The sequence below is a fragment of the Cydia fagiglandana genome, chromosome 15 (assembly GCF_963556715.1).
Source record: "Cydia fagiglandana chromosome 15, ilCydFagi1.1, whole genome shotgun sequence".
Taxonomy (NCBI): Eukaryota; Metazoa; Arthropoda; class Insecta; order Lepidoptera; family Tortricidae; genus Cydia; species Cydia fagiglandana.
In genome coordinates this window covers 6,867,983-8,021,415 of record NC_085946.1, presented here as the reverse complement: position 1 = coordinate 8,021,415, position 1,153,433 = coordinate 6,867,983, and the positions used below count along the sequence as shown (strand labels likewise).

General features: G+C 36.9%; 26 protein-coding genes, 2 long non-coding RNA genes and 3 other non-coding genes across 36 annotated transcripts; 15 read left to right on the top strand and 16 right to left on the bottom strand.

Moving 5' to 3' along the window:
- Window positions 1–36,017: 36,017 nt before the first annotated feature.
- Window positions 36,018–36,089, bottom strand: Trnam-cau (transfer RNA methionine (anticodon CAU)). The gene has a single exon. It is a non-coding gene; the product is annotated as a tRNA-Met (tRNA).
- A 48,050-nt stretch (window positions 36,090–84,139) lies between these two features.
- LOC134671309 (uncharacterized) lies at window positions 84,140–129,366 on the top strand. Its single transcript, XM_063529134.1, has 4 exons — window positions 84,140–84,660; window positions 116,836–116,895; window positions 119,008–119,082; window positions 127,085–129,366. The coding sequence occupies exons 1-4, from the start codon at window positions 84,535–84,537 to the stop codon at window positions 128,081–128,083; spliced, it is 1,260 nt and encodes a 419-aa protein (XP_063385204.1). The 5' UTR covers window positions 84,140–84,534; the 3' UTR covers window positions 128,084–129,366.
- A 271,882-nt stretch (window positions 129,367–401,248) lies between these two features.
- Trnas-cga (transfer RNA serine (anticodon CGA)) lies at window positions 401,249–401,320 on the bottom strand. Its single transcript has one exon. It is a non-coding gene; the product is annotated as a tRNA-Ser (tRNA).
- Window positions 401,321–456,630: 55,310 nt separating this feature from the next.
- LOC134671580 (uncharacterized) lies at window positions 456,631–458,148 on the top strand. The gene is made up of 3 exons (XM_063529440.1): window positions 456,631–456,894; window positions 457,358–457,550; window positions 457,835–458,148. The coding sequence occupies exons 1-3, from the start codon at window positions 456,631–456,633 to the stop codon at window positions 458,146–458,148; spliced, it is 771 nt and encodes a 256-aa protein (XP_063385510.1).
- On the top strand, window positions 457,870–556,641 carry LOC134671329 (N-alpha-acetyltransferase 38, NatC auxiliary subunit). 2 transcript variants are annotated; one of them, XM_063529157.1, is made up of 4 exons: window positions 457,870–457,873; window positions 555,680–555,728; window positions 555,865–555,994; window positions 556,418–556,641. In XM_063529157.1, the coding sequence occupies exons 2-4, from the start codon at window positions 555,684–555,686 to the stop codon at window positions 556,579–556,581; spliced, it is 339 nt and encodes a 112-aa protein (XP_063385227.1). In that variant the 5' UTR covers window positions 457,870–457,873; window positions 555,680–555,683; the 3' UTR covers window positions 556,582–556,641. The 2 variants fall into 2 exon arrangements, with proteins under 2 accessions (XP_063385227.1, XP_063385226.1); XM_063529156.1 differs by lacking the exon at window positions 457,870–457,873 and having other exon boundaries at window positions 555,537–555,728.
- On the top strand, window positions 458,678–460,522 carry LOC134671085 (uncharacterized). The gene is made up of 3 exons (XM_063528864.1): window positions 458,678–458,938; window positions 459,596–459,788; window positions 460,187–460,522. Exons 1-3 carry the CDS (start codon window positions 458,681–458,683, stop codon window positions 460,498–460,500), a joined length of 765 nt encoding a protein of 254 aa, XP_063384934.1. The 5' UTR covers window positions 458,678–458,680; the 3' UTR covers window positions 460,501–460,522.
- On the top strand, window positions 462,020–463,623 carry LOC134671579 (uncharacterized). Its single transcript, XM_063529439.1, has 3 exons — window positions 462,020–462,217; window positions 462,604–462,819; window positions 463,308–463,623. The coding sequence occupies exons 1-3, from the start codon at window positions 462,146–462,148 to the stop codon at window positions 463,620–463,622; spliced, it is 603 nt and encodes a 200-aa protein (XP_063385509.1). The 5' UTR covers window positions 462,020–462,145; the 3' UTR covers window position 463,623.
- LOC134671084 (uncharacterized) lies at window positions 465,277–471,905 on the bottom strand. Its single transcript, XM_063528863.1, has 3 exons — window positions 471,572–471,905; window positions 468,774–468,963; window positions 465,277–465,597 (listed from the first exon to the last, which is right to left on the bottom strand). The coding sequence occupies exons 1-3, from the start codon at window positions 471,887–471,889 to the stop codon at window positions 465,281–465,283; spliced, it is 825 nt and encodes a 274-aa protein (XP_063384933.1). The 5' UTR covers window positions 471,890–471,905; the 3' UTR covers window positions 465,277–465,280.
- Window positions 552,429–555,121, bottom strand: LOC134671279 (nucleic acid dioxygenase ALKBH1). Its single transcript, XM_063529087.1, has 4 exons — window positions 554,944–555,121; window positions 554,406–554,735; window positions 553,838–554,031; window positions 552,429–552,829 (listed from the first exon to the last, which is right to left on the bottom strand). Exons 1-4 carry the CDS (start codon window positions 555,055–555,057, stop codon window positions 552,448–552,450), a joined length of 1,020 nt encoding a protein of 339 aa, XP_063385157.1. The 5' UTR covers window positions 555,058–555,121; the 3' UTR covers window positions 552,429–552,447.
- LOC134671298 (cytochrome c oxidase assembly factor 6 homolog) lies at window positions 556,625–563,215 on the bottom strand. 2 transcript variants are annotated; one of them, XM_063529110.1, is made up of 7 exons: window positions 563,097–563,211; window positions 562,420–562,505; window positions 559,917–562,105; window positions 559,567–559,705; window positions 558,834–559,024; window positions 558,493–558,734; window positions 556,625–558,190 (listed from the first exon to the last, which is right to left on the bottom strand). In XM_063529110.1, the coding sequence occupies exons 2-7, from the start codon at window positions 562,481–562,483 to the stop codon at window positions 556,681–556,683; spliced, it is 4,335 nt and encodes a 1,444-aa protein (XP_063385180.1). In that variant the 5' UTR covers window positions 562,484–562,505; window positions 563,097–563,211; the 3' UTR covers window positions 556,625–556,680. The 2 variants fall into 2 exon arrangements, with proteins under 2 accessions (XP_063385180.1, XP_063385181.1); XM_063529111.1 differs by lacking the exons at window positions 556,625–558,190; window positions 558,493–558,734; window positions 558,834–559,024; ... (1 more) ...; window positions 559,917–562,105; window positions 562,420–562,505 and adding an exon at window positions 562,643–562,982 and having other exon boundaries at window positions 563,097–563,215.
- Window positions 563,216–564,990: 1,775 nt separating this feature from the next.
- Window positions 564,991–639,250, top strand: LOC134671302 (serine/threonine-protein kinase SIK2). The gene is made up of 10 exons (XM_063529126.1): window positions 564,991–565,626; window positions 588,129–588,245; window positions 599,043–599,106; window positions 603,629–603,744; window positions 606,514–606,684; window positions 608,555–608,678; window positions 624,291–624,511; window positions 625,929–626,113; window positions 627,147–629,622; window positions 635,457–639,250. Exons 1-10 carry the CDS (start codon window positions 565,501–565,503, stop codon window positions 635,553–635,555), a joined length of 3,699 nt encoding a protein of 1,232 aa, XP_063385196.1. The 5' UTR covers window positions 564,991–565,500; the 3' UTR covers window positions 635,556–639,250.
- A 323-nt stretch (window positions 639,251–639,573) lies between these two features.
- LOC134671083 (methylenetetrahydrofolate reductase (NADPH)) lies at window positions 639,574–644,266 on the top strand. The gene is made up of 2 exons (XM_063528862.1): window positions 639,574–640,107; window positions 643,431–644,266. The coding sequence occupies exons 1-2, from the start codon at window positions 639,786–639,788 to the stop codon at window positions 643,922–643,924; spliced, it is 816 nt and encodes a 271-aa protein (XP_063384932.1). The 5' UTR covers window positions 639,574–639,785; the 3' UTR covers window positions 643,925–644,266.
- A 597-nt stretch (window positions 644,267–644,863) lies between these two features.
- On the top strand, window positions 644,864–647,087 carry LOC134671315 (N-alpha-acetyltransferase 30). The gene is made up of 2 exons (XM_063529142.1): window positions 644,864–645,863; window positions 646,603–647,087. The coding sequence occupies exons 1-2, from the start codon at window positions 645,174–645,176 to the stop codon at window positions 646,765–646,767; spliced, it is 855 nt and encodes a 284-aa protein (XP_063385212.1). The 5' UTR covers window positions 644,864–645,173; the 3' UTR covers window positions 646,768–647,087.
- Window positions 647,088–647,149: 62 nt separating this feature from the next.
- On the bottom strand, window positions 647,150–759,163 carry LOC134671307 (NEDD8-activating enzyme E1 regulatory subunit). The gene is made up of 2 exons (XM_063529132.1): window positions 759,152–759,163; window positions 647,150–648,901 (listed from the first exon to the last, which is right to left on the bottom strand). The coding sequence occupies exon 2, from the start codon at window positions 648,833–648,835 to the stop codon at window positions 647,225–647,227; it is 1,611 nt and encodes a 536-aa protein (XP_063385202.1). The 5' UTR covers window positions 648,836–648,901; window positions 759,152–759,163; the 3' UTR covers window positions 647,150–647,224.
- On the top strand, window positions 649,302–657,961 carry LOC134671311 (transmembrane protein 185B). Of its 2 annotated transcripts, XM_063529137.1 has the most exons (8): window positions 649,303–649,467; window positions 649,541–649,717; window positions 650,492–650,699; window positions 651,679–651,808; window positions 652,362–652,492; window positions 653,586–653,709; window positions 654,604–655,892; window positions 655,985–657,961. In XM_063529137.1, the coding sequence occupies exons 1-7, from the start codon at window positions 649,418–649,420 to the stop codon at window positions 654,861–654,863; spliced, it is 1,080 nt and encodes a 359-aa protein (XP_063385207.1). In that variant the 5' UTR covers window positions 649,303–649,417; the 3' UTR covers window positions 654,864–655,892; window positions 655,985–657,961. The 2 variants fall into 2 exon arrangements, with proteins under 2 accessions (XP_063385206.1, XP_063385207.1); XM_063529136.1 differs by having other exon boundaries at window positions 649,302–649,467; window positions 651,679–651,814; window positions 654,604–657,961.
- Window positions 654,851–669,388, top strand: LOC134671303 (uncharacterized). Its single transcript, XM_063529127.1, has 18 exons — window positions 654,851–654,951; window positions 659,655–659,896; window positions 660,526–660,658; window positions 661,277–661,407; window positions 662,044–662,291; window positions 662,623–662,739; window positions 663,754–663,883; window positions 663,972–664,030; window positions 664,180–664,270; window positions 664,354–664,426; window positions 664,793–664,940; window positions 665,245–665,412; window positions 665,967–666,052; window positions 666,396–666,549; window positions 667,026–667,143; window positions 667,485–667,601; window positions 668,155–668,252; window positions 669,195–669,388. The coding sequence occupies exons 1-18, from the start codon at window positions 654,934–654,936 to the stop codon at window positions 669,323–669,325; spliced, it is 2,262 nt and encodes a 753-aa protein (XP_063385197.1). The 5' UTR covers window positions 654,851–654,933; the 3' UTR covers window positions 669,326–669,388.
- Window positions 671,043–707,483, bottom strand: LOC134671333 (ribonuclease 3). The gene is made up of 19 exons (XM_063529160.1): window positions 706,143–707,483; window positions 704,283–704,361; window positions 695,111–695,312; window positions 693,511–693,652; window positions 692,736–692,891; window positions 691,976–692,196; window positions 691,206–691,333; window positions 690,755–690,884; window positions 689,951–690,116; window positions 687,278–687,485; window positions 685,594–685,834; window positions 684,731–684,951; window positions 682,999–683,130; window positions 682,670–682,841; window positions 677,123–677,304; window positions 676,154–676,318; window positions 675,209–675,369; window positions 674,561–674,706; window positions 671,043–672,588 (listed from the first exon to the last, which is right to left on the bottom strand). The coding sequence occupies exons 1-19, from the start codon at window positions 707,429–707,431 to the stop codon at window positions 672,191–672,193; spliced, it is 4,539 nt and encodes a 1,512-aa protein (XP_063385230.1). The 5' UTR covers window positions 707,432–707,483; the 3' UTR covers window positions 671,043–672,190.
- LOC134671310 (mitochondrial tRNA-specific 2-thiouridylase 1) lies at window positions 714,448–716,257 on the bottom strand. The gene is made up of 5 exons (XM_063529135.1): window positions 716,100–716,257; window positions 715,653–716,003; window positions 715,323–715,549; window positions 714,908–715,075; window positions 714,448–714,751 (listed from the first exon to the last, which is right to left on the bottom strand). Exons 1-5 carry the CDS (start codon window positions 716,173–716,175, stop codon window positions 714,452–714,454), a joined length of 1,122 nt encoding a protein of 373 aa, XP_063385205.1. The 5' UTR covers window positions 716,176–716,257; the 3' UTR covers window positions 714,448–714,451.
- On the top strand, window positions 716,518–719,521 carry LOC134671318 (proteasome subunit beta type-2). The gene is made up of 4 exons (XM_063529145.1): window positions 716,518–716,718; window positions 716,802–716,995; window positions 717,421–717,583; window positions 719,332–719,521. The coding sequence occupies exons 1-4, from the start codon at window positions 716,613–716,615 to the stop codon at window positions 719,484–719,486; spliced, it is 618 nt and encodes a 205-aa protein (XP_063385215.1). The 5' UTR covers window positions 716,518–716,612; the 3' UTR covers window positions 719,487–719,521.
- LOC134671316 (transcription initiation factor TFIID subunit 8) lies at window positions 720,658–723,006 on the bottom strand. The gene is made up of 6 exons (XM_063529143.1): window positions 722,723–723,006; window positions 722,536–722,634; window positions 722,241–722,428; window positions 721,611–721,761; window positions 721,107–721,241; window positions 720,658–720,836 (listed from the first exon to the last, which is right to left on the bottom strand). The coding sequence occupies exons 1-6, from the start codon at window positions 722,868–722,870 to the stop codon at window positions 720,730–720,732; spliced, it is 828 nt and encodes a 275-aa protein (XP_063385213.1). The 5' UTR covers window positions 722,871–723,006; the 3' UTR covers window positions 720,658–720,729.
- On the top strand, window positions 723,941–728,350 carry LOC134671278 (synaptobrevin homolog YKT6). The gene is made up of 2 exons (XM_063529085.1): window positions 723,941–724,083; window positions 724,196–728,350. The coding sequence occupies exon 2, from the start codon at window positions 724,245–724,247 to the stop codon at window positions 724,839–724,841; it is 597 nt and encodes a 198-aa protein (XP_063385155.1). The 5' UTR covers window positions 723,941–724,083; window positions 724,196–724,244; the 3' UTR covers window positions 724,842–728,350.
- On the bottom strand, window positions 728,870–1,024,981 carry LOC134671578 (uncharacterized). The gene is made up of 13 exons (XM_063529438.1): window positions 1,024,960–1,024,981; window positions 962,702–965,467; window positions 961,283–961,382; window positions 951,660–951,743; window positions 745,228–745,334; window positions 739,194–739,298; window positions 738,532–738,625; window positions 736,983–737,176; window positions 735,337–736,857; window positions 734,469–734,723; window positions 733,511–733,673; window positions 732,907–733,075; window positions 728,870–732,055 (listed from the first exon to the last, which is right to left on the bottom strand). Exons 2-13 carry the CDS (start codon window positions 965,405–965,407, stop codon window positions 731,854–731,856), a joined length of 5,700 nt encoding a protein of 1,899 aa, XP_063385508.1. The 5' UTR covers window positions 965,408–965,467; window positions 1,024,960–1,024,981; the 3' UTR covers window positions 728,870–731,853.
- Window positions 803,679–805,508, top strand: LOC134671082 (uncharacterized). Of its 2 annotated transcripts, none has more exons than XR_010099172.1 (3): window positions 803,679–804,252; window positions 804,709–804,801; window positions 805,252–805,508. It is a non-coding gene; the product is annotated as an uncharacterized LOC134671082 (long non-coding RNA). The 2 variants fall into 2 exon arrangements; XR_010099171.1 differs by having other exon boundaries at window positions 804,651–804,801.
- LOC134671081 (uncharacterized) lies at window positions 805,210–806,557 on the bottom strand. Its single transcript, XR_010099170.1, has 2 exons — window positions 805,962–806,557; window positions 805,210–805,365 (listed from the first exon to the last, which is right to left on the bottom strand). It is a non-coding gene; the product is annotated as an uncharacterized LOC134671081 (long non-coding RNA).
- Window positions 1,013,161–1,014,915, top strand: LOC134671080 (putative nuclease HARBI1). The gene is made up of 2 exons (XM_063528860.1): window positions 1,013,161–1,014,064; window positions 1,014,308–1,014,915. Exons 1-2 carry the CDS (start codon window positions 1,013,797–1,013,799, stop codon window positions 1,014,898–1,014,900), a joined length of 861 nt encoding a protein of 286 aa, XP_063384930.1. The 5' UTR covers window positions 1,013,161–1,013,796; the 3' UTR covers window positions 1,014,901–1,014,915.
- Window positions 1,014,982–1,016,751, bottom strand: LOC134671577 (uncharacterized). The gene is made up of 4 exons (XM_063529437.1): window positions 1,016,686–1,016,751; window positions 1,016,304–1,016,462; window positions 1,015,853–1,015,975; window positions 1,014,982–1,015,298 (listed from the first exon to the last, which is right to left on the bottom strand). Exons 2-4 carry the CDS (start codon window positions 1,016,350–1,016,352, stop codon window positions 1,014,982–1,014,984), a joined length of 489 nt encoding a protein of 162 aa, XP_063385507.1. The 5' UTR covers window positions 1,016,353–1,016,462; window positions 1,016,686–1,016,751.
- A 28,017-nt stretch (window positions 1,024,982–1,052,998) lies between the features above and the next one.
- LOC134671220 (uncharacterized) lies at window positions 1,052,999–1,115,775 on the top strand. The gene is made up of 6 exons (XM_063529016.1): window positions 1,052,999–1,053,241; window positions 1,107,882–1,108,079; window positions 1,111,332–1,111,557; window positions 1,113,010–1,113,183; window positions 1,113,751–1,113,970; window positions 1,114,298–1,115,775. Exons 2-6 carry the CDS (start codon window positions 1,107,909–1,107,911, stop codon window positions 1,114,515–1,114,517), a joined length of 1,011 nt encoding a protein of 336 aa, XP_063385086.1. The 5' UTR covers window positions 1,052,999–1,053,241; window positions 1,107,882–1,107,908; the 3' UTR covers window positions 1,114,518–1,115,775.
- Trnag-ccc (transfer RNA glycine (anticodon CCC)) lies at window positions 1,112,405–1,112,475 on the bottom strand. Its single transcript has one exon. It is a non-coding gene; the product is annotated as a tRNA-Gly (tRNA).
- Window positions 1,115,776–1,116,052: 277 nt separating the features above from the next.
- On the bottom strand, window positions 1,116,053–1,119,940 carry LOC134671216 (deoxyribonuclease-2-alpha-like). 2 transcript variants are annotated; one of them, XM_063529010.1, is made up of 5 exons: window positions 1,119,756–1,119,940; window positions 1,118,895–1,119,048; window positions 1,117,895–1,118,048; window positions 1,116,694–1,117,126; window positions 1,116,053–1,116,366 (listed from the first exon to the last, which is right to left on the bottom strand). In XM_063529010.1, the coding sequence occupies exons 1-5, from the start codon at window positions 1,119,869–1,119,871 to the stop codon at window positions 1,116,081–1,116,083; spliced, it is 1,143 nt and encodes a 380-aa protein (XP_063385080.1). In that variant the 5' UTR covers window positions 1,119,872–1,119,940; the 3' UTR covers window positions 1,116,053–1,116,080. The 2 variants fall into 2 exon arrangements, with proteins under 2 accessions (XP_063385080.1, XP_063385081.1); XM_063529011.1 differs by having other exon boundaries at window positions 1,117,895–1,118,045.
- Window positions 1,119,941–1,120,288: 348 nt separating this feature from the next.
- LOC134671219 (deoxyribonuclease-2-alpha) lies at window positions 1,120,289–1,137,382 on the bottom strand. The gene is made up of 8 exons (XM_063529015.1): window positions 1,137,047–1,137,382; window positions 1,136,441–1,136,615; window positions 1,132,824–1,132,929; window positions 1,132,158–1,132,379; window positions 1,131,393–1,131,618; window positions 1,126,253–1,126,435; window positions 1,125,363–1,125,525; window positions 1,120,289–1,121,542 (listed from the first exon to the last, which is right to left on the bottom strand). Exons 1-8 carry the CDS (start codon window positions 1,137,142–1,137,144, stop codon window positions 1,121,444–1,121,446), a joined length of 1,272 nt encoding a protein of 423 aa, XP_063385085.1. The 5' UTR covers window positions 1,137,145–1,137,382; the 3' UTR covers window positions 1,120,289–1,121,443.
- Window positions 1,137,383–1,138,255: 873 nt separating this feature from the next.
- LOC134671218 (probable methylmalonate-semialdehyde/malonate-semialdehyde dehydrogenase [acylating], mitochondrial) lies at window positions 1,138,256–1,151,979 on the bottom strand. Its single transcript, XM_063529014.1, has 10 exons — window positions 1,151,841–1,151,979; window positions 1,150,092–1,150,228; window positions 1,149,037–1,149,147; window positions 1,148,339–1,148,445; window positions 1,144,725–1,144,838; window positions 1,144,218–1,144,384; window positions 1,142,651–1,142,771; window positions 1,141,112–1,141,261; window positions 1,140,065–1,140,205; window positions 1,138,256–1,139,137 (listed from the first exon to the last, which is right to left on the bottom strand). The coding sequence occupies exons 1-10, from the start codon at window positions 1,151,874–1,151,876 to the stop codon at window positions 1,138,653–1,138,655; spliced, it is 1,569 nt and encodes a 522-aa protein (XP_063385084.1). The 5' UTR covers window positions 1,151,877–1,151,979; the 3' UTR covers window positions 1,138,256–1,138,652.
- Between the last annotated feature and the right edge of the window lie 1,454 nt (window positions 1,151,980–1,153,433).

Genomic DNA, 1,153,433 nt, shown 5'->3' with positions numbered 1-1,153,433 from the left:
AACAAAACGCGTCTGTTACGATCAGCACAGATATGGCCGTTAGGTGGCGACAGCGCCACGCGCGGCTTATGGCTTATGGCTTATGGCAAACCCCAAAATTGGGGCCGAACGGATGTACTTAGCTACCTTTTAGAAAGCGACAAATCGCGGAGTGAGACACGCCTGCTAGTGTTTTCTATGTTTTCTTAATATACAACGTACATATAGAGTTTTGCGTATTTAAATAGATCATGGCAATAAAGTTAAGTGTCTGACAATGACATAATAATATACAGTGTAATCTCCATATAACGTCACTCAATATAACGTTTCACTCTCTATAACGTCGACATTTTATGGCTATAGTTTGCTTTACTTCAATACCTATTAATTTCTCTCTATATAACGAAAGCTCTACATAACGGAAAAAAATGTGCGGTCCCTTGAGTGTTGCTATTAGGACAGTCATTATAGATTTTGACCCGTGAATAATTAGTTCTTGGATTTTTTTTTCGTAGGGCCCTCGGGGGGGTCACTGGGAGTGTAAATTCAAAAAGTAGGCTTAATCAGGCTCCTGCGTATATTCAAAAAATGGTTTTTTTCCAAAAAAACGGGTTTTCTTCAATAACTCGGCCATTTTTGATTTTACAGTAAAACCGTAAGGACAAAAATTGTAGGAAATTTGATTCTCTACAAGTTAGTCCAGTCATTATATCCAAAAAACCGACCCTTCTCGTGAATAATCAGTTCTTGGATTTTTTTTTCGTACGTCCCTCGGGGGAATCACTGGGAGTGTAAATTAAAAAAGTAGACTGAATCAGGGTCCTGTGTATATTCCAAAAACGGTTTTTCTTGAATAACTCGGTCATTTTTGATTTTACAGTAAAACCGTGAGGACAAAAATTTTAGAATATTTGATTCTCTACAAGTTTGGTCCTCACAATTTTTCTTCTAGGATCGATAGTTTGGAAATAAAATTTGAAAAAAGCGACAAATTCAAAATATTTTCAATATCTCGTTTATTTTCAACTTTACGACATAAATGAAGAGGACTAAACTTGTAGAGAATCAAATTTTGAACAATTTTGGTTCTTACCTTCTTTCCCCCAAAATCGATATTTTAGAAATTAAACCTGAAAAACGCGACAAATTCAAAATATTATCATTATCTCCTATGTTCCACGCTTTACGGCATAAATGAATGGAAACGAAGTTGTAGAGAATCAAATTCTGAACAATTTTTGTCCTCACGGTTTTACTGTAAAATCAAAAATGACCGAGTTATTCAAGAAAAACCGTTTTTCGAATATACAAAGGACCCTGATTCAGTCTACTTTTTGAATTTACACTCCCAGTGATTCCCCCGAGGGCCGTACGAAAAAAAAATCCAAGAACTGATTATTCACGGGAAGGGTCGGTTTTTTGGATATAATGACTGGACTAACTTGTAGAGAATCAAATTTCCTACAATCTTTGTCCTTACGGTTTTACTGTAAAATCAAAAATGGCCGAGTTATTGAAGATAAATCGTTTTTTTGGAAAAAAACCATTTTTCGAATATACGCAGGAGCCTGATTAAGCCTACTTTTTGAATTTACACTCCCAGTGACGCCCCCGAGGGACCTACGAAAAAAAAATCCAAGAACTAATTATTCACGGGTAGGGTCGATTTTTTGGATATAATGACTGTACTATATATAAAGTTTACACCTTAGGTACTGTTTTTTTTTTTTTAAATATCTTGTCAGGATACAAAATTCGCGCCAGCATTTGTGATCATCCTTGCAGTTGTGTATCACCAATATAATTTGTAAACGATTTTTTTTACTTATTGGAATATGTTTGCATTCTTTGCAATATTTATCATTGTTAAATATTCGTGTTTAAACTAAATATTAAGTTTAACCGTAACATTTCAGAATCAAGCGAAGATGGCGGCAAATTGCATGACATGTGCGTTGGATGCCCACCGCGACGATTCTGGGAATAAGTGTTAATTTAAGAAATATTCACAACCTTGTTTAGGTAGCAGACCCCATTTCGTGGAGATAGGAATTTCCATGACATATTGTAATAATATGCATCACTGCGAAAAAAATATTATAATACAATCAATTGGGCAGTCATAGAATATTAACATATTTACCATACTTTGAATAATTTTACGATTTAGACTTGTTTTAAGTCACTCGCGCGACACATGTCCGAGTTTCGAGAGCCTCTTTAAAGTTTTAAAAATTCTACATAATAATAAGTTTTTGGCAAAATTTCATTTTTGGCAAGCTTTTACCGCTGACTGTACTTTTCTTTCCACAGGCAACTAATGCTCATCGAGACAATTCTAAAAACCCCAAACACAATTAGGTTTCGTTGTTTTAACACATAGTTCCTATGGTCACCTCCGGTCTCCATCATCAGATCAGCTCGATGACACCATAATATTGCATTGTCACCCGACTTACGTATGTATGCAAAATTTCAGCTCAATCGGAAACCGGGAAGTGGATCAAATTTAACTTGCAAGATTTGATTTTCACACAGACAACGGTCAGGTGAAACTAAATAAAAGCGTATAAAAAAGTACAAAAGATGATGCTATAGGGTAGTAATTTTCGCCGTATAATATCTAAGTGTGCCTTATAAAGGGTAGATAAACGATTATTAATATCGGACTAAAGTACCTCGACAACCAGCCGCAGCCTTCTTTCTTGTCTTATATTTTTTTGTATATCGGATTGCTTTAATTGAGTACCTTCTTACAATAAACTACATTACACATTCATGATTTGAAAAGTTTTGGTGTAATTAACAGCTCATAAATAAGTTTTAACACTAGCCCGAACATGCCCTTCAATAATTCTTTAACCCCGAGCATTAATAAACTTAGAATTATTCCCCTCCCAAAAGTAATTACATCCAAATCACCAATGCGTTATTATTATGCAAATCGAAATGAATAAACTCCTTAGAGAATCACTGATGTTCGAGGTGTGAATAAAGTTATTTTAATGCCCATGAATACTTGTAATCTATTCATATGAATAAGCAAACTGTTACGTGACATAATTGTCCCACGTCTTTAATTAACGGATGAGATTATCAGTGTTCGTTTTTGAAATAAACCTACTTCTATTTGATCACGAGGGTCATCGATCAAACAAGGTATTATCTTTTCCTGTCTAAGTCCGATTTGTCACCAGCAATGGATGACAGAGGGCAATTAGTGGGACCACCCAGGCACACACTCGTCAAAACGGCTGTGGCATTGTCGGACTAGCCCGGCTAAAACAATTTGTTAACTCTTCGAGATAAAAAAAGTGAACGATGACGGATGACTACGCACCTGTATTCAAACGCGTCGCTCGGTGTTATAAGTTGACAATTCCGTGAACGTTGACAGATTTGAGAATTCTTTCGTTGTTTTTTTTATCTTTTTTTATCTGTGGTTACGCCTGTTTCCCCCGCAAGGTACCCGGAGTGTGTCATTTTATTTGCCCTAATACCTTGCAGGCAATAAATGGCAAAAAAGTAGCCTAATTTTTTCTTAAGTTCCTTTTTACATGACAAATCATTATCAAAACCGATTCATATCAGTAAAGTTAACAAGATAATTAACTAAGGTAAAAGTTTGTTCATAATTGAATCTCTCTATTATATTCTCGGGACAAATATTCAAACAATATAGCATAAATCCATATCACAATAGTGCGAGCAATGGCAACTTTTTATAACCCCGACGTGTTTATCTCGCGTCAGGAACACAATTACAAACGCCGCAGAAAAACAAGAACAATAAACAGCGACCTCGTAGCCGTATCTTCGGGAAAGTTCGCAACCTTATAGCCAATTGACATCCAGACACGAATACCGCGTTGGGTCGTGATCGAAAGAAAGAAAGATCCTCGTTATTCGCAGACCGGCGTTGGGCCATAAACGTTATCACTAACTAGCGATCTGGGCGGATCGATCCCTTGATTCGCCTCACGAAATTAAGGAAATCGCTCATGGGGATATTATTCTTCGCGTCACAGATAACATCTGCTCTGGATATATAGGAGATTTGCGCCGTACTTTAGTGAACTTTTTCGGCAACATTGGAACCTACTAGTGATTCTTCTTGATGCTCGATCTCCTTAATTTGGGTAATAGCCAATATCGTTTTTTACTATCGAAAGCGGTGACGTCTCGTTCAAGGGCTTTATAAAGTAAGTACAAATTCACGTATTTATTTAGTACAATTATAACAATTAGGCGTAAACTTTTTACAAGTTTAAAACTCAAAGCTGTAATCATTTTTATAAACCTTTAATCTGCTGCTGTGACTATCCAGCTTATTATGTAAACACTTAAGAAAAGCATGAGACTTTATCTCAGGCATAAAGAGGGATTGTTCTGTGGTCTCTTCTACTCTATATTTCAGCGGGTTGGGATACTTCCTTCACCGAAAAGGTGGTGGTAAACTGATACAGTCTGAAAATAAGTTTAGAAAAACTAATTGGTTTGAAAGCAGGGCAATTGAATCTCTCAGCCACCCCTGCTTTTTAGTAAATGTGTGCCTAAAAATAATAATTATATTGATATTGATACGCAGTTTGACATTACATACATTTATGAGACGCATTTTTTTTTATTATACACGCAATTTATATAACAGGACATACATACGCCCCGTTTTTTAATCAGAAGCATAACTTTCGACACTGACAGACCATATCAATAACAAATCCAAATTTAATCAAATTCATAACCTGTTATTACCAACCAGAATACGTCTCCAGGATTTGTTTGACCACCTCGTTTCTCTTTAAAAATCTATATTAAGTGTTGTTCCACGAAACAAAACTCAACATTCACCACATTGAATATTTTACAGAAACTTGTTTCATCTCTTTGATTACCCAGGCGGCGTTTATTAGCTTGATGTTTGACATCACCACAAAGGCTTTCTCGGCTTCTTGAGATGACAGCTGATTACCAACTTGTTATTCTCGGTCCTTAAATCACCTTTATTACAGTAACCACTTTAAGTCTGACCTCCGGTTAAACACAGTAGTCACGGTAACTAGATGTCACACATAAACTGGATTGCGTGGTTCCAAGTGCTTAGTGAGTGCTAGGAATAGCAGTCGTGGACGAACGTTCAATGGCTATTCGTTGAGGACAGGGAGCACAATAAAGGTACTGAGACATTTTTAACAATTACATTTGGTGAACAATCGCTGTTTTAAAAATTGTAAGGATGTTTTCACAATTTCGGATTCATGCATTCATTGTGAGAAATATCAAATCATTTAAACACGACCACTTAGGTTAGGTTAGATTTAGGTACGTGCGATCAAAGTGTCTACTAGGTACGTACTTCGTTATAATTGTATCACAAGTATTGGGACAATCAAGTGGTTTTATATGATTTTAGCATCATATTAAATTCTAAACTAGCTACTTGTCTTGTCACGTGGGGTTGAGTCAATTTGTGTAAAAATGTCCTGTAATATTTATTTATTTATTTTTACTTGTCTGATTAGATACATTCAAACTGTCAACCGTAGAATTTAATAGTTACAATGACAAAGAACTGCGCTGACATTCTTGATGGAACGTAACTACTTACATGGCAAAACCCGATTATATCACGCACGTATTAATCCATAAAATAGGTTTATACCTCAATCCAATTAGACATTTCAATTTTCAAATCGGCTTTAAAATATTATAGAATTAGTGATTCAGCGAAACCTTATATAGAAAAGAAACGCCCCACCAATCGGCTGCGAGCTGTAAGGCTTATGTCAGATGGGCGAGGCTTTGTGCAACGTGTCGGGTCTGGTTACACGGACGTTCGTGTGGCCGCGGCTTAGGTTTTGTGACCTAGTGTGTAGATTGCTTTATATATGAAAGGGTACATGAGCTTGAACGTGTTGACAAAGGACAGAGATCCCCTAGTTTATACTCGTACCTATAAGGTATTTTTTTAAACAAAAGCTTGTGGTAGCCCTGCGTCCCCGGTGATTACTGGAGGTTAATTGAAAATTGTTTTCAACTTATCGCATTATATATGATTTAAAATAATACATGAATTATGACATATTACAAAAAATATTTTACAAACTAAATTATCCCGCATAAAAACATGCATTAACAATAAAAAAAAATTCAATTCCATCAATCCCATTTACATATTAAATGACTACTTTTTTGTCAATAAGAGTTATTTGAAAACAAGATAAAATAATTTTGTTTATTCAAAAAAGCTGTACAAAATTCAATTGAAAGCGAAATTATGTATATAAGTAGGTAATTTGAACACTGATTGGAACGTATTTACGAAAAAAGTATGAGTTATTTTATTGCTTTAATTTTAAATAAAGCATTAAAAATATTAAATAATTGTAATGGTAGTTTATGAAATAAAACAAATCCCGAGGGAACGTTGTTTGGATTCAAGAAATAGCAAATTTTAATAGGTACCTATAGATATGAAACAATACTCAAATTTGACATGTTTGTAAACTCCACCATGGCAAATAAATATATGGGTTTTCAACTATTACTGTCCAGCTTTTAGGTATTCTGACAGTTTATTTGGCAATATAACTCGGCGCACCCTTGTCAGTCACACCCTAGAAAACGTCAGGCAAACGCAGATTCAATAATTCCGTCATCGTTTCGCTCACGCCGGCGCCCGCCCACATTCTCAAGACAATTTAGATTTAGCAACTGTCATTTACATTTTTTCTTGTATCTTTTTATGACTACCCAAATGTCGCACTATGTTTTAAATAATCTATTTTCTCCTACATAAATAATTATTTCTTGCTCGGTTATGGAATCGCAGTTTACATTTAAGGTGGTAAGTGGCGGTCAATTGCATTAAATGTAGCTGCATTTCTGTTACGATATTACTGCTGCGGCGGTAACACGGACGCTGTAACTGTCAATTCTTGTTAAAATGAATGACGTTCGTAGCCGCGCTGCTGTCGCGATTAGAGTCATCAGTGACAGCGCCCGCACCAAGGCTGCTGCCGTTAGCTGCTGCAGTTATGACACACAGTACCTAATGCAGTTGCGGTTGCTATCCGAAAACGACCTTCATAAATTTCATTATCTATTTAAACTTCATTGTTCTAAAAAACAATGTAAATTAGCTACTTAATAAGAAAAGGTACCGTTCAGATTCAGACTACACTAGAATTGCTGCAGCAGTATTTCAATGACGACATTGAGTCGGAAGTTATGTCGCGCTGCAATACCTACTGCAGCAAGATATTTTAACAATTTTTACCGGTCAACTACATAGCGAAAGAAAAATGAACAAAGTATATGCGTTGAACTTTTCCCCCCAGACTCTATAAATTTATCGCCAGTAGTAAAAAGTAAGGATAATGAGTAATTGTATAGATTTACAACATCAATAATTAGCCGTAGGTATCTGCATTTATGATATACTTTGAATCTTTATGTCTGTCCACTTCCTTTACGAGAATCCCTTTTAGCATCCATGACCATGCATTGCAAGTTTTGCATTTTAATAGATTAGCTATTTTACACTACCTCTCATCACAAATCGACAAATCACGGAATTAATATCTTAGCTTCATTGGCATAAAGTCGAATTTAGAACTGCACGACACATTGAATACCTACTTTTGAAACTGATGCTTCGATATACGTAACTGCCTGAACATATATTATGCAACATAGTAGCACATAATAAAATCCGCAGTATAATTTTAATAACGTCCGATAAATATATTTTATTATTCAACAGCCTATAAATATGAAGTTGGCTTCGGTAGCGCGTTAAATACAACACTTGAGAGTAATGATCGTCGTTCTCGTTGTAATACTAAGTAAACATACCATGTAAGATACGGAGGTACTCGGGGCAATTTGGGAGGTTTCTCACATTATCTGCGGAGGCATAAACGGTGTATTGTGAAAATCATATTATTATAAACTTAAAAGGAGGCTTTAACCTCTTGTTTGTGTACGATAAGAATCCTGACCGAGTTTTTAAGTCATATTTTGAATTTTTTGAGGACATTTTTTTCTGTTCTATGAAGGGTCACTTAACCTTTTGTATGTTTAGGCTCTGAAGTACACTGGCACCTCTATATTCATGTATTTCGCTATATGTAAATGACTATCAACGACTGAAAGGAAACGGCTAAGATGTATCCAGTTTACACATCATATGTTAATAATGAGTTAGGGAAATTAGGCAAAAAGGCTTCACTTTCAAGCATTTACTTAAGTAAAATAGACACTAAAAACATTCAGTCAGGTCGATAAAAACAAGCTTAACTCAAAATATCCCGATTGCACTTGCGAATCTCGCGATAATGTCGTCTTAGTATTTGATGGAAAACCATGCTGACTCCACTTTCCCCCGTTTACTTTAAATTCTACCGCACGATTGGGCGGCGGTTGTCACGTCCAATTGTACGCAACCACGGTTTTGTATTATCGTGAAACAAGACCTTATGTCTCTATGAAACTCATATATTTATGACCTTTTCGGTTTTCGGTGGTGCAGAACCCTAACGCATAAATTCTGATGATATCGCAACAGTTGACTTATTTAAATGTATCGCAAAATATATAGTCTGCAGTTTTGGGGGTACGGATGGAATTAGACTTGGTACGAAATTGAATTGTATTTTGAACTTACGCATCCCAAGACGTACGTAAGTAAGAAATTCAAATCATAATTTGTAGTTTTTATAGGAACCATACCATAATTCATAATTTCCTAAATTGAAGTATACTTTAAGGACCCACATTTTGTTGTAGGTTTACACTTTCAGAATTTATAGTGAAAATCCATCATCGTCCTAATTGACATTGCAGTGTATTTGGCGAAAAAACAATCTACATCAATTTTAATCGGGATAATGGCTTTAGGATCTGATTCACGTGGAATCCAGTCATTATTAATGAAGAAGTCAACGAATAGGTATCGCCGATTGAAAAACCGGACTGTAAGTAAAGTAGCTAATGTATGTCGATCGAGTGACATCCTTGTCTGCAAGACTTTCGTCGATAATAAGATTCAGATAACTAATATTCATCGAGACAATTCTAAAAACCCCTAACACAATTAGGTTGCATTGTTTCATCATAGAGTTCCTATGGCCACCTCCTGTCTCCATTATCAGATCAGCTCGATGGTACCATAATATTGCATTGTCATCCGATTTATACATGCATGCAAAATTTCAGCTCAATCGGAAACCGGGAAGTGGATCAAATTTAACTTGCAAGATTTGATTACACACAGACAGACAGACAGACAAAGGTCAGGTGAAACTAAATAAAAGCTTGTAAAAATAAAAACTTGTAAAAAAGACAAATTTTGGGATTTTGGAAAAACTCGCGCGTCTAGAATATATTGATGGCTACTAATTGCCAGTCATTCTCCGGATCCACGAGTGAACTATCGCTCTCAAAACAGCAGAGGCAGGTAATTTTTAAGTTTCTTTCAATAATCTTCTGTGAAACTTAAAACCCTACTCAGTCAAGATGAGCTTGTCAAGCCCGTAAATAGCTTGAAAAAAAAAACATTCAATATGACGCTGGTCTCAATAACAAATACATTGCAAAATTACATTAGGTACTCTGTTTCCTGCAGCAGACGGGATAATTTGGAGAAATCAACATATTTCCATTTTTATTCCAAAAAAATGCAAATGCCGATGCATTTCAAAGGAATCTATGATTGAGCGGAATGATATAGTGCACATCAATTTCGAAAATTGTACCCCGACACGTGCTCGCAGTTGAGACCTCGGTCCGCGTAATAAGAAGCAGAATATAACTTGGCACAGCCCTACCTCGTGTTGTCAGCCTGAATAAACTTCCAAATCGATTCGGCAGCTGAGAGTGACACCCCTGGATAAGGTTCCCGCTTCCACATTTGCATAAAGAATAGCAAGACGTATTCGAATAAATGGAAATACTACGGGACTATGAAATTTTCCTAACTACTAGCCGTATTTGAGTTAAACATTAATTTTACACAAACCTGCTTCTTGTTTGACTGCAGTCCAAGATCCTTAGCCATTTATAACTTTAACAACGGAACATAATTACCTATATGTATGTGAATTCACATTTTCATATTTTATCCATTCCAATAATTATTTATTCTTTAGTGTGTAATAACACAAGTAACAATTAATATTAAAAAATCGGCCAAGTGCGAGTCGGACTCGCCCATGAAGGGTTCCGTAACAGCAAGTAACACAATAAAATTGCGGTTTACGGTTTATGACGTATTAAAAAAAAACTACTTACTAAATCTTGTTCAAACCAATTTTCGGTGGAAGTTTGCATGGTAATGTACATCATATATTTTTTTTAGTTTTATCATACTCTTATTTTAGAAGTTACAGGGGGGGGGACACACATTTTACAACTTTGGAAGTGTCTCTCGCGCAAACTATTCAGTTTCGAAGAAAATGATATTAGAAACCTCAATATCATTTTTGAAGACCTATCCATACATACCCCACACGTATGGATTTGATGAAAAAAAAATTTTTGAGTTTTAGTTCTATGTATGGGGAAACCTAAAAATGTATTGTTTTTTTTCTATTTTTGTATGAAAATCTTAATGCGGTTCACAGAATAAATCTACTTACCAAGTTTCAACAGTATAGTGCTTATAGTTTCGGAACAAAGTGGCTGTGACATACGGACGGACAGACAGACAGACAGACAGACAGACAGACAGACAGACAGACAGACATGACGAATCTATAAGGGTTCCGTTTTTTGCCATTTGGCTACGGAACCCTAAAAATGAATTAAGTTGTATCCGAATGGAAATCAATAATTGAAATGTTATTTTTAGGGTTTCGTGCTCAATTAAAATTTTACCTATTACTTATGCCTCTGCTATTCGTCTGTTTTTTCGTTCATTAGAGCGCTGCTATATCTCAAGAACCGTAATGGAATATTTCAAATTTTTAGCTATTTTTTCATCACGCTAAAATAATAATGAAAATATTAAACATATTCTTCTTGTATTTGGCGTATCTCTAATAACCTCTTACTTGTGTAGAAATATATGTAAATGGAAACCCCGGAGCGCGATTCCAAATCGCTTTATGCCTATTTTATTCTTGAAAATTTACTTTCCCATGCACTCTCTTTCAAGCGGTAATGTCTTAATTCCATTTAAGGCGTGATAACTTCTGCCCATCCGTTCTGAACAGAGTAATTATTCGAGTCAATATCGGCGCTTTTAGCAAAGACGTAGACAATCGATCAAGCAGCTGGTCGCAAGGCCGCGTAATTTGATACACATAGGAATGTGGACACAAATAAAATCACTTAGCCGCAGAGTGGCACCCTGGTGCGCGCATCTACCGCTTACTGTGATGCGGAGACGTAGAATCTAGCTGGAAAGGTCTTCTAAATGTGACCGGTCTTGTGCGTATACCTACCCAGTTAAACGTAAAATTAATTGAAATCTACAATTTGAGTTAAAATGAGAGGTACTTTGACTGGCAATTTGATATGGAATTTGATATACGTATTCTTGCTTTTCCAAAAGCATATTTTTCAATATTTGTATGTTTGTACACCTAAGATTTATTTAGTTGTTTGTACAAAATATTTACCTGGATGGGATTAAAAGCTTCTTCGAGATCAATCTAGATTAGATATTTTTTTCAAAATTTGTAAATGTCAATAAATTTTAATCAAAGAGTTAGGTATGGTCTCCTGAAACCATTATTTTTGGCTTAGCAGTAGGGATCTGGTAGCTGCCCTCAGTGCCCCATTTAAAAATTCCACTATTTGTAACTTAGGTACCAAAGTTTCATAAGCCGATATCCTAATTCTCACTAAGAAATAAATGATGTTGTTATTTGCATTTAATATGTACTGATTTCTATTCAAAGCACCATTTTCTATTTAAATCGACTGCTCTGATCAATCCCATACAATCGAGTTATTTTAGTGTCGTTTCAACCATTTAAGCAAACATTTTACAAATTCCGCCTACGCTCGCCCGTTAAATTTGTTTTTCGTATTTCCGTGTTAGCCAACTATGGCCCTAAATTGAATTAAGAATGAACGTCATTTATCCACAGAAAAAAATAGTGTGTAACAAAAAGTTCACACAAAAGCTGGTGGTTTGCAGTAGATTTTCAATTGTGGGCTAGAAAATTCGCACGGGAAAATAGGGCGTGAAATAGTCTCGTGAATGGTACGAATTTGTTTGGGAAATTTGGCTGTAATGGGGAAAAACAGAGTGGTTTTCTTGGTCCAAGGTTTGGAGCAGTTGTTATGACTTATGGCACATTCTTGTTTAGATAAAGTTGGAGGTTGATAAATAGATCACTGAGGTGCTGTTTTACGAAGTACTTTCCACTTATTATACAAAATATTATGTTTATTTAAACTGCATTTTGTACCACCGTTGGGACGAAGACGGTACAATGCACTCAAAAAGTTATATTTGAGATTTCGGCTTGACAGTTCGCGGGTGACGTTACCATCAGTCACCAAAGAGGGCATATGGGTGCCACGTGACGAGTTGTCGTAACGATCAATCAAAATCGTCTTCTCTATGGTTAATGAAAGAAACAGGCCATTGTCGTTCCACTCACATGATTCATGCAACTGTAGTTGCAAGCTGTCACCCTTATTTTCACATAAAAATAGAGGTCACTAAAAAATATCAATCATGTGAGTGGTTAACCGTGGACTAGCTATCAGGAAAAGTTATGAAATTACTTCCATGCGCTTTTCTGGAACCTGGTAATGTTGTTCATTATTTGGTAGTGTTTTAATTAGGAGATTGTTGACGTGTGGCGTGCGGCTTATCCAGTGAGAAAGTGTTTCAAAGAAAATATAATAATGTGCTGCTGTAACTTTAGAAGCGTATGAAAAGTTATACTCGTTAACGGCTGCATACAAATAATTACAGTGATTTCACTCCCGACGGTGCACGGGCATTTGTAAAACAATTACCTTTGCTTTTCACAGAACGTGACGCCATCACTATTCGATATAAGCAATTTCGTATTTATCTTAAATTAACTTTTTTCGCTTTATATCGTTTATATTTTTGATAAAAAGCGAATACGATGTAGGTATCTGATCTGATAAAAATCGAAGTTCGCAATTTGCGGGCATTTTTCTCTGTCACTCTAATTACGCCTTCATTGGAGCAAAAGAGAAGGATCCCCGCAATTTGCGAATTTCGTTTTCGCGGTAGCCGCTCTGGACCTCAACTAGGCGTGTAAGTACGTACAAGAAGGATTGGCAAGCATTTACACAAGCCAAATATGGATTCCGAAATTAACGTAAAGATTTGAAGAATATTGCGCAGACTTTCAAGTCTTTCAACCAAAATCTAGTAATTGAAATTAAACTTTCGTGAGACATATTTTAAAATGTTCAGACGACAACAGTTTCACTCACATGATTTTTTAAGTTGCTATTGGCGACATGTTTCAACTAAAAATTCAAGTGAGCTAAACTGTTGTCGTCTAAACAGTACAAAATCTAGTAACATATTTATTACATTTTGTACTACTTACTTCAACTCCAGAAACTCGTGATCTTTAAGTACCTACCCCAAAGTGTAATTTGTAGGTACCGTTAACTTAAAACACTGATTTAAACTTTCACGATTATTAAACATTATCAAACTGCACAACGGGACTTAATCGTGTATTTAAGTTTTAAGATTTACCTCCGACGTTTCGAGGACGGCGTTGTCCCCGTGGTCTCGCGCGGCTAGAAGATGTTGATGTCAACTTGAGCCAGTCTTCTCCGAGACCACGGGGACAACGCCGTCCTCGAAACGTCGGAGGTAAATCTTAAAACTTAAATACGCGATTAAGTCCCGTTGTGCAGTTTGATACCGTTAACTTAAATCAAAGAATATGAAATATTAATAATTTCCCATGGCGTCCCGTACAAAACATATATTATGTAGTTGTTTATTCAGCCCGCGTTAACAGTGTGGGCACACTCAGCTAAGAAACTCCGGCTATATGTCAGCGGGCGCTCCGCGCATGCAAACAGCGCTAACTATATGGGACGCATTTGTCATCTAGGAATTGGCTTTTCCGCTGACCAAGTTGGATTGTGAAGGCTCTCTCTCTCTCTCTTAGTAAATTAATCAAATGAATAAGCAAGTATTTGGAATCGGAAGTTTTAAAGGTAGGAATTGACTTTACAATCTTGACAATCATCTTAATAATGGTTTTCTTATGGAAATGGTCATGTTCAATCAAGTTGATAAACTTGGTACCTACTTGTCATAAAAAAGTGCATGCATATTTCAATAAAGTTTGTAAGTGCCTTCCCTGATATGAGGAGAGATATTATTTGAACTACTAAGGTGTATATTTTATTTTATTTTAACAGTTTGAACTACTCTAACTATTATAAGGTTGGTCCATCGTGGCAAGGATGCTTGATCTAGCATATGCGCAGTTGCGCACTACTAAAATACTAAACTATTTGTCAAAACAAGCGAACACATAGTTCGCAAGCTAACACTAACTATACGGGATGCATTTTGTGAATATTAGCTTCTCCACTAAGCAGCATGTATTATGTAGAATATTATAAACACCCAGAACACAAGGAGCTTAGACAACTAAGTATAGTTCAACTTGTTTTAACTACATGCATATGACTTTTTTACAATGAATACTCCTTTAAATGAATCTCTGACCTTACTGATCTCTCTTGTCTAAGGGAAAATAAGTAGGTACCATCTCTGTCGCCTGACAGACAACTAGTGAAAACGCGTCCTAATTTAAGTTTAAGTTTGAAGATGTCAGAGATCTGCACCAAGAAAAATAAAAATTCGTAGAACGATGCTCGTTGGAGGTCGCGTATGAAATTTTAGATAACTTGTTAGAGTTGTTAGTGTAACTATTTCGCTTCAACCTCGATGAACTTTTTAAAACTTACAATATCATAACCACGTCTTGCTGGCATCATCGCAAGCAGAGATACCCTCCAGGTATACCGAAAGAATATTTTTGCATAAAAAATTATTGTTGTTCTAATAAAAAAGGAACTTAAACCAAGTTTACGCGTTCAATCTTATTAGATGGTTATTAGCTGTCTAGACTGGATATTATTACGATGTTTTGCATAAACACTGAAACTACAAAGGCAAACTAAGACTTTTGTTGTTACAAAAAAAACTGACCAGACATTTAATTAAGAAAGTATTAAAGTGAGGACCTCAAAGGAATATCTTAAAACAAGATTGAAAAACGTTTTTAAACGTTAGATTGGATAGGATGTTTATTTATTTGTTTAAACATTATTGCACAATATATATACAACAATGTGCAAATTGCATTCTCGACCAGTCAACCATAGGGCCAAACAGAGATACCTACAATGTTTCTCGATATTCATTTTTTATCCCACTCTGTATTATTAGATTAACAACAAAATTAATTTAAATTCATTCAGTGCGTTAAGTAGTGTACTTATTATGAAGCCTTAACCTCCTATATCCCATAGACCATTACAAATTACAAAGGTCTTGTTCCAAAGTGAAATTTTAACTTTTATTAAATAAGTTATTATTCCAAATTCAAAAATAAAACTACAGCTTCTGGAACTGAGGAGTGAGGAGGTTAAAATAATCTGCCTGAATATACCTACCTACAGTAAAAACTTAAACATATACTATTATGGTACCTACCTTTGCTGCAAATAAGAGTTGTTATCTCTAAAATTGGTAACATCTACCTCTGAACATGACTGCAATAAGAATACCGAGACTGCTTTCTAAGTATGACCGTTATGACCAAGCTTTAACAATTTCAAGTTGCGACAGTTTCTTATCAGCATGATAACCGAATATGTATTCAAGTGCAGTCCCTAGTTTTAGTCCATAACGCCTCACAACCTAGCCACTCAATTTTAGTTCTTAAGCAGTAGTCATAAGATAGAATAGAAGTGTAATTGTAAGATGGGTATCGTGATGGTCTCACGCACCAGTGGCGCTGCACCGCAGTTTGTAGAAACAACATGAACGGAGTTCTTTGCCCTTATCAGCTCATAAATGATGCATGTTATAAACCTGATTATTTTCTTTATGACATCGTAGCAAGAATTTATGCGGAAAATAATAAAAATGCTGTGTGCTATCCATCAGTATGAAATGAAGCTAAGCTTTATTAAAATGTCATATGCATTATGCATACATGATCATAAAAATCATAATTGCATTCGTTGTGAATTGTTTATTGTGTCCTTTCTAGAAGGATGTAAGCAATACGCAGATGAATCTTAATCACTTGGTCATTATTACTCGTAAAATTTTATTCAAACCACATACTAATATCCACAGGTTATAAGTTTACCAATGTATAATAATTTACTCTGAAAAATCTTGTGAACTCGATTTTTTTCGATTACAAAATTAACACTATGGCATTACCTACTTATTTTCCTCACTAGTGTTCCGAATATAGGTAGGTAACAATCAATTTTTAGTATGGACCAAGACAATTTCTTTCACATGTCATCATCTATGGCCATACATGTTACTATATTTATGTTGGTGTGGCGCAAAGCCTGTACGATTAAGGTGGTTCGCCTAGGTTACTCAAAACTTAACTCTCGCTAGATGGCACCACTTTTGCAAAATTTCAGATTTTATTTTTTTGTGAAATGGTCTTGGTATTTGTATACTTAAAAGTATGTTTCGCGCACTCTTTAAGTAAATATTGAACTATTAAAATAAACATTGAATACTCATTGTGCAAAAACCACCTTTTTAATTCGACGGAGTGTTGCTGTCACGCTTTTTCCTACTATTACTCACACATGCAAACAGTGTTTCCGTGATCCTTGTAGTAGACAATTTCACACAACGTAAGTATGTTGCAATAGCGTAACGGTATGTTCGTGGAAATACGTGCAAGAGGATTGGGGTTCAAGACTGGTGCGAGTAGGTAATTTCTTTTTGTTTCTCCTTTGTGTTATCTTACCTTTAAACGAGCAATTATTAGATATATAATTATTTATTTATATATTTGGATGGTATCAGAAACGGCTCTAACGATTTCGATGAAATTTGCTATAAGGGGTTTGATCTCTTAGCTAGGTCTAGGAGAAAACGCGCATTTTTGAGTTTTTATGTTTTGTAAGCTTTGGTCGGTCTCCCAGATATTCAATCTCCGCTTGGCAACTAATCCCAGAATTGGCATGCGCACTAGTTTTTACGAAAGCGACTGCCCTGACCTTCCAACCCAGAGAGTAAACTTATTTGGATTAGTCCGGTTTCCTCACATTGTTTTCTTTCACCGAAAAATAGGTATCGGTGTATAAATAGGTATCAAATGCTATTTCGTACAAAAGTTCAAAAATCATTGGTACGAGCCGGGGTTAGAACCCGCGACCTCCGAATTGCTTTCCGCTAGGCCAGCAGCGCTTCCCCCACATACTCAGTGTTATCAGGTTTTTTAAAAATCAAAAACGATTACTTATGAAAGCAGAAGAATATAAATGATCGTATTAGATTTATAATTGTTACATATTTGCCGTAACTTATTTTTAAAATGTGTTTTTCAATTAAAAGACACGTCAAGATTGTTTACCTTATTTCGAATGCTAAAAAAACAAACTATAGTAATAATTGTGTTTTTCATTCATAGACAAAATCCATTATTTTTAACCACAGGAAATTTTATACACTTCTTTTTAGGGTTCCGTACCCAAAGGGTAAAACGGGACCCTATTACTAAGACTTCGCTGTCCGTCCGTCCGTCCGTCCGTCCGTCCGTCCGTCCGTCCGTCCGTCTGTCACCAGGCTGTATCTCACGAACCGTAATAGCTAGACAGTTGAAATTTTCACAGATGATGTATTTCTGTTGCCGCTATAACAACAAATACTAAAAACAGAATAAAATAAAGATTTGAATGGGGCTCCCATACAACAAACGTGATTTTTGACCAAAGTTAAGCAACGTCGGGAGTGGTCAGTACTTGGATGGGTGACCGTTTTTTTTTTGCTTTTTTTTGTTTTTTTTTTGCATTGTAAAAATCAGAGAGATTAGGTATAATAATTTCTAATTATCTTTGTAAAAATAAAAGAATACGTGTAGCCCATACTTAATAATCGATTTATGATAATAAGAAAAATAAAATAAAAATAATAAAACAATACGAAATTTAGGTGTAACAAAAATACAAAAAGTTATGTTCCAGCATACAATGACTGGGGATCGAACCGGGAATCTTCCGTTTGCAAGCAAAAAAGCGACTGTTTGCATAACACGCCATGATAGTTCTTAGCTAAGCTGACGAACTTCTCGCTTAGGTCAATTAACTACCTGTCAAATATCAGTGTCAACAAAATTGCACTAAACATGACGGCACTCCAAATTCGAGCCGTGGTTAGCCCGGCAACGTCGGAAATGGTATGGCAACGTCGCAAATGTATCTGTACACGACATTTGTGACACACACATACGTAAAATTGATGAAAAGTTAACTATGATTTTTGCATGATTTCTGTATGAAACATTGTTTTCCTGTTAATTTCGCGCAAACGAATATTCGAAAGAAGATAAATGCGGAAATATTTGTGTGCTAATAGTGTGTAGTTACTTAATGAGCTTTGATTGAATTTTGTATGAAAAGCGAACCACCTTAACTATACCTATTTAATTTAATTTTAATGAAATTGAAGCTCCTATGGAATGAATATGCTGACCCAAATAAATTACCTGCGTTTTGCAGAGTAAGTTAAGAAAACAAGCAACAAGCGGGGGTTGCTTGTTTTCTTAACACAACAAAATTAAAACTTATTTTTTGAAGACTTATCAAGAAAATTAGGATTTGCTTAATAAAATTAAATACATTTCTTCGAGTGAAAGCCATGACACTGTCAGCTTTCAGCTATTATAATCGTCATATTTTCATAGGTATCTGACATTTCCACAATTTGTCATTGCAAATGCTACGCAAATTTAACTTGGTCCGACTCTAGCTTAATGGTTAAATACTAATACAGTGTGTTTTAATTAAGTGGCCATTATAGGGACATTAGAAGATTAGAGAAACCTGGTTTAGGAACCATTACCCCTTTTTTATGGAAACAATTTTGACACCGCCAAATTTTTGGTCGTGTCGTGTGTGCATATCATAGGTTATTTTCACAAAAAAATTACCAATGGTTCTTATGACAGTTTTCTTCTACCTTCATCATCATCATATATTTAAGAGTATGACTCTTGTCGGTGGAGCAATTTCCATGTTTGGCGGTCCTCCGCCTTCTCTTTGACAGCCCGATACGATACGACTTCTACCTTCACTTGATTCGAATTTTCCCATACTGTATAGTTCAAACAGATCTTGCCCTCAGTAGCAAGAACTTCTTAATGGTCTCCGTGTAGGTGTACCTACAAACCTCGAACTCTATAACGTCCTTCAAACATGCTACTCGATTAAGGTCGCACAGAGGGCCTACCGCGAACGTTCGACGTATTGCCCCTCTGTCGCACTTATAAATTCGTACGTAAGTGTGACAGAGAGGCAACACGTCAAACGTGGTTCGTGGTAAGCCCTCAGCTTTAAAAGTTACCCTGTCCAATCCGATCTTACACGACTCCGCTATAAAACTTTAATACAGCAAAGTGCTTAAGTGTTACCTGTTTTAAAAATGAAAAAGAACATTGAATTATGACCAGCCCAATATGCTGCACTCAAAGCGACAAGCATTAAATAAGTCGTCTCTTCGACTTTGTTTGTTCCGATTATCATTTGGCATTATCTCTGAGTCAGCAGCAGATTACGTATCCATCAGATGGAGTATTAATCTCTAGCTGCTCACAAATCAAAACTCGCGAAGACAAATGGAGTTTCAATTTTTCAAAAATATAATGCATAAGAGGGTCAAGCTAAGGCTAAGTAGGGTCATTTGCCAGTAACTGGCCACCCGTTAGTAACAGGCCACCCTAAACTAAAAATGAATAATATTCACCTATAAATAAAATTCACTTTAGTGTAAGGTGGCTGGTTATTGAAGGCTGGTATTGAAACCTTATACGTACTAAAATAAATTCTCTTTATAATGAATATAATTCATTTTTAGGTGGCCAGTTACTGGCGAATTACCATTTATAAAATATAGGCCTTTTTTAGGCCTCTGGTCGGCTAGAGGAAAAGACAACTCTTGCTTACTGTATTACCTAAGTATAAGTAGTCCCCTGGTGGAAGAAGCTAATATCAAATTTTAGGTAAAGGTTTGAGGTGTATATACATGCAATTTGCCAGAAAAGGACCCTAAAGGCAAACTCTGTAGGACCGTCTGACCGTAAATGCGGTATCCATGAGAGGTAGTCAATGATCAGCAGAGACAACCCGTTAAATGCGCACGCAGCGATCTAACATCTTAATAATCCGCTGAAGGCCCGTGTCTGCGCAGCATGACGTATTTCCATATACACTATAATTATTTTTCAACGTAGTGACAACTTACGTGGAAGTCGTGGAACTCGAATGCGGTCTTGCAAAAATTACGGCTGCATTAATTCAGATGTGCAGCAGAAATGATTAAAAGCGCAAGAGGAAATTTAATTAGTGGCTTTTTTACAAGACTACAGTCAAGCGAAGAGGAAGGGTTATGTTTGGAGTGAAGCGAATGAGGTATCAATCAATTAGTTTTTGTAGACTTTCGACTTTCTAGGAATCGTGTGAAATCGTGTTTAATCAACTTAAGAATGTACAGTTAGATAAATTAATGCGAAAAATTTGTTTCTTAGGCAGGTAGTTTTCCTCTCATTTTAAAACGACATAGATATTATGTTAACGCGTAACTCCAATTGTATGAGAGGGTTTCTTGACGGCAGGTTTGTGAGGACTTTTACAAACTTTCTGTCTATGATGAATTTAAATCGTAATTCTCTTAACTGGCATTGTAATATAAACCTGCCGGGCTTAAAGCTCACTATTTTTTTAAACGCATGTCCCCTTGACGTTTGACAAGTGTCTCCTATAAAGTTTAACGTAACTCAACCGGCGGTAACGTCACGTCGATGCGTAGAAAGTCAACCTTTACCGCGGTTGACTGAACGAAACAAAACGAATCGGACATGTCAATGCCCACGCCTTGGTATGGTAACCTGATATGAGTCGACGGATACATTTAACACCACAGCATCGGAGGTTCGCGAGCGGATCGCGTGAGACTCGGGCATTAAGCGGAGCGATGAGCGATGCCTGAAGGACATCGCCGATTTGTTCACTTATTATAAAGACAACTAGAACGTAAGAAACTAAACAATTTAAAATCCTAATCAGGTGAGTTATGGTTTATTTTAGCTTGAGTTCTGTTGGTCTTGGGTAACTTTCGTTTGAGGTAGAAAAGCGATAGTTTTGCGACGTTAAGGCTCCTGTCTCGACAGTAAGACTACTAGATGTCACGCACTTAGCTACCTTTATTCTTACTCACCCATGAACCCATGATATGTAAACTTATTGATACGAGTCCTTGCACGCGATGGATGTGAACAATGTTTTAGGCTTACGTGTATTCAAACCTTTTTGAAAGGTAATACTAACATACAAAATTACGTATGCTGCAAGGTATTGAGAATTGGCTAAACTCTTTAGACAAAAACACATATTAGAATATCATTATTTAATCGTTGCTTTTCATAGTGAACGTTATAAATACTTTGCCGTCACTATAACCGCAGTCTAAAAGCCCATCCGCTCGCCCGTGTCAAGAAAGAAGATACTTTAATATCCGATTCATTGTTCTGTTACAAATTTGTCAGTGATCTTTACATTAAACTTTTTCCCTTTAAAATTTGAGATGGGTCCATAATCCCCGTACGACCGGCACTTGTAAGTAAATCTTCGTCACCTGATAAAAAGACCACACAAATAAAAATATTTGATATCTACTTGGGAACTATCGATGTCTTTTTTTAAATAATGAGCTGTCGTTATGATTAACTGACGGGACTACGGGAGACGTTTGTTTCACACAAGTGTTCGATTTCCGCTTCGCTTTTAGTTTCTACTTACTCTTAATTTTACTATGAAATTGATTACCTATTAAAATACCCAATTCATCCTATGGTAGCTGCTTAAACATGTACAAGATAAGGGTATAGTAACAAATTAGTCACAAGCGCGTCACAGCGATAATAATTGATAGAAATTATCTATAAAACCATACTATGGTTGGTGACTAAAAAAATATATAAAAGCATCAAATTCCACTATTTCCATGTATTTTATTTCGATGAATTTTCATACCATTCCACAGAAGCTTTTATTGCTTAAATACGTGGAAATAATCATAAACTAGGGCAACGTATATTTTTAATCGTGTAAGTAAGTCTTTTTTTTTCGGGGATAGATTTTTAATAGGTTTGGAGTAAACAGGGACAGTTTACTTCGATTTTTAGGATTCCGTAACTCAAAAGGAAAAAACGGAACCCTTCATCGGATCACTCGTGCGTCTGTCTGTCCGTCTGTCACAGCCTATTTGCTCCAAAACGAATGGACCAATTAAGTTGAAATTTGGTACACATATGGAAATAAATGAATGAATATAAATATATAAAATAATATAAATATATAAATGAATTTTAAGCATAGGGGGAATATGAGAAAATTAAAAAACAAAGTTTTGCAAGCCATATCGTGTTACATATTAAATGAAAGGGCTTATTTTGAGGATCTCAAATATTTTTTTTTATAATCTTATATGAAATAGTTTAGAAGTTGTTCAAGAAGATAGGCAAAAAATGACCATCCCCCCCCCCCCCTTAACTCCGATACTACTGGGTCTAAAATTTTGAAAAAAATACACATGATAGTTCTTTACCTCTAGATGACAGGAAAACCTATTAGAAATGTAGAGTCAAGCGTGAGTCTGACTTAAGAAAAAAACGCGGTTGGGCTGTTTTAGGGACACAGCCGTAATGGTTTACGTGAAACTCGGTGTGGACAGCTTTTGCGAAGGCCGAAGGCCGAGCTACGCGTAGGGCCGAAGGCCCGAAGCATCCCCCAGTAGCTTTTTGAAACGCACGGCCGAAGGCCGAGTTGCGAGAGGTTAGTGTTCAAACACAGAACAATTATAGTATAAGTGAATGCGAAGGTCGAAGGTCCGGAGCCTCCGACATGTACATGCCTCCTGCAAAGGAGATCGTCGATTTTGTTCTATCTTTTGTTAAGCGATTGGGCCCGATACCTATAGATTACTGGAAAAACGTATATGAAGTCTGCAATTAAGCGTGAGACTTAAGAATAAGAATTGCGGATAAGCTCTATCAGGGCCACAACCGCAATTGATTTACGTGAAACGTGGTGTGGAGAGCTAGTGCGAAGGTCGAAGGCCGAGCTCTGCGTTGGGCCGAAGGCCTGAAGCATCCAACAGAGGTGCGCCTCCACGCAAGGTCGAGGGATGAGCTTTAAGTAGGAGGTTAGTGCTCAAACATAACAAATAATTGGTTTAAGTATGTACGAGTAGCTAAATGAGAAGGCTGAACTGCCGTATATTAGAGGGTGTACCGCTAACACCGAAGTTCGCATATTGCGGGGATTTCTCTGTTACTCCAATGAAACCGTAATTAGAGTGACAGTGAGATGCCAGCAATTTGCGAACTTCGAACAAAATTAAAATTAAAGTGTGGAAAAATGGAATGAACAGTTGAATGTACTTTTATGAACTTCGCTTTGCTCGCTCGTTCGAAAATGTGTGCAGTAAGGAACCCTTGGGACGCGAGTTTGACTCGCACTTGACCGGTTTTGTTAAATATGAACCTATTAAATGTTTATGGCATTTATAAAAAAAGCGTGGAATAGTAGTCTATATGAAACGTTTTGATCAAAAGCAATTACTCCGTAATTATTAATATTTCGCTGTCATGCAACAGTTGTGCCCGCGGCGAACCTTAATGCCTCCGCCGATGCGCAGGCTACGGTAACCGGACGATAATTTGAACTAATTTTCGTAATTCTGAATAATTTCCATCCGAAGTCATGTTATGCTCACAACTTATACTTTCCAGAAATTCGCTCCCGATCTAATTCCAAGTGCCGGCAGCGGTTCTTTATAATAAGTTTTTAGAAATATTTTTGTTTGGTCAAGCCTTGCGGAGGCATTCTCAGAAAGTGATTTGCTTTCGTGCGGTTAACTGAATTAGTTACCTAATTAAATCTTGTGGGAAATCTACTTTTTCTGTTTTTAGTAAAAATACTAATTTAATTTAGTAAAATTCTAACTGTTAGTAAATTACTGCGCCGCAATGCTGTGGTAATTAATTGTCTATGTCAATTATTTTTACACGTATTTTCACAATACAGGTCTATTACTGTGTAAATACCTAATTATGTGAAACCGTTTTTATAAATTTACGAAAAACCTGACAATAATTAGTCTTATCGCTATAACAAGCTATTATAACCGATAGTTTTAAAATTGTATAAAATCATATCGTAAATTATTTGTTCAATAAAACTCATATTTCAAACACAGATGAATTCAATAACCTCCTCTTGGTTAACACTAATAATTAAAATATAGTTTTATTATCAATAAAATATTTATCTAAGTGGTCTAAAACATGTTCCTCTAGTTTTTTATCACATCGTAATTTAGAATCGTAACTTCTCTCGTCTCAGATAACATCTTGATATATCAATATTAATTAATAAGTTAATTTGCACGAATTTCCCATGAAATATAATAGTACCATTAATAATAAATTGGACTGTTTACTGAGTAGAAATATTTCGCGGATCATATTTTGGCATGATATAATTTGCTTCGATTAAAAGACAATATTCCTTTATTTCAAATTCTCTTGAAACTATCTATGTATAACATATTGAATATAAAATAACTTATTAAAATAAACTAAAACTACAAAGAAATTAAAATTAATACTAAAATAAAAGAAACTTACCTATAAAATAAAAACCTAATTATAAAAAGAATACCCCCTCTAGCAGGTCCGCCTGTGGCATGGTACCCATTACGCTGGCGGCGTTTCCTCGCTGAACCGCCAGGGCGATTCGTTGCGAGAAATACGCGCCAGCTCTGGGATCCCCTGTGGCGTCAATCAGCCGTCCCGACAGCGCCCTCACAAAGGCCTGCATGTCGGCTGACCAAGGGCCCAGTGTCTCTACCGCGAGCGCCGCAAACTCGTAGTCCTTAAGTAAGGACGAATATTTGCGGCGCTTGAGAACCTGGGCCTGGTCAGCCGCGCCGCCGGCCTGGGTGCGGGTCGCCTGGATATGGGACTGTGCGAAGGTATCTACGCACGTTGCGTCCCACACCAGGGCCCTACCTAGTTTCCACGGCACCAATGTGGCCCCGTCGGGGCGCTTGCCATCGTCCCTCGCCATGCCCGCGGGTTCGAGAATCGCAGGCACAGAGGCGGTGGCAAGCGACCGACGGACCAAATCATTGATGGTACGTGGCGAAATAGGCGGCCGGCGCTTTTGGGGCATGAAAGGCCATGTCGGCCCAGCTGATCGACGTTTTTGCCACAGGCGCAAGTGTGAGGGACACATATTTTGGACCCAAGCCTTAAGCATATAGCTATTCTCAAGCTACTTGGGTCCAAAACGGTGCCTATTTGACGGGAAGGGAGTGCTCGTAGCCAATGGCCCGACTCGGGGGCTGATACGGCTAGAATTCGGGCACGTTCGAAGTCGTCCGGACTATCCTGAAGGAGTGTGGTATGAGCTGCTTTTAAGGGAGGGGAGTCCCAAGCCCGCTGAATGTGACGGGCGACTGGGATATCCTCACCCGGACACGACTCACACCAGGCCTCCCTGGCCTCACTTAGATTCGCTATCTCATCGTCAGGTATCTGAGGAAGGTTTAAAATAATACCGACGAGAGACAGCGAGCCGTATACTGAGGACAGGAACGCGGGTAGAGCCAAACTGGCCGAGGTGCGAACGCCCAGTCCACCCAGCCTTATCGGTAGAACCGCTTGGGTCCATGAACTATTGTCGAGATGAATGTTCAGTGTTTTGGAAAGGGTTGCCTGAAGGGAGGAGTCTATGGAAGATAGGATGGACGGAAATTTCCAAATTGGGCAACTGCGGAGTAAATACATGGGTGTAAATAAGCAAAAACGGATGATGAAAAGAGCCATATGGGGATTTATTTTAAATAGGAGGTCTGATGTATTATTGAATAAATTTAATTTACAGTTAATGACGGGTGCGATTGATTCGTCAAAAATTGGTGAGCCTAAAAGGGTGAGGGATGTTTTTGAATGAACGGAAATATTAGGTAAAACTGCGTTAAAATTTGTTAGTATATCTATTTTTGTATTCAATGGAACGTGATCTGGAATAAAAATTTCGCATTTAGTGAAATTTAATGCAAGCCCGATTTTCGAAAATTTATCTATGACAGATTGTATATCTTGTAGTACGGTTAGTGCGTCTCCGCCAAGGGAGCCGTCATCTAAGTACCAACAATTGAATTTTGAATTTAGACTAGAGATGATGGGGTGAATGACCAAACTAAAAATGGCAGGCCCAAGCGGATCTCCCTGTTGGCAGCCCATACTTGACAAGATAATATCATTTCCAAAAAGTAATTTTGAAGGTGCTCCGTAGCATTGCCAAATGTATTTGTAAAGTTCTGGTAGCTCTTTTTTTACTTCTGCTAACAGAGCACCGCGGTCGACCGAATTAAATGCATTTTTGACATCTATTTTTACAAACACTTCGTAGTCCGGACGATTGAGGAATGTACGCGCAGCGTGCACTGCTGTCTCACAACCACCCTTTACGCCGAATCCTAGTTGTCGAGGTTTAAAGATCCCTGTTAGCCTTTGGTTGAATTGTCTGCAGCATAGTTTGGAGGCTAAGCGTCTGAGGGTGCACCCAACCGCAATCGGGCGGATACCGCCGTCCTTCTTGGCCAACGCCACCAGGTTCGCGCCGTATAACAGAGGCACAATATCTGTGTTAACTCGGCCTGAAAGCATCAGGTTGATTAAAGCTGTTATTTCTCTGAGTAGGGCCGACCTCGCATCGCCTAGTGTCATCGCAGTCAGATCTTTTAAATGCTGAGGAGACAAGCCATCCATCCCGCCGGCGGATCCGTTGGTGAACGAAGCTATGGCCTGACTCACTGCATCTTCAGTGACAATCACAGAGGGATCATCGACGGAGGGAGGATCTGGCAGTCTTGAAGAAATGGGAGGCTCTGGGTGTTTTTCTTTTAAGGCGGCGTAGGTAGCGGCCGAGTGCGCAGCCAAGTCGTCGCTAGAAAATAAAAGTCGGGCAGCACCACTCACGTTCCCTTCCGAAAGTTTATTTTCTATAGATTTTATTTTCGTATGAAGCGAATTATGAGTTGAGCGTGTATTATGAGAATTTTGAGGGATGTCTGGTAGATCAGATAAAGAAGACGTGTTGGTTTTAATTTGGGAGGTGAGTGATATCTTTTTTGATTTTTCAACGTGTAAAACTGTGAATGGAAACGTGAGCAGACGCTCCCATGCTTTAACAGAATTTTCTGCGACGACCTTGGCCACACACTCGGTGAGGCAGCGTGCGACGGTGAAACGCGCACCACGGGGTATTCTTTTCACAATTGGAATGTTGGCCTTCAACAGCCCTAGCCTGTCCGCAAGCGATATTTCAGCTGGCGGCGGTGTCGCTGTAGGACCCCCGGCGGAGGAAGACCCTGCAGGCTGAGAAGCGCTAGGAATCGGGGGGTCGATAGCCACACGGGTGCCATGCCGGTAAGCCGTATGGATAGCGAGACCTCGCCGACCTTTGTATTGCTTTCCGTCCGAGCACACAGGGCAATGCAGCAACTCCGGCGGATTCAGGCACGGTTGCGAAGGCATAAACACTATAAATATAAAATACAAACTTAACAGCTATTATTATAAAATATTAACAGCATTGAGTACCTACAAATAAAATCGTAAAAAAGGAATAAATACCTACTATTAAATATAAAGTAATTATGTACAACACACAATAAAATAAAAAATAGTCTTGGTTCTGTGAATCGATTACTAAATGCACACAAAATGGAAAAAGATGTTATACACTCAGGAGCGAGGAGCTGTACGGCGCGATGTCGGGACACTAAGTATAGGTAAGTAGGTATTTAGTTTTTCATAGGCAGTGGGCAATCGTAAGCAGCAAGCCAAAAATCATGAGTAAACATTATAAAATTTGTACTTTCACTGTTTGTTGATTTTGATGACAGCTTGTCATGTCACCCGGCCGGGCCATCAGCGGCGTTATTTAAAGTTTCCACCGGCAGCCCGCGGTCTCCGCGGAGAGATAACACAATTTGGGGATCGTCTATTGATTCTCACTTCAAATTGGTCGAAAAATTTGCAGATATGATTGAAAATAATTTTATTTAGGGAAGAGAGCTTTACTTTTACGTGTTTTCCGGTTGCTAGGTTGACATGTCAAAATTTGCTTCGTAACATATTGATTAGGTCTATAACTGTATTAATTTATTTACACGGAATGGCGTTTTGTAATAACAACAAAATTTCAACATGAAACTAAAACATCTTAGGTAGTAATAAAATTTCGTCTATCACTCATCCGGTAGGTACGGAATCGGAATCCTAAAAAACGGACTGAACTTATGAGTCTCATGGTTTTGAACCGCCCTAGGGTTTCAAAAAAGACACGCGATGGTTTTAAACAAAATGCTAATCGGCTTAAGGTTTATTCTAAAACATAATTTTCGTAGCTGTCATCTCCATTATTGTAAATTAGCCTTTTATTTATATCCTCAGAACACTTGCAAAGTTCATCTGATAATGAGTACATTTGTTGCGTGTGAAACTAGAATTCCATTTTGCAGCCAGCAATGTTCGCGTAAGCATCAAAGGTGAGTCCGCACTGAGCCTTGTAATTCTCCAACATTATTAGACAATACAGCCTACCCTATCAACTAATTCATTACTCCTTTTCCTTTGCTCCTTAGTTTACGAACAAAACTACAGCGTTATTGTATAATGAATGATTACGCTTTCAATACGGTCGTTGCATTTTCTCGGTCTCAAATTCGAAGTCTATTCGATAAATCAAGGCACGGTTAAAGCATTCTAACGCTTTATTTTGCAGATTCAGCCTCGCGATGCCGTCTTCGTAACCAGGTACTTTCTTAAATGCTCCTTTGTAATAAATCCCTTGGAAAGTTGCGTTGCAATAACACAAATCAGATTAACAAACCCTTTTGTTTAACGCTGTTCCTATTTCGCTAGTAATTAATGCCTCTAAAAAGATACAACTGGTGAATGTCTCATTTAGTTGTGAGTTTATTTATTGTTGTTAGCACTGGATGTATTCTTTGCTCATATTTATTCAAGCAAAGTTTGCTTGCGTGTGTAGCTATTGACTATATTAGCCGGTAACATGATAGAATATGAGACGTAGCTTTCGAATAAGACTTTCGACAGGGAAAAGAAATGGTAATAAGTAAAAGTTTTAGATATAAGTAAAATCAGAGTAACATCCATATGAAACCCATTTGAAATTGGAAGTTAGGTACAGCGCAAGAATGCGGTGGGTGAATGAATTTTCTAATAACGATGGATGTTACAGTTGTTGCCATACGTAGTGGAACTGGTGTAGCATTATTTAAGGTTTCCAAAACCCACCTTTTAAGCTTTTTAATACTGTTTTAAAACGTTTTCTTTTCATAAGAAAAACGACATAAACACAATTCTATTTCCATTCGTACCAAATTCTTTAGATGACAACCAAGCCCGTCTTAAATAAATACCATGAACTTTCGCCGATCATTAAAAACGCTGCATCAATAAATAAAGCATATAACCCACTCTCACCGAGAAATATGTAAACAAACTCCCTTAGGACATGGGAAATTTATCGTCATCTAGTAACCGAATTCCTCAGAAACAAATTACTAAGACACGTTGAGTTACTGAATGGGCGATGGCAACAAATAGGTAGTGTAGTAATTCCAAAGAGTTTTGAGTTGAGTCCAATACTATTTTAGTCGTCGAACACTGATCTTTGGGTTTTGTTTCTTTTTAGTTTCGGAAGAGAATGGCGGGTTACCAAGACTTTAATAAACTACTTATAGATATAAACTTTCATCTCGTTCTCGACATGTTGGTTTCGCGGTTTTATCTCTATATGTTGGTGTCGCGCACACCTCCCAAATATCCGAAAGACCATTGCGCCGTACATGTGGAGGATAAATAGATATTTCAAACATTAACAATAGATTTTCAGGATTCCTTACCTCAAAAAAATAATAATCGGCCAATATCATGTCGGGCCATGCTCAGTGTAGGGTTTCGCAGTTACTATTCTGTCAAAATAGGCCAAACAGGGGCTATTAGTAAGTATCATAAGGGAGTACCTCCGCAGCGCTTAAGTACCGACACAAAATGAAAACTGTAGCACGCTTCAGTAACACCGTGCATGTATAGGTACTCCATATACAGAGAAAATTTAAATGTGTAGTAACTGCATTCTGTCAATACTCCCGTCTAGTATTCGCAGTCACAATCGCAATGCGAGCGACGGACGGCTTGCATCTCAATAATGAACGCATTGTCCGTCAGTACCGATACCGGTGGAGACTATTTTTGCTCAAACCTGCCCGCGTCTGTCAAGAACATAGAAGGACGTGGAAACGTATACATTTTTCGGTACAAACACACATACATACTCATATTTAAAGACGAAGTTAGTAATTTGCGATGACAAAGTTGATTAGCCTCGTTACACCTGTCAGCAGGGGTAATCGCGTTTATCAATTGCATCATCAAAAACTAACCCTATCTTTTAGTGGACTTTGGCTAAAGTAAGACCTTTTTGTTAGGATCTTAGTTAAAATGCTAGTTCAACACTTGAATTAGAAAGGCATATCATTAAGGTCTAAATGGTAGATTTTCCTCAGAGATTAAAAACAGTTAGCCTAAGACCTCTTTAAGTGGCGCCGTCTACAACTTTGATAAAGCACGCTTTCGTATGGAAATTATACACCGTGAAATTTTAGTGGTTGTTTTCCCGCGGCAGGACGATTTGCTATCGGTAGTACTTTCGAATTATGATAGACAAACTTATAAATTAACTGTTTTCCAAAAAAAAACAATACAAAAAAATTACCTAAACTCGAACAAGCGAAAAACAATAGTAACACACTAAAACTGCAAGTCGACGACAGTTCCCGATATTGTAAACAGATAAACAAACACATGTTACTTTTTTAAACTGTGTAACAGGCTAGAGTGCTTTACTGTTTGACAACTGAAATTAAAATTTACTTAGAATGTTCCTTCACGATTAAAAGTTGAAATAAAACCTTTTTATTAGTTTGATGATTGCCATTACGTCGTGTCAACTTTGGTAAATCGAATAATTACATCCTCTTCGCTTATTAAACTAATGTGATAACAGATCCTGTCAATGTCATCACTGCTATTTCTAGTAAAATGGATCGACATTACGAATATTCTAATTTAGAGTACGTCGCGATGGTGCAGCTGTACGCTAACTACGACTCCCACGCCGCCCGGCGACTTTACGCGGAGCCGGACCATTTACAGTCGCTGCGTCTTCGGGGGATTTTAAACCCCCAAGTTCCACACGCACGAACAATTGTCGCCGCAACACAGTGGCTGCTTAACCACGGGCAGTTTCAAACGCCAGCACATGCACAGGGCAGAGGTGATTGTGTATTGAACGTGGCGGATTGCGGTTCGAACAATTATTGCGGTATCGGGAAGTTTAAGTGTTTGTTTAAGTTTTTGATCATTAAAAGCTTGATCTTAATTTGTTATGTTTACTATTAAGGATCTGCAAACTAACTGCACGTAAAATGTGTGAAGGAAAAATAAATGGAACTACTTTTTAGGTTATTTTGTTTCATTCACTCAAAAGAATTAGGTAGGTACTACTGCAGTGCTACTACTGGTGTTAGGTCACTTTCGAGTTTCGTTCGACACATTTATAAATCTGGCATTTCTTAACATTATTAAAAAAAAAGATTACACATCGACTGTATATCGATAGCAGAATCATTTCGTTGCGGGAAAACAACCACTAAAATTTCACGGTGTAGTTATTATCAATATGCCCTTCCTTATTTTCTTGTGATAAATGGATCTTTTTAGCCTACGTCAAATCATGGGATTAGTTGTCAAGCGGACCCCAGGCTCTCATGAGCCGTGGCGAAATGCCGGGATAACGCGAGGAAGAAGAAGAAAGTGATTTTTTTATCAAGAAAAAGTAGTAAGCAAAAAGTTACAAATGCATTAGCTGAATTAAGCTAAGTGAATTCCCATTTATGATTAATTACAAATAAAATGATCCATACAGACATCTCCACAGCTCCTGAATGCCTCACCGTACCGTCATGAATGAAGACACATTTGCCAACGACAGCGAATCCAGCGGAGTTATTTGATTTATTCTGAGCCGACTCCATTGAAAACTCAGCGTTATTTATTTAGACGATTTGATGTATTCATGTACTGGACGCAAAGAGGCAAATGAAAGTGTATTCATAATTAGATTTTACTTTGGCTGACTATAGTCTGTTGGTTAACGTAAAACCGTTAAATGTATGTATTGTTTTTGTCAAACAATGTAAATATGCGAGTACCTGTGTACTTACCTTGCTTGATTTGGGTACCATTGTATGTATAATCAATCTTAATGGCGTTAATTACTTAATCGTCGTTATTTTGTTTCACATTTCACATCCATACTTTGTTCCTATTAGAGTATCTGGAGTTATTTTTCCAATTAAATTCTGAGTAGAATTTATAATAGACTGGTACAGGGGCAACGTGCTTTTTTGAGGATGGCATTTAAAAGTAGTAGAGGAGAGTATAAAAGTTCGTTTTATTCGCGAGAATTCTTGTTATACCAGATTCTGGAAGAGAAATTAGATTCGTTTTTAGCTACTACACGAAACGGCAGTTGCCAGATCTATTGTCGCCATCGAAGCTTTGTCGCTCGGCCGATGTCGCGCCGGCAATCTTGCAATTTGCGAAATATTTGGAATATCCCAGTCGGCCACCAACGGCGGAGACATGGCTGAGTTACCATCGCTTCTTAGACATACTAGTATAATATGACCTATAATATGGTGTAGTTTATATCTATCCTACGTCCAAATTTAAAGTGGTTTATTTGAGAGGAATGTATGTAAGCACGGAAAATATCAGTACTGTTTCACGAACTCTATATCGCTTTGAACCAAAAGGTCGAAAGGAAATATGACGTTTATATGAAGTTACTGCTTTCCAAAATGGTTTTCGCCGTCGTTCTAATTTCCTCGGACACACGAAGAATGTTTTTCTGTTTTAGAACTTTTTGAATTTCTTTTTAGAATTCTGCGTTTGTGTGGTCATTTGGGAATTAAAAGGTTTCAGATGAACTGCATTTGAGTTATCTGCAAATTTAGACATTGGAATGATAATATGCATAGCTTAAATTACGGAGTTTTAATTAACGATGGTATCTAAAGAAACAAAGATTAACAAACATATTTATTTATGGTAAAATAATTTATAATTAAGTACTTGTTGTTAAGTTATTGTTGGAGAATATTTTGTCGGTTATTTTACGATTTTGATTTATATAAATAAGTTATTTCATCCCGAATATTCGTATTATATGAGTTTTCACATAGACTTTATTTCTTAATTAAATTACGAACATCAATATACGATAGCCAATATAACCATGTAATGCCAGACATTCTAACTAGACAAATGAAATGTATAACAAGAAATATTGAGAGCGTACTATTCGCCAACAAACTGTCTCAGTTTAGCAAAAATATTGTAGACCTAGTGTTAAGTGTCTTTTTGAAATATATAATATAAAAAAAAACAATTATTAGACCAGTATCTAAAATAAAGATAGTATTCATGTCTTTCCTAAATAATTATATTTTTAAACTTTCACGATTAGTAAACATTATCAAACTGCACAACGGGACTTAATCGCGTATTTAAGTTTTAAGATTTACCTCCACCAGGTAAATCTTAAAACTTAAATACGCAATTAAGTCCCGTTGTGCAGTTTGATAATTATATTTTTTACACACTAGCAAATACCTAACGATAACGATACACCAACAATTCATTAAGCTAACTAGTTCTGAGACTACTTATCGTTGAATAAATAATTCTTGTAATTCCTAACTAAACACACTGTGTAACCAGTTTTGCATCGACATAATAAGACAGGACAAGCAAAATGTAATAATTTTGTTATTCTGCATTTACTTTGTAGGGTAGCTCCAATGATTATAGGTGCTGGATGTAATCTATTTTTCATGACGTTAAACGCGCTCATACAAATACGAATAAAAGATTCGTATTATTCGCAATAGGTAAAGTTATTACGGAATATGGATCATAACTAAGAATATCACTTAATGGTAAAACGTAAGAAAGTACAATTAGATACAACATTCATTATTACACCATTAAAAGTCTGTAGCGATTTTGATAGCACACGCGGTGCAACTGTTATTTATACTTCATAATTTTATAGAAGTTTGACGTTTAAAATGACACTTGCACTGCGTGGGTTATCAAAATCGCTGCAGACTTTTCTCGGTTTGACTCTATATCTAAGTAGTAACTACATACATAATTATTACAACCTCTATCTATAATCAATGAAAACTGCAACTTCATTTTCTATGACAGGTGACTAGTGATCACGTAATGCTTTTTATAGAAAACGCTGAGTCGGATGCCTAGTCCCGGACCCGGGCCGTTCTAACGTAAGTCATCCTTTATGCTTTTTGCCGGATGGGACCATATTTATAAACAACCCGCTTACTTTAAAGTTACATTATTTTAATGTATCTTTTTTGCACTAAGAACATATTAACCAGGCAAAATGACAGTACTTTTAAAACGATTAATAAGTAACATGTAAGCAAACGATTAAGTTAAACATACACCTGTTCTAGTTCTCTGCGACAGTGTGTCCTGGGTGGTCGCGACACACATTTCAATAATGACTGGCCACTGACGTAATGTGGTGGCTAGTGATGTGTTCTGGGGAATATTCTCGTTGAGAATAATTTATGTAGGTGAGAAATTTTCGGTAACGGAAGACCAAAACATAGTACTAGTGTAGAATACTCGTAGTTATACTAGCAAGTAAAAAGTCGGATTAATTACTCATAATAGGTACAGCGAGCGTTTTAAGTACATAAATATTATATGTATGTACACTGTATGAATGAATATGAAAGGTGTAGGTACGTCAAATGCAGGGATCGAATACCGGTATATTTTTCATACATATTAACCGGTATTGAAATTCGGTATCTTGGTTGTTTATGTATATTTTTGCACTTAAATTAGCTAATCTGATCGATCACTATCCTTACCTACCTAAATACTATTCTATAATATCCAAGAAAAGCTATGAGATATTTAGATTTTTAGTTATACCGGTAACGGTCCCTGGTCAAATGTTAATTAAAATATGAGTACACGTTGAAGACATGATCAAAATCAATATTTCTTTATCTGGGAATTACCGAGAACAAGACTAGCCCCGCGGCACATCACTAGTGGCGGTGGCGGCTCTACACAGAGCGAGCAAAAACAGACTCGTTGGAATTGTACAACAAAAATTCCAACAAATACAATGTCTTTATAGTGCAATTTATACTTCTCTGAATTGGGTTACGATTGTTTACATAGGGAGCTCATAATCGTAAAATTATTTTAGGGATCCCACAACGCAGGTAAAAGTACCCAGATTACGTCATTTCGTTACCTTTTTTTTCTTCACTGCTCTGTAAACTTATCTTATAGTAAAATGTGAAAGAAAACGTTAGGTATGCCGTTAAATCTTGATAATAATTACAAAAAATCTACCTACATGTAAGTTCATAGGTAATATCTAATTTAAGTGACCAAAATTGTTACTATTTTAAATTTTCATATTTTAAAGTTAGCTCATTCACAAACTAATTACTGCACCTGACCGGCGGAAAAATGGGCATATAAAATTAAAAACAAAAAAATTACAAAAAACATTTATAGCAGAGCGTGGTTTCGATCCACGGACCTCTGGGTTATGGGCCCAGCACGCTTCCACTGCGCCACTCTGCTCATATTGTGACGGGACGAAAATACCTATTACATTACGTGCACCCTATTTTCAGTAAAAAAATTGACTCGTCACTTTTAGCACTTTTAAGAATATTTTTTCCACTATTTTGTTATTATTTTGCTTGGCTTTATGTGATTACTAATGTAATAAATAACGTACGTGTATATTAAGTGTAACTTGTAGATAGATAGGTATAATATTATTATTTGAATAAAAGTATTGCCGAACTCGAAACACAAGAGGAAACATTTACTACTGTATTTTACTGGGTAGACTTCTATTTTCACGTTTATAAAAATTAAGTATAAGCAACTCAATAAGGTAAATTATTTGTTTCTCAAAAGAGGTTGGTAAGCCTCAAGGTAAAACAGGAAAATCGGTGAATTTGAGAAAGGGGAAATAATTAAGAGTCTTCAATCTCTTCACGGGTTTACGTAAATAATATTATGCGAACTAGGTAGGTACATTCGGCTTCGTTTTGATTGAATTTTAATTTGTCAGGAAATTGACTTAACGCCAGGTTAGGGACTACCAAACTTAATTACTTTGATTTAAACCAGCGTACTGGATTAATGAAGACTGTTAAAACACTAAAAACGTATAAAATGCTTTGAATTGTCTTTAAATGTCAGCTCCTGTTCTCACAATATAACCCGAGCAAGTTAACCTGTGTGTAAGTTAGTTTAACCTGTGTGTGTTTTTACTGATGTACGTTCTTCATTTAATTGCATATTTTTGTCAGCTTTATTAGTGGCTATCACAGAAAAAAGTACTTCATTCAAGTTCATACTTCCAGATTAGGCCCATTAAAAAAAACTGATATTGACGTAACTATCATCACGGAACTGATATGTAGTCTACATATCAGTTCCTAACAGAGAATGCTTACTTACACTTTACACACGATACGCGTGTTTGATATTCTTTCTTATCGGTGTGACCATTGACCAATAACCAATCTACTACTTATTACTACTAAGGTAAGGTAGGTAAGGTGAGGTAGGGGGGTAGGTAAGGTAGGTAGGTAAGGTAGGTACTTTGCATTGTTTATAAAGTCTGATAATATTCCTCTAAAATATCAAAATAATGTTTACGGTATACTGTTTTCAGCAACTACCTATGTTTTATTTTAACTACCGTACAAAAATAACATTTATCCATAATTTAATCATAAATGTCATTATATAAGGAATTGTACAAAATTTTTAACTACTGCATATTAAAATGATGGACAGAGTCGCAACATAAGGGTTCCTTTTGTTCCTTTTTGGTGCGGAACCCTAAAAAGGACATGTAAATCCACAAATTGATTAAAATAAAACATTACGGTTTAACAATTTTTATCTTGCTTTAAATATCAAAAGTCGATCACCATTTTACGACTTAAGTAAATTTCGTCGATTCCAATTTTATGGGTTGATTACTGCAGTAAGATAAGCGTTTTCGTGTGAAACAACCTTTCTGTAAGTATTGCAGCGCTGTGTAATCACTTAGTAACTTTCTGTTATTATTATACATCTGTCGATTTCACGGCACAACGCTTCAGGTCAAAGGAAAGACAGATCAGTTATTCTTAAACCTTTTTCACGACACCTCAGACCAAACCAGTTTATATCTGATCTGTCATCAAGCGCAATCGTTACGAATCTCTAGTTCAAGTTATATGAGTAACAGCTCACAGTCGAAAAAAATATTCGTGAATGATCCTGTCTTTGTTTGACGCTAGTTGAGCGTAAGAAATTAATTATACGGACAAATCGTCGATGGAAACAATTGCGATGAAGTATAAAATAATTATCGACGTAACGATTGCGTTGCCTCTCAACTGTGACTTCGGAGGAGATACGCTTTGATTAGTTTAATTAATTTAGGGTAGTTGTGTTGAAAAAAACCGGGCAAGTGCGAGTCTGACTCGCGCACGAAGGGTTCCGTACCATAATGCAAAAAAAAAACAAAAAAAAGCAAAAAAGAAAACGGTCACCCATCCAAGTACTGACCCCTCCCGACGTTGCTTAACTTTGGTCAAAAATCACGTTTGTTGTATGGGAGCCCCATTTAAATCTTTATTTTATTCTGTTTTTAGTATTTGTTGTTATAGCGGCAACAGAAATACATCATCTGTGAAAATTTCAACTGTCTAGCTATCACGGTTCGTGAGATACAGCCTGGTGACAGATGGACGGACGGACGGACGGACGGACGGTCCTGTTTTACCCTTTGGGTACGGAACCCTAACAAAAGGTTCTTAGTTACTTTCTTCTACAAAAGATTGTGGTTACTTCGTACATTTAATTCATTCCATTGTAGATAATTAAAATAACCGCCTAAATATTATAATGGAAATAAATTGTCAATATTGTCATACAGGTAAGTATTGAGTTTTATAAACTACCTACTTACCAGGAAGAAGTTTGCTAATTAGTAATTACCTACTACATACAATATTATTTAGTAACAAAATTTTAGCTCAGACTAGTATTCAAGTATAAAGTTAGAATACTATTAGGCTTTTACTCATCAAAATAAAAAATAAATAAAATAGTATTATTTCTATGAAGATATCACATTTTAATTTACGCCTTAACATGTACTTATAAATATAAACGTGAATATTTGATTAATTGAATAAGTTTAAACTAGATCTAAAATAAAATATTTTTTATCACAAACTATACAGAATAAATAAGAAAGCAAAGTTGTATGGGGGTTTATTTACCAAATTCTTCGCAGGCGAATCCACGGGCATATAATATATGTAACATCAGTAGGTACCTGGTACATGAATAGTATATTTTTTCTTCGACTTTAGTATATGTTTCATCCACTGTATACCTACTCTCTTATTATATTCCCAAGGTTATAACAACTTTAAAAATACCCATTGTATTAATCCATTAAAACCTAAATAAAAAAAGTAATAAATCCAGAATCACTTAGCTTTTAACCATCCTATCCGCTACTCCAAATTTTGGAGAACATCTTAACTTTCCGTTCATAAATTTTAAATCTCAGTTATTTTGCCGGCGAGTAAACCGAAATTGCGTTAAATAAAAAATGCAATTTTTTGTTTGTTTAGTACCGTGTGTTGTAAACTGACTGGCAGTTGTCTTAAATACGTATCTCATCTTCGCGTCATCTTAGTAGTCTGTCTTACGTTTTGGGAACAAGGTTTATATTGCCATTACTCGGTTATGGAAGATAGGACAGTGCGAAAGTAAGAGGCTGTAAATGTTTTACAGGTGTAATTTACTCGTTTCGTCCGACATGACCTCTTATTAAGATATCAAAGCTCTTTGGCCGCTGGAAGATGTATGTGTTCATGGTACAAGTAGGCCTGAGATGTATTGGTTAACATTTTTTGTAAAAAAATATCATCGACCTTTTTGATATTCATATGAACGCAACATTCGATACATTAACAAAGCAATATTATTGTTTAAATTTTTTTATACTAGGTATATACTATTTCGATAACCCTTATACCCTTTACGTGCCCTTTCGAACTGTAATAAAAGTTCACCCTGGATATCAAAAAATCGTTTTCAAGTTAGTGGCTGTTACAAAGTGTACAATGTTTTAACTTACCACAATATTACAAATGATTGATTGTAGTTTTTGTCATTTACTTGCCGGTAGCCATGCAGATGTCTGCATAGTGTCTGCATAGTGTCAGGAGCAGTAGGTACAACTCTTTATTTGATATGGCAAAGTATTGCATCTCATACTTATCGACACAACACTTCAACAAACGCTTAAATAATGCAGTAGCAATATATGCATATTAGGAATTATACAATTTGACGGCTGGCCAGTGATAGGTATAGCCACAACGGCAGAATTGCCATAAAAAGCTTCGTTACTAAGAATTACCTAAAGTTAATTTTTATTATTGACGAACGTAGATTTTTTTTTCACTATCATTCAAATTCCTAATTTCAGACACATTTCATTATTCAACTTATCAAAAGCCCTTCCACACGTTACTATTTTGCTGAAATAATAACGCCAACAGAACAAGTTGGCTACTCAAATGAAAACTGCCATTCCCGCTTCAGTACAATATTACCCCTTTTCTACATAGGTAACTTACATATGAATATAAAGGACGCTTCATACTGTGGCGACATTTTTATGATACTTGTTCTGTGAAAATCCCTCAATCTGTACGCTATTCACTTTATGTTTCATACATTTCTGTGGCGCAGAGTAATGCTTGTATTTTAGCTCTTTTAACTTTTAATCTCAAAAAGATAAAATGTGGTTTTATGTGTGTGTATCATTTGAACAGTCTTGTAGAATACGAAATATATTACTTATGTTGGTAATCGATTTTTTAACATAGAGGTATTTAAATTTATGTAGATAATAATCGAGATACCTACTTATGAAATACTAGTACTACTACAGAGAAGAGTTTTTTCCTTCAAGGTACAGTACATACTAGTTAGTACTACAACAGTCTGCAAGGAAAACTTTTTTTACAAAAACGATGTAAAATTATCCTTTATTATGGGTAAATAAAGGCTTGGACATTAAGGAAGCCAAAAATCAAATAGATACATACAGTACATATACCTACCTAAATAACCGATATTTTTACGAATTTCTTTTTATGCCGTCTCAATCATTCGTATTATCATGGTATTTCTTGGAAACTTACTTGTCAATAATATAAATATAAATGTAGCACACGAAACGAGGAAAATCAAAGTTATTAACTTTTTCTCATACATTCATTCACTTAACTTTATCACCACTGATTTCGTAATTTCCTTCAAGGCAAAAAAACATTCAAGTATAAACTGATAATTACTATGTGCCTATTTATAGTATGTTCTAATAACAAGTACAAGCCTGCAGCTAAAGTTAATCCCGCCGGATGAGCGCAATACTTGCTAATCATAATAACTATCGAGCGTACCGTTTCCTTATGTTTGCGATAAAGTTAATCATTGTGAGAAAATTGAGAAAACTGTTACTTGGTTACAGTTAGTACTTATTCTGAACTGTAGACGTAAATTTAACTGCAATTGTTTTATTGTTTCCAATAAAATTGCAGTTGGTATTTATGCCACAGTTGATTACAATTAGTTAGTTCCCCTAAACATTCCGGTAAAACTGGAAAATGCTGCAACATCTACCGCCAATGAGGCAATATTTTTATAATGACTTATTATTTTAACATTTCAAACTGAAAGTTACTTGTCAATTTAAATTAGGCAAGTGTACCTAAGTTCTATTTTATTTTTTTCGCAATATGACAGTAGATATGGAGGTTTTTAGACATTGATATACTCGTATACCAGTACATCGTTAGTCCGTAAACTTTTGAAACATAAATGCATACCTATTAAAAAACTAAAATAAACAATTTATTAAGGTAAACTTTTATCCTCTATTTACATTGACAATAATGGATACTTCTTGGGTGGCAAACGGAATATTATTCCATATTTTGGTTATCACACTTGTACAAATATCCAATAAACTGTGTTTGCTTAAGTCACTTAGCTTTCAAAATTTCGAGCAAAAGGTGCAACCTTGTTCGATACATTTACGAGTATATTACCTACCTGCACCGCACGCAACCTTTGGACTGAAGGAAGGAAAGCTGCTTACCTGATGTACCCATATTGGCCGGTAAATAATTTTTGTAAATAAATTAATGGCTTTGGCCCGTTTTGGTAAAACGCCAATATTTTTATTGCATGTAATAAAATTCTTTAGAAACTTTGCAACTGTAACCCATTCTTCTTCGGAATTGGCAATTTGTATTGTTTAGAAAGTAAGTATTTGCACATTTTGCAAATTTTTTATATTTGTGCAATTTGACGATTTCTAAAACGCAACGGTTTACAGTTACCGGTAATTGTTTTATTACTTGTAAAATTTGCAAACAAGGCCGTTTGTATAATAAACCTAACCGTGCAATTTCAATAGCCACTGCAACGTTTTGTACTTTTTTTATCCACATAATACATTTCCATAAACACATGAAGCTCAATACCGTTATTGAAACAGTAATAAAGTTAAACCAAAGGTAGCTTGGAAATCTAGTACACCAATAACACATTTCTGGCTTGTTTACACCCCTAAATTTACCTAACGAAATATTTCCCAAGTTGGCAAGGCAAACACGTTGGTTTTTCTCAGCGAGCGGATTAAAGCGTGGTAGCTGAGGCCATAAATCTATGGATTAAACTAACCTATCGGGAGATTGCAATCTTGCCGTCCGCGAGTGCTTCTATCGATAATTGTACCGATATCGATACCTACAAAAAGGAGCGCTAAAAAGTTGAAGCCTTTTTGCGATTAAAGTTTACTTGGAATGATTTAATGGTAGTTTACAAACGGGAGACGTATCGCCGATGTGGGATGTAAAAACTTGCTGGTTTTTTCAGACGAACTCGGGTGGATTATTTAGTGTGTGATGTATTGAATGGGTAGTAAAAGAACTTTTATGTTGGATAAAAAAGTAAAACTATTGTATTTATCAGACTACGGTGAAACAAAAGGAGGGTTATTAAATGCGAATAGTTGAAGAATTCCAACATAATATTTATTATAATTATTTATAAAAGCTGTTAATTTAGAATACGTTCTGAGGCGTATTTTATGACGCATACCTTTCTTTTGTTTTAAGTTTATTAAATATAAACGTCACATATAAAAATATTTTATTAAAGCTTCGGAGCCCTTTTTGAGTCAGATGCGAGTTGTAAATTATATCCAGCTATAAACGTATTTCAATTACTGAATGGGTTAGCAATAGCATTTCGAAGATCACAAAATCACGATGTGAGCTCGGTTCTTATTCGATTGCCATATTGAAATAACTTTGTGTAATCTTATACCCAAACAGCCAGAAAACAACTGAATGAGCAATATCAGGTTACTCAAGACAAATAATGGACTCTGTCTTGGTTCTTTTTTGTATGAACTTTGTCATACGATTTACGGACGACGGATGTTATAAGGAATGCTCGGGCATTGTATTTATTTGAAAATTATTGGAGACCTAAAGGCCAGCGCCCACTGATAGAAAATATATTTCGAGGAAAAATTGTAATGAAAACCTAGCTTAGCTTAGCTTAGCTTAGGGTAGATTTAGTAAATACAATGTAAATAAAAAATACTATTTTAATTGAAGCATTAGCAGTTTAGTAAAAAAGACATTATGTAGGCACCTAAAAGATTAAAATCGTGGAAAAAAATAATGAACAAATATCGTAAAAGTAACAGTATCGGTAAACATATTTATTTCATGTAATTCTACATTTCTGTAAGTAATTCTTTCTGGCAGTTGTTTCACTGTGATAATGTTCGCGACGACGTCTCTTTTTTTGAGAAATTTCGAGATTTCGATCAGAGGCCGTAGAGGACTGTTGCCCAGCTGCTATTAGTAGCATCTATTGCAGTATGAAAGCATTGCAAGGAAAACCTAAAAAGGCTCCAAAACGAAGAAATTTTCAGAATGAAATACTGTAATTGTACCTGCATCCTGCAATATTATAAAAAATACTCACTGCAGTAAATTATACTCGTAAGATCAAAAACTACGAAACTGTTACAATATTTTTGTGTAAAGGCCATTAAGAGATTCCATTAGTCTCACTAATAAAGATATTTTACAACCATAGTGTAGTTTTATGACTATTAGGAGGCCTTCTATTGGGGCTGAACCCAGCATCTGAGCGCAATAAAACTGTTACGATAAATCATAATTTTAGTAATAAACTAATCGCTACTTTCTGAAGAAATCATTTGTACTTATTTTTTGATTTTGTCTTATAATGAAAACGGAATAAATAATGCACGTGCAATGCTTGTCGTTCAATGCAGAATTTTAACTTTCTGTCTATACGAAATAAAAAATGTTTTTTTTAAGGTTGGATTTTCGTCTTTTCGCTAAACTACCCAATTACTTATACAGCATGACAGTAAATTTATTCATACTCGTTCATGGGCCGTTCTCAAGACAACACTCGTTAGTCGTTACCGGGATGACGATGTCAAAATGCGAACGAAAATTCATTTTCTCACATATTTATTATTTTCTGTAGTACGGACGGACTGAGGTGAAAATCATCATCATCGTCATCATCTCAGCCATAAGACGTCCACTGCTGAACATAGGCCTCCCCCTTAGACCTCCATACGTGCTTGGCAGGCGGGTTGGCGATCGCAGATCGAGTACACCGAATTTGAGGGACGCTGCTGCCCGTCCCCCGGTGGTTTTGGACGTAGTTTAAGGACATACCCCCGGGTCCTCCGAGGTGAAAATAAATAAATGAATTAAATAATACATTATACTTAAATTACATAGCAAATTTGGGGTGCCAAGAATATTATAGTCAATTTTGCAAAGAACTAAACTAAAAATAAAACTGTTGATAGGGACGTTATAATTAGAAGAGAGTTTTTCTGAAGTTTACAGTACCTATCTATAAACATGATAATTATATTTGCTTGAATAAACATAACAAACACTATAAACCCCAGTAGTTTATATTCGTATTTACAGAAAAATACGGGCAAACTTTGAATAAACCGTAGGCGTGCCACAATGAGCACGTCACAAGCCAGCCTTTGAGCTGTCAGCCTCTTGAAGGAACCGGGGCAATTACATTGAAAACCTCCGCTGGTATCTTTAAGAATAAAGTCTGTTAAGTACATCTTTGATATTAAATTCTGGTTCCGCTTTTTAAATGCATATTTATTTAAAGTGAGACCCGATAGATGTAAACAGTAGACATAGAACATTTTAGAGAAATAGAATTTCGTATTGGAATTTCAAGATATTCACAAGAGACGACACGTACTAGATCCATTCTAGATACGTTATAGTTTAGATATCAACTAGTTCTCTTTTGCAGCGCAATTCGGGCAACCAATGTCACTTTTACGTTAGATAGAGTAAGATATCTATTAGATGCGTATTGGATCTCTAAGTCATAATCCTGAGGAAATCGTTCAAGAGTATCTCTAGAATCGCGCAAATGTCAAATTTGACAGGTTAGATCTTAAACATATCGTTATCGTATCTTGGTGATGTCTAAAAGATATCTATTTCAAAATCAGAATCGGGCCCACAGAGGTCTTCAAGTAACAGGCGTCTTCCCCCATATTACTACGTTTATCGAAATCCGGGGACCTTAACCAAGACACGCCAATCGAAAAGTTAAAATTTATCGAGAAGTCACGTGGCCATTTCAATATATTATTTAAGTTTCTGCCTCTAATAACCCGCTTGTTACCGTCATTGTCCTAATGTCATAAAATATTGTCAGTAAATTGGTACTTAGGTATGTCATAATGTAGTAAAATACCTATGCCCCATAATGTTCCATAAATAGTTAACTCACTGTGCTGGTTGAACTGCTCGGATGCTTTCAACAGCTGAAGAAACTCCATACTCAATGTGACATTATCCTGTCGTTATACATATGTGAAGAGCAAATCTTTGGATAGAAACTAATACACACATATAAGATATCGAAAGAGGTTTTCAATGAACTTGAACGGTATCCTAAATATCGTTTCTATGTTAGCTTTGAATACTTATCCTGACATAACGTGCTTATTAGCACGCATGTGAATCCTGCACTTTTAATAGGTACCCTACATACTTATCTAGGTTTATCATAACGATATTTCTCACTTAGAACAAGTAACTTGCCGTGTAGCTTTTTATGTGTGTATGGGTTTACACTATGTTTTTAAGGATGACTCTGTAGCATAAGGATGTATTAGGATTGTAAATTAAAATATATTAACTGTACAATTTTTTATGAAATAATAAAAAAAACATTGAAACTGATTATATAGAGTATATTGAATTTATACTACATCCCGACGTTTCAAACCCTTTACAGCGTTGCGTTTTAATAGTTTTATTTCACGAGTAACATTTTTTAGCAAACTTTTTCTATTTATAATTATACTTGATCAGTAATTAAAGCCGCGGCAAACTCCAGATGTTTATTACATGTAATAACGCAGAAAATATGACGAAACTAATTCCACAGTAAATTTTATTACTATGGATGCGTTAATAGACACATCATTGGATTTATTAGAGAAACTCATCAAGTGTTGTGATAAATCAGAGAAGCCATCGAAGTCCGAAAACTGGCCGCGCCTGATTGGTCAGTTTGTAGTAGGTGGTAAACCCAAAGCCGGCGTAAACCCATCAAGCTCTCAAATTACTCAATACGCCCAAACTATGGATCGTGTGACTAATTGGTATTAAAGGTGCTGTTATGTCTTAATTAAATTATACTCGTAATTCCGTGGTAATTCTGTTGCGGTCGAAGAATTTTACTACGTTACAAATTTTGTACAATGGAGCAATTTCTGAGCCGAATGGGAGAACGACTGTGTTAATTAAGGGAGTTAGTTACACGTGGAATCGCGTTTCGTGTGAATATATTTATACATATATATATTATATAACAGTTGAGGAATTTTGAAACATACAAAAATTAAGGGGACCACTGATTAACAGTCCGCCGGAAGGTATCGGCCTGTCAGTTGTTCGGAACTGTCAAAATTTTGTTCTAACTGACAGGCCGATACCGTCCGGCGGACTGTTAATCAGTGGGCCCCTTTACAGTTGAGGAATTTTGAAACATACAAAAATTAGGCACAAAAAGCGATCAGTGTTAAACATTATAAAGGTGAGCATGGCGTAAATTACGTCGGTTTCCTCTTATATATTTAAGATTTCTATAATTATCTTATCTCTAAGTGGCATTTTCTAATGTATTCGTTCTCCTAAATTAAAATATTTTGTGCGACTCTATCAGAAAACTATAGAATATCCAATTACCTTGTTCTGTTGTATTTTGAATAATTAGGTGTTATGAAGATATGAAGATATTATTATTAGTCTGTGGCCATGAGTAAGCCCATTCATAAAAAAAAAATATAACTTTTAATCAGGTATTCAAGGTCATTGGGATAGCCTGTGAAACAGAATAAAATTGTTTAACAGCGTTAAGACAAGACAATCTAATCTACTCAGGTATTCTCAGAGAAAATAGTTTCACCAAGTTAACCGCGAAAATAGGCTTGGAAAATAGAGTAGAAAGTATTCGCCGTTTCTGGCCCCGCCTCTCAGTGGTCCCCGATCCTGACCCCAGGGCCGAGCCACCGCCCATGCTGCATCACCTAAAAAAAAAAAAAAAAAAAAAAAAAAAAAAAAAAAAAAAAAAAAAAAAAAAAAAAGCCCCCCATTTGAATTGATTGCGCTAGGTCCCAGCAGTGCCCGGCGCCTCCTTCAGGGACTTACGAAATACGCTAATTAAACAATACACCTTGTTCACCACGGTAACAATAGGCTCGTCGACCCTTTTCTATTGTTCGATCTCGACTCGGGCGCGCTATTGTGTTACCGAGCATACTACCTGCCTGGACCCTTTCCTTAACCCACCGACGTCTCCATTCATGCCTTCTTTATGTGTGTATACAGTAGGTGTTTGTGATAGGTATTAGAGATAGGTATTTTGCAATATGTATTAGCAATAGCTATTTGCAATAGGTATTAGCGATAGGTACTTATTTGTGATGCATAGGTACTCTAACTATCAACTCTAATAACCCGCATTGTCTTATTACCTCTTGGAGCTATTTCGAGTTATAAGGAATACAGTTCTAACCTTCTTCTGACTAGAATTTACACTATTTAGACTTTGGCAGCCTAAACTAACCTTAACCTTTTACCAAACCTAACTTATTCTTCAAAAACCTTCTCATTTCAAACTAACCTGCTTTCACCTAGTCTTCCGATATAAAGTAAACTCGTAGTTACTTGTTTCTTTCTATTATTTAAAAAAATAACGAGGCGTGTGAGGCATTTCTTGTGCACTTGTTTTCATTGTTATAACAGCTTAATTGCTTTATTGATAGATGTCTATTATATTTTATGCTGACAATGGGTTTATTGTTTCCTATACCTATTTTTTTATAATTTTGGTTTGAGTAAAGAGAACGTCTGTTTAGATGAACTTGTTGAGACATGTTACTTTGAGTGATTTAAAAAAAGAACGAGACGAGTCAACTGGTTTCAACATGATTTAGTCTAATACATCAACATTTCTTGTGCGTTGCTATTCATTGTTATAACAGCATAACTGCTTTATTGGTAGACATCTATTATATTTTATACTGACAATGGATTTATTGTTTCATATTATGCTTTTGAATTTGGATTTGAGTAACGAGAACGTCTGTTTAGATGAACTTGTTGAGACATGTTACTTTGTGTGATTTAAAAAAAAGAACGAGACGTGTCAACTGGTTTCAACATGATTTAGTCTAATACGTCAACATTTTTGTACGTTGCTATTCATTGTTATAACAGCATAATTGCTTTATTGGTAGACATCTATTATATTTTATACTGACAATGGATTTATTGTTTCCTATTATGCTTTTGAATTTGGGTTTTAGTAAAGAGAGCGTGTATTAGATGAACTTGTTGAGACATGATTTTAACGGTACTGTACCTTGGTCATAGTGACACAGTATAAAAGCCGAAGAGAAATGAGTTTGAGTAAGTATTACCGTCGTGGTAGTCCTCTGTATCAGAGCTCCTTGTATCTATTGCAGTATATAGAAATATAGTGTTAATTCAACAGTGAAGTGTTTAAGTGTTTATAGAAAGACCCAACAATGGATGTAAGTATGTCTTTTATTACCGTAACTTACTTTGTTTTGTTTTCACTTGTGTTCTTTGTGTTTTAATTATCAAGATTGTAGACAGTGTGTAAATTATTGTTTTATATTGTTTCAGTTCACTGAAAATACTTTCAAGAACTATTACTACCCGGATAATAATAAAGACGAATCAAGCGATGAAGAGGGTACGCTTGGTTTCAAAGTTAAACAAGCCATCGCAAAGAAACGTTCAGGAAACAATATCGATAGTTTCTTTGAACGACCTAAAAAGCAACCCAAAATTGTGAAACGGTCTTCGAATGTGAGCAAAAGTTCACCAGACGGTGTTGCAAACTTATCATCCGGACAAGACGACGGGGCGTATGCATCACATTTGATTAAAATCGAGATATATGATATGCAAACAATTAAAAACGTCCCACCCATGGAACACTGGAAGCATGCGGACTTCAGATTGAAATATTTTGCGTTGGAAGACGATTTGGAGCTACAAAATACGCGAAATATTATTTATAACATAACAAAACAATTAGCTTCTAAGGACAGTAGTGTGAAATATTTTATAGATAATAAGAAACAGTGATAGTTATAATTATTAATGATAGTAGTAGCTTAATGATTGTGTTAACGTATTTCTCATTTTTTACCTCTTAAGTACATTTTCCATGTAACAGATTTTTTTGTGTCGTCTCGTTTTTAAATAACAAGAATGTTAAGAAATATTTTGTAAATAATAAAATTAAAAAAAAAAAATGTATAGTTTAGAAAGGTATTTGTATTATATGAAAAAATAAAAAATCTTATTTAAGTACACGTATTATTTTATTTCACAAAAAATGTTTTAAACATATTCCTTAATATAAGGTCATTACATACAGAATTATCAGAAAACAAACTTAGCATATCTTTCATAGTTTTTCCATGATATTTAAAATACAAATAAACTAAACAATATTCACCACAAACTGAAGTAAAATGGTTTTGAAGAGGTTTATTGTTATAAAACCACTGTCTGGTGTTTCTTTTTAAAAATAAGTTATGGTAACCTGAAGGCTTCCTTCCGAAGGAATCAAAATATTCTCCTATACCAGTAACATCAATGTGTATGGCAACCCAGTGGGAGCCTGGTTTCGTGTCAGGGTCCAAATTACTAACAATAAAGACAGGTAGATCGACCCAAATAGGTATTTTGTTGGCAGCAAAAACATTTGTTTCAAACAGTGGGTTTAATTTCTTCATACAAAATTGTATCTCATTAGTATCCATAATTACTTAATTAATAACAATTTATGTCTTGATGATGCTGCAAACAATGACTACAACAAAATAAAGTAAACGAAAGAAAACATTGTATTTATATAATTATGTTTATCAACTATTGTAATCTACAGATACATCACGGTTTTTGTTTATTTCAATAATGTTATCAAATTCTGCATAAACGATACAATTAATGGTGCTAGTTAGAGCCGAATCAAAGCGTACTTCTATCCGAACACTTCCATGTCTAACAAGATTCCAATGTGAAGTTGAACTAGCAGATAAATCTGGGGTTAAATCAAAACATAACAAACAATAACCTCCACCATAATCTGTTCTACTTATTCCATTACCTTCGTTGTGAAAATGAATACCAGTTCCGGAAAATAAGGTGTGATATGCCGCCGCTATTAAACCAGAACTAAATGACGGTTGTAATGTTTTAGAAGGAATTTCATGACCATCTACAAACAAACTAAATGAATTCATATTATAGTTTTGAAAATTAAATGGATTCAAAGCTAAATTTCCATTAAAACCTGAATTTGATACAAATCCAATAATACACCGTTTAGGAATTTGTCCGAGAAATATATTATCCAATGTTTTACCCTGGACCCCTGATGGTATTGTGAGAACCTTAACTTCTGCTCTCGTAATGGGGTACTTCGCAGTCGTTGTTGCCAATACTTTTTGATGGGCTAACAAAACGCTAGGATTTATTTTTGTTCTTCTAACAATGAGACTAGCATCTGTTATTTGTACTTTATATTTTTTATCTTGATGACAAATTAAATTAAACGATTCTTTTGATCGGACTAACTTAATACGCAATTCAACGCCATTTATCAAGAATTTCTCTTGGTTAAATATATCGCCATGCAAATGTCCAATCATTTCCACTTGCTTACTCTCTTTGATAAATTCTAGTCTTTTCTGAAATCCTTTGTTGTTGGCGTCAACGGTATCCATAAAATCTGGGGTATCCTCATACCATAAACCACAAGTAAGATGGGTTTTTTTGGCTGCCGGTCCATAGTTGAGAAGATTTTCCATATAAGCACGATAAGCATATGTATTGTTTGGGGGTGATATGAGTTTTTGATTTAAATATACATCAAGTTGGTTGAAAAGGGAATGTAGCCAGTTATTGGTGGGTCCAACTCCGGCATCTGCTTTTAATTTTGTCCCATCTTGATTCAACACTTTAGCAGTAATATGTAACATTGTGTGTGATAGATCAATGTAGTCATCTCCTGATCCAGGTACTTGAAATTCAATGGGACCATCATCACTTAAAGATGAAATTGGTTTGTAATGAATCCAATGTCCGCTTTCAATACTTGTTTGAGTTGATGGAAGGGCAAATATATCTAATTCTGATTTTGCACATTCACATGAATGACTGTGTAGAAATGACATTATTTAACTTGAAAATATATCGTTATTTTTATTACTATTTTTACTTCCTCTTCGTCGCGATGCTTTTCGAGTAATGAGCGGTTCTCTTCTTTTATTCGACATTTTATACCCAGATCCTGACATGAGAGAATCAATTTTTTCATCAGCCTTTCTTTTTAGGTTAGCGCTCGCTTCCTTAAATCGTGATCGAATGGAACTATCCATAGGACGAGAATTTACCATATCAGATAACAGACCAACCCCTGCCCCTAAGGTTTCTTTTCCAATGGTTTTTAAACCGCTAGATAACAAAGGGAGCACTGATCTAAATAGTCCACCCAAAAAACTGCCTATACCATGTCCTCGTTGGTATGGAACTCCCTTATAGACAATACCTATCCCAGAGCCGGCTTGGTGTGAATAATAATGTTCGTAAGGACAAGAGACTGACGATCTGTTGTAAATCATTTTACTCGTTGAAAGTGTAGCTTCACGCAAGAAGATCCAAATTGAAATGGTACTCTGACACCAGTCGTTGTTCTTATATCTATTTCAATTGTATCGAACTCTCTTCGTAAAACTGGTACATAATGAGCGGGTGAGAAGATGTGAGTTTTATAAGCTCCATAAATGAACTTAGTTGGATCTAAAGGTATTATTCTGAGTAATGAAGTAATAACATCTCCGACTACTTGTGGATGTATTATATCAGTATAAACAAATATTTGAGATGGTAAACCTAAATATAAATTTGCGGGGTTTTTTCCTAATGCATTTTGTTTTAAATTTGTTCTCGGTTTGAAACCCAATTGCAGACTTAGTATCGGAGTTGTTATGATAGATGTTATTTCTTTATTTGTTGTTGCTATTCCAACCAGTTTTGTTAATCCATCATATCGAAATTTTACGTTATTTTTTAACTGTGGGTTTTCATTAAACGCTTGAAGAAAATGATCTATATTATCATATGTAGTGGCTGGTATATGAGTTTTTATATCCACTATTTTTGTAGTTTTGTCGGTGGGTGATACCACCGTTTTCTTTAAATAAATGATGTTTTCGTGCTCTTGAACATTATACATGGAACAAGGGTATTGAAATTCCACCAACCCAACTACCCATTCTCCATCCAATTTAATGGTCTTTGGTAATTTAGTTAAGAAATGTGCAGTCGTGTTATCCGTGTAGTAATCTGATGAACTATTACTTAACAAAGTTAGATAAAAACTATTTTCACTCATATTTTCTTTAAGTTTGATTCAGGTATCCAAGAATTAAATTTATTAGGATAACCTTGCCACTTAACTAGTATTTCCTTTCTGCCAGCAACTCGACGCGAGCGTATTATTTTATCAATTTTATACTCGTTGGAGGGGAGGTAAGTTACCTTTTGTAATTCTTTAGAATAAAATGTACCAATGATGGGTTCACCTTCTAAATCCTTTATTGTATAAACAACTCGTGGCGATCTGTTAATAATCGAATCAATAATAAATATTTCATCACTCCAATTACTTTCATAACCTTTTTGAAACACATGCTTATATTTAGTGATTCTAACATGATCACCTACATTTAGTTTTTTAGTTTCTGATGAAATTTGCCTATCTTTTTTGCGATCATATAAATTACACCAAACAGTCATAATATTATTAGAGCTAACATCAACTGGGCGCATTTTAATGCTAGAATGATAGCTATGGTTGTAAGAATGTAAAAGATCTTGTAATATATTTGTGTAGTTATATGTATTCTTATGAGTGAAGTAACGCCACATTTTCATTTTAAGTGTTCTTTGAAACCTTTCTACTATACTTGCTTTAATGTCGGGGTTATTAGTGGTATAATAATTAATATTTTTGCTCTTAAAGTAATCTCTAACCGCCTTTGAAACAAATTCTGTACCTTTATCAGATTGGATGTGACGGGGAACAGAGTTGGCTTCAGTAAATATGCTTTCAAAACATTGTTTAACAGTTGCTGAATCCTTCTTCTTCATGGCTCTTGCAAAAGCATATTTACTGAATACATCAATAACACAAAGAATATATTTGTACCCATCATTATATTGACTATAAGTACTCATATCACTTAAATCGGCTTGCCAAAGTTCATTAAAGTTCGAGAGAATGTATTTATTTCTAGTAAATCGTCTATGAGTAGGTTTATGCAGCGTGTACGTATCTTGAGATTGTAACCATTTTTTCACTTCCTCTTTGTTCATTTGACCTTTCATTTCCTTTGATAAATTATTTAAACTGCTATAGCCAGCTGGATTAGAGACATCATAGTAGATTCTGTTAATGTCTAATAAGGAGTCCATCTTTCCCACTCTATTTTCTTTCCGGATCGCTTTTGCTCCCGTGTAGCAAGAGGTGTAGAAGTATTATTATCTTTATCTGTTGAGGCTCTCGTCTTCACAGATGTGGAGGGGGTAAAGGGTTCAATCAAAGGAGTACCATTAATAAATGCTAAATTTGTAGGATTACCTATGCATGACCTAGGCACTTCGATATCTTTTAAAAGTAAAGCAAACACTTCCCATCCAATTGGCTTAGGACGTTTAAGACATCTAACGGTGTCGCTTACCAAATCAGTAATATTACTATTTTGAATGGTTTGGTTATTTATAACAACTTCACCAGTCTGTTTCCACCAAATTTTCGGTTTACTTGAAACAATGTAATCTAACAACGTTCGAGCTTTTTTTTCATAAGATTTAGGTAATATGTTTATAATTTTTGATGGACTAATTGGCATTAGTTCTTGATTTATTTCACCAGGTGGTGTATTAAACGATGACGGTGTAGCTGCTTCAGTAACATTATCTGTAACTGACTCATTATTTTCGTTCTCCTCCTTTTTGTTCACTTTTGTTTTTATAATATCATTACTTTCGTTGATGACTTGATCTAGTCCCTCCATCACGATGGGTATTCTAAACGGTTTTCGATCTGTTTCAATAAAATGTAGAAATCTTTGTAATGCTTGAGAATATAACGTCCACTTTTCGCGATCATTCATTTTACTTTTAAGGATCTTTTGCATCTCTCCATCTAGCCGAGATGAGGAATTTTCGGGTGGACTCTCATTCCGTTTCAGTCTTTCAATAAAATCTGATTCTACTAATAACATTTTTTTTGTGTTTTCCATTTTGTTTATGATAAAGAGTTCACTAAAGCACTTAAAACTGCACCTAAAATAATAGGTAGAAATGCACCTCCTTTTTGAACTATAACAGTTTTTCTTATTTTATGTTTCCCTTTCGAAACTAATTTTCTTAAAATATCTTTATATTTTTTTAGTTTCGTCTTTTCTTTTTTTTCCAATGGAATTTTCCCATTTAGGACGTTATAAATACACTCACAAATAATGTTGATCTCTTCATCGTCACAAGATTTAAGTAACGCAGTACGATATTTGGGTTTAAGCAACTGCAATGCTTCAAGTAAATGTTTATATGTGTTTACTCTTGCATGCATCATGTAGAACTGACTAAAATATGCTGATTTTTATCATATTTAAACCCCTTTTTAGGTACATACACTGTGCAATGCCCATCGAACGGAAATATTTTTGTTTTGAAACGGCATATGTCATTTGTATTTTGTTTCAGGTCAATCATGAGGTAACCATGAGCCTCCTTTGTAGCATCTTTGTAGGCTTCGTCCACAAACTTTGAGTTTTCTGGGTAAACTTGTCGTGACAGGTAGCGTATTTGAGTTTTATCCCTGGGATTTTTAAAAAATACAATGTAGCTTGTATTCAATGAAATATCACGTTGACCTCGACCTTGATGAAATATGTTTTGTGTAATATAAAAAACACTTAAGTTTCTATGATGACTACCTTTCGTAAAAATGTCAACGATTCGTCCATCTGATTCTCTCATCAAATCATCTATAATAAGAAGTTTAGGTTTCTTCCCATCAAAAATTGAAAAATCTGGTATTCCTTGACTATAATTTACATTTTCCAGATTGTAGAGAGGTTGCATTTCATCATAACACCAAATGATTTCATCAAATTCAACATTACATATCTCTTTGGAGTTATTCAAAAAGTTTGTGACAAATTGAGTTTTACCACAGCCACTAGGACCTGCGACAATGGTGGTGAAAGGATGATAAAAGTGAATCATTATTAAATATCGTAATCTATGTGTATGTGTGTGTGTGTGTGTGTGTTGGAGAGTGTTGATATGTTAACGGATGGACTTTAAATGGTAATATTCAGAAAGATGATTACTATTTAAACAACTCAGATATAGTAGAAAAAAACAAAAGGATTACGTAAAAAAAAATTTATTATATATGATCACACTTTTAACATCAATTTTTTTTGTTTCTTATTTACAAAACTACCTTAAAAGATACAATAAAATAAAATTCATACATTTTTTTTTACATGTTATATATCTTAAAAATTACATTAATTTCATTACAAAAATTAATTACAAGTAATATCTTAAAAATATACAATGTACAAACAATAATTTGGAATTCGAATGTTCTGTGTGATTAAATTACAACTTTGAAACTTTTTAATTATTGCGGTATTTTATAATGACCCCACGCAAGAGTGTCAGAAGAGTTTTCTAATAAGAATCGTTTTGTATCTTCATGCGATAATGATATTTTATTTATTTTTTGAGTGAATATTATATGTTTTATAGACTTAAATCTTAACATTTGAGCGCGTTGCAAATTTTTATTAAATAAACACGTTTTGTAATTGTCAAGAGTAAATTTTTTTGTAACACATTTATTGACTCCTTTGGCTTTTGATAAAACACCGTATTTTTCAGTTTTCTCATCATTCTCGTCATATTTTTCAACATCTAAGGTATACATTTTAGACCTCAGACCTACGAATTCTTTTAAAATTCTACCATTATTTTCATCTTTGAAAAACCCTAATCGCTTTTTATTTATTAACGGAAAATCATATTTATTGTTAGGAGGATAGTCAGATGTATCAAAATATAAATTAAGGTCTGATTTTATATCTGCGTAATAATTTTCCGTGAAAATTTGATATACTAAGCTATCAGTATCTGTATAAAGAAGCTTAAGATTGTCTGGATATTTGGTTTTCATGTAGCTGTAGTGAAAGTCATACATCAAAGTTTTTGATATATCTAATATGCAAAATCCCAAATAAATCGGTTTATTATAAAATATTTTAGTTTTATTCAACTGAACGGCCACTAAATTCTCAGAGAATATGGATAAACTATGGAACTCGGGTTTCGCTATCAAAGATTGAACCCCCTGCGTTTTTCCTCGATTTTCCCAGTTATTTAATAATTTGACATTTACACGTTTTGCAACATTTTCCATGGTCTTACCGAACACTGAATTATTCATTAGTTTAAAGAAATCTTTTTCAAAATCAGATGATGCCTGTGATCGCATGTGGGTGTTCAAATCTATGTAACTTTTTAACCACATAGACTGTTGAAATTTAAGAATGCGATGGATTTTACTCAATTTCAAACCATTTTTTAAACACTGTTTTAGATTTCTATAGTGAATGACATAATTCGTTTTTTTATTTAAATTAGGAATTAATTTTTAGTGTTCCGTACAAAACTTTGTTTACGGAACACTTATGGGATCACTTCGGTCTTGCAAATCAGTTAAATACGTTTTTCTCAGAGACCGTTTGACATAGATACCTAAAATTTGGAACAGTTATAGCAATTACCACCACTCATATTGTGAATAAGTCAAAACTGCTTATTTCTTATTAAAGGGGGAAATTTAGGGGGTTGAGAGGGGTAGGCTGAAACTTTTTTCATTTGTAAGAATCGTGTGGGGTACCATTAGAAAGCTTGCAAAAAATTGAGTCGATGGACTGATTTTGACTTCATTTTAGACTGCAATAGTTTCGTCAAAAAATGCATTTAAAGTTGCAAGTTTTCATACAAAAATTTTCACCTCTGTCCTGGCGATTTTCGCGAAAACTATAGCTAACAGGCAGCTGACCAGTCAATACCCAACTTAAAGAAGCATGGAGACGGCGGGAAAATTATCAGCTTAACTTTATCTTTATTAGTTTTTCAACTGCAGCTTGACCTTTGGTTGCTTAGGGCTAGCTAACTGATGCTTACACTGGTCAATTCATATTAGGCGAGAAACATCCTTAGTTAAAACTTTGGCATTGAAATTTATGACTTATGTCTTTGACACAAAGTTTAATTCTGCTTGCTTATTTTTGTGGGATATTTAATTTTATCTCAATAGCCTACTATAAGTATGAGAGAGATCTACAAAATACGACCTTATTATATTGCAAATAAGTCTCAATTTCGAACGGGCTTTCCAAGCAATGGACTAGGCATCTCAAAAATCTGAAAAATTCAAATTAAGAATTCCGTTCTTGACTGTCGTTGTGTTTTTTTTTTCCACAATAGGACACATAGAGTTAGTAAGGCGTATAGAGATAATAAAGTCATTTAATATTTATGAAAAGCTTTGGCCTCACGTATAGATTTTATTGAGAGTATCTGATTCGTCGAAACAATATACACAATATTACTTTTCATTAAGTACCATTTCTGTATTAATTGTATAATTATAATATCTATTAATTATATTCAGTACTTATGTATATTTTTGAACGGATCGGTGAGCAACAAGATTCAGGGCTATAACCGCGAAAATAGAAGTTCGCAAATTGCGAGCATTTTTCTCTGTCACTCTAATTACGCCTTCATTGGAGTAAAAGAGAAAGATCCCCGCAAATTGCGAATTTCGGTTTACGCGGTAGCCCCTCAGTCCTATTACGAGAAAATAGTTTTAGAAGACATTAATAGTATGACAGTTAAATATCACAGTTTTTAGAAACAAAGGTAAAATTGACGAAATATTTAAAGTAAGCCGATCTTGTTTTTTAGCAGTTCTAAATAATATTAAAGTCTATATATATGGCATAGAACTAGAAACAAAATTAAATAAAAAATAATAATGAGTTCTAAATTCAAATTGAAGGAGTATGTTACATTTTAAGGTATTATAGGCCAAGCGCGCACCACGATATTAATTTTAGCGACACGATTTTAGAATCGCGCTGTAATATATCGCAGAAAATTCACTACGCGCACTGCGATGAAAATGAAAAGTCGACCAGTCGCTTGTCATGAAACGTGTCTTTAATATGCGATTGCTGTATGACTTTGAGCATTTATAACACAAAGGTGATCCCCGTCTATTTCCATAATTAAATGGTCAACATCTAGCGTCTCATTTTGAGACTCCATTGGAGATGCAGGTGCCGAGATGTTGGGGTTTGGAGAGCGAAATGCCGACTGGGGTCCGGCCGGGGTGCGATTTTATTATCATAGTGCGCGCGGGGCCATACAACTCCGCATGCTGCAATTCACTTTGCGACAATCGCGTCGCGAACAATCGCGGAAAAATGTGACAAATCACAATTTAAAAATCGCTGCGATTTTTTTGTCGCATATGCGCGCACTAATATATAAACACATACGTTGCATTTCTGCGACAAAATTATCGCAGGACAAAAAATCGTGGTGCGCGCTTGGCCTTACTCTAAATTATTATAATACATCAAGCATTCGCGAGATGCTTGACTTCGGTATTCAAACATAAAGCAATAGTACAAGAATCTAACTAAATGCAAAGGCCGAAGGAGCGATTCGAAGATCCGAAGCGTCCGACAGACGCGCGCCTCCCGTAACTTTTCCAAGTATTTTTAAGTACAAGTGTCTAAGTCGCAAGATCCAAAGGCTGAAGTCGCATTGAGCCGAAAGCCCGAAGCATCCAGGAGGTCAGTTCTAAACACAGGTAATTAATACAAGTGTCTAAATGCGAAGGCCGGAGGCCGAGCTCCGCGTAGGGCCGAAGGCCCGACGCCTGCAAGATGTCAGTGGTTAAACACAGAACTGACAGCCTGGACGCTTCGGGCCTTCGGCCCTACGCGGAGCTCGGCCTTCGGCCTTCGCATTTAGATACTTATACTATTGTTCTGTGTTTAAGTACTAACATCCTGGACGCTTCGGGCCTTCGGCCCTACGCGGAGCTCGGCCTTCGGCTTTCGCATTTAGACACTTGTACTATTGTTCTGTGTTAAAGCACTGACATCCTGGACGCTTCGGGCCTTCGGGTTACGCGGAGGTCGGCCTTTGGCCTTCACATTTAGACACTTGTACTATTGCTCTGTGCTAAAGCGATGACATTTTGCTAAAGCTCGGCCTTCGCACTTAGACACTTTGTACTATTGTTCTGTGTGTGTAGTTGAATACGGTACCCTAAAAATAGGCAAACAACCTCTGTAAAATGTAACGATGCGAGCGGTACGGCTACCATCAGTTTGGCAATGACATAAACGCTACCGTGGGCGTGAACGTAATTTACTTTCTATGCATCTCGCTCGTACTGACATATTAGTGCGAAAGGGATATACTTATAGGAAGTAAATTACGTTCACGATATCGTTTATGTCAATGCCAAACTGATGGTAGCCGTACGGAACACTAAATGCCTCGAGCTATCTCGGACTTGGCCAAATTATTTTTCTTTGGAATTACCCAAACAAACGTTTTCAGGACAGAATGGCAAATCTGAATGAGAGTCATGCAACTCGTTAGGGTATTCGAGATCAACTTCTAAAATTAAACCATGATCAGCGTCATCAGATATATTAAAGTCAGTATCTGTATTTACCCATTCAAATTTACCGGTAGGAAGACATTGAGACATAGCCCACCCGTAAAGGTTATTTGCATCAAAGTACATAAGAAATGACGATGGGATATTATGATTATAATCTGACAAAAAAATATTATTAGCCTTCGCATATCTATTACTACATTGTGATATGCCACCTCGAATATTTTTCGCTATAAAAGCTATTTTATCGATATCAGTTAGGAGTTCTAGTTTTATTTTTGTAGTTCTTAACATTGCATCCCAACTTAATCCCGGAGCAGTATAATAATGAGCGGGGTCTAATCCATACGTCTTAAGACAAAGGTTTCTAAAATTTTCAAATATATCAGTTAGTAATAAAACATCAGTTTTTAAATATAAATCAGAATAATCACCCATATTTTTGCATTGAAAATGAGACCAAACATCTTTTGCGTGATCATAATCCTCCTCTGAGATTTGACTATCAGACAAGGAACTAAAGAAATCATCTTTAGAGGGAAGAGCTGTTAAGTTTAAAGAATCGTATGATGACATGTGTTCATAGGGATATACACCCTTTCGTAATAAGCGTTTAAAATCCTCCTCGCATGAAAAATTCAATTTTAATTCATGAAATTGTTCAGGCAACAAGTTTTTTGCCAATTTGTCAAGACTACTGGACATAAATTTAAGTGAATCAACAAATCTCAATTTAACTGTGCGATTATTTATTTGCAAGCTCTTAGAAAATGAAATGTATTTCTCTTTGTTCTCTGGAATCAGTTCAATGTCGCCTTCCACCAAACCAAGCCCATGCACTATAAAATGACTATCATAGTTACACAAATTATGGAAAAATACAGGTACAAAATTAGGTGCCCTGTATTTTTCGGAACAAAATTTATGTGCCACTCCTTCATAAAGACCGGTATGGTAATTATAGGAAATGAATGAATCCTCGTTTAAATTTTTATCACAAATATAACATGTACTACTCTGAGAAATATGCACATTATTTGCGTTAGATAAAGGCAATGGAGTTTTTACAAAAGTATTTCTCCTACAAATGGCCTTTAAGTCTTGTTCCATATACTTCATAAATTCCTGGGTGCAATTTTTGCCTTTATATGTTCTGTACACTGATAATTTATCATTATAAGAACATTTAATGTAGTATCCAAAACTATATACCTCATGTTTTTGTACATTTGTTGTTGAGGATGTAGTAGGATTAATTTTACCTGTTTGAATCGGGTTTAGAAAGGCCTCGAAATCAGCATAAATAACAAAAGGTACCCTTAATTTACGTTCATAATTATCGAAAGTAAGTATATTGCAGGAAACGTTTTCATTGAACCAGTTTTTCTTTTTATCCTGTTCTGAAGGTAAATGTGTACAAACATGGAAACAATCGTTTCTTTGATGATTCATTAAATTGTCGCGAGTTGTAAAGTTCGACAAACAACCATCACAAATATGTGCGGCATGCTGTGTATTTGATAATTGTTTAGATACTAACCTAGATAAATTTTTGATATAGCAATAATGCCCCTTACTGTCTTTGGATATGTACAATAAGTTCAAGTGGGTAGCTTTTTTGCACTTTGTTAAGTGTAATGGGCCTACTACGTCATGTATTTTACTTTTCGAATTGTATTCAAGACCAAAAACATTTATACTTATATCATTCATTTTTTCAAATTTCTGAATATCTCCAACTTTAAGTGGGAAAGTTAAATTTCCAAAATTTAATTTATTTTTATGCGCTATATACGATTTCGTAGTGTTTGAACGATGACTTGTAGGTGGATACAAGCCTGACAATACAGCCCATTTAAAACATTCATGATCACTATTTTTTACATTAATAACTGCTTTTCTGTTCTGAATATCACGTGGTAATTCGATATAGGAAGAACCACGCATTGGATTAAATTTGTTTACATTAACATCTAGATAGTTAAATTTTACTAAACTCCATCCACTATCTTTTCTCTCAAAGTTAAATAATTTTGTTAATATATCTTTAACAACTGACTCGAAAATCTCATCTTTGTCGCTACTAACATCAACTACATTGTTACATAATTGGAAATAGTAGAAGAGCCGGCCGCAAATTTTCTAACCGACTTGATACCACGATGAAATGCACAATGGTTTCCCATAAAAGTGATGCTAAGTCCGAATTCGATAGTCTGCCACGGCGGAACTTGCCGAAAGTACGAAAAAGAAGGCCACTTCCGGTGCGAAAAAAGGGGGCTGATTTAACCCATCTGATACCGAAATAATAGTTATGGCAGCAGTTAGAAATTTACATGTAGACACATAAAAGCGAAGTCTGCCAGTGTTTTTTTTGCCGGAAGTGCTTGGCAGACGCTCTCAAAGGTGGCCAACGGGACCCCTAATTTAACCCATCTGATACCACCATGAAACCAATTCCAGTCGGTAGGTATGAACCCTCATGTCAGGAATATATAAGTCTGCCAAGGCTTTTCCTGCCGAAACACCTTGGCAGACGAGATTATGTAAGCAAGGTCGGCATCGGTTACCCTACACTAACCCATCTGATACCACCATGAAACCAATTCCAGTCGGTAGGTACGAACCCCCATTTTAGGAATATATAAGTCTGCCAAGGTTTTTCCTGCCGAAACACCTTGGCAGACGAGATTATAAACAAGATGACCATCGGTTACCGTACACTAACCCATCTGATACCGCCATGAAACCAATTCCAGTCGGTAGGTATGAACCCTCATTTCACGAATATACAAGTCTGCCAAGGCTTTTCCTGCCGTAACACCACGGCAGACGAGATTATGTAAGCAAGGTCGGCATCGGTTACCCTACACTAACCCATCTGATACCACCATGAAACCAATTCCAGTCGGTAGGTATGAACCCCCATTTTAGAAATATATAAGTCTGCCAAGGTTTTTCCTGCCGAAACACCTTGGCAGACGAGATTATAAGCAAGATGACCATCGGTTACCGTACACTAACCCATCTGATACCACCATGAAACCAATTCTAGTCGGTAGGTATGAACCCTCATTTCAGGAATTTATAAGTCTGCCAAGGCCTTTCCTGCCGAAACACCTTGACAGACGAGATTATGTAAGCAGCATCCACATACGAGGGATCCGTATTTTGGGATTATACAGATTACGGACATTATTAATAGCTGTAGGCTTATTTATTACTTTATGCTTATACATATTTGTATATTATTATGTTATTAATAAAATATATTTATAATTTATTAAACCTAAACTTAATACATTGGGAATTAATTACCTGCTTACGGCAGTAGTAGGGATAAGTGGGTCAGTTCTGGCTCACTGAGCCAGGCCAACAGTCCCTCCCCCTTTTTTTCCCTTGTTGAGGCCCTGCAACCTTGCCTTGAACCCAAACTAATGTCATTGTAGCTCGAATCTAACCTAATCTATTTTTATTGCTTTTAGAATATTTCAATTATCTACTTTTGCAAAGTTAAAGGTTGAAATCTCTATTTCGCAAAATGGAATTTTAATGTGACTTTAATGTATGTGCAGTCTACTTAGTAATTGGGTTTAAAGATATAAAAACACACATTTATTTCCTATCCTAAGTATCCTATCCTAAGTTTATTTAAATAATATTCTGAACATATATAGTAATTAGACTGGTCATATTTTTCATAAAATCGATTTCGACTGGCAAAGCATATAATTTTTTGGCAACCGGGTTTTTTAACCTAATTAGACCCCGCTGAATCCGAATTTGCCGGTTGCTCGATCGAAATCTTGACCGGAAGTGAGATATTTGACATTAAAGGTCCCTTTTTTTCGTTTTTCGTAAATAACTCTTAAACGGTGGCACATAGCAAAAAATGTTCTATTACATAAGTATTCTGCATAAAATTGCCTACAAGAAAGATTCAGTACAATTTTTCGCTAGGGTCAATATTCAAAGAGATTTTAACGCGGGAAATTTAATTATAATCACTTCTAAGGTCCCGTTTTTTAGGTTTTCGTAAATAACTCATAAACGGTGGCCAATATCAAAAAATGTTGTTAGACGTTAATAATCTACACAACATTTTGAACAAAAAAGATTCAGTACACTTTTTGCAGGGATCAATATTTAAAAAGATAATAAAGAGGGAAAGTTAATTATACTAAATTCTAAGGTTCCTTGTTTTTATTTTTTCGTAAATAATTTGAAAAGTATGACTCATAGCAAAAAAAATCTTATACATAAATAATAAACGTAAAATTTCCTACAAGAAACATGCAGAACACTTTTCGCTAGGATCAATATTTAAAAAGACAAAGCAGCGGGTAAGTTAATTATAATCAATTTTAAAGTCCCTTTTTAGTTTTTTGTAAATAACTCGTAAACGGTGTCCCATAGCGAAATAGGTTTTTAAGAATAAATTATCTACATAAAATTTCCTCCAAAAAACATCTCGAACACTTTTCTCTAGGATCAATATTTCAAGCGATATTAAAGGAAGAAAGTTAATTACAATCAGTTCACAGGTCACTTTTTTTAGTTTTTCGTAAATAACTCGTAAACGGTGGCCCGTTGCAAAACAATATTCTACATAAAATTGTCCACAAAAAAGGTTCTGTACACTTTTTCGCTACGATCAATATTTAAAGAGATATTAAAGGGGGTAAGTTAATTATAATCAATTTCCAGGTCCCTATTTTTAGGATTTCGCAAATGACTCGTAAAATAAGGCTCATAGCAAAATAAGTTCTTAAGAGCCAACAGGAGTGGTCATTTCTCCATACAAACGTAGTCCTCGTTTTCCTCCGTGGTTTTTGAAGCTAGAGCAATGATTTTTTCAACACAGATTAATATTGTCAATATCTGTGTCGGACCGTTTTGCTTTTTTTTATATTTTTGTTTTTTAAGGCGCTAGAGCCCTTCAAAAATGGCCAAAATGGCCTAATTGACTATGCCGCAATGAGAGGCGTGGTATTCAAAACTGATATCAATTAGCCAAAAAAGAAAAACGGTCTGACACAGATAATTTCATAATCTTTTAGATTTCCAAATTTGGTTACGATTGGTTAAGTTTTGGAGGAGGAAAAAGAGGACTACGAAACCTCGATTTTTGCCATTTTTACGCAGGATTTTTCGCCTCAGCTGCAGTTGTCCCTATCGCACTAATTTTAGGGGCGGAGTCAAGTTTCTAAATACGTACACAGCCAGAAAAGTGATGGGCAATAGTCGACATTTAATGTCGATAATCTAGTGATGTAAGAAGTTATCGATAAACCGTCTTGTGTGAAAATATCTAGATCCTCCTAAGACACAAGGGGTTTTGCGTTGAGAGGGAACACATTTTTGTAGTTACATAGGTACAATCTATTTTGAACTTTTTGATTCTAATATTTCAAATTAGAAATCAAAATCAAAAATATTTTATTGCATGGTTATGGGTTTACAAAATTTTTAGGTACAGTCACGCTCCGTAATTGTCGAGCAATTTAAGGTCCTAGCTAGGGAATGCAATCTCGCACCAAGATTGGCGATTCGAGATCTCGCACGAAAAATCCGAATCGAGATTGGGTGTTTCGAGATCTCGACAGTCAGATTTCGGGATCGAGATTAATATCTCGACGAGATCGAATTTGACAAAGTAACTAAAAATGTGTTATTTTAATCAATAATCTCTAAGAATTCCATAGATATAGACATCGTAAAATCGGGCGTATCGAGATATTCCTAGGAATATAATGAAACACCGACATTTCATGATCTGCCTAGCGAACACCAGCCATTTTGCGCAAACCTCAAGGTGTGATATTCTGATATTCCTATAGTCTATAGGCAAATTAAACAAAAGTCGTCTCCTTCACGATTTTCGTCGACATCTCTTCTAAATACCTAAAACTGGTATGGACGTGTTCCTCGTGGTCTCCAGAATATGAATAAACCGGTTTTTATTTTATGGAGGGGGGGGGGGACGTGTCGAAAAAAAGGAAGGAAAAAGTGGGCGGCCGACCAGCATTGATATTTGTTCACGTCTTTAGTCCTATGGGACCGATCGGTTCGTGTGAGATGTCGTTTGAAAGAGTATTAAACGTGCAATTATTGTTTTATAATAACCGTAGTCATGACTGTAGTCATTTACAAAATATTTAAAATATATGATTTTTTACCGTGCATGGATGGCATAAGTACTGACAAAACATGCGTCTAACTCAATAAATTATAACTTTATCGCAATTAATGTTATTATAAAATATACGAAAAATTTCATTAGCTTTCAAAAAACATAAGTTTTATTGATGTATGATATTATACATATAACAAAGTAGGTAATGATGAATTTTGTTCCGTCACGTAAATGGCGGGCGACTGACCTCAACTGATCATTATTTCTCGGGTTCTATTTTACTGATCAATTGGTGATGCATACCATTAGAAAGAATATTAAACATACTATAATTGGACGTAGTTTAGGGTAAAAGATCCAATCCACAAAAATCTGTTAGTAAAATTTGAACTTTCTGTCAAAGGGAAAAGTCATTCATTTAAATGACAAATTTTAGAGGATGGATCTTTTACGCTAAACTACGTCCAATTGGTTTCTAATAACCGTAGTCATAACTGTAGTCATTTACAAAATCATTGAAAATATGTATGTGATTTCTCGATCAATTATTTTACAATGCGCCCGCTATGAAGCTAGGAATATCAAAGAATGCATTGCTCTGATGGATCTGCCGTCTCTTTCATAAGGAAGATCGTGATATGCCTGGGTTAATATTAGATCAGGAAATGGTGGCGTTTCATGATACGCCAAGGATTATGATTTTTCGATATGCCGCCGACATACTACTTATTTAAGGTACCTCATGTTATATTTTGAAAATAACAACAACAAATTAAATATTTAACATAAAATCAATTTTAATTTTTACTTTACTTCTTTGAAATGCTATCGATGTTAAACCACTATTTACCTTTACTTAGAAACTGTGTAATAATAATAGAGCTAAAGCCGTACACATAATAGCACTGCCTGAAAAACATGAATCTAAGGTCATATATTACTTAAAACAAAGTATTTCACTTTCAGTCTTGTTCGAGATCTCGAATATATTAATCGAGATCTCGACCGAGATTGCATATATCGAGATTTCCTGTCAACTAGGTTAAATTTCGAAAATACGTGCGAGATCTAGCGAGATCTCGAAATTGCGAGATCTAGATAGCATTCCCTAGTCCTAGCTGAATTGGTTGTTACATACACTTACTCTTACTCTATAGAATGTCCAATCCTGCCTTACAAAGACGTTAATATTTATATTTGTCATGTCTATACTCCGTTTCTGAGCATTATTGAAAAAAAAAAATACTTAATACTAGTATTAACCACTAAGTACATAAAGGTGTATAGAGGTGAATAGAATTCATTTTTAGTTTAGGGCGGCCAGTTACTGGCGAATTACCCTATTCGATATCGAGTTCCGTAAACGTAAGCCGGGTAAGTAAAAAAGTTCAATCGCAATAGGGTAATTCGTCAGTGGCCACCCCAAACCAAAAATTAATTATATTCACCTATAAATAGAATTAATTTTAGTATAAAGTGGCCAGTTATTGAAGTTATTGAAACCTTATACTAAAATGAATTCTGTTTATAGGTGAATAGGATTCATTTTTAGTTTAGGGCGGCCAGTTATTAAAAGTGGTCAGTTACTGGCGAATTACCCTACTTAGTAGTAGCAGTAACAAAAAGTGGCAATGCAAATTGCAATCAGTGAGGTGCGCGCCAGCGCGAGTACGGGCGCACCGCACGCGTCTGTGTGCGTGCATTACACATACAAATACAGTCTCTCACGCCGCGGTTACGCCCCGTCAGAGCGACGGGTATATTCAGCTTGAAATCTCAAAATTGACTTTTAGCTCAGCTCCCGTTTCGTCTTAATGTTCTTGTAAATAAATAATCGATATAAAATTTTCTACGAAAGACATATGTAACACTTTTCTCTTTTTAGGGTTCCGTACCTCAAAATGAATAAAAACCGGCCAAGCGCGAGTCGGACTCGCCTTGCAAGGGTTCCGTACATTACCCAATTTTTAACAGTGTATTTTATATATGAAGGGATCGGTTCAAAAACTAAGTAATGTCCGACTCGCGCTTGACTGCATAATTCTAATAGGTTTTTCTGTCATCTATAGATTCTATTCTGTAAATCTTTTCAAAATTTTAGACCCAGTAGTATCGGAGATAAAGCCCCCTTCCCCAAAATAAAACATTAAAATACAAAAAATACCACCCCCCCCCCCCCCTTTATCTCCGAAACTACTGGGTCTAAATTTTGAAAATAAAATAAAATAAAATAGTTCTTTACCTATATAGACGTAAACCTAAAAATAGGGACCTGGAAATTGATTATAATTAACTTACCCCCTTTAATACCTCTTTAAATATTGATCGTAGCGAAAAAGTGTACAGAACCTTTTTTGTGGACAATTTTATGTTTAATATTTATGTAGAATATTGTTTTGCAATGGGCCACCGTTTACGAGTTATTTACGAAAAACTAAAAAAAAGTGACCTGTGAACTGATTGTAATTAACTTTCTTCCTTTAATATCGCTTGAAATATTGATCCTAGAGAAAAGTGTTCTAGATGTTTTTTGGAGGAAATTTTATGTAGATAATTTATTCTTAAAAACCTATTTCGCTATGGGACACCGTTTACGAGTTATTTACAAAAAACTAAAAAGGGACTTTATAATTGATTATAATTAACTTACCCGCTGCTTTGTCTTTTTGAATATTGATCCTAGCGAAAAGTGTACTGCATGTTTCTTGTAGGAAATTTTACGTTTATTATTTATGTATAAGATTTTTTTTGCTATGAGTCATACTTTTCAAATTATTTACGAAAAAATAAAAACAAGGAACCTTAGAATTTAGTATAATTAACTTTCCCTCTTTATTATCTTTTTAAATATTGATCCCTGCAAAAAGTGTACTGAATCTTTTTTGTTCAAAATTTTGTGTAGATTATTAACGTCTAACAACATTTTTTGATATTGGCCACCGTTTATGAGTTATTACGAAAACCTAAAAAACTGGACCTTAGAAGTGATTATAATTAAATTTCCCGCGTTAAAATCTCTTTTAATATTGATCCTAGCGAAAAATTGTACTGAATCTTTCTTGTAGGCAATTGTATGCATATTACTTATGTAATAGAACATTTTTTGCTATACACCACCGTTTAAGAGTTATTTACGAAAAACGAAAAAACGGACCTTTAATGTCAAATATCTCACTTCCGGTCAAGATTTCGATCGAGCAACCGGATCGGATTCAGCAGGGTCTAATTAGGTTAAAAAACCCGGTTTCCAAAAAGTAATATGATTTGCCAGTCGCATCAAGAAGGAGAGCGATTTTGAATTTTTTTGTCTAGTCTAAATATCATTACTTATTCTGTGTACAGTGGAGAAAACGAATGAAATCATGCAATTTGATTTTGCTATTTTTAAATAAAGAGTAACTAAACAGTATTTTCCACAGTTGTTGGTAATGATACCATCTCTTACAATTTCTCTTCATGAACATTTTATGATACCTAACCTTCCAGTTTTCGCCCGAATTAATCAAAAAATTCACCAACTCCATTTACACCAACCAAATAGAAAACGGGTCCGTGTCCGAATTCGTGATCTCGAGTCCGGGTCCGCGTCCGGGTCCAGGTTCAGGTAGAAGTCGAATTCAAAATCTTGCTTGTTTTGCCAGTGGGGTAACTTGCTTAACAATCAATTAGAAAAAGACAAGTCGTCGAGGAGTTCCGTTCTGATCACCATCAGCAATACCACTTCATCAAATGCCACTGTTCTTAATGTAAATCCTTGTTTGCCTGATGAAAATACAAGAGTCACTATACAATGCCATTAAGATTTGTAGAGTTCCCTCGATTCCTTATGGATCCCATCATCAGAACTTGAGCTTCACGAAAATATGACTTAAAAATCTAACGTGCTTAACAAACATAACGAAGAGGACAAATCCCCAAACATGAGCTATGCGTCGTTGAAGAGTTCCATTCTGATCATCATCAGCAGTTTCACTTCATCAAATGTCACAATTCTGAATGTAAATGCTTGGTTTGTTTAAAATACACCAGTATCACTATATGTTAGGGTGGTTCAAAAAACATTTTTTTTTCCTAAGGGGCACCCCCTTATTTTGTTACACTTATTATGTTGATAAATTGAGATTATAGTTGAGATAAATTAAGAAACTTGGTGTAAAAGTTTCTTAATTTATCTCAACTTTACTTCGTTTTTTTTAGCATTAGAAATTAGGTAAACAATCTTGATGTGTCGTCTGCTTTCATAAGTAATAGTTTTTGAATTTTGAAAAGCGTTTTTCAATTAAAAGACATGCTAAGATCGCTTACCTTCTTGCAAGTTCTTTCTAATGCTAAAAAAACGAACTATACATATACAAGGTGGTGCTTAACCACGTTGAAATTTTGTATGTTGTTTGAAACCCAACAAAAAGAGTAATTATGATTCAGAATTTTATTGACGACCGGTCTGGCCTAGTGGGTAGTGACACTGCCTGCGAAGCCGATGGTCCTGGGTTCGAATCCCAGTAAGGGCATTTATTTGTATGATGATACAGATATTTGTTCCTGAGTCATGGGTGTTTTCTATGTAAGTATTTAAGTATTTGTATATTATATATATCGTTGTCTGAGTACCCACAACACAAGCCTTCTTGAGCTTACTGTGGGACTTAGTCAATCTGTGTAAGAATGTCCTATAATATTTATTTATTTATTTATTTATTTATTTATTTATTTATTTAAAATATCTGGTTTCACACTATTTGCACATGTGATGTATAAGTTTTGAAGTAGAAAAACATTTTCTTTCAAAATAATATCTTTTAAATCACACTTTCAAATAATGTGAAAACTACTACTTACATTAAAATCAAAAAAATAGTAACTTATTTATTTTTTTGATTTCATACAATTTGAAAAAAGTGTTTGAGCACCCCCTTGTAGTTAAGATTGCAAGATGCTTGGCGTATTTTGTCAACATAATAAGTGTAACAAAATAAGGGGGGTGCCGCTTCTTCTAGCTAGAGTTTGAATTTTTCCCATACAAACGTGAACCACCCTTACAAGATTTGAAGAGTGCCCTCGATTCCTCATAAATCTCACCATCAGAACTGGGTTTTGACAAAGACGGAACCAATCTGTATGTATATACTTACAAGTTACAACTCAACTAAAAAAATATTTTTCAAAATCGATCCCAAAATGACGGAGATATCAAACATTAAAAAACCGAATTAATACCTCCTTTTTAGGGTTCCGTAGCCAAATGGCAAAAAACGGAACCCTTATAGATTTGTCATGTCTGTCTGTCTGTCCGTCCGTATGTCACAGCCACTTTTTTCCGAAACTATAAGAACCGTTGAAACTTGGTAAGTAGATGTATTCTGTGAACCGCATTAAGATTTCAACACAAAAATAGAAAAAAAAAACAATAAATTTTGGGGGTCCCCCATACTTAGAACTGAAACTTAAAATGTCTTTTCATTAAACCCATACGTGTGGGGTATCTATGGATAGGTCTTCAAAAATGATACAATACAATACTTTTTATTGCACGCCTCACATACACTTAGTTTACAATAAATGGACAATAACATAAAAAAAGACAATAGAGGTAACAACAGGCGGTCTTATCGCTTATGATATTGAGGTTTCTAATATAATTTATTTCTAAACTGAATAGTTTGCGCGAGAGACACTTCCAAAGTGGTAAAATGTGTGCACCCTCTCCCCCTTTAACTTCTCAAATAAATTTAACTTCGCACTGAATGATGACATCGTACGGGGCTTAAAGCCCCCGTAACGCAGTGAACGTGTTAAAGTCACATTAAAATTCCATTTTTCGAAATAGAGATTTCAACATTTAACTTTGCAAAAGTAGATAATTGTAATATTCTAAAAGCAATAAAAATAAATTAGGTTAGATTCGAGCTACAATGACATTAGTTTGGGTTCAAGGCAAGGTTGCAGGGCCTCAACAAGGGAAAAAAGGGGGAGGGACTGTTGGCCTGGCTCAGTGAGCCAGAACTGACCCACTTATCCCTACTACTGCCGTAAGCAGGTAATTAATTCCCAATGTATTAAGTTTAGGTTTAATAAATTATAAATATATTTTATTAATAACATAATAATATACAAATATGTATAAGCATAAAGTAATAAATAAGCCTACAGCTATTAATAATGTCCGTAATCTGTATAATCCCAAAATACGGATCCCTCGTATGTGGATGCTGCTTACATAATCTCGTCTGTCAAGGTGTTTCGGCAGGAAAGGCCTTGGCAGACTTATCAATTCCTGAAATGAGGGTTCATACCTACCGACTAGAATTGGTTTCATGGTGGTATCAGATGGGTTACTGTACGGTAACCGATGGTCATCTTGCTTATAATCTCGTCTGCCAAGGTGTTTCGGCAGGAAAAACCTTGGCAGACTTATATATTTCTAAAATGGTGGTTCATACCTACCGACTGGAATTGGTTTCATGGTGGTATCAGATGGGTTAGTGTAGGGTAACCGATGCCGACCTTGCTTACATAATCTCGTCTGCCGTGGTGTTACGGCAGGAAAAGCCTTGGCAGACTTGTATATTCGTGAAATGAGGGTTCATACCTACCGACTGGAATTGGTTTCATGGCGGTATCAGATGGGTTAGTGTACGGTAACCGATGGTCATCTTGTTTATAATCTCGTCTGCCAAGGTGTTTCGGCAGGAAAAACCTTGGCAGACTTATATATTCCTAAAATGGGGGTTCGTACCTACCGACTGGAATTGGTTTCATGGTGGTATCAGATGGGTTAGTGTAGGGTAACCGATGCCGACCTTGCTTACATAATCTCGTCTGCCAAGGTGTTTCGGCAGGAAAAGCCTTGGCAGACTTATATATTCCTGACATGAGGGTTCATACCTACCGACTGGAATTGGTTTCATGGTGGTATCAGATGGGTTAAATTAGGGGTCCCGTTGGCCACCTTTGAGAGCGTCTGCCAAGCACTTCCGGCAAAAAAAACACTGGCAGACTTCGCTTTTATGTGTCTACATGTAAATTTCTAACTGCTGCCATAACTATTATTTCGGTATCAGATGGGTTAAATCAGCCCCCTTTTTTCGCACCGGAAGTGGCCTTCTTTTTCGTACTTTCGGCAAGTTCCGCCGTGGCAGACTATCGAATTCGGACTTAGCATCACTTTTATGGGAAACCATTGTGCATTTCATCGTGGTATCAAGTCGGTTAGAAAATTTGCGGCCGGCTCTTCTACTAAAATCAAATGTATTATTTACTTGTTTGGTCTCTTGAGTAAAATCCGCATTTAAAATAAAGTTTACTTTTAAAGCATGGTGATCAGTGAGGGAACGATCCAATAATGCAAAGATTTTATCTTTATTTTCTAGTAATATAGATTCGGGAGTAAATGGTTGGTGAACATTTTCATTTAATAGTATTCTGTAAGTGGCCACCCTATTCTTAAAAGCATTTTCAATTAACTGAACATTAACCCATTCAATGTCAGCCCTTAAAACATTATTTTTGTGAAGATTACTATTTAAATGATTTTTAAAATATCTTTTAGAGACAAGCTTATTACACACAGAACATTCAATTTCATGATTATTATTTGTACTCACAATGACATCGGGAACTGGTTCGGATGATGTTGATGCGACAGGTTCATCAGCTACTAGACGGTTTTTCTTCGACAAGAATTCTTCAGTCTCCAAAACTGCACCTGTTCTTTTTACTCCCCGTCCTATTTGAGAAGATCTATAACAATACAAAAAAAAAACATAAATATCTTAATGTCAGATAAAATAAAAATAATTACTAAAATGGTTGGTTGTATATACTAACGTAAGTCTTTTCGACACTGCTGACAATAGGCCTGCATCATCAAAACTCCATCAATCACATCTGATGTCTCAGTATTCCCCTTGGAATTTTTGATGTGGCCATCACATGGTGTATAATAAGGTATAATATCAGAATCTTCCAGTAACGTGTGAGGTAATTTGTTTGAAATGTGCCACATCCTTATATTTCTATGAAAAACTTCTAAAATAAATTCTTTACTTAATTCCTCAATCTTATCACGAGGTAAAGTGAGACCAATATGATAGTAAGTAAACACCATTATGGAAAAGGATATCACAGTACAAGCACGGCACCAAAACACTGAATGATATGAACTCGAGATACCCCGCTTATATAACCAGTCCTCTCCCACCCCACGTTTATCCTAACAATAAGTGCAAGTCACAACAAGTTAGGAACCCATCCTTTGTTAAACAGGTACTGGTTAAGAGTTATAGACATGTATGAACAGGAATATTTTTACTTACGCCTCTCGATGAAGTTGGCTCACAAGACGGGCAGCCTCGCATAGATCTTCATTTTCTTCTATTTCTTCACAGAGTCTGATAAGTTCAAGATCGTAGACATCACAGCTCAAAGAGTCCATTATGAAATGAGAAATCATACAGTGCTTTCTTTCATTTAAATAGTTGACTACAGGTATAAGATTTCTAAGAGTGGGGACTGCTACCTTTACAAATGAGAAGTTTAAATTAAAACTTGTTGTAATGTGATACAATAAAAATAATCTGTTACATGGAAAATGTACTTAAGAGGTAAAAAATGAGAAATACGTTAACACAATCATTAAGCTACTACTATCATTAATAATTATAACTATCACTGTTTCTTATTATCTATAAAATATTTCACACTACTGTCCTTAGAAGCTAATTGTTTTGTTATGTTATAAATAATATTTCGCGTATTTTGTAGCTCCAAATCGTCTTCCAACGCAAAATATTTCAATCTGAAGTCCGCATGCTTCCAGTGTTCCATGGGTGGGACGTTTTTAATTGTTTGCATATCATATATCTCGATTTTAATCAAATGTGATGCATACGCCCCGTCGTCTTGTCCGGATGATAAGTTTGCAACACCGTCTGGTGAACTTTTGCTCACATTCGAAGACCGTTTCACAATTTTGGGTTGCTTTTTAGGTCGTTCAAAGAAACTATCGATATTGTTTCCTGAACGTTTCTTTGCGATGGCTTGTTTAACTTTGAAACCAAGCGTACCCTCTTCATCGCTTGATTCGTCTTTATTATTATCCGGGTAGTAATAGTTCTTGAAAGTATTTTCAGTGAACTGAAACAATATAAAACAATAATTTACACACTGTCTACAATCTTGATAATTAAAACACAAAGAACACAAGTGAAAACAAAACAAAGTAAGTTACGGTAATAAAAGACATACTTACATCCATTGTTGGGTCTTTCTATAAACACTTAAACACTTCACTGTTGAATTAACACTATATTTCTATATACTGCAATAGATACAAGGAGCTCTGATACAGAGGACTGCCACGACGGTAATACTTACTCAAACTCATTTCTCTTCGGCTTTTATACTGTGTCACTATGACCAAGGTACAGTACCGTTAAAATCATGTCTCAACAAGTTCATCTAATACACGCTCTCTTTACTAAAACCCAAATTCAAAAGCATAATAGGAAACAATAAATCCATTGTCAGTATAAAATATAATAGATGTCTACCAATAAAGCAATTATGCTGTTATAACAATGAATAGCAACGTACAAAAATGTTGACGTATTAGACTAAATCATGTTGAAACCAGTTGACACGTCTCGTTCTTTTTTTTAAATCACACAAAGTAACATGTCTCAACAAGTTCATCTAAACAGACGTTCTCGTTACTCAAATCCAAATTCAAAAGCATAATATGAAACAATAAATCCATTGTCAGTATAAAATATAATAGATGTCTACCAATAAAGCAGTTATGCTGTTATAACAATGAATAGCAACGCACAAGAAATGTTGATGTATTAGACTAAATCATGTTGAAACCAGTTGACTCGTCTCGTTCTTTTTTTAAATCACTCAAAGTAACATGTCTCAACAAGTTCATCTAAACAGACGTTCTCTTTACTCAAACCAAAATTATAAAAAAATAGGTATAGGAAACAATAAACCCATTGTCAGCATAAAATATAATAGACATCTATCAATAAAGCAATTAAGCTGTTATAACAATGAAAACAAGTGCACAAGAAATGCCTCACACGCCTCGTTATTTTTTTAAATAATAGAAAGAAACAAGTAACTACGAGTTTACTTTATATCGGAAGACTAGGTGAAAGCAGGTTAGTTTGAAATGAGAAGGTTTTTGAAGAATAAGTTAGGTTTGGTAAAAGGTTAAGGTTAGTTTAGGCTGCCAAAGTCTAAATAGTGTAAATTCTAGTCAGAAGAAGGTTAGAACTGTATTCCTTATAACTCGAAATAGCTCCAAGAGGTAATAAGACAATGCGGGTTATTAGAGTTGATAGTTAGAGTACCTATGCATCACAAATAAGTACCTATCGCTAATACCTATTGCAAATAGCTATTGCTAATACATATTGCAAAATACCTATCTCTAATACCTATCACAAACACCTACTGTATACACACATAAAGAAGGCATGAATGGAGACGTCGGTGGGTTAAGGAAAGGGTCCAGGCAGGTAGTATGCTCGGTAACACAATAGCGCGCCCGAGTCGAGATCGAACAATAGAAAAGGGTCGACGAGCCTATTGTTACCGTGGTGAACAAGGTGTATTGTTTAATTAGCGTATTTCGTAAGTCCCTGAAGGAGGCGCCGGGCACTGCTGGGACCTAGCGCAATCAATTCAAATGGGGGGCTATTTTTTTTTTTTTTTTTTTTTTTTTTTTTTTTTTTTTTTTTTTTTTTTTTTTTTTTTTTTTTTTTTTTTTTTTTTTTAGGTGCAGCATGGGCGGTGGCTCGGCCCTGGGGTCAGGATCGGGGACCACTGAGAGGCGGGGCCAGAAACGGCGAATACTTTCTACTAAATAGGAATTTCTCCGTCCATTAAATTTACGACTTGTCTCAGAAAAGCCCTGTCTTGCCTCCCGGATTTCTTTTTATAATTTATTTGCTTTGTTACAACCGCACGTCCCTTGTAGCTAACAAGAAAACGTACATAATCTTTTGAGACGTGAACCTGTAAAACATAACGCATGACATGTAAGTATTGTTAGTAAATTTTAATTCCATCTAATGTCATAATTATTCAAAAAATAATCAATTATTGACATAAGAATAGAATAAAAATATGAATATGTTTATTTTCAAAAGAACACATAACGGAAAATGTCAGGGGTCTCAGCACTAGGCTACGCCTGTATTGCGGGGAACCAGTTCTGTTAGTTTAAATTTAAGTTAAAATTAGTTTTAAAAGTTAGTGGATAAACTTAAAAATTAAGCCCGATATAATTCATAATCGAATATTATTCTCTTGTATCCTTTATTTTCGAGAAGAGGAGTAAAAACTTTCAATAATTTGTCTGACTGCCTTTTAAACTCCATTCAGATGTTCAGAACTTCAGATGCTCGTGGGATTATTAAGATACAAAATTTTATGATCTCCCAATAGCCCAAATAAGTACGAATGTGTAGATAAATTGTTCCTTTTCCAACAACGATAACGAAAACTATAACCAATTTGTATAATCCCGTGCAGATAATATTAGCTCTCGTTATCAAACCCCTATCAAGTGGACAAGGGGTTAATACGGCGTGGTCACATCCAATCTTTTCGGCCCGGCTCTGCCCACGGTGTGTAAAATTTATGGAAATTGCATTTCCGCATTATGTCCGATATGAGGGTGAAATGTAAGTCGGGAAAGTTTCTTAAAGCAAACGCTGAAGTTGCAATCCTTCGCTTTGCCGTCAGACGCGAGGGAGTGCTGTTTCAATAGTCGTAATTTAGATAGAACCTAGTACAGTGTGCATAGGTTTAGTTTAACATACAACTTTAAATCCCTCGGCAGAGGCGACAGTTCAAAAATATTTGTAAGCAAACGTAGTTATTAAACTTGATTACTCTTCATGAAGATAAAGTTCTCAAATGACTCAAATACTAGCGAGCCAAAAGGTTTAATAGAATTTTATGATTGAGTCGCTACTCAACCTCTGGAAATAATAAAGCGTCTCCTTTAAATAAACCTCTGCCAAACGTGTAAAGTATGTATGTATGTATTTACTTTATTGTACATAGAAATAAAAACACGAGAAACACAGTTACCGAGTCAATAAAAGAAACACAGAGACAGAGAGAGAGAGCGACAGAGTCAGTAAAGTATGTCTGAAAATAATAAAAATCAATCTTGTAACATTAATAATCTTAAAAAACAAAGACGCAGTTAAAAATATTATACTATTTTAATTGCAAAAATAATTTCGTCGCTGTCCATTTTCTTGATAAAATGAGAGACGCAATAATGCACGTCAAATCGTGGCATTATTGCGGCGGTGAACGTCGCTCAAGGAAATTATCAGATACAGCGGCAACAACGACGCCGCAACAATAAATGGTAAAATTCCATTTTTGACCGCAGCTGCACTACTGCTCCGACACGTCGATGTTTGACAATTACCATAGTAAAATGAATGACAGGAACGTCGCAACAGTAGTGCAGCAGCTTCAGTTTACGTCCGAACGTCACATTAAATACCCATACTGTATTAAAATTTTAAAAACATATATGACATGAAATGTAAATAGATACAGAAATTTACAAACTTATAACTAGGTAAATATAAAAATTATACCTTATTAATACCCATACTAATACTAAATGGATTGTCACAATATGCATTTCTCTAGTAGCTTCCCGCGACTTTCACAAGGTCGTTGGTCCACCTCGTAGGGTTCGAATGTTATCCATTCTTTACGATGGACAGATGTACTTGCACAAGATGGTATATAAAACGAAATATGGACCCTACATTTTATAACTTCCGATTCCTTCTTGCAAGTTTAAATAAATAAATAAATGTTATAGGACAATTTTACACAGATCGACCTAGTCCCACGGTGAGCTCAATAAGGCTTGTGTAGTGGGTACTGGACGACGATATATGCATATAAATACTTAAATACTTAGAAAACATCCAAGAACAAATATTTCTGATAAACACTCAAATAAATGCCCTTACCAGGATTCGAACCCGGGACCTCCTGCTTCGTATGCAGGGTCACTACCGACTAGGCTAGGAGGCCGTCGAAATTTCTAGCTTTATAATGAAATTTTAATGAAATTAGATAATGTCAATAGGTGCTCAAAACATAAAAGAAAAGTTAAGTTCAAAGTTCAACTAGGGTGATATACAACGTAATTATCTCTATGTAAATTAAAGGGTACCCGCATCTATTCGGTCAAACTTTAACACAATAAACCAAAGTTCTAATCAAAGTAACGACGTGAGCTCATCGCCTCCTTTGAGACCAGAAACTCTTTTATATCTTCAAAAGAGTAACTTGCGAACTTTTGAAATACGAGTTTTTCTGGAGTTCGTTCCGAGCAGGTATTTGACCGGTGAATATAATGTAACGAAGGTTAGACGTGACGGTGTAAAGACATGAGGTGAAATAGGTTTCATTTGAGATAAGCGTAGTTTCTCTCTATGGATTTCGTAGGGTCATATAGGGTGAATAATTTTATTTAACTTATCTTAGGTAGTTACCATTCTATTAGATTCGTAACGACAATTAAAAACAACACATAAGTCATCCTTGACATCCTTGTTTACATTCATTAAGATAAACTTACTAGTGCTCGTCAAGGTTCCAGTACATGACATCTTTAAACTTAAGCCATTGTCAATAGAGGTGACAGCAGGGTGTCATCTATTGTGCATTAGCATGTTAAGCACTGTTACGTTTACATTATGTTTGTTTTAAACATCATCCGCATCATGTGCCAATTATAAAATACTATCTGCTTATACATATAGTTAGAAATGGCATACTCAATATTTAGATAATTATACATGCCTTATCATTAGATCAAATTACGTAGGTATATTCGTATGAATAATGAATCATGTTATGGAAATAATTTAGGCGACATTTCAAAAATACAGTTGCTTTTTAATATGCATAATAGCCAATTCATTAACAAGTGCCCATTCAATGCCGGCTCCAGCAGGATTTTATTTAAATTGGTATATTTTAATTTTTTTTATAGACGTGAAGTATATCTCAAAACATCACTGCTCTAATTAATTAAAATTTTAATCTCATCTAAAATACTTTTCCTGTATACTACGTCTTTAGTTGCTGCACAAAGTCGAAATGATAACTAACGCAATATACAGGGTCATTTGTGGACCGTTAGCCATATTGTGCGAGGTGATTAGGTAGGTCATACTGAACAACTTTTTTTATGGGATCAACCCCGAAATCCCAAAAAAAATTGGCCTTCCCATTGAAAACGTCGACATCTACTCGACCAAAATGTATAAAATGGTCAAAAACTTTTTTGTGATTTCGGGGTTGGTCCCATAGGAAAAGTTGTTCACTATGGCCTACCTAATAACCTCGCACAATATGGCTAACGGTCCAAAAATGTCCCTGTATACAATTTTAACGCAAATAATACAATAGATATCCTTATTAAAGCAATATTGAAGCAATCCTTAAGAGAACTAAGTAACATTATTACGAAGGAAACATGCCGCAAGCCAACGAGAGCTCTTGCAATCACAAAAAATCTGCAAAACTCATTTCGTTGTAAAAATAATGCCATAAAAATTGTTAAATAAGGAAAGATGGCTCTATTCTTGCTCTGGTGTAACAGTTCCATCTTTCCAACTGTACATTTCTCGTTGCAGAGTAATGAAAGTACGCAGACATTGCCAATTCGTTATTTACAATATTAAGAAACGTGAAGAGGAATGTTCTGTCTGTGAAAGTTTTATTGTTCTAATCGTTTAGAAATTACTTTTGTTTCATTTAAATTCTTGGACAAAATAATGCTAAAGATTTTCAAATAAGTCTGGATTACTTTCCAAGAAAACCTTACCGTTAACTTTGACCAATAGGTCAAACCTATCTATACCTACCACTTATAGGTGTACTTATAGGTACATTCCCACGGTAGAGACAAAGATATTGACGTCTCAAGTATATGAAGAAAGTCGTTTGATAAAAGAATTTTATTAAATAACATCTTGTAATCTAATTACCAACAATACGTATTAGTATTCAAGGACTACACAAAACTAAATATGCCGCGGCCTCTGCTAAGCCACAAGTCTGTAGTGCATAGCGAACAGAACGAGTGAAATAAAAAAACGGAGACTAGGAAAATAAACGAAAGTATGCATTATTATGATGACGACTCTGAACTGGAATCCATGGAGATTTCAATTATGTGACAAAAATATTAATCTGATGAACGTATAAGCATTTTTAAAACATCGTACATATTCAGAATTTTAAAATATCGAACTACCTACTCAAATAATTTTAACAATAATATTGAATTTTTCGGAATATTGCGGTAAACTAAGGCAGTAAAATATTGTTTTCACGTCACCTATTCCCAATAAGGCTTTTTTTTCCGTCCACTTTTCTTTACTCCTAGGAAGGATTAACGTGGCTCTTTTTTATTCTTGGCAATTTTATTGCAAGTATAAATATTAACACAATGAAATATGGAGACTGCTCTTATTAAAGAAATATGAAAATAGAATGCACATAATCGATTACAATTTGTTTCTAATCGATTACGTGCATACTATTTTTAGCGTAAATAACATATTGAAATATGATATTTCGCTTTTTTATTTTCTATATCATGGAAAAAATACTCAAATTATAAATAATATAGGTAAATAAAATACAATGACCTAATCATAGTTACTCCTCTTTGTTTATTTCTTTTTAATTTTTTCAACTACCGGTATTTAGAAGCGAAAATCTAATTCGTGAGTATTCAAATCACATTTTAAACTTAGGGTATCAATATAAGACATAATTGAAGTGCTGAGAATTTATTTGCCGTTAAAAATAGGTAGTACATATTACAATTTCAGTCATCTTATTCGCAAATAAATACGCACAGTAGAAACCCGAAACATCAATATGCGCATGTCCAAAAAACCTCCCTTGGCGGTTTTATGCATACCAGATGATTCTGCAAAACACATGTTTTTTACTTATTTCGGTTACGGTGAAAATTTTCCGCCAAATTTCTGAAAGTCGGATTGCTTTCTGCTCCAGAGATTAACGTAGGGCGTAATGGAATTTTAACGGGAATTCCCTTCGAATGTTCTCGAATTTAAAATCTGTTGTTATGCGCACAACTACCTGTTGTAACATTTCAATGTGCCGTATGTCGAAAAAAATCGTTTTTCTTCTGAAATGGTTTGTTATTCGTTTTAAGCTGGTGCAATTTAACCTTTTTAATTACTTAGGTACGTTTAATTACGTAATTTTTAAACTAAGTACTACATTAAACTAATGAAACTTATGCATTGTCTCTTTTTAACCCCCGACGCAAAGAAAGGGGTGTTATATGGTAAGGTATGTTCAAACCTAGGGTTTGCACGACGGATCTGAAATGTATGGGAAGATCCGCGGATCCGGATAATTTCATACATTTCGGATCCGGATTGCAAACCCTATTCGAACCGTATCGTAATTGTGCTTTTCGTAGACCGAGTTTCGTCTAGACAAAGTCTAGGAAGACTGGAAGATTAAAGACAGCGGCATGAATAGGGCCAGCCCAAAGAAAGAAAACGAAAAATGCCTTTACGTTGGAAGGCTTGTGCGCTGTCACGTACACAGTGTTCTTATTTAATCTTTTTGCACAGGTTTTGTCAACGGCCATTTGCTTTTTTCAGAATAGCTGAATATTGCTCTGGATGTTTGTTTTGCAGGATTTATCCAGTCTGCTATGGGTAGGCAACGGATATACCCTTTACACTTACATTGCGAGAAGGTATTCCCGTGAATCAAATAAATAAACTACAGCAAGGTACACTAGCGGCAATCGTATTACACAGATTTCCTTAATCTCTTGGAAAAGCCTTTTAATTTAGTTTAGATTTTCTCCCCAGTCAGACGAAAAGGCTACCTATATGGTAACCTTGTTATTGCAACAAAACATTATTTATTATTTCAGAAATAATTAATAATAGGTTTACCAACCTAAAGCCCATGACAATAGACATTATGACAACAACTTGTAATTGTGGGCAGAGATATTTGTTACGAATTTTCTATTGATTTGAAAATGTAAAAAAAAATCACTATTTTACAAAATTTTATTTTATAGATGAATGTAAAACGCGTCTCCCTGGATAAAAGGCTTTTTGTTTTGTTTTCTCATCGTTTGTTATCGCGGCATAAATTAATTCGTCATTAGAGCCAGACCAACATAAGCGCAATTACCTGCCGTCATTACTGGAAAATAATGACGCCTATTCCTTACTGAATTCTATGACGACGAATCAGAAATGACGTCCAATTAAGTAGTTTGTGAACGTGGCACGGTGACCCTTAATGAGGATATAATTATGGTAAGGAAACGTTGCACCCTAAATCACATCTTGATATAAAAAATACAGATTAGGAATAAAGCGCTGTTTAATAACATATTCATAAAACCATATAAAAATAGTGTGGATGATGCGGCAGCCATTAATATTATTAATATGGCTTCATGACGCGAGAACCATAAAGTTGAACAAACGAGAGAGGCGGGATATTTTTTACCGCCTGAGCTCCCATAAAAACGCAGGCCCTGAATTAGCTCGACTCTTTGTCACCCCTTTTGAACAACCCTTAAATTTCTACGACCTACCACTGTCTTTGTCTAACAATAACCACTACATTCCTATCCGTTAAACTGCATCAACGAAAAACAACGTAAAACCGCCTGAGATGAAACGAGATAGAATAAAATATATGCACTAGTAGAGACGACAGAGAGAGCTACATACGTAGTAGTAGCCACGGACGTATACTTTGTCCTCAGCGAGAGAGAGACGACCGAGAACCCTTATGAGCGACCGAGAGAGAAACAGAAATTAACCAACAGAGGGGAGAGGAACCGGGCTTCTTCAGGCGGGGTGGTTAGTCCGCATTCGACCGCGCGCGCGGTAGCGTTGGCTCATCGAAACAGCTCTACGGCGAACGATTCGAGTTGTGAAAACATTTTTCTTGTGCGCTTTTACGTTTAATACTGTGATTTATCAAGAATTGATATGGAACTACGTGATTTAAACTTGGACCGTGAATTGTGACGCCATCAGGAAGTTTGTTTACCGAAAACTTAAAAGGAACATGTTTTTGTGTCAAGAAAAACTGTTGAAAATTTTTGCAGTTGGCAACTGAAGAATTTTGTAAGACTGTATTATTATGACCAGCAATTTTTCACTTGGATTTATGTGCGCGTTATGATAAGGGAGGAGCTTTGACCATAACTCTTATTGTGAGTCAAGGATACCAAAGATAATGTGTGCCAAAATGTTTTTGTATAGTTTTACTTTGTTTTCGGCCATATGGATTGGAGTGTTAGCTGAAGAGGAGGTGTCGTCGCCGTTGCGGGTAGCGCAGTGCAGAGCGACATGCTTGCAGAAGGTAAGACATAAATTTTCTCACTTTTCCTACACCTAAATCCTGAAAGGAATTGAATCCTTTTCCTTTTATGAATCGGAAGAATGTTCCGGAACCGCAGAGGACCTTATTAGAGGGATGGTTTATGTAAAAGAACCCACATGGCCCAATTAGAATAGTCCCGGATCCCCGCTTTGTCCATTTGCCCCTCAATCAATCGCAGCCGCAGTGAAGGCCATCCGTTACCCGTTAGACCCACGATAATCCGGTGTTCGAGCTGATTAGCCACTTGCCTACTAGGATCGTTACAGATCATAGATCAAAGAACAACCGATCCGGTTAAATGAGGCGTCGGATATCGTCAAAAGGTTTTTTCCTCTAGTACCATTTAGGTTGTGTTTGGTACCCTTTTTTTGTATTATGCTTTAAATATTACAATTTGATGAATCTATTTTGACCTCGTATAGTCAGCCAAGAAATCTATCAATCAGATGATAGAGTCGAAAAGTGGTAAACCACTTTCTTGGCTGACTGTACGTTTAAAAATTGTTAGTTTCAAGACATAGGCACCTATTCCTTTTTGGGTATATATTTGTAGCTTATTTTAACAAAAAGCTTATTATTATTGGGTTGTAAGTTAGTACATTATTAATTACTATTTATTTTAGCACTTACCTTAGAACCTATTTACACATATAACATAATGTTACGTGTGCACTTATATAATGATGTAAAAGCACCGAGACTAACACAAAATCAATATTCCTATGCAACGAAAAATATTTTTTTATAAATTTTAATGTGCCTCCATCTAAGCCAACAATTGAAACAATGTTGAAACGGAGCCTAAAACATAATCAAATACCAACCAAGTCATAAATCACGGCAGAGTTATTATAATTTATCTCACCTTTCGTACCAAAATATAGAAACTGTCGTGGTAGGGGAACCTAATTTATTATGCTGTCGAAAAGTCGACGGCAGTTTGTACTTGTAGAAAAATTGTGGATTTGATTTTTTTAACTCATAACATCAATTCTGCCTTACCGCGTGACAAAAATCGATGAAAAGCATGAAGGGATTTTCGTGCTTTTGCAGAAAAAAGTCTCATTAGTCCAATGCGAATTTTTTCGAACTGTCAGAACGGTTATCCACCATGGAATTTGTATGAAACAGAGCAAATTAAATCACGGCTAAGTGCCTAGTTCTATCAGATTTATTAAACAGATACTTATTGTGTTAAAAAAAAACTTTTTTTTAACCGAATTGAGATTTAGAAGTGGGTTAATAACTGCTGTTCTACGTTTTCCTAATCGTTATTTGGTGCTTCATTTCGTGCAAAGTATGAAATAATTTATTTTAAATACAGTCAACATCCCTATTACACTAGCTTCAATGTTTATCTTCTCTCTAAAACGATAAGTACGATTTATATCGACCAATATTTACAGATACAATTTATCTCAACTGGTTGCGTTATTTATTTGAAGCATTCCGAACAGGTTGCTTGGTTATCGGTATTGGGTCCGGGCCACAATGAATGTACTTTGTATCTATCTTTCGAATTGTAATAAACTTATTTGTTTCAGCCTTAGCCCCGAGATTGCTCAATAAATTATGCCTCAAATTATTAAGTTCCTTATTGAATTTTTAATTAACATATTTGGATTGGGCTGGTATAGCATCTCTGTCTTGTACATTAATTAAAGTAACTTATATCCATTTTTTTATTTGATGTTTTACCTTTAATGAATCAATATGAATATCGTTATTGATTTTTTATGTGCTTATAATTCTAGTATACCGATCTAAATATAATAATATACAGCATCAAATAAAAATCAATTTTAATTCAATGCCAGGTAGGCAGTTGATAAAAAACATCATGATATGGGTCCTGCCAATCTCGTGTGGATCAAAATCGACGTGTGTTGATAAATCCGAGCATTTGGGCATGATCACGCTTCGTCCAAATTTTTTGCCTTCCGTCTTTTTTGTTATTATTCTACCTGCAAAAGGACTAAGGTTGTGCACAAAGAGGAGCCATTTTAACTTTTTTTCCATTTTGTTTGCAAAGGGATGTGCGTGACGTTTCCAAGGGCGGAAGGATAGGCAAAGGTTTTTATTGTTCACAAAATTAGAGTAGCCGTATAATCAGGAAGTGGGTTAGCCTTAAAAAATATAATTGCCCCTAATGGAGCAAACTTTATACCTGATATAACCTTTTGTAAGTTAAATTGTGTCTTTATAGGTGGAAAAGGTTGCAAAATTTTATGTTAACTAGTATTGTATATCTAATAAATTGATATCAAAAAATGGCTTTGCTCCTTCATGAATATAAAAAAGCTGGCAGTAAGTAATACTTATTATTTATAAACTAAAAGTTTATTTTAAATATGTGTTTAATTTCTTAAAAACTTACTACGTATACTCATGTGTATTCGAGTGAGGTATCCGTACCATTAGGTATGTTTGGAGATCTATTGTAACTATTGAGTCTGTGTAAATTTATTTGTCTATGGGTTTTCTATTCTCTTTATATTTTTTGGGTTGTTAACTTTTGTAGAAAGGTTGCCCCTAACTGCCAACGCGGGCTTCAAAAACCCGATATGAATTTTAAAGAGCATATTCTTAAACGTTTGTGGCCATGTCTAGGAGGTTTTGTTATGTACATGACTTGTATAAAATATTTAAACACCATTCAAAAACATGTCAACACATTCTTGCTTGCCCCTTTCACCTGCTTCTTTCGGAATACCTAATTATATTATTTACATACATTAATAATTTCGGTTGTTGAACTAAAATTAATAGCATTTTTAAACCTTGCCCCAATAGCAGTACTTACGTCAACGTAATAAAAAAGCCAAAATACCCGTTTCACCTTGAGACCCTAAATAATGCAAAAAAGAAACCATAAAGAACCAGCCGGGCGATTGCGAAATAAAATCTCGATTAGAAATTTAGGAACTCTCAGACCTTCCCTTATGGTCCCTTTTGAAGCGGCCACTCCCGGAGTGAGCATTATTATTTTATCGGTGTTCAGCCATGCACAAGAGGTAGAATAAAAATGTTGTTCGACGGAAAATCGAAAAAAAAGTGAAGGTTTCGGATGCACGTCCTCGGGCCACGCTGCGGTTAGAAAAAATAAACGAGAAAGTCAACGCCGAAATGACCTGCGTTTTTGTTCAAGATTTGTTTTTGTTACGTTTGAGTTCATTTGGAAGTAGCCATGTCTGTTGCTTACTGAATTAACTTAAATTGCCTTCGCTTTTTGTGTTTAAAAGCATTGGTTTATTTCTTTCGAAGCCATAATTTTTAAGCTGACCAATGGAATTGAAAGTGCTGGAGTCAAAATCTCATTATGATTCGGATATTGGTTTAAAGATGACGTTGTGTTTTTGTTCCGCTGATCTTGGCTTTGCCATTGGATGAATTCGGCTCGCGGATTCCCTGAAGGCGATAATTTATGAAAAAGGTCAGGCGAATCGGACTAAGTGTCGCGAGGTGACATTACATCTACACAACTCACGAGAAGGGTGTCTTGCCTTATCCGGCAAGGCAGTCGTAATAGAGCCGTAGACGAGAGCAGACGATTAATGATTCATGACCCCTCGTAGCGCAGTGTCATCAATATTATTCTGTTTGTATCCCGCACGTTTGGCCCACCCTCGCCCGCGCCCTGTTCATACATAAATAAGCACGACACGTCGTCTTCTCTGATTACATCGCACCGATGTAGTGAGAAATAGTGTAGTCAGATGCTGAGCCCGTCTTTTGTTCAATATATTCCCTAGACGCTGAATGAATAGTTAACACTGTATGCTCAACGTGCAAGTTTACGGTTTCGGGTTTCACTTAAAAGATTGGAGATAAGTCGATGAATTTATTTGTTTGGTGTCAATAAGCTGATGTTGGTGTTGGGAATTTATTTGTTAACGCCGATATGTATCGGAATTTCTGTGAAGAAATATGTACATCAGATTATAAATGTGCCAAGCAAAGTTGTTAAAGTCACAGATAAAAAAGATCTTCAATATTTAAAACTAAATAACTTTTAAAACGTTTGAAAGTTAATAAGACTTCCCTAACAATTTTATGACTAAACATAACTTGAACAATATTGCGTAGATAAAGTGACAACTAATTTTATATGTTAATGAACATAAATGTTTATTAGTTGATGATGAGACATCGTATATTTAGTACAGTGTCAAATGACAGTAAAAGAAACACATCATTACTGGAAATTACATGAAGTTCCGTTACTCCCAAAAATGACGTAGAGCTGCTTGTCACGCAATACGGCGATAAAGCCGGTTTCCAAGGTAAATTAAGTAGAAGGCAGAATGGATCACTGACAAATACAGTAAGTATAGGTATTGTACGAATACAGAGAAAGATGAAAAAAAAATCAAATTAACTTAAATGAAAGAAAATAAGATTACCAACAATATTTTCGGTGGTAATGGTAACTAATTTAAATCCGAAGTCAATATCCAAATTTTCTGAATGAAACAGATAAAATATTAATGACATGCTTTAAAATTTATTTAAAATGCACAAAACACGCTTTTAAAATCCCGCCTTATTAATGCGAGTCGTTCCGAGTGTGTGTTTTTCCTCACAGATCCCATCTAGCGACATTAAAGCTCGCGGAAGACTTGTTCTACTGATAAATGATGTGCCTGCTACTACACCGCTTCGCTTTTAATCCTCCACCACCATTGTGTCGACGTCCGATTTTTGACATCAACGGTTTCCTTCCACCGCCCACACGGTTTGGTAAATAAGAAATTAATGGCCTATCTGTATCTCAGTTTGAAATCAATTGCCTACCTATTTAATGATTTGTCGTGTCGATAATATCTGTTCGTCTACATATTGAGCACAATTTACTTTACAATCACCAGTCGAGAACTTGAATGAAGAGGAGCGAGATTAACTGCCGAAATTGCAATCAAGATGAGAATGCTTCCACTCGTAAACAAGTAATATCCTAAAACTCATAAACAAGTTTCAGTTAGATAAACACGATCGAGCAGGTTATACTGATCATTAAAAATTATGAAACAGTTTATCAGTTTTAATAGTATTGTGAGCGCAAGCGGCCGGTTTGATTACATATTTAATGTTTCAGTAAACTATTTAACATCGTTCCAAAGTTGATTGGGATTCGATTAAAAGCAGCTGCTCTCTGAAGGCATACACTAAGCCCTGCAGCCACCGATGAAATGGAGATAGTTTTAATGCTCGTAAATTTCGTTTAGAGACTCCGCCGTCCGATCGACTAATCGCTTTCGTCGGGATATTTGCCTAAGTTTGGAACTAAATTTTGTGCTCAATTTGGTAATATCGCAATTCATACGTACATTAATGGCGTTATAGCATTATGGGTGTCGTTATTACAAGGGGCCAAGAAGACCCTTTCCTGACTTGTAGTATTAACTCCTATCTAAGTTAACTAAGGACTGATAAATGTCAATATGTGTGACACTTTATGTGAACCATAGCATTCATAGGAGAGCTTTATAACCTAAAGATAAGTATTTAAGTGTACCTAGAGATAAGTATCCATTTATAATACTGTTTTACAGATTGTACTGAAACTATAATATAATTCCTATATTAAACATACAGTACGTAACATAATTAAGGTAAAGGGGATCAATAAAACAATTTATAAATAAAATATCTGGCGGATATTATATTCAAATCAAGATCAAATTGTTGATTTAAGCTCAAGCCTATGATTACATTTACTTCATGCCTCAGTGAATTTGTTATTTTAAACAAAGCACAGTAGGATGTCCACGATGGGTGGAGCTTAGCCTTTGCAATGCGTACACGCAATCCAAAGCTACACCGAAGGGGGAGTGGTGTGACATAAAGAGGGGGGACTCACTCTAAAACTAATTAAAATGTTACTGGAACGATCGTCTACATATTACCCGCCGTAAAATTGCTCACAAATCTTAACTAGCCTGGAATTCATTTTATAGGGATAGGTGTCAAAATTTATTGTCTCCAAATTCGTTTCGTCTGCAGCCCCAAATCTCTTTATCTGCGCATTAATCTTTTAAACCCCATAAAAACGAATCTTTGAATCTTAACAAATATTTTGTACGAAATTGATGGAGGAGCCGTCCCTTATCTAAGGCTTGAATCTAAGACGATCAAAATTCCTAGAGGTGTCGATACAAGGTATGAGTATGCCATCGTTGTTAAAGCTTTATTTAATATTTTGTTTTTATGTGACTTATGATTTTTTACGGTAACGTCATTTGACCACACGTTTTTTTTTAAAAATATGCATGTAAATTAAATATGTTGTAGGTAATCGTTGAATATGTATAATCTTATTATATTATATTCTAACTTAACAAGGCTCGGGTTTACCTACTTTTTACCATCTGTCCGTTGTCTAGGGGGTTCCTGTAGAAACTTTTAGTTTCAAAATAGCTGGAGCACTTCTAAATCACTACTGTAATGCCACTTAAAGTGTGAAGCGATCATGGGACTCGCGTGGGCTGTGGCACAGTTGGCATTCATTTAACAAAAAAACAACTGGCACCCCGTTGTTTAAGAGGAAAAAAATAATGAAATATGTTTCTTAACCTTTTTTTCGACATACGGGATAAACGTTGAGAATTTTAAAGTGTCGTATTTAAATGAACAACCCACAGCGAAGTGACATTAAGATTCGATTGTGGCCCTTTGTAACAAGTTTTATAGGTGAGTTAGTCGCATTTTATGGAATGTGTTTTATTACATATCAGCTTATTCATCCATCGATTAAACACTCTTGGTGTTTTTATGGTCCCCTATTGTTTAATTACTGCTAGTATACGGCGCCTCAGGATTCAAACAAGCTTCTCTGTAATATCAAGTTTCAAATTGGTTCCTTAAAATCGTAGAGTACCAATTTTAGAAGCCAATTCATCTGAACAAACACGCACGTGATCACTGCTTGGACGAAAAATGTATTAACTACATACGATAACCAAATAACACTTACGGCGTAACTTTAGTAGACAGAAAGCAGACAAAAATACCGATTGGGGTAGATTTGTCTCGCGGAGTCGCCTGTCATGGCCAATAACACAGATCAATGTTGCGTGCAGTTGGCCACGCCACTCGAAACACACTTATTTCGGAATCTAGCAACACAGTCCTATAAATAAATTGAGAATTGGATTGTTTAAAGTAAGATTAATTGATTCATATTGTTACGGCTCTTGTTTGGTTTCATGGCTTTTGTTGTGGTTCAGACATTTTGTTTTAAATGTAGGTAAAGTGAATCATGCTACGATCAACAAAAATACTACCTCATCTACATTCATTGCATCAATTGGATATTTAAATGTTTGTAGCGTACTTAGTTTGTAAATGTATTTAATTTAATTTAATTTGATTTAATTTAATTTAATTATTTTTTGTAAATGTACTCGTAATATGGGTCCTGGTAACCTGAAATAAATGTTTTTTTTATTTTTTATTATTAAAATAAACTTATTCATAAAATATTAGTCGTTGGTAAAAATGAAACAACATAAAATTAACTGAACTCTATCTTTGGAGCTTCTTAACATCGGAGCTGTGTTTTTAACATTTTATTGTAAACCATTCATTTCATAGACACAAACACGCAGGCAGCTTTAATATAGAACAAAATATTTTAACGAACCAATGTGCCTATGTGTAAAGTCTAAAATAAAAGGCGCCCGACACAAATATTTTTGTATCTTGGACACGCCATTTAAGTCACAATCGTAAATTTTATTGAAATGTCCCAGCAACGATCGCCGCACGAGATGCCTTGTCTTCGGGACGAATTTATGCGTAATTCTTAAACAAATTGACGTCTTCGAGATTTTCTTTGAAAGGGACGCCGACTTTATAATTTGACATGTCTCTTGATACTTTTGAAAATCTAAATTGCATTAGTTATTAATTTACACGTTACAAACAATTGATTTTCATGCAGTGTGAAAATTTTCAGCGGATATCACTTGCACTTTTTAAAACGGCACCTCAATGCATCGTCGGCGCGCGGACGCGACGTAGGTATGGCTTCGTAAGTCGTAAATTCATATCGCGTTACACAATAGCTACTATTGTCTTTTTATTTCATTTCATTGCTTCCTTTGCTTCATTACTTTGCATTAGCACTTCGATGTCTGCTTTAGATTCCCGGGATTAGAATGCCACAATAACGCATTCATACCTATTCGTAAATGGTTTTGTTCGACAACATTTTAATTAAGCTTGACTAACCACGAACTCAAACAAAAGGTTCCAAACAATCTCAGAAATTGTAAGTGTATCGGTTTGAGCGGAAAGCGTTTCAAAGCCATCGAAATTGTAAAGTTTATCAAGAGCGCCAAGAAACCCCGAGTCGATTTTACGGAATGGAGCAATAAACTTTTAAATTTGTGGCTAAGGGTCGGTTGCACCAAACTGTTCGTATCGTTAAAGAGTTCGCTAAATTTTTATGTATGGAAAGTTTCATAGTAAAGTCCCGGGGCGCGCCGGCTGACGTTGATCAGTCTGTCAAATGTGGTTGGTGCAACTGGCCCTAAGTCAATCAATAAGAACAGGAGGAGTGTCGTGAACACGGCCGAAGCTCGCGGCGCCCGCGGCGCTTGGCATCCGCGCGGGCTCTGACAAGGCTTCCTGCTGTTCAGACTTGACATATCTAAACTGTTGCCTATATTAGTACTTTTACGCGTCGCCAGGCCTACATGTTTATTCTCAATGAACTCCTAAACATCCTCCTTTTTACTCGTGAATCGTGTTAATCCGACATATTTATTTGACGACATGAAAGCGCACTTAAATGAGCCGAACCCGGTTTGCTAATAGCATACCGGCCGATACAGATACGTTTCCGCTGCGTGTTAATTAAAGGGCCGTGGACAAACTTTATGGTAGGTAGCAGTCACAACAATAATACGTACCTATGAGTGTTTAACGGTCGCGTTTCCTAAGTTGCTTGAGGGCGCTTAAGGTTTATCTGATGTCGTGAGTATCGCGAAGCTATCAGGCCGCGTCAGACATCCGTTGTCCCGTTGCTACTTATCTTCTCACTAAATAAAAAGCCTTTCCGCTGATCGTCGCGGCCTTTGCCTCGTCCCTGCTCATTCTTCCCCTGACCGAAGACTCCTTTATCGCACGTGACGTGACAATTCTTTTATACCCGACACTTTGTTTCCACATAAATTACTTCGCTCTTCGGCTACCGAGGATCGCTTCGGCCGGCGTCACCGTGCTTGTGAGGTTCCCTTTATTCAGCTTCGTTTTGCATTCCGCCAGCTGTGTTTGCTCATTGTCTCTCCGCTTAAATTAAAAAAGGATTTTATTTTTATTTGCGAATCCTCTTCACCCACGACTTATGTGACGTTAAGTTTGGAATGAAGTATTCTTATTGTTACCCCATGCGGTCTTTACGCAACGTTGCATAAATTATTTAAAGGCTTTTTTAATTAAAAGGATGGGTCGTTTTGCGTAGGCGGTCGGTTAGTGTTTCATTGTATGTTTATAACACGATTTATTAAATAATTGCCAGCGGCGATTAAAAGATTGGTAGCGTCATTACATTGTTACCAAGTTAAGAATCTTTATACCTAGTCCCGCCAGTGAGTATAAAATTCCACGTATCACGATCACGCAGCAGTGAAGTACCTCACGATTTATGAACCCACTTGGACTACTAATGAGCAATACAATCGTAGTTATTAAAAATCAATAACCATGTTTATTGAAAAATAACGGTTATTACACAGTTAGGTACTTACCGATTAAAATTTGAACAAATAATAATACATATTAGATTTTAAGAGTCGTTTGAGATAAGAAAGCCGTTAACACACATAACGAGAGAACCGTCGCTAAAGTAGCAAGTAACAAGTGCCTAATCTCTGGCGGTCACATTATTGTGTGATGTCGCATGAAAATTAGGTCCTTTAGTGGCGCCTTCGTAATAAAGCCAGTGGAGGTTCTATAGAACCCAGTAATAATAAATGGGAAGGCGATAACATTGAAATAATGCTCTGTTGTTAAGCAGTCGTACTGTTGTCTTCAATTGTTTCAGTCAATTCCTTGGGGTATTTAAATATAGCAATTTAGTTGAACAATTAAAACAAAAGGTCTTGATTTAGGTGGTTATTAGTTAGTTGGCTGCGTTCAAATTTAATAATTGTTACCGATATAGAGAGTTAAATACATTATGTATCTGAACGAAAAGCAATAAGGTACTCAAACCCGTTAATGTTTAGGTCATACTGAGCAACTTTTACTATCGAACCAACCCCGAAAACGCGGAAAAAAAATTGAATGTTTCATACATTTTGCTGGTCTGATGTTAAAATTTCGTTTGGGAGAGACAATTCTTTTTTTACGTGATTGAAAAGGTCCCATAGTAAAAGTTGCTTAGTATGACTTACACGCGTATTCGGGAAACGAGATAATCACAAGATCTAGAGACGATATAGAGATCAACTAGATTTACATTACATATCGACTAGATGTGACTTGGATATCTAAGTCATAACTTGTCGAAATCGTTCAAGAGGACCTCCAGAATCGCGGAAACGTCAAATTTGACATATTTATCTTACAAATATCTTTAAATTATCCATATCGTAACTTGTTGAGGTCTAGTAGAGATCTAATTCATTTTCCGAATCGAGCCGCTAAACATATACTGGTGTGAGTAATTGTTTTTCGTTCAGATACAGGGTGTATATATGTATAGTTATGTTTACTTTTAATAAACCACTTGACTCTTGAGTTAGTTGGATTACCTACCTACTTAAAATGTCAATCAGTACCACCACACTCAACACAAGGAAACTCCTACGTTATAAAATTAAAAACCCGGCCAAGTGCGAGTCGGACTCGCGTTTTTAGGGTTCCGTACATAAGTCCGACTCACGCTTGACTGCACATTTCTAATAGGTTTTCCTGTCATCTATAGGTAAAGAACTATTTTAAGTATTTATTTCAAAATTTTAGACCCAGTAGTTTCGGAGATAAAGGGGGGAGGGGGGGAAAGGTCACTTTTCGGCTGTTTTCTTAAATACCTTCGAACCTACGTATTTTAAAATTATAAAAAAAATATCCATCTTTCGGTCACTAATTTACATATGTGTACCAAATTTCAACTTAATCAGTCCAGTAGTTTTCGAGAAAATAGGCTGTGACAGGCGGACAGACAGACAGACGCACGAGTGATCCTATAAGGGTTCCGTTTTTTCCTTTTGAGGTACGGAACCCTAAAAATACGCTGAAGTTCTGAATAATAATTCAGAACTTCAGTAAGTATGTAAGTAAGTAGTAAGTGTAAGTATTGAAATTATCAACACACGATTTCCAAACTTAATCATTTAACGCCTAACTTAGTTGTACGTGTTGTGAATAGCTCTGAATGTCTCCCGCCCCGAGATAACGGTAACCGGTGCATTGACCCTCCATCATCGCTGTAAATGAACAGTAATAGCTATTTAACATGTATAATAATTATAATAAGGAATGTCTTCGTACCCAAAGCATGTCCGCATCGACTTCCTAAGTAGCGAACGTTGCAAACATAGGTGCTTATTATGCACGCATGTGAAGAATATAATAGTAATAAGCTAATGTAGAATGATACCTGATAATTTATGAGATGCTACATTCTGTAAGTGGATTATTGCGGCGAATGAATAAAATCAAACCAGTTTCCAACAAGTCATTACTGTACCAGGTGTCAGTTTCTAAAGAATTCGAAGCTGAACTTATTACTGTTTAGTAGCAAACCATCTGCCGATCTCATTATTCTGACAAAAAAGTACCACATCCGCAATTTGGAGATATAACCGGAAAATTATTACCATTACTACAAAATTCTCCTGCAGAAGGAAGGAAGACTTCTATGATAATCGTACTTTATTGCAACCGCACGCTGCGAATGAATGGCTGTCAATTCTTTTATACGTAACTGACATAAATTTGTCGTGAATAACCATCTTTATAATGGACCGTCTTTGTAGTTCCGTCTAGAGAAGCATTTCGCAAACATTCCGTGAACGTTCAACGCATTCTTTTTATACCGAACGGAAATCGCCGAAATTGAAATTGGCCGAGCTCATAACAATGTCGCCCGAACCCACAAATAAAATCTACCGCCTTCCTATTCAGCGCTCGCGTTCTAGGATCATTTCAATAAAAGTTATTGTATTGAAAACTGACAATGGACGCAGGAAGTGATGTGAGTCCGTGTATTGAAGCAAGTGGACTGTTTATAATTTGTGCATTGTTGGTGCGGGTGGCGCGTTCGGGGACCATTGTCAGGCGCGCGCCCGATATCCTCCTAATTGGCTTTTTACACGACGAACAAAATTGAAACGCGGCTAAACGATTATGGTGACGGCTGAAATGTTTGCTCGCAGTTTATAACTAGTGACACTGATACCCCGGATTAATTAAACGTGTTCCACGGGTTTTTGCTATTTGGATCGGGTCGCTGCCGGTTTGCTTTTATGTACATCGTGTATAAAAATTGTAGTACGTTGTTTACGTCGAGTGCTGCGATCTTATGTGCTCTTTATTAAGCCTAATGGCTTTTCTAGACAATTAATTATATACGATATATGATATCTGATTTTTAATATTATTTGTGTTTCTTTTAGTCAGAAAGAGACTTCAGATCGATAATTATCGCTGATGATGAATAGAAGATTATTTACCTCTCATTGAATTTATAGGTTATATAAGTATTAAAAAAGGTTGAATGACCATCATATTTCTTTCTGACTTTAATAAACATTTGAATGTTCATTTCAATTATTTCCATCAATTAAAGTTAATAAACAAAACAATTCACATATAATATTTCATCTTTAACAGATAGTTACAGATGAAACTTAGTTTATATAACTGTCTATTTGAGTCCATTCGACCCATGAAATGTGACATAAAATATATAAATAACCTTTAGCTCAAAAGTAGGTTAACAATAACTCATTACTGCTACTTAACTCAAAGCTTTCACCTCAATTTATCTTAAGCTTCCTCCCTCAAAATACCTCACTAATCTTAAGTGCTAAGTCAAAACATCCTTCTGCTACTTAAAGCGCTTCTTTCATCTCCGTCCTCGGATTACAATGGATACCGCAAGAATGCGTGATAAGTAATCGTATTATGTCTGTTAGTAATTAATTCTCGGAAATATACTAACCGTGATAGACGTTATCTTTAAACCAATCTGTATCAGATAACGAAATCGATACGACACAGCGTATGTTGCTCAGAGGGATCACTCGTTGTAAGTAGCGATTAGCTGGATCTTGAGTCACGACTTTCTTGATAAGAGACTGATGTTAGTGCGCTGCTTCCGATGATGCCATTTTCTGTTCATTTTTTTTTTCAGTAGCCTAGTTTGTGTCCCACTGCTGGGCAAAGGCCTCCCCCTTCTTCCGCCACTCGTCACGGTTTTGTGCATGTTCCCGCCAGTCGCTGCAAAAAGCGTTAAGGTCATTTAGTGTAGGTACCTAAATATATTATGTACCTAATCCTCTACTAAAGGTTGATGGACTTCAGATAACATATTAACATTTTTTTGTTGGTCAATATTGGCTCGTAATATATATTGACTATCTGTTAACTTTTATTTAAGGTTTTTATTTAAGGTACAAATTCGGTTACTTCATACCGTACAAAAAGCATAATATGTACATATATAACATATGTTACTTTGATACCGCCTTATATTTTTTATTATAGTCCAGCAAGCCATTTTCGTCAGTAAAAGCGGGAAGTTAAAAAAAATCGTAAAAAGGAACATCTTTAGAAAAAAATATTTCACGCTTTTTTATACTTACTAAATTGGTCTGCACGATTTTAAGACGCAAAACACAAAATTAAATATTATACCTCCAAACAGATCTATAACGAAATCTTCTAAACATGAATCGTCACATTCGAGTTCCAAATTTTAAAGCACACACAAGAAAGTAAACTTAAATAACATCTTTCATAAACTACCAAGTAATGACGTCATACTGACTCGTCCATTTGTCAAGCTGAGCTGCCTTATCTATAAGAAAGCTGGCTTAGACCCCGTATCGCGTCTCACAATAACTTGCTCGATACGGCTGCCGGGGCTACAGAAGCGCTGTACGGATTTATTCCGAGTATCGGGTATTTAGGTAGGTGCTGTAATATGGAGGTTGGATTTACGGAGTTATTAGTTCGGAAAGTAAGGGTATGTATTATGTTAATACATCGATAACAAGTGTTCTCAGGAGTAATCTGTCCAAACTAAAGTTGCAAAAAGATATCTTATACAAACACTATAAGACAAAGCTCGTAAATTGACTCACCGACATAAAAATAACCCCCTTTACATTGTCTTATACCTAAAGTTTATCCTGATTGTATTATCTAAAATGCTGCTATCTTCTCTAAACTGCTCTCTTCATTGTTTATTTTATATACAGCCTGACAATAAGAGCTGTCAATCATTTTATTTATGTATAAGTGTGCTTTTTCTAAAATACAACACAAAGTACCTACTGTGTAAATCCCTTCTAAGTCGATTCTTAGTAACGACATCCGTATAAGAGATTTAGCACTTCTATTTAGTAACTGTTAGCACCAAACTTAACACTTCACGTTCACACATTTTCGACCCACTTTCCAACAGTTTCGGAAGCCACAGCGCGGATTAGAACAAGTACTTAGCGGGAGTGCTATCTTGCCTCGGTTTTGTTTTGGCCGAAATAAACTTGCCTCAAAAGACGGACGAGGTTTCTTAGTTACTTTTTAGTTGCAAAATTGTATAGTTTTTCCATAAGTATACTCACATGAGTATAAATTGTGTATGTCGATAATTCTTACATACCTATAGGTAGTAGAATGTAGAACTTAGTCGTGCACATTGATTATATAATCACTTGTCTGTCATGAAATTCTTACGTAAGATTAAGATATTCAATTATTCATGTTAATCCGAATGCCGATGAAAGCTCATATTAACTAAGTATAAACTATCTAAGTATAGTTCTCAAATTGTATATATGGCCATTAATGTGTTTTGTAAGCTAACCCGTCCATTAAATTGAATGTACCGCAGAACATAGTTTACTAGATAGCTAACTAGGGCTCGACGATCTTCACTTGGTCCTTACGATGCACGATGTCATTTACAAGCCGTTCGCCATTCTTTGTAGATTTTATTATTCTTTGCTCTTTAAAATCACATTTTAACCCTATCAAACTAAGGATAAAGGCTAGACATTACATATACTAATCTTCCTAATCCTATATTTTGTTACATTTACTTTTAATAGGTATCTGAGACATAATAAATTTACGTGCGAATCTCCAAAAAACTTAATTTCTGTTGTTCCTCTACACTGGCACCACAAAAATTCGTTCATAGGTATTCATATTCGAGTGTATAGTATAGCTACCCAAAATTTTTGTTCCCCATTATTTTTTGTTCCATTCGCGTTTTTCCCCACTTTTTTATTTTCCTATGCAGTTGTGTCACTATTAGGCTACTTTCTCGGACGCATGAATTTCTATACATTTTTGTTGCTACGCTTATTTTATTCCATGCATTTTGGCTCCTAGTCCGTATTATCTCCATACCTATCATGTACCTGTAGAATTTATTACCATTATTTAATCAAACACTAATATTTTAGATGGTTAATATTTTGCCCAATCTTACCTACCGAACCGTTAAAATCTTATCATGCCGCGATCAGAAAGGGATTAGAAATAACAGATTTCCATAATTTTTTTATTTTATTAATTATTTTAAATAATCGGTGTTTGTTTAGTTGTTAAGATTTACTTTTAAGTAAAGCGGGTATTGATAAGATTTTTAGTTTTGTTATTTACATATTAATGTAAAATTTTAAAGTTTATAATAACCCATGACCGATTACAAACATTTATCATATTTACTTATGGTGTTTTTTTTATGTAGGACTACTCATACGTATAGCGATTTGATTTTTGTAAATTTTAATTGCAATATCTCAAAAATATCCCTGGTTTTAAAGTTATACATACAACCTCACATACAGTCAGCATCATAATATATTCGATAACAATCCAAGTGGCCAACATCCTTGCCTACCGTCATACAACTAAAAACAAAGATCTGTTCCGATATATTTAGCTACTTTGGTTGCCACTAATTCTTTGACGCTGACTGTACTTTCTACCTAGGTACCTGAAGAGTGAAGACCTATGTAAGTGCATAACTGATACTATGAATTGGTAATTTTTTGACATTAAGTTTTTGGTTCATACGCCATTTCACTTTCAGTCATTTGGTGTGACAGAATAACAGTATATGATAACATAAAAAAAAAAAACATAGCCACAACCGAATACAGAACCTCCTCCTTCTATGAAATTGAAGTCGGTTAAAAATAATAGTGAGATTTGGTTCTACAGGTACATGATAGGTATGGAGATAATACGGACTAGGAGCCAAAATGCATGGAATAAAATAAGCGTAGCAACAAAAACGTATAGAAATTCATGCGTCCGAGAAAGTAGCCTAATAGTGACACAACTGCATAGGAAAATAAAAAAGTGGGGAAAAACGCGAATGGAACAAAAAATAATGGGGAATAAAAATTTTGGGTAGCTATACTATACACTCTCATATTCATTACTCAAGCAATTTATATCAAAAATGCCCTCTGTAACCTTTTTGTCGTACTGTATCGTTCGGATCTTTTAATTAGATAGCATACAAATAAGAGGCTATTTCGTTTACAAACGGGCGGGCACGTTAGCGACAAAGCGTCAGGTAGCGGCATCCGTCGGCCTCCGCCAAGTAAATTGGATATCAATCTAAGCGTGACGATTTTATCTCACAAAAAATACGTAACCCTTTCTCTGATCGCTTTACGTAACTAATTCTGGGCACACAATAAACCCGACTTTTTGCCTTCGAGATATTTTTATGTAACAGATTTTGTTGATTCATTATGCATCAAGTTAATCTGCGTGCTTTAACTTTAGCCGGGTACTGTGAATGAAAGCATTGTTTTAGAGACATTATGAAATTTAAGACACTTAAAATATGACTTTATTATGCATCAGATTTTTCATTCGAATTATTTATACAAAAATTGTTTAATTGGTTACCGCTTGAACCGCTTGTGTGGCCAGGTATTTTATACGTTACGTTTACACAAATCAAAGTAGGTGCCATGGTAGGTACTCTTCAAAATACATAATAATATGCATAGTTTACATACACGTACTTATTTGTTAAAAATTATAACGTATTATTAAGTTGCATTAGATTCATATTTTTCATACTTATTCACAAGTCATTAAATTTTGTTTTTCGTCTATATTCAAAAGCAATGAAAACCGGTCACTAGTGTCATACAAATTGACCAGAAAGAATCAAGTTCTTAGTCATCAGAATATCATCATCATAGGCCTTTTCGTCTATTGCAGACGATTTATGGTGTAATACCGGAGAATTCATCAGAATATATACCTGCAATATAAATCCCATTGATTAGCACAAGTCATCATCATCATCTCAGCCATACGACGTCCACTGCTGAACACAGGCATCCCCCTTAGACCTGCATGATGGGGGGTGAATGCCATAATCACCACGCTTGGCAGGCGGGTTGGCGATCGCAGTCGAGTACACCGAGTTTGAGGGACGCTGCTGCCCGTCCACCGGTGGTCTTGGACGTAGTTTAAGGACATACCCGGGTCCCGGGAATTAGCACAAGTATTAATACCAAATGCTGATACAACATGAAAGCCAGTGAATAACTTCAAAATTACACCGTACAGTTTCTGCACTTCATTGCTACTCGCAACTATAGACTGCGGTACGTTTCATTTATCAGTTAGCCGGTGGGTTACCTTTCCCAGTGATTAGCACCTCCATAAAGACAGCTACAAAGCGAGGTGGACCGGAGATTTATCGCGACACGGACAACGCCGGGTGAACCATCACCGTAAATATCCGCCTTACGCTTCCACTTCCTCTGAACTTCGCTCTATTGATTTATAGCTCTGGGTTTTAAAAGCTAACTTTTTATAAGGCAACTCGGCCCAGTTGTTTCCAACTGTCTGCAACATCTGGCTCCTTTAGCAGTTTTTAGTTGCTGTTTCGGGAACTTTGCCGTTTTAAACTTCGCCTCTGAAATGAGTTCAAGTGACACTCGCAAATGTCCATAACTTGGATTGACAACAGCATTATATCTTAGTTTGCTTTTGCCTCGGAGATCGGCGTAATAAATTTCATTTAAATAGATTGAAGAACAAACACTGCGACAGGAGACAGATGAATGGTAGGATAATGCGCGGTATTATAGTTAAGCGTAGCCAGTGCTATTGATATAGTAGAAAGTCGCTATTCTGTTTGAGCACCCATAAATCCTTATTAATCCTCATTTGGAAGTCGATTCAATGAGCAATATTAAAAGACAAGACTACCCGGAGCTATAATTCTTCAGGGCACTTTCCAGCTTGCTAGTTAATAGTATAAATCAAATACTCTTGTACTTGTCATCGGTGCCGCAATAATCAAAGCTGGTTGCTAGATAAACCGGGTTATTTGAACGGTGCGATCGTCGGGAGGGTTTAACGTTATGTACGCTCCTACTCGAACCTGCCGGTTGTGAGATCGGCTGAAGGCAGGCAGCATTACGGTTACTTGTGCTATCTTCAACGTCAGTTTATTTAGCTTAACACTAACTTAATTGGCTATAAATTAGACGCATGCAAGTTAGCTAGTTACTGGTTTGCGATATCCAATTGCGCTTTCTCGTCTTGTTAGATCTGGTTATCGTGCTTGGCGTGAATTTTGCACTCAGTATTTCTTACATGTTAATATTTCTTATATATTTTTTGTATTGTGGGACGTCAGTATTTCTTGTATGAATATATCGTGATCTAATCTATATCTTCTTACTAGGTATAGCCTCGAAATAGAGGGCATATAAGGTCAATACGGGTAAGAGTAGCTCTACGGGATAAGGTAGGATATATTGTGGGGTCTATTATATACAAATTGGTTAGTGTTTAGTGCGAGTTTATACATTTGCCACTAAAGATAAGTATCAAGTAACTAGACGTGAATTCTAGTAACACTTGCTCCTCAGCCATACTTATTACTCATATTGATAATACCTACCTATTTCAAAGCTTATAATAAGCTGTTACAAATTCTCAGCTCTTTTAAAGTTTTTTTAAGCTGTAAGTTTTCTGCATCTGCAACTGTAGAAATCACTCCCACATCATAGGTATTGTAGGGGAAGACAAGTGATTGCACAGATATGTCTCCCCTCCGGTCCCGCGGAGCAAAACAGGTGGAGTCACAATTAGCGGCAAGCTTAAAGTACGCACTATGTACGCCCACTTTTACAACGATGGGGCTGCTAGTTTGTTAAGGCGAGCTTACTACTTTTTTTTCTGGCGTCGGCTGAACGTGTAGCATACAAGTATTTTCTAACCATAAAACTTATCAACAGCGAATAAATCTATGTTTTGAGATTTATGTGCGATAAAATAATAAATATTCACATCGTAACATGGTAATTTGACAAACATGATAATATTCAACTCCCTATTAAATTTCTGACTTTACATGAACAAATTTATACGTTTAAATACAGTTTTTAATTATTAAATAATATAATAGCTTTAAACAAATCGTTGTTATAATGGCATTTTAATTTTTCTATTGAAATCAACTTTATAATTAGCATAAGCCATTTATGTATAAATAGATGAACACAATCAATTTAACACTAACGTCCAAGTCGTTAATATTAAATCATACCATCCATTACAAACCTCATTTTAAAAAACTAAAATGGAATATTGATACAGTTTAATATTTGTTATCGTCATTAAACTGTTTTATTTCCAACTTAGTTTTATTGCCATCTATCAAACTAAAAGTAATTTATTCCAGCGACTGTTATCCCAGATGCTTCTATATAGCTACAAATCTATTAACAGAATTTGGAAATCCCTTGACGTGTTTTCTTTGCGTTAACCCTTCAACCGTTTTGATAAAAAAAAACAACATTTAACGCGTGTAGTATGCAGATTGCGTCTTAATCCACTAGGGAATTCCTAAGTGAGCCATTTACATTTTGTATCAACCCGCCTTAACGGGCATAGTGCGACTACACGCTAGGAGGGATTACCTCACTTTATGCTGCGTTGCTCTCCTGTTTACCCTCGGGGAAGGAGAGTCCTTTATGGTATTTGTGTCCCGCTCGTGTAATTCTTTCAGCCTGTTTGTCTTGGATTAAACGCATGTCTTTGCTTTCAACGCTACTGTTTGCCCGCCGGCCTATATAAATATTCTTAAGAGAATGAGGCTATTTACTTTCACGGTTATGAACCCTTTAATTGCTCTTCTTATTTTATGCTTTTTTGAAATACGGCTTTGATAAATTCTTTTAGCCGTGCCGCGGTCGTAAAGTCAATCGTAAAATATCCAGCTTTGGATTAATATTACAAAAATAAAACTGCGGGTTCTATTGTTTCATAAAGTTATAATACGCACGCGTAGTTTAATGAAGATATTGTGTAACTGAATGCTTGAGTAGTATTTTTAACTGAGTTATTCAGCTTGGAAGAGCAACGTTTAACAGACTTGTTTATGATATAACAACTAATCACTTACACGTAGGGACATTAACATGTCTCTTCATTTGCTGTTGAACATGTAACTTAATTAAATTTACTTTCTGTTACCAGTTCACTTTTTGATTAAAAATTAAACTTAGGTATATATGTAATTACTAATTGCATACCTATCGACATACTAGCTTTGTTTGTATACTTGCTTTTCAAATAACAGTGACTAGTAGGAATAAGGTACTAGGTAGTAGCATTGAAGACACCTAATTTACGTTTTGTAAGTACTTTAATGTTAGATGACTACAGAACGAATTGAACAAGTGTTCCGTCCTGAGTTTTCCTAAACGCTATTAGTATCTCCATACGTAAGCATTTTACAGCTAATATTTCTATAGTTATGTGTACGCATCGGCATTAACAGTAAGACTCCCGTTGATCGGATGACCCTTGATATCCGAGGGCCTACCGCGAACCACGTTCGACGTGTTGCCTCCCTGTTACACTTACGTACGAATTTACAAGTGCAACAGAGAGCCAACACGTCGAACGTGGTTCGCAGTAGGATGACCCTTGATATCTGGTTGCGTACCGTTTCTCATTATCGGCACGGATCGTGGTCGCGTGGTTCTGCTGAACCAATGTTCACGTTTTATATCGATTGGTAATATCGAATGCTAAATATAACTTCAGGGATGGCTGTGTTACAAATCCTTAAGGTTGGAAAAGTGTGTCTAAGTAAGGAGGCCTGTGAAAAAATTGTAATAAACCACCAATTGTTATTGAGTTTGGGCTCCTTGTCATTTTTATAAGTAGTGACTGACTAAAAAAAAACACTGCACTAAAAATTATATCGACAAAACGACTAGAACTGGAAGTACATATAGTAGTACAGTGGCTCGTATGGATAGGTTCATTCAATCATACTTATTCCTATTTACTTATTACAGAAACAAAACATTTTTTAATATTACTCAATTTGCATATAGGTAACCAGTTCTAACTTTCCTACTTAAATAAACATGCCATTATACTTAAAAGATAAATGATTCATCGGAAAAACGATTTCATAAGTTTAAATTGTGTAACTTTAATTTCACAGTCTTATAAAACCCACACTAAGCATAAGCTATAAAGGAAATTACGTGTATGCAAAAAGTTGATCTACCTAGACTTGTATTTCAAATGATTCCATTGTCCGATTCCGAGAAGTGACACCCGACCACCCTGCTCCGGCGCCGAACGCCGTGTTCGCGACTAGGATCGCGTTACCGGAGCTTCTTGTGTGGCTCTAGTTCTCCGACTGACCAAACTGAAGGCCTACCGCGAACCAATTCGACGTGTTGCCTCCCTGTCACAAGTCACACTTACGTGCGAATTTACAAGTGCGACAGAGAGGCAACACGTCGAACGTGATTCGCGGTAAGCCCTCTGAGGGAAGCACGAGAACTGTTTCGACACGGCACTGTCGTAGGATCATTTGTCAGTGTTTGCAAAAATACGTGAGTCATGTCTTGCTGGTCTAGCTTATACCTTCTCCCGAAGCGAAAACATATAGGTATATCTCCAAATATTTCAATACGACAATAAACGCCAATGACAGGTATATATAGTAAATAGTTATGGCTGACACTGTTAATTTATGTATACAGGGAACAACCTGTAACAACTGACCATGGGGCTTTATATCCAGGGCTCGATTCTACTCGCTAAACTGAGCTACTTTTATTATGGCAACAACCCCGAAATCCCAAAAAAAAATTACTTTTTCATACATTTTGGCTGATCAGATGTCGACGTTTTCTATGGAAAAGCCATAAATTTTTCCCCGATTTTATAGTTGGTCCCATACTAAATGTAGCTCAGTTTAGCGAGTAAAATCAAGTCCTGGAATTAAAGCCCGTTGGTCAGACACATACTGTATTATTTTATGTAGATCTTTTTACAATTTGTGGGTCCAGTCGCGCCGCTGCGTCAGTTTTCGTGCCACAATAGCTATACACATACTAAGTACATTAACCTTGTCCTTAAGGGTAAATATCCCGCAATCATCAAATACATACATAGTGGTCAATTAGAGACTGGAACGTTTTAAACCATTATGAAATGGTTCTTATAATCAGTGTCAACTGGTGGCAATAACGAACTCTTGCTATCCTCGCCTACTTTTGTGTGTAGAAAACGGTCCATTGATATTCAATGCAGTAAGCATAACATCAATATTTCTGGACAGTTGCAAGCATAAACTCATAAAATCCGGTGTCACATATGTGGCATATTCCCTACGCTTCCAACAATTTCCAGAACCCAACATTGTCACAGCCATAAATCGCGCAATCATTTTCATAATGCTACCGGCAGCCATACGAACGACGCGTCAACTTAAATCAGATACATAGCAACATAACCGCCAAACACTTTACGCCCTCACTATACTTGCATACAATAGTTGAGGATAATTTTCGCATTTCAACTATCGGATTCAACCGATATTGTTGTAACGGTCCACGGGACTGGATTCTCCGTTCCCTTGGTATTGGATCGCGATGTCGAATGTATCTGAATAGCGTACGCGGTAATCTACTGCGTCAATTAAGGGGTTAATTGACTGTCAGTCGCAACCTATTATTGATATATTGACATACATTTAATATATCGATATTAATTAGGAGCTATTGTGTGTTTGTTGATACGTACATGCATATTACTTATGCAAGATTTTGGGAATTTCAAAGAATGTAGGTGACGGTGCATAGAGGTTTTAATATAATGAATACGACATGAAACTAAGTATTAGATTTACATATTCACACAGGACCGCGCATTATAAATTTAATTTTAGAAGTTTAGTACGGGATAGTGTGTACAATTGTACATTCACCTATGTTATGCAGTATTATACTGTGTTTCTCGTGTTTATATTTCTAAGTACAATAAAGTAAATACATACATACATACATACATACATATTATACCTTGTCGACCAAGACTAATCTTTAAAATGTGGATACCGTTCGAAGTCCTAAATAAATACAATTTTCAAATTAATGTTCAGTCACTCATGGGCATACAATCAAATTGATTGATTATCTCAATTTGAAACATGCGTCGTTAGCAACCGCATCCATGCGCGCATCTGTCGCATGCTCGAAAGAACCGGTGATCCTCACAAAAACTGACGGAGCCTTACCAAAAAGAGACAACATCATATCAAACTACTACGCAACTGAACGAGACAACAGTAACAAACCCTCCAATATAAGTTGGAAGGATTTTGTGCGCGTCGAAAGAAAAAGCTGATATTTGGAATTTAAAAGCTGTCAGTGATGATATCGCTAATACTCGATTTGACAACGTCTTATTCTCTTTGGATAGCTGAAAAACTGCTGGAACTTTTGCTCCGTTCCCTTACGTGCCAGATTTGTTTTTATGTCCCTCCAAAAATATACAAAGGTGTGTTGAATAGGGGTTCTCCGTAAGGAATAGTGTTATTGAGCTTCTTGTAATCCTTTACGTCTGTCGTAAATAGGACTTTGCGTGTGGTGCCCTTTCAGGAAATAACAAAGTTTAGGATAGATTTGGACTGTTATAAGAAGGTATTATTTCATTGATGTATGAAATAATACCTTCGGTATGATATTACTTACTTACGATATAAAGAGCAAGCTAATAAGCTATAAAGAAGAAGAATTGCAGTTGTTGACTATGTTTTCGGTGGTCTAGACACTCTTAACAATTTTCCTAATAAGTAATAAAGACTTTTAATATAAATAAAATCCCGATATAGTGACAAACAAATAAACTAAACAGTTTATGGCTGATACAAAATATTGTTTTTGTACGCTACACATTCTAAAAGGTTTTACTATACCACAAAAGTGACCGTTTTATTTTACATAAAGTATACAAATTTATAGCCGTTGTTTCATCTGTGACAGAGCATATAAAAATCAGTGTCCAAATCTCGGATCCCAGACAAAGTTTTTGGTGGCATCATTAATATTCATGTTATTAAAAATGCTATTTAATAAGGCTACATAAATTCAGTCGTAAAACTTTAATGTTGTCGGTTAGAAAATCTATTGCTGGTTTAATAACATAATCGGTACGATAGCAATACCGTCGAGGCGAATATTGTAATGCTGCACATAACTACTTAACATACAGAGCCAGTTTTCTTGTTGGAAACGTATGCTATTGTCTCCGGTTAGATATAAAATACCGATATGACCCTACGTCTTCGTTGCAAGAAATATTCAAGGGATACAACCCACACTTTTAATAGCGGTTACATCATTTCCACACAATGAGAGCGCCGTCCACACCCATTCTCTGTCCGTATGATTTGAAATTATAGCACCGTTTTATTTGCTCTCAGAGCATTTATATGCGGTCTCCGAGCGGCACAATGTGCCACAATATTATGTGTTAAGGCTCGGCTCTGCGCCCCAAAATCTGGTCTCTGGCACCGTACTATTTTTATGGCATTTAGTAACGTTGTGCCCAAAGGCAACAGGCGTTTATTTTAGAACATTATATAAGTATATAAAATGTACCTTTTACCTATAAGGCAATTTAAACTGTATATAATCTTGTTATGAAATGGTTATGTATATAGATCTGCCAACAGTCAACATTTCTGGTTGAAGAAATGTCCCTTTTAGTATGCTTCAATGCTTATATATTTTACTACCGCCCGGCTTAGCACGGGTTCACAAATTATAAACTTAAATCTCCATCAAGAATCACTCTATTTATAGAAGAAAATAGCATGAAAATCAGTTCAGTAGTTTTTGAGTTTATTGCGAATAAACACACAGATAGACGCGGCGGGGGATTTGTGTTTTAAAAGGTGTATTTTATTTTATACCGCCATATGACCAGTTAAAAATAACTCTATTAAGTGATGAACTGGTAAATAACCTCAAGAAAAAATATATTTAAAGAGTGCATCCAACGCTGGGCATAGAATAAATAATAGTACTAGGTACAGAAGACTCACTCTCTAACAAAACGCGTCTGTTACGATCAGGACAGATATGGCCGCTAGGTGGCGACAGCGCCGCGCGCGGCTTATGGCGAACCCCAAAATTGGGGTGGAACGGATGTACTTTTAGCTACTTGTAGCAAAGCGACGAAATCGCAGAGTGAGACACGCCTGCGCTGGGTTATTTATAGATCGCGTGGTAAATAGCCTTAAGGCGACATACATAACGCTTGCGAAGTGCCCTGCACGTGTCGCCTGCAACACCGTGCGTGGGAGGCATAATGAACCGGTAATTTAATCCCTGATTGTGTTACTATTAAATTTATTCGCGCCATGATCAAATTTGGTACGTGTTTGTACCATTTACCTCATTGTTGGTAAGTGGCAGAATGATTTACTTCGCCTTTACATGGCATTCGTTCGGGAATGGGTGATGTTGGTGGATTTATGATTGCTGCTTTTTACGATCGAATTTCGAAACTACTGCTTTTTAGCCGCATTATTAGTATCATTAATTGATCGATGCAGAGCTACATGATTTTCTTCATATTAATCGCTCCTTCCCATTTTGGTCTCACATAATTATGACGGTTATATAAATTATTTGAGGGATCCATAGTATGAGATCATCTTTTGACTAATTAATGAAATACTGGTAGCGTGATTGATGCTTCAATGTATTTATATAAATATATAATTTGAATGATTACTTAAGCTGGAGAATTGATTAGCATTCTTAAACTAGTATGAAAAGTCATTTTTTACTACATCATACAAATTTTAAATTTTAGTTTTTACTAAATATATTCAAGTACCTATTTGAACTCTCTTATTTATAACAGCGCAGGCACCAATTAAGCAATTTCGCCGGTAATACTTATCCTTATTGGACCAGATTTAAGGCCCTTGTGGTATAATTTAAAAATAGTTTAAGGACTATAGTCTCGATCGTCATTATAATTATAGGCGGTCCGTCAGAAAGGCAACGGGTATAAAAACTTAATGGTCCTATAATATAACATCAATAAAGTAAATTGGCAGGATATGTTCATAATAAGTAAACGGATCGACACGTTGCTTCTTTGTATTTTAAACGGCCATTGTTATTCTCCATAATATCTGTTATTCAATCCTTATTCGTTTATTCCTAACTAAACTAACGTTTACATCTACAAAGCATTGGAATTCAAAAGGTTTATGTAACAACGTTGCGAAACTTTAAAAGCACGATAAAACCATTCGCATCTGTCAAACGTCCGCAAAAACTCTTTCAAAGTAAACAATCGATGAAAATAATAATACAGATGCCTCGAACGTCCTACTTGTCGCAATAAACGCGCGCTATACGAGTTCATATTTCATGAAAAATTCATATCATGGCGGCCACCTAATGATGTCGATACCATCTTTTATCGCCAACGGGGTTGTATTTTTCATTAATCGTTGTGCCAGTTGACACGCTCATTATAAGACGTTCAGTGAAACCAAAAAATATAAATAACACTTTATAACCCATCGTTTAAAATAATATTACATTTCATCGTGAGCTTAAAAGTCTCATAACATCGCTATACTCGGTCAGTTCATTTACTTCGTTCCATCTACTATTGGATAACATTTTTCACTAAGAAAAGGGGACTGAAATTGAATTTCTACTTGTAAAAACGGATCGGTAATAGAGTTTACCTAGTGCAGATCAAATAAAATAACAGCTGACGTAGGAGGTTGGTGGAACACATTTCCCGCGCACCGTACCTCTATGTGCTCTTAGATATTTATGTTGTCGGGACAACTGGTCGGATCGAGGGATTAAGTATTGGAGATTTTTTGTTTTATCAACGCTAACATTTCTTAAATGAAAGTCTAAACTAGTAATTTTAATTAGTGTGTCTTTAAAGGATACCCCCTTAGTTATTGCAATTCTCTCAACAACACTTTACAACGTTGGTTTTAAGTCTAACAAGAATGTTTAGTTCATTACCCGCATTCATGTACCCTTATTCCTTGTCTCGCTCCTGAGACCGCGGTCTGTCTTCCAAGAAATTACGTTTTTTCTCTAACATTTGGCGCTAGCTAGATTGTATTTTATCTTTACGCGAAATCATAATTCATGCTGTTTTTGTTCTTTTTTTCTCATGGAAGTTGTTAGGTATTTAATGTTTTTCGTTTTCTATCTATGCTGCTGGCATGTAAATGTCTCTTACAATTGTTTATTGCGAATGATAACTACGACGAAAGATAATGACAAAATTCTGGAGTTATCTAGAGCTGGTTATTCCTGTTAGAGGTTTTCGTTTCTGATTATTTTATCTAAATTAGTTCTCAAACGCTCAGACCATAAATACAGGTAGGAATGATTGTAATTATAAAAACTTGTTTACATATCGAATCGTGAGGTTCGACCGTTTATTTTGTATGAATATTTTGTGACCCCCAAGTGCGTCCGGTCACTACCCACAAAACAAAATGATAAATGAAGATCATCTGTAGTTACGCGTTACATAAACGCTGATGGATTGATTGTAAACGACCGTGTGTGCGCATCGATCGATTAGTTCCTGCCCGGGCGCAGCCGCAGGCCCAACTTATCCTCTATAGCCGCCCATACGTCAAACCTTGCCAAGCAAAATGAAACTTTGATTTATTCAAAACAAAATTCAAGTTAGAATGGAACAGGAGACCTTTTATAGGTCTCTGGGCGGCTAGAGGTTATGGACGATTATCTTTAATGGATTTCGTAAACTTTTAAGTGTCGGGATCCTGGCTTGCTTTGAAAAAATGTAATCCATCTTGAACCCTAATTTTCGATTCGGGCTATTAACGGATGACTTAGAATAATAACATCGAGGCTCGTGAGGGTAATATTTAACAGCTAGTTGGGTCAGATGCCTGGTGCGTTCTATATATGTGTGTATCTTATTAATATGCCTTTGATTGCCTCCAGGGATCCGCTTTACAGTACATTCGAGTTCTTAATATTGAAACATGTTAATTAGTTAATTTATACGAATAAGACCTTAAAGTTCCCTCGTAGTTACATACTTAACCTGTGTTAATAATCATAATATTAGTTATGAACTAAAATCTATAAATCAATAACAAAAAACCACCTTTCGATCTCGCTTCGAAATCATTTTTCATTCTTACTTTCTATTCAACCCGAAGTCAAACACGAAAGATTAATTAAATAATATTCAATAAACGTTGTTTGATTAAGAAAAGGGTAATCTGCGGCGGCATCTAACACAAATACGAGGGCTCTCGGCCGTTTTCAATCGTCATTCATTATTCACTCACTTCCCTTTGCAGTTGCCGAAGTATATTTCGTTTTGTTTTGTTTAACTTTCATATTTGAACTCTGGAAGGCCTTGCACAATACTGGCAATAATTGAATTGAATTTATAGGCGTTATAACCCGAAAGGTGAAAGTTGAGGTAGGCTTACGAATTGTTTGGATTTTATACCGTTTTTTCGACCATACACAAACTGCCGTATTCGAACTTCAAGATATTCACAAGAGACGACACGTACTAGATCCATTCTAGATAGTTATAGTTTAGATATCAACTAGTTCTCTTTTGCAGCGCAATTCGGGCAACCAATGTTACTTTTACGTTAGATAGAGTAAGATATCTATTAGATGTGTATTGGATCTCTAAGTCATATCCTGTGGAAATCGTTCAAGAGTATCTCCAGAATCGCGCATATGTCAAATTTGACAGATTAGATCTTAAACATATCGTTATCGTATCTCTTGGTGATGTCTAAATAGTACATTGTGTATTAAGGGCGGGAAATAAGAAATTACGAACGAGTGTCAATTTTAAGCCCGACGCGAAGCGAGGGCTTAAAATGTTCACGAGTTCGGAATTTCTTTACCGCCCGTGGCACACACAATGTTTTTCATCACACTTGTAAGGAAAAAAAGGAGAATTAATAAAAACAAACTTCTGTATAAAACACTTTTCCGCCCTAGGGCGAAAATTTCAATTTCCCGCCCGCAAGCCCTACGTGTAAATAAGTGTTTTTCATCACACTTGCTCGGAAAAGATTTTTTCCGCCCTAGGGCGAAAATTTCAATTTTCCGCCCGCAAGCCCTACGTGTAAATACATCTTTTCCGAGCAAGTGTGATGAAAAGTCTATTTCAAAATCCTAATCGGGCCCAAAAGCTGGTCACGTCAATCTTTTAGGATTAGATTACAACTTCAAAAGTATGAAACCGTTGTAAGTTAGTAGTTCTGTGTGCAATACTTCACTTCGTTTTTTGTTGTCATTAGTAGACGTGAGATAGTAGTGGTCAAAAAAAGAAATTGTGTGAAAAATTACGATGATTACTCTAATAACTCCGTCCGACGAAGTCGCTTGATGGCCTCTGTCCGAGATTGGCATCATTAGCCACAATGATAGTAACCTAAATATGAATTATTTCTTTTCTTTGCTACTGATTCTTAGTCTTACAAAGCTTTCTTTTAATAAAAATAATTTATTTATTCTACTATGTGTATCTTGAAGTTATGAATTACAATTAGTTGTTATTCATATGTATTACCTAAGATTTTGTAAGACTTCAAAGGCTTTTGCGGCTTCAGAAATGCGCAAATTGCACACGTTTTGTTTACTGTGCCTTTAGAATATTTCTCCTCTCGGATACATGCCAAAACGAAGTATCCATTGCTCCATGCGATGAATTTAAAAGTCCAGTGAGAAAATAACAGTGGGACAATAAATCGTCTCGTCAATTGAACTGCTGATCAGCGGTAGCAGATTTATACTGACGAGTTCAAATGTTAGAGGCACAGAACGTGAGTGAATGGGGCGACTTTCCCGCTACCACTTTTTCACTGGCTGAGAAAGCTTTACCTGATCGAATACATTTACTTAGACATGGTTTATTAAGGCCCACTTGCACCATTTTACTAAATCGGGGTTAACCGGTTAAACCTAGAGTTACCATGGTTAACAGTACAATTTGACACTAGGTTAACGGTTTAACCGCTTAACCCCGGGTTAGTGAGATGGTGCAAGTGGGCCTAAGTTAACATCACCGTTAATCAGAGCTATTGAGGTTTAGCCTTTATTGTAAAAAATCAGAACACTATTATGGTATGCTTTATTACTATTTTGCCCTCCAAACTTTGAAACATATGTTTACCAGCATTATAATAGATTATAATATGCACCTACCTTAAATTATCTTGAATTTTTATCGCGTATGATGTCTCGAAAGTTTATGAGCTAGAATAATGTAAATTTTTTATGCATATACCTATAGATAAAAACAAATAGTAATCGTTTATATTAATAATGAATCGTTAACGAGATCTTTTATTTGCTATGCATCAGCTTTTGTCTAGTAACAAAATGAAAGGACATATTAACCATTTATTATTGTCAAATAGAAATTTATCAACAAGAGATTGCCAAGCATGTGCCTCGAGGCCAAAAGGAAGAGGCAAGTTCGTGAGATTATTATCAATGATGGATCACATTATTTTAATTGATATCAAGTAGCGTTTTACAGATGAATAAATAGTGAATAATGATGCATTACCGATGAATTTACAACTCTGATATGTATTCACAGCGTGTATCTGATATCTTAGTAGGGATGAACGTGTTCATAAAATATGACAGTTTTTATTTAATGTCACTCAATATGAAGTATCTAAAAGGCCAATCATGATTATAGAGTACTGTATAATATATGAAGCGCTGGTGGCCTAGCGGTAAGAGCGTGCGACTTGCAATCTGGAGGTCGCGGGTTCAAACCCCGGCTCGTACCAATGAGTTTTTCGGAACTAATGTACGAAATATCATTTGATATTTACCAGTCGCTTTTCGGTGAAGGAAAACATCGTGAGGAAACCGGACTAATCCCAATAAGGCCTAGTTTACCCTCTGGGTTGGAAGGTCAGATGGCAGTCGCTTTCGTAAAACTAGTGCCTACGTCAAATCATGGGATTAGTTGTCAAGCGGACCCCAGGCTCCCATGAGCCGTGGCAGAATGCCGGGATAACGCGAGGAAGAAGAAGAAGACAAAAACTGCATTAGCCTTCAAAGTTGCCTCTGTAACTTTTTTAAACTACATTGTAAGCAAAGCTTTGGTATTATGCCAAAGTGTCAGAACCCGCATTTCCGTCGGTATCAGGCAATTAAAAAGACCGACCGACGGTAAGCAGATGCCTGTCACTTTTATCAAATACATTAAACTTGCTGCTCGAATCGAACATTTTATTTTTTTGCTCGCTTTTTTACTGGGGTATTAAACTCTGCCTTCGATAAAGAGCGATGTATTGGTTCTCCAGCAAATAATTAAACGTCCCCTTTTATATTTAACGTGCGATTCGACGAACTTTGTGCCTGACAGGAGCTAGGTTGGTTTAATAGCTCTTTATTGCTTTTTTATGACATTGTGTGTGTCACATACTACCGTTGTATGTGTCTTCCGTTTATCTTTTATTTAAACACTGCACTATTAAGGCAGTTGCGAATTCTAATAACATATTTTTCAACGTGGTTTTGTGTTTGCTATACATGTACTTTAACGGACATAACGTTTGCTTGTTCACAGTTCGCGATGCCACGTCCCAGCGGGGAGTCATCGTGTTTACAAGGTCCAGATTGCTTTATGGTGAGTACTAACTTCCTTTACCAACATAATACTATAGGCACATATTATGTAGGTATTATCTAGTATACACTAGATAAATTGATAATACATTAGTATTACTAATGTATTATCATAATACATTAGTATTACTAGTGGTTTTTGCATGTGTCTCGTAATTTTACTTCCGTATTGAATTACCGAATTATGAAATGAATATAATCGAAATTAAACTTTCTTGAGACATATTTTAAACTCACATTATAGACGTCATGATGATGAAACGTCGGTAAATAAAGGTAATTGAATATAATTCGCGTTAGACCCGTCTATAATGTGAGTTAATATGTATTTAAAACGCGAAAGTTTAAAATATTATATATTTTAAACTGTTTAGACGACAACAAACAATTGCGACTGAAAATTGAAGTGAGTGAAACCGTTGTCGTGTAAACAGTTTGAAATGAATATATTTTGAGGAAGCCCGATGATTCATATTCGGATATACTTACTGATATCCGATTATGATCAGAAGTACAATACAGAGACATAACAGTGTAGATAGATACTGATGTTTGATCATATATCATATGAAATGTTTCGATCATATCAGTCAAAGTAATAAATCTAATCAATCTTCATCAGAATATTGAAGTATGAATATAACGTAATAACATTCATTCGATTTTGAGAGAGAAAATTATTTCCTGCAGAATTCAAACTAATAATAATAATAAACGATTACTAAATCAACGGCATGTAAATATATTTACCTAATAATTGCAGTCCGACAACTCATTATTAAGTAAACCTTTTCTTCCTCATTCACTAAGTTCTCACCAAACGACTGAGAATTTATTGGATACAATAATGAAGCACAATCGTAAACATGAATTTCTATGACCCGTTGATCATCAAATCTCAAAAGTTCAGCATTAGACTTGAATGTTTTACAACATAATAATTTTAATTTGGCTTTTGACGGTTCTAAATTACCTACGCATGAAATTAAATTATGTATACCTATGCAATGTTCTAGGAAAACGAGTATTCAGTTACAACTCGTAAACGTAGCTGTGTATTCGACGACTGAGTTTATTAACCCATGGTTAGTTGGTTTTACGATGCTCGTCAGTCATAGTTAGTAGGCAATGTGCTAAGTACAAATTCAAATATGCAACAGTCCCTCGTCTTTGCAATCCTTACTTTGTTGTGTTAAAAAGAGTTATTGTGACAAAATTAACTTAGTAATTTATTTTGTCACCAATTAAAATACGAAATACGAAAATTCAAGCATTTAATTTCATCCTCGAAATCGGAGCGACAGAGCGTTTTGTCAATACCAGCAATTAATATCAGCGGTTGGTTCTTATAATTATTAAAGCTTACCGAGGCGAAAGCTGGCGTCAAGTTAACGTCAACTCCAACTAATGAGTGTTTCCAATGACAAATGCTGCATTCGGCTAGGCCACCGTTGTGAAATTTGGCTAGATACGGGCGTCAATTACGCCGCTCCTTAATTGGAGTGCTGTACGTTTTGTTTTAATTCCGATGGGGATATACAAGTTCTGTTTCTGCTCTAGTTACATATTTGTTGAATGCTGCTAACGTTCTCAGTTAATATGGGATATAAAGTTACTTGTTATAGCAATTGATTTTAATTGACCTTATCGACAAATGAGGTTAAAAACGACGTACCTATGAACTAGTGAGATCATGTATGTATTTTTTTCAGTTGTATTTAGAAATTGATGGTTGACTTGCAATATGTAATATTATTTCCTTAAATCAATATTTAGAAAAGACCATAAGTATACTTCTGTGGATACAACTAGATTATTAATGACCTGACAACAAAAATATGAATTTGACCGTTTCGTTTTCTAATGATTAATTTCTCGTACTAACGACTGCCTTTTCGAACTACAATAACAAATGGATTTAGGTACACGCGAAACAACTGATAACGATATCGTGGAGTAATTAAACGAAACGATTTCCGTAATTTACTGATACATAGAAAATAACAGGTATTATTAATGAAAAAAGCTTTTTGATACTCCGGAATAGTCGGTACCTGTGACTCTAAAGTGCCAATTAAGAAACTTAATAATAGTGAACCTTTTTTTGTTGCAGTGCTGGGAGAATTGCGAGCTTCTTCAGTCTAACTACCAAATATGGGGAGCTGTCTGTGAAGAAAAGGACATCTGCGTAAGTAAACCGATCAATTATAATTAAATATCAACTATACCCCCATATAACCATTCCAGTCGCAGAATCATCAAAGTGGTAACTAAATGTCAGATGTGTCGTAACAGAGTCCACACAATGTGTCTAGAATTGTTTCGAAACAAAGTGTCGTCGCCGTGTGTACACTTTTCCGTAACAAGGTGTCGACACATTTGTGTGCACTTTGCGTGCGGTTTGCGACTAAATCTGACAGCAAATTTGTGACAGCAAATGTCAATATAAAATACCTCTTAAAAACCAAGGTTTGTCAAACTACTATTAGTGTCTCGTGTGCTCGTAAGTAATTCTAGTAAGTCATCATGGGCGATGCAAATGATAATAATCAACCAAAACCATATAAACACCCAACACCCGTCAACCTTTTACAGAAAAGTTTTTAAAGAAATGCAATAAGCTACTTAGGTCAGCCAACGAATGCTCCAAAAAGTTGTAGAGGAAAATGCTCGGAACACAATTTTTGACTCTGTAACTTGGTTTGGACAAGTTAGGAGGTGAACATATCAAAAGTCCCCGGCCGTAGCCCTTGAGCGGGGGGAAGAGAGGGGGCTTTGTTTGAAGTACCCATTTTCCGGTTTTTCGATTATATCTCGGAAACTATGCATCTTAGCGACATGGCTACTTATACAAAATGAAAGTTAATTTAATTTGTTACAAGTTTATTCAGTCAATTTTTTCGATATGTTGAATAGTTTTTGAGATATCCGCTCTTGAAAGTTTATTTAGGGCTCTCAATTTTATCTTGATATATCTACATCAGTGAAGGTGCTAGGCCGTGTATGGTATCGTTTTCGTATAAATCTGGGTTGCTGAATCCATTTAAGGTATCACATTGACACCATTCCACAAAATTAAAAAAAAATCTTTTTAGGGTTCCGTAGGTACCTCAAAAGCAAAAAACGGAATCCTTATAGGATCACTCGTGCGTCTGTATGTCTGTCCGTCTGAATACACAAAATAGTTCTTTACCTATAGTTGACAGGAAAACCTATTAGAAATGTGCAGTCAAGCGCGAGTCGGACTTAATGTACGGAACCCTTAATACGCGAGTCCGACTCGCACTTGGCCGGTTTTTTTTAAACTCCTCTTAACGCTTAACCCCTGAACCGATTTCGTTGAAATTTGGTATAGAAATAGTTTGCGTCCCGGAACAGGAAATAGGATAGATCTTATAACCAAAATCATCTTTTGAAGGTGTGAAAAGTGGCGTGGCAATTTGTACGGGAAATCAATAACCGCTGAACCAATTTATATTAAATTTGGTATGGTCTACATCTTTGATTTAGTTAAAAATGATAAAAAAACATGACTTCAAACCTAAACTTAAACAGTATTAACTTCAAGAAGTCAATTCTGAATTCCCCCCTACACCTCATTTCACACCTTTAAAGGATGATTTTTGAGATAACTTATTATGTCCTGTCTCAGGACTCAAAATATATGTGTACTAAATTTAAATTAAAACTGTTCAGCAGTTTAAGCGTGAAGAGGAGTTTAAAAGAAAGTATTTTAATAAGTTTATATGTTTTTACTTTGGAATGGTGTCAATGTGATACCGTAACTAAATTTGGTACTGCGAATTTATACGAAAACGATACCAAACATGGCCTCGTAGCTTTACTGTTGTAGAAGTCAAAATAAAATTGAGAGCCCTAAATTCTTATTACTTGGCCAAACTTGTGTAGAAGGAAAAGGAAAAATAAAAGTCTTCGGCAGGAATATAAGACACAAATATTTTTTTTTTTGCGTTACTATTTCAATCATCAAATATAAACATACCTTGATTATATTATTCTAGTGAGATCCTCATAGATAAACAAAAACATTTACTTAAAAAATTACAAGGTCGAAATGTCACGGAACTTGTGAGAGTAATATGTGAAAAATAAAAACTTTTATGACAAAAAAATCTGGACACAATTTAAGAAGCATCCAACTGCGTCGAGGAATCATCTGTATTTTTGCTTGTTTCATTACCTCCTCGCTTTTTTTTTTGTCCTTTGTATTCTGTAGCAAGGACAACCCATAACCACGACCACTCTGACAAGAGTGTACGACTAAGGAGGAGGATTCTGTAGCAATTTGTTAGATCTGAAAATAAAGATAACTTGCGTCGTCACGGATGTCGATTTATAGGTTTTAGAGAGTGCAGAATTCGAAAACGATGATCATTTTATAATCCAAGATGGCGGCTACGTATTTTGTCATAAAAGTCGTCATGAATATCGTTTTATAGGTTTTAGGAAGTGCCGATTTCGAAAATGATGACGAGTTTGGAATCCAAGATGTGTGCCGTGCACTTTGTCATAAAAGTCGTCATGGATATCGTTTTATAGGTTTTAGGGAGTGCAGAATTCGAAAATGATGACCATTTTGGATTCCAAGATGTCTGCCGTGCACTTTGTCATATAAGCCGTCATAGATGTTGATTTATAGGTGTTAGGAAGAGCAGATTTCAAAAATGATGACCATGACCAATACAACGACATCCATGTCGACTTTTAACATAGTGCATGGCCGCCATCTCGGATTCCAAAATAATTATTATTTTCGAAATCTGCGCTCCCTAAAACCTATAAAACGACAGCCATGACGACTTTTATGACATATTGCATGGCCGCACTTTTTGGATTCCAAAATGGTCATCATTTTCGAAATCAGGGCCCCCTAAAACCTATAAAACGACACCCATGACAACTTTTATGACAGTGCATGGCCGCCATTTTGGATTCCAAAATGGTCATCATTTTCGAAATCAGGGCCCCCTAAAACCTATAAAACGACACCCATGACAACTTTTATGACATAGTGCATGGCCGCCATTCTGGATTCCAAAATGGTCATCATTTTCTAAATTTGCGCACCCCAAAACCTATAAAACGACACCCATGACGACTTTTATGACATTGCATGGCCGCCATTTTGGATTTCAAAATGGTCATCATTTTCTAAATCGGGGCCCCCTAAAACCTATAAAACGACATCCATGGCGACTTTTATGACATAGTGCATGGCCGCCATTCTGGATTCTAAAATGGTCATCATTTTCTAAATCTGCGCACCCCAAAACCTATAAAACGACACCCATGACGACTTTTATGACATAGTGCATGGCCGCCATTTTGGATTTCAAAATGGTCATCATTTTCTAAATCGGGGCCCCCTAAAACCTATAAAACGACATCCATGGCGACTTTTATGACATAGTGCATGGCCGCCATTTTGGATTTCAAAATGGTCATCATTTTCTAAATCGGGGCCCCCTAAAACCTATAAAACGACATCCATGGCGACTTTTATGACATAGTGCATGGCCGCCATTCTGGATTCCAAAATGGTCATCATTTTCTAAATCTGCGCACCCCAAAACCTATAAAACGACACCCATGACGACTTTTATGACATAGTGCATGGCCGCCATTTTGGATTTCAAATGGTCATCATTTTCTAAATCGGGGCCCCCTAAAACCTATAAAACGACATCCATGGCGACTTTTATGACATAGTGCATGGCCGCCATTCTGGATTCCAAAATGGTCATCATTTTCTAAATCTGCGCACCCCAAAACCTATAAAACGACACCCATGACGACTTTTATGACATAGTGCATGGCCGCCATTTTGGATTTCAAAATGGTCATCATTTTCTAAATCGGGGCCCCCTAAAACCTATAAAACGACATCCATGGCGACTTTTATGACATAGTGCATGGCCGCCATTCTGGATTCCAAAATGGTCATCATTTTCTAAATCTGCGCACCCCAAAACCTATAAAACGACACCCATGACGACTTTTATGACATAGTGCATGGCCGCCATTTTGGATTTCAAAATGGTCATCATTTTCTAAATCGGGGCCCCCTAAAACCTATAAAATGACATCCATGGCGACTTTTATGACATAGTGCATGGCCGCCATTCTGGATTCCAAAATGGTCATCATTTTCTAAATCTGCGCACCCCAAAACCTATAAAACGACACCCATGACGACTTTTATGACATAGTGCATGGCCGCCATTTTGGATTTCAAATGGTCATCATTTTCTAAATCGGGGCCCCCTAAAACCTATAAAACGACATCCATGGCGACTTTTATGACATAGTGCATGGCCGCCATTCTGGATTCCAAAATGGTCATCATTTTCTAAATCGGGGCCCCCTAAAACCTATAAAACGACATCCATGGCGACTTTTATGACATAGTGCATGGCCGCCATTTTGGATTTCAAAATGGTCATCATTTTCTAAATCGGGGCCCCCTAAAACCTATAAAACGACATCCATGGCGACTTTTATGACATAGTGCATGGCCGCCATTCTGGATTCCAAAATGGTCATCATTTTCTAAATCTGCGCACCCCAAAACCTATAAAACGACAACCATTACGACTTTTATGACATAGTGCATGGCCGCCATTTTGGATTTCAAAATGGTCATCATTTTCTAAATCGGGGCCCCCTAAAACCTATAAAACGACATCCATGGCGACTTTTATGACATAGTGCATGGCCGCCATTTTGGATTTCAAAATGGTCATCATTTTCTAAATCGGGGCCCCCTAAAACCTATAAAACGACATCCATGGCGACTTTTATGACATAGTGCATGGCCGCCATTCTGGATTCCAAAATGGTCATCATTTTCTAAATCTGCGCACCCCAAAACCTATAAAACGACACCCATGACGACTTTTATGACATAGTGCATGGCCGCCATTTTGGATTTCAAAATGGTCATCATTTTCTAAATCGGGGCCCCCTAAAACCTATAAAACGACATCCATGGCGACTTTTATGACATAGTGCATGGCCGCCATTCTGGATTCCAAAATGGTCATCATTTTCTAAATCTGCGCACCCCAAAACCTATAAAACGACAACCATTACGACTTTTATGACATAGTGCATGGCCGCCATTTTGGATTTCAAAATGGTCATCATTTTCTAAATCAGGGCCCCCTAAAACCTATAAAATGACATCCATGGCGACTTTTATGACATAGTGCATGGCCGCCATTCTGGATTCCAAAATGGTCATCATTTTCTAAATCTGCGCACCCCAAAACCTATAAAACGACACCCATGACGACTTTTATGACATAGTGCATGGCCGCCATTTTGGATTTCAAATGGTCATCATTTTCTAAATCGGGGCCCCCTAAAACCTATAAAACGACATCCATGGCGACTTTTATGACATAGTGCATGGCCGCCATTCTGGATTCCAAAATGGTCATCATTTTCTAAATCTGCGCACCCCAAAACCTATAAAACGACACCCATGACGACTTTTATGACATAGTGCATGGCCGCCATTTTGGATTTCAAAATGGTCATCATTTTCTAAATCGGGGCCCCCTAAAACCTATAAAACGACATCCATGGCGACTTTTATGACATAGTGCATGGCCGCCATTCTGGATTCCAAAATGGTCATCATTTTCTAAATCTGCGCACCCCAAAACCTATAAAACGACACCCATGACGACTTTTATGACATAGTGCATGGCCGCCATTTTGGATTTCAAAATGGTCATCATTTTCTAAATCGGGGCCCCCTAAAACCTATAAAATGACATCCATGGCGACTTTTATGACATAGTGCATGGCCGCCATTCTGGATTCCAAAATGGTCATCATTTTCTAAATCTGCGCACCCCAAAACCTATAAAACGACACCCATGACGACTTTTATGACATAGTGCATGGCCGCCATTTTGGATTTCAAATGGTCATCATTTTCTAAATCGGGGCCCCCTAAAACCTATAAAACGACATCCATGGCGACTTTTATGACATAGTGCATGGCCGCCATTCTGGATTCCAAAATGGTCATCATTTTCTAAATCTGCGCACCCCAAAACCTATAAAACGACACCCATGACGACTTTTATGACATAGTGCATGGCCGCCATTTTGGATTTCAAAATGGTCATCATTTTCTAAATCGGGGCCCCCTAAAACCTATAAAACGACATCCATGGCGACTTTTATGACATAGTGCATGGCCGCCATTCTGGATTCCAAAATGGTCATCATTTTCTAAATCTGCGCACCCCAAAACCTATAAAACGACACCCATGACGACTTTTATGACATAGTGCATGGCCGCCATTTTGGATTTCAAAATGGTCATCATTTTCTAAATCGGGGCCCCCTAAAACCTATAAAACGACATCCATGACGACTTTTATGACATAGTGCATGACCGCCATCTTGGAATCCAAAATGGTCATCATTTTTGAAATCTGCGCCTCCTAAAACCTATAAAACGACATCCATGACGACTTTTATGACATAGTGCATGGCCGCCATCTTGGAATTCAAAATGGTCATCATTTTTGAAATCTGCGCCTCCTAAAACCTATAAAACGACACCCATGACGACTTTTATGGCATAGTGCATGGCCGCCATTTCGGATTCCAAAATGGTCATCATTTTCAAAATTGGGGCCCCCTAAAACGTATAAAACGACATCCATGACGACTTTTATGACACAGTGCATGGCCGCCATTTTGGATTCCAAAATGGTCATCATTTTCGAAATCGGCACTCCCTAAAACCTATAAATCGACACCCATCTCGACTTTTATGACAAAGTGTTTGGCTACCATCTGCATGCAAGACATTTCTATTATTTTTACGTACAAAAATGGCCCCCTGTCAACTTCCAACCGAGATTTAGTGCCAGTTGCACCAACCACATTTGACAGACTGATCATCGTCAGCCGGCGCGCCCCGCGCCTTTACTATGAAACTTTCCATACATAAAAATGTAGCGAACTCTTTAACGTTCGTAACAGTTTGGTGCAACCGACCCTTAATCGATAATTTATTCAATTAATATTCAGATTAATTCAATTTCAATCCATGTTAGGTCGACTTGACTAATCGCGATTAAAATTTGAGGATTAACTTTTTTTATTCCATTAATTAGTCGAATAAACAGTTAATCTATTAAGTCCCATCTCTGACCACGGTATTTTTACACTTTGAGAATATCTGAAAACAAATGAACACAAGGAGCCATTTTGCAAATCCAATAACTTTTGACAGCGCGTGTCATGTGTCTACACAGAGTCGACACAAAGTCGAAACATTTGCGACTACTTTGTGACTGCAATATTTCTCAGCCTTAAACCATATTTATACATCATAATTAACAAGTTTCGTAGTATGTAAAGCGTTATTTCTGTTATTTAAGTATAGTATACGCATCGAAGTACTAAAAATGCATCAAATAATATAGTTATGAACACAGGCACTGAGAAGTAAACAATTTCATTTCCGGCTAAACTAAAACAATGTGGTGGCGCGTTGATTATATTACACTTAGTTTATCAAATCACTCGAGCAGTTTAATTCCCCATTATAATTTAAGTCCTATTGTAATATAAATGCAAACAATATATAATTACGTCTTGTAATTCGTTTTAGAGATGGCGTATTAATGTCACTTATTTTTATTTAACTATTTTTCCATCTGACAGTTTCCATTTGACAGGAACAAAATGAACGAATGAACGAATGATTTTGGCATAAAGTAGTCGCAAACTAGTAACAATGTGTGCACACGGCGACCACACTTTATGTCACTTTGTGTCATGTGTCGACCCTTCCCCATTTCTGGTAACTGTGTCGACACGGCGACGACTCTGCGACTGGAATTGTGACCGAAACAGACGGTGTCGACACAAGATGTGTCTACACCGCGTCGTAACGGCGACTGGAAATGGTTGTATGGGCCTTTATCATTTGTAATGTACTACGCTGTTCCAAAGACGTGCTTAATAATAATGACAAAGCACACGCGACGCAGGAATGCAGTTGTGACAAATACAAATTGCAAGAAACCTTTGATCTACATTTCAAGTCGATAGTGGTTTTAACAAGTTCCTTGTTATAACGAGCATACAGGGACCACTTGTGGTTGCATATTATTCATGTTTTATTTTGTTTACAGTTCCCTGGATGCAAAGTGGCGTGTGAGTTCCACGCTGAAGCGGCAAGGGCATCGCAGACACAGCCTGTGATTCACACGAAAGGCGAGGGCGTCATGCGTGTTAGCGGAGCGCTAGCCCGCTGGCCACCCCCCGCCCCCCGCGCCACATCTCGCCCTACTCCCCTCGTCTATGTCGTCATGCGACGAGCTGCCGAGGGTCCGTGGAGACAAATCATTCAAACCCAATCGCTCGCCACCAGGGTACCTTCCAACAACGAGGGAGCTCTCCTTCGCGTCTTAGTTGTGGACCCACTCGGTCTCGTCACCATCTACAGCCCAGACGAAACCTGGGTCGCTCACGATTCCAACTCATCAAATCACGATCAACACAAATGGACTTTAAAAGAAATATCCTTGATTCACCAGAAAGTACTCGTAATAGGTGAAATTGCTTGGGAGCCAAGAATAGCTCGCGGTGTTTACCTTGTTACCTGGGAAGTCGACGGTGGTGGACTAAAAGGCAACCTGTTCACGGACTCAACCCGAGTAACGCTTTCTCTATGGCCTGATACTATTTACCATATCCAAGTAGAACTAGTTTCTAGAACCCCGGGCGTTGACAACGAAAGATCAGAAACGATGACCATCGATACGAGTCGAGCTCAACGTGTTTCAACTGAAAGCGTGCAAGACGTGCAAGTCAGCGAAGGTGACCGACTTATGTCCGTCCTTGTTAGTTCAATGAGAGGAGAGCGCGTGCCCGAGCGAGCACCTGACTCTGAATTAGTATTAGGTTGCTTATCAGCCATGATTGCCTTTGGTTTGGCTGTGCTTGCCGCTGTATTGTGGAGGCGGAGACGACGAGGTACATTTCCAGGGACCAACGTTTATGTCGGATCCTCCTCCGTACTCAAGCGAAAACTAGTGGAAGACTTTGCGCCCGCAGCTCATTGTTTCCAACCTGTGATAACTCCGGAGGCACCCAACAATGAGGTTGCTTCTAGGGATGTTGTTGTGTGACGTCACAGCTTCGACATGCTGTCTGTAGAAAACCGTACCTACAGTTCCTAAACTAGTGAACGAATTTTCGTGGACACTGACAAGTTACGAACAAGGAACCAGTGGAGTTGAGTTTCTTATGTGATATAAAAAAGGTATTTGGACAAGTGAAAATAGTGACGCTGGTTTGAAAAACGATGACAAGTTTTGTGATTTACGTTTAAAATTTTCGTTATGAACTTTTTGTAAGTCACCTGTTGTAAATGCTATGTAATAAATTATCTTCTTATGTGAAAATTCTTTTATGTAGATTTAGGCGATTGTAAATTAAAAAAATATACCTATAAATGTATTTATGAATCACAGTAAGGTTAACACCAGAAAAATTAGAATTGTAAATATGTTAAGAACAAAATAGTAAATCAAATTAGTAATTTTCTAAATATTCGATTCGTTTATACCGCTTGTACATAATGTGACTACTATAGGTACATGTAACGCAGAATGAATAAATGTTGGACGTCTATTTGTTTGGTATAGTTTTCAATCTCGATATGAACGCAGGTTTTAAGTATAGTATTATCAGTAAAATTTAGAACTATTTCTACAACTAGTCCTTATTATTGTTTAGTTAAAATATAGAATTAGATATATTTTACTAAAATACTTTTGATGGGGATGATCTGACTCATTCTAGTGAACTTACGATGTCTTCTTCAGCAATAAATAGATACATGTTTAATGTATATAAAAGAACATGATAATTATTGTAAAAACACGGCAAAGAGGTTATATTTTTGTTGTCTGACGACAGAAATAATCTAAGCATTATGTATGTAAATAAAGGAAGCAAACATTTATATAGGTACGAGTTCATTCTCTTATATTTCTTTGCAAAACGGTATTCAATTTCCTACAGACAGATCCAAACTATGACAATTAGCTATACTTTCTCAAGCAGATATCTAAATATATATTAACGTGTAAATTACCGCAAAAATAATCATCAAATCCCATGTTGTAGTCTATTTGTTTAAAGTTGATGTTAGCTTTAAACGTGTACTTAATAATTTAAGTTCGTTATGTAGTGCGAAACCGAAAATATAAAATACCAAAATTTGTCTCTTCCTAAGAACAAATTTGGGTTCGAACAACCAAAATCTGAATAGTTTATGCTAAGCGCTTAATTAAAGTTATTTATTTGTGATTAATTTTGTACCTTTACTCGATCTGTAAATAAATATTACGTGCTATTTGATGAAGCTGAACTTTAACGAGTATAAATAAATATGTCTGCCAAATTACAGTTTTGGTTTCATTTTAACATTAAGTACTGCAAGCCAAACTATGAATTAAAAAAAAATCAAGTGTGTTGTCAATTTCGATAATTTACCTACAACTATTTTCAATAAAATGCCTTCTAACGAACGGCTCTGACACCTTGAGATAAATTATTTGGTTTTTTGACACTTTTCAAATGTTTCGTAGCGGCCCTTTTAAAAGCATATCCAGACGATTCTCGTTTTTATTGGATAATTCTTAAACGTGAATCGATGTTTGTTTTTTTCTTTCTTCATGGAATGCTGGATTAAATCTTAAAAGTTTCTTTGTTCCCATCCGAAACAGTTTAAAAGCTCGTTTTGTAAAGTACTTGCTTGGCTAAACTTTCATCGATTTGACGCCTGAATGGAATCTCACTAACGAAATCCTTTAAATAAATATTAACTTGCGGATTTAGCATTGTTTAAAAAGGATACCGTTGGTTGGACCGTCATTTGGTTCTCTGATGGAACGCTGCCATTGTCTGAGGATTAACGTCAACGAATTTGTTGTCAACAAACGCCTGATCAAACAAAAAGATTTGTGCGTCAGAGAACCCCAAGGAACCCTTCATTTCAATCATTGTTGTTAGCTTGAGCGTGCGGGCTTAAGTACTTAACCGGAATATATTTAAAATAACGGTCCACGACAATACTTTGATTAAAGTGGATCGGAAAAAATCTAAGCGGTCAAGGAAAAGCGACCAAAAAAGCGGTAACAAAAATTAAAAGTTACCAATCGTAAATTTGGTCCTATCTTTTTAAAAGCCAATTACCAAGTTTGGGGTTCATTAAATTGAGAAATCCATTAGGCTAATCGCTAAGTTGGAAGCCACCAACGTGACGATTATGAAAAGGTTATTCTGACATGCAAATTAGAAAGCATCTTAATGTAAATTACGTGTAAATGGAAGATAGAACTAACATTTTGAAGTTCCAGCTACTTATAAACGTAGACATCAGGTTGGACGTTCTCGAATAAATCACCCGTAAGATAAGATAAGTAAAATGCTTTTTGTCTGTAATATCTTATTAACAAAATGGCGGTCCTACCTGCGTTAGATGTTTGTCTTAAAAGCAACCGCCATTGCTGCTTTGTTATCTAATTTATTACTATTTTATTGTAATTCCTATGTCTATCGTTTAGAATAAAAAGTTGCATAATTTAAGAAAACAAGTAACTTAATCAAACGTCAGATTTAAATAAATCTTATCTTGCCTAGAAACTACGTTCGATTTGATAATTTCGCTGTCATTGTAACATAGTTCCATATATTTTAGTTACCCATTTTATTCTTGGCTCGCGGTTCTAGCATAAAGCATAGGCCCATAAATAACAGGGAAAATAGAAGGTGAATGCTTCCACGAGTATCCTTTTGGGAGCGGCCAAAGCATTCTTTTAAGATTTATTACAGAACTTGAGCACATTACTTATTCCTTATGTGCCTTCGAATCAGGATAGTCCCTTAAATGTAGACATTTTTTCGGTTGCTTTTCGTTTGGTTTAATTCCGATTACTAATGGCTTCAATTTATAACCGTAACTTTTCAAGAATTTAATAAAGTGCCGCTAAAATTGCCTTAGTTCGATCGATTGACATGTTTATTTTTAAACTGGCGGAGTGATACCTGTAACTAAATATTATACCGCCAGTTTAAGTAGTTAAATTATCATTGGGACTATCCTAGTTTTAAACCAATAATAAAATATAGACATCTACATTCAGATGCTACCATCACTCTGTAGGTAAGTATTCTATTCTGATCCTGTTCTGCGGTTTATTCACTCGCACCTCTCATTAATCCTTGTACTGCTTTTTCCCTAAAACTCATTGAAATAATAACATAGGTTTTTTCAAGCTTACACTAATCTGAATGTATACTTAATGCAATGTTATTGTAGTCTCTCAACGTTCTATAAATATTGTCTGATATTCACTCTATAGGTACTTACCTAATGATGACAAGTTACGGAACAAACCTGATATTTTTGTCGTAGGTATATTGGGTTCTAAGTTGGAAGAGACGAATCGTAATACGACTGCTAGTTCTCTATACGTAGGTACTCACACATATGTTTATCGCTTGTGAATAAAATTACAGGCCGCTATCACAAAACACAGATAGCAGCAGTATGTTAATTCGAAAATATACAGGCCAAGCGTTCAGCGTTTCCGCGATATTGCTAATGTGCTTGCCGTAATAGGCCTAACGTTGTTGTAGGCGTGTATGGGAACGAAACAACTGTGATAATCTGTGAACTGCTCTCTTATTCCGCTACAAGGAACAAGGTTGCGATATCGGGCTGAGATATTTTAGGTTGATTATGTATAAACTGCCGATGCCGGGCCAACATGTGGAACCATTCTTAATGTCCTTAAGATTGCGCTGTAGGTATATGTTATCGGATCTGTATTTGTTTATTTTCTTTTAAGTTTACGGTATGTTTGTTTGATTTGAGAAGGATAAAATGGATGTAGGTAATTGTTTTTGTATCCTTATCGTTTCTTTTATTTTTATTGCATCCGTGTATAATTTTAATGTATATTTTAGTTTTATATGACAGTTTGAATACCAAGATATACATGTGATTTTATTATCTGAAGGATTGCTCTGATAGTTAAACAACTGTTCTATTTATAGGTACTGTTAGGCAGACATCTGCAAACCATTTGACATAACGAAGCGTGAGATAACACAGTGACTTTACAAAGTGGTTCTTAAGTCACGTTTTTAGGCTATTGTGAGTATTGTCATGTTTGAAGAGTGTAGTAATAAAATTTATAACTGTTTTAATGCATAACAGATCCGAACAGGCAAGAGGCGTGAGAAAGTATAGGCGGATACCTAACTGTGGGCGGCTGTGGGCTAAAATAGCTGTGATTGATGTGATTGTGAAGTTGGTACGCCTTATTGGTTTGAATAACATGCAAGATATCTAAGCAACTGGTTAATCGAATCAATTGAGTATTGTTAAATTAACCTGAATATTTGTTACATTATGCACAACAAAGAGCATCAAGAGGTTTACTAGATTATAAGCTGTCATTTTTAGGGTCCCGTACCTTCCCGTAAAAATGGGACCCTATTTATTAAGACTCCGCTGTCCGTCGGTCCGTTCGTCTGTCTGTCACCAGGCTGTAACTCGAGAACCGTGATAGCTAGACAGTTGAAATTTTCACAGATGATGTATTTCTGTGACCGCTATAACGACAAAAACTAAAAAGTACGGATCCCTCGGTGGGCGAGTCCGACTCGCACTTGTCCTGTTTTTTATTTGATCACACGATGCAAAACACTGTCTCTATACAAATATACATGGAAAAAATCTAATGAAATAGGTCAGACACGCGGGCTCAATTGAAGATTGTACTAATAACTCTTCACACGTATTTAAAATAAATTCTCCAGCTAGTATTCCAAGGTACCTACTTAAGCAATAATATTTCACTGAACTTCCTACTAGCATACCGTGCCCCAGGGAGCATGAGCGGTAATAGCGGCTGTCAGCGTGGGCACAGCTAAAGATCACCTGCAACTTGGTAAATATTTGTCTTCAGTGGTAATTACGGTAATTGTACGGCGTATACGCAACGGCTTATTATCAAATGGGGTATAATTAAAATCAATGTTCTTGTCAAGTTCAGCGAAACGTTCTCGAGGGGTTGTTGGATAACTTGATTTGCATGTAACTTTATTTTCTCGTATTTTTTATTTTATGAGCAGTGTAGAAAAATACACAGCCAACGAAGTGCTGATGAATGAGAAAATATTTTGTATGTTTAAAATACTTACCCACCCAGTCACAGAGGTTACAGGTAAGGTAGCTCACTTAACTCTACGAAGGTTTGATTCCGGCCTCAGCCACTGCTGTGCAGGGCTTGGTCACTTTTTCCTGTGATCGAGTGGCTTATGGGACATGGCGTTAGTCGCGTAAGCTGAAGACCTCGGTTCGATTCTGGCTTTGGCCACTGAAGGGATTGGTCTCTTTTTCTTTAATATATGCAATCTTCTTTCTTCTTATTTTTTCTGCCCTTATCCCACATTATGTGGGGTCGGCACAACATGTTTTTCTCTTCCATTCTCCTCTGTCTTTCGTCACCTCAGCACTCACTTATTTCTTTCTCATATCCTCTTTCACACAATCCATCCATCGTTTTTTTGAGTCTACCATCCGCTCTCCGTCCATCAACATTCATCCCTAACATTATTTTGCCTATATGGCTTTCATCCCTCCTCATTACATGCCCATACCCCGCTAACCTACTACTCCAATACAATATGATATTACGCAATACAATGATATAATATTTCAGTAATTTATATAGAGGACTACTACAATTTCAATTTCAAACCGAATCCGTTTAAGATACTCGAAAAAATGGTTTACGTTCTTCAGTCACTAAGCTAGCAACTTATCATACATTTAAAGCCTGTCCGTTGTAGAACCTGTTTTAGCCTCACTTTGCTATAATTTGCGGAAATAAGGCATTAGCCTATCTGAAATAGATGGCCACAACCGGTCTGGAATTATACGGGGATGCTAAACGGACAAGCTTAAGCATTGGTTATGCTATTTTGGGGCGTAATTTGGCTCGATTGTGAAGCAAATCTATGAAAATCTATTGGGCAAATTATAGAATGAATCGCAACAAGTTAATCTTAGCCTTACCGAATACACTAGCTGTAAATTTTATTATAATTATAGCTTTATACCTAGGTAGGTAGGTAATTGGTAAGCTAGGTACGTAGGTAGTACCGCCTATATGTAACTACTTATTTTATGCATGTGTTATGAGAGATATTTCTAGTATTTAAGTTTTTAATTCGCCGACGTAAGAGCTATGGGACATCATCTTCCTCGTGTTATCCAGGCATTTTGCCACGGCTCATGGGAGCAATAGGACATATTTTTGAGTAAAATGTGTGCACCCATATTTTTACACTTGACCGTACAAGTAGGTACTTAAAATACTTAAAATACTGAAAATGACTGAAACGCGCGTGACTAGATATAGTCGCACCAAACAAAGTCTGCAGCGGATTTGATAGCCCACGCAATGTAAGTGTTATGTGTATACGTCATAATTTCATAGAAGTTTGACGTTTAAAATGACACTTGCACTGCATGGGCTATCAAAATCGCTGCAGACTTTTTACGGTCTAACTATAGAGACATTGAGATATTTCTCAAAACTAGATGCATACTTGGAGCACCAATAAAACCGCTCAGACTTTGCAGTGACATTACTGGAGTGCCACCGTAAACGTAAATATCCACTGAAAATATGACGTTTATAGTAGAACTATCACAATTTGTTTCTCTAAAATCGGTACAAAATTAGCTTAGACAGACTCAACGTACAAGTGAGTGATATTAATAGCCAATTAAAGCGCCAATGAAAACGTCCCAATATTTACACCACTGACATTTTGGAACTAGGGATCAAAATTAATGAACTATGACGTTCCTGTCCGAGTAACAGGTGGCGCCACCGGCCAGGTTAATTACAACAAACAACCGGTTATAATAATTAGTGGGGGGCGGAGTGGGCGTTCCGTGTGTCTCGCGTCTTAGGCGGGGCCGCGCACGCGACGACGTGAAGTGAACGGAATGTGCTTTTTCGGCAACGTTAATGAGGGATACATATGGAAATGGCCACAGGAGTGTAGTTGACAAGTGAGGTGATTTAAAATTATTCAGATTTTTAAATTCAGTCATCAGCAGAAGTTGCTAAGCGAGAGTAGTTCCTATTCAAAATTATTTAAACACAACTTGGTTGTTAAATGAGTAAGAACGTGTGTAGGTAATATTGACATGTCCAAATAAAAGCCCGGTTTAGTTACCCAGCTGAGTAACGTAGCCTTGCAACTCTAGAGGTGCCATTTTCCCCTTGCCGATGCTTAGTGTAGCAGTGTTCTCGTTAAAATATCGTGGTGACATGGTGACAGCTATTAATACCAGACGCTGTTGAATTTGGTTTCCCCTATTAATCAGATATCCCGTGGAAATATCTAATAGGGGAAATTATCGTATATCGGGCACACCACTTAACTCGGGTACCCAGGCGCAGTTTTATTGAGAAATTAAGTGCGAATGTCAAAGTATGCACAGGACTGTGGGTAATGATTATTTTTATTAAACTCCAAAATACGAAGAGTTCGTGCGTTATGCTAAAAACTGATAACATTGGTATAAGATTATTATTTGAATTAATCTAACCTGATCTTTTATGACAGTTAGATGCGCAACTAAATATATCCTCCTCCTGAGTCGTTCACTCTTGACAGAGTGGTCGTGGTTGTATGATGAGACGTATCTATCGTGGATAACGCAGCCCTCGCAATGCGCCTCCATTTGCCACGGTCTTCGGCGTTACGGGAACATTGGACTATGGTGGTTTGTGTCGCAGATTTTATCAGGTCTGTCCAGCGCGTAGGTGACCGACCTCGTGACCGCTTGCCTTCCACTCGTCCTTGGACAACGAGAAGTTCCATGGAGTTTTGGTTTCGTGTAAAGTTGCGCGCGTGTAACTAAATAGATAGGGTACGTAAAATAAAAAAGCTGGTAGGCACCGTGGCCGTGGGCGTTTGCTCCACTGTCCCGCGCGGTAGGCTTTAAGTAGCTGCTGCAACCACGGCAGTGAATCGGGGAAGCGGCATCACGGCTGATCTGTTTTGATCTGTTATACACGTATATACCTACATATACCTTTTATGCTTGTATTTATTTAAGCTTGTAAGTTACATTCACTAGAGCAACAATATCATTAAAACAGTTCACATAATTCTCCGCTTTCGTTCCCAAATAAACTTTAAACTGAAATCACGAGTAAAATACAAATGACGTAGGTACATACGAGCTTACAATTCATTTAAGTTCTGTGCGCGTACGCCGGTCGTGCCCGCAGCGCGTGACCGCGGGGCTGAGCGAGAGAAACATCAAATGTAGCGCTTCAATTGTTTGAGGAAAGTATTAAATAATTTTATTGTAAGTACCACAATATATCAAACGTCGAGACAATTGAAAAAAAGTGACAGGTGATCCTATCAATTTTATAGATAACACTTAAGTCAAGAAATCAATTTGGATTGCCAAATAAGGTTATTTTCGCATTATATCAGTTTTTTTATTCCGTACAGTCAAATATAATTGAAAACCCTGGATCAAAGAATGCATTTTAGCACAGCCCTAGCCGATGTTCCGTGGGCGCTGATGGTAGCCATAATATCCTAATTCACTTTCAGGTCGAAGCTAGGTAAGTTTTTGTGACCCACCGCCGTCCGCGGACCTCCGTTTTATAGCCTACGTGACGACTTCTTTGACGGCAGGCCAAGATTCTCGTAAAGCCTTCTTTAGTGCTTCAGAAACGGTTAATACCGTTTTTGACTGCACGTGAAAGGGTGAAGGCGTCAGTTAAATTTAGATGCGTGTGACCATTGGAGCAATAGAATGCAACGGCTCGAAATTGCATCGATAGCACATCCTTATTTATGTTAAATTTTAATGGGCACATTGGTTTATTGCATTTATTGTTTATTTACAAAAATATATAAGCATTACAGTAACACCAGTAACACCAGTAGGGTTGCCAACTTAGTAGACAAGGTATTACTTATATGTATTTAATATATTTATGTGCCTCTTGCGTTGCATTTATCCTGTATTCTAATTGCAGTGTGGTTAAAATATTTACTGTTTTAATTTTTTATGAGACTACATGTACTTACAGTGAGCTGCAAATTGCATGAACATATACCTAATGAATAGATTACATTCGTAAAGTGGCCATGTAATTTCGTAGCTGATTGTACCTACATTTGTGTAAATTAAAAAAAATTAAAATTACTATTTAAATTCCTACTTTTTTCTTTCTTGTCGAGGTAAGAAACAGGTTCAATTTAAAAAGACAGCAAAAGTGGCGCCAACACTCCTACCTGCTCGTATCTTTTTCTATTTTAAGATTCCAGTCTGCTGTAACCATAATAAGTCTTTAAATAAAACGTGCTAAAACAAATCTTTACAGCTCATAAATAAAATACTAAGCCATTACAAGTTATTAGTGTTACCGCACTAAAGCAGTAAATTCCACTGCTTCACTGCTGATTTTCATTATATAAACAAATTGCAGTCGGCCACTAACTCACGGTACTAGTTTTCTACAACTTGAATCAATTACCATTAGTCTTAAAAGAGAAACGGTTAACAGATAAAGCATACAACTGAATCTCATGCTAGGGCTGCCTACACATTTTTCACTGCGGCCGCAGAGATGGTATCAATAATTGGCATATCGGTACACCGGCACACGGTAGATCATTTAATTTTCTTAATAATTTTCTATCGGAGCGCGCCCGGGGCAGCGCGGTCGGACTGCGTTTTCTTTTTGTAATACAGTATAATCAATCTCGCTCTACGGATGCTTAGTTTCTTGTGCAGTATCTCGGAAATGTGCAGAGGTTTAAGTATCAATACAATGATTGTTCTTACATTTATTTTTTTCTACTAAACTCATAGATTTGGATTTTAGGTATAGTAGTTATATAGTAAACAATTTGGGTATAAAGTTAAGAATGTTGTAATTTTTGTAACTACACGTCTGGGTGACTAAAAGGTAATTGCTTTTAGTCACCCAAAATTAAATGATCATGCTTACCTTTTCAACCTTTGAGATTTGGGCTGAATAGTGACAAGAGATCGACAGCCCACCCGTTTCTAACCGAGCGTCCCTACACATATCATCATCATCATACCTACCAAACAATCATTAACAGTAAGCACGCAGTAAACGCACGCACAAGACATACAGCACAATTAAATCAAAAGTAAACTCGCAACCGCTAGTTACCGACATCCTGTAAGCATCTCCACTCACAGTTTACTGCTCAGTAATCTGAATCGGTTGCGGCAGAGAGATTTATAGGACGTGGGCTACGTCCTAGCATTCCTTGTCTCACGGGCCTTAATAAAGGCAATTTCGTCCGGCGCGGGTGTACTGGATGTTCACAATATACTTCTATTAGTTGTGAAATGGGCCTATAATGGGTGTCATAGCTGATGTCTGTTAAGTGAGATTTATGCGATAGCTAGCTATACTTAGCGTAAATATGCTTTAAACTCGGTAAGGGTATTGAGGGGTAAGGTAATTTGTGACGGTCAAATCATAAATTGAAATATATATGCCCGAGGCTGGGAACTGTAAGCATTTGTTGCTAACCAAATTGAAATTGGTGAGTCTATTTGTATGTGACTTCTATTTTGATTTCTAATTGCTTAACCGGTGACCAGAGAGCTGGCAGCTTTCTCTCGCGGCGCATCAGTATTGCGATTCAGCGAGGGAATGCTGCCGGCTTCTTTGGCACAATGCCGCGGGGGCCTTTTTTAGATTTATTTTAATTTAGATTAGTTTAGTTTTGATTTTAGATAGTAATGTAGTTTACAATTTTGTTTAATGTCCGTATTGTATTATATTTTTTCCAGTAAATGTACCTATGTATTTGAAAAAGTTAATAATTGCTTAAAAGAAATACTATTGTGTGAGAAAAAGACATGCAATATCCACAACGCAGGCTTCGTAAAAATTTCTAATTTAAAGTATGATGTTTCTCCTTTCAAATATATATATATGTATATAGGTACCTAAGGATCACAGAATTTTCTGATGACGTTGATCGGTTATCTCCCATGTATAATGTAATACCTGGTAATACTTACTTTTTCGATTATAACAACTAAGAGCATACAACCAAGAGTCATTTTCTCAGCAGTGACGCCTCGCACAAGCACTTGCTTGCTAGTCTTGCTACCTACTCTCGGTCAATATAAGCACTCTGTGTGATACTTAAAACTACTGTATGATACAAGCCACGAACGACAAATAAAATTAGGTATTTTTTGTATTAAGGGTGACTAACGCTACACCGGGCTGGGGCCGGGCCGGAGCTTCCGGCGCTTTCTATGGAAAGCACCACGTGAACACCGATCAGCCGTCAGAGAAAATGACATGTCGGACGCCTCGGCCCGGGCACGGCCCGGTCTAGCGCGAGTCATCCTTTAAGCTGACAGAGCTTAGCCTAGGATTAAATCTTACAAAAAACACTTCACTATTACGACAAGCATAGGTACATTGCCATGCTACAGTTTTGTATAGATTTAAGATGTTTAATTAAGAAGCACTAAAGGTGCAGAAGTGCAGAAAGACCTTAGCGAACTCGGCGCTGGCGACTGGACAGAAACGGCTTTGGACAGAGTAGCATGGCGGTCTTTGGTGTCGGAGGCCAAGATCCACTTCGGGTCGTTGCGCCACAGCAGTAGGTAAGTAAGTAAAGGTACGTAATTGTTTAACACATTTCAATTAAGCTTAATAAATTCCCTGACTCCCACATACATTTGTCAAATGTTAAATACATTAAAAATAACAATCAGTCCATCCATCACGCCTGCATCCGTGCCATCCGAGCGGATTAAGGAAATTTGAATTGCTTATGAACTTGATTGGAATACACTATAATCCGTTACATGAAACTTTAATTGAAACGGAATTTATAAATGTTTAGTTGCGTTATGAATTTGAACTCTGTGAATACATTTTATTAAACAAACTTGTGTTTTGTGGCATTGTCTATTGGTAGATGATGAAACAAATCAGATACTGTAGCATAATTGTTTGCCATCGTTGTTTCTCGGAAACTTTCGTATTTGTCATGCTAGTTCAGTCAAAATCAGTACTTTTTGTACCGAGACTGAGTGAAATAGCAAGACACGTTCGTACGTTTCCGTGAAAATACGGTGGAAAATGCAGTACATATGTATGTACACGTAAAACGTATACTAAACGTGACGTTCAGATCTCAACTATAGCTGCAACAGTAGTTGCAGCGTCGTTTTCGCCGCCACTGTCTATTTTGTTGATAAAATAAGTGACAGAATGAACGTCATAATCGCGGCAATAATCCGGCAGCGAACGTCACTTGTTTTATCAAGGAAATTGACAGATACAGCGGCAACAACGACTCTGCAACCGTAATGCAACTGCTGTCGACATTCAAACTTCATCAATTATTATATGAACCTAAAAAATAACAGCACGATTCAGCTTTGCGCTCTGCAGAGATAAGCGCCATCTACCGAATGATTGGTAAACTAAAACTATACAGTTTGTACAATGTGGCCGAGTTAATCAGTGGGATCTAATCTAGATCACGCCGGATTGACAGGCGCGGGCTGCTTACTTACGGTTCTCTAATTTATTCCACTTGTTTCGCGTTGCCTGGGAACGTTGGAGAATGTCACTGAAAGCCGGTTGTGGTAAATGTGCCTGTGCTTGTCACTGCTCCTTTGAATGACGTTTCCTGGCTGGAATGTGAGGAAAATGTCATAAATGTTCGGCAAACACGATTATAGTGTTAACTTTTGTTTTTGTTTAGTTTCTATCTCTAAGTAGTACAAACGAAAGGAACATAATCTACCTATTATGGATTTATATCCATATAAATACCTAATCTTAGCTGTGGTTGTTATTCTAAATTTTCCAACAAAATGTCATGTTAACTATTCGAACATTTACCTTAGTTCTGAGATAATGTTAAGGTAACAATGACGCGAAGCTCGTTAAAATCATGATCGCATCTAAAATGGGCGTTGCACTGTTTGCATTCCAGCAATTATAGTGAGGTTATGACCCATTCTTAACGCTGTGACAGTTAAACAATAAATATGAGTATTTCAAACTGCACCTTAATTTTAACGACGCATAAATAAGTCCATAGACTTTAAACGACGATAATGGATTAAAATTGGCTTTTAGATATATATTGGAATAACAGCTGAGCTTTATAGGTATACCTATTATAATTAATGTACTACTATACTAAGTAGGTACCTATAAACTTAGAAGGTAGAAAAAATGCCCCAGGATTTTTATTTCCATTTCGTTACCATCCCAAATCTAAAAAATTTTTTTTTTTGTTGCTTGTATGCACCTATCAATAAATGTATAACTACTTACAAAATTATCGCATTTATGTGTGTATGAGGAGTATACCATTGGATAAATAAATGACAGAAAATATCTTCTACATATACAAATGAAAAACAAAAACGCGGTTGTATCACTTGTATCTTTAAATGGTTTATGAATAACCAATATACGTTATATTGGTATATCGTTAACCCATGCATGAGTCAAAGGACTATATTATAAGTGAAAGTTTACCATCCGCCTACGTTCGTAATGACACAAAAGCAGGAACATTATCTTTGTACCGAACAGACGATTATAGGTTTCGCACTAAGGAACATAAGAATTACCTAGAAACGTTATACAGGATTCGTATCCTTTCATAAAATAAATTAAGCGATTATGACTCTGTTATTCATAACCATTTTACTCGTGTGTACCTAGTAACTTGGAATCGGTAATATCTATCAAGGTAAATTGCGCAAAAGTATCTTCTAACAAGAATTTGGTTTATTGATTTAATTTAAACTAACACGATTTTCACTCATAATTTTAAAACGAACACGGGACTTAATCGCATAAAACTTACGATTATACAACTACTTGCGTTTATACTAGCGTACAAGTGAATAATCAAGTTCAAGTGCGGGTAGTTCGCAAAACCCGCGCTGCAAGAAGATGCTCATACAATTCCTCGCCAGTCTGCTTGGGACCACAAACGTAACGTCACGTTCTAAACGTCAGGCCATAAAAAAGGTAAGTTTAACGCTATTAAGTTACACCATTCGCACTTGACAGACTGATCACCGTCACCCGGCGCGCCACGGTGCGGTGGTTGCTTTTTTTTTAAATTTAACGACGAAATCTTGCTCCTGTGAGTATCACTTGAGACACCAAGCTTCAAACGGGGACGTAGCCCGGTGTACGGGGACGTATGGCAACCCCTGCAAAATTTTCTCAGAATTGACGAGGGCACCGGGACGCCAAAGCTTGGTGCAACAGTTTGGTGCAACCGACTCTAAGTCCCGTGTTAGTTTTACAATTAAGAATTTGGTTACCTATTTACATACATATTATAGAAGCATAATACTGTGTATATGTTTATTTGCGCGCTTCTTCCTTATTATGACAGTCTCACGTAAATTTAAACGGCCCAATAGCAACAACAAACTTGGCTCTGCAATTCGTCATCAAGTATTCCAATATTCGGACCATTGCAGGCAAGCCTATCGTACGACGGATCGAGCTACATGCTCGGCGAAACATGTTGCTAACGTGTGAATGAGCAATGTTTCACAAATAGAAGCACTGCAACTACAAGGCAACTGTGTGGCTAAATGCTTCGTACTTGGTTTGCACGAAAACTGCTCATACACTTCCTACAACCTACAACTAAATGTAGGTAGATACCGGGAAGCCGATTTGAATTTTTGTCTCATTTTGTCAACAGTCGCCCTTGTATTTTGCTAGTATTTACATGTTGTTGCAAGCGAGATGTACTGCGCGTAATAACATAATATGATATGAATATCAGATTTTAGCCGCCCCTAATCTAATATGAAAGCCTCAACTTAATTCCTGAAGCTCCCCGCGCGCATACGTACAGTCTCCATCAGATATATCGGGGCGGCCAAGGTGTTCACAATATCTGAACATGCACTCTAACGCCCTGACAATAGAGGCGTGTTCAGATATTTCTGAGTGCCTTAGCTGCTCCGATATATCTGATGGCGACTGTATCTATGCGTAATTTCTTTCTATATTGAAAATCACATGCATGGATTCATGTTTGCGTTTCAGCGTGTTAGTTTACTTTACTATTAACAAAACAATCCACTTTTTTGCTATTCGGCATATAAATCAAAAAATTAATCTGCCAACTATGGTATTGCCCCAGAAAAGTTGTCCATATGGAATAGAGCCAATCTAGCTTGCAAACAATATTGTAACACGCGGGTTTTGGATTGTTTTAGATACTGCAGCGGAAGCGGATTGAGGTCGGCCCAGAGAGTTAGCGGGGATTTCGGGTAAAGCGGGCGGGCTTGATTGCGAGCTCTCCAGGCTTTCATCGGAAACATCTATGCCTGGATTCACGAACTATAATTTGATACTCGAAAAATGTACGTAAAGTGTATTGCAACGTACACTTGTTTAGGTATGGGTTCGTTGGACATTTCATTTTGCTTCTGATTGCATGTTGGAGGTTCGGTTTTTTCCAAATAATGTTATCAGCAATATTGGTTGAAACACTACGTGGCATGGCAACCTGCGTACTTGCCCATGCAACAGGATTCTTTTGCGGTCGAATGTCTAATCCTATTCATCTATACTAGTAAAGTCTTCAGTAGGTACATTTCAGTCAGCATTTTTAGTGTTCCGTACAAAACTTTGTTTTATGTTAAGTTTATTGATTCTAATAAATTTTGACGTCTTGAAACTTTATTTTAGTGAGGATAAAACAGAATTAAATAGTTAAAGTGAAATTCAAATTCAATTCAAGTGAAATAAAACGATCTTAAAACACGGTGGCACTAAATTTTCTGTTTATTGCGAACCTTATTCATTACATTTTGGATATACTCGAGAACTAATAAAACTTGTAGTTGCCAGGGTTCTTTTTTTACGTTATAATTCAACCTGAAGCGTGAGTGGTCGCAGTCGTGGAACTCATTGATGGCGGGAAAGCTGGGCTCCGGAATCACCCCAGGTGCCATAATCAAAGGATCTGACCTCCCAAGACGGCACTGGTGCAACCTCAACAGACATCGCACTGGCCATGGTCGTTGTGCTTACTACAAACACCGCTGTGGATGAGTGGAATCCCCGGCTTGCATTTGTGGCGCGACTGTACAGACAATCCAGCATGTTATAGAGGATTGCCCCATAACGCGCTATGCCAACGGACCTCCTGAAGACCTGATCGTCCTTAGCGACGAGGCCACCAAGTGGCTGATTGGACTTAATCTGTATTTATAACTGTTTGTATTCTGTTTATCACACTATGCCATACGATTAAATAAAATAAATTATTTTACGTTGGCTATTATTTTATGTTTCTTAATATTAAGACAAATGTGAAAAATTGAATAAATCAATGTTTAGATGTTTGTGTCATGGGCTCATGGGGGTTGAAAGTTAGTACGGGGTTACGGGGAGAGGGTAAGGCATGCATCGACTTTTACGCGAATAAAGTTGCGAGCCGTGGCTAGACTATAGAAATTACTATTTTAGGCAAGAGTAGGCGTGTAAATAGATAAAAACGGATGGATGGATAGTGTCGGATTAGCGCGACATACTATGTATTTAGATAAATGTTAAAACTATTAGGTGAATCTTTGCATGGCCTTAAAATAGATCTACCTGAATATGTAGTTGAATCTTTGGACCCACACACAAAGTGATGTACGTTTCAAATTAAAGTGGATTTCGGATATAACGACGATGAAGGGACAACCGAAATTTCGTTGTTATATCCGGAAGTCGTTATAGGCAAAGATATAAAGGATACATATATGCCGTAGCAAATACCTAATATAGACATACTACGAAATAAACATTTCCATCCTAATATTTATTTTAGGTTTTAGTAAATAAGCTATTATCCCAATAAATCGTTTAAAATGCATTGGTAATGGAATAACATGAAAGGAGGAACCGTCTGGTGCCGACGCGCGTGACGCGGCGACAAAAGATGTCCGACAGCGGCAGGTATCCGGTGAGTTCGAAATTGGATAGTAATCGATGCGTGAAACTCTACTTACGTTTGTGGTATACAGGTCGGAAGAATGCATAGCGAGTTTGAGCGACAAGTGTGTAAAAAAAAAAATCAACCGACTAATTTACCTGTTTAGGGAAGACTTGGGCAAAGTAACGTCAAAATACTACAGAAGAGGCGTTTTTGCGGTGTCATGAGGATTTATGTTCGTAGTAGGATATTTGGCTTGGTTGGCCAAAATAAATAAATAAATAATAAATATTATAGGACATTTTTACACAAATTGCCCTAAACCCCACGGTAAGCTCAAGAAGGCTTGTGTTGTGGATACTCAGACAACGATATATATAATATATAAATACTTACATATGTATATAGAAAACAACCACGACTCGGGAACAAACATCTGTATCATCATACAAATAAATGCCCTTACCAGGATTCGAACCCGGGACCATCGGCTTCATAGGCAGGGTCACTACCCTTTAGGCCAGACTGGAATCCTAGGATATTTGTACAGCAAAACTAAGGCATACTCAGTCGTTAATAGTTTGGATTCACATTTTGATGTAATAGCAATTTGCTATTTTTACTTCAAATCAGAAAACTTGGGATGGCTATCAGATTCAGATAGAGTAGGTACTCGTTAATGGTTTACATCCTTGACGAGTCAAATATTAGAGTATAATTACAGGTATGTATACGACGCTTATATTTTCTTACAATGATTTTGCAATTAGGCTGAAAACGTAACTACATGATGACCTGAAAACATCATTAGTGATTCATAATTTCAACAATCGATTAAGAATCAGTTAAGAATTCATAATGCTGTCCAAACTCTACACCCTTATCGCAGAAAGCAATAAGGAGCGACCAATGCTCCAGCCAGACGCGCTTTTATGCACAATTGAAGGTCACGGAGGATATTCAATTTACCATTGCACTGATTTCGCAACGAACGTTCCCATTGCATTTTTGTGTGGGAGTTTTGTGGAATAGTGTTAAATTGATAGATTTATAAAATTGTGCGTAAAAAAATAAACAACTCTTCGTTATAATTTAAAACTGTTACATCGATTCTGTAAATATTTTATAGAGCACTAAAAGTTATGGATTCATAAAGACCAAAAAAAGAAACTATAAATAAGGAAACCACATTCAATTTACATTTCACAACACTCAGAATACAGGTTCTAAAACAGAATTTAATGACATTAGCCCAGTCCGAAGTCAGATGCGTCGTCGTTTAACATAAATCGGATCATTTTATGATATAAGCAACGAATAAAACACTCCAGTGCTGCCATTTGGCTAATTTTAATTGCTTTTCGGTTTTTACACCGCGCGTCCGATCGGGGGCCTATATATCACATACAATTTATTGTTTTAAAACGCGCGCATAATAATTTAGCTACAATATACAGGGGATTCAATGCTGACCGTAAATAAACAGAGATTTAATGCAAATCCACTTCGCCGTTTGATTTCGCTTTATCCGCTCTGCTATCTGATTACAATTTTATTTCATTAAGTGGTGATGGGACCAGCCAATAACAGAGTTTATTCTAAGATCAGCTAAAGTATACTCTGGTGTTTAACCGCAAATGAATCAAATCTAAATATAATACTATTGGTTTTATTCGTTGAAAATTAAAGTTTTGTTTTAAGCCTGATTTACTTAGATAACTTTAGTAACAAAGAGATACCAATAGGTATACATTATGAATAATCGTAAAATATTACAGTATTTAAATATCACATCTGGGCAGAAAAATAAAATTATGAATACGTATGTATGTAAATATTCGAATGATTTTAGTAAATATGTAGTAATTACAATTACTCGTGTGTCCCTATCGTCATAAAAAGTTCTGGGATCTCGCACAGATTCTGATATTTTTGACGTTTTTTATATAATATTTAATAGCAAAGATGCTTGTTCCAGGCAATTTTACTGTCGGAACGAATAGTATCACCCCTGTATTGAAATACATCTGTTAATGATGGCCTGTCACGAACAACGAATTTGTAAATTTCAGAATCACAGAATATTCACAATGAATATATTGACTGGATTGTAAATAAAGCGTATTTAATGCTGTTTTATAATTGATTTCTCTATTTTTGGTAGAGCTTTGTGATGCAATTGAGTAAAAACGTGCTCCAACAAATAAAGATAAACATTTGTTCTTGGGGTTGAAAAGTGCTCGAGGTGGAGACCACGGACTAGCAAGCGCAGCGTAGGACGTCCACCCACAAGATGGACAGACGACCTTGTTAAGGTCGCCGGAAGACGCTGGATGCGGGTCGCTTCCAACCGGCACGTATGGAGGTCCAAGGGGGAGGCCTATGTCAGCAGTGGACGTCTTATGGCTGAGATGATGATGATGATGATTTGTTCTTGATTATAGTTTCAGCAATAAGATTTTAAACTCGCTCTGATTGTGGTCCCTATGCAATAGCTATGTTCGATATGCCCCCCTAAACAATGAAAATTTCCGCGTATCCACCACCATTGACCAGACAGACAACAGTCCACCTACCCTACCTATAAACCTACTTGGCCACGTGGCCACGCATAGGTGCTTTAATGGCCGTGTTCGCCGCCTTCCCTTCGCTTCGCTTACTCGTTGGACAAAATATGATTTATTTTAGCAGCTTTTTACCAAACAAGCGACAAGCAAGTTAACCTTTAAAACATGGTGATTAATTTTGAAATATACCTGTTAATAAAAAAATTAATACAATCACACTCAGGTTCTATGCATGCGCTACCTTAACGGAAATTAATTATGTAGGTATTAAATTCAAAAAAACCTTTGTCGTGTTAATAAAATATACACATGTGTTCAATTTCTCCGATGTGACTAAGCCCTGGGTGGTAGGGCTATAGATACCATAAGCTCAGCAATACTCGTACACTAAGTAGGTACCTACATCAATAAACATTACGACGACTATTATTCATATGATCATGATACATAGCTCTACTACTACCCTTATAACCCCCTACATATTTTATTATATGTTAAGTAGGTTAGCAGGATATATATTCGACAGCCGAAACTACGCTAGTCGAAGCTTTAGGCACACAAAATCTCACATCACAGCTCACTGTTGCAATTTACTCTTGCATTCTGCTTGGCACTGAATTATTTCTAGAATAACCCTCGTATGCCAAGCAGCATCGGACGTGCCTGATGCATAAAATATGAGCCTGACTCTTCGAATTTGTCATATTTTGATGATTCTGGTCAATACTCTCATTTTTAAGTGCAGTTTGTGATATTTTGTTTTAAAACCTTGCATTAAGCGTACCTACATAAGCTTAGTCCTGTACTTTAATCGTTACCTTTAATAATTTAATGTACTTACGGTTTTTTTGCTGGAAAATAACTTTATCCCTAAATGCTCTTGAGTTACGTGATTTATAAATATTATATTTCGTTTTTATTATTTAGATACTAGTCCTTTAGGTCTAAATAAAACATATTTTAAGTAAGTAAGTAATCATTTATTGTCAGATTGTGCAATGTCAGATTCAGTCAGATTGTGTTAGATTGTGTTGAGTAATGTTGTTACGAGTAAGTTGTAGTGTACTGCAGTTGTTATTAGGGTGGTTCAAAAAACATTTTTTTTTATTTTCCGACGGGCCATCCCCTTATTTTGTTACACTTATTATGCTGATAAAATACACCAAGTTTCGTAATTTTATCTCAACTACAAGGGGGTGCTCAACCACTTTGAAAATTTTGTATGTTGTATGAAAACCAAAAAACAGAAGTATTTATTATTCAGATTTTTATTTAAGTATCTGTTTTCACATTATTTGCACATGTGATGTATAAGTTTTTAAGTAGAAAAACAGTTTTATTTCTATTTTTTATAATTTTTCGAAAAGTAAGATTTTTAGAATTTCACCTAAAAAATCATAAAAAATAGAAATAAAAATAGTTTTTCATCAAATAACTTTTAAATCACACTTTCAAATAATGTGAAAACTACTACTTACATAAAACTGAAAAAAATAATAACTTGTTTCTTTTGTATTTCATACAACTTTGAAAAATTTCAAAGTGTTTGAGCATCCCCTTGTAGTTGAGATAAGATTACAAAACTTGGCATATTTAGTCAACAGAACACGTGTAATAAAATGAGAGGGTGCCGCTTTTTCTAGCTGGAGTTTGAATTTTTCCCATACAAACGTGAACCACCCTAGTTGTTATAAGTAGGTATGTTCCTATGTATTTAAATACATATGTACTTAGTTAAGAATATGTTTAAATTAATTTAATCCTAAACTATGTATATAAATAGATAAGCATGTCACAGGTAATATCCATTATGCGACTCATAAAACTACATATAATATTCAACCTCCAGTTTAAGCTTTTAGATACGAATATATTTTTAAAAGCCGATAGGAGAAGGGTTACTGATAAAGTGAAATATGATATTTTCTTTAGAGCTTAGCCTTTGTGTTCTCTCTTTGTGTTTGTGTTGTGGTATCTGCAATACCATTAATCAACGTATTTACCTACTAAAAGAAATTTTGGCGATTCTTATACTAAAACTACTATCTGTCATGGCTTAACGCAGTGATAGGCAAAGTACGGCCCGCGGGCCATCTCCGGCCCGCGAATGGATTTTATCCGGCCCGCTGCCGGTCCTATGAAATAATTAGTATGTGGCATTGGCCCACGATTATCAATTTATGTCAAATCAAAATAAATATTGGCTATAATTCTGGCCCTCCACTTCAATTTTCTAAACTTTCCGGCCTCCTATGAAGAAAGTTTGCCCACCACTGGCTCAACTGGCATGCATTTCATTCCGCTTTCTTCGGTGTTGGTGAGTAAGCATTACTGACATTTGAAGCTTTTCTATAAGCTTAAAAGACAATAGTTTCCCGTACAAATATTTTTATTCGAGTATAGTCCGCTCAATTTAAACTGATAAAGATACGGAGTTTTTCTTTGGCACAAATGTGATGAAATGAATGTAATAGAACGTCTTCTAGACATACTACAAATAACAATACAAAGACACTTTATGTCTCCTGTGATCGTAACGATCTCTATTTATTCAGCTTCTAAGCCTAAGCCACGATACTCATTTACGCTGAAAAAATACTACATGTTTAATACATTAAGATTATTCCAACGTAATTTCGCTTCATTTGTGAGCAATAAATGGCAATAAGGTCCCACTCACGTAGGACTCAGACGGCGAAAGGCACGTATTTTTCGCATTATCGGCTAAATTATTATAAAAGGAAAAGACGTGTGGCTGCCAGTAATTCTAGGCAAACTGAAACTGTTGCCGTGGAACAATTGTTGAGGAAATAAGTGAAATAACACGTTGGCTTAAAATAAAACTGGAGTAATACATAAGCGGTTACCCGATCGATAAGTTTTGTTTTGCTTCAGACTTTGCGGGCTTTGGAATTAGTAATCCTATTATATGTGTTGGTGGTTTTAAAACGTAGAGGTGTTCCGAAAAATGTATGCCTACTTGTTAATATGTGTATTTGAACTATTTTTACGTTACATTAAGTTTTTCTACAAATATCCTTGATGTAGATTACAGACATTTACAGGCTTTGGCATATACATTTGATGATTTGGTATTAATTATTGATTCAAAATATTTACATGCATTAAATAAAATACAATTAGGGCCCCCTTTCGTAGAAGCTTTGAAATTGTAATACGAGCGAAAGCCTTATTATATTACAAATTTTCACGAAACGCATCACACGTAGGTATATAAAAACCTTGAAAATAAATACTACTGCTACCACTTATATAAATACTACTAATACTAGAGTTACTTATTTCAGCCAAATAAAAAATAATGCGTCGTATGAGGAAATTAAAAGACTGGCACAAGAAAGAAATAATAAAAATCATTTATTTCAAGCTTTCGCTCATATCGCGCTTACATAATATTTACATTATAAAATTCGGACGAAAATTGACACACACAAGTTAACATACTAACTTTATAATAAAATAGTAAATAATAATAATAAGTGATATAATAATTTAAAATAAAATTCAAAAATTAAAATACAAAATGATTTTCGATTACTCCACCGACAAGAGCAATGCTTAAGTTATGATGATGATGATGATGAAAATGAATAAATGTTCCTAGACGCAATGTTACATCTTAGGCCAGATTATTTTAATGTATTCACTTGTTGAGATCGTCAACATGCCAGAGGTTGTATCATTCAGACATCAAACACTTGTAGAGCCGATGAACAATAAAACGATTTCCATATCGTAACATCATTGTGACAAGATTGAATTAATATTTTATGTAAGTGTCATGGTACAGACAGACCGACTGACATCTCCAAATCACCTCGGAGGTCATCGAACAATCACATTGAATCTATTTTTTTACACTACTGCTCCAAAAGAAGGAGTGTATTGTTTTTGTACAGTTCATTTTTATTGAAATGAATTTAAATATAAATAAAATAATTAAATAAAAATATTACTTATATTAGATATATCAAAATGCTCAATTAGAATAAGTTTAAGCACATTTATTCAGTTACTTTAACCGACCATTCAATTTAAAATTGTCTGTCTGTTTTTAAAGAATAAATCTATTAATAAATAAACATTTTAAAATAATTATATTGGATGAATTTTACACCACAAATCAATACCTACGCAAAGTTTTTCTTAGTTTGACCTCTTGTTTCCTTTTACAAGCACCCAGAAACGACACAAACAAAACGCTCATTTAGAATTCTATCGCACTTTAAATTTCAGATTTAAAACCGCTTTATCAAAAGCAATATCGTCTATGTATTAAACATTAGGTTTGTTATAATGCGACCGGGAAGGAAAATTTTCTTTCGAAACTTTGAGAAGTGGAAGAGGGATTCGAAATTTTTGAGACTAATAAGTGTCGTGGCAGCATGACCTGCATACTAAGAAGAATTCGTGCATGGTAATAAGAGGAACGTAGAATGAATATAAAATGTCATGTCTGCCGTATCACGTTGAGGTCCCGAGATACGAAGAAGTGATATATCAAACGTATTTTAGATTATGCGTGGCGTGAAGACGACTCATTTTGTAAAAATATGACTTTGCGAGGAATGACGAAAAAGCTTTATCCGTTTTGAAAATGTTTTATGTCATCTTTGCGTGAGGTAAACACTATGGTCACGTAGAACACTGCAGTGTCATAAAGTTATTTTTTTCAACGGCATAACACTACTATTTATCGTGTGAAATGTATTGCATTCTTGGCACTTATATGTATGTATTAATGAAGATATAAATGGTCAAGCAAATCTTGTCAGTAGAAGAAGGCGCGAAATTCAATTTTTCTATGAGGCGATATCCCTTCGCGCCTACATTTTTCAAACTTGCCGCCTTTTTCTACTGACAAGATCTGCTTGACCAAGTATAGTATTGTTGTTAGGTATCGATATTAACGAAATAGGCGTTGAACCCTTACATAACAATCTATGGTAATTCAAAAATAATTCTGATGTCGGGTACTAAAATAAATATAATAATTTTAGATCACGCAGACTTAACGACTTTCTGTGTAAGTAAAAAATATGGTTACGTGACAAAGGTGACTTTCAAAATTCGATTTAAATTATCCTCATTTTGTCCTGATGTCCTGGAAGGTCTTATCATTCGTGTTGATTACAGGTTGGCTCAGACGACAGAAGGCGATGCTATTATATTGTCGTTAGAGTCCCCTGTGTCATCTGAGCACTGCGTGAGAGTTTTTGTTGCAATTTGGAAGCGGAGACCCTTCTTGAGAAGTCATTTTGATTAATTTTTAAGTGGGCAAAAACATTTTGTTTTGAGAGACGAAATGATTAATGGGGAAAAATACAATCAAAGTCCCTCCGTCTGCGATTTAAAATATTGTTAGATATGTATCTTTACAAATATTATAAATGTGAAAGCAACTCTGTCTGTCTTTATGTATGTCTGTCTGTCTGTCTGTCTGTTACCTCTTCACGAATAAACCGCTAAACCGAAATTTGCGATAATGCCGTATTCGAACTTCAAGATATTCACAAGAGACGACACGTACTAGATCCATTCTAGATAGGTTATAGTTTAGATATAAACTAGTTCTCTTTTGCAGCGCAATTCGGGCAACCAATGTTACTTTTACGTTAGATAGAGTAAGATATCTATTAGATGTGAATTGGATCTCTAAGTCATATCCTGTGGAAATCGTTCAAGAGTATCTCCCGAATCGCGCAAATGTCAAATTTGACAGGTTAGATCTTAAACATATCGTTATCGTATCTTGATGATGTCTAAAAGATATCTAATAGATGTCTATTTCAAAATCCGAATCGGGCCCATAGTTTGAGGCTCGAGGTAGAACAAAGGATAGGTTTTTATCATTCATCATCATCATTATCCCACTCAGATGAAGTCGCGGGCAGAAACTAGTATTACATAATTGTAGATTGTACAAATAAAGTGAAATTGTGAACGATATCGAAATTTTCAAGAAAACGCAACATTATTTAATACAAATACCTACGCTATGGATATTCAAGTTATGAGCGAAATTACATTTCGTTATTCAACAAGTGAAATTATTTAAATTAGGTATGATTTTCTTGTCAGAATATGAACTATGGCAAAGAAATAGGTATGTTTAGTTAATGACATTTGATATAAATTGACTACCAACCGGCGGAAGCGGGCACGCAACATGTCTACTTTGAAATGGTTACCAAGTTTTTATTTAGCTTTGATTGATGCAGTAGGTACAGTCAACAGCAGAAGTTGCTAAGCGGGCGCGGTGTTTAAATTTACCTTGTCACGCTCTTATTCTCTTGTCAATAAAGTCGCGTCAAGATCATTTTGAACACCTGGCCCGCTTAGCAACTTCTGCTGCTGACTGTACGATGTGTGGACTATGCTGTGCTGTGTTATAATATAAAACATTTTTTTTTGCAATGCAGGTTAATATTTTGGAATTCACGGGCCTACAAATCCCGGTCTTTTGATAGGCTTGCGTGGGGATATAGATCCAACACGTAGAGGCCCCTTGGAGAGCTTTAATGTCATGTAGGTTAATATTATTATTATTTCTTTTATTTTGTATATTTTTACTGAGGTGTGCCAATAAAGAGTATTCTATCTATCTACCTATTATACTTAGTTTAATTAACGTACAGTCTGGAAAGTATTTTAATTTAAGATGATTACATTGGTATTTCGTAGTTTAATTATTTAGTCTCTAGGTATTTAGACCGGATTGAAATAACGAGTGATGAAAAATTGGAGGTCTTCTACCTATGAGTGAGGTGATTGACATTCAAATTAGATTAGATTAAACACTTCGATCTGCCGGTCGCCGCCATATACTCTCGTAAACCGGTAATAACATGGCAGGATCTTCAATTTGTGGCAGAATCTCCAAGCCCGGACGAACGGTAAAAATTATTGATGACTGTCACGCTGATTTCGCGGTCAGAAATAATCGCTGTAAATTACTCCTCCGTTGCGTAATGGGCGATGTGACCGCGATATCTTAATAAGTGGTTTTTGATCGAGTTCCTGGGCCCTCGGGCTTAGCATAATTGTTAAGCCCAGCATCGCTTCTGATGCAACGTTTAGCAGTTATCATACTTGCATCACGGTCTCTGAAATTGCGTTTATATTAACGGGTAGTTTGAAATCATCATAGTTATTATACACGGTGGCTGCAGAATTTGCAGCATTTGGTGGAATGCAGTTATTTTTTAGCCACCGTGTATATAAACTGGTAAAAGTTTATGCGTGGTAAAAATGTTGTATGATCGAATTTAAGTAAATGCCTAACGTTGCTTAGTAATATAAGGCGTAATTTTAATGGTTTATATTTGTTGAAAATAATGTAAAGTAATCTAATGTACTTACGAGTTTGTTCGATTCTAAAGTTACGCATAGTCCGTTGTTTTCTAACATCGTGTTTGTTCAAAGGAATAAATTAAAATAGCCTTTATATACAAATTTCCATCCTACTTAAAGATACGATTGTGTTCTAAAGTTGGTCCCGAAGTGATTTGAATTTCAGAATTTCAATTGCAAACCTCTACCTTACAATTCCATAGGCTACGCCTTAATATCCTCGCTCCAATTCTAACTTAGTTTTGTGTAAGAGCCACGTAGGTAGGCACATCGAAGATTTATTTAAACCCGAGTCCAAATACGACGATGGAATCGTGATGTTGCCCGCACCGTCCATCGCTTTTGTTTACGACAACGAGACGAGATGAACAACATCGATATTTAATATCGAAGCAATAAAGATAAATAAACGAACTCAACTTTTATTGAAGCAATAAAAATCTTAATTTCGATTCACTAAACCTCCGAATAAAGGCAATCTCGATCAAAATTTATTATCTTTATAGCGAGCGCAAAATGGACAAGGAAATTTTGCATTCAAGATGGAGTTTTTTGCTTATTAGCTAGAGTATAAGAGAGTCGAACGATAGATGCAGCCAAATCGCAAAAAAAGTAAATAGATCGCATGAAATACATTATAATAATGACGATGAACAAAGAGGGCACCGCTACCACCGCTTGCGTCATTAATGTCAGTAGAGGCAAACTAAAAAGTTATTCGATTTCGTCCGGCAGCGCATCTGTTATTACACGTAACTTGTTTTTGTATGCTTATTACGAGATGCAAAAACCTGTGTAATTTTGATTGTTTATATTTTTATTATAACAAAAGGCAAGCTAAGGTTTGCATTTTTTAACGAAATGATTGATAGCTTTAGCTTCTTGCTGAGCATCATTTGACCGGACCGACATCACTACACCTTATAAAACAAAGTCCCCAGCCGCGTTTGTCTGTTTGTGTTTTAGTAAACCTGCTGAACGGATTTGTATGCGGCTTTCACCTATCAATAGAGTGATTCTTGAGAAAGATATTTAGGTGTAAGTATAATTTATTAACCCGTGCGAAGCCGGGGTGGATCGCTAGTTTATAATATAAGTTAAGTACTTGCCCTACCTATTTCCTGTCAGCTAGGTACTACTTAATAATCTAGAAATACAATATGTATTTTTATACGTTGTAATCCGGTGTTATCTAAAACAATTTGTCGATAAATTAATAATTCGCTTATCTTCGGTAACCAAACTAGGTGGGTACTTAATGACAGCAATTTCGAGTCGCCTGGAGGTCCACAGAATAGTACGAGCTACCTTGCCACGAGCAGTTAGGTACCAACTACTCTAATATTATTATTGCCAGTTAAAATAATAGATACTGCCGTAATATTTCCTTGCCATCTCTAGAGCGAGGCAATATCTCGTAAATCTTAATTTTATTAAGCTTCCCGCGGCGCAAGATAGTTTTGTTTTTGCATATATTCGATTTCAATAGTTTTGTGCGATTCAAATGGTGTACAGTACAGTTTCATGAATATGTGTTATAATACTATACGGCTTTTGTTATTAGGATTGTTATACGAAAGGTTGTATGGTTGCCATTTAGAATTATTATTTATAGACGGAGTGGGCGTCAGCGTACATCCTCCTTTAGAATCAAGTTACCTACCAGTTAACGTTAAGTAGGTTACCATATTGAAGCAAGCAGATAAATTGAGTAAGATATTCGAATCAAAATAATTTGATTATTCATCTATAAGTACCTATACCAATATTCTCATAAAATGCTCGGCCTCTTTATCAAAAATATGTATTTTGGGTATTCAACCCCACCAGTCATAAAATAACAGTTGTAACAACAACTGAAAAACTTATTCAATCGTTTACCGTGTTTGCGTAGTTCCTACGAACTTGAGTCTTTTGAGTCAATATTTGAAGAACACGACTGGTGTTACGTAACTCTGCGCTTAAAAGACTTCCGAGTCTCGAGTCAAGTCCGTTTGTTGAGTATTTTTTAAGCTTGACTCAAAAAGACTTCAGACTCATCCAACAATATTGTAGCTTTAATCGGCCGAGCACCTCAAACGGCGCAAATATGCAGCCATTGATTCTGGTTGCATGTTTGAGCCGTTTGGGGTGGAAACCCTCGGACCTTGGGGACCCGGGGCGCACAATATATTTAGGGAGCTGGCGAAGCGTCTTAATGATGCTACAGGTGACTTTAATTATTTTCTTAATACTTTTATTTTTGTATATTTTAATAAGCTTTAATAGTAAATAAAAATTAAGAAATAGTCAAGCCATGAATTTGTTTATTTATTGAGTTTAATTATTTTCTTAATACTTTTATTTTTGTATATTTTAATAAGCTTTAATAGTAAATAAAAATTAAGAAATAGTCAATCCATGAATTTAATGTGAAGCCACATTGGCTTATAAACATTTTTTATATAAAAATCATTAAGAGTTCTCTAAAAAAGGACTCAAAATTTACAAGAGACTCGGCACTCTAACAATTCCGAAAAACGGAGTCAAAGCTTAAAGCAGAAGACTCAATTGACTTACGTGTTACGTATATTCGCGTGCAAATAATTACAATTTCAAACTAGTTTGGATATGACTGTCCCGGCTGTTACGCGTGTTAAAACAGATTTATTTAATCACGTCTACCTACATAAACAGTCCGGATAGTCGTATGTTCACGCTTGTCAAAATAAAATGTTACCTACTTATTTAAGTTCACAGAGGCGACAATAAACCCTTTTATTAAAAAGATCGTAAAGATACACGTGATCCGTGTACACGGAGTCCAGTACAAAGGGTTGAACTGATACACCCCACTGTTTCTTTATGTTTGGCGTCATAAGCCCAAAATGGGTTCCTCTGAATTGAATCAGGACAGGTCTTTTCATTGTAAAGCAAATGATAATAGTAATGGCTAGACACCATGTTGTGCTGTTGTGATATTGGGTGATATAGAGGCTGGATAGGCAAGATTTAGATCTAAAATAAATAATACCTACTGTGAAATAGGTTTTAGTTGGTCAAGAAAAATAAAATGTAAGTATGTACATCACGTGAAATTTAAATTTTAGATGAATTTAATAAATATATACCTCGGTAGACGTACCATTTCGAAAATGATCATTATTGCCATCAATAAGAGCTCTGTATTGGTAAGTTCGTGTCCCTAAACGATAGTACCTAAAGGCATATATCAGAATTCAGAAACATTCAGTAGGCCTACATATTAATATTTCAACTTCACGTCTGTGATTCAAATCTAGCTGAATTCAACTATGAACTAAATAGAATAAGTAGATAATAACCCCTTTTAACTATTATTGTTCTCTTTATTTATTTTTCGTCTTAAGTTAGGTTATTTATAATATGAATATAAAAGTAAAATATAAAAACACTTACAAAACAATAAAAAATACATATAAACACATTATAAAAAACCTAACCTAGGGTGCCGCCGGCAGCGGGGCAGGGCTCAAGCCGCCGGTGGTCAGGGCCGCAGAGTGAGGCCGCAAAATTACCGCCGTCTGCATCTGACCCTTGATCCAACCACCCAGCGAGAGTCTCTCTAGGTTTTGGTCGAGACTCTTCGCTATGAGACCGTTCGCTGACACCTATTATTGTTTATTATTATTTCTTTCGCATTCGCATTTCGCAAAGTTCTTTCTAACGCATGTGTTTGCATCAATGACTACGGAATTAAATGTTTTGCCACTTCCAGTTTCATTAAATCTGCAAACCATCGTTCTGTAGTGTTTTAACGGCCTAGATAAGGGGGTGGTCCGCAATGCTTACAATTTACTACGAAATTGACTGAATAAACACAGATATGAAGGATAAAATGCACTGTAGAACTGAGATTACAGGATTTGTGTTTATTGTTCTTGTACAAACAAATATGTTCTAGACTTTATCGTAATCTGAGATGCGGCTCGATTCGGACTGATGAATTAGAGACTCAATAGATATGAAATAGTAAAGATATGTGACGTTCCTTGGTAAAAGGTACCTTTTATGGTGGCTGGTGCCGCGATTCGGGAAATGAATTAGAGATTCTCTAGATATGAAATAGTAAAGATATGTGACGTTCCAAGGCAAAAGGTACATTATGGCGGCTGGCGCTTACATCGCATCGCCGCAATATTATTGGAGCGGCGTTAATAATACCTAACCTAAGCGCCAACCGCCATAAGGTACCTTTACCGTGGGACGTCACATATCCTTACTATTTCATGTCTAATGAATCTCTAATTCATTTCCCGAATCGCGTCGTTAGACTAGTATGTATTAGTACAGTCAGCAGCAGAAGTTGCTAAGCAGGCGAGGTGTTCAAAATTACCTTGACACGCTCACTTATTCTCTTAACAATAAAGTCGCGTCAAGATAATTTTGAACACCTCGCCCGCTTAGCAACTTCTGCTGCTGACTGTACACTACGATACAAGTGCAAAAATAGGAAATTACACGTGTATTGTACAACGTTTTACAGTACATAATTATGGCCCTTTAAATTTTTGACATAGGCACGAATTGTATTGCCCTTAATCCCGTCCTAGGGCGTTAAAGTAGCACCTTATGTACTATGAAAAATATTACTTCTTCCTTTTATGAGCGTATAGTGTAGTAAATGAAGCAAGTTGTTGTATGGACCCATGCATTAATTTCTCAGTCGATGAAATTTTGCTAGGTTATTGTATAGTATGAGCCGAAACTAACATATAAATATCCAAAAAAAAAAACACTCCTAACTTAGGTAAAAATACAAATCTGTTTATATATTGAACCGAGTAATTCCTCCGTCCAAAATTATTTTACCAAATAAGTTATTTGTATCAGTATGTGAGACTAGAAAAAAATCTAAAACTTTTGTCAAACATGAGAATATTTTTTTTATGATAATTCCTTTTTTGACGCTGATTTTCATCGGAAAATTGCTCTTCCATTTTTTCCTTCTTAGATGATCTTAGAATATAATTTGGCGTAGAGGGTAAGAAAATCCAAAAAAAATGCATACCCAAGTTTATGTATTTTAGAACTATTAAAAACTGAGAGTGGAAAATTTTTCAGCCTGAATTATTTTTAAATATATACTAAGTAGTCGCGTATATACTTAAATCCAAAATATCCAAAAGAACTATCATCCCTTGTACACGCCGCTCCCTATACACTGCTCCCGATATGTTTAGTTTTTAATACGCTCGTTATTTTTTTGGATGTTTTTATAGTTGAATGGAAAGACAACTGTGAACTTAATTCAATAAATAAAATGGATAGAGAAATTTTCCACAGCGAGTAAAAAGGCAATTTCTGAAAAAAAGTATAGTTACATGTGTGTAGTGAAAAAATTAGACTGAATAATTTTCCGGTCCAAGCCACGCCAAAAAATTATATTTTGTTAATATTGGTATTTCTGCGGGGGTATTTTTTTTATATTTCATATATTGTTGCAATACGCTACATGAATATGTCTGGAGAAAAAAATTTAAACAGAGCATTTTTCCGTAAAAAAATATTAACGATTTAAGACTTTAGGTATTTACTTAAATTCTATTATTATTATTCTTTGGAAATTTATACAACACTTTTTATTTATCGATACTTTATCATACTGTAAAGTTTTTTCTGGCTGAGGAATTACTGCGGGGTCCACTACCTTTATTTACTACACTAGTATTAGTTATGTCTGTGTTACAATTAAGATCGATAACTATTACTATATGAATTCTTTTTACTACACATATCTTATTATTGTATTAACACAGCGCCAAGATTACAGCTAGAGGTAGACAACAATTGGCCTTATCGCATAAGAGTAATCTCCTCCAGTTAACATATATGGCGACTATTAGATGCCCCAAATGTATTGTGCAGGCCGAGATAACAACCTGTGACAATAATATCGCATTGTTTAAATGCGTATTGTTCAATAGATGGGAGTTTTATTTAGTACGGTAGGTACGGTAGGTCTAGATGCAACAACTCGACCATCTTGTATGCATAATGATTTCAAATTATGTTCAAATTTGTAGTGTTGCAATAGGATATTCTCCTGCTAGTTTAACCAATTTCTTTTATAGAACTGTCTAAACGATTTGCTAATATGGTATTTATATGAAACATTACACAATGACGTCACGGTCAACTCGCTTGCTTTTTTATATTTCTATCCGATTTATTAATAAGAACTTGTGTTTAAAAATAACTGCTATCTATGTTTTTTTAATAATATCTGGTGTTTTATTTCATGCATGCCGTGAAATAATTTATTTTAAACGCAGTCAAATACCCTATAAGGTATGTCGGCCGTCGCGTCGTCAAAAAAAACCGGGCAAGTGCGAGTCGGACTCGCGCACGAAGGGTTCCGTACCATAATGCAAAACAAAAAACAAAAAAAAGCAAAAAAAACGGTCACCCATCCAAGTACTGACCCCTTCCGACGTTGCTTAACTTTGGTCAAAAATCACGTTTGTTGTATGGGAGCCCCATTCAAATCTTTATTTTATTCTGTTTTTAGTATTTGTTGTTATAGCGGCAACAGAAATACATCATCTGTGAAAATTTCAACTGTCTAGCTATCACGGTTCGTGAGATACAGCCTGGTGACAGACGGACGGACGGACGGACAGCGAAGTCTTAGTAATAGGGTCCCGTTTTACCCTTTGGGTACGGAACCCTAATTAGATTTATAACTGCATAAAAATTTGAAAAATTACTTAAAACTAATTCAACCATAAAATTCAATAATTATAAATATTATAATAATCGTAGCTATCGAATTACGACCTGTAGAGGACAACATCCACACAATAGCGCAATATCAATAGAGCAATAGAAATGGGTCACTTTTTATGATTTTTTTATACAAATGTCCCATTTTACGGCTTACGTAGCTGAGGAGATGAGCCTTACCGCATGTTGTGGTATGCGGGGATGCGGGGTGCGGGACGCCTTCCGACCGCAAACTTGACGCATCTGAATTAATTAATACAATTGTTAATACGTCTATAGCTTTGGACTTGTGATATTCACACACAAAATAATAATAATAGCGGCAGTATTGTAGCGAAGTATTGCGCTCCACGATGATTAATATAATTACATTTTCTATAGAAGTATTTCTTCGACTGCAATGTTGCACTGCAATGCTGTTGCAACTGGAATGTTAATGTAATATCAAGCAATATCTGATGTCTTATACTCGTAAATAACGGTTAGTCTTTTGGAAGAACAAGGTTATATGTTCAAGAAGTGAAAAATTTAAGTGCTAGAAGTGTATTAGAATTAGTGCCACATAATTTAAAATGTATATCATAAACTGCTAAAAAACATTTGACTGTGACCTGTGACATGTTTGGTCATTTTACACCTACTTAACGCAAATAACGCAACGTGATTTATACTTTAATCGACGGTCAATCGTCAATATTAACTACCTACTTACTTACCTAAGTTCGGTGGTTTGGAAGCACTTGCTCAATACATTCTTCCTAATAAAATACTTACCTACTTACAAATAAAAGGAAAACTTGTGCATAAAACTACTACTACTACCATACACGAGACGAGGATACCACTAATACTTACCACTATAATTTAACTACATATTATTTGACGTCCTTCATCAAAACTAACATATCCTTTACTACTCTGAGTAATTTATTTTGATAATTTACGTAGCCTGTCATTACACAAAATACCTAGTTTATTAATATGCAAAATTCACCGTTCAAATAATTATGGATTAACTTTATACATAATCCAGTAGCTGGAATTGTTAGATCGTTGACAGATCGCATGGCTGTGACAGTTGGCCATAATGAATTCCACAATTACACGGAGTTGGTTAGCACTTGCCAATTTATTCGAGAGTTCTCGTGAATCTTATTATATAATTTGTAAGGTTGAATATCGATCAGCAGCGTTGTAAGTTGTAGATGGCGAAACTACAATCCTTTGATACGATAAATCCGAGGATACGGACTATTAGCCGTACCAGTCGCATGCCTGTTATATTATGAAATCGGAATTAGTTGAAAATGGTGGAAACTAAACTTTTACTTTGTTCGTGCCTATAATTGTGACGTTTATATTACATTCTACATTGCGCAAATTGTATATATAACATAATATTTTATACCTACTTAATGAATCAAATAGTTCTGAAATAAATTATAATGTTACCAACATTAGGTTACATGATAATAAACATCGATTCAAAATTCGATTAAGACATTCATTCAGTTATGAGGCGTTTGACACATTGAAAGATACACATAGGTGTACATAGTTAATGCATGCACAATTGCACATGCATACATAAGGGGCCTTATGGTAACATTTCATTTCTGACCGCAGCTGCACTACTGGTACTGAACGCGTCGGTGTTATTGTCAATTTCCATAGTAAAATTAACAGTAGCCCAGCTGTCGTTGGAAATGGACTGTCACCTTTATTTCGACATGCCACTTTTGACGTCGCATGTTGAACTTCCGTTGAATCAAATCATTAATTGTCAAAATTTGACATTATAAACCTTAAAGTTATAATAAAACAAAATTATTTTTTGTTAAATTATTGGTTGTACCAAATGAATTATCCGCACTTGATGAACTTCAACTGTTGAATTGAAGTTGACGCGAAATTCGACAATTGTACATGTCGAATAAGGCCCCAGTTCAGTACTGTGGTATAAAGCACATATACAGGATGTTACGTTCCTATATAGGCTAGCTTTGTACCTGCACTACAGGATTTCACGCAACGCCCTGCACGTGACGTCGCGTCGGCGTCGGTTAGCCGCATCTGACGTGCGGCCGCTCGTGCGATTTCGGTTATTTACTATCTGTACTGCGTTATTATGGGATGGGATTCGAAAGGCAATTTGTGTGATAGTGGGTAAGCGGAAGCTTAGATAGTGTATGGTTTCGTGGGATATAATTAACAAATGATAGATGTGAAATTGTCTGGGAACTAACTTAACTTGTTCTAATAGCATTGTGTCTAATCAAAAAAATTACGCTGTTATTGACAAACAGCTTTAAAATATGCTAGTTTTTACAACTTAGGTACCTACTACCTACCTACATTAAAAGTTGCGATGAACAACATTGTACCTAATTCAGTAATACATACCTAATTACGTATAACGCCCATAACATACAAAATTCCTGATATCGCGAGATTCGCAAAGTATCAAAAACTATGATTGAGATCGCGCCCCCGATAGTACTTTCTCAGCATATTGTTGTATAAGAAAGACAATAAGTACATACATACACTGGCGTTCAAAAGTGCATGTACTATGTTAGTAACTAGGTACTTATTTTCTTTGCCAAATTTATTTCAGTGATTTAAATTTATTGCAAACTGTATATCCGCATGTACCAACTTGAAGTGTACAATTTTACCAAGATCTCATTATAATTTAACACCTCCATATGCATATTGCTTCAAAGTTTACATTCAGTGATAGAGCGGCGCGGGGAATTCTATCAGCGCGCGGTCCCCACAGGAATAACTCCATCCTGCCAAGAACTATACGATTCCGCAAAACTTTAGTTTGCACTTTCGCGATTCATAACAGCCTGTAGGTGAAATGTCTGAGCGGTTGTGATTAAATTTGTACCATTGTTTTTGGTTACAACTTATTATGTGGTATTTTGTTTAGCACTGTAAGTAAAGCTAAAACTAGGTTGGCAAATAAAAGTGAGAATTTTTGATTCATAATAAATGATTTTGGTTCCTAAATGAATGGTTAAATGTTTTTGGTTTGGTTGATAGATATCTATCTACTTACTTTTACTTAAAATTATCTAAGCATTTTCGTGACACATAGGTATTCCAATCCAATTTATAAATACGAACAAGTTAATCATATGGAAAGCTCCAGGAGTCCAAATATTTTAAACCCTCACAATAGGTAGGTAGTAAAAAAAATACTTTTAATAAAATATTGTTATGACTAACCAATGGGTATTTTTGGAGAGTCCAAATAACCCTCCATGACGTTAAGGGTAGGAGTAATGTTTATATTTTATATCATAATTACTTACCTATATAAATAAAAAGTCATACAAATATTTCTGTTCATCTTGCTACAAGCATTTCATATAACCTTTGGGCAACCGGGCTTTTCTCTGTTATCTCTACGAAACAAAGACTGGCTATAATTATTGTAAAGCTAATGCTGCGATGCTAGATAGCTACTTACATGGGATGAAACTTAGTAAAGCGAAAATGTGCACCAACAAAGGATGACCAACAATAAAGGACTGCTGAGACCAATTTAATATAATTATATTGAAATCATTAAAGTTTAATTGAGTACATATTTAGTTACAAACAAGATATATACAGTGATATTACTAAAATAAATGAATAACTGGCTTAAATCTAAAATAGGCCCTTGAGGCATTGTACTAAGGATGCTGACGGCATTTCCTCGCTGTATCGTATCGTTGTGCGAGGTAGCCGCCAGCTCTTCGGTCACCAGTTACGTCAACCAGACGCTTCGTGATTTCTATTTCTCCTTTAAAGTTTTAATTAATCAGGTAATTCTCGAGTTAATATCCATTTAAACAATTCGAACTACCAAGGAGTTTTATGTCGTATTTTTATTGTGATGCTCTTCTGTTTAGTTACTTATGTTACACAAAATAAAAACTACAAATGATATGGTTTAATGCCACAACAGTCGATTGCAAGGCCGAGCAGCCTAACTGTCGGCATTTTTTAAAAGTTAATTCGCTTTTTTCTTTAATACAGTTTAAGATTTATTTAATACCTTTTTTCATGAATATTATAATAATATGTATGTCATATTACACATAATATTTATTGATTTAAACTTTATTTCACAAATTTACAAAAAAAGAGTACAGAGAGAGAGAGAGAGAGGAGTACGGGGAGAGACTGGATAAGAGTAATGTTATTAACAGACACACTTTTATCACACAAAAAGGTGATGCATGCCGATCCCTAAAACTCACACGAGCTTTTTAATTCGGAGACATAATCAATTCCATCGCAGCGTGGTCACCGCATTCACCTTTGCATGTCAGTATGACGTTATTGGCTCCTGAATGATAACGTTAATGGAGGCCCAGTTTTAACGATCGTTTAGCTCTCGAACCGACTATAAACGAGATACGAACCTAATTTATGACCATTGAGACGTTACGTTTGCCTCGGGTTGATCCCACGCAAATCAGAAACTGATTATGGCCAGTTTATAATAAATATACCAGGAGTGTTATCGTTATGTCTTTATTTTTAAATTAAAATTTATACCTATGTCAAGCTTTCGTCTATCATCCAGAATTTTAGAGTACAGTATTTTTTAATCGATGCGTAAGTAAATTTAGATATTATATCTAGTATTCGATTACTAAGCCCATAGATAATCGCACTCCGGCTAAATGTGCAGTGCTGACTTCACAATTTCTATTATCAAGTTGGGTCTGGGGTGCAGTGTATCTGTATTCTAAATAGCACTTGTTAATCATTATATATATCACCATGAGTTCACATACAAGAAATATACTGATACAAAAAAACGTGCACCCTCGTGACGGCATGAGCATTCTTGTATTTCAAAGCTCTTAACCAGAAGTTTAAATTGAAATATTTTTATTGTTACCTACTTTCTCACTCGTCCTCAGACCATGCGCTAAGACCCAGTAAAATAAATAACCGCAAAATTCAATTTAACAAACCGTTATAAAATAAGCTGGAGGCAACAAAGTCAAATCGCTTTACGCGGTTAACCGCACCTCTCCCAGGTAAGCAGGGATTTGAAAGTTTATGCTAAGACTTGACGATTTCAGTCCACCAATATTTCAAATCTGTAACATTAACCCATTCGTCTCAGATCACGAAACCAAAAGCCTATTGAGGATAATAATAAAGTAACGAGGCAGCTTCATTATTTTTATTATGTAGTAGGCGCTTCAAACAACATAAAACCATTATTTTACTTTTCACTTAGGTACCTATTGCTCTTAATTCCCTTGTATTGTAGCAATCTTTTGTACCTATACCTGATTCTAGAGCGGTTGTCCATTGATGAATAATAAATTCGGAATTCTGCGTGTCTTTTCTTGGCCGAGTATATATTATTCAGTATTAGTATTATGAATGAATGAATGAAAACATTTATTTTCAGGCAACTATTGGCCCATAGATAAATACCTTAAAACTAGCATACATATTATACCCCGAGTAGGTACATATTAGTATTATGGCCGAGTATTCTTTTTTTTATTATTTAGAGACTAAAGTGAGGTTAAATGTCTAACTTCCCACGCCATTTCACTAGTGTAAACATATATTATGTACATAGATATATTCATTAGCTTCTGCTTTGATTAGCTTTATGTGCATAGTTAAGTTTGGATTGAAACTTTTTAACCCATCATATGGGTTTAAAAATGTTTAAACTTCTGAATACAGCATCGGTATTTTAATAAATCGTAAGTGAACCAATCTCCTTGATTATAAGATTTAGTCGTTTATAATTGTTAAAAGATATTTTTGAGGATTTCATCGAAATAAACGTGAGATAACAATTGGTCTAGCTGAACTTGATATAAAAAATAATGTCATGTTAAACAAAATTGCATTAAATTATAACATAAGATACCTTGTTGTGCAAATGAGCAAGTATAAATCGTTGTGCATTTCACTTCTCGACGGACCGTAACTACGCTTGCTCAGTAGACGTCTGTAATCTAGTCTGGACACTTGATTTATGTGTATCATTCGGGACCTAAGGTGCTTTGCTATGGGGAAAATATTCTTGAGTGCACTATTCATATTAGGAGATGAAAATTTAAATAGCTCTCAAGCTGCAGGTACCTATATAAACAATTACATATGTAGTATCCCTACAAGTTACGACGTTTTCCATACTACTTTTTCTCAGAACACATCAAAAAAAGAAAGAAGATCGCATGGGATTTTACCATAGTTTTGTGAAAACCAAAGTCAGTATTTGCAATTAAGTAATTAAACAAAAACAAACTTTGCTTTCGTACTTTCATACGGTTCAATATGGTTCTGAACTTGTGGTAGTAATTAATGAGTTTTGGTTGTTACCTGATAATATAATCCTTGCTCCATTCTCTTTCGACACCATAAACTGCAATCACCTAACTAAACTAACATATTATACAATTGATGTCCATAAATACAAGAAAAAATGTGTTAAAAAGAATCACTGCGATCTGCCCAATGAAATGAAGAAATGTTGGTATAAACCCCCGACAGATAATAAAATACGTACCTCTGATTTAGTCAAATCGTTAGCAGATCTTTCCGATGGCCGTAGGTAACAATCAAACAGCTTACGCTGGCCTGTTCCATTGTGCTTACTGTTTTCATTCAATCGTCTCTGTAGATCTTATCAGACTCAACGGGCTGTCGCCCTTTGACAAAAAAGTTACTTTAAATTATTGCCACGCTATACGTTCCTGTGCGAGTCTTGAAAAAGTCCCCCGGCTGTCCCTAATACCCGACGAAACCAATTTGAATTCAATTTAGGTTTTTTTTGAGCAAGCTTTTGTTGGCTCTCAGTTGTGTTTACCTTATTCGATTTCTGTAATTTCATTCATAACAAACTGGATTTGGGGTTCGAAAAGCCCATCGGGGTTAACAGGGGCGTTTGAAATAATATTCTCTTTGATAAGAGCCGGTTGTGCGGTGCCGTAAGTGGTGGGGTCCGCGTTATCGCGCCGTGGACTCAAATGGGATTTGCCGATGTGAAGTGACAAAAACTAATTATGCCCCACATGGATTTGCTCGGGCAAGGGGTACGAGCCGATCGATTTCACTTCACCGGCTGTCGAAAGCAGATGCTGCTGTTGAGAATACTCGCTTTACGTCAATCGACCAGTACCTATATAAACACCGCTACATATAAAACGCATAATGTCGTATACAGTATCGTAAGCCAGTTCATTGAACTCGCCGCAAAAACAATAATGATGCAAATGTATGCGTTTCTGTTAATCTCTTAACTTCGTACTGACTCGCCTCGTTTATTTGTTCTTTTATCGGCGAAATGTAAATTGTCACTTAAGCATTAATGTTTTTGCAATGTAAATTTGCTAACGTTTTTAAATCTCCATTTTTATTACGACAGAAACGACGTTGTCGTCCATTGGATTTAGGCGACGCCGACGAGGAGGCAAGGTGTTTATTTATAAATATTTATTTATTTTTCTCTTTCCATTGTAGACAACTTTTGTCCTACTTAAAGTTGGAATATATAAATTGAAACATAATATAAGCAAGCGCTGACCAGATATTACAATAAATTAGGGATGTGTAATTTTAATTGATGTGAACGCCAAAGCCTACACGGCAGCGAAATCATGTATCACATCGATCAAAGTTAAATTTTATTAATAAATTCAACAACAACCAGCTCTTAAATAAATACTTATTGCACAATCGCCCAAGCTGTTATTCTTGCCACCATTTGCATTTTAAAAGCCACTAAATTTATAAGGAGGCGATTATAAATCTATATCTTTTTAAATGTGCATGATTATATTCATCAATTTGTCCGTAGTGTACGAGAATGGCGGGGCCCTGCTGCGAGGTGAGACAGGACAAACAATAACACGGCTCCCCGCAGCTACTTATTGTCTCTCGGCCGCATCGATTATAATCTCATCCGTGTTAATAGACCATTGACAAAACACTCTTTGGCCACAATCGGAAATTGATAGAGCCAACAAGTTTAAACTACACCTATTCATCAATTCCGTAACATTAATTACGTTAGTCAGCCAGACGCTGAATAAACGATTGAATTGACGGCACGCTGGAATAAATTTACGTGACGCAAATTAGATTTTTCAAGTAAATAAAATACGTGTTTGGTCGGCACGCTTTCTTTATACAAAAGTTTTCGCGAGGGATAAAGGTAACGAACCTTACCAATTCACATGGGCGTCTAAATAAAAAGTAACAATGGTCGGTGGAACCCACCTACGTAGCGCATGTCTCATTAGTGGCAAATGAGACTGTGGTAACATATTGGCGATTAGTGAAAATAATATCGCCAAGTCACCCCCGAGAAAAGCCGCGGGCGCTCGCCTGTTTGTCATTATATCAAATGAAACGTTTCTACCCACGGCGATGCCTTTTCTGTACCATTCGGATGTACTTCGCAAATTGTTTTTTTAATTATGCTGGAGGATTCGTTTTATTCTTTTCATTCGTCTAATTTAGGGCTAATCCGGGGTCTGTTGGACCCCATCGCCTGAGGCGCCGTTTGCCCCTGCCTCTATTATACCTTTTATTATTAAAATATGCCCTAAGTAATTTGTCTGGAGTCTTAGACTTGACTTGTAAGGGTTTAGTACACGGTTAATGCTACTACTCCGTCACGACTATTAATGGACGCGTCTTTGTATCCGTCTGTGTGAATAAAAGCGGTGATTGCGAGAACTACTGGGTTATTCAGTGCCTAATAGAATTTACAATTAACTAGCGTTTGATGTGAAATAATTAATACAATGAATAGGCTATTGATATCTGTCAAAATAACTAACTTGAAGAATCTTGAATAAATATGTATTGAAAACCAAACAGCGTTAGTTATTCAAATCACGTTTAAAAATTTCACAAAAAATAAACACAGTGCATTCTATACAAACAAAATATTATCATATATTTCTCAGTTATTAAAAGCAAACACTATAAATCAAATAAAAATAATCGAGCTTTGTTTCGCCTTGGGTCATTGTAATCAACTTAAGAGGTTTTTTGTCGAAGCTCAAATGTATTACGAAAGTTCTGCTCATTCTTTTAATAAAGTTGACTTTTCTTAATGTTCTTAAGTCGAGTTTCTCGTTTATTTTATAAAAGATCACGTATTGTGACCAGTTTCATTAGTTTTTGTAAGATTGGGGTATACCGTTACGTTCTCTGAATTTTAAATAGTTTTTTGTTTGACACTCTCGAAAAATGAGACTCAATTGTGTTTTGGATCAGATTCTGACTGTAATTGATTAAGAACGGTATAACAGCATTCATTCTCCAATAAATGCTGTTTAAAATTTAAGCAACCGACATGCAATAGTTCATTAACTTAAACGTATATGAACTATTACTGGTCATCGTAAGCTAGATTTTCTTAACATGATTTTTTTAAATACATAGTTTGCTGTGTACATTAGTCAACAGAATCTTTTGCAAGAGTACTTAACCAGTAATACTTTTTCATTGTAATAAATTTAACAAGACCAATAACCGATTACAAATAGCCGTGGGACAAAATATAACCAGTATTCGTTAAACAATTTTGAAGGCACGTTAATTAATTCCAGTTTAATCCAGTTTATCAGTTAGCTGTTATCCGGGGATCTATGTCCGTCACGAGATCCGATATTAAGATTGTTAATGCTATGTAACAAGAACAGCAGGCATGTATCCATCCATGTGCATCAATCTTGCCTCCAGAGGCACTGCCGCGTGGTATTTTAACGCCTACAATATGTTAGTTTTGGAATGTTACATTGGCTTTTATGGAGCCAAAATCAGAATTAACTATGTTATGGATTTAAACTGTTTGTACCTACTGGAAAAAACTACTATTAAATTTACACAAATGCGCAGCATTGATTGCCTCGTATACTTTGAGAGTACCTAAGTATTGTAAGTACACATCGTTATAAGTCGGTATATGTGACGTTCCACGGGAAAAGGTACCTTATGAGGGTTTCTAGTTTCGGAGTTATGAAATGTTTTGTAAAGAGGTGAAAAAATGCTCAATTTTTTTTTATTGTGTGATCTCAAACCTTAATGCGTAACGTTTGTTTACCTGTTTTTATTTTTGTTATAAGTTAGTTATAAGCCTAGTAACGTCGTCTCAGAGTTTAGTAAAAAGGTACCTTATGGAAAAAAGGTTGAAAATTTCCAAAAAAACTAGTCAATACGGGAAAAGAAGTTTGGTAGAGAACTGTATTAGCATTCTGCAAAACTAATTTGATAATTACAGTTCTGGTTGGGGCGCCTAGCAAATATTATAACCGTACATCGACTGACATTATAAATCCGAGTAGCCTGCTATTATACTAAAGTTACTCTCGTCAAGTCTTTCTTAACTAGAATAATCTTCATTTGGTTTGGTCGCATGCAATAAATCAGCCATTGGTTTGCTGAAAAATGCCAATACCCGACGCATTACCTTATGGAATATCTAAGGTCATTGAACCTCAATGCCGCTTGTCTTCAATGGCAACCAAAATATATTATTGATAAGAAATAGACGATTTATAACATCTTTACCCCAAAATATTATTAGTTTATCCTAACTGTTCCATCATCATCATGCCTCATCATGTAACTTAACCACAAGGTACCTTTTCATTACATACAAATTATTGGTCTTTTTTAAGATTATTATGACGAAGAACCAATTAAATTTGTGGCAGTTTAATGTAAATTAATATTTTCTATTCATAAAAGATAAAAGCTTCAATGTGATTGATGTTTTGTAGTGATGTATTATTAGATTTATTTCCATAAGGTACCTTTTCGTAAATGTATGGAGCAAATACTGTTATTGTTATGTAAGTTTAAAGTGGCATAAGGGGTTAAATATAGTATTTAGTTGGGGTTTTAGGATTTATTTCATTTGAATGACAGAATTTCTTTCATATGTGCTCAGAAAAATTGATTGTGTGTTACATTAAAAGTAAAAATATTCAATTTTCTGATTTTATATGAAAAAGTCAGAAAATACATTTTCACTTCTAAATCGGTATTGTTTTTTGCTTAAACTGTCTCTCAGTGTCGTTTTCTAATAGATAAAATTTAAATCTTGAGAGCTCATTGCAATCAATCGTGAAAATGAAATAAAACTTTATTTTCAAGAGACTGGTTAGTATACACATAAATCAGTCGATATCAAAGGCTTCTATTTGCATTACAGAACAAGTCGCAACATTTTTTTAATCTCAGATATATAAGGTATTATTATTTGTAGTCAACTATGTAACTTACTTCAGGAACATAGTTTTTTAGGCGGCTAAACTTAAAACTTCTCTATCGTAAAGTTGCTCATTTCACAACATTATTTTCAAAAAATCATATCTCTGTAACTACGCAACTTAGGAGGTTGATCTTTTGTGTTATCGATAGCTTATTTATTGTAGATTACTGGGGTATGCATAACTCCATACCCGCCATAAGGTACCTTTGACCGTGGGACGTCACATATAATATGTTGTGCGTTCGTCTGTCTTACCAGCAATTTTCTTGTCTTTGCAAGTAACTTTGTTATTGTTCCAAATACTATTGTCAACTAACAAACTGTAATAGGTACTTACTAAATTTATTTGTATGTGTTTTCTTCTATGGTATAAAACACGATGGAACCTCGAATGAGGTTTCGTTTTATTACCTTAGAAAAAAATATTTACCGTTTGTACAACGTGTTTTTAACGGTATTTGGTTACGTTTGAAATCATGCGAATTACAGAGATAAAACTACACAAATACGCATCCAGAATAGAGAAAGTAAAATAGATACTTTAAACCCTTTTTAGTTATGAAGTAGGTACAATTTGTACTAGGTTATGAATGCAATCTTATTATAATAATATAGGTTTTATAATTTGAAGGGCAGGGGCCCGTTTCTCAAAAAATTGTAACTTGTAATACAATTGGAAGTCCCTTTCTAACAAAAACTGCCAAAAAGTGACATCCGCTTGTATTATAAGATTTATAAGTTACAAGCTTTTGAGAAACGGGCCCCAGATAATTAAAGTTATCGAGTTATCTGTAATAAAATTTGAATAAAATTATGTATTAAATTTAAACTCTGTACCTAAATATACCAATAAACAGCAACTTTTGTAGTCTATCCATTAGCCCGAGTGTTTCATAAAATATGTACGTATAATGCAGCCATTAAGTCTAAATAGTGCAACTAAACAAAACCATGAGTAAGTAATAACATTCTTAATTATTATTTAAGTAAGATCATTACGCGTCCTTACAACCATTTTATAGTTATGTCCTGAGGCTTTCAGCCGATATTTATCCTTTTATGGAAATTGTAGGTATCGAGCAAATATGTAAATGAATTTTGTGCACGTAATTATGATGGGCTGCGCTTTTGAACTGCCGACGTACAGGTGTTTGCGAGTGCCTTTTTTGACAAAAAAAAAATAGATAAGGTAGATACTTTATGTCAGATATAAATTAAGTGTAGGATATAAATGCTGTCTGCATGTCTGTTCACTGTTCGCAGATAGATACGAGTATATTGTGTAGGTAGTATAATATGGGTTTATTTCCATTACAGCAAGGTGCATAGAAAAAAACTAACTTATCTATAAAATTATAAACTAATTAGAACTAAAAACTAATATTCAATAAAATTAAAATATATCTAAAAAAACTTACGTAGTAGTTAGAAAACTGGTTGCAAGAAAGTTACAAGTAAGATCATCCATTAAAATTAAATATGGTAACAGTAGATATATTCAAATAATATACTTTCAAACAATTTAACTTTTTAAACACTTTGAAACCCCGAAGAGTCTTAATAAGAAATAAAAAAGAGTATCAAGCTAATCGACTTTTTCTGTAGACCGGGGACTAGTTAATTAAAGACGTCAATTACTACTTTAATAAGATCCATTACTTTATCGTTCTTATATCTAAAAGCATTGTCATATTTATAAACTTCACTTTACAGTTTACTACGTCATGTTTTCGAAATTACAACAAGGTACCTACCTAAATGCATTCAGAATTAACTGTACTTTTTCGATTTTTAAATGTCTTAAAATTCTTCCACTCATTTTATGAATGTATATGTGTGTATGTTGTCAAAGTAAAAACACAGAGTTAGTGTCCTAAATTAACCGCCGCCAATTTGTATTTATTTTCAACATTTTATATTTTAAAAGTTAGCTTAAAGTAGCTTATTTTGTTAGGGCGAGCTATCTTAGTGACACTTTATTTAACTTAACACAGGGTTAATTGGCCATAAATTAAGTTCTGACTTAAAGGCTCGCTGCCCACCTTGTTCGCTCACTTACTGGTACATTCGAGTTAGTTTAAAGGACAACATTTTGTGCTCTAATTACGTCCCTGTCCCGGTTCTCATCTTTGTTTTGTTTACGGACAGGGCTGATCTATTTTTTGTTTTAGGACTGTGCATTTGAATTTAACTAAAGGTTGGAACTGGAAGCTGTTTAAGGGGGAGGCCTATGTTCAGCAGTGGACGTCTTATGGCTGAGATGATGATGATGATGATTAGAATTTTGTAAAGTTATTACATTATCTTATAGGTTTTAATGCAGGTTAGTCTGTTACTATTAACATATCTGTCTGTAGTTTTCACAAAAACCTTTGCTATTAATGAGGAATTAATTTGTATATTTTTGAAACTATTAGTTGTTCAAAGCTTATTTTATGGCCCTTAATTATTAATTACGTACATACCTTTAGTATTACGTTATAATATTAATTATGTATATTTCGGTAATATGGTTTTAATAACACAATACATTTCACAAATTTCCACCGTTATTACATTTGTAACAGCAGCTAGCAGAAAGCGCCAACAAAAGAGCATTAAGTTAGGTAGGAACACGGCACCAACGACACAAGCGAACACGTGAAGTGTTACAATGTACAAACAGTACATGTAACAAAGTGATTTACTACTACAAATTGCTCTCCAAAGTCCAAAGTAACAAGCGACTGGCTAGATGCTAGATACACATTCACAATTAACAGTAGCGGGGTTAAGCTCCGTGACACAGCAATGCGTCTTCTTCTCTGTTATCTGTTCCTCGCACCTGTCGCTAAGTCCGGACTTTGTTTGCGGCATCGCAACCCGCCTCTCTCTAATTAGCCTCTCTGATGACTTGCCAGAGTTCATTAATTATAACAGAAACCGCGGTTTGATGTCGACAAACAACGTAAAAAAAAAACTTTGATAACCTCTCTGGAAGCTTTGAAGAACGTCTGTCGCCGAGAAACTGGGAAATTTTTGTACGTGCCCAAAATGGAGGCTTCCTACTTTCCTGTTAAGAGCTTCTTTGAGGCAGAATTCTCTAATTATGAAGTCTGAAGTTGTTTTTAGTTCTAACTCTCACGAACTTCCCGTTATACCTAAGTTACTTCAAAATGGCTGTAATTCTAACCAACACAGCACAGAAACACTTTTAAAAAGGGCTGCGGTTAAATGATATGAATGTCTCTAATAGGATAGATCAATGAACATTTCAAAGTTGAATTATTCCGTAATTAAAAGTGACGTATCAACACAAAACATACTTCATTAAACTGAAGGCGAGCTCTCAAGAGCCACTGATCTCATCGTGACTCAGCTGGAACCACCCGAACCGTTTTTTACCTAATAAAATTAAGTCGATCTTGCCGTCGAGATCATCGACAAAACAACTCCAGTCATCCACTTTATTAATTACGTTACAAACTTTATTAATCACAATTTGTCCAAAGTTAATTTTAACAAGATATTTTGCTTGTTACGCCATTGTTTAGAAAGTTTAGTTTCGTCGTTCGTATTAAACATTTTATTTTGACGCAAAATGTAAGAAAAAGTATTTCAATGTGTACAAATTCTTTACGCTTCGTGATTTACGCCTTAAACGGAATCTCTCCCATGAAATATGAGTTCTTTTACAGGGCGACAGCTGCTAACAATGCAGCTTTCTCTTTGTCTCATATTGTAGGCGTTATTATACCAAATAGTCCTTCATGACAAAATTAATTTTTCGAGTGGGAATAAATTATATCTAATCGATGGTTCTTTTTGTGAATATTAATGTATATTAATAGGTATAAGACATCAATTAGGATTTTAGAAGTAATCTAAAAGGATCTAAAGCATGATCCTTAGTGAAATTATTTAATTTATACTGCGATATAAATCAGAATCACGTTTATACATATTACTTTTATCTAAACGCAGACGTAATCTCGTACGATCGGACGCAGTGACATGTCGCGCTTGACGTCCGAAGCTCAAAACAATAATAGGCTGCGGTTCTTTATTTTTCTTAATAAATTATTCATATCATAATCCAAGTGATGGGAGCGATGGTAAGGCCGCGTTCCGCCGACTCATCCGACAGGTCTAATTTAATGCTTGCATTTATTATTGGTAATGGAATTAACCGCGCCCGATTATCATATAATTTGATGGACTCACTATCTCCCGATCGCGGTGCCGCCACTGCACTTATAAAAAACCCACCCGAGCCACAGAGGACGCGGTCATTACGCCTAATTATTGTTATCTTTATGGTAGCAATCGGTCTGCCATGTTCATTTAGAGTCCTCTCTCGATAAGATGCCGGCATAATGCGAAACCTTTGTCATTTTACGTCCCCTTAAAAATATTTTAATGTTTTTTATCACCGATTCTGGCGAATTAAGAATTTTTTTGTAGGTAATAATATGAGTTGTCCGGTTTACTTTACCTTCATTAAATGCGATGATATGGATGTTCCGTCTCTTTTTGATTAAAATTTCTCAACAAGTTGCCGCATGAGTGCGTGATATTTCATTCTCATAATGGAATTTCGGATATCAGTACTTTTATTTTCAATTAGCATTTACTTTTTTCTGTAAAACCAGGACGTAATTGCTCAGCTTTAATGTAAATAAAAATTTGGGCTAAATGTATCTGAACGAGCCCATTTCACATTCAAGTCATACAAAGTAGTCCGTTTCTGCAAATCCATCGTTTAAATTAGAGGTTCAAGCGTGCTTAGTCACGTACCCTGCGTTCTAGACCATTTGCGTACGTGCTAAAGGACAAGCGTTTAGCGGAGAGCTCAAATAACTTAGAAATAATAAACAGAATTCACCCCATTTCAAAGTTTCGTCAAATCGAAATTTTGAAAGATAAGTTGCTAGCTTCTGGTATTACGTTTTAAAACGAGAATTTAAAACCAGGAGGTGAGGATGTAACGGACCCTCAATTTGGGCGTAGCTAAACTGAGCAGCTGCTGTGAACGTGACCACGACGCCGGCAGGTTGATGATGGGCCATTAAAAAAAGATTTGGCAGGAAGCAGTCCCACATCGATGGTAAGTACTGTGTTTTTCTAATAATGAATCAAAACATACTATATTTGGAAGATTAGAGACACTCAAAAACTTTCTATTATTTTGAGATGAAATTTACAAGAACTGAGAATATTAGATGCCTAACGAAATTTCTACAAAATTTTGCCCATCACATAGCTATAGTATTAAAATTAAAGCATTTGCCTAAAACATGAAACGTCATTCTTTATCATTCTAAATTTAAAACTCGATAGAAAAATGGCACCTATAAATTCTTTTTTGGAAGACGTTTCTAAGTGTGAGGTGATTAATCGGTGTAGCGGCTGGGACACATGCGCCGGGGTGTTATTTCGGAAAGAATGCCGAGAACGTGCTTCCAGGCTGACCCCCAGCGGGTAACAAATGCCCCGTGCGACGGGACGGATATCGGCCATTCGTTATGTACGATCGCTCATTTGAATTTGGATTTGTGTCTCAATTTCGTACGGTCCGATACGAAGCAAATGTATGCCTGCCATATCAGGTTAGTCGTGCGCGACATGTCATGCTGTTCAAAAATTGAACTAATACCGATCAGACAGTCAATGATTTCAAAAATTCATATTTTGATTCAGAAAATAATACCAAATATAAATAGATCAGTTTTAAAAGCCAGCTGGTGATTATAATTACAGTTTGTTAAGAATAATTTTAATAATGTACTTGATGAACTGCTATTAAGTAAATGCATTGAGCCATCGCCCGCTGAAAGATCATTAAATTTCATGGCGGGCGTCTCAAACTGCCTTTCCGTCATGACAATTTTCTGCACTCCTTCTTATGGCTTTAAAGTAAAAATAATCACCCAACAATTATCCCGAAGCGGACGTAAATCGGCGAGAAACCAGAGCAGTCGTTATTATTTTTAGGAAAAGGTGTATTTTGCATGGAGTATTAAAATTTTCGTTCTGAGCTCTAGTATTGTGAGGCTGGGAGGAAGCCGGAAACCATTATGGCGCCACATGCTCTGGGTGTCACACGAGTTTCGGCGATGCTCCGCAGTCAAAGGTCCTCGACATAAAGACCACAGATAATATTTTCTGAGCGCGGAGATACATAGCTGCAGCATTTATTGTGAGGGAATTTCTTTTTAAACTAAAAAGCTACACTAGACTTTCCTTACAAATGATTATGATATCCTTGAGCACGCTAACTTCCAATTATTTCAAATAGAAAACGTTATATCATATTTATTTCAGCATGTTAGTGATCATTAAGTATTTTTTTATTATAATGCCTTCTATTTTTCTAGGATTTCATCCTATTTTTATAGTTCCAATGCGTTGCAGTAGTGTGTGATGTGCCATCGCAAGTAAACTTTTTTTTGTACACCTTATTTCATTTGAATTTTAACCTTTTGCAGTGGAAACAAAGTCCATTTTGGATGGCATTCGTTGAGATTGTACTCATTTTGAGTTTTCTTAAGTCTAATGAATTTGTCACATGCCAGCTTTAAATAACAGCTGTCATCACGTCAGATGTTTTATAAAAATCAAGGCCTTAACGACGTCGTCAGCCCATAAAATTTATTGTTTTGATAGTTTTACGAGACTTGATTTGTAACAATTTTAGCACCTTCACATATTTAGAGATTCAACATGTTAAAAATTCTGATAGCGATCTAAATGTTGCATAAATGGTTACCAAAGTTTGTAGCACCATTCTATGCCAAGTTTACTCATATTTCAAGTAACTCTTAGCCAGTTTGGCGATATGTATGGAAATTACAATTGACTAATTTCCATTTATCTTAGAATGTTCGCAATCATATTATGTATGAAATCTCTATCGGTAATTCTAGTATAAACCATTTAATAAATTTTAATCAACTTTTAAGTACCTAGTCATTTAAAAATACTAAAAACTAAATAGAGTAAAAAATACTGGATTAAAAGCGGCCAAGTGCGAGTCGGACTCGCCCATGAAGGGTTCCGTACCAGCAAGTTACATAATAAAATACATCTACTTACCAAGTTTCAACAGTAAGAAATATTTCTTATAGTTTCGGAAAAAAAGTGGCTGTGACATACGGACGGAGGGACAGACAGACATGACGAATCTATAAGGGATCCGTTTTTTGCCATTTGACTACGGAACCCTAAAAATGAACTATGCATAAATAAACTTAACTTATAAAGATGTAAACGTACTAACGGAAAATTACTTTCCAAATTAATTTACTACTAGTAGCTACTTACTTTTATTTTAGTTCTGTTACTTAAGTCTAAGTCTAACTTGCTGTGTGTTTTATGTCTCATAAGTCAATAAATACTTAAAATTAAAAAAGAAGGTTGATATTTTCAGAAAAAAGCACTTATATTATTAATAATTTATCCTTGATCTCACCTCCGCGAGTGTTTATTTAATAAAGTAAACGATATGTAGTAATTATGTAGCAAGGGGTGAGTACAGCTGTGTGAATTAATTCTTCTAGTTTCCATCCGATACCATCTCATAATAACGCGTTGTGTCACATAATGGTTGCTGATAGTATCTCGACATACCTTTTTACGTGTATTTAATAAACAAATAAAGGGCTTTAGGGTTCCATAGTGATGCAGGTATTGCAGGTCAATCCGTTAACAAACGAATTTCATATCTATATAGATATGAGGGCGCCCTATGGGCCCGATTCGGATTTTGAAATAGACACCACCAAGATACAATAACGATATGTTTAAGATCTAACCTGTCAAATTTGACATTTGAGCGATTCTGGAGATAGTCTTGGACGATTTCCACAGGATATGACTTAGAGATCCAATTCACATCTAATAGATATCTTACTCTATCTAACGTAAAAGTGACATTGGTTGCCCGAATTGCGCTGCAAAAGAGAACTAGTTGATATCTAAACTATAAAGTATCTAGAATGGATCTAGTACGTGTCGTCTCTTGTGAATATCTTGAAGTTCGAATACGGCAGTCTGAGTAGTCTTATTTCTCTATACAGCGGGAAACCGCTAGATCCGAATACGCTAAATACGCTTGTAGCGCCATGAAAACGGCAGTCAATGCTTTAAGGTTATATGACTTTTCTGCAGACATCCTGAATGGACAGACTTTTAAGGCGAATTTTCGTGCTTTATCCTTATCGGCACTTGTAACCTACTTCTTAAAACTTGTATGATGTATGTCGTAAATGTACCCAAATCGTTAACTCACGTAACGTCCACAGAAAAGACGCAGGTTTTCCCGAACGTGACGTTTTAGATAATCCATCTACGCATAAATTATAAAAATATTATATCTCTTAATTATACAGCCAAACTGTGGACTGAACTGTCGCCTGCGGTATTTCCGGACCGATACGACCTTCAAATCTTCAAGAAAAGAGCGTATTCCTATCTTAAAGGCCAGCATCTTGCAACCCTTCTGGTGTAGTGTGTAATGGGCGGCGGTAATCGCTTACCATCAGGTGATCCGTCTGCTCGTTTGCCTCGTATATCATAAAAAAATGAGGATTTCTCACGGAACCTTACGTAACACACGGGCCGATAGCTCTTTTTACCCTATCAGGACATTTTGTCAAACGGCCGCACCCTTCTCACGTCAATCGACGGATATCGAACCGTACTTCCGCACCACAATGGCGAACTATAATGACTCATTACCGTTACCGTTGTGAACGTTACGGTAGGTTTTCGTTTTGCGTTAAGGCTGTTTCACAGTAACGTGGTTTAAAAAAAAAACTAAAAGTTATTAATAATAAGTTAGTATTAATTAATAAATGCGCGTCTGTTCGTACTAAAATATTAAACTCAATAAGGATTTATTTTTAGCTTTGTGGAACTTTTGGTTTACATTAAAATGCCTTAGCAAAATTGATTCGAATATGAATGCTAAATGTTTAATAATTATGAATAATGGTTCAAACATAATTTTTTGTTTAGCGACTTATTGAATGTTATCTGCAATAACGCATTTCATGTAAACACTATTATATTCATTATTTATTTTATCGTATGGCATAGTATAATAAACAGAAAGCAAACAGTTATAAATTCAGATTAAGTCCCATCAGCCACTTGGTGGCCTCGTCGCTATAAGGACGATACATATATATTCTCAGGCCTAGAAATTTTTAATTTGGTGCACATTTTTTTATCACTTCTATGCCAGTTTTTCGTAAATTTCAAATTTTTACTTGCGTAGTAGTAAAAAAAACATGGCCATTTTTGTTTTTCTAGGCATGAGAAGATAGCAAATGACTCAACCTCTCTGCCGTTTTTATTTGGCAAACGATGTACCAAATACCCTGTATATAAAAAAAAAATGTATGCATTTCACTTTAATTGATGATACGAGTTGTTTTAAAACTAACTTACTAATATGGAGCACATTCTATAAAGAATTTCTCATGAGTAAACCCAGCAAGGTAAATTGATTTAAAATAAAATCACTAAATAAATCCAAGTCACACCCGCTGCGCGAGTGTGAAGGTTCCCTATCCAACAGGTACTATGCTTTAACTAACATACTACTGCCACAGCTTACACCAGAGTAACCACTCATTTTTTTTTTGAATTTGAAACCAAAATCATTAACAAGTTGAGAGACAACAAACATACAATTCAAATTGTCATTAGGAATCAAATGGATCACAAATTGCATATCCTGCTTTATATAGTGTGATCAATCAATCTGAATTAATAATAATAACTAAACAGATAAATCACAGATAATAGATAGGGATATTATATAAGGATAATAGATAGGGAGTTAAATAATTACATTCGGGATTGGACATGTCAATTAATTAATTAATAATTGCTAAGTTGCATTAGTGTCTATAATTCAATGCGACATTAGTCTGAAACAGTTTACGTATTGAAATGATTTTAATACTACTTAACATAGATTGGGTTGAAATTTCGCTTAAACATCACCTATTATTGAATTTTCATAAGTTCTTGATTTTTTTTTAAAGAAAGCTCTGTTAAAAAAATATAATTTAGTATTTTAAAAAGTAATTTATGAACCACTCTGTAATAAGTACATAGGTATCATGTTCATTAAATAAAGTAGTTTAGTTCTAGTTGTCTAGCCTCGCAGTCAGTCTAGTTAAGGTTCCTAAATCGGGTTAGGTATGCAAATCAGGCAAAGTTGTAAAATGCATTTGAACGGTTGCCTGCTGTTGCGACTAGTTTGATGAGCCACCTGCAAATTATATTACACTACATATAGCTGTATCATGCTATGGCCAGCTATCAATAAAATTGACAGATGTTAAAGGGACTTTTATTATACTTTAATATACCGGACACCGACAGTATTAGTTTTTTAAAAATATGTACATTATTACATTGCAATTTTCACCTATACAATACAAATAAAAATTGCAAATCATATGTATGTTCAATTATAGAATGACTAACGTTAGACCGGGCCGTGTCCAGGCCGGAGTTCCCAGCGCTTACTTTTCTATGACATGACAGGTGATCACGTGATGCTTTCTATAGAAAACGGACACGGCCCGGTCTAACGTGAGTCATCATATATGTTCAGATTGTTATTGTGTCAACATTTTTTGGCTGGGTTTTGTGTGGTTTCGAATCATGAAACCTTAATTGGTCTATGCTTGGTAAATTAATGTTGTGACAAATTAAATAATGTAAAATGTCAATTTGCTAATCTCTCTACATAAAGTTTTTGAAAAATGACATCAGATAAAAAAAACCGACCAAGTGCGAGTAGGACTCGCGTTTCTAGGGTTCCGTAAATAAGTCCGACTCACGCTTGACTGCACATTTCTTATAGGTTTTCCTGTCATCTATAGGTAAAGAACTATCTTGAGTATTTTTTTCAAAATTTTAGATCCAGTAGTTTCGGAGATAAAGGGGGGGGGGAATGGTAATTTTTTGGTTATTTTCATAAATAACTTCGAACCTATGTATTTTAAAATTATAAAAAAAATAGATCCATCTTTGGTTCACTAATTTATATATATATGTGTACCAAATTTCAACTTAATTAGTCCAGTAGTTTCCGAGAAAATAGGCTGTGACTGACGGACAGACAGACAGACGCACGAGTGATCCTATAAGGGTTTCGTTTTTTCCTTTTGAGGTACAGAACCCTAAAAAATCGATTAATGACTTACAAACCTACCTACCTTAAGTTACCTTTACGAGTATGTCAAAAAAGTTACCTTTCACAAGTTATCGACGCAAGTGAGCTATCTTCTCGTTCAACCCTATTTTCCACAAGTCTTCCGTGACCAATCGTGACGGATAAGGCTAATTAATCAAACAGTGCTTCAATTTTATAATAACTCGGTTGCGTGTGTGACAGAATATTCTATTACTCGCACCTAGACGATTAATCTTCAGCCGCGTTATTAGTGTCCGGCGAATTAATGGCTGTTTGTAAAGTTCTTTCAACCCCGCGCTAATATTTACGGCAATGTTCTTAATTACGATTGGTTTTAAACTGCTTTTCACACGAGCCATTGATTAATTGTTTCTTTAACAAAACTTGTAACATTTTTGATATTTATTTTTTAACGCTTGGTATGCATACAACATACATTATTACCTAATTCATGAACACAAAAGAACTTTACTTTTTTTCGGGTAGTGTCTTTACGGGCTGGTGTCTTACTGCCAACCTTTGATCCAGACGTTACAAAACACAAGCACATTTGAGGTTTTTTCACATTTTCACACATGTTTTAAAAGAACGCATTTATAAATAAGTACTTAGAATCAGCTAGCTACTTGTGTATAGTCTTGCACAAAGAAATTAAGATCTTAATCACTCCGTAAATGTAGGAATAGAAATAAGCAGTATCGCTTTCACAATCTTAAAAGCATAAATTAAATACTAAGTAGCTAGTGCTCTAAATATTCTAACTGTAAAGTATTTACAGTTAATTATGAGGCTGGTAGCGTTATCATGTAGGTACCTAAGTCACCAATTTAATGTTTGTACCTAATATTGCCTTTACATGCATAAATTAATGCTTTAAAGGATTAAGCTGCTTTCGATTCTAAAATGTTAGCTTCTAATAATGTATATGACTGCTTACACCTAGATCCAAGAGACCCCATAACCTTTATTGGACCAGTAGGTATAAAGTGAGGGATAATTCCTAAGCTATCTAACCAGAGAGCGTTTCTCCTGTATTTATTGCACTAATAAATATTTATGTCATAATCCAAAGTAATGGTCGCAACGGATCACTGTATGCCTATTCCACTCATCTCTAAGTTGCATCCCGTTTACATTATACTAATAATCGGATGGCACGGCCACATGATAAGTTAATTCCATACAAAATGAATTGGTAACTCACAGAATGGAAACGTGAAGTTCGTTTAAATGTTGAAAGGAATTTTAGTAGCGTTTAATGTAAGTGTGAAGAGTGGTCGGATCGGTCTGTAGGTAATGGAATTAACTGAGACCGATTATCATATAATTTGATGGACGCGCTATCTCCACATCTGAGCCGTGAGGCTGCAATTGGAGTAAAAAGCCTTCGGCTACCGACAGACCGCCTATTAGATCTAATTATAGTTATGCTGTATAGTTTTATTTTGTAAGATAATTGCATAATGAAGGAGACATTTTTAACCAAATAATAAAAGAACGGTTATGCATTATGTACGATGCAATTTGTGATACGTTATGGCTCGGGCGGAAACCCTGGGGCTATAATTATGTATAAACATTGTGGCGACATTTTTGTACGCTGGAAGATGACACATGGGTAATTTGATTGTACGCATTTACCGTAGCTTACTTAAGGAATGGGTAATATGTAGGGTTAAATAAAACTTTTTGTGGCAAATTAATGGATATGTATTCTTGAACACAGGTATCACTACTCTGAAGGATAATGGATAAAAACTTGTTAATATGCCAGTATCTTGTATGCTACCATTATTTTTTATGAACAAACAATTGACAGTGTCTTACGTATCTTTTCGAAAAAAAAACAGTGGAAATATTCATTACTTTCTCATACTTATACAATTTTGGGCTTCAAAGTTATGCTAAATCTGAGTTTGCTTATTTCAAACGTTACTCAAGTCATAATTCAAAACTTGACAAGTTGATAGCATCTCGGGGAGCTAACAGCACAATCCGCTCTCGTAACGGTAGCTCGGTAAAAGAAACTAGACCGAGGAGAGCGATTCTTAGCCAGGATTTAAAGCAACACAGTATATGGACTCAAGACAAGTAACCTATCTTCTAACATTTATAAATTCATGTTCAGCATTCTAATCACTTATACTACAGCTCCTTGTCTCCATCACTACCCAGAACAATCAAAGCTAGCTCTATTTTCATAGCTTGTATCGCTACCTTTTTTTTTGCTCGCGTATTTTAAATATTTTGCTATGGAGATAAACTACTTTATATCAATCTAGTTTGATTTAAAGCAAGAAGTATGACCGTGCTTGCGGACGCGGCCCGCAGACGTAGTAATAAGCGTTGTCTGTGTTGCCTTAGGAGCAGTTAAATTGCTTTTGTGAGATTAAGGGAATATTATACAAGTTTAATGCTAGCGCTCCTATGCGAGATCCGTAACATTATCTCATTTTACATGTCATGATATGACTCGCTTTTATCTTATCAGCTCAAACCATGTTCAATTGATCGGATAGCAGAAAATGGAAACATTAGTAGGGGAGACCCAGGTGAATTTTGACAGAGGAGAATTGTGACATTGTTGATTTTTTGGAATCTAATGACTGTTAGCGTGTGTTAGCTCGTAACTTGAACTAACAAACGCGCGCTATTGCGACCTTGTTTTTATTTAACAGATTTCAAAAAATCCATCTTTGATTTTTTGGAATCTATTAAATAACCTCACAACTCTCCTCTGTCACAACTCACCTCGGTCTCCCCTAATCTGTTATTTTGCGATCAAATAAGTTTTATTAAACCTACAACTTATTACTTTTAGAGTGGATATTGTGTAGAACTCTATCCGAACTGTGTCTCTATGACTCCTTTTTCAAGTTTAAATTAACATTTTTTTTGAATTTATTGATCGCTAACGAATACGACAATAAATAATAATCCTAAGCCCGTCACGCTTCCCGTATATTTTGGTTAAAGGAAAAGATCGGAATTGAGCGTCGGTTTTATAGACACATAGTTCTTTTTTACCTTAAAGTCGTAGAAAGGTGTGCCTGCAACGTTCCTTGGTGCTTAAGAAGAATAAATATTCACCTTTAACTAATTTGTTTTTTTTTTGTAAATATAATAGGATATATAATTCTAAAGGTATAGGTTCTTTCGGAGTTCTTTTGGAGGTTAAGGAGGTTTTAGTATTAAAAAGTTTTGACTTAAAAATCATATTATAAACAATCTAAAAATAAGTTTAGGTTGATACTTGTATAGTGACTTTACTTTGAAAATTACCTTAAAAACAAAATATTCGCATGCAAAATTACTTAAGAAGATTTGTAATTATTTTTAATTTGACCATTATCTCTATTCTGTTATAATAGCATATTTTTATTAGTATAATTTATAATATTGTAAGACCTCCCCCCCCTTAGTATAATTTATAATATTGTAAGACCCCCGTATTATAAGACCTCTCGGCCCTCTGGAAGCAGGTCAGAAACTTCAAGTCTAATAGGTAACAACTACTTTAACCTATTGGTACGGTACCCTAAAAATAAGTTTGTATCATAATTACCCAAACCGAATTATTATAATTAAAAGAGACTAATATAATATTTGCTCATGTATAAACTCGACATAAATATACAAAATTAAAGCGAAGTCTAACCTAACTCGTTTTCTATGACAAATTTATTGTTTCAAGTCGTTAGTTCGTCGTGGTAGGTATTAATGTTTTTATTTCTACGTTAATGATTTTAAAAATCGTGTTGATTTGTGTAATTTTTTTACTTACCTATCGACACTATTAATCTGTAGGTAAATAATTATGTAAATAACTACAAAAAACCTATACTCGTAGTTCTCGTATATCCTATTATAAAAAAAAACTTACACTTCATGTACCTACTACCTACTTAAAGACTACCTACTTAAAGTGTTGAATATTCAAAATCGAATTAAAATCCAATATTCAAACTTTTAACACAACGAGTTATTACTTCTAAAGTTAGCTTGCACTTGACAAAATCTGTAATGTTTTTAGTCAAAATATACCCTGGTTTACTACGAAAAATTGCCGTTTCTGACACACGACACGTCTTACAAAATTGATTAAAATTTTGCGTGACTCCGTTGCATGCTCGTTGACAGAGCAACATTACCATGACATGTCATTGTCATGTCTCATAGCATGGCTGCACACGAGCCTTACGCATACAATTTTACGGATCCACCTGTTTTTCAAGTAGGTTTTTAGTACTTTAAGAAAAACTAGCAGAGGGGTCTGATTTACTAATTTTAATAAGCTGTAAATTATTTAATTACACAAACGAATCAACTGCGATATAATAAAATAATATACCTAATAATACCCGCTTGTGTAATGTGCGAGAGTTGAAAGTGGTTGTAGTTGTGGCTGTAAATCATTGTTTGTGGATTGAATTTAAAATTCTAAACATGGCTTAGATAGTTAAATTAATATTAGTAATTCACTTTATTTTACATACTTATTACATGCTCGTATTGTATCTTCTTTCAGTTATCTTTTGTAAGCCATAGACATGTAACAGCATGTAATTGTTGATGACAACTTTAACACGTCGTTTTAATGTGTGTAGCGGATTTTACCTTCTTACGTCATAGAAAATACAAATGTCGGTTAATATTCTACTTCCAACAAAATCATACTGAAAATAATAGTTATGCTGTTTCATCCAAACAAATCAAAATGTTACACGAACAACTGTTACTGGGCTTCAACCTTGGAACCATACTTTTATAACACATTTATTTGCAGGCAAAGTCGGAGTTGAAGGCAAAGACAAATTTGCCGCCCAAGTTAGGGAAAGTTGACGGTTTCTACAACGTTCCAGCCGTAAATACCTTTTGTCTGGTCCCGTCATTTCCCAAACATTGTTGGAACTTGGAAATAATTTCTCAATTAAATTACGGAATCGCCGATTTATTCCTCAATTCATAACAACGAAATTAATTTATTTTATATTATCAAACTGCACAACGGGACTTAATCGCGTATTTAAGTTTTAAGATTTACCTCCGACGTTTCGAGGACGGCGTTGTCCCCGTGGTCTCGGAGAAGACTGGCTCAAGTTGACATCAACATCTTCTAGCCGCGCGAGTTTTTCGAACTACCCGCACTTGGTCTTGTTTATCAGTTTGAACGTTTTGCGCACTAGGGATGTCACTCTGTCGACACACAACACTAACGATATTCGATTTATCGACTGTCGATATTCGTTTCCGCTTACATTTACTAATGACTGGATTCCATGTGGATGAGATCTTAAAACCCTCGTCCCGATTAAAATTGCAATGTTTTTTGATTTCAATGGCTTCCCGCACTTTTCTACTGTAGAAATGGCGATCCGTGGAGAGGATTTTAGGGTTATGCAGCTCAATCCAGTGGTTTGGTCCTGACTCCAGCAAATGCTCAGCCACCGCAGACTTGTTGACCTGACGATTTTTGACAGCTGCGATATGTTCCTTAACTCTTTCTGCTATGGTGCGCTTAGTTTCTCCGATATAGGAACTACCACAACTGCAATCTATTTTATAAACGCCAGGTGACTGGAACGGAATAACGTCCTTCGGTGACCTTAGGCTCCCTGCTACTTTGGATAAAGGTGTGTACACCGTCTTTATAGAGTACTTTCCAAGTACTGTGCCAACTTTATCCGTTACCCCTTTTACATACGGCAAAAATGCCGGCTGTCTGGAGACATCAGGACGTTTCCGCCTTGCCTTTCGTCTGGGTTGCCACTTTTTTACCTTGTACCCGTTCCTCCTTAGTACCTCCTGAATATGCGACATCTCGCTCTCTAAATATTCAGGGTCACACAGATCATGTGCTCTGTTTACTAGCGAGGTAACCACCGATTGTAAGTGACGAGGATGGTGGTGAGAAAGGGCGTTCAAATACCTGTCAGTGTGTGTAGGTTTCCTATAAACAGTATGAGTTAGGGTTGTGCAGTTTGATAATGTTTAATAATCGTGAAAGTTTAAATCAGTGTAATTTATTTTATGTTAACATTAAATTATTTACTGATACCTACATCTGTTGGTCAAAGAAATAATTTTGTATTTTTTTATTGTTACTCAATCTAACATAATCGCACTGGGACTGCTGTCACTGTGTTGATTCTATAGTTTTATAGTTCTTCCGCATTAATATGGAAGAATAATTGTGTTCTTTTACACTACGTAACGTAACTGAATGATTTAATTTATATGCTCTTGATAGATTTTTACCAAATTAAAAAAATAAGCCTGTGTATTTTTAATAAAATAATTTTCGAGTATCAATAAACCTCAGATATTCTTAACACAAAACCATCAAATTGACCTATACATATGGAGCTATCTGTTCTGAATAATGTTATTACAGAGGGTCATGTTTAATGGTATAGAAAATCTTTATGAACGACTCGCACGCCAGGGAATGAAGAGGGAATGGAAAACAAATATCAGGAGGACTTCGGGTAAAGATGAGGTTTCGAGAAATGAGATATTAAGGTTCACTATCAGATGGTGGAGGTTATAGATTAGGGTGTGCCCGACAAAGTTTGGGGTTAGTATTATTAATTATTGTAATATGAGTAAGTAATTGGGTGTACGGATTCGATAATAGTGATAAATACTTGCCCACTTGATCTTATGAGAACCTTTATCTAAAAGGTTGAACAACTGTACTTTTCACACTAGAGACACGTTTTATTATTTATATAGTCGCACCAAACAAAGTCTGCAGCGGATTTGATAGCCCACGCAGTGTAAGTGTTATGTATACGTCATAATTCCATAGAAGTTTGACGTTTAAAATGATACTTGCACTGCGTGGGCTATCAAAATCGCTGCAGCATTTTTACGGTCTGACTTTAGATACCTAGTCATAGTCATAGATTTGACATACCTAATTTTGACTAGGTAAGTCAAATCACATGATATGCAATTCAATGCGGTGTCGAAAGGATTTTACATATTAGCGGAAGCAGTTATAAAGTTGACCCAAAAATTTTTTATTAAGCTATGAGCTTCATCACATATGTTCCTTGAGTAATTCTAAGCATTTCAAGCCTGGGAGGCAATAAGAAATGTGTGTCTACTCGGATTTGTAATGGATTCAAACTTTCAACCCCTTTTTAACCCTGTTAGGGGATGAATTTTACAAAACGCTGAAATTACTTTTCCTGTCTTTTAATAATATCCCCAAATACAAAGATTCAAGTCCCGCGTTCGAAAAATTTTTTGATATCCATACAAACTTTCAACCCCTTTTTCACCACCTTAGGGGATGAATTTTCAAAAACGCTGAAATTAGTTTTCTTGTATTGTAATAATATATCGTTTTACGAAGTTTCAAATTCCTAGCTTAAAATAAAACTTGAACCCCATACAAACTTTCATCCCCTTTTTAACCCCCTTAGGGGTTGAATTTCTCAAAATCGCTTCTTATCGCTTGTACACTTTATAAATGTAATCTAGTGTGCAAATTTCAACTTTCTATCTTTTGTAGTTTCGGCTCCGCGTAGCAAAAATCTCCAACCAAAATTTTCACCTTTTTACGTTTTTCTTGTAAAATTACTATGAAACTGAAAAAAAACAAATATCAGCAATGAATTCTACGTCTTTGGTTTATACGAAAATGATACCAAACTTGCCCTAGTACCCACCAGGATCAGAATAGATTTTTTTAAAGATGACGGGTGGCGGCCGTCTTTGTACCCCACCCTCCCCCCCCACTTCAGGCTAGAAATGCTTAGAATTACTCAAATATCAGATGTGATGAAGCTCATAGCTTAATAAAAATTTTTTGGGTCATGTATGGCAGCGTTACATAACTGATTCCAGTATATTTAGCATTCCTATTCAAGTTTTTTATTTTTTGGAAGCAAAGTTTTAGTATTCGAAGATTAAGATATAAAAAAGCTAAAAGCATAGCTCTGAAAGAGAGATAAGACAGTTAATTATAGTAAACTTAACTGTGGAAAAAAAACAATTAAATTCCAGTTTTTACCGCGTAGACATACTCGTTAAGCTGAAATCTTATCAAAAAGAATTATTTCGTGTCCCATTACAGCCAACGTCTTATCGGACCCGTTAATAATTATCTCAACATTTCAATATAGCTGCTTAATATAAATTCTACGATTGTAGATCAGTTTTATTGGCGCTGTATACATTTACAACGGACCTGTCCGGTCGTCATTGCGTTTGGAAGCCAGCTGTCGGGGATTATAATCAGTACGATTTTACATAATCCTTTATTATCCTCATTTAATGTGAGAGAAAAATTAAAAATTTGGAGCACGATTTGAAGCCAAGGGTTCATTTTAGTGATTCATATTACTATGTTAATGGGGATCCATCTTCACTTTTATGCTCCGTTATTTTTTATTGGCAATATGTATATATTATCTTACATACCTATAAATATAAAGCCTGACCTGTAATACATGATCATTGTCAAGAGGGCGCTGTTATTATCAATGTATGGGGTGACAGTTCAGTATAGTATGAAAAAATGAGTTCCAATGAAATTCCGCAACATGGCGAGTGATATATTCCTGGTCAGGTTTTACATAATTATTACACTTAAAAAAACTAGTTTTAACTTAAAATATACTACCTACTTATTACTATAACATTCATAATATAAAAAATAGTGGTCTAAAAAGTATAGAAAACTCGTAACATAATAAGTTTATGTGGTGACATACTCGTACAATACACCATAAATAAGAGTTACTTATGCTATTCCGTGACCTCAAATTAACCGTACCCTAATTACCATTGTGAAAGTGTCAAGCTGCCCTTACAAACGTGATAAGACTTATTTCCATATTACCGTACAAACACTAATTAGAATAATAAATGAGTTAATCCGTTCGTGTTTAAAAATACTGTTAGATTGGTAACGCGAGGAATAAATTAGTTAGGTAGTAGACGAATCATTTACTAGCAAGTACATAAGTATTTATTTTCACGAGTAAAAGATTACTTAATGCACTGGACAGAAATACCTATATAAAAGTAGTAGATAAAGACCTATATGTCTATATGGGTTGTTCTACTACGTAAATAGTGCAAATATAAGCGGCATCGAAAATCGTTTTACGATCATGCAAAATGGTAATAACATAGAAAGCTGAATCAAGGCCGGTTACCTTGAAGGGCTGATATTTGTAGGGTCCGTAGCCATAATGACTAACTTCGACTCTTTTCGACGAGTAAGTCAACTCTTTTTTAAATATTAGATTAAAAATAGAAATATAATTATTGAAATGGCGTAAAAAAAACATGATATATAAAAACTAGAAACAAGAAAGTAATTAATTGCAGATAGGTACCTACCGGATGCCGCTCAGCATAATAAGTCGTGTCATATCCTCCTAAGGCCCAGCCATATAAATGAAAAATGCAAAATTTTCCACAGAAATTTGAACCTACAATGCAGGAAATAGAGTTCATTTTCCGTTGTTCAAGAACTGAACGAAACAAAGCAAAAGCAACTCTGTTCCAATCGAATATGATTACAAATCCATTGAACTGAATAAGTACTATAGGTAGGACCTTGGGCCTCAGGAGGATATAATACGCGACTAATAACTGGTTTTGAAGACACCCAGGAAAACCTAAAAAAAAACATTACGTAACTAGACTTCTATATTATTTAATAAAGAAATGAATATTATCTCGGTGTCGGTATCACTTATGCGTGCTTGCTGTGGAAAAGAGAATAAGCTGAGATAAATGTACTAGAAGGCAATGTATTTTCACAAAAACCAAAATGATAACGGAGTTCAATAGAAAATACTAAAGCAAAATAACTTTTGTTTTAGTAGAGCAGTACAAGAAAAAGAAGCAGAAAGCTTAAAACACCCGGTGCTGGTAACGAGCCCGTCCGTGTAGGAGCATTGCAAATGTAGGTGCCTACTACACTACTCGTCCGTTTGTTATTTTATTTGCTCTCTACTCAGTAAACTCTATTACCCAGTCGATGGTTTTGATTCGGGGAAGTCTATGTTTACATTGACTGCTTAGCTTATGTCGTTGTTGTCACAATATTTTACTTATGATCCACGCTGTGAGAAAGTTTACGGAGTGGACATCATTGTTTATCTAAGCACGTAGGCGTGTCATCAGTTGTATTATCTTTGTAATTAAGAACTGTTCATCGAATAACTGAATATTTCCTGTGCGTTATCTCAGACGTTTTGTTTCATTCTATCGACTTTCTGTTATCGACTTTTTGTTCCCGCACTGCCGCCGCTCCCTCTTGGGTCAAAACAACTAATGGACTGCGTTATTAGTGGCCACCTCAACGAAAAAGTGCATTAGTGTACCGTAAGTGGTATAAAACTATTTGAATATAGCTCAAGTAAAGTGCGCGGTGAGTGCTTAAACCAGTTTCCATGCAGCGATTCGCCTCAATTACTGTAATCGCTATAGTTTTATTTGAACTATTCGGTAGCCGCCTTTGTAAATGTTCAACTCAGTGAATTAAACGACTGGTTATTTACATGATAAAGCTGGATATTGCGTTTTAAATGCGGATTTTGTAATTATTGAACTCGTGTATAAACGAAATATTAAATTATCTGGACTATTTTAACGTTTTGTGACTTTATTATAAAGAAAAATATTAAGTGTCCAATTTAAGAAGAGCTTTGCAAGGTTTAAGAATCCTTTATTCTATCTGTTTTATAGAATGAGTTTGGAGATAGGACAGATCTATGAAAATTGGTCAGCAGAGGTTTAGTTTGGGGTGGTTCACTTCGTAACCCCTTTTTGACTCTTATCACGGTTAGTTAGGTGCGCCTCGGGAGAGGATCCGCTAGTTTGTAAAGAGAGTGCTCTTTCTTTGAATATTGCATCTGACATCTGAGAGGCCGGGCCGGCTAAAATGATAACCGTGACGGGGAACGATCTCATGTTTGTAATACCTTATTACTCCCTAGAGGAACGAACCAAGTTTAACCATATTCACGAGAGCCGAACATTAATTACTCTGAAACTGCCTATTCATTGCTTTGCAAAAACTTCGAACTTCATATGTATAAGTCTCTGCTTACAAATTTAGTCATTAAAAACCTGCCGAGCTGACAAGAAACGCTTTTACTTTTTGAAGTTAAACAAGCCCTTAGTTTGTATTTATGGGTCGTTTGTTAAGAATTACAATTTCGCATTCAGTTTCACCTTGTAGCTTAAGAGCCAGTGCGTTCGCAGACAAAGCAATGGACATAATGAATTTTGAAGTCTGAATTTTCAAATAAATAATTCATTGTGAACAAGATGCGAGTTCCTAGTAATGTAAGAAAGCATGTTTTAGCTCATATCGTAAACTGAAACGAATGACAACAGTCGTAAAGTTTTATGTCTCGTACCAAGTCGTCAGACTCAATTACAATTACAAATTATTACAAATTTTCAAGTCTCGTGTGGCAATAGTATGCGTGAACCGGCGCGAATCTGCTACAAAGTTGGACCGTGATTTTATGGATTCATTTTTACGCGTTCGCACAGAAAAGGTGCTCCATTCGGTTTATTTAATACTTGACAAACATTAAACCGGTCGATACTGCAACTATGTATAGGATCCATGAAAAAGTTAAAGTAATATCACAGAATAAATAATAGTACTAGGTACTAAGTACTCTAACAAAACGCGTCTGTTACGATCAGGACAGATATGGCCGCTAGGTGGCGACAACGCCACGCGCGGCTTATGGCTAGCCACCAAAATTTGTGTGGAACGGATGTACTTTTAGCTACCTGTTGCAAAGCGACGAAATCGCGGAGTGAGCCACATCTGGTAATATCTACAAAATATAATGTGTGCTTACAAATGTTAACTATTTAAGTCGTTATATTTTATAACTCGTATTTCAAACTGCGATACAACTACTCGAAAGCTATTTGAAGTCGTCGGAAATATGATTGGGGTTTGAAATTAGTGGTTAACAGAAATCAAATAGAAATACATACATAAGGTTTACTCGGGTAATTCCGAATGTCGAAAACTGTCGGATAATTCCGAAACGAGACTTTTATTATGATGGAATTAAGGGTGATTTTCATCTGAATTTCGGAATTATCCGACATTCGGTATTACCCGAATACACCTTACAAACATACGGGTCAAACAGAGAACCTTCTTTTTTATAAGACGGTTAAAAAAAAAGAATTTAAGATTATTTCGCCGGAGTCAGGCGCCAAGCAGCCTTGCTGCGTTTCGTCTATGAGCGGGAGTACCAGTGCCTTTGGGGGATGATTTGCTGTCAGTTGTGTTGCATAATGCCGGTTTTTGGATCCTTGAGTGACGTCGGGCCGAGCAGCTCTCGCTGGAGGGTAGCGGGATCCGAGGCACGGTCTTGCCGGTGGCCGACCGCAGGAAGTTGGGGGCCCAATTGTACGACAGCCACGTGCGAGAGGCTGCCCCGCCACCTAGCGAAAAATCCTGGAATAGCTCCACCGTGCCAGTTGGCGACTGGACGGGAGGACCCGGTGGGTTATTTCAGGGGGGCTCGGGCGTCCCCGCAGTCTCCAAGTGAGCTCCTCATTGTCCGGATTAGCTCAAGTGATCCAATTGGTAAACGCAACACCTCGACAGGCATTTTTTCACCCATCCCACACTCCACAAATATGAAAACAAAAAGAAAAAAGAATAGGGTTAAACACCGGCTGCACTTCCTCCCATTGAAAGTGCACCTCACCAACATCAGGGGGTTGCACTCAAATATCGATCCGGTCCACCACCATCTTGAAACCGATAAACCGCACCTATTCTTTTTGACGGAGACGCAAATCAAAACCCCAGCGGACGCGTCGTACCTCAACTACCCAGGCTACTCACTGGAACATAAGTTCAGAGCACGTGCTGGGGTCTGTGTGTACGTCCGCGATGACATTTGCTGCAAGCGTCTCCGTTGCTTTGAGGCTGCCGGGTTTGCCACTTTGTGGATTATGGTCGACTCGGGCTCAGAGAAAACTCTGTATGCCTGTGTCTACCGATCGCACAGCGGAAACCAGGAGACAACTAGGCTCTTTGACCACCTTACTGAGATGGCAGATAAAGCCCAACAGCGGTACCCCGCGGCTCAACTCGTATTCCTTGGGGACTTTAACGCCCACCACGAGGAGTGGCTGTTCCCGTACAAGAATACTTGCCACGCTGGGAGGGAAGCGCGCAAATTTGCTGTATCCCTAAACCTTACCCAGCTGGTAAATGTTGCGACGCGGATACCGGATGTTACTGACCATACACCCAATTGCCTTGACCTTCTGCTGACAACTGATCCAGACAGGCACTCGGTTTCGGTCTCAGCTCCGCTAGGATCGTCCGATCACTGTCTGGTGAAATCCGTGTCGATCCACTCTCCTCCTGATCTCTGCCCTAGGGGCACGAGGAGAGTATGGCGATACGAGTCAGCGGACTGGGATGAGATGCGGCATTTCTTTGCGTCTTTCCCCTGGCAGCAGGTCTGTTTTTCTTCGGGTGACCCCTCGTGTTCTGCTGAGGCTGTTGCGGATGTGATTCGGCAGGGAATGGAATATTTCATTCCGTTCTCCGACCTATCGCTCGATCACAAGACCCGAGCATGGTACAATTCGGACTGTGCTCGAGCCGAGGCTCTTAAGCAGTCTGCATACCAGGCTTGGGTACTAGCCCGCGATACCAAAGCTGGAGCACAGAGGGTTCGCGCGAAGAAAAAAGCCTTTAACTCAGCTGCCAAGTCCTGCAAACGGGTGCTTCGAAAGGCTCGATTCGACCACGTCAGTCGAATAGGGGCCAAACTCGCCTCCTACCCTCCTGGTAGCAAGCGGTTCTGGTCCCTGTCGAAAGCGGTCGAATCCAACTTCTGCCGACCCACATTGCCACCTCTGCAGAAACCTGATGGGACACTGGCCCACTCCGCGACAGAGAAAGCTAACTTGTTTGCTTCTCTGTTTGCGAGCAATTCACGTCTAGATGCAGGCTCAAAACTTCCACCTACGCTACCTCATTGCAGTTGCTCTATGCAGAGAATTGCTATACATCAAAAAGAGGTACGCCGAGCTCTGCTGAATCTTGACGTGAATAAGGCCAATGGACCAGACGGTATACCTGCACGTGTACTAAAGCAGTGTGCGCCTGAGTTGTCTCCTGTACTGACACGCCTGTACCGCCTCTCTCTCCAAACAAGAACGGTGCCGAAATCCTGGAAGCTTGCAAACGTGCAGCCAGTACCCAAGAAGGGTAGTCGTGCTGATCCCTGCAATTACCGACCAATCGCCATTACCTCCATGCTCTGTAAAGTCATGGAAAGGGTACTTAACGGCAAACTGCTGGCATACCTCGAAGCAAATGATCTGCTCAGTGACCGTCAATATGGCTTTCGCATAGGTCGGTCTACTGGGGATCTTTTAGCGTATGTCACGCACTACTGCGGCGAGGCCATCGAGAGGAACGGTGAAGCGCTTGCTGTTTCACTGGACATCTCGAAGGCCTTTGACAGGGTTTGGCACGCAAGTCTCCTTAGCAAGCTTCCTGCTTACGGCATCCCTGCTGATTTTTGTAGCTGGCTATCTGATTTCTTGAGTGAACGGTCGATCAGAGTAGTTATTGATGGCTGCTCTTCGGACCTCATGGCCATTGACGCCGGTGTTCCTCAGGGGTCTGTTCTCTCCGCAACCCTTTTCCTGCTCCACATTAACGACATGCTGCAACCCAGCATTGTAGGTTATGCAGATGACAGTACGGTTGTTGAGAGATGTTTGGCTAGTGCAGGGGACAGCAGGGAGGATATACGCTCACAGAGAGAGGCCATGGTTGAGCGAATGAACTTGACCCTTAGTCTCGTTTCCCAGTGGGGTGATGACAATCTGGTCACGTTCAATGCCTCCAAAACGCAGGCGTGTCTATTTTCCGCTAAACGGAGTCCATTCGACCTGACTCCTTCTTTCCGGGGTGCATCTGTACCTATTGCCGACAGCCTGGAACTCCTCGGCATGGAGCTGAGTTCAGTCCTCGGCTTCGGCAGCTTCATTGAGTCTAAAGCACAAACTGCGGCCAGAAAGCTGGGCGTCCTAAATAAGGTGAAGCGATACTTCACACCTGGACAGCTTCTAACACTTTACAAAGCTCAAGTCCGGTCGTGTATGGAGTATTGCAGCCACCTGTGGGATGGCTCAGCTAAATACCAACTCGCCGCTTTGGACTCAGTGGAGCGCAGAGCCAGGAGGATGATTGGCGACAAGAAGCTAACGGCTAAGCTTCAGACTTTGGCCCATCGGCGGAAAGTCGCCAGCCTGTCGGTATTCTACAGGTTGCACTTCGGGGAGTGTGCCCAAGAGCTACACGAGCTCATTCCACCGTCCCCATTCTACCATCGGACTTTTAGACGCACGGCCAGTTTCCATCCTTACTTGGTAGATATTCCGCCAATTCGCACTAAGCGCTTTGCTTCTACTTTCCTTATGCGCACTGCCAAGGAATGGAATTCCTTGCCGGCGTCTATATTTCCGTGCTCTTATAACCCGGCAACCTTCAAATCAAGAGTGAACAGGCACCTTCTGGGCGAGCTCGCTCCATCGTAGGCCACGTCTACGCCTCGGCTAGTCTGTGGCCATGAGTAAACCCATGCATAATAAAAAAAAAAAAAAATTATAAACAAGATCTGTGTATAACAATTAAAGCACATATTTAGGACAAAGGTAAAACGCAATACAAAATATGAGCATGTCTCATAAAATAAAGTAAGACAATTATTTAAAGTTTGAATATATTTTGTACTTAAGTAAAACGAACCTAACTATAGGTAAATACATGCAATTGTTCGATGCTGAATTTGGCTCAATAATAAAACTAATTTAACTACGTAAAGGAAGATTGAATGACCAAGAGAAGGTTAAAATAAAAAGGTAAAAATAGTCTTCGCAAGAATACTACAGAATATTACATCCACTCAATCGTAAAATATTAAATATTTAGTGTTATTTTTACGACACATTTACTTCCTTCTAGACATGAGGGTTTAGAACTGCAGAGCGTAACATTACTGCGACCACCTGTGGTTTTGTGCTCGTTTAGCTATTTCCATATACAATCCCATGCCATTGCCTAGAGTGGCTTCCAAATGAGTAATGTAATAGTGTATCACCATTTTTAGTCAAACGTTAACATAAGCTTTAAAGCTAGCTAAAAAAAGTTAGAGTGTATCGGTAATTTGGACAAAATACACCTACATCGGACCTCCATTATCCTCTAAATAATACAACCACACATTATTGGCACAATTTATAATTATATAGCAATTAAGTAAACAATAATGTATATGTTAGCATTACTAGCAGCATTCCATTTAAGCAAAAACATGAACATGGACAAAACAACAAACTAAACAAAATTGATACATAAAAGCCATAATGATACAGCGCAAGCGTAAAATGATTTAAACATCTATGTCCAAGTTCAAAGTATGTCTTAATGCTCTTGTTCAGTGAAGTTACTCCAGAGAGCCTCTGCTCAAACAGCCCCTGGGCTAGTCTAGGGCTCTCTGACCTACTATTAAGGACTGTCTCAGAGCACTTCGCAACAGACTAAGTTTGCAGAGCATTCATCTTGATTATAAGACGCTCGGTCTAGTTGGGAAATATTTATGTACTAAAATATAAAGTGACAGTATATTATGTAAATTAAAACGGGTACGGAATGGCATAGTTAGGGAGTTAATAGGGTGTTCGTTATGAGGAAAAGGGACAGCAGGGGAAAGCGGTGAATTTTAACATTCTTTGATACACTGTAATTTTATTAGAAGAAAACTGTGCTAGTAAAAAAATATGTCTACGATTAAGTGTTTGGGTAGGGAACTGACAAAGCTACACTAGCGATTTTGATAAAATGTAAATATACTAGTTCTTTTGCTTGGCAATGTCCTTCCTCCACTTTATTCATACCTATTGACCTTGGCAATACTCTGGCTATAATTTTAAATGTATGTGCTTGGAAACCACATAAACAAAAATATCATACACTAAACCATACTTGTCTTTATTCATTATCAATTATCATATAACAACATTATCACTTATTTGTAAATGGCTATGACGTTCTGACACCATCAATCTCGTTCTAACTGCGACCATCCCCGATGAATTGCGAATAATTTGACAATAAATCAGACGGCTTGCCTGATGAAAAGCCATTCGTAACCATACAACAATGCCGATAGCTAGTTAGCTTTCTGATGGGAATAAAAATATAGGTAGAGTTTATTAGAGTATGATTTGCTTGCATTAGGTAGTTTGACTTCATACTCGAGAATTGCACAGCCATAAAATTCTTGGTAGTAGGTACCCGTAGATAGCAACCATTTTTAGAGGAAGTTGGTGTAGGGCGGGTGTATTATTTGTACTTATGTATGTTTAGGTACTTATAAAAGTCTTTAATTTCTTCATAATAAAAGTTGCTTACTTACCAAACCTAAAGCAATATTTTAACCAGCGTTTTCCGCGTCCAAGTCTAAAATCTGTATTCCATTCTCATCTGTTCCTTGATTCCTTCCCATATGCGACGCGCACTGTAATTTGTGACAATACGCAGATTGCGCGTCTAAGATTTATTTACATAAAACAATAGAGCACGGTGCCGGTACACTGTCATTATAGATTTTCGACTCTGAGAGCAGCCGGTAATTGTAACGAAATGAATTATTTATGGTGCATTGCGTGGCGCATTGAGACGTTTACTGGTGCAATGCTTAAAGATTTAATCATGAAGCATAGTGATGTATCTGTCGGCGGCAGATCGTAAAATCGGGCATATCGAGATATTCCTAGGCAGATCATGAAACGCCGGCATTTCATGATCTGCCTAGCGAACACCAGCCATATCGTGCAAACCTCAAGGGGTGATATTCCTAGGCATATCATGAAACACCGGCATTTCATGATTTGCCTGGCGAACACCAGCTATATCGTGCAAACCTCACGGTGTGATTTTCCTAGGCAGATCATGAAACGGCGTTTCATGAACTATATCTCGATATCTCGATATCTCCGGGCATATCTCGATGTGCCCGGTTTTACGATCTGCCGCCGACACATCTAACGTTCGAAATATTCCCTTATATTAAGTAGGTAGAATAAAATATAAAGATAGAATTTTAGAAATTTCAATTTACATTTGCGCAGGAAATTAAAAACCTTAATTAAGGAAGTCATTGCAAATTTTTGAGAAATGGACTTTTCTGTAACTATGTAAATGAAATATTATAATTAAGTATACATTTGCCCATTAGTATTTTAACACGATGATGCATTATTCGTAATTGTATGACTGGTGACTAGCTAACTAGCTAATTTAAATGTATAGCTGTTTGTGCTATAAATAGAAAGACAGTAAAATTAATAACATTTTAAAACCAAATGTTTTCAGGAGTGTTATAAAAATAGTTATTTATTTCCTGCAGGCATATTTTCTATTTAATATATTTTGCCAGACTTAATTAACGCTTGATTTTAACCCTTTTATTTGACAGATACCCACTTTTTCATTTTTGAATAGAAACCACGGAACATTAACGTGACGAATGAACGTCTTATGAAATGTCTCATGAGCTTATAAAAATAGCCCATAATTACATTGGCATGTATCAGCCATAATTATAATTTATCTGATGCATTAACTTTGTTAAATAATAGTTATAAGTGCGGAAAAGTAGAATTACCTATTCGCACGTGTATCGGAAAAGGTTGTACAGTACATGTGGCCCTTTAAACTTTTGACATACGCACGGCAAGTGCTGTAATGTATTTACTGTAAATACTTTTTATAGTGACAGTAGACGTCACCATGACAACTACATTTCTAAAAGTTAATTAACCAATCTAATAACGCTAGTTGTAATTAGGACTGTGCATTCAGTTTTGCCGCACTATACTGCAACCGCATAGAAACACAACAACAGTATAATGTAGGTAACCATGCTCAACACACACATAAAATTTATTTATTGTTGTGCAGGCTTGCCGCACGCACGTCTATTTCGCGGTGTTATTTATCGTTTGCCGATTCAGCAGTGTGCAGTACGGTCAGCAATCGCGGTTGCTTTGTTTAGGGAAATAAGCACGAAATAAGAGTTCACGGCGTAGTTTCGAGTGGCTATTTGGACCTAAGAGAATAACTTTTCCGTCCCATTTTACGTACGTAGTACTCTGAATGATGGTGTCTTATTTTTTTGCGAATTTGTATGCAATAGGTATTCGTACGTACTCTCTGGACACACATGAGGATATTTAGAACTTAATGAAATCATAATTTGAAAGTCCTAGCATTTTTAGCACAAATGAATCTATCATCGTTCCTCACCGGGTCGGGTTTTAAGTCATAATGTATTGTTTGTCCGCATTTTCGTTAGTCATAATTTGTTTGGTTTAGAAACGCGTTACTTTTCAGGATTGCCATAAAACAAACCTAACCTAACCTATGTATAGGATAACCATAGAAAATCCTGAAAAGTTAACAGTTTCAGTTTTAGGACTATAATGATAATATGACAAACAATACATTATGACTTTAAACTTTATGTCAAACAAAGGGACCCCTCGTAATGCCAAATAAGCTGCATTATTATTTCAACCACGGGATTACTAAATAAATCCACAGAGGTAGTTACAAAATATTTAACAAAACAAAGTAAAATATTCGCTGTCACAATTGTGAATAATGAGATTTGTAATTAAATTTAAAAGCAGATCTAAAGTCTTTACAAGTTTAGCAATGTTATTATGAATATTTTCAATCTCAATTATGATACAATTTTGCTGTTAATGTAATGTAAATTAAATTAAAAGCTTGATAGTTTTTAATTTAACTTTTAAAATTAAGTTACCATTAAATAACAAAGCATTTTCTGTTTGTTTCTATATACAAACATTACGTTAAAAATGAATACTATTTTTTATATCCTTTTTAAAAGTCGAGCACTAGAGGTAATATTTCTTTAAAATAAAATCAAATGTTAGAATTTGTTTGAATAAAATTCGAATCCGTACGCCTTCTCCAAAGGCGTTAATTTTACCGCTTCGAGAGCACATAGGTTCAGAATAACCACTAAAAGTGAATTTTGACTAAGCATTACTAGTACGGGTTTTGAGATCACTGCTTGACACTTACAATAGACGAGTGGTCGGTAACCGCTAGAAATAGCAAGGTAGGGAATAAAGAAGGATGTGCATCGTAAACCTCAATGATACATGCCGCTGCCGAACAATGAAATAAAATCCAAACCGTTGTTTCTATCGAGAACTTTCTGATCCATTGCCTGTTCCCGTGTATTGCGTACTTTGTTATCTTTTTTTTTTTTAATTTCATTCGGAAATAATTTATCAATATGGATTTATAAATTCAAATGCAGTTCATTGGTAACGATATAGGTATGTAAATGGAATAAGTCCGCCAATAGAATATTGGTAACGATACGGATTTTGATGATATCTATATGTAATAAATATGTAATAAAGATTTGTCTATGAAAAAATGGGTATGAATCATGAGCTGGTTTTCCCATTCGAATTTTTAACACATCTGAACATGCGACATCGGGTAGCGTCGGCAGATAAGGCCTTTGCATTATCCATTTGCAATACCTAATATTTTTGAATTGGTCCAAAAGATTACTTACACAATTAATTTGTATTCGTAATTATTTAAATATAGCAACTTCTGGAGGTACGGGCGCTATTGGTTACGACATATGCCATACCTACTTGTTTGTTGCCATCGTGGTAGGTACCTTAAAACCATTCAACTATAGTCTTAAAGCTCCCTAAAACTATGGTCCAAAATGAACCCAAATATCACGCGTGACTATTATTTGAATTATATGTCGTATATAGCGTAGTAGTAGTTATGTGGCGAAATACGTTATGGACGGAAGAAAAAACTCTAAAACCAAAAACAACCTTTTTTACCCTTACCCAATTACGTATTAAACTTGTGGACCATAGTTGCATTACTGGACTATAGTTGCGTGGGTTTACAGTATCTAATTGTATTTTCTACTGATCTGAAGCATTAGTTTGTAACTTATGCAATGGTATAAAATATTCGAAGTTTCAATTTATACCGTAGTTCCAATTAAAAATAGCCAAAAAGTTATTATAGCTTCATTATTTCCAAAATACTACGGAGAACAAGTTAACTAACGGAACTTCATTATCGCTTCCTTAATCATAAACATTAAATTTACAGGAAGTATATTTTAATCAATTCCTATAAAGTAATTTTAGTACTCGTAAAATGACTTTATTGTATTATTTTAAATTATTTTATGACGCTGTAAAAGAAATACCTATAAATATACTTTCTATAGGCGACTGGAAGGGTGAGATCCGAGTTATAGCGATACACGCTTATTATGATGATAATAAATAGAATACACGCAAATGTGATGCTATAACCAAAAGCTACCACGTTTTTGGATATATATTTCTATGAAAATACGTCTGGCAAAACGCCTTGTTGACAATGGAGTAGACTTTTGATTGGAAGCATTCCGCAGAAATATGCTGACCTCTGTGTTTTACGCGCATTTTTATAATCTCGGAAGTCGTTTCGTTGACAAGTAATTTCACTTTTATAACAATGAAGGAATAGGGTCGCCCGCTAACATTGCGACTGCACCTTTTGCCTTTAAATTGAACTTTGTTATCAGCCTAAGCCATGAAACGTGCTAAGAAAATTAAGCGACGAATAAAATGTTATTACAAGGAGGAAGCTTTATTCACACGAATTTTCTATCAACCTACTTTCATGACAGCTCATTTTGAGACTTCCAGAAAACATTTCCTTCTTTGTACCAAAAATCCAATATGGTGGATGCACTTTTTTTCATCTATATTGTCTTTTGTCACTCTCGCACTTTAGTTGTTGTTAATAAATGACAGCCACATATATGTAGATACGATAAAAAGCTTGCCCATTTTAAACCCGCTATACTAATGTCTAAAAATGTTTATATAATATTTATTTTCTACAATCAAGTGGTACTGTTATGGTTACTGGCGTTAAAAAAGTAATACCAACATAAATTTACTTTAAGTCAGTTGGGTTATATTGTAATAAAGGTACAAAGTATACTTATTCTACTACGTACTTTATTTATATCTCTTTTTGCACACTCCGATTCCTAATTCCGATGTTATAAGATTCTAATTCCCATGTAGTGAATGCTGTACTAAACTGGCTCATCACATTTCTAAGCGGTCAGCTCCGAAGGATAGGTAATTAAGAACCTAACAAGGCTGGTGGCCTACGGCGTTAAATGTGAACTAAGTGCATGGCTAAGCTTGTCTTTCAAGGCATTAGGTAAGCTAGGCATTTACATAGCCTAACTAGGACTGGAAAGCTTCTACGTTTGAAGTGGTGTGTAATATCGTTGTGAATTGCAAATTTTAAGTAAACTGCAACTGCGAGTATTTGAGTAAATTATAAATATCATAGGTACCCTTGGAGTTAAAGGTTCCATAAAGTGACATTCCATTTCCAACTGCAGCTGCAATAGTGTTCATTTTCTATGGATATTGACAATGACAGCGACGCGTTTCCATAGTAAAATGAACAGTATTGCAGCTGCAGTTGGAAATGGAATGTCACGCTTACGCTTGTTTGCCATAAATGTAGTTTATTAATGAAATACATTGTTATTGAACACAACACATGTCTATGACTTATTTTATGTACTTACAGATACGATAATGTTATTTTTTGTGTTGTCACTTGTCTGCCGTTTTATTCTTTAAAATAATTGTACAAAAATTCAATTGTGCGTTGTGGCTATGGACTATTGTCAAGAACTAAGAACTCATAGCATAAATAATACTAGACTATCGATTTTATAGTGTCTCTACTTTTTAGCACTGAAAACTTGACAGCCTCTAAGTAGCACTTCTAAATACAGTTATCAAACCCACTTGGAACAGTTGGAACAACTCTAAAATCGAGAAGACTGCACATTTAGTATTCTTAGTTTGTACCGCTACCAGTGTGTCAGTTGTATCTGAAATGAAAACTCGATGAATTGTATACTTTATTCCCATATGATAAGACACATAATGGAACGAGGTTTCTAATGCAGATATAGCGAAAATGTGTTGATGTCATTCCAAACGTGGGCGACTCTATTGCTTAGATGACTTAGTTTTAGAGCAAAACTTTGGTACGTGTGACAGCAGCAAATCTTGGGATCTTCTTACGCTGGTTTGTTCTAAAAGTCGAGTAACGTGCCAATAGGAATACACATTCTTAGAGCGGCAGAGCACTCATCAGCATGCGACTCCGTGGTACCCGCCGGGACGATATTACGTACAAAAATGCGGTATTAGCTATAGCTAGAACTTCGTGACTTACCCACAGATGTCTGGCCGGGGCACTGATAAAATGAAACTCAGGAGATGTTAGGATGTCGGAGCGTAATTTACTGGTTGAAGGCGAAAGCCGGAGATAAATCTCAAATGTAGTACGGTCGTCCACAGTAGTCATTTCGAGAAAAAGTGGACTGCGTGTGTACGGGAACATATTTCAAAAAATTGATGTAAGGATTACCGTTCCCGTTGTTGTTAATGATTATGAATTGACAAGGAGATACTTAACTGTGTAATGTATATCCGTCATAATTTCTGAAAGATTGACTCTCTAAGAAACAAATACCTGGGAACATCGTGTTTGTAAGTACCTAATTGAGTACTGAACTATCAACAACTGAATTTTAGGGTTCCGTACCCAAAGGGTAAAACGGGACCCTATTACTAAGACTTCGCTGTCCGTCCGTCCGTCCGTCCGTCCGTCTGTCTGTCACCAGGCTGTATCTCACGAACCGTGATACGTGACACGAATATGATGTATTTCTGTTGCCGCTATAACAAAAAATGCGACGACCGGTCTGGCCTAGTGGGTAGTGACCCTGCCTATGAAGCCGATGGTCCCGGGTTCGAATCCTGGTAAGGGCATTTATTTGTATGATGATACAGATATTTGTTCCTGAGTCATGGTTGTTTTCTATGTATATAAGTATTTAAATATTATATATATCGTTGTCTGAGTACCCACAACACAAGCCTTCTTGAGCTTACCGTGGGGCTTAGTCAATTTGTGTAAAAAAATTACCTAAGCCAGCGTCATAAAAAAAAAAAAAAAAAAAAAAAAAAAAAAAAAAAAAAAAAAAAAAAAAAAAAAAAAAAAAAAAAAAAAAAAAACTAAAACCAGAATAAAATAAAGATTTAAGTGGGGCTCCCATACAGCAAACGTGATTTTTGACCAAAGTTAAGCAACGTCGGGCGTGGTCAGTACTTGGATGGGTGACCGGTTTCTTTTTGCATTTTTTTCCGTTTTTTTTTTGCTTTATGGTACGCAACCCTTCGTGCGCGAGTCCGACTTGCACTTGCCCGGTTTTTTTTAGTAAGTTTCGGTTATCAACTGATCATATTAACTGTCCAAAGAACCTCAATTATTTTACCACAATTAACGACTCTTTGATTCCGCAATAAAACACGCGGCTTCTATAGAAAGGCCGTAGATTCGAATGCCACCAGTAAGTTTCCCAGTACTTTCTTACCTTTCCTATTTCTCTCCAGCAAATAAAATACCTACCTATCTGCAAGAAATTGAAATATGTGTGATGTCTCCAATCTACTCCCTAGGGATAGTTCCTAGATATAGTCCAAATGTTCAACGACAGAAAACTAGACGTGGGACGTAGGTAAAAATATATTTGCTGACGACACGTGCTTACTTGCTGCCCATCATGATTTACTCGAAGCTCAAAAAATCATGCAACATAACTTCGACTTGCTATGCAAATGGGCTCATGACGTAGGTCTCACAATAAACGCAAAAAAAACTAAAATTATCCACATACGATCGCCATACACTAAAGAAATACGGGTCCCTAACATCGTAGCGCACACACATTACTGCTTACATAACCCTAACAATAACTGTAAATGCGATACGCTCGAACTTGTCAACCACCACACCTATTTAGGCCTAATTATAGATAACAACTTCAATTGGGGACCGCACATAGATCACATATGTTCAAAACTTAGATCCGTCATGGCTAACTTAACATTGCTCAAATACAAACTCCCATACAATACACTACGTATGCTTTACCTATCACTTGCCGACTCAATTATATGTTATGGTATCACAAGCTACGGGCGGACATACAAAACCTACTTGGAACAAATCTATAACCTACAAACAGCACTTCTGAAAACAATTGTACCGAATAAAATTAAAGAAAAATATAAAAATGATAAAAAAGGCCTATTTAAACATTGCAAAGTTATTAACGTCTTTGATAGGTTTTGTTTGTCCTTAGTAACAGAGGAGTGTAAAATCATACCCTCATTAGATAAAAAAACTCGCTCCAGTAATTTACGTACCTTAGACTATCTACCTTCATATACAACACCAAAAAGTAACAATGTATACGGTAAAAGAGTAACTGAATTTCTACTCCCATATGTATTAAACACCTTACCTAAGAATTTACAGTACGATCTCATTAACATTGTTGAAAATCACGGCAAATGTATGCCAATCCTAAAAAAATACTACCTAAGTCTAGATTAATGTATAAAATAGAAGCAGAGATTTTGATATTTATAGATTAAGTTGTGTTTACCGAACCACAACTAAGCATGTAATAGATGTAATAATAGTATTAAGCAAACGCGGAGTGGACCGCGCGATCTCGCCAACTATTACATAAACCCTAGAGGTTTTCAATAGTGGCATGCATGTAAAAATTGTATAAAAATATAAAGTGAATAAATAAACTAAAAAAAAAAATATAGGATGAAATGAATTACCTATTTCTTGTCAACATAAAAAAACGGTTAAAACATATTCCTATTTTCGATAAAGCCGGCATGCAGCATCAATCATCTTTTTTCGTTGCAAGGTGAAGGAAATGAATTAATGCCCTAAGTGTACGCAGTCTCGCGTGAAAAAATGTGTGAAAAATTGCTCCGATTACCTCTAATGACGGAGTGATGTTAGCTGTTTCGGTAGCCGACTGCACATTAGACAAAGTGATATAGCTTTGACCTTCATCTGTATTCCTTCATTACCGTTTCTAATCCGTTACGGTCCCGTGAAGTAAACAAATCTCGGGGTGGCCGATGATGGTGGGAATCTATTTCTTTTTTAGTTGTTTTACAAACTTCAATTTTGTTTAAAAGGTTGAATCGATTTATTTTATAATGTTATAGACCTATAAATATATAGTTAAAATATAGTAGACACTTACTTAGTACTTTTTGACCTGCATCAAACAAAGTAAAATTAAAACTACATACCTATATTTACCATTATATAATTGTACGACCTTATTATTTAGGTACGTCAAAGGACATTCAATTTGGCTTGCGTGTGGAACATAGGCCAGGTTCTTTTGTGAGGGAAGAACGTAGAACGTATGTAGGCTGGTGATAAAATGGTGATGACTATTTAACCCTTTCTAAATACCCTTCATACTATCAGTAGTTAGTAGTTAGTTAATAGTTTATTCGATTTACATTACAAAAAACACATTTAACCGATTTGCAAGACTGAAGTGATCCCATAAGAGCACCGTGAACAAAGTTTTGTACGGTGCTCTAAAAATTAAGATCGAAATAAAATTACTGCACAGTTCAACATAGAATACAAATGGTGAACTGAATGTCTTTACCAGTCAACCATTGGGCTAAATAGAAGATTGTAGAGTAAACATGAGAGTGGACACAACTCAAGACGAAATAATACCTAACATAATTCGAAAAAATAAAAACAATTATACACTATTCAATTGTATTTACCGACACATACAAATTGATATATTCGAATATAATAGAGCTAGTAAAATGGTTAAAATAAAATAAGTGTGCGCGAAAGAGGTTATCTTATGAAAATACTACGTTAACTAAACAAAACTATGTACTCACCTACTGCATTAAATCAGCCTCGACTCACCTGGAAGCTGGCAATACTCATAAACAGGGAGATGAAAGGCGGCCCCTGTAAGTACCTACACGAATAAATATTGGATCGTACTAATTATCATAAAAGTACGCCGGGTTAGTCGTGCGCCCATTACCAAATAGCTGTCATTAGCGGCTAGCGATAAGCTCGGTCTGAGTAAACGCCACCCACAGCGATGCACAGACTGTAAACTGGTATTATATTACTCCTAGCATCCCAGGCACGCCGGCTATCTCATCAAAACTTGCGTCTGAGTTTATACTAAAATGCCAAAGAGCTCCCAGTTATCTTAAGCAAATCTGAGCTTCAACGATCCCTATAGAGTGCATACATTACCGGCGGATTACTCAGCCCGAGATAACGCGAGTAACGCGCAAAAGTTAGGTTATAAATCGCATCAAACGTCTGGTTTCGTCTCGGCCGAGGATCGAAGCCCGCAGATAATCCCACTTCGACAGTTCCAGACTACTTTTTCCCGTGAACTTGGAATTTATGCAATAACTTTTGTTCTGTTATGGTCAACTAAGATATTTTACGGCGTAACGTAAGCTGTGGTTTTTGATATTTATCGTTGTAAATTGTGGGTTTAGAAACTTTAGAATCTATAAGCGAGGTTTAATTTTTTATCTAGTTTAGTAATAATGTCGTCACGATAAAAATCAATTGCGGTGGCTCACCTCGGGAGCTGATAGTAATAACAGTGATCGCGGGCGCCCCGAGGCTGCGCGGGCGACGGGTTGAACGTCCCTATTCTGATCAAAGCAAGATTTCGTACACCGACTAGGTACATTTATAAATTTTTTGTTCAACACTACGTTCATATCAATTCGCACTCATAAAAAAAGTTGGTGCCTACTTAAATCTATCTATCTATATATATAAATGCAACTGTCCTGACTGACTGACTGACTGATTCATCAACGCAGAGCCGAAACTACAAAAGCCAGAAAGTTGAAATTTGCACACCAGATTGCATTTATAAAGTGTACAAGAGATAAGAAGCAATTTTGAGAAATTCAACCCCTAAGGGGGTTAAAAATGGGATGAAAGTTAGTATGGGGTTAAAGTTTTCTTTTAAGCTAGGAATTTGAAACGTCGTAAAAAGATATATTATTAAAATACAAGAAAACTAATTTCAGCGTTTTTGAAAATTCATCCCCTGAGGTGGTGAAAAAGGGGTTGAAAGTTTGTATGGATATCAAAATTTTTTCCGAGTGGTGGACTTGAATCTTTGTATTTAAGGATATTATTAGAAGACAGGAAAAGTAATTTCAGCATTTTGTAAAATTCATCCCCTAACAGGGTTAAAAAGGGGTTGAAAATTTTAATCCATTACAAATGCTTTGAAACTTCGTAGAAAGGCATAATAGCCGATAAGAAAAAAAAGTGATTGCAACGTTTTTGGAAATTCAACCCCTAAGGGGGTTAAAAAGGGGATGAAAGTTCGTCTTCGGGTGCAAATTTTATTTTAAGCTAGGAACTTGAAACTTTGTAAAAACGTATCAAATTCAAAAACAAGAAAACTGATTTCAGCGTTTTAGAAAATTCATCCCCCAAGGTGGTGAAAAAGGGGTTGAAAGTTTGTATGGATATCAAAAATTTTTTCGAGCGCGGGACTTGAATCTTTGTATTTGGGGATATTATTAGAAGACAATAAAAGTAATTTCAGCGTTTTGTAAAATCATCCCGTAACAGGATTGAAAAGGGGATGAAAGTTTGTATGGGGTTAAAGTTTTCTTTTGAGTTAGGAATTTGAAACTTCGTTAAAAGATATATTATTAAAATACAAGAAAACTAAATTCAGCGTTTTTGAAAATTCATCCCCTAAGGTGGTGAAAACGGGGTTGAAAGTTTGTATGGATATCAAACATTTTTTCGAGTGTGGGACTTGAATCTTTGTATTTAGGGATATTATTAGAAGATAGGAAAAGTAATTTCAGCGTTTTGTAAATTTCATCCCCTAACATGGTTAAAAAGGGGTTGAAAGTTTGAATCCATTACAAATGGTTTTCAAACTTCTTAGAAAGGCATAATAGCCGATTACAAATAAAAAGTAATTGCAACGTTTTTGAAATTTCAACCCCTGAGGGGGCTACAAAGGGGATGAAAGTTCGTCTGCGGGTGCAAATTTTATTTTAAGCAAGGAACTTGAAACTTTGTAAAAACGTTTTAAATTAAAATGCAAGATAACTAATATCAGCGTTTTTGAAAATTCATCCCCTATGGTGGTGAAAACGGGGTTGAAAGTTTGTATGGATATCATACATTTTTTCGAGTGCGGGATTTGAATCTTTGTATTTGGGGATATTATTAGATGACAATAAAAGTGATTTGTAAAATTCATCCCCTAGCAGGGTTAAAATGGGGTTCAAAGTTTGAATCCAGTACAAATGCTTTGAAACTTCTTAGAAAGACATATTACTTACTTACTTCGCTGGCTCAGCGACCCGAAGTGGATCTTGGCCTCCGACACTAGATTGCGCCATTCGTTCCTTTCCTGTGCGATCTGACGCCATTCAGCCGCTTGCATGCCACACAGGTCTTTCTGGACCTCGTCGATCCATCTGTACCTAGGCCTTCCGACCGGACGTCTCCCAGTTGGAAAGAAAGACATATTAGCCGATTACAAAAAAAGTAATTACAACGTTTTTGGAAATTCAAGCCCTAAGGGGGTTAAAAAGGGGATGAAAGTTCGTCTTGGGGTGTAAATTTAATTTTAAGCTAGGAACTTGAATTTTTGCAAAAAAAAGGTATAAAAATAAAAAACATGAAAACTAATTCAAGCATTTTTGAAAATCATCCCCCTAGGTGGCGAGAAAGGGGTTGAAAGTTTGTACGGAGATCAGATATTTTGTGAGTGCCGAATTTGAATCTTTGTATAAGAGCATAGGTACCTATTATGAGAATACAAAAAAAGTAATTTCAGCAACCAACATCAAAATCCACTTGACTTAAAACTTCATACAACTTGCTAAAAAAGAAAAGTACTTAATTTCAACATTGCTTGGATATGAAAATTATAGGTACTAAAGATGTAAAATGTTGAAGATAAGATTCCACGCGGACGAAGTCGCGGGCAACAGCTAGTACTTTATAGTAATACTAAATTATTTATCAAGTTAAAAGCTAGATTACTTATCGTACTTTAAAAATTCATTACCATAGAAAAATATTGAAATAAAATAGGTACAAATTTTTAATTCAAATTATTCCAGGAGCAAACGAATTTTATTTTCGAAGTGTTCACAAAATGATAGCGTATTTATAATCCTCGTTTATTATTTTTATTTGTACAGCCAAAGTAATAGGTACCTAAAATTGTTTACCTTATCTGGCTTGGAATATTGAAAATTAAATAACAAACAAGTATAGTCTGAGGGAGAAAAATGAGATAAAATACATTTCCTGTTCAGAATAAGACTTTTCTGATTCAAGATAAAATCAGTTCATTATAGTCCGACAGTCATCAATTACTATTGGTATCATAGGACTAGATGATTTTATTAATATCATTGATTTTGAAACGTATCTTTTGTAGAAACTGCCAATTAACAATCACTTTTCGACATACTTCAAATAAATACCTAAAGTTTTAGCGGCATTTAATGTTAAAAGTATATTTGCTCTCCTCCTCGTACACAGACAAATATTAAAAATAAACAGAGTTTCCATGATATTTGCGAGGCAGATTTCATCATTGAACTAAACTAAACGAATTTTGCTCTAAGTACCGTAAAACGGGGTGAGTAGGTTTCGCGGGGAGAGTTGGGTTATGAATGGGGAGAGAAGGTTTGAGAGGGGGGTGAGAAGGGATTTTAAGGCTACTGCTACAAAAATAATGTATTCCAATTTAAAATGGGGCTATAGTAATACGCATAATAAAAAAAAATCGATCCAACAATCTTCCAAAATCACCTTTGTATGAAAAACCCTATCACCCCAAATACGAGGCAGTATGGGGTGAGGTGGGTTTTCCTCTTTATCGTCAAAGTTATGAAATGGAACTACTCAAAATAAAATACAAACGTCCGAACCACTTATTATATACACCATTCAGCTTTCACATGTAAAAATAAAATTTTATCGAGGTCTGAAAGTCAAATTTCACCCAACTCACCCCATTTTATGGTATATGTAATTTATTTTTTTAAAGGCGCAATTCACAAACTACAACTGTCACCGCTTAATCATTGTTACTGATTTTACAAGACAATTTTTGCTTGATTTATCAGATGCCTCCTAAATTGGAAGACGACAGTAAACAAATCATTCAACCATCGCTCTGTGCATCTTCTCATTCCTTATTAGATAAATATCACCGAGTTAACGGCGAATATGTATGTTCAGAATCATACCAGTATGTTGGCATAAAAACTCAATCTTTACTTGGAGTCTCTCCATGAACTCGTAACAATTTCATACCGCGCGTAGATAACAACTTAATCGTGCAAAAAGTTGGACTCCCATCGACATCCATTGAAATGCATAAGCATAGGGGCGTGAGTGAATAATTTCCTCTGATTTATGTATGTTGCCTCTACCTCCGCGTTCTACCTCATTACACGTTGACGTTGAACGATGATCAGTGACGGAAAATATCGTGAACCTTATGATTTAATTGAACTCATAATTGAACGAAAAATAGTGTTTCAACAGTCTTACAATGATTCAAATAGGCACTTTATAAGTGTCTATTCAAGCAAAACTTGACGCTTTAAGGCCGAGCCACACCGGCTTGCGTGTGCGTGACGTGCGCGTGTGCGTGCGCTAAAATGTTGGAGCCGCACACGCACACGTCACGCAAGCGGTGTGCCATCTCTCATAAGGATCTGTATACTACAACGCCGCACGCGCACGTGCACGTCACGCACACGCAGCCGGTGTGCATAGGCCATTATACTGCATTAGTACAAAAACCGGCCAAGTACGAGTCGGACTCGCGCACGAAGGGTTCCGTACCATTACGCAAAAACGGCAAAAAAATCAAATTTGTTGTATCGAAGCCCCACTTAAATATTTATTATATTCTGTTTTTAGTATTTTTTGTTATAGCGGCAACAGAAATACATCATCTGTAAAAATATCAACTGCCTAGCTATCACGGTTCATGAGATACAGCCTGGTGACAGACAGACAAACAAATGGACAGCGGAGTCATAGTAGGGTCCCGTTTATACCCTTTGAATACGGAACTCTAAAAATAGTGTTTTCAAACAATCTTGCATTGATTCACATAGGCACTTTATAAGTTTGTAATACCTAACTATGTCTGTTCAAGCAAAGTTGACGCTTTATACTACATTTGTACAAAAATTAACCCACTTATGTTGTTCTTGAGTGCACTTTAGCAACTTACACAAAACTTAACCTGACGCCATTATAAACCTGAAGTACGGAGATCAGTCAACTTAAGTCGGTGTTCTTAATCATAACTTTGTCTACAAGAACTTCACCAAAATGCAAAGTGACTGCATCTGTTCAAGACAATAATACGTGAGATACTATTTAATTTAATATCATAAGTTATTCAAGACCAACAGTCTACCTGAACTTCATAGTTTTATTTTTAATTTAAATACATACCAGTATAGAATATTAGTATAAAAATTTTGATATGCGAGGAATTTTTGTAATGATACGATTGCAAAATACTTAAAGTGATTGCATATAATTTGGATTCTATTCAAGTAATTCGCTTGAACGGCGTGTCCTTAACAACGGCAATGAATAGTTAATTAAGTAATAAATATAATATATAAATATAATATTTGACTCGTCGACTAACGAACAAACGTCTAATCATTGCATACCTCTGACTCTATTTTTTTTTAATAATTCATGTGCATTATCACGACTTCAAATACTACGAAAGTAAATTAAAATACTATCTTTAATTTAAGAAGTCAAAGAGGGCTTAAATCGCGTCCCAGCGCGATACTAAGTATATAAACTAGACAAACCTAAATAGTATGACATTTTCATAAAATGTTTTCGTTACCATATCCGTTTTGCAATGTATTTTTGGGCGCAGAACAATAAAAGTGTGCCACGTTTGCACTGTCTGCCATTTTTCGGAAACGGATGTTAGTTGGCACTTCCGGTATCGCTTCGACGAGGCACCATGCCAACATTGCGAGGATGTATCGATTTGGGTGCGAAACTGTAATTAATACTATCATAGACACAAATACATTTTTATTTTGGGTTCACCACCAGAATAAACCCGGAACAATATTGGTAATTATGGAAGGGAAGGGATAAAATAGTTTTTTTTTGCTTTCTTCACAGTAAATCATTATAGTTCGTCCGGCGGCGTAAGAGCCAAAAGCCATAAAGATAAGCTAATTAGTCATCTATTGTTAAAAGAGCATAAGTGGTTTCTTACATATATGAAAGTCTAACGTAAACGTTTGCATTAGGGTTCAATATCAAATGGCATGACTAAAATTGCAAATGCAATAACAAACATCTGGAGGGTAGGGCTGCAACAAACGGGAAAAGTCCATCTAGTATTCCGTTGGAACTGATTTAGTGATAACGTGTTTATACTATTTAAGTTGTTTTGGTAAAAATGTTTCGTCCGTGGGTAGATAAAAAGAAAACCGGTACAAGTGCTCGAACTCATTTAAACAGTCAAAGTAAGCAAATAGTCAAAAATGTGTACAATGGACTTTTTAGAGAAATTGGACCCACAGCATTAAAAAAAACTGCTGAACTTACTCAGGTGCCATATGCAACAGTGAAAAAAATTATGTGTCTCGGTACAAGTGAAAGAGCCACCAATACCAACGTAGAAGCAAAAAAGTTTCCGAAAATTGACAACTTCACAGAAGATCTCATAAGTCGAATAATTTATGACAGCTATAGACAAAATATTGTTGTGACTATTGATAGCCTTCTGAAAAAAATCCAAGAGTGTGATGAAAATTTTCCTTATGGCAGAACGACACTTTGTGAGTACCTAAAGCATACTGGATTTTCCTATAAAACCCTTGACAAACGTCAGAAAATCATGGAATCACCTCGACTTGTAGATCTCAGAAAAGAATATTTAAAAAAATACGAGAATTTCGGTCCGAAGGTCGAAATATAGTTGTGACAGATGAAACGTGGTATGACACTCACGACATTGTGAAGAAAGGTTGGGTTGATACGTCCGGTAAATGCTGCCTTAACGCTCCTTGTTCCAGGGGACAACGCGTTATAATACTTCTTGCTGGATCTAAACACGGAAGTGTACCAGGATCCCTTCTTTTATCTGCTAAGAATATTAAAACCTGTTCAGCTGACTACCATGAAGATATGACTGCGAATCTTTACGAAAAGTGGTTTCAAGAGCAATTACTACCGAACTTGCCACCAAATAGTGTTATTGTGCTAGACAACGCCTCCTATCATTCCAGGCAAGCTGAAAAGATTCCGAATACTTCTTCAAGAAAGGCTGATATAATAACATTTTTACAAGAACGAAATCAAATAATACCTCCGAAGATAAAAAAGAAGGCACTGTTAGATCGCGTCCAAAGCTTGAAGCCTGAGAAAAAAATGGTTATCGATGAATTGGCAAAGGAGAGTGGTCACACGGTTTTAAGATTACCGCCTTATTATTGCCAGTTTAACCCAATTGAGTTGGTTTGGAGTGAACTCAAACAAAGAATACGACGCAATAATACGCAACCACAGCTAAACTCTAACGTGGTCGAATTAGTTCGCGAGGAGACGATGAAAATTGCTAATAATGTATGAACCGCATGTTTTAGTCATGTTGAGGGTATCGAGAACACATTTATTCTTCAAGATCAGCAACGCTTCGTTATTAACGTGACTGAGAGCTCAGATAGTGAATAATTACATTATTTTTAATAAAGTAATATATGACTAAATAATTTTATGTTGTATTATTTTTACTCCATTCCAATGTTAGGTACATTTTTGACAACCCTGTGCAAAAGTGATGATGCCTTTTGTTAAAGAAACATAAAGTGCATTCTAAGCTGTAACAGAATTGGTTTGGGTCGAATCTCACTATGTCGTATTACGACTTCAAACCTATGGAAATAAAAATGCCATTGTAACAAGTTTTATGGCTTTTAGCTCTTAAACCGTCGGACAGACTATACCTATAGTTTAAAAACTGGTTCGGTTTTGTGTTAGGTATACTTACTAACATTTTACTTAACCGGGTCAACAGGTACCACATGTTGCATACTAAGCCATTTTAGTGCTAGGTATAGCTTTTACTTACTTTTTTTTTCTAATAGCCTATTTTGTGTCCCACTGCTGGGCAAAGGCCTCCCCTTTCTTCCGCCGCTCATCACGGTTTGGTGCATCGAGGTCATCCCGCCATCTCTTTTTTGGTCTGACTCTGCCCCGGCTAGTCTGCGGTGTCATTTATGTAGTAGCCTGTTTTGGCCCACCGATCCGGGTGCATACGGCAGAAATAAATATGTTAAATTATTCTTCCGTTTGGACAATAAACGAAAATCACAAATCGAGGTTATTTTCATTTTCACCTCTATACGAGTATATGAGTATTTTAGGTGATATGTGTTAGAAAAAAAGCGCTGGTGGCCTAGCGGTAAGAGCGTGAGACTTTCAATCCGGAGGTCGCGGGTTCAAACCCCGGCTTGTACCAATGAGTTTTTCGGAACTTACACGATGTACGAAATACCATTTGATATTTGCCAGTCGCTTTTCGGTGAAGGAAAACATCGTAAGGAAACCGGACTAATCCCAACTAGGCCTAGTTTCCCCTCTGGGTTGGAAGGTCAGATGGCAGTCGCTTTCGTAAAAAATAGTGCCTACGTCAAATCATGTGATTAGTTGTCAGGCGGACCCCAGGCTCCCATGAGCCGTGGCAAAATGCCGGGATAACGCGAGGAAGAAGGAAGAAGTGTTAGAAAAAAACGGGCAATTATTATAAACGCGTTAGTCATCAGTTAGGTCTGTAAAGTATTTTCGGAAGAGTGATTTATTTATATTCCCTGCTTCACCTCTCACTTAATATATATGTACATAAGTACCTACCTTCGCCAGAACCCTTCCGCACCAAATATGTATACATGTGTGTTAGGATAACAATATTCCTTATTCCCATCTATCGTGGATACTCATATCGGGTAATATTTTCACAAAACAAGTCACGTATTAAATGAGAATATTCGGGCGAGGCTGCGACTTATTTATCATTCTACTCGGAGCTACACCCCATGAATTTTATACAAGATTGAGCGATTTACTGAGCAAAATTGATGAAACGTCTATTGAACGGTGTCAGCACTTGATTGGAAAATGTTGCCAAATTATGACATGCACTAAGTTTGCGGGAGAAAAAGTGAATTCAAGTTGCTGCTACTGTAAACAACATGTTTATTTTATTTATTTATTCAGAGCCCACTATGTCCCAATGGGCAAAGACCTCCCCGCTCTTTTTCCAATCGTCTTTGTTTAGTGCTATACCTATCTGACTAGCCTCTCAAAAAGGAGTCCAAGTTATCCCGCCCGCCACCGCCGCCGCCGGCAACATATTTACCTCAGGGAAAATTAAAGTTTCTTGGGATGAGGCACAACTGCACAAGCACAATTTTAACATGCTTTATGACCCTAAACCCTAAACGATTGGTTTGTAACAGGGAGGTAGTTAAAGCTATTACTGTGAGAATAATAATAAATAATACGAGTAAGTATGATCCGTCACGATTTCTTTAAAGATGAGTGTAGTGGGCAATGTGCGAAGCAAATATGTAAAATGGTTAGATTAGTGAATTTGTGTTAGTTTAACGTGCATGTCCATGTATTTTACTAGTCATCAAATTATTTTATATAACAATATTTGGTTTTAAGTACCTAAACCAACAAGCAAATTACCTATATGTTTTATTATGGCATCCAATTTGGTGTTACAAAACATTATCCATGTTACTTAATATTTTATGAACCTTAGCCTCACTAGTCACTACCTAATGTAATGTGTTATAGGCTATAACTTATAGCAAAATAACAATTTTAACCGGAATGAAGTTTATGTAAGATTTTAATAAATATTAGTTATAAGATTTGGTGAAGAAGAAGTAATATCATAAGTACCTATAGTAAAACAATATAAACAATCAAACATAAATAATTATTCCATTGTTAGAGTAAATTGCAACTTACTTCACATAACATAAATGTGTTATTTGTTTAAAAACTTCCAAGAAATCTAACATACATACATTACATACATTTAGGTGGATAATTAAAATTGCACGCGAGCATTTAAATGAAAAACTGCAGTAAAATAAACATGAATGCAGCCCTGTTGAATGTATAACGTGACCGCTGTGGTCTCGTCTCTTGCGTGTGTAGTGTAGACTATATAGTCTTATAATCACACGTTCAACAAAACACACACGTTTAACAAAAGTCAAAAGCAATAACTATATAGCTTCAAGGCTTTAGTCGTAATTATAAGGCTTAAAGCTGTAAATATACGTATGTCAGATACCGACAATAACTATGCTTAGAGACACATTAAAACATTTAAAAATAATTAAGTTCTTATTTAAATAGTGTGGAATTATAAAGAGCCACAACAACCCGCCAAGTCTCATTAAATAAATACATGTTTAAATAAAATGTCGTTTTATAATGAGAGCGTAAGTAGGTAACTTAAATTGTATGACAGCGGCTATAATTATGTTTTTGTGATAAATATTTCACTGCAGTTTTACTGAAATTACTTCAATATGTACCTCCTGCCTGCCAGCTTATCGTTAAAGACGTGAAAATAAAAATTTCTTCAGATTTCACCTACAAATCCGCGCCTACAAACAATATTATTTCAATTTTTAATTTACTTGTAACCAGGTTTTGTGCTAATTAAGTTTAAGCACATTATCCAAATCTTCAATTCAATCAATCTCAAGATTGATTTTCAGTTAGTTAATTAATTAATAGGTAAGTAGGTACTGGTAGCAAAGAATTTAATGGTCTTTGTTACGGTATGTAGATCGGGAATGAGATAATTATTGATTTTTTTTACATTTTTTTCTAACCAAGAATCGTTAGGACAATAATAAAATTGTGTGTCAAGGAGACGTGAACGAGACGCTTGAGAGAATTTTTATAATTAAAGTGACGACTTAAAATTTAGTAACAATAACCGATTTGTGAAACGAGCCGGAGCCGGGATTGATGTGGTCGACTTATAAGGAGTGACGAGCCCCGTTCCTCACCTGTCAAGTGGTTTCGCATAAATGTAAAAGTGGATGATGTTCTCAGTGGGCCTGTCAAGGCTCCGAGGAGAGCAATTAATTATAAATTTAATTGAAAACATCGAGAGGCAGGCGTTTACACTAAATAGGGACAGCGACGGGTTACTTGATTGAATTCTGGCTTTGGGGTCATATTATTAGCTTTAAGACTTACGTTTTGAGATACCTTTTTTATTGATGACCCTTTCATGTCAGGCGATTCTTACAATGACAAAGAGAGAGACCAAAATGTATGCAAGTAGCTACTAAGTTTTTATTAATAAAAACCTTCCTGTACTGAAAACACAATAATAGTCATCGACTCACGGAACGATTATTACATAAATATATCGTTTCGCTCAGCGAGGTAGAGTGCGGTGTCATTGTGTGAATTGCTGCCTGGCAGAGTCTGGCCTGTGGATTCACGTAGATACCTACCTATTAAAAACATAATATAATGAACTGGCTTTTTATATACCTAGTTGTTTGAATTTAGTCTTGTACCTACAGACAGAGCGACCAAGGAATTTCTGAACAAAGCCTCTGTTATCAAGCCGTTACGTAAAGTACATGTTTACATATATTTGAGCACCTTGTCAGCTATATTTCATGGAGACTGTACAATTGTACATACACAATTTAGTTAACTTGTAAGTGTTGCATTTATACGGTTCCGTACCCAAAGGGTAAAACGGGACCCTATTACTAAGACTTCGCTGTCCGTCCGTCCGTCCGTCCGTCTGTCACCAGGCTGTATCTCACGAACCGTGATAGCTAGACAGTTGAAATTTTCACAGATGATGTATTTCTGTTGCCGCTATAACAACAAATACTAAAAACAGAATAAAATAAAGATTTAAATGGGGCTCCCATACAACAAACGTGATTTTTGACCAAAGTTAAGCAACGTCGGGAGTGGTTAGTACTTGGATGGGTGACCGTTTTTTTTTGTTTTTTTTGCATTATGGTACGGAACCCTTCGTGCGCGAGTCCGACTCGCACTTGCCCGGTTTTTACCTCATAACAAATGTCGACGCCGACTCATTTTAAGCCGTTGACAAGTTTATTGGTCGTGACGCTAATGTCACTGGATTTAGTGCAGAGCGAATAAGTTCGGATAAAGCACAGTTCACAAAATATAAAATTACGTTTATATGAAATTACGTTCATTATAATGCCTGTCTAATGATGTAAGTTAAAATTCAGTTCCCTTATAATACGTAAACTAACAAGGACATTCCTTTTAAACTTTTCCTTCGTCTTAAACTTCATTTTGCTTAGAGATTCATACAAATTTATACATAACTTCTTAAACTTTGGGGTACACAGGTGCTTATACTTGTTTTAATTTACAAAACTTACAAAGAGTTTATTATATTTTCATTTAAAATACAACAGTCAGGTATTTTATAATTATATATACTGATATAGATTATGAATAACATTTATAGAAATGAGTGGTGATTTAATGCCAACTTTTGGTTATATCGTCTTCTTTGTCGTTGCTACATTGCAATAATGTTGTAAGTGTTATAATCAAAGTCCATACATTTGTAAACAGAGTGTTATTTTTTAAATTGCTTAATAAAGTGTATCAATTAAGCAAAAAGCACTACCAACTGCATTAGACTTTCTTTTTCCATTACTAAAATTGAAAGATTTCGCTCCTCATTGAAGAGACCGCCGATTGTTATCTTTTTCCTTCCAGTTTTATATTATTATTGGTCATGCTTTCATCACTATGAGACGTGCAACAATTAATACTGTGAATTAGCTTCTCTAACCATTAAAAAATATAAACACAGTAGCTCTTAGAGTTTTATGACCTACGCTACTGAAATTAAACTATGCCCTCTCGAATTTATTTATATTTTTGTCACTTGCAGTGAGTCGTATAATGTTCTCCACGGCTCATTATTCAGCTGTTATCTTTATGGTGCTTCGGAAAGAACTTTAATTGGTCCCACATGTCCCAACGAATGTGACGTCGCTGACAACTGTGTTGCACGTTTGAACAAAATTGTTTGTCAACATTCACATTAATTTTTGGACAAAAAATATTCTTTAAATAAAATTTGGGGCGGTTGATTTGAAAATAAATTATTCGAGCAAGTGGGTACTGTTTAAAAAAAATACACTGCAATGTATATGTATACAGTATGTCTCTGACCATGGGGCTTTAAATCCAGGGCTTGATTTTATTCGCTAAACTAAGCTACTTTTACTATGGGACCAACCCTAAAATCGGGGAAAAAATTTTGGCTTTCGCATAGAAAACGTCGATCAGCCAAAACGTATGAAAAAGTAAAAATTATTTACGGGATTTCGGGATTGGTGCTATAATAAAAGTAGCTCAGTTTAGCGAGCGGAATTGAGCTCTTGATTTAAAGCCCCATGGTCAGAGACACCCTGTATATAATATAAATAATTTAGTATCTAAATGTAAATGATACGGGTAATGGCTATCGTAAATAAGCCCAATAAAATCATTAACCTTAGCCAAAAAATCCCAAACATTAAAATGAGTACATGTATCGGACAAATTGGTGCATTTAGTCGCCTAAATTAGTTTTTCTTTTTAGGATAACGATTTCTGACCCAGCCAATCAAGATCTTGCATCTTACCAGTATAAAAAAGTATAAAAACCATAAAATTACTTAACGACGTCATGAAATGTATCATCCTTCGGATTTAACAGGCACAGGTACGTAGGTACAGGTATCTACATATACTTATGTATACAATTTCACGACTAACACTTTTGATGGCTTATAAGAACAGTAATTTTCTTATTTTAGTGCATTGTTCCTGAAAAGGAAAGTAAGTATGTTGTTAATTTTTTATCACCAAATTTATAGCCAAAGTAACGGAAGTTCGAAGTGTAAAGGAAATTGAAATAAATCTACCGCAGATGCTTCGAGTCATTCACAGCCCATAAAAAGTGTACTGTGAAAGGGTTATAAAATGTTAACTTCTTGTAACTGAAATAGATCCGATACCTAATAAAGACACGGCTACTTAATCACGGTGGCATTTCCTTTAGCGCTCTTAATCATTCAAGAATTACGTTACATGTACTAGGTATTTTTAGAAGCATTGTTACGGATTAACATAGACTCATGGTGACTGCCGGACAAGAATGAGATAAAATTAATGCAATCTTCCGGTGTACTATAGCATGAAGTTATACCGGGTGTGGCCTGTAATACGAGCTAACAATTTAACTGTAGGCTGTACTCCTCATACTGACCAACATTTGTTCAGCAACTTTTAAAAATAACTTGTGGTTTGATTTCTAATACACTTTAAAGTTTATTCTAAGACGCAATGTATTGCGAATTTTGTTATGTTTAAGGCGTGACAAGCAACGTCAATCACAGTGATATGGCGTGGCGATGGCGTCCATTGAAGATAATATTTATTTTGTATGAAAAATAGGGACTCTAAATACTTCATAATTTTTTAAAGTTGTTGAACAAAAGTGTCATCATTTGAGAAGTACCTACAAACTATGTTTTAATTATTTGCTCGTGTTACAGGCCACACCCGGTATACGAAGAGGAAGTTGCGCCATTTGCTAGAAACATATACTTAGTTGAAATCTGTCTTATCATGCACAATGACAGTAGGTAAGTGCCATTTGATATTCATTCAGTTTTTTTTCCGTATTATCGTGCAATAAATTTCAAGTTGCTATGCGTGTTTAGGAAGAAATCATAACCGTGCAAATTATACTGATTAATCCGTCGAACGACCATCATACAACAAATTGATGCAAAGCAATTTGACTGGTATTGATCTGTAGTAACATTGTCTGATACCGAGTCGCTACGAACCAAATTGAGTTAGTGTCACACGTGTGATACTTGGGCGCTCCACGGGTTAATGAAGTCAAAGTATACACTTAATGTGTAGACATTGTCATACCTATTAGTATTACGTAATCTATGAATAAAATTCTTAAAGACTATGATTTCAAGATATTTGTTATTGAAGTATCTACTTGTTAGAGTGTTATTCAACATATTATAATGCTCGTTGTTCTTAGATTTCTTATTGATTTACTCTGGAACAATCATGTTGAAAAGGAGACAATTTCAAGAGATCTAATTATTTCAGTCTGTGGCATTAACTACTATTTCAAGACTTTATCGAGTTCTAAATTCGTTGGATATTTACGACGTATCTGCGTTATAAAGCCGGGTGACATATAGTCCGGTTGTGTTGTAATTTCGCTGTGTAATGGTGCGTCCGAAGCATTATGACTTACGGCGGACGGGATGGCCGTAGTGATGTGCGGAATTTTATTCTGTTCCCGTACGTTCTAATAATGTACCTAAAAATAATAGTTTCAATATATAAATAGTTTCAAGGAATATTCCTAACAAATATTAGAACATTTAATACCTTAGCAAGAAGATACGAGTACAAGGAAATTGTGGGTTTTTTTAATCTTTGTTCTTATAAAATTTTGAACATAGTTATTTGATTGTGAAGTCATTTTTAAATAGGTACTTTTTTTTTACTGCTTTAGAAGGACGAAGGAAGAATACTTTATAAAACTTTTGATACTATAGGTGGTTTTCCACATAAATCTTTCCAGCATATTTATATGAAACTTGACTTATCTGAAAGCTATCATAGTTAAAAACATTACGTAAGTTAATACACGGATAAAATTTTCCAATACTCCATTTAGCCAGTAATATGCTCAAAAATAGTTACATCACTAGTCAGTGCGATCCAGGAGATCGCTTTATTAACACTTGGGCCTTTTTGATTGTATTGTGAGAATTAAATTAATTTAAGATGAGCATGAACTGTGAGGTTGGATATCAAGGTGTCAAGTTTTGAAATATAAGTTTATGTCTTGTCTTGAACCACACGGCTTTTACCAGAAAACGATTATTAGTTGGAAGGACTTTGTTAACTGCAGTGTGGATGCACCTTAAGGTTTCAAAATTTTAGAACAGGGATCAAAAATAGAATACATTAGCAATGACCCCCACATCTGGTAAAGTTTACGGCAAATAACCGACGCCTTCAAGTCCGAATTTTGGAGACTTATGTTTAAAAATTTAACCAGAGAAAGAATTGTTTTTCCACGTCAGCCTTTGTACGAATCTGGAGCATTTTACTTTGTTATGTTGCAGGGGCAGTGTCACTCGAGTCGCGGGACGTTTGTAAATTTATCACGAATACAAAGCTGACGTCCACGTAGCAAGGAAACTGGAATATTTCAAGTAAATCCTAACATTGTACAGGGTAAGCGGTATAAACCGGTTTCTGAAGAAGCGCTCACTTGCTAAATTGTCTCATACTTCTACCAGACTGGTAAAAAGAGAGATTTAAAAATATTGTTTTGTATGCATATTAATTTATTTTGCACGAGCATGCTTGATTTTAATATGGGACGTCGTTAGATTCATTGCAGTTCATCGTCTTCGTTGCAATCACAGACAAAACATCCTCCAGACTGAGCATAGTCGCGCTACCCCCCCTGCCACGCATACTGTAATTTTACTCCATGTTCAAGTCGAAAGTGTCTTTATGTGACGTCCGTGTCTTTGAACGGACCAATCACGGCACGGGACTTCGCTCACCTCGTCCCGCGCACCCCCGCATTTTTGGCATCATCGGTTGCATGAAATAATTGCTCTAAACTCGGTCTACAGGATTCCTAGTCTATGGTTGCAATACATAAATTAAACATTATTTAATGAGAGCTCGAGACATGTCGACTGACATGGCCGGTATAATAAAAATGAAGTCGCCGGCAATGTGTGAGATTTAATAATCTTTAAATATTCGAAATGAAACACAGACATATCAAAGGAAAGTACACAGTACAGTCACAGACTTTAATTGGTGAGCCATTTATGGTTCAAGCTAATTTAGCTGTCAATACAAACGGTATGAAATGTCCAATGTAAAGTAAACCCTAATTGGCTCAAAAATTAAAGTCCGTGACTATACATACGAGAAATAGGCTAAATTTGTTTATAAGGTTTTATACTTCAATTTCAAAAACAATAAGAACTGATGTAAAAAATTAAAACAAATCCCGAGTAGGAAATCATACCCGACCAAATCTATTAAACATCTAAAATATGAATAAAATTATCGTGAATGAATAATATGAATTTATACAGGGTGAAATTTTAACCACCACCCATACTCTGCGTAGTGACTTTATAGGTCATACTGAATAGCTTTTATTTTACCAATGTCAAACACGCGACAATAAAAAATTTACAAATAAAAATAATCATAATACATTCACTGCTAAATGTGCGTGTTCTGTTTGCTCTTGATGAGTTATTTTTGAAAAAGCTATAATCATTGCAGTTTTATAAGGCGTTCAAATATTTTTTCTTTATCATTATGTAACCAAAACAATTCATGATAATCCTCCAACAATTCCTATTCTCATCAATTCACGCACAAAACCTCTCATTCCTACTTTCTTTTGTAATGTAGTTCGCTACGTACAAAATGTCATTATTAATGACAGTATATTTGTCACAATTCATCTTGCGGATAGGTAGTGACGTTGCTCTATTACCGGAATATGCCAACTCATTGCCCGGTGGTTGGCCGCACCCTTATTCTGGAAGCCCGGTTGAAAGGTCTCAAGTGAAGTGTTAGTTTTTATGATTTCATTGGATGAGAAAGAAACTGTTTTAGAACACCCAACACATAGAAAGTGACTTAATTTTATCAATTGCTATTTTTTTATATCAATAGGTAAATCATTTTATTAGTTGAACAGATAACAGCAAAGATGACAAACATAAGGTCTAACGCTATACTGCACAGTATACACGGTGGTCATAAAATAAGTGCATTCCTGTTGCCAGGGAGGTTTTGGGATTATAGATACTGAGTAACTTTCACTATGGGATCAACCCCGAAATCGCGAAATGGCAACGGGAATGCACTTATTTTTTGTTGTTCTATTACAGAACTCATATTTGCATCCGTGTGAATCAAATGTTTATATTCATCATCATCATCATCATCATCATCATCATCATCATCTCAGCCATAAGACGTCCACTGCTGAACATATGCCTCCCCCTTTTTTGGGGGGTGAATGCCATAATCACCACGCTTGGCAGGCGAGTTGGCGATCGCAGTCGAGTACACCGAATTTGAGGGACGCTGTTGCCCGTCCACCATGTTCTTAATACATGTTCTTCATAATTAAATGGGAATAATTATATAAAGTATTATATTGTCCATGTATAGTTAGGTATTTAGGTACCTGGTACACGTGCAATAGTTTCCCAAATAAATTAAATATAGATGCTTTTTAATTAGCATTTTATTATAATTCCATCGACTTGACGCCGCAGTCTAAAAGTAGAAAGGAAAAAAGTTTGAATAAAAAATCCTATTAATAATATAATAGTGAATGCCAGTGACACCGGCAAACCCATTGTAAATGTTAATCAGTGAATAGGTCCCTTTGAATTCATTTTACTTTTATGAAAACGTTTTACAGAACAAAAATCCAATAAAAAAGTAATAGATTAAAATCGGAACCGCATTTTTAGTTATAGGGTAAGACCACCAGTGAATGAACACTTAAGCAATTATCCAAGTTTGAAAAATCATTGCTCAGCATTCATTAATAATTGGAATAATTAACTGCAATTTAATTAATCCTCATTTAATAAATAAGAAAGTAATTTCTGCGATTTTTAACTACTTTCATAGTTTTTGAGTTATACCAGAATTTACGAAAAACTACCCAAAAACCTAATGAATGAACATAAAAACTAGTGAATGAACACCGAAAAACCCAGTGAATGAACATTATTTAACTCTTTTTAATTAGCATAATATAATCATTTTTATCACAAACACCGTTTCCGGCTCTATTTTAATAGGTATAGCGATAGCGTTTATATCTTTTTATCCCTCCATATTGACTTAGAATCGATTAGAATGTAATAAAATTGTGGTTAAATACCAATAACATAGAAACCCGTTACATATTAAAAGGAAAAAATAAAATCAACCATTAAAACAAGAACCAACGTGGATATTTTGATGAAAAGGGTCATGCTCACCAAATAATGCTTAAAATAATAAACTTGTCACTGAATTGTTCGTGGTTACACTGTTCATACATAGAATTAGTAGAAATCTAATAAATGAACAAGCCAAATTTTGTATTGTTCATACATAGGCATGACAAATCTAGTAAATGGACTATAGAAATTTGGTTTGTTCCAATACTGGCTAAATGAATCAGAATCGTTTTCTATGCAGAATCACAAAAAACAAGCTCAATACGATTGCATTTACATATACATTTGGGAAAAAAACGAAATCTACGCGACACCAGTAAATGAACACACTGTTCATTTACTGGTTTCAGAACATTTGATGAGCCAGTAATGGAACTCTAAAAAATAAAGACTTAATCGCATAATACGCCGACAAAATGTACATAAATAGAAGGTTCAACTCTTAATCTAACCAAATAACTACACTTTGTAAAAGTTAACATTAAATAAGCACTTCATATTTTGCTCCAAACGTACTCTGTTCTTATCTGGGATCTAATATTTCCATACAAAACTTCAAATCCAGAAATACGTAAACTTCAAACGCCAGTCACATCCTAACTGGTCGAAAATAAATTTATTATGGGTTGTCATCGCATAGGAAATAGAGTTATTAATAAGAAAAAAAATAAGACAAGTGGAAGAAATTGCTATATTTCTTATTTTAGACAAAAAACGTGATTTTGTTCATTCACTGGGGGATGTTCATTCACTGGAGGGTTTACCCTATAACTCATTGTATTGTATAGGTCAAAAAAGCTTTTTTCCCCAGAAATCATGTTCTTTCATCAATAAATCCTAAACTTGATTTATTGACAAACGCGCACTATTCCGAACAGATTCAATGTAATTTGTTAGCCAAATAATCCGGGATTTCGATGCGGACCCCACGAAGTTATAAATAAAAGCGTTCGCAATAAAAGAACGGAGACAATTACAGAGGACTGTTAGTCGGAACGAGCTAAATTTCACCCACATTATGGCAAATAATGGCAAACAGTAGGCGATGCGCTCGTCGTCGCGTCACCCTCGGCGCTCCCCGCGCCGATGTGTTACGCCCAAATCCCCTTTATATCTAAATGCACAACAGGACACCCGATAGAACCAAAAAAATCGTAACACGGGAGCCCAATAATGCGAATATTTATGTCACGGGCACGTGCTGATTTCACATAATGGCAACAAGGAATTCGCATATTGGTAATCACATTAACCGAATTTTATTACCATTTATTATTTGTTTATAAGTCAAAACGGGCTTTATGGCGCATATTGTTGGAAACGCATTAGAGAGAACATTTCGCGAAAATAGGTAAATGAAAGCATGGCTATAACGTCAACCGTTATTCCCGTTTATGATTCGAGTTGTGTCGTTAGCATATTATTTATGAATCCTAAAGTGTTCAATGTTGCAACATTGTACACCTACGGGAAACAACTGGGCTTTGATACCTACAGCTAAAATCTTATTGAGCTCTCTTAGCTTTTTGATAGAATACCTTCAGATAGTTAACGAGAACGAAAGTTCCACAAAAGTAGATAATGTAATTTTTTGTAGTGGGGGATCAAGGGGATAAGACCGCCCCAAGGGACGCATGGTACAGTACGTTGGCTAACTCTATAAGACGACTAGCTGCATTCACCCGAGCGGATTGCCGGAGGGCAAGACGATAGAAAAACATTTTATACTGGGAAACGCCACCTGCACAGATAAATTGAGTAATTCTGGTCAATGCCACCCTCTTGTTTGCTTGTACCGCGAGATACAGATATCTACGTTGCACAAACAATTAGTTCCATTTGCAATATTAAAAATGGAGCCCCATTCAAATAAGGACAGCTGAAACAATAGCTCCAAGAAAACGGGGCTGCAGTTTTTCAATTTCAATCGGCCGGTGGCTCGCTTCGCTTAACAGCGGACTTAACAACGGAAAGAAGAAACCGAATGAAAGTCTCGCTCATCATGATTTATAGTGCAATACCTATAAAATGAAATTGCGGATTGTGAACTACGCTACAGTTTTATAGTCGGACTTATCCAACAGATGTAGGGTCATTCGGCGCCTCCAGGGAGGCAGGGGCGACGTAATAATGTTACCGAAGTTTAAGCAAGGAGGACGGCTATTACCGGGCCAAATTGTGACCGTAGGTCACCCGCTATTCCACCCATTATTTACTTGCGCAAGTCCAACTGAGGCAAATACTAGCTAAATAATTTAGTACGCCTAACTCAATTGTGCCATTGAATATAGCCGGGATATTTTTGTAACAAATAAAACAAAAGGTTAGAGAGTTATTAAATGTCATAACAGAGGTGTATGCGCCATTAAGAGTCAAAGTTATAGCGTCGCATAGTTTGGCGTATGTAAATCTGCTTTATTATAGGAACGTTGTAAATCCGCCGAGAACGAGACTAAATTGATTTCGACTGGCCGCAACAATAATTAGAGCGATATGATGTATGATCCGCAGTAGCGCTGCTTCGTTGTCTGTTTTTAATTCCATATTTATAATTTATGAATAGGGATTGTTTTGTTTCCAAATAAACTTGACGTGGTACGTTGAATTATTAAACACGTTTAGACAAACAACTGTTATAATGATATACATTTCAGCTTCAATTTTGCAAAGCACATCGTCAGACACTTGTAATTTTAATAAAGTTTGTATTAGATGTAACAACAGCTGCATAATATCAATAAAATTACAACCTAATCAGCCTTCAATCAGTGAGTGTAACTTGGCCTGACATCAATCAATAGAGTGAATTGTTGAGCCAATCGATCTGGTTTATGTTGTCACAAAAAACGAGTGATCATTTATCATTCTGAATACCGCTACAAATAAGATAATGTTATAATATCTTATGAAATTTACTTGTAATAAAATAGAATCAAGCAATTTTCTGAAGCGTAATATTATGACTATTATTTCTTTATATACGTACTCGATCTACCCGTTCACTGCCGCTAAATCATTTGCTCAGGTAAAAAAAATTGTCTCAGGAAACTAGATTCTTGAAACTTAATAACTCTCAAGTATCTTGATTTACCAGCTAACAGTTGAAAATCTTTGTTGACTTGTAGATAAATAAAAAACCGGGCAAGTGCGTGTCGGACTCCCGCACCGAGGGTTCCGTACCATAATGCAAAAATAAAAAGGAAAAAAATGCAAAAAAACGGTCACCCATCCAAGTACTGACCACGCCCGACGTTAAGCAACTTTGGTCAAAAATCACGTTTGTTGTATGGGAGCCCCATTTAAATCTTTATTTTATTCTGTTTTTAGTATTTGTTGTTATAGCGGCAACAGAAATACATCATCTGTGAAAATTTCAACTGTCTAGCTATCACGGTTCGTGAGATACAGCCTGGTGACAGACAGACGGACGGACGGACAGCGAAGTCTTAGTAATAGGGTCCCGTTTTACCCTTTGGGTACGGAACCCTAAAAAGCATTCGCGTAAGTTACAACCAACCATCAATATACTTACATTTAAACCTTAAATTTAAAACTTAACCTTGTAATTTCTCTGAGAGTGAAATAGGCGTGACAAGTTTTAGATGAGTTCCAGAGTTCGACGAAATGTAGTCAAGGGTAAAGACGAATAAATAGAGGTAAATTTAGTAGATACCAAAATATTATACATATAAATATCATAGTTTTATGTTGCATGACGAAAAAAAGAGTAAAATAATAGCCTTATTAATACGTTTTTCCGGTCATAGAATGTTCGCGCCAAAAATATTTTCTATCTTACTTGATGAAAAGAATCGGAATCTATTTACTCGTTTTCCTGCCAATTTTTCTTTGTTAATGAGAACTAAAGTTCACGTATCGTCGTTCTCGGCCGATACATTTGACATGGCAAGAACAATGCTCTTTTGTGCAATCGAAGCGGTCCGCTGGCTCCGCGGTATTGTACTCTTTTCAACCCCCGATCATGTTCTATTTTCCATTTATAAGGCAAAATGCTGATTATTTTTAGTTCTTTTTGTTATGTGCTAGATAAATTTCTCTTACAATAACATTCATTTTGAGAAACGGAACTGGGACTGGAGTTTCATTAGAAATATATTCATAGCTTTTATGAACAGGAAAAGAATAAGTTTGTATTGTATTATGATAAGTTTGAGTACATATTTTATAAAAGATTCAGATGAGTTGGGTTAGTTGTGTATTTAATAGAAGTACCTAGTTAAATATAAAGAACTATGCAAAAAAATAAATGTGGTTACCTAACACTAAGTACTTTTGACGAATTAATTATTCCATTTAAAGATAGGGTTGAGTGGAGGAAGCGAGGGGAGGCCTTTGCCCAGCAGTGGAACACTTCACCAGGCTAACAAAAAAAATATTCCATTGAATGCGTGATTTAATTTGTTTAATAAATTTACTAGAACGTAACCATCTTATAATTATCACACATCCTAACCGGTGCTGCATATGACGCCTTCGTTTCATAATCCGCAAATCTCAAAACTCTCAAGATCGTGATTCAATTATCACTAGCATTTTTATAGCTAATAAAGTGTGGCTTAGAGATGACAATCCTGATAATCCTAAAGGCAGTTGTGCTATTTCGATCTCGTATGTCGCGCAAGAGAGCTCGAATACACGTTAACCAGTACGGATATGATGGTCGTTCTTGTCTACATGACAGCGTGATCAGTGTCCGTCACTTTCTATCCCACTGTATCAAAAAGTGACAGTTATTTTATCACTTGGATATAGAAGATGGATAAAGCCATTCATAATACGCCAGCGACATAAGTTAGTACGCGTTCGCTCACTAATTTATACTGGTTATCGGCTCACCCACCATTGGTAAGCTTTTGGAATATAAGGAAAGTTCATTATAAATCAACTAATCCACATGACCTACCGTCAATATCCCGCAATACCCTAATTTACTATCGAATTAATTAGCCTGGACACTCTAATTTGTTCAAAATGGGTGACTTAAAATGAACGTGCCTAATTTTTATTTAATACCTATCCATAATCATTCATTTCATAACTCTAATATACATTGATGTTGACGTTTTTGACTAATTAACCTGTTACTGCTGAGGTTGGTCAGAATGTGGGGCCTCAAGCAAGGGATTGTACGAGTTTTAGGCGCCTTTGGACTTGCTGATAAGCTGCACGTACACTGGCGTTCAAAAGTGCATGGACATGTTCCAACCGTGATACTTATTAAGGTGTTGTGGTCGACATCTATCCATGCACTTTTGAACGCCACTGTACCTATACTTGTAAACACGTATTGGTTTAAGTAATATTAATATACCTATTGGTGCGTATGGTGATGGGTTCGAGTTATAATATAATAATAATAATAGCGGCGCAGACAGCGCAGAGGCCCTTTAAGACAAATTAATCTAAAGGCAAGGGATACACGTGGCGGATACCATCCCCGAACGCACAATGTGATACATCCGGAGATGGTCCCCGCCAGGTGCAAAGACTATTGCAGTGCAGCACTTTTGTGCTGCGATGGGAACTAAGGTTCATAGGCTATAGATTTGAAAGTTGGATGGACTGGATATCGGGCTATGGGAGGAGACTAGCGGACACCTGCCGTGACAATCAGTCTCAAAATTGTATAAGACAGGTGGTGACTCGCCAACTCATTTAGTGGGCCCTACAATGGCCGCACGCACAGTGCGACAATAGGGCAACACTTCCGAGCGGCTGTAAGGTTGTCGAGAGGTGAGTCTGCGGTAGCCAGATCCCGGTGATCCGTTCAGCAGGCCAGGCCGCCGGCGTTATGACATTTTACACTTCCAACCTGGAGCATAGGTCCCGCTCTTGCGACTCCACTCTGGCCGGCCAATCAAGGCAAGCACAGAGGCGAGGGCCAGATGACAGGGCCCTCTGGAATAGGGGTCCGCGGTGTCGCCACTCACCGTCAGCTCGCCACAAGCTGCCCCCGCGGGGTTATTATTTTTATTATTTATTATTTATTATTATTTTTTTTATTTGTTAGTGCCATATGATCAGCTCAGTAAAACTGCTAGCTACTGAAACCCTTACGTTTCCTTACATGGTGTAACACATACTTTACAGGTATGTCGTTAAGTTTTCATTGCACACTTTTGGACTCCTGTATTTGTAATACATACCTGTAAACTATGTGTTACAATGGTTCCATTATACGTAACTAAATGAGTTTTTATTGTCATCCTACGATAAGGATAATATTTCAGCGCACGTTTAAGAAAAAAAGGGTTTATTTCGTTGCAGTTGTTGGCAATGCATCGTGTACGTAATGAGTACCTGTCAGGCTCGCGTGTGGGCGATCCCGGCCCGCTCTAAGTCGAACGCAAACATTTACCCTTCGCTCAACAGTAATTGTTTAAAATTGAGCCTAACTGTATGCTTACAGTGCTGACGGAATACAGATTGTTGTATATTTAGTCCTTGTAAGGATTATGGCATTTCTATATTTTTTGAGAAACTGTGATATTTTCAGTAGACACATGCGTTTGGTTTTAAGCTCAATAGACCTGTCACTTGATAGTACATATATCAACACTTATTAAATTATTTTTCTCAAACATGCAATGAAATATTGATGTTATGTTCCTTATAATAGGCTGCGAAGTATGACGTTTCAGGTGCGGCTAGGACAAAAGGTCGTTAATGGAATTTCATACACATCTTGCAGGCCTAGGCCGGCAAAGTCCTCTTTTTTAATTTTCATTTCACAGATATTTGTGACACAGCATCGTGGCATTCAACCATTAAAAAAAACTAGAGGCAGTATTTGCTTTATGGTTCGTGATGACACTTTGCCACTACGCCTATAAAAAAAACACAAAAAACAATGTTTGCTATAATTTGCAGTTTTATTTGTAGGTATAAAATCAACATGAACTTAATAAATAATACATTCTATAATTTTAAATTATAAATTTAACTACACAAATAAAAGCATTTAAAATATTTCATCTAAACGTTAGCGGTAAAAAGGTCTACTCAAACACGCGTAGTTATATTTTTTAAATTGTTATGGAGGTAAAGTTGAAAAATATTCATTCTGTTTTATTGGATTTATTGTGCGTTGTTGATTTTTTGAGTTTAATATGAGTTCCGACGAAATAATGAAATTAATATTAATTGTAATCGTAGGTGTTGGAATTGGCAGCGTAAGCAGAATTGATTTTAAATAACTTGCTGCCTCTGCCGCCAAGTCAAAGACGAAGTATGTATATGGTTGCTTATGGCAATTTTATTATTTGAGAAACTAAGAAAAATGGCTTACAGTTTATTAGAAACAGTTTTGTGGCATATTTTAAATGAATGTAACTACAAATTCGTCAACAGTGTGGAAATTATACTTATTTACTCCATGCATAAAGCAACGATGTATGTGAAACATGATATCAACATGAACGACTATGTAAACTTATGTGACGAAAACGACAGTCAGACGGATACAAGGCGAAAAAATCAAAGATACATGAAAATATACGGGTAGTAAAAATACACGACTCGTGTAAAACATACGAGTGATAATGATATAGGTACGTGTTGGTTATATTTTGGGTGTAGTTTACTTTTAGTTTTTTCTATAAATAAAACTTGGGTTTCGTGGATTTTTTATTTTATTTATTTCATTGCATGTTTGAGAAAAGCACTCATACCTCGGCGGGAAATGGGGTTGCCCGCGCTCAGACCTATCCGGCCTCGCTTCGCTCGGCCGTCTATATGTCTTCGGCCGGCAACCCCTTTCGTCCCGGCCTCTTTAGTAATGTACTATAATTTAAACTGTCGTGAGTCATAATAATAAGCTAATAATACGGTTTAACTCACGTATTTTTAGTCACTCGCGCGACATGTTTCGGAGAACTCCATTTTCAAGCACTAACAGTGCGCGAGTGACTGAGTGAGTGAGTGAGTATGGTGAAAAATACGTGCGATAAACTGTATATTATATCTGCATATTACCTATTTTATATATAGCTTATATTATTCAATAAGTAGGTACCTAAAATAAAAGTATCCTAAAATTCAAGATAGTTCAAAGTCTATTACGTACTCTACTGTTCGCACATCTATAATGTATTGTAAATAAACCTTTTATTGCACATTAAAAAGTTTAAATTACAATAAATGTAAAATTTAATTCAAATGACGCCAAATTCATGCAAGACCTACGTTTATTTCAACGGGGTTTTAACTTTATTCAACATATAGAATTACCCATCGTGACCGGGAGCAGTGTAAACGCAGCCTAACTGTGTGGGCTATGCCTGTTGCCCGTCCTGCTATCCACTCCACTGCCTTCTTGCTTTATTCCTGTGATAAGCATGCTAAGCGAAGCCTGAGATTGAATTTTATTTTTGCTGAAAAGTAATGTTGCTATCTTTTACTTCCTTTTGGCTATAATAAGCCTCGGTTGACGGGTTTCGCTTGCGAAGCAGATAATGCGCAATTGCTTTATTAGAGACTCGGGAGTTTTATATTTTTTTGTTTATTTGCAAATACTTAAATCGCATGAGGTTTTTATATAACTAGGGCTCATTTAGCAAGGCAATATTTAGAATGGAGGATTATTTCGTAAAATTGAGTTAATCCATCTAAAATGCTTGTCTTTTTGTATACGAATATGTGTTTATTTCGAATCAAAGAGTCAGTCGTGGCTTGTGTAAAATATAAATCCCACCAAAAACATAAATGTAAAAAAGGAGAGCCAAGTTCAATACAAAAATTATGCTTGGCTGTGGGGCTCGTCGCAAAAAGAATGGAGATCTAAATGAGTGCCACTGCCAAGTTCTATGCAAAATCCAAATATGTATTTATAGGAACAAAATAACATTATTATAAACAAGTATTAAACTCTATTTCTTTGCTTTATTGGATACCTATAACAATTGCTGTTATTTTAAAAAATGTGAGATCTTAAAGTAGGTTAGATTTGACTTGGCCAGTTTTCATTATATCAATCATTTTATATATATTGTAATTCTGATAAAACCTGGCTTTCTTGTGTTTCCGCTGTATGGCTTTTACTTCTGTTCTTTGTATAATTATGTGGTGCCGCGCGCCGCCGACGACACACCGTTGGCCGGTTGTTTAGAGCGTATTACAAGTTTATTGTATGGGGATACCACTTATTTTTTGACTTAACTTTATTTTAATATAACAAATATAATAATACATATATTGGGGTAGTTTCAAATATCTGCTTGTAATGGTTCCAACGCTACAATAAAAAAATATTTTTTTTGTATGGGGACCCCCCCTATTTTTTAACTTTTTTTTATTTTTAGATTTTTCCCTACGCTTACACACAATAACCGAGCTGGATTCCAAATTTCATCCTTCTAGGTCATCTGGAAGTAGGTTAGGTTTAGGTACTTATATGTCAGTCCCAATAAAAAATGGTTTTTGTGTATGGGGACCCCCCCTATTTTTAAACTTTATTTTATTTTTAGATTTTTTCCTACGGTTACACACAATAACCGAGCTGGATTCCAAATTTCATCCTTCTAGGTCATCTGGAAGTAGGTTAAGTTTAGGTACTTATATGTCAGTCCCAATAAAAAGTGTTTTTTTTGTATGGGGACCCCCCCTATTTTTTAACTTTCTTTTATTTTTAGATTTTTTCCTACGGTTACACACAATAACCAAGCTGGATTCCAAATTTCATCCTTCTAGGTCATCTGGAAGTAGGTTAGGTTTAGGTACTATAAGTCATAAGTCAGTCTTAAAATTTACGACTTTTTGACCTTCATACCTTTATAACCGTTTGAGCTAGCTTCATGAAATTTGGGCTTCTAGATATCCTTATGGATATAATTAAACACACGTAGTTTTATGTGTTTACGTCAAAGATGTTTTGAGTTATAGAAGGGTCAAAAGTGGCACCAAGTGGTTCGTGTAATTAATATTACACTCGGCGCTGGCTAGCCAGTTCCTTTGCTTGAACTTGGCTTGACACGCTGCCGCGTGTCTAGATATTGGATATTCTCTTTTAACTGACAGAGAATCCCAAACTAAATAGGTATTATTTTTCATAGACTACAAAAAGGCAGCCATTATAAAGAAGAATTTTTACGAATAGAAGTCATTATTTTTTAATTTAATAGGAATTTGTATGTAAACTATGTTACATTATTTCGTAATAATTGAAGTCTATCACCAGATACTATGATCTTCACAGATGCACATCTTCTCAGATTACCTGACGTATTTATTACCTTCCGTACCTACTCCAAGTTTTAATTGTATACATGTGGTACACAAAATAGCAATCTACCTTCTTTCGGATTCGCAACTTTGTCACTGCAACAAATTATATCGGGTGTGGCCTGTAACACGAGCAAATAATTAAAACATAGACTGTACTCCTCAAACGGTGACACTTTTGTTCAACAACTTTTAAAAATTATGAAGTATATAGGCTTCCTATTTTTCATACAAAATAAATATTATCTTCAATGGACGCCATCGCCACGCCATACCATTGTGATTGTCGTTGCTTGTCACGCCTTAAACATAACAAAATTCGCAATACATTGCGTCTTAGAATAAACTTTAAAGTGTATTAAAAATCAATCCACAAGTTATTTTTAAAAGTCGCTGAACAAATGTTGGTCAGTATGAGGAGTACAGCCTACAGTTTAACTTTTTGCTCATCATATTACAGGCCACACCCGGTATAGATGGTAAATACCCCGTTTATAATTAAATTAGTAGTGTAAATTGGCATATAATATATGCTTTAAATCGTATATTTTCACGTGTAATTTAATTTGTCTAAGCAAAATATTAACTTGTATTCTTCGAGTCATTACTAACTTTAATAACTTTCAAATGAGAAGATACTCTCTTACTTAAAATATCGTTTGTCCCGAGAAAACTAGATCGTTTATTAAGATACCTACGCTTATCAACGTAAGTAAATAAACTCAAATTAAGCTGTAAATTCTAAATATATGATAACGTCATTGTGTGACTCACAGATTATTACAGCTATGATAATTTGTACACGCAACGCACTGTAGATGTAATCTGTCGACAACTTAACAGTGTAATAAAATATTTGCCTACTTGACAAACATAAGGCACGGAATAATCTATTCGTTTTCGAGACAAATGTTCAAACACTTGTAGGTTTAGATATGCTTTTCAATTTTGGCCCTTAGTGGGGGCTATTAAGGTGTATTGATATATGTGACGTCCAGTTTCTGTTTCGCCTACGCTATGGCTGGATATCGTTTATAAATCTTCTTACGATCAACAGTGGTGCAATATTGTATTACCCATTAAACCGCTGGCCGTATGTTAGGATTCTGCGGGTTCTATAGTCGTAACTCTATTGATTATAATATAACACTTACATACGGGATTAAAGTAATTTTGTTCATAGGTAAAATGATAAAATCCATAAACTGAAATAAATGTCATATACTAAGAAAAAGTGACCAAGGCCTCCAGTGCCCCAGGCTGGAATCGAACCAGCGTCCTCTGCTATCGCGGCAGGTGCCTGAGCCACTCGGCCACCGGGTCACAGAGACATTAGTCAAATTTACCAAGTATATCCACTTTTTACTGAAGGCTTGTGGCGCCCCCTAAAATATTTCCTGAAAAATAATTTAATTTGTTCAAATACTTCATTGTATTGATAAAATCCAACATAAAAATAGTGACGAAATATTGGTTGACACCAAAAACAGATTAAAATCACTGAGCTATTAACACTAACACTCAAATTAATATTTAGAGTGTTGATAGATTATAATTAGGTTTGGTTGTCAACTTAATATGTGTAAATAGTCTACTTATTAGTACTGGAAACATTGAATATTGTAGAATCTGATTATTCGTACCTAAGTAGTTAAGTACAGGTACTTATATAACTGCTGTATTTAAATATGTATATTAGTTCTAATAATATTAAAACAATGACTATTTAAAGCAACAATAATGTTTGCCTCATAAACATGGTCTTTTATTTATTTAATTTGCTTAAAAACGTGGTAATGTGGGTACACCCGTAATACTTCCCTCACAACTTTTTAATTACATTTTACGGATACCTACGGTAATAGTGATGTGCTCCACAACATTCACGTTCCTGTGAATATTCCTCAACCCAGGATAAATACGACAATAATATACAAATCCGACAAATAAAACTCTTCTTCTTTTCTTTTGGTTTCATGACATTTTTAGAGTTCCTAATCAGAGGGTGACAAATGGACGAATGGAATTGATTGACAATGGAGGCTTAAACATAGACCGTCTGTTTATTTGCTATTTATTACGTATCTTAAGTGCCATTACACAAAAAAATACTTTATCCAAAAGTTATCACATATTATGGTAAACGGCGACTTAGACATTGGAATTTCGACGTGACTCTACGACGACATTTTTCTATTAAAAAAAATAGTTTCGCTCCAAGGAACGCCTGGTTAGTAGGTACCTATAGGGGTACCTACTAACCAGTCCCTAGGATATGGATCCTAGATTACCAAATGTTTTCGAAAGCACATCTCTACACAGTAAGCGGCCTAAATTAATTAACGCTGTAGCCAGCTAATTATAATTGATAATTCGGCAGCATTTTTTGCATTTTCATTAGCTTCGAAATACTTGAAATGTGGGACGAGGGTGGACACAGCAGCCGTGTCGGTACATAATGAGGGCCCGTATCGCGCCCGCAGCTACTTTGCATACTTTGTTAGTACAAACATCCAGTGTTTGACTGTTAAAAACGAGTCGGTCATGGCTTCCCAACTTCGGGCCGCGCAAACAATCAGAGTTTTAGGTTATCGGGAATGTTAGATATGTTTTATACAATGTTAGGTTGGCTTAGGCCCTGTAATCACATAAAAAAACCGGACAAGTGCGAGTCGGGCTCGCCCACCGAGGGTTCTGTACTTTTTAGTATTTGTTATTATAGCGGCAACAGAAATACATCATCTGTGAAAATTTCAACTGTCTAGCTATCACGGTTCGTGAGATACAGCCTGGCGACAGACGGACGGACGGACGGACGGACAGCGGAGTCTTAGTAATAGGGTCCCGTATTACCCTTTGGGTACGGAACCCTAAAAAGTTCAATTTACTCATGAAGCAAAAAATAATATTTAAGTACCAGGCCGTACCTTGGTGTGTGGAGACCAAAATACTCATAAGAACTTTGGGGCCGCGTTTGAAAGACAGAGACCACGAGCCCAGTTCGAGCTGTTATCTATCAAGCCCACTGTTACATCCCAGACATAAGACTGAGGAACTACCGCCAAATAAGTAGGTATGCCTTCTATTAACTAGAGAGAGAAAAAGAATTGAAAAATAGGTATGATATAAAATCATACAGCAGCTTAGAGCATTTAACAACAGGAGTCGCCTTTAAGAGCTTACCAACTAGCAGCTCACAAACTTTGCAAACTTTTGTATGGACTGAGGTTTATCTGACATGGCGAGTTGTACGTCACGTACAAATAGCCATACATTTGACTGTTTTGTACAGAAGATTACAGCCAAGGCATCTCCAGTTACTAAATGCTCTAAGTACAACAGCTCTGTCATTAAATAAGTATAGCGGAGTAAGTATATTTTCCACAGCTGCTTTTTTTTTAGTTAATTTGAAAAGAACACCGACCCTGTTCTCTTAAAATCCCCGTAACTTAAGTTTACCTTCCTTATCTCATCATCCGTGCAACTTAACACCTAAAATCTGTTTCTACCGGATGACAAGATGATTTATTATTTGTAAAAGGATCACGCTTTAAGATACACAGGGTTTTTTTATCTCCCCTAAGTGCGATTTATACTAACACGAAGATGTTTGAGATATTTCAATAAATCACAAATGCGTATCGAATTTCAGAAGTATCGCCCCTCCTTGTGTTATTTTATTTGTCTAGGGATAATGCCATACCGTATTGAGCATAAACAGTAGTTCCAGTAATAATACGACTTTTAAGATAGGTAATACACGTAGGTACCTACATGTAGTAACCAGTTACGTAACTATATATTGTGTATTGTTTATAGTTTTGTGTCTCATGAGTAGGTAGTACCTACACTACCTACTCATTAAATTATTTTCAAAGATGTAGGTAGCTTAATTTTTAATTTCAATTATTTATTTATTTCAAATCCAGAGATAGTAAACCTATCTACAAGTACATACTAAAAATAAATATAACTAGGCACCCTAAATGCACCACTTCTCAGCATCTGTGGCTGCCACATGCAGTCCATTCCAGTACATGAGCAGTGGTCTGTAGTGTGTAGTGTAGTGGCATCTATCTTAGCTGCCAACGTTTTCGGAATACTATTGGTACTTCTGCCACACAGTCTCTGCATAAGTGACGCCGACCTGTTGCGTATAATTGCAAAACAGTCATCCGTGTGCGCCTCCGCGAACATTCTGGATGCACTACAGTGACGTGGCAGCCCCATTAGCATCCTGAAAACGTTGTTATATTGTATTCGTAGAGCATTGTACCCTCGCTGAGTATAGCCGGCCCACAGGCTGCAGGTGTAAAACGATTGGCAAAAAGCTTTAAAAAGCGTCTTTTTCACGCATAAAATAATTTATGCGTGTAGAATTGTTAATGACGGCAGTATGGGTTTATAGAAAAACAAACAGTAATTTTATATTATACGAGTATGATTTAACTCTTCTTTAGGTACGAAAAAGTCAGTAAATTTTGTTTTTCCTGCATAATTGTGCTTTTTTTTTCACCGTATAAAGATATTTAGAAGTACACATTAATTTTTACATTACCTACTAAAAATAATTAAACAAGTATTCCAAGACGCTATTTATATCGGTAATCTCGATCGCTTTCACTTTAGTTCTTGATTACAAACTGAAGTCTGAAGTAAAATCAGCAAATCTAATAAAGCTTCATGTCATAGAATTTTACAAAGTACCTAGGTAACTATGAATAATAATTATGATCGTTCTTGTTGTGTACCACTGCTTGCAGTTTATACGCTGTGCATCACAAGCTTAGGAATTTTAATCTCGGACGCTCATTTTTAATCACGTATCGAATTTAAGTAGTAAGAATTTCTGTGACATGCGTAATACTAAAAACATAATACAACTAAAAGTAGCCAACATTACTGTTTCTCAAATAAAACTACTTAACGTACATAACCTAATGGAGGAATTGACTTTTAAGTGATGATTTTGCGATCATTCCTTAAGCACATTAGCTACCTATCTCAATTTTGAAACACACAACCCTCTTATGTTACAGCTTGTCAGTGTTAGTAACCGAGTACCTGACACGCCCGGAACGGAGACTTGAACTACAACTTGGATGTGTAGGTAGCAGAGATAATAAAATTATAGAGACTGCATATACAACGCGGCATTAGATTTTTTTCAAGTGCGGCACATTATCGTGGTCCCACTTCTATATCTTATTTGTAAAGCAGCTGCAGTTGCCATCCATTTCTCCTTCAGGGTGACGTGATCTAGAAACTTCTTCAATAATGATTTAGGAATGAATATAGGTAAGTACCTTTTTTTTACGTTGGAGAAATGCGTTTACGCATGCCACCTGGTCCGGGGGAACTAGGGGGGATGACTACCGTCTAAAACCACCAACGAGTGCTGGCTCCGCCTCAGATAGGGTGCCGCAGGGTCGCTATGCATGAATACAGGTACCTACAACGAATCATCGTTTTTGAATCTATAGCAAACAGCATCTATTGTAAGCTCCTAGATCTTCTGGAGATGAACGGTGTTGATAGCGGAATGAACGGTTTTAAGAAAGAAATAGACGCAGGCCCTAAGATGATGTCAACATTGGACTCCTCACAATCTCTAAGTCATGGGTCGGCAATGCGTTCATAAGTGTCCGCTTACCATTACGTGGGATGTAGGTTTTATTTACCACCGTAATCATTTAAAAACACGAGGGATGCGAGGTATGATAAGTCTTTTATTCACTTGTCTCTAGTAGGCGCTTGTTTATAACCGGAGAACCGGCGGAAACTTTGACCCGACCCAACTTTGATTTAGGACCCTAATTATACAGTATAATATATGCCTACTACTGTGTTAATATGAGTAAACTACTGGTGATCGTGCCTCATCAATTTTTTTCCGAGAAGTAGGTAGGTAACCTAGTTTTGTCTTTGATGAAAATCCTTATTTTCTTTATTATTATTTGTATGTCTTTACCTATCACGTAACAGTGGTGTTCTGGACATTTGGAATGCGTGTTCGGCTCTTTTGACACTTTACGTAAATCTAAATAAGAGGTACGCCTAGCCCAGCGGATGCTTATGTGGACGGACGCATGCAGACGCAGGACCCGCCAGGGTGTAAGGACTATTGAGAATTGATGGAATCTAAACTGAACCAGGCTTTTGGGTAAAAGCGATGGACTACTCCAGGGCTATGGGATATAACACCGAACGCCTATCTTAGTAAATGGTATGCAATTTTATTTCCGGCAGACGATGACTCATCCCCAGAAGAAGGGATCCCACAAAATGCGAGATGGCTCAAACAAAAAGCAATATCGGTATGAGGGCTAAGAGACGTGTCACTGAACTAAAGTTTAAAACAGTAGGTATATTGTCGATAAATTGACAAAAAAACATTATTAAGATTAAGTAGCGTCTAAGAATCTCCTCTAATACGAGTATGTATTTATTTTAAGAATCAGAAAAGTACGCTGAAAGGTAAGAGTGAAATTGATTAAGTGATTCCGCGTTCGTTTTTTCTTTCAACACGCAAACTTTTTAACAAACGAGTCGTAGAGTTAAGCTTAGCAGACTTAACACTGAGCATGATGGATTGGATAGCGCACATTACAGATTAAGGAGTCCAGTGAACCCTAAATAAGAATTTTGAAACACATTAGTTACGTGAACGCCCTTCGACCCGCGATATCAATGTGTTAGAAGAAAAACGACGTAACGACCGAGTGTATGCAACAGACGTACGACATTATTGTAGTAGAGTGATAAATGTCTAAAAAGCCCTGTGATTTATAGAGTTCAGCATAAGTACTTACTTTTTCAAAGCGGGGGTAGATAACACGCTCGCAAAGGGGCACGTTCGAAAGTTTGCAGTGGGTGAGTGCATGTGTTTCCAGGGTTCTGTGTAATTCTGTTGATTTTATTTTCTTCACTACAACTTAGAAAAAGTTAGAAATAAAAGTAGAAAATATGTCTCTGCATATGACCGAGGTTATTTATTTCATTTCAAGTATCCAATAGAGCGAATTATACAAAATTAATTCGCCATCAACCTGACTTTCAGCCGTATTCGAACAATGAGATACGTCAAATACTAGATATTGAAACGATATGGATCAGATATGTCAGTGTCAAACAAGTGTCAAAATTTACATTTCTTCAAACAAAAACGTCACTTTTGACACTTGTTTGACACTGACATATCTAATCCATATCGTTTCAATATGTAGTATTTGACGTATCTCCTTGTTCGAATACGGCTGTTTGCCACATCCACGTTAGGTACTAACACTTACCTACCCCTGTTCGCTACTTTATTTATTATAATACATATTTTAATTTTTACCGAGACAGCGAGCTGCAAAATTGCATGACCAATTTATTTATTATTCATTAATCAAAAAGAGGTTCAGAAGTTGCAAGTTCTATTCTACACACAAAAAATACACACAAGTAAAATCAAACTTTTTTCATTCAAAAAGGGCCAAGTACGAGTAAGTTGTCTTACGGAACCCTACTCCCTGTATCTATACCGGATATTTTCCTAGTTTATTGTTAAAGGAACTACAAAGTTACCATTTCATACTTATCTTTGAACTTTGACATCTAAGTGCGCTATGATGGGGGTACTTAGTCGAGCAAACGTTTGATGTTGTATGGTTTTAGACTTGTATGTTATCATTGCACTTACAAAAGGGCAAGGTTGTAGGTATGTTAGACAAAAGCATATTTACTCAAATAATTTTCTTAATACTGTTATATATTTATATCTTCAACTGCGTACGATTCAGATAACTTTCTCAGGAATCAGCCAAATGAAACACTAATATATTTAAAAGTTACCTATAGTACTGTCTTAAAGTGACATTCCATTTCCAACTGCAGCTGCAATACTGTTCATTTTACTATGGAAACGCGTCGCTGTCATTGTCAATTTCAATAGTAAAATGAACAGTATTGCAGCTGCAGTTGGAAATGGAATGTCACTTTAATCCATATCTAAGTCATTAGACAGATTTTAAAACGAGAGATTCTAAGAGACCTTTATCCTACTTTGAATCCCGCGCATACTTGCGGAATAGGTAGATAGGGTAAAAACCTATCACACACTTGATCTTACGTCTAGGATACCAATACATACACAAGCCAAAGATACCATAACCGGCATGAGATAAGATTACCCAGCGAACTCTCTAGACAGGTGCCATGTTACAGATATCTGCAGTATTGTGTGCAGTTGACACAAGCCATTATTGATGTTAAATAATAAAGCTAGAACTGCAAAGACGTCTAAAATCGATACAATTGTGTCCGAGTGCAAAGAGTGCTTCGGTAAATATGAAGTGTTAAAAGCAGCTCATACTTCATAAATATTAGTACGTAATAGTAGTAGCAAAAAGAATAGATAGTATAGAGGGGTCCTGTCATTGTAAATTTTGTAGTCACAGTAAATTTACTGCCATCTATCGACACACGACTAAAACTCAAAAAAAATGTATATACATATGTATATGGATAAATGATTTTTTATTTTTATATCATTTTGATCCATGTTCATTCACTGTTATCTATGTGTTAAAATTGTTAAATATGAAACGGTGTCGTCACGCCATCTAGCCGAGTATAGGCTAAAGGTGTGTGCGGCATCTATCCGAGAATGACTTTTTCTTGATTTCCGAGGCAAGTTTTTTCCTTACACTTTATTCATCTTATACGAAGTTACATATGTCTTTGGTAGCAGTAAAACACTTTATTGTACAAAAAGAATCATAAAACATGAAAAAACACACATCATAAATATACCTAATATCATGTGGTCCTGACTATTAAAGTCTTAAGTTTTTGGTTGCTAGACATTAATTCTAGCAACCAAATTTTATTTATTTTTAAGTCAACTTCCCACAGTTTTGTAACGAATACTCTAATTAAATACGAGCATCTGCCGATAATCGTTTATATACGCACGAAAACATTTCAAAATACAACGATACCAACTTAGCTGAATAAAATATAAAAAAACATTTACTAGTAGTTAAACAAACTCCAGTATATTTTAAATTCCCCTGGTAATTTTGAACAGCGGTTTACATAATGTTCCGTTTTGCGGTCAACCTATTAGCGTGTACAAAACAACAAACAATGCATTTACGCTACAGTAGGTACCTAATTATTCTTTATTAAAAAGGTTTTATTCAGTAGGGAATAATGTTGATTAACTTTTTTGCAGTGGTGTCATAAATAAAACAAAGTGCGATAATATTTCTCATTGAATCTACTTCTTTTATTCCTATAAGGTGAGACAGTGTTTTCTATTTCTGATTGATATTCTTCTCTTTTCCTACATTTCATTAAGCTTATCTATTTTTAGATTAACGCAGTACCAGTAGGTTATACCTATCTTATTATTCGACATAACTAAAGATAACTTTGTCCACCCCATGAAATTTCAGCATAAGTTGTGAATACAATGCGCCCATTGAAAGTTGAATGAAAATTTGTATCTACCCTGCCAATTAAAATCGCACCCCACTTGAAACTATCTCACTTTTAATTTATTCCGCATCTCGATCTCAGAACCAGATAGAACTATTGTTGCTACATAAAATTACTGTTCACATTATCAAGAGCACATTTCCCTGGGGTAAGGGCGGCCATTAACGCCAACTGTTCACATCGGCTCCTTACTATCGTGGGTAATTTATATTGCACACACGTTGTGTGGATACCCTAAGTTATGATTCGGCTTTCGGTTGTAGTGCAGATCACTTAACACATCTTTATTATATGAAATCAAAAATATCGTATACAATTTTTTAAACCGTCCCTCAATTTAGTTATCAAGGAAATTGACAGTCACAGCGACCGTGCCCACGCCGCATCAGTAATGCCGCAACAGTAATGCTGGTACTATCCGAAAGTCACGGTATTTTAGGACCCTATTACTAATATTCAACTCTTCGTCTGTCTGTTTATCACCAGGCTGTATCTCATGAACCGTGATTGCCAGACAGATTTCATTTTCCTAGATGATGTATTTCTGTTGCCGCTATAGCAACAAGTACTATAAACAGAATAAAATATTTAAATATATAAGTGGGGCTCCCATACAACAAACGTGATGTTTTTGCCGTTTATGCGTATTGGTACGGAACCCTTCGTGCGCGAGTCCGACTCGCACTTGCATGCATGAGAAGTAGAATTAACAAATAACAACCCTATGGACAGAAACAAACTGTTCATTTAACACTGCATCGCAAGCCACATCGTTTAGTAGCATGTAGCCATGCTACACAATTTGCTCACCACAAGAGCATGAGTACACATAAAAGCAAGCGGGCATATTAGAGGCAAGTGCAAATCATCGAATGCTAGATTATAATGCGCGATCCAGTCAGAAGTAATCTAAAGCATTGTGGCTTCCAAAACGCTGAGAGCTGCGTTAATTTGTTATGTACGTAGTAAGTAGTAAGTTGATTTTGTTTCTGTGAAGCTATTTTTGTGTGTAAGTACAATAATTATGATATTATTGATTTGGTTGTAGTCATATACTCTGCAATTATACATTTTACTTTACCGACAAATGTATTTAGAGAACTTATACTTATAGTTCGGTAATCGATCAAAAAATAGGTAGGTACATATTTCATATAGGTATATTTATATTGGTATCCACAATGGCCTGGCGCCATCCAAGATGCCTTACCCCAGGTGACCCATCTAGCACAAAACAGAGGGAAATACAGAGCGATGATAAAGAATCCTGCTCCTTATGGTTACGATCATAAGGCTTGATGAACTTACAATAAATGGCGATACGAGTACAATTCGAATATTGTTGGGTTTTCGATGGAATTATTTTTAAAATCATTACGTATACCAGAATAGACTCGCTGCATTTGATCGTATCTACAGTACCTAGGAAAGTTAATAATACTTGGGAAGCTTATTAACATCATGCAAATATTCACTTAAGGCAAGGCGGACGAAAAATAAATTGAACGCCACCTTACTTTCCAAATTGAATTTAATGTAAGAATAATTTACCCGTAATTGATTTATGATTCGAGTTTTTAGTAGAGATTCTTTGTTAAAACGAAAGTTTATTTTTTATAATGATCATCATTTCGTCCTATTCGTTCTAATTTAGCGGAATTTGTCTCTAAACTGACAATATTTAATAATTTATTATTAAAAAACAAGTTTTAGATCTAGGTACATATTTGAAGGAAACTAAAAACATTAAAATTACAAAAGTATTTTAAAATCATAATGTAGTAAATGTACCTACCTATTTCTATTGCAATATTGAATATTTACGGATTTACTAGATTAGGTAGTTACCTACTTATCAGTTCAGTGCTACATACTGTATTGTATTTGAACTGAAAACTGTCATAATTTCCGACGGAACCCAACATACTAACACTTTATACTTAGACAAACTTAAACTTAGGTACCTGTATCCCGCAAGGTAATAGTCTAGATTTAGGGCAAGATAGGGGCGTCATCACACGGCGCACTGCTATTAGAGGCCCCATTTTCACACGGACTCCCTTTGAATAATGTTGTGATAGCCTTTTTCAATTTGACTCTTATGACTACTGAATAGCGCGGTAAATACCCTCTTGAATTGCAGCCTGGATTTGTGAGATAGATTTCAAAATGGAACTTTCAATCAGTCACAATTCAAAAGCGAAAAAAAGAGAGTTAGTAAACGCTATACTTTGCGTTGATTTCACTTACCTACATTACTTTTCAAATGATATATTATGGTTTTGTCAGTAATTATTGGAGCAAACCTCATAAACCAGTTGGTTGAATAAATGAATGTCCAATTTCAGTTGATTGAATAAGAGTTAGTTAGTAAACGCTATACTTTGCGCTGATTTCACTTACCTACATTACTTTTCAAATGATATATTATGGTTTTGTCAGTAATTATTGGAGCAAACCTCATAACTCAGTTGGTTGAATATCCAGTTTCAGCAGATTGTATAGTTTTCCTGACTGTACATCTTTACTTGTGTTCACAATTTAATTGATTCACCATTCCTTCCATAATTGCATTTGGATAGAGAAAAATAACTCCAATGTAGGTATTGTGACCAATAAAAAGTATTGTTTGTCGAAAAGAGATTAAAATAGTCCCAAAGTTGTTGACAAAAATTATATGTATACCTATAAATTACATAATTATAATTATATAATGAAAAAAATTCGTTAAGTGCAAAAATACCACTTTTAGCATTTTTCTGTCAAGTGGCCTTTACCCTTTATCAAAGACATATATGTAACTTCGTGTAAATCATCAAGAAAATCAAGAAAAAGTAATTCTCGGATAGATGCCGCACAGACCTTTAGCCTATGCTCGGCTAGATGGCGTGACGACACCGTTTGATATTTAACAATTTTAACAGATAGATATGATTGAATCAACATGGATCAAAATGATACAAAACTTAATAATTTCATTTATCCATATATATAATTTTATACGTTTTCATTTTGAGTTTTAGTCGCGTGTCGATAGATAAATAAATAAATAAATATTATAGGATATTCTTACACAGATTGACTATGTCCCACAGTAAGCTCTAGAAGGCTTGTGTTGTGGGTACTCAGACAACGATATATATAATATACAAAATACTTAATACATAGAAAACACCCATGACTCAGGAACAAATATCTGTATCATCATACAAATAAATGCCCTTACTGGGATTCGAACCCAGGACCATCGGCTTCGCAGGCAGGGTCACTACCCACTAGGCCAGACCGGTCGTCAAAATAGATGGAAGTAAATTTACTGTGACTACAAAATTTACAATGACAGGACCCCTCTATACTAGACATGCGCGAAACAGTGCTTCGAAAAGTGATGCTATATCACATCACTTTTCCGAACACGTAATGGTACACTGAGATATCACATCACTCATCACTCGAAACATGCCCCGAACGTAAAACAGCGCTCGGGCGCGCGCGAGACGGCCACATTACAGCTATCTCTTACAGCGCATACAGCACTCTAGTGATTCTAGGGCGTCTCGGATCCGTATCGGCGATCGATCTATTTATTACGCGTTGCGTTTTGTCACCTTTATGTGAAAGATTTTTTGTTAGTTCTTATAAATTATAAAATAATGTAATTATGTAATATGTATGTAAGTTTCGGAGGTAGATAATTGCCTATGGAGCTTCCCGATATGGCAAGTATTCTATAACAATGCGTACATTTTGCTCGCTTTGGTTCTGTCTCCGTAAAGTGGTTCGTTTAAAGCCATTTTTTTAAATAGGTCAATCAAGTTAAAGTCACCAATAGTCCGTAAAAAAGCGATTGCTCACCAGCACTAATACATTATCAGAATATTGCCATAACGAAACTATTATTTACACTTTTCACAATTTAATTTAACTATATTTGTAATTTAGTTCAATTAGTCTTTATAAAGAACTCGAATTTCTACATTCAGTCTCGATATGCACTAATTCACAATTAAATTAAAGGATAAACAAGTATTAACTCGTACTTAGTTTGCCGCGAACCGCGAAAGTCAAGCAAATTATCAAACATTTCACAACAATAATATGTAGTGAATAAAAAATAATTAGATTTAAAGTGGGGTGCATTGTCGTGTGTAAAAAATAATAATGTTTTAAATGTTTAAATAATTAATGGGAATAATGCCTCGGATGAGATCCGCAGTAAAACATTGGACTATTGGAGTACAAGGGTCCTCTTGTTATTCTAACCTGGTTAATGGGGACTTGGTAGGATATTGAAAAGATAAAACCAAATATCTGACATGCAATTTAATATACTCCGCTAACTACTTACAAGGCACTCCGCTTTAGGGCGGGCGCTACTCAAAATACAATTTGTTTCTATAAGCCGTTGGCGGCTGTGGGGTGACACTACGGCACTCCTTAATCTACGATCGCGAGACGGGCGAAACGCGGAGTTTTGGCCAAAACCTAAAACGAAAGTCTAGTGCACTCACGGATACCGGGTGTAGCTTTCATCCTGGAACTTAGCGTAGCAGACAGATCGACGTAGATCAGCGGCGGGCGTTCATCGAGCCCCAGCTGTGACAAGCTAAGGCGAGAACAACCCGCGGCGCTTGGAGTTTCACGGGAAGGACCCGCGTGAAGACACCTTGGAGTCGTCGGACGGCAGCATAGCCATCCGACACACGGCCTGCAAGTCAAGGCCGCGTCCTACGGCGTAGAGGCAGCGTCAGCATGACGCTCAGCAAAATCGGGGACGCGCAACAGCGCGCCAGGGAACACGATCACCAACCGTGCTCATGTCCATCGGCGACACGGGACGCACTAAGTAAATCACGCGCACAATTCACGCACAGCGATATACGCACTTTACAAATCGGTCTCCCACCAGCCGGACCAGGCGGCGGAAGGAGACGAGGCAATTCCTCTTAATCTTTAATTAGAAACCATCCACATGCTAGCGTATTCCCATTCCAAGTCCAAGTGTAAGTGACAGTGACAGTTCGAAATCTTCCCCTACCGGACACGTTGCGTTTCGATTCACATCAACACATTAAACGTCAAACCAACTTAAATCTTTTTTAAATCAAATGATTCTCGAAAAATGTCAATGCTCATTAATACTTGTAATATTTTAAGTGGTTAATAATAATTACTAATAATTATACTTTTATCGTACGTTTCTGCTTTGTTTCCTTTGGAATATATCCTTGCTTATGCCTGAACAAAACGCCTATATTCTTAGCTGTCACCGGGCTGTCAAACTTACGACTACCCAACGAAAGTCTTTTTTATGTTTTTATATAATTTCATAAATGATTCTAAAATACTAATTAAATTAGGATGTGACCTATTTGAGCAGTTAGGGTAAACCAGGAGGATCATTTTGATATGCATGAAGCCAGGTTTGGTCCAATAATCTCTGCACAATCTGGGTGACAAGTTCCGTTCAAGTGGCATCCTCTTTGGACTTGTTTCTTCGAAACCAGTTAACCAGGAGGCAGTATATGCTAATCAACCTGCAGCTGAGAAGGTACATTATAGTTTTACATAAGTGTCATACTCTGGTGTATGTTATTTTGTTGGAAATGCGACAGTCATGTTGTACAGGTCACATTGTATGAGAAAGTACCTGTTTGGTATAGGAAATTATGTAGCATCGCTACAATATCCCCTCTCTCGGCAAAGAGGTTAAGCACCGGTTAACCGAGGCAGCCGGGGTAACCGGAGAAAAATAAATTAACCGGATACCCAATCAACAAATCCATTAGGACGTTAATTATACATATTCGTTTAACATTAAGCTTAGAACCGTATTTATTGTGCATGCTAAATATTACCATGTTTTAATCTACCTATGTCCATCTCTGGGACTGTAAGTTTTATTTCTAAATGTTAACTCTATTAGAAATCACAGTGCATGGCCACTACGCTGTGGTTTCTGCAACCTAACTAAAAATGTTTTTTCTTAAATTCAAGTAATCCTAAATTGACTGGTCTAGCCACTATTCAACATAAAATAATAATAAGCTAACTCCCTATTCTAAGATTCACTAAAGTGTTCAAATCCAATTTAAATATTAAGTATTTTCAACTATATTTATAAATTCTTACTATTTAGTATGTTACAAGTAATCATATACCTAATGCAATATTAAGAATTAAGTTTTAATATGGCATGCCCTACTATGTGCATGCCTATGACTACAAAATTAAATTACTAGTACCTTAATGTAATGTGGTAACTAGTTGCTAATTTATATCTACAAATTATATTAATAATAGTGGAGGCTAACTTGTAGCTCACACTCAAGTCAAATCCCAATGTGTAGCCAGCGGGCTTACACTAAGTGAAAAAAAAACTTAGTTTTCTTTTTCATGTCTAAGTCAGTGAATTATATCCAATATAATTACAGCACCCTGGACCCTTAGGGTGTGTAGTCACAAAAAAATTTGGTTTCCCTGGAAACGCTTGAAAAAAAATCTTGACCAAATGAGTCAAGGAGGTACGCGTACTCAAAAAAAATGGGTTGTTACCTGAGTTCACCCAAATAAAAAACAAGTTACTAACTTGAAAATACACCTTGTAAAATATAATATTGAGCATAATGTCACTGAACCAATGCTTTAAAATTAAATGGTAACTGATTTTTCCCAGATTACCTTAACTACAAAGCGGTTTGCTCTAGCAGTCGGAAATTCGGAGGTTATGTGACGAATCAGGAATACTACTCCAAATGGAATGCAGCATGCCGTTCAACAACATGTCCCTACCTTTAGCGAATACAAATGGTGCATGTTTCAGCAGAACTTTAAAAAATGCTATGCTAAGATAGCCGAAATTGAGGTTGATTCTAAGACCAATTTCCTCAAATTTCAAAAAAAAACAAAAAGAAATAATATGAACATTTAAGTTCTATAAAATAGTTCTATTTAGAACCGAATAAGTCAAAAACGAAAAAATTTAGAGTGTCTCGTCTATCATACTAAGTCTCCGGAATGAAAAGTTTGAGTTGGTTTGAGAAATAAAAATGAATAAATATTTTAGTACTTTTGAAATGGGTGGGTCGGGCGGGTGGGTGTCCAACGCGGCACCCCATGGTCGCGCATTAAACAATGAGGCATTAGGCATGGGTAGGGGTGAGTAGATAAGGTATCCCCCCCCTCCTACTTCATGAAATTCCTCTCCTTCCCCGTCCGGCATGTCAGTAGAAAAAATGGTTTGCTTGTGTCAGGGTATGTAATAAAGTATAATAAATTGGTAACACTTCACTTTATACAGGAAGTGTTAAAATAAATTACCTACCTCTCAAATGGAGCATGGTGAAATAATAATATGTGGCTGAGCGCTATGCTAATTAGTCATAGTGTAGCCTAATAATAATTGTAATAATTGATGAATTTGCTACCCTGTCACAAGTAAACTTACAAATTAATTAATTTTATATTTTTAATACAAATAATTTCACTAAATTTTTTAAAAATAAAGTTTTTTAAATGACAAAAAATTTATAAATTGATGTTATCGCTCTCCCAAGCTCACAATAACCAGGCTATATATTTAATTTAAACTTTGTTCGGGCGCCATTGTCGTGTATAAAAAATAATTAGATTTAAAGTTGCGTTGCATTGTAGTGAATAAAAAATAATAGGGTTTTAAAGTGGGGTGCATTGTCGTGTGTAAAAAATAATAATGTTTTAAATGTTTAAATAATTAATGGGAATAATGCCTCGGATGAGATCCGCAGTAAAACATTGGACTATTGGAGTACAAGGGTCCTCTTGTTATTCTAACCTGGTTAATGGGGACTTGGTAGGATATTGAAAAGATAAAACCAAATATCTGACATGCAATTTAATATACTCCGCTAACTACTTACAAGGCACTCCGCTTTAGGGCGGGCGCTACTCAAAATACAATTTGTTTCTATAAGCCGTTGGCGGCTGTGGGGTGACACTACGGCACTCCTTAATCTACGATCGCGAGACGGGCGAAACGCGGAGTTTTGGCCAAAACCTAAAACGAAAGTCTAGTGCACTCACGGATACCGGGTGTAGCTTTCATCCTGGAACTTAGCGTAGCAGACAGATCGACGTAGATCAGCGGCGGGCGTTCATCGAGCCCCAGCTGTGACAAGCTAAGGCGAGAACAACCCGCGGCGCTTGGAGTTTCACGGGAAGGACCCGCGTGAAGACACCTTGGAGTCGTCGGACGGCAGCATAGCCATCCGACACACGGCCTGCAAGTCAAGGCCGCGTCCTACGGCGTAGAGGCAGCGTCAGCATGACGCTCAGCAAAATCGGGGACGCGCAACAGCGCGCCAGGGAACACGATCACCAACCGTGCTCATGTCCATCGGCGACACGGGACGCACTAAGTAAATCACGCGCACAATTCACGCACAGCGATATACGCACTTTACAAATCGGTCTCCCACCAGCCGGACCAGGCGGCGGAAGGAGACGAGGCAATTCCTCTTAATCTTTAATTAGAAACCATCCACATGCTAGCGTATTCCCATTCCAAGTCCAAGTGTAAGTGACAGTGACAGTTCGAAATCTTCCCCTACCGGACACGTTGCGTTTCGATTCACATCAACACATTAAACGTCAAACCAACTTAAATCTTTTTTAAATCAAATGATTCTCGAAAAATGTCAATGCTCATTAATACTTGTAATATTTTAAGTGGTTAATAATAATTACTAATAATTATACTTTTATCGTACGTTTCTGCTTTGTTTCCTTTGGAATATATCCTTGCTTATGCCTGAACAAAACGCCTATATTCTTAGCTGTCACCGGGCTGTCAAACTTACGACTACCCAACGAAAGTCTTTTTTATGTTTTTATATAATTTCATAAATGATTCTAAAATACTAATTAAATTAGGATGTGACCTATTTGAGCAGTTAGGGTAAACCAGGAGGATCATTTTGATATGCATGAAGCCAGGTTTGGTCCAATAATCTCTGCACAATCTGGGTGACAAGTTCCGTTCAAGTGGCATCCTCTTTGGACTTGTTTCTTCGAAACCAGTTAACCAGGAGGCAGTATATGCTAATCAACCTGCAGCTGAGAAGGTACATTATAGTTTTACATAAGTGTCATACTCTGGTGTATGTTATTTTGTTGGAAATGCGACAGTCATGTTGTACAGGTCACATTGTATGAGAAAGTACCTGTTTGGTATAGGAAATTATGTAGCATCGCTACAAATAATAAACGGTTTTCGTCAAATTCAAATCGCAAATAAATTACTCCATTTGACCGCGTCCTTCTTGTATTATAAGAAAACATTTTAAGCTCTACAAGGAGGCATTAGAGTTTTAAATCTATTGCAGAAAATCATATTCGTAAAAATATTAGTGAGTGATAACTTAAACCGCGGCGATCGGCCGAGCGGACCTATCCGAATGGTTCCGAAGATAGCCGAAAGCATCGCAGAGCGAGAGCGAGCGAGCACTGAGTGCGAGTGCGAGCGAGATAACAAAGCAATGATGGCATGGCATGGCGAACAAACATGACACTATCACAAGTGACATTACACATTACGCGCTCCGTGCGTAGACTTGAACTGACCGTTCATATCGGCGAGTCAATGTATTTGGAATTGAATCCATTTCGCGCGCTTCGGCCGGTCGTTGGCGCTCGCGCGCTCGGTGCAGCTCGCGTGATGCGTGATGTTTGAAGTACTGGTTGATTTCGCGGAGAGATACGTAATGCCATATTACGTGTTCGAGAGATATCTCATTTGTGATATTACGAGCATTACTTACACATGTCTACTCTATACTATCTATTCTTTTTGCCTTTATCCATCAAGAGAAAGTACTGCAAAAGTTTTGACTGCGCTCAAGCCGAGTTGAAGACCCCTGTCAATCTCGCTTTATCCCTCAACCTGCGCTCAATTTATTATGATTCGGGTTCTGTTACATTAAGTAGCTTGCGATATTATTATCTGTGAAAATCTGCCTTACAAGCCGACCGACTTACGCGGGGTGCGAATGGTTGGATTGACGGTTTAATGTTTGCTCTTGGATAAAACTTGAAAAGGATTGAATAGAAGTTCCACAGTATGTGTTGATGGCGATGATGTGAATACATTTCAATGATTCTTTAGTAACTGGCTTCGGGTAACATCGTAATTCATCGTATGTTCTGTTTAATTGAAGTGCCTAAGTAAATGTCTAGGCTTCTCTATGGGCACTTTCAGTATTCACTTTAAAATATGTTTATATCTTAATAGTAATCCCAAAAGATATTACAAACATATTTATTATTCATACCCTAGTTAGGCCTTAGTAATGTACCTATTTTCCATTAAAACTGGAAGCTCATACTAGCTAGGTATACTCCGTATTATTTTACAAACATTTACAACTTCAAACGCAAACACGCGCGTGAATAAAACATAATGGAATATCGAAACAACTCGTCAAAGTTCTCACACACAAATAGTTCGACTGTAACCTTCCGTGTCACCAAACGATAACTATTAAAATCCCCATAAACTTTGAAATACCACTGCAGTATCAATTCCGAACCGAACAAACTTCCAACAAAACGTAGCAAAGTAGACGTATAGCAAAAACAAGTAGGCTGCAACAGCTGGGTGTAACGACGTCACGCGAGAAAGCAATATATATTGGCACAGAAGACGCTGTTCCCGCCCGTTGCGGCCAGTAAATACTTGCTTGTCATAAGTATAGCATGGGGAATATTTCTGCTTAGTTTATATCGATGGAAATTTCGAAATAGGAATGTTTTAGTTCTCATGCAGCCTTTGTTTCATAGATTATTCATGTGTGACCGTGTGTAATTCGGGACGGAATGATGCTTTTGTATAAATCCAAGAAAGACGGGTAAAGTTTCATGTTGTTTTCGTAGAAAACAGTCCCGCAATATAAGTATAATAGTTGAAAACATCTAAAAACAGTTAAGCAAACAAATACTTATTTTTTATCCCTGTATTTATTTGGTAACAGATTTTTGATGCATGGTGAAAATTTACTTTTTCAAAGTTGTCATCGTATTCCGCCCAACTTAATGCTGCATTCATTAACGTTGATGCAGTTGCCATCTGAATTTAAACTTTAAGCCTACACGGTAAATGCATCGCACCACTATGATGCTTAGCTTAAAGCTACTATATAGACACGTTGCCTTAAATACATTTCCATGTAACACCCCAATATTAGTGCGTGAAATCCATTTAAAGGCATATGCGCTCGCAATATATTCTAACTCGCAATTAGTGAAACCGACGCCATTATGCTGAAGTACAAGTTAAATTAATGTCGGGTTACAGTCACTCGAAAGTTCCATTATCATTAGGAAACACGATAATGCATAGGTGATACGTAAGAAGACACGTACAAATGTAACTACACATTAAATGTTCTAGCTTTAAAGCGATACGGATACCTTCGAAGTTTGTGCTGTGTTAACACGCACGTGTAGCAAACGAGTACAAACGCTTGCGGTGTTCAAAGAAAAGTAACGGTTTGAAAACTCGGTTAAAATCATTAATGTATACTTAGGTAGGTACCTTAATTATTTGAGTTATTTCATCTACTTGTACAACCTTTGCTTTGCTTCTTGTTTCCTTATGCGCACTGCCAAGGAATGGACTTCCTTGCCGGCGTCTATATTTCCGTGTTCTTATAACCCGGCAACCTTCAAATCAAGAGTGAACAGGCTCTGGGCTCCATCGTAGGCCACGTCTACGCCTCGGCTAGTCTGTGGCCATGAGTACCTAAGCCCATTCATAATAATAATAAAAAACCGCGAATTGAGATAGCGATTACCAAATCACTTAAAAATAAACAATGGTTTTATTTTACGTATACATAGAAGCCATCGTAAAGATCACAATGAATATACTAGTGGCTCTGTAGAACTCGCTAACCTTCATGGATCTGCCATTTAAAGAAATTTCCAAAAAGTGGATCAACAAAGACGAAGACGAAACTAAATAACGAATCTCTTCACAAAATTGGACAAGAATCGGTTGAGAAATGCAACCTGTAGGGAAGAACTTCTGGACATATGAAAGTATTTTTGTCTAAGCTGAAACGGAGACATTCGCTCTGCTCGATCAATTATATACCTATATGTAATTTTATGTAAAGTGCTTTTCTTCCCTACATTCAGCCGACAAAGTGGCTAAGCGTGTGAACTACTAATAATAATTTACGCACGCACTTAATTTCTTACAATAAAGTTGTATGCATCCTGGTATTCAGATCATTTTGAACATCTCTTTAACTAAACAACTTCCTCTACTGACTGTATATTAGATATCTAAGAAAACACCCAACTGCATACAAACTAAGTAAAATAAAATTGCCGTTAGACGAACCAAATCTGCTTGCCCTTTATTATATCGCTGAATTCGCTGAGCTACGTAAAAGGAATACTCGTAGTTTGAATTAATTACAACTCCCTCAAGCAATACAAGTTTAGTATCACTTTAATTGCTATCTTGTAAGTGTCACCAATTACGAGAAAACGACATTCCTATAGATGCTCAAGGGATTTTATTAATGAAATCTTCTTGATGTTTTCAAAATTCGGCTATGTCCTACCTTTACCGTTTAGATATATTAAGTTAATAGCTAGTTTTAATTTCGAGGTTAGAGCTAATCTTCGACATATGTTTTTTAAATACTTACCTAAATATTAAGCAATCTGAAGTTCCCGATCCAATTTATAAATGAACGGTACATTTTATACTGTACAAAAATATCTTTTAATTATATAAAATACTGACGACTGCATTTATGCCGTAAATATCATAATCGATGTTGCTGCTCGGATTTTTGTCATTTGAGGCAGCAATGCAGTTAGCAGTGATATCGTGTTGCAATACTGCTGCAGTAATGCTGGGGTAATCTAAATCCAAACGGTACCTTTACTCAGTTTATTAAGGAAATTGATGAAAACTATATCTACTAATTGTCTTTTATGTGCTTGTATTTAATTTTCATAAGTTTCATAACTATGAATATTTAAATTTATCATATGGATGACTACACAAATGCAAGGTAGTAAGTAAATCGATATATAGATGAGTACCATCGTAACAGTTTTAAATTTTTAACTCCAGCTTCTCATTGGCTGTGTATTGTTTATTTTGTTTATGTCGGTATTTTCTACTATTCCCGAGGGTAGGTTCGTTGATAAAGCTTTCTCGCTTTACTTTTTTCTCAGTGGAAAACAATAAATATTCATCGATACGTTCTTCGGTTCACAGCATTCAGGAATTTGAATAATTGGCTGATTTTTATGCAGTTGAATTAATGCAATTGGTATAACGATTTTATTTCGTACTGACACTCGACGGGACGTAAATTTGCTGCCACTATTGTTTACGGAAAACTTACGAATTCGCAAGTGTTGATACGAGTACCAACCTAACTAGATTGAATATTTTAAAATATACAGCTATTTATATAAATGTATTTTAATTAAAAAGAAATAAATTAACAAACATAATAAAACTTACAAAAACTATAGGTAAAAAATTTGCCCCAGATCGCCGTCAACGGGCAAGGTGCCCAGAAGGCTGGCCGTATTTCCCCGCTGTATAGCGATGCTAATACGCTGGGCGAAATAGTGGCCAGCCCTCTGGTCACCAGAAGCCTCTATTAAGCGCGCCGACAAGTCTTTGTACAGTCGACGCGCACTTGGCCCCCACGGCCCCAAAGTTTCGACACCAAACGCCGCAAATATGTAGCTGCTTCCCAGAGCGGAGCTTATTAAAAATAAAATAGTCTTCTGAGAAACTTAATAAATTGGAGTATTATCATTGAGCTCGTGCATCAATCATTTAATACTTAGGAGGTTCAAAGATTTTGTTATAGTTATAAATTATGTATATACGATTGAGATGTTACTAATGATCATTGGATCATCAGACTGCATAAAATATACATACGTGCAGAAGCATTTCCCGCAAAAATTTTACCTTATTTACAATGTATTTGAATAAACATAACCCCATAACTTACCCCTTATATAAATATGATACACATACCTACCTATGTGGGAAACAGATAGCCTTGATGTGTTGGTCTTATCTGTCAATAAAGCCGACTGTTTTCAGCAGTATCGTTATGTTAGTACTGTTATGTAGCTGTCTAATATTTGTGATCATAACGTAATATACGCTACGTCTGATAAACAGAAGGGTGCATATCAAATCGGTCAGTCTGTGTCAGAACAGCTGCTGCGGATGCATTCGCAGATTGCTGGATGCAAAATTAATTCCTCTCTGTTTGGCAGACAACGGTGATTAAAATCCGTTAGTAATTGTCGTGTACATACATTAAATATGTCGATTTTAACGTAACGGTTATATCGTGGGTAATAGAAATAATACAGTTTCAAATACAGCAGGAAAAATGTTAATTTGTATAATTGACTCGTAAAACTACAAACGAAGTTTTTCTGGTGGTATATTTCAATGAGTTTTTTCAGGAAGTAATTTTAATGTATATTGACTACTTACTACTGCCTAATTCTGATTTAAGTATAAAAGCGAGCCATGAAGACGCGCAAGAATATCAGCAAACCTGCATTTTCGAACGTACGACAATCTTGCGGAGGTAATTCACGCAATTTAAAATAAAACCATTTCAACCCCCCCAATGATAAGGTGTGCCAGCTTGGCTTCAGTTATTCGATTTTAGCGCACATTGTGCATTGTACAGAAGCTACGTAATTGAATTGCAGTCTAGCGGACGCCGGCGGAGGCACGTGCTACGGCCCCCTGAGACCGGCTCCAACAATATTTTTGTTTTATCTATTTTTAATAGCTACTACAGGGTTAATCATTGGTACGGATTTGAGAGGTTGCGGTTTATTTTTGCTGTTAGTGATAGGGTTTGTAATGGAATGGCGGTTCGTGGCTTGCGTAATTGTGTTTGCTTATTTAATTTGAGAGAAAATTAGGCACTTGTTATTCTACACAGATCGGGCTGTTTGATGTGAAGGAAGACAACGTCGATTTGCAACTGTTCTTGGTACTTGAAGTAAAAAAAAAATGAATTTAATAAAAAATGGTTTATGGATACACAACTCATCATTGGCAAGAAATATTATGTATCTAGTATATATTTTTTGGATTTGTAGTAGATTTGTATCTAAAATGATAAAAGTAAGGATTTTAATAATGAACGGAATTTAAATAATATAATTTTTTTTACTTGGAACATGCAATAAAACTAAAAAAAAATGTCTTAGGTAGTATATAGCTATTAGATATAAGCAATTTTAACCTAAAAACAAATAAAAATGCCAGTACGAGAACACAGAGAAACGTGTGTTACCTACACAACAAAATTTCCAGGATTACCTTTAAAAGCAGACGACATTCAAGCACGAAGGTAATTTAACCGAAAAATGTCTCCGCTTTTGCGGCTCAATATGGCACCTTTAGCCACAAAGCCACCAGTAAGAAGATAAGCTCAGGAACAGTTTTCATACAGGCTAGGCATATTGTAGACGGCGCATAAACGCTCTTAACCCTGCTTGCTTGGATATAGGTGGCCGTGGAAAACATATTGACTGCTTTATTAAATTTGGCAGAGTGCCTAAAAGTATTTTGTATTTTTTGCGCATCCCCGTTATGAAACTACAGACGACGTACTTACATTAACGTGTAAAATATGTTTGCTATTCTGCTTGTTTTCACAAATATTTGGAGATAATTTTGTGCTCAAACAATACACAATACCATGCAAAATTATACTTAAGTTTAACAACAACTTTAAACTGCGTTGTTATCTTGTCTACCTACACTTTCTTTATCGTCTTATAAAGGGATTAATTTTATAGCCACCACATAGATGGCGCTGTTTGACTAAAATTTTTCTTTGCGCGTCCAAGATTTCAAATCGTAGTAATTCGATAGCTTTACGTGATCTACGTTTCAGTTACAAATTGGAAAGTTATGATTACCAAAACACTGGCCGGTTGCCAGGCGACGAGGCTGTAATTTAGATTGTTTCGTGTATCATTTCAGCATCGAAGGCGATAAAATTTTACGATTATAGCGAACCATATGCCCGCTTCACGTACCCCTAGCGTAGTATGAATATCAAGTCTATTTGAGCTCGTATTGCAGTTAGGACCCAAAGGTACTCATTTAATTTTGCACAAGAAGATAATAAGGAAATCCTAACTAAAGTAGATACTTAACTTATTCGAAAACACCTAAGCAATCCGTTTCTTTTTTTAGATCGAGAATTATCTACATAAAAAACCGACCAAGAAATAACATATGGTCAGCATCTAATCGGGGGAAAATCGATCGCTGTTAATTTTTGATTCATCGTGCAGTTTTTAATTTAACTTTTTAATATCACTTCGTGTTTATACATTTTACCTACCTATTAACCGAGTGTATCAAGAAAAGCACTCACGATCTAAATATAATACCAATTTAATCTGTCGAGTTCGAATCAATACGCTCCGCCATTTCGCGATCCGACAGCAACGCATATAAACACAATCATTGCGAAAAGCTAGTTATGCATTATTTGATTAGGAAACGTAATTATGCCCTACGGGTAGGTTCCAAACATAAATACGTCTAGGTACATTATTCAAATTGGTCGCTGTGAAACATTTGCGGGAACTTCCAACCGCGAAGTTTCGTCGAACTATGCAAATTTCAGTTAACACGTTGGACAAACGGATGATTTGGCGGCACGTTTGGCGTTTCACGTTTTTGGGATCCATTTGTTTTGAATAATTCGTGGAAGTTACATAAATGTTGCAGCGCTTATCGTAACAGTACATTTGAAAACGGTATTATACCGTTTCTTTTAATTTAAAATATTAAGTTAATTATTTAATTTTTTAACTAGGTAACATTAATCTTTATTGAAGTGACATAGCTTTAAATGAATTACTCTTCTTATGAGAAGTTAGGGTAAGTCCATTAAATTTGAACCCAAAGTTAATAATTAATTAACACAGGGTGCGGGCTCTCTCTGTATTCTCCAAGAAACTAAGTTTGATTCAGTATTTGTCTTCCTTTCCCATGTTGAAGTTAGCGTATAGTTATTACCTGCCTGAGCTCGAATTCTGGCTGGCAAAGACATAAGGATAACGTTATCGCTATCTCATTCAATCATAGCTACTTCCGTAGTAAAGATACAATTTCCTTGGAAAGAGACTGAATGTAACAAACATAAAACAATTCAAGTTTCTACTTATTTTTAGTACCTCGTGGCATACTGTAGTCTATGGATGCCTACAATTTTAGCTGTGTCAATTGCGCCTTAACAACCGTTAAAAAACCTGTAACTGGATTTTGGAGACCCTTGAGTAAACCTACTAGATAATAGTTTTAATGACAAACTTTGGTATTTCGTTTATAAAAGAACTGTGGTATTGACATGTTTAATTTGATCACAGAGATACACTGATCAGTGCTTAGCTATACCAAGGGTTAGATTAAATTTATACTAGTCAAGAGAATCTACAAACCTAGTCTAGTCGAGTACCTATTTATTAAAGGTAAAGACTACCAGACATTGCATTAAATGTGCAGGTAATACCAAAGATACGTTTACACTCGTGAACTTGATTATATCAATATATAGGTATGCAAATACAACTTATTATGTATACTAAGTAATCCTTGAAATGCCGCCTACATAGTACCTGCCTCAAGCAACGGTTGTTCCTTGTTCTGATATTACTGATAAAATAAGTACTTACAGATTTAAGCCTGTCTAATGAATAATTTGTACCTTATGATTACAATCAATCGGTGAGCGTGGGTTGTTGCTAAATCTACCAGTTTAGTCCAGTGATGCTTTGATGCAGTTTACAAAAGCGGTTACGCTTTCTGCTATAACTATAAAAAATGATTAGCTAATAAAAGTAACATGACAAACGAAATTTGGCGGCTTTTTTTTTTGTGGGTGTGCAATGTATACTCATTGACAACTACTTGCTATAAACAAAAATATTGCGGATCACCTTTGGGTTATATTAATATTGCAAGCACTATTATGAGGATGTTATACATATATTTACAAATGTCACAAAACTGGCCCCAGCTTCTCGCGATGGGGAAGTTTTTTATTCGACCCGCCAATAATTCAAGATACGATGTCAAACTTCTTTATGGCACCAACTTTCCAGCATACAAATATTAGTTTATACGGCCATCATGTCAACGTAGGTATGAATTATTGTGTTATTTTTGGCCAGGATGATTACGTACAACATGTCAACAAAATGTTTGCCCGAATATTGATGGAACGTGTATTACAAGGGATATTCGATTTTCGCGTGAAAAATGAGACCACGGAAATCTTTATTGCGCCTACGTGGTGCGCTGCTATTGTTATTAAAATGTACCGCAATGATCACATGCAATAAAAAAGTGATTGGGAGCATTTTCGAATCGATACTAGGATCGTAACCCTTAATAACATCGAACAGGAATGCTCAATTGTCATATTTTAAGAGTAGCTTAAGAAATTGCCAATAATGTTTATTCAATTTCTCCATGTTTGTTAAATAAGTAAGTGCCATTTATTATTTTTATCGACGATATTTTTATTTCAGATTTAATTTTATTTATTTAAAGAAACGAAATAAAGAGAATTGGATATTTAGGAATTTATCAATCAAATTATTGAAAGTGTACAATATTGCAGCTTTATATGACACATGAGTACAGGTTTGTATGGCAGGGCTTCACTTAAACTATAAAATGATGTTTCAAACCAGTAGGTATTAGTAAAATTGTATCGTTTAATATTGTCACAAGATCTATTTGTCATTCATTAAAACTATTCTAGCTGGTCACCTTCCGGCTTTCTCATTACATTAAGTACCAATTATCTTCATGAGCATATTACGAGTTAGAAAAGTGAGGAATAGGAAAAGTCACGGCCGCGTAGCCAAGATGCCAATCGCTTACGCTCCGTAGCGATCGAAACACAACTATCACTGACGCACTAATATGGAAGAGTGATAGAGAGACAATGCATTACGTTGTCGAAGCGATAGTGATTGTAACCTTGGCTAGGCCGGCTGTTGTATTCTACATTGTCGTATTTATTTGTCGTTAAATTGATGAGCAATAAAATCGGGATATTTGAGCGAACTCATCATCGCGTGCTCCATATTTGTCGATCCCGCCGAAGATTGCGCTGTGTTTTGACTCTAAAACTCCACCATCCGCAGTTAAGTGGATAATAAAACATGGAAGGTTGCTTTCATTAGCCAGCCCCGTGCGATATAAAACCCGGTTAGGAGGGGTTCACATAGTCCCATATTGTTCAGCTGGAACAAACAACTTGCAGTTCACTGGTGTGTTTGTTGGGCTCGTTACGGCGATTGGGGTTGAGGAAGGTTTATTGTTACCTATCTAAAAATACCGTTGGCGTGAAAAACCCTTATCAAAATTCGGATACCTTATCTATTTCTTGGAAAATATAAAGAAAATAATAATGACGTATATAATGTCGTATATACATTATACTAACGAAAGAACTACCAAATTGTGATAAAAAAAATGCATTAGTATTTACGCGTATTAAAGGATATGACCGCTTTTAGGCTGTCAATATAAAAAAAAGAGTCGGAAATACTAAAATTTGTTAGTAATTAAATAGCAACAAGAAAAAAGGCAATCAATTCATAGACAATATTGCAACACAAAAGTTACTTCATGTTACCTGCGGTTCTGCCCACGTGGAATTGAATCTGGATCACTTTCCCTCACTGCTTCTACGGAACAGATTTTTATGTGAAAATTTTAAGCCTAAATTTATTACATATCAAAATCAGTTCTACAGTTAAGCAATGAAAAGGTAAAAGTCAGCCAGTGACAGTTCAGCATTTAGACTGAGAAACCTCTTTACAAAGGTAAAGTTCGCGGTTGTGTCAACATCTTAAGAATGTTGAAATATATCGTATGAAATATTTCGTACTTTTTAAGATTTTTAAGTCTACAACTACCGGGTATAATACTTACACTGTATGTAGATAAACTAAAATTGTGTATAAGTTCACATTCTCATCAAGAAGTAGCATTAATGTAGCGTGTGAAACATCCCTAAAACGCCCCACAAACTCCTAATGTAACCTTCTCTTTTATGACCGTTATAAAATTTCAAATTTCGCCACTCAGCGTTGTTTGATCTGAGTACCTTTGTTTGTTGCCAACGAGATCGAGCCTCAATCTTTATTGACCAACGGAAACTTAGGAAGTCGTCTATTTTGTCGTAAATTACGGTATTAAATAATGTTACGCCTACGAATAGAACACTATAATAGTTTAGATTTCAATATTTTAATTTACCTATTATGTTAATGATGTTATCCTTTTAAAATTTTATTAAATTAATAACCTTATGTACTTAAGAATATACTTATGTATATGAACGTCCACATGCATATGCAATTGCAATGTGCACTTGTGCAGTGGCTCTATTCGTTGCATTTTGAAGGCAGCTTACTTTTCTTTACCTACTCTACTTATTGCTTAATAATCAAACTTTTATTACAAATTATTATTAAATAGTGTTACATCTTTCACTTTCTACTACGAAATAAATGAATTGAAAAGACATACTTTTTACTTCAATATTTGAAGGATTTTTGTTTGTCTAATATTCAAGAAGTTTTAAATAGGTATTTTATTTTAATTCGATTAATTTTATTATCATCACGCATTTTGCAACCATCTCACGCTTTCTACGTCAACGTTACTCTATGTTTTTGTACTCTTAAAGCGATCTTTACTACATTTTTGTCATTTTCATATCATATAGTTATCATCTAGTATATAACTATATATTCACACAACAGAAACAGTTCCTAAACAATATAACTAGTTTGTCTGGTTAACAACTACGAGTAACACGAGCTTCGGCTTTTATGACGACAATTCCGCCAAGCGTTCCCATCCCGTGACTCCAATTCGACGAAACTCGACGTTTGCATCACCTACACCCGACAAATACGATCACAATTGAAATCTAAATTGCATTTAAAAAAAAGCAATTCTTTTTCTATCTAGCTGACTCGATAATTGCTTGTGATAATTGGATTTCCGGTCATAAAAATGTAAAATTTGTGCGGTTTCTGAGTCGCCCTTTCCCGCTTTCAGGGGTTCCCTTATTTATATGCTAATGGAACGCTCTAGAAATGCCACGCACGACCAAGGTGCACCTGTACAATTATAAGAACAACATTCTCCCCTTGTGCATTTTCATGGAATTTTCTGCATGAAAATTGAGTAAAATTTTAACACGTTTCAGCGCGCGAAACTTTATGAGCGTTTTGTAAATGCATGCTAGCGTATGTATAAATAATAAATAGGTAGAGAATGTGTAGGTTCCCACTCTATGTATGAAAAAATGGAAAGTACGATTATAATTTAGAATACAGGAACTTAATCATTAACCTATTTGGTTGGCACATAGTTACATGGCATGGCTGAGTGTTTGTACTGTATGTATGTACATTATAACTAGGTACGTAAAATGGTGCATGGTGCATACCGCATATTAGACTGTGTAATTTTCTTAGATTTAAAAAAAAAACGGGTTTAATATCCGTCCAAATTTGCCTAATTAAGCATGTCATTAAGACTTAAAGGCTAATGGCAATTATTGGAGTATTTGTATGAACTTAGTTTATTTTTAGGTCGCTTGAGGGCGCTAAGTATACGCACCGTATTTTTAACACCTTTTCATATGTTAAACCATGCAGAAAACATAATAGTTGTCATTATTTGCATGTAAATCCTATTCCTAAGTTCCAAACATAACAACGAGTTTGTGGATAGGTTTTTGACATAATCATTTTACAAAACTAACTATGATTAAATACATGGTGTAAAATTACGAGTTTTTAACGACTTTTGAACAACATATTTAGCTTACCTTACATTGAATTTATTTTTTATATCCCACTGCTTGAGGAGTTGTTATCCTGAGTTAGTCAACACGCTCATCGCAATCAATGCTTCTTTGCTTCGGAATCATTCGTAAACAGAGTCTCACCTTTACTGCCATTATCAGTGGTGCCATTTATGTTACTGGTGCTTCCCACCCTAGGGCATTAGTATTCATGGAGTCAGTCGATTGAGAAAAGAATTTTCGCACCCCGGTCCGATCTTGACGAGGGCATGGACTGAGTGGTTGCCATTTTCTTTTTCCCTTTTATTTTTTCTCCAACAACTTAATGGTGTCGTAAAGAATGGGCTGGCATTTCATTATAATGTATTAACTTTATCCAGGCTGGGTGTGCATAATTACGTGTTTTGCGGTGTCTGCACGCGGCCTCGTGTCAACTGGCCTTTTCAACCTTTTCGTTTAATGTAATATTCACTTGTTTTCTCGCTTTTGTTTAATTTGTTGTTGATTTTTGCAGTTAGCTAATTTAATTTTATTTTATTTTGTTTTATATCAAATCCTATCTACTGTAGGTAGGATTGTATTTAAAACATTTTATGAAGCAATTTTTTTTTACAATTTCATTTTGTAAGTTGATAATTGATTTCAAAGACTGCACCTACATGCTGCCTTAATTTTGTTAATAGTAGAGATGTTTTATTCTAAAGCGATGGCTCTGGTAAGGTAAAAGTAAAATTATACTTATAGCTACTGGGACTGGGGATGTACCTCTAGAGCATCCGAGCCGAAAAAGTAGCGATGGAACAATCACACTAAGAGCAGAGGCGCGATATCTATAACATCTATTAAGTCCCACGATGGGATGGGATACATCTCGGTTCCAAAGGAATTATTTAGAATTTTTAACACAATATGAAACCATCACACGTAATTGGGTCAATTTCACCAAACGAGCATTTTTGTCTAATTCCCATAGAATTTTGAACATTACACAAAAAAAAATATGCTGAGAATTTGATAAAAAATATAATAAATATTAATTTTCTTATGGGATAAAAATATTCATAAAACTATAAAAGTTATTTAAATTTAAAATTTTGGTCAGGGCACGGGAATTAGTGTGTCCATGAAAATTAGATTTTACTAGGACAGAAATTAGAACACGGCATGGGAATTGTTTTCTTAACTTATTTTGGTACTTAAAACTATTATTTATGTATATTTTAATCTACAATAATATACTGCAACCATACTGAAGTGGCATCGGACATATTTACCTTCTTTAATTTTAGTTTCGAACGACAAATCTACGAAAGTATGTTACACTAAAAACTACGTATTTGACTAATCCTTTCCTTTATTTTAATGGCAACTAATCTCTCTTTCTTAGTAAAATGTACATATTTCTAAACAATACTTTGAGTAGTTTCGTAAACTAGTCCGCCTTTACATACAAAACTATTCATTAAAAAGTGTCATTATGTATCTGCATGTAGATAGGTGCAAGGTGTATGATCTGGTATATGGTCGTATAGGAAATGATACTAAGAAATAAATAGGGGCACAGTGAGAAGAAGTTATTGTGTAAGTTAATCTGAAGAAATCGAATATGCTGCCTTCATAAATTAATAACCCAAAAAATTGTTTGAACACATATGAGGTAAGGTGGGATAAGACTATCACCGGGGTAAGACTATCACTTGTATGGAATCCTCATACTGTTAGTCTTGCCCCGATCAAAATAAACTAAGTTAGTCTTACCCCGCCTTACTTTACACATAGGTATACGGGGTGTCTCTGCCCTGCGGGAAAATCTTCAAAGTGTAGGTTGGTTAAGTAATTTTTCAAAAATATCATAATCTTCCTAAAAAAAACTTGCTTACAAAATACCCCCCGGCCACTGACTAAAATAACCGACTTGGTTTCACATTACATCCCAAAACTTTTTTGTAGTAGAGTAGAAGAACTGCGTTGCGAGATTTGCATCTTTTTACATGAATTGAAATGATTCCATCTCTTTTTGTAGGCTGTCCTTCTTTTCGGGTAATCATACCCATACCATACTGATACTATGTATATACATATCATAATACATCTTTATTCATACTCACATCGTCCATCGTAGTGTACCTTTACTTTCCCTACTAATTGTAAGAACTAAAAGGTAACGTTGTTATCGCATATATTTCTATAGGATTACAAACTTAATTATGCAGTTATCTTTAGAACGTGACTAATATTGCAGTATTATTAGATTTTTATTGGCTTAAAAAGCTAAAACCTAATTACGTTTCAAATTTGGAACTTGTGGGTATGCTAGAAGTACCTTAAAATAATATTGATTGAGAGTGATTGTGCCAGTGACAAAACTAAGGGATTTTAAAGTGTATTCATTCTTAGACTACCTATATGCTCAAATTAAATGTTATTTAGATAGAATGTTATTGAGATTTGATGGTACGGCCGTGCCACTTTGTTTTGCTCGACTTGGCGGCGGCACTGCCGTGCCCCCAGATCCTTTGTCCTTCTTCAGGCCTCAAACTATCTCCATGCCAAATATGTATTATCAAGATGATATTGTTTCAGCGGCTTAAGCGTGACGAGATAACAGACAGACAGACAGAGATACTTTCGCATTTATAATATAGTAAGAATAGGATATATTTATTTTTTCTTGTACCTATTAGAAAAGCTAATTTATAACAACTAATCTATTAAACGAGCAATTCTTGTATATATTTCGCGGATCTCGGAAACAGCTTTAACGATTTCGATGAAATTTGATCATATATGGGCGTTTTCTGGGATGAAAAATCGATCTAGCTAGGTGTCTCTGGGAAAACGCGCATTTTTGAGTTTTTAGGTAGGTATATAATTATGTTTTCCGAGCAAAGCTCGGTCTCCCAGATATTTAAACCTTATACGGCTTACGCTGTCAGCGCAAATTTACAAAAAAAAAAACCATTGTAAATTTGATTCATTTTGTTTCATGTAACCTTAGGTACGGGTTTTATAATATGTAATAATTCCAAAAATAGTTTTATTTTTATATAATATTTTAATGTTATAATATGATCAATGAATAAGGTAAGGTGGCGCAAGACTAACAGTACGAGGATACCATACAAGTGATAGTCTTACCCCGGTGTCGTCTTATCCTACCTTACCTTACGTATTAAAATTGCCCGGGTTATTCGGGTCCACCCTGTAAGTATGTACTATAGTACTTATACTAAAAAACCGTTCATAGATTTTTGTGCATTCTTTGAGATTTCCTTAAATGTAAAATAGAAAGATATACGTCATATTATTATTACATATAATATATATTCAATGCCAATATATATATATATGTAATAATAATATGACGTAAACATTTGCCAATTAACTTACAGTGCCCCCAATTAAAAATTTGTTGACAATAAATGTAATACTTTCTAATTCCCGTGCCACTTAATCAGCTGTTTTAGGTAAATATTCCATGGGAATTAGGGCACGGAAATTAGAATTCGTAATAAAAAAATTCGCCAAAAATTTAAATCGTGTTTAACCAAACTGTTATGTTATCGCTTACATAAAGATACATAAAGGGCTCCTAAATATGACAATTGTTATTGAAAAGCTATGTGGGAAATAAAATTTATAAGGGGCATCGAAATTAGAAAAAAATTGTCGCCCACCCGGATTCCGAAATACTTATGCGATTTGCTCGAACACGCCGCGGCTTGACGTACATCCGCTTGCTTTGAGAAACAGCCGAATACTGCCAGTACAGGTGAGGCAGGACACGAGGCGGTTCAGATACAGACGTCGGCTGTCAGAGCCCTTTGAGTTTTGCCGACGAAATTTTACTCGTGCGCTCGGACAAAATTTAAACTTCGATCACGAGTTATTTACCACAATGAAGTTAATAGTGTATGTGCTCAGTGATAGTAAATATCATCTAGTTTAAGTATTTGACGCCAAATTAGTGATACTAATGTAGAATTTTTCGTAGGATTTTTCATTATGCTCAAAAGTAGATTCCGGACAGGGCACGGGAGTAGTAATTTGAGCCTTTAGGTATTTTTAAGTGTACTCTAAAAACCAATTAATCAGTGAATTCATATGGAACCCGGTGTGAAAGTGTGGCTTCTTTATGTAAAAAAAAAATGGTAAGTATTATTTGATGCTAACCCGCGATTTTCATCACGGACAGAAAAAAAATCGTGTTCAGAAATTGACCCAATTGCTCAAAATAGCTCACAAACTAAAATATAAAACTCGAAATGCACACGAATTTCAAGCACTCGTATTATATTCAGTTCAACTCAAAAATAGGCATGACGCATGAGTTAGTCACGGGTAATCTTCATTGTTTGTACTTATTTATTTGACTTTTTTAATTTTTTTCTTTCGAGGTTTTGAAAAAAAACACTCATTACTTTTACGTATAAGTATATTTGATCGAACACGGTATTATATATCTACTTGGAATAATTTGTCTCAACCTTACAAATTACCCGCAATTTTGAAGATAAAATTTAAATTACTTCTCAGAAAGGGGTTCGCAAAATTTCCATTTAAATTATTTTAAGTAAAAAATTGCCTTTGCCGAAGACACATTCGCTTACTTAGCGTAGCAAGCGAGGAATTTATCTAAGGCAAATCTCATTGTTCCTTGCCCGAGACGTGAGCGGAACTTGCAAGTAAGACAAATTTCCATCGACTTGATTAAAGTTATCACTGTAAGAACGTGAGAGATGCAATTTGACGCCAGCGGGTATAACTCCACCGTGGCTGACGTGTAGTGATTCAGCTACGGGTTAGTTGCAGCGGCGTTGCGTCTAGTATATTCATAGGCAAGTCGGAGCCAATTCTTTCATTTTCTTCAAGCGTTGAACAGATCATGCCAGGGAAAAATGGAGTAAATTTAGAAGATGAGATTTTATTAAGTTTACGCATGAAAATGAAATAAGCAATAAAATAAAGAAAACATAAAACAGACGTAAAATCGAATACCAAAGTTGCTACATAACGAGTAGTCCACGAGTCTAACTGTAGGCGAAAGTTACATAGGTAAAGCAACTTAAACTCAATTAAAATACTAACATAATTATTTTTAAATACCTACGCAATCTCAACCAAACAATATAGGTAAACTACGTACATATGATACAGGATAAAACACAGGGCTTAACAAAATAAATTGGAAAAGTTAGGACACAATAAACTAGTGTTACATTTGCAAAAACACCGGGGCTTATGTAATTTCAAAACTGTTGTCCAAACTTTCTACATTGTATTGTTGTGCAATATAACGACAAAGATTTAAGTTCGAAACTAATTTTAAAATACAAAGCTTATTTGTTACAGCTTTAAGAGTCTGATTCGTATGAGTATACTATGTTAATAATAATATCAAATTTATTTACGAAACCTATTTAACACAACTACTCAAATAATCATATTTTTTCAGATATGTATATTTCAGGTACATATACATATGTACGTAGTGAATATATGTAGACATAATCAGATTATCTCAGAGCTGCAGTACCTACAAAATACAACCACCCCTATGCGAAGTCACGTCTAACAATAATAGCATCCATGTATATTTCCCAATGCAACACCGTTGATATTTCTAATCCACGAAATCCTTGGCACGCGCTAGTATGCAGATTACACATTCAAATAACGCATGCTAGTTGCCACAGACGGTGTTTTCCAACACGTCCCAATGCAGCACTGTGTCGGAGTGTGGCGCTCTTCCCTGTTGCATAAACCTCGGCGTCGCCGGGACCTGAGCCAATTCCGCCACTGTGCTCTCCGTGTCGCTATCAGAAAAACGACCTGAGTAAACTAGGATTTAGCCCAATTTCAGGGCTTATGCCTCTAAATGTTTACTTGCACGGAGCTACATGCATTGTCGTACTGTTGTTTTAGGTGAAACTAAATAAGCAGGCAAAAATACATGAAGCTGTGTGACAATTATGTATACTGCTTGAGGATTTGTGTCAGGTACACAAGACGGAGTTGTTATAAATTGTAAGTAGGATAATCATTAATGATGCAATTCTTATAATATTTTTTGATAAAATTGGGTAAATAATGTCTTTATAAACTACGTTAGGGTAAACGTACTAGTGCTTGACATGCTAATGCCCAGGCTTGCTGTCACCTCTGTTATTGACAATAACTTAAGTTTCAAGATGACATGTACTGGGACCGTGTCGAGCACCATACGTTTATCTTACTCGTCTCACACGTTGGTAATCAATATTGTAGAAATTGTATTTTATCTTGCTAAAAGTATTATTGTAACAATAACTGTAGACACAAGTAAATACTACGATTCAACTTTATTTTACCTTTGACGCAATGCAACAGAAAGTTAAAGCAATACTTTATATCGCTGCACGAGGTCTAATTTCCAGCCAGGCACGCTACTGAAAAAGACGGAACTTTATAATTGATTGTTGTTCCGAGTTGCAAGAAGTACCGAGAACAAGATATACTTCCACTTTCCACGTTTTGTTGTGATAAGGTAGGTATTTGTGAATAAATGCGTTGGCATACATTTAGATACAATTCACTTAAAATACTTAAATTCGATAGCAAGCCTCAACGCAAACAATTTGCGAAAAAAAAATCCAGCTCGATAAAATCGTTTGATGGACGACAAACGTTTATTTTGTACCTAGTTACTTTTACAATAAAACAGACGTCTTACATTTTGTTATTAGTTTTGAATCATGGATAAAGTAGAACAATGACGCAATATAAGTACTCAATTATTTGAAGTTAAATATAGTTAAATATTTGACCTATTAAAGTAAAAAAAAGAATTTTATATATAAAATGTGCCTTTGTCACTCCTGCGGCGCCTAAAGTAAATACCTATGACGACAGATTAACTACACATTACATTTAAAATCCATCGATGCGGTATAACTACTTGCAAAAATGGATATATAGGTTTATATAAACATATATCCGCGTCCAATTTATAAGACTAGAAAGCAAACATCACGTAAGCCGCTACATCAAAGTGTATTGAAGCAACGTCAAAGAAGTCGCGTCAAAATAAGGGATTGCAAGCACGTAGCAATAACGAACCGATTGAGTGACAGACCCCAATGCAGCGGATGCAGGACCTTTAATATTATTACGACCCCTTCATATAAGTTGATGTTGTGAAGGTTTATCACGACATTTTTGGGAACATTGACGGGTGAAAAGCGAAGGGTGGCTAATAAATGAAGGCTTTTAGAAACCTATTTTTTACTTTTAATTGCAGTTAAGTACTCGTAGATTAAACGGAAACTATTGAGCTGTCAATCGCTGCAAAGTAACTTCGTCTTAAAAAAAAGTAAATCAGTGTGCAGTAAGAAGAAGAAATATCATAAAGGCGACGGTCAGGTGGCAACTCCAGCCGCATTACTGTTGCAGCATCGTTGTTGTTGCCACTATATCTGTCCATTTCCTTGATAAAATGAGTGAGGAAATGAACGTCACAATAGCGGCAGTAATACGGCTACAATTGACATCCGAACATCACCTTAATTTTATAATGCTTGTAAGTAGGTACTTTTATTTTTCGTTATTCTAACAGAACCCTACATAATCTAGATACCAACAAATGTGGTATAAGACAAAATCAACTAAAAACATATGGTTGTCTGTAAAATCGGTTTACGGACGATAATTTTGCGTGATAACGTCATAAGAAAACATGGCCGTAACGTTACCATGGAGATCTGTCCACAACGTTACCTTGGAGATTTATCTACAACCTGACACTTTTTCGTGCATGCTACCGGTATTCATTCATCGATTTATTTATAAGAAGTTATCACGTCAAAACAGTTCACTAACATTTTTAGAAGGGAGTAGTAATTTATACATGTTTTACAATGTAATGCACTGTAGTGCAATATAAATAATGCATGACAATAGTCATGTATTACTCCTAATATTTACTCTATACCCTACTAATACCGTAAGGTGCCTACCACAGATTGCCCCCATAGTAACGTATTCTTTAACGGTAAATATTAGTCAGTGTGGGCATGATTGTGATGGCGGTCACGCAACGGCGGTGAGTGACGGCGTGACATGCCCCTGGAAATATAGCAATTGGTAACGCGTCAACGAACTTTTTCAGACATTATGAGATACATATAGTCCGTTTTTTTTAGCATTAGAAAGAACTTCGCAGAAGTAAGCTTATGGTTCCAAATCCGGCACTTTTAGCGGTAATAATTTGAAGTAAATTATATGTATTGACCATGCTACATTAGATAATTCAATAATTATTAACAATTAAAGAGCCTGATAAAAACTGCACGCTTGCTTCTGCGGAGTTCTTTCTAATGCTAAAAAAAACGAACTGTTACGACAACTGTTATTTTAAGTTTTTAATAGAAACAGTTTGAAATATTTATATTTAATAAGTGCGTGTGATGTATTTGTTAATGTTCCACAATGTTAATGAATAGGAGATGACAGGACAGTAACTTAATCGTATAAGCATTGTAAAGTAAGGCGGAAATAAAATATAAACTATCCAAAGCCAAATGACGGGATGGAAAATAAAAATTATATGAAGTGATGTAACTACTTAATAATTTAACCTAATGATTGTTAAAATTGTCCAAAACATGAGAAGATTCTAAGGGCCAGTTGCACCAACCGCATTTGACAGACTGATCAACGTGAGCCAGCGCGCCCCAGCGCTTTACTATGAAACTTTCCATACATAAAAATTTTGCGAACTCTTTAACGATACGAACAGTTTGGTGCAACCGACCCTAAGACTCTGACCTACTTAGCGACAGTCGTTAAGTGTGGAAATGCAATCGATGTAACACCATCTGGGACGGTCCTCGGCTGCCTACATGCCCTGATAGATCGCGACATCAATCGTGGCGGAAATCCAGTAGCCTTACTATAAGACGATTATTATCGACTATAGCCGGTCAAACTACTTTGTAAGTAGAAAAATGCGCGAAATTCAAATTTTCTATGAGACGATAACCCTTCGAGCCTTCATTTTTTAAGTTTGCCGCTCTTTTCAAATTCAATCAAAATTATCCCACTTTCGTAGTTACCGCAATGTACCTTATTGACCTAGATAGCCTGCATGTATAGGTAGGTATTCAGTGTCTGTAGTTACGACCTAACTACTAATTAATATGCAACAAAAGCAACTCATTCTTTTAAAAACATTTTTAGCAATTCTAATGGTGTTGGAAAATATGTTTAAAAGCATAACAGCTAGTTAACTACACCAATATTATTTTTAACTTAGAAATTCTCTGAGATAGTGCAGAACTTCTCTAGAGAATAACATTATTAATTATTCGTTTTTCTTTTACGTGACAGGTTCTTGAAAAATGTTTACTCAGTTAAATTTATTATACCAGTTATTTATGTAATGACTCTCACCTACTCAAATAAATGAACATCACTAATAATATTAAATAGAATCAGACCAAGAAAAGTCTGCAGCGATTTTGACAGCCCACGCAGTGCAAGTGTTATTTATACGTCATAATTTCATAGAAGTTTGACGTTTCAAATAACACTGGCATTACGTGGGCTATCAAAAGCGCTGCACACTTTTCTTGGTCTAACTCTATATTAAAAGTGGTCACTCACCTTTTAGGGATGGGACATGTATTGGATTTGAATTCGGCTCACTGTATCCGTTTCGTATAAAGTAAACGATCTGGTGAAAATTCGTGATTCAGGGTCAATACAGGACTATTTATAGGAGACTGTATTTAGTAAAATTGGTCGTCATTTGTACTTAATGTCTCCTCTACACAAGGGACGCATTTATGCGTTAGAGGAAGCAAGTGATATTGCTACTCATTCTACCCCATGGCTGCGTCCCTTGGAGTGGCCGGCGCTGGCCCATCGTGTATTAGAGGAGCCATTAACCGTGATTGTGTTTGTTCAGTACCTTCTGGCTGAAAAGCTGTTATGGGTACTACGTCGGTGATTTTTTGCGACCTGTCGCGCGCCTTTGAGATGATCGACCATTCTTTGCTCCTTGAAAAATTATCTAGGTATGGTGTTGGTGGCCAGTTTCATAATACCATACGCTCCTTTCTAAATAACCGTAAACAGAGCACATGCGTTATGAACTCTAAATCAAATTTAGAAAATATTGGCAATATTGCTGTACCGCAGGGGTCAACAATGGGGAATGTCCTATTTTTGATCGTGGTAAACGACATCACATCGGCTAGTCCTGATTTGGAGTTCATAACGTATGCTGACGACACATGCATCCTGGTGAGTGCCGACAACCTTCAAATTTTAAATTCTAAGGTCGAAATTGCTATGCAACAAATATCTCAATGGTTTGCTGCAAACGGAATGCTGTTAAATTTAGAAAAAACCAATATTTTATATTTCCAGCTTAGATATAACATCAATAACAAACTAGATATTAAACTAAATAACATCGAAGTACCACAAGTTAAAGAGGTAAGATACTTAGGCTTCATTCTGGACTCCGGTCTCACGTGGTCCCCCCACATCGACCATATGTGCGGTAAACTGTCTTCCGCATGTTATGCACTTTCGAGAATAGCACCGACATTGTCTCACGAAAATGTGAAAAAAGCTTACTACGGATATTTTCATTCTGTTCTTATCATGGGTGCTGACCTGTGGGCGACGGCGGCTGACCGCGATAGGCCTTTCAAATTACAAAAACGTGCTGTTCGTATCATTAGCGGAAAGTCACATGATCATCCCGCAAAAAGTTTATTTAAAGACCATAAGATACTCACTCTTCCAAGTGTTTACATTTTAACTGCCTGTAAGTATGTTAGGGCCAACGTGGATCGATACGCTACCCATTCGCAGGCCCGTAGAAAAAACCGGTTAATCGTCCCGGGGTGCAGACTTGCAAGAGCTCGGAAGTCTCTTGGCATCTTAGGCGTAAAATTATATAACTTACTACCCGAGGAAATAAAGATGGCAAAAACTGATAAAATGTTTGACCGAAACCTCAAAACATTTTTAATTGACTTAGCATGCTACAGCGTCGACGAATTTGTCGAAACGTGCACTAACCCTAAGTAATCTACTATACTTATACACAATTATAAACAAATGTATACTTACTTTATGAAATTAATAATATAATAACTTATGTTTGTTCAAGCTATATGCGACCCTATTTGACTACTTACTGATTGTTTACTTGATTTGTTTCGCTTAAAATAAGTTGTTTATTTAATAGTAATATAAAAATTAGGTACTGTGCAAATGCTGTACCAACCTACCAACTGCATATTATTATAAATTTATTATTTACTGACTTGTAAAACATTGACTTTTATCAATAAATATCTTGTATCTTGTATCTTGTATCTTGATCAGTGTGGACATACAGTAAGTGTTGTGTGCAACTCATCATTTATTTTGATAATAATGCCGAAATCTCCCAAGATCCGAGTGCTCCCAATGAGAAATCCTTGAAAGCTTGTAACTTCGGCAATGCGAGTATAATTCCACAGTTAAACGGTGCGATTCGGGGAATTAATTAGTGATTCACTAGTAAAGATATGTGACGTTCCACGGCAAAAGGTACCATGTGGCGGCTGGCGCTTACGTCGCATAGCGCCGCAATAATACTGGAGCGGCGTTAATAAGATACCTTTTACCGTGCAACGTCACATATATTTACTATTTCATATCTAGTGAACCTCTAATTCATTTCCCGAATCGCGCCGAAAGGCGGCCATAGGCTGCGGTGGCTGTTGACATCAGGCGAGCCGGACGCTTGTTTGTCAACGTCCTAATAGTGTTCAGTAAATATTATATATAGCCATACCAACTTACTTTACAAGACACAGAAAATCATCTACTTAGAAAAAGTAATAAATAAATATCCAAGTTCGATTAAAATACCCTATCGATTCACATAAATAAGTAATTTCATAAAAAATAAGGTAAGACTAAATTAATGTACCTATCCGAAAAAAGCCAAGTCATTACACGATACCAAGAATGCAAACGACACTTCATTACGTATCCTTAAATTCCTTAATCATACCAACATGAGCAGCCAAAACGTGTACAGTTTGCAGCAGAAATTGCTAAGCGGGCGACGTGTTCAGAATTAACTTGACGCGCTCTTATTCTCTTTACAATAAAGTTGTCAGTCGTCATCAAGATCATTTTGAACACCTCGCCCGCTTAGCAACTATTGCTGCAGACTGTATGTACGAAAAAAGGGTACACGCAAGACCATAGCGTGTATGCACAATCACGATCGCTGCGTATACCTATCCTATTATAAATATCCCATTTTCAGAGCGTACATAAAAGCGGATCACATTAATTAAACGTGTATCTGGTCTCTGATTAAGAGTACAGTAGCGGAACGAAGCCACGGGGTCAACTTTAATTGGCTCGGTGCTGTATTTTAGATGTGCGATACGCCGGTTGGGGTTAATGAATAGTCCAACATGTGGACATTTGTTGTTCCAAGTGTTCTTTGTTACGTCATATTAATCAGTGCAGGGTTTAGTGGGGATCTGCGTTGTGATTTAATTTTGTGTTTTCTTTTTGGAATGATTTATATGCTGGAGTAGAATAAATTTTAGAATAATTATGATTTGTGAGTGACTTAATTACAAATGTGTCACATAAATGAGAAGGCAGTTTAAGGTTAAGATGAGGAGAATTAGTAAATGAAAATGTCTGCCTAGTCTTCTAGGTGGATTTTGTAATATCTACCTACATATTTATTAATTAAGATTCGTTTAGGCGTAAACACTAGAGCCGGGCTATTGAAACCTTGGAGGCCGCTATTAAAATTAATACAAATGTAAATACGCGTCAAGTATACGCTACTTCAAAGTTAAAAGATACTCATAAATAAATGAATTAATCTCAATTACACACGAACATATGAATTAATGATAAGGCAGCATGCTAATCTAGTCATCTAAAATTCCAAAAGTGAGCAACAAAAAGACAGTAATTTGTGCCTGAAATTAAATTTTAACCGAAAGACTCGAAACGGTAAAGTACGCCTTTTGCCGGGTTGTGTATTTAACGCGGATGTGAATTTTGGCGCATCCGGCCAAAAATTTATGAGCTTTCTTCCGCTTACTTAATTAACTGCCGTGGCCTGAGTTTACAGCCTGAATAAATTAAAATTAATATTTCGCACTCGTTAAGTGTCGCCTTTATACCGGTATGATTTGTAACACCCGACGTTTGTGCAATTTCTGTGTAATCGCCAAGACTAAACCAGTTTTTATTTATTAAGGCTCATTTAGATGATGCGAGAACTCGCAGGCGAGTTTCATTACATTGCGGGTTTTGATCGGTCGGTTGAATTGGACGTAACCAACAGTCCGCAATGTAACGAAAATCGCATGTGAGTTCGCGCGCTGTCTAAATCAGCCTTTAGTTTATGACCCACGCATCCAATTACAATATTTTACACTTTTTATTCGTTCTGGCACACATTTTGGAGTTCCAGAACCGTAACTAACTTTTAAATTGGACGAAAATTAACGTAACAAAGATATCATATTAATTTGATATAATTTTCTGAACTTTGTGGCTACCACCAGTTTGGCACTGACATAAACTCTATCGAGAACGTAACTTACAATTTCTATGCGTCTCGCTCGTACTCGCATATTAATGCGAGCGATATGTATAGAAAGTAAATTACGTAGACGTTAGCGTATTGTGTCAGTTTTGACACCCGGCCCGATATGTCAGTGCCAAATGTGACATTTCTTCAAACAAATCGTCACAGTTGACACTGACCCATCTAATCCATATCGTTTCTATATCTATTAATTGACGTATCTTAAAGTTCGAATCGGGCAGACTGTCAGTGACTCATGGTACGGGTACTCATCTATTAATTAAAAAAAAACATGCAGCAGCTTCAGTCCTCTCTATAGATATAAATAGTAGTAACATTAGTACATTACTACAGAGGCCGGGACGAAAGGGGTTGCCGGCCGAAGACATATAGACGGCCGAGCGAAGCGAGGCCGGATAGGTCTGAGCGCGGGCCGGATAGGTCTGAGCGCGGGCAACCCCATTTCCCGCCGAGGTATGTATAGTGCTTTTCTCAAACATGCAATGAAATAAATAAAATAAAAAATCCACGAAACCCAAGTTTTATTTATAGAAAAAACTAAAAGTAAACTACACCCAAAATATAACCAACACGTACCTATATCATTATCACGCGTATGTTTTACACGAGTCGTGTATTTTTACTACCCGTATTTTCATGTATCTTTGATTTTTTTCGCCTTGTATCCGTCTGACTGTTCGTCATATAAGTTTACATAGTCTTTCATGTTGATATCATATGTTTCACATACATCGTTGCTTTATGCATGGAGTAAATAAGTATAATTTCCACAGTGTTGACGAATTTGTAGTTACATTCATTTAAAATATGCCACAAAACTGTTTCTAATAAACTGTAAGCCATTTTTCTTAGTTTCTCAAATAATAAAATTGCCATAAGCAACCATATACATACTTCGTCTTTGACTTGGCGGCAGACGCAGCAAGTTATTTAAAATCAATTCTGCTTACGCTGCCAATTCCAACACCTACGATTACAATTAATATTAATTTCATTATTTCGTCGGAACTCATATTAAAGTCAAAAAATCAACAACGCACCATAAATCCAATAAAACAGAATGAATATTTTTCAACTTTACCTCCATAACAATTTAAAAAATATAACTACGCGTGTTTGAGTAGACCTTTTTACCGCTAACGTTTAGATGAAATATTTTAAATGTTTTTATTTGTGTAGTTAAATTTATAATTTAAAATTATAGAATGTATTATTTATTAAGTTCATGTTGATTTTATACAAAACTGCAAATTATAGCAAACATTGCTTTTTGTTTTTTTTTATAGGCGTAGTGGCAGAGTGTCTTTACGAACCATAAAGCAAATACTGCCTCTAGTTTTTTTTAATGGATGAATGCCACGATGCTATGTCACAAATATCTGTGAAATGAAAATTAAAAAAGAGGACTTTGCCGGCCTAGGCCTGCAAGATGTGTATGAAATTCCATTAACGACCTTTTGTTCTAGCCGCACCTGAAACGTCATACTTCGCAGCCTATTATTAGGAACATAACATCAATTTTTCATTGCATGTTTGAGAAAAGTATGTAACCTTGTTAATACATCATTAGTCCAGTAAAGTGCTCCCAATATTTTGACGTTAGCAAAATATAATGCTGAGGCCATTAATCCATTGGATGGCCACGTGGCGTCGCGAATGCTTACACACCCGTCGAACGAGTGAAATATGGATGGTGGCTCCCTAAGGCGTCGTTCACACTGATTCTGTTGGCTTATTAATGAATAAAAAGTGCAGTGAAGTGATTTATGAATGAATGAATGATGCTTTTATTCGAAATATTTATCGATAATAGTGAGGTGTTAGATTTTGTTTGGTACCGATGGTTTAGCTGTACAGTTTGTGTTAAAAATAGCTAAAAAAATAATGTAAAAAAATTCGGCGAGCCTTAAAAGCGACCTTGCCAATTATGACTTAAGTTTTTGGTATATAATCATAAATGACTGAAAATAATATTTCACCTCAAAGAAGGTAATACAGACAAAACTTCTGAGGGGATAGTCAAACTTGCAGATTTTCAGTTTCATTATATACCTATTTAGAAAAAAACACAGGGTTATTGTATCACCGATAGGGTTAGACGAAGTATTTTACTCGTACGGATGATGCCAGCTGCATTCTTTCTTTTAAGCGGAATCCAATAGAATAAAACCAGAATCAAGCAAAACCTATGCTGGTGCCATATTAGACCTTTGACAGTTGTTGCCAACCCCATCCCAAAATAAATGGGCATTTTTAGGGTTCCGTAGCCAAATGGCAAAAAACGGAACCCTTATAGATTCGTCATGTCTGTCTGTCTGTCCGTCCGTATGTCACAGCCACTTTTTTCCGAAACTATAAGAACTATACTGTTGAAACTTAGTAAGTAGATGTATTATGTGAACCGCATTAAGATTTTCACGCAAAAATAGAAAAAAAAACAATAAATTTTAGGGGTCCCCCATACTTAGAACTGAAACTTAAAAATTTTTTCATCAAACCCATACGTGTGGGGTATCTATGGATAGGTCTTCAAAAATGATATTGAGGTTTCAAATAACATTTTTTTCTAAACTGAATAGTTTGCGCAAGAGACACTCCCAAAGTGGTAAAATGTGCCCCCCCCCCCCTGTAACTTCTAAAATAAGAGAATGATAAAACTAAAAAAAATATATGATGTACATTATCATGCAAACTTCCACCGAAAATTGGTTTGAACGAGATCTAGTAAGTAGTTTTTTTTAATCGTCATAAATCGTAAACCGCAATTTTATTACGTTACTTGCTGCTACGTTACGGAACCCTTCATGGGCGAGTCCCACTCGCACTTGGCCGCTTTACACTTAAAAGTGTACCGAAAGTGTCCCAAAAATGTCAGTTTTTTAACGCATTTTCCATATATTTTGTGTTGACCATTACAAAACCGACACCCATGTATGAAAAGCTAGGGTACAATATACAATAGTAGGTACTCGTGATCCTGAGTCTAAATAACCCAAAAGTTGTTGGTTTTTCGAAAAAAGTAAATGGTATCATTTTTTCTGACAACCCCCAAATAAAGTCCTTTTTGCATATTCGGATTCTCTTGTTTTATGTAATAATAAGGAACGTTCCTCATCCCTTAATGTAGATAATTCTTTAGATATGAAATAGTAAAGATATTTGACGTTCCACGGCAAAAGGTACCATTGCCCCGGCTGAATAATGGAGCGGCATTAATAATAGCGTAAACGCCAGCTGCCATAGGGTACCTTTTGCCGTGGAACGTCACATATCTTTACTATTTCATATCTAATGGATATCTAATTCATTTCCCGAATCGCGCCGATAGTATGTAAGATAGTAGGTATGTGTGTGTGTGTAGGTATTATTTGAGTAGGGACGTTCTTGTTTATCCTCAAGTCACGTAAGAGTTAGTTATTTATTGGAAATTCCGTATTATTATGACTCGTTCTGAGGTTTTCATGATTTATAAAAATAACCTCGGTTTTTAGACACAATTTACATGTAGCCGATAAAAATCATGACGTTAGTATAGGTATTAAATTGTGGGTGTTTAATCATTTTGTTTTTAATATAAATATTTTGAATACGTATCGCCACTAATAGGATTGTAATGGGAGTTTAGAATACGTGCCAGTACAGCGATATTCCTAATAAGGGTTGCATTAGTAAAATGGTGATATTTCAAAGTCTGGTGGGCGCCGCCTTACGCTGTTTGTTACGACCCGACCGGCGTATAAAGCCGGCTCATACATCGCGATAGGAGGAGGGTTAACGCTTGTTTAGCAGTTTATTCAACAATTATAACGACTTACGCCGCACGGGGGGAAAGTTGGCTCACGTGATGGAAATTATTTTAGATAATTATCTTGCTTATCTACTCGAGGGCGCCGCGTAATAGTGACGTTAATCGTGCGATTATAACGAACTAACGCGTAATTATGCTACTCATTGGTACCGTTGGTAAGTTTAGTACCTACCTAATGAATTTAGTACGTAAATGAATTACTTGCCCATCAAATGATGTAACGCTTACGGTATTTCCGGACCTGTACGACCTTCTAACCTTCCAGAAAAGAATGTACTTCCATCGCAAATTCCGGCAGTGCACTTTCAACCCATCTGTGTTGCGGGTGTCTAACGATTCGTCTACTCGTTTGCCTCCGATTTCATAAAAAAGAAGACAAGTCTTAATACCTACAAGGCAAGTCACAGATCATGATTAACTTAATGAAGGTTTTCCTCCCGCAAAAAGACTGACAATATCCTTAATACTGTGAAGGTCTTTTTGAAAAAGATTTGTGCAGCAGTAGCGTTTTGACTTCTAAGACGATGATGATAATAATTTTCTCTTGAGTGTCTTTAATCTCGTTCGCATCCTATAATTAGCTTAGAAATTTTTAAATAAATATAAGATAAATTCATTTTCTTTTTCACAAAAAATACAAAAATATATTTTTATAAAAGCCATAATTTAAGTGACCAATATATTTCACTAATTATACTAATGAGTGCTTTCCTGAGATACATAATTCTTCCAAATATTTCGTGGCTCACGATAATAAAGAAATATATTAGTTAGCACGAAGTAACGGCTCCGGACCGGCGCCGGAACGGTCGAATGACGTGCGTTTTCCGGTCTGGGACACTAGCGGAAAAAGAAAATACCGTTTTCCCACGTAACGTCAGACTGGCACAGCTAGAGGTATTATTGTATTCCATTCCCGAAGTAATTCTGTGGCCGTCAAAAATAATAAATTGCCTATTCCGGGTCGCGGCAATTTTCTAGTTAGCCTCGGCTTGTTTGTGATTATTGTAATGATTACCTAGTTGCCTAATAACGGCTGATTGTTACGCGATATGGTAATAACCTAAATGTTTTATAAAATCAAATTAATGTCTAGAAGAGAAGAAGAAAACCCAAAACAGTTTTGGAGAACGCGCTGACAGACTTATTATGATAACTGGCATATGCGAAATTCTGAGTCAAACGAAATGTATTGACGTCTATCCAATCGCTTTCCTAAATATGTACTTTTAATGATTGATCTCAGTACAAAAGAGCACAACAAACGTAATTTATTTTTCAGTAGGTTTCAAATAAAAAGCAAATCGTCAATTTTGTAATAAGTTATTTGTGTTAAATATAATGTGTATTACGTAGTACCTATTACGCTGCGCTGTGAGATCTTTATAAAAATATGTGTTATTAAGAAATTCATAATAAGTATATTAGTATAATGTGAAACTGACATGATAACAGAAACTGACCCATTCGTGCATTCCTCTAAAATCTCCATATTACCCTTCATTCCCATCTTGAAGCGGGAATCTCGCGGGCATTTATTTGAATCGATCGGGAACAATTACGTAATCGAAGGTACTCGAAGTTTAATGAGTCCCGTTGTAAGACAAACTGTTGAGCCACTGGACACGAATGGCGAAGATATACAACTGTCGGAAGAGACTCAATTTGTTGCGGAACGTTTTTTTAGCGTAGTCATGATCATCATTATTCTTAAGAGCCTAGCTCTTGTCGGTGGAGCAATCGCCATTCCGTTCTTTTCTCTGCCTCTGTTTTGAGCTCCTGATACGTCACTACATTAATTTTCTCTTTGGCCTGGTCAATATATGCACGTCTTGGTCTTCCTCTGCCTCTCTGTTCTTCTATTTTGCCTTCAATTATAGACTTTATGTAAGTATCGTGACGTATCAGGTGCCCCAACATGTTTCCCCTTCTGTTTTCGATTGTGTTTAGCAGAGATCTCTTCTCACCTACCAAATTTCAATATATATAGTAAGTATAATAGTAAGTACTTATCATCTAGAACAGCTAAAAGTTTACATCGACGAAGCTGGATTTACACATACCTAGGGTAAATGACACCCATTATTCCTAACTCTGTACCTGAATCTAAATATACCCATATTACAATTTAGTGGAACATAAAATAAGTTGTAAAACAGTAGGAAAAGGGTAAAAATTGTTAATACTCATCAAAAAATGTACTTTGTTTTGTATCCACACAGTTTACACAACAAATATTTCTGATTACGTAACAGCATCCCTTCCAGCGATGTAAAGGTCCACTCAAACTGGACTCGGCCAAGTTTTAATTAAAGCGAATATCTCGCACGGGCTGGATGTGGACATTCCCTAATGGTGTTTAGCCGGGGTAATAAACGCGGTAACTTGCCCGCTATTTGAGTTCTCAACTCAGGTTAGCGAAGGATTTATTAGTCGCTTATATTGTTCAAACAAATTGGTTATTTCCAACTTTATACATTTACATTTACGACTTTATTCTATTACAGGGTCATATATAATATGTTAAAAGTTAGGAACAACTCCGAAGCGGTAGCATTTACATAGATACCGCACCGATTAAGATGACAAATTAGTTTGATTCAAATTAGATAAGACCGAACTTGAATTAAACCTTTATTAGCATGAAAAATTTATGAAAATAGTAACTAGTCTGTCTATAAGAATTTATTTAAATATTATTTGCAAGTAACTTTAATAACTTTAATTGATTTATATACAGCTATCCACAAAAACATCTAAGCTACACTAAAGCGCATCACAATATAAAGTTATATAGTATAAACTAAATCGATGTAATTGCAAATTACTGAACTATTTTCAGATCCGCAAACTTCAGTACTGTAGTAAATTCTTCATATCGTTGTGAAATTTCAACGAGGCGATACATTTAAATGGACCCAAGAACTTTCCATCTCATTAAAAGTACATATACAGCTAGCAATGAAAAAAATCAGAAGTATCTATCCGTCACGCAAAGCTAAAGCCCTTCTCCCTGAGAACCCCCCATCATTAGGAGTGGGCACGCAAAGGGAAATTATCCTCACTTAACCCTCCTGGAGGCGTTAACTGGCACCTCAGAGGAGAGCCCTCCGCGACGATTACTTTATTATACGGATTGGAACAGTTGAACGTGCTGAAACAATTTTTACCCGGATATTGAGGGTTAAAATATATTTAAAAGGTTAAAAACGCCGTCCCTTAGTGTACGTAACTTATTTTCGAGTTTCTTCAGTGAATCCAGTCAGTCTGGTACTTAATAATTTATAAGACAATTTGGGGTAGTTACATATTATTGGCACTCCAAACTCCTTACCAACATTCATGGTGATTAAACTTATCAATAAATATTCAGTTAATGGGACAAACATAGAGTAGGTACATGTAAAGCAAAAAAGTTAGCAACTAAGTATCTATATATGTCACAAGTCACACATGATATTATACATATTAAATATTATAATAAATATAATATTAATATTATATTAAATATTATGTGACAGCGCACATGATATTTATTGTGACTACGACTCTTACTAGCCCAGTCTTGACTTAACAAAAGAACACTTTGATTTTTTCTAAGCAGACGAGAGGAACCGCCTGATGAGAAGCGGTCACCGCATCACATCAAGTGTTGAAGAGGTCACCACATCACATCAAGTATTCTTGCTTACTCGAACTAATCTATCTTCAGACGGTTTGACTGCTCACGTGAACCGTAATAAACATTTAATTTTGTCTCTTCAATTTGCGAAATCTAACGGCAATTGTTTTTCCGAATGAACGCCTCAAAATAACAATTCGTTAAGTTGCCAGCCGCCCTTGCCACCCTCGTCGTACCTATTACGTATTGTGTGAGCGGTGATTGTACCAATCGAAAACTTTTCAAGTGGTAGTCGGACCTCGTATAATTAGTGTTAAATCGAACACTTTTAACGCGTCCTTGTTTTGTGAAACTCGAGTTAAGGATATAATAAAAACTCTTCAATTAATTGATTTTGATTAGCAACTACATACACTGTTTTCATAGGCTGTCTTTATTGAGATACCTAAGTTTTCTTTCGTTTAAATATATTTTGATTGTATACTGCATGGTTTACATACGCGAGACATTTCGTTACATTTCATTATTGTCGATCAAAAATACTTCCATACAAATCCTTAAACGATATCTTTATAGGTTTAGTCAAGTATTATGTATAATCATTTATCAAAAATATATGTTCTTCTCTTATTTTAAAATCTCGTGCACAAATTGTTTTGGGTAAGCAATCAGATTGCAGCACAGGGCAAACAATTTCCGAATTATACCGATGCGTCGGCTCAAAATGGCGTATGCAAAGCAAAGCCTCATCGCATCAGCTCGTCATTACTATAACTGCTTTAAGAGTGTTATAAACGACATAAACCGATTCGCGCTGGCTGTGCTGCCATTCATTTCGTTTGAGCGGGCGAGTTAAGTTCTCATCCAAGCCAGTGTAACGTGAGCTCTAGAATAATAACAACTATGTTATAATTACAGAATGCTCTTATACTGGTTTCCGTAAACTTTTGACTTGCCTGTACTGAATTAGCGACAAGAGTTTTACCCATGCAATCGGCAGGCCGCACGCTCGCCAGTCCCCGTCGGACCGCGGTTTTGTCATTATGTCAATGACAATATTTGTCTATACCAACACGCCAATCGATTCCAACAATGCGATTGTGCTGTTAATGTGACAATTTCAACTGTGCATGTCGGCTTCGTAGAAAATGGACTGAATAACTAACGAATAGAACGCGGTTATGAAAGCTGTTAGTGAGCAATAAAAAACAAAGTATATCTACGAGTATATTATAGTTATATAAACATACAGTTCAGTTTTTCTTCCAAAATGTCACACATACATTTTGGATCTAAGAAGAAATACTTTTCCCAGTAGATCCATTTTGGATCTAGAGACTGGATCTAAAGAGAATGATTGGAAAGCTTCAATTTCGTGCAAAAATGTTTCGCAATGTAATAAACAATATAAAATAACGAGAATAATCAGTAATTAAAGTTAAGGTTTACATAGGTACACACAGAACAAACCACATTGGAGTAAAACATTTTTTTAGTTCAATTCTACGAAATACAATTGAGGTGTGCAATAAAGAGTATTTGTATTGTATTGTATTGTACAATAAAATCCCTACAGAAAACTATTTAAAGCCATTTAACATACACCGCATCTTAACAGCAACCACTAAACTTGCAACATAAAAAAATAAAATTAACAGTATCGGGAAAACGAACTCTTCCTGGGAAACTTGATCCCGAGGAAAAGCTACAGAACCCTTCCCAGAAGTTTATCAATAAAGTATACATAAATCTTCAATGAGCCAAGTTATCTTGTAAAGTGTTTTCATCGGTCGGCATGGATCCCCGGCAATATCCGATGCGGTAATTAGTTTTGCTGAGTAATTAAAGGATATATCCCAGGGGCTTAGGGGAGACATGCAATCTTCGTGTTCTATCATTGTTCAGCGCAAGACAACCGTGTGTCTCTATTCTATTTCAATCGTAGATATCCTATTCAGTCTTTTTTACGATTCAAAGACCTCCTAAAGGGGCTCACAGATTACCAGTTTGGCGGACGATATCAGCCTGTCAGTTGTTCGGAACTGTCACCTTTTACGATTAACTGTCAGGCTGATATCGTCCGGCGGACTGCGAACTGGTAATCTGTGGGCCACTTAAGATAACCATGCCTCGATGTTTCTGTGGATGATATGAATAGCGTTTACTCAATAATTATTTTGATAACGGTTGGTACATTTAGATGATGACAATAATTTGTCTCTTTTATTAGTCATATAACACTAAGCCGTCTGAAATTACAACTGATAGAAACTCTGAGATTAGAAGAAATGCCTATTGTATAAACTTACTAACCTTGCCAATCTCATTAAGCGCCAATATGGAAAAAATCAAAAAATACGAAGTACCTAGGTTTAGCAAATTTAAAGTGCTATGAAATGAAGCAATGTCGCTAAACTTAAATGTTTATTAGTTCGTTGTAACTCCTCTGCCCCGGTAAAGATAAGATATGTATAGTTTATTATTCAAGTAGATATATTACAATGCGCTTATGAACGTCAAATAAAGCTACACCGGCTCCAATCCTACACCTCTGCCTCGAGTAGATTTAAAATGCATTATAAAAGCAAACCTAATTGCAACGTTGTTAAATTAGTAGGAAATTGAATTGATTGTCACTGAATGCTAGAATGTTAGCGCGAATAACAGAAATGCTCACAGAATAAGTCAACATGTTACTGTGGCACTGTAAACACTAATGGACAATAAGTGTACATCCATACTACAGCAGTTTGAACAAGCACTCCACTCTTAACGACAACTTGAAAAACATGTCACAACAATACATAACGAGCATGAGAGCACTGAGATTTGCATTCCTAACCTAGGGTCGCTTCACTAATACTGTTACAAACTCCATGCCAGCGTTATTCTGTTTGCACGGTCATCAGAACTTAGATATGAAACTGCTGCATAGTCGTACATTTCACATCTGATTTAGATATTGCGCGAGATATTGGAAATTGCATGTTTATACGAAAGCTAGATAAGGATTTTGTTTCAATGCGGTCATAAGGTACCTCAATGAAGAGTATTTCTATTTTTAATAAATAAACAATGAAATGATATGAAAATGTGTGATGACAATTTTACACAGATTGACCTAGGTCGAACCAAACTAAGCAAAGCTTATACAGGGGGTTCTAGGAGGCTATATGCAGACTTAGATATCAATAGATTTAGTTAATCGCGGCTTTCTAAACAAGGACTCCAACAATATTTCTTAGATACTTTTAAACGTACGAGATAGTATTATATTTTGTCACAGATCAGTCACATTTTAAATAATGTATCATGGCGCTCGTCTTGTTTTAATACCTATTGTACAAATTTATATTTAGCGGACTAATGAGAGAACGGATAAAGATTTAGTCTGCGTCTAGAAGTCCTGTGCGGTCTAGCTGGCAAGTAAAAGTAATAAAAGTTTTCTCTCGTAGTACGTGACGACGATACTGAGACGATACGTGTGACGAATGGACAACAACGTAAAAGCGTACACTGCGAACGTAAGTGGGCCTTGGGAAATTATGATATCACTATAGTTCGTTCTTTTTAGCATTAGAAAGAACTTGCAAGAAGGTAAGCGATCTTGACATGTCTTTTAATTGAAAAACGCTTTTTAAAAATCAAAAACTATTGCTTATGAAAGCATAAGAATATAAATGATCGTATTAGATTCATAATTGTTACATATTTGCCGTAACTTATTCTAAAAACGTGTTTTTCAAATAAAATACACATCAAGATTGTTTACTTTATTTCTAATGCTAAAAAAAAAACTATAGGGAAATACTGTGTGTTCAGATGTCAAGTTTTATGGCATTTTAGACAAGACCAAGACTTAATGTTAAAAATATAAGGTAAGGTCGTGACTGGTTCTCGACGCGGTCCCAGTACATGTTATCTTGAAACTTAAGTCATTGTAAAATAGAGGTCACAGCAGAGTGTCATCTATTAGGCTACATGCTAATCATGTCGAGCACTAGTACTGCCACCTTATCAACACAATCTACCCCAGTTCGAACGTACAATTTAGGTTTTAATTTCAATAACAACTAAATAATCGTCAATTTGACTTGCGATCCTTATAGTGACTTATATTTTAAATAGACTTCGGACTGATAAAACTGTGTATCGGTTAAAATCAATTCTTAACTTAATTTTCACTTCTGGAAAGCAACTTAACTTATGTTTTTGGATATCAATTGATAAACCTTTTAATAAAAGTGTTGCATTCAACCAAGCCATTACTAAATCGCATGAAATACCTGACAAAAACATTTTCACGCACAGGCACATTTTTGAGGTTCGTGTGTAAGTAAATTATACTCATATCAACCTTGTCATGTTAAGATATCACCGGTTTCGCTACAAGGCGGCCGCCTTAGAGAATATAACCAGACGGAGACGCCTTGTCTGTAATTCTCGGTACAAAACAGTCAGCCAATTTTTGTGGGGGAGAGGCACGTCACATGTTATACGTAACGTAAAAATAGCTATGTCAGACAAATTTCAGTCCATACAATGTGTAATATGACCATTGGCCGCCTATTTTCAACAGAGGGGAGGCGGGAGTCTGTTAAGGTGGTTCGCTTTCCTTACAAAAACAATTGCGTTTTTGCGTGATTTCTGTATAAAACAAAGTTTTACTATCAAATTTTAGCGCAAATAAACATTCGAAAGTAGATAGATACGCACATAATAATAGTGTATAATTACTTAAGGCGTGCTTTTTCCGTAGGAGCTAAGCGAACCAGTTTTTTGAATCCATTAGAAATATAAGAAACAATGTTTTAAAATTGTGAAAAAAATATATCTTATACTTAAGGATCTGGCAGATACGTTTTGGATCTCAAAAACATGATTAGATAAACTTTGCTCGATAGAAAAAAAATCCAAAGTTACGCCTTTTTTTAACAATAAATCCAAACTATATCTACAATACAAACTTTTTTGACTTGTTTTTTACACAAATGTATAGGTAATAAGATAATCTAGACGTTTTGGATCACTTTGTCTCGGTAACATCATTAAAATAATTTCTATGTTTCAATACCTACTAAATCCGCAAGCGCAATCACTCGCGAACGCACTTACGCCCTCTTCAGTCGCGCGGCAGCGCTTGTAGAGGACGGACCTGCGTCAGTGTGTTCCGCGCGGTCACGTGATTTTACCATTTACAAACAATGGGAAACAAAGCATATGAAACGTAAGAAAAAGTCACAAAGTGCTATAAAAACACACTTTCTGATAACAGAAGCATCTAATACTTTACGAGGTGCTTGAAAGCGCCTAGCTTCACTACATCAACAGTTAAAATATTTCAGTATTTTCACTAGGTCAGCAACCAATTTCAATGTAGGTAAATAATATTATATTCCTAGATAATATAATTGTGAGTATGTAAGTATGATATATTTACAGTATTTCACCTTTACTGATATACCTACGTCCGATCTGCAAAATGATTATATTCCTTCGTGCTCTTTGACTCCTTTGAAAATCAGAAATTATTTATTTGGATTGACACAGTATGGGGATGTTACAATATATGTATAGTGTTACGCTTTTAGTATGAGGATGCCGAAGGCGCCCGGCTTTGGATCGCATGCAACGTGCCAGGCCCGTCAAGCGTGCAAATTCATCATCATAATCATAAATTTATATAAATATAAAATGTCAAATTGAAATAATTGAAATAAATACCATAATAGGCATATCGCAATACAATTATTTAAGAACTAAATACATATCACTAATTTTAATATTTGACCACGGTCGACATGAATTAAATATAATTGAGAGTTCCAAGTGCCTACAGGCAGTTCATCTTGTGCTTGGTTGTATTAGTCTTGTTCGAGAAACTGAACACGGTGAAAAATAGAGATAATACTCCTAAAAATACGTGTGATACCTCATTAGATTCGTCATAATGCCTAGAAAAATGTATTCGAAGCGTGTAGTAGCACACACAAAATATCAAAAGTTATAAGCAAAAAAAGGGGGGAAAAGTAGAGATCTTTAATTTCCCCAATATCTCAAAAAGTATTCATATTACGGTGCGAGATGGGTGGGGGGTGCTCGACCAAATGTCATAGAGGGCCCCAAGATAAAACAAAATACATTTAAATTTTTTCAAAATGGCCGACTTTTTTTATTTTTTTTCAAGTTGGTCCGAGCGCGCTGAGATTTGGCATGGCGGAAGATAGAGGCCCCTAAATTCCTATGAAAAAATTTTTTTGGAAAAAATCCAAGATGGCGGAAATAATGGTCATTTTAATTTTGTATGGCAACTTTTAAACGGTGCGAGATGGGTGGGGGGTGCTCGACCAAATGTCATAGAGGGCCCCAAGACAAAACAAACTGCATTTAAAAAAATCACACAGGGCGACTTTTTTTTTAATTTTTTTCATGTTGGTCCGAGTGCGCTGAGATTTGGCATGCGGCGAGCTTGGAGGCCCAAGATTACTATGTGAAAAAAAAAATTTGAAAAATCCAAAATGGCGGCGGACACAGGCCAAATTCAAATTTCCAAGTAGGTTAGGCGAGCCCGAAGGAGGCTGAAGGCCGACCCCGCGGAGGGTCGTCAGGCCCGGAGCTTTATCTCGAATGTCTAAGCATGCTCCACCCCCAGTAATTTTGGGCGAGGCCGAAAGTCGAGCTGCGGGAATGACGAACAAAGCAAAATCCTATACAAAAGTTTATAGGATTGTTAAACCGCGCGAGGCCGGGGCGGGTCAATAGTAATAAATAAACATAAAGCATACGCTAGACTGAACAAAAATATAAAAGTTTCACTAAAATTTACTGGATTGTACAGTCAGCAGCAGAAATAGCTACGGGGCCTAGTAATCAAAATGATGACACGGAAATGTCAAGATAATAAGGTCTGTGTCGATCATTTTGAACATGTTATTCTGCTTATCTATTTCTGCTGCTGCCTGTACTGGTTTTAGAGTCTGGCTAATTTAGGTAGATCTAGAGTTTAGCTAAGAAAGGTAGAAGAAATTAATTTGACTGAACCATATCTGGTAGAAAAAGAAAGTGATTGATGTTTTAAACCTGTTCAAGGACGTGGAATAGTAGATATTAATTCGGCGTCCTTGAACAGGTTTTCAACAACAATCAGTTAATTATTTAATAGATATTTGGAAGAAACAAAACATAATATTGAAAATAATTTGTTACATTACGGTATGTACGTGTGGCGTAAAGCCAGTGGACTGTAGTTTTTTAAGTTAGTTCCTTCGCTACACTATACTGCTTTACCAGATTGTAGAAGGGCTTACCGGGATTTTGTGGTCTGCAGCTGGCAGAGGCCTCGGCGGGTGGATTGCTCGCTGCTGGCTTCCTCGTTATTTCAAGGCACTGTTTTATGGTATATTTTGCGAATTCAGATATCCTTTCTGTCGCGATGTTTTGGTGACACTGACACCGTTAGTTATTACTTTTTAGACCATTGCTTGTGTGTCGCCGGCCAGTAGCCTCGCTACCTCAAGTAAATCAGTATAGCAGTAGGTATTAAGGATGAATACTAAACACCCCCCACCGAAAGCACTATGTGGCTTTCTCATAATATGAAAAAAGAGAGAACAGAACTTGCGCATGTATAGGCGCGAAAAAAATAAAATATATGCAATTAATGCGATAAAAGAAGGGGATTTAGTGAGTATAAGGCAGAGGACACAGTTTATTAACAGGTCTCAAAAAGGAATTGTTAGCTCTTGTGCGCAGAGTAACCTTGCGCACAATGCCGTCTAAACCGGGATGTGTTTGTTGGACAATTGCAAGTGGCCAACTGCAAGGAGAAACTCGGTCGTCCTTGACCAACACTAAGTCTCCTACATTAATATTGGGAGGCGAGGTAAACCATTTTGACCTTTGTTGTAAGGTATGGAAATAATCTTGGCTCCATTTCTTCCAAAACAGTTGAGAGCAATTTTGCAAATATTGCCAACGCGATAGATGATTTACAGGTACAGACAAGTGATTGTTAAATAATTAGACTGTTTCTGTACTTTGTGTTTTCTTTTGTAGGTTTCTATACCCACGGGTGCCAAACGAAACCTGTTACATATATGTTATAAATACTAAGCCTATAGAGTTAGACCAAATCAAAATCGTTGCAGACTTATCTTTGTCTAGCTCTGCCAATCAATTCAATTCCATCATCCGCTCCTCCATCTGACCTTTAACTGAGTTTTCCCTAAACCCGATAAAAAAAAATTAAAATTATTATTTTTGTGAGTACCTCTTATAATGAAGGATAATTTGCTGAGTATCAACATCCTACTAGTGACAGTTTTTGACTTATGATTTTATTATTATTTTTCTTTAATGTATTGTTTTTCGGGATGTATTCAAGCGATTTGCTGAAATGTATTGAATAGTGTTCTTTATTTAGGTATGCCTTGATACTCAAAAACCGAATACCATTTGTCATATAAAAAAAAATTACTCTCTACTCAACCGGTGTTTTACAATGTAGTATACAAACTCTTCGATTATGTTTGCGTTTTCTTATCAGGTTGTCGTATTTAAGAGTAAAATGCTAATCTCTCACCCCGATTGATTAAGGTTCTACCTACCTACCTACCTACCTTACCTACCTACCTACCTACCTACCTACCTACCTACCTACCTACCTACCTACCTACCTACCTACCTACCTACCTTACCTACCTACCTACCTACCTACCTACCTACCTACCTACCTACCTTACCTACCTACCTACCGACCTACCTACCTATACCTTACCTTTATATGAACAATACCTTACCTTAATTGACCGTCACCTTAAAATGTTTATTTCCTTTCGGTACTTTAATTCTACTACGCTGCCATTAAATTAAAACGTTGTTACCGATCACTAAATAATAAGTACACATGGCTCTGTAAAAATAATAATTCTAAATATAATGATCAGAAACACGTAATGCAAAAAATATATACATATACAATAAAAACTATAAAAACTTGACCCTTGCACGGTATGGTTAAAATACTGCCATCATAAGATCCTTATACTGTGACCCGTTTGCTATCGCCGCCGCGCACAGCGCGCGCTCACGAGCTCGTCGAGCGGTTCGGGACGCGCGGGCGGGGCTTCACGGTTTGCCGCGCACCTCACCCCCTCAGATTCGTTGATCAGTCGAATCATATCGCCTTAATATAACGCAATTGTTTTTTTGTATGGAAAGCAAACCACCTTAATAGCTACTCCGTTTGGTTATATCCTCGAAGACTCTATGGCGACCGCCATCATTAATCAGAAGCGGTAATATATTTCGACCTTGTATGACATGTCGGCCTAATTGTTAATGATGCTAGTTCAAGTTAATAGAGGTAGAAATTATTTCGCTGTTCCATTTTAGGTAATTAATTAATTGAGCTGCTATTTTATGATGAGATAGATTATTGCCATCGAATTTAATTAATAATTTCGGTACCTAGTTGAAATTGCATTTTGTCAAATGGTAACATTTAGGCTATTGTCAGTGTCGTAAATAGCTATTAGGGTTCATGCATGTGTTGAATTAGTCTTTACGTTTAGGTTGCTATTTTTACTTTTGTATATTATGTTTTACTTTGTGCTCACATATTATGTCAAATGAATTGCGTGGAATGTTTTATATCTAGTTATAAGTCTAGGATTCATGCTCCTTTCATACGTGCTTAATATTGTATCTATTTATAAGTCTAGGATTCGTGCTCCTTTCATACGTGCTTATAATTAACGAGATTGACAGAAATAAATAAAACTCACTCTGCATATAATGCCCACTAGTTCAGAGATACAAATCGCCCGGCCATTCCTATATAAACCCGCGCCATTTGTAGCATATTCAGAGAACTCAGAGAGCTTAACTCTATCACTTGCCTGAACACTCTCCAGTAAATAAACTCAGATATATGTGTTTTTATTTCACACAACACATATTCCGGTAAATGGAGGTATAGCGGACTTCGAGACAGCACGACGGCCAGCGCGTTCCAGCGGCGAGTTTCTACGCTTCACCCAACGAACCCCTCATCACGAAAAGTTACAGTCTACACTCCACAATTTGGTCCTTTTGAAGCCGGATGAAGATAGAAAAACGTACGCGCTGAGTTTCAAGCGACATAGCTTAACTCAGAATCAAGAAAGAAACACGTACGCGCTGAGTTTCAAGCGACATTGCTTAACTCAGACGGCAAAAAAGAAACAAGTACGCGCTGAGTTTTAAGCGACATTGCTTGACTCAGACGGCAAGACTGAATAAAGAACGCGCTGGGCCTAGAGGTTCGCTTCGGCTCAGACCCAACCCCAATACCTTTCCGTACCCATTTACCGGCTTGCCGGTCGGACCGTGCAGCGTGTAGGTCGTCCTCCGCTCACGTGTCCTGGCAACTTTCGTTGCATGTGTCACATGGTTGATACCCACACACTGCTTTCGAACGTTCTAGGCATTGCACTTTGCCATTGCGGGAGATTCAGTGCCACGAGGGATCCTACGCTACGCTTAGGGCCTGACGTTGCGCTCAGTAACGGTCAGTCATAGATATAGGCAGGTCAAGTTAGGGACCCCCGCGTGTGTTAAGTGAAGTGAAGTGGTTCCAGCCAGAAAGATGTCCGAAAAGGAAGCAAGGAGCCTACGACCACGCACCAAGGGCCCGCCTGCGCCCGCAGCCAGCATGGACACCCCTACCCCCTCGTCCGGTAAGACTACGTCCGGCGAGACAAATACGTGGAGCAAGGGCACCAGTGGCAACCCGAATACTACCGGTGGAAACGAGTCGGTACACTCGGAAACGTTAGATGCCACGGTAGTAAATCGTAGTAGATTAGGTACGCTAGTGAATAAAGACATCGATGCGCCGCCATCGCCGTCGCGGGCGCCGTCTAATCGCGATTCGCATAGGAGTCGCAAATCGGTTAGGGAACGCGATAATCAATTGGCCGTGCTAATGGCCGAGCTCGAGGTTCGTAAAGCCCGTCTAGCCGTTGCTAAGACAGAGTCCGACACTGCAAATGTACGGCTGCAGATTGCGCAATTGAAGGCGCAGTCTGTCGGCAGCAGTGACGCGACCGTCGAAGCTACTAAGACAAATTCCGACACTGCAAATTTACGGCTGCAGGTTGCGCAACTGAAGGCGCAGTCTGTCGGCAGCAGTGACGCGACCGTCGAAGAGCGGACTAGAAGTTGGGTAGAACGACAAGCTAGGTTACAGCACGAGATCGCAAAGGAAAACGTTAAAATCCCGCCGCCGAAAGAGACCGCGCAAACGCAACCGCCGCCGCGTGCAGCCGTCGATCGGGCTAGCAGACCACCCCCGCGCATTGTAGAGGTACCGCACGGTACCTACGCGCCAATGTACCATAAACCGCCGGAATTGCCTACATTCGGCGGAGATATCACCGAGTGGATATCATTTAGGGCAGAGTTCGAAGATACGTCGCCCATGTTTAGTGCCGTCAATAACGTCAGTCGGATTAGGCGCGCACTTAAGGGCGAAGCTCGGACGGCCGTAAAATCAATAATGTACACGGTTCAGGATCCGTACGAGATAATGGAAGCGCTGGAACGGCAGTTCGGCGACCCTGAGGAGATTGTTCTTACGGAAATTCATAACGTTAAACGCATGCCGCGTTTATCCGAAGACAATTCTAATATAACCTCATTCGCCGCGCATGTAGCGAATGCCGTCGCCACCATTAGATCCTTGCGTCAAGAGAAATACTTGCACGCGCCTGAGCTCGTGAATAAAATCGTGGATAAGTTGAATCTGATAGTGCGCTATGAATGGGCCAAATACAGGCAGTCTAACGTAGAATCACCCGGGTTAGTTGCGATTTCCGAGTTTCTTAACGAAATTAGCACTGCGGCCAAGCGCATAAACCGACATAAGCCGTCTAACAGGTCACGGAATGCAGTGAACGCGGTTTCCTCTGTGCGCGAACCGAGAAGATCGAGCCAAGCTCTCTCTGGGTCTCCCGCCCCCGCGTTCTACCGTGACACGTCTGACGAATCACGGAGTGTAGTGAGTGCGGTTTCCTCTGTGCGCGAACCTAGAAGATCGAGCCAAGCTCTCTCTGGGTCTCGCGCCCCCGCATTCTACCGTGATACGTCTAGTAGATCGCGAAGTGAACGAGGCGCGGTTTCCTCTGTGCGCGAGCCCAGTCGATCGAGCAGCGCTCTCACTGGGTCCCGCGCCCCCGCGTCCTTTCGCGACTATAGTTCGGATTCGGAGTCAGATTCCCACGAATCATACCCACGTGATACGGGAAATAGATCACGTTTTAATAAATCGACCGTAGCTCAAGTAAAGCACCGCGATAGTAATTTAAAGAAAAAGCCAGCGTCAACCAGAGCTCAGCCCAGGCAGCAGACATCGTCTGTCTCTGTCTCGCGCGATGCGTGCGCCATATGTAAGAACGGCAAAGAACACAAAGTTAGTGAGTGTTCGAGATTTCTAGCCGCGACTATATCTGAGCGATGGGACTTGGCAAAGGGTGCTAAATTGTGCTGTAGATGTTTAGGCGCGAGTCACCCTAAGCCTTATGGGTGTCAATATGTCGCGTGTGGCATGAATCAGTGCGAAGCCGGACATAATAAACTATTACACGGTCGAAACGCGGCCGCGTCCGCGAGCGGTAATAGAGTCCCGGCAGCACCTGCAGTACTCAATGTTAGACTGCCGCAGACGTGTCACAAAGTCATGCCTGTAGAGGTGTCGGAACCGTTAGGTACCGTCCAAACCCTCGCGCCACTTGACGAAGGCGCGACAATGACTTTGACGCTACACGGAACTGCGGACAGAATCGCGCCCGCGGTACAATTGGTTGGGCACGCAAAGCCTAATACCGCGGACGACGAGGCCTTACAACTTGTGAAACGGCATTCTGAGGTAGAATCATTAGGCGTTTCGCAAAAGTTGCCTCGGGTCGACCCCGACCAACGTGCGCTAGATTTACTAGAAGCCACCTGCGAAAAGATACCGGGGGAGCAAAGGTATCGCTCGGGCTTACTTTGGCGGTCAAATGACGAGAAACTCCCCAATAACCAAGCGCAAGCATTGCAACGGCCGTACAGTCTAGAACGAAAGCTAGACCACGATGCGAAACTTAAAGCCGAATATGCAAAGTGTATGTTGCTTGACAAAGGTTACGCGGAGAAAATAGACTCACCACCGCCCCCCGAGGCACCCCGGACGTGGCCTCTGGCGCATTTCCCAACTTTTCACCCGCAACGCGGCAAAATGCGATTAGTTTGGGACACGGCCGCCACAGCTTGCGAACGTTCGCTTAACAGCGCGCTGTTGGCTGGCCCCGACCTGTTAAAGTCACTTTTTGGCGTATTAATGCGCTTCCGCGAAAGTAAAATCGCGGTGTTAGCCGACGTCAAACAGATGTTTTTACAGATCGGAATAACAGAGCAAGATCGCGATATGTTACGTTTCGTTTGGCGGACAGGGATCGATTGGGACGGGCCTATATCCGTCTCACTCGCACCCGCGTGGCGATCGTTCATTAATAACGTACGGTTAGTTCGCGCCACCGCTGGTAGTCTGGTTGCCGCCGAGGTTTTCAAAGCCGTATTGCTCGCTAAGAAAACGTAAAGAAACTGCATGAAGGTGACGTAGTAACGAGGAACGTGGCCCAGAGGCGTAATCACCCAGCTATATCCTGGCCTGGATGGCCATTGTTCGCACACGCGCAGGTGACGTCCGCCGCCCAGTTTCTAGACTCATCCCCATTTACTCCGCGCATGAAGACGGTGTTAACACACGTGGGGGAGACTGTCGTAAATAGCTATTAGGGTTCATGCATGTGTTGAATTAGTCTTTACGTTTAGGTTGCTATTTTTACTTTTGTATATTATGTTTTACTTTGTGCTCACATATTATGTCAAATGAATTGCGTGGAATGTTTTATATCTAGTTATAAGTCTAGGATTCATGCTCCTTTCATACGTGCTTAATATTGTATCTATTTATAAGTCTAGGATTCGTGCTCCTTTCATACGTGCTTATAATTAACGAGATTGACAGAAATAAATAAAACTCACTCTGCATATAATGCCCACTAGTTCAGAGATACAAATCGCCCGGCCATTCCTATATAAACCCGCGCCATTTGTAGCATATTCAGAGAACTCAGAGAGCTTAACTCTATCACTTGCCTGAACACTCTCCAGTAAATAAACTCAGATATATGTGTTTTTATTTCACACAACACATATTCCGGTAAATGGAGGTATAGCGGACTTCGAGACAGCACGACGGCCAGCGCGTTCCAGCGGCGAGTTTCTACGCTTCACCCAACGAACCCCTCATCACGAAAAGTTACAGTCTACACTCCACAGTCAGATTGAATCACTTTTGGCTGGGCGCTGTTTCACCAACGTGACAGGTGCGACGAATTGTAAAATCACTGTTGCTGACGTCACATCCATGGGTGACGGTTACCGCTTACCATCGGGCGGGCCGTATTCCTGTTTGCCACCATCATTGTATTATTTAAAAAAACTTTATGATATCGGAAAAAAACAGATATTTCTCTTGCTAAGTTTATGACAATTGTCACAAGAAACACTACAATTGTCACGAAATTCCGACATATAACTCATTACCTGTCAAGAATTATCTACAATTCTTCTAAATCTTTGACAAATGTCAGAAACTTCGCAGGAGAAATATCTGTTTTTCTGTCTTACGGCTAGATATAATAATGGATTTGAAAGTCAGTGTCAAATGTGACGTTTCTTCAACCAAAACGTCACTTTTGACACTGACATATCTAATCCATGTCGTATCGAGACGTAATATTTGACGTACCTTAAAGTTTGAATCGGGCAGTTAGTGTTATAGCTACGAAGATTTTCGCAGATAACAAACTGGAAAACAACCGCTACGCGCTACGGCGTAGCGATGGAAAGAGCAACGCAATGAAACAGCTGTCGGGCAGTGATATTGAACATTGCGAGTTTAGTGTCCACGTATTCACTTCAGCCACCGCTGAGTAATGCCGTTGTTACGGATTGTTAATTAAACCACAGCAAAATGCCAAACACAATATATGGCGGTCTAATTACAGACCCAATTTCCGATAGAAAATAGATGGTTTCCATTTTCACTAGTAACGTTAGGTAGTTAAGACGGTTTTAACAATAATTAAATTAGGCTTGGAACAGGTTTATGTCTGACAGCGCGCTACGTTAATGTTGCTGCCTAAATTATTTCACATTTTCCTTCTGTTTCAAATTTTCGTCACATGCGATGCGAAAACATAGTTAAGTAAAATATGTATATCGTAGGTACTAACCAGTTTCATACTACACTACACTTCACAATACACTTGCTTTGTCAGTAAAATAAAATAAATGAATACTAAATTTTCTTCAAGTCACGCGCTTAAGTATACAAGTAAAATCTCATTATAGTAGCTTCTGCCTGCGCCTTTTTGTCTGCGTAGAATTAGTCATATTCCGCTTCCATAGTAAAATACTATCACTGTGGCAATTTTCATCTAAATCAGTTCAGCGGTTTAAGCATGAATAGGTACGCAACAGACAGATTTACTTAGATTTGTAATTCCCAATAATATAAATGGGATGAATGATTATACGCTATCATAATATTTAAATTCAGATTTATGCTCTCCAGTACGGATATGATAGCCGTTCTTGTCTACGTGACAGCGTGATAAAACGGTGTCCGTCACTTTCTATCCCACGGTGTTAAAAAGTGACAGTTGTTTTATCACGTGGATAAAGATGGATAAAGCGATCCATAATACGCCGGCTGTTGTAATTCAGAACTTCAGATTCGGTTTACTTTATTACTAAAACTTCATAATATGCATAACGTGCTGTAATGTGCTCCCCACATATCACTTAAATCCTATCCAAATAGCCCGAAGCCTATTAAAAGCAATTCGAAACAGTAACTGACATTTCTCACAGCTTTATCTTATCGTAGGCACGATATAGACCGTAATATTTTGAGATCCCATGAACGAGTTTAGTTTGAAAGCGAGCCGATGGCTGGCTATTAGGAGTGCCGATAACCCTTACGGGCTAAGTTTGCTCTAGTTTAAAATGTATGCGTGCTCGTGGATATTGGCGTGGTTATTAGAAAATACTGCGCTTTTAGGCCTGTTGACACAAACTACAACAGACAAACACACAACAACAAGCAAACAAACGTGATTTTCAAAATGCCAAAACAGGCTATTTCTATATTTTCTACCTCGATATATACCTAATGCTACTAATCGTCCTGGGTCTAAACGGTGACTAAAAAATAACTGTAGGAAGATTTTGGGATTATTCTGAGCAACTTTTACTATGAGACCAACCCAAAAATTTGGTTGTTTCATACATTTTGGCTGGTTCATTTTCTATGAGAGCATACATTTTTTTTTCGCAATTTCGTGGTCCCGTAGTAAAAGTTGCTCAGTATAATCCCAAAACCTCGCTGGCAACGGGAATGCAGTTATTTTTTTGCCACCGTGTATACCTATACCCTACGATGGATCAATAATCGACTTGATTATATGCAATGACTCATTAAAATACAAGCGCAGGGCCCGCTTGTGGAGGTCCTAGGAGAGACATCTCCAGCAGTGGACGTCTTCCAGCAGATGTTACAAGGCGAATGCGAATCCATCCATCTATCAATCCCATTTTTCCATCCATTAATGTTTTTTTGTCATTACCTATGTATATAATAGTAGCTTTTTGTACAGGTAATGTTAGATTACGGGTTATAGCCACAGACTATCAGCCGTATTCGAACAATGAGATACGTCAAATACGTCAAGTACTTGATATTGAAACGATATGGATTAGATATGTCAGTGTCAAACAAGTGTCAAAAGTGACGTATTTGTTTGAAGAAATGTCACTTTTGACAGTTGTTTGACACTGACATATCTAATCCATATCTTTTCTAGATCTAGTAACTGACGTATCTTAAAGTTGGAATCGGGCCGTATGGTTTAAACTATAGTTCGTTTTTTTTAGCATTAGAAAGAACTTCGCAGAAGTAAGCTTGTGGTTCCAAATCCGGCACTTTTAGCGGTAATCATTCGAAGTAAATTATATGCATTGACCATGCTACATTAGATAATTCAATAATTATTAACAATTAAAGAGCCTGATAAAAACTGCACGCTTGCTTCTGTGGAGTTCTTTCTAATGCTAAAAAAAACGAACTATAGATACCGCAAGGACTCAAACTGAATGCTCTAATTGCGACATCAAATTTAATATCGTCATCAGCTGATGTCGTTGTACTTTATTATCAGAATAATTCACAGTTCACGTCATTTAAAGAATCAAATTTAAAATTAACAGCGCTTGACCGTAACTCTATAAAAGTGTCGACAACATTAAATGGGCACTAAGCTTTTTATTTTTTATGAAAACACAGTTACATCAAATCGTGAACCAGCGATAGCATTACGTAGTTACTCCCCAGCGTTCTAATCCGGAGATCTTATTTAAAATTTATTGAAGGTAGGTTTGATACAGAAAAAGGCGAAAAGAAAAGTGGAATTTCAGATTCAGAAATGAAATGAATACGAGGCTTCAGGCGTTTCGTCGCCAATGAATAATTTATATTAGAACCGGGTTTCACAAAATTACTTGCCATCTCATTTTGAAAGAGTCTTTCACCCGCTGAATCGACTGTTAATGCGATGTGATAATATAAATACTCGTATTATCTTCTTGCAGACACAAGCCTGGCCTCTCTTCAGATTTCGTTTTAAAATTCTCGACATCCAAAAATACTTTTCGCTTCAAATACCTACCTACCTATACCTACCTAGGTAGGTAAGTAATATTTTAATCACAAATAATCATTTACGAGGATGCAGGTTTGTAGCACCTAAAAAAATAAGTTGTAGGTATAAGTTTTGTTGTCTAGGGGCCCGATTCGGATTTTGAAATAGACATCTATTAGATAACTTTTAGTCTTCACCAAGCTACGATAACGATATGTTTAAGATCTAACCTGTCAAAGTTGACATTTGCGCGATTCTGGAGATACTCTTGAACGATTTCCACAGGATATGACATAGAGATCCAATTCACATCTAATAGATAATTATCTTACTCTAACGTAAAAGTGACATTGGTTGCCCGAATTGCGCTGCAAAAGAGAACTAGTTGATATCTAAACTATAACGTATCTAGAATGGATCTTGTACGTATCGTCTCTTGTGAATATCTTGAAGTTCGAATACGGCAGTTGATTGATTGTTTTTTTTTTTACCGGGATCATAACAAAACACTTCGTAAATTACATTATTTAAGAAAATTTCAAGACGCACACTCTCGTTTTTCGTATCTAAAAGAACAGCGGTTACAGCGTCATCACAGACGGAACAACGAACGTGATTGCCACCCCTGCGTTAACTTCGTTAACACGAAATGAGCCTTCAATAGCCAAAGTTAAATTAGGTTAAAGCCAAAGAGGGGGTAACAAATAGCTGTTTATATTCTTCTCCACTTCGCTCTTTTACAAACCCAGTTAACATAATAGGTTGTTCGCAAATATAAGAAAATACCTTTACCGAAAATGGAAATTGAATGTTAATATTACCGTATCGAAATACAGAGTTAATTTGCATATTAAGTCTAGCCTTTGACTAGCAAGATCTTCGAGCAACACCGGCTTCCGACACGTCGGAAGGGAGGGGCCCAAGCGATATCTCACCGTACAAATCTTTCTGCCATTTTTCGCGGGGGGAAGGTGCACACAGTCGCACTTCTCACACACTTACATACAAAATCCAATCAGAGGCCCTACCGCGAACCACGTTCGACGTGTTGCCTCTCTATGGCACTTGTAAATTCATACGTAAGTGTGACAGGGAGGCAACACGTCAAACATGGTTCGCGGTAGGCCCTCTGTAATGACGACACAAATACATAGAAAATGACACACGTCAAAGACAAATCTTGCAAACCTCGTTCTCTTTTTGTGTACGGACGAGTGACTAGTGTCACAACACGCACACTAACACATTTTCGTTGAAGTATGTCATTGTATTCTGAGAGATGAGAAGTCGGATTTGTCGCTCGACCGATCCGCAATTTGTACTGAGCGAGCAAAATCGATAAATCCAACAAATACTTGAGACTAAAATATAATAATTGTATTTAAATGTAATTTAACGTATGATATGTAAAAAAAAAATTACATGTGGAATGTAACACTTTCTTTTTGTAAATTTGATGTCCCCGACCTCTTTTTATAGCAAAAAACCGAGCAAACGGGCATTTTTGTGCAGCAGTGTTCACGCGCGCGTCTGGACTCGGTCTAGTGAAAAATCCAAGTGCAACTAGTTTTATTACCCGCGGTAGATTATATTGACGCGCTAATCTTGTACCTCGGCAGAGGGGAAATAGTGCGAATGCCGCCTCCCTTCCGTGTTGCTCGAAGAGCAAGATTGATCCTACACTTAGGAAAATTTTTGGTTGTGTTGTCAATGTTTATAAATTATAATGAACTGGTAAAGTAGTAGTTCGCCCCCAGATAAGAACTCGCACTCCCCTATGACGTGCAATTGAATTAGTTATTTGTACAACAAGATATCAAAGTTTGATATTTCTTCGAGTGCTTATTTTGAGTCCCGTGCAAGCGAAAGATTCTATAATCTTGAGCGTAGTAAGGGATTCAAAAGCGCACGAGATGTAAATAACTTTGATCTCGTGTAGTACACAAATTTTTTCACCCTAAGCAGTGAGAACATACCTAGAGGGACAGAGATAATAGAACCCAAGTATATCGTATAACTTGTATTAGACCTGAATGAGACAAAATGACTCAGTGAGCAAAATCGCATTTTGCTCACTGTTTTTAAGAAGCAAAGTACCCTTGTTCGAGCTGCTGAGGTGAAAAAGTATTTTGACCAGAGAATTGTATAGAGTAGATTCATAAGCCAGTTACAGTTTCCGATGATAAATAAATTTGCGTGAGGCGTTGTCACTTTTGTGATGTTTGTCATAAGATATTGTTATTTAAATTTTACATGTCATCGATTTGACGTAGACTAATTAAGTCCAATAAGTGCAGTATTTATTTGATATGAAACGGCACTTAATAAATATACGATGATTAATGAACGATCGCCAGTATTCTGAAATCGTTGTAAACAGCCAATTGTCTCTTTACAAAGACAGATGTGCAATAATTATCGCCGGATAAGTATTTAATATTCACGGACTAAAAATGATTTTGAATAGATAATGTTCGACTATGAATTTATGTTACGTGCCTTTCAGATGCTCAGATAGGTATTGAATTGAATTGATTCATTTTCAAAAAATTAATCAATTCAAGATGGCGACCGTATTTTATACCTCAGATATCATTACAATCAGTAGGTACAATAATGAAGAAATTCTTCAATGAAATCCTTTCATAAAGTGGCCATGCACTTCATATCTTGCCACCACCAGTTGACCAGTATATTAGCCAGACCCCTCATCAAATAGCTTTTCAGCTTCTAGCTCCATAACTCCTTGATTCTGAACTAAAATAACAGCATACATAACGTCCATAGTCGTTTTAACCTCTACTTAGATTGTTAAAGTTACAATATTATACACACATAGAAAGATTAATGTGATGAATGGCATAGTGACACAAATAACACGAACAGTGACCACTACGCATACAGACAAGATCGATGAGAGCTCACAGCTTTTTACCACTTGTTTACTTACTGTTTTATCTCCCCATTTTGTGTTCGTTGATCGTCACAATTCACTTTTTAATACCGTGTGTGCTAAGTGCTAACAACGATCAATCATAGTATTACGAGCACGCGTCTTGCTGACATGGGTGAAGTCTCAATGTATTTTGACCTGTATTTCAAAAGGAATAGAGTTTATCTGGATACAGAACTCGTCGCGTGTAGTCCATGCGTGACCCGGTCTTGAATAGCGACATCCTTTTGCGATTGTTAAACCAATATGTGCTCGTACAGTTGGCAAGATAAATACCTTAGAGTAACTTAATGTCAATAATGTCAGTGTTACTTTAACGTATTGGTTATTGGATCGTGGAAACCAAAATAGAGAATTTGTAGTAGTAGGGCAGTTAAGTTCAAAGAAGATAAATTATTCAATTAAGAACATTTGAAACTACTGTTCACAACACAAGCCTTCTTGAGCTTACCGTGGGGCTTAGTCAATTTGTGTAAAAATGTTTGTGTGTAAAAATGTTATCAGATTTTTATTATTCCCGTGATGTAAAAGGGGTCTACCATAATGTTCTCTGACTTTGCTTAATACTTTTCGCCGGCAAATAATTTCTAGTTTTATTATTTATTTGTGCTATAAGCATTTGTTTCCGCGACGCACTAACAAACCATTTTGTCAATTGATTGTTACCAACCTTAGCTGCTCGATTCGAACTTTAAGATACGTCTATTAATACATCTAGAAACGATATGGATTAGATATGTTAGTGTCAAAGACGTATCTTGAAACAAAAACGTAATTTCTTCATTCTATTAATTGACGTACCTATCTTAAAGTTCGGATCGGGCTGTAGGATAAATAAGGAACGTGCAATGGCTTCTTTTTGGTATAAATAAAAGTAAACTCATTATCCAGGCAATTACGGCTTCTGACTGTACTGCATGAGCTTAATACCCGGTGTCAATCATTATAGCATGCCGCGCTCATGTTCACGCAACTAGATTACGAATTTCACAATGTTTCCGTTTTTACATTTTCAGTGGAATTATGTCAGACCTCCTATTGTAGTTCTGAACCTAAAATATTTTCTTAAAGCGTGTTACAAATTAGTTGCAAATTTATTCCATTTACTTTGATTCACATAATGTACGAACATTTACAAACTGGCTAGAGGCAGGCACAAAATAGTTCGTCGTTAGAGTCCCACCAAGAAAAGTCTGCAGCGGATTTGATAGCCCACGCAGTGTGTTATTTATACGTCATAATTTCATAGAAGTTTGACGTTTAAAATGACACTTGCACTGCGTGGGCTATCAAAATCGCTGCAGACTATTCACGGTCTGACTCTAACACCTTTAGGTACCTGTTTAAAAAATAAATCTGATTTTTTGTACGCTAAAAATCCGAATTTACTTAATCCAGTAATGACATTATGGATAAGGATCGATTAAAATTATTATTAATCGCATTGCATTTTTCCCGTCTCGGACGATTTTGTGTAATAAGTAGCCATGAGTGTGTGATCACTTGATCATTGATCTAACGAAATTAATTAGTTTTAATTAATTAATCAGAAATGTAAACTAATATTCATATCTAGCGGAGCTTAATACGATATAAGGTTTTGAGGAGTATAATAATTATTAACGGCACCAGACTGGGACGCCAGACATGCCAGGCCCGCCGCAAAACTGATGGCGCGATGATTACGATCCAATTGCGTTGTGGGCAACCCATTACGGGAGACACAATCTACGGACTGTATACACTCTCCACACTCTCCACAGTTTGATATAATTAGGGCATCAGTATACTTTCACACATATCAGCAGAGAGTGGGATTAGATAAGCTAGGGACAATAAGGATCTCAAACCATTTGACCACCACTTATAGGTGAAATTTTTTTCACCTCAGCAGGTCGAACAAGGGTGCTTTGATGCCTTAAAACAGTGACCATAATTCTATTTTATACTTAAAATTAGCAATCGCAGTAAATATATGTACTAACTTTGCTCTTTGTTGCACAAATAACTCTGAAACAGTAATAATCGTGTTTATATGTACACGAAACGTGAAATTTGTCATATGTTAAAATACTTCTTTCAAATAGGTAGGTATAAAAACCAACTTGAAGATTTTAGTCGTAACAATTTGCACACCTTTATATCTCTTATAGTCTTATAAATTCGTAAATTCGTTATAGGAGTGAACACGGACTTTATCTATATATATAAATGCAAGTGTCCTGACTGACTGACTGACTGACTGACTGACTGACTGATTCATCAACGCAGAGCCGAAACTACAAAAGCCAGAAAGTTGAAATTTGCACACTAGATTGCATTTATAAAGTGTACAAGAGATAAGAAGCGATTTTGAGAAATTCAACCCCTAAGGGGGTTAAAAAGGGGATGAAAGTTTGTATGGGGTTAAAGTTTTCTTTTAAGCTAGGAATTTGAAACTTCGTAAAAAGATATGTTATTAAAATACAAGAAAACTAATTTCAGCGTTTTTGAAAATTCATCCCCTAAGGTGGTGAAAAAGGGGTTGAAAGTTTGTATGGAAATCAAACATTTTTTCGAGTGGTGGGCTTGAATCTTTGTATTTAGGGATATTATTAGAAGACAGGAAAAGTAATTTCAGCGTTTCGTAAAATTCATCCCCTAACAGGGTTAAAATGGGGTTGAAAATTTTAATCCATTACAAATGCTTTGAAACTTCTTAGAAAGGCATAATAGCCGATTACAAAAAAAAGTGATTGCAACGTTTTTGGAAATTCAACCCCTAAGGGGGTTAAAAAGAGGATGAAAGTTCGTCTTCGGGTGCAAATTTTATTTTAAGCTAGGAACTCGAAACTTTGTAAAAATGTATCAAATTTAAATACAAGAAAACTAATTTCAGCGTTTTAGAAAATTCATCCCCCAAGGTGGTAAAAAAGGGGTTGAAAGTTTGTATGGATATCAAAAATTTTTTCGAGCGCGGGACTTGAATCTTTGTATTTTGGGATATTATTAGAAGACAATAAAAGTAATTTCAGCGTTTTGTAAAATTCATCTCCTAACAGGGTTAAAAAGGGGATGAAAGTTTGTATGGGGTTGAAGTTTTCTTTTGAGCTAGGAATTTGAAACTTCGTTAAAAGATGTATTATTAAAATACAAGAAAATTAATTTCAGGGTTTTTGAAAATTCATCCCCTAAGGTGATGAAAAAGGGGTTGAAAGTTTGTATGGATATCAAAATTTTTTTCGAGCGCGGGACTTGAATCTTTGTATGTGGGGATATTGTTGGAAGGCAATAAAAGTAATTTCAGCGTTTTGTAAAATTCATCCCCTAACAGGGTTAAAATGGGTTTCAAATTTTTAATCCATTACTAATGGTTTGAAAATTCTTAGAAAGGCATAATAGCCGATTACAAAACAAAGTAATTGCAACGTTCTTCGAATTTCAACCCCTAAGGGGGTTAAAAAGGGGATGAAAGTTCGTCTTCAGGTGCAAATATTATTTGAAGCTAGGAACTTGAAACTTTGTAAAAAGGTATTAAATTAAAATACAAGAAAACTAATTTCAGCGTTTTTGAAAATTCATCCCCTATGGTGGTGAAAACGGGGTTGAAAGTTTGTATGGATATCATACATTTTTTCGAGCGCGGGATTTGAATCTTTGTATTTGGGGATATTATTAGAAGACAATAAAAGTGATTTCAGCGATTTGTAAAATTCATCTCCTAACAAGGTTAAAATGGGGTTCAAAGTTTGAATCCATTACAAATGCTTTGAAACTTCTTAGAAAGACATAATAGCCGATTACAAAAAAAATTTAAGTAATTGCAACGTTTTAGGAAATTCTACCCCTAAGGGGGTGAAAGTTCGTCTTGGGTGTAAATTTAATTTTAAGCTAGGAACTTGAACTTTTTGCAAAAAAAGGTATTAAAATAAAAAACATGAAACTATTCAAGCACATTTGAAAATCATCCCTCAAGGTGGTGAGAAAGAGGTTGAAAGTTTGTATGGAGGTCAGATATTTTGTGAATGCGGAACTTTAATCTTTGTATAAGGGCATAGGTACCTATTATGAGAATACAAGAAAAGTAATTTCAGCAACCAGCATCAAAATCCACTTGAAATAAAACTTCATACAACTTGCTAAAAAAAAAAGTACTTAATTTCAACATTGCTTGGATATGAAAATTATAGGTACTAAAGATGTAAAATGTTGAAGATAAGATTCCACGCGGACGAAGTCGCGGGCAACAGCTAGTTTCTAATAAATCTAGGTACTTGGGTACAGTGAAACACACTAAAACAACCGTTCGTTTACCATTTACCATTAGTACGTATCAGTATCAGTACGTATCAAATGAAAAGTAGGAATGCAGTTTTATAGTGGTACTAAATCTAAATTTTACTGTTAGTCAATTACACTGTACTGCATAATTACATTCAGTACCTATCTACGTAATAGTCAGGGAAATAGCTTAAATGGAGAATGTTTAGGAACTAAGAATATAGGTTGGACTTGGTAATTATGAGCAGTAAAAAATTTAAAGGGAATTCTGCGACTGGCTTTACAATTATTGAGGCAGTCATTGAGTTTACAATATAACGATGTCATTGCAGAATTTCATATTAGATGAACACAAGATTAAGATAATTTGAAACCAATGACCGACACTGCCATATTTTACCTTTGGTACCTAGTTAGGTACAGTTACCTGCAACAAAAACTTAACAATAAAATCGTCTTTCAATACCGAAAAATTACATTAAGATACAATTTGTTAAACCAGAAACACTAGCCAATTAGATATCACTAATTGTAATTGTTTATTAGATAATGAAGGTGAATTTCGTGATATACTATTAATCATTAAGCTAGCAGCTTAGCAAGCACGTAAAGATCCCGGGACAGCATCATTAATAATGTCATGACTTACGAAAATAATATATGGAAATACTTATAGACTGGCGTCCATTCGTCTCCGTCAAGTAGAGATAGAGTATCATGAAAAAAAAACAATCTCTCTTCTCAGCCCTTTTCGATCATTTTTTCCATTCTTTTCTTTTCAGCCATTTCGATCCAGGTATTCTTTTGATATCGCCATAATAACGCATTGTTGACTTTCCTGCTAGGTGTTATACTCCCCAAGGTCTCCAGGCTGATTCCCTTTCTTTATGAGCTACATTCCCCCAAAAAACAAAAAAAAAAAACAAACAACATATTTTACTTATAAACTAGTTTCAAATGATCCCAGCACGAGGGTAGCTAGGTAATTGTACGTTCATTTGTCTTCACACCTAAGAATTAATTAACAGCAACACTTCAACATCCATCGATAAGGCTTAACCGCACTATCCCACATAAAGAATTCGAGTCACGAGTCTCGAGTGTGTACGATTCGGGTGCCCACTTGTTTGAGAAAACCGGAAATAAATATTCTCCAGTACGACTAATTGGTTCCCGTTGGATTCGACAGGCGTCCTCCCGCCCGGCGCTGCGGTCGGCCGCATAATTTATTAAGTCGACTGTACCGACTGCTGGCTTTATATTTACGTGCCGACGTTGCAAATCGGTTCTTAGATTGCAATAGTTGAATTATACCTCTGGTGGACCAAGCTAAGATGTATACAAGTCAGAATATTAATGATATTGTTCATTCTAGAATAAAAAATATACTTCTAGTTTTGCTATTTATTATTATTGTAACAGAGAAAAATATTATGGTTGTTTCTAACTGCGACTGTTTAATATGAACTCAATCTCTGTTCACAACTGTACAGACTTTATTTGCTGCTCGGCTACATTTACATGAATCGAGGCAAACACAATTTCCACGGCGCGCCGACTCTCAATTCTTAAATAAGCCCGCAACAAGAAGCTCACTCGTAAAACATTAAATTGATCTTCAATAATTCCGGCCGCGGAAAATTGTGGATCCGTTTTTCACATCTTTAGCTCAACGTTTTTGCCCATTTGGATTCCGGACCATACCCAACTGAGCCTGTTATACTCTAACTTTGCCTTCTCGTGGAAAAACTCGTGCTATTACCGTAAATATCAATTTGTATGAAACTAGAGGGAGGAGTCGAGCCGGGAACTTTCTGCTACAGTCAGTTACAAATTGAAGCTCCTCGGTAGGATTTGAAATTTTGTAATTCTGTCTCTGATAAATTATGGAAAGATGACCTTCTAATGCTGACGAACTTTTCACTTTAATCTTCTTTCCGCTTCGTTACTGGGCCTCGACGCAATATATCCCGTCATGATGTATCCTTTCTCGTAAAAGAGATACAATTTAACGACAGTTGACTTAGAACTTCGACTATAATAATGTTATGCTTAAAGCTTACAGTTAATTTTCCAACATATTTTAGGGACTTGCTCAGACGAGAGATAAATATTAATTTAATATTAATAGGTACTGAATGAATTAAGGCGCCCACTAACAGTCCGTCGCAGTTAGAACAAAATTTTGACAGTTCCGAACAACTGACAGGCCGATACCGTCCAGCGGACTGTTAAACAGTGGGCCCCTTTAAGAGAGTAAACACGTAAGATTAATTATAAATAATATTAAAACCGCCAACACACTACCTACAGAATAAACTGGAAGTAATATCCCATCAATAAAAAGTCTAATTCAGTTCTAAATTAAAGTTAATGTGACCAGGGGGTAGCTGCCAAGCATTGTCCTGCGAAGGTGGACGTAGACACTCCCTCAGGGCAGGGGAGTGCAATAAATTCTTTACTGAAGTCGATCCTAGCAAGAACAACGTACAAGTAGTAGGTGACACGAAATTGACCATACGTAAACCGTGTTGCTACGGAATAAAGCCTACTATTGATCAGTGAACTTGTTGAAGTTTATACAAGAAGAAAAGGTATAAACATGGGCATTTAAATGCGAACATCAAGTTTCCATATGAATATACATCCGTGCCGATTTTGACACCTCTGTGTATACCTACTTACTGCGTCAATATTACAATGGCATTGCAAAAATTGTGATCTCGATTTAAGTCAAATGACACAATATGCTGCTTGGGCTAGTGAAGTTTAGGTTTATGCTATTATTAGTAGCGTGCGAGTAGAATATTTGTATAGTTACTATATTTAGCATTAGCAATGAAATTGTATAAACAATACGAAAAACTGACTGGTTAATAAATAACCTTAAAATGGACCATTCCCAATAATATGTTTGTTGTTTTCAAAGTTAATTTATCAATCCGGTTTTAACCTACATTAATAAAGTCCACACAAATGTTATAACAGAGTGTATTTCAGTGGATTATAAAACACTCAGTTTCAATGCATCTAGCTAGAGCTTTCAGTAATGGCTGTACTAGATGCTAAAAGATGAGGTTTGCCAGTCGACACGTCCCAGGAGACACGTTTCAACAAAGCGCAGTTAAACTCCCGATTCTAGGGCTAATGCATATTTAATACCTAGCTGACTAAAGTTTCCGGTTAAGGTGCTCATAAAGCGCTTGGCGTGACCTCTGCAACCCTTGTCAACATAGTTTGACATATTAAGCAACTATCACAGTGCACACTCCTAATATGACCTACTTCCGAGCAGCAATTAGTGGACGGGTTAAATCGCCTGTGGCAGATACTTGCATGTGTAATTACGGATAATTCTAATGTTGGCTATTATTTATTCAATTATATTTACAGCGGATAAACATTTTGTAATTTCTGAAATCAGTCAAAAGAATTTTTGTGCCTACAGATAATATTATTAAGTTGTACAACGCGATTAAGTCCCGTTGTACAATTTAATAATGTGTAAGTATCGTGAAAGTTTAACTAAGTGACCTACAGATAAATGAAACTAACATTTCAATTTCAACATGAAATTATAAATTAACTTCTTGAGTTTTTGAGAATTAACTATTTTTGTAATAGGTAATGAAAATCTGAAGGCAATGCCTACTTATGTTATTTATATCAAATGTTACTTAAATGATAGAAAGCGGCCAAGTGCGAGTCGGACTTGCCCATGAAGGGTTACGTAGCAGCAAGTAACATAATAAAATTGCGGTTTACGATTTATGACGTAGGTATTTAAAAAAAACTACTTCCTAGATCTCGTTCAAACCAATTTTCGGTGGAAGTTTGCATAGTAATGTATATGATATATTTTACTTAGTTTTATAAGTTACAAAATGTGTGCCCCCCCCCCCCACACACATTTTACCACTTTGGAAGTATCTCTCGCACAAACTATTCAGTTTAGAAGAAAATGATATTAGAAACCTCAATATCATTTTTGAAGACCTATCCATAAATACCCCACACGTATGGGTTTGATGAAAGAAAAAATTTTGAGTTTCAGTTCGAAGTATGGGGAATCCTAAAAGATTATTGTTTCTTTTCTATTGTTGTGTGAAAATCTTAATGCGGTTCACAGAATACTCATACTCATACTCATTTATTTATAATATAATTACATATTACACGTCAAAAATGGAAATTAAATTAGATAAATTAAGTTACAATTATAGTTATTATGTTACAATAATACAATTACATTATTATTACAGTTTTGGTTGGTATACCTAAATAAGTGTGTCAAATATTATTACAATTGTGATGATAGTGTTAATTAAATTTGTTTCATAAAAAAATATTATCTAAAATGTCAACTTTATTGTAAATTATAAAAGTCATTTAGACTGTAAAAGGCATGCGAGAGGAGCCATTTCTTTAGTTGGCGCGTGAATGAGTTGATGGATTTTATCGTGGTGATGTCCCGCGGTAATTTGTTATACACTTTGGGGCCCAGTACGTGCATGGTTTTGGAGGACTTAGTCAGTCGGTGGCTGGCGGGAAGCAGGCGTTCTTTGCTTCCTAGACGGGTACGGGTGAGCTTGCTAGTATTGAAAGTGTGTTTGTGTGTGTGTACGTGTTTGGCGATGTTAGAATACATCTACTTACCAAGTTTCAACAGTATAGTGCTTATAGTTTCGGAAAAAAGTGGCTGTGACATACGGACGGACAGACAGACAGACAGACAGACAGACAGATAGACATGACGAATCCATAAGGGTTCCGTTTTTTGCCATTTGGCTAAAAAAGGCGCTCAATACTTACCTACTACCAACAGTACAACAACAGTTTCACTTTACGGGCAGCCTACGCCTATAGTATGGTACACTCAAATATTACAAACTAGCTGTTGCCCGCGACTTCGTCCGCGTGGAATCTTATCTTCAACATTTTACATCTTTAGTACCTATAATTTTCATATCCAAGCAATGTTGAAATTAAGGAAATTAAGTACTTTTCTTTTTTAGCAAGTTGTATGAAGTGAAGATTAAGTCAAGTGGATTTTGATGTTGGTTGCTAAAATTACTTTTCTTGTATTCTCATAATAGGTACCTACTAGGGATGTAACGATACATGATTTTGCCGATACGATACCGATACCGATTTTAAAAGTAAATAATCGGCGATACCGATACAGATACCGATATCAATGGCACAGTTGTTAGCTAATAGATATAACAAATAAGGAATTATATACTTATTATGCATAAAACATACATATGTTTTAATAGACACTCAATTTTGTGAAGTGTGAAAAACTGTAACACTAATAAAGAAAAATGCCAAATCAAAATCAAATAAAACATTTATTTAGGTAACCACCAAGCAATCAATGCAAATTAAATCCAAATCAGTAATTATAGTTCACTTTAGATAGTTTTTACCCGACTACGGCAACGCAAAAGGAGGGTTATTTGTTATGGAAACAAAGTGTATTCAAATTATTAGCAGCGTCATTCGTTTCGCGCGCTTTTCAAACTGTAATATCGGCTGAATTTAAATCGGCGATGCCGATATATCGGTCTGCCGATTATATCGGCCGATAAATCGTATCGGTATCGGTATCGTTACATCCCTAGTACCTACCTATGCCCTTATACAAAGATTCAAGTTCCGCATTCCGCACTCACAAAATATCTGATCTCCATACAAACTTTCAACCCCTTTCTCACCACCTTGGGGGATGATTTTCAAAAATGCTTGAATTAGTTTTCATGTTTTTTAAATTTATTACCTTTTTTTGCAAAAAGTTAAAGTTCCTAGCTTAAAATTAAATGTACACCCCAAGACGAATTTTCATCCCCTTTTTAGCCCCCTTAGGGACTGAATTTCCATAAACGTTGCAATTACTTTTTTTTTGTAATCGGCTATTATGTCTTTCTAAGAAGTTTCAAAGCATTTGTAATGGATTCAAACTTTGAACCCCATTTTAACCCTGTTAGGGGATGAATTTTACAAATCGCTGAAATCACTTTTATTGTCTTCTAATAATATCCCCAAATACAAAGATTCAAATCCCGAGCTCGAAAAAATGCATGATATCCATACAAACTTTCAACCCCGTTTTCACCACCATAGGGATGAATTTTCAAAAACGCTGAAATTAGTTTTCTTGTATTTAAATATAATACCTTTTTACAATGTTTCAAGTTCCTAGCTTCAAATAAAATTTGCATCTGCAGACGAACTTTCATCCCCTTTTTAACCCCCTTAGGGGTTGAATTTCCAAGAACGTTGCAATTACTTTTTTTTTGTAATCGGTTATTATGCCTTTCTACGAAGTTTCAAAACCATTTGTAATGGATTCAAACTTTCAACCCCTTTTTAACCCTGTTAGGGGATGAATTTTACAAAACGCTTTTCCTGTCTTCTGATAATATCCCTAAATACAAAGATTCAAGTCCCACACTCGAAACAATGTTTGATATCCATACAAACTTTCAACCCCTTTTTCACCACCTTAGGGGTCGAATTTTCAAAAACACTGAATTAGTTTTCTTGTATTTTAATAATATATCTTTTAAGGAAGTTTCAAATTCGTAGCTCAAAAGAAAACTTTAACCCCATACAAACTTTCATCCCCTTTTTAACCCTGTTAGGGGATGAATTCTACAAAACGCTGAAATCACTTTTATTGTCTTCTATTAATATTCCCAAATACAAAGATTCAAGTCCCGCGCTCGAAATTTTTTTTGATATCCATACAAACTTTCAACCCCTTTTTCACCACCTTGGGGGATGAATATTCTAAAACGCTGAAATTAGTTTTCTTGTATTTGAATTTGATACTTTTTTACAAAGTTTCAAGTTCCTAGCTTAAAATAAAATTTGCACCCGAAGACGAACTTTCATCCCCTTTTTAACCCCCTTAGGGGTTGAATTTCCAAAAACGTTGCAATCACTTTTTTTTGTAATTGGCTATTATGCCTTTCTACGAAGTTTCAAAGCATTTGTAATTGATTAAAATTTTCAACCCCTTTTTAACCCTGTTAGGGGATGAATTTTACAAAACGCTGAAATTACTTTTCCTGTCTTCTAATAATATCCCTAAATACAAAGATTCAAGTCCACCACTTGAAATTTTTTTTGATATCCATACAAACTTTCAACCCCTTTTTCACCACCTTAGGGGATGAATTTTCAAAAACGCTGAAATTAGTTTTCTTGTATTTTAATAATATATCTTTTTACGAAGTTTCAAATTCCTAGCTTAAAAGAAAACTTTAACCCCATACAAACTTTCATCCCCTTTTTAACCCCCTTAGGGGTTGAATTTCTCAAAATCGCTTCTTATCTCTTGTACACTTTATAAATGCAATCTGGTGTGCAAATTTCAACTTTCTGGCTTTTGTAGTTTCGGCTCTGCGTTGATGAATCAGTCAGTCAGTCAGTCAGGACACTTGCATTTAAATATATAGATTATTGCGCGCAAATATTTATATTCCATTTAAATTACGTTTTACTGCTGTTTGCCGTCGTGAAACGAATGAGTCGAGGGTAGGTACTATAAAATTAAGTAGGTATATTTCTTAGGTCTTAATCTCGACGACCGCTGCCTGTACTTATTTAGTTAATCTTTTATTTTCTGCGTGGATACCTTGTAAGTATCACTTTTAACAACTCATATGCCTGATAAAATTCGTTTTCACACTACGATGGAAAATCAATACATATTACCTACCTGTTTTACTTATGCTGAACAAGCTACATTCTACTAGTGTTTTAATTCCAAATAAGCAAATGCACTTACATTTTCCAATAAAAAACACGAATAGGAAGGGTATTACGTTTTGCTCTTATACCAACCCAAAATAAAAGTTACTCCTAATCCAGGCTCCAAACCTTAAAATCTACCTACTATGACGCATTCAATGAAAAAGGGCCGCCGAAATTATGTTTTAAGTGCTCCCTTAGGCCGATGAGGTGATCTTGGTCGGTCAACTTTTCCACTTCATTTAACTTCTTTACTTATATTGTACATAATGGCAGAAAGTCGGGACTTCAAAAAGATTTAACAATGCCTATTTTGAGGGGTCTTTTCCTGCCTATTCCTGCATTTATCTCTAACAAGGCTTTGTTACGCATTGGCTCTGAGTAAAACAAATTGTTACAAGATGTTTTAAATTGAAGAAATCTTATTTAGTTTATTTCACGCTGTGTAATTTGATTTAAATATTTTGTTATTTAACATTGAAAGTAATTTTACAAGAAAAATATTAAACATTAAAAACCTAAAGTTGCCTGGGGCATCGTCCCCTGGACGGTTGCTGCGTTACCGCGCTGGATTGCTAGACTTACTCGTAGCCGCTAAGAGAAACAACTTTTCTGGTGTCTGATGACTATGACCCATTGGGATTGGAAAAACATGTAGGTCTTGATCTTTGGTTAACTCAGTACGATGTATTTAGCTCCATGTTTTATGGGAAGACAACAAATCACGGTGTCAACTGGGACCACGGCTTTGCTTTGCGCTATTTTTCACGCATCTACTCAAGATTTATACGATTTCGATAGTTATTAAAAATTTTAGATAGGTATATAAAAATAACGGCTTTCCATCCAGTCTTAATATCAAATTTTCACATCGAAATACAATCACGAGTAAAATCCGGTACCATTCTCAACACTTCAAAGCAATTTCCAACTAAGAAATGCCGAAACGAAATCAAATTAAAGATATTCCGTAAAAGTAACTACACAGATATTCACAAACGAACGTATTCTCTATAGAGGAATAAAGCTCGAGAAGATTCCCAAGTTTAATTATGAAGTTAATTAGGTCGGTTTGATGAAAAATTCAAATCCTCACTCAAGTTAATTTCCTCAGAATCTGTGGAGGCATTTTCTTATTCACATTCTATTCTAACAGATGAATTTAATCCAGATGAAGGGAGCTTCTTAACAATCATTTATTAAGTGACTAATGATTGCTCTACAATCTCTACATTGTGTTAGACGTTTATTATGATCTACCTACTGAATTTCCTTCGTAGGTTTACAAAATTAATATTAATAAGTTACAGGAATACCGATCTCTGCTCGAGTACCTATAATTAAAACCATATTCCTGCTCGTAACTGTATTTATAATATTATTGTAAAATAAAATAAAAGTGCCCACTTTTATTATATAATTTAAAACGTTGGAATCTCTTATCAACGTGATTCCATATTCATACAATTTACCTATACTACTTACCGTGATAAATAATGTAAACTATCATTCAATGTTTTTAATAATCATGACTGATCCAAGATACAATCATTACTTAGAAATTAATTCAAAGCATAACATTAACTCAATCTAATGACATATTTATGAGCTGTGACATAAAGTAGGACGTGTATGCGAATAATAAATCTGTCGTGAAAGTTAACGCCCGGTCACAAATTGTAATTTACCGTCATGTGTGCCGAATGAATAGTTAAACTTCGCCATTGATACACACCGTCACAGAGTGTTAATATTAGAATTATTTATTATAAACAGCTTTTTAGTGTTAAATACTATAATCTGTATCTTTAGGTATTTAAATAAAAGTTTTCATCATTAAATTAGTGCAGATACAACGACTATTAGTGCAAATAAATATTAATAATTCTAGTTACTGTATCACATTTGAAAGCATTAGTGCATTTAATTCTATAAGTCATAAAATCTAACGTAAGTACCTATTTATTTTCTAATTATCTGCGTTGAAACAGAGAGACTTAATTTATGAATTTGTAATACCATTGATCAAATAAATGCAGTTGCCAAATGGAAAATAGGTTAACATTAAGTACATTTCATTAGAGAGTTTTCGACAATTTCCAATCTACTTCATTGAAATGCATACACGAAGTGAATGAGCCTTTTAACTATATTTATTCCCGTATTCATAAACGCGCTATACAAATATATAATAATATAATAATAAATATGGTGGACATCTTACACAGATCAACCCAGCCCCAAACTAAGCAAAGCTTATACTATGGGTGCTAGGCGACGATATACATACTTATATTGATAAATACATACTTATATACATAGAAAACACCCAATCTCAATGTGCTAAAAATCGTTTGTCCCTATTTAGATTTTGACTTATGTATTTATAAGAAAGGGATAAAACATTTAGGCTCGTAAAGTTTTACGGTACGGGGTTTAGTCACTACTTTGGGAAACTAAAACAACAGCATTTAGTACTAGTATGTAGGTAACCTGGCCGCGTAGCAAAGATGCCGATCGTTTACGCTCCATAGCGATCGAAACGCAACTGTCACTGTCGCACTAATATGGAAGAGTGATAGAGAGACGTAATGCTTTTCGTTATCGAAGCGATAGCGATTGTAACCTTGGCTAGGCCGGCTAAAACTTCACTGTGCGAAATAATGAGTAGAACACACAAAAAACTAGTTTCTATGAAAACGAGCCTAAGGCTTAGGAAACTTAGTTTAGTTGGTGTATGGAAAATTTGAATTAAAACTAAATAAAAAAACCCGGGTCCTTCAAATAATGGATAAAGTACTTGTAAACTGAAGAATTTCATAAAAGAAGACACGAAGTCAGGACTACCAATTAATTTTACTTCACTTAATTTTCAGAAATCGTCTTTTACGGAACCTGTCTGTATGTTGCTTTGCTCTACAGCATAAATCTCGAAACTAAAGAAGAACAATGCCAATTACTTGCTTCATTTATGTGGCTTATTAAAACTTTTAACTTTTGAGGCAAACCAGTCAAATTGGATCCAACGCCCAACAGACTGGCTTGGCTTGTTGTTTGTCAACTCCAATATTTAACTTGCTCCCTGCAGTTTCGAAGTTTCTTCTATCAAGAGCACAATGGCTTAGAAAATAGACGACATTCCCGTGTTTAGTTTGAAGTTGCTATATGGTTCGTGTTCGGGCGGACTCGTGATAAATTACACTGAAGCTCTCGGTGCGTGCAAAATTGAATTTGTGGAGAAAATTTTTCAATCGAAAACTTTAGAGGTGGAATTCGTAACGATAGGTTTTAAATTTTCATGCTATTCATAGGAATCAGAATCACAATATAAGACTTTTTATTTACCGAAAACGTTGGACACATTAGTTTTATATTTATTATACCTTTTGTACAAACTAATATAGGTACTAATAGTGCTCTTCCTTGAGGAAACAAAGTTCAGACTCGATAACCGTCACCAATAGGACATAGTACAGGAACCCCAAAACAGGAAGACAATGGTGCTCCCACCTCATTTCGATATATTACTGCATCCAAACCCAAACTATGCATTGCACATACACTTGCAAAATGTGTACTAAGCCCTTACGCAAAATAATCTGATGTTTAGCCGAGCCGAGTCACCCACAACTATCTACTAGGATCTGAAATATTCTTCATACGTGCGAATATCTAACTTTAATATTGCCGAAGCATCTCGTTCCTCGGCGAAGGTAGCGAGTAGCTTGAAGCCCACTAAAATGCGGAACTAAGCCCTAACTGAGACTAGTTAGGCGAACTTTTCCCGCAGCTTTCATTAAGTCCCGATGAGTTTGTGCGTTTCTGCGGGAGATGGGTGGGAAATCATTTCATAGATTGTTCGAGGCAGTGGCTATAAAGTATAGTATGGGATACATTTTCCTACTAACTAAACGATGGCTAGCAATTTTATTTGAACCCCTACAGTTCTTAGTTCATTTATTGACAAAGGAAGCTACGTATATACCTATTCGCGTTTACAAAATATTTATTTATTTGGGTTTTTAAATGTATAATAGGGTGGAGCGAAATCCAAAATTGTTGAATATCGCAATGGAACCCCTCTAAAAGGATGTAATTTTTTTTTCTATTTAAGGGAAAAAAAATAAAAAAAATATTGGTATATACTTTTAGCCCTCTACTATTATATACATATATCAATATATGTATATTTTTAATAAATTTAATTAATGCTTATTTTTTTTAAAACAAGTTTTATTCATTAAATAACATGTTTTTCTTACAGATATACTCGATTTCTATACTTATTTTTGTTTATAACATATACAGTAGAGTCCGGTTATAACGACGCCCAAGGGACCGCTGATATTACGTCGTACTAACCGGACGTCGTACAAAACAAACTGCCAATTTTAATATATTTCTTCAATCAAAATAATTACATCATTTTGTATTTATTAATACTTACGCGACAATTAAAGAAAAAAGAAAACATTTCTTTTAAAATATTTTTTAAGTTAGTATTACGACACCTTGTCAAAATGGAGAGACTTGTGTGTTTAGAAGAAGCCACTTTTCAATATACGCGTACTCACTCATTCGCAAATTAGTCGAATCCCGTAAAATAAAAAGTCGTAATGCTTGGAGATCTAATCAAAATGACGTTGTTTTATCACACAGTTTCTATGGCCACCTCCTGTGTCCATCATCAGATCAGCTCGAAGGTACCTACCAAAATATTGCATTGATACCCAACTTACATAATTATGTACTTATGTGAAGTTTAAGCTCAATTGAATAATGGGAATTGGGTTTTATTTAGTTTACGAAAGTAAGAAGAGCAAGTTTACGAAAAGTCACGTGACTATTTCATCTTGCTCCGTATAGGCAAAAGGGGAGTTGGGTGCACGGGACGGAGTAAGCTTCTTACCAACAATTTATTTGTAAAAACTACGTCGCTCGTCGCTGTAACCGGACTCGACGGACGGATTTTGTTTCAATTTCCGTCGTTAAAAGCGGTCGGTCGTTATAAGCGGAATCGTAATAAACGGTTGTTCTTTCATAGTAGCTTGTACTAAAACCAAACAAGTGCCTATACTTACGTCGCTATAAGCGGTTGGTTGTTATAAGCGAAGTCGTACTAATCGGATTCTAATGTATTTTTATGACACGGTAAAACCACGTAAATAGGGGTTTTATGGAAAATGCCCTTTAACCCGGATATTGTGCACAAATTGGAGTTTACACCCCATAACAGGATCATGAAAACGATTTTAAACATGATAAAATAATAAAAAGAATACTAATATAAGTACATATATGCCTAAATTACGTGTGAACATGACCCAAAAAGGGCGTAAGCGACGCCGAAGGGCGAAATTTGACGCTTATTTTAACATATACGTAACCCTTTTTTGCAGTAAAATTATACTTTTCGTAATCAATAACATCGTTACTTTGATACAAGAATGTCTAAAAAAAATAACTCATATAATTTTTTTACACTGCAGCATTTTCCTTATTTTGCATGAAATTGCTGAATCATATGAAATTTTTAAATTATATTATTGCATAAATATTGAAAAATGCACTAAAATTTTGGTAATAACTTATTACACGCTTATTTAGTATTATATCATTTCAATAAAATGTACACATATTAGTGAAATAGTATATTTTAATAATTGATCAATATTTACCTTTATTAATTTCTTTAGCGGCTGAGTAGAGGGCTAAAAGTAGTGTTGATTTTGAAACTTGCTATAATCACTACAATCTACATGAAAAACTGCAACTTTTGGTACCGATTCCACATCGATAATCAAATTTTTATTTTTTTCCATACAACTACGCTCCACCCTAATGTATAATGTATTAAAATCTTATGAATCAATGATTTATGATTAGATCAAGGGTCAGAATCATTTCTTTTGTGAGATGAAGTGACGCATACTAGATGTACATTATCTAAAAACTAATCTTATTAAACTATTCTTGCAAACAAGTTTAGATTAAACTAAATATAATAATTATATCTTTACAAGTCGGTATAACACTGAAAGTACTTATTATAATTTGAGATTGAGAGCGCACTAATCGTCAACAAACGTCTTCAGTTTAGCGAAAATTATTGTATTTTAAGTAAGTATCTAAGTTTTTTTTATATTTAAATAAAATACTCAAAACAATAGTGTTTTCCCAAAATGACGAATGCGTGTGTATTGTAGTTAAGCTAATAACCCGATATGAAACTTATTTAAACACCTCTAAAGTACACTGCTGCGATACGGAGTCAATTTAACGCTATTTGCCGCATAACGGAGAATTTCTTATATTTAAAAAAAATAAACATTGTCAGTTCACCAATTTTGAAACCAAACACACGTGTTTATAATTTCTTATGTTTGTAGAATCTAGGATAAACAAAACATTACACGAAGCGTCCCGTCTTCCCGGTCTATCCATTCTTTATCTTTAACTACCCAATTCCGTCAGCATAAAAAGCGCTTTCTTGCCATTTAGCGCTGTTTTCGTCCTTTTTACCTCAAAACCGAGGCCATAACACCTCTCCGGGGTACGGTAATATTTGCATTTAGAGCGAACGACTGATATTCTGACCTTATCGGGGGAAGATTGTGTTTGGGCTCGAATTCTGATGACACGGCGAGATGATACGAAAGTATGTAAGTAAGCCTAAATATCTCAATACCTACGGCTTATTTTACTTAAGTAAAAATCTTAAAATTTTTTCAAGCTAGCCAATGTTCCAAACAAACCTTAAAAACTGCACAATTTTTAGAATACCTAGACGTTTTTATTGTAACATTTCCATTCATTTGATAAATCATTACTATTATACAATTTTCGGATACCTTTTCTTCATCAGTAACGTGATTGAACAATAACAAAATAATAAGTAATGTAAAATGTAATAAAAACGACTTACAAAAACCCAGTCTTTCTTTTGGGAAGTTGGTTAAATTTAATATTATTCCTCCTGCAAATCCCTCTTATTTTCACCTGATTTACCTACTGAAAATCTACCCTCCATAATAAGGTTACAAACGAGGTGAAATTAAAATCATGATTAACCCAAAATGATATGAAAGCGGCAGTCAGGCCGAATCGCACAGGGTTGGCAACAAGTACGAAGAACCCTCTGAAATATGATTATAATATCCAGCCCCGCGTTTCCCTCACCTGTCCGTGATGCTTTTGTTTTTTGTTTCCTTACCTAACGAGCATCCGTTTTGCGGTTAATTTGAATGCGTGTTTTTGTTACCTACTAGAATTTGTGATTCTTCTTTCCTCTTTTTGGTGAGAGTTTTTGTTTATTTTTATATATTTGTGAAATTTATGAGTTCTGCGCCAATAATTTTCTTCATATCTGGGCGAGACAAATTTTACATGTTACTTGTTGCCATGGCTATGGTTGTCTGGGTCACTTATATTATAAAAACCTGGTTTAATGTTATTTATATATTTCTGTAGCAGTTATAAGCCATTTTTATAATGGGTCATCTAGTTAGCATAAATAGTAGAACGTAGTATGACATTTTTTCTAACAAACATCTACCCATCTATCAGGTGACCAAAAAAGTTCGTGCGGTTTTAGGCGGCGCTCACTATAGAGACATGTTTGAACTTGTTGCGATTCCTAGCGCCCAATATTTAGTGTCAATATAACATGCACGGACTCGTCAGTATATTGATGCGCTCTATTTTGTTAACACGCTGTTCATAAGTAAATTATTTTTGTCTAAAATGTCAGTTAATACTAATGTGATTCGGGTTTGTTTGCTCTACGAATTTAAACTCGGCACCAAGGCTGCAGAGGCATCTCGTAAAATATGTACGGCATTCGGTGAAGATGCAGTATCAGAACGTACTGCACAAAAGTGGTTTAAAAAGTTCTTGTCTGGTGACGAGTCGCTTGAAGATTTACCTCGTTCGGGAAGACCCTCTGTTATTGACAATCAAGAATTACGGGCTGCCATTGAAAACGACACTAAGTTAACTTGCCAGGAACTTTCGCAAATGTTTGGTGTTAGTCATGAAACAATTCGTTTGCACTTACATCAGTTAGGTAAATCCTGAAAGTTAAGTAAATGGGTCCCTCATGAATTATCGGATGAACACAGGTGTCATCGAGTATCAGTTTGTTCAGCATTGCTTTCGCGCTATAAAACTGAGCCGTTTTTGGACAGTCTGCTTACAGCTGATGAAAAATGGATTATGTACAATAATACAAAACGAACCCATCATTGGTTGTCCCCAAACCAACCTACGTACCACATGTACCGAAGACGCCAATTCATTGCCGGAAGATCATGCTTTGTGTATGGTGGACTGCTGCTGGTATAGTACACTACGAGTTTCTTCCCGAGGGTCAAACTATTACTGCTAAACTCTACTCGATGCAGCTTGAGCAAGTACACAAATCGTTACTTCAGAAGCAGCCTGGACTAGTTAACCGGAATAAAGTAATATTTTTGCAAGATAACGCTAGGCCACACGTTGCCAAGCTCACTCTGGAAAAAATTAATGATTTAAAATGGGAGTTACTACCCCACCCTCCGTATTCTCCGGATATGTCTCCAACGGCTTTTCACCTTTTCTTGGCTTTAGATAATCATGTGATAGATAAAAAATTTCGAAATCAAGTTGAGATCGAAGAGGAGGTTGCCAATTATTTCGCTTCAAAAAATAAAAGCTTTTACAAGGACGGGATGTATAAACTTGTATCTCGTTGGGAAAGAGTTCTAGAATGCGAGGGTGCTTATATAAATGAATAAATTGTTTTATAAATAAATCTACAAGACTTTGATTTTTACCATAAAAACCGCACGAACTTTTTTGGTCACCTGATAACATTTTTCCATTATATAACAATGGGAAATGCCAATGTTTGACTGTAGGTCACAAATCAGCTAGGTAATAAATAAAGCTGTAAGTACATCGTTGGTTTAACTTAGAGACGGCGTCCTCACTGACACCAAAGACATATGTAACTTCGTATAAGATGAATAAAGTCTAAGAAAAAAAACGTGCCTCGGAAATCAAGAAAAAGTCATTTTCGGATAGATGGCGCACACACCTTTAGCCTATGCTCGGCTAGAGGGCGTGACGACACCGTTTCATATTTAACAATTTTAACACAGACATCAATGAATGAACATGGGTCAAAATGATATAAAAATAATAAAATCATTTACTTATCCATATTAAATAAATTTTTTTGATAATTTTATGCGTGTTTATTTTGAGTTTTAGTCGTGTATCGATAGATGGTAGTACATTTACAGTGACTACAAAATTTACTATGACAGGACCCCTCTATAATATCTATTCTCTTTGCTGACACTTTGCCTTTTATAATAATGACTAAGCTTCCAGACTTGCTAATCTCATTATACCTTTATACCTTTAATACCACTTGCATAACTTACCCAACTCACCCCAGCATATTCTGACCTAAATCCAGATTTTTATATTAATTGTTTCGTTCTCTTTCTCGCAAGGCCGCGCGGAGATTAATAGCAACATTTATCAGACTTTCGTTTGTTTTGAGTGTCGCTGTACCCGGAATTAGGTTGTTCACGAAATGTGCCGCTAAGTCTCATAATCCAATTTAAAATATTACTTCCTTTACTTAAATTGGGCATGTAAATAAAGTCGGCTTGTCGCCGTTGCTATCCTCTTAAACTGATTAAGTTGTCTGTATTTCTAATTGTTCTAAGTTTTATATTTAGGTATGTTTTTAAGTATTTTGCGGTGTTTTCTTTTAAGAGAGCTTCTACTCGTGGCACTACATAGAATTTGTATGTGCTTACCTAAGTTTAGGTAGTGCTTCACTGTAACGGGTTGCACTTTCTGAATAATACGTAGGTAGCGTAATCATTTTTACTAAAATAATGTGCCTAGTTAATATGGTTTTTTTCTACCAAAATAGCTCATAATTTCACTTGTTAGGTTCTGGTGAATACAAAAACGTTTATATATTTCATATATATTTCCACGTGCGTGATCTAGAAGCTGGTGAAAGACTGTAAACATATTAACCACCATCAATTTATAAAAAAAAAACGAATGGCATTACATAGATGGAATTATTAAGCATTTAAATTATAATAGCACTTTCAAATTCATTTATTTTAAATCATTTTAACATTCATACAGTCAGCAACAATTATCTTAGATATATTTTGGAACCTATGTATTTATATAAATTACAAAACTTTAAACACATGAATGTTGCTGTATGTACAAGACAATCATGGATTAAAATAAAATATCAGTGTTCCATAAGAAATACTTTACATACCTATATGTAAAAAAAAACTTCTCAATATAATATGGTACACTTACCACGCTAAAGTACTTATATAATAGCAACAGATAAAGCCGTTACTAATAAAATAGAAACGTTTTTAAACTCTTTAACACGCTATTGGTCTTTTTGCCGACGCTTAATTTGATTGCTGTCGGGCGGTCCACGCAAACAATCTGCATACATTTGCAATCGGGATCCTGTCTAAATTAAAATAAAATTGACATCAGCACGGTAGCAAATGGTACGTTTAATAAAGAAATTATTATTAAAGAACATTATTGCACAAATGGACTAAGTCCCACGGTAAGCTCGATAAAGCTTGTGTTGTGGGTATATAGACAACGATATAACATGTGTAATTTAAAATAAATTCTTAAATACATAGAAAACACCCATGACTCAGGAACAAATATCCATGCTTATCACACGAATAAATGCCCTTACCAGGATTTGAACCTAGGACAAATCTTCACAGGCAGGATCACTACCCACTAGGAAAGACAGGTCGTCAAAATGCAATTGCAAAGAAGCTTGTATTCTAAAACAATGAGTAAAAACTTTGAAAACTGTAAGCCATTTGTTTCGTAGTTTCTTTTTTGCATGTCGGTTAAAAATGTAATCTGTGTCATCTGAACCTGGACAAGAATAATAATATGGTTCTGCAATTTCGACGATACGGTGAAACACTTGTAACAATAAGAATACTTTTTGTAAATAAAACATTCACATAATCATAAAAAAAATTATAATCAAGCATGTTCCTTTTTTATGGGCTGACAATCTAAAGGTTTATTTTTTCAGTTTTTAACCCTAACGTTTCATTTAATTAAACGTATTTACCTTGTAGGTAGGTATATCAGCGACAAAAAAATTACGACGCATTTTTATTTAACGCCTTTGTTTTAGTATTGGATATCATCAAACTAAAAGCTCTCTTATGTTAAAAGTTAAAAAGCATCGTTTCCCTTGAAACAGAGAATATAAGCATCCCTATTTTAATCTTAGGCATAATTCATCGAAACTTTACGAGGGACGATCATAAAAAAAATATTACCATAGAAAGGAGAAGTCGTAACTTTATAAGACTAAAACATTACCTTGGCCTCCGTATTGTATTTACATTTTTAATGGCAATTTTCTGTGCGGAGCATGTGCTGAGGGCCTACCGCGAACCACGTTCGATGTGTCTCTCTGTCGCACCTGTAAATTCGTACGTAAGTGTGACAGGGGGGCAACACGTCGAACGTGGTTTGTGGTAGGCACGCAGGTATGCGTGGGTTTTAGCCCTTGTACAATTACGCATTTAACCTGCAGTAAAGATTACTGCAGTCTAAGCAAATGCTAAATGTGTGTAGCCTAGCCACATTGACCGTAGTTGCAGACGTTTCGTAATAAAGGAAATTATTCACATAAACCAATACCTACAAGCCTCGGGATAGCGATAAGACCGCCTGTTGTTTAACCTGGTCTTTTCTGTAATCTTTTTATTGTTTTTAGGGTTCCGTACCTCAAAAGGAAAAAACGGAACCCTTATAGGATCACTCGTGCGTCTGTCTGTCCGTCCGTCTGTCACAGCCAATTTGCTCCGAAACTACTGGACCAATCAAGTTGAAATTTGGTATACATATGTAAGTCTCTGACCCAAAGACGAATATGTAACGTCAACAAATGAATTTTAAACATAAGGGCTACTTTTGGGGGGTAAATGATAAAATTTAAAAACAAAGTTCTGCAAACTATATCGTGTTATATATCAAACGAAAGAGCTCATTGTAAGAATCTCAAATATATTTTTTTTATAAATTTATGATAAAAAGTTTAGAAGTTATTCAAGAAAATAGACAAAAAATGACCATTCCCCCCCTCTATCTCCGAAACTACAGGGTCTAAAATTCTGAAAAAATTACACAAAATAGTCCTTTACCTAAAAATGACAGGAAAACCTATTAGAAATCTACAGTCAAGCGTGAGTCGGATTTAAGAACAAAAATGCGGTTTAGGTTTTTTAGGGACACAGCCGCAATGGTTTAAGTGAAACGTGATGTAGACAGCTATCGCGAAGGCCCTAGGCTGATATCCGCATAAGGCCGAAGGCCCGAAGCGTCCCGAAGAGGCGTGCCATTCCAACTCACGCTTGAAGCTAACTTCAAGCGTAAATCTGAATGACGACAAAAAATGCGACTATAGTTAGACCGTAAAAAGTCTGCAGCAATTTTGATAGCCCACGCAGTGCAAGTGTCATATTAAACTGTCAAACTTCTATGAAATTATGACGTATTAATAACACTTACACTGCGTGGGTTATCAAATCCGCTGCAGACTTTTATTGGTGTGACTATAGGCTGTATCTGGCACACAGCCGCATTGGTACAAGTGTAGTACTGATTGATTAGGTTACTATTGTTACGTATTTTAAAAAGCACTATACATGGTGGCCAAAAAAATAACTAAGTGTATTCCCGTTGCCAACGTGCAACCCCGAAATTGCAAGGAAAAATTTGCCTGTTTCATACATTTTGACTGGTCCGTTTTCTATGGGAGGATACATTTTTTTTGCGATTTCGGGGTTGATCCCATAGTAAAAGTTGTAAAGCTCATTACAATCCGAAAACCTCCCCGGCTACGGGAATGCATTTATTTTTTGGCCACCCTGTAGGTATTATCTCTCTTCGGCCTTCGCTTTTAAAACACTTGCGGAAGTTGTATTAGGAAGCGCGACTCGTCGTCGGACGCTCCGAGCTATCAGCCCTAGGCGGAGCTCGGTCTTCAGTCTTCGCATTTGGACACTTGTACTACTGTTCGGCATTTAATCTTCCTATCTAAGCTACTTTGCATAGTTGCAGAGATATAAGCCACCACACCAGAAAACTTCTTTGATTGACCCATTCGGGTTTTTCAAGACGTTTCACTCACGTCACGTTTCATGTACAAAAAAAATTGTTGAAAATTGTGTGATGTACGGAACCCTTGAAACGCGAGTCCGAACTCGCACTTGACCAGTTTTTTTGTAATTAGGGGGCCAATAAAGAGTATTTGTACCTATTGTATTGTATAAAACACAACTTGTAAGAAGACCTAAAATTTCTCATTCGTGCATCACAAGCGCCAAAATAAGGATGGTAATTATACTGAAGCTTAATAACGAAAATGTTCTTAGTACTTGGGTTAACGCTCTTTCATAACCATTCAATCACAATATTCACAATTTTGTTGACGACCGTCTTAATCCTCTTTCCTCTCGAGGTTAGGAGGTCATGGCTGTCGCGTAGTACTGTCTACGACTATATTTTGGAATTAGGCTTCCGAGAGCCGCATCCAAAGTTGAATATGAAGGGTTTTCCGTATTATAATCTTCAGCTCCGTTCATGTCCGAAGCCCCATCTCAGAGCGCGCTACAGTCATATGCAATGAATATGCAGCGGATAATTTGAAATGGATAGTCAGTGAGATGGTGAATTATACGATTTGCACATACATTATTAATAATATACACTGCAGTACCTACTTACGTATAAGTATAATAATTTATTATACTTATACGTAAGTAGGTACTGCAGTGTATACGAAAAAGGACTACCTCAAACATTTCCACAAGCATTTTTGATTCGCTGCCCACATCCAACATTTATTGCGACCTCGTCCTGATAATCAAATTAATTAAAATACATTTTAGGAGCCTTTATATGCTATGCCTATTGGAACCAGAAATGGGACAGAAATTAAGTTCATAAATCTCATAAAAGGTATCCAAATCAGAACCAACGAAAAGCGCCTAGAAACTATGTCGGTCTAACTAAATGCCTGGAGACATGCCAAAGTAAACTCGGCCCAACTCTAATATAATTTTGTTCCAGTTTGGAAACAAATCTCATATTCCGCTGCAAGATTGCGTCCATATGAAGTCTCTTATCTATTCAATATTGTCAAAGAATCTATGCTGAAAGTATAACAAGGTTTGCAATTTTGCAACCCTTAGGTATGATGACTCTTTAGCTATTAACTTTTAAAAGTTATTAGCTAATGATTTATATGTTATTTTCTTTGTCACCTTTTGCTTACTTTGTAAAGTAAAAATCTTACAATGAAAAGACATGTGTATCGCATAAACAATATGTATAAGCATTTCATTATTTCGGTAGAACTGCTTAATGTGCTTGGAAAAAGCGCCCGCTTAGGACGAATACATTTTCGTCAAAAAAGGCACCTTACAAAAATACGTCGTATTGTGTGATAAAAAATCTCATATGTTCCTTTATGACAGGTGGAATGAAGAGAGGGCTAGAAAATACAACACATTGTACATAACGAAAAGCACCTCCAGGAAACATATTATTATGACAAAAATATTTTATAAGGAGAGATACGAACGAGTGAGCTCATACCATTTACATTTTGATCACAACTGCCAGAATCCCTTTTACTTTGGCAAATAAAATGGAATGCTGTTACTACCCAGACGTCACTCGGGAATTTCGTTAAATAAGTGAGAAACTATATAGTTAAGTAGTGGGTGAGTTTAGTTAGCTAAAACACTCAACTTGTAAAATAAATCAGTAATGCTATTATTAGATTGCCTTATTTACATTTTTGAATAATAGTTTACCCGGATTTGTCGTTGTTTTGTTACAATAAGTCCTAAGTATTCCTTGTATGTATATATATACCTAAGTTATACTTACTATGTTACTAGTTATTTTATTATTTTTCATTTATAATGTAAGTTTTGACGATCATCACGAGAAGATAAACATAATTTTGACGAAATGTAGCAAATGTATAGTGTAATTTTCATCTCTTGAAATAAAGAGATCTAATCTATCTATACCTAGTTTGCTTTCTTTTATTGCTTGTAGTAAATTTTCTAATTATAAAACAATTAATTTCTCAAGACTGGAATTTTTGAAATATGCCGTTTCTAGTATTTAAATTTAGACGAACGATGTTTTCGACGATAAAACAGCAAAGAACTATAAGGTCTTGCTGTCAAACTCTGATACGAAACTTTAGTACCCATTCCTCTTGAGTGCTATAAACGCTACTGCTTTTATTTTATCGTAGTAAAATTTATTGGAATACCAATTTGTACCTCGCTGCTTTAAGACCCAATTTGGAAAACTGAATTATGCCACTTAAGCTATTAATGAGTTGTTAGCTGTGCAACTTACTTAAAAACCGGAGGTTGAATTCAATTTCGGTGTTCTGCCTTTTCGCCGAAGCTTTATTGTCCGATTTTCACTTGCCAACCAACTTTTCATAGATGATTTACATTGGCTTTGAACTACCCATATAAAAACACTAGGTATTTAGGTGATATAAGTTGTTTATTTATTTATTAATAGTAAGTTTTATTTATTTATTTTATTGCTTTTAATTTATTTAGTTTAGGTATACTTAATTTTAATAATAGTTTATAAGTTTTGTTATTGAATAAATCCCACTGTGATATAATAAAATTATTGGCCCACGATTTATTTGGGAGTACATTACTGCAGCTATATTGAATTAAATTACAATACTTAATACCACATAATTAAGTGCTTTAAATTCAGATGGCGGTACTTCCATTTAAACCTCTATATTTCTCTTTCTCGCTAAATTACTGAATTGCAAATTGGGATCTTAAGATATAAAGCTACTAGCTGTGCCAGAGTAAAGAGAATATGTAACGGACGAGTATTAGGAACAACTAGGTCAGTAAGTATTCCTATGAACTCTATTAGTTTAAACTATAATGGAGATCCTATTATAATATAGTGGAGAGAGACTGGTGGTGATGGGAAAGGTGGACGGCAGACGGCCTAGAGGTCCAAGTCCAACGAGATGGTGTGACCAAAATATCCGCCCAGATGGACATCACACTAAGCAACGCTTTCCACAAAGCAACCGATGGAGAAGTGGAGAGCTGCCATAAGGAAAATCAGCAGGCACGATCCTCAGCAGTGAGAGACCGACTTAGAAGAATAATTATAGTTTAAATTAATAGATTTCAAGACCTGAATGAATAGTAAAAAATCAATGCTCGGATCTACTTGCTAGGGTTGAAACATGCAGATTTACTAATGTTTAACAAACTGTATCTCACAAACCATTAAATATACTAACATGATTAATAAGTTAGAAATAAAGTACGTAGCCTAAACAATTCCCCGTTTGCATACTTAAAAGTCCCTCAACCTGATTGACCTAAAAAAAGATTGCATATATTCAAAAAGATATTTTCGTCTCTTTAGGGCACCAAACACATATGAAAAGTTAATGAAACATTATTAAAAACGAGAGCCTCTTCCAGCACATTTCCGAATCCTGGCACCCCATCACGATCGCTCGTGATGGTCGCTTGTCTCAATTCAATAAGGCTCACATGCAAATTTGTGTTGATTGTCCCCTGTATCGGCAAATAATCGATCCCACTGTCTGACCAGCCTCGTGTCGGTGCGAATACTTGGTTTGCAAATACGCTTTGAACGGGTCTTTGTTGAAGGTTTCGTATGTAAAGTGGGTTCTCCATTTTGATATGATGTAACTGGTAATTGATAGATCAAAACACTTGACGTAATCGTTATTTTGATCGCATTTATAGGCAGCCCTAAAAGAATTAAAGATAAATACGCCGCTCATATGAGTAAGAGCATGGAAACGGCAAAAATGACACTTAAAAATAATCTTAAATAAATATCACCGTTCACGTCACTCAAAATACGTGTATCATCTCGGTACATCATCAGCGTTAATAGGGTGTAATATCTTCTAACAAAACAACCACATGTTATACAAAAGGAACTTGTCAACGCGAGCTTAACAAGCGCTCAGAAATGTGTAAATAATACAGCATTATTATAACCTCGTACTAACCCTTCTAATCAAAACCGAGTACATCAGCCATGTACTCGGTTCTTACTTAAGCCTCGACACGTGCTGAAGACGTATATGCACGCGTGTTAATGTACAAAACATACGAAATATATTTGCAACACGGCGCTTGATAACTTGAATAAATATTGTCAAATTCATGATAGTTAAAAATTAACTATAACTATTATTTTAGCTATGTAGTTATGTATAGACATAAATAACCTTAGCGCTCCCGGCGAGAAGCGTGGCAGTCCCACTTATATGGTCTACGGCTCCCAAATTTAGTTTAAAGGACTCATACTGTGATACAAGTAACAGATTACGGTATATTATCGCATAACGGTTAAATTTCGCACACTCGGGCGACATGGTCAATGAATGGTTGTTGTGGACACTCAGCGAATGATCGTAGTTTTCTTTTAACGTTCACTCGTGCAATCGTCAGATAACAGCGCCACAATACCCCGTGTGTTCTGTATCTAAGCGCAACTTTATAATGGCTACAAATACACGGTGTAACATGAGGAAACCGAATAATTTTAACCACGCATTTCTGAGGTCAAAAGAAGTAAAAAATGTAATATGAGTTTAGGTCAATTTCGCCAAAAAAAAATTTTTTTTTGTTTTGTTTTTTTCAATTTTTTGAATGTATTTGTACATAAAAAATAAATGTTATTGGTAAACTTGTCACTTAAAATTGATTTTTACATTTTTTTTTCGTAGAACCTACTTTTTGCAAAGTGTTACTTGTCACTTTTTGACATCTATCAATAAGGATATTTAGATTACGTCCCATAGCAGCAATATCACCATCAAAAAGGCCTTTTACACTATGTAACAATAAAAACTTGTTTTTTTTTAAATTATTAATATCTCTGAAACTAGGCGAATTTCAAAAAAGTTTATAGGACATTTTTGTCTCTAAATATGATCAGGAATACGCTGTTAAAATTATTCGGTTTACTCATGTTACACCGTGTATAATGACCACCAAAAAATACTTTGGTACCCTAAATAAAAAAATCATGCTTACCAAAAAAAATATTGAACACCAAAAAAATACGGCCTAAAAATACAAAAGTACCACCATTTTAATTACGACTACACTTCAAATTTTATTCAAATACCAAATATATTGAATGATCACCAAAAATCATTAATGATCACCAAATCTTGAAGACCAAATTAATGCGATATTTTCACCTAATAACCACTATGATTACCAAGAAATGTATACATATTACCAAATAAAGTAAACTGATGCCAAAATTACTAGCCCCTCTCGCTCATACCCCCGTAGCCCGCACCGCATACCTACCTAACCTAATACGAAACGAAATGCTACCTACTAGAAAAGTGGGTTAGGTTAGGTTTGAACTGCGACCTTTACAGAAACGAAATGCTTCAAGAAAAGTGGGTTAGGTTATGTTTGAACTGCGACCCTTGCAGAAAAGAAATGCTACTAGAAAAGTGGGTTAGGTTAGGTTTGAACTGCGACCCTTACAGAAAAGAAATGCTACTAGAAAAGTGGGTTAGGTTAGGTTTGAACTGCGACCCATACAGAAACGAAATGCTACCAGAATAGTGGGTTAGGTTAGGTTTGAACTGCGACCCTTGCAGAAAATAAATGCTACTAGAAAAGTGGGTTAGGTTAGGTTTGAACTGCGACCCTTACAGAAACGAAATGCTACTAGAAAAGTGGGGGTTAGGTTAGGTTAGAACTGCGACTGTTACAGAAATAAAATGCTACATGAAAAAGGTGACGAAGTGGATTAATTAATTTAATAGGATAACGATACTTATATTAAATATTTGCACATTTTAAATTAAAATGTGGTTACAATTTTTGTGATCATTTACTATTTTGGGGTTTACAATGATTATTTTGGAGTCATTTGAATAGGATAGCAAGATTTAAAAATTTGGTTATAATTTTACATTAAAATGGAGTTCTAATTTTGGTGGTCATTTACTATTTTTGGGTTTAGAATGATTATTTTGGTGTCATTTTCTTTAATTAAGGATAGCAAGATGAAAAAATTTGTTTATCATTTCACATTAAAATGGGGTTTGAAATTTGGTAATCATTTACTATTTTTGGGTTAATAATGATTAGTTTGGTGTCATTTCCTTTAAAAGGATAGTAAAATGTAATAAAATTGGTAATCATTTCACATTAAAATGGTGTTATAATTTTGGTGATCATTCATTATTTTAGGGTGGTAAAATATATTTTTTTGGTATTAAATTTTACTAAATCTGGTGATCAGTTAAATAGCAGCCCTTTATAATGTGACGGATAAAGCACTGATTATCTTAGAAACACGGTAAACATGTGCTATTTATTCTCTTAGATACGTTGTCAGGCGAAAAGTTTGTGACGTCATAACAATTTTCAAAACTTTGCAGGAGATATTGCACTTCCGGTAAGGCTTGCGTTTGCAGGGTACATTAACGTTCTTGAGGTTAGGTACTTCAATGACATGTTAACACCTAATTAAATCGTATCTATTTTTAATTGATCTCTGTTTTTAAGTTCTAGTACTGTAGTTTAGAAATTCAAACGTTCTAAATAAATGATGGCTCAGAAATATGAAAATTTTACGTTGCACATGGAAAGATTTTTTACCTCCAAATTTGTAATGTCTGACGTATCCCGAAAACTAATCACCACTTCTGGAAATCTACGAGCAGAATCATTTCGTCACGAATTTCTCCAGCATCGGATTTAATTGATGGTTTTTAGTGCATGCAGAGTAGTTCATAATTGGACCTCTGTAAGTACGCTAACGAGAGCCGCGCACATGCCAAAACACGCGTTGGGTTTCCAGGAGGCTTGGCAGAGATTTTACAGGCTGCCAAATTCAGAATACTCGCTTTGTCCTTTTCATTACCTAGTTATCAAATATTTGAAAGACTGCGACGGCACGATACTGATTTTCTAACTCTGGTTATAATGCTTTTGTAGTTCGTGTTTGTATTGTCTGTTGTCATTAGCTAGTTGATTTCGAGAGCTTGAGTCAAATGTTTTGAATTCGATGACATAGTTTCGGACTGCAATTGGATGGAGTTACCAACCCAACGTTCGCAATTATAGTTACATGTTGCATGTGATGTTTAAAATAAACATTTTTATAGCAATAAAATAAACCAAACTGTAGCATGTTAAAATGTGAACTTACCAACCGTTCAAATTACAATTTTGTTAAATTTCACTTTTCAAATTAACTTTTTTAAAACATTTCCAGAACATTGAAAAGTTCCTTACTTAAACTAGGTAAGTGACAATAACAAAACTTCCGTGAGACACAGACATATTCAATATATCAAAAATATTAAAAACGGGTCACTCACGTGTTTGACTTAAAATACGTGAGTGACCCGTTTTTAATATATTTAATAGGTAAGTGACAATTTACCATTCACTATGTTTAGATTTATTTTTGCTGAAATCACTGTCGCTGCCCGGAATATTGACATTTGCGGCTGCAAAACATTCGGCAGCAATGTCGCGCGGCAATACTGCAGCAGTAAAGCTGCTGCAGTCTGGATCCGAACGTCACCTTAAGCTGAATTAAAAAGAAAAAAAAGGAAACGGCAACGGTGATGTAAAAAAATTCCTTTCACGGCTGAGTCTGACTAACAGCAAGGTTTAACTATTCCAGGGTAAGTTGGGATCAACCGGGATCAACTTTTACTATTTATTTCTATCCTCGTCACTTAGTTTTTAAAAGCCGAGCTAAGTCTTTTAACAGCTTTATCTTAGACGAGATATATACCGACTATAAAAAAAAAACGGATTAAGAATGTAGAATTACTACAAAGGTGCTACAAAGATAAGAGTATGGTTATGATTGATTGTAATATTACACGCAAAGAAATAAATATTACTTAGTTGTGAGTAAAATTACGAAATCTATACATCTATCTATACATACATATAATAAAGCTGTAGAGGGTCGAAAGTCTGTACATGGAAGATATTTGAAAAAAAGTTGGCTGGGGATACTTAGAATCGATAACAGAACACGTTCCAACAGTTTTTAGAATTTTTGTCTGTTTGTCTGTTTATCTGTTTATCTGTTTGTCTGTTTATTTGAACGCGCATCACGTGAAAACGGCTGAACGGATTTTGATGCAAACTTTACTAATCTGTCGAGAAAATCTCCGGCCAGGTTATAGGCTATAAAAATTCAACCCTTCAAAGGGGGGGTAGCCACAACACTCGCTTGATTTAAGTTTGCCTTGTTTGGTTTGTTTGAATCTTATGGCGCTACTTAGGAAGGAGGGGCAAACTTTTTTCAAATATGTGCTACCACTATTGAGTACCCTGGTAACGGCACCAAAATGCCAGGTTGAAAAAGTAGAAAATAATTAAAATTAGGGACAGACACATCGTTTTTACCACACGATTTTTTTTTAGCTGTCCAAAAGCTAATTTGCAAAAATAATGGCGCGTAATTCTTTGGGAAACAATCGCTAGCAGTAGAAGAGTCGTGATTACATGCAAAGATACGATTTCAACCCACTCTTTTGCGGTTCGGCGTTAGGTCTTATGCGAGGCCTTCTGCCTTACGGCAAAGTTGATCTTCTGCCTTAAATACACTTGGGCGTGGATCCAAATCCAAGCTTTCCTCTTTCGCAGCTGGGCCTACTGCCTTGCTCACACTTCGCCAATTCAATTCAGTTGGTCAGTTCCAAGCTCTGCTTTCTTGCATCTTTTATGCATGAAAACAACCTCGCTGAAACCCTTAAATATCGAGCCCTATGCGAAGCTAGGCTGATAGAAAACTGTCCCATCCCTTCTTTGTATGAAATCCTGGATTCGCGCCTGGTTGGGACTAAAAGTAAAATTGCGTTTTTTATATCGAAAAATTTTCGCGCTCGCTTCGCGCGCGTTTTTAATACCTTTCTAAGGTATGATAAAGGTGACATTCGGGTGGCGACTGCAGCAGCATTGCTCTATTGCAACGTTACTGTCAATTTTCGTCATAAAATGATGTGACTGATTTCCATACTAAAAGTAAAAATGTACAACTGTCTATCATATTGCGTTTTTATATCGAAAAATTTTCGCGCTCGCTTTGCTCGCGTTTTCAATCACTTTCTAAGATATGATAAAGGTGACATTCGGGTGGCGAATGCAGCAGCATTACTCTGTTACAACGTTACTGCTGCAGCACTGTCAATTTTCGTGATAAAATGATGTGACTGATTTCCATACTAAAAGTAAAAATGTACAACTGTCTATCAAATTGCGTTTTTATATCGACAATTTTTCGCGCTGGCTTCGCTCGCGTTTTCAATTACATTCTGACCTAAGATATGATAAAGGTGACATTCGGGTGGCGACTGCAGCAGCATTAGGTACTCTGTTGCAACATTACTGCTGCGGCACTGTCAATTTTCGAGATAATATGATGTGACTGATTTCCAGCAGCACCAGCATTCAGCTGTAATGCGGCAATGAACTTCACTCAATTTACCAAAAAAAATAATGTAATCTTAATGACCCTAGGGAGAGGCACCATGGTCTAGAAATGCTTAGGGCACCAAAATATCTTAATCCGGCACTGCTTCGGACTTAACCCGTGGGCGTAGTCCGACTACTACAAATCGCGCTCTAGAAAGTATGAAGCAATAAGATTATTTTAAGAAATTATCATGCAGGAAATTATAAATGTTATAATTTTTTGAATATAAAGATACAGCGTAATGTAATTTACTATTTTTTATATATTTAGCAGCTTACTGACACAAACCGAATTCCACGCGGGCGGAGCCGCGGGCACAGCTAGTGTTTTAATATATGTACAATAGTTCGCAGACTTTGGATAGTAAAGGCATTGTTCCTTTTCTTTATTTATTTAACTACTTACTTCACTAAAAGTGATTCGAGCTAGGTAGGTATACAAATAGAAAATAAAAAAATGGCTATTCAAAAACAATTAGGGAAAAAAATTTATACAGATTGCAATAATAACTATGTACTTAATAACATAAGATCTTCGGGCTGATTTTGGTAACTTTCAATGTATTTACTTTGTATGTATTAATTCTCTATTTTTATAGTAGTTAAGTAAGTAATCGAAAATTTTATGCCTACATTTAATTAGGTACTTTTCGAATGTGGGTTTGTCTTTGTCATAAAAATTGTTAAGTGTTTCATAAGGCGAAGACAATTTGTAAACTAATATTTAATTATTTTGTTTGAAGTGAAAAGGTGAAGTTTTGCAAAGTTAGTTTTAATTAAGACGTTAAACGAAGTTGAAACTCAAGACAGGAAATTGAGCAATTTTGGCATTACGTCGCGTGCAATACGGGTTTAACTTAGAGATTAAATAAAGGTATAAATTTGTAACTTATATATGAAGATTTGCTTAAATTCTAAATGAATTTGACACAATAATAGAACTTTCATTTTGTAATTTCATTATTTAACTTAATTGCAACTGAAATCACAAATAAAATTTGGTTATGTAGGTATATGGGTAATAATAAGTACAGAGATTATTAAGTATGTAATAAATGGTATTTATAATTATTTTTTGGTCACATAAATAAATCCCTAGGTACAAGGTACAGATGATTTTGTTAAGTCTGACCATATTACCTTGATGTATCAGTACTTTATACCTATAACACAATATTCCAACTCAGCAGACAGTTGAATTGCAAATATATTTATTCGAAGTAATTATTAACTTTTGTATTGAAATTAGTAAACAAATTCTCTGTGACAATAATTGCTTTCCATTAGATACCAAGCCTGCTTAATGTATTTTAACTGCCCAATTATTCCAGCGTAATGATTATTTTAGCAACATTAATTAACAATCAAGTAGCAGTGTCTACAATGCCTAATAAATTCTCTTTGTGGACAAGCAAATAGGTCGGAATGAATTATTTACACAATGAAACAATGAATAAGCGCTTCGTCAGAAATTAAAAGCACTTGAGATCATTGGAACCGACCCTTGTCAGTGGAACTTTCAGCAACGCCGGCTACCCGCCTCAAAACGTTTTTGTTGAGCCCCTAAAACGATACGTCAAGTGTAAATTAACATAGTCAACAGCATTGTCCAATATTGAAGTTCTGATCGGTTTGATTAAATTTGATAAGAGATACCGTAGTGGACCGAACTTCGATGGACGGGAGCGAATAATTTGTAAACATCTGTGTTAAAGTGACATTCCATTTCCAACTGCAGCTGCAATACTGTTCATTTTACTATGGAAATTGACAATGACAGCGACGCGTTTCCATAGTAAAATGAACAGTATTGCAGCTGCAGTTGGAAATGGAATGTCACTCTTAAAGATGAAACGGATCCGTTGTCAAAGTAAAGTTATCGGATCACAAATTATGTATTGTTGTTTGTAGACAACGAGGTACTATACCTATTGCCCAAAATCACTGAAGTGTGTATGGGGTACTAGCAAGCGCAGCGTAGGACGTACACGCACATGATGGACGGACGACCTTGTTAAGGCCGCCGGAAGACGCTGGATGCGGGTCGCTTCCAACCGGCACGAATGGAGGTCCAAGGGGGATTCCTATGTTCAGCAGTCTTATGGCTGAGATGATGATGATGATGATGTATGGGGTACGCAACGTATGAATTTTTGTGTGGTCGCTTTTAAAAACAATAAAGTGGCCTAAGGTCACTTACACTTTTATTCCAATTAAAAAAACCGGGCAAATGCGAGTTGGACTCGCGCACGAAGGGTTCCGTACCATAATGCAAAAAAAAAAAAGAGCAAAAAAAAACGGTCACCCATCCAAATACTGACCACTCCCGACGTTGCTTAACTTTGGTCAAAAATCACGTTTGTTGTATGGGAGCCCCATTTAAATCTTTATTTTATTCTGTTTTTAGTATTTGTTGTTATAGCGGCAACAGAAATACATCATCTGTGAAAATTTCAACTGTCTAGCTATCACGGTTCGTGAGATACAGCCTGGTGACAGACGGACGGACGGACGGACGGACGGACGGACAGCGAAGTCTTAGTAATAGGGTCCCGTTTTACCCTTTGGGTACGGAACCCTAAAAAATGTTAGACTAAGAATATATGTGGTTTGGTGCTTTAGGTTAGGATTTTTTTATTAGTGAATCGTATCACTTTTGTCTCATGGACCTATTAGAAACATGGCATAACCGGTTTATTTATTTTGAGGAACACTATTTTAAAACTCACTTGTGTACTAACCACTGTTGTGAGAATAATTCTGTCATTGTACATGTTATGGTTTAATATCAAAGGAAGATTGGTACTCTTCCGTACATATTATAAGACCAACGTTATTGTGTTCCATAAAAGAAGAGCACCTAGGTTTATGATGAGTTTTCTGATAAAAGAGAACGTAGAATTTATACGGTTATTCTTTAATATTAATAAAAATGAAACATTTTATCGTCCAAAGCACCCAAAGATACACTGTGTTGACGGTGAAGGAGGTAGGTAGGTAGGTATTACTAAGTTATCAGTGCAACATGATCCTTGCCACCTTAAAGAACAAATACGAGTACGTATCCGTCTAACATGTGATATTATTTGGCACAACGTTCACCTTAGCTTAGCATTAAGCTTGCCAATGAAGCCGCTGCAGGCATGCCACAAATTAAGCCAAAGGAAATTGCTACCACCCCCAAATGGCTCAAGTGTCGCTTCCGCGCATTGCACAACAAAAGATAAAAGGCACAAAAACATCTAATTAGAGAATCTTCATTGTAAAATAAATAATGGGACAGATAGCAGAGCAGTGGCGTTGAACAAAATTTCAATTATATCAGTGGAGGAACACAGACGGGCCGCGTTTCCTCCGTTCTCGCCTTCGGCCTAGAGTTTCTGTTTACATTTTGTTAACGGAATGAGAATTTAAAGCGAAATTTCTTACGTACAAATGTGCGTTAAAAGCCAGTGTGAGAGAGAAATTAGTTGTAGCGTGAAATCGTCGACTCCGTTTTGGACGTTTTCTTAGAACTTGAGAGCGACTTGTGTCAGGCTTACAGACTACCTATGTACCTATTATGAAAGGGACCAGCTTCGTGAAACTTATGTACCTGCGTATAAAGTAAGCAAAACTTGACGCATACAAAGTGGATCGGATTATGTTTGTTACCGAGCATATCTATTCTATCTATATTTTATGCTCACATATATACAAGCATTTACATTAACGAAAATATGTGATCAACGGCGGGTTCATTCTGTTGGACTTTTGTTTTACTCCACCAGTAAAAGAGCTCGAAATGGGAGGTTTTGAAAATCACCCACCTACGTAATACTCTTTGCACCCTGGCCCAGTGCGCCGCGAGGGTGAATTAACCGATTTAAAAAATATTTAGGGACAATGTTCCACAGATCAACCTAGTCCCAAACTAAGCAAAACTTATAGGTACTATGTGTGCTAGACTATATAGGTGCATACATACACTGAGAGAAAAGTACAACAAAAACACACTTAGAATTACAAAAATAAACTTAATCCGGGGACAAGGAGAGTCAACTAATAGGAACAAATTGACTTTTGTAATTTCTATTAGTTCTTGCAATTTCTATTATCTGTTTGTTGAAATTATATTTGGGATTACTGAGCTGTTTGTAGAAATAAATAAACTTTACAGAAATAGTGAAACGTCCATAATTATTACTAAAACTTCATTTTTTCCCCCAGTACAGAACTGTTTTTTAATTCCTGGTGATGATTTTTCTCTCAGTGTACTTTTATATATCTATATGCGTATTTACGTACGTAAGTATCTACTTAGATACATAAAAAACATGTAAACAAATGGAACATCCAGGTTCGTAGTCAGGGTCACTACTAGACAAAGAAGCCCTTGGAATTAAAACGAAGTGTATAATCTCGCGCGCAAAATACTGTCGCGACGAGATGAAAATAAGGTAGGGCTAGGGATATAAAATAAATGTGGTAAATAGAAATAAATATAACTGTTAATTTGTGGAATAAAATACTGTTATTTTTGGTACATAAAAAATCAAAACCCAGCCTAAACTCTATATAATAGGAATAGGCATTGCACTGAAAAGGGATTTACGGCAATAATTAAACTATAGCTGACCTAGATATTCGATATTAGAGAAGGCAACGTGATTTCGTAGTGACGAATTCTGTATATTTATAATATATTTGCTTGTCGTTTCATTAAGCTTGATAAATTTAAGCTACATCAAAAATATACAGCAAGTACCTAATATTCTGTACTCGTTGGTACAAAATTTAATTCTAAATTATGAAACCTAGGTAGACCGTTTATTCACCTTCACTAGTCGTAATCCGGCATTGTAGGCACTTTATTCGTAGTATGAAACCCTCAAATCTCCTCAAACAACGTTAAAACTGACTTTGCCGCTCCGTGTTTCGGGCTGCTAGAACCGTCGTTAAAAGTTTTCGGACAGATAACACTTTTTCGTTTCGGAACTTTGTAGAAGTCACGTCTGCCGTGCGGTCGTTACGCAGACGGTTCTTCTTAGCCGCTTTCTAATGCAGTTTTTTTAGTTGTCAGTATAATTTATTTATTTTAAAATATATTTCATCTAATACCTACATAATAAAGGTATTAAGGCTCAAAATAATAAAAGAAATGGTATTTACCAATAAGCACAAACCATATATCAATGCATCCTTGTGTACATGCATGCTAAACTCTTATGATTTAGGCTAGGTACTTTTGTCCAAATAAAACAATTATTGAATAAAACATCAAACGTCACCAAAACCATTGAATTACGAAAAGTGTATTCAACCAGCCTTTACACTTTAAGTCAAAATTTACTCAACAATTTCATGCAAAAAGTCCATAATATTTTAGAGTGCCTTCGCTGAAAACATTACATTTCATGATTCATTCCGTGCACTAACTAAAAGGATTTATTTGCCAAAGAGGAAAAATAACGACGGGCAATACTTACAATTACTTAAACTAATTAATCGGTTGTTTTCCTGAATCGTAACATCAGCATACTTTTTGCTTAATGAAGCGAGTAATAAAGTACGATCTCTGATTTGCCAGGGTTGCCCTCGTTATTTAATTAACCAGTAAGGAAACTGGAGGCGAATTGGGATTTGACCCGCGATATGGCTCTCATAATGTTTGCCACTTTTATGTTGATGGTAGGGTGGGATAACAACATAGTAGAGAACAAGATAACGTAGTAGGTAGTAGGAGTACTCGGTGTTTCATAATTGTTATATTATTGCTTGCTGATATTAAGCAATATCAGCAAGCGTCTGTGTAGCCGCATGACGTTCGTTTGAGATGATCATTATACCAGCAATTAATTCCTAGGTTTAGATTTTGGATTTAGTATGTTTGTTTAGACATTGAAAAATGTGGTTATGATATCTGCGACTCTGTGGAGGATGTACAGCACTTTTTAATGGAATGTGTTCGGACTCGGGACAAGAGGGCACAATTATTTGAAGCTGGGGGCTATACAGCAACAGATGTTGGGGTTTTCCAGTCGATATTGGCGGAACCCCTATCTAAACATGCGAAGTTCGTGTACCATTTCTTTGATATCTAGCAACACTAATGTAATGTAGAGTAATGTAATGTAGAGGCCCAACGGAGCCGACATGTCCCATAGATAAAGGCTCCTTCTAAATACGTAGATAAAAAAGAAAGAAAAAAAAGAAAAATGTGGTTAGCATAAGAATGAGTTAATGAATTTAAATAAGTACTGGTGCGTATTGCAGTTATGCTGTATGATATAATCCATAAAGACTTATCTATTTTTGAATTGAATTATATGGAATCACTTTGGTGTTAAAAATTTGGCACATGTGTGTTTATGTGAAATAATTTGATAATAAGCAGTTTAAAAATATTTTGCAAAAATTGAATCTCTACTTACCTACATAATTACAACATCTTACTAATAAAACTTGCAAAATCTAAGTGCAACATGTAGGTATATACGCGTGTAGTTCCCTTTAACCATGTTGATATCGCCAACCCTAGCTTAAAGGGAGAATTGCAATCTTCTAATGGGTCGGTCTCAAGTGTACGCCTAAATTATTGTTAGTCTCCGCACTGTTTTCCGCCACTTGAACGGAAAAATCCACACAATTTGCCCAATTTGCCAATAGCTGTGCTCGTACACAATTAGCTTCCGACGCTTGCCAATTTGCTTTGAATTTTTAAATGCTGAGGGATGCTTCGCTTTATCTAATTTTTCAGACTTGGTACAAATTTATTTCTGTAAAGGAATATTTATCCAAGGCCCGAAAAGGAGAGGAATATTTTTTCTGATGTATTTTTTATTTACGTATTTTACTAAACATACTTATACTCGTAGTTGTATATGAGCTAACTCGTGAAACATCCTAGAGATTTGATATCGATGAATAAGACGTCGATAATATAAAACCTAAATATATATTAATATTTATAGGTACATGGGCTCATTGTAAATCCTATATTACTACAAAGAGGTTAGATATCCTGTCTGATATAAATAGATTCTTTTGATAATAAACTTTAACAATTAAATTGTTTAGCGGTGAACCGAATTATTCCGCCGAATATTTGGTTCGGTAAGATTTGAACTGAACTTTCTGACGAATATAGCCCATCTCGAATATAATTGTCAGTAAGTAATAAAAGTTTTAAGTGTTGATTGCAAACTAAGTAGAGATTTAATATAAAACAGGGAATTGGTGCCCGTTTAATTTTCTAGCTCTAAATTGGTTTGCAAATATGACTCGTTGAATTTCAACCAACTATAATATCAAAGACAAGTACATTAGATATACCTAAGCAAATATTTAGTATCAATCTACGTAATTAACTACTTTCATTAAGAGCTGTCCTTTTACCACCAGCTCTAACCGTTAAAACAATTACGTAGTTTAAACTAACACGTAACTGGCCAGGGACATATTCAGTTCTAAATATCCAGCCACCTTTTGCTCTACGAAGCGGTAAATATATTTGTAACAGGGTCTCGCCCAAGGACAAATGCAAACCGCCATGAAATTAACAAAGCTACGGGCTCGTTTTTCGTCGTCGGGCAGCGTTTAACGGTTGATGACAGCCCGCGGGCGATGCTTCCAAACAAAGGACTACTGTAAACTGGACCGCAAGGGAGAGGACGTGTAGTGCAAACTACAAGCTTAAGCTTTGTGTAATAGGGACATCCCTTAAGGATGACTCACGCTAGACCAGGCCAGGGCCGGGCCAGAGCGTCCGGCGTCGTTTTCTATGGAAAGTGCTTTCATCGATCAGCGATCAAAGAAAATGACATGTCGGACGCCTCGACATGGGCCCGGCCCGGTCTAGTGTGAGTCATTATTTATAAGGATAGATTGGATTCATATCCTTGCAGTAACTTTAGATTATCTTTCGAGTATTTAGTAAATTGGTGGCTTCAATATTTGAAATTTATGTTACTTGGTCATGGAACGTCTCTACAATATGAGGACAATAATGGATCTACAGGCCAATTAGTTATTCTATCTGTTTCCGATATGATACTGATCTGTCAGTGTCAGACGTTTTTGGTTGCACAAATGTCATCAGTATCATGAATTGGCCTGCTAGGTTCGTATTCAAAAACACGATATAAATTACTGACATAAATAACGTGGTGCACGTCATTTAATTTCAGGGTCGATTATAAATAGGTACTTATGTTAAAAATAAACTAAATGATAAACATAAAAAAATATAATTGTGTTTACTAAATGATTCACACTTAACAGTGACGATGCGAGTACAGTCGACGTCAAAGATATTATGTTTACATTAATTGCCTTATTACAAAGGCGTAAGGTCCAAAAGTGTTAACATATCCTTGACGTCGACTGTACAGTAGTTTCCTTTGACTTGGACCCATGTCTGAGACCACAACAGCGACGTGGCCGCTACACCTGGTTGAATTTCGCAGCGGTCATCCCGAACTTTTAAGGGTAAACGGTATACTTGTTAAAGGAATTATTGCTTTATACCGAATGTCGCTTGAAATATGTGAATAAATTTACCCACGTTTTATTTGAATATTCATTTTTATTTAAGGTTTATCAGTCAGATAGCCGTTTTAATTACTGTAATGTACCTACATCACTACACCTTATAAAACAAAGTCAATCTGTATATTGACCACAACAGTAATTTAGTAAAAAAAAATTGTTAAAATTTCAACGTAGCGAGTACTTAATTATGTCATACCGGGTGTGGCCTGTAACATGAGCAAATAATTAAAACATAGATTGTACTCCTCAAACGGTGACACTTATGTTCAACAATTTTTAAAAATTATGAAGTATTTAGACTCCCTATTTTTCATACAAAATAAATATTATCTTCAATGGACGCCATCGCCACGCCATTTCATTGTGATTGACGTTGCTTGTCAAGCCTTAAACATAACAAAATTCGCAATACATTGCGTCTTTGAATAACCTTTAAAGTGTATTAAAAATCAAACTATAAGTTATTTTTTAAAGTCGCTGAACAAATGTTGATCAGTATGAGGAGTACTACAGCCTACAGTTAAATTTTTTGCTCATATTACAGGCCACACCCGGTATAAATAATTGGCAATAGGTACCCTCTAACGTGGGCATACGTATCATACACGCTTGGTAAAAAAAAAATACATTAGGTAATTAAAACCGCCGATGTATAAAACACGACTTTTATTGCTATTATAAAGTCTATGACTAAATGTGACTATAATTTAATAAAATTAAATAAGATGCAGAATGTAAAATATTTTATCGAATACAATTAAAAGAACAATAAAAGTATATAAGACTGCTATTGTAATTTTCCTAAAAGTAATATAACTTTTTATTTGATTATTAAATATTCGGACAGATTTGCGTCATTGCTAGCAGTAATGTATTCTTTTTTTCCGGCGAAGTCAACAACGACGCATATTCTTATTATTGATCTTGGCTCTAATTTCACATTTATGTTTTTAATGGGATTTCTTATTTCAGGATTATCCTTGGTCAAAGGTTGACGAGTAGATAATGTCTTTAATTTGTATTTTCTTGCATTCTCCAACAACATTTAAACAAGGATATAAAGAGCGCAGCCGTGTTTACATGGAAAAGCGGCTCTTTCACCTAATGTTTACTGTAATTTTTTTAATAAGAGCCCTTATGACAAGTATTATTTCCTGTAAGTTTCAACTTCCTAGCTTTGTTATTTTTTGAGATATGATTTTTTTACAAATTGTAATTTGCAATTTTTTTTACCAACCGCCACATATATATGTAGTAGTATGTAGGTATTGAAAAGAAAAATGATGTGTAGGTATACCTGTGTTGGTTCATAGTTATGTTCTTATAAAACATACCCTTTTTTATAAGAACATAACTATGAACCAACACAGGAAAAAGGGTATGTTTTATAAGAACATAACTATGAACCAAGACAGGTACACCTACACATAATGTGTGTATACATTAGATATTACCTAAATGAGCAACAATGTCTAAAATACCGTCCCACGATATATAAAAGTTAACGGTTTAACATCATGATTCGCTTATCTAAAATCGGGTATCGTAAAATGTTTACGGTAAATCGATGATGAATTTCCTTTGAAGTGAACTTCTCTTTTTAGGGGCTCGACGCCAATCGCTTATAAGTGGCACTTGGAGAAATTAAAGGCCCTATCATTGTCTGCTTTCATAAAAAAAAAACATAAATCGCGCTTATTACAAAAAACATAAGAAAAAATTGTTAACATATAAACGCATTCTAATAAACTTGATTGCGGATTATTTCAGAATGTGGGATAATTCGGAAAAAGCCCATAATTCGATCGTAATTATTTGAGTCGACTTTCGGAATTACCCGACTACACCTTACTTATCATATGTATTGCCCTATAGGTGCCTAAATGTATTTACCAACCGCCACATATATAGGTATTGAAAAGAAAAATTATGTGTAGGTGTACCTGTCTTGGTTCATAGTTATGTTTTTATAAAAAAGGGTATGTTTTATAAGAACATAACTATGAACCAACACAGGTACACCTAGGTACATATAATTTTTCTTTTCAATACCTATATATGTGGCGGTTGGTAAAAAAAAATTGCAAATTACAATTTGTTTATTTTTCATAACAACATACCAAACCAAACAAAAAAACGAAACAGAAATTTGTGTATTTTTATTAGTAACAGAATCTACTATAGGTCGTTTCTCAAAAAGTTGGCACCGCCACCTGTAAATAGGTTTATGTTAGAACTTTTTTTTCGTTATGTACTATTTTTATATATAAAAAATTAATACATATTTAGAGAGACTTTTTACACAGAGGCCTAATACTTTGAAAAAAATTTAATAAATATTGATTACAAAAAAAAATATTGTAACTACGTTTATCCGTTAACCTGCCGTGTCCCAACGCGAGGTACTGATGTTCCGAGCTATGAAAACCACACAAAATATTAACTTAATTTAACGGCATTACCGTATTTTATTAACATATTTATATCCTTAAGTTTTAAAGTATTACTATCGCATAACAATATTATACTTATATTTTAAGTTATTCGGCTTCAAAGTTTGTCCAAGGCAATTCTTAACAGTCACCTGGCGCGTCACATTCACGACGATTGTATAACCCCCACCGCACCTTTCCCGTCTCACTCCGCACGAGCTGAAGCCGTCACTCATCAGCTATCACCTGGTAGGACGAAGACGTGGTTATTGTGCTTCGCAAATAAAACACAAACGACAAAGTATCGGAAATTGGAGTTTGTAATGGGTAAGTACTCTTTATCCTGGAGTCGATATCTTGCTAATTATGTAACCTATCGCATTACTATCAAGATATGTAACGTAAACAATAGTTTAGTTTTATATGCCTAAGTATGGAGTTCATCAAGCTAATACATTTTGTGTATTCGCGATATAACTGCCATTTTCCCCATCACCTGCATATCGTCCACCTGGCTAAAACTGCCAGGTGGATGAGATTTTGCGGCAGGTTAATGTCACTGATACCACAACTAATACTCGTAACTATATAATTATATAGCGGTTATATCGCTTTTGTGTGTTAATTTAGGAATAAAAACTATCCTGTCTGTTAAAGCTGCATATTATTGAAATTTTTGTACTTTTGTCTTAAGTCTCGTTAACCTGTCCAAAAAAGTCAGGTGAATGATGCAATGGCAGGTGAACGAAGCGTCCTTCACCTGCCATATGACAGGTGATCGATAATTATTTAAAATCCACGTTACATATACTCAAACTAGATTTGTGACGTCCCACGGGAAAAGGTACCTTATGAGGGTTTTTAGTTTTAGACATATATTAAAATGTTTTGTAAAAAGTATAAGTATATGCAGATTAGTCCCGTTCTTGTCAAAACCCAGTTCTGATGATGGGATCTATGAAGAATCGAGGGAACTCCTCAAATCTTAAAGGCATACATATAGTGATTTTTGTGTTTTTATTTACAAATCAAGCATATACATTCACAAAAGTGACATTGGATGAAGTGGAACTGCTGATGAAGATCAGAACGAAACTCTTCAACGACGCATAGTTCACGTTTGGCGATTTGTCCTCTTCGTTATGTTTGTTAAGCAAGATAAGTTTATAAGCTGCATTTTTGTCAATCTCGAGTTCTGATGATGGGATCCATGAGGAATCGAGGGAACTCCTCAAATCTTAAAGGCATACATATAGTGATTTTTGTGTTTTTATTTACAAATCAAGCATATACATTCACAAAAGTGACATTGGATGAAGTGGAACTGCTGATGAAGATCAGAACGGAACTCTTCAACGATGCATAGTTCACGTTTGGCGATTTGTCCTCTTCGTTATGTTTGTTAAGCAAGATAAGTTTATAAGCTACATTTTTGTCAATCTCGAGTTCTGATGATGGGATCCATGAGGAATCGAGGGAACTCCTCAAACCTTAAAGGCATGCGTATAGTGACTTTTGGATTTACATCAGAAAATCAAGCATTTTCATTAAAAACTGTCGCATTTGATGAAGTGGAACTGCTGATGATGATTAGAACAGAACTCTTCAATGATGCATAGTACACGTTTGGCGATTTAGATTTTGACTTGGATTGGGACTGGGGCTGGGACCCGGACCCAGACTCGGGCCCGGACTCGGACCCGGACTGTGACTCGGACCCGGACCTAGACTCAAACCCGGAGTCGGACCTGGACCTGGATCCCGGCTCTTATCTGAACCTGAACCCGGACCTAACCTGACCTGACCTTGCACCAAACCTGAGTTCCACTAGGTACTGCGAGGGTTCAACATCAGCTCTATCTTGGGTACTGCGCTCCCAAGTGCTCATCAAGACGTGTCGAATGACCAAAACAGCATGTGTCTATGTTGCATCAAACCTGAGTTCCAGTAGGTACTGCGAGGGTTCAGCATCAGCTCTATCTTGGGTACTGCTTTCCCAAGTGCTCATCAAGACGTGTCGAATGACCAAAACAGCGTGTGTCTATGTTGCACCAAACCTGAGTTCCACTTAGGTACTGCGAGGGTTCAGCATCAGCTCTATCTTGGGTACTGCTCTCCCAAGTCCTCATCGAGACGTGTCGAATGACCAAAACAGCGTGTGTCTATGTTGCACCAAACCTGAGTTCCACTAGGTGCTGCGAGGGTTCAGCATCAGCTCTATCTTGGGTACTGCTCTTCCAAGTGCTCATCATGACGTGTTGGATGACCAAAACAGCGTGTGTCTATGTTGCACCAAACCTGAGTTCCACTACGTGCTGCGAGGGTTCAGCATCAGCTCTATCTTGGGTACTGCCCTCCCAAGTCCTCATCAAAACGTGTCGAATGACCAAAACAGCGTGTGTCTATGTTGCACCAAACCTGAGTTCCACTAGGTGCTGCGAGGGTTCAGCATCAGATGTATCTTGGGTACTGCCCTCCCAAGTCCTCATCAAGACGTGTCGAATGACCAGAACAGCGTGTGTCTATGTTGCACCAAAACTGAGTTCCACTAGGTACTGCGAGGGTTCAGCATCAGCTCTATCTGGGGTACTGCTCTCTCAAGTGCTCATCAAGACGTGTTGGATGACCAAAACAGTGTGTGTCTATGTTGCACCAAACCTGAGTTCCACTAGGTGCTGCGAGGGTTCAGCATCAGCTCTATCTTGGGTACTGCTCTTCCAAGTGCTCATCAAGACGTGTTGGATGACCAAAACAGCATGTGTCTATGTTGCGCCAAACCTGAGTTCCACTAGGTGCTGCGAGGGTTCAGCATCAGCTCTATCTTGGGTACTGCCCTCCCAAGTCCTCATCAAAACGTGTCGAATGACCAAAACAGCGTGTGTCTATGTTGCACCAAACCTGAGTTCCACTAGTTACTGCGAGGGTTCAGCATCAGCTCTATCTTGGGTACTGCTCTTCCAAGTGCTCATCAAGACGTGTTGGATGACCAAAACAGCGTGTGTCTATGTTGCACCAAACCTGAGTTCCACTAGGTGCTGCGAGGGTTCAGCATCAGCTCGATCTTGGGTACTGCCCTCCCAAGTCCTCATCAAAACGTGTCGAATGACCAAAACAGCGTGTGTCTATGTTGCACCAAACCTGAGTTCCACTAGGTGCTGCGAGGGTTCAGCATCAGCTGTATCTTGGGTACTGCCCTCCCAAGTCCTCATCAAGACGTGTCGAATGACCAAAACAGCGTGAGTCTATGTTGCACCAAACCTAAGTTCCACTAGGTACTGCGAGGGTTCGGCATCAGCTCTATCTTGGGTACTGCCCTCCCAAGTCCTCATGAAGACGTGTCGAATGACTAAAACAGCGTGTGTCTATGTTGCATCAAACCTGAGTTCCACTAGGTACTGCGATGGTCCAGCATCAGCTCTATCTTGAGTTCTGCTCTCCCAAGTGCTCACCAAGACGAGTTGGATGACCAAAACTGCATGTGCCTATGTTGCACCAAACCTGAGTTCCACTAGGTACTGCCAGGGTGAATAGACAGTAAGATTGTATGTTTACTTATTCACAGAAACTTGTTGTTAAATTGGGAATCGAATCGAAGGTGAGGTGGGTCAGAATCCAAAATTTTAATCATCATGGTGGACAATAAGGTCCCTTTTTACAGAAGATGACACATTGTTCGATTATTTTTAGAAGGCATTGAAAATGATGTGGTGGACAGGTGGATGACACTCATTACAGGTGAACGATGACAAGAAACCAGGTTAACGGCAACGGACACAGGTTAATGACGCCTCTCGATAACCTGTCAATATTTTCATTGGAATTTGTACTTATTTCTCGATAACCTGCTTCTACTATCGATAACCTGGAGACAAAATATCTTTCACCTGTCCTTGATATCATTAACCTGAATTTCAAACGCCTATATCTCCTAAACTAATTGAAGAAATTGCTTCCCTTCCACATTTTCTAATAGTTAAAGTTGCCTTTTAACGATCCCAATAAAAAAAAATGCGAAAATGCAAAATTTTTGAAAAACGTTAACGTTAACCTGGCGGTGCCAACTTTTTGAGAAACGACCTATAGTACCTACCTATCAGAGTAGATACCTACCTACCTAAGCAAACAAAGATATTTCCAAAATAGTTTCTCTTGCAACAATGTAAGACGCACCTAAGAAAACTCGCACAACTACGATTTCCAGATATTCACAATTTCACACTGTACACTGGCATTCAAAAGTTCATGGACATGTTTCAACCCTAATATTAAGGCATTACAGTCAACATCTGTCCAACACTTTTGAACGCCACTGTACATTCCGACCAGGCAGCCAAAGCTACATTATTAGGTTAAGATAAGCAGCGGCAATAAATTCGACACTCCGCGCCGTCACCTCGTATAAAACGCACTGCGATTACCTGTAATGGCACAATGGGGTTATTGAATATCCCACCTGCCGTTGACAATACTCTCTTAAATATAAAGCGTCGTACGCGCACTAAGTGCGTATGCGCTTTATGCGAATAACTTGGAAAATATATGTTTGAAGGGTTTGACTGTGTAATCGAAGTGAGTTTTTAGGATACTATGAGCTTTAAATACTAGAAGAAACAAAAAAAAGAGTTAATTAGTTTATAGAAACCTGTATAGACAAACTGGAACTTTTTTTGCTCTTAATTGTAACTGCTCCAAACGTTTTGCGATATTGAAAAAAACCGGGCAAGTGCGAGTCGGACTCGCGCACGAAGGGTTCCGTACCATAAAGCAAAAAAAAAACGGAAAAAAATGCAAAAAGAAAACGGTCACCCATCCAAGTACTGACCACGCCCGACGTTGCTTAACTTTTGTCAAAAATCACGTTTGCTGTATGGGAGCCCCACTTAAATCTTTATTTTATTCTGTTTTTAGTATTTGTTGTTATAGCGGCAACAGAAATACATCATCTGTGAAAATTTCAACTGTCTAGCTATCACGGTTCGTGAGATACAGCCTGGTGACTAGGGAATGCTCCCGGTACTGAGTTTGTATGACGAGAACCGGGAATTCCCGGTTCCGGTACTGGATTTGTATAGAAAACCAGTACCGGGAGCACTCCCTACTGGTGACAGACAGACGGACGGACGGACGGACGGACGGTAGGACGGACGGACGGACGGACAGAGAAGTCTTAGTAATAGGGTCCCGTTTTACCCTTTGGGTACGGAACCCTAAAAATGAAAAATAACAGCCGATGATAAAACCATAAATACTGAAAGTAAAAATTTTACAAATCCAATAGTTTACTTATAGCAAATAAAAATATGGAGCCTTGTTTGACAGATTTTATACCATTTTCCCCGCAAGGACTTCGTTATAAGTTTTTTAGGGTCCCGTAGCCAAATAAAAGCTTCGAAAGCCCAAAATAATGGGTCTGCCCCATCTTTATAATTGTGCAAAAAAAATATGAAAAATAATTAGAAAATAAAGCATAAGACACAGTTTTTCATGAAATATTATGATTAGTTGAGCCACGAAGAGATTCTTCTCAAAACACTCAACTCAAAAGACGTAAGTTCCGCGAAGATACGGCGTTTTGCTTGTATGGATTTTTCGTATATACCTAGTGAGAAGGTACGGAATACTCCATTACGCGTGGTCCAACACGCATATAGCTGATTTTTTTTAAACAAAAACTGAATGCTTGCGAATTAGAGATCACCGTTTGCGTGAGAAAGGAAATCAATAAATTGTAAGTGAAAATGAAATTAACCCATTTGTGTTTATTAATGAACAAAAATAATAAAACAACAGCAATAATCCAAGTCGACCATAAACACAATTTACTGCTGGATCGAATTTAGACCGCATCCGAGTTTACACTTTTTATTTTACACGGTCATTGCTCCTAATATCGTTGTATCTTATTACGTAGGTAGGTGTACATATATATACGTAGAATGCGAATGTAGAAATCGTATTTACTTTCTAGAGCTCATATTTTCTTCCGTAGGTTTGAATTTGAATTTTGCTGAGCAGACTTTAAGGTTGATTTCGCATACTCACAATTTCGTCTGATACGTTACTGAGAATTTTAGTAGTGGAATGTTTTCTTTGCAGCCACTAAGTTTCGCTTGGAGTCAGTACTTGTATTTTAGCGGCGACTTTAATCTTCGGAATTTAAAGTTGGTGGTTTGAAAGTTTGTTCATTAAATTACTGCTTAAAGTCAACGGGATAGAAGAGAAATATTATAAGTACTGTTCGCAAAAGCTTATTTTATTTTAATTGGTTATTTCAAAGCAGCACTGTAGGTTAAAGTGATATTCGGATAACGACAGCAGCAGAAGTACAGTAGAACGGGGTAACTTTCAAATGCAGGGGCGACTTTAAAATTCTAGTTTTTAAGCCACAATATATTTTTATACGAGATTTTATACAGTAGGTGAATATGAATATATAGTTCTAACTAGTTATAGGAACTTTTTCAGTAAATAATGAATAATGGTAATTCTATGGCCGTTTTAAATCTATCAAAGTAACCCCAAATTTTCCAAAGTCACCCCGGTCTACGGTAGCAAAGTTACTGCTGATGTATATGTATTGACGCGTAAGATGCTACTGTCAAAAAAGTGGTGGATGAAACGTTCTAATCCCGCCAATAATCTTATTCTTCCTCGCGTTATCCCGGCATTTTGCCACGGTTAACTAGCCCCTATGACGTACTTTATTAGCCACATTGACCTTATGGTGGCACTCACATGATTATGTTTTAATTTGCGCCACCGTTAAAATATGTTCTAATCAAGATCAATTACCAACCCCCCACTACCAAAGTATTCGCAGCTGCTTCATCAGATAGCCTTATTAAAACCGATTGATACCCTATCATCGCTCATACCTAGAATAAACCAATCGTTATTCGCAGCATAATCTTTAAATTAATAAAGTAAATCGATCCGACTCCCGTTCGACTGGTTTATGTTTGTTAAGGCATGTCAAAACGTAATCTAGCCGTGGACACTTGCAAATGAACGTGCATCACTCCTTTACAATACAAATTTAAAATATACACTTAAGAGAATGCTGCACAAAGGAAATTGAAGCTTTATTTCCCAGAATAGGTTCCAATTCCGCTGACATTTGTGTTTAACAACTGCAAATAAAGCGATGTAGTGTTTATTATAAAGCTGAGTGCATACGTGCGTTTCAAGCATGCATGCTACGTCTTACAAATGAGGTATAGCTTCGTACGAGGGCAAGTGTTATGTCAAGGCGAATGCAGGTAATTAATGCAAAGTGTAGCTAAGGACTAATTATGTAGACAGGTTAGGGGAGCCTAGCGCATGTATATGAGAGCTATTAGGTATATCACACGAATGTTGGCATGTTAATAGCTTTTTGTGATTTAAATGAATGGACAAAAGTAGTTTCTCCAGGGCTTTAAATGCGTTAGTACAATTAATTTCACTTAAATCCTACCAGTATTATAGGTGTTTGAAGAGTTTTAAGTACAATATTTATATTTTCTGAGTTTACCTTACCTAGGTTTCGGTCACGTGTATAAAAATAATTATATTCGTCTGTCCATATATTAAATTGGTGCAAAAAGCGGCTCATCCACAGCACGAAATCATGATGGCTTGTATCAAAATATTTCTATTCAAGTCCATTTTGTTCTCATTTCAAACATCATCATCTGGAAGCAACTCATTAATGTAGACGTGTAACTTATTTTCAGAACATTTGATGCTCCATTACGACACCCTGAGCTATAATAAGCACATTACGTTACTACGTCGAAAATTTAAAGAACATATATACTGTAAAACGTTGTAATATACCTATACATGTGCGAATAGGTAATTCTTAACTCGTGTTGATTTAAAACACTCCCTTCGGTCGTGTTTAAAATTTCGCCACTCGTTGCGAATTTTACACTTGTATCGTAAATATAACTATTACCAACGGCCGTGTGCCACGACGCAACTCAACCTGATGTTTTACAACATTCTTCTAATAAACAATCAGTGTGCGCCCAGCTTAACAAAACTCGTTTTGCAGCTAAGAGAAGTAGAGACAGTATAAAAGGATGTTAATTGGTGTTCCTTACTTTCTGAAGATAATTGAGTCGTAACTAGGATGCTAGACAATGCGAATACCTGGCAACACTGTCGCACGTCGCGCACCTTGTATTTGCATACAGAGGCCTTTAACTTACGTGCAGAGGGATTCCTCGGTAATTACTTGTACGATACGTTAACAGAGGCTGAACATGTGTTTTGGTGTTCGATTATCACCGGACAAGCTCGTATCTCGATATTTAAATTATAACTACATTTATTACAGCTAAATGCGTGTTCTAAAGGGCAGACCGATATCGTATCTCCCTTGCATGTCCCTTATCACTTGCGTATTGCAATATTAAAATGTTAATTTTTGTTTACGTCTTATTTTTAAAGTAGTATTTATCTGTACCTAGTAATTATACGGTTTTAAGATGAATTCGGCTTTGAAATACTAGTTTCAAAATTAAGTACGTATAAAAATATTAAAAAAATGATTATATTTATATCTTCAATCGATTTTACACACGTTATTATAAGTATGTTATTTTTAATCATGAAAATAACAAACGTTTTAACTAACATTCAATAGCTTATAAAATACACTGACAAAATAGATAAAAAGATCATAAACTTACCTCCTCGTATAGTAATTCTTATTTAGGTACTTCACTCTTTTTTACAAATTGAAAAATTAAAGCTAAATTAAATATTTCTATTTATTATCATAAAATATGCATAAGTACCTATAAAATTTTTATTTTAAAATAAGTCCGTGTTATCCGCTTAACTGGAAACAACAAAGTTTTCGGAGTTCACCATGCAAAAGGACGAAAGTAAAAATATGAACCACAAAGCGTTCTTGCGGTGGCTTTGTATCGTTTTCAATCTACGTTATGAAAGGATGTTGTAAGCCACACAAAGCAATGTGGCTCAAAGCTTAATAAGTATTAACTGCCCACTTCTGTAAGTTTGGCCGAATTATTCTAGTGTTACATTGGCTTAAGATTAATTGTATACCTATCATGTAATTATTTGTATACATATATAAACATCGTCATCATCTACCTAATTTTGGTTATAAACAGCTTTCCACTGCAATTCTACTTAACGTAGCGTAAGCATTCCATTATAAATAAAATATTTTTGATCATTTATTGTCCGAGTAGGCTTTCGAGTAAACTATTTATTTTATTAATTTAAGGATGACTCACATTAGACCGGGCTGTGTCCGGTCCGGAGCTTTCGGCGCATCCTTTTCTATGGAAAGCATCACGTGATCGCCGATCAGCCGTCATAGAAAATGACATGTCGGATGCCCCGTCTGAAGGTTATACTTACTTACATAATATAGCATCAATAAACAATTAACATTAATATTTATTTTTGAATAAGGTAACTATCGAACGGCTAGTTTATGCGAGGCACACAAATTGAAGTGGCCCTACACTATACCCCACATACACTACTAATGAAGAAGGAGGTTGAAAAAAAAGCCTACGCCAAAGAATACTGTAAACTGTAAGACGAAAAAGAATGTGGTTACAGAAAGCAACATGTCAGTTATCAAAGGATACCATCAAACGTTCGCGAGCATCGTTAAAAAAACTTTCTTACTTTAAATTCCCTTTCAACAAGTTCCCGTGGAAAAAAAACTCAGGCTGTTCTATTTAAACCGTCAAGAAAGTTACGTTCGAGAAAACACCGAAAACAATTTCTAACGAAAGCAAAATGAATTATAGAAAATTGTTTGGAACGTTTAATAATATTTTACCTCGCATTGGGCTTAAACTTTTAAGACGTGTTTTCTCGTTACGAGTTAGCAAGGGGAGGGGCAAGGGGGCCGACATCAAAGTGAATTAGCGAATGTTATCTAGGGGCGTCCGCTTGTAAGCCGCTTTGAAGTTAGACTACCTGCAGCGAACTCCCCTGAAATGTGCTAAAGCGTAAGGCGTTTTATTTTGATACCACTCCGGGTGAGGGCTTGAAAACGCGATACTTTCATTAGAAAAAATGTACACCACATTCTGCTTTAAAGATTTTCCGCTTTAAATCGTAATATTCGTGCTGAAAAAATGCTCCTATTTCCTAGCTAACGTCGTCATTTTAACAAAGGAGGGTGAATAGATCTCTCTTATAATAGAGCGTCTGAAGGGGTTGGTGCCGAAAATGTTCATGGATTTTTGCGGACCTTTTTGTGGCGCAGCGAGCTCGAGATAACGTCGCACTCGGTCTAAATGCAAAACTACCCGCAACTAATTTCACATTACAGCGGGTGACATGAGCTCCGGAGCGATGGATACACGTTATATTGCTGTCCTTTAGACTATGCGGCGAAACAAGGAGCTTAGGTTAGAAATATGTAGGCCCTTACATTTGACGTTCAAATATTTTTGCCTCAAGATCAATCATGAGCACAGAATAAATAATAGTAGTAGAGTCTTCTGTACCTAGAGAAGACTCACTCTCTAACAAAACGCATCTGTTACGATCAGCACAGATATGACCGCTAGGTGGCGACAGCGCCACGCGCAACTTATGGCTAGCCACCAAAATTAGTGTGGAATTAATGTACTTTTAGCTACCTGTAGCAAAGCGACGAAATCGCGGTGTGAGCCACGCCTGTCATGAGTGAATTTGATGAAGTGTTGGTACAATTGATTTCCCGCTATGTGTGAGTCTCGCAAAAGAACGTGTCATTACATTCCATTATTTCTAAACGTAGAAATAGTTTCCTTGTATCGTTGCATTGCAATAAAGCTACTCAGACCAGATCAAAGGTAGCTAAGTGGGTACGGTGCCAAATGGTGTTGGGAGAAGCTTTGCTTTGGAGCTTTGTTGGCGCTTGGCTCATATTCGGTAAACAGATTTTAAGTTTGCAGTGAAACTGGAACGCTGGAACCACAATGCTGCAAAAGAGAAACGTTATTTTGTTTTTACGTCTCGCGGTTTCGTGCGAATATTTAACGAACAAATGTGAACTGCGGCGTTTCATATTTAAATCCGGAAAAGGAATGTAGGTGAGTACTTTATGCATGTGCTTTTCTACCTACATGTAACTCTAGTGTACAGTCACCTGCAATACTATGTTACTCTTCGAAGGCCTCAAAAATATGTGACACGCTCTTATGGCTCTACAAATAGGATCGTGTCAGATATTTTTGCGGCCTTCGTTGCGTAACATATTATTGCAGGTGACTGTACATATATACCGGCCAATACCACCTTCAAGTTATTTTTAAAGAATTTTTAATACTTAAAATGATTATGTTGATGAACAAAGCTCAAACTTCTTTAAGCGAATATTTTAAAGAGTTATCATATCCATTGATAACTGTATAATTTTTCATTTCACGATTTTCGATCGATACTGTAGGTACTGCCAAGTCACTGCCTTCATACTAGAAAAAAATCGTTATCACTATACGAAACGTGATTCGGCAGCATCAAAACAAAAAACAGATTTATTTTTCTCTTAATACGTTTTAGGGTTCCGTACCCAAAGGGTAAAAACGGGACCCTATTACTAAGACTCCGCTGTCCGTCCGTCTGTCTGTCACCGGGCTGTAACTCATGAACCGTGATAGTTGAAATTTTCACAGATGATTTCTGTTCCCGCTAATAACAACAAAAACTATTTCTAGTTTATAAACAAAATAAAATAAATATTTAAGTGAGGCTCCCATACAAAGATTTTTTGCCGTTTTTTGCGTAATGATACGGAACCCTTCGTGCGCGAGTCCGACTCACACTTGGCCGGTTTTTTTGGCTTGATACGTGAAGCAACCATAGTCCATATTCAGATAGTGTCCGCAGGGAAAAGTTCCCCGGGACAGCGCTCCGCGGCTCGTTCGGAATGCAAATTTGAAAATAACGACGGAAGGGAAAAGCGAAAGACTTATCTTGAAGGCTCCGGAAAAATATGAGAAAATAGTTAAAGAAGGAAAGTAACTGTGTATACTCGTACTCTGTCAAGCAACTTCCGTGAGTAGAAAAGAGCGTATATTTAAAAATTGTAGGCGCGAAAGGTTATCGTCCCTATAAAATTTAAATTTCGCGCCTTTTTCTACTGACAAACTTGTTTGACCAGCTATATATCGTTTTTCACGATATTATACTAAACCTTTAACGTGTACACATAAGTACCTAACAATACTGACTTCTAAACCTAAAATAGAATTATTTTTATTACCATATCGATGGCAAAAATGCATACGTAACGCCGAATGAATAGTCGTTTCAAAGTTTTTTAACTTTGATATATTTTGGTAATCTTCATATAAGTGGCTGCAACCTTCGAGTAGAAAAAATTTTGATTAATAATGGTCTACTTATAAGTAAGAGAGGCCAAGACTGTACTCTAAAATGTGTTCGTGTAATGTGAAAAAAACTAAAAGGATGAGAAAATGTTTCACCTAAATACTTATTTTTTAACGAAAATATTATGGTGCTACTTTTTCAAATAAACAGGAGGCATGTTCTGCTTAACTGTCTTACTTGTAAAACTAAGTTATCAATCGCTTATCATTTAAACCAAATCATTTTCCTACCCAGCATCATAGCCTTGAGCCGTAGCCTCAATTTTTTGTTCTTTACAATAACATCGTCTGGCGGTATAAACTCGTATTACAATAAAACCTCCCAACGTATATAGTAAGTACAAAGCAGAAAATACCGCAACATTTATTCCAAGCTAAGGACAAAAGATGGACCACAATGTATGTTTTCGGAGACTTTTTCATTCGGTTTACATCCAGTGGTATCGTATATTCCTACTTACTCTCAACTATGTTCTGATTTTACAACAGAATAAGAATTATTTATTTTAGCTTTATTGCACACTAAAAATTGTACAAAAGGCGAACTTAATGCGCGACAGGTCTCAGGTGGTGGTCGCGGACGGCGGACGCGTGCGGTCTGACGAGGTACATACCAGCATGGGCGTAGCGCAGGGATCGGCTGTCTCTAACATCTTGTTTTCCCTTCTGCTTAACGACCTACCCGACGCCATACATACCGGCGAAATATTCATGTATGCGGATGACGTTGCGGTGGTCGTTTGTGCGCCGACCTGTGACGCACTAGATGCGCAACTAAATGTGACTGCCGCATGCCTATCTGATTGGTTCCGAACTAACGGTCTCATTTTGAATATAAAAAAAACTCACTTCATTCACTTTGACCTCTCAGGTAGGCAAATGAAGTCACTGTCAGTAAACGCGAACGGAATTAATATAGAACAAGTCACAAGGACGACTTTCCTGGGTTTTGAATTGGATAGGGGACTGACTTGGGCGGCCCAGATCGATAAGGTGTGTGGAAAATTATCGGCGTCCTGTTTCGCTCTAAAACGGCTGGCTCGGATCCTCCCCCGCGATATGGTGCGAAATTGTTATTTCGCATCAGTGCACGCACATCTCCAGTACGGAGTAGATCTGTGGGCTAGTGCTGCAGATTGGGAAAGGGTGTTTCGACTCCAAAAACGAGCCGTACGAGCCATAGTCCGCATCTCACAGACCGAGTCGGCGAAGCCTCACTTTAAGAATCTGGGCATATTAACACTGCCATCGCTACTGATACTACAAGCGGCAGTGCATGCACGAGAACAGCTGGAAAGCACACCTTTGAATGAGAGTAGCGACACCTCCCGCCGATATGCGGTGCGCTCCACCAGAGTTGGAAGAAGAATCCCGGCTGTGTCGCACAAGCTAGCTAAGTCAGCCAAACTCGTACATGTCATGGGTCCGAAGGTATACAATCATCTACCCAACGAAATAGTCAATTCACCCAGCAACACAATCTTCAAAACAAAACTGAAGAATTGGCTAATCGAGCAGGCTTTCTACGACCATAAAGAATTCTACGGTTGTGATTTTACGAAATCGAACATATAATACATATATATGTATAACGTACAGTACTTTGCGTGTATTAGTACAGCTATCAAATATGTACCCATGTTTAAATCCACTGCACTTTGTAATAGTGTTAATTATGGTTTATATTTTCCTAGTAGATATAGGCAATAACTATGACTTGTAATTTTTAATTATTAATAAATTGATTATGATTATTATGATTATGAAGGCATTCTATACCAGTTAACCCTCGGGCCAAACAGAGAACAAGCAGTAATAAGTGCACGAAAAATTTAAATAGTTAATTAACTATATATTTAAGAATAGAAATAATCATAAAATAAATATAAGTGCCTCGGTAGAGAATAGCATTTCGTACCATTTGCAGTTGAAACTCTAGGTCCATGGGGTCCCAGCGCGCACAAGGTATTTGCAGAAATCGCTAAGAGTCTGGTCGACGTAACAGGCCGCGTAGCCAAGATGCCGATCGCTTACGCTCCGTAGCGATCGAAACGCAACTGTCACTGTCGCACTAATATGGAAGTGTGATAGAGAGACATAATGGTTGTCGTTGTCGAAGCGATAGCGATTGTAACCTTGGCTAGGCCGGCTGGTGACCGAAGAACTCGCGGCTTCCTCGCACAACGTATCAGAATTGCGATACAGCGATGAAATGCCGCCAGCATCCTTGGTACAATGCCTCAAGGGCCTATTATTATAGATTTAAGCTAGTTATTAATTTAGTTTAGTAGGACCACTGTATATTTTTTTATGTAAGTAAATAAATGAATTTATATTAATCATATTAAATATATTAAGAACGGGTCACTCACGTATTTTAAGTCGAAAAACGCTCGACATGTTTCACTCCGTACCGACTTAAAATACGTGAGTGACCCGTTCTTAATATATTTAATATGTCTGTGTCTCACGGAAGTTTTGTTATTATATTAATCATGTTCTTGAAAATCATAAAACAAAGCAAACAAGAACAAAAGATCTTGTTTATAAAGAACTCCAAGAAAATAATATTGTAAAATATTTACGTAGGTCGCCGAAATCCATTGTTGAAACGGCAAGTTATTTTTTTGACAATATTACAATGAAAACTTGAAAAAAAAAAAGGAAACTGTTCGGTTTATAATTATTTTTTTCGTTTGAAATTATTATTTGGCATTAAAGCGCTTTATCCCCTTTATGTTAAATCTCTATTAACGAAACAAACAGGCATTCAAAATATCAGTGTCCAGTAAAGATATCGACTAACTAAATACTATTTAACGAACCAGTTCGGTAATACGATCTAAATAACTATTAACTACCGCCGTTATCGAAACTATTATTTCATGCAATAACTAAACAATTTATGACCTAATAATTACAGCTAAACAAGCAATATACGTCACCACTGTCCATTATAATTATTATAAAGTGTACACCTATCTCTGGCTATTAAGGGTTGTAAACATAAATTGATAGAGTACTAAAAGATAACTCAAACTTTTAATCAATCCTAGGTTTGTAGGATAAATGTTTATTTAATTAGCTAAAAGTAGTAACTTACAATTTAGGTGACTAATAAAATTTACTCTCTCCGTGTATTTATTTCACTGTTATTCCAATACAGCGACAAAAATATCCAGAAAACTGTCTATAAAAAAATTTGGTTGTTAGTGCTTTTGTACCTTCGGACCACTCTTCTTTAAAATCTGGACTTTGAAGCCTCAGTATACTACTAAGCAGGTATCGATATAATTTTTAATCATAAGTTAACTACTCAATATCTGTCAATCGGCGCGATTCGGGAAATGAATTAGATCTCTACTAGACCTCAACAAGTTACGATATGGATAATTTAAAGATATTTGTAAGATAGATATGTCAATTTGACGTTTCCGCGATTCTGGAGGTCCTCTGGAACGATTTCGACAAGTTATGACAGATATCCAAGTCACATATAGTCGATATCTAATGTAAATCTAGTTGATCTCTATATCGTCTCTAGATCTTATGATTATCTCGTTTCCCGAATACGCGTGTATGTGAAATTCGAAAGAAGGACTAAATAAAAAAAATACTCCTTCGTATGTCATGATTTGAAGTTCATTAAAACGAACCATATTAGGGCTGAATTTAGAAGCGTACCTACGTAGCTCCTGCACAGTACACGTAAGTAGTTATAGATGGACGTTAAAGAAGCCAGCTCACGCTGCCAATATGATATAGTTTTGAAATATAAAGTTCACATTTGAGAATAAGAGTGACATTCCATTCCCAACTGCAGCTGCAATACTGTTAATTAAAAGGTGACAGTCCATTTTCAACGACAGCTGCATTACTGTTCATTTTACTATGGAAATTGACAATGACAGCGACGCGTTCAGTACTAGGAGTGCAGTTGCGGTTAGAAATGGAATGTTACCATTACTATGGAAACGCGTCGCTGTCACTGTCAATTTCCATAGTAAAATGAACAGTATTGCAGCTGCAGTTGGAAATGGAATGTCACTTTAAGGCTTCACTTTAATGTTGACATTTTGATTGGTATCAGTATTGATGTTATGGGACATTATTGCAGTAGAGTCGTGCATTGCGCATCTATGTAGATATCGCGAACCGATATCGCAAGTTATTGTGTAGGAAAGTTTGTTCGATAACGAGCTTTCTACGGGAGGCGAAGTGGCCGCTTGTTACACTGTTACAGACCCTTTTGACTCTATTAGTCAAGCTGTTAAGTGTAGCGAATTTATTATTAGTATATCTAATAGTCCACCATCTCAGGCGGAGTTGCCGGGATGAGATAGAAGTACATCTCAACGACTGATGACCTAAGATTGTCCAAAACCGAGATGGATGGAGATCGATGAGAAATGCCTTTGCCGAGCAGTAGGACACTGCAATATACAATCTTTTAAATACTTATTTATATCTTATGTGCAGTATTTTCGCAACTGTACCTAGTACCTACCAACTATTTGGCACAAAAATGCAGGTAAAGTAGAATCATTTATTACAACAATTAATATCAGTGCTGAAATAATCAAGAATGAAATTGCAGCTGTCAAGAATGATCAAATAAAAAGTCTTATTTAATTATATACATATATATCCTAGCATCCAATATGTTAGCAAAAATCAGACTTTTTGATTGAACTTCATAGCTATTTAAAGATATTGGAATAATGACTTAATATACACTACATAATGTCATCATATGTACGAAAAACAAAAATATTATGGACCTCTCCATACCATTCATTTATTGTTAAATTATTTAGACCGTTCAGTGGAACAGGGCTGTTACCCATTTTGTTAGAATGGCCCCAGGGTATTATACTGTATTTAAAATAAATTATTTTACACATATGCATGCATGAAATAAAGCACCATAATAATTATTAGAAAAACACAGATAGGAGTTTTTTTTGCATTCACTGCCATGGGGCGTGGCCTAGGAACAAACTTGTATGACGAAGGAAGCACATGTGCGTCGGGGGCAAGTGAATCTGTTAAACACAAGTTGTATTTAATAAACCGGAAAGAAATATTAAAAGTAGGTTGACCGTGACGTCACGATGTAATGTTTCTTATAAATTCCATATTAGCAAATCGTTTTCGTATAAATGTTCCCCAAAAGATGGCACTGTGTAATGTGTGGCAATTAATTTATTGTCTAATTTTGTTGTATTACTAAATAATCGTTTTGACAGTTCTAAAAAAGTAACTGATTTGACTAGTAGCAAAATACCCTATTGTTAAACATGTTTAATATCAGTACGAATCGTTCTAACCGTCGGATCTCCGGCAACAGATTGACGTCAAGTCAGATCTATTAAAAGTTTCCGAGTCGATGACGCGTTCGATTTCGAATCGCCCCTCGGCGCAAATAAAAATACATTTTCAAATAAAACTTGTATTATTAGAAAGAGTTTCGATTTTGATTTGGCTTAGGGTTAGGTGGGGTAAGAGAAACTGTGGGGCAAGGGGGCACTTGCAGGGAAAATACACCAGTTAGAGACAATTGAAAATATTAAAAAATAAATTAATATTATGATCTTAATGTATAACTAGTATTAACTTAAAATTAATTAGCTAAGCAGAAGGCTTTCCTCATACGATTTCTCCTACCTAACCCACCTGACCTTAATTAGTCTCGATTTATTTTTTTTACTTTTTAGGCTCATTTCGTATACTGAATTAATATATGCATATCACTTTTCTAGTTTTTTCTTGCGAAACCTTTACCTTTAAAGGAATACTATAAAGATTATTTTTTTAATCACACGTCACACATGCCGAGAAGCCTGTCGAACTGAAACTTTTAACTGCTAAGAAGACATAATTTCTAAATTCATAATATTTTATGTGAAATCCCTACTTTTACAACGAAATACTTATAATCGATATTAAACTTTCGTGAGACATATTTTAAATTCAAGTGAGTGAAACCGTTGTCGTATAAACAATTTGAAATACTTATACTTATCTTATTCTTTATAACAACCATTAATAATATTACCTACGATTTGTTACACTCATAATTTTCCAATTTTCGCAACCTACAAATCATTCTTGAAACTTTATTGCAATTCAGGTATTTAGTGCTCCACGTAAAAAGTAGGCCACAGCAGTTTAAACCAGATCCTAGCCAAATAAAACCAGAAACTTTAGCGGCTGGGAGTTGCCTAATTTTGTTAGCAGTTTTGATTTGCGTTTAAATCGTCGTAAGTAATCGTCCCGTTGGACGTAATTAGTTCAATTAATTACTGCCATTACACCGGGACCGTCGATAAACATAGATTTCGCGGGTGGAAACCGATATTTGCTTAACTTAAGGGCCAATCGGCATTTGTACAGTTGAAAGCGTTTAATGGACCATCCACACTGAATGGGCGTGGCTTATGCGTTGCCCTTTTTCAGCACGCATTTGTTGGGTGAATTTGGTGGATGGACTGTGTAAACGTCTTATAAACGCCGTTGACAAGTAAAACCAATATAAGAATTATTGATGCGTATTTACGCTTATCTATGCGTTTGATATATATTTTTACATAAAGACTTGTAAAGCAGCAATCTAACAGCACTTATTTGTGGCTTTCCATTGCAGAACTTGGGTTCTTATGCTTCAAGTACAAGAAGGTCCTTTCCATCTGAAAGTCCTACATAAATTCTGATAAAAAGGCCCTAATTGCACATGAAACATTACGACCCATCTCTGATGGAAAGCCACATTTATTTCGAAAGAACCAAATAAAATTTCAAGTAGTATCTATTAAAATGAAAAATCTTTATCTGATTACGTATTCTCTGTGAAATGCTCTACATTTTACGAAAAACATAATCATATTAAACCCATACAAATATCCGAAAACTTTTACATGAAGGCTTTATGTCACGACGTGGAGCCTTAACGAGCGTTGCAGCGAACATAAATAAAGCAACAAATTGAAAGAGAGTTTTATTGAAGAGTCCGATAATTGCGCATGAATGTTTAAATTAATGAATTTCGCGGATTCGACAAGAGTCCTATTCAGAAACGCAAGTTCAATACAAATGTGACACTATCAATAAAGGTGTCTTTGAACCACGCCAAGTAGCATGCGATTTTTCATACACGGCATGTGATCGATTGATTGAATTTGTTGCTATTCAGTAGTCGGCAAAGTACTTATTCAAAATCGCATGCAATTATTGATGACCTCTGTAGAGTTCAGTTATTAGAGGATCAGACATCACGCAATGCTAAAGAACGCGCATTACTTTTATTACAAATAGAATAGAAAGCAAAACTGAATCAAGCACTCATTAATATTGTCAAATGTATATAAAGTCTAAGAATATTTTGTGTTTCAAATTAGATGACTGTTTTACATACTACTAGCGCCATTATAGAAAGCACGCGATTAATACACTTTCCATATAATTTCGGCAAGTCAAATACAATCTAGAATGAAGTCTTCACGATCGACAGAATCACCCTACGTTCTTAATTAATGTGAACAAGAACAAACGTTTTGCTACCCATTCCCTATAGGGAATATACGACTTAGCCGTTTTTACTGCTTCAATTTACTTTAATTGCTGTTTTAAGTGATTAAGTACTTCATTAAGCGAGAACGTTTGATTTAAATTAAAAGTTGTAAATTGTTTGATGTGGTAATAAAAGAGTAGACGGGTTGGTTTAATGTTATGATTTTAATAATTTATGGATTACAAACCGAGGCTATTTTTTATAATAAAAATCGAAACATCTTTTGATCTCGGCCACGACATTGAGCGACTTGAGACGGCGGCAGCGATAATAGGTTGGAGCGAGACACAGCGATCAGACCTTTCATTCCCACCTATGGTTGTCGCTGCCGCCGTCGTCAGTCGATTAATGACGTGGCCAAGCCGTTAGATACATAATATCAGTTTATATTTTTCATACTGCGTGTTTTTCCATTTGTAAGATTTGGATTATTTATTTAACATTTAAAATTATAATTACTTATATATTTTATAATTTTGAAAAAACGTAAAATATTAATACGCTAATAAATAATTCTTTCAAAACATTACGATAAAAAATATTTGGCCTCAAAGCTTATGATGCACATACTTCCAAATAGCTCTAGGGGCTCCATATAGTCCCAGGAGAGGGTATGTACTTAGGGCACACTGAAAATTCCTGGACTGGCCACTTAGAAAAAATAAGTCTTCTCATATATCAGAATCCAGAAACTTTCAGTATGACCCACGTATACGAATTGCGAAAATTGTTGGAAAACAAGTTCCAAACCAAACAGCGCTCACAATCTCGCAGTTACAAAACTTTAACCAGAGCACAGCATGTGCGGACCGAAATATCCCTAAAATTAAAAATGATAGCGTTAAAAATATTTATCAAAGCGTATGAAAATCAGGGTGTGGTAAGAGAAAAACCAATCAACAAAGTCTTCATATAACACTTTAAACTCTCGCGTTTTGTACACATATTTAAGTACACAAACGTCGAAATTAAAGGTAAAAACAATAAAATTATATCGCGGTAAACCCGTTTTGTGGTGTAATAAAATAAAGTCTTCATACTTAGCAATATTTTTGTTAATAAAGTATCAATTAATAAGGAGGAATGGGCATATAATTACTAAAATAGTATGTCACTCCGTTGGTTGGCATTTCGAGTCATAAAATTGAGAAAGACTATTGAACGAATTTTTAAATGCTTAAGTACATACATATCTATTTATTACCATGTAACTCAAAAAGCTGACATATATGGACTGGTTGCCAGCTGCAACGCGTGTGGCAACCGTGCAGTCAGCCTAGTTTTCACGTCAGTTACATCTGTGATATCGGCAGCCCGTATCAGCCCCCCATAGCTTAGCTAGCTTAATTCAATTCAATTCAATACTTTATTTCCAAGAATATGGTGCATACAATGTTGGTTGGTAACAGGTGTTCGGTCAGCATATTCTGCCGGTATGCGTCGGCGTAGAAATATTTACATAACTATGTACATGACGAGTAAAATTTAAATTCAGTCAGTATAAGATTTGCTAAAATATATTAACAATTCATAATAAATATCATTTAAAAATTCATCTACAGAGCAAAAGCATTTTCCAAGTAACCACTGAAACTTTTTTTTAATTTACATATCGGTAAAGTTTTGAGGTCATCTGGCACTCTATTAAATATTTTTACAGCCATATTACAGATATTTGACTGGGTCACGTTCAGCTTCTGCGCAGGTGTAGCTTTGCTTATTTGCCACTTCATCGTGAAGTGGAAAAAGCTGAGGCTGTTTTTTGACAAATTTAGTAATTTCTAAAATGTACTGACAAGGCAATGGTAGAATTTTAAGTTCCTTAAATATTGGTTTACAGTGGGCGTGATATTCACTTCCGCTTACAGCTCTGATGCAAACTTTTTTGGGTCACAAATGCTCTTTGGATATCAGTACTATTACCCCAAATGAACGAGAATAACGCAACATACCACGTAACATAACATTTGGGGTAATAGTACTGATATCCAAAGAGCATTTGTGACCCAAAAAAGTTTGCATCAGAGCTGTAAGCGGAAGTGAATATCACGCCCACTGTAAACCAATATTTAAGGAACTTAAAATTCTCGTAACGCAAAATTGAGGCGACATAACCATGATAGGCTGACATTGCAGCTTCTCTTGATGCTCAGCCCATCTATTATCAGTTTGTGATCCAAAATTACCGTCCATGTTTCATGTAAGTACATCTTAAAGGTAGTCCCCACTGACTGGAGTATACTCTGTCGGACTTGGATCGCGTCAGCTGGACGACATTAGTCAGACGATGCGAGCGAATTTAATAAAAGCCTTATCGCCCGCCCGTCGGACCATTGCTATCTCGTTTTTGTAACGCTCTAGATAACATTTCAAATGTGAATTTGGCGCCTTTTATTATAACAGCATTTGTTTTGTAAGATACCATGAAGAAGGATTTATTTTATGTAAGGCAAGACATTACAATATTAATCTCGCGCTTTTTGGATCCCATACTGTTATAGTGAGAGGTATGTACTATATGTATAGTTAGGTACTGTACAGGTACTTACAGCATTTAGTTTAGGTACTTACTTACAGTACCTAAATGTACGGGGAGATTTAAATACTTTAAACACCTACTACCTATATACAGGAGCATTTATTTACACCTGCGACGATATATTCTGATTAGTAGGTAATACTTATTTAAATGGCGGTAAACAATCAAAACGGGATTTTCAGGAGATACAAGAGATAAAGTGAATTCATTGACATTTTGAAACTACTTATATCAGAAAAAGTCCGAAAATTCTAAGATAATCTAAATATTTAAATACTTTTAAGTGGAGTCTCCAAAATAGATCTTAAGTTTTCTAAGATCTCTTAGAATTAAATCTATTATAGTTTCTGATATTTTTACTGCACAAGGATTTGATTCAAGTATCTACGCCTATGTAGTACTCAAAGCCATTGGCACCAATCAGCTCGTTTGTAAATATTTCTGAAATCAGTCTAGTTTTTTACAATTTACTTGTATACGCAGGATTAATAAGCATCAAATACTCTCCGATAGCCTCCTGAATACTTTATTTATTTATAGAGCATAATTGACATCAGTAATTACTGTACATATATTATTTAATATTATTTTATAGTGCCCGCGTTGTCGCCGTGGAGTCATTAGTATTCAAAATGTAAATTGCTGGCTCTTAGGGCAATGCACCCGTCTCAGATCTTGCTTTCCCAGAAATAATTTCATTAACATCTGCATACTCGCATGTACCAAGTTAAATTCCTTCCGAGGTGCCAAGAAACTTGAAAAATATGTGCACTGCGTATGTGTACAAAGGGAAGTAGGTATGAACTCAGGAAATTCACAAATTCAGTGTTAGTCTCACTTGCAGTTTGTTTTTAACTCTAAAGATCTACGCTTTTTGATTCAAATCTATGTACAAATTAGTTAAGTCATATTTCCTACATAATTATATATAGAGGTAGATCAAAAAAGAGCGGGATGCCCTTGACGCTTTTTGCAGCGACTGGCGGAAACATGCACCAAACCGTGATGAGTGGCGGAAGAAAGGGGAGGCCTTTGCCCAGCAGTGGGACACAAAATATGCTATTAAAAAATATATATGTATAGGTAGTCCTTCACATCGATTTCGATGACGGCGACCTCAGCAATCATGGGTTTTACCTCTTATGAGCTCTGTGACTGCAATATTGTTGAATTGGGGGCGGGGGGAGGGGGATCGTATTGTCGTAGCAGTTATCACTGCTAACCAGGTAAAATATTTATGTAGACAGAATGTAGACAAAAATATTTATGTAGACAGAATGTAGACAAAACTATTTATGTAGACAAAAACCCCAAAACAAAACTGTTGTTCTTGGACGCGCGACGGCAAACGTAAAGCTGGACTTCCGAGCAAAGCGGCTCTGACGCAACGGCCGCAGCGTTAGGGCCGCTGCGTCAGTGTCGCAGCGTTAACTGACGCAGATTCGCTTCCGAGCGGCGCGACTCCGGCGACAGTCGCAGTTGTTATTCCATACGGTGCAGACGTGATATACTTATGAAGTTATGATAAACCGATCAATTATGAAAATATTTTTAGAAGAAGAGGAGGATCACGATCTTTTGCTTCGTTACTTTTACAGGGTGGAGCAAAGCCTACCCAATTCAACTTTCAAAAGTAGAATAGACGAAGGAACTTATACGAATTAAAAAAAAAGCATTTAAACGAGAACGACGACAAATTCAGGAGCTTTTGTCGGTTTAATATTCATGTTTTAGGTATTTTAAATATTGACATAGCCTCAAAACCACGTACGATCGCAGCGACTGCGCGACAGTGCTTGCGCAGACGTAGCACGGCCGCTATCGCCGAGCGACACTGACGCGGCGCCACTGTCGCTGCGATAGTGACGCTGCGCTCGGAAGTAAGTTCATACATTTCCATACTGCATAATACTGTCGCTCTGTCGCCGCGTCAGTGTCGCTGCGTCAGTGTCGCCGGAGCCGCTGTGCTCGGAAGTCTACCTTAAGAGTGACATTCCATTTCCAACTGCAGCTGCAATACTGTTCATTTTACTATGGAAATTGACAATGACAGCGACGCGTTTCCATAGTAAAATGAACTGTATTGCAGCTGCAGTTGGAAATGGAATGTCACTTTAAAATGGAGGCGGATGGAAACACTCGGGACACCATTTTCTACTAAGTATCCCGAGCATAATAATTTAGCCGTCATAAATTCAGAGCACCCCGTATCTTTTAAAGTCTGCAGTTAAACAATTACAAGTTTCCAAGTACATAAATATCGGTTAAAATTCGCCTGCAAGTAATTTAATATTTAAATTAGTATAACCAAAAGAGATGTTTTCTGTATAGTGAAAAACGGTTATTTAATATTTTATAATGAATTACTGAGGCCTCGGTTGATTGCAATTAACTTGCTGCCTGTGATGCTTTATTAATATCAATCTTCGCACACAAAGAGCTTACATGCGACACGCGACCTAATTACGAATTACGGGGGGAATTTATTGATATTGCTTTATTAAATCTGCCGTTTTCAAGAAAAAGGTAACCTCAGTTGGGAATTAAGAAGTCCTTATCAACAACTGACAACTCTTCTCTGTGTCTGTCAGAAAAAAAACAATACAAAGTAATTCAGCAAAATAGTTCCGTTTGTTAAAGCAGAGGCGCTTTCTACATAGATTTTCGTACATTGACCCGCCTGTTGCTATCCCTATTGCACGCGCATAATTATATTGCTGTCCCGCTCATGATGCCGGTTGTCAATGTCACTGTGCAAACTTGATCTTAGGTCAGCGCCAAACTATTTGTCATCTGTAAATGTTTACTATTTGTATGTTTACATTTACTCAGTGTAAATGGTTACTATTTTTTTACGACCACGAGTATTCTCTTTTTTTTGTCATATATCTTATACCGTATTTAATGAGAATATTTACAAGTGTCACTATCAAAAATTTTAAATTATTAAAAACAGAATCGACCAACATCAAGAACACGACGCTAGAGCAGGGTAGAGATAACTAGATGTTGTTGCTCCTAGAACATACATTGTAAAAATGTATGTAAGGTATGTGCATTGTAAAACTGTATGTTCTAAGAGCAACCAGGTATGTTAACACTAGACACTGCAAGTGCCTCACCTACTGATTGAATTAACCTAAGTGCATTTGCACTCAATTTTAACGTTATCGAGCGTTACTTGTAGACTCTAGCTCAGAAATTACATTAGGCACAAATATGATACCTACATACATACATACTAGCGAGATTGTTCAAGTACATTTAAGAACAATATCATGCGCTCGAGTCGCTCGACTTTTGGGCATTAGGCACAAATATGATACCTTCATACACACATACAAGCGAGATTGTTCAAGTACATTATGAATAATATCGTACGCTCGGCTTTTGGGATGCTCGTGACATTTGGTAGTGATAATAAATTATTATTATATAGATTATTTTATAATGAAAAATAAAGACCGTTAATTTTGAATATACCATACCTATTAAAGTTAGGACCGATTCATTAGGCCCTATTACTAACATTGAATATATGTTATCGTATTTCGACGCATACTTACAATACAAACTTATACCGGGTGTGGCCTGTAATATGAGCAAAAATTAAACTGTAGGCTGTACTCCTCATACTGAGTATACTGACTAACATTTGTTCAGCGACTTTTAAAAATAACTTGTGGTTTGATTATTAATACACTTTAAAGTTTATTCTAAGACGCAATATATTGCGAGTTTTGTTTTGTTTGAGGCGTCACAAGCAACGTCAATCACAATGATATGGCGTGGCGATGGCGTCCATTAAAGATAATGTTTATTTTGTATGAAAAATAGGGAGTCTCAATAACTCATAATTTTTAAAAGTTGTAGAACAAAAGTGTCGCCGTATGAGGAGCACAATCTATGTTTTAATTATTTGCTCATGTCACAGGCCACACTCGGTATACTTACCAAAGGCAGCTCTACGTCACCTATTTTATGATTACTATGAAAACAATGCAGAGAAAAAATATAGTGATAGTCGCCGGCAAATAAATTTTGTCACAATTTTTGTACACCTACCTATATTCTTGTAATTTCCTAATTACCTTTCCCGGGCTCGTATATTGTAACCAAGCCAAACGAACCACAAAAGAAAACATAGTTAATCATAGCTGCTCGTGTCACAATAATGGTGTTACAGGAAATTAGTACGCCGGCCTATTCTGTACCCGAACGAACGATATCAAAAAAGAAGATGAGCTGCAAAACTAGGTTTGCTTAAAGCTAACATACATAAAAAATTAAAAAAAATGCGGTCGAATTGGTAACCTCCTCCGTTTTCGAAGTCGGTTAAAAAGTAGCGACCCCAGGTCCGGCGTACACTTAGTGCAGCAACGCCAGCAGCATAATTGGAACATTTATACAAATACAAATGAGTTTATTTAATTACTTCTTACGTATAATAATATTATATGTATTATAAGGGTTAGGGGGGTTATTTATGCCGTAACGGTCGGCATAACATTTTGCTTGCTTGCTGCCCATAACACAGTACATAGTATACATATTTTATGACGTCCCTGTCAATGCACAGTCTCCTCATAACATAACTCGACTCAAAGGAATTTGAAAATTTAGCACCATACGGACGTTGTCGTAGCCGTAAACGTGGTCCAGAAAAAATCGTCCACCGAATATTGAATATTGATATAAGCCTATCAAAAAAATTTAAATGCATCGGAATGACAGATACGAACGAATACTCACCATAGATTATTTATATAAATTATAACTATTTTCGTTTGTCGTTAACGTTTGACGGTTCTCGTTATGAATACGCTTCGCCTAAAGGGGCTCACAGATTACCAGTTCGCCGGGGTGCAACGGATGTACTTTTAGCTACCTGTAGCAAAGCAACGAAATTGCGGAGTGAGCCACGCCTGCTAGTACTACAACCTAACCTGAACCTTCGTTCTACACAACACGATATATTACAGCATTTTTAGAGACAGGCAACCCGCTCCAATTGTGTTGCCAACTCATCACGGCGCTATACCCCAGACGTAGACTAGGAATCCTCTAGACGGAGTTTAGAGCAATTATTTCATGAAACCGATGCGGCCAAAAATACTGGGGTGCGGGGGACGAGGTGAGCGAGTCCCGTGCCGTGATTGGTCCGTTCAAAGACACGGGCGTCACACAAAGACACTTAGACTGGAAAATGGAGTAAAACTACCGTATATTTGTGGCAGAAGCTATTCTATGCTTAGTCTGGAGGATCTCTTGTCTGTGACCCCAGTATATAGACCACGTCCTTGGCAGACATGCGAACCTCTAATCGGTGATCTTCGGAGATCAGGCGATATCGCTGTTCTCTTATTACATGTCGTGCACAAGCGTGTTTTAAATCGACGGTTTATTCCAAATGGTTTTATTTGACCTACTTACAAGAATGTATCTCTGTATACATGAGTTTGTTTTATTTAACCAGACACAAGTAAAAAACAAAGACTGTTAATTACCACAGATATTCGCGTCCCTTGTCAATGTGGCAGAACGTAGATGTAGATATCATAATGCCTCTTATAGAGGGCTCAAGGGTAGAAATAAATTACGAGGTACGTATTTATTTATACATGAAATAAACTAGTTAAAGTGGGCGGAGCGACAGAAAGCGCCAAAATTTTATAACGTTATAATTATAAGAATCTCGGTAGAGGGTATCATTTTGTACCATTTGGAGTTGAATTGAAACTATAGGTCAATGGGGTCCCAGCTCATAAATCGCGAACCATCTGATTGACGTAAAGGGGCCCACTTATTAACAGTCCGCCGGACGGTATCGGCCTGCCAGTTAGAACCAAATTTTGATAGTCCCGAACAACTGACAGGCCGATACCGTCCGACCGGACTGTTAATCAGTGGGTCCCTTAACTGATTACCGAAGAGCTAGCGGCTTCCTCGCACAACGTATCAGCATTGCGATACAACGAAGAAATGCCGCCAGCATCCTTGGTATAATGCCTCAAGGGCTTATTTTAGACTTAAGCTAGTTATTAATTTAGTTTAGTAGTACCACAGTAGGTACATATTATTCTAATGTATTTTATTAAGTATACTGCGAATGCCGAAGACGCTGGTTCGTTACATCTATGGGCACTCAAGGCTTTGGTCACGTTTCTTATACGACATTACTTCAATTTATAGGTAAATACGCTTAACTAAGTAGTATACCTAAATAGACAAGTGGAACTTAAGCATATTCTCCATTATTATTCTACATTTAAACTCAATGACTCGCAAGTTATTAATATTCCCAGCGTTGCCGTAAACGTAACGTTTAGCAAGCATTATTTATTATTCTCGTGAGTTCCTCATAATTTTAAACTTATGAAGGGTTTGTTTCTTAACTACCTACCTAAATGTTAATAGCCAATTTCGCTCTGAGTTCTACCTCGAAATTAAGAAAAAGTTATTTAGAACGTTTTTTTAGTAAGTTATGTTTTCACGTAGGTAATTTTTTTTGAAAGACGTGTAGGTAAGTCTATGTTTATAAAAAAAACTTTTTAGGCATAAGCTTGGCCGAAAATTAATTAAGTAGCTTGAACTACATAACATGCTTAGTATAGGTACATATTAGGTATCACAATATCTTTAAATATGTACACGAACTACAGTCATCTTAAAGACTTCCAGTGATAGAAAACCTTTTCATACAATGTAAGAAATCCAAGATATATTAAACACAGAGCGCGTATCGAAGGTAATCGGTCCCATACATACGAAGATTAGTAATAAAATCATTCCATTAAATGGGACGATTGGAGGGATTTGTAGGTACCCGTTATCCTACGGGACTCAAAAGGAAAAAAGGTCGAGTAATTTGTCTTTACTTGGAGGATTTATGTCGGGATCTCTAGCACCGAGTAGGCAGAGACACTGGCGTTGCCGATTACGTGGCATGTGAGACTAAATACATTATGTGACTAGCCGATTTGTAACATTAAGTGCGACAGTCTCAGGGGATTAAGTGTGAGGGAATTGCGAGGGTATTACTGATGTACTATTAGACTACTGCGGAGCTAGACAATTTAATATAGGTGTATCTGATGACTACATGTACAAATCAATAGCCATCGTATCCACCTTAGCGAACAAAAATCGCGTAGTTTGCCTCACGTGATACGTAAAACACCAGTTATTAACCGTATAAACAAAAGAAACTCAATAATCTGATCCCAACTGCGATTCAAGTGTATCACGCAGCGATGTTCGCGCCTTGAAAATAAAACTGCGAAGCTTATATTGTGCCGTCTTTATCTAACTATCTTACTCGATCTGAAGAGTAACAAGAACAGAACACATGCGATATAAAGTGTGTGGATCAGTGTGTATCTCAGTGCGGCACCGGCGCGTCATTACGTCGCGCGGCGATTAACGTGGCCGCGGCACGCGAGCGTCTCGAATTAGATCCCTATATCGCATTATAGTAACGGTTATTACCGTTGAGTAATGTGGATGGAATAAGGAAAGGTTTAGGATCCCTGAACCTTTCGTAAGTCAAAGTAATATCTCGATATTTTTTGGGTAACGGTTGTTTTGTACCATACTGACGAAGAAGGGAGGAAAAAGTTAAATGTAGACATACGAACACAAAGACAGATGTAATATTAAAATACATCGGGGAGTGATGAACTTACCTCTTTAATCCTGGTATTTTATTTTTTGTCTTAACGAATTTCGACATCTGAAGTAATATTACATTTATCTTAATTATAGTTATGTGAACCTCATGCATCCATGTAAGAAGTCTGCTTTCCAATATATCTTTCAACGCAAGTAAATACATAATTTTTAAGTAGCCCTGTACAGAGATTTATTTTTTGCCTCATGAAGTAAAATGTAGAATGTGCCACACATACGACGCACGTAACTGAACAAGGATTTTACTATTGTAACCTAGCAGTAGAGTGTACCCACGCATCTAGAGCGGGCGAACTGATCTTAAATGAAAAAAAAACATACTTATAAATGTTGGCTCAGAATAGAACGGTCCGGGTCCGGGCACTTTGTTTTCGATGACGGATGATCGGTGACCACGTGGTGCTCTCTATAAAAAACTGAAGTGTCGGACGCCTCGGCCCAGACCCGTGCTGATCTGGCGCCAGTCAATTGAGTCACGTGGTAATTATTATTAATAAAAAATAGGACGCTAACTACTTAAAACTAGTGCCTGTACCTAATTGCTTGTTGAATACCTACATTTTTAGATTTTTTAATCACATCATTTGTATTTCTGTATTTAATAACATTCTCATAAGAAATTAATTCGAATAAAATTCTTTTCAGACTAAATGTATAATTAATTTTACATGAAACTTTTAGGCATCATATTTTGATTAAATTTTGGATGAACGGTAAATTTACTATCAGCTTTGGAAGCATATTAAATCGGGGGGCACGGCAGTGCCCCCGCCAAGTCGAGCGCGAAGCAAACACTGCCGTACCATACCATCCTTTACTGGAACCATTTCGCCGCATTTTCAGGCCCCTATTTGAGAACCTCTGGATAAGACCAGAACGCAGAAATTTTGGTCATCCAGTAAGCTATAATCACATACTTAAAATCCAAAATTTCAAGTCTGTAGGTCATTTAGTTCCGAAGTTAAGCGAAAGCAAAGTTTCGCATTTATGAAACTCACTCATGATCATCAGAATAGAACTAGTACTTCCCATAAACTCAGAGAGCTGAAATTTGGTACAGAGTTAGGGTTTAATGGCCACATAAAGGGAAAACCTAAAAATATTGCAATATCAGTCACGTTTTAAAGATCTAAGAACTGCATAAGTAAGTTTGTAATCCCATATAAATATATGATATTACAAAGTTACTGTTGCAGTTCCTACAAATAGTAGGTAAAGTAAAGTAAAGGTACACTACGATGTACGATGTGAGTATGAATGAAGATATGTTTAGTTATGATATGTGTATACATAGTATGGGTATGAGTACCCGAAAAGAAGGACTGCCTACAAAAAGAGATGAGATCCCATCAAAAACATTACATGTAAAAAGGTGCAAGTCTCGCAACGCTTTTACTACAAAAAAGTTTTGAGATGTAATGTGAAACCAAGTCGGTTAATTTAATCAGTGCCAGGGGGTGTTAAAACCGTATCAATAAGATATCTTTAATTTGTAATACGTATAATGACTTGGCCATCGCACGGCTACATAATGACAAAAGGATCATCGTCACCTATTAAAAATAATTCTAATTGAACATAACGCTAGCGCTAATTGCAGTTTGAGCATTACACATATTTACGAGTACGGTACGAGTAAAGCATTATGTGCGATTGCCAAGTCATTATATGATGATTAGTGACGGATTACTGATTATTATTTAATTATTAGATTTAATGAATGGGCAATACGAAAAACTGTTGCTACTGTACAAGAATCAGAACCGGAAAAAAAGAAAAGAAAGATTTGTAATAATAAAAAAACTACTCCTAAAAAGAAAAAAAATGTGTTAAATAAGAAAATCTAATAAAATAAATCAATATGCCCACGTTTCTACAAAAAGAAGTGAAATCCCACCAAAAACATTCTGTAAAAAACTAGCCAAGTCTCGATGGAGCTGCTTGTTTATCTCTAAAAAGTAATGAAATCTAGACAAAGTCGTGCCAAGTCTAAGGTTCCTTACTGCGATTTCTTTATTATTATAGTTAATGTTGTGTGACTTGGCCGTTGAAGGGTACACAAGGGTACAAAACCAGGTGCTCCATGACACCATTGCACCAATCTGCCATTGCACCAAAAAGAAGTGTTTGTTTCAGGCTCGCCCATACATAAGTATTATTGAAATACGCAGCTTTATCAAGCCTACAATTGACTGGTTATTGAATCAACGTTTTCCAAGTGGCAATTTTCCATCGTCAATGGGTGGCGGTTCTGGCGACAGATTGGTGCAATGGTGTCATGGAGCACCTGGTTTTGTACCCTTGTGTACCCTTCAACGGCCAAGTCACACAACATTAACTATAATAATAAAGAAATCGCAGTAAGGAACCTTAGACTTGGCACGACTTTGTCTAGATTTCATTACTTTTTAGAGATAAACAAGCAGCTCCATCGAGACTTGGCTAGTTTTTTACAGAATGTTTTTGGTGGGATTTATTATTCCTGAGGGGACGCCAGCCGTGTTTTATGGGTACTAGTTTTCATCAGAATAATATGAATTATAATATTACCAGAACCAATTTGCTCATAAGATAACGATAACGGTGGGTATATATTTATATTATTTGCATTGTAGAAAATTGTAATTATTGGCACGTAGATACAGTCGGCACGATTCCTTCCCATAAACACCCCAATTCTTGACTTGTTGTAAGGACAATTGTAATTGGGGTGTTAACACCATCCATATATCGCTATAACTAACCCAATAACAATTTACACTGACCAAAGTGACCAAACAAAACAAAATATCGATCGGAGCATGATCATACGCCCCATTAAAGCCTAAGCTTTTCCAAAACGTCGTATATGCGTAAGTGTTCGCAGAAGCTTATGTCGTTTTGGTATTTGATGGTACAACGCGTGGCAAATTTACTACAACGCTGCACGCGCACATTTAGTCGGTGGACGATTTGTAGCTGATGATACACTAGCCCTAGGAGCTTATATACTTATTAGGTACTATTTAAGTTTAAATAACTTTATATCTCGAAGAAATTTACATTTCGCTACATGAGAAAAATTACATAAAATACAAGTATGTACCTACCTATTTGAATTACAAGAGCATCAAAAGAGCTCACACAAACAACAAACAAAACACAAACAGTTCAAAATAGTCTAAACAGTTTAAAATATGTCCCATGAAAGTTTAATATCGATCAAAAGAGCAGTTTAAATTAGTAGGTACACGATCACTATATTTACTCGTACTAATCCTAACCTTATGTTGGGGACGCGTAAGCTTAAAAAACTAAAATTTATTTACTATAATTTAATTTATTAATTACCTCATCAGAGTTAGGTTTCCTAGAATATACGCTTAAAAGTAAGAAGGAATCTAGATTAGGTACGATAATTATTTCAAATTCAATAGGTACAAGTCTAAATAAATAAAAAATATTTACATCCATTATCGGATCGAATTTCGAGTTGATCCGCGTAGGAGTAGAAGATAAGCGATAGCACATTAGGCACAATCACTTAAAGCGAAACGCTTACATTTGTTTACGCGGCTGAGGGCTCGCTCGCTCTCGTTCTTAGGACTAATGAAGATAAACAGTATTTAGCACGATAGACAACATATTGTACAAATTGCAACAATACCAATTTATAAACTGAAATGTTAACGATGACTCACGTTAGACCGGGCCAAAGCTTCCGGCGTATCATTTTCTATGGAAAGCATCACGTGATTGCCTGTCATGTCATAAAAAAGTAACCTCCGGTAGCTCCGGCCCGGACACGGCCCGGTCCAATGTGAGTCATCCTATACGTTAAATAGGTATACATATACAGCATGTTTTCGAATACCATAAGAAGTGTCCGAAATGGAAGTCTAAAACTTATTTTGAACTGTGATGACTGTCAAGATGACCAGGGGACCAGGGGATCAGGGGAGCCAAGATGACAATCGTACATCGAGAATAACTAAACGCAAAGTCACGTGATTATTTCCATATGTGTTTATATCTCGATTCTCGTTTTATACGAACGATTGTCATCTTGTCTAGGCCCCCAATAATGTCATACGAGTAAAATGCAAAAGATCTTTGAACTTTTATTATGATTTGAAATTTGAGAATCTGCTACTAAAATGACATACCCAAACATTGTTTATATACCTTGCCTATTCGTAAAAACCTTTTCAGAAGGGTTTTGAAGAGCGTACGACGAAATACGTCGAGTTGAGAGCGTTAATTCCACTCAAGTGAATCTCATAACAAATAATGTTATGAACGGAATGGAACATGCGGGACCACTTGCTCAAAATAATAAAAGGAAACAAAATAAATAAAAGGAAACTTGTCTCCCAGATACTGTTTATTTGAGCAACACTTGTTTTCGAGCCCTTTCGTGAGTACGAAATTAGAAATATTACAATGTTTGTTCCCAAATGGAATGATACTACGAATAACAAATATAATTTTCTCCGCGGCGTAGCCATTTTATAGAATTTAATTTAATGCGCTTTTACCATAGGTATACATATTTAAATGGATCTGGGACTTTTCACTAAGAATTATTGCTAATTGACTTCTTTATTGCAAAATTTGTATCCACACAAATATGTACACCAACGCTGGCATTGAGACACAGCTGAGAAAACGTTGTATTTTTTTTCATATCGAGACACACGGCTGTGTATCGAACGGGAATGTAGGTAATGTTTAGAATGACAAAGCATGTCATAAATTTTTGTTTTTAACACTAAAAAATTAAAGTTAAGGATGACTCACGTTAGACCGGGCCGGCTTCCGGCGCTTACTTTTCTATAACATGACAGGCGATCATGTGATGCTTTCCATAGAAAACGATGCGCCGAAAGCTTCAGGTCGGACACGGCCCGGTCTAACGTGCGTCATCCTTTAATCTCACTAAATATACGGTACGAAACAGTTAGCTTGTCACTAATTGAATACTCGGGGTTAATCCTGCTCACGTCTCCTGAATCACCCTGTATGTAAATTTATTTCATGTTACCATATTGTTACAGAAAATCACACTGAAATACGAAAAAACTCATAATACTTAATAGTCGTTAAGTAGTAGTGTAGTAGTTAGTAGTATTACTAGCAGCTTACAAGCATTAACGATTAGCTAAACGCCAGTAAGCCGTTAATGTCCCTTGCTTTACAAGCCCACATCGCAAAAGCAACAAAATTGCTCAGCGAACCATGAACGCGCACGCAGCCAATAAGATCCGAAGTTATACTATCCCATTTTGGTAGTGCAGTAAGCGCATAAATTACAATGGGAATAAATACACATATAAATGTCGTCGCCGGTACTATTTTAGCAGTTTTGCAGGGCGATACGATCATGCGATTTATGAATCCATTGTCTGGGCGCGGAGCAACTATTCTCATTAGTGTCCGGCAGCCGCGCGTTATGGTGGTGCTTCGTATGAACGATTTTTAAGGTTCCGTTCTTGTACGGTGTGTTGACCAACAAGGGTTTACACTTCGCGGAGTAAACCCTTGTTACTGTACCGTAAAATCAGGTAGCTATAGTCCTTAAGCACAACTATGGTCCAGCTTTTAACGTTGATTCTTAACAAGCCTTCATGATCTGTACTCGTTAGATTTATTTTGGAGCTTAGACACTCTTTATGAGTATAATAATATATTACATACATACTCAACATACTTAATTTGAAAAATACTTATACATATTCTACTGTATTTCAATTTGGACCATAGCTGTAAGTTGCGTACTAAGATTACCTGATTTTACGGTAAGTCATTGAGCGGATTCGTAGGTAGGTAATATTGTAGAGCAGTTGATATAGCTTCCAATATCGACTTTATTCAACAAAGTTCTCATTATCATGCCGCATTTTCTAGTTCTGCACATTTTCCAGCTCTCGAAATGTTATTTGACAAGCGATTCGGTTTTTATGAACATTTTTCCTTGCCAGTAAACATGAATATAACATGTTGTAGGCAAGTAACCTCTTTATAATGTAGGTATATTAGCAGCCACGGAATCCTCCTCCAAATAGGGCTATCACACTTGATGAGTTGAAACACAAATTACAATAAGTGCAAACTTTTTATGCTTCGGCAACTGAATCCTTCACTCTAGTGTGTTGTTTTTTACTACTTAACTTAATTACTTATTGTATTCGCGATACATTTTTCTCGACGCCTCATTTATAGTAAAACAAATAAAGTGATTCGACCCTAATTATGCCATCTAGGGACCCTAGAACTCGCTAATTGCGTATTGAAAATGTATGGGAAACTACGTATCAGTTCGCAATGATAAATGAATCGAAATATAATTGGAATTAAATTCGAATTCCGTTTTTTGTCAATAAATGCAGAAACAGCACCTACTGTGTGTAAACCTAAAGGTTTACTGTGTTAAGTAAATACTTAAAATGTACAGTTATTTATTTTTCTAAACTGTACCTAACTACCTACAAATCACACAAGGCCGGAACAACGTGACAAAACAACTCATGGGTACATATTCATTTTGAATAACTAACAGTAAAGGTGCGATTCGGGAAATGAATTAGAGATTCACTAGATATGAAATAGTAACGATATGTGACGCTACGGCAAAAGGTACATTATGGCGGTTGGCGCTTACGCTATTATTAACGTCGCTCTTATTATTATTGCGGCCTTTTGCCGTGGAATGTCACATATCGTTACTATTTTCATGTCTAGTGAATCTCTAATTAATTTCACGAATCGCGCCGTAAGTTAAATTTTACAAGTTTTGTAGCAGAAATTCTCAAATTCCACACATTACGTTTCGGTAAACACAAACTTGCATAATTAACACTCGCGGAAACTGCATTAACAAAAATGCACCAGACTCCCAAATCCCAAACCTAACCGCAAATTTGGACCACGTGAACCATTCATCGCCTTAATAGCGACAGGCGGAAGGTAGCGGAGAATTATGACGTCACATAACGTGCTAATGACGTCATAACTGCATTGCCCCGAGCGCCGTTGACTTGCCTGCAATGGATGCGATGCAATTTGCTAAGCAGATCCCGTTCGCGACTCATTTTAACTGGTTTTACACTCTACGTGAGGGGACTATTAACTTCTAGTTCTGTTTACAAGATTGCGTTGTATCCGGGCGTGGGTTTGCAATGGTCTGGCTTTGAGATTGGTGATGAGTGTGTGTAACCGGATCAAAATATGTTTTTATGTCTGCTTATCACGACTGCAAATAGATAACTAGGTATAAGAAAGAAATATAACATCATAATGGTATTTATTATTTATTAGTGCATACAAACTGGTATTTTAATTTGAACACAGGTAATATGCTGGTCATTTTGAGATGTTTTTTGTTTAAATATTAGTCTTACCAAAACTTACAGTGTAGACTTCTTTCTACAATATATTACAGTGCGTGACAGGACTGTTACGTGTATTTGCAGTGGGACGTAATAATGCCAAATTGTTATTATGTATATTATTATGTCCTTTTGTGAATATAATCATACAATCGTATCTTGATTAATCAAACACAAGCGCTAGATGTAAACTAATGGGCATGATTCGATCAGTGTGAAGTGTTGTTATGGCTTATGGCTAATGTCCAAAGATACAAACTAACAAGATTACAGTCGGCATAGCGTAATCATAGTGCTGGCAGTAATACTTATGTTTGTTTTGAAGACTAAAAGTTAGAATAGTGATGGAAAACTGTTGGTCGTGTAAAATAAAATTGCATTTAATTTTACTCTTAGTTTACTTACCTATATACAGGGTGTTTGGTACATCGTTTGCCAAATTAAAACGGCAGATAGGTTGAGTCATTTGCTATCTTCTCAGGCCTAGAAATTTTTAATTTGGTGCAAAAAAATTTTTTCATTTCTATGACAGTTTTTCGCAACTTCAAATTTTTACTTACTTAAATTTTTATTTTTAGTTTTTCTAGGCATGAGAAGATAGCAAATGACTCAAGCTATCTGCCCTTTTTAATTTGGCAAAGAATGCACCAAACACCCTGTATTTATTTATTAATTTTCGCAAATATGACTTATGTAACCTAGTAAAAACTTATGTATGAGAGTTTTCACGACAATATTACTTAATGTTTTTTAGGCTGATAATAAAGCTACTTTATTTAAAGTTTTGCTCCAGTTTGTCATTATAAAAGCCATCAACCTATTAACTTTTGAATATTATTTATTTATTAATGTGATTTATTTTTCTTCTTAGGTTAGGTCATTTATAACATGAATATAAAAGTAAAATACAAAAACACATAAAAAAACAACAAAAAATAAGTATAAACACATTATAAAAAACCTAACCTAGGGTGCCGCCAGCAGCGGGGCAGGGCCCAAGCTGCCGGTGGTCAGGGCCGCAGAGAGAGGAACCGGCGGACTATCCGGACTACTTATTTATTTATTATTATTTTATTTAAACTTTATTGCACAGTAAAAAATATACAGTGACAAAAGGTGAATATATTTTTGTACATATTTTCTAAAATAAAAGTCTCATTACTTTTAGCCAACACCTTACACAGAGAATTTAGTAAAAGTTTTAATAACACATCGCTATAACTACTATCTGTAAACCTATTAATTTGGCCGCTATTCCACAGAAAAATATAGCACAACGAGTCCTACATTTTGTCATCAACATTAAACATGTAGATATTGCAAATGTGCTACAATTACCTGCACGTAACGCAAGACAATGGTCGCAAACATGTGTTTACTCTGGTAGTGAAACTATGGGTTACAGGAACTTATTACGGTGGTTGCGGGAATACATGTTGAATTAAATGTACAACTATTGAGTTTTCATAAAACCCGAGTAACCCAATAGTAGTAGATATAATTCAGAATTATTTTAAAATATCGTAAATATTATATCGAATACAGTTCAATAAAAAAATCTAAGGAATAGGTAATCTGGCTTAATAATCAAAAACCGGTCAAGTGCGAGTCGGACTCGCGTTTCTAGGGTTCCGTACATAAATCCGACTCACGCTTGACTGCATATTTCTTATAGGTTTTCCTGTCATCTATAGGTAAAGAACTATTTTGTGTATTTTTTTCAAAATTTTAGACTCAGTAGTTTCGGAGATAAAGGGGGGAATGGTAATTTTTTGGCTATTTTCTTAAATAACTTCAAACTTATGTATTTTAAAATTATAAAAAAACATGTCCATCTTTGGGTCACTAATTTACATATGTGTACCAAATTTCAACTTAATTGGTCCAGTAGTTTCCAAGAAAATAGGCTGTGACAGACGGACGCACGAGTGATCCTATAAGGGTTCCGTTATTTCCTTTTGAGGTACGGAACCCTAAAAACATTTTGAACAAGTTTATTTTTACTGAAATATGAATAATAAATGTACCTATGTTTTAAATAGGAAAATAAATAAACACAAGATTCTAATTGAGTGAGTGACACAATTTGAACCTCACTTTATATTATAATATATATTATAATATAGTAGCGAAGCGATAATGAACACATACACAATCGGAACTAAGAATTACATTCAACTATCGTCGTAAATATATTTGTGGTTTATTATTCTTAGTCGCTCAGCTTTTAATTTTAACCCTTTACTATTTCAAAAATGTCAATCGAATGTCAGCCTTACTCATCGAAAATGGAACACTTGATTTTATTGCCATATGTGGGAAATCTATATCCCTTAGCCTGGTTAAGGGTTAGGTATATGGAGATAATAGATGTACCTACGCGAATAATGTGTGATAGTTATTCAGTCTCATAAAAATATCAAATCTTATCTAAACGTTAAGCCCTTTTTCTGTCACATGCGAAATTATAGCAAATGTATTTTTGCAAGCGATAAAGTACAATGTGACGCAAGCTCATATAACAATAAAAGCTATTTTAGTCCTGGTAGCACCTGTCTGAGCGAATTTGTAAGTTTGTTTACGTTTATCGAGACTTGGCGCAATAAACGTCGCACGTGAAAGGTGTGCAATAAATCAGCTTCAGGAGTGTCATTACAATCGCGTGCCTAACACGAGCGCGTCAACTGTTCAGGTATTCACTTGTCCAGGTAAAAATACGTCCTCTTCAATTACTCAGTTGTAACGGACCTTGGGATCGGGCAGCACTGGATTGACGGAGACATTGGAGACAATGCCTGTGAATGCAAGATCTGGAGTCTTGTGAATTACATACGGGACCCTGAAAGCAAGGAAACTCGCATCTAGAGACGGTTGACGTGAAAGCTCGGTGAACTGAATCGGGTTTTATGGTTACACACGAAACGTACAGTCTACAGTGGTACAGAATTGATTTTTTGCAACGTTTAAAACTATCTTAAACCTTTAAACGAGCAATTCTTGTATATATGTCGGCGGCCGATCGTAAGATCAGGCAGATCGTAATGTTCCTGTGTAATGTTTTGACGATAGTCACATAAAACCAATATATAGGTAGGATAGGTTCGTTAGGTTGCTTCAAATGCCCGAAAGGCAAACTGCCTAGAAGTAGGAGCCCCGCGTAGCGTAGCGTGCAATTATGTCGACTTAAAATAATCACCTTAAAATTACTGTCACTAACTGTATTTACCTTTAAATAATCTTATGATAGGTACAGTCAAGTCAGTAGATATTACAACGTCATAAGATATTATTTTAAGTACTTAGTACAGTCAGCTACAATAGATGTCTCCAACTAATATTATTAGTCCACAAATTGTCAATTCGTGATCGATGTTCCATGGCAATATAATCGTGAGTACTCATAAGATGTGTCTAACTTAACGTCGGTAAAATGCCCTTGTAAAGAATATTGAAGACCCTAAATTTCACAGAACAAATAAGCAGTATCCCCGGACACGCCACACAATTTCAGTCATAAGGAAATCTGCGTAATGATATTAATTTTCAATTTCCAGGAACCTACTTAGGAAAACAGGAAAAAGTGACATTATTTGGAAGACATTTTATTAAGTGTTACATTAAAATCTTAGAAGCTTAATTATGCCCCTCGTACCATTAACGTAAGTAGACATTAAAGGTAATTATGGCATTTTATATATTGTAAGTTAGGCGGCGTAAGGTTAAATAAATTCGAGTCAATATTATGTTTGTATTCATACCATCTCAGTGACCTATTATTACGATAGCGAAGCGATAATGAACTAAATAGGTAATTTAATACCGTTTTTAACCCGCGCTCAGCCTATCATGGTCGCATTTTATCACTCGTCATGTCATGCGTCACTTTAGCACTTACATATTGGTTATAATGTGACAGCCATTATGACAGATGATAAACCATCTTAGCCTACTTTCGTTATTATATAATTTGACACCGCGAGTCGTGGAAGAAAAAGCTTTGCCAGGCCAAATTTTCATATCATTCCTAAATTATCGAATATGTAATACAAATAGCTCATAGACGGCAGGCAGCATCACAATCATTTACAGAGTTCTGGTGCAACATAACAAAACGTAATTTATAAACTGAAATAAATGTCATATACTAAGAAAAAGTGACCAAGGCCTCCAGTGCCCCAGGCTGGAATCGAACCAGCGTCCTCTGCTATCGCGGCAGGTGCCTAAACCACTCGGCCACCGGGCCACAGCGGGATAGGTCGAATTTTTTCAAGTACATGTAAATGTAATTTATTTAATATATTAACGTCGAATAATTTTCATTCCCAAATAAGCGTTAAGCAAAGGACGCTTTTTGGACGAACTTCAATGCACAGAATTCGTGATATTTTGATAATAGTGGAACAAATACGCGCTGCACCTCGAAATCCGACTGCATAATGACTCGGTGTTTGCCATGTTTTATGCTAAATGCAAGGATGAAAAGAGCCTGCAAATGTATGCAGATCGCGGCGTGGGAAGGCAACAAGTGGCCGAGGAGTTTCCGAAAGACAAACAAAATCCCGGAGATCTTTTCGGACAGTTAAATTAACCACGGCTTAATTAAAACGTTAAACGGAGCTGGAATTTACGAATATATGCACGTAATTGCGGGTGTGATTTGGTTGCGTTCACGCATGGGATACGCAGCCGTTTAGGTAAATATTAGGGATTTCAATTTGGCGTGGCAGCTAGCAGTTTCGGGAAATACACATCACAAACAAAAACTTTGAAACATGAACATGACCGTTATCCAAAAGTTGACGAATGACAACTGTTGAATTTATTGACATAATTCAAAACTCAAAGCTAAGTAGGTAGGCTAGTCTTGGAGGAAGTAAGACCAAGGCTAATTGTGACGTTCCACAGCAAAAGGTACCTTATGGCGCCTGGTGCTTACGTCGCATAGCGTCGCAATAATATTGGAGCGGCGTTAATAATAGCGTAAGCGCCAACCGCCATAAGGTACCTTTACCTGTGGGACGTCACAATTTTGTAAGTACAAAAATATTACTGTACAAATAATTGTAGGGATACTATGGGCCCGAATCGGATTTTGAAATAGACATCTATTAGATATCTTTTAGACATTACCAAGATACGATATGTTTAAGATCTAACCTGTCAAATTTGACATTTGCGCGATTCTGGATCTGGAGATACTCTTGAACGATTTCCACAGGATATGACTTAGAGATCCAATTCACATCTAATAGATATCTTACTCTATCTTACGTAAAAGTAACATTGGTTGCCCGAATTGCGCTGCAAAAGAGAACTAGTTGATATCTAAACTATAACGTATCTAGAATGGATCTAGTACGTGTCGTCTCTTGTGAATACATATCTTGAAGTTGGAATACGGCAGTATGAGGTGTATGATGATGATGATTTTATGAATACTCGTAAAATTACAAACTGTTTAGTTATTCTTCTCACGGTAAACACACACATGTAGGGTCTTAAAAAATAATGGACAGATAAATAAGGCAAACGAAACATCAGTGAACCTAAAGTTCTAAAAATCGACAACTGGCTTAGCACAGTATCTCGCTCGCGAGACAGACTATCCGTCTTTTTCTAACTGTTTTCATTAGAGAGGGACGGCGTAGTCTATGTCCAAGGCGAGAATAGATAGGTAAAGTCACGCCACTCCTGTGCTAAGCCTACAGGATACCTACGGTCATGTCGGTCATAGACTAGGACTCCTCTAGACCGAGCATAGTCGCGCTACCCCCTCTGCCACGCATACGGTAATTTTACTCCATGTTTGAGTCGAAAGTGTCTTTGTGTGACGTCCGTGGCTTTGAACGGACCAATCACGGGATTTCGCTCACCTCGTCCCGCGCACCCCCGCATTTTTGGCATCATCGGTTGCATGAAATAATTGCTCTAAACTCGGTCTAGAGGATTCCTAGTCTATGCCTACGGTAAACGCAAAACTTTTTTACTTATAAATGGATTAGGGCACAAAATCCTTGGATTTCGAGGGTAGGTACATCCAAGGCAGGTATCATCAAAGAGAACGGGAGTTGTTTCTGACGGTCATTGCCCTTTGATCTCGCAATTAACGTGCCAAATATTTAATACCCTTTGTTCATAATCCGTCCTAAGGGATGGACAGGGATTAGCGGAATGCTTCTCCCTAACTCAGATTATTATCTAACACTAAGTAATGTTAATTATGTATATTATATTACTAAATTGATAATTATGTAGTCTCTGTGTTAGTAATCAGATTGCAATTACGAGTAACTGTTTGATTACCTGTAGTATTAATTTTAGTCTATACGAAATAATTTACAAGTGGAATTATTAAAGCGGCTAAACAGAAAAGTCATTATAGTTTGACATGCATGTATTATCAGTAATATAATGTAATTTAATTTTATGAAGTGATATTGTATCTAGTACGTAAGTGCTTTGGTTTAGAACTGTGAACTTGCATATTTGGAAATAAATAAAATATAATAAAAATTAACACACGACAATACGTTGTAAAAAATAACAACTCACTATTAGATAGCAATACGATACAATACAAATACTCTTTATTGCACACCTCACATACACGTAGTTTACAATAAATGTACAGTAACATAAACAAAGACAATAGAGGTAACAACAGGTGGTCTTATCGCAAGCAATATTCAGATTATAATATTTTTAAGTATGTATATGCCAGTATTTCATCTTTTCCTATGGCCGTGGTTCAATTTAGGGATCTCTAGCTTGCTCAGGCCTCAATATAATCACAAACGGGAAACACAAACTTTGCGCTCTTACATATAAAATAAGTAACAAGTTCTGCCTTGGTACAGCATCGAATGCCAACGTCATATTGATAAACACAGACTATCCAGCCTATTCGGATTTCGAGATAATCACAAGATCTTGAGACGATTTAGAGATCAACTAGATCTACATTAGATATCGACTAGATGTGACTTGGACATCTAAAGGGGCCCACTGATTAACAGTCCGCCGGACGGTATCGGCCTGTCAGTTAGAACAAAATTTTGACAGTTCCTAACAACTGACAGGCCGATACCGTCCGGCGGACTGTTAATCAGTGGGCCCCTTAAGTCATAACTTGTCGAAATCGTTCAAGAGGACCTCCATAATCGCGGAAACGTCAAATTTGACATATCTATCTTTAAACTATCCGTATCGTAACTTGTTGAAGTCTAGTAGAAATCTAATTCATTTTCCGAATCGCGCCGTAACAGCAAAGCAATCCATCGAACGCAATTAAAAGCGTTCATATACAGGCTGTATACATTTATTTATTTATTTATTTATTTATTTAAACTTTATTGCACAAAACATAAAAATAATGTACAAATGGCGAACTTAATGCCTAATGGCATTCTCTACCAGTCAACCATCGAAAAAATCAAAATTTTGTATATCGTTGTTAAAAAAATAAAAATTAAAATAAATTTGCGCTGGAAAAAAGATTACGAGCCGCCGGTATTCGGGATACGTGCTATTAACATACACCCGGCGACGATCTGATAACGCGCGTTGTGAAAATTTAGTGGATGGGGTGTAATTACAGAGCCCGATAGCATCGCGACGACACGCCTCCCGCCGCGCTAATGTATCGGTTTCCAATGCCGATAGTTTTTAAAGTCACCGATCAAAAGTGCGTTTGATTTAGGTATCCTACGGATACGATGGTCGTTCTTGTCTACGTGACTGCGTGATAAAACGGTATCCGTCACTTTTATTCGTGCTCTGTTAAAAAGTGACGGATATCAGTACAAAAATTTGTTTCTGCAATTAAGAGCGAATGAACTAATAATATATTACTCTACAGCTAATAGAGCAAAACTAATACCATACTGATTTTGATAGTTTACTATTGTAAAATTAAATTAATGCATGTCACATTTATATTTTAATTTTTTGAATGAAATTGAATTGAATTGTATAAAAGTCTTGTCTAAGCAACCATAATGAGCTAATTAATTAGTGGAAACTGTTTTGGCTTATGTAATATTTAATTGTAATTATCTATATGTGTTATTTTTCGCTGTTTGTTTCCCATTATCAATAAAAAAAAATAAAAAAAAATATTTTGTCACGTGGATAAAGCCATCCATAATAGGCCTGCAGGTTGGTTTAACTATTAAGTACTTATGTTTCCTAATGTAAATAAGGTAGGTAGACGTCCGGGTACTTGTCACTGTCACTGTCCCGGTACCCACGTATAATACTTTTGACTTAAGTACTTACGAGTATTTAGGTACTCCCAGTTGGCAGTTAGCTGCCAGTGCCAATGCCAATCGAGTTGACACTTCACTTGTCAACTTGACAGCAAGGTATTGGGCATTAGCGTGTCAAGCATTAGTACGAAGGCCTAACAAAGATTTATTGAATGTTTAGTGTAAATTATATAAGTAGGTACCTAGCATGTTTTGAAATTTCGGTTAGTGAGTAAAGCTGCAATACAATACAATACAATACAATACAATACAATACAAATACTCTTTACTGCACACCTCAATAAAAGAAGACAATACAAAAGAAAACAGAAATACAAGCAGAGGTAAACAACAGGCGGTCTTATCGCTAAAAAGCGATCTCTTCCAGACAACCTTTATCTCTACACCAAGCTACCTATATCTCTACACTATACAAATTTAATTCAAATATCTGACAATCTTATTAGCAGTGATAGTACTATAAGAGCGTAATTTAACGGTCTTCGTTGTGGTAACTGCACTTAGCACAAATACACTTTATTATTTTTTAAGTACACCAAAATATAGAAACAAATTTAATGTGAAAATCTGTGTAAATGTTGTTTGACCTTGATATCGCTCACATGCTGCCAGAGTAAATAAGCTTAAATAAAATGTCGTTTGAGCTTTCAGTCACTTTACGAGTTGGAGCGCAGATAGGGTTGCCATACGTCCGGATTTGTCCGGACATGTCCAGATTTTTGACCCTTTGTCCGGATTGCGGCCGGACTTGGCATGTGTCCGGATTTTTAGGAATGACCTTATAAAAATAAAATGCGCGCCCGGGGAGGGGGCTACGGGATCGGGCGAAGGGAAAGGGAAAAGTAGATCCACGATACAGTACACCGCAGAGAGCAGCGCGCCGCCGGGGCGTCGTTCAAGCTACGCCAAATCTCTGCTACAAGACATGTCCGGATTTTTAGGGTGATGTCAGGATTTTTATCAGGACATTTAATTCTTCCATATGGCAACCCTAAGCGCAGATATAAGATACGAAAATTACAGCCTGTGTGATGTTTGCATTTGCTACGAGTATATAGGTACATCGAGTAAACACTTTTCACTTTTCTGGGAAATAAATTAATCGTAAATACGCTAAGCTGTTTTTAATTTGCCTTCACAGTCAGTGAAATCACTTACTTAGGTATGTAGAGTGCAATGTTGTGTGATTCTACAGCGAACTGCAAAATTGCATGGCCATTTTATGAATGGATTCCATCGCTGTACATGTACAAAGCAGAGTTTTATTTAAACATTGTTACATTGTTATTGTGTGATTGTTGAGTTATACATTTCCTGCTACCCAAAGGTTGTCTGGAAGAGATCGCTTTTTAGCGATACGACCGCCTGTTGTTACCGGGTTCTATTGTTCCACTAAAATTTCTTTGTAATTTAACATGTATGTATGTTGTTGCAATAAAGAATATTTACTTACTTAAGAAACCCCCCCCCCCCCACCACCACTTCTAGCGTCTTTCGAGCGTCGGCGTCTACAACTCTATGGCCGCTGCTCGACGCAACGTCGACGCAACTGCGCAGCGACGTCATTTTCCATAGCGCTGACCAGACGCCGACGCTCGAAAGACGCTAGATGTGAGGGGGGGGGGGGCTAATGCTTTTACGGTTGCTTAAAACCTAGCTTTTACTCAATCTGATTTTAGTTTATAGTATTACTTACACATCCTTTAATAACTAATTGTTTTTGTAGATTCAATTAATCCGACTCATGTGGGACTACGTTTATTAGCTAACCTTTTTATAAACTTCTAGTAAATAAGTTAGGTATTCAACTTGAAAATCGAAGGTGCCTTATAAATTTAACACTTATTGATTTAGGTGTTTCTTATTAGTGTTCCGCTGTCCGTCTGTATCTTAACCGACCGTCTGAACTGTTATAGCTAGACAGTTGAAATTTTCATAGATGATCTATTTCTGTTACCGCTATAACAACAAATGAACCGGTGGTGGCCGTGTGGATATGACGTCCGAGTTTCAATCCGGAGGTCGCAGGTTCAAATCCTGGCTCGTATCAATGAGTTTTTCGGAACTTGTACGAAATATCATTTGATATTTACCACTAGCTTTCCGGTGAAGGAAAAACATCGTGAGGAAACCTGCATACATCTGCGATGAAATTCAAAGGTGTATGTGAAGTCCCCAATCCGCATTGGGCTAGCGTGGGGACTATAGCCCAAGCCCTCTCGCGCATGAGAGAAGGCCTGTGCCCAGCAGTGGGAAGTTTAGGCTGAATTATTATAACAAAACAACAAATACCAAAAAGCACGGAACCCTTGGTGGGCGAGTCCGACTCGCACTTGTCTGTTTTTAGATTTAATTGACTCGACTACAGATTACCGTGTGGGCGATGTCGTAGGCAAAGCTAGATTAAATTCTAGGGAATATTTGTTTTTTTTTTTTTTTTGCCACTGGATTTTACCTATTTTATTTCCAATAGCCGCCCACAAATCAAACCTTTTTATATGATTCTTAAATTAAATTAAATCTCACTGATCCTTTTAACTAACAATCTAGCATCGTAATTACATTAATCAAACCAAAACAGTTCAATATCCGCCAGGCAATGCGCAGTACGATGTGTTAATAGTTCCATTAGGCACAGGCAGTCTAGGCATCAAGGTGTTATGGCCTACATTTAAGCCTCAAACTACCTGAAAGGACAACAACTATCCCTATCTTACATACTGTAACTGCAAGATGAGTAAGTGAGACAAACCAAATCGAAATTAACTTAAAGTAATCGAATCATGGGCGGGAAATGCAGTATCCCTTTCTAGCAAGCCTTAAATTCAGACTGTGTGAGTATGAGGAAAGATACGTTAACCCTTATTGACTCTGATTGCAATCTGGTCGCCATCTAGTAATTATCTTAAAGCTATTTAAATGGATTAAGCATTAATAGCCGTACATAAACCGATGAGTAAATAGTTCCCGGCGATAATCGATTAAACGCAAATAATTATTGAGATAATTGTCCGTGCAAATTAATGGAAACTGCAAATATTGCATTACGTTCTCGGTAAAATGCAAGTGGTTATCGTTGACTTTATCACGGTCGCGAGCCAGACAAATGTAACTTCTATGTAGTTGATATAAGGTTGCCGATTTAAATGTCCCGTATTTTACAGGGCAACTTTGTTAATTAACAGTTAAGGGACCATTTGCATAAGTATGTAGGTATATTTAAGGTGATCTGAATAAACTTGATGGCAGTCACATAATTAGCATTACTATGCCACGCCATACGCCACTAAGCTACAATACGCCACTATGATACGCCATTAATAAATTTATATATTTGCATAAATCAAAAATCATTTTCCACTTGAGACAATTTTGTTCAGCATTGTTGTGTTCTCTGTTTATATCGCCATTGCCAGGTGGCGACATTTCGAAACTTTTAAATGGAAGCTCCTAATTAATTCTTGTTCTCAATTCGAGTACTCGATTTATATTCACTGCAAAAATCAACCGTATTCGTATTGCCATAAGATGTAAATTCCTATCAGACGAAGTCTTCTCCTAGTCCTGTGGTAACTCATTAAAAATGTATAACCAAAGAACCCTAGTATTTGGTGAATGTAATTATAAATTCTGCTAAAATGCTGGAGCCGTGATTTCCCTTCCGCGGTACCGTGTAATATTAACTCTTAACTCGTGAAATATTAAAAAGGTTATGATATAAATAGCAGCATAAGCATGACTCACGTTAGACCGGGCCGTGTCCGGGCCGGAGCTTCCAGCTCAACGTTTTCTATGGAAAGCATCACGTGATCGCCTGTCATGTCATAGAAAAGTAAGCGCCGGAGGCTCCGGCCCGGACACGGCCCGGTCTAACGTGAGTCATCCTTAAACATTGTACCCGGGGTTTGTTCGCAATTTAATACAGAGTAAAATGTGGGTCATACAAAGGTTTCTTTTTTTTTATTCTACTAACGAGAAAAATAAAAATTTTGGAGGATATCTCTATGTTCTGCCATAATGTGTGCTACACCGGAAGCATAAACATCACATTTACGCCTCGCGCCAAAAATCTGCCAGCTCTTATGCTGCCCCCTATAGTTCACGCACGCCCCCTATAGCATTAAGACTGAAATATAGGTAGTTTTCTACCTTTAGTGCGTTTCCGTGTAAATCCAATGGTAAACAATTAATATGCACTACATCAGTACCACGCAAACATACTCAACTATACTGAATACTCACAGCAGCATTGTAAATATAAGACTAGATAAAGAAATCAACCCTTTTCAAGCAGACCTTATCGAGGTCCACGCTCGCATCCACTCGCAAACAAATTGCATTGAGATTGGCTTCTAGAGTGCGCTTCCACTGACAACCTAGCGAATGTGCCGAGTAAGTACAGTCGCATTGAATAGTCATACTTTTATAACTAACACGGGACTAAATCGCGTAAAACTTAAAGTGACATTCCATTTCCAACTGCAGCTGCAATACTGTTCATTTTACTATGGAAATTGACAATGACAGCGACGCGTTTCCGTAGTAAAATGAACAGTATTGCAGCTGCAGTTGGAAATGGAATGTCACTTTTACGTTTATTTATTTTATGGCCTGACGTTTCGAAAGTGACGTTACGTTCGTGGTCACAGGCAGACTACACACAGATACAGACAGATAGGCAGTCGATTTGAATAGTACTTCTTTTATTACCCTTATTAAACGTCACATTGCTGGGCAAAGGCCCTCCTTCGTTTCTTCCACTTGACCTTAAATAAAAGTAAACAAAGCAAAGCATAATATTACACAAATGAAATCTAATACATATAGAAATATATCACAAATAAACACGTGCACGTAAACACACACACACGTTACGCAAGACCGTGCACCTACTTTGTGAAATGTATTTTTCCTCCCTTCTTTTTTCTTAACATTTTTGTATTGTTTCCACTTATTGCATATTAACTGTATTATTGTGGACATCTGTTATTGGCTTTATTTTTTGCTCACTGTGCTATGTATTATGTACTTTTTGTATTGCTGTTGATGCCCCAAATAAATAAAATAAAATAAGCCGTGGAAAATTGTACAAAATACCTACAGTTCTGTTATAGCCGCAAATTTGACAGCTAAACAAATTAAATAAATATGTAGCTTGAGTAGACGGTGCTATAATAATGTTTTAACGTAACGTTTTTATCAGTTCCCACAAACATAACTCTTTATTGCACACCTCAAAAAAACGATACATATTTTGAGTACTTAGGTATAATCCTAAAAAAGATAAGATAAAAGATAAAAAAAATAGTTTATTCAAGTAGGCATATTACAATGCGCTTATGAACGTCAAATAAACCTTTACCGGCTCCAACCGTACACCTCTGCCCCGAGAAGATTTAAATCCCCCCTCAATTGGAGGAGGGTATCCCAATATGGGACCGGCAACAAACTCGGCGGGACACATAAATACACTCATGACCAGGTTCTGCACTCAGGAAAGAAAAACCTCCAGATAACTTTTATGTGACCTCAAACTCTAACATGAAATTGAGTATCTAGGTATTTAATTTCATAATTTTAACAATTATTGTTCTAAGAATTACTTTGGGGCTCAATTGCCTTCATTCATTTTAAAATAATAAGAATGACTTTTCACATAAGTACAAATACAATCATAGTTTGTGATTACATTGTCGTTTCTCAGTCGTTTCTATACTCAACTTTTTATGTTTGTCGTACTCAACTGTACTTCACTTGCCCTACATCCAAGCCCGAGTAATAAGTATCTATTGACATCAAAAAGTACACTGCCATTCGAAAATCATTACGGTTCTTATCCTGAGGGATCCTTGGGGGAGGGGCTTGGAACAAGTCACGCCAACCGACATTACCAGTAAAAGGTTTGTGTGGAATTGCGTGGTTTCAACAATGTAACGAGTATGCCAATTGATTTTGTACATCTTCCTTATAATGGCTGAAAATTATAAGTGCTTTGAGTATTCGAGATTGTCTAAAAAACCTAAGAAGTGCGTATTTTCTAAAATTATTCTGGCTTTAAGCTCAAGCCTGTGATTCCTACAGTTCTAAGTAGGCCCAGCTTTCTGAATAACCCCTCGTTTTTTGTTAGCGCAGCAGTAGTGCATAATTTGCATACGCAGACTTAGTTTATTGGAATAAGTAAAACAACAATTGGTCCCGCGGGTCGACAATCATACAAGTGGTACCGACACGCGCGCCCGCAGGTCACACAGAACTGCTACGAGCAGAAAGAGAACTGGGCACAGACAACACAGACAGCGCACAGCGCATTATGAAGCGTGTACGACTTACTGTACTCTATACAATATACATAGATGCATTTTTACTTGTAAAATGCTACGATTCGGCCATCACAACTTAGTTGCATCCTACACCATTTTATACTATGACGGTCAGGAACAGCCTTATTTTTTTTTTTGTAATTTATTTTAATTAACTGGTCGTAATTGTGGCCACAAAATTGTACGGTACGCATAAGCGTGGGTGGTGATTTATATCATTTATAGATTGTAATTTGTCTTTATTGAAATCCAAAAATGACCACAACTTTGTTACAGCCAAAACCTGCATCGGGACTGTTTTCGGTCTTCATATCTACTTAATTAAATATTAGAACTCCACTATCAGTAAAGTTCTCCTTATCCTTTAGTAGGTATTCAAGGATATGTTTAAGATCGAACCTGTCAAATTTGACATTTGCGTGATTCTGGAGATACTCTTGAACGATTTCCACAGGATATGAATTAGAGATCCAATTCACATCTAATAGATATCTTACTCTACCTAACGTAAAAGTGACATTGGTTGGCCGAATTGCGCTGCAAAAGAGAACTAGTTGATATCTAAACTATAACGTATCTAGAATGGATCTAGTACGTGTCGTCTCTTGTGAATATCTTGAAGTTCGAATACGGCAGTTGGCCTCCAACATGACTGCTCGCCACCGATCCCGATCCTGTTCAGTTTCTCGCCAGTCTTCGACCGGGAGCTCGCGCAGATCCAGATATTATTTCACGTGACTTTAATAACGAATACCAGGTATGGTTACAATCATTCAAAGCTAGCAGCTAACAATTTAAAACCACAAAAACCAAAGCACAATTCTCCACAGACTTACAATCGAAAATTGCCACGCTTAGCATATTTGTGTCATTTTAAGCAGCTTCGTAAGAACTCGAGCATCCAAAACGACCACGCTGAAGAACTATTCTATGGCAGGGTGCGGTAATAACAGCGATTACCGAGGCCACCCACTGTTGAGACCGACTGCTCTGTTAGTACGTCTGTGGTCAAAAGGACGGAGTTTAGTACTAAAGCAACCGACGTAGGCCCTTTTATACGATGATGGCTAAGTAAAGAACTCTTACTACTCGCCAAATTACTCCATTTTCATTTTATGGAGATTGAGTACTTAATATTTTACTTGTAGTTATTATTTGATTTCTTGTTCACATTATACTATCGGACTTTTCCGTGAATGCGCGTTATCAATAAACTTATTTGAATATATTTATTTTATGTTGCAAACACCTATAAGATAGAATGTAATTTATATAGCTATTTTTATATTTTAGATTATTTTCTTAATCAATGAAGATTAGAAGATAACGATCTGACATATTATCAAAATAAATTTAAAAAAAACGAGGGGTAACTGCTATGACCAGTACCTAGTCGACATTTCTATCTACCTACCTAATAATGTCAAAATCAATCAAGCCGTAAGTATGAGCCACAGAGCGTGCCAAAGAAATAAACACACTATCAGTCATTCTCTTAAAAACATTACCATCAATTTTTTGGTCGAGTAAAAATCACAAATCATGTAAGAATTCGCGGGACCATGCGGGCGGCGGTTAGACCACCCGACCGTGGGAGCGAAAATCCGTAATTTTCAATCTATATGACCTCAGTCTGCTTTACAATATTTGTACATTTATATTGCTCGATTTTTTTCCAAGTTGCTATTTTCCACTAGTTTGCGGGAATATATTTGTAACATTTTCTTTGCTGTTCCACTCGTTTAATAAACTGAACGAAAAAGTAACTTGTATGTGGCAATTTCAAACTGGAATCAGAAGCTATTATTTTCATTTCGTATTAGGTTACTTTATATAATTATAATTAATTACATTTATTTTTACAGCGTATCGATTGAAACATGTTGCAATGTTTAATGCCTGACTGAAATAAATTCCTAACAGTGGGTTTACTTATTAACTTGAACTATTGAATGTGATTGAACAAAAACAAAAACACATCGGTTTGTGATCGGTCAACAACATTATGCAAATAATCCGACGACGCATTACACTTCTGGTGTTAATATTTCAATTAAAATACCGAGTACATATACTTAGTCAAGCAGATCTTGTCAGTAGAAAAAGGCGGCAAATTTGAAAAAAGTAGGCGCGAAGGGATAGCGTCTCATAGAAAATTTGAATTTCGCGCCTTTTTCTAGTGACAAGATTTGCTTGACCATCTATTATATAATAATTTTTCTGAAGTGTAAATACACGATGTGTATATTTCACGCCCCTAAAATACGTTAAAACCCTTTAAAAGAAAGATCAAAAGAATTAATGTCACAGAGGTACAATTGCGTACATTTTTAAAACATTTCTGTCATCGACGTGCGGTTGTAAAGTTGGCCTGTCCCGGAGGATCTTGTTATGATATGTACAGTGTTTGCTCGGGACCAATTTAAATGTTTGCTAATCCCTTTACCACACCCTGTAGGGTACTTGTTTGTGTCTTTAGGCTTGAATGTGACGCGCAGGACAATGCCCAAAATGTTCGAAATATTTACACAACACTCGAATATGTGCAAATGAGATATTTCTACAGATTAACAATTTTACACATGTAGAAGGTACCTTTTGTCGTTTCGCAATGTAAAAAAAGGTGAGTGTATATGAGCTTTTTCTGACACTGGATTATAAGGGATCATTTAATACTGATTTATTTTAATACTTTAAGTCTTGGTCACTTCCAAAGAAACCTGTAAAATACAACAACTGATTGATAAATTATAAGTGGATGATTGAAAATGACAGCCATACTCGAATTGTAAGATATGTCAAATAATAGATATGGAAACGATATGGATCGGATATGTCAGTCAGCCGTATTCGAACAATGAGATACGTCAAATACTAGATATTGAAACGATATGGAATAGATATGTCAGTGTCAAACAAGTGTCAAAAGTGACGTTTATGTTTGAAGAAATGTCAATTTTGACACTTGTTTGACACTGACATATCTAATCCATATCGTTTCAATATCTAGTATTTGACGTATCTCATTGTTCGAATACGGCTGAGTGTCAAACAAGTGTCAAAAGTGAGGTTTCTACAAACAAAAACGTCACTTTTGACACTTGTTTGACACTGACATATCAAATCTATGTATATCGTTTCCATATCTATTATTTGACGTATCATAAAGTTCGAATATGGCTGAAAATGCGCCGTTAAGAATTGAGAGTAGATAGATAAAGCCGATATAGTTACAAAAAAAGTATTTCTTAAATATTAATTCGAATTTCATGTTTATAGTCCTCGTAGAGTACACTTCCTAAGTTACTAGCTTAACCTCTAGCCGCCCATACATCAAACCTTGCCAAGCAAAATGAAATTTTATATTTTCAACACAAAGTTCAAATTAGAATGGAAAAGGAGACCTTTTTATAAGTCTCTGGGCAGCCAGAGGTTGAAATGGTGGGACCGTAGGCCTGTATAAAACTCAGAAACCCTTCTTAACATCCTTGAATATTTTACGACGGCCATTTTTATTACGCCCTACTCGGGTTTTGAACTGTGCAATTTTTATAATCAACAGTTCTTCCAGTCAGAGTTGGGCACTCATGATTGAAATCAGTGATTTGACTAAAAATCAAAGTATTTTTTAATAAATTTGATTGTAAGTTTCAATGAAACAAAGTTTTACCCAACTCTGCCTCCAACGAAGTATATTAAAAGCAATAATTCGGCTCTTTGATAAATACTCGCTAAATAGCACACTACAATCCTTTGGCGCGTTTGCCGTTCAAGAATAATAGTCACCTAAAAGTAAGTCTAATAATTAAAACTATTAAATATGTGAATAACCTATAGGTTAAAGTCAGAGCGCGGCGCGCTCATTCTTTCTCCCGTAGTTAAAATTAAAACCAAAATATTACTTTGCTAATCCGCGAAAAGATAACGTGCAGGTCAATCAGTGCTAACCCGTTATACTTAAATACTTGCGTATAAACCTATAGGTTAGGTAAAATTAACCTATAGGTTATAGTTACCTTTGCCTCTTCAATCACGCACCCACAACATATTTCACAGCGTTTAATCCTCTAACAACTAGACACTCATTAAGGTGCCGGCGTCTTTATCACGCGACGATTAGTCCATCATCAATCTTTGGCATACAATGATCCCCTAACTAAGCGTTGAGGACACGGAGTGGGTCCGTGGACGGTCTGTCTCTGGTCAGAGGTCGACGACATTCTCTCGGTGACTCGTAACAATATTAAACACGGGTAACTACCTAACAATATTAAACACGGGTAGAAAAACTCTCTCGTTTATGAATTTCAAATATGGTTTGCCAACTTGTGTGCGTAATGCGTATGTTCATAATAATACCGACGGAGGGCTCTTGCGTTAAATCTCATACAGAGAATGTTTCATATAACTACATTGAACAAAAATACAAGTATATTATTGTTTATCTACAATACCAATAATAAATACGAGTACATAATTTTTAGTTCAAATTATTTTAAATAACTGTCCATTTAAAATAATTTGAACTAAAAATTATGACGTATATCTACAGTCAGAAAAAAACAGGCGAAATCATGTCACTAATATAACATAGGTTTATTACATAACATTATCTATACCTATAGATATAGGTATAGATAATTCACAACTTCGAACACTTTTTAAATTAAAATATTAATACCTACTACTGAAAAACACTTAACAATTTAATAGGGTAATTTAAGACATAATTATTTCGACACTACAGCGTACAGCGTTTAATCAATTCCTCTGTAAAAAAAAGAAAAGGTAGGGATCCAGGTAATATATTTTAAGCTTTATTTTGCTGAGAAATTTATTATAAGTAATATTAAATGTCAAGCAGAAAACAGAATGACGATACTACAAACTACTATTCATTTGATTTATAAATGTAGGTAATATTCGAATGTTAACTGAACGAACTAAATAACTTCAACTTCTTAGATTTTATAATGACGAAGCCTGTTGCGGATATCATCCTTGGTATGTTTCGGACGAGGCATGTTGCTGATTTGCATTTGTAGCCAGCGGACGAAGCCTGCGTAGCCGATTTCTTATTGCAAACATATGTAAGGACATTAAGTTTATTATAATAAATAAATGTAGTATTCACAAACTAAACAACCAACATCACTCGTTATGGCTGCCGTATTCCCAAGTGGTATTTTATCTTCTCTAGAAAGATCAATCTGGGCAATCTAGGCTAGGGCACTGCGTCTAGATTTAGCGGATAGTTGCCTGACTGATGTGCCCTTTTACGAACTGCCAACCTTTATCCGGCAAAATTAATTTACTTCGTTCGAACTCTGTCTATAGGTACAATAAGTATGTACTTGTGCGCCATTTGTGATTTATTACTTTAACGTGATTTAACGTTCCGCCTTTTTCCAAGAGCCGGAGTTAATATCACTTGTTTATATTATCGGAATATTCCTTTCATTTTGCGTTACTTCGTATATTAAACCTAATAGTTCGTTAGCATTAAATAAATGTTAAAAAAAAATACTAAAAATAGCGTTGATGTTACCTGATATGTGGTAGTATTTAGTACCTAAGATATATTACAAATTACTGCTTCAAGTAAATGTGAATCAACGTTTTAAAGTAAATACAGCGCTTTCTCAGGATGTTTGCCGTAATATCAGTCCGTGATAATTAATCAGAAAACATCGTATTTCGGTCACTTTACTTAGAAACATCGGGAACAAAAATCTCACTTTAATTAAATCAAGAAACATTGACTATAACTTGTTATTCAAGATGAAAATTTTAACACACTAGTACACTAAATATTTACGACAAATAACCATACCTAACCGTCAAATTGGTAGTTAATATCGTGCAAATTGCTTACTATAAACCATTGTTCTGGACGCAAAAAAAGAACAGATTAATTACAAGCAAGATGCGCAAAAATCCCGATCGCACCATAGACGGTGGCATCGATAAAATATCGATTGAGTGCGTAATCGCCGCATGAATATTTATTGTTAATTTGTAAGCTCGCCCGATAGTCCCAAGGCGTACAGAAAGCGATATTTTATAATTTCGACGGTATTGTATCAATGTAAATGGTCCCCCTGTTAGCCATTCGACTTGTACGAGTCTCGATTATGGCGTTAATGGTCACGATTCGTGAACGTATTCGATATACATGTAATAATGTATTGAGTTGTGCTCGAAGGATGAGGAAATGACTGAGTATTTCGGTAATAAAAAATATGGTTGTCTGTGATGTCGGTTTTTGGAGGATAATTTTGCGTGATAACGTCATAAGAAAATATTACCATTACATTACGTAACGTTACCATAGAGATTTGGCCACAACGTTACCATGGAGATCTGTCCACAACGTGACCATGGAGATCTGTCGTGGTTCGTGTTCATCGATTTATAAGACGTTATCACGTCAAAAACAATGGCTGTCATAAGAAAATTTTATAATTAAATACTCTGTAAGCTTTAAGGGCCACTTGCACCATTTCACTAACCCGGGGTTAACCGGTTAAACCTGGAGTTACCATGGTTACTAGTACAATTTGACAGTAGGTTAACGGTTTAACAGCTTAATCCTGGGTTAGCGGAATGGTGCAAGTGGGCCTAAGTAATAAAGTTAGTTACCAGTCACTGTTCCGAAACCTACCGAAACTGATTAATGCTAAGACGTTACTACCCTAATTAATTAATAAGGGCTTGCGACAGACGGAAGTCCGTTTCGTAATAATAGTAAAAAGACGTTTGCTAAAGTAACAAAGTAATGACAGTCTACTTCATATCAATGTTGGTGTTTCTTTCTTCTATACCTATCATGTGTGTGTGTGTGTGTGTCACATGTGTTTCATACATTCCACCAAGATCATCACTTTTACACCGACAGTCTGCCACCCTGGTCAAAGGTTCCGCATCTTCATAATAGCTGATCGTTGCCCTTATCCAGCGGACTTGAATAGATCATCGATACCCTTGTCATACCACATAAGTTTCCAAAGTAAGCTCCTTCATAGCATTATTAATTAATCCCCGAAATAAACTTCAAAACGAACCACTTCTATTTTAATTACAGCGTTTGACATAGATACTCCATAAACAAAGCACAATTAGTATTAACAAGAATACAATTTATTATCTTAGGTACGTGGGAGCTTCAAAGCAGCTAAATAACAACCCTTCATTAATGGACCAAGACAAGCGGCGTAGGTGGGTCTCACAGACCACTTACCTACTAGATGGGACTTGTAATATTACTGGCGCCGGGCTTAAAGATGATATTCGGATGACAGGCAGTAAACCCACAACAGTGATGCAGCTGCCATCTTAATATCACCTTACAAGATATTTGAGTTAAGTTCCATACGAAACCATACAATTAAACATTATGAGCATATTTGGGACGACTGACTGATGTACGCCCGATAATTTAGCCAATACAATGCTAGGAAAACAGTGTAAGGAAGATCTCTCAGCTGCAAGCCTGCTGCCAGCTACAAACTAGCAGGAAATTGAGCAGGATCGGGACAAAAAGCATGCGTGTCCCCTTTTGAATCATTGTTGAGCTACAACAGTTAGTTATTATTAAGCTCCAACCATAAACAAAATTTTAATATACAGTCAGCAGCAGATGTTGCTAAGTGAGCGAGGTGTTCAAAATTACCTTATACTCTTATTCTCTTAACAATAAAGTCGCGTCAAGATCATTTCTATTACCTGGCCCTCTTAGCAACTTCTGCTACTGAAGATCATTTCTATCACCTGGCCCTCTTAGCAACTTCTGCCACTAAAGATCATTTCTATCACCTGGCCCTCTTAGCAACTTCTGCCACTAAAGATCATTTCTATCACCTGGCCCTCTTAGCAACTTCTGCTACTGACTGTAGAAAACGGAATGGGGTGCGTAATCCATGGTGATCTGTGGTCGGTATCGACTCGACTCGATTGTCGGGAACAGGTTATCGATGCCGATTGATTAGAGAGCGAGATCAAAGATGTTCTTCCGCGTGACTGAACTCTTCTGGATATGTGGACTCTTTATATTTGGCGTATTTCTTATTGATCAACACACTTACTGTTAAACCTCTAAGAAGGTAATCGTGGTTAGGTAGCTATGGACTGAAGACTTGGTTATATGAAGCAGATTTTTACTAACTATGTACTTATTTAAAGTAGATAAAAATGTTGGTAACATATAGTAGTAGTAGTAAACTTTTTATGGTACAAAAAGACATATTAAAAATAACATTTAGTAAGAAGTACAAAGGCGAACTTATAGTTGTAATTAAGCTGCAACCAAAAATAAATTTTTAATTTACAGTCAGCAGCAGACAGTTGCTGAGCGAGCGAGGTGTTCAAAATTACCTTGACACGCTCTTATTCTCTTAACAATAAAGTCGCGTCAAGATCATTTCTATTACCTGGCCCTCTTAGCAACTTCTGCTACTGAAGATCATTTCTATTACGTGGCCCTCTTAGCAACTTCTGCTTACGAAGATCATTTCTATCACCTGGCCCTCTTAGCAACTTCTGCTACTGACTGTAGAAAACGGAATGGGGTGCGTAATCCATGGTGATCTGTGGTCGGTATCGACTCGACTCGATTGTTGGGAACAGGTTATCGATGCCGATTGATTAGAGAGCGAGATCAAAGATGTTCTTCCGCGTGACTGAACTCTTCTGGATATGTGGACTCTTTATATTTGGCGTATTTCTTTTTGATCAACACACTTATTATTAAACCTCTAGCAGCTGTATTCGAACAATGAGATACGTCAAATACTAGATATTGACACGATATGGATTAGCACTAGTTGCCTGAAAAAAAATGTTTTCATTGATTCATTCATTAGATATGTCAGTATCAAACAAGTGTCAAAAGTGACGTTTTTGTTTGAAGAAATGTCAATTTTGACACTTGTTTGACACTGACATATCTAATCCATATCGTTTCAATATCTAGTATTTGACGACATTGTTCGAATACGGCTGTAAGAAGGTAATCGTGGTTGGTAGCTATGGACTGAAAACTTGGTTATATGAAGCAGATTTTTACTAACTACGTACTTATTTAAAGTAGATAAAAATATTGGTAACATATAGTAGTAGTAGTAAACTCTTTATGGTACAAAAAGACATATTAAAAATAACATTTAGTAAGAAGTACAAAGGCGAACTTATCTTTTTGAGTGATCTCTCCCAGTTAACCTTTGAGTAGATGAGAGGAGAGAGTGAAAAGAGGGTGACAAATGCAGCAAAATGTACAACAAGGTACCAGAAAGATAAAGGATATAAATACATACAAAATTTTTAGGATAAACATAGGTAATATTACACAAAAAGGAATGGAGAAAATACACTAAAATTTTAAATACTCTAAAATTATAGTTTAATTAAGTGAAATCGACGTTGAATTCGTGTCCATTTACCGCCTTATTCATAAAACTTTACGAGTTTGATTGAGTCAAATGCAAATACATAAGTCAAAATGACAGATAAAGACAAACGATTCATAGCTAATTCAGGCCAGTAACGCGTTTATGAATAACGCTTTAATTTATAACGGTTTTTCACACGCTCATTATTAAGCTTCCTATCCGCTATCTTTTAATCTTAAATATTCGCTTTAAGTATAAAACGTCATCGAGTATAAAAGTCAAACAATAGCCACTCAACTCTGAGTCATGTCGTTGATGGACGGCGTAGATTTTATAGATGATTTTTCTTGCATTTCAAACAATGACGCCGGTATCATTAATCTCGACTACCGGTAACGGGATCCGATATCAACATAGATCATACACCCACTAGATGGAGCAAAGAAGACGTCTCGCGGTAAACATGCACTGGCGCTCGATGCTCGATGCATATTTAAATTGCATCCATCCACGTTAACGTATAGATATAAATACTGCGTACCAGTACGTTGCAGTGGCGACGTGTCAAATATACGCATTGACAAGCCGGTGGGAATCGTATCTGAGGGCCGATTTTTGAATTCCGAGCGCTCGTGTTCATGATATTCCCTACAATATATTTCCACTACTAGGCGTTTAAATTCAATGGCCAGTACCACTAGATTCCCAATAGCTATTGCTCGTACTTATTTCAAAATTATCAATTCGCCGTTTTCCACAGACTTTCGAGTGATGAAATCGAGCGCTCGAAATTCATAAAACAACTACCTGATTCTAAAGGCACTCACCATTGGTACAGTCAGCATCAAAAGTAGCGGATCAAACTATGCGTCAAATAATTCTTTAACAGCTCAACAAAAAGTGATACCTTTGTCTCTAAATATATGTAGAACAATTAGACTGCAACAGATACGTTTAATTGTAAAAAAAAATTGTTGGAAAAATATTCCAGGACTGTACACGTAGGTATAATATTGAGTTTTAGTATACCAAAATTGAGGTTTACTATTTAACAGTCTGTAGAGAAAAAAATAATTGGTACCTATGGCCCTACTCGTAGTTTAATAGATAGCGCAAATGATGAGTGGTGACCGTAAGGTCCCTGAGTCTTGGTAAATAAGCCATAATCGTTCACTCTATCGGAGGCAGTCTCTGGATATCAACAATCATAGCTAACTAGGTACATAACATACTGATCCTATCGAATAGATCGAACTAATCGATTTGCCGGTCCCGAGTTGACTTTCATTAAAACTATTGGGTCACGTTGATGTGGAGATATGCCTACAGGTTATGCTAAGTCCTTCATTTGTTACGGCTGCTTGTTGTTGCTAATATCCATTGTTAGAAATATTCCTGGAAAAACAATTTTTATGCCAACGAAAAATGTGACTCATTTCGTTAAACTCCTAAGGCCCCCCCCCCCCCCCCCCACATCTGGCGTCTTTCGAGCGTCGGCGTCTACAATTCGCGATTCAGCGACGTCATTTTCCATAGCGCTGGACCGACGCCGACAAACGCCGACGCTCGAAAGACGCCAGATGTGGGGGGGCCCTAAGTGGCTTTATATTTATTTGCAGACTACCTACATGAATGGTAGGTACTTGTAATTAATAAAGTGAACAAGCATACCATTTAATTTTTTTTTGTAAAGAAATATCTTATATTCCGCCAGCCTGTAAAGGCTCTCTTTATTCTTCAAAATCTTATGAGAAAGTTAAATTTCTTCCACAAGAGTTGCAAAGTAAATTGATGTACATTTTAAGTACCTACTTTCCTCATGATAGCTGGTGGAATTGAGGGATGCTTTTGAATGATATTGTTAAATATGTATTTAATAGCATACATTTGGATTTGTAATGTTTTACAGTTATTATTTTCCCTGCGTTGGTGTGGTGAAAAATGTTGTGTTTCACTTGGTAGCAAAAGTTTGTTATCAGTTACCACTCATGCCTTGAAACCCGACTACGCTCAAGATTTCACTTTTTAAATAACCGCTACACCCGTGGTTAAATTTAGAAATATTTTTCTTGCTTGGGTATCAATAATACACGAGGTGTTAAAGAACAACTTTACTCCCTTGTAAAAGCAAGTAAGTATTATCCCTAGCGTCATAAGAGCGAATCTATTGACACCTCTTTCGTCAAATTCGGCTCACTGATAAACTGCTGTAATAGACTCTTCCCAACTCTGCTACTAGTCGGGTAATGAATATTTGGCTCGATTCGGGAATAGTACATTTCGATGCTAGTGCGGAAGGTATGTCATTACTTCACGAGTACCGAGATATCTTGCCACGAGCCGCAGGCGAGAGGCATTTTTCGTATTCTTACATTAACGGTAGGTTTTTATGCTGATTACGACGTTTAAAGGAAACTAATATTAACACTCATCAGTAAGTAGTCGTGAATTGGAACAAGTATAAATTTAAAAAAATTGGAAAAGTAAAAAGCACTAGATCGAGATAACCAACTTTCCGCACGCTAAACAGCTACGTAAAGTAGCACTTTTTGAGCAACTGTATTAAAAATGAATAAGAGATGCACTAGATATGAAATAGTAAAGGTATGTGACGTTCCACGGCAAAAAGTACCTTATGGCGGCTGGCGCCGGGATTGGCAAATTAATTAGGGATTCACTAGATATGAAATAGTAAAGTTATGTGACGTTCGACGACAAAAGGTACCTTATGGCGACTGGCGCTTACGTCGCATAGCGCCGCAATAATATTGGAGCGACGTTAATAATCGTAAGCGACAACCGCCATAAAGTACCTTTATCCGTGGGACGTCACATATCTTTACTATATCGTATCTAATTAATCTCTAATTCACTTTTCGAATCGCGCCAATTCACGTTTTGCAGTAAACAACTGGAAAATGTCCCAATGCTCACTTATGTATACGTAAGTACACGCCACACAAACAGTTAACTTATCTGAATTATATGCAGAACTCTAAGTGTTATGGCAGAAAGCCAATGCCTATCTCTTAGAATTTTCTGCATCGTCGATAATACAAAACCGATAGCTGTACGAGTGTACGTGCTTAATAGACTAGAGATAAGACGAGACAGTATTTATAAAAGTTACTTAACACAGACCAATAAAGCGATATTTAATTGGTGCTACATCGGTTCTGCTCGGGGTTGAATGTATATGGTTGCAGCCAATTGATGATTTAAGACAATTCTCAAAAATTCCATGCGATTATTTCGCACAACAGAAAAAGAAGTAAGAAGTAATTATTTCATAATAACTTTATTAAAGTATTTTTTTAAAGTTCCATAGAAAATGTGTTGTTGTTTACCTACATTTTTGCTTATTGTGAAAAACATTATTAAAATAGATAAGAAGATAGAAATAACTCCTGACTGATTAGGTAGAATAACAATAAGACGTAGTTGAGTACACAACTACGAGAATAGGTCATATTATTTATTTATTTATTTAAACTTTATTGCACGATAATAAAATGTACGAATGGCGGACTTAATGCCTTGAGGCACTCTCTACCAGTCAACCATTGGGTCAAACAGAAAACTTGTACTTAGTGCAGGATTGTAGAGAATGAGAAAAATTATGAATCACAAATCAGGTTATTCTAAACAATATTCTAATTATAGATTTACACATATAAAGATAATATCAATATAAACCCACATATATACAAACATGCATACACACATATATAAGTAAATAAATATTATGTTATGTACCCAAGAATACAAGTAAAATGGATCGCTTGGACTTGCTTGGGCATAAATTTCAGCGTCAGATCGTCAGCGTATAGGTGATATGAGCATTTAATTCGATCAGTGATTAAGTTTATAAACACAGAGAACAAAAGAGGAGACAAAATACCACCCTGAGGAACGCCGGAAGAAAGCTCACACCAATCTGAGATACTATCAGCTCGAATATTGGTTTGAGTTGGTTCGTAAAAAATAGCTACTGTATAGAAAACCACCGCACAGCTATTATCCCAGCAGCCGCCTGAGTTAAATGATAGGCCTACGCGAATGGAACTTCTAAAAGTAGTACTTCTATTTATTGCCTTTCGGGCTGGTTTATGCAGAAATCTACTTTCTTCAGAATTAGACATGAACGTAAACAATAGTAAATCACAAATGAAATGTGACGCGCATGCTTGCATTGGAAACGTTTATAAAGCTGATGGCTATGTAGCATGGAAATGCATCGAATGCATGTTCGCAGTTCAACTCGAAATTCGGCTAGTGCACTCGTTAGTGAAACACTCTGGTGCTAAATGGACGAATTGTGAAGGAATTTTCGATCGTTTATTTAGTGACAGTTTCGAACTGGCACCGAAATAGGAGGCAAAGAGGTTAATTGTGTTTATACGGAATGAGAATTGCGAGATTGATTTATTCTTTTTTTTCTGAGCTAACAAAGAATTGCGCGCAAAGTAGGTTTGAAAACTATAATAATATTTTTTATTATTGTTAATGTATTCTACATGAAAGCTTAAACAATCATAATAAGGTAAGGTGGGGTAAGACTATCACATGTATGGAATGCTCATACTGTTTTTCTTGTCCCGAGCAAAATAAACTATATTAGTCTTACCCCACCTTACCTTATATACTTTTTTTTTACTTCTTCTTCATAATCTGAATGCCTACCTATACCATATCATGCCTTTTACAGAAATAGAAATGACTTAAAACTATACACTTTAAAAAAGTTTTTTTATACCGGTTCTCAAAATATAAATAAGGTTAAGGGTTCTATTCAAAGTTATACCAGACATTTTTCATTACCTATGTTTTTAATATCTTTTTGGATAAAAATATTGTATGTAGTTAGCAGTAGTTGACTGTTAATATTAACAACGAAATTGCAAATCGCTTAATTAATAAATTAATATAATATTGGAACTTGTGAAAATTCCAATTCGTACGTACGCCAGCGACAAATCGATACGGGTTTACAACCGGTTCGCTATACGGCTAGATGGCGCGATATCACTCGAGTGAGAATGCTTGCTTGAATTCTTTCCGATACAAGCTTTACCTTCCCAACCTCATATTTCACTTTATCTTGCCCTTCCAAAAGCAACCTTCGATGATCACAATAGAGTCTAAACTTTAAAACGTAATAAGTAAAGATACGTTGTGTGGGAGACTTTCGGTTGATATTTAGAAGTGCAGCGATAGCGAATGACACGCGAGCCAAGTAAACACTAGATAATACACGTGTATTTCTGTTAAGTTCTTCTGTTTCTCTTATTTTGATGGTATTGGTTGGAATTTGTACGCAAATGTTTTACTTATGGGTTTAACTTTTATTAGGCAAAGTGCTTACATGCCTACAAACTTCTTTGATAATCATAATCAATTATAGTGTTGATGTGTATTTTATTTCCTGAGTACCTAATCACAATACCCATACTGTTTATATGGTAATTAGGTTAACAATTAGTTAAAAAAAATACTTAATAGGTATTTATATACTACACATTGTATTAATTCGCCCTGTGATCCAATTCACCTCAGACTACCCTATTGTACTTTTCAAACAGCTTGGTACGGTTAGAGATGTCATCCCAATACAACTCGGATCCTCCGAGCAATACAATATTGCGATATTTTGCGTTTTAAAGTTATATATTATAATTTGTACTTACGTAAATGACATAGATATCACTGTACCCACAAGCTGTTCGAAAAATACTATAGAAATACCAGAGGCTTGCCTATTTCAAGACTAACTGCAAAAAAAGTGAATGGCACATGTGTAATTCGAAGTTTAAAGACACTTTACATAATGAATCTTAAAAAGAGAGAAAACTGCACCGCAAATAGCCCTTAGCTAAAGACTTAGGAAATGTATTTGACGCCACGCCACTACAATACATACAGGTTATATACCTACATAAAGGTATAGGTAGATACACTGAGAGCTAAAACGCTACTCGCAATACACTTAGCATTCTACTGTACATGCAGTGAAACCCAACGAGTATTTATCTAAAGTATTAGAAGTTCTGCTGGAATTGTTACGCCAAGCCAAATTCTACGCAGTAAAGATGACGTCAAAACTCGTTACGAAAAGATAAGGTACTATCTAAGATAAGATATAGGTTTTATCATAATTTCTAGACAGGTAAAAGACTTATCAGGTATATCCGTAACGTGACGCAAATATAGATTAATACTGAGATTATCACAGTCATTTGAAAGTAAATTCCACTTTTGAACCGTCACCGCTGATATCACGCAGGTGTCACTCCTAAGCCTCGTGAACCATGGGAACGCAATACTACATTATTTTTTGATAGATATGACATATCTATGTTACATACATACATATCTATATTAAGTACCTATCTACGATCTACTGTGTAAAAGTATCTATGAACGTCGCAACGGGCTGAACTTATAAGGAATACCCTAGTCAAATTGGAAACGTTCAAAGTTATTTTATTTACACCTTTTGTATTACTTATTTATATGAATTAAAAACTTCACAATAGTATTCGCTGTGCCGTGCAGTGCAGAGGGGAACGCAATGTAACACATAGGTAAATATATTGTATGTATGTCAACTTAGCCGCAAAGAGATCAAAATTCTTAATAATGGTATAGTCAAAATAAGTACTCGGTTTTTGTAACTTAATAAATAATATGTCACCCGCTGTACCAAGTTACAAAGGTATATTTCCTTAACAAGTTAATGCACCCTTACAATATTGTAAAATTATGTACTGATTATTGGTGTGAAATAGTGTTGTTGTTGTTGTCCTAAGGCACCCAGAGGTGCAAAGGACCTTCACAAGCTCGCGCCACGCCTTCCTATCTTCAGCGACCGCTCTGGGGTCGCTCCAGCTCAAATAAAAAATAGTGTGAAATAGTGGTGGTACGTAAAAAAGATTCTTGAGCATATAAAAGCTTAGCTTAACTTATGAGCTGTATTATACAATTCTTTTTTTTAATACCCTATTTTTTGTCCCACTGCTGGGCAAAGGCCTCCCGTTTCTTCCGCCATTCATTACGGTTTGGTGCATGTTCCCGCCAGTCGCTGCAAAAAGCGTCAAGGTCATCCCGCCATCTCTTTTTTGGTCTACCTCTATAAAATTCTTACCTATCTCAAAAGTTGGCAAGCTCCTGGGAATCGAGTTCCCGCCTCAGTGAGAACACCAGACTATATACGAGTAGTTCGCCTTCGCCTCTACCATCATCTAATCGGCGCTTCGTCCCAAGCGAGTTACCCGCTTCTACTTCCGTGAATCACTTCTAAAAAGTAGCATAAACCTATAGCACCCGTATTCCGAACATTTAATACGATTACAACACCAATTCAGCATGAACGTCCTGTCCCGCTCATACACACTTAACTTTGCTAAAGGGCAAGCCAACGCACAAGACCAATACATATTCGATATGATTTAGAAGTGTTAAATTCTAGAAAAGATCTTTAGGTCAGTAGCGCGTTTTATGAGCGACAGACTCGAGCGACACGGGAAAAACATTTTTCGATATAAGTTTGAAATTAATTTTGAAGTTTACGTCTGACCAGAGCTCAGCTGCCGGAGTCTGGAGCGCAATTTTATCGTTGCCTGGCTTTGAGACAAATGTAGAACAAAATCATCTATTGGAAAATTGTTTAGTCTGATTCAGATATAACAATCTGGTAATGAATTTGTTTCCATACGACCTTCACAATCGGCCACACTGATTTTTGTGTACGAAATGCAATCAGTCGTATCATTTCGGCATCTCGCTCGTACTTATTGTTATATAACAGAATTGGCTTTAATATTTCAGGGTAAATATAAAACAAGATTACCCAAGATAAAGACTAAAATAGGGATCTCTACTTTAATTATTATTAACCAAGTGTGCAAGTCATTTTAATTATCATCGTTATCGAAATCATGCACATTAGTGTACGTAAATTAAGATTGATTTGTAAGGTCATCTGTGCGGTTATCATCATTAATTATTTTAATGATATGAGCTCATAATCCTTTACCTATAATACGTCAAAAGTCATGAATTGAATGTCATGATCAGCGGTTTTTTCAAGAACAAATAAACGTGTTTAAAATTTAAACGTGACTATTTATATGAAGTTTTATATTTATAGTTCAATTGTATTATAATAATAATATATTTTTAACTACACTCTTATTGACATGGCGTTAAAGTTCCAGGAGATAAGTCTTATGTTAACTAATAATATATATACAGTTTTCGTAACGAATCCTCCTGCTACGTAATTTTTAGGTACAGTCGACGTCAAAGATATGTTTAGTATGTTTACACCATTTCGCCTTCATCATCATCTTCATCATCATTTCAGCCTATATACGTCCCACTGCTGAGCACAGGCCTCCTCTCATGCGCGAGAGGACTTGGGCTATAGTCCCCACGCTAGCCCAATGCGGATTGGGGACTTCACATACACCTTTGAATTTCTTCGCAGATGTATGCAGGTTTCCTCACGATGTTTTCCTTCACCGAAAAACATTTCGCCTTACTACAAAGGAATAAGGTGCAAAAGTGTAAACATATATTTGACGTCGACTGTACAACGTACGAATTAGGTCTGGTCTGCGCCTAGTTTAAGTTAAAAAATTTACTTTGTTTGACAAGACATTCATTTATCTAGACACGCGGCAGCGTGTCAAGCCAAGTTCAAGCAAAGGAACTGGCTAGCCAGCGCCGAGTGTAATATTACACGAACCACTTGGTGCCACTTTTGACCCTTCTATAACTCAAAACATCTTTGACGTAAACACATAAAACTACGTGTGTTTAATTATATCCATAAGGATATCTAGAAGCCCAAATTTCATGAAGCTAGCTCAAACGGTTATAAAGGTATGAAGGTCAAAAAGTCGTAAATTTTAAGACTGACTTATGACTTATAGTACCTAAACCTAACCTACTTCCAGATGACCTAGAAGGATGAAATTTGGAATCCAGCTTGGTTATTGTGTGTAACCGTAGGAAAAAATCTAAAAATAAAATAAAGTTAAAAAATAGGGGGGGTCCCCATACAAAAAAAACACTTTTTATTGGGACTGACATATAAGTACCTAAACCTAACCTACTTCCAGATGACCTAGAAGGATGAAATTTGGAATCCAGCTCGGTTATTGTGTGTAAGCGTAGGAAAAAATCTAAAAATAAAAAAAAGTTAAAAAATAGGGGGGGTCCCCATACAAAAAAATATTTTTTTATTGTAGCGTTGGAACCGTTACAAGCAGATATTTGAAACTACCCCAATATATGTATTATTATATTTGCTATATTAAAATAAAGTTTAGTCAAAAAATAAGTGGTGTCCCCATACAAAAAACTTGTAATACGCTCTAAACAACCGGCCAACGGTGTGTTGTCGGCGGCGCGCGGCACCACATAATTATACAAAGAACAGAAGTAAAAACCATACAGCGGAAACACAAGAAAAAACATAAAATCTCAATACCTGCCTAGTTTTCTTTACAAAAAGTATTGATATCCCACCAAAAACATAAATGTAAAAAAGGAGAGCCAAGTTCAATACAAAAATTATGCTTGGCTGTGGGGCTCGCCGCAAAAAGAATGGAGATCTAAATGAGTGCCACTGCCAAGTTCTATGCAAAATCCAAATATGTATTTATAGGAACAAAATAACATTATAAACAAGTATTCAACTCTATTTCTTTGCTTTATTGGATACCTATAACAATTGCTGTTATTTAAAAAAATGTGAGATCTTAAAGTAGGTTAGATTTGGCTTGGCCAGTGTAAGATTCATTAAAATTACTAATTATTAGAAACAGATTTAATGAAATAAAGAGTTGAATAATCATTGGTAATCTATAATTTAATAAATTTAAAAGTAACGTGATTGATAGTTGACCTTTGTAAATAGAAGGTAGTTGGAAGAAAGAATAAAAGACGACTGGCATGGCGGTTAAGGGGCATTCGGTTACGGGCAGAGGTGAAGGGAGGACGATTGTGAAGTAAGGTGATTGGAGATTGAACTGTAACGGAATATTGTGATCAAGAAATATATTGTTGTTATGAAAGAAGGAATTTTTATTATACATCAGAAGTGGGATGTACCTACAAGTCACTATGGTATTCCTGAATGTATTATATTATGTAGGTATTAATATTAGAACTGATCGAGTTAAATCTTAATTACCCAATTAATTTGTTACAATAATAACAGTGGTGTAAAATTATTATAATTATATACCTATACATATATTAGTAACACTTATATTGGTTGTTGTTTTGTTGAAATTAATTATCATTTCATATTTCCTATGTTAGGGAGTTTATGTTTAACGGGCGCTTAGAAACAAAGACACCGTTAATTTTATCAAGAACAAAATAATTGGGTAAACCCATTTCGGCCTATTCGTTCACTCGAGAGCAATTATACTGCAAGTTTTCTCTTCAAGACCAACAGTTAGGTTTTTTTTTAGTGTTTGCTGTAATGCCTATCCATAATATAATTAAAGCATTCATTACATCGCGGGTAGCGTGAAACCTTTGGAACACCGTTTTATTTTGAATAGTTCGGATACCTTTATGATTATTTACAGGTGTAGATCGAATTCCTTTAGTCTATGTATGTACCGCTTATTTGGTTACAGCTTTTACCATATTTTCAATATATTACTTATCAATACGTCAGTATTATATAGCGGGGTTAAGTGTTTTCGAAATTATAAACTACTCGGACTGTAAATAAGTAGGAATGATACTTTTACTGGTAGTTACCGACCCGCCGACCTGGCCGGGGTTACAATCGCTGTCACTTCGACAACGAAAAGCATTATGTTTCTATATCACTCTTCCATATTAGCGCGACAGTGACAGTTGCATTCCGATCGCTACGGAGCGTAAGCGATTGGCATCTTGGCTACGCGGCCCGTTTCGTATTCCGGATCCCGTTTCTGGATTTGGGTCCGTGCCGGATCTGAACCGGATGCGTGCCGGATTGGTATCGGATCAGTGCCGGATCCCGAATTTGTTCTAGATTCCGTTTCTGTACCAGTTCTAGAATTTTCCCGTTTCGAAAAGCCTGTGTTCCGGATCCGTACCGGGATACGGATCTGTTTTGGATTTAAGATCTGTTTTAAACGTCCCGCATTCTTCCCCGGAAGCAGTAACGTAAATTAAATAAATAAATAAAACAGTCGAATTTAGCTTAATAAGAACAATTTATATTTGTCTATTATTAACAATCCAAAGATTTAGAACTCTTCCATTGCTGGTGTTGTTTTCGAGTTCCAGACTATGGACCATGAGGAAAAAACATCCAGGCGGCGCTTGAAAACTGCTGAGCGTGGCCGAAAATCGAAATCTGATGATGGACAAGAACGTCGAAGCCGAAGTCGCAACCGCCGCCAGTCCCCGGGGAACAACAGGCGGAGTCGCAACCGTCGAAGCCGCAGCAGCGGCAGACACGGCCGAGGCAATGAGAGATGGCTTCGAAGATCAACACGGAAGGACAACGGCCAGGATCGCTTTCACGTGGAAGCCGCACAGGACAGGAACGGATGGCTTGTATATCTTTGTCGTCTTCAGTTGTAGATTTTAATAGATGTCGTTTATTGCTTAAACTGCGAATATTTTGGTACATTACCTTAAAGTTATTTGTATTGACGAAAGTTGTCTCGAGGTACGGGTTCACAGATTATGGGGGTGGAATCGTTGTCCAGGCAATGCTGTGGTGTCCTGTAGTTCGCTCAAGTTAGTTGTATGGGGCTCGTTAGCCTAATTCATAAGTTTTGATCTTGATTGTTTCCTCTTTTGGCAAAATGTGACGTTAACGCTGGTAAAGGAAAGACTAAGTTACGTTTATTCAGTATTTGTTCATAATTTAGTAGGTATATAAAAAAAAAACAACAATAACGATCGATGCGCTATACGCTATATACACCGATATTAGTACCTACCTACGTAATAATGGGTTGAGCTAGGGCAATATAGGTTGATTTGCGCTGTGGTATATCCATGACATTTCGAAGATATTTAAATGAGTGTTAGGTTATTTCCTGACACTATTTAGCTGTGGTTTGAATGTACGCTGTAAAGTTGAGTTTCTCATCTTCCTCTGTCGGTTGTCAGTCTGCTCATCCAGAATAACACCTAAGTACTTTATAGACGAAGTTTTTCTATTGTTTTACAATTACATGACGTGTGGTAGGTACCAGTGGTACCTAACCTAATATTAAATATGAATAAACTTTTGACACATTTAAGAGACCACGAGGCGGAAGCAGCTGTTTTATACACGCACACATATCTCGTTTAGTCTGCTTTTAGAGTTACAAATTGTGTAGAAGCCAGTTCGTCACCAAAGCTAGACCGCTTTCTGTGAAGGCGCTTACTGCATCCCAGGAAGCACCGTGAAATAGTATTGCCGTGTCATCAGCGTAGCACAACGTCTGCATTGGTCAGATCCAAGAAAGTCAAGTCGTTAATGTAGATTAGAAACAAAGTTAATCCAAGTATATGTAAAGTTGTTTGTTTAAAATTACCGACTTGTTCTTTAACCCTAACGGCTAATGTGTGCGGCCCGACAGGACAGTTCCGCGTATCCGGGAAATCTACAATTTTCTAATTATTATTAGAATAATAAGAGAAACAAACTGACGGGATTTTTTTTTCAATCTTATAAATCTTATAATGTTGGCGAGATCATTTTGGCTGGTGTTGATTGAATAACCAAGGTTGGGCCTACACTAGTAAAGTATTCGTTATAACCGTGTATTGATTCGCTTTCAGTATCCTTGGTTTTAAGAAGTTCGTTGCATTTTAAATATTTTAGCTTGGTTATTGTAGCAAGCAAAGCTCTGCTGATTGCTGTTGATCAATTCGTCAATTGTGGTTGGTGCAACTGACGCTTAAGTGGCAAGTAATATAACGATATGATGAAAATACTTACATATGATGATAAGTATAATATTATCGAATTATAAAAATTCTGGATTATTTTAATTAATGAGTTATGGATTAATGAGTTACGGATTAATGAGTTACGGATTAATGAGTTACGGATTAATGAGTTACGGACTAATGAGTTACGGACTAATGAGTTACGGACTAATGAGTTACGGATTAATGAGTTACGGATTAATGAGTTACGGATTAATGAGTTACGGGATTAATGAGTTACGGGATTAATGAGTTACGGGATTAATGAGTTACGGGATTAATGAGTTACGGGATTAATGAGTTACGGGATTAATGAGTTACGGGATTAATGAGTTACGGGATTAATGAGTTACTGGATTAAAGAGTTACAGTAAACGAGTTACGGATTAATAAGTTACGGATAAAGAGTTACGCATTAATGAGCTACGGATTAATGAGTTACGGATTGCTGGGTTACGGATTGCTGAGTTACGGATTAATGAGTTACTGGATTAGTGAGTTATTGGATTAATCAGTTACTGGATTAATCAGTTACTGGATTAATCAGTTCCTGGATTGATCAGTTACTGGATTGATCAAGTACTGGATTACTGGATTAAGCAGTTATTGGATTAATGAGTTAATGGATTATAGAGTTAATGGATTATAGAGTTAATGGATTATAGAGTTAATGGATTATAGAGTTAATGGATTATAGAGTTAATGGATTATAGAGTTAATGGATTATAGAGTTAATGGATTATAGAGTTAATGGATTATAGAGCTAATGGATTATAGAGCTAATGGATTATAGAGTTAATGGATTATAACGTTAATGGATTATAACGTTAATGGATTATAGAGTTAATGGATTATAACGTTAATGGATTATAGAGTTAATGGATTATAGAGTTAATGGATTATAGAGTTAACGGATTATAGAGTTAACGGATTATAGAGTTAATTGATTATAGAGTTATTGGATTATTGAGTTATTGGGTTATTGAGTTGAGTTATTGGGTTATTGAGTTGAGTTATTGGATTATTGAGTTGAGTTATTGGATTATTGAGTTGAGTTATTGGATTATTGAGTTGAGTTATTGGATTATTGAGTTGAGTTATTCGATTATTGAGTTGAGTTATTGGATTATTGAGTTGAGTTATTGGAATATTGAGTTATTGGATTATTGAGTTATTGGATTATTGAGTTGAGTTATTGGATTATTGAGTTGAGTTATTGGATTATTGAGTTGAGTTATTGGATTATTGAGTTGAGTTATTGGATTATTGAGTTGAGTTATTGGATTATTGAGTTGAGTTATTTGATTATTGAGTTGAGTTATTGTAATATTGAGTTATTGGATTATTGAGTTATTGGATTATTGAGTAATTGGATTATTGAGTTGAGTTATTGGATTATTGAGTTGAGTTATTGGATTATTTTGTTGAGTTATTGGATTATTGAGTTGAGTTATTGGATTATTGAGTTGAGTTATTGGATTATTGAGTTGAGTTATTGAATTATGAGTTGAGTTATTGGGTTATTTAGTTGAGTTATTGGGTTATTGAGTTGAGTTATTGGATTATTGAGTTGAGTTATTGGATTATTGAGTTGAGTTATTGGATTATTGAGTTGAGTTATTCGATTATTGAGTTGAGTTATTGGATTATTGAGTTATTGGATTATTGAGTTGAGTTATTGGATTATTGAGTTGAGTTATTGGATTATTGAGTTGAGTTATTGGATTATTGAGTTGAGTTATTCGATTATTGAGTTGAGTTATTCGATTATTGAGTTGAGTTATTGGATTATTGAGTTGAGTTATTGGATTATTGAGTTGAGTTATTGGATTATTGAGTTGAGTTATTGGATTATTGAGTTGAGTTATTGGATTATTGAGTTATTGGATTATTGAGTTATTGGATTATTGAGTTATTGGATTATTGAGTTATTGGATTATTGAGTTATTGGTGTAATGTTTAGGAAAAGTACAATGAAACACTCCATATGCTAACTCAAAGAGAACTGATTTATTTTCACCAAGCCTACCCTCAGTACATGCATTCCTAATCTACCTACATATACAACATGTCCCTTCTTCACAACGGGATATAGATATAGGTACGAGTAAGTATACTTAGGTCTAATAATCATAATTGTCTTAGTTATACTTTATCTTACAAAAGCCTAACAAGATAACATAATGATTACATAATTATAACATGCCAAAGAATTTGTAGTTTATTTTTATTTTACATTAAATAAAGTTAACTTATTTACATGCCTTTAGTACCGCCAAATGCAATTGTATATGTTATAGTATATATCTATTTATCTATGTACTATTTATTTCAACATTATTTTTACATGTATTAATCCAGCTTACTTATTATATGTGTAACAGTAACTTTATTCAACATCTTTTAGTGGTTTCTAGTATACATTTTTTTTTATATGGAACAATATTTATATAAGTATGTACATACTTTTAGACAGTAACGGTGTAGTATTTTTACGATACTTAGGTACATATATATATGTATATTACAAACGGTCGGGTGGATGGACCTGCCGGCCGGAGCGCGTTACGTAACAGCCACCTGTGTTTGCGCGCCCGGGGTTATTATTGCTGACAGTGCGTTGCGATTGTGTATCGGAATTAGCATTATTGTTATCTTCGAAGTCGTCATAATATTTATGAGTAACGCTATGATTTTGGTCGCGGATTGGTTGGTCACTCATTTGGTTATTTTGTGGTTGTGATAAAATGTGCTGTCTGTTTCTGCGGTATCGCGAGCCGTCCGGCGCACGTAGCCAGTAGGAGCGAGGCTGAGCCGCTTGACCTTCGACTCGTGCTGGCATCCATCGTGCTTCGCGGCCGGTGTTTGACTCCCGCCGCTTTCGTACCTGCTCGTTTGGCACAAGCGGTTTTAGTGACCGGGTTCCGACATCGTAATGTTTTTTGGATTTTTGATTTTTCTCTAACCGACATTTTTGAACAGTTGCTGAGGTTAGTACCTTTGGCGCAAGTAGTTGTTCTGAGACCGGCAATCTGGTATTAAGCCTTCGCGCCATAAGAAGTTGTGCTGGGGAGTATGACTCGCCGGAGACCGGAGTGTTGCGGAAGTTTAAAAGCGCCAAATATGGATCCGTGCCATCACTTTGCGCTTTTTCCATCAACTTTTTAACCGTTTGCACGTTTCTTTCCGCAAGGCCGTTCGCTCGAGGATAGTAAGGTGAACTCGTAACGTGTTCGAATTCCCATTTTTCTACAAAAGATTGGAACACTGCCGAGGTAAACTGTCGGCCATTATCCGATACGAGTTTCTTAGGAATACCGTGGCGGGCAAAAATGGATTTAAGTTGGTTAATTATGGTTTCACTTCGAATATCAGATAAAGAAACAACTTCGACATATTTGGAATAATAATCAACAACTAAGATGTAATGTTTGTTTCTAAATTCAAATAGATCAGTTGCTAATACTTCCCAGGGTTTCCCAGGTACTTGATGCGAGCGCATCGGCTCGCGCGGTTGCGCGGCGCGCCGCTCGGCGCACGTCGCGCACGAAGCCACTAGCGCCTCCACCTGCGCCGACATGCCTGGCCACCACATCACGTCTCGTGCTCGGTACTTACATTTTTCAATACCTAAATGCCCCTCGTGAATTCTCAGCAGCATTTCTTTCCTAAGGCTAGTAGGTATTACAACGCGGTTGCCACGGAAAACTATACCTTTTATTACATGAAGCTCCTCCTTAATAGCCCAGTAAGGCTTAGCCTCACTTTCTAGGATATTTTTAGTGTGCGGCCAGCCTTTCAGGCAATATTGCCTAACGTTCCCGAGCCCTGGTTCGTTATCCGTTTCCTCTTTGATTTTCTTCAGCTTGTCAGAGCTAAAGTTAACGCTGTCGTACAGGGCGTTAACGTGAACATCAATGTCACTTCCAGTTTTGTTGTCGCACGCGTCGTCGGTCGGGGCTCGCGATAGCGTGTCGGCGACATACATTAGTCTCCCGGGAACGTATTTTATTTCTATAGAGTATTTTTGTAGTCTCAGTAACATCCTCTGTAGTCGTACAGGCGTATCATTGAGTGCCTTTCTGAATATAGCCTCTAGAGGTTTATGGTCGCTTTCCACTAATACATTTTTATGGCCATAAATAAATTGATGGAATTTTTGGCAGCCAAACAGAATCGCCAACAATTCTTTTTCAATTTGCGCCCAACGCGTTTCGGCAGGCGTGAGCGTGCGGGCGGCAAAGGCGACCGGCCGCCCGCCCTGCAGCAAGCACGCGCCCAGCCCTCGCGAACTGGCATCTACCGACACCACCACCCCCTCCCCGGGGTCGTAGTATCGTAGCGTTGGCGCCTCCATTAAACATTTTTTAACTCTCTGAAATGCGCTGGTATGCATTTCATACCACTGAAATTCGCTATCTCTCTTTAGTAGTCCTCTCAATGGTTCTACCAGTTCAGCATAGTTTGGCAAGAATCTCGACACATAATTCGTCATCCCTAGGAACCTCTCCAACTCCTTCCTGCAACTAGGAGGGGGCATGTCTCTGATCGCCTTTACTCGGTCGCCGTCGGGGCGCATGCCCTTGGCGTCAAACACGTGACCTAGATATTTCACTTCTTCTACGCCCAAAACACATTTTTCTTTATTAAACCTCACTCCGTAGTCTAACGCGCGCTGTAGCACGGCCTCCAACCTTGAGTCGTGTTCTTCTTTCGTTCTCCCGTACACAAGCAAGTCATCAATGAAGCATTCCACTCCCTCCATTGAAAATATCTTAACCATTGCATTATGGAATACCTCCGATGCAGAACAGATGCCAAAAGGTAAACGTAAAAATTTCCATCTCCCAAATGGTGTGGCAAAGGTACACAGCTTTGAACTATCCTCATCAAGAACGATCATGTAAAAACCCTTGCTAGCATCTAAATGTGAAAAATATTTAGCTCCCGATAGATTCGCTGTAACCTCGTCTAGTGTAGGGAGCTGAAAGTGACTACGTTTGATCGCCTTATTTAAATTTTGTGGATCTATACACAATCGCAATTTGCCATCCGGTTTCTCCACGAGAACAATACTCGACACCCAGTCGGTAGGTTCATCCACGGGTTCAATAATACCTAGCTCCTGCAGACGGTCCAGCTCCTCGCGCAGTCGTGGCCTTAATTTAATAGGTATTTTCCTCGAACCTCTTACGACCGGAGGAACTGCCTCGTCCACAGTTAATCTGTGTACACCCGGTAAACGGCCGATCCCATGAAACACAGTTTTATATTTATCTACTAACTCAGTACAGTTACTATTATTAGAAATCTCGTTTACCCTTTTAATTAAATTGAACTCACTGCATAAATCTCGTGACAATAAATTATTACAATTGACGTCTAGCACGTAAATTTTGCCTTTGCATTTTTTCTCACTATTATGATGCGACAATTCAGCTATAAAACATCCCACCACAGGTAAAACGTTCCTACTAACCTCCCGCAATACCGTACCAGCATTGCTCAAAATGTCCTCACTGTACCCTGCCGCCCTGAAGCTGCCGCGCGACATGACGCAGGCGTCCGCACCACTGTCCAGCTTGAACGTCACAGGAACTCCGTTCACCGCCACACTCTCGAACCACCCCTTGCTTTCGACCGACAAAATCTCCACTCCCTGTATTATCAGTTCCTCGCAATCACTTATTTCGTCTGTAGCATTATACACTTCCCGCACATAATTACTTCTGCAACACCTCATAAAATGTCCGACACGATCACATCTGAAACATTTCACTTTGTACGCGGGACATTGATCACGTTCGTGTACATAGTCGCAATTAGAACATTTAAATTTAGAGCCAGTCCCGCCACGATACTGTTGTTGCGCTCGTCGCGCTATCGGCACACCTGGCGCAGCGGCGCGAGATGTGGTCGGCGTCGGCGTCGGCGTCGGCGTCGGCGCGCGGCGGTGAGGGCGCACCCGAACTTGCTCGACGTCGGCGAGCGGCGCGCTAGTACTTGCCCGTGTCGATTCCGCGCTCGCTCCGCCCCGCACCGCTCCCGCCTGCTCACTTGCTAACTCTGCGGCGCGACACCAAGCCGTCGCATCCTCCAATTTTAAATCTCTCTTTCTTAACATTCTCTCTCTTAATTGACCATCTTTAATTCCCCGGATCACTTGAGTTAGAATTAAACTTTCCCTCAAAGTCCCAAACTCGCACGTTTTACTTTTAACACGAAGTGACGCTAAGTACTTCTCAAAATTTTCACTAGCTTGATATGTCTCAAAGAATAAGTGTCGTTCAAAATTAACATTTTTCTGTGGGTCACAGCGGTCAGCGAACTTTTGACATAACGCCTCATAATCACTTTGTTCGCTCGAACTAATGTCAAATTCTTCATATAGGTCACGACCAGTTTTTCCTATGACATGAAGTAATAGGGCACATTTTTCACGACTTGGGGACTTCTCTCGGCCTGATGCGATTAGGTACCAATCAAACGTTTGTTTCCAGTCCCGCCAGTTATCGGCGAGGTTGCCCGTACCCAACATGGCGGGTGGTTGCTGCACCGCCGTGTATGGTGTACCGCTTGCGGCCGGCGCGCCTGCCTTACGCGCCGCTTTATCACTTTTACTTTCAGTGTCACTCATCTCCACTACTTAATTGTCACAATCTTTCGACGGATCTAACACGAATATTCACACCTGACACCATGTAATGTTTAGGAAAAGTACAATGAAACACTCCATATGCTAACTCAAAGAGAACTGATTTATTTTCACCAAGCCTACCCTCAGTACATGCATTCCTAATCTACCTACATATACAACAATTGGATTATTGAGTTATTGGATTATTGAGTTGTTGGATTATTGAGTTGTTGGATTATTGAGTTTTTGGATTATTGAGTTGTTGGATTATTGAGTTGTTGGATTATTGAGTTGTTGGATTATTGAGTTGTTGAATTATTGAGTTGTTGGATTATTGAGTTGTTGGATTATTGAGTTGTTGGATTATTGAGTTGTTGGATTATTGAGTTGTTGGATTATTGAGTTGTTGGATTATTGAGTTGTTGGATTATTGAGTTGTTGGATTATTGAGTTGTTGGATTATTGAGTTGTTGGATTATTGAGTTGTTGGATTATTGAGTTGTTGGATTATTGAGTTGTTGGATAATTGAGTTATTGGATCATTGAATTATTGGATCATTGAGTTATTGGATTATTGGATTATTGGATTATTAGATTATTAGATTATTGGATTATTGGATTATTGGATTATTGGATTATTGGATTTTTGGATTTTTGGATTATTGGATTATTGGATTATTGGATTATTGGATTATTGGATTATTGGATTATTGGATTATTGGATTATTGGATTATTGGATTATTGGATTATTGGATTATTGAATTATTGAATTATTGGATTATTGGATTATTGAATTATTGAATTGGTAATTTGCTATGGATGGAGGAACGGATATATGGTAACGATGAAAAAAAAAGACGGAAATAGAGGATGTTATGTTGTGAGACACGTTTGTGTCATGAGAGTGATTCAGTAAGTAGCACAAAAAAAAATGGAATGAAAAATGGAATGGAATGGAGAAAATATGGAATCAAAAAACAAGAGGAATAATGTGCTACATATAAAATTTGATTAAAAAAATGGTATGTTGTGAGACACGTTTGTGTCATGAGAGTGATAAAAAAAAAACAGAAAAAAACAAGAGAAATAATGGAAAAAAAAAGCAACCTAATATGTTAAGTAATGTACTTTATATGTAGTGATGATTTGTTTAAAAAAAAAGTAAGTACTTTATATTATGTAGTAGTATGTGTAACATTAATAAAAACTTATATATCTAGATGGATATATTTATTGGATTTGAAATAATAATGTGAAGATATACCTAGATGAATTCAATAAATAATAAAAAAAAATGTATATAGACAGACAAAGAAATTGTATTAAATGGGTAATGAAGTATTAATAATTTTCTTACTGAATGCCCGATGATTTGACATGCCGAGTGTAAGATTAGATGACAGACGCGATTAGTATGACTGTGCATGAGGACATGCACAATGTCAGGATGGACGAGTGTAAGATTCATTAAAATTACTAATTATTAGAAACAGATTTAATGAAATAAAGAGTTGAATAATCATTGGTAATCTATAATTTAATAAATTTAAAAGTAACGTGATTGATAGTTGACCTTTGTAAATAGAAGGTAGTTGGAAGAAAGAATAAAAGACGACTGGCATGGCGGTTAAGGGGCATTCGGTTACGGGCAGAGGTGAAGGGAGGACGATTGTGAAGTAAGGTGATTGGAGATTGAACTGTAACGGAATATTGTGATCAAGAAATATATTGTTGTTATGAAAGAAGGAATTTTTATTATACCAGGTTTTATCAGAATTACAATATATATAAAATGATTGATATAATGAAAACTGGCCAAGTCAAATCTAACCTACTTTAAGATCTCACATTTTTTTAAATAACAGCAATTGTTATAGGTATCCAATAAAGCAAAGAAATAGAGTTTAATACTTGTTTATAATGTTATTTTGTTCCTATAAATACATATTTGGATTTTGCATAGAACTTGGCAGTGGCACTCATTTAGATCTCCATTCTTTTTGCGGCGAGCCCCACAGCCAAGCATAATTTTTGTATTGAACTTGGCTCTCCTTTTTTACATTTATGTTTTTGGTGGGATTTAAATATACAGATGGCACATTTTCTCTATAAATAAAATGAAGCAGAAATAAATCATAAATAGACATATGCCAGGTACTTTATTTTAAACCATAGCGACAACATATCAAAATATGAAGGGGTTTCCTCTGAACGCTATCACAAATTCAATGTTTCAAGGGTTCCATTTGCAATTTAAATCTACCGCTTGGGAGACGGGGCGCCGATATTGACTCTGTATATATAAATGCCTAGGAACGACAGAATGCTATGAAATGTACGCTTCAGCTTATATATTTACAACTTCGCGCTTTGTATGAGTTGGGTAGGTACCTAATATTAAAAACATTTTAAACCTGTACTTATACACACCGCAATGGAGCAAAGTTGACCAACGCAGAGCAGCACGGTAACATTAGCTTACCTAGCTAGTTGAGGAGCTTATATTCAAAACGTGATTTGTCACAAAAACAATAAATAAATAAATAAATAAATATTATAGGACATTCTTACACAGATTGACAAAGTCCCACAGTAAGCTCAAGAAGGCTTGTGTTGTGGGTACTCAGACAACGATATATATAATATACAAATACTTAAATACATAGAAAACACCCATGACTCAGGAACAAATATCTGTATCATCATACAAATAAATGACCTTACTGGGATTCGAACCCAGGACCATCGGCTTCACAAAAATAAAATAAAAAATTGACTTAATGTTATCAGTCTATAGAACATTAAAAATGGCACCCATATAACACGTTTCCTTACTGCATAATGCTTATTTTCCGATAATATTATAATATTGTAAAGTGGAATCATATTATGCAAAAAGAGATTTGCCATGCAAAAAGTGATTTGTCACTTTAGCTTATCAGTCTATTTTGCCTAAGGAGAAAACACTTTTTTTTTACTAACAGCGCAAAGTTTCAATTGTATCAATGTAATACAAAATAATAGTTTTTTCCATTTATCTCAGTTTGACATTACTGTGACAAATCACGTTTTGAATATAAGCTCCTCAGTTACTAATGGTAATGTCTTACTGTCTTCTTTTCGAGCGATGGCGCCATACCTTTGGCCTACTCTCGAGTCGGGCTTTTTGACATTTAACAAATTTAACTCATATCATTGAAAAAATAAGGATCAACGTCAAATGGCGTTCATAAAATGTTAATCATTTGTGTCAAAAGATGGCGGTAAGTGTACTAACTACATAATTTACTTTAACAATATTCTTCTATTGGTAACATTCCATTTCTAACCGCAGCTGCACTACCGGTACTGAACGCGTCGCTGTCATTGTCAATTTCCATAGTAAAATGAACAGTAGTGCAGCTGTCGTTGGAAATGGACTGTCACCTTATTTCAAATTCTATTTGCTGTTACACAGTGTTTCTCAAAAGTTAACTGGCAGTGTCGATGCTGTGCACCTTCTGATTTACGAATTCGCAAAATTATTATTCAATATTTTTTCAATATTCAATATTAAAAATTTTGTATCATAAAAGTTCACATTTATTCCATGCCTTGCGTTGTTTTTGTTGCCTTTCCTTCAACGCACACTCCGCACTTAAACAAAAATATCAAATACCCAATTACCCACTGTTCAACCATCGCATCGTTCCTGCCACTAAGGTAGTCTGGAATCTGTATACAAATATATTAAATCCAATGCAAATTGTCTACAGAAGCCTGGAGAGGTCAAATCAATTGGTTGTTCCCATCACCGGGTCGAGATATCGAGAGGTCATCGGGAGGGCAACTAAGCTTCGCTAACTTATAGGTACATTACGTTCGTCATGGGTCTCTATTGTTTCCCAAATAGTTTTAAGACATAATGTATTGTTTGTCCGAATTTTCGTTAGTCATAATTGGTTTTTCTCAGAAACGCGTAACTTTTCAGGATTGCCATAAAACAAACCTAACCTAACCTAACCTATCTATAGAATAACCTTAGGAAAATCCTGAAAAGTTAACGGTTTCAGTTTTATGACTAACGATAATATGACAAACAATACATTATGATTATGACTTAAAACTTTATGGGAAACAAAGGGACCCCCGTTCGTCATACACGATTAGTAAACGGTAGGTTATGTAAAGTTTGTACATAATGAATAATATTTCTTTTACATAGTCTAGGAAGTTTGTTAATCAGTTTCTGTTTAAATGTTAATTAGATATTAAAATCACAAGTAATTACATTTCAACCTAAAACCATGTAAAATATTCAGAGATATGTTATGTTTTTGAATAATAGTATAATTTACAATATTTGGTGGAGATGAATATGTTTTATTAACATATAAATTAAATGGATATTTTTATAGCTACATATCAAATTTCATGTTTAAAGTAGATTAGCAGGTGCTTCATTACAAATTGATACTTAGGTATTTATAAATCGAAAATCAAGACATATTCCTTACAAACCAATATTCTACCATCACATTTATTTACCATAATATATCTAGCGAACGTTTCATTTCGTTTCAAAATGTCACAGAATAGTAGAAAAGGTTTCCTAGCTTAGCGGTGGCCTGCACCAGACAGCCGGAAATACTTTTCGGATGTCCGCCGGCAATGTGCAACTCCCTTTAGTCGGTTCAGTGTGTGCGTGGCTTAATGAAATGAAGCCTATAAGTTTAATCAGATTTTAATTCTCAAAAGTCGAGTTTAAATTAAATAAGTTTAAGTTTAATTAGTTTTAGTAGTTTAAATTTAAGTTTAGTGTAGAGTATTTAAATTAATTTAATATTTGGCAAGTCATTTTAATGTAATGGGTTGACCTGAATAAATAGCATTTTACTTATTTAAATTTAGGTATACATATTTAAGAGTTCAGTGTATTTGGGAAGGTAATCTATAGGTAGTACCTAAAACCTATGGCTTATTTTTTAGTTAGTAGAAAAATGAGAACAGGAAAACATCTTTCTAAACCATGATATATTATAAGACGCAAGGAGAAGGTTGTTTTAACTCATAAATCCGTCTTGCAACTATAGTAAAACTAAAGATTTTAAGTTACATTCAAAATACGGATATTGATAAAACGGGAAATGTTTCACATAGCACCCATTTATTTTTAAACTAAGAAGTCACCTGAGAGGGTACCAGTAACACTTTCAACGGTAAAACGCAGTCGCCGTGACCGAAAACGGCTAGAAGGAGTCAATATCAAACATCAAACATCAACATTTATTCAGCAAATAGGCCACAAGGGCACTTTTACACGTCAACATTGAATTTACATAAAAGCAAAAATAATAACATCAACAATATTATAAAATAAAACTAACAATTCAACCTAACGTATTACAATTACTAAGAGATGTATATGGTCTCTTAATGTCGAATTACATACAAAATACAGATAAAAAAATACACAAAAAAAATCTATAATATTTAGAGGTGTGGTTATCATTAAAAATACGAATTTATTCGAAACCAGCAAGTGTTACTTTTAAACGATGCAAGCGCAATTCGTAACAACGAGTACCTACAACAAAAGGACGTGAAAATAATTAACAAACCCCTGCAATTAAGTCGATGGCGTGTGTAATTGTATTTATTAAACGTTTATTCTGTTAAATTCCACCAAATGACGTAAGTGTCCTGTATTTCCTACTCAAAAACTACCTTTTGAAAAAAACTGTCTGTATTTTTGTCTGCCCGGCAGCCACCCGCATTTTCAACTACGCTGCACTTTTGTACTTAGCACAAAAGCGTCATTTATTTTGCGTACCTAGCTAAGCTTGAATAAAGTAGTTTACTCTTTCTAGGAATGGTTTTTATTCAGGCGGAAATAAGTAGAATTAGATAAAATTTAATTTTACCACGTGTCACGGGAACAATAACGTATTTAACGCATTAATAAGAATACTGTGCTCTTTTAAAACACTCAGGGAGCGCATGCTTATGTTTACTGTATTTCCTGTAAAATGTAAAGTCTTATTGGACTGTGACCTGAGAAAATAATAGTTAATACTATAAATAAATAGTTTATAATATAAAATAAAATATTTAACATTTTCTTAAATAAATGTATATGAAAACTAATTACATAAACTAATAATAGCAATACTTAGTTATACACCCATGTGATGGACAAATTTAGAAAAACAAAAAAAAAAGGTAATAAAGTAAATGTTAACAAAAAGAAAAATTACTTATTGAAATTACCTTAGGTGCTGTAATCCAGTAATTAAACCTTTTTTGCGTTCCTCTTTTGTCCATGAGTTTGAGTATACATAAGTATGGGTATTGCACAAATGCACATACGGACCTACCCACCCATTTATGGTAGGTACCTACTATGAACGAAATTATTGTATTAATAGCCGCATTTTCATATGTAGGTATTTATGAATTCTTAACACGTACAAAATTAAAAAGAGCCAGTACATCATTCTGCTAAGCATGTATAATAGGCTAAATATTATATACTCATATGAACACACCTACGCGAGTATGTTACAAGGTTCAATCAATAATCCAATTACTCCGCACATCTTATCGAATATTGTGTTACCTTTGCTCGCAATATGAGCCAGCAACATGTAATATTATTATTATGATACGTACATCAAAATTTTAATATAGAGATCTAGAACTCGCTTACAGATGTAATAAGCGTCATCGTCATAATATATGCCTTTGAATATATCCCCTTATTTATGGAAAACATAAGGTTCGTACAGTCTACTACATAATTCTTAGAGAGGAGAGAAAAAGGTCAGATTTAAAAGCGGAACGGTTGATGGCAAAAAGATGTCTCATTTAATTTTAACAGTTACACCAAGATATTACGAGAACCAATCATGATTATCGCTAACAGATTTTTGGCCATATGAAAATTACAACTTACTCACCTTAAATACCTTTACCTAACTGGTGTTAAAACTATTCTAATGGTAAGGTAAAATTTAAACTTCGCGATCGCGAACTAGGTATCCTAATAAGGTAGACTAGCAGTTAATACTTAACTTAATAAGAGATTACACTACTAAAATATTTGTGTTTTTACAAAAATATTTAACAAATCTTGAAAGTAAGTTATTTTTATTAACTCTCTATGTTCGATATTTTTCTAAATAATATTTACCTCCCTACATGTAAACGAATGACTTAAAAAAAACTCCTATCTCGTAGATTTTTTTTTATTGTTCAAGTTTTAGAAATGGGCCACTTGCAATATATCCATTAATAGACAGTTGTAGTTGACTGTACGTGGGTTTTTCTGATGCCTCCGCTCAGAACCCATGGCAGGGATGAAATTGTATTTTATTTTAACGCCACCTATAAATCTTCCCACGCGAACCGTAAAATGGAGGAGCCTTCATTCAAGACACTGTTGAGGGTGCACATAAATTTTACATTTTCAGCAATATTCAGCGAATGTTGAAATTGAATATTATTTCATTAGACAGCTAAAATTTACAACTAAGTGGAATCTAACAAGCAAGTGACAGGATTGTTGTAATAGCGAATCATTGAGATCATTTTGATGTCAAAATGTAAATTGGAATTGACTTCCTGTATACTATTTATTAATAGTCATACCTGTGTTTACCAAATAAACTTTGTTTTTCATTGTGTGATGAAATGGTTTGAAGGAAACGATTTATGACAAAACTGTTTTAATAAATTTTAATTAAACTTCATTTTATCTAATGCCTATGTATACTTCATGTACATTTTTCAATGGCAGATATGCCGGAAATAAATCACCTCTAGCATTCGAATTTCGACCTTACTTGCGTATCTCCGTACCTCCATAGAAAAGCCGTGTGCTCATTAATAGAATCCAACGTCCCCGTAACACCTCACCGCCTTAAATTGTGAAGTAGGGGATCCCTTTAAATTGAAGATACATCTAAAGCTCACACACGGCGGTGGATTGAAAATAATCCAAGTAGAAAATTAATCCTTGATTACGTTCCCCTACTACTCAAGATTTGAGGGGAAGTAACGCGGATATATTACTTGCGGATACGGTTATACTTAATTATTTGTGTATATTAAACATGTATTAAATTTACTTTTTACACATATTTAATTTACTTTTTCACCACACAAGCTCGTAAAGGTTAAGGTTAACCGGTCGGCAAAAACAGCGTACTTAATATAGTGATTTTTTTTAAGCTGTCCACTTAGAAATATGGGATCTCATAGTTCTAAACGGTCAGACTTAAAAAATCAACCATAACTGCCTTAAATAGTTGAAACTTTTTTATTATTTAGAGAGTAAAGATAGTTTTGATGTTACATTTCGAGTGATGCTTGATGCTAAAATAATTGATTAATTTATCTTATTTCCTTGCATATTTGGAAAAAACACTACGAGTATAATATGCCTCGGCGATCGGCGGGAATTATAATTCGTATATTCGTCTCATTAAGTATATAACACTTAAATAAAATATTTTTTATTTCATTTTCATTCTTTGACTCAGTTTCACTTCATTTACTTTGTCCGACAAAATCGAATCTCTTCCACAAATTTCCGTTTCCCGGCCTCTGGAATAAAATTCTTTTTAGACTTTCATATTCATTCACTTCCATATTTTTGAATCCGTGTTACTGAATACCTTCACCTACCTGTTATCCCCTTTTGGGATTTTCAAGTTTGAAACCTTAAGATAACAACACACTTACCTGAAATATATCTCGGGCTTTCAATTTATAAATGTAGGTATATAATGTTTAGCTTTGAAATTATTTTACTTTGTTATTATTTCAAGGGTCGATTATGCTGTAAAATTAGCTATTTTATACAAAAGATTTAATTGCATGCGTTACATTAATAAAAACATAGATAGCCAATTGTAAAAGGTTATTGGTGGTTGTGCGGAATATTTTACGTTCTTTGTACTAATACCTATACATATATTAATACCTATATATAGGTAAGATAATATGGACCTGACATCTTTCGAGCAACTAAAATAATTGATATTTTTTTATTATTCGATAATCATCCAAATTCCTGTATTGAAGCATACCCTTACTCGCAATCTTAACTATGAAATACTTCGATTATTCGCTTGAAATTTGATGCAAACTTTTAGCGCTAATTTGTTGGTAGTAAGTAAGAATGTACAAATACAAAATAGTTTGAAAATGGACTAAGTCACATCAATAGTGATGCAAAGCAATTTAGATTTTCGCTAAAGGCGCCCCTCACTAAAAGATCAATTTCGCGCTTGGATAAATTTAATGTAAACTTAACTGCCTAGGGGAGCTGGCAAATGAAAACCATCCCCGTTGCGTTAACAAATGTCTAACTTATTGCATTTTTCGACAGTACTGGAATTCCAAATAGGTTGCTAGATATTAGACTAATCACTACATCTTATAAAACAAAGTCCCCCGCCGTGTCTGTCTGTTTGTATTTATGTGCACGATAAACTAAAAAACTACTGAACTGATTTTCATGCGATTTTCACCTATCAATAGAGTGATTTTTGAGGTTTCATACAACCCGTACGAAGCCTGGTTGGGTCGCTAGTATCTTCTAAAACTAGACTTAAGCAAATAAGTACGTAAGTATTGCGCTATGGAGGCCTTCCGAAACCCCAACAAAATAAAAAGTATATGCCGGTTCTTCCTACAATGATCTTATCAAAAACTCGGCGCACAATACATCAAGGTTGGTATAAGTAGGTAGTCTATAAACAAACAATGGTGCGGTCGATCCCATACTTGTAGATACAAGAACTGACTAAAATAACTGAACTTCGAACAAAAATACTCAGACTAAAAGTTTAACCAAATCATCACTTCATTTGGATAACACTGAAGTTTAACAAGACTAAAATAGTAAACGAGGAACTCAGCGAAGGAATGGAAAACTTTGATCGAAAACCACACGTACCGAGAAACATGGAACTTGAGAAAATGCTCGCGAGAACTTTCATGAATTTTATCGAATACCTCGCAAGTTGAAATCTGAAACGGTGCTTGTCAAACTTCCATCTTTATAGTCCTTTCTGCACCGATTGATAGCATCACAGGACACTATTGAAATATTTGCAGGGTACCGGCCTGACTTTTACGAACGCGTTTCGTTTAGAATTTGTTGGGAATGTTTGGGAGTCAGTAAAATACGCAAATTCCCTTTGATACCGGCAACAGTTTGAGAAGCGTAGCAGTAAATCAAACATGCTGGAACGCTGTTTGAACTGAAATGCTCGTGAGATGGATTTTGATTGATTTTATTCGGTTTGTAGCTAGTAAGTTAATGTTTATCTATCCCGAGACTTAGGTGGCTTGAAGTTTTCACAGAACATAACATAGGTACCTAAAGATTGTAATAAAACAGAAAAAAAAAATTTTTGACATTGTTATAATCAAATAAGTGTTAGTATTCCATATATAGCCTAACCGAAAATTAGTTAACGTAACTATATCAATCAACCGTTTAAGTTACCTTCTTCAAAAGCATATAACAAAATAAGTAACATATATATAGCACCTAGTAATTATGTGACTTGCGTCACCAAAATTTCACTTGCTAATTGTATATAATAAAATTAAACTTATTCTCTAAAACACAACTTGCTAACTTACCTCAACGAAAATACTTACCGTTGAAGCAGACAGCAATTAATATCTAAACAAACAGTCCAAACAGCAGGTGTGAGCCGTAACGAAGAGCCATTTGTTTACCGTCAGCAAACTTCACCTCGTAACCCTAAAATCTAATTGGGTTTAATTCCATTAGCGAAGGTCCAAATGGGACCCCTAAATTGTGCTGACCGGCACCGGGTTATTACTGGACCTTGGCTTGGACACGTAGCACGTATGGCAATAGAAAATGTTTGCTTTGTCCGCGTTTTATACGCGCAGTTGGACTAGACAGTGGCGTTATTGCAGATTTCGGCGAGAATGCTGAAATGCTATGTACTTAAAGTTAGTGGGTATTATGGGTTCAATATTTTAAATTAAATTTTATTCAAAAACTTAAAAATGGTCAAAGAAACTTTTTCTCTACAACTTTGGACTTGGTAAGTTTTAACAGAAGTTTGTTTTCCTATTTTATTACTGTGTTTATGATGATGTTATATAACTAATATTTACTCGTACTACCCTAGAGTCGATCAAATCTAAATCTTATAGAAATTAATAACCTATTAGGATATAGTTGTTAATGACAGTTCAGATTTTTAATTATTTGAGAAATGATGACTGCATCATAAATCTAAATATACAAGTTATAAATTCTAACTCAACTATATAGTTTTATAGTCGCTAGATTTTGAATGAACAATGATATTTGTTACTGTATAATATATCCTTGCGGATCCTCACCCTCAACCCTTATTCTAAGAGGCTTAACTGCATTTACAACTAAAACGGTACCAGTTATACATGCAAAGTATACGCTTAGCGTAGGCTAACTGATATGTCATCATCATCATCATCATCTCAGCCATAAGACGTCCACTGCTGAACATAGGCCTCCCCCTTTTTTGAGGGGTGAATGCCATAATCGCCACGCTTGGCAGACGGGTTGGCTATCGCAGTCGAGTACACCGAATTTGAGGGACGCTGCTGCCCGTCCACCGTCTTGGACGTAGTTTAAGGACATACCCGGGTCCTGGACGTAGTTTAAGGACATACCCGGGTATGTAGATAATATCCACTGATCAGTTAGGCCCACTGCTACCGATTTGGCCCAAGATTAAGATAATAGGTATCTGTATAAAAATGTTAACCTAAGCAATTTTAAAAAACTAGTTTCTGACCACGATAGAAAAACCTGTTGTTAACATTCACTAAAGACTATTGGGAAATACATAATACATCATCATAAAATATAGGATTTCAGTAGATCTATACGAAATTATATAATTTCCATACATTTATTATTTTCTTAATCTAACGAAACTTATTACCATACCTATGTCTAGTTAATTTTGATATACAGTTAGTTTGTTACTTATAATAAATAACTTTTTATAACATTATAGTTTAGTTAGTTATAATTACGAATAGTGATTATTTTATTATTAATTTTTCATTATAGAAGGCCTAGAAGGCTAATAAAATTTAAATATTTTGAAATATATGTACATGTAAATATTATCCATTATACCAGATTTAAAATTACTGTGGGCTGACATTGATTACTAGATCAATACACATGAAGCGCAACTAGGGTTACCAGCAATTTTCCTGACATGTCAGGAATTTTAGCCTTTTGCCAGGTATGGGGACGGAACCCGAAAATGTCAGGATTTTTTTTAATTAAAAATATTCGGAAACCAGGAATTTTGTCAGGAAATTCTAAATTTGTATCTGGTAACCATAAGCGCAACTTACATCATACACGGAGATGCAAGCGTGGCCCTAGATCAATAAGTGTGGGTTATAGTAATGCGTAGATCACGAAGCGACACGTTAATTGATATTCGTGTGCAGCGCGCGAGTGCAAAGCGAATTTGGTTTGATTCATTTTGAGCCTCTTTCACAACTTTTTAGTTATTATATATTTAACTATCTACTGCAAGTTCTATTTACAGTATAAAACAGTTGTACCGAACTAAAATAAAATTGGATTAGATATCCCTCTATAACATTTAAAATATACATTTTATTGAATATAAAAAAAAAACTGTTTACACGGGCATAGAAACGGTTTGTATAATTTAAAACAGGTATTTAAGTATTTGAGCGCACAAGAAAACTCGGTAATATTAATCCTAAGAAAGAATCCTAGCAACATTGATACGTTTTTAAATAATCTATATACAGGGAATATTACATGGTTTTCTAGAATATAAAACTTACATTAGTTGACTGCAAAAGAACAGTTGAGTGTTACGTTTAATATGTACATATGTATATGTACAGTTGAAGTCAAAGATATGTTTACGTTTTTCGCCTTATTACAAAGGCATAAGGTGCAAAAGTGTAAACATATAATTGACGTCGACTGTACATAGGTACGTTTTAAACGTTTTTTGACAAAGTCTGGGTTTTATTCCGATTTGCAAGTTCAGAATGTTTCATTCCAGGTCCCTAGTGGAAGCGTCCGCAATTTGTCGAGACGTCCGCTTTGGCGCATCGAATTATTTATAGATCCAGCAGACCTTTAATAAGTGTTTATTCTCATTTGGACTCCAATATAGATAGCTCCGATGCAAGTTATTGATTTCATAGTCGTTTGTTTCTAAGATTGCTTCGAACCAACGTCCATTTTAAGTACTATAACAAATGTGGAACCATTTTAAACTGTTTATGAAAGATATAAAATTAAATTAAACATTAATATTTTAGAACTTTTTGTGTTATTACTTGTTGCTTCACAATATGTAATCTATTTACAAAACTAGGTATATGATACAACGTTGTCTACAATATTATGATGTTTTATGTAGGTACGTTATATTATAATATATAATAATAAATTGCATTATGAATTAAAGTAACATAGGTATTTGTATATGAACAAGAGACACAATATTATATTAGGTAGGTACTTGAAATCTTTTTTTTATGATATAACTACAGAAAAACCATTCTATAAACCAAAAAATTACATTTTCATTCAAAACATTATGTTAATATTTTTTAAGGATATTACCGATACTAATATAGGTTATAACTCATACTACCCGCAAGTAATAATCCATATCCCTAGAAGCTCTACCATGGTAGAGCTCGGAATTGTCAGTAGCTATTCTTCCCTTTAATAACATTCAAATCTAAGACAGCGCACTTCACTCCTTCACTACGTTCTTAGCTACCCTAGCGCTACTCTGGAGAGATTTGAAACTATTATTTATAGCTGACAGCTGCCCAGTGCCCACTTTTGCAAATATTCTCTCATACAGTAGTTTTCCCATAAAGTCATAAAGGATTCTCCTTACCTCTACCCTCCATATTGCTAGGTTCAGATTTCGATTTACCGTTCACTCGTACTTTTGATACGTTCTTTAGGTGACTCCTAGAGACGCTGTACAATCCTTCGATATAATTCTTGCTCTATTTTTTTAATATATCTAGAAAGGGACAGCATTGTTTGAAGTGGAGTAAAGTTCAGCACATTAAAAAACGTAAAACGTGACATACGGCACGTTTATTAACTGAAAGTAAGTGAAAAATACTCTGCCAGCTCAGTAGAGGTTTGGTAGAGGTAATCCATATTGGTTTCATTATCATTAGATAAGACCAAATTTATTATCCAATTATGTCTAGACTTGGTAGCCACGCTACAGTATACCTATTAAACAGAAAGGAGGGTTCTTTATTAGCGTACCTGAGGGTTATCAGAAAAAAATGGTACCATTTACTTTTTTTCGAAAAACCATCAACTTTTGGGTTATTTAGACTCAGAATCAGTGCTAATTGAATGAGACAAAGAAAAAAAGTGTCTCCAGTTTTTTATACTTATTTTGGGTGTCAGTTTTGTAACGTTTCATACAAAATGTATGTAAAAATGCGTTACAAAACTGTCATTTATATGGGACACATTTTTTATCTTTTCAAATCGACAGCCCTCGTGATTTTGAGTAGAAATAATAACCCAAAGGTTGATGGATTTTCAAAAAAAAAGTAAATGGTACACTTTTAAGTGAAAATGTCCACCTACAAAATTAGGGTCGGCAACGCGCGTGCGTGTCCCTGGAGTTTCAGGCTTCCATGAGCTACGGCAACCGCTTATTTGCCACCGACGTGGTATTAAAAAAAGCGAATTTAACATCAGGATGATTGTAAAACACTTGCTTCTCGCTTAGTTTATCTTATGAATATCTTATACCTATAGTTTTGATAAAACAAGTTAAGTAAGACAACTCAAATTCCAAAATGTTTCACAATCTTGGCATCTTACAGCAAATTTCTATTCAACTATGTACTCGTAACAATATCTAAAGTTACCTAATGCATCGTACGTTTCCAGTATATATACTTTCGGTAAGACACACACTTCCACCTCTTGTCTCCATCATCAGATCAGCTTCAATCGGGAAGTGGGTCAAATTTAACTTCCAAAATTTAACCCATTTAACTTAATACTTACAGGGCCAGTAAAATAAAAGCTAGTAACAAGAGGACGTTTGCCCAGTATTTCGTGGGACTGGGGCATAATAACTTCATAACAAAATGAAACATAGGTATACATACCTACTTATTACAATCAGTCGACTTTATAGTTAATGGCAAATTGTTTGAAAAAATTACTTATAGTTTGTTTTTTTTGAGCATTAGAAATAAGATAAACAATCTTGATGTGTCTTTAATTGAAAAACACATTTTGAAAATAAGTTAGGGCAAACATGTAACAATTATGAATCTAATACGATCATTTGTATACTTCTGCTTTCATAAGTAATAGTTACTGATATTTTAAAAGCGTTTTTCAATTAAAAGACACGTCAAGATCGCTTACCTTCTTTCAAGTTCTTTCTAATGCTAAAAAACGAACTATAGGTTAACATTACAGTTTTGATGAACACACAAGTTTTCTCTCCTGTGGACATTACTTAACAGCTTGCGGGCATGTAGGTAATGGTTTCATCATACTCATCCAAATAAAAGGACTATTTTTCATGTGGCTAAGGGTTAAATTAACGATTGGGTATGTCTACAGAAAATACGTGAACACAGTTTTGTGTTTGACCCATTTTGGTTTTGTATGTACTCGTAGACAAAAATGTACTTGTAAGCCGCATTTATATTTGGTTTTTGGTGTACCCTTAATGCTTTCACTATATTCCTAATCGGATCGGATCTTATCTACTCATTTAATTATCTTAATTAAGCGAATTTTACAAAAACGAAATGTAAGCAATGCAATCTTTTGCCATCGCCCATGTCGATATGATAGTAAGCAATTCCGATATAAAAACTCCTCATTCTTTCCCTGGTTGCAGTTCTTGGTATTTGATCACGTCGGACGGTTTAAAATTTTAAACTCAAAATGCCTCCGAACATAGTTGACGTTCCTTTTCAACAAGATCCTGAGAAAGTTTATAATGAAGCCGAGCTTGGAAAACCAGCTGCTTCTCAGCCTGCAGTAGCAGGATCTCAGGATAACTATATTTTAATCATTATTCAGTCCACTTTGAATCTACTGGCACACGTCTGTATAGGGGCCACAGCAGGAGTTAACTTACTGTTCGCGCTTCGTAATGGTCTTCCGCTTGGTGCAACTCCGCTACATGTTCTTCTGTGTGTTCTGGGGGTAAGTTTTATACAACAATTTTTTTTATTAATACAGAAAAAAAAGTTGTGTGAATTGAAGTCACTTTTGATTCTATAAACCATGAACCGTTCAATGTTGGGGTAGGACTTATCAGAAAATTTACAACCAGTTTTAATGTGAAATCCCCAGAGTACTTTTAATATCAATTGAATACAATGCACAAAGCAAATGTTATATGAAATAAATATAATCTCTAAACGCAAATAGGTTTTAAATCAGCACGCTATCGAAATAAATTGACAATAGGGGGGTACACATCTTTGTAAGAAAGAACCAAAACTCTAAGCTACCTACTGCTAAAAATTCAGAGCCGTCGAATAAGGTTGATTTTTTGTTCAATTATATTAATGCAGTTTTGGTTGTCACTTGACGAATTATATAGCTAGAGTATCATATTATAATTATCAAATCACGAAACTAAGCTTCGGCATTTTATTTACAGTATCAGCTATTGATGGCCGAAGCGATTCTCAGTCTGAGCCCCCATAATGGCTGGTCGTCAAGGCTCAAATTTGTAGACAAGAGACGAGCTCACTGGATCTTGCAGCTCCTCGGGTCTGGACTGGCTTTGGCCGGTTGCTTCATCAAGATCCTCGACAAGAATATCCATTGGGATACTTTGCATGGACAGTTTGGTATGTTGTCTATTACGTTGAACAAGATTATTTTAAACACATATATCTGAGAAAAGAATCAACGTAGCTTAATAATTTCAATACTCCCATCACCTGCAATTTATTTTTCCATGCCTCTCTGTCGAGTGTCAGATAGATCATTATTTATATGTTTTTCACTTTCACGCAGTCTTTTCCCTTAGTTTACTCTTCTTTTACAGCCACGTCCGTAACTTACGCGTATTATTAACAATTTACAAAATATAGGTGCACAGAAAGTGACACGTGACTTGTTATTTTTGCAGCACTAGTGTCCATGGTTTTTACAACAGTGTCACTAGTAAACGGCCTCACTTCGCTCTACGCTTACGAGCTCAGCAAGTTCCGCTTGTCACCCAACCTCTCCAAGCTCACCCACATCATCTTCGGCATCGTGGGTTTCGCCGCTGCTTCTATCTCCCTCTGCTACGGTTATGACAAAGCCCAGTTCAGGAGCTGGGCATCTGACAACTTCACCACGGCGATGATCAGTTTTGCTGGAGCTTTAACCTTTATTATCATCATCAACCCGTTCATTACCTTCTTTAATAAAAGTCGAGGATTATTTAAAAATAATTAATAAGTAAGATTTGAATCTCACTCATAACATCGCTGTAAAATGTAATTATTTATTTATTCATTAATGTAATATAATCCATCTGTCACTATGTGTAAGATTAAGTGTAAGATTACTGTACACTCAAAAACATATTGGTAAACTAAATAAAATATTATCAATATCTAATAGTATTTTTCATTTCATTACATACGGAAAACTAAATTATTATAGCTGGTAGCTTGTTATGAATTAATTTTCTATACGAGTAAATTTACTATGGACTGGAAAAACAGATTTTTTTACTATCGATAACAATCCAAGTATGTTTTCAACCAACATTACTGTCGTGAAAAATTTAACGATATAATAATTATAATTTCTTGTCTAGAATGACTGAATGAAATGATTAGCGAAATCTTTTTTAGGTATTATCAGAGTAATCGCTCAACAAATCCAATCGTTGTCGATACTATGATAAGGTAATTTTATATAAAGGCATTACCTATTATTTCATAGTACATAGTTGATTCAAATTTCATTACCGTTGACCAAAATGCCGCCGAACATAACCGATCCGCCTATTGACCGTGACCCTGAGCTTGTATTTAATGCGAAAGAGAAAAGCAATCAACCTCTCCAACCTTCATCGGCAGCTAAAGAACACTACAAGCTGAATATTTTTCAATGGTCGTTGAATCACCTTGCCCATATCCTCATAGGGATGACTGTTGGAGTAATGTTGCTCTTCGCGCTGCGTAACGGTCTTCCAGTTGGTGCTACGCCGCAGCACATCATTTTGTGCGTCCTTGGGGTAAGTTGAATGTTTAGTATCTTTAAACACAATAAGTATTTTCTCGTAAGTTGTCAGCATCATTTATACTATCTTTTTTTATATCTAACTCTTATTAGCGTATTTAGAGATAAATCTCATAATGTTTAGGCCTGACTAAAGGGTTTGTGCTGTCTTTAACTATAGGTGGTTTTGGACTAGTTGTGGCCAGTCTATTATGATTATGTTTTGTATCGTGAAAAATACTAAAATTATTATTTCTTGTTCTATTCTATTTAAATCAACTTGATACTAGCAGCCCGCATCGCCGTATTACAACGCTCAACCTAACCATCGGTGGTTTTTGGCTCGTAATAGGGTATTATACTGTATTGAAAATAAATTATTTTACACCATGCATGAAATAAAGCACTAGATAATTATTATAAAAACACAGATAGGAGTTATTTTTAAACTCAAGTTCTATTTAATAAATAGGATAGTTATATAAAAAGTATGTGAGTTGACCGTGACGTCACGATGTAATGTTTCATATTATAATTTCCATATTAGCAAATCGTTTTGAGAGTTCTAAAAGAGTAACTGATTTGACTAGTAGGAAAATACCATATTATTAAAATTATTATTTCTTGTTCTATGGTGTCATTGTAATCAACTTGATAATCGTTTTGTTTCCAGTACCATCTACTAATGGCCCAAGCGATCCTCAGCCTGAGCCCCCACAACGGCTGGTCTTCGCGGCTGAAGCTGGTGCACCGGCGGCGTCTTCATTGGATCCTGCAGGTTCTCGGCTCTGGCCTGGCCCTGGCTGGCTCTTTCATCAAGATCCTTGACAAGAGCATTCATTGGGATACTTTACATGGACGGTTTGGTATGTTTCATGTCACAATAAACAAGAATTATATCGACCGGGATATGGACCGTGATTACCTTTGGTATTGTTTTCGAGCTCCCGATAATCACGGACGGATTAAGTAATCACGGTGCATATCCTGGTCGATATGTCTAGTGAAACTAACCGTGAATCATTCAAAACTGTTAAGGTTTTTAATTTCTATACACAGTAAAACGCAGAAACTATTATTATCTATTTGTAAATATAAATTTAGGAACGATTACTTTAAATTTACCAGAGTATCCAAGAAATATAAAATCTTCAAGTTACCTAAAAGAAGAAATGCAAAACTAAAATCATAATGTTACTCCTAATCGTTATTATTATGACCAAAAACTGTTATGCTAATATAACAATTTCCTATTTTTTTGCAGCACTGGTGGCCATGGTATTCACATCTGTGTCAATGGTTAACGGGCTCGCGTCACTTTACGCCAACGAGCTCAGAGGGCTCCGTCTGCCGCCCACCCTCTCCAAGCTCACCCACATCTGCTTCGGTATTGTGGGCTTCGCCGCCGCTTCCATCACCCTCTGCTACGGCTTGGACAAGGCCCAGTTTAGAAGCTGGGCCTCTGACAACTTTACCACGGCAATGATCATCTTTGTTGCCACCTTTACCGCTATCATCATTATCAACCCATTCATCACCTTCTTCAAAAAAGGTCGTGGATTATTTAGAAATAACTAATAAGTACAAATTTGAATCTCAACTATGTCTTTCGCTTTATTCATGCAATTATCTATTTGATAATTTAAAAAAAGTACAATCAGCCTATCACTGTATTTAAGTGGTGCTCTATGAGTACTCAAATGTATTTTATCAAACAAAATAAAATATCAAAATAGGTAAAATTATTTTTCTTTTTATTGCACACGGAAACCTCAAAATTCTTATGGGCTTTATGTCAATAGAAGATACAATATTCATAATGTACCTATTTTCCGCCTTTGCCCTGACGATCAATAACTATGGTATTCTTTACTAGCTCGGTACAAATTGTCATTTAAAAACTGCCGCTAGTTATATTTATTTCCTAGTGGTTCGGTGGCGGGCGTAAAGCATGCTACTCGCACGACAACTGCACGGACGATATCACGCGTGCGTAGGCTGGGTAGTATAATGGATGACACATACGTCTACAATTCTACACATGTAGTGTATTTCTGCCGAATAGTGTGAGACCGGACGTCTTGACAATGTTATCAGTTTTGTCGCGACTAAAGCTTGCCGAACGATTATCAATTCGGGCGTTGAATGGTATATTGGCCCTCAATAATAGAATTCCGGAAATACGAGTAATATCGGTATTATGGATGACAAACCAACACGTTGTGTCGGGTCAATGTACCTACAAACATCTTTATGCACAGCGTCCTTGCTTTAGTCGTTTTTACTTCAACTACCTAATAGTACATTCAGTGGCTGTTACCTTTGTAGGACAGACCGACCACTGATCAATCATTGACTTACAAATTTAAAGGCTCGTATTACTTTCAACATATACCTAATTATCGTAGATTGCATAATGAATATTGACTCCATTTCTCACTTTAGTAGGTATTGCCGTGTTATGAAAACTCCGTAGCCTGAAGATGATACCTATAAGAACGGTGTAGGTTTGGGATTAATTAATTGGTCCTATTAAAACTAAAATGTAAGTGTTTTAAACCTGAATGTGGTCTCAAGTGCTTTCCCCTTGAGTTTTTACTATTTTCTGAATATGCTCACAATGTCTGTTTATGACATCGCTCTCGTATACCTAGGTATTAACTTCATTGAAACTCTGATAATAAAATATCTTATAATTTAGAGACAAAGGTTGTACTAATATTAAATGAAGTTAACTACTTCATTTTATGTAATCTCTACGATTTCTTGAAGCTCTGTAATGGAAAATCTAAAACAGTAGGAATAAATCAGGGCCCTTTTTCAATCCGTCAATCCAAATTTTAAGTACACATGAACTTAAAACAACAAACAAAAACGCCCGATTAAATACCGTCTGACATTCTAAAGTCTTTTTAATCGGCATAATAAATCAGTAAATCCTACCCCATTGTTATCGATACGACAAATTTATATAAAAGCAAGATATGTTCAGGTTTCTTCAATTGTAGCTCGGGAATATAATAATTATAATAAACTAAGAGACGAAATGCTGCCAAACGACACCGATTTACCTATTGACCGTGACCCTGAGATTGTACATAATGCGACAGATATTGGCAAGCAAAATTTACCGGCATCTGAGGATGACTACATTCTGAACATCTTTCAGTCGTCGTTGAATCAGCTTGTTCATATTCTTGTAGGGATTATTGTGGGAGTGTCGATGTTGTTCGCGCTACGTGACGGTCTTCCGAAAGATGCTACGTCACAACACGTCATTTTGTGCGTGCTGGGGGTGAGTTAAAAGTTCAGTTTCTTGTGTATTTTTTTACATACGCAATAAACGCATCTAACTTTTGCATATTCACTATTCAGGGACTTCAAACATATAAATTTTCGAGACGCCTTTTGAATTGTACAATTTTTACGACTATATTTATTTATATACTATATTTACGAGATACTACCTACTCAATACAAAATTTTTCAACAGCTGTCAACTTATTTTATAACAACCTCCTGTTGTAGCTAATTTGAACAAAAATATTTCTCATTCCAATTTAAAAAAAATACGAAAAATCTTCGTCTATAGAATCTGTGCGGAAAGAGAAAAGTCGTGAAATGTATGAGATCCAATTCATTCTGCGACCCTTCTCTTTCCGTACAGTTATGTATTTCCAGTACCAACTACTGATGGGCCAAGCTATCCTCAGCCTGAGCCCCCACAACGGCTGGTCGTCGCGACTGAAGCTAGTGCACAAGCGCCGTGCTCACTGGATACTGCAAGTTCTCGGCTCCAGCCTGACCTTGGCCGGGTGCCATATTCAGGTCGTCGACAAGGGCGTCTCTTGGCACACAATGTCTCATACTTTACATGGAATGTTTGGTATGTTCTCTGTTATTACAAACAATATTATTATTAAATCTCCATGCAAAATTTGGTTTACTAAGCACTTCTGGAATAGATAGCTAGAATTTTAATCAACTAAGGCCCACTTGCACCATCTCACTAACCCGGGGTTAACCGGTTAAACCGTTACCTCAGTATCAAATTGTACTGGTAAACATGGTAATTCCAAGTTTAACCGGTTAACCCCAAGTTAGTGGAATGGTGAAAGTTGGCCTAAAGCAACTACTAGCTCTGTACTTAAATGAAAACTGCAATTTTTTTATTAATGTAATTTATCAAAATAGGTATTCAGCCAGATTTTACAACACCATAGCACTCTAATGATGAGTTTATCTCCGCCCTATAAGTAACTAATGAAAATCTAGGAATGTTTCACCAGAATGTCCAAATAATGCTAAATCTACAAGTGACCTATAAGTAACATAAGTCGTCTGTAACTCCTCATTATCAATAGAATGGTTTGTTTATTTTACAGCACAGCTGTCCATGGTTTTTTTCAGTAGTGTCTCTGGCAAACGGTCTCACATCACTCTACGCCAATGAGCTCAGTAAGATCCGCATTCCGCCGAGCCTCTCCAAGCTCACCCACATCTGCTTCGGCATCGTCGGCTTCTCCACCGCTTCCATCGCCCTCTGCTTCGGCTTCGACAGAATCGAGTTCAGAAGTTGGGCCTCTGATAGCTTTACCACGGCAATGATCATATTTGTTGCCATCTTTACTACCATTATTATTATCAACCCATTTATCACTTTTTATAGTAAAAGTCGTGTATTATTTAAAAATAATTAATAAGGAAGCTTTTGAATCTCAAGCTAAGTTTATGAGTTAATTATGTGGATAGGTACTCATTAATTGATGAACAAAATACACTATTTCTATAGCTTTTATATATGTACTAGGTAGTTATAATTTTCACAATTACCAAGAATATGTGAATATTTAATACGACAAACAAACATCGTGGCGGTTTTACCAGTAGGTTTACCTATGTAATATAGAGAACCTAGCAATATTGTTGTATAAATCTGAATAATCAATAATTGTGGTGACGAAAATGTGCATTTATCGCACATTAATGTAAAAGCATTATTTTGTAACACACTTTTTTATTTGCGTTTTGTTTACGTCCCAAAACACAAACAAATTATCGAATAAAACTAAGTTACATCTGGATAAAATACAGAGACACATCGTTTACAAACTCGATTGGGGCACAGGTAACCGATCTCGGATAACGACCGTAGATGCTTCCACCTATCTTTATGGCATCTGTACGTATAAAGGAAACTCTTGGGAAGAGTAATGGGCCTCGATATACACATTCTGGAATAGAGTATTGTTGCCAATGCTAAATGTTAGAGATATACGGCCATATCTATTGATAAATGCGACTTACTGCCGTATTCGAACTTCAAGATATTCACAAGAGACGACACGTACTAGATCCGTTCTAGATACGTTATAGTTTAGATACCAACTAGTTCTCTTTGCAGCGCAATTCGGCAACCAATGTCACTTTTACGTTAGATAGAGTAAGATATCTATTAGATATGAATTGGATCTCTAAGTCATATCCTGTGGAAATCATTCAAGAGTATCTCTCGAGAATCGTGCAATTGTCAAGTTTGTCAGGTTAGATCTTAAACATATCGTTATCGTATCTTGGTGATGTCTAAAAGATATCTAATAGATGTCTATTTCAAAATCCGAATGGGGCCCAATGTTCGCAGTAGTGTGTAGACCTTTGACCGAGACTCCGGACTCTATTTTGTGTACCACGGTGCGCCTGCCATATAATATTAATATGACAAATATATTGCGTGGAGATATTGTACACTTTTGAATAGGACAAAATTTAAAAGCATAAGTGTCCGAGGTCATTTTATTTATTTGTTTTTCATTCACTGTTATAAGCACTGTAAAAAACAAACTAACATAAGTTTATAAAAATCGTATAAATGAATAAATTTTATCATAAAATCTTATCTTATCTTAATGTTTAGTTATTAAGTACGTATTATCATCTTATCATAGTATTAAAAACGACAATTCTTTTTTATCGTATATTTTTGAGATCAATAATCTAACTTTTTCACCTTTATTATCGTAATTTGATGACGTAAAACATACTTGTATATTTTAGAAATAAATAAAAAACCTTATTATAAATGCGGTCACGTCCGCACTACACTAACTAATAATTTATAGACAAACTAACTTCTGCCCGCGACTTCGTCTGCTGATGATGAGAATGATGATTGATTAAAAGTATCTTATGTCATTCCTTGGGCCTCAAACTATCTCCATGTCTATACCAAAATGTATCAACGTGAGTAATTAAGCTGTGTAACGTGAGTACTTTCCCTTTCATAATATTTGTAGGGATATAATCACGATACAATACACAATAGAAAATAAAAAAATACAAAATAGTACACAATGACTTACTAAAATATCTTGCTCTTAATCTCTTCAAAACAAATTCTAGACACCTTATATATCGGTGAAAAACATATCAAAAAAGTATAGATACAAGTTATAGTTACAAGAACATAAGCAAATTCCTGCGATGCCCATTCCGTAAACGAGTGTTTCACATATCCGTAAATAAGACAAACTGAAGATAGTAAGAAAGCTAAAGTGCCAATTAGTGAATGCGAGAGCATGGAAACTCTTGGAGGCATGTAGCGGCGTAGTTGCCTCGTATAAAGTGAGGCGACTCCGTTGGCGAGGCTCACGATTGTGAAGAGGAGGGCCGCCAAAGCTAGAATAATACAATTTAACTAAGTATTAATATTGGGGGACGATAGAATACAAAGCAATATTTAAAATGTTGTCAATAACTATTTTAGAGGCATGTTTCTCTTAGGTATTACATAAATATTCAGAAGATATCTTTTGTGTGTACCTAATTCTAATTATCATCTATAATCTATATTAAAACTTGTGTGGTCGTCTAGGTATACTACTCGTATTTATGAATAATTATTATGTGTCAATATATAATTATACTATGTTATTATACCATTTTATTAATATACAGGGTGGAAAGATAAGTCGGGCCCTGGAGGGAAACTACATTAAATCCTTAAGCTGGCTCATTTTACTTATAGGAGACATTCCTTTATTTTTAAAAAGAAACAAAACTGCATTCAAAGATTTTCTAAAACTCGATTGCCTCGCCCGGGACTCGAACCGACTATAAATTCCAAAAAATAAAAACTTGCAATTTTATTCTACTAGTCGATACAGTTAATGTTAATGATAACATTTATCCAAGAAACATTAGGTCTTACACTCGTCTGTCGTACAAAATATCCATAGAATCAATTTGGTACTTAAGATTTTTTTAGACAAGCCAAATTGAAGAAAAAAAGAAAAATACTTTGAATGCAGTTTTGTTACTTTTTAAAAATAAAGGAATGTCTCATTTAAGTAAAATGAGCCAGCTTAAGGATTTAAGGTAGTTCACCAGGGCCCCACTTATCTTTTCACCCTGTATATATGCTTATACCTACTATAATAACCGATGGAATAGGTTAAATCAGGGTAAACTACAACATACGTGAAAATATCTAGCCTCGTGCCACCCACCATACAAAATTATAGCCAAGAAAGTTAGAATCTTCTTGTATTTACAATTGAGTTGAATTTTATTTGTTCGAAAATTATTCGAAACACATGAGCATTTCATTTGTCTCGTATAATTTTCGAAGAAATGAAATTACCTACCGTAAAATGGGGTGAGTAGGGTGAAAACTGAAATTCAGACCTCTATAACATTTTATTTTTTTACATATGAAAACTGAATGGTGTATATAATAAGTGTTCCAGACGTTTGTATTTTAGTTTTTAATTTATTTTGGGTAGTTCCATTTCATAACTTTGACGATAAAAATAAAAACCCACCGCACCCCGTAGTGCCTCGTATTTAGGGTGAGAGGGGTTTTCATACAAAGGTGATTTAGGAAGATTGTTGGATCGATTTTTTTTATTATGCGTATTACTATAGCTCCATTTTAAATTGGAATACATTATTTTTGTAGCAGTAGCCTTAAAATCCCTTCTCACCCCCCTCTCAAACCTTCTCTCCCCATTCATAACCCACCTCTCCCCGCGAAACCTACTCACCCCCTTTTACGGTACTTTGTTTTTAATTAAGGTTGACATTCCTTCGAAACTGAGTGTACATTCTAATGTACTTTGGGCGGCACGAGGCTAGGAAATGTAATATGTACATATTAAGATTTTATTGACTGATAGAGTAATATCAGTCTATTAATATCGCGTAATCCTTCATGATTAAAAACCGATATGATAAAACTAGACATAAAATCGATTGGAATGCTTAATTGGAGAAGAATTACTGCAATGTTCTGCTACCAGAGTGCAGCACTAGCGCCTATCGTAAATCATAAAGTAACTTTATACATAATGTGCCACTATTATTTGACAAGTTTTCACGAATAATAAAATATGGTATTAATTCATCAAGGCGGGAAACGCGAAAATTGAAATTTAGTTATCTGCCTCTTTATCGCTCGAATACCTATGCAAGAGTGATAGAGAGGTTAGATAACGAAATTTCAATTTTCTTGTTTCGCGGTAGACCCTCAAATTATGATGGATTGTAGTTAGTGGCGCCCTCTACGCAGAGTTTTGAGTAATATTCCCTATTAGTAAAAAAACCTAAACAAAAATAACATGCTATCACACAGATTAAAAAAGACAACAATAATATCGATAAGATAATTAAATATACCATCATTAGTACGTGTGTAATTACATGTGCGATTGCATGTTGCTACAAAAATAATGCAATCTTGAATTTGTAGATAAAGAAAGAACCATTTGATTGATATCTTAAGGACGACTCAAGCTAAACGGTCCGGGTTTGTGTCGAAGTGTCCGATACTTTTCTATAGAGAGCATCACGTGATCCCCGTCACACATTATCAAACCGAAGTGTCTGACGCTTCGGTCAAGACCCGGACCTTTCTACTTTGAGCCATTCTTTAAAATTTCTTCTGATAACTTAGCGATGCCTGAGAATTTTTTAACGAAATCAATGGCAAAAATGTAAATTCAGATATTCCGTTCTTGTAAAATGTGATTACATAAGTTAAAAATAATACTTAGGTACTTGCATTTTTCCAAAAGTCATTGAACTGATGATAAACGTAAATTGATTAGATTTTCGGAGATTGTTCAATTTATTCGCAAAACGCATTAATTTTGGTATCAAACCTTTTCAGTGTCAATTAAAATAAAGATAGTACATGCATTTTATCGAAACGACTAGGTAGGTACAAGGTTGATTCACGAAAGCTGGCACGAATGAAATTAGCGAAACATTCATCGACACCAGTACGGTTACCATCAGTTTGTCACTGACATAAACGCCGTCGAGAACGTAATTTACTTTCTATACATCCCGTTTGCACTAATATGCGAGTGCGAGGGAGATGTATAGAAAGTAAATTACGTTCTCGACGGCGTTTAAGTCAGTGACAAACTGATGGTAACCGTACTGCATCGGTATACAGTCAAAGCCACAGGTTAATGTGTTACACACACAGATATTTTCATAGACTCATTCATTACATTCATGCCAGTATTCGACCTGTACAGATACAGACTATTAATAACGAAGCCATTTCGGGTTCAACCTAATTTCGCTATTAAATTCTTACCGCCAAAGATTCAAAATCTTAACAATAAGAAGTAATTTAGCAGATGGCGCCAGCATAGCCTGACAATCCCTAGAAATGTATAAAATTTTTGTTTTTTATTGGAATTTTATGCCCTGGATGCCATCCATTTAAGCCAAATCTCATAGAAAAAGAGGCAAGCTATGATGGTGCCATCTATGCAAACCTTTGACAGTAAAGTTGCCAACCCCATTTATTGTAGGTAGTGCTCAAGGCCACCGAACCTTACCGAACTTTCCATGTAGCGAGGTAAAGTTAATAGTCTTGTGGGCCGACATGATGACAGAGCCGACGAAGGCCAATATTGACCCCAGCAGTTGCATTATCCAATGGGCACGGCGACGGTGCGTGTACGACAGTGCTGACATCCAGCTGTCACTTTGAAGACAAATCATCGCGTACGGCATAAGAAGTTGGTACTGAAATCAGGCACAATTGCGCTGTGTAAACAGAAAAACGTTTGGGAACTCCTAATTTTAAATTAGGTTGGTAGAGTTAGACCAAGGTAGTCTGCAGAGATTTTGACAGCACACTCAGTGCCAGTGTTGTCATAATTTCATAGAAGTTTGCAACATTAACCTAAAGGTCATATGAGCAAAGTTATCAGAAAAAAAAGTAATTATTTATTATAGGTTCTAGATTGGTGGTGAGGTGGGTTAATTTCTTCGGATGTTACATAAGACTCCAATAACACAGTAGAAAACAAAATCGTTTTGAAAGCCTAATCAGTCTAGACAGAAATCATTCTTAATGTACGTGTCTCTGTAACGTAGGTACAGTTATGTGGTTGCGGGTAGAAACTAATCAACGCATAGTCAAACACATTCCGCGAACTCGGTGTGGTGGCGAGCATGACAATGATTATGCGACGGAGGCCAGGTTCAAACAAGCTCATTAGATCAATGACCTCGGCATTGGAAATGTGTGATTTAGAAGTTCAGATATGAAAATGCCTTAGAGCATTTAATAACTGGAGTCATCTTTAAGAGCTTACCCCTCTGCCGAAAACCTTGCACAATTGTGCAAACTTTTGTATGGACTGACATGGCTATTTGTACGTTATGCATAAATCATGTAGAAATAGCAATACATTTGACGTCCCCTCCCCCGCAAAAATCAGCAGACTGTTTTGTACAGAAAATGACAGCTATGACGTCTCCAGTTACTAAATGCTCTAAAGATAATTTTTAAGAAAATAAAAACCGACTTCTATGGGGCCCGGTGAAAGATTATGGTAGATGGTGCACTATGTAGAAAAGGAGGTAAAACCAGTACCTACTTTCTAGTAGCATTTCGTTTCCGTAAGGGTCGTAGTTATCTAGCCTAACCTAACCCACTTCTCTGATAGCAGTTCGGTTCTGTGAAGATCGCAGTTCGAACCTAATCAAACCCACTTTTCTAGTAGCATTTCGTTTCTGTAAGACTCGCAGTTCTAACCGAACCTAACCCACTTTTGTTCGGTTCTGTGAGGATCGCAGTTCAAACCTAACCTAACCCACTTAACGGCGCATGCGGTGCGGTGTACGGGAGTTTGAGCGGGAGGGGTTTGGCATCATCATACCCACATTTTATGGTAGGTAATCATAGTGGTTTATTTAGTTTAGGTATCATAGTGGTTTTCCGGGTCAAGGTCCGGGTCTCTGAGTCAGAGTCCGGGTCCGAGTTCCGGTCCAAGTCCGGGTCCGGGTCCGAGTCCGGGTCCGAGTCCGGGTCCGAGTCCGGGTCCGAGTCCGGGTCCGAGTCCGGGTCCGAGTCCGGGTCCGAGTCCGGGTCCGAGTCCGGGTCCGAGTCCGAGTCCGAGTCCGGGTCCGAACCGGATCCGGGTATGAGTCCGGGTCCCAGTCCAAGTCAAAATCGAAATTCGAAATCACCAAACATGTACTATGCGTCGTTGAAGAGTTCTGTTCTGATCATCATCAGCAGTTCCACTTCGTCAAATGCGACAGTTTTTAATGTAAATGCTTGATTTTATGATGAAAATACAAAAAAATATATACGTATGCCTTTAAGATTTGAGGAGTTCCCTCGATTCCTTATGGATCCCATCATCAGAACTCGAGCTTGACAGAAATGTGGCTTAAAAACTAAACTTGCTTAACAAACATAACGAAGTGGACAAATCGCCAAACGTGAACTATGCGTCGTTGAAGAGTTCCGTTCTGATCATCATCAGCAGTTCCACTTCATCAAATGCGACAGTTTTTAATGAAAATGCTTGATTTTCTGATGAAAATACAAAAATCTCTATACGCATGCCTTTAAAATTTGAGGAGTTCCCTCGATTTCTCATGGATCCCATCATCAGAACTCAAGCTTGATAAAATTGTGGCTTAAAAACTTAACTTGCTTAACAAACATAACGAAGAGGACAAATCGCCAAAGGTGAACTATGCGTCGTTGAAGAGTTCCGTTCTGATCATCATCAGCAGTTCCACTTCATCAAATGTCATGTTTTTGAATGTATATGCTTGATTTGTTAATAAAAACACAAAAATCACCATATGTATGCCTTTAAGATTTGAGGAGTTCCGTCGATTCCTCATGGATCCCATCATCAGAACTGGATTTTGACAAAAACGGGACCAATCTGTATGCATATACATACAATCAAAAAAATAATTTTCAAAATCGGTCCAGTAATAACGGAGATATGGAGTAACAAACATAAAAAATAAAAATAAAAATATAAAAAAAAATAAAATAAAAAAAAAAACATACAACCGAATTGATAACCTCCTCCTTTGGGATTTGGAAGTCGGTTAAAAATGCAACCCATGTGTCATAAGCGTAAGATAAAGCTTATCACACATGCCATTAGATTAGAAACATTTGTTTTAAAAAAACATATTGGCAAGATGTGTTACGCCCCTTTTCACGTATCTTGGCGGATTTAAACTAAAACTATCGCGATCGTGACTGATATCGATCATATCATATCCCTATCTTACCACTGCTGATGAGATTACTATCCTTAGAAGAATTAATAAATTAATACTAAGTGATACTGCCGTATAAACGGGAACTTACCCCAATCATGCAAAGCACAACATGCCACTGAAAAACTGTCATTTCGCTCGGAGATTTCATTCCAAACCACAAAGTCACAAACGAACAGCCACCCATCAGAGTATACAGTGTATACACCATTGTGTTAGAGCACGATCGCACAAAATTCCATGGTATGTGAAAAGATGCCGAGATCGATGAAGTTGTTGATACTTCGGGATTGCTCGAAACTGGAACTGAATTTCTATGAGCTGTTGTGGCACTATCCGTTTCGTCATGTTCGGTTTCCATTTCGTCCACTATAGGCGTCCTATCATTTGTGGTCCCCATTGGAAACATTAATCACTCGTATATTATTTAATCAATACAATAAAATATACGTTACTAAACAATACCGAAATTCAACCTGTTTTCACTATTACTAAGTAAATATTGGTACAAAACAGTTAAATCATGCACGCATCTTTTATCGCCTGATATATTTCTCACGTCTCTTCGATAAAAGATAAAACCGTGAATAATATGATAAAGTTAACAAAAGGTATATGTTAGCTAAAATAACATAAGCCTTTTTTCAAGGACTGAGGGTCTAATTTTGCTCGACGTTTTTTCTTCTTTATCGGATTAATAAACCGATCACGATAGATGGGATTTTCTTTTAATTCCTATTAGCACTAAATTGACTGATGCAATTCTCGGCCGGACTTCTTCCAGTAGCCCTCAGTCCTGAGTTGACCGATTGAAAACCCGTAGACAATGGGGTTGTCACACTCCAAATTATTATGAATGGCAAAACGTAAATAAACAAACCTACAAAATTAATGGCGTTCCCTGCAATATGGTTACCCCATGTTTAAATTCTACATATGTTTTTTTATTTATTTTCAGTAAAGTATGGTAATTTTAATTATTGTGCATTTTAAACTTATATTAGGTTCGCCAGCCATACTTACGTTTAACGGCGAAATGAGGCATTCATTTTCAACGTTATTACCTTAATCTAAATTACATGATTATCTTATACATCTAAGGTTAATACATAATTATATAATATTAACACAGTATGAGTTGTATATATAATATTTACCTATCGTATTTATTCGGTCATGCGTTGTACCTTCTTAATTTTTGATTTAAAAATGTTTTACTACCACATTTGCCTTCATCGCCACATTGAATATTCGTGGTGGGATACTTATAGCTGCGCGTCCTTTTACTACCGTAAAACGGGGTGAGTAGGTTTCGCTGGGAGAGATGGGTTATGAATGGGGAGAGAAGGTTTAAGAGGGAGGTGACAAGGGATTCTATGGCTACTGTTACAAAAATAATGTATTCCAATTTAAAATGGAGCTATAGTAGTACGCATAATAAAAAAAAATCGATCCATTAATCTTCCAAAATCACCTTTGTATGAAAACCCCTCTCACCCCAAATACGAGGCACTACAGGGTGAGGTGGGTTTTCCTCTTTGTCGTCAAAGTTATGAAATGAAACTATCCAAAATAAAATAAAAACTAAAATACAAACGTCCGGAACACTTATTATATACACCATTCAGTTTTCATATGTAAAAATAAAATGTTATCGAGGTTTGAATTTCAGTTTTGACCCTACTCACCCCATTTTACGGTATAATATTTATGTAGTACCTACATAGCTTCTAGCGGTTGGTTCCACGTATGCTGTACTAGTTCAAAATTCTCATAACCATTACCCACCACTAAATTCATGTAGGTAGTATTACCAGACTGCTAATTAAGATAGCAGTAAACATTTAATTGCCCTCAAAGTCCGAGCAAAACGACCGCTGGAACCTTATTTTTAATGGTTAATTTCGGGATAAAGTCATAATCCGGGATAGAATTACTTTTCCTCTGGGTTTAGTATCCTCTGTCAAAGTAACCTTTCCTCACCTACCATCATTACATTTTATTACAATGGAACATGGATTTGCTTTTTTGGTGCGACTAGAAGTGACAGAGCGGCATTGCGTTGTGTTTATGTCAACTATTCATTCATAGTTACAGGGAAATCATTAAGTTCATAGGGAAAGTGGCGGTCTGTTCCTAGAAAATTTTCTGCAGCTAATTTGAATTACTTTTTCTTCATAAGTTAAAGTTTCAGTTATATTGCACTCTGCGCGACTATAATAATTTTAATGGTTTAGCTATATCTACTTTATTGAGCATGCAATTGCTGTTGACGAGACAATTAAGAAGTAAAGTTTTACAACTCTAAGTACCTACCTACTATAATTAAGTGCTAATTTTATATCTTTAACGATATATGTAGGTGACGGTCGCCTACAGTTACATCTACGATAGCTCGCTCAGGTTCGGATCGTAAGAGAAAGTTCAAAATAAACACAGGATCTGATTTATATAAAGGTTCTTATTGAAAGGTTCACAACTGTTCACAAGGTTCACTTAAATATGAGTTTACTGTTCGCGTTTCAGGTTCGGGATCACACCTGCGGGCGCAGCACGGCTCCATTTTTATCGACTATCACTATGCGCGTCCCTTTTGCACTTACATACTTGTTAGAACGTGACAGGCATGGTGACGAGCGATAAAAAGGCCACCGTGCTAAGCCGCCTGGTCTAGGTTTAGGCTTAGGTTCTAGCCTAGGATCGGGTCACGTCGGTTCGCGTGGTTACTCGTTCGGGTCTTGGAGCACAACTTAAATTTTCAAATAGGCATTTTTTGCTGTCCCACGGCTAAAACTCGAAGTCCATAGGACTAAAAGACTGGGTATGTATATATTTTCATTCAGTGTATTATAAGCTTTAAAAATCATGCACAACTGTATCAAAAATATTATTTGGTCCTGACAAAATCGCATTTGAAGTTCCAAAAACGGCGAAATTTGCCGTTTTTCGCGTGTCCCAGTGGCAGCATCGCGCAATAAAAAAAAATCATAACTTTGGATGTAGACAACGTATTATAAACAACTTTGTATTTCTATAAAGAGCATTTTCTAGAGAATTGATTTAATCATATTGATAAATTAATGCGTTATTTAATAAAACAAGGGAAGCCTTTTTATCGCTGTCCCGCGCGGCACCTGTTTTGTTATGACTTAAATATACCCCCTATAATCTTCTTTGTCTATTGAATAACGGTTAGATTAAATTTACAACGCAAGAGTGCGGTTAGTTGGGCATCGATTGACATCAAATGTAAACCCGGAAACAGTTTAATTTATTTAAAAACAGATAAAAATCTCTTTCGATATATTTTGGTACGACTACAACGACATTTGTATGGACGCTGGTTACATTGGTACATAGTTGGAATAAAAATATTTCTTTTATAATAATAGTTGCAAATATAGTGTTAAAATATATAGTAAAATAAATAAGTGAATCTGTTGTATTGTGTAGGAAATATCGCTAAAAAATATTATTGGCGACATGTCGCGACATTTGTATGGCGACATTTATACGGCTATTTTGACCGTATAAATGTCGATTGTGGCATACAAATGTCGACATAGTGCCATACAGATGTCGAGAAGGTGTTATACATATGTCGTCAGGGTCTTATAAATGCAACAAAAATAATAAATAGTGGCATATACATGTTGATACTGCCATATAATGTCGAAAAAATGCCGTATATATGTCAAAAGCGCCTTACAAATGGCTAAATAGTGTCATACAAATGTCGATCTTTAAACGTCCATATCTAGCTAACTATAAAAAGTACAGAGGTGCCTCCTACAGTATATTTTTTGTTGTTAAGAACCCTTCCTAAAACGATGAATATAAATCAGATTTTTCAAAAATAAAAAATTGCCATACAAATGTCGAAAAAATACCCTCTTCAAAAATTGACCCTAAACTAGGTTTAGGCTTAGGTTCTAGCCTAGGGTCAGGCCACGTAGGTTCACGTGTTACATCTTCGGGTCAGGGATAGCAACTAACTAGATTTTCCTGCTCCGCTCGTATTTGTATGATTTCGAGCACTGAATTATAGCCAATGACGATCGAGTGTTAGCGGCTCTCTTTACGGTAATTACTGGCGCGCGACATTGTTAGAACTCCGTCGCACCAACTAACGCGTTCGGTCTCTCCATTGTGATTGGCTAATATTGTTTGGTAAAAATGCACAAGCTTAGACGGGTGCGTCCCACGAGATATAACTACATAATATATAATTTCATATACATTCACAAGATATAATGAACGTCTGCTATAACATCAAAATCAATATTTTTATCAGGAATAACGGTCAATTAACATAATACTCATTTTGTATAATGACTTTTTATATAACACTCAAATACTCTAAATTCAGTTTATATAACATACATAACGTATATCGATCATAGTATATACTATCTTTTAGTATACTGATTATAAAATATAATAGCGTATGATATACTAAATAGGTTATAACTCCTACCCCTACAGAAAACAAACTGCTGCCAGAAAAGTAGGTTAGGTTAGGTTAGAACTGCGACCCCTACAGAAAACAAACTGCTGCCAGAAAAGTAGGTTAGGTTAGGTTAGAACTGCGACCCCTACAGAAAACAAACTGCTACCAGAAAAGTAGGTTAGGTTAGGGTAGAACTGCGACCTCTACAGAAACCAAACTGCTGCCAGAAATGTAGGTTAGGTTAGAACTGCAACCTCTACAGAAAACAAACTGCTGCCAGAAAAGTAGGTTAGGTTAGATTAGAACTGCGACCCCTACAGAAAACAAACTGCTGCCAGAAAAGTAGGTTAGGTTAGGTTAGAACTGCGACCCTTACAGAAAACAAACTGCTGCCAGAAAAGTAGGTTAGGTTAGGTTAGAACTGCAACCTCTACAGAAAACAAACTGCTGCCAGAAAAGTAGGTTAGGTTAGGTTAGAACTGCGACCCCTACAGAAAACAAACTGCTGCCAGAAAAGTAGGTTAGGTTAGGTAAGAACTGCGACCCCTACAGAAAACAAACTGCTGCCAGAAAAGTAGGTTAGGTTAGGTTAGAACTGTGACCCTTACAGAAAACAAACTGCTGCCAGAAAAGTAGGTTAGGTTAGGTTAGAACTGCGATCCCTACAGAAAACAAATTGCTGCCAGAAAAGTAGGTTAGGTTAGGTTAGAACTGCGACCCCTACAGAAAACAAACTGCTGCCAGAAAAGTAGGTTAGGTTAGGTTAGAACTGCGACCCCAATAGAAAACAAACTGCTGCCAGAAAAGTAGGTTAGGTTATACAATATGAGCATTATGCATTTTGGTGTTAGATGTTTTGAGTAATATACATTATAAATCTGAGATATTATGAACGTTATACATAATGATCATTATATACAATGATATTATACTTAAATAACGGTTTACTTAACAAAAGTATATATTTTGATGTTATATCTAACGTTCGTTATACACCTTGAACGGTATACAAAACAAACTTATACAATATGAGCGTATATAATATGAATATTATAGTATAAGTTCTTATGTCTTATATTACTTACCCAGCTTAGACGTATCTGCTCCAGTCTTTTGTCTTTCAATTTGGTATAAATCTAAGTTTCCTACTTTAAGCTAAATCGTTCGGCTATATAACTATATGTTTTTAGATGCGTCTAACTACGTTCTATATACTGGTAATAATTCAAACTAGTGCATGATTACGGTCTAGCTACAAGATCTAATTTAATGAGCCAAAGTCTGCCAGAATGACATTTGTTATGCTTGTCCTACGGTTCGAGGAGAAAAGTGTGAGTCTAGATTTTACCTAGATCATAACCTTTACCATTTTCCACAATGTTTGTCATACATACTTCTAGCCGCAGTTCTAAACCTGAAGTAGGTATGAGTACCAAAGTTTTTCCCCAATTATTTTGGGGAAAATACCATTTGTTTACCTATTTACACACACACTCTTCCGCTCTACTGTGGACCAATTACAGAACGAAAGGGCTGTCTTTCGCCGTGGAATGGGTTCACCACGTAAATATAAATTGAATGTAGGCAAATTTGGGCTCATTCTTATTATGGCTGGGATAGAGATAGGTTCTAGTACTTATTTTAAATTAACGGTTCAGTTAGGTCTCAAATAATATTACAACTTAGGCATAATACATAGTCTACCTAGATCTTAGGCTACCTACGTCGATCAAGATCTTTATTGTTAGCTGTTACAACTTAAGTATCGGATTCAAAACTTAGGATCATCTATGGAATAAGTATGTACAGTTGTGCTCCGCGGGTCGGCTGTCGCCCACAATATACTTTTGTAAATTACAAATTAGTTATGCTAATACTAAATTTCTTATAATTAAACACTTAAAAATAAATTATAAGATAAAAAACGTGTCAAAATTCAATACAACAAATAAATGGCACCCGTGAAAGTGCTTAAACTTATTGATATCGCCACGGAATCAATTACAAAAACTGTATCATAAAATACTAACTGAAGAAATTAATTCGACCGGCAATGCAATTACGTGCAGTCACGATATCTAGTGATTCATGTTGTTCGTTACAGTATAAATCATGAGGGCAGACGTGTGAATTTACATAGCGCCTACAAGAATCCATAAACATGCAAATTATCAATAAGAAAATTGAGAAGTCCCCTTGATTGCGAAGTAATCAATGTTCGACGAGATACGGCTGGACAGGTCAATGCATCTTATTCTTTGGTAATCTAGTTTTGTGTTCCATCGCGAATCTATAATCTAGCGATATAGTAGTTTGGTTTTTTTTAATCGCATTACTATAAAGAAGTTTTCAATATAATAATAATAATAATAACCCCGCGGGGGCAGCTTGTGGCGAGCTGACGGTGAGTGGCGACACCGCGGACCCCTATTCCAGAGGGCCCTGTCATCTGGCCCTCGCCTCTGTGCTTGCCTTGATTGGCCGGCCAGAGTGGAGTCGCAAGAGCGGGACCTATGCTCCAGGTTGGAAGTGTAAAATGTCATAACGCCGGCGGCCCTTGAACGGATTACCGGGATCTGGCTACCGCAGACTCACCTCTCAACAACTTCATAGCCATTTGGAGTGGCTATGAAGTGTTGCCCTGTTGTCGCACTGTGCGTGCGGCCATTGCGGGGCCCACTCAATGAGTTGGCGAGTCACCACCTGTCTTATACAATTTTGAGACTGATTGTCACGGCAGGTGTCCGCTTGTCTCTCCCATAGCCCATTATCCAGTCCATCCAATTTTCAAATCTATAGCCCATGACCTTAGTTCCCATCGCAGCACAAAAGTGCTGCACTGCAATAGTCTTTGCACCTGGCGGGGACCATCTCCGGATGTATCACATTGTGCGTTCGGGGATGGTATCCGCCACGTGTATCCCTTGCTTTTAGATTAAAGTGTCTTAAAGGGCCTCTGCGCTGTTGGCTTCGGCCCCACGTAAGCCTCCCAAAGGTCCGGGACCCCATGGTCCCGAGATATGGAAAAGACATACAAATAATAATAATAATTTTGTAAGTGTTTTTATATTTTACTTTTATATTCATATTATAATTAACCTAACTTAAGAAGAAAAATGAATAAAGAGAATAATAATAAGGGCCTCTGCGCTGTTGGCTTCGGCCCCACGTACGCCTCCCAAAGGTCCGGGACCCCATGGTCCCGAGGTATGGAAAAGACATACAAATAATAATAACTTAATGCCTTATGGCATTAAGTCCGCCTTTTGTACTATAAGATTTTTCTTTTGTGCAATAAAGATTAAATAAATAAATAAATAAATAATAATAATAGTGTTTTTATATTTTACTTTTATATTCATATTATAATTAAACTAACTTAAGACGAAAGATGAATAAAGAGAATAATAAGTTAACCTATATACGTCCCACTGCTGGGCAAGGACTCCTCTCAAGCACGAGAGGGTTTGGGCTATAGTCCCCACGCTAGCCCAATGCGGATTGGGGACATACACCTTTGAATTTCTTCGCAAATTATGCAGGTTTCCTCACGATGTTTTCCTTCACCGAAAAGCTAGTGGTAAATATCAAATGATATTTCGTACATAAGTTCCGAAAAACTCATTGATACGAGCCAGGATTTGAAACCGCGACTTCCGGATTGAAAGTCGGGCGTCATATCCACTCGGCCACCACCGCTTCAAGAAGTTTTCAATAAGTTCCAGTATTCACCACTTTCCATTAATAGCCTCTCTAATCTTAATTAATCGCAGGTGACGGTGACAAACAGGACGTCAATTATTAGATTAAGAACGTAATATATTGGGATATTTAATTAGAGCAATACAATTAACACGCAACAGAACCAATTTGGCAAACTCCTAATACATCAGCTTGGTTATTCAATGCAATAATTTTATTGTAACCTAAAAACTGAAAATCAAATTTATCAGAAAGTGGAAATAAATATATATTGTATCAATAAACGATCACATTTCGTTGAATGAAAACTTAAATAATGCTCCTTATTTATTGAAGCGTAATTGTGTAGGTCTTACAAAGTTTTATACAAAACTTCAACTCGAAAACAACGTATTACCTACTTATTTCATATAAAATTCAATTACCTTAACTTCAACATCGCGTTGTTTATGAAAATTCTCTTAAAGTTTGGTAAGGAAAACGTCTTTTAGTATACGAAATGTTAATATACGGGCGGTGGACCCTCTAGCATTAGGCGAATCGCTTAAAAGCATTGTCTTGTTTTTCTCGGGAAATGAGATGGTGCGAGTGCCTCGTCTCGAGCATTTCTTGTTTTGGACGTAGATAACTCTTCTTCATGTGGTATTTTGCTTAGCAACTTGACGAATATTAGTACGTAGTACCTACCTATATATTTTTGAGGCTGGTGCTTTTAGCTTTTGGTATTATGTAAGTTAATAATAAATTCCGAATGTAACAAGAAATTAAATATTTAAGCGGATATAACTCGGTGATATTCCTTAAAACTTTTAAGTCTGACAATGACTATGTAATATAATATAATGTTATATCTTTAGTAGTAGTAGTAGTAAAACACTTTATTGTACAAAAAACAAAACAGGAAAAATAACATTCGTCATTAGTACAAAGGCGAATTTATCCCTTATCTTATCTTATCTTTATTTAATTTTCTCCTATTATGAATCGATAACATTACTATATTATGTTGTGTATATTTGTGTATAAATACTTGTAATGTTTATTTTGTATGTTGTACCTACAAAATTGTATCCGACGTGTACAGACCTGTATTGTACCAATAGAAATTATCTTATCTTATCTTATAAAAACACTGTAGGCATGACAACTAAGACATGACCAAAATCGCACACCCCACATAACATTATTAAACATCGTTTTTAAGTAGCGTATATGGTAAGATGTCCTGTCTGTAAGACTATATACTAACTTTAAAATGCTACAAAATATTACATAAGTTGTGACAACAAAAAAAAAATTACAAACTTCTGGAAAATACAAACAATTAAAAACTGGGATTTTGGAGCATCTGGTGCCAATACAGTTCCTTCAAACTACTTGACGGTTACGTCACTGTGAACTCATATCGCTCCCATACATCTACTCAAAACGTTCTAATCTATTAATACTATAGGTAAAATACGAATTTAAAGTATGGCTTCGAGTTGATGGTGTTTGTAAATATACGGCCCATTTATCCAGCTTCACCAATGGACCACAGCCGTGTAACACTACCCCACAAACGCCATCGAGGTGATCGCATAAATCGCCGCTGTACCAACAATAATTGCGACCATAAAGTTTACGGTTGACATGCACAATGTAATAAAAATTCGTCGCAGCTAGGGTTGCCATATGGAAGAATTAAATGTCCTGGTAAATATCCTGACATCACCCTAAAAATCCTGACATTTCTTTTAACAGAGATATTATGGCGTAGCTTGAACGACGCCCCGGCGGCGCGCTGCGCTCTGCGGGTCACAGTATGTATATCGGCGGCCGATCGTAAGATCAGGCATATCGTGAAATTCCTAGGCATATCGTGAAACATGAAAATCTTTGACCCGTTCTCTGAGTCGACGGAGCCCCAAGCACTACGCGGGCTCCTATTTCTGGGCAGTTTGCCCTTCGGGCATATGAAGCAACCTAACAACCCTATCCTACCTATATATTGGTTTAATGTGACTATCGTCAAAACATTACACAGGAATATTACGATCTGCCTGATCTTACGATCGGCCGCCGACATGTATACTGGATCTACCTTTCCCTTTCTCTCCGCCCGACCCCGTAGCCCCCGCGCTTTTTCATAAGGTAATTCCTAAATCCGCAACCCGGACAAAGAGTCAAAAATTCTGAGGTCCGGACAAATTCTGACGTATGCCAACCCTAGTCGCAGCCCAGTTTTAGTGCGGCGGCATCGAGCTGCATATAAACTATGTGACTGTGCACTTCTAACTTTACTTTGTCGACCACTGATGTACGGCTCTTGTTGACTTTTACTGGCTAAGTGCATGAAAAAGACTTGTAGTGTCTACATAAATGTAACATAAATCTTTTAGAAGATACTAACGGCCCGATTCTAACTTTAAGATACGTCAACGAATAGATCTAGAAACGATATGGATTAGATATATCAGTGTCCAATGTGACGTTTCTTCAAACAAATACGTCACTTTTGACACTGACACATCTAATCCATATCGTTTCCAGATCTATTAATTGACGTATCTTAAAGTTCGAATACGACAGTAGGTATCGGTGCCAGGTTTCTTATTAATACCTTCATACTCGTTTGTAATGTATATTGTGCGGTAATAAATGTATTTTTTTTCCAAACCATGTTATCCTGAATACCTGGATTGGACTGGCAATTAATATAGGTAGTCTACATTATACCTATAGCTCGTCGAGTATTTCAAATATTCAATTTTTTACTTGTAAATTTATTATAAACATTTAGATTACAATAGATTAAACATACAAATTATAAACTAAAATAAATCTAAGAATGAGTAAAACTAACTTAACAAATAAATTGTAAATTAGGTATACATTTTAAGTGTGTCGAATATCTGTGCCAAATATCAGACTACCAAAAACTTTTCTGATATCCGCAACCCCCAACTTTGTAGCGTGTAGCGCCAGATATGACGAGCAGCACATCAATCTCTCGCCTTTTTTAAAAACTCCCATTCAACATTTTCGTTTCATTTTCCAAAGGTGTTTTGTTTTGTTTCATTTATCCAGTAGTCTAGGCCGAATGTAGGTCCTAGGCCATTGTTGTCTGTCGCATTGTGATTCAGGCTGTGGCAGTCAACGAGCTATTTTCTCATTCGCTATTATGCGCTCTGTTATTATTCCTATTGTTTGCGACACATACATATTGTCTTATTAACGCTCTAATGCGTCTGAATGCTTGCTGAATAGAACTCGAAAGTGTGGCTATTGCGTTTTAGTGCAGCTGCTGCAATTTCGAATAATGAAATGTGTGTATCTTCAATTTAATTTTGCAACTTCCAATGAACTGCAATACAACATGGGTTATAAGGTAAACGTACCTACTAGTGCTCGATATGTTAATGCCATAGACCTAGGATTCGCTTGCGCTTGACAGACAGCTTAAGTGTGCGAAAGGGAAGCCATCACGTATATGAACATCCCATAAGTGCGAAAGAGTCAGACTACCAATGAGAAAACGTAACCACTTTTGAGTTTGTAGACGGCCGCGGACGGCCAAGAGCGTATCACGGTAATTTTCAAATTGAAAAATATACACGGATTAGGACGAAAAGTATTAAATAAAGTAATTCAGTGAAGATGGTGTCTTGTAGTGTGCCGGATTGCAGTGTCACAGGGCCAAATAATCCAAGCAAATACTCATTTCAGAGGATTTATGATATTCCGAGCGAAATTTTCATAGCGATATTTTGTCAAATTAACAGCGTAAAAAGTGTAAGAAGCCGATTTATACAGTTCATTATAAGTTTTTCTTCCGTTCTGTGCTAATATTTTATCATATTAGTCAATAATTTAGAATATTTTGTATAAAAACATAAACTGTTAGTTTACGCTAGGGCTTGACAAAATGTTCATATGACAGTATCGATAACTTGTCGGTATATTAATAGCTATGTAATTATTTCTTCACAAGACATCATTAAGATATTATCTTTTATAACCGACTTCAAATAATAACAATTGTTATACTTTTTTGAAGGTGTTCATGTTTAGCGTGTCATGATAACTTCACTTTCCAACACAGTAAGAGTTACATTAAGATAAGTCTGCAACGATTTTTATGGCAAACGCAGTGCAAGTGTTATTTATACGTCATAATGTCATAGAATTTTAGTGTTTAAAATAACACATTTGAAAAAGTAGTCGATAAAGCAATCAAACATCGACAGATTATTAATATGTTGTAACATGACATCACTATTTTTGATCTCACATAGACAATTTACGCACACACTTGCATTTCATTTTTGGTCACACTTTTGAAGATATAGAGTTGTTCTTTGTCATATAATTCTTTGGTTAATGCACAATAGATGACACCTTGCTGTCATGTCACCTCTATTGACAATGACTTAAGTTTCAAGATGACATGTTCTGGGACGGCGTCGAGCACCAGAGGGCCGATCGATTTCGTCACTCGAAAATCGGTGGACAACGGCGAAATGATTATTTTTGAAATTCGAGCGATAGAAATTGGGAATCTAGTGGTATTGACCACTAGTTTTCAATTCTAGTAGTAGAATTTAAATGCCTAATAGTGGAGATATTATTGGTAGATGACGGATAAAAATCGGCCCCCAGTACGTTTACCTTAAATAACGCATATTCATATCATTTTTAATAAGTGAACGCTAAAATAACATTAGCTTTCGCTTGGTTACATAAGTCAACATTCTCATCAAATAGGTCGAGCGGTATAGTAAGAATATCGGGAGAATTTTTCCACTTATTATTTTTAACAGTTATTTCCCCCCTGACCCGCGCTATCGTTAGCGACGACCCTCAGGTGCCATCCTTCATTAATCTTATTCCCCCGCGCGGAACTCCAAGAATCTTAATTTGAAGTTTCGAAGCTCCTCTTTATCAGAACTATGCGAAAAGAATTCGTCGAAGAGGTATTCATTAAAGGGAGATAACGGAAACGAGCTCTTTTGTTTGTCTAAAAATTCTTTTAATGCCTTTGTTCAGAAATGTTTCATTAAGTACTTCAGTAGACCATGATGGAATCATCAAGGTGATGTTTATTTATAAATATTAATAAACTTTACCACCTAAGGCGGCAAAATTTTAAATAGTTATATAATGGTGACGTTGCATGGCAACTGGAGCTGCATTAGTGTTGCGACGTGACTGCTGTGGCCATGCGCTGTCAATGTCAATTTCCTTAGTAAAATCAGTGACGTTCGTAACCGCATTACTGCTGCGATTCAATCTGTCACTCATTTTACGAGTATCAAGGTAATTTACAGTGACAGGGCTGTCACGGCAGTGGGCCACGGCAAGGCCGCAGCAGTAATATCGCAACAGTAATGCACAAATATTTTACTCGAAGTAACATCACAATAATTAAAAAGTCCAAAGACTTAGGAACTAATATCGAAGTTGGATTGGATCAGCAAGGAATCAAACTCGCTAAGCTACGGTGACATAAAATAGCCAACCGAAGCAGTTGAGGCTAATCCGGAGCGCACTGACAAGACGAACATCGGGGGGTGCTCGACCGTATCTGAAAAACCAACTTTCATTACTGCAACACCATCTAAGACTATCGAAAGCTGCAGTTTCAAATAGTGACATCCTTTTCGTCGCCATTCGACCGAACGAAAAGGAGATAGTAGTCACACTTTGGTAGTATGTTTAATGTTTCAGAATTTAACCCTGGAAACGCTAGCGTCTTAATGAAGTTGTGAAGTTAGATCGCCCGCAGTTGCACTATACTTTGGTGCTTACCGCTTTGATAATAAATTTATAGTTCCTGTATCAAGTGCAAGTCCCATAAATGGCAAGTTTGTGGTAACTATTTAGTCTCGGTCAGTATACTATAATCCTACGAAGACTATAGTCTGACGATCAAAATGGATCATCATATATCATACAATTTTTATTAATAATAATTAACTAGATACGCTAGTGACAAAAATAACCAGCGTCAACTTTGGTGCCTGGGATATGGAACGGTGCTAGGCTAGGGTGTCGCTACGCAGGTAGCGTTCCAGACAAACGGCTTACAATATCTTCCAAGTTTAAATTGATTACCTACCAATAATAGTAAGTAATAAACATGTTTGTTTTTTGCTTCAAAAGAACGTGTGGGCTGGACTCGACGTATTCTTATTTTGACAGTAAGGGGTCATCCATTAATTACGTCACACGAATTTCAAGGTTTTTTGACCCCTGCCCCCCTCCTTGTCACACTTGGTCACATTTGGCAAACCCCTCCCCCCTAGTGTGACGTCACATTTTTTCTACGAAATCGCCAAATCGAATTAAGTAAGTACCTAAGTATTATTAATATTTTATAGGCATAGCTATTCAGCGTGGGAATGTAGCCAGCCTTATGGGCACACTTCCGCAGGGGACAGATCTGGGGGATCTAAGGTAGGTGGGTAAGTTTTATTTATTTATTTATTTTATTAGTTTTAGGTTTAATTTATTTAGTCTATACTTAATTTTAATAATAGTTTGTATAAGTTTTGTTATTGAATAAATTATTCCATATTTTATCAAAATATTTTTGACGATATAAATATTAGTAATTTTATAACCCAAAACTGCTTAGGAAAGAAAATTAAACGAATAAAAACGATTATCGTTTTAATAACTTGTTATTTGAATGTACAGCGAATAAAATAATTTAAATAAATTTTCGGTTACTGATGAAGTTAAAGTGACGTCACAAAGTTTGTGTCTCCCCCCTCCCCCATGTCACAATATGTCACATTTTCTTGACCCCCTCCCTCCCCCTAAACGTGTGATGTAATTAATGGATGACCCCTAAGTATTGTAAACAATACATAATTATACTCTGTAGCCCTCTCACAAGTGACTCATCCTAATATGAGAAGTCTTACTGTCCATGTACTTAATACCTATGTCATTAGCTACAATAAACCTTTAAGCCCCACTTGCACCGTCCTACTAATCCGGAGTTAACCGGTTAAACTGTTAACCCGGTGTCAAATTGTATTAGTAACTATGTTAATTCCAGGTTTAACCGGTTAAATTGTGAATAAGGTACATTGTACACACGTCAAACTCGCGCCGACCGCAGTGCGTTCGAGTTAGTTTATGGGCCAAATAAATTGGCCAGTTTATTCATGGTTTCAACCATGAAACAATAAACTTGGGGGCCTTTTCTTTTACGCCATAAATATCGCATTACTATAAGTGGCACTAATAAAATTTTAACGACATTAGCCCTTACTGAATAGTTTAGGATTAGAAAGCATTGGAGTTATTACTAAAGTGGACTAAAGGTGAAGGTAGCAATATTTTTTATCGTTGGGAAAAACAGTTGAAGTCAGGCAAGTGAGGAGAAATAGTAGTTTGTGTTACAAGGGATCAAAATTATATATTTCCGTCAAGGGCGTACATTGAATCCTGAATGAAGCGATGTATTTTACAATTGAATCCCAAACGTAGTGAGGGATTCTAAAGTAGAATCCTGAGCGTAATGAGGAATTCAAGTGTTAACGCCCAAGACGAAATAATTTTGATACCGTGTGACACATACTGCTTTTCACATCAACTATGAGGAAAATAAAAAAGTGTGTACACAATCTGATGCTTAGTGTTGACACAATCTGATGCTTAAACAGATTACTTAAAAAAGCTAAAAAAATTATGTGCAAAAAAATTTAAAAATTGTGTGCTAGAATAAAAAAGTGTTACTTTGATCCCTCCTAGCAGGGAAGAAAAAGCTCTTTTCCGAATAGGTGGTGTGAAAACATTTTTATTTGTGTTTCAGCGTATTTTTTTTGTTTTTGATATATAATTTTACTGTTATGCATGAAGTATGTACCTACAATCGCCAGCAACGACACGGTCTCATGATCTTATTTGAAGCGCAATACGAGCGCGTCACATATTTTTGTGGCCTTCATTGTATAATGTATAATGGCAGGTGACTATACATTAAAATACTGACTACCCAACCTGCATTCAATTAGAGTTAGACCAAGAAAAGTCTGCAGCGGTTTTGATAGCCCACGCAGTGCCAGTGTTATTTTAAACGACAAACTTCTATCAAATTTTGACGTATAAATAACATTTGCACTGCGTGGGCTATCAAAATCGCTGCAAACTTTTCTAGGTCTGACTCTAGTCGGTTATACGCTCTAACTACTAGTCTAGTAAGTACTTATTAGTGTCTACTAACGGAGTCCAAATTAAGGCTACCCGTCGAAAAAAGGCCGTTAATTTTCCATCTGACTTGCGGAAAAAAGGTTGGAATCTTTCACAAAGTAGGCGTTAGCGATCGATTCAGGTCAATGTCAGTGTCATCCATCACCGCTGGTGTAAAAACCGGGCGTATGGCCGACAAGGACGTACGCCCAAAACGGACAGTGCACTGTGAACAAAAACCGGGCAAGTGCGAATCGGACTCGCGCACGAAGGGTTCCGTACCATAATGCAACAAAAAACAAAAAATAAGCAAAAAAAAACGGTCATGCACCCATCCAAGTACTGACCACTCCCGACGTTGCTTAACTTTGGTCAAAAATCACGTTTGTTGTATGGGAGCCCCATTTAAATCTTTACTTTATTCTGTTTTTAGTATTTGTTGTTATAGCGGCAACAGAAATACATCATCTGTGAAAATTTCAACTGCTATCACGGTTCGTGAAATACAGCCTGGTGACAGACGGACGGACGGACAGCGAAGTCTTAGTAATAGGGTCCCGTTTTACCCTTTGGGTACGGAACCCTAAAAAGTGGACCCGAAAGAGAAGTAATCATAAAAAAATTGCATATCGTTTTAATTACAAGACTAGCGATGTCATTTCACGAACGTCGTGTGAAAATAAGTCAATATGATAACTTGTGTAAAGTTCTTGGACTCAGTAACAGATTATGACGGTCTCTTTTAGACTGCTTCCTCTTAATCTCTTATGATCACATATCTCTCTCGGTGATATGGTTCAATTTTGATTGGCAAAAAAGTAACTGTACTGTCCGTTTTAGGTGTACATCGGTGATGGCCGAGCCTCGTATATCACGATGTCGGCCAGAGGCAGATGTAAATTAAACCGATCCTATCGCCTATAACCTACTGCTATTTTAAATACTTATATCAGTTAATATGGTTAACACAACACTATACAGTCTATACACGGAACCTCGAAGTAATTAACAACGGAGACGCCATGTCTAAAATTTTCGGTACAAAATAGTCTGCCGTTTTTTTGCGGGGGAAGGGCACATCAAATGTATAGGTACGTCATGTCAGATAAACGTCAGTCCATACATATGGTTGACATGTGGTTGACCATTGGCCGCCTATTTTCGACAGAGGGGAACGCCTGTTAATGGCGGCTCCATTGTTAATTACTCCGAGCACGGAACACATTAGACGGTGCAGGTCGGGATTTAGGCAGACCAAAAAGGAGATGGCGGGACGAATTGGACGCATTCTACCCCAAATGGTGGGAAAATGCCGATGACAGGGTCGAGTGGAGAAAACGATGGGAGGGAGCAAGGCCCAGCTGTGGGACACCAAAGTAGGCTAAAAAAATAGTGAACTTGAAACCCGCTTTATTTGAAAACCTTAGCGATAAGAAACTGTTTCGCAGTTCTATTTCCTCCATATCTTAGCGCTTTCCCGATGGCGCAAGCAACAGTGTTTTTAAAAACAACTGCTAAATCAGTGGAAAACTAGGCCTTATTGGAATCAGATGTTGTTCAATTTATTACGTACTGTTGAATAACACCGGTAGAGTCAGTCCATGAAAAGTCTGCAGCGGATTTGATAGCCCACGCAGTGCACGTGTTATTTTAAACGTCAAACTTCTATCAAATTTTGACGTATAAATAACATTTGCACTGCGTGGGCTATCAAAATCGCTGCAAAATTTTTCTTGGTCCGACTCTAGTTGAGCGGTAGGTACCGGTGGTTATTTTTCATTTCTAAATTTCGTCGAAGAAGCCACAATCCTCAGTAATGAATGAGCGAACGACAAAGGAGGAGGAGAGACTACATTTACATTCAATTATTTTACTGATTTCAAAACTTAACCATTACACACGAATGAGTGTGACCACAGAGAACATGGCCAAAATGAAAGCTGCGTTTAAAACCACATACTTCAAACTGGCGTATTAAATGTGGTTAGAGTGCAGGGCTTGTAATACCGACAATTGTAGAGTTTAACCGTTTATGGTAGCATTGATACTGAAGCAATCTGGCAATTTAGTGTACCCATACCAGTGGTAAAAGAAAATTCACGTTCCATATTCTCCACAGCAACACTCCTAACATACACATTGGACCACACACATACATACATTATACATTGGACCTTATTACAAAAGGCATAAGTTCCACCGATGTACAGTTAACGGCGATGGTACTACTTAATTCAAATAAATACAGGCTAGTTGTGTCCTAGTTGTGAGCCGTCAGGGAGGAGTGGAGGCGAGCCGTCAAACGTGTCACAAAGGGAGACTTCCAATGATGACCACGACCGCTCTGTCAAGAGTGACCCGATCAAGAAGAAGAGTTGTGTCCTTGCAGTTGTCGTTGTATTAACCTCGTTTTTTGCACTCTGTTCATCATCATAAATTAAGAGCTTTGCTCTTGTCGGTGGAGCAATCGCCAATCATTTCTTTCTTGTGCACTCTATTACACACTAAAAATTTTGTGTGACCTGGAAATCACTGACACAAACATTCAAAACTTCACGTCATTATTTTTAACTTTACACAAGTTACGTCTACAGCAAGGTATAAAAAAAACACTTCTCTGGATGTTTGAAAATTTAAATTTCAATCTTACTTTGCTCGTGTACTATGCCCGACCGAAATTGGTTCCTTGGATCGTGCTTGCAGACGAATTATTTTCTTTTTCAAAGAAGTCACTACAGTTTGCATTTAATATACTTATCCAAGGTGTAAAAAGTATAAGGTGAAAAGTCATGTCTTGTTTTGCGCTGCTGTGTTTGCGTCGCGTCAAAACTATTGAGCTTATTTCTGTAAAGAGATAAATAACATTAAGTAATTCTTTCTTTTGACTTATCTAAGTTGATGTCGGTTAAATAGACTGATTAATGATTATCTATTATTTTCATGTATGAAATCCATTTCAGTTAAAAAAACGTATACTTACGATCGACCAGACTTTTCTTATACTTTAGGGCTACTCGCAAAACGTGAAAATAATTCTCAGAAATTAAATTATCGTGAATAATTCAGTCGATCAGTTCGCCAGCTAGCTTACTGACTACGCACGGTCCATTTACTTCGCTGAATGAGCTCGTATTTTCAACACACATTGTTACGTATTTCGTCCATGTATCGTGGTACAATAGGGGGGTTTTGGACAATAATGTAGCCTTAGCATAGCGGACAAATGAGATTAGCCTAATGCCTTGATTGATGTTAAACCGCCCGCGTCACGGCCTGTTTGCATAGCAAGTCATAATTTGAGATTACAGAGCGTCCTATGTCTAGAAATGACAAAGGCCCCGAAACACAACAACACACGACACAATATCCTGGACACGCAACGGCAGCGTATGATGAAACGAGCAGCATCGTGTCGTGAATATTTTTGACGCCATCTTAATTATTTTTTATTCACATTCACATTAAATACATTGTATTCACACTAATAGTTTGCTCCGAACTGAGTACTCGTGGTTCGCCAAAACCAAGAGTAGTTTCATAGACATCAGTGTTTTCCCACGTATCCACCACCATCGATCAGACAATGGTTCAGTAACTACGAGTATAGCTCTACGCTATGGCCACGCATACTTCGTTGCAAACAAATTAACCAGTATAACAAGACCTCTCAGCAAATTGCTATGGCCCTCCTACTGCCATAAGCCCATGAATGATTCTGTTAATGTTAGAATTTATAAAAATATAGGTAAGGGAAACGTACTAGTGCTCAACATGGTAATGCCCAATAGATGACACCTCGCTGTCACCTCAATTGACAATGACTTAAGTTTCAAGATGACATGTAGGTACTGGGACCGCGTCGAGCACCAGTACGTTTACCTTAGGTATACCTTTCAACTACGCGTTTACCTAATTTCATTTAAATTAACTAGAACAACGATCTCGCGGAAAAACTTCGAAATGCCGAGATTTGCCCCTAGCCAGCTGCGTTCCAAGCTCCAAAAACTTCGCTCGCTTCTATAAAAATAATTAACAAGCTAGAGAACTTTTCTTAATATTATTTTCTCATGAAACATGACATCTGTCTTATTAAAATATTTAAGCTCTCTGCTATTGGAACAACTAGTAAACAATTCATCAATTCATCTGGACTGTCCGACTGCTGTAGATTTATATTTACAGTAGGTAGTATTAGTAGGTCTCATCAATGCGAAAATGGGGATAGGAATGAAAATTATCTAAGTTTCATAGTAAATGACTAAATATATGAAACAATGACACCAAATAGGGACATAAATTTCGTCTAACTCCCAAGTGAAGCGTAAGAGTGCTTCTAGTAAGGTTATATTATTTATCTAAGTGTCGACTGCAGCGTCAAAACCCGCGCGCGGTTAATATTTCACGGCCGACGCTAGGCGACTGAGATTTATTGCCTGTGTTCTACAATTAACTGGCCTGGACACGGGTGCTTTTGGGAACCGGTCCCGGTTTAATGTCGGCTGAAAGATCCACAGGCGTCTGATTGGCTACTTTTTACGTCACATTCAGATGTACTGTAGCGCTGGAGCGCTGCAGCAAGTGTGTCAAGGATTTGTACTACTTTTTCGCGTATAGTATTACTTTTTCGCTTCCAAGGAAAAACGAATTTGGCTTATTAAACAAGTGTGGATCCAGTATAGTCACAGTTGACTAATAGTAATAATGACAGAGGCAAGTAGTGACAAATCGCGCTGTGTTGAAAAGTAACATTTAGAGTGACATTCCATTTCCAACTGCAGCTGCAATACTGTTCATTTTACTATGGAAACGCGTCGCTGTCATTATCAATTTCCATAGTAAAATGAACAGTATTGCAGCTGCAGTTGGAAATGGAATGTCACTTTTAGTTTATCACGTGGATAACCAGCGTCCAATATAAAGCCTGCTATACAAATATTAGGATGGTCGCAGTAACTTTTACCACATGTTAGTGACATATTGTCAATGTGTTATTTTAAACCATTGTCAATTGGAACAAAGTTGCATTCATTTTGTTTCGATCGTTTAAACACTAAAGGATTTCAAACTTATTTCCTTCGTAGTAAATTTTCTAATTGAACTGCCTATTTTCTTCGTATGGTGGGCTTTAGGATGAAACGTCCCTTTCCGACGTAAGGGTATGATGGAAAGGGACAAATGATTATTATCGGCTTGTCAACTTTAGTAGACGTTTATGAATAAGGGGGTAAGTTGGCATCTCAAATCATCAATACTTACAGGTGAATTGATTAACGCCTTTCTTCCATTTGCTTAGGTTCCGCAATGTACGCTCGTCTGACAAGTAGACATTCGCAGAATCGTCATACACGAACGAAACAAACTCCTATAAAACTCATGTCCTACTGTATTTAGTATTTCTAAAAGTAACTTTACGCACTAGTTAATACGTCTCACTTTTGTAAATAACGTTGTAAATAGATGGGAGGTTTAGAAAGTAACCAGTGAATATTAACTGGAATGGAATGTAGGCAGCGCAATAACTAGTCCGTTCGTTTCGTATGTAGTTTGCAGCTCAAATGACAATGTGTTTGTACCATCAATGTGCGAGCAGTATAGCTGCGGTGTACATTTTGAGGAAATTAGAATGGACGAATTTACATACATTAAGGCTGGCGGTGGTTCGTTAGTGCAACCATTAATAATCAGGGAAAATTTGGTAAACTGCTGGGCAGGCTTAAAGATAACATTCCATTACTGTTACCTTTAGTTATTTGAATATAATTTCTTAATTTGAAATAGATAAATAAAGCTATTTTATACACAACATTTACGATTACAATATATGTACCTATCACCACAGGCACCATGAGCTGCTCTCGACCAACTATTTCCCCCGTCGATCATTGTTGAAGATATCAAGTGTAAATTATATAATATAGATTAATTAACATTCTAATACCATATAAACTTTAACTCAATCATATAGGTATTTACATAAGTATACCTAGCGCTCACTTATACCCACTTCAAACCACAAAGTGAAAAATTCTTAATTTTTATGACTTGTGCTGCGATATTTTGTGATGACTAATACATGAATAAAAGTTCTTAGACACATACTTAATATACTATGATCCTATTTTTACTTAATAGTATAATTCACTATAATGTAGCGTTCTAAAGTAGTTCACCACACGAAGCCAGTTCATCACTCGCCCCATTTCATGCTCGGCTATAACTCAGGTTGACGGCTAAATTTGATGCACATTCACTACAGTCTACCTACATATGTGAGCCATACTAAACTTTATAGTTCATGTGAACTAGAAGCATACAAGCATTAGGACCGTAAACCAGTGACTGGCAGAGGTCACTTTTTAAATGTGTTGTTAGAAATCAGCAGTAGGTATAAATTACGAAGTAAACCGGGTGTGGCCTGTGATACGAGCAAAAAATGTAACTGTAGGCTGTACTTCTCATACTGACCAACATTTGTTCAGCAACTTTTAAAAATAACTTGTGGTTTGATTTTTAATACACTTTAAAGTTAAGACGCAATGTATTGCGAATTTTGTTATGTTTAAGGCATGACAAGCAACGTCAATCACAAATGATATGGCATGGCGATGGCGTCCATTGAAGATAATATTTATTTAGTATGAAAAATAGGAAGTCTAAATACTTCATAATTTTTAAAAGTTGTTGTACAAAAGTGTCACCGTTTGAGGAGTACAATCTATGTTTTAATTATTTACTCGTGTTATAGGCCACACCCGGTATATACTTACACCCTATCCTGAGTGGATGCAACCACTTCTTTTGATCTTGATTTGATTTTAGTGTTAATCAATATTAAATGTAGATTCGATTTTTAAATTTAAAGGCTCTCCCTTATGGGTAGTAGTGGACAAATAAGTTATTCATTCGTTTTTTATGTCATTTATGCGACGATTTTCAGTATTTTTATTTTACGAGTATTTAGTGACAATTTATACTTAATCATAGTACCTATAATATATAAATTTAATATGTAAGGATTTTTGTTAATTTATTAATGACTTTTTTTGTTTATACTTAAATAACCACTAAGAAGATTTATTTCTACTAATATTTCAACGATAGCTGTTATGTAGGTAAACACAAATTAATAGCATGCACCCGCCTCCTACATATTTGCCATCACTAACTGTCAAACTATTTCATTTGACTGTAAATGTAAGCGCAGTTTATTACTTCTTCTATCGAAAGAGGCCATCACCTCTTAACCCCGTGTAGGGGTTGACAATCGCGAGGGGTCCAACTTGCTCCCCTAACGCTTATTGACCTCTTACGATTTACGCGAGGATTGCATTCGCGAACTCTAACTGTGCCACGGGGATGTTTTAAAGCCGGTTTTATGAAGCATTCCAGTTGAGCTGGCAAACTTTGCTAGAAAAAGCTATGGGAGCCTGTATAAAGGTGACGTTCGGATGGCAATTGCAGTTACATCATCACAGTCAGACCGAGAAAAGTCTGCAGCGATTATAATAGCCCACGCAGTGCAAGTTTCATTTCAAACGTCAAACCTCTGTGAAATTATGACGTGTAAATAACACTTGCACTGCGTGGGCTATCAAAATGGCTGCAGACTTTTCTTGGTCTAACTCTAGTACGTATCAACTGTTACGATGTTGGTGCCGTCGCCTGTATCTGTCAATTTCCTTGACAAAATGAATGACGGCTTATGACGCAAATCGGTGTCCATTTTCCTATCCCGAATCTGAATTGTATTTTCGGAAGTCGCCGCCCAGGGATTCTTAGCACCCATTAGCCCGAGCGCTTAGGGCCGAGGTTTTTGATATACAATGTCGTATAGGTATGCTATTCTTCTTAATTTCATAAAGTTGGCAGTTTCCATACGTATAACATTTCCAGCCCCAGTTAACAGTTCCTGCATCGGTGCAACTCCAGCAAGCGATAACATTGATTTGAAGATGAATATCAAATATCATTCGCTCTACATCGTATGTCCATGCTCGAATAGTTTAATTTATTCCGGTTACTAGTTAGAAACAGTTACTGCTTATTGCCCTCACAATCTGCACATATTTATATGAGTTATCTCTACTCTCTACAACTAATATCAAAGACAAATATATAATAAAGACTATTAGGTACTATCCATACAAAACCGCTTAATCTTGAGCCATACGTACTTAATTTCAACTGACAGTTTTTATTATCAGTAATCGTGGTTGGGCGGCTGTTGTAATACGTATACTTGTAATTAAAATGCAACGCCTTATATTTAAACTGAACACTATAATAGATGCTCGTCTCTGCTAATATCGAGCAATTTAATTTATAACAAGCAGAAACGTTTGCTAACAATGCTATTAAGCTTAGAATAAATTTAAAAGTGGAAAAAATACTGCCTTGGGTGAGACTTGAACTCACGGCCTCTGGATCGATACTCCAGCGCTCTGCCTACTGAGCCACCAAGACCTCATCAATAGTCAGCGAACAATTTACGGCTAAACGAAATGTCATTAGATTAGATGATTTGAATAAAACCGTAAGGGGTTTGCAACGCTTACGTCACATGGAGATATAATATGGAAATTGAGAAAATAACATTGACGAAATTATGTCCCGTATAGGAGGGGAGGTTACGTAAATAAGAGGGAACATAAATCTTCATACATTTGCCACACTTGCACACAGTATGGCAGTGAGTAGTATGCATTAGTCTTATTTCGTATGCGTACTTTATTGTATTTTTGTACGTTAGACAAACTGAAGTGTCATAAATGTGCATGATATTTTATCATATGTATTTTTACACGAAAAAAGGTGACAACGTTTACATGTTTATGCCCTTCACTGTACCTGTAGTATAACAAAGAGTGGTCATTACTTAATTTATTTGACTGTTAAGACTTTAAAACAGAATAATAAGCACGAGGTTCACCTAGGTACCATGGTTACCAAGTTAGAAGTGAACTTATCACATGTTAGGATTAGCTTTTGTGGTAGAGGAGCTTTCAAGCACTAAGATAAGATCAGATAAGGATACTAAGATAAGATAAGATACATAAACATATTTAAATTGTATTCAAATTCGTCAGGACTTTACCTAATCGTCACAATTTTAATAACAATGAAAAACCAACAATAATAGACAGTAAAACGAATGTGTATTCAACTGATTTTAACCTCGTTAGGCCCACGATACAAAATTTAACTATTTTTAATTTTAAACTTGTCAATTAGTTTGTATAAGAAAGCCATGAAACTAAATAAATATTTGGTTTATGAAAAGATCTAATTAGATTGAAACGTAGTGTACAATGTATTACACATTTGGCCCAACGAGATATTGTAGTAGTATCTATGATTAATATCAAACGTCCCCACAGCCAGATCTCATCTCGGGACGGCTTGAAATGGTTTTGATAATGGCGGCGAATATTCCCGGCAGTCGGCAAGTGTCGCGCGGTAACGAATTACTGCGCTGCAACTGAATGTGACCTCTTGACCCGTTTCGGATGTCGCTCCGTCCGACGACATGATGGGAAGAGGACCTGGCGAATCCTACACTGCGACCGAAAAAGTATTACCCCGTTATTCATAAAACTTTACGGGCCTGATTTAGTTAAATTATGTTTTACAAACGATTCATAGCTAATTCAGGCCAATAACGCGTTTATGAATAACGCCATTAGTGTCAAAAAAAGATTTATATGAATGTTGGATTACAACTGAAGGACCCTTTCATATGTACGTGCACTGATAAGCTCTGATAACAGTGGCAACCTTACTAGGGAACAGTTTTTGTTTTTTGTTTATGAATGGGCTTACTCAAGAATATAACACCTAGCCTAGAGAACCTAAACCATGGTATATATTCTTTATTCAGACAAACACTAGGTATACGTTTACAGCTGCAGGATGCCAAGACACTTATACTGTTAATACATAGTCAGTTTACATATTTGTATCTAAAAAAGATTTATATGTGTGTTGGATGACAACTGAAGGACCCTTTCTTGTGTACGTGCTCTGATGAGCTCTGGTAACAGTGGCAACCTTACTTGGGAACAGTCAAGAATATAACACCTAGCCTAGAGAGCCTAAACCATATAGGTACCTATGTAAAGAGTGCCTAAATAGTAGTATTGCCTTTTTAGATCTTTTTATAAACAATCATATATTTTATAAAAGCTTACGACCTTTTATAAAAGCGACCAGGCTACTTCACGACCTGTCACTGTGACGAGTTAAATACATTTTGTTACATTGCGAGTTTTTCACAGACATGCCGTGCCTTTGGCATTAAATAGGTCTGTTAGTATACTTGCAATGCTGCTGCAGCTGCCAATTCTCAATTTATACATATTTAAAACACATGCCAGCATAAACTACATACATTCCGAGCATGTTAGAAAGGGACTCCTTAAAAATAAATTAACTGCGAGCATGTGAGAACCATTATTAATGTAATAGATAAGCAACCCTTGGTGATTTCACAATCACATCACTAGAAAATTTGTCATAAAATGTATCGATTGGGGTATTCATATTTTATTAATACACAGAGATTCGTCTTCGTGATGCCTTAGCTATAGTATTATCCATGCACTGTACGCTTACCGTTTGACTCCACTCAGAACGAATGTTCTACTTGTATGAAAATTTCACTGACAACGATAATAGTACATTTCGATGCTAGTGCGGAAGGTATGTCATTACTTCACGAGTACCGAGATATCTTGCCACGAGCCGCAGGCGAGTGGCAAGACTCGGGACGAGTGAAGAATGACATTTCCGCACGTGTATCGAACGACGTTTTTTAATACAGTTGCGAAAAAATAAGAAAAACATTGTTAATCATACACTAAACAAAAGTGGTAACAGTGACAGCTCGGTTAGACGTCGTCTTTAAGTATATTATATCTATGGGCGTTTGGCAGCTATTCCGTTCCATTCAGTCAACTTATTAAGAACGGAATTTTCAATATTGAATATTAAAAAATAAACGTGTTATAATGATGAAGAGGTAAGTAATTAAATATTAAATATGTAATATTTTTCGTATTCTTACATTAACGGTAGGTTTTTATGCTGATTACGACGTTTAAAGGAAACTAATATTAACACTCATCAATAAGTAGTCGTGAATTGGAACAAGTATAAATTTAAAAAAATTGGAAAAGTAAAAAGCACTAGTTCGAGATAACCAACTTTCCGCACGCTAAACAGCTACGTAAAGTAGCACTTTTTGAGCAACTGTATTAAAAACGTATTTTTCAATTGGTTGTGTTGGAAAATTTTAAATAGCAGGAAAATCCCCTGGCAACTTTCACAGTATTTTATACCTACAGTAATACGTAGTTATGTTCGAATATTTCAATCTATATATCTTAATTTAAAATTGTTTAGTTTATTTTATTCCGCCTTTATTATATTTGGGTCCATAATATTTCGGAACATCTGATTAATAAGTCTGAAGTTGATCTAATCTCATAAGTGTGGATTCTAATAGTCGTCAGGCAAACATAACATAACTTGCTTTCCATTGCCTTATTTTATTTAAGATTTATAACAGCTCTTGAAGGAAAGGAAGTTACATTATGTCATGAATGTCATGATTTTCTATGAATATGTTTACGCTATTCACTGCACGCTACGGATTTGAAATATAATCATGTATTCAATATTCATGTGCTGTGATCAAAAACAATCCCGTATGTTACCTTAGAGGGCTACAAAATTCATAGTCGTTGCAATTGTTTTACGGCAAAAAGCAGCATTATTCTGCCAGTTTATGGCCCGTGCGGACGATGCGCTGCACTGTGTTTACTTTCGTTTAAATTACGGTCCAGTCTAGTTACAGAGTGGGCCGCAAAATGAAATGTTATCGTTACTTTAAAAATAATATGTAATTTTAGGGGCTTTCCGGGAAATATTTTGGCTGTAAAAACAAATTTCTCCTCTCTATTGGGTATTAGGAAAAATATTAAAATTCTTATTTAACATTTATTACAAAAACTGTTATCGTTGTTGGTTAGTATTAAGTAATTTAATTTTTATGGGGAGAAAGAGATTTAAATAATGTAGCTATGATTTTTATAAAATGAAGTGTTAGCAGAAAGGAAAACCTTATTGGAGCATTCCATGAAATTGTCTACCATTTGTCCCGTACAAACGCGAATTTTCTGAAGATTTGCAGGTGTAAGAGTTTCCTTTTCTATGACAAATGGTCAAAAATATGCACAGAAAAACAATCGCCTGCTTAAAACGCCGAAAAAAAAGTCGCAACACAGGAAATAAAATGCGTTTGTAAGGGACAGCCCGTGGAATGCTTCTATTGAGGCATTTTGGTTATATTGCACAATTACGCAATTCTCAGCCATGGCCATGCTGCTAGCTGCTGCTGCTGGCTGGCTGTAGCTAGGTAAATAGATTTTAACATAAGCATTATTCCTCTAAGCACGATTTGTTACTTCCACGTGCTTCCACGCTGGTCATCAGTTATTTTTAAAAATAGTTTATTATTCACACCATAATACATTGTAAACAAAACAGTATCAGTTGCAAGTGATTACTCGAGAGTGTCCCGACGGTAGCGAACCGAGAAACGTATTATAAAGCGGTCCGAACTTGCGGCGAGCTTGCATTCCTCGCGCTGCAAGGTTGCAACCCCTTGTCAAGTCAAGTCCACAGAATAGGTAATAGCACTAGCGAACAGATAATTCACTTCACCAGAAAAATGCGAAAAATAAAGGATACTAATCCTGCCGTTCCGCCCTAACACAAAATGCGCGCTAAAGGCATATGCTGTGCTATGTAAGGTATGTGTTTCACAAGAGCGCACGTCTCCGTACTATTTTGCATCTTCTGCGCCATTTAAACGTTCTAGCGCACTTACAAAAAATAATGGGTAGGTAATTATTTCTTTGCATTAACTAGGTAGGGACATGTTTCCTGTACTTAGGTACGCAACGCGGCGGTACGTTAGCTGGATTCCTACTGCTCTCGCCTAGGTTGTTAGAAGTTGCCAAGGAATGGTGTGGTGTTAGGTAGAACCCCAGAGAAGACATGGACGTGAATTCGAGCTTGCCCATCATAAGGGCATCCCACTGAAGTACCTGGCAACATAATGTTTTTTTTATCTAATTAATTAAGTTAACTTAGTACTCGGTATCTCGTATGATTAAGATTATTGATTTTACCGTTACTACACGAAATGTAGTTTAAATACATTAAATAAAATATAACATGTGAGATAAACTATCTGTGATATTTCCCTTCTGCGGGCCGAGCGGGCCAACAGTCAGTTTACGTGACAGAGCGCTAACGTGCAGTTCAGTTAATGTCCCAACTATCGGTAACTATGTGCAGGACACTGTCTCATTTCATGTCCAACTTATTGCTTGCGATGTTGGCGCACTCGCTGTGTGGACACTTTAATGGATTCGTCGAAACTGTTGAGAACGAAATTGACAAATTCTTAAGTTGACGAGCTACAAACTATCAAAGTTTTAATAGAATATCGAATAATATAATTGGACAGGAGCCAGAAATCTCGTACAAATGACAAGTATGGCAATATCATAAAAATACCTGTTTGATATTAATGACACTAACAAAAAATCTCGTAGGTACAATCAGCAAGGCTAACTCCAAATTTACCACCACCATGCACCACCAAAGTTCACATTTTCCCATCATTCATTTATATCAGCTTGTCCTGCAGCAAGCATCGACAGCATTATAATTTTACCGATCAATATTGTTAACAAACAGATTTGATGATTAAATATCCTAATCCTCCTTTTACGAATACACGATATTCGTGATACGTGTAATTTTCGATTTTTTTCTAATGTTAGGTAATACGCTACATATTTGAGGCGAGCAAGTCGAACCTATCATGTACTCAGCTATATTAAACACTTTACAATAGCGGTCAGTCGGTCAATTTAAAAACATAATTACAATAATCAATTAACCATATTACCACTTTGCCGTCATCACTTTGGCACAACCATTAGAGACACTAAACGTGTCAACAAACACTGTGTAAGGATGACTTCGTTAATTATGCAACATTCACTAGGCAAACTACTTGTCGGATTGATTGGGATTGTCAGCTGTTGTTAATCACTACGCTACCCAGGCACATATGTGTATATCACATGGACCAGTATATGCTTGTCAATTCTATGTTAATTAGTATTTTAGTAAGAATATGTTCTTTTAAAATCTTGTAAAATATACTTTTTTATCTAGGAAAGTACTAGACTTAGTTACGACGCCTTAACGTACCTAAATACTCCAGTGCTGGACACTGTTCCTATAGTTGCCACCTTGATTAAGTACCTTGAGAGTTGCCAAACTAGGATTAAAGATGACTCACGCTAGATCGGGCCGGGCTCGGACCGAGACATCCGAAACGTCATTTTCTATGACGGCTGATCGGTGATTACGTGCTGCTTTCCATAGAAAACGAAGCGCCCGAAGCTCCGGCCCGGGCCCGGCCCGGTCTAGCGTGAATCAGCCTTTAAGGGGCCCCCAGATTACCAGTTCGCCGGACGATATCAGCCTGTCAGTTAAACGCAAAATTTGACAGTTCCGAACAACTGACAGGCGTCCGGCGAACTGGTAATCTGTGCCCCTTTAAGGTGACGGCCCATTTCCAACGACAGCTGCATTACTGCTCATTTTACTATGGAAATTGACAATGACAGCGACGCGTTCGGTACCGGTAGTGCAGCTGAGGTTAGAAATGGAATGTTACCATTATGCTTTCAAACATTAGAACGTGTACCAATTTTACGTTATGGTCTTTGTGAGTCCGCAATCGGTTGATCTTCGTCAATCTCGTTGTAAACACCATAAGCTATCAAAGAATGCTGTATCCTGTTTTTCCCTAGCAATTCACCCGTCTACTCAAAGCATTGGGAATGAGAAATGAGATCAGTGTGTGTCTCGTCTGTTGACAGCGGACACGGGGAATCGTGTCCTCGACCGTCGGGAACACTCGATGGGTGACAATGTGACAGACTGTATTAGGGGATAATGAGCACGTGTAGCGAGTGTCAACTTTGGGGCAATTATGATAATAGCTCTAGTAACATAAAGGGTCCTAATCGAATCGAGAAAGTGACAAAAGTTGTAGATAAAAAAAAATGATTTATCGTGTTATGGCATGTCACCTGTTACAATTACCACGGTAAAATATAGAAGCCACGTCATTTTGTATCATTATGTTGAGGTAAGTTAGGTAACATTGAAGTGCAGGCGGCGTAGCCAAGGTAACAATCGTACATCTACAAATGCCAAAGAAGTACCTAATACGTAGTCACTGTGTGGCTATTTTCATACAAACCTCTAGCCCCTGTCGTCAAAACGTGCCAAGTCAAATGCAATTTTGATTTGTTAAAATAAAGATTCAAATTAGAATGGAACGGGCGACTTTTTTATTGGCCTCTGGGCGGCTAGAGGATATACATTTTTGATTGGCGTTTTCTGCAATAAAATTGAAAACCCTGCCATTACTCTTAAGTAAGGAGATTATCATCATATTATAATAAATGGAAAAAGTGGGTAAAATAAAAAGGTCTTGACAGCAGTAGGTAGGGCTTGTAGGATGCTCAGTTTAGATCGCTTTCTATTTGAAATACACCCTGAAATACTGATACCCTGAAATGATTCAATATCCGTTTGTAAAGAAACACTGCACGCAGAACGCTTCCACTGAAATTCTTTTATATGACGGAAGCTTGATAGGTACTATTGATTTCGTTTTCCTTATTGATCGGTTAATCTTGCTGTAGTTTGATTGTGCACCTAAAGAAAGGCTAAACCGCAAAGAATTTTAAAGCCATCCTATAATTCTTGCTGATAAAGACAGATTTTAAGTAAGCAAGTAAGTAATCATTTATTGCCAGATTGTGCAATGTCAGTATACAGATGGTACAATATTATTTGATTAGAGAGTGTCACAATCAACCGGTTTACGGTATACAAAATCTTTAAATGTTACTAAATCTTGCTCTGAAACTTTTTGTATGACAAATCCGCTTTCTGTTTGATAGTCGCGCTACTCCCTCTGCCACGCATACGGTAATTTTACTCCATGTTCGAGTCGAAAGTGTCTTTGTGTGACGTCCGTGTCTTTGAACAGACCAATCAGTCCAATCACGGCACGAGACTTCGCTCACCTCGTCCCGCGCACCCCCGCAATTTTGGCATCATCGGTTGCATGAAATAATTGCTCTAAACTCGGTCTAGAGGATTCCTAGTCTATGCTTAAGTAATTAGACCCAGCTGGATTTAAAAAAAGTTCTGTCTTACACCAATTCTACATTCCATAATAAAAATACCACGAAATTCCTCATGGAGTAGGTCATCTACTTGTCCGCGATACGTCCATTTGCTTCTTAAACACACAAAAGTAGATAATGTAATAACCGAGCTGCAAAAGTGCATGGACATTTTATGAATTCATTTCATTCATAAAGCGTCTATGTTGCAGTAAGTACTTCCATATCACGGTTCCTCGTTCTGACGCGTCGAATATGCCCCGGAAAACTCTCAGAAGTGCAACTGTCAGTGTACCTATACATCTATTACACATATCCAGACACGTACAGAAAGGAAACTTCCTACAAAACCGAAGTTTTCAGCGGTTCAGGGCGAATCATCCTGTCCCTTTCTATTACATGGCACTATCCCTTTCGACTATTTAGGGTTGTCAAAATTCAAGTGATTACTTTATCTGTGGTTGTGCACGCAAAGGGACGTCAAGTTGTGCCAGCCCTAATAATTGCTCGAAGCAATGCTGAGCCGAATGAAGCCGAGTTTGCCCGAAGCGAGGAGTTTCGCACCCCTGCCTTGAGCCAATGTTTGTATAGGTAGTCGTTACAAAGAACGTTCAGAAACAGCAGATTTTTCTTCCCTATCTAGGGCAGCCTCGCTGCAACTTTTGGTTGCATCGACAGAACTTTGTAATTTCTCAACGTTAGCACTAACTTCGAAACTTTCTGTGAGAACTAACTTATTAGAATGGTGTTGAATGTTACTATAGTTACGTGCTTGAGGAAAACACAATATTTGATATACATATTTTGCGCCTGACGACATTGTCAGTCGCTAAAGAAATTAGTTGCAGTCCAGCCGGATAGAGCCTAAATTAATCATAAAATAGTTATATTTTAATATTAGAGTGATTTATTATTCTATTACAATTAAATTACATTAAACAACATTAGAATTAAAAATTAAATAAATCAGTAACTACCTATAAATACAGTATACAAAACCTATAAAGGGCACAATCATAAAAAAATGCCCCGATCAACTAAATTAATTGAATTTAAAGTATTTTTTTTTTATTTGATTAATTTAATTAGTTTTTAAGTTAATCTGATTTGTATTTAATTTTATTTTATTGAATTTGCACGTTTTGTTTAGTAATATAGTGACATTGTGTTAGTTAAAGGATTCCTGACACAAGGTATTGCTTTCTAGGAAACCCCAACTTGATTACAAAATAAATACTCGTATTACACATATTAATAATAAGTGTTACATATTTATTTCATACGCATCTAATAGGAGGATGGAGAGGATTAGCTGGACGGAAAGGAAGACGAATGAAGAGGTCCTGAGAATGATAGGAGAAAAGCGATGCTTGTTAAATGCAATAAGAAATAGGAGAGGCATGATGTTAGGACACCTTATACGGCATGATAACTTTTTCCTAAACATCCTGGAAGGCAGGATTGAAAAGACAATAGAAGAAGGGAGACCTAGAATCACTTATCTCAGCCAAATAAAAAATAATGCGTCGTATGTGGAAATTAAAAGACTGGCACAAGAAAGAAATGATTGGCGATTGCTCCACCGACAAGAGCAAAGCTCTTAAGTTATGATGATGATGATGACGCATCTATGATACGTAAAGAGTTGACAATCATTATAATACATTTTAGGTAGTTATGTAGATATGTAGTTATTTTCACATTTGTGACTAAGTTGTTAGTACAATCCTAGCACCAGATAGTTTAAAACAACTTCAGCACAATCCACAAATATTTGCACGAAAATGCTAGTGTTACGTCGAAGGATAAAAGCGGTAAAACTTAGTTAGTTCGGTTTGCACCCCAATACCGGTTTGTACCGCTTCGCACCGCTTCGGTGCAGCGGAGCTGGCGGCGCGATTCGAAAAGTGAATTAGAGATTAACTAAATACGATATAGTAAAGATATGTGACGTCCCACGGATAAAGGTACCTGATGGCGGTTGGCGCTTACGATTATTAACTTCACTCCAATATTATTGCGGCGCTATGCGACGTAAGCGCCAGACGCCATAAGGTACCTTTTGCCGTGGAACGTCACATAACTTTACTATTTCATATCTAGTGAATCTCTAATTAATTTCCCGAATCGCGGCGCCACCCGCCATAAGGTATCATCTGCCGTGTAACGTCACATATCTTTACTATTTCATATCTAGTGCATCTCTTATTCATTTCCCGAATCGAGCCGTGGGTATCATTATAATAGCTTACCGAACACGGATGCGTCGAAAGCTCGAGCTGCCAGGCTAAGAGCGCCCTCTGATTACAAATATGATGTATGGATTTTGAGCTCACATTACACTGTTTCACCCGAGTAATCGCCCGCGATCGTGCAAGCAATGAGAATAACACGGATAGCAAACCGGCCGAGCTAACGTTTTGTAACTGCGTAGTTTGTAACATAGTTTTCCACGTTTGAATTTTTTTGGAAAACTATTCGTTTTGATACATTTTTTGGGACCAAACATCGAGAAAAAGTGGCGCTTTATTCATTCATTTTAGGCGGAAAATATTTGTAGCATAGTTTCAATGTAGTTCAATAAAAAATGTAGTTCCGATTCCTGTATTTGGGATTTACACAAAAAATAATCAATTAATTCAGTATATGTAGTAAGTAGTAGGTGTATGTAATACAATAATTTAATTTTTATGCTTAACATAAGATCTTTTTCCATAGCCTAAGTGCGGAAATAATACAATGAAATATTAGAACGAAAATCGTAGCACTCGCCCTACACAATACACATTCCCAGAAATACATTATTTACGTTTACGAACTGTAATTAAATCTGGCCCACTATTATTAGCTTATTATTTCAACAAACTAAGTACCTACAAACCCCGCAAATAGGAAAATGCTTACAAACTCGATTCTCTAACAACACGATGTTTCCACGAGTACTCCCTGTAAATACAGATTTACTAGTACTGACTACGTGAAAAATATGTATACATACATGGTCTTATTACAATGGAATAAAGTACAAATATGGGTACATATTTTTGAAGTTGACACAGTTGTACGGGCTATCCGCAAACGGTACACTTTTAATTCTAAAAAGCTCTTCGCTTGATTGACCCCGAGCCGGGGTGATATTCCAATGGCTTATGTACTGAGAGTAATATCTTTCCTTCGACGGACCAGTATTTTTAACTATCATTTAAGGTTATTTTACTTATTTCAACGTTGGCATATGGTATGGTACCTTAGATAACGATCTGAATACCGCAGAAGGTCATTTCGATCAGGATACAGAGGCAGATCATTTGGGCAGTGCTGATGGTCGATGTGGAGAGTTAGTACCCTTAAAGTGGGTCTAGGCCCCTTATGTCAAGCCTGTGGATATCTTGCGCCTGGTATGATAATGATGAGTTAGATAGAACAATTTCTGCCTTACGCACAACCGAATTTACTTAAAGCATTTTTTAGGTTTCCATGACCAAAGGGTAAAAACGGGACCCTATTACTAAGACTCCGCTGTCCGCCTGTCCCTCCGTCTGTCTGTCACCAGGCTGTAACTCATGAACAGTGATAGCTAGACAGTTGAAATTTTCACACATGTTTGTATTTCTGTTGTCGCCAAACAACAAGTACTAAAAACAAAATTAAATATTTTAGTGGGGCTCCCATACAACAAACGTGATTGTTTGCCTTTTTTGCGTAATGATACGGAACCCTTCGTGCGCGAGTCCCACTCGCACTTGGTTGGTTTGTCGTATTTCAACTTACAGTGGTTCTTGTGAGCTAGCGACTCGTCTACAATAGGAATACATAGCCTGCAGCGGAGTGAAGTAACATTTTAAGACTAGATAAATCTAGGGAGTCGCCCAGCGTAATGGGGTAATGGCTAGTGTAAAATTCTAAACACCCTCGCTAAAGTGCTACATTAGTTAGGGCAATCCCGAGATGGGGCGGTGCAACAATGTGTTGCACTTTGTTTCGTAACAGTTTACTCTTTAAGTTATGCGCGGAGCAATGTTCTTATAAGAAATGTTGATAAATAATCTGTAGCCAAAACCTGTGGTCTTACTGCGTAATAAATATTCATTTTAATTTAACAACAATATAGCGACAAACGCCAAAAGAAAAGTTAAAATGTAATAAGTTGGCAGACGATAATTAAAAAGTCACGTAATCATTATTTAATTTAAGTTTCTATTTAGGCCAAGCAATAAGAAGGTATAGAGGGAAATGCTAGGAACACAATTTTTGACTCCGTAACTTTGTTTGGACTAGTTAGGAGGTGAACATATCAAAAGTCCCCGGCCGTAGCCCCGGTGCTGGGGGGTAGAGGGGGGAAAGAAGGTCTCATTTTTCGGTTTTTTGGTATTACATTTAGTTTGCCTCATGTCGCTAAGACGCAAAGTTTCCAAGATATCAGTGAAAAACCGAAAAATTAGACCTTCTTACCCCCCTCTACCCCCCAGCACCGGGGCTACAGCCGGGGACTTTTGATATGTTCACCTCAGAACTAGTCTAAACAAAGTTATGGAGTCAAAAATTGTGTTCCTAGCATTTCCCTCTACAACGTTTTTTGTGCATTGATTTCCTGACCTAATTGGCGAATTCTATGTATACACAATTTAATTGTCATTGTCACTTGGCTAGGCCAGGCCTTTAGTAATGTGTATTTATAATTATGATATGATATAAGTAGAATCCAGAAATGTAGTATTAACACTTGTAAGTACGATATACATATTTGAATCCAAAGGTATTAAATATAACCCCTGTTATTTCCGAGCACAAAAAGGTTGAGTAATATTCATCAGCAGCGAAGTATCTTTATGGTCAATTCTCATCCCCGCCGCGCTGCCCCCAGGTTCCACAAACCATCAGAATGTTGCTATATATACAGATTTATCTGTATTTCTACAGATTTTTGACCACCGACACATACTTAAGCTATTGAAATTGTCCCTACGCTGAAAATCGAAGGGCCACGGGATATCATCATCATGACAACTGATTGATTGAGCTTGTAAATTTAGGCTACAATTTAACCGGCTAGAGGGATACCTAATGCCATGAATCAAAAAGTTTTTATACAGACATTGCCCTCCACAAAAGAGGGCTGGCGCCCTTTGGTTACCAACTATGGGCAATAATTCGTGTAGACAGGGGTGCACCTGGTTAAAGAACATTTATTACAATTTTTTTTGTAGATTCTAGTTCATACTCGTAGTTTATTTGATTCAGCGTCTGGCATCACTGCTACCCATCTACTTGCAAATGCCGCTCGTTCCGCCGACGAGACTGAAAGCCCGTATCCGTAAACATTATATTTCGGTCATAAAACATAACAAGCTTATAAAACCGCAACATAATCGCGAAGGGTCCCCGACTGAGGGTCCCCTAGGAACCATTCAACGTAGCTCGCCCCGAAAATTACTCGGCCTACGTAATTTGAGCTTTTTTCTTTTGTTATTCTTTAAGGCCTCCCGAGATTCGCGACGTTATGATCTCATTTTGAGTTATGAGAAAAAACTCTTAGGAGGTCCCGGGCCGAGAATCATTGTCCATAGGATTAGGTGCTTACTGGGAATTCTCGCTATTTTTAAACGGAAAATTGCCCAGACCTGTAATTATTGTTTGTTTCGTTGTCCGCCATGCTTTTGATAATTGCCTGTCACGAAGTAATGCTGGTTAATGCTTAAGTGGAGTATTTTGGCGTCTTTAGCGAAATAGAACAAACAAATTGTGTTATTTAGAACGAGAAACGTTAAACTGAAAGACGTGAAACGTAGTCTGATGGATGGATTTCCATATTGAGAGACAGAAAACGTCAGACCCCGTCTTAATAATTGATGTTTATGCTAAAGATAAGTATTTAACAACACTAAATGTGATCACAGGGATGCTGATTAAAATACAATCAGCAAGTTGCACTAACCATTAGTAGGGCTAATGGTCATAATAATGGTATGGTAGGGGTAATGGTCGGCTCTTTATCATTTGTCACCATGCTTGTCACGTTCTAATAAATATGTGAGCGAAAGTGATGCATGGCATGACAGGTGATATAAATGTGACCATGATACCGCTGCAATATACCGTTCGCGATTGCAATGACAATGGATTGACTTTAGTCAATGTGTGTGGTTACACACTTACGCAGACAGATTATAATTTGGAAATTAAGGAAACAAATTCCACCTTTCTTTGAAAAAAATACATCACTACTAGATTACTTCTGGGAATCGACGTTTCTCTTTCTGGAAAAAATAAGGTGAAGTCCAACTACAAAAGTTTCGCTAAAGTCGTTCTTGCACCGCATCTGAACGACACCGCGGGGCGACATTTTGACCAGTTTTTATGTCTCTTATATTTACTTTTGTTCCGACTGTGCTACCTTGTGTCGTTTTCTTTTGTAGATGTTCATTACGATGGTATAGATAACTATGTCGACCCATAATAAAATGTCAGGAATAATTACCAGAAGTCTCCTCGAAGAAACTCCATATGTTGACTTACCCAATCATTTCAGAAACCTGCATGACAAAAAACAAAAAAGGCGGACCTCATGCTACAGGGAACTCTCTAACATCTGTCTTTCACATGTAAGCCACCGTGGCAAATCGTGGTACTATTCAGACAATGTGAAAACGCTCTTAGATGTACGTAACCCTTGTATGGGCGTGAGGTGAACGTGCATCGTCCGATATGCTCCCTCTAGTGATATCTAGTGATTGCGACCGAAATGAACATCACACTGTGTTCATTTCGGTCGCAATTAAGGATCCTGCTGTGCATTACCCGCAGATGTCGGACAGCGGGAGTGGTTCACAATTGTTCTCCAACAGTTTAAATAAGTTAATCAACGGTTTGTTTACTTACAGGACATCATTGTCTGTTGTATTGTGTTCTGATTCTGACTCTATTGAAACATTAAGCGTTTTTTGAGGGTTCCGACTGGACATCTAGCGACATTCACCAAGGAGGAGTTTTGGCCGAAGGGTGCAGTCAAGTTTCGGCGGTTCCGCGGCCGGCTCCCTTACACTGCGGGGTTGCGTAATGCATCGCAATGTAATGTTGTATTGTTTTAGTTTTAAAATATATTTTTGTAATATGTATGCTAGTTTTAAGGTATTTATGTATGGGCCACTAGTTGCCTGAAATAAAAATTTTCATTTCATTTCATTATGTATAAAACACTATTTAAATAATTTTACTACTTATTTTAACACTAGAAGCTTAAAATATTAATATAATATAATACACATTAATTAATCGGTATTAATTTCAAGTATTCATTAATTTCATTTAAAAGGAAAATCCTCTTATTGTGGCGTCATTATTAAATTAATATTATACATTTAATTTGTACCTATTATGATATAAAATAAAATAAATAAATAAATATCTGGGGACATTTTACACAGATCAACCTAGCCCCAAACTAAGCAAAGCTTGTACTATGGCTGCTAGGTGACGATATACGAGTACATACTTATATACATAGATAAATGCATACTAAGTAATATACCTTATTATATGCCAAACTAGTTTTTCCTAGGAAAAAAGCAGTTAAATTATGTTGTTGATGTCATTAAATTACTTAGCTAGAAAAGCAATTTAGTAAGTAACTTTTACCGTATCCATATCGTGAACATTACTTTACCATGGGACTGTTTTCATCAAAAAGAAGAGGTACTATCACTAGTCGGCGCTAGGCTAGCATGAGGACTATAGCCCATTCCCTTTCATCCACGAGAGGCCTAAGACCTCTATCATTTATAAACCATAATATCTTCACGACTACTTAGCTTTTGTTCGGACATAGGCCGAGTATTCAGGCCAACTGGTTCGCAAATATTTATTCCCATTGTTGGGCGCTCGCTGTCCCCGCCGCGCGGCTGAAAGCTGCAAATCTGTTGTAACAGCGACTTAACGGCCTGCACTTTCGGGCGCTGGCGCAGGGTACAAGATATAGCGGGCTAAGGGTATCATGGTATCATGATATACCCACCTATCTCAACTACGAATGTAAACCTATTCTAATTTTTAAATTTAATTAAGTATAGTATTATAGTATACTAAGACTCCACAGTCAAACTAAATGTAGTTTTGTGGAGCACTGTATGTAACAAAAAAGTTGTAACTTCTAGTATAATAAATAACTAAATAAATAAAAAAGAGTACCTTTATACAGCAGAGATCTATGAAACTTCCCATACAATAAAATTTGGCGAACGCTTTAGTGACGGCAGACGGTTTGGTGCATGTGTATGCATTAAAAAACCATGACGCAGGCGGTGCGTTATCTCGCTCAAAGTATGTCGCGTCGCGCGTCGTAATGCTTTCTAATTTCTCGCACATTTAATCCAAGTTGACAGTATGTTTAATTATTGAAACTTTATTGAACGAATATAAATACATTTGTAAAATTCGCACCCACTCGTCCATTTGGCTCAAACAGAAATTTGTAGTTAGCGCAGAATTGTAAGTAGACATAGAGATGAAGTAGAAAACACAAATCAATATATTTATACACTTATACATATAAAAATAATAATAGTACACATTTAAGATTTGTAATTGTTATGATTGTAAATAACAGTTGCGTTTCTTAGAATGCCTTTTTAGTTAACATTAGGTACATACTGTCGGCCTAAATGGCATACCTCGTAACTCCATTTCAAGGACAATTAGTAATTGCTACCTTGGACAACAATACTTATAGTCGCAAATCTCGTAACTCCCCCGGAGGAGTTACGAGGTTTGCGACTTAGGCCGACATTTAATTTTGAATTGGCCGATGAAACAAAGGAAATCCGCAATAAGAGTGTTTTTGTGAATGAGTGAATGAATGAGTAGGTAAAGATAGTGACGCTGGATTGTTTATGCTAAGAACGAGTCATTTCTTCCTGCGCTCCCGCCAGTAACTCGCGCCAGCCACCAGCCCTCTCTCGGTAAAAGCACCTCCACACGTCCAACTGGCCGTCCACTAAAATTACAGCCCACTTAAACAACAAAACTTCTGCCGTCTACAACAACTGTAAACCACTCCTTGAACTGGACTTGGCTGTTAAACAAAAAGCTCGCAGGAATTTATGAAAAGAGCCAAAAGTCAATTTGGCGAAAGGTGCAACGTGGAAAAGTACCCGTTATGTTTTTTAATTCGACTTGGAAAAAATATATATTAATTTCATGGCGATTTATGTACCTACGTAATTTAATTGGCCTGTTCTTGGCATTGTAATTAATAATTACATTTACATGACAATATAGAGAATATTTTATCAAATATCAAATTAATAACATAGTCTCATGGAATATGCTTGTATAATAACAAACCATGCGTTTTAGAACTACTCGTATTTAAATTAAATTTTGCAATATGTTATGTATATGGTATGGAAAAAGGCTCCTATATAATATCGTAATGGAACGAAACCTTTTAAGTAGCAATTTTATTAGCCACTTATATTCGAAAGCAGTCGAAGCACTTACCCTAAATAAATGCATACGAAATCAGTGGTAGCAACTCTCTCCATCCACACATAAACCACCGAGGCAAATGGCTCGTCAATTCTGTAAAGAATTTTCCCGCAAACCTTTACTCGGTCCAGACTTTTATGGCCGTCTAGCGCCTTGAGAGCGCGACACCGGCCTGTTATCTAAGGATTTGTAAAGAAACGAGACGCAAAGCCCAGTTGAACGGAACGTACAATCCTGAAATAAGGAATTTGGTGACAGATTCCTCGCACAGATTGTGAGCTTAAGCAGGAAATGTGTTTAAAGTATTTTGTTGAAGACGTTTCTATCTATTTGATAGTTCTCTGAATGTGCTCGGCGTCGTTACCGTGATGAGATGGGGCGGATTAAAGATCTCATCGGCCTGCTTGAGAGGGTGAAATGGCGAAAAGAAACGTCCCTAAGAAACTGCAACGCATGTTGATGTGAAAATATGCATAAAGATCGAATCCGTTTTGTATTACTTCACACGCTTAACGCTTACCAAGTTCTTATGCTAAATGATACTACTGGGTAGGTACTTATCTAAGTTTTACCATAAAACTACTACTGCTACTATAACGATTTAAGTTTGGCCATTTCAAAGCTAACATACGCTCGCTCATTTTACGATTTCGAAGACACCCGTCACAAATTGATGTCTATTTTAAGCTGTAGATATAATATATCCCGGTACAATTGATGAAATAGCATCTTCTCGTACTCTTAACTTGAGCATGAAATGCTCTATGAAAGTTTGTATTGTCCAAAACTTTAGTAATAACATAAATTCTCAGGCAAGTATTTCTCGAGTTCCTAAAACTTTAACAAAACAGTCTATATAACAAGTTATGGGATAGTCCAGAGTTTTTACATGAAAATATTCGATATGAATTTCAGATGAAGGTACATGCCGTTGTCGAACAAAGGAATTAAATATTAATAAAGTGGACCGTGCTCTTACGATCGGACCCGATAAAAACTGAATCAAGGTGTCAGAAGATTTCACTTAACATCGTCGATTGTCGGGGAACATTGACATGATTTGGGAATTATTTGTGATTCGTGTCACATAAAGGTGAGTAAAGGTTTCATAAAACCATTCGCGTATAATATTTAACGTGTCTGTGAGAGTGGAATTCGGAAGCGCTTCCTTGCACATGAATATGGAGTAACAGCGGCTGCGAGTTAATATGTATGAATGTAACTTGTTAACTCGAACGTACCCGCCAGATGGCTTCGAGTCCGCCCAAATGTCTCGCTTTCGCTTCACTTTATAATTCAAAGATTTGCTCACGTCGAATAAAGCGACGTCTTCACTAAATTATTCAAGAAAACATATGCCATTTGTATTCCTTTTGAAGAATTTTGACGCTTTTCGCTGGCAATGTTTTCGCTTTGAGTTCAAGTGTTTGTTACACTCGTCCGAAGATGAAAATGTAAATCAGTAAGGTGATTGCGACTGTTTACTAGTAAGTAAATACATATATTTTGTTATTAACGCAATGCATTGAGGCGTTGCATTGAATTGTTAAGAACGCATAAATGGACGTCATAAATCTGTTGTAACTCCCGTACAAAGACCGTGCCAGCCTATAGTGTTGCTATAATCAGTGACACCGCACATAATGGTAATATTCCATTTCTAACCGCAGCTGCACTACCGGTACTGAACGCGTCGCTGTCATTGTCAATTTCCATAGTAAAATTAACAGTAATACAGCTGTCGTTGGAAATGGACTGTCACCTTTACGCTCCCGTTCGAGGAAACCAACCTATCGCCACAGTAGGCTAGCACAGTAGTCTTACTTCAAATAAAAAAAATAATTTGGCCAAGCCCGAGATAGCTCGAGGCATTTAGTGTTCCGTACGGCTACCATCAGTTTGGTATTGACATAAACGATATCGTGAACGTAATTTACTTCCTATAGGTATATCTCTTTCGCACTAATATGTCAGTACGAGCGAGATGCATAGAAAGTAAATTACGTTCACGCTCACGGTAGCGTTTATCATCTCATCATCATCATCTCAGCCATAAGACGTCCACTGCTGAACATAGGCCTCCCCCTTTTGGGGGGTGTATGCCATAATCGCCACGCTTGGCAGGCGGGTTGGCGATCGCAGTCGAGTACACCGAATTTGAGGGACGCTGCTGCCCGTCCACCGGTGGTCTTGGACGTAGTTTAAGGACATACCCGGGTCCGGGTCCGGGTCCGGCTTACTTTAAATATTTCGTCAATTTCACCTTTGTTTCCAAAAACTGTGATATTTAACTGTCATATACTATTAATGTCTTCCATAATTATTTTCTCGTAACAGGACTGAGGGGCTACCGCGAAATCGATATTTGCAATTTGCGGGGATCTTTCTCTTTTACTCCAATGAAGGCGTAATTAGAGTGACAGAGAAAAATGCCCGCAATTTGCGAACTTCTATTTTCGTGGTTATAGCCCTGAATCATACAAACGGTTGCTCGCCCACCGATCCGTTCAAAAATATACATAAGTACCAGTGGCGGCGCGTCCATAAAAGCCGATTCCCACCGGCTTCCCTGTTTTTGGACGTTTGAGCAGAGTTGTAAAGGAAATATGTAAGCTAAATTAACCCCAGCTTGTCTTTGGATATGTTTGACGCGCCGCCACTGATAAGTACTAAATATAATTAATACATATTATAATTATACAATTAATACATAAATGTAATGGTACTTAATGAAAAGGGATATTGTGTATATATATTGTTTCGACGAATCAGACACTCAATAAAATCTATAGATGAGGCCATAGCTGTTAATAAATATTAAATTACTTTATTATCTCTATACGCCTTACTAACTCTATGTGTCCTAATGTGATAAAAAAAACAACGACAGTGAAGAACGGAATTCTTAATTTGAATTTTTCAGATTTTTGAGATAATTAGTCCATTGGTTGGAAAGCCCGTTCGAAATTTAAACTTATTTGCAATATAATAAGGTCGTATTTTGTAGATCTCTCTCATACTTATAGTAGGCTATTCAGATAAATTTAAATATCCCACATAAATAAGCAAGCAGAATTAAACTTTGTGTCAAAGACATAAGTCATAAATTTCAATGCCAAAGTTTTAACTAAGGATGTTTCTCGTTAAAACTACTGCCTAATATAAATGACCAGTGTAAGCATCAGTTAGCTAGCCCTAAGTAACCAAAGACTGGCCCCTGTTTCACCAACGTGACAGGTGCGACGAATTGTAAAATCACTGTTGCTGACGTCACAGGCATTCATGAACTACGATTACCGCTTACCATCGGGCGGGCCGTATTCCTGTTTGCCACCATCATTGTATTATTAAAAAAAACTTTATGATATCGGAAAAAAACTGATATTTCTCTTGCTAACTTTATGACAATTGTCACAAGAAACACTACAATTGTCACGAAATTCCGACATATAACTCATTACCTGTCAAGAATTACCTACAATTCTTCTAAATCTTTGACAATTGTCAGAAACTTCGCAGGAGAAATATCTTTTTTTTTCCTATATAATAAAGTTTTTTTAAATAATACAATGATGGTGGCAAACAGGAATACGGCCCGCCCGATGGTAAGTGGTAATCGTAGCCCATGGATGCCTGTGACGTCAGCAATAGTGATTTTACAATTCGTCGCACCTGTCACCGATGTGAAATTGGGGCCAGGCTGCAGTTTAAAAACTAATAAAGATAGAGTTAACCTGATAATTTTCCCGCCGTCTCCATGCTTGTTTTAGTTGGATATTGACTGGTCAGCTGCCTGTTAGCTATAGTTTTCGCGAAAATCGCCAGGACAGAGGTGAGAATTTTTGTATGAAAACTTGCAACTTTAAATGCATTTTTTGACGAAACTATTGCAGTCTAAAATGAAGTCAAAATCAGTCCATCGACTCAATTTTTTGCAAGCTTTCTAATGGTACCCCACACGATTCTTACAAATGAAAAAAGTTTCAGCCTACCCCTCTCAACCCCCTAAATTTCCCCCTTTAATAAGAAATAAGCAGTTTTGACTTATATACAATATGAGTGGTGGTAATTGCTATAACTGTTCCAAATTTTAGGTATCTATGTCAAACGGTCTCTGAGAAAAACGTATTTAACTGATTTGCAAGACCGAAGTGATCCCATAAGTGTTCCGTGAACAAAGTTTTTAGCGGAAGCAGTTATAAAGTTGACCCAAAAATTTTTTATTAAGCTATGAGCTTCATCACATATGTTCCTTGAGTAATTCTAAGCATTTCAAGCCTGGGAGGCAATAAGAAATGTGTGTTTACTCGGATTTGTAATGGATTCAAACTTTCAATCCCTTTTTAACCCTGTTAGGGGATGAATTTTACAAAACGCTGAAATTACTTTTCCTGTCTTTTAATAATATCCCCAAATACAAAGATTCAAGTCCCGCGTTCGAAAAATTTTTTGATATCCATACAAACTTTCAACCCCTTTTTCACCACCTTAGGGGATGAATTTTCAAAAACGCTGAAATTAGTTTTCTTTTATTTTAATAATATATCGTTTTACGAAGTTTCAAATTCCTAGCTTAAAATAAAACTTGAAACCCATACAAACTTTCATCCCCTTTTTAACCCTCTTAGGGGTTGAATTTCTCAAAATTGCTTCTCATCTCTTGTACACTTTATAAATGTAGTCTAGTGTGCAAATTTCAACTTTCTATCTTTTGTAGTTTCGGCTCCGGGTAGCAAAAATCTCCAACCAAATTTTTCACCTTTTTACGTTTTTCTTGTAAAATTACTATGAAACTGAAAAAAACAAATATCAGCAATGAATTCTACGTCTTTGGTTTATACGAAAATGATACCAAACTTGCCCTAGTATCCACCAAGATCAGAATAGATTTTTTTTAAAGATGACGGGTGGCGGCCATCTTTGTACTCCGCCCTCCTCGACTAGACGCACGCTTCTTATCGCCTCCGAGGCTAGAAATGCTAAGAATTACTCAGAGATCATATGTGATGAAGCTCATAGCTTAATAAAAATTTTTGGGTCATGTATGGCAGCGTTACATAACTGACTCCAGTATTTGTACGGAACACTAATAAGTGTTCCGTGAACACTAAAAATCGCGGATGCGAGGAGCACAAAACATGCGAGAGTCCACATGGTACAGCTGCCTGGATTAGAAAAAACGAGTCATTGCGATCCAGATTTCAACATCGCATGAGGATTTCTAAATGGGTACCTAAACAGAAAAAGGTGTTACGTCTTTCCTGTAGACATACACAAAAGTTAAGGGCTATAAAGGTTAATTTTCTTATTTAACCCTTATCCACGTGAAAAGATCCTCCTTTTATTTAGAGAACTATGATAAAATCATTACTGTTGCCTACTAACTAATTGCCCACAGGAGAGAAAAATGTTCATTTCGCGCTCTAACACTCTAGTTTTCTCTCCTGTGGGCAATAGTTAACAGCTTGTGGGCTACATGCCCAGTAATGATTTTATCATAGTTCTCGAAATAAAAGGAGGACTTTTCACGTGGATAAGGGTTAAATAAGAAAATTAACTTTTATAGCCCTTAACTCTCGTGTATGTCTACAGGAAAGACGTAAAACAGTTTCTGTTTGACCCAAATATCCGAATATAAGTTACTGACGTTCGCCCTATACTGTGATATCAACCTTTCGCTGTAGGCGTCGCATTTGGTGAAAAAGGAACGATGTAAACATCGACGGACGATAAATCAGAGTCCATTGTAGGGAAAAGTCGCAAATCGTAAGCAAAGCCGAGCCTGAATGCTGTGAGACCGCTCTCTTGAATTTGTCCCTCAATAAAGTATCGCAAATAAAACCGTACTAAGGGATAAGGCTGGAATACGAAAGGATACATTCTTTTTAAATATTATTGAACTGGTTTTTTTGGGGTAAAAATCACATATCCCTAGATTTTATCATAAATCTTAGCTCATTAAGCTTTTTAATATAGTTTACCTTTTTTATCTGAATTATTATTACCTATTGAAATACTATAGGTACCTATACGTTTAATCGCTCAGTGTCAAACCATTAATTAAGCTGGAGAGTACCGTGGAAATTTTTTCTTCACTAGCTTAATTAATCAGAATGTCCCAAAAATTTCAATATTAATAATGTATCTTCTATAAGTAAAATTTTATACTAAATATGGAGCATATTTTCTTTAACACAAAAATCTACGTTCAAATGTTCCACAAGAGAAAAGTAATCCCTGAGCGCAGATATGTACTTCTATAAGAATGTGCACATGTGTGCATATATTGTTGCTCCTTGTTAAATTTTTGCTGTCTGCACCTGAACTTGTTATCTTAATCTTATCATATCGTCTACTCTAGGTAAGTATGATCTTGAAGTAATACGGAGTGCTCGATTATAGCTAGGTACCTATAAGATATTGCACTTGTTGATAGGGACGTCCGATTAGATCTTAGACGCAATGGCGCGCGCGAACGCGATGCAGTGCGACCTGAATACCCAACTACGTAAAGTCTAGCCACAATCCTGACTACATTTACATATAATGTACCTACAAATAGTTCCCTGACTAAAGACGTGTTTGTAAGTAATTTTGGAATGAAAAAATAAGATACCTATGTATTAAAAAACCGGCCAAGTGCGAGTCGGACTCGCGCACGAAGGGTTCCGTTACTTCCGTACCATTACGCAAAAAACGGCAAAATAATCACGTTTGTTGTATGTTTTTAGTATTTGTTGTTATAGCGGCAACAAAAATACATTGTCTGTGAAATTTTCAACTGCCTACAAGCTACATATCACGTTTCATGGCTGCCAAGCGGCAATCAACAATAAAACAAGTAATTCTGATTTTTGGTCTAAAAAAAGTCACTATATACCTACAGCTGACAGATTAAATCCATAACAGTTTCAAAACAAGAATTAATAGCCAAGTGTTTTCTTTGCGGTGGAGTATTTATTTTCATCTTAGAAAAAATTCTCGCCGGTATTTTTTTTCGCACGGGATCTAAAACAGTCGAAGATCTAAAGTCGTTAGGTAATGCATCGGTTGCTGTAACTTTTCAGTTCTTTTTTTGTAATCTGACATTCCAAAAAAAAAATAAAGAAATTGAGAAGCATCGGAACGGCATTAGATCGAACCGACATTCTTTTTCATTCGCCTAGGCCCCGCAGGTCAGCCAGGGCCAGGCCGGGCACAGGCCACTACGTTCGTGAATAAATTCGAGCAATTCCGCCGCTTTTACGTACTGAATGAAGTATGAACCCGGAACGTGCACGGGGGTTTACTACGCGGAAAATAAAAAAATCTAATGAATCCCACTTTATTGGCGTTAATAAAAACGTTATGGTCCTTAGACGCACTAGCACACCTCGTTGGAGCTTCGTTTGTAACGACCTCGTCATCATCATCATCATCTCAGCCATAAGACGTCCACTGCTGAACATAGACCTCCCCCTTATTTATGGGGGGTGAATGCCATAATCGCCACGCTAGGCAGGCGGGTTGGCGATCGCAGTCGAGTACACCGAATTTGAGGGACGCTGCTGCCCGTCCACTGGTGGCCTTGGACGTAGTTTAAGGACATAACCGGGTAACGACCTCATTGAGGATATTTTGCTGGGGTTTTAGAAGTTTGGATGTTCTATGCTTCTATGTATGTCGGTAGCTAAAAGTGCTGGTTCCGCTTATATTGAGTAATATTTAGATCGAGAAAAGTAAATATATTTACTGTTCCACACTATCTTGATACATGTAAACACACACATAATAAAATATATACATTAAAACGATTTAATGTATTTCTTTCTTTACAAGGACAAAAAATGATAATAATTATTGTTAACTTGCCTACTAGACTTAAATAAGTAAATTTATCATGTCCGATTTATTATCTTGAGTTGTGGTTTTATAAAATCATCTCGCTGATTCCACATATTGTTGTTTTCCTGACTTATAACTGCCATAAATAAGAACTGTTCTAGATCACTGCTTTTTGCTTCAGTGCCAATTTATTTTCTAGCAGCGTATACGAAATTTAAATTCGGCAACGGGTTCAAGTAACGGTATCCATCCATCGAGATTGCCTTTAAAAAAGCTAGATTTGACTTAGTTTAAAATTCAAATAGCTATTGCGCATCTCAATGATTGCTTGCCTCTAGATCGTTTCTTTCCATTTGTAATTCAATCGTCTCCAAAGTAAACACAGATGTTAACTTATTCATTCGCGACACGTAGCTCCCAAACTTCTCCATTAACTAAATCTCTTTTGTAATGTGCGCCTAAATTGTTTTAATTTGTTATAGCATTCAATTCGTCTACGTTATGTGAGCTTATTATGTAGATTTTAGTACGTTTTGCACGCACGGGGTCATAATGACGCATAGTTACGAATTATAGCAATGAACGATAATTAATATGCGGCTTTCTAGCTCGCTTTTACGCCATTAACCGAGTTAATATAATTATGATTAGATACATATCTAGGTACAGTGGTACTATCTACTAAACTAAATTAATAACTAGCTTAAATCTAAAAATTAGCAAGTACCTACTTAACTTTTTATTACTTTGGCTCATAAAATGTACATTATTACGCAGCCGTAATGAGCTGTAGTATAATATTTAGACTAAAATGGCTAAATTACTCCCAGGTTTATTTTCTTAATTAACAGTATATTAAAGTCGTTCATCAGTTTTGAACTAAGGAAGATTAGAATTTACAGGTCAAATATTTACGGCTTTTTTTATGAAATAGGAGGCAAACGAGCAGACGGACCATTTTTAAACTAATAATAACATAATATCTAATATAATGGGGATAAATAAGTCATTAATTATTTGCAACATAGCAACACCATTGTTGTATGACTAACCAATAACATTGTACGAACAACCAAACCGCCCTTCCTGCACAACGTGCATTGCAGGCAACATCAACAGCAAACTTTTTGCCATTTTACAGTTCTAAAGAAAACTAGACCGAGCAAGAAAGCGATCGCTTGAGAAACAATTTCCGCCGGCGCTGTACTGTAGCAAGATAGATCGGCGTATAAATCTCCTATGTGTCTAATTGACGGGTGGGCAACCCCTGCACCCGTCCGGCAGACTTACTGATTTACTAACTTCATTCGTAAAGTCTTTACTTCACTTACGAACTTTTCAAGGGTGGGAACTTACACGCTTCACCGTTCCAGGGCATATATGGATGGATGTGAAAAGTATTTTTTTTATGCTAGAATATTTCTGTTCGTACAAATTTTTATTCTTCTACCTCTGCGTCTAATTTTTCACGATGTAGAAACAGAAGCAAATCAGAAATATGTTTAATATTTTTTATAAGAATGAAACCGAAGAATTTGTTTTAAAATGGTTTGCTTTTGCTACACATGAAGACAGACAGAACAGCTACAACTAGAGATGCACCGGATGTCAGGTTGATGTCCGGTATCCGGCCTACCCGGCCATTATTTTACTATCCGGCCGAATACCGGATGGTAACATTGCATGATTTCGGAGTAAGCAAATTGGATTTAAGAAACAGACACGGATAATCGTATATTTATTTATTATTTTAAAACAATTTAATCATTCCACTGACTTGCACGCGCACTCATTTCGAACCTAGAAATGAGTCCGCGCGAACGTTTACTAGGAAACGGGTCAAATCTGCAGAATGCGCACCTGAAAAACCGAAATGTAGATATAAGGACTGTATCGTTTATTATAAATACAACTTTACTTAGCCGTTTTTTCTGGTATTATATTTTTATTAAAAAATTACACATATAGTTTAATTAGTGCTTTAATAATAAATAACATTTCGTCCTGGGAGATCACGTAAAGCATATGGTTTGGACAATATTTACCCAATCCTCCCGAGTAACTACAACGATTTTGGACAAATACTACCAGAAAATTTACGGTTTGCAAACAAGACGAGATATTACACAAAAAAAATCGTACTATGTAAACAGCAATTACATATGATTCGTAAAGCGAAACATCTGGGCATAGTCTAATCATTTCTTTTAGTTGGAAAAAAAGTTTTGGATCTGTGCTTGGTGGCCTTTTCGAGAATATGGCATGTTACTTACGACAACCCCGACTTTGGTATACAATATAACCATCATGGAGCGCTTCTATCGACCTGTTCTAGCCATGGTTCAACGCCATGAATGTCCGTTAGGCTTTGGATTTCGGTAGATTCTTTTAACTGTTTCCCTCATTTCGCTGGCGTCAGAAATTGACGGGAATCCAGAATGTTGCACAAAAAGTCGTTTTCATGTAAAGATAAAAATTCACCACATTTATTATGTGGATGTTCAATTGAGCAATCATGAAAAGGACACTTATCTGGCATATTTTGGCAGCATATTAACCTTTTGTTTCTTTAAATCGTACCAAGGAATCGGTGAAATAGTCTCAAATTAAGCTCGATAGGCTTGTCCAAATTACATTTGCTAGACGGTATTAAAATCATCATAAAGTCCCTAAAATAAAATAAATGTAAAACCTTCTTATATCAGATATGGCTTAAAATACCCCCAGATTATACCTTAAGAACATACAAAATAATACACAAGTCAACAGTTAGACCAGGTTTTATCTGTATTTATAATAAACGATACAGTCCCGCTGGCCGAATATTCGGCGGCCGGACAGGCCGAATATCCGGTATCCGGTATCCGACCAAACAACTATCCGTTGCATCTCTAGCTACTACACTAATAAAAAGGATAGAACGCGAACCACGATCGACGTGTCAAATGTATATTTTATTTTTCCTTTTTTCATTGTGATGGACATTAGTATTTACAATTTATATTTTGACGTGTTGCCTTACTGTCACACTTACGTACGAATTTAAAAGTGCGACAGAGAGGCAACACGTCGAAAGTGGTTCGGGGTAGGCCCTCAGGGCTGTCAACTATAGTTTGTTATACCCATCACGTATGAAATCGATCGACAATCCGCCTCTAGAGCCAAAATCACTATAGGTATGTCTGTAAAAAATCAGCGTAGGGGTCACGTTCGGGGTAACGCCTCGCGAACAGATCACTTACCTTTAGATGGAGCTTATAGAACAATTCGCGGCCACTACACATGGTGAAGTTCCTGAAACTAACTTGCGAACTCAAAAACTTTTATTGCGGACATTACTATTACTTAGGTACATAATATGGACCCTTTAAAGGCACATCAATCTTATGATTTAATAACAAACTACATATTAATATACTTATAGTCAGACCGTAAAAAGTCTGCAGCGATTTTGATAGCCCACGCAGTACAAGTGTCATTTTAAACGTCAAACTTCTATGAAATTATGACGTATACATAACACTTACACTGCGTGGGCTATCAAATCCGCTGCAGAGTTTGTTTGGTGCGACTATATTAAACTGAATATGGTACTATATTAAAATGTTTATCTTAGTTAGTAGGTATCCAAACGCAACCTCATAATACGAGTAAATATATTATTTTGCGTCAACGGCCGACATTTTATCAACAAGCGAATTCCACTTTTACCTACAAGAGTCGAGTGCATAAATATATATACATTTCTTCACCTTAGTAACCCATTGCAATAAGGTGAAACAATGTATAAATATTTATGCACTCGACTGTACCTATAAGCTTTCATGAAATTAACTCTATTTGTAGTATAAATTGGTGAAGGATTAAAATTTGTGACACAGGGTCACGGTAACATAATTAACAACTGAAATAGTGATATCGATGTGTTAGCAAAGTTTTCGTACAAGCTTCATATTTACAGGCGTGGCTCACTCCGCGATTTCGTTGCTTTGCTACACTACAGGTGCCAATTTTGGTGGCTAGCCATAAGCCGCGCGTGATGCTGTCGCCACCTAGCGGCCATATCTGTCCTGATCGTAACAGACGCGTTTTGTTAGAGAGTGATTATTCTATGGTAAAGGCTTCATATTGATGTATCCATATGAGGTAGTCTACGGGCCCACGTCACCGCGCGACTAACGAAGAGCGGGACGTGCCGATAATGCTGTCCCGCGGGAGGCCTTTGTGCAATCAGTGCGGTTTCTTCGGACCAAGCTTTTTTCGATACGTGCGTTTTGCTGATATTTTCCGTAGAATTGGGTGTTTTGTGATATACGGTTTGTTTAAGAGGTTTGATCAAAAAAACTGTCCGATAGTGTTTTCGTTGCATAAAAATAATTCCGGGAATCCAATTTTTTTTATGTCACTTAATCAAATTTATTTTCTCTTTCATTTCAACCCTTAGTCCGATAAATGAACTATAACAGACCATACAGCTTACCTATAGTGAGAAATAGTTAACTGTTATTTAATTTAACCGCTTATTAGACTTCTGTTATAATATTTAATAGCTTATTGTTACCCTAAAAGGTGGTAGGTTAGAATAAAACAGTCGGAACAATCGTGCTGCCCCTGGCGACGGAGGAGTCGCGAACCAATATTTTACTAGAACCGTATTGTCCTGCCGGCGCCCGCGTCACATCTTGAGGCCGTCTCGAAATAATAAGCCGTGTAATTAGGATTTATGGGCCTTTTACGATGATTAAATAGCAGGCCCGCTCATTAAAGAGCAAGAGTAATGGATAGCTTCGGGAACACACGAATTACAGATGAGATTTGTAATCGGTAAGCGCGTGAGTGATGCTGATGCGACTGACAATCTGGAATGGTAATTGGGTATGGAGAAAGGGATTCGAATTACAGTCAACTGTATAAATATGGGTGTAGACAACTTACTCAAAAATATGTCCCATAGTTCTTAATTCACTGACATAAAGAGTTATGGGACATTGTTTTGAGATGAATTGTACACCCATATTTTTACACTAAAGTTGGATGATGATCTAAAATAGAAACCTTTGTTTGTATTTCAGCATCAGCAACTCACTAAAACCACTATGAGCAATTAATACCTACTTTATTCCTGTATAACTAAGCCATAAATCTGAAATACAATGAAAAAACTTAGTGATGGTTATTTTAACCGCTTATTGGAACCCTAAATAAATCTTATTGTTACCCTAAAAGGTGCTAAGTTAGAAAGAATGTGGTTAGAATAAATCCTGTACACACAAGTCGCAGCCGGAATGCTGTTCGGCTGTGCTGCACATTCTCGTTTTCTATTCTTAAAAAAAACTTCTAATTTTCGCAAACGAAAATGATACGGTCATCATTTCGTTATATAGTTATGAGTACTGAGAACTGGCATAAATACCCAAACAAGTATTAAATACAGTCATAACAGTTGTAAGGTAGGTACTTGCCTACCTATTGCATTACAAATATTTTTAAACGTCATTTATTTGCATATACAAGTAGGTAAGTACTGCATGTAGGTACATAGGTAAAATTATTTTGTCCACATGATTATTACGGATTATGAATTGAGTGACAGTACATTTTCGCAACATTATTCGTCTTGTACAATAATTACAAGACTAGCTACACATATCCGTTCCCGAACTGCCAACATCACTCAATTACCGTGAGCAAGGAACAAGCGACAACCCAACTCTCCCACGATATCTTAACACTAACTTAATGATCCCTCCCATTGATCGTACCGAACTTCTCAATTTTGTACAGAACCAAGGCTCCTTGCGGAGCCTCCGGGCTTTAACGAAATTCGGAGATGAATGTGCCGCCGGAATAAGGGGTCCATGCTCGTATGCTGAATTTACGCAAAATGTGTAGCTCATTAATAGTTCATTAGATGCCTGTCATAATCAGATGGTGTTTTTCGACCACTGAAAGTTCAAAGTTTAAGAGATTTTAATACCTAGGTACTGATAAGAATCAGTTTAAAAAATTTAATTTGCAAGTCCTGACAATATTTTTTTAATCGATTTTTTATTTTCCTGTACTGTATCGGAAAAAAATCGGTGCAGCATACGGTAGACCTTAGAAATAAGTGAGAAACGCAATTTATAAAATGTAATAATATAATAATTGACATGTAAAATACAAACCTAGCTATCTACTTCAAGTGCCAAACCAAACATTCGATTATTATCATCAAATCTTGAACACGTAAACATTTGATCATTTTCTGTAAAAACACATTTACCGTACGTGTTTCGTTTCTACACCAAAGTACACGAAAAATTATAAAATAAATCACGACAAGCGCTCCGGATATGAACAGGAAATGAAGCTCATCGCTACGTTCGTTTATTTTTACAACATTGGACTTATACATACATACCTACTGCATTTGTAGAAATCAATATAGCTACTTATAGGATAAATAGTCCCTTAATGAATTCGAGGATATATAATAAAGATTATGTTCAATTATAGGTACCTTAACGAACTAGCATAGGTACAACTTACCATAAAACTGCAATAACAGGTGAAATAATTAAAACAAAACACTTATACCGGTGACTGGTGCCTTAAGATTCTTTCTTGCCTAAATTAAATAGATTATGCCTAAATTCCTACGCTACGTAAACATTTCTAATACAGTTTCCTCCGTACAATATTCAAGAAAAGTGTTATGAATCAAATATTTATTTATAACTTTCTTTATTAAGGGGCCCACTTAGCGGAAGCAGTTATAAAGTTGACCCAAAAATTTTTTATTAAGCTATGAGCTTCATCACATATGTTCCTTGAGTAATTCTAAGCATTTCAAGCCTGGGAGGCAATAAGAAATGTGTGTGTACTCGGATTTGTAATGGATTCAAACTTTCAACCCCTTTTTAACCCTGTTAGGGGATGAATTTTACAAAACGCTGAAATTACTTTTCCTGTCTTTTAATAATATCCCCAAATACAAAGATTCAAGTCCCGCGTTCGAAAATTTTTTTGATATCCATACAAACTTTCAACTCCTTTTTCACCACCTTAGGGGATGAATTTTCAAAAACGCTGAAATTAGTTTTCTTGTATTTTAATAATATATCGTTTTACGAAGTTTCAAATTCCTAGCTTAAAATAAAACTTGAACCCCATACAAACTTTCATCCCCTTTTTAAACCCTTTAGGGGTTGAATTTCTCAAAATCGCTTCTTATCTCTTGTACACTTTATAAATGTAATCTAGTGTACAAATTTCAACTTTCTATCTTTTGTAGTTTCGGCTCCGCGTAGCAAAAATCTCCAACCAAATTTTTCACCTTTTTACGTTTTTCTTGTAAAATTACTATGAAATTGAAAAAACAAATATCAGCAATGAATTCTACGTCTTTGGTTTATACGAAAATGATACCAAACTTGCCCTAGGACCCACCAGGATCAGAGTAGATTTTTTTTAAAGATGACGGATGGCGGCCGTCTTTGTACCCCACCCTCCCCCCCACTTCAGGCTAGAAATGCTTAGAATTACTCAAATATCAGATGTGATGAAGCTCATAGCTTAATAAAAAATTTTAGGGTCATGTATGGCAGCGTTTCATAACTGACTCCAGTAACTGATTAACAGTCCGCCGGACGGTATCGGCCTGTCAGTTAGAACAACATTTTGACAGTTCCGAACAAATGACAGGCCGATACCGTCCGGCAGGCTGTTAATCAGTGGGCCCCTTTAGGTACAAACAGCAATACTCCTAACTGTACATCGGTGTACTATTACAAAAGGCATAAGGGCCACCGATGTACTTGTACAGTTAACAGTGTGTACGTTTTCCACAATCGTTTCGGCTGCTAAGTTAATTATATTTTTAAAACTATTGGTTAACCTCTTTGTCTTATCCAAATGTATTTCAGTAAAAAAATTGGATGTTTCATACATTTTTCTGGTCTGATGTTGAAATTTCCTATGGGAGAGTAAATTTTTTTCCGAATTTTCGGGGTGGGTTAAAGTATAAGTTGTAATAGTTGCTCAGTATGACCTAAACATCAATGTCTCTTTCTTTGCCTTTCGTTCCGATACATACTGTATAATTTTATCGCCATTGCAGAAAGTGCTACGCCCGATCAACTCCAATTAAAGCTTAATTACCTGATAATTACATTTTCCTGATACGTATATTCAAGAGCTTACGTATATAAAACAATTACGTTAAATAAATGACATAAACCACGTTTTAAAGCGGTTGAGCATACGCGAAAGAAAACAAAATGTTAATTATCGTTTAATTACCAACACAAAATGCTATTCAGATACATCAAACAACCAGTGCTAATTAAATTCAGAGAATTAATTGCCAACACTTTAAGGAGTAAATTGTCTAACTGTACAACCGTGGGTACTTAGGTAGTAAGTAAACTTCTAAAGAATTTTCTCCACACGCTTCAAGTGGCACTCGCGCGTGGGGGGTTAACCAACTCTAGTAAATATTATAAGTATCCCTAATTAAAAGAGATTTAAAAATTATGTGCTATAAGCTTTCGCCCGCGGCGGCGCTGCAAAAATTAGTGCGCCGTAATCCGTTCGCTTTGTGATAATGAGAACAGAATATTAACAACGTATGTGTGCGTCGGGCTTGTATCTATTTCAAATAGGTATTAAGCAAGTTAAACAACAAAATATTTGCTTCACATTAATTTACTTATATAAAAGATATTCTGGGCCGCCTTATGTTTACGTAACTTTCATGCCATATTTATGTTCGATGCAATTAGCTAACGATAGCTTTTAGCCGAGTTTATAATGATCAAGATTTCAAAGCTGGTGGTCCCAGAAGGCCTGAAATCTGGTATATATATTAGTATTAGTATTATATATTAGTGAGTTGAACAAATACTCAAATAATCTGAGCACTTATATACTTAGGTATGTAGTATTTAATAGCTGTGCCCGCGGCTCTACCAACGTGAAATCCAGTCTACTGTGTCTTTCCAAAGAGACGATTAAAAAAAAGTAAATAGCATAAAACATGTTATTTGGGATTAGGTCGAGTTGTGTATTTGACTATTTATTTTATTTTATTTTGGCACCTCATTGATCTCATTATAGTTCGTAGTTTTGTAACAGAGCCCGAGCTAATCCTATTGTCTATTGTTAAGTACAACCGCTCGTGCCACGTGCCACAACCACCTGCATAAAAACCTGCGTACTTCGGTTACTGAGTGCCGGCGAGTCGAACGCTACAGAACCAGTCTAAAATGTGTCATCGAGATGCGTAACAAAGGCGCGTTATCGGAGAGCGCACCTACACTGGTTTTTGAGCATTGGACTAGCCCGCGCTCAGGTGCCAAATAGAATAAGGATGACCCTTTTTTGCAGGTAAGTAGCACGTGACGTGCGGTTTTACTTAACAATAGACAATAGGATTAACCGCCGGGCTCTGTTACAAAACTACGAACTATACCTACCTATCACGATGATAATGACATTTTACACTAAGTTATAAGGTGAATACACTCTAAGTATTAAACAAGCTTCATATAGCCGAACAGAATGTTCACTTAGCAAGAAACAGTAGAACTCCAATTTCCGAAAGCTTTGGCGCGGTTAGTGCCGAAAACCAAAAATCCAAGTTACATACCTACAGACACTTCCCAGATCGAACTATTATTACACCGGCAGTAAGCGCCGTCGCAAATTGCATTCCATCATTTGTCTGTTATTAAGAACGTTATACAAAGGAGCGGACAATGCAGCGATAACGAAATGAGAGGGGCTCCCGTAGCTTTGTGCAATCATCGCGATTCATTCGAAGGCGCCACCCTGCACCCTTGCCATAATTGTAACGAAAGCAAGAGACTGCTGCGCGATTCGGGAAAACGTGATCGCAATCGTGAAGTGGAAATTGTAGATATTTTAATATTGATCATTTCTTAGTAGGCACTTTGTTACCGCGAGTTGTTTACTTAGATTGGGAGAATAGAATATTTTTATTTGCAGTAGAAATTGTAGATATTTTAATAGTAATTTATTGGCAGCCTCCTTGTTACCACGGAGCAATGTTATAGTATAGACGATCATTACCACAGAGAGCTGTGTACTTTAGCTTTAGATTAGAAGAATCAGGCTCTCTCCAGATATTCACTATACTGTACCTACTACATGGGTTACATGACAATGCAAGTCATGCCTTTTACAAGTATTGTAAAACCGCATTTTTTTATTAATAGTACCTACATAATTTTAACACTACAAGATTAGTTAATACCTACTTATTAAGAATGCTAAAAAAACTTAATTTATAAAGTGAATAATAATCTCGAATTCAATAGAACTAGGTACATTTATTTTGACGCCGCAAGATATCAAGAATAAAAACGCTATTTTTCGCTATCACTACAAAATATCTCTAACCTGAAGTTTTTGTATGATGTTAATTTCCACTACACTTCCGTTAATGTAGAGCTCTTTCACGGGCAAAGAAGGCTACGATAATACCCCAGTACGCGTAAAACAGACTACTTAACTTAGAACAACGACCAGCCACTAATGCACCTAACGTCCTTTATCCACTACTACACCGATAAACACAGCTACCATCCAATGACCTAAGTAACTATTCTGTTTAAGTATCCACAGAGTCCACTTAAAGTGCACCGACAGAGTGACAGCTGAATAATTAATTTAACCTGCAATAGTGGAGGAATGAAGTGAAGTAGTTAAAAACATCATTAAGCACATTGTCGGAGGCGTTTAAGTCGGCTGAAGCGAAAGTTTTCACGTTAGGAATACTTGAAAAGTCCATTACACGCTCGGCGGCGCTGACGGCGACCTTACGACGTTGTTTGTAATTACGCAGACATGGGCCCGAGATTTCATTTAAACTTTGTTACAGCACTCAGATCTGACAGATCTTTTTGGAATTGTCGGCCAAGTAAATGGAAGAAACTCAGAGATTCAGAATACTGCGACGCAAGACGACTATCTTATACATAATTATAATTATAACAGCTTTCATAGAGAAGTAATACTTATTCTAGATTTCATCTTATATATCAAATAACACAATTTGAACATACAATAGAATATCAGCTCCACACAGATAACTACTCAACATTAATATTTTTTCTTATTTCAGGTCTTGTTTGAAAAACTTACACTTAGACCCATATAATTTTTCAAACGATAGCACGCACAGCACTTTGTTACCTAGCAGTAACAATGTGTTATGCACAGTTATGCGCTGTTTATTCAAGCAAATCCATTTCCTCGGCGATTTTTCAATCGCCATAATGTTGCCACAAAGAATATGTGGAAAATAAATCGAACAAAGTAGGTTTTATTTTATTCAAATGACAAATGCCAGTAAGTAAAGACTGCAATACAAAACATCGACACTGTCGCCCGCAATGCAGATGTGTTCACATAAAGCACGGAATAAAAGTGCATTTGCCTGTTACACCGCAAAATGTTACTATTACTTAGGTACTATAAAGTGGCGGCAGCATAAGCGAATTCCCATGCCTACACCATAGTTGTGTAGAGAATTAATAAGTTAGCAGTTCATGCATATTAAGGCCGGAGCGACAACCGCGGCTTTCCATATTCATATGCACATAGACAGTTCCAGAGGTTCGTGTAGCTAACCAACTTACGTATACCGAGCTAAGAATTAGTCTCCACCAGTACATGTACATCAGCGAGTACATAGTTACAAGACAACAGTCCCTATCCTCTTGCTACTGGCGAAGTGCCGAAACGTTATTGAATTTTTGTAACGGATTATGAAGTCAGAGATGTTGAACGAAAACTCCGGAACACATTAGCAGCCGGAATCACAATTCCCGCAAGGAAACCCTCCTAATCGCATACGCAGGACGTCAAGCGCCATTACGTGGATTCTATACATGTCTAAATCATAATGCGTTCATGCTAAATAATTCAATTAATTTCATTTAGGTAAGTTCATTACGTGGGAATAACTTGAGTGTCGCGCATAAGTTTCTTGACAGTTAGGTAGTTGCCTCACTAAATATCTCGTAACGCAACGTGACCTGACTTCGTGGAACTTCTCGAAACTGTCATAACTGCAAGGAAATTCTTTTGTAATAGGTTTGCAGTGGTTGCACGCGACACCTTATGCCTTGGAAACTTTTATTGTATGATATCGTGTCACAATAAGTAGGTGGAAATTTTAACGAGCTTTTACTATTCAAATACCTATAACAAGAATTTCATTTTATTATATTTTTTGTCAGGTACCTATATAAATAGTCAAAGTGAATTAATAATTGCCTAGACAAAGTTAAATAAGAGGCTTTGTAGTCATGTCAAAGTCATACTTTAGTAATAAGCTCTAATTGTAATTGGAACATTTTCGTAGAGACGAAATACCTGAAGAAAATTAGTTACCTACCTATTTTCCAAAGATACCTGACGAAATCGAATTCACTTAAATAACTCCTGTCAACTCGGAGCTTTGGAATCTAGACTAATAATTCTTTCATGGCGGACTAAGAAATTCTTCTTGTAAGTAAAGTTGGATAGGTATTTGGTATAATAAATCACATTTTCGGTAATATATTCCAACGGTACTGGTAATAAATTTCGGAGTACCTAAATATCGTGAATAGGTTTTATTTTAAGGTAAAGGTACAGCCAAACTACTAAAAAAATTGGTCCCAATTAAAATTTATACGGAATAAGTGGCGCTGTAGCGGCGGCCGATAAAAATCTAGCCATAATTGCTAAGCCTAGAATTGCCTGAGCGCTTCAACATTGAGAATTCTATGCGCCCGCGTGTTTTACAGCGAATTTCACATGGCACACCAAAAAAGAAGCAACGAACAACTGTCGGAGTGGTTGGCACACGTGTTTACATGTACATATAAATACTAGAATATAGGCGCGTGAAACCGATAACGATGAATCCGTACTAGTGCGGACTGTCATGTGGACCTCTCGTTTTCCACTTTCACTTTTTTTCAAGAGGTTTAATAGATCACATTTTACCAGCAGGATTAACTGGGTTAGGTATTCAGTCTTCAGATTGTACGAAGGTTAAAAACAGTGTAGGTCAAATGCTTTTTACACGAAAGTCCAAATAACAGTTAGCTATTGTTTTCAGGATGGTCACAATTCTGTGTAGGTAGTAGGTAGGTATGTTTACAACCACGGTACATGTCAAGGTAATAGTTTGCAATATTAAGTGTCGTGGACCCAAAAAAAAGCATAATAATTAATTAATTAAGCTGTGTTAATGTCACACATACCTAATAGGTACTCATACATACTCTTGATTCTAGGGACAGTTAGATTTAGTACTTATTTTAAACTATCTACCTGCATACTTAAGATTTTAATCAATAATTTAATTTTACAATTCCGGTGCCTTGCGTCATTAGAATGATGGATGGATTCCGTCCTAATTACGACAGATGACGTCACTCAACGAAATTTGAACGGGAAATTGAAACGGCACTGTCGTTCTACAATTGAGTAATCAATCTACCGACTGTTCGTAATTCTGAATCGACGGATACATTCTAGTTTGCTTTAGAACGCTCGCTGGATACATCGGTGCAGGCGAGTTTGCTTAGCGGCGCGGTAGTGGAAGCCAAATTGTGCCGTAAAGGGGGTTAGGTGTAAAGTGAATTAGTGCCCCAGTTGGCGAGGTCCAGCGGCTCGGCTAAGTACCTAATCGTTTTTCCTCTGAACTGGGTTTAAATTGTGGACGTTGATTTACAACCGTTCGCGATCTACTTAATATGGAAATTATGGTGTACTTTTGAATGAAAGGTACTTTAAGAAAGTTAACACAAAGAAATTGAGCCCATTTAAAAATCAAGACGATCAATATGCACATTAAGTTTTTCATGATATAGGTATACAAAAGCTTATAATACGTCAAGTTTATACTTAGATAGGTATATATTTTATAATAAAAATTCCTTCTTTCATAACAGCAATATATTTCTTGATCACAATATTCCGTTACAGTTCAATCTCCAGTCACCTCACTTCACAATCGTCCTCCCTTCACCTCTGCCCGTAACCGAATGCCCGTTAACCACCATGCCAGTCTTCTTATTCTTTCTTCAAACTACCTTCTATTTACAAAGGTCAACTATCAATAACGTTACTATTAAATTTATTAAATTATAGATTGCCAACGATTACTCAACTCTTTATTTTATTAAATCTGTTTCGAATAATTAGTAATTTTAATGAATCTTACACTCGCCCATCCTGACATTGTGCATGTTCTCATGCACAGTCATACTAATCGCGTCTGTCATCTAATCTTACACTCGGCATGTCAAATCATCGGGCATTCAGTAAGAAAATTATTAATACTTCATTACCCATTTAATACAATTTCTTTGTCTGTCTATATACATTTTTTTTTTATTGAATTCATCTAGGTATATCTTCACATTATTATTTCAAATCCAATAAATATATCCATCTAGATATATAAGTTTTTATTAATGTTACACATACTACTACTTAATATCAAAGTACTTACTTTTTTTTTTAAAACAAATCATCACTACATATAAAGTACATTACTTAACATATTAGGTTGCTTTTTTTTCATTATTTCTCTTGTTTTTTTTTCTGTTTTTTTTTTATCACTCTCATGACACAAACGTGTCTCACAACATACCATTTTTTTAATCAAATTTTATATGTAGCACATTATTCCTCTTGTTTTTTGATTCCATATTTTCTCAATTCCATTCCATTTTTCATTCCATTTTTTTTGTGCTACTTACTGAATCACTCTCATGACACAAACGTGTCTCACAACATAACATCCTCTATTTCCGTCATTTTTTTTCATCGTTACCATATATCCGTTCCTCCATCCATAGCAAATTACCAATTCAATAATTCAATAATCCAATAATCCAATAATCCAATAATCCAATAATCCAATAATCCAATAATCCAATAATCCAATAATCCAATAATCCAATAATCCAATAATCCAATAACTCAATGATCCAATAATTCAATGATCCAATAACTCAATAATCCAATAACTCAATAATCCAATAACTCAATAATCCAATAACTCAATAATCCAATAACTCAATAAGCCAATAACTCAATAATCCAATAACTCAATAATCCAATAACTCAATAATCCAATTACTCAATAATCCAATAACTCAACTCAATAATCCAATAACTCAATAATCCAATAACTCAATAATCCAATAAGTCAATAATCCAATAACTCATTAATCCAGTAACTCAATAATCTAATAACTCAATAATCTAATAACTCAATAATCCAATAACTCAATAATCCAATAACTCAATAATCCAATAACTCAATAATCCAATAACTCAATAATCCAATAACTCAATAATCCAATAACTCAATAAGCCAATAACTCAATAATCCAATAACTCAATAATCCAATAACTCAATAATCCAATTACTCAATAATCCAATAACTCAACTCAATAATCCAATAACTCAATAATCCAATAACTCAATAATCCAATAACTCAATAATCCAATAAGTCAATAATCCAATAACTCATTAATCCAGTAACTCAATAATCTAATAACTCAATAATCTAATAACTCAATAATCCAATAACTCAATAATCCAATAACTCAATAATCCAATAACTCAATAATCCAATAACTCAATAATCCAATAACTCAATAATCCAATAACTCAATAATCCAATAACTCAACTCAATAATCCAATAACTCAATAATCCAATAACTCAACTCAATAATCCAATAACTCAGCTCTATAATCCAATAACTCAGCTCAATAATTCAATAACTCAACTCAATGATCCAATAACTCAACTCAATAATCCAATAACTCAACTCAATAATCCAATAACTCAACTCAATAATCCAATAACTCAACTCAATAATCCAATAACTCAACTCAATAATCCAATAACACAACTCAATAATCCAATAACTCAACTCAATAATCCAATAACTCAACTCAATAATCCAATAAATCAACTCAATTATCCAATAACTCAACTCAATAACCCAATAACTCAACTCAATAACCCAATAACTCAACTCGATAACCCAATAACTCAACTCGATAACCCAATAACTCAACTCAATAATCCAATAACTCAACTCAATAATCCAATAACTCAACTCAATAATCCAATAACTCAGCTCAATAATTCAATAACTCAACTTAATAATCCAATAACTCAACTCAATAATCCAATAACTCAACTCAATAATGCAATAACTCAACTCAATAATCCAATAACTCAACTCAATAATCCAATAACTCAGCTCAATAATCCAATAACTCAGCTCAATAATCCAATAATTCAGCTCAATAATCCAATAACTCAACTCAATAATCCAATAACTCAACTCAATAATCCAATAACTCAACTCAATAATCCAATAACTCAACTCAATAATCCAATAACTCAACTCAATAATCCAATAACTCAACTCAATAATCCAATAACCCAACTCAATAGTCCAATAACTCAACTCAATAGTCCAATAACTCAACTCAATAGTCCAATAACTTAACTCAATAACCCAATAAACTCAACTCAATAATCCAATAAACTCAACTCAATAATCCAATAAACTCAACTCAATAATCCAATAAACTCAACTCAATAATCCAATAAACTCAACTCAATAATCCAATAAACTCAACTCAATAATCCAATAAACTCAACTCAATAATCCAATAACTCGATAATGCAATAACTCGATAATGCAATAACTCGATAATGCAATAACTCGATAATTCAATAACTCGATAATTCAATAACTCGATAATCCAATAACTCGATAATCCAATAACTCGATAATCCAATAACGCGATAATCCAATAACTCGATAATCCAATAACTTGATAATCCAATAACTCTTTAATCCAATAACTCTATAATCCATTAACTCTATAATCCATTAACTCTATAATCCAATAACTCATTAATCCAATAACTGCTTAATCCAGTAATCCAGTACCTGATCAATCCAGTAACTGATCAATCCAGTAACTGATTAATCCAGTAACTCATTAAACCAATAACTCACTAATCCAGTAACTCGTTAATCCGTAACTCAGCAATCCGTAACTCATTAATCCGTAACTCACTAATCCGTAGCTCATTAATGCGTAACTCTTTATCCGTAACTCATTAATCCGTAACTCGTTTACTGTAACTCATTAATCCCGTAACTCATTAAACCCGTAACTCATTAACCCCGTAACTCATTAATCCGTAACTCATTAATCCGTAACTCATTAATCCGTAACTCATTAATCCGTAACTCATTAATCCGTAACTCATTAATTCGTAACTCATTAATCCGTTACTCATTAATCCGTAACTCATTAATCCGTAACTCATTAATCCGTAACTCATTAATCCGTAACTCATTAATCCGTAACTCATTAATCCGTAACTCATTAATCCGTAACTCATTAATCTGTAACTCATTAATCCGTAACTCATTTATTAAAATAATCCAGAAATTTTATATTGATAATATTATACTTATCATCATATGTAGGTATTTTCATCATATCGTTATGTTACTTGCCACTTAAGCGTCAGTTGCACCAACCACAATTGACGAATTGATCAACAGCAATCAGCAGACCTTTGCTTGCTACAATAACCAAGCTAAAATATTTAAAATGCAACGAACTTCTTAAAACCAAGGATACTGAAAGCGAATCAATACACGGTTATAACGAATACTTTACTAGTGTAGGCCCAACCTTGGTTATTCAATCAACACCAGCCAAAATGATCCCGCCAACATTATAAGATTTATAAGATTGAAAAAAAATTCCCGTCAGTTTGTTTCTCTTATTATTCTAATAATAATTAGAAAATTGTAGATTTCCCGGATACGCGGAACTGTCCTGTCGGGCCGCACACATGTGTTAGGGTTAAAGAACAAGTCGGTAATTTTAAACAAACAACTTTACATATACTTGGATTAACTTTGTTTCTAATCTACATTAACGACTTGACTTTCTTGGATCTGACCAATGCAGACGTTGTGCTACGCTGATGACACGACAATACTATATCACGGTGCTTCCTGGGATGCAGTAAGCGCCTTCACAGAAAGCGGTCTAGCTTTGGTGACGAACTGGCTTCAATACAATTTGTAACTCTAAAAGCAGACTAAACGAGATATGTGTGCGTGTATAAAACAGCTGCTTCCGCCTCGTGGTCTCTTAAATGTGTCAAAAGTTTATTCATATTTAATATTAGGTTAGGTACCACTGGTACCTACCACACGTCATGTAATTGTAAAACAATAGAAAAACATCGTCTATAAAGTACTTATAGTAACAGCACCAGTCATGGGACATTTAAGAGGGAATTTGGAGTATTTGTGATATTACCCTAATACATGTGAATGGTCTACCGCTTAGCGTATTGAAAGATGAAAGTCCTATCCGTCTTTCATGTTTCAGGCGTGTTGTATCAAAGATACTGGAATGAGTTTCCACATACTTAACAAATTAAAACTATGCTATTTTTCTCCAGTCATGGACACCAAAGCTCCAGTAATGGGCCCCCCAGTAATGGACACTGCTCTATCAGTATAAAATATTGAAATAGGTCATCAGATCTGGTCCATGTTATCATAATATTGCATTATCATCCGATTTGCATATTTAATTACGAATACAAAATTTCATCTCAATCGGAAATCGGAAAGTGGCTCAAACTCGGCTACCAAGATTTGACCCACACTAACTAACAGGGCAAGTTAAATGAAAGTTTGGAAAAACGATATTATTTTATCCGAAGTCCGAGCATACCTCCTGGTTGACATATTTCGTAACTACATTTTACTTCTGTATTGTTTAAACATGAAATGATGGCATGGCAAGCATCATTATGTAAATTGTCTCATTATAGGAGGTATGCAGTTTTACAGCTCCTATAATGGGATTGGGCCAAATACCACTATTTTTTTATATCTGTGGAGTCACAACATAGTATGTTGTATACCTTATCTCATGGTAAATGCAATTAACAAAACACATTCTAGTTTTCGTCAAGTATTAATTAATTAAAATTTAATAAATTAACTCACCTCTCTTAGCGAAGTTGTTAAGAATTCGTAGTGGTATTTTTTTTCAGTGACACGACAACTTTTGGGTTGACGCCAATTTCTTAAAAAACAACCAAATTTAATAAAAAATCAAACTGAAACAGCTCTAGGACTCTTATTTATGATAATATACAGGCAGAGTTTATAAACTACTTTTAGACACTTATTTTACAGGATTTGTGGTTTTTTGTCCCATTACTGGTTCCACGCCCATCATAGGGTACACTACTATAGGTGTTATTCTGTATGAGCAGACTGACAACCGACAGAGGAAGATGAGAAACTCAACTTTACAGCGTACATTCAAACCACAGCTAAATAGTGTCAGGAAATAACCTAACACTCATTTAAATATCTTCGAAATGTCATGGATATACCACAGCGCAAATCAACCTATATTGCCCTAGCTCAACCCATTATTACGTAGGTAGGTACTAATATCGGTGTATAGCGTATAGCGCATCGATCGTTATTGTTGTTTTTTTTTTTATATATATACCTACTAAATTATGAACAAATACTGAAGAAACGTAACTTAGTCTTTCCTTTACCAGCGTTAACGTCACATTTTGCCAAAAGAGGAAACAACCAAGATCAAAACTTATGAATTAGGCTAACGAGCCCCATACAACTAACTTGAGCGAACTACAGGACACCACAGCATTGCCTGGACAACGATTCCACCCCCATAATCTGTGAACCCGTACCTCGAGACAACTTTCGTCAATACAAATAACTTTAAGGTACTGTACCAAAATATTCGCAGGTTAAGCAATAAACGACATCTATTAAAATCTACAACTGAAGACGACAAAGATATACAAGCCATCCGTTCCTGTCCTGTGCGGCTTCCACGTGAAAGCGATCCTGGCCGTGTTGATCTTCGAAGCCATCTCTCATTGCCTCGGCCGTGTCTGCCGCTGCTGCGGCTTCGACGGTTGCGGCTCCGCCTGTTGTTCCCCGGGGACTGGCGGCGGTTGCGACTTCGGCTTCGACGTTCTTGTCCATCGTCAGATTTCGATTTTCGGCCACGCTCAGGAGTTTTCAAGCGCCGCCTGGATGTCTTTTTCCTCATGGTCCATAGTCTGGAACTCGAAAACAACACCAGCAATGGAAGAGTTCTAAATCTTTGGATTGTTAATCGAAACGAGAAAATTCTAGAACTTGTACAGAAACGGAATCTAGAACAAATTCGGGATCCGGCACTGATCCGATACCAATCCGGCACGCATTCGGTTCAGATCCGGCACGAATCCGGCAAATGATATACATGCGGTATTAATCCGGCACAGATCCGGTACCAATCCGGCACGGATCCGGCACCAGTCCGGGACGGATCCGGTACGAATCCAGCATGGATCCGGAACTCATCCGGCACAAATCAGGTATGCATCCGGAACGGTTCCAGTATCCGGCACGGACCCAAATCCAGAAACGGGATCCGGAATACGAAACGGGCCGCGTAGCCAAGATGCCAATCGCTTACGCTCCGTAGCGATCGGAATGCAACTGTCACTGTCGCGCTAATATGGAAGAGTGATATAGAGACATAATGCTTTTCGTTGTCGAAGCGACAGCGATTGTAACCCGGGCCAGGTCGGCGGGTCGGTAACTACCAGTAAAAGTATCATTCCTACTTATTTACAGTCTGAGTAGTTTATAATTTCGAAAACACTTAACCCCGCTATATAATACTGACGTATTGATAAGTAATATATTGAAAATATGGTAAAAGTTGTAACCAAATAAGCGGTACATACATAGACTAAAAGAATTAGATCTACACCTGTAAATAATCATAAAGGTATCCGAACTATTCAAAATAAAACGGTGTTCCAAAGGTTTCACGCTACCCGCGATGTAATGAATGCTTTAATTATATTATGGATAGGCATTACAGCAAACACTAAAAAACCTAACTGTTGGTCTTGAAGAGAAAACTTGCAGTATAATTGCTCTCGAGTGAACGAATAGGCCGAAATGGGTTTACCCAATTATTTTGTTCTTGATAAAATTAACGGTGTCTTTGTTTCTAAGCGCCCGTTAAACATAAACTTCCTAACATAGGAAATATGAAATGATAATTAATTTCAACTAAACAACAACCAATATAAGTGTTACTAATATATGTATAGGTACATAATTATAATAATTTTACACCACTGTTACTATTGTAACAAATTAATTGGGTAATTAAGATTTAACTCAATCAGTTCTAATATTAATACCTACATAATATAATACATTCAGGAATACCATACTGACTTGTAGGTACTTACCACTTCTGATGTATAATAAAAATTCCTTCTTTCATAACAGCAATATATTTCTTGATCACAATATTCCGTTACAGTTCAATCTCCAGTCACCTCACTTCACAATCGTCCTCCCTTCACCTCTGCCCGTAACCGAATGCCCGTTAACCACCATGCCAGTCTTCTTATTCTTTCTTCAAACTACCTTCTATTTACAAAGGTCAACTATCAATAACGTTACTATTAAATTTATTAAATTATAGATTGCCAACGATTACTCAACTCTTTATTTTATTAAATCTGTTTCGAATAATTAGTAATTTTAATGAATCTTACAATTTATTTTTATGATATTTTATTTATTGTTTTCACGACTGCGTACAAAAAGCAGTATTCTAGGTTGCAATCGATACTTAACATTTTTAACTACATCTTATTAAAATATATTCAACATTATGGTACTAACACTTAGGTGGTAGATAGGTACATACCAGTTCATAAATATGTAGGTATACATTTCTTTTAGTACACATACCCTATTTATGGACTCCACTGTACAATTTTAACGATGGTCAACGAGAGTCCTAGTAAAGTTACGAGTACCCTGCTTAAAAAACAAATCTATTATATATATACGAGTAATAACTAATACGATCCAATCATCGTAACATTACAAATACAGAATAATCCTGCAGATCTTCGCTTAACCAATAGGTAGGTATCTGCAATATATGTAGGTATGTATTAGTACCTACTCCCAATACCGAGTTCTGAGATGTGCACGCTCTAGGTACTTATACGTACCTATAGGTGATGCCGATTCAATTAAGGCTGTCTAGGCGATTGATCCCGGCCGCAGTCAGCCTTGCCTGCATTAATTTTGCTTTGAGACCAATAAGGGTGTTTGTAAGCAAACATGCTTTGTACATGGTGGTCGACGCACAAACAACCGCGTCTTGTTATTGCTCTGGTCGAGTCTGGAATTGTTGGGAATGTCGGGCTTTCTGGAGGACACTGGGACATGTCTGTACAAAGGCTCTCAAGTTGTAATCAAAGATCAGGCCGCGTAGCCAACATGCCAATCACTTACGTTCCGTAGCGATCGAAACGCAACTATCACTATCGCACTATGGCACTAATATGGAAGAGTGCTGCTCTGTCGTGATGCAAACGCAGCCCAATGGGTGAAGAAACTAGATGATAAACTATTAGTACCTATTCAATAAGCAATTAATTATTAAGCGACCAGTTTGTAGCCATCTAGCCATACGATTAAATAAATAAATGGAAGAGTGATAGATAGGCACAAAGCATTTCGTTGTCGTAGTTAGCGATAGCGATTGTCACCTTGGCTAGGCCGGCTGAATAGAAATTATTTCGATTTATTAGGTAAGTATGTACCATTTAGGGTCCTAGTTAACCTGCGTAATAATTATGCAGATAGCTTCAACGAAGCTTTGGATATTACGGGGTAATCGCCACTAGTAAGCTAAAATATTTCCTACCTATTAAAGGCAATAGTGGATGGATCAATCGCCCGAAGCCGCAAAACCACGGCGCCCAACTTTCTTAATTAACCCGTTATTGTAGCAACACTTTCCTGGCAACACTCGGCCCGACAAGAATGCTAATAAAGTACACACTTTACTAGGGCTTCTTAAACAAACAAACAAGTTTCTAACATAAACTTACTTACGTGTAATTTTATCTGACAGAACAATGCATTAACAATTTCTGACAGGACTCTATTAGTGGAGGTTTTAAGACCTATTTTATGGTTGTGGTGTGTAGTGCAGTTACATAAAAAGATGCACAAATGCTTATTGATTTCATTAGCTCTAGGAATTTTATTGCGAAGCATTCACTGTCGTATGTTGCCATCTTCATCCAATAGTTTTCTACAATGGCTGCAACTTTGACCAAATCTCTGGGTCCGCCTTGTTGTGTTTTCTGGCGCCTTTCAACCCCTTCTGGGCTCATTAGCCATCAGTTCTAACATGCTTCTTAAACCAACACCGTTACTACTGTTACTGCTGTAACAGTACGCATAACACATAGTTAGTGCGTAACAATAGTGTGCGTGTGTGTGTGTGTGTGTGTGTGTGTGTGTGTGTGTGTGTGTGCTGTTACTGTTGCTGTTGCTGCTGTTGTTGCTGCTGTTGTCTTACTGTTGTTAGAAATGGCCAATGTGTATTGATTTAAAATGTGAGTGTTTGCAATCAGACGAGTTCACAGAATACGTTTTGCTTTTTCTTGTTAAGTTTATAATATATCAGTTGCACTTTTACTCGCAATTCCAGTGTCTAAAAATAATGCTTGTAAAATACACGTTTCATGTTATGTTGTCGACTTTCTACAGAAACAGAGGTCAGACGTCTGTAACATACGTAATCAGATAAGATACAGACAGAATTCATTTATTTGAGAGGGGTTTAGCGAAAAACACTTAAGCCGTGTCAACAGGCCTAGGGCACTCGTTTAAAAAAGAGATGAAAAGTTTAATTTCATACATGCATGATTTTTCATTCGATTTGCTTTAAGCATCGTTTGTATTTATGTGTCTAAGCTTGATATTTTGCCTGTAGCCTAAAACACCTCACGTCGTAGAACTGTTATTATAAGAAAAACACACCAAGTACACCAACCATGGTGTGCGGCGAACACCTCTTTTTAACCGACTTCCAAATCCCAAAGGAGGAGGTTATTAGAGGGTGCATTATCTGCCCAGAAGCACCTTGTAATTCATCTGCACCATTATAGCTAACGATTGCCTCCCACTGGCTTTGATTATAGTTTCACCGGACTTCCATCAGAAATTCCTCGTGATTTCTTTAAAGAAACGGCCGTTTTTTGCCCCCCGTTGACAATGCTTTTAATCTCGCCATTAATGATAAGTGTCTGCACCCCACTCCTTATTAAGAGGCCATCAGTGAGTAGCTTTATTTTAAAAGTGGACAAAAACACACGACGCTCATGCAAGTCAATCGACGTATTACTTATACCTTAACAGGAGACAAGGAAATAAATAGATAACTTTTATTCTTTTGCCATTGGAGTAGGGTTCAAAGTTAGTTTATTGGTTGTTATTCAGTGGAAACTGTATCTTTGCATTGTGAGCTTCCCTGGCGAAGTGACAACCTTGTCCGTTCACTTATCTCAGATTTATCTTCATTTTTAAATGCTAAGCCAGCCGCTGATTCCACAATGTTGCTGCCCAGTGGTGGACGTATCGACAAATATTTCAGTGATCTCGATTGTGTAATGATACATGATACCAAAAATTGCTATTATGATGACGTCGGTTATCTGCACTCGCTGAATCTGGGAGGCGACGTATTCAGATTTTAAAACATGATACCAACATAATTCCGGTGTTAGAGCGACAAGTCTTTTTGATATTTTATTCTTAAAATTCGATTATTAGGCTTAGGCTTACCTATAACCAACATTGCTCAGTATCATCAAAATACTATTTATCCCATCGTGACTGCCAGGTAACGAATAGGTATTGACCCATTATAATCGCGTTAGTATGAGCCGCAACGACTAAAAGGATAAATAATATGACACAAAGCTTTTTATATATTATATTGGTGTTATATTTAAGGGAATCGCTAGGGAATCATATGGAAACAGCAGGATACTTTTCTCCGACCGCCGACCCCACTATATCGTGCGTACACGCCGCTATCAAGGGCTAGGGCACACGCACTAGCCCGCAAAAACACTCCATTAAAACGATAAGTTTTTCAATGAGGGATTTAGTGGAGGGTTTTTTCAACCGTCCTCTCCGTTCACCCATAAACGAAGGCTGTCAGCCGTCAGCATTGAAATCGGTCTCCTTTAATTTTGAAGCCAATAAATTTCGTAATCCGCCAACGGAATTTATATCGGCCATTTAATGTCAATAAAGAGCGGAGACGCCAGCGCGAGCTTTTTGCCGTCCCGCCAAATGTCACTGCGCTCATTTTACATACAAAGGTGACGTGTCAATGATCATACTTACTTAAAAGTCTTTTGATACCCGCGCGGTATGTATGGCCGTTGCGGGTCGCTAAGGTATGCATTCGGTTCGCTTTGACATTTGTTTACGCTTAATTTAAATATCTAATCATTAGTGAGAAGCCTTCTCATTGAAAATTACCTGAGCCATACATTACTGAAGGTAAACAGCTTATAGACTCTATTCGAAAGGTTTTATTGCAATGTCGTTACATTGCCGTTTTCATAATTGCACTTTAGGTATTACTTAAAGTCTAAAATGCCCTTACATCTAATTCAAATATTTTTTGGTGGGCCTTAGGAGGCTATATCGGACCCTACAATATAGGGTACATAATGGCTTAGATTGTCACAGAACCTGACACACAAATTGCTTGTATTCGACGTCGAAACGGACTGTACGATGCACTCAATTTGTGTACATCGCTAAGCTCATGATGCCTGCCTACGAACGACGAAATTTCGTTATGTCCTGCTCTATCGCACTTGTCGTACCGAAATTCGCTGGTCCGGTTAGTATATACAGGGTGATTCAGGAGACGTGAGCAGGACTAACACTGCGCATTTCGTAAATTATAAGCAACTGTTTCGTATCAGTATTAGTGAGGATAACGTTAATTTTCTAGTCGTGTTGAAAAAAAAAGTTATTAATTTATTTACGACATGCATGGTCACCCTACAGTTAGAATACTAATCTACCGATATTCTGTGTCAAATTGAATGTCATCACGGTCTGGTTACTTTTGAAAACTCGTATCTCACTCAAGTTTGACAATTTATTTTCTTCGTAATCATAATGCCGTCATTACGGTTAAAGAGGTTTTATGTTTTAATTAGGTCTTGTAGGGCGACCATGATTGTAGAGAATTAAATTTGCTCTCGCCAAAAAGTTAAAAAATATGAAAAAGTGTGGTTGTTTCACCTAAATACGACGGTGATCGATCAATCATTAGTTACTGAGTGTGCAGGATTAGTCCTGCTCACGTCTCATGAATCACCCTGTATAAGTATGATGGTCGGGTTGAATGCTTAAGATTGTTCAATTTTGGAATTCTTCACTTGCATGAGTATTACTAGCATGGTTAAAAAACAACAATTTTACCCCTTGAAAACATTAACGTAGCAAGCAAGGTTAACTGCAAATTCAATTTCAATTTCAATTTCTTTATTATTCAATTTAGGCATTAACATAATGCACCTATGAAGGTCAAAAAAGTACATTTGTACAGAATTCAATTTAAATTAAATTAAACAATCACAACAAACATCAAATACATAATTACAAACACATTGCATAATTGGTATACATAGCACCAAATAAAATAAAATCAGTTTCAATTATTTAACCGTTTTTTGGTTTATGTCAATTTCTTTCCATATACTCGTATCTCGATCAGTGATATAGTCCTTAACTTTATAATACGCTCTAGCAATAAGTGCTCGTTTTACAACTGTTTTAAATTTTGCATCCGTTAACTTACAAATTTCTAAAGGAATTTTGTTGTAGAACTTTGTACAATTCCCCAAGAAAGACTTTTTTGTTTTTACTAGCCTGTAGGATGATTTCAGAGGTTGCAGTTCTTTTTTACAAACGTTTATTATTCTCACCGCTCAGCTAGGTCCACTAGCTAGCTAGCTCAACTAGTTCCATACTACTTCAGAGGTGAGGTGGTTTCTTGTAACTCGCCTCAAAAGAACGAATATTAAGACAGGTCTTCACACATAGTAATCTCTGATTCATCATCATCATCATCTCAGCCTATATACGTCCCACTGCTGGGCACAGGCCTCCTCTCGAGCGCGAGAGGGCTTGGGCTATAGTCCCCACGCTAGCCCAATGCGGATTGGGGACTTCACATACACCTTTGAATTTCTTCGCAGATGTATGCATGTTTCCTCACGATGTTTTCCTTCACCGAAAAGCGACTGGTAAATATCAAATGATATTTCGTACATAAGTTCCGAAAAACTCATTGGTACGAGCCGGGGTTTGAACCCGCGACCTCCGGATTGCAAGTCGCACGCTCTTACCGCTAGGCCACCAGCGCTCTATAATCTCTGATTAAGTGATTACTCATTAAGTAATTGTGGCCGGTCTCAAAGTCACATTATGTTCGTAATGCTATAATAGATGAAACAGCTAAGGGACGGGGAACTCTACTCTCTCTAAATTAGTGCACCATTGTGAACCCCGTGACGACGGCGCACCGGCTCTCTTTACTACGTACAAGTTATATGTTATACATATGTATTAACTCTTTAGGGAATTATCAGGAACGATACAAAAGTTCTGCGGGATATGATTGTAATGACAATCGGAACTAATAATTGATTTATAGACTCATGGGACCCACAGGAAATTCGAGGCGTTGTGGTAGATAAATACGAATTATATAAATGTATCTATCAGGACTTAATGTAAGGAGGTATACTTACCTACTTATGGTTATCACAATTAGCCGTGCATAATTTCTACTGACAGAAATTAATTTATAATTACACAACGTGTTGTCATATTATTTTCTTTCTCAGTAGGTAGCTAACAATAAGTATAAGTACCTACCTATATAACTACATGTTTGTATGAGGTCGGTATACTTACTTTGTAACTATATATTGGTCTTACTCGTATTTCGTAACTATACTGCAAACATACAAGCTTTTCATTCACATTACTAACAGAATAACTTTCCCCACGTATCTGCACTTTTCATTCATCAATCGCGAGCGCGGACTCGTGCCAACACAGATATGGCAGTGCCAATAGGTACCTATCGCAGTTCTTTGTATCGCTCAGGTATTCTATTGACGGCGACTGCTCCGTACGATATCGAATCCTGCCCTTTCAATCCGGAGGTAATGCCTGCCAACAAAGAGCCACGACTACCATTTGCTCAATGGAAATACCATTTGGCTCTGAAATACGCTGGAGGTGATTATTCACATTCTCGATTAAAAAGCTTTTTAACTTGTTTTCTATGAGTGGGGTAGTTCTAGAATGACAGTATATACATTTATAACAGCTAATCGCGGAATCGGTATTCGTACCTACATTAAATATAATATTATTAATTTCTCAAAAATATCTGCACACGCACTCTAAGCTTCTTGGCTTTCTTGGATCACCTGCTGACCTTTAGGATTGTTGTTGATACCTATATCTATCTAGCTGGTCAAGCAGATCTTGTCAGTAGAAAAAAGCGGCATATTTGAAAAATGTAGGCGCGAAGGGATGTTAGCCGATAGAAAATTTGAATTTCGCGCCTTTTTTACTGACAAGATTTGCTTGATCAGCTATATATATCTACACAGTAAATTATTAATTACCACCACCAAGGAGATTGAATTTGCATATAATAACAAACGTTTTAAACACGATACTCGGTAAACACCTTTGGTAAACACATATATAAGTCGGTACGTCATGTTGAATATGACTGGTTTGTCAAATTATTTCATTTTGACAGAAATTATGTGACACATATGTTATTCAAAAAATTTCGTATAACCAAGTCACTTACCAGTGACTTTATTTGGCATCAAAATTCCTGTATAAAATACCATCATGTACCTTGGTAACCGGATATTCAAATGCAGTAATTGCTACAAGCCGATAGAGCGACGGTTGGGCTTGTTTCAAGCTCAGGATGATTATGAATGCTATTCCGACAGCTATGTCAAGTGCTTTTGGGGGCTGTGCGATGTGCGGCATGACAGTAAGGAGTGCCTCCGAGCAAAGCCTGAAGACCAAGGTTCGTTTAATTAATAATTAGGTACCTGCCTACTACATGTTATAGGCATATTGTGTAGACGCAGGTACGTGAATTTGAAGCTAGGCGACGCACAGAGCTCGACGTTAAGCGTGACGAGCTAAAGGCTAGACCACCTGTGACCATCTACGTATAATTACGTCGGAGGGGTGCTGACCTGGGTGTAAACAGGGTTCATTTTAGTATAAGATTTCAATAACTGGCCAGCCTTCAATGACTAGCCGCCTTATACTAACAAGGAAGGGTACCCAACTGTCCGACTCCGATTTGATTTATTTTGATATATGTTATGACTACTCGTCTAAAATAACGGACACGTTATAGATGGTGTGGTTAGCGTGTGTAAATGTGCGGCCACATTCGCTGCAACGATTGGCTACGTCAGTCACCTGAGAGCGCACCAGCAACGCTCTCAGCGGTAGAAAAGCAGTCGCTGTAGCCGCGACAATGGCTAGGAGATGATGAGGTACCTACTAGCGTGATCCGTAACCACACCATCTATAACGTGTCCGTTATTTTAGACGAGTAGTCATAACATATCGACGCTTATCATTAACAGTGGCACAACTCAAAATGAAATGCTATTGCATTTAATATTCTATTTTTTACTGGTAAGATTTAAAATCGAATGGCATTTCATTTTGTTTTGTGTCACTATTCATGATAAGCAACGATATATCAAAATAAATCAAATCGAAGTCGGACAGTTGGGTACCCTTCCTTGTTAGTATAAGGCGGCCAGACATTGAAGGCTGGCCAGTTATTGAAATCTTATACTAAAATGAACCCTGTTTACAGGGGAATAGAATTCATTTGGTGGCCAATTACTAGATAGACTATATGTCTTCGGTACCAATATTCACCGGCGATCTTGAATATGTTTGAATAGGTAGTCACCGACTTGTGTTGTATAATATTCGGGCCTGTAGGCTATAGGTGAGATGCTGTGAGGTTTATAATCCGGCGAATGCACCGTGCGGTCAAGCGATCATGAAACACTCGAATAGTTAACAATGATTGCTTGAGCGGAGCTTGCTCGACGATTAAAGGATAACTCCCGTTTCACCGTAGTTAGTAACTAGTAACCGTAGTAGGTAACTACCTACCGAACCAGGGCTATAACCGCGAAAATCAAAGTTCGAAAATTGCGGGTATCTTTCTCTGTCAGTCTTATTACGCCTTCATTGGAGTAAGAGATAGATCTCCGCAATTTCCGAATTTCGGTTTTCGCCGTAGCCCCTCTGACATGAGATCGATTCTAATTTTAACAATTTGTTATGGCTTTGAACTGGTTTTGATACGAGCTTGATGATCGTCTTGATGCCTAAGCGTATCTCACGCACGAATTTAACTTCATTTCACATGCATCAATCTGCGAGAGCTATGTTCAAAGTCATTTCAAAACCATTACTATTTACTCAGAATCAGAGTCGGGATCCAGGGCGTCATTTGGCGCTCGGTCACAAAAAATTTTATGCACTTGTGGATTGGTAAGTACTTACACGTCAGAGCGTCATTTAAGAAATTACGGTATCCCTATCTTCGTCGGAGACACTATAATATGCAATCTGTCCCTAATCTTTGAATCCACCATGTATTCGGATCATTCCGAATACTTCCTAATTGTTCGTTAAATCCGAAAAAAGAAATGGTGGAATTATGGGTGATTTCGGAATTACCTGATATTCTAAAGTATTCGAATATACCTTACCCTAATTATACTTAGCCAATATTTTAGTAGTAACACTAACTTAGTATTTCTCTCCTTTAATTTCAGTTATAACCATGCAACCAAAATGCAAGGAAGTACCGTGTCCAGCCTAGTCATCTCAACTCATATTGCTTTTTTTGTAAATTTTCTCAATAAATACCAATAATATAATTCAATACTTTATTTCATGAGTCATTAAAATGATAATCCGTTAAACTTCTCTGTCTTTCATTTAACACTTGCCGTACGTTCATATTGATTCGGGATTCTTGTATGTAATCTTGGAAGGGGCTCCATACTGCTTCCTCAACGTTTTTATTCATCTCTGATACCAATTGTTTTTTATCCGATATGTACTTGAAACTGGCCTCACTATAGCTGACTTTGTTTAGGTCTTCTTTATCAGCCCAGGGAGACGTTTGTGCTGGTAGAATCTTTGGAACTGCATGGTAGCAGAGCCGTGCCTCCTTAGACATTATCATGACGTCTCCGCTGTCAAGTAGTATTGCTGACGGCTCTACAGATTTGTCTTTACCTCCAATAAGGAAGATTGCTGATTGACCAAAACTGTAAAAGAAAAATAGGAGTAAATATAATTCCCATATAATCTTTTAAATTACTCATTGCAACAGAGTATGGTCCTTCCTTATGCTCTTTAATCTGAGACTCGAATCTGTCAAATCAACAGATCATTGCCTAGGTAACATCACTACCACTTGTCTACAATAAAATCATGTAATATAATAATTTTAAATCTAGGCCTGACTTATATTATTTAACACATTCAATACCACTAAGTGCTACGGGTTAAGCTCGTAGCGCGTAGCCACGGTTTCGTTGTATGTAGCGCGTAGTCGCTACGAACAGTGTACCCGACAGTCGGGTTCTTGGTGTTGAATGTGTTAAATTGGAATCCAGTCACTCTATGGTTCACACACATAGTGTGAGGAAGCAGAAGAGTGTATTGTGCCTTGCATTGATTGGCGGGGCATGGGGGCAAGCAGTGCTCCCCTGCGAATTCTCAGACTATGTGTGCTAACTGTACTTGTAAGGCACAGTATTATACCCTCGTAAGGGCCAATTGATTATACAGGTCGCCGGAGGACGCTGGATGCGGGTCGCTTCCAACCGGTATGAATGGAGGTCCAAGGGGGAGGCCTATGTTCAGCAGTAGCCGTCTTATGGCTGAGATGATGATGATGATGATGATGAAGGGCCAATTGTACTACCTATAGTACTTCTTCAGGTTGATGAAATTTAAATCATATTTAATTGGAATCAGACACTTTTACATTGTTTCGATTAATTTTCAAACGCAAAATGAACTCTATTTCCTAAAATGTAGGTTCAAATTTCAGTTTTTTCATTTATACAGCTGGGATTTAGGAGGATACTTGTAGGTAGTGTTCTTGAAATTAGGCGCAGTTACATGATATTATACATATATGCTACAGTCACCGCAACTGATGCCTGTAGAATATTTCCACAAACACGAGTGCTACTAATAGCATGCCTCTCTTTGGCTACTTTACATTTCCTTATTAAAGGTATTGATATAGGTACATAAATACAAACCTAAACGAAAACAGTGGAGCTTCTAAATTCAGTTCCGAATGGTCTGTGTGAGCGGACAGTGTTGAGTCCATGTGGTAATAGTTGACTATGGCCGCCTCGGCCTTGAAGCCCGTGTAGCCAACATACTCAGCCACTACATCTGACAACTCTGCCAACTCCTCGGGAAATGGGGATCTGTTTTCATCTGTGTATACCTGGAATTGATTTAATGAATGATGAATTATTTGAAATTATTAACTTAAGATTTAAGTAATTGTTAGAAATGTTAGGTTTGCTGCAAATAAATTATTTAATACTAAAACATTCTATCAAGTTCTTGATTGAGATTATACAGATTAACACTTTGACTACCGCGAACCTGCCTGGTAGGCATTCGTAATGTTTGGTCAGATGCCGGACAACCCGCCTAGCGGGTTGTTTTGTATGCAGATATAGACGACCGGTTTCTGGGGTAGTGTGCCGTTTTTTGCCCGGTTGCGAAAGTGTTAAACACATAATGTAATATGGAAGCATTGCAGTCATGCTAACTAACAGACAAAAAGCACATAGAAAAATATTAACATTTTACTTTTGTATCCCAGTTGTGGTGATATCCCAATGTAGTCCATCTCAACTTCTTCTGAAGCTGTTTATTACATGCTCCATCATCAAAACACTCCGCCCACCAATCTGGCAACAACACTTCAATATCAATATTCAACTTATTTGGCTTTCTAGGGTATTTCTCCAAACACTTTCTAATCCAATACCTTTGTCCTAGGGCTGTAAACGGATTTTTTAATAGGAATAGTCCGGGGTGATTATGAAATGTGTATAGTTCCCATTCTTCAGTATTTCTTAAACCTAGCAAGTCCGTTCTGCTGTCTTCACCGACATTGTCGGGATTCACTTTAGTGACCTGCAAAAAGTAAATTAATAAAGGCTTCTTTCACGTAACAAACGGATGAAAAGTAGTTCTGTGGGCGCAGCACGGTTCCATTTTTATCGACTATCACTATGCGCGTCCCTTTCGCACTTACATACTTGTTAGAACGTGACAGGCATGGTGACAAGGGATAAAAACGCGACCGTGCTAGGCCGCCTGAAGAAGAAAATATAGAATTTACCTTATCGGTATGGTTACTATTATTGACTAGAGATATTACTTCACTCAGCGACGGCTTTGGTTTATTCAATTTGTAGTATTTAAATTTTGACTTAAAATTATCAACTGTTTCCATTGTTATTATGCACACTTTACAAAATAATAAAATTCCCAACCCTTCCCAACTTTTGGTGAAATGATTTCCGGTTGCCATTACGCATATTTAAAAAACCAACAATCTTTCGACAGTTGCATAAATTTACTGTATATAAATTGGCTTAAATATTTAGTTATATGCAGAAAGATAAGGTTTGAGTTAAATGTGTTTTCAATATTTTTATACAACAAACAATGTTTTTATACATTACATTCATAGAAAAAAATCCTGATTTTTAAAAGTAATCTAGGGAAATATTATAGCTATGGCAACATTGCAATTAACTGTCACTTGTATCGTTTGAGCAATATTTTAAAACGCTACTGTAAACCACGCACTTGAAAATAAAAACGAGCAGTTTTTCTTACTAAACCTAGTATCAGCGATAATAATATTATCCGAAACAACATAACCATGTGTCAATGTCAATACTGTCAATGTCATTTCAGTGATTTCACTTTCAGTCATTCGGCAGTCCAGTGATATAAATATTATTGAATTTAATACAAAAATATAACATAAATACTATTTTATTGTTACAACTTTTGTGCTGATAAAATTACTTTCATAAAAAATATACTTTTATTCACTAGTGATATCCTAATATGAGCCAATCAAATACTGCCGCTCATATACCAGAATGTTTGAGGGTAAATTTATTATTTTTATTAATTTTCAAATTCTCAATCATAGTGCATTATATTTGTAAAAAAAGAATTTCCTTGTGTAGTTATTGAAGAATATTTCCATTTTTAACTACTAAACTCCCCGACTTTGATTTTCCAGGACGACTCTGAAGATGGCAAATCCAAACTTAGAAAATGGTTGAACATGAACTTCAGAATTGAAATGACTGATGGAAGAGTCCTCATTGGTGTGTTTCTCTGTACAGATCGGGATGCCAACGTAATTTTAGGTAAATTTTAATTTTTACTCATATATTACTTTTAATTAGGTACATGTTAATTAGTTCTGATTATTATTTTGATGCATGTGTAGCATGTAAGCACTAACTTCTAAATGTAAGTATGTACTTGTAATACTAACAATGTTATGACCTTAATTCTAATTTAGTACCTGTAGATTGGTAGAAAATACCATCAACCTCTTCAACTCAAAAGAGTCACAATTTTTTTAAGCCAATCAATGTTAGGTATGGTAGGCAATGTTGTGGGAAGTTTTAATACCTATGTAGAACGAAAATAATCATAATCTCAACATTTTCACATTTTATCGCTAAGAAAAGTCAATATATCTATAAAAATAATAATTTATTAAAAATTATGATATTATTGTCATTATCAATATATGATCATTTGTTTTTTTTCTCTAATTCCAGGAGCTTGTTCCGAGTACCTGAAGAGTAATGATGGTGAAACTGAAGAGCCCAGAGTATTGGGTCTAGTCATGGTGCCCGGCCGGCACATTGTCTCCATACAGATTGATGACATGGCCGCACAGCGAAGAACTGCTCCCATTATGAATGATTCTATGTGGTTATAATTGTGAGTGTAATATTTTTATTTATTTAAATAAGAGAATAAAATTTCAAACCCGTCAAAATCATTTATTTAGTACCAAGGTATTGCGTTATTCACATACTTATATTACATTCAAATTGTGTAGTAGTTGTTGCAAAATCTCTACTTCTAAATAGATATTCTTAGATTCATTTGCAAAAGGATTGTAGCTGTCACTTGCATTTATATTATTAGTTTTAGTTAGAAGTGCTGTTAAATCTTGGCTAATTGTGTTTATTCCTCTTTGGGGATTTGATAAAACATTATTCAAAAGCTTAGGCTCCAATATTTTTTGCAAACATATGTATGGATGAGGTAGTATTTTTGATTGGCTAATATTTTTATAGAAAATGGTGCTCAATATCCTTACATCCTCATCTTCGTCTTGTAAAAGGATAATGGCTGACTCAATCATGGTAACTTTTACGGAATCTGATAGTCTATGGAATGCACTTGATAATTCATTATTTGCTAATGCTGCAATGTATCTCATTTCTACATCAACAGACTCAGGATCGCATAGTTTTAAAATTTCGGTTGACAAATATACAACACCTTTTTCATCATTTTTACCTAATAAAATACGTACAGTAAATGGCAGTAAGTAGCGCAATTTATATGAATGACCATTGATTTGTATTGCTTCCAATAAAGATTCAGTACTATAATTTATTTCTACTAATTGAGATATCTTATAGAGAATTTTCCATATTTCACTACTGGTATATTTATTACTACATTCCAACAATAATTCTGCAATCTTTTTTAATACATCTCTGGGAATTTCCTCATTGTCACATTTTATTTTGTCTAGCAGAACTTTACAACAGTTCTCAAATCCAGTTCTATTTGCAAATATGTCTATCACATGTGATATTTCAGTCCAAGAAATATTTCTAACAGATTTTCTTAATCGCGCGTTTGCCCAAGAGTGAATTCCAGGTGCATAACCATTGGCATCTAATTCTGTCATAGTATCTAGCAATGTATCAACACTCACATTAAATTCAAAAATGTCTTCATAGAGTTCCTTACATAAATAGGAATGTTTGTCTTTGTAAAGTTTACTCTGGATAGCTTGCTTTATCACTTGGAACTGAGCACTTGTAGCGTTATCATTATAATGTTTGCAGCAATGTGCCAACAATATGAGCACTCCATGCAAAAAGTTTTCAGATATCAGTCCCTGTTTCAACAATGATTCATAAATCACATCTAATGAGAAAATGTTAAATATGGATTTGGCAGTGAGACGTCTTACAGTGTAGATGGGGCTATCCAGAAGACAAATTAAGCTTTGTAATAAGTTTGAATTAGTTGATGTTTCCTCAGTAGTGTCAGAGGAAAAATTGTACCTCATAGCACTATTCGCCAACATATTCAATATGGGCACTAAATTGGAATGTGACAATACTTTATCAGATGTACTAATGTTTCCGAGTTGATGATTAATGTACATCCATAATTTCGGGGAATGCGTGCGTATTTCATCACATGCTACTGTAGCTATGGTCTCATCTCCTGTCCCTGATGCTTTTTTCTGGCCTATTAGTTTTGGAACTAAAGCACCATAGAGTTGCAGAGCTGCATTTCTGAAATAAAATAAATATATATTACACAGGAGGAGGCACTTAAAGAAGAAGAAGACACAGACCGACTTAGCCATAAACTAAGTTTGTACTGGGTACTAGCCGACAATCTAGGTTACCATACAATACATATAAATAAATAATATCTAAGAAGGAAAGATATCCATGGACCTCCTGCTTTCTAGGCAGGGTCACTAACAACTAGGCCGATAATACAATAATATTTAAGGTTTTATCTCGAAATAGTTATGATAACATTATAATATCTAGTTATCTATGTAGAATGTCTGAAGACTGATGCTTACCTTATTTGCCAATGGGGACTCGTCAAGTTATCAAATGCAAGTTTGGCCAATTGTGGTGAGTAGTACATAACATCAGAAGCTATACTGCTATCTACAACTATTCTAGTCAGAAAGTGAATGTAGATAGCTTTTGGCAGATCCTTTTCATTCTCAATATCTGTATTCCCATGTAATTTCTCAGGCAGATCTTCGGAATGACTGCAGGTTTCCAATATCATGTTCATAAAGTAATGAAATAAAGGCTGGAAAAGGTAACAAATAATTACATAATAAGAATTATACTACCAAAATAAGACACACTAAGAAATCTATAAGTCAGAAAATTTCAATTATGGTCTTACCTTTCCCTTTTTCATGTCACTGGATACTATTCTGTGGACCATAATAGATAACCCAGCACCCCGTCTGGTTATAGAGGCCATTTTACTAGCTTCCATTATCAACTCCTTAAGCTTGTTTTTGAGCAAAACATGAGGAATGCTAGAAATGTCCACTTCATCAGGTAGAGATGTTAAATATTGGATGGCTCTACCTGTAAATTTTATACAAAATTAATGTTAATTAGTGAACAATTCTGCCCTACCATGATTATGTTACCTACAGGTTACTGATGATAAGTTTCACGCGGTGTATGGCATAGGCCAGGGCTCTCCAAACCCCGGCCCGCGGGCCAAATCCGGCCCGCGACGCGTTCCTATCCGGCCCGCCGACGCCCAAAGCGAGTGCCCACTGTCATGGCGGGAGCCATGCATCCAGGGGTCCAGCATTCATTGAGTGTAGAACTGTTCCTAACAGCAGCTACCAGAGACCCTCCCCCGGCGCAGTGGCCCGCGCGAAAGTTTCTGAGGGGCAATTGGCCCTCAGGTAAAAACGTTTGGAGACCCCTGGCATAGGCCATAATTCTAGACCTTATTCCATTGGAATAAAGTTTACTAAATCTGCTGGACTCTTGAAGTTATAGAATCATAATTCTGATAGTAGGTATCACTAAAAATTTCATTAATTTACTGTCTTTTTACGAAACTATTATTATTTTTGCATCAGTGTTCTAGTTAATAACAATGAATAAATTACCAAGAGCGGCGCCCGCAGCTTCAATAGCTCCTTTATGTCGTGAACTTTCCAAAACGCGAGTTATTATAATGAGGAATTTTTCTATATACTGTACTTGATCACAGTGCCGAATCATAAGCGATGCCAAATCACAGCATGCCTGTAACGAATGCCTTTTTATTAACATAAACTTAAAGTAACCATTTTAAACTTTATTTAAACAACATAAGGTCTACTAAGAGTCAATAAAGTTTGTCTTCATATGGTCACAGAAAAACAAAGCTTGTCTCATTTGAACCTTGAAAAAATGTCAAAAAATATATAAAATATCAATTTTTTTAAATAACTTTGGAAAAAAATTATTTATATACCTTTACATTTAGCCAAATACTGTTGAGGACCATTTGATGAATACCAGATATCTTCGTGTTATCTTTGTCATCTTTTGATGCGTACCTCGATTTATTTATGATCTGCTCCACCATATCATTCATTTTAGAAAAGTCTGAACTTGATGAGTTTTCCTCCCAGGCAAAATGATTAGATATATTGTCCAATGTTTTAAGAAGCCTCATTATTTCTTCGTCCGATACCTTAAAGTTATAAGACTTCTGGTCACAGACATCTAACACAACTAGCATTATATCCATGAAGGAGTGTAACTGTTTTCCGTTTTCAATTGATTCTAAAATATCTCTGTTTAACTCGTGTTCATTAGTCAGCTCATTAAATGCAAAAGTAAAAACATCTTCAACAGTTTTGAAGGTGGCTAGTTCAAGTTTTTCTTTCAGCAGAATACTAACAATTAATTTGAACATGCTCTGACCACAACTTATTTCGTAGAAAAATTTGCCTCCAATACTTTTCAATGCTTCGTCTATTACATGATTAATCAATAAGTCTGTTTTCTTGAAGGCAGGTGAGTAATAATTTAAAAGTAAATGCACTACATTTTCTCTTATATCATCTGATGGATCCTGTAGGAAGCTAATTAACTTTTTAACAAATGGTTCATCTGATAGTAGCCATTTGCCGTCATCATGTAACATATTATACAAAGTTGTGTCACTGTGTCTTGTCTGATTCTTTTTGTTTTTTGGTATATCAATCAAGCACTCCCACACAATACTGCATACCTTTACAGATGTAATCTTTCTTTGATAATTGCCCTTTACATTTAAATTAGAAACAACAAGTTCCTGCAAGGTTATCAAGAATTTTTGAAGATATTGCAAGTCCACAGGCTCATTATTTTTACAGTGTGTGGTGAAAGCAGCATGATTTTGCATCAAGAAATTTTTAAGGCACTTCAACATGCCGAGTCTCAGCACAGTACAGTCAGAGTTTATATTATTTTTTACATAATTTAATACAAGTTCGAACTCTAATTGACTAGGTATCGTTTTGCCTTGAAATTCGCAAATAATATCAAATGCAGCCATCCTGATATCCACACTGCTGTGCTCTATTCCTTGCAATACCATTGATTGAAGTAAACTGTAATCTGCTGTTGAATTCCAATTCTTCTTAACAAGTCCAAGCTTATTTGCTTGTTTCAAAATAGACAAGCTGTTATACAGTTTTCTTTCTATATCTTCAGTGTTTTCAAATATAACTTCAAACTGATTTACTAAAGATGGAAACTTTTTGAAGGTTTGTAAACACCAGTAGTTGTTAAAATGTTCAATTGGTTTTGTACTTTCCCCATTTAAAATTCTGTCAACAGTTGGCAAGAACATTTGGATCCAATCATCTTCAGTGGCCATGTTCTTCAAAATTGCAAAATACATATCAGTTCCGGCTGAAACCAAACCTGGTTTTTCTAAGCTGTTTGATAAGCCAGTCAGCCAATCACTTTCTTTCATAAGTTTTGAGATATTCCCTTTGCATTGTCCTATCATTTCTGCAAACATTAAATACTTAGCTTTATTCCAATAAAAGTTATTAATTTCTTTAACAACATTTTGGTATGTTATATCATCCATTAGAGATATCAGTGCTTGGAATATGGTTTTATTTAGATCCCTCACCCCTGTGATAGGGTTTTCCCAATTATGGTTCACTAAATTTAACAATCTAACTTGATTACTTTGTGTGAATATGCAATCTTGAAGTTGTGTCCCACATACTTTCTTGAGAGAGCTTATTGTTTTGAAAACAATAAAAGTGTTCCTTGAGTAATCATATGCCATCTGAATGAGCAAATCAATAATAGAATTCAGAAGAACCTCTAAAGTTGTATTTGCCTTACTGGATTTAGTTAGAAAGTTGGATTGAAACATTCCATACATCAAAGACACTGCCCATGTTGTCTTTGGATTTGTCATCACATCGTTTTTCCTCTGGTTTATTTCATGATCAATGCCTTGTAATATTTCCTTTAAATATAACTCCTCTTTTCCAGTCAAAGGAATGACAGTGTATAAACATGTTGAACATAATAACTGGTCATCTAACTTGAGAAGACCTGATTGTAATTGCAGCCAAAGAACTTGTGTTACTTTATCCCATGTTTCACTATTTTGTTCTGCTGACTGAAGTTTCTTTGCAGATATAAATACTTCCTGAAATCATCAATAATAGTGTTTAAAGATAATGTTGCAATTATTCTAGAAACACGTCTTTTCTAAAATCATAGGTTTCTATACAGATTTTTCACAGCTTTAAGATTACGTCTACCTCTACCGAAATTTCATCAGCTGAAATATTTTAAACTTGTGATAATTGTAAACTAAAATTGAAAAACAAATAGTTTAGATTTTAAGGCACTCAGTTTGGTAACTATTAGTCCGACATACACATTATTAGGCGACACGCACACAACTGCATTTTTAATAAGAATACTCTAGACAATATAAAAATAACTTCTACTACTTGCCTGTATCAATGCACTGGTAAGTGTTTTTGCCTGAAGCAATTTCTGTGTTAAGTCCTCCATTATGCTTTCAATTTTTCATTGCCTGAAATGAAAGTCGGAAATGGTCTTCAATAACAGGTTACATTCCCCATTTAATTTTAGACAAAGTATGGTATAACTTCCCTGTATATTATTGTAAATCCCGGAGGAATGTGATAAGGAAGATGAATTAAAAGCCAATTGCAACTAAAAATAATTTACTATTCAAAATCTAATATTTACAATAAAAGCTGAACAATTTGAACATTAATCTTTATTGTTCTTTTATAGGTTCATATCCTTCCTTCTGCATTTTCTCTTTAAACACATTAAAGTCCCGTTTCCTATCAAAGTGTGAGACCCACTGTGTGGGGCACGACTTTTCGAATAGCTTTCTTAACTCCAAACACTTTTTGGGTTTATAGGAGCTGTCTTTTATGTTCTGCTTATCTAAACACTCCCAGTAACGATCCCTGGAGTCCCAACAAGTCTTTCTTTGCTCTTTATCGGGAAAAGACATCGTTCGCGATTGGATATAAACCTAAAATGGAAAGAAAAATTCTTTTATAAAAAGATCCGCTAAGGACTTACGAGTACCACTTAAAAACCCCTTTAGATATAACATAATCAAGCAATGCATCTATTCGAAACTTACGTATTTGCTTAAGAAGTTGTGGTAATATCGCCTGAGAGAGCTAGTTATCAATTTATTTAAGTTTTTGTAACTATCTTATTCTATTTAGCGATATCGCATAACCTCAAAACTATATGACATGACAGATGGACATTGACAGCTGAGCCATATCGACTGCTAGTACGTTCGAGACATCGATTAAAATGTTAGTTCCGTTAGTTCAGATTGAGAAAAATATTATAATATTTTGAAAAATTTAAATATTGGGGCTGGCGATTCTATAGCCGGCCAAACATTGTCAAACATTTTTGAAATATGCCACTTTTTTCTACGTATGAAAATGGTTTGACAGACTATAACTGTTTTTTTTATTATTTCTTATAGTCTGTCAAGCCATTACCGACAGCAGAAAAAACGGCAAATTCAAAAAATGTAAGTGTGAAAAGAAATTTTGAATTCTGCGCCATTTGCTACTGACAAAGTTGTTTGACCAAAACCAAACCAAAAACCAAAACCGAAGTTTGACAGCAATTCGGGGTCGAATCATGATTTCCCTTTCTAACTTATGGCACTATCCCTTTCGCCTACTTTAGAATTGTCAAAATTCCAGTTATTATCTTATCTGTGGTCGTGCACGCAATGGGACGTCAAGTTCTGTCAACCCTAATAATTGCTCTGAGCAATGCTGAGCCGAAGGTGGTCAAGCAAATCTTGTCAGTAGAAAAAGGCGCGTAATTCAAATTTTCTATGAGACGATATCCCTTCGCGCCTACATTTTTCAAATTTGTCGCCTTTTTCTACTGACAAGATCTGCTTGACCAACTATAGCTGAGTTTGCCCGTAGTCAGGAGTGTCTCCCCACTGCTAATTGGTGCGGTGCACCGTGACCTGGGTGCGGTGCGCTAGTGTGTTACGGCTATTAAAATGTTTGTCAAGTGACAGATAAATTTGCCGCGGTTTTGATAAAATGTGACATTGACATTAGATTACGACAGAGGAAAAACTTAAGCTGTTGTATAAAAAAGTATAACTACTTTTTTGGAGTTATTTTATTGAAACAATAACTTGTTTCAATAAAATAACTCCAAAATAAATAAATTTTGTAAACTAATTTGGTGTTTCAGTGTGTGTTCTTATACGATGATGGTGGTAGTGGTAATTAATTAATTAAGGTAGGTAGCTGTACCTACTACACCATATACCTCGGTTATTTTTTAGAGTCTATTCGGAAAGAGAAGTGTCGTAGAATGTATTGGACCCCAGCATACATTCCACGATTCTTCTCTTTCCGCACAGACTCTAGTCTGTCGATGGAATACGAAATACGAAGTGGATGCTAAAGAGCCCATGCAGCCGTGGCAGTGCCGACTGTCTAAATAATAAATAAATCCACCTCGATGTAGGAAATGCGTAGACCAAATTCGCTCAGCCCTTGATGCAACGCTCCACGGTGCCCTACATTCGGCGACAGACAGAAAGAGGTGGCGGCAAATTGTCAAAGAGAAGCTGTTCTCCAGAAGTGGCCACGACCCTCAGTGATGGGAAACCGATAAATCCACCTCGCTATATCAAGCGGTAGGAAAAAAAATGAACCGAGACCGTTGAGAACAAATCATCCCAGCTTGGAATTCAAGTTATTAGGTACAAATTACAATCCCCAAAAACGTAAAGTAGGAGCAGTAGGACCGACACCGACTAAAGAAGAAGATTATTAAAATCACAAATTGTATGATATAATATTAGTGAATTAGATATCAATATGTAAACTACGTAGTACATTTACGTGCTTACCTACCTACCCGAAAAGGTAGGTAGGACACGCGCTGTCTTGCTGACGTCACGCAAAGTAATATGGCGGGCGGCTGAAAGCGCGCGCGTGCCGCAGGTTGCTCGGCGGTCGCTCGCCGTGTGTGTTCAGCGTTCAGCGGCCGAGTTCAGTACCCGGTTGACAGCCGGTGAGGCGGCGGCGTCACGCGCTACTCAAACTGTTCAAAACACGCGCCGCCTCTTGCGCGATTTATAATCTATCTAAATCAATTTTACACAAATCTCTACTGTATTTAAAATCTACCGAATGTGAGAGAGGACTCGTACGGTCCTGAAACAATTCCCATGGAACATCGAGCGGTTGTAATATCTTTTATACGATTTACTTTACCAATGAATAACAACAATACCGTGCATAATCACGTTACAGCAATGATCAAATACCTACGTGTAATGCAATTTACTGAATGACGTTAAGTAAATACGATCCGCTAGTGAGAGCTTTACTTCTGCTATGAGCGGTAGCGAGGCTTTGAGCTGGCCGAACAACAAAAGTGTTTTATAGTATTCAATGGACTGAAGTACTAATAGTATTATGACACATTCTTTTGGATTATTAGTGAGGTGTTGAGACTATAGTGTTTAAAAAAAATCAACAATGGCGGACCGTGAACGTCCTGCTAAAACCCCTATTAGGGTGGGATTTTATGACATAGAAAGGACTATTGGCAAGGGTAATTTTGCCGTGGTCAAATTAGCACGACATCGAATAACGAAGACTGAGGTGAGTAAACATCGCTGCTGATCTAGAATTTATCTCTTATCTACTATCGGACTACAGGTCTCTAACCAATCACTATTGTTGGATCCAAGTGATCCAACCATCAATTTCACCGTCAAGTACCTAGTTTGCAACATATATATCCATATAAACATCAATAAACAGTCAGAACACGCTTACACATTACACATCTGTAAACATAGATTATTTACACGTTACGGCTGAAAACTTCATTGATTTTTAAAATATGATGGTGTCGCATCTGCAGGTGGGTTACGGAGTCATAAATTAATGATGACTTGACTTAAAAGAGGGTACCTAGGGACCCTTTTTTAAAGAGCATTAATACTTATCTATGCTAAGATTCAGAACTGAAATTAATTATTTAACATTTTCTTAGCCTGGATGCAATGGATAATAACAAAAGTTTAAAGTAAATTAGGCTTCAGTCGGTATCCTTAACTAACTAGAACAGAAGAGAACATAAGTAATTTTGTTTACTAAAACCGTCGCCCCAACGTTGTTTTGGCACCAAAATTGTGGGTATTGTTTCAGCATCATTTTCAACTTTTGAGAACTCAAGAAAAGACAAATGAAAACCTAAATGTGTGTTGACCCAGCCACCTTCAGAAATGATGAAAGATTTAGTCAAAAAGAAAAACAACAGTCTAATATTCAAACACGCTTGTAGGTACTTTATAAACGCTTTAAGCATAACATATAAGTTGACGTGAAATATTTGTTTCAGACAAACAAACGAACATACATACAAATTCTATATCGATCTTTACCCAACTACATACAGTAAAGGCATTTTTGTTACTTATCAATAGGTACTTGAGTGAACTGCAATTGTTTAAGAGTCCTACGCAATGAAGAAATCAATGTGGGTCATTATAACACTTGACTGTAACTATCAACCTACTCCAATTTCATATGCGTGTGGAAAGTTACTATTGTTTAATCCTGCCTATATGTGTAACATTATTGTTTGTATCTATAACATTACTCACATTTTAGGTTAAATTTTTCGCTCCATAGTTTGTGGGTACGGTACAACTTTGCTTTCGGGTTGTTACACACTTTCTTCATCTTCTGATTTATATCTGCACTTATCAAAATCTTGTCATTGTTAGCAACAAGCCAACAATTGACAAGCGAATGACACAATCCTGGTTTCCACTTTCAAAACACGCGAATCTAAGCGATACGCAATTTCCCACTTCCTACATTATAAACCGGGTTTTATGCAACTTAATTGAAGAGGCAATTGGCCCGGCGTTGTGTTATGTTGCACTTTTTCACCAAACTGCTTATTGGCTTATTAGCTATTTCCTTTTACCCGATGTCCCCTTTGCAATACCGGATGAAGTGTCTCTCGGGCGTGGAAGGACCGAGGATGAAGCCTTTTACTTGGTAGATCGGTCATTGACCAAAATTTGCTGTGATAGTTGTGGAATAAATAGATGCCCTCAATTTAGATACAGTCCAAAACTACCTACTTTGATACAGATTTTAGGCGTCGATGTAAGATGTCACAGGCAGAAAGTAGGAAGAAATTCCATTTCCTTAATTTACCGAACATATGAGGGTATCTCGAAGAGCTTACGAGTATGTGTTCTTCTGAGTGTGCATGATACAATGAGGCAATTTCATAGCATTTACTTCTTTCTATTTTTAGTAGGTATGTACTTATTTTCTTATATGAAAATTGTCTCGTTTTTGTTTACGACTGAAAATATTTCTATTCTATAACCAAACCAATAATATAATAAGTGTATGTATTTGATAAATTAAACGAAACGTAGGAGAGTAAGAAAGCCGTCATACTTTAGTTTACACAAATACCTAATGTAGCTTTTATTGATTTCCTTGTATGATTATTTATAATAATATAATATTAAATCCCCAATAGATAATCAGGTACGAAATATGGAGGTTACCAAACGGACAAAATCATTATTATTCATCGGCTCTAATGATCACCTTGCTGGCATTTCCTCATCTAATATTACATGAGACCTCAGTAATGCGGATTTATAAATAACTTATACGCAGTTTGAGCTGTTAAGTAAATACATTGCAAGAACTTTATTAATCAACGTATGTAAATAAGCAGATTCCGCCGACTTCCGACCGTTTTGACTTCTTCCTTATTCAAATCGAATTGAATTCAGAGATTGCATCTCTTGAATACTTCCTGAGATAAAGATACAATTCTCATGATGAGTAAGAATTGCCGTCGTACGTACTTACTCGATTAAAAACAAATTCGTCGATAAGAAAAATAAAACAGTTGCCAAACAATTTCTGATAAAACAATATTGTCAATATTCTTGACCTTAAGATCCGCTTCGTTCGCTGGGGACCAACAGGAGCGTCTTTAGTTTTATTGTGTAAGATTAATTCCAAAATCCCGGGGTGGACGGTGTAGTCACGTTTTGTTGCCCTCGACAGCACCATTGGGTATTTGGCCCTTGGTCATTATTTATTTAGACGACACATATTTTAGTTCGAATCAATGTGCCTATTCTTGATTAGGTACTTATAGGATGTATGTCATCGAGATATACCTATATTATGCAAGAGAATATGAGGCATCGTGAAACCAGTTTTAAATCATTCTTGTGTTTGGAAAGGAGGTCGAGGCCGAGCTACAATGCCTTAAATACAAAAGAAGCAGTATGTTGCGTACATTGACCCCTAATTACCTATGGAATGGAATATTAAAGAACGAAAAAAGGAAGAAACAGATAAACCCTTCCGTATTCGTTGATTCCGACTCGCTAGCGAAAATTCATCGAAGTTGATTGAACAATGTAATCCACATCAAATAAAAAATAACAACGTAATAGTGTACGAATTTCCTCTGACCAAGACCCACATTATTCAAGTGAGATGCAGCAATGTTAGATTGCACTTTTGATTCTTGTGAACGATCCTTTATTAGTTACTCTGGCAAAGCCGCGCGATGTTGCATGAGAGATATCTTCAAATGTAAACCGTGAGATTCTGTCGTTAGCGGTACATTTTGAAACATGAGAAAGAGCTATCACTCGTATAAATTTAACCTTATTATGTCGCCGTAGAGCGTTAACTACTAACTACTCAGTTGTTAAATTTAACGACACTTAAGAATCTTAAGATGGCAGTTTCTAATTAAATGACGCAGATACTTATCCTTGGTGGTTTCTGTTTTGATCATCCGGGAAGTAAATAGAAACAGGCAGCGTGATAATGACGTGTAGTTAATGGTTAATGTTTTAATAGCCTCGGAGTACCTGGTTAAGAGCTTGGGCGTAATGCGCGTGTACCGCGCCGAAGCTTAAAGTGGGTCGTTGGCCGCACGGCGCCGTCCTCGTGAATGAGTCATATGATGCGTTTTAGTGTAGATATACATTAATAAATAAATAAATAAATAAATATTAGGGGACATCTTACACAGATCAACCTAGCCCCAAACTAAGCAAAGCTTGTACTATGGCTGCTAGGCGACGATATACATACTTATATAGATAAATACATACTTATATACATAGAATAAATGACATTGACGCAGTTTTAGGTCTTAATTCGAGATGCACCGAACACGTATCATGCGTAACGGCAGTGTTTGATGGACGTGAAGGTGCGAGGGTGACGCATCGTTAGGTTACGGAGCCACCGTGTTGAATGAATGCACCGAAATAACAAAACAAACGCCCTCGGCCTTCGGTGTCCGTGTGCGCGCCGGCGATGGAACGAGCTATGAGTAAACACAAAAATCCGGTTCAAGTGTACGGTTAAAATGTTTGGTATCTTCAACTCGTTATTTAGGAATGTTGTACTTAGCAATGACCGTGAAGCCGATACGATCAAGAATTTCTTTACGTACTTCTGGTATAAAAAAGTAAATTTTTTAGCTCTATTAAAAGTAAAGTTGTTTTTAATACCTATCCATAAACGTAGATAATAAGTAGAGCTGTACTAACAAAATACAAATTGTGTAACGGCTAAGCAGAACGTACAGAAAAAGATCTCACCTTTCGGCTAAAACTAAACATCGTAGGTAACTATCAGGGATGGTCGATGAGTGTTTGCCAAATGTTCTGCAGAATATAACCAATCATTCGGCATGCCGGCGGGAGCGCTGCCGCGTCCACAAATACTCGACACCGACCTTGCGTGGTGCGGGATGCACGCTCAACATTGTTTTTATTATTTTACGTTTTTCTCAACGAAACGCTATCGCCACCAAGGTGATGGCCAACTATCCGACTGAGTCGTAGACGCCAAATAAATTTAGACTGGAGCAAACAGTGAGCTCTTTGTATGTCATACGAACCTGCGACAGTTTGTTTAACTAGACATAAACATTACAATAATGGAACGGTGTTGAACTAAGCTACACCGGTTTCCTGTTGTAGGGATCTCATAAATCTTGTAATCTGTCATCATCAGGTTTTGTTGGGTTTTCCAGCGCTTTGTGTTTCGTATGATTTACTATCCACCTTTCTATCCCACAATAATTACCTAACGAACGACTAAACTTGACAATAGTATATATAGTTCTATGGTTCTTATAAAGCTATTGTAGTGCTAAGAATGCTAAGATGTATACTGTTTCAAGCTTTTTTAAAGTCGTTCCTTACTAACTGTGAGAATTTCACATGCTTTAAGATTTTGCGTTGCAGATAAAAACATTATGGCTGATTGTTGAACTCGTCTTCTATGAAAGAATCGTTCAGCATCTTTAGAACTCTGTCCTAATTAGTGTAACAAGAGTCTAACTATGAGCTAACCACTAAGAATTTAGCTATTAGAATTCTTCGTTTCAGCAAGAAACTAATGATTTTGCTTTCTCTAGCACTCACTGGCAAACTCTCACCGAAGATTTCGATTGCGAGATTTCCCATTTGCTCCAATAAATTCAGTTCCACACGCAGACGACACTGATTACTTAACTGTCTAACGTTTTGACGTTATCACACGCAGACAATACATGTGTAGGTATAATAAAAAAGAAAAAAAAACTATAATTAAACTGAAGAAAAAAAGAAAAGAAAATGTTTTGCCTCACGCCTGACTTTATTGAGATAAAATGTTTCGTGACGAAACCTGTACCAAACCACATGATAATGAGCAAAGCTGTCATCGATAAATTAACCGATTTCGAAATGATCACTTATCTCAACAATAATTAATAACAACGTTCGGTTCATTGAGCGGCAACTTTTTCATCACTGGAACTATGTGTATGAGTACCTACATTGTCTGTTATTATATAAAACGGTAGCAATCGGTGCGTTAAAAAACCCGTCAGATAATTGCGTGAATATTGACGAGAAAGTAGCTTCTGCCGGACAGGTATCCGAGATAAACCATCTATTATTTTCATTAATCAAGGTATGTGCGATGTGATTTGTGTGCCGCATGCTGGGGGTGCGTGACGGCGAGTGTTTGGCCAGGAAATCTTTTCGTATGGCACGCGCTTCGTTTACATTGAGGCGCTTGAAAAATGTGCGCTTGACGCAAATGCGTTATCTATTTTAGAGTTCTGCGTCAGTGGTCTGGTGTTATCTGCTCTGCAGTCTGGCGGTCACCCTCGTAGGCGTCTTCGCGTCCTGGTCCGGAATCACGCCAAATATAGCCACAAGATGAACGCTGTTGCTATGCTTGGCAGTTTCAACACTACTTTCGACACTTACTGGTACTCTTTAGGCCAATATACTTAATTTGACTAAGTTTAATATACGCTGAAATTAAATGTTAAAATTATACGGGCTTTCGTCTTAAAATTATTGATTTTTTATTCTTGCTGATTGGATTGTCATGTTACTATTTGTTTGTTGATCTAAGGCTCGAATGTTATTTAGAAAAGATGTTGTTGTGAATTCTTTCATCGTTGCCACTATACTTCGCAAAATGATTCACGAACCGGGAATTTTCTGATTAGGTATCTAGCCAGAATCATCTCAAGAATAGATCATTGTGACGTATAAAAAATTGGCTGAGACTCTAAATGACGTGAGCTCCTGGAACTTATCCATGTTTTTTGTGAATGTCCATGTAATTGTAAACATGCAGGTGTTTTGCTTCGCTGGCTTCACAGGCAGTGACCACACTGTAAAACGAAGCAAAACAGGCATAGTGGCATAAGAAAACGACGACCACCAGGTTCAATTCCAACGCACCTATCCTGTAATGTTTTCCAATTTCCCTAACCTTAATAAAAAAGTGGTCTCTTCTCAGGCGTGCACTCTTGTCAGAGTGGGCAGGGCTGTTTTTGGATGACGTCTTCATTCTCGGTTATGTTGGTGGACTTCAAACTGAAAACTTTGAAAAGAGTGGTACGAGGCGTCAATAACTAGGATGGCTACGTTTATCATGAGATAATTCGTGATAGTGCGGAGACACGCGTGCCTGTTTGCTTTCAACCTTATCACCAACTGTGACGTCAATCCCACATATTGACCTGACGTTTGCTTTATAACTAAAATGGATCTTGCTACGAGATACATGAAACAAGGACGTTCTTTAAGTTACTTCTGGTTAATAGTTCTGAATTGTTGAAGGTTATTTACCTAATTATTCAAAAAGCGGAACAGCTTCTGATTTACATATTAAATATATGCATTTAATCCAGATTAGTTATGGTTATGCTGAATGTTTATTTTTAAAGTTGTTAGCGTAAAACCTGTAATTTTGTTTCAGGGTTTTGTTTGTTATGGGTTAAATGTTCGCTTTTACCAAATTTATTCATATTGTGCATTTAGTCGTAGGTGTGATTTACCAGGACCGATTATAATTAATATTTAGATTTTCTATCAGGCGAGTTTTATTCATTGTGGTGTGTAACCGCTAAGCAATGTTGCTAGTTCGAAACTTCAACTAGACGATTGTTTAGATTGCTACATATTACATATACCTACCTATGGTTAGGTACAAGTACTGTTCCTACTCAAATTGAACTGGATAAACGTCCGCGGGCATTTTACCGTCTAGGCCAAAGTTGGTTGGTATTAGAGGTGTTAGAGGTCATTTGTCATCATAGTAACAATATTTTTTGTATTAGCTATGCAGGTTGTTAAAAGTCATTCAGCCCGTGGCTCGTGCGTCACTAGTTTTAAAGGTGAACCGACGTAAGGGGGTCATTACACTTATCTATTTATTCTTAATTAGTAACATGTCTATTCTATCCCCGTCTCCGTGTTTAGATATTAATAATTATGCAACATGTTGTAACAACTACGTATTTCCTTTAGTAAGATTTATTTACATTTATGATGACAAATTTATCCCAATACATTTATTGCACAATAAAGATGGATTGGGGTCATTTTATTACTGTTATCATTGTCTGTTGTAATTATGTCTTTGTTAACATTGTCAATCGGTTTGAAATTAAATATATGAAAAAAGTTCCATTAATGCCACCTGATACGGCATCGGCACGACAGATTCTTTTTAAACATCCTGGAGGGCAAGATTGAGCGGAAAAGACGCAGAGGAAGCCCCAGGCTCACATATCTCAGCCAAATAAAAGAAAGAGTTTCTGTCGTGTCGTACGAGGGAGTTAAAAGGCTGGCCCAGCAAAAAGAAGAGTGGCGATTACTCCACCGACAAGAGCATAGCTCTTAAATACTGGTGATGAATGCTTGTTTATCTTCCTTAGTCGATTCTGTGTCTATTACATATCATGTTTATTAAGCGACACGTTCTGTCGGTATTTGTAGGTTACCTAGGCCATTAATATTTTACGTAGGAGTCGAGATCAATATGATTCATGTAAATTAGTTCCAGATATAGAATTGAATCAAATAAATAGCTAACAAGGTTAGCTGATACAAAGTAACCGAAATAGTAACTAAATATAATGGCATTCCTAATAAATACATATATACAGGGTGATTCAGGAGACGTGAGCAGGACTAACACTGCGCATTTCGTAAATTATAAGCAACTGTTTCGTATCAGTATTAGTGAGATAAACATTAATTTTCCAGTCGTGTTGAAAAAAAAAAAGTTAGTTAAGTTATTAATTTATTTACGATATGCATGGTCACCCTACGATTAGAATACTAAACTACCGATATTATGTGTCAAACTGAATGTCATCACGGTCTGGTTACTTTTGAAAAGTCGTATCTCACTCAAGTTTGACAGTTTATTTTCTTCGTAATCATAATGCTGTAATTACGGTTAAAGAGGTTTTATGTGACCATGATTGTAGAGAATTAAATTTGCCCTCGCCAAAAAGTTAAAAAATAGGAAAAAGTGTGGTTGTTTCACCTAAATACGACGGTGATCGATCAATTATCAGTTACTGAGTGTGCAGGATTAGTCCTGCTCACGTCTCATGAATCACCCTGTATGTTCTGTCTTATTAACTAGAAACATAGTCAGGTACACATAGTCCTGCTTTATAAAGTTTTACATATTGGAAAATGTCCCCTATAAAAGTGGATTGAGCGAGGGGTGCAGACGGGAAACTATACGACTCTTACTCACGTAACACCATTCGTGCTATGCGTATACGGAGTAGATAGATACTCTCTCGGCAAGTCTTTGCCGAGTTGCATGGGGGTAGCGTATTGTAGAACTGCTTATGTATGTACTTGTACCGTGCTCAAGCGAAACTATCCCCTTTATGCATTGACTTTAAGTCGCTTCTGGCATAATAGAGATGCATTAAGGAGTCGCCCTTACTGACAACCGACAAAACGTTAACCAAATTCTATCTTTCAAAAACCATGATGAAATGTGTTGTGATAGTGACAAGATCAGTCCTCGCATAAAGGACTTGATAACACGTAAGAAGAACGTTATTTGAATGGACAATGAATCGTTGAACAAGGCTATCTTCAAGAGCAATTAAATAAACATTTGTTAGGCCAGTCATGTATCGATGGACCTACCCGAATTATGTTACAGATGCAATTATACCATGTAAACTATGATGATTTTTTCCGTTAAGACGTGTATGAATTAAAATTCACGGTAAGTCTATGCTACTGTAGGAATAGAGCAGACAATAGAATTAAGTTTTATCTAGACAGGAAAACGCCATTTAATAAACAAATGGTTTTACGCAAACGGTAGCTTGACGGCCAGCTGGATTGAAACATGAAATCTATGGCGTGAAACTGAAAATAAGGGTCGGAATTGTAAGGATCTGTAATTTAGTAGAGCAAGGGGGACGTATAGTCGTCTTGCTCGCCCTCGAGCGGAGTGCTTGGGCATATTGATCGTAGTCTGGACTTGTTGATCTCTCCTCGCACGGTCCCTCGGTTTACTAGCAGTGTTACCATATTTAGAGCATTATATTTATTCATAAAAATTTAATCCCATTATAATAGATGGCATAAGGTAGAAGTACTAGTGCTCGACGCTGCACTAGTATTCGACATGGGCACTTTATGTCAAAGTAATATAGGTTAAATTTGAATGGCTAAGATTTTTCTGTATTCAAATTTAATCCTTGTCACATTGACATAAACTGCCCATGTGGAATACTAGTCCACCGTCGAGCACTAATACTTCTATATATATTCTTCTATAAAATAATACTTATAAGCATTTTTTCTACTTATGTCATGTGCCATTATTTCCCCGTTCAGCAATTGGAACCTCGATATAAAATAAACTAACAACTAACGAACCTTGTTATTTGTAGCTAAAATATTATATATTTAAGTTTGTAACCGATGTGTAGATTTTTATATTTTGCACTTCAGTTTACTGCTCAGTATGGCAACACAACAGCGTGTCGGACGACGATTCATTAAAATGTTCGTGTCGCTGTAAGCGTTACAATCACTGGACCTGATTCGGCACTCTAGGATATATTAGTAATATTAAGTTACTGTCGTGTCGCCTCAAGCTATTTCAACCCCTGGGACTATTTGGTAGGAGCCTTAAGACTTGACTGAAATAAATATTATCGGTAGTAGTTCACGGAATGTATGTTTTAAATACTCTCCGCCCGTGACTTTGTCTGCTTATTATAATGTCTTTATTTATAACATTTTCTTCCCCCAAGTTTCAAAATTGCAATCTTGCATGCATGTATTTCTAAATATAAATATATTTTTTTATCAAACAGTAAAACTTATAACCTAGGTTAGAACCTGCTTCCATGAAAACATTTAAAGCTACAATATTAAAACAAGTGGCAAGATGAGTTAATAACTCTGCTTAGCTTAGCTGGTAATAGAAGTAGAACTCAAAACTACTGTATTTCGTGAGTTTAAATACGGTTGAGTTTAAGATATTTTTATTTTTCATGATTCTACAATATGTACTTACACTTGCAGCACTTGCTCACACATTTTTAATCATATTGCTGTCAGTTTGCTCTAGCTCATTCGAAACACGATTGTAGGCATACTTGATAGCGATAATATAACTTGCCACAATAGGATTTAGATTATGACGTTACTTACCTACGTCTGCCGACTCCATAATCTGGGTTTTTACTTATCTCGTCTTTGTGATAGTTATCGTGTATTTTGCCCGTTACTTTAGATTTATTATTTGATTACAATTGACGCATGTAATTATTACACTTATCTAATAAATTCATAATACAGACTTTGCTTTATTAACATCTATAGATATCATAGAATTAATGTCAACATGTTATCACCATATTATAATACTCTTAGATACTTTCTCTTGTGGTTATGTTATGTTTTAGATTTATTAATTTCTGATGTATACTTTATAGATAAGATACGATTTTACTCGTAACTTCTGTTTTTGTTATAAACTTCCTTACAGTTGGTTCACTTTATATTAAGTATATATACAAATTCATTCATGAAAACCCATTCCGTTAGATCATTCCGTTGCTCCAACTTTAAGCATCTAAAGTTCTAATTTCTATTCTAAACTATCCGATAACCAACCCTCAATATTACGACGGACGCCTCAAGCGTTTCACAGTTGAAACGTATTACAGAACTCATTTGGGAATAAATTCACACGCTTAAACTGGATTTTCCTTTACCAGGAGATATTTCTATGTACAGAACATGACACCAATTTAGTATGTCATGAATAGGTACATATGGATTTGCGTGAGCGTGACGAACTGATCGCATTGATATTGAAATCACATGGTTATCGTATTTTACAAATCGAAATATGCTTAGAGGAAGCCGAGTCGCCTCATACATGTATATAAAGAAAGATTATATTCATGACGTATGCGGATTGGGAGAGGAAAACGGCGGCTTGACTTTGATAATCGTAAGATTAACAGAAATAACTTTTATGTACTAGAAGTATTTGAACAAATTAAAGTATTTTTCAGAAAAATATTTTAACTTGTTTTTATCAAGTAGAAACACTATTATATAAATTATAAACTGAAATAAATGTCATATACTAAGAAAAAATGACCAAGGCCTCCAGTGCCTCAGGCTGGAATCGAACCAGCGTCCTCTGCTATCGCGGCAGGCCATCTCTCTCGCTAACTCGGTATCATCATGAGATGATCCAGTTAGAAAGTTCGAACCATATTGTTCTACCTTAGGGATGGCCAGGGGGCGCCACAAGCCTTCAGTAAGAAGTGCATATACTTGGAAAAATTCGACCTATGCTGCTGTGGCCCGGTGGCCGAGTGGTTCAGGCACCTGCCGCGATAGCAGAGGACGCTGGTTCGATTCCAGCCTGGGGCACTCGGACCCGGACTCGGACCCGGACTCGGATCCGAACTCGGACCCGGACTCGGACCCGGACTCGGACCCGGACTCGGACCCGGACTCGGAACCGGACTCGGACCAGGACTCGAAACCGGACTGGGACCCGGACTCGGACTAGGGAATGCTCCTGGTACTGAGTTTGTATGGCGAGAACCGGGAATTCCCGGTTCTAGTACTGTGTTTGTATAGAAAACCAGTACCGGGAGCACTCCCTAACTCGGACCCGGACTGGGACCCGGACTCAGTCCCGGACTCGGACTGGGACCCGGACTGGGACCCGGACTCGGACCCGGACCTTGACCCGTAAAACCACTATGATACCTTACCTAAATAAACCACTATGATTACCTACCATAACATGTAGGTATAAAGTATGATGATGCCAATCTTACTAGCCCCTCCTGCTCAAACGCCCTTACGTACACCGCACCGCATGCGCCGTTAAGTGGGTTAGGCTAGGTTTGAACTGCGATCCTCACAGAACCGAATAATGGTTAGGTTAGGTTAGAACTGCGAGCCTTACAGAAACGAAATGCTACTTGAAAAGTGTGGGTTTGATTAGGTCCGAACTGCGATCCTCACAGAACCGAACTGCTATCAGAGAAATGGGTTAGATTAGGCTAGAACTACGACCCTTACTGAAGCGAAATACTGGTAGAAAAGTGGGTGATTTTACCTCCTTTTCTACATAGTGCACCATCTACAATAATCTTTCACCGACCCCCATAGAAGTCGGTTTTTTTTTCTTAAAAATGATGTCTAATGATGTGTAAATATGTCGTGGGTGACAACTTCGCGCTGAATTCATATGGCCATATAAATTATCACTTTAGTGTGACCACATTTCTAGACACGCTATCACCGTGTCGTGTTATTACTTCTCGTTAGGATTATAGTGTTAATACAGTGCTATTATACGTACCTATGCTTATGCTATGAGTAAGCATGACTTATGAGCCAACCGCGACGAGCAAATGTTTTGTATTTATTGTGTTGTTAGTAAAGTATAATGTAGTGTTTTCAAATATTTGATTTGTTTATTTGTTACACATGCAGACATTTTATTTATTAAGTATTATGTACGAGTATAGGTACGACTATTTTATTACTAATGGCATGATACAAAGATAGTTATGATTTTCTACCACTGACTGCAGAAAAAAAGATTTCTTTTCACTTGTAAAACTTAGCAATGTTGAAATGTTAAATATAAATTAGGAATTTGAATTTATCTTGATAATTAAAACATCTCGCCGATTCGAACTTTAAGATACGTCAAATATTACGTCTAGATACGATATGGATTAGATACGTCAGTGTCAAAAGTGACGTTTTTTCAAACAAAAACGTGATTTTGACACTGACATATCTAATCCATATCGTATCTAGTCGTAATATTTGACGTATCTTAAAGTTCAAATCGGGCTGTAATACTTATAGTATTAACATATGGTAAGTCACCGGTTGCTTTGGTTTTAAATGTTTGTAGCATGCTACGTCGTAGATATGTCGTAGCATAGCTACGCTTTCGCATAGCTACAAATACAATGCTGTGTCGGCCTAATTCGCCTTGTACTTGGCAAACGATTAATTTTTGTGAGAGATTACACAAAGTTAAGTAATTCATATGCAATCGCACGATTCATAATGTATTGCCAATGAATTGAATATGTTTGAGCTTTAATTCAAAACTTATTGGTCTGGTTGTTGGTAGAATCAAGCTAAAAAGATTTGCTATACATGAATAGAAGCCTTTTGATAGGTACCTAGTGTTATCTCTCTGATATCTATACTTCTGAGTTAAATATACGCATACTATAAATATTGACAAACCAAAATTAAAAACAAAACGATAATTTACGTATTACGTACTTCAATATTAACAAAGGGCAATAAACGCTGTAATAGATTAAATAGATAGCGATTATTAAAACAGTACTTAAATCATTAGTATTTTACCTGTCAGTAATTAAGTGAAGGCTACACGCAATGCTATTAGTTTCACAACTTAACGCAGTGCAAAATTTTAGCAGATAAATTACTTGTAGGATATAGACAAGGCCGGCGAAAACGATAAGTTTTTAAAAGTAGCCTAATAGGTTTATTCTTACGACCTTCGTCGTGTGTTCTGTGTTCTCCGAGGCAGCTTTGAGATATATCCTACTAATTTTATTTATGGCCCTTGCTTGTGGGTATCACTTCGCTCCCGTGCCGTAGGCACCCATATGAAATTTTCAACTCTACATAGATTTATTATCCACATTAACTTTGTAGTATCTCTATCCGTTACAACCGTTCTTTGGACATAGTATACGTTTTATAACCGTGTTTTTGCAGAGTAATCAACCAATGTTCTTAAGCTATGTGGGACATTCACGTAGTGTATTACATGCCCAATACATTTATTTTATAACCCTAGGTATCAGTTGCGAATTGTAGAACAAAGCGAGCCTAAACCAAAAGTCACCTTAGTTTTATATCGACCGGGATATGAACCGTTATTACCTTTTAATAGTTTTTCGAGCCGCCGATATTTCGACGCAGTTACATGCATCTTGTTCACGGACATCACAGTTCATATCCCGGTCGACATGTCCTAGTGAAACTAACCGTGAACCATTAAAAACTGCAGAAGTCTCTTTATCTATCAGATATTTTACTTTCAGGAACACAACGGGCACTTTTTCAGCTTGACCCCGCGTGATGACCAGGATTACATTAAATAAATAAGTAATATTGAGGCGTGGCGGGTCGCGAGGGGTCATCGGCACGAGCGGTTGTTGACGGGCCCAAAGTATTTATAATTTTATCGCCGTTGTACTTTTATGCACAATCTTTGTAATCAAACTATTACACGCCAATTATAGCCGATGTGAAGCTTTGTTTCTGCTTAGGAATGGGAAAGATACCACCCGTACAAACTACATACAAATACATCACAAACATTCAAATCATTATCAAATACATTGGCACAACTTGATAATTCGCGTGAATTATCAAGTTGTGCCAATGTATTTGATCTAGTACATAAAAAACGCGTACTTGTTATCACGTACATTATTCAGTCCAGTTCTTAAAGAAATAAATTACATTCCGGACCCAAGTTTATAACTTTGAATGACATGGCGTCAATAATCTAATTACCTTGTACCTTATAAAGTGAAAATAAGAGAGTAGGTATGCGTTAATAACAAAAAAGAACAATATCATAATCAAGGATGCAATTGCAAAATTAGTAATATCAACACAGCACATGTTTGTTATTTAGGTTTAAATATTAAGGTTATACGTTCTGTAATAAACAGACCGTGTTAAATACCTACAAGGAAAACGATACACAATCACGTGAAGACGTCAAGTGCCCTCATGCAAGACCTTTTTTTCAGGCACCGATTTTAGAATGAGCCACAGAAATAATCGATTATTGAATGTTCAAAGAGTAATAAATGAATTTCGATGTTTGTTTACCTAAAACCAATGTCAAGTCACATGCTAAAGGTTTGACAATGAGATGATTCAGATGATGTAAAGTTGGAGCTTGATATAACAGTGAAGTTTAGCCATGCATTTCAAATTTTAGTTTTAATTAGCTATATTAATTCACAGAAGCACTGGAAAGTCTGGAAACCGATTTTAAGAATAGTTGTTGCGGGAAAACTATAAAATACAATTCCGGCAAAGAAAATGGCGAAGAATAAGAACACAAGTACGAGTATTTAATGAATATAGGTACAATAGGTATAATAACAGCCGAAACAGTGTTACGGATTCAATGCGCGTATTCAGGATAAGTAGCGAACGAGGAAAATGTTCGTTATCATGAGAATTACCATCGATTAATTTAGCCCTATTGATTCGTACGTCATACATATTACGTTAGTCGACCACAATAGCACAGAATAAACAATAGTACTAGGTACAGAAGACTCACTCTAACAAGACGCGTCTGTTACGATCAGCACAGATATGGCCGCTAGGTGGCGACAGCGCCACGCACGGTTTATGGCTTTCCCCAAAATTGGGGTGGAACGGATGTACTTTTAGCTACCTGTAGGAAAGCGACGAAATCACGGAGTGAACCACGCCTGACAATAGAGATGTAATGTTCTGCCGCCAGAGTGCAGCACTAATTTGTTTAGTAAACCATAGAGTTTACACCTAGGTAACCCCGGCTACACACGTAACTATAAATCGTAGCGATTAAACTGTGCAGTCCGATTTGCGCAGTTTTATTTATATACCGTGTGTATGACAAATCGTTACGATAATCGACAACGATTTGTCATACACACGGTAGATAAAATTGCGCAAATCGGACCATAAGGTGGGATCATAAGGTGGAAATCGTAAAAATCGATCCTCATTATTTCAGTTAGTCGTCCTTTGAAAAAAACAACTCTAAAAAGATCTATCATGGTCCCTTTTACGAGCGCCCATTGAATTTCGTAATGGTTCCCACACAACATTCGTCGTTTCAAGAAATGACATATTTATAGTAGTGTACCCTATGATGGGCGTGGAACCAGTAATGGGACAAAAAACCACAAATCCTGTAAAATAAGTGTCTAAAAGTAGTTTATAAACACTGCCTGTATATTATCATAAATAAGAGTCCTAGAGCTGTTTCAGTTTGAATTTTTATTAAATTTGGTTGTTTTTTAAGAAATTGGCGTCAATCCAAAAGTTGTCGTGTCACTGAAAAAAAATACCACTACGAATTCTTAACAACTTCGCTAAGAGAGGTGAGTTAATTTATTAAATTTTAATTAATTAATACTTGATGAAAACTAAAATGTGTTTTGTTAATTGCATTTACCATGAGATAAGGTATACAACATACTATGTTGTGAGTCCACACATGTAAAAAAATAGTGGTATTTGGCCCAATCCCATTATAGGAGCTGTAAAACTGCATACCTCCTATAATGGGAAATTTACATAATGATGCTTGCCATGCCATCATTTCATGTTTAAACAATACAGAAGTAAAATGTAGTTACGAAATATGTCAACCAGGAGGTATGCTCGGACTTCGGATAAATTAATATCGTTTTTTAGTGTGGGTCAAATCTTGGTAGCCGAGTTTGAGCCACTTTCCCGTTTTCCGATTGAGTTGAAATTTTGTATTCGTAATTAAATATGCAAATCGGATGATAATGCAATATTATGATAACATGGACCAGATCTGATGACCTATTTCAATATTTTATACTGATAGAGCAGTGTCCATTACTGGGGGGCCCATTACTGGAGCTTTGGTGTCCATGACTGGAGAAAAATAGCATAGTTTTAATTTGTTAAGTATGTGGAAACTCATTGCAGTAACTTTGATACAACACGCCTGAAACATGAAAGACGGGTAGGACTTTCATCTTTCAATACGCTAAGCGGTAGACCATTCACATGTATTAGGGAAATATCACAAATACTCCAAATTCCCTCTTAAATGTCCCATGACTGGTGCTGTTACTATACTACTTACTCGTAACATAAGGTAAGTCCTTATGGTCCCTTTTACATTTCGGCCTGCGTCATTAAACTTTGACCGTTAACAATAATCATAAAGAAACCTAAGAGCAGTTCGACATATTTTGACACGTACCTATAGCTAGTAGTTAGGAGTAGACATGTGCGCCGCGCCGCCGCGCCGCCGCCGCCGACGATTTTTCCACGCCGCCGCCGCCGATAAATTTGACCGGCGTATAATCGGCGTGGGAAATTTTGATATCTATCGTGTCTTATTCCATGTTGCGTAGTGAGTAGATAGTGTCAGATGTATAATTTAAAGATTCTTATGCTTTTTCGCTTATTATTTGCCAGTGAAGCAAATTAGCATCATTTTTGTCGTGGCGGTGTTAGCTGTGATAACGATTTAGCGTTAATTTAAACAAGATCTAGTTTCTGTTCCGCAGGTTATTATTTGACATTTTATCGCACAGCTTTTTTGTACAACGCATTTTGTTTAACATCAATAGTCTCTTTATTGTCAATTTAATCAGTGAATTAAAGTCAAGAAAATAGCAGGTTTATTTCCTAGGATATAAACATGCTATTTTCTTCTTAGAATCTTCAGCAAGCTGTCACAACGATTATAATTAATTGTGTATTTTATGAGTTCTCGTATGTGACATGCATGAGGGTCATCATCATCAATATCATCATATGATAGATATAGATATGATTAGATTTATTTATCGCATAATATACAATTTCATTAAAAAAAATACACACGATCAATTCTTAGTCATTGTGATTATCAGCTTCTTTTACTTAACAATATATATTACAATCAAAATTATAAAAGTCAGGTAAAAGCTTTGTAATAAGCTATACCTAAAAAATTATATCTACTTATAAGAACTTAAATCACCAAGTATCATCACTAAGCTAGCAGTAAAGAAAACAAAGTAGACCTTAATATTCCATAAAACGGGTATTCAAAGACATTCTGTTGAGCGAATCATCCTGCCAGAGAAGTTTACTTTCGAAAACGATGACATCTTTATTCTAACATACATTTCTGTTAAACTTCAGTTCAGACAAATGTAAAGTATTCATCATTATTTCGTAACAAATCCTACGTAAGGCGACAGCGGCTGGGAAAAGTCAATATAGATTTAAGGTAACTTAAAGATTTTTTTTATTATGTTTTATTTTTATTTCGCTTACAAAGTAAGTAAAAATACTGCCTAAAATGTAGGGTTTTATAGTATCCTTTTTATTTTAATATTTAAACATACCGTTGGTAACCGTTATTAGGTTGGTATTGGAGATAAATGGTTGCCAAGTGACATGCCGGGATATAATTTTCGGCAATAATTTAGAAAACACACATAATATGCTTTGGATAGCCTAGTAAATACTCAAAAGGCTTTAATGTAGAGTTTCTACAGCCACGTTCTCATGCAGTATCAAAATTTATGTCACGCCGATTTCACGCCGATCACGCCGCCGCCGCCGGTCAAAAAATCATCGGACGCCGCCGCCGATGATTTTGCCATCGGCGCACATCTCTAGTTAGGAGTACTATTACATACTTACCCAATACCCAACTGGCGTGAAGTGGCGCAGAATAGGGCAGAATGGCGCTCTCTTGTGTCAGAGGCCAAGATCCTCTTTGGGTCACTGAGCCAGTGATGTATGTTTTACATACTTATAAAAAATATTTTAATAGCTGATCAGATATGTTTCATGAATAAAGGTACCCTATACCATAGATAGACCATATAATACCTACTAATCTTCAGCTTTATCCCGTATAATGTGCACAGAATAGAAATGCAACGGATAGTTGTTTGGCCGGATACCGGATATTCGGCCTGACCTTCGACCGGATATCCGGCCGCCGAATATTCGGCCAGCGGTGCTATACCTACATTTTGTTTTTCAGGTGCACATTCTGCAGGCTTGACCTGTTTCCTAGTGAACGTTCGCGCGGACACATTTTTAGGTTCGAAATGAGTGCGCGTGCAAGTCAGTCGAATGTTCAAATTGTTTTATGATAATAAACAAGTACGATTATGATCAAGACTGTTTCCTAAATCCAATTAGTTTACTCCGAAATCAAGCAATGTTACTATCCGGTATCCGGCCGGATAGTAAGCTACTATCCGGTATCCAGACAGATATTAAAATCATGGCCGGATACCGGATAGTAACCGAATATCCGGTGCATCTCTAGCACAGATGCAGAGAGTCGCCTTAATCAGGGTCAATGTCGGAGTAGTTGAAGTGACGTGTCTACTCTCGGTTTATCCCTCGTCATTTACCCGTGTCCGTTCTAATTTTGTAAACCGTAGCTGATAGACGAGTTTGCGGAAATGATAAGGCATTGTAATTTTTGACAGTCGATGAGAGTCGATTTTGGGGAATTCCATTCGTAGATATAACATATTTTGTCTGATTTACACTGTATGTGATATCAATAGAAAATTTTACTTTAAGGGAATATAAATTCTTATCACGGTACATGCTGGTTGGTTTAAAATTGACTTACCTACCTCTACCTATTTACTTAATTTACGATAATCTTATTAATTTTTAGATCCTTTGTCGGTTCCACATTTATAATAAGTCATGATGTCTAAACCCCCATTTAGCGCTGGTAATGCAACTATTGTTTAATCTAGTAGCTGTCCGTGTCCGTACAGTACAAAGCTTCCTGACAAGCCGTATAACGCTACGTCTTACGTAGGCGAACAACGCGCGAACGCGGCGCGGCGCGGCGCGGCGAAATCAATCCTTTGATGCCCATAGAAGTGTCCTACGTAAGCGATCTCGTTGCGAACGCGGTGCGACGCGATTTGCACGCGAATGTCAGGCGGCGCGGCGCGGCGCGGCGCGGCGGCGGCCGCTTTCGCCGCGCCGCGCCGCGCCGCGTTCGCGCGTTGTTCGCCTACGTAAGACGTAGCGTAAGGCTAAAGGCTTATCTTATCAAAGCAGCACTCGGGCCTTCTGACTTGTTATTAAATCTCCACGCTCCTAAAGCTCTACTTAACGCGACTAGTGTTCTCTACACGTACACTATACGTACTTTAAAAATATGGGTGTAGACAACTTACTCAAAAATATGTCACATAGTTCTTAATTCCCTGACATAAGAGTTATGGGACATATTTTTGAGATGATTTGTATATACACCCATATTTTTACAGTTGACTGTACAATGAACACGTTGTCCGTGAAACTTAAAACAGTAAAAATGTTCTTAAAATTTTCAAACGTGCAATAAAATGTAGGTAGGTAGGTACCTATAGTTTAAAAGAGGAGCTAAAGTTAAAATAACAACAACCGAATTAGATAGAGTATTTTTTTTCCATAATGATAGCCATTCTAAAATGTTTGTGTAGGTACGCAATGTGTATGTATACGTCAATATTTTTTTAAGAATATTTTGACTATTCGTTTAAGAGTTTCAGCTTTCAGGGCAAGTTGCATTAAAGAATTAATTAATTGATCAACATTAAATATGGCTGCATCAGCTGTCATCTCATATAGAATGGTCTAATTTGTCAATCAAGATGGATGACATTGACAAAGATCTTTGTACAACCGACCATTAGGATGTGTTTACACACTGATTATTAGTGTTTAGTACGAGTACACACCTACATTTGTTACTTGAATTTAGTAGAAAATGTAAGAAATCGCACTGGCTGAATACCGGGCACAACACCTCGGCTCACCGGGGTCTCTCCCAGAAGTCGTCGGCAACGTCAAGGGTCTTGGTAGAGTTGGGTTGGCAAGAATAGTGCCGTCAACCCACAGCACGCAAAATAGGCGCAATAATATGACGTCGATTTGCGGAAACCAAGCCCGCGAAAACCTATAACCTATAAGAAATCGCATTATGTACTAATCAATGTGTAACCAGGCCCTTGGGGATAAGAGAATTACACGTCACTGGGCGCTTTAAATCGGATATTTTACTTATGTTCATCCTTTCCCCAGACCTTTCCATTAGGGGAGTCGGGATCGGTGAATCGGTCGCCGAGCAATCACGTCAATTGCCCCAATCGTCGGTACGCCGAGTGACGTGAGCTTGACGTCATCGCCTCTTTGTCTGCCCGTCAGGAGTAGCGAATCAACTAATGTTCCGTTGTGAACGTAAAAAGTGTAGGTAAAACCAGATAACATGAAGCGGGCAAAGGTCAATCTCGACTTTTTTAATAGACTAAACGTTATCCGGGTACCTAGAGAACACAAATTAAATTAAACATTGCAACATTTACCATTTGCACCACAATTTGCCAAGTTACTGTTGCTTTTGTCTAGCGGTGAGAATGTTTGTGTAATTTTCACAACTTATTAGTTTGTCAACAGTATTTAAAAAAATTAACACGATTTTATTTGAAATCCGATTTCTAAAAGTTTCAACTGTGTCTGTGTTTGCGGAGCTCTTCGTTTCATCCGTATTTATTAAAGTCCATTAAAAGGTTCTCAAACTCGAATTGGGAGAAATTAATTGGATTGGTCGCGTAAGTGCAATCCATATCAAAGCGATACAGAATAAATTACCCTGTTAATTAGTCTAACCGCCTAATCGATAATTGATTAATGAATACTTAAACACTGTTTAGCTCATGTTTCATTTACTAAACTATTGTAAGGTAAACGTACTAGTGCTCGATATGTCGAGCTCAACCTCTGTCAATAGAGGTGACGGCAAGGTGTCATCTATTGGGTATTAGCATACTACTTGGGTATTGACAATTACTTAAGTTTCAAAATGACATGTATACTAGGACCGCGACGAGCACCGGTATACGATTACCTTATGTTGGTGTTTTTATATGTTTACTGATTTCTTGTGAATCCTTTCTTCCGCTTTCCAATCCTTCGCTTCGAGTACACAGTACACGCGTCGCGGCCGTGAAAATTGCTCTGCCTGAAAACGGAATTCTGAGAAGCCCAAAGTTGCTAATTCATTACGTAAATAAGTAGAGTCATCACTGGCATTTGCGTCATCTAAGGTAAACGTACTAACTAAGTAGTGCTCGACATGTAAATGCCCAATAGATAACACCTTGCTGTCACCTCTATTGACAATGACTTAAGTTTCAAGATGACATGCACTGGGACCGCGTCGAGCACCAGTACGTTCCTTATCTTATACTAGAGTATAACCGTAGTAATTGAATACGTGTTTACAAATACTGACTCACTATAGTTTAAATTTAACTCTAAAGTCGCCAATAATCAACAATGCACGTGATAATGATAAGAAAAGACGTATAAATTACTTAACATGCATTATCAAGCTCAATTAAGTACCTAGTTGTGTTATCTATTATTGACGTAAGCGTCTTTTTGTTGCAGGTAGCAATTAAGATAATAGATAAATCGCAGTTAGACGCCAGCAATCTTCAGAAGGTCTACCGAGAAGTGGACATCATGAAGAGGCTCGACCATCCCCATATTATTAAGCTTTATCAGGTAAGCGACTATCATATACACTTGAATTGAAATACTATCTTCTTCTTTCCCCTAGACCGGTAGTCCCATTTACTTGGGGTCGCCCCTCCTCATCCCCATCCTCCACTGAGTCGATTTGGGCTTCTTTGATATTAGCCATCAAGAGGAGCCCCTGTACACGATGGCCCAGCGCCGGCCACTCCAAGGGACGCAGCCATGCGGTAGAATGAGATAGCAATATCACTTGCTCCGTCTAACGCGTCCCTTGGAGTGGCCGGCGCTGGGCCATCGTGTAGAGGAGCCATGAGGTCTCTTTCGGCCGTCGTCAGCCAAGTGGAGGATGATCTTCCATGGCCGCGTGGCTGGGTTGCACACATGAAATACTATATTTGTGTTATTCTGTAATATAAAACATACCACTTTATCAATAAAGCAATACCTACAGGCATAACAATTGCATTAAGAACTAAGGTATCATCTATTTTGCAACTAGCCAGTGGTCTCTTTTGTCTGAGAACATAAATCTCATTCAAGGATTTAACGAGGTAACATACTTAATACACCACAAACCATGCACAATGCATCTTACTTAAAGTGCTAATGCTCATGCATACACTCGTACTACAACTGGTTAAGTAGATAACTATAGATACCTAGTAATAACATTTCTTTGCAATTTGCGACTGCTTTGTTGTTGGCCTGATTCGATATGTCACTGGCATATCCGATCCATGTCGTATCTTTAGCAAATTATTGATATATCTTAAAGTTCGAATCATGCCGTATGTTTCCTACAGCGCCTTCCTTCAGGTTCGATTCTAAACGAAATTGTATGGCTCCTCTACACGATGGGCCAACGCCGGCCACTCCAAAGGACGCAGCCATACGGTAGAATGAGATAGCAATATCACTTGCTCCGTCTAACGCATAAATGCGTCCCTTGGAGTGGCCGACGCTGGCCCATCGTGTAGAAGAGCCATTAAAAGTCCATGTCCCAACAGGCAGATTTATTTAAACAATAATTAGCAATTACAAATTACAAGTAACCGTACAGTAAAGTGCCAATACAGAAACGTTATATTATAGCGGGACAATATTCAGGCCATCGCTGGTTCTCAGGGAGGTCATTCGTTTGCAAAAATGGGATCCCGTTATACGGCGGAACAAATACGTATGAATTAGGCGACTTAGCCGCTTGGTGGGCCGTTCACCGCTCGTTACTGCAGATGACGTTACTAATAATGCTATTGTTTACTCTGGGCCCGATTCGGATTTTGAAATATATATCTATTAGATATCTTTTAGACATCACCAAGATACGATAACGATATGTTTAAGATCTAACCTGTCTAATTTGACATTTGCGCGATTCTGGAGATACTCTTGAACGATTTCCACAGGATATGACTTAGAGATCCAATTCACATCTAATAGGTATCTTATACTCTATCTAACGTAAAAGTGACATTGGTTGCCCGAATTGCGCTGCAAAAGAGAACTAGTTGATATCTAAACTATAAAGTATCTAGAATGGATCTAGTACGTGTCGTCTCTTGTGAATATCTTGAAGTTCGAATACAGCAGTTTGAGTCAACCAGTATATAAATGCGCAGAGTTGTTATGGTTCTAGAGGTTAAGTGATAGTGGTAGCTCACAGTGAAGTGATTTAGTAAGCCATATTTATTTTATAGCTATTCCCATTGGTTGGGTCCTCGACGGACAGTGTAGCATGACCTCCGATACTTAATAACTAAAACGTAATCGAATAGCACTCTTACTTACTGGCCTATAACCGCGAAAATCGAAGTTCGCAAATTTGCGGGCATTTTTCTCTGTCACTCTAATTACGCTTTCATTGGAATGAAAGAGAAAGATCCCCGCAATTTGCGAATTTCGGTTTTCACGGTAGCCCCTCTGGTTTTCCTAAGCCCGTGTTAGCGATTGGAGCGACATGCAGGCATGTACAGTTACCATTACTGACGCGTGACCAGCGGCTTCTTGTTACGTATGCATCCATGCCTGGCGAGTGGCGGACCACTTGCGCATGCGCATCCAGTGACATTGGAGATATCTCGGATAACGACACCTCATATTTTAGGTATTCACATATGCAAATTGGAAGAGCATTGTCTCATATGTTATACAGGGTAAAATTGTTGATGGTGCACATTTGTGCATTTGTGTTATGTCACCATCAACACTATATTTTACTTTTTCTAGCTTGTTAAATATGGAGAGATATATTTTAACAGTTAGCCTAATATTTTTTTTAGAAAACAACTTCTTCACAAATAAGCCACCATTTTATAATCTTAATCAGTAGCTCAACTTCATCTAATGGAGCTTTCCGATTTTCCAAGAGTAAATGCACAAGTTACAAGAAACCCTACTAAATATAGGAACGAGTTCGCTCGATTTCACCAGGCTGCTATGATAAAGTCCTGGCTTAATGACAATAAGACCTATTGGGGCAGGTATCTTTTTAATGGAAAATTTCTTGTGAACAACGTTAAATTTTAATGTGTAAGTATGTTGTCCACTGGAAATGCCACCCTGTATAAACGTTGCATATTTATGGTTTTCTGACGACGTCAACTAATTTGCCGTACGGGGCTTTTCATAAACAACGAGTGGGAAAGTCTAGTGTTTTTTGCAATGTCATTTGGCACTTGGTGTAGTGCCAAGTGCCGACCGCTCGTTGTTTCGCTGCAGCTTTCCATCACTCGGCCGCGGCTTAATAAATCTCTTGCCTTGTCTCTTTAAGCTTTTCATTATGAATTGCTTAATTACTGCGAAATACGGTGCACGTTAGAGATACAATAAGTTCCTTTTGAATAACATCTCAACTGACAGAAATATTCAAACCTAATTGAGTTGTATTGATCATAACACCACTTTAGTGAAAAGTGGCGGTACCTATTATAATAATAATGTTGACATGTAATTGAACCAATAAAATTAATTTGAATATAAGTAATGAATATTACCGGCCAATGGTCTTAGGTACATTCTCTAAGATGATCAAGATAATAGATTATTCTAATAATAGACCATTAAATTTCGGCGTTATCGGATTAAAATCTTATCCCCCAATTAAGTCAAAGAAATTTGAAGCAATTTGCGTAGGTACCGTAGTACTTACTTACTTAATGGCGGAACGACCCAAAATGAGTCTTGGCCTCCGACACGAGTATACCGTAGGTACCGTAGTAGGATGTAGTAAAATATTGGGGTACAGTAGTACGGGGGTGTAGGGCACAATTTCTTGATTTATTAAATTACATAATAACATTTTTAAAACATAATAAAAACACTTATTAATTTTTGAACAGAGTCAGGATATATCGCTAGAATTTCTTTATACAGTCCCAACGGCACACCTGTTAAAATAGACAGTTTCTTTACTAAACATGTGTTTAACACTACAAAACATAAGTATATCTCAATTCTTAACTGAATACTTCGAACTTTAGAGGTGACATTGTAAAATAGAGGCTATTAGTAACGGTTAATGAAATTCATAACGGTTTATTTTTATATCACCAATAAAGAAATTCATATCTTTATATAATTACGCAAGAAATTACAAGAAAACATGTTTTGCCGTAGCGATAATTTACCTACATCACGGTGATGTCATGTGTGGATCAATTTAACCACTTTTATTGGAGTGCATCCAATTAAATTCGAATCACGCAATCAATCAATAACTCATTAAAGTTTCGAACGCATACTATTGATACAATTCCAATAAAATTGGTTACGTTTCTAGTTATACGTCGTTTGTCAGTCATACCGTTTTCGCTTATGTTAAATAGGCATACATTATGCAGTTATCGAGTAAATACAGTTGTTCAAGAAATAAACGTCACGTATATTGCGCTATTGGCTCGCGATTCCGCATTATTTTCTTATATCTGGTGACATCGAGATATAATTATATATATTTTCATTAGGTATGTTCCCTTCAGATTTCGTTAGTTCATAAACGATGAGTAAATAAAATAGTATATACGTACTGCACATTTTCTTTTATTAAGTTCTAAAAAAAAGTCGATGATTCATCCACTGTCCACTTGTAGACTGGACCTACTAAGTATATGATAATGTTGTTATAAAAGTGCTTGGCAAGATTTGCGAATCTAATGAATGTTATATCCAACGAAACACGAAATTGATATCTTCGTCTTTCTATGCTTCGACTTAATGCAATTCTAATAAGTAGCATATTTTGACAGTTTGCTGACGATATCACGTCATATACCATTATAATGTCGCTGATGTCATGCACAACTAGACTCTGACAACGCTAACTTTGCACTAACTTGGCAGTAAGACTGCGTACACAATTATCTCTGTAACTCCTCTATGCTCCATACTTGACGTAGCACTTGACACGAAAACTTAACGTGGTCCGATTCTATCAGCAATCCTTAACAGCTCCAATTTACTTCCGAAAATATATTTCCGGTGTACTTCGCGAGACCTTTATGTAATATCGGCACTTTCCCCATTATTGAAGAATTGGTATCGAATCGGGATTATTTATCGGACCGATTAGAGATTTGCGATTGTCGTTCGGCACACTCGGCGGGCTAATTAACTCCGGGGTTCGAGTCACGCGGTCGCCGCGTGGAAATAAGTAAACATCCTCCAATTATGGATTAGGTACGGGTACCCGACTGGCGGACACACTTCTCGGGTTAGGTTTTTCTAATGTGGTGTGATGAATTTTGTCTGCAAAAATGAAGACCTAAAATAACACTTACTTACCCAAAAGTAGGTATTTCTAAAGTAATGGTAGGTATAGATTCATTTATAATTATACCAGAAGGCCTACCGCGAACATCGAAATTTCATTATCTTCTGCTTCTCTATCGTTCTTGCATATTCGAGCCCTTAGTTTCGTTTCAAAGGCAACTTAATTAAACGAATAAAATATTGCTACCTATTTTATATAGTGATAGCAATCAACAATTTAGCCTGATTCAGCTGATTAAAAATAGATGAAACACATTTAGTTTTGGCGGAAAACATTAATATGAACCACAATACAGTTTGAAATGTATTCAAGAATAAATAGTCAAGATAGATTTTTTGATATAAATAAAAACTCTTTCATTTCCAATGTACCAATGAGTTTTGCGGAACTTTACCACCACATATTTACTACTTGCTCTTCGGTGAAGGAAAACATCGTGAGGAAACCTGCATACATCTGCGAAGAAATTCAAAAGGTGTATGTGAAGTCCCCAATTCGCATTGGGCCAGCAAAGTGGGGACTGGTGTAGTTCCCATGCCCTCTTGCGAGTGAGAGGAAGCCCGTGCCCAGCAGTGGGACGTATATAGGCTGAATTATTATTTATTAATTATTATTAAGTGGTAGGCTAAAAAATTGTTTACCAGTATAGTAGGTACACCGTAAAAAGAAATGAAGATTGATCTTCGATTTGTGGTGTGACATGACGCCCGACATTCGTTCCTCCCAGTAATTGAAACAATGAACGGTGCATGCGATTTCGTAACCCGCATGAATGGTGGCATGTTGGGCGTTTGAATGGGCCGGCGGAGGTTCCTCATGTCCAGTCGACGTCAAAGATATGTTTACACTTTTGCACCTTACCCCTTTGTAATAAGGCGAAAAATGTAAACATATCTTTGAGACGACTGTACAAACATTTCTGACACCTTGAATAGCAATCGACAAACAATTGGAACGTCCTTCCTCGCCGGGAAAGGAAGCCTTTCCGTCCGCTGCTACCTACTTGTGAACAATCAAAATATCCTTGAAAGGATTAATTGCTGTTTATCTTTGTTTTGTTAGTTTAACAAGTTAATTCCTACATAAGGAAGATAACAATCTTGGACGTCTACAAGGCCCGAGCAGATATGTTTCACATTCGTACGAGATTGAACGCTCATTACAACTTAAAGGGTTTTATACAATTGCAAAGTACTTTCATTTACTAAACGTATTTAAGACAATTTATACCTATTATAGTTTATAATTTTTGCTACCTTGTCTGTAGTCGTCTGTAAGAGATCGTTTTAGCAACAAGTCCGCCACTTAGGTCCTTTTACTTTGAATTATTGTGTAGGTATTTTAACAGTCCAACAAAAAAATCCAGTGAACGTTAATTTACTGTGGCTAATTAAAAACAAACACTACTTGCCTTCACTTGACTAATTCGTTTGACATAGATACCAGAAATAGACCGCGCCGCATTCGCTTATCCGAGAACAATATCCAGCTAAATAAGATTAATCCCTTCCGTTGCGATCGAATGTTCACAGAACCAGGAGCGACGGATACTAACATTTCCAAGAATTAGTTTTGTCTCCAATTACACAGGATGATGCAACAGCATTCGTTTGTTCTTTGATTAAGATATAATCATATAAAGAAATCTAATTCGACTACAGAATGACGCAAAGCAGAGTCAAAACAGTGGAAAAGAACAATGTCACTATTACAATACTTAGTTTGGCTTACTTTTTTTTTGTTTAATTAACCCTTTACCAGGCTAAGGGATATAATTTCCCACATGCGACACTTCAAACATGCGTTTTATTTTCGATGAGTAAGAATGATATTCGATTGTCATTTATGAAATGTCAGCCTGGTAAAGGGTTAAGGTTTTTTTAATGTTTAGAAGGGCGTGCAAAGTCCATTTCGGACGTTGCAAAATATTTTTTAATTTCGCGTTGGTTTTGTATTACTTACTTGTATAATTTAAGGTATCCTTCGGTTTCTATATTTTCTTAGAAATTACTATAATAGCTCTCCTCACTCTCTGGAATGTAACGACAGAGTATACTCAAATGTTCCAGTTTTATTAATAGTGGTAAATATATATTATATTTTATAAGTAAAAATTCAGATGACATCATTGTGTCCTGTTTATTTAGCCGCCGTATTTTAATAGCTGTATAAATATATGCGGTTTTTGCAGCTTATACCGTTTTTATCTCTTTATTTATTTTTCATCTTAAGTTAGGTTGTTTATAACATGAATACAAAAGTAAAATAGAAAAGCACATAAAAAACAATAAAAAATACATATACTTAGACACATTATAAAAAACCTAACCTAGGGTGCCGCCGGCAGCGGAGCAGGGCCAAGTGCAGCTTATACTGTTATTATTATTAAGATATTTATGCGTAAGTGTAAGAAAATACCAATATATATTCATTATTTTGAAGGAGAAATATATTATTCATGTACTCATGTTTGATTCAAATTCGCAGTCAGTTGGTCCACATGTGCGTAGTTACGAGTATTCCAAGAAAGAAGGAAAAGTCCAAGACGGGATCGCTCAACTCAGTGGGTTTCAGTTGAAGGCTGGATTTGCACTGGGAACATTCATAAATTATGTACCTATATTGCGATACAGCGAGGAAATGCCGCCAGCATCCTTGGTACAATGCCTCAGGGGCCTATTTTAGATTTAAGCTAGTTATTAATTTCGTTTAGTAGTACCACTGTATATATATATATTGTATGTAAATAAATGATTAAACATATTCAGGAGGATATAAAGAAATATATGTATAAGTAAAGAAAGGAAAAATAAAGAGACAAAGAAAAGGTTGACGATTATAGCCATGTTTACATGGAAAATGATGAACCGACAAGACAGTAAAGTCTAAAACTAAGTATACTAACTGTTGCCCACTTAAATTGTCGTTTCCGGTACAAACTTTCAGCGCTTCGCTTTCCTTAATAACCGTTTTTATTAGGGGTTGGATTTCTAAAAATCTCTTCTTAGTGCTTATGTTTTAAAGACAGCCTATTGTAAAAAAAACAGCATTCTAGGACAAACGGTTTGGGCTGGGCGTTGATTTAACTCAGTCAGTCAGTTAATAAGTACCTAGAATAATTCATAATGTGTATAAGCATTATGAAAATAATCAATAAATTACCTGTTATTCTTTTGTCCACTATTATTTTTATTTCGACTTGTTTAAAAATTGTTTATCCTGCTAAATTTAAAGATTGCTTAAGTAAAGGGAAAGGGACACCAAAAGAATCTCCTTAAATACGTAGCTGTATGCTGGAAGCTAGTGGAATCTCTGATCTACATTATTTATATACAAATTGTGGTTACATACAATGACCTATGCATGAAATGTCTTGAAGCACCTTGAAGTCTTTATGAATCAGTAAGTCTCACGTATTTTCCTCCGTGTGAATTTTAATGTATGATAAACGTAAAGGCAGGTTTTGATATACCCACCTAAACACACAGCTGGGCCAATTTTTATTTTTTCCTTTTTTCGTCGGTTTTCGGTATAATCGGGTGGATAGTTTCCTGTTATGTAAGCAATTTGCTGTATGTCCTAAAATCATCCTCTGAGTTACGAAAACGTATAGAACTAAACATACCTCCTCCTCCTTAAGTCGTTCCGTCACTGCTGAGGATCGTGGCTTCGACGGAAAGTTGCAATAGGCTCCTCCATTTATTGTGGGCTTCAGCTTGATGGAGAGCCTGTGACATCGGCATCTGAAGTTCTTTGGAGACCTGGTCTGACCATCGCGTGGGACTGGCTCCTCTTGGTCGCCTACCATCAACCTTGCCGGTTGTAATGAGTTATTCCAGATTATCAGAACCTACTCCGACGTGATAACTAAACATACACGAAATCCCAAATTGGGATATCGTATTTATTCCGCCCGGAATGAGGAGCTGTTCAAACTTACCAAATTTTATCAAAATTGACAAATAAAAACCGGGTAAGTGCGAGTCGGACTCGCGCACGAAGGGTTCCGTACCATAATGCAAAAAAAAAAACAAAAAAAAGCAAACAAAAAACGGTCACCCATCCAAGTACTGACCACTCCCGACGTTGCTTAACTTTGGTCAAAAATCACGTTTGTTGTATGGGAGCCCCATTTAAATGTTTATTTTATTCTGTTTTTAGTATTTGTTGTTATAGCGGCAACAGAAATACATCATCGGTGAAAATTTCAACTGTCTAGCTATCACGGTTCGTGAGATACAGCCTGGTGACAGACGGACGGACGGACGGACGGACGGACGGACAGCGAAGACTTAGTAATAGGGTCCCGTTTTACCCTTTGGGTACGGAACCCTAAAAAACGACAACCAAATAAAATCGGTCCAGCTAGTGATTTCAGACAGATAGAGGGGTCGAGGATTTTCATACCCGAGACAATTTTTATAATAAATACGACAATCGGATATGATGCATTGCTTTGCATCTCGAACTCTGTAGACATCTCTTTACGATTCTTAGAAATCAGAATAGAGATATTCAATTAACAACACCCAGATTTATAAATTAGATAAAAATTGGTTATGCTGATATGTTATTCAGTACGGATATGATGGTCGTTCTTGTCTACGTGACAGCGTGATAAAACGGTGTCCGTCACTTTCTATCCCACGGTGTTAAAAAGTGACAGTTATTTTATTACGTGGATAAAGATGGATAAAGCCATCCATAATACACCGGCAGATTATGCCAAACGGTATTCTAGTGAAACTGCTAATGATGTAAGGTGAGGCAAGTTTAGGAGGGTCGCGCCCGTGAACTGTCCGCGGCACGGACGCGATCGCCGTAAAAATGTAAACCAACTAAAAATACCTCCGCGTGACTCACTGACGCCGGTGCTGTCTACGATAACACCTTTCAAAACAAACGCGAACTGTGGCACGACCTTTATGAATAATGCCTTTTCGCTTTGTTGAAGTGTATGTAAACTTCGTTCGTTCTAATGTTTTCACAATAAATGTTACAAATAATTAGGCTTGACATTGACGTATCCAGGAGGTTTGTTTAATACTGTTTGTGCTTGTGGCGCCCCCTACGCAGAGTTTGGCGTAATATTCCTTATTAGTAGTGTCAAAAACTCGAGATGTTTTTTAGCAATAACTATAAAACTTTCACTTCTCATACACTGATACACAATATTTTGTAAACATAAGATCTGGCGTTAAAATCGTACCTATTACCTATCTGCTCTACAGCGTACGAGATTAAGATGTCGGCGGCCGATCGTAACATCAGGCATATCGTGAAATTCCTAGGCATGTCGTGAAACGTGATAATCTTTGACTCGTTCCCTGAGTCGACGGAGCCCGCGGGGCTCCTATTTCTGGGCAGTTTGCCCTTTCTGGCATCTGAAGCAACCTAACGAACGTATCCTACCTATATGTATATATTGGTTTAATGTGACTATTGTCAAAACATTACACAGGAACATCGGCCGCCGACATAGACACTAGCAATTCCTATTGCTATATTTGCTATATGCAGCGATATCAAAATAGACGTTCATTTTATAGCTAAAAGATTCCCGAGGCAAATCTAAAATGTGGATGCCCTTGAACGGATTCGCAATATGTATAGTCTTCTTTGTTTCTTTGTATGCTGAACGTGGGATCCTTAGAATATTGCTCAGATTTTTTTGTCTACTTTACTAGGAATTATGTGGTTGGAATCGCGTATTTAAGTACCTACTTAGTGAAAAAATGCTTAAACCAAACGAAGGTTTTTATTGAGTATAACTTACCTTCTTGATTTGGAAGCTTAAGCTGGGGACCGGTATTTTATTCTTTAATATGTTAGAGAACTTTTTATAGTATCTTTATTTATTTTTCCATGATTTTCCTGGGTAGATATATTTACTCTCCCAGACGGAAAAATTGTTATACCTACAAGTTTATTTATACTCATTTTACGTCATGTATAAAATTGCATCTATTTATTCATTTCGGTTTTCGGTACTTACTTATTTTCTGAGTGTGATTAATAACTATTTTCTATTAAATTAAATATTTTTTTGCCGACAGGTCATGGAGACGAAAAACATGATCTACATAGTATCAGAATACGCCAGTAAAGGAGAGATTTTTGGTAAGTATGTCCAACAAGAACAATAGGTTTAAATATATCCCTTCTTTATTCACATTTTTCGTTGGGTTCCAACCCGACGTTTGATTGATGACGTGTATTAGCAGCGATATTGACCATACAATGGCTTTGTGTTGTTTGATAGCCGATTTATCACGTGTTTGGAAAAACTGAACAGAATTCATTAATTACCTGTCGCTGGGAACGGAACCTTCGCTCGATATAGCGATAATACAAAGTTCCACATAATAAACAATATAAACATATGTATTATACTTAGTTTATACTATTGTAAATATAAATAATAGCCGGAAAATAAGGGAAACCCTTTTTAAGTGTGCCATATATATTTGGTAATAGGTATTGTTAAAAATATAAAGCAGACAATTCCTATTCCTGTCGCCGAACATACCTACTCGTAATAGTCGTAATGGCTCCTCTACACGATGGGCCAACGCCGGCCACTCCAAGGGACGCATTTATGCGTTAGAGGGAGCAAGTGATATTGCTATGTCATTCTACCGCATGGCTGCGTCCCTTGGAGTGGCCGGCGTTGGCCCATCGTGTAGAGGAGCCATAACATGCGGCACGCAAGGAACACTGCTGGCAAAATTGTGTATCCATTAATTTAATGCTTCTTAGGTCTGTCTCGATTCAAGGCTCCCAAAAAGCAATATGCCGCACTTCACCGCTAGCATAAGGACGTTCTTGTCGTACATGAAAAGGAAAAGTAAATAAAACTTCCAATACATCAATAAAGGTAGTCTAAGCGTAGTTATCCAACATCCCTACATTATTTCCCCTCAACAGCGTAGGAAGAAACTTAAATTAGATAAAGGACAGTGGACAGGTGGACTGCGACGTCTGCGACTGACGTTACCTTCACTCGAATTACTCGACTTTAACGTCATTTGGAAAGGGCTTGTGCACAAATCACGCGAGGTTCGATGGCTTCACGAAAAAATCACGATAGATCACGTTGGGGGAGGGGGGTATAAGGAAACCTCACGTGTATTTTACTACAGTGAACGAAACTAAGAAAAAAACCTATCACATGATTAGATATTATTTCTCGGTTTCGTTAAACATAAATCTTCACTCTGCACATCAAAATAGCCAGTCTATTTAACGAAAATAGAAAAATAATCAAGGTTTTCTATATAAGTACTATAGCTATTTATCTTAAAATTAAGTCGAATGAAAAATTGCATAAAATATACACGTGAGGTTGTGTGTGGGGGGGGGGGGGGTAACCAAAAACCTCGCCAAATATGACCAAGGGAAAGGGGGGGTTCAAAAAGTAGCCGAAAACACCTCGCGTGATTTGTGCACAACCCCAAAGGCTACCGAGCACAGACACGTTGTTACGACAGAACTTCACTTAACGCTTATTTTATCGTATCACAAAGGACCGTAGTTATTGTATTCTCAGCAATAACGCAAATAACGTTCATTGTTTAGCAAATTATTCCTTTTCCTATGAATTCGCGAAACGCTGATTGCCTATATGTGAAACCTACGCACGTATCTAAATAATATTGAAAGTTCCCAGTCTCGATACCTACCCAATTTCCTTTCCATCAAATAAGTTGTAAAGGTACAGTCGCCATCAGATATATCGGAGTAGCCAAGGTGCTCACAAATATCTGAGCACGCCTCTATTGTCAAGGCGTTAGAGTGCTTGTTCAGATATTGTGAACACCTCGGCCGGTCGGATATATCTGATGGTGACTGTAACTCGCTCTCGAATCTCTCGATTGTGTTCAATAGGTTCGAACACATGAAGTAGGTATACTTAAGGGACTTTTCAAACAGAACCCTTTTAAACTCGCAACTCGCAATAACTGTTTCGATACATTGGATACTATTTCAGTACAATATGTTATATAATATCATTGTTTGATAGGCTTATAAAGGTGAACATTTGGTATGGGTAATCTTTAGAAAAAATTGTAGGTACTCTCCTAGGAACCTACCTAGGAATTTTAATGGGTAGGTAGCTACTAAATATGAGTATTAATGAATATAATTTGTTTTAGTAACAGTATTGCATAAATATTGGCTTTAATTTTAGAGCAACAATCTTCCTATCATTTAATTCCATTGTTTTCTACTAAGCACTTACTTAATCGTTTTGAACTTGCGTGTTCCGAGCTAAATTAAACCATTGCCTTCATAAATCCGATCGCCCAAAAGCGTAACCTCGAAATCGATTAAGGGCACCCCGCGATCGTCGCTTCGTCCATGACGTCAGAGGCCTGGGCGTGACGTCATTACCGTGGGGCGCGCAAGGGTTAGGGGTGGGGGAAGCAATTTCGCGCACAGCTGACTACATTCTCCCGAAAAACCAAACGCCAACTCTAGAATAAAGTGTTGACGTATTTGTATTACATTGAAATTGTATTGGTCCGCGCGCGTCTTCTTCAGTTAACGTTAACGTGCAACCAAATTTATAGGAGCGTTGGTCACTTAAGGGTTTGAAGTTTGGACTAGATTCAGGCAAGCAGAATACAGGCTCTGAATGTACCTCCGCCAACGTAGGCTCGAATGAAAAATGTAATTTATCAAAGAGCACTCCAAAATGATAAATCCCTGTTTTTAATTAGCAATTACAATTGTGAAGCATGTTTTAATCTGGTTCTGGATAGAATTGTCAAATTAGTCTTCTCTTTGAGTGTATGTATTTGTTTGCTTTTATTCAACCAGAGAATAATAAATTGAGTGCTAATCTTGGTTTCCTGGATTATTCGTTAATGTATTAATTATGTGTCGCGGTTAAATTGGCAACAATTAGGTATTTGTGCAGTGGCTTATTAGATTGCTATAGTATAACTGACTTCATAGGTACAAATTTTACTCATTAAAATAACGAAAGAAAATGAGCACAACTGAATTGGTGTTGCCTTCGAGTAACAGCGGCTTCTGACACGTCGGATGGGAGAAGCCCAAACGATTAGCTTACCGTAGAAATCGTTCTGCCATTTTTTGCGTTAGTAACGTGCACACAGTCGCACTTCTAGTAAGAAGTGTAACTACATACAACATCCAATCATACACACGCACCGCGCTCGGTTGCACAGTTGATCTTATACATCAGCAGAGGGGAAACAACTTGGAATGCCGACTCCTTTCCGTGTTGCTCGAAGGGCGCTGCTGATAATTTTGTAAACATTATGGTATATTATATTTATTATAACAGTTTGCATTTTCCTTGCCAATAATGGTATATAGCTAATTGTTTAAGCGTTACAAAATTAGCCCCTATTTGAGTGATTGAATTGATAGGTACTCTTGAGATAATGATATACGCATTAGACTATCCATTTCAAAACAATTTCCGTCAGATATCACCAACTAGGCCAATAATGTATAGGTACATAATTACTTAATGCTTTGATTGCTGTGGCAGTGGCATCAGCCGAGTTTTATCCGAAATAAATTGTGGCTTTTAGGCCCCAAGATCTTGGCGTGGCAAGAGTGTTCAGTGTATTTTATGTAGCTTAGTTTATGATTATGACACACAATGTAAGTATTTGCATAGAATTAAAAAAGTCAGATCCCAAAATTTACTTCTAATCTATCGGAGGGAAAGGGGAACGAACCGCCTAACTTCGTACACTTGTCCACCGAAGTATTATCAATTAAACTTAAACACAATACTAACGCCGGTGGTCCGGCATTATGTTTACAAGCCCATGAATAATGGACCAGACTGTAATCGCACCTGCACGGCTGATGTCATTCGGTCTCAAAATAAGCAAATAATCGTAGGTTTCCGGGCACTCTCGTTACAGCAATAACATACAATATTTACCATACGGTCTTGTAACGAAACCATTGGTTTCCGGAGTGCTAGACTGCTATTTAAAGTTACATAATGTTTTGAGCAAATATTTGCCATTTTTTTTAAACATTCGTTCAAGTGTTGGGTCGGTTGATCCCCGAATATACGATTAAGTTTAAAATAAAAATGCCAAAACTTAGGGAAACACCTTGATTAAAATAAAACATGAATATTTTTACTATAATATATTAAATAGAGGGCCTCATGGCGAACCTTGGGTCAAAATAACATAATTTGTCAAGTATATGTGAAGGTATGCTATTTAATTACCTGAGACCAAAACAAGTATTTTTTAATGTATGCTGTAAATATAGCGTCCTGACGAATGGCGTCCTACATACATATTAGGTACAATAATAGTCCGTAAGTCCCAATACGGTTTTAATTTAACTCTTTACTATTTTAATATATTCAGGAGGATAAATTCTAATTATTGCTAAGATGCTAAGATATCTAATTTTTGCGACCTAACCTATGTTCGTATAATTTCATAGTTGTCATCCATTAAGCAACATTATTTTAAACCACGGCCAAGTATCTGTTAATTTTTAATATGTATATCCATAAAAATAACATTGCTTCGACATATAAAATGAAACTCCCTACATCACAAAATAAGAACGTACGCGTAAACCTAAAGTGCGCCGAAGACCAAGTTTAATCAAATAAATTTCCTTGTAGACTACATCGCTCGGTACGGCCGGATGGCAGAGCAGGCGGCGCGGCGCAAATTCTGGCAGATCCTGTCTGCGGTCGAGTACTGCCACGAGCGACGAATAGTGCATCGAGATCTCAAGGTTCGTGTCTACATTAAGGTACAATGTTTAGCAAAATTTGTCCATTATGGAGTAGTATACAAGGACTTCAGACTGCGGTTAACCACATAGGCCGTAGCCATAAGTTTATAGAATCCTTCTGTTTATCGTGCAAGAAGACAAGAGGCAAAACTGAGGAGACTTTCATATTTTTTTACTACTATACAATTTTAGGAGAGCGTAAAATCCCAACGCATCTAAAAGGTTGGGAACCGCTGGTTTAGTTTAATCTTGTGGTCGTAAAATTGTATTTCCATACAGGTCACAAAAATACCGAACCCTGTGTTATCTAAGTATTTTACGAGATATTTTTTACCGTAAAAAAATGTTAGGCATGCATACCTACACTGTTAATATCTGTCCTTTTTGGAAAACTATTTAGTGCTCATCATTATTAGTATCAATCAAGTCATCGATGTTAAAATTCAGTTAATAAGAGGTTAGTTTTTTTTATTCTAATTAAGTTAAACCACCAAAAACATAAATGTAAAAAAGGAGAGCCAAGTTCAATACAAAAATTATATTTGGCTGTGGGGCTCGCCGCAAAAAGAATGGAGATCTAAATGACTGCCACTGCCAAGTTCTATGCAAAATCCAAATATGTATTTATAGGAACAAAATAACATTATAAACAAGTATTAAACTCTATTTCTTTGCTTTATTGGATACCTATAACAATTGCTGTTATTTAAAAAAATGTGAGATCTTAAAGTAGGTTAGATTTGATTAGACTTAGAGATTAGACTTGGCCAGTTTTCATTATATCAATCATTTTATATATATTGTAATTCTGATAAAACCTGGCCAAGCCAAATCTAACCTACTTTAAGATCTCACATTTTTTTAAATAACAGCAATTGTTATAGGTATCCAATAAAGCAAAGAAATAGAGTTTAATACTTGTTTATAATGTTATTTTGTTCCTATAAATACATATTTGGATTTTGCATAGAACTTGGCAGTGGCAGTCATTTAGATCTCCATTCTTTTTGCGGCGAGCCCCACAGCCAAATATAATTTTTGTATTGAACTTGGCTCTCCTTTTTTACATTTATGTTTTTGGTGGGATATCAATACTTTTTGTAAAGAAAACTAGGCAGGTATTGAGATTTAATGTTTTTTTCTTGTGTTTCCGCTGTATGGTTTTTACTTCTGTTCTTTGTATAATTATGTGGTACCGCGCGCCGCCGACGACACACCGTTGGCCGGTTGTTTAGAGCGTATTAAAAGTTTTTTGTATGGGGCACCACTTATTTTTTGACTAAACTTTATTTTAATATAGCAAATATAATAATACATATATTGGGGTAGTTTCAAATATCTGCTTGTAACGGTTCCAACGCTACAATAAAAAAATATTTTTTTTTGTATGGGGACCCCCCCTATTTTTAAACTTTATTTTATTTTTAGATTTTTTCCTACGGTTACACACAATAACCGAGCTGGATTCCAAATTTCATCCTTCTAGGTCATCTGGAAGTAGGTTAGGTTTAGGTACTTATATGTCAGTCCCAATAAAAAGTGGTTTTTTTGTATGGGGACCCCCCCTATTTTTTAACTTTATTTTATTTTTAGATTTTTTCCTACGGTTACACACAATAACCAAGCTGGATTCCAAATTTCATCCTTCTAGGTCATCTGGAAGTAGGTTAGGTTTAGGTACTATAAGTCATAAGTCAGTCTTAAAATTTACGACTTTTTGACCTTCATACCTTTATAACCGTTTGAGCCAGCTTCATGAAATTTGGGCTTCTAGATATCCTTATGGATATAATTAAACACACGTAGTTTTATGTGTTTACGTCAAAGATGTTTTGAGTTATAGAAGGGTCAAAAGTGGCACCAAGTGGTTCGTGTAATATTACACTCGGCGCTGGCTAGCCAGTTCCTTTGCTTGAACTTGGCTTGACACGCTGCCGCGTGTCTAGATAAAAGGGCCGAAGTCTTGTATAAAATTCAACAAGCTAATACACTAATTGATGCAAATGCTCTATCAAAAACGGTTTTAAGCCCACAAACAGCGCCAGCAGGCAGACCAGATTAATTTAATTACCCGCTCCAAATGCTCCACAGTATTTCATAAGCTGCTATTTTGATGGCATTGTTTGAAGCTGCATTTTATTATTCTCAATTTTCGACCGGAATATATTTAATCTGCGCTTTGTTATACAGTTAAACATTGATTATTTATAACTTATTGGCTTGCTTCTTGTACACTTTGTGGTAACATTCCATTTCTAACCGCAGCTGCACTACCGGTACTGAACGCGTCGCTGTCATTGTCAATTTCCATAGTAAAATAAACAGTAGTGCAGTTGTCGTTGGAAATTGACTGTCACCTTTATAAAACAAAAGTCCCGCGCCGCGTCTGTCTGTAGTATCTGTTTGTGTGTTTGTCGCGATGAACTCAAAAACTACTGAACGGATTTTCACGCGGTTTTCACCTATCAATAGACTGATTCTTGAGGAAGGTTTCGGTGTATAATTTGTAAACCTGTGCGAAGCCGGGGCGGGTCTATAGTATTTTTTATATAAGCGATTGTTTGAGTTGATTGTGCGGATTGTGTCTTATATTATACGTAAGTACCTATGTGAGTCAAAGGATTGATCTCCGAGTAAAAATCACTATCATCATTGAGGACAGGGACACAAAGTAATATGCTATATTACTTTCGTATTCAGTCAATTTCTGCACGTCCGTAAAAACCCGATACAAGAAGTTTGTTGAATGAGAAAACTTTTTCCATTTAGGCGGAGAACCTATTACTGGATGCGAATATGAACATCAAGATTGCAGACTTCGGGTTCAGCAACTACTATGCGACGGGCGAGCTCCTAGCCACGTGGTGCGGATCCCCGCCCTACGCCGCGCCGGAGGTCTTTGAAGGCAAACGGTACACCGGCCCGGAGATCGACATATGGGTACGATATTAAAAATCTCCTCTATTCCTTTATGGACATGGAGGCTGTTTCTGTTTTAAGAATTTGCATCTTGTTCTGACACGACATTGAGTCATTTTATTAGGCATCTGACCCGCACTGGAGGCGTTTCCTAGTTGTCATAACAGGTGACTAGTCTGGATTTGTTATGGTCAGATATTATCAATTCATAACATACCGTAAAATGGGATGAGTTGGGTGAAATTTGACTTTCAAATCTCGATAAAATTTTATTTTTACATGTGATAACTGAATGGTGTATACCTGTAATCACAATACGCTTCTTGATTGCATTACGCGAGCAACAATGTTGTTGATGTTTAATGACACTGCTCAAGGTCGTATCGAAACAAGATGAAAACCCTTATCAAAATGTTAGAACAGAATAGGCCCCATTTGCGTTGTTTCGTTCTTGAAACAATATTGGTTTGCCGTAACATTTTTACAGTCTTCAGACTGACGTAATTAGTAGTGACGGCCTTTAACGTCACTTGGCAGATTTTAATGTCCTCTAAGCGGGAAAGGTAATGCCTTAGTTGGCTCTGACTTTGTTTTGTTTGTAAAGATTACTCTATTGAGTGATAACTATACTTGAAAATAATTGCGAGTGACAATTGATTGACGACTACGGAAAATATTTAAGTATGGAAAGTTAGCGTGGCTACTTAGTTAGCCTTATTCCAGAAAAACAATGACTGTGACGACAATTGCAATTAACTTTTGTGTTGCATTGCCGTGTTTGTACCGTTGCAAAAGCAATTTTATATTACACCTTACATTATAACCAAAAATCCGCGCAGAAATATATTACAAAACGAGTGGAATTCGTAATCTTGGATTCGATTGTAATAGTGATTTGTAATACATATGTATTACTATAGCAGCCTTGATCGGCTTTTAATACTCGTAATCCATATAGGATTTCACGCTCTCATTTAATATTTTTATATTACTTATTTAACCAACTTTGTTCTGCGATCTAGCGATTTTAGAAGAGGGTTCGGCTAGCTAGGATAAAGTGAATCCGACATAGTGAATATTTTTAAATATGCAACGTGTGTTTAAGTATCTTTTGCAAGACTTTACAGTTTTTTTTGCTAAGACCGAGTGGCGATCACATATTATAAGTAACAAAGTAGACCGATACTGGATACGAGTGGCGCAAGACCGGTCATTGTGGCACTCTTTGGGGGTCCTATGTCCAGCAGTGGACGTCCTCAGGCTGAGAATGATGATGATGAGACCGATACTTGGCCAAAAAGCAGGAAACAGTTGATCGAGGACAGTGAAAGCCTAGTAGGTAGTTGTTAAGATTGGCCTTTGTCCATCAGTGGTCTTACGGCTATTATGATGATGATGTATGGTGACGTGTAGTGTGTACTAAGGTCATCCATTAATTACGTCACACGAATTTCTAGGTTTTTTGACCCCTCCCCCCTCCTTGTCACACTTGGTCACATTTGGCAAACCCCTCCCCCCTAGTGTGACGTCACATTTTTTCTACGAAATCGCCAAATCGAATTAAGTAAGTAGGTACCTAAGTATTATTAATATTTTATCAAAATATTTTTGACGATATAAATATTAGTAATTTTATAACCCAAAACTGCTTAGGAAAGAAAATTAAACGAATAAAATTGATTATCGTTTTAAAAACTTGTTATTTAAATGTATAGCGAATAAAATAATTTAAATAAATTTTCGGTTACTGATGAAGTTAAAGCGACGTCACAAAGTTTGTGTCTCCCCCCTCCCCCATGTCACAATATGTCACATTTTCTTGACCCCCTCCCTCCCCCTAAACGTGTGATGTAATTAATGGATGACCCCTAATGTGTATTTTGTGTAACAGAGCCTGGGAGTGGTGCTGTATGTGCTGGTGTGCGGCGCGTTGCCGTTCGACGGGTCCACGCTGCAGTCCCTGCGGGACCGGGTGCTGTCCGGACGGTTTAGGATACCTTACTTTATGAGCCAAGGTAAGTGTATATTGACTTATTTTTATTAGGTACCTATGTAGGTTTTATAGGGGTTACAGTTCAAACGAAACGGAATTCATTAGATTTGGTAAACAAACTTAATAAACCAAAGGGAATACCTAAGTACCTGTTTATTTGATTTATGTAGGTAACCAATCGAGGTTTGATAATACATATTTGAATTTGATAAGCAGTGAAATCGATTTTTTATTGCTTTACCGTAAATCGAAATAATCAAATGTTATGTTTTTACGAAAATAAAAGGTAGATTTTACTTGTAAAATAGGTTATACTTACGTACATACTTATATTAGGTACTTCAATACCTCATTAGAAAAAAAATATCCATCTTAACTGACCGGTCGCCATGAGTGAATCGATGTAAGTACATGACTTGTTGACCTTTATTTCAGAATGTTATTGTTATGCGATGAATGAGATATTATACACAAAGAAAGATGTGTTGCTTATAAAAACATCCTAATTTACCTAAGTACCTACCTATACAAAATCGAGATAAGATCTCGGTCTTTTATACCTACTACCTACCTATGTTTACCAGTCCAAAAAGAAAATAATTATAAAGATTTTGAGCTACTGGCATATACGAGTACCTACCTATTTATTTGGTTGATTTACTTATTTAAAAACCTGTCTAATGCGCTAGTAAGAGAATTCACGGTCAATCTGATAGTCACTTCTTCACCAACTTTGCCCATCTTCTTTCTAATTAGGAAGATTTCGGCGGCAAAGTTTAGATGGTTCTCTCGGGTAATGACTTTTCCGAATAATGCCACTTAACGAAGATATGGGCTCCATTACTTGTTGCGAAACAAAAATCTATGTAAAATCTCTTTGGTTTGGCGTAATATATTTTTATTTACATAAACGTTCAATATTTAACTTTACAAAAAATTATAAACATTAGGTGAATCATTTTAAGAGACGTCAAAGACCGTATGCCGTAGGCAATATATTTAAATTAGAGTAATGGTGTTTGAGTGTTAATGCGAAAATATTAACCGTAATTAAGTTGTTCTTAATGAATCGTTCGCACGAGCAATGTGGCTAGTGTTCATTCAAGCACTTAGATAAAAAAATAATGAAATCGATAAGCATAGAGGTGTTTGCGTCAGAGCCGTGTTCAATCATGCATCCCGTGGCCGGCCCGTCCCTGGGCGTGTTGCTATTGGTTACCGAGCCCTGGCGAACCGAATTTTTAGGGCCCCCCACATCTAGCGTCTTTCGAGCGTCGGCGTCTACAACTCAATGGCCGCTGCTCGACTCAACGTCGACGCAACTGCGCAGCGACGTCATTTTCCATAGCGCTGACCAGACGCCGACGCTCGAAAGACGCTAGATGTGGGGGGGCCCTTAGGCAAACCAGTGTATCGTGACGTGAGATTAGTAACAACTATTTGGAATCGGAGAATGTTCTTATTCTGGTTCCTCTGATCCTTCCACTGATCTGTGTTTGGTAAGGGATTGTAATTATGTAGTTACACTCCTGAATTTCCTGGCGAGTGCTTGAGTATAATCACCATTACAAATGTGCCTCGGTGACCCTTAATGACTAAGCATAATAGGAAAGCACATATAATGTTTCCTTTGAGGCGAATGCTCTATCATGCTGTGGCAATAACAGGTCTCCAGCCTCTGTTCTCGGATACAATACACGGAATACAAAAACCGGGCAAGTGCGAAAAAAAAAGCAAATAAAAAAACGGTCACCCATCCAAGTACTGACCACTCCCGACGTTGCTTAACTTTGGTCAAAAATCACGTTTGTTGTATGGGAGCCCCATTTAAATCTTTATTTTATTCTGTTTTTAGTATTTGTTGTTATAGCGGCAACAGAAATACATCATCTGTGAAAATTTCAACTGTCTAGCTATCACGGTTCGTGAGATACAGCCTGGTGACAGACGGACGGACGGACGGACGGACGGACGGACGGACGGACGGACAGCGAAGTCTTAGTAATAGGGTCCCGTTTTACCCTTTGGGTACCGAACCCTAAAAACTACGCTCGACAATGAAAAAACCTTTAATTCACTGTGTATATTTTCTTTCACGGGTTATCTTATTCTTCGAGGTCACACATATCGGTAGAAAGTAAGAAAAACACGGTAATCTGTATCGGATACGCACGAGCTGTAGTAGCGTTGACGCAAATTAAGATTAGGTGCGTTAATCAGATAAAATTATAAAACCACCAAACAATAACAATGCCTCCTTTTAGTAGTAAAGAATGAATTATAATTATATTTTGTTCGAGTTGAAGGCTAGGTTTACCTTTTATAAACACTAGTAGAGAAGGCTGTCTTAGATTAAACTGAGGAGCACAAAATTTTCGAGTAAAATAGTGGGCAGTAGATATTAGTGACGCGAAATAATTATTTTATCTTGTTCGATGTATTTAGTCCCATTGCCTCTTTAACGCTAGACAAATTTTGAATATATTTTTGATATAGTGGCTATGATAAGCAATTCTCTTCTTTCGAATTATTGTAAGTGCCTACCTACGTACCTTATCGATGACGGGGGTGCCAGAAATAGTACGGGCGAGAAGTCCCGAGTGTCGATACTCCCGCTTTGACGCGCGAAACGTTAATGACTTTATATAAACATGCCTTATCTTAAAATAAAAGCTAGGTATCAACAGGAAAATAAATTCTAAGTGAATATTATAATATAAACGGTTAGTTAATAAGTAGGTATGTAAGTAAATATGTAGCTACACCCACTGGGTAAAATTGTATTGATTCTCACTGTATTGCCTAACATCAACATGTACACATACAATTTATGGCTTATGAATAAAAAAAAAAAAAAAAAACTTCATTGCGGCATTAACATAAATGTTTAGTAGTGGCAAAAAGAATAGATAGTATCCTGATAGGGTCCTGTCATAGTAAATGTTGTAGTCACTGTAAATTTACTGCCATCTATCGACACACGACTATAACTCAAAATAAACACGTATAAAATTATCAAAAAAATTAATGTATATGGATAAATGATTTTATTAATTTTATATCATTTTGACCCATGTTCATTCACTGATATTTATGTGTTAAAATTGTTAAATATGAAACGGTGTCGTCACGCCATCTAGCCGAGAATAGGCTAAAGGTGTGTGCGCCATCTATCCGAGAATGACTTTTACTTGATTTCCGAAGCACGTTTTTTTCCTAGACTTCATATTCATCTTATACGAAGTTACATGTCTTTGGTAGTGGTCTCCCATTGAAAAGAATTGAATCTTTTAATCCCTTGACATAATTTGTTGTTTTACTTTTAGCGTGTTCAACAATATCGCAGAAGTTGCCTAGATACATAGAGTTTTTTTTTATTCAGTGGCAAGGAACGTGCGACGGATCTAAATTGCTGGTGAGTCGTTTCGAAGAAAGACTACCTATACCTACTCTAGCTATCGTGTATCTCGGATCACTTACACATGTAACGTTAATTAATATCCTACTTCAGTTAATTATATTTGGATAGATTATTTAAAATACTCATAGACAATATAACATATAACCTCAAAGCAGCCTCAAAGTGACTTAAGTGCATAAGATACATCATCTTGAAGTCTAAAGGTGGAGGTTCGCGCCGCGACAGAGACAAGCGACCGAGACAGAAGACCGCGACCATCACTTGACCATAGGCAACATATAAGCGACAGTTCGCGGCGAGACAGACACAGGCGACAGAGACGCGAGAGGTGTCTGTCTCCTCGCGAACTGTCGCTTATGTGTTTGTTGCCTATGGTCAAGTGATGGTCGCGGTCTCCGGTCGCGGTCTTCTACTGTCCCGGTCGCTTGTCTCTGTCGCGGCGCGAACCTCCTTAAGCAAGTAATTTAAACTTTGCGTTGTGCTGCTAGTGCGAGTAAATACAAGAACGCATAGTTTCTCTCTTTCCAAGAGTTTTCAGCGAGGAGAGGGATAAGTGCTTTGGCAAACAAGCGAGTCGCTTATTGCTAGCAAAGCATGCGCTGCTTCAGTTTTATACTTAGCAGACGTCTGATATTCCCATGTTCACCTAAAAAATCAACTAAAAAAATCCCATGTTCACCAAAGGGTTAAATCTGAAATGCCTTTTACAAGCACGAAACGTTGCTAACGAAGGATTATCAGAGGGCCTACCGCGAAGCACGTTCGACGTGTTGCCTCTCTGTCGCACTTGTAAATTCGTACGTAAGTGTGACAGAGAGGCAATACGTCGAATGTTGTTCGCGGTAGGCCCTCAGCGCTTACGTTTCTAGGACGCTACACACGGATTGAGGTCGCTTGAAGGAGACGCTCGCTCCCAAAGGCGCGCATAGACTCGCTTGCCCCTGAACTCTTTAACGCTACTTTTATGTATTGACCGCCAAGGACAAAACAACATTGCCACTACCGAGCACCCCTAATTATGAATAATTCAAGACGCCCAATGTTGAGTTCGTGCTTGGAAAATTTAGTCTTTAGAAGTTCCGATAATTTTCGCGCCCTAAGGGTGAAACGAACCTTATTTTTCAAAGGGGGTAATGCTTGCCGACCCAGATGCCCTGAAACTTTGTTGGGAGTTCTAAAATGGGCTATAAAACCTGTGCGGTTATGTTCTGAGTGGTTTTAGTTTAACTCGCTACTTACAAATCGTTGGTCTGTGTAGAGTGCACTATCGCATTTAACTATTTGCAACTGGCGTGAAACAAAACTTATAAATTATACTCGTATTTAAGAGGACTCGGCATATTATTACATAAATTGGACAATAAAAGAAATCTTATTAACCCTTTGTATGTCTAAGCACTGATCAGTGCGAACGAATTTAAACCTATTGTATTAAACAAAGGATTTTAATTAGTACGCACTGATCAGTGCTTAGACAGATGAAAGGTTAATAGCCGACTAACTTGATAGCAATTCTTAGTTTGCTCTACGTATTTTTACAGATCCGTTCTTCACTAATTAATATAGCCTAAGGTTCTTCGGAAAGAGAAGTAATTGTACTAATTGTGTCTATTTTTGAAATAATTAGTACTCGGGAATCAACACGTTTTTCACATGCGTCACAATGTTTTAACTAAAGAATGTCCATCTAAGGAATGTTAAAACGTGACAGCCAAAGTGAAATTCTAATTGAAATCAACTGTTTCAACTAAAACCTAAATGGTTTTAGTTATACCTACCTGGTTTTAATAAGTCGTAAATTGACTGAATTCCATGTTAAAAAATACATTCCAGCACATACATGGTATAGTTTAGTGTTTTGGCGTGGCCCGCAGCACGCACGCTACCCGTAGACGAAATGTCTCACTTACACGTTAATATAGAAATCCTTGCGTGCCGCCCGGTTAACGCCTAAAAGTACATTCTCATGTGCGTATAATTAACTGTTTCTGTACATTGCTCATCCATGTTAACAATTTCCTTTCGTTGTGCGAAGCAGGCTTACAACGACCATTACGTAAAACATTAGTAGGTTGAATTTGTACGCCTGTAGGTAACCAAACATACGTAACCAATACGTATTAAGTATCCGTCTCTGGTTTTACAATAACTTGCTTCATTGTTTCTTTGTACGTTCTTCCATTTGCGTTAGCACCGTAAAACCTATAATGAGAGAGCACGCAGCCCTAATATAAAACCTAAAAGCGGATACCTCTATCGAGCCAAGTTATCTAAACATGGCACTGGCGTATTGCGCACGGAATGTCGTCATACCAGAGGACATCATGAAAAATGTATTTTCTTTCAGAGTTGATCGCTCGGGAGGCGTTGACGTCACGCATTCTCGCCTCGTGAATTTTCAAACCGACGAGCATTTCGAATGTTTGCGAATGTCGTTAACGAGGGCACGCCACGCGACAACTGACGAGTGATGTACTTACAATGCGATGAAAATTTGTTATATATTCAATTTAAATCTTCCTCTGTCTAAATTAAGTCCTGTTAAAACCTCACTGTCACTGGAATAGCTATTTGAAAAGTCTTTCATGTTTTTCTTTCTATTAAGATTTACATGGACGCTTTGTTTCATTTTCCCTATTAGCTCGGTGAAAAGATTCTCCGAGGATCTCTAAGGTTTGTATTATAGACTGTTATTAATGTCCGAAGTATGTACATTTTCTTAGTCGAAGAGGAAGTCATCACATGTTTAGGGGGCGTCCCTAATGGCAACGATGTACCTAAAGCCCATTATTTGCAATGAGTCATCAATCTTTGTTTGAAATTCGCGACTCCACAGAACATTACGCATTTATTTATTTAAGCACAAAGGTGAACCACCAAACTGTACGAGTAGGGAGGAATAATTTTGAGACATGGACGCTAATTTAAATTTTTGTACCATCTACTCAACGTCATAAGGCGAATTCAAATTTCAGTCTTTATGAAATCTGACGATTATGCTATCGCGCTGGTATCAGATAGTTTAAATTCAAATTACAGCGCAGCGTACTCGTACTTATTTGACTTTCAGTGTAGACACTAGCTGTTCGTCGTGATTTTTTGATCAATGACCAAAAATCAATGGGAATGTCAATGTTTATTCCCTAATATAAAGCGCTTTAAGTAGTAGCCTAATCTAGCTTGTATATGAAATTTTTCATTAGTGTGTTAAATAAAACATGTAAGGGTCTTACGTAAATAGCTTAACCGATACGTATCAGTAGTTACGCTAGTAATAGCATTAAAAGTAGGTACAGCATACAACAATGTTTCGAACAATAGCTAAGTGCATTACGTCAATCAAGAAAGTAGAAGTTGTTTCTTTTAGGTTTTGTACTATAATGCTATAATATAAGTAGGTTTTGGAACATACAATATATTATCATTTAGAATGTAAATATCGTCGTTAAACTTCTAGACGCTTCCAATAGCTTAACAATGCTATGTCAATTAAGGTACCTACTTGCATTGTTTTCTAAATTAGTGTTTTTTGCTAATGTTCTCTACCTACGTTTTTTACCTGAGTTTTAACAGGTGGGTGACTTTCTGACTTTAACTTTCCAAAGACAAGAAACCATAATTAACAAGACTGACATGTGTTAACAGAGTTGAGCGTCAACGGACACGTAACTCTAACGTCAGTGGCTATATAGGTAGGTACCGAGTTTGGCTATTGGCAGAAAATGAAGGAACCATCATTAGCATGTCTGAAATGCGTCAGCTCTCGTTTATGGCATGTTTACATGTACCTACGTACTAGTCAGTAAACGATGCCGTGGAATATTTTTTTATTACAAACTGTCCGGCGATTGCAATCAGTGAAGATGAATGCAAAGATTTAGCGCCTGCTAGTTATTAGCCTTCGATTGTATTTCTTAGCGAATACTTATAGACGATCGAAGCGAATTCCATTCCTTAGCAATTAATCTGCCAGGGATCAGCTAATCCCGCCGCCCAGGCGCCTTGCCCGTTCGGCTTTCCATACTTATTAAATAACACCCGCACATTTTTCCCGCTATTGCGTCAGTGGTCAAGCACAGCACGCGATATTTGCGTCCAAACGATTATTAATAGCATCGACTGGCGAATTCCACTACTCATCGACTTTATTTTAGAAGTAAAGGAAGGTAAATAAAATAGTAGGTACTCCCGGTTGATTCCCGGCTTGTTTTGTTTTCGTTAAGCGCAGGATTTGGACGCGTGCGAGCTAAATCCAGAGTGCGAAAACTGTTTGCCGAATATTTATAATCGAATTCGTCACTGCCGATCGAATCTATGTTTTGTTAAAGCTAAGTAAAGAGCGAGTGGTGCGATTAAATTATTTACATTAGATTATTTTTGGGGCGGTTTATTTATTTCTCAGCGAGCGTCATTCACTTGCAGCAGATGAAAGCAATTAATTTCCGATTGGATGACGCATGATCGGAATGAATGGACATAACACTAACGTATTCAAAGTAGACATTTTATAATTAAAACGGAATGCGTCTTCATATCGCCCGACACACTTAACTAATTAGTCAATTTAGATTACGATAATAGGTTCAGAATACTTAACAATATTTGTAAAAAACTGAGCGTCATTGTGCTAAGTGTAGTTGTAACTTAGGTGAATGAGGTAGCGTTTAAGTTAAGACTATGTGCTAATAAGTAGTACCTACGTGGAGTGTCACGCCTAGGTGTTCTTAGAGGCAGCGTCGTGCGTCACTCGCAGATCGAATGCGTACTTTTTAGTTTTTGTGCTGCCGTGCCGTCAAACCTCACCTTGCGCGACAATAATTCCATTATCAAGTTCATTCAGTCAGCATTAGGAACTAAATATAGTTCGAGCGCGCGTAAAGAACTTTTACTGCTCACCCTGTATAACTAGTGTTTTGCGCTATATAGCTCCTGTTAGTGTTTCGCTTTGAATGGCTACTACTACAATAGGTATACTTAAGGTATTTTGTCTAACTGCCGCCTAAACATTAAAAAAACGATTAGTGTTTTCATTTAATGTAGAACAGAAACAGTTAAAAATACCTCGTTTTTTTTTTCACGTTTCAAAAAATGGTTGAAAGGATATGATTATAATTTAAAGTTAACGTCGTGCGTCAGAGTTCACAATTGAGTAAATAGTTACCGGATATGTGTAGTTCGCTACAACAATTCTCACGATGGTTCATTAGTTAGTTACAAAAAAAACCTTGCTTTTATTTAGGATTTCAGAACGTACTACCAGTGGCGATGGCGGCGCGTCCATAAAAGCCGATTCCCACCGGCTTGCCTGTTTCTGGACGTTTGAGCAGAGTTGTAAAGGAAATATGTAAGCCAAATTAGCCCCGGCTTGCCTATGGATATGTTTGACGCGCCGCCACTGGAACGTAATAATTAAGAATTACAATGCCAATTATGAAATTGATAGATTGTTGAAAGCTTGCCTTACCCATATAACCATTCCAGTCGCAGAATCATCAAAGTGGTAACTAAATGTCAGATGTGTCGTAACAGAGTCCACACAATGTGTCTAGAATTGTTTCGAAACAAAGTGTCGTCGCCGTGTGTACACTTTTCCGTAACAAGGTGTCGACACATTTGTGTGCACTTTGCGTGCGGTTTGCGACTAAATCTGACAGAAAATTTGTGACAGCAAATGTCAATATAAAATACCTCTTGAAAACCAAGGTTTGTCAAACTACTATTAGTGTCTCGTGTGCTCGTAAGTAATTCTAGTAAGTCATCATGGGCGATGCAAATGAAAACCATATAAACACCCAACACCCGTCAACCTTTTACAGAAAAGTTTTTAAAGAAATGCAATAAGCTACTTAGGTCAGCCAACGAATGCTCCAAAACGTTGTAGAGGGAAATGCTCGGAACACAATTTTTGACTCTGTAACTTGGTTTGGACAAGTTAGGAGGTGAACATATCAAAAGTCCCCGGCCGTAGCCCTTGAGCGGGGGGAAGAGAGGAGGCTTTGAAGGTCCCATTTTCCGGTTTTTCGATTATATCTCGGAAACTATGCATCTTAGCGACATGGCCACTTATACAAAATGAAAGTTAATTTAATTTGTTACAAGTTTATTCCGTCAATTTTTTCGATATGCTGAATAGTTTTTGAGATATCCGCTCTTGAAAGTTTATTTAGGGCTCTCAATATTATCTTGATATATCTACATCAGTGAAGGTGCTAGGCCGTGTATGGTATCGTTTTCGTATAAATCTGGGTTGCTGAATCCATTTAAGGTATCACATTGACACCATTCCACAAAATTAAAAAAAATCTTTTTAGGGTTCCGTACCTCAAAAGCAAAAAACGGAATCCTTATAGGATCACTCGTGCGTCTGTATGTCTGTCCGTCTGAATACACAAAATAGTTCTTTACCTATAGATGACAGGAAAACTTATTGATTTTTGAGATAACTTATTATGTCCTGTCTCGGGACTCAAAATATATGTGTACTAAATTTAAATTAAAACTGTTCAGCAGTTTAAGCGTGAAGAGGAGTTTAAAAGAAAGTAAGTTTATATGTTTTTACTTTGGAATGGTGTCAATGTGATACCATAACTAAATTTGGTACTGCGCATTTATACGAAAACGATACCAAACATGGCCTCGTAGCTTTCATCATCATCATCATCATCTCAGCCATAAGACGTCCACTGCTGAACATAGGCCTCCCCCTTACTGCTCGTAGCTTTACTGTTGTAGAAGTCAAAATAAAATTGAGAGCCCTAAATTCTTATTACTTGACCAAACTTGTGTAGAAGGAAAAGGAAAAATAAAAGTCTTCGGCAGGAATATAAACACAAATATAATATTTCTTTTTGCGTTACTATTTCAATCATCAAATATAAACATACCTTGATTATATTATTCTAGTGAGATCCTCATAGATAAACAAAAACATTTACTTAAAAAATTACAAGGTCGAAATGTCACGGAACTTGTGAGAGTAATATGTGAAAAATAAAAACTTTTATGACAAAAAAATCTGGACACAATTTAAGAAGCATCCAATTGCGTCGAGGAATCATCTGTATTTTTGCTTGTTTCATTAGCTCCTCGCTTCTTTTTTTGTCCTTTGTATTCTGTAGCAATTTGTTAGATCTGAAAATAAAGATAACTTGCGTCGTCACGGATGTCGATTTATAGGTTTTAGGGAGTGCAGAATTCGAAAACTATGATCATTTTATATTTCAAGATGGCGGCTACGTATTTTGTCATAAAAGTCGTCATGGATATCGTTTTATAGGTTTTAGGGAGTGCAGAATTCGAAAATGATGACCATTTTGGATTCCAAAATGTCTGCCGTGCACTTTGTCATATAAGCCGTCATAGATGTTGATTTATAGGTGTTAGGAAGAGCAGATTTCGAAAATGATGACCAACAAAACGACATCCATATCGACTTTTAACATAGTGCATAGCCGCCATCTTGGATTCCAAAATAGTTATTATTTTCGAAATCTGCGCTCCCTAAAACCTATAAAACGACAGCCATGACGACTTTTATGACATACTGCATGGCCGCCATTTTGGATTCCAAAATGGTCATCATTTTCGAAATCAGGGCCCGCTAAAACCTATAAAACGACACCCATGACAACTTTTATGACATAGTGCATGGCCGCCATTTTGGATTCCAAAATGGTCATCATTTTCGAAATCAGGGCCCCCTAAAACCTATAAAATGACACCCATGACAACTTTTATGACATAGTGCATGGCCGCCATTTTGGATTCCAAAATGGCCATCATTTTCGAAATCTGCGTCCCCTAAAACCTATAAAAGTGGTTTGGTGTGACCACACCAAATACCAATAATTATTGCCCTCGCAAATTTTTTTATATATATTTTTTTTAAAAGACGGTAGTCTATGTCATGTGATTGTTCTTTTCTTTTCTGGTTTTTACTTGTGTATTAATTTTCTATGTTTTCCTTGCTATATGAATAATAATGTTCATGTTTTTTTTTAATCAATGTAAATAATTTACTTGTGTGTCGTTGGCGTAATACGTGTCACCATTCAATTTTAGATTAAGACAGGTCCCCACAGAAGACCAGCGCCACGGTCTGCCGCGGCATCATGCTGAGTGGGGATCCCATTTTAGCGTCCTAATCTGTTTTATGTCTGCATACTTTTCTTTTTTTTTTTACATGTACTATGTTGTGACGTTAAAATAAATGTATTTCTTCTTCTCTTCTTCTAAAACGACATCCATGACGACTTTTATGACATAGTGCATGGCCGCCATCTTGGAATCCAAAATGGTCATCGTTTTCGAAATCTGCGCCCCCTAAAACCTATAAAACGACACCCATGACGACTTATATGACATAGTGCATGGCCACCATTTTGGAATCCAAAATGGTCATCATTTTCTAAATCTGCGCCCCCCCAAAACCTATAAAACGACACCCATGACGACTTTTATGGCATAGTGCATGGCCGCCATTTTGGATTCCAAAATGGTCATCATTTTCAAAATTGGAGCCCCCCAAAACCTATAAAACGACATCCATGACGACTTTTATGACATAGTGCATGGCCGCCATTTTGGATTCCAAAATGTTCATCATTTTCGAAATCTGCGCCCCCCAAAACCTATAAAACGACACCCATGACGACTTTTATGACATAGTGCATGGCCGCCATTCTGGATTACAAAATGGTCATCATTTTCTAAATCGGGGCCCCCTAAAACCCATAAAACGACATCCATGACGAATTTTATGACATAGTGCATGGCCGCCATTTTGGAATCGAAAATGGTGATCATTTTCGAAATCTGCGCCCCCCAAAACCTATAAAACGACACCCATGACGACTTTTATGGCATAGTGCATGGCCGCCATTCTGGATTCCAAAATGGTCATCATTTTCGAAAGCGGGCCCCCTAAAACCTATAAAACGACATCCATGACGACTTTTATGACATAGTGCATGGCCGCCATCTTGGAATCCAAAATGGTCATCGTTTTCGAAATCTGCGTCCCCCAAAACCTATAAAACGACACCCATGACGACTTTTATGACATAGTGCATGGCCACCATTTCGGAATCCAAAATGGTCATCATTTTCTAAATCTGCGCCCCCCAAAACCTATAAAACGACACCCATGACGACTTTTATGACATAGTGCATGGCCGCCATTTTGGATTTCAAAATGGTCATCATTTTCTAAATCGGGGCCCCCTAAAACCTATAAAACGACATCCATGACGACTTTTATGACATAGTGCATGGCCGCCATCTTGGAATCCAAAATGGTCATCATTTTTGAAATCTGCGCCTCCTAAAACCTATAAAACGACACCCATGACGACTTTTATGGCATAGTGCATGGCCGCCATTTTGGACTCCAAAATGGTCATCATTTTCAAAATTGGGGCCCCCTAAAACGTATAAAACGACATCCATGACGACTTTTATGACACAGTGCATGGCGGCCATTTTGGATTCCAAAATGGTCATCATTTTCGAAATCGGCACTCCCTAAAAGCTATAAATCGACACCCATCTCGACTTTTATGACAAAGTGTTTGGCTACCATCTGCATGCATGCAAGACATTTCTATTATTTTTACGTACATAAATGGCCCCCTGTCAACTTCCAACCGAGATTTAATCGATAATTTATTCGATTAATGTTCAGATTAATTCAATTTCAATCTATGTTAGGTCGACTAAACTAATCGTGATTAAAATTTGAGGATTAACTTTTTTTATTCCATTAATTAGTCGAATAAACAGTTAATCTATTAAGTCCCATCTCTGACCACGGCATTTTTACACTTTGAGAATATCTGAAAACAAATGAACACAAGGAGCCATTTTGCAAATCCAATAACTTTGTTATTACTTTTGACAGCGCGTGTCATGTGTCTACACAGAGTCGACACAAAGTCGAAACATTTGCGACTACTTTGTGACTGCAATATTTCTCAGCCTTAAACCATATTTATACATCATAATTAACAAGTTTCGTAGTATGTAAAGCGTTATTTCTGTTATTTAAGTATAGTATACGCATCGAAGTACTAAAAATGCATCAAATAATATATTTATGAACACAGGCACTGAGAAGTAAACAATTTCATTTCCGGCTAAACTAAAACAATTTGGTGGCGCGTTGATTATATTACACTTAGTTTATCAAATCACTCGAGCAGTTTAATTCCCCATAATAATTTAAGTCCTATTGTAATATAAATGCAAACAATATATAATTACGTCTTGTAATCCGTTTTAGAGATGGCGTATTAATGTCACTTATTTTTATTTAACTATTTTTCCATCTGACAGTTTCCATTTGACAGGAACAAAATGAACGAATGAACGAATGATTTTGGCATAAAGTAGTCGCAAACTAGTAACAATGTGTGCACACGGCGACCACACTTTATGTCACTTTGTGTCATGTGTCGACCCTTCCCCATTTCAGCGGGCGCAGCACGGTTCCATTTTTATCGACTATCACTATGCGCGTCCCTTTCGCACTTACATACTTGTTAGAACGTGACAGGTATGGTGACAAGGGATAAAAACGCCACCGTGCTACGCCGCCTGGTAACTGTGTCGACACGGCGACGACTCTGCGACTGGAATTGTGACCGAAACAGACGGTGTCGACACAAGATGTGTCTACACCGCGTCGTAACGGCGACTGGAAATGGTTGTATGGGTAATTTGAATAGCTTTGTAGAGTCTACGCTTATTCAACGCGTAGCAAGCGTAGACTCACGCTTCCCACCGAATTAGGATCGTCCGTTCCAGTGTCATGAACATGGCATGACGTCAATGTATCGCGGCCCGTGACCTTTCCATGCTTTCTATCACCTTGACTGCTACACCCATAGCTTACCGAACATTTGCTTCCATCGAACAAGTATAAGACATGTTCACATTGTTAACAACGAAACATTTCATATTTGGAGATCAGCTTTACACTGGCTTCGCCTGAAATAATGCGTTTAGTTAGCAATGGGAATTGAAAACCTTATAACCCGCCATGACGTAAAGTAAAATTAATAGTATTTAGAACCTCCAAATCATATTTACAGTACAGTTTCAGCTCATTATTTATTTTGATACCCTTCTATTTCCACCGAGCTATATTACGGCGGGTACCGAAGCGGGATAACTAATGTTACGCTAGCACCAATATCACGGATGACTTGTTGATTGGGTCTGGGGATGCAGTTAGTTACGTAACTTTAGATTAAAAGTAAATGTTAGCTCAATATTCCCTGCGATTAAGTTTCCGACGTGACCTAAGTTAGGTACCTACAGAATATTTAGCAAACTAGTATTTTAGGTATTTTAATATGACTACATAAATATGTATTATTAATTATTATCATCTAATTAAATGTGAATGAACTTTAGGACGTCCGAACAGCTGCTGTAAGGCGATTTTAAAGGACTTATTAAAGACACTGAATAAATACCCTTTATTAAAGCTGCGTAGGTTTTAAAAATATTTTTTTTATTCTCAAGAGAATTAAAAACCTGCGCGTTGCCCTAAGTGGGTAGCGCACGGCGGCGACCTTTGTCCTTTTATATTATAACTTCGGGTCGTCGGTCTAGTGACACGGTTTCAAGGTTGACGGGATGAGGTTACTAGACTAGATATATCCCTTTTACGGATTACTTGAGCGTAGGTAATCAAAAACAAATTTTACTTTAGCAGCGGCCCGCGAGCCTCCCTGGCTAAGTATTTAGTAGAGGCCCTGGCTGCTAAAAGGTTGCCAACCGCTGCTTTAGAGAATATTGGTTGATGTAGAGCTAATACCATAAGAGCGAATAATGTCATAATTACCTACTGATATAAAAACCGAACGCAATCTACTTACCTATTTAGTGAAATTCTAATAATAATACGTCTGGGTCACAAGTTAAGTCGAATGTTCTTTGAACCGACTACAAAATGTTTGTTTAATGTAATGGTTATTATTCAATTTTTAAGTGTAATAAAACAAATCAACCCTGGTGTAGCTAACTGGTTATCATTATCACATTCTAAAGTTGACTGTTTAAGGAAAAATGCGTACAGAATCGATATTTATAATTATATTTATATTAACATAGGCGCGCGGTCCTTGCTTATTAACCATCACGATTTTTCTTAAACTTAAAAAAAAGTAATGAATATTCTACATATTAAGTAACCTTATTTATTTACAGATTGCGAATCGTTAATCCGCAAGATGCTAGTCCTGGAGCCTATGAAGCGGTACACGATCGACCAGATCAAGAAGCACCGGTGGATGGCAGCGGAGCCCTACACGGCGCCCGCGGCGGCGCAAGACCCGGCGCGGAGCCCCGCGCACGTGCCCTCGGACCCTAACGAGCAGGTGCTCAGGCTCATGCAGAGCTTGGGGATCGACCCTGTTAAGACCAAAGAGGTAGGCTCGAATACCCAACCTATTATATTGAGGGTAGCTTGGGAGCTTAGTAGGATCGACTGGGACTCTGAAAATCTACTTCAATCTACGGTCACTTTTCCTCATGGGCTTACGAGAGATTCTCAGGCTTATGACAGCTCGGAGATGGACTCGGCGAAGATCAATTCAATTCGTTGTCTTTGAATTCACACCAACCGCATCATATTGAGAACCATATAGGTACATATAGGTAATTGAGCATCAACAGTACGTAAACAAAACAAGTATGCTCAAAAAAAGCAGGTCTAATTTAATCGATTTAATTCAAATTTAATTTAATCTAAATACTTATTTAATTCTAAAGTCATTAGACAGCGTAGTGCGAGCTGTTCAAGTAGGTATATGCAAAGCCCTTGACATAAAAAAATAATGACATACACGTAGAAAATGTACCTAATCAGAATTCAGCATTACAATTTTGCACGATTAAAAAGGTATAAGTACTTTATTGAAACATCCGTGTGGAATAACGTACTAAAATAAGATACTATGAGACTTATTTTGTCTCTGCGTACACAGGTGTAAGTATAATATATGTATTTAATACGTGTTCCAAGTTGACCCAGTCGAAAGTTTTGAAAGGCACGCGCGTAACAAAAAGTGTCAAGTTTTCTGACTGTGACGATTGTTCCATTCTACAATAATGATATCTAGGTGACACGGTATTTGCTAGCGCGAGTTGAACCCTAGCGAGGTCAGTGACGTTAACGAAGCGACGACTTAGTGTCAACTGCAGAGGGCCTACCACGTTAGACGTGTTACCTCTCTGTCGCACTTGTAAATTCGTGCGTAAGTGTGACAGGGAGGCAATACGTCGAACGAGGTTCACGGTAGGCCCCGAATTGACGCTCGCAGCTCAACTTAATCTCTTGTTTTTGCGAACAAATAAATGGCTACAGATCCGAGAAATCACTCTCACATAGTTTTTATATAAGTATGTTATTGATTATAATTGTATCTGCTATGCGCGGGACTTAATAGTAATTATAGTATAAGAACTAGAAGTGACTAACTAACTACGGAACGATATCTATCTCGTATAGTACCGTTGTTTATTTGCTAAGCATAATCACAAAGGTAATTTATCATAGGGTACTAGAGAAAATGGTCCGAAAGGCAGAATCAAGCCAGAGGACGGTGTCTCACAGTTAACATATTGACAAATTGCTCTTTGTAACGTTGGCGTTACTGTCAAATTACGTGTTAATACCGTAATTGAAACGAGATGCAATCCTCTAGATTAATTCGTCATCGTAAGGATCAATCTGCTTTACATATCCGATCCGATCCGATCCGATCCGTGTGAGTGATTAGAGTTTTTCCACATCAATAATTCTAATATTCTATCAATTCTTAAATGTTAACAATTATTTTCCAGAGCCTCCGCTCAAACAGCTACGACCACCACGCAGCGATCTATCTTCTTCTGCTAGAACGATTGCGAGCCAGAGCCGCAAGTGGTTCAGTGAGCCAAGACAGGAGACCCTCGCGGCGGCCATCATCCGTGGCCGACCAAGCGCTAGCCAGGGAACTGCATGACGCTAGGAGGGAGCAGCAGAATAGGTAATTAAAAACCTAACATATCTTCTGTGTATCTATCCAACCAAGCCCTCGGCATACTCATGAATACCTATTTTGACTTGAGTGTCGTTTTGTCAGAAAATAAGTTGTTTAAAGACACATTAATATGTATACTCTGGCAAGCCAGCTTTGTCAGTGGCTACACGTTCATACAAATTTGGAATTCGCGCATTTACTACCTATAGTCAGGCGTGTCTCACTCCGCGATTTCGTCGCTTTGCTACAGGTAGCTAAAAGTCCATCCGTTCGGCCCCAATTTTGGGGTTTGCCATAAGCCGCGCGTGGCGCTATCGCCACCTAGCGGCCATATCTGTGCTGATCGTAACAGATGCGTTTTGTTAGAGAGTGAGTCTTCTGTACTTAGTACTATTATTTATTCTGTGCTATAGTAACGTAGTTGTCTTACCCGAATATACAAGTAATATTTCAATAATTGATGCTGTTTTTGCGGGAATTTCACCACACAGAGTACAACTTCTAAAATAATGACAAAGTGCCCGAACTAACCAATTTACCAAATTAACCTACTATTATAGCTAACACTAAGCAGATTAGGTATGATCAAATGATCAGTGATTCTTAGATTAACGGACTAAATAATAAGATTTGAGTACTAATAAAATTCAAATTAATTTCAACTTTATAGCCACAGTATAGGAGTAATGAATAGGCAGAAAAAATCCTGCCGTTGCAAAGTTGTGTATTATGGTAGTCATGTAATTATGTTTGTTTTTTTTTTGTTAAAGTGCCTGAACTGTCCCCGCTGTGTAAAGGTCCTCCTCTTCCTTTTCACGCCTCACTCCTGTCTTGCTGGCGTCGACCTTCCGCAACCTTCGTACTGGGCTATCAGATGCAGCGTTTTTTTGGTTGGGAATTTCGGATTTTCCCCTTATAAGTTCGCGTTTTGAACGACTTGAGGTTAGGATCAACTAACATAATTAATAAATAAACCCTTCTTTTAAACTATAGTCATTGATGGATATGTTGTTAAAGTCGGCTTCTTGCTTGCTTACAGAATATTACACGCCGGCGATCCTCAGTCGCGAGAGTTTAGCAGAGCGCCCCCGATGATATCTGCCACGTCGGCCGACTCGTCCTCCTCCGAAACCCAGCGCCTACTGTCTCTAGCGGGCGTCAACATGACTGAACAAAGACTGCTCCAACGAAACTCCGACCCCTCGGATACGCATAGGAGCTTTCTAGTCGGCAACCTCGACGTAGGCTCAAGTCGGAGTCATGAAACAGAATCCACGAGGCTTCTCTCCATGAGAAACAATGATGTCACTCAGTCCACGCAGAGGCTAGGTGCTAAGTTAAATGACGGCGTCCCGACGCACAGGCTGCTGGCTTCCACATACGAACAGCAGCAGAATATCCTGAAACAATCCAGTGAGGACTGTCGGAGACTACTCCAGCAATCGACCACGGTCGGACCCGACACCGGCAAGAACATTGCCGATGGTACTAGGCTTTTGACCTCATCGAGTTTTGATTCCAAATGCGCGATAGACGGCGGAAGATGTTCGTCGGCGACAGACCACAATCTAATAGCAAATTTTCTTCAAAATTCAGCGTCGGCGACTAATTTTAGTGTAGAAACTATGAAACTGCCAAGTTCGACGACGTTTACTATGTGTTCTGAAGCAGCAAAACTTATGAATACCTTGCAACAGTCTCCTTTACCTCTCAAAGGGACTGTGAACTTAAGTACTAGTCCAATACCAACGCAGCTAGCGGAAGCTAAACTAGGCGTTTTAGAGCAACCTAAGCCTCTTGAATCAAGCAGGCTCGTCTCACAAGCGCAACAACAAGATTTAAGTCGCTTGCAATCTAGCACTCCGCCGTTTAAAGACTACATGAATCACCATCTTCCAGCCTATTCGTATTTACAAAGCACAGTATTGCCTCCTATATCTAGCTCCGATGGAATTGCCACGACTTCCACAGCTACTAGTGACCTGATTCCAAATACTCTGTATAGGCCGGATAGCAAGTTTTCATTGAATAGGTACACTACAACGCAAACTTACTCCGGTCCGAATCTTCAAAGTAACGCGGCAGATGCGACAAAATTTCAACAACAGTATTCATCGTCGACGGATGAGGGTTGTGAGACGGATATGGAAGACGTCGCGAGCGTTCCCAGCGGAGTCCAGAACCGGCTTAGCTCCTACGCTAGTTCCAGCTCGAGCAGCGGCGTCGTAACTTTCTTTAATAACAAAAGCCTCAGCCAAAACCTCAGCTGTGATTCATCCCAAAGCAATTTCTCAACGTTCGAAAGCCTCGACTATCAGCTTTCGGACTGTTCTAGTGAACTAGCAAGTAGTCTTCCCAGTTGTACGTCGAACGAAGATAAACTCGCGTACGAAAACAGTGCCCTCGTGAACACTAGTCCGATGCACCCCTGCGTGTATATATCTTCTTATAATAGTAAAACTCCGGGAATCGGTTCCATAGCGCGACATAATCCGTTGAACTACCAGTCTGCTAATAAGAATAATACACGAGCGATGACTCGAAGCCCCGTCGATTTCAGAGAAGGGCGACGAGCGAGCGACGGACTGGTCGCACAACAAGTGGCGCAGGCCAACGAGCAGCAAGTTAACACCTTAGCGTTTAACAGCCAGCGATTAAATGAGAATTGCAAAGCTAAAGGCGTCTTAGAGCTCCATCTAGTCCAAAAGGAGGCTCAGAAGTTAAAAACGCAGTATCAGTCTTCTATTCCGGCGGAGGAGATGACGCAAAGGCAAATACAACATAATCAATTCGCGGCATCCTTCAGTCCTCATTACTTAGACACGAAGAATCCGACACCCAAACGGATCAGTCTCCCCGAAACGTTTAACTACTCTAGTACCTCGCCGCCGATGCCGGCCAGCCCGAAGATGGTCGCCCAACTGCAGGAGCCTCCCGAACTGCACGGGGCCGCGTCGCAGGCCAAGCCGCCTCTGCAGCAGCAGCTCATGCAGCACCGGCTCTTCCAGCAAAAACGACAGCTTCTACAGAAGCAGATGACGCCGCCCAACGTGTCCGCGCATGACATCGGCGCCCTGCACTCCCTGCAGGTCGGCCTCAGCCGGCGCCAGATGCTGCGGCAGCAGAGCTACAAGATCGCCCAGCAGCAGCAGATCCTCCCGCCCCTGCCCCTGACGGAGACCGAGAACCGTGACCTCCTCGCGTTCCAGGCGATAGTCGAGGGGCCCAACCGGTCGCCGAAGCACAAAGAGGACGAAGATCTGGCCAAGTTCGCGTACCAGGGATCGATGGAAATAAGCATAATGAATAAAGATAGGCTAGGGAACGAGACGTGGTCGAACCTGCCGTCGAGTTTGCAGAGCGCGTGCCAGATCTCGGAGCGGCGGGAGGCGCGGGTGGGGGCGGGCGTGGAAGAAGCCGCGGGGCTGGCCGGCGTGGCGGGCGGGGACGCCGCGCTGTGGCCGGCGCAGTGGAGCGGCGGCGCCGGCCTGTTCCAGCCGCAGCCCTGCTTCCAGGTATTCCAACAGATCAACTAGGTAGATCTCCGTAGATTAGTATTGCACGACTGTTGCCGTGGCGTTATGTCGCCTCACCGACTGCACGGTAGTGGTGAACACGTTTTGTAGCATAATAATTATAGTGATGAAATCTAGAGTAGGTAATTATTGCCGGTATGAAATTTTCGTTGGTGCATGATTTGACGTAATCGCGCAGTACTTATGATATTACTGACGAGTGCATGACAATAAGTAGTGCGTAGACGACTTTGTTGTTGTGTGACCGTTGCGACGGTCACCTGTTGTCGATAGTTAATCGACAACTGAAAACATAATTAATTATGAATAGATTGTAGATGTAGTTAAAACTGTCAATATTAAGATAGATAATTTATGCACTCGATTTGAAAATTATAGTTTTAATACAAAAGCTGTAAATTTTGTACTCAAATGCACTAAATCTAACTGAGATTTTCATTCCTTAATGAGACGGAGAAGATATTTCATCACATTAACTATTATTCCATTTACTTGCCAAGTATTTCTTGTAAAAAAGTTGCATTTCACGTGTATATTTTATGAACATCACATTAAGAGAATCCTATGTTTATTATTTATTATTTACTTAATGTTCTTCCATGATTATTATTTAGAATAAGTATCTATTTATAATATTTATGGAAATTTTAAGTTAAACTTTGTTTCCTTTGTGAAAGTTTTTATATACATTTTGTGATTATTTGCAGAGATAACTATCATAGTTACGTATGTAAGATGTGACAGCTTTACTTAGAGAAAGTTTTATTTAAATAAATGTAATGATTTTTCAGATTCATTGTTTTATTTTGTCGCCGTTATTAGCTAGCTTTTTACATTGCATGACAGTAAGCATCAGTAGCAAACATAGTTGGTAATAAATTATCATCATCATCAGTGATTTGTTTGTGGTGCACCGTTCGTTCACACCCAACAGACTTTAATAAGAAGTCATCTTAGAAGGGGATGAACGTTAGAATACTCGTGAATTATCAAACTACGGCTCGCTTACTATACCTCTCGCGTAGAATGAGTCTATAACAGAGGCCCATTTCGCGAACGCTATTAGACTAATATTATTAGTCCACGAACTGTCAAATCGTATAGGTTACCATGGAAACACACTAATAATATTAGACTAATACCGTTCGAGAAATGGGCTTCAGTTCATTTTTATATGACGTGGCTGAAATGTAAATATTTTATTGGAAAATTAGCACTGTTATTTGTATGTACTAAATACGGTAAATACAATGTTACTACATTTTTTTTTAATTAATCTTAACCAAAAGAGACTTGAAGGAACTGTCATATGGACCATCATTCGCAAAGAATATAATACTTACTCACTAGGAGATTTCTCAGACTCACTGATTTCAAGTGTTCAAATACGTAGTAGGAAAGTCATTCATGCGGTGCGTTGTCTTTATCATACTCATGCGTTGCCTAATTTGGACACGAGTGTTACCAATTCAACTGGGGGGCTACCGCAAAAACCGAAATTCTCAAATTGCGGGGATCTTTCTCTTTTACTCCAATGAAGGCGAAATAAGTGACAGAGAAATATGCCCGCAATTTGCGAACTTAGATTTTCGCGGTATACGAGGGTCGCACTGAAAGATTCGGGAATGGGACACTTAGAAATAACATAATAGAAAGAGGCATATAATTTATAAAAATGTAACTCTTTATAAAACTTTTAAGGTATATTCCATTTGGTTGTCATTTGTATTTAAGAATTACTGGCAATTTGAAAATTGTATGTCGAACATTATTTGAATTTTTGACCAAGTGATTTTACGAATCATATTTTTAAACGGTTCTCAATATGCCCTCATCGAACAAATAAAAGTTACAAAGGGCTTCTGTTATTTTTTTATGAACTAGATTTCATCGTACGTTCGTTTGCAGTTAAAATTAAATATGAAAGTCACTTTCATTTTATCCCATGGGTGATCTTAAAGAAGCATGTCATTCCAAAGCGACGTCAAAAATTAAAATCGCATTTGTGCTGTTAATTAAAAAGACTGCCAAAAAAGTTGCATATCGGCAGATTTCGACATTCCTAAATATTCATATGACAACAGTAAAAAAATCTTTTATATACATATATATGTAAAAAAAACTTCAATTCCGTTGGCTACTCCACGAATTTCATACAAAACCACTAAGGCCCCAAAATCGCCATACAAAAAGGACTTTGGGATTATGAGCCGTGTGCATTACAGAATGATTACTTTCAAAAGAAAATTTATATGCGTGGTCAGTTTGAGTTTAAGTATGCATTAAAATAAAGATTGACTGTCTAGATGCGACAGTTTTCTCTATTCCCGACATTTTCAGTGCAACCCTCGTAGCCCTGGTTACTTGACAGTCAGTAAATAAAAAGCTACACCGAGTTTTTAGAACATCACACATTTAGGTAGGTAACCGATCTGCAAGACCGAAGTGAACCCATAAGAGCTCCGCGGACAGTTTCGTGCGGAGCTCTAAAAATGTGACCCCTGCCTACATACGGGGGCCCATTTATCGAACGCTATTAGTCTATGAGTAATATTATCAGTGTGTTACCATGGTAACCCATACAACTTGACGGTTCGTAGACTAATAATAGTCTAACACCGTTCGAGTAATGGGCCCCTGATAGGTATTAATATTATCAGGATGTATTGGTAGCTATAGGTACTAGCTGTTCACCGCATATAGTCCTAATAGTTAAGGTAAGTAATTGTGCAATACTAGATTGAAAGTTCAAATACGATTATTGTGGAAGTCCTATTGGTTCTATGTCCTATTCCCACAGTAAATATTTCACCGTTTTAGATAGTCTTTATTCTTACCACGACTATAATAAAATTTAAATCAAATGTATGCTAAACATACTAATATTAAGATTCATCATCATCATTATTTAAGAGCTATGCTCTTGTCGGTGGAGTAATCGCCACTCTTCTTTTTGCTGGGCCAGCCTTTTAACTCCCTCGTACGACACGACAGAAACTTTTTCTTTTATTTGGCTAATATTAATATTATACAATACAAACTATACAAATATATTTATTTTCCAAATTGACATGACTTGAAACCTTAGTAATTAAATTAAAATTAACTATAGAATATGTACAACAGCTTCTTAGAACAAACAATAGCCCTCACACTAGGTCGAGCCTGTGTCGTGAGGACTGTGGGGCATTGAACATAAGATTTACCAACAAGATGCGTAGGATACAGGTCTGATACTTACTTAAAAGTAAAATACACTACTAACTACTACTAATATGTACTACTTATATCAAAGATTAATAAACACAAAGAAGAAAGAAATGTGTACAGATATGCTCCGGGTTTATGTGTGTGTGTGTGTATGTGTGTGTGTGTGTGTATGTGTGTGTGTGTGTGTATGTGTGTGTGTGTGTGAGTGTGTGAGAGAGAGTGATCCCGTGTATGCGGTGCGTTATTGCAAGGGTTTTAGTATGTCTTCGGTGGCCTTGTAGGAAAGAGAGATTAACCATTTCTTAAGGGTGTACAGCAGTTCTTTGAGAGATAATGTTTGGACGTTGAAAGCTTTTAATATTTGGTTATAAATATATGGATGTAGAAACTGTGGGTAGCGTCGCGAGTAAGATGTTTTTGTCAAACTTTGTGGGACACGAAAAACCCTTTTGCGATGTAATGCTGCGTATGTGGGGGAGTTAAGCGTGAGTTTGTGCATCAGCATGGCGACTCTGCAGACGAATAATTGACGAACTGAAAGTAATTGGGTTTCAGAGAAAAGTTGGTCTGTAGGATGTTGGTAGGGCTTTTTGTACGTTACCTTGAGAACAGCTCTTTGTGCCCTTTCCAACCCGAGCATCGTGGTGGTACCAGCTCCGCCCCATACTGATATACAATACCCCAGTATAGACTGACATAAGGCAATGTAGACCTGACGCAGGACTCGGTTATCAGCGGAATGCCGAAGTAGGCGCATAACATAAATTAATTTTCTCACTCGCTGTGAAAGTGAACTTATGTGTTGCTTAAATGAGAAGTGCTGATCAACTTCAACACCCAAATATCGAATGCAATTCGTTCGGCTGATCGAATTGCAGGGGTCATTCGATGATAGACCAGTAGCACACTTGATATGAAGGGCCGTGGCTAGCCTTGGCTCAGAAGCTTTGGTTTTGTGAAAACAAATATATTTGGTTTTCTTTAGGTTCAGAGAGAGAAGATTATTGTCTAACCAGCGTTTCATGTCAGACATACCCACTTCAGCTTTCCGCAGAGTATCGCTCCAGGATTTCCCGTAGAAGATAGCCACTGTATCGTCTGCATAGCATATGAGGTCGCACTGAGCAGGCGTGGCGGAGAAAATATCATTTATATAAAGGATAAACAGTGTTGGGCCTAGAACACTCCCTTGTGGTACGCCGAAAACAGTTGGCGTTTCTTCGCTCAAGTACTCATCCACCCTCAATCTCTGATATCTGCCAGTAAGGTAACTCTCAAACCACTGAAGCGGAAGTCCCCTTATTCCATAATGCTCTAGCTTTCGCAGTAGTATGGGCACTGAGACGGTGTCGAATGCTTTTGCTAGATCAAGAAACACTCCCACACACTTCAGGCCGCTGTCCAATGCAGAAGTGATTTTCCTGGTCAAGCTTCCGACTGCATCTTCCGTCGACTTACCGCGTCTGAAACCGTATTGGGAGTCTTCTAGTAGGCTGAATCGGTCCAAGTAGTCAACTAGGCGACTATTAACAATTTTCTCAAGCAATTTTGAAAATATAGGCAAAAGAGATATTGGTCTATAGTTTTCGGGTGCGTTTCTTTGGCCGCTCTTGTGATATTAAGATTATTGATTTAAAAAATCCGTAAAAGCTAAGTAATGTAGATGCTCACCCTCGCTCTACATCACAGTTAGATATTACCTACATTATAAAAGGTTTTCTGTTTAAAGCCCTGTGAAAGGTCAGACCTTAGTGTAGACGTGATATTAAGAGCCCATCAACGTGCACACAAACAAAAACGGCCGTTTTAACTTTGGACGCGTAGATTGACGAATCCAGTCCAGTAACATAAAAACTCACCCCCCAAAAGGGGGAGGCCTATGTTCAGCAGTGGACGTCTTATGGCTGAGATGATGATGATGAACATAAAAACTAGTTTGATGTATTCAAAAGGTACTTAAATAAACAATACATTGTTTTTTTTATTTTAAATACATACGGTGTTTTTAATATACTGTAGATGAAGTGGTCGCTTTTGTTTAGTCCCAAGTGTTGATTTACTTATTTTTGTTTAGTTTTAAGTGTATGTGTAAAATGTATTTTCAAACACAATCCTGTATTGTTTATGAATGAAATACTATGACTATGACTACAGTCCGTAGCGGCCCCCTTTTTTAAATACCTGTCATTACACTTCGTTTTTTTAGCATTAGAAATTTAAATTGGAAAGAATATCGTTTGATTAGAAATTAGGTAAACAATCTTGATGTGTCTTTTAATTGAAAAACACATTTTAAAAATAAGTTACGGCAAATATGTAACAATTATGAATCTAATACGATCATTTATATTCTTCTGCTTTCATAAGTACTTAATAGTTATTTATTTTTAAAAAGCGCTTTACAATTAAAATACATGCCAAGATCGCTTACCTTCTTTCAAGTTCTTTCTAATGCTAAAAAAAACGAACTATAAATTTAAATAATCACGATTATTTAGCAGTGGCGCTAGTGTGCACGTTGATATCTTAAGTTCAAGATACCGACTTTTCTTTCAATAATGAATACTCCAAGAGATATATAAATCTATCGTGTCTAATTGCAGTCAAACTGGCAAGGCCACAGCCTGCCGCCCACCGCGGGAATGCTGCCCCTCAGCGAGAGCCCCATACTCGAGCTAACGGAACAGATGGAGTCAATTTAAATGTTAATTTAAGGAAAACATTAGGTACTTTCATTTAGCCTCGTAAGGCCTAAGGCCTCGTGCAATAGAATACGTTTTAAAAGCAATTAACGAAAAACTGCTGCGACGAAGAACTTGACCGAAAATCACAAAGAAACTAGTAAGTGAATTGAAGAAAATTGAAGTGGAAAATTGTTTGTTACCACTAACATCTTCAATTTTCTTTGCCTCCACAGGCAACATATGATTTAGGTATGTAAATTAGCTACAATACAGAACGAACTTCCATATACATAGGTGCAATTGGTAGGTAAACCTGAACAGTAAACGTGGAAAAGATCCCGCCTAGTACCTACACAATTTTTTGTTAAATTAAATCGGTATTGGCACCTATACCTACGAGGTTTACCTATTTAACCTAAGTCAATATAATAGTGAAAAAAAAAAATTGTAGCCTTTCGTGCGATAGGTTATGTACCTATTTATTAGTTGCAACAATTCACTATACGACTGAAAATAATTCTGCAACTACTCTTTATAAAAAGGCAAGGACTTAATACGTACTTGTATATACTTAATAAAAGTATCATTATTTTAAATATCTTTAACACTTTTGTATGTAACCAACTTAGTTTTATGCTTATGATACTTTTAGCTATTAAACATCGTATTTAAGTATATCGGTGACTGACATTCTACTTATTATAATAATTCACTATTTCGCTTCGTTAAGCGCCTACTTGCATCTGCGTAACATCGTAATGGATCTATTTTAATTGTTGAATGGACGCTAGATGGCGTTGCGGTGTTGAGCAGAGATCAAAGCATAGCGGTGGCGCCACCTACAACATTGACAAGAAACACGATTGGCAGTCTTTATTATTATTACTTATCTCTGGTAAGCACTTGGTTGATAGCACGCATTTTTTGCAATAGTTTGCCGACCGTCCGTATTATGAAAATCTGCAAAATTGGAGCTCAATCGTAGCCAGAAATTATTAATTTGTGAATAACTATGCTTTTTATACTTAGAGCTTGAATAATAATACGAGTATTGCCTATAGTCATGTCTTAGGGAAAAGTCTAGGCATAGTTCTTATTTAATATGATAAGTTTACACAAATTATCAACATTCCGAATTTTGTATAAATTACTAAGAATGTAAGTTAATAACCGAATTGAGATGCACCGCCATTATATTCAAATAAAATAAGAGTTCAACATTATTTTTTAACATGTTTTCATTATTGAACTAAACGGAATCTAAAGTAATCATACCTTTATCAATAATTTTGAGCTCTAACTCACGAGCCGTGGTGCTAACCGACGACCTTGTTTGGAAGCCGTACTTCTAAAATTCATTGATGATGATGATGGAGATTGAAAATAAGAACGCTATATGTCGGAAAAAAGGACACTAGGTATAGCCAACGTGATAAGAAAAAGATTCCGAATTAATTTGACTACCTAATCTACCAATTTTGACTGCCCTTATGAAACAGACAATTGTTCTGTGTTGGTATTAAATCGCAATTATCGTGCTAACAATCGGCGATTATTTGATGTTACCGGATACTGATGAATTGTTAAATATTATCTAATAGTGATAAACAATGCGACAATATCAAAATAGGTTAAATTGTTACATGACTTTTTATGAACTACCTAATTGCTCCATATTATATGTAAAAGTGGTTTGGGATAGTTCTGCAAATAGGACGATTCCAGGAGAAATCCGCCATACGTAATTTGGACACTTAAAATTCTGAAAACAACTTATGATTTAATGATACCATACGGGCAGGTGTATGGTCTCCCTCCAGAGATCCATGTTTTTAAGAAGAAACTCAAGAAAATGCTGATAAAAGGTTATTAGAGTCACTCATTTTAACGGAGATTTATGGAATCGCCCGTTTAGAATAATCCCAAAACACCTTAATTGATACAATGATGTTCATTTGGAAGCGACGTGGCACAACAATACAAGTAGAGCTCGTTGAGCATACAAGCACTTTTACAGGTATTAATTAGCTGGTTACTCAGTGAGTGCTGCCAGTTTCTCTTTCTCTGTTGACCGTTGTTGCAACAAACTGTGATATAGTTATTTTGCTTCCCAATTAATGTTGAAAATTCGTGACAATACGTCTCAGCACTACTTTCCAGTGCAAAAAGCCCGGTCAGAAAATCCCCATACGTATATTCCGAGGATAAGTTACAGAGTCACGGTTCCAAGTGAAAATCATTCGTCGAGAAGTTCCCTTGTATATAAACTACCTCTGTTACATCTTTAAAAAAAGACTGAATTCAGTGTCAATTCAGACCAACCGTCAAATCAAACCGCAAGATCACAGCCAGGACTTGTGGGGAAAAGTTATTTGCTGAAAATGTATAACGTAGTTAATTAACATTTAATAGGGATCTTGCAGTGTTTGTACTGACATCTAGTAATGATGCTCCATACTGAACAAACATATGTTACCTACGTTGAATCTATTACTCATAACCGATAGTAACCGCATAGCTACTTCCACATCCTTTGGCGGAAGTTTGTTTAGTGTGGATGTGTCTCAATCTCGAAATTTTGTTCTTGGCAAAATATGAACCGTGCCACTCATCCAGTCCAATAGAATGAACCTAGGTTAATGGTGCAGTCTCAAAATAATTAATAGTTTGTTTTAAAATAATGACTAAATATTTGTGCTGCGTATTAATGCTATAAAATTGCCAGGAACAAATTGAGTAACTATTAGCGATTTTCTATGTTATCCAAATATAAGCTTAAAGTGAAGTAGACATATCACAGCGCCATGTTGTAGTGGCAATGTACTTTTACTGCACATAACTTTACTGTATTAGATAAATACAAGTAATATTTACGCGTAAGTAATTTATTATGACTGCAGGAAAGTCACTGATAAACAATATTACCTCTACTTTTGCAGATTGAAACAATATTGTCAGTTTTATACGAAGATATTCAATGAATGTTTCATAAAACACACAATGCTGCTTTAAGTAGCAGGTACTATCGATCGTTTTATCCGGGGTTCATAAGGATTAGGACTTTTAGATAAATATAATAGTTACATCAGCATCACTTCTGACAGATAATGTTGGCACGTTTAACCATAATGTTAATAACTTAATAAGTATTTAATTAATATTTAAGTTAACATATATCTGCGTAATTATATAAAGATCTCGTCAAATTGTTTCTAAAAACAATTAAAATATCAAAGATAAACATTTCTAGTACCAAATTTATATAAGTTAATTAATCCGAAGCTTTATTAAACCATAACAATAACTAACATACTTAAGGGATATTGCATTTATAATATAGTAGGCTTCAATAAGTAAGTAATTAATTTAGACAATTCGTAGAAATAGGTGTTTGGAGGCTTTTACACGAATAGAGATAAAAGGTCATTGTATTATACCTATTCCGTCATTATCGAAAGAACTTCATGTTAATCGCAATTAAGTGTACCTAATAGATAAGTAGTTGATTTTATACGTGTAAAAGAAAACGTAGACTGTAGAGACGGCAATAAAATGTATTCGACATGCATGCTTCGATGCAGCTTTACGTAACGATTACCTACACTAGAAGATCTTTTAAGTTATTCGTAGTTATTGATTTTGGTTGTGATACCTATACCTATGGCTGATTGGTAATCAATGTATAGAACAGTCATTACACTACATAATTTGGATGTGTTTCGTTTTCTTTATTCTGGAACAATTCCTCTATTATCCTATTCCTAAAATATGAACTACGGTAGTACAGTACAGTACCATGAATACATAAATTGTAAAGTGTCTTCGTACTCTTCATATTACCTAGTCATTAGTTACGTCAGTTACGTGTGACTCTGAGACTTTAAGAACGCCATCTAGTGATACCGACACCTACTGTAGTTATCGCGCACGATTTTTTTGAGGTTAGCACTCAACTTACCATCACTTAGCTCTGTGGCATATCATAAATTACAACAAGTGACCCGACTTCACTGACGGTCAGTTCGATATAGATAACGAATTCTTCGCGTCACTTGATATAGCTCTTTTAATTAAACGTTTTTGCATTTCAAATCGGGCGTTATCACTTATACCTAAAGGTCGACTGTGTAATCGATAAGCCAGTCGTAAAACAACACAGTAACATTAAGTTCTTAAGAGTCTGTTAGGTATATAATTTTGTTATACTTACAAGACAAAAGAGTTATCTTTGTCATCTGCTGTGGAATCATGACTTTAGGTAAAATCACTGACTTGATAAAACATACAGAAAAGTTTTCCTATTCTTTCGAAGTAACTCCCGATGTGACGATTGAAGATATAAACAACCTGAATGTGGAACCAGTGTTTTTCTCAGTGACATGGCACGCCAAAAGTCACAAGTGCGAAAACTTAGAAATAGCACCTTTATCGATGGCTAAATTTTTAAGAAGCAAACAACATCATGTGCTATTGCACTTGACTTGTGATATGTTGAAAAAGGATTACTTGGACCAAGTGCTGGCGTTACTACAGGAGCAGAACATTTGCAACCTGCTTGTTATGTTAGGAGGTAAGGCTTCTTGTTGTGATTATGTGTAAAATCTTGGTTTTTAGGGTTCCGTACCTCAAAAGGAAATAAACGGACCCCTTATAGGATCACTCGTGCGTCTGTCTGTCCGTCTGTCACAGCCTATTTTCTCCGAAACTACTGGACCAATTGAGTTGAAATTTGGTACACATATGTAAGTTTGTGACCCAAAGACGGACATGTAACGTAAACAAATGAATTTTAAACATGGGGGCTACTTTTGGGGGGATAAATGAGATAATCAAAAAATAAAGTTTTTCAAACTTTATCGTGTTACATATCAAATGAAAGAGCTCAATGTGAGAATCTCAAACATATTTTTTTTATAATTTTAGAATAAACAGTTTAGAAGTAATTCAAGAAAATAGGCAAAAAATGACCATTCCCCCCCTTTATCTCCGAAACTACTGGGTCTAAAATTTTGAAAAAAATACATATAATAGGTCTTTACCTATAGATGACAGGAAAACCTATTAGAAATATGTAGTCAAGCGTGAGTCGGACCAATTACTTAGTTTTTGATCCGACCCCTACGGGTTTTTTAAAGGCAATTCACTCGCGTTTCACATATATAAAAAATATATTATTAAAAATTTAGTAATGTACGGAACCCATGGAACGCGAATCCGACTCGCACTTGGCCGGTTTTTTAGGGTTCCGTACCTCAAAAGGAAAAAACGGAACCCTTATAGGATCACTCGTGCGTCTGTCTGTCCGTCTGTCCGTCTGTCACAGCCAATTTGCTCCGAAACTACCGGACCAATTAAGTTGAAATTTGGTACACATATGTAAGTCTGTGACCCAAAGACGGATATGTAACGTCAACAAATGAATTTTAAACATAGGGGTAGCCCCTTTTGGGGGGTAAACGATAAAATTAAAAAACAAAGTTTTGAAAACTATATCGTGTTACATATCAAACGAAAGAGCTCATTTTGGGAATCTCAAATATATTTTTGTTATAAATTTAGGATAAAAATTTTAGAAGTTATTCAAGAAAATAGACAAAAAATGACCATTCCCCCCCCCCTCTATCTCCGAAACTACTGGGTCTAAAATTCTGAAAAAAATACACAAAATAGTCCTTTACCTAAAGATGACAGGAAAACCTATTAGAAATCTAGAGTCAAGCGTGAGTCGGATTTAAGAACATAAATGCGGTTAACGTTTTTTAGGGACACAGCCGCAATGGTTTAAGTGAAACGTGATGTAGACAGCTATTGCGAAGGCCATAGGCCGATATCCGCATAAGACATTACACCTATAGTCTCCAAGGCGTTCAGTTAGAACGAGTAGGTGGAATTCGCGATCTGGGGTTAACCATGGATACTCATCTTAATTTCCGACAGCACATCAGTGACACATGTAAAAGTGCCTCTAAAACCCTAGGCTTTATTATTAGGATGAGTTCTCAATTTAGAAATGTGAGAATAGCGGTAATATTGTACAACGCATATGTCCGTAGCAAACTCGAATTCGGTGCGATAGCGTGGGATCCCTGCGAGTGCAAGTACATTGTCATGATCGAAAAGCTACAAAAAAAGTTCGCAAGATATCTGTACAACAGGTCCTACGGCTATTACCCCTATCTATACCCCTCTCGTTTTGTCTCAGGGATGGTAGGTCTCCACTCTCTAGAACTGAGACGAAAACTACTTTTGTTGGTACATTACCATGGAGTTGTACACAACAGAGTGAACAATTCTTCCGTACTGGCACGAATGGGCCTGCATGTGCCAGTACAGCGGACGGTGTCGGACGCCGTGAACGCGCTGCCGCCGCGGCGCCGCTACCGCCTGTTCGCGTGGCTGCGCGCGCGCACCCGCCAGGCTGACAACGCGCCTACGCCCCGGGCACTGGCCCTTTTTAATGTGATGGCTACTGAGGGTCATGACACTCATGACGTTGATGTTTTCGCAGATCATGTTGGTGAATTTTGCAGAAAGTGTCTCCAAAGCTTAAATAGTATTTTTATGTGATTAATTTATTTTTATTGTTTTTTTATTGTCTTATTGTAATTCGATTGGTCTAATTTTAGTGTCTCAATTTTGATTATTATTGGCAATGACCTGACATATTTTTTATTGATGCAAATATTTAATTTTAATCTATAATGTTTATTCAATTTATCATTTAGCTGACATTGTTTCTTTATTTATTTTTCTTTCTTAGATATAGGTATAACATATAATGTAATAATAATGTAATATAATAGTCGTAAGTCTCATGTAAACGTTTTGGTGCTAAACTGTAAGTTTATATTGAAATAAATGAATGAAATGAAATAAGGCCGAAGGCCCGAAGCGTCCCAAAGTGGCGTTCCTTTAGCTTCAAGCGTGAGTCGGACTGAAGACAAAAAATGCGACTAGGCTGTAACTGGCACATAGCCGCAATGGTACTTGTAGTACAGTCAACAGCAGAAGTTGTTCAAAATTACCTTGACATGCTCTTATTGTCTTAACTATAAAGTCGCGTCCAGATCATTTTAAACCACTCACCCGCTTAGCAACTTCTGTTGCTGACTGTACTGATTGATTAGGTTACTATTGTTACGTGTTTTAAAAAGCACTAGGTATACAGGGTGGCTAAAAAATAAACTAAGTGTATTCCCGTTGCCAACGTGCAACCCTGAAATCGCGAGGAAAAATTTGGCTGTTTCATACATTTAGGCTGGTCCGTTTTCTATGGGAGGATACTTCTTTTTTCGCGATTTCGGGGTTGGTCCCATACTAAAAGTCGCTCAGTATAATCCCAAAACCTCCCTGGCTACGGAAATACACTTTTATTTTTGGCCATCCTGTACGTATTATCTCTCTTCGGCCTTCGCTTTTAAAACACTTTCGGAAGTTGTAGGAAGCGCGACCCGTCGGACGCTCGAGTTTTCACTGTTTTCAGCTCTACGCATTTGGACACTTGTACTATTGTTCGGCATTTAATCTTCAGAGATGTAAAGATATAAGCCACCACGCCAGAAAACTTCATGTTACATCTGGTTTTTGATTGACCCATTCGGGTTTTTCAAGACGTTTCACGTACAAAAAAATTTTGAAAATTATGTGATGTACGGAACCCTTGAAAGGCGAGTCCGACTCGCACTTGACCAGTTTTTTTTGCAATAGTCCGTGTCCATAGACCAGTAGGTACCTAAATAAAATTAGGTACCTTTACAGTGCAAGTTTTACTATCGCAGGACAACATTTACCCTGCGTCATTTTACTCTACATATGTTATCTGAATATGAACGATCGCCACTTAAGGACCTAATACACAAAGAATATCACCTATAAATAATTTACTTATTTCAGAACAATATGACGCCGCTACTTCGGATTTTAAAAGCGCCCGAGAATTAGTAGCCTACATAAGGAAGAGTACAGGAAATTATTTTTGCATAGGTGTGGCTGGATCTCCCGATCAAACCGGAGAGAAACTATTAAACCTCAAAGAAAAAATAGACAGTGGAGCAGATTTCATACTTACACAGGCATTCTTTGAGAAAGAAGTTTTTAATAACTTTGCAAAAATTTGCAAAGAGATCGGAATCACAGTACCCATAATACCGGGTGTGTTCCTGTTCGAAAATTTAAAACAACTGAATGGCTTCATTAATCTTTGCAAGGTAAAAGTTTCCCAAGACTTACTGGGACAGGTAAAAAACAAAGAAGAATCGAGTATAACGGGACAAGAAATTGTAAAGACGTTACTTCAAGACTTGATTGCGGATAACGAAATAAAACATTTTCATTTCTTTACTTTGAACAAGTTGGATATTGTGTCCGATTTCGTTAAGGAATTTTAATGCCTTTAATAAATGTATCTACGTACCTAGTTAATTTAGTACCCATGGGGCCCATTTCTCGAACGGTATTAGACTGATACTTGCTAATAATATTCGTCCACGAACTGTCAAGTCGTAGTGGTTACCATGGTAACACACTAATAGCGCTAATCTCGGTCGTCATCGTCATTTGACTTTGATCCTTATTATTTCACTGATAGGCATTAATATTTAACAAAATATTAATATTAACGCCATCCAGGTACTCGACAGTCGACACTAGGCTAGGACTAGGCCAAAGGTATGGTGCAATCTTTTCGAGCGATGGCGCCATAACCTTCAGCCACAGAATAAATAATAGTACTAGGTACAGAAGACTCACTCTCTAACAAAACGCGTCTGTCACGATCAGCACAGATATGGCCGCTAGGTGGCGACAGCGCTACGCGCGGCTTATGGCAAACTCCAAAATTGGGGCCGAACGGATGGACTTTTAGCTAGCAAAGCGACGAAATCGCGGAGTGAGCCACGCCTGCTTCAGCCTACTCTCGATTAAGTGGCGTTAATATTAATATGATATAATTCTAGATTTTTATCAATTTTGTATAATTTATATAATAGAGGGAATAAAAGATTATTTCGACTTTCGCACTTTTTTTGCATTTCCAGATGGGTGAAAACATGGTGAAAAAATGCAAAAGAACAAAATAAGCCTCCTCCACACTCGTGCGCGAATCGCGGCGCGAAGCCGCGAACGTGAGTGTGGCGTCGATTTTCGCAGACAGCGAAATCGACTCCACACTCGCGTTCGCGACTTCGCCTGCGATTCACGCGCATAGTCTGGAGGGGGCTATAGACCTGTGACATTTATTTGACACTAGCGGCGGTTTTACCGGTAGTCCGAATAGTTTTTGTACAGAAATATTTTTAAAAAAAGTATATTTTTTTTAGTAATGACTACACTGTCTTTTGCAATGTGTGAAGGGCTCAACCTAGGATTTGTTATAAATTTCAGATATTTTCAATAAATATTTACGTATTTTTTATTTAAATTTGAATACTTTTCAGTGTAAAATTGTATTCAAATATATTAAACAGTCTTGGTACTGTCAGTTCGTCTATATTATTGGAGTGATAGATACCAAGATGTCGGTGATACTCTTCTGTAATTTTGGCAAGAAAAATATATTTGTATAATCACTTCAGCCTTTGGGAACTTCTTCGAAGCTATAAATCGTGTGAATGTGTAAATATCGTAGAATACGTCAATATGAATCAACTCGCTGACGATAACGTGCAAAACGTCAAGAGTAGTCTAAAAGCGACGAGCACGAAAAACAAAAATAAAACCGCCAAAGATAACTCACCTTCTAAAACGACTGACGAGGTAAGAATAGTGAACGAAGAGAATTTAAGTGCGGCGTTAGCTAGTACTTTACACGTTAACAACATAAATAGTAACCTAACAAATGGTACAAGTGATCACTCTAAAGACGACAAGGCCAGTGTGGTCGAAGACGTGAGAGATGTAAATAGTATACAATCAATCGACGCTAGCAATGGGGACAGCAGGGAGCCGTGTGGATCGGACGTGGCCAGAAACGCCTTGGGAGCGACCGTGGGGAACCTTGAAAACACGTTCCACCAGCAAGGTCAATCGTCGCAAGGAGAGATCGACATCATATCATACGAGTCCGAACTACAAATGCCTGAAATCATGAGAGTCATACAGAAGGATTTATCTGAACCGTACTCAATCTACACTTATAGATATTTTATACATAACTGGCCTAAGTTGTGTTTCTTAGCCACAGACGATGGAAAATGTATCGGTGCCATTGTATGTAAGCTAGACATGCATCGGAATGTGGTGAAAAGAGGATACATTGCGATGTTAGCCGTGGATGAAAAATACAGGAATAAGAAAATTGGCTCGAGACTGGTACGAAAAGCAATACAGGTATGATAATAATTCTAATTAGATTCCCATTGTAGTTATTACTTTCCCATTATAATTTTGCAAGTGTTATGTTCAATTTGTTATTTATGTTTGGCTTGTCTTGTTACATAAATCAATTGGAACAATGCCATTTACTGTAAATTTGACCTTTTGTTATAAATATTTACTTCTTTACAATAATAAGAAGCCAATTCTTGCATGATAATTGTTCTTGTTCTGAGGTTACATAGATGAACCTGAAATTTTAACTGAGTTCATATTACATAACATTGAATTAATGTAATATAAAATGCTATTACATTAATTCAAAATAAGATTCTGTAAGACTTATTTATGAACTTTTAATAAGAGTTAATTCACACTTATAATTTATTGTTTGTTTACCTCACTCATCTACAATCAGGATAAAGTAGTTTCACTTTACTTTATTCATAGAACTTAATTTATGTTTTGTCCCTTTCTTATAAACACACTAGGGCTTCGCACGGGTGTTCAGTAGTTTTTGAGTTTATCGCTAACAAACATACAAACAAAAGACATTGGGGGGGACTCTGTTTTATTAGGTGTAATAATAACTCAAAAGACAGAACAGACGCATTTATAAATAATTTCAAAGGTTTCATTAAAACTAAATTAATTCCTCGGGTGTAAAGGCCTACACCCAAAGGGTAGAAAAAGGCTAAAGAAAGAGAGAAATGAATTCCTTTGTACTAACAATATATTTTAATTTTTGTTTCAGGCAATGATTAATGATAACGCAGATGAAGTAGTATTAGAAACGGAAATTACCAACAAACCTGCCCTCATGCTATATGAGAATTTGGGGTTTGTGCGTGACAAGCGTTTATTTAGATATTACCTCAACGGTGTGGACGCATTGCGGTTGAAGCTATGGTTAAGGTGAAAATTGTAGGTAACCAATGGGATGTTCTCAATGTTGTGTTTATAATTCTGGAGGCTGCACCTCGGGCATAGCTATGATAAAGTGAAACCCTGCTGCTATAAATGATAATCTGATTATATGTAATCTGCTATTGAGTCTGCCTGTGGATTTAGCCAAATGTATAGTTTGTTTCAATAATTTTATCGTCTTGTGATAAGTTTATAATTTATGAGTAAAAATTGTTAATAAAATGTTTTATGTCTTCTTTTATATCTTGCATATAAAGGTTTAAAATGAATGGTTAAATGTCCAAGCTAAAATACACAACTTTGAAGAATTATGGTTCATTGGTATTTATTCATGTTCCCTTTTACTAAACCTATGTAATGTTTTCTGTGCTCTAAAAAAATATTATTGGGGTTATAACAGACAGATAAATGAATCCAAATTTAATTATTCAATCTCTTTATTGACCATATCAGAAAGTAAATGTAGCGGTACTAGTAGAAGCCCCATCATAAATGAAAGTGTTATTAACTGGTTTGTATTGTTTTGTTATAATCTTGATAGCCTCCTGGGCTACACAGCCTCCTATAAAAGCAGACACACTGTGTATTTCTGCTCCACCATAGCGACACATTTCATGGACATGATCATCTTTGGGAAACGGAGAACATGATACATCTGTAAGCAGTTTCGATACACATATTTTTAAACCTGCAATATCACCTTCAGGCTCCCACTCTCCTGGAGCTCTGCAGTGCTCCGAACGAAACATCTCTGCAGCCCTCAGTAGAATGTAGTGCACCATCATTACATCAGGTTCTTCTAAATGCCTGGCGATGTATGAAGATACAGAGGCGCTCATCTGATATTCATTGGCAATGTTTGAGCCGGCAATCAGGTGCAAGTTACGTGAATGCCTGCAGAACAGCTTTACATCAGCTTCACTGATGCATTCACAGTGTAATTGATTGACAATTTGTTGTACTTTTCTGTACACTGTTTCTGCTTCAAAAGCAGCTTGTGTTCTATATATATTTTGCAGTTTGACATAATGTTCAGTAGAAGCGGTCATATCAGGTAGGACACCTTTCAGAGGAAGCTTTCCTTTTCCTTCAGCCTCAATAAAAGCTCTGAGGGCAGAGCACATTATCCAAAAAGGTGAACTCTCTTTTGTCAAGTTGGTAGCATTACTGCAATACAACAGCTCTTGAATGTTGACTGGTAAAAATGTAGGATGCAAAGCAGTGTTGATGGCTCTGAGAGCCTCTTCAAAGTTTTCCTCCCTGATTGGAATTCCATTTTCATCCTTTCTAATAAACGCCATAACCAGTTCCTTGACTTCATTCTTTTCTTTGCGGCTCATTGGCCATCTAGTGTCATTCTGTGCTTTTTGCCATTTCATCACAGCTTTATTGAGAATAACTATCCACGGAATGTGGCCATGGTCTTTCAAGTCCAGGGCTTCAATATCTATGCTATCCAAGTACTCGGAGAGTGCAGGGAAAGGAATGTCCAGGCGTAAGTCAGGTTGCTCATTGTCCGGGTGAGTCTCGATGATGGCATGTTCTTTTGTTTGAATCCTAAATGAGCCTAGGAAGCCTATTGACCGCGCCAAAATAAAAGGGACATTAATATCCCATAAATGCTGTGATAATTCTTTAATAGTTTTCTCTTCCAGAGCAGTAGCAACGACTACAGTAAAAGACTTGAAAAAGTCTGGGTTTGCTTGCAATAATTGATGAGTTGATTCCTGGACTGCATGGCCTTGAACAGCAGGATTCAATTCTAAGATAAGACGTAAGGTTTCAGATCCTCTATTTAAGCCTTTGCTTGAGGTTTCTAAGAAAAAGTTACTTCCAATGTCCTCTTCACTCACAGTAGAATCGTCGACTATAGTAACGGCGCCCACGCCGGGAAGGACTATTGACTTCAAGACTTCGGTACCTAAGGCAGTAGCATTGATCAGACAAATATGTCCTTTTTCCAGAGCCGCTTGTCCGTGGTCTCCCCACAAACGAAGTTGCCGGTCATATTGTTTGTTCTTCTCGCTTTGTTCAGGAGATTTCGGCGATGGAGATGCCATTGTTTCTACAGAGACAATATAGACTATATACTGAAAATATAAAATGCACTTCTACTAAATATCTTTGTAGGTTTTTAGCGTTTTCCAAGCAAATTTCCCTCAACTCGCAAGTCACAAATTCGCTCGCTTCGCATTCGCTAAGTCAAAATTATCTGTCAAAGTCAAAACAGATACAATGAATAAAAGTGGCTATTCACTATCAAGCTTGTAATATTATGTTTCTGAATTTGTTCTTACAGCGCTTAAAACTATGGCTTAAATAGATTGAAGTTGTGGGGGGGGGGGGGCCTGCCTACCGATAACATTATAGTGGAAATTACTATATCTTTATCACTGTCACTTCAATATGCTACTACTTTAGAGCGACAGAGATGGAAAATAACGATCTATGACTTTCCATGTTTGCGGTTTTGCGGTAGATGTACTGCGTGAAGGTGATCCCGAGATAGAGTGAGAGGAAAGTCAAAAAAGTCGAAATGATGGATGGATCAGTGGAGCAAAGCAAGCAGCGACTGTCGATATTTTTCATAAAAACATGCATTTCGTAGAGTGAAGACATGATAGATAATTATATTCGGACGAATGTGTACAGAAATGAATTTGCAAACGCTATTTCAGGATTTTAATCCTAGGTAAATAACATTTTGGTCATTTTAGATAATCCACTGTGACTGTTAATTGTTTATTTTAATGTTTTCGTTTCAGCAAATTCGTGGTGCACAGTTGCTTACTAGTTTTTACGGCGTTGTTAGCTTTAAAACTTGATGGCGCTATAACATGGTCGTATTGGGCCGTATTTACCCCGATATGGGTTTGGAAATTCCTCGTAGTGCTCGGTGCAACAGTTGGCACTTACGTTTGGTGGCAGTACCCTCACTTCAGGTATTTATTTCAATTATTTAAGGCACAATAATAATTTTTAGGCTAAGCTTAAGGACTCAGTGCCACTCAATGTATGAAAATACATATATACATATAATCACGCCTATCTAATCTAATCTAATCTGACCTGGCCCCTCTTCAAGATTTCCCCGATCTGAACAGCGAAAGTCTGCCAAGGTCTACCCCTTCCAACTCCCACTTCTTCTTCTCCCTTATACAGTCTCTTCGTTAGCCTTCTTTCACTCATTCTATCCATGTGTCCAAACCAACTCAACATACCTTTCTCAATAAAATTTTTGACACCACATCTTTGTCCAGTGTTTCAGTGTTCAGTTCTTTTCCCTTATCACTGTATGAAAATTGTATAACAATATTTTATAATATATCAATAACAATATTTTATAAAAAAAACACTAGGGTGACTGCTATAGTTATCGGCCACTACATTAGTAAATGGCCTTTCCTAACAAATCAGAAAGAAACAAGCGAAAATAAGTCTTATTGTTAGGAGTGGCCAATAAAGAAATAATAGCAGTCACCCTATTTTTGAGATTTAGCCCCCCCCCCCCCCACATCTAGCGTCTTTCGAGCGTCGGCGTCTGTCGGCGTCTACTCAGCGCTATGGAAAATGACGTCGCTGCGCAGTTGCGTCGACGCTGCGTCGACGTTGCGTCGAGCAGCGGCCATAGAATTGTAGACGCCGACGCTTGAAAGACGCCAGATGTGGGGGGCCCTTACCAGTCAGTGTTAATATTTCAATAACATACATTCTAGGTTAGAAGGAGAGGCGTACATTCACTACAAAGCCATGCTGATCAGTCTTGCCATCCACCTGATCCTGCTCATGTTTGAACTGCTCGTCTGCGATCAGCTCTCGGTGAAACGCCATGTGTGGATACTAGTCTTCATACCCTTAATTTTTATAAGCATAGTATCCATTGCCATATGCATATGGTCTGTACGACATGATCGGAGTTATGAGGTTTGTATATTTTAATATTAATAAAATAAAATAGCCCTAATAGGGATGTTTCCTCTACTTAAAATAAATGATTTCACACCATGCACGAAATAAAGCACCAGATAATTATTAGAAAAACATAGACATCAGTTATTTTTAGGTACAATTTCTATTTAATAACTTGGATTGAAATATAAAAAGTACGTGAGTTGACCGTGACGTCACTATATTCGTTTTCATATAAATTCCATATTAGCAAATCGTTTTGACAGTTCTAAAAAAGAAGCTGATTTGACTAGTAGGAAAGTAGCCTATTATTGAAGTTAACTAATAATTAGGTTTCAAAAACTTCCGCTTGTTCTTTGACATAGGCCTTCTTCAAAGTCTCCCATTTTGAATATTAAAATGTATTGTTATCATTACTTTTGCTTAAGTAAAAAAGTAAGATGAAAATGAGAAAAATGTAAGTAGCTAATTTGGGTGCTATTTATAAAATGAATACTATTATTCACACTGAGAAATAAAATAGTTATTTACGATACAAGTGCGTAAAAGAGAAAATTCGAAACGAGTGGCGATAAATTAAAACACGACCGAAGGGAGTGTTTGAAATCGACACGAGTTGCGAATTATCTATTCGCACGTGTATCGTACAACGTTTTACAGTACATATGGCCCTTTAAACTTTTGACATCGCACGAAAATTGCTATTTTACGCACTAGTGCGGAAAAATGGGACCATATGTACTGTAAAAATATTTTTGGGTGCTTCTATTACAGTGGGGATGCCATATTATTGTTGCTTTAAAAGAAAGTATCTCAAAACTAGTAAAGTCTTCAGCCAACCATTTTGTTTATTTCACAGCTAAAGGTTTTATTAATAATGCAGTTTTTTACAGTGCATAATTTATCTCCTCTTTTTCTCAGAATTTATGCCTTAGCTGTTTGTCAGTTTCATAAAATATTTAACATAAATTATGGTTCAATCTTTACATTTCAGTTGGAGTTGTTTTGCGCCGTGAATATCCTGCAGTTTATCTTCCTGGCGCTGAAATTAGACGAGTTCATCAACTGGTCCTGGGAAGTTGTGTTTGTGCCGCTCTGGATTCTGATGTGCCTGAGCCTTGTTGGTGAGTGTACGTTTATTTTTACTTTATTTGTCTACAAACAACGGCAATTAAATATAATTTACGAAATCGCACTCAAAAAGCAAGGCTAATATTTTTACACTTCAAACTATTTTAAAATCAACATTTTTTATTATATTGCCTTGCTATGCCAAGATTATTGCTACTACTGCAATGAAAAGCCAAAAGCATAAACACAACACATCGGACTGTATATGTACCTATAGTGCTAGACGAAAAAGACGTAAGTCAATTTTACAGTGCGTTTCACATTCGTCATTATAATTTTGGACATAGGCCGTCTTAGCGTAACACGGCAGATACACACCGCCAGTCAGCATAAACAGGGTCGCCATGTGAGGACGGGTGTTAAGGGAAACAAATTACTTGCACTGAAGTGTAAGTATAATTGACAAATTGACCTGTTTATTAACTGTGTTGGTGATGATGACAGAACACAAAACAAACAATTTCCTAGCTTAATTTATCTACTTAATTTTGTATTTTTTCTTCCATTGTTATATGTATTTAAATATGTATTTGTATTGTATTGCAGGGGTGCTGTACAGCATCATCTTCGCGGGCATGCTGCTGCGCACGGCGGAGGCCAACGTGCAGCAACGCCGCAGCAGCTTCCACGCCGCGCTCGCGTACACCTTTACTGTTATACCTATCCTGGTGTTCCTGGTATGTCTGCTATTGTATCGTAGGGGTGCTGTACAGCATCATCTTCGCGGGCATGCTGCTGCGCACGGCGGAGGCCAACGTGCAGCAACGCCGCAGCAGCTTCCAAGCCGCGCTCGCGTACACCTTTACTGTTATACCTATCCTGGTGTTCCTGGTACGTCTACTATTGTATCGCAGGGGTGCTGTACAGCAACATCTTCGCGGGCATGCTGCTGCGCACGGCGGAGGCCAACGTGCAGCAACGCCGCAGCAGCTTCCACGCCGCGCTCGCGTACACCTTTACTGTTATACCTATCCTGGTGTTTCTGGTACGTCTACTATTGTATCGCAGGGGTGCTGTACAGCATCATCTTCGCGGGCATGCTGCTGCACACGGCGGAGGCCAACGTGCAGCAACGCCGCAGCAGCTTCCACGCCGCGCTCGCGTACACCTTCACTATTATACCTATACTGGTGTTCCTGGTAATTCTATGGTAATACTTGTGTTTTAGGTGTGGTTCTATCAGTCCCCGCCTTTGTCGGGTAGAACAGGGACAGTTAGTAATGGCTTAATTCCAATCGGTTCTCACCTCGTTCGCGTGGAACAGGACTGATGAGAATAGATTTATCCACACGTGAGACGTATTCCCGCTTGCCCCTGGCCGATGCAAATAAACCTTATTTCAAATGGAATTACTATTATTTTCTTTCAAACAATTGATTGATTATTGAGCATCAGATCAGGTTGATGGTACAATAAAATTGCATTGAAAGCGGGGAAGTTGATCGAATCTAACATGCAAACTACAAGGGTACTTGGTTGCAAATAAAGATCTCTATCTTTAGCTAGACTACTGAAGTACAGTAAGACAGTTGGAACTATAGATGATCAAGCAAATCTTGTCAGTAGAAAAAGTCGCGACATTCAAATTTTCTATGAGACAATATCCCTTCGCGCCTACATTTTTCAAATTTGCCGCCTTTTTCTACTGACTGAAGATCTGCTTGACCAACTTTAGATTAAAACATTTTTATGAAAATTTATATTTGGCAAGAGTTGTTATCCAATAAGTTGTAGAACTTATACCCAACGTTTTCAAATGTTGTTTCACAGGTGCTGCTAACTAACAAGTTGGACGACGGTATGCAATTGTCGTACACGGTAGTGGCTAGCCCGCTCTTCGTGGGTTTTGCAACGCTCATCGTTATGTCATTCAGTTCGAAGGGCGGTAACAAATGTAAGTCTCCGTTATATAAACCTTAATCCATTGCAATAAGACTCAATATTTAATAAGAATACGCATAGCCGCACAACTAAGTGTGCTAAGTCAAAATTGAAGGTAATTGGTTGGAATTCAAATCCCTGCTCATACCAATAAGTCAATGCGAACATTTCGGGGAAACCGGCTCATCCTAATGGGGCTTAGCTTCCCCCTGGGATAGGAATTTATACGACAAAATCACTATCGTAAATCCTAGTGCCTGCACTGATTGGAAGGCGTTAAACCATTTTTCAAAGTTATTAAGATGATTGATAATTTTTGAGTCCATGGTGACTACGATAGCACAATGTTAGTTTTATTTTATACACGGTGTAACATGAGTAAACCGAATAATTTTAACAGCGTATTCTTGATCATATTTAGAGACAAAAATGTCCTATAAACTTTTTTGATATTCGCCTAGTTTCAGAGATATTATCAATTTAAAAAAAAAAACAAGTTTTTGTTGTTACATAGTGTAAAAGGCCTTTTTGATGGTGAAGTTGCGCTATGGGACGTAGTCTAAATATCGTTATTGATAGATGTCAAAAAGTGACAAGTAACACTTTGTAAAAAGTAGGTTCTACGAAAAAAAAAATGTTAAAATCAATTTTAAGTGACAAGTTTACCAATAACATTTATTTTTTATGTACAAATACATTCAAAAAATAGAAAAAACAAAACAAAAAAAAATTTTTTTTTGGTGAAATTGACCTAAACTCATATTACATTTTTTACTTCTTTTGATCTCAGAAATGCGTGGTTAAAATTATTCGGTTTCCTCATGTTACACCGTGTATAGTATAGAGATTTCTAAAGAATACTTTACTTCTTGGTATTCACCTTCTACATGTATATTTTTCTTTCCAGGGTGGTTCGGCATCAGGAAAGACTTCTGCCAGTTCCTCCTATCAGTGTTCCCGCTACTCCAAGAATACGCCAACATCGCCTACAACAACAACGTCAACCGGGGCTCCAACATAGTCCCCACCGAGCCCCCGGTCACACAGGAACCTTACCGGGACGAAGACACAAAGAAAGTCAAAGAAAATAAAAATCATAAGAATCAAAAGAAGAATGAAGCGATGAAACCTGTAGTGCCTGTGACTAGTATAGATATGCCTGATTGACGCTTTAAAGTTAGTGAAGTGGTCATTTGTTGTGTCCCGATTTGGGCTTCGGTGTAGCTGTTCAGTTTTCATGGTGCGGAGATGTAATGTAAGTCTTCTTTTTAAATATATTTTTCATTTATTGAAATAGCACAAAGACAAATCAATTGCGAATTCTTTTGGCGTATTCTTTTTAAGAATTGACTGAAAATGTATGGTTAGGCAATTTTAACTAGTCGGGGCATTCAAGAAGTATTTAAATAGAATCTATGTTGTCCTGTTTGTAAGGGACTATATAAAAATTATGAAAAATCTTAATAAGAAAACTGAATGAAGACACTTGCATCTTAAGTGTTGTACTATAAGCGATTTTTAACGTATTGTTAAGTTTGATGTTAATTTAACTTTAATCTTTGTTGTAGGGAACAGTTTAACAAAATGTTATTTTTTCTGTAAAACCTTTCATCTCAAAATATCGGGACTTGAGGTTCAATCTCTAGTTTTTTTGCTGTTTAGTCCACAGATATCAATATAAAGTGATATTTCTATATTCATATCGTATATTTGACATATAAGCTTACAGTTAATAACAACCAAAACACTTGCAAGTTTGTGCCCTATATGCGTGTCTCTTGTTATGTGCCGTCGCACACACATAATATGTCTAAAATAACCAATAATAACACTCTGGGAACCATTGTGCGTTCGCTTGTTATTAAAAAAAAAAGAAGCACACTTGATTCACTTGATTGTAACATATAACTTGGTAAAAACATTGTTGTAGAAATAGTTATAGATGGGAGTAGGAATGTGACTAATTGAATGTTAACAGATAAGTTTAGTTGAAATGTTGTTGTAGTTATTTATTGGGGCTATAGACAATATATAATTCGTTTCGTCATGACAGTATCTCAGCTTATACACTAATATACGTTTAAGAACATAATTTCAGGATATCGTATAATAAAAACTAATACTAATAGTTCTAACTGCTGTTTACCATTAGGTAAGGGGTCACATGCACACAAACATACATCTATTCTTTTATAGGTCGTCGTCGTAAATTTAAGAGTTGGACTCTTGTCGGTGTAGCTCTCTCCATTTGACTCTATCCAGGGCCGCCTCCTCCTCCTCTTTTATAGGTATACAGCTATATTTACTAATACAATACACCAATGACAATACATTAACCTTTTGACTGCCACAGACGGCTGTGGCCATCGGAAAGTCTTGCCAAGGACGCCAACGACGGCCACAGCCGTCACCTTCGCCAATACAATAGGGACTTACGCGGGACTCCGTAAAGTTCAATTTCGCTTAAATAATCGCGTCCGCCTGGCGTCCGGGGCACGTCATATTCCTTCGCCGTCTGGCGTTCAAATGGTTAATGAAAATTCGCGCTTAGACGATTTTCAATGACGTTATTAAAGTAATTGGTGCATATAGGTTTTATGTCTATGAGTCCACCATAGTTTGGTAAAACGTATAATTTTAAATTTTCAATCAATTAATCTGTGCCTCAATATTGTTGTGACTATATACTTTTACCTCTGTTACCGAATTACTAGATCTTATTTTAAATAACTAAAGCTAGCTGCTTAGTGAATTGCTAATTCGTAAGTTTTAATGTACACAGTTTTCTTTGTTATGCGAAACTATGTGCTGCAGCTTTTGCCTTGATATGTGTTTAAACATTAATAATACTTTTAATGGTACTGGTAATAATTCGGTATAAAAAATATTTAACTTGTTAATGTTATTTTACAATGTTAAGTAACCTATTTTTCTATCACCTAAAATTGCTTAAACTCAATATTTCTTATGGGTTCCTATACTTAAATGCTCTTCCTTTTGCAATTGAAGGGATGTTTACAAAAACAACATAACTGCTTAGAGCCGTTGACACTTTTTTAAGAACATTTTTAATCGTTTCAGGTGTCAACCAGTGTAGTCAGTTATGTTGTTTTTGTAAACACCCCTTCAATTAAAACTAAACAGTCTTCAACTGCACCAATTTAGAAAAATGCAACACCCACAAAGGTCAACCTAGCCATATTTTTTTGTGAAAGCTTAAATTGTGTAGTCCTTTTAAAAGTTATAAGGAAGTAATACTCTAACATTGCTTTTGCCTTGACGCTAATCCAACGAAAACAGCGCGCCACATGGCGTGACTAAACGTAGGTAACATATTTTTGAACTGCCTGTTTTTGATATATGAACTTTTATAATCAAAATGCAGTCAAAGAATGCATTTAAGTTTTGTCTCTCAGTGATATATAAAATATTTGCGATGTCACTAATAATAATAAAAAAAACTTGAACCTTGCCTCTGCCCTTATGTCGTGACAAGAGGCTATTCATGACACCGACGCGCCCTAAATGACACCATAAAAACGTCTCGTCTGATTTATGATTTAGAAGCACGACCCCTTTCTCTCGGTACCTTTGTTGATTACAGAACGCACCAATTTTTCCCTAAAAAGGGAAACTGGTAGTGAATTTTTAACTTACACATATCATAATTTCATAAATCTTAACTAATTAGCGAAATACTTAGTTTTGAATTAGTAAACTTTTAAACTTGCGTTGGGTTGGGTTACGACGAAACAGGTATTTGCTTAGGAAATTATCGGATGAAGGGTAGGGTCTAATAGTAGTTTTAGGAGAGCAGTCTTCGAAAAAAATGTTCTAAGCGCACAATACCTATATTTTTATTGGCACCTAAAGCACTGGTCGTTGGCAGCTAGTTTATGCAGAAACTTCATTATTTGAAATAAATTAGAATGAACGAGTGGATTTAACAATTTTAGTCAAGGGCACATACAAATAATACACAGCAGGTCAAATATCCATTTATAAAAAAAGTGCTAAATATCCAACTACTTTTAAGCCCAACCTTAATGATTATATCCTACATTGTATACCTGCCGTTAAATTTAAATATCGATGTTCAAATGACAATATTAGTTATTATTTTTACAAAATAATGTACGTTTAATTACATATTATTTTTCTGTGATATACTTCTTCCTTCAAGATTTTAAAATTATTTTGTTACTGTCATACAATCAACTTCTATTTTATGTTCATGAGGGTTATAAATAAAATTGTACATGAAATTGTAGTATTTTATTGCGATTGCTTGTCGTAAATCAATGATATAGGGTACATCGCCAATTACTAGCCACCCCCCAATTACTGGCCACCTATACTAAAATGAATTCTGTGTATAGGTGAATAGAACTCATTTTTGTAAGAGGCGGCCAGTTATTGAACGAGTGGGTTGTGGATAAATTTCAGTTACTGGCCATTTTCCTTATACTGAAAATGAGTTTTATTTATCTGTAAATAGAATTCATTTTTGGAATAGGTGGCCAGTAATTGAAAAGTGGCTAATAATTGGATTTTCGTACCTTATATACTAAAATGAACTTTGTTCACCTATAAATAGAAATCAAATTAAGTGGCTAGTAATTGGGGGGTGGCTAGTAATTGGCGATGTACCCTAGATGTCTGAAGCAAAGGAGATTACGTAAAACCCGTTTTGGAAGCTACCTTGTGTGGTGAACCTTGACTTCTCTTATCTTCGTAGAGACTGTAGAGAGTTATAGTGCAGCGAGTACATGGGTTAAAATGTGAGCAGTTCGCACACTCAACATTTATTTATCTTACAAGAGTAACAAGACATTTGAAAATTAAAACAAAAAGCTACCAACCCCAAAACAAACAAAAAAATAGACCAGTTGACGACAACGATGTGAAAAGGCTTCTTTTTAAACATGCTTAAACATAAAAAGAATGTCAACACATCAGCGTAACATTCTCTGCATCAGCTCTGTAAACATTCACTGAAAGCCTTCAAACTACAATTATGTTTATGCGTAATTACTGAATTTGCAAGTATAAACGCGCCTTTTCAAACTTAATTGCAATTCACGAAGCATAACCCAAGGTCGGTGTTACAATGTCGAACAATAATTTGAAAGTTGTCGTACAAGGGCTTAGGCGCTACGTCCACGGAGGATGGCAGCGACGTCTCCGACCATCGATTGGATTACGAACCCCTGCAGTAAACAGTTCCCCAAATGCTCTTCAACAGGCAACATGCTACTGCAGAAATACCTTTTGTTTACCAAATTTAAAACCGCTGTTAAAATGAAATAACACAAAAAATTCATGTAAAACTAGTCACATCTCTTTCAAAATGGCAAAAACGCCAACTAATGTTAATAAGAAATGGATAAGCGAAGAGACAAGTGAAGAAGAAGAATTGTTTCATCACTGTAGAGAAATGGAGACGGTGTGTTACGCTATGACAAAGGTGATTATAGGTGCGGATAATAAATGGAAAGGACCCAAAGGCAGCAGCACTCCGCATTCGCTGTCCAATAGAAGTTATATTACCGGACTTGTTAATATACAGGCAAGTACTAGAGTTCATGGCTTTTGCTTGGTTTTGAAATGTGAAATAACCTATTGTAAGTTTAATGAATGAAGCATAGAAAGTTTATAATGGCTTCTTTTATACTTATACACCTTGGTCACCCCTAGTTCGTGAATAACAATGGTTGTATACATTTGATTCTAACTTATCCTAATAATCCTTAAGTCTAGTTTACGCGTTTCAAATAGCGACTTTATTCTGTTTGTATTAAGGTCGAAAATCTAATGTATGAAATTAGTCTGTCATTATCAATTAATCACAAACTGAAAGCAATTTACCATTACATGTTTGCCGTTTTGACCTTTTTCCTATGCCCTAATCATTATAATATATGTAAAGTAAATATCAATCTATTCTATTTATTCCAGGTACTAGACCAAGTCGTAGAATACCTCTCAAAAATAGTAAAATCTTTTTACAAGCTGAATCCCAAACTCGCTCGTATGAAGAAAGAGAACCCCCTTCTACTAAGCAAACACGATCACGTGTTCGACAAATTGTGCAGTGTGAGGTTTATAATGTTGCAAGCGATGCATGGACTTATCGTCACTATACTGAGCACTTGCTTGCATAGAGATGACTCGAGGAAGATGATCGAGTCCAGTTTGTGGTGAGTTTCTTTGTTAGGTATAATTAGTAGTATAAGTAAGTAGGTAAGGTACCATCAGGCGTGGCTCACTCCGCGATTTCGTCGCTTTGCTACAGGTAGCTAAAAGTACATCCGTTCCACACCATGGTGGCTAGCCATAAGCCGCGCGTGGCGCTGTCGCCACCTAGCGGCCATATCTGTCCTGATCATAACAGACGCTTTTTGTTAGAGAGTGAGTCTTCTGTACCTAGTACTATTATTATTCTGTGGTACCATGCATAATTTGTGCCCCGCCCGAGTAAAGTAAAGCCAAAAGTTAAGGACTTAATTTTAATAGTGTCTTATGTAGGTATATTCCACCGTATCCTCAAAATTGTAGCCTAGGTGACATATAGGCTACATTTTTAACCGACTTCCAAAAGTAGGAATTTCTATACGAAAAAAGCCTAGTCAATTTTGAAAACTTAGTTTTTTAGACTTATTACATGTATTTTAAAACATTTGAATATAGTACATACCTACACCTTTTCGACAACATTTTTGTACTCCGTTACAACCAGAGTTGTTTTTGAAAGTGGTGGGCACAACTTCGCCGTTCAAAGGTTTTAAAAATTTAAAGCTAACTAATATGCTCATTATTTATGTTGCAGCTTAGTCTCCATATACAACCAAATGACAGGTCTGAGCTACAAAAAATTCGCTTCAAGATTTAGCATCTGCAGCAATACATATCCAAGCACAATAAGTGAAACCAAGGCCATAACGCTGACAAAAATTGTACAAGTAAGTTTGCTATCAATCTAAATATAAAATATTTGGTACCTACAGATGTATTGCATAATTATTTTCCATCGTTTTTTCACGGGAACGTACGAACGTGTCTTGCTATTTCAGTCAGTCTCGGTACAAAAAGTACTGAGGTTGACTGAAGTAGCATGAGAGATACGAACGTTTCCGAGAAAATACGATGGAAAACAATTCTGCACTATATCTGTACATAGAAATGGTGTGCCCAACTTTCCATTGACAAAGGTCGCCATGCGCTTGTGACCGCATACGGCTCACAGCTGTATGCGGTCACAATACACTTGTTCAGTATTTTTGCCATCCAAATCAGCATTGTGGTTAAACATTCTGAAGTTGATTTCTACTACTAAAATTTGACATCCTCTACTCTGTACGTGCTAATCTTGATAGAGTAAATTGGTGGATCAAAATTTCCGTAGACGTAGACCACTTACTTATTCGGCTCTTTATTTTGAGCCCTTTTCTAACATTTTCTCCTCTTCTTCCTCGCGTTATCCCGGTATTTTGCCACGGCTCATGGGAGCCTGGGGTTCGCTTAGCTACTAATCCCATTTTTCTAACATTTTCTGAAGACTATTATGAATTATTTTGTAGATACTAGCAAAGAGTCGTGTAGAGATCGATTGCCACCGGCTGATCAACTGTCTGGTCAAGATGTACAAGCCTGAGGTCGACTCCGACAACGACTCCGGCGCCAGCACCGCGGAGAGCTTGGAGATATATCAGTAAAGATTACACCAAAATGTGCTTTATACCTTACACATAAGATCTAACTAAGCAATATTTGTCCCTTTTTGTCGTTGCACAGCTATGGGTGTCGCCAGGGATGGCAGGGGAGGCAGCTGCAATAGAGAATAAAATTTGGAACCAAATGTATGCCCCCGTCAGCCCATCATCTGGCGACGCCTTGTACAGTGACGTTCAAAAGTGCATGGATAGATGTCGACCGTAATACCTTAATATAAATGCCTTTTGAACGCCACTGTACACACCTGATATTTTCTTCTTTCGCTCTAAAGTCGGCTTTAGTCACAAGCGTAACAACAAGATCTTATGTATACTACTTATCAAAGAAAGAAGGGTAGATGAAGGAATCAGGAAAAGATGTTACTTTATCCTCCTTTAATCCCTATTTAATCGAGTCATCTAATCCCTCAAAATGCAATGGTAAACAGAAAAATACAAGGAGAGACTGGTGACCGCTACCCAGTAAGCAGTAAGACTCCCATCATGATTATCTATCTATGTCAACATTTTGAGGGAATCCTATGTCCAGAGTTGGACGTCTTTCAGCATATAAGTATGATGGTGACATATTCCCAATTACCTTTTTTATGGCACAGTTTCTTTGCCGCTTTCAGTACCCTAACAAAACACATCACCCCACCAACATCGTCCATGTCCCGTGAGCTGACCGTGGACAAACGCCGCGAGGCCTTCATAGAGCATAAGAAATCTAAAATGAAGCATGCCCAGAGCCTTATAGAACTTAAGAATGAGCAGAACAAGATGATCACGGAGGTGCTGTCTCAGAACTCGGACTGTGAGATAGCGTATACGTCGTTGTTGACTAACCAGTGTGTTTTGGAGAATATTTTTAATTCTGATGGTGAGTTCTTATTTTTAATTACCACACCATGTAGTCCCGTTAGAGGCGTCAGATAAAATATTAGCCCTAAGGCGGTCTTCGGATTGGATGCGGTTCGAACTCCGCCCCGCTGTGTAAGCGAGACAGCGTTGTGCAAGTATCTATATACTTGAAGGGATGTCCCGCTCGCACACCGTAGCAGCATGCAGATCGGCATCAGTGTGATAACCGCATATTTAACATCCATTCTTCTTTTGCAATACCTACATTATTTTATTTTAACTCTCCCCAAAATCATTTTTGGTAGGTATCCCATCCTAAGTAACCCTAACGATGTGTTTATTGTTTCCAGAAAATGTAAATAGCATTCTACAGAGCGAAGAAATCTACATAGAAATACTCTTAGATACGGTTGCAAATATGGCCCCCAAGTTACTAGGAAATAATGGAGTTAAGAAATTCAAATCAGGTACGTATACAGCTACTGACATTAGCGGTCACTTTGGGCATTTTAAAAATTAAAGCTCTCAAGGCTCCACTTACGTATTGTTATGCCAAAATTCTTTTATGGTAATGTTTGTAATTAATCACATTACATGACTATAGAAGCTTTGTCATATAATTTGTAATTGTATTATATCACGCTATAACCTAGATGTACCTATAAAACATTACAATATACAGTATGTAACTGAACGATAGCAATTACTCAAACCCGTTAATGTTTAGGTCACACTGAGCATCTTTTACTATGGGACCAACACCGAAAACGCGGAAAAAAAATTGATGTTTCTTACATTTTGCTGGTCTGATGTTAAAATTTCCTATGGGAGAGTCAATTTTTTTTTTCACCTCAGCAGCTCGAACAAGGGTACTTTGCTTCTTAAAAACAGTGAGCAAAATGCGATTTTGCATTTTGCTCACTGAGTGAGACAAAATGTCATTCAAGTGACCTTTATAGTCAAATGTCATTTCAACATGCGGGGTCTAATACAAGATATACTTGGGTTCTATTATCTCTGTCCCTCTAGGTATGTTCTCACTGCTTAGGGTGAAAAATTTTGTGTACTACACGAGATCAAAGTTATTTACATCTCGTGCGCTTTTTAATCCCTTACTACGCTCAAGATTCTAAATTAGATTCTATCTATTATAGAATCTTTCGCTTGCACGGGACTCAAAATAAGCACTCGAAGAAATATCAAACTTTGATCTCTTGTTGTACAAATAACTATTTCTCAATTTCGGTGTTTTTCCCATAGTAAAAGTTGCTTAGTATGACCTAAACATTAACGGGTTTGAGTAATTGCTTTTCGTTCAGTTACACACTGTATGTTCTAGCCTCTTAACAAACACAGGTCCCAAACGAGTTTTGACTCTGTGTCAATTGTACAAGAGTTCAATTTAAGCTGACAAGTTTTGATACCCAGTCACTCACTGATCACTGCAAATATAATTTAAAAAAGTCTGTTTATCACTTCAGGTCGCGTGCAAGCAAGTAAAAAGGCAGCAAAAAAAGTGACTGAATATTATCAAAATATTTTATGGGGCGACGTCGGTAGCTGTTTAGAACACATTGTATTGTGGTGGTCATCTTTCCCCTTAGCTACAAGGTAACACATATTTAACATTTTTAACGTAACCTTTTTATATAATAGTATCGTAATACAAAGATATTAGCTTAATATATAATTTTTACAGATCCCCAAATACAAGTCAAAATCTACGTGAATGGCTTTTCGCTACATTTAAATCTAGTAGTAAGTATGCCATTTTTAAGTTAAGATATATTCCATTCGGCAACACTCAACCAGCATCGAATTTGTAAGACCTTATTGTAGATGAGTAGAATGGGCCTCTGTGCTCAGCAAGTGGGTATATCTATATACATTACAAATATGATTTTCAGACACTCCCGAGTTAGTATTGGCTGCGTTAAGGATTCTTGCCGACGCATTAGGTTGTCATGTGACTTCCACTTCGTGGGACAAACATTTTAGGTACGTTATGTTTTATTCAGATTAAATTTCCTTAAAAGATTGTATTACCTGCATAGTCATAATAAACACGTATCTTATTTCAGCGCCACCTTAACGACAGATCTGACTGTAACATCTCTAAAACAATACCCAGATCTATCCATCAATGTAACAGAAGTAAGTAATAATAGGAAACAAATGTATTATTTTATTGCCTGCCTCGTAATAATGTTACTACTACGGATTCGCTCACCCTCGACTGTCTACAAAATTTTCGTCAGTGTCAACTGATTCCCGAACTCTATTGTGGTACTCGGTACAGCTCTTAAAAAAATTTGCCCAGTTCACGTTATCCCTCCCTAACGAATGCCAAATCCCTTCTATGCTCGCTAGACTGTGCAGTGGCAACAGCACAAAGCAAAAGCAAAGTGGCAGTAAGGTGTGCAGTGGTGTGTGAGTGTGCTGTGAAGTGTGGAGCAGTTGTAAAGCATGTGCGTTTGTACAGTTGAGTGATATAACATAGAAATATAATATCGATTTCAGGTGACAGCATCAGGAGCCAAATTCGCTCTTATGCTGCAGGATCTAGTGATGTTGAATAACCAGTGCGAAGTGACGTGGGATTACATACTGGGCGCGCCGTTAGAAGACCTTCCACTTGTGGAGCAAATACCCATTTTACATAGACTTGGTAAGTGATAATATATCCATATCCTATTACCTAAACTTTACCTAATAAAAGTAGACAGGTTTAACGCCTTCCAAACCAGATGTCGTTGGTTCGAAAGAGTATTTTGGAACATATGTTGTAAATAACCATTTGATTTTTTAAGATCTTTTCCTTAAGGCAACCGTATCGTGGTAAAACCTGCATATGACTGTATGCTGCGAAATGACAAGTTTATCCAGTAGAGTTTTATTTTCTTATAGGCATGTAGGTGTAGACTGTAGTACTGTACTTACATGTACTATATAAAATATTTTACTGTGTTTAGATCACTCTATCCACACATACAGACTGTGGTGCCTCGCGGAAACGCGGCGCCTCGCCAACCAATGGCAGATGGACGACTTCTTCAGAATAACACAGAAAGACATGCAGGTGTGCATGGAACAGCTAGTTAATCTACGGTTTGCAGACCACACCGCCACTATTGAATCAGGTGAGTATTTAGTGTTTCAATGATAACTGTGTTGGCTTTGTGAACATCCTCTTCCGGATAGCACAGGACATTTAGTTTATCTACGCTTCGCGAACCATACCGCCATCGCACTGTCAGGTAAGTTACCTCTATTGCATGTCTTCCACTCGATCCGCAGTTACGGGGTTGTCAGCAGTTGTTACATATACGATAGACGATTTCTTCACGCATTCATTATCATGCTGAACTTTTGTGCTCGTATACCGACGTATGTAGCTAAATAATTTCTATAATATAGTTCGTTTTTTTTAGCATTAGAAATTAGGTAAACAAATTAAACAATCTTGATGTGTTTTTTAATTGAAAAACACATTTTAATAATAAGTTACGGCAAATATGTAACAATTATGAATCTAATACGGTCATTTATATTCTTCTGCTTTCATAAGTAATACTTTTTGAATTTTAAAAAGCTGTTTTCAATTAAAAGACATGTCAAGATCGCTTACCTTCTTGCAAGTTCTTTCTAATGCTAAAGAAAAGGTACGGTAATTAGGTACTATGTTTTATTGCAGGTAAAATCGGCGTGCACGAAAACGTTTGTGCAAAAATGAGAGAAAAACTGGTGTCTGAAGTGAAAGTCAACACACAGAAATTAAAGGTCAGGAAAGTGACATTTTCAGATGATCAATTTTAATCTTATTTTGCTCTCTTGCATTGCTGTTTCTTTGTTCCTTTTCATCATCATCTTCATTGGCCTGTCACATCAATAAGATGATGGTTTAAACAGCATTTATATTAAGAGTGCGGCACTTCCGCAAATGACTATTAAGCCCAATGCGAGAGCGGCAGCCGCGACCGCATAGCTGGCAGGAGAAAGCCATGTCCGGTGACCCTTTGTTCCTTTTAGCGTTGCGTTTATTACTCCTGTCGAGGTGGTTTGAACTTCCGCAGGTATCCATGGCTAGGTAGTCTGTTTAACATACATTTAACTCATATTCCAGGAAGCGACGGAAGAAATCACTTCAGTTTTAGCATCAGTCTGTGCGACTACAAGCTTGGCGCATCTAACGATGATATTCCCAAGCAACGCAGAGTGGCGACGCGTCTCCCACCCGCCCACACCTGAGCGCTCCATCTACGTACACGAATTATTTGGTAATATATCCACATAGCATCGTAGATCTTAAATTTTCCTACTCTTAAACCCATTTAACAGTTTTAACACCAAAAATTACCATCTGATATTTTACTGTAGATTTTAGCACCAACAAATCGTCCAACTTTAGGTAGTTTCTTTTAGCGCTCTCTAAACTAGCCTGTGAATGATGTAGAAGTAAAGTGTCATTCTATGGAACTTGTTAACTATGTAAACAAACCGCCATATTGAAATTGTCTCTGAATGATGAGTTTACTAGTGACTTGTTTACATAGTTAGCAAGTTCCATATAATGACACTTTAGGTAGCTTGGCGGACTTCGTATTCGTGATATAGGTATTAATTAATTACTTGATACTGCCTGAAACTAAAGCAGAAAGGCGACTTGTCTCGCACCTCACACCCCGTGACTATACTTAGGCCGGATTTTAAAATGGTAAATAAAAAACGATTTTTTTTTTTATTTTCGTTTCAGATAAAATGATGTTACCTGTGGTTAAAGCGACAGAAGACATTACGACGTTGAACATGATTCTGCGAATCATGGGCGAGTCGTGGCTGCATCACATTTACATGGCCAAAGTCAAATTTAGGTAATTATAATTTTATTACATTCTATTTTCAAAGGAACACGGCCAAACCGTGACACTGACAGATTATAGAGCTACCGAATAAAATGGATTTCATATAATTTTTGGCGTTTCGTCGTGTTAAAGGTCAGTTTATAACTATAGACATGGAGCAAGCCAGACACTTGCCGTGGCAGGCAAAATAATAGTCGCCTAGGTATTCAGTGTCTTTTAAAATAATTAAGTATAAGTATCTACCGTTACACTAAATATATTTTGACTGCCACAGCACGTGTCTGGCACGCTCAATGTCTGTAGATATAAACGGATCTTAAGATGTGTCTCTAACTTTGTTACTTTTTCAGCAAAGACGCGGCCTCGCAGCTTTTAGCGGATTTCAACGAAGTCTGCAACTGGTTGACTGAGTGCAAACATCTCACTGCCGCGGCCAGGAAACAGATGTTACAGAATGAAGTGTTAAGGTATATCGAAGTCAGCAACACAACTTTAAAATCAGTAAAGGGTATCTTATTGCGTGAGAACAAGGTAAAAAAAATAGTGAGAATAAGTGAAAAATAAGTTTTAAATAGTAGAATAAATTATAATCGACTATACCAAAATAAGAACGCAAAACACAAAGAATTTGGTACATTGACCCGCCTGTCCCTATTTCTATCGCACGCGCGTAATTATATTGCTGTCCCGCCCATGATGCCGGCAGTCAATGCCACTGTGTGTGTGAGCAGTACAGTAATATAAATATATGCGTGCCATACAGATAAGAACACGCGGGTCTCTGTACGAAATTCTTTGTGCTTAGCGTAAGGACGCTATTCATTTGGTGCCTAAAGTAAGGACTTTAGGCACCAAATTAATGTATTCTTATCTGTATTAAATGTACTTACAAAATTTCAAAAGGATACCGCTATTAGAAGTAGATTAAAATCAAATTTTGTTACAAGAGAATATAGACCTTATATACTGCCTTGTCAATAAAGTCGTATATGTAAGTGCTTATAATAGTAATCGTTGTAGGAGGTGTGAGGGCGTGGGACGGCTGTTGCTGCACGCGCCCGGCGACCTCATCTCCATGCAGGACTCCACCATGCAGTCCGCGAGACGACGGAAAGACGGTTAACTTGTGTACACTGTACAGTCAGCAGCAGAAGTTGCTAAGCGGGCGAGTTGTTCAAAATGATCTTGACGCGATTTTATTGTTAAGAGAATAAGAGCGTGTCAATGTTTGAAACACCTCGCCCGCTTAGCAACTTCTGCTGCTGACTGTACAGTAAGGTGCATATATAACTGACCCCCCTGCAAACACAGAAGAAATAATAGTACTACCGTACAGAAAGGACACTTGCTACAAACCCGAAGTTTGACGGCGATTCAGGGTCGAATCATGATATCCCTTTTTAATATATGGCAGTATCCCTTTCGGCTATTTAGGGTTGTCAAAATTCAACTGATTATCTTATCTGTGGTCGTGCACGCACAAGGAAGTCAAGTGTTGCCAATCCTAATAATTGCTCGGAGCAATGCTGAGCCGAATTCAACCGAAGTCAGGAGTGTCTCCCCGCTGCTGCAAACAAGTTTCTATGGAGGGGGTCAGTTATGTCTGAAGCTTACTGTTTTATTTATTTACATGTAGTATTGACATCAAACAGCCAGAGAAAGTGCGCGTCGAGGATTCTAAGGAATCTGAACCTTCTACACAGTAGTTAGGTTTCATATTTAATTGACAGCGCCGCGTCTCAGCTGTTGCTGTCATTTGAATATGAAATCAAACTACTGTGTAGAAGGATTAAATTCCTTTGACAGTTGACTAGTAAGTCACTCGTCGACTTCGACCGTTTCAATCAATCAATCAATCAAGACAACGCGCACAAGACTGATTAGAATTTTACTTCACTTTCTTTAAGTTATTTCTGAGAAAGTCAATGTAAAACTCTACTGACGTCTAGCGTTCTAAAGTTAGATTTTAACGTGAACAAATATCTTACTTTTTTCGATTTTAAGTTGGATTTTTGTACTAGACTACCGTTTTTCTTACAACCTGCACTTTTTTTTTCTAGATAATGAAGCCCCAGAGCAGCTAATGCCAGCGGAGATGTACGTCCCTAACCAGAAGCAGTGGCTGACACTGCGCGCCAACAGGCTCAAAGGCTCGCTCGCATTTACTTTGTGCTGTGTTGTATTATCATAAACTATGTGTAAATGTACTAAAACTAAACTAAATACAAGAAAAACAATACAATAATTCCCGCCACGTTGTTGTTTCATTATCACACCTTATAAAACAGTCTGTCTGGTTGTGTGTATGTATGTTCGCGATAAACTTGAAAACTACTGAACGGATTTTCATGCGGTTTTAACCTATCAATACAGTGATTCCTAAGGAAGGTTTAAGTGTATAATTTGTTAAGGTTTTGTGTAACCCTTGCGAATACTTCCCCTTGAGTCCCATGGACGCGATATCGAGTCGACAATGAAATTAAAAATTCGAATCCAACTTTAACCTTTTCGACGCCGTGTCAAACTCGGACGCCACATCACCGAAGTGTCCAAACTGAAATTGAACTTTATGCATATGCACGTAGGTCTATGCTGCTCTGTGGTCAGTGACGGATTAATCCGTCGTCGGTATTGGACCTACGGTGCGGATATATCCGTCACTGGCGTCCGAAAAGTTAAAATTCCAAAGACGTCGTTTGGCTGCCAAATTTTAAACAAAAATTAAAAAAGCAAGTTATAAAAACGAACTTTTTGCCCAAAACCGACACTCGCCCGTTACTAGGGGGAAGCGGGGCAGCTTGGTACCCCTTTTTTTGAAATCGATTTCAGACCGCAAAATGAACTCAAAATACATTTTTTTGTACTTAGTAGATGACAAATTTACTAAGGTATATAAAGTGTATCATTTCTTATTAAATTTATGGCCAGTAAAAGAGATATATGGATTTTAACAAAAAATGGGATTTGTTCAATTGTGCCCCACCTGCAGGGCACTTTGATACATTACATGGGACACTTTGATACATCATTTTGGGGTACTTTGGCACGTGAATCAAAGTGCCCGGTAAGTGTTTCAAACTGCCCCCCAGAGCACACTTTACAGATCAACTCAGTTAGCTGACCAGTAGTAAACTTTTTAAACATTATAAACCATCTATTAAGTGCATTGCTATTAGAACATACTACAGTTATTAAGCAGCAGGTGCACTAACACTACAAAAAACAACTTTTAATGAAATCAGTGTCAGTTTTTGTCAAAAAGCTACTTTGGTTGTTTTAACTTTTCTTTGTTAATTTTCTTTCTCTTTGTACGTGCGCACTATACAGTAAAAAAAAATTCACAACAAAAAAACTGGCAGGGGCACTTAAATACACTAGAGGGGCACTTTGATATGTTCAAAACTGCCCCAATCTTCATTGTGCCAAAGTACCCCAATGGTCAAATAAATTAAAAATAATTTATTAAAAATATACTATTAAGAATTACTTTAAAATAATAACTTAACCCTATTACTGAATAAACGTACTAAGCGCTCATTATGATGTTCATCCCGTAAAGTCTAAAATTTCGCACCACAACTCGATAAAAAAAATCATAATTTATTTACTATCCGACCGCGGAAACACGTTTTCACGCACCAAGCGGCACCGGCTGTCAGGAGAGATGTGCCGAAGCTAGTATCTCATTCACACATACAAAGCCACGTTTTAGTGTTGCAGAAGGTGAACATAAGTTTTTAGTTAAGGAATTAGTGTGGGTGTTCAAAACTGCCCCTTGTGCCTACCTACCCCGCTTCCCCCTACTCTTTATTTTATTCCATAGATCCTAACCACCGGCGTTGCCTACTAAAAAAACTAGTTTTGTTTCAATATTAATATTTTATTTCAATTTACACAAAAGCCCTAAAGTTTGCTTTAGCAATCACAATATAGGTATTGGAAATGATTTAGCAATTTCATAAATTACCTAGGTACATGTCAAGGTATATGTCAATATCGAAAATGATGATTAAAATTCTTTTATACGTTCTATGAACCGTGTTGGTAGTCAATTGATTGCATCTAGAAAATGACGTCAAACTTAAAAAAGAAGTTTTCTTATTACATATCAATAATATCTTTAAACTATACAATCAGCTTAAAAATATAAGCAGACAATTCTTGGACTATCAAATACTTAAATTATAATTAGCTTCCTTTCTCAGTCTTTACCATGGTCACACACGACCATAAAAAAGATTCTCCGATAAAATAAGCTGTTCAAAATAAAGGACCACTTACATGGTACGATTTGGCCTAAAAATTGTGACATCGTAAGCGATACTTGCCAGGCGATTTTAGTATAAAACTGTTCACGCATGTACTAAAAAAAACTCGCCTATAATTATTAATTATATGGGGGTTCTCAGACAAAATAATATAATTTACTTTTTTTTTAATCGTCAACTTCTGGGTTATTTAGACTCAGAATCACGAGTACTATTGGATGAGACAAAAAAAGTGTCCCCAGTTTTTCACTAAAATTTTGGGTCTCAGTTTTGTAACGGTCCATACAAAATGTACGTAAAAATGCGTTACAAAACTGTCATTTTTTTCTTCTTAAATCGATAGTCTTCGTGATTCCGAGTAGAAATAACCCAAAAGTTGATGGAATTTCGAATAAAAGTAAAGTGCGTGTGTGTGAGTGAAAATGCCCATATTATCCATGTATCTATTCAATCAACGAAGTCGGCGATTATGGTCATTCGTGGTGCAATATCGTTCGTATGGTTCATATGATAATAGAGTTAGACCAAGATCTAAGTCTACAGCGATTTTGACAGCCTAGACCGCGGAAGTGTTATTTTGAACGTCAAACTTCTATGAAATTATGGCGTATAAATAACACTTGCACAGTCTATGCTATTAAAATCGTTACAGAGTTATCTTAGTCTAACTCTATACTATTCGTGTTACGAAAATCGTGCCATGTAAATTACCTATCCAGGTCCTATCCTATCTAGGTTATCAACGACCCTTTAGGGCAAATTATATTTTCCTACTTAACATAAAACATTCACTCTTCGTCCGAGTCAGATTGCCGACACTTCTCTTTGAGCTTGTCATACTCATTCCTCCTTATCAGATCTTCTTTAATCTTTTCCATATCACTAACTAAGCTACTAACTTGCACGTTCTCCAACTTATCCTGACTGATCGATTCAGCGTCGCTATCGAGTCCAGAATCATCGTCTGACTTCGGCTCACTCTTTTCCTCGTCTTCAGAAAGAGAGAGGGCGCTGCTGTCTTCAGATTCGGATTCGGTCTTGTCGAGTCTATACGCTTTTGGTACGCGATCCTCAAGTCGTTTACGCTTGTGGGACGCGGCACTCTCTTGGGGGCTGTCCGATCTCTTCTTTCGTTTCATACTCTTTGCTATCACTCTCTTCTGATGGTCCAGTTGAGGAAATAGCTCTGGAAATAACGGATATTATGTAATACTGTTTATATTTATACAGGGTGTCCTAGCCATTGGACAAAGCCGAAATGTACATACGCATTAGGGTATTTAGAACCAGTATACAAAGTATCATAATTTTTATTTTGGTGCAACCTGTATGTGTTAGTAGCTCCTGAGGTAATAAATAGTATGAAACCTTCTTCGACCGTTTTGATTATCTCTTTTATTTATGACTTTTGACAAAATGTCATCATTTCTGCACATTTTCAAAGAAATTGTCAAAAGCACTGCCAATGATTAATACAGTATGTTTCTTTTTGTTGTCGATTATTGGAAATAACTTTTGTTTGATTTTTTTTTTCTTTTGTCTAATTAAAAAAAATTATTGCCGTTAGCGCATTTCTGAGAAGTAACCCTACATGGGATTTCAGGGTTTGTCCAGTGGCTAACGTCATCCTGTATATATTTCTAGAAGTGACAGTTCAGAATTCAGGGGTCTGCCTGTTTGTTTGTCTGTAGTCTAAACAGTGAAATAGTTTCATTCCATACGCGCGCAGCTTTTGGAAATGAAATTATAGTAAAATAAACATAATACATTCTCCCAAATTAAAATAAATAATTCGAAACCAAGATAACTTCTCAATCAAAGCCGGTCCAAATAAACACGTTGAATAAGACAGGATTCGAGCTTAGACAACACTTAACAAAGATTTGTGACGTTCTCACACAAAGGGTACCACTTTTTCTGGTGCGCTTTATAAAAAACCGAAGAAGTGTCGGTACCTTTTGAATGAGAAAACACATAATTAAATTTAATATGAAGTCTTGCCTTTCAACCATTTTGTCAAAGCCGAGACCTGAGAAGTAATTGAAGATAAAAAAAATGTTTGCAAAATAAAATATAAAACATTGACATATGAAATGACGCTGAAATGTATGAGACAACAGATTTCATTTTGCGTTTTCGGCGTTAGTTCCATAGTACGAGTAAAAGTTGTTTAGTACGCCTACCTACATATTCACCCCTCAGAGTATGGTCCGATATAACAGAATCACTCTGTATATGACCATAAAGAAATATAATAAGAATAGAGTGCTCACTCCATACATCAATTTTAATATCAAAACAACTATTATTTTCGCAGTCGTCATCTAGCATCGAGTAGCGTAATTATCAGTACCGCTACTTGATACTAGAATTCTATAGTGTCGCGACTCACGTAAATTGTATTGAATAACAATTTACAACCCAAAAGCAGAAGCAGAAAAACAAAAAGCAGAAGGAGTTGAAAATAGAGTTCCGGTTAATCCGGTATAACATTAGCTGAAAGTTGTTGAGCATTAAGACTTTTCGGTCGTCGGAACATCTATTGTCAAGTAGCAGTAGTGATATTCCGCTACTCGATGCTAGATGTCGAAGAGATGCACCGGATATCCGGTTACTATCCGGTATCCGGCTATTGTTTTAACTATCCGGCCGGATACCGGATTGTGACCTACTATCTGGCCGGATACCGGATAGTAACATTGCTTGAGTTCGGAGTAAACCAATTGGATTTAAGAAACAGACCCGGTCATAATCGTACTCGTTTATTATTTTAAAACAATTTAATCATTCCACTGACTTGCACGCGCAATCGTTTCGTACCTAGAAATGAGCCCGCGCGAACGTTTACTAGGAAACAGGTCAAACCTGCAGAATGCGCACCTGAAAAACCGAAATGTAGGTATTGTTCCGCTGGCCGAATATTTAGCGGACGGTTACCGTATATCCGGCCGATGTTTAGGCCGAATATACGGTATCCGGCCTAACAACTATCCGTTGCATCTCTAAAAAGAATAGCCGTTTTGGTACTAAAACTGTTGTGTGGAGTGTGAGCACTCTACGTATTTTTTCTCTATGATATGACCGAAACACAGGGGATTAAAGCGTTTGAAATGCGAATAACCAACAAATAACAAAAAAAACCTAAGCTTAAAACTTACCATGGGCTTGCGCAAGCGCTTGCTCAGCCGCATTCATTTCTGCTTCCTGTATGGAGTGTCCTCGCGCAGCTGCCAAACGGGCGCCACGGAAATATACACCCACTGTGTACACGCGTGTGTTGGTCGGCCCGAGGCACTCGATCACCCTGTAACACGAACCAGTAAATTGTCAGACACTGCAATATGACAAAAAAGAGCAGAAATTAAAAAGTGGAAATACTGTAGTGTCGTCCCGTTTTCTTATAGACATAGATTGATTTGAAAGGGACGACACTACAGTATTGCCACTTTTTATTTCTACTCTTTTTTGTCAGATTATGCGTTATATTGTTTACGAAGCTGGGACTATTTTGCAGCTGTGCATAGAACTCACCAGAAATTGAGTGATCTGTTTTTCGTTTGCTATTGCGGAGAAATACGAGTACATGTTTTATGTTGACAAAAAATTATCAGGTGCAGTGCTTAGACGAGAGATATCATGTTTTTGTTAGATAACCGAATACGCGCATCGACAGAAAAATAAAGCAGCACTGCTGCAGTTTGCTCTTGGGGTCGTTCTAGTCCTGGTTGAGTATGAACTCCTGCAGGCGCGGGAAGAGGCATGCGTTGCAGAACGCCTGGCAGTAGTCAGGAATGAAGTATAGTTACTTGTATAGCGGTATGTCTGGCTCGCCGCCCTCCATGGACCGTAGCGTGAGGCAGCACTGCTGCAGTTTGCTCTTGGGGTCGTTCCAGTCCTGATTCAGGATGAACTCCTGCAGGCGCGGGAAGAGGCATGCGTTGCAGAACGCCTGGCAGTAGTCGAGGTTCTGGGGAATGTAGATTGTATGTTTTTATCAAGTCTTCTAAGGGTAACCTTCAAAGGGCAATTTTGATAAATATTGCGAAAAAAAAAATCGTATCGTTAGCAGAAATTTTATTTGCCCGTTATTTTTCCAAAACCATTGATTTTTAAAACGTTTGAATGTGACCCTTCTTAAAATTTACCAATTAAAAAAATCGGTTCGGCCAAATGCACATTTGATAAAGGAAGCATAAAAAATTAGGTTATTATTGGTGGTAAGTAAAATAGCTACAAGCCAATGACACTACGGCTTCTGTAAGGTCGATTAAGATTTTTATGTGAATCGTAGCTTAATAAAGGGAACGTCGCCTCGGTAAACTGTTCAACAAGTCCAATAAATTTGACTATTTTGCCTATAATTTCTGTTTGTTTGATCCAACAAGATCCAACAAGTTTTTCCTTAAAATTGTCATAGTAAAATATAAATAACTGACTGATTTTCCATAAATATCATGGTTTCCTTAGGTTACTTACTGATGGCACGTGGGCGTAGGTCGGAGGATATTGAGGGAGTCGGAGACAAACCAGCGTGTGCTTCTTATGGTGTATATTCGGAAAGTGATATGAGTACATCGCAAATTAACTAGCCTAAAATAATTAAATCTAATTACAGCGCCACCTATGCACTTTGTAGGGAACTAAGTAGGTAGGTTATATAGATCATTAAGCCATCTAGTGATTCTAGACTTCGATAAAGTACGTAAGAGGTGAGATAGATGGCGCTGTTAAATATACAATTTAACACTTACTTTATCGATATACAGAGCTCCGAGGAAAGCCTCAAGCAGATCAGCCTTGTGCTTCTTAGTCGTAGGCTTGGCCTTCGGGTTGTTATAGATGGCGTATTCTGACATGTTCAGGTCGTCGCATACCATCGCTTGTGTGCGGTTGTTTACTAGCGATGAACGCAGCAACTGTAGGAAAAAAGCGTTCACTTTTTATAAAGAGAAATAACGATCTGACCAGGCATGCATGCAGCCGTTGGTGAAGATACCGCTTAGTCATTATTTTACCAGGGCGCCGAGGTTGTCCCGAAGGACTACAACATGGGGTTTAAAAAATAATAGTATACAACAGTCAACTGTAAAAATAACACACACACACACACACACACAAACACAAACATCACAAAAGCTCTTATGTCAGCGAATTAAGAACTATGGGACATATTTTTGGCTACACCCATTTTTACAGTTATCTGTACATATTTTTAAAGGGTTGGTAATGTGCATATGGCAGTCCTGGTGTTGTAAGCATCCATAAGCGGGCTTACACTTGTGTGAAAACACCGACATAGTGTTAAAAAAATCGGTCAGGAACTCTGGAGAAAGAGAAGTGTGTACTCACAGACAAGTGGCCCTCGTGGTGGTCGGGGAAGTGGCGGTAGAGCCGGTCGGAGACGACCAGCTGCAGCACGGTGTCGCCCAGGAACTCGAGCCGCTGGTTGGAACCTAGGGTTAAATGTGTGAAGCCGACGGACTGGTCGGTGAAGGAGACGGCTGTATCACACATGTATAGTTATAGTTAACACTCACAGACAAGTGGCCCTCGTGGTGGTCGGGGAAGTGCCGGTAGAGCCGGTCGGAGACGACCAGCTGCAGCACGGTGTCGCCCAGGAACTCGAGCCGCTGGTTCGAGCCGAGGGTTAAATGTGTGAAGCCGATGGAGCGTGAAGGAGACGGGTGTGTCACACTTGTATAGTTACAGTTAACACTCACAGACAAGTGGCCCTCGTGGTGGTCGGGGAAGTGGCGGTAGAGCCGGTCGGACACGACCAGCTGCAGCACGGTGTCGCCCAGGAACTCGAGCCGCTGGTTCGAGCCGAGGGTTAAATGTGTGAAGCCGACGGAGCGGTCGGTGAACGCGCGAGCTAGGAGGCGGATGTGCTTGAATTGGACACCTGTTTAAAAAAACATTGTCATACATGTATTGTTGCGTTCAAAAGGTATTCCTTAATGCCAAAAAATATTTCAAACGCGATTACATTCACTTTATCTGTAATTCACTATTAACTTTTAAAAAGTCATTATATTATCGGTGGTAGGTTTAAGTCAGCTCAAATAACTATTAGCAGCAGCATCAAACTATTTTTATAAAAAATATAATTCACGACACTGTTATGTGAATCTAATAGGTACGATCATAACTTCATAAGACATATTAAGGCGCTCTTATATTTGAGTTTTACGTTTCCGAGGGGGTGAAGCAGACGAGTGGTAGAACAGGCGGGCGGGCGCCCCGCGCGGCGCACCGCACCATTCCCGCGCCGCACGTCTACATCCTTATTCTGGCGCCATCGGTATTCTGAATATTCTGATTTGTCAGTTCCGGGATTTTTTCCGGCAATTAATATCGAAGAAGGTTTATTAGCAAATTCGTATTTTAATGAGTACTTAATGAAATTATATACAATATGAGAGTATACCCCGACAAACTAAGAACCTAATCCAATTATACACAATTATTATGAGACAGAAATTAGTACTTCCTTACCTTAAAAATATAATAGAGTTAGACAAAGAAAATTCTGCAACGATTTTGATTGCACACGCAGTGCAAGTGTTATTTTGAACGACAAACCTTTATGAAATTATGATTAACACTTGCACTGCGTGTGCATTCAAAATCGTCGTAGACTTGGTCTAATTCTAGAAGTCAATTTAGGCAAGTAGGTATTGAAAATAAGGAAGAATACTGTAGTTCGTTTTTTTAGCATTAGAAAGTACTTAACATGTCTTTTAATTGAAAAGCGCTTTTTAAAAATCAGTAACTATTACTTATGAAAGCTTATTTTATATATTAGGACTTTTATTTTATATAAAATCAATCAACATTTGGCATGATGTGTCACATCCCCGTAGCTGCAGGCGTCCATAGGTTATGGTGAATGCGGGTCGTATGCTTGCTTGCCACCAGTGTGGTATATAAAAACAGCATTTTTTGGAATTAATTTCCATATAGCACGGTACGGACTTGGCGGAAATAAGGTAGAAGTACTAGTGCTCAACGCTGCACTAGTATTCGACACGGCCACTTTATGTCAAAGTGACAGGAATTAAATTTGAATACAGAAAAGATCGTCGCCGTTCAAATTTAACCTATACTACTTTGACATAAAGTATAGTGTGTAGCTTTCAAATAGAGCTCAACGGCTAATCCTATTGTCTATTGTTAAGTAAAACCGCACGTGCTACTTACCTGCAAAAAATGGTCTTAATTATTTTATTTGGCACCGGAGCGCGGGCTAGGCCAACGCTCAAAAAACCAGTGCAGGTGCGCTCTCCGATAACGCGCCTTTGTTACGCATCTCGATGACACATTTTAGACTGGTTCTGTAGCGTTCGACTCGCCGGCACTCAGTAACCGAAGTACGTATTTTTTATGCAGGTGGTTGTGGCACGTGGCACGAGCTTTACTTAACAATAGACAATAGGATTAGCCGTCGAGCTCTATTTGAAAGCTACACACTATACCCATGTCGAATACTAGTGCAGCGTCGAGCAGTAGTACTTCTAACTACCTTACCTAATATTAAACACAAAACCATTTTAGGCATTTTTCGACCACTTCCCTTAAAACGCATGTAGGTAACTCGGAAACTAAAAGCGGTGAAATGGTTACCACCATACACTAAACACTCCCACATAGGTATTTGAAATCCGTACACATATGTTTAAAAATGATTCAATTTGATTAATTTAATAGCCTTTAATAAAATATGTTTACACAATTTATCAATCGTGACTGAATTCCGGATTGGTTAGATGGGTGTGTGCCTTTGCTTCCCAACTTGTTATAAAATGACAATATGACGGGCAAATGTCTGAAATGTCACAGTAATTAAGAATTATTTTGCTTTTCTTCGTAAGTATGTTGAAAAACATTGTGTGTATAACATATTTGCATATTTATACAGTGGTTACCCATTTTATGAAACGTCCACTAAACTAGCATAGGTCCGACGCTGGCAGTGGCCACGGGCGTACTGGCGCGGGGAATGGGCGCAAGGTATTGCCGCGTAGGGTGAAATTTAGTAGGCAAAAGTTGAATTCATAAAATTATGAATGAAAAGATTAACGTATCAATAAAAGGACCAGCAATAACGACGATTTACTTAAAACCTATCGAATGAGGTAAGTTTCATATCCATTTTCGTCGTAGTACTTCTAAAATATGGATCAAAAGACAGCTTTAAGCATGTTTTCAACTTAAGATTCTATCGAGAAAATAATGAGCCGTTGTGTTTCTGACAAGCAATAACGTAGTTCAAGGACTAAAGTTATACATACTAGAAAATAATGCATGAAATCCTTGTAAAAGTCTGTAAATATGGTTACAAAAAAGCGCATTTTACTACACACCGCGCCTTAACTCACATTTATAGACGGGTCTAACGCGAATTTTATTCAATTACCTTGACTTACCGACGTTTCGACACAGGTTTCACTGGTCGTGGTCGCGGCTGACTGATGTCCCAGCAAAATGTCAAAACAGAGATTTGTGCAACTACCCGACGACCCGTCGAACTACCCGTCGGGTAGTTGCACAAATCTCTGTTTTGACATTTTGCTTTTAAACGCGAAAGTTTAAAATATTATATTTCATAAGACATCTAGCCCGCAAAACCTACTTGGGTAGGAACCCAGTATACTGGCAGGGTGGCCACTTTCTGGAAAACCGGGAAAAGTCAGGGTATTTCGCTAAACATGGAAAAGTCAGGGAATTGTCAGGGAAATTTAATGGAGGTCAGGGAATAAAAATTGTCTCTGTATGTACATAATAAAAATAATATAAATTTACCATCTGCAAACATTATATAATAATCTACACTTTTATGAAAATATGAACACTGGCCAAACTTTTGGTATCATTTGTGCACATTGACCTGTCAATTTAGTTCGCGATTTTCTGGAGGCGACCTTACTATAATTAGTCTAACGCATTCACTGCCAGGGGGCGTGGCCTAGGAACAAACTTGTATGACGGTGGACGCACATTTGCGTCAGGGGCAGTGAATGCGCTAACCTGTTCACTTTAAAAAAACCGCAAACGATGTAAAGGTTAGCCGTTTGGCTTACTAGAGGTCAAAACAAAATGTTTGACCCGCTGTCCCTAAAAATATTTCCCTTAGGAGGGGAGTTTTGTATGGGAAAGAAAATATTTTTTTTCAGAAATCTATCGTGTGTGGTATCATATGAAAGAGATTTTTGATGCGATTCTAAAAATATACCACATCATTACATTTCAGCCATTTTTTTTTAATTAAAACAAAAATAATTTACAAAACATACCAAGTTTGGCCTTCTCCAGAACCCAGATACGATATGGCTGATTTTTTTTGTACAATATACCACAAATGATAAGCGATATCCTCATATCTAACCCCAATAAAGCAATTTTGAAAATAATTTCATTTAGTATTTTTTTATTTTATTTTTCAATAATACTAAGTGATGCAGTCCTACTTCAGTATCTATTTTACGAGACTTAATGGAACTGTAGTGCAGATACGGTGCATATTTATATCCAACGGGGAATACCTCTTTAACCCTTATACTGCGCCTTTTCATCAGCTGGTATAGTTTTGTATGAAAAACTAAACGAAACTACACCAATTGATGAAAAGGCGCAGTAAAGAGGTATTTCCCGTTGGATATATATACATTACATATTGCATATAATTTTATGATTAATATTTACCGTATCTGCAGTACAGTTCCATAAGTCTCATAAAATAGGTACTGAAGTGTGACGATAGGTTTCAAAAAAATTTTTTTTTTCCATAAAAAAAACAATGACTCGGCACTGTCCTAAGGGAATTTTTTTTAGGAACCGCGGGTCATAAATTTTATTTTGACCTCTAGTATGCGTGTGCCAAACGGCTAACCTGTACAGGTACTCTTATGGTTCAGTATGTGCACTAGTGCTGCACACTGGCGGCAGAACATTGCAGTAATAAGTGTCATCATGTCTTTAAAAATGATGGTCACGGTCTTTAAAATATAATGAATTTTAACTTCTTTTTTATTTTGCTTTATTAAACAAATAGTTTTTCTTAATAAACTGCTTAAGTATTAACATAAATTTCAAGGACATTGGGTGTTGACAGCCCCTTAATTTGTGTATAAAAGCGGTTTTATGACATTTTTTCCACGATTTTAACAAGTCTACAAAATTTTCGGTTTCGACAAAAAACATGTTTCGGTCGGACACTAGTAGTTTTGTTTCAGTTATACCCAAGATTTTTAACCGACTTCAAAAAATTAGGTTACTCAATTCGTCGCTTTTGTACCATAACACGCAAAACGTTGAAGTCTAGTATTAATACGATTAAAGCCCGTATAAAGTGTTCCCTTTAGTATTTCTCGCTGGATTATATTATCCAATGAATTCAGTAGTCAGACAGAGGTACTCTTTCAATTGGTTTTTCCTGTACAGCTTTTAACAAAAATGGTCAAAAATGAAATGAATTATTGGGTAATTGTATGAACTGTGATAGCAAATTACAATTTATAAATACAATGAAAAATCAAACAATCAATCAATTCATCTACTCAAAGGTTTACTGGAAGAGATCCCTCAAAGGGATAAGTTCGCCTTTGTACTTCTTACTAATTGTATGTTATTTTTAATATGTCTTTTTGTACAATAAAGATTTTGCTACTACTACAATGAAATAGTACAAAAACGTCACCTGACGTAGGATATGAACCCACGACTTCCGTCTAACTATGCTTTCCCTCTTACCAACTGAGCTATTCAGATACTACTTCTTATTATTTCCGTTTTTGCATTATTTCATTGTATTGATAAATTGTGATTTGCAATCAGATAATTCTGCAAAAACTCAAAAATGTATTCCAATTATATATTTTATATTTATTACATTTAAGATTATGTTCAGGGAAAAACTTGAAAAAACGCCCGGAAAACCGGGAAAAGTCAGGGAATTTTGGTTTTAGTAAAGAGTGGTCACCCTGACTGGGTTTCTATCATTCATTTGACCTTAGTACCTACATCTGCTTAACCAGACCATACTTCGGACATCGCCTAATCAATCCAAAGAGACTAAGGGCAGGGCTTCGGGCTCCACCTATATGGAGTCCTCGAACTCTGGCAGGAACTTGAAGTCCCTGTAGGCATAGTACAGGAGCGGCGCACCAGTATTATATAGACTACCCGTCCCACTCTAATGAATACAGTTAGAAAATGACGGGTAGTCTCTATTATTGTACCACAGCTAAGGAGACAAGGATGAACCTTACCTATAGAGTCCTCGAACTCTGTGAGCTTCTGCAGGAACTTGAAGTCCCTGATGTACTTGCGGTCGCCGAGCGGCTCCTGCTCTTGCAGCGGGTGCGCGCGCTCCTTATTCCAAACTTCTAGCAACTCTGACTCGTTGTACCACAGCGCTAGGGAGAACACGCGGTCCGCGACCTGACACGTAAAAATTTAACCTTATTATATATTTTATTTTCATCGCTGACTAATATTGGCACATCGAGTTTGTGAATGAAAAAGTAGCAACAATTACAAATTACAAGTAACACTATGCAAAATTATACGAATAGCGCTTAACTTAATTTTTTCCCACCTGTAGCGCTCCATCGAGGAAGAGCGCGCCCATGAGCGCCTCGAAACAGTTGGCCATCGCGTGCCGCATTACCACGTCGCGGCACAGGTCCGAGCCGTGCGCGTACAGCATGAACTGCTCCAACTCGATATTCTGAACAAAAACAACAAAATAATGACATACACCACGCTGAACAAAAATAGAATAATGACATACACCACGCTGAACAAAAATAGAATAATGACATACACCACGCTGAACAAAAATAGAATAATGACATACATTAATGCAGGAGCAAGTAGTAGGTAAAATGCGACATCAAATAATTTAAACGAAATCGCGTCGTCTGTTTGTCTCTATGGTTGATCTGATTCTCAAAGCTCAAAACAATAATAAGGAATAATCATAAAAAGTACTATGAGATGCCGTTAATGTTGGTGATGACATTAAGAATTAACATTCAGAAGTTTATGCAATACCTACGCATAAAATATTCAGGATGTCTGACATTTCATGAGCTACTATTTCTCGCTCATTCTCGTTATGCTTGCTAAGAACAAATTCTGATTCTTGATAAGTTGCCAAACCGCCTTCCGCCAATCCATGGAACATTCGAAACAGATGTATCGACGATAGGAACTCCACGACGGCATCGCCTAAAAAGTCTCGTCGCTCATTCTTATGTTTAAATCAAGTAAAGTAAGAACAAAAGTACCTTACCTTAGCCAACATAGCCAAGTGCTGATTCTGCACGATAGAAGCTCGATAAGTAGCCAGACCGCCCTCTGCTAAGCCAGGGAACATTCGGAACAGATGTATCGACGATAGGAACTCCACGACGGCATCGCCTAAGAAGTCTCGTTGCTCATTCTTATGTTTAAATCAAGTAAAGTAAGAACAAAAGTACCTTACCTTAGATGTTGGCTAAGTCTCGTCGCTCATTCTTATGTTTAAATCAAGTAAAGTAAGAACAAAAGTACCTTACCTTAGCCAACATAGCCAAGTGCTGATTCTGCACGATAGAAGCTCGATAAGTAGCCAGACCTCCCTCTGCTAAGCCAGGGAACATTCGGAACAGATGTATCGACGATAGGAACTCCACGACGGCATCGCCTAAGAAGTCTCGTCGCTCATTCTTATGTGTAAATCAGTTAAGGTAAGAACAAAACTACCTTACCTTAGCTAACTTAGCCAAGTGCTGATTCTGCACGATAGAAGCTCGATAAGTAGCCAGACCGCCCTCTGCTAAGCCAGGGAAGATCCAGAATAAGTGTATCGACGATAGGAACTCCACGACGGCATCGCCTAAGAAGTCTCGTTGCTCATTCTTATGTTTAAATGAAGTAAGGTAAGAACAAAACTACCTTACCTTAGCTAACTTAGCCAAGTGCTGATTCTGCACGATAGAAGCTCGATAAGTAGCCAGACCTCCCTCTGCTAAGCCAGGGAACATTCGGAACAGAAGTATCGACGATAGGAACTCCACGACGGCATCGCCTAAGAAGTCTCGTCGCTCATTCTTATGTGTAAATCAGTTAAGGTAAGAACAAAACTACCTTACCTTAGCTAACTTAGCCAAGTGCTGATTCTGCACGATAGAAGCTCGATAAGTAGCCAGACCGCCCTCTGCTAAGCCAGGGAAGATCCAGAATAAGTGTATCGACGATAGGAACTCCACGACGGCATCGCCTAAGAAGTCTCGTTGCTCATTCTTATGTTTAAATGAAGTAAGGTAAGAACAAAACTACCTTACCTTAGCTAACTTAGCCAAGTGCTGATTCTGCACGATAGAAGCTCGATAAGTAGCCAGACCTCCCTCTGCTAAGCCAGGGAACATCCGGAACAAGTGTATCGACGATAAGAACTCCACGACGGCATCGCCTAAGAACTCTAGCCGTTCGTTGTGTTTTATTTCTGACTCTGTCTCGCTGTGCTTGCCGAAACGGGACATAATATTGATAAGGGTTACGATGCCTGGAAAATATAACAAAATTTAATCAATTGAATTTATAAAGGTGTCATTCGCACGTGGAGCGCGTGTGTAGTGCAAGTTTAGAACTCTACGCACCAAAAAAGGATTACGAAACTTGATTTAAATAACTACACGATTGCTTTCTGTGAATTCAGGCCACGTAGCCAAGATGACGATCGCTTACGCTCCGTAGCGATCGAAAAGCAACTGTCACTGTCGCACTAATATGGAAGAGTGATAGAGAGACATAATGCTTTTCGTTGTCGAAGCGATAGCGATTGTAACCTTGGCTAGGCCGGCAGGTTAGAATAACGTTAGGCAAATGCACGGTCACCATCCTAAGGCATGAGAACTTTTAGTAATGAATGGCTACCTATTAAACCTGAAAATATACAGCTGTGAGATCGACAGCAATAATTATGTGACAGTTCGGTTGCTGTGCGCAAAGGCCAGAGTGGCATTAAAGTCTTAAGTTTCCCCAAGGCTCGAGGCAAATGCACGGTCATGATCTGTGGTCATGATCCTAAGGCGTGGGACAACTTTTAATAATAAACTGCTTAACCTTAAAATAAACAGCTGTGCGATTTTTAACTTTACAAATACATTTCTTATAATAATAATCAGATTCATTATTCAATACCCACCCTTCTTCCTAGTATAATGTATCCTCCGATCTCCATACTCGGGCTGCCGTATACCACAGTTAGTGAGACTATTCCTCGCATGATCAGGGTTAGTTCCGAAGTTTTCTCTATACGACGGATGGGTTAGCGCCGTTTGGAGCAATGCGCGTTGTTTGAACACGTAACCCATTTTTTCTTCGAGACTGTCTAAGGATTTGTGGAAGCGGAGATGGCGAACTAATACTGGGATCAGCATGGCGTGCTGAAAATAAATGAATGATTTTACAATTTTTATATAGTTTGGCAATTTTTTGTTAGTTCAATTTGGGAGGAATTTCTAAATCGGTGTAGTGATGGTCCAGGTCAATTCACAAGAGCTGGCATGAATGAAACGAATGAGTGAATTAAGTGTATGAGATTAACGAATAAAATGGCGGCTCTGACTGCATACCGATACCGATACATGTGTCACTCATACAATGTAAGTTACGTTCTTTTCATTCGTGCCAGCTTTTGTGAAACGACCTTAGTGTAAAAGCCTTCTGAAGATATGGCGACAGACGACTGAGTACTCATTTCCTGGAGCTTGACATCTTTAGCTGTTAGCTAATAAATCTAGTAATAGTTTCACCAGAACTATTTCACATACGAGGCCGGTGATCTGGATCCCCTCCGAAAATATGGCCACAATAACGGCTCTCCTCATTTTACTCTGCATCCTTTTTTTTGGAGCTTGGCCTCTTTAGTGACAAACTTTTAAATATAAAAAACAACTGGTTGCACTCCGGGAGTGCCGAAAGAAGCGAAAACTCAATGACTAGTCCAAAATCCATATTAAACAATCTGAATCTGAATATGAATCAAAAATGTCTGCAGGACTATGTATAATTGACCCATCCTCCTTTCTATTGAAATTTTTAGTTCCGAAATTGCTGGCCAGTGAGCTTCAATTTGTAGCGTTAATTGTTTAAAATTCGAATAGAAATTGTAAAGTTACCTTGCAGACCTCGCATCTAAATATATTTCGTCATGATATTTTGAGTTTTATTCACCAGTACTAGAGTTCACTTATATTAGCGATTTCATCAAGAAGTAGCTATATTGAATTATATTTGAGTGATATAACGTTAGAATGTAACTGTGATATCCTCGTATTTCAGCCCGTACAAGATTAGAACATTGATCTTTATTGCTTAATGTAAAAGTCCAGTTTTAAAATAATTGACCTGATTATGATACGTTATGACTAAAGTTCTTTGGTGAATAACATTGTCCGTGACACATGTCAGCGTTACGTTACGCGTTACGCTGAATCGAGTTTATCATTTTTTCCCCACCTCAAAAAGTGCTCAGCGCCGCTAAAGAAGTTTTCACTTCAATAATGCATATATTTTTACCTGCACTATATCACACATGAGGCCTGTGGTGTGGAAACCCTCCGAAGATATGGCCACAGTGACGTCTCTCTTCATTTTACTCTGTGTCCTCATTTCCTGTAGCTTGGCCTCTTTGGCGGCAAACTTTCAAATATAATAATGGATATATTTTTACCTGCACTATATCACACATGAGGCCGGTAGTGTGGAAGCCCTCAGAAGATATAGCCACAATGACATCTCTCTTCATTTTACTCTGTGTCCTCATTTCCTGTAGCTTGGCCTCTTTAGTGACAAACTTTCAAATATAATAATGGATATATTTTTACCTGCACTATATCACACATGAGGCCGGTGGTGTGGAAGCCCTCAGAAGATATAGCGACAGTGACATCTCTCTTCATTTTACTCTGAGTCCTCATTTCCTGGAGCTTGGCTTCTTTCGCGGCAAGTTTCTGGCGTTCCTTGAACGACGGCTTGGCCATGTTGGCGATCAGGTGCCGGTACTTGACGTAGTAACGCCAAGCTTTTTGATATCTGAAACAAAGCAGGGGGTTGGAATAGGTAAATTTGAAACTTAGGACAAAATTATAACAACGTCATCGAGCATGGAAATGACAATTTTTTAGGGTTCCGTACCCAAAGGGTAGTAACGGGACCCTCGCTATTACTAAGACTCCACTGTCCGTCTGTCCCTCCGTCTGTTCGTCACCAGGCTGTAACTCATGAACCGTGATAGTTAGACAGTTGAAATTTTCACAGATGATGTATTTTTGTTGCCGCTATAACAACAAATACTAAAAACAAAATCAAATAAATATTTAAATGGGGCTCCCATACAACAAACATGATTTTTGCGTAATAGTACGGAACCCTTTGTGCGCGAGTCCTACTCGCACTTGGCCGGTTTTATTTGTTTTCTGTATTTATGACCCCCTAGTCTAACACCTAATGTTAACTGTATATTTTTAGGGTTCCGTACCCGGGGTAAAAACGGGACCCTATTACTATAGTTTGTTTTTTTTAGCATTAGAAAAAAGGTAAACAATCTTGATGTGTCTTTTAATTGAAAAACACATTTTAAAAATAAGTTACGGCAAATATGTAACAATTATGAATCTAATACGATCATTTATATTCTTCTGCTTTCATAAGTTATAGTTATTGATTTCTAATAATTTTTAAGAAAAAAAAACCGACTTCTATGGGGCCCGGTGAAAGATTATGGTAGATGGTGCACTATGTAGAAAAGGAGGTAAAACCAGTACTTTCTAGTAGCATTTCGTTTCCGTAAGGGTCGTAGTTCTAGCCTAACCTAACCCACTTCTCTGATAGCAGTTCGGTTCTGTGAGGATCGCAGTTCGAACCTAATCAAACCCACTTTTCTAGTAGCATTTCGTTTCTGTAAGACTCGCAGTTCTAACCAAACCTAACCCACTTTTGTTCGGTTCTGTGAGGATCGCAGTTCAAACCTAACCTAACCCACTTAACAGCGCATGCGGTGCGGTGTACGGGAGTTTGAGCGGGAGGGGTTTGGCATCATCATACCCACATTTTATGGTAGGTAATCAAAGTGGTTTATTTAGTTTAGGTATCATAGTGGTTTTCCGGGTCAAGGTCCGGGTCTCTGAGTCAGAGTCCGGGTCAGAGTCCCGGTCCGAGTCCGGGTCCGAGTCCGGGTCCGAGTCCGGGTCCGAGTCCGGGTCCGAGTCCGGATCCGAGTCCGGGTCCGAGTCCGGGTCCGAGTCCGAGTCCGGGTCCGAACCGGATCCGGGTATGAGTCCGAGTCCCAGTCCAAGTCAAAATCGAAATTCGAAATCACCAAACATGTACTATGCGTCGTTGAAGAGTTCTGTTCTGATCATCATCAGCAGTTCCACTTCATCAAATGCGACAGTTTTTAATGTAAATGCTTGATTTTATGATGAAATTACAAAAAATTCTATACGTATGCCTTTAAGATTTGAGGAGTTCCCTCGATTCCTTATGGATCCCATCATCAGAACTCGAGCTTGACAGAAATGTGGCTTAAAAACTAAACTTGCTTAACAAACATAACGAAGAGGACAAATCGCCAAACGTGAACTATGCGTCGTTGAAGAGTTCCGTTCTGATCATCATCAGCAGTTCCACTTCATCAAATGCGACAGTTTTTAATGAAAATGCTTGATTTTCTGATGAAAATACAAAAATCTCTATACGCATGCCTTTAAAATTTGAGGAGTTCCCTCGATTTCTCATGGATCCCATCATCAGAACTCAAGCTTGACAAAATTGTGGCTTAAAAACTTAACTTGCTTAACAAACATAACGAAGAGGACAAATCGCCAAAGGTGAACTATGCGTCGTTGAAGAGTTCCGTTCTGATCATCATCAGCAGTTCCACTTCATCAAATGTCACGTTTTTGAATGTATATGCTTGATTTGTTGATAAAAACACAAAAATCACCATATGTATGCCTTTAAGATTTGAGGAGTTCCGTCGATTCCTCATGGATCCCATCATCAGAACTGGATTTTGACAAAAACGGGACCAATCTGTATGCATATACATACAATCAAAAAAATAATTTTCAAAATCGGTCCAGTAATGACGGAGATATGGAGTAACAAACATAAAAAAAAAAAAATAAAAAAAAAAACATACAACCGAATTGATAACCTCCTCCTTTGGGATTTGGAAGTCGGTTAAAAAGCGTTTTTCAATTAAAAGACATGCCAAGATCGCTTACCTTCTTTCAAGTTCTTTCTAATACTAAAAACAAGACCGAAGTGATCCCATAAGTGTTCCGTAAACAAAGTTTTGTACGGAACACTAAAAACAAACTATAGCTTTTAGAATAGAATAGAATAGAATTTATTTATTCGTAAGCACAAACAAACAATCGGTACAATACATTATATAAAAGTACATTATATAAAATACAATACATTATATATTTTACGAAACCGACTACCACTCCACTTTCACTTGTCCGGTTTTTATCTAAACTACAACTTACTCCGGGTTGCCAGCGTAGCTGAGCTGCGGGGGTCGTATGCCGAAGTGCACGATCTCGGGGTAAAAGGTCTTGGATTTCGTGTCCTTGGCGCCGACCGGCGGACTGCGATCTAGTTGGTCCACCCGCACCGAACAAGGTTTCTTGCCCGGGTACGTCACTATCATTCCTGTGTGCCAGAAAACATAATAATAATTTAAACTAATTAGGAGTTTCAATGCATTGATGGTTTGGCTAGTCTAATCCGCACGTCGCGAATGGTGGCATGGCATTTCTCATTTTTGCAACTAAACCGAGTCAAAATACAATACAACACACGAAAATTTGCTTTTTAACCCATTTTCAATTTTAATTCGGTCAAATGCTTTTAAATAAAAATTAGGATTGTTAAGGAATACTTTTAACATATAAATTAAGACAGATTTTTTGGGTGGATTTTAATACTAAAATCATTATAAATATTTTTTTGTTTCCACTCAAAAATCTGTCCTAATGATTTTAGTATTAAAATCATTATAAATATTTTTTTGTTTCCACCCAAAAAATCTTACTTGACTATACAGTCAAGTTCATAAATATGTATATTTTTAATCCATTGGAATAAGGTAAAAAAATGTATACATATTTATAAACTCTACATCGTTAACCTTTCGCCGCCAAGTCAATGAAGTAATAAACTGTCATCGACGCCTAGCAACAAATTGCAGGTAAACAACCCGTATAACATATCAAGTCGTGGCGTGTGGGGCACGAAATTTACTGGCTTTATATCAAGTCAATGGCGGCGAAAAGGTTAAATTCACTGACCTTTAATTCTATCCACAAACTTTTGCCACGTGTAATGATCCATGTTGTGGAAATTCTCCAAGTCGCCGGGGGGAATCAGTAGCCCGCTTTGGTCTAGAAGATACTTTAGCACCTCGCACATTGACAACACCTGAAATCATTTAATTATTTAAACAGTAATATTGACATGAAAGATTTTTATTAACACGATAAAACAAAACACAACACAATGGGTTTGGCAACTGTCAATTGTTTGCATAGATGGCGCCATCATAGCTTGCCCCTTTTTCTATGAGATTGGGCTTAAAGGGCTGGCATCCAGAGCATAAAATTCCATAAAAAAAAAACATTTTTACACATTTCTAGGGATTGTCAGGGCAAGCTACGCTTGCGCCATCAGCTAAATACTTCGACCGGCCAACCCCATTGACGATACACATGGTGAAAATTGTTTAAAATAAAATGTCCATACCTCGCATCCACCCTCAGGCAGGAACCGTACGAATCTCGGCATGAAATGGAACTGCGAGCACGAGCTCTCCGTCGCTTTGCCCAGGTCCAAGTCCACCAGCTCGAGCAGTTCCATGAACAGGAAGTCCTCTGAAAACCGTATATTTATGTCATCACACATCACAATAACAATAACAAAGAAAATTTAGTATACAGGCGTATTGTCAAAGTATATTTTTACTGCCATCTTTCGACACAGGATTAAATCTTTTAGAACGCCAATGGGGTTGGCCGGTGGAAGGTTTTAGTAGATGGCGCCATCATAGCTTGCCCTGTCAATCCCTAGAATTGTGTATTTTTTTTGTTTTTTTAATACCCTGGATGCCAGCCCTCATAGAAAAAGGGGCAAGCTATGATGATGGCGCCATCTATGCAAACGTTTGACAGTTGCCAACCCCATTGACTTCGATCCTTGTTCTTTCACTCATATGTGTTGTTAAATTTGTTACATAGCAAAAGGTGTCGCCATCTATACGAGTATGACGCCATCGCTCGAAAAGATGGCACCATACCTTTACCCCATACCTCGTACTATGGAGCAAATTCCTTAAGGTTTATTATAGCATAAACTCACCAAACAAATCCAGCTCCCTCACAGTAAAGTTCTGCGGCGCGGGTTCCTCGACATACAATATCGTGTACTCGATATTGAACCTTGTAGCTTTGCTAGCCAGTAACAGCACATCATACTATGGAGCAAATTCATTAAGGTTTATTGTTGCATAAACTCACCAAACAAATCCAGCTCCCTCACAGTAAAGTTCTGCGGCGCGGGTTCCTCGACATACAATATCGTGTACTCGATATTGAACCTTATAACCTTGCAGGTGGGCAGCTTCGCCAGCTTGTAGTGTGAGAACATGGAGAACCCTGAGAAGAGGAACTCGTGCTCGTCGTGCCCGATGATGGTGGGGGCTTTGATGAGGAAGTTGGTTGGTGGGGACACGGTTATCCTGCGATCAAAAAAAAGTGACAGTAATATCTAAATATTACATTTTCAAAAGAATTTTTATTAAACTACGTCGGTTGCAAACAAGCATACGGCCCGCCTGATGGTAAGCAGTCTCCTTAGCCTATGTACGCCTGAAAATCCTGAGAAATTACATGCGCGTTGCCGACCCTAACACCACGCACCTCTGGCAACCTTAGGTGCTCCCGGCAGGAACACAACACTATGAGTGGGTAAGCGCTAATATACCCCTTTACCATCATGACGATTTTATTTTTATTTGACACAAACATTGAATATAACGACCTTGATAATTCCCGAACAATTCAAAGAGTATTTTTTTTTTATTTCATACGCAATACGCACTGCCTGTATTCCCGAGTTTCAGTATGGCATTCTATTAGAGAGTTTTGAAGGTTCGGTGTGACACCTCTGGAGTTGAATGGTAGTCACAGATCCATATAGACTATTGAGAGCGAAGAGATTGCTATTCTCACTTGTAGTTGTGCACTCTAATAGTATAGCAATAGAGTTGAGACTCGCCTGTAATGGTACAGCTTGTCCAGATTGCTGTGGTCCGGCCTACACTTCGGGAAGCTCCTCTCGCCCGCGTACACTCCGTGCCGCATGCCGTGGCGACGGGCGCGGGCGCTGCAGCGGCAAAGCGGACCGCCGTTCATCTCGCCGGTATTATTGAACCTGAAATGTGCTTTATTGTGAGATACGACAGAGTTCAAAGTGCTTTGTTTTAACTCTGTGGACGCCATGTCTATTGTGCACGGCGCGTCATCTTGAACCTTGTCAGAATACACGAAGGTTGATATTAGGCTGTAGCCACGTGCATCAGTTGACGTATTAGGGCCGTTTAAACCGTTAACCCAGTGTCAAATTGTACTGGTAACCATGGTAACTCCAGGTTCAACCGGTTAACCCCAGGCTAGTTGAATGGTGCAAGTGGGCGTTAGACAGTCAAAGGGTTAAAATCACTTCAGCCGTTGTTGAAATTGCACAGGAGTAATTAAAGTTGTCTAGTGCCTTTAATTTTTCCCTCTTTGAGTATACTTGGTACTCGTATTATTCGAGTTAACAAATACACCTATTAATATAGTTATTAATTTCGATTCGTTTCAACTGAACATAACATGGGATATCGTAAATTCACGCACCACTGTTTTTTGAGCAGTTTTTATGTAATTACCATAATACAGTTTCTATGTTTAATTTACCGTGTGTGCTATTTTTCGCTACCACATTATAAGATATAAAATAGTAAGTAAAGTTAGAAAACTAAATTAACAGCAATAAATATTAAACATACCACATTTCCGGGTGCAGCCTCCTCGGGTGGCTCTGCTTCCGCTGCAGCTCCACCATGATCCGGTCCGTGTAGCCCTGCAGCCCGTCTTCATCTAAACTCTCTTCACTCTCTGATGATGACGACGATGAACTCTTTTCATCCACTGCACGGAAAAACGATAAATAAAGGTTTTTTTAAATAAATGTTAATATGACATATATTGTGTATCTATACTATCTATGTTGACTAGTGACCCGCCGCGGCTTCGCACACAAAACCTTAACAAATTGTACACCTAAACCTTCCCAACAATTATTCTATTTAAAAAATAAAACATAAAAAAAATAAAAAAGCCTTTTTTATTCCTTAAACACATGTACAAACTATTTTTACACTAAATACTATTTTGTTTAATCTAGTAGTGTTAGGACCCCTTCCGGGTATAGGCCTCCTCCAACCTCTTCCACCGTTCTCGGTCTTGTGCCTCTGTGAACCAGTTGCTCGACACTCTCTCTATGTCGTCTGCCCAACGAGCACGGGGACGCCCAGATCCTCGTTTCCCACATGGTCCCTTCCAGGTAGTTAAACGCTTTGTCCATTTATCATCTGGCATTCTCGCGATGTGACCTGCCCACTGCCATTTGAGTCTTAATGAGTGCTCGAGAGCGTCAATTACTTTAGTTTTTTCTCGTATATTTTTGTGGCGTATTTTATCTATTACCTTAACTTTCAAAATTTTTCTTTCAATTGCTCTTTGACATGCTCTAATCTTGTGTTTAATGTAGCCTGTGTATTTCCACGTTTGACAGCCGTAGTTAAGTGTGGGAAGGAGACACGAATCTAGTACTTTTCTTTTTAAATGTAGTGGCAAGGCGCCTAGAAGTATATTTGCCATGCTCCAGAACTTTTTCCATGTTTTATTTACCCGCCTCTCTACATCTTCTGTGTTGTTATCCGGTCTGAATGATATTTGCTTCCCTAGGTAAATATACTCATTTACAAAGTCTAGCTTCATGTTTTCTATATATATTTCTTTTTTTACATGATTTGTCATTATTTTCGTTTTTTGAAGATTCATTTCGAGACCGATGTTTTTTTTATTTTATTCTATTGCTAGGTGAAAACCCCACGTAAACCCGTTCAGTAGTTTTTGAGTTTATCGCGAACATACATACATACACACAAACAGACGCGACGCCACTTTGTTTTGTAAGGTATAGTCAGTGGCGGATTTGCAGTCTTTGCCGCCCTAGGCCCCAAGCCTTGTAGCCGCCCCTTTCTCAGCATCAGCACCCATCATATTGACTACATTTAGATCAGGCAACTTAAATTCCCTCTATAAAGATACGTTATAGAGGGAAATGCTTGGGCATAGACTAGGAATCCTCTAGACCCAGTTTAGAGCAATTATTTCATGCAACCGATGATGCCAAAAACGCGGGGGTGCGCGGGACGAGGTGATCGAAGTCCCATGCCGTGATTGGAAAATAAGAAAAAGAGACAAAGCCCTCCAGGTGACGGGGTAGCCTGGAGTGATAGCCGCGTAAGCTGTAGCACGCCACTTTTTCTTAAGTATTATTAAGATCAAGATTATAGTTTAAAGTTTTTTTTATATACTCACATCTATGCTTGCACATTTTTGCCTTTGGCGCTTTCAGGGGAGGCAGCTCATCCACCTCGGGTCTAGCTTTCCTGCCTCTCTCAATCACTTTGGTGAAGAATGCGTCACATATCTTCTCTAGTTTTGGTGTCTGCTTCACACCACCTTCAGTTGGTATATAGTACAGTTCTGCTGGGGAGCTCCTGTACCACATTTTCGGGGTCTGAAATAGTATTAATGAATATTAAATGTATGATATAAATGGGGGGAATGGTAATCAAAACAAGTAATTATTATAGTTTATACTTTTGTTACAATAAAAATATTTGACATTGGATACTTTACCTATCTATATTGAATGGCAACCCCGGCTGTCAAACGATAAGCAGCTGATTTTGCTAGGTCCCTTGTAATTATTTTAATTTTAATGATATTTCATGTAATATTAGGCATTATAAGTGTGAATTAAATAGTTTTAACATTAAGTTTTATGTATACATAATAAGTGAAGTGCTTTAGTGGCGTTTACTAGTGTCTTGTTTTCAGATTTGTAGCCGTTACAGGTTATGAATTTGAAACCTGTTGTTCGCCTTTGAATCCTTTCTGGGTTTTTTTATCATTAATATTTACTAAGTGTGTTTATAATAAAGCGTTAATCATTGTACAGGGTTAGAACACAGTGTAGATACAGTCAATCGTCACTATTTCACGTAAGTACGTATCTAAATATCACTTAGCTTGAGTGAGCGATTCCTTGTTTATTTTTGGGTATAATTTCAATTGCAAAACTGTCTACAATGCTTACCCGCAGAGCAGCCGCAGCGGCTCGCCAGCAGGAGACTGATAAACTCCAACTTACCTTGCTGGAGTTGAAAATATCCAAGGAATCTTGTGCTCAATTGCTCAGTGAAAGGGAAGACAGTGAGAAGGAACTATTATTAGTACTTAATAGCAATGATAAGCTTAAAAAGGAACTGTGCTCATTAGAAGCTGACTACAATAATGTAAATTCAGAGCGGGCCCGGCTTCAGGAGACGGTTGACAGGTTCACTGAGTGTAGTGCTGCGTATGAGCAGGCCCTGAAGGACATCAACTCATTGGAGAGAGCACTGCACGACGCCCACGAACAAATCTATGAGCTACAGGAGGCCCAACACAATGCAGCAGCGGCACACTCTCAGAGCTTGTTCGAAGAACTGGTCCGGCCCGACTCTCAGTTGGTTGCCGCACCAATTGAAAACCTTTTGGCCACTACAGATTTAGCCTATCATACCACCACACCAAGGTTAGTAAATTGCAGCGGAAACAAACTAAAGAAATATATTAAATTAAATAGACTCATAAAAAAAAACCAGAACTTGTCAAAAATAAATAAATTGTTTTTTAAAAAATTGAGATTTTGTAAAATTAATGTTAATTTAGTGGATAAGTTAGATTTGTATTCTGCCCAGTTAGAAAATAGTCAATTGCAATATGAAACCGACACACAGACTTTGAAATTAAAAATTCAGAGTTTGGAGGACTCCATACAATCCTTAGAAACAATAAATGAGAGTTCTAAAAAGGTGATTAATGAATATTCTTTGGCCATGGATGATTTAATATCCCAGATTAAGCATAATTCAGAGCGGTTTGAGTCACTGACCAATGCCCAGTCATGTGCTTGTAAGCAAGTGACTGAACATTTGTCGACCAGTTTACTCGACCTAAGCCTGTGTGACGGTTTACCACAACAGCATGTAAATGATAATAGCTCCTTCCACACTACACAACAAAGCACACCTAAACCTAATGTTATTATGTATTCTGATGAAATTGGAAGCAATATGAGCTCATTTTTAAACTTTTACCTAAAGGGACTTAGTACAATCAGCAATTGCCTGCCTCACAGTAGCTTTGAAAATATCATAAAACAAATTTTAAATGACAGTAATATTAATTCTAAGACAACACTGCTTATCCTTATGGGGAATAGGGGTAATGTGAACAAAAATAATTTAGTTAAATACTTTGAACAGTTAAACTCACTTGCAGTGCATGAAATTATTTTTTTCACGTTCCCCTATTGTGAGCAAATGTCAGAGGCAGAAAACAACACTAGACATAAGTTAAATATATCTCTATATAATCTTTGTACATATAGTAGTAAGTTTAGCATAATTGACATTAACAAATTTGTTAGTAAATACCATATGCCTATGGTGTTTTTGAGTAAAGGCAAGTGTTGCCTTTCAAATTATTACAAAAGACAAATAGCTTTATCGCTATCCTATTTACTTGACATTTCTGCCAAGAATTTGGCAGATAATTCTGCTCCTATTGAGCAGCCTAGCATGAACTTGGAATTGGTTCCAGTCATAACCAATGATTTAATTGATTTAAACTAGCTGTTAAGACAAAGGATTCTGTCTCTGGCAATTTAGAATTAAATAAATATAATGAAAAATACTGCAAAAATGGAAAGTATATCCACCTGGTGCATCAAAATATTCAATGTATTAGAGGAAAAGATTTACAGATTGAACTTTTTTTGAATGATTTCAATATTGATATTTTATGCGTTACTGAACACTGGTTAAATAATAATGAATTAATGCCTCAATTTAATAATCACCAGGTGGGAAGTTCGTTCACCAGACTTAGTTCCATACATGGTGGGTCATTAATTATTTTAAATAGTCAGTTAAAATCTAAGGAACGTAAGGACATTGTATCCATGTCTGTTGAACGGACTATAGAACTAAGTGCAGTAGAATTGGAGCAATTTATTGTTGTCTGTGTGTATAGGCCGCCATTAAATAATTTTGAAATATTTGAAAGAACAATGGAATCTGTCCTACTTAAACTATCACCTTCTAGTAAGAAATTACTTATATGCGGCGACTTTAATATAAATATTTTGGAACATTCAACAATGTCTTGTAGATTGTTGAATCTTTTCAAATCGTTTAATCTCAACCACATGTTTATGGAGCCTACTAGAGTGACTGCTACTAGTGCCACCTGTATAGATAATATTTTCAGTGATATTTTTCCTATTACTAAAAAAGTTATCAGCAATTTAGAATCAGACCACTTAGGCCAATTAATGGTATTTGAGGCCTTAAGGAAAAATACATTGAGAAAACAAATTACTTTTGTACCAGTAACCTCGGACCGCGTGGAAAGAATGAAGCAAAGTCTAGTTCAGGCGCTACCCTTTTTGTCTTCCGATATGAGTCCTAATAGTATGTATAATTCATTCTTTCACACTTTTATGGAACATTATAACGCGATATTTACTTCAAAATCGGTCGTAGTTAGTGGTGCATCTGTTTTTAGTGAGTGGGCTAATGCGGACTTACATCAACGGAGACGTGAACTGTATGCTTTGTATGAGGAACGGCGGTTTAATACGAGTGATGAATTTAAAGAACATGTCAAGGAATATTCGAAGAAGTTTAAAATAGATTGTCATATAGCTAAGCGGAATTATCTAAGTCAGAAAATTAAAAATAGTCCGGACATTATTAAAGCAACTTGGAAAGTTATTAATGTGGAGACTGGTCGCTCGAAACACACAATGAAAGAACTGAAACTAAATATTGATAACAAAATTATAGATTCCAATTTAGAAGTAGCTACTGAATTTGAAAAATTTTTCACCGAGGTACCAGTATCCACAACTAAGGATTTAAATTCATCACCCTCATCTGCTGTTACATTATTAAAAGATAACGCTCCAGAGTGTTGTAGAGACCTTCATTTTGAACATGTTTGTACCTCAGATGTAATAAAGGCGTTTAAATCAATTAATGTCAAAAAAACGAATGACCTCTGGGGAGTCTCTGTCCATGCTGTCAAATCCTTAGTAGAAATTGTAGCGCCTGACTTGGTAATTATATTTAACAACAGTGTCGATTGCGGCGAGTTTCCTGATTTAATGAAACATAGTAAAATAACTCCTTTGTTTAAATCTGGTAGCAGCTCTGACCCCACTAACTTTAGACCGATATCTGTGCTACCAACATTCAGCAAGATTTTTGAAAAATTAGTTCTTTCACAATTAGTACGACATTTTAACGGCAATAATTTAATGCATAATAAGCAGTTTGGTTTCACACGGGGTCGCTCAACAACCGATGCTGGTGTTGAGCTAATTAACCTTTTGGCCGCCGGACCTAGTCCGCAAAGACGCTCACTCACACGCCAGAGCAAATTTTAAGTAAACAACTAATAAAAAGTTTAGGGATTGCAAATAGTGATATCGATATTTACAATTTATGATAAAAATCTTTTTAATTTAGCTTTGTTCTTATCCTGTTTTAATTTAATTCCAAATTGCCAAAATTAAACATATGTTTTACACCCGAAAATGTTTAAAATATAGGGATTTAACATAAAAAACAACCACTAAACAATGTCGATTCAAGACGTGATATCGCCGCACTAGGCTGTACGAGAAGTCTTTTATACAAGACAACGGCGCGCATGGACTGCCCGCAGTGCAGATCGACAAGGACTGTTTCCGCGCGGATCAAGTAATAATAGTCTCTAGGTCAACGGCGTAAGCGCTTGTCGGTACGTAAACTTTATTGGCGTAACGTTAAAGCTGCGCATCATGTGTCGATAAAGTCTATATACCGGAACTGTTTTAGTGAAAATTACACGTGGGTTGAATTTTTAATGAGTGAAGATATTATTCCGGAATTAGAATCTATCATTATAATTTCAGTTTGGTTTACATTAATATAGGTAAACTCTTATCAAAAAAACGTTCAACGACTTGTTATAAAAAAATTACACATTAACTTCAATGTTATAACAAAAAACTAAAGTCTGATAAACAGGTATGTCCCTGTACCACTCTTGTGCGAAGCGGTCGCTGCGGTGTATCCCTTCCCACTAAGCTATAAAATAACATCAATTATTTTTTTATTTATCTCTTCTGCAATTAAATAGTCCACAATCTACAAGGGCAAATTTACTTGTCTGACTGTAGTTTATAGAACTAAAGAAGCTGCCTGAACTTTAAATATAGTTATGCCTATCTGACTCTCGTTCTACGTATTCTAGTAAGTACTGTAGTGTCCGACCGAAACATGTTTTTTTGCCGAAACCGAAACCGAATGTTCGGCTTTGGCTCTAGTTTCGGCCGAAACCGAAACTTTTGTAGACTTGTTAAAATCGTTGAAAAAATGTCATACAACCCCTTTTATACACGTATTATGGGGCTGTCAACACCCAATATCCTTGAAATTGATGTTACTTAAGCAGTTTTTTAAGAAAATTACTAGAGTTAAACCAAGATAATTCTGCAACGATTTTGATAACACACGCTGTGCAAGTGTTATTTTAAACGTCAAAACTTCTATGAAATGATGAGGTATAAATAACATTTGCACTAGTTGCACTGAGTATGCTATCGAAATCATTGCAGAATTTTCTTGGTCTAACTCTATTCATTCACCAGTCAAGTTATTAACATGTACTCGTAGATACAGGGTCAACCAAAAAACCAACCAAAAACGCAAGCGCGAAATTTTTTGTTGACAATATCGCAAGGCCGGGTATCAATCTTCACCTTTTTTTTTTTGACGCAGGGGTAAATGCATTTAGGCATCTCACCCCCAAGGGGGAGGGGGTGGTATGTGGGACTCGCTCCTCCCATAACTCCCTCTGCTAAGCAGAGGGAGGGGAAGAGAATACCCACTAACATCCCCTGCGGCGTTGCCCGCGTTACCGTTATTGGGGGACGCCACGGGTTCGCAGACCATTCCATCGTCCCCCCGGCTACCCCGGTTAGTATACCGGGGGCACCCTCACTTCATTCGAGGGAAGGATCAGCAACGCACTGATCCTTCCCCCAGACGTCGAGAGGGCCCTTTAACGTGGGTCCCCAGCCCACAGGCCCTACTGGGGGAGTAGGCGATTGATATATTGTAACCGCCTACTCCCCATCCGTCTACGCCGGAGCGGGTGCGCATTTGCTCGCTCTTCGCGATCCCGTTCCGCTACCTCTTTTTTCTGCAAGACCTCTTCGCAGAATTTTGAGACGGCATCCCACGATCTCTCGCTGCTCAACATGCTAGACACCACACTGTGCAGAGAGAGATCATCCACCCCCAAAGTACCAATCTTCACCTGGGCCTAAAAGTCCGAAGTGCCCCAGTGAGGCGAACTTTCATGCGAAGTCAAAGCCGTGCTTGAGGCTTCAGGACTAGTAGTTGAGCACAGACTCCAACCAATGTCCATTGTATTAAAGAGCGAGACTGCAGGCCGAGCATGGCGCAGCGAGGCCAAAGGCTAAGCTGAAGTAGAGGACATGTGGAACATAAACCAATAGTAAATTGAGGTAAAATCACTCATTCACTCCGAAACAATTAGACAGTGTGCGTGTTATAGGTATTGACAGTCTCTTAAGACTGCGTCGAGCGTCCAGTGGCGCCCTCATTAGTGGAATTGTGTTTTATAATAAAGCAATTAATTTCTGTACCTATACATGAATCAGTGTAATATGTCATACGTATTAATATTGTTGTCCTACTTATTCCCCAACTTTTGGTCTTATTCCGAAGTATCATTTCGTAAGTTTCGGCCCGGCCGAAAGGTTCGGCCGTTTTTTGGCCGAAACCGAAACTACAGCCGAAACATGATTTTTTGGCCGAAACTGGCCGAAACCGAAACCGAACCTTCGGTCGGACACTAGTAAGTAGTTATACCTACTATTCGTTGAAAAAAATTGGCGATTAACAAGTGTTCAAATACTTAGATAAAAACATATTTCTGACTTTATATTTATTTTAAAAATTCCCATATCGAGTTAACATTCCCATCCCTAGCTGTCTTTTATACAAGACAACGGCGACGAGGAACATGAAAAATGTTGAAAATTGGAGCAGTTTTTTTAAATGCTTTATTATAAAAGAAGGGATTTATATAGCGGCTTAAAAAGCAAATAAATGAAAAAACAAAGACCTTAAATATGAACACGAGTGTAAATGAAATTGCAATTGTTATTATTTTCACATTAACTCAGTGGTTGAATTTGTGTCTTGTATACAAGACGACGGCGCCAGCGTATCGTTCTATCGTTGTCTTCTATACCGGACAACGGCGGTCAAAGGGTTAAGCATATTTTCGATGCCTGGGAGGAGTCACGGGATGCTTTAGGTGTCTTCTGTGATTTGTCTAAGGCGTTCGACTGCGTTTGTCATGAAACATTGATCAGGAAACTACACTATTATGGAGTTAGAGGATCGGCACTGAATTTACTTAAGTCCTACTTAAATGGTAGAATACAAAGGGTCGATGTGAGTGGACAGCGATCACCGGGGTCATTGGTCTCTATGGGTGTACCACAGGGGTCAATATTGGGGCCTTTCCTGTTCCTTATCTACATAAATGACTTGCCATTCCTTGTAAAGACCCACCATGACATAGTATTGTTTGCAGACGACACCTCACTTATTTTCAAAGTCAAACGACAGCAACAAGCGTACAATGATGTAAACGATTCTATTTCAAAGGTAGTAAATTGGTTCAATGTTAATAATTTATTGTTAAATGAGAAAAAGACTAAATGTATTCAGTTTGTCACTAGTAGTAACGTAAGGCATGTGCAAACAAGTGTCATTGTGAAGGATGAGGAATTGGAATTAGTTGATAGTACAGTTTTTCTTGGTATAACTTTAGATTCTAAACTTCAGTGGGGTCCCCATATTGCTACTCTTTCGAGTAGACTGAGTTCTGCAGCTTTTGCAGTGAGCAAAATCCGTCAGTTAACTGATGTGAAAACAGCTCGATTAGTATATTTTAGTTACTTCCATAGCATTATGGCATATGGTATTTTACTGTGGGGCGGTGCTTCAGAGATAAATACCATTTTTGTTCTGCAGAAGCGGGCTATTCGAGCAATATATAAATTGAACCATAGAGACTCACTTAGAGATAAATTCAAGGAAATTGACATAATGACAGTGCACTGTCAATATATTTATGAGAATATTCTGTATGTACATAAAAATATTGTTAATTTTAGGAAAAATTGTGACATTCATAATATTAATACTAGAAATAAACATAAGCTCGCAGTGCCCTTCACACGGCTCCATAAAATTAAAAAATCATTCATGGGTAATTGTGTAAGATTTTATAATAAACTTCCAAACCATATTACTGAATTATCAATTAATAAATTTAAAAATTATGTAAAGCGTAAACTTATTTCTAAAGCTTATTATACCACACAAGACTACATGAGTGATAAAACAACGTGGGATTAATGGTGACTCGAAATAGATAATTCAATGTATGTACTTCTTTGTTAAGTTTTATTGACATTTGTTATTAGATTTTATTCTAGAAACATTCTAGACTAGTATTTTTTATACAATTTTTTTTTATGTTTGACGATCTTTTTGTGAAATTCTTAGTATTAAATTTGATCTGTATAATAATCCAATATTACTATGGAATAATATTAACTTCAATAAATTGCTCTGATAATTAGCTTAAGATAATATATTATTATGTAAAACGTTCATAAGTGCTTGTTACTAGGCCTACATGAATAAAGTATTTTTGACTTTGACTTTGACTTTATCCTCTAGCGGCCCACCATACAAGGAAAATTGGCAATCGAATTTGAATCAACAGTATTAGAAAATAGAGTTGAATTTGTTTTGTTTTAAAATCGAACGAAACGAAATAAAATAAACTCTATTCCATTTCATTAAGATTTAAATTTCATTGGAGGTAATTTGTACTAGTATTAGGACATTGAACCCCAAGAGGCTATGATATCACATGTTGGTTATTAGCCGGGTCCACACAGACCCGGCTATTCATACAAATTTCGTAATGGAGGTAGATGTAGGATGTAGATAGGGGGCCGAGATTTTAGGGAGTAGCCTACATTGCCTTTACAGATAATATGACACTGACTTTATTACAAGCATAGAACATCCTACATCCAGAAAAGAAATCCCACTGTTTAACAAAACCACAGCCAATCAAATTGTCCCTCTCTCTTATTTGATTCTTATTCTTGTTCTCTAACACATGAGATGCATGATACATTTCTTTTTTCTTAGACTGCGCCTGCGCTACAACAATTGCTAGGAACAGTCTTGATCATTCAATGGTGGTAATTGGCTGCTTGAGTGAAATACCAGTTTCAAAATTTAAAAAAAAAATAGACAATAATGCTTACCTCTTCTTCTTCCTGTTTTTCTTTGGACCATTTCTCAATTTTCTCTATTAGGTCTTCTGAAGTCTGACAGTAATTTCTCCTAAAAAAGAATGAAATAAGTACATATAGGCCAAGAAATAAGAAGTTATAGAGGGAAATGCTAGGAACACAATTTTTGACTCCGTAACTTTGTTTGGACTAGTTAGGAGGTGAACATATCAAAAGTCCCCGGCCGTAGCCCCGGTGCTGGGGGGGAGAGGGGGGAAAGAAGGTCTCATTTTTCGGTTTTTCACTAATATCTTGGAAACTTTGCGTCTTAGCGACATGACTACTGAGACAAACCAAAAGCTGATAAAATTTGTTACAAGTTTTATTCAGTCAAAATTTTCGATATCTTGAATAGTTTTTGAGATGTCCGCTCTTGAAAGTTTATTTAGGGCTTTCAATTTTATCTTGATATCTACAGTAGTGAAGCTGCTAGGCCGTGTTTGGTATCATTTTCGTATAAATCGGGGGTGCTGAATTCATTTTTGGTATCACATTGACACCATTCCTAAGAAAAAACATATAAACTTTAAACAAATAACTTTTTTTTTTAATTCCTCTTCACGCTTAAACCGCTCAACCGATTTAATTGTAATTTGCTATACAGATATTTCGAGTCCCAAGACAGAACATAAGATACTTTTTATCTCAATAATCATCCTTTAAAGTTGTGAAATGGAGTATGGGGGGAATTCAACTTCGTCAACGAAACTGAATTCCTGAGGTTAATACTGCTTAAGGTAAGGTTTGAAGTCATGTTAGGTAACATTTTCATCTAAATCACAGATGCATACCATCCTAAATTTCACCTAAACCGGTTCAGCGGTTATTGACTCCCCATACAAACTTCCACCCCACTTTTCACATCCTCAAAAGATGCTTTTGGTTATAAAAATTATCCTATGTCCTGTGTCGAGACTGAAACTATTTCTATACCAAATTTCAACGAAATTGGTTCAGCGGTTTAAGCGTGAAGGGGGATTTAAAAAAATATATATTTTTAAATTTTGGTTTTACTTCGGAATAGTGTCAATGTGATACCATAAATGAATTCGGCACCCCTGATTTATACGAAAATGATACCAAACATGGCCTAACAGCATCACTGATGTAGATATCAAGATAAAATTAAAATCCCTAAATAAACTTTCAAGAGCGAGTATCTCAAAAACTATTCAAGATATCGAAAAACTAGACTAGATAAAACTTGTAACTAATTTTATGAGCTTTCGGTTTGTCTTAGTAGTCATGTCGCTAAGATGCAAAGTTTCCAAATTATCAATGAAAAACCGAAAAATTCGACCTTCTTACCCCCCTCTACCCCGCAGCACCGGGGCTACAGCCGGGGACTTTTGATATGTTCACCTCCAAACTAGTCTAAACAAAGTTACGGAGTCAAAAATTGTGTTCCTAGCATTTCCCTCTACAACGTTTTTTGATCATTCATTTCCTGACCTAATAAGGTACTATTATTGAATTTATTGACTATGCTAACTACTTAAGAGTACTTTTGTAAAAAAGGCAATGAATATTTGCAACTGTTTTACTGCTGAGAAAGTATGATGAAATTTAATTAAATTGGATAGCAATTTAGTCTGCATAAATCAATTTTTTTAAACATGCAGATACGTCTTCGAGCGATATTTCAAATTTTATATTAAAGGAAAAAAATGGAAATATTACGCTTCCTATTGCGACATTTACGAAAATTACGGATTGCAGAGGTTGCGGCCCTGCCGGAAACGTAATTTTTCAATTTTTTCTTTAATATAAAATTGAGTCTGCATAAATTGAAAATAATTAAGGGGAACCACTTCATAAAAATTCATAGCATACCTGTATTCTTCTAGAATCTTCTCTCTGTCGGTTAGTGGTTTCTTTGGCAAAGCCTCGTGCCGGGATCTCGGGGACCCATCCCTAGCATGGGTCCTGTATCGTGAATCTCTACTGGGCGACCTGAGGCTATGTCTATTGGGCGACCGATGACTGTATCTACTAGGCGACCTATGGCTGTGTCTGCTGGGTGATCTATGGCTGTATCTGCTAGGGGACCTATAGCTGTGTCTACTGGGTGACCTGTGGCTGTGCCTGCTGGGTGACCGGCCACCATGTCTACTAGGTGACCGGTGGCTATGTCTAGAAGGTGATCTCCTACTGTGACTGCTTTCTCTGTGATGAGATGGACTGTGCCGCCTTTCATGCTCATACCTCATTCTTTCCCTTTCATATTTTTCTCTATAATATCTTTCTTTTTCTAATTCTCTGTCTCTGTGACTACTTTCTCTATATCTATCTCTATCTCTGCTGCTCTCTCTATGTCTGTCTCTTTCCCTGTAGTCATCTCTGTCTCTGTGGCTATGTCTCGAAGGGCTCCGGCTGTGCCTGCTTCGACTGTAACTCGAGCTACTATGAGTAGGACTTGATTTGCGATGGCTTCCTTCCCTATAATCCCTTTCTCTGTCATGACTTTTATCTCTATGTCTTGGAGGTGAATCATATCTTGCTCTTGATGATGAAGAATGGATTTTGGAGTCATAATAAGCCCTATCACTAACTTTGGATGTTGTGGGAGTGTCTTGTTTTACTGACTTGGATTCATTTGAGTTGACCAATTTATCTTTTAGTGTTGGAGGTGGATTGGAAAAGTCTGGAGAGTGGAATGCTGCCCCTGTAGGTGGTGGAAATGGTGGTGGCACTGCAGGAGGAGGAAACGCCGTCACTGATGGCGGTGGTACGTTTAGTGGAGGTAAGTTAGTGATTGGTAATGGTGGAGGCTTGTCCAATGGGGGTAAAGGAGGTCTAGAATACGGTGGCGGGTGTTGGAAGAGCTGTGGCGGGAGCATAGACAGCTGCCCCAGAGGTGGCACCGACGGTGGAGGCACAGAAAGCTGAGGCGCCGTCGGTGGCGGCACGGAAAGCCGAGGGCCCGTCGGTGGTGGCATTGACAGCGGAGGCGCCACTGGGGGAGGTGCTGACGGTGGAGGCACAGACATTGGAGGCGCCGATGGTGGTGGCACAGACAGTGGAGGCGCCGACGGTGGAGGCATGGACATCGAGGGCACCGCCGGCGGAGGCATGTTCAACCGCGGCGGCGGCACACTATAATTCACGGGCGGTATAGGCATCTTTATAACTTAATACGCATTTTAAGCTTAGAGAATATATAGCTTTGGAAAAAAAAATTACTGATTAAATATTTTTTACATTCGCAGCATTTATTTTGATTTAGACATTTTTGCTGCCGAACCAAAGTGTTATAAGTGTGACAGCTGTGACACTTGTGACAGTGACATAGCGATGGGCGAGTCGAGTTATCTGATTCGAATAATCCGAATCAACCTACAGATGAGTTGATTCGAATCAAGACTATTGGCAATCCGAATCAACTCGGCCACTAAACTGACTGGTAACTTGGTATCCGATCCGCTGACTCGGCGAATGAATCGCCAATTCACCAACTCTCCGAGCCGAGTCAACGCTACGCTAAGGCCATTCAAAAATAAACCTTAATTCCATAGCCCGAAGGTTCTTTTTACAACAACTGCCGCTTGATTTGCCATCCCGAGTCGAGTTCACTGGTAGTATGGCCATTGAAAAATAAACCTTAATTCGGTGTCCTGAAGGTTCTGTTTACAACAACTGCCGCTTGACTCGTTTGCGGCTCCGCGGCCCGTGACCTTGTCGCGAACCACGCAAACCGTCGAGTCGAGTCAGTTCGAATTTCAACTCGGATCAGTGGCCGAATCGATTCGAATGATTCGAATCGAAAAAAAGTGGACTCGTCACATCGCTACAGTGACATTCAGGACAAAATGTTGCCATGCTAAGAGGTCGTAAAACTCGCACGCATACGCATTAGGACGGTCAGCCGCGCGGTTTACTGGGCTAAATCGAAGTTCGCAAATTGCGGGCATTTTTCTCTGTCAGTCTTATTACGCCTTCTTTGGAGTAAAAGAGAAAGATACCCGCAATTTCGGATTTTGGTTTTTGCGGTAGCTCCTCTGGTACATGCAGGTCAAGTCGCTTGAGCAATGGCCCTGCAGTTATAGTTTGGCAAGCCATTTCCGTCAGTAGGAAAAGGCTGCAAATTAAAAAAAAAATAGGTTTTGAAGGCTTGGTTTTACCATAGAATATCTAAATATTAGTGATGTACCGACTATTGATTTGGCCGACTAGCCGACTAATCGGCGCTCGAATGGCCGATTAGTCGGCCGACTAGTCGGCTAGTCGGCCTGTTAGAAAAATATTTTTTTTTCATTGTTGTCTATGCTCCTTCCTTATAAAAAGCTAGGTGACCATAGACTAATTCTCTTTTATATCAATCCCGCCTTTAGATGTAAGTCACCTGTGTCGTCCGTCCTAAATAATTTAATATTCAACTCTGAATTTACAGTCGTTGTGTAATCATAATATCATACCATGTACATGTGAATATAATAATAATTGTGCATGACAGAGGATTGTTTGATTTGTGTCCGCCACCATTAGAGAAAACCTTCCTGTGCATCCTGAACTTTGCTGAAAGGTTAGTGGTCCAGACAATAAAAGGTTACTGTTTTATCCCAGGAAGGGTTTAGAAATAAGAATAACAGGACCTGTGTGTATTCGTGTAGAATAAAACTTAATTGTTGTCGACTTGCACGATCACGCGGTGACATAACCTCAAACATCCTCAAAATGGCGGAACCACAGTCAAATCATTTTACTACTCATGCTACTTCAATTGAAAAGCTCAATGGTCTCGATAATTATTTATCCTGGAAATTTGCTGTAAAGATGATGCTGACGTTGGAAAGCCTGTGGGGCTGCGTCGACGGTACGGATACGGACGGCGGCAAGGACGCGAGAGCGCTGGCGCGCATCTGCCTGTCAGTTCAACCCAGCTTATATCAGTTAGTAAGAGACTGTACTACTTCTAAAGACGCCTGGAAGAAGCTCGCTGACGCCTTTGAAGATAAAGGACTTTACAGGAAAGTGCTCCTACTAAGACAATTACACAGAGTCGAGTACCACAATTTCTCCTGTATGTCTGAGTATATAGAAGGTGTGATGAAGCTCGTCGCCCAACTTTCTGATATAGGGAAGACTATTGAAGACGGTGAAGTAGCCGAAATATTGCTATCCGGATTGCCCGAAGAATACAATGTTCTAGTATCTGGTTTGGAAACTGCTGGATTAACAAACACACTTACTAGTGAGATCGTCCGTACACGTCTGTTACAAGAAGATCATCGAAAAAGCCACATTCAGAACAACAATGACACTTCGACAGCATATATGATTAAGAAGAAGAACACCAAGCTTTTCTGCTCATACTGCAAGCGTAATGGACATGTCGCCCGCAGATGTTTTAAGAGGAAACGTGAGGAAGCGAAGACAAATAAGGAAGATCACACTCTGTATGCTGCAGCCTACTCCGCTTGCACCTCGGAAGACTTCATCGTTGATAGTGGCGCAACGGTCCACCTGGCGGGAAATGAAGAACTCCTTCAAGAAACAAAAAAGAAGAAATGTTTGATATCCATTGCTAATGGAGAACAGCTTAGCAGTGAGCTTATAGGTAAAGTTCCTCTTAATAAGAAATCTTGTATAGATAATGTCGTTTTTGTGCCACAGCTGGCAAGTAATTTATTATCAGTTAATCAAATTACTGAAAAAAATTGCATTGTTGTTTTTGATAAAAATTCCTGTAAGATTTATAAAGAAAATTTATGTAAAATCACAGGCAACTGTTTCTTATCTGCTAATAAGTATAATGGGCTTTATAGACTTAAGTTGCAAGAGCAGCACATTCCCGAATTAGGTCACTCAGCGTCCCTTCACCCTAGGCAGGGACCACAGAGTGCCAACGCTGCTGTGCCTGCGCCAATGCATTTATGGCATAGACGTTTGGCGCACCTGCATCGCGACGCAATGTACGTACTGGGTGGTGATGGTAATCAGTGTGTTGGTGTCGTTTTTCAGCCTAAGGACGACTTGCCAAGCAGCTGCGTGCCGTGCCTTACTGGGAAGATGTCTGTGACATCTGTTCCCAGGCAAGGAAGCGGCCGTGCTGTCAAACCACTGGAGCTGATCCACAGTGACGTGTGTGGCCCGATGCAAGTCAGCACTTGGAATGGAGCCCGCTACTTGCTCACATTCACAGATGACTGCACTAGGAAAAGCTTCGGTTATCTCATGAAGAATAAGTCAGAAGTAAGTTCCCATTTTATTGATTTTAAAAATATGGTAGAAAAACAGACTGGGTTGCATATTAAAATCTTACGTAGTGATTGTGGTACAGAATATTGCAATAGTCATTTGTCAAGTTTTCTTAAACGTCATGGTATAATTCATCAAACGACTGTCCCTTATAACCCACACCAAAATGGTGTATCGGAGAGATTAAATTTAACAATTCTTTCAAAAGCTAGGGCTATGTTGCAGGAAAGTGGTTTGGATGATCGTTACTGGGGTGAAGCTGTGATGACAGCAATTTATTTAAAAAATAGGTCCCCTAGTAAATCATTATCAAATAAAATTCCTGAATGTGAGTGGACTGGGTCTAAGATTGATCTGAGTCATTTGCGCGTCTTTGGCTGCATAGCATATTCCCATGTACCACATCAGAAAAGGCGTAAACTTGACGCTAAGGCTAAACAATATATATTTGTTGGTTATGGTGAAACATGTAAAGGCTATAGATTAATTGATCCTAATAATCCTCACAGGGTAATTTACTCACGAAGTGTGGCTTTCTTAGAGGATAAATTTATGGATAAGACACCAGTTATAAGGCGGGATAAAGAGCATTTTATTATACATGATCAATTAAATTTTACCAATTTTAATAATAAATCTTGTGATATTTTACAGAATAATGAAAATTTGATTTTAAATAATATAAATAATGATCATGTAGTTAGTGATAACTGTGATACTAGTGTTAATGAGAACTGTGATATTAGTGATAAGTCTAACATAAGCTCTAAAAATGTTTCAGATGAGGGAGCAACGCCCAATGCGCAGTCTCCGCTCTCTGACCAGTACCTGTCGCTCGATGAAGATGGTGGTGATGAGGGTGATGTGAACCTGCACTCAGACACTCCATCCTCGCTGCCAGACCCATCACTTCGAGGAGGAGAGTCGACTTCACCGGTTGCTGCCGATGCGTCGACGTCTCGCCCCGTTCGCAGTACGAGAGGTATTTTCCCAGAGAGGTTTAATGATTTTGAACTGTTATCGCTATATGTCACTGATAGTTATGAAGAAGAACCACAAACATACTCCGAGGCTATCAATTCCCCTGAAAAACATGAATGGCTTACAGCCATGAGAATTGAACTTGATTCTATGGTTAAAAATAATGTATGGGAACTGGTAGACCGGCCTATGAATCAGAATGTTGTTAAAAATAAGTGGGTCTTTAAAAGAAAATTAGATACTGCGGGTAATCTTGTTAGATACAAAGCTCGTTTGGTTGCCTGTGGTTACAGTCAAAAGGAGGGTAAAGATTTTTCAGATATCTATGCACCAGTAGTAAGACATCAAACCCTCAGACTTTTGTTTAGCATTTCAAATCAGCTGGCACTACATATGGATCATATAGACGTCACAACCGCGTTTTTGAACGGTAATCTTGATGAAACGATCTATATGGAGCAACCAGCTGGTTTCAAAACTGATAAAAATAATAATAAAGTATGCTTATTAAGAAAAAGTATATACGGCTTGAAGCAAGCAAGTCGTATGTGGAATGTAAAGATTCATAAAGTGTTAAGTGAAAATGGCTATAAACAAAGTAAATGTGAGCCTTGTGTTTATGTTAAGAAAACCAAAGAGGAATATATCATCTTAGCATTATATGTGGATGATTTTTATGTATTTCATAACGGCTGCATTAATAAATTGCTCTCACTCTTAAAGACTAATTTTGACATTCGACATTTAGGAAAGTTGCAAAATTGTCTTGGTATGAAAGTAACTGTAACTAATAATACCACTGTATTAGATCAGTCGGACTACATAGGGCGGATTTTAACTAAATTTAATATGAGTAATTGCAAACCTGTATCTACTCCATTGCCAGTAAACTGCAAGCTAGATAAATCTGACAAGCCGTGTTTAGATGATAAAAAATATAAATACAGACAGCTTCTGGGGTCACTTATGTACTTATCAGTGTGCACCCGCCCGGATATATCTTACGCTTGCAGTCAGCTGAGTCAGTATAGTACATGTTTCGACGAAAGTCATTGGCGTGTTGCTAAACGGGTACTTAGATATTTAGCTGGAACAATAAATTATGGTCTTTGTTTTCAAAGAAGTAATAATTTAGATATTGTAGCTTATGCCGATAGTGATTGGGCAAATGACTTGTCGGATCGCAGATCTTATACTGGCTATGTTGTAAAAATTGGTGAAAATGTGATTAATTGGGAGGCTAAAAAGCAGAGATGTACAGCCCTATCAACATGTGAATCTGAGTATATTGCCATAAGTGATGTATGTAAAGATATATGCTTTGTTAAGAATTTCTTGTCAGAAATAATTGACAAACATTTTGATGTTACCATATATAATGACAATCAGAGTGCTCAGAAATTGTTATTAGTCAAAGAATATTCACATAAAAGAACTAAACATATTGATTTGCGATACCATTATGTTAAACAGCTGATACAGGATAAGAAAATCAATGTTATGTATTTACCGACAGATAAAATGCTTGCTGATATATTTACTAAGCCTTTGTGTATTGAAAAACATACATGTTTTGTAAAGGGTTTAAAATTGAAATGTATCGAATGTTAGTGCATTCATTCACATTTGAAATTTTGTTTCTTCCTTTATTTATTTTATTAACATGTATGTACCTGTATATCACGGAGCTTTTTATTACAGGAGCATATAAGGAGGAGTGTTAGAAAAATATTTTTTTTTCATTGTTGTCTATGCTCCTTCCTTATAAAAAGCTAGGTGACCATAGACTAATTCTCTTTTATATCAATCCCGCCTTTAGATGTAAGTCACCTGTGTCGTCCGTCCTAAATAATTTAATATTCAACTCTGAATTTACAGTCGTTGTGTAATCATAATATCATACCATGTACATGTGAATATAATAATAATTGTGCATGACAGAGGATTGTTTGATTTGTGTCCGCCACCATTAGAGAAAACCTTCCTGTGCATCCTGAACTTTGCTGAAACGGCCAGATCATTAGTTTCGTATAAGTTCAGGTGAAAAAAAAATTGTTTTGCTCTTTTGGTTGCGCTATTCATATTAGCTTGGCTAAAAGGTGTTCTCTACAGGTTCAAAGACCTATCACAAGTATCCTCGTTCAATTTCTGTCTTTCTTTTATTTTGCGATCCTGAGCAGACCGTCAGTAGGTACCTACAACATGTAGGAGGTATTTCCAAGGCTTCATTTCTCGTACGTAGTTGCTAGTTAAGAACCTATCCCCTGTGGTCAGCGTCTTTACGAGCAACGTGCCCTGTTTATAAGTCTCTAAATTCTGCAATAACATTTATAGTTCCCCATGTCTCCACCATTAAAAAAAACTGAATTATAATAAAATCCTTTAAGTATAAAACTTGGCCATGAAATCACACGAGATTCAGTTGAGGTCGACCTGAGGAAAACTCCAGCCCACCACCATACGATAACGATCAAACGGTCAATTATATGAACAAAAGTTTTCACACTCTGAATAGGTATTTTGGTAAAATAGACATAAAACATATGGTAAATATTGACTGTTGATTTCTTTTTTTCTTCCACTAATAAAGTGCCGACTAATCGGCCATTTTTGCCGACTAGTCGCCGACTAATCGCCGACTACAAATGTGGCCGGATAGTCGGCTTTCCCGACTAGTCGGCGACTAGTCGGTACATCCCTACTAAATATCGCACCTTTTTCTACTGGTTTGCCAGAGCATACATAGTGCAACTGTCGAGGAGTGTGTTATGTGTTGGTTTTGTGCGCCTGGGCATTCGCGATTTAGACATCTTTCGCATGAGTAGAAGATAATATATTGGTCAACTACGGCCAATCTAGGACGCATTTATGCAGGAAAATGAGATTGATGTGTGTAGCACACCGAGACTACACATAATAAACACGTCATATTAACAAAACATTTATAATTTATTTTTACGGTATCAATAAATTAAATTGTGACAAATATCTTTAATTTTTGCACTTCCAAGACATTCACCGTTTTTGTAGAGAACACCAAATTGGCCCTCTGTAAGCGCACGTAACTTGTTGTCGAGTAAAATCGTCAAACCCTCAGCATACTTCACAACTCTGCAGCTAACCAATGGCTTAGTGTGCTGAAACCTAAAATAACATTTCAGGACATTGTTATTTGATAATTCTGTAGGCTCTTTATGTATCCAATGTGGTAATCCCGTTATGCATAAATGATTCCAAAGTGCTGGGTGCTTAGTTCCTGGGACCTAAAAATGATGTAGAAGATATTTAGTAATGACTACCAAGTTCGTTAATTAATTTAATAATACAAATGCATTCATGAATTATAGAATCTTTTTTAGCACAGACTAATTTGATTGTACTGAATACAGCCTTAATTGTATAGACTCTAAAACACTTACAACATAAATGTTATTCGTTTTTAGATCCTTTTGAAATATGAAGTAGGCATCTTTCCAATTGGCAAGGCAGCATCTCTGTCCAACAGTCCATTTGTGAAGGCCCCCATGTTCACCCACGGTTTGTCCTGTGTCTATGTCTATGAAAAGGCCTTCCCTTTTCTGAATATACTGGAAATTTAAATTGTGTATTAGTCACCATAATAAAAACTAAATTTTGTCAGACATCTTAAGGAAATGAAATTATAGACATTTTATTTTCATTTCTTTAGAGACATTTTAAATGACAGAATCTTTAATTTGTAGCATTTTTTCAATAGATGAACTTGAGTCCATACTTGAGCGAAAAAGAGACTTTATAGTATATACCTAAGTTACAAGTCCCTGGTTAAAATGAACAAACAATATGCAGACTCACTTCTTCAATAAAATCCTGAAATCTTCTTTTCCCAATGAAGCAAATCCCTGTACTATCCTTCTTGTTGGCCACATTTAGCAGTCCTTCTGCTTTGGCTATTTTTCTCACCTCGGACTTTAGTAAAGGGGCTAATGGAAACATGCATTTCCGTAAGGAAAACTGCTTTACTTGTGACAAAAAAAACGTTTGGTCCTTAAACTTGTCTGCTGGTTGTAATAATCTGACACCTAGAAACAAAACAGAAATAAAATAAAATATGTGTTTGTAAAATGATATAGCACCAATTGGTATCCAAAATTATAGCATAATTAAATATGGAGTAAGATATACCTTCATTTTCATTATATTTTTCTAAGAATGGTCCGAAAGAAGTATTCGCATAGTGACCAGTGGCAATAGCATCAACTCCTAAATTATTCCTGCAATGTTCAAAAAAGCTGTCAAATTTAATGTATCTGTTGCATAGAATATCAGGATTAGGGGTCAGTCCTGTCTCATATTCCTTTAGCAATACAGTGAACACTTCGTTCCAATACTCCTTAATGAAATACACTCTATGCAACGGAATTTCTAGCTTACGGCATACAAAGGTCGCATCTTCAAAATCTCTTTCATCTGAGCAAAACCCAGCTTCGTAATTGTTGTCCCAGTTACGCATGAACACTCCTTCGATTTGGAAACCTGAACAAAGATTCACATTTGTGTTTTAATTGAATATTATTGCAACTGCCTAAATCAGACCAAATTCAACACTTCGTATTTATTGCAAACCCTTACCTGCTCGTTTAAGGAGTAATGCAGCCACTGCGCTGTCTACGCCACCAGACATTCCTATTGCTACTTTTCGAAACATATTTGTAATCTTAAAGACGAAATCAAGTTTTTTATTTCGAGATTAAATTTTTATAACCTCCAAGTTACCATTGTATTTTTGAAATACATATGATTATGACATTTCTCAATTTGCTATAAAAACATATTGCATATCGGAAGGACCAACATAACAGCGATAATATTTTCTGTCTGTTTCTCGGCAAGGATGAGCATTTCATGAGCATTTGCTGTATAATCTGTGGTAGATGATGATTGTTAGTTTGAGTAACTGAGAAAACCGCTGGGAAATATTTTATTTTTAAAAATACTGGCAGCACTTCTGATGAACAAGCAAAAATTAAAAAAAAGAAACAAGCTAAAATGATTTGACACTTTCAACTACTTCAAATAGGTTATTGTCAAGCGGTTTGAGGATTTTTAGAATTCGATACATTTTCTTATAATTTACTAATTAAAATGTCGAACATTAATTTACAATGTTTAATGGGCATACAGTGCAATGATTTCGTTATGATAGCCGCCGATCAATCGAACAGTCACAGTATTATGGTCATGAAAGATGGTGAGTTTGCGGTTTTTGTTGTCTTGTTTTTAATGTAAAACCTAATGCATAAAAGTACTATAAACGTGTATTGTTTCTTGTAGACGAAGACAAGATTCACAGAATATCCGATAAGTTAGTTATGGGCGTAATCGGCGATTCTGGAGACACCACTCAGTTCGCCGAATATATCGCGAAGAATATCCAACTGTATAAGATGCGCAATGGCTACGAGCTCGGCCCCACCGCAGCCGCGAACTTTACTCGCCGGAACTTGGCTGAATACCTCAGGAGCAGGGTAAATAGTTCATTTAATGTTTTAAATTTTCGGGAGTAGGTATTAAAGTCGGATCACATTAACACTTTCGCAACCGGGCAAAAAACGGTGCACTACCCCAGAAACCGGTCGTCTATATCTGCGTACAAAAGAACACGCTGGGCGGGTTGTCCGGCATCTGAGCAAACATTACGAGTGCCTACCAGGCGGGTTCTCGGTAGTCAGTGTTAAGTTTTCATGCCAAGTACTACATTGTACTACATCAAGTATGGAACTAATAAGGATATGTATGCATTCTTACTGCGAAGTTAGCATGGTCAGTGTCTAACATCTTGCCCTTACTTCAGCCACCACAATTATGGACAGTTGTTAAACTGTGCATTTTTTTTATTAATTTAAAATGTTTAATTTTCTGTGATAATAATAATAATCATATACTATTACAGACCCCATACTTTGTGAATCTGTTGATGGGAGGGTATGACAAGGAGAATGGTCCGGAGCTCTACTTCATGGATTACCTGGCATCCAGTGTGAAGGTGCCTTTTGCTGCTCACGGCTATGGTGGCTTCCTCAGTGTCAGCATTATGGACCGTTACCACAAACCAGGTAAACTGATATACATACACTTATCTTGAATTCACCACAAATTACCATAAATAACTGGAAGGGCTTAATGAAATGTCATCTTAAATAAAATCTTCATCTTAAATTTTCGCACAGCCTCTTTGATGTAGTATTGTACTACTTATAGAAAAATGCAAGTATCACTACTAAGTGCACTTACATTTTCATCTTCAACTTTATTATGTGTTTGTGTAATTTTATTCATTCACTTACCACTTTAACCCTTTGACCGCCGTTGTCCGGTATAGAAGACAACGATAGACCGATACGCTGGCGCCGTCGTCTTGTATACAAGACAGATATTCAACCACTGAGTTAATGTGAAAATAATAACAATTGCAATTTCATTTACACTCGTGTTCATATTTAAGGTCTTTGTTTTTTCATTTATTTGCTTTTTAAGCCGCTATATAAATACCTTCTTTTATAATAAGGCATTTAAAAAAATTGCTCCAATTTTCAAAATTTTTATGTTTCTCGTCGCCGTTGTCTTGTATAAAAGACAGCTAGGGATGGGAATGTTAACTCGATATGGGAATTTTTAAAGTAAATATAAAGTCAGAAATATGTTTTTATCTAAGTATTTGAACACTTGTTAATCGCCAATTTTTTTCAACGAACAGTAGGTAACTACTTACTAGAATACGTAGAACGAGAGTCAGATAGGCATAACTATATTTAAAGTTCAGGCAGCTTCTTTGGCTCTATAAAGTAGAGTCAGACAAGTAAATTTGCCCTTGTAGATTGTGGACTATTTAATTGCAGAAGAGATAAATAAAAATAATAATTGATGTTATTTTATAGCTTAGTGGGAAGGGATACACCGCAGCGACCGCTTCGCACAAGAGTGGTACAGGGACATACCTGTTTATCAGACTTTAGTTTTTTGTTATAACATTGAAGTTAATGTGTAATTTTTTAATAACAAGTCGTTGAACGTTTTTTTGATAAGAGTTTACCTATAGATTAATGTAAACCAAACTGAAATTATAATGATAGATTCTAATTCCGGAATAATATCTTTCACTCATTAAAAATTCAACCCACGTGTAATTTTCACTAAAACAGTTCCGGTATATTGACTTTATCGACACATGATGCGCAGCTTTAACGTTACGCCAATAAAGTTTACGTACCAACAAGCGCTTACGCCGTTGACCTAGAGACTATTATTACTTGATCCGCGCGGAAACAGTCCTTGTCAGTCTGCACTGCGGGCAGTCCATGCGCGCCGTTGTCTTGTATAAAAGACTTCTCGTACAGCCTAGTGCGGCGATATCACGTCTTGAATCGACATTGTTTAGTGGTTGTTTTTTATGTTAAATCCCTATATTTTAAACATTTTCGGGTGCAAAATATATGTTTAATTTTGGCAATTTGGAATGAAATTAAAACAGGATAAGAACAAAGCTAAATTAAAAAGATTTTTACCATAAATTGTAAATATCGATATCACTATTTGCAATCCCTAAACTTTTTATTAGTTGTTTACTTAAAATTTGCTCTGGCGTGTGAGTGAGCGTCTTTGCGGACTAGGTCCGGCGGCCAAAAGGAGTCCTAAAAATTCTGTGTAAGAAAAAAATACAAAAAGATGTTATATTTGCCACATTATAATTATAGTGTGCCCTATAAGGGGTTATATGCAAGATCTGGCCATTATAGTGATTATAAAAATTTGCAGCAATTGTGGTATTATGAATCCATTTTAATTACCAAATCCTTTGTTTCAGATGCAACTGAACAAGAAGCTTATGACATCCTGAAGAAGTGTGTAGCAGAGGTCCACAAGAGGTTGTTTGTGAGCCTGCCCAACTTCCAAGTGACTGTGGTCAACAGAGATGGCATCAAGACCCTACCTACCATCAATGCTGCCTCAATGAAGTAATTTGGTGTATTGTAAGAATAAAGGATTTTTCTCAATTATTTGTTTTCCTTATCCTTCTGCACTTGACCAGGAAAATTGGTGATATAAAAATTTATGAGGGTCAAGTGTATTACAGATGTCGAGAAGGAAGCCTGAGGTGGTACACTGATGGCTCCAAATCCGGATCTGAAGTAGGCTGCGGAGTATACGGTGAAGCGCCTAGGAAAAGTATCAGCTTAAACCTAGGACGTTTTTGCTCTATATTCCAGGCAGAGGTATACGCCATTCTGGAATGTGCGTCAATCAATCTGCAAAGCAACTACGGCAACCATACTATCTATATCCATTCGGATAGCCAGGCGGCACTCTTAGCCCTAACCTCCGATGTCACCACATCGAGGCTGGTTGAGAACTGCAGGCAACTATTGAACAACCTTGGAGCCAGGAACAAGGTTGTTCTACGTTGGGTCCCGGGGCATGCGGGTGTCGTAGGAAACGAGAAGGCCGACGAACTCGCGCGAGCAGGGGCTAAGGGGAAGAACTACAGTCCTGAGCCCTTTTGTGGTATCCCCAAAAGCCTAACGCGGCTCACCCTAAAGACCTACTGTCACTACAAAACCATTAAACTCTGGAGAGAAACAACAGGTTTGAACCATTCCAAAGCGCTTATCAAGGCCTTCAGCAAAAAGGCGTCCTCGAACGCCTTAGCGCTGTCTAGGAACCAACTGCGCAACTTGGTAAGGGTGCTTTACCGGGCACTGCGGCCTAAATAAGCACATGCACACCATGGGGAAACGTGACATAGGGTGGTGCAGACTCTGCATGGAGGCAGAGGAGACGCCCTTACACATCCTCACAGAGTGCCCTTGCCTAATGCGTACTCGTGACCTAATCTTGGGCGGACACATATTACGCCCGGAGGAGGTAAAGTCTCTCGAAACCAAAAAGATCCTGCAGCTATTTGAAGTTGCAGGGTTGGATCGAGAGTTGTAGTAGGTGGCGATCACAATAGATCAGGAATGGTCGCAGTGATACATAGGCTTTGGAGCCTTATATAGCCCCTAATAAAGAAGAAGAAGAAGATCACAGATGTCGTATATCAGAACTACATAACATTACAGAAATATGTGTTATTAAACTTTTAACGCTGTAGACTGATACACAGTTTAAGTCAAAATGAAATTGAACTGTGCAGGGTTCTTAGTAATTTATTGCTAACATAATAATTACATATACATATAAGAATGAGATTTATATTCTGTTCTCATGTTTTACTTCTTTCTGGGCTAGAGGGTTGGGGGTTGTCCTGATTCTCTGACTGAGAGTTGTTGGGGTCATCACCTCCATTGTCACCTTCATTGTCAGATTGGTCTGTAACAAGACATTATTTTAGTGTGCTTTTTTTTATGAAACCAAGACGTCCGTGTCAGGCCACAACAATTTTGTCATATAAAGCAGTAGTACCACGATCCTGACATGCAATACAAATCCTGACACGGTTGTCTGGCCTGGAAACGAAATCATAAAATACCTGATAGTCGTGTTTTTCGGCACTGAATGTTAAGTTACCAGCAGCTAGCACAGGTCCTGAAGACTAAATCCAGATTTGGTGAATAGTATAAAACGAAAACAAATAGGTACCTTTCTTTTCAGCAGGCATATCTTCAGTCCTGTTAGCCACTTGGAAATGGTACTCCAGCTCATCGAAGTCGAAGACCTGGTCAGTCGGCAGAAGACATGCAAGATATGATGGGAATGTTGGCTTGCATGCTATTACTGGAAACAGACAAATATCACAAATTTTTGTTACTGTATTCATTAATTAGGTGTATTTCCTTTTGTTCCCACCTCATGTGACAGCCTTCATATGAATGCATCTATCCCCATCTGCGCCCAGCTGGGACAAATAGGAACCATCATTAAATATACAATTGTATAATAGTTAAAGACTACTGTGCTATGTGGAGGCACCAGATAATAAGTCAAAAACTGTGTCTCCATGATCCCCATCTCCATACCAGTTTCATAACCAGATTTTAGACCAGCAAAAATGTTATTTGATACAGGTAGGTACAGTCAGCCAAGAAAGTGGTCTACCACTTTTCGACTCTGTCAATCAGATGATAGAGTAGATGTGTGACTTACATGGGAACACTGTATTATCCTCAGTGTTGAACAGATTGTGTGTTTCACTAGTTTTTGCCAGGAACTTGGTGAGTGCCTTCTCAATGTCCCTCTTCTGACTCGCTGCTTTTTCTCTGATAGCTTCATATTCAGTCACTGGTTGTTTGTGAGTCTGAAATTACAAACTCTGTTAATAGCCGAGTCGAAACTCACGGTTTAGGGGTCCAGGCACATGCTCTAGTCCAGGTTCGCGATGACAGACTGCATTTTCACAAGTACCCCACTTTTTACACAAATGTCAAAACCTACCCTCATTGTCTATACATAACATTCAATAACTATATTTAATTATATTAATAAATCCTTTGCAATTATAAATATATTATAATTGCAAAGGATTTAAAGTGCCATTTCTTTGTAGCATTCTCTGCATTCTGATAAATATGCAAATAAGAAACTGGGTTCCCACAGGTGACAACCAAGGTGTTGTATTTTATTCTTGTAAAAATTACAAGAATAATTCCATACATGGCAGAAAAATTGAAGAATTTGGAACCTTATATAATTTTATTTTAAGTTAAAATTTCTTCAGTAGAATATCAATTTCTTTCCGCCGTGTATGGAATTTTGCCTATGCGATTTGAATCTTACAGGTGTCCTGATATAAGCATGGGGATCTGGCAGTGGTGGCAGATGGAATGGTATGTGTGGCGCAGGCTTGGCCTTGGAGCCAGCAGACAGCATGGCTGGTGTCCGTGGGGCAGGCGCTTGTTGCGGGGGCTGGATCACATGCCGGTTAGGTCTGGCTGCATATTGTTCTAAGCCTTGTAGACTAATACCTGAAATGTCACAGACTTAAATTTAATTATTCCTCAATTTTATACGAAAAGGGTTTGATTGACTAAGGTCATTTTGACTACACATTGGAAAATATGACATTACTTACCCATGTTAATGAGAGCCATGAAAACATCTCCAAGAACTGGTTCAACTCGTCCAGACAGCTCACAATATCCTTTAGCAGAGTTTCCTACCTCCGTAAAAACTGAAACATTGACATTGTGTGGTGATGTAAATTTTTCTTGATAGATTGTAGAGTTGAATATTTAAGAAATGTATTATATTTTACTCACAACATTGTAACATTTCCGTAAGGGTCTCTAGTGACATTTTATCAGCTGCATCGAAGCCTGATTCTAGAAGTACAGTGGATACTGCTATGTTAAGTATTCTCCTCCGTGCATCGGAATTGCTTTCCACTTTTTCAGTGGGTTCCGCCATTGTGTCAGTGCGAGAAGTTAATGACTAGGTCAGGGTCTTATTTCTGTGTTAAACAAATAAGACAAACAGCTAAACATTACTTAAAATTAATCAAGTTTAACAGAAGCAAGTCAAGCAAGTGAACGTAAACACTCCAACTCCAATAAAATATTGCCCGAAGTAGACTTAGTTGACGTTTCATTCTGGATTGCCAGTGTAAAATTTGTCCTTATTGTCCATTCATTGTCCATCACAATAATAGGTGTATCGTGTTGATCGAAATATGATGTTTAAGACATTCTTAAATTCATAGAAATATTTAAAATAGTGTGTTACGGCTTTAAGAATCGGTCGATTTGACATTTGACATGATTTTGGTCAAGGGCCCAACCTTTTCTGTTCTCTTTCAAGGCGCAGCAACTAGTATCATTTCTCTCTCCTCGCTCTTTTAAAAATGCCGTTTGTCAAAAAAGGACAACCATAACAGTTGACAAGGTGGACTTCAAATCAAGTGTTGCCTTTCTTGATGCGCCCAGGCTGTGTATGTGTGCGTAAAAGCGTATATGTGTGCTCTTTTAGGGATGTGAAAAGTCGATTTTAATCATGTTATATATCGATAAACGCTACACAGCGGAACGAAATAGCGATTAATTGAAGCTTCAATATCTTCGTTAAACATAAACATAATTGAAATGCTAATGGATAATGAATATATTATAATATAATAATATAATTCAATTATTGCGGAACACCTATTTTAGGAGGTATTTATGTATTTTAATTAAATATCTGAACTTTCCCTTGGTTCCCTGCTGGGGCGTGACTATAAAATTGTGATCTGACAACCACAATAAAGAATAAACGCGTTTTTGGTCATTTTAGGTATCGTTAAGCCTTTGAAGTTAAATTAAAATTGCAAGAAATGTCGATAGTTTATCGATATGACTTTATCGACATGGCTACAGCAACGTGGGCCGCATTGTTAATCGTACACTAAACAAAAGTGGCAACAGTGACAGCTCGCTGAGACTACGTCTTTATATATTATAAGTCTATGATTTTGGTACTGACGTAAATCAAGTGACGTAAGCGATCTCACTTGTTCTGTGATTTTGTGTGAATTATGTGGAATTAATTACTACATATTTTCTAAAATTCAATATTTGTTATGTTCACGTAGAGATAGTGATTTGAAATTATATTTGAAGGGCAACCAAATATATATTTTTTTGATGTAAGGATCTATTTGTTATTAGTATTTCATCATTTGGATTGTCGATTAATTAAGGTTTTATTTAATAACTTAATTTGCCTCACTATATTGTTGTTTTCATTGTTCATTGCAGCGCGCCATTTGACTCGTGAAGTGATACCAGGTTAGCAGCTCTCGTCAAAATGGTGAAAGTGTACGGGCTTCTAGTTCTATACAAAGGAGTTAACAATGCGACAATTTTAAAAGATGCCTACGACTTATCAAGTTTTAGCTACTTCCAAAAAGGTTCAGTACAAGAGTTCATGTCATTTGTTAGTAAAACTATGGTGGAGAGGACACAGCCAGCTGCCAGACAGTCAGTAAAGGAAGGAGAATATATGCTGCAAGTTTATGTGAGAGCGGACAACCTAGCAGGCGTCCTTATTTCGGACCATGAATACCCCAGCAGAGTTGCGCACACATTGATAACCAAAATATTGGACGAGTTCACAGCAAGAGTGCCGGCTAACACTTGGCCAACGGCCAACAACACAACTGTAGACTTCCCTGTGTTGCCACAATATTTAGTCAAGTACCAGAACCCCAGAGAAGCTGATGCTCTTACAAAAATCCAAGAGGACTTAGATGAGACAAAGATTATCTTACATGACACAATAAAAGCAGTGTTAGAGAGAGGTGAAAAACTAGATGACCTTGTTGCCAAGTCTGACAGCTTGTCTTACCACAGTAAAGCATTCTACAAAACTGCCCGAAAAACCAATAGCTGCTGTAACTTCTGAAGAACTTTGTGTCATTTGAATGGCCATAGTTGTTTTAGAGCAAAGTATTAATGTTATACCATACATAGACATTATTAAATGTAATAAATGTGTATTGTGTGTGATGTGATGTTATAAGCTTTTGCTTAAAACTGGGAAACTCATTAATATTCTGCTATTGTTTTACTTGACTATGATTATTTTGGGGTATTTTAGATGCACTTTGTGTAATCAAATGTATAATGTTTATAGCCTTATTTCACCTGCTAATGCTATAGGTCAGGGGTCGGTAAATTTTTGAGAAACTTGCGAGCCGCTGTTTGCCAACCCCTGTCCTAGATAACCAATGTTAGTAGAATGCCAATGTATTTAAGTTAATAAGGTCGGATAAACAGCTTTGTTCAAATCATATTGCTAGTTTAGCTGCAATGCTAAGCGAAACTGATGATGTCAAAGTAATTTATGTGAATAGCACAAGTTTTGTTAGATTCAATTAATTTGTCCATTGTATATTTTTATATTTAGTTTTGTAATTTTCTTTGAACATCACAGACATTTACTCTATACAGTTGCCTCGTCTACAATTTTAACAAGGCCTATTTAGTGGTTAAAATTTGTGTGGATGACACTGTATCTTACTTAACATGTCAAACTCGGGTAAATCCATCTGTCAGATTATGCGATTTCGGTATTAAGAAAAGGTAATAGGGTAGATATTTGATGAGAGAGTTGAATGGATTAAGTGTCACAATTATGCATATTAAAATCGTCATATGTGCCAGGCGCAGCAGCGAAAGGCTTAGGCACTGGTCCCACCGCGAGCTAGTAAGCTATGAGCTATCGGCTATAAACACGAACAAAAGATAAGCACTCCTGTGTAAATAAAAGAGACACGGCGATATTTATAGTTACTCGCCCAGCGGTGAGCTATAAATATCGCCGTGTCTCTTTTTACACGGGAGTGCTTATCTTTTGTTCGTGTTTATAGCCGATAGCTCGTAGCTTACTAGCTCGCGGTGGGACCAGTGCCTAAATGTGTGTGTAGTTGTATGTCTAATTGATATGAATATTACATACTAAACCATCATCATTCATCATCCATTCGTCATCAAGATGGGAAAAGTTTGTTCGATACTGGGTTCTCAAAGTTGTGATGTTGGAATGTTATCTTATAATTTCAAAAGTTCAAACCTATCACCTTATTTATAGTATGACGTGCGACTAGTGTTTCTGTTATTGAAATTGTAATCTAAACAGATATTCATGTTGAGAATCATCAGAATTATGCAGGTTATTTCTTCGATTGTACCTACTTTTTGAATATTGTGTCTATGAAATGTCTAAATACTTATCTCACTTATTTTTAATCTGTAATGTATGTTTTATTTACATTCCTTTTTTACATTACTTTATACTACTTAATAGACTATTGGTTAATACAGATCCAGCCTATTCTGTTTTTTGCCCACCAAAATGTTTATAACACCAGAGGTTAGTTGTAACTTGATATACCTACTTAGGTAAAATAAAATTATTGCAATGTAAGTTGACTAAAAATAGTTTTATTAGATGGTTAGAATGTGGTATCCTTGACATTATTTGAGATGATTAATTAATAAAAATTGTCAATACAATTTTAACTTAATGTGTGAACAGTAAGATCTATATTTGAATGGATTATACAATTTACATAGGTACCTATGTAAACCAATGCGGGCAATGAGAAGCAAGGTCAATAAATTTTATTTTGACTATGGGTTACAAACGCCCAAGTGAGCCTTAGATTTAAATAAGGCAAATATACCCAATTAACATTGTATAAGTAAAAAAATAATCATCTCGGATGGTATTGAATTTTTTATTACTGACAATAACGCCGCAATGTGGAAGTTCTAAAGAATGGCTAATTTTTATGGTTATATTTACTACCCTCATTGCCAATAATTGTGAGTTTATCTGCCTTACACAAATTAAAGTCATAAAATATAAATAATACCTAGAGAAAGTAACTACATTGGCCGAAAGTCCTAGCTAGACTGTTAGAACTGCAGAATGTATTGTATAAAGGAAAATTAGACACCATTTTGTATAAGTAATATGAAATTGGCTAAGTTCTAAAGGTCTTGAACAAATACGTGGAGTAACAGTATTTTCATATTTGTAAGTTGTATATTTATAATCGTATTGTAATAAATATACTGGAACACTGGCTTTTGAACAGAATTTGCGGGGAATCAAACGAACGTATGTGACAACTTTTTATGTTGATTAATAAATCAGGGGTCATCCATTAATTACGTCACACCAATTTCTAGGTTTTTTGACCCCTCCCCCCCCTTGCCACACTTGGTCACATTTGGCAAACCCCTCCCCCCCTAGTGTGACGTCACATTTTTTCTACGAAATCGCCAAATCGAATTAAGTTAGTACCTAAGTATTATTAATATTTTATCAAAATATTTTTGACGATATAAATATTAGTAATTTTATAACCCAAAACTGCTTAGGAAAGAAAATGAAAAGAATAAAAACTATTTTCGTTTTAAAAACTTGTTATTTAAATGTACAGCGAAAAAAATAATTTAAATAAATTTTCGGTTATTGATGAAGTTAAAGTGACGTCACAAAGTTTGTGTCTCCCCCCTCCCCCATGTCGCAATATGTCACATTTTCTTGACCCCTCCCTCCCCCTAAACGTGTGACGTAATTAATGGATGACTCCTCAACATCAAAAATGGTTCTGAAAAATATTAGTACTTCAATGTGTACCTATGTGTTTAACTAAAGTTTGAAGGACATTCCTGTAAGCATAGCAACTACTGAAGTACTGGATTTTTTCCAGTGGTAAGAAATGAGAAAAAAGTCTCAGTTGTTACCGCTGGTAACAAGTCAGTGATCACAGCTGGGTATCCCTAACTCTAATTTTTCGGTCCTATTTAAAAAGTTAATTTAAAACATCTCTTCAATTGGTAAAGTGTAGTTTTGGAAAGTATTGGATTTTTTTGTTTGTAGTTACTACTTATAGTAACTCGTAACGTCGGTGGTATTTCTCTGGTAGGTAGTAGGTAATATACCACGGCGGGTCTTAATGCTTTGCGCGACTATTTCTTCGCGAGGTGGCTCGTTGTGTGGACCTGCCTAATCATTGTGTTAAAAATATAACGTGAAGTACCTATAAGGGCCAGGAGACTATCTCGAAAATCCCTGTGGCATTTGCTATAGAAAGGTACGCATAGAGGTAGAGGTACATTTGAGTTCTGACTTTCGCGGTAGCCTTCAGATTCGGAGTAAAGCAATAAATATTTACCCAATAATACTTAAGTTAATAACGAATAAAATGTGCGGCTGTGCCGCGAATAATGAAATTGAAAAACGTGTATTTTTCTTAGATCTAGGTAACTCAGTTGCTGGAAAAGCAGATGTCCTTTGAGGAGTATAATACCTACATTCATAACTCGAATAGCAAATATACTGCTGTTCGTGTGTATTATTCTAGACGTTGTTCAATAAATAATCGATATTTACTGTTATGAGTGTCTTAATTATTCATAATCATAATCATAATCATAATCATTTATTCGATGCAATCCATGGTGTTTATAAAGGTGTTTAAGTTTCATTCAGTACAGCATGGACCCTACTAGGGCGTGGCAACATATTATACGTAAAAAAAGTAAGATATTTAAACATTCATACATTATATAACTAGTTCATACATTATATAACTAACGTGATCCCCACTCAATTGCTTTGCTAACTACAAGAATCTATAAATGAATAAATAAATGAAATGAATCTCCAACAGCTGAGATTCTAGGTAGCACCAAAATCGAAACACGTTATCTGCCTCTCTGTAACTCAAATTAGGTATACCTATGCAAGAGAGATAGATAACGATTTTCAAGTGTTACATTTTAGCGGTAGGGTTGGTAGGGTAGACCCTCTGTCTCGAAACTCAGCAGAAATCAGACTACTTACAGAATTGCATCTCGTTTTGAATACGGTATTGTCGTTGTCGTGTCGAAATAATGGTACAAATAAAACACAGGTTGAAATAAAAATACATATATTAATTACATCAATATTAAATTACAGCCAACATAACTATGTAGATTACAATAATAAAAATATACCTATATAATTTTCATTGAAACAAATAAATTAAATAATAAAAACAAGGTTTTTTTTCTTATTAGTAAAACTAATTCTAAAAAAAATCATTGACTGCAACTCTTGAGAACGGGTAACAAATGTTCTACAAGCAAGGGAGAGTTCTCACTTATAGTAGTTAATTATTATGGAATTTACTTATTTAGTCTAATTAATTAATAATGAGAAGACAATAACGTTATCAGAGTCTGCATACGAAAACTGGGGACAATTTTGTTTCATTTCAAGATTCCTATCTCCCGTTAATTCCATGAAATTGACCCGTTTCTTTGGACTTTATTGTGAAGTAATCCCAGTTGTATGGAATAAATAAAAAGTCCGATTACTGTTCTCAGTTGGCACCTTACGCGCTATGATCTAGCTACGGGATTCAGTATAACTACATCACTTAGGCTCAATCAATACGTACATAGAAGAATGGCGTACTTTCTTATAGTATAGTCGTTATGGTAACAAGGACATGGCGGTTAAAACGATTTTGAGTCTTATGTGTACACAGGGAAGGCGACTTTTAACACATTTAGTGCCGGCGTCAGCTACTCGCTAAGAGCGTAGGTATAATATAGCCGAGCGATACCACGGGAAAACCCGTATGTAGCGAAAAGCGCTTACAAACGGAGAACTCGCGGGTTACTGGCAATGAATGTGTAAAGTTTTAAGACATTGATATTCATCTATAGATGGATGTAATATCAATTTTTTTCAGTTATAAACCGCCATGTCCAAGACATTGGTAAAATGTCACGCCAAAAGAAATGTTCAGTGGGGAAGTCGCAGTCTCTGCTAACATTCTTGTAACCTAAGTAGACGAGATTGGTATCATATTACTGAACAATTATGTTTGCAGCTAATTTTTTGGCATGAAGCAATGAAAAAAAGAAAATAGACATAGAACTAATGCTTTGGAATACCGGCGGTGATGATGTTATATGTAACAATTATCATCTTAATTCGAATTAGATTCTCCGCCGGAATAATAAATTTTGCGAGGAATAACAAAGTCGTATTTACAAAAACAACATCAACTTAAATGTCAAGGATAGTAGTGTGGCCCACGAAAGTTGTACCATAGCAAACATATGGGAATTTATCTATGAAAAGGGATTATTGTCAATGGCGCTTACGCCGCACAGCGTCGCGCGGCATTGTATTTATATCGGACCATCGATAATAATTGCGTAAGCGCCATCGACAATAAGGTCCCTTTTCATAGAACGTCACATAAGTGTACTGTACACCTTTTTGTGTGATGTTTTTATGGTGTAACTTTTGGTGGCCAGACTCAGCGAAGGAAGTAAGTACCTACAGAAGTTGCAAACGTTTAAATGCCCTTTGACGAACTTCCACGCGGGAGTTATAACGTTAAATATACTTTTTTTTTACTTTATGTACTGCGCTACTTAAAAATTATGTCTCTAATGATAAAGAGATTTCACTATTACAGTCGCACATATATCTCTTTTCTCAGCGACCGATACACTAACGCTCTAACATTACATTTAAAATATGTTACAATGTTCCCACTTGTTATTTTCATTTTTATGTTTATTACTGGATGAAAAATTGCGCGAAACGAAATTGTAACATTTTTGAATTTCGATTCAATTGACGGCGTGAGACACTCGCCTCGCTCAGTCTTCGTAAAGAAATGGGAAAACCGAAATCGTACAGAGAGCCAAAATGCAGTATATAAATCAATTCCTTCCAAGGCAGAGCACTCCACATATATATTTAATAGAAATATCTACTAAATACATGTATATGTTCAAAACTACGACTGATATATTGTATACATAGGTGAAGATACATTCACGCACTCGCTTTACTTCGCACACTGAGAACAATCGTTCCAATTCTTTAAGATCTTGTAAATTCCAAAAAACAGTCTAAAACAGACCTTACGACATGACGTTAAGATTCATAATAATGTATGCGACGCCAGCTGTGAATAATCAGCAGTGTGCGATGTATGCGTCACAGAGAGTGATCACTACAAGCTTTCATTTGTCAGCAATTGATTGTATTACATAATAAAAAATCGATAATGATTTTATTTCACATAATAATAGATACATACAATGATTCAAAATTTATCACACAATATTTTTTCATTTGATGGCTTCGTAAAAAATTGTAAATATGGTAATGATTTGAACGTGAAGGAACGTAAACAGAAAACTGGGAGATCCTCGGCCGGTGGCTGACCAGGCCTTGCACTGATTTAAAATAATATGCTTAACTAAAAATAATAATTTAATATAGACTCTACATTGACAACAATGTAACAATAAGGTAAATTAAAAGTAATTATAAATGCCTTTTACATCCAGCCTAATCGAAACTTATCGTTAGCCGTAATCCAATCATCTACGAGAAAATAGATTAAATTTTACACTCAGTTCCTACAGAAATTATACATTAAATAGGACGCAGCGCACTCTAAGCAAATTAAACATAATACGTCGCTATAGTTAGACCGTAAAAAGTCTGCAGCGATTTTGATAGCCCACGCAGTGATAGTGTCATTTTAAACGTCAAACTTCTATGAAATTATGACGTATAAATAACATTTACACTGCGTGGGCTATCAAATCCGCTGCAGACTTTTATTGGTGCGACTATATCACTACACAAACCGTCCGTCACTTACAACCTACTTACACATTATAAAAGGCATCACTTGATACTTCTTCAACGTAACGAAATCAACATAAGTAGCGATACGCCAAATCACGTCACATAGCAACACAGGGGAACGGCGCACGAATAATCATACAAAAATGGCGATACTACTATTTGCACCGGGAACGTTTTGTACTAGTATTAGGGTCTACGAGGGAGTCCTAAATTAACTTTGGTGTTTTCACTTGTTGGGGACCTGGATCTTCTTGGAGCGGAAGTCGTAGATCTTGCGGCAGAAGAGCACGAGCTCTGGGGAGACCGTGGGCGGCAGCTTGGAGTCGTTGGTGGCCACGGCCGGGGTGATGTCCGCCGCCGGCATGGGTGGCACGATAGATGGCGCCACTGTCACGCCCTCCTCGAGAGCTTTTAGCCGCTTCCTGTATCTGGAATTGGTAAATGGGATGACATTAGTTAACTAGCTAACGGCCCAATTCGAAGTTTAAGATACGTCAATTAATAGATCTAGAAACGATATGGATTAGATGTGTCAGTGTCAAAATTGACCTTTTTATTTGAAGAAACGTCTCATTTGACACTGACATATCTAATCCATATTGTTTGGGCAGTAAGTTATTATACAAAAAGGCTGTATTGTGATCGAAGAGGAAGGACCGTCTCGATACCTTAAGGACGGTAATCCACCTATCCAATTACTTTATCCGATGTCATTGTGTCTCACTCTCTCATTAAGCATTAAGCAAAATAAGACGCAATACACTATGGACACAGAAATTGGACAGGTGGAATACCACCTAATGGCACTTGATTTAAAATAGCGTATTGTAAAGTGAACTCTATTGTGTTTTGCACCTTTTAGTGTGAAAACCGATTTTAAGCTAGGTACCTAAGAAAACCGGCGCAAGACAAGGCGCGCTAGCGTCCAAAAATTCTTTTAACGCCGACATTTATTTCTTTAAGTAAATATATTTTTAAATTTTGTTTTTTGACTTCGGTGGGATTATAGTGGGAAAGCGTTTGCACTATTTAGTGTAAAGCCACAGACAAAACATCCTAGTCGCGCTACCCCTTCACCACGCATACGGTAATTTTACTCCATCTCCATCTCGAAAGTGTCTTTGTGAGACGTCCGTGTCTTTGAACGGACCAATCACGGCACGGGACTTCGCTCACCTCGTCCCGCGCACCTCCGCATTTTTAGCATCATCAGTTGCATGAAATAATTGCTCTAAACTCGGTCTAGAGGATTCCTAGTCTGTGTGTAAAGCTCACTCACCGACAGTACTCGTTGAAGGTGAGCACGTAGCACTTGTCCTCGATGCAGGCGACGGAGTTGGCGTCGCGGTGCCGGGACGCGAACACCTCGTCCGGCGCGTCGTCCGGCTGCCGGCCGCCGTGCGTGTGCTCCGGCCGGTAGTACCACACGAGGGACACCATCATTTCACCTGAGTCAAACATACCAAATTAATAATCAAGTAGAAGACAACATTTAATCTTTTGCAGGAAGCGAAGCGAAGAATTACTACAACATATTTCTTTATTGTAGACCTCGAGGAAAGAAAACGGGGCATTACACAGGGCAGGGGCTATTAAATACTAATAGCGATCCATCTAAAGAACGCCTTTTCGTGCCTTCGTTGTTGCTGATGTGGGGTAATTACGACGAGAACTTAAGAGGGTCAATAAGAGCGTACAATGTGATCAGAAGAAAATTATTATAGTCTCGCTGTTACTCACTGTTTTGTTAGTGTTATGTTTCTAAACGATAATGAACGTTAACCATCACTCCAGCGCCCGGTGGTTAGAAGATAGAGTTTTCGTAACATCCGTCATACATTTTTTCTTTTCGTTTGGCGTTTCGCCGGCTGCGCCGCACTCACCGTCGTCGGGGTTCTCCCAGAGGCGGGCGACGCGCGCCACGAAGGGCTGCGCGCGCGCGGAGGAGGCGCGCAGCAGCACGCAGTCGCCGCGCGCCACGCGGTCCCCGCTCGAGTGCGTCATGCGCGACCAGCAGCGCGCCGTGCGGTCCAGCCGGCTGTCGTTCTGAAAATGCAAAGGGTTCCGTGCTGAACGTATAACTACAGAAATGTTTGAAACCGGTCGTTGAATTGGATCTCGATCTTGAAATTTTTAATAGTTATCGGTACAACGAGACCCTCTTAGCTTGATATTTTTTCGAGTGCTTATTTGGAGTCCCGTGCGAGCGAAAGATTCTATCAGAGATCGAATTTAGAATCTTAATAATTAATAAACCGGCAATATACCGTTGAATGTAGTTTGAACTTTTTTTGTCTCTTTCTTTTTCCTAACGACCGACATGAAAGGGACAGAGGGAATAGAATCCGAGTATTTCAAATATGTATTAGGCCCCGCATGTTGAATTGACATATGCTTCGGTTACTTGAATGTTATTTGTCTCACTCGGTTAGCAAAATGCGATTTTGTTCACTGTTATTAAATAGCGAAGTGTCCTTGTTCGAGTTGCTGAGGTGAAAAATAATTTACTCAACGATCTTTTAAACTGCCCACCAACTAACGGCTCCTCTAAGAAATCCCCCCCTCCAGCTCCCTCACTATATGGAGTATATCATAGTCTAATAAAACATGGTCTTCTCTTCCCAGAGTGACACAAGCCTACGTCACAATAACATGGCAGCTATATATTGCGCTATCGCATATTATCATATAGCGCTGTCGCATGATGACGTAGGCTTGTGTCAATCAGGTGATCTAGAAAAGACGGGAAGAGAGTACCAGGCGGAGTATATTATTATACCATGGTGTATACTAAAGGTGAGCATCTCTAAAACTGATATAATATAATGCAACACAACTCACATTGAGGTAGACTTTAGAGATGTGATCCTCGCCGTCCCACGTCCAGCCGTTGCTCCAGCGCGGCGGCGCGCGCGGCTCCAGCGCCAGCTCAGGCAGCGGCGCCACGGCGCGGCGGCGGCGCGTCCCCGCCAGCGAGCGGCGCCGCCGCACGCGCCGCGGCCGCCCCGCGCTCGGCGTCGGCGACGCGCACGCGTCCTCCACCAGGAGCGCCGCCTCGTCGGTCTTGATCACGGGCTTCTTTGCGAACAGTTTCACCTGAAGATAGAATGTCATCATACTGTAAGTATGGGTATCGTCTTGGGTCGTCCCATTCGTGTTTCGTCAAGTTCTTAAATTAGTCCTATTCTGCTTTCGTCACCCATTCTACATTCGTCACAATCGTCGATAGCTTTCAATGTAGAATGAGTGACGAAAGCAGAATAGGACTAATTTAAGAACTTGGCGAAAAACGAATGGGACGATCCAAGACGATACCTAAGTATGAGACTAGGTACATGGATAGACTGATCATATAATAACGCTGGGCTTTGGCTTAGACTTTGTCGATTTCTACATATATTTTATCACATATCATCACGTTCACCTTTCATCTCTCACACGATCTATCCACTTCATACTCAGTTTACCTAGATATAGGAAGTGTGCACGAACCGTACGCACAGAAGCCCCAAATTCATTGGCACGAAGCATAATGTCATGTTTATATTTTTAGATTTAGGCCACTAGATGGCAGACCCTACTATGCGCAATAGAGCGTGCGTGAACTGTAGAGGGTCAACACGCGCGGTTCTATCCTATCCAACCCTATAGACAGGATTAGTTGAGAGTCTTATTATGAGAGGAGAAAAAAGTTATAAAAACCGCTCACCTTTTCTCCCACAGCCTTGTCGACGAGCTTGCATCGCTTCACCGGCTTCGGAACCTCCTTGGCCCCTTCCTTATCGGTTTCCTTCTCAGCCTCCTTCGGGGCATCCTCTTTAACGGCCTCAGGCTTCTTTACCGCTTTCTTCACTTCGGGAACTTTATTACTAACACTGACACTATCGTCCTTAGCGGACTCACTTTTGTCTTTATCGGCCTCACTTTTGTCCTTTGCGGCCTCTGTTAGAGTTGCTTCGCCAGAGACCACGGTACTATTCTTTTCGGTTTCACACTTTGTTGGCACTTTAGCGTCCTCCTCGTAATCCTGTTTCTCGGTGGGTTTTAATACTGATTTTAAATTGTGCGTTATTTTAGAATCAATTTTCTCTATTTTACACGCTTTCTTGGTTACTTTTTTCTCTATCACGGGCGATCCCGTGGACCTAACGCCATTGACGGTACCATTGGTATCCACAATATTATTATTGATATTTAATGTCTTTTTTGTTTGCGCAATATTTTCGCTCGGTGAAAAGAATAGTTCAGCGGGATTGATCTCCTTGTCGGAGCCGTATCCTTTCGCGTCCAACCTATCAATACTATTTTTCCTTAACAAATTATCGAGCAGCACGGCACTTTTAATTTTGGGCTTCATCGCGACGGTATCTTCCGGAAGTGCAGCCACGTTCTTAAGCCGCGGGTCGTCGCTGACGGCAGAGTGCTCCACGACGGCTTTCTTTGCCTCCGGTTCCTCCGCAGACTTATCCGACTTCCTCTTTAGAGATTTTCTCTCCGCGGCGGGCGTTTTGGGTGTTCGCCTCGGCTTCTGGGTCTTCCTCTTAGGCTCTCTCGTGACCGTCTCGACGCGCGTCTCGGTCTGTTCGCTCGAGACCTTTCTGCGCTTCTGGAGTTTCACATGTTCGCCAATGCCGTTCGTCCGGCAAGGATCTTCTAGTTCCGCGTCTTTCATTTCAATCTCCAGCTTCGGTCTGGAGTATCTCCGCTTGACCGTCTCGGGCGCATCGGGTGCCGCGGCCGCCTCTATCAAGGCCATATTGTGTTCTCGCAGGGCGAGCGTCTCCGCCTTTCGCGGCGGGGAATAAGTCGGGCCCTCGTTTTCCTTCTTAACATCGACTAGAGGCGTCGTTCGTTCATCGGAAGAGGACAGATCGATGGGAACGCAGAGAGGAGGGGAGATAGCGAGCACGTCATCGTCGGCGTCGCTGTGTGACGCGGTCGGCGGTCGGAGGAGCGAGCCGGTGTCGTCGCCGGCGAGGGAGCGGCGAGCCATGGCTTTGCCGAGCCTTGCGCGCCGCGGCGCCGAGGGGGGCGGCTGCGGGGCGCACGCGCCGGCCGAGCCGCGCGCGGGCGACGGCGGCCCGGGCGAGGGGCCGGGCAGCTCCCGAGGCAGACGGAGCGCGTCGCGCACCTCGAACTCCCGCTTGGGCGAGGCGCCGCCGATGGCTGGCACGGGACACGGGTGCGGAGCGTCGGCTGCTGCCGGCGGCTCTGGTTCTAGAGGCGGATCCTGCAACGGATAAGATATACCTAATAAAATTATTGGTCATTAAGGGAATCGAGATTCGATCTTCTAACAAAGGGAGACCCTCGATTTATCGCGAGCCCTCTAACTAATAGACTAGCGGTACTTACCTTTCCGCTGCCGTGGGTGTCGGACACGGCGTCCAGCGCGCACGCCCGCACCTTCGCTCGGAAGGCGCCCCCGGGCGGCGCGAGGGCAGGTGGGACGTCTGCCGGGCCGCCACCGGTAGGGGCTTTACCAGTAGCGGGCCCAATAAGGACGTTTTTTGGACACGCGTTGATTGGGCACGGGCATCCGCGGTATTCTGAAAAACAATGTTACAATGAGTATTTGTAAGTCCATCCAAGTACACCATCCAAGCAAACATGAATATACGAATGTGTTAAATTGGTGAAGTAGGCTTAAGACTCTGCTGTCCGTCCGTCCGTCCGTCCGTCCGTCTGTCACCAGGCTGTATCTCACGAACCGTGATAGCTAGACAGTTCAAATTTTCACAGATGATGTATTTCTGTTGCCGCTATAACAACAGATACTAAAAACAGAATAAAATAAAGATTTAAGTGGGGCTCCCATACAACAAACGTGATTTTTGACCGAAGTTAAGCAACGTCGGGCGGGGTCAGTACTTGGATGGGTGACCGTTTTTTTTTTTGGCTTTTTTTTTCATTATTTTTATTTTATCATTTTATCATTTTATCATTTATTTATTCATTGACAACTTACATTAACAGGTATACCAAACATGTAAGTTACAAACATAACAAATTATTGTATTACTATATACATGACTAATATCTACTAATACTAAACTATGACGGTATAGTCGTGGGTGTGGAGATCGACTCCAAATACCGAGTTGCGGTGGCTAAGAGTCTCGGTTCCTCTTGTGAGAATATGTCCGTCAGGGGGTCGGATAGAAGAATATTATTTATGTGATTCAGTGCTACATACAGAGGGCTAGTGATTAAAGTTACTGTGTTGGTGCCGGGAATTATAAAAAGAGGTGTGGGGCGGGGTCGAAGAGTAGTTCTCACAAATGGCGTAGGTACTTTAAATGTCACATATTGCAGTAACCACGGATTTGTGATTGAACCACGTATTAATCTAATGAAGTATTTTATGACTGCAAGTTGTCTCCGTATCTCAAGACTTTGATGACCGACCATTCCTAACACAAACTGCGTAGGATACATGTAGGGATAGTAACCATACTGTTTCCAATACAAGTATCTAACAAACGATTTCTGAACCTTTTCAATGAGAAGTACGTATTTTTTTTCGTGTGGACACCAGACAATATAGTTACTTTCCAACAGGCTACGTACAAAGGCATTATATAATAGAGTAATGACGTGGTGGTTATGAAAATATTTGGATTGACGTACTACGAAACCAAGAGCTTTTCGCGATTTTTTACAAATTTGAACTACATTTTTATTAAAAGTTATTTCAGTGTCACAGCATGTACCCAGGTCACGAATAGAGTTTACATTTTACATGTTTACATATTATGGTACGGAACCCTTCGTGCGCGAGTCCGACTCGCACTTGCCCGGTTTTTCTAAATGTGGACGTCATTCAGTTGAAATGAGACTAACGGATCCGGATCGTCACACTATATTGGTAGAGTACCTAAAGCTAAATGCTTATAGTACTGACCGACATATGGTATCCTCTGTGGTGAGTGCTGGTAGCAAGGCGGCTGGCCGTAGTATTGTGGCGGAGGATACGAATCGCTGGCGACTCCCACCATCTGAAACACAAAATAAGTTTTTGGCAAAGAATTCTTTTTTGGTACAAGCTTTTATTTACTTTTTTTCCACAGGCAACTAATACTCATCGAGACAATTCTAAAAAACCTAAACACAATTAGGTTTCGTTGTTTTATCGTAGAGTTCCTATGGCCACCTCCGGTCTCCATCATCAGATCGGCTCGATGACACCATAATATTGCGTTGTCACCCGACTTACGTATGTATGCAAAATTTCAGCTCAATCGGAAACCGGGAAGTGGATCAAATTTAATTCGCAAGATTTGATTACACACAGACAGACAGACAACGGTTAAAGTACTAGATGGTGAACTACTAAAAATATAGGAGTCTATGGAATCGAATTAATTGCAGTTCAGAACAGGTTGTTACAAAAAGGCGACTTCGGTGACGACGATGCTGTTTGCTCTTTTCACTTCGCTCTTTAACATATTTTGTTCCGTTTTTGTCTTCCTCCGATTAAACAGGCTTGAATAACCCAAAAAATAGTCTGATCGATGAAGATTATAGGATTTTGAAGGTGTGTCTGTTAAAGGTGTAGGTATTTACCGGTGTGTCGGGCTGCGGCGGCGGCAGATGGTAGCGCCCCGGCGGCCTATAGTACTGATAGCAGAGATCAGCAGATGGGTAGTAAGGCCCATACTGCTGAAGTACCTGTAAAGATAAACTTAAATTAATCTCACATTTCAACATCAGGGTAACCAGAAGGCGCTTTATTTTCTGTAATGTATAAGTAGAAAACTATTAACACTGCTTGTGTAGTACTTGGCCAACCAACCCCCAACAACCCCAAGGTTAAGTCAACAAAAATAAGGTTGACTCTACATCTACAGTATCGGTATCCTTAATATGGATTAATTAGTAACAACCAATCTTCATTCCCTTTGCATAACAAAATAAATTACGAGAAACGACGTGAGATTTACATTATGTGCAGTCGACGTCAAAGATATGTTTACATTTTTCGCCTTATTCCAAAGGACTTTGACGTCGACTGTATACATATATGCAAATAATTATGTATGTTATCAATACACCAAAGTAGGTAATTTTCTCGCTTAAATACAGTAACAGCATAACATCCTATTCCCCATACAGCTACAACAAACAACTAACAGTGTTTAATTTAATTAGATATCGGCCATTAATTGTAAACGATAACATAAGTATTATTACGTCGAAACTGTTGAAAGCAGTCACAGTGCCTACATACAGTATTTTGACTTACATAAACTTGAAAACTACGAACAGTCACAAGATAGAGACTTATTGCAGGACAATTCGAATGTACAGTTAGCAAAACCATTAGCTTAGCACCCCTGCATACTTGTTTGTTTGCAAAGACGCTAAGCCAATAACAGTAATAACTTTGCTGATGTACACTGATATCAGAGTGATGTTATTTAGTTATCGTGCGTAGCGCTCGCGTCAATTACATTTACGGAGAAGTACGAGCGAAATGCACGATAACGAAATCACATAATTTATATGTGATTCTGATGTCAGTTACGTCCGAATTCGCCTGACAGTCAAATTTCACCCAGTGTAATCTTTGTAATCCAGGGTTAGACCCCAAAGAATTACACTGTATCAAGCTACGCAACATTAGTAATTACTAGCGACTCGCCCCGGTTTCGCATGGTGAAGGAAATGAGAGAAAATATAGCTCGAATCAAAATACACCCGAAACGTTTAGCCATTTATTTTAGAGTGACATATTATGATGTAAAGAATCATAAAAAATACAAATTTAAATATTTGTCAAAAAACTAAAGAGTTCGCAACATCCTCCCACCTTTTGGGCAAGAGGCCCAAAACTCTTCTCTAGATCTCGGTAGAGTCCTGTGTTTCAAGCGGGTTCAGGCGTTGAACGGCTCGTGTGAATTATTGCCCATCTGCTGTGCGCACCTTAGCCACTCTTACACAATTATCTCTTAAAGACCACTTTATAATCTACATCACCTACCCTTAAATACGATTCCCTCTCCTTGCCCTGCTGGATGAGCCTCTCCACGTACTCGTTCCTGAACCATTTTCATTTTCGCGGAAGTTAGTGCTGCTGATGTTATCCGTGATGTACTTTGCGCCAATTCTTCCACGTCTTGTGAAAAATGTTCGTACGTCCATAAGAAAGGCTTTGGTCGTTAGCGACATGGTCAATTTAGTCAGATGCACGACTTGGTAAATTACACACGTGCATAAAATGATCCATATCATCCCTCCGAACCGCAGGAAAAGAGTACCGGTTAGGTTTATAATGTATTTATAGAAGTAAATAAGTGTACACAGAAACGTACTATAATCTGCAGTATTGTTAGCGAGCAGTACTTTCTTAGTTTCTATATGTTGACTTCTCTGTCATAAACTGTCAACTTAGTTTCATTTTCCAATACTACGTTCATTAGGACACTGCATGTGTTCATGATAGGTCCTTGAAGCGTCCATCCAAATTTATTATTTATTGCCACGAGGTTATTGTTCAGTTCCACGAAACTCTCCGTGAGCAACACGCCTGCGTGATCTGCGCCGATCAAAAGCCCGATGTCCTGTCACGGTCGCCAGATGAAGGAAATGAGAGAAAATATAGCTCGAATCAAAATACACCCGAAACGTTTAGCCATTTATTTTAGAGTGACATATTATGATGTAAAGAATCATAAAAAATACAAATTTAAATATTTGTCAAAAAACTAAAGAGTTCGCAACACATGGGTTAACAAATTATACACAAACCTTCTTCAAGAATCACTCTATCGATAGGTGAAAACCGTATGAAAATCCGTTCAGTAGTTTTTAACACTTTTTGAGTTTATCGCGAACATACAAACACACAAACAGATAGACGCGGCTGGAGACTTTGTTTTATAAGGTGTAGTGATTGTTTACGTTAGTAAATAATTGCATGAACTCATGATACTGGTGATGTTTGTGCTGTTGCGTATTACAGTGCGTACGCAGTCGGCGTCGACAATTTAATCCGTACGTTTTAATCCCCCCACGTGCCCCTGGGCCCCATTCGTACGGCTCCCGGCTACATCGGGAGCTCTGGGCGATTGTCCCGCTAATTAGCTTTGTGTGTAATGTTCACTTTCCTAATTAATAACGCTTTTTGTTAACAGGTGCCTGGGTTTCCTTGATTTTGGGAGGTTATGCTAAATCGACAAAAAAATCCTCATATTGCGTGCTTGCATCGACTGTACAATACGCGTTTGTTTAGTTTATTACAGCATCTTTATGTATTGATATAAAATACGAGTAAAAAATAACTTAAGAGAAGGTTTTATTTGTAGGTAAGGGGAACCTGTGAATAAGATCCTTGTTTTAATTATTTTTCTTATGTGTCATTTACGTAATGTTTTTTTTTTTAATTTATCTCACAATTATCTTAAATGGTTTTATTAATCGCGGATAACTGAAGATTTATTAAGAAATAATCTTCGCGACTATGATATTAAAGTATGTACATACATACCTTAATATAATAATGTTGACATAATTTTACGAGTATTACCTATAAAGCAAATTATTTATCTATTTTCTTATTGAATGCCTGAAAGTAATCGTAAACGTTTGAATACTGGTTTCAAGTAATCTCAATAACAATAATAATAAATAGCTAGAATAGTGTAGTAATAAAGTTGTTGTTTATGTATTATAGCTTTATCAATAATGGTTTTAACGATTCCGATAAACGGTTATGGTATTTTGAGGCCATACCATTTGATTTGACCTGTTAATGAGCATATCATATCGCTTAGAGTTCTCCCAACCCAACCCAACTATTTGAATATATTAAGATACTTATATAATTTTTTATAATTTTAACAAACGTTTACGTTTGTGTATCAAAGCTATAAGCATTATACATATTTTTAAGATTTTATGTTTTGTTTTAGTTAAATAATTGTAGTTTAAATATTTATTAATGACATTTTATAAAAGACGTGAGGTAAGAAAAATATTTCTAAATATTATTTGTTGTATTTTGGGCCATTCTGTATTATTAATTGATTGATTTATTAGAAGCTACTTAATTTTGTATGTATTTTGATAGTCCTAGTACTTGGTAAGATGTTGTATTATAGATGTTTTGCCCGAAACCGACCGATACTAAAATGGATCATGAATCAAACTTGATCAATAGTAGATTGTTAACCAAGGGTGGAAAGTGAACCATTTCACCCGAGATATGTTGGCGCTCGAACGAAGAGAGACCCTAGGGTGGGAAATGCAATTTTCCACTCGGTTATCAGCCTATGAAAGGTGAACTCAAATAAAATTAATTATCACTGCAGATTTATCAATGCACAATATTTTATTTCACACCATCTGAACAATTTTTAGGGTTCCGTACCCAAAGGGTAAAACGGGACCCTATTACTAAGACTTCGCTGTCCGTCCGTCCGTCCGTCCGTCTGTCACCAGGCTGTATCTCACGAACCGTGATAGCTAGACAGTTGAAATTTTCACAGATGATGTATTTCTGTTGCCGCTATAACAACAAATACTAAAAACAGAATAAAATAATGATTTAAATGGGGCTCCCATACAACAAACGTGATTTTTGACCAAAGTTAAGCAACGTCGGGAGGGGTCAGTACTTGGATGGGTGACCATTTTTTTTTGCCTTTTTTTTGTTTTTTTTTTGCATTATGGTACGGAACCCTTCGTGCGCGAGTCCAACTCGCACTTGCCCGGTCTTTTGTCCATGTTACGTACTGATACTGCATTTATGCGTCGCATTGTGACGTCAATGAAAAGCTTGCCAGAATAAGCACTATATTACGGTATTCCGTTCACGCGTGACAGACGTCACAGTTGAGCTCATATTGTGTAGGTGGTGTGAGTGACGTCACCACAGTAATGACGTATGATATGAACTCACGACCGCTAGTAAATTTCAAGGTCTCAGCTGCATTCTGAAACGTTTCATTCAGTGACCTTTTCAAGGGCGCTTTAGTAATGCCTTTTTTGCCAATGTTATAGTTAAGTTTTCATAAGGAGTTTTAAATAACTCCCCGTTTTTAGGGTTCCGTACCCAAAGGGTAAAACGGGACCCTATTACTAAGACTTCGCTGTCCGTCCGTCCGTCTGTCACCAGGCTGTAGCTCACGAACCGTGATAGCTAGACAGTTGAAATTTTCACAGATGATGTATTTCTGTTGCCGCTATAACAACAAATACTAAAAACAGAATAAAATAAAGATTTAAATGGGGCTCCCATACAACAAACGTGATTTTTGACCAAAGTTAAGCAACGTCGGGAGGGGTCAGTACTTGGATGGGTAACCGTCTTTTTTTTGCTTTTTTTTTGTTTTTTTTTTTTGCATTATGGTACGGAACCCTTCGTGCGCGAGTCCGACTCGCACTTGCCCGGTTTTTCAAGTGACTACTGTAAGTTATGTTTGGAAAATAATTCCAGGGTGGCAGATACTTTTGTACTTAGTACTTAACTTATTGTAGAGTTGTGTTATCCGCAACTATTGCTGTTGATTGTACAGGTTTTTTCAGGCGCGATTACGTGCATGCAACTGTTATGTACAAATTAGAGATGCAACGGATAGTTGTTTGGCCGGATACCGGGTATTCGGCCTGTCCATCGGCCGAATATCCGGTACGCGGCCGCCGAATATTCGGACGGCGGAACTATACCTTCATTTCGGTTTATGAGGTGCGCATTGTGCAAGTTAGACCTGTTTCCTATTAAACGTTCGCGCGGACTCAAGTCTAGGTTCAAAATGAGTGCGCGTGCAAGTCAGAATAATAAACTAGTACGATTATGACCGTGACTGTTTCTTATATCCAATTTGTTTATTCCGAAATTAAGCAATATTACTATCCGGTATCCGGCCGGATATTAATATAATGGCCGGATAGGCCGGATACCGGATAGTAACCGAATATCCGGTGCATCTCTAGTACTAATTCCATCAGACGGATTTGATGGTTGTACCTACTCATGTTTTAAGTATTATTTAAGGCAGTTATTTATTTCATTGTGTCATATTAAAGTTCTTACTAATAAAACAACTGGGCACAAGCAAGACACACCGACACTTTAAAGGCATTTAACTTATCAGGGATTATCCTCAGAGCGTGTCTACACAGAATAGATAACATTGCCGCTTTGATCGGCGCGGGCGCGGCTTGTACGATGTACGACGCGTGTAAAGCTTTGGTGATGTTTTTAAATAAATGCCCACCAGTATTTCTGACAGAAGCCAACCTAACATCAGCTATACGTAATTAAATGATCGTGGTTTTGATAAAAAATCACAATAAGTACAATTTGATATCGTCCAGTTTTTCAATTTGTTACATTTGAAATCGTGGCTTTATTTCAATAAATTAAACCGAAGCTTGATCGAAGCAATTTAGAGAGGTTTTACTGTCCATAGCGGTGTAAAAATTGTGTAGTAATTGGTTGGCGCGGATGCGCAGACCTCTCATCAAGTCAAAAAGAGCCTTCTTTTACGACTTTTAGCGCTGTAACTACGAGCTTCAATCCTACCACCAAATCTAGGATTATTCATCATTTAAAAAGGCTACAATACGAATTGTTCTAAAATCTCTATGAACTTACCGGTGGGTGCGGGGCGTGGTAATGCGGCGGGGGGTGGTACCGCGCGAGCGCGCGCTCTGTGTCGCCAGCAGCCTCCTTGATCAGCGGTCCGGCCGGCTGGTAGTATCCTGAGGACAAACAGATATACTCTTTGATTACATGAACAACGAAAGAGAAATCCCATAGCAATCTCTATGAAACTACCTAAGTATCTTTCTAACGAACATGATGGGTAGGGACAACGATTCTCAACGACTTGTTAGATTTGACACATAAGTATTTTATGAGTAAGTAATGCCGTAAATCTTTATATATGAGATTATGTATTTAAAAGAGCGTTTCGCCTGACTTTCCCTTTCCCTTGGATTTGGCACCATGTCATTAGGTGTACAAGTAGGGATAAAACAATAAAATGCAAATAGATATTTGAAAGTAGACGTGCGAACTAATAGTACTGGTTCGTACTACACATAATGCGCATTCATGGCGCATTCGATCTGGACACACCATAATAAATAAAAAGATTTAGAGATAATGTCACTTATCATATAGATATGTAGGTACCTATAAAGTTTAAACACTTTAAAACAGTTCGAAAACACTTTATAATGACTTTGGCACTGATAAACTGCTCCCGTCGTAGTTATTAGGTAACCGTACGATAAAGGTCAAGTACACATATAAAAGCAGCGTCAGTCGACCGGATACGATTAAATCGCCATACATCCGTATCAGCAAATCATTTTAAAATGTCCAAGGAGCATTCGATGTTAAACCAAAATTGTTCGACCAAGCACATTTTGTAGAATGATATTGTAAATTTCGTGATATCTTTAGCTGCCACATTTGCCTTCAAGATGTATGTCTGTTTTCCACTGATATTAAAGCCTTAAAGAACTGAAGTTTGCATACATTCTAGAATACCTTTTAAATAGTTTTCTGATATTTCCGTTTTTGTTTTTGTGTAATTTTATTATTTCTGAAGGAGACTCAGACAAAAACGGAAATATCAGAAAACTATTTATATTTATATGATTAGAAATAATCTTATTATTTCTGAAGGAGACTCAGACAAAAACGGAAATATCAGAAAACTATTTAAAAGGTATTCTAGAATGTATGCAAACTTCAGTTCTAACTTTGGTTCAACGACGCAAGCAAAGTCTACATTATATGCAAGTAACGCATTTAAACTTAAACTTGGCTATTTTCATTTTGACTGTGTGCTTTAAACTTTGAGCATCTTCGCAAATTCTAACAAAGAACGTTCTCCTTTTCCAAACTTTCCTTCCGTTGGATGCGGTTAGCGATACGGTTTCTTGTTTTTATAATAAATCTAGTTTTATGTTGCTTCTTATACAAAGATCAAAACAACGGCATTCGAACTTAATAACTAGATTTTAACTTTTTCTCGTTTTAATTTTATTGGTGCGAGCAAAATACGCGGCAGATGTCAAGATGAGATTAAATTAAGGATTCCTTTGTATTGAATTCGCGTTTGTATCGTTATTATTTTACTTTGGCACGACGAGCCCTATTCTATTCTTATTAATGACAACATGACCCATGCCCCAAACTTATATTATAAAAATAGTCATATCGTTTTCATTTCAGTAGGTAGTGGACTGAACGCGAAAGAAAATCACTCCAAACTCACCAGAACGCAAGAGAGCTAGCGGTCGCCCGCCAGACCTGATGGTATAACATCGAGAGAGACCTTACGAAAGCCCAATTGCCAAAACCGACAATCCGGGACCGATGGGCCTGGCTTAGAAGTGCGAGGTGACCGGACCCCAGATAACGGGAGCAGGGTCGGACAAAGAAGAAGGTATATAATATAAGCTCTAATGTAATACCTACCGACAAGAAGTTTTGAGTCAAAACCTCCCCTTTGCCCCTCAGCCCCTTTGTTTGTAAATTGTACCGTCACGTCGACAACTGTTGCGCGGATGCGGTGGTTGGCGATACGGTGCCGTGTTCAGTAATAGTCCGCACTAGATAAAAGTTTGCGGTCAGAACCACTTCCGCTCGAAACGAGCTGTTTTCGGTTGTTTGACCCGGTTTTTATACGTGTGAGTATTACCAACCTAACATTTTCAAGTATAACTGTGTGGATAGTAGCAAAGAGTTGTTGACTTTAAATAAGAGAGGAGTCTAAGAATAAAATGTGCTCTTGGTTTGACAGCCAAACCAGAAGGCGCTGTGCTGTGCCATATGTTTTGTGGTCAGTGAATTGTTAAACATCAACTTTTGACAAGAGTTACCCCATAATGTACGGAGCCGTACAGTCTTCAACATCACCTGTCAAATTCGAGGCCGATTTTGTTTTAAAAATGTTACATTGTGTAAGATCTTTCTTATCAAAGTATCTTTGGTAAAGTATTTTACTGACACAATATTTAATTTGCCGGATTTGTTATACCTACACAATTTCTTATACCATTATATTAGAATTAGAACTAGCAATATTATTGTCTTTGTTTATTATGCATCAGATAGTACGAAGGCAATCAGTAACCACTCATGCATAATGTTAGTTGTTATTATTCAAATGCAACTAATGTAACAATACAATAAAGATTATTGTATTGTCATAGAAGTTATAAAAGACGTAATTGACACTAAGTTAAAACGAGTATGTATATGTACACGGGTATGTCATGTCTTACACTTAATTGACAATAACAAACATTAATTTTATTAATTGATAATATGTACGAGTATTCGATAAATAATACGGGTACTTTTTTATATTCGAGTAGGTACAAATTATTTACTTCAGCGTTAGTTTACTAAATCCCGGCTTTTACTGCTCTTTTCAATGAAGTTTTAGGAACTCATGCACTATATTTACTGACGCTTTTCGTTGAAACATCGTGAGGAAACCCGGCCATTCCCAATAAGGCGTAATTTCGCCTTTGGGTTGGAATGTCAGAAACTAGGCCCACGCTAATTCTTGGGATTAGTCGCCAAGCGGGCGCCAGGCTCTCTTGAGCCGTAGCTAAAAGCCGGGACGACGCTAGGAAAATGACAACATATTCGTTCAGCCTTCAGCGCAGCGAAGTGTAAAATTTTGAAAAAAGAGGAAAATTGCAAGTATGTGATATATTGATACCTGTAATAGTAGTACTCTGAGCGTACGTACAAAATAACTATTGCACCTACTTACAGGTACAGTCGCCATCAGATATATCGGAGCGGCCAAGGCGCTCACAAATATCTGAACACGCCTCTATTGTCAAAGCGTTAGAGTGCGTGTTCAGATTTTGTGAACACCTTGGCCGCTCGGATATATCTGATGGCGACTGTACCTGTACAGTTTCCTCGTAGGCACAGTACCTACTGAGAAAGCCGAGGCGGATTCTTGGACACCCACTCGTCCTGTTTGTTATCTAACTCGTTACGATTTTTCCTCGGGCTCTGTATTTTTCAGTGTAATTGTTTGTAAAAATTGTTTATTTCTTTATTTGTTTACGAAAGACATCCGTTACGAATTACGAAGGTTCCGTTGGTCAGAAAAGGCATCATTAGAAAGTGTCATTTTTTTATATCTTTTATAATGCGATAAATGAGACCGTAGAGGAGGTCAAGAGCAACAACCTACAAAAGTCTATAAGGAAAGTAGGATACCTTTAAAACTGTACAATACATAGGATTACTTATCGTGATCACGACATAAGGTTCCAACGAAAAAAATCTACTAAAATATGGTCAGAGGAACGGGGTGACTAAAGGTGACAGTCCATTTCCAACGACAGCAGCACTACCATTCATTTTACTATGGAAATTGACAATAACACCCACGCGTTCGTAATGGTTGTGCAGCTGCGGTCAGAAATGGAATGTTACCCTAAAACGCGTTTAAAGGATACTAGAATAAACATGACCAAGCACATGGTATATAACAATATCAAAGACAACAATTTACATTCAAATCACACTGCACACATCCGTGCGCCATAAATAACAAATTCGCAATCACTTATTCGTTATTTATCAATATCATTTGCATATTAATAAGCGATATCGATTGCGAACAATATACGGTCGTATATTGTGAAATACCATCTTAATCTCGGGTTTAAATTGTTTAAAGGGCATCGGTAATTGGTCGCCAGTCCCACGATTTAACTGACAATTATTTTATCCGTTTTCCTTCCTTGAATATAACTTGATATATAATAAATCTAGCTGCTCGCTTCATAACTCTTGGGCTCCTGTACAGATTTTGTGAGATGTTTAACGATAAAAAGTGATATATATTGGCTACAATAGAGGCGATATATTATCATTGGTTGTGAAAGCTTGAGTGAGTCGATATCTCAGGCGGACCAGAGTAACGTGACTTTGAGATCCGTAATAACTTTGGGTAATTAAAGACCACATTGTCACTAGTTTCTGTTCACCTGGTAAGTGATGTGATGGAATAAATATTCAGTAGCAAAATTAATGAATCTGTATTCATTATGTTTATGGACCGTATCTTTTATTTCGATACTTTACGTTGTGTAATTCGTCCGTACTTTGTGTAATTAAAGACCACATTAGTGTCACTAGTTTATGTTCGCCTGGTAAGAGTGGTAAGTCATGTGATGGAATACATATTCAGTAGCTAAAATAACAAATATGTATTAAGTATGTTTATGGACCGTATCTTTTATTTCAGTACTTTGTGTAATTCGTCCGTACTTTGTGTACCTAATTAAAGACCACATTAGTGTCACTAGTTTCTGTTCGCCTGGTAAGTGATGTGATGGAATAAATATTAAGCTAAAATAATAAATATGCAGTTTGTTATGGGCCGTATCTTTTACATACCGTATTACTTCTATGTTTATCTTTTACATCATTTAAATCAATCACGATAAAGAACATACACTTATAAAAATAATTCACTAAGTATTAAAATGATTTTCATTTTCACATCTTGGACGCGATAACAAACCACAAGGCAAGCTATAAAACTCGCGATAAGAAGAGAGATAGTTTATGTCGAGATCAGCGTGATAGACAGTGATAGCTTATATTCGCAGGTGCATTCAAAATGATACAAATCGACTCTCAAGCTGTTTCTTCCATCTTCATCTAAATATGAACCGTATATTGATTACCTTAAGGTTACATTTAAGAGAATCTTAATATCGAGATACGAGCTTGGTAAACAAAGCAGGTGAAATAAGGGCCGTTAAAAGCGTTCGTTGTTTGAATTTTAAGGGCACTTCATTAATTAAACACTCACGAAATTATCGTGAATGTTGCTCTAATAATTTATGAAGTTACGCTTCGGCCACTTGCTCACACGAATGTCCTATAACTTTGGTCAATTTACTGTCGTGTTGCTTGGTTTTTCGTGACAGCATATTGCCCTCATAAATCTTTCGCTTGCTTTTGAATCATTCTAAAATGTGTCCTCATATCAAGGTCTCTGCTTGTATACATATACAATTATACATTGACTTGTTTTTGTACCATATATATGAATAAACATAACTATTATACATAGTGTATGTACTGGGAAATTAAAATTTAGAATATTAAAACATTTAAAATAATGTTCAAAAGAGCAATCGGAAATAAAATAAAGCTACTAAATTAGCTTTGCAATGGCGTTTTTCAGACCTCGAAATTTGAATCGAGTAATCATTGAAACAGTTGAAACTTTAGACTAGGCCGAGGCCGAGCTTTTTAACAAAGACAGGTAAATAACAAGACTGTTTATCTCCATAAAAAAAAACTTTTCTCATCATTATTGGAGATACCTCTTCGAGCCACTTCGACCATATTAGGTATGTGTTGCATATATCTTCATGTATAATGTAAAGTTATTAATTATGGTCTTAACGTGTCGTACCAAATATTGTGAAAAAACTACAGTCTTGCATTATGTAATGTCTTGCTAGCTGTGTAGGTAAAACAATGATAAGGAAATGTGACTGTACGCAAACTTCTTAATCGTTCTATTACTGAATATCATGCTCCTTTGACTTCTTGGCCAGCTGTCTGTCTAGTTATCTGTATAACTATAAGTCTATCATTCAGTTATCTCTGGTTTTTGTAGCAAAATAAAAAAAAATCTCAATTTGCGATGCAAACCGTGGCCTAAAGAAGCGGGCGGTTTGCCTTGAGTTGCAGCTGTCTACTGAGGGGGCTATTTCAGAACAGCTTTTTGCACTTATTTATTTATTTACCGGTTCCATTGTAACCGTGGACAGTACAACTTACAAGTGGGTGTTTCTGAACTGAATGACTGTTGTAAAACTTTAAAACAGGCCACTCCGTCTCGTGTAAGTAATAATTATTTTTAATTAAAATGAAGGTCCGTAAATTTTACGTGATGGTGTGCAGAGAATGGATTCTGAATTTTTGATTTTAAAAGTAAATTAATTAGTGGACAATCCGCGATTAAAATGCTGTGACATTCAACCAAGTCGTCATCGTCTTTCTTCTTTTTGCCCTTGCCACAGTTTGAGGAAGCCGGGGGTCCGCTCGGTATTAGACGGTGAAAAGAACTGCTGCTGAAGCAATTTACTGCTAAATATCAAGTGATATTTCGTACATATGTTTCAAGAACCTCTTTTATAACAGCCGGGGTTTGAACTCACGATCTCCATTTTGGACTCACGCCTTTCCGATAAGCTCCCATCACTTTGTAACCAAGTAAACATCAAACGTCTGAGAATCAACCAAGTATGTACCTATTAAAAGTTTTATTCGTTCAAGTGACGAACTGCCCGCTCTGGTGTTCGTTGTTTTCTGTCTACGATCTTTTAATCCCGCAGTGCTAGCGCGATGACCTCGCCATATTAAATTTTCGGCAGCAATATGCTTTATTATTGAACGAGGGTGCCAAATTGTTTGTGTATCGTTAAACAATTTTATTTCAGTCTGTTTCATCAGGGGCTTTTTTGCCTCTGGTTTTAGTAATGTGATTTACGGGTCGCTGTGATCTGTCAAGTATAGCTATTAAATTAAATGAGAAAATGAAGTGGACTAGTGATAAAAAGTTATTAGCACACATGTCCTTCACAAAGTCCAGCCAGCACTAAATTGGGTTTAGTAGCTACTTAGCTAGTGGGGATCTTTAAGTAAAAACGTTCCTATGAATAACTCGCTGGCCAACACATTATATGTAGATTATTATAGACAATAATGGTGTTTTTACTGCGTTTCAGTCATAAACCTGTGAATATGTAGCACGTTTGCGTTTTGGCGGGTAATATGTAAACAGCGGCCGAGGGCCATTTTTATTGTGTCGTTCTCTAGAAAAAGAGTCTTAGTGCATCTTGCAACAAGACCCTTTTTCCCAACTTATTACAAGGTGTACTCGGGTCCTTTTTCAGGAGAAACACATGTTACTACCAAGTTGGTTTTATTTTGATTAAAAATGCAATCATATTATGAAAAAGGAGTGTATACCTTAATTACTTATTAATGTTATTATAACGAACGCTGTATTGTTATTAATAACGCATTAACAGCAGTCGTTTAACAGTTCTAAAAAACATATTTACATACATACCAGACCAAAATTATACATTATTAACGCCGTGGTATGTTGATTATAACTTTGGCATTTATATTTTTGAGTAGGTAATACCTAAAGTAAGACGGTTGAAAAAGCCCCTTAACACTTACCCTCGTTGTAGTTGGCCGTATTTGGAGGTACGTCCAATGCGCTAGTTATCTCACATTAGGGCTCAATAAGGATACTGGATGTCAATAAACAGAAAATATTTAATAATATTAACCGTAGGTATGTGAAACCGTATATAATACCGTATAGAATTTGCTTTAGTATGGATATAAACTATAAACGTTTCCTCTTTAGGTTTTATTAAGTAACGGGCTTAAAGATTTTACCTCTTTACTTTAAAAGAAAAGATGACGTAGCTGACAAATCAGTTGAGATATTAAACTCTTGTTTCAAATAGACCTAAAACAGTTGAAGATATGTTAGTACTTTTCGGACTTTTACAACATCGATTCTTCCCGGTTATTTCTAGCTAGAAATTGAAGTGGTGCTAGTTATATGTTTCTGTCCTAGAAATACCCACTATCCCAGTCTAACCATGGGAAGACACTAGTCCAAGGCCACATTAATATTCTGCATGTGTTAGAAAAAGCAAACAAACGCAATAAACCGCATAATTGTTCAGCAAACATGCTGGCCTACCGATCTAAAATGTCAATACTACCACAAAAGCAGCACTAACATACTCTCGTTTGAAAGTAGGATATAGGGATATTATTATAATCGGGTACAGAGCATTTGTCTTAAGTAGTCCAATCTAGCGAGACCTAGAGACTATAACAACCAGTGACGGATTTGCCTTACTTAAGGCCTTAGAAGGCGGCAACTTGTGACAAAAAATTCGCTGATGATAACAAGAAATAACTCAAAATGTAGTCAATATGAGGCTACAAATACTGCAAATCCGCCAGTGATAACAACTACGCTTAATCAAAAAGTGTAATCCATACTAGTTTTTCGCAGTGATTGGCTCAGCAAGAAGACCAAGGGACAAGAAGAAAAAAGGCCCATTACTGCAAAATTGGTCGCGAACATAAGTCCTCTCGCATTACTCGATAAGTAGAGCTAACCGTTCAATTAGACACACCGAGATCGCAATTAGGCCCGCCGCAAAAAGCGCTCCATCTAGCGGGGGTAATTTGACCGATCCGTTTTAAGAATATTAATAAAACGCTAATGAAAGTCCGATGTCGCCGACGAGTTTTTTAAATTAACAGGCGCAGGCAAAAACAAGCTATCGGAATCGAGCCGTAACTCGAAGTCTAAGCTATTTAAGTGATCCGTGGCGGGAATATTGATTTATGGTATTTCAATAAGTTCCTAATGTGGCTCTGTGGAAACCGATCTGTATTTTTATTAGCTCTCGAGGCTTGAGCCTAAGCATTAAATTATTGCGATCTGATCTGATCGGTAAACTCGTAAAATTTTCGTGTAAATGTAGTTGATGAGTATAAGGAAGGAGATACCATTATTTTTTAAACTGATGTCTTTATTAATAGGATAATATTTTGAGATCTCGTAGCCTTGACTACACACGTAAAAACGAAATAAGCTCAGGTTTCTACTGAATCATTCACAATTCTGTATAATCCGTATCATACGTGGGAACGTACAGGTAACAGATGTTCCTGAATCTCATTTGCTCATGCTCCAAGTACGGATGCTTGCTTGTCACCAACGAATTGGTATTTAAAAAATTCAATTAATTATGCTTGCATTTAATTCTTCCCGATCTCGATTCAAAGTTAAACGATACCAATGAAAAATTAATTATAATAAGGATGAGTTACTTTATCTAAACATACCAAATGATGAACCAATCGTTCTTTAAATTAGTTTGCAACAAAACAATCATTAATTATAATTAATGTGGCGTTTTATTTTGAAGACAAACGCAATGATTATTGATGCCTGTCCTCGATCTTCAATCGAAATGCCTATCATTTTGACAGTTGAATATCGGCCTGTTTCGAAACTAAATAATGCGTGATTAACGCACAAAAAGGTCCCAATTATAAACACTAGGCCCATATAATTTGAGCTTTAAGCAAGTTGTGATAAAGTTGGTTTTATCTTAAAATCCTTTCCGCAGTTAGGACATATTTTTATTTTCGGTAGCTGTTCGACCACCGCGGTTCGCCTGCCTTAGGCGCACTTTTTATTGCAGAACATTTATGGGCATGGTAGATCAGGCCATTGATATAGCATACATTATTATCATATCTACGTAATAAATTTAATAAAATAAATTAATTGATAGTTTGCGAATTTTGTTGCAACGTATGACAGGCAATTAATTATGTCAATACGTTACAGTGACATTTATATCTAATAAAAGGCAATTATGATTAATTTGCAAATCGGTAGTTTAAAGCAGAGGATTTAAAGGCAATTATTTACAAATTCCTTAATTTAAGATTGTTACACAGACATCAGAAACCATTTAACGTTTTGTACTTTAAAAAAACCCAGATATTTTGTATGTAGTGGGGAATTTTGTGATGTGTGAAAGCTTTATACAAAACCAAGTGATGTCATGGAGTTTATTGACATGAAGCACAAAACACCCACCATTAACGGTGTACGTAGCACAAGTGTTGAAAGTAGGCAAATAAGTAATGATTTTGCAAAACCACTTATTCGCTGTACACAGGTTCTAGAGAAGCACATGACTATAAGATTCGCTATTTAAAGTTAAATTGGAGAAAATTTAAATATTATGAAAAAATGTGATGGTATTCTAATATCTCTATCGTTACGCGTTTCACGTCAATTAGATATGCTAATCGACATCTTCGTAGTACGTGGACGTGCCGTGCCCTCAACTCCTCAGTTTCAATCTTCCAAGTTCACTATTTAATCTGTCACGTTTGTTCAAATATCAGATTAAACTAAACGGAGTAAGGTTTAGATTAAGATAACATTATTAAACTGAAAAGGAGATTGTGTAAATTACTCTCCGAGCCACATTGTAGTAGGCGGCTTTTGTTGGTAGTAATTGTTTTTTTTTTGTAACGGTGTCCGAGTGTTCCCACGGGCTTTCGAGCGAGACCGTAAACCTTTCTGCCTAATAACTATTACATTGCATGTTAAATTTGTAAAGTCGGTAGAATTGCTCTGTTGCCTCGTATGCGCAAGGTTTATTTTATTGTTTTCGTAATCTTTTATGCGAAAGCTTGTTATTTTGTGAATTAATTAGTCATAAAAATGATTATATAACATATAATATATGTATATGCACATGGAATGAGCATATTTGTTAAACACAACCTGAATATCGAGACCAACCAATCCAATTGGATATCCAATTGAACATGGGATAAGGCCGGAGAAAGAAGAAGAGACAACCTGAATATCGAGAAAGTATCATAACTATTTGAAATATTGCCAAATCTATGGTGGTTAGTTGCCTGAATTCCTACCAAACATATGACCTCACTTAAAAAGTTAAGGCTATTTAGATATGTACTTACTGCAAAATAGAAATAAGTCACTTGAAACTGAAACATCCCTTACCCTTTCTTTGTCCTGTTTATGTCTCTTAGTATATGTTTATGTAGCTCCTAACCTAATTGTAGGTAATCACTGGAAAACACGGCAGCTTAAATTACCAAAGTTTCAGTCTGTACAAACACGCAATCGAGTAAAACCTACCATATGAAGCCGCGTACTAAATAACGAAACGAATCTAATAGAAAGGCCATAAAATTATTTTCACGAGTAAACATCATAGAATAATGACGCAAAGTATAGATTCGGTATTTCTCATTCGGGGCAAGCGGCGGTCGGTGACCCGCGGGGCAACGGCCACGGCATAATGATTCTAGTGCGAATATTTTACTAACAAAACAGGATATCTAAGAGGAAAAATAACTTCAAAGCAATATCAGAGTTTTATGAGATCTTTAGAAGATTTATAAGTGACGAAATTGGGAAAGATTTAGGAAGTTGATTGAATGACAATGGCGAAAATAACGCCCTTTCAACGATAACCTTTTGCCAGTCATTAAGTATGTCATTAAACATTCGTTAACGTCCGAAAAATTACACTGAATTATAAATACATTAAAAAAATAGACTATCATGATATATGTATAATGTAAATGTATCTTCACAAGTGGCTGTGAAAGACATCGCGGGCTGAAAGGGAAGTTCACGACATCCGCATCAACCAATGTAAATAGGTATCTATCACCACTTACTGGAACATTAATAAATTTTTTATGTGTTAATTAATTAGATAAATACATGCCTAACAGGAAAATCGAACATCATGTTTCACAGAATCGATTTCAGCTCGTTTCGCGGCTACGATCAACAATATTGACAAAGCTCTTTCCAGCCGGCGTATTATGGATGGCTTTATCCATCTTTATCCACGTGATAAAACAACTGTCACTTTTTAACATCATGGGATAGAAAGTGACGGACACCGTTTTATCACGCTGTCACGTAGACAAGAACGACCATCATATCCGTACAGAAGAACAATATTGTTATGGACAATATTGTTGTTGTGACATTTTATGTTTATTTTACGCATATGTGACCTACATAATATATTATAAGATGTAGGGATGAATACGTTATTAAATTAGATACTTGGGTACACTGGATTATGACTTAATAAATCTTCGCTCGCTAGAATATCGAATCGAAAGTTTCTCAAATCGAATTCATACGATAATTACCGAAGTAAGCAATGTCAAAAATCCAAAATATAACATAAATAACACACTGTTTATTACCTAATATAGATTGGACTGTACCTAATTGTAATTACCTTATTCCTACATTCAGCTACATATACGATAACTTTATTCCTTAAAAAACTCCACTAGGTACTTACGTATGTATAGCAAGGATAAAAAGCTACAGCAGATTACAAAAGCCGTGCAGGTTAAGAAAACAAAGTCCTAAGACAATTAGGTCACAGCCTGTTTTCTCGGGAACAAAGCAAAATGTTCTCTATTTCTCCTACATAAGGTCTTTTGGATTCGCACGCCAGTGGTAATGAAGGCAAAGGGCGGTGGGCTGTTATTCCAGATAGTGATACGGAGCTTTTGCCTCAGAGTCAGAGGCAATATAAAATTGTCTTCCAATTACTTATGTATTAAAAGTGAGCATTGAAGGCGACGGGATCAGAGACATACATTTTGCAAACAGTTTTATGCGACCAAGTGAAAAAAAAACCTGTCTTGTCGTTGTACAGCCAAAGAATTTAATTTCAGTACCATTTCCAACCTTGTCACAGTAACAATCAATATGAAAGTCGCTAGAGATCTCATACTATTGTCACTGTGACAAGGTACGGAACGGTACCTACTGATATTCAATTCCTTGACCGTACCACGCGTTTGTAAAGGGGCTTACAGATTACCAGTTAGTTCGCTGGCCGATATAAGCCTGTCAGTTAATTGCAAAAGGTGACAGTTTCGAACAACTGACAGGCTGATATCGTCCAGCGAACTGGTAATCTGTGGGACCCTTATTAGGTAATAAAGGTGCCTTAAGGTACCGTTCAGGTTCCGCTGCATTGCAGTCGGCAGTAATGTCACGCCGCAATACTGCAGCATTCTGCAGCAATAATGCTCTACCTACGCAAAAGTGTCTGCCAGTGCCAACAGTGCTAACCTACTATCAGTAACTAATATAGGTACACCTACCATAAAACAGATCAACAGATCACACTAACCCTGGTTCCCAAGGCTACAAGCTCCGATCGCGATCCTGAAAGGGCAGAGTTCAACGGAAGCCTATTCCCAAGTCGTAACGCCGCGGGTCACTGCCCCGAGATTAGTTAGACACGGCGATTCGCGTTCGTGTCGTTTTTATCTCGGCTTTTTGTCAAGAGCGCGTGCGTTACCCCCTACATTCAGAAGGCCTACCGCGAACCACGTTCGACGTGTTGCCTCTGTCACACTTATACGAATTTCAAAGTGTGACAGAGAGGCAACACGTCGAACGTTATTCGCGGTAGGCTCTCGGGTGTAAGTACTTGTATAGTCGACGTCGAAGATCTGTTTACACTTTAGGCTTACACCGTTGCTTGCAAAAAATATATTTAATCATTTACTCTTTAGTTCCTTGACGCTTGATGGGTCATCGTTAAAGTGAGGCGCGAATTTGGTAAAATTAAGTACTAAATACTTAGATCGTACTAGATTGTGCTATCAACTTTGTAAGTTTTTTATGGTGTTATGTCCTACGAGTATGTTTTGAAAAATTAGGAGATATATTATTAAACCTGACATATGGGTTACAAAATTTTAATGTTTTAAAGAAATACCTATAGTATAGTCTATTAGAGTCTAGGCTATTCAAAAATGGTGATTCGCGCATATGTTGATATTTATGAATTACCTATAATTATGTTAGTTTTAAAATAAAATAATAAAGTGATCAGATAAGTAGTAGGTATTTAGCAAAATGACAAATGCTTCAAACATTTGAAATTTTCAACTTATTATGTGTACTTTTACAAGGAAAATATTAATAAAAATCGTTATGAAACATTTCATAATGCATTATTCCGTTTTCCTTGTGCGATTAGATCATTCATGCCTAACATCGCGTAAATATCGACACTCTTTCGCTAAACGAGACGACATAAATTATCGAAAGCCATTAAAATCTGAGATTTGGGAATCGCCACCTCCAGCGATATCGTAATATACATTTGGGTAGATTGAAATTGAGTTTTACTTCATTGGATTAACGTTCAATTTCCAAGTGCACAGCCATGTGACATACGCCTGTGAAAGTGGTGACTCGCTAGCTATGTCTAACTCCAAAACAGCGTAAGCGCAATGGACCGGTAGTTGATATGTATCATTATTGCATCGGAGAACAGTGTGGCTCTCACGAATGCAAGAATCCTAACACTTATCACTATGACTATAAAGTCTAATTTCGTTGAATCCAACTGCAAGAAGTATAACATGGTTGCACGTGGAACGCTAGCCACTCACGCGTTGGCGCGCTCCAGCGGCGGCATTAGTTTGGACTGTAGCGTTGAAAATGTTGAAATTATGACAAGGTGATTAAGAGGGTTTATATTATTTCTGGTTCCAAACTGAATGTGTCTAGGATTGTGTGAGTTTGCTCATTAGTGTTGTCTCTATTTGAGTTCGCTGTTTGAAATTTTGTGGTTTGAGAATTTTGAACTAAGTAGGAATTCGCCTCTGCACTGTTAAATACTGTAAGTATCTACGTTTCATTCATTTGTTAAAGGTAAATATTAAAATAAGTAATATGTTAATATATTATGAAGTACCTATACTAAATTATAATTATTTTGTCAGGAAAGTACATTAATAGTACATTAAACAACATACTTGCGATGGTTTCTGATGATTCATGTAAATTGGAAATTAATAAGTGCAAATATTAGCCAAAATGCTGAATCTTACCTACAGATTTTTTATTGTCTTGATCTCAATATTTATGTATCGAAAAAAAAAACTACTTTCCACACTAAAACCACGTAAAATTATTTTAAAGCTAAGAAAACAAAAGCTGCAACACCGTTAAATATCCCAAATCCCTAATCTAGCGTCCCTTAATAGGGAACACTAAAAGCGAACATGGGAAAGAGTAAAACTAAACATAAAAGCTCACTGAAATACGAGCCGAATATAAACACGCCGCACAAATTCATTGTTTCGGCACAAGAGCTTCCGCGAAAAACGTAAAAAAAGGGGGGGAAAAGCGGAAAACAAGGTGGCGCCGAGCGACGGCGAAGCACAAGCAATTCAAGCACAACCTTGTTTTTTGCAAAGTTTGTTTAGTGCTCGTGGTCGCTAAGCGAGGTTTCACTAACCACAGCAACCCAGGTGAACTATGAAATCGGTTTATATTGTTAACGATGCATAGTGAAAGAAAATGAACAGTCGAGATCTAGCAATGTAGACAATACAAATGACATTTATTAGACAGCAGTGGCGGCGCGTCCATAAAAGCCGGTTCCCACAGGCTTGCCTGTTTTTGGACGTTTCCGCAGCTGTAAAGGAAATATGTAAGCCAACTTAGCCCCGGCTTACCTATGGATATGTTTGACGCGCCGCCACTGTTAGACAGTGCTATTGCAATGATGAAGATAGATTTCTCAGCTGTGGAAATAATTTACAAAGAGCTTATTGTTGACTAAGATTAATTCTATTTCTGAAGTTGATTTATTTTTAACTTTAATGTATACAAAAATAGGCATAAAATAAAATGCTGCATTTTCCATTATGGTTGTAAGTAAATAGTAATTTTACACTTTTAGCCGACATTATTATCAAATGTGAACTATATTATGTAAAATGCGTTTTTAAATTAAGGTACTTTAGTTTAGAAATTAAGTTAAAAAATATTATCTACCCAAAATGCTCGGTCGCAATCGGCTAAACATAATTAAATAATTTTAGACTAATCCATTCCTTTGTCCAAGTAGGTACTTCCAGTAGTTTCTCATTTCATCAACACAGTCGAACCAACTGCCACCAAGACGATCACGTGTTAAACAGCTAGGTAGGTACCTACACTACACAAAGACATTTCGCGCTCACATTAACACAATTAGAATAGACAAATCACCGTCCTATTTATACCCGTAGTATTCGTAGTTCAGCCATAGGTGCGGGTTAAAATAGACGATGCATAAATAAAACACAAATCGGATCTCACCCTCCGACCTTGAGCGTGCGCCCCTCGTTGGGGTATTCTGATATTACAGTTAGTTCAAGTTTTGATATTGCACGAATAAGTGCAAGTGGGACGACGAATGGCGCAGTGCATTTCGCGCGCACTATTTTATTATTTTATAGATTAGAAAGTTACAATTACAACTCCACAAAACTATTACATTTAGTTTGACTGTGCAGTCAGGTATCAGTCTCATTTTCTATTTTATTGATAATGTAGTAAAATTGCTAAAAATGATGCTAATTCGGAAATACGAGTATATCATGAACAGTTGAACACCTATATTTGAGTGCCTATTTAAGTAGGTAGGTATGACCTGGATACTCCACAGAGGAATAATTCCCCCAAAACCCTTTCCAACCGGAAAATTGAGATATGAATTAATTCTTATCCTCCTCTTATCTTTCTTATCTCCTTATCAATAAATTCTAGTGTCATGTGTTAAATGGACATTTCATTGTAGGTAATTTACCAGCACGATCATATCAGACCGGGTGGGAAGGGCTTTAGAGCATCCAAGACATACCTTTTCAAACGCTTTAATATAGATGGGGTTTTTTGGTTCCAGTATTATCAATCAATATCAAAACATTTAATATATTCTAAACTCAGAATACCGCCCTTGGTATAGCTGCATAGGGGTATGGAGTAGTAATTGAAGGATATTGCAGCCGCGTCAGCGGATAGGTGTTTTATTATGTTTGATTAAAACGCTCGTTTCCCTTTGAGCGGAATCTCATTTATTACTTGAATAAATATTGGTTTTTACTGGAACTTGGAATTGGCGTGAGTAAAAACTCTATACCGATGTAAGAATTTGCAGTTACGTGGTTATTTGGTTCCTAGCGCGGGGCAAGGTTTAGATGGGAGCTGAAAACCCCTTTTGCTGAAATATTTGTCATTAAATCCTCAAAAAAACAAGTCCTAATAGGATCCATGGGTTCATAATTGAAAAAAAAAATGTGTCAGGGCGTTCCCAAAAAAAAGGCCTTTGTACTAAATATTATGGAAAACACCGCAGATTTAGGTATTTTAAAGCGATAATATAATTTGTCTCTCGCCTTTTCATAAATACGAGGCAGCGAAACCTAAACTAAAAAGATTAGACAGATTAATGGCACCAATTCGTAACGGCCATGTCGAAAACATAAAAATAATCCAAAACATAATCACAAAGTCGTTTTTAAACATTAGATACGACGAGATAAGGTTATTTAAATCAGAACGCTCGTTATTTAGTGAGTCATCGTATATTGAAGTAGGTAGAGATACTAGAGATAAACAATGTGCGGATTGGGCACATAAAACGAATACTGGCGAGAAATGGTTACAGCGAATGAGATGAATAGGCGACGTGAAAAGGAGAATTAGGCCAACGTTCTGTGATCAGAAATGTAAAGGTTTGCGCACCGTAATAGGTCCGGACATAGCCGATTTTTCCTGCGCGAAAGTATTGCGACTGTTTTGTTTTATATATTTGTGGTATTTTGTGTTATTTATGGTCTTTAATGTCTTTATATTTAATAGGTGAGGATTTTTGCTGATATGTATTTACAGGTTCGTCTATTTGAGTCTTTAATTTCCACTGAATAAATTAACAGATTAGCTGGGAGACATTCCTCATAGGTTTAGGTAGGTATATTCATATTTGTGTTTACACGCGTAACGATTGTAATGTAACCTTTACAATAGTGTTTGAAACTTCTACTAGGTACGTAGGTTCTAATACTTTTTCGGCCATACCAGTGTTTTGAATGTAATGAATGAATGTTGTAACCCAATTGTATTGTTGTTGAATCGCTACTATATCCCAGTAAAAATGTATGTACGATCGTACAATCTTGTTCGTAGTAATATGTTGATCACAGTTTGTTCCTACCTAAACCGGCCTCAAATGCCATGATAAATATTTCAGAGCTGCGACTAGACGCGCGAAGATTTTAGCGGTTTTAGCGACGCAGATACTTGAATATCTTTATTTGCGGGTGGCTTGGGAGCTTTGAGATAGAATGTATCCTAAGTAGTGATGTACCGACTATTGATTTGGCTGACTAGCCGACTAGCCGACTAATCGGCGCTCGAATGGCCGATTAGTCGGCTAGTCGGCCAGATTATTAGTTTCGTATAAGTTTAGGTGAAAAACAATAGTTTTGCTCTTTTGGTTGCGCAATTCATATATTAGCTTGGCTAAAAGGTATTCTCTACAGGTTCAAAGACCTATTACAGGAATCCTCGTTCAATTTCTGTCTTTCTTTTATTTTGCGATCCTGAGCAGATCGTCAGTAGGTACAACTTGTAGGAGGTATTTCCAAGGCTCTATTTCTCGTACGTAGTCGCCAGTTAAGAACCTATCCCCTGTGGTCAGCGTTTTTACGAGCAACGTGCCCTGTTTATAAGTCTCTAAAATTTGCAATAACACATTAATAAAAACTGAATTATAATAAAATCCTTTAAGTATAGAACTTGGCCATGAAATTACACGAGAATCAGTTGAGATCGACCTGTAGAAGAAAACACCAGCCACCACCACCATACGATAACGATCAAACGGTCAATTATATGAACAAAAGTTTTCACACCCTGAATAGGTATTTTGGTAAAATAGACATAATATGCTAAATATTGACGGTTTCATTTTTTCTGTTTTTCTTTCACTAATAAAGTGCCGACTAATCGGCCATTTTTGCCGACTAGTCGCCGACTAATCGCCGACTACAAATGTGGCCGGATAGTCGGCTTTCCCGACTAGTCGGCGACTAGTCGGTACATCCCTAATCCTAAGCCCTTTTCCGAAACTCATCACCCGAAACATTTGTTCTGAAGTGTGTGAATAGGTAGATGGATCTATTCTGTATTTAGTTAGTAAGTATATATCAGTTAAAAAAGATTGGTATTGATTAAGTTAATAAATGGCAACTCCCTATAACTGTACCTACGAATATATCAATAACCTAGCTCTAGCAATACCTATATAAGTACCTAACGTGTGCTAGAAACTAATATGTAAAATAGTTTTTCCGACCCGCAAGCGGAAAATCCATTTATAGTAGTAGCGGTTGACCAAAATCAGCTGCAAATGGTGTTAGAGGTATGAAAATCGGCACGATTAATCTTTAGGCCATTTGAATCAATTTGACCCGTAGCACCAATAAAAAAAAACAAACGGAAAGGAGTTATGACGTCATCTTTTTTTGTCTGGAAAAATAAAAAAAATTGTTCAGAAACCTATCGTGTGTGGTATTAAATGAAAGGGCATTTTGAGCCGGTTCTAAAAATATATCACATTATTATATTTCCGTCACTTGCATTCAATTAAAATAAAAATAATATTCAAAACATACCAAGTTTGGGCGCCTCCAGATACGAAACCGTTGAATTATTTTTTGCGAAATATACCTCAAGTAATACCCAATATCCTCATATCTAACCCCAAGAAATTAATTTCGAAAATATTAAGTTTTAGTATTTTTATTTTTTATTATTACAAATTGTGATCTATCAATCTATCAATGAAACGGCCTCCTAGCCTAGTCGATAGTGACCCTGCCTATGAAGCAGGAGGTCCCAAGTTCGAATCCTGGTAAGGGCATTTATTTGTGTGTTCATCATCATCATCACACAAATAAATGCCCTTACCAGGGCTTGTGTATGTGTATATGGGAATTTATTTGTATGATGATGATGGTGAACACACAAATAAATGCCCTAACCAGTATTCGAACCTGGGACCTCCTGCTTCATAGGCAGGGTCACTATCGACTAGGCTAGGAGGCCGTTTCATTGATAGATTGATATATCACAACTTGTAATAATAAAAAATAAAATAAAAAATAATTCAACTAAATATTTTCGAAATTGGTTTCTTGGGGTTAGATATGAGGATATTGGGTATTACTTGAGGTATATTTCGCAAAAAATAATTCAACGGTTTCGTATCTGGAGGAACCCAAACTTGGTATGTTTTGAAAATTATTTTAATTTTAATTGAATGCAAGTGACGGAAATATAATAATGTGATATATTTTTAGAACCGGCTTAAAATGCCCTTTCATTTAATACCACACACGATAGGTTTCTGAACAATAATTTTTATTTTTCCATAAAAAAAAAAGATGTCGTCATAACTCCTTTCCGTTTGTTTTTTTTTATTGGTGCTACGGGTCAAATTGATTCAAATGGCCTAAAGATTAATCGTGCCGATTTTCATACCTTTAACACCATTTGCAGCTGATTCCCGAATTTCAGGCTGTACCGCTATCACTATTAGCAAAGCATCGATCAACACAACAAACTCATCATCATCACACTTCTACGTGATAATAGATCGCTAGTAATAGGCACCTACATAATTATAAACAGAAATTACCATATTTCGCAACATGTAAAATGATTAGATGTTCGCTATCGGGATTACCCTACGGACCATGGATTTACAGTCTCTTCCAACTAATATAATGTCTAGGGGCGGTGCAGACTCTGTATGGAGGCAGAGGAGACGCCCTTGCACATCCTCACAGAGTGCCCTTGCCTGATGCGTAATCGTGACTTAATCCTGGGCGGACACATATTGAGCCCGGAGGAATTAAAGTCTCTCGAGATCAAAAAGATCCTCCAGCTGCTTGAAGTTGCAGGTTTGAATCGACAGTCGTAGTAAGTGGCGATCACAATAAGATCAGGGATGGTCGCAGTGATACATAGGCTTTGGAGCCTAATATAGCCCCTAACACGAAGAAGAAGAATATAATGTCTAAAACACTTATTTAAAGTCTTTGTATTAAATAACGATTATGATCTTCTAGTCAATCTATTCAGTCAATCAGTTGAAGCACAAAGTCTCAAAGTTCACCCCACTATAAGTTATAAGACTAATACGCCACGAAATTGATATACATCATTTTCCTTATACAGTAAGTTGCACAACTGCAGAAACGTGCATTTATTTCGGAGCGAATGTGAGATTTTCGAGATATTTCGTTATAAACATTCCCAGAGATCGAGTTATTTTGAGCTATGATAACGTACTTTAATTCTAGGAATGGCTTAGGACGCTGTACTCAAAGAGCCGTTAGATTAGGAAATATCGTATATATTACAATAGATCAGGTATCGGGACCGCATGTATTATGGAACGTATAATTCGGTTATCACAAAGCGCGTATCTCCGTAGACTGGAAAACTTGGAAAAGGCTTACGACTTCGATTTATATTCCATCGGCGATGCGTATGTTACGATGTACTTCTGGGTAACATATATCGGTGTAGTTTAGAAGGAATCCTGGGCTGTTATTTACAAAGCATTTAGTTAAAGAAAAAAAATATAACGTAAACTTTTATCTTCGTATTCATTATATAAAGCGAGTTTTAAACTTTTTTAAGCCGATCGTCGCATCGTTCAACAACTTATTATATCTAATTAACGTATTTTTTGCCTTTTCAATAAACTACAGCATTTTTTAATTAATAGGGTCGTAAATATTCTTCTATATTTCGTAAATTATTTATGCCTTAGCTCAGCGCTTAGCATGTCAGTCAAAACCTATGAATCGCGAGTACTAGGAACGAGCGCATATTCGATATAAAATATATTATAAAAATTATAAATAAATAGTAAGAGGCTAAAGAGCCGACGCAAAGTCGCGACTAGCCGCGGCGGCCCGCCCATCGCCCTACTAACCACTAACCAGACGCGACTGGTCACTTGTCTGGCTCTGGATACGCACTAATAAATTGCTGTCGCTCCACAAAAAACTATGCCAATATGATATACCTAGTGTAGGTAACGTGAATGTTGTTAGTTTCTAGATTTCTGATACTATGCGCTACGGTGAAGTTTGGTATTACTTTTTGGTACTAAGATACCGTAGATCGAGAATGTTTCGCGTAATAATGATAAAGGCAAGACGAAATAGGTATATGTATGTATATCTCCTTTTGCCGACACATCACAAAAATAGTTCAACGATTTGCATCACAGATTTAAGCTAGTTTTCCCCATGTTTATTAAAAAATTCTAGCGGAAACGAGTCTTTTGTAACAAAATTATTAAATACCTACAATAAGACTTGTATTATACGAGTAGGTATACCTTACTTAGTTATTTCAATGTGCAAATTTAACACAATTTCGCATTTACTGCTTTTGTTACGTATCCATACAAATGTATTAATGGAATTTAAATTTAACGATCACACGGGCAACGCGTGTTCGTAACAATACCCGTCATGAATACATTTGGAAATAATTAATTAAACTATCCGACATTCAGGCTGACTGACCCAACACGACATTCAGACGTTTCTCAGTGCATTACAAATATTAAAAGGACCCCGCAGCAAACATGGGGAAAAAGTGATTTCAGTCAAATTTCACGAAATTTTAGCTTTGTGTCTCTCTATCACTCTTCTATATTAGTGTAACAGTGACGGTTGCGTTTCGTTCGCTACGTAGCGTTAGCGATTTGCATGTTGTCTACGGGGCCTGGGCTATAACCGCGAAAATCGAAGTTCGCAAATTGCGGGGATTTTTCTTTGTCACTCTAATTACGCCTTCATTGGAGTAAAAGAGAAAGATCCCCGCAATTTGCGAATTTCGGTTTTCGCGGTAGCCGCTCTGGGCCCCCGGGTGTTCGACCATTTCTAGACAACCTTTGAGATCCGGAAATACAAACAACCGAAAATTTAAACGCCACGAAACCGTTTAAGCAACCTTCGAAACTAAATACAAAGTTACAAACATAACATTACCTAAGTAATTCGTAATTTTATGCAGTCATTTCGACTCCCCATTGTTTGACAATCAAAATGTTAAATCGTTCATACCAAGGCCACCGCGGCTTTAAAATACACCTGTACAAAACAAACATAGCGAATATGAATGCCAAATTTTTTCACCAATCGGCCCTGAGGGGAAAATTAAAGATTATTTATTCCGTATTGCGCGTAAGTGACATTTATTATCTTATCTTATCAACAATGATATAACCCGATATTTAAACTAAGTACCTACTAATTTGTAAGAATGGTGTTTCTATTCTGAGTTGTTTTAAATTAACATCAAAAGTTCTTAGTTTATATAAATGTATTCCAGACAGCAGTCAGTTCTTTTTAGAGCACCGTATTTATCTTATGTCCTTATCATCTATCATCCTTAATGTATGGGACGAGTATATCTATTCATTTACACTGCCACTGATAGAATCGGACCATGAAAAGTCTGCAGCGGATTTGATAGCCCCTGCAGAGTCAGTGTTATTTATACGTCATAATTTCATAGAGGTTTGACGTTAAAATAACACTGACACTGCGTGGGCTATCACATCCGCTGCAGACTTTTCTTGATCCGACTCTATACGTCACTGACTTATTGGTAATACAAAACACTTGATTGTGGCTCAATTCATGGTATAATAATATACGAGTACTCCGCCTGGTACTCTCTTCTAGACATGTGTAAGTAATGCTCGTAATATCACAAATGAGATATCTCTCGAACACGTAATATGGCATTACGTATCTCTCCGCGAAATCAACCAGTACTTCAAACATCACGCATCACGCGAGCCGCACCGAGCGCGCGAACGCCAACAACCGGCCGAAGCGCGCGAAATGGATTCAATTCCAAATACATTGACTCGCCGATATGAACGGTCAGATCAAGTCTACGCACGGAGCGCGTAATGTGTAATGTCACTTGTGATAGTGTCATGTTTGTTCGCCATGCCATGCCATCATTGCTTTGTTATCTCGCTCGCACTCGCACTCAGTGCTCGCTCGCTCTCGCTCTGCGATGCTTTCGGCTATCTTCGGAACCATTCGGATAGGTCCGCTCGGCCGATCGGCGCGGTTTAAGTTGTCACTCACTAATATTTTTACGAATATGATTTTCTGCAATAGATTTAGAACTCTAATGCGTCCGCGTAGAGCTTAAAATGTTTTCTTATAATACAAGAAGGACGCGGTCAAATGGAGTAATTTATTTGCGATTTTGAATTTGACGAAAAGAAAATCGTTTATTATTATTGTTGTGAAATGTTTGATAGTTTGCTTGACTTTCGCGGTTCGCGGCAAACTAAGTACGAGTTAATACTTGTTTATCCTTTAATTTAATTGTTAATTAGTGCATATCAAGACTGACTGTAGAAATTCGAGTTGTTTATAAAGACTGAGTCAACTAAATTGCAAATATATTTAAATTAAATTGTGAAAGGTGTAAATAATAGTTTCGTTATGGCAATATTCTGATAATGTATTAGTGCTGGTGAGTAATCGCTTTTTTACGGACTATTGGTGACTTTAACTTGATTGACCTATTAAAAAAAATGGCTATAAACGAACCACTTTACGGAGACAGAACCAAAGCGAGCAAAATGTACGCATTGTTATAGAATACTCGCCATATCGGGAAGCTCCATAGGCAATTATCTACCTCCGAAACTTACATACATATTACATAATTACATTATTTTATAATTTATAATAACTAACATAAAATCTTTCACATAAAGGTGACAAAACGCAACGCGTAATAAATAGATCGATCGCCGATACGGATCCGAGACGCCTAGAATCACTAGAGTGCTGTAGATGCGCTGTGTAATGTAAGAGATAGCTGTAATATGGCCATCTCGCGCGCGCCCGAGCGCTGTTCCACGGTCGGGTCATGTTTCGAGTGATGAGTGATGTGATATCTCAGTGTACCATTACGTGTTCGGAAAAGTGATGTGATATAGCATCACTTTTCGAAGTACTGTTTCGCGCATGTCTACTCTCTTCCAGTCTTTTCGTGGTCACGTGACTGACACAAGCCTACGTCATCGTGCGACAGCGCTATACGATAATATGCGATAAAGTGGCAATGTTATTGTGACATAGGCTTGTGTCACTCTGTGAACAGAATACCATGTTTTATTAGACTATGGGCTCAATTAATGCCAAATAGTATACTACATTATCCCCGCTGTTAAAATTAGCTGTTCGAGTTGACTTTTATAGTTTACTTACAGTCAACTCTAGCAAAGGTATGCTTGAAATAAGTAAATCAACTTCATGTCCGAAAAAACCAACATGCCGCGAGTGTTTTCCATTTAATGGCTCCTCTACAAGATGGGCCAACGCCTTCCACTCCAAGGGACGCATTTATGCGTTAGAGGGAGCAAGTGATATTGCTATCTCATTCTACCGCATGGCTGCGTCCCTTGAAGTGGGCGGCGTTGGCCCCTCGTGTAGAGGAGCCATAATATATTTTATCAGCAATTAACACAACAATATCTGTTTCGGTTTAACAAACATTCGGAGCCATTAGCGTGTAGCCCGTTATGTTAAAGGAACATTAACGAACGTTACACCTACTGTTACCTGTTACAGATAAAATCAAATCTGTTTACGTAGGGTTTACAGTAAAAATACTTGGAACACTACTGTGCTTTCACTGGGAAAAGCGTGGCCGATCCAGAGGAATCCAGTAGTGCACTGACAGAAAAAGCGCAGAATCGTTTTTGAGTCACGAGAAGCGAAGAGGCACAAGTTTGTGCTTGGCTGAACATAGCTAATATGGGCCTTGTTGCCTGATTTAAAATGATAAATAAATAACTGGAATGGACGCCTTTTGATCTCAAGTCCCTTGAAGTTGACTAAATTAATGCGGCAGATCGGTACGTGTGACCATAGCGACAATTTTGCAATAAGTGATAGATACCATAAAGAAAGCTCGAGTTAGCCCACATAGCCTTTCCGATGACCTGTTCATGTAGAAACAGTAAGAACACTATGACGGAGGAGCCCACACGGCTTTTGACCGAGTCAAGTCATATTGCAGAACATTAGGATTGATCACAAAGATCTTCTTTACATAAAAAAAAACAACGCCGGGAGTGACGGCAGAAGTGAAAACTCAATGACATTGTAACAGTTTTTTTGATCAGGTCACGTGTCCGTCTTACGTCTTAGGAATCATACGGTTACGTGATCTGTCGCGAGCTTAACATTTTTTCGCCATCACAAAAAAAGCACAGCGCCGCTAAAGAAGTTTTCACTTCAAAAAATAAAATAAAAATAACAATTCAGTGAGATTACTGATTAAATTAATTCACTGTGTCTAGAAGGCGTAATAGCGGTAGCATTAATAATCCAGCATGGGAAGTGTTAGTACCTAATTAGAGTTCCGCAATCTGTATACATTTAATGTTACGCCTTTCACCGTCGATCCTTAATGCTAATATTTAAATGTCAATCTTGGGAAAGAAGTGATTGGAAACTTGTATTGGTCTATGTTTATATATTGTGTAGGCAGGACGTGGTATCCTACTGTAATGAAGCTAATTGTCATAGTCTTGAATTGAAGGCCTTGCGTTGGCTCTTTCCGTATGTCCCGGTAAACGAAAGCCAGAGAAGAGAGCTTTCGATTCACACGGACTAGCTTAAATATTTTTATACCCACTGGAAACTCTCGGCAATTAATCTGTATTTGGGCGGACAAGGTGTATTAAAAAGGAAATCATTTTTCCTAAAAGACCTAGCTCTAGTTTTTTCGCTATCTGATATTCCTTGCCTTAAAACCGCAATATCGTCAATTACATATCAAGCCGAATACCGGATGTAGAAGTATAAAATTATTCAAAGGAACCAGCAACATATCAGTGTTCCCATTGTATACAAATATGGCAGTGAAAGTAAATGTGTATTATTTCAGACGATTATTGCTATAATGATAGTGAAAGATCCTTGGACATTCGATGGCGGTTGACGCGGGGGCGTCGTTCCACTTGTAGATTGGTGTTAGCGGGCCGGCGGGGAGGCGAGCTGTCAAAATGGAACCCACCCGAACCGAGCCCCGTTTCATTTGTTTATTTAGAAAACTTTAAATATTTTTTTGAATTTTAGTGATTTTATGAATTAAACAATTGTTTTTTTTCAATAAACAGTTGATTGTTTGTGTCGATATATTTTATTTTTATGCAGTTCTACTTCGAAATGCACATGTTTTAATCACTTAAAAGAAAATATTATCACAAAGGAGGTTTTTTTCTAGTGACGGAACTGAAACTTGGCCGAAAAGTTGTAAGCGATGTTGACTTTCTTCTACAAGAATTTTCCTTCCACGCTTTAAGTTAAAAATAACGTTGGCATTTCGCTATACAGGGATAAAGGAAATGTGTATGATAAAATACCCACATTCAACCATTAAATATTTATAGAAACTCACAGCAAGTTTCACAAAATTCCGTTTTCCTTCTCAACAGATTATGCTATATAAACATGTTATTTTCATGTACCGTCAGCAGCAGCAGTTGCTAAGCGGGCGAGGTGTTCAGAATTGACGCGCCTTTATTCTCTTAATAAAGTCACGTTAAGATCACTTTGAACACCTCGCCCACTTAGCAACTATTGCTGCTGTACAGCATATGATTTGGAGCCTTTGATTTGTGTTGGCACGCTACGTCCACAAAATCAAGTCACGCACGAGAAAAATAAGTCTGCTCCAGAATATGTACTTGCCTAAGGCGATGGTCCACAAGAGATGTAACAAAGATGCGTAATTGAAGGGTGTAAACATAGATAGATATAGGTACTTACTCTTCATTGGCACACCTAAGTAAAAGATACAGCCTGGCAAAGAGTAGAAATTAAAAAGTGGCAACACTGTAGTGTCGCCCCATTCTCTTATATAAATTGATTTGAAAGGGACGACATTACAGTGTTGCCACTTTTTAATTTCTACTCTTTTGCCAGGCTGTGCAGCTTAAAAGAAAACAATTGATTAATGATAGAGGCAGGCAACAGGCGGTTTTATAACATATTATGATGATTAACTAATAAATACCTACTATCGTATATTTTATTGCTTCTTCTCAACATTCCTCGATATGTTACATTACAATGCTACCGCTATAACGACAAGAACCTCATAAAAATATCTGTCTCGTTGCGTACAAAGTTAAGGTCTCTTTGTAAAGCGTCGAATGAGGAAATATAGTTTAGGCAAACTGTCTCATTTCAATCATAGACAGAGAGAATCATACTATCTTTCTCTTACACTAGTACTAGCACCCAAAAGAAAAGGATGAGTATAGTTTTCGTGGTTCTTACTGACTGACCATATGTTCGTAGCAGCTCGCTGACCGTTTCAGCTCCAATATCTTTAATGGAGCAGCAGCCTAACATCCAGAAGGGCGTCGGCCGGGATATTATGGGTAGTGCAATAACAAGATGTTCCTACGCCTACGCTCTCTAGGGCTCGTATGACCTTTATGGCCCGATTTGAACAATGCTTATAAGATATCACAGCGATACGATACTGATTTGACATGTTTTTCAACCAAAAACTTCACTTAGACACTGACAGATCTGGCCAAGGTTACAATTTACAATCGCTATCGCTTCGACGCCTTCGACAACGAAAGGCTTTGTGTCTCTTTATCAGTTTTATCACTCTTCCACATTAGTGCGACAGTGACAGTTGCGTTTCGATCGCTACGGAGCGTAAGCGATTGGCATGCTGGCTACGCAGCCAGTATCGTATCGCTGTGACATCTTAAATGCATTGTTCTAAGCGGTCCGTTATGCGGCACGTTCCATCCCCATTCGGGCGGTGGCAGCCAAAGTTAGCGCTATTAGATAAAGGAGGAGGTTAGTTGCTTTGTATGGTATGGTCCAGGAAATGTTAAATAGTTATCCAGCGGTTAACGTATAATCTGTTGAGAACAAAAGCGGTGTGAAACCATGCTGGTTGCAGTTATTTTCGTAATTTAACATTTCTTACAAATGAATTACATTTTCTGTGTATATGTTAAAAGTTGGGTTACCTACGTAGTAATAGATACATCAACTTTTTCACGCTGTGCAAATTAATCAGATGTTTTAAAGTTCTATTTGCTTTTCGTAAATGTAAGATAAATTTTGCGTCTGGCATTTATTTTTCCATTCCGAAATAATTTTACCAAATTAAAATAACATTTTCTCATATCATCTGAATGAATTATATTTCGAGATTCTCGTTGCAAACTCGAAAATCAAAAGCGATGCATCAAAAACAAGACGAAGACTATAAAACGATAATAAATTCCGCGCTCGCGCCGAAGTGCCAAATCCCTGACGACGCGCGCATTTTAAACAACGCCCGGTTATTGATAGTTCGCTACGTGTCGTGTTTTATTCGACATTTGGTTAAATGCGCGACGGCCAGAATGGTAGAACAGGCCTTACCACTAAACAAAATCGCAATAAAGACAGCATGATAAGGTGCGCAAAAATAGATGAGATGATTGAAATAATTGTAAGTACAATTCATTTATCTAGAGATATCAAGAAATTGAGGCAAATATTAGAAGAACCAAAGGGTTTTCAAGACAAACTCAAACGTCATGTTTTACGAAACTACTGTTTTCAGGAAAGCTAAAGGAAAATATCTTCTCGTCTCATTTTTTATTTAAGCGTTATGAATATTTTACAGCCTTTTAATTAATAATTACACTTAAGTTCATGTGTAACGCAGGCTAATATTTGTCTACAGAAATCAAGAATTCGAGATTGACGTCGAGCCGAGCGCAGCTGTGTAACCGAGTGACGTCACACGTCACCGATTGAGGCGTTTTTCGAGCCACAACTTGAAATTGGAATCTGTAAAAAACTAGCCAAGTCTCGATGGAGCTGCTTGTTTATCTCTAAAAAGTAATGAAATCTAGACAAAGTCGTGCCAAGTCTAAGGTTCCTTACTGCGATTTCTTTATTATTATAGTTAATGTTGTGTGACTTGGCCGTTGAAGGGTACACAAGGGTACAAAACCAGGTGCTCCATGACACCATTGCACCAATCTGTCGCCAGAACCGCTACCCATTGACGATGGAAAATTGCCGCTTGGAAAACGTTGATTCAATAACCAGTCAATTGTAGGCTTGATAAAGCTGCGTATTTCAATAATACTTATGTATGGGCGAGCCTGAAATAAACACTTCTTTTTGGTGCAATGGCAGATTGGTGCAATGGTGTCATGGAGCACCTGGTTTTGTACCCTTGTGTACCCTTCAACGGCCAAGTCACACAACATTAACTATAATAATAAAGAAATCGCAGTAAGGAACCTTAGACTTGGCACGACTTTGTCTAGATTTCATTACTTTTTAGAGATAAACAAGCAGCTCCATCGAGACTTGGCTAGTTTTTTACAGAATGTTTTTGGTGGGATTTCACTTCTTTTTGTAGAAACGTGGGCATATTGTTTTTTTTTATTAGATTTTCTTATTTAACACATTTTTTTTCTTTTTAGGAGTAGTTTTTTTATTATTACAAATCTTTCTTTTCTTTTTTTCCGGTTCTGATTCTTGTACAGTAGCAACAGTTTTTCGTATTGCCCATTCATTAAATCTAATAATTAAATAATAATCAGTAATCCGTCACTAATCATCATATAATGACTTGGCAATCGCACATAATGCTTTACTCGTACCGTACTCGTAAATATGTGTAATGCTTAAACTGCAATTAGCGCTAGCGTTATGTTCAAATAGAATTATTTTTAATAGGTGACGATGATCCTTTTGTCATTATGCAGCCGTGCGATGGCCAAGTCATTATACGTATTACAAATTAAAGATATCTTATTGATACGGTTTTAACACCCCCTGGCACTGATTAAAATAACCGACTTGGTTTCACATTACATCTCAAAACTTTTTTGTAGTGAAAGCGTTGCGAGACTTGCACCTTTTTACATGTAATGTTTTTGATGGGATCTCATCTCTTTTTGTAGGCAGTCCTTCTTTTCGGGTACTCATACCCATACTATGTATACACATATCATAACTAAACATATCTTCATTCATACTCACATCGTACATCGTAGTGTACCTTTACTTTACTTTACCTACTATTTGTAGGAACTGCAACAGTAACTTTGTAATATCATATATTTATATGGGATTACAAACTTACTTATGCAGTTCTTAGATCTTTAAAACGTGACTGATATTGCAATATTTTTAGGTTTTCCCTTTATGTGGCCATTAAACCCTAACTCTGTACCAAATTTCAGCTCTCTGAGTTTATGGGAAGTACTAGTTCTATTCTGATGATCATGAGTGAGTTTCATAAATGCGAAACTTTGCTTTCGCTTAACTTCGGAACTAAATGACTTACAGACTTGAAATTTTGGATTTTAAGTATGTGATTATAGCTTACTGGATGACCAAAATTTCTGCGTTCTGGTCTTATCCAGAGGTTCTCAAATAGGGGCCTGAAAATTCGGCGAAATGGTTCCAGTAAAGGATGGTACGGCAGTGTTTGCTTCGCGCTCGACTTGGCGGGGGCACTGCCGTGCCCCCCGATGTCAGCACCGAATGTACCAACAGCAACACTATTGATCATTGGTGGACCTTATACCTTTGCAATAAGGTTTATGTACTGTCATTTAGCAGAGACCACCGAATGTAGGAGGCATTTATGAAGCGGGCGAACATGGACAATAAAACATGGCGTTTGTGAAGTTTACTACCCACCGCGGCGGTTAACACGATGTAAACGCGGCGCCCCTTTCCTTTATAAATTAATAATATTTATTGGTCTAATGTTTCGTTAGGGTGCTTGAGCTATGTTTACATACAAAGTCATACATCATAATCATAAAACGCCTGAAGTACCTGAGTAATATTTTTAATTAGCTAGACTAAACGTTTACGTTTACGCGCATGATATTTTTTTATCAATGAGTGAATGTGTGAGTGTGAATGATTAAAAGAACTATCTTTAACACATTTTTACGACATCATTATGTTTGAATAATATTTAACAACTGTCAATTTCCTCTCGGTAATTAAAAATACAACTGCACAGAAACTACAGTATATGGATTTAGCAGCGGACACATTCATAAGGTTTTCATCGCGTTTTAATAGGTTTCCGTGGGGAAGGGCATGCACTAATTCCTTCGCGGTTGATCGATGGAACGCTTGGAGGTTACCATACCATCAAGAAGGGCTAATAAACGAAGTAGATGGAATTGAATATCGATTACCTTTGCACTCACGTTGATTATTTGCTTTACTGTTCTTACCTAATAGGTACCTCTTTAATTTAGGCTCATGGCTATAATCTGACAAGAAATTATAGTAACTTATTGAGGTTATCACGCAAAATAGGCGCAAGACGTCGAGTTGCGGAAAATCGCCCGAGCTACAATACAATACAATACAACTTATTGAGGGCGCCACTTCCTTGACTTCCTACATAACTGTCATATTTTTAACGTAAAATGCTTAAACATGGCAACAATTAAGTATGGAATTTTTTTAGTTCCATTTTAATATTTTTCTCCGACACAGTGGCTGCCAGCTCTGATGAGCTCTCTCACATCTTATTATTTCAACCGCCAATAAACTATAATGATTATAAGTACGTAAATATAATACAGTCGTAGTGATGGGTCGTTACCAGTAACTTACTCAAAGTGGGAATATTCCCGGTAATGCTACCAGTAACATTACCCCCGATCGGTAACATTGAGAAACTTTGGAAAAATTATTAGAATTGTATATCTTTTTTCGTGTTAAATACTTAAATAAATAACAATGCTATTATTTACAGTCATATAACAGTCAAGGATTCTCTGAGAGAGTAAATTCCCAATGTTACCGGTAATATTCCCAATATTACCAGGTATTTTTCCATAGTTACTGGGAATAATACTATCTGGAAATAACGATAAAGTAATGCTTAACTGTGTAAAATTAAAGAAAATATGTGTATAAATCAGTTTAATTATTAAAATATAACAATCAACATTTTGTATAATAATGATTACAGTTTTATGTAAAATATTAATTAAATTATTTAAAATAAAATAAGCTTTGTACATTTTTTATAATAATACAGATCATGATCAGGTACACAAATCAACAACTAAAAAGTTACAAAAGAGCTTATTTACTATAATTTACATTAATAAAAATATTTTACTTTCATATTAAAATAGGGACACAAATCAACAACTATAAATTTACACAACAGGTTATTTAGTATAATTTACATCACTAAAATATTGTATATTGTTATTAAAATATTAATATTCAATCTGTAGATAAAACGTCATTAGATGTACTTGAATCTAAATCTTCCACATCTTCAACGTCTGAAAAATCATCTTCAGATTCAGAAGTATCAGCGTCTGGAATATCCTCATTGGTCGTAATACTTCGGTCTATAGGTTTTTGTGATGCTGATTGATGAGACAATTTCCAGTTATGGGATATATATGTCAATTTTCCCGCTCTGTTTGTCTTCAACCGATTCCTTCGTTTCGTATGAATGTTGGAAAATGTAGAGAAGGACCTCTCTACCGCTGCAGAGGTGGCAGGCATGGTTAGTATTTTAACAGCAATTTTACCTAAAGCTGTATGGGAAAATAATGTTTCCCACCATGTGACTGGCTCTGTAGTCGCTGCCATTTTCCACACAAAATCCTTTGCCCAGATGTTTTTGTGAGTCTTGTAGTCAGATAATTCCATTAATATATTAGTTGCTTCATTCCCAAAATTAAATATGATTTCGCATCCATCAACATTTTCTTGATCTGTTAATTGTCCTCCTTGATTCTTCGGGTCCAGTATTGTCGCTGCAAAATGGATAGGTTTCAGAGCATTTGCCTTTCGTTCTTCAAATTTCGCTTTTAAATCTGTTAAATTATTTTCAAGAAGATTTGTCGTTTGGTAATTGTTAAGCAATGCATCTAATTCTTTAAATGCTTTGTAAACTAAGTGTACTGCGAAATAGTCCCCTTCTAGAATGAATATCCATTGGACTATGGGGTCTAAAAACCATTCCAGGCTGCGAAGCTCTGTCCATGTGTCTTCGTTTAATATTTTATTTCTGTATGGTCTTAAAGATGTTGTGGATTCATTTATTGTGATATTTTGTAAAACAATTTTTGATTTTATAAAGCTTTGAAGGCATGCTAAATAACTGCCCCATCTTGTTTTAACTGGTAACTGAAGAGATGTATTGATACATTTTTCTTCCGCAAGTCTTCGGAATTCTGCTCCAAGAATATGAGATCGTGTAACTGTTTTTATAACTCTCACTGTAAATGCAAAAATCCGACGTATTTTCATGATTTTTAATAAGTCTCCAACAAATAAATGTAGGGTATGAGCCAAACATCCTGTCCATATAGTTTGTTCATATTTGTCGTGCAAGAGCTTCCTAAATCTGACCATGTTTGCAGCATTGTCTGTGACAACTGCAACGAACTTTGACGGGTGAAACTCTTCGATTATGTTTGTGACTTCTTCACATAAATATTCGGCTGTATGTCTTTGTTCCTTTGTTTCTATAAATTTGTAAAAGTATGGTTTCGGAGCATAAAGAATCACATTTAAAATAGATTCTTTTCTTAGGTTAGACCATCCATCAATGGATAAGTGAATAACACTGGCTTGATTGATTTTGCTCACTATGTCACTCTGAACTTCTGAATATTCTTCATCTAATAGCGATGTAGCCAATCTCTTTCTCGAAGGCAGACCGTATGAAGGGTTCATCAAATGAAATGCTTCTTTCCATAGCGGGTGCTCGAAATGAGAGAAAGGTGTGCCAGTTACATACATTGCTCTTGCAACAGCTTTATGTATATTCATCTGAAACAATAAGCGTCAAAAATATAATAAATGCCCTGTACATTAAGAGTACTAGTGGTTATATTCGCAATAAATAAATACCACGCTGTCCTGGCCATTGTTTTAGCTAGTCATATTTAAAAAGAATCACCACGCCTTTAGACAATGACCACTTCATAACAGTGAAAGAGTCGTGGTATTTATTTGCACATGGCCATTAACTTATTTTGTTTATATAAAATAAAAAAATAAAATGTAAATGATAGAAATATAATGCAATTATTCAGTATGAGTAGTCTATCGTTTCTAGCAAAACCATTGATATGGAATTTATGAAAAGAGAGTCAGTTTTTTATGGTACGATCCATATTAAGATAAAAATATATTTACCTGCTCATCTTTGTCCATCAATGCTGGTCTTATATCTCTTGTATGTTGCGATGTAGAGGCACGGTCACTGTCACTTGATAGTTGAGTGTCACATAATGTTGTTGATTTTTTGTCATATTGTCTAAAACTCTCCTTTACATCTTGGGGACTCTTTTTACATTTCAGAATATGACATGCAAATTTTGTTGCGTTTCGAAAGCTGTACACAACACTGCAAAAGTTGCAAGTGAAACTTTTTTTATTGTTTATAGTATTTTGGGTAAAATGACTATACACTTGACTTTTCGGCTTCATTGTAACATATCCAGTCCTCCATCCACTAGTTATCACCTTACCACAAATAATACGTTCACTCTAACCCGTGTTCTAGATAAGACTAACCCCCTGACTAGGGGTACAGGTAACAATTGAGATAAGAAACAGATTGAGTGAAAGAGAAAACAGATGCCAAGTGTGAAAGAGAAAGACATATTTATGTACCTACATAACTCGTTGTACTATGATAATAACTTTTTAACCTTATTTTATCTCATAGAAATCATTACTATCATCAGTTTCGTATGTTACCACCTTTTGGGAATGTTACTGGTAACATTGGTAACTTACTAGTAATATTCCCAAATGGAAACTTACTGGTAGCGGGAATGTTTCCGCAGCCCATCACTATAACAGTCGCCATCAGACAAATCGGAGCGGCCGAAGTGTTCAAAAATATCTGAACGAGCACTTGACAATAAAGGCGTATTCAGATATCTGTGAGCGCCTTGGCTGCTCCGATATATCTGATGGCGACTGTACATTACAAATGGTACAAGAGCCATGTACAATCAGCAACACTCCTAACTGTACATCGGTGGACCTTATTCCAAAAGGCATTAAGGTCCACCGATGTACAGTTAACATTGAGGGCGATGGTATATACCGTCATTAGCCAAGTCGTTCACAGAAATCTCATTAAAGTTTCCATTTCATACTATTTTGGGCCAAAATACTCGTTGAATAAATGTCAATGAAGCGCAATATTGGACATTGGTATAGTTAATAATGTAGATATCGATTTTAATAAGCACAATTACTTTGACCTAATAACAGACTTCCGATTTACATAAAGATAAGCAATAAATGGATATTGGGTAACTATTTTTAAATTAAATGTATCGTTTAGGTGCTTTGTTTTTTGTTTGTTGTTGCGTATAAAAGTTTTTGATAACGAAAATTATATAGGCCAAGGGGCTTATTACTAAACCTTATACAACAAAGCCCCCGCCGCGTCTGTCTGTTTGTGTGTTAGTTTGTATGTTCGCGATAAACTCAAAAACTACTGAAGGGATTTTCATGCGGTTTTCACCTATCAATAGAGTGATTCTTAAGGAAAGTTTAGGTGTATAATTTGTTTCGGTTTACCCATATGATCCTGATGAGGAGGAGAAGGTAAAGCAGAGGAGTTATTGAGGAGATTGATGTCGTCAAATAATATTAGTTTGTACTTTATTATGCTATCCTGCCCAGGTCATGGATTAATTTTTTTTTTTATCCGAAGAACATAGATTTACATAAATTATGCGCTATAATATGACCTCGAGTACCACCTTTTTTGATTCGTAGTCCTAAACGAAGCAGATACGCCTTCAAGTTTTCTAAAAGCTACATTTAAATACTTAATTATAACTCAATTCAGGGCCGTCTGAAAAAGAGAATTGTGAAAGAAGCCCAATTGAAGGTTAAAGAAGAAAAACGCCTGAGACTTAAAATACGACAAATACAGACGGTTACGAAACAGGTTTTTCTTTTAAAGAAATCTGCAAATAGGTCTTACTTTATACTCGTGATTTAATGTTCATTTAAAACTTATTAGGTAAGTATCTACATAATGCAAACGTTACGTAGGTTTTTCCAAAAATTAAATAGGCTTATTATTATAATAAGCTTTACTACAATAGTTCCAAGTTTTCTTTACACACTATTAATAAAGTATACACTACTTACATCTTTCTTTAGAACATAGAATGTGCTGAAAAATGCTTACTGATTCACGTAAAATATTTGCATCCACATTGAAGTTAGGTGAGTGATCAAGACGAAAAGCCTCAGCATTCGCCCAGCAATAGAAAAAATGATAGTCTATGATATAAATAACAAAAACTACTCACTTGCCAACTGTTTTTTCCACATGTTTGTTTATATACACAGAAACTGCTAATACTATCACGTAGTATCGGATCTTGTCAGGACCAAAGACAGAATAGCAATAAAAATCATGAAGTAGTAAGTGCGCTAGCGCATATCATCATATCACAGTGATAAACGCGAGGTCAGCTTGGTATTCGCGAGGTCTGCGAGCGACCTTCGCAAAAATTAGCGCCATTTACATATTGTAAAACTTATTTACATTATCTTGAGCGCGGATATTGATAAGATGGAAGATGGTTTGAGATAACGCCGCTGAGATCATTCCTAATGTGGCGTAGACATAGCTCAAGGTGTAGATGTCGCATGCCGCATGTAGGTAACTTAAACCAACTAACTGTCCTGCAGTTTGGCAGAAGAAAAAATCTGTCCTAATAGGGTTTATTTCGCCTAAATAAGTTTTTTTTTTCATGTTTATTACATATTTATTTTTGCATCCAAATGGTCGCAAAGCTGGTGCACGGGACAGTAAAAATATGGAATGTATTGTGGACACTACACCGACAAGAGTTACTTAAATTATAAGACAAATTTACAACTTCAGAAGAATAAAGGCCAAAAAAATGTGTGGAATGTGCTTGGTAGAAAATCATCGTAGGTGCTGAGATGCATATGAGTGGTTTACTTAGATAAATGTCTGTAGACACGCAGTCAGGAAGCGAATAAGTTTAATAGTCACATAAAATTTGGCCTTGCAACACCGAATGTTTAAGTTTCATCAGTCGAGTTTTCAGATTTGGTGATACGCTCGCTGTGACGCAGCTTCGTTTTATTATCGATATAGCCGATGCAATAAAAATTGTAATAGACTTTTTATACTGACAGTCGAGTAATAAAATCGAACGATTACTCTTACGTCCAGATTCTAACCTAAACAGAGGTGTTATTCAGTCAATTCGAAGCTAAACAGAAGGGTTCGTATATATGTATATTTTAACCATGACATATAGTAAAACATTTTACTTATACATTTTCGTGACTGAGACTGTACACTTTTATAAACTCCTTCGTCTAATTATATCGAACATCAATCCAGAAAGTGTCGCGACACAAATAGAAACGCGTTGAGGCGAGTGGTTAAGGCGCCTAGTATTCCTCAACGACCTTGGCCGTTTATTGTGCTCGCCATTATATCTAAACAAAAACAAAACAAGCAGTTTAATAATTTAATAACTATTATTGTTATTTTACTATTTATTTTATTAGTAACCCGCCAAGACATTCACCCATTTTTATGCCCGGTTCGTTAATGAGTACATTATATTATAGGCCCTCACATTTATTACGTGTGCTACATGTATTACGTGTGAAACTTTGCCGGCGTGGCGCGGCCCAGACGCCTGTTAATGTTATTAATGCACATGCGGGCGAGAGGGGCCGACATTCGCGTTATAGCTTATTAATTATTTGATGAAACCAAATGACAAACAGCCCGCTTTAGGGCACTTTTAGGGAGGCAAGCGGCGCGTGATTCCTGGGGTGCCTTTCATTCCAAACGCGAGCACCGGGCTACCGTCCAAATTTGCATGATCTCCGATCAAGCATTCTTGTTACCGATCTTCTAGGTCACGGTTCGCTGTTTTATGACAGGAGCAGTCGGCTTTGTCGGTAAAAGACGGGAATACGAACGGCATATAAACGAGTTGAAAAGCCCGGTCTTAAGTGACGAAATTTAATTGACAACCTATTAGGAAGTGGGGATTATTGGGATAGACTGGCTGGTAAGTGAATAATGAATATCGGGCCAGACGGATTGGGAAACATGGTGATTGGTAGTAGAGTTGTTCAGGCGTGTGACATTCAAACCGGAGGTCTTTAGCAAAGATATTAGATATTATAGTACCTAAGTATGATATATAGATAGTATAGTAAGTATGGTCTTTAGTTCGATTTCTAACACGTAGCTACGTATTCGGAGCATAACAGAATATTTCTAAACAACTCTCTGTGGTCACTCTTCTGATCAAGGTTGGACATATCATGGTCATCGGTGGATGTGGATGCTCCAACCTGGTTTTTGTGATCTGCCTCCAACGGTGCCTGTTCACCGCGTCTCTGACCGAGCAAAAGTTGGTTGAGGATGGGGCCCATTTTACTTAATCGCTCCATCTAAACAACAGCTATTTGGTAAAGTATCTTTTTGCTGAACGAAAAGATAGCGTGGGAACCGCACTAATACATATTATTCAACAAATATCTAGCTTTGCGTCATGTTCACGTACCTAAGTTCCTTTCTGAATTGGTGGCTACGCTAATTATTAGTTCAAATAGCCAAGACTCCTTTAAATGGTAACCAGAACATGCTTATATGAAAGGACACAAAGTAAATCCTTGCCAGGAAAAAATCACGTTAATTTGTGTCATAAATAGGAAGGAGGGGAACGGTTGGTAAATGAATACCTCGCCAGACGGATTGAGATGTGTGGAAACCTGACACTCATTGCCTCCGAAGGCCGCGAGTCTACTGCGCTTGCAACGTGAAAGGATATCATTGATTGTTTAATCACAATGTAGACTACGATTACTTTGCAAAGTTAAACTAAATTTTAAATGCGATTACGATAAGATATGTGAATGGCCTTGGCAATTAAGCCCAACGCCCCTGCATCTAATTTTAATGTTTTAATACTTTTAGCCGAAAGCGCTTTATCATTTCGAAATAATTAACGATGAGATTTGGGAGAAAATATTCACCGATATTATCGACGGTAGTTCGGCTACCATACGACCTGGGGTAAAAAATATGTCACAAATACGCGCCTTAATAGCACTAATTAATAAAGGTAAAATATTCTTTGAGCCTACATCTAATTTATCCGTCAGAAAAAAACTCAACTGGATTTTGTAATTTACGATCCAGTTTTAAAAATAAACAGTCGTCTAGACGTACCTATTGGTTTGGCGGTACGGCGGCATGATTTGCTAAAATGAATTTAAATCTAGTTCCAGAGGCACCTTTAACATATTTATACAAACTCTTGGCTCTAGCTACATTCTACTAAGTCACGAGGAATTGATTACAAGTTGGATTAAATTAAATACAGGTTGAAATTTTACGTTGTTAATATTATTATAGTACCTATGGGATTGGGAGCTCGTCGCGGCGAGTGCGATGAAAGTAGGGTTACCAGGTAATTATGTTTTCTTTTAGCACCTATAAAAATGTATTCATGTCTTGTTTTCAGGCTAAAATAAAAGTTCTAGTGTTATATTAAATTTAAAAAATCATTATCACATATGAAAATTAAACTCAACAACAACTTTAGAATGTTATAGATCTACTTAAATTCTATACTTGTTGAAATAAACATTCGTCAATACAGCATAAATTATAATCATGTAACTTGGAAGCCAACGTACGTTGCCTTCAAATTAATGTCCATTTTATTCAAACAACGGCTGTTGTAGCCTAGTTTATTCCACATTCAATAGAAGTTACGACCGTATCTTGTAAAATAAAGGTTAAAATGTTATGTTATTAATAATATAGGTACTATGGGAACAGTCGCGGCGGCGCGGCGGCAGGCAGTTACTAGGGTTTATATTTTAAAGTACCAATATACATATCAGCAAAAATGTTTGCGGGATTTCTGGGTACACGTATAAATAAACGAATTATAATAAAAGTTACGGATCCGTTAGTCGTTTGTTGACTTTTACGCGTTTTACCCATGTCAGTTACTTATATGGGCATGTTTTTAGAACAATTTAATCGGTAGAATTTGCTACATATTACTGAGAGTTTAGACACTTAAAATGGAACAATCCCGATGATTCCCGGCAATTTGGTAACCCTAACGGGAGTATGCGGGCTCCAAGCCGGGACGACCCGCTGACCCACTCTCCCACCAGAGATGTCATTATAATCGCAATACCGAGAACGGGCGAGACTATATCACAACAGGACCAGTATATTAGCGTTCTCCGAGATCGTATATTTGTTACGTATCTCAAGATTAAAATATACTGGTTTTATGGGTTCTAAATTAGCCCGCGCTCGCGCTAGTAATGCAAATGCACGGTCCTTGATTACCGCAGCGAGGATTCAATTGGACAAATACTGAAAACACGGTTAATAAGATTATACTCTTATATTCATGCCGAGAAATGAATATGAAATGTGCTTCGCCCGCACTCAACTTACAATTCTATTAAATTCGTAATGTTAAGCTCGAAATGGAGGGTCTCTTATACCTACTTCTACTTGCCATAGGCAGATTACCAAAAACACTATTGCTCTACACTGATTAACTGTGTTTGCAAGCAAACTGCGTTCCGGCGTATTATGGATAGCTTTATCCATCTTTATCCACGTGATAAAATAACTGTCACTTTTTAACACCGTGGGATAGGAAGTGACGGACACCGTTTTATCACGCTGTCACGTAGACAAGAACGATCATCATATCCGTACTGGAGCCGATAGGTCATACCTATTGATGACAGTTAATATTTATCAAATAGTGTGTCCAGCTCCAGCCCTTGCGTTGTCATCCCTTTTGGATTAATCTTATCTCAATTCGCAGCCATTTTGTGCATACAAAATAGGTGCATATATGAGATAAGGAAGTCCATAATAGTATATATGAAGCTTACCGTAAGGTGAATAAGGCATGGCGTCGCACAGATTGCACGGGCAGAGCGGCTTACCTGAAAAGACAAACATTCGTTGAGCCACGTTTATTTATTAAAAACTATATCAAACAAAATACAATAAAACATTGTACATATTTAGTCTTAAGGGGCCACTGATTAACAGTCCGCTGGACCGATACGGCCTGTCAGTTAGAACAAAATTTTGACAGTTACGAACAACTGACAGGCCGATACCGTCCGGCGGACTGTTAATCAGTGGGCCCCTTTATGCTGGACGCTGTTATCCACGTAACAAACTACAAAGCAACTGTCACCTTTTAGCACCGCTTGGTAGAAAGTGACAGACGCTGTCATTATCACGCTATAACGTGGATAACTGCGACCATCATATCCGCACTGCGTGAGTTATGATGTCAGAGTAACACGGTTGCGGCCGCGACCGATGACAATACAATAAATAATTCAGAACTATCAAGGGAAGGTCCCTTGATAGTTCTATCTATATTTGATAAATAAAAAGTATCACAACATTCACAAAGTTACGCGATTGTGCCTGTTCAAGAGCTTCGTAATATTAATAAAAACTGTAGGTAACACGTTACGCTACTTCATTGTTACGTGTTTTTTAATTTTATGGGTTTTTATGAACGTTGTAAAATGTTGTTGGCAATTAGCTCTTTGGCAAATTGTTTTTTTTTGTTTACTAATTGTTGCATATATTTTTAATTAACTTTAGATATGTATCTTTATTAGGATCTGTATGTGGCGTATAATTTTATATCTCCCTTGTACGGTCATCGTAGTTAAAAAGTACATATTTTTTCCTTGTACCAATGTGATAGGTAAGTTACCTATTAAGGAATACGATTGTCGTCATCGTTTCATTACAGCGTGTCGTTAAGTATAAAAACTTGAAATGGAAAATTAAATTATATACCTACACCGTTTTCTACATTTTGATGCAGACAACATAAATGACGTTTTCTACCACAATAATACGTAAACAACTTAATAAATCATGCTCCGGTTTCTTAGTGTACCTACATAGTTTTTCAAGAAAATATTTCCCAGTTAAACAAGGATTTAAAGTGGGTACTTAACCTTTAGTATACAAATTATAATGAAACCTAAGCCGGCAATGCGCTAGTGTTTATTATAATTACGGTAAGCATAATAAACAAGTGTTAAAAGCTCACATTTATGAAACGGTATAAAATGTAGCAAATAAAGCAGCGGCCACAGTGCTGGCGGGAAGAATGTTGATTCTTGCGCGTTTTGTTAAACAAAACGGCACCATTCCGTTCTTTTATTTATGCTTCTATTTTGTACTGTCTACAAGCAGTAGGTATAGGTACTATTGTCGCGTCGATTTCTTGCCCCGATCGCTCGAATACGCAAAAGCGATAGAAAGAAACATTAAAAAAAAAAATAGATTTTCGTGGAAGTGCCTCTGGATATGGCCTAAATAAAAAGGAATACCACCCACCTGCTACCCATCCTAATATGCGTCAGTAAATATACAACGCTAAAACCTGTAGATATTACTGCCTAAAACAGAACAGCGTGGACTGGCCGGAAATAGTTATTTGTTTTACAAGGGGGCAAAGTTGTTGTTTAACCGCTCGTGCTCAAATTGATACCCGGGCAAGCGAAAGATTCCAAAATGGTTCGAAAAATGGAATCTTGAGCGTTGCGAGGGTTTCAAAGCACGAGGGTTAAACAAAATTTGCCCCCGAGTGAAACACAAAATTTTTCACCACACCAACCCGAAGCAAATATTAAATGTAAAATATCATACAATATTAAACCAAATCAAATCCAAATGAATGTTATTGAATATTTATCATCCAAAATGAACATTTAAAAGTCAATTCAACCAGAAAACATAAGAAAAACAATTAAAAATTTGCATTTGATTACTTTGCCTCACATGTGAATAAAATGCAACTTTGCTACCAGTTTTTGAAGTGCAAAGTAAGTCTTTTCGAGGAGAAAAGATTTTTTTCTTGTTGTGGAATAATATTTTTTTTAATCCTCGCCACCAGCTTGCCACCTATGGCCAGGCCTTACGTAGCCGGCGAAGCAGAATGAAGTCATCCACGTAGACGAAGCAAACGAGTCAAACAAAGAAGCGCAGCGACCTTAACGGTTACGCTTCATACCCATGGAGGGCGAGTGAGGTTCACAAATTGTCAAAATGAGGGGAAAAGGCTTAGGCAGACTATGCACCTCTCCTTCCTCGCGTTATCCCGGCATTTTGGCGCGGCTCATGAGAGCCTGGGGTCCGCTTGACAACTAATAAACCCATGACAGCGACTGCCATCTGACCTTCCAACCCAAAGGGAAAACTAGGCCTTATTGGGATTAGTTCGGCCTAGGGAATGTACCGTATTTGTATAGAAAACCAGTACCGGGAGCACTCCCTAAGTCCGGCCGGTTTCCTCACGATGTTTTCCTTCACCGAAAACATGCCGATGTTTTTAGGCCGAACATGCACCTGTATGACAAAAGGTTACATACAAAGCACACGGGTAGGATGGTCCCGCTTTTATCGACACTATCGCACTTAGTCGCACGTGACGCACGTGTATGGGAGCGGCTTTTTGGCGGCGGGTTGGTAAGTAAGATACTCGTTATTTAGCTACCTATATAATTGTTTACCTTTGAAAAATAAAGAAATCTTGCATGTAGGTACATACTAAACAAATAAGTTTGTTTTGAAGTTTCCAAGCAAATTACGAGTCCTAAACTAATCTAGAAACGTAGGTAGGTATAATAGGTACACTCACGAAGGAACTTCTGAACTTTATTCACTATAAAGAACTTCTGACCTAAAATGGAATAGGACGAGTAAACTAACAAAATCACTTGACCTTTAGCGCACAATTTAGTGCTTTCCTAGTGTTTTTCCAGCAACTCCGACTTTGTAAAAGCCCACTCGTGACCTTTAGCTTTTGTCAGAGACAAGTAAATGACCGACTAGAAGTCTCCATACATGTTCAATATTCGGCAACTATTCGGTATTCGGCCTATTCGGCCACTTTGCCGCATATTCGGTATTAGGCCGAATGTTGCCTACTATGCGGCCGAATACGAATATCCGTTGCACCTACCTAAAAAGAAAAAATACACAAAAAAATAACCAACAACTAGGAATATTTAATTTTTAAAATGCATTCTTGGAATGTAATTAAAATACGAAGGCAAGTTTTTGAGCATTTGTTGATTACAAAACATTTTATTTTTATCATGGATCTGATTTGATTGACTCTAACTACATTCGATCATTAATTCTGTTCAACATAAAAATATATCTTAGCAAACGTTGTACTTTGTTGGCGAACAGTTTTCATAATAATTGTGACTGAAAATGTTCGGTATTCGGCCGAGAAAGGGGCCGTATATTCGGTATTCGGCCAAGTACACTATTCGGGGCTATATCTCTAATAATAACACTAAATCTTAATATAAAAACCGGGCAAGTGCGAGTCGGACTCGCGCACGAAGGGTTCCGTACCATAATGCAAAAAAAATGCCAAAAAGACGGTCACCCATACCCATCCAAGTACTGACCACGCCCGACGTTGCTTAACTTTGGTGAAAAATCACGTTTGTTGTATGGGAGCCCCATTTAAATCTTTATTTTATTCTGTTTTTAGTATTTGTTGTTATAGCGGCAACAGAAATACATCATCTGTGAAAATTTCAACTGTCTAGCTATCACGGTTTGTGAGATACAGCCTGGTGACAGACAGACGGACGGACGGACAGCGAAGTCTTAGTAATAGGGTCCCGTTTTACCCTTTGGGTACGGAACCCTAAAAACGATCCTCGGTTTGTAACTAAAATATCGTTGTCTGTGGCATTTCTGACCTAAATAACCCTTTACTATTTAAGGTGAGAGTTAAATAACGATATCCTGTAAATAAAATTAATCTTACTTTATATTCAAAACGAAATACCAGGCGTTACCTCATAAGAAGTCCCAGTTCCATAAATATATTTTTACAATCATACCTACGTACTACGGGAGCGGCCGGTGCATTTATTTACGTTTCAAATGAGGGGAGGAAAACAGCTGGTTCCAAAACGTGCTATAGTGGTATAAAACTTAATGGCACTTATGACATTTAGTTTCATATTGTAGTAGGACGGGAGGAACGCAGACTATTGAAGAACGTCTACATAAGTATGAAATGTAATGGCGCTTAAGACCTTTAGTTTGAGGTACGATTGAGCTAAAGGGCCGCGCTCCACTGATTATTGTTTTACTTAACTTTTTATAGCTATCAACCGACGCCCTTGGAGGGCCTGTTACGACACAACGTTCTTGTGCTTACGTCTCGCGTACTTTAACTTTAACACTTTGGTGCTTCAGGAATTAGCACCCCCCTACCCCCTCTGCCACGCATACGGTAATTTTACTCCATGTTCGAGTCGAAAGTGTCTTTGTGTGACGTCCGTGTCTTTGAACGGCCCAATCACGGCACGGGACTTCGCTCACCTCGTCCCGCGCACCCCCGCATTTTTGGCATCATCGGTTGCTTGAAATAATTGCTCTAAACTCGGGCTAGAGGATTCCTATAGTCTATGGGAATTAGGTATGTTAGTAATTTGATGTTTTTGGGAATGTGTGTACAGCGAGCTGCAAAATTGGCATACCTTAAGTTTATCTGATATCCCGTCTTTTTCTAACTGTATTAATTTAAGAGGGACGGGTAGTCTATCTCGCGGCGAGATACTGTCGCGCCCATCATGTACTAGCCCGGCTAAGGCTAAGTTGAATGATGTTGACAATTACAAAAGAGAGCACAGAAACATGAAATGGAAATAACATTTAAGTTTGAAAAGTATGTGATAAATATACCTATTTAATTGGCAGGTATATGTATACCTACCCTAACAAAAACAAATTAGACAGGCGTCTTACATCTCACACGTCTTTTAACCCTTGCTAATTATGAATACCATTAAACCTTGGTATTTCACACTTCAGTAAAGTTTATCGTAATTATAAACACTATAATTACCTCTACCAGTGTCAGTGTGAGTAAAACGACAGTTTTCTAAAGAGAACTTATAAAAGAACGCATGTCAAAAACCAATTTCACACGTTACATTTAAATTTTAATAGTCAGTTTAAAAGCGTATAAAATGATGAAGTCATAAAACTAAATCTCAAACATTTAACGGTTTACTAAAGATTCCATCAACGAAAGAATCGGACAAAGCTCATTGATGTTCAAGATAACAATACGGAACATTCTCGTCCGGTACTTCCCAGTTAGAAATTTATTTTCATTCAATTTTGAACCTTATTGGTTAGTAAGTTTTAAAGGACATAATGTGATGTACCGACGCGTTCCATTCTTGGATAGAATCCCGTTTAGAAAGAACCAGACGGCGGTAGTAAGTTCGAGAAGTGCGTACGTGCTAGCGCGCCCGACCGCAGCGGCGGCCTTAGTTTGGACTCACTGCGGCGCAGTAGATTCGCTTTGCAACTTGATGGTGTATTTTGTACGCTTGCTACCTACTAGGCAGATTGATATAAATATTATAAATGCTTGTTGTTTACGAGAAAGGAGATGTTTATTTATTAATTTGATCTGGACAGTTTACATTAGATACTAGTGGTACTACTGCCTTCACCCGTGTACCTATGATATAAAAAGTACACACGTCACACATACCTAGTTAAAAATGTCAAATACCTACACGACTCCCAGCTTACCCCTGGAATGCTTACTTTCAGCCCTCTCTTTACCCTGTATTTTCTGTGACAAGAAGTATCCTATGTCCGTTTCCAGGCTATGTAAGTAATCTGTGTGTGCTGTGTTTCATCACATGAGAGTAAGGACCATCCAAATCTACAAACGAACAAATTTCATATGTATAATAAATAAATATTATGATTGAAAATGAGTGGTTAAAATGCCTAGATTATTCATGCATTAGTAACATCCCTCAATTCAAAAGTTGAGCCATTTCACACTCCCTAAACTGATTCACCGCTCCCCCTCGCGACGCGAGATTTCATGACTCATCAGGAGAACCCGTGACGTCACTCACTCACTCACTCACTAGTGGACAAAGAGATGTATTGTACCCTGTTATTGTTATAATCAGCCATTGAGGTCGTGTAGCGCTGACACTTTACTTTGTATACAGGCTACAATCACTTCCTAGAAACTATTGGGAATGTTTACATTGTGTTTTGTTAGAGCAGAACTTTTTAATAAGCACAATGTAGAATGTAGTTACAATGTAACATGCAAAAACATAGCACAGCGCACATACTTATACCTACAAAAAATAAGCAGTTTTGACTTATTTACAATATGAGTGGTGGTAATTGCTATAACTGTTCCAAATTTTAGGTATCTACGTCAAACGGTTTCTGAGAAAAACGCATTTAACTGATTTGCAAGACCGAAGTGATCCCATAAGTGTTCCGTAAACAAAGTTTTGTACGGAACACTAAAAATGAACGGACGCTGATGCGTTGATAAATTAGAGTTGTATCAAATATTTTATAGAGTCTGGCTACTGAAATTTTACACAAATGTTTGGCGGGAAATTCAAAAAATCTTGGGCTGGTCACACTTTGTGTAGTAGGAATAATTGTTTTGATACTAGACAATATTTTTGATTTTCTGTGCACCAATAAGGTACCTAAGGAAATAAGTTAAATAAACGTTTACGTGCACTCAAAGTCAGCTCACATAAATTCTACCACTATATAAAGTACAGTCAACGACAAACACATATGTTTACGTTCCAATATTTAGATTTTATGGATATTTTTCAGAAATTTTAATTTATCCGTTTCTTTATACACTTGTCCTGTTTATGAGATTCAGGCATTAATAAATTCACGTCCTTAATCAAAGTAATAGGCAAATGTTAGAACTAGTACTTAAAGTATCAAAATATTTATAGAGCACCAACCTCCTAATTTGTTTACATTTGGTTAGGACTTGTAAACATTGCAGTTTTTCGTTATACAACGCTACACGTCGACATCGCACATTGTCGTAATAATTTACGAGCTTAAATAATAGTTTGCAAACCTCACTCAGTATAGAAATTATTAATATTATTTAAAATAAACCCCTTATAAACCGCAAACAATTTGAATGAATGACTTAAATTGACAACTGACTTTTAGCTTTTTTTTAATCATAGACAATTGGTGATACAACAACGAAATATCTGTCACCAATTTTTGGCTAGCCAGACTCTAGTACATTGTACATGACATGTAAAGTTTGTAATTTTATGAATAAATGAATATGAAATATGAAATATGTAGGTATTGTGTATAGGCACTCAGTATAATTATATTTTGTACTAATTGGGGTACGACGTGAAAAAGGTTGGGTTCCTGTGGTTTAGTATTTAGGTCTAAAGCTATGTCAATTAATTATACATTAATACATTAGATGATTAAATTTGTTTGACATAAAACAAACAGTTTTTACCAGTTAGTAATGGTTCTTTTCCAATTTTTTTTAAATTGTAAGTAGATAAGTTTCTATAGAGCTATTCTATTGAGCAATGTAAACTTGTGAAACTGTAACTTTCATGTTAAACAAAAACCAACCAACTAAGAAGAGTAGATATAAGTGAATATGTACATTTATAGACCTTAAAATCCTAAGCAAACAATAGAAAATGAATTGATTAGGTATATATTAATCAACCTTTGTATGTATGTAAGGATTTACATAATTTTAGAAAGTAGGTTAATTATTTACAATAGCAGCCGAACCGAATTCTTATATTATATCTGAATGTATTGTTAGGCAAAATGCATAAAGAAGCCCAGTTCAGGGCTGAATAAATCTAGACTCAGACAATAAAGATCCGGATTCAATAACGGATCTGCGCGAGGCCGACTCATGCGCAGCATAAAATTGGTATAAAACCGTGTAAACCTGTTATATAACCGTTGTTAAATAATATATTTACCTATATAAAGGTTAAATATCTGGGAAACCGAGCTTTGCTCGGAAAACATATAAAAACTCAATAATGCGCGTTTTCCCAGAGGAAAGACCTGGCTAAATCGATTTTTTTTTATGATGTTTTTTTTTTTCGCGCCCGAATATGGGGGCATAAAGCAAATTTCGTTAGAGCCATTTCCGAGATCCCCGAAATATATATATGTACATAAATATATAAACGAAACCCTAGAGACTAGAAATATGTAAATGAAACCCTAAAATACAAATTATAAATGCAATCAAAAACATACTTACCTACCTAGTATCTATCTACAGTCCTACATACATCGTACAATTCGTACACCTTCGTTTCGATATATGTAGTCAATTAAAAGTGTTTTAAACACGTGTCTTGCATGTGATTTTCTCGATGATAGCGTACACTTTTATGGCACTCGAACAAGAATGTAATACCTATAATTGTACCCAAGTGTATTCTTACTGGACATATAGGTTTAGTACCTACCTAAGCCAGACGATGACGCAAATCGCGCGATTTGTCACCACTTCATTTGTCCGTGCTTTTTGTGTTTTTTTATAGTTTTACTTTCCTTAAATGTAAGTATTATTTATTTTATCAGCATGATAAAATAAAACGAAATTATATACCCATCAAAATGGCGGTGGCAAAATTGTAATAATGATGCCCAGAAGTAAAAGGAAGGCTTGCCGGTTGGTAACTAACACTATTTTATTGAAAAAAATCTGGTAATACAAACAGATGTTATCTAAATGACAAGCTAAACCTGTTCGAGCAAACATCAGACCAAGAGAGTATCATGCAATAATATAAAAAATATTGTGCAATAAAACACACGTTTACGTTACTTTAGGCGGTAACACTTTTCCCATGCAACGCGGTCGAGTATCTACGATTAGTAATAGTTTGTGTGTATATAGTTCATTGCTAATTACTACGCTATATTTTATGACTACTGGTACGGTCAGCCAAGAAAGTGGTCTACCACTTTTCGACTCCATCAATCAGTTGATAGAGTCGAAAAGTGGTAGACCTCTTTCTTGGCTGACTATACGTAGCACGAAGCACAAACATTTCTAGTTCGACGCAGAAGTCAGAAGTCAAGCAACCAGAAACAATCCATACCATACATCGGTTAGAATCTGACTAGCTAGTGTTTAGTGGACATTCAGTGCGTTAGGCTTAAAGTTTAGCTAGCTAGGTTAGGTTGTAAACAGGCAGTTTGTGCACGATACTCACCGACCGCGCGTTCGTGAAGCGTATTCAAGGGATAGTCACCTAGTTTGAGCAGATAGGCTGACAGCAACACGGCATCATGTCTCGGCTCCGGCCGCTCCCTATGGGCCTGCGGCGGCCGCATCAAGCTTGAAATAGAAAAATCCGTCGGCCGTGCGGGCGCTACCCAACCACTCACACTGCACAATTTACACTCCTCCTTCATTTTAACACTAATAAATATCTGTATATACTATCCGTTTTTTTTTGTACTCGGTTTGTACTGGGCACTAGTAAATCACATATAAAAATATCCACTCACATCACAAGTTATCACAGCGGTGTTCGGCGTCAGCCTGAAAAGTAAGTTGGGTGTCAAAACAATCGAAAGTTTTACTTTTCGACTGTTTAGAATTGGGCGTGTTCAGAATCGTAAAATATTATATCAATTTGGCTTTAGTTTCGAAGTACCTTGCATCGCAGACCACAGGAGCACAAAATAATTAAAAAAAATTTTTTTTTAAGTTGAAGATTACAACAGATATAGCGTAGCTTTTTGTGGCCGTATTTGTCAGTGACTGCTTTATCCTATTTAAAACTTGCACATATAGTCAATTTGTGAAGCAAATGTGCGACCACATCAGTTGCAACTGTTGCAAGTCAGCACCCCTCCATCATAGTTAATTATATCGCATGGCCGCTCCTGGCCTTTGGCGCTTAGTGTCCAGATAATTAATTGCTTAATTAGTTTATAAGATTTACACCATAATGCGGTTATCGCATTAACTGCCTCAAACGCCTGTTAAATCAATGTATTGCTAATTTTAGACATAACCCTACGGTTTATTGCAATTTCACTTTATTAGGTATATCTACTATGTAGGTATATCTAGATCTAGATATGTATAAAGATTGAAAACTATCCATTCCAACCAGGGTTAGTCGCTAACTCGGAGTTAACCGCTAACACAGGGACAAATTGTACTGGTAGCCCCGGGTTTAGGTAACCGGTTAACCCTGAGTTAGTGGCTAACCCTGGCACAAGTGGCCCTTAAACAGATATATCTTAAGCTAATTATCAGATAATAAAACGCAATTGCGACGCAATTAGTATAATTTTCCACGTTTCTGAATACGCCTTTTTTATCTTTCACATGTAATCGCCGGTATCCCAACAAAACACGTGCGAATATATTTATCTCGTTATCTTTCCGCGAATCTCTAGGACGGTTATTGATCAATTTGGTACTTAACACGTTTCGACCTATTGCGCCAAAAGGTCAGCAAAATCATAAATTAATATTGCGATAGCTTTCACAATACTTTGTAAGCCATATAGAAGAAACCCTTTCGAGTGGAGTTTTGCATTGAGTGTAGCTTATGCGAAATATGCAACTTTGTCGGTACAGTAAATATTGCTAGTTCATATTTATGTATTTCTGTACTAAAGAGCAATGGGAACGGGTGTCTTTGTGTTGAATTTCCACATGAAGTACGTTTTATTAACTAGAAATGCAGTAACTGCAGTTGCATTTTACGTCAATAGACTTGTTTACAACCGACAAAGTAAATAGGAGGTAGCACACTCAGTTCAAAATCGGCAAAGTTATAATATGTTACTATCGAAATAATAATCATAATCGTTGATACCTAATCTTATGTTTACCATTGCAATATGCAGATTCGGAATAGTTTGTATCTTTATACCAACAATACCATATTTCCAATTAGCCAAAGGGCTTCCAAACAGCCCACAGTATATTTCGCCTAAGAACGCCATATATTACGAGTTCAAACTTAAGTTTAATTTAAACAAAGGTTAAAGTCATACAGCGTGTGTTGAGATAGCCGGCAATTATGCATGTGGACGCACGGTGCGGTGTCAGCGCATTGCGGGTACGGGTCAGGGGGCATTGCTGTGCGATTCGGGTTCTTAGCGATGCGCTATTGTTTGGTGTTGGTGCTTGTTCTTTTCACTGGCGCGAATGCAGGCCTACGTAAGTACCTAAGTTTGCATGCCTATAAATTTAGCTAGCGGCAGTGTGACACTATGTATAGGTACGGATATTTTATCCTTGTACGTTTTGTAAAACGTAATGTAAAAAAGCGTTCGCCTTATTGGTACCAATTCTTCATATAGATAGGTAAGGTACCTATATTACCCAGCATGACCATCGAGAAACGAAGACTTATTTTCGTCAAAATTGCATAGAGTTAACGGTACTGTTAAAGTTGCAAATTTAACAATTGTTGCTAATAAATCTAATAATGCTAACATTCTATTTTCTACTAGATTATAGTTTTAACTACCGGCTTAGGTACGGTTTAGGAGACGTCCTATACAGATATAGGCATGCTTGTAAATATACAAATATGATACAATATGAAGTTATTTTATAAATAAATACGCTATTGTTTAAAATTCTTTGCTAGAACTACGGCTTTGTGGCTATAAAGCAGTAAAGACGATCTTATAAGTTTAACATAAATCTTTGCTATCATACAAAACAAGTACCTAACAATATATCGCTGTGAATGACGTCAAACACACAAACAAGTAGGTAGGTACATCGCAGTACCTACCAACAGCGGCTTTGTTTCAAATTAACAATCCTTTATTTTATAAAAGGTGCAGTAATGACTTGATTCAATGAATTCTAAGCAACGGTCCCGTATACCCAGATTAAATTTGTATGTACAGAATGTCTTTAGGCTCCATTAATGCACTTCTCTAAATTAAAAATTGAAAAACTACTGAAGGTTGAAAGCGTACTGAAAAGTCCGCCATATTGTTTTTATTATGCCGTCACATGTTACTCGGAATGATGTAAGGATTCTAATGATACATCACACATCTAAATGCGTTCAGGCATTCAAAAGTTATGGTGGAACAAAGAAACACATACCCACATACAAATATGAACCCTGAAAACAATACTGATACACTTCTTTTTTCGGGCAGTCGTGTAATAAGAAACTACTTCATTGTACAAAATACTTAAATAAGACGGGACTAAATGTCTGAAGGCATTTTCCACAAGTCATCCAATCAAATTATTGTGTGTCGATAAAGTACCATTTGAAACTCAGAAAGTTACATCATTTATCATAATAAATTCTTCACCTATTTACATAAGGAGTTTATATTGGCACATTGAGCTACATTCTTAATTTCCGAGATAAACTATGATTCATGAGTCTGGTTTGTTTACATTTACATCAAAACTTCGGTAAGACTATTTCTATAACCAAACCATTTCGGTCTCCGTGACTGTGTTCACGTATCTCATAGGTACCAATCATATGTAGGTATGTACAATTTGCATTCAGCTGAAGTATCAAACCGCTCGATATATCGCAGATTTTTCTGTGTAAATATCAGTAATTGGACATAGTGCTATTTAAGTATTCTTTCGTTTTAGAGACCTGTAATAAATATTGCAGATGGTGATTAGAAGAAAAGATTAATTCGTGTACGGTCATGGACGTGTAAAAAATAACCTGATCCTTTTTTGAAGTCGGTTAAAAATGGTTTAAGTTTAATCTTCAAAAAAAAAACCATGTTATCTGCATAAATTTGCGTTAAGGAAAATTCAGCTTCGTTTGATCCCGGCTGCGCCGTATGCACGTGACAATGTTTACCCGCGCTCAAGGCCGCCATATTGCGCCGTTGATAGTGTTGATACCGAACAAGCATTAGGTAAATAAATATTGAAAAACGTTAGTGTCCAGAAAATACTTGAAGATAAGCCGGCACTACACATGGAGACGGGGACGGAGGGCGTTCGTAACTTTGAATGCCGCTTTTAAATCTAATCGCGAGGAAATTTTCATCGCCGTAGAACGCGACTTGCGTTTGAACAGGTATAGTATTTTGATATTCTTATTTACAAACGCTGAATTAACCTTTGCGTCTGGTGTCTTCTACACTTCTACACGTGAATGTTTACTCAAGGCCTACAACACTAAACGTAACTGATAGTTTCCAGAAAACACTCAATAATAGTTACCTATCGGTAGCTATCACTGTTTGATCCCAGCTGCTGTGACTGCAATCTACACGTGACTTTACCTGCGCTCAAGGCCGCTCAACACTTACGAACAATACGAACCATTAAAACTATTGATAGGTTCCAGAAACTCAATGCTAATCGGTAGGTATCGCCGTTTGATCCCAGCTGCGACTGCATACACGTGACTCGTTTACCCGCGCTCAAGGCCGCCATACTGCGACGTACGTTACCGAACAATGTCAGGAGCGAACCATAAAACGGTAAAAAAAAACTGTTGATCGCTTCCAGAAAACTATTAAGCGCTAATCGTGTGTGTGAAGACTTCGTGATTAGTCCTGGAGAATAATATTTTTTTTTCTAGAAAATACTTAATGAATTTCAAGTAGAGAATAATGTTATTCCAAAAAAATACTTAGGGCTTTAATGAAGTGAGAACCAATAATATATCTTCTAAATCTTACTTGAGAAAAAAATATTAGTAGCGTGCGTTCAAAAACGAAGTGCGAATCTTTAAGTGATAAGGCTTTATGATTATTTACTGATTAGTTATAGTCCGGGAGCCGGCTGCATGAAACAAACCTCATCAAAAAATAGAATATACCTACCCTGTAGAGGTACCTGACATTTAGTAGATTCCAACGCACTTGGTCGGCCTAGGCTTAACCTGGCAGATTTTGTACAAATGGCAAAAACGTTGGACAAAAATTCATCAAAAAAAACCTCATCGAAAAATAGAATGAAACTTGTATGGTAGGATACCTGACCTTGAGGACAGTAAAAAAAAAGTGGTCGGCCTCACCTTAGCCTGGCAGTTTTTGCAGTCCGACCAGATTTATTGGGTCACGTGAGAGCTACAATTTACCTCATCGAAAAATAGAATGAAACAAACGGATTATAATAGCTAAAATAAGCCTGTCGACGTATGTCTTGGTCGGCCTCACCTTAAGCTGGCAGTTTTTGCAGTCCGACCAGATTTATAAAAAAATCATCAAAATTTTTTTATCGAAAAATCGTATGAAACTTGTATGGTGCGATAGCTGCCTTTGAGAACAGTAAAAAAAAAGTGGTCGGCCAAATCCTGTGTTGGCAGGTTCCTGTGTCCGACCAATTTTGTGGTACCACGTAAGAGCTACAATTTACCTCATCGAAAAATAGAATGAAACAAACGGATTATAATAGCTAAAATAAGCCTGTTGACTTGGTCGGCCTCACCTTAACCTGGCAGTTTTTGCAGTCCGACCAAATTTATAAAAAAAACATCAAAAATTTTTTATCGAAAAATCGTATGAAACTTGTATGGTAAGATAGCTGCCTTTGAGGACAGTAAAAAAAAAGTGGTCGGCCAAATCCTTTGTTGGCAGGTTCCTGTGTCCGACCAATTTTGTGGTACCACGTGAGAGCTACAATTTACCTCAACGAAAAATAGAATGAAACAAACGGATAATAATAGCTAAAATAAGCCTGTTGACGTAGGTCTTGGTCGGCCTCACCTTAACCTGGCAGTTTTTGCAGTCCGACCAAATTTATAAAAAAATCATCTAAATTTTTTTATAGAAAAATCGTATGAAACTTGTATGGTACGATAGCTGCCTTTGAGGACAGTAAAAAAAAAGTGGTCGGCCAAATCCTGTGTTGGCAGGTTCCTCTGTCCGACCAATTTTGTGGTACCACGTGAGAGCTACAATTTACCTCATCGAAAAATAGAATGAAACAAACGGATTATAATAGCTAAAATAATCCTGTTGACGTATGTCTTGGTCGGCCTCACCTTAACCTGGCAGTTTTTGCAGTCCGACCAAATTTATGAAAAAATCATCAAATTTTTTTTATCGAAAAATCGTATGAAACTTGTATGGTACGATAGCTGCCTTTGAGGACAGTAAAAAAAAAATGGTCGGCCAAATCCTGTGTTTGCAGGTTCCTGTGTCCGACCAATTTTGTGGTACCACGTGAGAGCTACAATTTACCTCAACGAAAAATAGAATGAAACAAACGGATAATAATAGCTAAAATAAGCCTGTTGACGTAGGTCTTGGTCGGCCTCACCTTAACCTGGCAGTTTTTGCAGTCCGACCAAATTTATAAAAAAATCATCAAAATTTTTTTATAGAAAAATCGTATGAAACTTGTATGGTACGATAGCTGCCTTTGAGGACAGTAAAAAAAAAGTGGTTGGCCAAATCCTGTGTTGGCAGGTTCCTGTGTCCGACCAATTTTGTGGTACCACGTGAGAGCTACAATTTACCTCATCGAAAAATAGAATTAAACAAACGGATTATAATACCTAAAATAAACCTGTTGACGTATGGCTTGGTCGGCCTCACCGTAGCCTGGCAGTTTTTGCAGTCCGACCAAATTTGTGATACCACGTGACAGCTAGAATAGGACCACACGTGCTGTATTCCATACGCATCATGACTTTGTGTACCTATCTGATGGGCGGGCGTATATGTAACGCCTTCTTGTACGTGCAGGTGATCCAGGTATACACCAAAGCTTAGTTTTCAATCGAACACTTGTAATATAAGAGGAAAAACTGCACGTGATCCTTCCAAAATTTAAATAAATGGTAAAATGTTCCTCCACGATGTTCTCAACGGGCATCTAGACTGCGTTGGATTGCTGTCACAGTTAGGGCTCCGCGCTCCCACGCGCCGAACTCGTCACACCACACTATTCCATATTCCCTGTCATCGTACCAATTATTGCCAAAATTCTGTTCTATTAAATTCTGAGTAGAATCGCACGTACCTATAATAAATCGTTCCAAAACACTGACCCTTTCTTCTCCTCCAGACGTGTTTTCAAATCACAAATTGCAAAGCAACTTTCCTGGTAGTCACGCACTATCACACCCACTTACACACATACACCCACCCACCCACACACACACACACACACACACACACACACACACACACACACACGAACACATAAATTCCAATAAATGCACACAAACTAAGAGATTCGCTCGTTTATGTAGGTACTGTATGTATTTTTATTTTACTATTTATTATTTATGATGCGCATGAGAGGAGGCCTGTGCTCAGCAGTGGGACGTATATAGGCTGAAATGATGATGATGATGATTTTTTATTTATTTTTTACGCAAAATTAGAGCTATACCTACTATTTTAGGATTTTTTGTCCAGTTTACAGTTATTATTAATTTTTTCTCTTTTTCCTTGTACCTTAAAGACTTACAGCCGTATTCATAAAAAATCCTTAAATGAGGAATGATCAGCTTATTAGCTAATCCACTGTTTAGGCTTAATAAGCCGTTGATAAGAAGCATGATTTATAAACGTTTATTAGGGGTTTCTTAACTAATAAGCAGATTAGACCCGTTATGTTGGCATCTTGGCACATCATAGACAAAAATATGGCTGAACATTAATTAAAAAAAAAAGTTTGACAGCAGCACTAGCGGTAAATCATAAAATCCTGAACAATACGATGCACAATTTTGACCAGTTTTCTGGGTTATTATATATTAAAATAGCCTCTGCATCACAAAAACAAATAAATAATATTGCACGGCCGGAAGTTTTACGAAACTCGGTAAGCAACCACCTATATCATAGTCTGATAATCAGATATGTTACGAGTAAAGTTCATTGCAAGATTTGCAAGCAATATTGATAAAACTATGTGTTATTGCTTATAGTTTCAATATATTGTGGAATGAGGGAAAGAGGGCAGTTGCACATTTCAAGTCAAGAATTCTGCCTGCGCGCCATCGCCACCGTAATACCACGGATTCCAACACATTTTGTTCTGGTGGCGAAACACAAACGATATTGACACTATTCATATCAAATGATCGGTGAAGATAAATCAGGTGAGCAAGATTTGGTTATTCATTTCTTAACGTAAAATGGACGTAGTTTAGGGTAAAAGATCCAACCCACAAAAATCTGTCAGTGAAATTTGAACTTTCTGTCAAACGAAGAGGTCATTCATTTAAATGTCAAATTTTAGAGGATGGATCTTTTACGCTAAACTACGTCCAAATGTTGTAGTATTTTTATGAACATACCTCGACACCCAAAAAATTATGGCCTCTTCATTTTTAATTTGACGTACTATCGGTGTTTTTTAGAAGAGCAGAGCTAACCAAGCTAGTTAGGAGCTGTTTATAATTAGAATTAGTAAATAACATACTTAACCAACCACACGATGGAACCAATTTATCAGTGAAGTGGTGATTTATCTTAAAAACCTTTTTTGTTCGCCTAGGGCGCAGAGTTAAAGATAAGCGCTTATATATGCAACTTGACAATGACAATGTTTGCAGTGAAACATCTCAGCCAATAGCCGCATTAAAAGGCAAACTGCACAATTCATAATGAGGCAGAAATGTCCATTATTCACAGGAGTGTCGCTGTTGGTAGGTTATATAATTTTAAATCAACAAAGATATCAATATGATTTTTACATAAGGTACTTATCAATCATAACACACCTGTGTAGGTTAATTATTTGTTTAAAAGTATATTAGCGTTTCAATTCATAACTTTGTTATTATTGTATAATTTCATTTTATCAAACTACAATTACCGGTAAGAAACAGTGTCTGTAGGTACGCTAGGTAGAAGTATGTATGAACAAAACAGACATGTATGTAATTCTTTAGTTTTGCTGTGAGATAGCTATGGTATTGACAAACAACAACAGAATCTCTGCCTGGATGGAGATCCATTATTCCATATAGTTACCACAACAATATGGAAATTATTCCATATTGCCATATCCATTAGGATGTTATACTTAAGCTTAAAATAAAAGATGATATAGGTTGATTCAATGAGTATATTAATTGAAACTGTGTTCTTTTCAGGTTGTGAGTATTCCATCATCAGCTATTTGTCCGGAGCTGGCTACACAATCCGGAGGCCACACTCTTCTGGCATCTAACCGGCCTGCACACCGCCATCAAATGAAGTTGGTTGTACTGAAATAAAGAAAAAATATTAACTAGTTTAATGATTGTCAAATGTAATAAAATTGTTTTATTTAAGTGGGTTGTTTGATTTCCCTAAATTAACACATGAAATATGTTGATATGTTATAATAAAAATCTCAGTTAAAAACTCATGAACTTGTTTTATTTATCTATCACAATGTAAAAAATTAACTCTGCTCAGTGTGGACTTCAACACAGAACTCAAGTATGCTAGCATTAATACCAATTAACCGAGTACACCCTTCTTTCATAGCAAATAGCACCACACAGCATTCAGTGCAGCGGCAGCATTAACAGTGCCTAGAAATCCAACCAAAGTAGGCCAACCACAGTTTATGTTTTTTATAGTGATAATGATAATACACCTACAAATTGGAATATGATACGTCCCACAACAAAGGTACCTATATACCTGCCCATATTATTCAATTAAGTATCTTCAGTATTGCTGTGCCCTTACAGGTTGCTATGTAATATGTGCGCAATTAATACTTTTTAGTTAGAGCTTGAGAATACCGTGATCTTATAATAAATCAGCGTTTTATGGCAGGTAATGAGTATGAAACAAAAGTAGGTATACTCACTTCTTTGCGCTGTAGGAGTTCCGGGAGTAGTTTTCATTCTTTTATGATAGGTATATAGGTTGGTGAGGTGCTTTATCCGACGCCGGTGCCCCAGTCGTAGAAGTCTAGTCTTATGGTATAACAGTTCGTATCGCATAAATTGCTTGCATCTTGATGAATGCGACATACAATCGTGCAAACAACTCCTAGCAAAGGCACAATATCTAGGTTTCCCGCTATTTGCGCACTATATCTAGGTATGTAATGGTTTATCTCCTTATTTACACATATTAAACCACTCATTTATTAAATTTAGACGTTTTTTAAACAAAAAGAACACCCAAATCACTAAATTACGATACAAGTCTCATCGACGTTTGCACTAATTTGTGAAATGCTGTCTTGTCAAAATCAGCTGTTTTGTGACCGCCATCTTGTATTTTAGGGATAATAAACAGATAAAGAAGGGTCCACGGCTCCATAACTTTCCGAGGATTTAATAAAGAGATGATCAACTGTTTAGCGCTAAAAAGTGTTTATGAATCACGTTTTGTGACATCCGGTTATCAGCAACTGATGATCAATGCTCTAACTGTTTATGAATACGGCTGTTACAAATTAAGTTATATTTACGATTCTTGTACAGCACAAGTTACAAGTCTACCCACAGATGATTTTTTATTATGTATAAATTACAGGAAGTTCTGTTATTGGCTATGCTATAAGTTCTCATGTTTTTTGTATATTATTTAATGTAAACGCTGTTGAACTTCTCAATAAATATACATAAATAAAAATACACAAGATAACCTCACATATATTAAGTGATTATCTTATTGTTATTTCTTCGACTCGCAAAGGCGTTATGTGTCCTTCAAACCATTTGATCTTATACATTTCATCTCTTAATGTCCAGCCACAATGTGTTGCATCAAATTTGATGCAAGTGGATTCTGCCGCACACTGCCACATTGAATTTATGAAAGCCGCCCGTAACAAGCCATACGTCAACAGGGTTATTTTAGCTATTATAATCCGTTTGTTTCATTCTATTTTTCGATGTGGTAAATTGTAACTCTCACGTGGTACCACAAAATTGGTCGGAGACAGGAACCTGCCAACACAGGATTTGGCCGACCACTTTTTTTTACTGTCCTCAAAGGCAGCTATCGTACCATACAAGTTTCATACGATTTTTCGATAAAAAATTTTTGAATTTTTTTTTATATATTTGGTCGGACCGCAAAAACTGCCAGGTTAAGGTGAGGCCGACCAAGACATACGTCAACAGGCTTATTTTAGCTATTATAATCCGTTTGTTTCATTCTATTTTTCGATGAGGTAAATTGTAGCTCTTACGTGGTACCACAAAATTGGTCGGACACAGGAACCTGCCAACACAGGATTTGGCCGACCACTTTTTTTTACTGTCCTCAAAGGCAGCTATCGTACCATACAAGTTTCATACGATTTTTCGATAAAAAATTTTTGATGATTTTTTTATAAATCTGGTCGGACTGCAAAAACTGCCAGGTTAAGGTGAGGCCGACCAAGACATACGTCAACAGGCTTATTTAAGCTATTATAATCCGTTTGTTTCATTCTATTTTTCGATGAGGTAAATTGTAGCTCTCACGTGGTACCACAAAATTGGTCGGACACAGGAACCTGCAAACACAGGATTTGGCCGACCATTTTTTTATTACTGTCCTCAAAGGCAGCTATCGTACCATACAAGTTTCATACGATTTTTCGATAAAAAAATTTTGATGATTTTTTGCTTAAATTTGGTCGGACTGCAAAAACTGCCAGGTTAAGGTGAGGCCGACGAAGACATACGTCAACAGGCTTATTTTAGCTATTATAATCCGTTTGTTTCATTCTATTTTTCGATGAGGTAAATTGTAGCTGTCACGTGGTACCACAAAATTGGTCGGACACAGGAACCTGCCAACACAGGATTTGGCCAACCACTTTTTTTTTACTGTCCTCAAAGGCAGCTATCGTACCATACAAGTTTCATACGATTTTTCGATAAAAAAAATTTGATGATTTTTTTATAAATTTGGTCGGACTGCAAAAACTGCCAGGTTAAGGTGAGGCCGACCAAGACATACGTCAACAGGCTTATTTTAGCTATTATAATCCGTTTGTTTCATTCTATTTTTCGATGAGGTAAATTGTAGCTCTTACGTGGTACCACAAAATTGGTCGGACACAGGAACCTGCAAACACAGGATTTGGCCGACCACTTTTTTTTTACTGTCCTCAAAGGCAGCTATCGTACCATATAAGTTTCATACGATTTTTCGATAAAAAAATTTTGATGATTTTTTCATAAATTTGGTCGGACTGCAAAAACTGCCAGGTTAAGGTGAGGCCGACCAAGACATACGTCAACAGGCTTATTTAAGCTATTATAATCCGTTTGTTTCATTCTATTTTTCGATGAGGTAAATTGTAGCTCTCACGTGGTACCACAAAATTGGTCGGACACAGGAACCTGCCAACACAGGATTTGGCCGACCACTTTTTTTTACTGTCCTCAAAGGCAGCTATCGTACCATACAAGTTTCATACGATTTTTCTATAAAAAAAATTTGATGATTTTTTTATAAATTTGGTCGGACTGCAAAAACTGTCAGGTTAAGGTGAGGCCGACCAAGACATACGTCAACAGGCTTATTTTAGCTATTATAATCCGTTTGTTTCATTCTATTTTTCGATGAGGTAAATTGTAGCTCTTACGTGGTACCACAAAATTGGTCGGACACAGGAACCTGCAAACACAGGATTTGGCCGACCACTTTTTTTTTACTGTCCTCAAAGGCAGCTATCGTACCATATAAGTTTCATACGATTTTTCGATAAAAAAATTTTGATGATTTTTTCATAAATTTGGTCGGACTGCAAAAACTGCCAGGTTAAGGTGAGGCCGACCAAGACATACGTCAACAGGCTTATTTAAGCTATTATAATCCGTTTGTTTCATTCTATTTTTCGATGAGGTAAATTGTAGCTCTCACGTGGTACCACAAAATTGGTCGGACACAGGAACCTGCCAACACAGGATTTGGCCGACCATTTTTTTTTACTGTCCTCAAAGGCAGCTATCGTACCATACAAGTTTCATACGATTTTTCGATAAAAAAAATTTGAATTTTGTTTTATATATTTGGTCGGACCGCAAAAACTGCCAGGTTAAGGTGAGGCCGACCAAGACATACGTCAACAGGCTTATTTGAGCTATTATAATCCGTTTGTTTCATTCTATTTTTCGATGAGGTAAATTGTAGCTCTCACGTGGTACCACAAAATTGGTCGGACACAGGAACCTGCCAACACAGGATTTGGCCGACCACTTTTTTTTACTGACCTCAAAGGCAGCTATCGTACCATACAAGTTTCATACGATTTTTCGATAAAAAATTTTTGATGATTTTTTTATAAATCTGGTCGGACTGCAAAAACTGCCAGGTTAAGGTGAGGCCGACCAAGACATACGTCAACAGGCTTATTTTAGCTATTATAATCCGTTTGTTTCATTCTATTTTTCGATGAGGTAAATTGTAGCTGTCACGTGGTACCACAAAATTGGTCGGACACAGGAACCTGCCAACACAGGATTTGGCCAACCACTTTTTTTTTACTGTCCTCAAAGGCAGCTATCGTACCATACAAGTTTCATACGATTTTTCGATAAAAAAAATTTGATGATTTTTTTATAAATTTGGTCGGACTGCAAAAACTGCCAGGTTAAGGTGAGGCCGACCAAGACATACGTCAACAGGCTTATTTTAGCTATTATAATCCGTTTGTTTCATTCTATTTTTCGATGAGGTAAATTGTAGCTCTTACGTGGTACCACAAAATTGGTCGGACACAGGAACCTGCAAACACAGGATTTGGCCGACCACTTTTTTTTTACTGTCCTCAAAGGCAGCTATCGTACCATATAAGTTTCATACGATTTTTCGATAAAAAAATTTTGATGATTTTTTCATAAATTTGGTCGGACTGCAAAAACTGCCAGGTTAAGGTGAGGCCGACCAAGACATACGTCAACAGGCTTATTTAAGCTATTATAATCCGTTTGTTTCATTCTATTTTTCGATGAGGTAAATTGTAGCTCTCACGTGGTACCACAAAATTGGTCGGACACAGGAACCTGCCAACACAGGATTTGGCCGACCACTTTTTTTTACTGTCCTCAAAGGCAGCTATCGTACCATACAAGTTTCATACGATTTTTCTATAAAAAAAATTTGATGATTTTTTTATAAATTTGGTCGGACTGCAAAAACTGTCAGGTTAAGGTGAGGCCGACCAAGACATACGTCAACAGGCTTATTTTAGCTATTATAATCCGTTTGTTTCATTCTATTTTTCGATGAGGTAAATTGTAGCTCTTACGTGGTACCACAAAATTGGTCGGACACAGGAACCTGCAAACACAGGATTTGGCCGACCACTTTTTTTTTACTGTCCTCAAAGGCAGCTATCGTACCATATAAGTTTCATACGATTTTTCGATAAAAAAATTTTGATGATTTTTTCATAAATTTGGTCGGACTGCAAAAACTGCCAGGTTAAGGTGAGGCCGACCAAGACATACGTCAACAGGCTTATTTAAGCTATTATAATCCGTTTGTTTCATTCTATTTTTCGATGAGGTAAATTGTAGCTCTCACGTGGTACCACAAAATTGGTCGGACACAGGAACCTGCCAACACAGGATTTGGCCGACCATTTTTTTTTACTGTCCTCAAAGGCAGCTATCGTACCATACAAGTTTCATACGATTTTTCGATAAAAAAAATTTGAATTTTGTTTTATATATTTGGTCGGACCGCAAAAATCCGTTTGTTTCATTCTATTTTTCGATGAGGTAAATTGTAGCTCTCACGTGGTACCACAAAATTGGTCGGACACAGGAACCTGCCAACACAGGATTTGGCCGACCACTTTTTTTTACTGACCTCAAAGGCAGCTATCGTACCATACAAGTTTCATACGATTTTTCGATAAAAAATTTTTGATGATTTTTTTATAAATCTGGTCGGACTGCAAAAACTGCCAGGTTAAGGTGAGGCCGACCAAGACATACGTCAACAGGCTTATTTAAGCTATTATAATCCGTTTGTTTCATTCTATTTTTCGATGAGGTAAATTGTAGCTCTCACGTGGTACCACAAAATTGGTCGGACACAGGAACCTGCCAACACAGGATTTGGCCGACCATTTTTTTTTACTGTCCTCAAAGGCAGCTATCGTACCATACAAGTTTCATACGATTTTTCGATAAAAAAAATTTGAATTTTGTTTTATATATTTGGTCGGACCGCAAAAACTGCCAGGTTAAGGTGAGGCCGACCAAGACAGACGTCAACAGGCTTATTTTAGCTATTATAATCCGTTTGTTTCATTCTATTTTTCGATGAGGTAAATTGTAGCTCTCACGTGACCCAATAAATCTGGTCGGACTGCAAAAACTGCCAGGCTAAGGTGAGGCCGACCACTTTTTTTTTACTGTCCTCAAGGTCAGGTATCCTACCATACAAGTTTCATTCTATTTTTCGATGAGGTTTTTTTTGATGAATTTTTGTCCAACGTTTTTGCCATTTGTACAAAATCTGCCAGGTTAAGCCTAGGCCGACCAAGTGCGTTGGAATCTACTAAATGTCAGGTACCTCTACAGGGTAGGTATATTCTATTTTTTGATGAGGTTTGTTTCATGCAGCCGGCTCCCGGACTATTATGGTATTACTGAGAATTTCAACCTAGTTTGTTCGAAACGAATGTCCATTTGTAATGGAAATTGTATAACATTAAATGCTTTTTCTCAAACATGCAATAAAATATTGATGTTATGTTCCTTATAATAGGCTGCGAAGTATGAAGTTTCAGGTGCGGCTAGGACAAAAGGTCGTTAATGGAATTTCATACACATCTTGCAGGCCTAGGCCGGCAAAGTCCTCTTTTTTAATTTTCATTTCACAGATATTTGTGACACAGCATCGTGGCATTCATCCATTAAAAAAAACTAGAGGCAGTATTTGCTTTATGGTTCGTAATGACACTCTGCCACTACGCCTATAAAAAAAAAACAAAAAACAATGTTTGCTATAATTTGCAGTTTTATTTGTATAAAATCAACATGAACTTAATAAATAATACATTCTATAATTTTAAATTATAAATTTAACTACACACATAAAAACATTTAAAATATTTCATCTAAACGTTAGCGGTAAAAAGGTCTACTCAAACACGCGTAGTTATATTTTTTAAATTGTTATGGAGGTAAAGTTGAAAAATATTCATTCTGTTTTATTGGATTTATGGTGCGTTGTTGATTTTTTGACTTTAATATGAGTTCCGACGAAATAATGAAATTAATATTAATTGTAATCGTAGGTGTTGGAATTGGCAGCGTAAGCAGAATTGATTTTAAATAACTTGCTGCCTCTGCCGCCAAGTCAAAGACGAAGTATGTATATGGTTGCTTATGGCAATTTTATTATTTGAGAAACTAAGAAAAATGGCTTACAGTTTATTAGAAACAGTTTTGTGGCATATTTTAAATGAATGTAACTACAAATTCGTCAACACTGTGGAAATTATACTTATTTACTCCATGCATAAAGCAACGATGTATGTGAAACATGATATCAACATGAAAGACTATGTAAACTTATGTGACGAAAACGACAGTCAGACGGATACAAGGGGAAAAAATCAAAGATACATGAAAATATACAGGTAGTAAAAATACACGACTCGTGTAAAACATACGCGTGATAATGATATAGGTACGTGTTGGTTATATTTTGGGTGTAGTTTACTTTTAATTTTTTCTATAAATAAAACCTGGGTTTCGTGGATTTTTTATTTTATTTATTTCATTGCATGTTTGAGAAAAGCACTATACATACCTCGGCGGGAAATGGGGTTGCCCGCGCTCAGACCTATCCGGCCTCGCTTCGCTCGGCCGTCTATATATATGTCTTCGGCCGGCAACCCCTTTCGTCCCGGCCTCTGTAGTAATGTACTATCCCATCAAAAACATAAATGTAAAAAAGGAGAGCCAAGTTCAATACAAAAATTATGCTTGGCTGTGGGGTTCGCCGCAAAAAGAATGGAGATTTAAATGAGTGCCAAGTTCTATGCAAAATCCAAATATGTATTTATAGGAACAAAATAACATTATAAACAAGTATTAAACTCTATTTCTTTGCTTTATTGGATACCTATAACAATTGCTGTTATTTGAAAAAAATGCGAGATCTTAAAGCAGGTTAGATTTGACTTGGCCAGTTTTTATTACATCAGTCATTTTATAAAGTTATTCAACATATATATTTTGTAATTCTGATAAAAACTGGCCAAGCCAAATCTAACCTACTTTAAGATCTCACATTTTTTTCAAATAACAGCAATTGTTATAGGTATCCAATAAAGCAAAGAAATAGAGTTTAATACTTGTTTATAATGTTATTTTGTTCCTATAAATACATATTTGGATTTTGCATAGAACTTGGCACTCATTTAAATCTCCATTCTTTTTGCGGCGAACCCCACAGCCAAGCATAATTTTTGTATTGAACTTGGCTCTCCTTTTTTACATTTATGTTTTTGATGGGATATCAATACTTTTTGTAAAGAAAACTAGGCAGGTATTGAGATTTAATGTTTTTTCTTGTGTTTCCGCTGCATGTTTTTTACTTCTGTTCTTTGTATTAATTATGTGGTGCCGCGCGCCGCCAACGACACACCGTTGGCCGGTTGTTTAGCGCGTATTACAGGTTTTTTGTATGGGGACCCCCCCTATTTTTTAACTTTTTATTTTTAGATTTTCCTACGCTTACACACAATTACCGAGCTGGATTCCAAATTTAATCCTTCTAGGTCATCTGGAAGTAGGTTAGGTTTAGGTACTATATGTCAGTCACAATAAAAAAGAAATTTGTATGGGGACCCCCCTATTTATTAACTTTTTTTTGTTTTTAGATTTTTTCCTACGCTTACACACAATAACCGAGCTGGATTCCAAATTTCATCCTTCTAGGTCATCTGGAAGTAGGTTAGGTTTAGGTACTTATATGTCAGTCACAATAAAAAATGGTTTTTTTTGTATGGGGACCCCCCCTATTTTATAACTTTTTTTTATTTTTAGATTTTTTCCTACGCTTTCACACAATAAATGAGCTGGATTCCAAATTTCATCCTTCTAGGTCATCTGGAAGTAGGTTAGGTTTAGGTACTTATATGTCAGTCACAATAAAAAATGGTTTTTTTGTATGGGGACCCCCCCTATTTTATAACTTTTTTTTATTTTTAGATTTTTTCCTACGCTTTCACACAATAACTGAGCTGGATTCCAAATTTCATCCTTCTAGGTCATCTGGAAGTAGGTTAGGTTTAGGTACTTATATGTCAGTCACAATAAAAAATGGTTTTTTTTGTATGGGGACCCCCCCTATTTTATAACTTTTTTTAATTTTTAGATTTTTTCCTACGCTTTCACACAATAACTGAGCTGGATTCCAAATTTCATCCTTCTAGGTCATCTGGAAGTAGGTTAGGTTTAGGTACTATAGGTATGTCAGTCAGTCTTAAAATTTACGACTTTTTGACCTTCATATCTTTATAACCGTTTGAGCTAGCTTCATGAAATTTGGGCTTCTAGATGTCCTTATGGATATAATTAAACACACGTAGTTTTATGTGTTTACGTTAAAGATGTTTTGAGTTATAGAAGGGTCAAAAGTGGCACCAAGTGGTTCGTGTAATATTACACTTGGCGCTGGCTGGCCAGTTCCTTTGCTTGAACTTGGCTTGACACGCTGCCGCGTGTCTAGATTACTTCAATGCTAAAGTTATTTCGTCTGTATAAGGTTTCACTGCTAATTGTTCAATTCAGCGGCTACGGAACGTATCGAATATTTAAATTCTTCCTTCCCTCAATAAAAACACCTAATTAGTCTTGAAAAAGATCGTCGTGATAATAAAAGGTTATGTAAAAGGGCCCGATGACGTCATGAATCCTTTTCGCCTTAAAATACGTTACGTCTTCGATGATAAAAAATGGTTGTTTAATAATAGGTCGGCAGCACGTGCGCCGGCGACGGCAGCTGTCGTGACAGCTGGTGAGGACGGAAGACCCTCCCCCCGCGCCCTGATTAACCCCTCTTACCTGCGCTACCTGACGCGAAACCGGGGCATTGCTTAAAGATACAGACCGACCAACGTCGTCATCGTAATAATCTTTATAAATATGCTAAGAGTAGGGTTACCAGATGACAGGAATTGTCCTGACATGTCAGGAATTTTGGCCGTTTGTCAGGAATGCGGCCGGAATATGAAAATGTCAGGAATGTTAGTTAATTAGCAGACTTTTCTATTATGTACCTAAAAAGGTACATTCGGTATTCAAATTTACATACATAAATCCAAAGTAAATTAAATTAATATAAACAATGTATGCAAAATTGCAAATTTACATACGTAAATCCAAAGTAAATTAAATTATATAAACAATGTACCTATCAAGCATACATAGATATATTGCTTACGGCTAGGAATATGAAAATGTCAGGAATTTTAATTAATTAGCAGACTTTTCTATTATGTACCTAAAAAGGTACATTATTCAAATTTACATACATAAATCCAAAATAAATTAAATTAATATAAACAATGTACCTATCAACCATACATAGATATATTGCTTACGGCTAGCTCGACAATCCCGTCGCTGATATGAGCTTCAGGGAAAATATTCTCAAATCGGGAATTTTGTCCGGAAATCCCGGATTTGTATCTGGTAACCCTAGCTAAGAGCATACTCAATGTGTTTACTAATTTTGTGTTTATCTTATCTCATAAAGTTGGGAAGACTTGTAGATACACTTCACTTCGACAATTCGATGTTTTGTGTAAATGCCCAGATTGGCCAGATGCTACCCAAGGCCTTATTCTTCATGTATCGTATGATGGAGCTCACCGCCAGTAGACAGTCTTAATTCACTATCTATAATGTCTCATTATTTGATTCTCTAGCCCTGCTAATATTAGGAATGCTGCTGGGAGGCAATCGAAAGATACTCCCGCGGCAAAATCTGGAATACTGGATTTTTTACGTTCCCGAAAAAGCCTCTATTTCTATATTAGCAATGGTAGTAGTCTCAAAAGAAGCACCCCTTTATTAATCATATTTTCCATGTTCACTCTGGCTAAATGTAACGAGGCATAAGATAAGCTACGTCTCCCCTCCCAATTTGCCTTCAAGTGGCCCGCTCAAGAATCAAATCTGATTTGTGAACCTGATCAGATAAGCATGCTTCATCTCAGCCATAAGACGTCCACTGCTGAACATAGGCCTCCCCCTTGCTGAATATAGGCCTCCCCTTTCTAGCAAGGTTGGTACTAGGATTTATATGTACAAAATGAAATACCACTTCGCACGATTATCTGTAGCTTAAACTTCTCACATCCGAACCATTCACATAAACATCACCTCTTTAATTACTCAAACCGTTAATTGCTGTAATTACAGGTCGTGATAGTAAATTAAGACGTAACATAATGTAACACGTTTAAACGATAAATTATAAGGATACTTATTAAGCGCTTTAAAGTTCATTTGAATGTTATCTTATTAGCGTTAAATTATTGGCTGGACTGTCAACAGTGAATAGAATACTTATCGCCATTCGGAAGTTCGGCTCGTAACGGGCGGGCATGGCGAAAACGCGGCAAATATTTTGGCAATGTTTTCTGGCGTATACCCAGTTGCAGCGAGTGCATAATGTCGTTGAAATAAATATCAAGTACAGTTTGAATACAGTAAGTTAAGAGCGTAGTCGGGTTTGCTCATTTAAAATGTTTGATCTGGTTAAACGCAAATGCACAATGACTTTTCAGCGCTCTTGGCAAGTGCATGCGGTAAACTACTTCAATGATCATGAATTTTAAATGAATGCTGTTTAATAACTCGCCTTTTAAATGTTCGAATGAGCATTAAATACAGTTTTGAAATCATAAACGGTTAAACTGATAATATGAATCGTTCGTAAGGGCTGGTCCCTCCGATGCACTTGGCAAGCCGAGCTGGCGTCGGCCCAATTTGTGCCAGCTCCGTCCCGACTAGACCAACATCGACCTAATAGATAATATTATGATGGATTGTTGGTACAGTATGGGCTCTTTTAATAGAAATTTAATATGTTCGTGGTCACACGAGATGTTAAAGTTGTTGGTTTAGCATATCCGATCTTCTTATCAGTGAATTGTAAAGCTAAAATTTACTTATAGAGAACAAGACTTGTCGGGTGAAAATAGTCTTATCGCGGATTGGTTATCAATATCGATTACCATATCGTGACAGAGCTATATCAATAGCTCGATTTTATTTAATCGCGTTCCATTTCTCGTTCAACTTAGATTCCAATTTAAGATTTATTCGGGCGCCGAAAGCAAATTTGCAGCGGAAAATGCTTGGGGACTAGTGGAAATGTAGGTGTGTGTGAAACCACGCCCCTGCACAATGATAGTGGCTATTTAGAATTCACGACGTTAAAACGTTGTTTGCGGCGATGCACCACGTCTGATAAACATTGGTCGAGCGAGGCGCTATTGAAATTTCATTTTCAGACCGAACAGTGCTATTAGATACTCTGAGAGCTTTTGTAGCTGTTTTTAAAGCACTTCATAACTTAGTCCTTTATTAGGTATGTAGGTATTTGCTTTGATAAAATGTCGAAGTTTCACGTCGACATTTAAGTGAGTTTTATTTTGAGTCGATTAATTTTAATAGCAATTATGTCGAAACATCACGCACTTATTACATATTACAAATTTGTCGATGCCGCCTATGTAAGCCGAGCAACGAAAGCACAGGGAGGTTTCGCAACAACTAACAGCTTACATAACTGCTTGCGCAAACCACTTAGGTGAGCTCGCTTGTAAGTTAGCTTTAAGTTCGTGCAAATAACAATTCAATTGTTTATACACGTTTACTTACTAATCTTATTTAAGATGGATCCTCTTGGGTTGATTAACATACAGACGGTTTCGCAGGTTTTTTATAAGTTTATGCACAACTTTTTGTTATTAATAAAGAATATTTATGAAAATGTTAATATTTGCATGATAAGTGATAATATACACACATTGTCATATTATCATTTTATCAACCTCACGATAGCAACAACGAAATGGACAAGTGTGATAACTAGACGCGACAACTTATGCACTAAAATTGACCTACCAGCATCCCCTTAACCTCAACGTCCTCAACGTATTAGAAAGTCAAGATTATGGTAGTAAATTACTAGGCAATGGAATAAATGGTGAACGAACAAAGCGATCGGGCCGACCTACATGTGTCGCTATGAAAAAAGCTCGGATGTTGGGCGAGTAACGGGCCCGGCTAATTCGTGCTGATGATGAGCGCGCCATATTTACAACCAACGGAACTGTTCTGTTCTCTGTCGAGCTATTTTATTGGTTCTTTATGTGATGTGATGTTTGTTATTCGTGAGCGAATGATCAAATATATATCCGTTATGGCAATGATACCTACTGGTATGAAATTAGAAGGTGGTGTAATTAGGTACATACAACTTTAACGATTTAAAAGTCAATAACAGTTAAACGGTCGCCACAAAAAACATTTCGTTTAGGTATACAGGGAGCTGCAAAAATGGGTATTTTACATTAAATTAAGGTTATTATGCATGTATTGACTGTTCATTGATGTATATTTATTAAACAATGTGTACAACACTACTCAAACTTGTACATAAATACCGACCTTTCCATTCTCATGTACAACATAAGACAACTACGTAGTCGAAGAGAAACGTATTCGTTGTAAAAGTTAACTTAAAGCTCTTGGTTGCATGCCTATAGCAATTTTACTTGTTTAATAAAAGGGCGAGAGCCTAAAAGTTGATTGATATTGTGAGATTTAGCATTAGAGCGGGCGATATCGCCTATAGAGGGCCGCAGGGCGGAGAAAGTATGCCTTTCACTCTGCACAAGGCTCTGCGTCTAATTTCAACAATCATACGTAAGCCGTACTCCATTGTTGCTCTATTAGTCGACAGAACAGCTTCAAATGAAACAATGTTGCTTTCAGGGTAATCAGCAGAGCATGAAGTGCGAAAGCAAATAGGTTATGTAAGATTTTCCTGGTTGTGTCCCATGATTGAGCCCTGGGCTAAGTCAGTTGGGCTGAGCCTGGACAGTATGGGCTATCAGATAATCTCTTTTATATCCCACATATCAATCGCTCTGCTGCTCTTTTTCCAATTTTGTACAAAATAACAGATCGGTCGGAGAAATCGAAGAATTCGAATTGTCAGTTTTGTATTTGGAGTATAAAAACAAAGATTAGAAAGCATCTGATACTGGTCATGATTATCATGATTTTCCAACCCAGCTGTAAAACTAGGCCTTTTCGGAATCATACCATTTACATCTGCAAATATGCTGTCACTTGCCAAAAAGCTAATGATAAACATGAGAGTTAGATATTTATTTCCGATAAACTCATTGGTACGAGCTGAAAATAGAATAGCAATTTCTGATGAGATTTGAAAGTAGCATGAGTACCTACTTGAGTAGCATGACTCTACTATAGACCGACCGCTTCAATAAGTCCTCGCCTGCGCGGGCGACGGGGTAGGACGACTAAGGGTGGCGGGGAAGGTGCGGGCGGCAGGCGTACGGCCCACCCCGTCGCCCCCGTACCGCGCAGGCGAGGTTTGTTATTTTCGGTCGGCAACCTTTTAGCAGCCAAGGGCCACATATACTTCGTTTTTTTTAGCATTAGAAATTAGGTAAACAATCTTGATGTGTCTTTTAATTGAAAAACACATTTTAAAAATAAGTTACGGCAATTACGTAACAATTAATAATCTAATACGATCATTTATATTCTCCTGCTTTCATAAGTAATAGTTATTGATTTTTAAAAAGCGTTTTTCAATTAAAAGATGTGCCAAGATCGCTTACCTTCTTTCAAGTTCTTTCTAATGCTAAAAAAAACGAACTATAGTAGTTAACGGAGGTGACGCGGGCCGTACTTTGTTAATATTTATGACTTTATGAGACATTGTCTTTTGTCACTATTACATACAAAATAGCCAAGGCGGCACTCGGGCCGCAAGTGACAGGTTCACGCGCCGCATGCGGCCCGCGGGCCGCAGGTTGCCGACCGCTAGTCTATACCATAAATTGCAAATCTGATAAAAAGGAACTCTAATAGGTGGGTGCCATATTCAAGTATAAAGTAGGCGTGCTGCCTAGACTTTTATATTTAAAGTAATCGCCTAGTAGATCTAATCAGACATCAGACAAGGCTGACGCATAGCTAATATCATCAATATAACCATTTAATGGCTTAAGCCAAAGCAATCAACATTACTCTTGTAATTAATGTAACACTTTGTTATTCAACATTGGTATTACAGTTCGATTATGCAAATTCAAATGATAAAGTGATAACCTAAGAAGTAATGTAATATGCCTATATAAAATTGGGTTTTCTCCAAAATGTGTACAAAATGCGTTCTCTCGCCTGTATATAACTTGTACTCCCGCGCATTTTTTGAAAAATTCTGCATACTGCATCCGAAGTCGGTTTGCATGCCTCGTAAACTAAACGGCCTCACTTACGCTCGCATGTTTGTCTTTTTTGGCGGCAATTCTTTATTTTCCAGGCCTTATAATAATGTACAATCGCCATCAGATGTATCGGAGCAGCCAAGGTGTTCGCAATATGTGAACACACTAACGCCGTGACAATAGAGGCGTGTTCAGATATTTGTGAGTGCCTTCGCCGCTCCGATATATCTGATGGCGACTGTACCTACTATAATACTTGTTGCTTTAGCTAAGTTTAGTTAAAGCGAGCTACGTAGAAGATTAACTAGCGAGTTTGAATTGGGCGTGTGGCAAAGTTAAGACTACAAAGGTGAAGTTAGGCTGCAGGCAAGAGACCGCACGAGGGGTTAATGAATAACAATATGTACCGTACGCGCCTTGAGAGGACAAAAGGCGACCTCACTGAGTAAAGTTAGCGATATAATAATAAGAGAATATCAACTAGTTATACAAAGCCAGACATCAAAACTTGCCAACACAAATGCAAGTTTCATTTGTCAAAACAAAGATTCAAATTGAATGTAATGGACCTTACAATAGGCGACTAGCTAGATGATAGTAGAAAAGAGCGGCATTTAAAAAATGTAGGTACGAAGGGTTATCGTCTCATAGAAAATTTGAATTTCGCGCCTTTTTCTACAGACAGATTGGTTTGCCAGACCATAAATATATTTACGGTTCCGGAACATAAATGTTAGCTTTCCTGCAATCCTAGTCGGGAGCTGAAGTAGTGGGCCATGCCTTTTGTCCGCAACTGGGGCGCCTCGATGGCATTAATTGATAGCATTGACGGCGCGGATTCCGAGAGGATTTGCCTAGGAGTTTCCTTCTCGAATGTGTATTGGACGATTTGAACGTAAGTACCTACGGTAAGTTCATTTTGAAAATGTGTCGAACTCCCATGCACATTATGAATTTCACAAATGTGAAACGTATTGGTCGCAGTTTCTGATTAGGTTAGTCCCTAGACTGCAGTTACTAAAATATCTAACGAATGACAGTGCATGAATGCACTTGATGATAATTTCTTTGGTCAGGGTTTGCAGACGTTGCTGAATAAACAATTCCAAAAAATACGCTGATGTAGTAGTAAAAAAAATCACAAATAGTCCAATAACATAAAACATAATACCTAATTGTGTTTTTTTTTTGCCTATACCATAAAATTATTTTACGGCATCACCTATATTTTGCGTTGGTCATTATTGTCATTAATTCATTTCTGTTTTTAATCTTTACCTATATTTGAAGACTCCATTATAGGTAGACCTGTATCGCGTGAAAAATAGGCATTCACAGTATCCATGAAGCATGACTGCAGCTGCGCACTTTAGCTCGATCGTAAACTACGAGCCACCCCGTTTATCGCAGCGAATCTACTAGTTATCTCATAATTAAGCCTACTACGGCTACTACTGACCAAAATGAATATTTAAACGTTTGAAGTTACGCGAAAATGGTAATACGACACCCGTAGGTCTTCATTTACGTCATCTGACAATCCCAGTTCGCGATCGCATAGAAAGCCGGCCGGCAGTAGCTGGGTATGTAGATTCGGTAGCTCCTGCTCGGTCATCGCACGGAACCCGTTTCGCACAATACCACAATTTCTTTGCGCTGATCAGCGCGGACACCACACCGGTATATACGTGACACTATGACATTTATATACATGTATAGAGAGTTCTGCACACAATCCACACGTGTTACAGATGGCACAACACGACACTGAGCGCGGCTGAATTCAGGTTATGTCGCGAACGGAAGCGCTGTACGGTTAGTGCGTCGTGTTTACAGTTGGCGCGACGCTTTGAGCGAGCGTGCGAGACGTCCGTTCGCTACGCGGTTGACAGTCGACTGGCGAAGCGGCACGGAACGAAAGCTGCGTCGTAGCCGGCGGGGGTCGGGCACGGGGGAGGGGTGCACCTGCGGGACGCTGTAGGGATGCCATTTGTTTGTCTCAAAATACCACGTATCGACAATCGAAGTGGTTTAATTTGTGGAGGGAGAGCACTAAAACTAGCTTTTATGACCACTTATAACATTATTAAACGGTACTACCTATAAAGCTTGTTCAACACGGTTCTTTTTACTCATTTTGGCAAACAATCGTCTGAAAGGGCAAACTTTGTAAATCAAGTTCGCGGAATTCTCACTTTATTATATATATGTATTTTTTTATATTGTGTAATCATAATCAATTGGATAACAATGGCCTTGGCAAATTGGAAAGTTAGATTAGTAGAATACAATAGGTACCTGCGATTTAAATAAGTACAATTGAATGTACAAATTTTAATATTAATTCACTTTCAATTTTGCATTAACGGCACTTTTTCCACCTTTATTAAAAACAAACAAACCTGTTAATATCTCGCATGGCAACCCTCGCAACTTCTGCTTCGGCCTCTTCGGCTACGCAATAAACGCTCAATAAACTTTCTCATTAGGTGCGCCTAACCGTGCGACCGTACAACACCTTATTGAGGCCCTATACTATAGGGCCTATAGGGATGTACTTCATAAAAAATTACAATGAGTCAAATGTGCGAGTGCATTGACTGAAATTAAAATGAAATTGGTATCTGACTGTGCCTCCAGATGCGATGGGCGCGTTTTGAAACTTTTTTAATGGAAGGACTGTAGTTCTGCAACATTTGAATAGTACCCACACTTTAATCGTTGACTATTTATAGTCAGGGCTATACCTAACCGCGAAAATCGAAGTTCGCAAATTGCGGGCATTTTTCTCTGTCAGTCCAATTACGCCTTCATTGGAGCAAAAGAGAAAGATTCCCGCAATTTGCAAATTTCGGTTTTCGCGGTAGCCCCTCTGTGCGGAAAGAGAAGAGTCGTGTTTGTTTTATTATTTTCGTCGTATGATTTTATTTAGATTTCGTAACGCTGCTGAAAATGCTGAAATTATTATTTTGTATCGCTATAGCATGTTCATAGTCGCTTTTCGGTGAAGGAAAACATCGTGAGGAAACCGGACTAATCCCAATAAGGCCTAGTTTACCCTCTGCATTGGAAGGTCAGATGGCAGTCGCTTTCGTAAAAACTAGTGCCTACGCCAATTCTTGGGATTAGTTGCCAAACGGACCCCAGGCCATGGCAAAATGCCGGGATAACGCGAGGAAGAAGAAGTTCATCCCTAATTGAACTACGATGCACTGACATGTAGTGCGAGGTGCGAGCTTTAAGCTCACCGTGTGCGTACGCGCCGGTCGCTTTATTTTTAATTGCTCGTTTAATCCCACGCTATAGTTCGTTTTTTTAGCATTAGAAAGAACTCCGCAGAAGCAAGCGTGCAGTTTTTATCAGGCTTGTTAATTGTTAATAATTATTGAACTATCTAATGTAGCATGGTCAATACATATAATTTACTTCAAATTGTTACCGCTAAAAGTGCCAGATTTAGAACTACAAGCGAACTTCTGCGAAGTTCTTTCTAATGCTAAAAAAAACGGACTATAGTTGGAAACCGTGTCAAGCCTATGGGCCCGATTCGGATTATGAAATAGACATCTATTCGATATCTTTTAGACATCACCAAGATACGATAACGATATGTTTAAGATCTAACCTGTCAAATTTGACATTTGCGCGATTCTGGAGATAATCTTGAACGATTTCCACAGGATATGATTTAGAGATCTAATTCACATCTAATAGATATCTTACTCTATCTAACGTAAAAGTGACATTGGTTGCCCGAATTGCGCTGCAAAAGAGAACTAGTTGATATCTAAACTATAACGTATCTAGAATGGATCTAGTGCGTGTCATCTCTTGTGAATAGCTTGAAGTTCGAATACGGCAGTTAATCTAGTAAGGTAAGGCTAGTAAATCGTAAGTATAAAGTAGGGTCTTGTTTGGGTTGTTACCTACTTGTCGCTTTAAAACACGACACAGGTAGAATAGTATAAAGGGGCCTACGATTACCAGTTCGCCGGACGATATCAGCCTGTCAGTTGTTCGGAGCTGTCACATTTTGCGTTTAACTGACAGGATGATATCGTCCGGCGACCTGGGGCCCGTTTCTCAAAAGCTTGTAACTTGTAATACAAGCGGATGTCACTTTTTGACAGCTTTTGTTAGAAAGGGACTTCCACTTGTATTACAAGTTACAAGCTTTTGAGAAACGGGCCCCTGGTAATCAGTGGTCCCCTTAAGAGCTGTGATAAAAATGTTACCATGTTACCTTTGAAAAATACGTACTTATAGTAGTGGACCCTATAATGGACGTGGAACCAGTAATGGGACAAAAAAACATAATTCCTCTAAAATAAGTATCTAAAAGTAGTTTATAAACACTGGCTGTATATTATCATAAATAAGAGTCCTAGAGCTGTTTCATTTTGAAGTTTTATTAAATTTGGTTGTTTTTTAAGAAATTGGCGTCAACCTAAAAGTTGTCGTGTCACTGAAAAAAAATACCACTACGAATTCTTAACAACTTCGCTAAGAGAGGTGAGTTAATTTATAAAATTTTGTTTAATTAATACTTGATGAAAACTAGAATGTGTTTTGTTAATTGCATTTACCATGAGATAAGGTATAACAACACACTATGTTGTGACTCCACAGATGTAAAAAAATAGTGGTATTTGGCCCAATCCCATTATAGGAGCTGTAAAACTGCGTACCTCCTATGATGGGACAAATGACAGAATGATGCTTGCTATGCCATAATTTCATGTTTAAACAATACAGAAATAAAATGTAGTTAAGAAATATGTCTATCAGGAGGTATTCTCAGACTTCGGATAAATTAATATCGTTTTCCCAAACTTTTATTTAACTTGCCCTGTTAGTTAGTGTGGGTCCAATCTTGGTAGCTGAATTTGAGCCACTTTTCGATTTCCGATTCAGTTGAAATTTTGTGTAAGTACGTAATTAAGTATGCAAATCGGATGATAATGCAATATTATGATAACATGGACCTGATCTGATGATGGAGACAGGAGGTGGCCATGGGAACTTTATCGCATTAAACCCTAACTAATTGTGTTAGGGTATATTAGAATTGTCTCGATGGATCTAATACAATAATAATTGGCTGTGGAAATAAAAATACATTCAGCGATAAAAGCTTATACCAAAATATTGTTTTATTTTGCCGTAATTTATTCCCCATTTCAATATTTTATACTGATAGAGCAATGTCCATTATAGGGGGCCCATTACTGGATCCACGTCCATTACCGGGGGCCCATTACTGGAACTTTAGTGTCCATGACTGGAGAAAAAAAGCATAGTTTTAATTTGTTAAATATGTGGAAACTAATTGCAGTATCTTTGATACAACACGCCTAAAACATGAAAGACGGATAGGACTTTCATCTTTTAACACGCTAAGCGGTAGACCATTTACATGTATAAGGGAAATATCATAAATACTCCAAATTTCCTCTTAAATGTCCCATGACTGGTGCTGTTACTATATATGAAAAATATGACGTTGAAATCGTAACATATCTCTCGCAATCTACAATACTAGTTAGTGCTCCTTTTGATATAAACTAAATCAAATGTTTCAAGGACGACAATTTGTATCTTAATTATTTGTTTTTAAATGACGTTAAACAATTGTACCTACGGAAAAAAATATTCAGAGAAGGTATATTGTACGTAGTATTATTACGCCAGATTTCATCTGTAAAAACAAACTGAAAACATCCCATTGCGCAATAAAATGCAATTCTCATTATTCTCATCATATGCGAAAAATATACCAATTGCCGACACCTATTATGGTAAAATATTTTACCAATTACTTTTTATAAGCAATCTCATTCTCTGATATCATCAGAAATTTAAATAAACCTATGTAGTCACTTTTAGGTCTTTTCCGAAAGGAACTATTATATCTGGTGACTAAGCAGTGATGTTTCTAGGGCTCTTGGTCACAACGCTTTAAAGTACCTATGTGGAAGTAGTATTTATATATTTATTGTCAATTGCGCATAGACATTGAAGTCACGTTATGCTAATTTGCATAAATTAGATAATATTATGTTATTTTAGGTTTACTCTTGTGGATTTCATTCGATAACTGTGATCGAGCCACGCGATTTGAAATTTATTTATATATTATATTAATTAAATATGTACAAGGATACATATAATTCTCAAGAAATAATGAATTTTCCTGTGGGATTACACTCTAGGTCTCTAGGTAATATCATAGTCGCGAGACTCGCGAGTGGGTATTTAAGTACCTACCTATAAGTTATAATAATAACCTCTATTACAGTAATACATAACAAAACACATTATGTAAATTAGTTTGGTAAAATACCTACACAAATATATATGTAATATTATAAGGAGATGTACAGTCACCTGCAATAATATGTTACGCTTCGAAGGCCGCAAAAATATGTGACACGGTCTTATGACACTACAAATAAGATCGTGTGAATCGTGTCAGATATTTTTGCGGGCTTTGTTGCATAACATATTATTGCAGGTGACTGTACAACTTCGGAAACTGGACGTAATTTCTCAAAGCTTGACAGTAATAAAGTGACATTGTAACCTAACTTCTCACAAAAGAGGGCTTCTATAGGATAGGAATAATCTCTAGCCTCCCTTAGGTCTAAGTATATTAAGGCCTCCATTCCATTGTTTTGACAAATCAATATTGCATTTTGTTTTGGCAAGGGCCGCTAGAGGACAAAACAAAATGAACGTAAAACAAACCCATTGGAATCAGTGAGAGCCAAATAGCGACCTAAACAAATTGGTGACAGAAAAACATCCATCCTTATGTAATATGCAGCTATTTTCCTAAGCATGAACTTGTGACCTCTACGAGAGCGATTGCGACTCGATCTCCAGTTGAAGTATTCTGATCAAGAGTCATTACGACCACTTGGCGAGTTGATTACTAAAGCTAAACAGTATAAGTGCTCTCCAGGACTAAGCATAGATCTGGAGCTCACGTTTATCTGGTCCCCTTGAGAAGTTAATACACGTCGGCAATGGGAAGCCAGTGCTCGTTACATTACCCGAGAGGCTTGATAAATTGGCTAAAGGAGAAACGAGAGTAGTTACCTACAGTTTCACTCGGTCTAGCTTCTAAGATATCTAGTCTGGAACTAAAACTAACTACTTGTAACGAAAACGTTCATAACACGCCTCGCATTTTAAGAGGGGAATGGAACGAACGATGATTGAATGGAAATACACACACAAGTTAAAAATGTATCGAGATAAGGATTGTTAAAAACACCGCTGACAGTTTAATGTGGTGTGTGCTGCCTTACCACGCATAAGAGCCGTAATAACCATTGAAAACCCAGTTTAAATTTGGAACTTGCTGCGCGAGAATACCTACGTTAAAGTGTCATTCTATGGAACTTGCTAACTATGTAAACAAACCGCCATATTGAAATTGTATCTGAATGATGAATTTACTAGTGACTTTTGTTTACATAGTTAGCAAGTCGTATAGAATGACTCTTTAAATACCTAATAGAATTGGTTTCCTAACCAGACTAAGTGAACTATGCATGGTATTTGCAATAGCAAAGTGTAATTTTAATGTCTTCATTAACGTCAAATAAAATAAAAACTTTTTACAAAAAAAAGAAAACCGACTTCAAAAAGGATGAAATAAAATATTATCCTTTTTAAGTCTATGCGTTACCAACTGATATGTTTGAAGTCGGTGCCAAGCCAACTTTTGAAGCATACCATAATTTTGGTGCGATTCGATAAGGATGTACGTTGGATTGCCTTACACGATGATAATGAACGTACTTTCTGCAGGTACAGTCGACGTTAAAAATATGTTTACACTTTTCGTCTTATTACAAAGGAGATATCTTTGACGTCGACTGTACCTAAGAACATCAGAACACACGATCAAACCTTCTTGGCACAGTCCGTATCATGTTTGTCAGCATGCAAGCGTGGGATTGGGACTGAAGTTATTTCCCGTCCCTTATTCAGAGAACTACATTTCAAAATATAAAACGATTCAAGGAATTTACTTTCTTGCCAGATTTCACCTAAAGCGGTTCAGTTGTTTAGCCATGAAAAGGCGACAAAGAGGCAGAGAGAATTACTTACACATTTATAATAGTTATTAGTACAGTTCTAATGGGATTTATAGTCATAAAGCTAATGATTATTTTTGACGGGTATTGTTACTACTTGGCTTGGCACCGACTTCAAACATATCAGTTGGTAACGCATAGACTTAAAAAGGATAATATTTTATTTCATCCTTTTTGAAGTCGGTTTTCTTTTTTTTGTAAAAAGTTTTTATTTTTCCATTTTTAGTTTTAACGCATTGTTAAGAGCGCGACACATGAATGAAGAACAACATCATGATTAACACTAAATTCGTGTACCTACTTTAATAAATATGTAATCAGGAATTTTCACGAGTCGCGGCGCGATTCTGGAAATGAATTAGAGATTAACTAGATACGATATAGTAAAGATATGTGTCGTCCCAGGAGTAAAGGTACCTTATCGCGGTTGGCACTTACGCTATTATTAACGCCGCTCCAATATTATTGCGGCGCTATGCGACATATGCGCCGGCCACCATAGGGTACCTTTTTCCGTGGAATGTCACATATCTTCACTATTTCATATCTACTTAATGACTCTCTAATTCATTTCCCGAATCGCGGCGCCAGCCACTATAAGGTACCTTTTGCAGTGGAATGGCACATATCTTTACTATTTCATATCTAGTGAGTGTCTAATTCATTTCTCGAATCGAGCCGTCCGTCTGGGAAATTATAATTCCTGTCACTATACTAAATCCATCTTCTGCCCCGCCACTGACCCAATCCCTCAACCCCCCGATCACTCTACCTCACAGCGCATCAACCCCTGATCCATGTACCCCTCGGCCCTGAACCAGCCGCCCTTCAACCACCATTACCCGACCCCTTAACTCCTAACGCTAACCCCCGATCAGTAGCCTTACCAGCTTACCAAGAGTTTGACATTGATTTATTCGCTAGCGTGTGTGTAACTTACTTTCTTTGCACCTCGCTAATACTGGCATATTAGTGCGAGCGAGATGCATAACAAGTATGTTACGAAGACGTTAGCGTCGCTAACTTAGCGAATATTTCAATGTCAAACTCGTGGTAAGGCTACACTTGCACTACATCAAATTGGCGGTGTTAGGAAGCAAGTGCTCGAGTTACTTTAGAAAACACCGAAATCACTTACCACGTGCCTTTAAAAACTGAGGAGTTCCCTCAATTCCTCATGGATTCCATCATCAGACCAGAACCAAAAATAATACGAAAACATCTTGGAGGTAACTCCTTCCAAACAAAAAAAGATTTACTCAAATCGGATCACAGGTGCCGGAGTAATCGCTGAACATACTACATTTAAAAAATCATCATCATTATCATCAAAACAATCATCATCATCAGGTCTACTTCATCAAAGTGGTGGTTTTCGGGAGAAAATGCTCGAGTTGCTTAAGAAAACACCCAAATCACCATGCATGTGCCTTTAAAAATTGAGGAGTTCCCTCAATTCCTCATGGATCCCATCATTAGAACAGAACCAAATTAAAATGGGACCAACTCGGAGGTAGCTCCTTTCAAACAAAAAAAGAATTACTCAAATCGGACTACGGATGTCGGAGTAATCGGTGAACGTACATAGAAAAAAAAAAAAAATAGCCACAACCGAATACAGAACCTCCTCCTTCTATGAAATGGAAGTCGGTTAAAAAATATGAATAATGACACTCCCAGCTACTATCACGAGTTTCGAAAAAATTCTCACAAAGGTGAAAACAATTCCCATTAATTCAAAATTTAAAAATATATAATATTCGTAGAAGTGGCACTTAAATTACATAATAAAAACTAAGAACTGTAATTTTTCATTTCATTAAAAGCTCATTTTGAGCGCGTTTTTCATTAAAGCTTTCGTAAGTTTCATGCGATTTGTTATTCAGGCATCTGTGCCACTGTCGTCGCTTAAGGTAATGTCGAACACAAACTACGACTTTGTACAGTCACCTGCAATAATATGTTAAGCTTCGAAGGCCGCAAAAATATGTGACGCGCTCTTATGGCTCTACAAATAGGATCGTGTCAGATATTTTTGCGGCCTCCGTTGTGTAATATTTTATTGCGGGTGACTGTACCTACGAAAAGGTTAAATTTACTTTAATGCTACTTTTGCATTGAAACTAAACATACGAGTAACTGTAGGTTTTGACGCATTAGATTTGAATTTAAAAAATTACAAACTTAATACTTTACTTACTACTTAAAAATAACAATTTTTTATTAGTCGATTGCCTGATACCTATTTCAATTTAATCCCCGTTCCGCTGATAGAAAATTCGTGATTTATACGTAGGTACTTTAGTAATAGTTATGTTATTCTCAAACAATTGCTTAGTTGTGTGTAATTGCCCTTAAGTTTTAAAGACCGCGGACATAAGTACAGTCAGCAGCAGAAGTTGCTACGTGGGCCATGTGTTCAAAATGATCTTGACGCGACTTTATTGTTAAGAGAATAAGAGCGTGTCAAGCTCATTTTGAACACCTCGCCCGCTTAGCAACTTCTGCTGCTGACTGTCGGCTCGATTCGGAAAATGAATTAGATATCTATTAGACATCAAGAAGTTACGATATGGATAATTTAAAGATATTTGTAAGGTAGATATGTCAAATTTGACGTTTCCGCGATTTTGGACGCCCTCTTGAACGATTTCCACAAGTTATGACTTAGATATCCAAGTCAAATCTAGTCGATATCTAATGTAGATCCCAAAAATCTCTATTTCGTCTCTAATCTTGCAATGACGAGTATCTCGTTTCCCGAATACGCCTGTGTAATATAATGGCCGTAAACCGTGGGCGTTTCGAACTAATTTGTCTTTCAATGTTCGCGTTCATCACTCTATTAATCTACAATGTCAATACCGCAGGATACCGGTAGATGAAGGCAACAACGGGACAATGAGCCCCATGTGTGACTTTTTTGTAAATTTTTTATATCATTATTTATATCATTTGAACACCGAAAAAAATTAAAATACTTGAAGGAGCAGAGGGAGTAGGGTTGCCAGATCGAAAGGCGCTATTATCGGGAAAAAATATCAATTTTTCGGGATTTTGGAACTTAAGTCGGGAAAAAAAAAACATTCAAATTAGTGATTGTATTAAAAACAACGATATTTTACATTATTGGCACTGCGTCAGCTGTTCTGCCCATATACGGTTTTATATAAAAATAGTATAAATACTTTGAGAACTTGAACAAAAAAAATGACTTCTCATTAGCTACTTATATTATCAACGCGGGTCGCTCGCTCTCTCGACGACAGTTCGGAACTTGAAATTATTGTTTTATAACGTGAAGCTGTTTTTCGGGACAATATTCACTTTGTCGGGAATCGGGAACACATGCTAAAAATCGGGAGAATCCCGCCAAATCCCGACCATCTGGCAACCCTAAGAGGGAGGCTTATTTTATCTAACAATGGACGTCTTTCAGATGACATGAAGTAGGTACTTAGGTAGATGTTTACCTAAAGGCTTAAAATCCAAAGTTCGAAACAAACTTTACGATGATGTCTCCGAGTTTTGTCAATCATTTAATTAAAGGTAGGCAATAGGTAAAGGTACCTATGCCACAATTACTGGGCCACTTGCACCATTTCACTAACCCGGGATTAACCGGTTAAATATGGACCATGGTTACCAGTACAATTTGACACACGGTTAGCGGTTATCCGCTTAACCCCGGGTTAGTGGGATGGTGCAAGTGGGCCTTAGGTAAATTTCGATATTTTTTTAAATTCTAAAGCATTATTAAGAGATGGACCTGAAGTAGCGCCGCGCCCAAAAGTTCGCATGCGTGTAAAAGGTCACAACCTTGGTAACCTTGGAGTTGTCTCGTAGAAGCAACGTCATGCGAAATAGCCGAGGCTATGCACAAAGGCCCGTGTTACGTAATTTTAAAATTTTGCATTTGACAAGGTTTTACGAATTTTACCTACATAATATACATTTATACATAATATACAGGTATATAGCAGGGCTCGGAAACCGTTTTATTTTTCAAACCGGTTTTGTTCATTCAACCGGGAACGAAAAGAATTACGTTTCCGTTTGCGGTTACCGGTTAAAGAACTGAAGTATCTTAATAGAAAGATAGTAATTTATGCCTAATTCGTTCGCATTTCGTTTTTGTGGAACGAAATTAACTGAAAGGCATGTTTAACCGGTATTATATCGTTTTAGGACATAAGATACAACAGAAAGGGTCCCCAGCAAGGTGGTCCAATAATTTGAATAAAATCGCGCTTCGATCAATCGAATAACTTCTTTACTTCAGAGGATTCGAAAGAATCTATATTAACCAGTTCACTTCCGATTCTCGTTCCCATCTCTCGCCCAGTACGGATATGATGGTCGTTCTTGTCTACGTGACAGCGTGATAAAACGGTGTCCGTCACTTACTATCCCGCGGTGTTAAAGAGTGTCAGTTATTTTATCACGTGGATAAAACCATCCATAATATTCCGGCAGTAGTGGACGTCTTTCGGCAGATTTTATGATCGTAAATATTTTAATTGCGCTAAAATAGAAATTCAAACGAAATGAAATCATTCGTCTTCAGATAATTTTATAGTGTCCGCTATTACACTAGAGTCTAGTTAGTATTAGGAAAGTGACGTTGGTGGAAACGGTCGTAAACATCACGCTGTGCCGCACGTGCCGTGGACACAGAATAAATAATAGTACTAGGTACAGAAGACTCACTCTCTAACAAAACGCGTCTGTTAGGATCTGGACAGATATGCCCGCTAGGTGGCGACAGCGCCACACGCGGCTTATGACTAGCCACCAATATTGGTGTGGAACGGATGTACTTTTAGCTACCTGTAGCAAAGCGACGCAATCGCGGAGTGTGCCACGCCTGCCGTGGAGCATCACGTCACGTGGTGGTGGTCTGGTGGTGCGGTGCAAGCGGAACAGATTTCGAGCACTTGTCACACTAATATGGAAGAGTGATAGGGAGACACAAAGCGTTTCGTTGTCGTAGCAATAGCGATTGTCACCATGGCTAGGCCGGTAGTGGCGTTAATGGAAACGGTCGTAAAACATCACGCTGTGCCGCACGTGCCACATCACGTCACGTGGTGGAGCGGTGCAAGCGGAACAGATTTCGATCACTAGCTGGAGCATTGAACACGACTCGTCATCATTCTCCTGATAACTATAGTGTCCGCCATTTTGTGCAACTGTCACTGTCGCACTAATATGAAAGAGTGATAGAGAGACACAAAGCGTTTCGTTGTCGTAGCGATAGCGATTGTCACCTTGGCTAGGCCGGTAGTGGCGTTGATGGTTGATGGAAACGGTCGTAAAACATCACGATGTGCTACACGTGGGCCATCACGCATCACGTGGTACGGTTGCAGTGCACGCGAAACAGATCTCACCCACTAGGTGGAGCATTTAACGCTCGTGGTCAACTCGTGGCTGCAGCTTACAAAAGGCTGTTGTGAATGTCACATTTTCATTTGTGTTCAAGCGTGTAGAGTCTGTGCGGAAAGAGAAGAGTAGTGAAATGTACCTATGGGATCCAATAGATTCTACGACTCTTCTCTTTCCGTACAAACTATAATGTTGTATTATTTATTTTTACTTCTTTACAAAACATATTAATGCCTAAATTAAACATAATTAATATCATTATCAACAAAAATCGATTTGGAGGGATTAACCGATATCGCTAATAAGCTGGGACGTGCAGCTCGCCGCGGGTTGTAATAACAGGGTCACTTTACTCCAAGACTTCAAAAACAAAACATTTACTCTTAAATATGTGATTATTTTCTCATAAGCTTAAGCGATTACCTATGTGCGAAGTCTCCGGGAGGTTATCCGTGACGCGTCAACATCACTACTTAGCATACACAGGTCAGATCCTTACAGTTCCATTATAGGTTATATTTATACAATACAATACATTGATATATATAAATTTATAGCTTATAACTGTTATTAATTACCCATTAAGAGACTATTTTATTTAAACATAATATGGTAATCTTAAAATTAAATAAACTGAATTTACTGTCGTATTATTTCTATGAAACAATAAACAAACACTGAAAATTATCTACATAGTCGTAAAGCATATATCCTATGAAAATCCACCAGTTTTAACTGCTAACTGGAAGCACTTTGTTAACTTTAACGCGCCGTTAATTTTTTATAGTGCCAGGTCAGGGAGCGACCTCGACTCATTACCATGTGACCCGGTAAACCCCGTCTTTTGTCCTACTTCCTCAAACCAAGTTAAGCAATGGAGCGACAAGGGTAGAGCACGCGTATCATGTATGGTTTAACAAGGTTTTCCCATTTCGAGGAAGTAAAATGTAAAGCTAATTGCATTTGTATTTTTATCGCTTTGAGGGTGGTTTTCTGGGAATTCTTATCAGTTTCTTTTTCATGGCTGGTGAATTGAAAGTAGTCGAAATAAAAACCGGCCAAGTGCGAGTCGAACTCGCGCACCAAGGGTTCCGCACTAAAGGCCAAAATTCCTGACATCTGGTAACCCTTGACACATTGACAGTGACATCGCCCGCATCAAAGCAGCAGCAGAAACGTAACAGTAATGCGAATGTCACCTCAAAATTATAGCAAGTTTGTTTTGATTATACATTTTTGTTAGATTAGGTAAGTAGGGGAGCGGGGGGCTTGTTGTGACAGTTTTAGGAAAAAGGCCTGTAATGACTATAATATATATAATTTTTTTTTATGATTCTGAGTATGAGGGTTTGTAAAGTATTTATCTAAGCACTAATTCCGATTACAAAATAATTTTAAATGTTTACGCATCTTTTACACCAGACACTTTTTGAAAAACTGGGAGTTGTTACAACTTACCCCGTATTTTTTTTCAATACCTGGTCGAAACAGAGCTCGTATGCACATCCACTCGCTTCGATGTCTGGCGGGGCAATGGCGGTGGTTACGTTTTTCCTCGAGTTATATAAGAAAGCCATTCAGCAAAAAAAAAATTAAAATGTTTTTAACTCCCCGTCAAAATTGAGCGTTACTACTTACCCCTGTTACATTAAACCCCCGGCTTCCCTATCTATACAAATATGAATTATGAACGTACGAGTGTAGTAGCACGTAGCCTTCTAAAAATAGCCTCACGGACACTGTAAGCAGTCTTCGCTTGAAAGTCCTTCAACTATGCTCCAGATCTGTTGCGGTCGAATTTAATGATGTCGGTACGATACACGTACAGAAAACTGGTGGTGAGGTGCTTTCATGTTGTAAAATAATAAGAAAGTATATTATATTTGATAAACTAAATCTGTGATAATTGAAGAACACTGTAATGTCCACCATAAAAATATTACCCTCTTATTCATAAACCTTTACGGGTCAGATTTAGTTAAATTATATTTTACCTATACCTTTCTCACAAATACATAAATCAAAATGATAGATAAAGGCAAACGATTATTGGCTAAGTGATTGAGGTTTGCTTTGCAGCGCGTTTATGAATGAGGGGGTTAGTAAATAAGCAAAGAATCATGTTATTAAATTTCAAATCCGACGGCTGATGTCGTGATGGCAAACGTATTGAACTGTTGACCCAGTTTGGCCATCCTCCAATACAGATCACTCCCTATTAGATGTAGCGAAGCGAACAAGGTCACCACGCATTAATGAATCCGTACTGATAATAGAGCGCTCCCGCTCATATCGGCTACACGTCAGTCCATATTTAAAAGTTTAGAGTTTTAGGGTATTATAAGCATTCACATATTAAGGGGGTATTAATTGACCGTGGCGTGAAAAACAGGATTAGCACAGGATGGATGAAATGGCGAGAGGTCAAGGTAACCATTTACGACGCCCGGATGCCTCTTCGATTGAATTGGATAAACATTCGTAAGATGTAAGCAACAGATGTTGATATCAAACTTTTATTAACATCATAAGTGTCTATGTGTGATGACTGGTGACAACAAATAAGTTAAGTAGAATTGATTTGCAGTTGTATTTTATAATTTTTGATGTTTTTTTTGTTTGTATGATAATTCTATGTTGACGTGTAAAAGTGCCCTTTGTGGCCTATTTGCTGAATAAATGTTGATGTTTGATGTCTACGCATATGAATTACAATGCCAAGTATACCAATGGGTACAGAGACGGACTCTTTGTTAATGCTTTATAATGCGAAATCCATCGGAGGTAGTCTACATTGATTCCCCAGCATTACCGCTGACTATGCAACTTCTCAAGACATTTGCTCGGATATTCCCAGTTCTCACGTCTAGCAATCGGGCTGAATAAGTTATAGCCTTTATTGCACTTCACACCTACGAGTGCGACTCAATATTAGGTTTAGGTAGAGACTAGTGAATGATTAAGACTGCTAAATAAAAGGGCGTGTATAGTCATTGTTTATGATGTCAAAAACAAGGCGCGACTTACCTCATAATTATATTTGGTAACTACAGTGCGCAACGGAAGCAATCAGTGGCTCATGTTTCAAGAGCTAAAAACACAAGTAACAAGGTCCCTTTTACATGTACACTTCTTGAAATCCAAAATAAAGAATTGAACAAAAGCATCTATCGGCAGGTATAATTTATAGAAATTGTAGAAAATTATTGAGGGCGCCACTTCCTACGTAACTGTCACATTTTTAATGTAAAATGCTTAAACATGGCAACAATTTAGTTGGTCCAATAGGAAAAGTTCTTCAGTATGACCTACATACGAGTATACACCTCTATGATCAGTCAGAACAAAATCACTCTGTATAAACTAGTTATAAAATGTGAGTGTCTATCGGACAAGGGTAGTGTAGTATGGATTTTGTTTCATTTCATTTCTACCATTTTATGTCGCACTACGAGTATACCTATCTAATATCTTCCTAAGCAGAGGTAGAGAACTAAAACGCCATGACGTCATCAAAAAGTTGCTAAATTAATTAGTTGCAACACTTGCAACTACCAATCCTTATTATTTCGTCGTCTCTGGTTGAAGTGACATACGTGTCAGCTTATGGCTTCATACGAATTTCAGTCTAGTTCTGAAATTAGAAGAATTGAAACTGGGGATAGATAATTAAATATAAATTCTAGGAACCTATTGCGAATTAAGAGATATTGAATTTAATTATTATAAATTCTACGAACCTATTTCGACTTATAGAGAATTAGGAGTCGGCTTCTATTTCAGGAAAATTCGGGTAATACATATAATATATATTCAAGTACCTATATTGGAAATGTGACTGACGTTACCGGTTTAATATTAAACTATTTTTTATCACAGATACGTCTGCGAGCAATACGTAGGTCAACCGGGGTAATTGCCACTATGTAAAACTCAGTTATTTTAGTACTTACCTCTATACTCCCCAGTTGAAAAAACTCCATACCTTACATTCGGCAACAATTTCGCTTGTTTATTTACTAATTCTTACCTGAAACAAAGGCAAAATATACATTAGAACATTGAATAACAAATACCGTTGTTTTATTAACCCCCGTTGATTGACGCCAATGTCTGTCTATCTGCCTGTGGCATCGTAGGAAGCTCTCAAACGGATGGACCGATTTCTATGCGGATTTACGTTAAAGCGAATTTTCTTTAAAACAAAATTTTAAAAACTTCTGAGCTGCTTAGTGAATTCCTCATGAAAAAACAGACCATAAAGGATGACTCACGCTAGACCGGGCCCGGGCCGGAGCTTCCAGCGTTTCTTTTTCTATGGAAAGCGTAATCACCGATCAGCCGTCATAGAAAATGACATGTGAACTGCTACGGCCCGGGCTCGGCCCGGTCTAGCGTGAGTCATCCTTTATTGCATCACTATGGGGTTAATAATATCCAGTCTTGTTATTTAGGAGCGCGTCCGGGTTTAACCCTGTATACAAATTACACAAACAACCATTTCTATTGGGCATTTCCGCAAACGATTCCAAGAAATCTTCATTCAATTGGATTAATTTAGCGTTCACACTCCTTTGTGTTATTGTGACAATTTAGTTTAGAAACTTGGTAACTTGGGATGTCACAAAACAGACAGCGTTTTCACATTACGTCCGATCTGATACAGATGTCGAATGATTTTTGAAGAAAAACGGCTGCTATAAAATTTCCTATGACATCAAGTCCTTTTATTTTTACATTAAAACTTAATTTTGTAATAAATTAAATACATAATAAAATGTATAAAACATATATAAAAAAGCGCTTTTTTATTTTTGCTTAGTTGAATTAAATAATTAATTGACAGTCAATTTTAAGTTACATTTCGAACATGTTCCTTAAGCATCGATGTCAACCTAAGCTGCGGAGACTAACTGAGTAGCTAGATCAGTGCCCCAAACGCGTTAGTTCCGCGTAGCATTATTCCCGGTCGCATTTTTCCCCACTAGCATTAGTTCCGCATAGCATTATTCCCGGTCGCATTTTTAGACGAAGCCCCGCTTCGCGGGTCTCCTATTTCTGGGCTGGTTTGCCCTTCGGGAATCTGAAGCTACCTAACGAACCTAACCTGCCTACACTTTTTTCCCCAAAGTGTAATGTTTTCATGGACGTCACACTAAATTAATAGGATAGGTAGGTTAATTTCGTTAGGTAGCTTCAGAGGCAAACCGCCCAGAAATAGGTCTCCTAAGAACGTCTAGCTAAGTTGTGAACTAAATATGAACGAAAACAAACTCTAGTGGGGAAAAATTACTATTCGACTAACCTAACTGCATAGAAACTTGATAGCAAGGGGGTCAGTTATCTCTGCAGCTTACTATAGGTATCTATGATTGCTTGGGGGACTAGTTACATCACTACATGTAAATAAAACTAAGTTCTGTTTTTATATCCCATACAAAAATAATAGCTAGCAATTGGTTTATCATAAAGCATTCTGTTTTTTATTAGAATGACAGTTGGACTTAATGGTAGCAAACTGGCCAGTTGATCTTTAAAACTATACTTAAGGGACATAAACTCAGTTAAATACGTATCTAAATACAAAATATTACATTATTCTATAGATTATAAAGGTTTATTTAACGTAGATACTCGGTATACTAATAAAAATGGAATTATCTTAAAGTGCCGTGGAAATCCCTCAACTTTTTGCCGGCGACGCACCGCGCGTGGAATGTCTCGCCCTAGGCCATAAGAGATGCCACTTAATGTGTTCATTATCTACGATCTAGGAGGGGCGGAGACGTCAGACGAGATAATTTGAGGGATGATTACGCTTTATTGATTTTAATTGATTGTAGGTAAGTGTATAACGAGGGACGTAAAATTGAAGGTTGGTTTTTATATCAAATTGACATTCGGCAGAATTTAGAACACTATTTTGCATTCGTTTATGTTCAGAAATAAAATTAAATAGGTAATAGTTGAATTTATTACGGCACGGCGTCAGAAATGTAAGAAGGGTTCTGAAATAGAGAGAGATATTTTATAAGTAAACCAAGGCAGGTACTTAAAAGTAGGTACGTGGCCCTGGGCAAGATAATATTAAACTATTCGCAATACCTATAAATCTACTCATGGAACCATATTGACAATAATACCATAACTCCTCTGTGATCAATTAGATTGCTTGTGAATGATTCAGTTTATACTGTTTATAGTCACATTGACACAGTTCATACCAGATTACTTTGCTAACTGTACGTACAGACAATGCTAATTAGGATTAATCGTCATTTCCAATCGTTATTACCACAAATAACAGGGCGCACGGCGGCAGTGGCAGACGCATATAATTTAACGGCATTATAAATCGACGCGTTTGCTTCATTAACATTTTGCGTTCCCTTTACGGGCTGATCCGAGTGAAACCGCGCGAAACGAACTCCTTTTTGTCTGAGAAAAAGAACAAAAACACAAAAGTTCCAGCCAGCTGCGCGCGAGCATCCTGTCAACGTCACTACACCTTTTTGCATTCATTGATCACGGCGACATACTTCCATCCTTTACGCTCCGCCTTTAATTTCCCGCGGGCGAAAGAGATGATAGTAAAAAGTAGCTGTTTCTTTAATATCCATAATAGTGGTTAAGTGCAGCAGTCTTCCGCAAAGCGCCGTGTTCTTTGATAATGTGTTTTGTAGTAAGGACGCGCTTGTTTATTTTTAGTTGTGTGAGCGGGCTCGGAGGGCGCCCGGTTGTCGATAAATTGTCATTGTTGTGACACAATAAGTTAACGCTTGGGTTTCCCAAACGGTTATCTACAACTTAATACGGAGAAACACCCTGAATACACTGCCATATTCTACGCGTGAATATGCAATTAGTTTCACATCATTTCTTGCAAAAGAATAAGCATTCACAACAGATTTTTTAGGTAAGACCGCTTTACCAAGTTGCGAGCTTTTACCCTGACAACATTTTTCATTAAGCTTTTCAAAATCGTGTTAAATTATGACCATTTTTTTTGCAAGATTACAGTGCAATTACGTTTTATATACATAGGTACCTACATAAGAAAAATATGAAATTCAGTACGGGAAAAATGAGTAAATTTGTATTGCACCTATATCTCCCCATGATTCCGCTCAAAATGTACTTGGAAGCGATTCCTCACGCAGATAAGTTTTCGTCGATGTCTGAATTTTCACGCGTATTGAATAAATGAAGAATTTGTAAATTAAGATAATAATCTATTTACAGTTAAAGACCGATCACACCGGAACTTAACACAGCGTGTTTTAAGCGGCGACATATCTTATGAGTTGCGTTTTTATCATATATTTTTCTCCGTAAACGGTGTGTCAATATCTTTTATCGAAATTTCGTTAACTGCCTCTCAATCGCTTTTGCATATTCAAGCGATAAAGAGGCAAATAAAGAAATTTCCATTTTCGTTTTTCGCTCTGACACGTCGCTGATTCTTTAGATTGTTTAAAAATCACGAAACTTATCCGGTCTTATTTAAGTTTATCTTAACGCCGAGCAAAGTGGGTCTCCGCTCCTTCTATCAACAGTGGTCGTCTAAAGTGATATAATTATACATCAGATAGATAGTGTGAAGCGGTTAAGGTCAGTCGTTATCAGTTGTCATTCCAATCGCCCGTGCGAGTTGATCTCAGGCGAGCCAGTATAAGAAGAATCTCTGAATTTGTATACGTAATATAACTGTATATAGCGATAGCGGTACAACCTGAAATTCGGGAATCAGCTGCAAATGGTGTTAAAGGTATGAAAATCGGCACGATTAATCTTTAGGCCATTTGAATCAATTTGACCCGTAGCACCAAAAAAAAATAACAAACGAAAAGGAGTTATGACGTCATCTTTTTTTTGTATGGAAAAATAAAAAAAATTGTTCAGTAACCTATCGTGTGTGGTATTAAATGAAAGGGCATTTTGAGCCGGTTCTAAAAATATATCACATTATTATATTTCCGTCACTTGCATTCAATTAAAATAAAAATAACTTTCAAAACATACCAAGTTTGGGCTCCTCCAGATACGAAACCGTTGAATTATTTTTTTCAAAATATACCTCAAGTAATACCTAATATCCTCATATCTAATCCCAAGAAATTAATTTCGAAAATATTTAGTTTTAGTATTATTTAAATTTTTTTATTATTACAAATTGTGATCTATCAATCTATCAATGAAATGGCCTCCTAGCCTAGTCGATAGTGACCCTGCCTATGAAGCAGGCAGTCCCAGGTCCGAATCCTGGTAAGGGCATTTATTTGTGTGTTCATCATCATCATCACACAAATAAATGCCCTTACCAGGGCTTGTATGTATTTGTATATGGGCATTTATTTGTGTGATGATGATGATGAACACACAAATAAATGCCCTTACCAGGATTCGAACCTGGGACCTCTTGCTTCATAGGCAGGGTCACTATCGACTAGGCTAGGAGGCCGTTTCATTGATGGATTGATAGATTACAATTTGTAATAATAAACATTCAAAAAATAATACTAAAACGAAATATTTTCGAAATTAATTTCTTGGGGTTAAATATGAGGATATTGGGTATTACTTGAGGTATATTTTGAAAAAAATAATTCAACGGTTTCGTATCTGGAGGAGCCCAAACTTGGTATGTTTTGAAAATTATTTTTATTTTAATTGAATGCAAGTGACGGAAATATAATAATGTGATATATTTTTAGAACCGGCTCAAAACGCCCTTTCATTTAATTCCATACACGATAGGTTTCTGAACAATTTTTTTTATTTTTCCATACAAAAAAGGATGACGTCATAACTCCTTTCCGTTTGTTTTTATTTTTTGGTGCTACGGGTCAAATTGATTCAAATGGCCTAAAGATTAATCGTGCCGATTTTCATACCTTTAACACCATTTGCAGCTGATTTTGGTCAACCGCTACTACTAATATCAAAATCTCGATTAGCTATGAGCGGAGAGCGTGTGCGGGGAAAGATAAGAGCTGCAATCACGCTTGACGGCGAAAAACTGAACTTTCGTGGGCTCGTCGGGGTATTTGCCATTTGTCAACTTTGTAGGACTGTAGGTTAATGGTGACATTCCATTTCTAACCGCAGCTGCACTACCGGTACTGAACGCGTCGCTGTCATTGTCAATTTCCATAGTAAAATTGACAGTATTGCAGCTGTCATTGGAAATGGAATGTTACCCTAAGTTATGTCTCCCATAGGGCCCGATTCGGATTTAGAAATAGACATTTATTAGATATCTAGACATCACCAAGATACGATAACGATATGTTTAAGATCTAACCTGTGAAATTTGATACTTATTTGCGCGATTCTGGATATACTCTTGAACGATTTCCACAGGATATGACTTAGAGATCCAATTCACATCTAATAGATATCTTACTCTATCTAACGTAAAAGTGACATTGGTTGTCCGAATAACGTATTTAGAATGGATCTATAGTAACAGCACCAGTCATGGGACATTTAAGAGGGAATTTGGAGTATTTGTGATATTTCCCTAATACATGTGAATGGTCTACCGCTTAGCGTATTGAAAGATGAAAGTCCTACCCGTCTTTCATGTTTCAGGCGTGTTGTATCAAAGATACTGCAATGAGTTTCCACATACTTAACAAATTAAAACTATGCTATTTTTCTCCAGTCATGGACACCAAAGCTCCAGTAATGGGCCCCCCAGTAATGGACACTGCTGTGTCAGTATAAAATAGTGAAATAGGTCATCAGATCTGGTCCATGTTATCATAATATTGCATTATCATCCGATTTGCATATTTAATTACGAATACAAAATTTCAACTCAATCGGAAAACCGGAAAGTGGCTCAAACTCGGCTACCAAGATTTGACCCACACTAAAAAACGATATTAATTTATCCGAAGTCCGAGAATACTTCCTGGTTGACATATTTCGTAACTAAATTTACTTCTGTATTGTTTAAACATGAAATGATGGCATGGCAAGCATCATTATGTAAATTGTCCCATTATAGGAGGTATGCAGTTTTACAGCTCCTATAATGGGATTGGGCCAAATACCACTATTTTTTTACATCTGTGGAGTCACAACATAGTATGTTATATACCTTATCTCATGGTAAATGCAATTAACAAAACACATTCTAGTTTTCATCAAGTATTCATTAATTAAAATTTAATAAATTAACTCACCTCTCTTAGCGAAGTTGTTAAGAATTCGTAGTGGTATTTTTTTTCAGTGACACGACAACTTTTGGGTTGACGCCAATTTCTTAAAAAACAACCAAATTTAATAAAAATTCAAACTGAAACAGCTCTAGGACTCTTATTTATGATAATATACAGGCAATGTTTATAAACTACTTTTAGACACTTATTTTACAGGATTTGTGGTTTTTTGTCCCATTACTGGTTCCACGCCCATCATAGGGTACACTACTATAGTACGTGTCGTCTCTTGTGAATATCTTGAAGTTCGAATACGGCAGATAGGCTTCAAGCGTGCCCCAGTTGCGCAATTCTTCCACCCCAAATTAGATCACATTTATAAAGAAAGACTTCAGGATTTTGTGAAAATGGAAAGAATATTGTCCCTTGCCATAACAGACATGTTATTCGTATACAAGCAAATTTCGTCCTTTAGGTAAGCGACAACGTGTACCACTTTTGCTTAAAAACGTTACAAATCTATGTATGTATACAAATAAAATTAGTTTTATTACCTATCTTTTTATTGTTACATCGATACTTCGATATGAACATGTGTCTGAAATAAACGGACTTGCAATCGCGTAGCCAATCAGAATACACGCATGAGCCTGACGTATGGCCGGAGGAATCCGATGGACCGATTCCGGAACGGAGATAAATCCGGAAACATAACAGCCTTGTTCCGAGATCAAGTGGCTATAACGTATAACGATTAGGTTTCCGGTTATATTATAATAAATGATTAAACATAGGTAATAAAGATTTATGTTATTGCTTTACCTTATCCTAGATTAGTACTAATTACATACCTTTGCTTCGATCCAGAGGTCGCCAAGCTTTTATAAAAAATCACGAATTTTAAGATAAATATGTAAATGTATAGCATAGTTAAATGTTATAAGTGTATTATTTATTGTAAATCAGTATCAATACAAAGCGGGAAGACTAACTTAAGACATGAACAATTCGAGAAAATAATGGATAATGATAATTTAATGTCCGTTTCAAAATCGTCAAAGTAATCCAAAATGTTGTAAAGTCGCATAATTTTGTAAATTTTAACTGATCACTATGCCTTTAGAGCCTCTACCATCAGTTGGCAGAGTATTTTTCACTTACACTCGGTGAATAAACGTGCCGTGAGTCACGTTTTACGTTTCTTTACGGTCTTATGTACCTAACTTCACTCCACTCCAAACGATACTGTCCCTTTCTAACTATACTAAAAAACAGAGCAAGAGTTACGAGTATATCGGAGTTTTATACAGCGCCTCTAGGAGTCACCTAATGAACTAAATAACAAAATTGTCAAATTTTCTCACGTCTACGTAATTTACTATCTATGCATCTCGCTCTCGCATATTAGTGCAAGTGAGATGCACAGAAAGTAATGTTACATATACTGATGGTAGCCGTGAATATAGAGGTTAGAGGTAAGGAGAATCCTTTATGACTTTATGAGAAAACTCCTTTAAGGGAGAATATTTGCAAAAACTGGGCACGCTGTCAGCTATTATAATTTTTCTAAATCTCTCCAGAGTAGCGAAAAAAAGAAAACCCATAAACCTAGTTTTTCATTGTATCAATACCGTACTAAAAATCATGGAGAATGGAAGATACTCGTATTTATATACAAGTGGAAAAACGTTTTCTCTTTTTGTATGGACGATTACGTAGTATACTTCCCTCTTAAGGTTTTTGACGGACACTTTTTCATTATTAATTACACGGAGATTGTATTCCTTACCTCTACCATCCACTAAGAGCATTTAGAAGGGAGATGTCATCGCTGTCATTTTCTTTACAAAACAGTCCGCCGATTTTTGCGGGGGAGGGGACGTCAAATGTATTGCTATTTCTACATGATTTGTACGTATCGTACAAAAAGCCATGTCGGTCCATACAAAAGTTTGCACAATTATGCAAGTTTTTCGGCAGAGGGGTAAGTAATAATGTCAACAAAAAAATAAAGAGTATACCTTCGAGACTACTACGACTATGATATTTGATTTATTCGGTTGTCAATATAAAACAAACGTAGGTGTTCTTTCTTCTCGTATGAGACGCCATTACTATGTAGTCTTGCTTGAGATTAATAAACATTACCTATATGGTGTTAAAACAAGCTTTTCTTTCCTGCTTGGAACCCTAATCCTAAATCCTAACAGTAAGCACTTAATGGCCACTCCAGTTATTAAATGCTCTAAGACCAGTTTTGTCACTTTGTTACTGACTCAACCTTCATTCTACAAATTTTTAAAGATTTGACGTTGCCATAGTTACGAAAATAATAAACACATCAATGTTAGTAAACAGTGTATAAATTAAAATATAATTGTATTCAAGACAAAAATTGCAAAATATGATAATTACGTAAACATCATTAATAATCGAGTTAAAATTATGACATTGCGTGTTAAAAAATAGGAAGCAAAGTATACGGCGCGATTATACAGGCTACTTTTGGCTACATATTTATTACCTATGATGAAAATAATACACACATGAGAAGAAATCTTAAAATATTAAAATAGGTATGTATTATAATGGTCCGCTTCAGTCCGCATCATGACAGCGGCCGTCTCCTACTGCTAAGTAACATTATCTAATAGAGTGTCCGGAAAGAGAAAAGTCGTGAAATTTAGGGGAGCCCATACATTATACCTACGACTCTTCTCTTTCCGCACAGACCCTACGTATGACCTTAATAGCGATTTTAATTTTATAGTACCTATATGATCTCGAGTATATTTCAGTGCCAAGCGCCCCATTTCCAATACAAAATGAACCCACGCAGCGGGTTTTTGGCAATAAATGTGTTTAAATCTTATTTAAATTTTCAGATTCAGAACCACCAGCAAAAGTTTTTGAAGAAAGTTTTATATTTCCTGTTACCAAGTTGACATGAAAAACGATTACCTAGGTACCAAACACAATAATTTGAACAACGGAAAATAAAATAATACTTACTTAGTAAAGAAAAATAAATAAACCCACAGAACATTTGTATGTTTTATTTTATATAAGATAATAATGCTTAATAAAATACGTAGCAATTCTTGTGTAAATATTATAATAGGTCTTGCGGTATGGTATGTCTTATTCTTACTATGTGTTATGTGCACCCAGCAACAAAAACAGCAACATGTCTATGTACCGCTCCTTGTATTGAGCCTTAATTCTTAATACATATGTAACTTCTACATGCATACATGATGCAATCCGGGTTTTCATGGAAATGTTGTTTTCAATCAGCTTCTTGCCTAAAACCAAAAACTGCTCGTAAGCAATGTGATTTTCGCAAATGTAGCAGTAGAAATAGGAAAATATGATGTCAAGTATAACTCATTACCTTTGTACTAAATCAGCCTTTTATCGAACTATTAATTGATTTATCCCTTAAAGTTTTGCTTGAAGTTCACATACTGTTATAAATTTATACATATTACGTTGAAAATTGCATTGATATTCGTGAAAAATCTGCGTATTTGTTGTGTTTACAAGTTGACAGAAATGTCACGTTGGAAACGCACGTATTTTTCCATAACATCTGTCACGTTTACTCGCGTAAAGTATTTACGCAGAATAATTCTGGCTCAGTTTTCATTATATAATTAGAAAGAGAGCGTTTTAGGTGTGAAGTTAGGCAAGTATGGAAAACTCGCGTAAAAACGTCTATAACTCATGGTACCAATTGAATTTTTTAGTTCTTTACGTGACCGGTAGAGGCTCTGTACAATTACTCCATACATTTTCCTTAACTTTCTCACTGTCTTCACTTCTCACTGTCATTCACGAAACTGATAGTAGAGCTATAGATATAGTATGTTTCTACTATTCCTATATTATCGTAATGAGTTGCCAAGACAGAACGGATGAAAATGCTTTAGAAATAATATAGTTTCGCCTAGATATGCCTAGCCTTATTGAGCTTACTGTGGGACTAGGTCGATCTGTGTAAAAAATTGTCCTATAATATTTATTTATTTATTTATTTTATATGCCTAGCGCATGCACTAGGTATGATTACTTTACTAGTTCACTACCATGATAATTTACTAGAAAAAGTTTTTTCTGAGGAGATTATCATCTATTCCTCCTCGCGTTTGACCCGGCTGTTCGCCACGGCTTCGCTTGGCAACAAATCCCAAGAATTGTTAGGCACTAGTTTTTGCGAAACCGATTGCCATCTGACCTACCAACCCAGAGGGGAAACTAGGTCTTTTCTGAGCTTAAATATATCTAACCAGATTTTATGCAAGACCTTTTTTTTAACAAGAATCACGTATTCTAATACGCTTACAACTTATCAAGTTTAATTTAACTTTCCCGTTGCCTTACTCGCATTTTTATTTTCGGACAAACCACGACTCCACTAAAGAGATAAAATCAGAAACTCAAAAAACCTAATATATTTTTGATCTCGCAAAACAAATTAATTGACACCTGTACCGTTATCATCGTTCTGTATTTTTTCACGAAAATATTCTTGTATTCATTTACTTAACTGATGCTTATCAGAAATTATTGTTCCATTAATATAATTTTTACGAAACACCTTCAGTGCTTTCGGGTTAACTTTTTATTAATAATATAAATGAACCATAAAATATTTTTAAATTTAACAATCTTGATATTAATTTGCTGTGAGCCTTTTTATTTTTTCTCGAAACGTTTTACATATATCTCACAAAAAAACGTTAAAGTATCTCATATTTTCATTATTTGATCCTATTTAATGTATACTACAATTTATCTTTAACGATCAGGCCCCCCTATTTCACCAACGTGACAGGTGCGACAATTCGACAAGTCTCATTGTTGCTGACGTCACAGGCATCCATGGGCTACGGTTATCGCTTACTATCGGACGGGTCGTATTCCTGTTTGTCACCATCATTGTATTATTTAAAAAAACTTTATTATATCGGCAAAAAACAGGTATTTCTCTTGTGATGTTTATGATGATAATGATGACAATTGTCACAAGATTTCAAAGAACTTTCGGTAGTAATTCTTGACAGCAAATGAGTTCTGTGTCGGAATTTCGTGACAATTGTCGTATTTCTTGTGACAATTGTCATTAGCTGCGCGAAATAAATACTTATTTACTGGCGATATAGTGGAGTTTTTTTTAAATAAAATGTTGGTGGCAAACAACCACACCGCCCGTCTGATGGTAAGCAGTTACCGTAGCCTATGGAAGCCTGTGACGTCAGTAACAGTGATGTCGACAAATGCGACATTTGTCACGTTGGTGAAATAGGGCCCAGTACGGTTACCATCAGTTTGTCACTGACATAAACGCCGTCGAGAACGTAATTTACTTTCTATACATCCCGTTTGCACTAATATGCGAGTGCGAGCGAGATGTACAGAAAGTAAATTACGTTCTCGACGGCGTTTATGTCAGTGACAAACTGATGGTAACCGTACTGGTATTATCTGTTTCAAGAAGTGACATAATTGTATTAGGTATCTTTTAGGATGATAATGATACTTGTAGTCGCTATCGAACGCAATTAATTTTAAATACGTTAATTAAAATCGAGAGTGATCTTTATGACCAGAAGTTCAAATTACAATAAAACCAAGGCAACATTTTTATTGTTTTATTTAAAACCTCGACCGCTTCAAGCAGTAGCTAATAAATCTTTAGAACTTCATTAAGCTCAGAACAAACGTACCTACAAAAAATATATAATCCCAACAATGAACTTTTTGTAACGGCACGGCACCGTAAACTGTTTGCACATGAAATCGATCCAAAATCGTGTTGGGCATACCTGCGCGTGGTGTGGGACCCAGTAGGTACAGTTAGACCAAGAAAAGTCTGCAGCGATTTTGATAGCATTGCAAGTGTTATTTTAAATGTCAAATTTCTATGAAATTATGACACTTGCACTGCGTGGGCTATCAAAATCGCTGCAGACTTTTGTTGGTCTAACGCTAGTGGAACGGTAAGCAAATAGGTTCATTCGGCGATGCACGACGTCCAGTAACTCTAGCTCCTTGTCGAACGATTTCGCAGTTAACGGTCCATACTGCGACCGTTAAACTGGTTCCGTACAACGACATTAATATGTATGCATTTCTGTACTTTATCCCCTGGAGATAAGGATCTAAAGTGCATAGATATGTTGCTGAATGTGCATATCGCAGCATATAACATAACCATTTGTACCGGGATACCGCCAGCGACTGTTCGGCTTCCTGCTTTGCATGCTTTTTAAATCTTATTTGTCATCGTTATCTTGTTATTACGAGGTTCTATTTTGACTGCAGTGTTCGGGTGAAAGGCGAGTGTTTGTCGACACTGAAAATTTAACTAAAGCGTTTAAAAATGTTGCAAGTAGCTGTGAGTTATTTGCATTCCTCTTTAAATTCCTCGGCTTTTGTTGCTAACAATTTAATGGAAAGTTTGAAACGAAATGTATTTATACCGTTAAATATTTTATATGCATGTAACGACTTGCTTGTGTTCTCATTTGATGATGAAAAATTATGTGAGAAGTCACAGAAAGAAGACAAGGAAGCACTACACTAGAAATGAAAGAGATCCTAATTCCTAATCCAAATCGATTGATGTTTCAGTGAATTAGATTCAATAGATTCACAGAAACATCATTACATCATTACAGTAAGATAATGGATTGCAAAACAACTTTAATGTATTCTCTGAAAGCTACAACAGAGAAAATGATATTTATTTTATACATATGTCGTGGCCAGATCTTAGAATTGATCATTTCGATCACGAAATGATCGGTTGGCCACAACATGAAAGAGTCAAACCTAACCTAACCATCTTACTGATCAATTCTAAAATGGCATTTCATGAAATTACCAAATTCTATGATCAAATCTACTAGTTTAAGAGTATGGCGGGTATTATCCCAAGCGTAATTTTAAAAGTAGGAAACTTGTCATTAGAATCAATTTAGGCGGAGCATCTGGTCCGGGTAGTCTGCGTGACTCAGTCAGGGACAGGGAGGCGGAGGGATGTTTTTGTTCCTCATTGTGGCGCACAAAGAGGCAACAATCGGGCATTCACTCACTATGGCTTATGCTAGGGTTGTCACGTAGATATTTAAGTGAATTGCAAAAAAATTGTACATAGTTATGCATCTGTGTCTAAAGTTAATTGATTCCATTGTGTTGCGGCAGTTAAGCCATTTCTGTTTAAGTTAGATGCATGAAAGTGTGTTAGCGTATGCTATAGACTTAAGTACAATAAATACAATATAATTTACATTATAAATTTTCGTAACACAAATGAATCAATTAAGTTAAGACCAATCCCAGCTTCATATTCGTACAATCGACGTATGTGACATAAAGCGCTCGTATATGGCAACTTTATGGCAAGAGATTGTTGTCTTTTATTTTTATTATGCGGCAACATACTCATGTTTAGCATCGACATATTTGGACTTCGGCAAAAAGCGAATCTTACGATTGCATATATATAAAAACTAAGTTCTACTTTTTAATATCGTTGCTGCAGCCCTACGGTCTCCATAGCTGCCAGTAAAGCACACAGACAGTTACAAAGCCGAGCCGGATATCCTAATGCTGAGACCACTGAAGATAAAAACACGCTCCATCGAGCAATTATTAAAATTGAAACGTTTCCCTCGAAGAGTTTGCAAAGTAATGTCATAATTATAAACATTACTTTATAGCCTCCCGAACAGACTCTATCATTTTTAAAAATGACTCGGGACTTAACCGCGTTTATTAGGTATTTGGCGTGACGTTTCGAACCTGACATTACGTCCGTGGTCATGAAATCGTATTAGGTACTCATCAATTTAAACTTTAATATGCTTAGGCATTGATCAGTGCACCTGAAATTTGATGCGCCGTCGCATATAAGTAATACCTACTGGAAAAACCTATACAGGTTGATCTTGGTTGATAGCGATACAAAAGTACAGAATCTGATAACTTATTTAAATGAGGAAATGAACAGATAATTGAAACCGAATGGGTTTTACTTTAAAATTGCACTGTTCCATTACCACATTGGTTACAATATTGCAGACAAAAAGCGTGAACACTGAATATTGTGGCCGTTGGCGATACGTTACGTGTGTCTCCAGCTCCACAGATTATTTCTTACCATAGCAGATACAGCTTGGCAAAAAAGAATAGAAATTAAAAAGTGGCAACACTGTAGTGTCGCCCCTTTATAACCAATTTATATAAGAAAACGGGACGACACTACAGTGTTGCCACTTTTTAATTTCTACTCTTTTTTGCCAAGCTCTATGTGCAATACATCAATTATAAAAAAAAAACTTACGCGGCACCTTACTAAGGCGTGTGTACTGTGTAAGTACGTGTATACGTCATGCGGTGGGTAACTTGATTAATTGCGGTTATTTGAATTAGCTACGTATATGTATATACCTATATGTCAATACCTATAAGAGTCAGTACTTTGTTTAAAAGTTGCGTATCTTCTGCTCTACTATAGTTACTATACCACTAACCTGTAATAATGTATCGGCTCGACATGTTTGCAACTTTAATTTTGACGGCTTACTTTTCCAACCTCTTACACAATCGCGAAATTGCATTAACAACCTTGCCCCGCGCAACATAAAGTTCAAATTGCGTAATTAGACTTGAAAGAGATATCGGTTTAAGATAAGACACAAAAACAATGGACCCAATACGGACACTACTCACTAAACTAAACAGGCGCTTATTCTGGTAAATTACCTACTCTGCCGCGAGATCCACTTAATTTCATTTATACTACCACAGGCCCTATTTTTCCTTAATCTCAAATTGTGTTGATTGAAGACTATACGCACAGGTCGTAAATTTTGACATTATATCGTATACAATAAAATGGGCAATATAACTTATATAACCCTCTCGATTGCGTTGCGTGTCGTCTTACATGTACTGTCTAGTGGGAAAATGGTCTGTGGCAGAACTTGAGCATACTGTGCTTTAATTTAATTCTGACAGATGTTATCTCAAGTCAATACACGAAGCAAGTTTGTACCTAATTAATATTTTATAGTAACATTAAACGTCAGATTAAACCGAATTAAGATAACCGAGCACAAATTACTAAGTGTCATAAAACGCTTGGTATTTTGTTGCAAAAAAACAGGTATTCCTCCGAAAGCAACTTCAGAAGCATAGACTAGGAATCCTCTAGACCGAGCTTAGAGCAATTATTTCATGCAACCGATGATGCCAAAAATGCGGGGGTGCGCGGGACGAGGTGAGCGAAATCCCGTGCCGTGGTTGGTCCGTTCAAAGACACGGACGTCACACAAAGACACTTTCGACTCGAACATGGAGTAAAATTACCGTATGCGTGGTAGAGGGGGTAGGGCGACTATGCTCAGTCTGGAGGATGTTTTGTCTGTGTTTAGAGGTATTTTGGGGTGCGTTCCAATAAAATCTTCAAATTTTAACTCGGCTAAGATTATAAAATTACTCAAACCAACAATTCTTGACGAAATGTTTATTTATCTATGGTGCTTTGGGGTAAAGCGGATATTTCTGGATTTAGATTAGCTACAGTTTGTTTATGAAACAGAAAATATGAATAATAGTACATTACTACAGAGGCCGGGACGAAAGGGGTTGCCGGCCGAAGACATATAGACGGCCGAGCGAAGCGAGGCCGGATAGGTCTGAGCGCGGGCAACCCCATTTCCCGCCGAGGTATGTATAGTGCTTTTCTCAAACATGCAATGAAATAAATAAAATAAAAAATCCACGAAACCCAAGTTTTATTTATAGAAAAAACTAAAAGTAAACTACACCCAAAATATAACCAACACGTACCTATATCATTATCACGCGTATGTTTTACACGAGTCGTGTATTTTTACGACCCGTATATTTTCATGTATCTTTGATTTTTTCGCCTTGTATCCGTCTGACTGTCGTTTTCGTCACATAAGTTTACATAGTCTTTCATGTTGATATCATGTTTCACATACATCGTTGCTTTATGCATGGAGTAAATAAGTATAATTTCCACACTGTTGACGAATTTGTAGTTACATTCATTTAAAATATGCCACAAAACTGTTTCTAATAAACTGTAAGCCATTTTGCTTAGTTTCTCAAATAATAAAATTGCCATAAGCAACCATATACATACTTCGTCTTTGACTTGGCGGCAGAGACAGCAAGTTATTTAAAATCAATTCTGCTTACGCTGCCAATTCCAACACCTACGATTACAATTAATTTCATTATTTCGTCGGAACTCATATTAAAGTAAAAAAATCAACAACGCACCATAAATCCAATAAAACGGAATGAAAATTTTTCAACTTTACCTCCATAACAATTAAAAAAAAATAACTACGCGTGTTTGAGTAGACCTTTTTACCGCTAACGTTTAGATGAAATATTTTAAATGTTCTTATTTGTGTAGTTAAATTTATAATTTAAAATTATAAAATTTGGTTAATAATGTATTATTTATTAAGTTAATGTTGATTTTAAACAAATAAAACTGCAAATTATAGCAAGCATTGTTTTTTTTTTTTATAGGCGTAGTGGCAGTGTCATTAAGAACCATAAAGCCAATACTGCCTCTAGTTTTTTTTTTATGGATGAATGCCACGATGCTGTGTCACAAATATCTGTGAAATGAAAATTAAAAAAGAGGACTTTGCCGGCCTAGGCCTGCAAGATTTGTATGAAATTCCATTAAATACCTTTTGTCCTAGCCGCCCCTGAAACGTCATACTTCGCAGCCTATTATAAGGAACATAACCTCAATATTTCATTGCATGTTTGAGAAAATAAATATGTAGGTATGTAGTAACTATGTAATGTAGATTATACAGGGTGATTCATGAGACGTGAGCAGGACTAATCCTGCACACTCAGTAACTGATAATTGACCGATCACCGTCGTATTTAGGTGAAACAACCACAATTTTTCCTATTTTTTAACTTTTTGGTGAGGGCAAATTTAATTCTCTACAATCATGGTTACCCTACAAGACCCACTTAATAACCATAAAACCTCTTTAACCGTAATGACAGCATTTGATTACGAAGAAATAAACTGTCAAACTTGAGTGAGATACGAGTTTTCAAAAGTAACCAGACCGTGATGACAGTGATGACAATCAATTTGACACAGAATATTAGTAGTTTAGTATTCTAATTTTAGGGTGACCATGCATGTCGTAAATAAATTTATTAATTTTTTTTTTCAACGCGAGTAGAAAATTAACGTTAATCTCACTAATACTGATACGAAACAGTTGCTTATAATTTACAAAAGGCGCAGTCTTAGTCCTGCTCACGTCTCCTGAATCACCCTGTATGTATTAAGTATAACTTGTAATGCAGATAAACAGATACAATGCCTGCATATTTGTATCGATATAATTATGTTTTTGGGGTTCCGTACCTCAAAAGGAAAAAACGGAACCTTTATCGGATCACTCGTGCGTCTGTCTGTCCGTCCGTCCGTCTGTCAAACCCTATTTGCTCCGAAACTACTGGACCTATTAAGTTGAAATGTAAGTCTGTGACCCAAAGACGAACATGTAACATCAACAAATTAATTTTGAACATGGGCTACTTTTGGGGGGTAAATGAGAAAATTAAAACACAAACTTTTGCAAACTATATTGTTATAATATTAAACAAAAGGGCTCATTATGAGAACAGTTTAGAAGTTGGGATTTGTAACGACTACAACGTCAACAATATTTTTAGTGGATCTCAATTGTCCTAATTTTCGAAATAGCCCTAACTCATTCTCCAATTAATCCAGCTCCGTAATTGCCGAGATTTGTCGGTAAATCATGCCACCGGCATCATAAAACTAATTAAGTTAAAGAAGCAAGTAAGTATTAATTGTAACCTAATAAACGATAATTATTATCGTTTGTTCTTTTATTATTTTTGACATCTTACATCTTATTCAGTGCGTTGATTTATTTTTATACAAAGCATGCTTAAAACTAAAGGCGAAACAAGCATCTTTTTTTTCAAGCGCCACACGAACATATACTTCTTATAAGTAAACATACCTACCTAGGTCACAGAATAAATAATAGTACTAGGTACAAAAGACTCACTCTCTAGCAAAACGTGTCTGTTACGATCAGCACAGATATGGCCGCTAGGTGGCGACAACGCCACGCGCGGCTTATGGCTTTCCCCAAAATTGGGGCGGAACGGATGTACTTTTAGCTACCTGTGCCAAAGCGACGAAATCGCGGAGTGAGCCACGCCTGCCTAGGTAATACTTACATACATATCTGTATTAGGGGAACACGGTATCTTGTGGAAGCGCATAATAAGTTCAAATACCTACATAAAAGTGTTAAAATATGTACTTACAATATGTAGCCACTTACCATTCCTATTGAAACAGTTCGCGAAACAGCACCCATGGGCATTTAGTTGATCATTAAGAAGGTATTCTTACCTGAAACGGAGAGAAAAATATAAATTAAAAAAATATTCTGGTAAAGAACTGAAACCGTTGAGTTTTTTTTTAATATGTGACGTCACACGGAAAAAGGTACCTTATTTAACGCTATTATTTAACGCCGCTCCAATATAATAATATGCGACGTAAGCGCCGGCCGCCATAAGGTACCTTTTTCCGTGGAACGTCACATATTATTAATACCCTTAAAAATGCATGTAATAGGGTTTTCCTTTGATTACTAAAGGCTACAAATATAATGACCACCAAAAAATACTTTGGTACCCTAAATAAAAAAATCATGCTTACCAAAAAAAATTACTGAACACCAAAAAAATAAGGCCTAAAATTACAAATGTACCACCATTTTAATTACGACTGCACTTCAAATTGTATTCGAATACCAAATATATTGAATGATTACCAAAAATCATTAATGATCACCAAATCTTGAAGACCAAATAAATGCGATATTTTCACCTAAATAAACCACTGTGATACCAAAAAATTTATACATATTACCAAATAAAGTAAAATGATGCCAAAATTACTAGCCCCTCCCGCTCAACCCCCGTACCCCGCACCGCATAACTTAGGTAGGCATACTGAAATGCTACTAGAAAAGTATGTTAGGTTAGGTTTGTACTGCTATCAGTTAAGTGGGCTAGGTTAACACTGCGACCCTTACAGAAACGAATTGCTACTAGAAAAGTGGGTTAGGTTAGGTTTGAACTGCGACCCTTACAGAAAAGAAATGCTACTAGAAAAGTGGGTTAGGTTAGGTTTGAACTGCGACCCTTACAGAAACGAAATGCTACTAGAAAAGTGGGTTAGGTTAGGTTTGAACTGTGACCCTTACAGAAACGAAATGCTACTAGAAAAGTGGGTTAGGTTAGGTTTGAACTCCGACCCACACAGAAACGAAATTCTACTAGAAAAGTGGGTTAGGTTAGGTTTGAACTGCGACCCTTCCAGATAAGAAATGCTACTAGAAAAGTGGGTTAGGTTAGGTTTGAACTGCGAACCTTACAGAAACGAAATGTTACTAGAAAAGTGGGTTAGGTTAGGTTTGAACTGCAACCCATACAGAAACGAAATGCTACTAGAAAATTTTGCCTTGCTTTAATAGGATAGCAAGCTTTAAAAATTTGGTTATAATTTTACATTAAAATGGAGTTCTAATTTTGGTGGTCATTTACTATTTTTGGGTTTACAATGATTATTTTGGTGTCATTTTATTTAATAGGATAGCACGATGTAAAAATTTGGTTATCAATTGACATTAAATTGGGGTTTGAAATTAGGTAATTATTTACAATTTTTGGGTTAATAATGATTAATTTGGTGTCATTTCCTTTAATAGGATAGTAAAATGTAATAAAATTGGTAATCATTTCACATTAAAATGGTGTTATAATTTTGGTGATCATTCATTATTTTAGGGTGGTAAAGTAGATTTTTTTGTTATTAAATTTTATTAAATCTGGTCATCAGTTAAATAGCAGCCATTACTAAACAGGTTAACATTGTAACACTGCTGACAGATTGACGCTGAACGCGATTAAGCTTATTTTAAGATAGTGTCTACCTATATTTAAATTATGTAGTACAATACCAATAATCAAAGGAAGGAAAACATCGTGAGGAAACCGGACTAATCCCAATAAGGCCTAGTTTACCCTCTGGGTTGGAAGGTCAGATGGCAGTCGCTTTCGTAAAACTGGTGCCTACGTCAAATCATGGGATTAGTTGTCAAGCGGACCCCAGGCTCCCATGAGCCGTGGCAGAATGCCGGGATAACGCAAGGAAGAAGAAGAAGAAGGAGGAGTACAATACCAATAATCCGAGTGTATGAAATTTAATTCTGTATTTTCCTCAATACACTATATGTAGGTATTTAGAACAATGTCACAAGACATAATGTGTCGGCGGCCGATCGTAAGATCAGGCAGATCGTAATGTTCCTGTGTAATGTTTTGACGATAGTCACATTAAACCAGTATATAGACAGGATAGGTTTGTTAGGTTGCTTCAGATGCCCGAAGGGCAAACTGCCCAGAAATAGGAGCCCCGCGTAGCGGGGCTCTGTCGACTCAGGGAACGAGTCAAAGATTTTCACGTTTCACGATATGCCTAGGAATTTCACGATATGCCTGATCTTACGATCGGCCGCCGACACATACACGAACGCTGTAGTCACTAAGCACTAAGTGAAGTTTCCTACGTTTCATATGCCTAGTGCCTACTAATTTACTGATTTTAAAACTTCAAACGTATTATAAGTACCCGTAATTCCGAAAAATTCGTGGTTTTCCCTCCCAACTTCGTAATTAACTGGTTAGGCTGTATTGGTACTTGACAGGGGTGCACATTCAAAATAGTTTTACGAAAACGCTTTAAGCACAGAGGCCGAGACATTTTCAAAGGACATTTCCAAACACAAAGGTGCAAATTCCATTTTTTTTTGTTTATAACAATCAACCTTTATTCAGAGACCAAACTTTTATATCCGCAACGCAGGCTTCGTCAGGTAAACACAAATTTACAATCAGCTACAGGCATCGTCACAAAAAACTACAGCGATAAAATCCGCAACAGGCTTCGTCAACTCACTTACTCTAAAAATACACATTAATAAGAAAACAAAAAAAAAAACCTACAAATTCCATTTTTTTAAATATGATCTTGCTTTTGTATTGACTTGATATTATCAGTGCATTTCGCCCGCTTATAATATTACATATATGTATTAGTCTTTTGATGTACCGTCGGAAAGTTTCCAAAATTAGGAATAAGTATCGTGTTTACATAACGATAATAATAAATATATTATTCTGTTAATAATGTTAAACTATTAATGATTGACATCAACAACGGTACATAAAAAATTACTTAAACAATTAGTTTCTTCTCTTTCTTGAGATCTAGAGAAGATACAACTGCGCAACTACACAAAACAACAATAAAAAACTCGCCCAGAAAACAGGACGGTACGGAACGGCGCTAAGCAGTAAGCAAGCAGTCACCTGTACAAAAATATTTATTGTGATTTTCGAAGCGCCTTAGATGCCGGAACACCGGGATACCTGTCACGGCAACCCAACCAAATGGGATCGGACCGAGATTCCCAGATAACACGCCTTGCAAAATGTACTACTTATCCGAGCCGTGTAATAACCAACTACGCGGCACCAGCGTTCCTGGGAAATTCCTTTATTTGACGGCTATATGCTCTGAGAGCTTCGGGAAAAACATTTTGTTTCGATGTGGGTTAACAGATTTATTAGGTTTCATTTTCAGTGCTTGGAAATACGAGGATAATTTTCGGAGGCAGGAGCTTATTTGGTAACAAAATAACGTTATAATAGAGCTATAAAAGAAACACTAGGCAAACATTTTCTGGGAAAAATGAACATGGCGAAATGGGTACTCATTTGTTACCTTTCGTAACTAATGCCCTAATATTTAGTATCTTACGTAGGTAGGTACCTAATAGACCTAGCACTTAACAGGATTATTATTTCTTTGTATTTCATTTTCTTGTAGTTACGTGTTAATAATTAACACCTTCGCTCTTGTATGAGCAGTTTTTAAAACACATAATGTGTCTGAAGCGTATATAATCATATTTAATCATACTACAAAAAGTGTAATTTGTTAGTTAATTGTTATATCTTATATTATATTAGGCAAAATTAATATTATGCAGAAGTAATGTTTTTTTTTTTCAAAATACTATAGGTAGGTACCACAAGAATCTGAAGCGTGAATATAGCCATGTATGTAATTGGTATATAGTAATTTTAGGTTCTAATCGCAAACTAAGTATATACTTATTCTGATCCGGACTAAAACCCCTTCTTAGACTACGTTACCTGTATTGTTGTTTTGTTTTGCCATTTCCCTCATAATGATAAAATGAGGCTTTGCACACACACACACACTGAACTGAACCGCCACTTGTCACTCACAATTAACAAAACTAAATCTCAACCATTGGTTACTTGTTTTTCATAAAGCGCTAGTTTGAAATGTTAATCTTCACTTAGTTTCTTATTTATTTTATCGAAGCGCAATTGTTTTGTTTTGTTGTAAGTAGGTATACCCCCGTCGCCTCTAGCGCAGGATTCTAACTGGCAAAATGATTCACGCATAACGAAATATAATAACCATTTTTGTACCAAGTCATCTCTTTCTGGCTTGACGTAGATATTGATACGTATTCATAAACACCTACTGGCGAGATAAAGTCCGCATTACTTCCGAGAATTTTACTGATTTCGTAGTAGGCATTCATTATAAATTCAGCCAGTTTAGGTACTTACGAGTAAATATACTCGCTAATAACCTAATTAGCAAACTATTATAATTAAATATTTAGGCAGTTATTTTTGGTTTACTTTTACCACAGAATAAATAATAGTACTAGGTATACAGAAGACTCACTCCCTAACAAAACGCGTCTGTTACGATCAGCACAGATATGGCCGCTAGGTGGCGACAGCGCCACGCGCGGCTTATGGCAAACCCCAAAATTGGGGCCGAACGGATGTACTTTTAGCTACCTGTAGCAAAGCGAATCGCGGAGTGAGCCACGCCTGCTTTTACTTTAAAGCTATTTAGTTTTTGCACTCTTTTCAAGCAGCTAAATCTAACCATGTCTAAAGCCTAAAGATTGCTTTACTCGCTTGGTTTTTAATTAGGAGGAAAACTGTCATTTTATCACGCCAGGGGCTGCTTGCATACGCATCACGACATTATATCTCTGATAGTGTCATAGGGCAGGCACGCTTTGCTTCGGGAACAGGAGGCTATAATGATATTCTGTGTGTTTAGTAGGAATGAGCAAAGCCTCGCTTACATTACTTACAGTTACGCTTACACGCATTATCTTGTTAGCGGCAACAATGGGCACTTTACCGCAGCGTGGCGCATCTCATGATTCATGCGTTCTCTATGGATCGCGGCATTCGCGACGCGCGTTCACTATGTATGTGATAATGGTATGTTGTTAGAAGTTTATTAGATTATTTTCTACTTGCAAATACTTTACCTTCATTTAAACGAATTGATCATGCTTAGATTGCTGCTTATTTTATAACCTACTTGACTTTATATTGCAGGCTTACCTACACCAAAAGAAAACACAAATTTTGCTGGAAACTCTAGCAAGATATGTAGTGTAGGTACCTACTTTTATTTTTGCAGTTACCTCCATTAAGTAGAGCTTTAGTATTTTTGAAATAGGAAGGTAAAATAATGCGAAGCCGTAACGTTTATAATAATTAAGATTTCTGATGTGCCGTTGGAAAGTTTTCGAAATTGCGAAAACTTTCACATTAAATAATTTCGCTAAATTGTCATATTTGTCAGGAATTTTTCATAAGTTTCCTTAATTTTCATAGAAAATTCCTGAAAATTCTTTTGTTGAACGTTTCAACAACTTGCACATCTGTAATTTAAGACTATTTCAAAGAATCCAGATAAACTAACGGTGAGTCAATATGTTGATGCAAGACAAGTTTTGACCTAAATATTTCCTGTTATGCGTCATTTTAGCTATTATTCTTACTGATACCTAAATCGATCTAGAGTTCTGTAGTTAAATCATGTAATCACAAGGCCATAAATAGTAGATTAGTCAGAGAAGCCAAGAAGCTCGATCATCTCATATACTTCATCGAGTTATCGTGGCAAACATATCTTTTAATTTTATGAGTCAACACCAACAGACATAAGTATAAGGTATAGTAGATATGTAGTTTTTATAACATTTTTTTTAAACTGTTTTCACCAGTAGTTTTTTAAAAATAATCTATCAAAGCCATGTGCCAAATCCTAAACCCCTTTAGAACATGTTTATAGGTACCTAGTATGTGGAAATAAGCAGCGTATATATGTATACCTATTGAAAACATTGACATGATTGACATACATATTACTTTGAAATCTTCAATTGAAAACTAAACATTCCACACGGCCCGCCGTAACCCCGGATCCCATCAAATGTGTCAGCCGTGATCTATCGGTCATAAAAATCCTCTTGCGTCATACGACGAGACTACCTCAAGGACTACTACTATTTTAGAGCCGCCTGTCGCATCATACCACAAGCCCCCTCCAGACTATGCGCGTGAATCGCGGGCGAAGCCGCGAACGCGAGTGTGGAGTCGATTTCGCTGTCTGCGAAAATCGACGCCACACTCACATTCGCGGCTTCGCGCCGCGATTCGCGCACGAGTGTGGAGGAGGCTACAGAATAAATAATAGTACTACCGTACAGAAAGGAAACTTCCTACAAAGCCGAAGTTTGACAGCGGTTCAGGGTCGAATCATGCTGTCCCTTTATAATATAAGGCACTATCCCTTTCGGCTATTTAGGGTTGCCAAAATTCAAGCCTATATCTTATCTGTGGTCGTGCACGCAAAAGGACGTCAAGTTGTGTTACCCTAATAAATCTAATAATTACTTGGAGCAATGCTAAGCCGAGCGGAGCCGAGTTTAGCCGAAGTCAGGAGTTTCGCACCCCTGATCATACGATGTTTTTTGTATAAAAAGATAAAACATAAAACATTTACTTCTGTCTGTAAGGCTGTCAGCGAGTTGAATTTCCTGAACTGTGACGGGTACGGGGTAATTTCTTCAAGAGAACAAGGGTTTACAATAATGGTTAGGCCTTTTTGGTTTGGTGTTGTTCAAGGCCCGACACGCACATGGCCGGGTTTTTATCTATATATTAGTGATGTACCGACTATTGATTTGGCCGACTAGCCGACTAGCCGACTAATCGGCGCTCGAATGGCCGATTAGTCGGCCGACTAGTCGGCTAGTCGGCCAGATCATTACTTCGTATAAGTTCTGGTAAAAATGATAGTTTTTCTCCTTTGATTGCGCTATTCATCACATTAGCTTGGCTAAAAGGTGTTCTCTACAGGTTAAAAGTGTTCAAACACCTATCACAGGAATCGTCGTTCAATTTTTTTTTTATTATTTTGCGATCCTGAGCAGACCGTCAGTACAGCTTGTAGGGGGTATTTCCAAGGCTTTATTTCCCGTACGTAGTCGCCTGTTAAGAACCTATCCCCTGGGGTCAGCGTCTTTACGAGCAACGTGCCCTATCTAAGTCTCTAAATTTTGCAATAACATTAATAGTTCCCCATAGATCCACCATAAAAAAAAAACTTAATAATAAATAAATTGTTTTACTATCGATCTTGCCTATGAAATTACACGAGAATCAGTTGAGATCAACCTGTAGAGAAAAATACAGAAAATACTAGCCCACCAATAGACGATAACGATCAAACTGTCAATAATTTGAACAAAACTTTTCATTTGCATCCTGAATAGGTATTTTAGTAAAATAGACATAAAACATATGGTAAATATTGACTGTTGATTTCTTTTTTTCTGTTTTTCTTTCACTAATAAAGTGCCGACTAATCGGCCATTTTTGCCGACTAGTCGCCGACTAATCGCCAACTACAAATGTGGCCGGATAGTCGGCTTTCCCGACTAGTCGGTACATCCCTACTATATATATAAATGCAAGTGTCCTGACTGACTGACTGACTGACTGACTGACTGACTGACTGACTGATTCATCAACGCAGAGCCGAAACTACAAAAGCCAGAAAGTTGAAATTTGCACACCAGATTGCATTTATAAAGTGTACAAGAGATAAGAAGCGATTTTGAGAAATTCAACCCCTAAGGGGGTTAAAAAGGGGATGAAAGTTTGTATGGGGTTAAAGTTTTCTTTTTAGCTAGGAATTTGAAACTTCGTAAAAAAATATATTATTAAAATACAAGAAAACTAATTTCAGCGTTTTTGAAAATTCATCCCCTAAGGTGGTGAAAAAGGGGTTGAAAGTTTGTATGGATATCAAAAATTTTTTCGAGTGGTAGACTTGGTTATTTGTATTTAGGGATATTATTAGAAGACAGGAAAAGTAATTTCAGCGTTTTGTAAAATTCATCGCCTAACAGGGTTAAAAAGGGGTTGAAAATTTTAATCCATTACAAATGCTTTGAAACTTCTTAGAAAGGCATAATAGCCGATTACAAAAAAAAGTGATTGCAACGTTTTTGGAAATTCAACCCCTAAGGGGGTTAAAAAGGGGATGAAAGTTCGTCTTCGGGTGCAAATTTTATTTTAAGCTAGGAACTTGAAACTTTGTAAAAAAGTATCAAATTCAAATACAAGAAAACTAATTTCAGCGTTTTAGAAAATTCATCCCCAAAGGTGGTGCAAAAGGGGTTGAAAGTTTGTATGGATACCAAAAATATTTTCGAGCGCGGGACATGAATCTTTGTATTTGGAGATATTATTAGAAGACAATAAAAGTAATTTCAGCGTTTTGTAAAATTCATCCCCTAACAGGGTTAAAAAGGGGATGAAAGTTTGTATGGGGTTAAAGTTTTCTTTTGAGCTAGGAATTTGAAACGTCGTTAAAAGTTATATTATTAGAATACAAGAAAACTGATTTCAGCGTTTTTGAAAATTCATCCCCTAAGGTGGTGAAAAAGGGATTGATAGTTTGTATGGATATCAAACATTTTTTGGAGTGTGGGACTTGAATCTTTGTATTTATGGATATTATTAGAAGACAGGAAAAGTAATTTCAGCGTTTTGTAAAATTCATCCCCTAACAGGGTTAAAAAGGGGTTGAAAGTTTGAATCCATTACACATGGTTTTGAAACTTCTTAGAAAGGCATAATAGACGATTACAAAAAAAGTAATTGCAATGTTTTCGGAATTTCAACCCCTAGGGGGGTTAAAAAGGGGATGAAAGTTCGTCTGCGGGTGCAAATTTTATTTTAAGCAATGAGCTTGAAACTTTGTAAAAACGTTTTAAATTAAAATACAAGAAAACTAATTTCCGCGTTTTTGAAAATTCATCCCCTAAGGTGGTGAAAAAGGGGTTGAAACTTTGTATGGAGATCAGATATTTTGGCGAGTGCGGAACTTGAATCCTTGTATAAGGGCATACCTATGCCTTGGTACCTACCTATTACGTGTATTACAATACAAGAAAAGTAATTTCAGCAACCAACAACAAAATCCACTTGACTTAAAACTTCATACAACTTGCTAAAAAAGAGTAATTTCAACATTGCTTGGATATGAAAATTATAGGTACTAATGTAAAATGTTGGAGATATGATTCCACGCGGACGAAGTCGCGGGCAACAGCTAGTTTGGTATACGTATTTATATTTTTTTGTACTCCTTAAATATTACAGTACTTACAATAAAAACTGAAAACACCGTCATACATATTTAAAAGCTTTCGTTATTTTCCACGTTAAAAAATATTTTTAAATGTATGTATGTTTAATTTTCAGAAGAGGAAACAGCCCAACATGAAATCTTAATGTTATAATAGTTTTGTATCCTGGATAACAAGTCAGAACTCTTCCTTTTTAGGGTTCCGTACCTCAAAAGGAAAAAACGGAACCCTTATAGGATCACTCGTGCGTCTGTCTGTCTGTCCGTCTGTCACAGCCTATTTTCTCGGAAACTACTGGACCAATTAAGTTGAAATTTGGTACACATATGTAAATTAATGACCCAAAGATGGACATATTTTTTTTTTAATTATAAAATAAATAGGTTCGAAATTATTTAAAAAAATAGCCGAAAAATGACCATTGGCCCTTTATCTCCGAAACCACTGGGTCTAAAATTTTGAAAAAAATAGACAGAATAGTTCTTATAACACTTTAAACTCTCGCGTTTTGTACACATATTCAATTACACAAACGGGTCTACCGCGATATAATTTCATTGTTTTTACCTTTAATTCCGACGTTTCAGCTGAGTTGCACCAGCTGTGGTCACGGGACGTAAAGGTAAAAACAATGAAATTATATCGCGGTAGACCCGTTTGTGTAATTGAATAAAAATAGTTCTTTACGTATACAGGGTGATTCAGGAGACGTGAGCAGGACTAACACTGCGAATTTCGTAAATTATAAGCAACTGTTTCCTATCAGTATTAGTGAGGTTAACGTTAATTTTCTAGTCGTGTTGAAAAAAAAAAGATATTAATTTATTTACAACATGGATGGTCACCCTAACATTAGAATACTAAACTACCGATATTCTGTGTCAAATTGAATGTCATCACTGTCATCACGGTCTGGTTACTTTTGAAAACTCTTATCTGATTCAGGTTTGACATTTTATTTTCTTCGTAAAAGAGGTTTTATGTTTATTAATCAGGTCTGGTAGGGTGACCATGATTGTAGAGAATTAAATTTGCCCTCACCAAAAAGTTGAAAAATAGGAAAAAGTGTGGTTGTTTCACTTAAATACGACGGTGATGGATCAATTATCAGTTACTGAGTGTGCAGGATTAGTCCTGCTCATGTCTCATGAATCACCCTGTAGATGACAGGAAAACCTATTAGAAACGTGAAGTCAAGCGTGAGTCGGACTTATGTACGGAACCCTAGAAACGCGAGTCCGACTCGCACTTGGTCGGTTTTTTATTTTATGAAATGACTTGTGAACTGAGTTCTAAGCGATGAAACGCTAGTAGATTGGTTTACTTTAGTTTGTAAAGGATTCCTTGAGACGCTTATCAAGTAGATTTCTACTTCAGCGAAATTAAAAACAAACTTTCTTGAACGTAGCACGCTACTGCATATTCATGCCGCTTAGGAACTTAGTAATACCTAGAAACTAGGGAGACTGCGGTGGATCAAACTACTTTTGAAATAATCGCTTGTAATAGTTGTAATTCACAATCTAACGCGATTAATATCGTTCAGGTAAAATTATAGTAGTAGTAGTAGTAAACACTTTATTGCACAAAACAAGTACATAACACAGAGAGAATACAATAAATGTGTACAAAGGCGAACTTATCCCGTTAAGGGATCTCTTCCAGCTAACCTTTAAGTAACTGAGAGATACATATGAAATGGTAGTCAAACTAAGATAAAATGTACATGACGGCGAGACTTAAAAGAAGTAGCTAACCCTAGGAACATAACTTAATACAATGTGATGCATTAGGTGCAAAGGCATATACATATATAGATATACGAAACAATTACATGTCCATAACAATATTACTAATTACTTCTAAATAAATAAATATATACATACATATATATAAATACATACAAATATATAAATATATATAACCGCACAATCCTACCTACGTGTCCTTCAGTTGACATTTTGTGACAATTATTATAGGGCAGATATTCACAATATGTACTTTTATGTACATAGGCACCAAAGATTTTTTTTATAAATTTTGCTCTTATCGATTTCAAATGTCTCAATGTAAGACCCAGAGCAAGGGTTGTTGTATCAGACTTATTGTCCTATCAGACATTCAGAAGTAAACAATTAAACCCCAAAGTATAATTACTTATTAATTGAAGAATAGTGAATGCAGTATTTTGGACTGAAACGAAATAACATGACAATGGATATATGGATAAAAGGAATGACAATATTACTCATGGCATACTTGACTGATAGTGTGATAGTGTCTGATCCACATTTGAAGTGCGTAGGAAGTGATACGCAAAAATCTCGTCTGATTTATAAAGTTGCTGTGCAGTCGTTTATGCCGTTGACAAGTTGTCAAGATTTATATAATTATGTATGTAAAGGTACGTAGGTAGGTAACTTTTGTTTCTATCCGTCCCAACAACCTCCCCTAATTAAATTGATCAATTCAAACCACCGTAACACTCGTAACTCGTTTAAGATATAATCGTGGTCAAATAAAAATGTATAACCCTTTGTCTACTGTTTACATTCAAATGAAACTTGACAAAGAAATAGTACGAGTAATAAAAAGCCTGTGTGTATCCGACGTGGGGTCCCACTGGAGCACAAAGGTATTTTAATTGGAACGCAGAGTGGCCTCCGTTCAAGGAAATAAGGTCTGATTTTCAAAGCACCCGGTAGGCGGGTGAACTGCGCAGACAAATGGACGGATAAATAACCAATTTATAAGGATTTTGTAACGAGTGGACTGGAAAAAGTGACAGTTCTTGACTGGAATGGGAAGCAGCCTTTTGACCTACTTACTCTTACTTTAAATTAGTAACTTAGGGCATTTAATAACTGGAGTCGCCTTTAAGAGCTTACGAGGTGTTACGTAGAAATCATATAGAAATAACAATACATTTGAAGTCCCTTCTCCCGCAAAAATCGGCAGACTGTTTTGTACAGAAGATGACAGCCATGAGGTCTCCAGTTATTAAATGCTCTAAGATTAGTAACGAATTGGCTTGAGATTTTGTTTGAAGTAGTATGAGATGACACCACAATTAACTATTAACCATACGACTGCATCTATAACCTTTTTGAAATAAATAAATAAACCTTATTTCATTATTATCTCGACAATGTTCTAAACAGTTTTATGTTCTTAAAAAATATTCAGGCTTCAAAAAGGTGTTGGCGAGGAATTGTCTTAATTAAGCGTCAAATTTATAATCTATGTTCTGTTCATTTGGTAAATATTATCATGATTTATTGCGAGCTTCATCGCCTAATACAAATGTACCTTAAGAGTTATGCAACTTTGATATAATAAAAATACTGTATTTACTAGCTTTTAACCCCGACGCAAAAAGGGGTGTAATATGTTTGACAACTATGTGTATGAGCATGTAGGTACGTGCGTGTGTGTGCATACGTTGAAAAGGCATATAAACATAGAAGCAATAAACACAACCCAATCCACTGCGTCAATTTCTAGGGCGGTCTACTATCTTTCAAATAATACTTACAATCGTGAGCTTTTCTATACAAACAATTCGCCAAAACAAACATACAGTACGATGATTAGATAACGTCTGCACAGCAAGTTCGTGGTGTAAAACGAGTAGTAAATTTCAGCAAGGTGTTTTGAACGAGAGAAAGCAAGTACGTCGGTGCGAGCGTGCCTTATCGCCGACTCGGCTGCCTTTTCCCTCGTGGCTGTGTATTGTATGTTATTCGGCTGAGTAGGCAAAGGTAAAGAATAAATATGACTAATGAATTTTAATATAATATACCGTAATTTAAAGTCCTTAGTGTCGCTAAGGGTTCATCGCTTACGCCTTATCGGGTCAGTTGGAACAACGGCTTTTCTCTTCAAGAAAATTTTACTTCATCGATACTTTTAGCATAAAATTAGCAAGTGTTGCAATTTCACTTCTCTGTTACACCACAAAGTTTGCAACTGTTTAAACAAATGAGAAACGGCTTCACTATCCTCAAAAGGGCAAAATGAAAGTTTCGCCCCAGTTGTGGATATGATTGTTTCCAATGGGTTTCTATACCGACACGTGAGAATTTGATGTTGTCGGGTTAGATAGGAAAATAGGTCACCCATTTTGACAACATTTTGCCAAAGACAGAACCAGATGGAGAAAGATCGTAAGAGAGAAAGTGATACAAAAGAGAGGTCATGACCCTCAATATTGAGGAATACGACGTAAGGAGGAGAGGAGGATTTTGACAAAATAATACTTCACCGATACCTGTAGCATACAATTAGCAAGCTTTTGCAATTTCACTTCTTTGCTACGCCACAAACTGTTTAAACAAATGAGAAACGACTTCACTGTCCTCAAAAGCGCAAAACGAAAGTCTCGCCCCAGTTGTGGACATGATTGATTCCAATGTGTTTCTATAGGTACTCGTACTCACGTGGGAACCTTACGTAAGTGCCAGGTGACCCCGGGTCGCGAGCGTAGAGATATTTAAGTAAAGGAAGAGTGGTCATCCATACATCCGTTTAGGGGTCTCCATACATCAGTTTTCTTGCCAAAACGCAAGTTATTTCGTAGTCGACATTTAACACAGTGGAATTATCAGGAGGTACCGCTACTCGACACCAGATGTCACAAGTGTCGCTTCTAACGAAAAATGTACCTACTGCTAAAACAATTTACAACTAACATAATAAGCAGGAGTTAAAAATAGAGTTCTGATTATATATAATATTTGCTAAAAATTGTTAAGCATTAGACTTTTAGTTCGTTGCGACATCTATTGTCGACTTGCAGTACTGATAAATTCCGCTACTTGACGCTCGATGTCGAATACGAAATAACTCGCATAAGAAAATGTATGGAGTTACCACTCTATCTTTACTTGTATCAGTTGTATCTATGTTCGCGAGTGACGTGACAAACAACCATCCGTCGCCTTCGAGTGAATGGCGATGCGTACCGTGTGCATTGACGTTGACTACTATTGTTCCATTTATAATGTGTACCTATCGTGTTTTAATAGGATAGTAAGGCAGTACTCCGTAGTAATACTAGTAATGTAGTAGTAGTTCCGTAGGTACTTATTATTTGAGTAATAAAATATTACATTGGGCGCGAAACTAAACATGAGCTTTCAGTCACATTATAAAGTTAGGATAGATGGAGGAAATATTAGGTACTTATCCAAATATTTTAGGTACCTGCATGGGCATGATTATTTTATAAGACACCTAAATAATTAAGGTTGCATAAGAAAGGTATGTATAGGGCTAGTTTGTTAGTGTTCAGTACGGATATGATGGTCGTATTTGTCTACGTGACAGCGTGATAAAACGGTGTCCGTCTCTTTCTATCCCGCAGAGTTAAAGAGTGACAGTTGTTTTATCACGTTGATAAATGTGGATAAAGCGATCCATAATAGGCTTGCTGATCTTGGTATCTATTTATATGTGTTTAGTGACTAGTCTTAATGAAAAGAATAGTTTCTACATAGACGAAGTTGTAATTGAAGCATACAAACAAATTAAGTTGATAATGTACCTACTCAGCACCTACGTATACATGTATACGATTGTTATTCGCAAGTTCCCTCTAATTAAGTAAAATAAAGTTGAAACTGTACCTCTCATTCGAGGCGAGCACTAAATGTATATTTCCCCACGCTTCGCGCTTCGCCCTATTATCCTTTTAGCGCATTAACCTATTCCCGAGTTAAAAGAATCAACATTTTGCTGGAAAACTGGCTGTTGATGTTTCAGTAGTGTTTTTATACTCATTGTAAACGAGGAAATGATCAAAGCGAGCGAGTGACTTTTGCATTTTCTATGTATTTGTATTCTGCGAACTATTTTTTCGTAACGCTCCATGTAGTGTAGGTACCAGTACCAGTACTGCAGCATTTCAATCAATTTACGTGTTTAATATTGAGGTTGGAACGTTGGAAGGCATGAAGAATATTTAAAATTCAGCAACGTAAGACACGAATACACTCAATCAATTTTCTAGCCGGTAAAAGCTGGTCGTAATCTCGGTACCTATCTACATTCTGTTTTAAAGCGATAAGTTTCCGTCGTGGGTTGAAATACTGACTCGCGTCTATGAGATCTTTGCAAAGGAAGATAATGAATGTACGCAAATAGTCCTTTCTTGAAAGCTGACCAGCCTACAGCGGATAATCTTCAGCTGATAAAGAGAAGGAGCTTCAAGAAATATACCTCTAATACACCTTAATTATTTGATTTAGGGTTCCAAAGATTCAGTTTGTTTGATTTCTTCATGAATTGTTATTTTAAATGAATTATGCGTTAGACTCGAGACCAAGTTTTCTACAAAAACAAATAAAAGAACTCCTGCAGCGTCCTTATAAAAGATCCGGTAGCGGAGTACGGAACCCCGAGATTCCGGTGAGAAGTGCTGGAATGCATTAGGGAGAGTTGGAAAAATTGAATTGAGCTCACTCGTTCCATTCCGACTATTCCGAGTGCGACTTTGGTTAATCTTAGTTTATCTGAAACTAATCGGGGTAAGACTAACTTTCATGAAGTTTGATTGTGATTACTTTGGACCTAGAATACCTAGACATACGCTTGCAGTGCTATAGAGTTATTTTATATCAAAAAACTGTTTGGTTTCTGATTCAATGCAAATCAGTTGCCACATTGTAGATCTTCTACATGGTTTGCCGATTTTAGTGTTATTTTCGCATACGTTACAGTATCTAATAGAATAAAGCTTTCATCATCATCATCTCAGCCATAAGACGTCCACTGCTGAACATAGGCCTCCCCCTTAATAAAGCTTTATATTACTAAAACTATTGTTCAAAATTTAAGAAGCAAACCCTCTCACGCTTGAGAGGAAGCCTGTGCCCAGCAGTGGACCAGTGGGACGTATCTATGCTGAATTAGAATTAGACTATGATGTGTACCTATAGACTGTTCAAGTTCTGTTCATCAATACTTCTAGTTCTTTACATAAGAATACCGCTACTAAAGCGGAGCGCCTTTTGAATGCAACCAGAAAAACGCAAATAGGTATAAAGAGGAGAGAGATAGAATAGTGACACTACTTAAATATTTCTCTTGTTTGAAACTGAATTGTGATTGGATGCTTTTTAGGGTTCCGTACCCGAAAGGTAAAACGGGACCCTATTACTAAGACTTCGCTGTCCGTCCGTCCGTCCGTCCGTCCGTCCGTCCGTCCGTCTGTCACCAGGCTGTATCTCACGAACCGTGATAGCTAGACAGTTGAATTTTTCACAGATGATGTATTGCTGTTGCCGCTATAACAACAAATACTAAAAACAGAATAAAATAAAGATTTAAATGGGGCTCCCATACAACAAACGTGATTTTTGACCAAAGTTAAGCAACGTCGGGAGTGGTCAGTACTTGGATGGGTGACCGTTTTTTTTTTTTTTTGCATTATGATACGGAACCCTTCGTGCGCGAGTCCGACTCGCACTTGCCCGGTTTTTTACATAGCTGAGCTTGTAGTTGACTGGTGAACTGCTAAGCAGAGGCTTTAGTTAAATGAAAAGCCAGTGGTCGCGGGCGTCGGGCTCGGCCGCTGCATTTATTCCAATTCGAGCTTCGTTTCAAAATAAACTATTCGTGTTTATTTTTCGGAGAAGAGAAGGACATTTAAGCGGGAGGGTGATAATTAGGGTGATAAGAAAATACACATTTGTATCGGTATTAAATTGTTATAATTGTATATATTATATAATAACCTATCTTAACCTGAATCCATGAATTACTAGTATTTAAGTATAAATTGTATAATTACCTTTGTATAAATCAAATTAGCATAAGTTTTAATGAATAAATATTATCTTATTATCTTATCTTATTATAATTCTAGAGTCCGTCTAACGTTGCACCGATTCGAATATGTGACGTCCCACGGGTAAAGGTACCTTATGGCGGTTGGTGCTTACGCTATTATTAACGCCGATCCAGTATTATTGCAGCGCTATGCGACGTAAGCGCCGGTCGCCATAAGGTACCTTTTTCTGTGGAACGTCACATATAACATAGTGAGGGTGTGTCATCATTATAAACGTCATATTTTCATAGAAATTTGAATTATCATTGCAAATGCCCGACTTGATCCGAGTCCGACTATAAACGCTTATGTTAGCGTATGCATCTTGTTCTTGAGGATAGCTTATATTATATCCAACTAGCGAGTATTTTTTTGTTTTGTTTATCTGTAACATTGTCTTTCTACAAAGTTTCAAGACACTCACTCGACACTCAAAAAAATGTTCTCGATATACACCCTCGCAACCCTGTTTAAAAGAATAATTTTCTAAATCACTGATTTTTTTTTGTTATGGTATTTTTTTTCTTACAACGTTTATTTAACATTGGTACGAGTGACGTGACTTATATTAAATCAAGATCATATATAAAAAGTTGGAATGCGCCTGCTCGAACTACTAAGCAAAGGCTTTTGTTGAATGAAAGCCGGTGGTCGCGCGCATCGGGTGTCGGTCGCTACATTTGTTTTAAAAAATTAGCTATTGCTGTTTACATTTGAGTGGGGAATTTTTTTTAAATAGATGTGTGACCTGATTAAGTATAGGATAGTTAACTGATTTGTTCGATTATTGCGATAATAAATGAATTTTTAACTTTAAATACCTCAATTGTCAGGAATTTCGAATTCGTCACACTAAAACGTGATGATATTACCTGCAAAAAGGAAAATACACCGTGAGTAACAATTCTGTAGTAGGTAGTTAAATTGTTTGTGATATGACCTTTAAATCTAAATTGATCAACATAAAACCAACGACAACTTTGTAGATCTTACGTATTTACAAATTGTCAGTTTTGTGACGTATTTTATACAAAACCGATCTTGTATGAAAAACTGGGGACAATTTATTCAATCAAATGGTGGTTCGTGGTTCTGACTGTTCTGAATCAAAACAGCCAAAAAGCTGTTTGCCTTTTCCTAAAATGCACTGTTTTTTTTACCAATGAATGCTACAGTAATCCTATAAATCGAGGGTTACATATTTGTATCCGAGTAAAAGTAAAATAGTAAAGCATTCTTTGTTTACTTACTTTTTTTTGCTAGGTCAAAAAAGCTAGCGATTCCAACAATTAATCGCTGCGGACATGGTAGTTAACTAGATACGTTTTTTATGAAAATGACCTTTAGTTAATGGGTAAAAAACCATTATAGTCGTATAAGGCACTTGTTCATTGTAGCTTATGGTCGGGAGTTACAATTAGATACGTTTCGTTTTGTATTCAAGTCTAGCAACAAATTAGCGCGATTCAACTTGCTGTGGTGCTTCGTTTCTTTTATTTGCTAGCCATCGTTCCGCTAGTATAAATTGATTCACGAAAGGTAATACGGATTTCATATGTCCGTTTTAAGAGTTCAGCGCTAATCTGACGCCGACTCTTATAATTTATGAGTTATAAATCAACATACCTATTCACTTATGTAGATACTCGGATTGACGTTTAGTCGACGTCAGAGATATGTTTACACTTTTACACTTTATACGTTTGTAATAAGGCCAAAAAGTAAACATATCATTGATGTCGACTGTACATTTCTCCGAAACAGCGCTTCCTATAGTTCTTTTTGTTGATTCCAATAAGATTAACTAAGACGCGACCACGACCAGTGAAACCTGTGTCGAAACGTCGGTAAATCAAGGTAATTGAATAAAATTCGAGTTAGACCCGTCTATAATGCGAGTTAAGATTAACTAATATTATTATCTGGAAAAAAAATCCGTGTTAATTCAGATAAAACGTAAAAGCTCCATCCCATCATTATTTAATTTCATGTGCGCAGAATGTAAAAGCTACGCAGAAAATGAGAAGAGACATTTATTTCCAACAGATTACGAACGCTTCGGCAAATCTCATTTAAGTACTGCCTTTTCGTTTATGTTTTTCTTTCGTTTAATCAGATCTCCACCAATCCGGTGAGAAGGCGGATTGATAAGGTCGAATTTAATTTATCAACCCGCTTGAAATAAAGACAAGGTTTGTGTTAATTAGAAAGTTTCGTAAATCGTTTGAAAGTTCGCTACTTTGTGGTCGCGAACCCGGGATTCAACGAGTTTTCTAAACAACACAGTGTCGGACCATTAACTCTCGTTGTCGTAGCTATAGGAAACTGGGAGGTAATAGGGTTGAACTGAATTTTTATATACCTACATTAGTTAGCAGTATTTGGGTTTAAAATCAAATAGTTTTTTCCACGGATATTCTGGTTACGTATGACCATGACCGACTGACTTAATAGTGTTATCCTAAATGTATCTAAGTACTAAAATATCAGGCAGTCTTTTAGCACATCGCATCGCATCGTACAACTACTAAAGAATATTGTCGGTAACTATACTTCGTTTTTTTTAGCATTAGAAATTAGGTAAACAATCTTGATGTGTCTTTTAATTGAAAAACACATTTTAAAAATAAGTTACGGCAAATATGTAACAATTATGAATCTAATACGATCATTTATATTCTTCTGCTTTCATAAGTAATAGTTATTGATTTTTAAAAAGCGTTTTTCAATTAAAAGACATGCCAAGATCGCTTACCTTCTTTGAAGTTCTTTCTAATGCTAAAAAAAACGAACTATAGCTGTAGCTATTACACTGACTTTATTTCAAACACACGTAGTTTCGCCCTGTTTTGTCGCTTAAACATTCCCGTGATAGTCCATCTATGTCCATAGCTGTTTATAGTCGTAGCGTAGCCATGAGTGTTCAATTGCTGGCAGGCTCGACCGGTTGAAAATAAAAGAGCCGCGAACAAACATACAGACATCAGGTGAAATGAGCGCCTTTGCCGGCGCAATCGCAACGCGCGGGTGGTTTTTAATTTAGCCTTCTCTTTATTATTAAAGGCTACAACTTTTACTGCTTGCTTTTGAACAACAATAGATATTTTCTTACGTAAGGCCAAGAAATTAAACAGAGTAGTATCGTGAATATTGTAAATGAGCCGTACATTTTTGAAGCAGTCGGATGAAATTTCGTTTTTAACTGAAAATGAATATACAAAGTACATTATGCTTTCAGTTGCTTAGTTTTCGCGATTAATAGTGTAAGTAGCGCTTATTCCAAGCCATGGATATTATCAGATTTTTTTAAAGGAATGATGTAGTAGTATTTTTTGGTCGTTAGAAAGATGTCCTACCTTTAGAAACTTCTGATATCGTCAAAGGGCAACGAAAACCTTGTTTGATTTGTGACTGATTTCTGCCGTCGTTGGTTTAAAGTTTACACAGTGAGCACGCGCCATGTTTAGAGTTTAAGTTACCGCATCAAACCGGATGCAAGAACATAATACTGCGTTGGCGGAAGCCGATTAGTCCTGTTATCAAAACTATTTGTCACAGTTACTCAAATCCGTGTATCGTCGTCACTGACACTGCTACTATCCGAATTCTAAATTGTATATTTCATTTCATAGATTCAACGACGCTACTAAAAACATATATACTCGTATTTCTAACAAGTCTATTAATAACAGCTCGTAGTAATACCACTCGTAAGCCATCTTAATAAACCTTCTTTTATGCAGAACATGAACCGAGTCTGAAAATAAATATAACTTTCAACGCGACTTCAACGGCACTTTCTTAAGATACCAGTCCTGGAGATGTAGTTGATTAGAGTAGACAGATAAATTGTCTTACCTACGGAACATTCGCTTGAGGCAACATCTTAATATTCAGCCTCGTAACTCACTAAAGCGCGCAACGTAAAAGGCATCTTGGAACATATGTAACAGAGTCCTATTTCAAAAACAACAAATTACAAGAGATACGCGGTAATGAGATGTATGAGATGATCTGAACACTTTCTCTGTGAGGGCGTGTATATTGTTGCAAGGCGGAGTGACAGGCGGTGCTATTGTTCGTGACAGAGGGATACGGTTCTGTGTACACTGTATAATCAAAAGCTATACTAATACCTATTTTGATATTTGGCCTATTAATCTATTAAACGCTTACAATGGCCAACAAACAAGTAGGGCGACGGCAAACGGATACGTATCTAACATACTTATATTCAAAGCAGAGATTAGGTAGATTAAATGATAGAACTACCGTTGAATTAAGATGATAGATCCCAAAGAAGTAATTATGGCCGAATATGCTGAGTGTGTGCTTTTCTATGTGGTCAGTCAGTTGAAACATATTTTTTACCTATCACGATGGCAGTAGGTAAATATTTGGATTCAAAGCATATGGTTCTCAATGAGAACTTCTCATAGTAGCCCCAATTCGTTCTTAATCTGTGTCTCAAGGAAGTTTTGTTATTAAAGTAGTACGTAGTAGTAAGTAGATTGTTTGGAATGTCACGGAATTTTAATCGGGTTTGACGAGAAACTAACCATGATGTTAATCTGGCTAACTTTATTCTTCGACTAACACTTAAAAAATACGGGAAACACCATCTTGCGACTACGCACTATTAATTTTTGGAAAATAAAAAACAAATGCTTTGTCGAATGCTTCGGGCAGCCGAAACCAGAACAGATCGAGACGAGAATAAGTAACCAACACTGAAATCGGGATGTAGAAGGAATTAGGGAATAATTTATCGTCCAATTAGCAAAGCTCCGAGGGAAAAGAAATCGAGTCTTTACAGGGCCGATAATTGCTTATTTAGGGCCCCGCGGTGGGACGTGAGGCGTTTACAGGCTGTACTTATTCCGAAATCATAACAGTAAGCTTAGTTCAGAAAATGTAAGTCCTTGATTGAGTTTACATAATTGCTAGGTTAAGGAATTAGTTCAACATAGGATTGCCATTGCGAGACATCAAGATTTTTCCAGTATCAATCTGGAATTTCGAGCAGTCGTCAAGCCCAGCCGGAATAGGGTATGGTTTTTTACGTACTTTCTTCTTCGACCTAGCGTTTTCCCGGCCTAGTGCCAGGGTCCGCTTTTTTTACGTACTCTATTTGGTAAATATTCGTCTGCTTTCACTTTCAAAAAAATGCGAACCGTATTTTCCCAAGAACAACCAAGATTCTAGCCGGTCACATTAAAAAAAGTCAAACAGTACGTACGACGTACAATAAATTTACTATATCTTTGACGCTGCACATATCTCATAATCGATAGCGGAGAGCAAACAAATCTCACAGCTATCGACAGCATAATAGCCACAATACTAGACAGCTGTGGGCAGATAACTTATCTTATCATGAGTTTAACACAAAGGCTCGGCAGACCTTGCATGCTATACAAGGATTACCCCACGCAGACTTCCCATGATAAATTGGTCACTTCCTATTGCCCGCGTACATTACACCTTAGCTGATTAATTCTAGTTTAAAAAGAGGTAGATAGTTTGGATTGGACTACTATCACATAAGTAAATAACTTATTATGTGTACAATTAATCCAGGCATACTAGAAATCAACTGTAAGTTGTAGTCAGAGCTTATCGGTATCAGTGATGGAAGTTTTAGATTAAGCAGTTAATCAATTATTTATTTTTAATTTTATTTATATATCTTAAAAATGTTAACGAGTACCTACATGGAATTGAATTTGTAATGATGTCATTTTATTTATTATTTAATTGTATCATAAAAAAGCTCTAATGGGCGATTTCTGTAACGTTTTGTATGCCTTGCCTTGCCTGCCAATATTGACATCCATTTTAATTGAACTTTATTTACCTGTATTGAATTTAATTACGTGTAATATTATAATATAATATAATAAATGACGATCCTTATTGGGAGAGACCATTAATTGTTTTTTTTTATTAGATGGACTATCATGATAAGAAGAGAAGCCTATTTTTTATTCTCCTCGAGTTCATAAATATAAATTTTAATATTTTTAAACGACGTGTACTTAGTAAAGGTCTTCAATTAACGCTCGTGTTAATACTAATACTAGTAAGGGCAAGTCATGTGAATTTGTTGTCTACTGTGCTTTATCTAGGGGTAGGTGATCTATGATGCAATATAATAACCATTATATTTATGTTGATAGTGGTCCGTTTTTAACATACCCGTCAATATTTAGTTAAATAGATAAGATAACAGGGATTCTAAATCAAGGAAGGGATCTTTTTAACCCTCGATGCTAATATACACCGTGGGCTGGAATAACCCGAAAAATTTTAACAGTGTATTCCTGATCATATTTAAAGAATAAAATTTCCTATCAACTTATCTAGAATTTGCCTAGTTTCTGAGTTATGACCGTTTAAAAAAAACATCTTTTTATCATCACTTAGTGTACAATGCCTTTTTGATGTTGCCACTATGGGGCATAGTCTAAATGTGCTTATTGATAGATGTCGAAAAACTACAAGCAACACTTTGCACAAACTAGGATTTACGAAAAAAATTTAAAAATACATTTTAAGTGGTAGTTTTATTCTGAACATTTTTTTTGCGAAAATATACATAAAAAAAAGATATAAGAATTTTTTTTTGGCGAAATTGACATAATCTGGTGACAAATTTTCCTTCCTTTGGCCTCAGAAATGTGTGGTTAAAATCTTTCGGGTTATTCGAGCCCACGGTGTAGATAACTTTAAGTTTGACATTTAAGTAAGTATGTATTGTGTTGTGTACCTATGTGTAAATGTGTAATATCACAGCTCCCAAAAATAGAAGCCGTTATTACCAAACAACTTATTCGTGAGTTTATCAAACTATACCAGAACATTTACCTAACTTCACGCTCTGGGCTGTAACCGCGAAAATCGAAGTTCGCAAATTGAGGGAATTTTTCTTTGTCATTCTAATTACGCCTTCATTGGAGTGAAGGAGAAAGATCCCCGTAATTTGCGAATTTCGGTTTTCACGGTAGCCCCTCTGAGCTTCGCGAAGTTTGAGCCAAAATCATACTTAGTCATTCAGCATAATAAAGCAAAGTTGATAACACACAGACATCGATCGATAATCGATACGTGGAATGAATGAAAAAGTCGCGCGAAAGTTTAGTGAAGTTATTAAAAACATACTGGTACCCAGAGGCCAGAGTTGACTGAAAATTGCGGGTCGCGGGCGTATATATTTAATCAAATTGCCGCGTCATGTTACCACTTTTATCATTTTTATGATTTAAAATAACGTACTTTTATTTACACGTGTCAACATAATTTACTTTTTTAGGAATTCAATCCAGAATTATCAATTTACTCTTAACAATTACTGGATTTCACTGTAAATGTGTTATGCTAAATCTCTATGGAAATGTGTAACAATTTAATTTTAAATGTAAGTAACACTTGCCAGCTAGAGTTTGCACGACGGATCCCAAATATATGGGAAGATCCGCGGATCCGGATCCAGATCCGGATAATTTCATACACTTCGGATCCGGATTGCAAACCCTATTGCCAGCTAAAAAAGAGGTAAGACGCTACGTTTTATCTATTTCAGATAAATATAAATATCACATTATACGATACCTATTAGACAAATCAAAAGAACCTAAAGAAACCTATGGTGGCAACATTTTTTCTATCGCACAAATAAATATTCGAATCTAGATTCTGATCCTGTGCCGACAACAATAATCATGTTCGATGTCAGAAACTGCGTAAAAAGATAATCACAAAAAACGGTACTTATGTTATTTATAAAACAAAAGCCCCACAAATGTGTCACTGGGGCTGCATTTCATTTCTCACATCAATTCTGCCGTCTGACGGTTTATTAGCCGTTTACGCAGACTAACTCATATAGACTCTGCATTAAGAGTTTTGGCCGAGGGGTGTCAAGTTCCGGCGGTGCCACCTCACTGGCATGGCACTGCGGGGTTGGGTAATGCATCGTAGCCATATTTTGTAGTTTTAAGATATATTTTTTATAATATGTATGCTAGTTTTAAGGCAAGTATTTATCTATAAGCCAAGTTTAGTTGCCTGAAAAAAAAAAATATCATTTCATTATTTAAGACTCGTGGTCGCTATTATACAACTTACACATGCGCTAGTTTACTTTGTGAACTACGTGCAGTGATACGCGCCACTCAATAGTACATACATATCCTATTTACAAAAGGAGACTGATCCATGACTAATTTTTTTCCAAAAGTACAGCGGGCCTATGATGGTCGTGCTTTTATCAACTGTTATCGTGGCTGACACTTTATCGTTATAACATATATAACACGCTACTATAAAAGATAAAAGCACAACCATCATATTATTCCTACACGTCGTAAACGTGGATCATATTCTGAAATGACTGGTCGCGTCGCGTTTTCATACTAAATTATTATGATAGCGTCATCGTGGTGAGACTATAGTCAGTTTTTGAAAGTTATGAATTGACTTTGATTTGACAGTTATAGATTGATGATATATGACGTTAATTAAGGCTATCAGTTAAAAGCTTTATGTATATAAAGGGTCAATTCATAACTGCCAAATATACTATATGAGTAGTCGCCTTACCTATATGCTCTGTCTAGCGAGCAAGTGATCTGTAACTGTTTATGAATCAGTCTTTTTGCTCGCTTTGTCCTGGCAACCATTTGTCATTGGCTCGTTATCGTCAATAGTGTACTGAAAGGACCGATACCCGTTACCATAAATATTAATATCAATTTTGTACTTTATTCCTTCGTTATAAGATTCCTAAGGTTATTTGGGCTGCTGACTACTCATCGCTTTGTTAATACCTAATTGAACTTGTTATTAGAGTGAATTGCAAAAAAAAATTTAAGTAATTAAGCGCAGTTAAGAAGCTGTGATTCTGATTAGTCTTAACTTAATTGATTCATTTGTGTTACGAAAATTAACTATATAAATTGTATTGTAGGTATTGTACTTAATTCGTACCTACACGTATAAGTCTATAGCATATGCTAACACGCTTTCATCCATATAACTTAAATTGAAATGGCTTAACTGTGGTAACACAATGGAATCAATTAACTTTAGACTAATTACAGGTGCTTAACTGTGTACAATTTTGCAAGTCACTCATTTAGTGTCATTATTCATTATGAGTGAAGTTTTTTGCACTAGATCGTTAATGTTTCAGTGAAAGTTCACGTTTTTAGAGTCGCTATTTCTTTATTCTTTTTATTATTGTTATACGAGTAGACATAAATATAAGAAGAACGATGGTACACTTGGACATCACACCTGTCATGCTGTCACTACGAAGTCGGTAATGAGACTGTTCACTGACTACACTTGCACTGCACTTCCCTCCTTTTGTAATGAAACACTTTCTTGACAACTTAATACTCATTTATTCCGAAACCAAATTTACTATATATAGGGGCTGTGGAAAAATCTTAATAGCGCGAAGTAGCCGACAGAACAGCGACATCTACCGTGAAATTGGGCAACTATAAAAACTAAACATTCAACAGAGACTAATGAGTAATCGTCGACGTCGCAATTGATCGTTTTAACGAATCAATAGCCACTTTGTTCAATCAATTAGCTTTAATTACCACTATTTGTGATACTACTAATTACTAGTTAGTTTAATTAACTAAATTAAAGGGAGTGTGTAACAATTAACAGTAATTCCACCAGAAACATCAATTTCAAAAGAAGAAATATGGAAATAAAAAGTAACGTAAAACTAGTATGTGTCTTGATTTATTTAATTATTAGGTAATTAACCTATACGATAACCTATTTTTTCTTATTGGTTTCTAGTAGTAAAATACTGATTAAGCTTGTTTGAAATGCAGAGGTCAACATAAACTTCACATTATATTTGTTTTCAAGTTAGCAAAGTAAGTAGCAAAATAAAATAAAGAATTGATACTTAATTAAATGTGCCCACACATAGGTCTTATCTTAATCGACCTAGACAACGTAATGCGGTGACAATTCCATACCATAGACAAGTATACAGTAGACTGTCAATTGCTAATATAAATTAGCCGTTCTGATCTTTATTATAGATGGAATCATTTACACTTACATAAACACGGCGCTTTGACTGCTTCTTGATAAACGCATCTAACGCTTACTATTAAGCACGAAAAACTGAATAAATATGATGTAACTTACGGTTTTAACCTGTTTAGATACCTAAACAGGTATATACATTAGCTTAGCGAGCAACTGGGTGTTCATGGTCATCACAAATTATGCGCTAAAGGTAACGCCAAGGACGAAAAGAGTACTTTTATATCGAGACTACCAGTTTTAATTATTTACTCATCTCTATTTATACTTATAAATTCTTAGCATTACGCCCACCAAACTTTCTCGTTGTCTATAAGATCAGGCAAAACTATTATGTGCCCAGATTTCGCTATGATCATTACATTAGCATACAATGATACTAGGACACCAGTAGGATTTGCAAATATGTACATATATGTATAATTCGTATTAATATTGAGGCCACTGTTCGTCTACTGACAAAGGTCAGCAGAGCGTTATACGGTGTACGGGTAGGTGTTTTTTTAAATAGTCTTAGGTCTTTAAGGCCTTTGAGGTGTATTGTATGTATTATATTGTAGTTCGGGCGATTTCCCGCAACTCGACGTCTTGTGCCTATTTTGTGTGATAGGGGTGGGCTAGTCCTGCCAGCCCAGCTCTTCGAGGAATCCTATCAAACCTTTGATGTTGAGTAGGACCTCGGGGAGGTCTCTCGGGGATCCGAGATGTTTTGAAATGAAATGAAAACATTTATTTGCAGGCAACTATTGGCCCATAGATAAATACCTTAAAACTAGCATACCCTGCCCTGCCCTGCCCTGTATGGGGCCAATCCGCTGCATTCCAACACCACGTGAGAGGCTGTTTCTTCTTTCTCCGTGCAGCATTTCTGCATGCCTCTGAGGTGTTTTATGACTTGGCGGAAGGGCATCCATCGGTCCGAAGCGAATGGTCCTGGGCTAATCCCGATATAAGCACGTAATTGTGCGATGAGCGTGGATAACTTGATTCTGAGTTATGTTTTTTATACTTACGGTTTAAGTACGTATTTAATCACTGCCGAGACGGTACGAAATAGGATTAGTATAATAATAGCGTATAATATAATGCCAGTAGTAGTACACAATCACACTTTTAACACCAATTAGGTACTTAGGTTCAGCTTAAATAGGCACCGTGTCTTCACAACATAAGGCGGATGCCCGCACAAATGATCATGGTAGGCCATTGACTTTACATTACGTCAATATAAGGTACAAATATTACGTCATCATTACTAGACATAAACCTACGGATGTCGTTCAAATCTGTTCAGCAGTTTTTGCGTGTTTAAGTAACAAGTATCCAGTGTCATTGATATATCAAAACACAAGGGCAATAGAAACTTAAATTTTTATAATAATAATTAAATTACTTCGTTGCTAGAAAATCATCAATAGTACAAAAAAAAATCAAATGCCTAGCCTGAAAAATTAAAAATCAAATATTACGTATTCTTAAAACCACGTCTTAAAATTCGCAATTATACTGTGTCGTCACGTCGCAATTATAGTGTGTCGAATGTCGCTTATACATATATTCTACGACCGCATTTCGGGCACCCATATGCATTGCTCGAAAGCTAGCAAAAATATAAGGCAAATATAAACTAAAGACATAAATAAACTCGTAATAAGTTGTTTATCCAACTTAGCTGGGTAAGTTAAATTTGATCACACGTTATAATCAGTTGTAGAGGCAATGAGGACCCAAGTTATGCTAGCCAAGCTCAGGCTGGGGGCCAAATAACTTCCACAACTTTGGCTTAAACTTATCAAAGTGATTTGGCAGACTCTAACGGAACTCTTTTGGGCGAAAATACTTACATATTACGCAGAAAGTGCTCATGATTGTGATTTGTTTGAAATTGGCGAAAATGCTTACTTTGTTTCGTTGTGCAAATATGAAAGTTTAATTTTAACATGCCTGAAAATGTATGTTTTTTGTACCTAATGTAAATGTGTCTAAAATTAGAAATTTTGGCTCAAATTGGATGGACATGCTTTCTAGCAAGGTATGTAGGCGTGTAACCAAACAACAATTATTGCTGTTATTGCTTGATGAATTCGTTAGTATCTTAAATAATTGTTTTAAGTTTAAGTTATAGGCTGTAATAAGCTTATTAAGAGTTACGAAACTCCAAAAACCCTTTAAGTTTTAAAAACACAAGCATTGATCCTAAGTCTAAAGAGGGTCTTTATAGGCTACAAACCTAAAAAGTGTTACAAACCTAAGAACTAAATAAAGTTGGACTTATAAATTTTCTCAATTATTTTTGTTTTGACGCATGTAAGTAGCTTCAATGTTTGATCGAGCCTTGAAATATTAAAACTTAATGTTACAAATAGATTAATAGACTCAAGTAAAGATTTACAAAGTGCCTGCAATAGGGGAAAAGCGAGGTAAGTAATAGGTATCCAATAAAGTGCTATTAGGTAAATATATTCAGAAAGCACTACAATAAGGTTAACTGCAAAGTTTCACCGATGCAGTTGGGGAAGTTAATCTCAGTACAAGAGTTTAAGCGAAGCATAGTAGTATTGATGTCTGAATAATATTAATATATTTAGTATCTATGTAACACATGGACTGTATATTTATTTTCTCATTATTAGTGACCCTATTTAGTGTGTAAAACATTAGGCGGTGTCCATTTGAACTTTTAGTGTTGAAAACTGAATAATATACACTAGAGCCTATGGGTCGGTTGCACAAAACCGTCTGTCACCATTAAAGCGATCGCAAAGTTTTATTGTATGGGATGTTTCATAGATCTCTGCTGCGTGACGTTGGTCAGTCTGTTAACTGCGGTTGGTGTAACTGGCCCTTAAAGTGTATAATTCGCTTCGATTTCGGCATCTTTTTTAACAGACTGGGTTAAATTATTTATATGTCTGTGTTTAAGTCTGTTGTTTGATGGCTGGAACTAATCTCTATAGTCTGCCAACATTACTAAATATGTATGTTTCTCAAAATGTATCTTCCCGTGGTTTCATGTTTTCTCCTAACATTCCAGTGAAGAACCAAACAGTATCAAACTCTAAGGGCCAGTTGCACCAACCACATGTGACAGACTGATCAACGTCAGCCGGCGCGCCCCGGCGCTTTACTATGAAACTTTCCATACATAAAAATTTAACGAACTCTTTAACGATACGAAAAATTTGGTGCAACCGGCCCTAAGTGTGTCTATATTCCTGTCTCTATATTTTCTGCGGATACACGTGTCTCGCTGGTGTAATTAATGCTTAATACACGCGGCTTGTTTTAATTACACCACCAGCAGCACGTCCGATGTCGACGCATCAAAATGCATGCAGCCTCAAAATTTCATGCCCTAATTACGTTAAATCGTTTGCCGATACTGAAAACGCGATCAAATCTCGAAAACCAATTCATACGTTAAGATATTGCCGTCCTTTACTAACGTTAGTAGAGCAGCGGTGACAAAACGTGTAGAAATTGTGATTTAGAATGCATAGGAGGCGATGTGCTGACGTGTTCAGTCGAGATTAACTCTGAAATAGCGTCGGATTTTGCTCGAAATTCTAAAACAGATTACGTACATATCGGGCAAGCAAATAAATTATGGCCATAGCAAACATAGGAAGCGCTCGACGCCTATTCACGTCAGAACACCTGTGATATCGCTAATCCCTTGGAACTTTTACTGAATCCATGACGCGTGATCGCCATTTGGTCACACCGATTTATTTCAGCGAGCTGTAACAATGTGAACGGTTTTGAACGCGCTTGTTTTCATTTGCGGTTTTTCCGTTATTGTATTCAATTTTCCGGGTTTGCTTTCGATATTGCATTCGTTGAATTAGATTGATACTGCAAAATCGTTGACAATTATATGTAGGTATAGGTATAATGGATCTGTGAATGGATATTAGTATCAAACAAAGCTTTTCATACGTTTCGTATTTGTAGAACGGTATACGTATGTACCGTTCTACAAATACCTATATAAATATGTTTATATTGATACTCAAGTGTAGCTTTCATATTAGCTTCTTTCGCTATTAAAACTTCAAGCTCGAATGATAAAGAACATCAATAAGGCGTATAATTAGATACCGTACAACAACCAAATATCACAGAAAGCTTTACGATAGCGTAACCATTTAGGCACATTTGCTATTAATTGAGACGTAACGGCTACATCCAGCTATAGAAATTATGCTCATAATTGTATGATATTAAAGTCTACATTCGCTTATCTATGTAAGGCGGGGGCATGCTGTATAACTAAGATGCTATCGGTCAGTAGAACAAGACCGGTTGTTCTCACGCTCTATTTGGAGATTTCAAAGCTCGGTTGTCGTCAAATAAGGCACATGACTGGCGCGACAGTATCTCGCCGTGAGATGAACTACCCGTCCCTCTTTAATTAATGCAGTTAGAAAAAGACGGGTAGTCTATCTCGCGGCGAGATACTGTCGTGCCAATCATGTGCTTGGCCTACAGTGAGCATTAAACGTTTTGACATAGCTACTCACAGAAGAAAAGAATTAAGGCAATCGGTTCTTTTGCGTTTTAAAGCCTTCATTCTATGGAAGGTAGATTGGTCCGAAGCGATCGGTCGTTGGTTATGCCCGTTTACGTAAGCTTGTCAGAATTTGTGCCGACCACTCTGGTTTGTAACCGTTCCATATTTTAGTTTAATGTATATGTCGCAGTAAGATAGATATAGCCGTTATATAGTTATAACCCTAGGGATATAATTATATGACGTAACATAGTTATACGAAAGCGATTCATTACTATCTTACTAGGTATATAATTATAATACGGCTTCAGTTTAGTGATATAGTTATATTACTGGATTAAGTTTAGTGAAATAATTGTAAGTAAGAGTGCAGCGGTGTGGCGGAGGTATAGTTATATCCCTAGGGATATAGTTATATGCCGTATAGTACGTAACTACGTATTATAATCATATTCCTAGTAAGATAGTAATTGTAGGTATTAGGAGTGCGGCAGTGTGGCGGAGGTTTAGTTATATCCCTAGGGATATAGTTATATGCCGTATTATAATCATATTCCTAGTAAGATAACTATTATATATATTTTCATGCTGCTATTTTTAAGGGTTTATGAGGCATTGCGATCGAATCACGAAAGCTGGCGCGAGATTTGACAGAATTTCAATGAAAATAGCTGTCACTCAGTAGTAATCTCGCGCCAGCTTTCGTGAATCGACCTGTACTTTTACGTAAAATTGCTAAAAAGTATTATACGGCATATAACTATATCCCTAGGGATATAACTATACCTCCGCCGCACCGCTACACTCCTACCTACAATCATTTCACTAAACTTAATCCAGTAATATAACTATATCACTAAACTAAAGCCGTATTATAGTTATATACCTAGTGAGATAGTAATGAATCGCTTTCATATAGGTAACTATGTTACGTCATATAATTATATCCCTAGGGTTATAACTATATAACGGCTTTATCTATATAGATTTTGTAGCATACTCTATAAACGCACCTTTCATAACATCCTTTGTAAATACGACGTGCTGTCAAACCTAAGGAAGTGTCACTATGACAGCTCTCTCTATGCCATTATCCTTGACATGGTACACAGCTTGCTCTAATATAATATTAATAATATTGTGCATATTTTTAAGAGAACGTTGTTAATAAATACACGTAGACTTTCTACTTTCGTTTTATTGAAGATCATACATGGCGCAGCCGAAAAGGAGTCAAATTCAGGAAGATTAAACTGGATTGGATAAGGTAACCTACAAATAGTTACTGAGTGCACATTTTCTTTGAACAAAGAAATTGATACATACCGGCTAAAATGGCTGAGGATTTCTAATATTAATTATGAAATTTGAAGAAACCAGTGAAGAAACAAGTGAAAATTTTAGAAAAATGTCTGCCGTCGAATATAAAATGCCCGAGGGGCTCAATTTAGAAGATATAGATAACTGCTGGCCTCAGTGGCAACGTTTCAAGCTAGCTTTTCGCAACTTCGTGCTGGCGGCGGGGTTAGAAAGAATATCAGAAACAAGAAAAGCTGCAATACTTATTAATTGCGTAGGCCACGAAGCGCAAGAATTATATTTTAACGTCCTTAAAGTGGAAGATAAGGACAAGCTGGAGGAGGTGATCGAAGTTTTCGACGACTACTTCAAGCCGAAACAAAATGAAATTATAAACAGATTCAATCTTAACAAGCGGAACCAAGAAGAGGGAGAAACATTTGATGCTTTTTACACAGCAATAAGAAAAGTAGCGGAGAACTGCAACTACGGAGACCAAAAAGAGAAGATGCTTCGGGACAAGATTGTTATTGGTGTTCGGGAGCAACGTATTCAACAGAAGCTACTAGAAATCAAGGATCTCACTTTGGAGAAGGCCATCGACATCTGTAGGTCTGCGGAGCTGTCCAGAGAATTTGTGAAGACGCTCAACAACCCGGAGGTGCACGCAGTTCAGACGGGCCGGGCAGCACAGCAGCAGCAGCAGCCCAATAAAGCTAAGTATTTCAGTAATCATAAAAAGACTATGTCTCGAAATATTAATATGGAGGGTCGTTATAATAAATGGTTTTATAACTGCAGAAAGTGTAACACCGAGCATGGTCCTAAACAGTGTCCTGCTTATGGTAAGACATGCTCGAAGTGTAACAAGCCAAATCATTTTAGTGTGGGTTGCACTTTCAATAAGAGACGGGTTGATAACATTAATAACAATGACAGCGAAGAAGCCTGTAACAATGTTCATGACTTATGACTGTCAAATAATATTACTTATGAGGTTTATTCCATAGATTTGGGTAAAAATGATTGGACTGAGACACTCAGAGTAGAAAATAAAAAAGTATGTTTTAAATGTGACACAGGAGCCCAAATTAACGTGATTAGTAACAGGGATTTTAAGAAAATTGTCAATGATGATAACAATTTTAAAATATCTGAGACAAGAGTAATAATTAAAGTCTTCGGTGGTGGAAAATTGTTCCCTTTAGGTAAAGTCACACTAAAAATTTTTTCTAATGCAGTTAAAAGTGATGAAGTCATGACTGATTTTTTAATTGTTAAAGAAAGTGTCAGACCAATCTTAGGATTAGCCTCATTAGTAAAACTGAAGTTATTGAATAATACTAATATTGATACAATTGAAATTGAACATGTCACCACTAATACTGCAAAGACTGATCTGATAACTAATAATAATAGTAAAAACAGTATCATTAATAAAAACATTGAACTATTTCAGGGTGTTGGCGAGTTCAAAACGCCACTGCAACTGCGCATTCGACCCGATGCTGAGCCTGTGGTGAGACCTCCACGGCGGGTACCCAACTCCCTGAAGCCGCGCCTCGCGGACAAACTGGCAGCTCTGGTGAAGCATAAAGTCATAGCTAAGGTAGACCATCCTAAAAGTTTTGTTAGCAATTTAGTCATAATTGAAAAGAAAAATGGTTCACTTAGAATTTGTTTACACCCGAAGGACTTGAATCAAGTGCTAATAAGAGAGCACCACTTAATACCAACCTTAGAGGACATTGTGTCAAAATTAAATAATAAAAAGATATTTTCTGTGCTGGATCTTTCAGACGGGTTTTATAATATTAAATTGACAGACAGTTCAAGTGACTTGTGTACTTTTAATAGCCCGTTTGGCTGTTACAAATTTTTAAGGTGTCCCTTCGGGATCTCGGTAGCTCCTGAGGTATTCCAAAAATATAGCGAAACTGCCTTTGGTGACATCCCCGGAGTTATTGTTTATTGTGACGACCTCTTAATATGTGCTGACACCGAACAGGAACATGATGCAATATTGGACAAGGTGTTTAGTAGGGCCAGAGAAAACAATGTTCGCTTCAATAAAGAGAAATTTCAATATAAATTAAAGCAAGTAAAGTATTTTGGCCATATTTTTTCAGAACAAGGTATGCAAATTGATCCAGACAGAGTCAGTGCTATAGTTAATATGAAAAGTCCTATTAATAAGAAAGAACTCCAAATTTTCCTCGGAATGGTTAATTATTTAAGAAAATTTATTCCACACCTAGCTAATATTGCAGCACCGTTACAACTGTTACTGAAAAAAGATGTTGAATGGCTTTGGACGGAAATTCATGAAGATGTATATAATAATACTAGCTGTGCCCGCGGCTCCGCCCGCGTGGAATTCGGTTTGTGTCAGTAAGCTGCTAAATACAGGGTGATCAATCTAAATCGGTCAGTATGGAGAAGTCAGAAACTACCACTACTACTACTAGCTCCGGTCCTTCAAAATTTTGATGATAATTTGCCCATTACCATACAGTGTGACGCATCCAAAGATGGCCTTGGATGTTGTATACTTCAAAATGGCAAACCAGTTTGTTTCGCTTCACGAAGTTTAACATCAGCTGAGCGTAATTTTTCACAGATTGAAAAAGAACTCTTAAGTGTAACCTGGTCTACACGTAAGTTTCATTACTACATATATGGACGTAAAGTAACAATACTTAACGATCACAAACCCCTAGAAAGTTTACTTAAGAAACATCTTCATGAAGTACCGTCACCAAGGTTACAAAGATTGAAACTAAAACTATTAAGATATGACATAGAATTTAAATATTTACAAGGTAAATTTATGTACATTGCGGACTTGCTATCACGCTCTTATCAATTGTCACCGGACACCGATGAGTCTTACATGTATGAGGTGATACATTGCATGGGCTTAGCACATAATTTAGAATGCTCTGAGGAACAAAAAACAATATTAATAAAAGAAAGTTCCAACGATAACGAATTACAGAAATTAAGGAATTTCATAACAAATGGCTGGCCCACTCATAATAAGGATATTCCTGATGGTCTACATAGTTACCATAAATTAAGAGGTGAACTGACTATAGATAACTATTTAATATTTTTTAATAATCGATTAATTGTTCCTAAAAGTTTGAGACAGTCATACATTAAAACCTTACATGAAGGACACATCGGTGTGACAAAAATGAAGCAACTGGCGAGAAATTTATATTATTGGCCACATATCGACTCTCATATTGAAGAATATGTAAAGCGTTGCTTCCCTTGCCAAACTTTTCAAAATAATAATGTTAAAGAGCCACTACTGTCGCACAACATACCTTGTTTACCATTTTATAAAATAGCTGTTGATATTATGGATTTTAAAACAAAGAATTATTTAATTATTTACGACTACTATTCAAAATGGTTGGACATCAAAAAGATAACAAATAAAAGCTCCAAATCCATAATTGATGCACTAATAGATATTTTTTCTAATTTTGGAATTCCAGCGGAAGTAGTATCTGACCATGTTCCATTTGACTCTAAGGAGTGTAGGGACTTTGCACAGGAATGGGGATTTAAGTTTACATATACAAGTCCCAGATATCCCCAATCAAATGGAATGGCGGAAAAAGGTGTTCAGATAGCTAAAAAAATGCTATACAAATGTTTAGAAGATAAAAGTGATTACAGATCAGCTTTACTAAAATATAGGGCTTCACCCACATCTGGCACCAATGTCACTCCTAGTGAACTGTTAATGAATAGAAATTTAAAAACAAAGTTACTAGTTACTTCACAGTATTTACAACCAAAGACCATCACAAATGTAGAAAATATATTAAATAAAACTAGAAATAATAATGTAATAAATTATAATAAGAGATCTAGAAATAAGCAACCATTTGTTGTGGGTCAAGATGTTTGGTGGAAGAAAGATGTTAATAAAAATGTATGGTTACAGGGTAACATAACTAATTGTAATGGCATGAGGTCGTATGATCTCATAGATAAAAATAATGTTAAATATACGAGAACATCGTATCATATAAGGCCGGCATGAATACTTGATGTTTCACCAGACTAGCCAAACAGTCACCGGGTCGGTCGAATGCGCAGTTCTAGTTACTTACTACTTACTAGCTTAATAGATAGAGAATGTCTTTGTTTTAAGGGAAGGAGAAAAACCAATGTATAATAGTAAACAACTTGTATTGCTAATTGTATAATAGTCTAAAACTTAATTAATTGAAAACTGTAAAGTTATTTTCGTTGAAAAGGGAAAGATGTAGCATACTCTATAAACGCACCTTTCATAACATCCTTTGTAAATACGACGTGCTGTCAAACCTAAGGAAGTGTCACTATGACAGCTCTCTCTATGCCATTATCCTTGACATGGTACACAGCTTGCTCTAATATAATATTAATAATATTGTGCATATTTTTAAGAGAACGTTGTTAATAAATACACGTAGACTTTCTACTTTCGTTTTATTGAAGATCATACAGATTTTAAACATTTAAGGCGGTTTGTCCCTATCCTTCCCTCCTCCTTTAATCTAGATTTGGGAGATAATTTATCCGGGAGCGTACTTACTAGCTACAGATTATTGGAAAATTAAATACTAATCTACTAGTTTTAAAGGTACAATTCCTGATCATTGATAACAGCTCCTTTTGCATAAAGATTTTATACAAATTGACCAAATAAAATTGAATATGACAATGAAGAAACAGAAAACTTACTTAGTAAGTAGGTAAGTAAATAATTATTCTGCATAAAATCCATTGGGTATTGGGTCCTTTCAATAATGGAATCTATTAGTTAATCTAAGTGAAAGTAAAACGAAATTACTTAAATAAATATAGTTCAAAACAGTAAATAGTATTTAATAATACTGCTTTGTTGACGGATTGGTGGCCGCTCTCGGATGAAAGAAGCGCCTGGCGTCCGTTGTTGGCTCGTTGGGTGGATGACGTTCGGAAAATCGCGGGGCACTTTTGGATGAGACTAGCTCAGGACCGGGATAAGTGGCGTACGCGAAGACTGAACGCTAGAATGATGATGAATAATACTTCCTATTGTTATAAGCAAAACATTTTATTAGGTACCTAACATCAATGCATTACAAGTGTAACTTGTCCAAATGACGTGCTAAAGCCAACCCGCCGTACACGGTGTTCGAGCTACAATACCTACTCCGTGGTACCGTTTAATATCCTCTGATTATACGACCATATTACGCTGTATGCATAACTAAGTGAGATTATTATATAGATATTAACTGCCGGCGAACACTGTAGTTGCTTTTCGCTAAACATATTGAGAATATAAGGTTGGAATATGCGTATCTGTAATAAAGCCTAAAGCCTCAGATCAAAGTTTAATGATAAGAAAAATGTTCACTTATCTATTAAGCTGGTATCACCAATCACCCTACTGCTAAGTATATTCTTAGGCATATTTTAATACGACAGTCTCCTCTGTATATTGTGCTAAATTCATCAGTATGCGTACTTGCGTGCGGTTCCGTAGATATCATCTGGTTGACAATCGAGCTGGTGGTATGTTACAGCCACGTATTTATAAAAAAATTAGGGCTTCGATCAAGGGTCGTCGAATACCGCATGCCAAAAAACATGATTCATAAAGCCAATTAGCGCTAATCAGTTAATCAAGGCGTCAGCAAAAGCTGGGAAAGCTAGAGATCCCCAGACCCTTCTGTATCTCGTTGCTAAGTTACAAGATTTCCACCACAATTCAAAATTAAATTGTTGAATTTGTCAGCATCCGTACAAAGATTGCGATTTTTATTGAAGCCTTTAAATGTGTTTATAGATTTTGTTCAGAAAACCTTAAATATATTTAAAAAAATGTTAATTTTAATTGAAAAAAAAAAAACATTTCAAAAATATTTAACTACAATAAGTAGATGTAAAATATTGCAAATATGTACAAACAGCGACACTCCTAACTGTACAAGTGTACCATATTGCATAGCGCATAAGGTCCTAAGATGTATTGTTAAACAGTGTGGGCGATGGTACTTGTAAAAAACATTTAATTAAAAAAAAATCATCTTTCAATGTTATCGCGTTTTGAATTTGTAAAATTGCGGCCTGTAAGAAATAATTTTTGCCGGTTCGTTGGTTCCCGGCATTATAACACTTGCATGTCGACTTAAAGTTTTTAGAGCTTATTTACACGGGTTATATCACCGCTTTAATAGCAAGGAATATATTATGTTTACACGTACTCGCATTTGTATTTAAATTTTACAGCAATGAATACAAAATTAAGAATTTTATTGTTTATATTAGAATAGAGGGTCCTTTTTTAAGGGATATTATTAGTTGTCTATATGCAGTAGTTTATTACGCACGTCAGGAAAATGCATTAAGGGGATATTATACTTAAGTGCTTAAATTAAATACAAATTATAGTTTGTATATAATTTCATCTAAGACTTACGGCCTGATTCCAACTTTAAGATCAGTTAATGGATCTATAGAAACGAAAGATACATCAGTAGATTTAGAAACGACATGGATTAGATATGTCACTGTCAAATGTGATGTTTCTTCAAACAAAAACGACACTTTTGACACTGACACATCTAAACCATATCGTTTCAAGATTTATTAATTGACGTATCCTTAAGGTTCGAATCGGGAAGTTTATACGGAGTTTTGTATTTACTTACAGTACCCGGGATAAATGTGTTCAAAAGAAAGCAACGTTATTTTTTGTATCCATAGGTGACGTTATCTATGAAAAGGGCCCTTATTGTCGATTTCGCTTACGCCATTATTATCGATGGTCCGATATAAATACAATGCCGCGCGACGCTGTGCGGCGTAAGCGCCATCGACAATAAGGTCCCTTTTCATAGATAATGCCCCATATTTTAATACCCCAGATTTTCCGCCCCCCTTTGTTCTGCATGCGAAGGGGGGGAAACAAATGAACAAGCTTTCGCAACCGTAAATATTGCTGTGGATTTAGGAAGTGCAGTTAAATCGTTGGACCACCGGAAGGAATGGCTTTTACATTTTGACTTCATATACGTTTGTTTGTATTTGCTAAAGTTTGAGAGCTTTTAATTCATACAAAGAAATATTATTTTGACGTGATAACGTCTTATAAATCGATGAACACCGCGCGGTAGCATGCACGAAAAAGTGTCACGTTGTGCACAGATCTCTATAGTAAAAACGTTGTGGACAGATCTCCATGGTAACGTTACGGTCACGTTGTGGACAGATATGACGTTTTCTTATGACGTTATGACGCAAAATTATCGTCCGTAAATCGACTTTACACACCACCATATTTTTTTATTGAAAAATTAAGTTGTTCAATTATTTAGTTTCGCATTTGTGTCATGTCTAATTTTTTCCATACCCAATTGTAAAATATGTTAGGTATACATATATGTAAAATTAACTCTCAAATTTTGTGGCCATTTTTATGGTGGAGATAAAATGTATGTAAGGTAAACGTACTGGTGCTCGACGCAGTCCCAGTACATGTTATCTTGAAACGTAAGTCATTGTGAATTAATTATAGAGGTGCCAGCAACGTGTCATCTATTGGGCATTAGCATGTCGAGCACTAGTACGTTCACCTTAGTTGTTTATTTGTAATTTGAATAAATATTGCTTCTATAGGTTCATTAGAGTTATGGCTGGCCACTTTTTATCAGTATTTTGAAAAGTGGCTTATTTATTTATTCTTTTATTCTGCATTTCACAAGTAACCAACTCGTAAAATCAAACATTTACCCAGCCACTTCGCAGTAACAAAATAAAGGGAGCATAATCACGCAACCCGGCATAAGATGAAAAGCATATCATTACCCTGACCGGATGTCGTCCATTCCGGCCGCGGCCGACGTCTGCCAACCCTAGCGTGTAGTGATGTGCCGTGCCGAGTATTCCCGGGATATTACCGGTAAAGAACCCAGTAATAACCCAGTAAGTACTATTTACTACTCAAAACACATTTTATTGATAAAAATCTTTCTCGATGACATAAAAAAGATTATCGACAAATTAAAAAAAAATCATAAAACATGATACAAAATTTAATTAGAATTATCAGCGCAATAGAAAAATTATACAAGCCCAAAAAATACAATAATCCATCCTACTCAAATACTCATCCTACTCAAATAGATAGAGGATTTTATTTTGTTTTTACTACTTACTTGCTCCGTTGGCTCGGCGACCCAAAATGAGACTTGGCCTCCAACACAAGACAGCTCCACTTTTCTCGGTCCTGCGACAGTCTGTGCGACCTCTCGCCAATTGTTGACTCGAAGTTCGCGCAGATCTGCCTCCAACGTGTCACACCATCTGGGGCGTCCGATAGGACGTCTTCCTGCTGGGCGGCCCAGGTATGCTCAAGGTTATTTTGCTTACTTTACTTTAGTGTGTCACGCACTTACGCGTATATCAAAGATATCCAAACCAAATCGAAATGTATGCTTGTTAAAAAGGTTAATATTTAAATAAATAAATATTATAGGACATTATTATTTAGGTAATGAAGGTCATCTCTTTCTGGAAAAAATCCTCAGGACATTGACTTTTCATATATCGCGACGATGGCAAACAAAGCGTAAGGCGTTTGCTACCCAAGTGTAAGAGTTGCAAGCTGCTTACACTTGGGTAGCAAAGTGTAAGCAGCTTGCAACTCTGTGTAAGCAGCTGACAACTCTAATGGAGTTACACGAGCGTTGCCGATTATTTATTTAAGCTTACAAGCACTCACTTTGCTGACAGGTTAAAGGACATAACAAGACCCCTCGTACGTTTTGCACGGTGCTTACGAAGTTTCCATAAAATACTTGTTGCTAAGTAACGGATTCATTTCGAGATAAATTCAATGTTTCCTTGATTAAGGATCATTCCGGTAAAGAGGGTATAGGTATATTCCTGAGTACAGGAGAATATTACCAGCAATATGCACCCGGAGAACCAACCGTATCACCTCACTAAAGTAACATAGCTCGTTCAGGAACAGAGTTACGTGAAAAGTGATTTCCTTCATAGTCGGGTTGGCGTCTAATGGCGCGGCTAAAGAATTGTCGTCCGTATTTCCACTACTTCCTTCTGCAACCTCATATCTTAACATAACGTTCCTGAAATCTGAACTTTATTTTCTGAACGAAATGCTCCATTCCCCGATGGCGTAATTGTGTAATACGCGCTTGAGGAAATGAACAGTCGATTTCGTACTGCTTGTATCGAGTTCACGTTCGCTCTCTCCAAATAAATTACCGTTCAGATTGACCTAGAAAGCTACGTTGATGTTTGTCGAGAATCATAGACCAGTTGTATTTGTTTTTTATTGTTCCGTCTCGGATCCGGTAGAAACGGAAAACTAAGAGGCCTACAGGGCGACTCGTAGCTTTATGTAATATTAAGATAACGACAGTGCAGTTTGCAGTAAACCAAGGTAAACGAATAATTAAATCTACGTACTTACTTGATTATTGGTGTAAATGTACTGTTCCATTATTAGATCTTATAACATATCCCATCGAATAAGTACAATTTTTCACACGACCTACAAACTCCAGCGAAAGTAGGTTAGAAATTAAAAAGAAGATTGTACCGCAGATGGCTCCCCTTGCCAGATCAGCGTAAACCAATACACGTTTCGCATTAAAAATAAGGAAAGCTTTTGAACCAGTAGATGGCGGTAGGTAACGATAAACCCTAGACTACGAACAGACAACCCTTTAGGCCCTCATCGCCCTCGGTTATAAGCAATTGGCAATTTTAAACCCCATCGCACTTTAGCATAACCTCTTATAAACAAAGTACCTTGTTGAAAAATGTTTTACGCGCGTCCTATAACATTTTTCCACCGAGGGCGGAAAATACCCTCTTTTTCGGCACTTCATAAGCCCACGCAGGAATGAAGGTTGGTAATTGAGGGTAACAAATTGCCTGGGACGAGTATTACCAGAAAACCTTGCATTATACCTCAATCTGTGTTAAGTAACATTACAAACATGGGCTTGATGAGGTTCCTTTAAAAAAATATAAGAGTAAAGTTAAATCAGGTGTCCATTACATAATTTACTTTCAATTTGAAGGTTTTTTCCCATAACCCATATTTATTACCTGTTGATACATTTATTTAAGACGAAGGGGATCGAATATTATAATTAGGCGCTTTAAATTTTTTTATGATGCTTGTTTTTTCTATAGCTATGGTTAATACTCGTATACTATAAATTGTGTGAAAATACTTTGGGGACTACTTTTGTATGGAGAAATGATTTTCCGCTACGCTCTTAAGCGTATATTTAATTTTTCTAAATCCTAAAAAAGAAAGCTTATTAGTATCGTTTCAACAAATTTAACAATACATTATTATTTCGTTGGGTGTTTATTTTTAGGTATCCGAAAATAAACCGTGGTGTTTATTCTCACAAGCGCTTTGATATTTTGATTCAAGGAAAATATTTTCGTGTTACTATTATTAGGTTTATGAATAATGTCGTCGATATTCAGGGCGAGGAATAGGAGATAAAAAAGTGTTTTAGTAAATCTGAAATGTAGGTCAACATAATACTAAATGTTGACAGTTAATAGGTATACTAAAATGACTCTTTTAAATGTTTTAGCGCTACTTGCGCCAGCCAGGGTTAAGTTAACCGGTTAAACTTGGAGTCACCATACAATTTAACACTGGGTTAACAGTTAACCCCTGGTTATTTAGTGGCTAACCCTGGCTGGCGCAAGGGTAAGGAAATTATAAAAATAAATATGTCTAATAAATTGCTGACCTGATGTTGTCAACAACATTTTAATTACTCACTTATATTCCTTTTAACTTAAGTATATTTTTTACTGATGCTCGTATTATTTCAGTAAATTATTGAAAAGAATGTCAGAAAACTATTAATTTTAACGAAGCGGCGCGTGAAGGAAGCATTCATCACTTTAACGATTAATAAATTGTCTTTAATAAACAATTATTAAAGTTGATCGGTTAATAAACACGCCATGAATAATGTATAGAATACGAGTATAAGGCGCGCGCGGTATTGAGTTAATATTTAATATACGAGTAAGTAATACAAACATTACACAACACGTGTCGTATCGATTTCATGAGGTAAATAATGCCGATACCGTCTACGTATCACACGAGTGTCGGCGGGTGACACACAAAATAAACTTACTTGATTTATTAGCTTATATATATTATTAAAATAAATATTTAATATCGTCTTCGGTTACCGCGATAGTTCTTCATAAGATAAAACTATTTAAACGGATTAAATCGCGTACAATTAATTCAAAATACATCCCGTCGTTTCGAACCCTTTGCAGCACTCGTGACTTGCGTTTTTTTGCTCTCCGGCCGGAAAGTGACAACTTTCGGCCCGCTGCGCTACACGAAGTTGCCACTTTCCGGCCTCGTCGGACAGAAAAATAGTATAGACACCTCGGCCAGTCAAGGTACATAATTTTTATACTATTGCATATTAATAATTATTTTTTTCGTGTAATCCTTTTTTACCTGTATGCTGAATTTGCAGGGTTTTCTTGCCAAATGGTTTTAAACTTACCTGAAACAAGAAAATATACATAAATAGATATATATTTTTTTAATTTACTTTAATGTAGTTTATTCAATAACAAAACTTATACAAACTATTATTAAAATTAGGTATAAACTAAATAAATTAAAACTAAAACTAATAAAATAAATAAGTTCTTTTTTACTCAATTGAGTTCAGCTAGTTTTTTTTTTCAGTGTACCGAGTATTCGATTAAATTAACTGTTTTAAATCGTATATTATATCATGAGCTCTATGTTCGTCCTCACAGTCGGCTGAAGCATTTGCGAAGAGAATTCCCCGAATGTGAGATATCCAGTTGTGCACATTTAGCGCTACATTTGTTTGGTTAATATATTTATAACTGGCTAACCAGATCTTGTTAATTTGATATGTTTTAATACTTAGCTATACAAACCCGAAAAGTTGCCAGCAAGCGAATTATAAAAAAAAAATGTTGAGACTATCTTGAATATGAAAACCAAAGACTTGTAAAACAAACATGACTACTCAATAAGTCCAAAATGTCCAAATATACATATATTATATTATAAATAAAAAATCAAATAACGTATGCAAATATCGTATACAATCAAAAAGGCTCCAGGCTTTCATCCCCAATCATATATATGTGCATAACGGCGGACAATATATAAACAAAGGGGTGACGTCATCATTACGTCATCGTTTCGAGAGAAGCAGGCCGCGTGTTCCTATTGGTCGAAGATTCCAGTTCTCACAAGGACCAGTGTAATATGATCTCACATTTAGCGTAATCGGGGAGTGCATTCATACTGAGAGCCTACCGAGAAAAACGACGATCGAAATTCCGTTATCTGCCTCTCTATTGCTCTTCTACATTCGTGCGATAGAGAGACAGATAACGGAATTACAATTTTCATTTTTTGCTTAATATCTTCGTCCTGCGTCCATATTATTTAAGCCATTGAAATCATCATCATACCCCAATCTCAAGGTAACGAAAACATCGACTAAAAGAATTCGTTCAACGCTGACAGTTAGGTAAATTTGATTTTCTCACATGTAGGGCAGTAGAGACGTTGCCTACCTCAGTGAATTCGCTGGGAGAATTTTTTCAGGGTTCACAGGTAAGATTATTATTTCCAATGGTTAGCTAACAAAAGACTCAAGCCAACCATCATTTGAATGACCTTTGATTACGCACGGTAGGTAGGTAGCGTCGGCGTCTGTCGGCGTCTGATCAGCGCTATGGAAAATGACGTCGCTGCGCAGTTGCGTCGACGCTGCGTCGACGTTGCGTCGGAGCAGCGGCCATAGAATTGTAGACGCCGACGCTCGAAAGATGCCAGATGTGGGGGGGGGGCCTTAGACCGGGCGCTTACTTTTCTATGACATGACAGGCGATCACGTGATGCTCTCCATAGAAGCCGATGCGCTGGAAAAGCTCCGGCCCGGTCAAGGCCTGGTCTAACGTGAGTCATCCGTTTGTAAATTACAGGCGGTAGTCTGTACATTTTAGTCCTTATTCATCATCATCATCTCAGCCATAAGACGTCCACTGCTGAACATAGGCCTCCCCCTTGGACCTCCATACGTGCCGGTTGGAAGCGACCCGCATCCAGCGTCTTCCGGCGACCTTAACAAGGTCGTCTGTCCATCTTGTGGGTGGACGTCCTACGCTGCGCTTGCTAGTCCGTGGTCTCCACTCGAGCACTTTTCGACCCCATCGGCCATCTTCTCTGCGTGCAATGTGGCCTGCCCATTGCCACTTCAGCTTGCTAATCCGGTGGGCTATGTCGGTGACTTTAGTTCGTCTACGGTTCGTCTTTAGTACTTATTACATATTATGTAATAAGTAGTTATGTTCGCTGAAAAAGAAATCTGTGACTTGTATGAGAAGTTTTATAATTTCCCGCAGGGTCATATTTTCCGTCGTTGGCGGTTCTTCCTCATGTCGTATTCGTGTGAGACTTTTGGATTACCCACAGACAAGACATCCTCTAGACTGAGCATAGTAGCGCTACCCCCTCTGCCACAAATATACGGTAGTTTTACTCCATTTTCGAGTCAAGTATCTTTGTGTGACGCCCGTGTCTTTGAACAGACCAATCACGGCACGGGACTCGCTCACCTCGTCCCCCGCACCCCTGTATTTTTGGCAGCATCGGTTTCATGAAATAATTGCTCTAAGCTCCGTTTAGAGGATTCCTAGTCTATGCGATTACCTATCTAAGCGATGAGAATGGGAGTCCGTGGCCGCCTGACTCCTCAATACATTATGGTATAGGTTTTCTAATTAGGTTCGTCTATTGGCGTAACGTGTTGCGCAGTCTTAGCTTGGCAGCTGAATGTTTTAATTTTTACAAGTTACCATGCCTGAAATAATTACCGTAAAAATAAAACCGGGCAAGTGCGAGTCGGACTCGCGCACGAAGGGTTCCGCACCATAATGCAAAAAAAAAAAACAAAAAAAAGCAAAAAAAAAGAACGGTCACCCATCCAAGTACTGACCACTCCCGACGTTGCTTAACTTTGGTCAAAAATCACGTTTGTTGTATGGGAGCCCCATTTAAATCTTTATTTTATTCTGTTTTTAGTATTTGTTGTTATAGCGGCAACAGAAATACATCATCTGTGAAAATTTCAACTGTCTAGCTATCACGGTTCATGAGATACAGCCTGGTGACAGACGGACGGACAGCGAAGTCTTAGTAATAGGGTCCCGTTTTACCCTTTGGGTACGGAACCCTAACAAGAAATGTTTCGTTCTAATTTTTAAGGCTTTTTAATATTTATTGAAATACAAAATTACTGAGGATTAGAGACTTGACATACGCTTTTGAAATGATTGAAAAAGAGGTGTTTAGGAAACACATATCTTTAAAGACTGATGCCAGGACTCTGATTTCAAATTGAATGGCTAGACCACTCGCTTATACAGCTTAAACTAAAGTTGCATAAACTACTTGTATACACTGGAGCCCAGTGGGCGGGCGGGCATGACGTCCGCCCGCCCACCGCTGCAACGGAATCAAATTGAGTTTTAATATGTATCTTCATTTATACAGTTTATGTAAGAGTTCTCGGTAATTTGAAATTTCATTTCCTTATACAAGTTTATGATGCTATGGAGGAAATTGATTTGGGTTTGCGAACGAGTTTCATGTAAACTTAGTTTATTGTCTGTTTTGTATTTATAGAGGTATATATTACACACAGTGATCCCTGGCATCACTCACCTCACAGCCGTATTCGAACAATGAGATACGTCAAATACTAGATATCGAAACGATATGGATTAGATATGTCAGTGTTAAACAAGTGTCAAAATTGACATTTCTTCAAACAAAAACGTCACTCCATATCGTTTCAATATCTAGTATTTGACGTATCTCATTATTCGAATACGGCTGTCTGGCCTTGCATCGCATTATTGACATTATTGTATAAAGCGGTGTCTATCTACCTTCAGAGAGTGAAACTGTGATTTGTTTAGACGTTAATGGCAAAAATATTATGTCGCAATCGCGTTGATTCGCTGCTTTTAGATATTTTAAGTCTAAAGTTGTAATTAGAGGTACCTCACCTAAGTACATACATTAAATATAAAGTCAAATCAATAATTTAATCAATTAATTAATAAGGTGCACCGTACCTCCTATCTCCGACGGCGCACATACCTCTTCTTAATAAACTGTCGCTGCAACAATCATATGTCAAGATGCCGTGGCCAATGATGATGATGATAACAATAAAGATCGATTTTGAAAATTCTTTTTTTGATAACAGTCACATAAACTACCTATCATTACATCAAATATAATACTTCTTTAATCATATAGGTATATGGTACAAAAACAAGTCAAAAAACAATAAATAAAAATAACTTAAAATTAAACTTAAACTAAAATACAAACTATTCTAAAATAAAATAAAACTAATCTAAACTAAATCTAAAAAAGGCCCCTGTGGCAAGGTCCCCAAGATGCTGGCTGCGTTACCCCGCTGAACTGCCAGACTAAAGCGTTGAGCGAGGTAACTGCCAGCTCTCGGGTCCCCAGTTGCGTCCCTGAGTCTCTTTGAAAGGTTTCCAAAGAGACTCAAGGCGCCAGGACCCCACGGACCCAGGGTCTCGACGCCGAAAGGAACGAAAATGTATTCGGCGCCGAGACCGCGATACTTCCCAACCTTTGCGTTTTCGGCCGCCTCCGCAGCAGCTGCCGCCCTCGCAGAGGTTCCGTGGAGATGTGACGGGGCCAGCGTGTCTACGCAGGTTGCGTCCCACACTAGCACCCGCCCCATACTCCACGGAATCAAGGACATCCCGTCAGGTCTCTTGCCGTCACTTCTCAATATGCCGGTCGGCTCCAATAGAGCAGGCACATTGACCGACGCAAGAGACCGACGGATGATGTCGTTAAGGGCGGCATGCCTGGAGAAGCGGCCCGCGCTCCGCTGGCAGGAGAGACCGTGGTGGCCTAACTCGTCTACGTCCGCACCGCAGGGGCAACGATGAGGGGCACACACCGGGATACCCAAACGGAGGCAAATCGAGAGCCGGAGTGTGTTGGGCTCTAAAAAAGTTCCAATTTTAGGAGAAGGATGCGCGCGGAGCCAGTGCCCAGCCTCTCTAGTACCTCCTGCCAAGAGTCTAGCTCTTTCCGCAGCGCCGCCGCACTGGTCAAGAAGGGTAGCTGAAGCCAATTTGCACACTGGGTCGTCCCAATTTCTTTGTGAATTTGGATGTTCAGGGAGGTCTTGACCGGGACACGCACGCAGCCACGCATTCTTTGCGTCTTCCAAGCCCGGGATCTCATAGTTTGTGCGAAGGATTTTACCTATGAGACCCAACGAACTGTGGACCGACGACAAAAAAGCTGGCAAAGCTACAGCCGACATCCTACGGATGCCTAAGCCACCGTGCCTGATAGGAAGGGACCCTTGACACTATGACCGATCACTGAACTTAATGTTGAGGACTTTCTCTAAATTATTTTTTATTAAATCATCTACTCGCGATAAAAGATCTTGATTCTTCCACAAAGGACAGCAACGGAGCACATATGTTAACTTTGGAATGAAGAGACAAAATTTGATAATAGAGAGTGCATAGTGGGGACTAATTTCGAGTAAACGATGAGAATTATTCTGGAATTTTGGTATAGAATTTTCAATGTAATCGGGATAACTTTCCTCGAATACTGGGGATCCTAGGAGGCAAAGTGTACGTCTATCGAGAATTTTAATATTGGGGGCCAGCTGATTGAATCGTTGTATCAAGCTATTGACATCGACGACGCAGGAATCTGGAATGTAAAGTTCGCATTTATCGAAATTTAAAGTTAGGCCGATGGATCTGAATTTATCGTTTATCAACGAAAGGTCGCCCAGTACAGAGTCCACGTCACCTCCTAGAGTCCCATCGTCCAAATACCATACATTGAATTTTGATGACAAATTTTTAATTATTTGGTTTATACCTAAACTAAAAATTGCCGGCCCCAGGGGATCTCCTTGCTGGCAACCGACTTCGGACGACAATTCGTTTGAACGATACATCAGTTTTGAAGGGTCCCTATAACAATGTAGTAGGTAATTGTATATTTCAGGGATGTGAGATTTTACCTCAGAAAGCAAAGTATCTCTGTTTAAAGAATTGAATGCATTCTTGACATCGATTTTCAGTAAAACCTCACACTCTCCAGCCTCCAGATAAGAGCGGAGGGCATGCACAGCAGCCTCACAGCCTCCCCTGACCCCGAAACCTAATTGAACAGGTTCAAAAATTTTTTGCAGCTTTGCCAAAATGTACCGAACTGCTATTTTAGACGCCAAACGGCGAAACGTTGAACCCACAGCGATTGGCCGTACACCTCCGTCTTTTTTAGTAAGTGCAATTAAATTTGCTCCGTATATAATGGGTACAATATCCGGATGGACGCCGCCTGAGTACATAAAGTTTAGATACTTATTACCTACTTACCTGTGTTCAAAACAAGGATTTTTTTAAACTTATTAATTCATCTAAAACTATTTAAAACCATCATTTGTTATTCTTGTAGCAATCCAATGAGCAGTTAAAGCATAAACCCCTTAAAGTGTAAAAGCCGTGTGGGTTGTGGAAACTTTCAAATTGTCACGTCAGCACGGCATTACGCCCACATATTTATGAGATAAAATTTCACGCCAACGCCGATTAAGCGTCCGTTTTTAAAAAGGTGTTTTTAAGGGTTGTTATGTGAATCACTTCTAAGGGAAAAGTAATTTTAAATTAATTTGCTACATGATTTCAAGCAAAAGATTCCATTAAAAGTAGGTTTAAGCATCCAATAGCATGCAAAAAGTTATCGCTTGGGTTTTTTCTTATTTAAATGAACATACAGGGTGATTCAGGAGACGTGAGCAAAACTAACACTGCACATTTCGTAAATTATAAGCAACTGTTTCGTATCAGTATTAGTGAGATTAACGTTAATTTTCTAGTCGTGTTGAAAAAAAAGTTATTGATTTATTTACGACATGCATGGTCACCCTACAATTAGAATACTAAACTACCGATATTGTGTGTCAAATTTAATGTCATCACGGTCTGGTTACTTTTGATAACTCGTATCTCACTCAAGTTTGACAGTTTATTTTGTTCGTAATCATAATGCTGTCATTACGGTTAAAGAGGTTTTATGTTTATTAATTAGGTCTTGTAGGGTGACCATGATTGTAGAGAATTAAATTTGCCCTCGCCAAAAAGTTAAAAAATAGTAAAAAGTGTGGTTGTTTCACCTAAATACGACGGTGAGCGATCAATTATCAGTTACTGAGTGTGCAGGGTTAGTCCTGCTCACGTCTCATGAATCACCCTGTATAAATTAAATATAAAAGAGGAAGTACCTACTTCGAAAACTAATAAAAAAAAATCTGGACAAATGTAGAATCGATTTATTTCTCCTGCAATTCGCTTTTGAAGTGCGTTGGGACATAGTACATTAGGCAGAATGGGGGCTACCGCGAATTAGAACACCGTGGTCTATTTGCCTCTATTTTATTTAAAATGCGTAATAATGGATAGGTTATCATACAAACTATCACAGACATATTCTGCAAATCGCCGCCAAACCTTATCCGCACGTTTCACTTCACTGTAGTCATTTTGCGTTCTAGACCATCTGCGGATAACCCACTCGAACAAAGAAAGGAACATTTCGTACAGTCGCCATCAGATATATCGGAGCGGTCAAGGCGCTCACAAATATCCGAACACGCCTCTATTGTCAGGGCGTTAGAGTGCGAGTTCAGATATTGTGAACACCTTGGCCGCTCCGATATATCTGATGGCGACTGTACATTTCCCCTGTGCCCTCGTTGCACGTATACTTTTACTTAACATCCTAGTCGAACGTTCGACAATCGGCAATTAATCATGATAACTGCTTCCTTTCACCACGCTATTGTTTTCATAACTTGATACGAAGTTTATCGGCTCGTTGACATTTCACGACGATGGGCGTTTGTTACGTTAGTTATATTATATAATGTAGTTAAAATACATAATATATCTGATCTGAGTCTAATGAAAAGTAAAGACTGGCAGTTGATATGAATTGTGCGCGAGTGATGTGTTAACTTAACCTATTAAGGGGAGGCCTTTGCCAGCAGGGGGACTCCGAAGTAGGCTAATAAAAAAAACCTATTAACATGGAACCAATTAGCTGGATTAACTTTTTTGTCACTCATCTCATCGCCATTACCTAATTAAGTCACTGGGGTCACTAGTTTTAAGCCAGATAGAAATTGAGTTAACTAATAGACACAATTTTTTGGTACTTGGCTTGTTGAATAACAGGCATTTATTACGCATGCCGGGGATGTTACAAATTCTTCTAATTAAATGTGGTTACTTTATTGGCTGAAGGGACGGAATACAAAAATATACAATGAAACAACATGAAACGCGAGATTACATTGTGTTTGGTAGTCTTTATAATGTATTTGTGTATGTTATTTATCCAGATAAATAACATACGAAATCGCAGTATTAATCATACGTTATTTATTTGGCAGATTATTATCAAGGTAAACTGAGTAAAGGCCTAATTTGCTCAGGTATTCCTTTTATGTAAGTAAATTGCCGTGTGTGATGAAATTTATTGTTGTTTAGGCCTTACTTTCACGAAACTTGGCGTCGTTCTATTAGATCCGAGATTTATTAGATTAGATATTTTATTATATTAGATTTGGTTGAATCGGGTAACCAATTTCAAAGCTACTAGACTAACGGACATTTTTAGATATTTTTACACGACTGCCCAAAAAAAGGAGTGTATTGTTTTCAGGGTTCATGTTTGTATGTGAGTTTATTTCACCATAACTTCTAAATGTCTGCATTAAGCTTTTCAGTTCGCTTCAAAATTCAGCAGTCGTGTTTTTAATGAATTATTTTATTCTCCATCTTCACGTGCCAGGCTTGCATTTTTTTGACAAATAATGACGTATTCTAAAGCATTGTACTATCCGTTCTAAGAAGCTCCTACCACCCAAACCTATCATCCGATGCCGTGAAGAGCACTCATGGAAACAGTAAAAGATTATCTAATGACTAATACGTTGCCTCGAGCTGAGAAGCTTTTACTTGGTGCGTGTTAAGTGGCTTCTTCTGTTGATGTATTCGATTCGATTACGTCAATACAGGCGATTTATTTAACGTCTATCGATACTTTATATTAATTAGCACTTGAATTGTGTTGCTTTATAGTAATTAGCTCTCGCGCATGAGAGGAGGCCTGTGCTCAGCAGTGGGACGTATATAGGCTGAAATGATGATGATGATGATAGTAATTAGTAGTCTACTCATGTCTTATATGCGATAGATGCATAGGTTAGCGGCATGCATTTGTAAATTCAAGGAGTGGAGCTATTGCAAAATGATAACAAATGCGAGTTTTTATATAATAGCACGACATCGACACGAGACAGAAATTTTCTTTATGCTCATTGCTCACACATCATACAACGTATATAATATCATAAACGTTGTGTGATATGCGAGCATAAACACATAATATGTATAGATTGTATAGTCTATACATGTACATGTGTGTATATACATATGTATAGTTTAAAATTATTAAATGGTGTCTTTATATATATACGTTTTATAAACCTGAATTATCCGCATAGCAGTAGCCGCGCTTTTTCACAAGGGCGAGCCTTATGTAACGATAATTATTTCTATTTTAAAATAAACAAGCCTATTTGTGGCTGTCACTTCATTATCGGTTTACAAAACGCTCTCTGGTATTTCCCACCAGTGGACAGTGGATGCGAAAAAGAGCAACTGAGGTTTCAATCGCGGTTTGACCTTTGCTATTATGCGGTTTTCCTATTGACAATGACCTTTAACCCTCTATAGGGCACAATAAGATATTGAAGGAAAAAAATATGTACCATCCTATACTCATATTCATCCTATACCTATACTATAGTCATATTTTATATTTTTTTCCTAAGCAGAATTTTTAGGGCTTGAATTAAGGATTTATTATAATCTAAGTAGTCCGTTAAAGGGTTAAATATTTAAAGCTCAATATTTCAAGGCGACAAGAGTATCATTCAAAATATTTGACGTAACTGTATGTGTATAATTTAAACTTCGGTTCATACATGTACCTGATGTACCTAATTCATAATTAATTTAAGGATGGCCGTTTCTTAAAAGCAAAAGTTAAACATTCAAATAACCAAAACTGAAATTTAACGACATCAGATATAATTATATTCATATAAAAATTTCAATTAAATTCCGCACTTGCTCGATTTCACGATTTAATTTGTAAGATTCAAAATTACTCGACAACAAAGCAAAATCTCATAACATAAAGACAGAAACTCCCCACAAAACTCCTTTTCTTCCGAACACAAGCATAAAGAGTGAAACTATTCAAGCCAATACGATCGCCTGAAAACTAAATACCATTCCAAATAGCATGTATCTGCAACGAAACATTTCAATTTCCTGAGAAGTTATCGGCTCGCGTAGCTTTTATTTGGTTTGCGATTCCAACTATAAGTACTTACTGTATGACTTAGGTATGCAGTTCATGCATGCTTTGATACTTTATATTTGACCAGTAGCTACAAATACTTTAGTGCAAAATATACATATTATTATCATTTTGGGTTATTTGACTCGGTAAGTTATACGACGATGTTGCAGTCAAATGACCTCACCATATGGTATTTTATCCCTACGTAGAGAAACTAAAATAATTGCATATGATATACTTAATGCAAACAGTTAAAATGTCCTATAATAAATAATTTTGTCAATGTTTAAATTTTAAGTAAATTTTAGTCTTGGTTAATGGATCCTAATTACCTTACTATAATGAAGACGTTTTTAGCAAAGTCAACTTTATCATTGAATAATTAGAAATGAATAATAACCAGATATTGATGGACTCTAATAGCAAAATATGATAAAAACAAACAAAAGCCCTTAATCGATTTTCTTCAATACCTATATACTTAGACATAGAGTCAGATTCATTGACGTGTAACCAAATGGTAAGAGTGTAGCTTGGATTGGCAGCGCGTTTTATCCATTGACGTTTATCTCAGAACGGGCCTTACGGTCACTAAGAATAGTGATAGTTCAGCGGTGTCACTCACGAATTGGAGCCAATCGTGCAGTCTAGCGCAACTAGTTGCGACCAATCGCGCGCGTGATGTGAACTCATCAACCAATCGCGTTGTAGCGGTGTCACACCGCTGTACTGGCCCTATTCATGCATCATTCTTATTGCCCGTAAGGCGCCGCAGTCCTGAGATATACGTAAATTGTTTTATCCCCTCGAATGTACAAGAAAACAAAACTAAACAGATTTAGCTTAATTGGAAAACTGGCGATGCACGTTACGTAAATGCGTAAATTTCCACTCAAATTGCGCTTTGTAGGTACCACGCAGCACGGGTTCGTCGTAATGTTTGCACTCGGGCGGCTGGAGGTCACTTTAACCTGTCTGACCTTCAGCTATCTTTTTCTCGCATTAAAGAGGACCTAGCTTTCATTCACAATACTAAAATAGGCTAGCCTCTATTAGATCAGCGGTGGAGTAAGCGGGAAAGCAGCAAAGGTTGCGAAGATTGATCGAATTCGAATAGTTGCATTTATTTTTCAGTGTCTAGTAAAGTTAAGACTTATAGATATTTTACGTGCAAGACAGACTGCTATTGGTTCTACAAGGGGTGAAACTTTCTTCTAAGTCGATATCTTGCTGCTGAGAGTTGTGATTCGACCAGTAAAGGTAACATTCCATTTCTAACCGCAGCTGCACCACTGCTCAGACACGTCGATGTTATTGTCAATTTCCATAGTAAACTGAATGACAAGACATTGAATGACAGTAACTTCTCCTACAAGGTGGACGGATCTCATAAAGTCCACGACGAAATGTTCCCTGACTGAGGCTGCTCGGAGTGCCACAAACAGAGAGAGATGGAGGAGTATCGCAACAGCCACAATAAACATAGAAAAGGACAACCCATAACCACGACCACTCTGACAAGAGTGTACGACTAAGGAGGAGGAGGAGGAACTTCGCAACAGTAGTGCAGCTGTCGTTGGAAATGGACTGCCACCTTTAATTAATTTTGATGGCTGTTCCAATTTCTTTCTGTCTGTTGGCGTAGACGAAGAGGGTTTCTTCAAGTCTATTAGCTAATATTTTGATCCGATATCTGATTGGTCCATCGCGTTAGAGTACTTCATCAAGGTCTCAAATGTATACGTAGTCAAAGAGGCGAAAATATCTTCATAACATTGCCTACGAGTCCTACGACCTTTTTATAAATTATAATCGAACGAAAATTCTTAAGACAACAGGTACTTAATATTGGTAACTTGAGTGGGGCGTCTAACAGCCGTATTCGAACAATGAGATACGTCAAATACTAGATATTGAAACGATATGGATTGGATATGTCAGTGTCAAACAAGTTTGAAAACATCAATTTTGACACTTGTTTGACACTGACATATCCGATCCATGTCGTTCCAATATCTACGTGGTGTGACAGGTAATAAAAATGCGACCACGATACCGCTTCTGAGCCAATCTCCTCCGCTCGTAGTATTTGAGGTATCTCTTACGTTCGAATACGGCTGTAAGTCGTTATAAATAGACTGTGAATCAACAACAAGCTCTGATAAACGCGCATTAGACACAAAGGCGGCTTTGGCATTATCTTGCAAACTTTCGACGTTTTGACAGAGAATTGGAAACTTTTTTTATGTGACGTTTTGCCACATGTGATAACGCATCGCATTAATGCTTTTATTAAGGTGGCATTAAGGTAATATTCGGTTGGCAACTGCAGCTGAATTACTTTTGCAGCATTACTGCTATGGCCTTGACGCACGGCCTGATTCGAACTTTAGGATTCAAATATTACAGACAGATACGATATGGATTAGATGTCAGTGTCAAATGTGACGTTACTTCAAACAAAAACGTCACTTTTGACACTGACATCCAATCCATATCGTATCTTGACGTAATACATATAGGACGTATCTTAATGTAAAATCGGGCAGTCAGGCGCTGTCACTGTCAATTGTTTAGATAAAATAAATAAAACTACTAATTGAAAACAAATGGAAAATAATTTAAAATTCATTATTAGATTTATTAGTGCAAGTTCGGCGTTCAGTCAAAATTCTAGCGTAAATCAGCTTTTGCCGGACTATGAAAAACAAAAACTACGACGGAAATACCTAGGGTAATTCGCCAGTAACTGGCCACCTGTTAGTAACTGGCCACCCTAAACTAAAAATGAATTCTATTCACCTATGAACAGAATTCATTTTAGTATAAGGTGGCTACTTATTGAAGGCTGGCCAGTTATTGGAACCTTGTACTAAAATGAATTCTGTTTATAGCTAATTTTTAGTTTAGGGTGGCCAATTATTGGCCGCGTGGCCAGTTACTGGCGAATTACCCTACAGCCCCAAATACATAATAACAAACTGCACGCTGCTGCTGCAACTATACATTAACAAAGATTATATCTTAAGTTTTCTATTAAAAAAACTCGGAGAAATCTAGGTTCTCTAAATAAAGCTGCCTGTAAAACGCAACCGGTTATCAATTATCAATAAAGATGTATTCTAATTCTATCTTCATATCAATCGCGCTTTATTGACAACAAAGCGTGAAACCATCTGGACCATCCCAAATCCCATTTTGTCTTAAAACGTCACAAATGTGTAGGTAATTCGTTTATCGGCAACAAATAAGAAGTCGACAGTGTAAACAATAAGCAAAGGGTAACGCAACAAGTCGTGAGCGAGAACGCTACCTCTTCCGCCCTTTATGAGCTTGCGGCCTCATAAACCCTCCCTCTTACGAGATTCCATAACCCTCATCTATAAATATATTATTCTTTGTTTGTGGAATAAACTGTTGGTTGCACCAACCAACATTACAAAATGACCTATGAAGGTCAAAACCGCTCAAAAACATTGCACAGCCATGTTTACTAAACCCACGTCATCACTTACTAAGTAGGTACGGCATACAAACAAATACAATAAGTATTGTACCATGAGCGTAGGCTAGCGCGTCCGCCGCGCTCTGCTGCGGGTAACGCTGGTCGGTCAGCGGTGGCAGATCGGCGATCATGTTGTATTGGTTGTAGTCACTGCGCCCTGCGACTCGACGCGGCGCCGAGCGGTGCGCAGTTGCGACTGGCGCGCAAATCGCAGCGGAGGGATGGGGCGGCCGGACGCATGCGCTCAGAAAACGCGGGAAGGATTTTCTAGAAGCGACTTCCGCAAACACATTACGCGAGCTCTTTAGGCGTTAGGCGTCTCCCAGCCGTTCTAGACTTGGTGCGTCCTAAGTCTGTGGGACTTGGGCGCAATATTGAGAAAGTTGACGCGCAATAATATTACTGCGTAGTTAAGATTTACGTTATTGTGTTGTAGAATGTACGTGGCTGGTTTTATACAATAATAATTTGTCAGTATTAGAAGCAGTCCCGACAGTATTCTGAATGTTATTGCTGACAAATATGACCCTGACTAATTGTTATTAGAAATTACCTACTTACTTAAAAATCGGCTAACACAATAAGGTACTTACTCATTAAAAATGAATGAATGATACAAGATAAATATTAAATAAATAAATCTTTATGTCGAAGAACAGACTTCATAGTTAGTAACAGTAAAATCAAAACAAATAAAAAATAAACTTATAGGTTAGTGTTTTATGTACTTATATTCGATTTCAATATTCAATAATTATATTTATTATATTGCGTTAATAGTTCAATTTATAAACGCTATTACATTCAAAATGTTTATAAGCTGTGGCCAATATGCGGAGCGTTCGCGGCCACAATTAACTGTTGATTATCATGTCAATGATGCAATTTATTAGACTTCACATTGAATAAACATTTTAATTAGCAAACAAATTTAATTTGATCCTAATTATAGGTCTATCTGCATTAAATGTTACCGAGAACTCTATCACTGAAATTCCAATTATGGCTTTAAAAGCGTAAACGTCATTGTGAAGCTGAATTAAATGGAAATGTCAATTTGCGTTGCTATTATTGCAGCATTACTGCCTTGAGTAGAAAGTTGAATCCGTCATAAAACTCTAAGAAATTGCTCGTCGTGTTAATGCTGCGGCAGCAGAAACAACGTCACAACAGACAGAATTTCGTCGCTTTGCTACAGGTAGCGAAAAGTACATCCATTCCACACCAATTTTGGTGGCTAGCCATAAGCCGCGCGTGGCGCTGTCGCCACCTAGCGGCCATATCTGTCCTGATCGTAACAGACGCGCTTTGTTTGAGAGTGAGTCTTCTGTACCTCGTAGTACTATTATTTATTCTGTGCTGGTGCATTCGTCATCTTAATGTCAACTGAAAGAATACCAGCAATAATTGCAAACTTAGTATAATCGACATGAATATGAGCAACTATTTAGTCTCGTCACGACCTGCCATTTTTAAGAGTTGAATAGGTCATGTCCTGGTCGGAAAGTCGTGTATATTCCTTCAAACAGAACTATAAACATTATCAACCAATGTCAAAAATTCATGTGATCAACTTCAAGACAATGGCGGTCGTTCGAACCCCTTGCCGTTGCTTCATAAGGGTAACATTCCATTTCTGACTGCAGCTACACTACTAGTACAAACGCGTCGGTGTTTTTGTCAATTTCCATGGTAAAATGAATGGTAGTGCTGCTGTAGTTGGAAATGGACTATCATCTTTTTAACTTTTTCCCATTCCCGTCCCGGACAAAGGTCAAACTTCTCACCTTTTATATAAGCAACGACATACTGTCAGCAAATCTCATTCTTACGATCTTAAAGAATTACTGATAACAGCTGAATTAAGAGCCTACTCGACTCGAGGGCTATCTTTAGGGGTCCCCAATAGTAGATAAGGATTTCGACGTGTTCCTCCATCAGCAGCTTAGCTCCTAGACTCGGTATTTTACACGGTCGCTAAAAAATAATTGCATTCCCGTTGCCAGGGAGGTTTTGGGATTATACTGAGCAACTTTTGCTATAGGACCTACCCCGAAATCGCGCAATAAAAATGTACCCTCCCATAGAAAATGGATCAGCCAAAATGTATGAAACAGCCAAATTTTTTTCGCGATTTCGAGGTTAGTACCATAGTAAAAGTTGCTCAGTATAATCTCAAAACCTCCCTGGCAACGGGAATGCAGTTAGTTTTTAGCCACCCTGTATATACACATAATTCATTTACCAGTTTTTTTATGCGTAGTAAAGGTATACATGTCGCAATCGAGGCCCGTTTTATGAAAGGTCGTAACGCTTAGGAAACGCGGAAGTCTCTCTAAAAAAGGAGATAAAGGGGGCTTTCTTGTACAATTACAGGCTTTCATAAAACTTGCATTAGGTCAAAAAACGGCCCATTCTGACTATGTAAGCACAAATTAGTTCATCTAGCCAGGTGTACAAAATTTTAGTTGAAAATAATATACTGAAAACAAATTTTAAGGGTATTCCCAAATTGGTCATTAAGATTGATGATGATGATGATCAAATTCGTCATTAAGATTATTGCAATGCCCTAACGGGGTATCATGTACCTACTTCATAATGTTTTATACCATCCTCTGTAATGAAATGATCGCAATAAATTCTATGAATATGAATATAGGGCAAATTTTTTGTGATGGCAACCGTTCAATACACCTACAAAGTCAGCACCTCCGACCTACGCTCTAAAGTCTCTAAACGAATTACATACACCTAGATAACATCTGAATTAAGGCTCAACTCGAGGGCTGTTTTTATCCCTATGATGGCTCGGCTCTTGTAGGTCGTTTTGCATGACCGAGATCACTGATATGGCCCTAATATAAATGTAGTGGCTCTTTTACGAGCACTCAACGGCCCGGCTTCGGAGATAATTTGCCTTGACGTGTGATAAAATCGCTAGGTCCTTGTTTTGTGCGCAGTGTGCTTATTCCTAACAGTGGTTTTAAACGTTCATGTGAAATTGTGAAAGGCGTGAAACATGTGGAAATATTCTAAGAGACATGATAGTTTTCTAAATACCAAAGGTTGTCTGAAAAAAATGGCTAATGATGACTGTTGTTATATTTGAGATGTGCAATGTTATATAGTAACTAAGGGTAATTCGCCAGTAACTGGCCACCGGCTAATAACTGGCCACCCTAAACTAAAAATGAATTCTAGTTTTTATTTTTAGAATAGAATTAATTTTTAGTTTAGGGTGGCCTAAATAATTCATTTTTAGTTTAGGGTGGTCAATAGAATTCATTTTTAGTTTATGGTGGCCAGTTACTATATTATGCAATATTATAACTAACCATACCTATAAAAATACATGTTTCGGTCACATCAAAGAAATTTTAAAATTAAGCTCTGATCTAATAAAATGGCTACAAATATAATGACCACCAAAAAATACATTGGTACCCTAAATAAAAAAATCATGCTACCCAAAAAAATTACTGAACACCAAAAAAATAAGGCCTAAAATTACAAATGTACCACCATTTTAATTACGACTGCACTTCAAATTGTATTCGAGTACCAAATATATTGAATGATTACCAAAAATCATTAATGATCACCAAATCTTGAAGACCAAATAAATGAGATATTTTCACCTAAATAAACCACTATGATACCAAAAAATTTATACATATTACCAAATAAAGTAAAATGATGCCAAAATTACTAGCCCCTCCCGCTCAACCCCCGTACCCCGCACCGAATAACTTAGGTAGGCATACTGAAATGCTACTAGAAAAGTATGTTAGGTTAGGTTTGTACTGCTATCAGTTAAGTGGGCTAGGTTAACACTGCGACCCTTACAGAAACGAATTGCTACTAGAAAAGTGGGTTAGGTTAGGTTTGAACTGCGACCCTTACAGAAAAGAAATGCTACTAGAAAAGTGGGTTAGGTTAGGTTTGAACTGCGACCCTTACAGAAACGAAATGCTACTAGAAAAGTGGGTTAGGTTAGGTTTGAACTGTGACCCTTACAGAAACGAAATGCTACTAGAAAAATGGGTTAGGTTAGGTTTGAACTCCGACCCACACAGAAACGAAATTCTACTAGAAAAGTGGGTTAGGTTGGGTTTGAACTGCGACCCTTCCAGATAAGAAATGCTACTAGAAAAGTGGGTTAGGTTAGGTTTGAACTGCGGACCTTACAGAAACGAAATGTTACTAGAAAAGTGGGTTAGGTTAGGTTTGAACTGCAACCCATACAGAAACGAAATGCTACTAGAAAATTTTGCTTTGCTTTAATAGGATAGCAAGATTTAAAAATTTGGTTATAATTTTACATTAAAATGGAGTTCTAATTTTGGTGGGCATTTACTATTTTTGGGTTTACAATTATTATTTTGGTATCATTTTATTTAATAGGATAGCACGATGTAAAAATTTGGTTATCAATTGACATTAAATTGGGGTTTGAAATTTGGTAATTATTTACAATTTTTGGGTTAATAATGATTAATTTGGTGTCATTTCCTTTAATAGGATTAGGGAATGCAATACCGGGATACCAGGATCCCGAAATACCGGGATCCCGCATGCAATTTGCGGGATTAATCCCGCTCGTAAATTAAGCGGGATCCCGCGGGATTTGCGGGATCGAAGAGCGACGTGGTTCTTACGTGTTACTACAAGGAACACAGGCTCGGGCACGTGCCTACTGGCGAAAATTCTTCACGGAGCCTAAATGCATCTATGGAGGAAAGGGGTAATGACACGGAAGACCATTTTGCCCGAATTTGTCTATTTATTTCATCACACTTGCTCGTAAAAGGTGTTATTTTACGTAGGCGACGCGGTCCGTAAATTAATCTTAAATTTGTACCCAGGGAATTTTGTTATGTAGGTACGTCCGAAATTAGGCAGATTTTTTTATTGTTTTCCCTCTTTTTTCCTCACAGGTGTGATGAAAAACATTGTGTGTGCCACGAGTGGTACAGGACTTACGAAATCGCGTTAATTAAGCCTTTACACACGTTCATTCTTTTAATACAAAATGTACTATTTCTAATTTTAGTTTACTTTTTGTTTTCAACCTTCAAATTTAGTACTAATTCGTAAAATTGTATACAAACATGCGGGATCCCGCAAATACCGGGATCCCGCGGGACTTAAAATGGCAATCCCGCGGAATACCGGGATTGAGTTCCTCATGCGGGATTGCATTCCCTAAATAGGATAGTAAAATGTAATAAAATTGGTAATCATTTCACATTAAAATGGTGTTATAATTTTGGTAATCATTCATTGTTTTAGGGTGGTAAAGTAGATTTTTTTGGTATTAAATTTTATTAAATCTGGTGATCAGTTAAATAGCAGCCTAAAAAAATTACTAGTATTTGATGATCAAAGGAAATAATCTGTCAAAAGTGACAGCAGCTGGAATGATTGAATAACCCAGTCTTTAGAACAATATTTATTAAAATGTTCATGTAGTCTCCGGTTACGCTTTTGTGAGAGCTTTTGGTAAAAGCACATTCCAATCTTATTTAAAATTGCATTTGCAATGGTAATGCGTAAATAGTATTTTATGTAACAGTTTTATAAGAGGGGTCAAAAAATGTGAGTGGCGTGGGTGACAATGTGAGCCGAAGGCGAACATTGTTAATAAATACGCCATGAGCATTTTTTGACTACTTATACAACGTTGCATACAATGCTTTTTTTATGAGTAGGCAATATTAAATAAAATACAAAAAATTATAAACAAAATTTTATTTATGAAAATGTCAATGTAAATTTTGGATAGTAGGTATTACTATATGTATGTAACTGTTGTCTGCGACAAGCACCCAAAATACTAAATATTACTGCAACCTGTAACAAGAAAAAGGAGAATTAAATAATATTCAGTTTCAATGCAAAAATATAAAATGTACATAAATATAGCTCGTTGTACTGTGTACCCTAAATCAAAATTTTTTGTAACATATACCAACCTTGCTTAAAAGATAAATCTGATCCGGTGCTTCCAATTAGTCTTTGAAAATACACCAAAGACGTTTTCAGAGAATGGCGAAGTTTTGTGCTCCAATCTCCACGCCATAAACTTCTCGTAAGATTTCTCGTATAGGTGCTGCGATTTAGTATTTAGGCAACAAATTTTCGGTCGCTGCTTGTGCTGCAGCGGATATTTCTTCAGGTGTAGAAATAATGTTGTCCTCTTTGTCCATTTTCAATACTTTTTATGAACGCAAAACAAATAGTAACGCAAAGTACTCAAAGAACAAGAAATTACCGGGAAAGGCGGGAAACGAGAAACAAACGAATAATGTCTATGGTTATGTTTTTTTTAAAGTCGTTACACACTACCGCACCGCACCAGGGTCGTGGTGCTGTAGGGTATAGAAGTATTTTTTATTATGTTGGTAGCAATGAACTCAGTACAAATTTGTTTCTTTTTTAATAAAAACCGTATGCATTCAATCGTTTGTCACGTTGGTAGCAATGTACCGGTATGTGGCACCTGCTACCCTGCACTAGCTTACCGTATCGTAATGTCTCTAAAACGATACAAGTGCTTTTTTGGGCAATAGACTATAGACTTTTAAGGAGTATTAATAATGTATGCCCTTATATGTTCGTTCGTGACTATGTAAATGACAGATAAAAGTACACGATAAGAAAAAAAAATGAAACGTTTTAAATAACCGTAACATCCATTTTTGAATAGTAGATTATGTACCTATATGTATGATAAAATCTCTGACTGTGCAATTTCCTGCCTATTATCGCTGCAATACCTCTAGAACTAGAAGCCTGAATTAGAAGCCTAATTCAGGTTAACTTCATCGACCCAATTCAAGCAAATTTGGCCAATCGGGCCTAATCAGAGCTGCCCTGACATTTACGAGACAGGGTAGTCATGATTCAATTGGCACTGAATAGACTGCGGCCCTACATAGCTCTAATCATTATTTTACTTGCGTACCTGTCGCCGGCCGATCGTAAGATCAGGCAGATCGTAATGTTATTGTTTTGAGCATAGTCACATTAAACCAATATATGTAAGATAGGTTCGTTAGGTTGCTTCAGATGCCCGAAGGGCAAACTGACCAGAAATAGGAACCCTTCGACTCAGGGAACGAGTCAAAGATTTTCACGTTTCACGATATGCCTAAGAAGAATTCCACGATATGCCTGATCTTACGATCGGCCGCCGACATACCATTATAGAAAAATAAGTAAACCTATAGTCTGTATCTTTAGGTATTTAAATAAAAGTAAACAAAATCTACCCTCAAATGGTTACTTAAGCCAGTTGACGGTAGATGAAAACATTATATGATCAAATAGTGTAGGTTAAAGACAGGTCGTTCAGTGACAGATCCCGGTGGTTTTGTATTTGGTTGGTTAGCCAATAAATGTTATAACTACCCGAAAATGTACAAATTGTTTGTTTACTTTTATTTAAATACCTAAAGATACAGAGTATAGAGTGATCAGTGATAAAAACTAATTTCCATACAAAAAAATTAAGCGAGCTTTGATAAACTATATTAATAGGATTTAAGCTCAATAAATATTAAGTTCTAAGGAACTTAAAAAGTTCTTATTAGTACGTTTTATCATACCTCCTATATAACATATTATTTTTAAGTAGGTAATAAGGGTGGCAAATGCCATGTATGGAGTGAGCGCTCCAAGTTTACGTATTTCTCAATGGTTCTGTAAATGAACCACTCTGAGGTAAAATATTGAATGTAATAAAGACTCTTTTTAACAATGTATTTTAACAATGACTGAGCGATAATCACTTTTTAAAGGTTTAATTCCAATTGCGACAATATTTGCTGTCGGCTGCCTTAACGCGGTAAGCACTTATCAATATAGGTATCTAGGAAATCGACATTGACATTTACTGCGACTACACGGCCAATAGAAATGCGGCGCGGCAATATTACTGGTTAAATTGGCGATGACTGATGACAAAGTAATTTTATTAAGGACATTGACATTTGGGCTAGATCATTAAGGTTATGATGGTCGTTCATGTCCACGTGACGGCGTGATAAAACGGTGTCCGTCACTTGTTATCCAACGGTGTTAAAAAGTGACAGATATTTTATCACGTGTATAAAGATGGATAAAGCTATCCGTAATACGCCTGCGTGCAGCTTAGCAATCACTAACCTACCAAAACAAATTGTACAACGGCATATATTAAAATTTTAAGATTTACCTTCGATTTAATAATGTGTAAACCTCAATACACTTTCCTCAATGCTTGAATACAAAATGGATTTCCTTTTATTAAACAATTTTCAATACAAATAATTATGAACCACTGTCCATGAAATACTCTGCAACACAAGCCTTTAATAAACTATTGTGGAGTTAAAGCGATATTTTAAGTAGTGACCCAACGAAGTGGGACGAGTTGATGGCTTTATCGTCAATGCTGCAATATAATATTAAGGGACGGACCGGAACTTGGCTTTTTGTCAATTTCCTGTATGTCCTCGTAACGCCGAAAGGCATATCAAGGTCTTCTATATTTTATCAGTAAGTAACCTTTTTGATATTGTAACTGAACCCATACAGAACCCATACACAACTCAGTTAACTTTTGTGGAGCAACACGGTAACAATAGGTATTTAGCTAGTTACTTAGGGCCGGTCTAGACTGCACGTCGACCTTGCAGTTGACGTGCAGTCAGCGTGCAGTTCGCATACAAATTGCAGTCGGGTTGCAGTCAGTTTGTTCCGGCCCGGCCCTTACTATTACTGTTAAATATAAATTTGAATAAAGGTTAAAGAAAAATCTAGGTTAGAGATAAATGGGATACTTACTTAGGTACTTAAATAAATAAACAAATGAACGATTAAATGCTCTGACAAAAAAATAATGTTCATAAAACCGGGCAAGTGCGAGTCGGACTCGCGCACGAAGGGTTCCGTACCATAATGCAAAAAAAAACAAAAAAAAAAGCAAAAAAAAACGGTCACCCATCCAACGACTACTCCCGACGTTGCTTAACTTTGGTCAAAAATCACGTTTGTTGTATGGGAGCCCCATTTAAATCTTTATTTTATTCTGTTTTTAGTATTTGTTGTTATAGCGGCAACAGAAATACATCATCTGTGAAAATTTCAACTGTCTAGCTATCACGGTTCGTGAGATACAGCCTGGTGACAGACGGACGGACGGACAGCCAGAGTCTTAGTAATATGGTCCCATTTTACCCTTTGGGTACGGAACCCTAAAAAACAGTCAATCGCGTTTGACAATCACCTAATATTGATAATCACAATTGATCGTCTCAGGGCCGATGGAATTTCAAACAAACAGCTTCTAGAATACCGATTATTTTGATTAATTTGTCCGTAATCCTGTGTTTTGTCTCAAGATTCATAACAAAGATTTTGTTAGTGAAATTTAGTTGAGTTGAGAAGGGTTCCGTACCATAATGCAAAAAAAACGAAAAAAAAAAGCAAAAAAAACGGTCACCCATCCAGGGTTGGGCAGTATTTCAATTACATGTATTTGAAATACGTATTTGAAATACATTGTAGTATTTTGTATTTGTATTTCAAATACTACCTGGAAAAGTATTTTGTATTTGGTATTTCAAATACTGCACTCACATGTATTTTGTATTTTGTATTTCAAATACTTCAAGCTTCAAAATACATTTCTACAAAATACATTTTATTAAATTCTATGATCCTAAAATGGAACGTTTTTTTTTTAATATAATGTACAACTTGTACGAGGGCAAATATGTACCATGCGCGAGTTATTCTGCGCGGAACTTTTCGTCAACAGCCAGGGGATAGAGTCATTACAGTAGTTTCCGTCCATGCTCTAGTTTTCGACCACTTGACAGATAGGCAAATAATATATTTCATTTTTAATTTACTATTTGCAGCAATGTAGGTTTATATTCAAATTTCGTCAAGTGGATGAAAACTAGAGCTGGACGAAAACAAGCGCAATGACCATACGTTTTTAGGAAAGGATATTCGTTAAACTAACTAAACGATTAGACAAAAAGAATTAAAAGTATTTTGTATTTTGTATTTGAAATACATTATTTTAAACACTGTAATTTGTATTTTGTATTTCAAATACCAGTCACCAAAGTAGTTTGTATTTGGTATTTCAAATACTTTTAAAAATGTATTTTGTAATTTGTATTTGAAATACGTGGAAGCCAGTATTTTGCCCAACCCTGCACCCATCCAACGACCACTCCCGACGTTGCTTAAGTAACTTTGGTCAAAAATCACGTTTGTTGTATGGGAGCCCCATTTAAATCTTTATTTTATTCTGTTTTTAATATTTGTTGTTATAGCGGCAACAGAAATACATCATCTGTGAAAATTTCAACGGTTCGTGAGATACAGCCTGGTGACAGACGGACGGACGGACGGACGGACGGACAGCGAAGTCTTAGTAATAGGGTCCCGTTTTACCCTTTGGGTACGGAACCCTAAAAAAGGGAGAAACTAATATTTGCTATTCAAACTACATATTACCTCTGTTTGCCCTTTAATTATTTAATGGTCCACTTAAATACCTAAGGATTAAGTTGAGAAATCATAAACACTATAAACAGGAAAGGGATATTAATTTCCCAGAGGCTAAAGTTAGTGGATCCGTTTGTTTGTTGCCACGGAGACCGTAATCCCTGCTTGAGAAACTCTGTTATTTCATGTAGTCAAATCTGGAGACTAGACTACCTACAACCAGGGGTCGGAAACCGGTATTTGCTCCATACAATAATACCGGTATTATTACGTTCTTTTTCGTTCTTTGGTTTATTATTTCATTTTTAATGGGACAATCTAATAACACAAAGTTGTTACCTAAATACATGATTCAGTCCTACGTAAAGAGCATAAAATAATTCAAAATATTGGGCTAATTCGGGGTTTTAAAAAAATACCGGTTCCGAGCCCTGCCTACAACAATTTGTAGAAACGGGGCTTTGATATTGTTGTAAATTATTTTGGGTAAGTACTTAATTATAATTGAGGAAATTAAACCTGGGTCTTGGGTTATTAAGGGGCCCACTGATTAACAGCCCGCCGGACGGTATCGGCCTGTCAGTTGTTCGGAACTGTCAAAATTTTGTTCTAACTAACAGGCCGATACTGTCCGTTAATCAGTGGGCCCCTTTATGATCTGGCCCTTGATGACCTAATGGTAAGTTTTGTATATCAAGTATCAACAGTTAATCCCCAATCAAGCTTTTTTGAGATGCATTTATTTACATTCGACCTTTTCTAAATGGGTCTTTTTTAATGGGTCCTAAGAGTATCACGAACCTGCACAAGATGCACACACAAAAAAAGCGTATAGAAGTTTTTAAAACTTCTAGCATAAATGGATATAGGTACCTATTTTACATAAATATTCATGCCAAGTTTCATGTCCTCGTAATTTAAGCATGTCGTTTTAAAATCGGCTTTTTGGCGGCGGGCGTGTTCGTGTGACTCTTAATTTTTCTTTCTCTATTCCTTCGTTTCTCCTTCTCTCCTTTGTTGTTCAAACCGTTTACTATATTAACATCCTACAAGTACCTAATACAAAACAAAATTTGAGCTCCATAATTCGCTTTGAACGCTCACATGATAAATGTACGCAATGCAAAACAGCCAGAGTTCTAACAAATTACTTACTAAATGCAAACGGGTGCGGCCGACGATAACATCTGCCTTACCTGTAAAGAACAAACATATGTAAACATTTAACAAAATCTTAACGGAGGTAACGAACTATGCCGGAGAATTTACATAAAAGCAAATGTTTGTGCAAAACAACGAGCTGTATATTCTCTATGGTTGCGCGAGCGCGATTCTACTCATACCGCGAAAAACAAAAATCGAAATCTCGTTATCTGCCTTCTCAAATATGCAAGAGCGACAGAAAGGTTTACAAATATCGATTTACGTTTTTTAAGGCGCCAAGTACGCAACTTGTAACGTGATTTCTAAATCCGTAAATGTGACTTTTGAATTGCGACTGCGGATTACGCTGCTGCTGGAGTGTTGCTGTGCAGCATTAATGCCGCTTGCATTGCTGAAGGAAATGTCAATTATTGAGGCATAAACAGTGGTTTTGACGTTTCCTTCAGCAACGCTGCAGCAGTAACGCAGGATATTGCACAGCGATACGGCAGAAACATCAAAAATGCCTGCATAAATTACATTTCTGACAGCAATACAGTGTGCATAAAAGCAATGTAACATTGATTTGCCTAAATCCGTATGTTTTAGCAAGTTTGGTTTCCTAATAAGCAGTAAGTAAATAGATTAGATTAGATTTATTTATTTCACAACATATGATTAATCTATATTGTGAATCTATGTGTGAATATATATGCAATTATGCATTTTTGCAATAATTTAAAAAAAGTATGAGTCGATAAAGCTCATTTACACTGGTCTTCTAGAGCCACAGCCTTGCACATGTTCGGTGAGCGTTTGGAATGCACTTCTGATAGCTATCATGAAATGGAACCGAGTTTCGAAATAAAGGATACAGCAGTTCGCTAATTGCAGGTTTTATTTAAATAATAGTAAAGAAAATACTAAGTAGGCGTTATTGTATTATGTGGGTATCTTTACCCATGTAAATAGGTAAGTACATTGCGTTTTCAAAATATTGTAAATAAAATTTGTGTTATCAGAGGACTTAGGTCTATACAAAAAATTCGGGTCTCTAACAAGTTGAAAAGACCTCGAGTTTTGACTGAATCGATTCGAGTCTTAGCCAATACTATCATTAATGTCAATAGCAAACGGGTAAGATGAAGCTGCAAATTCACATGTCATTCACTATCAAAGTTGCTCTAGTTAGAAAAGTATTTTGTGACATGATAATTTGATAATGTGCCAGGCGGCTCATAGTCATGTTAATTAGATAAGGACCATAACTATAGTTAAGTAGACACGTTTGTACATTCAATACACCTAAATATTTGTTCGTAAAATCCTGGTACCACCTTTATGTGATAAATATTGATCGGGAGCACTTGCCCTTACCAACTACTAGTTATTCTGTGCCCTTACAAGCCTTGAGTAGGTATAATGGAAATATTGTTAATCATCACCTTTTCGCTTTCGGCAACCGTTAATAAAGAGCGAAATGTAGTAAAATTCCATATTTTTCGCCTCTCGTCGCCGTGTTGTTCAAACTTCGTAGTCGGGCTTGTCCCAAAATAATTAAATTAAGGTACTTGAAGCCTTTTCACCTTGATTAAATTAGAATTAATGATGATGACGAAAGAGTTGCGAATAATCTTAATTCCGCGAACATCTTTTTGTTCATTAAGGTTTTATTTGGATAATACGTTTGCTTAGGAGTAAGGTAACTCCATTTCGTCATATTCAGCGTATTTTAGGAGCAGACTTATTTATTTTATACACTCAATTTTGCATTTAAAATTCTATTATTGACATGACATTACTTAACTTGACATTACTGATTCTATTGCCTTCTTTACTGATAAAATCCGGTAAAACACTCAAATATGTAAGTAGGTACTTCAGATGACACATCATTCGTTATAATTTTTCAGTTATCTACATAGGTACCAGTAGCACATACATACCGAAGTAATAATTCATCATGTTACTTATTTAGTAACATCCGTTTTATTCATTCATCAGTATGCAGCATCTGTCTTCATTTCACGGCTACATCCTTAATAAGAGTACTACATTTTTATCCTTATGTTACGCAAGAGAAGATTGCGGCTAAAAAATTACGTGGCTGTTCCTTAACATTGTGAATGCAATGTTTTCAGAATAACATTGTCTACATTGCGGTGATACAGCAAAGTAAATAGCCCTGCTTTAAATAGCTAATTAGGCCTTCCTTACTCGGCAGCGAGTAAAACATCTATTATGTCCCAGACGAAAGTAATTAGACAGCCCGTTCCGTAAATGACTGTTGTCGCAAAAAGAGAACTGAGTATTTTTCCGGCTCTCAGCAATATGAAGCGGATTAGAAATCTAGAGGGCAATTCGAACGTACATTTTGACATCAAAGATCATTATTAAGATGACAAAATGCATCTTTGTGCTTTCCCAGCTGTGGTCTTGAAGAGCCCGACGTGAATTCAGCTACATACCTTATCTCAAGCTTTTGCAGAGGCACTAGTTATTAGGTAAGTTCCATCGGGCCTGCTAACTTTCCAAAAGGGCCAGCGAAAAATTAAAAATATCGTGGTCACAAGCTTGTCAAACTACAAGTACAAAAGTGTGTGTGAAGTCACCAATCTGTAAATCTGCATTGGCCTAGCGTGGGTAATATTGCAATGTAGAAGAATATCTTTAGGGTTTGATTATGAATGAACGAATCTAATGAATTGATTTTATTTTGACCCATGATTCAAATCACAATACCAGAAGGTCCAAAAGTTTTAGGCACTTTAAACCGATTAGAAATCTAGCGATCTACATTAAATTTGTAGAGGAGGCGCCGTAACCGTAAACCTCGGTTTCCAATTCCGCTCGCGTCAAACTTCGTAACAGTCCGCATAACTTCTTAACGGACATCCAATTCGGTAAAAAGCTTTTTAACTATGTGTCCCAACTACCTTCCACGTTAATTCAGGTTTTCATCCCCATAAAATCTCCAGTTGATATTCTATTGTTAAACTTACTTTAAATTATAATGAACGTTACCCGTATGTCGTTTTGGCGTTATAAAAGAGTTCAGCGACTGGATTTAACTTATTACGTATTTTTTTCTCATGAAAAACCGTTATTGTTTTCCAATAAATGGATGTTTCGCTGGAATTCGTTGAGCTATATCGAATTGTTTATGTTCTTAACAGATTTATATTATTACGTGTGAATACAATATGGGGATATAAAGTTGATCATTTTGGTTATAAAGGACGCTTTTGTGGCATTCAAAGCGTATCATTTAGCGAAAAACTCATCAATATACACGGTGTAACATGAGTAAACCGAATAATTTTAACAGCGTATTCCTGATCATATTTAGAGACAAAAATGTCCTATAAACTTTTTTGAAATTCGCCTAGTTTCAGAGATATTATTAATTAAAAAATAAACAAGTTTTTATTGTTACATAATGTAAAAGGCCTTTTTGATGGTGATGTTGCTGCTGTGGGACGTAGTCTAAATATCCTTATCGATAGATGTCAAAAAGTGACAAGTAACACTTTGCAAAAAGTGGGTTTTACGAAAAAAAAATTTAAAAATCAATTTTAAGTGACAAGTTTACCAATAACATTTATTTATTAAGTACATTCAAAAACGTGAAAAAAACAAAACAAAAAAATTTTTTTTTTGGCGGAATTCACCTTAACTCATATTACATTTTATACTTTTTTGACCTCAGAAATTCGTGGTTAAAATTATTCGGTTTCCTCATGTTACACCGTGTAGATCTAATGAATTCGACAAGTATTATAGTTTCTTCGTAAAATACCCCCGTCCGTCCGCCCGTGTTCCTTTTACTCCGCTCATTAATCTAATTTTTTATATACCTACGGGTTGAGTCTACCTCAACAATATTTTTCGCTACTTGTGAGTTCATCATGTCAGCCGATAAACGTCCACTGCTGCTGCCGATAATCTAGACTTGTCTGTCTTAAAGATAAAGAAGAGAAGAAGACAACACCCAGCTGTCTTCTATCCTCATCGAACGGCTTCCTGCGATCTTAACCAAAATGACCATCCAACATGTAGGCTATAATTAAGTACTTTTATTATTTTTTAATGACGAGTGTCTTTTATCTAAACCAGCGGTCGGCAACCTTTTAGCAGCCAAGGGACAAATAGTAGTTACCGAAGTTGACGCGGGCCGCACTTTGTTAATATTTATGACTTTATCAGATATTGTCGTTTGTCAATATTACATACAAAATAGCCAGGCGGGCCCGCGGGCCGCAAGCGAGAGGTTCGCTGGCCGCTGGTTGCCGACCGCTGATCTAGACGCTCAAACCGCTTCAAAACATTTATTTTTCCTTCGAAAAGCGACCGTTTAGCTGTCATTGTCCCGCAATCAATACAAATTTACCGAAACGGTTCCGCGGCTTAGCCATTGTTCTTGGCAAGTTATAAGTCGGGATCAGAGGGCAGGAAGCGTCCCATATCGATTATATTTGCTCAGGGAGCACCCAACTTAAACCATATTTCAAACGAGATATCGATACTGTTTGCGCATGTACGACGCTCGGCAGTGTTTTATGGGCTTTCTAATAACGTGGTGGTGAGATGTTGATTGTCATGCGGGTGTGAGTAGGGAAATTAGTTTCTGTCAGGTCTTAGGTGTAAATATACTGGATAAAGGATTTCTATATTGTCAGCAGTATCACAATTTAATATAATAAATTAAGTATGAATTTCATCGTATACAGTTTCAAAACATCTCGAGCTACATAAGAAACCAAAACAAAATTATTTGGATTTTAAATAAGATTAGGTTATTGTCATAACCAAAAATATTCTATGAGTTCGGTCAATATGTCAATATATTAAAAATACATATTTAAAATAAACGATGCTTTGTTTATATATATATTCGTCAGACTCACCACTCACCAGATTGACAGATCGTTACACTGAGAGAAAAATCATTACTAAACTAAACCAGGAATTAAAAAAAACAGTTCTGTACTGGGGGAAAAAATGAAGTTTAGTAATAATTATAGAATTATAGAAGTTTATTTATTTCTACAAACAGCTCAGTAATCCTAAATCTAATTTCAACAAACAGATAATAGAAATTGCAAAAGTCAATTTGTTTCTATTAGTTAACTCTCCTTGTCCCCGGATTAAGTTTATTTTTGTAATTCTAAGTGTGTTTTTGTTGTCCTTTTCTCTCAGTGTACATTATGAGTTTACGACCTGTGGCTCCGGACGCCACCTGAATCTTATAGTAATAGTAATCTAAAATTCCATTGACATGTTTAACTATATCTAATACCTAACTTGCGCACCAAAATTAAGTAAATGAGTTGAATAAATTAGTATTGAGTATAGGAATGAGCTGTACATAATTTAAATAAATAGAACCGTGTTTTCCCAGAGCCTGTTTGCGATATTTAGTGTAAATACATGAAATGCCAAACAATTCAGCTAATGGGGCACGTAAATACGTATGCGAGCGACAGATGGCCAATTATAAAATCATTAATAAACACCCAAAAATATGAGGTGGCGAAATAATGAAGCTGCCGTGGCCACGCAAATTGGTGGCCAGATTCCACTCCACTGAGAGCAGTGAGTGGGACTGGGATACTTGGGAAAACCAGTTTATGAGGACACGATTTATTGCGATGGACAACGTAACGTGTTCTCATAAGGGATTATTTCACACAAAAATGTGCACGATTATGTCAGTTTATTCCAGTTCAGATTAGTTTCAATGTTGAAATTCTAGAAGATTGATTATTTCATGGGATTCTATATTTTATTTATTAAATCTTCAATAATGTAGCTGCGTATTATAATGGCTTCATTGCTATTTGTAAATGGTTATATGTAATTTTGTCAACTTTTCTTGGTGATTTGCTGACGAAATGACTAAGCTGACTAACACAATATTTTATAACAACCAAAGCCAGTGCTAAAAAGCGTTTGGAACAACACAACTGGCCAGCTGGGACGATTTATTCATACTTTTGTGGCAGTTTTTCAGGCACGCGTGCCCGGTGTCGATTCCCGACAACTTTCGGTTATTTGTGTCTTTTATTTTATTTGACGACACAATGTAGACTACAGATGGCGAGCGAGTGACTGATACTTTTTTTTTTTGTAAATGAGTAATTGATTTGAGTCAAACGGTCCTCGCTAGAGATACGGGCGGCCGTTTGCTCTTTGATTCAGTAAGAGCTGTGTTGGTAGTGGATTGCGGTGTCTGTTTAGTGGTTTTGGACAGGTTCCCACAATAGTACGGGTGAACCTGCCCCAAGTTGTTGGTAGGGAGGTATTCGCCATGATGGGCAGCAGAACTGCTGCAAACCAGGTAAGGGTAATAACACTCAAGAATCTCAACAAAACGAATACAGGTAATAACCTATATTATATTTTGTTGAAATTCCTGAGAGTATCTATTATATATTTCGTGTATGTTATGAATCAGTCCAGTGTTTCTTCTTTTCCTGTGATATGTTTTATATTGTACGGGTCAATATCCAGATATTTCCCACAGATAGTCTCGTGGACACACCTTGCATATGCGTATCTTGGACGATACTGATACTGATTCTAGGGGCAACTCCAGCCAGCAGATCCTGCAGCAAGGACTAGGAAGAGGAGACTACGGGGGGTAGGCGAAGTTGAGGTAAATAGCCCTGTAAGCTCGCATGACTCTGCTGATTCAACCTAAGCGGCATCGAGTCAGTAGAGGTGTCAGCGTCACCTCCCACTACAGATGGCGAGCTAGTGACGTGCGTAAATGAGTGGGATGTGGTAATAAACCAAGAAATTTCAATACGTCTCCCGCATTCCTCTCTACTGCAACCAGGCGTGGCTCACTCCGCGATTTCGTCGCTTTGCTACAGGTAGCTAAAAGTACATGCGTTCCACACCAATTTTGGTGGCTAGCCATAAGCCGCGCGTGGCGCTGTCGCCACCTAGCGGCCATATCTGTCCTGATCGTAACAGACGCGCTTTGTTAGAGAGTGAGTCTTCTGTACCTAGTACATACTATTATTTATTCTGTGCTGCAACTAACTAGACGTGACCGTCATATGAACATGATGGAAATGGTTTTTCAGTTACATATCGAATTATCGACCGGCATCTCGGCTTGTGTAAATTGTGGACACTATTTATTTAATAATAACGCGGAATATTTAGACCCATCATTTATGATTATTACGATAATTAGTTCTGTAAGTAACAAAGGGTTTCAAATTTGAACCATAATGCGATAATATCGGGGTAAATATTCAGCCATTGAATTAAATAATAGTCATGTTTACAGTCCGTCACAAACATGAGGCAGAAAACAAAAAGCAATGGCCTAATATCTTATTTAAATACCAACATTATCATAATATATTTTTAAAACAGAAATAAGTACCAGTTTGTTTTGACAAAACACCTCCCGACATTATTTTCTTTTATCTTTTCAGCAGTGACTTATTGGATTATTTTCAGGCCTCAAGGGGCTCTTATTAATTTTCTCTCCTGTCCGTCTATCTATTCGCCATTCTCAGTCCCAGCGATTGCAATTTATCACCTATCGAAGAAAATTTATTGGTTTGTTTCTTCTGAGACTGCCGTGTCGGTGGAATAGAGGATAATAAAATATTGAGCGTAAAATATAGATTGACTTACGACTTTGTGTTAATATTTGCAAATGATGTCTAAAGGGGAATCTTACAATAATAAAGGTTTGTAACTAAACTAAGTAAAGATGTCTTATTTACAATAGTGGCATACTATAATGTAAATAAGATATGGATGATACCTATACACCGGTTGGACTTGGATACAAATAGGTAATAAAAACAAGTAGAAATACAAGTAGAAATAATAACTAATTTATAAAACGAAAAGAAAATCTTTAATTCAGAATAAAATAATGAAAAATGATAAAATGGAAGAGACGCTACGTACTATGCGGAAGTGTATATTATATTACATACAGTGGTAAAAACCCATCGCTTGGCCGTCTTAAAAAGGCATTATTGTATTCATATCATATATATTATTTATATTCATATACCGTCCATATTCGGTGGCGACCCACCAATAGGTACCTATAGTTTGGGAAATGCTGCTACAATAATATTGTGCCAAATACTTTCAGAGCAAAACAATAGTGTTGGGGCATTTTGAAATTAAAACGTAAACGGAACCCTACCTAAGGCTTTCCCGATATTTTTCACTCATATAAGTGGCTTTAAAAATATCGTACCACTAAATGTCGTCGATAGAGGGTCCCTCCGTCACCGAAATGTCATAAAAATGTTGTTCATGTCTGTCGCGACTCTGAGGGGCTACCGCGAAAACAGAAATTCGCATATTGCGGGGATCTTTCTCTTTTACTCCAATGAAGGCGTAATTAGAGTGACAGAGAAAAATGCCCGCAATTGACGATTTTCTATTTTCACGGTAGCCGTCCTGAGACGTGAGGGTGGTTCTGCTGAGTGTAGGGGGTTCTAGAAATGATAATGATAAAGGATATTTCGTCAAAAACAGTAATTTAATACATTTCATTCATGTCCAATGTTAGCTAATAGACCATTAGTAATGGTAGTTCAAACATTTTTACAATTTTATTTTTTATGTACTTACACACTATAGTGTGCTTGGTTTCCATTTATTTACCTATTTATGTCTAAGTATGTCAGACATACTAGACATAGGTAAATATAAAGCAAAATTATAACTGTCATTACTAATTATGTTACTAATAAAGTACCTATTTAGTACTAATACCGGTCAAAAGTTGCATCAGACAAAATTGATTGTATTATGCTCGTACAAGTACACTCGTACGTACCTAGGTCTGCAGTATTAAAGCTCTCAGTAACCTGATGAATTATTCAAGCAATGTTGAGTTTCCTTTTCGTGACTAAAGCTACTTTTGATACTTATCTTAAAGCTCATTAATTAATTAATTCTTCAACATGTTTTCTTCCACTCAACTAAAATTTGACTAATAAAATCTTTGTAAAGAATCTTTAGACAAAACACAGGATTAGACAAAACAACAAATTAATCAAAATAATCGGTATTCTAGAAGCTGTTTGAAATTTCATCGGCCCTGAGACGATCAATTGTGATTATCAATATTAGGTGATTGTCAAACGCGATTGACTGTTTTTTTAAAGGCACGGTTGCAGTGACTGTCAATAGTAATAATACATATGATTGAGGGCGATTGATCGAAATTTTGCGCAATTTCACCGTATAATCATTTTTTTTTCTACACACTATTTAGCAGCGCATTGGAGAAGAAGATTAACCCAAATACCTTGATGCAGCAGTCGCAGAGTAAGTACTTCAATCAAGATGGTCATAATTGTCAACGCCAGAATTGACTTACATCGAATGAAATAACTACATTTCTAAATGGATTTTTATTCAAATGTATCTAAATATGTGGATAAACTTTTTTAAAGCGTCATTGTCATTACGGCAAAACTCATTAGGCACCACTTAAATTGAATAGCTACAATGTTGTTTTAGTATCTACAATATTTTCAAAAACAACATAGCATACACATAAAATGTAAGAAAACTCTGTTTTTACTTGCAAAATGGCTGCAGGTGTATATACTCATTGAGTTTCAAATCAATTTCCATTACAGACAACGTTGCCAATTTATGGTAATAAGTTTCTGTTTTACGACCTTTCTTAAGATTCTCATAGCTTTGCGAGTATTTTCTGCAGGAAAACCAGTTTAAGGGGAAAGAGAGGAAGACCGCTTACTCCATCCAAGCGTAATCCCCATTTTCCTATCTTGATGTTTTAAAACAAGAAAACATTTATTATACAGTTTAATCTATGGCAACCACAGCTATGTATGTAATTTGTTTGATTTTTCCGATCTTTTAATTATTATAGAAGTTAGGAGTTTCCAAAATTTGTATGATTTTTTCGCTCTTTACACTTATTATAGGTAATTATTTAAAAATGTCCAGAGAGGGCGGAGAGGAAAATTGGAACTATGTTTGTATGGACTATCAATCGTTCAATATACTCTTAAATGTGACTTCAAGAAATTGTCCCCTACACACAGTACGAAAATTAACTAAATCCATTCCACCATACATCATACAATTGTATCGCTAATGTCTAATATCTTCACGGCGCCAATCGGCGTAAATTGGATAACGTAAGTAGGAGGACATTCGTGTAAGTGGCAATTATGAGACATGATTAGATTTCACGAAATGTTTCTTTTTTTCGGTTTAGTTCTTTGAAAGTTTCATTATTAACTTTTACCAGACCAATACTCAGCTTTGAGTGTAATATTACAATATTTACAATATTAGATATAATGAAAGTTTGGAAAATGAAAGCAAGGAAATGCTGCCAGCATCTACGGCACCATGCCGCAGGTGGATATTTTGTAATCATTTATTTTAAGTTTAGTTTTATTTATTTTTAGATTTAGTTTAAGTTTTGTAGGTTAGTTATTTAATTTTGTTTTTTAAGTATGTAAATGAAAGTTTTTTTTTTATGAATACATAACATTGAATACAAATTACAACTTCCATTGCCGGGCTTTAAAATCGCTCCGTTCATATTTGTTTTATTTTGTAAATTTTAATCATGGATAATACATAGTTTCATTAGCAGATTATTAAAATAAAATTACTACTGCCTGTACGAGTATTGCAATACTTGAAAATGTGTTATGAATATTTCTAGTCTATCCGGTACGCAATCATTGCCTGTAACTGTATTTTGTTCATGTAATATTATGCAGTCTTAAATATTTAATCCAGCCTTAATTAATAAAGCCGTCTTAAATATGAATAAAATAATACGATCATTAACTACTTAAACGCGTAAAGCAATTTATAATTTAAGTAAAGGAAAACCCAAAGCAAAAATTACGGGTCAAGAAAAGCCCCAAATTAAATTCCAAATTACTAAACGAAAAACATCAACAAGCTCATTTCACAGAAGGCGGAAAGTTTCAGATAATGCCCACTAACTATGTAAGAAGAGACCGAAAAAAGCATTTCATTTTCTCATTCACAGTGACGAGACGAAAACAAGGAAGGAAAAATAAATAATGGAGTCCAATTAAGTAAGAAAAGAGGGAGCCGATGGTATACAGACACTGAAAGTGACAATTGCGGACAATAGTGGTTTAATAATGTGAGGGATGAGGCGAGGCCGTGTCGTGAGTGATGTGTCGGTCGGTATATTGTCCATGGGTATGTTTATTGCGTATGGTAATTATAAGTAGGTAGATTAAGTAAGAAAAGAGGGAGCCGATGGTATACAGAGACTGAAAGTGACAATTGCGGACAATAGTGGTTTAATAATGTGAGGGATGAGGCCAGGCCGTGTCGTGAGTGATGTGTCGGTCGGTATATTGTCCATGGGTATGTTTATTGCGTATGGTAATAGTAAGAAAAGAGGGAGCCGATGGTATACAGTATACAGAGACTGAAAGTGACAATTGCGGACAATAGTGGTTTAATAATGTGAGGGATGAGGCGAGGCTGTGTCGTGAGTAATGTGTCGGTCGGTATATTGTCCATGGGTATGTTTATTGCGTATGGTAATTAACTAATTATAAGTAGATTTGAAAAATTATCATAATTTTTGGAGACGAGGAATTTTAATGTTTTTTATCAAAAAGTGAGTGTCGGACATCGCATAATGGAGGATTCATAACTGAGTAAGAAAACACGGTGCTGATGGAATACCTGAAAGAGATAATTTAGGTCGTCTTGGAACATACACAACTTAAGTTTCATACGATCGGTACAAAAAAGTTATTTTATTTATTTATTTAGATTTAGATTTAGATTTATTTATTTATTTGCTTATTAACGAATCACGGCGTCGATTATACCTGCCCGATTCGAACTTTAAGATACGTCAATTCATACATCTAGAAACGATATGGATTAAATGTTTCAGTGTCAAAAGTGACGTTTTGGTTTGAAGAAACGTCACATTTGACACTGGCATATCTAATCCATATCGTTTCTAGATCTATTAATTGATGTATCTTAAAGTTTGAATCAGGCCGTACGTCGTACCTAAGAAAGTTCGTACGCAGAAAAGTAATATACTCGTATGTCAGGAAGTTTAAGTAATAGTAAGTAGTTATAGTAAGAACAAACCGTCATTTTACAAAAATTTGGATCGAAAATGTTGATTCACGCTCAGTGAAAATTTCCGTAGCTACTGCTACAAAGAACACCAGACAACTGTTATATACTTGTAAGCAGGAAGGACCTCCCGGTTCCTTGTTGAATGGCTGACTACGGAATCCTAAAAGCATAATAATCCCGGAAATGCGCTGCATCACTAGTTATGGAGATCGCGGTCGGGGGGCTGTGGGATACTAAATGCGTTTGTACTGAGTGATTGTGGTCACGTTTTGTTTTCTGTAATTATCTTTGTTTATTGATAGTTTTTTTATGAACAAAAGGGTGTGTAATTAACCCTTTAACGGAAGAGATTTTAAGAAATGTTCATTTCAAGCCGTATTGCCACTTTATATCCTAAAAATTGTCCTTAAGAAAAAAATACAAAAAGATGACGTTATACCTATAGGGTGGTAATTTTTGCTCTATTATGGAGCACATTGACAAGATACAAGATATTACGGCACGACATTGTAGACATTAACCCTTTAGGGATAACAAAACTCCTTATTAATAAACATGTTTATGGACCCTATTTTTAAAACATTGAATAATCAATTCAATTGAATATGTTTAAACTTTCCCACCAAATAGGCAATTCTTTCGGGCTCCCCTACTCTCTCAATAAAACTCTGTTTTTCCCTTTGACAAGTAGAGAATGCCATTTGGCATTAAGTCCTTCATTTGTACATTGTTGTATTTTGTGATTTTTGTGCAATAAAGTTGAAATAAATAAACAATCGCATTTTATTTTATATATTGCATTTATTGAAGCCAAACAATTTTTTTTATCAAGAGAAGAACAAAGTAAATAAAAACCTATAGCTGTACCTACCCAAAGTTTTTCGGATATCAATTTTGAATATTTCTCCATGAATATTAATAACTCTGCCCATAGCGGTTGTTTGCGTGTATATTTTATTCGTGTATGTTCCATTCCAAACATGTGGGTTTGTGTTTGTAGCGGTTCATGTTTCTGCACGAGATAAACTGTGCGTTTAATAATTCAAATGAAAATTGAAGAGATCTATTGCAATTACATATTTAAAAATCGTCAGCCTTTTCATGTTAAAATTAACTATTTTACAAACTAAATACTGTTCTGCAATAATAGTTACATTTCGAATAATGGTGGTATTACTGGTGGGTTTTCAGTTGACTTTGTAGCCCTAAATGAGGCAAGTTGAAATGTCCTGATATTTCCGTTGTTTAGTGAAGGTCCATGATATATTATTGCTACAGTACGGATATGATGGTCGTATTTGTCTACGTGACAGCGTGATAAAACGGTGTCCGTCTCTTTCTATCCCGCAGAGTTAAAAAATGACAGTTGTTTTATCACCTGGATAAATGTGGATAAAGCAATCCATAATAGGCTTGCAGGTCTATTATGTTTGCTACGCAAAAAAAAATCATAAAAATGTTTTTTTATTAAATGTATTTATTAAGTATTAATGATCAAACACCACACATTCATATTCTAAAGAAACGATTATTTATTGACGTAAAACTACACCTAAAAATAAATTAAAACTAATAAAAATAAATTAAACTAAGGGCTAACTAATAATACTATTATTTAATTTAAAACATTATATTTTCATAATTATTATTGAAACAATAGGTAGGTAGGTTACATGTATTTTACAAATTATCATAGTGATACCTCCAATAACCACCAAGTGCAACCAAAAGACGAGCAAGTGGGACCTGAGACTATTACGAGGCCGGTATCGATTCTAGTCGCAAAAATGTAAATTTGATAGATTAAGTCGATGAAATTGTACACCTTTTCTTAACTGGTTTCAATTAGCACGTCTTCTCATCTTGCCGATCTTATTTATAAATTTTGTAAAGTTTGGCCTGTTAAAAATGGTAATTTTGCATTACACATATCCAGGAAGCCTATTATGGATCGCTTTATCCACGTGATAAAACAACTGTCACTTTTTAACTCTGCGGGATAGAAAGAGACGGACACCGTTTTATCACGCTGTCACGTAGACAAATACGACCATCATATCCGTACTGTACTCCACCTTTCATAGACTACATTTTTGTTATTATGATTTTGAAGTATAAATTAAAGTTAGATGAAATCTCCAGAAATTACTTCAAAACAAGTGACAATGTCTCTGAAAATCGACTTAATTTAAACTTAATTTTGATACTTAAACAATCTACAACATTTCCTGAAACTGTTCTTATACATCATTTTGTATAATTTAGCACCATAATTTTTTGATAAATTTTTAAAAACTATTATTATTAAAAGGCAAGATGAGAAGACGTGCTAATAGAAATCAATACTTGTTATTTAGATATCACGTAACAAAAGGTGTACAATTTCAACGACTAGTTAAATCTATCAATTTTACATTACTGTTCTAAAATCGTTACCTGCCTCTTAAGTTTAAGCGCTTCTAGCACAAAGCCATCCGTGGAGTATCCATTTCGAGCCAACAAATTTTGTTTGCGCTGTCCGGGACGGCCGCTCTAATTTGTAGTGCGGATTATATCGAGTTGCAAACACTTCATCAATCGCATTCCGAATGCAACACCATTTTCACATTAGGGTGCCTATTTTACTATGCCTAGAGCTAGTTAAGGGATAAGTTCGTTTTAGTGTCTACTGTGCTGTATTTATGTTTACTGTGTACAGTCAGCTACAATAGAAGGAAATATTGCAGGCAAGAGAGGAAGAGGAAGGCCGAGGATAAGCTACATAACACAAATAAAAGAAAAGGTAGCTGCAGTAATGTCGTATGAGGAAATCAAGGAGGCGGCCCTGGATAGAGTCAAATGGAGAGAGCTACGAGTGTACTAACTACTAACAAGAGTCTAACTCTTAAATTTACGACGATGTATAGTCAACTGCAAAGCTAGTTGACCACCCTGCATAGACTGTTTGTATTTATGCGGTGGGGTCAACTATCTTTACAGCAGACTGTACCTACTTGTTATTGCATTTAAGTGTTTTACTGCTACCTGTACTAATGTAATAAAAGACGTGAAAAAAAAACTAATTGAATTGCACTTACGGCAGGCAGGTAAACTGAATGCTGCAAATTTTGCTACCTATTTATTCAGCAATATTTCATTAATAGTTACGTTATTACTACTTGTTTCACACTAGAAAAAAAATAAAGATAAGTTTCAGCGATAAACAAAACAGAATTTGTTGAATTGACTTTTGACATGGTCTGGGGGATAATATGCAATAAAACTGTAAATCGTTACCCATTTCCTGACCCATCTAGAATCAACGACACCGCCGTTAACCGAAAACCGTGCTTTATTCCGGCGTATCCCTGATAATTGATTCTATAAAGTATCTGTTTCATTTTAAATTATTATGGCATCGTGCATCGTCCATTTTTACATTTTTTAATTTCGATCCGATGGAGAATGTTCAGTGTCAATTAAAGAATGGAATTTTCTACCCATTTCGTAACTTGTCACAATGACAATCAAGACCTCATACTAATGGCACTGTGAAAAGTACAAAATGGGTAGGAAATTAAATTCTTTGACTGTACCAAATTTTACTACAAAGTGGATAGTACTGGAACAACTTGAAAGCGCTACTTGCACAGCCGCCTCTGTCAGGGGTCTCCATTACTGGCCGACAAATTTTGTTTACGCTCTCGAAATGGCCGGTCTAATTTGTCGCGAGTGGGATTATATCGTGCTGCAAACTGACACTTTATCATTTGTTGCAGCATGCAGCTTTATGGAAGGGATTATGCACAAAAGCAGCTTCTTTTAATACAATTTAAACAGGTCTTGGATATTGGTCCCATGAATTGTTCTACCGGGAAGGAAGAAAGGATTTAGTTGATCGTTGTAATTACTTATTGCAGATTCGATCTCATATTTTTTTCTTCAATAACTAGAAATTGAAATAATATAAATGTTGGTAAATTCGCGATAGAATTTTGGGAGATTGTCGCTAATGTCGTTATCATTTTAGATCAACTGGAAAAATCTCCCAATCTTAAAAAGCCGAAACCAGTCTCTTCCAAAAAAATATTAATATAAATTCGCCTTGTCATATTGCATAGTATATTCAGGTTATATTTATGCTGTATCCATCTTATTATTTTTCCGTAACGAGCCTATTCATCAAGTTAATTTACAATTCTATTGTCTTAGCATTCTTAATGAACTTCGAGTTTCTTCAATTACGTTGTCTTGTGTAAGTATAATATAAGTTATACTTACTTATTACAGAAACAAGTTATTTTACGAGCAAATGTATGAACATTCTCTTTGAGTAATCACGGCTTAAATTACCCGTTTAGCGAAACAAAACAACTCATTCACCAAGTTGAACACTGAATAAACCTTTATATCTAATAACCTAATACAGCAAAAATGGAGACGCAACAAAATCATTTACCACATTGGCAATAAAGAGAAAACAAAGCTTTTCTATTAGGGTCTAATCTGGAGAACGGGCCGAATGGGGCCCCAGCCATAATTCTGTCCAATAATCCTTTACGATGAAGAGTTGAATAAGCGTCTGGCGCGTTATGGCATATTCTGAACGTCGTTTCCTTAATAATTTGTCTCCGACGAAAGCCTACGGCGTTACCGCGGGTTTTCGTTCGGAAATAAGCCCTAGCTTATGAAATCATAAAGTAAGCAAATATGAGAATACTACGACTGTGGTTACACCGCGTAAAGTAGGTACTTAATCTTTGGACACATGTTTTTGAAAGTAATTCTACCACTACCACCACACCAGAATATACATATATTTACTGATGCAGATAGGGGTTTCATTGTTTTCTTCATTTATGAATGTAAAACTATCCGCGTTAATGGGATCAGTTATAGTCTTTTTTAGGCATTTCTATATAGTGTATTGTACTTATATGCAGTATCTACATGCTTTTTCAACCATGAAAATGCGTTGTATTCTCAACGTTTTAGTAGGCTGCCATTCTGTCAATCCTTCAGTGACGGAGCTAGCTGCCTTTGTAAACAAATGAAAAGCGTTCTGTTGCCGAGACAAGACCCCGCTCCCCGAACCGGATCAATGTCGAGTAATTCTCAACCACAATGCTTACATCAATATTCTATTATTCTACGTAAATGTATGTTAATGCTTATCTGTTAAATATTAAAGCCGACCACTGACTAACAGTCCGCCGAACGATATAGGCCGGTCAGTTGTTCGGAGCTGTCAAATTTTCGTTCTAACTGACAGGCCGATATCGTCCGGCGGCCTGTTAGTCAGTGGTCGGCTTAAGACGTAATCAATTTCCATAATGACTAGTATAAAGGGTAATTGGACAACTTCAAATTAAAAAGAAATTTATGTGTTTTATGAATGACGCGACACATAATATCTAACCGCTGTCCCCGGTGCGGAGGTGCCCATGACGCTCGCAGCATTGTCACGCTGGATTACTATGGACACTTTCAATTGTTTTAATTTGAAAAAGCGCATATGATACGCGTATATCGTTAAAAAATTTCTTAAAATGGAACAAAGAACAAGCAGAAAAACCATTACGCCCTGTAAAATAATTCATAAGGGTTTTGTTTACACCGCTTTGTGTAAATCGAGAAACACTGTTAGGAGAACGGGGAGAGAAAAGGGCTGCGCCCCCTCCAGGGGGGTTCGGTACCGGGTCAAGGGTCACTGGATCCTCGGCACCTAAATATACATATAGATAACGATAATGGCCCATTTCAGCCTTATTACCCGATATTAGATCAATTATTGCAGAGACATATGTTGTTCGCGGAATACAATTATTCAATTTCATTCGAAGGCAGTGTAGTTAAATTCTGTCGTGCTTGTTAGCGATGAAGGATGAAAATTAGAAAATATGTCGTTTAAATATTTCGTATTGTGACCATACGGTCACAATATTAATATGGTGATATTAGAGTACCTACCTATAATTCTATAATAAAGTATGTATATATGCTTCAGCTTAATTTAATAAATAAATGAGAATTAAGTAATATGAAGACATTAAATTTATGATAATATCGAGTCGAGCATCTTAATTTATATAATACAAATAAAATTACCAAATCCGATTTGATGAACGTTAATAGAAACTGATTCTTGGAATAAACTTTGTTGTCTTGAACGAATTAAAAATCACTTAGTAAGTACCTATACAAATTAGACAAACAGTTCTTTTTTGATTTATTTATTGCAATATTTTCTAACAGTAAGGTTACGACCAAGACCTCTTTATTTGATTGATATCACATTTAGAAATAACAGTAACGCTGCTTTGAACAAATATTACCGAGAATGAGAACACAACGTTTATATTATGCGTCAATCATTTCATAGAGGCGTGAGTAACTCGAAGTTTAAACGGTCATGGATATAAAGCAACCAACACACGTGATAAAGTAAAATTGTGGTTGCCGTGCACGGTGTTTGATATCAAATATTTATTGGAGTGCGCGGAAAGCCGCACTGGTTCGAAGCGTAATAAAATGCTACTCTGCAACAAAATAACACGTTTAGTGGGAAACAAACCGATAATAATTTATGCTTAGTATCCTATTCACAAAGCGATTTTGGTATTCAATATCCACTAAGGTAAATGATTCAATCTTAGACGCCCTAATTCCAATAATTTGTCACCTCTATAGCTAGAGATTAAGATTAAATGTGCAAAAGGGAGAAGTGTCTGAAAATGAAACATTCATTTTATTTTTAAAGCTAATCTGCACATTATTTGCACAAATTTAGAAACATTTAGTATATCAAAAGAAGCAGCTTTGTCAAATAATAGCTGTAATAAAAAGAAAGAAGACACTGCTATTCCTCGCGCGTTAAACACGGAATTATCTACCATTCGGAATGTAGGTCACTCCCGAGCAAGATTCAAGAACAACTCAATAAAATACTCAACTCGGCTAATAAAATAGCCTTTCTAGTTTGTTTACTTACTTAAATAACTTAAATAACTGCGGATGCGGATCAATAAGATAAAAGAAATCCTTTGAGGAATTCGATACGTTTCTAAACAATGCTCTTGATAACATTCCATAATTTACGTCAGTGAATAAAATTATATACAGAGTTTAAATGGTGTGCGAGGCAGTATATTAAACGGCTCGAATAATATACTTAATATAAAGCACGTTTTATTGTTACGATATTATATACTTACACGATACAAAACTTCGTGGTCTAGTTTAAAATTTAGACACAAAATCTAGATCCTGCGCCACGGCATCACGTGGTGCCGTGACCACGATCTAGATTGTGTGTCTAAATTAAACTACACCACATACGATTTTTTTTATTCCCAATTAATTGGCCTGCAATTTAGATTATAACATTATTTTATAAATTAAATAATATTAACATTATAATATAAAATTACAACATTCTACATAAAACTATAGTTTAAATAGGTATTATACTAACATAACCAAAATATCAGTTACTTACAGGATCAGGTATCAAGAATCGGATCGGAATAACTTTCATGATCTGTTCAGATCAGTTCAGCCCGAATACATTATGGATGAAAACATTTTACATATAATATCGAAAAATGTTGCCACCTTTTCAGTCTACCTGTTGTCAGCTGTTTAAAGGATAATCCATGTCAGTGTTTGACTCAAAACGGTATTATCAGTTCAATACGAATCCGTAAAGCTGTAATATTCATGGAATTTTCTAAGCTTCGTTTCTAGGGCCATTTAGTTTTGCCAAGAATTTAAGCAGGAAAATTTGCAAAGGCGCTTAGCGTTGAAATAAATTCTGTTACTGTTTTGCATAACATTTTCATTATTCCTGTACATTTTAGTTACACATTTGCATTTTAATAAGTTATACAAACTAAAGTTATTTAACTTAAACAACAGTGAAAAAAAATATGTTGGGCACATCTGAAAAATATGCAAGCTGGTAGTAAGTAAATAATGTAACGTTTTTGATAATTAAAAAAAACGGGGTGATAAACGTCATCCTAACAAAAGGATTAAAATATATCAATAAAAACATTTTATAAAAATATTATAATTAACTAAGTATAAAGGAGCATTCCATGAAATTGTCTACCATTTGTCCCGTACAAACGCGATTTTCTGAAGATTTGCAGGTATAAGAGTTTCCTTTTCTATGACAAATGGTCAAAATTATGCGCAGAAAAATAATTGGCTACTTTAAATGCCGAAAAAAAAGTCGCAACACAGGAAATAAAATGCGTTTGTACGGGACAGCCCGTGGAATGCTCCAAAGTTAATTTGTGTTACTGCCTGTTACCGCACCGAACTGATTTAATTTCTACGAAAATAGTATGGAAATAATCACAGTAGAGAAGGACATAGGACAGTAGGTAGGTATTTATCACGGAAATCATTAGGTATTTAATTTAGACGATGTCGCGATTAGACGCTAATAGTATCAGCCGGGTTGTATGCTTGTTTGCCACTGACGTAGAAGACAGTACCTATATTAAAAATACCAGCAAATTAACAGCCAAATTAGCAGCATTCGCAAACGGTTTTACATGATACAAAATTAATTCACCCTGAAAGTTAAAAAAAAAGAATGTGTTAAGGCCCTATACAGTCAGCAGCGGAAGTTGCTAAGCGGGCCAGGTGTTCAAAATTATCTTGACGCGACTTTATTGTTAAGAGATTATTAAGAGCGTGTCAAGGTAAATTGGAACACCTCGCCCGCTTAGCAACTTCTGCTGCTGACTGTACGTACTTACCTAATTACGACAGGGCGCGCTAATGTGATTCCGGTCACGCGGCACAACACAGCCTCCACAATAAGCCTCTCCTGGATGGCCTCGTTATTCCCCCCACGTCTGCGGTTCCTCTTATTTTCACACAAATTGCTAATATAATAGCATATCGGTTTTCCGAACTAAAAGACTGATAGTCGTCGTTTTTGAAGTACTTACAGCATATGTACGCTTTAAATTGATTATCTTATCTTATCTTAACATTTCTAGCTACAGACTGCCTAAGAGCGTCATTGTGTTTTGTGGTACTAACTGAGGTAGACGGTTGGGCTCCAGAATTCAATCAAAATGGTGACATAAATACACATAACTACTACTACATCTAGTAGGTAAATATGTTAATTTGGAAAAGAAAAACCTTATTATATTCCTGTTATAGGATGCCGCACATTACCCTCTTGAGAAAACAGCACACACTTACAAACTTTGCAAAAAACTAGATAGCGCAACTCTCAACTAGTCTAAAGAACTTAAAAAATTTAACTAACTCCACTGTCTCTTAGTCTAAAGTTCCACTTATTTCCAAGATCTTATGTTACAAGCAGCTAATTCAGCGTTCGCCCGGGAACAAGAATTGCAGTAAAGTCTCAGTTTTAGCGTTGCCGAGTGAAAACAGGTCTGAACTTGTTTTCAGGACCTCATGGGGCGGTTTTATTGCAAATGAGAGCTCTGGAAGGCGGGGTGGTTTAGGAGATAGTGAATCAAGTATTGTCGTGTCGGATTTGGAATCTTTGGGGCTATTTGCAACTACGGGAGATCAAAAGCTTTAAGCCCAAGTTTTAAGCCCAAATAATATAATATTATCGTTATAATTAATGCAATAGTTATTGTAGATACATTATTATTATAAAGCATTTGTTAAAACTAAAATATTTGTATATTAAAGGCTTAAGTAAGATTATCAGTAGCTCTATTTGAATGTTTATAGATATATGGATGAAATAAAACTGAATATGTAATAAAAAATCAATAAAAGATTAAAGATATAAACAACATACGGCGCGATTAGGGAAATGAATTAGAGATTAACTAGATATGATATAGTAAAGATATGTTTTCTTTACTATTTCATATTTAGTGAATCTCTAATTCATTTCCCGAATCGAGCCGATAGACGGTTTTATCGCTAAAACTTCATAGCTATACGAATTCGTATTATTTCTCCAATAATCAATGGACTTCGTAGATGCAATATAATGAAAATGCGTGGTTAACAGAACTGCAGTACCTATCTATTTTTGTTTGTATAATGTTTCGTAAAAACATTAACGAGAATGGGAATAATGTAAAAAGCAAGGAAATAGGAAATACAACAGAGAGTAAAAAGCAGCTTTAATTGCAAAGTCTGTTAGTCTGACTGCCCATTTCACGCTGCTGTGCAAAGGATTAAAGTAAATTAAAAGTTTATTGCGGGTTTATCACGATCTTCATAGCATTAAATAAGACGTTTACCACTTGGACTAAACCACAGAATAAGTTATAGTAGGTGGTATGTTAATATTTTTATTCATCAATAACTCTTGGGCTAATTATAATTAAAACAATGTGTTATTTATTGCACTATACAGTGCACTCATAACACGACGACAATTGACGAGTGTTGCCAGTATTTATTTGGACAGCACACCTCAATCTGTGGCAATAAACTGTCTATTGACAGGATCTCAGGTCGGTTGGCAACGCGATGACGAACGCGCTTCAAACTCGGATAATAAATCCATTCGACCCTCTTAGAAAAGCCTTACGCCGCGTGGTCCGATCGGTTTGTCCGATCAATCGGACTACGAATAAATTTATTTTTCCCGCTGGCTCGATTGATCGAACTCTAAAGTTCTCGTAGCCCGATTATCGGACTGATAGGAAAATTAATTTCCTTGTAGTCCGATCGATCGAACGACAAGGTCTTTTTTTTCCTGTTTGATCAATTTATTGATCGGAATCGGATCAATTTATCGATCGGAAAAATTCGCATAACGCTTCCATGCGACTTACTAATAGAGCCCATAACTTGTCCTACACTTCTTTAACCAAAGAAAAGCTTTGTCACGTAGCCATTGACAAAAGACTCAAAGCTGTAGGCTACGCGCATTTAAAACTAGTTACCCTATTAATCTTTTATGAAACAGTCACAAGTTGAGTTCAAGTTTAGTTTTATACTGCCAAAATACTACCTGGCTCGCTGTGAACTTCTTTAGTTTTGTAGTCCAAACCAGCGCGACCAAAGTCCACGAATAATTTACGCTATTCTACGCTATAAGTTTCTAGGAGGTAGTAGTATAATTGCGAATAAAACTGAATGGACTTATGTCTATCTGCTTCTCAAGTACAATAGTCAACTGCGCTTTAGCTAAAGGGCGTATATTCGATTGACATTCTAGACGTTTAGGCTCTTCTTGCGCTGAGATCCAACATTGCCATCAGCTCTGTAAGTAATTAATTCTTTTGCCGGCCCGTTTGAATAAATCACTCCGCATAATAATGTGCCAGTTACTTGTTCAGTTTTAATTCACTTACATAATTTAATAAAATGGGATTGTAGGATAGTGGGGAAGTTGAATGAAGATGTTTTACAGCGTTTAACTTCCCACTGTCTAACGAGTTTTGAAAATTAATTTTACTCCAAGCCTCCGCTTTATTATATTCACAAGTCGCTTTTCACGCTTTCCCCGTTAATAAAATAATTCTGTTTTTTATTGCTACTATATTATTATCAAGATAATTATAATATAATAAACAATTAAATGTAAAATGATAAGAGAACCTCGTACAAAAACATGATTATAGGCACTATTTTCCGTGTTGTACAATCAGCAGCAATAGATGCTAAGCGGGCGAGGTGTTCAAAATGATCATGACGCGGCTTTATTATTAAGAGAACTAGAGCGCGTCCAGGTAATTTTGAACACCTCGCCCGCTTAGCAACTTCTGCTGCTGACTGTACTAAGGATGGGACTCTTCATTTTGCGTGGTCCCACACGCACTTGGGTCGTACACATTTTATAGTTGCTTAACTTGTTCGCGTGTTTCCTGTGGACATTGCAAAGTTAAGGAAACCTAAAGCTATTTTTTTACGTAGCCTTTACTCATGTAACCTTTAAGCTCACACCTGAGGATACCGAAGACCGGGCAAAGTAGAGAAGATTGAGCAGGAAAGCGAACCCAGCCGCTAAGCCGGGAAAACGCTAGGTTGAAGAAGAAGAAGACTCTTACAGGTGGGATAATTTTTTTCAGTAGGTACTTGAGACTCAAACAAAAGTACGTAGGCTGTTCCATAAGTCTTGCAATGGAAGGAATCTAATAAGCTTTGACATGTATGCCTGAGCGTATGGTTATCTGCCACTAATTACAAGTTCTTACATGATGTGTTTGTTGAGCCTGCCAGCAGTGATATTCGTTAAATAGATCGAAACAATTGTGAAAATGGCTTTTCTCGGTAACCGCGAGTACAGAGTGATTTTCTATTATAATTTCAAACGTGGATTATCTTACCAAGAGTGCCACGAGGAAATGTTCGGTGCCTTTGGTAAAGAGTGCTCTTCCCTTTCTACCGTATTCAGGTGGTACAAGGAATTTCAAAGAGGCAACTATAATTTAGACGACGACGAAAGACCGGGACGACCCATTACAAGCAGGACCCAAGAAAACATAGACACTGTTAGAAAACTGATAACTATTAATAGGCGAATTACGTGCAGACAGATTGAGGAGATTCTCCACATTAGTGAATCAACACTTAATTCAATTTTACACCAAGACCTAAAAGTTAAAAAGTTATGTTCTCTCTGGGTCCCTCATCTGGGCAGTTGGCACTTCCACCATGATAACGCTCCTGGTCATCGAGCGATCAGAACTCAGGAGTTTTTGGAGCAATCGGGGCTTACTGTGCTGGACCACCCTTCTTATAGCCCCGACTTTGCACCGTGCGATTTTGGTCTCTTCCCGCTGATCAAGAGCTAGTTAAAAGGACGACGGTTTGCAACTGATGACGAGCTAGTGAGTGCATGGGATGAAGCCTGCGCCACTGTCACAGAGGAGCGGTGGAAGATCATGTTTGATACATGGTTTGAACGCATATATAAGTGTATTAACAGTGATGGTTTTTATTTTGAAAAAGCTTAATAAGAAGTTACACTTTTGCAAGACTTATGGAACAAACTACGTACCAGGATACTACGAGGTAGGGTCATTATATTTATTGTATTGTCCACAGAAGTAACTTTCTTCTAAAATGTGTTTGACCCACTTGGATGGTTCTTTGTTTCGTAATGTATGAAAACTGACCTGGTTCATGGTGAGCAGCCGGCGAGGGCGCGGAGAAGGCGCTGCAACCCGCAGCTCGGCGCGCCAGCCCTCCAAGCTCGGTCACTAGAAATAAATAAACTGCTTAAGAGCGGTTTCCTTTTTAACATTATCACAAATAATTTCGGTACGAGAATTCTCTTATAATTCATATAATTATATCCGTCAAGTACACCACACCAACTGGTAAAGACTCCTTTGATACTTCAAAGCTGCATCACTGTTGCGACATTACTGCAGCGACCTCAACATTTCCTTGGTAAGCTGTTTCTATTTTCCTAGTACCTATTACAATTTCACCGAGACAACGGGTGTTATTTCAACTGTTAGCGAAGGCGGATCCAAGGCTCAGATCTCAGATTATGCAGAGTAAATGAGCTTACTTATGACAAGTTAAGAATCTGAAAGTCATATTTGAAATTCTTTATTTCTTGGTAATTAATCTGGAGGCTGATTCCCTTTTATACCAAATTTGATATGGTTTTCATCGTATTTAGATACGACCTTGATCGCTAGTACCAATCAGCGTTAGGGGCTAATACTGATTAGTATTGAATATTGATCAATGAATGCTATAAGCAGTCGACTGATTAGGTATTTCACTCGCACTAAGTAGTGCGTGTGAGATGCCTGATGTTTCACGGTCGTATCAAAATAAGATGAAATGTATGTCTTTTTTTAAAACAGAATTGGCTTCCTGTACTGTCTTGCTCCTGTCCATTAATACTTATTAATATACTTAAATTAGCTTTTTCAAAATATTATACGTTACGTTTTTATAATCTTCCACTGGGTCATTGTTATTATTGGGCTCTACAAGGCGATATGTGGCAAACATTTTGTTTAGGTCCTCTACATTCTCAGTATTTAACTAAGCAATTGTAATTAAATAAATAAATGAATAAAATATTTCAAAATAGTTCCACTGAACGTTGGATAGCCCTTTTAGGGCCACTTCCACAATCCCACTAACCCAGGGTTAAGCGGTTAAACCGTTAAATCAGTGTCAAATTGTACTGATAAGTGATAACCATGGTAACATCAGGTTTAACTGGTTAACCCCGGGTTAGTGGGATGGTGCAAGTGGCACTTAGGAATGAAATAGGAATACACGGCAAGCTGAGAAACGTTGAACGAGTTTTCTCAGCAAGATAACAAATACCTAGGCCACGGCCGCTTAGTCACTAATAAACGGGTATTACTGAAATAGGATTCCGCTAAGCTATGAAAATTAAATGCTCTGCTCTCAAATTCAAATTATCCTGAGATGAAAATTAAATAAAAGCGGAGCGGCCTGTAAATTTGAACCGAGAAGTTTTCTGTACCTATATTTGGCTAAATTTCCCCGGTGGCCAAGCGGATTGTACAATGTACACAAATCTATTTTATGGGTAGCATTTTGCCATTTGAACCCACGTTAACGCCGCCAAAATGTACGCCGAAATAATTATAGTGACCATGAAATGTTGGATACATGATTAAATCCAAAACCGAGCAAAATAATCTGCTTTCTCCTATATATTAAAAGGAACACGTTTTGGCAGGCACACAATCCTATGGTCAAAGCTTGTTAGTCATAGACTAGGAATCCTCTAGACCGAGTTTAGAGCAATTAAGTATTTCATGCAACCGATGATGCCAAAAATGCGGGGGTGCGCGGGACGAGGTGAGCGAAGTCCCGTGCCGTGATTGGTCCGTTCAAAGACGTCCGGACGTCACACAAAGACACTTTCGACTCGAACATGGAGTAAAACTACCGTAGTTATGCGTGGCAGAGGTGGTAGGGCGACTATGATCAGTCTGGAGGATGTTTTGTAGAGATGCAACGGATAGTTGTTTGGCCGGATACCGGATATTCGGCCTAAACATCGACCGGATATCCGGTATCAGGCCGCCAAATATTCGGCCAGCGGAACTATACCTACATTTCGGTTTTTCAGGTGCGCATTCTGCAGATTCGACCTGTTCCCTAGTAAACGTTCGCGCGGACTCATTTCTAGGTACGAAACTAGTGCGCGTGTAAGTCAGTGGAATGATTAAATTGTTTTAAAATAGTAGACAAGTACAATTATGACAGTGTCTGTTTCTTAAATCCAATTGGTTTACTCCGAAATAAAGCAATGTTACTATCCGGTATCCGGCCGGATAGTAGGTCTCTATCCGGTATCCGGCCGTATAGTAAAATAATGGCCGGATAGGCCGGATACCGTTTAGTAACCGGATATCCGGTGCATCTCTAATGTTTTGTCTGTGTTGTTAGTTTACCGGGCACACGGTGTTTAAACCTGGATACGTTGGCGCTGGGCCAGCGTGTCGATGCAGGATCTTGCCCCAAAGAGGCACTTCCACGTGGAAATTATAACCGCCATTAACATAATCACATCTTACGCGCATTACCAGTGATGCCAACTTGGCATAATTGATGCCAGATCTGGCATATTTTCACTTGCTTTGGCACCAACATTTTCCATTTAGCATCTGGCATATATTTTAGCATAATTTAGTCTAAGCCAAGTTTGCACCAACTTGGCAGCAACAATATGCGCCATCGCCTTATGTGGTTCATATTTTCATATGAATTTTGACTTTTGTGGACAGATGGACGTCGACGGACTATATAAAGTTGGTCAAGCAGATCTTGTCAGCAGAAAAAGGCGGCAAATTTGAAAAATGTATGTGTTTTAAGTATCTAATTTCAAGTTGACATTTTAGCATTTTTTTTAGCATATTTCAAAAAACTTTGGCATAATTATGGCATAATCTAGACATTAGTCTAGCATTTTTTCAAAATCCGAGTTGGCAACACTTTCGGATAATGTATGCGTTTAGCGTGCGTGTGATAGACAATGTAATCTTGACGCCACAATTGTAAATGATACGGTTAATGAGAGTGTACCGACGTTATTTTTTGAACCAGTAAATAACATCGAATTTAAAGCTGTTGTGATACATACTAACATTGAATAATTTGTCGCGCGAGTGACTATAGTTCGTTTTTTTTAGCATTAGAAAGAATTTCGCAGAAGTAAGCTTGTGGTTCCAAATCCGGCACTTTTAGCGGTAATAATTTGAAGTAAATTATATGTATTGACCGTGCTACATTAGATAATTCAATAATTATTAACAATTAAAGAGCCTGATAAAAACTGTACGCTTACTTCTGTGGAGTTCTTTCTAATGCTAAAAAAAACGAACTATAAAAACAAGTGAGTTTAAACATAAATAATTATTAGATAAACGCAAAAGACTATATTTAGGTATGTAGAGAGAGAGTATATATTATTTATATTTATGTATGAAGGTGATGATAATAGGTGTAGGTGATGATAGGTCATTCATCACTTCACTTTCTAGGGGAATGTAAAGAGTGACAGATGTACAATTTTTTTTTTCTTTGTATAGTGTACGAATGCCAATAACGAATACGGTACACAACGAAATTTTAAAAGTTATGATATTCATAAAATATAATAAGATTCCTGAAATGCCAACTTGCCAACGTGTGTTTGAAAACATGTTTTTGTACAAGATCTACTCCTGTTGTTAGGTAAACAAGAGGATTTATAGAATATAACTACGTCATTAACATAAATGAATAAAAAAGTCGTCATAGAATGTTAGCTTTTATTATATTTACCTTTTGCAAATAAATAGTACTTTACACGCGCTATTATTTACACCAAATAGTATATTAAGTATTACGTTTATTACAGCAACCTGCATAAAACTATAACATTACCGTAGTAGATTAGTATTTCCAGTTCTTCTCCGCAGCAAGACCGGCAATGCAGTAAGATGTATTTTTATAGCCACAAGTCATGAGCGAAGGTGACGTCTGCCCGCCGTATTCCTTTGTCTCTCGGTTATAATTATACACTGTCAGGTACACTATGTATTGTATTAATGGTGTTTAAAACAATACGTCCGCAATCGATTTAGTTCCGTCTTTACGTAAGTGCACGTGTGTAGTAAAACCAGTAATGTGTTCGAGTAAAGTCTTTATATTTTATAATCATTGTTGAGCGTACGTTAAGGTTGTAAAATTAAATGTTAAGGTTGCTTTTATTTAATTAGTTATACTTATGTCTTAAACGGTCGTCGGTTTCAACATAAAACGGAAAATTAAAGGTAATTTCCACTTTAAATTACACGATTAAACGAATGTGAGAAGTGTGACTTAGCGGCCTTACTTTCCATCAGGTTTCATTCGCGTTTTCGATTTGTTAATTTAGCAATAACCTCGAACTTAATATTTTAAGTCAAAATTGCTACAAACCTATTTAGTGGTTTGTATGGAGGTCGGCCGTCCCCTTTCCTCTTAATAATACAATATGAACTGAGTTACCCAAACATAACAAGCGCGTCCGGTACCAGAATACCGGACCCATTCAGTTTGAGATGATATAATGTCGTTAAGCACGCCCGCCCCTGTAAGTTGCACCCCGAGACGGCATGGCACGGATCCAAGTGCTGCCCGACGTTATTAAATAGCCGCCCCTTATCTAAGCAACCGGCCAACCAGATTCCAAATCAGCGTTATCGGCCCTGTTTGATATTCCATCCTGTTTGATATTACACGATTTTATTCAATTAATATCAATTCCTAATATTCCTACTTAATATTACAAATGCGAAAGTAACTCTCTGCCCGGTTCGAACTTTAAGATACGTCAATTAATAGATCTAGAAACGATATGGATTAGATATGTCTATGTCAAAAGTGACGTTTTTGTTTGAAGAAACGTCACATTTGACACTGACCAATTCGTTTCTAGATCTATTAATTGATCAATTATCATTATAATATTTATAATTCCACGCAGACAAAGTCGCAGGTAGCAGCTATAGTTCGTTTTTTTAGCATTAGAAATAAGGTAAACAATCTTGATGTGTCTTTTAATTGATAAACACATCTTAAAAATAAGTTACGGCAAATATGTAACAATTATGAATCTAATACAATCATTTATATTCTTTTGCTTTCATAAGTAATAGTTTTTGATTTTTAAAAAGCGTTCTTCAATTAAAAGACATGTCAAGATCGCTTACCTTCTTGCAAGTTCTTTCTAATGCTAAAAAAAACGAACTATAGTTCTATTTAACATTTAAAACGTTTTGAACACCTATTAAATCATAATTTTAGTAGGTCTATTTACCGGGAATTCATTTTGTTTATCTTTCTTGTTCCGATGTTTCGACGCAAATTACACTGGTCTTGTTCACGGATAACTAATCTCCCAGCAAACAGAGATTTATGCAACTATTTAATACCTGGAAAAAAAGTATATTGAATTGACGTGTTTGTTTTTGAATTGATTATGTCTACCCCCAACTTTTTCATAGATTTATCGACGAATTATAACCTGCGTCGAAACGTCGTCAACAAAGGAAAACAAAACAAATTCGCGATAGACCCGCTAAAAAATATGATTTAATAAAATCAAGTCTTACTAAATTTTTATTGTAAGATTGTACAAGGAAGATTTCCGGCGATTTCCAAACTTGTGAACTGAAAACGGTGAGGTAAATTGGATAACGTTGTTAAAATGAAACTCCCGCTAAAGAGCATTGTGTTGTAAATTTGGACCTTTCTAAGTTTGGTTGGGATCTAATGTACGGTTTATTGAAAATTCACAGTCATTCCCAACTAATTATACGAGCTTAAGAGCCAACAGGAGTGGTCATTTCTCCATACAAACGTACTCCTCGTTTTCCTCCGTGGTTTTTGAAGCTAGAGCAATGATTTTTTCAACACAGATTAATATTGTCAATATCTGTGTCGGACCGTTTTGCTTTTTTTAATATTTTTGTTTCTTAAGGCGCTAGAGCCCTTCAAAAATGGCCAAAATGGCCTAATTGACTATGCCGCAATGAGAGGCGTGGCATTCAAAACTGATATCAATTAGCCAAAAAAGCAAAACGGTCCGACACAGATAATTTCATAATCATTTAGAGTTCCAAATTTGGTTACCATTGGTTAAGTTTTGGAGGAGGAAACAGAGGAGTGCGAAACCTCGATTTTTAAGATTTTTACGCAGGATTTTTCGCCTTGTCCTTATCGCACTACTTTTAGGTGCCGCTTCCGTTAGCGAGACGGGTATATTGACCTAAAATGTTTAAAACTCAGCTCCTGTTTCGTCTTAATTCAGTTGATTAATAGTCTTAATTGTACTTTATCGCAAGTTAATTTAATGTAATTACAACTGCCTTACCTATGTAAACAATTATATCCGAGTTTACATTATTAGGATTACGCGTGAAATGAGCCGTGTTTTTAAACTTGCTTAGGGTGATTATTACTTAAAACTAATAGTAATTATTCTGACTAATTAATGTATTGTGCTGTATTTTAGTTGTTTTGTTTTGATTACTCATAGATTTGTATTTGATGTTTAATAAATGTTAAGGAATGGATTATTTATATGTGTATCAATTTTATTTGGTTAGGTTATTAATTATTGTATTTTGAAACATCTTTATTTCGTAATTTATGATTGTTAACTATATGATTGTAACAATAATGAATAAATTTGTAATTAAAAATTGTAAGGAATAGTGTATCTACTGACAAACAATAAGTAATTTATTTAGAATAAATCATTACCTAATTCAGGAAAATGTGTAGATGAAGAATATTGAAGCAAGAAACTTTTTTATTGTTTACATTTACAAATTTGATTTTTTGATTGAGATTTGATTGTAAAGCCTGTTATCCTGTAAACGTGAGAATCTTATCCACTCCGCCATTTTTTATAAGACTGTACTATTAGAGTTTGTATCTCTGCTCATCGCGATATTTATCCGCTACTCCATTTTTTTATAAGACGCTACGATCAGTTTGAATTTGTATCTTTGTTCATCGCGATATTTATCTGTTACTGTTACCAGAGGGCCTACCACGAACCACGTTCGACGTGTTGCCTGCCTCTCACACTTACGTACGAATTTACAAGTGCGACAGAGAGGCAACACGTCGAACGTAGTTCGCGGTAGGCCCTCTGACTTGAAATAGAGTTGTCCGGTAGCTTGGACAAATGGCTGGAGCGATCCATCATCGCGACGCGCCGTTGCATCACTCCGTTAATAGGTCAATGTTTCGACAGAGCGGCCTCGACTTTATGCCGCGTTCACACATCTGCGCTCGTCTTCGTGTCACTCGATGAAGCGTTTACGTCTGTATGCTTAAGGTTCCGTCACACAGGCGCGTTTTCCGGGCGGGCTGTGAGCGTTTTATAATATATGTAAATATGGCTCACGCGCCGCTCGGAAAACGGAAAACACGCCTGAGTGACGAAGCCTTTAAAGCGTTTTCACATTGTCCGATACGATATCGGTAGTCGAATGACCCGTGGAAAAAACAGCCGCTAGAGAGTGCTCTATGACGTAAAGTAATTAATTGAATTGATGCTCTAAAATAAAAATACGCAATATTAATTTAAAAAAAATAGGTAATTATTATTACCTATTTTTATTTAATTATTTTGCACCGAGCGCATCGCCCTATACCAACTGGTTTTTTAAAAAGTCTGACATCCGTTTATATAGTTACGAAACTCCCAGTCTTAGTTATACTAAGGAGGCCGATTGTTTTTCATGGGTATCTCACGCACACCAAAAATTTGACTGTTTCATATGAAACTAACTATATTTACTTGACTAGACGTTGATAACATACAGTTTGTTTTTGAGACTGAATATAATAATTTATGTTTTCCATATTATTTTTACACATTCTTTAAATGCAACTTTCAATCAGTCTATAATAAATCATAATTGCTTAGCAATCGCCCCAGTTTAGTGATAAATAATGATAATAATCGAGTACTTTTAATTAACTGCCAGTCATCTCTTAAAATATCAAACAAGTCAGCTATTTATGCCGTCCTATTCATAAAGTTAAGCCATTTTTTATTTTTAGATACGCGAATTACAATCTTGTTACTGAATTTAATACACTACTGATTTAGATTAGTTTTTGATATATAATCATTAAAAACAACAAATACCTTATTGTTTCTCGTTTATATTGTTAATCTTGGTTCCGTGTTTTCAAACAATTAAATGTGTCAATTTAACACCTGCTTGCGGCATTGATTAAATATTTCAAAAGGCAACCTTGTCAAAACTATTCACCGTCAAGATCTGTGGTAACATCACAATTGTCGATACTTGTACCTATACAGGGTGATTCAGGAGACGTGAGCAGGACTAACACTGCACATTTCGTAAATTATAAGCAACTGTTCCGTATCATGAGGTTAACGTTAATTTTCTAGTAGTGTTGAAAAAAAAAGTTATTAATTTATTTACGACATGCATGGTCACCTTAAAATTAGAATACTAAACTACCGATATTCTGCGTCAAATTGAATGTCATCACGGTTGGTTACTTTTGAAAACTCGTATCTCACTCAAGTTTGACAGTTTATTTTCTTCGTAATCAAAATGCTGTCATTACGGTTAAAGAGGTTTTAAGTTTATTAATTAGGTCTTGTAGGGGTGACCATGATTGTAGAGAATTAAATTTGCTCTCACCAAAATGTAAAAAAAACAGGAAAAAGTGTGGTTGTTTCATCTAAATACGACGATGATCGATCAATTATCAGTTACTGAGTATGTAGGATTAGTCCTGCTCACGTCTCATGAATCACCCTGTATAGCTTTATACCTACTATACTTTGCAAAGCTGTACAGACAAGGTTACAATGATTAGAGACGTGCGAATTGAATAGCGTCCGTTTTATTTTAACACAGCCATTGTGTTTAGAGCTCATAGGAAATATCACACTCAGACGTTGATAAGACATGATAATAACAGAGTTTTTTTTTAATTCTGTTTATGTAAAACTTTGGGTTTGTTTATATAAAATGTAAAACTACGAATATTTAACTGACTTAATTCTTGACGTCATTACGTCACATTTTACGTTGAATGAAGAGCTTTTCAATCAATGAACAAGGCGACTTTCAGTGACGTAGTGAAATAAATAGCTGTTGGTAGGTGATAAAATAAGGAGTAAAATTATTGACAGCCGATTCTATTACTCTCTGTCTCTCTTTTTATACATATATACAATTGAGTACAATCCACGGCCACTCTCATCCAGCTCTTTCCTTCCGACGATCGTTATTGCAACCATGCACTTACTTAGTTCTTGTCCTTAGTTCGAAAATGTTTCTAAGTCTACCAGTAAATATGTATCTTAAATAAATCTATGTCCAATCTTTTCTTAAATCGATATTTTGATGATATTTTAGTTGTCTGGTAGACCACCAAATTACCCGATATAACATTAAAATATGCATACACCTCATCAAAAATATGTCCAAAGGAATTGGGCAATTGAAACGTTATATTGACTCAAATACAACTCGCCTATTGCCACTTCAGCTTAAGGTTCCGTCACACAGGCGCGTTTTCCGGGCGGGACGTGAGTGCGGCGTGAGCGTTTTATATGTAAAGGCGGCGCGCCCCGCTCACGCGACGCCCGCGAAACGCGCCTGTGTGACGGAGCCTTTATAAATCCGATGGGTTACGTATATGTATAAGAGTACCAGTTGAATGAATTGAATGAAAGGTAAGTATAGAACGTTTCGAATGTTACCTGGATGCGGATGAGTGTGGACGTGTTCGGCCGGAGGCTGCATGGACGACAGGGCTGAGAGGGGCGTGTAGCGGGCCCCATCTTCACGGGAACAGCCCTCCTGGAATATCATACAAGGTAAGAAAAATGTCATACGTCAACACATTTATATATTTTTTTATAATGTGAGCAAAAAATGTGACGCTTTTATTCTACCGATGATAGTTATAATAGGATACAGATACTAAATATGCACTACGATTTCAACCATCCATGGTAACCTTTTGTATCTTTTGTTTTACGAGAGACTATTCAGAGTCGGGTATATCTATTTGTCAACATACATACGTTGATGCATAAAAATGTGTAGAAAGTAGGTGTACATAGCAGTGGCACATACGTTTAAAAAGCGTTTTTAAAGTAGGTACACGACATAGCAAAAAAACTTTACACTAAACAGTTAGAAAAACAGCGCTGTCAATAGAATTGTTATACTTTGTTTTTCCTTCCCAGGCATGTTGTGTGCCTCAAGAATTTTCTCATCGTCCCGCCGCAAACGGAAGTAGGAGTAAAACGTAAATCGTTGTGTAATGTGGCAGTTAAGACGGAACGCCGTATTTTGCCCCGAGCTGCTAAAAGCGTCAATGTTAAGATTGTTAAGCAGCTATTTTCCACAACTTCATCCGCTCGGCAATTGTTCGGTCCCGTCGAGCACTTTTCGTCAATCTAATAAATAGTATGATCTAATAAGTTTGCTCGATAATTTCGCTTTCATTTGTTTATCTTTTAAGTAGTCTTTAACAGTAATGTTTTTTTTTTTTAATTCATGTAAAGAATCGGACTCGGATATGGTTTGTCAAGAAAAAGTAAAACAAAAACCAACATGCGTTAGGTCGTATCAAAGTACTACTAATGAAGGATAAATTAAAGCGCTTGGATTGAATATTAATTGCAAAGCGGCAGTTAACTAAGAAGCTAAATTTATCAGAGAGGATCCTTGACGCCCTTGAGTGTTTAACATTACGTTAATAAGGTTTAACGCATCGAACGATATAATCTGCGTCAAGGGTAGAAAGACGGTTACTCCTTTCATGCGTAAATCTCACTTCAATTGATTACTTCTTTGCACTCGAAATTCGTCGTTTACAGTATACACAAAAGGTTTAGTTTCCCGCGTATCTTTAGGCACGTAAGCGATGAAGGATAATGTGTACGAGTATAGGGATGAAGTCCCGAGGCGTGTTTACATAGAACTTACTTCATTACCGGGTATTAATGAGAGTCGAGCCGCCGGCGGGCGAGCTATCCTTATTTACATGCTCCGATTTGCTGACTTTTAGCCGATAGTTGATCTTTATTTGCATTTTGTTGGCAAGCCAAGAACAATTATACAAGCGGGTTGGCAGATTAGTGAAAGTTTTAACTACGTATTTCGCTTACCTTGTCGCAATTTGCAGTTGCCGTTGTCTGGGTGTGACTGGTTGAGGATATACGATATTGCATCCCAGAAACGGTACAGAAGCCTTCGTGATGGTGTGTCGAATAAACTCCGGTAATTGTGACGTCAGTATCTTGGTTCACAATCACTTCGACCTTTTGCTTCCTATCCTTTGTTGTTGTATCGTCTTTTTCCTTTTTAGTTTCTTCGTTTTTTGCTTCCGACTTAACGCCGGAACTTACCCCGTTTTTTGGCTTCTGAGAAAAAGACTCATCGCTACAAGAATCCGACGTCGTGTCGTCCTTGCTAGATTTAGGTGATCGTTTTTCGTAACTGGCTGCCAATATAGCGGTGGCATTTAGACTCGCCATTCTTTTTTGTACAACCATGTCTTTTAGATCCATCACGACTTCATTTCGATTTCGTTTCTTTTTTACAGGCACTCCGGCAGTTTTCTTCATTTTGGCCGGAGGTTTTTCTGTATCAGATTTGCTTGATGATGCTTTAGGAGTGGATTTCTTCTTGTCAACATTGACAGTTTTCTTTTTAGATTCTAATTCACTGTCTTCGCTTGATGAGGTTGACGATTTGGGATCCCAATATTTCCCAGCGCTTCTTATTCCAGGCACTCCTCGTAAAGATCGTTGGACTGGTGGATTATCATCTGAGCTCTCTGAACTATCTTCCTTTTTATTGTCTTTCTTACTGTCGTAATCAGATTCAGATGTGGTCTCTCCTTGATTCATCTCTTTTGGTTTTGTTTCTTTCTTTTTAATTGTAGTGGCTTTAGATGTACTAGGTAGCACAGGCCTGTCAATGGTTTTCATAAGACCTAACTCCATATGTGTTCTACTTTCATTTTCGTAGAGACAGTGTACTTTAGCAATGGCGTTAAGTGAAGCCATTCTGTGCTTTTTAGGCCCCGACCACATAGATAATAGTTTTAGTCTCCTTTTACTGGGTTTTTCGCCTCCCAGTAAAATAGATTCATCTTTTAGGTCAATGAGAGAATCTTTAGAAAGTTCTTTTAATTCCTTGGAAGTATTTTTCTTAGCCCCATCAGTAATGCGTTTATATTTCTTAGCTTTAGTTTTCTTGCTCTTAGGTGAATCCGAACCAGAGGAGTCTTTTGAGTCATGGTCATCGTTTGATTCACTGTGACTTTCATCCGATGATGTATAATGGAATGATTTAGTGTTAAGAGCAAATTTAGATGTATCTATATCTTCATCTGATAGGCTACTTTTCTTATTTGACTTTTTCAGTTTAGAAGTTGTTTTCTTAGTAGGTGGGGATGTTTTAAGAGCTTTTTCTTTGTCACTCTTATTTATTACAGGCTCTTGATCAAGAAATTTAATTGGACTGAATGGTTTTCCTGTGATACTGGATTTACGTGCCACCATTTTGTAAGACTTACTGACTATTGGTTTTTCCTCAATTTCTTTGTCTATACTATCAACTGCAGATACAGCTAAGTTTGAGATTGCATCAATTTGAACAGTATTTAGCTCTTCATTACCTTTCTTGGCCTTTAGTTGTTTGACAACTTCTTCGATAGGGCGATGGGGCGAGTACTTCTTTTTCTCTAATTCTTTTTTGTCAATAATAGTTCCTTTTACTCTAGCAATCGGACGCACCCGACCTACATTCTTATTTACAGGACTTCGGAAGCCTGACAATATACTTTTAGGGGAATCTACTTTTTCGGTAAATGTATAGACATCAATTTCAGGACCAGGTGTCACCAATGTATTTAAGACGCTCTTTTCCTTAGTGTTTTCGTCTGTCTTTGTTTCGCACTTCATTGACAAAAATCTTTCAGAAACGCTAAGGCTGCCTTTAGAGTTTTTAAAACATTTGACATCAATATCAACTGTTCGTGGCGGTCGACTAGAAGTAAAAAATTTAGGGGGCCTTTCGACTTCAATTTTAGGTGATGTTTCAGTCGAATTTAACGCAGAGGTTTTCGGAAAAGTACTCGCTAAGCCACTATTATTGAAACATTCTTTATCATCGGGTTTTTCATCATAGGGGTTTTCAGCCTCATTTTTAGAATCGGCAATTATCTCTTTACTGTTTTCCCCGTATTCCTTACTTTTAGATTCTTGAGACATAATTTCGTCCTTTTTGTCATCTTTATCTGATCCTTCGAGTTTAGTTGCAGGTGTAGTTTTCTTTTTTTGTATTCCACTAGATTTCTTTAAAAGCGCTTTAGCTTTAGCAACTTTCGATGTTAGCTTTTTGGGTAAAGAAGAATTAATTTTGTACTTAATATTATCATTGTCATCCCCCTGTGTTGCCGTTATTAATTTAGATTTTGGTGGGGATTTGGGTTTTTTAGGACATTTTTTTGCCAAAACTTTCTTTATACTTGCTGTCCCTTTTGGAGACTCCTTTTTCTCCTTGGAATCCTTTTTTGTCTTTTTAGTAGGCGACTCACTACGCGATGAACTAGCTTTTGATGTTCCCGCTTTTGCTGAATCAGAGCTATAGCTTTTATCTGAATTAGAAGATTCATCCTCATCTTTCTGGTGGATAGCATCTTCTAATGTCTTTTTAGCGTTTCTCGATATGGTTTTATTCGCCAAATTCTTTCCCTTTTTGGGTATCACGAGTTTTTTCTTGACTTGTTTAGTATTGGATCGTGCCTTGAAAGCTGTTTTGCTTACAACTCCCTTCTTCAAAGTTTTTGATGCCTGTGACCGCATTTTCCGATGGGGTCAGATAATTTTTGTCGTCATTGACGGCCCGATGATGAAGTTCACATCCTAGAACAAAAGAAAACCCAGATAAGTAAGATAGAAATATTTTACAGTTAAATTAAATATGAAGATTAAATTTGATGGTATTATTCCACACCCGCTGAGCTGGAGAAATATATTCTATTAACTGAGCGTCTATCAAAGGCTGCAATCGTCATTAGGGTAAAAAAACCTTTTGTTGTCCGATTTGCCCCACGACAGATGTTTGGAGGTATCAAAGGTGTTCTTAAACCCGTAGTTACGCAACCGTGAATAGCAATTCTGTTAGAATGCCGCCAGATCCGCATAAAAAATTCAAGAATAATTTTTATATTAAAATTAAGAAAAGAGGTGAACTTTGAATTCTAATTCAAGTAATAAGAATCTGTTAAATATATTTAAATGTGTCACTTTTATTTAGTTAAATGTTACACAACATCAAACTTACAATAAAAAGTAACCTAAAATTAAAACTACCTACAAAACTAAAACGAAACCTAAAAATCTATCTTAAGAGAGCCCCTGAGGCATAGTGCCAAGCATGCTGGCAGCATTTCCTCGCTGAATCGCAACGCTTAATGTTTCACTTAGAGTCAATTTTATTGCAATAACAAAGGTTCCTGTAGGAAAAACTAAAGTAACAGCTTAAGACACATGATGAGACGACTGAATTGACTAATCATAACATACGCACTGATGCAATAAATAACGCTAACAAGCGCACGCCACAAAAAAGATAAATGGGCTACGAGCGAAATAATTCTTCTAAAAACAAACATCTGCCTATAAACATGTGCGCACGATCATATCAAAATGTTCACCACACACGAACAACCGTTTTTGTGTGTCCGACAGACGGATTACACACTGAAATACGATAAGGGTGTATCTGCCATTGAAATCTGAACATCCTTACACCCTTGTAGTCGGTGCGGCAAAATTATACCTGCCACGCGCTCCAGTCATTAGCTACAAAAAAACTGCATCTTATCATCTGCCATGCGCTTACAAATTTAGGACCATTATACTTCTACATAAGTTTGGTACTTTAGTCACGCCTCAGCACGAATTTCTTTATTTTCTGCTAAGAAACCAAACCGATAATTTTTTTATTAAACCATTATCTAAAACGTAACTGATATGTTTGTATATGCATAGGTATTATCAGTCAGTCATTAAGTGAATTTCGTGACCTTAATTAAGAATTGAATTTTTAGTTGTACTTGAAAACTATGACAAACAACCGATGGAAACCATCGCGAGCGCGGACTCATGAGTCATGGCCGTTTTCTATGTATATAAGTATGTATTATCTAAGTATATAACATAACATGTATATTGTCGTCTAGTACCAATAGGACAAGTTTTGCTTAGTTTAGGGCTAGGCCGATCTGTGTAAGAATGTCCCCAAATATTTATCTATTTCATTTATTTACTTCTGGAATCCTGGTTTTTGCAGAATTGGACAATGTATTTTTTGTCATATACTTACACGTTGCTCTTGCTCAAGTTTTCTAACGGGTTAAAAGGACCAAACAATAAAACTTCAAACCTCATTGTTTACACAACAGTATTTTGTGAGATGAAGATGTCCGGAAGGAAACAAAAAGGAAGGCCATAAAAAAGCATTGTCCAGTTTGGATACCGACGCAGGTCCGAAAGCGATGCCCGAACTATTCCAATAAAAGTTTAAAACGCTTGCCCGGCCTTTTCACGGATGTTATTATTTGTTCATGTACTTACAATTGTATATGAACAGTATTACCATCGCCCACGCTGTTAAGTATCCATCGGTGGACCTTATTACAAAAGGCATAAGGTCCATCGATGGACAGTTAAGAGTGTTCATGACTACTCTAAACCAATTTAATGTATATTTAGCTAAACATTCATTTACTACAAAGATTTACAATACCAACGTGCTTTGTTGCACGTTCCATTCAACTTAGCAATTCCTTAACTTTCCATTACTACACTAGTAATACTAACATTGTTATAATCATCGCAATCCTTTTCAATATCAAAGTCCGTTTGAATTATTAGGCATGTAGCAAGTTTATACCGGTAGCAGTTGTTTGCTCAAAATATGAACATTGCATCGGACTGCGCTGCGCTCGAATTCGGCCGCTCTTTAATTAAATGCAGCTGATTTAATTTTGCTCAAGCGAAAATGAATTCAAAGTTATACGTAGAAAATAACACTTGACGATGATAATTGTCCCAGCTGCTGTATCGTAAATAAAAGAGGAAACACAATTAATTATTAAATGAAAGGTTAAATGAAAGAAGATTAAAGCGAGCGCTTTATTGCAAAAAACTGAAGCAACTAACGTGATACTTTCAGTTTTGAGATTAAAATTTAGCGAGGCGACAATTCAACGATTAAAAATAGTTGCCTCGGCACAAAGTTGGAGAATAATGTAGAATAATGATTTCGAAGCAATCCTAAATAATGAAACGATGAGACCGGCTTTTGCCGAGTTAATCTAATAAAGGAGTAAGCAAGCGCTGTTATTGTTTGTGGGACCTTTATTGCGGGCTGAAGTGAACTGCCGGTGCCGTGCCGCCGCCGAGCTTCTGTTGATTGTTTAGTTTTTTGCTACAAAGTTAGTAGAAGATAGTTGAGAATAATGAGGATAACTGACAAGGCACTAAAGATAAAGAGATCTAATAAAATCATTCCTTTACGCATTGTGAGAGATTCTTATAAGAATGATAATCTAATTAGTATATTTGTAAAATTATGTCAATAATAGAAATTAACAAATACGTTACGTAAGTTATTTTGAAAAAATATAAATAGAACGATAAGAGAAAAAAACTAATGCAGTAAGATACGCACATGACACATTATAACAATAACTAAGTATGTAATTTAATTTTGTTATTAAAACCCAAGAGGACGGTTTTCGGGAGAAGATATATTCCCTTACCTACTTATAATATTGTTAGAAAACCCAGCGATGAAACTTTAATGATTTGCTATTTTAATTTTTCTATTTATTGAAGTGTAAATTCACTGCTTAGATTTACCTGAGCGTCAAAGCACCTAAGCAGCTACCTACATATTCGCTGCATATTTAGTAAACCGCGAAGAAGATTTCAAATATTCCGTCCAAAATATTTATTTCGGGTTCAAAAACGGAGCATCAAATCCTATCCGATAGCCCTTTAATAGTGTGCGAGATGATTTACAATGTCATCAGCATACTGAAGCGCTCAGAATACATTTTCGCGCCTCCGCGGAGATTGCGGCGGGGCGCGGGGCCGGGGGCGGGAGCTATCGATCCGCCGAGCCGGAGCCTCAGACCTCAGATTCACTTTTACGCCAGTTGCACGTCAATTACGGTAATTCTGATAAGAACTGCCAAGTGCCGGTGCACTAATGTAGCTAAAATAAATTTTATGGCATTTTATCGATCTGAGGCGTGTTTGCTAAAAGTATTTTAACGGTTATATTAAGTTTTGTTTTATTGTAGTCTGTACTGTACGCTGTTTCTCTTTGTCATTATTATATGTTTGTTATTACATTCTTATATCATACCGCATATTTGGCAAAGTGGCCGAATAGGCCGAATACCGAATAGTTGCCGGATATTCGTGGCATTTCTACTAAAGTATGTCCCGGGTATGTCCTTAAACCACGTCCAAGACCACCGGTGGACGGGCAGCAGCGTCCCTCAAATTCGGTGTACTCGACTGCGATCGCCAACCCGCCTGCCAAGCGTGGCGGTTATGGCATTCACCCCCCAAAAAAGGGGGAGGCCTATGTTCAGCAGTGGACGTCTTATGGCTGAGATGATGATGATGTGTTTAAATATATAACGAGTTCCCTTTTTTGTTTGCTTTTAAAAAGGATTCATATCATCACTCGTATTTTACTTTTGCAAAAACAAAAAGAAAATTCTGTCTCCATTGTTGTCCATCTGACAACGAGAAAAGCTTTCACGTGCAAAGTCATTAAGCTATGGAGATAAGGTTCAAATTCGCCTGTATAGTGACTAAGTACATGTTACTATAGTGCTAATTGGATGAGAATTAGCCCGTTCCCGCTGGTACCTACGGCTAACTGACTTAACGTCCAGAAGATTCGCATCCGGATAATCTAATGTTAAATATATACGAGGCATTATCTATGAAAGGGGGCCTTATTGTCGATGGCGCTTACGCCGCACAGGGTCGCGCAGCATTGTATTTATATCGGAGCATCGTTAAAAATGGCGTAAGCGCCATCGACAAGAAGGTCCCTTTTCATAGATAACGTCACATATGGGAATTTTTCTGGAGTACGCACTGCCTGTCGAGCATGGGTTGGGTAAAGGTACACATTTATGAGTGTCACTGAATCAAATATCAGTGACTACTTCTTACTTGAAGCTTTCTCGTTGATATTATTTATTTACGTCGGAGGTCACCGTTAGCGATATAGGTATGTACGTGTATGTATATGTCCGTCAAATATGACTGACAGACCGGAGTTCTGTCCACAGACGCAGCTATAGGTAGGGTAGGGTAGGAACAGTGGCTCGGAAAAAAATAGCCGGGTACAGTGGTTCACTCAACCTAATTCCAACAAGAGAGATAGCCACGTCAAATTAAGCCGAATTTGGGCAAGCTGCGGAAATAATTCGTGTAGTTTTGAAAATTGGTACAGGCATACCTTGTGGCGTCTATATAAACATACTAAAAGTCCTCGAGGGTAGGGGGTGTGCTGGGGGTGTAGAGGGGGGTTGAAGGTACCTTTTTTCATAATTTTGCTCATATCTCGAATATCTGTACGAATAGCATTATACTTACTTCGAACAAAAGTTTCAACATAAAATTTACTACAAATTTGGTTATATTTATTTTTACTCTGCGATCAATACTTTAGGAGCTACAGGCTGTTAAAGTTAAATAAGAGATAAAAAATAGACGGTTTAAGAAAACGTCGTATTTTCATAATTGTTCATCATAAATAAAAATTTTAGTTAAGAATGAGCAAGCTAAGTGACCTGCTGATAAAATATAAGAAAACCGGCCGAGAGCATGTCGGGCCATGCTCAGTGTAGGGTTCCGTAGTTACCCGTCCGTCAAAATAGACTATTTGCAAAAACTCAAAAACTGCTTAACCGATTAGGTTCGCTATATTTTTGTCTGAAAGTCTTTACTAAGCTTTACTTTCACGATTTTTTTCATATTTTTTGGACCCATGGTTCAAATATTAGGGGAACTAAAGTGGAAAACATAACTTTTTTTCTTTCAGATTGATTATTTCCGAAAATATTAAGTAGATCAAAAAATGGTTCTCGAAGACCCGCATTCGTTTTAAAAGACCTATCCAACAACACTCCACACTATAGGGTGGAAGCGAAAAAAAATTTCATCCCCTTTTTAATGTAGGACAGCCACCCTAAAAAAATATTTTTTCTTATTTATATTTTTACAACTTTGTCAGCGTAACTGATTTATATATTCGTGTCAAACTTAAACATGAAAACTAGAATTTTTTTTTATGGTGGTTGCCCTACATTAAAGTGGGGATGAATTTTTTTTTTCGCTTCCACCCCATAGTGTGGGGTGTCGTTGGATAGGTCTTTTAAAACGAATAAAGGTCTTCAAGAACCAGATTTTGATCAACTTAATATTTGCGGAAATAATCGATTTGAAAGAAAAAAAGTTGTGATTTACCCCTTAGTTCCCCTAACTTTTGAACCATGGGTCCAAAAAATATGAAAAAAATCGTGAAAACATAGCTTAGTAAATACTTTCAAGAAAAAATGTAGCGAACCTAATCGGTATAGCTGTTTTTGAGTTATGGCAAATAGTCTATCTTGACAGACGGGCAACTACGGAACCCTACACTGAGCATGGCCCGACATGCATATGGCCTATTTTTTTATATTTTATCAGCAGGTTGCTTAGCTTGCTTACTCTAAGCTAATTTTTTTATTTGTGATGAACAATTACAAAAAAACGACGTTTTCTTAAACCATCTATTTTTTATCACTTATTTAACTTTAACAGCCTGTAGGTCCTAAAGTATTGCTCGCAGAGTAAAAATAAATATAACCAAATTTGTAGTAAATTTTATGTTAAAACTTTTGTCCTAAGTAATTATAATGCTATTCGTACAGATATTCGAGACATGAGCAAAAATATGAAAAAAAGTACCTTCAACCCCCCTCTACACCCCCAGCACACCCCCTACCCTCGAGGACTTTTAGTATGTTTATCTGGACACCACAAGATATACCTGTACCAATTTTCAAAACTACACGAATTATTTCCGCAGATTTTTCTAATTTGCTTAGGCTAAGAGGCTACTTGCTTCCCTGCTAATACAGCAGAAACATTCAGTAGTCGAACAAATTCAATTGGACGAGCAATGGTTATTCTAACACGTAAGGGTGCTATAGTGAATACCGAGCGATACCTATTTGAGGAACTGAGTCACGGTTTGTGTTGAGCCACTGTTCCCGCCTTGACCCTTGAGATTCCAAAAAACACAACGCTAAAAGAGGCCCATATAAAATAAATCTCTTCGGTCAGAGTCTTTTTTCTTTTATGAAAATGAATTAATTTGTTGGTAATGCTACCGTTTATATTTTCCACCTATAATTTACCTGTCTGTTTGTTGATCCGTCATTACTGAATGACGAGTATTGATGAGTCCGTGCCGGCTAATATTAATAGCACGGCGCGATTCGGAAAGTGAATTAGGGATTAACTAGATACGATATAGTAAAGATATGTGACGTCCCACGGATAAAGGTAATACCTTATGGCGGTTGGCGCTTACGATTATTAACGTCGCTCCAATATTATTGCGGCGCTATGCGACGTAAGCGTCAGCCGCCATAAGGTACCTTTTGTCGTGGAACGTCACATATCTTTACTATTTCATATCTAGTGCATCTCTTATTCATTTCCTGAATCGAGCCGTCAGTAGCATAATTAGAGGTATATATACCTAGTAGTTGTTTGTAATACAAGGCGGCCAGGCCCCTATTTCACCAACGTGACAGGTGCGACATTCGACAAGTCTCATTGTTGCTGACGTCACAGGCATCCATGGGCTACGGTTATCGCTTACCATCGGGCAGGCCGTATTCCTGTTTGTCACCATCATTGTATTATTTAATAAAACTTTATTTTATCGGCAAAAAACAGGTATTTCTCTTGTGATGTGATGTTTATGATGATAATGATGACAATTGTCACAAGATTTCAAAGAACTTTCGGTAATTCTTGACAGCAAATGAGTTCTGTGTCGGAATTTCGTGACAATTGTCGTATTTCTTGTGACAATTGTCATTAGCTTCGCAAAATAAGTACTTATTTACTGACGATATAGTGGAGTTTGTTTTTTATTAACATGTTGGTGGCAAACAACCACACCGCCCGTCTGATGGTAAGCGGTTACCGTAGCCTATGGAGGCCTGTGACGTCAGTAACAGTGATGTCGACAAATGCGACATTTGTCACGTTGGTGAAATAGGGCCGTTGTTTTTATTTAAGTAGATAAGTTGTTTCTCAGACATTTTTTATTAAAAGCTAAGTTGTTTACTTGTCCTGTACAAACGCGAATGTTCTGAAGATTTTCATGTTTTAAAGCAGTTTTTTTCCGTCTCAATGGATGTAAAAAATGCTTAGTGAAATAAATATAATACCTAATCAAATAATCATCGACTTGAAACGTTGAAAGATTTATATATAAGATTTTTTTATAAGATTTATACGATTAGATTAATACGATACGATTTTATATATACCTAAGATTTATACGAAATAAAATGCGTTTGTAAGGAACAGCTCATAGAATGCCCCTGGAGTGAAAAATCAGAACTAATTACCTAGCGGATGCTACCGCTTAGTTGTAGTAAGTACCTACCTACTTAGTGTTAGATAGTTGCATTTTTGTTTATAAAAGCTAATATTATGCTTAAGTGTCCGACTGTTGATCCGGCCTGGTATCACGGCCTGACGTGTATTAATGAATCCGCGCCGCCGATTACAAATATCGGTGGAACGGCGATAAAATATATCGGCGATTTAACGCCGATAACGGTGACTGGCGAGAATTGTTTCAGCGCCTTCAACGACGCCGGATGGTTGAGCTTTCTAATGGCTCCTCTACACGATGGGCCAACGCCGGCCACTCCAAGGGACGCATTTATTTATGCGTTAGTTAGAGGGAGCAAGTGATATTGCTACCTCATTCTGCCGCATGGCTGCGTCACTTGGAGTCCGCGTTGGCCCAGCGTGTAGAGGAGCCATAATACGGACGTAACTTTATTCAGTGTAAAAATGTAATAAAAGTATTACGAAATTTTATTATAACTCACATTTACATATCGTAGCAAGTGGAAATCCGTGGTCTCTGCCTACCCCTCCGGGAAATAGGCGTGATTATATGTATTGTATGTATGTATGTAATATGTATAGACGGGTCTATCGCGAATTTATTTTATTACCTTTATTTACCTTGGACGTTTCGACACAGAGGGGCTACCGCGAAAACAGTAATTCGCAAATTGCGGGGATCTTTCTCTTTTACTCCAATGAAGGCGTAATTAGAGTGACAGAGAAAAATCCCCGCAATTTGCGAACTTCGATTTTCGCGTTTATAGCCCATCAGGTTTCACTGGTCGTGGTCGCGGCTAACTGATGTCCCAGCAAAATGTCACAACAGAGATTTGTGCAATTACTCGACGAAGTATAACGTCGGTAAATAAAGGTAATAATATAAATTCGCGATAGACCCGTCAATAAATAATAATAAATAACAATAATTCTTTATTGTGCACTACTAAAGAAAAGTACAGTAAATTTTAAATATTAGTTTATTACAGTTACTTGCATAAATTCTGCGCCGGGCCTTTAACCAGTGCCGGAGCACCAGCCGTCCTGGAACCCACAGGCCTGACCAGGGACGACGGCAAACGGCCCGACGGGATGACTTTGGTTCCCTGGAGGCTGGGCCGGCCCCTAGTGTGGGACGCCACGTGCGTCGACACACTGGCGCAGTCCCACCTCCCGGGAATCTCGACCAAGGCCGGGACGGCCGCCGCAACGGCCGAGCACCTCAAACGGCGCAAATATGCAGCCATTGATTCTGGTTGCATGTTTGAGCCGTTTGGGGTGGAAACCCTCGGGCCTTGGGGACCCGGGGCACACTAAATATTTAGGGAGCTGGCGAAGCGTCTTAATGATGCCACAGGTGACCAGAGGGCTGGGTACTTCCTTGCCCAACGAATTGGCATTGCCATTCAGCGCGGCAATGCCACCAGCCTTCTGGGCACCCTACCATCCGGCGCCGAGCTAGGTCCCATTTTTTATCTGTAAATATGTGTATAGTTGTTAGAGTTTAGTTTTAGTTTTAATTTTAATTTTTAGTTTAATTATTTTGTTAATTCTTTTATTTATGTAAAAATAAAATATTCAGTCTTGCATAAATAGTTTATTTGATATTTCGAAAACTAAACTCAAATCTAACGCGACCAACAACAACATGCATTAACATAGCTAGGTACCATCTCACACATCGTGTGAACAAATGAACATCTAATAACTGTATTCAATTTTGTAACACATCAAAATATCAGCCAACTTGCTTTCAAATTTGCCGTAAATTCATTATGTATTTGCAATCAACTCAGCGGGCAGCGTAACTAGCGTAAGCAAGCATCAATCAGAGTTCCAAGGGCTTCATTCTTAAATAAGCATTTGACATGTCAACATTGTACTACAATACGCTCTGAAACTTTACTAATAACTTGGGAAATAGGTACCTGATGGTTCATTATTTTATGGAACTTTTGTACACGTGAATAATTACAAGTTTGTTTTGCTTCCTATAACTTATAGTTAAGTTTCTGTGATTTTTTGTTTATACAATTACCTATACATAATGTAATAGGTATCGTCATATTTTAGTACGTAATTAGTTTTTTTATATATTTAATACAGTTAAATAAATTCTAAGTTAAAGTGGATATAACATTTTTGCTTGCTTTACGCGTCATAAGTCAAACTCAAACTAGTTTACTATACCTACTGGAATTGTTATATGGAGTTGATTCTACTCTATTATTGCATTTTAATTTCTGAATACAGTCTCTGTATTGAATAAAGAAATCAAGTGTCAAAATTACATGACGCAGGCGCACCTCGGGCATCATGACGGTTTATTATACGCCCCCTCATTTTCACTTTGATAGCGGGACTCGTCTCTTGGCAATCTTTCCCTTTTGTTGGCAGCGCTAAGAACCCACTAGATATGAATAAAAGTTCTCAAAGGATCATCTCAATAGAAGTAAGCCTTTGAAGAAAATGGGCATTGGTTTGTAAATAATCTCATTCATCTTGTCACGTCACGTGTATACCTACAAGGTGACGTGTGTAAAATATCTGGGCGACCGAGCATTGCTCGGAAAACATAGTAATTTAAACTCAAAAATGCACGTTTTCCCAGAGATATATGCATATCCAATTGCTCATTTAAAGATATAAGATATGTATGGTCAACGCGATTTAGAATGTACTTAAATACATTTATAGATGGTCAAGCAAATCTTGTCAGTAGAAAATTTTCCATGAGACGTTTTTCAAATTTGCCGCCTTTTTCTAGTGACAAGATCTGATGCTTGACAATCTGTATAGTTATTTTTTCTTTAATATTTTTAATGTGTGTGGAATGCAATTGATTTAATTTCCTTCAAAATAAAAGTCGCTGTGCGCTACAACAAATAAAGTTAGTTATATATTTTAAATAAACTGGTTAATGATTTAACATACTTATATAAGTGCTAAATAGGAAATAGGACTAACAAATTGCTCTAAAACCCAACTTTAGAATTTATTAGCTATGAATACCGGCAAAAATGTTAATTATTAAGCTCGAAATATGTCAATATATATATATATAGAGCTTGTAGATTGGCACGAATACACGGAGCAGCACTCTCAATCTGAAATTTAATCGACACCAGAATTTTACGGTTAAAAATATGCCAGTTGATTGAATTAACCCAATATACGGTCGAAATATCCGCAAAAATAAAAAGCAGTAGATGGAGTGTTCTGTAATTTTAACCTTAATAAAACCTTATATTTACTTATGGAGTTTGTTATAATGAATGAGCTTTATTCCTTATAAAACAAAGTCGATTTTACAAAACGGCAGGATGATACGAATTTTATACCGCCCGTGGGCAGAGGACGCGCCGTGAATGTAAAGCAGGCACACATAAGCCGCTATTATTGTGTGTGACACAAATTTGGAAGACGACAATTGGCTTATTTATTATTGGAAACCATATTTACTGAATCCTGGTCTACGCTCAGTGAATAATTCCACGATTCCGTATGTTTATTGGTAACATTTGTCATTTTGGAAATACGTAATTTGTTATGTATGCAATTTTGTACTTTAACTTGCCACCGGAACGTTTTGGCGTTTTATAATAAAAAAGAGTGGAGTTTTGGACTCTTGACAATGATCATAATCATAATTCATTATATTACTGGTCAGGCTTCTATTTAAAAGTATATATTATGGTTACAATGCCTCTTTACATTAACATTATTTATGTAAACGAATAAATTACCTATCAGAACAGAATAAATAATAGTACTAGGTACAGAAGACTCACTCTCTAACAAAACGCGTCTGTTACGATCAGCACAGATATGGCCGATAGGTGGCGATAACGCCACGCGTGGCTTATGGCTTTCCCCAAAATTGGGGCGGAACGGATGTACTTTTAGCTACCTGTAGCAAAGCGACGAAATCGCGGAGTGAGCCACGCCTGCTATCAGACCTAAAGTCACACAGTCATTGTGTTAACTAACATAAAAAAAACAGCCAAGTTCTCGTTGAGTGGTGTTTGTTTTGTTTTGTTTGATAAACGGAACAGTTGGACGGCAGTCGAGTCTCTCAAGTAATTGTACTTTACGAATTCACGAGACTTCTGGACGCTTTCAGCGGTTATGTAAGACGGAAACGAAACCACGGAAGTTAAGTAAGGAAAGTGTATTTTTTTGCTATTCTATTGTCGTATTATATCTTCCAACTAAATTACTGTGCTTGCAGAATATTTGTCAACAGTTTTATTATTCCATATTGTTTGATTTATCAACGTACATTACGTAGTCATAATTTAAGTTTTTTTCATGAAAATTGAGAACCATCTTTGTAATAACGACCCTAGTCAAAGGTTTAGATAACTTATAACGTTCTAAGTACTTACATATTATCATTATTTCCAGATGCGATGTTACATGCACAATATCTGCTACATAATAGTAAATAAACGCAGAAAAGAACACAGATTAATAGATTCCAAGCACCGCATGACATGCGCCTTACAAATGCCTTCATCAAAATTACTTTCCAAGTCCTTGATCTCACAATCCATTTGCACGAAATATGAGCTTTATTAAACACAAAGTAGGGTCTCTTTTCATATAGTATACTAGAATAAGATACGAGGTTGATAACAACACTCGGTATTCCCCTTACCGCAGAATCTGACATGGGTCGTCAGTTTTCCATGCCAAGGGTCCCAAATGCTAGCCAAATACGCAGGGGGTTAAATCAAAGTGGGATTTACATATCGATAGAGCGATTTATTATTATGAGTTTAAAAGCTGTTAACATAAGATAAAAGGAATGATAATAAAAAGGAGTTACGCGACTAGAAGTGACTTCGTTGTACTATTTTTAATCTACTCTCACTGTTATTTTATTTTATCATCTGATAATTCATAAATTCTATGATACAACTTATTTATACGATACAGTATTAAATCATTTATTCGTTGCATTGGGTACAGATATTTTTGAGAGCGGACCATCTAAATAAAAGTAGATTAATTTGTATTTTTATGAACAAAACTCCGTTATTTATGAAACATTATGTCAGAATAAAAACGTTTGCTGAAAACTTATAATAATACAAATGAATACAATTGATTACAATTAAAAAACTGATAGGCAACCGCATTAAAACTTCGATATATTATTATTTTGCAACGCTAAGCATATAATTCATATGAGCAACACGTTATATACAAAAGTAATATTACTATATTATCCCATCGTCAGATAATTAACGGCTTGGCAATATCAATTATGAGTTTAAATGCAAATAAAGGGATATTTATTTAACCGCACATGTTCCGCATAACAGGTGCATTTAGATTAGCTTCCGCCCAGGAATAACAATTGTTATTCGCTATGAAATGAACGTTCTATATACACATACAAACCAAACGAAAAGCAAAAAAGTGAGATATATTAATTCTCATCTTTTTATTTTCAACGACGCCTGGCTTCGATGAAATAAAAAAAAGTTTTTTTTATAAATTAATGATTTTATTGTTCCATTCAATACCTCACTAATAATTACATTTTAAAAGCTACCCAAAAATGAAATAATGTTATAAAATAAAATTCGCTTCACCGTACCACCCAATTTGCCCGGAAACGGCGCCGATGGACATATAACTCCGTACTAAGTGACTCGGGTCCATAGGGGTGCGATAAGCTATACGACAGTAATGACGTCATATCCGCCCTATGTCCCTAAACGTCATGTCAACCGGCCGTTTGCGGCGACAATACGATGCGATATTGTTTTTGTTGTGGGCTTAATCAATCGACGGCCGCCAATAGACATGATAGGGCATTTATGGCGGTTACGAGTGGTGAAATATACTTGTTGCAAAAAATAAATGCTGTGTAAGCCAGGAACGAGTCGGGCGTTGTATGTTTTTTTTTTACGCATGTAACTTACGTAAGTAACTACATAATTGATTTCAACTATCCATTGATAAATAGCTTCAACCGGCTGCGGCATATGTAGGTACCTAACTACCTACATGAAAAGAACCTTCAATGGACAATCCTACGAGTATCGGCCCAATTTGAACAAAATGCTTTCTAAGATATCACTGCGGTACAATACCGATTTGTCAGTGTCATAAGTGACGTTTCAGGTTGAAGAAATGTCACTTTTGATACTGACAGATTGCAGTCGTATTTATCGCAGTGATCCCTTAGAAGCATTGTTCGAATACGGCCGTAATAATTTACAGTTTAATGCATATTATGTAACTATATGGTAGCAGTGTCAATCAGTGGCATGGATAAGTTGCAATGACTTACTTTTGTATGTTTAATTTGATATCACTCATTGTATATATACCATTTGTAAACTAGTAAATTTACATGTTTAGTTACTAGAAAACTTTCTTTAAAAGCAACGAATACTTTCACAATAATTAAACAATTCCTTAATGGCCAACGAAAGTGCTTAGCTCTATCCGGTGTTCGCTTTCTACCGCTTCCCGCCATTGATCGCGTCTCGCATTTGTCAGTGTAAGTGGCCCTTTGGAGTGTGGTCACATAGTACAGGTAGGGACATTAGTTTGGGGAGCTAAGTGAGCAGGGGAAACACAATGGTTTTCGTGTTATTTGCTGAGGATATGGGCTTCTTTGAGTGTTTGTATTTTTCACTTATTTAAATTAAATTAAAAAAATACTTATGTAAGTATATTTTACTTGCAGAAATGCTTGTAAGAAATGTTAACGATGACGACAACATTTAATATAAAGTTTTGTTTTGTTTGGAACATATTATGCATGTTAGATTAGTGCAATATCAATACGTTCCTAACGAGGAAAATGCGAAAAGTTAAAGTATACCTAACTCACGAGCGTATAAGTGATATCGAACCGGAATGATATAAAAATAACAAAACGTAAAAGAAAGAACACCCACGATTATTAATAATGCATTCGATTTAGCGGCTCAGCGTCCGAGCGAACAATCTTATCAAGTTACTCGCGCCGACTTAGTGCGGCGAATAATGTAACGTTTGATACAAAAGCGAATTTCCTCTCCAAATCGCAATTCGCAGGCCCGTTTGATTCGTCGCAACGGTTAAAGATTAGGGGACAAAGCCAGTGTAGGAGGAAATTCCGATTTCCGCCAATTGTAAAGGTCCCTTCGAAAATGAAATCACTTGTAAGGTTCGCCGAAACAGAATCACTTTTGCGGCGCACAAGACCCGATATCCCTTGATGTTACTACAGTCAGCGATTTCGTGCCGATTCTACCGCGTTTTAGTTACAATATGAGCCAATCTGTAGGCGGTGAAGTTGCTCTATATTCATAGGGGTACGGTAACACGATGTCTTTGTCTGTAGTGAAATTCGGAGGGTACGGGAGTTCTGTTACACGGTTGTATTGGATGTAATGTGACCTGTTAACCTAGTTGACCTGTTATTTTGACAGTCTTGTCCAATCGACAATTCGGCGCGTTACGCGGACCATAATATATTTTTTACTAGGTCTACCAATGCAACGGTTTTTAAGTAGTGGTTTATATAGGTAATAAAATTATAGTGGCTATATGATGCATTGTTACAAATGGATCTAGGTACGCGTTTATAAAAGACAAATATAGTTACTTGAGATGTGTTTGATACTTATTGTCGCTGACGTCGTCTGGTGGTTAGTTTGGAAGCTACATCAGGCGAAGCTCACTCTGAGATTTCGTCGCGTCGCTACAAATACATGCGGTCCACACCAATTTTGGTGTCTAGCCATACTAGTTGCCGCGCACCGCTACGGAACGGACGCCTGCTCGCGCTTGCGCCACCTAGCGGTCATAACTGTTTTATAGAGAGTGAACCTTCTATACCTAAGTAGTAGGTACTATTTATTTATTTTGTGGCTACATTTACTATATAGAATACCTAATTGATCGAATATGCCCGGATACAAAGGCGGTGCTATATAACTTTCCCTTTCTCAGCCGTAGATTCCAAAGCGAAACTTTGTTTTGTTCGTTATTGGGTAAATATTAGTACAGAAATAATAATTAACCTTCGATATCAAGGCCTAACAAAGTTTCATAATACTTAACTATAATAATTTGTTGTAATTGTATAACAGTCAATTATTCGAGTTAGTTTTTCGTGAGTAGGTACTACTTATTAGGTTGTTTGGGTGTTTATTATTCATCATAATCAGGCACTAAGAAATTGTGGCGCTTACAAATTAGGATTTTACTTCGACTTTAGTGTATAAGTACACAAATAAGATCATCTCTAACGCTTTTACGATATCTAAGTAGGTAAAAATGGTATAAGTGCAATTGCTTGACTTATCGAGAGACTCCTTGCTCCAGATATTACAAAATATTAATACGTGGGTAGGTAAGAAGATGAAATTTCAAATACTTTCCTTAAAGAATCCTACGTATGGGCGCGTCAAAGCTCGCAAAGTCTTGAACGCTTTTTAAGTAAAACGACAAGCACTTACATCTGACGAACTCGCGGAAGATTCCACATTATAAATTGCACGTTCAGTTGGCAGAATGTCAAAATGGCGGAACAATTACGTTGAGTCCATAAGGCTTAAGTACACGTCGGCACGACACATTTCATGTCGGTTCCACGTCGAGCTGACAAGATGGCTCGTTTTATAGGGCTGTCTCAACAGGAGTTACTCCATTGCCACGCGTTTCAAGTGTCAAAAGTTTGAAACAATAGGTTTGTGCTGCGGGTTTTTATCAAAATCGGGGGCCTTTGAGACTGTGTCAGGATAAAAAGGTTGAAAAAACGAAACCGAGATGTCAAATAAACTCTCAGTTATCGTATGTCATTTACAAATACAAATAAAATTATCTCGTCTTTTAAATTTAGTTTTGTTAAGCCTACGTTTAGATTTACTTATTATAATGTGATGTTGTGTGTTTTATTGAAATGTGTTTTTGTGTAGGTATACAAACGACAAACAAATCTGCTATCGAGAACTTAACTTCATGTTTCAAGAGATTGAGAATGGGAGTGGTTAATTAAATCATTTCCTCGTTAATTTAAATTTTTGCGCTAGTGAATTATTTCTATCCAACGAGTTTTCGTTTAGATTTCGCCTTTGAGCAGCAAAATTAATATACCAGATATTAGGCGCTAGAACGAGTTACACACGTCGCAAAGCGTGCCGGGATGAAGCGAAGTGGGCATTGCACACGCGTTCGTAGCTCCGAATTCAGTGACAGATTGCATCAAAAGCATATTTCTTTTCCAATTTTTGACGGGATTTTTCCAATTCCGGGAAAAAGTGGACAAGTGGCAGGTGCCACACTAAATGGACACAGCGAAGAGTACGAAGCGATTTAAAAGAGCAATAATAAACAGTTATATCCCACTGTCAGCCAAATGTCGGGTAGTATTTTGGCATTATTATTTTTAGGACTGAAAAATAGTTGTCTTTGATGTTTTTAGTATAAGTACCCATATCCTATCTACGGACATATTAAAAACAAACAAGATCCAATAGTGATAAAAACTACTATTAAAATCCTCAAAGAAATCCTTTGGCAGAGTTTCGAAGAAGTGTGCATAACCTGCAATAATGGGATTGATTAGCTCAATTTTCCACTCTTTTAATTGCGATCCAAGCGAAAGTTGGTGGTTATTTTCACATCCCAAGATATTCGCTTGCGTTAATAGCATTGCATATTCTTCGTGATAATACGAGTAACTCGATTAATTTTCACGTACAATGTGTCTTATCGATGAATTCATAACTTAGACAATTTGTGCTTTGACGATTAAGTGTAATTTGAACCTTATTATTACTTTAACAGGATTGACATTCCTACTTATCCTTCATTGCATTAAAGACCTTTTTACTTTGAGATTTTAAGACAGGGAATCCCAGTGAGTGTATGCATCAATACTCCAATTGTGCTGTCCAAACTGCTTACCAAGCTCAAGTGAATATGAGAGAGAGAGACCACACTATTTTAGTATCTCCCGAGCATCAGCGTTTAGTCAACTTTACTGCTCGACGCAACGTTAGACATCGATAACATCATACGCCGACACTCAAAATACGCTAGTAGGGGTCTCTTACAGTTATAGTGGTTAGCCTCCAAGTTATACACCAGGAACCAAGAAACGTCACTTTCGTCACTCAAATCAATAATATGTAGTTAAAAAAAAATTAAAATCAGAATCAGGCTCCCGCGGCGTAAGCGGTTGCAACAACGCAAAACGTAACGCATGGCCTTCGGTCACCGCATTTCGAATCACACCGCGACCGCGACTATTCGACCTGGCGCAAATTATTCCACCCATTCAATCAATACTCACTGGCCATCCTAGCCAATTATTCGAAATGCCAGCTCATATAGCCAGTACGCCCAGTAGTCACATAACGACATGCAATGTCGACGAGTTGATGACATTATCAAATAAAGTGCATCGAGAGATTGACGTTTGCAAAGAAACATAAAATTATTGACTATGCTTCCTTAATGATAACTAAGTCGTTGACATGTAAAATACTTCTATTTTATCAATAAAAGTTTAATTGATTGATTGATAAGCGCTGGTCTAGTAAGAGCGTGCGACTTTCAATCCGGAGGTCGCGAGTTCAAACTCCGGCTCGTAGCAACAAGTTTTATGCAACTTATGTACGATATATCGTTCGATATTTACCAGTCGCTTTTTGGTGAAGGAAAACATTGTGAGGAAACCGGAATTATCCCAATAAGGCCTAGTTTACCCTCTGGGTTCAGGTCACATGGTAGTCGGTTTCATTAAAACTTAAAGAATGAACGCAACCGTGAAACTTTAAATAAATATAAGTTATTCTTATTGCCATGGCCAATTTATTGGCCATGTAAACAATGGGTACAAATACGGAAGTATACATTTTGTATACTGGATATGGAAATATAGTGTTCACAATTCATTAATATAACATAAGTAACATTAGTTATGTTAGCACTTTGATAAAGAACACATTAATAAAATGTTAGAGCGGCGAAAAGTAAACAACAAAACACATTTTGGATAAGCTGTTAAGCACTGAATAAACTTCACAGCTTCGCAAATTATTCAAAGCCTTTAAAAATAAAATTCTAATAAAGCACAAGGCTAGTTCCTGTTTAACTGGCCACCGCAATACAATTTGCATAAAGATGTTCCACCGGTGCCTAACAATAAAAAACAAAAAGGAATGTCATCCCAGTCGCTTGCCGAGATATAGGGCGCGTCAAATCGGGCAAACCATCTAGAAACGTTATAGTTGCGTTCCTCAAGTAAGTACCTACTTAACACACACTTAACATACACATGATAATGTAAATTGCAACAAATCTGAAGGTCATTTGTTGATCAAGGAAGAAGGTTACTCTGGCTAGGCTATATCCTAACAGGAAAGTGAGCCTCGAGTCGCAAACAGAAACACAGAGACCGCCAGTCAAGAAGCCTCTCCATCTTCACGGAATATACCTTGCAAAATATATAAAATCGTGAAAAATTTTCATCAGGCCGGAGTATAGGTACCAATCTACAGTAGCAAGGCAACACTGGCTGAATTCAGGAAAAATCAAAGACCATCATCAAGCAATCGAAAGCCGTGAGCGAAACTTCGTACGCAGGACTTGGCTGCGGCCATTTTTCCCCGCTATTAATTGCTTCAACCCAGTCCTAGTGAAGAATAGTTAGTGTAGTTTAACGACATTAAAATGCACTCGCGTATGCTATGAGAATATAGGACAAGCTGTGGGATAAATTCTCCGGGGGTTCTTTTTTGACAATTCTTCCTTTCGTTGGCGTATGGTGTAAAAGCGTTGCGGAGTGGAATTAATTATTCTTCACAATTATAGTCATTTAGATATTGGGTGTTTTTTTAGGTGTTAATTAAGTTCTAATTATATTGTTTAATAAAGAAAAAAGTAAGTAAAAAAAAGGTTGGTTCGAGAGACAGGTACATCCTACAGTCGCCATCAGATATATCGGAGCGGCCAAGGTTCTCACAAATATCTGAACACGTCCCTATTGTAAAGGCGTTAGAGAGCGTGTTCAGATATTGTAAACACCTTGGCCGCCCCAATATATTTGATGGCGACATTGGCGACTGTACTCTAGTAGACTGAGTGTTGGAATTTCGCTCACAGAACATTTTATTTTTGCCCTGCTTAAAATTTTCTTAAAATTAACTGTCTGTCTGTTAATCTGAAAATCTGTTAATTGGTAATACATGGTATAATATAATTATTGTTGATAAAATTTGGCGGGCAAGCATTCACAGAATTGCGTTTGAAAAATGTTTATCATTCATTACAGAAGAAACGTGAGTGCTCAGGACACGAAAGACAGAGGAGACTGGAAGAGAAAAACATGTTGTGCCGACCCCACATAACGTGGGATAAGGGCAGGGGAAAGAAGAAGACAGAAGAAACGTAGTCTACTATAGTTCGTTTTTTTTAGCATTAGAAAGAACTTGCAAGAAGGTAAGCGATTTTGACACGTCTTTTAATTGAAAAACGCTTTTTAAAAATCAAAAACGATTACTTATGAAAGCAGAACAATATAAATGATCGTATTAGATTCATAATTGTTACATATTTGCCGTAACTTATTTTTAAAATGTGTTCGTCAATTAAAAGACACATCAAGATTGTTTACCTAATTTCTAATGCTAAAAAAAACGAAGTATAAGTGTAAGGTACCCATTGAATCATACTTAATAGGTACTACCATTTTTTGTAGATGATAAGAACACCACACCGGTTACCTGTAACAATAAACAATAACAATCAAAACCGTTACATATTGAAAGAAAAACAAAAGCGACATTTGGGTGAATGGATTTTAGTTTATTTTAAACGATGCATTGTATTGTTAGTTCATCATCATTGTATAAGCCTGAATTAAGTTAATTATTATGCTACAAATCTGATTTAATGAACGCGCAAAAAATGTTATCTCCTTGAACAAACCGGTTCTTGTACTAAAGCTTCATTTATATCGCTCAAGGGCACATAACATAATCTACCTAAGTAGGTACCTAGTTTATGCGTACTACGAGTCATTCTGGCTGTATTTAATTCAATTACATAGAGAAATAAAAATGTGCAAAATTGCTATTCTTTCATCGACTAAACTATACCTATTTATCATCTATAATAGAGAATTTTATTTATTTATTGTAACAATATTTGAAGAAGTTCACTACTAGATATGATAGTAGGAGTAGCCTCATAGAGCAAAACAAATACTTTATTCGCAGATTTCAATATTTGTTTAGGTTCCACCCAAACGGCACTGTTAGGAAATAATGAAATCCGTGTTCCAATATCCTAAAGCGGAAATCTACCACAAATGTATTCCACGATATTGGTGTGGCATCAGCGGCAGGCAGAAAAAATGACAGCGGGACGGTTTAGAATTTTGTTATGCTTTCTATGATGAAGGTATGTACTTAAAGGTACCTACCGTAGTCATAAAATCCACACATTTATCACGAATTCGAGGCGGTCGTTGCAATCACACACAACTCAGTTCAAAATCTGTGTGCTAATATCGGTATTTCTTTAAGTGTGACTGACGTGACTGAACATAAAGTGAATTTAATTGCGTTTCTCCAATATTTAATTCAAATCTTGTACAAACTGTTATCCACTTCCCAGTGGCTCTAGTGTGTAATTGAGCTAATAATTGCTTCTACAATTTCGATGAGAATGCAAAATACATCTGTTATCATGGAGCCGGTCTGATGATGCAGTGGGAAAGTGGCGAAAGGAACTCCTTGACCAAAAGTTCCGTAACCACACCCACCGCACCAAAACCGCAACCACATTAAGTTTAGGTCTCGGTGAGTAATTGGTAGAGCAATTTACACGTAGAGGTTAGGAGGTCCAGGCAAAACAAACGTGTAGATACGTCAAAAATAGTTTTGGCAGTTGGTCATTTCGTTAACTTTGTTTTTTCTTTCCATGCCTTTGAGAACAAGTTCTAAAAATAACTCGTCCTTTTTGCTTCTAAAGCTGAGATGTAGGTATACTTCCTTGGCTTACTTAGGTCTTTCGAGTAAGTTGCCAACCTGATGTGGCGGCACTTAGTTTGGGATCTGAGTAATAATGTATCAGGCGTAACTTAATCATAATCACTAACTTTATAGAGTTTATAGGGCCTATGTGGATCTTGGATAAAGTTTTTTTAGCTTTGGTGACTTTGCAAAAAAAAATCTAAATGAGACCGTAGTTTAAGCATGAGCATGATCTCTGTGCATTTTTAAATGAGGAAGCGGGAAAATGTAAGCTGTGTCTATTTAAACGTTCGAGTTTTGTCACGAAATACTACTGAGCAGGAAGTATAGATACCTATTTAATTAACCTAATAGGTAAAAATACATCATACATCATAATCAACTGATATCATTGGTATGTACATTGCAAATATTGTGATACAGTCTGCTGACTGCAGAATTTGCTAAGCGGACGAGGTGTTCAAAATTACCTTGACACGCTCTTATTCTCTTAACAATAAAGTCGCATCAAAATCTCTTTGAACACCTGGCCCGCTTAGCAACTTCTGCTGCTGAATGTACAACCTTGCCATTAGAAATATTATGTTCCCCGAACAAGCAATGAATGTCAGCGTAAATCTACCATGTGCAGCGACAAGGTTTCAAAGCAGTCCACAAATCAAATTGGTTCCTCGCATCAGCATGTCTAAAAGCCATTCGATACCTGTTAAACAAGTGTAATTAATTCCAGATTAATTTGTCAACGCGCCGACGTACTGACATTGATGACGGTGAAGCTAAACTGATAGGTATAATTTTATGTGATATATAATTCAGTTCATATTCACTGCACTTGTTGGTAGTATAAGGTGTTTTTAATAGTTCCCATAACAACAGTTTACTTTTACTCGTATTTCTCAATCGTAATGGAAAAGGGCGGCAGGAAATAACGTCCTTATCTTCGTTGTAACAGAAATGCGAAATATTGTTTCGGGCGGTTTCAAAATACCTGGCGATTTGATGCAACATTGCCGGTCTAGGCCAGCAAAGTGACCTTGCGTGACACGTTATGCGTCATGCATTCGTGCATGGCCCTTTTAATCTGCTTTTTCTGGAAGCCGCTAATAGGCAATAATATGACAATCATTGATAGAAAACGCAAATCGAAACTTAAATATTGTTCCATACATTAAATAATCACGTAGGTAACTATTCGTCCCATCTGCCATCCCCATACATTCTTTCTATCCATTTCGTATTTGTCGATGTACGCATTATCATTTTGGATCTTGGCTAGGCCAGTAGGCCCCCTGAGATCGATTACAAGTCTATTATCACTGTATTGTTGTGATACGATGTTGCAAAACCGGCCAAGTGCGAGTCGGAATCGCGCACGAAGGGTTCCGTACCATTACGCAAAAAACGGCAAACAATCACGTTTGTTGTATGCGGGAGCCCTACTCAAATATTTATTTTATTTTGTTTTTAGTATTTGTTGTTATAATGGCAACAGAAATCATCTGTGAAAATTTCAACTGTCTAGCTCTCACGGTTCGTGAGATACAGCCTGGTGACAGACCGACGGACAGAGGGGTCTTAGTAATAGGGTCTCATTTTTACCCTTTGGGCGCGGAACCCTAAAAACAGAGCCTATATTGAATTGTCGATACAGGAAATTATTAATGAAATTAGTGGGTATTGCTAGGTCAGTTTTATTTAATTACATAATTAGGCCAAGCAATAAGAAGTTATAGAGGGAAATGCAAGGAACACAATTTTTGACTACGTAACTTTGTTTAGACTAGTTAGGTGGTGAACATATCAAAAGTCCCCGGCCGTAGCCCCGGTGCTGGGGGGTAGAGGGGGGAAAGAAGGTCTCATTTTTCGGTTTTTCACTTATATCTTGGAAATTTTGCGTCTTAGCGACATGACTACTAAGACAAACCAAAAGCTGATAAAATTTGTTACAAGTTTTATTCAGTCAAGTTTTTCGATATCTTGAATAGTTTTTGAGATATCCGCTCTTGAAAGTTTATTTAGGGCTTTCAATTTTATCTTGATATCTACATTAGTGACGCTGCTAGACCGTGTTTGGTATCATTTTCGTATAAATCGGGGGTGCTGAATTCAGTTTTGGTATCACATTGACACCATTCCTAAGAAAAATCATATAAACTTTAAACAAATACCTTTTTTTTTAATTCCTCTTCACGCTTAAACCGCTCAACCGATTTAATTGAAATTTGGTATACAGATATTTCGAGTCCCAAGACAGGACATAAGATACTTTTTATCTCAATAATCATCCTTTAAAGTTGTGAAATGGAGTATGGGGGGAATTCAACTTCGTCGACGAAACTGAATTCCTGAGGTTAATACTGCTCAAGGTAAGGTTTGAAGTCATGTTTGGTATCACTTTCATCTAAATCACAGATGTATTCCGTCCTAAATTTCATCTAAACCGGTTCAGCGGTTGTTGACTCCCCATACAAACTTCCACCCCACTTTTCACACCCTCAAAAGATGCTTTTGGTTATAAAAACTATCCTATGTCGTGTGTCGAGATTTAAACTATTTCTATACCAAATTTCAACGAAATTGGTTCAGCGGTTTAAGCGTGAAGAGGGATTTAAAAAAATATTTATTTTTAAATTTTGGTTTTACTTCGGAATGGTGTCAATGTGATACCATAAATGAATTCAGCACCCCCGATTTATACGAAAATGATACCAAACATGGCCTAACAGCTTCACTGACGTAGATATCAAGATAAATTTAAAATCCCTAAATAAACTTTCAAGAGCGGGTATCTCAAAAACTATTCATGATATCGAAAAACTTGACAGGATAAAACTTGTAACTAATTTTATCAGCTTTCGGTTTGTCTTAGTAGTCATGTCGCTAAGACGCAAAGTTTCCAAGATATCAATGAAAAACCGAAAAACTCGACTTTCTTACCCCCCTCTACCCCCCAGCAGCGGGGCTACAGCCGGGGACTTTTGATATGTTCACCTCCTAACTAGTCCAAACAAAGTTACGGAGTCAAAAATTGAGTTCCTAGCATTTCCCTCTACAACGTTTTTTGAGCATTCATTTCTTGACCTAAATTGATTGACACCAATTGTGCACATTGCACCAGAGCAAAATTGTCGACGTTCACACATTCAATATTTACATAACAAAATAGTGATGACAGGCTTATATGTATAATAATTATATTCCTATTTATCACACTAACCCATTCAACAGTGAAATAATATACTTACGATACAAGTTATTTGTAAACTTTTTGGCAAATAAAACTATTTTTTTTAAGTGCGAAGACTAGGAAATTCTCAACGAGTGGCACATTTTAGTTAAAACACGATCGAAGGGTCAAGGGAGACTTTAAATCGAGACGAGTTGCGAATTACCTATTCGCAGGAGTATTTTTACAGTAGGATACGGTCCTTTAAATTTTCGACGTCGTTACGTAATGTGCTTATTACAGCACAGGGTGTCGTAATGGAGCACCAGGTATATTGTAAATACTTATAAAATCGCTCGTGATATTTACTGTTAAATACGGAATGCCATAAATCCGGTAAGAGTTAAAATTATTATATCCTTGTAACCAGATAATGTAGCGAGAAAATATAATAAAATGGACTAGATATTTCACAGCATTTACGGTATCTCTGAAAATTGAGCGAAACTCTCATCAGATGAAACAGTTTGAGGGAAATTAAATGCTGCAGTTTTTTTGTTTAACAATGATTTAATAAATACGAATGTGAATATTTTATGCGACCGCAGCAATCAATGTTGGAGTTCACTTGTGGAAAAATATGCGACTGTAAATACGTTGTTGGAAATATGTAAAAAATATATTATTTAATGTTCATTTTGGAAACGAACTAAACAAACGGCTGGTTGAGGTCACTGGGGACAAAAGAGCTAAGCTGGCAGCTTCCTCGCTCAACGAATAAGCGTTGCGCTATGCCCCAGGGGATATATATTTTTAGTTTTTTAGTTATTAGTTTTAATTTTGTTTTAATTAAATATTATTAATTTTAAAAATATATCGGTGATGGTACAAATGGTCGGTGACAATTTAGACTTGATTGATTTATTAATTTATTTTTTGTAGCTGTGTCTATAGATATAGCAAGTATTTCAACTTGCTACTGCATGTACCTAAGTACGTATTACAAACCACGTTATCGGAATGTGTTAAAATATGTGCATATCTTTGTGAATCACGCGAAAACGCAAACACGTGACCTATATTCGTCTCATTCAAACTGGAGTGAGTCAAGAATGCGTATGCGTCGTTTCATTCACAGATAGTAGCTATACCTACGTCATAGAGGCGCGTACTACTTATATGGCTGCTGCGACACTATTATATCAATAATAAATATCAATGAGTAGTTTTAAGGTCGAGGCAGCCCAGTTTGAATCAACATTTTTATCAATGTATGAAGTAAGGTATATACAAAAAAGTATAACAAACGCAGCGCGTCACGTTAAGTACTCATATTTTTGAAGAAATTAGAACGCGCCTGTTTGATGTTGAAAAATTTGCCTATTTTAAACCTGATTAGAACATTGCTTGCTAAGGTTTGCTTAAATGGCACATAATTTATTAATTGAGCAGCTAGGTGGCTCTAAAATCCCAAGCCCAACGATGGCCCAAACCAATCTCGACTACAAATTGTACCGCACTAATATATCCGTACATAACAAGTTAACATAAGCCGATTCCGTAAGCCCTGACAAGGACACTCGCCTACTGACCCATTTCCTTGTACACCGGCCGCAAATTGCCCTCTCGTGCACCGCCACTGTCCCACAACGGATTTAGGGAATAAATTGTAGTCCGATGCTTACGCGAATGCGCATTTGTCGTGAAAATGAATTCGGAAATGCATTTGCTGCTGCACCTTTCTCACTAGAGTTCATTCATGTGTACATGTTTATAATGGAAATAACAAAAAGTTAAACAGAGTTTTTTGTCCGAGTAACAACTCTCTCTTGCATATAGGGTTGCCAGATGGCTTTTTAGCATGTGTTTCCGATTCCTGACAAAGTGTAAACTTTCCCGAAAAACAGCTTCACGTTATAAAACAATAATTTCAAGCTCCGAACTGTCGTATTTATTGTCGTATTTTTTTCCCGACTTAAGTCCCAAAATCCCGGGAAATTTATATTGTTTCCCGATAATAGCGCCTTCCGATCTGGCAACCCTAAGTAGGTATAGACAATACATACCGACAACAATAAAGTTATAGTCAGTTACAGAATGGGCTCACTCATCGTGTCAAACTCGTTGTCAGTGGGAGTTAATTAGTGTCATGCGAGCGCCTTCCAATAACATTAGCTCGTTATCAAACCATTAATTTAACTAGACTAACCAAATAACTAAACGACGGCCGTGATTACGCAAAACTTGACCATGCAGATAATTGTTTTGACTGATAATGACAATAATCTTATCTTTATCGCTTCAATACGGTTTGTTAAATACCTAAAACAAACGCCTCACTGCTTTTGTATACCTACGATGGAGGAAGAAATATTTTCCGTATTTCATTTGCAATAAATTTGGTTAAAGGTTACTAAAATATCATAAACCTAAGAGTTTAAAACAATAACAAAAAACCGACAGGAATTGAAATTAATACAAAATGTAATAAAATTGTGACGTTCACGAAATGGTTCTCAACTATAACAAACGTCAATTAATAAGGCATCCTTGAGCTCTTAACAGAAAACTTCTAAACAAAAGCCAGTGTCCATCAACCGCAAATCCGACATCTATTAAAAATCCAGTTTGTAAAACCATTTCCCAAACAGAGTGCCCTTCGCAGCCGTTATGTGGGACTGTCGAGTATTTATTTAACAACTACATCGGAAAGCCCCGGTGTCAATCCCAACGTTCCTCGAGAGAACAAGTATAAGAGCGCTCTCTGATTACTAACAGTTTTTATGTATTCGGGGACCACGTTACGCCGGTTTATTCAAGAAATCCATCGGGCCTCGGTTACGCAACCAATGAGAATATACGGTTTTGCGCCGTCCGACAGCTATCGCTGTGAGCTTTCAATACCACTGTTGCAATCGGGAAATCGGAAAATATTTTTAAACCAGGAATTGGCTTTGAGCTTCTGAGAGGTGTGATTTTGTTGTTGTTGTTTATGGTTTGTTTGACCATTGAAGTTTGTGGTTTACAAAACATATGACTACATATGTTTTGCAAACATTTTCCAAACGCACGTTCATCTCCTAGTCTCGTACTTAAGATATTTTTGTATATTTATTTGTAAATAAAACTGAAATCAACTAATCAATTTTCCGAAACAGATTCCAATTAGAAATTCATAAAAAAACTTATTAGCATAACTTATAATATTTTAGTTTCCAAGAAATTATACCTTTAAAACTGCGTTAAGAGATCTAAAAACATTTTACAGCACATATGTTCCTATTTTTCCGCACTAGTGCGTAAAATAGCACTTTTCGTGCGTATGTCAAAAGTTTAAAGGGCCATATGTACTGTAAAATGTTGTACGATACACGTGCGAATGGGTAATTTGAATTTCCTCTTTTCCGCAGTTGTATCGTAAATAACTATTCTAGATAGGTACGTACCAAACCTACATTACTTACAATAAATCCAATAAAGTAGAGTTTATTACACGACTCCCGTGATAGTCAGCAGGAGTTTTTATGTCAATTGCAGGTCATTAAATGTGAATAAAAAACATAAAATTTGCCTAGCTTGCGTCACCTCACCGGATGCATTAATCATTGAGTCACATAACTCACGTACCAGGACCTCCTACTGAGCACCCTTCTTATAACGATTATGATGTCAAAACACGGCAAAGTATCGGTTTCCTTGCCGTGGGGAAATTAATGTTTTCCCTAGTAAACTCCATTTAGCCGGCGGCGGTAAACGGCTCATAATTTTTAAATTACGCTTATTAATTATGCGAGCAGACTTTCTGTAACAACTGTTTTGTAGGCTAACATTTATGTCGCGTTCTCCCTTTATTCTCGTGGCTAGAAGTTTGAAACGCTCGTTTCAATAAAAGCAATTGAATTTAATTATGAATTACAATTAGGTGTGGGAAAGTTCGTGGTGGCAATCAAAACAATAAGTGTTTTTACTACGGAATCAGATCCCAACACATATCGAATGTGGCTTTGGGAATTGTGTAAAATGGTAAATGTGTAAAATGTAAAAAACATATCATGAATGTTTGCTTTTAATTCAGCGTTTGGAAGCAGGTACGAGTTCAAGCAACCAACGTGTAACAAACAAACTTCAACGCAAGTCTTCAAGACAAAACAAAGTTGGGCTCGGTAACAGATAAAATTGTAAACCTCTTGATTCAATTAAGCGGCACAAGCAACATACAACATACTCGTAGTAACGCGAGCAACAGGTGGCTGAGTACGGACAAACTCCTCTATCTTGAGTTACATCAACTCTTGAGTTAGAGAGATACGCGGTAACTGCCTCGGAGTAGTTTACAACTACGCTATGAGTAGACTAGAGGAGATATTTCTTGGGTAAGGTACATTGGGATAACTTCGACAATGGGTTAATTCTTAAAATCACTGATATTCTAAACTAGACACACTTCATACTTTGGCAACACATGCTACTATTCTGCTAACTGATGATGCTGTAGAAAGTGATTATAGTTTAGTAGTCAAGCGATTTTCAAAACTACCCCGCTTTGGAAGTTGTCTATTTTATTTTACTCATAAATACATACATTATGTAAAAAGAAGAGATGAATAAAAGAAAGAAACATGTCGGGACACATTTTACGACATAGCGACTTCAAACATACTTTTAAGGGTAGAAAAATTGAACAAGTAGGAAAAGAGGGAAGTTACGAAAAACTTACATTGACTTGACTGAACTTATATAGAGATACATGAAAATTCATCCCGACAATGGACCATCTCTTAAATAAATAGAAGATGATCAGTTTCTCCTAGAGCCTCAGTTATTGTACGCGTGCTCTTGTAAAAAACTTGCAATAGGTATTACATAAAGGCTTGTCCGGAAGTCATAAGACTTAAGTATAAACTTGGATCTAACAAAAGAAGATTGTAGGAAGTCAGAAAATTTTGCCTTTGATAATGTTGAACTTTAAAAATTAGCTTAGTGCTCAGAATAGGAGTTTCCTTCTACAGTCGGAGGTCAAGCTCATCTAAGAATAACTCCGACGGCGTAGTTTACTAGTAATAGTTACAGTAGTTATCATGGTCACACTAAGAACAAGAACAATAAATTTATATTATTATGGTTATACTTTCTAAGTTACTACAGAATTCATATAACCTCCTGACAGGTTTCAAAATTTGGCAGTTTAAATTAAACTCTGTGAAATTGAAAAAGAGTCAAAAGTTAATTGGGGCCAGTTAAATAGCCAATGCGGGTATAGGGGCCCACTGATTAACAGTCCGCCGGACGGTATCGGCCTGTCAGTTAGAACAAAATTTTGACAGTTCCGAACAACTGACAGGCCGATACCGTCCGGCGGACTGTTAATCAGTGGGCCTCTTAAAGCCGTCAAGCAGGCGCACTCGCACATACCCATTTAACATTCGCCGTCTCGGCATCGGCATGTCACAGAAACGTCTCCGCGACATTAAAGTTCCGCTAATGTATGCAAATGGTTTTATTATTGAATTGGAATTCATCCTTGATGTGGTGGTCGGCAAGGGCGGGGTATTTATAGACGCGCGCCACGTGGTTGAAGCTAATTAGATACTTCGTGTTACTAACAGTTTCTCAATGGAAAAAATGTAGGTGTCAATTTGAACACGTAGAATAACTTTATAACGAAACCGCCACCCTCGGAAAAACTGGTTTCTAACTTTTTTATGCGAGGTCACTGGCGGCCTAAATACTAATGTTAGGTAGTTAAAAACTATTACTAATTTTACGTTATATGTACAAGGGTTGTATAATATCACCAAAATATAATAATTCTATTGACAAATATTAGTTTCCATCTCAGAAGCAATAAAGGCATAAATGTATGTAAGTAGGTACAATACGATTATTTACAAGTAAACACGAAACAAAGCTTGGTTGCGCAATGTTTTTACTGTTAATTACTGTTATAAAAGTACAATATGTATCTCAATTACAAAATGAATTAGATACGAACAAAACAAAGAACGAGCAATATAATGTTGGATAGGGATAGACAAAAATAGAAAACGATTTTATCATGTCGTTTTAATTATATACGCTTGTACTAACAGTAGTACAATAGTACAATTGATACAGATCAATAAGATGTTAATCATAATAACAACTGTAGAGGTATATAAAGCGGGCCACAGACCATCAGTTTTAACTGCCCAGTTTTAACTGTTCAGTCAAACTGTTCAGTTAAAACGTACGTGTGTAGGCAAATCTTGAACTGTGCAGTTGAACTGACGATCTAATCGAAATTTCATTAGATAAAGTTTTAACTGAACAGTTCGACTGAACAGTTAAAACTGTGCAGTTAAAACTGATGGTCTGTGGCCCGCTTAATGTATGTCCACACTAGCGCATGCGGTTTTAGCTTGCGTCTTCAATAAATCGCTTTGCATCAAGCGCGTTCCATAGCGACTCATATACTCTTATTATACGCTATGTCCTTTATGGAGTGTGTTTAAAAAAGACGTATGTCGCAGAAGAAAAAATACTAGTGCTTTAATCCGCTAAAAATGGAGCTTCTGCGCGTCTAATTCAGAAATGCCCATTTATCATAAAAAACAAACGTTCTAAACTAAAGTATGATTCAATATTTTACTTAAAAAGGAGATCGTCGATTTTGGGCCCAGAGTAAATCATCACGTATATGGTACAGACTATTACAGGAATTATATACGCATTTTATTACTGAAAAAGATATAATATTGGGTAAAAATGAATCGGGAATTAGAAATATATAATTAAAAGACATTATATTATTCATTTCCGTAAATGAATGTATTATATATTAACAAAAGCTTTGCCGTCGTCAACATCTTTATTAGCATTGACATAACGCTCAAATTCACACAAACCGTGAGGTTTTTTACATGTCAGACTTTGTCTATTTTCTTTTAAAAAGTCAAAACACTTTTACAGAATAGTGTGAGTAGTATACGCTTTTGTATATAAAAGTTTTTCTTGTCATGTTCAAGTTTTTATTGCAGTATTTCTCAAAATTCCCGTTATATTTCGTGATTCTGTTTTTATCATCATGATCTAGCAATTACTTATAACGATTAATTTCCTATATATATTACATGTATACGTTCAATTTGCGAATGGGCCCAAACGCCTAAGAAAATCGACGATCTCCTTTAAGAGCATTCCACGGGGCCCACGGGCTGTCCCGTACAAACGCATTTTATTTCCTGTGTTGCGACTTTTTTATCGGTGTTTAAAGCAGGCGATTATTTTTCTGTGCATACTTTTGACCATTTGTCATAGAAAAGGAAACTCTTATACCTACCTTTAAATCTTCAGAAACTTCGCGTTTGTACGGGACAACGGTAGACAATTTCATGGAATGCTCCTTTAGATACCTAAAGATTGTACGTAAAATGTTCAGCACTAACGCCATGAAATCGGCTTGTAAAAATAAGATATTTCTGTAAACATTTTAACGAGCGGGAAGCCACAGACACTCAAGCACGCGCCTCAAACTTGTGAACTCAGCTTTCATACTTTTCGTGGCTAAAAATAACTAAGTTGTGTAAAATGAACCAAATTTCTACAAAAACAGCTTATTTTCTTCGTCTAAACGATCACTCAAGAATTCAAGCTCTCAGTTTCAGAGGAAAAATGTTATCCAGTAATTTAAGCCTAAATTGGCCGTCGTCGCAAAAACAGGACTCTCGTCATCTGCCGATGTTCCCGCGTCCCGCCAGCGACACTTAATTAATAACAAGTCGAGATCTTCAGTCACGGCTGCTAATAGCGCAGTGAACGACTACAGTAATCTACTTTAGGAATCTACGATCAAATCTCGGACGCAATAACAACTGCTGAACTCTACAAATTCAGGATATCTATGGTCTTGGGTGTGTGGTGTGAATCGCCACTTGGTTTTTGCACCGAAAATCATCTTCTATGGTATCTTTGTTGTCTAATAAAAAGTATAGTACATATACATATGCATTAGTTTAAATAAAACCTTTGAATAGACGAGAAAATTACCATAGAAAAAGCTTTTAGTAAGTAATCGTCTGATGCGGTTACCTAAACTGCTTTATTGCAGGAGGGAAATAACGACAGCTTCCAATCTAAAACTTGACTCATTAAATTACTAGAGGTTTGTTTCTCAATGTAGTTAACGACTAGTGGCACTGTAATTAGCTCCCTTTTGCGACATTTTCCAGGAATTCTCGTCTCATTCGGACAGGAAAGTCCCTAAGTACAGTTTTCGCGACTTTTGATTGGGACCCCGGGGACAGATGTCGGAGTTTTACAATGAAATTAAGGAAATCCGTTACTATTTAATACGGTGTTAAAATACAAAACGACTTTATTATTGCTAATGGACTGAGCTGCGGCAAACGTGTTGTGCGGTTGTGTGGTTGTTAATGGGTTTATTATCAAAAAAATATAAGCGGAAATATCATTATTAGGTGTGCGATAAAACAATCGAATTGATACAAAACTTCTGCACGAAGTGACCCGTTTTCATCAAGTTCATGTAATTAAGCTAACCAGTCGGCAATGGATTTACATGAAACATGGTTAGTTGGTTACATACAGACAATGTAGGTAATCTTAGCGTGTACCGCTATACTCCACACAGTATACCGGGTGTGGTCTGTAATATGAGCAAAAAATTAAACTGTAGGCTGTACTCCTCATACTGACCAACATTTTTTCAGCAACTTTTAAAAATAACTTGTGGTTTGATTTTTAATACACTTTAAAGCTTATTCTAAGACGCAATGTAAGATAAGATAAGATAAGATAATGATTTATTTGCTTAAACATGGTACATAAGTTGACATAATTGGTATAAGTAGGCAGTATCACATGTTTAGCCAAGGGCAGCATGCAAATATTGATCTTAAAATTAAACTATTTACATTATGTACATTAACAATCAATTATTTACATTCAGTACATCCATTTTCTATTATAAATTAAATTGAATATACATTTTATTACCATTTTACATAATTACACATTAAGTATAAATATTTAATGTCCAAATTCATTAATCAAATTATAATACCTACTTACATCATTCGTCCAAAAATTCATTTATTGTATAAAAACATTTATTTATCAGCCATTTCTTTAATTTTGTCATAAATAATGTGTCTTGCAGTTTACGCAATTCTTCTGGTAACTTATTATATACAGTGATGCTCATGCCGTAACAGTTATTTTTAAATAAAGCAGTTGAGCATGATGGCATTACCAATTTACTCTCGTCTTTTTGTCTAATGTCTAATGTATCGCGAATTTTGTTATGTTTAAGGCGTGACAAGCAACGTCAATCACAATGATATGGCGTAGCGATGGCGTCCATTGATAATATTTATTTTGTATGAAAAATAGAGAGTCTAAATACTTCATAAATTTTAAAAGTTGTTGGAAAAAAGTGTCACCGTTTGAGGAGTACAATCTATGTTTTAAGTATTTGCTCGTGTTACAGGCCACACCCGGTATACTATATTAATTATTTTTTGAGGCCACGCCTCCCTCATATTTACTAAATTGCCTTGCTCACTCTCACTCGTCTACGACATAAGTTAATACTTAATACCTACTTAATCGACTAGAAAGAAAACAAACAAATAATGGCCAGCACAAATTACTTAACTAAGTAAGACGCAGAAAACAAGTTTAAGTAAGTCATAAAACCCTTTTTACCTACTCATTCTTCAACACCTTTTACGTAGAAACATATTATGTAAGCCTTTTACATTATTTTACGACTCACAAGCCAGTAAAATGTGACAAAGAGGAACTAAGGAATATATTACATCAGAAAGTGGCAGTAAAAACTGTTATGAATTCATGTTTCTGTGGAAGCTCTTTATATTCCAGTAGGAGTCGGTCAATCGATCTCGCCACGTGCTAGGGGTAAGTGGCAATAAATTTGCCCAGTTAATGTTAGACAAGAGTAACGATTCTGGCCAGCCAGGGTGACAAACTAGCGCTTGAGAGATTTACTCTCACGCTCGGAAATGGTAGTCTGCTTTATCAAAAGATTTGCTGCTGGGAAAAATAGCCATTTAGCCTGGTATTCGCATTTTTTACACATACACTGCTGATTTTTCTAACTTCTGTGTTACATGTCTTTAATTTAAAAATTTTAAATTTTAAAAATGTAATTGTAACATGTCATTGTCAAATGGTTGATACCTAAATAAATAACATTTTATTTATTTTAACTTAGTTTTTTACAACACAACTAAAGGTGACATTACAAATTGTTCTAACGCAATTACATTTATATTCCATTCAATTCCAGTCCATTAATGACTTAAAAAATTATCCTATCGCTGTATACCTAACTCGTATTTAATCTAACATGACTTGTGTCAATTATGTGCGTTTTCACTAAACCCAGATATACCTAAAAATAGATCCAAATGTTACACTTTCTTGACCTCATTATCATATAAATTCATTTCGTCCTTAATTCGACCGTAGGTACCTTTATACACAATGTGGCAGACCTATAAATATCTTCTCGTACCTAATCGCAAGATAGGTCTAACTCTGAAGGACGGAATGCTTTGTTGAATATCTAGGTGTAGATCTAAATATATCTGCCTGAAATTGGTTCTATCCATGAGATAACCTCTACAGAGACTAGAGTAATAGAGTAATATTTCCACAATAATTCATCGTCGTATATTAATGTCATGGGTTGATAGAAGATTCGGTCATGGGTAAAGTGGTATTCGCACTAATACCCTTCGGATTGATTGCCTTTAATAGTGCCCTATCGTGGATATACATATAATATAGGGATTATTATTTTCTATTCCATATCCAGCTGGGTTCGAACCCCGGCTTAATGTAAAAGGCTTGTTTGGAAATCTTTGATCCTATCTTCAAAATAGGCCTCGTAGTTATTAAGAACTAATTTTGATTCTAATTACCCGGGTAATCTTTTTATAACTTCAAATTTTCCGATAGGCCCTCATTTAACTCCCACATTGATCAAAATTGGCAAAAGAATACTTTGGATAAAAGAAAAGGCATTGTTACAGTTACACCACCTAATGTGAGAAACGCTGTAATCATTATTCTGCAATAACATAGTACAATTAAGAAATCAGAAAAGCTTAGCCTTAACTTAAAGAGTCCGCAGCACGCTCGGCCGAATTTCACCTTCCCATACAAACGGGGTTTCGTTCGCATTTTAAAACAAGAGCTCGTTCCCACTATGTCGGATGTCGTGGCGATTTTTAATCGTACGTTCCACTGGCAGAACATTTTATATGAAGCTGTTCACACTCGTCCGACAACGATTTTGTGTCGGATACGACATAAAATGTCGTGCGTTTTGCCAGCCCTCCCAGCCCGGAAAAAAATCGTGTCGTGTCTCGCTCGCGTACGAGTGAATATAGCGCTGTTCACATTTTGTCGGATGTCGGAACGATTTCGCCCGCGCCGCCCCGCGATCAATAAAAATATATCATATTTTTTGGTGGTTATAAGGACTCGTCGTCCTACTGCGAACTTTAGGTAAATTAGCACTACGTTTTTCCGAGCTCTGTTAATAAACAAATAATATAATTAGGTTATCTTACCTTAAAAATATGGACAGCCTTTCTTCAGTGCAAATGCAGTCTCTAAATACTGTATTTTTGTAGTTTATGCATCCTGATATCCGAGATAGTAGATCGTTGAATGTACTTATAGACATTCTAAAATAATTGAAAAATTTCACTTCATCACTTCTTAATTCAGCTATCAAATTCTGAAATATTCCTAAGGTAAATCTTTCCCTGAGAATTGGGTGTACCCAATATCTCCTTTTTTTAACTGCCTCTAATCGATTCTTTCGCAAATAATACAAAACCACAAACATTTCGTCGACGTTCATCTTGTACTAAGCCTCGCTACCTCGGAGTAATTAACAATGGAGCCGCCATCAACAGGCGTTCCCCTCTGTCGAAAATAGGCGGCCAATGGTCAACCATATGTATGGACTGACGTTTATCTGACATGACGTACCTATACATTTGATGTGCCCCTCCCCCGCAAAAAACGGCAGATTATTTTGTACCGAAAATTTTAGACATGGCGTCTCCGTTGTTAATTACTCCGAGCTCGCTACCCACTCGAAAAATACACGCCAGCTGCGATCGTGCACGACAGACGACTAGTGGGAACAGTACCGCCGACACCCGATTGAAATCCGGATCCGACATCCGACATAGTGAGAACAGCGGCAACGACACACGATTAAAAATCGCCACGACATCCGACATAGTGGGAACGAGCTAGTGTTGGAACTTTGCATATACAATGACAAGAGGTATATCTATGCCTGTATGTACTGAATTAGTCATACAATGACATGAGGTATATCTATACCTTACCTGTACTTAATTAGTTTATGTAGCTCCAGTAGCTCCACCTTATAAAACAAACGGAATAGAGCAAAACAAGTTGTTCATGATAACCTTAAATTCGCTGTATTTTTTATATAAACTAATTACAGGCATAGATATACCTACCTTATCCTACTGGAAGTACAAAGTTTCAGCGCAATTTAGCTAGTCGTTTTAAAATGAGAGCGTAACTTAACTACATTTGTATGGAGAACTGAGCTTGCTGCGGACTCTACTCATAATTATGTACTATCTAATCTTTGCATTTAACAATGGCCTACTGACATAATAGCAGCTCTACTAAAATGAATAATGTAGTATAAAGAGCATAATAGTATAAAGCCGAAATACACGAAACAAATGCTAAGATAATGTTCTTTCAGCATTAAATCGCAATGAAGTGAACAACGGGAAACGTGGGCACATATAAAATTCCCGCCCCACTTAATGAGAAGTTAACTCGGAAACTTACTAGAATACCCTCGACACGTTTTATTCATGGCCGTAAAGCCTTTTAACTTAAATTTGCAAGGTTCTTGAAAATTTATGAGGTGTCATTGAGCAAGTTTAGCCGTTGATCAAACTTTTGCCGTTTAGTTGTCTGATGTTTCTATTGGGATGTAATTATTAAGTTTTATTACTAAATATTATTTAATAGTATGTGTATCTAAGGGTATGTAGATATACATCATTCTACCTGTACCTATATATCTATTTTTGTATGTAAGATTTAGTAGTAGTAGTAAATTCTTTATTGTACAAAAAGACATAGGTATTAAAAATAACATAAAATTAGTAAGAAGTACAAAGGGGAACTTATCCCGTTTGAGGGATCTCTTCCAGTTAACCTACTTACTTATTTATTTAGCTTTTTATACATAAGTCTGTTTAAGTCATTTAATTCGTTTATCAAGAGTAGGTATATAAGTTAGCATTATGACTTGTGAACGCGTAAAAAATAGGATTGGAGGATTATAATAATAAACGAATATTTTAACTTGAGATATAATCATAAAAATATCCCCATTATAAACATAGTTATTATTGCAAGCCCCACTAAAAATAAAGAAACCAACAAGTAGAAAACAGTTGCAGGCAGTCTTATCGCCCAATGCAATCTCTTACGGACAAGCCCCATATCCGCTATGTAAACCGATTAGCACCTACGGTAAATCATGCGAATCGCCAAGCCGCGAAGCCACACTAGTGATCAATTGCTGTTAAACATAATCATACTGGCATCGTTGTGGGGAAGTGCATCAAACTGGTCAACTGTGCCTAACTAACTTAGCCATTGTTTTAACTGCCGGCCTAGCCAAGGCGATAAATGCTATCGCTTCGACGACGAAACGCTTTGTGTCTCTCTATTACTCTTCCATATAAGTCCGACAGTGACATTTGCGTTTCGATCGTCGTAAGCGATTGGCATGTTGGCTACACGGCCTGATTCGACTATGCGACAGCGAGATGCGATGATTTTGTTTTATATTATGTCGCGGTTACACGCTCAACTTGGTCATATTACATACTAGTATTGACCAAGCCATGTGCTATGTGTGGGGGGAAAATAAAATACAAGCGATGAAAACGCAAGGCGAGGGACAAGGATATTGATAGTGACATCGCCCACGTCACGTCAACGCAGCAGAAACGTCGCAATCCAAATGTCACCTTTAGACACTCGCTTTTCACTGCACTGTGTTTACTATACTCATGCAAGCATACTCCATACATCAGACGCCATCGCCATACCAAAACTGATGTATGGAGCGAGCACTCTTATCTTACTATATTTCTCTATGACTCAAGCAAGACCTTACATAAATGATAATTATATATTATTTCCAATATTCATAATTTAAGGCGCTAGCACACTGGAAACGAACGAAACTTAAAAACATATTTAAAAACACATGACAGTTATCTATATAAGAATCAACTATCACAGGGACTATCATTCGACCCGAGAGGTTTAATGCCCAAATTTCCTTACGTTCCAGAAGAATTTCCGCCGTCTGGTAACCCTAGTTGGGACAATGCCTTAATCGAGCGTACTAGAGGAGCACTTGAGATCGCCGAACAAGCCAGACAAGTGAGACAAGCCTCGCACGCAGCTCCCGTAAACTACCTCGAGCTCCGTAAACTACCTTAAGCTCCGTAAACTGCCGCACTAACTCTCGGAGGTGACTCTAACTGAGCATCGGCATTTACCGGAGTCTGCATTCATCTACCAATTCCATGCACCAACTCAGTGTAATATTTGGTTTAATTACGTCAAAGAGAATTTGATATAGAGGTGGATTGTCCAGAAATTTTTGTAGCCACAGTTACTGCCATCTTTTGACAACTGATTAATACTTTTAGGACGCCATTTGACTTTGATCCTTGTTCTGTCACTGATATGTGGTAAATTTGTTAAATGTCAAAAAGTGTCGCCATCTACTCGAGTATAGGACAATAAAAGTATGGTGTCATCCCATATCTAAAAGATACCTTTATTCTATACCATCCACGGTACGTTAATATGAAAAAAAAAACGCAAATTTTTGCTCAGTATTTAAATATGTCTACTTTACCTTGGTTTATACTAATTATGTCACTAACTATTTGAATTCTAATTTATTGTGAGTTGTAACATTGACTAATATCTATTAATTTGTCAATGAGATTGTGGGTGTGTGGGTGCGGTCTCAGTAGATATCGAAATACTCGACGAATTTTAGTGACTTTGATTGCGTTAAATGAAACTTTCAAATCTAGTTACACTAAAAAGCAATAACGGTAGAAATAAAAGTATGTAAATGGATTGTATTGCGTATATTACATTAACATAGTTATGTAGAATTTGAAATACATCCCGATCTGGTGTTGCGGGTGTCCATGGCCGACGGTAATCGCTTACCATCAGGCTTCGTCTGCTCGTTTGCCTCCTTAATCATAAAAAAACGTTCCGAACCCTTTACTTACAGCATTCGATATGATTTGTTTACATAATTTTATTTCAGGAGTAACTGTCAATATAGGTAATAATGGCAGATTTTTATATACATCTCCACACTAATAATTGTGTTTGCTCAGAGCAAAAAAAGGTCAACCACGGCGTTGCATGAACAAGAGATTTCCTTTAGCAGGATTGGTCCTTAGGACCCAAGGATGGATTTAAGAAGTGGAGCCACGCAGATTTTTGATGCAGGTGGGGGGTGGGGGGTGTTTTAAGCGTCTGCGACGTTTGAGGTTAATCATTTTTTAAGTTTAGGTTCTAAGTCAAGTTTAGTATCATTTTCATCTAAATCAAAGATGTAGACATAGATTTCATCGAAATCGGTTCAGCGTTTATTGATTTCCCATACAATCCTACACCTTGCCTTTCATTTTTAAGGTTTTTTTTTTGGAATAAAAACTATCCTATGTTCTTCCCCGGCACTTAAACTATCTCTATACCAAATTTTATCTAAATCGGTTCAGCGGTTATTGAATCCCCATACTAATTTCCTCCTCTCTTTTCACACCCTTAAGGGATGATTATTGAGATTAAAAGTATGCTATGTTATTTCCTGGGACTCAAACTATCTCTGTACCAAATTTTAACGCCGCCGTATATTAGCTCCAGCGCCATCCGCTATAAGTTTAGTAAGTTTTAAATAACGTAGGTACCTAACTAAATAAAATCTCATGGTATTTAGAGACAAGACAAGACACTAAACAATGAGAAGAAGAAATGAGAGCTCAACGTCAACCACATTTAAAAAATGAGCCCTCATTGTCTTTGAATTAATTTATTATACTACGTTATGCCGTAATAAAACCTGGTTTTTATTAAACAACATAATTTAAATAAGGATGGTAAAGAACAAATTTGCCAAGTTAAGCCTTTTAATGGAACACTGTAAGGAATTAGCGGAAAGATGGAAACTCCGTCAGTGGAAATGAATGCAAATGTTATGAAGCGACGTGTGAGCAAGGGGCTCATTCCAACCGCTTGCCGAGAGCGGGCGAGTTGAACGCTTAAAGTGACATTCCATTTCTAACCGCAGCTGCACTACCGGTACTGAACGCGTCGCTGTCATTGTCAATTTCCATAGTAAAATGAACAGTATTACAGCTGTCGTTGGAAATGGAATGTCACTGTTAGGCGAAACTGTATTTATTATAATTTTTAAAAAATACTACAATCGTACATCGACAAACGCTAAATGATTTGTATCGGGATGACAAATGCTATGAAAAGTCACTTGACTATTTTTATATTTTATTTAAGTTGCCCCTTACCCCAATTTCTCTTACTTTTCGCGAGATGCACGGCAGTCGGCAGAAGTCTAAGAAGTCATATCAAGCTCAAAGTTAAGGTCAATAAGTAATGTTCAAATGCCTCTTATTGTTAAAGATGGTTCCATTTTTATCGCCTGTCACTATGCCCGTCACTTTCGCACTTACTTGTTAGAACGTGACAGGCATGTTGACAAGCGATGAAAATGCGACCGTGCTACCGCCGCAGGTCACATTAAATTGGTCCACAGTCACACAAGTCCTGTACATATTGCGTGCGCGCAGAATGCTCGGCCATTCCCCGCCGGTTATTACGCACTTCCCTTGCGTTATAGGCTGATTATGCAAGTGCATTTATTTACAAGCCACGAATACCTAACATGCACATTTATTATTGATTTCAATTTTAAACCTTCACGATTGTCACGCGTTGCTTAGCCACACAGGCTTTGGCACTATAGTCCGTTTTTTTTAGCATTAGAAAGAACTTCGCAGAAGTAAGCTTGTGGTTCCAAATCCGGCACTTTTAGCGGTAATAATTTGAAGTAAATTATAATGTATTGACCATGCTACATTAGATAATTCAATAATTATTAATAATTACAGAGCCTGATAAAAACTGCACGCTTCCTTCTGTGGAGTTCTTTCTAATGCTAAAAAAAACGAACTATAACTTAACTGCACGTCTAGAAAATGTTTAATTTGGTTGTTTTGCTTTGCTTTTTGTGAATCTAGGTTCCAAAATATGATGGAAAAATTTTCCATACGCACAAATTCCACAGGATAGTGGAACACGTTCGTGAAGTTGACCGCCCCATATCGAGTGCCCGCAAATGGCATATCTACCGGGTGTGGCCTGTAGTATGAGCAAAAAATTAAACTATAGGCTGTACTTCTCATACTGACCAACATTTGTTCAGCGACTTTTAAAAATAACTTGTGGTTTGATTTTTAATACACTTTAAAGTTTATTCTAAGACGCATTGTATTGCGAATTTTGTTATTTTTAAGGCGTGACAAGCAACGTCAATCACAATGATATGGCGTGGCGATGGCGTCCATTGAAGATAATATTTATTTTGTATGAAAAATAGGGAGTCTAAATACTTCATAATTTTTAAAAGTTGTTGAACAAAAGTGTCACTGTTTGAGGAGTACAAACTATGTTTTAATTATTTGCTCGTGTTACAGGTCACACCCGGTATATCGTTAGTTCATCGTAAGTTCACGTTAGTTCAGTATATTAAATCGTTAGGATCCGACTACAACATGGTTTTTTTTTTTAAAACAAAAGTGGGGAGGTCATCTTCACGCTATGTTCCCGACTGTTTTATCTCATAATTCATTGGAATAATTTTCATAATTGATCTTAAGAAGTGTACTTAGGCTTTTGTCGCTCAATGAACAGGAAAATAAGCAGAGACAAGCGAAAAATTTGCTCATCCTCGCCTTTTCCTATCTTTAATATTCAAGCAGATTTTTACTGGGGACTTTTTCCCTTTCAGTGACTTAAATCAAGGCTTTAGCTTTAGAGGTTAGCCGGTAGTTCAATTTTGGATAAAAAGATAATAAATTATCTTCTTATGTACCGTAATGTCGTCCATCTTTTCTTAGGACATATGACATATCGTATCGATAATATACAGGCACACGTATCGAGAGTTAGGGAATACTAGATATAAGAGTATACTATGATAAGAAATATTAGATATATAATGGGACATTCTTAAAGATTCCCGATCTAAAATGGCGAAAGATTTGACTAAACAAATCGACATCGTTTTTGCACGGGCCATGTTGGACGTGTTTCTATAATTTTAACATCTGTGAGTGTTATCCATAGCGTACTGAAATCTGCAAAAACAACCTATTGGTTGGATTGGTGGCAAAAATAGGCAATTTCCTAGTAAATGACATTCTTAACTTCACAGAGGATTTTCAGTAGCTTTTTGCGACAGAAAATCTTACGTTTGTGTGTAACAAATCGGCGCAAGACATCAGGCATTCTAACTTTACACAATTGATCACGTTTTTACACTACTCGCAGAACATCTCGCTCACACCAATATGCCAGTACGACCGAGATGCGCTACGAACGATGTCAAAATGAGATAAATGTGTGATATTCGAATAGAACTGGGCTCGAATTCCTTTCGGACGTGTTATGACAACCGCGTATTGCGCGGCATACTAAGCGAATAGCAGACCACCTACGTAGCGAACTTAATGAGTTTCTACTGGTGTGTCATATTGGATAACCCGAAAAGAATATGGAGCAATTTGAGGTATAATAAGTACCTATAAGTATTCTTGATTGTGAACTAGGTATATTATTAAAAAAAAACAAGATCAAAAACTAAGCCCGACTACTGCAAATCGCGCTCTAAAAAGTATGAAACAACATAGAATTCTTATCTGAAATTATTAAACAGGAAATATTATAAATGTTATTATTTTTTTAATAAAAAATACAACGTAATATAATTTACTTTTTTTTTATATGTACTGAAAAACTATGGTACCAACCCCGAAATCGCGAAAAAAAAATTACCCTTCCATAGAAAATGGACCAGCGAAAATATGTGAAACATACAAATTTTTTTACGCGATTTCGGAGTCGGTCCCATAGTAAAAGTTGCTCAGTATAATCCCAAAACCTCCCTGGCAACGGAAATGCACTTATTTTTTGGCCACCCTGTATAATATATAGCTACTTTACAACTCAAACCAAATAATACCGATCTCCATCTTGGAGACTCCTTTCATAGAAACCTATATTTTATTTATGGCTAAACAAAATATTGTATTGAAGACGACGAATGCAACTTGTAACACTCGGTTTATATTCAAACCATAAACAATGTAACAGGGTGGGATGTTCATATGAAAGATTTATTCATACTGCTTCATTTCTTTCGCCGTTTCTACACACATAGTGAAATTCTTTATTTTTGGGATCACGTAAAATTTTTGTAGTAGTACTTGGTAGCAAACGGTACGTTAATATGTAAAAATATCACTACCTCACACAAACATTTCATTTTCGTCGAACACTGACTAATATCTATTAATTTGTCAATGAGATTGTGGGAGTGCGGTTCAAGTAGGTATCGAAATATTTCTCTGAGAAATTTTATTTCGTAGCTATGGTTTTTAATACATTCCTATTACATCAATATGAGAACGTGGGTAGTGTATGTCCATAAAACAAAGAGATTGTCTAAATTAGATTACTTATGTGTAGGTGTATGATAGTAGGTACATGTACCTATGAGTTACGTTTTTTATTTAATCGTATGGCAAGATTTAATTATTTATTACTTTCTAATACGACTCGAATCTTGCCATTACGATGAGTTAGTTTTTTAGTTTAGCTTAACTTAATGCTGTTGCAACTTAATACAATATCAGTGTCATATTACACTGTCAGCAAACTTCAAAAGCTTTTGTGATGCCGCGTGTAAGGACTTATGAACAAAGGTTTATCTACTATGTAGATAATGTTCGCACGATCGTATTACACATCTTATTGAGGGCCCGCGGCCCCGTCTTTAATAAAATATCTAAACATTTATACAATGTACGGGATAAAATAGGTTAATATTTAATTTGCTCATTTTTTTTTTTTTTTTTTTTATTATGCATGGGTTTACTCATGGCCACAGACTAGCCGAGGCGTAGACGTGGCCTACGATGGAGCGAGCTCGCCCAGAAGGTGCCTGTTCACTCTTGATTTGAAGGTCATTGATCTGCCTTACTGCCAATTTTTTTTTTCAGTTCGCTTGCCTAGGGCAGAGCTCTCCAAACCTTTTGTGAAAATGAAAGCTAGCAAAGATATCTGTCACCTGTATAATTCATAATTATGCGGATCGCTTCGCTCATTTAGGTCATTACACGACATACATAATATACAATATCACCCAGCCCATTCATAATAAAAATATATATATATATAGATCGCGCAAAAAATCAATCACATTGCCTCGTTCCATCGCTCAATTAGGTCAAAGGATTACGAAATATTTTTCAACTCGGTACCTCTACTTATGAAAAAATGTCTGAACTGTCTTCTTCGGTGCATACATGTGCATGGCATAAAGACTTAGTAGGCTATTTTTAACCGATTATGAGACGGCCTCGAAGTTGTGTTTGATATTCTCGTACAGTTTTTATATGTATGAAGCTCATAGCGCAGCGTCACTAATATTTTACTGGATTATACTGAACTAGCTGTTGCCCGCGACTTCGTCCGCGTGGACTCTTATCTTGAACATTTTACATCTTGAGTACGGCTGCTATTTAACTGATCACCAGATTTAATAAAATTTAATACCAAAAAAATGTACTTTACCACCCTAAAATAATGAATGATCACCAAAATTATAACACCATTTTAATGTGAAATGATTACCAATTTTATTACATTTTACTATCCTATTAAAGGAAATGACACCAAACTAATCATTATTAACCCAAAAATTGTAAATGATTACCAAATTTCAAACCCCATTTTAATGTCAATTGATAACCAAATTTTCACATCGTGATATCCTATTAAATAAAATGACACCAAAATAATCATTGTAAACCCAAAAATAGTAAATGACCACCAAAATTAGATCTCCATTTTAATGTAAAATTATAACCAAATTTTTAAATCTTGCTATCCTATTAAAGCAAATGACTCCAAAATAATCATTGTACATCCGAATATAGTAAATGACCACCAAAATTGTAACCACAATTGTTTCTGTAGGGGTCACAGATCAAACCTAACCTAACCCACTTTTCTAGTAGAATTTCGTTTCTGTAAGGGTCGCAGTTCAAACCTAACCTAACCCACTTTTCTAGTAGCATTTCGTTTCTGTATGGGTCGCAGTTCAAACCTAACCTAACCCACTTTTCTAGTAGCATTTCGTTTCTGTAAGGGTCACAGTTCAAACCTAACCTAACCCACTTTTCTAGTAGCATTTCGTTTCTGTAAGGGTCGCAGTTCAAACCTAACCTAACCCACTTTTCTAGTAGCATTTCTTTTCTGTAAGGGTCGCAGTTTAAACCTAACCTAACCCACTTTTCTAGTAGCAATTCATTTCTGTAAGGGTCGCAGTGCTAACCTAGCCCACTTAACTGATAGCAGTACAAACCTAACCTACTTTTCTAGTAGCATTTCAGTATGCCCCTAGAAAAGTAGGTTAGGTTAGATAGGTATGCGGTGCGGGGTACGGGGGGTAGAGCGGGAGGGGCTAATAATTTTGGCAGCATTTTACTTTATTTGGTAATTGTATAAATTTTTTGGTAATCATAGTGTTTATTTAGGTGAAAATATCGCATTAATTTGGTCTTCAAGATTTGGTGATCATTAATGATTTTTGGCAATCATTCAATATATTTGGTATTCGAATACAATTTGAAGTGCAGTCATAATTAAAACGGTGGTACTTTTGTAATTTTAGGCCTTATTTTTTTGGTGTTCAGTAATTTTTTTTGGTAAGCATGATTTTTTTATTTAGGGTACCAAAGTATTTTTTGGTGGTCATTATATTTGTAGCCCTTGAGTACCTATAATTTTCATCGATGCAAACTTTATAATACAAAACTTTTAATATAATGATAATGCCCTTTTACCAAGTTTAAAGTTCCTAGCTTGAAAGCTTGAAAAAAAATGAAAGACCCAGGCAAGAGGAAGTAGAGGAAGAGGAGGAGGAGAAGGAGGAGGAGGAGAAGGAGGAGGGAGGAGGAGGCAGAGGAAGGCCCAGGCTCACATATCTCAGCCAAATAAAAGAAAAAGTTTCTGTAGTGTCGTACGCGGGAGTTATAAGGCTGGCCCAGCAAAAAAGAGTGGCGATTACTGCACCGACAAGAGCATAGCTCTTAAATACTGATGATGATGATTGATTGATTCGTTTCATTAGATTTGCATAGTTCAATAGGTTCCCTTATATCGATATTCGATCCAAATGGACTGCATCCTAACTGATGAAAATATTGCAGTAAGCGTACACCCTTCGATTAGTTTAGTTTTCGCATAGGTACTTAGGGCCACTTGCACCATTCGGAATTATCCAACTAACTTTGAGTTAGCCGCAAACACAGGGTTAAACTAATAATTTGTGTTGCACCGTTAAAGGTTAAGGTTTAACTCTGAATTAAACTGTTCAATATTTAACTCGCCGACGGAGCAGGGTTAAGTCGCTAACTCTGGGTTATTACCGAATTATTTTGAAAACAGAATAGCGGATCATTAGCAGTTTATTGGCGCGAAGTAAAATTATTGTTTTGTGTTTGGTTTTACGACGGAACTATGATAAATGATTTATTATTATATTCCGATGACGATGAAGAGATTATCGATTATATTGCCACGGATTTATATAATAGAAGAGTTGCAGAACGAACTGATTATTTTAACTCGCAAAGAGATAAAGAATTTCACAGAAGGTTTCGACTTGAAAAACACAGTGTAGTATTTTTATTAGATAAAATCAAACACAGATTGCAATACAAACATGAAAATATCAAGTAAGTATAAGGTTATAATAAAATATATTAAGTTACACTATCTATGGGTATAAGTTTAGGTATCTATTTTCTTGGTATATGACTTGTGTCTGGACCCTATAATTATGTTATGAGTAATTTACATACAATTTTATTTTCAGTGCCGCGTTATCACCAATGAACCAACTTCTATGCACTTTAAGATTTTATGCCACTGGAAGCCAACTTTTGACGTGCGGAGATTTCATAGGGGTACACGAATCAACCGCATGTAGAACTATTCATAAAGTAACAGATGCCATAGCCCGTTTGTACCCAGAATACATAGTTATGCCTAGCACAGAAGAAGAGCTAAAACAAACCGCAATGAAATTCTATCAAATTGCTCGATTTCCACGTGCTATTGGAGCCGTAGACTGTACTCATGTACGGATGAAGTCTCCAGGTACCTATAATCTATTTAGCTAGTCCGTGATCTACCATAATACGATTGTTTACAATATTTAATATACTTGGTCAAGCAAATCTTGTCAGTAGAAAAAGGCGCGAAATTCAAATTTTCTATGGGACGATTTCTATACGCGCCTACATTTTTTAAATTTGCCGCTTTTTTCTACTGACAAAATTTGCTTGACCATCTATATGATGGAGAGTAAAGACAATGTTGATATTTTCTTTATTATTTTAGGAGGAGAGAATGCAGAGATTTATAGAAACAGAAAGGGATACTTTTCAATCAACACCCAAGCTATCTGTTCTGCTGATCTACTATTTACTGATGTTGTTGCACGTTGGCATGGGTCTGCCCATGATTCGCATATTTGGGACAATAGTAATCAACGCAGACATTTTCTTCATAGGAAATATGGAGATTACTGTCTACTTGGTGATTCAGGATACGCACAAACTGCATTTATGATGACACCTCTAGGAAATGTGACCTCTCCTATGCAATCTTTGTACAACGAGTCACAGATCAGAACTAGGAATGTTATTGAACGCACCTTTGGTATTTGGAAGAGAAGATTTCCTATTGTTAGCAGAGGTATTCAAGTCAATTTAAGCAGGATACCCGGTATAATCGTCGCTACATGCGTGTTGCATAATATTGCTCGTCTGCAAAATGACCTAGAACCACCTGTTGACCCAGATTATCCTCCTATATTGGACAATACAGCCGATGAGATTGGAGTGTTACCTTACAATAGATCAGGTCCAAATACGGCAGGACATAATGCTCGTCAAGTGCTGATTGAGCAACACTTTGGGAGATTAGGTTAATTAAGTTAAGGTTATGAATATCATAATATCATACATTTAACATTAAAACAAACTTGCGATGACATATTGTTTTATTTTAATTTAAAATTGCCTCATTTTTTCATTAAATTCGTTTCTCCTTTTCATTTCTTCCATCTCCATCTCTCTAAGCTTTTCATCGTGTATATACTTTTTTTCTGCATTCTCTGTCTCCATTGCTTTCATCATACGGTTATACTCTGCATCCTCTATCTCCATTGCTCTCATCATACGGTTATGCTCCGCTTGATCTTGTTCCTCTTGCAGCTGGGTTTTGACCAACTCCTTCTGTAGCTCCAGTAAGTCCATTTTCACAGTCGCAAGTAATTTAAATTTTTCAGTAACTGTCTGTTTAGTTTCAGTTTCTAGTTTCCGTTTACCTGAAATTAATTAATAAATATTATAGGACTATGTTACACAAATCAACCTACAGTAAGCTTAATAAGCCTTATGTTGTGAGTACTAGATAACAATATAGGTATATAATAGGAAGGTAAATGCATGTGCATGTGATACCTCTAGAGTTGCAAGCGTCTACGGGTTATGGTGACCACTTACCATCAGGTGGGCCGTATGCTTGTTTGCCACCGACGTAGTATTTAAAAAACGGTAAGTAAATACATACATAGATGATGATGATGATGATGATGTCCTCCCAGACATATCCATCGAATAATAATACATAGAATACATCCATAACTCGGGAACAAATATTTGTGACAAACACAAATAAATTCCCATACCAGAATTCTGGACCTCATGCTTCTGCTGTTACTACTGACTAGGCTAGGCAGTTAATTAAAATATTAATTATATTACTAAACTCATAATTATACATGTCATTCATCTTACTATCCATAATTTAACTAAACAATAATTCCTAGTGACATGTGAAGTCTATATAAGCTAGATTATACAGACAAACAACACTCACATGTCAATAAACGGTGTGGTTTCTTTTTCAAATTTGCCCTTTCATTGGTGAAATATGTAGGTAGTTCGCTATTGTTCTCTTGGCTATCAGCAGGATCCATATCTATTTCCACGAATGAAGAAACTGAAATATAATTATTAAAATGTTATTTAAATTCCTTTTAAAATGACAACCTAGTACCACAAAAAAAAATTAAGAATGAAATAATTAAATAAATGTGGTAAGTAGATTTGGTGATCACTGTACAGATGGTTATTTCAGCAAGCAGTCTCAAGAATAAACATCTTAAGTTACTTCCAGAGGTTGTAGTTGGATCAAGGGTCAGATGCAGAAGGCGGTGCTCATAGACACAGCGCGCAAAGTCCAGATATTGTTTTGAATGTATTTTTTATTTTACTTTAATAAAAATGTTGTAAAATACCCAACCTAAGATAAATGAATAAAATTTTACCTGATCCAATATTATGAAGTTCTATTGGTGGTATATTTTGGGATGCCATAAGACTGCTATCTCCATCATAAATTGTGTAAACACCATCCAGAACAGGTCCAGCAAGAACTTTAACTTGTTCCAATACTGGATCTTTGTCAATGTTAGATGATGGCCCTCCTCCTGGTAAACAATTAGAAGACATTAGCAACCATAAGAAAACAATATTGTTATTTACTGGGACAAACATACAACAAAAATATAAATAATTCAAATAGGAATCCTACCACTTTGTAGGCATGATTGACTTATATATCAATTGCAGATTGGTCCCCAGATTATGTTAAGGACAAACATAATAATTATTCAGCTCCCAGAGCAGCTTGTGGCGTGGTAGTATCACATACCCTGATAGTCAGTTGGGCCTCTCTCTCCGGCTTGCCAAATATTAATTTATAATTTATTGTAGAAACATGTTTGGATCGCGACCTGTCTGCCTAGTGGGTAGTGACCCTGTCTATGAAGTTGATGGTCCCGGGTTCGAATCCCGGTCATTTATTTGTGTGGTGGATATTTGTTTCTGAGTCATGGTATTTTCTAAGTATATAACTATGTGTTTATCTATATATGAATATCGTCGTCGCCTAGTACCCATATTATTACAAGCTTTGCTTAGTTTGGGGCTAGCTCGATCTGCGTAAGGCTGGCCACAGACCCATGGAATTTTCATTCGGTTTCCTTACGGAATTACAGGTCGAAACGGGACGTTCCAGAAAATTCCGTGCGTGTGCGGCCAGGGTAAGATTGTCCCTAAATAGTAATTGTTCTCAAAGTAATTAACAAAGTACCTACCTGTACCCATGACATCCATTTTTTGCGCGGATGCATTCTTTTTTGCCTTTTTCTTCAGATTCTTGTAAGTTTGCTGCAAGCTTTCTGCAGTGCGTGAATGACCTGTTGTGGAAGAATTGTACTCATTCTCCACATCAAGCCATGCCTTCTGCTTTTGCCTAAGGTTAGCTCCATCCGTTTTCTTGTTTTCTAGTATACCTTTGTATTTGCCGACTATCTCACACAGCAGCAAATTATCACTTTGAGTAAAATTTGGAGCACGCAAACGAGGTTTCTTATCCATTTCTTTTTGATAATCGAATTAATGTCGCACAAACAAACCAAACAGCAAAGAATTGAAAGAAAATTACAATTAAAAACTGTCAGGTTAACTAACCCCGAGTTAGTTTTCAATGGTGCAAAACAAGATTGGGGTTAAAATCTAAAGAGTTAACCTCGGGTTGGTTAACTCCGTACTTATTTATTTAACCATTTGTTCGGTGCAAGTGGCCCTTAGAAAGGCAATGTTGGGTCATATCTTATAGGTCACGTTTTGCGGGACTTCTATGTAAAATATAAATTTGTTGTTTACTTAATAATAATAAATAGATAAATGGGTGTCTTCAATACAACTTCAATTAACGTAGATATTTCACTTCAAAGTTCTTAATGTAAGTAAAAGTTTACTACTGAATACATACTCGTAGTACGTATTTATATTACAGTCCATAAGATGATTTCTGGTGGAAAACTGTCTTCGTCGCGTCAACAGACCTTTCAACACAATGAGTAACCCACAGCATTGTCCATTGAAACTACGTATAAAACGGAAGATAGATAGCTCTCAGCTTGACAAGGGTTTGTGATCTTTGGTGTGTGTTCGTGTCTCGTCACGTAAACACTAACATTTCTACTTTTTGTACAGTCACTTATATGTACACAACGAAGGCCGCAAAAATATCTGACACTATCTTATTTGTAGAGCCATAAGAGCGTGTCACATATTTTTGCGGCCTTCGAAGAGTAACCTATTATTGCAGGTGACTGTACCTAGCATCGACATAAATAAACGTCTACTATGGAGTAAAAGTTGTTAGTCGAGAATAATCGAAAGGTCGATTTTTTTGATGAGTGGATTTTGTAACGGTTTATCATTTTTCGTGACATAAGAGCGGAAAGAATTATGACGCCGATGTAAAGGCAAAGAGCGCTATACTAGAATATAATTAGTAAAATTAATAATCTAGAATAGCTCACTTACCTCTATTACAAGTAGAATGTAAAGGATCTGAAAGCCAATTTTGATTTAAACATTTGTTACGGTTTAAATCTTGTTTTGATACGACCTTAAAGAACGCCAACGCTGATTGGTGCACACAAAATTCAATGAAACTTGTGCGTAAATAAGATTTGCACCAATTAACAACGATCAATAATTATCGAGACGATCGTCAAGCTCGTACCAAAACAAAATCAAAACCAATATGTTAGATCAGAATCAGCCTCAGTATCCCGTATGCCTTAGGGCGGTTTCAGTGCGCGTACCTACGTTCGGGCTAGTCTGAAATTCAGACTAGCGCGAGCGTAGGTACGCGAACGCGCGTGTAAGCTCAAATGTAAGGAAAAGTATAACGCGTGTAAGCTACGCTAAAATACGCTAGTCTGAAACCGCCCTTATTTATTATTTTTAAGGAGCTTCGCTTCCTACTCTTTTCTCGATACTTGCACGCGATGTGGTTTAATAACGCGATCTACACATGGCCATTATGCCAATCCAATATCGAGGGCATTCCAAAGCCAATCAATCAAAATGCCAAACACTTAAGATCACTGCAATGCGGCAGGTGACCGGTCACTCGTGAGTCGTGGCAAACTGCGGCCCGCATTTCTTCTTGCATCGCAAACGTTGGTTCTGTTTAGTGTCGACGGCAAACCGCCGCGCCGCTCAGAATTTCCGGCTTCAAGCTTATTTAACTTTTTTTTGTTACTGCGTTGTTGTTACTTGTTAGTCTATTGTTAGTAAGACGCCTTATGGTAAAATGGGACAACCAGAGCTAGATATTTTTTCAGACGTACAGTCGGCCAAGAACATCACTTAGTAGACTACTTTCTTGGCTGACTGATCAGGAGATTCACTGGCCAATATTTGTATTGTATGTATTACTATGTATCGTTATACCACTTAAAGAATGTACCACAAGTACCACAACAATGACTAAATAATAACAGTTAATAAACGGAGTACCCGCTATCAAGGGTTGTTTCTTTATATGAAAATTGAAATTCCAATGAAAATTTATATCTAATGAAAAATCATTAAGAAAGTTAACGATTTGGTTATATTAAAGTACTTACTTTTCAAGAAATAGATAGAGAATTATGGCCTGTCAAACAAGTTTGTCAGTAACAAAAGGCGCGAAAATCAAGTTTTTTATAGGATGATTACCCTTCGCACCTAAATTTTTTATACTTGCTGCTTTTTACTACTGACAGAATTGCCTTGACAGACTATATGTCAAATATCAAAAAAAATATTTTAGAAAGTATTAACACTCCCATAAAATAACATATCAATAACTGACCGGTACAGTTTAAGTACTCCATAAACAAACGCAGCCTCAGAAATATTATCTCGAATAGGTATCGGCTAGCCTCTCGACAACGCCGCGCCGGTTACCCGACACCCGTAAGCCCGCTGTTGATCGTTTGCGTTGCGTGCTTCAACCTGCCTCATAATAATCGATTAGAACCCGATGGTATTAACAGATTATTCTACGCTTATCGGTGAAAGGGATGACTGGAGCTTCGCCACGCTCTTTGATACTATTTAGAGAGTAGCGGAACATAATAATTATTGATCACGTTTCCTTATCTAATAAACTTCCGCATTCGTTTCGATAATTAATGTTTTTTTTTGCTCTTTCAGACAATTTTGAATTTAATGAATGGATATTTCACCTGAAATATCTAAATATCATAAAATCTATTAACAGTTAATTTTCGCGCTAGCAAACGATCATTAAATGCTCAAGACTATGTCCGTGGCAGTTGTAATGCAATACCCATATTATTGTAAAGTGCGTGAAAATCCCGAGCTTAACGTAAAAACTTGACGGCGCGTTCCGCTCCGCAGAACGCTAAAGGTGACAGTCCATTTCCAACGACGCTGCAATACTGTTCATTTTACTATGGAAATTGACAATAACAGCGACGCGTTCAGTACCGGTAGTACAGCTGCGGTTAGAAATGGAATGCTACCATAAAGCAGATTTAGCGAACGAAAGTCTAATGACAAAAGTAAACCGACACATGACGTCACACACCATTGTTTACGTTCGCTATGCGGGATCATAACAATTACATGCCTGTTTCATTAATTCGTCACCGAGCTCAATATGCGTGAATCGGCCTCGTAAATTGTTTGCACAAAATTGGCTTCGGAAACAGTCAAGCTATAAGGGCGTTAATATTCGAAAATGAAATCTGTGGGAACAAATAGTATCGAATATCGAAATAACGTTGTATATATTCTTATTATTAAATATGTGGTTATAGCACCTAAAGCCATATTCTAACTTTAAGATACGTCAAATAATAGATATGGAAACGATATAGATTGGATATGTCAGTGTCAAACAAGTGTAAAAGTGACGTTTTTGTTTGTAGAAACCTCACTTTTGACACTTGTTTGACACTGACATATCCGATCCATAACGTTTCCATATCTATTATTTGACGTATCTTAAAGTTCGAAAAATTATGGTTGCTATACATGATTATGCCTCTTATCAAAGTTTCAGTTTATTTAGGCAGCCATTAGTCTTCTCTGACTTCGTATAAAACGACTTCGCGATCTGTTAAAATATTAAGAAATATCTACGAGCACGAAATGCACATACATTTCAGACTTCGAAATAAGTAGCTTTTTAAATCTTAAGAGAGTGTATAAAACTTCGTGTTTACGTAAAGGCTTTGCAAAATTATATTAAACACAACTTGAGATATGAATGTCTTTTAACTTAATTAGCAATGAGGAAGCAGCTTAAAACATTAATTAAAGCTAAGATTATTACATAAAACCGACGCGTTTCTAAAGCTAGACTTACCTATTAACGTAGAAATTGGAATCAGTAGATAGAAAGGCTTTTACCTAGTAAGACCTTTTAACTTAATAACAATTTTACACTATCTCAAAAAATAATGAACTCCCTTATTACCACCCAGAGCGGTCGTCGTATTTATTTTAACATCTGCCATAGATACGTAACTACATATTTGAGTTAAAATTGGAATATACATCGTCTTTATCTATTTTGTTTGCCACTTTAAAGATACCTCATGTACCTATCTATTTGTTAGACAGACACAAAGCCATTTAAGTTTATAAAAGCGTGAATAAAAGGGGTTTTATATTAAATGATCATTATGCGTACGAGTATAACCATATCGCTAAACAAATGATATTGACATGCCATTTGCGGGCAAAGCAAATTATGTGAGGCGGTTAACTCGTCGAGGGTGTAATTTATCGTGTGGAGGAATATAATTGGTTTATAAAGTCATAATTCACCCTCGTAAATACAGAAAAACGATCATAAGTATGTGGATATTTCTTGTTAAATAACTGTTCGTGATAATGATTCATTCGGACGCGTTGAATTGAAGTTACCCTATTTCTATTCTGTAGTACTAGATATGACTTAAATCCAATTAAAATTATATGTTAATTTATATTTAGGTAAATCTATCGCGGGAAAACGACTGACCAAGTTTATTTAAGCGTGACTTAATATTAATTTAGATTTACTAATTTAAATTTTTATCCTAAATATCCCTGAGGGAGTAAAAGGAGAAAGTTAGGAGAATAACTGCAAATATAGTTAATTGATAATATAACTAACTGCTAAATTCTTTATATAGTTCGTTTTTACTAACGTTAGAAAAAATTTAAGCAATCTTAAGGTATCTCTTTATTGAAAAACACTTTTGAAAAATAGCAAAATAACATGATTCATATATAATTCTGAAGTCAATGTACGTTCGGATTGGCCTGTAAGTAGGAAAGTGAAGTGGAGCATACGACTATCACCGACCGGTGGCAATTTCGTCGATGCCGTGTAGGGGTTCATTTAATCAAAGTAAACTAAAACTCGAAACCTTTGCTTTTGATCTGCAGACGTGAAGTGAGTGGGACAAAATGCTTTGATACGGCAATCTCTGCACGAGACGCTTTGCCGGTAACTTGTTTATGAAGATACTCTGGAATAATACAATTTATAAAATTTAATTTGCAATAGGTTTAGTTGTAAAAAAAAAATTTATAAAATGGTACAGTTTTATTGAGCTTCAGACGCAGTCGTTATTAGAAATATCGTATTATTACATTTAATTGCAGAATTCAAATGTGTGTGTGTGTGTGTGTGTGTGTGTGTGTGTGTAAGGTAAAAAAATGAAATTTAATCCCGTTAGACACGTTAATGCATGACATTAATGTGTACAAAACGCGAGAGTTTAAAGTTCGGTTACTTTACAAGAGGTTAAAACCCTTACTTTAAAATAGTAAAATATTTAGCGAGTTTTCAACAGCAGTACCCACGAGGCAAATTCAGGTTTCGGAGTATCGGATAACATACACGAGCCACTTTGTCTCAAAGCTAGTCACACCCGCAAACAATTCTCTTTGTAAATGCACGGACTATTTCATGGGAAATTCATTTCACTGGCAGGACCTTTCAAATAAAAATAGATACACATCGCGGGGACGACACTCGTTGTAAGCTTAAATAGAAGCTAATCGAAGAATTTTGTCACAGAAATTCACAGATATACCTACTGTAAGAGCTGCGATGCATATGTTCTCGTCTAGTCAGAGCATTTTCTGATGTTGTCTTTTGTAAAAAAATAATGTTTTAGATAAAAAAAATATAACGTTTGAGTCATACTAATATGGTTTAGTTTCATATGGTCATATTTTACAATTACAAAAGTTAAATACGATGATAGACGATACTGTAAAAACAACTTTTCCTACTTTGGGTAGGAATTTAACAAATGATAGCATCCAGACATTTTATATACCCGCTCTACGTCCCTTTGCGTTCAGCCGGGTCTCCACCAAGCGCACGCGCTCGCGAGGCAGCCTCGGATGCGTGGCTCGCGAGCCTGGCCTCGCGAGCCAGCCTCGAGGTGAGCTCGGAGACACTAAGGCGAGCCTCGCGAGGCAGACCGAGCCATTAGAAGTCCGAGGCAAATCACGATGCATAGTTGTGTATTTTCTGCTGCTGCAATTTTTCTAGTGGCTTATTGTTTAAAAAAGAGGAAAAACTCGCGTTTTAAGAAAATACCAACAAAACGCTGGTGGATAAAAAAACTTTATGAGCGTCGCAATTAACACGGAAATATGTACATTATTTCAACAATTGTAACTTGATAAAACCGTACATAACTTTACATGCATTGAAGAATTTGAAAATTTGTTCTCAATTTTGACTGAGTAAGTTTAAAAGTGCGACGCAAGTTATAGAGAATCAATAACTGTGAGAGAAACGAATTTTAATAACTATAAGATTATTAGTAAACGGAGACTCTTATACCAGTTGGCAATTCTTATTTCAAGTATCGAAACCGAGTATTTCAAAAATGCATTCATTTAGACATTTCCCTCCAACAGTCTTCCCAAGAGTTCATAATTATTTAAACTATGTTCGCGCTCGCGAGCCAAAACCACCACCAGTCCACACCGAACGCGCAGCGCACACCGAGGCACCTTTGAGCATGTCGCATTTACCGACAGCGGATGGCTCGACCCCGAGGCACGCTCGGCCGAGCCAACGTGCGCCCGAGCGGCCCCGAGCCACGTCCACACAGACCGAGCATTTCGCTCGCGAGGCTGCCTCGCGGGCGCGTGCGCTTGGTGGAGACGCGGCTTATTACGCGTTCGCAATGTCCCTTTTTTTAACATAGACATAGACAGAGTACAGAAATCTCGGAAATCATAAAAATAGAGTTAGACCAAGAAAGGTCTGCAACGACTTTGATAGCATAGGCAGTGGCCAGTGCAAGTGTTATTATACGTTATAATTTCATAGAAGTTTGACGTTTAAAATATACCGCGCGTGATATCAAAATCGTTGCAGACTTATCTTAGGCTAACTCTAATATTTTTTAATCTTTATTCATGATAAACTAAAATACATTTTAAATATTAATCACATAAAACTTGCCAAATTGAAGTTTGAACTTTGAAGGCGAGGTACGTTCTTTTTATGCTAATAACTTAACCTACGAGTATACATAGCTTTTATCGTAATTTTTATTTAACTCTAATTTTATAGAACGAGTCCATGAATATAAATCCGCCGGAATATGTATTAGAACGTGGATTTGACCCAATTCCACCGCTCGTAAAAGCCCGCCGCTCTTACAAAAGTTTAATCGCCCGTCTTCGCCTATCAACGAATACTGTGTCCTGGAATATAATCGGGTAAAATTATTCATGTACCTCGTTATAGTCGGCATTTGCATAATGAAGTTTAGAAGCTACAATAACATTGTAAGGGGGGCATTCGCAATTTTGCACAGGGGTCTCAGTCGTAAGTATATGCGGACAAAATTGTTTTGTTATGATTTTTCTTGTCAAGTAATTTATAACATGATAAACGGTTGTATGAACAGGTAAATAATAAAATTAATGTGATGTGAAGGTTTTGCAGCACAAATTAAAAGGGTTTTTAAGTATTTCATAAGTTTACCCGATATTTATTTCTGGTAGGTAAAATTTAACTACAATAAAGCAGCGTGAATAGTAGGTAAGATAACTTTACAGAAGCATACGATAATAATTTACCTTAATTGCTGTCGACACGACAGTTTACTCTATCCTAATTATCTCCGGGTTACTCAATTAACCCGATCACAATACCGTGATACAGTCAACACGGAACACGAACGCTAAGCGCAACTTAGGTACTATAATTATTAAATTTCCAGGGTATCCATTAATCAAGTCACATTCAATCAAAGTTAAACACAGGGTTCGCGGGAAATTGGTAAGAGTAAAGATAGGTCGCCACGTGCGTCGCGGGCGGGCCCGCCGACTGACTGCGCCGAAAGATGCGCAGTTACCCCAATATACCCTCTTATTACCATGTATCCCACCTCTTAGACAAAGGACCTTCGATCAATTAGGGCTAAAGCGGCAAAACCTGAACGCGCGGCAAATTAAACAACAAGCAACCTCGACTGAACATTGCGATCTATGCTCATGCCTCAACAGCAAGCATATGACGCGGCAAAAGAAGAAAAACGCGCAATACAAGGCAGAAAGAGACGCAGATATACAGATTAGTGGGCCGTTCGAATGGGACGGCTTCAAACATTTTGTAAGCTGATAACCAGCAAACTGGGAGCGAGGGGAACCATATTCTCGCGCCGCTCCGCATGAATGTAATGAATTAAGTTTCAATGGTATAAGAAAGACTTTGTGCGTGCGTGTGAATGACTTTAATCATTAAAGCTCAGCATGGCGGTGTTAATGTAGAAATTAATTTATTAAATAATGCCATGTGAAAATAAAAATAAGCGCCAAACGTTTACTGCTGCCATTCTTATTAGACTAATTTTATTACTGTTAACTAGGAACATGCTGATTTTGTGTCAATAATCTTTTAAATAAAATAAAACAACGTGGTCTCATACAAAGGTTAATAAAAACTCAACGAGTGATAAAATAATTTCAAGGTCTAATCAGCATCAATCACTACACTTAATAAGGAAACACAACTAAAACTCACACGTTATCCGTTTACGTTAAAGAAAAACCATATTGATTTAAGGATATATCCTTGCACTAAAATACATGCGCTACATACATTACACAAAGAGGCCAGTTTAACACAAAGCATCTCATATCACGGCCTAAAACGAGTAGTCGCATGCTCGTAACCAACTGTGGGCCGTGACATATACAAACACAGACATAATTAACGTGCAATCTTTACCTATACATCCATGAAAATGAAATCCATCATTGGATCCTTGCAACTCCACTGCCGCTGCACACACACACCCAAATCACGCACACTACCGCGAAGTCCCTCCTCACGCGAAGGGAAAATCTTCACACACGGACGGCACAGATAAACATGTCAACTGCTAGACATTGTTACCCTAAAGTCCTTTCACGTTTTTCACCACAAATACACCATTAAGCACAAATAATAACACAAACCGCATAAATGAACACAGAAACACTAGATAATTTCGCAATATCACCCGCGTCGAGTCAAGAAGACGTCGCTTTCATCGAAAATACGCGTAAGTATTGTAGTGTCGATTCGGCGACTGTTCTCCCCGCCCTGTGCCAGACTCGAATGGCGCCGCCATATTGAATCTCACTTCACGAGCGCACAGTGGAGCATCTAGCGGCATCACTCTGAACAAAATTGTCAATGACCTTACAATACGTAGAGTTCAATTTACAAAATATCTTCATGTTCTTAACTAAGTTGAGTTAAGTGCTTATAAACCAAATGATATTAGAAATAAGATTGATGTTTTCAGTCAGTGTTTTGTAAAGTGATGTAATTTAAGAAGTTACTGGCAGCGTATTATAACTGCGCTGTTCAACTCGCGTCGTAATACTAGCATACGGCGTTAGATAGCGCTGAAATCAATCCATGGCAGCTTGTGTAAATGTATGCTTAACTACGTACTACACAATGTACATTACGAACTTTGTGTTTATATACAGCGCTTACGTACTAATAACACGTTCAATGCCACGAAGCTTTACGCTACTTTATCTAATTACCAAGGGTAATTTACGGCTTTCATGAACATTGTTATGTATTTATTCGGTAAATACCAAATTAATAGAAGCAATAATAATTAAGCACGGCACTTAAATACTTACATAAATATATAAATTATTTTCTCTTCTTAGGTTCAGACAAAGTTAAATATTTTTTAGATAACCGGTGCTTTGATGTTTTGTTACAAAATATTTAGGTGTTTAATTCCATTACTGTGAGCAATAAAGTAACAGCAGGTACCATATTATTAAAGTAAGTAATTTTTAATTTATGTCATTTAAAATATTTAGGCCGTCTTTTTTACATCTTTAATGGCCTCAGCTAAAACATAATTATAAGTCAAAGGAAATTTACTAAAAAAATAGCGATGTTGGTTCAATTTCTGTTCCATATTTATTACCTACTACAAAATCTATCTAGGCAATCAGATTTTTTTATAATATATATTTATTTGTTTAAAAGTTAATATCCCTTGCCGTGTATTGTTTTATTTCTTAAAACTTTGTATTCAGAGTCGATGTTGGAACCATTCGGGGCGATGCAGGCGACGCTGCGGGAATCATAAAGTGGGTGGCCATAAATTGCTTCCGCTTTGCCGACGTATGAGGTGGCTGATTCAGTTGTGCGCATCTGCTGCTACGCCAATATATTAGATTTAGGAGGAAAATTTGAAAATTTATAGGAAAAAAATATTTAAATTACCCACATACTTTGCTCAGACACATAAAGGAAGAGCTTCGCTCCTTCTTCTCTATTCTTATACCAGCGCGCAAAGAGTTAGAAGCGACGAAAGAGCTGTTAGACGGTCTTACATACCTGAGAGACGGTTTTCGCCACATTTACCTTATTTTTTTTTAGAGATAAATCACAATTACATAATATTTGATCTAAAAGCATCGTTAAGTAAAGTTCAGAGTGGTTTGTCTCGATAATTAGTTTCTTTAAGTTCTCCATTATTACCCTATTTATAGTAGTATACCCTATAATGGGCGTGGAACCAGTAATGGGACAAAAAAACATAATTCCTCTAAAATAAGTATCTAAAAGTAGTTTATCTACGCACATATCATTACTGCTCTAAAATGCATTCAGAAACCGTAGGAAATGACCAGCATTATCACAACCAATTTTACTATGAGAACTTTCTTATCTGTGGTAGTAGGTAAAATTTGTACTTTAAAGTTATAACTTTACAGATTTTTGTAAGGTTATGAGTTTTAAATTTGGAACAGCTCTCAAAACTCAAGTGGGTGTCTATTCTAGTATCCATAGATATTAAAACAATTATCGATACGAAACGTCAATTCGGTATATTTTTTTAATATAAACCGTACGACATTTGATCTCGAGTGGCATGAGAATAGGGACTTCATTCTTTTGTCTATGAATTAAAAAAAACTACGGATGCGTGACATTTGTGAAAAAAAGTTTTCATTTACCGCCATTTGACTTACAGTTTCATCTTTTAATTAGTTTTAGGTTATAAAATTGATTTGATAGTTGTTTTTAAACAAACTTTAAGCAAAAGTATCGTGTAAAATGAGTGATAAAAAGATATTTAGGAGCCGCCACCTCTCAAATCTGCGAGTTAAGTCAGACAGCAACGATGGATGTCGGTTGAAATATGAGGTTAGTGAATATATAATAGAAGGTAATAATATGTGTGTAGATAAAGTAGTGTATGTAACTGTACATAATTAGGCATTAAAACACTCGTGTGATCCTTTTAAGAAACTCACTTCGTTCGTTTCTTAAACCCACACTCGTATTTTAATGCCTTTCATTATGTAGCAGTCACATAAACTACTATTATAAACACTGGCGGTATATTATCATAAATAAGAGTCCTAGAGCTGTTTCAGTTTGAAGTTTCATTAAATTTGGTTGCTTTTTAAGAAATTGGCATCAACCCTAAAGTTGTCGTGTCACTGAAAAAAAATACCACTACGAATTCTTAACAACTTCGCTAAGAGAGGTGAGTTAATTTATTAAATTTCAATTAATTAATACTTGATGAAAACTAGAATGTGTTTTGTTAAATGAATTTACCATGAGATAAGGTATACAACACACTATGTTGTGACTCCACAGATGTAAAAAAATAGTGGTATTTGGCCCAATCCCATTATAGGAGCTGTAAAACTGCGTACCTCCTATGATGGGACAATTGACAGAATGATGCTTGCCATGCCATAATTTCATGTTTAAATAATACAGAAGTAAAATGTAGTTACGAAATATGTCAATCAGGAGGTATTCTCGGACTTCGGATAAATTAATATCGTTTTTCCAAACTTTTATTTAACTTGCCATGTTAGTTAGTGTGGGTCCAATCTTGGTAGCTGAATTTGAGCCACTTTTCGATTTCCGATTCAGTTGAAATTTTGTGTAAGTACGTAATTAAGTATGCAAATCGGATGATAATGCAATATTATGATAACATGGACCTTATCTGATGATGGAGACAGGAGGTGGCCATGGGAACTTTATCGCAATAAACCCTAACTAATTGTGTTTGGGTATATTAGAATTGTCTCGATGGATCTAATACAATAATAATTGGCTGTGGAAAGAAAAATACATTCAGCGATAAAAGCTTATACCAAAAATTTATTTTTTTGTCGTAACTTCTTCCCCATTTCAATATTTTATACTGATAGAGCAATGTCCATTATAGGGGGCCCATTACTGGATCCACGTCCATTACCGGGGGCCCATTACTGGAGCTTTGGTGTCCATGACTGGAGAAAAAAAGCATAGTTTTAATTTATTAAATATGTGGAAACTAATTGCTGTATCTTTCATACAACACGCCTAAAACATGAAAGACGGATAGGACTTTCATCTTTTAACACGCTAAGCGGTAGACCATTTACATGTATACGGGAAATATCATAAATACTCCAAATTTCCTCTTAAATGTCCCATGACTGGTGCTGTTACTATATAGCAACCACAGAAAGACACTGTAAAATGACAACTTTCTGCCATAGTCATAGTTTATGAAATACAGCCCGCTAATGACAGACGGGTTTCTTACCCCTACAAATAAAGGAAATGTTACTAAAATCTTACAATTTAATTAGTCTCGAAGCGTCTACTAATAAAACAAAACTTATCTTTTGTGCACGAAGCTACCTACATAATATGAGTGGAATACAGCCAACAACAACATGTTACTTCAAGACAATCCCGTGTTTCCTTTTGAGAACTTATCAACGTTAAACTACCGTGTCGATTTTACGAGCGATCTTAAACACAGTGATTTCGGGACGTCCGTCTTTACCACTGAGGTGTTATTCCAGACGAGAGAGAAAATAATATCGAGCTAGATTAAGAGATCGCTTTTTAGGTTAGTAGAGTTATTACCGATTTCAAAGTCACGTTAAGGTCTCCACTTACCTTGCAAAAATCGCATGCAATTTCCGTTACAATGCAGGTTTTCATCGATGCATTGAATTTTGAATTCATTTCAGCCACTTTGTCGGCAATGTACCGCAAATAAAAAAAATGTTGCAAGGTCTGCGGACCTCTTTACTCTGGTTCTCCCAAGGTGTCGATTCACTCGAATCGTCATCGCGATTGAGATTGTCTTGCACATAAACCGTGTTACGATGCACATGTGCGGACCAATCAATGTGATTCGATAAATTATTTCCTTTGCTCAAACTTAGTAGATTTTTGGGGTCTTATTTTTCTAAATGTTAATCAGATAATTAAATCGATATTGAATAAAATCTTCATTAAAAATACGCTTTACTTTTTTCATTCGTTCGTGTTACTACTAAACTATCGAATGTTTGAAGCAGTAGAGACCAAGACAGCAGTGCCAGTAGCGTAGGTACTTACAATTTAAAATAACATGGATCAATGTAAAATATTACGGTAGTGTATCAAAGGAAAGAAAGAAAAAAAAGCAACTCTTCGAAATTAAACATTTAAACCCTTACCTATTAACTAAACCCTTCAATTTCTTTACTTAGGTAAGTATATTTGAATGTTCCGAACATTTACAAAACTTTAACTTTAACTCGCGTTCTGGTCCCGGCTATTCTGCAAAGCATTGCTTGCAAGAACACGAACGGAGTTTTCTCACAAGCCAGTGTTACGTGACCTTGAGATCCGCAACAACTAGATACTTATGCGTAATCGAAGGGCACTGGTTAGCCTGCACTCTGACAACGTTTAGAATGAAAACCCAGAGGCACAGTGGGCTAACGACGTCATAATCCCAACAAGGCCCGACAGTTAGCCGACATCGTTTCTGAGCTAATGGCGTCATGCCACCTCATTACCTCAACGCCGATAAGGACGAGACCTAACTAATGAGGAGACCTAAATAAACTTGTACGCCGAAACTTAAGCTCGTTTGGCTTTATTATCACAAATCTTCCTTTGTGCGTTTGTGCTTTGAAGAAATTCTTATTTACTCAGTTGTTGGGTTCAATAGGGATTAGGAAGAAAACGTTTTTAAAAGGATCATTTTTACTTCCTAAAAGCTCATTATTCTATAAAACATTGCTATGAAGTTATAGTTAATGTTAGTATTTTGTATTTATTTTTTCCTTCATTCATATTAGTGATTTTTATGCCAAGACATACTTATATCAGCTTAGATCAACTTGTAATAGTTAACACCAACAAGCAAACAAGCACAAACGAGTTAAAATTGTGATTATTTTGTCCATTACTTGAACAAAATGGACCACAGTGTTACCAACATATTTTGTGCGTATTTTTAAAAAGCCCTAAAATATATTAAATAATAAAAAAAAACTTACTAGGTCTATCTTAGATCTATAAGTTGGATCTATAGAGAATGAATTAATGTTTATAGACGTAAGTGCCGTTACTAACGGCCAAGGTACCTTACCTAATTCAGTTATCGTAAAAACGTTCGCTATTTATTCACCTATTTAGTTCGTTTTTTAGCATTAGAAAAAAGGTAAACAATCTTGACGTGTCATTTTATTGAAAAATAAGTCACGGCAAATATGTAATAATTATGAGTCATATACGATTATTTACATTCTTTTACTTTCATAAGTAATAGTTACTTAGTGATTTTTAAAAAGCGTTTTTCAATTAAGAGACACGTCAAGATCGCGTAGTTTTTTCTAATGCTAAAAAATTTAACTATATCTATGAAAAGTTAGATAGAGTTAAGCTACTTGTCTGCAGCGATTTTGATAGCCCTCGCAGTGCCAGTGTTTTTTATACGTCATAATTTCATAGAAGTTTGACGTTTAAAATAATACTTGCACTGCGTGGGCTATCAAATCCGCTGCAGATTTTTCTTGGTCTGACCCTAGTTTCAGTACTTTGATTGAGATTGATGCAAGTATAGTGCAAATGACTACGTCACAGCTGACTACACATACACATCTACAATTCCACATACTCGTACTACATGTGTCGTGTAAAAAGCTCTCGCAGCCCTAATTGCCTCCATCCGAAGGCCGAGCCCTTGATCCGTTTAGCGCCGGGCTTGCGCACAACGGCACAACCGCGATGTTCGCTGTATTTGTTGGCTTATCTATTGCCTATAAGAAATAGCTGAATATTATGATTATTAAATGAATGAAATAAATGTAGAAAAGTTACCTAAGGGATTTTTCTATTTGAACCCTTACGCATTAAAAGTATCCCTTTTCTATTAAACTGTGTGATTAAATTATTTTACATACATAATTGTACACAAGCTGTTAACCATTGTCCAAAAGAGTGAGAAGAGAACTTTAATGAATAAAATCTGGACATTACCAAACCACTCGTAGTTCACCTAACAACTTAAAAAGTCTTTGTCGCGGGAACGGAAATAGGAACGCAAATTGTGAGAACAATTATGATTCTAAGCAATTTATGACCCTTTATAAGCCGATTTCTTAATATGGCTACATGGCAATCACCTACTTATTACATATGGAAATTAAAACCTCAGCAAAAAATACGAAACCCGATTTTGCCGTCAATCAAAATCGATTTATAGCTAGTAAAATGCGTCTTCGCAACAATATTGCTCTAGCGCATCAGTGTCCAAAAACGTCGTATAGATGTTCCTGTGTCTATGGCACATACGTCCTTTTAAAACTGTGCGGTGTGGTTGTACAAATCTTACTCCAGAGTATACTATATTAAAAAGCCATAAACGTTCTTCCGTCTATGGCACATACGTCATTTTAGAATTGTGGGGTGTGCGTGTACGCATCGTGACGCGTCACACTCCAGTACGGAAGAAAATTGACGGATACCGACACCGAGGATCTGAGAGCGCGATTTTCATCGATATTGGCGTGTGTGAAGTGCGTGGAAAGGAAAATCAAGGCGGCAAATGTTCACGACGTGACAAATACTTACCTAACTGCTGTAGCGCCCACCGCGAACCACGTTCGACGTGTTGCCTCTCTGTCGCACTTGTAAATTTGTACGTACTTAAGTGTGCCATAGCAACACGTCGAACTTGGTTCCCGGTAGGCTCTCTGAAGTGGAGCTTGTACTCCGACACCAAAGACTGCAATGCTTCTCTGTCCAATTGACGTTTGCACTTCATCTCTCCAGCGGTCTCTAGGTACATGCGCAACATTAGAAATCAATGTACCTACAGCCAGCAGCTGCAGAGAAAAGTTTTATTGCTGCATTGCTGCAAAGGTGCATTGCTGACTGTACGTATCAATTGCAGCAATTAGTCAGAGAAACAAAATATTTAATTTAGTTGAATCTAAACCTATAACACCTTGAAAATAAATTCGCATTCCCAAATTTGCGAGCACCTCATTCGCTCATACATATATCTGCTGGCAACTGCAACAGAGAAAGAAAGGAGTGAGTGCTAAGGTGACGAAAGACAGAGGAGAATGGAAGAGGAAAACATCTTGTGCCGACCCTACATAACGTGGGATAAGGGCAAGGAAAAGAAGAAGAACTGCAATCGATTTTAGGAAGTAAACGCCGAAACTTCAATCTCGAAAACAAAGTAGGTACTTAAGCTCCGAAAAAATAAAAGCTCTTTTAAAATCGCTCAAAAACTAGGTCGAGCTGTTTTCCGTACCTTTTGTTTCCATGCACAGTTAATAAATGATGCATTTTGATGCCTCTATTGAAACCGCCTGAAATACGCTTACGGCCTCCGTTATAAGCCGATGACCGGCTAAGGCATTTGATAGTTTATGCTAAATATATAGGGTTCATTTCCGCTTGTGAGTTGCGAATGTCCGTCCCTTTGTTTAGATTGCACTGATATAACATGATAAATCACTTGACAATAGATTACTGAACGTGGGCGAGTTCCTTATGATATCGCATCGTGTGGGGAGCTTGTGGGGTAAGTAACTGGGTAGTATGAAGACTAAAAACCAAACGGCCTTTTCATTGTTGAATGTTGTGGTTTCGATCACTACGAATAGGTACTTAAAACGGGTGCCCCTTAATACGCCTAACATTAATTGGCATAATATGAATTCGTATAACAGTTTTGGCATAACATAATTGTGCATAACATTGAACAGGCTTAATATTAAAAAAGCATAACACTTATTGCGGATAATAATGAATCCGCATAATTTAAATATGCATAACATTATTAACTATAACATTATTTGGCACAAACTGAATTAGCCTAATTTAATAAAGCAAGAGAATTAAATGGATCAAAACCAACTCGGTTAGATCAGGTTCACAAGGCTAAGGCAGGATCGAGCGAAACAAAGCGAAGCTTTTCTAACAAATAATAATCTTTTTGCTGTAAAAAATTATTAAGGCGTAGTAACTGTAGTAAGTTCGTGTTTTTTTTAGTAATTTTTGTTTTCTTTTTAGGTTTTAGAAATAATTATCATATTTTGATTTTTTGGGATTTTTTTTAAAGTGCATTTTAGACCTATTTTAGTGATTTTTTTTATCGAGCAAAAGTCATAAACTCAGGATTTGAATCGCTGAAGTCCCTAGAGAAAGACCGCAAGGTTGCTGATTAAATTTTTGGCAGCCGTATTGTGATATTTGAGATCTAAAAAAGCGCTACATTTAATTAAAACTTCGTTCTCTAAACCTACTGAACATTAATTCGAGCCGCTCTGTCTATATTTTTATTTATTTGCCTTTTATATTTATACTATTCAATAATTATGCAAAATAACTTTATGCTTATTATATTTATCCCAAGTCATCGTTATGACAATGTATGTTATGCGCATTAACATTATGCGTACTCAGTTATGCGGAATAACGTTATGCGATTTAGAAATTATGCGTAACATACGTTATGCCAAATTGAATTAGGAGAACTACGTTATGCGAATTAATATAGACCCACTTAAAACCCGTAGATAATTGAATTCTACAGTCCGTTTTTTTAGCATTAGAAAGAACTTCGCAGAAGTAAGCTTGTGGTTCCAAATCCGGCACTATTAGCGGTAATAATTTGAAGTAAATTATATGTATTGACCATGCTTCATTAGATAATTCAATAATTATTAACAATTAAAGAGCCTGATAAAAACTGCACGCTTGCTTCTGTGGAGTTCTTTCTAATGCTAAAAAAAACGAACTATATTTTCTGTCATAAAAGGGACTGTATCTATTTCAAGTTTTCAAAATGTCGGTAACCGCGAACCGCGTACGATTAAGGATGACTCACGTTAGACCGGGCCGCGTCCGGACCGGAGCTTCCGGCGCATCGTTTTCTATGGAAAGCATCACGTGATCGCCTGTCATGTCATACTACAGATAGAAAAGTAGCGCCAGAACCTCCGGACGGACACGGCCTGGTCTAAAGTGAGTCATCCTTTAGACAGACTGTAGGTATATATTTATGCTACTAAAGATTATTAAAAAAACTATATTTTAAATTAAGGTTCTATTTATTGCGACGACTCTAGTCTCCCGGACAATCTCCACTGGACGCTAGGTACTACTAGGCTATTATCTTGTCGGCACATATCGCCACCAACAATTAGAAAGCACACAAACCATACGTTAAGTGACTCGGACACCAGAATTATAACAGACGCTTGATTGACATTGGCATTAGCATGAATATCGCCTTTCCCTGCGGTGGACGGTAAAAACTAGCAGGAACACAGTTTGGAAAGCCGAGCATTGTCATTGCGTGTGAGCCAATGAAAAAGAAACAGCGTTGTTGTATTGAGATTGCATCTATAATGTGTTAGTTAATATACTTCCGAATTATTGTTTTACTGGATGTAGATATTTGTATATCGATTTGAATTTATGTTCGCACATTATTTTAATGGAATGGAACTTAATCAGGTTAACTTTTTCTAACAATTACTTATTAGGTACGCCGGTGGAAAGAAGCAAAAAGAGGCATAAGCAAAATGTATAATTCCTGGAAAAACAGAATGAGTAAAAGTACACGATCACACTAGACAAATCGACAAGACGAACAAATCGAAATTTAAACACGCTTGTTTTGTTGGCACCAAAAATAGATGAGTTTTAATACTATAATGTTACGTCAGAAATTTGGAACATAAAAGTAAATATTTTTTAATATTTATTCGACCACAAATACATACTACCTATTACTTACTTACTTGGTTGGCGCGATGACCCAAAATGAGTCTTGGCCTCCAACACAAGAGCACGCCACTTTGATCGGTCAGGAGCGGTATCCCGCCTACCGTCGGTGTACTACCTATTAGATATTGTAAAACCAGGGCGGGAGATGGCGGGACTACCCGGATGCATTCGAGAATGATAGGCACAATTAACAGGTGATTTCTAGGGAAATGTAAGTGTAAATCAAAAAGGGAGCTCTTTCAGACCTTTGCCAAGCAGTGCACTATAGGTACTTGCTAAAAAAAGGTGGTAAAAATCGCAATGTCTCATGGCATGGGGCGGCGCCGCGGGTCATGCTTCATTTGTCAAATTATGGGTGAGCGACTTGCATACAGCTTGGTGCTCGCTAACGACATCGATGTAACGGGGCCATTGCAGTTACAGAGTGAGCCAAATCGGTAACAATAATACAGGCGTGGCTCACTCCGCGATTTCGTCGCTTTGCTACAGTAGCTAAAAGTACATTCGCTCGACCCCAATTTTGGGGTTTGCCATAAGCCGCGCGTGGCGCTGTCGCCACCTAGCGGCCATATCTGTGCTGATCGTGACAGATGCGTTTTGTTAGAGAGTGAGTCTTCTGTACCTAGTACTATTATTTATTCTGTGAAAATCATCATCATCATCATTTCAGCCTATATACGTCCCACTGCTGAGCACAGGCCTCCTCTCATGCGCGAGAGGGCCAATACACACATAATTCTGTGACAATACACACATAATTTACAGTCCATCCATGTTCTCGAGCTCTATTGGGAGTTAGGGATAAGTTCGCTTTTGTATATTTAATGTCTCATCCTGAATATATTTACATTTTCTGAATTTACCACGTTGAGTTCCGTTTTTGCCATAAGTATATTTGGCAACGTAACCGCTACGTTTCAGTCTTCCCAGCACCGGCCCTTTACTTATTTGCATTAAATATATTTAACGCTTTCTTTAAGAGTGTAATCTACTTTCCACGGCATTACGACGCTTTATGCAAATTACCAATTAAATTATTTTATTCGAATTATACGTATTAATTATAGATACCTGCATAAACATATATGTATATACTTAAAAGTTACCTAATGGCTTAAGGTTGTCTTGTCTTTGATGAAAGTAATACCTACATAATTAAATATATCATTACGCCATAATTGGAATAAAAATATTTACATGTTACATGATCGTAATTCGTTAACAATTAACGATAGTGATATAATACTTACTAATTATTTACCTCTCTCTTGAAGAGGTGAAAAGATTAAATAAAAAAGCGATTAGGTACTGAATAATCACCAAGTTGCTTTTTTTATGAATAATTCGTCATCCTCCTAGCGTTTGTCCCGTAAGGTAGAAGTACTAGTGCTCGATAGTATTCGACATGGGCACTTTATGTCTAAGTAATATATGTTAAAATTGAACGGCGAAGATTTTTCTGTATTCAAATTTAATCCTTGTCACTTTGACATAAAGTGCCCATGTCGAATACTAGTGCAGCCTCGAGCATTAGTACTTCTACTTTACTGTGACGGGGTCCGCTTTCCTACTTTTCTCCTTCCATACGATTTATTCCTCCTCCTCCTCACTTCGTTCTCCTCAGTGCTGAGGGTCGTGACCTCCTAGTTGAGCACATGATTCCGGATTGCAGATTTCCAGTCTATCCGATCCCTTGCGACTTCTAAGGCATCATGGACCTTCATGGATAGCGATTTGCTAACCTGGTCGGACCATCGCGTTGGACTGCGGCCCCTTCTCTTTCCTTCCACCGAACCTGTGACCATTAGCTTTTCCAGGTTGTCTCCAGTCTTCCTGGCTATGTGTCCGAAGAACTCAAGTACTCTCCGGAGACATGTGATTGAGAGCCTGGTGGATACTCCGAGCTCTTTGAGTATAGAGGCGTTGGTCCGGTGTTCAGTCCAAGATATGCCTAGCATTTTCCGCTAGCGATTTATTATGTATCATAAAAAAAAAAAACTGCACACCTAGGTAATGAGACTAAATATAAAACCCAAATGGGTCATACAAAGTTGCCGAAAGTAGCTATAAGGGTCATAAAATGTTGCCTAAAACCGGAACGCAATCTGAGGTTGTATCCCCGAAATAATTTTCATATGTAGCAATATTGTCAATGGGTCATCAATGTTCATAAGTTAGATGTTAAATGAATCTAGGCATAAAATCCTGCTAAAATATGAAAATAAGAGCTAATAAATAAAAAATAAAATATGAAAGTTCAACTTTAAACTCAGAGTTGCAAAAATATTAGAATGAGTCAGAGAGGGGTAAAATGCAGGATGAAGAATAATATTGTATGCACTCTCGGATTTTTAATGTAAGTAACTTTCCCGCCCAGACGCTTTTAATAAATAAGTTCGCTGTCCTCGTGTCAGATAAGATTTTTTATACGGAGTGAAAAAACACACAACACGTTATTTATCGAAGTAGTATTTATTGTAAACTACGAAGTAAGGATGTGTGCAATAAAGAGTACTTATAAATTGTATTGTATTGTATTGTTATTGTATTGTAGTAAGAAGAATAATTAATGTTATGCTCTCATTTTAAAACGGCATGCTGAAATAACATGAAAATTTGCATGAACAATTATTATAAAACAAAGTCCCTTGTTTGCAATAAACTCAAAAATCCGTTCAGTAGAACGGATTTTTATGCGGTTTTCACCTATTAATAGAGTGATTAAAATTAAATTAAGTTAAAATGTACAGTCGCCATCAGATATATTGGAACGGCCAAGGTGTTCACAATATCTGAACACGCTCTCTAACGCCTTAACAATAGAGGCGTGTTCAGATATTTGTGAGCGCCTTGGCCGCTCAGATGTATTTGATGGCTACTGTACATTATCAGGAAATGCCTGCGGTTTCGACTAATTACCTACTATTCTCAATTTTATATGAAGTCGCACTCTTCACACTGATTAGACCACATGCATATTTTCTGAGATTGACCGCGATAAATTTTAGAGGTAAAGTTTGAAGGAAAAATCATTTATTTACATACAAGATATATACAGTGGTACTACTAAACGAAATTAATAACTAGCTTAAATCTAAAATAGGTCCCTGAGGCATTGTACCAAGGATGCTGGCGGCATTTTCTCGATGTATTGCAATGCTGATAACTACTTTGTGCCAGGTAGCCGACGGCTCTTCGGTCACCAGTTACGTCAAAGTTTTAATACATACAACACGATTATTGACTTACGAAATATTTTATATACATCCATTGATTTTACCTCGTTATATTAACAAATTTGTAAGCACTGATTTTTATTGCAACCTCGACAGTGTATTGCTATAAGCTTGACGCTGCAGCAAGCTGGGAAATAATCCGTGTGTTGGAACAAAAAACAGATTACCACCCACAGACTCCACTTTGAAGAAGCGAGATGTCCACAAATTGGCGATCTTTTAGTTGCAAAATACTACGCTATGAACTCCAGTCCTTCAGTTACGACTTATGTCCAACGCCATTATACTGAAATAGTATTTGATTACATAAGTACCTCTAGAAATAAATTTGAGACGATATTTTTATATTATCTGACATATAATCCAGAGCCCTTGCCTCCCATAAAAACCTTGTACTTTTATCAGCGAAATTATAATCCTAATAAGTTAAAAAAAGGCCTCCCCGTTCCCCAAATTAGTCCCTATGTGTCATAAAATGGGCCCTTAAACGTCGCTATACGTCGACAGGCCTGAACAGTCGACCAGAGGTCCTACCGCGAACCACGTTCGAAGTCTTGCCTCTTTGTCGCACTTGTAAATTCGCACGTAAGTGTGACATGGAGGCAACACGACGAAAGTGGTTCGCCGTAGCCCCACTGTAGTGCTATCTAATAAATTGGTATGAGAGTGCCAATGTGTGAGTGATCTCCAGTAGAACATATTTTCCATCTAGTCGTCAGGTGATCTGTGTACAAACAGCAACACTTCTAACTGTACATCAGTGGACCTTATTACAAATGGGATAAGGTCCACCGATGTACAGTTAACAGTGTGGGCGATGGTACACACAATATCAGGTTATTTATGGACTCCTCCGGGCCACAAGCAGTTTCCTACTTGTTTATATTTCACAACTTTCCCAACTTGTACCAGAACTAAACACTTATTTTATGAAGTTGAAGATTCGCGTCTGGACTTTCCGAAAACCATTTGAAACTGCAATACAAACGTAATAACGTTTGCAATGTCCTGATCTTTAACCCAGAGAACAGAGCAATAAAAACAAAGATTTTACTTGTTCTTGTTGTGTTGTGTTTGTAGTTGTTCTTGATCGTGGCTACATCAATATCCACCGGCGAAGCTGTCACATCGCTAAAATCTCGTTTTATATATTGTTGGACAAGTATTTATTTCCTACTACTAACCTTAAACCGAGCCTAATAATAGATTGTCTAAGAAAATTATTTCCAAGCAACAGGGTTCCACCATTGGTGACGGGGGATAGAAGTTCCGGCGGACGTCCGGCGATGATGGCCGGAAGTTAAATGAATTAGACCCACCGGAGAGCGTGCTAGGCCTAGTTTACAGCCAAAACTCAATCAGGCACTTGTATGATCTAGATATAAATAAGAAAAGTATTAAAAGTAATTATTATTTTATAAAAAAGAGCTGGTGGCCTAGCGGTAAGAGCGTGCGACTTGCAATCTGGAGGTCGCGGGTTCAAAGACTTCAAAGCCTGGCTCGTACCAATGAGTTTTTCGGATCTTATGTACGAAATATAATTTGATATTTACCAGTCGCTTTTCGGTGAAGGAAAACATCGTGAGGAAACCGGACTAATCCCAATAAGGCCTAGTTTACCCTCTGGGTTGGAAGGTCAGACGGCAGTCGCTTTCGTAAAAACTAGTGTCTACGTCAAATCATGGGATTAGTTGTCACGCCACTAGTTGGACCCCAGGCTCCCATGAGCCGTGGCAAAATGCCGGGATAACGCGAGGAAGAAGAAGAAGATTATTTTATAAAAAATCAAACCTTCAAGAAAAGAGCGAACTTCCATCTTAAATGCACATGCAATGGTACATGCTTATACACCATCAGGCGACGAGTCGGCTCTATTGCCTCCTATATCATAAATGGTCCAAGCGCTTGTAGGATTGTACTCGTAAGTTTAAAATTACCCAGGTATACAGGCACAGGCTCCTGCCTCGATAGCAGAGGACGCTGTTTCGTTTCCAGCCTGAGGCATTGGAGACCTTGGCTGGTCACTATTTCTTAGGTCACTATTTCAGTTTATACCTAGGTATATATTTAAAAACAGAATCGGTACGGCAGCGGGGGGATTGGAGTTCCGGCGAACGTTATAATGGCCGGAACTTACAAATTAGATCCACCGTAGATCGCACTAGGCCCAATACTTACTGCCCAACAGTAACAATTATTGTAGTGGCGTTATATACTTGTACGGGGGCGTTTTTAGGGTTCTGTACCAAAAAAAGTTACGAAGGAATTCTCATGACGCGACTCTGTCTGTCCGTCTGTCACAACGTTAAATATCTTGGGAACTAAGTAAGTACCTTCGCTATCGATCTGAAATTTGGAATAGGTTATAACTACCTATGCTAAGTTAACCTTCTACTACAAAATCACTGTGCACTGGGCTGAGATAGAAAAGAAGATAAGTCTTCCTCTTTCTTTTTTTTCTTTTTTTTTCTTTCTTTTCTTTTTTCCTTTTTCTTTCTTTCTTTGTATCCTATAGGTACCTATAGTTTTGTAGTCAGTAGTCACATATGACTTTGAAGGCTCGACGTACACCTTGACCCACGGCTGAGGGCAGTTAACTTTCATTCATATTTCGATGTTGTCAGTTCAACATTTTACGGTGTAATTAAATTTAACAAGTGCAAGTATAGAGGCCATAGTGATGTAAAAATATAATATGTGGATTGCTGTGTGTTGCTCGGAAATGCAATCATTGCCATATTTCAGAGACTTCTCAGACATACATACTTTCTTAGAGTTTATGTAAGTATTCAATTTATTAAATTGGGCCGGACGGTCCGGGCGGCAGGAGCGGCGGCTGAGTTAGCGGCGCTTCGGAAGCGCGATAAGTACTCGGCCCTGCTAACAAAATATCTTTTTGTCCCTTTGGCAGTGGAGACGTCCGGGTGTTGGTGTGCCGAGGCCAAAATTTTTTTGAGTGAATTGGGGCAACGTTTGAGGGAGGGAGGTCATGACCCTCGTTCCGGGTCATTCCTGATGCAGAGGCTGTCTATCGCGGTCCAGCGTGGCAACGCGGCGAGCGTGATGGGCACCATTGCATCAGGGACAGGAACCGGTTACCTTAACCGGGGTTTTTCATAGGGTTATTTTAGAAGCGGTTGTAAAAACCCCTACCATAACGGTAACCGTCTGATAAGGTAACACTTTGATTCGGTAGCCGTATCAGATACGGTTAACCTCTGTTACCGGTAACCGAAATAAAAACCCAGTCTATTCAGTTACCTCATTATAAGGTTTTTGACCAGTTCAAATGATTGTAATCTTTACGCACACTTAAATTCAAGTTGTTATTGAATAACCGAGGTTGGCATGGGCGATCTATGAAGCCTCCAGCACACAGAACACCGCCTCTAGAAACCTAATATTGGCCATTTTGTTCGCGACGCAAATCACCAAACTGTGAGGCGCGGGAGGGGTGCTCCCGGCGTTGCAATTGGTCGTTCCAAACATGGCGCGCTGACACGTGTAAGCGTAGGGATGGGACATGTTCATTACTTGCAGTGGTACTGGTACCAATGGTACCGTAATCTATTGTGGTAAAATAATTGCTATCAATAAAGTCCACAGATTTATTACTTCAGAATATTCATACAATATAAAAAGAGTTCCCTTGCACTTCTTCAAAGTTCATCATCAGGTATCAGGTCCATCTCGTGACCTAACTGCTTACCTGGATTCTTAAAAAAAAATTACATCATTCATTTATTAATTATTATTCATAAATCAATCATTTTCAAAAATACACTTTGGTGGCAAACGCAGCCTATGGAAAGCGATTATCCATTAATTACGTCACACGAATTTCTAGGTTTTTGACCCCTCCCCCCTCCTTGTCACACTTGGTCACATTTTGCAAATCCCTCCCCACCTGGTGTGACGTCACATTTTAGGCAATTTTTTTTTTTTATGAAATAGGAGGCAAACGAGCAGACGGATCACCTGGTGGTAAGCGATTACCGCCGCCCATGGACACCCGCAACACCAGAAGAGTTGCAAGCGCGTTGCCGGCCTTTAAGATGGGAGTACGCTCTTTTCTTGAAGGTTTGAAGGTCGTATCGGTCCGGAAATGCCGCAGGCGACAGTTCATTTTCAACGAAATCGGCAATACTAACTAAAAAAATATTTTTGGTAAAAGAAATATTAGTAATTTTATAACACAAAATCATTTAGGAACGAAAATTACCTAAATTACCTTCCAAAACCTCATTATTTAAATGTACAGCGACGAATAAAAAAATATAAATTAATTTTCGGTTTCTGATGAATAGTGTTGAGGTTAAAGTGACGTCACAATGTTTGTGACTCGCCCCTCCCTCATGTCACAACATGTCACATTTTCTTGACCCCCTCCCCCCCTCCTAAACGTGTGCCGTAATTAATGGATGACCCCAAACTATACTACTAACTAATGGTGCTTGCAACTCCTAGTTGTGTCACATGTCATGTCACATGGGCGTTGCTCTGAAAACCTGCTAAACTATGATTATTTTCTTATTTTGATGCTACCTCAATAATGGTACTATATACTAACTAAAAACTAAACTAACATACTACATATACCTACTAAGATAAACTACCAAGTACCTAATTAAAACTGTAGTTTCTACAGATCAATTTTATTTATTCTCAGTTAAAAATAAAAGAGAATCACAATTATCTTTTCATTTCTTAAAATGGTACAATATGGTACGAGCGAAAGCACGAAGTTACCGCAATTGACAAAACCATCACCGTCACATCACTAGTTGTTGACGTGAAAGGGATAGCACATTGCATTTTCAAGTTGACGGAAAAGGACGGGGTACTTCACTGCCGCTCAGTACAACCATATTGACCAATATAAAATGAACCCCGCGGACAAGAAACAATTTTCAACAAAATAGTGAATTTGACTTAATTGCGGAATGTTATTCCATCTGTTTTATAACTGGAAGTCTTAGATGACTTGCCACACCATTTTACACTGCAAAATCCCATGATTTCCCAATGAGTTAAATAAATTGCGATTTATTTTCGTAAACACGCGCACGCTATTAACAGGTCGTGAATTTGGACGCAACTGATCGGAGCGGCGCGCGTGCAATATTTTATAAGCGCTATTGCTCCGATGAGTGGAGGCCGCGAGTCGTCCTATAAGCTATGTCTATAGGGGTTGGTCTGTGCTCCAGCATAAACAAGTTTTTTTGCCGTTCCTTTGTTTATCTTTATACCTACCTGTGTGGTGTGTTCTTATTATAAAATAAATAAACAAATAAAATAAGTAAAATAAATTAAATTAATCAGATTAATTTGATTAATTAAATTATTTGAATTAATTAAAGTAATTAGATTAATTAAATTAATAAAATAAATTAAATTAAGAATAAATAAATATATATATATATATATATACATATATATATATATAATAAATAAAATAAATAAAAATAAAATAATTAAAATAAATAATAAATAAAATAAATAATTAAATAAAAAAATAATAAATAAAATGATATGACATAGCCCACCGGATTAGCAAGCTGAAGTGGCAATGGGCAGGCCACATTGCACGCAGAGAAGATGGCCGATGGGGTCGAAAAGTGCTCGAGTGGAGACCACGGACTAGCAAGCGCAGCGTAGGACGTCCACCCACAAGATGGACAGACGATCTTGTTAAGGTCGCCGGAAGATGCTGGATGCGGGTCGCTTCCAACCGGCACGTATGGAGGTCCAAGGGGGAGGCCTATGTTCAGCAGTGGACGTCTTATGGCTGAGATGATGATGATGATGAAATAAAATGAATAAAATAAATAAAATATTAAATAAAATTAATAAAATTAATCAGGTTAATTAGATTTATTGAATTAATTAAAGTAATTGGATTAATAAAATTAATAAAATAAATTAAATTAATAAAAAAATGTATAGAAATAAAATTAATAATATATAAAATACAGGATTCTCTGCCTCTGGCTTGCCTTAGCCGGCCGGCCAGAGTGGAGTCGTTAGAGCTATAAGCTCCAGGGGTGGAAGTGAAATATGCATAAGACGCGAGTTGGCACAGTGGCTGTTAACAGCAGTCTGTTGGGTAGAAAGCGGCGCACACCTCTCGACACCCCTGAGCCGCTCACACCGGTGTTGCCCTTGAGCCATCCTAGATGTCGCTTTTTTGTGGGGGCCCATCTTGTGAGGGCGAGTCACCGTCTGCCGGAAATAAAATTGCATACCGTTTTATTAGGCAGGCGTCCGGTTTTTTACCCCATAGCTCAGTACTAGTCCATCGCTTTCACCCAATAACCTAGTTCATTTTAGATTTCATCAACTCTCAATAGCCCTTACACCCTGGCGGGTGCTGCCTCTGCGTGCGTCCCATGACACGGGTAAGGGCAGCATCCGCTCGGTGTACCCCTTACATTTCATTAAAGTGTCAAAAGGGCCTCTACGTGTTGGCTTCGGCTCCGCGCACGCCTCCCAAAGGTCCGGAACACCATTGTTCCGTGATGGGAAAGACATATAAAATAAATACTCCCGGTCCTGTAATAATTATAGGTCGTCCGTTTAAAACGAATCCTCAGCCCGCAAGTAGCTACTTCCGAGCCTCGACAATAATGTACTAAAAATGTAGCAATAAGCAACGGATAATAAAGGTTACCATAACTGAATGAAAACCTGTTAAAAACCCTTAACAATGTTAGGGTTACCGTTTCAATAAGCTTACCATTACAATCAGGTAACCGTATGATAGGGTTACCGAATGATAAGGTAACCGAAACGATTGGGTTACCGAATTGATAGGATTAAGCGTAAAGAGGGGTTTTCCGGTCCTTGCTTTGCATCTGGAAGGGCGCGGGACGGGTTGTTTGATTGAGTTCTCGGTTGTGGCTTTACTTAGCTTAGTTTTAATTTAGTTTAATTTAGAGTTAATTTATTAATTGATCGAGTGTGTTTAGGTATAAGTTTTAATTTGTAATAGGTTTAGTTGTATATTTTGTTAAATAATAAGTAAATATGTATTTATGTTTAGATTGTACTGAAAATAAAGAAAGATACATTTTAATATATTTATTAAAATTGTCTGATGTCTATGCCAATTAATGTTATCTTAAATAGGTCTGTACTGACAAACCCACTAAGCTAGTACGTAAGAGTAGTCAGTAAAGTGTGTGAAAATTAAATAATACATACGTAGTAATAAAGTAGGTAATAACAAAATTAATAATATTACTTACAAATTAAATTTAAAGGTCAAATATCAAACTCCGGTCGATTTCCCAGCCGTAATGGCCTATTAATAATAATAAGTAGGTAGTAAAAAATCATGTAAAGCGAGAACTATTCGAGAAGGTAATTGAATGCTGGAGCTACAATCAAGTGTTGAGAAACATGTATTTAATGAGCGCCGCCATTGACATGGTGCATATGGACCAACTATTACATTAAGTACTTAAGTAAAAGGCAATTCAAATAGTGAAGCCTGCAAAATCCCAAAAATGTTACACAATTTGAACAGACAACTTAGTAATAATGCATGTAAACTGGTAAGACCTGCAAAATTCAAAAGCACATTCAAAAGTTATTTTAAGGCTTTGTGATGTAGGTTAAAATTAGTTTTAATGTTTTTCTTTAAAAATGTAACTTAATATATATATACTGAAAATATACTATGCCTTTCTGGAACTGAACAATTTAACCACTTTTCATTTTCTTTATGTCTAAATACTATAAGTACAAGTTAAAGATCTTCTGCAACTAGACATATAGTCATTTAATTGCCTTAATACGTGGAAGCGTAATTAGAAGACCCAACAAAAAGTATATCTGCGTGTCTGTATATTTTTGTTAGTCAATGGCGCCTCCAAATTACAGTGATTGGGTGTGGGCTCGCGGTTTCGGCAAATTGGAGCATATAGTGTGGTCTCGCCTTAGTTTTTGTGACACATTAATATTCATATTATGTAACTATGTGCACTTTTACTAGATTTGTCATTGAATATATAGTTAGACGCCTACACATGATTTTGGTTTTGCCAACGTAAGAAGAAGTAAAAGCTCGTTAAAGTTTTGTCGAGCCTACGTTTGCACGTATGTATTTCAGAGCACCCTTCACCCATTAGTCTGCATTTTAGATATGTACCTGTATTTCCAATCGAAGTCTAGCGGCAATCATTTGGCCATCATTGACAGAATGAGATGAATGTATTGAAGTATGAAACTCACCGAGCTTAAGCCTACATGAAGATGCGGTATTTTGGCCCTAAATATTAGGAAACTATAGGTATTTTGTATCAGCGTATGCGATACAATTACATATACTATTTTGTGTATAACATACCTAAAATGTTACGTTCGTCGCAAAATATTTGTGGGGCTCTTATTATCAAGTTGATAGGTGTGAGAGGAAGAGATGATATGCTTCATGTACAATAAAGACCATTTTATAAGACTTTCTGTTATAATTTCAGACAAAAAGGCCCTTATTGCACTTGAAGCATAAGAACCCATCGGTGCTGGAAAGCCACATTAATAACGTTATGCTAATAGAGTTGGTCACAGTCACAGTATAAAACAGAATATTCTAATATTCTTTTATATAATGACACCTAAAAAAGGTAAAAATAGATAAAGCCTAGAATTTACGTGACCAGTACGAATGTTCCTTTGTGGAACATTTCCAAGTATTTGCTAATAGTTTTATGCAATTTACTGTATTGTTGCATAGAATTGATTTCGCATTGGGATTACGTTGGCGGAAATTATTTCATCGTTACGTTTTTATACGGCGAATACATTTGCATACATACTGGCTACTTACTTGTGTTTAGCTAAGGCACAGAATAAATAATAGTACTAGGTACAGAAGACTCACTCTCTTACAAAACACGTCTGTTACGATCAGCATAGATATGGCTGCTAGGTGACGACAGCGCCACGCGCGGCTTATGGCTTTCCCCAAAATTGGGGCGGAACGGATGTACTTTTAGCTCCCTGTAGCAAAGCGACGAAATCGCGGAGTTAGCCACACCTGACTAGGAATAGGTTTTGTAAGCCACACTGGTAGATAATAAGGGTACAGTCGCCTAATTGTTAGCGAATATTGTATTATTGCCTATTGTTACGAATTATACTTAATTGACCACGTCCCTTAAGGTGACAGTCCATTTCCAACGACAGCTGCACTGCTGCTCATTTTACTATGGAAATTGACAATAACACCGACGCGTTCAGTTGGTACGGGGTGCACTACTGGCGCACTACTGAAATACGCTGATTATTATGATGAAACGAAGTTTAATTATACATAGAACCAGTATCTAGAAACTGACACGCAAATTGCCTGCCATCATCATATATCAGAAGTTATACGCGCGCAATTACTGACGCGCATCCACTGTGATCGATCGCAAACTCTCACGCATCTCATGATTTACGGGTCAATTCAAGTTTAAGTTATACGATCTGATTTCGATACGATACCGATTAGAAGTGTCGTTTTTGGTTGAAGAAATGTTTTTAACACTGACAGATCAGTATCGTATATGTGTGACATCTTATAAGCATTGTTCGAATTGGTATGTATGTTTTTATACACATGAAATTTTAGAACTATAACATTTTATTTATGTTCGATTTGGTCGGACCCCTATTCGACAAGCGACGTTTGACGTATCGTGTTGATCTCCCGTTGATGTGGGAAAAATCATAAGTTCTCGAATACGTACAATGTCAAAATTTGACATTAACAATCCACAGTTAGGGTGACAAGCAAACCAAACCGAACCACCCTTAGTTTAGAGTTGAGTTTTGGTTGTACCAAATGATATTATCCACCGTTGATGGAATCAACACTCAGCATGCAATAAAATCAACTGTTGATTTGACGTGGATGCGAAATCTGACAGTTGTACATGTCGAATTTGGCCCCTGGTCACTGTGCTAATGGTAAGCGTGATAGATGGCAACGTTACATACATACGTATATGTTAATATGTAATTAGCTTTCCTTGTATTTCTTACATACAAAAATATTGAAAGTTTTAACTTCCCATCCATGATGCTCATTAAGCACTATGTGAATTCGGAGATGCAAAGTTACACAACGCGCATTAAGTAAAGTCTAATTTGAGCTAATCGTCAGCTGTAATTTTAATTACTTCCTCTTGTGCACTCGGCGTGGAAATGTATCGGTTTCCTCGTACGCATTTCCTTTGAAAACTGCTAATTATTTATGCTAAATATACCTACACATAGCACATATTTAACAAATCTTTTGACAAGTACAACTACGTATTTGCGGTATGCCTAAACTTTCTAAAGTCAAATGAAAAAATATATGTGCGGCTGGTAAACAACTATACCTACACGAAAAGTGTAAAATCTTGTTGTTATATTGAAAGAGCTACGTTTACGTATCACGCGATCATTAGATAATACATATTTGTATTTATTATAACTGTATGAAATAATTTCATTTTAAAAAACTGTAAATTGAGCAAGCAATTGGAAGAGTTGACGTTGCGCGAGATAATTACATACATACATTTACTTTGCTACTCCTGTGAATAAAATGCAACTTTCTCATCAATAAAGAGAGATATTTATTCAAGAATAAAGAGAGCCTTTACGAGCTGGTGTGGCGAAAACTAAAACAATTCATTCCGCGCCATTGCTCTAGCCCCAAAATAGCTTAGCATACACACCTTTGTGACATAGTATCAGTGTCTACCTCACTGCACAATTACTAATCAATTACGCCAATTCAATTTGATGAGGTCATTCAGTCAACTAAATCCTAGAGGTCGGTTTAAAGTGGGTTACAGGTTACAATAGAGACGTTCATCAGGTTTCACTAGAGACGTCATCTCACTCTAAAATACTCTAAATGCATAGAATTCAGCAGTACTTTGTCTCTAAAACTCATTTAAGACAAATCTTTCATCTCGAAAATAGATTCCACCTGTACAATTAAGGACATTCTATTCGCAAACTCCACAATATATGTATAAACTGGATAATCTTATTGTCCAAATTAATCACGTTATGGTAAGCAAAGCATTATGTGCGGAGCATCCACGGTTAGGACTTAGGCTAATAGCTTCAGAGCTTAAACATATGTCGTGTGTGCTGTCATAGTCAGAATCAACATCAAGTGTGGCATTGGGCTTAGTTAGGTACAGCATTAGTTAATACAGTTCAGTAAACACGTAGCATATACAGGGTCATTTTTGGACCGTTAGCCATATTGTGCGAGGTGATTAGGCAGGTTATACTGAACAACTTTTTGTATGAGACCAACCCCGAAACCCCAAAAAAAATTTGGCCTTCCCATAGAAAACGTCGACATCTACTCTACCAAAATGTATAAAACGGCCAAAAATTTGTGATTTCGGAGTTGGTCCCATAGGAAAAGTTGTCCAGTATGGCCTATCTAATCACCTCGCACAATATGGCTAACGGTCCAAAAATGACCCTGTATAATAGTAACGTTGAGAAATATATACTTACAAATTTCGAAACGTATGCACCTTGTTACTCTAAGGACAAATATGGAGGGAGCATGCATTATGAGATGACGGATGACGAAGTCGACGTGGAATAGACCTGTCTAAGAACCCTGGTATATCACGCATAGTACTTTATAGAAAACCGCAGCTAAGCTCCATTTTAGAGATAACAGGACGGATATGATGGTCGTTCTTGTCTACGTGACAGCGTGATAAAACGGTGTCCGTCCGTTCTATCCCATGGTTTTAAAAAGTGACAGTTATTTTATCACGTATCAAGCTATCCATAATACGCCGGCAGGAAACAATCGTGGGCACAAACAGACAAGAACCCTCTCATCTCACTCTAATTGCATATAATTTATCTTGTTCTATATGTTTCGTTGGGTATATCTTTTGGTGGCTGTACGAAATGAAATACTTGCTCCGTCCGTTTCTTTACTCTATTATTTATTGCTCAATTATTTGAAACTTAGTAACTTAATGGCTTTACAGAATTAGAATAGGAATTTTAATTGTAAAATCTATTAACCAACTCAACAGCCTCGTGCCGTATATTAAAGTGATTAAAAATAATTAATTGAAAACCAGTTTTATTATACTTGCGTGCTGGTAGTAATGATTAGAGAATATGGAGGAATTTTACTCAAATTAATTATTTAATACATTATTTATTTAGATAGGGCAATTAATTATTGGCTTTTTTATTAGGTGTACTACATATTAATAAAACTTCATCATTAGATACCTTCCCTTCATCGAAGTGCAATGCAGCAGCAGCAGTAGGCGTATCTTAGGGCGACAAACTGCTAAAAACACAAATTGAAAAAATATATGATAAAAATATGAGCGATGTTAACATAGAGGTGAGAAGATGCGTTTCCATAGGTTTTATTTGCGCTCTTGTTGAATTGTCCTGGTTGAATTTTCTAAGTGTTGGTGGATGCTCACTCTGGCTTTTTATAGTTGCAGCAGTTACTTTAAGTACTTATTATTTTAGTCAGATCAAATGAATACTTGTATATTTCACAATAAAAACACGAGCACACGAAAATATATTGCAAAAACAATGTACCCATTTCACGGAACAAAGTTGAATTTATTGAATGTAATGCGGCAGGTGTTGAGCCTTCCGCTGTCTTGGTCTGTAATTTACAACTTGCATCCTAAAATCTCTGCCCATCCGTTTCCGTCTTTTGTTGGAGTCGTCCTTGAATGTATCATAAATATAACTTACTAGGACTAGGTATGTTGATCTCTTCATCGCTGGTCCGGTTTCATAAGTAGCAATGGACACAGAGGGGCTACCGCCAAAACCGAAATTCGCAAATTGCGGGGGATCTTTCTCTTTTACTCCAACGAAGGAGTAATTAGAGTGACAGAGAAAAATGCCCGCAATTCGCGAACTTCGATTTTCGCGGTTATAGCCCAGCTTCTGCAAAGCTTAACAAAATAGGGAGCTTAACAAAATAGGAATGAAGAATACGACTAAGAAAAAGTGAATAGAGTCAGACCAAGAAAAGTCTGCAGCGATTTTGATAGCCCACGCAGTGCAAGTGTTATTTATACGTCCAAACATAGAAGTTTGACGTTTAAAATAACATTTGCACTGCGTGGGCTATCAAAATCGCTGCAGTCTTTTCTGTCTAACTCTATATAGATTATATAAACGTGTATGTACTCAAGGTAGATTTCAAGACAAGCATTCCTGATATAAAGAGGACAAGCGGTTCCAGGTTGCACTGCAGCATTCCTTGCAAGGCAGCGGCCGTCCGTTGCTTCGGCAAATCTCGACTCAGTTCGAAAGTAGACTCGCGCTTGCTCGGACGCGCGCGCGCACTCGGTGCTTCTATATTCAAATTTGAAATTCGTCCGTTACCAAAATATTGTTTTTTCGTAAAGAATTTTGAATAGTGGCCAGTGCTGTGATTTTATAAGCTGAACTGATTGGATCTTGAAGGATTGTGCGTACTATTCTTAAATTGGATACCTATACCGCTTAGGTGCGGCCGGATTGTTATTTTTGTGTAAGTATATGTTTGATTTACTAATTAAGTTTTTGATCAGCTGTTTTTTTAACAACGGGCTACCGAATGTTGGCCTCAAAAGTTTATGTCTACATAGCCAAGCTTACGGTATTTTGAAGTTGGTTTAGATTATTTTCATTACATATGAAAGTTCAACGTAGAGTAACATAAATAATGCACCTGCTAAATCAAATTTAAAGTTGAGTAATATTGTAAGTATTTACTATTTTTATTCGTCTGTTATTAAAAATCACCTACAACAGTTTATCCATACTAATTAACTAGGTACCTACAATAATTTGTTTTTATATATGTAGAGACATATACATATTATGTTTATGCAACTACTGCTACATACATTAGGTGTTGGTTTCTGGCTCGTTAAATATGACCTATGAGGCTATACATTAGTCTTAGAAACACGCTACCTGTACAAATAAATACCAAAACTACATATTTAGTTCTAAGGAAGCTAAAATTCGACTCTATATCGATGAAATCGCCTGCGCCTGCGCATATTATTATTTTTAATTATGATTAAAGGGTACTTTCTAATGCAAGCATACCTAAGATGAATTTACTATTTTTAGTTTCTATGATGTTGGAACATCACGCAAAAAAGACATAACGAAAATACGACATAAGTAGATACGTAAACATAAATATACACAAACATGTAGGTATGTAAAAGTCAAAGAAATTTTCAAAACCCCTACTTAAATTGTTTTGCCAATCTAACGTTACTTCACTTCATACGTAAAATGCATCAACTCGTTTGGGGCTTGAGCGGTAGAGCGGGCGAACCCAAAGAAACCTAGAACATACCCACTTTACCATACAGTAAAAATAAGAATAACATCCCTCAGTCGTCGCCATCGAGTAAAACTCTTTAGTCGAGTAGGTTTGATTTACTTTAAATAAAATAATCCAGCCTACATACAAACATCCATACATAATAATGACCTAAATAAATAAATTCAGTCTTGTCACGTCTCACACGCCTGGCAGTATAAGCATATTTTCTCTCGCAAATTTGCATTGGCATCACATCTATTTGAGATTTCTCGGCCGCCGTCTGCGCAAGTTTTGATAGAGTTTAACTTACATTGAGGTAAACTCCATTAAAATTAAAAACAGGTCGGTATGTTACTATCGCACATAAACATGTTTAAAAGAAAAATTAACAAAATGTATAATTATGCACAAAAGCCAAACTTGTTCCAATAAGGAATTTCATCCATGTTTCCCTATCAAAAATGTGGAAAGTAAACATTAACATAGCACATAAATAGACACAAGAACAAGATAGGTACCAAGTTTTTTAACAGAAACCAAATGCACATGTTGTTCACAAGTAAGCAAGCCCCAGCAGTGCGTAGCGTACCTACAGCGACTACAGCGTACCCAATTACCCATAGTTATAGAAATAGGTATACTAAGTATTAAATACGCCGTCATCACGCAATTCGCAATAATCAAAAAGGGGATAATAGCGTCAAATTTAGATTTACATACTTCGAATATTTTAATTACAAATAACTAGTATTTATTGTATTTAAACTGACAAATTCAACAGTTTGAACAAAATCTTAAATTTTTAGAACAAACATTTAAAAACCAAGAAAAATCTTTGGACGCCATTTTATCAATATGGTGGTCTTGTGGGTTAACACATTATTGCTTATCAGCATCCAAATTTATCTCTGCGCCACTTGCACCATTCCACTAACCCGGTGTTAGCCGGTTAAACCTGGCGTTACCATGGTTACCAGTTCAATTTGACACTGGGTTAACGGTTTAACCGCTTAACTCCGGGTTAATGGGATGGTGCAAGTGACGCTCAACAATTAGCATTTAGCACCAAAATCTGCTTGAGATAGAAATCTGGCGCTGCTGCTGGTATGCTGGCGCGGATGGAAACATCCGTGGCGCCTGCGAATTTGCATAATTACTGCAACCATTTTAATGATGGTCGTAACCATTATATTGCTTTCTGTCCCATTTGGAATGTGGCATTTATGTTGTCAACATTAGCACACCGCTTTGTTTAAGTTTTTAGATTGGCCGTTGCATCAAAAATTGCATGTTAGGATTAGGTAAGTACACTACCTCCTAAATTCGCTGAGCATTTACAAATGCTAAGCAATTTTACTGTATTAGGGTAGGTATTTCGTTTTAAATATAGGTAGCCATTTTTCTTGGTAAAGTAAGTTTGTTTTTACCTGTTTTTGTAGTAAATTGCTTATATAAAGTTATAACAGTTGTTTCAACAATCTGGTAGCAAATTCAGCTTGTGTTAATATCGTGATATAACGATCCAACTCACAATATTATTAATAAAATTGAAAACATGCAAAAAATGCAGTTACAATTCGAAAATTCAAGTAAATTTTAAATTTACTTAATAATGGCGGCCACTGTCACGTCATGTAATTTTGCGGTGTCACGAACTGTCAAATAACATTACGGAATTAGACACACACCTGTTTAGGTCCGATTAAACATACCTATTCAAGCGATAAATTGAACATGCACCTAATTTCGGCGCATTATAACAAACCTAAACACTATATTCGTTGACGTAACGAAATAAAAATCACTTGATCATTACAGTTATTTCAGTTACATCATGTACCGCTGATGACGGCTCTTCAAGCGCTATTTGTTGATTTCGCGCTCCATTGCTTGTAGCACGATCTATTAGACAGTCTTTTGTTTTTAGATATTTCATCGACCCTTCTAACAACAGTACAGGTGTAGTGTATAATTGTTTTTCATTACTCGAAAACGTTCGTATTTGTCATGCTGCTTCAGTTAACATCAGTACTTTTTGTACCGAGACTGACTGAAATAGCAAAACACGACATACTTATTTAAACTACGAAAACCCTATCCACAAAATCCACAGTAATGTAGTCTGATATATTAATCTAGGATCCCTCAGATAACTGCATAGTTTATTATAGATAATGTGGATCCCTGGGATATCTGTATACATAGTTTATTATAGATACTGTAAAAAAATCCGGAAATGTTTAAATCTTTTATCACTCTACTTACACCTACTTGTATAGTATATGCTTTATTGTCTAATTTTCTAGGAGAATGTATCGGACTTTGCTACTTGGCTATCTACCTATTCATCAAAAATGAAGACACGAACTTTCTCTTTACACATCACATTTTGTTTACGTTGCAGTTAATGCAAGATCGTACAAATATAAGTAGGTATTTTATGGATACTTCTTTTGAATGTTTTAAAAAGATGATATTGGAAACATGAAATCAGACCGATCAAGCACATCGGTACAAAACCTGTGTTCATTGTAAAGTGTTTTAATGCTCTTCGTAAATAATTTTCATATTAGACCCACTATTTGATGATTCAATAACCTCGTCCTTTTTTGAAGTTGGTTAAAAATAAAAGTGAATAGATGGGTTAGTGACATTGTTATTGGCTGAAAAGCACTTTTATACACAGCCTTTAAGGCAGAAAAGAATTAAGAAATTAATGTTTTGATACTCGTATAAAGATTCCGAAGCTTCAAAGATTTCTTGAAAAGAAAAGAAAGTCCAGGGACTGGTATAAAACCAGCTAAATGCATATCCAAATAAATAGCTTCTAAGTTTCCAACCTAAGGCATTCAGGAAATAATCAAGACTACAGTTAATGTTTGCGGTGACAGCAATTTACACCAAGACCCTAAGTGGTACAGAACTATTTCTACAGTGCCGTTAGGGCACTGGTTAACTTGATTAGATTACTTATAGTATGTTTATTTGGTTATTAAAATCACCACGTTCACTTAAAGTTAGTCATCGCCATAATATGGTCGCGCTTATCGCATAAAATGACATAACATAGCGTCGTCTCTTCCACGGTGTCAGAAAGTGACATATCTCTACCAAATCCTATTAAAACTAAAAACAGGTAGCCGCAAAGCATACTTAATAAACGCTTTACGTAAAAGTTCTAAGTGACCGGTCTGAGACAGGAAACCATCAAAACATCATGCTCCCTAGTGACAGTATCAAGTCGCCGTAGAAGCGAAGCGTCAGCACCGTTAGACATACATGATTGCACGGAACCATGTATTCACATTACTGCGCGAGCGCAAAGGAGTCATAATTTTGGGGGAACCAGTGTCGTGACCTCAAGTTCCAGAAATTAGTTATTCCCACGTTATGCCACAATATTTTTTTTGGGTCGCTAATGGAACAAATCTCAGCAGCCAATTCCTGGGCAGATTGCCGAGCGGCTTCCGTAACTAGTCGTGTCATTAACCCAGGATAAGAGGATTACTACTTACTGGGATGTTTCCTATCAGTTAACAGTGATAACAACTGGGAAAACATATTATTTGATGGTAATAGCTCTAAATGAGCTCTTATTGACCACTGAAAACAAACGGAATAATCCCAGCTGTAACTATTGGCAACTTTGAAAATCCCTGTCAATCGGAGATCACTTAACTGGTTTCCGTGGTCCTCGACTCATCCGTGCACTGTGAGCGATAATAATAACACAGAACACGGCGGTCTAATCGCGCTGGCCCACATTTTAATACTCTCGGTACCGTTGCGGTTAAAGGCTGACACGGAATCATCTTTATATTTTTCCTACACATCTTTTTACACACGTAGCAATCTTTGTAGCAAGACCTTAGTCACTTTACTTGTTAAAAATCTATTAAAATCATGAAATCAATTTTAACCGCTTCTTAATACTAAGTATATGAAAATGTTCAAGTATATTTTAATCCAAATGACAAGCGTACCGTGTTCGTATTCAAATGCCACAGTGATTTTAAAGATAAGTCAGTCAACATATCATCAAATGAAAATCGTTAAAATGTATTAGGCTAATCAGTATTTCTAATAATCTTCAATCCTAATTCTGTCTTCCGCATAAAATTTCGAAAGGCAACAACTTCCGTATAGAAATCTATCGTTTAATCTGGCTATAGATGTCCTTTTAAACGTATACGTAAAGATACTTCCTGCAAGCGAGTTTAAATGCATGGCACGGCTCCAAGATCGTGGCTCAAGCCACGCTTCCTTCCAACAGTTCCAACCAACTTTATTAACTGATTTATTAAGAATGTTTTTTTTTAAACCACATTTGAAGGTTTTGAATATTAAAAACGCATCATTTATCCGGCTGTACATGTTAAATACAAATATTTTTTTGTACAAATCTCCCGTCAGACACTTTAAAATATTAAAAATGGCTACATTGGCGGTACCTAGCTTCCGGTATAAATTGATCGAAAAATTTAGAGCGAAAAATTCATTCGACTGAAATTATTTTGAAATAGGTATGACACCGTCTTCCTTCATAACGTCCCCTGTGTGACTGATCTTGCCTCATCCCACAATCCCGGAAATTTTGGAAAATTTGCACAGAGTTAGTACTCAATTGGGGTGATTTTCTATCTAGCGACCACTACTGTAACATCGAACCGTAAACATCGGCATTTGACATTTCGGTATAAGCTCACCTCTCTTTAAAAAATTAATAATATAACATTTTTTATGTTTGTTTTCTGAGAAATGCTATCTTCTATTATAAACACCGATTGCTATATCGTCATAGTTCTGAACTATGCGTTGCAACACGCACAAGATTGCATGATAGGTATGGAATCCCAAAGTTATACTAGTAATCAGAAGTTAGCTCACACAGTTATCATAATTTGGTAATTACAGTATTATGTTCAACGCGTTGCACGTGTTTGAAGTAGTAGAATGCACGCTGAATTGGAATTTCGGTATTACTCGGTAAAATAACGTTTAGCAGGAAGACATTATTCAGTAAATACCGTTTTATTTACACGTTTTTTTTTATTTTCTACCAATTTGTGGCTCCGGTCTTTATAGCAACTACAACAACTTGGAAAACCTCAACACAACAGATTTACTTTTAAATATAGGTATTAATAGGCAGATATAGGTATAATAGGTACTTCAATCCGAAGAAATGTTTACATTTTCTTTTCAATTATTATTTTATTATATTACCTGCCTAACCTAATTTTTTTGTGACAACTTATATTCGATAATTTCATTAAATATCTCTCGCACTCACTAATTGGTTGCACTTTGTATTAAGCACTTAAAATGAATAATTCCAAGCGCCGGCGTCTTTTTTGCCTTTTATGCAATATTTATATCGACGATGCAAAATTAGCTTTCGCGAAAGTACGACTCGATCAATTTTAAATTATAGCACGATTATCTTTTCTTTCCGTGTCATATTAATTTGCAGTTAATTAGCCTAAACACGTTGTAAATATTTGTTGGCGGGCGAGCGGGTTGTGAGCAGATTTCTAGAGAATTTCTAATGAAGTTATGCGGAACGTGAAGAAAACTGGCGTCTTATCGCTGTACAGTCGCCAACAGATATATCAGAACGGTCGAGGTGCCCAAAAATATCTGAATACGCACTTAACGTTTTGACAATAGAGGCGTGTTGAGATATTTGTGAGCACCTATTAGGCCGCTCCGATATATCTGATGGCGACTGTACCTAATGTATAATATAAGATATCATTCGAGTTTTACTGTGTTAGCAGAGTGGAATAACCGCGAGACTTTCAAAAATAGAATCAGTTGGTTCGAACCCTGGCTTGTACCGCTGGTTTTTCAGAATTTATGTTCTAAGGAAAACTCTGTATGGAAATTAAATAAATCATTCACTCTTGTTCCTTTTCTGCAGTTGTAGGCGTCCTCCATAGGCTACCGAGACTGCTTACCAGTAGGCGGGCCGTATGCTTGTTTGCTACCGACGTAGTATTAAAAAAAGACGATGTTAATACACGTAGGTACAAATGGCGGATTAAATGCCTAAATGCATTCTCTACCAATAAGTAAACATTAAATAAATTAAGCACTACATTTATTAGGTCTAGGTTATGACAGTCCAAAGACTGTCCAAACAGTACGCCCTGCCCAAACCAAACCGTCCTAATATATAATTAATTTCAGAAGTGGCTCAAACAAGTATACACAGTCCAAGACATAATGAGAAGTTATTTTATTGTCCGCCATAGCCAAACTGCGACAAAAAGAGTCATTAGGACTTTAATTGCTATATGCGGAATGTTAACACAAGCTCTCGGTTGTTCCTCCAAAAGCTTACCAAACGCTCGATTCAAAGAACCATCATTCACTTCTCACGCCTTGTCCCATTAAATACTATCGCCCGTCATCTCATTTTTCAAAACTGCTCACACACAACAGCCCAACCACCTTTTCCTTGGTTTTCCTTTTTTTCCATACCTACATCCACATTCGATGACAGATAGTATCTTCATTTAAAAAACCGTTCTTAGCGGAATCTAGCCTCCTGAGTCTTTCTTGTCATTATTTCAGTTTTGAATTTGGAACCTTCTTGTATTTCATTTTAATTCATAAATCGATTCGGATTAAATCCTATATTACGGATCTCAGGGACTCAGGAGGCTAGAGATCCTTAATAATTTGGTTCTAATATGTGGCTTTCCATCAGCGAAGAGTCCTTACGCTTCAGGACCCTTTTCTGACAGATAGGTCCTTATACACATGAACCATAAGCCCATGGAAAGCCTCAATAATTAAAGTTCAAGCTAATACTGGTTCATGAGAAAATTATGTGAAGCGAATACTTCGTAATCTGTGAGAAGAAGAGCTCAGAGCTTTGTAATCGTTTTTATCTCCTCGCCATTCAGAGTAATCACAAGTTATAAGATGACCCACTGATATTTTGTTAAAATTACGATTGTATATTCAGCAGGTTTACCAACCTTTAGTATTCAAGTTTGGATAGGTATGTAAATGTTTGGGCAAGAAATGTGCAATATTCGGTGGTAACTTGTTATGTCACTCGATATGTCAACATTATAAGACATAATGCGTAAACCACATCTGAACAAGAGGAAGGCAGACCATGGGACCACAAACAAAAACTTAATAAAGCCGTCTTTCGCAACACCTGTAAGATATAACGAAATGAGATGGTTTTCTCTTGAAATTCTTTGCGTGGTTTATTATCCAATTCGGCTAATTGCATTTCATTTCTTTTATTGGGTTGTCAAAGGATAGTAACACCCGTTTTGATTAAGAGAAAGCATACCTTTAATAGGCTTATAGACAAACGGTCACTTTGTTAGTGGGAATTGAGGTAAGATACGCCCGTCGCCGTGAATTTAAATAATTTGACTAAATTAATTTAGTAATAGAAATTGTATTGGAATTTGTTTGTGTTAATGCACTCATTACACACTTTCGAGCACATTTGGGCATTTTGCATAAAAGGCGGACGCCAATAAAGGAAATGTTTGCCATATTTGCAGATACGTTAACGGATTTGATCCGGTGAAAACATCAAGTTCGGTGAACTTTACGAGTACTGTGGATATTGGTCACACTCCATAATTGAACTTTCAAGTGTGTCACAAGATTTCTACAGCTGATTCAAAAATAGCGGCCAGTGTTGTGAGATCTTTGAAGCCGTTGGAATATTATAATACAATACAATACAAATATTCTTTATTGCACACCTCAATAAAAGAAGACAATACAAAAGAAAACAGAAATACAAGCACAAGTAAACAACAGGCGGTCTTATCGCTAAAAAGCGAACAATCAATAATAATAAGCTCCAACATACAAATTACCAAATGATTTTTAATTTAAAATACACTTACTCATAAATTATATTAAGTGGCGTACTGTCACCCACTCGTCACCCATGAGTATGTTACCTATCACCACTCCTTTCACCAATATTTAAATCTTTTTTAATATTTTATTCTAACTTTTCGCCGATTTACTGTTATTTTCGCGAGGCATGTTCAGTTCATCTCATTCGTGTAACTTGCGACTTGCAAGCTGCACGTTAGCATAAGTCATGTTACGAAAGTGGGCACTTGTTGTTTTTAAATGGCGAATTATGAACCCGACCTCGTGCGTGCCAGCAACCGCCGTGAGCGAAAATCTGCGTGTTTATAACGATTTGCTCCAACGCGAACCCGGTAATGATAGGATTTGGCTATACTTAACTTTTTATTTTCGACTAGGGAACAACAATCAAATTATTTTAATTTTTGTTTTCATTTGTGTTTTTAAGGGTGGCTGGGTGATCTAGTGGTTAGGACACTAAGTTTCAGTACTGTTATGACATCTGTTTCCGATTTTAGATTTTCATGTAACAACACATGTTCTTTATTGATCAATCATTTTCCAATTTCTAAAAAATGTGTCTTTTGAATGATGTTCCGGATCTTCATTAGAATATATCCATATGACACGATCCATGTGTCATATGAATCATATTACAAATCATTGGTGTTTATTTTCTAAATAGCTAAGGATATCTGAACAATAACTATAGTTTGTTTTTGATAAATCATAAATCAATAACAGTTCATTTGTCTTCTTCTACTAAGCACGCGGGCTCACTATAGTTTATAAATATTTTATAGAATGTGCGTTGTGTTGTGCACGAATGACATCACTGTTCTAGTTTGCCCACCTCTGTTAATGACCGTGCTAAAACCAACCATTACCATTGAGATGATTATTAGATTCGTTCAGAGTTTGTTGTTCATCAATCTTTTTTTCTTAATTTTTAAAATTGATTTATCGAGGATAGGGTAGAGCTAGAGATTGTTACAATGTTAGATAAATCTGAATAGAATCTGTTAGAATTCTGTCACTGTGTTCGCCAAAAATTTTTATATTTACAAAAACAATATTGCTTTTAGTTTACTAAATTCAATGTTGACGTGTAAAAGTGCCCTTGTGGCCTATTTGCTGAATAAATGTTGATGTTTGATGATGTTACCCTGTCTATTCTGTATTCTTGACTGTTTCTAAAATAAAAACTTAATCTTCCATGCATATATGAGCCCGAATATACACGGTGGCTAAAAAATAACTGCATTCTCGCTGCCAGGGAGGTTTTGGGATTATACTGAGCATCTTTTACTATGGGATCAACCCCGAAAACGCGAAAAAATTTTTGTGTTTCATTCATTTTGGCTGATCCACTTTCTATGGGTAAGTAATTTTTTTTTGCGATTTCTGGGTTGGTCCCATAGTAAAAGTTGCTCAGTGTAATCCCTGGCAATGTCGTTATTTTTTAGCCAACCTGTATATAGGCTTATATTTTTATGGAAACATTACCATTTTTAGTGTTCCGTACAAAACTTTGTTTACGGAACACTTATGGGATCACTTCGGTCTTGCAAATCAGTTAAATACGTTTTTCTCAGAGACCGTTTGACATAGATACCTAAAATTTGGAACAGTTATAGCAATTACCACCACTCATATTTTAAATAAGTCAAAACTGCTTATTTCTTATTAAAGGGGGAAATTTAGGGGGTTGAGAGGGGTAGGCTGAAACTTTTTTCATTTGTAAGAATCGTGTGGGGTACCATTAGAAAGCTTGCAAAAAATTGAGTCGATGGACTGATTTTGACTTCATTTTAGACTGCAATAGTTACGTCAAAAAATGCATTTAAAGTTGCAAGTTTTCATACAAAAATTTTCACCTCTGTCCTGGCGATTTTCGCGAAAACTATAGCTAACAGGCAGCTGACCAGTCAATACCCAACTTAAAGAAGCATGGAGACGGCGGGAAAATTATCAGCTTAACTTTATCTTTATTAGTTTTTCAACTGCAGCTTGAGCTTTGGTTGCTTAGGGCTAGCCAACTGATGCTTACACTGGTCAGTTCATATTAGGCGAGAAACATCCTTAGTTAAAACTTTGGCATTGAAATTTATGACTTATGTCTTTGACATAAAGTTTAATTCTGCTTGCTTATTTTTGTGGGATATTTAATTTTATCTCAATAGCCTACTATAAGTATGAGAGAGATCTACAAAATACGACCTTATTATATTGCAAATAAGTTTCAATTTCGAACGGGCTTTCCAACCAATGGACTAGGCATCTCAAAAATCTGAAAAATTCAAATTAAGAATTCCGTTCTTGACTGTCGTTGTGTTTTTTTTCCACAATAGGACACATAGAGTTAGTAAGGCGTATAGAGATAATAAAGTCATTTAATATTTATGAACAGCTTTGGCCTCATGTATAGATTTTATTGAGAGTATCTGATTCGTCGAAACAATATACACATTACACAATATTCCTTTTCATTATGCAGCTTTTCACCATTACATTTCTGTATTAATTGTATAATTATAATATCTATTAATTATATTCAGTATTTAAAGATGGTCAAGCAAATCTTGTCAGTAGAAAAAGGCGCGAAATTAAATTTTTCTATGAGACGATATCCCTTTGCGCCTACATTTTTCAAATTTGCCGCCTTTTTCTACTGACAAGATCTGCTTGACCAAGTTTATGTATATTTTTGAACGGATCGGTGAGCAACAAGATTCAGGGCTATAACCGCGAAAATAGAAGTTCGCAAATTGCGAGCATTTTTCTCTGTCACTCTAATTACGCCTTCATTGGAGTAAAAGAGAAAATCCCCGCAAATTGCGAATTTCGGTTTTCGCGGTAGCCCCTCAGTCCTGTTACGAGAAAATAATTTTGGAAGACATTAATAGTATATGACAGTTAAATATCACAGTTTTTAGAAACAAAGGTAAAATTGACGAAATATTTAAAGTAAGCCGATCTTGTTTTTTAGCAGTTCTAAATAATATTAAAGTCTATATATATGGCATAGAACTAGAAACAAAATCAAATAAAAAATAATAATGAGTTCTAAATTCAAATTGAAGGAGTATACATTTAAGGTATTATAGGCCAAGCGCGCACCACGATATTAATTTTTGCGACACGATTTTAGAATCGCGCTGTAATATATCGCAGAAAATTCACTGCGCGCACTGCGATGAAAAAGTCGACGATTTGTTCATTCTCAACATGGATTTCGTACCAGTCGCTTGTCATGAAACGTGTCTTTAATATGCGATTGCTGTATGACTTTGAGCATTTATAACACAAAGGTGATCCCCGTCTATTTCCATAATTAAATGATCAACATCTAGCGTCTCATTTTGAGACTCCATTGGAGATGCAGGTGCCGAGATGTTGGGGTTTGGAGAGCGAAATGCCGACTGAGGTCCGGCCGGGGTGCGATTTTATTATCATAGTGCGCGCGGGGCCATACAACTCCGCATGCTGCAATTCACTTTGCGACAATCGCGTCGCGAACAATCGCGGAAAAATGTGGCAAATCACAATTTTAAAATCGCTGCGATTTTTTTGTCGCATATGCGCGCACTAACACATAAACACATACGTTGCATTTCTGCGACAAAATTATCGCAGGACAAAAAATCGTGGTGCGCGCTTGGCCTTACTCTAAATTATTATAATACATCAAGCATTCGCGAGGTGCTCGACTTCGGTATTCAAACACAAAGCAATAGTACAAAAATCTAACTAAATGCAAAGGCCGAAGGAGCGATTCGAAGATCCAAAGCGTCCGACAGACGCGCGCCTCCCGTAACTTTTCCAAGTATTTTTAAGTACAAGGGTCTAAGTCGCAAGATCCAAAGGCTGAAGTCGCATTGGGCCGAAAGCCCGAAGCATCCAGGAGGTCAGTTCTAAACACAGGTAATTAATACAAGTGTCTAAATGCGAAGCTCCGCGTAGGGCCGAAGGCCCGAAGCCTGCAAGATGTCGGCCCTACGCGGAGCTCGGCCTTCGGCCTTCGCATTTAGATACTTATACTATTGTTCTGTGTTTAAGTACTAACATCCTGGACGCTACGGGCCTTCGGCCCTACGCGGAGCTCGGCCTTCGGCTTTCGCATTTAGACACTTGTACTATTGTTCTGTGTTAAAGCACTGACATCCTGGACGCTTCGGGCCTTCGGGCTACGCGGAGGTCGGCCTTTGGCCTTCACATTTAGACACTTGCACTTGTACTATTGCTCTGTGCTAAAGCGATGACATTTTGCTAAAGCTCGGCCTTCGGCCTTCGCACTTAGACACTTTGTACTATTGTTCTGTGTTTGTAGTTGAATACGGTATCCTAAAAACAGGAAAACAACCTCTGTAAAATGTAACGATGCGAGCGGTACGGCTACCATCAGTTTGGCATTGACATAAACGCTACCGTGGGCGTGAACGTAATTTACTTTCTATGTATCTCGCTCGTACTGACATATTAGTGCGAAAGAGATATACCTATAGGAAGTAAATTACGTTCACGATATCGTTTATGTCAATGCCAAACTGATGGTAGCCGTACGGAACACTAAATGCCTCGAGCTATCTCGGACTTGGCCAAATTATTTTTTATCAGACCATCACTATAAAGCAAGATGAACACAAAGGCAAGTAACGAAAAATTACACACATTGTTACTTTTGCAGCTTGCATCCCGTCTTATATCATTGTAACGACTATGTCGGACCTATAATATTGTACCTTTGCCGACAAAAGGCCCTTTGTACACGTCTGTAGGCATAATATAAATTAATACAATCCATTCATATCTAACCGACCTTTCATAGAAAACATTGCATAAGTTTATAGTTAGTGAACGTTTGAATAGTTAAATTTCTATCTTTTGGTGTGACTATTATTTTCAAGAGCCATTTTTTTATATGACAGGAAAACTCATATAAAACCAAAATTAATGTAAAAGAATAACTCATAAACAAAAGTGGTCCCTATGTTTAAAATTCATGTTTACGTTACATGTCCGTGTTTGGGTAATACACGTAGTACATGTGTGTACCAAATTTTAACTTAATTGGTGCAGTAGTTTCGGAGAAAATCAGCTGTGACAGACGAACCGATAGACAGACAGACGCACGAGTGATCCTATAAGTGTTCCGTTTTTCCTTTTGAGGCACGGAACCCTAAAACAATAGTTTTGATTCTTAATCAGTATTTATTGAACTTGTAGTTGTACCTACTATTAGACTATAATTGGATAATTTTACAGTACTACTGAACTATTTAGCATCATATTATAATTCTAGTATCGCGTGAATGTGAGATATCTATCTAATGGTAACGCATCCCTGTCCGCTTAGCTAAGTAAGTACGCTACCGTCGCTTGCGCAACCAATGAACTCTTTCTGCCACTATTTACGCGTCTTTATATAACGCACGCAATTTCTACATGTCAGGTTAGACGTACCAACCAGTTTATAACAGTTTAATGAGTGTACTTAAAGTAAAAGTTGGCAGAAATTGTAGTTATAAAATATATCAAATATTGACATGGACATACCCGTACACATTCTCAAACGAGACATATAGCTACATTTCATTGCAACAGAATGGCATACGTATCTATTAGATCAACTAACGACTCAAACGTAGCATAATGTTATAAGTAATGTGTTTTTTCGTCGTAAAATTTTGTCTGTATCTAACAAACAGAAATGTCAAAATTACGGCTATGAACAAACGGTTATCATCGGTTTTTTTGGATTTGACAGACGCTTATAAATAACACCAATAATCTGGCACCGTATAAAATGCTGCAAATAACTTTTGAGACTTATTTTTTCCTTCCCAGAATCATTTGGACTACATTAAGTGTCAAGGCGGCTCGGATTAATACATTCCGCTTTTTCTGCTGAATCAAGAAATATAATTATATCCCCCGATTAGGTTATATGTACAATAGGTACTAACTTACATATACTAAGGAGGAGTAAGACATTTGTGAATGGAAAAGCTTTTATTTGTGTTCTATTCACTATCGGCTAATCGGTGTTACAATACGGCGACCGAAACAAAACACTTGGCCTCAATGAGTTGTTGAACTCCCGGCCTCTTAGTCAGTCAAACGAAAAAACTATTACTAACAGCAACATACTTTACTGACTATATGTAGCCCTTATGTATTTGTAATACGGTTTACGTATAGTCTGTAACAATGTTGACGATGGTGCGTTATATGTACGGTTAGGTATTGGAAATTAGACAGCTGTGAAAATCGAAAATCGAAATGTCTTTATCTGCCTCTTTATCGCTCTTGCAATATTTAAGTGATAAAGATCTCTTGATAGATAAACAAAATTTCGATTTTCGTAATATCAGGCGTGGCTCACTCCGCGATTTCGTCGCTTTGCTACAGGTAGCTAAAAGTACATCCGTTCCACCCCAATTTTGGGGAAAGCCATAAGCCGCGCGTGGCGCTGTCGCCACCTAGCGGCCATATCTGTGCTGATCGTAACAGACGCGTTTTGTTAGAGAGTGAGTCTTCTGTTCCTAGTACTATTATTTATTCTGTGGTAATATCACCTCTGGTAATACTTAAGTTAAGTGAATAGGTACCTACATTTAATAGCGAAACTTAATCAAAGATTTTTTATATGTACCTAATATTCGTTTGCAACTTGTATTTTTCGTTCTAAGTAGGTACAAATCACTGCTAGCAGCAGCTGGTTTAACAAGTTTACAAAACTTTCACATTGAAGCTCGTGATACAACTTGCAAGTATTCTAATAGATCCTATGTTTATTTTGAATTTTTGCCAGCTGTGCTCCGGCCAAGACAAGCCATCATAGCTTTTATTACATTTTAACTTTAACTATTAAGAATACTGTTATAACTATGAAGAGAGTGTGTCTACTTGAATAAAAAAAGCTGCAGAGATTTTTCAGAAAGAGTAGCATTAATATAAATAATATGGAATAGGTAATCTAACATTTAACTCCCACAGTAAACTCAAAAAGGCATACATACATAAATGCAATAGATGTGACAGCATTCTACTCAAGCGCCTTTGTCTACTTGGGTCAAAAAGTTTGCGATTTCTATACATTTTACTGAGACTTTAATAGCTTTTAAGAAGAAGAAGCTTGGAACATGCTTACAAGGGTCCGGTGAGAAAATTTGGATTTCAAGTTTATGATGTCCACACTTCCAGAGGAAATTCGCATAACTTTAACTCATACTAAAAAAGTTTTTGACCCAGCACTTGCTAAAGTACCAAACTAGCTATAAAATGCTAGAATATGTCTTATGCAACCACCCTGCAACTGACGAAATTAAGCCTGAAACTATAAGCATTGTTTACATATCTACCGACATTGCTGCTCCCATCAGGGTTTTATGTGTCATTTGTGTAGGTACCTACCTATACTTTTAAGTACTTGTAGAACCTGTAATGTACATGTGAATTGCAATAAATAAATACAATACAAACTTACCTTTACCTAACCCTTCTCTTTCAAATGGTCAGGTTATCATTACCGTAACTATGTATCTTTTACCTCCAGCACTTATTTAAATTTTAGGCACTCTACAAACCTGATACAAAAGAAAATGTCCGAGGCACTAATTGTTTATTAAGTACCTCCGTTTACACCTGCCATTTGTCCCCTTTACCTCGATTCAAGCCTCGGGAGAGCCTCAGTGTCACGATGCCTGCTTTGACAATACAGATCACTTGATCAATAGACGGTACAAATAAGGCAGACATGACAGGCGGTCGCATACTAATGCCATGAAATCCTGTGGGCATGAAATTTAGACATATGAGCAAAGTTGAGATTTGGATAAAAATGGTTTGGGAGTGTAAATTTTAGGCTAGACTCATACAGCTTGGCAAAACAGAGTAGAAATTAAAAAGTGGCAACACTGTAGTGTCATCCCGTATTCTTATATAAATTGGTTTGAAAGGGACGACACTACAATGTTGCCACTTTTTAATTTCTACTCTTTTTTGCCAAGCTTTAGAACAAAACTAGACACGGGTAAAACCGATACTGACGCTATCTAAAAAAACCTTTGACAGTTGTCAACCTCGTTGATAGAGTCGGTGTTATACGGTCCATGGGAGGCAGTCTGCTCGATGCCTATCGCACGCGTTGTCACGTACTGATCGTAATTGCATCACGTTCGCCAACCACGCCAAATGCTTCCGATAACTCGCAGAAAACGCCGACTTTTCCGCTTTCTTGCAAGGCACTCGTTTGTTTTTAAAAACGATGTAAAAAAAGTGTTGAGCGCGTTCCAAGAACCAATCTAACTGGCCAGCAATCGTGTATAGATAACCGCATTCTACTGACAGTTAGCATATATTTTTCTAGTGTTTTTATACCTCTAAGGTGACGATCAAGCTTTACGGTCCGCCTGATGGTAAGATGTACTATTTATTACCTATCCTCCTGAGACCCGCAGTACAATTTTTTGTACATATTCCACAAGCAATTTTGAACTTTTGTTGAATAACAAAGAGTACCAATTTCAAAAACAAAACAATTGCTTTTCGGTCTCAGGAGGATAAGGACGCTTGTAACACGAGTGATGTCACAAGGTACATTGCCGAATTGTGAATTTTACAAGGACGTGAGTGTAGTGTTAGTTTAAAACAAGAAATAAGTGGCGAAAAGTAAGAAAAGGTGGCGTTATATTTCATCTGCGGTCGAAAACATTTTTGCATCACTGGGCAATAGTACGTTCGGTGACACTTGTTTCCGCTATGACCACAGCTTTAATTCTTACCTAATTTCGTCGCCACCGGTCAAAAGACCAGTAAAATTGCCCGGCAATATAGCGACAACGACATTGTTTCATGTTCTGTATCGTGTAAGACATCTTAATGGGTGTTTCGCGGCTTGATGAGCCCGCGGCGTCTTTGTAGTTCGTTCACATTACGTTTGGGTGTGTGATCTTAGATCATGACCTGGAGTGACCCTGGCATTAGCTACTGCTCTGGGAAGCCGTTTTGATAATGAGACTGTAGCTTTCGAAAGTACACGATTTAAGGTTAACTATGCCTCCTTGTTTTTCATTCATATAACTAGTCAGGTACAAGCAGAATGTAAAAAAGTATACTTAATTTTCCACTATATAGGTACAGTCATGTGCAAAAAATTGTAATGTCCTTTTTAGATATTTTCCAGTTAATTTCCTATCAGTGTTAACATAGGTATGTATAGGTAGACATATAAATAAGAATGGGAAGATAATATCCAAAATTATATATTTTTCTTCATTTTATGTTCTTCATAAACTTTTATTTCGTACACTGCTATATATTTTCAATATTGCAAGCTAATTTTAAAAATATAGAAAAATGTTGGTGCCGAAACTCAGTATACGTGACTATCGCGCTATGACAATCATGTTACCAATACAAACAACGTTAGACGGTCAAGGCAACACGATGCATTTCCTGATAGTAAAAAGCCTAGTTGAGTAATGGGTCGGACTACTGATACAGCAGAATTTCAAGGATCCGTGTTGGAATGTATTGAATACAGGTGTTTGCATATCTTGCCACAAAAAATATCTAAAATTCTAAGGACTTTAAATGACTGGTAGATGACAGGAATACTCACAAAAAATATTTCTCTTGACAAACTGTAAGATTAAAGTTCACACAGCAATCGACACGGTGTAATTTTTATAACCACGCAAAAAATAATAACTAACCGGCGTTGCGTTCAATATTGCGAGGTTTATAGAGTTTTACCAAATTTTAATGTACCGTGACAGCGTCGCAAACTTTAGGTGCTTGCTGATCTTATTACGTAAAAAGCATAGCCGATATACTTCATCGTTAATTATCCATGGTCGCGGGTAAGAATGGGTCTTAGAGCATTTAATAACTGGAGTCGCCTTTAAGAGCTTACCCCTCTGCCGAAAAACTTGCACAATGGTGCAAACTTTTGTATGGACTGACATGGCTATTTCTATATATACGTTACGCACAAATCATGTAGAAATAGCAATACATTTGACGTCCCCTCCCCCGCAAAAAAACGGCAGACTGTTTCGTAAAGAAAATGACAGCGATGACATCTCCAGTTACGTTTGCTCTCAGGAATAGGTTGAGTCACTTGTAATGAATATCAGGTCATTGACTGATGGTGAGGCAGATTTGTATCGGTATGGTTATTTATCGCAGCGATAGTCATTCATCAACTAGTCAAAATGGCCTACATGACAATAGCTGAACATTTCTTTTCTATGAACCCAGCTACAATAATTATGAGGCGAGAGCTGTAATTGCTGTACCTAAGGGTAGTTTCAAATAAACTTAGATATTTACTATATCAGGAGTTTCACATCACGTTCTTAGACAACGTAAAGCGATTTTTTTTCTGTCTCTAATAATACATGACAAAAACCTGTTCTTGATTCTTGACAAAAAGTATTACGTGATACTGGTGTATAATTTGAAGTTTGTGGCAACCAGATTTTTATTAGCGTGCACAACAATATTGGTATTTTTCTGACGAAAATCGTTAGATATACATAATAATATAGGTATCTGTGTCGACTAGATACTAGCATTAATTAAACCATTTGAAAAATAATATTGAGACCTGTTTGTTATTCTTTCACGTTCGTTGTTTTTAACTTTTTAACAGTGCTTTTTTTATTAATCAATTAAATTAATTTATTTTTACGATAATTCGGTGATTTGGATTACAGTTGGAAGGTTTTCCTGTATCTACTGTTACAAAATAAACAAAATTCTTTGTAGACTTTTCTTATTTTCATCCCAATTGGATGTTGAACGTCTATGTTATCTCTATCCCCATCTAGTAAAGGCCTGGTTAACACTATCGCAAATAATTCGGCCAACTATTGCAGACGTATTTGGAAACTTGCGGAGATAGTGCACCGATAATACTTGGCCGAGTTAAGTAGGTAGGTATATCCACTTGGAGCATAGTTTTGTCAGATATTTTAGAGATGGGGATTTCACCGCAACCGTTCTATATTCCTTTTATAGATAAACTTTATAGATCAATTGAGTTATTACAATAGAAAAATATTGATGTTATTATGACTAGGTTGTTTATATTTTTGGAATCAACAAAAACTTGTAGGGACGGAACGTGCCTTTGTCATTAAGTTTTCCTAGATTGAGTTAAGCTATGAGGATTGAGGACCATTTACCGTAAATCTTATCATCTAAATCATCCGCTACTGTTCCGGAGGCGCGGACCGTTTATATTTTTTACGATAACCAAGATTATGCTAAGATAGGATAAGGAGTAGAGTAAGTATTAACAAGCATTTCGCCAAAGATTCAGATATTCAAATCAAACTACAGCAATGATATAGGTAGGGTAGGTAATAATAAGTTAATAAGTTACGTGGTATCTTTTAAATAACCAGCTACTTGACCTTGACGTCCACGTTATTACTTATTATATTAAAATACAGTGTTAAAGGAGCCAATACCTATACTTCTGACCTTCGGAGCGTAACGGGCGCGTCAAGGTGAAGTCGCAAGCGCACCAACTCCCATTGATGTAATTCGGCACCATTGTAACGTGACCTCATGGTACGTAATAACTATGCATAGACTGAGATCACAAGAGTACTGGTGGGTGGGTGTTTACATTCGCCTGTTCAAGAGTACCTATCCAGGATGACGGCATGGTAGCGTGTCATCGGCTCCAGTCGTTATCTGATTTGAGGCGGTAATTAGGATTAGGTGAGAATGTTGTTGTGGCTTTAAGTTTACAGAGCAGTAGCACATATGTACATAACGAAGCTTCATATGTACCTAAATATTCCTTGCGATACATCTGTTTTGTGTTTTCAGTTTCTAATGTTTATATTTTGATAAAGGTACTTACTTATTAATTAATTACCTATACAAAAAGTTTAAAGATAATGATTAATGAACCTGTAACATTTTCCCTGCAGGCATCAAATTAATTATGTAATCGATTTATCACTTTTACGTCAACTTAGTCGTACAGTGTTTAATAACTTAGCAAAATATTTGATAAAACACTGACAAAGATGGATGACGTCCATCTTTGTCAGTGTAATTAGTAGGTAAACGTACGAAAAGTTAACTAGAAATACTAGTATGTACCTAAGGCAATAAGTGTGGCTAGTCAGGCTAGTGTAGCTTTCGACGATAAAAGTTTATAAGAACATGTCAAGCAAGCTGATGTGCTTCAGATTTAAGACCATTTGTGCAGTACCTATTTATTAATTTTAAAAATAGAAAACTTTATGTTCGATGTGGGATTAGGGTTTATATTAAAGTATTATGGTATCTTACTGAGGTTAAATTCTCTCATCATAAGTAGGCCGTACATATTAATTAAAGGCCGAATTATATACGTAGGTACGCAACTGAGTTAATAATTAAACAACGCTTAATTGTCCGACGGATGCAATACGAGCATGAATCTAATTGCCAGCATAATCTAACGCCTCCGATTTACGAAATCCTGCGTAACGCGATTTTTAGAAACTTCATACGAAATAGGCACCTATAAATTGGCGTCAAAAAGGGGTATAAAAGATTATTTTACTTTTTGCAAATCGAAACCTACATGTATTGCTTTGTTACAGGCATTTCCGGAGACTTTTTCACAAACAATATATATAAGTTAAATAAACATACAACATGATTATTAATTGTTTTTTTTCTTCGACCTAATAATAAATTAAAAAATAGGTACGTACATAAACTTTTAATCTAAACATATAGATGTATAAGCATTAATCACACATGTACTTATTTAATATTGTAACTACCTACATGACTTACTTCCTTCATTAATCGTATGCTTATATTGCTTATAAACCAAACCATTAATTGCTTGAATCTCTACTTAAATACATAGATTGCTAATATTACTTAAGTACACTAAGCTTAAGCAAACACATCAGAATTAAAATAATTCTTAATTTGCTAATACGAGTATAACACTAAAGTTGAGCAAACGAATCAGAATTATCATAATTAACTGACATAAGAAAACATATTAATAGTGGAAACAGGAAATCATAAATGCATTTTTCTGAACAATGAACGGGCTAATTAACATGTTGAGTTAAGTATTTAGTGTGAAACTGCAACACCTTACATGCAGAGTATCGTATCATATACCTATTTCCTATTGCAGTATCTCGTCCGGTGTATCATAGTCACTCACTCGTGAACAGGTTACTTGCCAGTAATTATATCGAACCCTATCTTAAAATGATCTTAAATTGAGATTAGATTGAAGTTTTCTTTAGTATTAAAAAAAACTGGCTAAATATGGCCGAGGATTTTGCGTCGTTGCATAAAGTGGTAAGGGCTTAAGACACAAAAATAGGAGAGCGACTACGTTATAGGCTTGCACAGGCCTTGTCTCGACTAACAATACCTTAGTTAGTTAGTACCTAGCGGCATTGTCTACCTCTTTGTTCTACATGTAGCTTGAAAATACGCATAGGTCCGCTTAGTACCTAGCTTCAAAACCAGCTACTCCTATTTTTCATCCCGCCTTGTAGCACCTCAGAAGGTTGTTAACGTGTTACCTACAGAAGTTTAAAGCCTATCTCTATTTATTTGTATCCTACACCACTTCCGATACCTTCGATGTTTACAACTTATTGCTACAATTTCTCCAAGTCACTAACTTAAAAGTTCTACAACTCCAAAAACACCTCGCTAGCTAAAATCGTGAATATTCTTTTAGTAAAATATCATACACAATGACTGAATTCACTTGTTTAGTTTGTAAACACCACACGTTCGTCAATACAATCTGACCCACTTATGAGCAACTTCTACCAGCAGCCTTACGAGGCTTACTACCACAAACACAGCAAGCCAACAGTAAACCTTATGGCTTAAGAAATAGAGATGTGTTTGCAAATGACTACGGTTTTGCCAACAGCAAATGTAAGGTGTGACAGTTGAAGTTATTATCACGCAGTTTGTGTAAATTGATAGTTTGTGAACTCAAGTCGTGAGTCGAGAGGTTAAATTAGTGTCGTTCTGTCTCAGGCGTCTCAGCTTATGCTTAGATTGTGATCACAGGGAAAATTGCGGAAAACCCCCGGAAAGCGAAGCATGGTCCCAACGAGATAATAGCAACCAAAAGGCTAATGCACCATCTATTCTGTAGCATTCGACTATTAGTACATTTTACTTATTTCACAAAAAAAGTGTGCTATTAGTACAGGATTAAGTAGATAAGCCCGAGTCTTTAAACCTATCCATATTTATAGAATAGGTAGGTACATTTTGTTATATTGTCCCAACTGTCCCAATCACAGAGGTACATCATATCATATCGTAGACCGTAGATAATGTTAATTTCTCAACTATGTTTTCAAAACTGTATTGCGCATTACGAGTCAATTATTAAAAACAATACACTCTTTTTGTTTGGGCAGTCGTGTAAAAATGCAGAAAATCTTGTGCTTTCGTAGCATTATTTGCATAACAACTAAACAGTCATATTTACCGTCAATTTTAAAGGAATGCGAATACGCGTCAAATGCCAAACAAATTGCGGCCATTGTGCCAGTGGCCTATTCAAAAGCCGTAGTCAGCGATGTCGAGCGATAAGATGGTTCACACGGAGCGGAGATAGTTTACAAGACCGGTGACATTTGGAATAATGAATGGAGTCGGTTGTAAATCGCTTTGTCGAATCACGTGGAACTATCAAACTAGGTATCTACTATTGTTAAATAAGTGCCTGCTGTGCTGCTGCAAATGATTATAACCATGACTTGTTTTTTAGACTGCGAGTACCTAGTAATTAAGTGGAAGCTCATGGGTCTTAAATTTGTGTGAGACTTAAGTCGTTTGTGAACGCACAAATAATTTTAAGTAAATCATTAAGACTTGAAAAAGAATCGATTCTTCTTCTTCTGCCGTGCCTTATCCCTTTATTTGGGGTCTGCCGGTACTACTCGTACTGCTGTGCAAACTCAGAAATATTTTAAATTTTTGAAGAAATTCTCGAATATTTCCATTTTGGACATGGGAAATTCAGAAGGTACAAACGTGAACATTTTCCACAATTTTTCCACGTGGTTAAAGTCACTATCTGTAACCAGTATAATTCAGACTGACTGGAATTCTAGCCAACATATAATCAGGTATATCTACAGACCCAGAATCGCCCCCAGAGCTATATGGGGCAATTAACCGCGACGTGACTAGACTTACGTCTGTCGTAATGTTGTGGAACGCATTGATGAATTTGAGAGATGAATTATTCATTCATTAGCCATATTTTGATACCAGTTTCATCGCCAGACTGTTTTAGTTTAAACGTGGGAAAAGGGACGGATTAGCCTTTTACATCATATGTTGAAATATAGGTACTGAAAGATACTGAACCACTTAAATGAAATAGGTACATTAGGTACCGTAGAGTTTCGTATCTTCGCCTGGGTTTTGACACTTTTCCCAAAAAATCTCTCAAATTTGAAAGCATTTTAATCAGTTAAGGCGAAAAAACGTTTTTTAGTATTCCTAGCTATCAGTATATACCACTAAAACTCTGAATTTCATTGGTTAAGTTGGTAATAAATGGCCCCAAAGGCAATAGGCGATGTTTGGATATTTTTCCCTATCTTCGCCTATGGCATGCCGTGCCGCTAATACTTCCTTTTCTGTGACTTACACATGTTAAGTCGTATCTCCTTGGAATGTGCTAATATACTATAAACCTTAACTACACCAGACTAGGCATATATTTAAAAAACGGGGTAGTAGGCGAAGTTTGGTAACAGTTTGAAGTTGTTTTCATACATTTTCTATAATGAAGCTAGGGCTGCCAAAAATTAACCAACATGCCAAATAAAGGGGAGTAATGGTTTATAAGTTAAAAAAATAATTATTTTTAACAAAATTGTTTAATTGTTGCAATATTTGCTATTATCGTAATTGACAACAAATCAACCTTATTTACACAGAGTGAGACATAAAAATACCTATTTGGTACCTACTCAATATCGGTAAGAGTAGAAATAAACATTTGCATATAGCGTAAACTAAAATAACCAAACATAAGAAAATATTTAAATTTGGGAACAAGTAATGTCATCCACCAATAAATGTGGTATAAAAAAATTGTCAACCCTAGGGGTAGGCGAAATTTGGCAACAAGATGGACGCAAAGTACCCTCACCAATGTTTTATCCAATTGTGACTTCAAAACGTAAGCTAGCCATTAAATAATAGTTTTATATGGAAAAGAAATAGTTATAGGATATAATCATGTAAAAAGTTTAACATTACCGGGTCCGTATCACCGTTTAAAACTGATGTTAAAACACTGGTATAAAAAAACCTGTGGTCGGCGTCGCGAAAAACCTAACTAAAGGTCAACTGTGTGAAGTTAGCCGCAAAATGTTCGAAGAATGTTGACACCCGTAAAAAATACTTTGTATTTAGCAGTTTTATGTAAGGCTTACATTAGAAACATTTTGTTAATGGCAACTTCTGTCAAACTGGGCGAAAATAGGTAGCGCAGGCAAAGATACGAAACTCTACGGTACTTACATGATAAGTCTTAATACGTACCCGTAAGAGGTTACAACCTCTTCTAATTAATATGCATCGTTAAGCGTGCACTCCGAAATTTAAAGATACTTTTGGATGTGTTATCTAACCGTATTATACGAAACTACTAATCATAAAGTGTTAATTAAAACAATTAAGCAAAATTGTTTTGTAAAACAGTGTTTGAAGGCAAATATTAATTAGGTATGTTATGTACATGTCCTAAAAAACTTATTTTATCAGCACACTAGTTATAGTAACTGTTTTACTGGCATCGGCACTTGTTTTAAGTCATTTAAGTACTTAATATTTGTCAAGTCGAATATTCGTTGGTAGTGCATCTGGTAAACGACTGTAATAGCCGAGCGGTAAAGCGTGAGGCTTCTCAGCTGAAAGTATGTCATTGAGCTTCTCGACGACAAGAAACACTTGAAACTTGTCGAATTGTGCGAACTAGTGTGTGTAAATTCCCCATTCCACACGGGAGTGTACCTATTGGTACATATTGTTGTTACAATCAGAGAAAGCTTCACCCAACGCCCAACAGTGGGACGTTGTAGTTGAAGGCCATGTATTTACCGTAAACTTTTTAACGTACCTAAATATAAATTTTATAAATAAACGTCAAAAACGTCTATCATACTTTCATAAATGCGTCTGAAAGCCGTAATTTCGTTAATGGCGACTACATCACGCGAACTTCATGTCTCTATTCAATTCAACGAGGTTTTTGTTCGCGTGCCGAGTTGCTTGTTCTTCCTCGATTGTTGTTTAGAGGCGCTTTTATACACAAAATGTTCGCTATTAAAGTTGTAAAGCGTAACTCACAAAAGACATTAAATCTTATAGCTGTATTTGTATTTAATATTTGTTTTGTGTGTTGAATTCCTTTATTACAAACACTATCACCATGCTTTCATTTCAAGTAGGCTGCAGGGATTGCCTGCCTCGTATTGCTGCGAATTTTATTAAGACGCGTAGTTGCCACTAGGTAAGCCTTTCAATACGATGATTTGCAATGCATGTAGTAACTATACTAGGTTGAAACTATTGAAAGGCTTTACGTTTTTTTTCAAGTCCTGCAAGTGACTTAATAAAAATAAAAGCTGAAGATTTTTAAGCGCAGTCTTAAAATTGAGTCGAGATCACTTTTAAATATACCTACCTATGCTTGAAGAATACATCAGTTGTAACCAATATTATCCCTAGGTTACACTGGTTAAAAGTTTGGAAGTGTTAGTTTGTCACAAATACGTGACTGTTTGAACATCATTAGAAACGGAAAGATTTGCAAGTATCAATTTTCCGTTACATTTGGGAAATTAAAATACATACATACACGGGTCAAACAGATCACTGTGTTACGTCTTTCCTGTAGACATAGATAAGAGTTAAGGGCTATAAAGGTTAATTTTCTTATTTAACCCTTATCCACGTGAAAAGGTCCTCCTCTTATTTAGAGAACTATGATAAAATCATTCCTTACATGCCCACAAGCTGTTAACTATTGCCCACAGGAGAGAAAAATGTACAGTTCGCGCGAACATACTAGTTTTCTCACCTGTGGGCAATAGTTAACAGCTTGTGAGCAATGGGCATCTGTTTGACCCACACGCGTAAATACATACATGCTCAAAAGAGATCGAAGGTACCTAAGTGGGTAGGTACAGGTACCCACGTGTGTTTCATAAACGGCATACTCCCGCACCCGTAATAGAATCATCGCCACCGTCCACAAAAGCCAAAGCAAAGAGAATTCAATCGACATCTCTGGAATGTTCGCTCACAAAGGCCCATGAGGTTACCTCTACCAAAACACACAGCATAGGGACAATGACAGTAAACTATCTGCGACCGTTTAGTAGTGACGATACTACGTAACGATAACGATTACATGTACTCGTAGCTAATACTGCTACTGACTGTGTACAGTGGCAGTTCAAAAGTCCATCGATAGATGTCGACCGTAATGTCTTAATATTAAGACAATATATTACGGTTGAAACATGTCCATGCACTTTTGAACACCAGTGTACTACCTACTGTTGCCGGATAGCTTAACCAAGAATGAATATATGTAAAATTATTGAATACTGGTATAGGCCTAAGCAGTGGTGGCCGAGTGGGTATGACGTCTGACTTTCAATCCGGAGGTCGCGGGTTCAAATCCTGGCTCGTACCAATGAGTTTTTCGGAACTTATGTACGAAATATCATTTGATATTTACCACTAGCTTTTCGGTGAAGGAAAACATCGTGAGGAAACCTGCATACATCTGCGAAGAAATTCAAAGGTGTATGTGAAGTCCCCAATCCGCATTGGGCTAGCGTCGGGACTATAGCCCAAGCCCTCTCGCGCATGAGAGGAGGCCTGTGCTCAGCAGTGGGAACGTATATAGGCTGAAATGATGATGAATGATGATAGGCCTATTGTTGGATAATGTGTAAAGTATACGTGGAGGGGTAATAAAAGCGTCGGAAAAACTCTACATACGAAAAATGAGAATTAGTTTGTGGCCAAATTATAATAATGTTTGAATGGCAGCTACCACCAGACCATAGCCACGCCACCAATCAATAATTATTTACTGCATGCGGCCTACTCATTTGACTTTATTTGAAGACAGTGTAGATACTGTAGATGGACTACTAAGGTACTGTACCTAAATATACTTTGTCTGTACGGCAACCTTACCCAAGCCTTGTGGATCGAAAACATCGCATATAAATGAAGTTGTGATGGGACTGGCTTGTCAAGTGGCATTTGATATCATAGGCGAGTTGGTATTCAGCATTGACAGCCTATATACGAGGTAAACGCGTCGTGCTGGTTTAATTTGTGTACATTTACATTATTAGTTTATCGCTAACTTATTTGTAAATGGATGCCAGGGTCTATTTACATTGTGATTTATTTATTACTCTAAAACGTGTTCAAAATTATATTTCAAGAGTACACGTAGTACTTTAGATTAAGAGCAAAAAAATTGTTAACCGGTAATATTAATTATACGTTGCAAGGGGACACAACGTCAGTTCAGTACTAATTTTAGAATACATTATCAATAACATAAGTAGCCTCATTAGTATTCTAACGCGTATGTTCTTTACCTTATTTGTGTCCCTATGGCAAGACATGACATTTCATACCAACTAAATGTTTCGAAATCAGACGTGTGAATAAATTTGTCGACCATCACATGAGCAAATTTAGTGTGGTGTTAATCCTGGAATTAGAAATATACTTAGGTACATATAATCTCTTCCTTTATAAAATACATAGCATGGATATCCCATCAATTCTCCTTACCGTCGCTTCTTCCAATAGGCACTTTTTCTGCAAATATTCTCAACGACGTGTGAGATCATTCATACACAACACATGATTAATAGACTATGTTAACTAGGATGTAAAAACAATTAATCTTCATTTCAAATGCAATCTGTTACGACAAAAACCTGCCCTTTCAACACCGATAAATTCAAACATGAGAACACATTTTTTCCCGCAAATATTATCATCCAACCTAGTCTAGCTATTTATAAACCTTTCTGCACCACAATAAGGGCCTTTTTGGCTTATCTTCGTTTGTACATCGTTTACTGTAAAATAGGTTCCTCATTTCTTTCTCTTAACGATGATTAAGATGGATTAATTGGCTTAAACTGGCCGTTCTCACGCAGAATAACAAGTACTTAATTACTTGTCGGTCGTATGTGTAAGCAACTAAGCAAGTGGGTGGGCGAGTAGCAAGGGACTCGTTGTGAAGTAAAGGTGTGATTACACGCTTTCCGGGACTCAGGAGGCATGTAATCGGAGGTGATAGCCTGATTGGTATGGTGAATGGCACGATTGACCGCGCATCGGTACGTGTGTTAAGTGCAATTGTTTGAGGTCATAGAAACCGGTTGAGTAAGTTGAGTAGATATAGACATAAACCTATTCTGGGGTGATACCCAAACTATGGATCTAACAAGCCGTTATGAAAAATCCGTTTATATTATTGTATGACCACCTGCTCAGTTTACGATGATATGCAATATAATGTAAACATATACAATGAATTCCTTACGAATTCCACGTAAAAAGAAATGTACACAGTACATTTTGAAATAATTTATTTTTAATGAAATCAGTGAAATAGGTACTAGACGAGTTTTCACGCGTGTACTAAAATACATATACGCTGGGAAATAATTTGCACTGCAACCTACGTTATTTTATACTCCTAATTTAAATAAGTTAAATTGGGTGACTCATTATGGTCTCTTGATATAAAATATTTCCTAATTAACCTACTTACGTGAAGATTATCTTATCCGCGGATATGCAAGCATATTTAAACGATTCAAACCACCATTTAACGATCTTAGTATCGCTACCAGAGCTAACAGTGACTAATTACCTATTTTAAACCCCGCTCGGCTGACCGCCTGGATGCCGATACGTTTACGGTTGTTACCATCTCATTATTTCCAGCAAATCCAACTACCCCACATCATTGCTTCTAAAAATAAAACGCTTCACATCTAAAAATATTTGCCTTGCCAATTTCAACCTTGATTACTCGCAATTGTGACTAAAATTGTGCTCTTAATTAGTGACGTATGCTGTTTTGTTTGCGAATAGGTATTTATGGTTAATTGCCATCGCTTGTTTAACTCCGTTTGTCTCTATCGAGGTGTAAACAATTACTGTATCATAGTAATTAGCTTAGACTATTAGTTTAGTTTAATTAGTTTTACTAGTGTCGGGTTCCAATTTCTGAATAAATAAATAAATCAATATTACAGGACATTCTTACACCGACTGACAATCCCACGGTAAGCTCAAGAAGGCTTGTGTTGTGGGTACTCAGACAACGATATACATATATAATATATAAATATGTACTTAAATACAGATAATCAATAATCTCTCACTGGATGCAGAGATTAACATTCGTATTGGCAAGGCATCTACGATGTTTGGGAGGCTCAATAGAAGAGTATGGGATAGTAAACATCTAAGAGTAAACACAAAGATGATCGTTTACCAGACATGTATTTTGTCCATACTCTTGTACGGTGCTGAGACTTGGACATCGTATGCCAAACAGGAACGGAAATTGAACAACTTCCATATGCGCTGCCTTCGACGCATTTTAAACATCTCGTGGAAGGATCGAGTCATAAACGAGAAGGTACTTAGTATCGCACGTTTACCCAGTATCACAGCAATCTTGAAACAGAGACGATTACGCTGACTGGGGCACGTGCATAGGATGGAGCCCTCTCGTTTGCCACGTAAGACTCTCCTGAGCGAAATAGCGCACGCTAAACGACCGGTTGGGCGACCAATGCTTTGTTTTAAGGATAGCGCAAAGCGAGACATGTTGTCCTTCCGGATCGTTCCCACCAACTGGGAAAGGAAGGCTGAAGATCGCGACCACTGGAGGAAAACCCTGGGTGAAGGGGTAGTTGCACACGATAAAGCGTGGTTTAGCCTTCTTCACACTAGGCGAGAACTGAGACACCAACGCGCCGCTCTCCCACCTTCGTCACCGGGCACGGCATTCTCCTGCCAGCTATGCGGTCGCGGCTGCCGCTCTCGCATTGGGCTTAATAGTCATTTGCGGAAGTGCCGCACTCTTAATATAGACGCTGTTTAAACCATCATCTTATTGATGTGACAGGCCAATGATGATGATGATACATAAAAATCAACCATGACTCAGGAACAAATATCTGTGTCATCACACAAATAAATGCCCTTACTGAATGGATGAAAACAAAGTTAATGTTTGTGAAGTACACTGGAACTCAATATTTTTTGAACTACTCTATCCATAACTGTAGAATTAATTACAATATTTCTTCACACAACATGTAGGTCGCTTCAGTTTATTATATCCGTTTAAACGGGCCTGCTTTACGCAATGTTCGTCAGTTTTAAGGCATTAGCTGTTGTTTCACGATGTTTAAATAAAAGAGTAGCTAATGGCCGACACTAAAATAAAAACGGCGGTTATTCTTACTTATTACGAAGTTACATGCATGTCGTGAGCGGACACTTAAACAAATCGACGCTTTACTATTTTAACTTATCGTATTTTGATTTTCCTTTACTGGATAATCAACCTTAGTTAACGTTAAATAAGGTCCATATTTTAGGATAACGTCTATTAGAGATATGTCGTCGAGGACGCTAAGTTTAGTTGTAAGCAGTTGCTTGTTCGCCACTCCCATACATTCCGAGGCCTGACACACATATTCCAATCGCAAGTACTTATATGGCATTTAAATTCATTTAAATATATCACTATTTTCTATATTTAGAAATAGGTTCCCTTCCAAATAAGACTATGTACAGTTACTTTTTTATCATCGAAGTTATACTTAGCGATTAAATTCATAATTGAGTACATTTTAGCTGTGTATGTGAATGGGAGCCTGGAGCTATTGGTCCAGATAGTCTTTTGCTAGTGTTGAATATTTATGGAATATACAGGGTGGAAAGATAAGTCGGGCCCTGAAGGGAAACTACCTTAAATCCTTAAGCTGGCTCATTGTACTTAAACAGAGACATTCCTTTATTTTTAAAAAGAAACAAAACTGCATTCAAAGATTTTCTAAAACTGGCTTGCCTCGCCCGGGACTCGAACCGACTAAAAATTCCAAAAATAAAAACTTGCAATTTTATTCTACTAGTCGATACAGTTAATGTTAATGACAACATTTCTACAAGAAACATTAGGTCTTATCTTACATTCGTCTCTCGTACAAAATATCCATAAAATCTAATATGTAGTACTTAAGATTTTTTTAGACAAGCCAAATTGAAGAAAAAAAGAAAAATACTTTGAATGCAGTTTTGTTTCTTTTTAAAAATAAAAGAATGTCTCCTTTAAGTAAAATGAGCCAGCTTAAGGATTTAATGTAGTTTCCCTCCAGGGCCAGACTTATCTTTCCACCCTGTATAAGTACTGTTATTGCGTAGAAGATTTTTTTAAGAAAATGAATGGTGAGGAAATTAACGTTTCTGGATTTTTTTTTCATCTTTACCTACCTAATAGTTATTTTCTACGGGCCGTCAGCCTACTTCACCTTTATGCCGGGGCCACACTGACGGGAAACGCCGTTGATTATCGCGATAATTTGACAGTTTCCATACGGCCTCACTGGGAGTAAGCTGGCCCGTACAAAATAATGGTAACATTCCATTTCTAACCGCAGCTGCACTACCGGTACTGAACGCGTCGCTGTCATTGTCAATTTCCATAGTAAAATGAACAGTAGGTAGTGCAGCTGTCGTTGGAAATGGACTATCACCTTCTAGGTAGAAAAAGGTGTAAAAAGATTTTAATTTTCCAGAAACATTAATTTCCTCACCATTCATTTTCTTAACAATATCTTCTACGGTAATAATACCTAACTTCTCAGCTCATAAACACTGCGTAACCCGTTGAAGCTTAACTTTGACCTCCAAAACACCCAGTACAGTACATCGTCCTACATTCTTCTCATTATTATATTATTATGTCTGTTCTCGCATACATCATCTCACACTCAGTGTAATTCTTTACAATATGTGTAGCCATAGACAAACGAAAATTATAGACAAGTGTTTTTGATCTAGGACTCTATAACTTTTAACGTTACAATGATACGAATATTACATTCATACTTAGATCAATGAGCTACGTAGCACATTCTGAACCATTAGCAATATTAGCATAGTGCTCAATTTGTTATTATTATTACGAAAAGTCGTAGAAAATACGAAGAGATACGCGGTATAATTTATGCAGCGATGTTCATGTTTTATAAAAGGTCAACCTTAATATGCATAATGTTATTTACGTCTGTAAATATAGTCATTTTGTGCTCACAAATCTTAGCCCCTATGTACCTACCAGAGAGCGCAAATCCGCACTCATTTCAAAGACAACTAAGTCAAAGATTTTTTAAATCATTACCAGTTGCGTACTCAGCTCTAGAGCCCGTGTTCGCTTAAGGTTTGAACACCTTTACCACTACCACCATTTTTGACATTGACATATAAGTATGTTACTTTCTATGCATCTCTCTCATACTCACATATTAGTGCAAGCGAGTAATGTACGATTGTACGTAGACGCGAGCTAATATGTCAATGTCGAAACTGGTGGTACTGGTGGTAGCCGTACTTGTCCATAACAAAAGATATCGTTGGTAACATCCGGCCAAACAATGCACACGCCTACTGTATCTCAAAGAACAGCCTCCTACATGCCTCAATAGCACCGGTATTTATTAAAGAGACGCTCGCTTGAATAACTCTGCCTGATTGATATTCTAATGAGACTTGAAAAAGTTTTGATTAAGTGTAATCTTAGACATAAGTGAAATGAGTCATCAAGGAGTCATCACGTATTTTTAGAGATTGTTTTGTTTTTATCGTCATGTTTTGTAATGTTTTCGAGTTTATTACATGTAATGTAATTGATAAGTATGATAAGATCGTAAAAATAATCATAAAAAGTGAAAGTTTTGTGTGGGTGGATAAAATAACGCATTTTTTATTCACTGGAGAATAGCTTAGGGGCTATTCATAAATTACGTCATTTCAATTTAGGCGGGGGGGGGGGGTCTGGGCATGAGATGACGGTAGCATGAAAAAGGAGGATTGGGGTGTTATTTTGAAACATGATTTTTGGATGATTATAGGGGGGAGGTCAAAAATCGTCAAAAATCGATGACGTAATTTATGGACAGCCCCTTATTCCTTAGAATAATGACATTATTCTTAAGGGACTGGCTTTGGTCGGTGGAGTTATCGCCATTCCGTTCTTCTCTCTGCCACTGATACCTACGTCACTACGTTGATTTTCTCTTTGGCCTGGTCCATATATACGCACGTCTCGGTATTCCTCTGCCTCTCTGTTTTTTCTATAGACTTTATGTAAGTATCGTGACGTATCAGGTGCCGCAACTTGTTTCCCCTTTTGTTTTCAATTGTTCTCACCAGAGATCTCTTCTCACTTACCAAATTTAATAGATAGTTTATACGTAGCCCAATGTAACATAAATTTACAAAACCTGCTTTTAACGGAGTTCTATCCGAATCCGAACCAAGTCGCGATATTAAGTAAACTCAAACTTGACACTCTCAGCAAACTATGATGAATAATGAACTAACTTTGCACGTAGTCACGAAAAACAAATTTGGACTTTCATTAAAAATTCAAAGCACAAAGTGCCTTGAAAAGATTTTGAAGTTTTCAAAGCCTTTTCATGCCGGTTACACACTAGAAGCACTCGCCGGTGCTCTCATTTCCTTTCATTCTTCGCTACGCCCACTTCGGCGGACGATCACCTTTGTCGCCAAGGTCATTGTCCTCTGCCTACATACGTGCTATGTAAATAATACATACGTGGAGATATAGGTCTACCAACGTATCTCAGGCGGTTTGTAAAGAAATAATGCAGTGATTTTAAGTAACTGATTTATTTAAACATATTTTAGTATAACTTCAATGGTATAGTTCAGTATTATCGTATTATTTAGATGTCAATTAAATGGCCCTTTCATTTAATCGTTATTCCGCGTAGGTACATAAACATTTTCCCTTTTATTTCACTTTCTGTGCTTAACACAAATCCACTAAAACTTGTCACTAACGTTATGTTTATGATGCATAAATTTCTTTTAACTTTCTCGAATGCTCTCAGTTTGTCTTAAATGTCATGTCATTCCATTCGAAGTATAGTGAAAGTCTTTACATAAATAAAAGATAATGTTATTCTAAATTAAATTGTTATAAAATCATATTAGGAAGACGATTATTTGTGGATCTACCTACGCTCTACCTCTTTTCGCCATAAAATAGTCCGTCGAGTTTCTAAAAAGCATCATATTTATTTCCGTACTTTCTACATTTACTTGCTAACCAATAAACCGTTGTTGTACCTACGACCAAATGCAGAGCTACATTATACGAGTGCCATCAACTTTCCGACACTTCCGACTGGATAAAAACTAAATACCATTTATGACAATAAGACTATTTCTTCAGGATAATATAGCTTACCATCAAACTATTATTGGTTGTATTTAGTTGGAACAACAAGTATTAGGCAAGATATTAAAACATAAAAGAGCCTCTTTGTAGACATGTTCTATGCAAGCTACAGAAATATAATAGGTAGTTTAGAAATAGTTATTGACTGCCTCAGGCGGTAAACGGCATTTTCATACTTATACGGCATATCATACGATCGTCCACACTGTTAACTGACTATTCATATCTAACCCTTATTCCAGAGGCATAAAGACCACATGTGTTCAGTTAAGAGTCTTGCTGTTAACACAGCATATATAATTCACTATGATAGCTTTGATACGTGGATGCTTCGTGGGCCTGTGAAGGTTTTTGATTAAATTGCTGCCTTCGAGAATAATTGCATTTATTTACAAACGATGGGAGTATAGGTACAATTGTTGTTCTTTTTGGTGCCATGAGCAATATTTTTGTTCTTAGCAACAACAATCTTAAATTAACTCTGATATGAAGAGAAAAATAACAGCAAATTTTCAGTAGGTATGTAAAATGAAGGAAAAGGCATGGTGCCACAAAATTTTTTTTAATAAAGATTACTTAAGGTGAGTAGGTAATTAATTCATCTGGTAAAATAGGAACGCACTCGCATACTTGCAAATGTCACTTTATAATTTTAAATTCTGAATAATTTGAATTAAAAATAATTTGCCTTCCAAGTGCATTTTACGACGCTTAAACAGTACCACAACCTAAGCTCATCAAGGTAAACGACACCCTACTGTCTCCTCTATTAACAATGGTTTAAGTTTAAAGATGACGTGACGAGCACTCGCGACGTTTCTTCTTCTTAGTCGGTACACTCTTGCCAGAGTGGTCGTGATCATCATTGTAAATCTAGATGAGTGATGATCTTACTAATACGGACTCGGACGTCTACCCAACGTAGTATCTGAAGAAATGCTAAGTACGCACGTATGAGGAGCCGTGTGAAACATCGAACCCATACCTATTAGTGGGTGCCATCAATAGTCCGGCAGTCGCGGGTCCTTCACTTTCGCGACTTTCACCGTGAGTTGCGCACCTAGCCTCCTAGCAGCGTATACGCCATCAAAGGTTTGTACAAGTATGCCGTTTTGGCACTATGCTGGGTATCGACAACCAACATAATAGAAAATCTGTTACGACACAAGCACTTACTGCGATCTGCAATGTTTGTGTTTGGGTTGCAATGATGCGTCATAAATAATGGCGTAGTCTAGGAATCTACAAGCGTATTAGAATCATGATCATATTTTAATAGCTGTAATAATAAATAAAAAATGGTAACTACATAAGTTTTACTAACGCACGCGTACGTGGTAGTGGCACAGAATAAATAATAGTAGTAGGTACAGAAGACTCACTCTCTAACAAAACGCGTCTGTCACGATCAGCACAGATATGGCCGCTAGGTGGCGACAGCGCCACGCGCGGCTTATGGCAAACCCCAAAATTGGGGTCGAACGGATGTACTTTTAGCTACCTGTAGCAAAGCGACGAAATCGCGGAGTGAGCCACGCCTGGTAGTGGCACCGCCAAGAAAATCCAAAGGGCGCTTTCTCCGATAAATATTGTTTGACATTTTAAGTACCTATCTATTATCGTGATCGTTTAAATTTACATGGCCCAGAATTTCTAGCCCGAGGCATAGTAAATTAAATTTTAACCCGAACTTCAATGCAAGCATTCAGCTTATGCTAACGTTTTGACAGCAAAATGCATGTTTTCGACACATGTGTGTTGTTAAACACAGTCATTGCTCGAAAACGTTCATTTACTTTTGGTCTAATTAATTCAGCGCCTCACGGCTACTGCTGCCGCACATATTGTGCAATTGGATAATTGACCGCCGTTCACTCAAATAGAGTTGTTTATTATTTCTAACTCTTCAATATCTAAACACTTTTCAACCATATTTCAATGGAATAAGGAGGAAAACGTTTACATTTATGTGAAACTGGGAATGGACGTGCATTTCACACCTGTTGTATAGTTGTGAGAAGGTATTTAACGTTGTGCGTGATACGAAATTATTATGCAAATAAATGAGGCACTCCAATGACATACCTATTGCAATAATAATTGTATAGCATGCAAATCGCAAGTAAACTGTTGTTTTTTTAGATAGTGATATAAATTGTAATTTTAATTGATTAGAAGCTCTTGATTTATGACAAATAATTAAAGATGACTATTAGTTAATGCAATAAGTAACCTTTTATTAATTTCTCATTAGGTACCATTTGAAATTCAGTAAAATTTCGTATTGTCGATATATATTAAAGTGCTTTTAAAACCAAACTTTCTTATTTGTTTTTTTTTTTTAATCATTGAGATTTATCTACGGGTTATCGCATAACTTCCATCCATCAGTTGGACTACATAAATAAATAAGTCATCATGCGTTTTAATCATTTTTAATGCACATATTGCAAATGGAATTTTAAACGCTATGTCAGGCAAAACAATCATTCAATCAGTTTATTTTTCGTTCTCATCCTTGTTCAGTGCGTGACTGATGCTTTAATACCGAGTTTTGATACAAGTGTACGTTCATTTATCAGCTAGACAACCTTACAATCAAGGAAGCTCTAATTGCTTTGCTGCAACGTTTGCATTCACAAGTGAAAAGGAACTGTTAGCGAGAGTTACGCACGTCAAAATGGAACTCATTTTACGTAACGTAACTTATTGTTAGAATGGTATTGTCCGCTTTATTATGAGCATCATTATAAATGAGTTATGTAAAGTATGTGGAGATGATAAGTGTAATTGGTAGGTTACATCTCTCGGACTTGGCGGTGTCGGGCAGCGCTTCCGTCTTTCATTTAGTTCCTATCTGTTGTAAATATAATTATAAACGGCTCATGTTATGAGATCAGTACCTATGTTTATGATTATGACTAAAAATACTAAAATGTTCTCCATTAAAATAGAAAAGTTTTCCATTTAAGACATTATGTACAGAAACTCGACACAAAACATAAAAGCTTTAGTGTCGTCAAAAAAGGAATGAATATAAAAAATACTCAATAGGTTTATACTTTTCAACTACTAATCTTGAATTCTTATTCATTCGTCTTTTGTTCGCAGTAAAACATTCTACAAAATTAAAACCTTGTGACCTCAGCATAGGTCACTAAAGACCAGTTTTAGTTTCAACAATTTGCAAGGTGGTTTGACCCATGCACTACCACCAGAAAAAGTGAGTTAGGTAACATCACATTCGTTTTATAAGATTTGTGATCTAATGTGACGCAACTATAGGAATTAAGGTTGATTTTAAACTCGACCCCTAGAGGCCATCTTACGTAGGATCGAGATGACAATCAGAACGATTTTTGGTAGTTACTTTATTTGGGATCCTGAAAGTTATACAAAAAATGAGGTATAAATATTTGTTATAATTCTACCATCCTTACAAAACTGAAGTACTCGACTATTTCGTCATTTTCCAAACCCCATGACAAACACTACCATCAAGCTCCATCATCATCATATATTTAAGAGTATGACTCTTGTCGATGGAGCAATTTCCATGTTTGGCGGTCCTCCGCCTTCTCTTTGACAGCCCGATACGACACGACGTTGATCTTTTCCTTTATTTGATCCATGTACGCTCTCCTTGGTCTTCCCCTCTTCCTGTTTGCTTCAACTTTCCCTTCTATGATATTTTTGATGAATTCGTCGTGTCGTATCAGGTGCCCAAGCATCCTTCCTCTTCTATTGTCTATAGTTCTTAACCCTTAACATGGCAAGACATGAAATAATGTGTCCACCTATCACGTGGAATGTTTTTGGGGATAGTAATGAGTAAATTACACGACTGCCCAAACAAAAAGAGTATATTGTGTTCAGCGTTCATGTTTGTATGTATGTGAGTTTCTTTATTCCACCATAACTTCTGAATGCCTTAACCGATTTAGATGTATGATATGTCATTAGAATCCTTACGTCATCCCGGGTGACATAGGCTATATGACGTCATTATAAAAACAATATGGCGGACGTAATACACAATATTGCGTGACGTTTAGAAAAAAAAATCTTGCAAACCTATCGAGTGGGGTCTCAAAATGAAGAGCTTTGAAAGGCGATTTAAAATATATATGCAACATACGCGATTAAATCTTATTTTGGTTAAATAAGGATTTACAAAATGTGCTAAGAAAAATAAATTCTTCTATCTTATTTAGTGAGCTATCAAATAAAAGGGTATTTACCGCTGATCATAAAAATATATACAAATCATCCATATGACTTGTATAGGTATATTTTTATAAAGTAATTTTAGGAACTAAATCGCCCTATTGAAATCTAAACGTGTGAACTTCGATTTAAGCAATAGGGTTTGAATAATACTAAATGAGTCGGCCATAAGTAGCACGACATACGTGGCGCGCTGCACGTGGTCCAAAACCAGGCGCCTTCGACCTTCTCATACTAAAAGAGTCGGGCGTAGCCCGACGTTGTGACACGTTTTACGCTTACCAAAGCCGGGCGCCTTCGGCGCCCTCATACTCAAAGCGTCGGGTGTAGCCCGACGTACGTGGCGCGCTGTACGCTTACCAAACCCGGGCGCCGTCGGCGTCCTCATACTCAAAGCAGCCCGACGTACGTGGCGCGCTGTATGCGTTCCAAAACCGGGCGCCTTCGGCGCCCTCATACTGAAAGAGTCGGGCGTAGCCTGACGTACGTCACACGCTGTAGGTACTCAAAGCGTCGGGCTTAGCCCGACGTATATGGCGCGCTGTACGCGTTCCAAAGTCGTGGCGCCCTCATACTAAGAGAGTTGGGCGTAGCCCGACGTACGTGACATGCTGTACGCTTACCATATCCGGGCGCCTTTGGCGCCCTCATACTTAAAGCGTGGGGCTTAGCCCGACGTATGTGGCGCGATGCACGCGTTCCAAAGTCGGGCGCCTTCCGCGCCCTCGTACAAAAAGAGTCGGGCATAGCCAGTGTTTAAATGCGAAGCCCGTAGATCGAACTCCGCGTAAAGCCGAGGGCCCGGAGCGTCCGACAGGTACGCGCTTTCTACAATTTCTCCTAGTATCATAATTGAGAAGTCGCAATTCCACGCAAGGCTGAAGACCGAGCTGCGGGAGGTTAGTACTCGCGGAACTTGGTCAGATATTTGAAGAAATTGCAGGAATTGCTAGAATCCCTAACCCTTCAACTTACGCGGAGGTCGGTCTTCAGCTTATGTATTTTAACACATGTACCTACAGTGGTTTTGTGTTTCAACGCTAACGTCCCGCAGCTTAGCCTTCAGCCTCGCGTAGAAACTCGCTTCTCTTGGACGCTTTGGGTGTTCGGCCCTACGCAGAGCTCGGCATTCAGCCATCTAGTCTGTTAGGGCTACCTACTTTTATTTGGAAGTTCATCATTTGAATGTAGGTAGGTACCAGTGGCGGCGCGTCCATAAAAGCCGATTCCCACCAGTTTGCCTGTTTTTGGACGTTTGAGCAGAGTTGTAAAGGAAATATGTAAGCCTAATTAGCCCCGGCTTGCCTATGGATATGTTAGACGCGCCGCCACTGGTAGGTACTAACACTTAAAGATATTAGCGTCGAATAGGCCCTTTTACATACAGTCTGTCATTATTGATCTTTGAATTGGTGCTATTTTGCCAAAGGCCATGTGTGCGTCGTCGTGCTGAAGTTGCGACGAAGATAATTGGATCAAAAACTTTTTTAGTGACAGTTAAAATTATGAGTCTTTATTGTGGACCTTCAAACCCTCATGGCCATTATAATTCAAAATTCCACTTCTTTTTAAGAAGTTAAGAAGCTATATTTAATATCAAATATCAAATGTCCCAAATTGTGAACACATTCACATATTATCCACAGAAAAGACGCCCGTAATAAGTGTGTCTCTGCCTTTAGAAGGTCCCAGTCCTAGGAGCTAATACCTATCCACATAAAAAGAATTTTGTTGACAAACTAAATGGCCGGGGGAAATCCTTAAAAATGGTAGTTTTACTTAGTTTTTTCCCTAAAATGTTTAAAATAAAATAAATTAATTAAAAAATTAAAAACACGACTGCTGCATTTTAAATCGAACTGAAAAGCTAAAAATAATGTGATTGAGATGCACTTAGGTACATCAAGGTCCCCCGACTGTAATTGAAATTAAATGTACACGTACCTACAGTCACGGACATAAATGTGCATAGCTCTTTGTACTTACTGTGAATGACCGTGAGTGTATATTTACATTCCAATTTAGATTCATAAAATTATGTGACTAACATATTAACATTATTTTTAGCTTTTTAGTTCGATTTAAAATGCAGCAGTCGTGTTTTTAATTAAAAAAAAAAAAAACAAAAAAAAAAAAAGTACTATATTTAAGAAAAAAAAATTAAAAACATTCTGAAAGTAGAGTTTTCAGGACGTCCGTTAAAACGGACATTGCCACGAGCCTTATATATTGATTGCTCCCAAGGTTGTCCTAAAAAACGGACAATGCCGTTATACAGTTTAAAAATATAAAAACTTTTAAAGAATTACAGGGCAAGAAAATTTAAAATTATTTCAATAACACTAGTGAATGTTTGAAAAAAATGTTTAATTCGATTACTAAGAAGAAAAAACTTATGGGAAACATAATAATACCATATTTACTTCTAGTGTTGATATGTAAAACGACCCAAGTACAGGTATATTAAACAAAAAATATACATTTTAAAGCTATGCATACATGGAAAATACGCTCATAAAGCTAGTTACACATTACAATTATTGTAAGTAATATTACTTTACTTAAATGACCACACCGTTTATCACTATGGTCTCACAGTTGTATGTCTTGCTTGTTTTCTTATTACCCGAACTATCTGGAACCTAAGCTGGTGGTAGAGTGTAGCTGTAGTTCCAGTAAAAGTTTAGATATTTTTCAGTCTCAATGGCCTCTGGCAACATTTTGGGAATATATGGTTCCTCCTTGGCGAGAACCAGAGTCTTATCTATGTCATGCTCCCAGACCGCAGGCTTTAGTTGGCGGTGCTTGACATCATCAGCTATAATAATATATTCTTGTACCCTAGTAGAAATGCTTTGCTTCGTCTGCCCGACATATGAAAGACTAGATTCGAAATTAGCTATTTACTCTCCTTAATTTCGTAGAGATTACATTTTACAGGCCTCAGGAACTGTAGCATCTTCATCATCGACTTGAAATAGGTTTTAACTGTAGGACATTTCAAGACGTGTCAATAATTTGAATACTAAAGCGAGTTATGCGTTTAATGGCGAGGAATTAAGTTTTGTAGATGGAGTACTAGAGGACAGGTCGTGTTTAGGTCATCAGGTCGATTATTATGAACAACTTTTTTTCCCACAAGGACCACGTTAGACTTCGAAATTATATTTAAATACAGACAGTGCTATTCACAATGAAGCGCACCAAACTTTAATAGCATGACAATAGAAATAAAAGCACGCGTGTTCATAAATGAACATATATTTGTCCATTATATTTGACATCCTCTTAGAAAGTGACCTGGCTGAAAAAGAGTCAGATTGGGGCAAGGCAGATGTACAATCTGCCTCTAGTAAAATTTCGTCATTGTCGTCTTTTTTGCTATCTCACTCTTCTGAGTCAGATGGTGGAACCACCTGAAATTAAAATATAAAAAAATGTACACATATACTTATGTATAACGTAACTCCAACGCAACAATAGCCTATAAAACGACGATAAATGAAAAAAAAGTATATACCCTATGTATGGCAATGTCCGTTTTCTGTCACAATCTTGTCTCCGCACAAGCCGGCACTGTCCGTTTTTTAGGACGTGCTAAATGGTACTTTGTTACCAGTACTATCGACAATGTCACAAAAATGGGACAAGATATATTTCGCAATTTTTGACACAGAATTAATCTATGATTTAATGAGCTTTATATAAAATAACAATATCTAACTCATCTAGTAATAATATCAACAGAAAGAAAACACTTTGGCTATTTACTTTATATTCTATGGTGTCAGGAACATACTCTGTCGCAAATTCAGCGAATTTCAAATTTCAACTGCCGCCTGCGCATAAACCGAATTTTGTCTGATATTGTCTTAAACTAGGAAAAAAAGTACAATTCTCGCACTTTCTTTAACGTACTTTCTTTTCTAGCCTGCACTTAGTGTTTAAACTTGGCGCCACATTTAGTACCTGTACTAAAAAAGTGACACAAACGCTTTAAGGGTTAACAAACTCCTCCTCTCTCCTACTATGCGTAAAACCTCTTCGTTTGTTTTCTTTTCAGTCCAACTGATCTTTGCTATTCGACGCCAGCACCACATCTCGAAAGCCTCCAGCCTCTTCCTATCACGTTGCGTCATTGTCCACGTTTCGCTTCCGTACAGTGCTATGCTCCAGATGTACACTTTTATGAGCCATCAAGCTCCATATAAGTTTTATAATAACCGGGTGATCTGACTTAAGATACTAGTATGCCAGGTCGATCTAGGACGCCTATTCAATTCATATAGTCCACTTTGCCTTCAGGCATCACACGCATGGTTGAGGCACAAATTGAATCCATGACTTGCGTTACACTTTCAATTTCTGAACCTTTCCCGGACGCGTGGGGCATACGACTTTAAAGGTGCGACACATAGGTTATACGTAGGTCAGTAGGTACTTACATAGAAATTAGGAGAACTAACTAAAATAGATTTATAAAATCGAATCAGATTTGGAAAAAATATGTTCTATAAGTAAGTACAAGAAAAAATTTGCCTACCTTTACAATTATTGTTAGAGCACACAACAAACTTTCAAGTTCTGTCAATTAAACTGCCAAAGGCATACTTTATTAGCAGCAAGTAGTTTCAATCGACAATCGATTTAAACTTCATCGGATCATTATACTATTACTCAACCATTACATCAATCATTTATATTCCACATGCATATCTCAATCAATAATTAGGTACAAGTCATTATTTAACTTCTCGCCTTGCGATACTAGCGGCAACAGTACTGTTAGAATGATATATGGGATGTTATTGTTATGACATATTAGTGTTGCCAACGTAACCAAAATTGTTAAATACTATAATGTACCTATGGAAAACACAAGAGGAAGTTATTTCACCTGCAATAATATGTTACTCTTCGAAAGCCGCAAAAATATGTTGCACGCTTTTATGGCTCTACAAATAAGATCGCGTCAGATATTATTGCGTCCTTCGTTGTGTAACATATTATTGCAGATGACTGTACTAGGTAGGTAAATAATAAATAAATAAATAAATAAATATTATAGGACATTCTTACACAGATTGACTAAGTCCCACAGTAAGCTCAAGAAGGCTTGTGTTGTGGGTACTCAGACAACGATATATATAATACACAAATACTTAAATACATAGAAAACACCCATGACTCAGGAACAAATATCTGTATCATCATACAAATAAATGCCCTTACTGGGATTCGAACCCAGGACCATCGGCTTCGCAGGCAGGGTCACTATACCCACTAGGCCAGACCGGTCGTCGTAGGTACATAATGTAAGTGCCAAAGTTGTTAATCAAAGCAGTTGAGTTGGCAACACTAGTAGACCTACTTACTAATGTCCAGTAGTAGTAGTAGTAAAATACTTAATGTTTTTATTTGTATGTCTATTATTGACAATAAGCTACATTCAAAGATAGATAAAGATAAAAATTAGTTTATTCAAGTAGGCATATTACAATGCGCTTATGAACGTCAAATAAAGCTATACCGGCTCCAACCCTACACCTCTGCCTCGAGAAGATTTAAATCCCCCCTCAATTGGAGGAGGGTATCCCAATATGGAACCGGCAACAAATTCATTTGTCTTTATGGAATCAGTACAATACGAAATACATTTGAGTATAATACGAGTATATTATGAATTTTATATGTGCTAAAATATATACATCTTTTATTCTATTTTATTAATCCCTTCCCACGCCGGAATTTAGATTAAAAATCTTCAAAAGTTGCTAAATTTAGCACAAATTTAGTTGCGAAGTTTGTAACACTGTAGTAGTCTATTGTTAGCAAGGGCTGGTAATAAGCCTTTATGAAATCAGATCGGGTGTCATGCACATACTCGTAAGTGAGTGGTTGCGAAACACATTTTGATACATGGTTGCCGTGCGTTAGCCGTGTGGGTGCACATGGAATATCAATAACTGACATTGACATGTTGATTGTGGGTTGGTGGAAGTTGCTAGCGGTTGACTAAATATCAAACAGATATACTTACTCAATCCTTGTTAGGAAACCTTTTAGGGTGCTTACTAAAAGAGCGCTAACGAGACACTCACTAAGCAGTTTGCTGTCTCACAATGTAAAAAGTCTCAAAACCGTCAAATTTAACTTATTAGTATTTGCTGCTACAAGCATATTAAACATACTTATAGGTAAGCATGTATTGTATTATATGTACAACACCAAAATATGTAATAATGTAATGAAATGTCGTCAAGTAGTCCTTCTTCTGCAAATACGTAATCATAGGAATTAAAGAAAGTTTCCAGAACTCGGGTGAATAGGGATGACAGGGGTGACAATTTCTTAAGAACTACCCACAAACACACAAATTGGATCGTACAAAATCTACTGTTATTTTCAATCGCATGATACCTACAATAAAATTCATTAGCTTTTTTTGGTACCCATTTTGGGAATGTTGCTAGATTTCAAAGATGTGTAACAGGATGGAAGTTTACTCAGTTTTGGAAATGTTCAACACGCTGTTCACTCTTACCCTATCCTCATATCCAACACCCAATTGGAACGCAGCCGTATTGAGCAATGATAAAGTGGCTAACATCGCTCGCTACGCTCGACTGCCCGCCGCTAATAATGCCTGCACGACTCGCGTAGTTTCTCTACGCACTATATTCGCGAGGAATAACCGTGGGTGAACAGCTATGTACATATATGTCGGCGGCCGATCGTAAGATCAGGCATATCGTGAAATTCCTAGGCATATCGTGAAACGTGAAAATCTTTGACTCATTCTCTGAGTCGATGGCTCCTATTTCTGGGCAGTTTAGCAACCTAACGAACCTATCCTACCTATATATTGGTTTAATGTGACTATCGTCAAAACATTACACAGGAACATTACGATCTGCCTACCTTACGATCGGCCGCCGACATATACATGGCTAAGCAAATCTTGTCAGTAGAAAAAGGCGGCAAATTTAAAAAAATGTAAGCCCGAAGAGTTATAGTCCCATAGAAAATTTGAATTTCGCGCCTTTTTCTACTGACCAGATTTGTTTGACCACTTATATCTATTAATTCTCATATTTTATTGCATTAGGCAGGAAGAAAACGTTATACTTATACTACTACTCAAGAATCAGAACGCTTTATTTTATTTCAATCAAAATGTGTCCATGCACTTTTGCAGCTCGCTGTATATGCACTTCTACGATCGCTAGTTTCCCTAAGTAACTGGAAAAAGATCTCTAACGGCTAACAAATCAGCAAATCCAATCGATTCCAAACTCACTCTCAGCAAGTCAGGAGGCCTACCGCAAACCACGTTCGATGTGTTGCCTCCCTATCACACTTGCGTACGAATTTACAAGTGCGACAGAGAGGCAACACGTCGAACGTGGTTCGCGGTAGGCCCTCAGCACCCGCGACACTTTCTACCAGTAATTGATCATGCCACCAACAGCGGTTATGTCATGAACATCGTCATCGCAGACAATACCGACTATTGTTTATTTATTATCGCTCTGAATGGGCCATTCAGAGGCGCAGTTTTCAAAATGTTGCTGCTTATATAAGATATTGTTTAGTGTTTACACTGTCTGCGAATGTCGAACGGAATCTTTCGAGCCCAACCAGATCTACAATTGGACGTGTATATGAAGCACACCGCTTGGCCACGGCCAGTAGCCATAACATAAATGCATCCGTCGTGTTTTACCACCCCACACTAGCGTCTTTCGAGCGTCGGCGTCTGTAGTTCGTTTTTTTAGCATTAGAAATAAGGTAAACAATCTTGATGTGTCTTTTAATTGAAAAACACATTTTAAAAATAAGTTACTGCAGATATACTTGGTCAGGCAGATCTTGTCAGTAGAAAAAGGCGGCAAATTTGAAAAATGTAGGCACGAAGGGAGATCGTCTCATAGAAAATTTGAATTTCGCGCCTTTTTCTACTGACAAGATTTGCTTGACCGTCTATATGTAACAATTATGAATCTAATGCGATCATTTATATTCTTTTGCTTTCATAAGTAATAGTTATTGATTCTTAAAAAGCGTTTTTCATTTAAAAGACATGTTACGATCGCTTACCTTCTTTCAAGTTCTTTCTAATGTTAAAAAAAACGAACTATAGTCAACTCTATATGCTGCTCAACCCAACGATGGGCGCAGCGACGCGCGACGCCAAAAAAAAATACTTTGACGGTTGTTATCTTGTAGCTTAGTTTAAGACTAAGTTATTTTCGCTAAACGAATAGGTATTTAATTATATCTGTCGCACAATTATTGCGACCCTATATTCTCTCCCACTGCTGGGGAAAGACCTCTCCCCTCTTCTTTCACTCATCTCTGTTTTGAGCATCTTAGCAGTCTCTCAAAAAGAGTCCAGTTATCCCGCCATTGCCGACGAGGTTTGCCGGATGCCCAGTTTGACTCAAGGAACACCGACTCCGTGGTTCATTTGGATTTCGATTTTATACCTTTTTGTACAGATAGTAGAAGAAGCTATGCAGTAAAAGTGATACAATCTGCAATATACTCAACTCTATCATACATAGGTAGGTATTTGTGCTGCTGACAGTACAAGTATTAACTCTTAGGCTAATACTTCCTTACTATCTTTGCCAAGCGGCCGATGATCTTCTTACTTTATTGCGCTCTTAAATAGAAATGCAGATGCGCAGATTATGTACCAACTAGCAAAAGCATTAGAAACAGCATACCCGTGGGTATATCGAAAGCGTGTATCTTTACCGCTTATAATTCTAAGCTTTATTTTATACTCGAGAAGGTTGCTATTGATTTGATAGAGTAGTTGAGATACGATTTTGATATAAGTTAGGGACATGTGGCATGTATCGTGTGCATGCTAATTTTATTGCCATACCTTGTTGGCCATACCATACCGCAGTTCATTTTATTGGACTCCATTTCCTCTTTTTTGCATTATTAGCGATATTCCTGGGGTATTTTCTTGGTCATAAATTTAATCATTATCCTTTTAGACGTTTATTACGTAAGATGTTATACATAATTTGCACATTATCATATACTTAATACCTTATACCTTGCAATTTACCGATACTTTGTAATTTTCTTTTCTTTTATACAATAATAGGTAAAATATACGAGCAATAAGAGCATGTGACATTAAGAAAATAATTCGGATAGCAAAAAATAATAGTTGATTTGCTTAATATATAACTGACTAATTTCTGTTTATTTTTTAGTGTCAACCCAGCATGATATAAGTATAATTATTACAAAATTCGATTAAAAACTAACTCTTTATCAAATCAACGAGAACCAAACTGATAAGAGTGATAAGACTTACTTATCTCATTCATTACATTATCGACTGTCACACATCGGTAATCAGTGTCATCACGTTCCTTTAACCCTGATCTTGATATCTCGACAACAATACGATATTCTCCCACGTTTTTGTGGACGTGCCTCGTCGTCATATAACGTAATGATAATGGTCCACATAAGTGATAATTATCTTGTGATCGTTATGGTTACGGACCCGTTAAGCAACTGTGCCAAAATTGACTGTCTTTCTTACAACACTGTTAAGCTACATAATTTCGACGTCGAAATTTTAGTTTCAATGTATGCGAAATCGCGTGCTAGATTAAGTTGAGTACAAGCCCAAAATGTTAGAATGCCGTAAAACTAGTAAAACAATTTTAATATTTACAGCAATTTACATAGTTCAAGGAAGTTAGAAACAATAAAGAGGCATATTCAGTGTTTTAAATTACCCATGTTATTTTATTTTTAACATCATCTCAGAGCATCACGTCACGATCACACAAATGTTCAGTTGTAAATTAGATTTTAATAAATCTCAATAATCCATATTCTTATGCATCGCGAATATGGCGAAGCGAACAATTCGCCCGATAGGAAGCTGTTACCTACATCATAGTTGTATTGTATAACTCCTGAGGCATCACATGCAAGACTTAATAATCATTTATTGAAGAACCCTACACTACGTATAACCCATTATAGATTATATTAATAGATTAGTATCGAAGTTAGCGTTTCTAAATACAACTCCGAAGAGTCCGAAGTTTGAACATGCAATGCAACTCGCATGGAACGTTAGTCGTTATTTACGAGTTGGTATGTCTCCGACCAGATATGAGCAAATAAACAGCTGTTGTTCCATCCTCGACACATTTAAATGCCCATTCGTAACCCTTAATGCAACGAGATAAGGTATATACTTAAGTAGTCATATAATTGTGTATCTGTTAAGTTTGGCTCGAGTCGCAGTAACAAAACGAATGGCGCGATTTACTCACACTTCGCGTGTTTAAGCACTTACTAGAGTTTACAAGGCGTATTTCACGGTAGATAAGTTTGACTTTAAAATGGTTTTTATCATTGAAATTAAAATTATCTAGGTACAAACGAAAAAACGGATTTCTTTTCTAAGTAAATGTTATAAAAGGAAGTCTAAAAACAATCGAAATTCATCAAGCTATACTTAACCATAATCATAGGTATAAGCTGCAGGGACCTAATGAAAAACAAACATTTTTTATGTCTTCGCCCTTATAATGATGTGTTCAAAATATAACGATGATTGTTTATAATTATTATAGGAAAGAAATAGTCAACGAATCTATAGTTAAAGTAACCCAGCCATCTTCCTATTCAACCGTAGGTATTGTCCAATGCCTTCATTGCATGCTACATGCATGTACAAAATTATTTTTATATCAACTATCGCGGGAAATGCATTATACGGTATAATGTTATTCGATTTATCTCAACTTACGATCACGTCGGTCCATTAAAAAGACAATCAAGTTGAGAAGGACTTTCATCGCCTAATGACTTCCACATTGGTATAGAGAAATCGCCGCGCACTACTTCAGTGGTAAATTAGGTAGAACATTGAAATTATTGCTCTGCCAATGTATTTTTTACACAACATGAAAAGTCAGGCATCGTTACACTGATTTCTATCCAATCATCAAAACGACTAGACGCGGGTGCTCTCAATTTCTCGTGGATTTATCGCCTGCCTGCAATATTGCCACGTCTCAAAATTTATGATTAACTATCGGAGATACAATCTTAATTAAAAATAATAAAGTTAATTTTCCTATAAAAAAAAATTTGTTGCCCAATAAGGCAATTGCAGACACGAAACGTTATCATTATTCGGATCCAATTTGAAGCCGGTAGCTTCATAATTATTAATTATAATTGGTATTTGACTTTATAATATGTTGTCAAACAAGGATTATTTGTGTTAATTGTCGCGTTCGCGAATACTCTAATTCCGATAAAAAAGAGGCTTACGATGGCAATTAATTGTAGTTAATAATGGACTCGATATGGATTATTAATTTTTGCTACTAGAGTAACTACAGATAACGACGTTAAGCATTAAGTGCAAACCTACACATATTATGAGTAGGTAATATTGGAGAGATTTAGCTCCGCAATTGAAAGCAAATACATGAGTAACTACAATATACATTAGTAAGATTTTTATTATTTTACCTTAGTTAAGATATTTATTTTACGATTTTTGATAATATGTACAGCGTAGTTTGTATTTGTAACTTACTTCGTTGCCACACTCATATCTAATTAATCAGTTATTCTTGTTTTATACTTAAATGTTTGTAAGATTACATTACTTACTTGGATTGCATTCAGATTACACATATGAAGTTTATTGCAAGGAACACATACCTAACACCTATCTTGCGTGGAATCAAAGCCATATTCAAATGCAAATGCAGTGAACGTAGCCACAGGCATTGTTAGCCTTAATCGCGCCAATTAGGAGTTGAATAAACAATGACAACATAGACATTACCTATGAGCGATGGACGCAAAAACCGTGTGTGTAAACGGCCTTTCATTATGACACTCGTACTTACATTATATTATAACATCTGTAGTTAGCGAAAACCGCAGCGCGATAAAGGTTTTGTTAGTACGCAATACGCATACACCTAACTACATATTTATTATTAGCTTTTGGTGCGACTTCGTCCGCAAACGGCGCTAATCTCCATATCCTCTTATATACATACCATGTTTATACTCTTTTTTGTATCAATTTTCAACTCCCATTTGCCCGCCTAAGGGAACGAATAGTAAACATATAATACAATGAAAAATATATATGAGATGTCGTACAAGTTAGCTTTGTAAATAAAGAGGAACTAGAATATTAAAATTAAAAAAAAATCTTGTTACTAATGTATAAATCTATGTCCTCTTTTGTATTATATATCTGCCTATGTCTGTTTTTTTCCCCAATAAAGAAAATAAATAAATATTGGTCCGTCTGGTTTAAACTGTTATACCTAATCGACCAATCCTTAAAAATAGTTTTCTAACTATTTACGAGTACATACTCGTAGTTAGACCATAACATGAGACAAGATAGTAGACCGGCCAGCGAAAGAAAAGTCTTCTAGAAATCGATTTTCGCTCATGTCGTCTCGAATATGGGTGAATATGGTATCGATGTATTCAGTGTAATGCCCTAAACACAAATATACGGGTGATCAATCCAAATGGGTCAGTAGGGAGAAGTCAGAAACTATAAGAGATAGCGAAATCTGTTCTTAGGAACCATGGCTTCGATTTTAGATTTAATAATAATGGCATTCAATTTTTTTTTTTAATCTATCATACATAATCGGGATTCGAACATGGTCAATATTCTTGTTGTTTGTTTGTATGGCAACTTTTAAACGATGCGTGATAGCTGGGGGGTGCTCGACCAAATATCATAGAGGTCCCCGAGACAAAACAAACTACATTAAAAAAAATTCAAAATGGCCGACATTTTTAATTTTTTCAAGTTGGTCCGAGCGCGCTGAGATTTGGCATGCGGCGAGCCTAGGGGCCCAAGATTACCATGTCAAAACATTTTTTTGAAAAAATCCAAAATGGCGGCGGACACGGGCAAAGTCAAATTTCCAAGTAGGTTAAGCGAGCCCGAAGGGCGAGCTTCAGGCCGGGAGGCCGAAGGCCGACCCCGGCGGAGGGCCGAAGGCCCGGAGCCTCCACCCCAACTCCCAATAGGAAAAGTGTTGGGTTGTGTTTAAGCTCCAACTGCCCCCTCTCATGTGACGCTTCGGGCCTTCGGCCGTACGCGGAGCTCGGCCTTTGGCCTTCGCAAGCCTCGACGCTTCGCCGTCGGGCATTCGGCCCGCCGGCTTCGCTCATCAAGACAGTTGACTTGGTAGAACGCTTGGAAGCACCGCATTCACGCAGCTTGGCCTTCGGCCTCGCGTTTTGGGAGTCGGCGTAGAGGCTCCGGGCCTTCGGCCTTCCGCCGTGGTCAGCCTTCGGTCTCCCGGCCTGAAGCTCGCCCTTCGGGCTCTGTTAACCTACTTGGAAATTTGACTTTGCCCGTGTCTGCCGCCATTTTGGATTTTTTCAAAAAAATGTTTTGACATGGTAATCTTGGGCCCCTAGGCTCGCCGCATGCCAAATCTCAGCGCGCTCGGACCAACTTGAAAAAATTAAAAAAAAGTCGGCCATTTTGATTTTTTTTAATGTAGTTTGTTTTGTCTCGGGGCCCTCTATGATATTTGGTCGAGCACCCCCCAGCTATCACGCATCGTTTAAAAGTTGCCATACAAACAAACAACAAGAATATTGACCAATGTTCGAATCCCGGTTATGTATGATAGATTTAAAAAAAAATTTAATGCCATTATTATTAAATCTAAAATCGAAGCCATGGTTCCTAAGAACAGATTTCGCTATCTCTCATAGTTTCTGACTTCTCCATACTGACCCATTTGGATTGATCACCCTGTATAAGATGACAAGCGCGAAAGTGGTGGGGGCAGTTGCTGTGACGTCATAAAGTCGGCAGTACAAACTTTTTTATTTATTTTCTTTTAAACGAAAACTAACCTAAAGCCTGTGCCACCGGCCTGCTAAGTTTTGAGAACGCCGTCCGGGACAATACAACAACAACGGATTTCGGCTCCATTGTAATTATTGTTTACTAAAGTGCATCCGTGCCATTTCATTATGCAAACAGACCGTACGATCGTTTAGTATCGACGCGAAGGGAGGCGCGAAAAGACAATCCACGAAACATAAGGTGCACAAACAAAGTAAAAAAGTTTCAAAACTTGGTCGTAGTTATCCACGCAATGACAATGATTATGATAGATATTCTGAAATCTAGCGGTGTTAAAAAGTGACAGTGGTTTGATAAAAAATCGATAGAATTGGGTTGAATGCCCTTGTTTGGCGAATATTAATAACTATACATCGCCTATTGTATTTAAAGCCTCAAGGAATTTTGCTAGCAGTACGCAAAAAGGTACCCGGCATTCAGTTTCTTTGAATCGATCTGCAGCTATGTTGGCATTGGTGTTCAGGTCAGTTGTCTCTTAAGCTCTCTACAACTCTACACAGTTTTAATTTAATGGCTCCTCTACACGATCGGCCAACGCCGGCCACTCCAAGGGACGCATTTATGCGTTAGAGGGAGCAAGTGATATTGCTATCTCATTCTACCGCATCGCTGCGTCCCTTGGAGTGGCCGGCATTGGCCCATCGTGTAGAGGAGCCATAAAGGATCAGATAGACATCTGACACCCCAAGAATTACCTGGAGTGTGATTTTGTGCCAGTTAACCATCAAGGAACTGGTACTCTAGTTATACATAACTAGTTGGTAAAAATCACTAACACGGTGTAGATGTTGTGTAGGAGGTTCCCATACACGTACAACGAACGTATGTAATTATACTCTCGTAAAAACTGGAGGTTCGTCCGCTTTGTTTGTTTTCCGACAGATAATTAATAATATTCGTAATAGGTACTTTTGCGCCGAAGAACAGGCTATGAAATGTATATTTAAAGATGCAACAATAGTCCGATATTGTTTATTAACTTCCATAAACAAGTGTTACATAATCACAATTTGCGCTCAAAAGTAAGTTCATTATTAGGAATATTTTGTATTTAGAACAGTTATGAGTAGTAGTACATTTCCAGATAGAATAGAATAGAAGAGAAACACATGTTGTGCCGACCCCACATAATGATAAGGGCAGGAAGAAGAAGAATATCGTCTTTCATCTTTAAGTGGTTAACTCTAATTTCAATTAATTTGTTACAGGTAACACGAATAATGTCCCTGTGAGCGATGGACACGCTAACATGGTTGTCGTTGGGGCTACAGTTGGCGGCGCTGTGCTCGATCGTGGGCGCCCTGCTCTTGTACCTGTTGCGGAAGGTCCGCGTGGGTGAGGTGCAGCCCGCGGACAGCGCCAAGACTGTGCTCGTCACGAGCGTGGACACCGCGCTGGGCTTGCAGGTGAGTCCCGTGACACGCTAACATGTTGCAGTTGGCGGCGCTGTGCTCGATCGTGGGCGCCCGGCTCTTGTACCTGCTGCGGAAGGTCCGCGTGGGTGAGGTGCAGCCCGCGGACAGCGCCAAGACTGTGCTCGTCACGAGCGTGGACACCGCGCTGGACTTGCAGGTGAGTCCCGTGATACGCTAACATGTTGCAGTTGGCAACGCTGTGCTCGATCGTGGGCGCCCTGCTCTTGTACCTGCTGCGGAAGGTCCGCGTGGGAGAGATACAGCGCCAAGACAGTGCTCGTCACGAGCGTGGACACCGCGCTGCAGGTGAGTCCCGTAACACGCACTTGTCTGTGCGGCTGCAGCTAGCGGCGCTGTGCTCGATCGTGGCGCCCTGCTGCGGAAGGTCCGCGTGGGTGAGACTGTGCTTGTCATGCACGACTTAGATATGAGCGCCGATAGGCATTTAGCCGACGGCGGCGCGCCGGTCAAAATCGGTCGGCGGCGGCGGCGAATCGGCGGCGTGGCCTTGACTAATGAAACACCTTTGATTAATGAAAAAAGGATTTAAACCAAAATTTGACCGAAAAAACATGTTTTTGCTGTAAGAAAGTTATAAAATATGTGCAATTTTTCAACAAACCGATTTATGTCAAAAATGAGGTCCAAGGCCGAGTTCCACCTAACACTGAAGACCTAATTCCGACGCCTTTCCGTGCGAGGCCAGAAGCTGAGCTGCAGGTAAGTACAGCTTGGCAAAAAAGAGTAGAAATTAAAAAGTGGCAACACTGTAGTGTCGTCCCTTTCAAACCAATTTATATAAGAAAACGGGACGACACTACAGTGTTGCCACTTTTTAATTTCTACTCTTTTTTGCCAGGCTGTATGCAGCTTAGAATTGAACGCCAAGTGTGAGCTTGGCTGACGGTCGAATGCCCGGAACGCCGATTACGGTGCGCTTCTGTGCGAGGCCGAAGGCCAAGCTGCAAGAGAGCAGAGCTTGGAATTGAACTATTGATCCAGTGTAATCAAGTCTGAGGGCCGATAAAGGCCGAGGCCATCACACACACACATCACATTAACGCTTTAAAGACCTGGAGCTTTCCTGCAGGTGCATTCGTGCGAGGCCAAAGGCCGTGCTGCAGTGGAGCTAAGATCGGAGAAGAACCAATGACCAATCATTTTGAAAGCAAGGCCGAAAGTTAGGCTCCTAACAGGGCCGAAAACTTGGAGGTTCAGATAGCGTCTTACTCCTATGCGAGGTATGCGTATTACCGTCACCATCAATATTTTTGAATTATATGGACCTAAAATACCTTTTGAATGTTTTTAAGCTATTCAGACTGGCGCCGTTAAAGATCTAAACTAGGTAAACATATATTTTCTGATTCTGAAAGCAGTAGTATCTAACAAGGTCACGCCGATGCCACGCTGATAGCGCAGCGTCGGCGGCGGCGGCGCGAAAATTTTGTCGGCGGCGGCGGCGCGCCGGCGCGGCGCTCATATCTAGCACGACTGTCACGAGCGTGGACACCGCGCTGGGCTTGCAGGTGAGTCCCGTGACGTGACGCTCACATGGTTTCGCTACTGCAGCTAGCGGCGCTGCGCGCTGTGATCGATGTCTGTCATGTCATGAGCGTTAAATTCAACCATAGATTTAAAAATTTTAGAAAGCTGGTCAAGCTTATAAATAGTAAGCGTCGTAATTTTTCCACTAGCTGCTGACAGAAATAGAAATTTAATTACCTTTTACTTCCAACTCTTCACTGTTAATTATGCTACTTAGCCTAGGACGCCTAGGTAAGTGGCCGCTCGAACCATACTCGTACGTGTAGCTATGCAAGGATTTCAATTAAGGAAATGAGCAGGAAATTGTAAGGCGACCGTTATTACGGCATTATCAGAGACCAATAAATAAAAAGAGCTCCGGACTAAGTTATTTACGTTAACTTGATCATTTAATATTGACGGCGTTGCCAATCATGAGCTAATAAAGGAATTAAGGGACAGTTGCACCAACCACAGTTAGCAGACTGATCAAAGTCACGCAGCAGAGATCTATGAAAACTTCCCATACAGTAAATTTTATCGATCGCTTTAAGAGTGACACGGTTTTGAGCAACCGACCCATCAGGAGGTGGGTTTATAAAAATAAAATCACCTCAATCACGACCTCAGGACTTAAGAGTTCTATAGATTCCTCCTCTTTTTTGTTTTTATAATATTTGTATGAATTTCTTTAGTTCCAGTTCGTTATTAGCTACGCCATCTATTTAATACGTAGGTACAAGGAGGTCCAAGTACAAAATATGTATGAAGATTGACAGTCCTTATTTTTCTTTTTCTTCGGGCATAACAACGATGTCGAGGTGCTACAAAGGCGCTGAAATTAGGCTCGTAACATTTACAAGGCTATAGTAACGCCTGTTCAAGTGCTGGTAACTAGTACCTACTTAGAAAGTGTTTTAGTGAAAATATTATGTTAGAAGGTATTGTTAACTGCTGTGTAGCGACAACCCCCTTATTCATAAACGTCTACTAAAGTTGACAAGCAGATAATAATCGTTTTATTTATGAAGAAGGGGGTAAGTCGTTTGTATTAGGTTTACAATGTTCTTACTGTACATACTTTGTACTTATGTACTATGTGTTTGTTTTATGCATGCTTAACCATTTGAGAGAGCACCACATGGCAATGCATGCAACATGCTAACTCAAGTTACTTTTTAGCTAGATGTCTAGATACAGTACATAAGTAAGTAGGTATTCGTTAGATAAAAGTCAACATTTAATGGTAACGTATAATGGAATTACCTAAATAATCTACCTACTAAAGTAGGTACGAATCTGATTGACCATTCCACTCATACATTAAACTATAAATTACTTACCCTAATACGCGTCCCAATTCTCTATTTTTTTACTAACTTTATTAATTTTCCATATTAATATACCTACCCTTCAGTTTTGTGTTCGATTTAGTGCTTTTTAAATTTTTTATAATTGTTAAATCATGTTGGTGTTTCGTGATTTATATTTGAATAGGACTAATAGGATCGCCATCAGTCGGTGTACCCAGCTATTGATTGTACTCAATATGGAACTTATTGTCGCAGCTTTTTGGAGCAAATGAAAGAAAAAGTAGGGGTCGTGTCGTATCAAAAAGTCAAAGAGCTGGCGCAAGATAGGGAAAGCTAGAAGATACTCCACCGACAAGAGAATAACTCTTAAGTTAAGATGATGATGATGTCAATATTGTTACAGATCGCAACTTACCTCAGCGGCCGCGGCTGGCGCGTGATCGCAGGCTGCCGGCAAGGAGGCCTCGGGGCCAGGCTAGCAGAATCCTGGCTGCAAGCCCACGTGGCCTCAACTCCTGAGGACCAACCGCCACCGCGCTTAGCGACCGTAGAGTTGGATGTCGCCAGGGAAGACTTGTTGGAGGAAGCGGCGAGAGCTACAGCGCAGCATTTACCGGCCGGAGAACATGGTAAGTTTAACTGACCAAGCTTTAGTAACTAGTAGAATGACACGCGATCGCGATCCAGCAGAGCTGGCTGAGTCCTGGCTACAAGCTCATGCGACTACGAATCCTGAAGACCAATCATCTCTACGTGCCGTAATTTGAATATGTAATTAATTTTGAAAACAAAAACTAACCATTTTAAACATTATTGCTTAGAAGTTAGGTTAGTTTAAAAAAATACAACAGTTTTACAATAGTTTTATAAGTATTTTGAGTTTTTGAGTTGGAGTAGAAAAAAATATAGTTAAGTTCCTACTTAACAAATGTTTTACCATTATATCAATAATAATAATAAATAAAGATAAGAAGAAAAATAAATAAAGATATAATAATAATATGTTTTATAATGTGTTTATATGTAATTTTTATTGTTTTGTAAGTGTTTTTATATTCATATTATAAAAACCCTAGCCTAAGACCCTATTTGAATAAAGGAAATAATAATAAAAACTAGTTAAAATAGCTAGACTCCGTAATAGGACGTTTTCAGGTAGGTCACTAGGTATGGTATAATATAAGTAACTTAATAGGTACATAACACATAACGTAAGTGGCGCAACACCGCGTTAAGTTACGAAAAACTAACGCACGATTACCTGCGGTTTCAGTTATTTAATGATCCAGTTCAATGCTCTGGTAATTTATCGACAAATTCTACAAGAAAACAAAAATCGAGTCGTTTCGACATATTACATTTTATGACATAAATGCTGTATTTTTGTTTCTATAAACATTAGTGTACATTACATAATACAATGCATATTGTAACAAAACACAAAATAAAAAATAAAATAAATCAAAAAAAAAAGAGTGCACTGCCCGGGAATCGAACCCGGGTCGCAAGAATGGGAATCTTGCATGATACCACTACACCAGCAGTGCTTATTTGTCAAGGACAAAAATTAGCTTCAGTTTGATCTCATATATAAAAATTTGCCCAAATTTTTATAAAATATAATAACTGACCCATTTTAAAACTATTTTTAGGACCATTTTGTGAATAAAAAGTGAAACAGGTTTAAAAACTGTACTTTACAAAGTTACAATCATATGGACACGAACATGTAACGCCATCTATTGACGTATTGCTATAAGTGTTAGACAGCAACAACCGGTAATGAAGTTGCGCAGCAAGTTATCACTAGCCTAGCGAGCATTCCATTCGGCTAGCAAGATAATTAGCTTGCGTATAGATGGCGCGCAAGTTAAAACTATAATGGCATGGTACTAGCACAGGTACCTATGTACCTAATACCAACTAATACCTAATATTTAATGGCTAATATGAATGGCACTTGGCTGATGTTGTTTTTATTCATCTCTAACAAACTATTTTTAAAATAATAAATGCATGCATATTTTTTTTGAAACATATAAGTACTTACTTACCTATTGTATCGTTATTCTTCATTCCAGGAATATGGGCAGTGATTAACACGGCGGGCAGCAGCGGGCGCGGCGGTGCCTCGTGCTGGGAGGGCGCGCTGCGAACGAACGTGCTCGGCGCGCTGCGCGTTGCGCGAACATTCGCACCGCTGCTCGCTGCTGCAGCGGTCGACCACCCGCACGCTGGCCGCTTGTTCTACATTGGTAAGTGGAGGGCACGCTACGAGCGAACGTGCTCGGTGAGCGGTGCGACGCACGAACACGAACGCTGCTGCGGCGGCAACATCGGTTGATGGTCTATCCAAGAATCTGTAGACTCGGTACTGTGGATGACAATTAATACTTTCTTTTCTTATTACCAGATTGTGAATATACTTTTATGTCTTTTGCTCTCTCCGATATTTAGATCAAACAATCAAACCTCTCTTATTTAGGTACCTAACTACATTTACACCGCATTACTCTCATTAGTAATTTGAAATGAATTGCGTTAGGAATTTGAAGGAATTCGTTGTATGTATTTGAAATTTGCACAATCTGCTTTGGCTTAGGCTTGCTTATACAATTTATTATTTAAGCCAATGTTCAACACATACCTATTGGCGCTCAATACCTCTAGATCTAATCACTAGTTGAAAAAAAGATTATCTTCTTTATCTTGAAACTGGCTTATTAAATAGACTGATCAACGATTATTGATTTGGCGTTAATGAATCATGTTTTTGCTGTCTTATTACGATACAATTAGTAACCTTTTTATACTGTTTCCAGGCCTAACATCGGATACGGACTGCGAGAGCCTGTCACGCGGCGACGACGGCGGCGCGGGCGCGGCCGCGGTCCGCTGGGGCGTGTGGGGCGCCGCGCGTGCCCTCAGGGCTTCGCTGAAGGCCCAGGCGCTCCATGTGGTGCTCCTGCACGCACCGGACTTGTCCGCTGCGGAGATATACTCACCGCCGGCGCAGCTGACTGTTCCGAGCCAGCCGGCTAGGTACAAAATGTTCCCCTACTTTCAATCCTGAGTGCTAATAGGAAGTAATGGCAAGGTCGCCATGTATTGTGATAATATGCGTGTCACATATTATATGTAGCACTCAGTAGGTACACTACTTGTGATAAATATGATGACTAATCATTCTCAGGCCACACCAGTCAACTATATAAAACGAAAGCTAAGGTGCGTTACCTACATTATAACGTACATTATGACTGTGCGCTGAGACGTTTTGGAATTATCTTACTAAATAATATATGGGCCTAATAAGTACTTTGGTTTAGTACTCGCACCTATCTTCAAAGAGCTATATATTTTTTTTAGCCGGCCAGACACTCCGAGCTCGGACGTGAGCTCGTCCACCACCTGCGCGGTCACCATGCCTGGCGAGGCCACAGAGTACAGCGCCAAGGTGCTCCCCACCAGCGCCCTTAAACTGCTCGAGGAGGCCCTTACCACCCCCGCGCCCAGAGACACCTACTACCTGAAGATGAAGCACGACTCCTGGTTCACTAGGATGCCTTCTTTGAGAGTCACGCATTAGCTACCTTTCTGTCAGTCTTGGTCTATCAATACCAATGGGTTTTATTTTAAGTCATGTCATAGACAGAATAAAGTAAATTCTTTGCGTTTCTGATAGAAGACATTATGCGGATTATGCCATGCCGAAAATCTTTTAAGTACCAAAAGCGCGGTGCGGAAGGTTATAGGCGGCAATAGGCAATTGTTTTTATTTATTGATCTGGCTGAATATGACCCAAATTATCAAGGAATGTCAGAATATGATGAGGATTCGTTTTTATCTCACCGTAATGGGCATTACTTAATTTTCAGTTGTAAAGTTAGGTTTTACACAAGGGATACTAACATTAAAGTTATTTATGATAAGCATTAATCTGATTTAATAATTAGTATATTTACATTTGTTGTAATTTTAATTCTAATGGTATGTTCTTTAATGAATAGAGAAGTAATGACGCATAAAAGTACCTAGCAACCGTTTGGTATTGATAAACTTAAAGACCGTAAACTTAAAAAACTGTTTTCCCTTAATTAAATTGAGGTGAAGGTGCCAAATCAAATGTTTTCTAATAATCTGTTTTCGGTTTATACTCACTTAACTATAAGGGTCAAATTACTTTCATTTATTTGTATCTTTCGTTAGTTTTTAATTTAATTTATCGACCTCCTTATCCCACATCGAAGGCACGGGATAGAGATGTAAAGTGCCAAATTTTCGTCTGAAAGGACTGACTTAATTTTGATAGCGTTTCGACTTGAAATCAGATTACATTAAGACTGTATGGAGAAGTGGTCAGTCCCTTCAAACTATTACGATGCTGACGGAACAGTCTGTCATACACGAACACTTGCTGAACGGTGTAATTAGCACTTAGACCGCTTTTATATAAAGTAACATTTTCAGACATCAACAATAGGTACATATCTAAGACTTACGTACGCTATGGTAAAAGAAAAAGCACCATTTTGGTTACAGAAAAAGCAAGAAAATGGGAAATCATTAATTTATAATATAAAAGCCGTCTTATTAAATTGTGAATTGTAAATAGCTGGAGCTCACTGTGCTATATGCTTGAATACTTCGGGGTTTGAATGAGTGCAGTACTATTGTGTTATCCAGTGAAATGAATGTATTGAATGAGAATATACGGAATCTTTAGTTTCGTAAATTATAAAGTTTTTGTCCAGAATTGTACTCAATCATGCCGTCTAATCGTTAGTGCTGCTATTGATGGTTAATGTAAATAATGTTTGTATATTAAAAAAATCTTCTATTAAAAGGACTTTTATTTTATAACGAAAACATAGAACACACCCACCCACCCACTTTTAACCTCAATAAGTATCTCATAGGTATAAATAAGTACCTAATACTGCGTTCGAATAGAAGGAAAACGCCATACAGCGAATTTATACTCGTAGGTACAGTCACGCACCGTGATTATGACGCCATTTAGGGTTCTAGCTAATTATGACATTCCATAGCGTAAGTATTGAACAACCAATTTAGCTAGGACCATAAATGCGGAGCATGATGGTACCTTTTTACAGAGGATGATAATGCCTGACAGGTAAAGTTTAATCGCTAATCGCAAGAGGGCTCAGCAACCTTCAAGTTATCAAACGCCACCCACAAATTGTAATTCTGCAAACACAACAACAAACCCCCTTCTCCCTTCACATCCTCCTTATCCACCAGGCTGGTGCACACCCAGAACTGCTGCGGGCCCTTGCCTCGTTGCTGCCAATGTGCCGCCGCGCTGACTGCGAACCAGGTATAGTCGGTGCTGTTGGTCGGCACGTAGTAGACAGGACCTGAGGGCCCATCGTCACCTTCGTATTTAAAGGAGATCGAGTCAATGTTGCGGACGCTGAAAGAAGCGCGTTGAACTGTTTTAAAGTCTATCGAAAACGAAACGTTAAGGTCAATTCAGGTATTTAGACATTTTTGAAGATTTCATCTTAAGACTGACATAGATGAAACTGTTCCAGAGCCGGATCATCACTAACATTGTTAACACTATTCAATTAGGCCCAAAACTAAAACCAAGACAGTAAGGGGCCCACATATTACCAGTTTGCCAGTCGATATCGGCCTGTCAAATTTGATAACTCCGAGCAACTGACAGGCCGATATCGTCCGGCGAACTGGTAGTCTGTGGGCCCCTCAAAATTTAGCGTTAGTAGCAAAGACTTACCCAAAGCTCTCACTGCACGTCGTAGTAAGAAACGTGCTTCGTGATTGTCCATACACATTCAGCATGACTAATTGCCTCGCCGCAAACGAAGAGTAGATACAACTCTTCACTCCCGGCGGCCTGGCCACCAACACCGCTTCTAAAGGACCATTGTTGAACGGAGCCTCTAAGGGCCGAGGAATCTCCCCCATTCTATTCATAAGAGAATATATCGATGGCCGTAGCCTGAAGGGAGAAAGAGTCGGGAAAGGTCTGTCGAAGTTCCATTCCGGTAGTAGATGAGCCAGCGTTTTGGGCATGTATGAGTATGTGATGTTCGGTGCGACCTCTTTTATGGCTCGAGCCACCTTGTTCAGAGCGCTGAAATCCAGAGAGATGCAAGCTAGTAAGTGTCCGCTTTTCAGCTCATCGAATGGGAACAAGGGAAGTGACCCTGCAATGAAACGAAGATTTTCATGGCTCCTCTACGCGATGAGCCAACGCCGGCCATTCCAAGGGACGCAGCCATGGGCTAGAATAAGGTAGCAATATCACTTGCTCCCTCTAACGCATAAATGCGTCCCTTAGAGTGGCCGGCGTTGGCCCATCGTGTAGAGGAGCCATCAGACATTAATCGCATAGTTGCTGTTACCTAATCATTTTCTTTTACTCTGCAGTGAATTGAAGAGAATTACAGAAACCAATACCTAGGTAATATGAACGTTTGTATCATTTTTAACAATAGAACTGGGTGAAATAAGAAGGTATATCTGTGTACGTACGTCTGTGTAAAGGTTGACTGGAAGAGATCCCTTATAGGGATAAGTTCGCCTTTGCACATTGTATACTTTCTTTTAGTTGTATCTTAACCTGTCTTATGTACAATAAAGTGTTTACATACATACATACATACATACATACATACATACGTCCATATTTGAGGAATGAGACGCTGGCACGTTTTTGGTCCATCCACCATTTTCCGGAAGAACTAATTAACTAGCTACGTCTATTCCGTAGTAGATACTATAGTTTCTTTAGTACCTGGCCTGGACACAACTAAAGAAAGCGACATAGGTAGGTGCTGGATTTCTGAGGAAACTTGAATAGTTATATCGTCATCTGCCGGCTAAATGAACAAGATGGAAAAATCACGGAATGATATGAGGTAGTTATACCCACGACTGGTTGTTGTGGTCTTTCCGCTTTGATACAAACTTACTGGATTTCTGCGGAAACCCGGGCACGGTATGCGTCAGCAGAAACCCGCCATCCTGATCTGCCATCACGACCCCGCGCGCCGAAGTCCCGGGCGCGCCGTGACGAGACTCGAATATGACCATGGCTCTGCCACCGCGGTCCATGTATGAACGCTGCTGTATAAACTCATTATCGTCATAGACAAACGGACACGAGTAATTAGGCTAATAATCAAAGTTCGGACAATTAACATTAGGTTAGGTTAGGTTTGCGATTACGCAAAAATAAATATTGTATGGAACATGATACAATTTCTTTTTACAATTTTGAACTGCAGTTTTTTTTTAGTATAATCTGGAAATTTTATAAAGATACTGTGTACATAACATGAGTTTAATATAATAAATGATTTTTGATGCTTTTGCGATGATTTGTCCGATCACTGCTAATAATTAGGTACCTAGGTAAAATTTTGGTAACATTCCACCACACTATACGACTCTTTAACAACACTAAGCAGGTGCTGCATTGTTTAAATATACGTTCACTTTTACGCTTCCTTGCTTTAGTTAGAGGGTCTGCCATCTTGTATCCTAAATCGGAAACTTAAACTTGATACTTACTTCATGGCCTTCGCGCCAAATAACGGTCACGTACCTACATACAGCCCTCTACAATCCACACAGACTCCCATTAGGTGCGCGTCTTTGTCTATAAGCTATGGTTTGGCAAGAGTCGCTTGACAATGGAGTGTAGATAGAATCATACTATATTTTTCTTATGCTACCATTAATACCTAACCCCAAAGAGAGGTACTTAGGTACAATAGTCGCACCAATAAAAGTCTGCAGCGGATTTGATAGCCCACGCAGTGTGTTATGTATACGTCATAATTTCATAGAAATTTGACGTTTAAAATGACACTTGCACTGCGTGGGCTACCAAAATCGCTGCAGACTTTTTACGGTCTATCTCTAGTTATTTTTCACTAGAGCCACATAATATGTTTTTTCCTATTTTACCTTGTAGTCGGGCATCAAAGTTTTACTCAGCATATCGGCCTCCAAGATGCCATAAAGCGACTGTATCCACCGGCCCCCCGTGTCAGGCGTTAAGAAGCTGAAGTTCTGTCCGCTTGGATGGACCACGCCCGCTGGATGCTTGTATAAGTACCACCTAATAGTGTACGAAAGCGATTTTATTTAAAATATAAATCCCAGTGCCTGACATAGTCTCGATAACACATGCAATTTTACTTGAATGTTTAAATCTTACTTGAATGAACTTGGATATTATCTTAAAAAAACTGATCGATACTTATCAATCATCATTGAACAATGAGCACACTTGCCTTAGACCAGGTGATCCCAATCTTTTCCAGTCCACTTTTCGAATAAGTAACTTGCAAGTTGCAAGTTTAAAATTTCGGCGGCGGTGCCCTAACCTAGCTAGGCTATTCGAAATAGACTTATGGGTATCATAGTATTCATGGTGAGGAGGATTGCCTCATGGCGCCCCTCTTTTGGGAGCCCCTGCCTTAGACAAATGCAACTAAGCATCCAGTGTTAAATTTGAGTGACTGTAAGTATCACCTATACACACCCTATACATCTAATTTAAATAGGCCACTGCATGACTAAGTATAACTGCTCCAATCTACTGTACCTATTTCCAATTTCTATACGGTAGTTGTATTGACAACACTGCTTTTATGGAACTTGTACAAAATAGGCTGATGTATGCTTACGTTGTACATAGGGAATGCAAATCGGTTATTTTTTGTATGGAAATAACCGCGGTTTCGGTTAATAACCGATTATTTCCATACAAAAAATAACCGATTTGCATTCCCTAGTTGTACAATCTCCTAACTTATTTCTTACCAAGCCACAGGCTTGTATCCATCGCGACAATGTTGGCCTATGTAGCCGTTCTCAATCTTAAATCCTTTGTAGCACTCCAATAAACTTCCGAATATATAAATTAATATAAAATTCATCTTGCAAAATGCAATTTTATGTATAGTCCAGAAACATGAGCATATTTAAATGTCTACTTTATGGAGGAATAAAACAATAACCTGAATCACATGCCATAAAAACTTATCGAAAAGCATTTGAATATTTTGAATGATCGCACTACATATATATGTAATGTTGTTAGGTTTGTCGTTGCAATACTTGCAATGGCTGGTAGTAAATCCAGTATTAATACTGAATTTTAGGTATTTCGATTTTGTAAATTAGGTATTTGATCCTACCCGTATATCACAAGATGAAAAAAAGGTAAAAAAACAAAGCTAAATATTTAAAAAATATTTTTATGTACAAAAAATGTATTATCTAAGTATGTGATATTTTAAAATAACCATTAGACTTATTTACTAATACATATATACATACAGTGTAAACGCGTCATCAATAGACTTTTTAGGTACTGTGTAAGGTATAAAGTATAAAAGACTACTCAATTAACAATATAGGTATACTAAGTACCTACTTTATAGGAGTCACATCACAAGAGTAAATATATTATAAAGCGGTTTTCCTCATAAGTGTTCATTTTAAAGCAATGAAACAAAATGGTCCTTAAAAAAAGTAAAAAAGTATAAAAACATACATACATGTGACGTTTTCAACTAAAAGGTACCACATTGTCGGTTATCGAAAAGGTCGATTTCAAATTGCTTTATGGAAATAGCGTCTTTTTGACAACCGACAATGAGCACCCTTTAGGTTGAAAATGGCATATATGATTTGCAATGCATGCATTCTCTTAACTTTGCTTTAAATAGTACCTACTAACTCACAACGTTGATCACAGATGCTCTAAATGGCTCAAAAGAGCCTTTTCGAGAAATAAATTAATAATATTTGTCATTAATTGCAGTTAGTTAGGTATTCTAACACAATAAAGATTGAACTAGTATTTGGACTACCTAGAGTACATAATTTAACAAAAGATCTACAATAGACGTACACCTTAGAGGACCAACGGAGACGCCATGTCTAAAATTTTCGGTACAAAATAGTCTGCCGTTTTTTGCGGGGGAGGGGCACATCAAATGTATAGGTACGTCATGTCAGATAAATGTCAGTCCATACATATGGTTGACATGTGGTTGACCATTGGCCACCTATTTTCGACAGAGGGGAACGCCTGTTAATGGCGGCTCCATTGTTAATTACTCCGAGACGTACACAGTTAATATACTGAAGAGCAATTTTAATTAAATGGCGAAGCATTGCTAATACAGTACATACTTATCTCGCGGTAACAAGACTGTCAAATCAATGTCAAATTGGCAAGTCAGAAGAACAAAACAATTTCGAATAATTTTACTTTTAGGTACCTAATACATTGTTATTAAAACTGATAATTGTATTTGAACTTATACCGTTTAGATAGTAATGGCATGTCAATATGATCATATTAAGAGTTTTAATTGTACTCTATTTTGGGACAAAAACACATGGTAATTTCAAAAGCACACATTCACATTTTTTACACGGAGTTCATTTCTGGGTGACAAAAGGAAAAGAATTCAATTCATTACCTAACTAGATTAGAATCAACATGATTGGACTGACTCAATTAAATGAGCGAAGTTTCCCCATAAAATGGGTCCCGACGTACACACGGTCCCGCCGCCTCGGGATTCTTGTGGTAACTGAAATAGAATAAAGATAAAAATAAAATAGATGAAGATATACCTTACACACACAACATGGAACACTTGGACACGGGAGCTGATGGAATTGCATCTCGCCTAACGGTAAAGCGAGTTAGTTTCGAACCCCAGCTCGTATCATAGAAAACTAAGTAAACTTAGCGCCACTTCATCATCATCATTCATCATTTCAGCCTAATATATACGTCCCACTGCTGAGCACAGGCCTCCTCTCATGCGCGAGAGGGCTTGGGCTATAGTCCCCACGCTAGCCCAATGCGGATTGGGGACTTCACATACACCTTTGAATTTCTTCGCAGATGTATGCAGGTTTCCTCACGATGTTTTCCTTCACCGAAAAGCTATTGGTAAATATCAAATGATATTTCGTACATAAGTTTCGAAAAACTCATTGGTACGAGCAGGGTTGGGCAAAATACTGGCTTCCACGTATTTCAAATACAAATTACAAAATACATTTTTAAAAGTATTTGAAATACCAAATACAAACTACTTTGGTGACTGGTATTTGAAATACAAAATACAAATTACAGTGTTTAAAATAATGTATTTCAAATACAAAATACAAAATACTTTTAATTCTTTTTGTCTAATCGTTTAGTTTGTTTAACGAATATCCTTTCCTAAAAACGTATAGGGTCATTGCGCTTGTTTTCGTCCAGCTCTAGTTTTCATCCACTTGACGAAATTTGAATATAAACCTACATTGCTGCAAATAGTAAATTAAACATGAAATATATTATTTGCCTATCTGTCAAGTGGTCGAAAACTAGAGCATGGACGGAAACTACTGTAATGACTCTATCCCCTGGCTGTTGACGAAAAGTTCCGCGCAGAATAACTCGCGCATGGTACATATTTGCCCTCGTACAAGTTGTACATTATATTTAAAAAAAAAACGTTCCATTTTAGGATCATAGAATTTAATAAAATGTATTTTGTAGAAATGTATTTTGAAGCTTGAAGTATTTGAAATACAAAATACAAAATACATGTGAGTGCAGTATTTGAAATACCAAATACAAAATACTTTTCCAGGTAGTATTTGAAATACAAATACAAAATACTACAATGTATTTCAAATACGTATTTCAAATACATGTAATTGAAATACTGCCCAACCCTGGGTACGAGCCAGGATTTGAACCCGCGACCTCCGGATTGAAAGTCTGACGTCATATCCACTCGGCCACCACTGCTTGCGCCACTTGCACTATCCCAATAACCCACCCCGGAACCGCGGGATTAACCGGTTAAACCGTTAACCCATTGTCAAATTGTACCATGTAACCAGGTAACCATGGTAAAGTCAGGTTTAACTGGTTAACCCGGGTTAGTAGAATGGTGCAAGTGGCGCTTAGAGTAAGTACTCTATTCATCAGTTGATTCAGTTTTCTTACTTAATAACAAAGAGAACTGACTGTAATCGAGAGGTGTCTAAGAAAAATCGTGACCTTTAGTTTGACATCCAAAACAGATGGCGCAGCGGTACTGCGCCATAAGTTTTGCGGTCACTGAATTGTAAAACGTAAAATTTTGACAGTCAGAGTTACCGCAAAATGCGTCGAGCTGTACAGCGCCATCTCGTTTACCTGTCTAATTCGAAGCACGAAATTGTCTTAGATTTTACTCAATCTTGCTTAATCAATGTGTCTTTGCATAATTATAAAAGTTTTTGTTCACGAATCGTGCTTATATAGATGGTCAAGCAAATCTTGTCAGTAGAAAAAGGCGCGAAATTCAAATTTTCTATGAGACGCTATCCCTTCGCGCCTACATTTTTCAAATTTGCCGCCTTTTTCTACTGACAAGATCTGCTTGACCAAGTATATCTAATTGCCATATAGTTCTCGAATTTAAACTGTTGTGAGACACTAAAAACAAGTGAGTATAAACCGTAAAATTATTCAATACAATAGTTCTTCTACCAATAGGTCAGTAAATGAATGCTCAAAAAACGTTGTAGAGGGAAATGCTAGGAACACAATTTTTGACTACGTAACTTTGTTTAGACTAGTTAGGAGGTGAACATATCAAAAGTCCCCGGCTGTAGCCCCGGTGCTGCGGGGTAGAGGGGGGTAAGAAGGTCGAATTATTCGGTTTTTCATTGATATCTTGGAAACTTTGCATCTTAGCGACATGACTACTAAGACAAACCGAAAGCTCATAAAATTAGTTACAAGTTTTATCTAGTCAAGTTTTTCGATATCTTGAATAGTTTTTGAGATACCCGCTCTTGAAAGTTTATTTAGGGATTTTAATTTTATCTTGATATCTACATCAGTGATGCGGTTAGGCCATGTTTAGTATCATTTTCGTATAAATCGGGGGTGCTGAATTCATTTATGATATCACATTGACACTATTCCGAAGTAAATTCAAAATTCAAAAAAAATATATTTTTAAAAATCCCTCTTCACTCTTAAACCGCTGAACCAATTTCGTTGAAATTTTGTATAGAAATAGTTTCAGTCTCGACACAGGACATAGGATGGTTTTTATAACCAAAAGCATCTTTTGAGGATGTGAAAAGTGGGGTGGAAGTTTGTATGAGGAGTCAATAACCGCTGAACCGGTTTAGGTGAAATTTAGGATGGTATACATCTGTGATTTAAATGAAAATGATACCTAACATGACTTCAAACTTTACCTTAAGCAGTATTTACCTCAGGAATTCAGTTTCGTCGACGAAGTTGAATTCCCCCCATACTCCATTTCACAACTTGAAAGTATGATTAATGAGATAAAAAGTATCTTATGTCCTGTCTTGGGACTCGAAATATCTGTATACCAAATTACAATTAAATTGGTTGAGCGGTTTAAGCGTGAAGATGAATTTTAAAAAAAAGGTATTTGTTTAAAGTTTATATGTTTTTTCTAAGGAATGGTGTCAATGTGATACCAAAAATGAATTCAGCACCCCCGATTTATACGAAAATGATACCAAACACGGCCTAGCAGCTTCACTAATGTAGATATCAAGATAAAATTGAAAGCCCTAAATAAACTTTCAAGAGCGGATATCTCAAAAACTATTCAAGATATCGAAAAACTTGACTGAATAAAACTTGTAACAAATTTTATCAGCTTTTGGTTTGTCTCAGTAGTCATGACGCTAAGACGCAAAGTTTCCAAGATATTAGTGAAAAACCGAAAAATGAGACCTTCTTTCCCCCCTCTCCCCCCCAGCACCGGGGCTACGGCCGGGGACTTTTGATATGTTCACCTCCTAACTAGTCCAAACAAAGTTACGGAGTCAAAAATTGTGTTCCTAGCATTTCCCTCTATAACTTCTTATTTCTTGGCCTACAAACCACAATGGTTGGTTTTTTGGCAGCTGAGGCTCCTATACTACCGTAAAACGGGGGGTGAGTAGGTTTCGCGGGGAGAGTTGGGTTATGAATGGGGAGAGAAGGTTTGAGAGGGGGGTGAGAAGGGATTTTAAGGCTACTGCTACAAAAATAATGTATTCCAATTTAAAATGGGGCTATAGTAATACGCATAATAAAAAAAAAATCGATCCAACGATCTTCCAAAATCACCTTTGTATGAAAAACCCTCTCACCCCAAATACGAGGCACTACGGGGTGCGGTGGGTTTTCCTCTTTATCGTCAAAGTTATGAAATGGAACTACCCAAAATAAAATACAAACGCCCGAACCACTTATTATATACACCATTCAGTTTTCACATGTAAACAATTTTTTTATCGAGGTTTGAAAGTCAAATTTCACCCAACTCACCCCATTTTACGGTACATTGTATAATAAGTTGTATGAGTAAATGAGTGTCAACTTACCGCCCTATTGATGTCCCCCACGCAGACCCAGTAGTCGGCCACCTTCGTGTCCTGGCTGTTGTGCATCTTGTGCGCGACGGCGACCGTCCACTTGGAGTGGTCGTGGTGGGACGTGAACGACATACGAGCGAGGGGGAACTTTAGGCGCTCTATGTTCCGCACTCTGAAATTGGATATTATTACAAGCTTTTATTTAGTTTCACCTGACCGTTGTCTGTCGGTCTGTAATCAAATCTTGCAAGTTAAATTTGATCCATTTCCCGGTTTCCGATTGAGCTGAAATTTGGCATACATACGTAAGTCGGGTGACAATGCAATATTATGGTGTCATTGAGCTGATCTGATGATGTAGACCGGAGTTGGCCATAGGAACATAAAACAACGAAACTTTATTGTGTTTGGAGTTTTTAGAATTGTCTCGATGAGTATTAGTTGCCTGTGGGAAGAAAAGTACAGTCAGCGATAAAAGCTTGTACCAAAAATAAAATTTTTGCCAAAAACTTATTTTCATTTGATATTTGAATGCTAATAACATTATATAAATGCGATACTTATATTAGAAATATAATGCCACCACGGAGTACCAAAATGTTTGGGATCGTACAATGAAAATCTCTATATTTTGCATAATATCGAGCCCAACGCAGCCCCAATATTAGTCACTTTTGAGGGTTACGTACAGTCGTCAGATATATAGGAGCGGCCATGGTGTTCACAATATCTGAACATGCACTCTATCGCCTTGACAATAGAGTCGTGTTCAGATATGAACACCTTGGCTGCTCCGATATATCTGATGGCGACTGTACCTCTTAAGGAAAAAAACGAAACCCTTATAGGATCACTCGCGCGTCTGTACATCTTTCTGTGTGATCTATTTAGGTACTTACTGGAAGTTTCTATTGCACTCCGAGTCCAAGGTGCCAGGCCCATTAGTCCAGGACTCCACCAGCAGGTCTGACTGCAGAACCTCGGCCACCAAGCCACTGTACAAATCGTCGTTGAACATGGCACTCTTCGCGAACGAGAGAAACTTGCGCCCGGCGAGGGTTTCGAAACTCTCTATGTGGTACCTGGAAATAGGCGTTATTAAAACAGAGATTAAACAAATGATTATAAGTCTAAACCAACCTAAATTAGCCTGAGGCATTGTTCCCAGGACACTGGCCGCGTTCCCCCTCTGCGCCAGCTCGTAGGGCGCTAGACAGCCCAGACTAAGGACCAGTTGCACCAACCACATTTGACAAACTGATCAACGTCAGCCGGCGCTTTACTATGAAACTTTCCTTACATAAAAAAATTGCGAACTCTTTAACGATAGGAACAGTTTGGTGCAACCGACCCTAATAGTGTGGTAGAATTTTTTTTACTTGTGTCTGACGACCAAGGACCGAAAGTTTCAGTGCCGGAAATATTGATAGATAGAGTCCGCCTTAAGTAAACTCTCTACAGACTTGGCAGCAACAGTGTGAAGTGCACTATAACGTCATACATATTATTATTTTGATAGGAATTATGCCATTATATGGCCGTTATTAAAAACGATTTGCCAAAATATCTTTTTATCCGAAACTATGGCCGATTTTGTGAACTTTATGGCGATTTAATCCCGAAGTCAAGAATACCTCGAATGCATCCCGGCCAGCACCCTGTATTTTTAGTGTTCCGTACAAAACATTGTTCACGGAACACTTATGGGATCACTTCGGTCTTGCAAATCAGTTATTTTATTTAGTCATTGTATTGGTAGGTATAATAAACTATTGACGCATACCGACGTTTTATTCGCATTGTATGTTAACTATTTACAAACATTAATGAGCGAAATAAAACAGGCGTAACAACAAATAGCACACATTACAGAAATATGACACGTGTTATGATTATGATTATTGTTCACACTACTTATGACTCACAATGAGAACTTAAGTATAAGGAAATCATAATTATTATTACGGATCTAGACACGCGGCAGCGTGTCAAGCCAAGTTCAAGCAAAGGAACTGGCTAGCCAGCGCCAAGTGTAATATTACACGAACCACTTGGTGCCACTTTTGACCCTTCTATAACTCAAAACATCTTTAACGTAAACACATAAAACTACGTGTGTTTAATTATATCCATAAGGACATCTAGAAGCCCAAATTTCATGAAGCTAGCTCAAACGGTTATAAAGATATGAAGGTCAAAAAGTCGTAAATTTTAAGACTGACTGACATACCTATAGTACCTAAACCTAACCTACTTCCAGATGACCTAGAAGGATGAAATTTGGAATCCAGCTCAGTTATTGTGTGAAAGCGTAGGAAAAAATCGAAAAATTAAAAAAAGTTATAAAATAGGGGGGGTCCCCATACAAAAAAACCATTTTTTATTGTGACTGACATATAAGTACCTAAACCTAACCTACTTCCAGATGACCTAGAAGGATGAAATTTGGAATCCAGCTCGGTTATTGTGTGTAAGCGTAGGAAAAAATCTAAAAACAAGAAAAAGTTAATAAATAGGGGGGGTTCCCATACAAATTTCTTTTTTATTGTGACTGACATATAGTACCTAAACCTAACCTACTTCCAGATGACCTAGAAGGATGAAATTTGGAATCCAGCTCAGTTATTGTGTGAAAGCGTAGGAAAAAATCTAAAAATTAAAAAAAGTTATAAAATAGGGGGGGTCCCCATACAAAAAAACCATTTTTTATTGTGACTGACATATAAGTACCTAAACCTAACCTACTTCCAGATGACCTAGAAGGATGAAATTTGGAATCCAGCTCGGTTATTGTGTGTAAGGGTAGGAAAAAATCTAAAAACAAAAAAAAGTTAATAAATAGGGGGGGGTTCCCATACAAATTTCTTTTTTATTGTGACTGACATATAGTACCTAAACCTAACCTACTTCCAGATGACCTAGAAGGATGAAATTTGGAATCCAGCTCGGTAATTGTGTGTAAGCGTAGGAAAAATTCTAAAAATAAAAAAAGTTAAAAAATAGGGGGGGGTCCCTATACAAAAAACCTGTAATACGCGCTAAACAACCGGCCAACGGTGTGTCGTTGGCGGCGCGCGGCACCACATAATTAATACAAAGAACAGAAGTAAAAAACATGCAGCGGAAACACAAGAAAAAACATTAAATCTCAATACCTGCCTAGTTTTCTTTACAAAAAGTATTGATATCCCATCAAAAACATAAATGTAAAAAAGGAGAGCCAAGTTCAATACAAAAATTATGCTTGGCTGTGGGGTTCGCCGCAAAAAGAATGGAGATTTAAATGAGTGCCAAGTTCTATGCAAAATCCAAATATGTATTTATAGGAACAAAATAACATTATAAACAAGTATTAAACTCTATTTCTTTGCTTTATTGTATACCTATAACAATTGCTGTTATTTAAAAAAAATGTGAGATCTTAAAGTAGGTTAGATTTGGCTTGGCCAGTTTTTATCAGAATTACAAAATATATGTGTTGAATAACTTTATAAAATGACTGATGTAATGAAAACTGGCCAAGTCAAATCTAACCTGCTTTAAGATCTCGCATTTTTTTTAAATAACAGCAATTGTTATAGGTATCCAATAAAGCAAAGAAATAGAGTTTAATACTTGTTTATAATGTTATTTTGTTCCTATAAATACATATTTGGATTTTGCATAGAACTTGGCACTCATTTAAATCTCCATTCTTTTTGCGGCGAACCCCACAGCCAAGCATAATTTTTGTATTGAACTTGGCTCTCCTTTTTTACATTTATGTTTTTGATGGGATGTTATATTTCAGATCGTATTTAAATAGCATTAAAGACAAAGTCTTATAACTAACAAGAATTCGGTTTATTATTTTTATGGGCAGACGCTAAAATCATGTCACGTATATATTAGGGCTCGCGGTCGTGTCCGGGTTTCGTGTAAACGTTTACGGTACCCGTTTCCGAATTACACGTACACGGTTTTCTGACCCGTTCTACACGTGTAGTCGGGCACACGTGTAATTAAGATCCGTGTATTCGGGTACCCGTGTACCCGTGTACACGGCGAAACGGACCTTAAATACACGCAGGCCTAACCCGTCCTTGGCGTGTTGCGAGATTGAAGTAATGTATAAAGTTTTAAATAAAAACAAAGATTCAGGTTCAGGAGCTCCGATTGTTTAGCAGTTTTATTTTATCGGATGTTCAATGTGATTGATATGTGTTGTACCAATTTAATTGATTTTTCACCTCAGCAGCTCGAACAAGGGTACTTTCATCTGTCTTTGCTACTTAAAGACAGTGAACAAAATGCGATTGTGCTAAAGGAAAATATAACATATTCCGTTCGTGGTAGTTTCAGTAAAGAGAACTACATATCTACTTTTGTATTAGATAATCATATAGGTTTACTTTAATCATCAAAAAACTACATCAGTGAAGAAAATAAAATACCTATCAATGAAGTCAACTGTTACTAAAATATTGTTAATTTTAATCTTATGATTATTGAAACAAAGTGTTCTTACCTACCTATTATTGACATTACCAATCTATCCAGTAAAACTGTAAAGTAGGTAATTAAATCTTTCTAATCTCCCACATATGCAATCGTATGTCTTCATAGCACGCATCTCCGCTACATGAGAGTGAAGGGTCGAACCGGCGGGTAAATAAGATCCGTTATTTCGTGTATCCGTGTACCCGTGTACACGGGTACCCGTGTAAACGTTTCCGAATCCGGGCGGGTTCGTGTAGTTCGGGTTCTTAAGCCCGGCGGGCTTAAGAACCCGGGTACCCGTGTCAGCGTGTAACACGTGTATCGGGAGCTCTAGTATATATTTACGTGTACTCAAGGCTTGGAACCGATTTTTTCTTCATTCAAAAAATACCGGTATTATTACGTTCTTTGGTTTATTATTTCATTTTTAATGGGACACTAACAATACGAAGTTGTTACCTAAATACCTACATGATTCAGTCCTACGTAAACAGCATAAAATAATTAAAAATATTGGGCTATTTCGGTGTTTTTCAAAAAAAACGGGTTCCGAGCCCTGTCAGGCGTGACTCACTCCGCGATTTCGTCGGTTTCCTACAGGTAGCTAAAAGTACGTCCGTTCGGCCCCAATTTTGGGGTTTGCCATAAGCCGCGCGTGGCGCTGTCGCCACCTAGCGGCCATATCTGTGCTGATCGTAACAGACGCGTTTTGTTAGGGAGTGAGTCTTCTGTACCTAGTACTATTATTTATTCTGTGGCCCTGTAGGTAAGTACTAATGGAGTGCTGATTGTTCGTGCTCCACGTGTTTACGCAGAACTAAAGGTGTTAACAATGGTGCGAGTATGTTAGGTGCCTAATGTACAGAATCCAGAGTTTGTGCCCTACAGAAAACTGCATCAAATTAGGTAACATAGAAATTGAAAACGCATTGTCAACATTACACATTTACGGTACTGTAGCATTAGTTTTGTTCCTAGATGCGTCAAAACACAGAACTCCTTTTACCAGCCGTCACATTTGTTTTGTAAGCAAAAGAGTCCAACAAAAAATACATACAAACATGTGTTTGGTATAGTTTGGTGATGGTATTGCTTACTAACTTATGATTGCCCACTATCATGCGAGCTGTAATCTATAAACTGAAATAAATGTCATATACTATGAAAAAAGTGACCAAGGCCTCCAGTGCCCCAGGCTGGAATCGAACCAGCATCCTCTGCTATCGCGGCAGGTGCCTGTGCCTTTCGGCCACCGGGGCTGTAATCTGATTGCGTCTCTTTCTAACAAATATGGTCGTATGGGTGTTCACGATCCTGTTTCCTATAATTAAGGTATATCCTTTATCTTTCTGGTACCTTGTTGTACATTTTGCTGCATTTGTCACCCTCTTTTCACTCTCTCCTCTCATCTACTCAAAGGTTAACTGGAAGAGATCCCTCAAAGGGATAAGTTCGCCTTTGAACTTCTTACTAATTGTATGTTATTTTTAATGTCTTTTTGTACAATAAAGAGTTTACTACTACTACTACTAAAGTGGTAAGAAAATCTAAACAACGTACCAAGGAGAAGCATCAACAGTCTTATTGTTCACCACCTCAACCAGCGTCGGCAGTTCATTCTCATATTCCGGAGGTATTTGGCTGTAAACCACGAGTGGCTCGTTGTATTTAAGCTGGGTGGCTATCTGGTTTACGGTGGCCGTTTGTACCGACATGCAGAGCATTGACTGTCCGTACTTCATACCGGTTTGTGGGTAGCTGTAGCTGGTCAGGTTCATGCCGCGACCTGAAGTGTAAAAATAGAAACATAATTATGGATACAATGAGAGTTGATAATTTAAGTTCCATTATTTTTAAAATCATGAATAGGAATTTGGTAGGACGACATTCACTACTTACCATTACATCCGCCTAAAGCAGTTTTTAAATTACGAATTCGCACGTCGCCCCGGTGTGCGAGCGGGACGTCGCTATATACACGAATAGCGCTATCAGGCTATCACGCTCATACACTGGAGCGACGTGCGAATTCGCATCGCATCAGTGTGATAACCGCGTATATGCCTGTATGGCCTGCTACTAAACGCAAGTAGCAATTATATGACCCGCACTAAATACTAATCAGTGTGTAACAGTCTTTAGAGACTGTTTGTTAGCGTTTAGACGCTATGCGAGAATTGCACAGTGGGGGAACTACCTACAATGATGTAGGCTTAGTGATGATTAGGCAACGGACGATCCAGTGCCAATGACATAATGAACAGAACTAATGGAGTAGAAATCAGTGTTGCATTTTATACACAATCGATAAAGTTCTGCACTCACCATCAGGTACCGGAGGGAACCTTGGCACAGAATGCACCAGCCACATCGAAGTAAACTTATCTCCCATAATCACACCCTTCGTGTGCCCTTTCTCGACCCTATTCTTCAGGAATTTAGTGTGCATTTTGCACATTTCGGCCAGATCGTAGTCGTCATAATACTTGTCACCCAGCTTAAATTTCTTGTACTTCTTTACTGAAGGTTCCGTGAACTTCATTTGACCTGCGTACAAATTATGAGACTATTGAAGATTGTATTTCATGAGAAAGAAGGTCTAATGATAAGGGGCTATTCATAAATTACGTCATTTCAAATTAGGGGGGGGGGTCTGGACATCGGAAGCATGAAGTAGGAGGAAATGGGGTCATTTGAAGCGTGATTTTTGGATGATTATAGGGGGGGGGGTCGAAAATCGTCAGAAATCGATGACGTAATTTATGGACAGCCCCTAATGATGGTATCATATTATCCCTCATCAGGGACATAGGGGTATCAGAAAGGATTTCCATTTTTCGCAGTCCAGTGCGGCCCCCTCCAGCTCCGCCCAGCCGAGGCCAACTGGTTCAGCCTCCTTTCTTTGAAAGAAGGTCTTATTTTGATAAAATAAGTACTTTGTTTTACGTAAACCTCCCTATCCTGTTTTTAAAATATTTTTATAATAATTACCTTTTTTACGTTTTGAATACATTTCAGCTACATTCTGCAGAATATCTGGCGCATTCTCATTAGCTGGAGGCTGGTCGTTGTACAAAACGGTCATTGTATTCTTTGACTGCAATAACAATTACACAATTATATATGATTTTTATCTTCTCGTATGAATGGATTAGTGTTACAACTAGATATTGCTTGTAAGAAGTGAATGGCCTACGCCCTACATACCCTACACTGATAATGACAATGTTAGTGATAAAATTGTATTACAATATTTACTTTATTTACACTGAAGGAATTTCCTATGTACCTAACACAATATCTGTTTGTGTCATCAAAAACAGGGCCACTGTTTAGTAACTTACACTAAAAATGAATTATATTCACCTATAAACAGAATTCATTTTAGTATAAGGTGACTAGTTATTGAAGGGCAGCCAGTTATTGAAAACTTATCACTAAAATTATAAAACCGGGCAAGTGCGAGTCGGACTCGCGCACGAAGGGTTCCGTACCATAATTCAAAAAGAAAAACAATAAAAAGCAAAAAGAAAACGGTCACCCATCCAAGTACTGACCCCTCCCGACGTTGCTTAACTTTGGTCAAAAATCACGTTTGTTGTATGGGAGCCCCATTTAAATCTTTATTTTATTCTGTTTTTAGTATTTGTTGTTATAGCGGCAACAGAAATACATCATCTGTGAAAATTTCAACTGTCTAGCTATCACGGTTCGTGAGATACAGCCTGGTGACAGACGGACGGACGGACGGACGGACGGACGGACGGACGGACGGACGGACGGACGGACGGACGGACAGCGAAGTCTTAGTAATAGGGTCCCGTTTTAGCTAACTCGCGTGATGTGCCCGACTGTATATAACAAGTTGCCAGTGTCAATCACCTCGGCTCCGTCTCTAGCTTGTTTTAAAAATAAATTAAAAAGTTGGCTTCTCGAACACACATTTTACAGTATTGACGAATATTTAAAACTTAAATTATGAGTTTATACCTAGAGTATAATTAATTATATTAATGATTATCGCCTATATTATTAATTAATTTTATTCAATATTGTTTGTAAATAAGTGACATGTAATATTAATATTATACAATAAATGATTATGATTATGATTATGATTATGATTACCCTTTGGGTACGGAACCCTAAAAATGAACAAAATTCTGTTTAATTCTATTGAAGTGACTTATTAAATTAATTAATTTAATGACTGTAAAATGTTTTAATGTTAAATGTGGTAGGGGAATTCTTTAACAGTAGATAAAAATGACTAAGTACTCTACTAAGAGGAGTAGGTACTTATAGACATAAAGACATTATTACGAGAAAATATGTACCTTCTTATTTATTCCACTTGAGCTCAAGCATCTTCAAACTTAGAAGCAGTAGTTTCGTTTTAATTTGGAACTCTTAACGCCATTAGCACCATACCACTAACCCAGTGTTAACCGGTTAAACCTGGAGTTACCATGGTTACCAGTACAATTTGCCACTGGGTTAACAGTTTAACCCGTTAACCCCGGATTAGTGGGATGGTGCAAATGGAGCTAACTTTTGTTAGGTACTTACTCTATAAAAATTCATAATAGATTGCTAAATATTGTATCTAAGGACTCAAGAGCCTAGTCTGCTCAGTTACCTATTCCTAGTAAATGAATTAAGTAGTAGTATTTGTACAACCACAATCAGACCATACAATTCAAAGAAATAATGGACATAAAGTCTAAATTTTATAAATATATCCCATCAAAAACATAAATGTAAAAAAGGAGAGCCAAGTTCAATACAAAAATTATGCTTGGCTGTGGGGTTCGCCGCAAAAAGAATGGAGATCTAAATGAGTGCCAAGTTCTATGTAAAATCCAAATATGTATTTATAGGAACAAAATAACATTATAAACAAGTATTAAACTCTATCTTTGCTTTATTGGATACCTATAACAATTACTGTTATTTAAAAAAAAATGCGAGATCTTAAAGCAGGTTAGATTTGACTTGGCCAGTTTTCATTACACCAGTCATTTTATAAAGTTATTCAACATATACTTATATTTTGTAATTCTGATAAAAACTGACCAAGCCAAATCTAACCTACTTTAAGATCTCACATTTTTTTTTAAATAACAGTAATTGTTATAGGTATCCAATAAAGCAAAGATAGAGTTTAATACTTGTTTATAATGTTATTTTGTTCCTATAAATACATATTTGGATTTTACATAGAACTTGGCACTCATTTAGATCTCCATTCTTTTTGCGGCGAACCCCACAGCCAAGCATAATTTTTGTATTGAACTTGGCTCTCCTTTTTTACATTTATGTTTTTGATGGGATATCAATACTTTTTGTAAAGAAAACTAGGCAGGTATTGAGATTTAATGTTTTTTCTTGCGTTTCCGCTGCATGTTTTTTACTTCTGTTCTTTGTATGAATTATGTGGTGCCGCGCGCCGCCAACGACACACCGTTGGCCGGTTGTTTAGCGCGTATTACAGGTTTTTTGTATGGGGACCCCCCCTTTTTTTATTTTTAGATTTTTTCCTACGCTTACACACAATTACCGAGCTGGATTCCAAATTTCATCCTTCTAGGTCATCTGGAAGTAGGTTAGGTTTAGGTACTATATGTCAGTCACAATAAAAAAGAAATTTGTATGGGGACCCCCCCTATTTATAAACTTTTTTTTGTTTTTAGATTTTTTCCTACGCTTACACACAATAACCGAGCTGGATTCCAAATTTCATCCTTCTAGGTCATCTGGAAGTAAGTTAGGTTTAGGTACTTATATGTCAGTCACAATAAAAAATGTTTTTTTTTGTATGGGGACCCCCCCTATTTTATAACTATTTTTTATTTTTAGATTTTTTCCTACGCTTTCACAAAATAACTGAGCTGGATTCCAAATTTCATTCTTCTAGGTCATCTGGAAGTAGGTTAGGTTTAGGTACTTATATGTCAGTCACAATAAAAAATGGTTTTTTTGTATGGGGACCCCCCCTATTTTATAACTTTTTTTTATTTTTAGATTTTTTCCTACGCTTTCACACAATAACTGAGCTGGATTCCAAATTTCATCCTTCTAGGTCATCTGGAAGTAAGTTAGGTTTAGGTACTATAGGTATGTCAGTCAGTCTTAAAATTTACGACTTTTTGACCTTCATATCTTTATAACCGTTTGAGCTAGCTTCATGAAATTTGGGCTTCTAGATGTCCTTATGGATATAATTAAACACACGTAGTTTTATGTGTTTACGTTAAAGATGTTTTGAGTTATAGAAGGGTCAAAAGTGGCACCAAGTGGTTCGTGTAATATTACACTTGGCGCTGGCTAGCCAGTTCCTTTGCTTGAACTTGGCTTGACACGCTGCCGCGTGTCTAGATGTTCTAAGGAATAGCTGGTCAAACATATTCAATAACATATCTCAGGGTTTTGGGTGCAGGAATGATTTCATGTATTTATAACTTTTTTTACTGTAAAATAGTTGCCTATCTATGAATTAAAAAATAGGTCATAAGCTCTAAATATGTGCTTGGAAATATTAAAAAAGTTTAGCTAGTGTAACATTCATGCACCCAAAAGCCCAGGGTTTTCATAAAAAGAACTCATACCTGGTACATAGGCTGCAGTGTCCTGCCCAACATGGAGTTGGGATTGGCAATGGACAATTCGGACATGATCCAACCTTGGCGCAGTTTTGACGGAGTCAGGTACATGTAGGCTACCCCTTTCCGGACCAGGGGATTTAAATGATTCTTTTCTTTAGGTAACTTGTATATGTAAAACCTATGAACAAAAGCAAGTCATTGAGCTTATTTAAGCGGATAACCATATCCTCTAGCAACCCTATCTTGAATTTAGAATTTTTATTTTGATAAATCAAAATTGCATTTGTCTTGGCAAAATTTGATTCATGGGTGGCTATAAAATATAATATTTTAGTTAGTGTGAGTGACTCAATATATATTTCTATTGAGACAAACATCTATTCCTTATACTTAATTAAATACCTATTTGTTTTAAGTTAAGCATCCTTATAAATACAGAGCATAGTAAGTACCTATAAAATTTCACTCAGCTTATAGATCATATTTATATGTTATTTATTACTTATTTTTTATTTGAATAACTATAGTAATCGTGTGAGAGCCCAGTGAAAATGGTCATGGGATTGGAATTAATATCATTTAATAAATAAAGATAGGTACTTTACTTACCAGTCAACTGGTTCGCCTCTATCATTTCTACATTGTTGAGCTGAACCATCACAGTCAGACACAAATAAAAGAACCGCGATAAAACAAAAGCGGTACATCGTGATGCGTGTTTGTTTCGCGAAATCCAAGCTCAAAGTAACAAGATGTTTTTACAATCGGTGTGTCATGATTTACAGTTCGAGCGACATGTTGCAAATAAAACTATTAAACAATGCATTTATTTACACAACAATCTATAAACAAGTCATGGATTTCCTTTCCGATTGAGGGTACAACAATTTGAATTCAAAATATAAGTTTCGGTTGTTGTTGTTTTCATTTCTTTGTGTCGCGAAGTGACGCATACGCACGGCGATACGGGGTGACCAGTTAAAAAATAAATATCTAAATTAGTTATTTTTGGTGGTACAAACAAATAACTTGTGTAATAAATAAAATAAAGCAATACGAATGACGTGAAAATAAAAAGCGATTGAATAATGATTAGGGCCTTAATACCCAAATCAATTTTTGGGTCACCAATATCAGCTACCTTTAGTTTCTACAAGCTACAAGTGAGAGGGAAATAAATGCATGACTATCAACTACAAGTTCTGCATAAAATTTTACGAACTAGACATTTTAGGGATGTATTCCCATTGGGCGAACCCTACCCTACACGTCAATAAATATTGTGATAATTATCATGATAATTATTATATATCTTCTTGGGCCGGATCACAGCACACCCTACACCATCAATACGGATCGCGTCAGTACGAAGCGTTCTTTGTACGAGGCAGACGTGATGGACTCTAGACAAAGAAAAATTACTGACCCGATAAATATCAAACGCGACACTACACGCAAGATAAATATCACGATCCAGGATCTAGGATAAGATCACAAGCATTTGACGGATCACAATACGGATCTTGCGTGTAGGGTTCGCCTATGGGAACCGGGCACAGATGGAAATAGTTGCATCCATATAAATCATTCCCATCTGTGGGCCTCATGTATTGCGACGATTACGTGAGGCGGGGACTAAGGGGGAATTTTAGGCCTCATGTCTCAAATGGAATCAAACTCTAGGCACGCTTTGTTGCGAAACTGCGACTTTTCACTAATTTAAACACCACAAAAGCAACCAGCGGTATATCTTCAAAGGCACGACTACCTGCATGTAGGCTTTCTAATTTCATGATAATGTAGAAAAAAGAAACAAGATAGTATTAAAAATATATATTTATAAATGAGCAAAAAATAGGTGCCAATATAACAAGTGAAAACAACTCTAGTCTAGCTAAAAGTTCAGCAAATGGTGGGCTGCGGACCAAATATGAGTGGTATAAAAGGTATATTTTTATTACTTATTCATACTTTATTATATTTTGTCCCCTTATAAGAAACATTTCAAAACAATGTATGTAAGTCCATTTGCTACTGAACCCTTGCTAATAAAATATATACACATTCTAATATGGAAGACAATGAATTAACAGCAGTAAATGCCAACGATTTCTCCTTAAATCTAAAATTACATATAAAAATAAATAGGCAATTTTCTCGAAACAAAATAGTTCAAAAACATATTACTATCGAGTTGTAATTCATTTAAACTTATTTACTGTTGAGTAGGCATGGATACGGCGGCTTTAGTGTGCGACACATCGCTTTGTCTCCAGTAAGAAACGACCGTTTTGAGTTCAGTGTAGAAGTCAAGTCCTTGCTTGCCGCAGAAGTGGTTCGTTCCCAGGAAGCTGCCGCGACTGCCGGAGAAAGAGAACATAGACAGTGGGACAGGGATGGGGACATTGACACCGACTTGTCCGACGTCGATTTCTGAAGAGAATTTGCGGGCGGTCGCTCCGTTGGTGGTGAAGACAGCTGTGCCGTTGCCGTAGGGGTTCTTGTTGATCATTTGGATGGCTTCATCGAGGGTGTCTACGAATAGGCAGATGAGGACCGGGCCGAAGATTTCTTCCTTGTAGCATTCCATGCTTGGGGTCACGCCGGTGAGGATGGTGGGTCCGACGAAGTTGCCCTTTTCGAAACCGGGAACCTTGACGTTGCGTCCGTCGAGTGCCAGCTTGGCGCCCTCCTTTACTCCTGTTATCAAAATAGTTAACATTATGATTGGTACGGATTCCTTTGAACAAAACAACACTAAGGGTGGTATTTATGTTCAATTTCTGTGTCCAATGCTCGGAGTAATTAACAATGGAGCCGCCATTAACAGGCGTTCCCCTCTGTCGAAAATAGGCGGCCAATGGTCAACCTCATGTCAACCATATGTATGGACTGAAGTTTATCTGACATGACGTACCTATACATTTGATGTGCCCCTCCCCCGCAAAAAACGGCAGACTATTTTGTACCGAAAATTTTAGACATGGCGTCTCCGTTGGTTATATCCTCTAAGGTCCAATGCGTATTGCGTCTCACATTTTGCTTTAGCGAGAGAGTGAGACACATTGACATTGGACAGTATTCCATACTACCCTTAGAGGGGCATTAAAACTATATCATATAAAAAAATATTGGAGATTTGGTAAAAAAACAAAGTAAGTCAAAAATTACTATCTCATGGTCTTATTTTCTAAGTTTTTTAAAGAACATTTTTTGTTATTTTAAGTTGCCTGTTCCATGGACTTCATGTTTTATGCATATTAATTATAGTGCCATCTGATTAATAAACATTTGGGTTAAATTGGATTGGAAAACTTGAATTACAATCGCAAGATTACCCCCAGAAACATTACGAATAGTTGAAATTTGCCCAATAAATTAACATCCTACAATAAGGGCATTCCACGAGACTGTAGCTTACATAACGCTTTTGCCTTGTATGGCAGCTACCTCAATAAAATACGTGAATCTCGAGAATAGTTATACTGCCAATTTGTTAGCCAAGTCATGAAATATTACCTGACCCAATATCGCTTACTCAGCATTTCCAGAAGTATTAGAAGAATTGCGTTATGTAAGCGACAGTCTCGTGGAATGCCCCAATAATGTTCCAAACCCGGCACTTACCAGACTCGACTAGCCTGTGGATCCTGTCCTTAGCGCGCGGGGAGATGACGGGGCCGACGTCGGTGCCGGGAACATGACCCGCGTTCACTTTCAGCGCCTGAGCGCGGGCTACTAGGTCCGGGATCCATTCCTTCGCCTCTCCTGAAACAAGTCAGGTGTAAATAAGTATAAGAGTCACAAATTATGTACTTAAGACGAAAAACGTCAAGCAGGGAGTGGTATGTCTGTACAGCGCCATCTCGTTTACCTGTCAAATACGAAGCATGAAATGCAATGCAAACCGTCTGTCACAAAAAATTGTATGTGACTTTTTATAGTACTCTCTTGAGTGATGTTGATCAGTCTGTTAAATGTGGTTGGTGGAGCTGGCCCTTAATCAATGTATCAGTTTTGTTTCTCCTTTATAGATAATAAAGGACGAAAAGGGTTTATGTCTCTGGGTCTCACTCACCCACGAAGACGGCGGTGCTGAGCGCCATACAGCGCTGCCCGGCGGCGCCGAAGGCCGCGCCGGCGAGCTGGTTGAGCGTGTGCTCCTTGTTGGCGTCCGGCATGATCACGCCGTGGTTCTTGGCTGCCATGTTGCCTCAGGGTACTCACCCACGAAGACGGCGGTGCTGAGCGCCATACAGCGCTGCCCGGCGGCGCCGAAGGCCGCGCCGGCGAGCTGGTTGAGCGTGTGCTCTTTGTTGGCGTCCGGCATGATCACGCCGTGGTTCTTGGCTGCCATGTTGCCTCAGGGTACTCACCCACGAAGACGGCGGTGCTGAGCGCCATACAGCGCTGCCCGGCGGCGCCGAAGGCCGCGCCGGCGAGCTGGTTGAGCGTGTGCTCCTTGTTGGCGTCCGGCATGATCACGCCGTGGTTCTTGGCTGCCATGTTGCTTCAGGATACTCACCCACGAAGACGGCGGTGCTGAGCGCCATACAGCGCTGCCCGGCGGCGCCGAAGGCCGCGCCGGCGAGCTGGTTGAGCGTGTGCTCCTTGTTGGCGTCCGGCATGATCACGCCGTGGTTCTTGGCTGCCATGTTGCTTCAGGATACTCACCCACGAAGACGGCGGTGCTGAGCGCCATACAGCGCTGCCCGGCGGCGCCGAAGGCCGCGCCGGCGAGCTGGTTGAGCGTGTGCTCCTTGTTGGCGTCCGGCATGATCACGCCGTGGTTCTTCGCTCCCATGTTGCTCTGCACTCGCTTGCCTGAAGACAGACATTTTACCATTTATATAAAAAAAAAATTGGACGTTGATTTATTTTTTATTGTGAGTTGATAAACTCCTCCTTCAAAATGTTTAGGCAACTTTTAATATGGAACCAACCGCGAAATTGAGAAAAAAAATTTACCCTCCCATAGAAAATGGACCAGCCAAAATGTATGAAACAGCCAAATTTTTTTCGACATTTCGAAGTTGGTCCCATAGTAAAAGTTACTCAGTATAATCCCAAAACCTCCCTGGCAACGGGAATGCAGTTATTTTTAGCCATCCTGTATATATTTATTAAGATTATTTTTATTTGTCAAGCAGCCATAAAGTCCCACCTGTTACAAATGGGCCGAAAACATTCCCACTTTTTCCACAATTGAAGAGTTGACTTCAAAAGTTTGCTTTTGGCCTGGTAATGAGACAAGTTATTCAAATTAGCTAATAAGGACTGTATCGTTTATTATAAATACAAATAAAACCTGGTCTAACTGTTGACGTGTGTATTATTTTGTATTACTATGTTCTTAAGGTATAATCAGGGGGTATTTTTAAGCCATATCTGATATAAGAAGGTTTTACATTTATTTTATTTTAGGAACTTTATGATGATTTTAATACCGTCTAGCAATTGTAATTTGGACAAGCCTATCGAGCTTAATTTGAGACTATTTCACCGATTCCTTGGTACGATTTAAAGAAACAAAAGGTTAATATGCTGCCAAAATATGCCATCTAAGTGTCCTTTTCATGATTGCTCAATTGAACATCCGCAGAATTAATGTGGTTAATTTTTATCTTTACATGAAAACGACTTTTTATGCAACATTTTGGATTCCCGTCAATTTCTGACGCCAGCGAAATGAGGGAAACAGCTAAAAGAATCTACCGAAATCCAAAGCATAACGGACATTCATGGCGTTGAACCATGGCTAGAACAGGTCGATAGAAACGCTCCATGATGGTTATATACATTGTCGTAAGTAACATGCCATATTCTCTAAAAGGCCACCAAGCACAGATCCAAAACTTTTTTTCCAACTAAAAGAAATGATTAGACTATGCCCAGATGTTTCGCTTTACGAATCATATGTAATTGCTGTTTACATAGTACGAATTTTTTTGTGTAATATCTCGTCTTGTTCGCAAACCGTAAATTTTCTTGTAGTATTTGTCCAAAATCGTTGTAGTTACTCGGGAGGATTGGGTGAATATTGTCCAAACCATATGCTTTACGTGATCTCCCAGGACGAAATGTTACTTATTATTAAAGCACTAATTAAACTATATGTGTAATTTTTTAATAAAAATATAATACCAGAAAAAACGGCTAAGTAAAGTTGTATTTATAATAAACGATACAGTCCTTAATAAGTGGGTAGCATACCGGCAGCAGAAGCCCTCGAGTAGATGTGTTTGCCCGCAGCGTCTCCACCGACGAACGAGACAGCCTTGATGTCGGGGTGGTCGCAGAAGAAGTTCACAGTGTCGTGCGTGCCGTGGACAACCTGGGAACAAAAAAATAGGATTTTTAGAGGAGAAGATAGATGTGTCAAACTCTCCTTACCGACTAGCATGAGTTGCGTTCTCGTGCGGTGCGCGAGTCCATACTTAAGTCCAAGGACCGGAAAACCCCTCTTTACGCTTAATCCTATCAATTCGGTAACCCAATCGTTTCGGTTACCTTATCATTCGGTAACCCTATCATACGGTTACCTGATTGTAATGGTAAGCTTATTGAAACGGTAACCCTAACATTGTTAAGGGTTTTCAACAGGTTTTCATTCAGTTATGGTAACCTTTATTATCCGTTGCTTATTGGTTTGCTACATTTTTAGTACATTATTGTCGAGGCTCGGAAGCTACTTGCGGGCTGAGGATTCGTTTTAAACGGACGACCTATAATTTTATTATTACAGGACCGGAAGTATTTATTTTATATATTATATATGTTATTTATTGTATTTAATTTATTTCTTATTTTATTTATTTTAATATTTTATTTATTTTATGTATTTTATGTTTTTTTTTTTATTTTTTATTTTTTTTATTTTTTTTTTATTACTTTATATATTTTATTTAAATTATTTATTTATTAACATTATTTATTTTAATTATTTTATTTATAATATAATAAGATTTAAAATAAGAACACACCACACGGGTAGGTATAAAGATAAGCAAAGGAACGGCAAAATTTGTTTGTGCTGGAGGCTTCATAGATCGCCCATGCCAACCTCGGTTATTCAATAACAAGTTGAATTTAAGTGGGCGTAAAGATTGCAATCGTTTGAACTAGTCAAAAACCTTATAATGAGGTAACTGAATAGACTGGGTTTTTATTTCGGTTACCGGTAACAGAGGTTAACCGTATCTGATACGGTTACCGAATCAAAGTGTTACCTTATCATACGGGTACCGTTATGGTAGGGGTTTTTACAACCGCTTCTAAAATAACCCTATGAAAAACCCCGGTTAAGGTAACCGGTTCCTGTCCCTGCTTAAGTCGCGCTAGATGTATGAATTCGCGTCTAGTCACCTGCAATCATATGTTACTGTTCCATGTCTGTGAGTATTGAAAAAAAATTCAAATTTCCCATGTTCATTATTGTATTGGGTAGGATGATAATATTGAAAATCATTTATGAATTAGTATAAGTACTTATCACGCCAAAAAGCGAGTAAAACGTCATTTATACAACATTTTACAATGGGCACATGCTAGTACCTATAACTTTTTTTCGTTTTATTCAATAAAAAAAATAAAATTTCTATTCTTTTTCTATAAAATTGATTCGATAGTATACTATTATTTCTTCTTCATCATCATCATATAAGCCCTTCATCGCCCACTGCTGAGCATAGGCCTCTCTTCTAGTACGCTACTTGTCCCAGACTCCTGAGCTAATCTCATCCAGCTATCTTTAATTTCTTCTTAGTGGTATTAAACATACGTTGACAACGCCAGGTGGTGCTCCAGCCTCAGTAAGCAGGTCCATCATAGCGAGGGTGGCTCCGGGGTCCTGCTCCGAAGGCTTGATCAAGCAGGTGTTGCCAGTCACCAGGGCAGCCGGGAACATCCACAGGGGGATCATCACGGGGAAGTTGAAGGCAGCCACTCCTGCAAGCAAACAATATGGATATTAAAAATATTGATAAAAAATATAATTAAGCTTTTTAAAGATTGAATGTGTCCTCGTACAAATGCGAATTTTATGAATATTTTGATTATAAGAATGTCAATGGTGAAATGTTTAGTGGAAGCTTTGTTTCTTTCTAATGTCCTTGGTCATTTTTTCCTTGGCTGGAGCTTACCAGCCACAACACCTGACACAGATGAAAAGGCCTATTATTATATGGTGTATTACACGTGTATAAAAAGCCTTACCAGCCACAACACCTGACACAGATGAAAAGGCCTATTATTATATGGTGTATTACACGTGTATAAAAAGCCTTACCAGCCACAACACCGAGTGGCACCTTGTAGCTGTGCGTGTCCATGTCTTTGGCGATGTTCTGGATGCAGTCACCCGGCTGGAGGCTCGTGATGCTGCAGCAATGCTCCACCAGCTCTGGAAAATTATAAGGTAATAGGGTATTTTCCTACTAGTCAAATCAGTTTCTTTTTAGAACTGACAAAACGATTTGCTAATATGGAATTTATATGAAACATTACATCGTGACCTCACGGTCAACTCACCTACTTTTTATTTCTTAAATAGAACTTGTGTTTAAAAATAACTCCTATCTGTGTTTTTCTAATAATTATCTGATGCTTTATTTCATGCATGTTGTAAAATAATTTATTTTACATACAGTATAATACCCTATGCCAATATTGCTATGGCCCTCTTTACGGGAGGGTTATGTCCACTATGTCCAGGAGTGGACTAGGTACAATAGCCTGAAAATGATGATGATGACGATGAATATTACCCTATTGCAGATGACTGCATAATTGTTTTCCATCGTATTTTCACGAAAACGTAGTGAAACTAGTGAAATTACTAATGCCACAGTACAAATTATTTTTTTAAACAGGGCGTCCCACGGCTATGCCACATGGAGGGAAAGTACCCTGAATATTGTAGATGGAACATTTTACTGAAAGAAGACATTATTTTAATTTAAAAAACAATTTAAGCTGCATTCATAGATTTTTAAATAATTACATGATTGAACCGGGAATCAAACCCGCTACATCAGAAAAAAAATCACCCTGTAGCTTTATCATACCGATCGAAAGGCATCATCATAAGGATTATTTTTTGCTAAATAACATAGTGTCAGAAACAAAAGGAAGACCATACTGGAGTCAGTTATGTAACGCTGCCATACATGACCCAAATTTTTTTTATTAACACGTTCGCGGACGCTCAGTCACACCGTTTGGACACCTAAATTTTGTATGGAGATTTTGGGACTGTTATAGCATTCCTGTCACTGCAAAATATATTTTAGGTTTGTATATGACGCGTAATGCTATGCAAGGCGAATGCTATGCAATCCGCGTCAATATGAAGTATATTTTGTATACGCTATATGACAACAAATGCTCTACAATTCGGATGCATAAGCATCTCTGTCACATGACGTAGTCAAGATGTGATCTTATATGACATCGCATGTTATAGCATTCATTCATCGTGGTCGATGAACTTGATGGCTGAGAATTCTGACTGCCTAGAGTCAAGATCTTTGCTCTAAAGACTCATTGCTGGCGTCTTCAAACATTTTTCTACTTCTGTTTTGTTCCCTCATTGCTTATCATTGTCATATTGTGTCCATCTCATACATGCCCCATCCCAAGCACGTTCGCCATTCATTCGACCTAAAATTATGTGATACTACACATCCTGCGTTGGAGACCGCATCATATGTCTAAAGAATCTAAAGGCCCACTCATGGCATATTGCAGAGAGCCGAAAGGGCAATGTTGAGCTCTCTAAAATAGAGTGGTTTGTTTTTCTAGCTGTTCAAGGTATACGCAGCATTTTACGCCAACACCACTTCTCAAAAGCGTCAATCTCGTCCGCATTACACTTTTAGAGTTCCCTGTAACGCACCGCCGCGTTAAGTTCTGGACGTAAAGCGTCCACCACTTTTCCTGTCAGGCGATGATTCACCCAACTTTATATTATTTTTCGAATGCATCTGCACCAAACACAAGGCGTGAAATATACAAGAATTATGCCACAATACTTGTCATAAAGGTTCTTACCTTGTAAGAGGTGATGATCGAGCGCCAGCAGGCTTATAATTCACAATTATACCATCAAAACTATGACTAGTAACGTAATTACTTGAATGATAGGTATACACATTCATGCCTCACTTTTTCACATTCACCGTTATCAAAATTTGATTGTAGCACAATAAACCACTAGTAAACATGTTCGTTTATTAAAACACATTGAAAAACTTAAAGAAATTGCAAGAAAAACATTAGTTACGATTTTATAAAAATCCGTCAAAATCGCTATCGCGCACGAAAATCACCCAAATTTCATGTGTCCACTCCCAGACGCACCTGCCGGGCTACTAAGGGAGCTCCCATACAAAGACGAATGCAATAGCAGGTGCGTCACAGAAAGGGGGGCCCAATTGGAGACGTCACAGGATAATTTTTAACTTCGATAAAACTATGTAATATGGCAGTATGCAAACTTTGATTCTGGTGACTGGTAGAGGAAAAGTTGGTGAATAATATTATACTGTGGTAAAGCGGATTGATAAGCATTTCAACGCAGAAATTTAAAACGAATAACGGATGCTATAGCATACGCGTCACCAGGAGTAGTGCAAAAACGGATGCTATGCAATCCGCGTCCGCGAACGTGTTAAGCTATGAGCTTCATCACATCTGATATTTGAGTAATTCTAAGCATTTCTAGCCTGAAGTGGGGGGGAGGGTGGGGTACAAAGACGGCCGCCATCCGTCATCTTTAAAAAAAATCTACTCTGATCCTGGTGGGTACTAGGGCAAGTTTGGTATCATTTTCGTATAAACCAAAGACGTAGAATTCATTGCTGATATTTGTTTTTTCAATTTCATAGTAATTTTACAAGAAAAACGTAAAAAGGTGAAAAATTTGGTTGGAGATTTTTGCTACGCGGAGCCGAAACTACAAAAGATAGAAAGTTGAAATTTGCACACTAGATTACATTTATAAAGTGTACAAGAGATAAGAAGCGATTTTGAGAAATTCAACCCCTAAGGGGGTTAAAAAGGGGATGAAAGTTTGTATGGGGTTCAAGTTTTATTTTAAGCTAGGAATTTGAAACTTCGTAAAACGATATATTATTAAAATACAAGAAAACTAATTTCAGCGTTTTTGAAAATTCATCCCCTAAGGTGGTGAAAAAGGAGTTGTAAGTTTGTATGGATATCAAAAAAATTTTCGAACGCGGGACTTGAATCTTTGTATTTGGGGATATTATTAAAAGACAGGAAAAGTAATTTCAGCGTTTTGTAAAATTCATCCCCTAACAGGGTTAAAAAGGGGTTGAAAGTTTGAATCCATTACAAATCCGAGTAGACACACATTTCTTATTGGCTCCCAGGCTTGAAATGCTTAGAATTACTCAAGGAACATATGTGATGAAGCTCATAGCTTAATAAAAAATTTTTGGGTCAACTTTATAACTGCTTCCGCTACCATGAATTTTAACATTTTTAATTCCAAATTAATCAATTTAATTTATTAATCCTCAAAATGAGTCTCAATCTGTTGAATACATAGCCGCACTCTTTTGATTATTTCGCTAAATTTCACATCAGATGTTAAAATTCATGGTCTTCCTTTTGTTTCTGACACTATGTTATTTAGCAAAAAATAATCCTTATGATGATGCCTTTCGATCGGTATGATAAAGCTACAGGGTGATTTTTTTTCTGATGTAGCGGGTTTGATTCCCGGTTCAACCATGTAATTATTTAAAAATCTATGAATGCAGTTTAAATTGTTTTTTAAATTAAAATAATGTCTTCTTTCAGTAAAATGTTCCATCTACAATATTGAGGGTACTTTCCCTCCATGTGGCATAGCCGTGGGACGCCCTGTATACTTACGAATGCCGCGAAGCACGTCTCCTTCGGCGTCAGCCGTGGTCTTGCCTTGTTCCTCGGTGATCTTCGCGGCCAACTTGCTCTGATTCTCGCGGAGGAGGCGAGCGAATCTGTTCAGAAATTCAATATAATCAAATGGGTGGAGTTGGCTCGAAGCGGATTTCACGAGTCAAAGAAATTTGAACCGTATTTGGGTCATTGTTAAACAAACGCATTAATTCATTGGAAAGTATGGGACCCAATACATTCCACGACTCTAGTTGTATTTTTTTTACCTTTTAACCGCCATATAATTTTTCATCAATCGTGTTCGTATCGCCGGCGGTACGAAGTTACACGAAGTTTTTTCTTATTTATCATACCGCGGGGAAATGAGCCCGATTTTGTATCTCTTATGTATCATGTCTATGGCGGTTAAAAGGTTAATAACAATGTTGTTTACATTTTAAGCCCCACTTTCCTATTGAAGAAAACTTACAAAGTATTCCAAACTATCTCCATAATAAATTCCTTCGAAATAGCATTCGATAAGATCAGCCTGATTAAAGAATACTGTTAGTTATTCAGACGTCCGAGTTAGTCCGAATTTCCCAGAAATACATTGCAAAATTTGGCATAATAAATAATGTACAGTAGTGTGGCATTTTGCACCCTATAGTCTAAAATATAAAGCTCATTTTGAGTCTAAGAAAGAAACATACTTGAACATAAGCTGTTGGCGAGTCATGATAGTGCTTTGGCTCCATGATTTGTAGGCGTTCTTGGCTGCTTCTAAAGCAGAGTTTAATTCCTCCTTTGTTGTCTCTGGAACTCTGAAAATAAATAATATACGGAAATATATTCTGTGTACCAACATGAAAGCAATAAAATTCAATGGTCTATATGTTTCGACATTTATAAAATGAATGTAAAGGGCTCTAGATACAAATGGCAAATATACATTTTTTTATATATCGACAATTAATGACTCTTTGCAAATTGTGTCATTTTGCTGTGGCAACTGGTTACCATCAGGTGTTCTATACCCTTGTATACCACTAACTTTTGGCTTTTGGTACCTATGTACCGTAATCAGGGTAGTTAAATATAACATGCAAATGAACAAGTTTTAAACCATGAAACTACTCGTATCATATCACATATAATATTAACTAACTCAAGTCTTAAATAAACATGTTGTTAATATTTCCTAGTAAGTCAATGATAAAAGTGTTATGCAAATTAAAGATAACAGTCCACATGGTTATAAGATATGAAACTGAGTGATATTGTTGAACAGATTTGCCAAAACACTGATAAGACTCATTAAATGGCAGAGATTAAATTATTGTACTAGCCCCACCCTTTTGAAACCTGTGATTAGAATTATATCTCTGGCAAACTTTATGTTAATGATAACCTAAATATGTTCTTATGTAACAATCATCTAATTAAATACATATGTAGGTACTATGTGTTTGCACCTTTTGCGCTATTTAAATGAAACACACTCCACTTTTTATATTGGAGCATTCCACGGGCTGTCCCGTACAAACGCATTTTATTTCCTGTGTTGCGACTTTTTTTTCGGCATTTAAAGCAGGCGATTATTTTTCTGTGTATATTTTTCACCATTTGTCATAGAAAAGGAAACTCTCATATCTGCAAATCTTCAGAAAATCGCGTTTGTACGGGACAAACGGTAGACAATTTCATGGAATGCTCCTATTGCATATTTTTATCATAAATCTAGGAAGCCTCATTAACTTCATATTACCTTCCGATAACTTCGTTTGTGGCTGGGTTGGTTAGTTCAATCCAGTTGGTGGTCTTGGAGTCCACATACTGGCCATCAATGAACAGCTTAGTTGTGGGAGCCGAGCTACTATAGTTTCTTCGCAGCAGGACTTGAGACTGAAAATATTAGGAAAGTTTTCAATAATATTTAGGGGCAGAATATGACGCACTTATTGTAATTTGACCATCATTGTACTACCATATTCTAAGAAATAAACATTTGTATTTGTGTATTTGTAATAAAATAGTGACAATGTGTTTCTTGATTTCTACAACCATTTCATTTTTTTCTATATCTATTTAATTATTGCCTACTGTTTCTACATAATCTACAAAAGTAAATAATATGAATAGATAGTATACATGGTAAACAAAATAGTACATAACAATGTCAGAAATGAATCTTTACAATGCAAATTAAAATTGTATGCAAGGAGTTAGTTTACATTAACATAATAAATAGATAACTAACTACTAATGAATACAGTGACTTTTACTTCAACAATGACTTTTAGCTTTGAATAGATGCTAACATATAGAAAATAAAGAAATGTTACAATTCTTATCCTTACTTTACTTATGTATCTTCATTTTGTATTGAAAACTTGACAGGTTTTTCAACATAATTTATCATGTTTGATTTATCTTCATAGATAAGTACTGTAAAAATAATATATCCTAAGATAAAATATTCCTTGCCATACATATGCTTTTACTTTTAGGATAGAATATTTAAAATTTAATCATATTTTAACATTATTGGGCATTTAAATTCTAAGATTACCCCTGTAATTTAAAAATATTTACCAACTGAATATGTACTTAAACACCATGTATATCATTCTAGGACACATTCATCAGAATGTGTTAGTATTTTGAGAAGAAACTCAATTCCACACTAACCCAAGTAAACATTGGACAATTCAAAATGGAATTTATGCTGTTTTTTAAACTGTAGATAAATTATTTATATCACAACACCAAGCCACCTCTGTATAATACTGAATATAAAATCAGACTGTGATGAAACTCTGAGACAAATGCTGAAATGAGCCACAAACAACATCGGGGCCCAGTATGAATTATGTAGCGAGTTTAAATAACAAATCGCGTGAATGATGTATTAAGAACTCCTTTGTTTGTCCACAACCATGCTACTCTCGAGTGATGGAAGAAGGAAAAAAATCATAAAAAATTATATTTCAGTAAGTGGCAAAAATATTTACTTTCATGGCTTACGAAGAAATGGTTTTGAAATGTCGAGAATGAGAGTGCATGAACCTAATCAATTTCATTAGAACTATATTCCGATAGTGGTCATTTACCAAGCCACAACAAAGTTTTGTGAACCACCATTGATTTGATGAAAAGCTACATAATTATTAGGTCAACTAATTGAGACAAATATAGTATTGCATGGAAGCTTAGTGCTTTTATGGTTTTATTTAAGTTCAATTCAATCCATCTAAGATACGAAACAAAGAATAAGCATAATAGACGAAGATGTAATAATACACCATGCGTTATAGTTAGTTAAATAAATAAAAAGGAAGGCGTGGTTGGTGTTATTATTACAGCTTCAGCTTTCAAGGTAAAATAGTAAGGTTCAAAGTCAAGGCTCACATTGAATTTGGTGATTAGAGTACTTTTATAACAGATACGCAGTTTCACACTCCAGAGAAACGATTCCAGTAAAACATTAAGAAAATATTCCATAAACAAAACTCACTTCAGATTTTAACAGCTTCAGCATAGCAGAGGCCATGATTATGTGAATATATTTTTAAATTATGACGACCACACTATCTATAATCAGAGCGGCAGTTGGGGGCCTACTGACTGATTAAAATATAAATGTTCTGACCTTGAATTGATAAAGTTATTTATTCCAATTGTTGGCTTTCGTAGTCAGGCGAGGATACATTATTTTGAATTTGATTAATAAAACGTTTCGTTCGCAAGACTGAAACTGTCAATAACAATTATTCTATTATTTCGAAATTATTTTTATTTAAAAATAAATATTATGAAGACATAATTTACGCAAAATAAGTAAATTTAATTACACCCATATAAATCCCACTTTTAATTTAATACAAGTAACGTAGTAGCGTGCTATCTTGAAATGGAATTTATAACAAAAAAGAAAACGGAACGTTATAAACTAAACGACGTGCTGGAAGTGACACTTTTTGAGGTGTTACCAGGGTAAGTTGCAAAATCCCCATATTTTGAAGCAACTTTGTTAGAGGGTTATTAAGAACTATCCGGTTGGTGGGTAGTTTGTGCTATTACTGGTCAGAGGGCCAGAGCGACAGGAAAATACCATGAAATATAGTTTGTCAAAGGACTGTCTCATTTCAATCATAGACAGAGAATCATACTATCTTTGTCTTACACTAGTCCTAGCACCCAAAAGAAAAGGATGAGTATAGTTTTCCTGGTTCTTACTGACTGACAAATTGGTTTGACCAACTATTAGGTGCCTTTCTGACCTCTCAGCAGAAAATGTAATAACAATTGCTAATAAAATTGTATGTTATGGCACTTATGGTTTAAAAAAAAAGCTTCAAATTAAAAAAAAAATTAAGTCTATACTTGGTCAAGCAAATGTTGTCACTAGAAAAAGGCGCGAATTTCTTATTTTCTATGGGACCATAACCCTGCGCGCCTACATTTTTAAATTAGCCGCCTTTTTCTACTGACAAGATTTGCTTGACCAAGTATAGTTACTAAGGTCAAGATTAAGCTTCTGATGAAGTCCACAAGACCTACAATGCAAATAGCTTATATAGTTGGTCAAGCAAATCTTGTCAGTAGAAAAAGGCGGCAAATTTAAAAAAACGTAGGGGCGAAGGGTTATCATACTATAGAAAATTTGAATTTCGCGCCTTTTTCTACTGACAAGATCTGCTTGACCAAGTTTATAGATGGCAGCACTTATTTTGGCGTGAAGTGTCCATGTACAGAAGTTTATGTTTCCGATTCAGGTCACAAGATGGCAGGTCTCCACCGCGCACGGCCCCTATTTATTATTCTTGAGATTTCTATGACATTAGATTACGCTAAAAATACTTTCTTACACATAAAAAAAATTGTAATCGGTAGACAACGAATGACAAAGAATCACTTCTCCCTGAAAAACAATCATAATATGAGTGAATTGAAAAAAAATTGTACGTAATTAAGCGCAGTTAAGAAGCTGTGATTACTGATTTAGCCTTAACTTAATAGGGAATATTAGGCAAAGCTCTGTGTAGGTGGCACCTCTGTGGCACATATTATTACGACTAATTACAGGTGCTTAATATTTAACTATGTA

Bases quoted from the DNA above. Each gene is read 5' to 3' on its own strand.
- LOC134671309 (XM_063529134.1), top strand. From the start codon at position 84,535: ATGTGTGCCAAAATGTTTTTGTATAGTTTTACTTTGTTTTCGGCCATA. The intron at 84,661-116,835 runs GTAAGACATAAA...GCTTGTTCACAG, and splicing joins GAGCGACATGCTTGCAGAAG to TTCGCGATGCCACGTCCCAG. The intron at 119,083-127,084 runs GTAAGTAAACCG...TTTTGTTTACAG, and splicing joins GTGAAGAAAAGGACATCTGC to TTCCCTGGATGCAAAGTGGC.
- LOC134671580 (XM_063529440.1), top strand. From the start codon at position 456,631: ATGCCTCCGAACATAGTTGACGTTCCTTTTCAACAAGATCCTGAGAAA. The intron at 456,895-457,357 runs GTAAGTTTTATA...TTTTATTTACAG, and splicing joins TTCTTCTGTGTGTTCTGGGG to TATCAGCTATTGATGGCCGA. The intron at 457,551-457,834 runs GTATGTTGTCTA...TTATTTTTGCAG, and splicing joins TACTTTGCATGGACAGTTTG to CACTAGTGTCCATGGTTTTT.
- LOC134671085 (XM_063528864.1), top strand. From the start codon at position 458,681: ATGCCGCCGAACATAACCGATCCGCCTATTGACCGTGACCCTGAGCTT. The intron at 458,939-459,595 runs GTAAGTTGAATG...TTTTGTTTCCAG, and splicing joins TCATTTTGTGCGTCCTTGGG to TACCATCTACTAATGGCCCA. The intron at 459,789-460,186 runs GTATGTTTCATG...ATTTTTTTGCAG, and splicing joins TACTTTACATGGACGGTTTG to CACTGGTGGCCATGGTATTC.
- LOC134671579 (XM_063529439.1), top strand. From the start codon at position 462,146: ATGTTGTTCGCGCTACGTGACGGTCTTCCGAAAGATGCTACGTCACAA. The intron at 462,218-462,603 runs GTGAGTTAAAAG...ATGTATTTCCAG, and splicing joins TCATTTTGTGCGTGCTGGGG to TACCAACTACTGATGGGCCA. The intron at 462,820-463,307 runs GTTATTACAAAC...TTTATTTTACAG, and splicing joins GAATGTTTGGTATGTTCTCT to CACAGCTGTCCATGGTTTTT.
- LOC134671084 (XM_063528863.1), bottom strand. From the start codon at position 471,889: ATGTTTCCAATGGGGACCACAAATGATAGGACGCCTATAGTGGACGAA. The intron at 468,964-471,571 runs GTAAGTTCCCGT...GCCTGATTTCAG, and splicing joins TTGTGCTTTGCATGATTGGG to TACCAACTTCTTATGCCGTA. The intron at 465,598-468,773 runs GTAAGGTTCGGT...GTATTATTCTAG, and splicing joins CTCGCTACATGGAAAGTTCG to CTTTGGCGGCCCTCCTCTTC.
- LOC134671279 (XM_063529087.1), bottom strand. From the start codon at position 555,057: ATGGAAACAGTTGATAATTTTAAGTCAAAATTTAAATACTACAAATTG. The intron at 554,032-554,405 runs GTAAAATGTTAA...AATCAATTCCAG, and splicing joins ACCACAACTGGGATACAAAA to GTATACACAGATGAAAACAG. The intron at 552,830-553,837 runs GTTTGTATTTAT...TTTCTTTTACAG, and splicing joins GCTCCACTGTTTTCGTTTAG to TTTTGGTCAATCAGCAATCT.
- LOC134671329 (XM_063529157.1), top strand. From the start codon at position 555,684: ATGAGCCAATCAAATACTGCCGCTCATATACCAGAATGTTTGAGG. The intron at 555,729-555,864 runs GTAAATTTATTA...TTGATTTTCCAG, and splicing joins ATATACCAGAATGTTTGAGG to GACGACTCTGAAGATGGCAA. The intron at 555,995-556,417 runs GTAAATTTTAAT...CTCTAATTCCAG, and splicing joins GGATGCCAACGTAATTTTAG to GAGCTTGTTCCGAGTACCTG.
- LOC134671298 (XM_063529110.1), bottom strand. From the start codon at position 562,483: ATGGAGGACTTAACACAGAAATTGCTTCAGGCAAAAACACTTACCAGT. The intron at 562,106-562,419 runs GTAGTAGAAGTT...GATTTCAGGAAG, and splicing joins CAGTGCATTGATACAGGCAA to TATTTATATCTGCAAAGAAA. The intron at 559,706-559,916 runs GTATATAAATAA...CATTCGTTACAG, and splicing joins GTATTTGGCTAAATGTAAAG to GCATGCTGTGATTTGGCATC.
- LOC134671302 (XM_063529126.1), top strand. From the start codon at position 565,501: ATGGCGGACCGTGAACGTCCTGCTAAAACCCCTATTAGGGTGGGATTT. The intron at 603,745-606,513 runs GTTCGTGTCTAC...TTTTCCATTTAG, and splicing joins TAGTGCATCGAGATCTCAAG to GCGGAGAACCTATTACTGGA. The intron at 626,114-627,146 runs GTAATTAAAAAC...GCTTGCTTACAG, and splicing joins AGGAGGGAGCAGCAGAATAG to AATATTACACGCCGGCGATC.
- LOC134671083 (XM_063528862.1), top strand. From the start codon at position 639,786: ATGACTTTAGGTAAAATCACTGACTTGATAAAACATACAGAAAAGTTT. The intron at 640,108-643,430 runs GTAAGGCTTCTT...TACTTATTTCAG, and splicing joins CCTGCTTGTTATGTTAGGAG to AACAATATGACGCCGCTACT.
- LOC134671315 (XM_063529142.1), top strand. From the start codon at position 645,174: ATGAATCAACTCGCTGACGATAACGTGCAAAACGTCAAGAGTAGTCTA. The intron at 645,864-646,602 runs GTATGATAATAA...TTTTTGTTTCAG, and splicing joins TGGTACGAAAAGCAATACAG to GCAATGATTAATGATAACGC.
- LOC134671307 (XM_063529132.1), bottom strand. From the start codon at position 648,835: ATGGCATCTCCATCGCCGAAATCTCCTGAACAAAGCGAGAAGAACAAA.
- LOC134671311 (XM_063529136.1), top strand. From the start codon at position 649,418: ATGTGTACAGAAATGAATTTGCAAACGCTATTTCAGGATTTTAATCCT. The intron at 649,718-650,491 runs GTATTTATTTCA...CATACATTCTAG, and splicing joins TGGCAGTACCCTCACTTCAG to GTTAGAAGGAGAGGCGTACA. The intron at 650,700-651,678 runs GTTTGTATATTT...TTTACATTTCAG, and splicing joins GACATGATCGGAGTTATGAG to TTGGAGTTGTTTTGCGCCGT.
- LOC134671303 (XM_063529127.1), top strand. The intron at 662,740-663,753 runs GTACGTATACAG...TTATCACTTCAG, and splicing joins AGTTAAGAAATTCAAATCAG to GTCGCGTGCAAGCAAGTAAA. The intron at 666,053-666,395 runs GTCAGGAAAGTG...CTCATATTCCAG, and splicing joins TCAACACACAGAAATTAAAG to GAAGCGACGGAAGAAATCAC.
- LOC134671333 (XM_063529160.1), bottom strand. From the start codon at position 707,431: ATGCCTATACCGCCCGTGAATTATAGTGTGCCGCCGCCGCGGTTGAAC. The intron at 685,835-687,277 runs GTAAAAATATAT...ATTTATTTTCAG, and splicing joins TCATGTGTGATATAGTGCAG to CACGCCATGCTGATCCCAGT. The intron at 675,370-676,153 runs GTAAGTGTTAAA...TACATTCCCCAG, and splicing joins GAGCTCTGTATATCGATAAA to AACCTCGACTACTGCCAGGC.
- LOC134671310 (XM_063529135.1), bottom strand. From the start codon at position 716,175: ATGTTTCGAAAAGTAGCAATAGGAATGTCTGGTGGCGTAGACAGCGCA. The intron at 715,076-715,322 runs GTGAGTCTGCAT...TTAAATTTCCAG, and splicing joins TTCAGGATTTTATTGAAGAA to TATATTCAGAAAAGGGAAGG. The intron at 714,752-714,907 runs GTAAGTGTTTTA...CATCATTTTTAG, and splicing joins AAACGAATAACATTTATGTT to GTCCCAGGAACTAAGCACCC.
- LOC134671318 (XM_063529145.1), top strand. From the start codon at position 716,613: ATGTCGAACATTAATTTACAATGTTTAATGGGCATACAGTGCAATGAT. The intron at 716,719-716,801 runs GTGAGTTTGCGG...TGTTTCTTGTAG, and splicing joins TATTATGGTCATGAAAGATG to ACGAAGACAAGATTCACAGA. The intron at 716,996-717,420 runs GTAAATAGTTCA...ATACTATTACAG, and splicing joins CTGAATACCTCAGGAGCAGG to ACCCCATACTTTGTGAATCT.
- LOC134671316 (XM_063529143.1), bottom strand. From the start codon at position 722,870: ATGGCGGAACCCACTGAAAAAGTGGAAAGCAATTCCGATGCACGGAGG. The intron at 722,635-722,722 runs GTGAGTAAAATA...TCAATGTTTCAG, and splicing joins TACGGAAATGTTACAATGTT to TTTTTACGGAGGTAGGAAAC. The intron at 721,762-722,240 runs GTAAGATTCAAA...TTGTAATTTCAG, and splicing joins ATGCTTATATCAGGACACCT to ACTCACAAACAACCAGTGAC.
- LOC134671278 (XM_063529085.1), top strand. From the start codon at position 724,245: ATGGTGAAAGTGTACGGGCTTCTAGTTCTATACAAAGGAGTTAACAAT.
- LOC134671578 (XM_063529438.1), bottom strand. From the start codon at position 965,407: ATGCGGTCACAGGCATCAAAAACTTTGAAGAAGGGAGTTGTAAGCAAA. The intron at 733,076-733,510 runs GTGAGTGCGGCG...TGTTTGACTCAG, and splicing joins CTGGGAGAACCCCGACGACG to GTGAAATGATGGTGTCCCTC. The intron at 732,056-732,906 runs GTGAGTGAGCTT...TACCAATTCCAG, and splicing joins ACCTTCAACGAGTACTGTCG to ATACAGGAAGCGGCTAAAAG.
- LOC134671080 (XM_063528860.1), top strand. From the start codon at position 1,013,797: ATGAACCAACTTCTATGCACTTTAAGATTTTATGCCACTGGAAGCCAA. The intron at 1,014,065-1,014,307 runs GTACCTATAATC...TTATTATTTTAG, and splicing joins TGTACGGATGAAGTCTCCAG to GAGGAGAGAATGCAGAGATT.
- LOC134671577 (XM_063529437.1), bottom strand. From the start codon at position 1,016,352: ATGGCATCCCAAAATATACCACCAATAGAACTTCATAATATTGGATCA. The intron at 1,015,976-1,016,303 runs GTAAAATTTTAT...ATTATATTTCAG, and splicing joins ACTTCATAATATTGGATCAG to TTTCTTCATTCGTGGAAATA. The intron at 1,015,299-1,015,852 runs GTGAGTGTTGTT...AATTAATTTCAG, and splicing joins ACCACACCGTTTATTGACAT to GTAAACGGAAACTAGAAACT.
- LOC134671220 (XM_063529016.1), top strand. From the start codon at position 1,107,909: ATGGACACGCTAACATGGTTGTCGTTGGGGCTACAGTTGGCGGCGCTG. The intron at 1,108,080-1,111,331 runs GTGAGTCCCGTG...ATATTGTTACAG, and splicing joins ACACCGCGCTGGGCTTGCAG to ATCGCAACTTACCTCAGCGG. The intron at 1,113,971-1,114,297 runs GTACAAAATGTT...TATTTTTTTTAG, and splicing joins GTTCCGAGCCAGCCGGCTAG to CCGGCCAGACACTCCGAGCT.
- LOC134671216 (XM_063529010.1), bottom strand. From the start codon at position 1,119,871: ATGAATTTTATATTAATTTATATATTCGGAAGTTTATTGGAGTGCTAC. The intron at 1,119,049-1,119,755 runs GTAAGAAATAAG...GTACACTATTAG, and splicing joins GGATACAAGCCTGTGGCTTG to GTGGTACTTATACAAGCATC. The intron at 1,117,127-1,117,894 runs GTAAGTTTGTAT...GTTTCATTGCAG, and splicing joins CGGGTTTCCGCAGAAATCCA to GGTCACTTCCCTTGTTCCCA.
- LOC134671219 (XM_063529015.1), bottom strand. From the start codon at position 1,137,144: ATGTACCGCTTTTGTTTTATCGCGGTTCTTTTATTTGTGTCTGACTGT. The intron at 1,132,380-1,132,823 runs GTAATTATTATA...ATTTGTACGCAG, and splicing joins GTATTCAAAACGTAAAAAAG to GTCAAATGAAGTTCACGGAA. The intron at 1,126,436-1,131,392 runs GTACGTTGTTTA...GCCTATTTCCAG, and splicing joins ACTGTTGATGCTTCTCCTTG to GTACCACATAGAGAGTTTCG.
- LOC134671218 (XM_063529014.1), bottom strand. From the start codon at position 1,151,876: ATGGCCTCTGCTATGCTGAAGCTGTTAAAATCTGAA. The intron at 1,149,148-1,150,091 runs GTAATATGAAGT...ATTTATTTTCAG, and splicing joins ACAAACGAAGTTATCGGAAG to AGTTCCAGAGACAACAAAGG. The intron at 1,148,446-1,149,036 runs GTATGTTTCTTT...ATTTCTGAACAG, and splicing joins CGCCAACAGCTTATGTTCAA to ATTCGCTCGCCTCCTCCGCG.